We start from the raw sequence: 1,084,795 nt of genomic DNA, 5'->3' as shown, positions 1-1,084,795 counted from the left end.
AATGCCACCCGTTGACTCGGAATTCTGCTCCCCCAGGCGCGTGCACTGTCACCAAAAAATTGAGCGAGAAATTCGGCGAACAGTGTTCACCAGAAGGTGCAATGACCTTAAGCTTCACATATTTCCCGAGTTACACAGCATGTCTATATAAGATGCTTGCTTCATCCCTAGATAGACACAGGACTTGCCTCCATTATATATTTGCAGTTATATCTCAGAATCTCCCTTGCCTGAATTTTTCATTCCATTATTGAGTGACTTCGGATGCTTTGTTGTCATCATGGCAGAAAGGGCCGTCCATGTCGAAGAAACCAAGATGTCGTCCACACAGGACGCCGATACCTTGGGTATTGACGATGAGATGCTTCTGATGATGTCGGAGCGTATCCCGGACTTCGCCGCAACAATGACCAGCGCAAGACGGGCATCCAAGTTCGAACACGGCCTTACCAACCGGGAAGCCTTCAATCTCTACCCCAAGGCTATCTTGTTCTCCTTCATTCTTTCGCTCGCCATCATCATGGAAGGTTATGATACTTCCCTCTTGGGCTCATTCTATGCTTATCCGGTGTTTGCCCAGCGGTTTGGTGTGCTTGCTAAAAACGGCACCTACCAAGTGACTTCCCAATGGCAGTCTGGCCTGCAAAATGGCACACAGGTCGGCCAAATCTTGGGCTTGATGTTCGCCGGTGTGATTGCGGACCGCTTCGGATACAAGAAAACGATGCTCGGTGCTCTCGTCGCAATGATTGGATTGATCTTTGTACTTTTTTTTGCTCGGAACATTGGTATGCTATTTGCTGGCGAGGTCCTCTGCGGTTTGCCATGGGGCGCTTTCCAGACCTTGACCACTACATATGCAGCCGAGGTGAGCCCTCTGATTTTGAGACCCTATCTTACCACCTACGTAAACCTCTGCTGGGTGACGGGCCAATTCATTTCCACTGGTGTTCTCCGTGGTCTTCTCGGCCGCTCAGACCAATGGGCCTGGCGCATTCCCTATGCAATCCAGTGGATTTGGCCTGTCCCCATCATTGTTGGTGTTCTTTTCGCCCCTGAATCTCCCTGGTGGCTCATCCGCCACGGTCGACGGGAAGACGCCATTCGCTCTCTCCGCGCATTAACCTCTTCTCACCGCGAGGCCATGGGCTATGACATGGATGATGCCATCACGATGATGGTAGTGACCAACACCCACGAAGAACTCACTCGTAAGGGTGTCTCTTACTGGGACTGCTTCCGTGGCGTGAACCTGCGACGCACCGAAATTGTGTGCTGCGTCTGGATGATTCAGGTGTTCTGCGGTATCTGGTATGGTGGCAACGTCGTGTATTTCCTTCAGCAAGTTGGCTTTAGCTCTAACCAGTCGTTCGATTTTGGGCTCGGTACCAACGCCATTGGCTGGCTTGGGACTGTCGGTTCGTGGTTCATCATGCAGCGCGTTGGCCGTCGCACACTTTACATAGCTGGTCTAGCCATCATGTTCACTATGCTCTGCATTGTCGGCTTCATGGGCATCCCACACTCATCAGCAGGAATCAGCTATGCTTCTGCAGCCATGATGCTTGTCTTTGTGTTTACATACGATCTCACTGTTGGGCCTGTCGGCTACTGTCTGGTTTCAGAAATCCCTTCTACCCGTCTGCGAATCAAGAGCGCCGTTCTGGCTCGCACCTCGTACAACATCGCCAGTATCATCGCCAACTTTCTCAACCCACCTATCCTCAATCCCACTGCGTGGAATCTCAGGGGTAAAGGCGGTTTCATTTGGGCTGCTTTCTGTCTCTTGTCTTTTCTCTGGTCCTTTTTCCGTCTGCCTGAACCCAAGGGACGTACTCCCGCCGAGCTCGATATTCTCTTTGAGCAGAAAGTCGGCGCCCGTAGGTTCTCCGGAACGCATGTTGAGCCTTTCCGCTCTAATAACTTTGCCATCACCACCGAGGACGCCGAGGAGAAGATGTGAGGGCATTATTACCTATCTATGTATAGACTTGGAAATTGGCGTGTGTACTCACCGCAAACCCTTAATCATTAGTTTCGCCGATGGCTGCAGCCGTAGAGAGGGACAGTTGTTTGCATGATGGTATCAGAGATTGGCAGACGAGACGATTTGCCCATGCATATGAAGATGTGAGTAGAATAGCTCCTGCATCGGCTTTGCCGCTAGTCAGACGTGAAAATACTGTAATAATATTCTATAATAGTATCTTAACTCAGAAGACTAGCATATGAGACGGTCTCTAGGGCTCACAGCATACAGCGGCGTTACACTCCACGAACAGTTGCCGAATCGGGTAATTTTGTGTCCTGGTCCGCGGATAGCCCTAACTTTGCAACAAAATTTCCATCGTAGATCGGTATGATATGATTTTGGCATGCAAGAGGTGCTGGGTTAGTTTCCTTTGTTAGTAGATTAATTACGTAGTCGGCGACACGTCCAAGGACACTCCTAGGGTTTCTTGTATATTGTATTTCTTTTGGTGATCTATATCCTTGTTAAATCTCTTATCCCAGTCAAAAATAATTCAAACACGTTAAAAAAACAAGTGACGAACTCTTTTGGCCCTAGTCATCCAAAATGGCTGAACACACGGATAAAAAGCAAATGGATCCTAAACGACAATGAGCACGGCCCGGCCGCTTAGGACGTAGTCTATTTCCCATTACGCCCTGCTACTACACCTAAATAGCATCTATATTGGTTGATTATAAGCAGATCATCCCCAGTACCGATACAAATGGGGAGGGTGAGTAAATCCGTCGACGAAAATCCCCTCCTTCCTTGGTCACTGAAAACCAGGGCGTGACTCCAAACGGGATAGAACTCATTCACCGGAATTCCCGTCATAGTAGATGAAACGGATGGGGGTAAAGCCCCCGCTCGCGCAAAATATGAGGATTATCTGCAGTCTGTCGGTCTAGAAGGAACAGCGACGTTATTCGGTGGGAAGGACCGGGGACGGATTTATCTCATCTCAGTGACGAGGAGGGGTTTAGGTTTACGGGTCGCTGCGTGATTCAGAGCTTTCTGAATGGTTAGTGTGCCTGGTACACAGGGACAGACTTAAATGGAGTAAGAAACGCACTGCGTAAGAAATTACCCTGGAGTACCTGATATTTTGGAGAGATAGGTTGGTGAAATAGGTATTGATGGGTTTAATCTTCTTATGCTATTGCGGGGGCGAATTTGAGGATACAGTATTGTGAAGTGGGTGTTGCCAGAACTCAGAAGGGGAGTCTTGTTTTGGGAGGAGTATGAGTAGGCTGAAGTGATAAAATAGATATATGTATGTGCATTTGGTCCTTATATATGCATAGCAAGGGATATAGAATACAAATCTGGTCTAGGATCAGCAGATAATAGTAGTCCGCTAATCAAAACAATAAACTGCGAATAGTATTCCACCATGAATTTTTTTGTGGCTGGCTGGATGACAGTTCCTGGCAATCGTTTTGAAAACTGACTTTCGTTCTTGACTCTGGCCGTACCGCATGTCCATCAACCCCGTTCATGAGCGCATGGCGTCCTCCTGTGGGTGTTCCAGCGGGTTGTTTGGGAGTACACATTCCACTGCATTCGCCGGATGCTGATATCAACGAATATGCGGCATATACACATCCGCCATAGGCGAATCGAATCAGAGAATCGCCAGTCAAACTGCCAATGACGAATACGTCCGGTGCAACTTCGAGGTCTTCCATGACTTTGTTCCGTAGAGTTTTTGCAGACAACATACCGTTGTCTGAAACATTTGCATCTTTCAGGACATCTGCGCGCAGGGAAGAGTCTAGATAGTCGAGAGTGCCTAGTCGGCCGACGCCATAAACCAATCCGCACACGAGACGGGAGAGTTTCGTGCCATCTTCAAGGGCAAGTGTCACAATCGCATGGTTCTCTTTGACTTGTACATCCTCAATCGTACAATTTGGCACTCCCTCGTATATATCATCCCAATTCCGGCTTTCCAAAAACGACGTCGACGCTAATCGACGAGCTTTCTGCTTCTTTCCAGCGTGTGATGACGACAGGGCAGCTCGTTTCATAAGCCGATAAATTCCCGCGTATTCCGGGTATGCCTGTTGATGGCAGCTTTTTAGCGGCGATGGCCTGCCATTCGGATTCCAGAGGAATGTATGCAGAATCGGCTGACCAGGTGGAGCTGATATAATCGCATCTGCGGCTGTGAATCCCGATCCTACCACCAACAGCGGGTATCGATGGGATGGATCGCTCTTGGGAAATTTAAGCAACGGCGCTAGGACAGGTGGCGGTTGAATGAGATGCGAAAAAATCCCACTAGCCAAAACGAGATGTTTACACCGAATGCGATGGGAGGGGATATAGAATCCCCCGGGTATGCGATGTATCCCGTCGACCATAGTATTATCGCGAAAAGAATCTGCGATTCCTGCTTCCGCAGGATACACGCGCAGATACCCTGCCAATTCTCGACGACTCGGTCGCGTAAAAGCCGCCAATTCTTTGCCGGTAGTCTTGCGATAATGGTCGGCGAATGTGTACCCCGGCAAAGATAGCATGCCGGCATAACTCAATGTCCCAATGTCCCAGCTAATGTGAATCGGATCCTCCATGGCCCAGAGACCACCTGGTTGGGGCGCGTTGCCGACGACTACGTGCGGGACTGCGCGGTGCGGTTTGAGGTGCCATTGCACGTTTGTGACCTCGCCGAGGTCGTCGACTTCGCCCTGAGGGCGGAGGAGCGTGTCGAGCAGGACGTTGATGGGTAATGCTTGCGTGGAATACGACAACGAAGATGCACCGAAATGGCATGTCAGAGAATCAAGGTCCGGGCGAAGGAGGCATGGCGAGTCTTTTAGTTTGGCGTGCAGTAAAGAGTCGGGATGCGGGGTGTCCGCGTCATAGTACGGGATGTGGCCATGCAGGATGTAGGACAGGATCATGGACGAGGGACCATTGCCTAATATAAAGTAATTAGCAAGATTAATGGATCATTGGGAGCAACGATTGCGACATACCGACTATCACGCTGTCAGTGTCGATGTCGATGTCGAGGTCAGAGCCGACTGACGGCGGAGACATGGTGTGGACGGCCGGATTTAATGCACGACATGCGCGGGGTTATGGCTCTACCTACGCAGTCGAGTTGAGGACAAGGGAATGGCGATATTCATACTGTATGAGTGACAAAGGAATGAAACCGAAGTAGGCGATAAGAAATTGAAGTAAAAGGAAAAGAATAACGTATTCCTGGTTCACACGGATGGAGACTTTCCAAGCATGGAAACCCGGGAGAACAAACCAAACCCTAAGCAGGAACTAAGTGGGCATCTCGTTGCCATTAACTTTGCCACGGACTGGGTTTGATGGATTTTACGGTCCATGATTAACCAGACGATGAAAAGGGAATAGAAGGATTCAAGCGGATTGGATTGGATCAGATGTACCCCGTACCTGTGCCTATTTAAGGCATGCCTTTTTTTTTTTTTTTTTTTTAATTTTATGCGGCAAGCCAGTGCAGCGCTAGGCTGAGAGCGGACAGCAATATTACCAATCTCAGAGAGTGCCACAGGCCCTGTCTTGAGGGATACGGTTGTTTGTTGTGAAATAAGTACCATTTACTACGACTATTCATTGGATAAGTAAAATAAGATAAAGAAGAAATAAGAAACACTACGTACTAACAAAAAGAAAGACAAGCTTAGACTTGAAGCAATTGTGCTGACTAAGTCGAGAGATATGAAAGGCTTGGCATGGATTTAGTTAGCCGCGGCCGTTGTTGTACGTACGTACGTCTGCAGTATGACCTCTTAACTAACAACTAGTTAACTAGTTAACTAGCTAGTTACCTCGCAACGTCTGACTTGACTCTGGTCCATGCTGTATACAGCCTTTACAAAGTAAATAAACCGCACAGTCACGAATGTCCCCCACCATGCTCTCGGTGGGCGGCCCATAATCTCGTATCAAACAAACAGTCATGTACCATCTGGCCAAGTCGCTGTATCTATACGCAACCAGCAAAGAGGGTATGTCCCATCCCCCATTTCCCCCTCCACGCAACGCAGGTGTCTAGGATCTGAACAAACAAGCTTACTCACGGAATGGAACAGAATACTCAGTCCTCCTCCTCGGCCTCGACAACGCCGGCAAAACAACACTCCTCTCGCAAATCAAAGCCCTCTACCTGCCGCAGCCCGCCGACGGAACCTCGCAAAACATCGGTCGCACAGTCCCTACAGTCGGCCAAAATGTCGCTACCATCCCGCTGCAGGATATGTACCTGAAAATATGGGACGTGGGCGGCCAAACCACCATGCGCGGGTTGTGGCAGAGTTACTACTCGAGTTGTCACGCGATAATCTTCGTGGTTGATAGTACGGATGTCGGCGAAGGGTTGGAGGATTTTACTTCTGGCGCGGCAGCAGTAAGAGAGGAAGGAGAGTCGCATGGACGGTTGGGCGAGTGTAGACAGGTTCTCGAGTCGGTGTTGCAGAATGCTGATGTTGCCGGGGTGCCGATTTTGGTGTTGGCCAACAAGCAAGATCGGGAGGATTGCGTGGAGGTTGTGCGCATAAAGGAAGGGTTTGTGAGGCAGGTCTTTGAAGGGGAGAAGGGCGCTGGGGTGAGGGACAGTAGGGTCTTGCCTGTGAGCGCCCTGTTGGGGACTGGGGTGCGCGAGGCCGTGGAGTGGGTGCAGAGCAGGGTTAAGTGGAATAAGGAGGGACGACCGCCGGTGATGCGGTGATTTACGATTGCTTGTTATATTGACTATGTTGTTTGATTGGTTTTGTTTTGGATGTACTTGAGATACCACATGTATTTAGATCGATTGTCTAGACCTGGGACCATTATTGCATGAAGCAGGGGAATGTATATGATTGACGTGATACGAACAAGCCGAAGCTACTGACTACCTAAACTATGCAGGACGAATGCGTTCAATAATGCTTGCTAGTGTGGTAGATAGGAGTAGAGTATGAGATGATAAACAAGGAAAGAGTGATCCTTCAGCCAACTCGTCTCGTGATATCACCAACCCCGTGGAGGAGATATGCACAGCGACGGAGTAACAAGAAACCTGTCATTATCGTTTAGCTGAGTAGGAGAGATTTAGCGAATATCGAAGTGACAATTTATTCTCTGAGAAAGAAAAATGAAATCAATATACCTCAGTTTGACGTCACGTAGCGATATGACATATTAGGGCTATTCGCCATCTAAAAACATTGCCATATCGCCATACCGGCTTTGCCTTAAGATCACGACCTTCTACTTAGAACCATCCTCTCTGCATCTTTTCATTCAGTTTCACAAGATATAATACAAAATGTCTACCCGAAACAACCAGGCCCTCGACGCCGTAGGCACCCAACCCTTCCATCCCAATCGTCTTGCTGAAGACGTCCCGCGTGAGAAATGGGTATGTCATGAACCTTCCTCCCTCTTTTATGAGCCTTACTGCAAAAGGGAATCTTTAGCTAACTGAAGCCCGCAGCATCAACTCGGCAGCAAAGCCTCCGAAGCCGATACAGCCTCTGAATTCCACGCCCAAACTTTGAAACCTGGCACCGCACCAGCAGGAAGCTCCTACCAACCCAACCCCATCAATGAAGTGCCCGGCCAGGCCAACAACGACGACAGTCTCCGCGGCCATGGCAAGCAGCGCACATACACAAAACCGCTCGACACCTATCCTGGGGCTACATCCAAGGATGTCCACACGAACAACACCTTCTCTCGGCCCATGGGCGGACAGACAAGTAATGAGAAGCATCACTCTGGGACAGAGCATCACCGCAAGCATCATGGTTCCTCGTTGGAAGGGGTAGGCGCAAATGCGGGGCCCAAACATTTTGAGGGCTCGTATGGGGATCCGCAAAAGGTTGATCCGAGGTATAACCCTGGACAGAGGGCGTTGGATCGTGAGGAGGCACAGCCGGGCACGCGTGGTGATAAGGGTGCTGCTGGTGCGGAGAATTTGCAGCCTCAGCAGGCGGAGAGTGTTGCCCGGGAGGGCTTTTAAGCAGTCGATTGGAGGAGTGTATGATAGTTGTTGAAAATTGATTCATTGTACGATTTGCGTACGTACTGTCTCTGTTGTAGAATTAAGGGATATATCAAACAAGAGGGTATCATTTGTAGTAAAAAAAAAAATCAAGAACTAGCTCGCAGTCGATCCCGCGTGCTTCTCGTCATATTCCCCTTCGTAGCTGCAGCAGCGTCTGGATGTGGCACTTGCTTCTTAGGCCAACTACGCGCAATATCGATATTGGCTCGTGGCCAGAGCATTTCCAAAAACACAAACAACAAGTAATCAATCACAACGCACATGCAGAACAGTTTACCGGCCCAGATACCGCATCCATAGTATCGTTTCAACCGGTCAATAAGTGCAAAGCTTCGAGTGCGGCCGCGAACGGCATCCCAGCCGGCATCTGGATAGTGTCCGTAGAATTCGAGTTCGCTGATAGCGCCTGATATTCCATTGTATACTCGTTCAGTCCGACGAGCCACGTCAGTCCACGAATACATCATTTTCACCTGGTCGTGAAATCGTTCCGTGCGCACTTTGTTGGATCGAAGTGCTGCAATGGCTTTACCAGTCGCCTGGACAAGATCGTCCTCCTCTGGTTTGGCAAACGTGGTCATATGCTGTGGCAGAACTTCCGGAATACCTCCAACACGCGTGCACACGACATATAAGCCACAGCTGGCAGCTTCGACCAGCACAGTACCGAACGCTTCTGTCAGACTGGGATGCAAGTATATATGTCCCTGGACCATTACATCTCGCACTTCCTCATGCCGTACAGGGCCCAGCATTGCAACCTTGTCTTGCAACATGTTGCGTTCGAGCATTTGTTCCAGATCAATAGCCTTGGGGCCCGACCCGCCAATTATAAACCGCACATTTGGATGTGACTTGAGTATTCGCGGTATTGCTGCAATCAACAAGTCTATACCTTTGTTGTAGAAAAGTCGTGAAATCACGACAATAGTAATTGTATCATCCGGACCGATAATTCGAGGAGCCGGTCGAGACACTTGACCCGCAACGCCGTCTGTGGTCGGATAAGATAAAGGACGAAAGTTTTCTGCGACAACCGCGTTGGGTATGACGGATACCATCAGCGGATCTAGAGATGCTCGAAGGACCGTATTTTCCTTGCTATTCCTTATCAACATTTGTCTTTTGTTCCCGGACATTTTGCGACGTACCAAGTATGACTGACACAAATAATATGATCCACATCACTAAGAATAAATTTCAATAACTTATTCGTAAGAATCGAACCTGCATCCGCAAACCCAAATAGCGAGTGATCCGTGAATACAGTCCGTAATCCCATCGTGCGCGCATGTAGGATTGCTTCACAGCAAAAACTACTCAAACTGGCATGACCATGGACAATCTGAATCTGTTCGCGAACGATGATATTGCGGAATATGGGGAAGAACGAGAAGAGCGTCGGCATCGTGGCCTCGCGGTAGATGACGAGGAAAGGGACATGGTAGACTTTGAGACCGTTGGTGAGGTAGCGTACGCCAGTGCGGCCTTTGTAGGCGTGCGTTATGATGATGACTTTATGGCCGCGGTCGATGAGTTTCTGTTTCCATCAGTTGTATTCAAGCGAAATTGAGGAGATCGAATTACCGTTGATAATTGATAAATGTGACTTTCAACTCCGCCTGTCGCATCCTTTAGAATTCATCATCAATTCGTTCGGGTTTTTTCTAACAAACCTGGCTGTGGGAAGAAAAAGTCGCTGACCATGCTGTGGTGGAAGGTTAACACAGCTCCTGAAGCTATACAGTGGACGCAACTCACGCAATGTTGTAAGGCATATTGGACAAATCTCGCAACCTGGCTGGCTCTATGAGCGCGCCAGGATTGACAGTCAACTATATCATCTCAGCAATTATTCGAATATGAATGGCCTTTGATGGACCAAGAATGTCAACTGTCAAGTTGAAGGTCTGTTTGGAACCAATCAGGGAGGATGCACGCCGTCAATCTAAGGCGGAGTGTTGAGCGGTGAATATTGTTCCGGCAATATATCTTTTTCCTACGATTACCGCAAATAATTTTGTTTTCTCCCCGCTGGAAAACAGAGAGTGGAAAGTATCAAGAGACCCTTAGGTGAGCTCATATTTTCCGTTACTTCTCATTGGCTATGCTAATCATCCAATAATTGCAGTCACAGCTTCAACGAATTAGTCATCCCCGATTCCAAGTCCAAAAATCTCTACATGCAACATTTCCGCTTGCGTACATCTCGGCCATCTTCGTCCAGTATCGTGCCGGAGCTAGTTTCTGGAGCCTAAAATGGCCAGAGACAATGGTGCAAAAGAATACGGTGTGGATAAAATGAAAACTCCGCGAAAAAACGATCGCCATGAGGAGTCAATCGTCACATCGCCCGTCGTCGATTCGCCAAAGCCCAAGAAGAGAAAAAGAGAAAGCAAGCCTGAACAGTCGGATACCAGATACAGCGTCGTTGAAGAACAAAATGCAGTGGTCACACCGGTCAAAGAATCCAAAAAGCTTCAATCGGAAGATCAGACTCCGACGAAGGGTTCTGTTTCGAGGGATCGGAAAGAAAAAACGAACCGAAACAACGCCTCAGAATTGTCTCCTCGGCCCGATGAGACGGCTTCGGATATGAGAATTGATGACAATACGCCGAAGAAGATCAAGAAACGCAAAAATGAACTTGTGGATAAAGATCAATCCGAAGCCAACGATGTGCCTGACAAAATCCACAAACGCAAGCATGAGCAATCCTCTACAACGCCTCAAGATGAGGACGAGAAACATAACTCAAAGCACGCAAAGTTATTGAAGAAGTTTGAGAAATCAATCAAGGCTAAAAACCTCATCAGCGAGGATGCGGGAGAAGAAGCTCCGGCCGAGACGGGCACGGCTGTTATTGCCCAAGGCCTGGAGCCTCTTCCACAACCGGAACCTGTTGGAGAAACGGGCGAAAAGCCTACATACTCGACAATGCCCGACTGGATTACGAATCCAGTCACGAAATCTCCATATGACAGAGAGGACGGACAACCCGTCAAGTTCGATAGTATTAGTCTCGATAGAGGGGTGGTTTCCAAACTTGAGAAACATGGATACAGTGAGGCTACGCCGGTGCAAGCTACACTCATTCCACTTTTGCTTGACGAAAAATATCGCCATCAAGGCGATTTATGTGTTTCGGCCTCTACCGGATCTGGAAAGACGTTGTCATACGTACTCCCAATCAACCAATCACTTCAGAGGGAGCCTCTTCCGAGATTCCGTGCTCTCATTGTTGTACCTACTCGAGAATTGGTAAAGCAGGCTAGAGAATCATTCGAAGCTTGTGGAAGCAATTTACGAATTGGTACTGCCATCGGAAATGTCGCTTTAAAGGACGAACAACAGAAGATAATCAGATGGGAGTCTGTCTACAGCCCTGAAAAATACGACCAGGATCAGCATAAGACTTTGTCGGAAGACGATTGGTCGGAATTCGATCTTTTCAAATATAGAAGTGAGGTAGAGCGCACAAAAGACCAGTTACCTCAATGCGTCCAAGTGGCTCGACCCAATATAGACGTTCTTATTTCTACGCCTGGTCGATTGGTGGATCATATTCGCCAAACGGAAGGGTTCAGTCTTCGTCAGCTTCAGTGGCTCATAGTAGATGAAGCGGATCGGCTGCTCAACGAGAGTTTCCAGGAATGGGTCTCCGTTCTCATGAGTGCGTTGGACAAAGAAAAGACTGCTAATGCAGGGGACTCTGTCCTGGCCGAGATAGGACGGCCTATCCGGTCACCTTATCCGAGAAAAGTGATTCTAAGTGCAACGCTTACCAACGACATCACAAAACTCAACTCGCTGCGCTTGGACAATCCAAAATTAGTCGCAATCGGCTCAAGGAATGTGAACCCCGATGAAGAAGGCGCAAATCATGAAACCGAGCAATTCGTCTTGCCGTCCACCCTGACAGAACATTACATTCCCGTCGGTAATGGTTCTGAGAAACCGATTCACCTGATGAAGTTGATACTCAGAATTAACAAATCAAAGTGGAGAAGTATCGCAACCCCTGCCTATGCTTCGCTTGTTGGTAGCAAGAAAACCAGAAATACTGCTTGGGAGGATGATACCAGTTCGGATGATGCTACAAGTTCCTCAAGCAGCGATTCGAGCAGTTCTGACGAGTCTTCAGACTCTGGTTCTGAGGCGGATTCGGATTCTGAATCCGACTCTGGCTCCGATTCTTCTTCTGGTTCTTCTTCTGGTTCATCTTCCGGATCTAGCTCTGATAACGATTCTGATTTATCTTCTGACTTATCTTCTGACTTATCTTCTGACTTATCTTCTGACTTATCTTCTGATTCATCTTCCGATTCGTCTTCTGATTCGTCTTCTGACTCCAGCCCTGATGACGATTCTGACAATACCTCCGACTCAGAATCCGAGACTTCTTCCATCGACAGCGAATCTTCAGAAGTCGTCCCAGTAAAACCCGACACTGGCACTACTACCTCAATGCTCATCTTCACCAAATCCACTGAATCCGCAGCCCGCTTATCCCACCTTCTCGGCCTCATGAATCCAGCATTAAAAGACAAAATCGGCACAATAATCAGATCAAACGACTCCTTTTCCTCTCGTAAAACCCTCAAAGACTACCGTGACGGAAAAATAAGCATCATAGTGGCCACTGACCGTGCCTCGCGCGGTATTGACCTTGTCGGCCTGGGCGCAGTGATCAACTACGACATGCCCGCCAGTTTGACCACATACGTCCACCGTGTGGGACGAACTGCGCGAGCCGGGAAATCAGGTCAGGCATGGACTCTCGTTGTGCATCGCGAGGGACTGTGGTTCCATAAAGTGATTGTCAAGAGCGAACATGTTGTTCGATCAGGCAATGGAGTCAAGCCTACGAGGAAGGAGAAGAATACCAAGGCTATGGTTAAGGAATATACGGCTGCTCTTGAGGGGTTGGAGAAGGCCGTTAAGGGGTGATTGATTGCCACCACTGTTGACAGACGTCGTTGACTTGTCGTGTAATGTACATAGGAGTTTTTTTCTTAGCATGAACGGGGAGTTTGGAAGGTCATTCTGTACATCATTATTTTTGTCTGATTTTGGCAACAGGTATCATTCTGCCTTTCAGGGCTTCGATCCAAAATGGTCATACATATTCACCGATAGAGAAAAAGAAATAGACTTGAAATCCAGGATTCAACCTAACCTGAAACAAAAAGAAATCAAAAACGTCTCATACGTATGACTAGCAAATCCGCAACCAAATGAATTTTATCGTTCGTTTCCGAGCGAAGCTTTCATGACTTTTGTCTTCCCATATGGTCGTCGAGAGCCATCCGACTATCAACCCCGCCAGAGCATGATTCGCCTGTAGCGCTATTAGTAGACGCATCCGCCTATGCATCCAGGGTTCCTGCAGGAAAACATGGCAATTCACTGCTCCATAGCTGCATACAAGCTATCAACATCCTTTCTATACAATTCAAGTGTCTGATTCCGAGCTACTGAACCCTTGGCTACTCGCACGAAAGGCCGAGATGGTTCTGTCACAAGAACTAGGGATCTGTTCAAACGGACCGAACTATGTGTATAGTGGAGGTTTATCTCATTCACACGTGGCCACACATCATCTATAGTAGTTGTATAATCGGCTAGCTCAAGTAACAGGAAAGGCCATTTTCGTTGATGCCCACCAACAAGTGCGGTGCGTATCAGGGGATGTGCCGATGCGATCTTGTCCTCTAGATGAGCGGCGTACATCTTGATTTCTCCACTGAGCACGATGAGGTCGTCGCTACGTCCTTGGTAAAGCCAGTGATTCTTTTTGGCGGGATCTGGGTGAGGCTTCCAGAGGTCTTTGGTGGGCCATACGGTAGCTTGCGGTCGAGAGCGAAAGATGTTAGTCAGTGCGTCTGTTTCCACAGTGCGATGAACGACCAGTTCGTATAGCTCCTCCTCTTGTACTACGCCATCATCTATCTTTGATTCAACGTGATTGGCGCTTGCCAGCCCAACAGGTTTGAACTCTATACCATTGACGGGATAGAAATGTATATAATTCCAGTCATTCTTCACATCGAACACCTGAGCTATGGGCCATCCAAAGCTCTCCGTACTCCCGAGCATGTTTCGCACTGTGCCAAACTCAGAAGCAAGCCATTGACCGGTCTTTGTTTCAAGAGGCGAACCGGCATAACATATGAGCTTCAACTTGCTCAACTGTTGTCGTTTGTCTTCGTCTCGAACGAGATCCTGTAGCAAGGACGGATGGTACATCCCAGCATCAAAGCGTGCATATTGATGTATTTCATCCGCCAACGCGGCGTCGAACGGTCTATCGGGGGGTCCCATCACTCCCACTGCATTGATATAGATGGGGCAGACGAGAAAGCCAGCGTAGCCCAGTAACTGCAAGACGATTAGATTTGACTTTGAGTATGCATCTACCACTATTGTGTGGTTGGCTAAATACGGTTGAACAAAAGAAATCACTTACATGAAATGGAGGCACGGTGGTTAGAAGTCGGCAACCTTGCCATTCTCGTAGCAAGGGTAGTCGACCTTCGACTGACGGTAAGAGACTTTGAGTAGCTGGGTTTGCAAGCATGCGTTGTGTGTAATATATAACTTTGGGCATGCCAGTCGAGCCGCTCGTGTGGACGATAAGGCAAGGGTCGTTACATGCTTCGTCCCATGTTTTGTTATAAGGATAATGGCTGCTCGAATCGTCATCAGCTGCTTCCTTTCCTAAAGGGAGCAAGTCAGCCACTTCGGGAGCGATTGTGGTTGAGATGCTGTAAGTTGATGACTCTGATTGATGAAGGTTTGTGGTGATTCCCTCAGCCAGTGAACGCGTGGTGGGAATGCAGATGATGTTATGGCAGTCAGTTTCCTTGATGAGATGAACATGCGCGTCCATTGAGGCGAAAAGTGACGGCGACAGCATCTGTATATCATGATATATGAGCAGGAGCTTCAGTAAAAGAAATTGGGTTTCATATAGGCCAAAGCCGGAATTGAAGCCCCTTGAGTTCCAAGGTTATCACATACTTTTTTACCAACTTTTATTGCTGCCACAGCAAATATAGAATACCTCAAATCGCGTGTGCCATAAAAGGCAAATGTTGGAAAGCTTGATTTTAAAGCCTCTTCCTGCTGTTGGTCTTCCAAGTTAGACTTGATTTCATCGTATGTTCTTAACGTTTCTTCAAGCCAATACGCAGCTTTGTCGACGGCTTTGCGAAGTTCAAAGTAGGTTATATCTCGAAATCCTTGACTAAGGTCGTTGTTGTCCACTGGAATTGATGCAAAGGCCTTTTGAGGATTATGGCTGGCATTGTAGTCGATTATGGTTGGGATGAGTTGATGTTTCTCTCCTTGGTTGATAAAGTTCAAGATGTCATTTTCTGAGAGTGGCGATGGTCTGATTGTGAGGTCATCATCAGCCAGCGATGTCGACTGGGGAGCCCCATATCCATTGCGCTCTCCCGTTATTTGGTCTGTTCCTTTGACGTTTTTCTTAAAGGGCGAGAGTTTATATACAAACTTTGGAATTAATGACGGCATACTGGACGATTTGGGTAGTTGGAGTGAAATGTATCTGGTAGGAGGTTTCCGGGTCTAGGATGCTCTTAATGAATCCCATGGGAATTTCAGGGGCTTTTCTGCGTCTTTTCTCGCGACAAAACTCAGACTAAAAATTGGACGTCTATGTAATATGTATCGAGGTAGATTTTTAAATCCTGTCTGGAAGGAAATCGACAAGCTACATGGGTGGGAAAATCTCCGCATGGCGATGAAACATGACATGGCTGCTATATTGCCCTAATGTTAGAAATATCCAATCGGTCAACCCTGGCGCGATATGGGCGGGTAACACCAAATATTAAACAGGTAGCCCCATTGATCACATGTCTCTTACTACGTAAACTAACACCTCAGCTCTTTAGACGATCGATAAAGACGGCAATCTGAGCATAGCGAGTGTTGGTTGTAATTATTGGCTTGAATGCTCCGATGCCTGTCATTGGGAATTAGATACGGTATACCTACGGTAGGTACCGGTATAACTAACTATACACTCCCTGTCGTTCGGCTGAATCGGCTCAAGCTGATAACCATGTCTGAGACCATAACATAACTTAGTTAACTTAATTGCTGTGTAATCACTTTCAATTGGAATTCTTGCTCTATATTCCCCACTGTCAGGGACTATCGGCTTAGGGCTCGTCCGGGAATAAGAAAAAAAAAGTTGCCGCTGAATTAAGCAGCCAGCCTTTATTTCCGGGATGTCGCTCTCAGGCTCCTCCACAATCAATTCATGAATCGCTTTACCTACCAACATCAAACTTTATATGCGACCGACCCTATTCCTCCGGTCAAGCCGGGATTAACATTGTTTGTGGCGGAACGAGACCCAGTTTTGACCCATGTGCTTTGACAATCTCTCACTTATATAGTTAGCATCTCGTTATGCCAACAACTGTCATTCGCTCCTAATGCGATTGCCAACGGTGTACATATGCAATCAAGCAAATAGGGCTTATATTTATTTTCATAGCTGCAGACTTTGACTAAAAACTGAGGCTACGCAAAACCACTTTCGAGGAAGCGAGGCGAGCATCATCCTTCCTAGTCACCTGGTCAGGAATTGAAAATCTAACTTATAACTGCTGCTTCTTATTAATTTGATATGGGAGTGATTATTAATGCACCTATTTATCGTTCTAGTTAACCAAGTTAGTTAGTTAGTTACAACTCCGTGGTGTTTACGTATGCACCATAGTGCTTTTTAGTAAGTTAGCGAGGATCTGTGAGAAATGAGAGAACGCGTGATCGGAACTATTAACTACCGGAAATAACTCAAACTAGTTGAACCCTGTTTCTCTGTAACACAGATACCCAAGGACTTCAGAGCCATATCAACCCCTTCGATAATCGTTGTTCCCAACCCCCGAGTCCACCAATGACTCTCTACCGTCTTCAGCATAAGCCCGTATTCTCTAAGTATTCGAAGAGCAAGAACGTCTCTTTTTTTAATGAGCTCCATAAATGGACGCTTTGTTCCGATAAGCCACATAAACACAAATGATGGATGTTGTGTATGCAGCCGTAGGGCTACAGCAGTCATCTCAAGCACCTCGATTGCAAGTCGATAGAGTAGCTTATTATCCACAGTAGCAGTTTCGGGGAGTGAGTCAATTGACCTGATTAGGTCTTGTGCAGAAGCAGATATATTCTGCCTTCGAACGCTTGGTGGAACATCTTCATGTTTCCACGGTAGAAGGTGGTCGAAGAATGGGCGTAGAGGACCAGACATGACTCTTGCTTTTGCCTCGCGAGTATGATCGTCGTCGTAGTCGTCGCATATTGGTTGTTCGGTAATTGAAGGAGACAGGCGCGGAATTCCAGCACTAGCACCTAAAATGATTGCCACTACGCCTTTGGACAGTTCACTGAGTTCAACAATCTCATCTAAAATCCAATCAGGCGTCGTGTTCTGTCCGCGAGGAAAAGTAAGATTGAACAAGAATATCAACCAAGATGCACTGAATAGGGCTGGGACTTCCTCTAGACCTTTAGTCTGCATTGCCGTCGTAGAGCCCAATACCGGGCGAAGCAATGATAAAGCCGCATTCTGATGGTGGATACTGTCCTCCAAGCATGTTCTTCTCTCTGTCAATGTGAGTGTAGAATCACCGCTAGTTAAACAGAATTGCAGTTCGGAAATAGCGATTTGGAGATGTGTGAGATAATAGGGCTGTTTTGACAATTCACTTGAGTCTGTCCAGGCTCGGGCCCAATTTCGCTGAGTCTCCGGTCTTGAAGAGAGTGTTGGACAGATATGAGAAAAATATCTTTCTAGAAAGTAGAGGTCTGTGTTGGTTGGTCTAAGAGGAGAAAAGGAATCATTTCCTGTGAGATGGCCCTGGTCATTGATGGCGTCTTGTTGCAATCTGAATATCTCGCTCGGACCAATCCTGCATCCAATAGTAAGACAAATACTTAGTCCAATAGTCAAATTTGTGTCCGAAAGTGACGGATCTGAATATAATGTGCACACTTCATTCCTCCTGGCACAATTACCACACGTGGGTCTGATGAGATTACACTTGATCGACCGGTTAGTCCTCGCCTTGTACTGCATCATGGAAGCGTGACACTACCAGGAACCTACCTTTACTCTTCTCCTTTTGCAGTGGATACATCCATGTCTATTTTTGCTATGGAACCTTTTTGATGGCATTGTTCGCGAGGGAAATCCGTGCATACACGAACTGTCCGAACGGGGATAGTCGCAAAGCGATCGATATCATACCCAGGGGGGTAAGGACCCTACATGACCAGCTTGAATATGAAAGATATTGATGGCCATACCCAGAGACAGAAGAATATCCCGACGAAAACTAGGCGCCGATGTTTCTCTCGTTGTGGCCCTCGTACTAAGACCGAGAGGGGAAGGTGTGCGAGGTAAGTCATTTCCACCAATCAAGTCAATCCTCGCATTCGATGAATCTACGTCTACTGATGTTGAATTGTTGCCGATGTAAGGTCCTTAATATCGGTTTCGAACTGTGCCTAAGTTTTCAAAACTGCTACATACGAACTATTTCAGATTTTGTCCAAAATATGCAGCAGGATGTGCTTGGATTAGGGTTCTGGGGCACCATTCCCACAATTACAACGTCCCTTTTCGGGGGACTACGAACGTAGCCTTCTCATGGGCATTTGAGGAATCCAACATATTTAATTTATGAGGCTTGCTAACATATCGCAGTGAAATTGTTAATACTTTTTTTTTATTGATACATCCACCGGGTATTTTTATCACAAATCAAAGTCGAGCACCGCCAGTCTGGCTTAACTTCGTCCTATTCATTGCATTTGCCAACTTTCGACTTGTCCAGTCCGTGATAGCCATGTTCGTGACCATTGGGTTCACGCCACTTGCACTAGGGAACACAGATGCATCTGCGACGTAGAGTCCCTCGGTATCCCAGACTTGACCATCGGGGTCAACGACTCCCTTTCTGGGAGAATCGGACATTCGGCATGTGCCCATTTGGTGAGCGCTAGCTGCTGTGCCGGATTCCGCTACCAAAGGTGCCTTTTTGCGGAATTCACGAATCCAGGCCTGGAATTCTGGGTCGTTGATGCCGCCGTCGGTAGTGTTGATATCGTCTGCCTCTGCTGTTTCGGTCTTTTTCGATCGTATGAAAGGTCGCATGTCACGATACGAGGTATGAAACTCTTTAGCTCCGCTAACATATGCTATCTTTGCAGCGGCGATGAGTCCTTCGAGGATATGTTTGCGGTCGAATGCTGATGTAGTATAATCAACCCGCGGTCCGCCGCTTATGGGGTCTGGATACACGCGGCCTGTGTCTTTGTCTCTAGTCAAAGCGATAAACCCGGCCATGCGGCCCAGGTTGGCCGCAAACTTCTTGTACTGTAGGCCGCTGAACCACGGAAATGCGGCCAAGAACATGCCAGGTACCATTGCTACGTTCTCAATCTTAACACCATGGCCATGACCATCCAGGTTCTCAAAGTCGGTGACCAATGTTGTCAAACAGTCACCTTCCCATGGTTGAGTCTGTTCTTCAAACACCGCGGCACCCAGCATGACTGTCGAAGTTAGTATCAAAGTCAAAATGGTCGAACAATATTGAAATAAACATACCAGGATGTAGGTGAAGGTTCCGTCCCAAGTGGCTGTTCTTGATACCGCTGCGCATCAACAACAGTGGGCTATTCAAGGTGCCACATGATACAATGACCTTTTTGGCTTTGATTTGAACCTTCCTACGTGTAACGTCCTTGCTTGACGTTCCCAAATGGGTATCTCGAGATGTCCATTCACCCTCGACTCCAGCGGCTACTTTTTTACCCTCGACATTGTCGAATAGAACTTTGTCGGCTGTGAATCCTTCAATGAATAATGCACCAGCCTTTGCAGCATCGACGAGCCATGATGCAACGGGGCCTTGCTTGCCTACAGTGTGACAACCGAGGGTACAGTGTCCACAATAATGAGGCGCATTACCCGAATTTGTAGGAATGATCTGTGCGTTGTATCCTAATTTCCGTGATCCTTCAAGGGTGACTTTATTCTGGAAACTCTGTTCATATTCGGTGTGTACGCCCATTCGATGGCATACCCGGTCTAGCGAGTTCTGGAATTCGGGCGATGTGAAAAATGGGAGGCCAGTGTCCGCCCATTCCTGGCGCACGTAGTTTTGTGTTTGAAGCGAAGCTCCCCAGTTGACAGTGCCGCCGCCACCCCAGGTTGCTCCGGCTAGTACGCCCATGCAACCGTCGTTGGTGATGAGGTTACATCCTTGCTCAAACATATGAGCGAACGCACTGCCCTGGGTCATGGGAAAGTAGGAAGATGGATAATGATAGGCTTTTTCGACAACAACCACACGATGGCCGGCCGCGGCCAGGTTCTTTGCTGCGACAGCACCACCGCAGCCACTACCGACAATCACAACATCGGTTTCAATAGTTTCGACTCCATCGCCAGGAGGGAATTGAAGAAATTGGAAATCAAAGGTGTCTGCTGGCTTGCCGTAGACTGGCACGCGAGGGAAACCGATAATTTCATTAGAGGTTGGACTATTGATAAGCCATTGACGTTTTGCCAAGAGCATCACAGATCTGCCGACCTGACGTAGTTGTGGTAGTCTAGAGGACAGCCAGTTGTTCAGGACCTTTTCTCGCGCATCAAAGGACTGGTTCTGAATGGGTGTCGATGACCCGGTCAAGAGCAGGGATCCAGCGCGGGTGCTATCAAATAATTAATTTTTAGTGCGACCATTTGATAGAAAAACCCTTGGAAGACTCACTTTAGTGCAGTCAGAATCAAAGACAGGCCTTTTTTTGAGTCCTGGGGCACATATAACGAAAAAAGTCGGCGGACAGCTTCTTTGAACAGCGGATTGGAAGATACATTCTCTTCTAGAAATTGGCGGGCTTTTTGAGCCGCATCTGAAGTCTTGAGTGTTTCGGTGATAGATTTAAATGCAGAGTCGTATTCTTCAGAAGTTATTTCCTTTTGGTATGGTTTTTCAGGTCTTTTCTCCGTGGTTAGAGCAGGAATAACCACATCGCACAGCGAAAGCAAAGAGTCCCATTGGAGATCGGTAAAGACGGGGTCTTCATGAGTAGGGAAGAGGGGAGCATCGAGCGGCGTGTAGCCCGCAGTAGCCATGTTGTATTAATAGTCTTGTCGTATAGAGGTTACCTAATTTGGTAGATGAGACAGGATGCAAGACGTGAGAGCAATTGATGGCTAGAGAATAAATTGACAGAACTTGGGGCTGGGGTGTCCTTGTTTATGTATGAGGCCTTCCTCGGGACGTCGTGTTGGAATTCACACTTCTTATTCTTAGGGTGCGATCAGGTGATTCAATCGCCATTCGCGGGGATGGGTCGATCAACTGAAATGCTTCAAAAGATCTCTGGTTCCCCTGTGTCTTGCACATGTGAGAGTTCACGGTGGTGGAGATAGCCGACCCCGGATGAGGGGGAAGACCCAACCAGAGCTTGCGGTCTTATTATTATTCAGGGATTCTCCAGCGCTAGCTCGGACCAGTTACCGGTAGCCCCTAACTAGCCGGCCAATAGTATGGAGTACTACTAGTTAGGTAGTAGTTATATGATGTTTGTTTGGCAGTGAATTCATAATTATTCCTGTCGACAAGAGTTGAGATGCGCAAAACTACAACCACTCCGATTTCCTGGGTTGATACAAATTATCGCCATGGTACCAAACTTATACCGGTACCGACTGGTAGGTACTACAAAATCATCCCAAAATATCGGTTCGTTCAAACAAAGATGGTTAACTATTTAAAGCTTTCATCACTCCAGCATATCCGCCGCATTTGTGGATATCTCGAGTCAGAACAAACACACAAAGGATGGCAAACCAGCACAGGATGATAAACGTAGCAACAACCACGCAATTGATTGTGCGCCGTTTCGACCATGAACAACGGTCCTGGAACACACTTAAAGTGGCAGAGTCGCCATCATGTCCTTGCAGCTGGGACAGATTCGATACGTATCAACAATAAACCCAACTAGAGACGCCAACATGTTGTTCAAGTCCGTTCTTTCCTGGCTGGCAGCTAGCTTTATGCTGAATGTATACGTGAGCCATCGTCATCATCTTCCCCGCCTAGCAGGTTAGAGTCACTCATGCGTTAGACTAGGCCGCCGTCGTCAAAGACCCTCATTCTTCACCAAGCCAAATCGCCGACTACATGGACCTGGCCGCCCTCACCAAAATACCCACCGACATCCACCCTCTATATAATACAACCGTGGTTACTGCCCTAAACAGCACCCTGACAAAACGCTACAACTTCCACGACGCCCCTTTCATATGCCACAGCACGGACTTTGGCTACGCCGAGGTCAAACACGTCGTCAAGGGCATCGAACACCTCACCACCAACATCCAAGGCCAACCATCCAATTTACCCCTGAGTTGTGGACGGGTTAGTTGTTCGAATAACGCCGCTATTTGGTGGTGTAACCTCGTACGTCTTCCCTTCCTTCCTCTTTCTGCGTCAACAAAGAAGAGATTTTGGTAGGCTGACAAGTATAGACAGAGTAATCAACCATTGACGCTAGACTCGTTCGTCGACATTGCCTCCGGAGCGTCGTATATTCAATGGAAATGCTCGATATGGGATGATGGACGTAGTAAGGAGATGGTTGCTGGGGAGGCGAATTCGGGGTCGGATTGGAGTGTGGTTGTGAGGAAGAATAGTTGCTAGCTAGATAAATAGCCATCTTATGCACTTCAAGTGTCGAAGGGCGTGCGGTAGGGTACCTGACTAGGTATCCGAAACTATGGACCTCAAAAAAAAAAAACTTCACTTCTTACAATCATTGATCCTCATCTTCCGCCTCATCATAACCAAATAAAAATAAATAAGTAAACAAAAGAAGAAGAAAAAAACGAAAATGGCGGCCCAAGACACGACCAAAAAACAATACACATTCAGCACATCCCTGTACCCCCCTCCAATCCTCTCCAACCCCAAACCAACACTTCTATACCCAACACCCCTCAACCCGCATCCATCAACAAACAACCCCGTCTTCACAGCCTCAATGCACATCCGACACTCAGTCTTTGTCGAAGAACAACTCTGCCGCGCGGAGGAGGAGATTGATGCCGACGATGAGAGGAGTTGGGGGTGGGTTGTTTACGCCTCTGAGCAGCAGCAGCAGCAGCAGCAGCACCGCAAACATCAAACCCAAGACGAAGACGGGGCAGGAGATGAAGGGCCAAAGCAGGCAGTGGCTACGATTAGACTCGTTCCCGCGCCCCATATCGCTCACACGCATCTCTGCAATGCATCAGAGTCAACGGCGGCTGGGGATGCGAACGGAAAGCAGTTTGATTATGATTATGATTATGATCATGAGCCATACGTGAAAATCACGCGTGTCGCGGTTCTGGCTCCTTTCCGTGGATACGGACTATCGCGGTTACTCATGAGGACGGTCGAGGAGTGGGCGGCGCGAAACAAGCGGGTTATTGATGAGATGTATGCCAGATTCGCTTCGCAACAAGGAGCAGAGATTGTAGGAAAGGGGCCGGGAAAAGAATGGAATGGGTTAATAGGGCTGCATGCGCAGACCCAGGTTGAGCGGATGTATGCTGCGTTGGGATATGAGACGGATGAGTCGATGGGCAGGTGGGATGAGGAAGGGATTGACCATGTAGGCATGTTTAAGAGAGTGGATATTACATCATAATAGAACGTAAAAGTATTATTGTCTATTAATCATGAACATCCTGATGTAGCTAGCTCTACGCTAACAGCAAGCAAATAACAGTAACAATGTACCAGCTCTCTTCGACCACATCAGAGTCTAGAAGGCGAGCAAATATGTACAGCAAACACCATCCGTGTGTAAATAACGCCAGAAACAAGAAAAAAACTCCGAAAAATGACTCTGACGAATTCTAAATGTAACAGCCAACGCCAGCAAATTGCAAAAAATGAGTAGCGCTCATCGCGACGGAATGCGCTCAATAGATTTAAACAAATGGGGAATCATGGATATCAATAATCGATCAAGTTGCCTCCCCAGAAATAAGAAAGGTCGAAAGAAAGGTCAAAGTCGTTAGAAAGTGCTCCAATTCCAGTCGCGGGGAACACTGCTGGCAACTGTGAATTCTGTCTGGCGATGAGGAACCTCCGCAGAGTCGTCGACTTGTTCCTCATGCTGGGTTTGGGCATGAATATGGCGGGCATCTAGCTTCTGCTGGATGCGAGTCATGTCGGCAGCCCGACAATCCTCCCATCGCTGATAAGCCTTGTAGCATTGATCACAAGCCCGCGAAGCGGATCCTTCTGGATGGAAGCGCGCATTCTGGTCGAGAGGAACCACGTAGGGAGTATGGCTGGAGCAAAAGACGTGGCCGCAGTGACGGCAGTGGTGGCGACGAGTGAAGATGCCGAATGAAGAGCGACACGTGGGTGAATCGCAGGTTTGAGAAGCAGAGTCGGCCTGTCAGAACCATTAGTCTCAACGCGACAAATTATGAGGTATATGATTTGCGATGATTGAGCTCAATGATCTTGAAGTAAGGGATGATTATGAGGGATTTCTCATGCAGCGGTTTCAATGGTCAACATGTCATCAAGCACGTAATAGGCGAGTAAAATGGCTCACACTGTGACCCCACTAGACATATATAAACGTGCTTGTGGAAGAGTTTCTGTCTTACATCCTTTTTCAAAGAGAACAAAAAAAAGCAATGGTGCAAGCAAAAATAGCAAAGACAAAACTAACCTTCCAGTGGTCGCGTGTCGGTACTCCAGTCACCTCACCCAGTCGCTCGCCCTTCTTCCACGCATCCTCGGCTACCTTGCTCACGGTATTATTCCTCGAGTGAAATTTCGTTTTGTACTCGACCGGAGCTAGGTCTTCATTCAACGAGTCGAGAGAACCGTGAACACTGCGAGGAGGGGTGATAGGTGAAGGGTCTCTCGCGGTAGGCGTTGTGGAAGTTTGATGTCTGCTCGGTCGCTCGGTCGGACGGAGCACAGCGGGAACATACAACGGCGCCTTGGGAGGGCGGATCTGACGAGACTGGGGAGGTAGAAGGACAGTCGCTGAAGCTAGGTGTGGTGAGGTGGGCGAGTTGTTAGCCGGAGTGTTGGTGTTGGAGTTTGTCGGGGAGGGGTGGCCGTAAATGGAGATTTGACCAGGGTTGGCGAGTGTTTGCGCGGGGAAGGGAGCGTGGGTGGCCATACTGTAACTCGATTGTATTCAGTATTCCAGTATGTGTGTGGGTAGTTGCTGTACAGAAACTCGATATTAATGAAAGAGAGGGGAGAGTTAGTCGAGGGGGGTGTGAGTCGAGAGAGTGAGTGAGTGAGTGTGAGTAGAGAGAGTGAGAGTAGAGGGAAGAGGGCGTCGGGGTACTATTAGTTTTGTCCCTAAGGAAGAAGGAAGGCAGGAAGGAAGGAAGGAAGGAAGCGGTGATGAATTATGGCGGCGGGGGAACGAACGAATGGAAAGGGGCGAATAAGCCGCCGTTTCGGGAAGCCTCGCCGTTGCCAACCAGATTCTCCGTCTACTTTAGCATTACTCTACTACGATAGTGGCAACTTGCCAGTGCTTTACTTTGGTTTCTTATTTGTCAAACTCGCATCCTTTGGACGTACTGTAGTAGTCTATTGAGTCAAAACTCAACTGATCATCGGCGTTGGCGGGGAGAGTCTCGAACCAGATCCTCTGGATCCGAGGCATCTGTGATCATGATTAGTGGCGAGGAATAGGATGGTGTCTGCGTATCTACTACATACATACATACATACTCTGTAGTAGTACATACTGTATGTAGTATACACTGAACACTACACAGTAAACGCATTGGAACGAGCAAGCAAGGCGAGATTGCTTGTCGTCGTAGGATGCATGCATACTGGGTACGTAGTAGATATGTATGCACTATGCCGCGATCCACATTGGATTTACATTCTACAACAAGTAGTCTACGATAGTGCAAAGAATCTAGCCAAGCCATAGCCAAGTCATTCAAATTCGGGGACGAGCCACCCAAGTCTATTTCAGTCTCAGACTCAGTTATCTGGGCGCAGAGCAGCGAGTGTAACACATCATTACTTTCACTTTTGGTAGGGCAACCGGACATCAATGACCAGAGAGCGAGGCGATCAAAGCGTGTTGGCGCTACATTTGAATATCTGTGGCGGAGATATGCTAGAGTATAGATTAGTTAATAACGACCAGGATTCATGGGTAGGGCTCCGGCTGGGTAGGGATGCCAAGGTCTTGTCTGGTCTGGTGCGACCGTGATTGCCCGGAAAGGAAGTACCTCGGCGTGTGATCGATGGACAAGACAAAAGGCATTTCAGGACAAAACATTGCATAAAATATCCATCGGTAGCTAGCAGCTACCTATCGAGAACTGAGTATTGACAATAGCCTACTGAATAACTAGTCCATATCATATATGAGTAGTCACTACGAGCCAAAGAGATCAATACTATGGAGTAACTATCTCAGATAATCCAGATGCCATCGACAAACATCATAGGCGTGAAGATCCTCATTGACCACGAGCACCGAGCGAACCAATCAGTCGGCCGACAAGCAGACGACGGCACGTTAACCGTTAACGTAAATGGATCTATGCCCGACCGTCGATCCGGGCCAGTCAGAGCACGCAGATTACAGAGTAGGCTCCGTCGAGGACGTCAAGACTTTTCTGTTGGCAAGATAGTAAGTACTAAACTCTGTACTATGAGTAGAGTTCTGAGTTTGATATGATATGATATGATAGGAAATTAAGAATCATGCAATACGGAGTCGTTAACTAGTTAATTACGATATAATATGATTGTTATGATACATCCAGACCCAGAGTGAGCGGTCACAACGTACTCGAGCGATCCCGGCAGAACAATCCATTCACCTCCATCTGCTTATCTTGAACTGCACACCGCTTGTATGTGACTGTGTAGTACGTACTACGTATGTGGCTAACTAGCGGTTATGCTGAGATACATTCCGATCCTGCACAACTCAACGCCGGAGCATGCAATCTTCAATCTTCATGAAATTGCCTTTTTTTTTGTCTATTTCCGAGGAGATCAATTTGCCGTCTGGAAAGTCGAAACTGGTCCTTCCAGTCCGATCCGTCTCCATCTGTCTCCATCTGTCTCTCTGGAGACAGGGGCCTCACGGGAGAAATTTCTCAATCCAGGCAACAGAAGAAGGGCGTTGAGAGTGGCCCTTTCGCACGAGATGAACAAACACACGACAACCTTCCCTTCTTGAAAACCCTGTCCAAAGTATATGGGACGGCCAACCCAATAATGACAGTTCCTGTTATGCGATGAAATTCAATTTGAGTGAGACTACTGAGGAGGAAAAGTGGATGGATTCGGAAGACGACCGGAATATTCTTTTACCATTCCATGGGGAGCCTCCACTCGAGGAGAACGGGCCAACCTTATTGCCGTGCCGGCTAGTCATGTCGTTACAGTTCTGCCGGCACATTTATCCTACTAGTTAGTTAGTTACATACGTAGTCTTCCGTAACTAACCAGTATATGGAGGAGATGGATGTCCTGACACATGTTGATATCCACTCGATAGCTGTCTTGGGATAAATGATAACAAAAAAGAAAGGAAGATAGAAGATACCGATAAGTCTATTATCCGGCCTGGCCGCGCGGGCAACCAAGAAGAAAGCCATTGGCTGAGTGCGTTGAGGCCTAGCGCGAACCTTGCTGAATATCCTCTCCCGAAGAGGCTTAGTGACGCTCATTCCGCTGGAAGGTGGTTGGCCGCCTCCTGCTTTCTTATCGTCGGACTCTCATTGGCTGTTTCATATTGAGAGGCGCTGATTGGCTAGTCGATTGCAGCTGCCCTTTTGGGTTTAGCGCCCAGAGCTATGCCACGCCATATTTCTGATTGGGCAATTTGTACTTAGGGCTAATGATTAGGGCTACTATCAGTAGAATATATTCCTAGCATCATCAAAACTTTAAAGTAGAAGTATGAGTGAGAGCCATAAATACTTGACACTGGATAACAGAATGCCCTCATCGTCCTATCCCCTACCAACACCTGCACACTACTGCTACTGCTACTGCCGCTCGAGCTGTCCGGCAATCCTCCCCCCATTTCAACTCATCTCCTTGTCGTAAATCCTCACCCGATGGGTGTTACCCAGGAAACCCTTGGGCTTCCCTTCTGAGCAATGTCCCTTTTTTCCATTTCCAAAACTCAGACTCTCTGTCATGTCTGGGTAAATGGCACATCATGCTATCCAGACCAGTAAACTGTAGGTGAGCTAGCCCAGTTGTAAGATCAAATTCACAATATGGCTTTCCATCAACAAGCATGCGAATGGTTCCAATGTGTTCATATAGGGGCTGTCCGTATTTGGAGTAATAACAACTCATGAGAAGAAGATCCTCTATCCAATCCTTCAGATATTGACAGAGCCACTCCGGGCGCGTTGTATATGATGACAATATCCCTGTGATTTGGCTTGGGTTGAACCGATCCCTACCCAAATGCCGGTCCGACCAATGCTTGTATGTTACTTTCTCTGGCGGAAAGGCCAGCTCGAGTTCAGCGGACTGGAAATCGAGAACAAGTGTGTCGATCAACATCCCGCGGTCCTCGAATCCCTGCGCGTTTCGGTGGTTCTCAGATAGGCTATCTTCGTTTTTGCGTCTCTTTTCCCCGACAGGACCATAGTGGAGAAACCTCTCTAATGCCGCATAGAATGACCAGTGGAAGCCAAACCGGCCGCCATCGCCCACTTGGCCGCGGACAACGAACTGCTCAATGATGTGACCAAAAAGACGGATATTTGCGTAGAGGGTCGATATGTGGGTTGTGAGACACGGCACCGACAGCCATGTCAGAAAAAGAGTTAGGTCATCCTTGACTGAAATATCAAGGATATAGTCGACTTTCATGCCTCCAAGGATCGCCCGAGTCTCGGTTGAAATTTGGTGATTGGTGAGAAGAAGAGACAGGCAATTTGAAGAGCCAGCCATGTTCTGCTGCTTATAGTAAACCTTGGTACCTCCTCCAGCCCATGCCTTGTACCTAAGATCATTATATTCGATTCCATCGGATTGCACCGGAGTCACAGGCGGGCTGAGTGGCGTATAGAGCACATGTTCGATGATTAACTCTCGGAGCTCAAACGGGATTTCAAGAAACAGACACATGATAAGTTCTAGGTCGGTCTTTGTAGTTAGTATATACTCTTTGCCGAAATGGGTCCAATTTTTTTGCAAAGAAATTGAAGCTGTAGTTGATACCGACCGTTTTCGGGTGTCCCAAAACTTTTGTTATTGATGCCTTGAAGCAAGATTCGAGTAGAAAGAAGATATGTGCCGTACCATACGTCCTCTCATTCCTATTTATTACCTTTTGAGTCATACAACGCGTGTAGGACGACAGGCAGAATAATAATCGAGGGGATGTGGGGCTAATGTTCCTAACACTTGTGCTGTATCGTTGTTCCCAGGCTGACTATTTAATATGCACAAGGAACTATTTGTTACAAATCGGGCGCTTAGGCTGCGAATATGATTGAGGTGCCAACATTGGTTGCTAACTAATGTGCAAGTTTAGGGTTCTGTATGTGCTAGCGGCTTCGAATCTTGGGGTTGTCGTTTAGGGTCAGGGCGGAATACAACCATATAATTCTGAAGGATTTATACAAAGTATTGTAAAGAAACCTATAAGCTAGCCATTTTATCGATGACCTGCTAAGTAACAGAACGAAGTCCATTGTTTCCAAGACAGCGCCGTGGAGGGCGCCGAAACTAGGGGAGTCTCACAATGCGAATACGTCCATATTGCTATTTTCGGTTACAGATTAGGGCTTGCTCTCGGCCAAGCAAAGTCTTTTCCATGAAATCGAGGGAAAATCGAATCCCGATCATGATACATAGAATATAATCAAGAACTTTGCTTCCATCAAGTCTGTGTATTTCATCCAGGCTGTACGGCACAAATCCGCATACAAGATTGTGCTATATTGATACATATCTTGATTCTATAGCTTATCTTGTCCCTTTCCCAATCTGTAGAAACTGCACCGACAAGAAATTACAGCATCTTGTTTTCCTTGCTTCAGGGTCAGTTCATCTTCACTGCCTATCTCATGGTCTCCAGCTATAATGGCCTAGATACTAAACTACGAGAAAATCAAGGACATTCGCTCAGCATCATATCTCCATCCCGATCCGACAAGTGCAACTCCAATCTGCGCACCTTCCGAAAAAGTCGTCCAGGATGAATCACAACGAAAAGAAAAACAGATAAGGACAAAAGCGATGCATCAAAAATGCACAAGAAGACTTCACGTTTGGCAAGAGCACTATCGCTACCGCTTGTAAATTCAATCAAACGGTAAAGACTCCGCATGAAAATAAGAACACTAAGACAATGTAATGTCCAAAGCGTTGGTCTCCACGAAACCGAGGGATCTTTCAGGGTGATCACCGTTGGGCTGCCGTTGAGTCGCATATGCAAAATCGTGGTCTCGAAAATAAACCAACCTAACGCTACGAGCTGGACTATCAATCCGCCGATGACTATACGTTGACCGAGCTTGATTCCGCTGGGGTCACTGCTGGCCTGCATAGCAGAGCCTGCCATTTGACAAAGAAAGCTTGCAATATCGATCAGGACATAGATCTTTGTTACCCATCGCACACTGATGATTGTATACTGTTACGCATGGAGTGAGCGTGCAAACCGGCCGAGTGTCATGTAGACGGTGGCTGCGAGAAGAGGCGCAGATCCAAGGATAAGCATGAGTTGAAGAAGATAGGGACTGCCGTCACGTATATTGTTGTGAGACCATGCTCGACCGTAGTAGCCAAATGCTTCGCCTGATCAACTCGTCAGTCTTGTGCATGATACAAATCAACCTGCGAATTGACAACTCTTATCAATGCAGCCCAGTATGAGTGGAACGAAGAACCACGCTCGTAGAGGCAACATCAGAACAAAATGCGCAGCTGCTCCAATGCCAAAGATGACGACAAATACCCAGCCAGCTATTTTAGATGGTTTGTATGGGTAAAGATCGAAAAACGCCAGACCTCGTTCCGCCAATGTAGAGTGGTCCATAATGTATCAAGCAGAGAAGCCAAGCAAAGGAAAATAGGTGTAGATTGGAGGATGTCATTAAAATTGCAGATTGGTGTCTCGAAAATTTTTCTCAAGTATCTCCAACTATATATACCTCCCTAGTAATCATCTACGCCAAAGAAGATATCATCGATGCTCAAGTGGATATATCCCTGACAGGTTTCATTGTATGTCGAAAACTTTGGGATAAATATAGTAATAGATCTCCAGGACCATGAAATAATACTTCTGCCTGAGATATGCGATAGAAGCTCCAACCAATTGATACCCACAGAAAAGTTCATGAAGCAAGTAAAGGAACCACTTCAACGAAGAGTCATACTCATTTGCAGGTCCATGCTTCGGGTTTGTAGCATCTAGCAACTAGCTAGAGACAAGTTACTGACTGTTCACATTGATCCAGAGCGACGAGAAGAAACCCATCTGCTCCAATTGTACGGACCGTGCTCTCGAATGTACATTTTCTCTCAATAATTCCAAAAAACTTCACAACACGCCTTCCCGAAACAAAGTCTCAATTTCGACCATATACATTTCACCTCACACCTTCAGAGAGAATAGCGAGCAAGGGCCATCGAGTGTCGAGAAGGAACATCAAGCAGTCCCGACGAACTCCCTCGGCGTGCAATGCAACTTCAATGTCCCATCCACGCATTACATCTCCCTAGATGACCTGCATCTCTTCCACCACTTCACCATTTCAACATATAACACCATAAGTGACGACGCAGGTAGCCGTGAACTGTGGCAGATCCACGTCCCTCGATGGGGCATGAACTTTCCCTCCATTCAACATCTCATCCTTGCGATATCTGCACTACATTGAGCCATGAACTTCCCAATCGACGGGATGAATATGTGCAGAAAGCGGATGAACATTTTACTTTTGGTCTTTGGTTGGTTACAGTAGTATTAGGCTATCTCAACAGTCGGACCTGTCAACAAGTGTATATATCAACTGTGTTGATCTGTTTTGTTTATTTTGGAAGGGGACCAAGGGTTTGGGAGTACCTGGTCTTTGGTGATCACGGTCCGTCTGAGTGGAGGGTACTTATGAACGGAGTCAGGTTGGTAGTAGAGTCGCATCATAGTGAAGTTTTTACCGGAGTATTGGCTCCAATATCGCAGCCTACGGCACTCTGTGTCGGTTTATCGTCAGATCGGGCTAAGATGGACAGTCATATTGAACCCTTGCGAAAAGTGCGGACACTGGTTCAGCAACATATGCAACGTGACACTGATATGGTCATGTACGATACAGTGATCGATGACCTCCTCGCGGTCATGGCCGAGGTTAACGAGAAGCGATCTATTCAGTGGCCGCAGGTAGGCTTGATGCAGGTACTCATGGCGTGGGTATATCGACTACCGGACAAATTTGTGAACCAACTCGAACAAAAAAACTCAGTCGCTCTGGTTATTTTGGCATATTGGGCTATGTTGTTGAAATACATGCAATCGGTGTGGTTTATGAAGGGATGGGACGTACATGTTATGGGCGGCATTAGGGCTTCTTTACAGAGCCAATTTCATGCATGGATTGAGTGGCCGATGCAACAACTGGGGATGATGATTTAGTTAATTTAATGTACTCTACGATAGTTTCATACTATGGCAATATAAATTTCCATGTGCAAGTTCCCTATTATTACCTGGTACTGATGATATCCCCAAAGACTGTGAACCCAAGAGCGTTGGACTGGGTCTCAACCATTCCCATGAGTTCTCTGGGCAACATCACCAAAGTTCATCTACTGCTTCTACAGCTAGGAAATAGTTAGTTAGTCAACTCCACAGCTGACTAATGGAAATCAGGGGTTCTGAACGACAAGAGAATCAGACATGGTCAGTGCTGGACATTCTCGAAGGAATATCGGTACTTGTCACTGGTATAAGCATAATAGAAGCTCTAACTTAAGTTAATGCATAAGGCTGAGTTATTGATAATGACCTAACTACTATGCTCTGTAGTACAACTCCGAAGAGTAGATTAGAACAGCTTCGTTAATAGAACATATCCAGGTCATTAACAAGAAGCCCGGTAAGCTGCCATGGCGTCTGGAGAAACTTCTGAATTAATCAAACAGAATTCGATATTAATCTAGAATAATAATACCCATACGATGAAAAAAGACGGGTCTGCTTAACACGGCCGATATTGCGGTCCCGACCTGTTGTTCTGGTTCACCTGTTCAGTGTTCACCGAGCAGGGAGTCGGCTCCAAGGTCACCACTTGCACGTGGTATTTTAGATTATGGGGTCGAAAACTCGATGCCCGAAGAGCGAAAAACACAGACAACAGACCCGGGTAAGCCAAGCGAGCCGTTGCGACGGTACGAGTCATTAGACAAAGGATTCATCACAAGGTTGAATGCTTGAAAAGTTCGAGTCTCAAAGCTGACGGAGAACATATTAACAGACACGCGCAGAACGCGAAGAAATCAATTATCCAAGACTTTCGTCACGATTCAGGAACCACGGCATTAGCGCACGTGTTGCTAGGATGAATTCTTAATTGCTCACTATCGAGAAGCTTGGACGCGTTCTAGGAATGTTCTAGGTTGGAGGCGTTTATAGCTTGGTCTCAACACGGCAGTAAGTAAGATAGGATAGATGCTTTACGGGCACTGACTTTGATCGTCAAGGCTCGGAGACCGGAACCTAGGTTCTAAGAGTAATCGGTCAAAGCGTGCCTTTTTTTTTTTTTTTTTTTTCTTCTTCTTTCTTTTTTCTTTTCATTTTATGCATATCGTTTTCTCGCTCGTATTGACCTTCTTTGGAACTGGAGAGAAGCTAGCTTGCAACTACGTTTTAAGTATACCGTGTTCCTTCTTAAGAATAGTCTAGAGGTTCGTGCACTGGCGATTTTGTTATTAGGCTGGGATGGATGATAATAATCATAATATCGAGCTGTTTGGGTGGTTACGGAGTAGCAATTAGTTAGTTAGCCTCGATTGATTCTTCATTGATAAGCCTCAAGCTGGGTTTCCATTATTCTTGTTACTCGGTATTTGTCTTTCCGAATCGAATTCGTGGGCGATCTGGGCTCCGGGGCTGGCGCTCACACCTCATTCTTTAAAGTGTGGAAGATGAAAGCCTGACGCAGACGACTCAACTCAAGCTTTGTAGGCAGTCTGCTGATGCCTATTTCCGAATCAACGCCGTAGATGACACACGTGAGCATAGACGACCCGATGGAGATCTAATCTCTGATTGCTCTCATGGACAAAAGACATCAGTTTGCAAGCGAGCATGCAGGGTGACATACTCGTTTGCGCCTTGGCCTACAGCAAGTAAGTCCTGAGGCTTTTGTGCGAAATAGCGTAACATCGTCCCATCGGCATAGCCCTAAGGACCACGTGTTTCAAGCAAAGGCTTCTGGAAGGGTCAGGTTGGGAATCCTTCGCGTCCCGTCCGTTCCCACTCTTTGATAGTCTGTTGGGCTTACTCGTAGTACATATTTTGCCTGTCCTCGTGTTTGCTTCTTTATAGGAGTAGGTACTATGTAGTACATAAAAATAAATTCGCTGCGTTTACGCCAGAGGCTAAAGGACTGATCGTCGAGTGTCAGGTGCGGTCGCCATCCATGAAGAACCCATTTTCCACGTGTTGGTACCCTTCCCCCCAGTTTATCGGTTTGGATTTGCGAGGCCACAGTGAAATGGAGCACATACTAGTCACGCTTATACGTAACGGGGTACGGAGTACGGAGACGTCGAGTTGTCCGTGATACAATCAATCCATTCGAGAATCGAGATCCATGTCCTTTCATCGACTCGTTGAAAACGTTATCTACCATGGTCGAGCCCAGCCATGCATACGGAGTATCCTACAGTAGCCGGAGCAAAGGGAGCTCGGAGTGTATCTATCACAAATGATTGTCATGAGCTCCGGAACAACATACTACATAATCTTGCAATCAAAGAATAGCATGTGTCCTCACCACAATCATGTGCCAAGCACTATTACGAGACGAGCTAGGACTGACGCGGACATGAGCGCCGGTGACATTGTTACAGAGTGCTCTGTAGTAGTTAGTATATAGCCGGTTATGTACCTGCCTGTACCTGTTACTTCCTCCGAACAAGTCTGGAATTTAGTCTGCAATTTGTTGCAGGAGGGTGGCTTTTCCCATAGTGGGTCCCGTACTAAGCTTTTATCGACAGCCAATCGATCCAGCACGTTGCGGCAAAGCAGCCCATTGAACCCAACAGCGTGGAAATAACTAGGCCCGTGCTTCTTGCAGGTGGGTCTCAATTCCAGTTGAATCACACACTCTATGCTGTTTCGGGGTTAGTCCATGTTTATAGCCGCTCTAGGCGATCTGTCAGTCCCGCGCCTTGTGGGGATCCCAAGAGCCAATCGAAGCCCCGCAATCGTGTCTTGGGGGGTTACTCCTCGTGATTCGCTTGTGCCCTTTGCAGCCATCCTTGTACAATGTACTACGGTTGACCCCGGTGATTTCCCTAGTACGGTGGGCCTTACAAGGGTTGGGATCCTTTAGGCGGTCAGGATAATATGGCTTACCGCCTGCCTAATTTATTTATTACTAAACCTTTAGTATCCTATCCGTACGCGCTCCGGGACGCGATTTACAGAGTAAATAATCAATCAATAATATGCCTACCACCCCAGAGCCTACTACAGCCCCAGAAGCTGCCCCAGAAGGTGCCCGAGAAGCTGCTTCTGGAGGAGAATCGAAGCCCTATTCTACACGTCTTAATAGGGATGACCGTATTCGCATATTAACACTACGAGAAGCTGGTTTTACCTATCTACAAATCGCTTCACAGCTTCATATTACTCATGACCAAGTTCAATATACGTGTCAAAGCCAACAAGCTACACCTAAAAAGGCTCGAGGCAGGACTCCAAAGCTCTCGGAAGAAGATGTTGACCGGGTTATTGATTGGATAAGCTCTTCAAAACGTACGCGCCGTATGCCTTATTATAAGGTAATACGTGAGCTTGATCTTCCTATTGGAGCTACCGCATTGGCTCGAGCACTTAAAAAGAGAGGATATACGCGTTGCAAAGCCCTACGAAAGCCTCCTCTATCAGATGAGCATAAACGTGTACGTTTAGCATGAGCTCTTGAGCATGTTAATTGGACAATTGAGCAATGGAATCGAATCCTTTGGACTGATGAGACGTGGGTTACCTCAGGCTTCCATAAAAGAATCTGGGTCACTAGAAAAGCTGGTGAAGAGCTAGATGATACGTGCTTACGTACATCCGTAGCCCGGAAACGTGGATGGATGTTTTGGGCTTCATTTCATGGAGATATCAAGGGCCCATGTCTATTTTGGGAAAAGGAATGGGGCTCAATTGGCTCTGAGAGCTATTGCGAAAGGACCGTACCCATTATTGATGGATATATTCGTTTAAATCGACAACAATCAATATATCTCCAACTTATGCAGGATGGAGCTCCGGGGCATGCGAGTAAAGAGACCAAAAAGGAGCTTCAAGAGCGGAATATCTATCCAATTTACTGGCCGGCTTTCTCCCCTGATCTTAATCCAATTGAAGCGGTATGGAATTGGATGAAGGATTGGATCCAGGAACAATATCCTAATGATGAGCAGCTTTCTTATGATCGATTACGTGAGGTTGTACGCGCTTCTTGGGATGCCTTACCGGAGCAATTTCTCAAGGATTTGATTGATTCTATGCAGGCTAGATGTCAAGCTGTAATATTGGCCGAAGGTGGCCATACAAAATATTAGCTTAGTAAGCAAAAATTACATGGCAGAATCTATTGGCACCTAACCCCTGCAAGAAAAATCGTACTAGGGAAATCACCGGGGTCAACCAGAGTACGTACCGAGTAAGTTATGGCTTTTTTGTCCCTTCTAGTTATTCCAAAGACAGCACTCATACGACGTACGCAATTACGATGTGGCGGCGGATATTTTCTTATTCCCAATTCTGTACTAGTGAGGCCATGGGCAGAGTACAAGACCGTTGCCCTCCATCTCGGATCTCGAACGCTTGCTCCCCTCTTGATGATTCAATCTCACCTCTCTCACGGAAATTCAGAGCAGATTGATTTTCAGGTACCTGAAACAAAAAACAAAAAGCAAGAAACGGTGTTCCGACTAAAAGGAACCACAGCCAGTCGAGTCAAAACGCCAGAACCAAGCGGATAATGCCATAATATCGCGCTACCTGATTCGACTCTTTTTTACAGTTTCCACTTTCCAAATCGCTGTTTTTTATGTGGTGCGAGCCACATTTATTATAGAATTACATCACCTAAACTTATATATAAAGTTATATGGTTGCACATCTCGACGCCTAGTCGAGAGATTATTTTTTGGATCATGAATACAGTCGCCTCTCAGGACTTCGAAGATTGGCCGGACTGGCCTCTTCGTGATACGAGATACATGAGTTACGGATCGACCGCCACCGAAGACTCGGAGGCCAGCCTCTTGTCTATCAGCAGATTTCAACCACCACCAAGCCCGACGACTTCGATCTCACCTACCGTGAGTGATAAAGGGAAGATAGCTCCGCCGGTGGACGTTGTACGAGTGAACCTAAGTCCTTGCGTCACAATGTATGTGTCTGTCCTATATTCGAGTTTGGGGAAAACAAAGAGGGAAGATCCATACTAACATAAGTGTCCGGGGCGCCGTTGCAGATCCTTCGTCCGAAAGACTCGTTTGTTTCGCATGCAATATTCCTATATCGATATCGTTAAAGAACTCAACGGAACACTGAAACATCTGGTCCTCGGCGGCTCGAATGGATCACATAGCACCTTTTTACATGATTGTGAGTGTGGCCGACTCAACGTTACAGAAAATTACTGCATACTGACAAATGAACAGTCTCGGGCACTCGCCTCCCAATCCCGCATTTAGAATACCCTCGTCTATCAGACGACACCCCGCATCGAGTTTCTTTTCTCGATGAGCAAACTGTACAAACCGCAAACACATCATTCAGCACACAACTATCATATACCTTCGATCACTGGGATGGTGAGTCACGTCACCGCTAACCCATTAACTACGACCTCTGCTAACGCGCGTCAAGACTGCGTCCGATTCCAGGAACTCCTCCTGGCCTCAAAACTCGTCTTCATCGCCGGCATCGCCGAGGCTAAATCCAAAGGCCGTGGGGAGGAATGCATCAGTCAAAATCTACGCCTACTGCGCGGCCGGCACGAGAGACTAACACTCCTCTTCTTCGCCAATTCGCAACGAAAAGAGCGAAAACGATACGTTTCCGTACCATTGAACTGCATCGACAAGATTGATGTACCAAAAAAGACCAGCAAACCGGTCCTACTGTATCTGCGGCCGAACTTTGAGATTCTGGCTGAGATGAAGGTGTTGTATTTTTACTTTTTGGATGACGACGGTAAGTTTCAGTTCTCTCGAATTAAAGTTTTTTCGGCCGGAATTCAAATGGCTAATCTTTTTTTTTTATCGTCTACAGAGCGAAAAAGATTTGGCGAAATTATCGCACACCACATCGAGCGGTAGACACTGGAAAGTCTATAGTTACCGTCCGTCTTCTTTTCTTAGGGATTTGCATGGCGTTTTAGGGTTGATGTTGGTCTTGCATCGTGGCGTTCTCGTATTCCTTTCATTTCATAGATAACCCAATACCCATCGCGCAACGAATCTTATTATCATTGTTATTATTATTATTATCATCATCATCATTACCAGGCTTCGGTCGAGTGGTCGTCTCAGGCGTCTCCGGTTCAACGAGTTCGTTCATCCACACTGCGTACGTAGGCATGGTATATATCATCACATGTTCCACCCAGCAATTGCTTCCGTATGGTCAGACCACCTAAGCTTCGAGCTTGGACGTGATATGGAAGATGTGCTCCGTAGTTACGAGGGTCTGAAGTGGACAGTGGGCAAGTGGGCGCTTTTAGCGGGGGGCACTGTTCTAGTCTTAGGACTTTCTCCGTGGGCGCTGTGCTATGCCTAACATGGGTAGAGAGTCGACGACGTAGTAGACAGAGTGACATGCAATCTTACATCCATAGGCCGGGGGTGTCGAGAACAGAACCACCGCCGAGCGAGTCGTCAGCTAAGCGAATTCAACTGAACGGAAGTGGAAGAACTCCGCAATCAGGCACGAATACCAAGACATGATGAACAAGTTAATAACTTAATACTCTGTAGTAAGCTAGCAGGTCGCGGTAAAATCGGCTTATCCATTACTCTGCGTGCTGTGTAGTTAGGTCACGGAGCTAAGCTGATAGGGCGGTGCGTTCCGGCTGTTGGCGGGCGGAGGGCAACGCAGTCCGCACGTGTAGCGAGGGCAAAGTCTCCGTGGTGCAAAAGGCCTCCAGCGTCTGGGGCCAGCCACTTTTTTGCCTTCGCCTTTTCTTTTTGCCCTTCTCGTCGCATCTCGTAATGGTAATGGCCTTTGCACAGTATTGTCTCCATCGACGGAGTATAAGCGGGTTCTGGTGTTCGTGTCGACAAAGTACCTAACTTAGTCTCCAGCCATGTACCGAGGTGATCGATCGATAGTAGGATGAGCCACGCTTTCAGGGCGCTGGGTCGACGGAGCAATATGATAGATAGTATTGAGTAACATCGCGTCTGCAGGGGTGGATCTGGGAAGGATTCGGCCAGTCTTACATGCAGTCTTGCACGGGGACGAATCGATCGAACAAATATAATTATTACCCAGGACTAACTATAGTCTATTACGGAGCACTATTGATACGAATTAATGTATGCCATATGGAGCCCATACCAGGAACACGGATCATGCACTTTTCTTTTTAATCTAGCATATTCACGCAAAATTTTACCCACTTCCGGAACGAACGAATGAGCATCAACGAAAAATCGCAAAATGCTTTTCCAGGGCCAATAAAATCCGTCTGCAATGAGGTCTGGCACCGGTTGGAGCATTTGGCATGGCCCGACTGCGGGCTACTCGATGGCGAGAACCCTAATACACTATAGCATAGACTATCTCGTCGCATGGGCTAATGGCAAGACTTATGTGGCACGGTACATATAACATCGACTAGGTGCCTGTCTAGCTGCATGTTTAATTATTCTTGTCGTACTGCGTACTCCGTACTTATTACTACTTTGCCAACCAGAGTGATGGTGGCGATCTGAGTCGAGATTTCACGTCCTCATTCCTCTCCTCTTCCCCTCTCGCTTCGCTCTTTACTTGGAATATCTCCAGTACATTCACTGTTGTGTCGATTCGAAAACTCGCTATTTATTCGTGAGCTGTCATTATATATATCCTCTGTCATAAATTCAAAGTAGTCAAAGCGAAAAACGAGCGAGGTTGCCCATCATGGGCCGAATGATGCATCGGTTATACAAAACCGACAGAGCCCGTGATTTTGACCATGAAACTGTATGCTTATTTTCGTCCGCCCACCGGAAATGAATACTAACACAATTCGAACAAAAAAAGGATCGCTATGTGCGCATGCAACAAATCTATGAAACAATCGACCGTCAAAATTATCAATGGGTGGTTGTTTTAGTTGCTGGTGTCGGTTTCTTCCTGGACGGATACACCGTGAGTTTCTTGTATCAGTAGCCTATATTTAAAATAAACAATCGCTAATGCTGCTTTTTGATGATAGTTATTCGCGAGTAATATCGCCCTCCCTATGATCTCATATGTATACTGGCACAATGAACCGGGTTCGTCAAAAACAACGTTCATCAACATCGCAACACTCGCCGGCACGGTCGTCGGTCAAGTCGCTTTCGGATTTTTGGCCGATAAACGGGGCAGGAAGAAAATGTACGGTGTTGAATTGGTGCTATTGATTGTGTCTACGCTCGGCGTGACGATGGCTTCCACCGGCGCGAACAATAGTATGAGTATTTATGCGTGGTTGATTTGGTGGCGTATTGCAACTGGTGTTGCTGTCGGCGCTGATTATCCGTTGAGTGCTGTCATTACATCGGAGTGAGCCTACCTTCATCTGGTTGAACCAAGAGACGTGATATACTGACGAAAATTCAGATTCGCACCGACTAAACATCGTGCCCGCATGTTGGCTTCGGTCTTCTTCATGCAGCCGCTTGGTCAATTGGCTGGTAACCTAGTCGCCCTCATCGTGGTCGCCGCAACCAGGAGCCGAATCAACACAGACACCGTCCGCGCAGTCGACATTATGTGGCGATGGGTCATTGGCATCGGCGTCATCCCCGGTGTGGTTGCATCTCTGTTCCGATTCGCGATTCCCGAAACCCCGCGTTACTTGCTCGATATCGACAATGATCCCATCAAAGCCGAGTTCGACGCCACCACCTTATTTGGATCAGACCAACAACATGTCGAAATGGGTAGTGAATTCGATGCACCCTGGGATGGTACGACATTACCCAAAGCTGCGTCTTTCTCCTCTTATGCAAGCGCCAGTGGTAGCCCATCATTCGACGAGGCGGGCAGCATCACACCCAACACGGAGTACACCCTACACCCACCAACTTTCCAATCCCACTGGCGCGTTGTGTGGGACGATGTGGTCTACTATTTCTGGAAAGAAGGCAACTGGCGAACATTACTCGGTACATCTCTTGCATGGATGCTACTCGATTTCGGGTTCTATGGTATCCAACTATCAAACCCACAGTTTTTGGCAAAGACATGGGGTAATTTGGATATTCACGGGCCTTCTCCATCATGGAAAACTACAAGTGATCCCAACGAAAATATCTATTCATCATTCCTGCAGACATCTGTCGAGGCAATGGTGATCCTGAACGCGGGCAGTGTCTGTGGAGGAGCGCTGTTAATTGCATTTGCGCCAAAACTCAATCGCGTGCATTTGCAAAAGTTTGGCTTTTTGGCATTGGCGTGTATGTTTATTGCCATGGGTGTTATGTTCATTACAGTCCACAAGGAAGGACCAGTCGCCATTGTGTTGTACATTATCGGCCAGATGCTATTCAACTTTGGTCCCAACGCGACGACATACATGCTCCCCGCCGAACTCTTCCCAACCCGCTACCGCGCAACCTGCCACGGTATAAGCGCCGCATCGGGGAAAATAGGTTCGATTCTGGTCGAGCTTTTCACAGTCTACTACAACATCGGTAGTACATCAACGGCAGTCAGTAGCACTGTGCGCTACGGCTGGATTCTGGTGGTTTTCAGTGCCGCCATGATCGTCGGATCGATTGTGACTCATTTCTTGATTCCATCTGTACAACAAAAGGGACGGCCTACGGGACGTGTGTGCAGTGACTTTTTCAATGAGAAGGAGAGGACTCTTGAGAGTCTTGCTTTGGGTCGGTTGGGTGAGAGTAGTCGGTATGCGGTGCGGAGGACGAGATCCGTACATCGGTTACCGACAAGAAGGTTTTAAGACTTATTCATTCTTTGATGCGTCTTTTCATTTTTAAACTTTTATTATAGGACTTTCTTTCAAAGACTTTTTTTTTCCTTCTCAATGTGTCATTGGTTTATGTGAATTGACTCTGGGACCGGATTGGGAATTGGTAAAGGCGTTTGGGTGGCAGATATCCCTATATACTTTACATATAATATTTTCTAAATATTTTTAAGATTTGATTCACTTTCATATTTCCTTTCTCTCTTTTCATTGCCAATCTCCCAGATTGAGAAGTTCGTCTATTTGACGATGAACGAGCAATCCGTATCAGGACACGAGTTAGGGCTAGGGCTGGGTCGACCAAGCCCTAACCTTCCATCAACATGGATTTGCTGTGCGACAATGAGCACCACACGAGTACCAACGAGAAAATATATTCTGGCATTACATTGAAAAGATTTCCTGTTCCTTGGTGATGTTTATTTCCCAACTTACCTCATTGTACTTGAATACATGCAGTGACTAGTTTGGTCAAGCGTCCCCTTTGTGTCCCTAGTCTGTTTAGATGCAATATTAAAGTCGGAGATAGGTAGTAGTTGATGCTCGAAGCGATCGAACGGATATATATTCATGATGCCTACGGTGTCCAAGAGTAAAGAAGCCAATTATACCCTCTAAGTATAGCACATGAGTTAACTACGTTGCGATCCCTAAATAACCATTCTCACTTTCAACTTGTCCCCCTCCACAATCTCATCCTTTCGTGCAAACAATTCCGGCATATCCCAAGTCACGCTAAGGTACCGACCATTCAACCACTGCGGCCTCTCCTGCGTCAACCATGCCAGAACATCACCCGCCAACTCAGGTGTGTCAACGAGCACTTGATGCATGAAGTCCGGCATGTTCGACGACAGGTCGGTGGGGACAGCACCAGGATGCACAGCGATAGCCACGACACCCTGTTCACCGTATTCCTCGACAATAAATTCGGTAAATCTGATTACAGCCAATTTCGAGATTTGATATGAGGATGCGCCGCGAGCAACTATGTGAGCGGCGATAGAGCTTAGGTTAACGATGGTCTTCGCCTCGCTTTTCAGAACCAAGGGGAGCATGGCGCGAGTCACGAGGTACAACCCCTTGAGGTTGACTTCGCATGTCTTCCACCACTCAATGGGGTCACTTTCGCTAATTGGGTGCCACTTTTCGAGATACCCCGCGTTGTTGATGAGAATATCCACTTTTCCGACGGTCTTTTCGATCTCGGCTGCAGCTTCCGCAACGCTCTTTTCATCCACGACATCAATAACTAATTTGATGACACGAGGTGTTGCGCCAACTTCCTTTGCGGCGGCGAGTATCTCGGTCTCGACGCTGGATAGGTTGCTTCGCGCGGCAATGATGATTGTTTCTGCGCCGGCTTTGGCGAATGAGATGGCTGTTGCTCGACCAATGCCCTTGGATGCGCCTGTTATGAAGACCGTTCGGCCTTGTTGTGAGGCCTTTGCAACGGCGGGGTAGGTGTCATGATGGACGGTAGAAGTGAAAGCAATAACTTCTGGGGCCGGGGGGGCCATATTCGCGAATATTTTGTGTATAGAATGTGGTAGAGATGTAACTATAGAATCTAGATCGGGTTGAGGTGAATCTCGGGTACCAAGATCGTGAGTGCTATATTTTGAGAAGTGAGAGTATTCCTCAATGAAATTATACAAAAAAAGTATTTCTAAAATCTTATCCATCTCCCGAGGAATCATTCATGTATTTATAATGGCTCGGACATTGTACGGAGAGGAACCCGGAACCTAAGAACGAGGTGGGGGATATCCGAGCAACTGTTGGTCCACTCACATGTTCATTCCAATCAGCTTGGAATGTGAAAATGAATTTCATTAATGTTGCCTAGGTAAAGAGCACTTACTTCCATATACAAAGTCCGGGGTCTAGATGACCATAATATGGTCCGCATCGGCCGATTTCAAACGTGATGCCCTGAATACAGAAGAGCCTCTTGATACAAAAGAACTTGACAGTCTCACCGGTTCGGATATCCATTCAATAAATGGCATCACGTTGCATTTTCTTTTGCATAAACGAGCAACTTAATAGATAACGCCGTTATTTCCATTTGAAGATGTATCAGGACATGTCTGTTCTAGACTCCAGAATGGTCTCGATTTCCATGCCGATGCGGATGTTTCTTCCGATGTCAAGGAGTACGGCGCGTGACGAAAAATGAATAGTTCGTGGACCAAGATCGCAAAGAATAAACATCAGCCACGTGACGGTCGCTGCTATTAACACCTTGCAGAATGGTAATTCGATCGATTGACGACAGTCGCAGTGTTCACCCCCTTCGTCAACACAAGAAGTTATCCCTCTATTGTATGAAATGAAATAGGGCGTAAATCCAAGTACGAAGATATATAACCCTTTCGTGAGATGTAAACACCCTTGCTCAGAGCTGTACCTTCAGGGAGCCTACAGATGGCCAGGATGGCCAGAAGCCTTTATCCTTGAATTCAGCCAAAGTCACTGTCCGTTTCATGGTTGTTTCTGACTAGGGTCAAGTACACAAACTCGGGTGCATTGGTGAAATGCGAACAGCGAGGTAGCTGCTATGATAAAACTTCTGTCAGTATATCCATAGCCCGAGGTCATTAGCAAGGAAACTGCCAATTGTCGATGTCTTTACTAGCGTAGTTCGACTTACCCCGATATGTGACCTGCGACACAGACAGGGTTCGGAGGCACGTGTGACGTATTCATGGCCTGAATAGCAGGTCTATGGGTTGATTGAGGTGCAATACGATCTTATTATCTCTTGAGCGATCAGTTCGTTGGCACTAAACGTCTCCTGTGAATCTGAGAAGTCCAAGGTCGTCTGATATACCTAGGAAGGATATGGATGTTGGAATCCCATTTTGTGGGGGGAAATTTTGTCTCCGAGTACTTTAGATACTCAGAGCAAAGAAAGAGAAACGAGACACTGCCGGATACTCAAACCTGGGAGAGGTCAACTGTTCAGAGCAGCGGAACCTTGGAACGATCCACCTCTGAATGACAACCTAGACTAGGCGTCCGAGCATGTCAATAAATCTACTTGGCACTAGGTACTCTACGACATCATATGGACGCAACAGCACTATTCCCTTTTCGAGGGTACATACTTCACACCGAGTGCTAGGTATGCAACTCAGACAGCTTAGACAGAATTGAGCTAATAGAAATTCAGTCCAGGAGTCACCCCAGGAGTCCTATCCATGCACGGCACTCACCTTAACCTACCATTCAGTTCTATCTAGCTCACGCGTTCACCTCGATTGATTCCTAATGCAACAAAAGGATCAAGGATGAATATACCCGCGCCAAGGCAGTCCGCTTGAACAACTTCCCATTTCGAAACAGATTAAGTGGCCCAAAATCAAATACACAATAGGACGCGTATCATACATGTCTCCTGAAAACATGCCAACCCAATTGAACTTATCAGTTCGTGCAAGAAGAAAGAAGAGGCTGTTTGGTTATTTTTAAACCATACGGATTCTTAATCCATGTGGAGCTAGACCTAATACGGCTTAGTGCATGGTAAATAAATTTAATCATCATACAAGGCTCGGATCCGCTGCTGATTGGCTGATTTGGAGCTGCTTGTCGACGTTCTTATTGGTCCGCTCGCTTTATGACATCACTTCCTCGTAAGCCATACCCGTTTTGGCAGTCTATGTCCCAATTAGGTTAGAGCCAAGCGTGCCTGTTGATACCCTAATTTCTTGACTTTCTCTCATTTTTCTGACTCTCTGCAGCAAAACTGTCGGACAGAACACTTCAATCCCACTTTTACTGTGTTAAGCCGTGGGTATTCTACCCCTTCCCCTACTTTAGTGCCCCTCTCGTTTTCAGCTCATGTGTCTAGAATGTGGCTCGTTCGGCCGTTGCTCGTTGGCTGATTGGTGAGCAGTGTGTAGTAATTTGCATGTTATGGGTGAAACACAAGGGTCGAAGGTAGAGGTCCAGAATGTGTGGCTTGAAATCGTTGGTTTGATATACTAATCAAGTCCAGGGCTTGTATTAAGCATTTGTAATAAGTAGTCATGTTGTCCTCCTCTTCAGTTCTGGCGCTGAAATTTTCTCTTCTTCATCGCCCTGCTTCCTCAATTCCATCAATAAAAAAATCTTTATTAATACAATATCCAGAAATACACAACATACATTCGTTGATTTACATTTCTATATACGGCAGTACTTATAATATAAGCGCCAGTCCTTCGCTTGCACCCAAAAGCCTCTGAGCAACACGTTTGTCCTCGTTCGATCCTTTTTCTGCGAAATCACCATCAATATTCTCCAAAGGAGACGTCTAGCAATTCAACTCATAGGGCTTGACAGTATATTTAAAGAGCACTACTCATCATTCATTGCCTTGCTCTCTGCCACTCGCTTGTCATCCCAAGGGCTTCCTATTTCTTCTTTCACAACAAGCGCAAAGAAGAGAGCACGCCACCAGCCAGTACAACAAACATCATTATTCCTCCAAGGAATCAGACTACGAGTTACCATCAAAACCTATCCCTAAACATCAACCGCAACCGCAAAAATGTCGGATCAAATCGGTGGCCTCAGCGTTGGCATGGTCAACCTGGTCGTCTTCCTCGTCATCATCGGCACCGCCTTTCTCGCCTCCATGGGATGGGGCTTCTATCGAATGTTCAAGGGCGGGTCTATGAGTTTTCCCGGAGCCCAAGAACCTGGTCAGGATCAAGTGAATTATATGCGGCAGGTTCGATACCGCACTCGATTAGGCATGTTTGTTGCCAGTCAGGAGGCAAAAAAGGCAAGTAGGAACTCGAAGATGACTGATGAGGAGAGTTCTTATCACTATGCATGAATCTTTCCTACGATATGGGGTAGTGGCTTTGAATATCTTCAACATATTTACGAGCAACAATTTCGATTTAGGGCATTGGGTGCTGGCACATCAGGGTGTTTAAGGAGTTATAATATGTTATCAGATAAGGGTAACCAAGCTTGGTTAACTACCAATGTTTCTTTTATGTATTCAACTTTGCTACGGATTTGCTTCCCTTTTTTCCCTTCTCTTCTTCTGACTCATGTACTTAGGTTAGACATGCCCAGTACACACATGCTACATTATAATGACAACATTGTTTCATTAAGCAAGGCTTATTTATCCATCTAACAAGGCTGGGGCTTCAAAATTATTTGCAGTATTATATTGCAGAATCCCGATAGGGGCAATATTATAATCTTGGAACCCTAACCCTATTCCAGAAAACAGGGCTACTATGGCTCTCAAACTTGATCAGCTGAGAAGCGTTTCGAATTAATTTCGAAATTCATCTTCTGACTTGGTCATATTGAAGTATGCTGGAGAAAAAAACGATGGGATTATCCTGTCAAACAATCACCTAAGCCTAAGAGCTCATTGGTCAGGTGTTGCTGCTCATCAACGAAGGAGGGGGCACAAAGCACAATAAATAGCCCGCCCTCCCCTCAGCTCCTGCAATGTTTGCAGCAAGTCAATCTTCTCATCACTTTTCAAGCCTTTCAAATAACTTCTCAAGCATCTCGCTTTCTTAATACACTCAGACATCGCCATGAGTTCAAGCGTGGATCTTTCAATTCCCATCGTGGATCTCTCGCCTTTCACTTCCAGCGATGCAACCAATCGCGAATCACGACAGAAAGCGGCCAAGGATCTTGCAGATAAGCTTCAGGGAAACGGATATGTAGGCATCATTGGTCATGGCGTGCCCCCAGAACTGCTTGGGAAGGCCTTTCAGACATCTAAGACATTCTTTGACCTTCCCTACGAAGACAAGATGAAAGCTCCACATCCAGATGGCACTGTACCTCATCGTGGCTACTCTGCTATTGGTAGAGAGAAAGGATATGCAAAGACGGCCCATGAATCAGGAAACGACACTGAAGAGAATGCGGAGCTGAGCTTGACAGACTACAAAGTTGGCGTTTCTCCTCTATTTCTTAGCAATTTTCTATTACTTAATCTAATGCTACTATTAGGAGAGCTACGAAATTGGCAGTGAAGATAATCTCATTCAATACAACATTTGGCTTCCTGATGATGTTTTGCCTGAGTTTCGAGTTTTCACAACCCACCTATACTGGGAGTTGAACAAGACGACAAACGCAATTCTTAACGCGTTGATCATGAGTTTGAATCTTGAGGAGCAGGAAGCCGAGGCTGTCCGAGCTCTGCATACCGGCCATGATAACCAGCTGCGATTGCTTCACTATCCATCTATTTCTAGTGAGATGCTTTCCAAGGAGAAGGACATTGGTCGTCTTGGGGTCCATACCGATTGGAGGTCAGTCACCCTATGTCTTTTGTGAAAAGCGAACTCCCTGGGCTAAAGCTTTAGCAGCGCTTTCACCCTCCTCTACCAAGATGCTCATGGAGGATTAGAGTTTCAGAATCGCCAGACTGGTGACTTTGTTCCAGCGACACCCAAAGAAGGCGTAGTGTACATGAACATCGGTGACATGTTTCAACGCATTTCCAATGGTAAAAAGTCTTATCCTCTCCGTATATTCGACACTATGCTAACTTCCTAGCAGGATTTTATCCTTCAGCTCTGCATCGAGTGGTCATCTCAGGCAAAGATCACGGCGAAGAAACTCCAGCTCGGTACTCGATCCCCTACTTCCTGGTGCCAACATTAGATGGAATTATCGAGCCGCAGGCTTCCCTAGTTGCAGCACATGGTAAACAGGTGTACAAACCAGTGACTTTTACATCCTATTCTGAGGAAATGTTTCGGGTCACGCAGATTCGTGATTGAGTATCTGACTTGAAATGGGAGAGCTCGATATTTTGACTGGTTTTCTCGGGTGCATTTTCTGATGATTGAACTTTGCTTCGCAGCCTTTGGCTGGAAGTCTAGATAACCCTGGTTAAAATCCTAGACCATGGATAGATATTGGAAGCAACAAATCGGTTCAAGCTCAGCCGCTTTCTATACTGCTCGTAATCATAACATTTTGTCTGTCATTTTTCCGTGAAGGTTGCATTTCCAAATCGACATTTTCTATTGGGGTCGCTTCACCCTTGGACGGCATGAGCTCTAGAGGAATCGGTGTACCGGGCTTGTTGCTCGAATTGTTGCTACCTCCTCCTTCGTTTCTGTGATTGGAGTTTAACGACAAATTAGAGAATATCGATCGAAAATTGTCGATGAGGCGCTGCATTGCCTATCTGTTGCGCAGCCCGGATAAGGACGGCAGACAGACGGCGATTAGGGCTAGGCACGCTTCATTAAACATGAAGTACAGGCCAGCGGTGGACACAACTAAAAATCCGTCAAAATCAAAAATTTTGTCGTGAGTGATTTGGTCAGCTTACAGTCTTCATCTGCCGTTGCCTCAAACTCGACTGGTTTATGAGTTAGGACATATTGAAACGATGAGAAATGACAGAAGAAGTCATACTATTTAACTCTTCTACTATAATCACCAGGCGTGTTATCGAAGCCGCGACGGCGCTGATATACTCAGTTAGCGGATTCTTTTGTAATCTGGGGACCAAATATTGTCCATACAGACCACCCAAAGTGAAAATACTCAAAACTAGCATTTTCTTGCCCAGCGACATCTGCATTCTCAAGATCTGTCATCTTATCAGCATATTTTTGACAACGTCGGCATCTATTAAGAACTCTCCCTACCCATGGAATAGGAAATATTAATATGAGAAAATCCATCATGACATCCGAAACAGAAAGTGACAAGTTGATTTTGTTGAAGTCAGCCGGGCATTTGAGCTGATTCTCCAGATTTGTCCAAAAGAAATCGAAATGCATGTTACATGCGAAGAGGAAACTGAAAAAGAATCCGACTCCCCAGATCGAAATCAATCCGATTATCGCATATATTAGGAAATTGGCCACGGAGGATGCGGTGCGGAAGATGCGGTGGTAGAACAGCATACAGCTAATTTTGATGAAAGTCAAGGCCGCGGTTTGCAGAAGCGTGATGGCCATATACGCCTATGAACAGTTTCGTCAGCTTTGCGTTTATAATCCTGCGGATTAGATCTTTTCTAACCTTTCTCGTCACTGTTTGTTGTGGGCTTGTAGCGGTCAATTCGCTGCCTGGCGTTGGCTTCGGCGTTAGATGCCCTAAAGCGTTCTGTGCCACTCCTGCTAGTATCGTCGCCGCCATGCCGAAGACAAGGACCTGTCGCTGTTACTACTTTTTTCCACAACAGCAAAGCATTGGTGAAGTTCATACTAGTGCTGGGATCATAACCCAGTCATCTGATCCGTATCTAGCCCGTTGCGACCTCCTCATCGCGAAACGACCGAGTACAATCCCGAGACATACGGGCGGCCATATTGTCCCTGCTGTCCATAGTAGAGGTGGCAGAACTTGAACAGACGCCATGTCTTAGCTTAATAATTATAACATTGACAAGCAAGTCATGAGCAATAGGAGAATTGAGGTAGATTAGAAAATTGACATGGGTTATCAACTGAGAAGCAATCACCACACATCAACCTTGGAATGTGTCACTTCGATCGATCTGGTAAAAACGACGAATTTGAGACATGTGACCTGGAAATGGCATTCATGTTCAAGGCGGTCGTCAACTTCCAACTGATTTTCTCGTGGTAGTGGTTGCTCAAGGATTTTTGCTTGCGTTACACCGGGGCCAGTTTGTCGGCCTATGTGAACAAGCACCCTACCACCCATCATCCACTGCCACAGCGTTGATGTCTCTTTCCAGTTATCCTTCCGGTCGATTTACCTAGTACAATACTCACTCTTTACAGGTTGGCAGGCTGCAGGGATATTGCATTCCGAACGACTACCCTGCAGGAGGCCTGATCCTCAACGGCCAATAGTTACCGAGCTAAGCCCTACCTTACTCCTTAGTCCATATACGTTGCTACCAATCATCTTTTTTGTACGCAAAACTACGATGATGATTAGCAAGACGGCTGGACAAAGCCACTCACCTGTTGTAGATCTGTAGATCTCATGGTACATAGCCCATTAGAATAACATCTTTCGTATTTACCGCAATGATCGAGGTCCACTACACTCCCATGAACTGATGACTCAGCTTCGCATATTTTCAGCACTCTCATTAAAACATTGATAATTGGGGTTGAAAAAGTACTATACATCCACTAAATCTAATCTTAAATGGTCGTCTCCCTCATATTCTATTGCATTACGTTGGTGGGCCGGTATTATGCATCAGCTCCTTAGGGTCAATATTGCGTGTCTCCAGTAACGGCACCAGGCCCTCCCAGTCCACACATTGGCGCGTCACTTTTGCACTAACTGTGACTGGATGGTACTTATTATCAGACCAAAAATATGGATGCGGATTCAGGTCGGGATAGCAGAGCATTGACGATCTGATTGATTCAAGACAGTGGACTAGATTGCGTCAACTATCATTCGAGCTGAAGTTGGAAATCCAAGAGAAATTCAGGATCTTACAGCCATGGACCCGATTGTATTCCAGCTCCTCTGCAGGGGAGTCTGGGTAGTAATAATCGGGGTATAGCATCTGGCGTATACGTCTCTATATCTGACTGTAAGTTGACTGACAAGAGTACAAGTTTGACAAGCAAGGGCCAATATTGAAATACGCACCAGACAATGCAGGTTATGTATGATGCCCAGCTCAGTTGCAAAGTCTTCCCCCGGCTGTGCCAAAATACTATCTGTAAGGTTCAAACGTATAGCTTCATCGTGGTGGAGACGAAATGATCTTGCTGTTGAGACCGTTAGCTCAGTAAGACAGAAATTTTCATCTGTGTTGCGAGAAGGCTCACGTCGTATGAGTTTATTCCAGGCAATATCCGATTCATAGCTGGGTTCACCAAAGAGTAGATGAGCATTCCAATCATCGGGAGTGTGAGATTCGATTTTGTAGGAAGCATGATTGTTCATGGGAGCTACAGTTGTCAGCTGATGGATCTTATTCTTAACTATAGCTAGAAGGTACAATAAGGAACTCACAAGCAAAAGTGCCAATGAGATGTTTATCGTGGTCGATAGGTGAAGGTTGAACCGGCTGCTTGAGCGGATTCTTCAAATTAACAAAAATATTGAAGAATAATAGCGTGAGGAGGAAGAACCCCGTGTGAGCCAATGCTGTGACTGTCCAGTAAGCTCTAGTTCGATGAGGAGGTTTGTTGACCGGTTGTTTTTCACAATTCGGGCAGCTTGAAAGCAGCCCTATCTCGTCCTCTGGGCAGTTCGTCATTGTGACTTTCACAAAAGCTATTTCGCTATTTCAATTCAAGTTTTCGCGTTTTTCAAAATACTGCCGTACAGTGTAGTATTCAATGGCTATATACGCAGAGTACGTCACAGTAGCTTGAACGGGGACATGTCGGATGCCAGAATCCCTTGGTAGGACAATGAGTAAGTATTTCAGAATATTCATTAAGGCGTCCCAAAAGCTATATCCATATTCCTTAACGATGTAATGTTGCCGCCGTCACTCAGCTGAAATCGCCAGTAAAAAGCAAAAAGGGTGCCTTACATCGATCTACACACGAATAGCATCGTATAATCAACCGCTGAAGGCTGACATTGTTGGGGCTGCTGGAAAGGCGGCTTGCCCGGTATGTCTCGTATTATTTTCGGCAAAGTCTCTTCAGCAGCTTGTAGCTTGTGGCTTGTGGATGCAGGACCGTTGTAAGGACTCGTGTTCGTAAGAGACATGTACGCGCTTCTGGAAGGTTATGGAATACGGTCTATGAGGCTGTTGGGTTCTTAAGGAGTTGTTCTGCCATCCTTCAAATTGTTCTAAACCACGAAACCCGAAACATATCCTAGAGAGTATCCTTCATATTGATTTTAAGATATTTCAGTAAGCCCTGCAAATCCGTCCATTGACTCAGCGGTAAACTTACCATCTCTGGAGATCACTAAGGCCAATTTATATACTCCAGAACACAGCCTTCAACCTTAGAACCTTCGATTCACCATGCGCCTTATTATTTTATTTCTTGCTATCGGCCAGATTGCCTTGGTTGCGGCAGTTCCAATCGCCAAAGGTGATCAAGACCCAGAATAATCATGTTTTGAATCGTTACTGACAGTCTATCAAATGTGCAGTGGCGTCCCCTTATGCTGCTGGTAGCGAAGATGCAAACGCACCGCCTCCAGAATCGGTCCTGCCTGGATCTAATGCTTACTTCTGAGATATTCCACCTGGAAAAGATCAGTTTCTTTCTGTTTCTTGTTCTTGTCATACACGGAATGCCCTGAGCGAATTGATGGCATATGTCTAACAATGCTTTATATTTGTTTTACGCAAATGTATCTCTATCGTGCATGTTATAGGATAATTTGTACTTGTAGAAAATCTCTCGCTATATTTTTCCATCTACCCTTCCATAAAACATCAAAATATTCAAGTCGGTGTCATTGTTAGCAAATATTCCAGGTTTAACTGATATGATTAGTCGCTGGTGAAGTCAATGACTCAAATGTGCCAGGGAGCTCTCTAAACTTTCAAAGTATTCTACACTGGTATATACAGATCGAATAACCACATTTCTATCTTTTCTTCAGGTAGGACATTATTGGTGAATCGCACGATAATAGCCCTAGCCCTAACCCTCATTATATAATTTGAACCAATCATACGACTGCTTGAGCGGACTCACCGCCTCAGGTATTCTGCCACCGATTCATGTTTTCTGCCAGAAAAAGTTTCCTCCTCATCCATTCAACATTGCTTTCAGATTGAGCGATAATAGCTGAAAAATGTCACTTTACTACGATGCGTCCACAATATTGACCTCGTCATCCAACGACCAAGGAGGTTCTTTCAAATCGCGTATCTACAACTCCAAGTCCCTCAAAGCTTCCCCAGCGCAAATCTATGCTCTCGTGACGGAGGCTTCGAAATGGGACATTTTGCTGAAAGAGGTCATTGAAAATTCCGGCATACTTTCCTCGGAACCAAAGGTATGACCCTCACGGAATTGTGGCTTATAGTCTTGAAAGGATGCTAACTAACATCGAAGGGAGTATTCTCCTGAATAGTTAACGCCAATACTATGTCTACTCTTAGCCCACGATTTCCTGTTTAGCAAAAATGGGATTGCTGCACCTGCATCTCACCCGCTTCGTCAGGCGATTGATAGACACAAGGTTCGACTGAAAGCCGAACTTACGAAAGCGCGAGTGCGTCGAAACTGTGCCTCAATTTCGGATCTACAATCTGCAATCTTGGCAGAGAAGAGGGCGCTCCTTGGGCCGGATGAACTCATGGAGAGCATGTATCCGCGATGGGTGCGCATCAACAATATCAAGAGTACGCTCAATACGCAGATGGAGGCGGCGTTCAAAGACCATAAAAGAGTGGGCCGACTGAACGAGCTAAAAAGCGCGAACCAGATTTATGTTGATGCTCACATACCTGATCTCGTTGCTCTTGCGCCAGGAACCGTAGATTTCTCGTCATCGAATGCATATAAGAATGGAGAGATCATTTTGCAGGACAAAGCTTCATGTTTTCCTGCTTATCTACTTTTAGGAGATAAGGAAGATGCATGGGATGGAGATTTGATCGATGGCTGTGCCGCACCTGGAAATAAAACCACCCATTTAGCCTCACTTCTTGCTGCGCGACAGAAATTACACGGCAAGAAGCAAACTAGAAAATCAAAGATCATTTCAATGGATGCATCGGCTCCACGGTCGAAGATCCTTCAGAAAATGGTCTCTGTCGCTGGTGCGGATAAACTTGTTACTGTACTTGCGGGTCAGGACTTTTTAGCGTTGGATCCAGAGGATGAGAGATTTGAGTTGGTGACCGGTCTGCTACTTGATCCGAGTTGTTCGGGAAGTGGTATTATTGGGCGTGACGATGTGCCCAAGCTAGTTCTTCCTGAACAAGGCAAGGCCTCTAAATCTTCGAATAGAGGGACGAAGCGGAAACGGCCTACAGAAGACGAAGCCGTGAAGCCAGACGATACTCAGAAAACGGATAATGTGGATACGGAGCGTTTACTCAAACTCTCCAATCTTCAAACGCATATCGTTGAGCACGCGCTCAAATTCCCAGCTGCTACCAGAGTAACATATAGCACGTGCTCTATTCATATACTCGAGAATGAGTGTGTTGTCGAGAGAGTTCTCGCATCAGATACTGCAAGAAGAAGAGGGTGGAGGATCATGCGACTCGATGAGCAGCCACAGGGTTTACAGAAATGGCGACATCGAGGGATTAGAAGGCATACTAACGGCAAGGCTAGCAGTGATATAGCTGTTAAGCTGACAGACGAGCAGATAGATGCATGTTTGCGGTGTTGGCCGGGTGATGACGAGTGTACTGGTGGATTTTTCGTGGCTGGATTTGTTAGAGACGACTCTTTAGCTGAGGATATTCCTGCTTCGGGCAATGAGAATGGTAAAAACGTGGATAAGAGTAAGGATGGGGAAATCGACTCGGAATGGGAGGGCTTCTCAGACTGAGTATTCATTTTCATTTGACCGTGTACTCAAACATAGCAACTCGTTAACGAAATGGCGCCTCAGGCCAGAAAACAATATACTTATGTTACATGCGCAGTATTCCCGATCTGTATCTCCATGTTCCTTGAGCCATCGCGAGACATGAGTCGGGATGGACAAGGAATACACCGCAATGCGATGCATTCAAGCGGCTGAACCTACCAAACAACATTATCACGGTTTCATTTAATATTGAACTAGTTCCTAAAAGGCGAGAATCACCGGACGAGCATTGCTCATCCTCATCCCGCGATGACGTTGAAACAAGAGTCATTATCTGACGTGCTACAACGGATCAAAGACCGGGTAACCCTAACACCTTGAACAAGTATTACTCATGCTCACAATTTTTTTCGGACAATGCTAAGTTGGTCAAGAATAAAGGAATGTTCCAGTTTGATGAGTCTCATATCAACATCTCAGGGTCATATAAATATGGCTCATACCAGCGATGGATTCTAAATGGTCCCCGGAGACTCTTTTTATGGAAGACGTCATGACAGATATTCCATACAATTTAGAAAATGATTAAAGATTATTATTTATGGTAGATATATTTGTTCTATTCTAGATTATCATTATTTGACGCTTTGCAGTTGATAACCATCCCTATCAGCCCCGAAGACGCATAATTCAACAAAACAACAACGATAACCATGTCCGTCTTATTCACATCGCAAGACATCACGAAGCTAGCAGCCTGCTTCTCGGTCAATATCAACTCCCCCAGCGGTAATCTCCAAGACCTAAAGCACGTCCTAAAACACAGAATCAATGATCTTCCTCGCCATCTCCGACGGTATTCAATGACCGATCAGTTACTCAACAAGGCCAAGATTAGGAAGGACGACCGGGAATTCAATGTCAACAAGCTTCTGTGCTCTGCTCATAATGAGATCTACTCTATTTCTACATCAATGATTTTTGATTCTCTGAGAACAGAGCTTACGAGGGCTGTCGAGTATCTAAATGTGGAAAATTATATAAATTATGTCCTTGGGCCGGATGAGTATATGACTCTGCATCGGGTGGCGGCTATTCAAGAAATGTGGACGAAGCCAGGCCCGAATACATTTCCTAACGAACGATGGAAATATCAAGCTGATCAGTGCGAGGCATGCATGCTTTCACGCATTGCGACGTATCCTTCAACGCTGAGGGAACTGCGAACATTATTCCTGGTGATGCATTCTCCATTGAAATTCGTTCGGCCTATAATTCTTGCATTTGTGGATGAGTGGATAAAATCCACAGATCAGTCGAAGAGTCTGTTTAAGAGGTCTGAAGAACGGGCTAAGGAGATCCAAAAGTGTATCAGGCACTGGAGGATACATAAGGGAGAGGAAATGGAGGAGGAAAAGGCTGATCATCAGCGACCCCAAAATGCTGACAGCCTCGAAACGCTCCCTGCCCGATCCTACAAACCCACGGCTTCGCCCGCTCAGTCTATACCGAGCCCCCTATTCTCATCAACCATAACTCGACCCCTTAGCAGGAACGAATACGAACTCTCCGAAGCTGAATTTCTTCAAGAATTCTCACTTAACAAACCCTTTTATCGAACATCTTCTACCGAAGATGACGATACTTCATCTGATATAACAGATATATACTCCCAGGACAACGACACGAGAACAAGCCTTGGCCTGGGCAAGATGATAACCGTGCTGCAGAAACAGCAAATAATAGATCAATATCGAGACAGAGGAGGAACACCAGATACAGGTTTATCGCCAAGGTTGTATCGTCCGTGGTCGAGTACGGATGAGATTCGAGGATCGTATTCGAGATTATCACAGACTACGGTTTCGTCGCCGTCACACTCGGCTCTTCGTGAGCAGACGACGCCCCCTCTATCGCCGCTTAACAATGCGAACCCCAAGACGCCTGATAGATATAGAACGCCGGTATCACCCCTCGCAAACCCAAGGACGCCGGATAGGTATATACCACCTCCCAAAACGCCAAAGACTCCTAGTAGAAATAGGACGCTCCTCACGATCCCCGAAGTTTCTCCTTTCCATGTTTCGCCTTTCATGCCCTCTTCCTCTCAGAATCTTCGTTAGTCTTCATCACGGGCGTATACCAGTGCAGTGTCTCCCTCATACAGCTCTGAGTCTGGTCTCCGCTCTAGTGAAGAGGAGGCTCAGACTGCATTGATGATGAGGCCTCGTGTGGTGAATATTAGGGCTGCGAGGGAGAGGGAGGGGTATACACCCAAGTAGATTGTTTACTGTCATCTGGTACAGGGTTTATATGTAATTAGGTCGTGGCCTGTAGAGGTTTGGTTGATCAATATTATCCAAAAGTCACCAAATTCAAAATGCAATAGTCTACCTAAGATCTGTCAAAAGGTTATCGATAATCCTTCGGAATAATATTCCTCATCAACTCTCGACTCCTACTATAATCAATCCTCACATCCACAACCGCCACCCCCTCAAATGCCAACGCCTCCCTCATAACATCCTTCAACTCTCTCATCGTATTAACCCTGAAACCTTTTGCACCCTCAAACGCCTCCGCAAACTTGACAAAATCAATACCACCCAATTTAATACCCGAGCTACGACCATACTTGGCCTCTTCCTGAAATTCAACCATATTGTACCCCGAATCGTTCCAGATGAAATGCGTAATGTTGCATTTCTGCAGCACTGCGGTTGCGAGTTCTTGAGAACTGAACATGAAGCCACCGTCGCCGCTTACGCTGACTACCTTGCGGGAACAGGGGGGCTCTTGGATTAGACTTGCTGCTATTGCCCATGGTAAGCCGACTCCCAGAGTTTGTTGCCCGTTGGAGCAGAGAAGGTGGCGTGGTGAGTAGATCTGAAAGTACAGCATCATGTAGATATAAACAGTACCAACATCGACCGAAACGACGGTTTCTTTGGGGAGCATGTGGCGGAGTTGGTAGACGAAATGGGTTGGTTGTACGGGTTCATCTAGTAGACCTTGTGATAAGGTGTTTTCTGTTGCGGCTGATTGCCATTTGTCGATTTCTTGTCGGATGTTTTCTAGGGTATCTTCTACACCAGACCAGAAGGTTGGCTTGAAGGCTTGTAGGCTGGAGGTCAGTTCATCGAGTATATCTGCTGGGTTTCCCAGGAGTTCGATTTGTGGCATATAATGCTGCGATACTTGGGCGTCTGTGTAATCAATGTGGATGATGTTACGAACGGTAGTGGGATTATTCACATTCCAAGTCTCTGCGTCGTATTCGTACGGATCATAGCCCACCGCAATGATCAGATCGGCTCTAGCTAGCACCTTATCTCCAGGCTGATTTCTGAACAATCCCACACGACCATAATACCTATGCAAAAGATCCTCACTAATTGCACCTGCAGCTTGGAAGGTCTCCACAACAGGCAATGTGTGATCTCTGATCATCCGACGAACTGAAGCCACAATGCTCGGATCTGCAGACCTCATACCCAGCAATATAACAGGATATTTCGCAGCCATAAGCTTGTCGACAGCAATCTTGCCCAATTTCGGATTACTTGCTCCATAAGCTGGGGACTCGAAGCTGAGACTCGGAAACGGCGGCACACCGATTGAGGTACTTTTGATAATATCCATTGGCAGAGCCACGGCTGTTGCGCCCTGTGGGAATCTGCGCGCATCACGAAAGGCGTTGGCGATGACTTCGCTAACCTGATCTTCGACTCCGACCTGGATAACGGATTTGCATACCCCTTCGAGAACCTTGTTCACGTCAAGGGATTGGTGCGTATGTCGCGCCGCTTGTAGCCTCGAGACTGTACCAGCGATTGTGAGTACGGGATCCCCCTCAGTCGTCGCTGTCGCAAGGCCAGTGACGAGGTTGCTTGTCCCCGGACCAGATGTCACCAGGCATACACCTGGCAACCCAGTTAATCGGCCGACTGCGGCAGCCATGAAAGCGGCGTTTTGCTCATGGCGGCAGACTATGAGCTTGATGCTGGGGTGGTCGCTCAATACGTCGAATATCCCGTCTACTTTGGCGCCGGGGATGCCGAAGACGATCCTGACGCCGGCGTTGGAGAGGGAGTCGACTATTACGTTGGCGAGGTTTCGATTTGACATTGCGACCGTAATTGAATTTTAAAAAAAAACGAATTGTCAATCGAACATAATGGGAAGACAATGTGATGTTGGAAAGTTGAAGATGATCCTTAAATCCACGTGGGGTGGGATCAGATGTTGGCTGACGTAGTGATTGATAGTGCCACCATTTCCGGTGGCCCCAGTGACCAGTCCCCTCATCCATTTTCATGCCGCGCATTTGTACGAACTTTTTTGATCACGTCAAATTAATATTACGAGAGTACTTCAAGTACAATGGCAGACAGACTGTACCAATACTCAACCGCGTCCGCGCTCATGGCCGGCGTCGCATCCACAGGAATTCCACTATCCGATCTTCTGAAGCATGGCACCCACGGCCTAGGAACCATGTCCTCCATCAACGGCGAAGTCGTCATTCTCGATTCTGCAGCCTACCATCTACAACCCTCGGGTGCAGTACGCGTCGTCGAAGCTCACGAACAGCTCCCATTCGCGATGGTAACCTCTTTCAGCGACTGCACGACGCGCACTCAATCTACATTTTCGGCCCTGCCAAACAAACAATCCATCCTTCAATGTTTACAGAGCTTATTCCACGGCGTCAATAATCGATTCGTATTCTTCCTTATTCCGCGTATCCATCTCGACACAATTACCGCCCGCGTCGTCCGCGGACAACAGTACCCCCGCCAACCGCTCTCGGAACTAGGCGAGGCACAGAAAGTGAATACCTACGAGTCTGTGGCAGGTAGTATCGTCGGATTCTGGTCGCCGGCGTACATGGACGGAGTGTCGGTCAGTGGATTACATATGCACTTCTTGTCGGAGGATCGATCGTATGGCGGGCATGTGCTGGAGATGCTGTCGGGGAGTGAGCTTGAGTTGCAAGCGGCGCTGTTGAATGAGTTTGATCTGGAGCTTGCTGATAATGAGGAATTTGGCGATGCCGAGTTGGTGGTAGGGGGAGAGGCGCTGAAGAAGGTCGAGGGATGATAACCTCAATGTCTCTTATCTACGTCTTGTCTCAAGGAAACGTAAGGGGACGAGATCACGCGGTTACCCGCGGCAAAACGGCAATCCGTTATCGCGGGCACGCTATACCCGATGTGGCGGCGGCTTATCAGGGTCTCACCGACTGATCGCCGATAATCGCTTCATGTTTTTTGACTCATTTGAACCATCCCATTTCTTCCGTACCTCACAACACGTTGAGCAGTGGACACCAATTGATATAAATCTCTCAATTAAAACAATATTACTACAACCTGCTATTAACGAATGTCCTCCTCTCTCCCCGGCAATCGGGAACTCCCCCGATCTCAATATGACCTGAACACATATTGGGGTCGTGTGCGTGAGTCTGCTGGCATTTCTGATCCTCGGTATTTCTCCTTGTCCTTTTTGCTCAATGGCTCAACAACAAGCTGATGAAAAAAATATAGAATGCTCTTCATCTCATCCGCCTGCCTAGAAAATTCAAAGAAATTAATCATCTCGTACAAAAATGGCCATACGAAGGAAATGTCTCCTGAGCTATGGCGCGCAAAGCAGATTGTCGATTCGACGCTGCATCCTGGTATTCTCAATCCGTCTCACAAAGATTATAATGTGCAGTGGCTAATAGTGATATGATAGACACCGGCAAACCGGTCTTTCTTCCCTTCCGAATGTCTTCATTCGTCCTTTCGAATCTCGTCGTTACAGCCGGCATGCTCACGCCCGGCCTTCAGGTACGAAGATTATCTTTTCCCCAAACAAACTATAATCCGTTTGCATGACCCTAATGGCATGGGAACAGACAACAGGCACTCTCCTCTGGCAAATAGCCAACCAATCGCTCAACGTAGCCATCAACTCTTCTAACGCCAACAAATCCACGCCCCTCACAACCTCCATGCTCGTAAAATCCTACCTCCTCGCCGTCTCCGCCTCCTGCTCTGTCGCCCTGGGTCTAAACGCCGTTGTGCCCAGGCTAAAAAACATCTCACCAAACACAAAACTCATCCTCAGCCGTTTGGTCCCCTTTGCAGCCGTCTCAAGCGCTACGGCGCTTAACGTGCTGCTCATGCGCAGCGAGGAGATTCGTCGCGGTATAGACGTCTACCCAGTCCTGAGCGAGGAAGAGAAACTCGCCGGCGCACCCGTCGAGAGTCTTGGAAAGAGCAAAATCGCCGCTAAAATCGCCGTCGGCGAAACGGCCATCAGCCGCGTTCTCAACGCAACACCCATCATGGTCCTGCCCCCTCTGATCTTGGTACGCCTCGAGAAAATGGATTGGCTAAAACAGCGCCCTCGGTTGGTGCTCCCCATTAACTTGGGGCTGATTTTGACAACATCCATATTTGCGTTGCCGTTGGCGCTGGGCGCGTTTCCGTCTAGACAGGCTATTAGTGTGAAGAGTTTGGAAGAAGAGTTTTGGGATAAGGGGGGCCGGGAAGGTAAGGTTGAGTTTAATCGGGGGATGTAATTTCCTCTTCTTAGCAGGCGGGTGGTTTTTGTTGCATTCTTTTGCCCTATCATATTATATTTCTATTTGTCTCTATTTGTCGCTATACATTTCTTGACGGGGTTGGTTGGCTGATTGGAAGCTGGGGAGTATATATTTATTGTCACGTTATAGCCACCTAGATCTAGACTTGATATTTATTACATTCAGTACTTGATGGACCATCTCACAGCATAGATGATAAATTACTGTGCAATACCAGCAATAGGAGTGGTAGATAAATGATTGAACTAAATACATGACTTATGATCCGTAAAATGTGATATACCAGTAGAGAGTCAGTCAATTGGTAACCCAAACACCAACAACATGAGAATCAGAATGACAGGCAGTAGAAAGAGACAGGACACCCAGGCAGATAAAGCATACATCGAAACCCTCCAATTATATAACAAACGCGCATGGATCATGTACATCAGGCAGGCTGCCAGCTCACCTACCTCGTCAACAATAATAGGTGAGGGCCCTTTTTGTTAGTCAGGTAGCCTGATATTGAAAGGCTGCATCAAGCGCAATGTTATGCTTGAGGGACATTTTCCTGCATGATTCAGTACTTGGTCAAGCACTTACGCAGAAGCCCAGCCCTGGTATACGAATACCTCCTGCCATGAACAGACGCCACCCATTCCATTCCAATCCAAACACCATCATCATGAACGATATATCCCATTTATCCCATCCATACTCCGGCGCTAATTTACCTTTTGGCGGCCCGTGTATTTCAACTATACATTAGAATCAAGAGGGTTTTAGTTTCCCATGTCATAATGAAACTAAACGAGAGTGGAGTTTGGCAAGCCGTACAGCTTCAGTCCCATCATCAACTATCGTCTCCTTGAACCACGGATGTTTGAGGGCTTGCTTGGCCGTCAACCGCTGTTTGGGGTCGTAGACAAAGATCTTTTGCAGTAGATCTAGGAATTGTTTGTTGAATGCATGATTCTGGGGGATGAATTCCTGAAATTATTAGACAAAGTTTCACGAGGATGAAAAGCCCAAACTTACATGCAACTGCTTCATTGCTTTGACGTATTTTCGTGACGCTCGCGTTGTCTCTTCATTCGGGTAGTCAAGCTTGTTCCGGTTAAAGTATCTATCGTAGGTTAGCATGTTGTCTGAAATAGTAGGGAACTTTGTCACATACTTTGCAGCTTGGTTTTGACTGCTTCCCCGACCTTGTACCACCTGCTTCACCATCTTTGCATCAATCCGGCTTCCAATGACACTCTCCATCATTGCAAGATGTTCCAGATTATCATGTGTCTGAAATAAGGCATCACCTGTGAAGAATTCAACAAGAATGCAGCCGATACTCCATATATCGCATGGAAAGCTCCATCCGAGATTCAGAATAATTTCTGGCGCTCGGTAATGACGTGTCGACACGACAGACGAGTGATATTCGTCGTCAAATGTGGCCGAGCCAAAGTCGATCAATCGAATCTCACTGTCCAGCAGGACACGACGATGGCGAGCATTGCGTGATGTTGTATGGGATGATGAGGGAATGGTGCGGTTGTATGTGAATGTCTGATAGTTGTTGCTCACGAGAAGAATATTCTCTGGTTTAAGATCGGTGTGGATCAGGTTAAGATCGTGTAGGACTGCATCAATTAGCAAATATGTCAATCCTTCCTCCGGGGAGGGGAACTCACAAGCTACACTGGTAAAAAGTTGACGAGCAAAACTTTGAATCTGACTGCTTGGAAACGGAACGAAAGAATTGCTTTTGAGAAAATCAAACACACTCTGACCCAAAAGATCAGTGACGATGCAAATGTGATTTCGGAAATCAAAGCAGTCTCGCAAATGGATGCATTTGTTTCGATTGGTCTTGTCGTTGGACGCTAATGTAGACAGCACTCGCAATTCGATTTTTGATGCGTCACGGTACTTTTGCACCGAACGAATGATTTTGACTGCACATCGGACTTTTCGTTGTTTGTCGTATGCTTCGACAACTTTGCCAAAGGTACCTTGACCGAGTAACCGAATAATCGAGTCTATCTCCTGTAAGCAATGATTCAATCTATTTATGGGGTGAATATAATCTTACATCGTTCAGTAAGAGGCGTATCTGCTTGGACTATGTAATGTCCATCGTCATCATCGACTTTTTCGTGCTTCCCATAAGAGTACTAAAAACATCAGCTTCATTCGACTGAAATCAACTTTGCAATGAAAGAACTCACATCACGAATAACAGGCACGGGAACCTCTTTCGCCTTGATCGGAGGCTGAGGTGGTGGGATATAACTGAGAAAAGCATCGCTCACGGCCTCGAGTTCTCGACGTTTAGCCTCTTGTCGAGTCGATGTCCGCGTATTCCGCTTGCGCTTCTGACCAACATTGGCATCCTCGTAGACGACCCCGTTATTTGTTCCCACACTACCAGCCGACCCCAGAGACGTCGGAGCAGTTGTGTGTAGGGATGTGGTACGGTCAGTTGAGAGTGAGTTGTGAGATGAGTTATCCCAGTACGGCTGGGGGTTAGTCGAGAAAGACGGTCGATCGTGGTACGTCAAATCGTAGGCAGACTCTAGTCCGGTGCGTCTTTTCTTTCCTGCAGGCTGGCCATTGACGGCTGCGGTCGCTGGCGGATGAGAACCCATGGGTTGGTCTGGAGGAGGCGTGTCATCGATCACGATGATTTCCTTGGGCAACCCATTCTTATAGAACTCCTTCCAATCGGGCTTCCGCCGGCGACTCGATGTGCCGGACGACATTGAATTGGTATTCGCAGCGTTGTTGTATGTTGCTGGCGAAGGGTTTGATGGAGTTGTGGCTTGAGGTACAGGAGGAAGAGGATGAGATTGCGTGGTGGTCGTTGCAGTTGGTGTATTGGCAGGGTAGGCGTAACTATTTGCTAGACGAGAAGATCCGGTTGTAGTACTCGCAGCGGGATAAGCACCGTTTGACTGATATCCGATTTGATGGTGGGAATAGCCATAATGAGGGTGGTGCGAGGCATGTGTTGCGGTGGCAGTCGAGGGAGTCGACATGATGGAAGAAACACACGGCAGTTTCGTTGGTGGTTAAAACGTAGTAGTGTCTTGAGGGGCGGCGCACGGGAAACACAATCTGGCGCTGTTACTGCTGAGCCGACTCGTCTGAAGCGTCCGTCGTCGAGTATAGGCAGGCTGGTGCCAGACTCGCAAGATAGCGATTCTTTCGCTTTCAACACATCTGGCTATGTTGAAGGGAGTATGTAGTAAGTGCTGGTGTCAGGCGAGGAATGGTGTTGTGGTCAGTGTAGAAGGGAAGGGCCGGGAAGTGACATTCGTCGATCGGGGCAACAGACAGCTGAATTTGACTTTGTAGAATTGTAGGGGGGGATAAGCGCGGTATGTAATGCTAGGATACACAAGGTATATAGACAGCCATTGCAAGGTCAAAAACAGATTGGATGAGAGGGCAGTCGTGAAAGTGAAGTGGTAGAATGATGACAGAGAGAGCGTGTGTGGGTGCAGTGGCCGGCCGGAACAACGATAATCAAGATGATTAAAATGACGGGCAGAAGTGTTCAGACATTCCGATGCGGAGATAATTTGCTCATGCCTTTAACTGCGTTATTACACTGCTTTATACTAAGACTCGCGACATTTAATAATGACTGGTATTATTTTGAATGCACAGAAATTCCAGGTTCTATTTGGACTTTTTTTTTCTGTATCCAGGCACTGCTATATGATGTGCATATGTAAATAATCGAGATAAAAATCTGAAGAGAGTGGTGAGAGGCGCCGAGGCCATTTGCCACTGCACAGGCTGGCCTTATCCAAATATTTTATTGTTGTGTAGAGACTGATTCAGAACCGGGGGCTGACACTTGAGACTCGGGCTACTACAACCACTCATAACTAGTAATTGGCGGTGCTTGATAATGTCTTTCTTGTTGGTAGATCCGATGTGTACACACCCACAAAATGAAATGTCTTCTACACATTGTATTGTGATTGAAGACCACCCTTTAATTTTGCCTTTATCAAGCTATCTTTGCGGCTTAGTAACATCAATCCTCAGTGGTCTACCGGTCATGATTGGCGCTTGTCACTGCAATGGCAGCAACCCGCGCTAGAACAGGGTTCGACTCCCTGCTGGGGAGGATTTTCTTTTTTACATTTTATTAAATAATATCCAATTGACTATTAAATTGTGTGTATTTTATTTTTTCCAACTGGACGTGTTAGTTTTTCACAGTTAGCCTGTGATGAGACCAAGGATTGCACCACTGTACAAGTAAACCCCTGGTTGTGGCCGTTCTCGCATTCCGTCATACACTGTAGTACTAGTAGACCACCTCAGGTGACCGGGTTCAAGTACAAGATCTCCAGATACCTACAACAAAACAAGAAAAATGGTAACATTTTCACATCCCCGGGTTCAGGGACACTTGGCGTTTCTTTGGGTACCCCCATCATTCAAATTTCTACCTCGCTGTGGTCTTCTGTTGAGCTCCGAGGCTTTTGGTGAAAAGTCGTACCGTTGCCTGTAGAAATGTAGAAATATACATAGTATATCTACAGTTGCAGGCTACACAGCAACAACATTCAATTGGGGCAATGCCTTTGAAGATTGCCCTAGCTTACTCCACTGGACCAACATTGAACTAACCAGGCGAATATTTCATGTCTGTATTGATGCATCTCAGACAGAAATAATCTGCTCTGACTATTTCAAATAGAGGACAAGAGGAATGCTTAACAGAGGACCATGGAATGGATGTATAACTAATGAACGGTTCAGCTCCAGGCTTCATTCTATAGCGAGTACAAAACATTTCATGTTGAATACCCTACATTATTAATGGTTCACTGCAATGATCAAACTAGATAATGCACAAAAAATAATTGAAAATGCCTTTTTGGCCATATCATTTTGACCTTCTCAGTCTCCTAAACGACTAACAGACAAACTCGAAAAGAAATAAACCGGCGCTAGAAATGATCAATTGTAGGAAGCCCCTGTAAATGAATATGTTGATACAACTTTAAAAGAAAACCCATGTAGTGTTTATCTGATATGAAATATTAAAAAAGTGATAACCATGATAACCATGCTCAAGAAAGTCGTTCGTCCGGAGGATCTTTGCTGTAAGCTTTTTGAACGTGTCTCGAACCTCTCCCGTCGTGTTCGAGCAAGAATAAAATGTCTCGCACTTGTATTCCGCTGGCTGTATCTTCATGCCAGTCACCTAATCGAGCTATTTCTGCTGTTGCAGTGCTGTCGGGGCGCTTCTTTTCGCCTGTGTCGGCTCCGCCGACCGTACCGATACTGGGACTGCCAAGAGCAGGAGAATGAGGTCGTGGCGATGACATGCTATTCACGGCGGAACCCTTGTTTAACCAGGAATAGTTTCGCTTCTTTGACCCTCCGAAGAGCGTACTAGATAGAGCTTTGCGGGCAGTCTCGACGGATTGTTGATGCTGCTGAGCTTCAGTGGCTCGGGCATCCAATTGTTTCTTCGCTTCCTTTTTGGCGACTCCCTTTTTATCGAGACCCATTGCGACTTGAGATAGTGGTGTGGTAGCGCCCGAGCCCACGTCTATCGACGGTGTTCTGCTGCCGCCGTTCGTCTCGCTGATTATAGCATCCGCATTTCGTTTTGCCCGTTTAGCGGCACGAGCTTGCTCGGCAGACAGGTCTTTTGTTGATAAGATAAGATATTTGCCAGCCAATGACTGAGAAACGGTGTCGACTGCAGCATGTGGCCCTGTAAGATGTTAGTATTAAGAGAGTCCAAACGCCACTAATAAGTAGGCAATCTTACGCTTCAAGGGAGTACATGTAACAGACTCCGAAACCTTTGGAGTCGTTACAGCCAGCTCTTGCCACTCAGTAGGAACGGCACCGTCGGAATGCAATCGTCGACTCTTCGATAAACTAGCAGAGTATTCAATGACGCCCCTCAGCCGCTCCTCACAGCAAAGTGACATGAGCGACAGAATGTCAACAAGAGGTGCTCCTTCTTGATTGATGATAGTGTGCCCTCTGCGGACGATGGAGGAACCGTCCGGACCTGTCACCTCGATTGGTTGACGAGAGCCCGGCATGGGATGATAGAGACCGTCCGTTGGAAGCCGCACACCAAGTTCGTACGCCCGTTTTTGCATTTTTTGCTCGAGTACTTTTGTGAGAAGAAATGGATCCTGCAAGTGATATTGAGATCTCCTCGCTGCCTGTGTCTCTTCGTAGGTCGGTTGATTGTATGGCGCATCCTCCGAGTATGCTGGCACAATCTGTTGCTCCTGTGTTGCCGGCGGTCTTCCTTGGGGCAAATCGAAGCTGACATTTGCTGATGCAGTACCTGGAGTTGATGGAGCCGACGCAAAAGATGTATTTAGCCCGGGTGGCTGTGGCCGCGGCGCTACTACGGGAGCCGCGTAGCTCTGTGTCAAGTAAGCCTCTTCTTCCTTGACATCAATACCAGATTGCGCCAAAACATCGCTCAAGTCTGAAGCATCCGTCGGCTTATCGGCTGGTCGAGATGGTGGACCCATAGAGCCAGGAGGTGCAGACGCAACGGGCGCGAGCGGGACAAGAGTAGCGCTCGGAAGATGGCCGGGAGTCGACGTGCCGTTCATCTGAACTCCGTTCATTCCTGCAGGGTGCGCTTGAGGTAGCTGCGATGCGCTGAACCCAGGCGATCCATAAGGCGACTGTGTTTGTGGAAGAGGAGAGAGCCGTTGCCGTTTGGGAGGAGGGGGATTAATGCCAATCGCTGGAGGAGTCGGAGTTGAGACGGGAGGCGAAAACGGCTGGCTTGGAGGATATTGAGGAGAATGTTGAGAAGGAGGCTGCTGTGACTGTGCCTGCGCCATGGTGGATGGCTGCGATGGGTGTGTGGATGAGCAGTTAGGCTGTTGGACGGATCTCAGCGACCGATATTGGGTATGCGAGCAGAGCGCTCAAGCGTGACGTGTAGATGAGTCGTAACCATCTCAAAAGGAGCTTAGTTTCTGCTCATTTGAAATATCGTATCGGAGACTCTGTAGTCGTTGAGGCGAATGCGGATGGTGTGATGGCGGTGGTAGACGATGGATGACTTGGAAAAGGATGAGAGTCAGGGTAAGAAAGCTTGCGAAATAGTTTGACCCGCAGGATCGACTACGGAAGGCGCGTTTGCGGACTTATCACGTGACCACGGCGCGGCTATTGTTATCTTATTTCTTATTTATTCTTCTTATTCTCATGTCGCTATGACCTCAACTTCTATTGTCTCCAGCTTCCGTCTATTAAGCATTCAGCAATCACTGTTTGCACTATTCGCTGATAACATTGTCTTTGTTGCTCTGCCATGTGATGTGTTGCTATTTTTAATCAACTCTCCCCTTATCCAACATCCGGTGTGAAGCTCTTTGCTCAGCAATGGCCGCTCCATTGTGATCTGTTCTTCAGCATTTATCCTCGATTCATCTCTCTTGAAATTCGAACGTCTTCCCTCACGTCTAATTATCTAGAATTCCATCGACCAAATATATAATCATGGCTGCGAAGCGCAAGGCGTCTGCCATGGCCGCGACCCTGGACGACGAACCTGTGGATCCATCCGATGAGCTTGCCTTTTACTGTCTAGGAGGTGGCAATGAAGTCGGTCGTTCGTGTCACATCATACAATACAAGGGCAAGACTGTTATGGTAAGTCTGTTTTCCATGCAGTGTATTGGGAGCTCTGTTAATGAAGCTGTAATAGCTCGACGCCGGTATGCACCCTGCCAAAGAAGGATTTGCAGCTTTGCCGTTCTTTGACGAGTTCGATCTTAGCACCGTGGATATCCTTCTACTTAGCCAGTACGTCACTCCCCCGTTCGTTTGGTTTGGCACAGTCCTATCCTCATATGAGGAGTTTTCGCATGATGTTTGTACGAGGAAAGCGGCCATTTGCATTCTAGATTCCTACGGATAGAGATTGTGCATGTACGCAGACCTCGCTATGTGTATATCAGAGATGAATGCAAATTATTCTCATTGTTTCTTCTATTGCCCTCCCGTACTTCTGCGTATCCGCCCAGACAAGGGAGCCTCATATCGATATGGGTTGCTTCTTCAACATCATAGAAAGGACAACGGCTGACCCTAAGCTTTTCTGTATAGTTTCCACGTCGATCATTCATCTGCACTTCCTTATGTCCTAAGCAAGACTAATTTCAAAGGCCGAGTCTTGACAACACATGCGACAAAGGCCATCTATAAGTGGTTGATCCAGGACAATGTGCGAGTTAGCAATACATCCTCCTCATCGGACCAAAGAACTTCCTTATACACAGAACATGACCATCTTTCTACGCTCCCACTGATTGAAACGATCGACTTTTATACCACCCATACTATCAACAGCATCCGCGTCACGCCATACCCCGCTGGACATGTTCTCGGCGCTGCAATGTTTCTTGTCTCGATTGCCGGCCTCAATATTCTTTTCACTGGTGATTATTCCCGAGAAGAAGATCGACATTTGATACCTGCAGAGGTTCCCAGAGGAATCAAAATTGATGTCCTAATTACGGAATCGACCTTCGGTATCTCATCAAATCCACCGCGCTTGGAGCGAGAGGCTGCTCTCATGAAATCCATTACTGGTATTCTCAATCGAGGTGGTAGAGTGTTGATGCCAGTGTTTGCCCTGGGTCGGGCGCAAGAACTTCTTCTAATTCTGGAAGAATACTGGGAGCGACACCCCGAGTTCCAAAAGATCCCCATTTACTACATCGGAAATATGGCACGTCGATGTATGGTCGTCTACCAGACTTATATCGGGGCCATGAACGACAATATAAAACGCCTCTTCAGACAAAGAATGGCAGAGGCCGAGGCTAGTGGCAATAAAAATGTTGCTGCAGGACCTTGGGACTTCCGATACGTGCGAAGCCTGAGAAGTCTTGAACGCTTTGATGATATCGGCAGTTGTGTTATGCTTGCTTCGCCGGGTATGCTGCAAACCGGCACCAGCAGAGAACTTCTCGAACGGTGGGCACCTAGTGAACGCAACGGAGTAGTCATGACCGGTTATAGCGTCGAGGGAACCATGGCCAAGCAGCTACTCAACGAACCAGAACAGATTCCTGCGACTATGTCAAAGTCTGCAGCTGGTCCTGGAAGTCGCGTCAATCCAATGGCGGATGAAGACCAGAAAGTCATGATTCCGAGACGCTGCACAATTGATGAAATTAGCTTCGCTGCACATGTTGATGGTGTTGAGAACAGAGATTTCATTGAACAAGTGGCAGCCCCAGTTGTGGTACGTATCATACTTGTTTCTTGGTATAGCAGAAAGGGTCTAACTCAATACAGATTCTCGTACATGGCGAAAAACATCAAATGATGCGTCTCAAATCCAAACTACTGAGCTTGAACGTCGACAAGACAGTCAAAGTAAAGGTTTACACACCTGCCAACTGTGACGAGATACGAATCCCATTCAGGAAAGACAAGATTGCAAAAGTGGTAGGCAAACTTGCAGAAGATGCACAGCTAACGGAAAATGACGAAAGCAAACTCATGGCGGGTGTTCTTGTCCAAAATGGGTTCGATTTGTCATTAATGGCTCCAGAAGATTTACGCGAATACGCTGGTCTGACTACGACGACGATTACATGCAAACAGCTTCTGACATTGAGTTCTGCAAGTATGGACCTTATAAAGTGGGCATTAGAAAGTGCTTTCGGTGTCATTGAGAGAATTGGTTCCAGTGGAGACAAAACACTAAAAAATGAGAACGGGACTTACGAAGCAGCAGATGAAGAGATTGAGTACGCCCAAGATGAAACATATTTGGTTATGGGAAGCGTTGTTGTGAAATACCTGGCTCGTACGAGAGAAATTGAGCTTGAATGGGAGGGTAATATGATGAATGACGGGGTTGCCGATGCAGTCATGGCGGTCCTGATGACCGTCGAGAGCAGCCCGGCATCTGTGAAGCGTATGTCTGCCCTTTGAATACCATGACGAGTTTTACTAACGAAGACATACAGAATCCTGCAAGAATAAACACCATCACCACGACCACAAGGAAGAATTAGACGAAAAGCACATTCCATCTCAGGGCCGAATGAGCTCCCACGAACGCTTTGCTCAACTTCTCATGATTCTCGAAGCTCAGTTCGGCGACACCATGACCCCAATTGAAAAACCACGCCTAGTCTCAAAATCATCAACCAAAAATGGAGCCACCACAGAAGGCGATAAGGACGCAGAAGAAGAAGAGGAGGAAGAGGAGGAAGAAAGCCTCTCAGAAGAAGAGCTCGCACAAGCCGAAGCCGACGAACTTTCTAGACTACATGCACTTGGAATCCCATTCCCTGGCGTGGAAATCAAAATTGATAAACACGTCGCTCGTGTATGGCTAGAAGATCTGGAAATTGACTGCTCATATGCTGTACTCAGAGACCGTGTTAGGGTTGTCCTTGAACGCGCTGTTGAGACGGTTGCGAGCATGTGGACTGAGGAACTTAGCATGCAAAGTAAACTTGTCACGAATGGAAATGGACATGGAAATGGCTTCGCAGGGGATAAGTTTCTTGAGAAGAAGTTGGCTATGATTGAGGCGTGATTTATACCACTCGGCGAAGGAATGCGGATGCAAGGAATTTTATGGATGTATTCTATTCACTCATTGTTCTTTCTCGGTAGAGAGAAGATACTTAATATGTAAATCAAGCTATAATGCTTTGAGGTCACCCGCGTAGTCATAGGTCAGGCTTAGTTTCCGGTACACTGTATACTTTTCAAAAGAAGAGTAAAAAATAACAAGTAAAAGAGAGTCTTCTACATGGCCCCCTGTGCACCTATTTCTTTCCATTTAAGAGATTGACAGACCCATCATCTAACATGATCATCAAACTGTCGTACAAAGTGCCATTGTCAATGCTGTCATGGATGATCGATATCCAACCACCAATCGATTTTTTCTGCCTACCATCTAGCTGATTATTTTTGTATGTCGGGTGCTCTACAAACCCTTGATGAAAGGGTACTGCAAGTTTGTCTCGGACAAAGTCATATAGAGCACTTGATCCTCTACCTAGGAGTGTGGGTGTATCGGGGTTCTTGATGAATGCATTGAAATGTTCGCGCCAAAGATTCCAGACTAGCTCATTGGCTTCTTTCTTCCAATTTACAACATTCTCAATGCCGCCTTGGATGTGGTCAAGCAAGATTGGGGTGATAGCATTAATCAGGGACTTGCAGCGAGCCTCAAGGTCCATTTTCCCAGTTGAAGACCAAGAGGGACCGATATGAGCTCCCAAGGTGTCTTGAAGAGTTTGCAAATCTTGAGACGCCAATTCAGAGAACAACTTTTGGGTAAGATCGCCTATCATCTCGGTGACTTTCTTGATAAATCCAAGGTGCAAGGCGCGCAGGTCTAATGCCTGACATACAACATAGATATGACAAGCACACATTTTCATCAAGACGTCAACAGCATCAGCTGACATGCGCGCAGAAGCAAGTGCCATAGAGTTCACCGACTGGTTATGCATTTCTGCAGCTTGCACATGAGAGCTCATAGGGTTAGCCAGATATGCAAGTTCAGCCATATACGCCGCCATATTGACATCAACTCCCTTCATCATAAACGAAAGACTTGGGTCATCGGCAGCAAGATTGGCGGGTAATCCGCCGCTGAGATTGGGATCAATCATCTCGAAGCTCTGGGAGAAGAGGATTTTGCCAAACATTTGGAGAACCAAGCGAATCTTTTCCATTGCTGAGGTTACGGATGCAGCCTGGAAATTGGCGCCGTAGTAAATGTCGTTTGATGCGCTATCAATGAGAGGGTTATCGCACGAGGAGTTGATTTCAATGTTTAATTGTTGATCGGCGAGCATAAGGTCCTCTAATTGAGGGCCAATCCATTGAGGAGCGCTCCGTAGAGAGTAACGGTCCTGGACTAGGTCTTCTCGCCTACGGTTCTTTGGTGCAAGAACATCGCGCGCCAAATGAGATCCGCGAAGGAAGCTGTATACATTCCTGGCACATTCAATTTGCCCTGGATGTGGTCGTGTCTCTGCGATAAAAGGGTGGAAACTCTCAGAGCTGCCACACAATGCCTAATATTTCCAGTCAACATGACACTCATACATATCAGTTTGTTAGGGACGGGTACGCACCTCAACTGCAGATCCTGTTAAAAGCTGGGTCAAGAACGCCAACATGTGTGCATTAGCCAAGACGAGAGCACCAACTCCAGCCGAGGAAGACGTTCCATTAATCAAACCCAATCCTTCTTTAGGCCCCAATATGACCGGCTCCAAGCCTGCTTCCTTTAGAGCTTCCGGTGCGGATAGTACAGTTCCTTCCTTGTTCTGTATCAGGATATCCGGGTTCCCTTCCAATCCTCCCGCAACATAAGAAAGAGGCATCAAATCACCAGAAGCAGAGACTGAACCACGGAGTGGGACTATAGGAGTAAGGTCATGACCTAGAAATTCTGCCATGGCCTTGACAACAGGGAAAGAAACAGCAGAATGGCCTCGCATTGTGGAGTTACATCTTATGACCATGGCAGCCCTAACCCATGCCCGTGGCATGACATGGTCAGGAGTCCCTCCGTTGCCTGCTTTTGAGATAATTCCACTTTGGGTATGTTGCATCAATGATGCTTGAAGCATAGTGACTTGCTCTGTTCTGGAATCGGCACTTCCTCCAAACCCGGTATTAACGCCTGTCAAATTAGGGTTAGCTTTTCACTGATCAATATTTTTTTGATGGATCCGTTTGTACATACCGTAGACATACCATCCTTGGGCAAGGTGGTCAAAGAGGACATTGATACTATCTTGGATGTCCTTGTTGATCTTAGGATCCTGAGATAAGAGTGGCTTGCAGCCATATCTAAAGTGTTGAACCGTGGTTCAAATTAGAAGTGTATCTTTCCGGGATCGAAATCGATCAAAATTTACATACAATGAAGTGGCTACAACATCTGCAATGGTCAAGCTGTTCCCGTCAAGTGTGTAGGTACCTGACTTTTTCCGGATCTGTAGGAGCTTCCACAGCTCTACTGCTTTGGCTAGTTGAGGGGACTGGTTGACCATTTTGAAGCGAGTTGATAGGGTGACCGTTAGCTTGCCAAAAGCTGATTGAATAGATCACGGTACTTGAGAAGGATTGGGAAGACTTAAAGCAGAAATCAGTACAAGATAGAACCATTTACTTTTCTCCAAATGATGCCTTCGCTTTTGAATTTCGTGACGGATCGTTGGCTCTTTTCGGAATATCTCAATGGGGGCTATCCTGTTCTGATAACATTCCAATATTCATCTTACATCTAATGCAGCTAAATTAAACTTCAGTGTCCGCAGTGAAGTGGATGCTGAAGTTTAATTTAGCTTCACTGGTATCCACCACGGACTAGGGCGCTCAGCTCATGCTGACGAAGATAATTCGTGTTTTATGATCGGGACCACCTTCTACCAGCAACCTTGTAAAGATGCGTTGTATTACCATACATATCATATCGTTCAGTACACAGACCCACATCGGTGTATTTTACATACATACATAAATACATACATACGTAGGTACCATATATGCTTACACTGTAGATATACAGTACGCATATGTACCCGTGATAAAAATCCTGCTATAGAGACTAGAGTGCTCTAGATAATATTCGTATATCAGATCACGTTACGGTTACTCGGAGGGGCTGTGCATTCGGAGGATGACTGATAAGCCTAAACGGGTAATAGCTACTAGTTACTTGAGTGCTCCGAGACTTTAGCTGATTGCTGAGTAAGAATGACAGGTCATGTGCTTGAAAGAAGGATGGAGTTAGTAAGGTGGATAGTTAAAGCTGAAGCTGAAACTCTAGATAAGTTCAAGGTTTTGGACAGATACTCTGGCGTATGCTCGAGATAAGGCGCCTTTTCCAGATAATCCAAGTATGTAGCTTTGCAGGTGTTGTCGTTAGATTGAATTCAAGAGTAATATTCAATAAAAATGTCTACTGAATGCGTCCCAGTCTCCTTTTAAAATTTAGAATTGTTACGCGAAAAAAAAAAAAAATCAACGGCGTTCGGCTCACCAGGGTACAACTCATTATTCTCATTATGGGTGACGCTGGTCTATCCGAGATACAAGTTGCAAGGAGATTCTGCAACAGTAAACAAGATGTCTGGTTTGTTTACTCTTTACATTCCTTCTAAGACCTTATAATAATAGGATACTAACATCCTTGATTTTAAACACGATGTAGGTCCCTCATCAACGAACTTGCCGCAGCGTCTCCTGTGCCTGTTGTGAACATGAGCCAGGGATTCTTGTAAGCTTGCCCCCAATCTCCTAATGTGTGAGATTTATTTGCGTGGTCTGATTTTGTATAATTCTTTCTTAGTGGTTACAACCCACCTCAATTCATCAGAGATGCCGTAAAGGTAGCCATAGATCAATTCGAATGCAACCAGTATGCTCCCACTAAGGGACGCCTGCGACTTCGACAAGCATTGTCAAACACTTATACTCCATTCTGGGGTAGAGAGCTAGATGCTGCTTCAGAAATATGCATCACCACTGGAGCTAATGAGGGTACATTTCATCCATTGACCACTTTCTTTGTCAAGTATAAGGCTCACCAAGAAGCCATGTAGGGATGCTGAGTGTCTTCATGGCTTTTTTGAACCCTGGTGACGAAGTCATTCTGTTTGAGCCATACTTTGACCAGTCAGTCAACACTTGCCTTGATTTGAATTGTGTTCCATCGATTTTCTATTTTTTTCAAGAATAAATTGACATTCTCTAACGACTTAATTAGGTACTTGGATGACATTAAGATGACTGGTGCTTCATTCAAATGTGTTCCATTGCATCCACCAATCAAGGGTGAAACAGATATCTGCTCTTCATCTGAATGGACAATCGATTTTCAGCAGTTAGAAGAAGCAATCCATCCACGGACAAAGATGCTTATTGTTAATAGCCCGCACAATCCAACGGGCAAAGTGTTTTCGGAAGTAGAACTTCAACGTATTGGAGATCTATGCGTCCAACACAATATCATCATAGTGAGTGATGAGGTTTACGACCGCCTGGACTACGTTCCTTTCACGCATATCGCAACCATGAGTCCCGAGATTGAACGTTTAACCTTTACTGTCGGATCGGTAGGAAAGGATTTCTACTGTACCGGTTGGCGTATTGGATGGGTGATTGGGCCTGCCCATTTGATAGACTATGTTTCCGTCGCTCATCTTCGCATTTGCTACTGCACGCCAAATCCTCTACAGGAAGCAGCTGCGGTTGCCTATGAGCAGGCATTAATCAACGAGTTCTGGCTAAAAACTCGAAACGATATGAGATCCAAGATTGACCGCTTCTGTGAAGTGTTCAAAGAACTTGGTATCCCGTATTCTGATCCCCAGGGGGGGTATTTCGTGCTTGCAAACATGGCCAAAGTGCCGATCCCAGAAAATTATCCTTTCCCTGCTAAGTTACTCGGTCGCCGACGGGATTTTTACTTGGCATATTTCTTGATCATGGAATTTGGGGTTGCATCCATTCCACCGTCAGCGTTCTATTCACCCGAGAACGAGCATTTGGGGCAAGACTACCTGAGGTTCTCCGTCTGCAAGGATGATGATGTATTAGAAGCGGCCAAGGCAAGACTGAGAAATCTGAGAGCTTACATTCGGGATTGAATTTTTCCCTCGGCCTACATCAATGTTGAGGCCAGAGTGTCAGTAATGTAAAACTTCAGATTTCAGTGTCATTTGTATCTTAGGGTAATCCTTTATGGTCTGGCACAATCCTGTACAGGGTCTAGCTTAACGTCTTGAAAATGGCATAGAATTTCAATATCTGATCTGACTGGCTTTATCCATACCAGATAGGAACCATCCTCCTTTTGACACGTAAATCTTGCGAAATAGATTGCTAACGGTAGCTGCGTACTGTATATAGCCGCCCTGAAGCCCTTTGTTTTAAAGGCCTGTGTGTAACTGATTTGATACTTATCTAGATAATTTAGAATGATAGACACAAAACCTGACAAAATCAAAATTCTTCTCCCAATATTGCAAGCACCCTGTACTCATTTTCCGAAGCACTTGTTTATAGTCGAGATTTAATAGAGTTTCAGACACACATGATGTTTGTTGTTAATTTACGAAGACTCGGGGCCTTGACTAGCCCAGTATAGTTATCATATCCTGTGAGCAGTTCATTCTTACGCAATATCTTAGAGGAAATCAACGAGACACAGTGGTAGCAGGTTAGATATCCTGAGTGAAATCCTGAGAAAGACGTCTCGTTTCTTCCATGAGTATTTGCTGACACTCATACTCGTCTTGAACCGAGGTCGTTCGGCCCAATTTTGTCGCGTAGTATGTAGCAGCTAGCGAGAACAAGCCACCAAGGCGTAAAAATAATGCAACATCGAGAAATTGTTCGTCACTCGCCCTAGACCCAGAGTTTCCATTCTCCTCGGTGATTTTGAAGAAGACACCCATGAGCAGCATTATTATAATCTGTGGGAGACAAATTGCAACATTATGTAGACCATGTATCAGGCCTTGTCTCCTCGTCAAAAATTGCTCACCGTCTTCTATCGGGTGTCGTGAACATAGCTCATTGCTTAAAATCGAATATGGAACGCGCGAAGAAATTGCCCAACTGAAACCAACGACGGAGAAGAGAATGACTGCTTCAAGCGGTGATTTCGCAAATGTCGCGCCTAACATAGAGATCGCAAAGACACCTTGAGAGGCAATCCACAGATTATAGGGATTGGAAATGGATTCGTGCCAACTCAATTTCTCTGATCTAGCCATTTTTATTGATTCTTTCTTGCCATATGCGCCGCTAGGTAGTACAATGGCAACCAATAAAGCAACAAGACTGTATGAGAGAGGAGCCAGTGAACCGAGATCTCGGTATCTCTCTCCGGATTTTGCTGTTTCTATATGGAAATAATAATTATTAGGAGAAGCATAAAGAGAACCAAGGAGACAACTCACGGAGACTATCAATGTAACTGCAACGCGTTGTTCAGCGAATATACTGGAGAAGCGAATTGACATGAAGACTAACTTACGTGACAATGTAGAATAAAAAGGGAAACCATCCGAACCAAGCGAGGAACTGGACTAGAAAAACAAGTTTGATCTCTCTGGTCAGGTTGGAGAAAACATTTCGCAGTGTTTTCAAGTTCAGTCCTTGTCGCATATCCAAGTCTTCCTGGACACCGTAAGGTGTTTCGGACACGCAAAAGCATGTTGTCATCACCGAGAGCAACAAATATATCGCTGTCAAGATGCCCATGGACGCGAATTTTGACTTTCCTTGTATACCAAAATGTTGAGGGAAGTCCAAGTAAGCCGCAGAAAAGGCAAGAACCGCGGCAAAATTGACATGCCTGCCGGCCCAGGTGTTGGCTTCGGCCTGCTGTGTCAATGTGCCATAGTCTGTAATAAGAGCACGTAGTCCGACTTGAAGGGCCTGAGTAGCGGCGTTGATAATGAACATGCAGAGAAGAGCAACAACCATGACCACACTCTGCAAGAGCTTTGCATCTAGTTGTTCCACGTCCAACGACGAGGGAGACCACGACCTTAGTAGAATAATGTGTACAATCGAGTCAACCCATGCCAAGCAAAGCATGGAGGTGATGAGAAAGGTCGTTCCAATAACAATAAACGGTCTTCGCCTGCCCCACACGGAGTGGCATCTATCACTCCGAATGCCAAAGTATGGCTGGAAGGTCGCACCACATATTGGACCGGATAGCACGATGATTGCGATTTCAGTCGGACTCAGGCCATGGAGTTTTAGATGTTGCTGGAAAAGTCAGTCATTGCTAATCTAGATAGTGAGCTATCCATACTTACAACGGATTGGCCAGATAATAGGGAGAAAGTGACTTGAAGGCTAACATATTTCTTAATTATTCTCTGATCGCACCTCATAAAAAGCAGAAGAGTAATAGAGGAAATTACCCTTGAAAACCAAGTGTTGCTAAAGCGGGATGAGGGCTCCAAATTCTGATCCCATTGCCCATGATGGAACTGTGACTTCGGTATGTCAAGGTAGTAGATGCTTGTTCTTTGAGCCAGAATCTACTTAGTTGCTACGAATAGTATCATATACCCAATACTGGAATCTTAGCTAACTTGCAGAAGGATCCTGACAACACTCTCAGATTCTGGATATGGCACCATTTTGGAGGGGACTTTAGGTCATTTCGTAGTCTGGCGAAGGTCGTATTAACGTACTCCCTAAAGTATCAATACGTGATACTCCGCAGGGATACATGTCGTAACATTCCACATCTCACCATCACCGTAAGTTTTAGTATATTACTAGTTTATTTCAGTCTAGTCCCCTCGGTTAGTGACGGCTGTAATGGACACCACGCAGGCTTGATTCATCACTTCCCATGTAGTTGACCGCCACATTTACAAATCCCGTGAATTTGGATCAAGACGCATGCAAACATGGGGAATACGACGTTTCAGCACACGTCGATGAATAATTGGAGTTTGTAAGGCATTGTTCGAGCAGGCCCCCAATGGTTGGTGCCCACCGAATTTATTGATTTTTGGGTATAATATCGGGCTTCGAGTCTTAACCCACTCTTTTGATTGTACCTGGCGAGGGCTGAGAAAACGATTCGAGGTCTACTTACGGCCGTGTTACTCTAACAACTTCCTACTCTGTAGTTAGTTTAATCAGTTGCTTCAATAGTCTAACTAATCAGGCAAACGGGAATGCTCTGATTTGTGGATATAGATAAGCTTAATTACTTGTGCATTGCTAGTCTGTCACATGTGTGTGGTGTCACCACGCTAAAAATTTCCTAATAGTTTAGGCGTAAAGATACATGGCTGAAAATAGGTATTGAAACATTATTGGCCCCAGTTAAATTAAAGTAGAGCGTATCAAAGGTGGTTAACCAATACGAGTACTGTGTAGTTAATATGACATGCAGCTTATTAAATGGGGCAATCATTAGCTACAGAAAAAGTCCAACCAACTATAACTACCGTATTCAATATGATTGGCTGCATATGACTAGGCCAACCCTAACAAGGAAGGAGCATATACCTAGGTACTCGTAGGAGTTTGCGCAGCAAAGTTCTTGGCGCCAACGCGCTGTTAGTACAAATATAGCCATACTACTCTGTATATGTGGAGTATGTAGTTATATCCTTATCTGAGGCTGACAGAGATCCGCGCAGTCAGGGTTACACTGATGGTGGTTTGGTGTGTCATGTCCCATCACTAAGAGACACACTAATGCTCTGTGGCGGGCTGAACGGTCGGTACCGGTAACTATGCGCCAACTTGCGGCTGTAAATCCAATAGTTAAATACTCGCTGAACGCACGGTAAGCACTACTGCAAGATTGTGGCATTTCTTGTTGACGACTTGATTATTACTTTATTCAGCGATAACAGTCCTGTAACACGAGATGGTGTAAGCACTAGTGCATCATCTGGACTTTAAGGCTGAAACACCTTCCTTTCCTGGATAATATATCACCTTAAAATGGTATACCTGTAATACCCCACACTGAATATCTTAAACAAGGAGGGCTCTATAAGGGGGTCCGTCCGGTGGCGTTTTCTTACTACTAAGTACAGAATATGGGGAATGTCTCGAGGTGAATGTTGCATGGTTCTGTATGCAATACTAGATGTTACTATAGCGGTATCGATTTCGGTACAAGGTAAACTCAATACCAGTAACATTACATGACAGTACCTTTGGTAAATACAGAATACACCGGACCCAGTGTGGTTACAGTGTATCAAAACGAGGATTGTTGTATCTTTGCGCACGTCGGTAACATTCTGCAGAACGGGAGAGTCACCTATCAGAACGAAACGCAATATTTCATGTTGCTGTCCACGGAGTATCCGAGGAGACTACTTGGGGGTAAAGTTTCTGGGCAAGTCCGCTGGCTAGAGATCGGCTGTCTGGAAGTCCTTCATTTTGTCCTAGATAACGCAGAAGACACTTCTTTTTTCCTCCTGGTCAAAGCATTTGCCTATGGTATAGTATTCGATATTCTTCATTTTGGTCTACTGCTTCCTTTCTATTCTTCCTCAAACGCTGAAAGAGCGCCAAATCCTCATCATGGATAAAGTTGAAAGGCCTTATAGCGACAAGTCTCGTGACAGTCTTGCCTCTCAGTCAAGTCATTCGCTAAGTGAAGAACACGAGGGACTCGTCTCTGGAGTTCCGTCCCTTCCAAAAAGATCAAATCGAACCCTTACCAGATTGGTCCCGGTTTTATTGATTGTGTCTTTCATCTTGAACTGCCTTCAAACTGTTTACATTGGTGTTCGCAAACCACAATGCCGGTCTCTATATGGTATTGATGAGAGCTTCCTAACTTCATACTATTGACAAATGGACTAATAATGGAGACTTGAAACATAGCAAAACTTCCAAATAACGAGCTTGAGATACCGTTTCATTATGCCACTGAATACAGTGACGATGATCACTCATATGAAGAGAAGGATGCTCTTTGGAATGCTATCGATATAAGCGAGGGATTTGTTGCAATCACTCACGAGGAGGCTGATAAACTTGGCCTACCAAGGTCAAAGGTCTTTCCTTGGGATGCTAATAAAGGCATGTATGTCAGCCATGGCCACCATGCACTACACTGTACGGTAAGTATTGTTCCACAGTTGATGAGGATTTTCATTCCCTTCTACAAAGCCAGCGTTCTTTCTCTAATAGCAACTTTAGGTTCTACTACATGCGTATACCTACGACGCACATATGGGAAAGAAACCACTGGTGTCATACCATCATATTGAGCATTGTCTGGATCTTTTGCGTCAGGATATCATCTGTGACGCAAATGATTTGATGGACTTTACTCAAGACCACGGTGAAATGTTCCTGACAGGAGAAAATCAACCCCGGAAGTGCCGTGACTGGGGAAAACTTCGCAAATGGGTCCAGGAACGTACCGCTTGTTACAAGACTGTTAACATTACACGAGCTGGAGAAGACCATGGGGTTGCCCACCAATTGGACCGCTATACTTATTGTCCACCAGGTAGCCCTTACGAGCCCCTCATTAAAGCCTTCAAGGATCTTGGTCGCGTGAATACTGGTAACCTTGCAGAAGATGGTTGGAAAGAATTGACTCCAGAACAGCTTGCAGCCGATGCCAAAGCCGTGGAAGAACACAACAACGCTATTTTGAACGATACACAGTGATGGTAGCCCGTATTTTATCTTTCAAGGATGAATTTTCATGGGACTTTCAAGACAGCAGACCTTTCTGTTGTTGGTAATGTACAGAGTTCCTGATCATGATTGACAGGTTGGATTAGCTGTTGTTAAGATGGAATAGATTTTACACATGTACTGTCATCTAATTGCACATGAGAAGACATTGGAGGAAAATTTGACACATTTCTTTGGTTCTGTATTGACCTGTCCTTTCACTTTTATAGTCGACTTTACTATGCTATCTAGATCCTTAATCTGAGCAAGGAGAAAATTGAGTATTCTCAATCATCGTTGTTTTAGTACGGGTTTACAAGTTATGTGGAGTGCGATATATATATAAATTTCTTCTATTGAAAAACTACCTAGTGTTGATTTCTTAAAGAGAGCCAGATTCAAGAGGTGTAGATAATCAATAAGTACAATCTACTGCGCACCCGGCATGACGAGCACATCTTTCTTTCCAAAAATTTCCAACGTTTCTTTGCGACTGTAATGATAACCAATTGGTGAGAGTACACCTTCTGGGTCTTGCTCAATAATAGGAGTGTCGGGATACTCTGTCCCAGCTCTTTTCGGTACAATCTGATACGTCTCTTTGAATTCTAGAATGTCTTGGAAATTCCGACACTTTCTATCCTTTTGAAAGTTTACGTTGACTCCGGGCCACCCCTTGAATTTTTGGAAGACAGAGATTTCCAGATCCGCATGACAGGTGAGAGCTTTGAGTATAGCGTACTGACAATGAAGTAGATGGTCTTCATATGGAAGGGGAACGAATTTATGCTTCCCCCTCCGATCCCCATAGTATGCCGGAAATGCTGTCATCCGCAGCTCATTCAAGCAGTGAATCTGGTGAAAAACATCGATGAGTCCCCAATATCGCACTTCGTCTCCCTCAAGTTCCTCTGGTGGAACAGGCCATAAGGTTTCAGGGTCCCAGCCTGAACGAATGACCTCATCTGCGGTAAACGGTATCCCTGGGCCCGCTGATATTCTGTCCCAAGCTCTGTCAACTTCCGGGGATGGTCTTAGTTGGTATATTGACGGCGGGTCATCCGGCCAGAATGAATTATTGTAACGTGAGAGTGTTCTCGTTATTTTCAATCGGTCGAAGACAGGCGCTGTATGGAGTTTGTTTTAGTATGCGTGCAGGTAAAATTATACAATTCCTCAAACTCCGGTCTGAAGGCTGCTCGGTATACTTACAGTAAGCACTTATTTCCTTTTCACACTCAACAGCACTGCAATTTCTTTCCGAGAACCACATAACTGTGCTTGCTAGGAACAAAAGAATGTTCGCAGTGACTATGACAGAAAATAAAGCCAAAGATAGCGCAATTTTTGGTGCGGCATTCGAGTAATGTCTATGAGAATATGTATGTTCCTCCAGTTTGGTGCCATGTAGATGCTTGTATTCTTGTGTATTTTGTGAAAACCTCTGTTTGATCATCTCATACGGTACATGAACCAACTTCAAGTACGCTGGAACCATTTTTTGATCATGTACCCCAGTGCTTGTGAAACGTGACAAAAGAACGAAAACGGAGAGATCGAGTAGAAGATTCGTTTAACTAGAATTGCATTTGTGAGAATGACGGGATACCTGCTATCTCCTAGGTAAAGTTGCAGCAGGCCGGAAGAGAAAGTAACGTGTGCGAGAGGTAAAGCCTCGGCAGTTTGTCGATGCGTATTAGGAACTCACCAAATGGAAATAGCACCTTCCACTTGCGGTAGTGGACACAGAAGGATATGACAAGGTCTTGCCAAGTTCATAGCCATAATCCGCTCGAATCCTACTTGTCTCAGAAGGATTGTTGCTATATGGATTAAGAGATTCTCTATTATGTCTTTTAGTACATAATTTCTCTTCAGTCCCACCTTCTTAACATGAAGATTACAGAGGTTGTAATCCTGTGACATTTGCATAGTCTTGGTATTAGTTACAAAGCAGCTGAATATTACAGCGTTTACGACTCATTTCATCTTAAGAGTATCAATATCGATGCTACCACGTTGGGGCTAGGTGATTGCGTGCGTGTGTCCTTGGAGCTAAAATAGTTCGTTTTGTTCGATAATTGGCATTTCCTCCTTCTTATTTCATCCTAGCTTGTGTGAAGTACAACATATTTTGATAACCATATGCTTACGCGAGTCAATCTATTGTCAGGAGGGGCTTCGATTGAGCATATGTCCCTCCGCCAAAATGCGATTGCGTATGAAGAGCCGACAGAGGGAGCTAGTAATCCTGTTCCGTTACATGTATCAGTATGTAAAACAGTACCGAAACCAACGATTACGGTTTGTAAAACATTTCATACCTATGTATCACTATATACACTATATGTCGTGGTTTGGGTGATGAATGGGCAGTATTTATCTAGCAATAACTGAACGAAGACTGATCTGATACTCCAAGAATGAGTATTCATCAGCCATCTTCTTGAAAAATTTCAGGGAATAAAATAAGTCTTAGCATATACCCAGGCTTCCTTCTTAACTTCTTCATACTCGTTTATCCATAAGACCATTAAGTCTTTTGTCCTACACATTCCGATCACATCCACAGCCAGTGAGCCAATTTCAGGACCTCTCGCTCGTACTTAGAGTCATTGATATACAAAATGCATTTCCCAACGGCAATTGTCTCTTTCTTGGCCGCATTCCCTCTTTTGGGAGCAGCAGCTCCTTTGGTTACCCGTGCTGAGTTGTCCTCCGACACTACCGGTGCCATCATCGTCGGAGCTGACAAGCGTGGTGAACTATCTGCGGATACCACCAACTCTGTCATCATTAACAAGCGCGGCGAATTGTCTGGCGATCTCGGCAAGAGCCTCAGAGAGGGCAAGCGTGGTGAACTATCTGCGGATACCACCAACTCTGTCATCATTAACAAGCGCGGCGAATTGTCTGGCGATCTCGGCAAGAGCCTCAGAGAGGGCAAGCGTGGTGAACTATCTGCGGATACCACCAACTCTGTCATCATTAACAAGCGCGGTGAATTGTCTGGCGATCTCGGCAAGAGCCTCAGAGAGGGCAAGCGTGGTGAACTATCTGCGGATACCACCAACTCTGTCATCATTAACAAGCGCGGTGAATTGTCTGGCGATCTCGGCAAGAGCCTCAGAGAGGGCAAGCGTGGTGAACTATCTGCGGATACCACCAACTCTGTCATCGTTAACAAGCGTGGTGAACTATCTGCCGACACCACCAGCTCTGTCATCATTAACAAGCGCGGCGAATTGTCTGGCGATCTCGGCAAGAGCCTCAGAGAGGGCAAGCGTGGTGAACTATCTGCGGATACCACCAACTCTGTCATCGTTAACAAGCGTGGTGAACTATCTGCCGACACCACCAGCTCTGTCATCATTAACAAGCGCGGCGAATTGTCTGGCGATCTCGGCAAGAGCCTCAGAGAGGGCAAGCGTGGTGAACTATCTGCGGATACCACCAACTCTGTCATCATTAACAAGCGTGGTGAACTATCTGACGATCTTGGTAAAAGCCTCAGAGAGGCTTAAGGATGTCGTTACAATTGTAGTGACTGCTAGAAGCTGTCATAGGATGACAGGTTGGTCCAATCTCAGCCCTGTTCAGAGTACATACACACTGACAACAGTGGCTATATGCATTACAGCTTTATCGCGAATTTAAATCAGCAGTCTGCTCGATATCTTCAGGTTCACAGCTCTCGAACTCCAGAACTTGCCAGGCATTCTGAGACTGGAAAAGGGGTCTTTGACCGTATATGCCTGGCAAACTTTCTGGTCGTTTTGTTACTCGGCGGACTCAATACTGTCATTACTGCTTTCTGTGAATTATATAAAGATGGTATCCCTAAGTCGGATACCATTGCCATTCTTTCTGTTAGTTACTAGGTACTTAGGTATCTCCATGAGTTTCTTGAAACCACAATCTCACACTCGTTTGACCTATAATTTGTATTCTTTACAAATATCCAAAAAGTCTTGAACGGTTCGTATAGCAAACTCCGAACTGATCCGTCTTCTAGATCGAAGCCAGAGGGTATAGAAAATTGGAAACCAGCCAAACGTCATATATTATGAATGAAAAATGCCTTTTTTTGGAAGCAGGTTAACTAGCTAGTATAAACCCGATTCGTACATATAGCCATATCCTGATGATTGATTTATATTGTACCTAGGTCGCCTCGAGCAGCCACTGAGCAACATTGGCAAAAATAGCCAAGAGCTGGTAGCAAAAACTACCGCAGACCACTAAAGTTGCCTGTACTACAAAAAATTTTCCAATGTTATAAATTTTAACATATAAACACCACCGAGTTATTAATGTACAATTCTGATTAACAGACGAAAAATGTTTAAGTTAAAACAGAAAATAGGATTGGAAGTGTCTGTTTGGAATTCTTTCAAAGTTGATAGTCGTGGTAGGTATTGCATCAAAGCTCTCATTGTTTATATCGCCTCCTCCTTTCACGAATTGTCCTGTCTAGCTCCGATCACCGTGGTTGTGGAAGTCACTGTCAGTTGCCCAGTGCTCAATACCATGATCTTTTGTCCACTCCAGCAACTTTGAGAAATTGCGGCATTTGGAATGGCCATTGAGATCTCCCCTATATCCAGATTTTATATCTCGATCTTTCGTGATCATCATAGGGGTGGTATCACCGAGACACATCAGGCTCATGCGGAGCGTATCTATGCATTGATCCACATGCATTCGATTCTCTTCTGGAGATTTCTTTAATTCTTCAGGAATAAGCTCCGTTGGGAAGTTGTCGGTTATTAACCATGTGTATTGCCGAATCAGGTCCTAACCAAAGAGATTATTGTGTTAGCCGGGTACAAAATGAATAAGAAATTAAGTAGATATCTATTGACACACCAAGCATGCTAGCTGATGATAAAGTTTCAGCCACGCAGCATAGCCGAAAGATTCGAAGGTTTGAATGTATTCATAGGATTTGAGATCTGTCTTGGTACGGTTCAGTATCGGCATTGCCCAGTCTTCAACTAGGACGGCCTCATCTAATGGTTTATAACAGTGTCAGTTCATTATAGCTTTGTCATACGTTTAAGTCCGGTTAAGGAGAAAACCGCGTACGTTGCCAGAGCTCTCTCCAGGCCTTCTCCGTCTGCTCAGTCGGCCGACCGATGTATTCATCCCCCCCAAAAGCGTCGTAGAGTTCGGTTTCCACGTATTCAATGGCATCATATGCAGGAGCTGTTAATATAGAGAAATGTTGAACACGTGAGCTTGACCGCAATTGATTTATTTGACTGTGATTCAGGCGACAAATTGAGATTGAGAAACAGAGAAACGTACTATATGCAGAGAGGCGCCGAGCACAATCATTGTCTGTTGTAAAATAAGTCGTCTCGACGGGGTTGACTAAATAAATTAGATCTAATGGCGGAATATAGTGTCACTCAGAAAACATACGATGTGACTTGCTATATCTGTTACCCGAGTCGCGGGTCTTTAGATATAGGGATGTAGCCAGAATGATGTTCAAAGATAGAAGAAAGACAAAAGCTAAAATAATAGCATATATAAGAGATTTTCTTCTATCGTAGGGCCAGATAGGACGCTGGCCGTTTTGGTGGCTGTGACCACTTTCTAAAAGATTTCCGCTTTCTGTTTGATCATCTTTGTGACTCGATGTATCATCATCGGAAGATGGAATATGTGTATAATCTGACATGTTTCCAACGACAATTCTCGACTAGTAGAGGTCGAAGCAAAACACAGGTGTATCAATAGGCCAGAGGATGGGCAAGGTGCAGGGTTTGGATAGATGAATTTAGACTGGGGTGAACTTCGATCTCGCTGAGCATACAGACTTGGAACGGTGGAATTTCTCTTTCATCCGTAAGAAAATTCGACAGTTGTCCAGACTGCTTATGCTTTGTTATGTGATGCTGATAACGTGTCAAGATAAGACTTGTTAAGGTTACTAAGCTCCACTCCACGTATGTTTAGTAGTTATGTGAGTTCATACTGGTAACGGTAAGTTACTACACATTCGGATACTCTTACAGTACTGTACCTGTCTTGTATTACGTATAATCTAGTATCGTAATGTAAGACTTGTACGAGTTTGTAAGCAAACGCTCTAGAGTAAATTTTACTAGCAACCAACAAGCAATATCTCCCTCCGTTCATGCACGTACTAGTATTAAAATATACATATACTGAATTGAGTAACAGTCCAGTAAGAGTTGTATGTGGAACGATTCCGTCACATTCGCAAATATTTCCTATTATGGCTCTTATGGTATTTTCTCGCCGGCCAGAGGTTGTGAATCCATAGTCTCCATAGAAGTTTTACATGTAACCTAAATTCTCACTTACTGAGACATGTTACGCAGCTTATACTGGCTAGCTCATAAACGAACTCCAAAACTGGTTTTAAAACCTTGTACTACGGAGTACATACTTAGCAAGGAGTACTAGCTTATTACCCGACCGTCATATGTATTACCTCGCTCTGAATGAGGTCACATTAAAAACACCCCAAGAGGGCTCCACAATAACAGAAAGGTTATTGTGGTCCTCTTTCCGGATAACATCTCGAAGCTCAGACGCAGTTTGCAGTATTTGCATTACAAAGACTTTATGGTTGCTGGAAAGAAGAGTACGATGGATACATACTCAAAAATATTGATTAACTTAACGTAGCACCTGTACAATTTCATTCAATCCTAGATGTGCTATTAGCATCCTGCAATTGCGTTTCCTACGAAAACCCCACGAGGACCCCTTACATTATTATGTTCCTTGCCCAACTACATACTTGACGGACTGCCATGAAGAGGATGTACATTTCTAATTTTCGAGCCGAGAGCTCGATCAATGTCGAGGATGTATCCGCAGCTTGGGCAATATTGCTTAAAGACTATATTGGATCTTTTGACGTGTCTTTTTCTTTGGCGGGACCGAGTTTTGGGCCATCTCATAGAATTGATTTATGTATGGCCGAGGAGACAACGGTCAATGAAATATATCAAGAAATAGAAAAACAACTAGCATCTCGCGACGAGCACGACACAAAAGAAGAAGATCTATCTTATCGCACTCGATTACACATCTATGATGCTAGATCAGAAAATTCACCTGGGAGATTACCAGAAGATGAAATTTTCAGCAACGACTTGCTGGTCACAGATGGCTCCCCAAAAGTGGAGATGGACCTGTGGCTTGATGTCGTTATATCGAATAACGAAGGGCATGTTTATCTTTCTGCCCGTTCGATGTCAACAACGTGGAGCGAGACATATCTTCGGAGACTCTTGAAACAGCTAGAGCACGTGATTTGCCAAATCCAACCACAGGAAAACAGAACCACATTGATATACAACATAGAAACCGCGACAGAAATGGATAGAGAGCAGATTTTGCTATGGAATGCCCATATACCAGGCGCAGTGGAAAGTACCGCCTTGAAGATCTTTTCCAACCACGTTACAAAATCTCCTACTGCTCCTGCGGTAAATGCCTGGGATGGTGATCTAACTTACCAAGAGCTTGACAACTTATCGACAACCTTCGCATACCATCTAATATCCCTGGGTGTGGGCAAAGGAAATATTGTACCTTTATGCTTTGAGAAATCCAAATGGACTGTCGTTGCCATATGGGCAGTCATAAAAACGGGAGCTGCATTTCTGTTGGTCGATGAGGTTTTACCAGAAGAAAGACTACGACTACTTGCAAATACTATTTCAGAGGAAAAAATCCTTGTCTTATGCTCGGTCTCTCAATATGACAAAGCAAAATGTTTGGACTCTAGGATTGTTGTTGTTGAAGAAGAATATCTTGACAAGAATTTGCTACGTTCTTCTACTCCAACACCGGAGTGCGCTAGCCCGTCTGATCTCCTCTATATTGTCTTCACATCTGGAACTACCGGTGTTCCCAAGGCAACAATGATCCAAAATTCGAATATTTGTTCTTATGTTGACGCAATGGAAGGTCTCCAGAACCTTGATCATAAATCTCGAATACTTGCATGGGCATCATATTCATTCGACGTTTCCTTGGCAAATATCTTTCTTAGCTTTCTGACAGGGTCATGTCTTTGTATTCCCTCATCCTGGGAATGCAAGAATGACGTGGCTGGAATCATCCAGCGTTATCAAATTACTTATGCTATGATGACTCCGTCTGTAAGTAAGATGTTGCGTCCTTCAGATTCGTCTACTCTAGAAATACTCGAACTTTGCGGCGAGCCATGTAGTGAGGATGCTCTGTCAAGATGGAGAAAAACGTGCACACGTGTTATGAACACATATGGACCAGCAGAATGCACGGTGACAGGCGTCGCAAATGGGAATGTTCTGCTATCTCCCAAATCTACGATAATTGGAAAGGGGTTGGGTGCGTGCTGGGTAGTGGACCCGATTAATCGTGACCGCCTCGCACCGGTTGGAGGAATTGGTGAATTGATGTTGGAAGGCCCACTGGTTGGTATGGGCTATCTACACAATTTAGAAGCTACGCAATCAAGCTTTGTTGAGGCACCTAAGTGGATGCAGCAACACTTCGAAAGTCTGGCGATGGGAACCCGAGGTCGTCTATACCGAACTGGAGATCTGGTTCGTTATACAGAAGACGGCATGATTGATATTGTTGGACGACGGGATATGCAAGTAAAGATTCGCGGGCAGAGAGTGGAACTAGGCGAACTATCAGCTCACTTGCAACGTATCATGTCACCAACTATCCAGTGGATTCCAGAGGTAGTGAAGCTCAACAAACGTGTCGAATCTCTTATTGTTTTTATCGTTCTACCAGAAGATCAAGGCAACAGAGCAGAACTATCGCAATCTGTGGTCAATCTATGGGACTCACTATTGAAGAGCAAGCTACACCCGGCCATGGTTCCGACGGCCTATGTTCAAATTGCTCAGATACCACTTGGATTGACTGGTAAGACGAACCATCATGAATTGAAGAAGATAGGGCAATCCTTATCCCCGAGCTCATTCATATATCCACAAACTGGGATGTTCACTCAGCCCCAGGAAGAGTCTCTTGAACCTATCCATTTAGAAGGATCTATTGATAAAACAAAAGATATCAATGGACGCGATTTCATCAACGAAGAACCCAATATTACTGCAGAGCAAAATAACCATATTAGAGTGCCCGAGAAAAGCCACCGTATGGAAATACTGAAGCACGTTTGGGCCGAGCTTTTTGATACAGATTTAGCTTCCATGCATCCAAATTCCTCGTTTTTTGAATATGGAGGAGATTCTCTAACAGCAATAGAGCTTGTTGGTTTGGCCTCACGAAGAGGAATTCAGCTTGACGTAGCTATGATTTTCAGACATCCAGAACTTTCAGACTTGGCATCATGGAGCAGGTTCAGTGCCAATTTGATGCCTCAAGTGCCAGAACCATTTTCTCTATTGTCAAGGAGAATAAATCTAAATGAAATTGCACTGGCTTGCCATACATACCCGGAGAATGTTGAGGATGCATATCCTTGCACGCCGTTACAAGAGGGTCTAATCACGTCAAGTGACTCGAAATCAGCAAGCTATATCGGTAGGGCCAGTTTGCGACTACCACAAAAGATCAGCCTCCCAAGGCTTAAGAGAGCTTGGGAAAGGGTCTTGCAAGTTCATCCGATCTTACGTACACGTATCGTTGATTTGCCGGCTGAAGGCCTTGTCCAGGTGATCTTGAAAGATAATGGAGTCCCTTCTGAAAGCCAAATCAGCAATCCACACAGTTACGACCCGGAAAATGATGATCTGAAAATGGGACTGGGTACCAGTTTGTTTCATTATGCTTTTCTGCGCGACGATAACGCAAAGTCGACTTATCTCGTTGTGACAATGCACCATGCAATCCATGATGGTTGGACTCTGCCTCGACTAGGCGAGGAGTTATTCAAGGCATACCAAGGCGTTCGGCTTGAAGAAAGTTTAAGTTTTAATGTATTTATCAAATATATTAGGAGCCTTCCAGAAAAACTCGCGATGAACTTTTGGGCCGAGCAATTTGCGGGAGGAAAGGAAACCACAATCTTTCCCGTCGTGTCTCAGGAGCTGGGGGATCCCTCGGCAAAGAGCTCACTGAAGTCGACAATACGGTTACAGCGCAGTGCCATTCAGACAATATCTACGCCATCGATTTTGAGAGCGGCCTGGGCGTTAGTCGTTTCTAAGAATCTGGCCAGTGAGGACATCACCTTTGGGGCTACGGTGTCAGGTCGTAATGTTCCGATAAATAATATTCAAGACCTGCTTAGCCCAACCATTTGCACAATCCCTGTTCGCGTGAGATTGTATGGAGACATGAGAGTCGACAATTTCCTTCAAGCAATTCAAAATCAAAGTATCGATGCGATGCCTTATGAGAACTACGGCCTCCAAAATATCCGAAAGATCAACTCCGAGACGCAGCATGGAACGAGATTCCAGACACTCTTCATCGTCCATCCGCCAAACAATAGGAGCCTTCCCCATAGGCAGTCACTCTCCACACTCAGTGCATCCGAACAAAAGCTTAAGACTCAGTTGGAAAACATTAATCTGAGTTCCTCCCTATCCAGCTTCAATGAATATGCTTTGATGATCACTATTCAACAAGAGAGCTCAAATCTTGAAGTAGAGGCCAATTATGACTCAAACATACTCGAGGCGTGCCAAATTGAATTACTTTTAGATCAACTTGCACACTTGACCCAGGAGATTTCCCGATCAGAAAACATGACAAAAAAGCTGAAAGAGATCCGATATGCCAGTGATAGCGAATTGGAAACAATCTGGGAGTGGAATGCTGCTGAACACAGGCCAAAGCGGAAGCTTGTTCACGAACTAATCAATCAAACCATTGGCGCTTCCCCTGAAGCAACGGCCATCAGAGCTTGGGACGGCAGCCTGGTTTATAAAGAGCTTGACAGGTTAGCAGCACGAATTGAGGGAAAACTCCGACGACAAGGGGTTGGCAGAAATGATATTGTACCCATATGCATGGAAAAATCCATGTGGACAACCGTTGCTATGCTCAGCATCCTGAGAGTTGGAGCAGCCTTCGTGGTGATGGATGTTCGGCATCAACCAAAGAAGCGTCTACAGATCATTGCTCAGGAAGTCAAGGCCAAGTGTATTGTTACAACTGGTCCTGCGACGGCATTGGCAGGAGAGCTCGTAAAAGATATTATAATCTGTGACAACCTGTCGGACGATAATGATGATGATACCATTTCTTCTATATCTGAGGGAAGCTATAGTTCCACTTCAGACATTGCTTTTATAGTGTTCACTTCTGGAAGCACAGGGATCCCCAAGGGTATCAAAATCACTCACGAGAACTTCACTTCGACCATTGAAATCCATGCACATAAGTTAAAGTTGTCAAGCGACTCAAATATCTATGACTATGCGTCTTATAGTTTTGATATTGCAGTACATAACTCGCTGATGGCACTGACCTTGGGCGGTTGTCTCTGTATACCTAGCGAGGATGACCGTGAAAATGATATTGAGGGTTCCTTTGAGCGGCTAGGAGCAAACTGGGTTGATATTACACCATCCGTTGCAAAACTAATCGAGCCATCTGCAATTCCTAGCCTAAATACTCTCGTGCTTAGTGGTGAAGCAATGACTAGAGAGGTGGTGGAAAAATGGAGCACAAGAGTGGCATTGATAAATGCCTATGGCCCTGCCGAATGCCAGATCTGCACAATCCAAGAAGATGTTACGAACCCTACGCGGGCATCCGATATTGGACGCGCTGTTGCTTGCTCAGCTTGGGTGGTCGATCTTGAGAGTGGCGATCTCTCCCCAATTGGAGCTATTGGCGAGCTTGTTATTGAAGGGCCCATCATAAGTCCTGGTTATCTCAATGCAAGAGGTGACGCTTTCGTAAGCAATCCTCCATGGTTGCTAAGGGGATCATCGAAGATTCCTGGAAGGCATGGAACGGTTTACAGAACAGGGGATCTTGTTCGATATCGACCCGATGGTACACTCGTGTACGCTGGTAGGGCAACAGATCAAATCAAGTTACACGGCCAACGAGTAGAACTTGGAGAGGTGGAATTTCAAGTTCGACAAGTAAAACGAGATTCGGACGAGGTTATTGTTGACTTGGTTGACTTCCATGGAACGAGTTCGCTTACTGCTTTCTTTGCTTCACCTGCCAAGGATCAGGCAGACAATAAGATTGGGAATGTTGTCCAAGATACATTGCTGAACCTGCAACTTGAAATTGTCCCTTCGGATTTATTGGTCAAACTGAGAAGTATTCTTCCAGGATACATGGTTCCAGCAATGTTCTTGAGGGCATCTCATCTACCTCTGACGCCTTCGCGGAAGGTAGATCGACGGAAGATGAAGAAACTCGCTTCGCAGATACCCAGGGATCTTCTCATAGGGTTTGAGCAAGGAACCAAAAATAATGATGATGGAACAGACTTAAATGAACGGGAAGTGGAAATGCTTGACGTTTGGTCCCAGGTTTTGAAGCTTGATAAGTCCCGAATACAGCGACAAAGTGACTTTTTCCAACTAGGAGGAGATTCTATCTCAGCAATGCGGTTGGTAAAGTACTGTCGTCTGAAAAGTTTGCTGTTCACACTGTCGGATGTCTTTCGTCACTCTCAATTCCAGGAGTTATGCAAGCTTGCCAGCGACGCGGTGCATGACAACAGTTGGCCCGAGACGACCTCCAAACTTGTTTCCCCATTCTCGCTTTTGTCTATCCACCATAAAAACTCTCTTGTTTCATTGGCAGCGAGTGCCTGCAGAGTTCCCGAAGAAGTAATTGACGATATGTATCCCTGTACACCGTTCCAGGAAGGAGTCTTTGCAATGACTGCTGGAGATTCTTCAGCTTATGTGCAACATACGGGAATAAGATTCAGCGATCAGCTAGATCTAGACAGAGTTCTCATGTCGTGGGCTACAGTCATTGATAAAAGCCCCATATTGCGGACACGTCTCGTTCACGGGGAGGAAAGTGCAGTTCTATTTCAGGTTATCATTAGACCACGGCCACAAGAATGGAAGTGGTATGACACCGTGGCTGACTATTTGTCAGAGTCAATGAAAGTACCAATGGGCCCTGGAGATCCTCTTTTCCGTCTCGGGTTGATTCGTGCAGGCTCAACCTCTTTGAATAGATCAACACCCACTTTGATATGGACAATGCATCACGCAGTGTATGACTCCTGGAGTATGGATTTAATCCTTCGACAAGTGTCGGCACACTACCGTGCTGAGGATCGTATCTATATCAATCCGAATTACAATTCTTTTGTAAAATTTATCCTTGACCAAGAACAAAAAAGTGCTCAATGGTGGGGTTCCTATCTCAGAGGGGCTTCAGATGCATCAATATTTCCCAAGGCACCCATGGTTGAGAGCTTACAAATGACTGATAAAGTTATTCGCAAAGAATTTGTCTTCCCTGATGCCCTTCCACCAGGGTACTCTCCAGCTGTACTCCTACGTGCTGCTTGGGCAATAGTCATGGCTCGACATACTGGTGGTGAGAGGGTTTTGTTCGGCGAGACGCGCTTGGGCAGAAATGTCAGCCTGGAGGGCATTGATGCACTGGTCGGACCAGCGATTGCGTCAGTGCCTATACTTGCGAGTGTGAACCGAGACCAGACAATATCTGCTTTCTTGACACAAATCCGTGATATAGGCCTTGAGGTACAGAATTTTGAGCACCTTGGTATACAGAATATCCGACGCATCAGTGAAGACGCAAGAGCCGCTTGCAACTTCCAGACCCTCCTGGTTTTCTTAGAAAATAAGGATAGGGTGGATGGTGATTCCTTATTTCATGTCGATGAAACAATGGATGACATTCGGAATTTTAACAGCTACTACTTACTGCTCTACCTCAGTTTGAGCAAGAGCCGCTTCGTCATTGAAGCGGTTTTCAAAGACTTCACCGTCGACCAGGGCATGGTGGAACTGCTTCTGGACCAAATAAATGTGATTCTATCGAACTTCAGTACATTACCATCACAAGCCTTAATCCAAGAGCTTGATACGGCAAGTGATTATGACTTGGCTAAGATCTGGAACTGGAACGCAATGCCATCAGATTCCGTGGATAAATTCGTCCATGATCTTATTTCACACAAAGCAAGAGAAAATCCAGATAAGCTTGCTGTACATGGGCATGATGGGGAATTTACCTATCAACAACTAGATGATTACTCAACGTGTCTAGCCAGTCTGCTCAGTTCAAGGGGTATCGGCCTAGGCTCAATTGTGCCAATATGCTTCGAGAAATCCGCCATCGTCCCAATCGCTATGTTAGCTGTCATCAAAACCGGCGCGGCATTCACTGTGATGGATGTAACTTATCCGGAGAACAGGCTCAAGAGTATTACATCGGCCGTTAAGGCTCAACTTATTCTCTCAAGTCCATCACAAGTACAGCTAGCAGAACGGCTTGCTGATAAAGTTTTCCTGGTAGACAAATCAACCTTTTCAACAAATGTGCCTGAAGCCCTTCAGGAAGTCTCACAAGACACAAACAGACTGATGTATATTTGTTTTACCTCTGGGAGTACCGGAGAACCAAAAGGCGTGATGGTCACTCATCGAAACCTTGCATCAGCAGCTGTCGCACAAACCCAGGCCCTCGATTTTGTCCCAGAAGATCGAATATATGATTTCTCTTCCCATGCTTTCGATGCTAATATCTGGCACTTCTATCTGGGATGGGTGGCCGGTGCGTGTGTTTGTATACCTTCCAATGAAGAGCGAAAAGAAAACCTGGCAGGAAGTATTACGTCGTTTAGGAGTACAGCATTGTTTTTGACACCATCTGTGGCCCGCTCTCTTAACCCGCAGGAGGTTTCCACTGTCAAGAGGCTGTATCTAGGTGGCGAGGCAGTAACACCTTTGGATGTATCTATGTGGAAGGATCACCTTGACTTATGGGGTGCCTACGGACCAACAGAGACGACACCTCTGTGTATATTCACACGTCTTCGGTCCCCCGACAATGCCTCCAATATTGGGCGTGGAGTAGGCGTAAGGTCATGGATATGCAATCCAAATGGTGGTGAGCTTGTGGCGATCGGTGCTGTTGGTGAAATGGTCAATGAGGGTCCTCTCGTTACGAATGGATACTACAACAGACCTGAAAGGACCGCTGCAGTGTTCATTGAGAATCCCAAGTTTTTGCAACGTGGACATGGCCATATATCTGGGCGCCCTGGGAGACTTTATCGGACCGGTGATTTGGTAAGGTACTGCTATGATGGCACGATACAGTATCTTGGGCGTGCAGACACCCAGGTCAAGCTGCGTGGTCAGAGAGTTGAGTTTGGTGAAATCGAATATCAAATGAAACACGCACTTCCTGAAATGACATCTGTATGTGATGTTGTGGTGCACCCCAGTTCTAAAAGGCCCATGCTTGTTGCATTTTGCGCAAGTCCTTATTGGAAAATTCCAATAGACAAGAAGGCTTTGCAAATGCATCTTGGTAAGTGTCTTCCATCATACATGGTACCTGAATTCTTTTTTACCCTCAGTGATATTCCTAAAAACCCTTCCGGAAAAGTCGATCGCCTCAAATTACGAGCGATGGGAGTTTCAATGATGCAGGAATCAAGCTCTCATCAAGAAAAGGTCAGCATAGAATGTGTTTATGGCCCTTTGACAGAGATGGAAAGTCGCTTGGCAGGGCTTTGGATCACGGCCCTGGGAGATTCACCCACAATCATAGGCCCAGAAAGCGAGTTTGCCGATGCCGGGGGTGATTCTATTGCTGCCATGAAGTTGTCCAACCTTGCTCGCAAGCACGAGCTCAGCTTAACAGTCAGGGATATACTGGGGAACTCGAGGTTGTCAGCAATGGCTCTTGCTATGACCGCAATTGATAACACTGGTTCCACTTACAAAGCCTTTTCTCTATTGGATGCATCACAAAGAGACGTGCTTAGGTCTCGCGCAGCGAGAATTTGCAATATTCCCGTCGGGTCGATTATGGACATCTATCCTGCGACGCCGCTCCAAACCGAAGTATTCGCCCTGACGATGAAGCAGCCACAGGCATATATGAAAACTTCCGCTTTTGAGGTTCCGTCCCATCTCGAATTTCAAAAGATTATCCAGGCCTGGAATGTTGTTGTAGAAAGAAATCCAATTCTACGAACTCGATTCGTGCAATTGCCATCTGGGGATTTACTCCAGGTTGTTGTGAAAGGGCACGAATGGAAACAATATGATCGTGTCGACTCTTATACCAAAGCGTCCATGCTTGATAGCCTAGACCTCGGAAAACAACTATCACATTTAGCCATAATTCGTCAGGACTCGGTGATCAAGATTGTTTGGACTGTCCATCACGCTCTATACGATGAATGGTCCATATTAATCCTGGAGGATCAGCTGAGAAGAGCATACAAAGGTCACCACATAAGAGAGCCACCAGCGTATGCCAATTTTATTGGATATTTGTCTTCACAAAACAAAGCAAAAGCTGTGGAATATTGGAAAAATCGTCTAGCCGGTGTTACTCCAGCATCTATATACCCGAAATTACCATCAAGACATCATCTCGTACGGCCGTCCGCTGTGTACAACCGTACTTTGAAATATACTGGCGCACATCGCGGCAACCTACAAGCCAAGGTGTACGCATCTTGGACTCTGATTGTGGCTAAACTAATGGGATCAGATGATGTCCTATTTGCTTCCACATTGACCGGCCGAAATATTCCAGTGAAAGGCGTTGAGCAGATGGTGGGCCCTATGATCACGCCAGTTCCGATCCGAGTTCGTCTGGGTACGATCAAGCAGCGAGTCGATGATTTCCTGACTATGATTCAAAATGAGATAACGGAAATGGCCCCATTTCAGCACGTTGGAACACGAGATATTCAAAGCATCGATCAGGATACGCAGGCCGCCTCGAAATTCCAGACCCTCATTGTCATGACACCTGCGAAAGAAAATGAGGATCAGACTGCGGAGCACCTCACAACATCTAATTCTGAGTTAGAGAACTTTAAGGGTGATAGCTTTCACACCTTTGCTCTAGTTCTGTTTTTGTTCCCCAAAAAATCGTGTATTGATCTCCAAGTCGTGTTTGACCCTGACGTGCTCCACAAACGCGAAATCGAACGCCTTAGTGGTAGACTGGAAAAAGTTATGATTGATATGGATGAAATGAAATATATTTCGTCTATCGATTGTGTTAGTAAGGAAGACGTGGATGATATATGGAAATGGAACTCCACCGTGCCGATCGCTTCATCTCAGTCTCTTCATGAAGCCATCGTTGCAGGAGGGAAGGGTCGCTCAGATAAAGTTGCTATTGACGCCTGGAACATTCGAATAACTTATGCACAACTTGAAGAGCTCTCAGATAATCTTTCCGTGACATTACTGGGACAGGGTGTCAGGAAGGGGTCAGTTGTTCCACTGCTTTCGCACAAGTCAGGTTACGTGCCCGTTGCGGCATTGGCCATCCTCAAGTCTGGAGCAGCTTTTATGCCACTGGATGCCAGTCTGCCGCTCAATCGAATCAAAGAGATAGTCGATCAAGTAAATCCAGAGTTCATCCTGGCTGCTGACTCAACTCACAACATTGCTACTAAGCTGCAGCTGCGTGTAATCAGTATCGAAGGCTCTCTCAAAAGCACAACGAGAGCAACGAATTCTTTGCAGCGAGTTATTCAGATTGAGCCGGATGATATTGCATGCGTTCTTTTCACATCTGGGAGCACTGGAAAACCCAAAGGTGTAATGCAAACCCATCAATCTTTGTCCTCTGCAATCATACATCAATCGACAGACACTGGCTTCAATGAGAATGCCAGGGCGTTTGAATTTGCATCTTACGGGTTTGATGTAAGTTGGAATATGATTTTCAAAGTACTGGCAAGGGGGGGTACCCTCTGTGTTCCAAGTGATGATGAGAGAAACAATGATTTAACCGGTGCTCTCAATCGCTTCCAAGCCACACTAACTGAGCTAACTGCCTCTGTTGCTCGTCTGATCAACCCCGCGGATCTTACCACACTTGAGAATATCATACTTTCTGGTGAACCAGTGGACCTACGTGAATTCGATCATTGGAAACCAAAGGTTCGCTCAGTCGTTTGCTATGGACCTTCTGAGTGCACGTCAGTCTCAACTATAAACAGAGGAGACAGCGGCCAAGCAAACAATAGGGGAATCGGCAAGGGGTCTGCCTGCGTCACATGGCTAGTCAATCCAAATAATCACCGGCAATTGATGCCAGTAGGAGCTGTTGGGGAAATTCTCATCCAAGGCCCGATCGTTGGCAAGGGATACTACAACAATGATCCACTGACGAGGGCTTCATACACTTATGATCTGCCTTGGCTGCACGCTGGTAATAGCGTCGTGTCTAGTCGCTCATTCATATCTGGCGATCTCGCAACCTATGACGCTGATGGAAACCTTCATTTTGTGTCTCGCAAAGATCTCCAAGTAAAACTACACGGACAAAGGATAGAGCTTGAAGAAGTCCAATACCATGTTCGTTCGATATTGGGAGACCTCCCCGTTATCGCATGTGTTTTCAACGATCCGGCTAAAGGTAATGCGCAAAAGCTTGCAATATTCATATGTGAGAAACGTGCGATCAAAGATCAGCAGAAATGCGAATTCACGTCTCCAGACCCCGCTACAGTTGGGATTGTCGTAACTCTCGACGAGAAGCTCGGATTAATTGCCCCCAAGTACATGATTCCATCGGTTTACTACTTTATTACAACCACTCCACGCACACCGAATGGCAAAATCAACCGCCAGAAACTAGTTGAAATGGCTCTTGTAGCCCAACCAGACCAGATATACCACGGGAGGACTTCCCAACAGACAACTGGCAGGATGCCAAATTCTGAAAATGAAATCACAATGCAGCAATTATGGGCCATAGCGCTACGAACAAGTGAAAATATATCGGCCGACGATGACTTTTTCCATCTCAATGGAGACTCCATAAGTGCTATGAGACTTGTTGCGGCGGCGCGAGATCGAGGTTTCGTTCTCAACGTTGCGACTATTTTTGACAACCCGAAGCTTTCCGATCTTGCCCTAAAACTAGTTTCAACTAGGACATCACACTTAACCATGAAGCCATTTGACTTACTTGATGATGGTGTGGATACAACCGACATACGCGGAGAAGTTGCAGTTAAATGCGGAATACGGGATCCAGATGATGTCGAAGACGTTTACCCTTGTACGCCTTTACAGGAGAATATGCTAGCCGGCACGATTAGAGACTCCCATGCATTTATTAGCTTGAGACTATATCACGTTCCCAAGCATGTTGATCTCCAAAGGCTACGCGATGCCTGGATGTCGGTTGTAAAGAAACATCCGATTTTGCGGACTCGACTGGTTGACATAGAAAAACATGGCCTGAACCAGGCTGTGATTCGAGTGCGAGATGATAGCGATCTCTGGGGCTACTCCGATATGGAAACTTTTCTTAAAGAAAATCTGGAGGAAAACATGGGCCTAACAACGCCGTTGACTCGCTGGGCTCTGATTAAAGAGCAGGATGAGCATAGATTAGTTTGGAAAATTCACCATGCTGTATACGATGGCTGGATGTTGCCGCTGATTGAAGATGAGGTGAACAAGAACTATCATGGCATGGAGTCCGATACGTACCTTGATATACGGCCAATCGTGAAATACATTATTAAGGAGCCAAAGGACGCGTCTATCTCATTCTGGAGTCGAGAACTGGCAAGTGCCGAGCAGAGTATTGTTTTCCCGTCTTTTCCTCACCAAAGCAAAAACGCGCATCCCTCGGCATACCTAGAGAAAGATCTGATAATGAGTACTGCTCCACAGAGCCGCCAGATCAATATATCAGCTCTATTGTACGGAAGTTGGTCTGTGGTAGTGTCGCGACTCACAGGGAACTCCAAAATCAGGTTCGGCTCTATTCTTACAGGGCGCAATGCACCAGTCGATGGCATCGAACGGGTTATGGGACCAACAATCACAACTATTCCAATTTTGATCGATGTGAACGGCAGTTCCACAGTACAGGACTACATGCGGCAGATACAAGACATGAATATCCGCAGAATACCTCATGAGCATTTTGGTATCAACGCTATCCGGCGTATCAATAATTCATGTAAGACGGCTTGTGATTTCCAAACAGTCCTAGTTATTCAACCTAGCACTGAGAGCGCCCAAAATCAAGCCTCCGCAAACGATCAAGCAATTCTTGAGGAACTGGACGAGACAACGGTGGAGGGATTTCCAGATCAATATTCAGTCTTGAACCAGTATGGCTTGATGCTAGAACTTTTGCCAAATGGCAATAAGATGAAAGTACGAGCCAGCTTTGATTCTAAGGTTATCTCTCATTTGCAACTAGAAAGGATTCTTGCAATGTGGGAGATTACTATCCAGCATATGATGAAAACTTCAAATCATCAGTCCATTTCGGTGGGGTCACTGAATTCCCTCTGTGACGAAGATCTTCGAGGTATTTGGAAGCGGAACGAAATTCCGGTGAATCCAGCCACTACAAAATTTGTCCTTGAGACAATATCTGAGATCGCACTGAAGCAGCCCAATGCTCTTGCTATTGACTCATGGGATGGCCAGTTGACGTATGAAAAGTTGGATATGGCTTCCTCGCTGCTGTCTGACCGGCTTCTCTCCATGGGTGTCGGTCCTGGTTACTTCGTTCCCCTCATCTTCCGAAAGTCAATGTGGACGAACGTTTCAATGCTTGCAGTTATGAAATCTGGAGCCGCATTTGTTCCTCTTGATGCAGATCACCCTGAAGGCCATCTCAGAGCTATCATGCAACCTCTTAATGCGGAGATAATCTTATGTGAAGCGTCAACTCGGGACCGGGCTTCTCGACTTGCCCGTTGTACAATAATAGTGGACGATGAGGTAATCCCGTACGTCAAAGAAACGAACTTATCGGGTTCAGTTCTTCCTCTCTCAAATGGAATTAGCCATATTCGGGACCGTATCAAACCAGAATCTTTAGCATATGCTGTATTCACTTCCGGCAGTACTGGAGCCGCCAAAGGAGTCATGATCAGTCACGAGAACCTTGCAACGGCTATTCATTACCAAGCTGGAGCTGGAGCCTATGGGATTAACAAGGACAGCAGGACGCTGGATAGTTCGTCCTATTCGTTTGATGCCTGTGTTTGCAACTTTTTCTACACTGTCACACAAGGAGGTTGTCTGTGCATACCCAGGGATGATTCCTTACGAGGAGATCTTGGGTCATTCATGCAGCAATATAAAGTAAATTGGGCACAGCTAGTGCCTTCAGTTGCTCGCACTGTCGATCCCGCAATGTTGACGGACTTGGAAACCCTCGTTCTTACGGGTGAGCCATTGACAAAGGGTGACATTGAGACCTGGTGTCACAGAGTCCGACTGATTAATGCGTATGGCCCAACCGAATGTACTATCCTGTGCTCTGTTTCGCCCAGAATAACCGGCGGTTCTCAGCTTGGACATATTGGCTGTGGAAGTGGAGCAAATTTATGGCTGACAGAAATTGGTAACCCCAGAAAATTGGCACCAATTGGTGCTGTTGGAGAGATTTTGATTGAGGGTCCAATTATTGGTGCTGGATATCTCGGGCCGTATGAATTCCCTATCGTGGAGGATCCCCCATGGCTCATTGCAGGAATGGAAGGATCTCATGGCCGTTCAGGTAGACTTTTCCGCACAGGCGACCAGGCAAGATATACGGATGATCTACAATTGGTATTCATGGGCCGAATTGGGGCAGAGATAAAACTACGAGGTCAAAGAGTTGATCTCTTTGCAATTGAGGATACCATTCGACGCCGAATTTCAAACCATTGGGAAATTGCTGTTGACATTGTGCATCTAACCTTGGGTCAAAGTGGTGGCGAATACGAGAGGCAAACGTTGGTCATTTATGTATGTGACAAGAAATTGGAGCTATGTTCCCCTTCAGACCGCTTGGAGGGCTTTGGAAGCGCGCTCCAGCCCATTATTTCGGATCTCAAAGCGTACTTCGACACCTCAATGCCATCATATCTACAGCCAGAAGCCTTTGTGCCAATATCATTCATGCCGAAAACTAGTTCTAGCAAAACAGATCGCCGCCGTCTGAAAGCTATGGGGACCCAGTTGCAATTGCGGGATCTCATTTGGATTACAGGAGACATGATGGCGAAAACTTCAACCCCGCTCAACACACAGAAAGAAAAGACCCTTGCTGATCTATGGTCTGAACTTCTTGGTGTTAAGTACGAATCGATATGCAAGGAAGATGACTTTTTCAAGTTAGGCGCCGATTCACTGGCAGTCATGAGATTGACGACAAAGGCTCATGAGAAGGGATTTGAGCTGAAGCCTGGTGACGTGTTTTCATGTTCTAACCTTGAACGACTAGCAGATAAGATGGTTGAGGTTTCGACAATTTTGATCAAGTCTCGTGCATACGAGCGCTACAGCCTTGTTCCGGGGATCCAGGATATTTGGGCATTTACCAGTGAACTTATTGCGCCCACATTGGGTATTGCACCCGACGAGGTGGAAGATATTCTTCCCGCAAATGGCTTCCAAGTCGACTACATCGTAAACAGTGAAGAGCCGTTAGGACTTCAGTATGCTTATATTGATATAGAGCCCGAAGTTTTGTGGCCAGACCTTGTCAACGCGTTTCGCACGGTCATACAGGCATTTGAGTGCCTTCGCGCCCGATTCTACTGCCAAGAAGGACGCTACTATCAAATTATACTAAAAGAGGCACCCTTGATTGTGGAAGAGATCGAGTCAAGAGGCCAAATAACAACATTTTTTAATCAGTTTTGTGCTGATGATTGTCGCAAAGCAAAACTTACGGACATTTTCAGCAAGATTACTCTGGTATCTGACGGCCACCGCCGACGTGTGATTCTACGACTTTCCCATATGCAAAACGATGGATGGTGTACTATTCGAATCTTCACGAACATAGCAAATGTCTTCAATGGCTTGGAAGTTGAGAATACGTTGAAGTGGACGAATCTACTAAGTTACCGTCAAGCGATAGGGTTCGAATCTCGTGAATATTGGAATGAGGTTTTGCGTGACACTACCCGGTTGACCCCAGGACTTGTCTACAAACCGAAGGAAGGAAAAGTCCGGACGCTTCGATCCTACGCTCTGCCAAACTTTCATATCTCTACTGAAAACCGGCGCACACGACCGACTGTGGTGGTTAATGTGGCTTGGGCGCTCGTCCTTCAGAAGCTGGCAGGACATGATGATGTGATTTTTGGAAATGTTACTACAGGGCGCAATGGCTCTCTACCAGGACTCGATACCGTGATTGGCCCATGCGTAAACATGCTGCCCATGAGACTTAGATTGCAAAATCGACCTAGTCTCAGTCGTCGTGCATATCTACGAAGCCTTATCGAGGCTTCGGCTCAACAAGTAGACCAGCGTACGGCGTACGAAGGACTTGACTGGGAAGAGACTGTCAATGAATGTACCAAGTGGCCCTCTGGCTCACGGTACTCTTCCGCTGTCCATTTCCGCAATATGGCATTTGAACCACAGCTCACACTCGGAAAAAGCAAGGTCAATTTTGCTTGGTATGAGTTGGTTGCTGAACCACATTGGACTACAGTTTTGGTTTATCCCGAAGAGAATGTTTTAAGGTTGTGGTTATTGGCCAACCCGGCAGAGATTGGTGACGATGGTGCAGACGAGATACTACACATGCTCGCCGAATACTGTGATGAGATTGTTGATTCATTATGCGAGCAATGATTTGTATTCCTTGGTTATTGCTTTTCTTTTTTTCTAGATTTTGTTGAAGTTGCCACGTTTATTTCGAGAACAGTTTGTATTTACAGCGTGACCATATGTATCCCTGGGCAATTAAACCATTTGTCGAGCCGAAATAATTAATATACCTCGCATATTAGCTCTTACAGTCTCGTTACATTAAATGGCATATGTGAAAAGGCGCCCAGAAGATGGCTAGCCCATGGGCCCTTGAGTACATATGCGGAGGGGTGGCAGATAATGTAGCAAAATATATGCTAGTGGCATATTTAGCACTTGGATCTAGGTCATGCCAAATCAAGCCATTTACAAAGAGGAGCTTTAGATAATTCTGCGTGACATCCATTCAATAGATGTGATGAGTTCAAACATTAAGGGTTATCAGAGGTAGTAGGGGAAGTCCTCCACAAACAGTTAACTAGTTACGTCGCGGTTATTACTAGGAGGGAAATACCCCTTTGAGCCAGCAGAAAGTTGTCAATGAGTAAAAGGATCAATTTATTTTGACGTGTTTTTTTGACAGTTGAGTCGAAAGTGCTATGTCATGATCAGGGGAGTTGACTAGGAGGTTTCCTAATTAGGACCGGAGAGGGTTGTATGGGATGGGTCAGGTGATACCATGCTTTAGAGGATTTTCGTCCGTCTGCTTTGAATTTCTTGCCACCATGATAATAAATCAATTAATTGACGATTATTTCGAACTTGACACTAGATTGACCTGGGGTTTGAAGATAAGGACGCTGGTTAGAGCTGATGTCAGCTTCCAGACTATTTCAGTATAAAGTCATGCGATATCTGCATGAGCTAAGCTCGTCATTGCGTATTTAGTGTGACGTTGTTATCTCCTAGCTTAGAATTTTGTGTATTTTAAGAATGCAGTAGTGTGATTCTTAATTTTGAAGTAACCAATTGGTCACTTTATAGGTACATCTCCACCTTCAGCTTTTCAGGTGGTATTTACTATTTACTATTTACGCCAATGCAGCCAATCGGAGAACTAGGCTGCATAGATGACTAATTTGCATATCTAGTTAGTTAACTCTCTAGTCATAACTATAACTACGCAGTAATTACTGTGTAGTATATTAGGTTAATATGTAGTTGTATTAAAGTATGGAGCACATAAACTCTATTATCCAAGTGTGGGGGCCATTCAATATTACCATCATACGTACAGAGTATCGTACAGTAATATATGTATTGTGGTTTTTCTGTAATACCTTACGTCGGTATGAATATGTTACTCATAACTATATACCAAATTACCACAACAGGTATTAAACAAACACTACGACAAGAATATCTCACATGGTCTTATGTGAGTGCACCGTTGCGTATATGGACATTATGATATATGGGTTCACTATAATAACAATTATTAGGATTTCTATACCCATCAAAGTTGGTCAGACAGGCGTTAATGGTCACCAAGTACTTGCCTTGGTCCTTGTGGTAACCGTATAGGACGGAGGCACGGTATGACATACTACGTAGACAAGCCCACTTTTAATATGGCCACCACTTGTGATGAGACACTAATTCTAGTATGTAGCCAATGAGATGAACATAAACTATAAGTCGCATTGATAACAAAAAGTATTTGCATCAAATGCTTTCTTCCCAAGGTTGTATCCAGCTCGCATGTGATTACTATGCTCTCTAACCGTATATTATCGTTGGCAAGAAGAAGACGTATAATTTCCTCTCCCTTACTGTGCTTATTACCTACGTTGCATCACTGGTCCTTTCACATGGTAAGATTCAGAGAGCATTGTAAGGTAGAGCTAACGTCAAACCCATGTTTTAGACAGGGTGTTCTACTTGACGTTCTCACATCTTGGTACATTCTATATGTTTCCAAAATGACCAAGGGAGAATTATACACACCCCTGAGCCAAATAGACCACGAGAGTCCTCAATATACAAACTATGATGGAAACTCGAAGGACGGCCCGACATATAGCATCCAGGGGAAACGACTTTCTATCTGTTTTTACATTGTCACAACTGTTTTAATACTTTCAAATGTCATCTGGAGTGGCATATTCCTTTCTAGAGATGGAGTCTCGTCAGCCTGTACGCTTCATGAAGAGAAAACCCAGTCAAAAGATCAAGAACCACCTCTAGACTACGCCGCTGCCCCTGTTATTCCAGTCCAATACAAGCCATTCTTTTGGAATACAATGTACAGCTCGGAAGATCAGACTGTTCAAGATGAAATGTGGGAATCTATAGTGTGGACTCACGGTTTGATCGCTGTTGACCAGGAATGGGCCAAATCTCAGAATTGGCCTGAGACCATGGCTCGACCCAACAATGGTAGCCAAGCAGTATACTTGCTAGAAGCCTACCATGAGGTACATTGTCTACGGGTAATGAGGCAAATGTTGAAAGAGAGTCTAGAGTCTCCAACAACACTGTCAGAGCACCAAGCACGACACATAGACCATTGCTTCGACTCTTTACTACAAGTATGTCAACTCACGCTTTTAACGCCCGTACACTGCATGATTCATAACTAACTTTCTATTAGGTAGTCATGTGCAATGCAGATTCGACACCTCTATATACATGGGGAACCACAAAAGTAGGGGATGGCCAAATACGTAAATGCAAAAATTGGGATTCTCTAAGAAGCTTCGCAAGTCAGAACTCAGCTTGCTTCTTGGAGGCCACCGGAGAGTCATTGAATGATTCGTTCAGTCATTGTGGCCTGGGAGACGGACTGAGGACTTTTACGGAATAACAATTTTCATGCACTTAATTTCTTCATATCCTACTGGTACTGTTGATTTATGAAATCTTGCCAGTTTCGAAGTCTACATACCACCAGCCAAGAAGCAAGTGCATGCTGGTGCGGAATTGACTGTACAGGCTAATTCCGGACTTCACTGATCAATTCGAGTTCCCTCGTATATAGCTTCTTCTGACTTCCTACTTATGGTATCATTGTTAAAATTATGACGAGCGCCCGTCAATGCCAAATCAGTGCAAAGCCTTTACGGCACAGAATTTAAAATTGTTAGATGTGTCAGCAGATGGTTACTTGGTAAATTTCGATGTGTACCAAATTTGAAGCATCTTATCCAAGTAGGGACAAGGGAAATGCCTCGATATAGTTCAATTATGCATGATCGAGTAAGCTTGTATGAAAGAAGTGTGGTGTCTGCATGTATTTAGCCAATGTCAGTACTAAATACCGTTTGAATGGTCTAGTATATTTCAATTTAAATTTGGGGGCTGTAAGTTTGGTCCGGTTCAGAAACAAGTAGCTTTGAAAAGTTACGATGTAAGGTAACAAAAATAACGGCTAGTATTACAATACATAGAGCCGTATGTACAGAAAAACCAAAATAACACCCGTTGTCGATGCCTGAGCAGTACTAGAATGATCAAGAAACCCACATGCACCTCTTTATACCACATTTAATTACGTTCCTTGGTAGAAGGATGACAATCACGAGAGGGAAGACAACTTCTCTAATCCAATCGCATCATCCAAATATATTCGGGTCGAAGGTATCTGCAAGACGGTGATCCCTCCTTTCCATAAATAGGCAATACTCACGGTAAAGTTTGTTTCTTGTGAACGATTGCGTGATATTTACAGACTGGCTCAACAATTTGGGGGCGAGCAAAGACAGATCACAATCCGGTGGTGAACTCTAATATCCTTCACCTGTGTTTGCTGGCGGGATTGACTCCCCAAGTCCAGTACCTGTCCAATCAGCAACAAAGGTCCCCAGAGTAAATTTACATTCAATATGAATCTGCACTGAAGAAATACAGATTGTTGGTAACTCGCAAAAGCGATACGTGGAATCAGACAAACGAACCCTTTCTTCCCAAGTTCTGCGGATTAGGGCAAAGTTGATCACGTGCTTCTGTTGTCGGTCAGAACGTGACCAACGACCAACTTTTTTGACTTTCTTTTGAGCTGATCGGCCTCATCATAGACAATTGAGAACACAAGATGAGTTTTATATGCCCATATCCAATTTGGATCGATGGTCACGTCTCAGACTGTGTGGTCAACAACTATATCGGCAAGATTGTCCCCCTCGTGACATGTATCGTCTCGATCGCCATATACAGCTTTAAGCAGGTATATCCTTTTATGTCACAGACAACTCTGCGTAACCAAATCGCACTTGATCAACAAACCTCTCATACGGATTACTTTACGACGATTTCGCCTACGATTAGTCAATTGGAAATCGCCGCAATCATCGCTGATATAACCATCAATGTCTTCCTCCTGGTTGGCAGTCAAGATACCGCAGACCATCTAGCAATTTTTATTTCCGCACTATCTTCCGCATACATTTTGTTCCTTGCTCTAGTGCGAAAAACACTCCATGGCAGCAGTACCAGCCATGACTTACACCGACATTCAATAGTGCTTTGCGCAATTCAGTTGGCTTCCCTGGTTATACTTAACCATGCAATTATTATTCAGAGGACAGTACTATTTGTCACGATTGCAAACCTCTTGCGTCTTCTGGTATTTGCCGTGCTTTGTTTGTGTCACTGGAGTGCTCCAAGGTCACCAGTATCAAGACAGGTCAAGGGTGCTGATACGTTTCCTTCGGATGTAAGCAAAGAAGACACAGCAAGCATAATCTCTCGTCTTACTTTTTCGTGGCTCAACGGCCTAGTGTGGAAGTCATTTCGCGCCACACTGGAGGTCTCAGACCTGTATCAACTTTCTCAAAACCAAAAATCTAATATGGTCATCTCCACTTTTCAAGCTACAACTCCAGCCACTTCGCCTCTTTTACGGAGGATTTACCGAATCGTCAAATATGATATGCTACGACAAGGCGCTTGGGCAGCTTTGAATAGTCTCTTTGTTCTCCTACCACCTGTCTTAATTAGAGCCATTCTGCAACATCTTGAATATCCCGAAACCATCCTTAAGAGCACAGGTTGGCTCTGTGCTGTTGGTATTCTCATTGCGGGTGCTGTTTCTAGCATTGCCGGTAGTCGATGTGATTGGATGGGCAATCGAATGACCGCTAAGCTACGAGCTATATTGATAAACGAAATTTACGAAAAGTCGCTACGCAAAAGGATGACGCCGCACGCTTTATCTGAAAATGGGGAGTCCACAGCCGAATCCCACGCTACGGACGGTAATATCCTCAACCTCATGTCAGTAGACGTCGAACACGTGAGTGGGATGAGCGGAAGTTTGTATCTGATTTGGGTGGTATTTCCTGTTCAGACAAGTCTGGGAACATGGCTACTCTACAAGATCCTTGGTATAAGCGGCGTTCTAGGAGTTTTGTGTATGGTATGCCTACTGCCACTCAACTTCATCATATCTCAGCGCGTGATGAAAGTGCAGGCAAAGCTACTAAAGGCAAGCGACTCACGAATCCAGAGCGGCAATGAAATTCTGAATAATATTCACACAGTAAAGTACTCAGCCTGGGAATCTCATTTTAGAGAACGCTTGATGCAAAAGCGCAAACTAGAAGTTGACGAGCTGCGCTCCCGATTCATATGGTGGTCGATTAATGCAACTACGTTTCATTCTCTGCCGCTTATCGTCACGATTATAACGTGTTTCTTTTATGCTGTTGTATGGGATAGTCCGCTTAAAACTTCTATTGCATTTCCTGCTCTGGCTATTTTCAGTATCATTCGGATCCCGCTAGACAGAATGGCCGCGTCAATTACATTTTTGCTTCAAGCGCATGTCTCCTTGGGTCGAATTGACAAATTTTTGCAAGAACAAGAAAGGAGGAAAGACCTTCAAATCTCAAAGTCTGATCAGTTCGGTTATTTTGGTTTCGACAATGCTACACTTTCTTGGCCAACGAAAGTATCAGTATCCGCAGCGGAAGCAAATGGTGAAGCCAGAAGAGACCTTGATATTCCATTAGACGACGTCTCATCTAGCAGCAGCAGACCGTTTCGGTTGGAAAGAATGAGCGTTCAGTTTAAGGCAGAGTCACTGAATATAGTTTGTGGCCCCAGTGGATCTGGGAAGTCCTCCCTACTGCTTGCACTCCTCGGAGAAATGGACCTCTTAAACGGACAGATCTTTCTACCACAAACCTCATACGACAGTGTGGACAATCCATCGATTGGCTTTACGGAGGCCATAGCGTATTGTCCACAGGAGCCATGGATCATGAACGAAAGCATACGCTCAAACATCATTTTCAACATGCCATTCGACAGTCAGCGTTATGCAGCAGTACTTGATGCAGTTGCGCTTTTCCCCGATATTGCTGCGTTAGATAAAGGCGATCAGACTCTTTGCGGGGAGAATGGAGTGCGGTTGTCCGGTGGTCAGAAGCAACGTGTTGCCTTAGGACGTGCACTTTACAGCAGATGTAGATACACCCTTCTTGACGATTGCCTCAGTGCGGTAGATTCTCATACGGCAAGCCATATATTCTCCCGTGCTGTAAAGGGCCCTTTGATGAAAGGTCGCACTTGTGTAATGGCTACACACAATACACATCTGACCATACCATGCAGTGACTACGTTGTAATGCTAGACAGCGGTCATGTAGTGGGTCAAGGCTCTCCAGAAGAACTCGTCCAATCCGGACTTTTGGAAGCTGATATATTTGAAAGAAAACCGGAAAGCCCGATATCAACTCTTATTATCACGGATAGCAGCAATTCGGCAGTCATTAATTACGCTTCAAGGAATTCACTAGATACAGATTCGCTGGATGGAATATCATTGTCAACAATAACATCAAATGAGAAAGGTACTTACAAAGAGACGAAGGCGGAGGGCGCAGTTTCACCATATGTTCTTCGAAGGTATTTGACTGTCATGGGCAACAGATCTTTCTTGGTCATTGTATTAGGCCTGTTTGCATTACAGCAGATTGCCTCACTGGGGACAACTCTGTGGATCAAGGAATGGGCCTTACAATCTGATCTGGCACAGGATCTAAGGGGAGAAACACCGGCAGAAACAAACGGGGAAGGAGAAAACTCTAATGAGATCGTAAAGGTCAATCCTTGGTTTTACATAACCGTATATACCGGTCTCTGCGGTTTATACGCATTGATTACGATCATACGAGATCTCATAACTTTCCACGGCTCGCTCAAAGCATCATCCTCCATATTCGAAAATCTACTAGACTCGGTACTCCATGCAAAGCTCCAATTCTTCGACAGTGTACCCTCGGGACAAATCACTAATCGCTTTTCGAAAGATGTCGAGGCGATGGACCAAGTTATACCGGGATTCGCGATCAGCGCTTTACAGCTGGTCGCAACAATAGCAATGGTAGTGGTGTTTATATCGATCGTGCTCCCAGCTTTCCTTGTTGTCGCAGCATTTATTTGCGTGGCGTACTACTTCGTCTTGGCCGTTTATATCAACGGAGCACGAGACCTCAAGCGAATTGAGGCTGTTCAAAGGTCTCCGTTATTCCAACAATTTGGCGAAACATTGTCCGGCTACATTAGTATTAGAGCATATCATCAAACACCAATATTCACCGCACAACATCGGAAGTTCATTGACAGGCTCAATCAGCCATATTTACTTCAATGTGCCGGTAAAGAGTGGCTCACTTTCAGAGTAACGGTTCTGGGTTCTTTGATTTCGTTTTCAACAGCGGCTTTTATTCTCTGGAGTCCTAGATCAATCGATTTCGGCAGTGCAGGCTTAGTGCTTACCTATTCTACGACATTTACGGAGAACATCATGTGGCTTGTTCAGGTATACGCCTTCATACAACAAAACTTGAACTCAGTGGACCGAATACTGGAGTATAGCAAAGTTGAGCAAGAGCACTACAAGCCAAGGTCAACAGCCATCTACGACATGCCAACAGATTGGCCAGCACAAGGCGGAATACGGTTCATAGATTATACGACCAGATATGCATCGGACCTGAACCCTGCATTGAGCCAGATCAGTTTTGAGGCGCGGCCAGGACAACGCATCGGCATTGTAGGCCGGACAGGTGCCGGGAAAAGCACTTTGACGTTGGCATTATTACGATGTCTCGAAGCGGAAAGTGGTCGTGTAGAGATTGATGGCGTTGATATTAGTACTTTACCGCTTGAAAAGCTCCGCCAGGCTATTGCTATTGTACCCCAGAACCCGGAGCTTTTTGATGGCACGATTCGTGACAATCTTGATCCCTTACAGCGCTACACAGACAATGAGGTGATATCGGTGCTTCACCAAGTACATCTTTTCGAACAGATCAATACAATGAATACGGGGCCGACGGTGAGCTGTTTGGACCATGCAGCAGATGTTCTATCGCTCGGTCAACGTCAGCTCTTATGCATCGCGCGTGCCCTACTGCGTCGCGCGCGAATCCTCGTCCTTGACGAAGCAACGGCTTCTATCGACCATGCTACTGACGCTGCAATACAGGCAAGCCTCGAAGCAAGCGTGTTGAACAAAACTACTGTCTTGACCGTTGCCCATAGACTACGAACTATCGCTGCCTATGATCATATTGTGGTCTTGGACTCTGGACGAATTGTTGAGCAGGGTTCTGTACAGACGCTGCTCGCTGGGGATTCTGGAAGTTCCATCTTTCGTCAGATGTGTGAAGAGTCTGGTGATTTAGAAGTAGTAAAACATTCTGCATTTAGATAAGCTAGAGATAAGTTAATCTTCGTCTTATATTAAGACCAGATCTCCATATTTTGAATTTTGAAGTTGAGTCTGAGTGGATGAGTTGAGGGGAACCTTTAAAGCGGAAGGAGGAGGAAGCGAGATTAAACCTGGGAACCTAGGTAATTGCCCTCAACACAGCTATCAGGAAGCCGCATCTTGGGCGGTGGGTGAGTGATGTACATGGTTCGCAGAAACACATACCTTTGATGAATCTGCAGATTGATTTGGATGTTTTGACAAATTGGGATCACCATCCATATCTCTATACATATATAGGTGCCTAGATAACTGTTTCCTCATCCAACTCACCAAAGACCTCCTCAAGCACACCCTGCACAAGCTCTGCAATACGTACAATCTCCTCTTTCGTAGTATTATAAGGCGGCGCGAGCAATATATGATCTCCCGCAATCCCATCAGCCGTGCCTTGACCACCATACAGTGAAATACCATGGTTGGCTTCGAGTCCCTTGCCCTGGATCTTGAATGCCAGTTGTAGTTTTGGATCGAATGGCTTTTTGGTTGCTTTGTCACGTACAAATTCGATCTATATTTCACATTAGGATGGAATCAGAAGGCCGAGGAGCTTCCCTGATATGGAAAAGAGTAACTTACACCCCAGAACAACCCCTTTCCTCGAATGTCGCCTACGTGAGGGTGATCCGAAAGCCGGCTTCGTAACTCCTCTTCTAATAATGCACCCATCATCCTCACATTCTCAACCAAATTCTCTTTCTCAATGACCTTTTGAACAGCCACGGCCGCAGCACAGGATACCGGATGTCCCTGATACGTATGACCATGTCGAAAGCTACCCATGCTCTCTTCTAAGGTTTTGATCACTTTGTCGCCAATAAGTAGACCTGCGACTGGCGCATAGCCACCACCTAGACCTTTGCCGATGGTTTGCATGTCCGGAACTACATCTTCTTGCTGCCAGGCGTGTAGTGTCCCGCAACGGCCCATCCCGGACATTACTTCATCCATTATAAAAAGGGCTCCGTACTTTTCGCATATAGCTTTCATGGCTTTGAAGTAGCCTGGCACAGAAGGGACACAGCCCATTGCCTAGAGTATTCCTCTGTAAGCATAATTCGATCAACCCAAAGGTTATGGAGGGGCACTTACTGCACCAACAACCGGCTCGGCAACAAAAGCACACACCGTTTCTGGCCCTAGACGTTGAAACTCCGCATCCAATTCATTTGCTAGTCTAGCAACGTACTCCTCATCTGATTCACCATCCTTACGATTTCGATAAGGATTGCAAGGCGAAACATGCGAGACATTGGGGAGTAAGATAGGTTCAAACAGTTCACGTCTGAAGTTGTGGCCGCCCATGGATAACGAACCAAGAGTTATTCCATGATAGGACTGTTTACGGGCAATGAATTTCGTTCTCTGGGGTTCGGGTGTGCTTTTTTCGAGGTAGAATTGTCTTGATAGTTTCATTGCTGCTTCCATTGCTTCGGATCCTATGATTCTATTAGTGATTTACCATAGACGGTGATATTTGGTATCATACCAGATCCAACGATATACACTCTACTCATCTTCCCGCTGGTAGACTCTATCAGCATCGAAGCTAACTCCTCAACTGGCTTGGTGGAGAAATAAGCAGTGTGGCAGTACGAGAGCTGATTTATTTGATCAATCATGGCCTGTTTTACTTCCGCGTTGCTGTGGCCGAGACATGATACGGCGGCACCTCCGGTGGCATCTAGAATTCGTCTTCCATCTTCGACGGTGATGTAGCTGCCTTCGCCCGAGAGGGCGGTGGCAGGCGCTTGATGGAGTTGGCGATGGAGGACTACTGACGGAGACATTGTCGTTGGGTGTAAAGCATGCAAAGGAGTTTCAGTATCAGTAGTATCCAAGAGGGGATGATGAATGAAAGAGTCGAGATGGCCCAGAATGAGGGGATTTTATTGATAGCATCACGCTTTGGCCTGTCTAGAGATAGGCCAAGGTACCGGTAATGCGCTGTCGGCATGCCGAGTTGGAGATGCCGAGCATGGGATTGGTTGTGGTCGCCGTACCGCTGATACATCGTTATCGGCATTCATAGTACGATGGATTGTCGTCGAAGCCATGAATATACGAGATAGACGCCTTGCGCAGAGTGGTTTGTGACTCATAGCGGTCCATATCATAGATGGTATCGTGTGCTGTGCTGGTAAAGTCAAGAAGAATCCGTAATTATCTCCGCATTTCACACTTGGAGTTGCGTATTGATCATGTAATATTACGGTATTCATTACATACCCCACCAAAGTGATTTCGCGCGCACTAAGCAAACGTCCACAGTCAGAGTAATAAGGCCATCTACAACACTTGCCCTCCTCCAATCCCAATTACTCTGAATTCATCCACACACAATGTCGCGCCACGCTCAAGTCGAAGAGCTCTCCGACTCCGACCCAGAGGAGGTCGCTCCCTCCGATGACCTCCTGCCTGCAGACCACATCATCTCTCCCTCCATAATGCACCCTCCTCCAACGGCAGGAATGAGAATACCTCCTCCAGGCATGGCCGCAAACCCTCAACCACGACCACCACAAGAAATCCCCAAACACTTCCATTGCTTGTACGCCGTTTATTTTGACAAGACTCGCACGCGCACAGAAGGAAGACAAGTGTCCAGCAAATTGGCGGTGGAGAATCCGCTTGCGAGGGATATTCTGGATGCGTGTCAACGGTTGGGTTTGAGGGTGGGCTTTGAGCCCGAGAAGTTGCATCCGAAGGATTGGGCGAATCCAGGTCGTGTGCGGGTTTTGCTCAAGGATGAGGATGGAAATCTTCTAAATCCGCGGGTGAAGAATAGTACGTTCCACTCAACTTGCATCGCTGTTTTATTTTACGTCTGGACCATACTGATCGATATTATCTATAGAGCACCACCTTCAAACACTGGTCGCACAATTCCTACAAGCACATCCTACCGACGAGAAATCTCCCTTCCGACTACGCATTCATGGCTTACCAATGCCAGACAAGCTTCCTGATGCCCCTTCAGCTCCTCGAGGATGGAAGATTGGAAAGATATTGCCTATCCACTCTCCGGCATACTCGGGCGGTGGTGTGAGCGACAACCCCTTCAAGGACGCCATGGCTGAAATGGAAAAGCTTGGAGGAATGCCTGGTATGCCCGGGATGCCAGGTCTTCCGGGCATGCCTCCTGGTCTGCTGGGTATGGGCGAACCGTCTGGTGGCGCAGAACCGAAAAAGAAGAAAGAGAAGAAGAAAGGAAAGGCCTAATCATAGTATGTGCTACTTTTTTATGTTGTATATACTCTATTTCTGGCCTCTTCTTCACGACTTGCATGGTTGTCGGCGTTAGGCGCTGCTTTTGTTGCTGATATCATAGACTTATGCAGGTATATCTGTGGTAGCTGCTAATGTATGGACAATGAACTACAAAATAATTTTTATCCTCTAACCGACTCCGAATAAGCAAAAAGAGAGCTATAACCCAGGTCAGTAGTTGGGAAGTACGAAATGTTGAAGAATTGGCCAATGAGATGCCGTCCATATGGCCGGTCAGACTCCGCATTTCAGAGTGACCTACCCCCGCGGATTTCCGATTGATGTATCTCCACCTCTTTAGATTTCAGACGAGCTCCTAACGGATGACTGGATGATGGCGATGAGATTTCTGATCATGAAGTTATGATAACGAATTGAAATCAACACTTGTATATACGGCGTTGTGGCTTCGACTTTCGATTTCCTGCAGCGCACACATACCATATGACTCAACGTTGACCTGCCCATTCAACACAATGCGCCGTGCTTGACGCTTCCAGAGAAAACCTTAATATGTCATGTCTGAATCCACCCTCGAATCTCGGTCGTCCTCCAGTCGACATTTGGTCGGCGGGGGACGTCAAATAACTCGGAATCGCGCAAGTTATAGTTGCCACACATGCCGCAGGAGGAAGGTCAAATGCGACAAGGTAGTTCTTCATTGTCCAGATTGAATCGAACGGTTCAAGGCTAATTGCTGTAACTTAACATGATAGATTCACCCGATTTGCGGAAATTGTTCGAAAAACGGAGCAGAATGCGTCTACGACACCGGAACGCTAAAGAAGCACGACGAGATCGATGCCGACGACGAGCACAATCACCATGGCGTCAAAAGACGAAGGCAGATGCTACGATCTGTCGATGAAGCAGACGAAGACTCCAAAAATACAATAGGCGAGCGGGGTCAAGCAGACTTCAAAGGCGGCTCGCAAGCCATCGCAGCTCAACTCAACAAGCTCACTAGCATGATTGAGAATCTGAGCAAGGCCAAAGGACCTTTGCCGGTGGAGGAGATGAGTCGCCAACTGCAGGCAATCAGTCAGGATGTTGATCAACAGACTTCTATTGGGTCGCGGATAGCTTTGTCCCAGACATCTGCGTCGAATAAAATGTCTAGTTCTCGAGATACGAGTCCTCGTCGCACGGGAGATTCGAGCGGGGATGAGTTTCCTGTGCCGGCAGGCAATGCTACTGATCCCGTGGATCCTGTTGGGTTAAATTTGGGTCATTTAAGTCTCGAGGACGGCAGATCAAGGTGAGCATAGTACATACGTTTAATTAACCTACTCTGACCTGATCTAGATATGTCGGTACAACATATTGGGCTTATATTTCAGACGAGGTACGATATTCCATCCCATTTTGAATTATTTGACTAATCAAATAGATCAACGAACTTAATCAACTATTACGTGAACAACACGAATCACGTGAAGTACCTCCATCCAACGATGGTGCTACGGATGCTATCATGGTCTCTGTGGACCAGCCTATGGCGACAAACCCCTCCTATCCACCTGGTCGTCATCAGTATCGATCGTTAACTGGTGGCCATCAGTTAAATAGGGCACTTTTGTTCTCGGGGGAATCTCCAACCGCCCTTGATAAAAACGTCGAACCATACATGCTAGAAGATATGCCGACTCGGAGGCAAAGCGATATTCTATACAAAGGCTTCATGTCTGGTGTCCATGCTATAAGCCCGGTATTACATCCTCCTACGATATTACAATCCTATTATGCGTTCTGGGATTGGTACGATCATGGCAGCTATTCGGGCGAACGTTGTCCTGATACTACTTTTATTCCACTGCTTTATGCTATGTGGCATGGCGGATCGGTCACAATTTCGATTCATACGATTAAAGCTGAGTTTCCGAATGTTTCAGGTCGCTCTGAACTATGCGACCCACTTCACGATCATGTTGTGACATGGCTTGATAAGATATCCTTTCCACGCAACCCATCTTTGCATGGACTAGTTGCTTTCCTCATCACCAAGACCATCCTGTCTCGAGAAGAGGAACCTCTAGCGAGCAGTCTTTTTATCAGCACTGTGCTAAGAGTGGCTCAAGCTATGGGTCTCCACCGGGATCCTGCTCAGTTCGGCATCAAATCTAGCGAAGCCGAGACACGAAGAAGAATATGGTGGCATATCATTCACATGGACGGTGTCGTTGCTATGTCTTCCGGACTACCCCCTCTAGTCTGCGACGAGAGCTATTGGGATGTGCGTGAGACCAGTGAAGTTAAAGACACGTTGTTAGGGACACCGCAAGCCGAGCAATATTCTAGACTGGTGGAAAGTAATTTGAGGCCGCCTGACAATCCTGATGATCCGACTGTTTGTGATGGTAACTCGATGGTCAACGTATTTTACCTTTGCGCGAGGGGGAAATACGTAATGGCTCGTAAGTCATCAAGTCAGATCTCATACAGTCAAACGCTAACAGAGGTCTAGGAGCTGTCCGAAGAATTATGAAAATCCAGCTAGGAACGAAACCAGTCACAGGTCGGGATATGGAAGAATTGAGATCGATTCTTGTAGATCTTCAATTCCAATTAAATTCACTCATCAATCGCATTCCACTTGCACAGCACCCGAACTCCTTTGGAAGTACAAGTACATCTCCTGGAAAGGCCGTCCTCACTCCCCCTCAAGGTCGAATTGAGCAAGGTTTATTGCCCGATGACGGTCCCGGCGGTTGCTCAGAACAATATCACACGCCGGTTCTCGTGGCATTCCATAAATGGGCACGAATTCTCCTTTCGTTATTTCTGGATAAAGCGTTCTGTGTTGCTTACCAACCATTTCTCAAGAATGCAAGAAGTCGGATATGGCCTACAGCACGACAAGGTGCTCTGCGACATTGCCACGGCTTTATGGAAAAGTTTATTGCATTAGCAACAGATCCCGACTTTCAGCCCTTTCAGTGGAGTTGGCCTGGAAATCACCAGCCAATGCATGCCACCATGATAATGCTGATCGATCTGTACGAGCGGCCCAGTAGTCCTGAAGCTCTACGGTCAAGGGCATTTATCGATAAGATATTTTCAATCAGTGGACCGGATGGCGGCGTCGTCGGCGGGGAAGACGGCGTCACTACAGCGCGGCCATTAAAGGATGGTGGCCGAGAGGCATGGGACATGATGCGACGATTACGCGAAAAGGCATGGCAGAAAGCTGGCCTCAATCCACAACAACTATGGACAGAGCAGGCTCAAATCCAGGCTGGAGTTGGTCATAATTCGACGCGTACAACGCAACGATCATCTCATGCGAGAAGACCGATAGATACTGCAACGTCACTTGTTGTGAAGCCTGCTGGTGATTCACAAGTTGCAGACTTTAATAGAAGGTTCTTTGAGATGACCAGGAATCATGTACTGCCTAATCCTGTTGTCTCGTCTCTGAGACAGAAATCCCAGGCGCAAGCTGGGCCGTCGCCTGTGTTGTCGCGTTCGAATGTGCCCATGTTTGCGACACAACTACAACCGCAACCACAACTCACCAATGTATCCCCGCCTACCGCTGGTTTCATGCCAAATCCGTCTCTTGATGGTCAAAGTCTCGACGCAACTCTAGCCCTCGCCAATCTCGCATCAGGGACAATGGTGAGCAGCTCAAACCCGCAGACTTTTATTCAACAACGACCGCAACAACAACCATACCGCCAACCTACCCAACCATCCCAAACCTACCCTATAATGCAAACAGCATCGCCATCCTCTTCCTCTCCCTCCGCTACAAACACCACCACCTTCTCCCCCCTCAACTCCCCCCAAACCACCCCTGCCGCCGTTGCCGCCGTAACAACCAGCCCTTCAGCAGGCGCACTCTCAGCGCCAACACCACCCTCCATGATCGACCCCAATCTAACCTTTGACTGGGACCAATGGGACGCCGTATTCGGGCAGCAATTACCCATGGCCGACGAACTTGTTGAATTGGATCCTGTGGCTGGCGGCCTGGGACTAGGGATGTTGAACAGTAACGATTTGGGGATTGAGTCGTTTGCTCATTCCACACAGAATATAGGTTTTGGTAATAACGTTGGAGGAGGTGGTGGTGAGATGGCGACGACGCCTGCGAGTGATGTATGGCGGGATTTTGAGACGTGGCAGTACTAATTCCTCTCCCTTGTACATAATAAATATACAACCAATATCTACTCTTACTCTTACTTGCAATCATGCACGAATGGAGCCTACTTTTGCTTGGTGTCTTCTATTCATATTTCTTCGTAGCGACATAACATTTTGAAGCGTCAATGGATAGACCAGACGAGACTTGACTTGACTAAACAGAGAAAACTCGGTGGGAATCGTATTTGTCAATGAGATATATATTGGAAAAAAAAATAATTCTCATTTACACCTTCATCTCCTCAAGACCATGCTTCCAAACAGTAGCATAAGGAGTAACACCATCCTCACGGAAATCAATGAGCACGTGCATACCATTGGGGTCCATAGACTGGTTCATGAGGATATCGTAGTTGTCGTAGTTGCCAAGGATCTTCTTGACGGCGGCGGCGGCACCGGACTGGAATTCCTTGATGGTTTCTTCGGAAGCGCCCTTTTCCTTGAGTTTGTTGTTGACGGCTTTGACATAGGCTATACCACTACATTAGTACCTTTTTTTTTTTTTTTTTTTTTTTTTTTTTGAGACTTGCGATCGAAGGGGGAGGTATGTACATTTCAAGTGCGACTTGAACGCATCCTTGGAAGGCTTCATTCCTTCCTCGGTCTTGAGCCAGACAAGACGGAACTGGTCCTCGATGTCGTGGACCATGACCTGGGAACCCTCACCACCTTCCTCGTCATCACCACCTTCGGCGGAAGGGTTGGCACCCTCGAGCTCGAAGTTCTCGGAGCCTTTCAGGTATTTGCGGCAGTCAGCGGTCCAGAGGACGGGGCCATCTTCGATGATCTTGAAGGTGTCGGAGATGATTTCATCACCGGTGATGATATCCTATTTATTACAGTCGAGGTTAGTTGGCTGTTCCTAAGAATGAAAGGGGGTGACGTTGGTAGTAGATGGCGGGGATAAGGGAAAGCCCAATTCGACGCAAAGAGAAAAAAAAATAAAAACCTCGTTTTAAGACATAGCATTGATAGACAGTAGTACATACCTTGTAGATAATCATTTTGAAGAAGTGGAAACGCGATTATTCGTTTTAAAAAAGAAGAAAACTGAAGAGGGCTGGAGTATGGACAAGGGAACAGAGATACTCTGATGGGGGAGGAGAGAAAAAGAAAGTGTCCGTTGTAGAGGGGCAACCGTGTGAAGTTTTTGTCGCCTCTCTTTGGCCGAGGGGGTAGGTGGGGGAGTGGCGCTATCCTTTATTTGGCCTAGGGTATTTTGCTCTGTTCTTCTGTTTTTTGCTTCCTGTGCTAGGTTACTGGGTATCGATTAATCAACACTCCTTGTATAATCTCTATGTTGCTGTTCTGTCTCGCCATGATGGGTTAATTGTATAAATATATACTCTTGGTGTTATGTGAACGCTGTTCTCCCCTATGTCAATCAACTGTCCACACACTCGATAGGTATTTACTATCCCGATCTGTCATAGTGCCTCTCATACACATCAGCTCTCATGGAAACTATGAGGAATAATCATCTAGCTTTATATTCACTAGCACTCCTATTTCTCAGTCATGTAAGACGACCGGTCAATGTTGCCATAACCAATTCGACACCAACCCCAAATAACAAACCGCTGGATATAAAACCATGATTGAAGCAGGCCGAAACCTCCGCTTGCCTACAGCATGTGATCCATGCTCGACAGCCAAAGTGCGCTGCGACAAGAAGCATCCAGCCTATGACCAATGTACCCAGATCAATCTAACATGCTCCTACAGCGAGTCACGCAAACACGGCGACAGTCCTGGCGAAGGAGACTGGCCCATGTGCGGACCAACTTGCAAGGTGTTCCAGTGCATTGTGTCCGCATTTGCTTTTGTTGTCTCCGTCGATACTCTCCAAGATTCTCTTTTGGTACCACATCGCGGCGAAAGAGAAGCTGGAAGACAATACCGTTTTAGATAGTAGCAGTTCAAGATACTCACCTGATGAAGCACCAACTGTGGACAGGTTCAGCGTCCGTCCGACAGTAATTCAAGTTGAGATGCTCAGCTTAGACGCCGAGGATCAGACTAGTCTGCGCCGGGTCCTTTTACGTCGTTAGTTGCGCATGATGGAAAAGGCGATTGACGATCTTTTGAATATGGATCGAAAAAGTCTAGAGAGCGCACGCAGATGAGTTGTACGGTGTGGTGTGCAGTATGCGCTTACGGGCATTTCATGGCATAAAGAGGAGTTGCGAGGCATAATTCAGATGGTTAAGCAGTCGTAGCTCATCCATACCATGCATTGTACATCTGAAATCACATTGATATGGTTCTCATAATGGTTCAATTGTCTCATGATTTCTTCTGTGATGCAGTCCCATCCCATCATGTTGTTCCGGGATACTCGGCCCGGGTGTCGCCACTCCGTCTGTACTTTGATTGGCTGGGCATTGTCACTGGAGCCGAGCTTTACCTCTTCAGGGGCTGATTAGATAAGCCGGATGGAGAGAACATCCAACCCGGAAACAATTTTGATCACGAAACCAACTCTTCGTTGTGACATCTCTTTCATTTGTATAGCTCTCTGTTTTCTAGCACGGTGGATTGTACCGTGATCGCATAATAATTCTACCTTTTCAGACATTCCTTTATAATCCTTACAACGAGTTTTATCGTCTTGAGAGAATCGGCGCCCCGGCCTTACGCGAGCGACGACAACACTCTACCGTTTGCAGTTCGGATTCAGAGGCAAATTATTAATCTTCTTGCCTACTTTACCTCTCACGCTCCTGAATTATTATCACTACGCCGCTGGCAAGTGACCGTCGCTCCTTCCATTTCTACGCAGCAACCGAATTGATCCTCATCACTTCCGGGCTGCCTTTTCCCACTCTTCCGTTGCGACGACCCGACTCCTCGACCCTGACTACAACAGTAACTCGAGACAGTCCTCGATCGATTCATTCTATTAATTATAATCAACCTCTACATATTCTTAATAATCCTGGAAAATGGCGTCCAACTCCTCGCTTGTCTACGACTTACCTCCCCTCCCGTCATACACCTTAACCCCGAGGGGACCGCTTATCTCACCAATCCCCGATAACATCCTCGCGTTGATTCTCCCCATAGTCGCTTACTGGGGCGTCTCTATGATCTTTCACATCATCGATATTTACGACCTTTTCCCGCAATACAGACTCCACACTCCCGCCGAACTACTCAAGCGAAACCATGTCTCACGCGCTGATGTCGTGAGAGATGTCATTTTGCAGCAAGTCATTCAGACAATCGCTGGGTTTAGTGTTTCGTATTTTGATCCGCCGGAATGCACGGGAAAGGAAGCTTATGATGTAGCGGTTTGGGCGAGACGGATTCGGATGGTGCAGAGACTGGTGCCCGGGTTGTTGGGCTTGGTGGGTATTGATTCTGTTGGGCTGTCGAAGAGTTTGTCTGGCTTTCCTATTTTGTCTGCTGCGCTGGCCGGTGGTATATATCCAAACCTCTGGCAGACCATGGCTCTGGACAATGGACTTGAAGCCGTGGCTCCGGCATTTGCAGGCTGGGAGCTCACTTTGGCAAGCTTCATATACAATTATTTCATTCCGGGACTGCAATTCTTTATTGCCATTCTGATCGTGGATACTTGGCAATACTTTTGGCACCGAGCGATGCACCTCAATCGCTGGCTTTATGGTGGGTACACCACCTCAATTCTAAGTCAATGTACTAACGTTATTAGTAAAATTCCACTCCCGCCACCATCGCCTTTACGTCCCTTATGCCTTTGGTGCATTATACAATCATCCCGTGGAGGGATTCTTGCTAGACACTGCCGGAGCCGGCGTGGCCTTCCTCCTTACCGGCTTGACATCCCGTCAAGCAATGTGGTTCTTTACAATGTCCACCATCAAGACGGTCGATGACCACTGCGGCTATCACTTCCCCTGGGACCCACTTCAACTCATCACATCCAACAACTCGGCATACCACGACATTCACCATCAAAGCTGGGGAATCAAGACCAACTTCTCGCAACCATTCTTCATCTTTTGGGATCGGTTCATGGGAACTCGCTGGGAGGGAGAAGTGCAGATGAAGTATGAGCGTGCCCGCATCGCTGCTGAGAAGCAGGTTGAGCGCGAACGGCTCGAGAATAATGGCGAGGATATCGATCGTGTCCTCGAATCCGAACCTGGTCCATTAGACGTCGCCTCCGAGGATTTTGCGCAAGAAAAGACGCCCTTCAAGATTATTCCTCGGGCAACTCGGTCAGCTTCACGACGGGCTCATGGTGTAAATGGCAGCATTCGCCAGAAGTAATCCAACTTCTGTCGGCTGCAGGTCTGTGTGTATGATGACTATGTACGACAGTAATACGGAGGTAGCTGGCTACCCTGATGTTTCGAGTTCTTCCCAGCTTTGTTTTCTTTGTCTTCTTCTGGGGGTTCATTTCGTTGTATTAATATGGTATTGTAATATTTTTAACCATCGCGGTCGTCGTTCGTTGGTAATGTACATGTTTTTGTCAATTTGACGCATGCAATAGTCAATCTTCGAGAGTATTGCTAGAAGAACTTAGCTTAGGTCTCTGGCTATATCTGAGAGTAAGGAAACGTACCATATCATCCGATGTGTTCTTCGTAAATGATCGTAATGACAGCCCCATGTGCGGCCCCAGTCGTTCATATCCAGTGTCATAACCGTATCCAAACTCCGTTGAACGTTCATTATTCAAGTCAAATCAATAACCTCCACTTCCTTCACTTTCACTGTCCTTCCCTCATTGTTTTGAGTCTTCTCAACCCTTCCAGCCCACTGATCCCCAATCCTCTTCACGTTCTCCCACACTTTCCCCCTGGCTCCCTCCCTCTCCATGCCTTCTGCCTCCATTAAACGCTCATACTCCGTATGCTCATGCCGAATATGCGCTTCCACCGCCAGCGTCGCTTTCTCTGTTTCCGTCCTGGTCGATATTCTGCCTACTCTTCCGGAGCCTTTTAAAAAAGCGTGTTGAAGGATCTTTTCAAGACACTGGGGTGGTATAGCTGGAAAGGTGGCGAGGAGTAATGCGCGGGATTTGACATTATCCCGGCGATCGCGGAGGAGGGTTGCTGATGCACGGTGGGCTGCTGTTTCGTTCGCGCTTTCGAGGACTTCGGTATGTATTTGGCTGGGGACGCGGATGCCGAGTTGTCTGCGAAGTTTCGCGTCCTGCTTGCCCGAAAATCGTTAGGCATATGCATTGGTTATAAGAATATTGGAAGGTGGGGATGACGTACGTAAACGATATACACTACCATGTCCTCGTCTTTCGTACGCGACTTGCAGTGCCGGGTTATGTATGGATCACCCTTGGGTACGAAGGTGTACCCTTCTGTCATGGGAGAGGATTTTGTACATGTCTAACCCAATAAGTCAGTGGAAAGGTTTGAATAGAATAGATAGGTAGGAGGGGGATAACTCGCCTTTTCATGGTCATTATCTGAGAGATTGGGAGTTCGGACGTACAGAGCTTTCCTTCTTGGTTTGTTGTTTCTGGGAGCTTTTCGCCGTTTTCTTTTGTTGGTTCTGGATGTGGTGGTTGGATGAGGGATCATCTCTAATTAGAAGTGGCTGTTGCACTACATCGTATCTCAATTCGGTGTTGTTGTTGCTGTTGTTGTTACAGTCGAAATGGAAAATCAATAAAGAATCCCAACAAGGCACATGCGGGTAATGTGGCTTGTGGCTTTACTGTGGCGCAGTTACTCTCATCCATCGTTCACATGCAACAAATCACTACTCCGTCGAGCGGGATATCCATTCATCTTGACTGTGGTGACTTGTGTCTGGCCAGATCTGATCTTTCTGTCATCTAGTGTACCTGCTAGCCCGGCCAAATCTTGATTCTCATCTCCAGCCCCATTGGTATTAATTTAGTGACGTCAGAGACTCACTCATCCTGTTTATCTACTTCCTTTCACGTAAGTAGTAAGTAACTAACTACTCGTTGGTAACTACTTCCAGGATAGAGGACAGCGTTACGTTACAGTAGCAAACTGCTAAGCATAACTAAGCAATCATGCAAGGGGCTACTCGTACTCCCCGGCCAATTCGACAATTCATATCGGTACATCTAATTCAGCCAACGGCGGTCAGACATTTGGCTAGCGGGAAAATGATAGTTAATCAATCGGATTAATTTACCCATAAGGCGGAGGGAACAGGAATGAGGACCACGAGACCGCCCGCCTGTACGTACAGTGTACCTGCATGTAGGCGATGAGTCAGTAGCAGCTATTACCTATACTGTACTACGTAAGTTGTTATTCGTATAGTTAACTAGTTAATTCATTTTTAAGGTAACCTTGAATAATGCGATGCGGGATGGATGAGTAGCTGCTTCTATTCCGTTCAGCTCTAAGAGGCTAGCTAAGGACCCGTAACTTAAGCCGGGTCTGGGCAGGGCTAGAGATAATCTACTACTACTGTAGTCAGTTAGGTGCAAAGTACACCACCTAATTTACCATAATGCAACAGAAAGGAGATTGATTCACAAAGAGAAAGACAAGCACGGTGAATATTCTAAGACTATCCTTGTCTTGAATCTGACCCTGGCTCTTGCCTAGATCTCTTTCGGTGCCAATATTAAACAACGACAGAGTAGATACGGAGACCCCGTGATTCGACGGCGATAGGTTGGAGATACCCCGAAAAAGAACCTAAAGCACCCAAGCAGCCCCTCAGCTGGCGGTGGCTGACTGTACAGCACGATCTTGAACGACTAGCTAGCACGCACTTGGTGCTAGCCCAATTTCCGATGGGATCGTCTCGATGCAACTGGACCATGATTTATCACATTGTGCCGTCCGAGGCTCGATGCCTGGCTCTGAGGTGCGTACTCTCGTACGGAGTACGTAGTACATTTCATGTCGGGACTACAGCTCAGACTGATTCGGGAAGAATGCGGAAGGGACTTGAGCAGAAGTACCTGTAGAGAACAACGAGATCTATTATGTCTGTAGCACATAGCACAGAGCCAGTCGAGAAAAGATAGCTACTGCCGAGTAATTGAAAGCCAGGAGCGGATCCTTGTACATAATAACTGGAGCAGTAGTGGAGCTCTCAAAACGGTATTGACCAAAGAGAAAAATTCCTGGAAATATCCGCAAGAAATAAAATCCAAGATCCATATTAATTCATAATCTTCCCAAGACAGAAAAACGAAAACAGTCGCTTCTGCAAGTCATTTTTCGTTTCTTTCCGTTCTTTCCTCTTTCTCCTCGCCTACCGCTACCTCTACCTCTACCACACCAACTCATCTTCAACTTGAATTTGTCTACTTTTTACCTTTCTAATAGTTGCTGCAATAATCAATAATCAGTGCCTGCAGTGTTTATCAAGTGGTACACAGAAGCTAGCGCTGTTCGTCGGCAAGGAGGAACATTCTTGCTCTCCCTTCCTTCATTCATCCGTCGTCCCCTCTTTTGGTCAGTCAAGGAACAACCGCCAACGTACCTTCCTCGACAGATTTGCCCTGCTGGTTGTGTTAAACAAAAACCGTCGATTATCTCGAAAATCAGAAACAACCGACATGCTCTAACTACGGCCTCGGTATCTCGCCCTGCTGCCTATTCTGATTGCTTGGCTGTGTGAGCCTCGGCCGGCAGCATCCTTTCTCCACCTATCAACCACCTTAGGTACACAGAGAGGAAGATCAGACAGGCCTAGATACTTAAGCCTTTCCTCAACATTCCACAGCGACCATCAGGCCATCCTCCTCCCCCCCCGACGATTATCGGACAGACTAGAGTGACGAGTCTATGGTTGCTGGGTTATCTCTGTGGATATGAGTTGGGATCGTCCGGTTCATAGGTATGTGCATCGATAACTCGATTTTCGGACAAAGAACGACGACAAAACAAATCTCCTACTTCAGGACATGAACTTTATCCAATTTCAATTACCTCCATTCTGCTAGCTGTATCTGCAGCAATCGCATACATTTCTCATGCTCTGACTATCATCACGAGACCTTTGAATATGAAGAAGCTAATGAATTCCATCACTTCCTTTAGCTTCAGCTATTCCAATGGCGAGCCCCAAACCCCGACGAGAACCCCGACCTCCGCTGCTTTCGCCGAGTCCTCTTTTCAAACACCAAAATTCGAGTCGAGCTTTTACGATCCTCGGGTGACATGGGACACGGCGGATCCGTATGCGTCTAGTCCGGAGCTGCTCAAGACCCCTCAGAGATTTGTTTTCGGAGGAACACCAAATGGGCTACAACAGCAGCATCCACAACAGGCTTTTGATACTTCGTTCGGACAACGTCTTTCGCCGAATGTGACGGTAAAGGGACCTGGGAATACGGATACGATCAAGCGACGACACTCGACGAAACCTACTGCTGCTGCTGTGTTTGGGGAAGAAGGTCCAGGAACAATCAACTCGGTCCGCTCAGCTGCTACCATACAGACACCGCCGCCGACGAGTACATCACGTAGAAAAACATTGGATCCTGGAGATGGGTATTTTGGCACTTCTAGAAAACTGTCTGCTGTCACGGAAACACAACTGGAAACACCGAGTCGGATAATTGCATCGTCACCACATCTGTTTGCCAATTTCCAAAATTCGCCCGACTTTTTCCAGTTCTCCAGCATCGATGCTACTTCGTCTCCGTTTTTCCCACAACAAAAACTATTTCTCGACCAGGATGTGGGAAATCTTTCGTCACAAGTATCCGGGGATCCCTTTGCCAATGACGGTCCTTTCATGGCAACATCTGCTGCCGTCTCACAACTGCAGGCGCTTGAAGTTCCTCCGCTTCCTACTATACAAGGATCTTTAGACTTGCCTGACTTTAGCACGGATATGAACTTTGGTATTGGGCCGACAGCTCCAGTAGATGCTGCTCTATTCCCTACTCCATTTTCAGCGTCCCCTCGGGTGCCAGTGACTAAAACTGAAGATCCTAGCTTGTTTCTGAGCTCGCCAGCGCGACGATTCGGTCCTCCACAAACCGTGCCACAGCCGATGAGTGCTTCTAAACCAAAAAGACAGCCATATCACCATCAAACTGAAGAAGCTAAAAGAGAGAAACAGCGTCGTGCAAGCAGAACAGTCCGTGAGCCCCTGGCAGGCGCTTTTTCAGATGAAGAGGACGAAGAAGACGACGACTTTACTCCGCGAGCTGCACCAAGCACTCGACCTGGCTTAGCTAGAAGCAAAACAACAACTGCTATCTCAACTATCCACAACCGACAACAGAGCCAGCAATCGTTTGCTAGCCTAGCATCGACGAATGGCGTCAAAAAGACGCCATCTAAAGGTCGTTCATCTCCGGTCAAATCCATGAGACAGTCATTGCCACGAGCAAACTCATCCTGTGTTCCGACACGGTCTCAGTCGTTGATACTGAAAATTGACAAGGACGGCAGGGCAAAGACCGAAGTCCAGGACGCTCTAGAGGCAGCATCTGGAGGTTTCACTGGTCTGACAGACCCTATATCTGAAATGGACATAGACGGGTCGATTACTGAAAGTGAGACTGATTCTGCAGAATTTTCAGACAGTCCTGCATTCCATAGCGCGCGTAACTCGTTTGCATACCCGTCCGCTCTTACAAGACCCAAGGTTAGCCGGACTGGGTCTATATCGCGGCCTAATTCGAAAAGCTCCTTTGCATCTACTGTGAGCAGTTCCTCTGGACGTCGATCACCGTGGGCAGGGTCTCGGCCAGCACGACCTCAATCAGCCATAATGTCATCGGAGTGGGCAAACACGCCTCAACGGTTTGCAACGATCACCAATGCCAATTTCACCCGTCAGTCGTCTTCTACAGATAGCACGCTCCCGGATCCAGAGGAAGATGCCGGCGATGCACAACATGCTTTGAGACAGGTTCTCAAAGGACGAGGACGGAATACGATTGGACGAGCTGTGGGTAATAATATTATGAAAGCACGACTGTCTGGTTCGCAAACGATGCATCATTTACAGTCGTCGCCTCCTGGTTTAGGTGCAGTGTTTGACCTGACATCTGGTGACTCGACGTCTCCTACGACGCTTACCGATCTTGACTTGGCAACGCCGAGTTCAGATAGGCACAGCAACCCCAGCAGCGGGACGAGATGTGTCTGCAAGTCATTAGACAATGGCGGCCACCTCATGATCCAGTGGTATGTTTTTCGACATGAAGCAAATAAGCCTGATACTAACTTTTTCTTAGTGAATCATGCAGTCACTGGCTACACACCAAATGTGTCGGTCTTGACCGATCCAACCTTCCCCCAGTGTACATATGTGTATACTGTTCCTCGACGCCCATGCGTGGCGGCCGTCTACGCGACCCATTAGCAGCAGCAATATCGCAACCAGCATCGTCGCCGCTAGCGCGCAAATCTTTTCGATACCGATGAACTTGTCGCCGTAAACCAATACAGTCGACTTGTTCTATTTCATGAACCCAACATTCATCATACTATATTTCTTAAAACTGTTTTGATAAGCGGAGGCACTCATACATACAACCATGCAAACATTTCTGTTTGATTACAGGATACCCTTTTTCTTTCTCTTTATTATGCCCCTGTTATTACAATATGTACAGAAATGATGTACAACCATCAATGAGCGAGTTTATTTTTTATTGTCGTTTTCATTTGTTGAAATTGCATATTCATTGTCTCTGGTAGAGAGACATGAGTTTGATTCCCCAACTACACATATACAAATGCTAAAAATTTGTATCTTCAACGGTTCCTGTGTTTTGTTAAATGCTTCCTTCTGGACATGTTGACCAGATGTGCTGTACGAGTGAGACTTAATATGTGATGGGTGTACAGTAAATGAGGAAATTTAATTGTTGCCCAATCCAACTATCTATTCGCTATTCATATCATATGTAAAACTGGAGATGAAGGCAAACTGGCTTAACTGCTCCTGTCTATTGCCAATTTTGAAGTGTCCATGCGCCTAATTCCAAATCTTTCGTATTCTGAAGGTCGATCTGAGATAACTACATATGGACTTAGTTGAGTCATCTAGATAACTAGTGTAGTCTTCGGTAATGTTAACTCACATCGTTGGTTGTCTTTTGTATTTTTCTCCTCTGTCTTTCGTCGTTCTTCAGTTGGTAAAGTGATGAGGGTATGACAACACAACACCATCGACCATCGACTATACGGCATCCTATTTCGAGAATGATTTCATCAAGAAAGTCACCGATACCGCTAGGTATGGCATAACTATGTATGATGAACAAGTCTAAATCGAGTTGAGAATCCCCTCTCAATCCCTGCCGACAGACCGATCCACAAGCGGAAACCCAGCAAGCGGCGTTGTTGTCTTGCGCGATTCACGATTCTTCCATTGCGCTGGTGGGAATTTCACTTGGTTCGGAACTAACGGTTTCGTCGTCGCCGTTGTCGACGATACAGTTGTAGAGGAGGAGGAAGAAGAAGCTGACTTCTGCTCAAGGAATGAATAGGGCGCATCCCACGGATGAATCCCATTGCCCACCAGAAATGCGTAGTCTGTAAGCTGCTCGTTTACTTCGGACAGCACACGATATCCTTCATCATCTTCACCTTCCTCTTTCTCCCCTTCTGTGTGGCCAAGTCGTTTGGCTTTGGTATGTGCGAGACGATGGCGGTAGAGGGTTTGGTCGATTATGAATAACGTCTCATGGAAGTCTCGGCACAAAGAGCGTATTTGTTGTAGGATTTTGGTGGGATCTTCGGCGCTGGTGTGCTCCAAAAAGGCGAGGGAGTGGAAGAAGTGCTCACACCGTAACAGGAGGTTGGTGGCTATGGAAAGGGAGGAATGGGTTTTGAGGTCGGGGGTGGGAGGGAGCAGGGGTTTGGGGCGTGTCATTTTCCTTTGAGCCTGTCTCTATCCTCGTTGTCTTTTTGAGGGTTTGTCTGGATTCTGGCGATGTCTAGGAGACTTTGGACAGTGTTGAGGAGGATTGATCAGGTCATGATTCCTGATGTCGAAGAGATGAGAGGGGTGACGACGAGAAAGGCTCATTCTAGGATGTGAGATCAAAGGCAAACAGCTCATCATCTGAGTTATTCCACCAGACGAGTCTTGTTCGAAGCTTTGTCTAAATTGTTTGATACGTGTTATGTTTGTAGAGTGCCCGGGTGTCCAAGTGGTGTATATCTGAGGGCGAATTAGGGCTAAATTCAAAATATATACCGTGCAAAACAAAAGGTCTCATTCCCATGGCGTCGCGACACAATTTGTAGCAGAATCGCAAAGCAGGATTTCGAGATTCCGTTCATTTAGGACCAGTCCACATATTTTAAATAAAAACGTATCAGGTATTCAATTGCGCACGAAGAGGTTGACGTCTCTCGCATTCATACAGCTAAACAACGCTAACCCATTTCCAGAATGCAGCGGGACACCCTCAAACCAATCACGATCTCCCCGCGGAATTTTCTGCAAAGCTCAAACAATCTCAGTCTTACTTTCAACCTCTCCAATCCCCCCGCTCTGTAGGTGATTGCTGTCAAAATGGAAAGAGAGGAAATAGTCGAATCTCCGCGCAAGCGGCTGAAAGTCGACAATGTCCAAAGCGAGGACAATGACACCGTCGTCGCCGAAGTTCCCGTCGATAGCTCAAGCACGCCAAACACCCAAGCTACGAAGGAAGTCGATGTTGGGATTACAGAGTTTGTCAGTGCAGATATTCCTGGATTCGAGGGTGTGCTTAAGAAACGGTGCGTCTATTCCCGCTGGGTTTGTGTTGTTGGTTAGTGTACTGACTATGGTTGATTCTGTAACAGATACACGGACTTTTTGGTGAACGAGATTCTCCCGTCTGGCGAGGTGCTTCATTTGCAGAACCTGAAGGTGCCCGCGTCACTTCAATCGCGACCCGAGAAAGATGCGCCTGAAAAGAAACCCGAGGAAATAGCCACGCCTATAACCAAGGACACCACTGTAACAAAGCCTGAATTTACACTGTCGGACGAAGATCGCACACAACTCGACGAATTGTTCGGTGCGGCCGCCGCTGCAAAAATCATCGATTTACATGCGCGCGTCCTTGCTTCACCGAAGGAGCCACCCAAAAAATTCGGCCAGGTTGAAGCTGGTGTAGTTGAAGAAAAAGATGTGCGAACTAAGATGCACATGACGCTACGACGTATTTTCAATTCTATGTTGGAATCGAGGACAGATGCAGCGAATATGATGATTGTCAGTGCAGCGCCGAACAGACACCAGAAATCTGCTAGAGGTTTTCGAGGCGAACCGACCCAAAGACCCGCAAAATCGGGTTGGGAAGAGCGAGGTGGGCAGTTTTTGCATTTTACAATTTACAAAGAGAACAAAGATACCATGGAAGTTATTTCCTTTCTCGCGCGGTCGTTGAAGATGAATGGCAAGGGCTTTCAATTCGCCGGGACGAAAGATCGTCGTGGTGTGACTGTGCAGAGAGCTTGCGTTTTTAAAGTTGTGGCCGAACGTCTTGCTGGAATCAATAAAACGCTTCGAAACGCGGCCGTGGGTGATTTTGAATACAAGACACATGGGATGGATCTTGGAGATTTGGAGGGTAACGAATTCGTCATTACTCTCCGAGATTGCCAATTCCTGGATAGCGCGGGTCAGGCGAAACCCGTGTCCGTGAGTGAAGCAAAAGAGCTTGTTGGCCAAGCCATGTACAACCTGCGAGAACGCGGCTACTTGAATTATTATGGTATGCAGAGATTCGGCACCTTCGCAATCGGGACGCACGAGATAGGCATCAAGATGCTTCAGGGTGATTTCAAGGGAGCTGTGGATCTCCTATTGCACTTCTCGCCGCAAACTCTGGCAGCAGCACAAAACACAGACGGCGACAACGAAGGACCATTGATTTCATCAGACGACAAAGCTCGAGCGGAAGCAATCCATATCTTCCGCACAACCAACAATGTCAACAATGCACTTGACAAAATGCCGAGGAAATTCTCGGCGGAGTCGAGTATTATTCGTTTTCTTGGGCGCGGTAATAACGATTATTTTGGGGCTTTGCAATCTATTCCACGTAATTTGAGGTTGATGTACGTACATGCGTATCAGTCACTCATCTGGAACCTTGCTGCCGGCGAACGCTGGCGTCTGTACGGCGACAAGGTTGTCGAGGGCGATCTGATCATCACCAACCAGGAAAAATCGCAGGCTACTGCAGCGGATGACGTTGCGGTCGACGCCGACGGAGAAGTTGTCGTCGTAGCCCAAGCGCAGGATCGATCTCACGCCGTCGACGACGTCTTCATCCGTGCCCGCCCACTTACAGCCGAAGAAGCCGCAAGCGGGAAATACACAATCTTCGACATCGTGCTCCCTCTTCCAGGCTATGATGTCGTGTACCCCGCAAACCAGATGACGGAATTCTACAAGACGCTAATGGCTAGTGAGCGTGGCGGCGGACTGGATCCGTTCGATATGCGTCGTAAATGGAAGGATGTTAGTCTGAGTGGTAGCTATCGCAAGTTACTTAGCAGACCTGGCCCTGAGTACTCGTTTGACGTCAGGGCTTATACGGATGATGATGAGCAGTTTGTGGGTACGGATTTGGATAGATTGAGGGGGATGGATAAGACGAAAAAGGACGAAGTGGCGGATGACTCGACGCAGACTGCCGATGCAAAGATTGCGGTTGTGTTGAAGTTCCAATTGGGATCAAGCCAATATGCGACGATGGCGTTGAGGGAATTGATGAAGTTGGGCGGGGTGAAGGAATACAAGCCAGATTTTGGCAGTGGGAGGTAAGATGACGATCAAAAGTTAGACTCGATAGACATTGAAAAAGTGTACATATAGAACTATGTTGAAGATGAACCGTCATGTAATGAAAACATTTTTGAACGTTGGGGTATTTTCTTTTTATAGATGGATACGGAATCCGGCAATTTCATACCAGCAACCAGTTTAGGTAACTATGGATCCTTTACGGTCTCCAGGGCTAACGATGATGGTAGAAAAGCACCTTCCAGATTGCTTCCGAGTATTGGCTTTGGCAACGTTGTAACTGTAAAAAGTATTCTCAACTCAAAGTGATAAATGGAGGGGGGTGGTGCGGGTTGGCACGGGTATAGAGGATCCGATGTCAAATTAGTTACTTAACTAGTTAGTTAGTTAACGGGGCACTCCTTTCAATTAACTAATCAACATGTTGAGTTGAATTCCCCTGAGCCAACTCGTGCCGACCCCAACACTATAGTGCTTACGCCGCCAACCCGTATTCAATGTTTCAGATCGGTGGATTAACTAGTTACAATCAATACAATGTCAGCATGCGTTCCCGTTTGGCGTCGGCAACACTCCCATTTGGTGTACCGATACCGGTATCAGACTCTTGTCGGCACCGAACGGTATCATTACTGATGCTAAACGGGATCGTTGCCGAGATCAAACGGGATCGTAGGCATCCCCCCTCATCCGGAACCTGTCGAGGAGAGTAAAGGACGAATGTGATAATCTCGTCCCGGGATGTGATGTGCAGGAGAGAGTGCGGCATTCTCGGCATACAAGAAGCTGTGGTTGTGCTTGGGGCAGCATGAAGTAGAAGTAAAATCACAAGAATCTAAGTTGGTTAACGACCTCTGTAGCTAAGTAACTAGTACGTAGTTAATGTCTCTCACCACCAGAAGATGTCTTTCCACAAGGGACGCCAGTGAAGTAAGTTATGGGGCTGGGACTCGTGCAATCTGAGCCTCAAAAGTTCGGCCATTTTCAGACATTCTAACTATTAAACTAGTCGAGCAACATAAATAAGCCTTATTAAGAAGCTGGTGAGTGAAGCGGTGTGCAAAAACAAATCAAGTTACATAATAATCATCTATTTCACTGGCAGTGAGAGGCATCGACGAATCGCTGCTCTCCGTTCTCAATGTGTTGCAATGCCAAATTTGTAAGATACAAAATTTGTCATTAATTCGAGTGTAGGCTGTCTGTCATAGGCAGCAGGATAGTTAGATAGATAGATAGATGTTTATTACGCCCGGAGGCACTAAGCCTATAGGGCACTAGCGTATTAATTACATAATCCATTTCCCACAGATCCGACGTAAACTCGTGATAGCCCATAATTTGTTCTCGTACCGTGTCAGCTTGGTGTTCGGGTTCTCCGGTTGGTGTTTTTTAGGGTGGGGAATTTCCCTTGTTAAAGGTGTTGGCTAGTAGATGGTCTTAAAGGTTATCTTCTCCAAGTGTGCGGTGTCCTATCTTCGGCGGCCGCAGCAGTATCTACCTGGGAAGGGATAGATTACTTCCTTTCCCCTATGTTGATGGAGGTCCGGCTTCGGGTTCCTGTTCTAATCTTCCTGTTGCAATTGCGTACTTGATTACTGCCTGGACGGCCTTCATGTCTGGTTGCCATCGATCCGGGTCGGAGCGTGATTTTCCGCCTAGGAAGAAGGACAGGTTACCTCGTCTCGACTCTGTGCATTGGTTCATGCCTTCTCTCATCGCTGTCCATTTTGTGCAGCGGAATAGGAAATGTTCCACTGTCTCACTTGCTTGTCCACATGCGCAGAGATCGGAGTCTGCTGCGCCTATCCTATTCAAGTAGCTGTTGAGCCCTGTCATTCCTGTCCGAAGCTGGGCCAGGATTTTTGCCTCTTTCCGGTTCAATCTGTCGTACAAGCTCCTTGTATGTTTTCCTGGAAGAGCTGCATCTACAGCCTTTGAGTATTTACCAACATTCTCTGGGAGAGTCCATTCTAGCTGCCGTTCCGCAAGGGCGAGCCTGATAGCAGTTGATCTAGCTTGGGATGGTTGTTTCTCCGGCAGATGCTCTGTTCCTGTCGCTTTCTGTGCTTCAGCTTTTGCTCGTTGTTTCAAGTTGATATCTGCATGTGCTGGTATCCAGATTGCATTTACTGCGTTTCCTCGCCGGTATAAGGTCTCAATCTGCTTATATATCCGCTGGATGGTTTCTTGACCAGATTGCTGGCGGGGTTGGCTGATTGCTGCCACTGCGGATCTATTACTGCTAAGGATAGATATCCATCTACAGCATGCCCCAGGAGGGACTCGTTCTAGGGCGACCGCCATCGCTTCTAGTTCTGCTGTATAAGGATTCTGCTCTGTCCTTTTGCCCAGGGTGATCGAGAAGCTGGATATGTCGGTTCCATTATTGTCTGCCTGGGTGTCTCTTATATGGCCTCCTATACCCACTATTCCGGATCTAGCAGATGCACTTGTGGCAATTAGGATACCAATTGCCTTCTTAGCAATTTGAATGGTCTGTTCCCCGTCTTTTTCGTGTATCGTTTGTATACGCGCTGTCCATGGTGATATTGTGAATGCTTGGATAGTTTCTATCCGCTCGGTTGTTGTTGTTGTCTCTAGGGCTCGAGCTATCCTCTGTAGCGGAGACCTGAACCTCTGGGTTGTGATAGTCCTTAGTTTGACTAGGGGTTTGATTCAGGTAGTGTTTGGATGTCGATGTGTAGTTTTATAGCTTTCTCCATATGTCGATTGTGGAACGGCTGGATGCCTGCTTCTGCCTCAGCCACAGCAGTTGCTACTGTCCGAAAGGCCCCCGTTACTGCAATAGCTCCATGTTTCTGTATTCTGTTTAAATATTGTGTTCCCCTTGCTCCACAGGCATGCATCCAGACACTAGAAGCGTAGTCTGTCACTGGAGCTACTGTAGCTCTAAATAGTTGTCTTGCTGACCGTGGGGAAGTCATCTTTAGCCTTCTCAGCGCCATGGCTGCCGTGAGTCCTTTGGTAGCAGCATTGGCAATGTGTTCCTTGAACCGTAGCTGGGAATCCATCACTATTCCTAAAATCTTTGCACTTTCCTTTGGTTCGACTATTTCGCCTTTAATCAAGAATGGTATGCTGCTTGAACGGCTTGCCGTCCGGGTGAAGTGAACTATGGCCGTTTTATCACATTCAAATGTTGCCCCGCTTCGTCTTTCCCAATCCAAGGCTCTGTCGATTATGGCTTGTATGCTAGCCCGGTTTACTTCTGCTGATGGGCCTGATACCCATGCCGTATAGTCATCCACAAATGCAATTGCTCCTCCGGAGGCACTTATCCTGTGTTGTACTAAATCCGCATTGAAGAACAGGAATAGTATTGGGGACAGTGGTGATCCTTGTGGTAAGCCTGCCTGTGGTAGCTCCCGTTGTTCGCTTGTAGATCCATTAACCAGGATGTTTGCTGTGCGTCTTGAGCAGAAAGCATCAATCCATCGAACTATTTGGTCAGGTATTCCTCTTGCCTTGAGTCTCTGCAGCAGTCTCTCTTTGAAGACTCCATTATATGCCCCTTGGACATCAAAACTGACCAGGCTTAGTACCTTCCTATTTCTCCAGGCCTTATAGATCTCTTCTTGCAATAATAGAAGTGCCTGTTCTGCCGAGCGCCTCTTCCTTGCTCCAAAGTGGTTTATAGGCAGCAGGCCGAACTCTTCGACAGCGTATGATATCCTTTCCGCGACGACCGCTTCCAGTATTTTACCCAACGTGGAGAGCAATGATATTGGTCTCCATGCTTTAGCCAGCGCGTAATTTTTCTTGGCCGGCTTCTTTAGCGGTATAATCTTAGCATTTCTCCATTGGGAAGGGAGATCGCTATCTTGAAGTGATATCTGAAAGATACGGAATACTCTTTCTTTGACCACTGGCCAGAGCTGCCTCCATACCATTGCTGGGAGGCCATCCTCTCCGGGTGCTTTCCATGGCTTAGCTTCAAAGACTTTTTCGTTCAATCTCCTCCATAGTGAGATCAGGCATGTGTATCGGCTCTCTTTGTGGCCGAGTTCCCTCATCTTCTATTCTCGTCGGTAATGGTGGGAAAAATGTAGCAAGCAACTCTTTCATCTGCTCTCCTTTATCTTTGGTAGTAGATCCATCTGCCTTTACCAATGGTGGTATTTTGTCGCTGAATGAGCTGCTATTAGGTTTTAGATATTTAGTTGCCTGCCATATATTTGCATCATTAGCAAGGAAATCTTCCCAGTGTATCTTCTTCTGTTTCCGGATTGCATCATGATATTCTTTTGCCGCTTTATGTGCTTGTTGTTCGAGCTCATGGATTATACATCCTGCTCTACGCCGCGATCTAGCCTGATTTCTCCAGTATGTGTATATACGGCGAAGCTGCGTTAGATCTGTCGTCCACCATCGTTTCGCGTATGGTGAGGGTTTTGCCTTTGGTGTAAGTTTTGAGACTGCTTCTGTGACCGCTATCATCAGGCGATCCGTCTGCAGCTGGACTGAGCCGTCCAGGGGAACCCCTTGTAAGCTGGTAGTGACTCTAGCTCTAATTTCTGTCCAAGGCGCGTTCTTCCAGAGCAATCTCTCAGTGGTAGGTCGATCCGGGACTGATATATCAAACTCTGTTTCAATAGCTTGGTGGTCTGATCCATGGTTTGTATAGTGTATGCCACATTTAACCATCTCTTCTGCTAGCTCCGTCGATGCTAAGACTAAGTCGATTGTTGTTTCTGTATCCCCTGAATGCCATGTCTTTGTGCCTCTTGGTAGAAGGCTGTGGAGTGAGTGTTCGGTCATATAGTCAACTAAAGCATCAGCCTCCCCCTGTCTTACTGGAGATATTTGGTCTCCGCCCCAGAGTTGGTCATGCCGATTGAAGTCTCCCATAATTAGAACATCCATCCGTTTTCCATCTCTTCCCCGTATGTCTACCACTAGGCTATGTAGTAGCCTAGTTGTAGATATTAGTGCTTCCTCATTGTTCCCCTCCACATAGACTGAGGCCACCAGTACTGCCCTATCTGGAAATTGTAGTATCGCAGCTGTCAGATCTGAGGATTTTACTGGGATCTGTTCTGCCTCAATGTCGCTCCGAACCCATAGCATGCTCCGGATTGGCCATCTTCCTTCATGTCTCTCCGTGGGTGTCATCTTAGTCCAGTAGCTGTGTCCCATTGGGCTTGTTATCATTGTCTTCTCAATCATCCGCGCGTATGGCTCGGATATTGCTATCGCTCCATAATCTCTAATTTCGTTATCGTTCATTAAGCTTTGTTGTATCATATCTCTTTTGCCCACATTGAGTTGTAGTACGCGAAATGATCTATGCATGAGACTGTATAAGGCGTATTCGACAGTTTTTGCTGAATGACTCATGAGGCCCTCCACAGGGAACACACTTTAGAATTGTATCCTGGCAGGTGCTGTGATGATGTCCCTTATTTGCACATCTAGCGCAGGTTTGAGCCTTCTTGCAGGAAAAGGCCTTATGCCCCATCTCTTGGCAGTTATAACATTGAGCAGGTCCTGTTTGTGGTTCAAAGACCCGAGTATATGCGGATTCTCCTGCTATATCAAAATAGTTGCCTTCTATCAGACGTCTGGCTTCCGTCGCTTTGGTAACGTATATTACCATAGATCCATATGCTTTGTTGGAGTCTTTTTTGCTAAGCCAAGAGATCTTAGCAATGCTGACGTTATTTTCTTTCCCCAGGATTTCGGCTGTCCCTGATAAGATATTTCCATCTGCATCTAATACTGCTGTCCGGTTAGCATTGTCGATTTTGACCGGATATAGCTGGTTTCGTAGGATTCTTATTCCTGGTATCTCAATCTTTTGGGCGGCTTCTTTGATCTGCTGCATCTCGTCTTCATGTCTGCAAACCACCTTGATCCGGTCTGCAGTTTTTGGGTCCTTGATCATTGCTGCACACCGCCAGTTTTCTGTTTCCTCATTCCCACGCATCTCTTTTTCGATCTGTTGTCTTATATTGGCTATCTGGGTCTTCGCTTTGTCTTGTTCTCCGACCCGGGACGTGTCGATTGTGCAGAATAGCGTATTAACTAATGTAGGACGGGCTAGGGGTACTAGCTGTGTATCCTGTTGATGACTGGGCTGTCTATCAACTACAGCCGCGTATGTTGTCATAGCCGGAGTACTTGCGACAGTGTCTAGCTGTTCCTGGAGTTGCTTGTAATCTTCTGTAGCTTGGCTTCGGATTGCTTCTACTTGGGTCTGCAGCGCTTGAATTGTATTGCTCTGTTCCCGGATCATTTCAGACTGTTCCTTGATCATCATCTCTTGTTTGATAAGGGCTTCTTTCAGTCCTTTAACCTCTTGGTAGGTGCTTTCTAGGTACTGGCCTATCTTTTTAAGCATGTCCCTGTTTCCATCTTTTCCGCTCTGTTTCTCCTCAATAAGGCCAGCGGCTTTCTTTACCGCTGTTAATTCCACTTGGGTCATTGATTTCTTGGACGTTCTAACGGCGCTGATATTGTCGCTACCCGAGGCCTCTCGGGCCCTTGTTGAGGGCATTACGACGCGTCCCGAGCGCGTTGTTGCCGGCTCCTCCACCATCGCGTCCGCCATCCCCAGCTGGTCGTCGAACCGGCTGTTGTAATGACAGTCGAATTTTCGAAATGACAGTCGAAACAGGTCACTTTGCCTCTCTCTCACCTTCAGTATAGTTTCGTCAAATGCCGGTAGGGTACTGCCGTTGAAGATGGATACCAGCAGGATAGTTATTTGCTCCAGACCTATATAGTTATTTGCTCCAGACCTATATAGTTATAGCCGTAACATCGCCTGAGCTAACCCATAGTCAGTTAGTTACCTAGCTAGTCAAGTTAACTAACTTACTACGTACATAGTTGGATTATAAGCTAACGTTAGCTAAAGCTAAAAACTTTCTACCTACTACTACACAGTACATACATTACTATGTAATACGGAGTAGATAACTAGTTAGTAGAAAAATCTTATTGACTAAAATAACTGGATAGAAGGACTTTAACAAGAATATATGTGCACGAATGTACGGAGTAATGCGAGTGAAATACAAATTTTGTTAAGCCGCATAGATAAGAGCTAACTTAGCAAGAGCTATAAATAAACAAAGAGAATTCAAAGAAGAAGAAAAAAGAAGCCTGAACCCTTCAAGGAACCTCTTCTTATACTCATCCTTGGTGATCGGTGCTCCGGTGCTCGGTGAAGCTATTCGGACTGGATATCAACTTATGTTGTGCATACCTACCTACCTCATGAGAGAAATGAAATGGACTGTCAAGCGACGTCTTCCGACGGCGATTATTGATTGGTCCCGCTCCGTCCTATGAATGGATCATTTTGACTTCCCACTAACTTAGTGAGTCCCCACTAAATTTCGTGTTCCGTAGTACGAGTGAGGCTTTCTAGAGTATTTCCGGCCCTTAGGATAGGTTAATGTTAATACGTAGTGATACGTAGTCATATCAATACGGGACATGTTTTCTAGCCTACGAGGGCTTCCTACAGAGTAGTAGGAGATCGCCAGGCCTCCATTGAGAAGTAGAAGGACAGAGGAAAGTTCACGTGATGTTACTCTACCATTCGCCTACGGTTCGCCATGGGTGATTGACAGACTTTACTTTAGTTTCTATATGTAGTATGGTGATTACAGCGCATAAATCCACTCGCCTGCACATGTGCTCTTATTACTATAGTAGATCTACTAACTATCAACCGCTGCTCGCTATAGTACTCTGCAGGAATTGGCCAAGAATCCCCCTGACCACACTAGCGCACACCCTCTGACATGATACACATAATTACATATAACAAAGTTATATGGCAGCCTATGCCAGGGATTTCCTTCCTAACTTTACTCTGTAGTAGATAGACACACAGAATACATTACATTGCGCGTCCGTCCTACTCACGTTCTCAATTATCTCTGTAAAGAAAATCGAAGAATTGGCACAATCGACACCATGTATCAGCCGCTGCCCAAGTCGGTCATCGTGGGCACTGCAGTCGTCTCGGTGCTACTTTTCCTCTTCTTTTTCCGTTCGACGGTAGAAATTCACTTTAATAACTCAGAAAGCCTGACCGAGTCCTACGACTTCCACGAAACCAGTGAAGAAGCGCAATGTTTCAAAAATACCCACGCGTTGTCGAAAAGCCCCATTCCGAAAGTCGTGCACTTCCTCTGGGGATTCGGGAATCATCCAGAAATAACATTTATGAATTACCTGGCAATCCGATCCGCGCTAATCTCTCTCAAGCCAGACACGCTGAAGCTTCATTACGAAGAGCTCAACAGAGACAATATCTGGTTTCGGAGACTGCAAGATAGTATCACGCTAGTCCACCATAATATGACCGCTGAGTATCCTAAACAAACTAAAGAGCACTGGCAGGTCAGCCACCTGGCCGATGCTCTCCGCCTCGACATCCTTCACCGCGAAGGCGGCATCTACCTAGACGCCGATGTTATCGCTCTTAAATCCTTTGATACCCTACTGCATAACCAACGAGACGTCATTTTGGGTTCTGAGGGTGGTGACCGTCACGGCCTCTGCAACGCCATCATCCTCGCACGCCCAAATGCGGCATTCCTAGGCCAGTGGATTGACAGCTACAGTGATTTTGTTCCATCGGAATGGAACTATCATTCTGTCCTGCTACCAAAAGAGATGTCTTTGGACCACCCTAGTGAAATTTGCACGCTTGCTCCAACCGTCTTCTTCTGGCCGACGTGGACACATAAACATATCCGCTATATGCATGAGGAACTTAGTGAGGAAAAGGTTTTGGAGGTGGAGGATCTGTTGGATGCCTATGGTGGTGCGCTGTATTCCAATCAACTGGCGTATCATGCATGGAGCCAAGTGGCGAGGAAAGAGTATCTGGACAGTCTAACCCCGGAGCTTGTGAGGGAGAAGGATACTCGATTCAATCTGATGGTTCGACGATTTCTTTAGACACCACTTGTGATAGATGGCATTTCCAAGTTAGCCATGGGAAAGAAAAAAAAAATAATAAAATAATCAACACCACCTCCACGGACATCATCAGATATTCAATCGGCTCCATTAACTAGCCCAAATTCCAATTGGGATCAACTAGCCGACCGCACGCTATCACAATCTGCTAGAGGTATCTTTCGTCAGATGTCTCAGGCCGACAGAAGGGTTCCCATGGAAATTCAAGTCCATGACGAGATTCCCGGGATGTTACATTTCATCTGAATGACTTTTCTCACAACTGACATCTAGGATGTCGAGACGGTGTGGATGGCATTCGTGGACCGCCGAGCCAGGATGGACGTGACGGAAAAGATGGTGCCAACGGTTTACCATTGTGATGGACCGGGTCTGGGCTGCTAATTTAGCATCGGATACCTAGACTCCGGATGATTTCCCCCTATGTTCTATTTCCTGATCCGATTTCAGCCAATTAAGAGTTGGGAACCCTTGGTTCCTGACGAGGTTCACGGGCTGATCTGGCGCAATCCGAGAACTCGAGAGGCTAAATTTCTGCAAAAGCTCTCATTCATCTCCCAAAAGTCGCGTATTCAATATCATCTCATGACCTCAAACTTAGCGAGGCCTACCGTATGTAGCATTGCCGTCGGAGATATCAGAACCTACCTTGGCTATCCTGTAATAATCCTCTTTTTTGCTGTGACCATGGCATGTTTCTCCTCTGTCAATACGTCGATTCCCAGCAACCGGGGATATGTCTACAAGCCAAACTACTTCCCCCTATTCTGTAGAGAAGCTAGTTGGTGGGTTAGTTAACTAAGTTAGGGCTATTAGCATGACTAAGCAATTCCCAGCCACCGGATTTTTGGAAACAAACAAGACAAACATCACAAAAACATTGCCAAGCCAACGGTACAGCCGCGGCGAACAAGCAGCTCCAGCCACATGTTTTGGCCCTCCTTCCGAAGTCACTCACATCCGCCTCCAATTGTTGTGCTCCGTATTATTGTTATTGTCTCTTTCCTTCTGTACATGACAAGCTCACATTTCGCGCCTGTTGTTTTTTTTAAATTTTGAGATGAGACACATGCGTCGCGTTCTCACTCTTGGATATCATAAATCTCGTGTTCAACCATTCGAATCCGTCTAGAGGGCCGGGGCCCCATCCGTTGTCACAATGTCCTACCCTCAAGACCGCCGGCGTCGTGCGCCAGCTGGAATGGGCTTCAGTTCAACAGGCCGGCGCACCTTTATGGGATACTGGATCCCATTAGCTGTCACAGTTGGCATCGCGACAATTAGTGTCGCCGCTTGGATTTGGAGCGAAAGACAAGAAAACGAGGACGACGATGAAGCACGCGATTACCCCGACGATTTCAACCAACCCCCTCCTCCGCCTGGCTACGAAGGTGGCCCACCGCGCGCAGACTTTGCGAGATCAACCGGTGCAGATGCGCGACAGGAGGATGGTAGTGTCATTGCGCGTATGCAGGGCGCATTACGTCGAACACCTAGTCCACAACAGCTCTTTGATGGCGCTAGCAGAAGGGTCGCGGCTGGAGTGGCTGCTGCAGGCGCTATGGTGGGAGGCGCATTGAGCTCTATTACTGAAGAACGGGGTGATTTTGAGGATCATTCGCGTTGGTCTGAAGAGGCGGATTTGCGTGCTAGAGGTGGGGCGGATGTTACTCCTCGAAGCGGTCCTTCTACTTCGACAAAGGGGAGGAAGACTGTGGCACTTGTTGTCTCTTCCGTTGCTCCCTCTGATGATCCAGAAGATATCACTTTGTCTGAACACGCGGTAAGTTATGATTGAGTTCGCGATAATCAAACGTATACTGATGTTATGCGATAGTCGATTCTTTCTCATCTCCCCTCTCACGTCGATACGAATGTCGCTCGCGTGATAGTCCTCATCTATGCACCTAACCTGAAACATACTATTGGCCTGCAGACGTCGACCCGACCTACACCTTCTGTTGATTCTTCATTTTCCAATATCGCGCCCGAGGAAGCAGCCAACGCTCCTGGTACTTCTGGCAATGACTTGACAAGTCTCGAACCGCGGAACACGACCGACGAACTCGAATCCGCTGGCCGCCTTTTCAAGACTCTATACACACAGGCGCAAGCGCTCGTGGACAAGAACACCATGATCATGCCATACAGCACGCCCAATGGACACCTACACATCCTGCGCCATCTCTCGCCAGACATTGTATATATGCAGGAATCATTGGCTGGCCCAGAGGGTGAGAGTGTCAAGAAACTTGCCGACTGGGTTAGACACGTGGTGGTTGTTGTCGGCGATGAAGGCGGTCGCGGTGGCTTGATCGACAGTGAAGACGAGCACTCGGCACTTGGAGGAGAGCGCCGCGAAAAGTGGTGGCAGAAAGAAGGTGTTACCGGGATTGGAAAGCACATTGATATCGTTGACAGTCTCAAGGCTGGCGACGATTGGAGACGACGAGTCTCGGGTCATGACTAATGGGTGACGATTATGGAGGTGGAATGGTCTAGGCAGTGATGAAATGCTGCAACTGGTCCATTATATACTTTGATTCTGTTACTTTTTGATATCCTATATCTTATGCTTTTGGCTCTTTTCGTATGGCATCTTCTTTGTACGTAGTATATCTTTACCTGTAGGAATTTATGGATATGATCGACTATCAAGAGTTAAATCGTATTGTATTGATGTTTCTACCCAGTGCATCAATGTTTTATATCCTTTTTCTAGATTGTAGTCGAAATATGCTTCTCTTCAGCTGTAAACGGAAAGAATCCGGGGGAGTCCCGATGGTTGCCCCAGGCACTAACCAGAAGCGTGCTGGTTCTTCAGTCCACGTGACCGGCGTGGCACCCGCATCACGAAGTCGGAGAACATCACCTGCCGAGACGAGACAACACCAGTTGAACCCTTGTCCACCGTGTGTCCAGTCCATCACGACACCCTTTCCCAACGCATTGCGGCTGCTTCAACTCAGCTCATACGCTCGCTGTGCTCACCCTGCCGCTGTCATTGGGTGATGCAGATTTCTCGCAAAACGGGTTGAACCTCGCCTCAGGCTCCGTCGCCCACCCCATCATCACCCCCGTTCCCCACATGTCTCGCGCGTCGGTGGAAGCGTCAATTTTTGGAGCTTGGGGTCTTTATTCGATAACAGAAGTTGTGACTCTGTGAGCGAGAGAGGGAAGTGCATACAACTGTTCGGTTGCTCGCTGTGCGCGCGCGCGTCTTTTTGTTCCTTTTTAGGCCCGGCCAGTACCTCCGCCGCCCATAATGGCTACCGCTATCTCCAAACCTGCAGCATCTCAGACTCCAAAAATGAAACGCCCTCCGCCCTCATTTACGCAGACCGGAATGGTCAACGGAATCAAGCAGTCGCCTTCCGCCTCGTCGTCACCGGCCCTTGCTTCGAAACGGCTACCCGGTGCTAACCAACCCTCCGCCGCAAATGGCATTGCTACACCTACGACCAATGGCGCATTGAACCGTCCTGTGAACCGGCCGCGAAAAGATATTCAGAAGCCTGCTGATATCTCGGCGTCGCGGCCTCAACGGGCTATGACTAGGAATTCTGTTGCGGAGGCAGATCGTCGAGTTACCAAAATACCTCCAGAGCCTTTTGGTTTGTTCCGCATACCCAGCTATATACGTACTATATCTTCCTTATGCTAATTATTCTTGGTTAAATAGTGAAAACGACGTCGTATATCCTCAAGAAATACTCCAAGTCTCCGCCTTCCCTAATTCTCCATCTCCATCCTACTCACTTTCGGTTTGATCAGCAGGATGGCAGTTTCCCATACAACTCGGAAATGAAGGTTATCATCGAGCATATTCGGTCCCAGACTGTACCTCATGACATGCTCGAGGAACTTCTCCGCGCTGGTGTCAAGTTTTACGAAGGTAATTAGCACGTCAATCACTATACAATGCTCAAATGATACTAATACGCGCGCTTTAATCAGGTTGTCTTATTGTCAAAGTTGTTGATCACAAGTCGGTCTCAGCTCAGACAAATAAGACGACTGTCACGTCTACCGATGAGAAAAATACTCCTTTCTCTATTCACAACTATAACCAGCACGTTACGCCGTCACCCTATGTGCCGTATCCGAAGCAGAATCAGATCAAGTCAGAGGCCAATGACTTGTCCAAGCCGGACTCGCCTGAAAAGAAACCCGACGCGGAGTCAACTGATTCTACGAAACCTGCGGAGGCGAGCACCGTTGGTAAGGCGAATGAGTCTGAAAAGCAACCCGAACACAAACCCAAGGTTTTCACTACCGTGCTGCACCCAACGCCGCTTTCCCTTCTAGCAGAGCTCACCTACTTGTCCACCACACCGCATCCTCATGCCAACGTAATCTCAGCTGCGAATAAGAAGCTACCTCCATCGGCTCAACCACAGACCAAGACTACTTCAGGACAGCCTCCAGCCAAACGGCAAAAGATGCTTGTTGACCCTGAGGATCTACCCAAATTCGAAGCAACACTGATTAGTGCCGTGGCACCTCCAGTATATCTAGATCCAGTAGATAGCTTTGAATCGGCACAGGAGCTTCTCAAACTCATGGAAAGTCCTCTACATTGCGCCAGGCCACCGTCACCCAAAAGGAGGAAGCGAACAGTCGCAGAGTTGGCTGCGGATGAAGCTCTTGCTGCTGAGGAAGAACGATTCATGCTTATCATGGATGAACGATTGGAGCCCGCTACATCAGGAGCAGCTGCTGGAGCTAAGATTGCTGTCGACGATACGGCAGGTGCCGTGCCGTTTGAACCGCGCTTCTCTAGGTTCAAAACGATTGAGAATATCCGTATGCAGCATGAAGAGAAAGCCAAACGAGAACATGAGAAGAAGCTTCAACAGGAACAGGCCAAGCGTCAGCAACAACAAGAGGCGGAAAGAGAAAGACGTCGACTTTTGGAGAAACGACAGGCAGAAGAACATGCGAAAGAGGAGCGTCGCCAGCAACTGGCTGCCCAACAAGCACAAGCTCAGTTGGCTGCCCAGCAACAACAGAGATTGGCAAATGGCCTGGGTCAAGTTTCACAAGGCCAGATGTCTTCTCCAGTGGTACGCAATCAAACTCCGCATGCCACTTCTTCACCGGTTGTTGGCAGTGGTATTGGTACTCAAGGCGGTGTCTCAATGAGCATGACAGCGTCTGCTCAAGGGGCTGGCAGTCCACCACGGCCCCCTTCAACGATGCAACATGCTCACCCAGGCGTGATGGGCCATCCGATGGCGCCTTCCAGAAGTCAACAAAGTCAAAGTCGAAATGGTACTCCTCAAATGACTCAAGGCACTCCGGCCATGTCACACGCTACTCCAGTCATGCGCAACGTTACACCGACACAACGCATGGCTCATGCCAGTCCGCCAAATACTAGTATTACCCAGACTCCGGTCATGGGCAATACCATGATTAATACTCCGCAGATGGGAGGAATTGGAATTCAGTTTACGCAGCAGCAGCAACAGCAACATATGATTCTTCAGCAGCAACGACAACAAGCCATGATCGCTGCTCAACAGCAAGGAATCACGCCCCAACAGTTTGCTCAATTACAAGCCCAGCAAAATATTCAAAACCATCAGCATCAGCAACAGCTGCTCAATCAACAAGTCCAGCAGAACCAGATACCTCAGCAACATCAGCAGATGCAGATGCAGTCTCATCAGGCCTACCAAGCTCAGTTAATACGGAACCAGATGGCACAGATGCAAATGGCCCAGCACAAACAGAACCAGCAACAGCAAGGTGCCATGCAAATGACTCCTCAGCAACAGCAACAGCAACAGCAGCATCAGCAACAACAACAGCAACAACAACAACAACAACAAATGCTCATCGCTGCTGCCCAGGCGAACGCGAATCAGGGTCAAGTACCCCAAAACCCTCAGCAAGCTCGGTATCAACAAATGTTCAAACAACGACTACAACTTATGCGTGCAGACATGCAGAAGCGATTACAGTCACAATATGGCACGCCTCAACAATATCCGCCGCCGGTTGCTCAGCAGTATTACGCTGGTTTGGAAAACAATGCACGAGCTTGGGTTCAGGATCTCATGAGGCGAGAAAACATGCAGCAACAACAGCGACAGGCTGCTCTTCTTCAACAGCAACACCAGCAGCAGATGATGGCTAATGGGATGGGCAAATGAATGAACTCGAACTAACATAAGGAAGGAAGGTGGGAATAGGATCATCGGCGAAGCAAGTGGATTCGGAGTAAATCATTATCATGGTCATGCAAAATCTTTAGGGCACGGCGTTGTGAATTTACCCTTTTTATACCTATTTTTACTCTTTTTTTTGCACCTTCTTTTCTCCTGGCTTACATCACGAGACACAACTCCGATGAGCAACATGGTACTCTTTATGATAATCCGGAGCTGGCAACCTTACTCTTTGTTTTACCTCTTTTGATACTCGGACATTTGGAGTTTTTGCCTTGGAGTGACTTTTTTTTATCAATATCATTTCGTCATGGGGTTGGGCGGATTGGTGCGAGTGTTTCTTTACGTTTGTATTATTCTATGTTGTCCCCTTTTTCTTTTCTTTTCTTTACTTTATATGTGAGGGGGAAGGGTCTGAAAGTTTCTCTGCTTGATTGATTGATGGAGAGAGAGGGGAGATGTTTATTATACTGTTGAATATACAATTGATACCACATTTTATCATTTACTTCCATTTCTTTACCTAGCAGTCTAACACTCCATAGTCTAAATTTCCAGCCATCTTCAAAGCGTACTCAACATTGACCCTTTCTCCTTCCTTCGATCCCAATCTCCGTTCCTTTGTGCGGAACAATTGGCACATTCGTACCCCGGAAAACAGCTCTTCAACATCCATATATACATTGATAGCTAAGTTCACTTAGTGACCCGTCGAGAAGAGCTATCAGTCTTAACCCTAGCCCCGATAACCCTAGCGAGGGTTGTCGTAGACAGGGGTTTCCCAGCGTTGCAAAACGAGAATATATAATACGGATTTGAGTGGCCGCGTCTGGAGATTACCACATACCTGATAACACCTCGGGTAGCAAGGCACGGATGAGACCAAGCAGACAGGCATATCTTTAGATTGAAACAAGACCCATACAAAATTTCGATTGATTGCAAAATGCGACGGCTCCTTGAGATAATCGCACAAGGGCGCGCTCGCGATCGAAAAAGTCATCCTAGTCCCCGGCGTATTCGCAATGAGGCAGAGACCGGATTGAAGATAATTTACAAAGGCACGGACTGTTCTGTTGAGTATACGATCACCTGCCTTAAGATATACTGAATATTTCTAATACATCTCTAGTATCGTGGCCATCCACGGCGATGGTGGTCATTACATAGACTCATGGACACATCCCGACGGTCAAATATTTTGGCTGCGAGATTTGCTTCCGGGTATCATTCCTCAGTCGAGGGTTCTTTCCTTTGGATACTCGGCGTCAAAATCGGAATTCGTACCGGCTGAAGAGATTTGTCGGGGGTTGTTGAAAGGGATCTCGGAAGTAAGGCAAGATCCGTCAATTGTCCGTACTCAGCTTCAAGCCTTGAAACTCTCTGTGTGAGGTATATATTGAATTGTGTTGTAGGCTAGGCAGAGGCCTATCATCTTTCTGGCGCATAGCTTTGGGGTTCTCTTACTGAAAGCGGTGCGTCGTTCGTTGCAGACACTTTTAAAGCATGTTCCAGCTAACACAGATGCTCAGACTCTTGCAATGTCATCTTCGGAATTTAACAGCATAATACCCTCAACTCGCGGTATAATATTCTTTGGATCGCCTCCAAATATTGGCCATAGTCTTCAAACTCTTATGTCCTCGTTTCCCTTAACTACAGACGTGATGTCAGAGCCTGCTGCTGGCTTGACTGCCATGAAGGAGGACTTGACATGGCTGCAAGATGCAGAGTCTCGCTATAATGAGTTGGAGAAGAAAGGAGAGTTTGAAGTGACTTATTTTCTTGAAAGTTCTGGCGAGCGACACGAAGCCCCCGAGGCTGAGCAAAAGAAGTATACACGGATGCGAAAGAGTCATGGAATGATGATTAGATTTTCTGGTGCTGATGATGAGGATTTTTATCTGGTGAAGGAGCGCATTCAACAGATGGTGACAAATGAAAATCTGGCTTAGGAACAAGATAAAATACAACTACGGGGATATTCTTCCATGGTTTAAAATGATACTATAGCCCTAGACATCAAATACACAAAATACTGCGCGAATACAAATTCCTTGAAAAACGAGATCAAGTGAAGTATTACATTCCGAAATAGACACCAGCTCGAATGACAGAAACCAGCGTGAATCCCAACTTGAACAATGGAAGCTTTGCTTGTGATATGGATATGTGTTATAGATCGACCTATTTGATCCAAGTGCTCATGGATGTTCATACTACTACTTGATTATTGTGGAATATCAGTTAGGGCTCGTAGTTTTCCATCGTTCACAGACACTGATATCGATCTTCCCAAGTCAAGCCTGTTCTCTACAAGACCAATGTGATTCGTAACACCAAACTGAGCAGGTTTTTTTTTTGAGAGAAATCATACAGTAGAGTGGCCATATCGAATCCGTGTAAGGATATTCCGTGATACGTACTACCATGGAGATCACCATCAACCTTGAATCTAGATGCCATTAGCCGGATTAGAAGCCTGGTCGGAATGACGCTTACATGTTAACATCTACATGGACAGTTCAGAGATTGTTTGTTGAGCTGGGTCAAAATGTTGAGGATTGCATCCACTCCAAAGTCGATTTGTGGCCTAAGATTGGAAAGCTTATTTTAGATGGCTTTTGGTGGTGACAACTAAAATGATCTATCTCAGTCTCACAGTGTAAAAAAAATGACATGTATCACATTTTGGACCAACCCTGATTCTGGCCAGGGACCACACAGGAGTTACACGTACGGGGTACAATACTGCGGCTTTTGCTCCAGTTATTGCTATAAATACATGACAAATTATGGTTTTCGAGATCTTGTTTCTTGCGCATGTTTATTTGACGCTATCAAAATAACTCCACCACCTGTAAGTGATATATACGAAATGCGATGATCTTCTATCTTCAACCTTAAATTTTGCAGCCAAACTTATTGCTATTGAGTACTAGAGGTACAATCCATCAAAAATTATCCCGCGTCTAGAATCGGGTTGGAAAAAAATCAGGCCCTGAGCGAAAATGGAAGTGGCCCGAAAGATGTCACTGGAACTTTGAAGGGTATCGCAATCTGAGAAGAATCAAGGGATAACGTTCGGCGATATCAGTCTCACTATCGTACGATCTCCTTGAGGTGAAGCATTGTCAATGAGATCTGCGGCCCTGATATTTACTCATCTCTAGATGGTTATACCGAGAGCTTGTTGTGTTCAACATGGCATGCCCTGAACAACGCAATATCAACGAAACGGCTATCTTGACTTATGTACAAAGGCATAACTAACCCTGAAACTAGTTTTCCAATCGACGAGCAAAATTGCCAGCGCTGGAATAGCCTACCTATGTCACGGCTTTGAAAACTCACCAATATTCATGGGTTCCCGGGGCCAAAGAATTCGCGAAAAAATCCGGAACGCGATGTTTTGTATTTGAGCTTCGAACTTTAGACACCTGAGTTACAATCTTTCAATATTAAATAGTTGCAAAATCATCATGAATTCCAGGTTGGAGGTTGAGACTAGCAATCAATTATCTTAGATTAACCATGGAACCTCTCGAGGAGAATTAATCACCCAATACCTAAGTCCAGAGATATATATATACTTAGGTATAAAGCTCACTATCTACGTAACCGGATATTATTGTCAAGGGATGTCAACACCACACACTGTATCTAAGTTAAACCTACCATAGATATTTATTTTGAATAGACTGTCTATCTAGGTGCATTCTTTACAATAAGGATAACCAATGGAGAGACTTATGGTGTTTGAAGGTCGAGATCATGTCCCAGTCATGTTTCCGACTTCGATATTGATTCATACGGTACAGAGGAGCTGGAGCAGTCAGTACACGCCGCCCATCAATATCGAAAAGTTCATTTCCAAGTATTAGCAGACTAGCTGAACCCTATGTTTTTTTCTAACTGATCTAATACCGCATCAATCAATGCCATCACCTACCCTAGGTAAGTAATAGCATATGCCTTTCAACTTGCCTTAACACCTATAGTAGCTTCTCAATAGTTGATTCCTAACAACTTAAAAGTATAAACTATACTGTCTATTATTAATTGTCTTTGCACTACGTAGTACGCTCTCTATAACCGATCAAAAAGCAAGGGGGGCTCTTAACAAAGGCCCAGGTTCACGACATGATGCAATAGATGAGTAAATGAGACTGGCAACTTGAACCGAAAATTAAGTCTTGTACACTTTTTTTTCCTATCTGCTGTGGCCATGTAGTTTGATTTTCATGAAATGCACTAAATGCATGAAGTTGGATCGGGGAGGAACTACTACGGTAGTAGTGGCACATATGTCACGATGGATTATCCTCATTTCAGACGTATGCCTTCAAGAGGTGGGTCGAGTTCGATCATCTCAGATCTCGGTGGCGATGTTACGCTTCAATCTAAGCATATATAGCAACAAATGATTATCGATATATAGTATGCAGATAAAGCCGATCAAATCAAAACGTCAAGCTTTGAGCTTCCTGATTAAGTCTAGGTACGTAGCCTGAAATGTGGAACCTCGAGATATTTTATTGTTTCAATTACTATTGCATGCATACATATATTTAAGATCAGTATGCGAGTCATAGCTATTCACTACATGAACAAGTGGATCAGCATCGAGGGTGCCGTGCCTGGTCTCGATGGAAATATCTACCAGAGACCTGTGATTGAGTGGAAACTTTCTCTGGCGCAAATTTCATTCGTATGGGTTTGATATGCGTACGTATATGTGTTTCGAATTACCCAAGAATCAGAAACCTACTACGTACTACGTAGTATCAGGTATGCAAACGAGTCATGCATCTGAAATTGAGCACCTACCTCCACATATTTCCCAATGAGACCTTAACAGTGATCGACATATATGCAAGCGAGAATTGGATCTTCGGTTTTTTTTTTTTTTTTTTTTTGGATTTTTAGGATATGGGTTATTGCTTCGGTTCGACTTCGGTTTGTTCTCGGGCATGGCCGTTCAGGTACGTAGACTGCTCAATACATAGTCTTGGGATAAAGTTTGTTTAGGCTCCGGAGATCCTGGAAGGAAAGGTGATAGAGTTCCAATAGTTACATCATGACTTGGCTCTTGCTTGTGGAGAGTATTCTTATAAGTCGTGACTCGTGAGAGGATAGGAATGTACTATTGATGGATAGAGTTGGTGAATTTCGTGCTCAGCCCTAGCGGGGAGGCGAGTGGAACCATGATAAAGGCTCAAGCGCTGGTAGGTATGGACAAGCCACTATCTGAAAGGCAAAATATGGTGTGGCTGATCGTATACAATCATCTGTGCGCAGTCAGAGCTAAGTTATGCTCGGATACATGGAAGGAAACTTGACGTGTTCAAGATTAGCCAAATAGCTTTGGGGTATTCTCACGACTTCGTGACTTAACAATCCAGGGCAAACCCTGACACGAACCAGCTACACGTTCTCAATAGCTCCATGAAAGTACACGGGTGATGAGCACCCTCACAGTGATCTGGTGGCGATACCGCAAGGCTATCAAGAACAACAGAGACGAGGCCAGGATCGTCTCAATACCAAGACAGTCTAGATCCTCGTGCAGCCTTGGTGCTATTGCTTTGTACCTTGCGATGATATCATCGAGATCTCTCCTTGGCCATTGAGCACAGGCATATTTCACTGGAACGACCAGAAAGCCCTCTTGGCGCAGCTGGGGGCCCATATAGGAGGATCGAGACCCTGAGACGCGAACACCTATTAATCGCCTTGCGAACTATTGAAAAGGTCAAAGGCTTGATAAAAGAATTGTCTTGGCGGAATGCAGGGTCTATCATAAACTCAGGAGGCAAACCTTTTGTAGAGAAGATAATCCATCCCTTGCTGCGGATTATTTGCTATGATCATCAATGAACATGAACCAGAGAGGATCACAAAGGTTGTAAAATGGATTCGATCGCGATCTTTATGCGGGGTATAAAGTCAAAGTAATTGTTTTTTTTATGGGGTACTAGCACTTGAAATTCAATATTGGTGTCTTTTGAGAAGATCAAATTGAGTATAAGAACAAAAAGCACTTGGCGAGCCGGAAAGATTTTGGAGGATTTCCGACAATGGTACCAAACGAATCATTGTAGGACTGTCCTCAACTGAATGCAGCTAGCAATACCATCCATAGCATGGAATTCCAGTTTCTTCAGAAGGCGATTCATCAGCTTTTCGCTCACGAGCGATCGGCTGAGAATACTTTCCGTTGAGTCCTCATTGGTCCTCAAGTTATAGTTTAGATATGTCCCCATGTCCTGCTATTTTGTTCTTAGTGTTCCAAGAGGGCGGATAAGGATGCATGTTCGCGCCTCTAGATGGATGGAGTCTGGCCCTGGAGATAACGATGACACCAATCAAGAGGGGCTAAACACAATCCTACTGGGCGATGACACCATAGACTAGTATCGAGCCAGTCTTAGATGGAATGCCAACTGTTTGAGCGCCGCGTATTTCATGATCGATTGTATTCCATCCAGGCGGACCTGAGTTTGTTGGGATGTGCTTCGACAATCCGGAGTCGTAGAAGAGACTTCCACACTGTTAGCTTTGCGGCTAGTATACACTTCAAAGTTCAAACTTGTGCTCTCATTAGCTGGGAAATAGGATCTGCCTCGATCAGGTTCTAGACATCGTTAGTCTTTGCAACTACTAGATTAGTACGTACTTCCTATGGATGACAATGGAGACAGCAACACTAGCACGGTTATAGCCTAGGCTTGCATATGCATATGATATGCATTACCCAAATAAAAGTGGACTGGCCAAGCAGACCAAGCAGTAGCGACTGCCCAACTGGGAAATAGCACAGCGTCGAGTCTCAGACAACCTCCGTCTGCCCGGGACATCCATGGCATTCGTCCCGCCTTTTGCTCGAAAGTTTGGGTCGGATAGGTCGGCCCGTCTGTGAAATCTGACAGTGATGTTTATTGGAATGTGGGGTGGAAATCGAGGCATTGATAATCTCTGTTCGACCATTGTGGTAAGTACTGTTCGTAAATGGTTCGGCTCTACCAGCAGTTAGTCTTGCCACTGGCTGAACGCATTCTATTTGAAAAAGAAACTAACAAGTTCAAGATATCAAGGCCACGAGATGAAAATGAACGAGGAAAGACCGTTCCTGGCCATCCTTATCATGCATATCAAAGAAGACAATGGCGGCTATGAATAACGGCAGTGGTGCTTCCGATCGGGCTGTAGTCGGCAATCCTCATTATACTGCTATCAGACGGCATAGAACATGTTTCATGACATATAGTGGTACAGTAATGAGACGTGTTATGCTAAGTAGCACGCACATACTCCACTCGAATAGGAATCCCGGAAGCCAGTCTCCTTTCCGCGAACTGCCCAGTCTCAATTTAGAACTGACATAGCATTGGCAGTGCTAACCAGATCCGTGTTAGACACTATTGCATAGATCTCACTTGCAAACAATGCCAGTGCTGCGTACTGTAGAGAGATGCCAGCCTACGTCAACGCTTGGACACCAGACTGATGGGCTGTGGGCAGCATATTTGATGGATAAAATTACTGTCCAATGATCGACGACGGCCGAGAATTCGTGGCTTTGCATTCCTGCGTGTATGGCGTTGTTGGCGTTAGGTAATTCCCTAAATATCAGACATGCAGTCGATAGATCACAAAAGGATGGTGACACAGAAAATAAACCGGGGAGAAGCCGTTGGCCTGGATTGCCGGTTAGGGTTCCACCTCGAGCGAGCGGGAAAATGGCCGCGCCCAATGAACACGGCGTGATCAGAATGTCAATATTTCCAACCAATACAATACCGTAAGCGAGTCAGGATGAAAACCCTACGTATCACGGATAAAAATGTCACTAGCACATAGTAGTCAAAAATAGCCGGGCTCGTCGACGAGCACTCACTTAGCTACTGAGTCGAGTCAAGACAGCAACCCCAAAGCTGTGGAGACAACAAGACAACAAGTAACTGATCCGTATGATGCATACTCATCAAGCGATAGGTATCAGTCGTATAGCCTTAAGCGAGCTGCGGCTGAGTACAACGGAACACATGTAACATCCATGCAGGCCGTTCGAGTCCAGGTTCAAGTTCGAGACTGCCATGGCTGGTGCAACGGGTACGACGGTTTTACAGAAATGTCTCGAGGCTGCAGTGGGAAGTTGCTTTTTCTTTGCGCCACATTCCACGACATGTATATGTATGTACGTATATGGGGTGTACGGACGAATAAAGGACGTCTGCGATATGTACGACATCGAGATGGCGCATGCAGTGGGCGTTCACGACGGAGTCAAAAATGATACAAGCATCCGCTTGCAAAGATGGACATTGGACAATATTCCTGGGCCGTGCGTTGGCCAGAAGCTGGAGGTTGCTTGGAGCCAGCAAGCTCCATTGACGACGATGCAGCCAAAAGGGGAGAATGTGAGAAGATCAAGAACAGCGAATACGTCTGAGACCATAGCGGACTCTTGTAGTTACATTACGGAGTAAACCTGAGTAAAGTTACCGTCACTGCCATTACGCCGTTATTTAACGGTGCCCACTTTATTAGTAAGTAAACCCCGAGAGCGCGCTACTGCCGCATGAAATTACGATACATCACCCGGTATGGGTCCTTACGGAGACCGCCAAGTCAGCCCAGGCTGCTCCTTCCCGTTGTTTCCCCCACAGAAGCTCAGACTCTCAACATTCCACATCTTCCATATTCCCTGTCCATGATCAATCCAAGATGCTCTTTTCGTTACCTATCCCAATCCTCCCGTGTCCCTCTGCGTCCGCGCCCTCTGTCCTGTTACACCCGGAAAGAAAGCCATTGTTGAGACAGGGCACATCCCCGTCGTACTTATCGACCAACCGCCTAGACTCCGGCTTGCACGGACGGCGTGCTTTATTGAGATTCCCTGGAAGCATACAAGCATTAGATGTAGATGAAAATGCGGGGGTGTATTTGGAATTGCAGTCTCCATCTCGTCGATGGCTGCAAACTCAAAACCTTCACTAATCTATCTCCGTAGCGCTGTCGGGCTATCGTGAGATCTCTGCCAAAATGGAATGGTCAAGGATCAGTAAGTCATCCTGGCTCTTTAAGATGCTTACTACCTACCTACTTTTCACGCACGGCCGATGACCGTGCGTAGATCCGATTGCCGTGAATGCTAGTTAACTAATCTAGTTTGTACATGATAACTGCGCATTCATCTGATCCACACTTTCAAACTTGTACGCTATCAATTCGACTCTTAACCTGAAGTGGGAAAATGCACGGTTCAGATCAGTCCCCGCTCATTCCATAGCCAGACGGCCCACTTGTTCAAACATGACTCGTCGGTACAGAGACGACGCTGTATCTGATCGTTGATACGCATGTGCATACATTGGAAAGTGATCCATGTACTGACTATACCTCTGAGTCTCGAGGCTAATCATGGACACTGGGTGCCTACAATGACACTACGAAGTCCCGGCTGCACAACAAAGAATGTCGTCCCAGAGCAGGCTCTCTCTAGCGTAGGTATTAGACTCAGTAAGTCAACAGTAGCTGGAAAGCGTCAAAGCTCATGGATCATACATCATATTCTGGGCGGCACTTTAGTTCCTGCGTAGGGCTTAGAAGGCAACTTGTGGCGGGTCATTAGAACTTTGAGATCGGTTTCCACAACCTCAAGCGTCGATAGCGATGGACCGATCAACTTCACCCCTGCCTCATTGATCCAAACGCAGGTCCCAGATGTCGATCCGGGACACCAGGATATGATTACTACTGTCTGATGCCATTGCAGTAGCACAGACGACAAACTTAGACAAGCTCCAACCGAGCAATTGTCCGAGAATTGTCCTGGGTGGACTTTGGAGTAATGAACCCGCCTAGCTGAACCAGTGCTTGAACAGAGGTTCCAAGATACTGGGTTATTAATGGATGGTGATCAGTGAGCCGCAGGCTATTGTTCACCTTGACTTGCAGCATTCCATTTTCTCCTCATTCTTGAGGCGAAAATCATCTCCTGCCAATAGAACCTGCTCTATTTGAGACGGACGTCCTACTTGGGTCACTCGCAGCGTACCTATGGAGTCACCAATGGTCTAGTGATGCCCGGCATTGACATCGCTCCACTTCCCAAGTTATCTCTTGAACTTATCTAAAAGAGTATGAGACGCTGGTACCAATTCCTAAATTCGAGTAGTGCTTGGCTGTGAACCGCACTGGCTGCAAGGTAAAACCGCCAAAATTATCGAAAGGCCCCAAAAAGCTATAAACCAAATCCACCCTCCTGTGAAAAAGAGAGGATTTCTCTTTTCGAGGTTCAGAGATCTATATTTGACCATCCCCTTGCTGAGACTCCTGGTTAATATAGCAACCAACTCCTCGTCCCAATTTAGTGTGCGCGTTGCAGGGAGACTCTTACACACAGCAAACTACACTTGCACACGAGCGTTTTCGGGCTGCTGCTCGCTCGCCTTTAACCAACTCGACTCCCTCGTGAGCGAAACCCAGCCCTTTTTGAGGGGGAATCGGCTGTTGGTGTTCATCCAAGAAATCTGAGGGCGGTCGTGTTCGCGGTGCTGGTTACCAAGGAACCCATAACCCACATTCCAGGCCTTGCATTTGCATCACAGGCACGCGTCGCGCTCTCTCTATAGCTCTCACCTATTCAATCCCACGAAGTCATGGCGTTGCAGGGTAAGTGTGATCGTCCGCTCTTAGCTTGGTAGCACATTATTGCGAAGAATCTGATATTTGACCTCGCTGCCACCCTCGTTCCTGAGCACCTCTTTTCTCACCACACTCGACATTCTTTAATCTTCCTTCCTTAATCTTTCCTTTTCTTTTACACTCCTACCCACGTTCATTCATTCTTTAAGCACGAGTAATAGTCATCTCATTCAGCAACCGTCTCTCTTTTACTTCTTCCCTCTCGTCCGTCCTTCATTCGACTTTCACGAGGGATACATACAACAGCTTGATACTCATATCCTTTTATCAACAGATATTGAAATCGACCCCGCCCTTGAAAACTTTGACTACCCAACACCAGACAGTGAAGATATGCGGTCAGAATACAACATGGCTGATCGACTCACCATTGATGTCGAATGCCCGCCGTTGGGTACCAGTACATGTTCGAGCTTCTCACCTATGGACTCACCCACACCGACTCCTACCTCTCTTTATAGTCAAGGCTCTTTGGCCTCACCCGGTTGGCATGAAGGCCATGGGTATCCTCATGGACTTGAGGCTCCTAGAAATTCGACGCCGTTGAGAAGCAGTTTTCGGCTGGCTGATATAACAGCTGGAGATGGAATCATGTCACAGTTCGACAATGTCGACGCACACGAGCGAATCCCACTCTTTGATTATATTCCGGGATACACTGATAATGTTGAACCATTCTGGGTTCCGCAGGACCTGTCGAAGTCCTTTGATCAGACTACTAACTTTCCTTATCCGCCTCAAATGGTGCAACCATATCCCCAAATGGCTCGAAACTATTATCGAAACAACCAAGCTAGCTACCTTCCCGAGTCAGCATCGAACCCGTGCTTATCTCGCCCAATCTTTCAGCAAAATGATCGGCTACCAAACTCCATGTCGATGACGAACATTGGTCAATGGATGCCATCGGCGGATATGATGCAGCCACAGACTATAACCCCAGCTCAGGCATTCCCACAACCGATGACTCCTCCATCTTCATATGCCGGCTTTCCGGGATCTGCCAACACACTTCGGACACATACGCCTGTAACGCCAGTGCGATCATGCTCCATGGGCTCTGGAACAGAGACGCCCATGACTCGCCTTTCCGGCGGTCCGAGTGACCACACAGACGAAGAGTGGATCTCGCCAGGTATGAGGGAGAGTCTACGACACCGCCAACCGCAACGACAACTCTCTCGCAAAACACTCAAGAAGTCACTATCGAAGCAAAGTCTAAAATTAGAGAATCTGCCATCCATCATCAAACAAGTGCAGTTCCGATGCAAGGAGCCTGGCTGCAAAGGTCGCTTCAAGAGACAGGAGCACCTCAAGCGGCATATGAAGAGCCACTCGAAGGAGAAGCCTCATGTCTGCTGGGTTCCGGGCTGCAACCGAGCCTTTTCGCGCAGCGATAACCTCAACGCTCATTACACCAAGACTCACAGCAAGCGCGGCGGGCGGAATCGCTATGTCGCCACGCTTGATGAGACGAGCCCCGACTACGATCCAGAGTTCCGTGGTCAGTTGACTCCGGATGGACGTCCCATCTATGGTTCGAAGTTGGATGATCCCATCCCAATGGATAACGACATGGATGCCGAGTGGGACGAGTAAATGTGTGTGTCTGTGTGGATTGAATGATTGGCATGGAGTGCAGGTTATATACCCTTGAGGAGGAACGATACAAATTTCCTAATTTTATTCTTATACAGCACACGGGGCTATCACCATACAAGCCCCGTTCACGCTTCGCAGCGCCCTCTTGTACAATTATTGTGTGAAAGACAAAAGTCAGACGGTCTGACCTATTTCTATTTTTTTCCTACCTGTTGGGTCTCTTTCCATCAATGTTTCCTGTTGATGCGGTTTTCCTTTGTATTGTTTGCATCGTGAAAATGGGAGATACAGGTTGGGCTGGCAATTTGATTTTTTCTCTCTGTTATTATTTTGCTTATCTGCTGGATGTTGTTTTTTTCTTTCTGCTTCGTCTTCTTGCCACCTTGTACCACCACTTGCTGCATTACATCGTTCTTACTCTTATTACTATCTTTCCACCTAGTACTTACAATAAGCACTTGCAAGTGCGACTAATTCGAAAACAGTTGTGAAGATTCTATCCATTGCTTTCCTTTCTAGTAGTATTTCCCCTAAAGGATGTAAATTTTCAGCTACATCAGTCGAAGCCAGGGAGGGTATTGATCGCCTGCTCAGTATTTGTCTCTCCCTTGCTTGTTTCCTCCAGGAGGCGATGAAAAGAAGGCTGGGTTAGGGTTTCACAGCAGCCAATGAGGAGGAAAGCCCTGGCGTGTTGCTTTTCAGTTAATAACTTAATAGTTTAATAGAAATAATTGATCGACATTAACAAAATATTGGGATGAGTGTGTTTTCGCGTACTCATACGAAGATGACTTTCTCGTTGAAACTGATGCGGATGTGGTTAAGTTAGGGCTTTAGGGTTAACCTTCCGCTGGAGTCCAGGATGGAGTACATGTTAGGGTTAGCTTATCCGCCAATTCTAGATTTTACAGATTTATCATTATTGCTAATTCTAGTCAGATTCAACTGATAGTTATCAAACTAGATATCCATGCAGTCAGCCATAGTCTACTTAGTTAAAAGTACTCTATGATACTTAAACAATTCCACATTCCCTTGTGACTGTGTACGTACCTACGTAGGGCCCTATCGGTACTCGGAGTTGGCCTCCTTCAAACCTGAACTCCGTTATCAACGCCGCAAACTAACTATTGAGGCTCGGAATTAACAACTAACTAATGGTCTAATGCACGAAACGTTGGAGCCTGGCCAACATTTGTACAACAAAGATAGAGGGATTGGATTCCATCAACTCTTATAGGCTGAGATAGATTCGACTAATTCTAGAAAGCTTATCTAGTGGTTCAATTTGTTGACAACAAAATACTTAGTGAAGTGACGTGCTTCCAGGGTTGGTTTTGTTATCAGCCCGGGGCTGAACATTCCATCAACATACATTTTCCAAGGCACTCCGGGTCTAGCAGAGCAGCATTTGAAATTTTTTCTTAATCGTGTTGCCTAAACGTGCGGCTGCTATCGATGAGTTGAAATAAATATCAAACGAGCTACTTGCGAGTACAATTCCCAAAAGTCAATGGCGATTACCAATACCCGCTAGTTATTGACCGTGACTTTGGCTGGGCACCGCTGTCCGAACCGACTACCGGTAAGATGGAGCACCAGGACGAGACGACACCACTCCTCACAACCCCTCATGAACAACCCATCGAAGATGAATTCGCAACATCCTCAGAGCCATCACCATTGCGCCTCCTCCCGCAATGGTCACCGACCCAGCGGCGCGTCGTGATCGCAAGCACTCTGCTCTTGTTATGCGTCAATTTCGGGGGTTTCATGGCGCAACCGCCCCAACTTCAGATATTTGAGGATATTATTTGCAGGAATTATGTGCAATTGATCAATTCGACTCCTGGGGCTGCGGTTGCTGTTGATGATATTTGCAAGTCGCCGGCGGTGCAGAAGGAGCTTGCGCTCGTGACGGGGTGGAAGAATACGTTTGATATTTTGCCTTGTAAGTGCATCCAGGAAATTGGAACTGAATATCGGGCTAATTGGATTTTTGATAGCTGTCGCTCTTGCTTTGCCATTCGGTATATTAGCAGATAAAATTGGACGAAGACCAGTTACGATCATGGCGCTGACCTCGTTGATGTGCAGCGAGGTATGGTGTAGGATTGTCTGTATGTAACTATATCAATGTCTTCCCTTAATTGTTGATGTGATTGCTGATAAATTATGGACCAGGCTGGTTCAATCTACCTATTCGCTTGCTCTGGCTTGCAGGGTTGTTTCAACTCCCCGGTGGCGGTAACCTTATGTCTGTCACTATGCTCATGACGATAATGGCAGATGTGTTTTCTGCGGAGGAACGGTTAGAATCTCCTCTTAATCCTTGAAGTTGTCATAACTGACAAGATGCTTTATCAACAGAGGCACAGCAATGTTCCGCCTAAGCTCAATGGCAGTCGTCGCCGAAATCGTCGCAACACCCTTGGGTGCGATGATGGTAACATCTAATCCATGGATTCCATACATGCTTGGACTAGTTATCATGATTGTTAGCTCGTGCTTTGTCCTCATCATGCCAGAGACACTCAACCAGATGGGCGACAAAGATGGTATACAGCAGGAGGATTCAGAAGAGTCCGACGAGAGCTCCACGCTATTACCGGCGAAGAATGAGACAGTCACACAAATTATCGTTGTAAAAGCGCAAGAATTCATTTCGTCTTCGAAGTTCTTGTGGACATCACCGCGGATACTGATTACTGTTGTGGCAGCGTTTGCTGGTAGTCTGGATAACAGTTCGGCCTATTTACTCATTCAGTACGTATCGGCGAAGTTCCATTGCACGATCGCTGAGGTATGTATTTTTTTTTCGACCTATCTGTTTGAACTTGGGTTAATTGACATATCACGTGCAGGCAAGCTACCTCATCTCAGTACGAGGTTGCATGACACTCGCAACACTACTCATCGTCCTCCCCATCCTATCCTCTTTCCTAACTCGCTTCCTCCACTACGACGCAATCACAAAAGACCTATCCATTGCTCGCCTCTCCGCCATGGCAGGTATCCTCGGCTACTTCATGATCTTCATCGCATCCACAACCTTCTCATTACTCGCCGGAACACTGTTCATCTCATTCTCTAGCCCCTTTGTATGGTCCGTCGTGTGCGTGGCTACATCCTTTGTGCCCTCACAAAACCAAATCGCGACGTTGTATGCTGCAATGTCAGTATCCAGATCTGTGGGGGGTGTTGTTGCTGGGCCGATATTTGCGAGTTTGTACGGTGTGGGGATGCAGTTAGGGCTGGAGTGGTCGGGGTTGCCGTTTGCTGTGGGCTCGATTATATTTTTGTTGACTCTGATTCCGGTTGTCTGCATTAGAGCGCACGCACGTGTTGGAGAGGGCTCTTAATTAATTGTTTGAGATCTTGTTATGACTTATGAGCTTGGGGGATACCGGCGGGCCAGTTTCTGCTACATTGGGCATAAAACACGGAGTTATTGGGCTTGTTTGGTCGTATAGACACTATCCATGTCTTCAGAAGATCCTCTTTCAGGCACGACATATGAGAAATGAAATTGATACACATGTCTTTTCTCTCCCCCCTCAAATCAATTTTAAGATGTAACGAGGAATCAAAGAGCTCGAACAGGCCACGCACCTTCAACAACCTCCCTCAAGAGCCCAAAGCAAGCCATTGTGATCGGAACATCCCTAGATGTCTCGAGCCTCCTTCGGCAACCCCCGATGAGTTGATATACGCGCCCCGAATCAACAGGATCAACAAAACCAACAAGATGCAACATTAATCCTGCACCAAAATTAGCAGAGTCGCATCCACTCGCTAAGCAATCGGGGTTGATGACGCTTATTGGGTGCTTGGAGGGGCTTAGCGTTCACGCCAGATCGCCGCCAGCCCCAAGCTCCCGGTGTTTGGTTTCAGCCTCGTTTAGGTAATGGGCTGATGAGTCTCTTGACATGATGATCTGATTTACTCGAGAGAATCATGTCATCCTATACGTAGTATATATCATTTCCTGATGTCCTTCTAATCTCCTACATCCTAAACAAGCTTGGTGAAATAATGGGCTACTGTTGGTTAGTAACGGCGCTTTTAATTGTCCCAGGCCGAAGGAGGCTCGTGTTAGGGCTAATAATCTCCGGGATCTGAACATCTTCAACTGGTCAAAAGTCAAGACACGCCACCCCGGACTTGGTATCAATATCAGGAAGGTGTCATTGCATATATTAAATGCTTGTCTACGCCTGCATGAGTTTAAACTTTACGCCGATAATTAGACAAACTGTGTTTCGTCAAATATCATTTGAAGAATCTCCAGAGCTGCCTCTCTTCGTTGTCATGATTGGCCCAACGCTTCTCCTCGTGGCTGGCAAACATGATTATCATACTCGTCTATAACCTCGTAAGATCCTTATACGTATCCATTTTTCCAAGGCCTTTGTTTGCGTAAACTAGTCGAAATACATACGGGAATTTTTAGTCCCCCCACACAGAACGTCGATCGTGCAACAACAGCCACAAATCAGCTCCAGCGAATGAGCATACACGATGCAACATTGTGATTGTATGGTTACGAGCAGCTGCAAAGGGCGAGCGATTTCATTCGATGAGATACAACTGAGATCTTTGTTTCAATGATTTGCAGAAGTTAGGGTATTGGGATGTGTCGGTTGTGTCTATTGTAGTATGTACTACACTATCAATGTTTACAGCCCACTTTTGTTTCCTATAAAGGAGCGGGGGAGCTGCTTCCACAAGAGTAGAAACTCACAAGCCAAGCACAAAAAAAAAACAAAGAAACGAAAATGTCTCGCACACTCGGTGTCCTCGCCCTCGGCGCTGCTGTCAAGGTCGCCCTTGCCGGCACGCTCGATACTTGCTCTACCAGCTCACCCTTGAGTTGCAGCAGCAGCAGCAGTGGCACTTGCTGCTACGAGGCTCCAGGTGGACTCTTGCTCCAGACCCAGTTCTGGGACTATAATCCTTCTATCGGACCCTCTGACTCTTGGGGAATCCACGGTCTTTGGTGCGTGTCATGCCCTTTTTTATACATGTAACTATTTATCCATTTACTGATACTGACTATATCCACAGGCCCGATAACTGTGATGGCACCTACAAATCAAACTGCGACTCCTCTCGCGCATACAACGACATCACCACTCTGCTCCAGAACGCCGGAAAGACCGACTTGCTCAACTACATGGACACCTACTGGCAGAGCAACGACGAGTCCACTGAGGCCTTCTGGGAGCACGAGTGGGCTACCCACGGCACTTGCATCAACACCATCAAACCGTCCTGCTACACCAACTACTCAACTGGTGATGAGGCAGTGGACTTTTTCCAGCAGGTTGTTGATTTGTTCCAGACTTTGGATACTTACACCGTTCGTTTAACCCTTCCCTTCCCCCTAAATGCATACTCCCGAGGTGAGGTGAGAGTGTTAATATGTATTTGATAGGCTCTTGCCAATGCTGGTATCTACCCAGATGACAGCGCTACTTATTATCTGAGCGACATTCAGGCTGCTGCCGCTGCTATCCACGGTGGCAAGACCCCTTACTTTGGCTGCTCCAGCGGCGCTCTTTCGTCTGCTTACTATTACTTCCACATTTCTGGAAATGCTATCAACGGAACTTACGTTCCTGTTAGCTCTCGTATGTTTACCACCTCCAAGTACCGCCTTTAGGTGCTATGACTGACCTTATATTTCTTGCTATAGCCAACAGATCCAACTGCCCTTCCAGCGGTATCAGATACCCTACCAAGGTTTAAGTGTGGCCGTAAGTTGGTTGATCCTGTCTATTTGATTCGTGTTAGTTACTAACGTTTGCAACTAGGTAGAGAAGAATGGAAGATGAAGGTTCAGTGGCCGGGATCAAGTTTGTCGGGATGAATTAGGGCTTATAGCCGAATGAAGCACGAATCAATGACCAGCACTGATTGCACGTCGTTTAATGAATTAAATATATGTACATATCGTAGTATAGTATACAAATACTTATATAAAAATAAGCATATCTTTATATCCCCTTGAGTCGAATATTCCTCCTCTCTTCCTCCCTGATTGCATCCACTCTGTTCAAGAAATCCATACGACCCAAATAACCCTCTTTCGCCTTGCTGTGCACGTTAAGCTCGTCCTTGATACCAGCCTTATCAACGTATTGAGCCCAATCAAGCTTCGATTTCTCGACTGTATTAAGTTTGGGTCCCTTGAGCTCGTCTGCATCGCCCGACATAGCTTGCACAGCCTGTTTCTCCCAGCTCTTTTTGATAACCCCTGTAGGATTGGGATCGAAGCGGGAGATCTTCCGAAGTGGTCGTCGTAGCTTTATAGTGACTGTTTCGCCTTGTGATACATCTGCTGAATCGGTAGGCGTTACGTCCGTGGTTTCTGCCAAGTAGAGTTTTGCTTCGGCCGAATCTCGAGGGACCAGTTTCTCTTCTGTGTGGATTTCTCCGGCGAATTTGTATGTTCGTTTTATTTTTATCATGTCTTCAGAAGGTAGTTTGTCCTGTGTTGCAACATCTGTAGGTTTTTCGGTTTCCTGGATTGCAGCGGGCTCGTTGTCAGGAACTTCTGTTATCATGGGTTTCTGGCTTTGTAGTAGACCCGAGTCTGTGTTCGGGGCGTTCATCTTAGCCCATAAGGCATCAACATCGATCGTTGCGCCGTCTATCTTTGCAAGTGGTCTTCGATCTTCTTGCCTGTAGTCAAACGTCAGCACTGTTCATCACATTATCCAAAAACTGCCAACTTACATCTTCATCCTCATAGCCCTCGTCTTGACAAACCCTCCCCCTTCACCCTCCGAAAGCTCAATATCAATATCTTCCTCATCACCATCTTCACCCGCCTTCTTTTTCTTCTTGCGCTTCGCTTTCAATATCGTAGCTTCATCCCCGGAGTCCAGTTCCATTTCATCCGCAACGTCAGCTTTCCGTTTCTTCAGGTTTGCCTTGTGGGAGGCGTCAAGCCTCCGCTTCTTAGTCGGTCTGCTATTATCCACTTCATCTTCATCTTCGTCTTCCGAGGAAAGGCCTGAATCGTCGCCTGCGACGTCGGCTTCGTCGAGTTCGAAGTCGGAATCTTCTTCGGAGTCGTAGTTTTCATTGTCGACATCGAGGGCGGCGACGGTGGGATCGGTCTCGATTTCTTTGGCCATGTTTCGGGGTTTATAACTCAGTATTATTAAAGAATTCTAGACAGTTCGAGGGAAATTTTGAATCTGTCAAGCAAAGGAGGCGGTCAAGAACAATTAAATCGATCGCGTCGCGACGGCGAGTGAAAATACTGCCAAAGGCGGTCAAGGCCGGAGATTATGTATGTACATTGCGGAGTCATACTTGACTTTTTCTATTCAACGCTTCAAGTGGCATACCTCTTCACAAGATTGAACTTTTTAGGTGTTGCGCTTTCTCCAAGTCTGTTTGCATACTGCTCTACAATCATCCATAGGCAGTAAAATCAAACAGCCATCATTCGAGCATCGCAAACAAAAAAAATCACCAAAGCGGGGCACAACTTTGAATATTAACACTTCACTACGCCAATTCCTGAACGTTAGAATAGATTCTTGGGTGATATTTTGAAGCGAGTCTATGCATAGAGGCAACCATGCCTCACTCCGTTCCTGTGCCCTTTTCTGGGTTCCAGGCCATCATTTTGTGTGGTCCTGGAGTCTCGCTCAATACTTTCACATCGAACCCTGAAGAATTCCCCAAAGCTCTTATACCAATCGCCAACAGGCCGATGGTATGGTATCCTCTCGACTGGTGTTATCGAATGGGTATAACCAGTATGTTTTATCTTTACAATTCAGAATCGTCGGTGGACTATTGCTAATTCTAGCGTTTTTTACTAGATATCACATTAGTGACTCCCCCCGCTAGTCAAGCTCCTCTCGAAGCAGCACTTTCCCAAAACCCACACCTTACGTCGCTTCCCGCACCTTCACCATCCGTCCTAGCACCGAGTGGATTGACTTTGACAACCGGTACCGCAGAGTTGCTTCGATTCCCCGAGGTACAGTCAGCCATAAAATCCGACTTCGTCCTCTTACCATGCGATCTGATTTGCGACATACCCGGAGAGGCACTTCTTGAATCATGGATGGTATCACAAGCTTCTCTTAGCGGATCTGGAGAAGAGCATGGCTCTAAACATGGGGGTAGCGTCAAGTTTGCGGACGTTCGCGGGGAAAATGCTGGACGCAGAGGTGGACTTGGAGTATGGTATCAGACGCGGGACAAAGAAGAAAGTGTCAAAGGAGAGGTTGCAGACTTTGTTGCGACGGCTCCGTTGGACCAGAATGAGGCTCCCGCTGTATACCCTCCTGTTGACGGGCCTGGGTCGATACGGTACAACCTTTCGAAGCTGGTATATGCTATGCCGATGGATTCTCTGAAAGAAAAAATGGAAGAGGAGAAAGGACTCTTGATTAGACATTCACTCATCAACAAGCATGCACGAGTCAAACTATTGACTACGTATCGTGATGCGCACATCTACGTATTCCCTTATTGGGTCAAGGAGTTGGCAAGAAGAAACGAAAAATTCCAGAGCATAAGTGAGGATTTGGTCGGTTGGTGGGCGAAAGCAGAGTGGCAGAAGGGGCTAGGCGAGAAGTTGGGATTGAGGGAGATTTTCGAAGAGGCTACGAATGCAGCAGACAACGCGAGTCATGACGGCAATGAGGTCGAAGATGAAGTTGACTTGCGGGCGATGAGTACGACCAAAGCCTGTACTGGAGAGATTGAAAACATAGATATTACAGGCGGTCTGACTAGACCACGTCTAGCTTCACGAGTCAACACCATGACCTCCGAAGCCGATTTTGACATTGCTGTAACGGCTCAAAGCAAGAATTCGAAGCTAGCTATTCCGCCAGTCTTTGCCTACATCCACTCTTCGCTGCCCTCTGCGCCATTAGTACGCCGCGTCGATAGCTCGGCTCTTTTGCTCTCTGTTTCGCTCAAGCTAGCGAAACTAGAATCAATCGAAGAAGTCGGTCGTCCCAACTCATCACCGTTCGCGCACGCCGCCAAAGTCGCATACCCCGCCGGCATCGCTCAACGCTGCACAGTGACCCGACAAGATTGCTTACTCGCCGAGAACGTGACCGTAGAAGAAAAGTGTGTTATCAAGGAGAGCGTCATTGGCGCAAACTGCCACATTGCAACCGGCGCGCGCCTAACGCGCTGCGTCGTGATGGCAGGCGCAGTGATCGGTCCGAGGTCTGTTCTGACGGGCTGCGTGATTGGCAATCGATCCAAGATCGGACGTGAATGCAACCTCAAGGATTGCGAAGTTCAAGATGGGAATGCAGTGCCCGATGAGACGGATGCAAAGAATGAGAAGTTCATGGTCTTTGAGGGTCTTGATACTGAGGATGGCGAGGAGGGCGGGATGAGTATGGATGAAGATGGTGAGATGGGCGGTGATGATGGAAAGGGGTTTGATGAAGGGGGCACAGATTTGGGGTTTTAGACATGCATATGGTTAGCTCCTACAAAAACAATAATGAATATACCTATTTACGCATATTGATGATATGTCAGTCGTCCTTTTTTTCATATCCTGTTTAACACACGGTCGGTGTTGTAGTAATTCAACCTTACCTACTCTATAGGCACCGAACCCTAACCACCCAACATTGGAACCATTGGAAGCAGAGGGAAGGGCTTTGCGTACCGGAATACCGGTTTCGTCTACTCCGCCTTTTGACTCAGATAAAGTTCACGACCCAGTCCATCATTGGCCAGTCTTTATATAGAAATATCGGGATGTTGGTTCAGGGATGTTTGTAGAGGGGTAATCTAGTACAGTAGATACGACCGGGTGCAGACCGCTTGTTCGATTTGAATTGATACGAAGTCCTCCATACATACTACTATGTCTGTAGAGCTGCTGGCCCGGGATATATGGATTGATCCGCGATCAAGGATCACACGATAGTAAGTCAGTTACTTGAACACATTCGTGGGGGTTAAGCAGCAATTGTGTGTACGTTCATAATACAGAGTAACGTTAGCTGAAAAAAAAAAAAATGTAGTGCCATCGCCATTGGCGAATTGCATGATGCAAGAAATACAATAGTGTATGCTAGACATAACAATTGTCGACAGCACGTGCAGTTCTGGCAACTGATCAGCCGAGTGGCTTGTCATGTCTCAACTCTCTCATGCCGCTTTACTACTACATACATCGTGTGTTTTTCTTTGTTCTCCGGAGTACTCCGTACAGACCTTTGTTTGGCCTCAAGTCAATATACTCCGTACTATGTCATTATGTACGGAGTAGGAACATATATTCTCAGGATTATAACAGAGCACGGACAGGGTAGGTTACACCACCCCTATTTTATTTTACTTCTTTCAGACTCCGGAGCAGCTTGAGTCGGGATGTTACTAGCTTATATTACTAGCGTCGGTACCGGATACATACTCTATAGTAGTCTAGTAACTAGATGCAAGGAGGCCCCTTCGGGTCTTCTTTCTCATTATAATAAATTCTACTTTCCCCGATATTTATTTATTTATTTCGAATGTCGCAGGAATTTGTAAAAGTCCAAACTCCAGTTACGGCGCATTCCTGATCATCCACGTGTGCCCCCCCCCCACATACGGGAGGTCCTGTCAAATTCGCATAAGGAAACGACCTTCCTTCTAGACCGTGTACGTCAGAATGCGTACTAGCCGTTTTCTACAGCAGAGAATGTTGCAGAGGAGTGCACCGTGCTCATTAGCGGCGCAGTGGTGGGACTGCTAGTGAGTATGTACTACGTAGTTTACTAGCGATTGATAGTCACTATTAATCTATTATGGAGAGAAAGGGTCACTCGCGGAGAGGATGTCTATCTACGTAGCCACAGTAGTCACAGAGTATTAGTAATTAGTAATGATTAATCTTGAAAAGTATGGATACTGGAACAGTGCCAAAAAGCCACAAAATTATATGTAATCTCGCGGGTGGACGTCATTCCATGGTTATTCTTGAGAGGTACCAGGGTTGTTGAGTTTATTTCGACTTTACCACGATGGTGGTGATCATGTGGGAAGAGAACGACTCGTGGATACCATGCAATTATTTTATTATTTCAGTGGTAACATAGCACAAGTACATACAACAGGCACAGTCTGGTATCTGCCTACAAAGTAAGTACACACAGTGCCATGCAGGGACGGGACCAATAAGCAGACTAGCCACGCTTGACTCGATGCGCATGAAGATTGGGATGGTGCGACTCGGCGGTTATTACTTGGGTACTTGATGCTTTGCACTTTACACTCCTTTATAATGAATGCATCGTCAAAGTATGCATCTTATGTGGTACGCTATTTGGTTAATTGATATAACCACCGGAGTACGTATGATACAATGGATCCAATGAATTTGATTGGCTCACAAGTCTTTTCCGTCAAGCAATATGCCGCCCCTCGAGCCAATCACGCAACAACTTGCCGATCAATGTCTAAGACCGAGGAAAGGGAACCATACGGAGATTTTGAATACATACCGACAACTCATCGCTGCCATTCGTTGCCATCGCGACTGGATTGACAGAGCCTCGCGGTTCTGTCAACGCCAAGTGAATAACATTAATGGTAACCTACTCCGCAGTACGTAGTAGTTAACTAACTGAGATTGTTTTGTACGTACTACCGGGTAGTCGACGACAAATTGGTAGACGTATCCCTTGGTCCAGGACACTCCAGAATCGACAATGTATCATAGTACAGGCTCGGTAATTAAACTAGCCTAGTTGGGATAGTCATACGTCAGACTAGTCCGAGTATGGTATAGGTCGTATATTGTGGGGCTAGCGACTCTAGCCCGGGACCATCAAACCAATGATTAATCAGCTTCATTTCAATTGCCATGGATTGTAAGATGAAGGAACCCCAAGTATAAAAGGACAGATTAATCAAGCACAGTGTCTAATCATCATCGCCGGCTTTTGCCTACATCTTCTGTAGTCTATACTACGACATAGTAGTATGATGGAAGCCAGTTCAATCGCCGCTCGTACAATTCGTAACTCCGTAGCCTAACTGATAGCCTAGGACTCCGTCCAATCAGCAGCCCTCTCAGCCTGGCATACCCCACTCCCGGCGGCCCTGACCATTCCTGGCGCTCCCCTGGCATGGTCGCTGGCTCTTTCCCTCTGTTTCGCTGTATTCCTTCCTCCGCGAACCTTCTTTCCCTGAGAACGAAGCTGTCAGTCTGTCTTCTCTCCTCCTCCACATCTCGTCGTCTCCCTATCCTCCGCCATCTTCTCTCTCTTGTCTTGTCTTGTCTTGTCTTGTCTTGTCTTGTTGTTTTTCATCGTTCATCTTTTTCTTTCTTTTGCCTTTCTCTTGTCCCCCATCTACACTCCCTCCTCTTCTTCCCCCCTCCCCCTTCCCATCTTCTCTCGCTGTCCTTTTCCCGGATCCTTCCCCCCCCCCCATTCAATCGAGGCGTCGAGGGAGAACGTGTGAGGAATCCGGCCCACTTACAACAGTTTCAGTCAGTTTCGTCGTTCGGTGACAGACAATTCTTGTCGTTTTGCCTGTACTCTTTGATCAGACAAACGTTATCTCGATTTGCTCCCGGATCTGGTTATCTTATATTCTATTCGTTTACTTTTTGATTTACTCCAAGTGCAGTACAGTCTGGTCGACCTGTTGGACTCCTTGTTTCGCGTACATGGCTTGAGAATAGTCCCCTTTTCATCGCTTGCTTCTGGAAACCTTACGTGTTGCCGTGGCCCTTGTCGAAACCACCCCCCCCTCCGAAGAAGGCCCATCCATTACAGTGAGTCAGGTAGTTGGTCGACGATAATTTCAACTTCGATACCCAATCTTTCTTTCATTTCATCGGGACACTTTATACTACATCAAATTTCATCTCCGGGCGTTTTCCTTGTGTTTCAATTCTTGCAGATACTTTCTTTCTGTTGGTACCGACCGGTTCTGCCGTCGTACAGACTTGTTGTTCCTAGAAAGTAGGTAGTCTGCCTTGTGTCCTCCTTGTCAATACGAATCCACTCCCTCCGATTATGAATCCTGCAAATTCTCCGCATCGTTCCACTTCTCGACAGGTTTATAGCATCGTCGTCGTTATCCCATCGCTTTCGTGCTAAGGTGCTAAGGTGCTAACCCCCTGTTCATCAGGCAACGTATATGTTCCATTCTTTCTATCCACCATCGCCGATACGTTCGTTACTACTTGCCTGAAGACCGTACGAACCGAAGGAAGCGAGCTCGTTGAAGAACGAAGACATAGACGAGGGGGTATTGATTAGCTGTGTTGTCAAAGGAACAAAGCAAGAGATTTTGCAGATCAGGCTCAAGCCACCATGGCTGCGTTGGTCCAGACGATTCCTCAACAGAACGGTACTGTGACGCTCCTCCAAACTCGTCCAGCATCATCAACGGCCCAAAACTCTTTTATTTCCACTCCGCAAATCGCACAACCTCACGTGGGCCGTGGACACAGCATGTCGTTGAGTTCATATACTGGCGTGAACAATTCCGCCAACAGGAACTCGGTGGCTCCTTATGCCTTTACCAGCACTCCGGGTTTGCTGGCTGGGAATACTAACCAGCAACGTTCCATGGCCTGGTCTCCTCAGGTCCGACCAGATAGTCTTTCATCCACGTCGCTCTCACAGAATAACATCCCCAATCCCTCGTCACATTTTGCAGCTGGTTCTGTACCGTCGTCTTCTGGATCTTCAAACTCCTCTTCTCGACCTTCGTATATTTCACAAGATGATAGCATTCTTTCCTCTCGTCGACGGACAACGGATGTGACTCCTCGACCTTTGTCGACCATCAACTTATCGGCCCAGTATAGCCATTTAGCCTTGTCTACATCTACATCCACTCCCTCTTCTGCTTCTACCTCTCCACCCTCGACCTCGACTCCCTCTAAACCATTGCCCGACCGCTATCGACGGGTCAAACGCACCAATACAGATGATAATACTGCGTCGCAGCCCGCTGTTGCGATACCTGTTCGATCCTCTTCCTACGACCTCTCCGCAACCGCAGTGGTTCTGCCGCAGCCAGTACGACCTGCCATCGTAACGCATACCCGTACACCGAGTGCAGATGACGGCCGTGTTGGAAAGCAGTTAAATCCGGATGTTGCCAAGCGATATCGACGTCGTAGCTGGGCCAATATGGACGCATTTTCCCAGGAGCCTCCGTTGGATAGCTCTGATTTATTCGCCCCGTTACCGGATCTCAAGTTCACGACTCCAGCATTGTCACGACCCGCATCTTCAAACTCGGAAAAGAGCAACTCAGTCGATGGTCAGGTTGAGAATAAGACTTCTGTTCCTAATCTCGACTCCAAATTCCCAACGAATGCCTCCCATAACCCTTCGCCCCTCTCCAACCAAGTGGCAAGCAGCCCTGCTCCTGCTCCTACTCCTACTCCTTCGAATCCTACTCCGTCCGCGTTGAGCAGTCCTGCCGCACAGCGCCTGGCTGACATCAGCAAGGCCAGTGCGAAGAAGCCTGGCAAGTCACGCTTACGGAGGGCATTTTCCTTTGGCAGTGCTGCTGAACTTCGCAAGGTATCAGTTCAAAACTCTATGGGTAGACGGGAGGGCGAGCTGTCGGCAAACACTGGCGATGAATTGGATCCCGAGCAAGCTGCTATCGCTGCACAGCAAGAAGCCAATGGACTAGGTAATAATATCTATTCTCACCAGCTAGGCTCGACAGACAATATTTCAATATCCTCGACCGCATCTTCTGCGTCTATTATGCTCCGGAAGATGGGCCGGGGAATGAAGAAATCCACCCGTTCTCTTGTGGGTCTTTTCCGTCCAAAGTCAGTCCTCAATGAGAACACAGAGCCAATGGTTACTGAACCCACGGCTCCTCAGCTGTCAGTGGTCAACATTGAAGCGGAACGCAAGATTGTCACAGCCAACCCTGATCCTCATGATCAGAGCGGTGGTGGTACTGTTTTCCCGAAGATCCAGCCCACAAACGAAAAGTCCAAGGCTGCAGTGGTTGTGAATAACAACGTGCCAGATGTCAATTCTCGCAAAAGTATTGTCGGAGGAGAACGAGAGCGTGCTGAAGTGTTGGCCGCGGTTAAAAAGGGGATCTTGAAACGTGGGTGACAGTAAATTTTCATTTATATTTTCAAGCTAACGTGTTTGTAGGCTCTGGAAGCGCTTCTCCAGTTGCAAAACCTATGGAGCTTACACCACCACCACATATTCCCGACTCACCAAACTCGAGCGCCCCAAGCACACCTGAAGAACACTCACACCGGGTTGGCCATCGACGAACGGATACGGTCAAGATCGAAGGAGAAGACTACTTTATGACGCAGAACAAATACGGCTCCGAGTCGAAGAGCGCTCCAATCACTCCCCATCCAGCAGCAGCCAAGAGCATTGTTTTCAGCCCACGCATCCAATTCCACGAGACTTGGCCTAGCGGTGAATACGACCGACGAGGCGATACCGCGACGTGCAACAAGTTGACTCCTCTATTGGCTCAGCAGATCAAGGAGGAGTTGAATACTTTTAAAATGGTGCGTTTACTTGTATCCTATCCGTGTCCTAATAACTGACAAATTTGCAGGAGATGGAAGTTCATGAGACATCAAAAATTTACACACATTTCCTCTAATGCCCTGGCATTGAGATACAACACGGCTTTCGGAACATCTTGCATCATCTCATAATTCCTTTTATGTTACGAGCTGGCGAGCAATTCGGCCAGACATTATTCGGATCATTAGACCCACTTGTAAATTTCATTTCGATAAATTGCGGTTGATTATTTGGACATGAGCGATCGATCCGTTTCACTCTAGCGACTCGATATTATCGTCGAATTGTGCGACTCTGCTTTATCAGTTTCTGTCAGTCATTGATTGGTGTTAGGCGGTTGTGGTATTCATGATTTCGCGTTCAATTGCCCAGTCAGTTATTCATTCACTCGCTCCACTCGCCCAATTTCTGAATCGCAAAAGGAAGTGTTTTTTTGTTCTATTCTGTGCCGCAGATTCCTGCGGTCTTCATATCTATGTAACTTTCATTTTGGAGCGTTGTCATTTGTATTTTGGTTTTATTTTCTACCTCGATCGGAGAGACTGCTGTTCATTTTCATTTCTCATGTATCATTTTTTCTGTCTCTCTTTCTATAATTTTCGTCTCCTCCGTGGTCTGGATTTTGGTGTGCAAGTTGGGATTCGTATAGTTTCTTTTCGATTGGTCATTGAACATGTGATTCATATGAGTTTATATATTGCAATCGCGCGAGCATTATGATATTTGATTCGTACATGAGACGTATTACGTAGCCATTCTCGCGATCATTACTATATATCACACTCTAGATGTTTAACTAGGAAGTAGTCAACGGTCCAGATGTCGATCACATGAGCATAGACCTAGATAGATTCAACTACTCTGTGCATTCGATTGTACAGATCGCATCACATGCAATCTGGGCGGCATTGCATGTACATAGTACTCTCTCATAATAGCCCCCCTGCTCATTGATATATACGTATCCATGGATGTATATATATCGATGATCTCATTCAACTAGTTACCCCCTTCAAAAAGATGACACGGGTACTTCAAATGTTGCAGTGTATGTGCTCAGATGTATAAGTGCACAGTAGCAATGTTGAAGCTAACTATTCTGTCCATTTATTTACACACGTACAAAAAACAAACAAAAACAAAAACAAAAAAATGGACCGATGATTTGTTGACGATGTACGGAGTATTGTGATTCGTCCATCGCGTCGTCTCTATATAACTACGTACGTATTAAGTTATGTAGTGTACTATGTAGGCCACTAGTGTACGTAGTCGGATTAAGGACTAGAGTACATTGGGTTAGAGTTCCGGGGTCTTCCGGTGGGGTAGCCAATCGCGTTGTTTCAATCTTTTGCTTGAATGTTCTGTTCCTACGCGCTGGAACGTACTACGTGGTAGTAAATCAATCCTTGGACTGCCTTTTGTGATGCTGGGGTCTGATTGGGGCCCCGTTTGGATGGATGGGGATGTATAGTTTAATATTACTTTGGTAAGTTTAAGTTACACAAGTTAACTTAACTCTAGCAGTTCGTAACTATGGTATGCTATGCTGCTTTTTAACTAGCTTGGCTGGGAAGCCGCCGTCTATTACTCCGTACAATTGATGAAGTGTGCGGGCAGGGAAGATAGAAAAAAAAAAAAAAAAAGGCATAATTCGAAGTTCTTATCTTATGTACAAAAGTGATAATTGATAACACAAATAGTTGAGAATTCTTTTTAAAATGCATTGCATATATGCATGCACAACCGGACCGTAAGCGCCTGGGAAATTGAATCGAGTTAAAGAGACAAGAATAAAAGGGGGAAGCATTAGCCGTAATCGCGAGATCGTTTATCTAGTTAGGTACTTTGTCTTGCGTGTCCCATTTTGGAAAATCCGGAAAAAGTTGGGAAGAGAAGAATGCAATACATCAAATGTATTACTGGACTTGCACTGACGAGGTAGCATGTAGCACTCTTCTAGCTAGGCCTAAGCCTCGCCGCGTTTCGAGCGACGTTTGGGTGGCACAGCTTCAGAGCCATTTTTCTTCGTCTCGCTGGCAAGTGTGGTTGAAGCAAGCTTCTGGATTCTTTCGTTGGAGAAATCCTCGTCGGTGGCGGAGGTATCGCCGTCGCCGTTTTGCTCCAAAGCTGCACGACGGATTTCACGGCTGACGCCCTTCAAAGCGTCAAGACCGGCCTTTTCGACTTGTTGGATCTGAGTACCGGCTTTCTGCTGAGCGGGTTCCTTACGGCGGAGATACGACTTGACGAAGAAGCGCGCGAAGAGGTAGGTCAAGGGGAGCAAGTACATGACATTCAACCAGATGGCGAACGCTTGGCCGCTGTTGTCGACGCAGTCGATTGTCTCGTAGAGAATGGCGTTTTCCGACTGTTGCTTGGCTTGAGAGAAGCGAGCGGCGTTCAATGCGTCGGCGCCAAAGTGTTGGCCCTGAGCGTTGAGCACGTTCTCTGCAATGCCCTCAGCGCCGGCGGCACGGAATGCAAATTTCTTCAACCACGGCATAACACCGGCGGTTGCAGTTGCGGCGGCGATTCCAGACTCAGCGGCAGAGGCAGCGGCTGGAATGGCCTTGGAAAGACGCTCCAAGGACACGGCGCGGGAGACAGTTACAGGGATCGAGTAGCGCACAAACATGTACGAGCTGGCGGCAAAGGTACCAAAGACAAACTGCGTAATCTGCATGGTGGTGAGAGAGCGCTTGATGGCATTGGGGACACGAATGTGCAGCGCTGTGAGGGTGTAGTAGCTGTACATCAGGGAGTGGATGAAGGAGTTGACCAGGACAAAGATCCAGATCGGCTGTCCCATGTAGCGGATACCAGCCCACATGCACATCATGGCACCGGTGTGGTGGTAAGTTTGCAAAGTTGAGCTCTTCTTGCCCTTGGCCAGGATGATTGCAGTATCAATCACTTCGTAAAACTTGGAGAGGTAGAAAATCCAGCCATAATAAGCCAGACCCGAGTTCCACAGACGGCCAGCATCGGTAGGATCAGGAAGTCCATTGGCCGCCAATGAGTACTCAGGGTTGGGCATTAGCCATGTATCGTCTGAAGCGTTGTAAATGGCGCCATTTCCCAGACCACGAGGGCCAGCGACTCGACAGAAACCATCAATCACACCCACAGCACCGAATTCGTTGTTGAAGCGGGGAATTGACTGGCGCAGTGCCCGCCACATGCCCACGCAGGTCCATGCAGAGTAAACAGCGAGGAAGACATTGTGCAGAATCACCAACAGCTTGAACCAACTCGTCTTGCTAATAGCCCAAGGTTTGTATCCGCGCGATTTATTGACGCGGTTCAACAGGATAACACTGGTCGCGTAGATGCTTCCAATGGTGAGAGGTACTCGGTAATCGAGGAGTTGTGCGTAGAGACCCGCTGGGATTTGGAATGGCTGCGCGAGAGATGGCTCGTTGGCAGGAGGAATGAGACTGATCGGTTGAGAGCCGGGCAGTTTGAAGAAAGCAGAGGGGGGGAGTCTGAAGCCAAGCGAGGGGCCTGCTGCGCTGAATTGGTAGGAGTCGAACATTTTGACAGTCTTTTTTGGAAGGCTCAAAAGCCTGCGCAATTGGTTACCGACTTCTCACTTGGTGGGCAGTATACTGTACAGTACGAGTGAGAAACAGTGATGCCGGGGAGTGTGGACTGAACGTTGACGTCAAGATCTCACGAGTAAGGGAGATGTCGAGAATGTATGAAGTAAAACAGGAAAAAGATAGAGAAGTTTGAAGAAAGGGAAGTGAGAGCGGGCGAGTTCCCCGGTTGACCGATATTTAGATATTTATTTCTGTCAATAGGCCTGGCCACCACACGGTCAAGAAATTCTCGCTCTGGGCATCACTTATCATTACATCGTAATATTCAATCGATTCGGTCTTCGGTCGCAACGCTCGCAAGCTCAGGGCAGACAAGGGTGCTGATAGGCCGAGGGCAGGACGAGTGGAGCCGGGCCAGCATTTGTTGGGATTCTTGCGAACCTGAGAAAAGGGGGACCGAGGCGTTCGTTTCGTGCTCATGGGATTGTTTTCTTTTGCCAATTGTAGAGAAGAAGATGCTCCTGCGTGGCTTGAAGCCATCCGGCTGATCTAGAAAGAACAATGAGGAGGACATGTTGGGTGCCCTGAGAGAGACGTCGTGAACCAACAGGGAAAAAAAATTGAGATGGTCCGCTCAACGTCATCATGTTGGACCCTCACGCGACATTGCGCGCCGATCAGGTGACTGTATTGTGGACGTACCGTATGTACCGTATACGTACCGTATCCGTGTTGTATATCTTATTATGCACCCGCCGGCGGGAAGTCTAATGCTGACTAGTATCAAGGGCTGTATTGTATTGTATCCAGTTTCCCCATCAACAATACGGAGTACTATGTAGTACTTCATACTTTCATAGCATACGACGTAGTAGACCATACTCTGTACTCTGCACTTTTCATTAAATCCTGCATATAATTGCATAACCCATACGGAGCCCCCGCCACCAAGCGCCCTTACTCCGTCGGAGCCCTGATCTGATCCTTCGTGTTGGACACTTTGACCGTTTGCTAACTGCTCATAGTAACATGTGTTCCCCAACAAAACGCAAGATTTTCGCCTGCCAGACTTGTCCCCGTTGAGCCAATCAGAGCCTGCCGAAATGCCAATCGATAAGCCGATAAGCGCACAGATATCCACCACGGTCCTCTCTGACGGAGTACCTTGGATAAACTACCGAGGTAGGTACTATGCAGTAAATGTAAATGTATTAAATCCCCCCGACACGACTTAGGGCAAACAGACCACATGATCATACTTGCCCTTGTTCGTCGTCCTGCATCTTTGGACTGCTTTCCCAAAACGCCCAGCACAGAGTAATTCCTCCCTTTAATGCAAACGCCAACCACAAACTGGCACTTACATTCGTCAGGCTGTACAACCCGCCCGCCGTCATCGCGCCTAGTATGAGCGTGACGAAGCACGCCACCCTGCGGTTTCTCTTAGGGTTGTCCGCCGCGAATAATCGCTGGTCAATTAACAAATCACACAACAACGTTGTCAGTACCACCGTTGGAATTTCATCGTACCCCAGCGTGCGACTAGCAACAATCTGTCCCGCGGCCTGGAATGCAAGCAGACTGATCGGCAAAACCTGCATCCATGCTATGGGTGCGCGCGGGTTTTCTGCTCGTGGCGATACAACGTGCACGTGGACCAGCAGAGCAGCTACAAGCAGAGCAAGAGATTGAAGCAGGAAGCAAATGATGTTTGTCACCCGACGCCTGGGGCCGAGAAAGCGCATGAAGCGGCTAAAGAAGATGTTGCTGATGACGAATGTGGCCACCGAGATGAGTGATTTGGCCCAGAGGTAGTCTGGGTATTGCGGTTGGCCGGAGGCGCCGAGGGCGATGAAGACCGAGTTTCCTATCACGGTCTGTTAAGTGATAAGAAAAAAATAAATTAGGGCTTGAAACTGCGGGTTGAAACGCACCCGTTTGCATGCTTGCGAAACTGCCCCAGGCAGTGAACGAGACGCCATCGACCAGACCACTAACAAACGCGCAGATGATGAGAATGATATCAGCTCGTTTGGTGTTGATGTCGGAAGCGAGGTACTGCACGAGATTCTGGTCTCTGATCTTGATCAGCGTGCCCTGTTTCTGGCTCAGGGTCTCGGCTGTGCTGATTTGATCGGTAGGTAAGAAGGATACAGAGCGTTTCAACATACTGAACAAGCTCTTGTTCCTGCTCATGCAGTTTTTTACAATTTTTTTATGTTCTGAATTCGGGAGCAGGCCTTCTATCAGACTGACCGGCTTAGAATGGTTTGATCAGAATTAACCGAGACACAGCCCACCAGATCTACCATCAGGCAACTATATATATAAATATATATATAGATATATACATTCCATCCACTTTACCAAGACCATGAAGTCATCCATCACCAATCCGATCCCCCCAACATTTGAAACCCTCACACCCTTATCTTCCCGATTACTCGGATCCAGAACCTCGGTCCCTCTCGCAATTCTTGGTAAACCTGCAGATCGTATAAGTGCCCAGGCGAGGTTACACATATGCTCGCTTCCGCAACCTGCCCTATCCGCCCTATCATGGCTTATCCGACCAACGCATGGGCATATAAAATGCACATCCTAAGCTGCGAGTGGATCAGTTGGGATCCATAAGCCACCCAACCCAAGAAATTCCAAGACCTCTGGGCGCGATCTTGGCCGTGGCCGTGTCGTAGTATGCAAGCAGTAAGGGAACTTTGATCTATGGCCCAGGGTGTGTTTGTTGAAGGGTTGCGGTGTGGGATTGTTGGCCCTATGTACGAAAGCCAAGAGAAGCCGCCACATCGACGCATGGCTGTATACATCCAATTCCACTGGTTCCAGCGAAACATGGGAGTACAGAGTAAGCGAGATTTATTCCTAGTCCCAAGATCTAGTCGAGCTGGACGTCATGTCATGTCTTCAGGCGGCAAACTTTAAGTTATAAACACCGATTGGCGATGGGGTTTCATTGTCCGTTTTCGGAAAGACATATATCAGAGTACGCGTCTCCCGTTGCGTTGCATTTGGATTGGCGGCGGTTACGTAGGGCAAATCAAACCCTAACCCTAGTCTCCGATTTTCGCGTTGTAAGCCATCACCGAGTTGGTTAGCTGCTCGCTGAGTCCTGATATGAGCCCTAGCTGCCCTACAATTTAAATCTCGGCAATTGTATTCGCAAATCAAAATCTACTACGTACACACGAACGAAGACTTTGTCAGTTTGTCTCCGCATGGCGTTGGGACTAGCTCCATAACGAGGCTAAAGATGCGTGCGTGATCAGCCAAATGGCCAGCTGGCTTGCTTGTTGGCTTGCTTAGAGATGAGCTTATCTGTTGGTTAGCATTGATTAATATCGTTTTGCTTGCCAATTGGCTTGCTTATCCGCCACGTTTTACTTTTGGCATGTCTCTGCCGTTACATACACTAACCTACTACAGTACAATCCACCATGCACTATAATACTCCGTAGTATACCTAGGTAATCCAAGATAAGAAGGAAAATAGATAAGCTCTGGATAAAGACCAGCGTAGCGTTCAAGAAACTTTGCAATTCTTCCTTCTGGCAGGAAGAACCAAAGAGGAAGATGCCCGACAACCGCCACGACACATGTAATGAAACTGCAGACTCATCACCGCTGCTCTACGAGAATAATACTACACAGCACCCGACTCCTGACGCCGATGCTGCGAAATGGAGCAACGACTCTATCCGCACAGCCGGCCTGGCAGCCACAGTTCTCATCTTGTACGCCTTTGCCGATGTACTGAAATACACTGCCACCGTGCAATTGATTGAAGTCGGCGTGTGTCGCGAACACTACCCCAATCCCCAGAATGACCTGCCAGCAGGTATCTGCAAATCGCCACCCGTGCAGCAAGAACTGGCGCACCTCCGTGGCTACTTGTCCGCTCTAGAAGCAATTGTCGGACTGGTCTTGACCTTACCATATGGCTTACTCGTGGGCCGCCTGGGGGAGCCATTACTTGCCGGCGTGAATGTTGTCGGATACCTTTTGTCGTGCGCTTGGCTTATCGTCGTGTGTTTCTATTATAATGTATTTCCGGTCTGCATGGTCGTCCTCTCGCCGCTTTGGAGGGTAATTGGAGGCGGATCGTCGTTTTTCATGTCGGTGATTTACTCGATTACGGCGAAGCATGTTCCTGCTGCGAACAGGTAAGCACGGTTACCGAATTGGCTTAACATATTTATTTTTCGATAAGTTTTCTGAATTTATTACTGTCTGCTAGGTCGCTTTGTTTTTTCCTTTTCATGGCTGCTCAACTATGCACCGAGATTGTCGCTATCATGCTTGCGGCTACGCTTCTCGAGCGAGAGCACCCATTTATCTCGATGATACTCAATTTTCCGTTGGGTTTGCTGTGTATTGTTGCGATCTTTATGTTGCGCTCTGATAGCGACCATCAAGGCGCCTCGGTTGGAAATGACTTGGCTAAGAACGAAGCAACCGATTTCAGTAGCTCTGTTCGACGCAGTCTGCGCATACTGCCAGAGCTGTTCCACAACCGTTATCTTCTTGTCTTATTATCCACCGTTCCAGTCGCCAAGATGCTGAATCCGGTTATGGAGCTCATGTTTCAATATATACCAAGGAAATTTGATGTGTCGCTCGCATGGGTTCGCCTTTCCCTCCCCTTTCAACCCAAACTTTGTGGAACGTCTCTAACGTTACAACCAGACCAGTCGCATATTCTCCATCCAGGCATTCGAGAGCCTGGTATTCTTGCTTTTAGTATTACCCCCGGCTAAGCGCATTGCACAAACACGATTCCATATAAGTTCCAAGAAGGCCGATTTATCGATTGCTCAGTACGGGTTTACGGTTATGGTTATTGGATGTCTTGTCATGGCGTGCGCGCAATCCATTTTGATTTTCATTTTTGGTGAGACCGTCAAAAGACTGCTTGAGCATTAAAATCTAATGGGTCATCCACCAGGATTCCTGCTCTTCACAACAGGATGCAGCACGCGCCCCGCCCTTCAATCCGTTCTAGCAGATTTCGTCAGTCCGGAGCATGTAGCCGTTCTCTACACCGTGATTGCAGTCGGGGACGGTATTGGATCCGCAGCTGGCGCGTTGATACTCAATCGCAGTCTTGCCGTTGCTATTGGATGGGATGATAATGGGGTCTATCTTGGGTTCCCGTTCTTGCTGGCTGCTGCTTGCTTTATATTCGGGCTTGTGGGAGCTCTATTTGCGAATCGAGCGTTAAGGGCTGGGTCGAGTGTGTGAAAATCATATACATAGGTAAACTCATACCTAGGTATTTGTTGAATTTCTCAATTGCTTTTGGATTCTTCCTAGATTTATATTCAAGGTCCATCAGTACGTCTGCGAAATTCGCATACGCTGAAATTCTCCAGCAGTCATATACACCTCTTCCGAATGTCCAAATCCCCCTCGTGGTGTTAGTAGTGGGCGCAGACTCGCCGCACGATCCGGTTTTGCGAAGTACGCAATTGAAAAGCGTTCCTCAACGAGAAAACCATCATTTCCCTCTCGGTTGCCATTCTGACCTCCCGCTCGCTGCAAACGTTCAGGTAAATGCACTCTATGTCGCGCACTAGGTAAACCCGTCCACTTCTCGAGGCAGTCTCCAACATTCAGGATACATTCATGTGGACCACCACTTTCTACATCGACGAACTTTCCACTTCCACGCGGAAATTCCATTTCTAAACCGATTCCAGACAGATGTTAGTTCAACCTAGTCTCGCTCAAAGAGTTTCAAAGGGTGAAGAGAGAAAAGGGGGGAGCAGCGGGCATACGCAATCCTCCCACACAATCCTGAAACAAAAACGTAATCGTGCCAAAATCCGTATGCGCCGCTATTCGCGTTGAATGCGAGAACTCTGCACGAGATACGGCAGGGTAATGCGTGAGTCGCAGTTCATTCGCCTTTTCCACGTGTAGCTGGGACAATGTCTCCAGCGCAAGGCCCAGACCTATAGAAAGAGCTTGGAGAATCGCTATTTCGGCGTTGTACGCCGACGCGAAGAAGGATGTAAAGGTTGGTTGGAATGCGTCGTGGACGCCTGCTGGGGGCCAGATGTTGGTGTAGAGTGCGTCGTTTTTGTGGCCTATGTCGTAGGATTCCTGCAAAATATCACTTAGATTTAGATATAGAGGAGAAAGGATACCGAGGAAAGGGAAAGGGACCTTCATATCGTTGAGAACAGGCAACTTTGAAGAACTCCCATAGTTGGACGCTGCAGATACATTCTCGATTCCAAAGGCAGTATAGCCCCGGTGCGGATTTGCAGTTGGAGGATGTGGAGACTTGAGCTTTTGCTCTAGAGGCAATTCAAAAAAGTGGCGGCTCTTTCAAGATTCTGTTAGTTGATATGAAATCAAAATCTGTGGGTTGTGTTTGTTGCGAAAGGGGGCAAACCGTTTCAAATGCCCGGTCTATCTCTTCCGATGAGATGCCATGATTGACTAATCGCACGAATCCATTCCGTCGGAGACTGGAAGCTAGATTTTGACAGAAGCTGTCGCGTTGAGCTGTGTTAGCACTGTAGAACTTGGAGAAGTCAAGTTGCTCGAACATGGTGGACAGACCAAGACTGAATATTCACCTTAGGTATTCTCCAGTGCAGCGCAACATGAAGTTATGTTATACGGTAGGTATATTAGTAGTTGTTTGATTCATTCTCTAACCTACCTAGGCAGGTAATTCCCAAGGATACAATTCGTAACCCAAGCAGTCCGCTACCGGCATATAGGTACCGGTAGTTTAATATAATAAGGTTGCATAAGCATTGTGTTATCTGTCGTGTGAATCCACCCAACAGCACTAGTGCTATCTATCATGTTGTTCTTCAGCGCCACCAACGACTTGAGCTCGTGGAATGTAACGTGGAGAAGTCGAGAGTGGGTTGGGATATTATGCGATTGTACTAAATGGGTCTGTTTGCTATACGAGCTATAGCATAGAAGTTATGGCGGTGAAAGCAATTATTTACAGACGACTCATGCCACAGGAGTTGAGATTCATGAATTACCTAACGTATTCGTGAGCGAGCAAAATGGCGATCAACCATGATCACCAAGCTGGCTCAGGGAAGAGTGCCGTGTCTTCAACAATTACAGAAGCCAATTGGCACTTACGGCCTTCTGCTGACGATGTACTCGATCAAATATGGAGCTGGAATTCGTTAGTCCGGGACCAAATTCAAGGCTGTGTTCACGACCTCATCAGCGAAATCGCACAGCGCCCGTCATCCACAGGTTCACTGGCTGTCTGTGCCTGGGACGGAGATTTTACGTACCCTCAGTTAGATTCCATAGCTGATGAGGTCGCCCATCACCTAATATGGGAGTTGAATATCGCTCCTAGATTGTGTATACCAATCCTATTCCACAAGTCAAAATGGACGTGTGTTGCTATGCTGGCCGTCATAAAAGCCGGATGCAGTGTTGTTGCGCTGGATCCTGCCCAGCCTGACTCTAGATTGCTTTCTATTTTGGAGCAGGTCGAACCATGTGTGATGATCTCATCAGAAACGAATTATGGCAGAGCTTGTACATTGAGGCGGGATCTGACGGTTCTTCAAATTGATGAGTCCTGGTTGTTAAAACCCTTGAACAAACCTGTCGCCCAATTGCCAACTGTTACCCCCTCTGATATTGTATATATATCGTTTACATCGTGAGTATCCTAGAAGAACCTTGGAAGCCGTGCTGGATTGAATATTGCTAACAGTGACCACAGAGGAACAACTGGCCAACCAAAAGGAGCCTGCATCAGCCACGCCAATGTCCGCAGCACCGTCCAGTACCAAGGTGCCAAACTTGGATTTAACGCAGAGTCACGCGTATTTGATTTTGCTCCTTACTCATTCGATGTAGCATGGAGTAACTTCTTGCACACACTCTGCGCGGGCGGTTGTCTCTGTATCGCGCGTGAAGAGGATATGCTGAACGACACTTCTGTTGCCATAGCGGCCTTCAAAGCTACACTGATTAACGTTACACCTACTGTACTACGGACTATCAATTCCGAGGAAACGATTACGCTGGAAACAGTGCTGCTTAGCGGTGAGATGCCGTACAGAGAGAATATTACTAAATGGTCTGGACATGTCAGACTGCTGAATACGTATGGTCCGACGGAATGTACGTTCAAAGCGGCCTTTTCGGTGCTTAGCGATCCATCTTCGAAATCGACTACTGCACTAGGAGATGAGGATTATGATGAGCGTCCAGATATTGGCCGTGGAGTTGGGTTTTGCACATGGATCGTGGACCCGAACGATGGTAATAAATTGGTAGATTCAATTGGCTCCATTGGAGAGTTATATCTTGAAGGACCTCAAGTCGGTCAGGGGTATATCTCGGATCCTGAAAAGACAGAGGCCGTTTTCATTGAAGATCCTTCCTGGTTGCTGGCTGGAAGTCAGTCCTTTCCTGGGAGGAAGGGAAGAGTCTATAAAACGGGGGACTTGGTCAGGTATAAACCTGACGGAAGGTTAGTCTTTCTCGGCCGCAACGACCCTTCACAGGTCAAGATTAGGGGACAAAGAGTAGAGGTTGGAGATGTCGAGCATCATGTTCGTTCGTGCTTGGATGACTCGCTGCCGATCATTGTTGAGTCCATTCGTCCTCGTGGTAGTGAAAGCTCTAGCCTGACAGTGTTTGTGGTCGTTAGGACTGGTGATGACCACCAAGGAGTAAAGACTTTACTAGATGGTCTCACAGAAAAATTACTTCAAGTTCTGCCGGGGTTTATGCTGCCGAGTCTCTATTTCCCAATTGACAAGATCCCCGTTGCTACAACCGGGAAAGTGGATAGACGACAACTGCGAGAAATGGGTAGCGCTCTGACATGGGAAGAACTTGTGAGGTTGCAATCCACGATTCTATCAGTTAAAGAATATGCCGAACCGGTGGATGATATTGAAAGACAGTTGTGCGAGATATGGGCAGATATTCTAGATCTAGACCCGGCTCGAATTAGCACAACTGACAATTTTCTTCGTTTGGGAGGAGATTCGATAGCGGCAATGCATGTAGTTGCATCTGCGAGGAAGAAGAATTTATCTCTGACGGTAGCAGACATCTTTATGAACCCCGTGCTCAGAGATCTGGCGCAATGCGTTCTCCTTCCGATGGCGTTGCATGATATGAACTCGACCGATGGGGAAACAAAGGTTTTGCCATTCTCTTTACTTGGAGGTAGTCAAAGTCGCAAAAGTATCTGCGAAGAAGCTGCAAGACTATGCCAGCTGGAGGCTGAGGATATCGAGGATATTTATCCCTGCACGCCTCTTCAAGAAGGAATGCTATCTATGTCGGTTAAAAATGGGATGGGTTTACGAGAAAATTATATTTCCAGAACAGCCTTTGAAATGCACCCGAATATCGATATTGGAAAATTGCAGAAAGCATTATTGAAGGCCGTCAGATGCATTCCAATCTTACGGACACGAGTGATCAACTTGCCCCAACATGGTCTTGTGCAGGTTGTAGTGAGATCAACGGACAGCCAGTCACCACCTGAATACTCGCATATTGCCCAATTCTTTGATGAAGCAAAAGAGATTGGCCTTGGGAAATCTCTATATCGGACAGGGATCGTGCTCGGAGATGGTACGGAGCCAAATCTTCTAGTGCTAGAAATGCATCACGCTATCTTTGATGGCTGGTGTACGATGCTAATCCTGGACAGTATACAGGAATCTTACCATAACACGGAAGATGATTCATTATCGTCGGCTCTTGCACCTTTTCCGCCATTTATAAAACACATTTTGGAAACAGATAACGAGGAAACAAAGACTTTCTGGAAAGACCAGCTTGCAGATTCAGAAGCAATCGCGTTTCCAGTTTCAAACTACAGCCCAGAAAAGAAACTGGACCTGCATCATCCCATTTCTGGCCTGGTATGGCCACGAAATGCAGTCACTCCGCCATCCATAATTCGCTCGGCACTCGCTATTTTATTGGCTTCATACACCAATTCGGACGATATAAAATATGGCGAGACGGTGAGCGGAAGACAGGCACCCGTGTCTTGCATTGAGCGAATGGCAGGTCCTACAATCGCATCTGTTCCAGTTCGTGTCAAGTTTGACTGGGATCAGACAGTGCAATGGCTCCAGCAGAAAATCCAAAACCAAGCTGCTGAAATCGCGAAGTATGAACAATTTGGTCTACAGCGCATTCGGCGAATAGACGAGGAAGCCAGCAAGTTCCAACTTGAGCTCGTGATTCAGCCCTCACAGAAGGGGAAAAGTCAGAGTCGAGGGGGTCTTTTCCATCAGGCAAAGACTATCGTAGTTGATGATTCTTCAACCCTGAATCTTGTCGCCAAAGATGGCATCGACGACAGCATGAGCATCTATAATTCATATGCAATGATGATCATCTGTCAATTGACAGACTCTGGTCTTACGCTGAAGATCAACTTTGACACTGGTGCAATTAAGCAGAAACAGGTCCACAGATTTGCTCACCTGTTTGAGCATATAGTTAGACAGTTGTCCTCGCCGAAAAATGCAGATACCAAGTTACGTGACCTCTCGATTGTCAGCAATACGGATTTAAACGAGATCCAGCAATGGAACGGAAGCCCACCCCAGGTACCAATAGATCTAGTGGCTGATCGTATTGATAGGATGGCTACAACTAACCCAGAAGCCACATCGATTTCTTCCTGGGATTGGCAACTCACGTATCATCAGCTTCAGCATTTGACAACAAGTCTAGCGTGCAAACTGCAGGGAAAGGGTATTTGCGCAGGTGACATAGTCATATTGAGCTTTCAAAAGTCTTCGTGGATGATTCTCAGCATGTTATCTGTGCTGAAGCTCGGCGCAATTGTATTGCCCATGTCAGATTCCGTGTCTAGGGAACGGGCTCATGAGATTGTCAAAACATTACACCCACAGATGATGATCACGTCTCAAACGGCCACATCATCCTCATTCACCGAACTGGTGCCGACTTTCCAAATACACGACCTAATCCAATCGAATGACGACGACGAAACGATGCATGATTTTAAGCCTCACAATGTTCAGCTCTCAGACCCAGCTCTCATCATATTCACTTCAGGTTCGACAGGAACCCCAAAGTCCATTCTGTGGAGTCATGAAACACTTTCTAGCAATATATGTGCAGCTACGCAAACTTTTGGGATCACTGCACATAGCAAAGTGTTCCAATTCGCTGGTTATGAGTTTGATGTTAGCACCGTTGAAAGCTTATCCGTTTTATCTGTCGGTGGCATTTTGTACGTCCCATCAGAATCCGACAGAACCAACCGACTTTCCGAAGCCATGCATGACTCACAGGCAAATTGGATATGCCTCACGCCGCGCGTTTCAGAGACGCTGAATCCGCGCGATATCCATTCACTGAAAACTATAGTCTTTGCAGGCGAAGAACTAAAGAAGGAGACAGCCTTTCGGTGGCTTCCAACCTTGGACTCGGTCTACAACTGGTATGGACCAGCTGAGGGATCTGTTGCGACGTCATATGTTGTGCAGAAAGAGACATGGTCGTCCGGAATTATAGGAACGAGCACTCCATACGCCACTACTTGGCTCGTCGATCCGAAAGATCACAAATCACTGGCATCCATAGGAGCTGTGGCAGAGCTGTGTATTGAAGGCCCCGTTCTATCCTGGTATACGGGTCTTAATGGTGCAGAACTCAATAAGAAGCATTTCTTTTCACCTGCGGGCTTCGGAGATGCTGCGCTACCTAGAAGGCAAGGACCAAGGATTTTGTACAAGACGGGTGACCTCGTGAAATATGGCCCCGATGGAGAAATAATATTCTTAGGACGCATTCAAGATTCACAGCGCAAGCTACACGGACAGCGAGTCGATTTGAGCGAGATAGAGCGCCACGTCCATGATTTCCTTTCCGGGAAGTTAGATGTTATGGTGGTTGCAGAAATATTCTCCCCGCTCAATAGCAACAATGATGTTTTGGCCTTATTCTTAAGCCCAACAGACATTGTGGCTACAAATAGGACGGGGAATGACACTTTTGAGGAATATATCAAGACAAGTCTCTCTGTGGACGATCTTGAAACAATTTTATTGAGGACTCTGCCATTATATATGATCCCAAAGCTTTATATTCCTATCTCAAACATTCCAATAAGCAACACCGGAAAGACGGACAGACGTCGCCTACGCGCAATTGGAAGCTCGTTTTGTCTTGAGCAGCTGGCGGAGATGCAACCATCGCGGCAAGACATTCGGAAGCCTTCCACGGATACGGAAAAGCTTCTCCAGCAGCTGTGGGCCGATATTATTGGGATTGACATGAATTCAATATCCGCTAATGACAACTTCCTACGCTTAGGAGGCGATTCAATTGCCGTGATGAGGCTTGTGGCATCGGCGCGGACTAAAGGATTGATATTGACTGTTACCGACATCTTTGAATCTCCTGAACTAGAAAATCAGGCGCAGAGAGGGAGACGCGAGAAAGATATAATTGCCGAGGAAGAAATAGCACCTTTCTCGCTCTTAAACCCTAGTCTCAGCGAAGCTGAATATCGAGCTCATGCAGCCAGCGCCTGTTCTATTGCAGAGTCCAGAATCGTCAACATGTATCCTTGCACTCCTCTTCAGGAGGGTTTACTGGTATTAGGAGAAAAAATACATGGTCAATATGTATCTCGAAGTGTCTTAGAGCTACAGACTGGCATTGACTGCAACAAACTTGAAAGAGCGTGGCTAAACATAGTCAATAGATTGCCGATCCTGAGAACACGTATCATCGATACGCCACTAGGTCACCAAGGCCTGCTGCAAGTAGTCCTCGACAGCTTACCACTACGCCTTGGTAGCGATGTTTCGACGTACTTGGATGCCGATGAGAAAGAACATATGGGTTTGGGCACTGATCTTTGTCGAGCTGTCATAATCGACCGCAGCTTTGTGCTCACTATCCACCATTGTATATATGATGGGAATGTACTGAAGATGATACTGAATGAATTCGAGTCTCAGTATCTGGCAAAAAACGAGGCAGAAGTGGTCCCATTTGAAAATTTCATTCAGCGGTTGACCAAGATAAACCTGGAAGAAGCAGCTGCATTTTGGAAACAGCAGCTCTCGCTATCAGAAGAATTGCGGAGCTTTCCAGAGCTTCCATATCCAGGCTACAAGCCACAGGCAAATACTGAGTTGGAGCATACTGTTCGTTTAGTTTGGCCAAAAAGTGAAATCACACCATCAACGATTGTAAGATCATGTTGGGCACTTCTGACTAGTCAATATGTTTCCTCAAGCAACGTTGTCTTTGGAGTTACTGTTAGCGGAAGACAGATTGATGTGAAAGGAATCGAGAACTGCATTGGCCCTACTATATCAACCATTCCATTACCCGTTTCCATAGACTGGGATAATACAGTGGGAAGTTTCCTTGCTCAAATGCAGCGCCAGGGAATAGAAATGATGCCCTATGAGCAGTACGGAGTGCAAAGCATCCAGCACATTGTGGAAGGTCCTGATAGTGCTGGCAGCCTTTTCCAATCATTGCTCGTTGTCCAGCCAGTGGCTCAGGGCAAGAGTCTGAATGAAGATAATTTACTGTTTAAAGCTCGCAACTACTCATCTAGCCTCGAAACTCTAGGCATTGATCCTTTTAATACATACCCTTTGATGTTAATATGTGAACTGAGTACCTTTGGGCTACAACTACGGTTCAGCTTCGACAACAATGTTATTGACAAGCAGCAGATCGAACGCATAGCATACCAACTTGATAATATTATCCACCAGGTATGCATGGATAACGTCAAGAATATCAAGCTCGACGACATAGAAACTGCCAGCAAAATTGATCTGGACCTGTTTTGTACTCAGAATAGAGATTTGCCCGTCGATGTAGACAGATGCCTACATGACCTGATCACAATGACTGCAAAGAAAACACCAGATACGTTAGCAATCGATGCTTGGGATGGAGTATTTTCCTACCAGGAAGTTGATGAGCTCTCTTCGCTCCTGTGCCAAAGAATGATCAGCCTGGGAGTAAGTAAGGATTCGGTTATTGCGCTGTGCTTTGAAAAATCGAAATGGACGCCCATAGCCCAAGTTGCAGTGCTGAAGGCAGGCGCAGTTGCTTTACTGCAGTCAGTACACGTTCCAGATCATAGAATTGGTACGGTTTTCAAGAAAGCCAGTGTGCATCTCGCAGTGGCGTCGGCATCGAGGGTGGAAACTGTATCGCAATATGTACCTTGTTTCACAATCGATCAGCTCCTAGAGTACCCGACGACATCTTCACCACAGAACAATCAAAAGTTACCAACAATCCAAATGAATGACCCGGCTGCGATACTCGTGTCATCTGGAAGTACAGGAGAGCCAAAACAGATCCTGTGGAGCCATAGAACACTGTCAGCAAATATTAGGGGCCATCAAGAACATATCCCAATGAATGCATCAGCCAGGATCTTTCAATTCGCGTCCTATGACTTTGATCTAGCAACCCTGGAGACTATGTCCGCTCTCTCTATGGGAGCTTGTTTGTGTATCCCCTCCGAGACCGAGAAGATGGATAATCTGACGGCTGCCATCAACCGTCTTAAACCTACTCACCTACATATGACACCCTCAACGGCCGATCTTCTCCAACCAGAATCTATACCGAGTGTATCTACTGTTATTTTAGCAGGTGAGAAATTGGTATCATCAAGTGTTGATCGTTGGAAAGCGTATAGTCGTGTCTTCGGATGGTACGGACCAGCAGAATGCGCTTCTGCAGCTTTCATTGCAGCAGATACTGAAACATGGTATAGCGGTGTCATCTCATGTATTGAGTCCAAGCAACATTCTCTTTGCTGGCTTGTAGATCCCAGGAACCCTGAGAGACTTGCACCTTATGGTGCGATAGGTGAAATCGCACTCGAGGGTCCAACTTCTTCTGATGGTTACATCGGCAACCCGACATTGACACAGAACAGGTTCCGCCGAAATCCCAAGTTCCTGGGAGGGTCTTCAATCGTGAGAGAGCATACTCTCGTATATTACACTGGTGATTTGGCCAGATACGGTAGCGATGGTAATCTGGTTATACTGGGAAGAAAGGATGCACAGCTGAAAATCCGCGGTCAATTGGTTGTACCGGAGGAAGTCGAACATCATATTAAAAGCTGTCTTCCCAATGGCAATGACATGCAAGTTATAGTTGATATTATAAAAGTCAATAAGGATAAAAGGCCCATCCTGGTGGCTTTTATTCAGCACAGCATTGAACACGAGGTACGGCAAATGACTGACGGATTACAGAAACAACTTGCCAAAGTATTACCACGTTATGCAATTCCCTCTTACTATTTACCAATCCCACGATTTCCAAAAACTGCTACAGACAAAGTAGATCGGGCCAGACTGAGAGAGAATGGAGAATCCTTCGATCTGGTGCAACAGTTAGAAAGCATGGGTCTCAAGCGACGAGAGCCTGCGACTACTGCCGAAAAAACACTCCAGAAACTATGGGCTACAGCTATTGGAATATCACCTGACGATATTTCTGTTACTGACAGTTTTCTCCAAGTTGGGGATTCAATTCGGGCTATGCGGTTGGTGGGATTGATACGGCAACAGGGTATGCTACTAACAGTGGCCGATGTATTCGAATATCCGATACTTGAAGACATGGCAATGATTCTTAGAGACTGCAATGAAGAAGACGCAACCTCCCAGAAAGAAATTGCTTCATATTCTCTACTTGGAGAGCAAGATATCGACGGCGCTCGCAAACAAGCGGCGTCGATTTGTAGCGTCAATATAGATGATATTGAGGATGTATTTCCTTGTACCCGGATGCAAGAAGGCCTTTTATCTCTCACTGTTGCAAAGAAAGGGAATTATACTGGCCGAAATATATTCCAACTTGCCTCATCCGTTGATATTGAGCGCTTCAAAAGGGCCTGGGAGAAGGTTGTCGTTACAATTCCCATTCTGCGGACGAGAATCATTGATCTTCCTGGCCGAGGACTGCTTCAAGTGGTTATTAAACCCGGAGACTGCTGGACAGAGATGAAAGACATTGAAGACTTTGTAGAGCAGGAAACGAGGAATGAGATGGGCTTAGGATGCCCTTTGATGCGGTGTGGATTATTTTCGACATCTTCCACCCAGGACACATATACCGGACTTCTACCAATATATTTTGCGTTAACAATGCATCATTCCATATATGACGGAATCACCACTAACTTAATCTTCGGCACGTTCGAGAACTTTTACCATGATATCGAGCAGCCTATACTACCTTTACCCTTTCAGCCGTTCCTCCGGTATGTTGGAAATCGAGACACGGATGCAGAGTCCCATTTCTGGAAGACACAATTTGCGGCATTAGAAGCACCCCAGTTTCCACCGTTGCCTTCTTCAGCCTACCAGCCTGAAACAGATTCTGTTGTTATACATTGTATACCGGATATCTCCTGGAGACAGGACAATTTCACACCGACGACAGTGATTTACGCTGCATTTGCATTTTTGTGTTCATATCACTCAAATTCTTCTGATGTAGTGTTTGGAACAGTTGTTTCGGGACGAAAATTGCCTGTTGCAGGCATAGAGAGACTTGCTGGCCCAACGATTGCTACAGTACCTGTCAGGGTTAGGATCGATGGAGATGACAGTGCCTGGGGGCTTCTGAATACAGTGCAAAAACAAACTACGGAAATGATTCCATATGAGCAAACAGGGTTGTCAGTCATTCGACAGATAAGCGACGAAGCGGAACAAGCGTGTCAGTTCCAGACTTTCGTTGTGATTCAGCCAGAAGAAACCGATTTGCAAGGACGAACTGGATTGTTTTCTTCACAGGTTCCTCATGTTTGGTCCAAAGGGAAAAGTTATGGTAAATACGGCGATCATGGCTTTAACCCCTGTGCTTTGACCATTGCATGCACTATGCGAGGCGCAAGTCTCGACATTGAATTTTCCTTCGATTCCAATGTGTTAGATGAACGCACTGTTCAGCGCATGTCGTTTCATTTCGAACATATATTAAGAAACCTATGCGATCAAATTAACGATAAAGTGCAACTGCGAGGTATCAACATGACTATGAACCAAGACCTGGATCAGATTTGGGAGTGGAATTCTGAAGTACCTGAAGTAGTTGAAACGCCTCTACATGAACTGGTTTCTATAGTTTCAGCGAAACAGCCAGATGCCACGGCGATTTCTGCTTGGAATGGCGAGCTTACGTATCAAAATTTTGAACGGCTTACGACAAACATTGCTCATCACTTGAAATCCATGGGAGTCAAGCGGAACATGATCATTCCACTCCTCTTTGAAAAGTCTATATTCGCACCGGTGGCTTTCTTTGCCATAATAAAGGCTGGAGGGGCTGGATTGTTACTTGACCCGACCTTACCAGAGTCTCGACTTTTATCGACCATACAACAAGTTGAACCAGTATTGATCATATCTTCAGTATCAAATGGGGCACTGGCTGCGAAATTATGCGGATCCAGTGCCTCAGCCTTCAGCCTGAACTGGGAAGTTGCACACACATTCATGGAAAACGATTTTGATATTACGTTTGCGAAAGAGCCACTTCCAAAAGTTGATCCATCAGATCTTTTATATGCCATCTTTACTAGTGGAAGTACCGGAACCCCTAAAGGCTGTCTAATGCAGCATCGGAACTTCAGTAGTGCAGTGGTATTGCAGCAACAGGTCTTAGGGCTAAAGGTCACGTCGCGCATGTATGACTTCTCGTCGTATTCGTTCGACGCAGCTCACTGGGGCATGTTCCATGTGCTTGCTGCTGGAGGCACGCTGTGCATACCCAGTGAAGACGAAAGGAAAAACAAACTATCGGAGAGTATGCGACAGTTTAAGACCACGGATGTGTTTCTCACTCCCTCTGTGGCGCGTTTTATTGATCCTACTAGAGTTCCAACACTACGAAACATTCATTTAGGTGGTGAAGAGGCCACCAGAGATGATTTTGCTCGCTGGGTGCCGCATGCCAATACATTCAACTCGTACGGGCCAGCCGAGTGCTCTGCTGGTACCCTCTACGGCAAGATACCCAGTGTGGATCTCTCAAAGATTTCTATCGGAACGGGGTCAGGTGTCTGTACATGGATAGTAGATCCCAAATCCAAAGAAAGACTATCGCCAATAGGCACAGTGGGAGAACTGTACTTGGAAGGACCGCTTGTTGGACAAGGATATCTTGGCGATGAGGTCAAGAACGCAGACTCCTTCATTGAAGATCCGCCTTGGCTTCTTGCCGGATCCCCAGATGGTTGTATACCAGGGAGACAGGGCCGACTATATAAAACCGGAGATCTTGTCAAATATGATCTGGTTACTGGACAGCTATTTTTCATTGGCAGAAAGGATACTCAAGTCAAACTTCGAGGGCAAAGAATTGAATTGTCCGAAATTGAATACCACGTTCGACAGTGTGTGAAGGCATTAGAGATGATACCACTTACCGTTGAGATAATTAAACCGAACGCGACCAACAAACAAACACTTGTATTGTTCTTGCAATTCTCAGAAAGTGAGTCATGCGGTATCACCAAACTATTACACAGTATGGAGCCTGAACTACGCCAGCGAATACCGTCGTATATGATCCCAGATGCCTACATAGTCCTGGACTTGATTCCTCTTACAGGTACTGGGAAAACAGACCGAAGACGTTTGCGTGAGATAGGTGCTGATGCAAAACTGCATCATTTTGGTCAACAAAATACAGAAAACAGCGAACCACCAAGTTCTGCAGCGGAAATTCGTCTTCAACAACTCTGGACCAACATCTTGAATGTTCTGCCAGAGAATATCCATAAGAACAGCAATTTTTTCCATCTAGGAGGAGACTCAATTTCCGCTATGAGGCTGGCTGCGTTGGCTCGTAACCAGGGCTTGCTGTCCTTGACCGTGCAAAACATTCTCAGCGCACCGCGTCTGTCTGATTTGGCAAATTTCATGACTACCAGCGCAGGAGTTGACAAGACCGAGAATATAAGTCCTTTTTCTCTTTTGGCAGAGTCCAGTGACAAGGATCAGATTCTTGACAGTGTTGCCCGACAATGCGATGTTGATGCCTCACAGATTGAGGACATTTTCCCTTGCACCAGTGTTCAGAAATCGCTGCTTTCAATGACTGCAAAAGATTCCAATTCTTATATAGCCCAATTGATAATTCGGCTTAAAGAGGATGTAGACCTTGCTCGACTGCAACAGGCCTGGAAGCACGTCAGTCAGACGAGTGCACCAATACTTCGTGTGAAAATAGTTGACGTTCCTGGGACAGGGCTTGTGCAAGTCCAAATCAACGAGTCCGTGCAATGGGAATCATCCTACGAAGATGTAATGTCATACATTAACCATGAACAAACAAGATCCATGGGCCTATCAACCTCTCTCACTCGAATAGCCGTCGTGCGTGACTCGAGAGATTCAGGGCGACATTGTCTTCTTCTCACCCAACATCACGCCATATATGACGGTTACTCCATGGATTTATTACTTCAAGAAGTGTCCAAAGCATACATTGGAGTCTCAAGTCCTTCTTATAGGGCACCTTTCCAATCTTTCCTAAAATATGTGATGAGCACTGAAACTGAGGAAGCAACAAAATTCTGGGAGCAGCAGTTTTTTGGGTCTGAGGCAATTCCGTTTCCAGCATTGCCGCACCAAGATTACCAACCCAAGGCTGATAATACTGTGCGTCGAGAACTTGAAAATATCGTATGGCCAGGAAATGGTGCTACTGTGTCTACAGGTGAGATTTATCTTCCCGACTTCCCCTTCTTGAATTCTAATTCCAGGACTTCTTTTGTTTTCCTGTAATCCTTCATCATGATATAGTACTAACATAGCTTCTTAAAGTTCTGAGAGCAGCGTGGTCAATCATTGTATCCCAACACACTGATTCGAAAGACGTTGTCTTCGGTGCAATTGTGTCCGGTCGACAGGCCCCAGTATCTGGTATTGACCGCATGATTGCACCCCTGATCAACGCAGTTCCAGTACGTGTCAAAGCTGAGTCAACACGAACCGTTGATGAGCTTTTAGGGAGTATTCAGGAGCAGGCCGTTTCCATGATTCCATTTGAGCATACCGAGTTACTAACGATCAGGCGTATCAACGTGGATACCGATCGTGGCACTCGATTTAATACCCTGCTGGTTGTGCAGCCTCTGAATCAAGGCAAAGTGTTGCTTGATGACGATGGCCCCTTTCCATCTAATTCTGTTGTGGTATCTGCCCGCAGCGAGCTTGATGACTTCAATCCAAATGCAGTCATGATTATGTGCCAGCAAAACAATAGAAACGGACTTTATTTGGAAATAAGCTTTGACTCTAATGTCATTAAGATGGTGCAGATGGAACGTATATCGGCGCAATTCGAGCATGTTCTACGCCGGATTTGCGCATCTTGTGGCAACGGTGTGAAAATTGACGAAATCGACGCTATCAGTACACAGGATGTTAGTGAGATTTGGAAGTGGAACGAGTCCGTTCCTGAGACTATTGAAATGTGCGTTCATGACCTTATCTACGAGACAATTGAGACGCACCCAGAAGCGCCCGCCATATGTTCATGGGATGGCCGGTTTTCTTACAGAGAATTGGATCATCTTTCAGGCCTACTCGCTCTGCAGCTCATAGCCCTTGGTGCAAAGCGAGGTAGCATCGTGCCTCTCTGTTTCGAGAAATCATCATGGCATCCAGTTGCAGCTTTGGCTATCATGAAGGCTGGAGCCGTCTGTTTATCCATGGACATGACCCAGCCAGAATCCCGTCTGAGGTCCATTGTCGGGCAGGTCAAACCGACAATTATAATTTCATCCAAGGCAAATAGAGCTTTGGCAGCTCAAATTTCCGATTCCCAGGTTGTGATTGGCGATCGAGAGCATATTTTCAATTGCTCAGTGGATCTGAAGCAAACTTTACCCAAAGTCTATCCGTCCGACAATTTATACAGTTAGTACTACTTCCTCTCCGCGTGGCGGCATTTGCATATTATTTTGAACAAATGCAATATACTAACTTCGACATTTTAATAGTCGTCTTTACCAGTGGATCAACTGGCACCCCCAAAGGCGTGGTGACAACACATCAAAACTTCTCTTCCGCAGCAACACACCAGAAAGACATTCTGAATATCAGAAATGGAACCCGCGTATACGATTTTGTTTCTTATAACTTTGACGTCTCATGGTCAAATACTTTACAAACTTTGATATGCGGCGGCTGTTTGTGTATTCCCTCTGAATGGGAGCGCAAAAATGATATTACTGGGTCACTAAATCGAATGAACTGTGACTACGTCTATTTTACACCATCTGTGGCTCGGTCACTGCAACCATCTTCAATGCCTGGGATCAGGACTCTTACAATGGGTGGTGAGCCCATTCGCACCACAGATGCCGAACGTTGGACACAGGCTGAAACTATCATCGGCATTTACGGTCCAGCAGAGTGTGCTCAAGCTCTATCATTCGTCCATCTCGGAAAATCCACTCCCAATAACCGCGTTGGACACTCATTCGGCGCAAATACTTGGCTTGTGCAGCCTGGCCGACCCGATTGTCTAGCTGCTATTGGAACTGTTGGAGAACTCCTCATTGAGGGGCCAACTGTCAGTAAAGGATATTTTGGCAATGAAGACAGGACAAATGCAGCATATATTAAAGACCCCGAGTGGCTTGTACGTGGTATACCGGGTGTACTACAGGGCCGACGAGGCACGCTTTACAAGACAGGTGATCTTTTATCGTACAGTTCAGATGGATCGCTGAATTTCATAGGCCGTAAGGACACCATGATCAAGTTGAGGGGACAACGTATCGAGCTTGAAGAAGTTGAACATCATGTTCGTGCCAGTTTAAACGATGCAAGTCTTTTTGGTGGAATCGCCGCGGAAATAATTACACCACAAAACGCCACTAATGCTCTGCTGGCGCTCTTTTTCAGTCTGCGAAGAAAAGAGTCTGTGCATTCAAGCGAGGAGGATATCGATACACTCCTCACTCGTGGACTGGAAGGACTTGAAAACGCTCTTTCGCTATGCCTACCACAGTAGTAAGTAGACGATTCCTTCCCATTTATTGAAGAATGTAGCTAAAATGCACATTTTCCGCAGTATGATTCCTGGTGCATATATTCACATTGACAAAATACCGATGACTACGACGAACAAGATTGACAGACGAGCTTTGCGTCAGCATGGAAATGCGCAAACACTGGAAGATCTTGCCAAATTACAGTCTCATGGTAAATCAAAGAAAATGCCAAAGACTGACATGGAACTGCGACTCCAAAGTCTTTGGGCTACTGTGCTTGGAATCGATCCCGGAAGCATTGGTGCGGATAGTAGCTTTTTGAGAATTGGTGGCGAATCCATAGCTGCTATGAGGCTCGTAGCAGCAGCCCGCGATGCAAATTTATCCTTAACGGTTGCCGAAATATTTAAAGCTCCTCGTCTTTCTCAATTGGCTCTCATTGTCAAAGAAAATGCCTCTACTAGTGAGGGTCTGGGCACACACCCGCCATTCTCCCTACTTGAGACAGACGAACCTCAGCATTTCATCCAGCAGTATGTACTGCACCAGCTTGACAGCAATATGGGGGGCATCCGTGATATCCTTCCTACCACAGACTTTCAACAGCTTGCGATTTCGGATGCTCTGCAAAGTCCACCCAGCAGACTGCCACACTTGATCTTGGAACTCCCCGAAGACGTCGACTTTGCAAGACTTCAGGATGCTTGTGAGAGTCTAATTATGAACTACGAAATCCTTCATACAAGTTTTATACAAGTCAATGGGAAGGTTTGGCAGGCCCTTTTACCCAACTTTAGGCCTGCATTCGACATATTCGATGCCGACAATAAAGATATAACAGATTTCGTCAACGATATATGTGCAAAGGATATTAATAGACCTCGGAAGTTTGGTCAGTCTTTTATTCGCTTCATGGCAGTGAAACACAGGTCAGGGACTCACAAGCTTGTGTTTCGCATCTCGCACGCTCAGTTTGATGGATTCAGCTTGGGTAGTATTCTCCAAACATTATCCTCCATCTACAACAAGGACCACTTAGCTCAGCCGATATCTTTCAGCAACTTCATTGCTTTCATAACTCTGAAAAAACCAGACAGTTTAAGATACTGGGCTTCACGGCTAGAAGGATCCTGTTTTCCAGGGTGGCCATCAAACAGACTCCAAGGCTCGTCTTACGACACTACAGATCGACTTACAATGAAACGAACAATTCTAATGCCAGATATCAATCGCCAAGAAGGTGTTTCTGCGGCTACAATTTTCCACGCCGCCTGTGCAATAACCTTCTCCCAGCAGTACAGGCAAGAGGAAGTGCTATTCGGCCGTCTCGTCACTGGTCGTTCCATGCTACCCAGTACTCTACAGAATGTCGTGGGGCCGTGCATGACTGAGGTTCCGATTCGTATTACTATAGTTCCAGAAGACACAATTATCACGGTAGCCTTGCGACTACAAAATCAATTTATAGAAGACTCGTTTCATGAGGCTGTCGGAATGGCTGAGATTGTTGCAACCTGCACCGACTGGTCCGAAGAGGCAAAGGACTTTGGCTGGAGGACTGCATTCCAGCAGGAAGAGGATACAGACTTCGAATTCCTGAGAATGCCGAGCAGTATTTCGTACTACGAGGGCGATCTGCCTGCACGAACGCGCCCTGAAATTTACGCGACACCCCGAGACGGGCGGCTTGAGCTAGAATTTGAGGGCAACAGGAACTTGACTAGCGAGCAGGCAGTCCAGGAGTTCTTTGCAGGCCTTGAAATGGTTCTGGGGGAGTACTAGAGTCAGCGATCTGTAAACAGTTAAATTGACTTGATTGAGAGTTTCCCACTAGGGGCTGAGAATAGTCTCAATTTCCAGACGATAGTCCAAAGTCCTCAACGTAGTACGTTTTCTTTGTTCTCCAATGATACTCCCTGCCATATCTGTTATTGTACATTCCTCCACAGTCTTGTATGATTGAGTTGACAGATAAAAGGACGTGAATTTAAAGTTGGTAGCGATACCAATTCGTATCATCTCACAGTGATCTTACAGAATTACAGGTAATAAGGTCACGTGCTGTTACAGCGAGGGCTGGCCCGTGCGGTATGTTGATAAGGCAGCATACCGTAGTCGCCGAACTGTTTCATCCACGATTCTTCTCAGCATTAGCATCTGCTGGTGCTCTCTAGCTCTAGTTGAGCTATCATACTATATCAACATGTCTTTTCACTCTCGACGAGCATTAATCGGGACGTTCACTCTGAAAGAAGCCACCTGGTTGATGATCGCCTTGTTTACGGGACTAGCCGTCGCCACAGTATCTCAGGCCCACCAGGTCCCCATTCTACAACCCCATATCCCTCAAAGAGAGAACCACAACTTGGGGCATGGGGAATATGAGTTTGTAAATATACTCAGTTCTTGATTTTGGATGAATATTTTCCTTACAATTTGTCTAGTCTCTCCGTCATATATATCACCGTGGTACATCTAAAGATCCAGATCTCCATCTGAGACTCGATGTCACGCCAGAGACTCGTTTACAGGTCCTTTCTGAGGACACAGGCTTGCCAGAGCCTGTAGAAGCAGGCAATGAGCCTCTCATCTCGAGGTCTAGGTTTTTAACTATACATAGGCTGGCGGACCGTCGTCCGTCAGCGATCGAAAGCTACCGTGTCAGATCGTCTGAAGCCACTTTTACTTTGCCATGGGTTATGGATGAAATTGCTGGACCAGATGTCACTAACAAAGAAACCATTATTACCTTCGCGAAAATGACCGCGAATGACTATATTCAGGAGCCAGGTACCGGTGACTGGAACCAGATCAGTGGACGCTTCAACTGGTCTGCAAGTTTCGGATGGCTGGGAGACGGATTACGAGGTCATATCTATGCAGATAAAACTAACAGCACTATTGTCGTCTCATTGAAAGGCACATCTCCTGCCTTGTTTGATGGAGCGGAAACTACGACAAACGATAAATTAAATGATAACCTATACTTTAGTTGCTGTTGTGGTCAGGGCGGCTCCTACCTTTGGCGGCAAGTATGCGACTGCTCTACATCCGTCTATACAGCCAACGAGACTTGCATAACCAAGGAACTTCACAACAAAGATAGGTATTATGAATCTGCTATTGATTTATATACCAACGTCACCCAGGTCTATCCCAACGCAAATGTGTGGCTAACGGGGCATTCTCTTGGTGGAGCAATGAGTGCACTTTTGGGACTTACATTTGGCCTTCCGACGGTAGCATTTCAAGCTATACCCGACGCATTACCTGCAGCAAGACTCGATTTGCCCACTCCTCCTGGATATAACGGTATGTTGCCTCAGTCGCGAAAGAACACTGGTATCTTTCATATTGGTCACACTGCAGACCCCATATATATGGGAGCATGCAATGGTGTTGGCTCTACCTGCACTTGGGCCGGATATGCGTTTGAGTCTGCGTGCCATGTTGGCGAAATGTGCGTTTATGACACAGTCGGGGATAAAGGTTGGAGAATGAGTATTAGCAGCCATCGAATCAACACTGTCATCCCTGATGTTTTGGAGGCGTATGACGAGGTCCCCTCATGCGCACCGGAAGAGGAGTGTTATGACTGTCAACTGTGGAAATTCTTCAAGAGCAACGGCTCGGAAATAAGTACTAGTAGCCCGGCCATCACGTCCACATCAACGTCAGCTACTACCAGAACTTCAACATGCGAAACACCAGGCTGGTGGGGATGCTTGGATACAACGACCACGATGGCTAGTACCTCCTTTACGAGTGTAACGACAACTGCTACATCTACCTGCAAAACTCCAGGATGGTTTGGATGCAAAGATCCTATTACAACAACGACTACTCGAACCTCAATATCGTGGAGTACGCAAACGTCGACGCCAAATAACTCGACAGATACTTGCCTGGACCCCTGTTGGTTTGGTTGTCGTGATCCGACTGGATCAAGGCCGGCGGTTTCTGGTCCTACCACTACTTCTGCTAGGCATGCAATTACTCCCGCTCCGAATTTGTAACTTTATTTGACCGTGCGTTTGTATCTTTTGGATTTTTGGATACCACCCATCCGTTGTCTCTCTATATAATGCATGTTGGATTTTGGTCCTGGATTCAGCAATAATGGCCATCACCACAGTCATTACACCGCATATGAGTTCATGTAGTTATAATCTGACCAGTAGATGAGTATGAAAAGACTACTGCCAAGCAAAAACATTCGTGTTACTCAGGTAAGATCGCATCTGAGCCACTCTCGGCAACTTTTGTCTCAGGCTTCCAGCAGACAAGCACACGCAATACGAAGTCAGTGCTAACGCAATGGATTTATTTACTTATTTGAGTAAAGGTATGCTGACCATCTGGGAGATCCTGGACTCGGTTCGCGTCGTTTTCGCTCCGAGACTGTGTTTGTCTGATTCAGCATACTTAGGTGATGAGTTAATAGGGCGTTTTGACGGTTAACCCTAACAGTACAACCCTGCCATCCAGGGATACCGAAGCTTCTGGAGCTATGTGTGTGGTAATCATGCAATCAATGTATGTTGAGGATATGAATATATTGGACTGTATTTATATATGATCTCCTCTTATCAGAAAACCATGATTGACCATTTCCTGTCCTGTGCCAATTGCCGGCCTAAAAACAACCGGATATCCCGAAAAGACCGGATAAACGCTAATAACGTGCATATAAAGTGATATAAAAATGCGATTGAATTGCCATGAGAAAAGTGCCAATTGGCAAACGAATAATAGCTCACCGAGGCTTCGTCCCCAATGGTAATGGAGGTGGAGACAGTGATTCACTACCACCATCACCACCATTCAGAGGTGTCGACTTCAAACTAGGCTTCTTAGCAGGAGGAGGTGGCGGCGGCGGCTTCCTCTTATTCAAAACTTCTATGTCAATATTCGAGCTTTGTCTGTTCAGATTTGGATGCGGTGGTGGTGGTGGAGGCGGAGGTTGCGGTGCTCCCTGCGACGCTCGGAGCGTAGGTTGTGGTTCGAAATATGAGCCAATCCGCTCTGTAATTCGGTGCTTCTTGTTGAATTCTGTTAATTTCTGTTTGCCTACTTCAATGTGCTCATTACTGCGTTGTCGGAAGTTATTTGTTGATGGTGGGGGTAGCGGTGCGGCGCTGCGAGTGGTGTATGTGGAAGTAGGGGTGTTGTCGAAGCCTCGTTGGGAGACAGGTCGCTCAACTGGACTATAGGGACTTTGTGGAGTTTGTGAGCCTGGTGTCGACATCTTTGCGAAACGGGTTTGGAGTTCATTGACTTGAGTGTTCATGACCCCTCGAGTTGTGACGGACTGATCGCTGTCTCTTCGGCCGATTCCAAGAGCAGGAACAGAGATACCGGCTTGTTCTAAACATGCCATTGATCCCTGGTTCATCTGTATCGAGTGGTCTGCTTCGGAGTACGGCGGCGGTGGAGGTGATGGGGATGTAGTATTGCGAGCAGGTAGGCGAGGGGGAAGGGTCGGTTGCGGTCGAGGTTGTGAAGCCGAAGTAGGAGGTCGGTTTATGGGAAACTCTGTACGGCGAACAGGAGGCGGAGGGAGATTTGTTGTGTCAATTCCAGTCCGATTTGCGCGGTATGGAAGAGGCGGAGGCGCTGGTCCGGTGCCATCCTCTTCTAGCTGTTCGGGTTCGTATACAATTGCATCTGGTGATAATGTCCACCCAAGACCACTTGGAGCAGTTCTAGTCGTAGAGGCGGCTACTGCTGACGAACGAGAATCTCCGCGTCTTGGTGGTGGTCCGAAAGATGCTGGATCTTTGAGCGAGGCTAGAGGTTGTGAGACATGTTCGGTTCCGTCGTCTTTGCTGTTATCTTTGCCCTTTCCCATCCAACCTGCCTGTGATATCGTCAGAAAACCCATAAATGCTGTATAAAAGTTGTTATCAACATACCACTTGATTAATGCCTTTAAAATCACCTCTCCAACTTTCCTTGCTACCATCTTTGCCCTTGGGATGCCACCCATTGTTCATCACCCCGCGGAGGCCGCTCATGATGTACAATTAATGGCCGACGACTTCGAGGACTGGTCGCTTTCGTATATCTGATTTATTCACAAAAGACTGTATATGACCGCGTTGTAGTTCGAGAAATTTACCGCAACGAACAATGTTCATTCCACCTCTTGAGGTGTCGCTGATATCAGATCACTTACAAGCAGCGCTGACCTTGGGCCCGACCGCAGCCGGGGTCACGTGGGGATATTTCGTCATTAGGGTTAGGGTTGAAATATCCTTCTGCAAAGGAAGGCCACTAGCCCTAGAATAGATTAGCGCAATTAGGGCTTGGATGAGATAACGATAAGGGGAAGTCATCTTCTAACCCTAACTGCCCCTCGAAGCTTCCTCTCTCACGGTCCATCTACCTCAGTCTGCATTTTCCGAGAACGAATCAAAGCACATGCCCTCAAAATTAAATAAATAGAGATCTAGTCCCTGTCGAAGATCATCACAAGTCTACACATAACATAATACAAGCCTTTTAATCCTACTCTACTCTTTCAATCTTCCCTCCTCTTCACTTTTAACTTCTAATCAAATTACCTCCTCACAATCTGGACCAGCTTCTATCATTTCCTTGGCCATAGTTCCGAGCTGCTCAACGGGTCAATGCAATCCGCGATAGGCTGCTAGTTATGGTGATCGATCATCCGGCGACGGAGGCTATGAACCGGCTTTTCTCGCGCAGCCGATGACCAAATTTGAAGAGAAGCCAAGGGATAGGTAGAAGTGCCAGAGACAGAAAGGCAAACACGCTTCCAGCCCAGTGCACGCCCAGTTTCTCATACATCTGAATGGTGAACAACGGGAACACTGCTCCGAGAAGGTATCGAAAGGATCCATTGGCAGCGAGAGCTGGTTCAGAGTAAGTACTAAAATTTGTATACTTCAGGTCAAAGACTTTAGAAAGAAGAGAACTCACCAGATGCAGCAGCAGCTGTTCCGTATGACTCAACAAGGTAGGTAATTGAGGACAACTTTAACAGGACAAGGTCCGGTCAGCAATGTTTGATTTTCATAATGGCATGAGCCAGAAGAAAGGATACCTACAAAAAGGACAAAAGCACCAAGACCAAATGGAATTCCGCTAGCTACAGCTGCTGCCCAATGGCCTCCTGGGTGGGCGGCCCATGCGTACCTGAATGGCAAGTGGAATAAAGATTAGTTTTGCAACAAAGTCCTAGTTTGACAGTAGATTTTCGTTTTTCGTGGAAGTGGGATATGAAACGAACCAAAATAGCCCAATGGGCACGAAAATACTTCCAGCCATACCAGCATACAGTCGGTGTTCTGGGGCTGGGTGGCCATTAGGTGCGTTCCGCACAGCACGATCGTAAAGCGTCCTCTCAATCACCATGTACATAACAACGGCTAGGAAATATCCAATGACCACGCTGATAAAAGCAAGACCAACCTCTCTGTTGGTGAAACGGTAGTCTAGTTCATAGACATAAGTGGCACTTGCAAAGTAGCTGAAGATCACTGCATACGCGTATCCCGTGTACAGAGTAATGGACAATGCAATCGCCTCGGTGGTGAGTATTCTCATTGAACGGGAGACTGCAGCGTTGAGTGTTGAGAAGGCCAGCTTCACTGTGCCAAAGTGACCGGAATATTTTCTGTCATGTTCGATTCGAGTGTCGGAGGTCTCTTTCATGAATAGGATAACGATACAGGTGGGTGCTCCAATCAGGGCTATCACCCACTGCGTCCATCTCCAATCGCCGTGGTATTTGTGCATAACATATGCCCCTACCAATGGGCCCAGCGAAGGCCCTAAAAAAGGACCGCAAATGAAGAGAAGCCTTGCCAGGTTTCCAGCTTTTCCCACTCCCCAAACATCAAGAATTGTTCCTGCACCAATAGCAATTCCAGCCGATCCTAGGAATCCACAGAAAAACCGGCAGATCAAATGTGCGGCGAAATTTTGTGCCGCTCCAGCACCCCCTGCAAAAGCAATTATACTTGACGAGGTTACCAGGTACAGCCAGCGACGACCGATAAACTCTGACAACGGCGCCAGGATCATTGGGCCGAAGGCTAGCCCCAGCATATATAGGGTTCCTGAGAGGATCGCTGCGGTTTGACTGATGTTGAACTCGGCCATGAGCGCAGAGGTGGCAGGGACCGTAACGGAGGAGGAAAATGTGCTGTAGTAGACAATGAATTGGTTAGTAGATGTGGCTATAATGGTATGCCCTTTTTTTTTTTTTTTTTTGCCTTATTTATAACCTACATCAAAAAGGCTAGGAAGCAGGGGATCGCGGTATGATAGATTTTCAGGCCAAAACTCCAGTTGATAGCATTTATGGCCTTACGGGGCTCGTTGCGGCCACTCACCGTACCCACAATCGATCCCGAATAGCTCTTTATTTCATTGAAATCTCCATTCATTTCGATGTCAGACATGATGAAAGGTATTGATGTTCACTTGAATCGAAGAGGGTGTAACACAGCACGTAAGTTAGTATGATTTGAGGTGCAAATCAATGATTGCTACAAGTTGAATCAGCGGGGAGGATTGAGAATTATATACATTATATAGGTATATATACATTTTTACCTTCTCCTGTTGTTATTTGTATAGATGGTTGCTGGATTGTGCCTGGCCATCTTGTTGTATAGTACACTATACCGGACCCATCGGCGCCGATATAGCCGGTAGGGCCAGTGTCAGTCTGATTCAAATGTTCAAAACCATTGCGGACTACTCGGTCCCGAGACACCCGGGGGACTTCTACAACTAACTACCGTTTACTATTACCTAGCACTACCATGAGCCCTCGAGTCCTTTTCAAAGTTTGCACACTATTTACCTAGGTCGATAGTGTCGTGACTAAGCATGATGCTCAGAGGGCAGAAGATGACAACTACCTCTTCCGAGAAGGAGGTGCCGCATCCCTCCGTGCAAAGTCGCAAGTTTGCGACACGATCTTGTCGAGGCTGCCATCAGCGCAAGATCCGTTGTGACCGTGCAGTGCCTTGCACTAACTGTTCAAGATGTGGTATTATCTGCGTGTATCCGACAAAGGAGTCGGATATGGCACGGAAAGCCCCTACTCTCCAAAGCATAGCTAACCGGCTGGAACGACTGGAGGATTTGCTATCACGTCTTGTCGAGGATGGTCAAATCACTACAGTTGCAGCCGGTGGCCGTAGGCGCGAGTCCCAGACACAAGTTCCATTCCATTCTGGTGCAAATGTCAATAGAACTGAAGCTGCAAATCAACATCCATCCAACCAAGACCCGGGCGCTTCAACATGGGAGTTGCTATTGAATGAGGAAGAGGTCGTCCAGTATGCAAATAAGTCACTACCGGGGAATGTTAGTGTTTTTTTGCCCCCTTCCTTCATTCCGGTTCTTCTTCACACTATTATGGTACGGTCAAGCTAAGATGATGCATCAACCAGGAGGAACGAGTCCGAAATCCACCATCAACTGCCTCGGGAACAACCTTTTCGCATATTCAGAAGAGTACAAAGGCTCACCATACACCCCATGCACAGTCAAATGCTTCTTCTTTGTCTTCAAATTTTTTCGACGCGCTGGATTTCTACCCTGACACCCAGCTAGCTCTTCGGTTATGGAATGTATATGTCAAGTCGGTCGACCCGGTCCTCAAAATTTTGCATATACCAACTGTTCAATCTATATTTGTTGAAACTATTTTGGATCCCAAATCTGCACAGTCTTCCATAGTGGCGTTGACATACGCCATCTATTTTGCCGCCGTCACGGCCCTCTGTCATGATGATAGTGAACCCATGGCCCTGCCCTCCGAGAAACACGAGCTCTTGAAACGTTACAAGAAATCCTTAGACCAGCTTCTCATGGCCACAGAACTTATGAATCGACCTGAGTTGGTGTCATTACAGGCCCTCGCAATATACGCTGTGAGTACCAATACTGGCTCTAGAAATTACTTATCCCACTCGGTAGGCCTATCTAACTGACCACGTGTTTTAGACTTGTCTACGCGTCCATGAAGTTGGCCGAAGTGTTTGGGTTCTTAATGGGCTAGCGATCCGACTTGCTCAATCAATTGGCCTGCATCGAGACGGTGCCTCCCTGCAACTGAGTCCATTTGATACGGAAATACGTCTTCGTCTCTGGTGGCATTTATGCGTGCTCGATTCCCGTGCCCCAGAGGATCAAGGATTCCAACCTACCGTTGATGTTATAAACCGCGGGTTACGACTTCCCCTAAATGTGAACGACAATCAAATCTATCCAGGCATGACGCGTCTTCCAGTGGAATCGCACGGTTGGACAGAAATGTCTTTCTTTTTGATCCAAACAGAATCCTGCCGGCTACTACATCCGATTCTTAACATACAATATCAATATTCGACCAATGCTTTTCTAGGCATTAGAGAAAAAAGAAACCTTATAGACGAGCATGGCCGATCTTTAATGGCTAAATATGGTATGCTACCTGGCGATGCAGCAGCAGCATCCACAGATCTATTACACATCGCAATTCAACATACCGCTACTGCCCATAAAAAAATGCAATTTGTTCTACAATTACGAGAGGAAGTCAGTATGCAAAAGCAAAAAGGCGCCCAAGGTGATTCAATCTCCGACGTGGAAAAACGGTCTTTTAAGTTGGCCTGTGAAGCGTTAGAATGCAGTCGCGTGCTATTGAGAGAGGGCATTGCTTCTAGATCTGGATTGCAATGGTTTTTCAAAATGTACACGCAATGGTACGCTCTCGCCTACGTTCTGCGCTGTCTCTGTGGCAGTCCTCAGGGACCCGAGACCGAACGTGCCTGGACATTGGTTGAGGAGCTTTTCCCCCTCGGAATGAGTCTTGATGATGAATATTGGCACGGTAGCATTTGGTCATATCTCAATCTACTCCGTTCTCAAGCTTCGTCGTTAAGACAGTATGACCAACGGCCGTCAACCGGAGGAAATGAACATTCTATTTCCTCCCACACTCTTCCTCCAGATGTCAAAATTCCTCCTTCCACCGACACTCCAGAAACAACACCAACAGGAGCAGCGCATGGCACATCCGGCTTTTCAGAGCTAGACCAAGAGTTAATTACTGATTCCAATCAGACGTTTTTCTCATCTCTAGATTTGTCAATGCCAGAGTTCCCATTTTTGCCCGATTGGAATGCCATCATTAATGGGTGTCTAATCAATGATATTCCTGAAATCGATACATATTCATGTGGCGATTACCCTGCTGACATCGCATAGCTTTGAAGTATTGTCACTAGTGTATAGATGAGCTGTATAGGTTAATCTTGTCACTCCTATCAAAAACATTGAATTGACATATCACCCCTTGGATTTATACGTGTCACTTGTGTATGGGTATGTGTATGTGTAAAGAGATGATTTAGCCCTATGGCTACAGCACTGGTTAAGTATCGGTGAACAAATGGTGTCTCTTAAGGGTTTCTCTTCCTATCGATTTAGATGCCGAATTTCATATCAGACTAACTCTGAACGATGGCACCTGCCCAGGTAAAGGGTAAAACATCTGCCGTGGAAATTGGACTAGGTACTAATTTCCCACGTGACCATTCAAATATCAATGGGCATATCAGGCCTCAGCCTATAACTCGGATCTCAATCATCAATGGAGAGCTTCTGAGCCAATCAGAAGCCACAGAATGTGCTTCTTCTAACACTTCCATGTTACTGTAAGGAACGACATTGCATAACCTTTGGGCCGTTCTGTTCTATCCCCTCCCTTGCACAGATCGACTCAACATGTCGCAATGGCGAGTCACAGAGGAGCACCCACTCCGGGAAGTCGGTGGGCTTGATCATGAACGGTGCGCCGCCCTACACAACCTCATCGTTGAGCGGGGGTGGACAACAAGCGGCCGCAGCCTGGGAGATCTAGACACACGGACATGGTGGGAGTGCTACGGCGGAGATGCGGCGCTGTTAGACTCGCCGCACGCCGCGAAATTGAGTCCTTCGGTGGTTGCGTTCCTCAAAACGGCCTGGCATGGCTACGCATCTACGGCCCAACCACCCCATTCATTCTTCAGATACCTCGCTGGCCTTTGCTCGCCCGATGATCTTTGGGATAACGTCATGTACGATGAAGAGGAGGACGATTCGAACAAGAAGCGCTACGTGACACTCTACATGGCCAACTGGGCACTAGGCGCCAGTCATCCACTGGGCCTTGTCTTTGATCAGCAGACATTCACCGCCATGCAGCATATCTCTATCCACGACACGGACATCACAATGAATGGCCGGCAAACCTGGTTACCCCTTGAGATCATCCTTGAATGCTTCCTTGACATGATAGACCAGGGTAAAGCACTCGCGGTGGACTCGCTCTACGATGGCAACCAAGAGAGAACAGATCCTTGGATTATGCCCTCCTATACTGTCTCCGACGTGGACCAGACTCTCGAAGCTTTCAATCGGCTAGCACATGCGGTTGAAATTCGTATGCCTAGAGCTCCTGGTAATGAAAACCACCATGTTAGTGATGAGATCGAGCCAAGTGCACTCTCCCCAAATACCTTCGCGAGCCAGTTCCTGCTGCGGGCTCGGGAAATACGTTTTAGCCAGATCGCGCCTGGCCTTTGCATGGCCCGCCAGCAGCCATTCTCTTCAGTCGATACAGAAGAAGGAAAACTGAAGCCTATACTGCTATTCGAAAGCAGCTTGAATGCCTGTCAAGATACAGAACGAACCCCATGGGGAGAAGAAGTCCCTATATCACCATTCCCACGACATTTCCAAGCTGTGTCCAATTATCCGGCCGGTTTGTATCTAACGGAGACGGATCCAGATGGTATACACCCGTTTGAAGACGGGTGCAAGCTTATTCTGCCATACGCTATTGGAGGCAATGGCTGGGCCCGGACAAGCGATGCCGCAGTATTCGGCGAAAGGGTTCGCTCTAGAGGGCCAACCGCGAGTCCAGGAGCACGCAGCACGCAGCTATACCAACAGGGTTTCAACCATTTCATTGGAAATCACGATGTTCAGTTGAAGCATGTGCTGTCGCGCTGGGCAGAAATGGTAGAGAAAGGAAAATGGGCAGTTGACCTTGACGGTGTAGCCGGGGGGATACAGAAATGGAGGGAGGCTGATACAGAAGATCATTGGCAAGAATATTGTTTACCGATATCTTGGTAAATTCATTTCCTTTTGGAGAGAATAAACAAGCTTGACAAACACAAATATGTCGAAAATGGTAATCATTGCCCTAACTGTTCCTATCACTCCGTACATAGTGGATCAGGCCAATAGCCCTGATTAGGCAATAATTTAGCCCTTAAAGTTTATCCCTGATGTCAGATGGGAAATATTCTTAAAAAAAAACTAATATGTCTGTCTTATGATTTCAGAAGTTCACCCTTCATTGCTAAGCAGTGTATATTTCTTTCAACGCCACTAATCAAGTAAAACTTTGAAGACCGCCTGTCATCAACCCAATACATCATATCATGTACAAAAAAAAAACATTATCTTAAGTCAGGACTTGACACGAAAAATATAGACGAGAATCTCAAGATGTGCGTATAGACAGCACCAGCTATGCGCTGAATGGGCCACTTTACGAGAACGAATAGCATTCACACAACCGAGCAACTATCCATGATAGCTACTGACAGTAGACCCCCCAACCCTTCAACCCGGAAGCCAACCAGACAGTGATTTACACCGGCATTTGACCTGTTATCTAGGACAGCAGCAGAAGTTTTACTGCTTTGTCTCCATAACAAAGTCACCCGACTCCGCATTGCCATTGGATGCCTTCCGCTGCTTGGACACGGTCATCTCGAGCACGTACCCAGCCGCCGCGGCAGCACACATGACAACCTCGAGTCCAATCAACAGTCCCAACAATACAAACCCGGCGCGCGACTCGGAACAGATACGCGAGAAGTTGGCCGGTGCAGTTATTGAGTCGTTGCTGCTGAGGCTGCCGGCGGATTTCCATTTGCAGGTCCAGCTGTGGATTGTTTCACTGACGGTGAAGCCGTCGGGGTAGGAGGCTGAGGGGAGGTAGATGGAGAATGCTACGCCGACGATGGCGGTGAGGAGGCCTGTGGCACCGACGGCGGAGGAAAGGTGGTTGAGGAGGCGGAGGCGAGGACGGGGCTGTATTCGTACAGTCAGCTACGAAGTTCTATCTTGGAGGAGAGGAGAGGGGGGAGGGGGAGGGGGCACGAACCGAAGGAAACACAGCAACACCAATATACACAATCGCCTGAAACAAAATGACCGCACCACAGGCCAACAGAGCGTTCGTCTGACGAACGTCCAGATTCAGAGGCCAAAGCGGTAGGAACATACTCGAGTAACCCTTGGTCTCGTTGTAGTAGTGCAGAGGCGCGCCTTCGGCACCCACGACACCGGCTGATGCGCCCAGAAGCATGAGGGCTATGCCGATGCGAGTTTGGTGCAGCAGGCGTGCGCGAGAGAGGTACGTTGCTTCCTGGTCATCGGCGGCACTGGTGATTGTCACCGTGAAGGAGGATACGGAAGACATTTTTGTTTCGTTTTTGTCGTGGAAGTTTTAGTATAGAGAGAGGCGAGACCCGAAAAGCAGAGAACGTAAATATCAATTATAATGTAAAAGAATGAAACGATATAGAGTCAAAGAATATACCAGTTTGCTAACCAGAGCAAACCCTCTCTTGACTTGCAAGGGACCACGAACGAACGAAACGGAGAATGTAAGAGAAGAGACACGAAGAAAAGAAAAACGAAACTTGTAGAAACAGAACAGCAATAACAAAAAAGCAATCTGATACTCCCAAGGAGAAATGATCATCTAATTATAAGAAAAAGAGGTCGACGCTTCCAGACCTATGACTGTACCTAAGCGCCCAGCGGGGGGATCCTTGCAGACAAAATATATGGTGAATCTTCCAATAAGGTTGATGATTCGGGTTAATTGATGCTAATCCAGGAGCTGGGGTTCAAATGATATCGAATCAGAATTGAGATGGTGTCTAAATATGGAAATGGGAGCAAATTCTCTACGAGGATTAGAGCGTAGTTGCTCGGACCAATAGTTTATTCGGTGTGAGGGAGAGAATAAGCCTATAAGGCCATTGTTTGTGATTTAGTGCGAAGTATGGGATAGTTTGAGAGAGAGAGCCTCTGGAGAGGGGGTGGACGATAGGCAAAACATGGAGTATGGAGACTTGATTGGCGAAAATCCTGCATGCACGCGCCCAAGTGTCTGCAGGAGAAGGTGAACTTGAAGAGAGAAAGAGATCGGATTGGTTGAAGAGCTGTTTTCCAGTCGGCGCTTAGCTGTGTACATAGTATTGAAGATTGGCTGATTTGCTGTCTCATTGGTTGATCTATATCCTTGGCCGACGGCTTATTTTCAAGGCTAACTATTTTTATACTCGAATTTTAAGGAGTCGCAATCAGAAACAGCCTCAATATTTTTTATGTTTGGGCTAATGCAAGATAGAGCCCTATTGTACTCTTCCTGATACGTCAGTATGGCTTACTCTGTACAGTACATAGGATATGCAACTAGGAAGACTGATAGGTAGAGCTGTAATGCACATTGTGACCCGACAGACATGAGACAGCTAAAGACAAAAACAATATATCTCCATCCAAACGCCTCGCTCTTTACCCAGCCAAATCCATACCCTGACTCCTATTCATTACTCCTAATAAAGCAGCTGAAAGATATAAACCGTTTCATCCTCGACTCGTTCAGTCTTATTTCCCATCATTAAGTATATTTCCCGCAGCCTCCAGCGCCTGAGCTTCAGCACCGGATATTTTCCGTCCAGCAATCGCCGCCTGCCCATCGCCAAAAGCAGGTTCACCGGAGCGCTCAAGATGTAGCCTGATTCTACTATCGATATATTCCCGTCTCTCGTCGCGCTTTGTGGCGTTGCTAGAAACAGCGGTGGTAGTAGACAGGGTCAATAACTTTGCGCGTAGTTTTTGTGTCGCGGCATGCAGCGCGGGGAGTTGTGAGAGGACAAAGTCCGTGTTTGTAGTTAGGGAGTTGTTTTGGCCGACGCGGAGCGTGGTTGCGGCGGGTCCGGAGGTGAGGAAGGACAGATTTGGAAGTGTTGTTGCAGGCGCATTCGAGTCAGTCTTGACAACTGGTTGTTTCTGCGCTGAATCCTGCACCATTGAAAGTACTGATTTTAATTGCGCTATGACTGCTTCGTTTTGTATGGATTCTTGCTGTAGTGCTTGCTGGAGTTTGCGTGTTTCTCGGAGCTTTTTCCGCTGCATGTTTATTGACTCCGGCGTTGGAGCATTGTTGTCTTGGTTCGAAAACGACAGATTCTGAGGACATTTTGGTTAGTACCTCCGAAATACCATCAAGGTCATGCGCATCTTGCCAACGATGATTAAACCATACCTCATAATGCCCCAGTCGCATATAATTCACAAGATCGTCCGGAACCGTAAAGATATTTCGCAAAACGTAAATCTCGAATTTATCAAACGATTTATCCACTGAGGACTCAAACAGCGTTTCTAATTGATGTAATCCATTCTCAATCTCTAGCGTCGCTTCTGGGTATTCAATGTTTCCATCGGCGTCGGTGTCCGGGATCGTTGTAGACGCGTTGTTGGCATGGCCGAAACCGAGTCGTTCGGGAGGGGTGTTTAGGAGACCGGTCTCGAGACTCGAGATAGCTTGGTAGATGAGGTTGTTGATAGAGTTGATGATGTCGTCGATGAGGGACTAGACACCCATTTCGTCAATTGATGTTTACTTTTTCTACTCTTCAGACGGAGGATGGACTCACCAACGGCGTATAACTGAAATGCTCAGTCAGCAATGAGTTGACTGCATCGTTCATGTTGATTGGTATATCGATAGGTTCAGACCATCATATATTGTTGTATGCCTGACTTTGTATCTAGCTTCTAATCGAGCTTAAGTGAATGCGACAATGATGAAGCTTGAAATTTGGCGGGCGGTATCCACGCGACCTAAATTCGAATAATCGCGGTTCATACCCCACCAAACAGCATCATCACCCAAGAAACCCCTTGGAAAATAGTGATATTGTGGATGGCAAAGAATTGAATCGATAGATCAGTATCTGACTTTATTCCACACGAAGACATTTAATACGTATATCGCCATCGATGCAGTTCAGAGGACATCAGCGATTGCGCTAAGCTCAAAAGAGCTTAATGAAGCTAGCCCGATTCAGCGTGACGCGGGTTACGCGTCTTGATTCTCTAACTACGAGTACCTTCATGAACAACGATTCAAAAGAACTTCATTTGACATATCAGAATCAGGTTCAGCGAATTGATAGCTACATCATCTACCAGCAAAATGGATGCCGCTCAAGCAAAACGCAACCGCTTACCTTTCAAAGCTCCACGACGCCAGTCAGAGGCAAACAAAACAACATCCAAGACAACAACTCGCAAATTGTCCTCGACATCTACAGCTTCGGCATCGAAATCAACCTCAAAAACAAAACCCTCGTCCAAGACAGCATCGACCTCGAATCCGCAAAAACGCAAAGCACAATCCACAGTATCTGATGCTGAAAACCCAAGAAAGCGAAAAGCTCAGCCAATATCAATACCCTCCGACTCCGAAGACTCAGCTGCATCTGCTCGCTCTAAAGATAGCGACAATGGAGACGATCGAAATTCAAGCAGAAGCTCCTCCCCCGAACCAGATTACATACTCGCCGAGATCATCACAAACAACAAACCACGAAACATCGAATCCGACGAGCCGGGGATACCACCCAAACTCCTCACGACGATTCTACACCATCATTTCCAGAATAAGAAAACCAAAATTACGAAAGATGCGAATGAGGTTGTGGCGAAGTATATGGACATATTTGTTAGGGAGGCGTTGGCGCGGGCTGCGTTTGAGAGGGCAGATGCGGCGAGTAAGGATGGAGGGGGGAAGTATGCGGGGGATGGGTTTTTAGAGGTATGCTTTTCTCTTTTTCGTTGTTTGGTTTTTATGGATTATACTGACGATACATCGTGCAGGTTGAGGATTTGGAGAAGTTGGCGCCCCAGATGTTGCTCGATTTCTGAGGTTATCATAACCGCGTGGGTAATTTAATTGGCAATGACTTATGAGACTGGCGTTTGGGAAATACGGACTGTACATGTACATTATATTACTTATACGATTTTATACGATTATAGCAAATGATATCTTGCTGTATACGGTGACTTCCTCTGGCATAACTTAGTGTGGTGGTCAAATAATTGCTTTGTCTCTATGCGGTGTTGAATTTTCTCCCATCTCGCATTGGATCCCACATTAGGAGAACTACAATAATCTTCAGAAGTCGGACAGTGTGCAGAATTTCGACTCTTCGCCTTCTTCTTAGGGCACAGTCGTTCCGTAGTAGAAAGCTTCGTCGAGCTTAATTTTGATTCAATCGAAATCCCGGGCCTGCCAGACCGATTGCGCGTTGGACGCAGATGTTCTCTCTCGCGCATCTGATTGATCAATCGGCTCATTTATCGCTGGGATATGCTCCGGGACGTTTCAATAGCGATCGGCGAGACTTGCCAGCCGGTTCGTTACCCTACATGACGCTAAAAGCCATCGCGTGCTTTTTTGTGAATCGACATCTCAAACCACTGTACCATTATGGTTAGCAATCAGCAGATACCCCTCATCAGGTTACCATCCACACGAGGTTGTCCGCAGTACCTTAGGAGCAAAACCGAAATATGGAATACTACATAGCACTACCGGTATGTGCCAACTTCCCTCGTGCTACCTTCATTGGCATGTAAACAAACTCTCAACACTACATTCCTACCTAGGTACGTATGTATGTAACCCAGCTAGAGCAAGCCTGCTGCAAGATGCATATGCAGCGTGACAGAGGGATGCTTCTTCATTGGAGGCAAGTAGCACATGGCTCGCGGAGAAAAACCAGTTCGTAAGGTTACCCCAACTGCGATGTAATTGATGCTTCCAAGTTCCAAGTTTTGGCAAACAATCTCGAAATATAAATCAAACGTCGTTGCCTCCCCAGTACAGAGATTCTAGGTCGGAAAAGCCGTGCAAAGAGCTACCTAGGTACGAAAGAAACACAGTCAGGATGCATCCAAGCGCTCTTCTAGGTCTGTTGACCTTCGCCGCCGTGGCTTCGGCCTTGCCCAGCCAAGGAAGTGCATCCACAACTCCATCGTCTATCCAGAATCTCAAGGATAAGATCAAAAACGTGGTCGTGCTAGTAATGGAGAACCGTTCCTTTGATAACTTACTGGGTGGCCAGACCCTTCCGGGCCTCAACAACCCCATCCAGAGCTCGTCTCCCATATGCAATCCGTATAACGTATCCAATCCCCTTCAAGGGAATGCGTGCAGTCAAGCAAACGACTATGATTCGATAACCGATGACCCAGATCATGCCGTGTATGGTAACAACTTTGAGTTCTACGGCACTTTCACCCCGAACAACGCCGCGATTGCAGCCGGCACGCTTACTCCTTCTATGCAAGGCTTTGTTCAAGAGCAAATTCGTGGATACGGCTCCAAGGCTAGCAAGACAGATTTGGGCAAGCAAGTGATGAACTATTACACCGAAGCTCAGGTCCCTACCTTGACTGCCCTAGTTCAAAACTTTGTTACATTCAACTACTGGCATTCCGGTGTCCCTGGTGTAAGTTCTTCAATTGATTCTTCCGGATGTTTCGAATCTGACAGAACAAAAATAGCCTACAGACCCTAACCGTATCTTCTTGACTTCTGGAACCTCTCATGGCCACGGCAGCAATTTGGGCACTGACACTAACTACCTGTTGCCTCAGACTTCGGTCTGGCAAGCATTGACCGAAAACAACCGCACTTGGATCAACTACTGGGATCCGGCTGGAGGCACCGGTCCTGATGCTAATTATTACAGCTGGACTCAATCCTCTGGAAACACCAATAAAGTCGTGGACTTGAACAACTTCTACACTGATGCCGCAGCCGGCGCTCTCCCTGATTTCAGCTATCTGAACCCATCATGCTGCGGCGTAGGCACTACATCAATGCACCCTAGCGGTCTTGTTTCCGACGGCGAGCAGCTGATCCGAAGTGTTTACGATGCTCTTCGCGCAAGCCCCCAGTGGGGAGAGACCTTATTTATCATCACATTTGATGAAAGTGGCGGCTTTCATGACCACGTGCCCCCTCCCCTTGCACCTATCCCGGATAGTCTTACATTCACTCAGACCACGCCGAACGGTCAGAAGTATACGCTTCCCTTCAACCGTCTAGGCGGCCGTATCCCAACCTTGCTTGTTTCTCCCTGGGTTGGCAATGGCACCGTCGAACAGATGGGCACAAACTCTGCCGGCCAAACTGTTTCCTATTCGGCTACCTCTATCCTGCGTACCCTGGGATACCTTTGGGATTTCCAGCCTTTCAATCCCAGGGTTGAGTGGTCTCCTTCGTTTGATCATTTGATTCTGTCCACTATGCGCACCGACACACCTACTACCCTTCCCAACGGCGCGGCTTTTTAGCTTCACAACCCTCCGGTGGAGTCGATGAAGGAGAAGTGAGGATACCTAGTTAGTATAGAGATAATAGTATATATCGAAGACTATATTGAAGACTGCATCGAAGAAACAAAATTAACCACACCTACGTATCATATTCAGAACGCCGAATTATTCTGGCTTTATTAGACTCCAAGTGTAGAAATAGGTAACTACATACCTAGGTATGTAGTTAATTACATGTGTAATCGGATTTTATATAACATGGAACCTAATGTCAAAAGCACTTGGAACATTGAATTGTAGGTATAATAAATCTGTAATGGCCATCATCATGCCTTGGGTATTATTTTTTGTGCGTTGACGTTAACTAAGACCATACACGACTGTTTCTATTGTTACCATTGTATCATCTTTGTATATACGTACAGTACACTAGGTATTAAGATGCTTACTTCGTAAATATCTACAAATAGAAATTACTTGAAATGCGGTCGGCAAGTCTCCCCGTACTAATTCCTTAGTCTACGAGTCCTATTGTTTGAGGCGGGAAGCATCAAACTTTTCCGAGACAGCTCCGTGTCTCAGCGTCCAGCCTCCCCTGGGACAGTTCATGAGTGGCTTTTTTCCTCGTCAATTTTCGATCCGTCTCGTCGAATAAATGTATTTGAGATTCTTGCGTAGTATTACTATTTTTACTGTTCATGTCTACTCTGTAGTATTTCGCTGTGTGGGATGGTGGTTAGATGCGACTCATCTGTGACCAGGTACATAGGCTATCATGCAGAAGCCCTAATGTTGCGGTGTTGGGGCGATAAGACCAGGCACAAGTCAATCAGAACGTATCAATTCCACACAAATTCAATAATTCAATAAGAAACTAACTGTAGTTACTCCGTACAGTACTACTATTTAGTACTGTAGTATCCATCCATATACATTAGTAAACCATTTTGTGCCGCGGTATACACGCTGAGACAAACTCCAAACCCTCAAACATTAACCGCCGTCCTTTTCGTGTCTCATAGTTCCCAAAATGGAAACTTTTGACTATACTCAGCCTCCTTCCCTACGCCATACTACGTAGTAGATTACGTTCAATTAGTATCATAATACTCCTGATGAAGCTTGTGTTCCAGAGATATTGCGCGGCACAGAACATGGGATCGAGATCTTGGGGGTAGCTAATGCTATACAAATAGCGAGATGTTCCTGCATTCTTGATTTAATCTTTTTTGTTCCATCAGCAACATACTCTCTTTCCACCTTTTCTCCAATCTTCAATTCTTTTCTTGAACAAAGCGCCGGTCGCTCGACTTTTTCAAACAATTCTTTTACGATACATCTATTTTTTTGTTTGTTTTAACGACATCCATTATACCAATCAAAATGCAGTTCTTCAACACCATTCTCTCAGCATTCTTGCTCGTTGGAGCAGCCATGGCACAGGGCGACGTGACCGTCCACGTCGTCAAAGTCGGCCTCAACGGCTCCCTTACTTTCTCGCCTGATAGCATCCAGGCCAACCCCGGAGAAATGGTTCAGTTCCAGTTTATGGCAAAGGTTAGCTCACATCCCATCCCAAATCTCAACAACATATGTATCTACGGGGCAGCATTGCTAACGTTCATTTCGATGGGTTAGAACCACTCCGTCGTCCAATCCGCCTTCTCTTCCCCCTGCGCACCCATCAACACCGTCATGTCAAACGTCACTGGGTTCCGATCCGGCTTCATGCCCGTCACAAATAGCGTTCCCGTCTTCTCGATTATGGTCAACGACTCAAAGCCTATTTGGGCTTATTGCAGCCAGACCGGTCATTGTGGAAAGGGCATGGTTTTTGCTGTTAACGCGTATGTTCTCCCTTCTCTGCAGGTGGTGATGATTATGGTGGTGGCGGTGCTAATGATGAGGATAGTCCTGCAACTGGAGCCAAGACCTTCCAGGCATTCCAGGCCTTGGCCATGAATGGTACTAGCACCTCGACCACATCAACCGGTTCAACTGGTACTTCAAGTGGTTCTTCCAGCGGTTCTTCTAGTGGTTCTGCCAGCGGTGCTGCTGTTCCATCGTCATCTGGTGTTCCCAAGGCCGGTGACGGCGCCAAGCCGCTTGTCAACATGGCACTTCTCGTGCTTGTTGGTGTCTTTGGGTTGTTTTTCGTTGGCCTATAGATGATGGTCTGATTGATTGATGGATGGGATGACGATTTTGGCATGTGGCTAGTTCAGGGGAGGAGGGGGAAGAGGTGTGTGCTGAGCATGACTTGGGTTTTCATGCTGTCTACTTCTTGGTCTCTCTTTTGATTTCCGTTTTTTTTTTTTTAAACTTCTCTCGGAAATGTATGATTGTTATGTGTGGGTTGGTTCATGGCAAACGCAATCCTAAATGAGACGCTGCCATAGTTTATAGTGATTTGGCAGGACCTCACTAATTTGAATCGAAAAATTTCACAATACCTCTTGCCTGTAACCTTAGACATTAAATGGAAATAAACTTTCGAACAGTGGGGTTTAATCTTGCATCTTTGATTCGACGTGTCTTCTCACCTCTTCTCTTATATTTTCCATCCCATTCTTACATCCCACATAGCTAGCTATCCAGCTAGTCGGCTTCAACTTCACTTTTAACCTCAACTCAGCTTCAAATACCCCCAATTTGAACAAAATGAACGGATATGTAGCTCAAAGCACAATAGATATTTATCTTAGAGGAAACCAGATGGACGCAGAATCATACCTAGGCAGTCATGCTATGTACATCGAACATTCTCAATGTAATGTAATTGCAATCAATCGTTCAAGTGTAACATGGTATCAATATCCCAGTGATTATGCCATGTTAGGACAAGGCCTGAGGCATCAAACAAACAGCTCTTTTTTTTGGAAAGATCCATCTTCCCAGGGCGTTTGCATGGGGTGTCTTTCCCCATTCCAACTTTTTATATCTCTCATCTCTCATTTCTATCTCTTCCCTCATCTACCACCTCTCTCATCCCTCTCTCATTTCACAAAATGACATCTCCTATCTAGCTATTTAGCTACCCAACCTCGTCCTCGATCTTTTCGGTTGCACAAGAAGTATGGGTACGGACAGCGATGATAGCAGATCAATCTCAAGCATATTGCCTACTCTTCCTGGTGAGATGGAACCTATTGGGGAATTATCCACTACCTTGAAATGGTTTGGCTCTCTGTGAAGTGCGGTTTGTTTCGGGAATCTAATCAAGAGTAGGATTTACGAAACGGGCGAGTTCGCGGACTTCACTGTTATTCTTGGAGCCAAAAAATTCAAACTACATAAATCGGTTGTTTGTGGGCAATCTCCATGCTTCAGAAGCGCCGTGCTGCTTGGAAGCGTAAGCTATTAGGATAATTTCGGTGGGCTGTGACTGAAAATGATATAGAACGAGATAAAACCATATTTGAAGCACGACACGAAAAACCTATGGGCGTGAGAGGCGGTATTCCGTTTCATGTACGGACTCAAGTATGATGACAATCCAGATGTCAGCAGCTGTATGAGCTTCCATGCTGAAGTTATTAGACTGGCGCACAGGTTTGAAGTCTTGGAGCTACAAAAGCTCGCATTCGAGAACATCAAGAAAATGTTAAAGGCAGCTTGGGACGCGGATGAATTTGTACCGGTGTTGGATACGGTGGTGCCATTATCCTGGAAGGGCTGCATACTAATATCTTGTGAGCATATCGATGAATTGTTGACTGAACCCAGATTTCTTTCCATTTTGAGAAGAAATCCCTACCTGGCAAAGGAATTGATTAAGGCTACCAGGAACTTGCTAAGAAGCTATTCCTGCCCCCAGTGCCGTAAGACATGGTCACTGGACTGCTCCTTGTTGTCTTCGCCATCATTCTGTCCTGGCTGTGGTCATCATGAACAAGATTGGGGTAAGTTCATGAAATGAGTCGCCCCTCATCGTGGCAGGAAACTTTTTTGGTCAGTTTATGTATTTAGATTGGAAACCAGTCTGTACTAGACCTTGTAATCAGAATGTTTGCATGATATATTACTTGGGAATAAAGTGATCATAATTAGTAGCTCGAAGTCAGTATCGAAATTACTTCCTAGTCAAGTTCTTTGATTCTTTGTCCTGGCAGGGCAACAATTGTCGCCGCAGGCATCAACTTGATGTGTTATTTTGGAAAGAATTTATTTAAACGACTCTCTCCCCCTCCTTCACACCTTCACGCGTCTCATCCCACTTCCCATCTCATCATTTTCATTACCTAGTGGGAGAACACGACTCATCCTATTCTTCATTCCATCCCTTTCCTCATGCCACAAGAAACCATGCACGACCCAATGAGCAGGGCTGAAAAGGGAAAAAAGGAAATGAAAAAGATAAAAGCATCTCTTCTTCCAAACAAGACACCAGAGGTCACTGCAAAACCCCAAAATGATGTCCTGCCCTTTGACTTTTTCTCTGGTGCCATGAAATCGTCAGTCTTCTCTCCTCTTGCCCCGATAAAAATAGCCAATGAGAAGAACATCTAACTCTTTGCAATAGCTACTGGGCGAGCGGCCACTTTTCTGATCTCATCATCAGCGCCAAAGGCTACAGAATCAGAGTCCACAAGATGGTTGTCTGCAGCCAGTCTGTCTTTCTGAGTTTTCTGGTCCATATTCAGGACAAGAACGCGGTAGGCTATTCACCCTCAGCCAGGAAAAGGGTAACATGTAATGATAATGATACTGACGGATATGGCGCAGAAAACTATCAAAGTGCCAGACAATGTCGTTCCCAATTTCAACCTCTTCAAGGCCATGATCGCTTGGATGTACGGCGTCGAGTACATGTATCCCGGCATCGAGTCCAAGACCTACATCCACGCCGGCATGTACGACTTGGCGATCTGCTTCAACGTCGCACGCCTACGCAAGCACGCTCTCAAGAAAATCAAAGAATCCACCGAAGTGCCCGAAGCAGAATGGGACACGAAAGCGTTCTTGAGGCTAGTCAACCAGGAGATGGGCAAGGGGTATCACCAGTGCATGCATATCCTGCTCCTCGATATTCGTCGGAAGAAGATTGAGGTGTTGCTGAAGGAGCCGGAGCTGGAGCACGTGCTGAAGAATCATCGTGTCTTTACGAGGGAGCTACTGCGCAGTTTGGGGCAGGCTGGGCCGCAGGTTCGGTGTCTTGAGTGCGGGGGTTTCTGTCGTGAGGGTCGTTGTGCGAATGAGAAGTGCACTTGTGATGAGGACTGGAGCGTGTATTTTCGTTGAGTCGGTGATTTCCAGTCGGTCAGCATGATTCTGATTCGAGGAGATGCCCAGTTCAGATACCCCAATTGGGATGCCCTATTATTTCATATGACGAAGGCTGTGGGTCATGTCGAAGACCCTCTGAAACAAGAAATTTTGCGTTTTGATGTCTGGAGCGAGCCTCGTAATGCGACAGTGTCACAGTAGTGAGGTCATCGACACCTTAGCCATCCATGGCCATAGCCCTCTTCTCCGCCTATCACGTATCATCTGATTTTCCGAGCCCTAAAAGGGCCAAGACTTACTCCGGAGGTAAAGTTCAAACTATCTACTCGTAGGAACAAAGGTGGAAATTGGACAACCCGTGTTTGGGAGAGTATGTTTCCAGAAACGGGCATACGGAGCAGGGCTTAGACTCGGGCTTTGACCTGAGGCTGAATTCGTGAGCATTAGCATGTACGAGTTAAAGACAAATTCATTGTGATGCGTAACTATCCGTATACAAGAGTCAAGGTTTGAAGACTAACTAACGCATGTCATGGATGGATGTCATGGCCATCGGAATGTACTCGGCGCCACGTGAGTCTGACTTTGTTTGTCCGACTGGAATGGAATGCCTCTTGTCAACCACATGGTAGCATTCTTGATCGGACATTGTAGTACCTAGCACGCCGATCGATCTGGTTGTCGATTGACGGTGTCCATCGATTAGTTAGTTAACGTAAGTCTGTTAACTAGTCATTCTTAGACTTGTTCAACTGTCAAGACTCAACAGCTCTAGCCTCTGAAAATCTTCACTAGGAGTGGCAAGCGGGTTGATGGAACAGAGGCTTAGAAAACTTACAGTTAGACCGGTGGAGAATACGGATGCTATGAAGTCACCCCGGCCAATCGTGTTTCGACACGCCGTTCTCGGACTAGTCTGGACTCTGACTCTCTTGCTCATATCATAGCATAGTTAGGCAAGACCGAAAGGGTTGCATGGACCAATGGCTGCACGATCTACGCCACTAGTGCTCCGAGCCCCTGGCGCTTTGCTGCTTCCTCAGTAGTCGACCACGCTAGTACCTGCCAAGCCTGTCTCCATCATGCACGCCGAGCCAATCAGTGCTGGATATGAAATTAAACAAGCAAGGCACCCCTCGCACCTCAGCCAATCAGCCCGCAGCCCAGCCGGGGTTTCTGCTGTTTGGGCGGTTAATAAGATTACCGCTGCTGTCGTTGGCTGACTCTCGCTTCGATGCTTTGTGGCTAACTCGTCCGGGCTATATGGCCAGGCCCGGGGAAGCAGCCAGACCACCGTTCCAGTTACACGCCTGCTTGCTTCCTTGTGTGGATGTTGGACTGGCCCCCGTCGTGCACAGTCATCACACTTTCCCCCCCTAGTGTTACTCCGTAGCCTTCTTTCTTCTCTTCCTCTCTCACTCGCTCCGTTGCTTTTCCCTCTCATGACTTGACCTCGTTCGGTTGTCGACTTGTCGCTCCTTTTACTTCGTTCTTTTCTCTGACCTTAGTCTTTCTTTCATCATCGCGCTTTGGACCGCTTGGTCTTTTGTTGGTGATTGCGAGCTTTACATTCTCTCCTTGAAGGTGATATCTATACCGTTCTTTCTCTTCTTGTTATTCCCGTTTCCGAGCGATCTCGCGAACAAAAACGATCCGATCGCGACGGTAATCAGTCAACTATCGTCTTCTATCTGCCGACAAGTCCCCTCAATTCTTGCCAAACTATCGAGTCTAGCAGTCGAACAAACATGTTGACGTCCGTTGCGGCTCTGATCGGCCTCTTGGCCTTCGCTGATGCCGCTCACACGCACGGCCACGCCCACCTGCACCGAAGCCACAACCTTTCAGATGATCTGTTGGAAAAGCGCGGCGGACAGTGTCAATTTCCTACCGGTGCCGGCTTGGTCGCGGTCACCCCGGGTTCGGAAAACGCAGGATGGGCCATGAGTCCTGATCAACCGTGCAAGCCAGGCAACTGGTGCCCTTATGCATGCCCTCCAGGACAAGTCTCGATGCAGTGGAATCCCGATGCCACTTCCTACACCTATCCTCAGTCCATGGTATGTATTGAACATGAAAATTGGTGGATCGCGTTGCTGACATAAAGCCAGGATGGTGGATTGTATTGCGACGAGAACGGCAAAATTCAAAAGCCATTCCCCAACAAGCCCTACTGCGTCGACGGAACTGGCGCCGTTAATGCCGTCAACAAGGCAGGCAAGCCTCTTTCTTTCTGCCAGACCGTTCTCCCCGGTAACGAAGCGATGCTTATCCCGACTTTGGTCGAGGGTACTGCTGCTCTCGCTGTTCCTGACCCTTCGTACTGGTGCTCAACCGCTGCTCAGTAAGTCATCCTCACGGCGTCGACATGACAGCCACTTACAAATTCTAGCTACTACATCAACCCTCCCGGAACTGGTAATGAAGGCTGCATTTGGGGAACAAGCGCCAACCCCGTCGGAAACTGGGCCTACTTCGTCGCCGGCGCCAATACCGATTCCAGTGGAAACACCTTCGTCAAGATCGGCTACAACCCAGTTGTTCAAGAAGCCGCCACCCCATTCCGTAATACTCCTGCTACTTTCGGTGTCGAGATTACATGCGACGAGGGCGCTGGCTGCAACGGTCTGCCCTGCAAAATCGATCCTTCCGTCAACGGTTTGAACCAAGTCACCTCGGCCGACAGCGCCGACGGCGCCGGTGGTGCTGCCTTCTGCGTTGTTACCGTTCCCAAAGGCAAGACTGCAAACATTGTTGTTTTTGAAGCCGGAAGCAGCGGCAGTGGTAGCTCCTCCAGCAGCAAGTCCAGCAGCAGCAGCTCAAGCTCTTCTACGTCTACCACCCCAACGACAACCGCTGCTTCTACAACCACGTCTCATAGCTCGACTGCCTCAACGTCCACCTCAAGCCCGACGTCTTCTACACCAAGCAGCACCACTTCATCCACATCGTCGTCCTCTGACTCTTCAACTGACGGCTCGTCTACTCCATCGTCAACCCCGAAATCAACCTCGGCTAGCTACAGTTATGCACCACATGTCTTCGCTGAAACAGCCGCCAGTGGAGACAGCAGTGCTGCGGCTACTCATGCTAGCGGTTCGACGGCTTCGCCTTCCGCCAGCCCATCCTCCGCCGCATCGCCAATGTCGACTGGCTCGATGACCGGTCTCGCCTTGTGCCTGATGGCCGGCATCATGATGCAATATTAAATAGGCATAAAACGACTTCAACCTCACCTGTCAGGATCTCCTCCACGAGATCACGTGCGCTTCTTTACGATTGACTTCGATTCTACCCGACTTTTTTTTATTTTTATTTTTGATTACTTCTTTTGATCTAACGATCTGATTGATACCCCTCAATTTTCGGTCTTTTCTTTTGACCAGAATCTGGCGACAGCATCTGGATTTTCTCTTCATACGACTAACTTTATTAATGTTTTATATTTAATTCGATGTACACATGCCTGATCCTGACTGGTGGAGTTGATGTCGAACTGAAACTGCCGAAACCGCAGAAACAACAAAATCGCAATGCGCATCTGCCAAACAAAACAAAACGAAAAATCCTGTTCAGGGAGCGGGCGACTTGGCTCAAAATGTTTTATATTCTACCATCTGCTGTTGTCACAGCTTTTTTCATATATTTATCATTGCATCTGTCATAGCTAGTTAGACGCTACACTTTGCTTCTATTTTACCTGGATGGTGCTAGCATTATGTATGGCTTGGTCTGTACTGAATGTGTTTATCTTGTTGAGAGTTATGTCGAATGTAAAATATTGAATATGATCGAGTGCAGAAGTAGATGACTAGGTATTTCCGTCTCCTTGACGTAGAAATATTCGAGAAGCCCTCACTGGTTAGTTATATCTTTCCGTGTTTAAGCAGACTGCTCTCCCAGCAATGGATATCTTGGTATGAACCACTGACTTTAACGTCACAAATGTATACACGATTTTACTTGGTTTTATGCATCCATATATATATTCCAGGATGTCAACATTTGAAAGCCATTTCTATTCGCAAAATGTGGAGAGAGAGAGAGAAAACATGGAGAAATTTCCTAATTAGGAAATTTCTCATTTCCCTGGACTACCTACCTACCTACCTACCTAATGAAAGGTTATGTTTCCTGCATGTGCAGAACTATCTAACTATGTATGGAGGTTACGTACATAGGTTCAGGTTCAGGGTTGAGAATATGAATATGAATGTGCCAGGCGTATTTTCGTTTTTGTTATTTCGATCAGCTTAACAGTTCCTTAAACGCAAGCCCTTTTTTTTTGGTTTTTTGGGTTTTTTTGGGTTGGGGGGGGTTAATTGAGGAGGCTGTTCTTCCCAATGTTGATTAATCAAAAACCAAATTCATTTCATACCGGGTGTATGAATCTCCGCATGCTGACGACGAATAGATGGTCCAGGATGGATGGAAGCGGGGGTGGTTTTTCATGGGCTATCAAAAGGACTGATAGTACCATCAACCCGCGAACCCGAACCAGTGAAATGCTTCAACTTCTTCTCAGCCCAAATACCCAACTCCCCGAAAAAGATCTCTGGATAAGTGCCGAGCCAGTTGCGAAGAGCGAACCAGAGGTAGCGTGCGTCGTGGGCTTGTTGGATGATGGTCTCGTAGTCCGGGGCCTTATCGTATAGGGTCTGAAATTGGTTTATAGAAAAGGAAAGATTTTGTCAGCGATGATTGTTCTAAAAGTTAGGTGGATGGGGTAACAGGGACAGAGGGTAGGATGGGATAGAGATGTACCGTGATGTACTCATGAGACCACACATTGTACTCAGCACGCTTCGAGGCAGGTGCGTTACGAGGCACGCGAGAGATCACGGGGTTGCCGTCGTCGTCGGCGATAAGATCACATTCCAGACCAAGTTTCAAATCCGAAAAGATGGCGGGCACAACTGCGCTCATGTCCCAGCCAAACATGGACGTGATAACCGGTTTGTCGTCATCCTCATCCTCATCATCAACCGTGGACGTAAAGTTCCAGATCCCGAAATCGCCATGATCAATCACGAAGCGGTAAAAGATGCCGTCGTTAGTCTCGGGGGGTAATAGGTAAGGCACAAGCCGAAGGAGAGATTGCTTTGCGGCGGTGGCGAAGGGCCCAACGACGTTGTTGTCGGAGGGCCAGCCGATGATGTCTCCCAGGTTCATGATTGTGGCTTCGATTTTGGCCTTGAGTAGAGCAATGCAGAACTCGCGAGTCGGGGTTACGGGGGCAGATAGATGGATGGGTCTGAAAGAGCTGGGTATGCGCTCCGCTAGGAATCTGGAGACGAAGCCGTGAGGGGGGCTGAAGTTGAAGAGTGCAGCACGCAGGTGAGCGGCTTGCTTTACGAAGAGGATCTACGTTCGAAATGAGCCAAAAAGTCACAAAAACGAAATCTTTTTGTGGGATGGATAGCATACCTTGTCGTCGGCGTCAAGTTCATGCCATGCATTTGGAAACCCCTCCGGCGCTTCAAACACACAGAAACGACGACCCAGGATATCAGTGGGATCCTGGGTTGGGGGACCAGAGACAACCTGAGGGACACGGTTGTATAGCAGAGGTGCGATTTTGATCTCAGCGGACTCAGGAAGCAGGATCTCATACAACGCCGCTTCATAATTGGCGTCTGACAGCTCAATATGTCTGGGGTAACTGTCGCGATCAGGTTTGTTAATATCGCTGTGTCCGAGACGAGCGAGGATCCGTTCGCCATTCGACAAGTCACACCAAATGACCTGGTTGCGCAGCACTTCAGTTTTGGAACAAACACAAAGGATAAATCTGAAGGAGGATGATAGGATTTACCTGATTACTGACTCCATACTGAAAGATGGGGATATCGTGAACATCTACTCCAAAGTTCTCTTCGATTTCTTCAATAACTGCCTTCAGATCCCAGAGAGGAGGGAGGGGGCTGTCGTCTCGGATGAGTTCGAACAACTCTGGGCCGCTGATGCGAGTACCATCAGGCAACCGTGGCCAGCGTTCTCTGACCCTTGAGAGGATCATATTGCTTGATGCAGTGGTATGGATGAGGTTGTGTGATGAGATGTGACAAGTTAGATGTGATGGATGAGGTAGAGATAGTAAGAGAAAGAATGAGCAGAAGGTGAGAAGAAATATTTTAATAGGAAAAAGTAGGGGAATTCACATAAGTTAGTGCAGACACCGGAAGATTCTATCTATGTGAGTGACTGAAACGCCGAGCATTTCTGTTTGTTGCTGTTGGTCAAAAGAGGAAGGTATGATGTCGTCCAGATTAGTGATTTGATATTAGGGGTGGCAGGGACTAATACGTTGAAGTCATTTACAAAGCTAATATTCACATTGGCTGGCTCTGTTAAGTATTCAGCCTATATATGAGCAAGTGAAGGAGAACAATCAATCAACTATTATCTCTTTGAGACCAAGAATATGTGCACACTCATGAATGCTTTCCTGCTGCAGCCGACGGTAGATATCAAATGAATCCAATGTCTTGCATCCCAAAGCATCCTCCAAGGCTGATTGGGCACTGGCATTTGGTCTCTTAGCCAATGGCCTCTCAGGCTTATCGGAGAGGTTAGACTTGAAAATACCAGCAGCCGAGAAAGGGAGGAAATCTTCGTATATAATCGGCTCGTAATCAACGACTCCAAGAGCAAGTAGTCGGTCAATAGGAATTTGAAAAGGGAGACCTTTGGCTTTGTCACGGGCAGAGTCATAGTCCATATTGACTTTGTAACGGAAGTAAACTAGGCCTTGTGTCCTTAGTTCGGACCAATTGTCGGGGTATTTCGAGAATGTGCTGGACAACGCCGAGTCAAAAGTAAGAGAAGAGCTGGAAGCGGCTGCTACCCTCTCGTGAGCATCGTGAAGACACTTGTCGTACAACGCGCGGCCTTGAGGAGTAACGGCAGCACCTCGTTGCTCAATCTCCCCAAAACGTGCTGCATGAGTACTGTGAACCAGGCTATAGCCCTCATTGAAGAAATTGACAGGCTCCTCCAGAGCTCTGAAGCTCGTTTGACGAAGAAGAATAGGACAGCTCCGGTTTGGAGGTCCTTCTATTCCATCCTTTGCCGGCAGGCCTTGGCTGATCATTTCCTTTTGTACGAGTTCAATATCCAGAGTTCGGGGTGTGAGGTGATTGATGTGCGCGCTGGGGAAGCACACAATGTCAGCAATGACCGGGTGCTCGTGTTTCAGCTTTGTATAATCTTCGAATGAGACCGTTGACTGTGAATGCCATTTGAAGATCTTCAGGGCTTCGGGGATTAAGTCATCGATGTCTTGATTGCTTATGCTGCCCTTCTCTGCATGGCCGATAATCTCCAGCAGCCGTGGTGTAAAGAGCTTTCTTGCGGCCAGAATCTCGTCAACTTTCTCACGTATATCCGCAGAAATCAAGTCCCTTCGCAGCTTAGTAGTGAATACTCTAAACGGATTCTTTGACAACGACTCCGCAGTAATCGGACGAAAAGCAGTAGAATGCAACGGAAATCCGACAACCGTCAAATCGTAATATCCAACGGGATACATTCCCATTACAGCAAATAGACGTTTGATCACCCGTAGCTCTTCAGGAGTTCCTACTCTGATTGCCCCATGCCGTTCAATTTGATGCCTAACGGGCAGATGCTGTAGATTCTGTCCCTGGGATGCTAGAACCGAGCCGTCGACTTGGCTGACGATGTCCATCAGAGTTCCGTACAGCGGGACCTCTTTTTTGTACATCTCGGACAGAGAGATGGAGAATCTTGTCCGCAGTTCATCGGCATCGTAGCTATGGTTTCGTTGGTTATCAGCTTGTAGTTCAATTGGGAGATAAGTAAAAGCCGTGTAAGCATCTGACTCGACTCAATAATGTACATACCTTGAAGCACCCATCTTTGGAATTTCTTGTATGCTTCGCAGCTCTATCATGAAAAAGAAAAATGGAAACTATATGTCGAGAGAAAGAATAGATAAGAGCCAGTTTCATGTTTGGTTTCTCGTAGAGCTGACTCAAGCCATAGTTACATAGATACCCATACAGAGAGATACGGTACGGCTTATCGGATCGTTATCTCTCACCGAAAAGCTACTCCACATGATGATTTACTGGAAACTTCATGGCCCAAAGAAGTATATGCTAATCGGTGTAAAGATATATCATCACGTGGGACAACATGAGAATTTACACATCATTTGGATTCATTATCACTCGTGATTGCATGTGGCATCTATGATTGAAAGCGATTGGTGAGCTGAGCATCATTGTAACGCGATCCATGTATATAAATCGGGTTAGCTTGACACGCCAACAACATGTCCAAAAGTCCAAGATAGGACAACATCATCTGTCTTGAGCGAATAAATCCATGGAAGACGTTTTATCTTTACAGTTCCGGACTCCCCGTGTCGAGGAAGCTATTGGTGAGCAAAATCCATGAAATCCATCAACTGACAAGGCGATTGAATGGTTCAAGATGAGGGTGTTGAAAGAATATTGATTGGCTAGACTGAGATCATCATCTTGGAGTTACTGCAATCGCGGTTCTCCAAGTCTGCATATGTTCATTTGAGTAAGCAATTGAGGCCAAAATATCCAGGATAGATTGTATTTAAGGAGTTGGATAATTTCCGAGGTTCACTGAAGATGGGAACTGTGGAAGGATGTGGAGATAAATCCACGCTGGGGTCACATGACGTAAAATGATTTAAGACAACACTATTTCCTCTCCATCTTCAACACTCTGCTGTAATATCACTGGGATCACTGCTTTATCTACATAAACGCTCGTTCGACTATATTATACCTCAGCAGACGGCACGCGCGGACAATGGGTCATTTCGTAACGGTTGCGACGTGCAACCTCAACCAGTGAGTCAACTTCCCCTCATGTGGATATCTGAGACACTGAACATTTCGCAGATGGGCCCTCGACTTTGAAGGCAATACACAACGTATCATCGAGAGTATCCAGAAGGCAAAAGCGGCAGGAGCAAAGCTGCGAGTTGGCCCTGAACTGGAAATCTGTGGATATGGCTGTCTTGATCATTTGCTGTATGTTTCCGTCTAATTATCCCCGAAGACTACCATGGCTAAGTTGCATCACCCGAATAGGGAGCAAGATCTGTTCCTAGCTTGCTGGGAGATGCTAGAGAGAATTTTGACCGATGAGTCCTGTAATGACATTTTGTTGGACATTGGAAGTAAGAATGCATAATATGCGATTTAATTACACCAGCACTGACATCTCGAAGTGCCCATCCAACACCGAAATATTCGATACAACTGCCGAGTCATCTGCTTGAACGGCAAAATCCTTCTGATCAGGCCTAAAATGTTTCTTGCAAATGATGGCAATTACAGAGAGATGCGCCACTTTACTCCATGGTGTCAGCCCCAGAAAACTGAACAGTATCACCTTCCGCGACGCATTCAACGTCTACAGGGAGCAACTCACGTTACTTTTGGAGATGCTGTTGTATCTACCCCGGATACATGTATCGGTGCGGAGACTTGTGTAAGCTTTTTAATTTAGGTTCTTGATGTCTATGGCATGCTAATGCGAAATAGGAAGAGCTTTTCACACCTGATAGTCCACATACTCAAATGAGTCTTGATGGAGTGGAGGTTATAACAAACAGCAGCGGTTCTCATTTCACTCTGCGTAAGCTAGAAACTCGTCTATCGCTCATTATGGAAGCAACCAGGAAGAATGGTGGTATCTATCTGTATGCCAATCAGCAAGGGTGTGACGGTGATCGGTTGTACTATGATGGTTGCGCTATGGTATTGCCCTATGCCCAGGTTTCTTAACATTTATACTGATGCTTACTGGCAGATCATTGTCAACGGTACAATGGTAGCACAAGGCACACAATTCAGCTTGAACGACGTCGAAGTCGTGACGGCAACTATAGACCTCGAGGAGGTTCGCGCCTATCGCTGTTCCATGTCGAGGGCTTTCCAAGCAGCCCAGTCCAAAGCCAAATACGAGCGTATCCAAACGAGTTTCGAATTGAGCAGTGAGGAGGATGATCTGGATTTGACACGTGGTCCAAGTATTCCTATCACTCCTCGCTACCATTCCCCCGAGGAAGAGATTGCTCTCTGCGCCGGCTGCTATCTGTGGGATTACCTGAGACGAAGCGGGGTTGCAGGTTATCTTGTGCCACTTTCCGGAGGTATCGATTCATGCGCTACGGCGACTATCGTCTTTTCAATGTGTCGACTTGCTATCGAGGCTGTTAAGGCTGGCAATGCTCAGGTAATTGAAGATGTCAAACGACTTGCAAAGTACTCGGAAAAGTTGCCAGAGACTCCCCAAGAACTTTGCAACCAGATCTTCCACACTATATACATGGGAATGTCTCAACAGTCCTCGAAAGAGACGCGTCAACGAGCAAGGGACTTGGCAGAAGCTATTGGAAGTTATCATGTGAATCTGGACATTGATGAGGTCTACCATGCACAGAAAAACCTCATCAAAACGACGCTTGGATTTGATCCGAAGTTCAAGGTGGAGGGAGGATCACAAGCGGAGAATCTTATGCTTCAGAATATTCAAGCACGATCTAGGATGGTGACGGGTGAGCTTACAAAATTCGGTGTCTATCATATTCGAATCTAACAGCCATTAGCGTACGAGTTTGCCCAGATATTGCCCACGACACGAGGACGTCCCGGTGGTGGAGGTTTATTGGTGCTTGGATCTGCTAACGTCGGCGTAAGTCATATGCACCTCAATCACATTCATATCACTAACGTTTCTAGGAATCTTTGCGAGGGTATGTTCAACAAAATTCGGCAGTGTAGAATCACCTCCATATACTGATCACTAACCATGTCATTTAGCTACCTCACAAAATACGACTGTTCCAGCGCTGATATTGTACGTTTCTCGTCCGCCTTATATATTGTTTTTGATCTAACTTGAATAGAATCCCATTGGAAGTATCGATAAAGCCGATCTCAAACGATTCATTGCTTGGGCAGAAAAGGTGTACGACATTCCTTGTCTACAAGAGTTCTTGACGGCTATTCCGACTGCAGAACTCGAGCCCATTACCGAGGTTTGCAAATCTCTCGTGCGTATTCAGAACTTGATTGATACTGATCTATTATAGAAATATGTCCAGTCAGACGAGGCAGATATGGGAATGACTTATGACGAATTGACAGTAAGTTTGTATCAATAATAGGAAACATTCCGAACTAACGACCCGCTTTAGACATTTGGTCGTCTACGAAAGGTGTACAAACTAGGTCCGTATGGTATGTTCCAGAGGCTCGTTCACGAATGGGGCAAGGACAGAGTACGAGAAGAGGGAGATGAGAGTCCGGTTTTGGAACCCCGTCAGATTGCGTATGTCCTATACAGAACGACTTTAGTCCGATTTATACTGACAAATCAACAGGGAAAAAATCAAGCACTTTTTCCATTATTGTGAGTTCGAATTGTCCGAGAAAAATCGGAATCATACGGCTAATATTGTAACTAGATGCCATCAATCGCCATAAGATGACTACCCTAACGCCATCTCTACACTGCAACGACTACTCACCAGATGATAACAGATTTGTAGGCGCCCCCAATACTTACACTCAATACTATGAAAGTACTAATGGTACGATAGGATCTCCGTCCGTTCTTGTACCCCTCGTTCTGGAGGAGCTGGGGCTTCAAGAAGATTGACAAGGAGTTGGAGAAGATGGAAAAGCTGAAAGAGAGGAGAGAGCAAGCTAAAGCTTGATGATATGGAATTGAGTCACCGAATAAGATGGGTGCCAATCATGATAGCTTTTCATACTTAACTGACTGGAGATAGAAAGGTAGATCTCAATATAGGTACCTGCATTGATTGTGATGACACATTCCAAGTAGTTTTAGATTTGAGGCAATATGTTGATGCCTCAGTAGTGGGGCATCCATTTCAGGCTCCACTCATCTTGATCTTGGAGGAGCAACTCCCAAGTGTCCAACCATCAACAATACCTCCAATCCAGATTACCACTCTAATAAATGCATACCAGTTGAACAGAACAATCTGTAAAGATGCCTCCATCAGCTCAAACAGTAAGATCCTCCCTTCCCCCAGCGTCCATCTCCAACCATCAATGAGATGTTGTCTATCACCCCGCATGCGCTTCCTATCAGCAATTGCGTCACCTCTATCCGACGACAGAACAAATCACAAACTAACCCTCACAAATCATCGTTCTAGACAAAGCTCCAATCGACTCTGCGCCTCCTCATCCCCCGTCTCCGCCTCCAACAGAAGAAAGACACCGCGTCCTCCGTCGCCCAGCGCAGGGAACTAGCCCAACTCCTCGAAATTGGCCGCGAGGCGTCTGCCCGCTACCGAGTCGAGAATGTCATCGCAACAGATATCGGGGTCGAGGTAATGGAGATGATAGAACTATATTGCGAATTGCTGCTTGCGCGCGCAGCTGTGCTCGATCAACTCGCGTTCTCCGATAAAGGTGTCGAGGCACGGAATAAAGCAAAGGAAGAGCTTCATAGATTTAATCTAGAGAAGAAGAATGCTGCATCTGCGACGTCGACGCCGGAGCCGAAGAAAAGTGGAGGGTTTGGATGGTTTTCGAGCAACAAGGTGTCTACGACAGTTCCTGCGCAACAACATCAACACCAGCAGCAGCCACAACCACAGGAACTGCAAACTTCGACCACGACAGCCGCAGATGAGAGCGATGACTTCAACGACGAAGCGAATAGCTACATAAACGCGGGTCTCGACGAAGCCGCCGTGGCCATATTCTATTCCTGCCCTCGTTTCCCGCGCGAAGTCAAGGAATTAACCACCCTACGTCTGCTACTGATGGAGCGCTGGGGCAAAGAATTCGCGACTCTTGCACAGGATAATAATGTCGCAATCAAGATCCCAGAACGCCTTGTTAAGAAACTGCGCGTGAAACCGCCTTCGACGGAATTGGTAGAGAGTTATTTACGCGAGATTGCGAAGGCGTATAATGTTCGCTGGCCTGCGGGGGAAGAACTGGCGGAGGGCGATGTACCGGAGTTGATGTCGACGGACGAAACGTCTTCTCCGCCGGGTTATGATGATGGCGACAACACGGGTGACGTTGCGGCGCCGCATACGCCGCGAAAGAGCCTTGCTGATAATATTCGTCGTGCGTCTGAGACGGATGAATTGTCGCGCGCCACGCCACCGAGGGATATTGGGACACACGATGCAACGGGGAAGAGTCCCGTCAGTGTTGCGAAGCCAGGACCTTCTACAGATAATCCGGAGCCTAGGGTTAAGATCCCAGGCGATACTGATACAAATAAAAAGGAGGGCGGTGCTCGTCCAGGTGGGCTACAGAGGAAGGATAGTAAGGGGATACCGAATGTGGATGAGTTGTCCAAGAGGTTTGCTGCGTTGAAGAGGTAGTTTCCTGATTCGTGAGAGGCCGGGTTTTATCGATCTGGCTGGTTTCTTCGTTGTAAACATATACCTTATAGCGAATGGCATTTATGACTCGGGACCCCCCAAGTTTAGTGTTTGAAAAGTGTGACAGCAAACATATGTATTCATCACTTCATCTACCGTAATCACATTCGTAAGGTATTCTCAGTATCCGTAAATTTTCAACCAGAAGACTGTCCCAATTATTTACGCCGCCAAAACGACCTCTTCTTCTTCAATCCAGGTGCCGGCGAAGTATCAGCCTACTAAGATCAGCAACTAACTACCCAAACCAATAATAGGAAGAATAACAAACCGGAATCTCAGGCACCGAAACAGACATCGACCCAGACACAGACGACGGTCCAGTCTCCTGACTGTGGAAGCTAATTCCATCGTTTCCACCAGCACCATCTTCAGTATCCTCGATGAGCTCGTCATCATCCTCCATACCAGGATAATACCTCTCCGGATCCCCGTTATACACAATCCACCACCCAATCTTCGCTCCGGGGGCGATCGCATCCCTTATTTCGGCAAGTGTATCACGCGCCTCGGGCGGAATGGCATCATCCAAGAATTTCTGGTCAATCTCCATACTTAAACCGCGGACCGGTCGAGCGGTGTCTGGTAATATAGTCACACTATCCGCGACAAAGGCGTGCGGCTGACTGACAGCCGCGTCCGTCATGTCGAGGGGGTCATATTGCTCTATGAGCTGCAGGTTTGGTAGATGTTTTTCCGCGGCTGGGTGGTTTTTCTTTATGGCGTTTAGGATGAGGTTGGAGGTACGTTTGTTTTGGATGTATTCCGCTGAGGCGTCGTCGATGTTTTCGAGGACGATGAAGACGCGGATGCTGGGGATGCCGCCACGGGGCCAGGGGAAGCCGTGGATTTTGTAGACGGGCATTTTTGTTTGTATCGTATCTGCGCTATAGTCACCTGTCTTTAGCTAGCGCAATTGAGCACTGTATTGTGAAGAGTTTGGGGTGGAATTGGTGTTCGTGCGGGGGGATGCTGTATCGACAACTGTCAATTCAGTGAGTTTACGGGCTAGAGGTATACTGGGTTGTTTTTATTCATCGAATGAGCAAATTTGCAAGTTATTCCAACTCAGGAATGTTAGTCATCTCCCCATAGTCTTGCAGAAAAAGTAAGCATTGCCTTTGTGGCCAGTCCAAAAAGCGTCCAAAGTAAGCCACTCCCAAAGCGGTGATTGGAGGCAGTATAATATGCCCGCCGCATTTAACGGTGTTTGCTTACTTGCTTCGAAGCAACTTAATTACTCCGCTAGAAATAATCATCTTTTGAATTTTCAAGGTTGTGATCGGTAGTTGAGCAGCGCTGACGCTGTTCCTACCGCGAAGTATACGGGGATGGTGCTTTCGTTCATACTTATTCAGAATCGGCAGTGAGTCCAACCCCGAATTCCAGGGGGCATGCGCATGGTCTGACGTGATGATAGAGGGAAGACGAGATTGGCGAAGTGGTACGCTCCATATAGTGTATGTACCTTGAATTGAAGCTATGAAGCTACAGGGCTGACTGAGGACAGGACGATGAAAAAGTGAAACTCAAAGGCGAGGTGTGTACAATTACTCGTCTCCGTTCCGCCCACCGCCATCCATCAAGCAACCTACTCGCATAACTCACAAACCCTCAAACTGACATACTCCAGGTCCATCGCCTCGTCGCCCCCCGGGACCAAAAATACCAATCAAACTTCGTCGAATTCAAACGTAGTACCAAAATTGTCTACCGCCGTTACGCCGGATTGTTCTTCTGCGTCTGCGTCGATGCAAACGATAACGAATTGGCATACCTAGAAGCGATTCACTTCTTCGTCGAAGTGCTGGATCAGTTCTTTGGGAACGTGTGTGAGTTGGATTTGGTGTTTAATTTTTATAAGGTACTTCCAAACCCGTGGTGAATTGATGGGAAGGGGACAGGGCTAAGATGGGGATAGGTTTATGCGATTCTGGACGAGGTGTTTCTGGCAGGAGAGATTGAGGAGACGAGTAAACAGGTTGTGTTGACAAGATTGGAACATCTTGATAAATTGGAGTGAACCACTCACTACATTACAGATCAATCGGGTTGTTTTCTTGTGAGGTTATTTCATGCCTCGTACATATTTGCGTTATGAAAAGCATGGGTCAAGGCATGATGGGAGTCTGGCGTTGGGTATATATTGCAAGTCTAGTGACTTGAGTTATTATTAGGACGAATGCTATAGAAATTCACATCCATACGATCCTGATTACCTAGTAGAAGCAAAAGACATTATTGTCAAATTATATACACGAAATGGTTCGAAGATATTCCATACTAAATAACATGGCAGTGTAGGTGCTCTAAGCCTGACCATACCCTTTCTTCCAAGCAGCATTGAATGTCTCCTTATCGACCGCAAACTGCTCAATATAATCCTTCTCCAGATCATGCGCCCTCTTACCTAGCAGCACCAAACTATGAAGAGGCTTTCCCATATCGACACCCGTCAACTCCTTCAACGTACCAGCGACAAGTTTCTGGTCTGGAGCACCCACACGCGCAGCGCCAATAGCAAGACTATCCGGTCCATAGACACCTTCCTGTCTCTCTTCTTCCGTCTCCAGCATCTGACTCGCGCATTGCGCAACAGTCATGTATCGTGGTGGTTCATAGATCTTCCGTCCACGCGCCATATTTTCGAGCGATTGTTCCTTGACTTTGATGTCCAGCAGCACAAGAGTGTGAAGTCCCAGCTGCGCGTTTTCTTTAACTCGGTCGTAGTACGAAGAAGGCTTCCAGGTTTCTGTGAAGAATACCATGCTGACGGTTTGACCGAAGTTGTAGAGTTGCAGGCCTGTGCATCCGATGGCAGACATGATTGAGGCGTTGGGGATGGATTTGGTTGGGATGCCGAGTTCGCGGGCTCGGAGGACGAGGTCTGTGTGTGTCGTTGCTCTGGAATATCATTTAGTATTTCAGAATTTCCTCAGATGGAAATGGAAGGTAACATACCCAAATGGATCCCCAACGACTAAAAACGCAACATCAACCTCTTTGGCATTTTCGAGGATATCGTCGCTTCCAGTCTCGACAAGTTCACGGTCCGCGACAATCACAGGGCGGCCATAGTAAGCTTCCTACTAATTGACCAAACCTAGTCAGCCATTACTCTGCTCACTTAGCTCAAAGCGAAGTTTTAAAAAAAACGAAAACCCACTAGTTTTTCCTTCTCGACCAGCAAGATACTCGTATAAGCTTCTAGATATACCCTTGAAGCAGATTTGACAACCTCCAGTCCTCGGACTGTGATGTCCTTTTCGTCTGCGAGACCGAGGCCCACAAGGTACAACATATTGAAGTAGACGACAAGATTCTGTAGTTGTAAGTCTGTATAGAGAAGATCCCCGCTCCCCGCCAAAAAATAATTAAGCTCATTTCTATGTCGGAGTAATGATTTCCCGGCGCATTGTTGGGTCCACTCCTTCCGATGTTAACGTCGTGATAAAGACTACGATCGATCATCTACTTCCCATACTCATATCGAACGGACTACTTTGGCTTCAATTTATTGATCATTTTTATATACTATCTTATTGGTTAGATTGTTTGAGATATTTCATAGTGGCAGACGGGTTATCAATATGGCCGGAGAACGTGCTCCCAAGTACCGGCAGGAGATCCAGCAGGTAAGCCATAACAGCAATCATACATTCACGTCTTGAGGCATCGCTAACTGAGCTTCGTCAAGATGATGTTTGTCTCCGGAGAAACTGCCGAACCATCACAAGAAACCACCACTCTTATTGAAGAAATCGTTCGTCAACAAGTTGTCGAAATGCTCACTCGCAGCACGGCTCTCGCAACCCGCCGCGGAAACCGTTCCATTTCTACAGACGATTTGATCTTTTTGATCCGCCACGACAAAGCCAAAGTCAGCCGTCTGAGGACTTTCTTGTCGTGGAAAGACGTTCGCAAAAACGTCAAGGATTCAGACGACAAGGCCGGAGCCGACGCAGCCGATTTCGCGGCCGGCGATGATCCGCTTGCAGGTGCTGGTGTGGCCGGGCCACAAGATATGGCCGCCAAACCCAAGAACAAACGCGCCAAAGTCGGGTTACCATGGGACATCAACAGTTTTTACTCCGTCCAAGCTCCCGAGCGGGAAGACGAGGAAGATGAAGAGGAAGAAGAGCAGAACTACGCGACATTACAACGTCTCGCGACCGCCGACGAACGAACCAAAAACATGACGAAAGAGGAATACGTATTTTGGTCCGATTGTCGACAAGCATCTTTCACTTTCCGTAAAGGAAAACGATTCCGAGAATGGGCCGGGTTCGGGATCGTGACTGAATCCAAACCCAATGATGATATCGTTGATATTTTGGGATTCTTGACGTTTGAGATTGTGCAGACCCTAACCGAGGAAGCGCTCAAAGTTAAAGAGCGTGAGGATCGGGAAAAGAAAGGTCGTGGAGGTGCAGATTCGGATTCGGGAGATAATCCAAAGAAACGAAAACGTGAGACGGGGTTGTTTGATCCCCCGGAAGAAGGGAGGACCCCGATCGAGCCGAGACATATTCGAGAGGCGTTTCGGAAGTTGCAGGCTACGCCGCAAAAGTCGGTTGCTATGTTGCTTCATGATGGGCGTGTGCCTGCGCGTTTTCCGATTCGGTTGGTTTGATCCGTTCAATTGTTCTATTCTTATCACGGATTTTACTTTTGGGATGGCGTTGGTTATTAGATCTATTGGCATGATACCCTTGGCGACAATTGACATACGCAACATATGAAAATATCATCAACATTCATATTCTTATCGTAACTATCATATCCTTGGACGAATTACTCGGGGTGAGTACGACGCCCTAGAACAGTTAGGAATGTTCAAAGCTAATTCAGTTCCAGGCTTACATTCGGCAAGTTCCTTCGTGCTAATCTCACGATGCTTATTAATCGGAGGCACATCCCCTGTGGTAACCGCCTTTCCAACTTCCACAGCCCTACCAATCATCCCCTTGCGAGGCGTAACATGCACCGCAGACTTGGACTCCACTCTGATCACACCAATACGTGGATCACCGGGACCACCATCATGCACCCCATCGCCCAAATCACCTAGCCAAGTCTTGAGCGCCGGAGAATAGAATTTCTCCACGACATCCTTGCCAGAAAGGACAGATGCGGTGCCGGAGATGGACGCCCAGCCGCCAGATACGACGTCGAGGAAGGACATGTTTGTCTCTGTGGGGTGGACGGTGAGATCCATGGTTTTGCCGGAGAAGAGGTTTGTGTGGAAGATTAGGTCGACGCCACCGTTTTCCTGCTCTCAGTCAGCCAAACCACCTCAAGGTACAATATTTTGTGAAGGGGGAAGGGGAATACGAACTGTCCCGGCTAGCGCCATAGCACGCGAGGACAACAGCTCGCTGTCCGAGGCCTTGGTAGTGAGCATGCCGTATTTAATATCCTTGATGAACTTGACAAGATCTTCAATCTTTTCTTGTACGGGGGCGTTGGGGTCGTAGCTTTTGGCCTTGTAAGGGTCGATAGGCTTGCTGCCAGCGCTGGTGGAGATTTGTGGTGAAGACATTTTCGCTTATTTCTTGATTGCGGTTAGTCGGTAGTTGCAAAGTAGAGAGATGAATGAGAGCGAAGATATTCTTATATCTCTTCCCAGCGAGGCGTACCAAGATCGTAGCGTATGACGTACCGATCGCTCTTGTAGCAAGGATGCTCTTCGGATCGAGAGGGTATCCTACAAGACGAAGTGTTTTGTGATGATCAACACAGAAAGATTGACGGATGATATGGGCATGAAGTCGCCATGACGTACAGGCTTGGCTTCTGGACATCTTCTCCGTGAATTGGATATTTGGGCAGTGTCTAAGACATTCATTTTTTGCATGAATTTTATAAAATCTTGTATAAATTGGCAGAGATGTTTGTGTTATTTGCATAAACGACTTTGTATGTGTTTTTGTAAGGGTTTGGTGGAGAGGTACATTTATTGGGGCTATATAGTTAGCCCTAATTCCTGTTTGTTTAGTGCGCCCACTTCATGCTTACCCCTCCGCGAATACCTTCAGGGATATTATCTGCAACATGGTTTTTACAAATTTCGTTGAAAGAAAAAAAAATCAATGTTTAGTAGGTACCAGTAGTACATGGCTTAGTCTCCAAGCACAGCCTTTCGGCTCTTTCCCTCTCTCTCAAAGTTTTCTGTATCGCTTCAACGACAGTCCCATCTGAACATACATTTTCAAGATGGCAATCATCCACCCGCGCGTCTCCGGAGTAGATCTATGCCTTCTAGTTTAAACGAGATCGTGATAAGCTCAGATATGACGATGCTTTCCCCACAAACGCGTATACCTCTTGCGAGCGGGATATGGTGGAGAGGCACGTTGGGGTTGTTTATTGCCATAAACTCCCTAGCCCTAAGCAAATTCCAATATAATGCACTTTGATCAAGGGGCTCCAAGAGTCGCCCCAGCAAAAGAGAATACAATCCAAATAATAGTAAGCAACCCAAGCTCAGGAGGACAATAACTAAAGTCCAGTCAGCCAATATTCTACCCAGTAACTTCAAGTACTTACTCTTCCAAGCTGAGACCAATAAACCCACCCCAAAAGAGCCACTGCGCAAACCAAAGAGCAAGCATGCCAAGGGTCAATGCCGCATATAATCCCATAAACAATCTATGAGAAGCCCAGTGCCCATCTTGGCCTGTGACGGGAAAAGTGCCATATACGGGGCCATTGTTCACCTTGTTTCTTCTTATCGGCCGGATTATCTCTAGGTCACTACACTCGACGATCCAAAAATGTAGCACCTTTTCCCTAAATTGTGAATAACGTTCGTTGGCCAGGGCCATCAGTCCCTCTGCAATCCTCGATATTGCCTTTCTATCTTTCTTCGTCTTTGATGGTGGAGGTTCGAGGCTACCAGCTTCAGTCATCCGATTTATTCTATGTCCAGTCCAAATTAACAGACCGAATGCCAGGACAATAATTGCTAGCCACATGATTGCTCCACGATACATCATTATGGCCATCCAGCCCCTTTCAGCTTTTTCCATACGCCCGCTGAAGTAAAAGTTGTGTTCAACGCCATATTTGACAGTTATGAGCATGTAATATGCCGAAGGGATCTGGAGAATCGCTTCCGCAAATAGACAAGACGCAGCAGCAGATACATCCATTTCGTCAAATCGTTGTATACCAACAAGCACTATCGTGAGCCAGGCAAACACTCGAGGCATTGTGCACCAGAGGAGGAGTAGTTGAGTAACGGGGACGTCTTCATAACCGGGAGTTCTTTGGACCAGAAGTGCATTGACGTAGTTTGCAAGGATTTGGGAAGCGGCTAGTAAACACCCTTTGGAATACCAAGAGCGTGGCTGCTGATGGTGCCATAGAAACCTGTGCGAAAGCCCACGTATGCCAATTCTCTGGAAGAGCAGTAACACGAGGAATGTTGTTATATTGACTTGTGCAAAGCTGCTGATCTTCCGGCCGGTTGAAGGACAACTGCCGGTTTCCTTGGATGACTTGATGGTCCATCTCCATGGAATCATGTCGAGAGGGCTAGGAGCAGCTAATTGACGCCAATTATCTGGCAGACCATGCCAGTCCTCCATCTCACTACACATATCGTGGAGCCAGTTGAGATATTCAATTCGAGTCTCAAAGATCCTACAAGAACCTTCGCAGGAACCGTAGCTGATACCGTGGCAGAAGCAAGCCCTGTCAACTGCTGCCTTAACATTGCTACAATAGCCATTCGAGTCTAGATCGCAGGCTTCGGCTGCGCACTGGTCAGGAAGCTCAGTCACTTGCCTCGGCATATCTGCGAAGCAGCTGGGCCAGCGCCAGTCTTCAATGGGGATATATCCGAATTCTGTGATTTGGAGTGTGTCCTTCCAGTCGGCAGGCAAAGACGTGGATCCGCAGGTGGCATTGATCCATAGTCGCTCTTGGGTAAGGTCAAGTCCCCCTGACCCCGATATTGATCCTGAACAGGGTTCGTTTTTTGGATCTATAGCGTAGAAGCTGCAAAAACATGTTTTATCAAAGTAGCTGCCCTCCTTGATATTACCGCCGGTGAGGTCGTATCCGACAGTTTCAAAGTCCAGAGCAATTATAGACTGCAGGGAGTCACTGTATTCCCAAGGATGATCAGCACTCCCTGTGTTCTGAACCGAGTCTGTGAACATACACAATGCCATCACATGTTGAAATGATTCCCTCGATTGAGCGGAAACCGAATCAGTCAGACATGTCGGCGCGTGATGAATCACATCAAAATCCGCATACCCTTCAACTAGCGAGGCCGGGGAGAGATTCTGCAACTCATTTGCATCGCCCACATCAACAAGCCATGTTCGACTAGTGACGTTTGAAACCCATAGGTATAGCTGCGCCTTGCTGAGGACCGATCTACTGCAGTATGGGAGATAAGGCTCGAGTAGATCCGGGGAAACCTCGGTGCTGAGACAGCTAAGTTGGGTCAGCCATTGGTGCTGAAAGCAAATGAATGCAAAATGAGAGGTGCATTGTTTGGCGGTGCATTCTGTCATGGCTGCCAGCCAGGTGGAATGGTCCTGCTGAGCTATACATTGTGGCATGGGAGTCAGATCTTCGGGGTTGACCCAGCCGTTGTAATTGTTCAGGGTGTGACCCTCCTCATCGTTTTCGACGACGGTAGCAATATAGGGCGATCCTGTAACACTAGAGTTGATATCAATAAAACAGAGAGTTATTTTCTTGGGGATTATATACCTCTTACGATTGCCCCGTAAAGACCAGCATCAACAGTAGAAACCATGGACTAAGTCCTCCCATCTTGTCGTGGTAAAGGCGCTCTGTGCTTCAAGGCAGTTGCGGGGCTTCAGTTGGCCCTTTCTATGTATTGATCTGGTTCGTTCGTCTTGTTATCGTTTTGCCCTTTCTTGTAGAATGAGAAATATTGGGCATGTCACTGGAATAGTTGTAGTTTTTGGGTAAAGAGGGGTACAGAAAGGCTGAGAGCAGATGCGGCGCTGCGGCGACTATGTATTAATGTGTAACAGCGAGAGATCACCAATTAGGTTCCAAGATGAGAGAGTACATCTGGTGTATTTTTTGAATATTTTTTAACCAGTCATTTCCTATGTCTATTTCGCTGGGCCAGTTATTTTGATATCAACCTATCCAAAAGTCTTGTACAAAAAATGCATCGCCGCCTGCCTATCCTGGCCCTGTCCTCTCACTCTTATCCTCTCTCTACTCTCCAATAACCTGCTCCTCGCCTCTCCCCGTTTCGTTTCTACACGCATTTCAGTACTACTCACTCCATCCAAAACCCTAACACCCACCAGCCTCCCCCCTTGCTTCCTGACCACCCCATCCACAATCACGATCTCAACATAGCCCACCCCAGCATACATTAGCACCGCCGCAACAGGATCCTCCTCAGCCGCACACACCATCCCCGGCGATGAGGCATCAAAAACCACAAGATCAACCCGTTTACCAACCTCAATACTCCCAATCTGATCTTCCATATTGATGGCTTTCGCACCCTGGATCGTGCCGAGGTTAAACACTTCAACTTTGATCGCCACACTTGGATACTCGCCCCGTGCCATAGCTTGACTATCCTCAGCGGCGCGGGCCTGTTGCATCCCTAGCCTGAGCTGCGTGAGCAGATCACTCGAGTTGTTAGCATGGCAATCCACTCCAATCGACGCGTGGTGTTTTGTGTCGTTTCTAAAAGCGACGCTTTCGCCGAGACCCATTTGCATTTCTGTCGCTGGGGTAGTGGATATATGTGCCCCTTTTGAAACCAGAAGGGCAGCGTCAGATTCAGAGATGCCGTTAGCATGCGAGAAGAGGATTGATTTGTCCAGTAGACCGTACTCGGAAAGGAGGTTCACGGAGTCCTTTCTGCTGGCTAAAATCAGCTAACCAAAAAGAAACAAAATAGGGGATGGGTAAGAAGCCATATTTTTCATTGGATGAGCAACATAGTGACTTGTCATCAACTTTACGCCCAACTCGCGCGATTTTTCCCAGAGGTTTATGACTTCTTTGGGGAGCTGGAATTGATCAAACCCCACCCCCAGAGTGACTCGACCACCGCCGTAAGGCGCGGATTTTGCGAGTGAGGCCAGCGTGGCATCAGTCCGGGAGTAAGGTGTTGTCGTAATCGACCTCTGAAGACCAGCTTTTGATGCGCGAGATGGAGCTGTAGCAGAAGATGGAGCGTAGGCCGGAAGAGGCCGTTGCACGAAGGGTTTCAGTTGCTACATATATTATACATTGTAAGTATAGGAGGGGGGAGGATTACCGTGGTCCGGGGAATACGTCATATGTGCATGATCAATGACTGTGGTTACACCTGTGTTGATGCTTTGGAGACAGCCGGCTAGTTGGCCCCAGAATATGTCTTCAGGTTTGTAATTGTAGGATTGGATATTTCCTTTCATTTATTTAATGTATGGGACGCGGATGGTGGTTTCTAGCAGGATGACGAAGGGAGATACCTGAGACCATGTAATCCATAAAACCCTCATCGCCGTGTCTTCCTTTCAACTGTGCTTGTTGTCAGCTCATCCTAGCTCTCCTAAGTTTACTTGGGGAAAGGGCGATACCTGAGTCTGCCACAAATGGTGGTGCGTATGATGAATCCAGGAGAGATGATCTTGTCAGTGCAATCAATGATCTCCCCATTATCAGGAAGCGTCAGACCCTGCCCGATTTGATCGATTGTATTTCCGACGATGAGATTGTCATGGTCTTTGAGAACAACGACCTTATCGCCATCATGGGATAGCACGGTGCCGTTTCGGAGGAGGATGGTGTTAGCCATACTACGCCTGGTTATGATAGAGTTTTATAAAGATTTGATGTATATGATTTGAAAGGAACTGCTCCGGAGATAACAAAACCCTCACCTACACACGCAATCACTCCGGAAATACTACACCCCCTCCAAACTCCGTCCACAAATCTCTAGTCGCTAACTATCAAAAGAAGGGATCTGATATCCGGACTTTGACGTTTAGGGCTGAGCTTAGGGTGCGCTAGTTAGACCATGGATATAGCCGTCTGTGCGCTCTATAAACTCCGTCCATTTATTTGCCGGTTTTGTAGACGATGTAGCCAATGAGGATGTAGCGTGAGGCCATATACATGGGATATGCTATATATAATGTCATGGTATCATTGAATGTTCTGAAAGAGTTGGAAAGGCCTGGTAGGAAGATTGAGAATTGCTTCGCGTGTGATATGTGGACGGAGGTAATCATGACTCGGCCGTCCGAGTTGGAGCTTTGGTCAATCGCTGTAGCATCTTGAGATGACAAGGATGGTTGTTTCTCTATCATGATTGAAGTTTGAAGGGTGCAGGAAATGGCTCAGAATGTCAACTAAGCATCGATCTGCTATCAAGTCAGCCACCGTCCAATACCAGTCAGGTCACATCTCACATACATCCTAACCACATTCCAAACCGCCATCCAAAACACAAACAACAACCCATATATCAACACTAAACCGCCCATTAGTCAAAGTTCACTTACACAACACGACTCCGTGAGGAAAAGAAGCATACCTTCATCCCCCCAGCCCCTAAACCCCCTCCGCACCCACCCCGGTACAACCTCCTTCCTCCTACAACTCCCTCCCAAAACCACAAAACAGCCCCCCTCGCCCGACCTACACTCTAGGTGCCTCCTCCTCCTCTCCATAATCTTCCTGACTGTTTTGCTTCTACAAAACGATGCATCCGTCCTCAAGGAACAGTCCTCGTTTCGAGGACACTCGAGTTTGTGCTCAAACCTCCATAGCAGCCAGTTTATTTTGAGGTGGATGCTCGTATACACGAGGGAATAGAAATGGCGGTTGGTGTGTTTGAGGGCGAGGGCGTCGGGGTAGGAGAGGTAGGAGGATATTTGGATGTGGAGTTCGGTGGGGAGGGACATTATGTTTTTGTTTGTTGGAGCCATTTTTCTTTTTGATGTTTTGGACTATACAGATAAATTATCACGGAAATATCGTTGATGATTCCTTGAGGTAGGTTGTCGTCTCCTTCAACGGGGGTATTTTGTTTCAACTTGCGAGTATCGCTGTTGCCTGTACATGTAGTCTGGCTCCTCTGGAAATGTCCAAATTAAATAACATGTTTAGTGGAAAATGTGCCACCTGTCTGGATTTATATCTCGTCCATGTAGGCAATAGCATTCAAGCTAAGTTAGTTAATTGAGTTAGGCTGTAACATATTCGGTTGTTGAGGCTATTGACTTTGAGGCTGTGAGTTGTGCACAGATCTAGATTGATGGCGCCAGCCTCAATACAGCAAGGCTGATTTTCGAGGGGGTAAGCTGTGGCTGGTTATCAAAGGTTCCTGGGATGAGAATGCCGTTAGTTGAATATATATATATAAATGTATAAAATGTAATATTCTGCGCGTTGAATCATCATACACGGAGATATATATGCGTAGATGTATGTTCTCGGAATGATGCCTGAAGATGCCTGAGAATCGCCGATAAAAGATAAAGCTACCGACTCCACTCCACCCGCCACAACTTTCTCTTTCTCCAACATGGCACATCATCCATCATCTCAACTTCAACCATATACACCATAACAACAGCCTGACTCAAAAGGCTCTTCTAGCAAAAGTTGAAAGATAAGACTATCGAGACTGCGTCTCGACCCTCTTTTTTTTAATAATGGCGGACAAAAAATCCGCCTACGGGACCGCCTCCTCCGACACCGACTTCCGCAAAACCTGGAACCGCGAAGAATACGCCCAGCGCGCCGCCGAACGTGAAGCCCAAGACAAAGCCGAGTCCAAAGCGCGCTACGAAGCAAAACTCGCCGGCAAAAAATGGCACGCTCCCGTCGACTACAGCACGCTCGAAGCGACATCCTCCCGTGTCTCGAGGCTGGATGTCGCGAGTATGGTGGGCAAGACCACCATGGTGCCCGCAGGAGCTGCAGTGGGGAAAAGAGGGAGAGGAGCGGGTTTTTATTGTTCGGATTGCGATCTTACGTTCAAGGATAATATACAGCTTGTGGAGCATTTGAATAGCAAGCAGCATTTGATTGCCATTGGAGAAAGTGGAGAGGTCAAGAGGGCTTCGGTGGAGGATGTCAGGAATCGGTTGAGGTGGTTGGCGCATAAGAAACGTGAAAAAGAGGAGGAGGATAGGAGAGCGTTTAATTTGGATCTTGGGGCAAGGCTGAAGGATAGGGAGGAGCAGGATGCAAAGGAGAGGGAAGAGAGGAGAGCAAAGAGGAGGGAGAAGAGGAGGGCTGTTAAGCAGGAAGAGGATGATTGGGAGGGGAGGTTGGGGATTATTGCTTAGACTACTACAATCACGGCTGGGCTTTACAAGGTTGGGAGACGTTTGGTTGTTACAGGATACCCGTGGCGTTAGGTTTGTTTTACGTTTAGGAAGGTTGTTTGTGTACATTTCAATTGCAATATAACAAAGTCGAGTGCATCAATACATATATCCAAGTGACACTCTGACTAAAATCCCGCCAAACGCCTACAATGCTAAACCCAATGATCAATCAATGCATTCAATACCTTCCAATGTCCTCATAGCTCGGCCGCCTTCCCGCTCGAAAATACTAATCAGTTTCTCGCATTCTCGCCGCAGTCGCTCCTCACCATTCTTGGCATTGAAGTATACCCATTCCTCGACTGTCATCTTCTTCTCAGGACTCGTCAGGATGTCTTTGAGATTGCCTTGATTGAGCGTAAAGTCACGGTTCTCCTTGTCACTGAAACTTCCAAGAAGCTCTTCAATGTCCATCGGCTCCCACGACCGGGTGGACGACAAGCATCCCTCACCTTGTCGCTTGGATGGAGATGGCGTGCTGGCTGCGAAAGGTATACGAGAAGCAGCCGGTTTTGATGGGGAAATAATAGGAGGCCGGGCTGAACGTGGTCGTGTAGATGGTGGCTGATTTTCAGCGTCGGATGCTTGTGGTGATGGAGATGGCGTCCTTTCTTGTGTTGTTGAATGCGTATTATTTGGTGACGGTCGCTGAGGTGAGGAATTTGCGACAGACTCGATAAAGCTTTGTGCACGATGTCTGTCTTTCGGCAAGTCACTATAGCGCTGAGTATTCTTAGGAGGAGGCGCCTGAGGCTTCTTTGATTGTTGCTCGCGCTTGGGTGCTTCGGGTAGTTCCTCGGCTTGAATAGATCGCTGTTTTGAAGGTCGACCTCGTCTCGGTTTGGCTTCAGCCACTGGCTTCTCCTCAGAAACCTCTTGCGCCTCTTTGGTAGGTCGCCCATGCTTTGTTTTGACAGGCCGTTCCTCTGTCTCCTCCTGTGCTGAAACTGGTACGAGATCTTCTTGCTCGTCCATGATCATAGAGCCCTCTTTGGTCTCTTTAGACTTGCGCTTTGATTCGCGATTTGACTCACGTTTTCTAGGCTTTGGAGCTTCAGGAGGTGTTTCATGAGATTCAACTGTCTCGGTTTGCTCTTCCATGGCGATGTCACTTTCGTTTCTCTTGGATGCGGCCGGCTTTTTCCCTTTGGTGACAGCTTTCTTGCCCTGCTTCTTGGCTGGCTGCTTGTCGTTAGCCTCGTCTATTTCTGGCTGACGATCCTGCATTTCAATCTCCACGGCAACGACCGAACCCTGGCGTACAGCGGGCTCGACTTCCATCACAACCTGTGAAACTTCCTCGGCGGATGGTTCCTGGATCTTAGAGCGTTTCTGTTGTGAAGTGCGCTTTGGCTTTGATTCGACGGGTTCAGCTATTTGCTCAGGCTTGGGTTCCGGTTCAGGTTCCAATTCAGCTACTGACGCTGGCTCTAGCTCTTGTTCAACTTCTGGTTCGCGCTCGGGCTCAGGTTCGGGAGCCTTTTCTTTTTTCGATTTCTTTGCAGGAGCTTTCCGCTTTGATTGTTTCTTCTGCTTCGGCTCTGGGACAATCTCGATGACTGAGTCTTCCTCGGGAGCTGGCTTCTCTGCCTCTACGGCCTCTTGAGTTGCTTCACGGTCATATTGCGATTCTGATGGAGCCTTTATAGATGTAGATATTGACTGCTTTCGGAATCGGGCACTCTCTCGCTCTTCGTCTTTGTAGTGGAATTCAAAAGGCTCCGTATCTTCCATGTTGCGAGCCAAATCGGCTTCAATGGCTGCCTCTAGAACTGAATCATCCGGGATTCTGCTCTGTGTAGTTGTTCCAAATGAGGAAGCTGTTGAAGCCTTTCGCGTCCTGGTCGATGTACCTTTCTTAGTTCCCTTGCGGCCTTTCTTGGGCATTACGGGAGAAGTGGCCACATCCAACGGAGCCTCGTCGGGGATATCAGACTGTATCTCTTCAGGCTGTTGAGACACGCTGTGACGAGTTTCTGTAGCTCGCCTCTTGGGTGATGGTTCTGAGTCGACAACTGGATCTGTCAAGGTCATGGCGGACATTTCCTGAACAACAGCTTCGCTGCCTCGTTTTTTCCCTCTAGTAGCGCGTTTAGGCTTTTCTGGCTCAGGTGCCTGAATTTCAACCTGCTCAGGCTCCACTTCTTCAACGACTTCCGTAGGTTCGTCTTTCTTGGTCTTTTTGGCTCGTGATTTGGTAGCCTTTTTCGTGGCCTTTGCTTTCTTAGTCGTCGTCTGAGACCTGACTGTTGACTGAGACATGATGCTGACATCCATCATGTCGTCATCAATTGTTGGGGCCTCCGAAGCTGTGGTCATTACCGACTGTGTCGAAAGTCGTGAAGCCTTTGAAGTGCGAGGTTTTTTGGCGCGAGTGTTCTTCTTGGTTGTTTTTGCAGGGAGAGCGAAGACGAAGAAGGAGCAATCTGATGATCGGCGGTAGTGTTCCTCACTGTATAATTTGGTAAGTACATGTTAATTAGGAAGGCGCAATGACTTACAATGGATCATCCGCTTCCTCCCAGCCGTCCAAGGACAATTTGCAGTAAGGGCAACTGGCCAAGTCCGGACTTTCTTCATTAGGGCAGAAATACCATCCGGCTTCGACCATCTAGACTCGATTAGTAAATGACCTGAAATCAATTGCTGTGCATTGTCGAACCTTTTCTGACTGACACACCCAGCCACGTTTACCTTCGTGTGGCCATCCAACTGCGAACGTTGCTCTGCGAGCTTCAACAATAGAGGAACTGGTGGGGTCGACAATCTCCGCGGGATTGGATGTTTTTGACTGAATATCCATGATGATCGCCCAACCACAATCGGGTGAATGCTTCAAATGTTCTGTTACAGGGTCATCTCCCTCTTCCCAGCCGTCTAGTGCCCGCCCGCAGAGGAAACACATCGTGTTATCGGGGTTAGTGTCGTATGGTTGGAAATAGAAACCAGCATGAGCCAGCTGTATGTCTGTTAGCAAGCGTTCGCACTGAAATTTCTGCTCTCGCATACCTGCTCTGGTGATGGCGACTCCCAAACCCATCTTTGCGGTTGAATGTTCCTTGAACTGGAGGTTCTCGAGTTGATGGATGGCACGACAGAGTCGAAGGTTGCTAGACGAGCGGCGAAGGTCTCCATTTTGCGCGAGTTTGGTGGATCGTGTTTTCTGTATCCTAACACATTTCGCAAATAATAGAGGCTTATATCTGTGCGAGGGACATCGAGGACATCGAATGAAGGCGTTGGGTGGTTCAAATTGGTGTAAACGTTGTGAAGTGTTTATTTACATTGGATGCGCGGTTTCTCGGACGCTAAACGCGCCGACGGATACGTCTGCACGTGACCTTGCTGGAACTGGACGATTTTCCGGGGCCAAACGGAATTGTTGGGCCTACGTCAACACTTCCACATCTCTCATTAGTTAATTAATTTGCTTACCATGACCTGACCAACTACAACACACTGTACAATATCAGGATATACAACACGTTTTCATTCTCTTTGTCGCTCAATCCAAACACCATGATCTAGTATCCGTCTGCTCTATATTAGTTCCTCTACGCTCGTTTCTGCCGACTTCAACATGCGACAACTTTCGGTAAAGCTCATGAGTATTGTTAACCGAGGATTCTTTCGCTAACAATTCACAATTGCAGACTAATACCGTCCGATTGCGACGCACCTCTCCTATACAATCGTCTATATACTCGAGATCAGTAACAGTTTCAATATACAATGCACATAATTCAATTCACCATCCCTTCCGGGTACTTGGGACCCGAAGTTTACACACGTCCTACGAAAAACCGCACACGAACCTACATGTGACGAATGACTTCGGAACAAGGCCGTCACTTCAGACTCCTCTAGATAGCACATCTGCAGCCTATGCATCTAATTTCTCGAGCTCAGCCTTCCTCCAGAAAGAACCCGCGGACTGGGAAGATAATGCGGACCTGTCTATTTCGAACTTCTCGGAACTGCCTTCCAAAAATTTCGGCGTCAATCAACACATGATCATCAATGAAGAATTCAAAGAGGCTCTTCGACAAATATTATGGAAATTCCGCGCTCCCATCAGATATGCCTTCGCCTACGGCTCAGGAGTCTTTGCGCAGACGGCAACGGCAGGCGCGAAGTCAGACCCTGGCCACCCTGCACCACCACAAGCCATTCGAAATGTCCAGCAAGGAAAAGGAAAGATGATTGACTTCATATTTGGCGTATCGCATACACAACATTGGCACTCCCTTAACCTACAAGAGCATCGCGATCACTACTCTGCCCTCGGCGCCCTTGGGTCTGGTGCGGTTTCGGCAGTTCAAGACAAATGGGGAGCCGGTGTCTACTTCAACCCGTTCGTGACGGTCAACGGTACGCTCATAAAGTACGGAGTGGTCAACATCGACACATTATGCAGAGATCTCAGTCAATGGGATACCATGTACCTTGCCGGGCGTCTACAGAAACCGGTCAAAATTCTTCGCGATCACCCCCGAGTGCGAGTAGCGAACCAAGTCAATTTGCTCTCAGCGTTGCGTGTCGCCCTGCTCATGCTGCCAAGTGAATTCACTGAACAAGAGCTTTATACCACGATTGCTGGACTCAGTTACATGGGTGATCCTCGCATGACTGTTTCTGCGGAGGATCCTAATAAAGTCAGGAATATTGTCACGGGCCAGATGGATTACTTCCGACGTCTATATGCGCCTCTCATTGAGAATCTGCCGAACTGCGACTTTAATGATGCTCGTTGCTCCCAGTCAGATTGGATTGACGATCCATCAGCGAATGTCAAGTTGACTCAAGACATGGATCCTGTCAAACGAGGAAACATGGTCCGACGACTGCCCAAATCATTCCGAGAGAAGCTCTACTTCCAGTACCAAAGTCGGTACCAGATCCCGCGATCAGAATTCGTTGAGATGATGCAAAATACAAGCGATGAAGACCCAGAGCGCATCCACCGGCGCCAAGGAGGAGCCTTTGAGCAGCGCATCGCTGCTGATGATAATCTCAAGGAGGAGCTACAGCAGACCATTACAAAGACAATCCGATGGCCGGCGACCATGCAAACCATCAAGAGCGCACTTACGGCAGGCGTCGGCAGGGCGTGGACATATGTTGCCGAAAAGCGAAAGAAGCACCTTAATTCAAAGAAGAATGACCAGAAGGAGGAATCTGAGCCTTCAACAAAAACCAAAACCCCTGAAAACCTACAGCAAGAGCCGGAAAAGGTCACAGAAAAGACCAAAAGTGACTGAGATAGATTCTTTTCGCGGAAAAAAGATTTTCCTTTGTTTATGAGAAAAAAAAAATAGAGCATCGATGGCGTTGATTGCATTTGTAGGCTCGGGCCTATGATTATGTATATATACATATAGAGCATTGTCTTGTCCAACCATCACATGAAATAGGGTTGCATATGATAGGAAAACAGAGATCGAAAACCCTCAATACTGTCCATTTTACGTAGCTACAGGGAAAGTAAAATGCCATTGACTTGAGAGTTGCATTGTGACTCAGTAGATACTTCTACGTAGGGAGGTACTCTCGGAGAGTATGAGTCAGTGTATGTCATGGAATGTTCCCCACCGCGCCGACTCCGACCAAATTTATTATTTCATTTCATCTTCTGCCATTCTCTTTCTCTCTCTTTTCATACATACACACTCCAACGCCTCAAAACAATCAAAATGGCCTCACAAAACAGACCATTCGATCTTTCAAAATGCGCGCGGCCGAATATCCTGAAATTGCACCCTTACCGTTGTGCCAGAGAGTATGTCGCATCTCCTCCGATCCTGCTCCGATGGCGGGGAAACCTCCAAGCTTACAAGTTAAATCTCTCTGCAGTGACTACAAAGACGATGGGACGAATATCCTACTCGACGCCAATGAGAATGCCTACGGACCGGGTCTGTTATTGAATAAAGATGGGAGTATTGAGGGTACCTCAACGACTGCCAATGTCAATGGCAGTTTATCGCCGCAGATTGACTTTTTGGGATTGAATCGGTATCCCGATCCGTGAGTCACCCTTTCCCAATTCCTCCTCCAAGATAACTTGCTAAGTGTGGTATTTTTTTTTTTTTCTTTCTTTCTTGTGCAGCCACCAGATCGACCTGAAGCAATTGATATGCAACCTCCGAAACACCAAAGTTCACACCCAAAAAGATCTCAAACCCGAGAACTTGTTCGTCGGCGTCGGCTCCGATGAGGCAATCGATGCCCTGCTACGGTGTTTCTGTGTCCCCGGACAGGACAAAATCCTCACCTGCCCACCGACATACGGCATGTACGCTGTCAGCGCCGACGTGAACGACGTCGGAATCGTCAAGGTGCCACTCGACGTGGACAATGGGTTTTCATTACAACCCGACAAAATCAATGAGGCGCTTTCAGCCGACGACAGGATAAAAATTGTGTACATCTGTTCACCGGGTAACCCGACAGCGAACCTGATAGCGAAAGCAGATATCCAAAAGGTTCTCGAACACCCGACGTGGAACGGCGTCGTGGTCGTGGATGAAGCATACATTGATTTTGCGCCTGAAGGTTCGAGTTTGGCGGAATGGGTTAACGAGTGGCCCAACCTGGTGGTTATGCAGACACTCAGCAAGGCATTTGGTCTTGCCGGTATTCGTCTGGGAACGGCATTTGCGAGTGCCGAGATTGCGACGTTGTTTAATAGTATGAAGTCGCCGTACAACATCCCCAGTCCGACGAGTGTGATTGCTCAAGCGGCGTTTGCGCCGGCCAATTTGGCGATAATGCATGAGAATCGCGCCAAGATCATTGAGCAGCGTGATCGGATGCTAAAGGAATTGCCACAAATCCCTGGAGTTGGACGCTTCCTTGGTGGTCAGGCGTCGAATTTCCTGCTTGTGGAGATGCTGAACAAGGATGGAAAACCGGATAATGCGGTTGCGCTGGCTACGTATGAAGCCATGGCTGAGAAGAAGGGTGTCGTTGTAAGGTTTCGGGGCAAGGAGCATGGATGTGAGGGTTGTTTGAGGATTACGGTGGGCACGGAAGAGGAGGTGACGAGGTTCTTGAAGGAGTTGAGGGCTGTATTAGGCAATTTGCATTCGAATACGCCGATAGCGCCGTCGAGGGAAGCATAGAAGAAAAATAAGCAGATCGACGCTAGTCAAGTTGTTACATGAGCTTAGTTTGGATGGATATAAAAGTCAAATAGATATACCATTACACCGGACTCTAGTAGAAGGATCAAAAGCCATTTAGGGGTTACTGGGGCTACTTTTAGCGTTAGTTACATAGTTACGATTATACGCTTACGTAGATCAAAGCTATTCGAGCGACCTCCTCCAGAGTCCAACATTCCCAGCCATACCTAGGTATATTTCAAAACGTTGGGTTTAAGAACCATCAACCTACCCATTATGCATAGGTAGCTTGAGATAACAACCAAATCTAATCCTCAAAAACCCGGACCGCAAAAATAACACCGAATCTACTCTCTAGCCATTTAACAAGCATCTTATACGTACTCTGTAGTAAACCCGAAAAGAACTAGTAGTAGGTAACTAGATCAAGCGGTGAAATCGCTCAAGTCATCATAAACCCCTCCCTCAAGTCAACGTGATTGGATCCAACTACCCACCCCTTGTCGCGCGTAACCAATCCTGTGTGTGGCTAGAGATGCAAGCGAAGAGTCTAGAAGGGAGAAGCGGTGTCCTTCATTTTTTATCCTTTTTGGCTTTTTGGGCGGGGTGTGGTTCAAGGGTGATTGTGATGCATACATAGATTGTGCATTGCATTTGATGGGTATCTACTAACTATATAGTATTCATGGACAAGGGCTATGATAGGTTCAGGTCATAGGAAGGTTCTCCCGGGGGTCTGAATAGAAATGTTAGACTCTGGCTCATGTGGTTTATACGTGCTACCACCCCAGCTCTACTTACATATGACACGCCTCCATAGCATGCCTAGCGTCTCAAGACTTTGCCATTTTTGAGTCGAGTGAATGCGCCATGCATGTTCACAAGAAATAGCATGCAGTTTTGTACAGCTCTATATTATAGGATTGAATAGAACAAATAGGTATGATTTGCTGTTCCCTGCAGATACTCCATATATATATATATATATATATATACACAGTATATAGTATTGCAAATCTATCCAAGTCTTCATGCGGGAGGATTACAAGCCCTAATTCCTATTCCGGAAGTTCCATGCAATTAGCCTATGCGTTAGCCTGCGCTAAGCACACAAAGCCTAGGTAGGTAGGTTGGGCTGGCAAGATTGTCCCGCTGCTTTTATTAAGGATAGAAATGGTCTGAGTCTGGGCCAACCATTTACAACTACAGGAAGTTAGTTCTACTTCGCAAGACTGAAAAGTGGCCGTTGGCGGGGGGTGAGCTTGTTTCCTTCATCCCGAAGTCGGCGGAGTAACATGCAAGTTGCTTGCGATACTGCTAGCGTGAACATCAAGGTCAGCAGGTTCGTACATGTCGAGATGCGACGTCAAGATTATCTGTCTAATAATAACGACGGTGGATTATTTCTCCCCTTCGATGCATTTCAAGCAAGCGGGGTGGCTTATTTGCCCGTCTTACGTACATCAGCCCAAACACAAAAAACAGGTCGATCCATTGTGGATTCATTCATCGTCTCGTCTCTCTAACCTACTACAGTAGTAGGCATAGATAGAATTATTAGCAAATAAACTTGCCCATAACAGGTAATTCGTAAGTACTAGTCGGGAAAGTGGGTGGTACATTCGGCCAGGTGGAATGATGTAGGGCTGAGCATGTGCTTTTTCTTTTCTTTTCTTCTGTCTTGGTAGAGGGTACTACATACGTAGTACGTGCCTAGGTAGACGGCGTAACTAGGTGCCACGCCAAATAAGTTAAGCATGTGCCGAAGCACAGACATCAGCAATGAAACGAGCTGAACGTTCGGTAAGCCAGAAGAGCGTATCAGATAATCAGAGCGCAGACGGTGGCGTGGGCTAGTTTGTTAGTGTCACTTGGTTAGGAAGGGTTTGGTCCTGAAATGGTATCGCTTCTGGTTGGGTAACTATACGAGAGTTAATTTTGGTGATCAGCTAAGAATCTACCAGCTTATAAAGATGCAATTATGTTAAGATGAATAATCGGTAAATTATTGCCGTGCAGGCTAAACCAAATATTTGAAAAGCTGCTACTTATCATACATCACATTCGTGCCGATATGTACTCGTGTATCATACTTAGAGTACTCTGTACGGTAAAGCAAGCGCCGACTAGAGAAAAATCCAATGTATCCGCCAAATTTCAATGTTGCAATCCATGTCTCGTACACTCCCATAGATCATTAATGCAAAGAAACAAGAGAAAAGACAAGAAGAAAAGAAAAAAAAAAAAAAAAAAAAAAAAAAAAAAAAACTATGTAAACTGTCCATGCTGTATATTCATTCCCGACATAATCGGAGCATTCGGATGAAGATGTCTTCTTCCATGCGCCTCACCCGGCGCTATTGTCGGAGTTGCACTCATCGTTTCTGTTGTTGTTGTTGTCGTCGTCGTTTGGGAGGTAGATGGCTGCGCAAGACATCGCCAATAATCTAACTCCCCCTGCGTCTCCAGCAATTGTGTATAGAGCGCATTTACTTGATCTGTAGACTGTCGATAGGATGCTTGGAGATCTTTGTGGCTTGCGTCGAGGAGTTTGATGTGCGACTCGAGGTTTTGGATGTATCTGTCTTTTCGTTCGCGGAATGTGCGTTGTGCGATACGGTTTTGCTCTCTCCTTCTCTATACGATGTCAGCCTCTTGGTTATTTCTTTTTGTATGAGGAATGGTAGAGACAAACCCTTGATTTATTTTCTGGGGTATCCTCTTCAGAAGCGGGACTTTTGTTGGACCTCGATTTTCGAGACTTTTCTTTCTTGGATGAATATGAACTGTTATGACCGTCTCGTTGAGAAACCGAGAAGTCCGGACTTGTTATCGATGACGGGGAATCCATTTGATCTGTTGTTGGTGGAATGAAATGCTCAAAGGAAAGTTCATCGTGTTGCGGCGGAGATGAGGGAGGCATGCCCTTAAAATCTTTATAAGTATACATACTAACAAATCAATGTAAAAGATGGGGATGCTCACAGATATAACAGCGTGGTGAAACTCTTTCATATTCTGATTATTATCGAACCAGGGCCTACTGTCGAACATGTCACTATTGCCCGGCATCAGGAGGACGTCTGATTTCATAGTGCGGTAGTTCATTTGATATATTGATCCTTCTCAATAATTTCGGAAATATACTCTGTATGTAAGTTAAAGAGCACAAAGAAATCAGGTGAGGAATGGGATAATTTTATCTGATGGTAACGTAGTATACCAGAGTTGTCTCGGGCGAACCATCAGCTTAATATAAACGACAAACACAGCTTGGGACGCCGAATATCGTGTCAACAAAGCTGATTGGATAATTTGACCGTACTTAAAATCTGTGAATATTATGGTATAACAATGGTCATTATTCCTGGCTTCTAGGATGCGTACTACTAGTAGTATCTCCGCCGTACTTTTCGGTCGACTAGGGGGATCATCCATGGTGACGAGTTGAACGCCATTCACCATACATCTTGATTTCGTATATTTCTATCTAAGCCACTTCTCCATATCGGAGAAAAATAATATGAAATGCATCTGGCCCGACCTGGAGTCTCCCCACTAACGTAATGTAGAACTAGACCACCTACGTAGTAAATCCCTCGGGTCGAATACGCCCGTACGGATATACGCCATGCTACGTACGCAGCACCACCGTGTCTTACAGGCAACCATCTAATCTGATCCCTGTCGGACACTATAGCAAACTAGTCCGGTCACTATAGGCCTTGCAGGAACATTCGAACGTTGACTACTTTTTTCCAGACCGCTTCTGGGACCCTGGCTCGCAGCGTGGGATAGGGCGGATGTCAGCCGCACCCCAGCTGTTTATATGTAACACAGATCTTTTCGATACGGTGTGGCTTTTGGCGTATGATTGCCTTTCCTTTCTTTGCTTTTTTGTTGGAGATGTCAACTAACTGTTCGGATGAACATCTGGAGGTAAGCGATTAAATCCATTGCAAGAAGTATTTACATACCTGGTATATAACTAGATGAGGGGATCCGTTAACTCCGCGTATTTCCATAAAGACAGTACATAGGTAAATATTTATCAATTCTTGTAAATGTAGGAAGAGGGGAAGAATATAAATAAATATCTGTGGAATGAATATTCGTTTAACGAAATAGGTTGTAGCTCTGGGGAAATCCAGCCATTTATCTCCGAGATCCTTCCTTTACTTTTAAAGACATTACCGTAGTTAACTAAGATGGTACGTAACCCTAAGGCATGAATGACAAACTAACGCCAGCCTCTCCATGATGCATCATCCACCAGCTTCTTAGGACCATTTCTCTTGGCTACATACTTTCTTTGTACTTCCTCGCCACAAGAAGGCCGATATTCGCAAAAGAGACGTCCCCTAGAATTTCAAAGACAGCAACGTCAATTCCCATGGCACTTACATCGTAGACTAGGAGTAAATTCACGATGATCAATGATGTCCACCAAAGTGCCAATTGGCGACAGGCACTCGGAACATTCACTGACCTCTTCGTCACTGCTACTTCAATGGTTAAAATATTTCGGGCACAGTTCTGTAACAGCCCATATCGTTGAAGCCCTTCAGCTACACGCTGTCAGAGTATGGAGTATCTCTCCATAACGAGTTTGCACCTCAACCGTGAAGACGATTCAGCTGAACCGTTATGCTGCCTACTCTTAGACCGTCTTTGAGATAATGAAGCTCATTTCATGGCAGAGATTGCCCTGATAGTCCCGAAGAACCAGTTGAGCACTGGTGAAGCCAGTCTTTATCATGAGAGAGTTCCATGTCTCCTCGTCCACGAATGGTGAAGTTTGGCGATTTTCTTGGGTGCCTTGGACGGAGTCAACAAGGTGTAGTTCATGGGACCAAGTCGAATAGACTCAGCTAACCACCACCTTGATTAACCTGCTATTATACTACTGGCTGGCTCTATCTACATGCTAGACTATTTATCCTTAAGGAACCTTGTATAAGAATGACATCGAGGTTCTATTCGTGTCATACTCGTATATTACCATGAATATTATTAGTTGGGGGTGCGAATAACAAACTGGCTCCCAACAACCTGCACGTTCATCCCTTTCCCCGAGGCTTACTCCTTACTTTCTCCTGCATAAATAGAAGTCGTTGTTGAATGACTGACTAGATCAAACCCGTTAGTTTTCGCCCCATCCTTGCGGGATTGATATATTAGTTCCGCGGGTTGACATTTCAAGCCTCTGGTTATATTAGAAGCCCCGCCAATATGAAGATCTTAAGCCAATATCTAGGATCGGCTAGACATACCAGTACCACCTAAGTACATCATTACAGGACTATATAACCGGAGTTTCTTGTTGGACCCTCTTCGAACCCCAGGTGCCGTTCACTCAGCCCTAGTTAGAACCCCGGTAGGACTATCTTCACGTCCAGGCTCCAGAACTATGTTAGCATGCTAGTTTGCGCATTAGGTAAGTGCTTAAATGAAAATGCATATACAGATCATCTCAAACAGGACCTTATCCCATGTAGGCTGCAGATTTCGAAATCGTGCAGAACTACAATTCTCATAGTGGTGCTGCTTGAAACTGGTGATTAATATGGCGGTGAATGTAGCAGGGGTCTTCACAGCCGAGTGTTTAATTTCCACATAATATCAACTATGACTTAAACGGCTGTCGTTAACTAATGCCTTTGGCCTTGTGGGTCAAAAATTCTGTAGGTCTTTTGAGTTGTTGAGAAACCCGTTACCTATGTTGCCTATGGTACCTCAAAAAGAACGAACGAACGCCTTTGTTATCCGCCGAAGTTCGCAGAGCATAATTTTGTGCTAATCTGCTTTACTACAAATCAATGAGACTATAGCTAGGTTAAAGTACATAGTAAGGGATAATTTAGTCTTCTTTGAATGATGCATGGGTTCTAACTAGTTAACTAACCTAGTATGTATATTACGTGAGATCAATGAGCTTAGAGCTGACTCAGCTGAGTAGATATGGATCGTCACGTACACTAACTCGTCTAGGGCTTACTTCCCCAAATTTACGACGTACTTTATTTAAACTAAATGTTGGAACTAGCAGAGCTATACTCTGCTAGTCATAATTGCAATCCATAGCCAAGTTTCCCCCTCGTGTAAAGAAAAATAAGTCATCGCGTGTACGTAACACCGGAGATTATTCGACGATGTCTGCTTCAGAGCTTCCAAGGATACCAACCGAGGACCTCGCATCGTGGGTCTTTAATGGACCGCAATATGATCGAGACAAGCCGGTACGTGTCATGTCCCATGTTTTTCTAATAACTTATAGTCGGGCTATTGCAGACAGACACCTTGCTAATAATGACACCGCCCAGATTCTAATAGATCCCGCCAATCCTTCGAGATCCATCTCATACAATCACGCCAGGGAGACTGTCGGAAAGATTGCGACCGGATTGAGAAGAGCTGGGTTGAAGATTGGCGATTGCGTACTCGTCAACTCAGGAAATGACGTAGGCACAAACCTCAAGTCCGCATTGGCTGAATAACAACGAGCTAAATGGGATATATTATGTCAGATCTACTACCCAGTTCTCTTACTCGGCGTCATTGCAGCAGGAGGCATATTCGCCGGTACAAACCCAGGTTACAAGCACATAGAACTCACGCATCACATCAAAATATCCAAAGCGAAGTTCCTCATTTCAGGCCCCGAGCCGCTGAGCGAATCGCTGGCTGCGGCAGACGCAATAGGGCTTCCTAGAGAGAGAACATGGGTGTTCGACACGTTTGAAGAGGATTTCTCGGCTCCCAAAGATGTTCGATCGTGGAAGACGCTTTTGCAGCCGGGCGAGTCGAGTGGGGATTGGTATAGGTTCGACGATCTGGAGACTTCCAGAGAAACTACTGCGGCGATACAGTTCAGCAGTGGCACCACGGGGCTCCCTAAGGCTGCTATGCTGAGCCATTACAATCTTGTTGCGCAGCATACGCTTGTGTATGAAACGAATCCGCGCCCTTATGCGGTAAGACGAATGATTGTACGACTCGAAATCAAAGTGCATATGATCTGATGAGAAGTAGATTTCACGACTTATCCCTCTCCCACTTTTTCATATCGGCTGCGGACCGGTATCAAATACCAGGTATGCAGATGGCCTGACCTCTTCAAGACGATATTCAGAGCGCTGACTTCCAATAGCGCCCTCCGAGCAGGCGTTCCCACATACATCATGCGCCGATTCGAAGTAACCAAATACTTCCACTACGTTCAAAAGTACCAAATAACGGACTTGATGGTAGTGCCACCCATCGTCGTTGCGCTCATCAAGAGCCCCCTCCTGGACGATCCTCAATACATGAAGAGCGTCAAATTCGGGCTTTCTGGTGCCGCGCCCCTCAATGTAGTCACGCAGTTGGAACTTCGCAAAAAGCTTCCAGGTGTAGCTTTTACGCAGATCTTTGGCATGACGGAGACGACTTGCCTTGCAATGATTACACCGTATGGAGAGGATGATGATACCGGTTCAGTGGGGAGACCTATTCCGGGTCTTGAAGTGAAGTAGGTCCAGAAATTCTGTTCGGATGCGCTGCAACACGTGGTTAATAATCATCTAGACTCGTCGATGACGATGGCACTCATATTACCAAACCCAATACACGCGGAGAAATCTGGCTTCGCGGCCCAACCATCTTCAACGGCTATTTCGAGAACGACCAAGCCAACGCAGAGTCCTTCGATGACGAAGGATGGTTCAAAACCGGCGACGTGGCATATTTTACCGAGGACAACAAATACTACGTCGTGGACAGGAAAAAGGAATTGATCAAGGTACGCGGGTTCCAGGTAGCGCCTCCGGAACTAGAAGCTGTGCTCCTCTCACATCCCGAGGTCATCGATGCAGCGGTTATTGGAGTGCGGTATCCCGGGGTCGAGGATGAGCATCCGATGGCGTATGTCGTTGCGAGAAATAAGGCCAATCCACCAGAGCCAGAGGTGCTCAAGGCTTTCCTCGCTGAGAGGTTAATCAAGTACAAGTGGCTTACGGGAGGGGTGAAGATTGTTGATGCAATTCCCAAGACTCCTTCGGGGAAGATTTTGAAGAAGGTCTTGAGACAGAAAGCATCGGCACTTGTGGGAAATGCGAATAAATCCAAGCTTTAACGATGTCAGCTGGTGAATATTTGGGGAGTCCACGAAATAGAAGTTGCGTTGGCGGTCCAGATTCTTCGTTATTAGGGTTTAAATTATATACAGCTACGTATGTTTGTATATTGATGAGCCAATCGATGTTGTTTTCCCTGTCAAACCAAAGAAACGAGAGTGTAGCGGGTTGAACAGAGTTAATATCTCAATAGTAGTAAGAACGACATCGATTTCACTGCGGACGCTGCGCAGCGGACCAATCAAACCCTAAAACTCGTTCTAGAGACAACCAAGAACAAACCAGTTGAACGCTATTCCCAATCAACAAATACATTAAATCCCAAAGTATATACATAAAGCAATCCAGACAAAATAATCTTAGTTCATCCTCTTCTTCTCATCGTGCGCGTACGCCGGCCGAAAATCATTGTGTCCATTGGCATGTTCCCACGAAGGCGGGGGTGATTGTCCTCGAGACTGACCGTGGCCATACTCCTGGACTGGGTATGAGCATTCGCGAGTCCTGTTGTAGTTGGAACCTAGGCCTGGGCCTTGTTGTTGTTGTTGTTGGTATTGTTGGCCCTGACCTGGCTGGCCACCGCCATACAAGTACATGTCTTGGTTGTTGTTATTGTTGCTGTTGTTCTTTTGCATTTCGTATTTCTTTTCTTGGCTTCTAAAGGCAGTTGGTTAGTATATATGTCACTCCCTTCATGAGTAGAGTTGGTCGTGGAGATGTTAGGAGAAACTTACTTGGTGACTTTCTTTACGGCATAAATGCCACCACCAAGCAGAAGTGCGGTTTTGATGAGACCCATGTTGTGTAGAGGTTGGTTATGCTGTGTGAAGACTGATTGTTGGTAGAAGGGGTAGGCAGGTGAAGTATGGACGTTGATTGGTCAAGATCCAATAAGTATACAAGCAGGTCGAGAATCGATAGATTGAGATGTATATAATAGTTAAAAGGCTTTGCAACGTTTGAATTGAATAATCAAGAAGAAAAGAACGCAACTGATGGTCAATTACCTCCCTATTTATAACCTTCGATTTCCCTCACAAAAATACTATCCACAACCCATCAACCTACATGAACAAAATGAACAAGCTGAGCCATTACCTCTTTCCACTGATCACCCAAGTTTCCAAGAGCCTAATCCATCATTTTTACGGCCGTTGATTAGGGCTAGCCTCTAAGACGACATGAATCGAACAAATTGTGGAGTAACAAACCTCGCACACTATGCTTCTTCCGGAATGGGTTTCACAGCCCCAATTGAAAACTCCCCAGTGCTTGGAGGTTCTCGGACGTATGAGATGGGGGTGCTTGGATCTTGAAAGTGTATAACTATACCAATGACTTGTTATTGAAGCGTTGGTTGGATGAACCAGTGGATAGGAGCTTTTACGTACGAAAAGTGGTGACAGGCAACAAGTTTCAAGTTTACGATCGGGTTTGATTTTTGGTTGAGATTTATGGCTGGAGAAGATGAGCCACACAGACGAAAGGGGCCATGTTTTTATTTTTATACCAGGCATCTTTATTTCATGCTTGGCTTTGACTGCATGCTCACCATTTCGATTCTTGGAACCCATCTATGGATAATCGAGTAATAAGGTCGACTTGAAATTAACTTTTGTTACATATACATCATCATATAACCCAATCCACTTCTAGAATAGTAGTATATCTTCGACGATCTAAACCGTCGTATTGAATCGATCCTCTTCATCGCCATCGCGTTGATATGTCTCCCGTACTGTGATCAGGTCTTCCTGTTCCTCTCCACGAATGAGGTTCTCATTTTTGATGATTTCCTCTTCCGTCTTGCCAGCCGGGATAGCGTTCAAGATCTCGTCGGCTACCATATCTGGGTCTGCTGTGGCTGTTACAGCGTCTCCGACGACGACGTCGTCGCTCATCTCGCTCGTCTCAACTTCTTCGTCAGCTACAGCTCGGCTTTTGGCTGGTAGCATGTGAACGACAGGCTCGGTGTCGTTGAAGAGGCGAAGAAGCATTGCGCGACGGTCTTCCTTGGGAAGCATGAGGTTGACAGAGTATAATGATCGCCAGAGGGGGACAACCATTCGCTCACTAGAATGCGGTTAGTAACTGCCTATATCGATATGCTCAGAAGTGAAATCTTACCGGAATCCATCTTCAGCTTCACTTGGCTCCACTCGTAGTATGCAACACCCAAGATCCATGTCTTTGATTCTTTCTCCCACTTCTCCCAAACGCAGGTAATTATCCTTGTCGAGTCGTGGAAACAACTCTTTCAACAAGATTCGTAGTGTCTCCTTCTTGGTCAAGGTCACTGCACGATCAGGTCCAGCCCAGGTCTCGACCAATTGCAGCCCGTCAGTTTGGATACGCCATTGGCACTGGTTCGGTCGCTGAGCGTCCTGCTTCACGAACATCTTGACTCCGGCATGCACGAACTTGATTCCTCGTCCTTGGTTTTCGGCCAAGATGTCTCGTGCCAGGGCGCTGGTGTAATAAATGGTCTTGCTGAGAGTACCCGCGGCATTTCGCACCATGAATCGGTCCCGTGGGAACCGATCAGAAATATTGAAAAACTTGAAAATATTCACAATATCATCTTGCTGACCATCGATGAATGTGAATGGTTCCTCAAATGGTTGTCCCGGCTTTCTTTTCGATACCCTGGCGTTGGGGTTCGGCTTAGGCTCTTCTACTCGTGAGAAATCGGTAGTATCTTCCTGGCCTTCCACAGCGGATGGAGGAGGGAAGTGAACTGGTCGATCGCCTAAGTAAACCTCAGTACCGTCTTCAAGCTTTGTACGCTTGACGGGCATCTCAGTCTCGATTTCGGGAGCCAATCGTTTATTCGGGGCTGGTTCGTCCAAAGTTGTTTTGTATGGAGGCTGGTGGGAAGATTCGGCTACTGTAGCCTCTTTCCCACTTATGTCCTCACCATGAGGTACTATAGCATCAAGCGCTTCAATCTTGTCCATAAAACCACCATTACCGTTGCGGTTCTTCTGATCCAACTCATCCAGCAAGGCAGCAACAGAAGCTTTGGGGATTATTTTCGTCGTATCCTCCGGCTTGGCCCGAATCTCCTTTTTCTTCTCTAGAACAGTAATAAAGAAGCCGCCGGTATCTTGCAAATGAGGATAAACACGCATGCAGCGCTCGAGATGTATATCCTCTTTCGGAGGGAACATAGTTGCTGCTAAACGGCCAAGCCCAGTAATCCCTTCGTTCTTTCGGTGCTCTTCAACTTCTTCCCAGCTATTCCAGGTACGTCCATCACGATCCAAGACTTTCCACGTATGCAATCCGTCAACTCTTTTTAGCTCTGGCAATTCTTTGCTACAGTCGATAAGCTCAACATGGTCCGGTCCACCACAGCGCTCAATAGCTGCAGCAATAACGGCTTCGTTTTCAATCGGATTCATACTGCATGTTGAATAGACAACGCGTCCACCAACTTTGAGCATCTGAAGAGCTCGAACAAGAATACGCATTTGAGTTGCGTGTAGACCGAGAGCACTGCTAGGGCTCCAGTCCGCCCAAATGTTGGGATTTTTTCTTGTTGTGCCGTCTCCAGAACATGGGACATCCGCCAAGATGCGATCAAATTTGAGATAGACATTGGGTTGTTTTCCCCCAGTAGACGAGGGAAGTTTAAGTGAAGGATAGAAAGTCGCATCATGGTTCGTAACGATCAAGTTCGGGGAGTTTAATCGCTTCATCTGGTGAATCAACATATGTGCTCGTTTGTAATCACTATCGTTGGCGATGAGAAGACCGGTGGAGCGGCCATCATCTCTCAACCCCTCTGGGTAGTTTGATGCGTCGTAGGTGCCTTGTTCAATCTCCGCAGCGGCTCTGCGAACGCTCTCCTCTTCTCCAGCATGTAGCAATTCCATCAACTGTGTAGATTTGCTTCCAGGCGCGGCGCACATATCGAGTACGGTCATACCGGGCCTGACATCGAGGAATAGAGGCGGAATCATGCTCACGACTTCCTGGCGCGTGATGTTACCCACCTCTGTTTCGGAGACCAGAAACTTCTGAAAGGACGAAAAGGGAGGGAATCGTCGGATAACATTTTTCGGGGTCGTCATGTACCATGCCAATTGGTCTGGGTACCACGGAACGGGCTTTGGAGGCTCGACAACGTTTCCTTCATAAGTGATGGAGGTGATTTGCGGGATGTGGTAGTCGACGAGTGTTTTCTTGACGGCAAGTGCATGTCTATTATGGAAGTTGCCATTTTAGTACATCTTCATGTCGTATACGGAATGCGCCAGCCACACTGGATTTATGACGTACCCTCGAGAGCCAGTGAAGCGAAAGCTGGCAGGGAGCTCTCTTCTCAAAGCAGCCCAGAAGGCTTCTTGCTCTTCTTTCGGAATGAGCCCATGGTCGTTGTAGTAGCTTTCGTACTTCTCATTGCTCTTGACTGTGTCCGCCCAATTTTGACGTCCTCGATTGGCTGGGGCAGCGCCTTTCTTTGCGAACTGCGACCGGAGGTTAGCGATGGATCGGGAAGCAGTTTCATGGTATTGAAATAAGTAAGTTGTATCTGGAATAGCAGTATCTTACCCTCTTGCCCTTACCCATCGCGAATTGGTACGTGGGTTGCACAGACTATAATTTTCCTGTGGTAGCTGTACCGTTGACTTTGAGATTTTATTCTCGAAAGCTTTAACGGCGGAGATATGCTGCCCCACATGTTGCTTATGTCAGATTTGTTGCCTTGATGCCTTAATTTCCGAATTTGGCTTAGTGTCTGGCCGAATATGTTTGTTGTGATTGCATCTTGAATCTTTAACGACTTGAGTCTTGAATTCGCCTTGAATCTGCGGAGAAATACGCAAAATCCAGATCTTCCCATATGAAGGGACGCAGATCATATGGGTCTACTTGAGCCGGGCTCACTCCTGATTCTGCTTTACTCAAAGAGCAGTGAAGACAGCCTAGTGTCTGAAGTTGTACTGAGCTGAGATCGTATGGGACAACACGTGGCTACCAACGATTGCCCTAACCACGTCATATCCTCATTAAGTCAACTACAAGTTCGCTTGTTCTTCAAGCCTCGAAAGTGAAATATGAAAATCATCATGAGATACCTTTCAATGAGCACTACTCCGTATTCCATACTTGAATTCATTCTTGTTGACTCGGAGTCTTGGCTGAAATTTTAGTGAGCACTATGTACGTATGCAGTGCATTGCCCTCTAACCAAACCAAAGCTTAACCAGACTAAGCATAGAATCGCAATCACTAATAGAATCTAATCCTAGGCCTAACGAGTAACGACAAAGCCTAAAACCTAAAACCAGGCTACTTACTGTAGGGGCCAGGGCTTTGATAAGCTGGAATTGAACTACAGAGTACGGAGTGCGCTCATGGCAAGTTCTATCTACTGCGCCCCGTCAAAAGTACTGTTCGATCAATCTGGGTTACGTACTACGTTTGCTGGCGACCATCTGATATCTGTCCAGCACGTGTAGATCCTTCGATATACAATATAAAAGCGCACATGTGATACTCCAGCAGTCTCGATAACTGCTCGTAGTAAATTAGTTAACTACTTCAGTTAACTAGTTATTGCCCCTTTAGTCAAGACTATAGCATCGGAAGAATCCGTGCAGCAATACGTGGGTATGTATGTAACTAAGCGAGCCGATGCCGTCAATTAGAGTTTTGGCATCGCCTGCAGCGGCATGGCGGGTTTGCACGTGGTTGCGGCATTTGATTGGCCCTCAAACACGCTGATACGCTCGTACTCCACGGCCAATGCGCGGTTTTCGGTTGTATTTTATTCTCCGACCCGACGATACGGGCATATTACCCGTATCAACATGTCTATTAGCCAATGATCGAGGTAGATTACTCTATCTTTCAACGCTCGTGACTCAGTACGCGATCGAGGATAATTACACGAGCCAAACATTGTTAGTCTTGATATGGCAGCTCTGGTGGATCGATCGGATAACGAATGATCGCTTATCCAAGAAAATTTAATGCTAACTAGTTAGCATCAACCCAAGATCTACGGAGGGGGACGTGAGAGTCAAAACTTCACCGACCAAAGTCTCTTTATCTTTCTTAATTTACAGTCCAATTATCTAGTTACTGGCAATACGCTATATGCCATGGGACCTGATCTCTTCGCTGGCATTGGGCCACTGACTCGTACCTTTCGACTAAATCGGTTGGTTTAACGCTTCGCCTCAAGAAGGCTCATTTCCACTTCCACATTGCTCCATTCAACGATTGCTTAGCGCCAGTTACTTATCTGATAAGTACTTATTGTCTCGTGGGCCCTTTTGCCCGGCGAGCCACCGCATAACTCGAGTCAAATCAGCAGCATGTGCGCCAGTCTTTTCGCGTGATATCATTGAGGTTATCTACAGACGGTCTGGATTCTGGAATACAAAAATACTGGCTAGAGACCTTTGCTCTCCTTGTTCTTCTTGTATTCCAGCGTTTCGTTCCGTTGATATACATGCAAAGCATATTAACCGGATATCTCTATTTCGCTGGTCTTTGTTGCTGTATATTGTTGAACCGTCTACTATATATAGACAACTTACGGGGAAACATAAGGGCTCTAGGCACTGGTTTTGCAGCATCCAAACCTACATTTCGTCAATATAAACACATCTTATGCCAACTGGAACATTCCCCAATACACTGATGGACTTCCAGCCGCGCGGACGTTGGAGGCGACCTGCGCAATACATTCAAGCAGGGCCCTAATACCTAAGGGAAGGTACTTACCCGGGATAGCCCTCTCCCAGCAGGGAGGAAAGGGTCGTGACCATGTCAGCATCACTCATCGCCAGAGGCATCTACAACGATGATCCGCCAGATCCGCGCACTGCGTTGGAAAATTATCCCACATTGTTGGTATGCTGGTGGTGTACTGCCGTGTCCTTGGTTATCATCGGCATCCGGGTGTTCGGCCGCTATCGTCGAACAAAACGATTTTTCACCGAGGACAAGGTCATGATGCTAGCAGTCTTTCCGTTGATTGCGAGGATGACACTGGTGCATCTAATATTGATCTGGGGAACAAACAATGCTAAAACTATTGGACTGCCAGAAACGGATATCCGACGCCGGGGAATTGGTAGTCGGCTTGTGTTGGTGGCGAGGATATTTTATGCAGTCTAGTGAGCACGACATCTTCCATTAACAAATGAAAACATCCGGCTAATATCGATTGCATAGCATCTGGATGGCCAAATATACCGTCTGTGAATTCCTAAGGCGACTGACCGGCATGGTCTGGACAAGAACTTTCCAAGTGGCGCTCCGATTAATCGAGTATTTCCTCGCCAGTACACTTGCAACTGTTATCATTGCAACTCTGGTTGAATGCCACCCCATCACGCACTACTGGCAGGTCACACCAGACCCCGGCCCGTATTGCAGACTAGGATATACCAACTTGCTCACAATGGGCGTGTGCGACATTCTAACCGACATCTTTCTTGTCGTGCTTCCTGTATCTCTGTTCTTGGCTTCGGCCATGTCATTCAAGCGCAAGTTCCAGCTCACCATCTTATTCGCCTCATCCCTCCTCCTGGTCGCCATCACGGGATACCGAGTACCATCAGTCATACAAAAAAACGGAGTACAAAATTTCCGGTCTCTAGTCGCCTCTTTTGAAATCCTAGCAGCTACGTTCGTCTCTAACTTTGTGGTTATTGGCTCATTCCTCCGTGACCGAGGTCTTAAGAGGCCCAAATACAGACGAGTAGAGGGCTCGCTTTCCGTAATTGACAGTGTCGACCATGCATCTATCAGACGAGCTACGATCACCAAACACCATTGGGGTAGTGATGCGGATCTTGTCAATGGGCTAGGTATCAGACTCCATCCGGAGCTGTATGCTACACAACAGAACACCATGCGTCCCGCCCCTGTTTTCAAGAGATCCAGTCATCATCAGAATCATCGCGACGACAAGTCGCAAAGCGATTCGAGGAGTATAGAGGACTATACTATGACGGGTAGTTCGACGACAAGCAAAACGTTGACAGTACTACCTCCGCCGTCAGTTGCAGATATCACTGATCCAATGGTCAGCCCCAGAGCTCCTCGACGAAGCGTCTCGTTTTATGACGTGGGCGGTCTTTTAGATGGTTCGCCATCACCACGGCAGCAGCACCAGTCACAACCACAGCCACATGCCACAGAGCTTGTTCGGCATCAAACGGAACCTGTTGGCCCGACAGCAGCATATTCTCATCCATCTCAGATCCATTTTCGCGTGCCGCAATACGCTTCTCCAACTCCCGAGATTCGTCAAGACCATTACTCAGGCGCAGGGATATTCCTACAAGATGTAGGTGGCCTCATAACACGCCCACGAACCATATCAGACATTACTACTACAACATGCCATTCAGACGAACACGAACAATAACCTAACCAATTTTTCTTCCCTTATGCACAACAAAAGCTACGGCTATATGTCTCCACGAAATAGAGATTTTTTTTGTTTTGTTTTTTGGGGGTTGCTTCGGGTGGACATGATTTCTAAGATTCAAGATTTTGCATTTATTTAGCGTTGGCGTTGGTGGTGGATATACCCATTCTTTTTTGTGGCGTATCCTGCATCCTCATATAATTAGACATATCTATACCATAATGATATCATTACTTTTCTACAGACTTTCACCCGCTACATACTAAAGATACACTTACGATTAAGATGTTGAGGGGGTACCGCCTAGATCTGGTAAGGCGAACGACCCTGTAACAGGTATAAATAGCAATATTGATATCTCGTGGTCTAAATAGATCGGCTGATGCTACAAAATCAATCGAGGGGCTGGACAAGGTTGCATAATTATTAATTAATCCATTTGAAGACTTAGAAATTCTCGATTCTATTAAAGAAAACGACCAAAAACCCATCCACTCAACCTAAATTACATGTGTACATTCCAGTGGTAGGATCAACCAGTCCAGGTCAAATCCTCCAATTTGTTTGCAATGCCTTGCTTTTGACTTGATGAGAAAGAATATTTCCATATTGCGCCGATACGCCACGCTGTTGTATGTTTTTCTTTTTTCTTCTTCTTCGTTTTAGCCATTTGAGTCATTGTGTGTACTTCTGCTCTGGTTTCTTCTGTAAAGGAGTACGCATTTGAGAACTCCCTTTGCAATGCAGACAAGACGACGCTCAAATAACCCAGCGATAACTTGCATACCGACCAGCTGTCTCACTCTTTCGGATAATCTTCACAACCTGACCCCTCCTCAATCCCAGATAGCGCGCAACGGGATCCGAAACCTGAATTCTCGGAAGCTGCGATTCCTTAAGACGATAGCGCTCCAATAACCGCGCTTTCTCCTCTGCACTCAAAAGCACATGTTTGGGCACAAGTTCATGGTGCGTAATATTAACCAACAGATCCGATTCTTGAAAATGTTCGCAGATATGGCCTATAGCGCTGTTCAGGAGACGAACGGCGGAGGGGGAAATGGCTGTTCGAGTGATGAATATGCCGGAGTGGTAGTTTCCTTCGTCGACGAGGTGGTTGAATTGGCGCACTTGTTTGGCGCCTACACCGGTTGTGTCTTCGCAGAACTGGACGAATATTTGGCCGCAGTCGGGGACTGGGTCGGGGTCGGTCGGGCGTTTCTTGAGAGGGGTGTATTTGGCTTTCATAGCTTCGGAGGGAATGGCGGCGATTGTCATTCTCTCGCGACTGGACGAGTCAGCTTAAGTAATTTTCAGATCTTCATGTAGGGTTAAATCATACCTAGGGAACCCATTTGAGTCACTGAATTTATTTGTAAAGTCTTGAAGATCGATTTTCAGTTCTTCTTCAGATATTTCATATCCCTAAGAATAAGCAGTAATCGCATGTTAGCATGCCACTGAATAGAAGAGAAAAGCAACATGCTGGTTTTCGCCTACCCGATCTCGAAGCATCTCATGGACTGTGCGCCATGTGCGCCATAGTCTGGCCATCTCATTTCTAGCTTCCTGGCTGCTTGGTGAAGTATCGTCCTCCATATTGACTGGTTAAGCACCGGCGCGGCGCACTCGACGAGTAAAAGTTGACAAGGAAGAAGGGCAAGGTTTTTTTCCCTCCGTTGTTCTGATGCTGAGTCAAATGGTTGTTTCGACCACGCCTTTCGCGGTACGACAGATCGTTCTTGTAAATGTAAGTGTCGTCGTAAAGCAGAACAGAATTATTTTCTGGAGTCGATGGATCGGCGAAAGAGAAAGAACTTCCAATCAGCGAAGCGGGCGCTAAAACCAAATAAGCGCAGGCGGTGTCGGAAGAGGCTAGAATCCAAGCGAACGGGAAAAATAATTACGGTCACTCTGTCGGTTACTTTAAAGTTAGGTACTTTGTTGTCCTTTACGAGATCGGTCGTTGGCAATTGTCCTCTTGAGACTCCCTTTTCTCATTTCTGGTCGTTTGATCTTTATTGGTCGGTAAGTTCCTGCTTTCATTGACATCAGCTCAATGGATGAAATTCTGCGGATTTTGATTTGTCCATAGCGACACACTCAGTGGCACACGACCTCTCATCATCCCTTTACCCTGATGCGATCTGTCATAAAGGCCTCGTTTACAATTGAACTAATATTCGTCCGTTTTACCGACAGGTTGACAGTACGGTAAAATGGCTTCCACTGCCACAGACGCTGCTGTCGAGCAGAAGACTCGGCCCACAAAACCCGATGAGGCTACATACAAAGCCAATTTGGCTAAAGCCGAAAAGGAACATACTGCTGCTCAAGAGAAATTGGTGCGCTCATTACGAATTTCTACTACAACTAAGATTATGGCTAATGGTCGTATTTTCACAGAACCAAATCAAGGCCAAGATTGAAAGCGCAAAGCCTAGCAACCAGGACTCGCCTGCTGCTAAGAGACAAAAGGAACTCCGTGCTGAGCTCTCTGCAATCCGCCAAAAGCAACAAGGTTTCAAATCTGCCCGTTCTAGCACCCAGGAGAAGCTCAATGCTCTTGATTCCACCCTTAAGGCCCGCGTTGCCGAGCAGAACAATTCCCGCGGCAAGATCGCTTTCAAGAGTGTCGAGGAAATTGACAAGGAGATTGCTCGCTTGGAGAAACAGGTCGATTCCGGTAGCATGCGCTTGGTCGATGAGAAGAAGGCCCTTTCCGATATTTCCAGCTTGCGCAAGCAGCGCAAGAACTTTGCCGGTTTGGATGACGGTCAAAAGAACATCGACGCTTTGAAGAAGCAGATTGCCGAATTGAAGAAGACTCTTGACAACCCCGAGGCCCGTGCTTTGAGCGACAAGTACAACGAGATTCAGCAGGAACTCGACTCTATCAAGGCTGAACAGGACTCTGCTTTCAAGAACCTGAACTCTCTCCGGGACGAGCGTACCAAGTTGCAGCAGGAACAGCAAGCCAAGTTCACCGCCATTCGTGAGCTCAAGGACACATACTACAAGGAGCGCAAGGCCTACAAAGAATACGAGGATGAGGTCTGGCGTGCTCGCCGTGAGCGCCAAAAGGCTGAGCGTGACGCTTTCGAACGGGAGAAGAAGAAGAAGATTGCCGACAAGAAGTTGGAGGAAGCTTCCCAGCTTGCTTACACCGATGAGATCTTGACTGCTCAGGGACTTATCCGCCACTTCAACCCCAACTACGACTTTGCTTCTCTTGGTCTTGACGACAACAAGAGGACTGCAGGCGGTGCTTTCCGTGCCGAGGTTGGACGTACTGTCGACGAGTCCGGCATCAAGGGCATGAAGGTTGTCAAGAAGGACGAGGAAGACTACTTTGTTGGTACTGGCGGCAAGAAAGGAAAGAAGGGCAAGAAGGGTGGCAATGCCTCTCCTGCCCCTGCTGCCGAGGGCAAGTTCAACCTCAGCTTTGGTGTTATTGAGGATTTCGCCAAGGTCAAGGTCGATCAGCCCATGAGCCAGGCTGATGTTCCCGCTGTTGTGGAGAAGTTGGCCGCTAAGATTACCGAATGGAAGAAGAACCAGGCCGCCAAGACTGAGGAGGTATGTTTGACTATTGCATGATTTTTTTGGGCAATCACTAACACCAAACAGAACATCAAGAAGGCCAAGGAGGAAATTGAACGTCTCGAGGAAGAATCTCAGCGTGCTACCGACCACGCTAAGAAGGTGGCTCAGACCAACGCCGGTGTTAACGGTCATGTTTCCGCCGAAGCTGAGGCCAAGCAGGAGCAGGATGGTGCTGACGATGCCGCCGACGAGCTCAAGAAAGCCACCCTCGAGGACGCCGAGTAAAGAGACGAACTATTTCGTTTCCACCAGCCTAATCAGTTGAATAAATCGAAACCCACATATTGACCCTCTGGTAAACTTACTCTTCTACGACGACGTATTTGCATACTTGTTGCCTTTTAAAAGAAAGCGTGTTTTTTCTTGCATATTGCGCTTTCAGAAGAGTTATTCATTTTACCCGAGCACACTGAGCGAACTTTGATTGAAGATATATCTTCTTGTATCTTCATCTCATTTGACCCTATTTTTTTTCCGTTTGCATATTATTCCATCTCAACTCCGCTAACTATCTCCTGTCTTACCCTTCTCGTTTGTACTCCGACCCTATTCGCTTTGTTGTGATCGATTTGAGTTTGATGTGAGAGGGTTATCATCTCTCTCTACATCTGAAAAGTATTCCGACTTGTTTTATGGTTGGGCTTTCTTTTCTTCTTGTCTATGTGTTTTTTTCCCCCTGTTTCCTTTTCATGACTTTTTGTTCAAGCTGTTTTGGTGCTGGTAGTCGGCATGAAATGGGAAACAGTGATCTTAAGTGCCTCTTCTGTTTTCTTACTTTCTTCTACATATATGTAATTTTGGGTTCTTCTACTACCGTATGACTAGCTAACGAAATATGAATATCGAAAAAGGATATCGAACGCATAGTGCTCTAGAGGAGACCGCAGTACAATTTGTAGTAGAATGATCGGTATTACTCGACTCAACGCCGCAGACAACAGAACGGTGTCCTGATGGAAAGCTGAGCGCCTGTGGCTTGGGCATCTATCTACCTTCCTCTTAGGGCTATGCAGTCACGAGACCAGGAAAGAAGCAGATGCAAAAAATCCGAGAAAAATAGATATATTAAATTGATGCCATGGGATCAGCCAATCAATTTGTTGATCAATGTCTTCGATCTAGACTCCACTATTTACGGAGTGCATATACTCAGTCATACTCCGAACGAGATTCGCTGAAAGAAGTAAAAGGTGACTGGTCCAGGGCAGCTCAAAATCAAAATGAGGCTTGCTTCATTCAAAGTGCTGTTATTCAACTTTTCCTTCGATTTTACTTCCTGCAATAAGTAATTGAAGTATATATCACATTTTCTAAAATAGTCTGCTTACCTAGGTAGGCTACGACAAGTATCAACTTGGACGCCCTGAGTTTGACGCATGGCGGCAGCCCCAGTCCCATTCCGCTGCGTTTCTTCTCTCTGCTCATTCCCAACTTCGCTTCCAGGTTTTATATACTGGGTGGCTTTTTTGGTGCAACAGAGGCAACAGAGAGTAGGGTCATGCGGTTCGTGTTTAGACTCATCTCTTCTTTTCAAATCTCATTTATTTTTTTTCCTTCGTTTTTGTCTGCTGATTTGGACAGGGATCCATCTCGTGTCGTTGTGTTACCTTTCCGAAGGATAGGTCCTATGGTATGTATGTATCACTATCACTCATGGTGAGCACTCCTAGGCAGAAGTGGTCCTAATTGACATTGAACAAAGATCCATATGATATATATACTACGGAGCATTAATCCAGAGGTACGATCGCGGGCATTTCCGCTGTCGAACCAATCGTGACATCTGCTCCGGACAACCTCGCATTTTCGACTCCATTGATAAACATAAAATGATACTTGATCAGAGTATGCCAAGAAACACCGTACAACCAACTTGTGCATACTTACTACGTATGTATGTAGTACGAGTAGACCCTCAAATTTCAGTGTTAGCGCCGCATCTGTCGCCGCCTCCGGGCATCCACTAATTCTCCCCACCGAACACCCGGATCTTAACTACCCTAGGCTTAGTTTCCCCTCTATACACTCCTGCGCAAGCCGTGCGGATAGTCTAGTTCGTTGCTGGGCTGTCTGCGGGCTGGCTGAAATGGCCAGGATTCGAATGCTCTTCATCAAAGAGATCGTCAGACTCGGTTGCAGTGTGTTTGTTTACTACTACGGTACCTATGTGATCAGTGTGAGTTCAGCTGGAAAAAAGACCGTCTAATTTCTGTCTGTGGAGCAGAATACTCCAAAAGAAAGAGCTAAAAAAAGGCTAACTCATCTGACAGGTTCTGCAGCCCATTAGCATCTGGTTTCCAAGTGGTTCATCACTACATAGCTTCTAGTGCTGTTTCTGCTCACTTTCAGATACGGGGCTTTGACCTATACGCCCATGCCAGTGGAGTCTAGTTTGTGGTCTCGGATAGACTGATCGTCGAGCAGCTCTCATAGTTCACTGCTACCATGCTATACGGGGTATGTTGATTGGAGGAGAGATGATGTAGCTCGATGAACTCCTGCAGAACCGAGTGACTAGTTCACAACTAAAATGACGGGCTGAGCAAACCTTTTAGTAGTTCGGCCGGAGCATCAAGAGTCAATTCAAGCTCTACTACTGCCCACAGAAGAAAGGCATAGGATAACACACGCTAGAGAAAAGATGGTGTCCTCAGTTGCATCAGGCAGCACGGGAGGCGCTGGCTGATTAGCCAGTCTGGATATTGACAGCTTCGTTTCTTTTTCTCTCTTTTTTTCTTTTCTGTTCACTCGCGTGTTTCTTACACGTTCCCCTTCTCGCATCTTCTCTTCTCTCCCCAAGCTGCGCGTTGCTCTGCATTTTCTCGCTGTAAACTTGCATCTTTTCTTGCCAACCTGTTTATCAATCTTCCTGTAAGTCGATGGTGGTCCAGTTGCGTGCATGGAGCCTGACAGACAGCCTTCTTCCCCTGTACCTTTGTACAGACGGCTGTCCTCCCTCACAGCAGTTCGCGCAATGAGTCGATTATTCTCCTTTGACCGAGAAGAAAAGGGCCTCCCTTCAGAGAGAATAAATGATCCTGGGCACCCACAACCGCCTACACAGCCTTACCCCAATGTTAGCGGCACAGCTCAATTTGAACCACCGAATCAACCACCGCCATCGCTACCACTAGACGAGCGAGAACGGATCAGTCAAATATACAATCTTCACCACCAAACCCATAACTTGATTCCCGCAGATAACAAACTTCTGATTTTCAGATCATTGACTGGCATTGACTCGGTCCCTGTGCTTTCGCACCATGGATTTTTCTCTCCCAGACATGCGCCCAACGTCGGTATCTACACACGAATTGTCACTGCAGAAAAAACGGCAGCGTCTCGCTATCGCATTTTCAACATTTTGATCAACACATGTCTGGGAATCCAAATTGTGGTTGCCGCTGCACTAACGGCTATCGGTGCCGCAAACGGGCCACATGGTGCCGTGACGGCCTTTGGAGCCATCAACACGATCATGGCAGGTATCCTGACCTACCTGCGCGGTTCCGGACTTCCCGATAAAGAGCGGAATATCGAAAAATCATGGAGTCAGATACGTGAGTACATTGAACAGCGAGAGCGAGAATTCTGTCTGGAGGGTTGTATGTTGAACGTTGAGGATGAGATTCACAACATTGAGAGAATGTATGAGGAAGTTAGAACTCAGATGGAAGTTGGGGCTTCAGATAGTGGAGGCAAAAGAGGCGGTATAGAGAATCTTTCGAGTCTTCGACCAAGAGGGAGCTTGCTAGCCGAAGCCAAGAGTGCGGTGCAAGGCGCGATTGCCGGCCACCATGATCAGACGGAGCAGAATCATCATCATCTTGGCGATGAACTGCGGAACCTGGGACAGCGATTTCAAGGGACACGCAACGGAATGCAGCATCACCTTCGAGACGAGCTTCACAACTTAGGGCAACGATTGTCAGGTACGCGCGACCAGGCCAGAGATACTAGCGCACATGTCAGAGGCACAGCGGACGATATTCGGCATACTGGCGAAGATTTGCGACATACTAGTGAACAGGTTCGACAAGCGGGAGAGAACCTTCGAGACACGGATGTGCACCTGTCTGTTCATACGCCATCTTTGTCGGTGTCGAGGCATGGACAGACTGAAACCCAGGAAGGCGCACAAGAGAAGGACTTGGAGTGATTGTCACATTGACTCTTGATGACCCATTAATTCGTCGATACATGTATGGGATATATACCTACATCCCTCTCAACACACTTTCGAATCGATACCCTCCCTACCTTGCCGGCAGATGGCTGGCGCACCGCTCATCTCATGCCTTCCCACGTATCTCACATCACTGAACCTCATCCCTGCCCACAGTGAATACTTTCAGCATCCAGAATTCCAAGTCCGCAGATCTCTGTATAATTGAGGGGGAACCAGATATCCAATTGCATACTACGGCTAATAGCATTTTGACGTCTATTTCTTAACAGCTAGTTCTATCTTGGTGCAGCCGGAGTTCAGAATCCTTATTTTACCTAATAACAGCCATCCATACCTTTGTCGATTTTATTGCTTTTCTATTTCCTCTGACTAAGCAGTCAACATCCTTGGAACGGCGACAGCATGATCCTTGTCAGGATTGTCCGAAATAGGAAGTATGCATACAATTACCCGATTGGGCTGGGGCGGGGAAACCCAGCGCGGTATTAGAGAGGATCATGCCATGTCTAACAATGTTTCATTGTACTCCATAGCACTTTGTACTATGAGTAAGGAAGCATATGTAGTATCAGTTACTGGGTAACGGAAAAAATTGTCTCAGTGATGATCAATTGATTTTCCTCTTTCGGCTATTCATCCCACAAGCCTCACTTCGACGCCGGAGAGCCGCCCCCGCAACCAGCAATAATGCCTTTTGCTTCTTCTTTTTCTTCTTCTTCTTCTTCTTCTTCCTCTTTAAGTATTGTTGTTGATCGCATTTGATGCCATCAACAACCGTCGGTTCAGCAAATAACCGACGGAACAATCGGCACACCTAACCAGAGCATGCATCCCTAAACTGACCTAAGGTACCCCCAGTAGGTACTAGCAAAGCACATGATTGTCCCCCCCGCACAGGATCGACAGCCTCACCCGACCACTGTAACTCTCTAAGCACACGTGATGCCATTCCCACGTTGAATTTGTCTCTTGGTTGATTCAATCCCCGGTTCCTGTGTTATGATCCGGCAGTTATACCATGTCTTTTGCTCGGGTAAATTCTTGATGTAACCGTGGAAGAGAAGCTGATGGGATATCGACGGCGCAGTTTCGATAAATAATAATGATGCACCCTTGTCTGGAGGGGGTCTCCCAGCTTCTGAGTCAAGTAACTGGCAATGCATCAAGTCTGCTGTTCGTCATGAAGGTTCTTGAGACTACAGCCGTGGCTTTGGCTTGCCTTTCGGGGCAGGTCTTGGGCAGAGCTTCTTCTTATCGCGGTGGTGCTATGCGTTTGTTTGAGAACACTGGTGTGGAGCAGGGAGCTTTGCAGAATATCGTAAGTTGAGACTCCGGGATTTTCTTTTACCTAGGGTAAATCCAAAAAAAAAGCTGTACTGACTTGTCAGGTAACATGGGATTCTCAATCATTTTTCATCAATGGAGAAGGACTGATGGTATTCTCTGGTGAATTCCATCCATTCCGGTATATATTCCCTAATTTCTCTTTTCTGTCACTACCTAGTTGCCTAGGTATCAAAAACCACTTTTCATTCAGTCTAATAACCTCTATTTCTGTTCAAATAAAAGCCTCCCAGTAGCATCCCTCTACATCGATGTCTTCCACAAAATCAAAGCCCTAGGCTTCAACACCGTCTCATTCTACGTCGACTGGGCCCTATTGGAAGGTAAACCGGGCACTTATCGTGCAGAGGGCATTTTTGACTTGCAGGCTTTCTTTGATGCCGCAAAAGCATCTGGAATCTATTTACTCGCTCGTCCCGGTCCGTATATCAATGCTGAAGTGTCTGGTGGAGGGTTCCCAGGTTGGTTGCAAAGAGTAACTGGGACGTTGCGGACTCGGGATTGGGAGTATTGGGATGCCACTAGGAAGTAAGTAGTATATTCGTTCACTCAGACTGACAATGGTAGTACTGACTATGTGGCTTGCCATAGTTATGCAAGCCACGTCGGCGCAATAATCGCCGCGAACCAAATCACCAACGGCGGTCCCATTATTCTCTATCAGCCGGAGAATGAGTACTCAAAATTCACTGGTCGTTACTCTAATGACCCGCGTTATATGCAGGATATTATGGACACTGCTCGTGATGCTGGTATTACTGTACCATTTATTAATAATGATGCAGACGCGTATGGATATAATGTGCCTGGGTCTGGTGTTGGGGCTGTTGATATCTATGGTTTCGATTCGTATCCGTGAGTTGATGTTCTTCCACATTGTCAGTTGAGGGTTCATCGTACTGATGGTGCTAAAGACTAGGATTTCATTGCGTATGTTCTATGACACTTGACTGAGTACAGCACCTGCTTATCGCTAACACGATGCAACAGGGCGACCCGCATAGCTGGCCATTCCGTGGTCTACCGACGGATTTCAACCGTCATCATCAGCAGCAGAGTCCTTCTACTCCATTCTCGCTTGTTGAGGTACAATGATACGTATATACTATCAAGTGAAAGAAAAATTACTGACAATGGAATAGTTTCAAGCTGGTTCTTTCGATCCATGGCATGGTAGCGGATTCGAGAATTGCGCCGCTCTGACCGGAGTGGAATTTCAAAGAGTCTTCTATAAGAACAACATTGCTGCCGGTGTTAGGCTTATGAACTTGTATATGGTGAGCCTTCCAAGGCAACATAACTACCTGTCGGCCCAGTATCTAACATTGTCAAGATATTCGGTGGCACCAACTGGGGCAACTTGGGTTACCCAGAAGGCTATACATCCTACGACTACGGTGCCGTGATCTCGGAGTCTCGAAGCGTCGATCGCGAGAAATACAGTGACCTTAAACTGCTCGGAAACTTTTTTAAAGTCTCACCTTCTTACCTTGATGCTGTGCCCTGGAGCGGTTCCAACAACGCGTACATTACGTCTCAAGCGGAACTGGTTCTTAGACCCTTGCTTGGCCGAAGCACTAATTCTTCATTCTGGGTGATGCGTCACGCGGATTATACCTATTTAGGCTCCAGCATCTATACGCTCAATGTGCCGACTAGTGCCGGTTCTCTGGTTTTGCCTCAACTGGGCTGCTGCTTGACACTAAATGGTCGTGATTCTAAGATTCATGTTACGGATTATGATGTTGCAGGAACCAATATTTTGTATTCGACTGCGGAAGTGTTCACATGGAAGAACTTTTCCGATTACAAGGTTCTTATTGTATATGGTGGACCAGGAGAACATCATGAGTTGGCAGTTTCTGTGTCTTCGAATGCACATATTTCGATTGTTGATGGTCCCAAGTCTGATGTCAAAACCAAGATACAGAATGGCCAAGCGATTATTGCCTGGGACGTATCTTCCTCCCGCAAAATTGTGAAGGTGGAAAATCTATTCATCTTTTTGCTCAGTAAGCTTTTGAACCTCAGGTGTACTCCGAACCGAGAACTGACATAATTCAGATCGCAAGTCGGCCTATAAGTACTGGGTGCCCCAGGTCGGTACATCGGGTAGTGTTATCGGATTCACCACCAAAGAGACAGTTGCAAACTCCATCATCGTAAATGGTGGTTATCTCGTGCGATCGGCATGGCTTCAAGGAAACCAATTTCACCTATCCGCCGACTTCGATGCTACCACTACCCTTGAAGTCATTGGCGTTCCTGCGAATGCGACTAGCTTGTATATCAACGGTGTGCAATACAACCATACCAAAACTTCCAACGGATTCTGGATTGCGAAAGTTGAATATAAGACTCCCAAAATCGTTCTACCAGATTTCACAAAATTGACGTGGAGATACGTCGACTCACTGCCCGAAATTCGGTCAACGTACGATGACAGTGCATGGGTTAAGGCTAACTATCCCCAGACTAACAATACTTCCACGCCGCTTAAGACTCCTGTATCGCTATTCGCCTCGGATTATGGTTTTCATACGGGTACTCTGATCTACCGCGGCCACTTTGTTGCCGTTCTCCATGAGGTATATTTCGCTGTTACCACTATCGGTGGCAACGGCTTTGGAAGCAGTGTATGGCTAAATGATACATTCCTGGGGTCATGGAAAGGCAGTGCAAACAATGCTTCTGCAAGTTCCATCTACGCATTTCCGGTTATGGAACTCGGATCCAGCTATACTCTCACGGTACTTATTGCCAATACCGGCCTAGACGAGAACTGGGTAGTTGGCACGGATTCAATGAAGACTCCAAGGGGTATTCTTGATTATGAATTGTATAATCACAATCAGAGTGATATTTCCTGGAAGATTACTGGCAATCTAGGTGGTGAGGACTATGCAGACCTGACTCGTGGACCTCTGAACGAAGGTGGACTCTATGCCGAACGTCAGGGCTGGCATCAACCGTCCCCACCAAGCAGCGACTGGGAAATATCAAGTCCCTTGGACGGTCTCAAACAGGCTGGAGTAGGTTTCTACTCGACTTCTTTCACTCTTAATCTTCCGGAAGGATATGACATTCCCCTCTTCTTCACGTTTAGTGCCAAGGGTTCGTGCAGAGTCCAGCTTTATGTCAACGGATATCAGTATGGAGTATATGTTCCGCAACTTGGTCCTCAGACAAAGTTCCCCGTTCCACAAGGTATCTTGAACTATCAAGGCGAGAACTGGATTGCGATCACTCTTTGGGCGCAGGATAGAAGTGGTGCGAAACTGGAGAGCTTTGAACTTACCTACACCACACCGGTGCTGACTGCATTGACAGGACTTACGTCCTCGCCTCAGCCTGTATATAGTAAGAGACCGGGTGCATATTAGAGAGGCAGATAAATAGTATGTAGTAGATAATTGCCGCTGTCAATCAAACATACAGATGTATCTATTATGACAAGACCTCTAGCGTAGTGGTAGAAGAAGCATTCTCTAGATAGATAGATAGATAGATAGACCAAGAAATTAGAAAAGAGTACTCTGTCAGGGCAGGCACTCACGTGAACTGAGCAACCAAACGAGGAAAGAGCAATGAGGCAGGGCAGGGTCGGGTCTTTCCTATTTGGCCTCGAATACAGCGATCTAATTGGCGGATGTCGCGGTCATGTCATTCTGCGTGGCGGTGCTGCCGAGAGAGCCGATATTGTAGTCTGATTGGCCGGCGATGCCCACTTCTCTTCAACCTCGGACTGAAGTGGCGTATGTGATCGACTTAACTCCACAAACGCCTTTAACCTTCTTAAACCTTCCTTCCCATCATTTCAATCTTTCATCAATCAACCTTTCAATTTTGTATCTCAAATTCGCCATATCGAGCAGGTTGACAGCCTTTCTATCGTTTCCATATTATCGCCCTTTTGTATACTCACGCACAAGGAAGACCCGGCAGTCGAATTATTCAGTGTGGGCTGGAAACCGAAGCGCGGAACTTGTTACGTAGTCATTGCCATCCCCCGGAATTGGCTTTATTGCGGTGGCCTGGTTATAGCTATAATATGTAAGTGCGAACAATCCAGCACTGCCATGCTTTTCCATTGTTTATTGCTTTTGAAGTAGTACATAGTACTACCTTAGTACTAACTCTTGGATATCAGTGGTTGTACACACAAGATAAGACTTGCAAGCCCATTGGCTCTACTGTACGCGTCATCACCGTCGACTCCCGGAGGCGTACCTGCTTAAATTCATATCGAGCGGCCGCGCACTCACTTCTCTCCCCTTTGAACACCTTCAAATAATACACATCCCAAATTCATCATGTCAAACAAACAGGTATGTTCTCTATGTAATAAATTACCCGATCCAGCTTGGATTTGTACTAATCAACTCTCCCAGGAGCAACCACCAGCCTACCCGGCCCCAGTCCACCAAGACGCTGGTCCTTACAATGCCTCCCCAAACAACACTCCCTCTCCAGGACCATATTACCAGAGCCCGCCACCTCAAAACGGCTACTCCAACCCCAATTCGAACGGATACTTCTCACCCAGCCAGCCACAATACGGACCTCAGGGCGGCTACTATCAACCAGGATATCAGCAGGGATATCCTCCGCAAGGTTATCAACAAGGCTATCCGCCACAGGGATATCAACAGGGCTACCCACCACAGGGTTACTATGCACCGAACTCGAATAATAGGGGAGTCAGTGCGTCGAGTGGAATATGTGCGGGAATAGCAGCTGCATTTGCTTTCTGCTGCTGCGCTGATCTTTGTCTTGGACTGATCTAAGTTGAAGCATACAGCATATATAATAATTATATTTGTGGATATTAACGTTTTGGTATGGATTATATGACGGTATGTAAAGGTTTTGCTGGGGGTTAAATGCCCTGTGGGAACAGTTCAGGTGAATTGGCGCTTTTTCCGGTTGCAGTTATTATTCTTGGGTCAGTCTCTGGACTTTCCCGCTGTTTACATTGTTGTATAGTTGCTGATTCGGTCATTGACATATAGGTACTAATTGCATCACATAAATTGATCCATCAAAGTTGGCTTCGTGTAATTCTCTATGAACTATATACAATATAAATGGGCCAAGCAAGGATGTCTCGAGTCAATAAGTGGGCAGTTTGAATAGAAATGCAAAAGGTATAAACAATCAGGAATGGAAGCAAAAACAATAGGGATATAAAAACATGTCAAAACATTAGTTCCGGTTGGTCCATAATATATCGTCTGTCAGTAAGCCGTTGCCTTTCAAAAATCTTGGGAGATCAAATGTCGTATCCTGCAGTTATCCGAATTGCATGAATCCGTGGGCCAAAGGAACGTCAAAACAGTATCAAAAGCCTATGTCACATCACATCATCTTCGAGGCCGCCTATAATGGTGGTCGTCATCATCTTCTTCATCATCATCATCATCCCCGTACGCCAACGGATCATTCCTCCTATAACTCCCACCAGTTCCCCTCCGGCGCGGCGGACGAGGACTCGTCGCAACACTACTCTCCTCTTCCTCCACCTCCACCACATCATCTGAGTAATGTGTGCCCGTAGTTGCTTCTTCCTCAATAACTACAACCTCGTCGTCCTCGTCATCGGTAATGTCCGGTCTCCTCCTCGAATGCGGCCGTTCCCGAACTTCGACGGTTTCTTCTTCTACAATTCGACGTCCCGGAGGCCGGTTCGACCGCGATCTGGATACTGCACTGCGCCGTGAACCAGGGCGCCCACTGATTTCTTCTTCGACGACGATGCTTTCGCCCGTGTCGCCCCACCCGAGGGTTTGGTAGAGCACGATGACGAATATGACTACGCCGGCGACCACGCCGAGGACGGCTCCGACCACGCTACCGGGTGCGGGTGAGGAGTCGAGGAAGGCATATGTTGCGGGTATGGAGAGGATCCGGTCTGCTCTTTTTTGTAGTTTGTGTTCGAGAGAGGAGGAAGAGGGTGATGATGTTGAGGGTTCTAGTAGTGCGTCGGGCCGGGTGACGAGCTGTGATGAGGAGAGAGAGATGAATGCGGAGGAGAGGTCGCGGACGAAGCGGAGTAAAGGCTCCGTAAGTGATGCTATGGGCGCCATGGGGAGCGGTTATATTGTGTGATATGGATATGCGATCTGCTATGCGATCAAGGCTGATCGTGAGGTTGCGCGGTTGTCCGTTATCGACAGCGCATATTGCGACCAATTCGAGTAGTCGTATATTCAGTGAGTTAAGCGATTTAATATCTGTGTATGTGTGTGTGTCAAATCAATTAATCATTCGTGGCGCATTAATCTGACATTTGCTCGTAGGTTGTTGTCACCAAGTTGTGGTTGTCAGGGCGGTTCGAGTAAACAAAGGTCGGACTGAGGCAGCACTAAGCCCTGATCAATCTAGCGGATCCATCCTAAAAATATTATTACCCGATCAACCCCTCCAGACACCCACCTCTACTCCGTACACACAGTTCTAATCTACTTCTTTGCGGGTTGATATGGCATGCTTAAGTTAATATCCACGGGTTTGATCTCAAGATGCAGCGTGCTCTACGCTCAAACTAGGACTCAAAAGGACTAGGTAACCAACCTATCACCATCCTCCCGCTATGATGAGATTGCACCCCACGCCAAACGCTCGACTAGTAGCACAATACAGACACTCCCCAGCTACCTGAATATACGTGCCTATAACATGCGAATTTGCCCAGAACAGAATCATGGGCAAATCTCCTGCGGTCCAGTGAAAAAATGACTCCTCATACCCAACCTGCAGCTTCTCACCGTCCCGCAGTCTGTACACGCTCAACAACGGATATCCATTGAACCTGGATCCCGTCAGGAGTTTTGTAGGATCTGCCTGATTGCATCCACATCTCACGCCGAATACCCCTCGTCCACTGAATGCAGCTTGGCGCCAGTCGCCAAATTGCGAGATTTTGCCGACTAAGCGGCCGCTTGGTATCCTCCTGATCCTGACGTCGATCGTTTCCAGCTCGGAGGAATAATAGAGGTCGTTCCCATGTACATCCTTTTTCAAGACATTTTGCCCCAAACCCGCCATTTTCCTGAGTATTGGTGTAGGGACAAAGCTCTTGCCCACATCCTTCGCCAATCCGACAGTAAGATCTTTGGCCATCGAGCGCACATGCGGATGATTCGCTGGCCGATGACGGAGAACTTCAGCCCACCCGGAGATCATATAAATGGCTTCACCTTGTTTGGCGCCTGCTCCACCCTGAATTTTGAATTTGACGTTGGGCATCTCCTCTGCCTGGCTGATTCGAGGCTTGCCATTTTCCACCACCCCGATTTGTACTAACGACCCAGTGAAGTTTTCCGCTAGCTGGGCGAAGTTCTTTTGGGGGTTCTCTAGACTTCCTAGGACGTGCCCGTTCAAGCTATCTACTAGCGCATACCCCGTGAAGACAGTGTAATGTATTCCGAGGAGGGCTGCAAGGTATCTTCTCGCGGTACTTTCGTAGTGACAAGCATGTACCATCAACTCAATCATATCTGCAAGGCTGACTTCGCCCAGACCACAGAACTGCGCCAGCCCCAGAGTGCGCGCAAGAAGGAGGTCAACATGTACCGGTGACCGCAGCGCTTTGCGGACCATGGCCCGCGCAAACCGACCCATGTCTTTCTTGGGGATAGTCGGCATAGACTGAAACGGATTGATCTGCTGCAACATCCGTTCCCGATACTGAGCCGGCCACGTTGATCCTAGACGCTCGCGGATTTGAGTCCCTTTAGAACGAGAATTGAGATTGACGACGACCGGCTCCATTACGCCGAATGTCTTGAGTCGGTCCGCTGAAAGTTCAGTTTGATAGGGCGCATTCTTAATGTCGGCGTATACATGGAAAAACAATTGATTCACTCCGGCTGGAGTCATGATCCATCCCATAGGAGCCGTTTTGGCATCTTGCTGTGAGGTAGGTATCAAAGGTTCAAGATACCCGAGCTTGGTGAGTCGCACGAAAAGAGTTTGGATTTCTTCGAGGAATTGTTGACATGCTCGCCGGTCGAGGTAGAAAATGGCGACTTTTACGCCTCCTTTGACGAGGAGTTTGACCGCTGCCGAGAGTGGATCTCTATTATAATCATTATTATCATTATTATTATTATTATATTAATGACTCTATCGTCGCAGGACTATGATGATTTTGAGTTACTTACCCCGAAGAAAGGACCTCCCCAACTAATTCAGATGCGAGATCACCAACGTCCGTCATTTGAAACTAATGTTAATGTTTCATAAGTTTCTAGAAGGAGTTAATGTTTTGCAGGTGGAGTTAAAAAATGCTTGAATTCTATCAAGCCAGAATAAAGGGGGGGGAGAAACCTTCCATTCTCTTATATACCCCTCGTCCCCAACTACCGGGTATCTGTATCCCTTATTTTCAGCCTCAGCCCCTTGGTAATGTAGTACTTGGACAAAGAGAGTTTAGCCAAAGGCTCAGGCCGCGTGAAATTTGAATAAATACGAGGTTTCCCCCCAACTTTAATACCAACAAGGTTTTAATGGAATTCAGGGAGGTCAAAGCACGCAGAGACCACTTCTCGATACCAAGGATTATAGCTAGCAAGCATAGTCTTTTCCAGTTTTGACGGTTGGACATGGTATACCACCGGGTCTAATCGCGTGTTCTAAAGGGAGGTCGAAGTGGCAGCCCTCAATTCGACAATTCTGTCACAATCAATCCCCAAATACAACGAAGCGTTCGCTCAATCTCGAGGACTTATCTCTGGCCGTCGACACGACCTGTAGCGAACCGTGCATGGCGAGTTTCTAGGCATTCCTCCGCTCGCTCGAATATCAGGATATCCATGCCCAGTGGTCACTCGTGTCCGCAGTATATCTAATAATCTCTCAGATACCATATATGGCGCGGATGAAATCTGCCGCCACAAAAAACATGAGCTCGACCCAAGCTCAACAGGGCCATTTTCGGCGTCTCGTTAACACTGACCAACGGAGCCCCATAGAAATTTTGAAATCGAAAACCGGCGTCATGGGACTCAAACAGGCCGTATCTCCATATCTATTTCATCGACCCTTCCTCCAGCCGGCGAATCTTGTTTCTTCAAAAAAGGAAACAAGGCGCCATTACTCGCCATCGTCAAATCCTTCTCATTAATCCCGGGCCCGGAGCTCGCCTGCGTAACAAGGCGTCTAAACTCATTCAAAATGACGAATTCCAGTTTTAGTTTGATCGCATACACAAACGAATGAATGAAGGACTTGAGGATATAGTATCCCGCAAAATCCAAGACGATCAGCAGCGCGCTGCAGCATACAGCGGCAATTTGTACGGTGATGAGCAACACGATCGTCCTGCGGATCCGACTGTTGAACGAGTCTTGCGCCATCTTGAAAGTGCCGTATATATACAAACCGCTGAGAATGAGCTCCTGGACGGAAAACATGACGATCTGAACACGCTCGAGTGCGTTCATGGCGGAGATATACTTCACAAACAAACCGGGACTGGAAACCCCAATCATGAAAACCACAAAGGTCGGAATATGGAACAACACCGCATTCGTGATGATCATCGCCAGCGCGATCCGCGAAATGTGGCGATTGCGCATGATGAAGCTCATCAAATTCAGTCGCGAGTAGAGCACGAGCGAGAAGCCGGTTACCATGCCGACCCAGCCGAGTTCGGTCATTATGGAGCTTGCGATCCAGTTACAGGACGGGACGCAGTAGGACAGCAAGAAACCGATTGCGTGCAGGGAGATGCTCCATGCTGTGATTAGGACGGCGTAGAAGTAGAGCCCCGACCAGCGCTGGAAGACGTAGAGCACTGAGACGGTGAGTTCCAGGGTCATCCAGAGTGGGAGTGCGGTTAAGGCTGCGACTAGGGACCTTTGTTTCTTTTACGTTAGACAGACAGATTGTGGAGATGTGTTGAGGGTAAGACTTGTGAGTGGCATACCAAATTGTCGGATTCCAGGGCAGAGAGGCTGAAGCCTCCAGATTCAGGCCCCAGTCAAAATCACTGACGGAGACATAGGGAACTGTGATGTTTTTCGCCATCACTTCACTTCGTCGTGTACTGGACAATTGCCAAGAAGGACGATCGTAATGCGACAAGTCCAGAGAGGCTCAAAATCTTACTACAGCTGACGTAGTCAGACAGTACGAGACTTCAATGACCAGCGTCGAGCCCTTCATCAAGCGCGATGTTCCGAAAGGATTTGCTCTACTATGTAAAGGCTGCAACACAACACCTCGTTGAATGGCGGAGTCGCCGCATTGTAATATGGGTATCCCAGAGCTGAGAAGCACCACGGGATTTGGATGCAACACCTGCAGACAAGCATTGGCTTAGGGCCGTCCGACGGCCTTAGTACTATGTAATATACCCAAACTACGCGTATCGACCAGGCCTACAGAATGGGGGGTTCAGCTTTTCCATAGTGGAGAAGAAGCTGCAATTTGCTTGATTGCCATTGCCAAGCGTCGTTTTTGCGAAGCACCAGCGGTTCAATGTTGTGTTCTCTGAAATGATAAATCCTCAGAAGGGACATAAGATATAATTACATAGTATAGGGAGTCTTCAGTCATGTCACAAGTCTGACGGCGAACAGGGTCTACCCGTGCGCGCTAGCGGCACGGGTAGATGCTATATTCATATATTCGTTATACCAGTTACGTAGTAGAAAACGCCATACTACTAACTAGGTAGCAAACCCGCAGAATATCCATCCGAAGGTTACAAGCTCGTATTCATTTGTGGATGAAGCCCGACAACTCAGCGCGATATCTCCACCGACACAGCCAATTAAGGGAGTCTTTCCGTTGAGTTAAGGTTAGCCGCTCCACTATTACACTACGAGGTGCTGGTGGCCCCCATTTTTCCAGGACAGAGGGCATCGAGCCAATTATGTGGAGTTTGACTGTTTGGGGTGATGGCTGGTAACTACGTTAAGTTGTATACTGCTTACATTGCTTAGTAGGTGGGAGAGCCAAGAGCTTTCTGCTGATTAAGACCAATTCTTCACAATTCTGGTTCATCGTATGCAAGCTCATAAGAGACAAGAATGTAACCAATTCTAGAAATCTATCTGCAAGTCTATGACCAACACCTATTTCTCTATCCGCCCCTTATGCAAACCGTATCCCTGCTGCAGCGTTCTGTTTTCGTAGCTCACCGAACAGCCTTGATGGTCTGACCACCATCCCAAGTAACCCGCTTTCGAATAACCATCTTAAACACCCTATGCTTGACATCCATCACCTCCTGGTGACCGTCCAGAAGATGTGCTGAGGGCGCAAACACCAGTGCTTCACCGGTACGAAGACTTGAAATCTCATACATTGCATCCATAGTAGTGCTTTCTCTATTGCTGTCCTGGTTTGAACCGTCCTTATGGTCTATTGGAAGATGTTTCTTGATTGTTTGATACCATTCTGGGCTGGAGAAGCGGTGGACAATAGTGATAGAGCATAGATCGATGAGACGAGGGGATATGGTTGGTTCTTGGGTTGAGATGATGACTCGAGTTCCGAGATGGCGTTGTTGGCGGATGATGTTCAGGAATGTCTCCGTTAGTGCGTTTGCGGCCTCGGTGTTGGTCATGTACTGTGACGGCCTTGTTAGTAGACAAAATAGAAAAAATTGTGGGATGACGAAAACGTACCTTGTGTGCCTCATCAGCCACAATCATCTTTCCACGAGATGGGTGAGAATGAAGGAATAAATCAATGGCAATTCTGAACAGAATACAGGCAGTGTCCTGGTCCATGAATGGACACGACAGGTCCAGAATTGTGACTCCACCATCTACAAAGTAATCGCCGCCAGTCTTGTCCGCTCCTTTCAGGTCAAGGAATGAGTCCAACAAATCTAGACGCTGCTCCAAGAAGGGAGTCTGGGTCCGGTCCAGACGCAAGTCCTTCAACCGCTGGCGGAATTCGAAGTAGTTGAACCGTCCTTTGTTGGTGAGAGCCATTTCACGCAAGATTCTGGTCAATTGAGCCATGTACAAAGGCTTGGAATCCTTTTTGCCCATTGACATAAGCGACAGCATCGTAGCGATGTTCAAATGGCGAGGTTGCAGGCGGAATGGGTGGACGCTAACGCTGGGAATTTGCGAGTACATCTGCTCGAGGTTGTGAAAATTGGAAGGCGATGTGAGCACCCTCACTGGAATAGACTTGTGAAATTTCTTGCTGTATTCGGGCATTGTAGAAGCAAGGAACGCTGCTTCGCTAGGCTGGTTGCTCACATTGGAGCTGTACTCGTTGTAGTGAAGAACAAGAGTCGACAGCGGCTTCTTCAGTACTCCAAGAGCGGGGAATGGCAAAGAACAGTTTTCTAGGCTCCTGTTAGCTGACTTCATCCAAGAATCCAACCTAACCGAGTATTACCAATTATACAAGAAGTGGTGTGTGACTTTCCACTACCCTGTAGACCACAGATAAAAGCAGAAAATGGCGTGTTCGTATTGAGCATTACTCTTGGGTCAACAAGATCCTCAGATCGTTGTGAAGCCAAGTGCCCAAGGAGACCGAATTGAGATGGCATTTTGTTCCCCATGTCCTCTAGTATCGGTGAAACAAGCACCGAATGCTCAATGCTGCGAGGATTTTCGTCCGAAGAACTCGAATTCTCATCGGCGATACTCAGGAACTGAAGCTGACGCTCCAAATCCGGTGTCCTTGATATACGCGGAATATTATTTTCATCCGAAGTCAGGCGCTGGGTAGCCAAATGTTCCTTGAAATCTGCACAGGATGAGACAGGATCTGAAAGGATCGGATTAATGCAGCGCACATACCATTTAGAATTGCATTGGTAGATTGCACGAGGTCAGCGTGTTCATCTACCGCTTCCGCTTTTTGTTCTTTTTCCAGAGTTGGTTCCGATGCTATATTTTTGTTTTCTTTTGATTTCTTGGGTTTCTTCGCCTTCGGGTGCTTTAGTAATGGCTCTTCCTGCGGCTTAGTATCGGACACTGGATGTTCGAATTTTGGCTGCTTCGGCTGCTTCGACTGCTTCGATTCTGGAATCTGCTTTGGCTGGGCCTTCTCACTTCCAGAATTATTAAAGCTCTGGGCTGACTCCTTCTCTTTCTTCTTTTCCTTGAGCTTGTCCTTTTTCTTTTCTTTCTTCTTTTGGTTGACTCCTGGTGTAGGATCAGTTGCGGGAGCAGAGCCACCAGACGTCTGTTTGATCAGTATCATTATTTTGTTGTGTTGACTATGTTGTGTAGCTTACAGGCTCTGCCTCTGGCTTTGGTGGTTCTATCTGCTCAGGCTCAGGCTTCGATGAGTCGGCAGCCTTTTTTGCAGCCTTGTCTTCAAGCACCACCGCATATCTGAAATCAAATCTCAGCATCACAATGAAAACTTCAGCAAAAATACGTTGACATACCCAACCACAATATCTCGGATCCAATCTGCTTTCTCAGGATATTCCTCGACATATCTCGAAATTATTTCCTCCCTGTCAATGTTACCCCTCATCACCATATTCATTCGCACGTCCTTTCGAATGTCATTTTTCAAATTGTCGGCCTGGCCTGTCGCTTGTGCCTCGTTTTGGTGGCTTGGCTCAGGCTGGCTCGCCTGCTGTTCAGCTGGAGCCGCTCTGTTGGCTTTCGATCTGGCCATGCCGACAGAATTCTTAAATGATCCGATCTCAAATCAAACTAGCACTGAGGCCTCCAAGCCTTGAGATCTCGCACAGATGGAGTGAACCCGGACTCAGCATGAAATTTCGAAGATGAAAGCCAGCCAGGCCCACTGTGGATCGCTGCTACCCCTTCAATTGTCAATTGCCGTGGCGGGAAAAGCGGGCTGCCGTACTACCACCCTAAATGCATTGCGGGTTAACCCTCACAACACTAACATCTCGATAACCCTAGGGCAAACAGCGGACCATGCTACTGGCAAGTTGTGATTGGTGCTATATCTCGCTATATCTCATGATCTATGATATTATCTGCTTATTATTTTGTGATGAGTCTGTTCCCTCTTCATTTGAGACGTGTCATTGCCACCATACAGGCAGTCCAACGCTGCTCAAACATCCTACCTCTTTTCGTGCATCGGTCGTATCACTGGTATTCAAGGGAGAGACGATAATATGGATCTTGGATGTATATGTAGCCTAGCTCAAGGAAATCTTGACGAGTGGAATTGGGAGGCTATAAAATTCTACCTGGAACCTTGGAAGCGCTCGATATTAGGGGTTGAGTAATAATAAAGGGGCAAGATTTGAGAGACCTATCGCATATCCAGTAGCAAACGCAGCAGTCTATGAAGGGCATGCTGAATGCGAAATAAGGCCGCCACTCAACAGTCGTATTTCTTCGATGAATACTGTAGTAGATGGGAATTTATTTCAAACAATGAAACATGCCCAGTTAAATGCCGTAAAAATGACTCGCTTCCCGGTACAAGAATAGGGTCGGCGACATAATTTTTCTTTTTTGTATTTGACATTCACCCAGGCAAAAATTCAAAACTGGATCGGCTTCTACGTATTCGGTAATGACTCGACCAGCATTGTTATTGTGCATGGAGGCAATGCGTCCGATTGGCTCAGGTATTTTCTCTTGACTTGGGCTCACTGCTGAGACTGCTCAGCCTTGTGCAGCCTCACCGCGCCATGCCTAGGTATTTCCTTTGACAATCAACATTTGACAATATTATCTTGCCTTCGCAGAACATACATACGGTGTGGTGCCTATTCGATGCTCATAACGATCGATAAATAAGGTATGCACAATCGGTCTATTTCTATTGTCTAAACAAATCCTGAGATCCCGTCAATAGGAATACATATCGCAGCCTTGGAAGCTAAGATAGGTGAGTTCCGACCACTTACGTAGGCTGGCGATACACCAAAGGGGGGTCACATGGGTAACACCTGGGTAATCGCGCATCCAGAGAGATTGACAGCCCTGTTAAAAATCTTCTCTGGGATAAAATGCCCAGTTGTCCTTGAAGCATTGCCGGTCTCTAGCATACACCTTTCAGTCTGTCTAACGATCGATCTTGTATAATTAGGACAATGTCAAACAGCGTCTATCCTCCTCGGCATGTATACTTTCCTGAAGGTGACCATGAAACCACCGTGATATTTCTGCACGACAGGAATAGCACTGGACCCGAACTTGCAGACTATTTCGCAAGATCAGCGGACACCTCAGGAAAGTCTTTATACAATCATTTTCCAAGCACTCGCTGGGTCTTTCCATCTGCTCGGGCAGGGCATTTTTACTGGACGCAGGCGGATCGTCGGCAGCTGTCCCAAAGCAAGAAGGACAGTATCACCGAATGGTTTGAGCTGGGTTCTCTTGAAAACGTACAGCTGGAATCGCCTGGGCAGCTCACGACCCTACAGGAAAGCGCTACGTACATATTACGGATTATTGACGATGAAATTGCACGTATCAAACGTGTCGGTGGTAGCTCTCAGAAGATCTTTTTAGCGGGAATTGGGCAGGGTGCGGCCTTGGGGCTTGTAGTTCTGTTATGTACTCATCATGAGCTCGGTGGCTTTGTGGGGATGGATGGGTGGATGCCTTTTGCCGAAACTCTGTCGAATTTGCTAGAGCAGAATCAGATTGACGAGGCTGGAGGATTTATCAAGTCAAGATTCATTGGCGTTGCACAGCAAGCATACATCCAGCAGCAGAAACAACAGCAAGCATGGGCGGCCTACAATGCTTCCGCGGCTCATCTCTCACCTCCTAGTGCACAGCCCGCAAACCAGCCTACAGAAACAGAAGTTGTGGCTTCCAAGGTTGTTGTGCCTGCACATGTCAAGACTATGGGTATCATTTTGGGTCATTCACAAGGAAGCAGTCAACTGGGCAAGCCTGAGCTGGGGGCTCGGGCTGTTAGCGTCTTGAAGCAGATAGGGTTTTCTCGGATTTCATGGAAGCCAGAGCTGGAACATCTCGATGAAGGAGGTGAGGCGAGCGGCCATGATAGCACCGCTGTGTTTCCTTTCGGGAACCCAGGGCAAGTGGAGCAGATCGTCCGCTTTTTCAAGGACCTGGGCCTTGCAGGCTAGGTAATATTCAGCTTTTTCCTATTGAGATAGGCTGGTGGTATAAAGCAACCAAAGTTGGTGTAAACAACGAACGATGTCATGATCTCAGCGATGGTCAATACGTATAGATATGAACGAAAGAAGATGAAGATGAAGTTAAGCTAAGTTAAGTTAGTTACTGTGTACTCGTAGAATATGGATGGCTGTGGGCCCATTAGATACTACCGTAGCCAATCAGACATTGTGGATCGCGGATCGCTCTTTCCCGTGGATTTGGCCACGGCACTAGTACATATCGGGCTAGCGCATAACAGCAATTGGCCTCCGAATATTTTTTTTTTTCTTCTGCTTCTCTGCACTGTCCCTATCTCTACAGTTGTTGCTTGTCCTTCTTCTTCATCCTTCACCCATCGCAACTCCTTTCTCCCTTCCTTCATTATCCCAATATTCTCGGAGTGCGTTTTTGTTTAATTTCTTCCAGGCTTTTGATAGTCTCTTTCTTCTCCCCTTTTCACAGAATGTACAACGCCGTTCGTCGCGGGCCGGCCCTGGCGAGAGCGTTTAGAACATGCGCTCCCCGGGTCTCGCAGACTGCTAGAGTCACATCTACCGTGACTGCACACCTTCAGAAGCCATTACCTTTGACAATTTCCTCCCTTCGTCAGATCCGATCGATTCAATCCTCAGCTCTTTTGAAGCAGTCCAGTGCTACCGCCGCTGCTACTAAACCCCAGGAGTCCTTCAGTTCCATTTCCGAATTCTCAGAATTGGCCCAGCATGGCTATGTGCATCCGCGCATCATCCACTCTATCACCGAGAAAATGAAGATCAATTCTATGACCGACGTACAGAAACAGACCATCTCTCATTCCGTCACAGGCGCCGATATGTAAGCTTTTCATTTCCGCCAGGATCGCTGATAGATTTCTACCAAAAAAGAAAGAAAAGAAAAAATATGAGCTAACTTTTTGTTCTTCTAGTTTGGCTCAAGCTAAGACCGGTACTGGAAAAACCCTTGCTTTCCTTGTCCCTGTCCTCCAGAGGATTATCGCCAATGACCCCAACCTGCTTCAAAGATCACGTGGATTTAGTCGAGCCGACTCTCACGATATCCGTGCCATCATCATCTCGCCCACTCGTGAGCTCGCCGAGCAAATCTCTGTCGAAGCCAGGAAAGTTGCTGCTGGCACCGGTGTTGTGGTTCAGACTGCTGTCGGTGGTACCAGGAAACAAGAAGGTTTAAATCGGATCAGGAGGGAGGGTTGCCATGTTCTCGTTGCTACTCCTGGACGCTTGAAGGACATCCTCTCAGACTACACCAGCCGGGTCGCTGCACCAAATCTGGATATCCTCGTTCTCGACGAAGCCGATCGACTGTTGGATGATGGATTTGGCCCAGAAATTGAGAGCATCAAAGATCTACTTCCTGACCCTTCCGTAAGGGATCGACAAACCCTGATGTTCTCTGCAACTGTGCCCCGTGAAGTCATGGGTATGGTGCGGAAGTCAATGAAACCGGGTTTCCATTTCATCAAAACGGTCGATGAAAATGATGTCCCCACACATTTGAGAGTACCCCAAAAAATGGTTTTCCTTCGAGGCTTCGAAAATGGATATCCCGCAATTGTCGAGATTTTGAAAAAGTACATGGATCAAGCAGCTGCAGACTCGACCATGCGTCCGATGAAGGCTATTGTCTATTTCAACACCACAGTTGAAGTTCAGCTAGCCAATGAAGCTTTTGGTGCTCTGCTTACTGATCCTATGCAACGTCGCAGCGGCAACCCTCTGGGTCGCAAGATTTACCATATCCATTCCAAGCTTTCTCAATCTCAGCGCACGCATTACTCTGATTCATTCCGACGCGCCGATTCTGGTATTCTCATTTCGTCTGACGTGACTGCGCGAGGTCTAGATTTCCCGGATGTCACTCATGTCATCCAAATAGGTATCCCTAGGAACAGAGAATCCTACATTCACCGTCTAGGCCGCACAGGTCGTGCCGGTAAGGAAGGGCAGGGCTGGGTCCTCATTCACGACGAAGAAGAAAAATACTTTGTCGAACAATTGGGAGACCTGCCTATTAAACAAGACAATTCTATTGATACCGCAAATGCCGATATGTCCAACTTGGAATCATTGTCTGGTCCAGTTGCTGAGACCATCAATCAAGTTGCAGCCGCGTTGAAACTTGTTCCTTACGAAGTCAAGGAAGATGCTTACCGTATCCAACTGTCTGCCAATGTCCACACCTTTCCCCGCAAGAGAGCACTTGTATCCGCGCTCAACGACCTAGCCAAAAATGGATGGGGTCTGCCTGAGCCACCGGCAATCAGTCCATCGTTTGCCTCAAAGCTTGGTTTTGAGAGAGTTCCTGGATTGAGGCTCGAAGAGCGACGACTCTCCAGGGGCGGATTTGATGCCGCTCCTCCCGCTAAATCTGCAGGCGCTCAATGGCGCTTCGAACGTCCCCGACGAGATGGCTTTGCTAGCCGTCGCGAAGAAGATCGTAGCGGTTCCATTGGTGGTGCACGTCGTCGTGCAGATGGGTTCCAACGCCCTCAGCGGGATGATTGGTTCAATATGGACCGGGCCAGAGGTCGTCGTGATTAGATAAAATCATGAAGTGCCAACTCCCTCCATGAATCAGCAATGATGGAGAGAGCTATGAAAAGTACTTCTGAGATACTTCGCATACCGGCGTTTTCGATTCCATCATACTCAGCATACCACTTCCTTTTCTGCTCATATGACCGGAGAAATCTGCACTCTGGCTTGGGCTTGTTTTACTCCACCTGTTTCAAAATCTTCTTTTCTACTCTGTCGTTCTTATACGCACTTCTTGGATTTTCATTACGTCGTTTTAATTCAATTTCCGTCTTCACGACAGTCGAAGGTCGGCCAGGAGAAGAAGAAAACAGGAAGACGAGAAGATGATTATGGCCTATCTCGTTTACATTTCTATGTACGGTATATTGTGGGATCTTGACATTTTACTAGGTGATCATTGGGCATGGCGTCTTTTATTTGAGGACATTGTGTTTTTTTATGGTTTCTTTTTGAATCTCTTTTTTTTTTCGTCTTCTCATCTCTTATTCTACCCTTTTCTCCTGTATATCATCTTCTTTCTTGGGTGTTTGAATATCTGTTCTACCTATTTCTATTATTGCCTGGAGGTGGTTCTTGCATGAACATGGAATCGTGCATACGACTGTGTTCAGTCTCTTGCTCGCATCGATCGATGCGCCGGACATGTTTAGATATGAAATCAGTATATAGAATATAACTCTAATCTCCTCTTTATCTTATCATGATTTTGTAAATAGACATCGCTCTCAGTTTGTGGTTTTTGAACGCAGTAAACATTTGAATCGATTAAGTTACGGCTATCTATTTTTATGAAAAAAAAAAATAAAAATAAAAATAAAAATAAAAAAATAAAAAAAAAACATGGTGATTTCTCGACAGAATCGCCACTACGGCGTAGCAGATTCTATTTTTGCAGTAATCCTCTCTCCGTCTTCCGAGAAAGCGATGGAACTGTTCAACCGAGCAGTCCACTGTCGCACCAGATGGCCCTTCAGAATAATGCCAACCATAAGAACGTCCGCGAGCAAGATGAGAAATGCGCCCAGTCCCCACATCCAGCCAACGCCCATTGCAGTCTGCCAGTCCGTTGATATAAAGACAGACATGAGTCCAAACGAGATACGATAGGCATTCAGGGACACAGATGTCTCGACGGGGTTGTGCAGGAAGCATTCCACAATATAATTATAACAGACCGGCATCACAAGCAGAGCCGCGAACCAGATCAGAAATGTAGCCAGGGCGAGGACCATGAAATGCAAGTGATATTGGAGACCGGCGCCGTAGATACCTATGGCAATCGGCAAGAGGATTGAGGGCAGAATCGTGTTTGCGAGCCGGTATTCCGTCTTCCAGGTTCCGCCTCGGGTGCGAGCTACCCATAAGGGGATCTTGTCGTTGAAGAGATATCCGTAGATTTGGGCGGCTATCATGCCAACCCAAGCCGTCATGGTGAAGAAGGCGGTTTGGAGTGAAGAGAAGCCATATCCTCCGACTTCAGTTGGCGGTTGCAGGTACGTTGCCAATGTCGATGCTTGCATAATGGGGAGACCCAGTGCAATGAAGATGTATGTGCCCATGAGGAGGGTGATTGGGGCAAAAGTAATCTGTAGGGGTATAATGGCTCGTTTGATCTATTGTCCATGTTAAAAAAAAAAAAAAAAAAAATCCCAAACCGAATGACAATACAAAGTTCCCAAAGTTCCACTTTTTGGGGGGTGACAAGTCAACGAAACTTACCAATTCTGGACCTTTACCTGCAGGCTGCGTCCTTGTGCCAGGCAGGAAAGTGGCAATTCGATTGGCAATCCATGACTTTGGCAAGGGCGAGCGAACGACCGCTCCTGGCTGACGGCTAAAAGTTGTATCCTCGACGAAGAGAAAGACTCCTAAGATAGCGGCACCTACAGGTCCCAGTGTCCACCAAAAGTCATAAGTCCAGGGCAGATTCTGCGCAATAAAGCCTCCCAGAGTGCCGCCACCAACAACGGCGAAAATGATCAAGACCTCAAAGACCGCGAACGCTTTCCCTCGCTGATGCAAGTAAAACATATCAACTATATACCCTGCGCCAAGGCTTGAAGGGATGCCCCCAAATAATCCGCAAATTACGCGGGAAATTGTGAAGGAGATATAGTCGTTGGCTCCATCCATTTTCGCGGCCCAGATCTGACAGAAGAATACAACTACAAGACTCCAAAGGACTACAGAACTGCGTCCAATCACGGCTCCTAAGGGGATGAATAGGAACGGGCCTACAACCCAGCCTGCGAGAGACGCCGCAACTGTGTTGAGCATGTCATTTGTGGTGTTGTGGTAGGTGCTCGTTTGGAGGATAAAGGTAAGTTGATTGGAATTAGGGGCCATCTGTCCTGCGAAGCCAGCAAAACCGATGCAGGCGAAAATGAGGATCTTCTTGTGCATGGGCCAGTTCTATTCACAAACACACCCCTCCGCCATTAGGCTTTTGATAGATTTCGGCAGGAAACAGAAAATGTGAACGTTCACTCACCAACGGATCCTCCGCATCGTCGGTCGGCTGGGGAACGAGAATGACTACATCCCCGTCCTTTCCCTTTATCACTTTGGGGGAGTCCGAGACTGTCGTTACAGCCTCTTTACACTCGGGTTCGGGCATGGTCACGGAGATTTTTTTTTTTTTTTTTTTTTTTTTAATTCAACGGAAAAAGTGATCAAAAGGGGGGGAGGAGATAAGAAGAGCAGAGCGGAAGAATGCAGGCTATATTATAGTTATGTAGTCCAGCATCAACACCACACAAACCAGGGCAACTGATAATGGTAGATAGCTAGCTATATTAATGCGTTCAATATACGGAGTGCTCCGTAGTACACATCTAGGCCTGCTAAACCATGCCCGCGACCCATATTGCTGCAGACGGCATAACCAGCCTATATACCGCTAAATTAGTTCGTACTACGTCTCTTGATAAACTATTAAACTTACTACGAGGAAAATCATAAAATGACTACTACGTACGACGCACACAGTACTCCGTACTCGAGTTGGAGATGTTCGTGATCGTCAGACCCTTTCCACCGCGGACACACTGAAACTTGGAAACGAGTAAGCGTCATGGAAAACTGGATTGGTTTGAACCAATTAGAGAGTATTTTTGTTTCAAGTTTGGGACTCTGCATATAGCCATGTACGTGCTAGTAGTCGGAGTACAGGCTGAAATTTGAAGGCGTGGCTCGTCTGCGGGCAGATTGCCCAAAAAACGGACTCCCTGTACCCTGTACCTTGCATCTGGTACCCTGTACCCTGGGCAGATATGAGTGCTCTGTATGGAATCATGATAGATTGTCTTACCAGGGTACGGGGTATTGTGGAATATGGCTTACTTTTATATGTAAGACTAACGTAGTAGTTACACATCCCATGGGAATACGATGAGTAAGTTTCGATTCGGTCCGGATCGTAGAGAGCGGCCCCCAATCCGATCCTGCGTGGCTGTCCGGAACAGGGATTCAAGGCATGCATCACGTAATTGATCACCTCACAAGATGCCTAATCCATAATAGGAAGAACATACCTAGCGGATGCTCGTTCTGAGCCCTACAGAATATGCAGTAACTAGTGGTTAGTTGTAAGCCAGAGAGCAGTCTGTAGCCGCCGTGCTTTTCGTCCATATGTACGGGCGTGTGGTCGTCTCTTTTCCCGACTTCTGGGGATTATTTCTGTCGTTGTGTGTTGTTGACAGTGAAGCCAAATCGCTCCTTGTACGTATCCGAAGTATTCCTGCCCAAAGGCTCTTTCGCAAACATGGCGGCGCTCAGTGAGCGGGGAGAGAAGATGATCACCATCATCTCGGTGCTGATCAGTCTCTCTCTCATATGCGTCATTCTACGAATCTTTGCGCGGATAAAAAGAAGGATCGGTTTTGGCATGGACGATTATCTGTGTTTTGTGGCCACTATCGCGCTGATTTCTATGCTGATAGAATTGGTCCTGTGTACGTTGTCCTGCTCAGGAATGAGAAATGGTGAATCTGTCGGAATTAACGGATTCTTGAATATTACATAGGGTGCACTATTGGAGGCAATGGTGAACATATAGGCGATCTAAGCAATCACACTCTGGTCTTGTTTTCGCAGGTATGCTCTCTATCGGCGCGAATATGCCCTCTCCTCTGTCGAGTGGCCTAAAGTTGTGCCCGGATTATGCGAGTTCTAACTTGTCTCTCAGATCTTTATCGCAAACCAATTCTCCTACTTCCTGCTCTGTCCAACGCTAAAGATATCCATCATCTGCTTCTATCGACGCGTATTCTCCGTTCCGATGTTCCAAAAAATTACAATGGGGTTGAACTGCCTTATCGCCGCATGGGGTACCGGCATATTTCTCGCTTGCGCGCTGCAATGCAGACCGCTGAATGCGTTTTGGGACCGGTCCATCGACGGCCATTGCTTCAACTTGAACACATTCATTATCGTGAACCAGGCCTTCAATGTCGTTATGGACTTTGTTATTCTATTTCTGCCCATCCCGATGATTTGGCGCCTGCATATGAGCACACGAGACAAAATTGCGTTGAATGGGGTATTCGCGCTTGGCGGCTTGTAAGTTTACCTATCCACCCTACTCCTGCGATGCTTAACAAGAGCCCTGAAAATATATATCATTGGGAAAGAACCTGTGTTGACGGTGTGAGGTGTCAGTGTTTGTTTCGCGAGTATATACCGCATCGTAACTCTATTCTATATCAGTAGCTCAGACGAGTCTTGTAAGTATATCGATGCCCACTGTGTTCAATGTTCTACATACCTATGTAGGTACAATAACATGTTCCTACGCTAACATTCCTTTATAGATACTGTCTACCAGGCAACTCTCTGGACTCACATCGAGCCATCAGTCGGTCTTATATGCGCCTGTCTCCCTACTATTCGAGGCCTCTTTCCAGCAGGGAAACTGTCCCGGAATACTAACGGCCCTTCGGATTACATTAATTCAAATGGATGGAGTGGTTCCAAGTCAGGGAACTTCGTCGACACTCCCAAGAAGGCTGCCTTTGAGCGTCGTGACCACGAGCTAGATCCGATCATTAGAGACGACATTGACAGTGAGAGGAGTTTGGTGGCCAATGGTGTCGGCCGTGGCACCAGGTTCAACGCGATGAATATCAACGTTCAGACGGAGATTCGCATTCAGTCTGAGGCGGCGCAGGAGGAACAGAAAAGGGAAGAGTACGGTGGCACACTCAACGGCGAACAAATACATGGACAAGGGTTAGGGTTATACGAACGCCCTTGACTGAACGTTGAACGCTTTTTTTGTTTTCTGCAATTCTGCAATTGCGACAAGCGCATGTCGGGTTTCGGGCTACTTCTGGAGGATTGCAAAAGAAAAGAAAAGAAAAGAAAAGCCAGATACGAAATGAGAACAAATAATAGAAACAGTTAATAAACACATCCATGTAGTGGCTCCGCGCTGGCCGGGCCGTGTCATAGGACAGATCCTGGACCATAACTAAGTGATAAGAGACCCTACATACGGAGTAGGCATGTTTTTTGTAAACGGTCTAGTTTACGGGTTAATACTGTAGTAGTTTTTTAATATTCCGTCGAATTCACATCACCATTTACGTAGGACGAAGCGACAGAATTGGCTTTGCCTCTGAAGCAGAAACCAGGTAGGATCTCACCAACTACCGTACTCGGTAACACACTACCGGTACGAGTAAACAGCAGCCTCGCCTGGATAACTTACAGGGTATGGATTATGTATTATTTCAGGACGGCTCTTCTTCCACGGTGGATGTCACGTTGACTGGGATCGGTCTTATTACTACTAGCTGTAAGATTGGTCACAACATTGTACTATAGTAATGCAGAGAACAACCTGGTCCCTATACTACTGTAGTACAGTTAGTATGCTACAGAGTATACCTACTATGTAGTAATATGCGGCGCTATGTATTATATAGAGTATGGCTAATATATCCTCATCCTCTGATTTGAGGTTACGTAGCAGGGGTAGATGCACGTGAAATCCTCCCGCGCTAATCACACCATTACCTAGGTAAAGCCAACAACGCTGAAGATAGAAAACAAACCATCGAGACCTACGTGCTTCTGTATGCAAAACTGGAGTCAAAACAAACAAATCAAACGGCAATCCTTTTCCCACCATGACAGCAACGCAAACTCAATCGTCCCCGGTGGTGGTTCCCTTGCTCATCAATGGGAAAGAGGAAACCCCTGCGTCCACCTTCGACATCATCAGCCCATACACCAACTCGCCATGCTGGGCTGCTGCCTCCGCCAGTCCTGCAGACGCAATCCGCGCCGTTGAGGCTGCGGACGCTGCATTCGCGACTTGGTCCCAGACAAAGCCCACTGTAAGGCGAGATATTCTGCTTAAAGCAGCCGATATACTAGAAAGCCGCCTCGAGGAGAATGCTGCTTTTATGCGCACAGAAATGGGCGCTGATGTAGGCGCCTCGCAAGGATTTGTGGTCCCGCTGAGCATTCGCATGCTGCGTGATATTGCTGGTCGCATCACGTCAATTTGTGGAAGTTCTCCCGTAGTTGAAGAGGATGGCCAGAGTGCGATTGTTTACAAAGAGCCTATGGGGGTCATTTTAGGCATAGTTCCTTGGTTAGCGCTTATGATACCACACCATATACCTGTGGCTTCCGGCTTCACTTCTTACATGAATTAACTGAACTGACTGACTGACTGTCCGCAACAGGAACGCTCCGTATGTCTTCGGCATTCGGGCTGCCGCTTGTGCGCTTGCCGCTGGCAACACAACCATTCTCAAATCCTCTGAATTGTCTCCACGATGTTATTGGGCCATTGGACGGGCCTTTCAAGATGCAGGATTGCCCGCCGGGTGCTTAAATGTGCTGTCTTGTCCGCCACAGGATGCCCCGGCCGTGGTCAACGCGATGATTGAACACCCCGCGGTTCGAAAGATCAATTTCACAGGCAGCAGCCGCGTTGGTAGACTTATTGCAAGCACCTGCGGTAAGAACCTCAAGCCATGTCTCATGGAGCTTGGGGGCAAAAACAGTGCTATTGTCTGTGAAGATGCAGATCTGAAGACTGCTCTTGGGGCAGTATTAGCTGGATCCTTTATCAATGTGAGCGCCGCACCGTCCTAGAACCCCTGGTAGGATCCACGCTAATCTCAGGGCTATTTTATTTTTCTTCATAGTCTGGGCAAATTTGTATGGCTACGGATCGAATTATTCTTCACTCGCGTATTGCTCCAGCCTTTATCGAGGCGATGAAAGAAGCATTAAAGCCTAGTGACGACGGCAGCGGTGGTCTCCCTCCAACACTAGTAAACGCCGCATCTAAAGCACGCATTGAAGCGGTTGTACGGGATGCCCTTGCATCTGGTGCCCATATCGTTCATGGAACCTTCGATGAGACTGAAAAAACATCACAGGCTACTAGCATTCGAATGCCTCCTCTTGTATTGGGAGGTGTGAAGCAAGACATGAAAGTCTGGCAAGAGGAGAACTTTGCATCCGTGGCTTCCTATATGATCGTTGACAGCGATGAAGAAGCCATTCGGATTGCGAACAGTGGTGGATACGGATTGTCTGCTGCCGTGTTCACGGAAGACCTGCGCAAAGGATTAGCAATTGCAAGGAAGATACAATCGGGGTAAGTATCAAAGAAAAACAAAAAAGAAAGAAAGAAAGAAAGGATTGTCCAAGTATCCGTTGTGTTATGTTTGCTAATCCTTGAAACAGGGCGGTGCATATCAACAGCATGACCATCCACGATGAACCAGTGCTCCCTCATGGTGGTGTAAAAAATAGTGGCTGGGGAAGATTCAATGCAGCAGAGGGGCTGAATGAGTTCCTTACGACTAAGAGCGTGACATGGATGGATTGATCAACGAAAACAGGTGCATTGCATATCCAATTTTTTTTTATTTCCAAGGCTGCCTTGATTGTTGTGCTTATCCCAGTCCCTCTGTAAATGTATTGTCGTGCAAACAATCTCCCGATGAGTCCAAAGACGCCATATTCAATCTCTGTATGCAGCCAGACCACAACAGATCTGAGCAAAACGAAAGACATCAAACTTTCAAGATTGGCAAAAAAAAAGAAAAAATAAAAAATTTCAAAAAAGAAATGCTGAGGACCAATGCTGGGCTATCCGGCGACCTTAAGCATATCGATATTGTATTGTTAAGCAGTCGAGATAACCAACTAGTTACCGCATGCAGCCATTGAAATAAACCGAACAATCTTTTGACGAGGTCTAAAAAGCTTGCCCAGATACTATAGAATAGGAGGGTTTGAAAAGTAATGTTACATTACAGGGCTAAGTATGTGTAAACGTGATACAATAAGGCTACAGCTACACAAAAACTTTATAAACTAGAAATACATCCATATATGCACAAACAAAAATATCTGCTAATAAACCTATATAGGTGATCAGGCCTTCTTGGAAGAATCCGCACTGTGCCTAAGTATACATGTTGCTGATGCCTTGCTCCCATATTACCTATTACACTTAGATCCTGTTTTAATGGTGTCAATCTTGTCCAATACAGGCTTAACCTGTTTACCCAGCTTGCCAACTTCGTCAGCAGACATGCCTCTCCTGATAGCGGCTGCCTTGGCCACCTTGGCAATATCCAGCAGGGCAAACGGCTCAAAGATGGCCGACATGATGGCGAGAGGAGCGTTGTTGGGATCGCTAGCAACCGAATAAATGTCAAAGGCGACGTTGCCGACCTCCCCAACGGCCGAAACGATGGCTCCAATCTCTGCCAATTCTGCTATAGAACCGAGGACCTCTCCGGCGATGGGAATCAGGAACAGGATAGCGCCAAAGAAGGCCATGATGATTTCCATTCGCCTCTCTTTGGTGATCTCGTCCGCGACGGATTCAATAGTTGCCATTTCTGTGACGGACGAGTTGATCATCATGATGGGGATAGAGATGGTATCGACAACGTCCATGTAGTCACCTTCATATAGTCCACTCTGCATAAACGAGAGGACATCGCCGATCTGGCCCAGCAGGTCGGTTGCGTTCGCTGTAGCCTGCGTAACCACATCCTTAGGGTTGACAACATCGGATATTGTATAGTTGTCGACGTACGGCATGGTGTAGTCTACACCAAGATTCCAGCAGTCATCACCCTGGTGCGATGACGGCGCGCAAGCATTGTTATTGCGAACATGGGTCTGGATGGACGTCTTGTTCTTCGGAATTGCCGTCTCCGAGTAAAGGTCAGCGTAGAACTGAGCCGTGGTCTGGTCGTTTCGGAAATTCCACCAGATAGAGTTGGAAGGCACCCCGTTCACCTGCGCTCCACCATAGCCGTGCTTTGAATAGTCAGGAGGACACGGCTCGGGTTCCTTGGAGAATCCAGGGATAGGTAGTACATCACGGGCGAATATGCCTGTTGGGCCAAGATCCTGTGCACTAGCATCGAGACCGCGCTTGCCGATGGGAGAACATACGCCGTAGCGAGGGTTGCAGAATTGTTTGCAGCCTGAAGTTTCATTACGGCAATAGTCACAGCCGTGATCATTAGAATTGCAGACAGAACAACAAAAGTTCACCTCGGCCACGACGCAATCAAAATACTTGGTTCCATTCCCGTATATCATTTGAGTCATGGAGGCTCCGGCATGATCGACAACAACCCCTGCATAGGTTTTGAACTTATCGTCATACCCCTGTGTCATTAGTGAATTGTATTGGGCCATAGCATCGTTGTACATCTTTTGCAGAATCTGAACCATGTATATGGCAGCACACATTGATGGGATCTTGCCCGCGTCAGCTGCAATGGCATCGAGAGTTGCGTAGCTGGCAGAGCAAGACAGATCTGGTAAGGGGTAGCTGCCATTGCCGCTGGTGTCTTGGCTAGGGTCTGTCTCATCTCCATCATCGCCGGTGAATTCGAGCAGGTCAACGGCCCAGTCAATGGTGCCACCGAAGTTGAGAACCTTGTAAAATCTGCTGCGAGAGCCGCGAGTGAAAACGCTCTGATACGCAACCCACGTTGAACCCCAAACGGCCATATCCGAGTCGGAGTCGGAGTCATACCATCCTTTGGCGACACCGTTTGCAACCAGCTCGTCAATCTCGGCATTCGAAATATAGCCACGAGTAGCAGTGCAACGTCCAAAATCTGCCGTCGACCCGCCCCCGGTGCCATTTACGACTTGACCTTGAAAGGTACAATCAGGACCAGTGCAGCTTGGATCCGTCATTCCGAAGGAGCGGCCATAGGATGAGATGCCGACAATAATCTTGTTGGAGCTCACTCCTGCCTTGGTGAGCATGGCGAGGGTATACCCCGTCTCGGTGAAGTTTACATGACTTCGGAGGCAGTTACCATTAGGACAACCTTCCTGTGAGAACTTGTTGCCATAATCCCACTGCCCGTGCAGATCGTACGTCATGTAGACAATGTAGTCAACCACTTGACTCATCTGCCTAATAGGAAACTGCTTCAAGTACCAGTAGGAAGCCGGTGCAGCAATTGAAACTGACATCTTATCACCAAGCGCAACCTTTAATGCTAGCAAAAACTGGAGATAGTTTGGTCCATCGGTTGGTTGACCTTTGGGAATACCTGGAATATCCGGCTAGAATGGAACGATATTAACACAAAACTGTATATGACAAGGGAAATAAACTTGCAGGGAGTTAGTTACTTACTTCGCCAGGGTATTCCCAGTCAATATCAATTCCATCAAGATTATTCTGAATTGCAAAGTTCTTAATATTATTGACAAACGTATCCCGGTTCGCTTCCGTCATGGCACTGCGGAGAATGTCATATGTCGACGGATCAGTCGAGTAACCCCAGCCTCCAAAGGAGATGATTCGCTTAACCCCTGTAAGCTGTAGAAAGTGTGTAAATTGGCTGTCGCCGTCATCTGTAATGTTGACAGTAAAGTCAGGGTTGATACCAGCGAACGCCCAGTGAATGTGAGTATAAGAACTGCCTTGCAAGTCCGCGGATCGCATGTTCAGACACTCGCGGTTCCAATTGAATTGTTCGTAGTAGCCAACCGAGATGAATTGGGACGGTGGCGATCTATTGTTGGTAATACCTGTACCGCAATTTGATATGCAACCATATTCATTCACAGGTGCTGTCCCTGGGTTTCCGGTAGGGCCCCTGTTGTCCTCACAGTAGGGTTCTGTGATGCCACACTGACCCCAGATATCGCAGCAAGCGTTAAGGGGGCACGGGTTTAGATCAGCAATGGCAGTGCCGTCGGTAGGTTGCGTTGTCCCCGGAACGATTGGACCACACAGAGCATTGCTAACACTCGCAGGTAAAGGGGGAGTTCCCTTGCTTACGCACATTGCAAGTCCTGTCTGGAGTGCACAGCCGGACCATCCCCAGGTAGTTCCGTCATTGAAAGTACTCAGGTCGCTGATCTGCCACCCATAGTTGGCCGCAATTGCAGCACAGTTGTCGCCCGGCTGGACGTTGTATACCACACACGTACCATCTGGGTTTGCTGAGGGCTGCCAGTTGGGCAATCCGCCTGATGAGCAACATACTTTTTCTCCAACAGCGAGTGTCGAACAGAGGTTCGTGCGTTGCGAATTGTATGTGGTAAAATCCTGGCCGGATATGCCGCACTCTGAGGCCAGGCTTCCACACGAATCGCCACTATACACAGTGACAGTTCGACAAGTCCCGTCTCTGCGAGCCTTGACAGACGATGAATTCGTCTTGCCTAAGTTTTGGTCTACAATGTCAACGTTGAAGGTTTGACTAGCGGTAGCAGAAGAGCTCTCTACACACTTGGCATTCCACCAGGAGAGAACATCCTTTTGAATTGCACTAATATCACCATTCGTGTTGACAGACATGCCATAGACGTGCCTTGCAGTGCGGTTGTCACCACAAAGCTGGGCAACTATTTCGCTTCCCGGTTGCTGGGCAAGCAAGTATTTGAACACTTGAGGAGTTGCAGCAGGATCCATGCCAGCCCCGATAAACATGCCAACAGTAACGCCGTTGGAGTAACCAAAGAGAGCTGTTGAAGCGGTGTTATTCGCGACTTGGCTTTTGAGACGGTTTTGCAAAGCAGAGAGGATGGTTGTATAGTCTTTGGCTGCGGTGGATGCTGAAGACCCTCCGGATAGCAATTGAAACGACACATTGGTAGTCGATCCAGAGCTTCTGGAAGATGAATTGCTGGGTGTTGCACGAGCCCCAACGGAGCGGGAAGTTATGTTGGACTGACCCTCGTTCACGTGGGCCACAGAAGAAGGCATGGCATTGCCAGCATTGCAAGCACGCAATTTGAAGATAGTGTTGGCGTCGACAGGATTGTGAATGTTGAAATCGAACAGAATCGGCTGGTTACACTGGCTCAGAGGCGCCAATGACGAGTAGACAGTCCAATCTGATGGATCTTTGTCTCCGCAATAGTCAGGACAAGGTTCGATCTGGGACAAGAAGGTACCAGATACGGCGTGGCAAAAGAAGAGAAGCCATACGGCGGCTGATACAACAGAGTAACTCATGTTGTACGTGTTGGAGGCCAGAGGCCAAGTCCTGTATGTAAAAGCACAGTCTTGGAGATCTGAAGCCAGATGATTGAGACAAACAGGGTATTGATATCTGAATGATTCATTGTGGAAGGCATGCGGAGGTACAAGTTCAAGTACTTAGGGCTTGTTTGCTGCGGGGGTAAAGATCTTGAAGAAAACGAACGTAGTACTCATCGTCTGTCATGCATAAGCAGCTCCTGCAAGGAACAAGTGCTGCTACGTTGGATATCACCCATAAGCATTAGAAATGTTGGAATAGTGATAACCTCATGAAGTCCGGCCAACATCATTGATGCCGAACGCCAAAGAGTCAGCATTTTTTACTTCGACCCAATAAGATCTGATATCAGCCAAACATCTATTTAAGCATACTTTGCAGCATCAGGCTAAGTCGATGCGGCGCTAATGAACGGCCCCAGGTGCCACTGTGAGCAATGAGGTTCTAGACAAGTCCCGAAATGTTGGGACTAGGCAAGGAAGGATAGACCGTGCCTTAATATGTACGTGTAACCCCAATGTACTCTAAGTAATCACCTTGGCAGGGCTCAGACGAACATTTGAAGCCTTATCTTCAAGTAGCACATGCAGCGTTACTTGTTTGGAGCTAGCGCTTAGGTATACTCATCATCTTCAAGATTGTGAGGTAGCATGTATCCACCAACATCCAATATATTCCTACATGCAATCAAGTTTCTGCTAAGACTTAACTGGAAGGTGAATATATTTAGAGTATCTACTCAGGTGTATACTCATCAATTTAAGATTACTAGAGCGAGAGTATTCAATAGCATCCCCACGCCGAGCTATTTATAGCAATATCAGCCGTAGCCCGAATTGAAGCTTAAGGCTTACCAGTATCCTCAGGGATTATAGACTCACAGTACCTGCATAGATACTACTCTATACTTATCAAATTTAGGATTGCGATGTAACATGCATTATCTACATTCAATATTATCCAATTTGAATGTCATGCTGAATTGATAATCGAATTGGTTCTAGAGAGTACTCGATAAACGGAAACTCGTAAAAAAAGCCCAATATTTTTCAAATTACATACTAGCAACTTAAATGCTCTTTTAAGCTTCATCCTGAGCGCCCCCCCTTTTGGGCCACTCCTCATAATCTAGTTCAACTTTCCATTTGCCTGGCCTCCACGATTCAGGTGCTGATGCAAACAATTCCGCCCCCGAAGCATCTACTATGTACCCATCGTAAAATCCCCAGTCCTCCATAGCGCTGTGAACGCTATCCGGCGTCAGGTCCTCCGCTAACCAGTTACCACTTCGGTTCGGTTCCGCTGAGTACATTTTCCAGCTTACCACAGGAGCGGCATCAAGATCTATCCCTAGTTCCTGACTGCGAGCCTCCAGACGAGTCACGAAGTAGGATGGGGCATCTCCAGCCTTTCCTCTGTTCTGAACGCGGGCTTCCTGAAGCGCAGGACGGGTTGGGGCCACGCCAAGGTCGTCTAGCAGCCAGTCAAATAGGGTTTTATCGCCTGTATAAACTGCTGCGTGTAAGACTGACGGCCTCATCTTGGTCACTGCGCTCGCAAGAGTCTTGTACGTATTGGGCTTAGCTTTGTTAGGGAACCAGATCATGTATGGCATGTGCTCAAATCCCTCATGGGGTTGCATCTTGTCCAAATTGACGATTCGACTCAGGTCGTTGTTCATAATCATCCGAGCATGTATTGCGCTCATTATATGCCCGCTGCGCCACCGACTCGGTATAGTCTGGGTTGCGCACCATACAGCAAACATAGAATTGTGATATATTCCACGTACGAGGCACCCTAACTCTCCGTCAATTACGCGAGGACGACGTAGTCTAGAATATCTTTCGATGTTGCCATAGTAGGCCGCCATCAGGATCAAAACATCCTTGTTGCCCGGCGGCAAATCAACGGGGAGGGGTTGAACAAGCAGTTCGGGTAGGTAATTTAGCTTTGGCTTTTCTGAGTTCACCTCGCCCACATTCATGTCCTCTGTAATGTTGAACATATTTTCATCAAACCCGGCGTCAAAGTACATTTCGTCCATATCATCAAACTCAGCGCCGAGAGCTGTGGCCTCTTCCCAGGTTTCAGGTGCTTCAAAGATAGGATCTTCCTCGAAGCCACAGGGCTTTCTGATGCGTTGCTTGATATCCAGAGTAGACACAACGGCAGTATCATCGTTCAAGCATGCAAGCTCCGGGTTCTGCAGCGTAACTTTTCTGGTATAGTCATTCATGATGCGATATCTCATGGGCTTTCGCATGATGGCTTCAAAGACTTCCGTAGACCCACTGGCGCGAGCTTCTTCGGCAATAGAGCTATCAGGTAATAGATCCATCTCAAGATACAGTTCCACATAATTAGCTACGGCGCACGCGCGACCAACTTGGTACGCCATGTCGGGATACTGCTGCCGCAGCTTTCGGTAAGTATCTTCCGATGCCACCTCAGGGTGCCAGATGCAGTAAGGTCTATCTCGAGCCTCAGGCATGGAGGGGATCTTGTTACTCATGATAGCGCGAGCGTTCAAGGCACGAGAGATTTCTGGCACATATTGCCTCATCTGTTCTAGGTCTGGATGCTCAGCGAATTGCTCGTGGTATCGAATGCCACGGATTACGCAAAGACGCGTGACTCTGCGTCCAAGAGATTTGGGAACAGTTTTGCCGCGAAGAGCGTCCCTGGCCTCGCCCATGTTGAAAGCCAGCGACCGCAAGCGGTCTCTCATGTCGTTGTCGTCCTTGTCTACCATGTCGAAATGTTAGGCGGTAGATTGGCTCAGAAAAGGGGCAGAGCGAGTCAAGCAAGACAGGGGTAATGCCACTGATCAGTTTCAAGAGCGAAAGCAATACTCTGTACTTGAAAGAAGTAAATTCGACTGCGAGGTGTACTCTGTAGGTAGCTACCGGTCGTGGGTTATGGATAGGTGGTGTATCTCACTGAGGGGCGTCACGCGACTACCGGTAGGTACCATGGGCTAATTTTAGAACCAACGAGGAAACCCCTGCACCAACAACAGAGGCTCTTTGAAAAGGATTGGGGGTATAATGTATATATGATAAGGCATTTTTGAAGTCAATTTCCAAAAGTTTTGTGTTGGTCAGCGTTGCGGATTGGCGTTACATCGTTCCTGCAGTTAATTTTGAGGACTACGCCAAGTGAACGATATCTACGGTAGTTAGTTGACAGGAGAGGTATTGGTGTTGCTTCGTGAAATTCAATGGTAACTAACCCACGCGCAATGGCAGCACAAGCCATACAGGAACGATATAATTGACATGATTCCTGGAGCCATGCTTCTATTACATAGCAGCGACCAACGCCATGGGACAGCGAGACAAGACTCCCTCTCCGATTTGAGGCAGGATCTACTCGCATTGTCTGATAATCGCCTTCTTTCCTTTGGATAGCTAGAAAGGCAATACCAATCCCTACGTGCTGTCTCATCTCTCACAATGCGTCTCTTTACTTTTCTCGTCCTCCTTGTCGGAATTGCGCAGACAAGCGCATACTCTATCCCCGGAGGCTACGAACGCACTCTCATTTACTACCTGTACTCCATCGATGCCCAGAGAAACGGGGGTAGGCCGCAGAAGATTGCGCCTGCTTGCAGCAGAAGTGCCACGCCCTGTACCTTGGATCAACTCCTCCGGTATCTAGCCGATGGTGCCCTTCCTAACAGACCTGCCCCTGCGACCTCATACCCGGACTTGCCCCCTATGGACAGGACAGCCGACGCTATCTCGGCCAAAGACGCGGCTGGTAAAGATTTCGCAGGACAAGTAAATCCGGGGCGTACATTGCCTGGTGCCAGCTCAGACTGGAGCAAATGCCTAGCCCAGCTTGGGGACATTGCCATGGGTTTTGCCGAATCCTCCCCTGAGCACGCCAGCCTACTCAAGGCCAACCTTCAGGCTGTTCGCAATGCCCGCCGCAACGCCCAGCTGACAACGTTCATGGCAGCAAATCGCGACATTAATGTCAAGTTCGACACCATCCCACTGTATGATGGTGCGGATAATTCGCGCACGGTGGAGGTCATTAATCCAAGGGAGACTGTGACGCAAAATTCGGGATTGACTGCAAAAGCTTTGGGCGAGAGGTGGATGGGAAACACGGAGGGTGGACATACAAGCAATGTGGAGGCGTTGGCGTCTGTGTTGAAGAACTGGGATTTGGTTTGTGGGTAGTTCGCTGGCTGTATAGGACTATCAGACCAAATGAGCCATAGTACATACTTTTCACTTGCCATATTTTGTTGGGGAAATAGCAAACTAGACCAAAAACCTGCGTGCCTACTAGATGATCCAGTATGGTAGTGTAAAGATCGGAAGCAGATTCATGAAGCGTGTACTCAGCACACAGGCCGAGAGGGGCGATATCCCGAGAGATTTTGATGTGAATAAATAACATCCATTATACTCGAAACGATTAGGACTGTGCTTTCAATCTGAGATAATCAAAGGCGAAGATGGTTGTGAAGATGATAAACGTCAGCTGTGTCGACAAGTTGGATTATGGTTGTTTCAAACAATACTCGGAAAGCAGTGACTACCCACGTTACTTTCCTTTCCACTGCCATGCGTCGTAGTCCGTACAGAAAAAAAAAATAAAAGGAAAAGAATAGATATTTCTGACACTATGGAAGCAGACAAGGACAAAACAAAAAAAGAATAGGCTTGACTAAACTGGGGGTCGAACCCAGGACCTCATCGGTTCGATCAATCTTTGCGATTGGATGAATTGTTACTCAGTCCAGCAACTATTGTGAACGATGCGTGATACCGCTACACCATTCAGCCATTGTTGTAGGATGCGACATAATGATGGTACAAAATCCAGTTTATAGGACAGAGTATGAAAATTGACAGTTAATGTTGCTGTTCGAATATGTGTACAATGGTGGGATATATCGATTCTAAATGAGACTGGCATTGAGATGTAGATTTTACACTGTACGTATATCACAAGAACACGGAAAGAACAGGGGGGAAGAAAATAAAACTCCATGCAAGAAAATAATTGCTACCACCTGCCAAGTCCCACATTAAATATATATATATATATATCCATGGATACATATAAAACAACAACATTGAAATATTAAGATCAAGAAAACACATTTCATATATGTCTATTTATCGGATGTTTGTTCGTGCTGACTTTTTCATCACGAGAATTTCTACTGCTCCTCCTGGTTGAATTTACCGAATGATCAAGTGCTCTCGTGCAGGTCCTGTACCAATCCACTTGATAGGAACACCGTCCAGACCCTTCTCAATGTACTCGACATACTTGCGTGCGTTCTCGGGCAGATCCTCGTATTTCGTGAGACCCATGGTATTACTCTTCCAGCCTGGCAAGGTGACGTATTCGACCTCCAGCTTCTCAATCACACCAGCATCGGCGGGGTACGAAGACTCTAGCCTCGTTCCATCGGGTAATTTGTACGCAACAGCGACCTTGATCTCATCAAAATCGTCTAGAATGTCGAGTTTTGTCAGGTTGAGGGCTGTGTAGTGGTTCACAGCGAGCGAGTAACGGCACAGCACAAGATCGAACCATCCGCAACGACGCTTGCGACCTGTGGTCACACCGAACTCGCGACCAGTGACTTGCAGCTTCTCGCCGAATTCGTTGAGTTGTTCTGTTGGGAAGGGACCGGATCCCACACGGGTTGTGTAGGCTTTGACAACGCCGATGATGTTCTTGATTTTGGTGGGGTTGATGGAGAGACCTTGAATGGCGCCGCCGAGGCCTGTGGATGATGATGTGACGTATGGGTATGTGCCGTGGTCGAGATCGAGCAGGAGGGCGTTGGCGCCTTCGACGAGTATCCGGTCGTCGTTTTTGTATTTTTGCAGGAAGGGGAGCTGATCGATGATGTATGGCTTGAGTTTTTGGCGGTATTCCTTTTCACTTATGTCAGATCGGCCGTCAAACAAAAAATCCAAAAAAAATACAATGATAGACAGAAAACGTACCTTGAAGCGATTAATCTCCTCCTCAACATCATACGCCAACTCTCCAAACCGGTTCCTGTACCCGCTATGCAAATTGCGCAACTTGCGCTCAAACACCTCCTCATCCAAAATCTCACCAACACGCACACCCCGTCGTGCAGCCTTGTCGCTGTAACAAGGGCCAATACCCTTTCCAGTAGTTCCGACTTTGCGGCCGCCGAGTTTGGCTTCTTCCAATCCATCGACGACGGAGTGTAGATCAAAGCAAACGTGAGCACGGTCGGAGATGAAGATGCGCTTGTCGGCATCGACGAGGCCCTTCTCTGCGAGGGCGCCCAGTTCCTTGAAGAAGCTAGGGATGTGGACTACGGTGCCGGCGCCGATGAGGTTGATGCATTTCGGCGAGACGAGGCCGGAGGGGAGGATGTGGAAGTCGTAGGTCACCGAATCGTGGACGATGGTGTGGCCGGCATCTATCAATTCGTTCAGTAGAGCAACTATGACGAGTTATTGAACAAGACGTACTATGTCCACCAGCCGCACGGCAACAGAGTGTCGCATCTTGAGATAGGTAGTCGGTAATCTTTCCTTTGCCTGTTACACAAAAGCAATTAGACTCGAGTATCCAAAAAAAAGAGAGAAAAACAGAATCGATCAATTCTCTCGGCGCATTGAATGTTAAAAGAATGTGATTGTCATACCCTCATCTCCCCATTGAGAGCCTAGCACGATAGTCACCATTGTGGCGGGGTACGTTGAAAAGAATTTCTGCAGACAAACAATCTGAACAGACCAGAGGATAGAATCAATTGAATGGACACAATTTCAACAAAACCAACAGAAGACCTGACAGTTTAAAAAAAAAAAGAAGAATTGAGACGCCTAATGCGGATCTGGGAAGAATGAGTCAATTCAAAAGTCTGATGATCTCTACAGAGCGGGCGCTTCCGATTCTGGCAGACGTTCTTTTTTTTTTTTTTTTCTTTTTATTACGGCGTACCAGTGTAATTTTGGCGGGGGGAGATCCGTGACCCGTCTGCGTCTGAGCGGAAGGTAAATTATGTATGTCCAATGAGCAAATGCCATGACTGTTACCATGACGTGACCATACAGAAACACCACGTCGATCACGTGTGGGACATGCCGATTGCGGAGTGTTCTGTACAACTACATAACTACATAACTAAACGCTGCCATTAGGGCTTTTTATTTAGCAAAATATGAAAATGGAACAAACTTCTTTATATAACCCCAAAGCCGTCACAATACTAAAAACGCCTAACTATGCAACATACATAAAAATAAAAAGATGACCGCTAACAAGTATCCTAGAAGACATGGTTTGAGAAGAGAAAAGGTCAATGCGCCGCTTGAAGTTTGATGACAATCATGCCAATTTCCGATGGCCCCTGATCCACTGACGAAGCTCACCAAGTTGCGATATACATTCCCGGTGCCGTTCCAACGCAACTGACCAGTGCTCAACGATGCGCATATAGTCATCGATAGAGTTGAAATATGCCTTGAACCCACCGTGAGGATTGTGTGGGAGAAGTATATCGGACTCATTGTCAGTATCATGTTCGCCCGCCTCCGCATCCGCGTCATCCTCGTTAGACTTGGTATTCAATCGAAGAGAGTCACCGGTAGCATCGATCCATCTAGGAGCCATGCCAGTCTCAAATCCTAGTTGCCTCATGGCCAATAGCTGCAGCATCTGTCGTTGAAATTTGTTCCATTCGGTAATATACGCGCTCATCTGTCTCTCATAATTCTCCCAGCTTTGCTTAGGAAGAACCATGTTTCTCGGGTCGTTGCCATTCGGTATGACTCCCGGCCGGGATGGACGCTTTGGTGGCTGCGGGAGACTAGCTTTGGTCCGTTGAGGGGCCATTCGACGGCCAGTATTGGGATCGTTTGGTCGAGACTCGAATGGCAGTGTTGTGTAGATATCATTCAAATCGTTTATGCCTCCGCTATTGGTGAAAGGGGCCACATTATGGAGCGCATTCATGTTGAACAGACTACTCATCCATTCTGATGTCTTTCCATCATCGCCACCACCTTTAGTACCCGAATCAGCTTTCGTAGGTCCTAATGGCGACGGTACGTATCCATTAGTACGTGCTTTGGTTGAGTGAGAAGTAGGCTCATCATCAATTTCCATTGCATCCGGCACTGGGGTTGTGGCACCCTTAGACGAAGGCACCGGGATTGTGATTTCTTCTTCCTCCGCTTCAGTCGCCACACCTGGTTGACGACTTTGCGCCGGTCGTCTTGCTGTTTGGGAGACGCTCCTTCCTGCCGTGGCACCGGCCGAGCTTCCTTGTTGTGTCTGATTCGGTTGAAACATCCCATTTTTACTCTGTAGATGTTGAGTCCATGCATCGGCAGAGAACTGAGATTGGGCCCATGAGTTGGAGCTCTGTTGTTTTGCAGCTTCATCGCTTGAAGATACACCGTTGGCTGGTGACTTGGAGTCAAACCTCATTTCTTGTCTACCACGCGTAGGCGAAGTTTTCGATCTGCTGCGACGGTGACCATTGGCTTGATTCGGCGCGAAAAGGTCTGGTTTGAAGGCATCGCCCCAGTCACTGGCGGAGAATCGTTTGTTCAGATTATCATGGCTTCTGCTTTTAGCGCCATTCGGGGAAAAATTCAGGCTAGAACATGTCAATTTCTGCCTCCTCGATTGAGTGGAAGAATACTTACTTGGCAAGGCCTTCAGCGGCCTGGTCAGGATTCAATGTGCTTCCTTGGGGAACATACTCCGCTCGAGCAGCCTGTTGAGCTCTGGCTGCAAACGATGGATTATCGGAGTCGTTTCCTTGATGATAATCACTGTCAGTACTCTGATCCTGGAACTCATGGTAACTGTGGGGTCGGTTTCCGTCAAAAAGATTACGACGATGCCGATGACTCCGCAGTGAATGGTAGTCCATATGGTGGTGGCTGCTGGAAGTATCCTCACCTGATCCTGGGCCTTGGTAATGGGACGTCTGACCTGGTCGCAACCGACTTTTTGGAACGGCCTTCCGCCTCGGAACGAATGTCGGTTGATCAACATCGCTATCCAATTCACCCTCGCTGCTGGTACTTGATGAAGAGGATGCGTAAGCCTTGTGCGGACGTCTGATTCCTGGACTAGCGCTACGGTGCCTGTCATGAGCCGGAGAACGAGGACTAGGTGGATTGGTCCGCGATCGTGCCTTGGAGCTTGTTGAAGAGTCCCTCATACTGTAAGCTCGGGCCAATCCTGCGCTGGAAAAGTAGGTCTTCTCGCCACCGGCTGTTGCATATTTATGGCTGGGACGCTCAAGGTCCGGAGGAACCTCATCCACGGGCGTTTCAGGACGAGAAGAAGCAGGAGTCCTCCTCGATTTGGCGGTAGGTGCAGGTACACTGTCAAAGAAAGCAGAAGATCGATCCTGTCGCGGCGTGTTTTGATAAGATGAAATATTCCGGGCCATAGGTTCGTCGCCGTCGGGGTTGTTTGGAGCAAAGCCATGTTTCTTCTTCGCGGCTGAAGCCCGTCCAAATGCTTCGGGATGCGGCCGAGAGTTCAGATGATCGTATGCCGACTTTCCACGAGATGATGCCGTTTGTGCACCAGCGCCTGCAGTTGTGTTTCGAGTCGGTGGTGGAGCCGGTCTTCCAGACGTGGGATCGAACTTCGTCCAGCCGTTGGCTTTCATTCCTTGAAATGCACGAAATGCATCTGCTCGGGTTTCCCGCTCGTACATCTTATCATAGGGCTGCTGGGGAGCAGCCTTGGCGTAGTTTGCATATCGCTGGGCACCGCTGGATGGCGGAGCTTGGTATGAAGCCGGTCGAGTGGGTTGAGGTTTGGAAGTTGGTGCTTTGGTTGTAGTGCCGGCGGGGTATGCTGTGGTATTTGCACGGCGTGGAGCGCTCGTAGATGAAGGTCCATATAGCTTTCCATATCCAGCCCTCAGTCTTTCGGTGTCATATTTCAAGCGTTGTTGGGTGTCGCTCAGAATTTCGTGGGCGGCTTGGATTGCCTGGAACTTTGTGATGAATTCAGTTTCGCGTCCTGGATTTCGATCGGGATGGTATTTTAAAGCTGAATAGAAATTGAAATATTAGTCTCGCGGTCAAAGTTCAGTTGGAAATATGCTAGAAATGAGAAATACACACCCAACTTCCGAAACTGCTTCTTAATCTCATCCGTATCGGCACCTGGCCCGACGCCCAGATCAGCATAATAATCTCTGCGCACATCTACTTTAACCATCCTCAAGATGAAGGCGCGCTACTCGTCCAGCGCCTTCGATAGAGAATGGAAGGGTTGTTCAAGAGACCAAATCCTCCATTCATGACACTCGCTGTTTGTCGTGACGTCGATATACGTTCCGTTTTCGAGGTGTTTGCGGAGGTCGCGTTTCGTTGTAGACCGACAGACTGTCAAAGTCGCAGGATGGAATGAATTTTCAGGACGCTCAAGCAAAATGACCGATTCAAGTGACAATCTAGTCAGCACCAAAGTTAGCCTATCCTAGCAATATTAGGCTGCTACTAGACCATCGTAGACTGCAAGTGTCTCGGACAGCGGTGAAATGTCACATGAATCGATCGAAGTGGAGGGGCATCCTTTCTTACCTTGCGAAGCTTTTGCACTAGGCAGAATAGCTGAACGAGTCAAGATTCTGTCATGAGAAATCAATCTCAGAACTAGGGGCATGCATGATAAACAAAGTGAGGCGTACAGCGAACTAGTCTGTAGTCGTTCTGGAAGGTCGTGAGGTTGATTAAAAAAAAGAAAGCTAACCAGACAGGAAGGAGAGAGCAACAGGGCCCCACCAGGCAGACTATCGCCGTCAACAAACAAGCCCAATCACCGAGCAACAGCTTCACAAAGAATACAGAACTACAATCTATCCTTCTACCTACAGAGTACATTTTCTTTCTACCTTTCAATTGATCCTCTTCCCTAAAAACGCACATATCATTATTCAGAGATTCAGTATTGTCTCCCAACAACGATAGCAACAAAAACACTGTAAGGCAAGCAATTTAAGGCATCTATCTTAGCCTCTGCCCTAGGTACACCTTTCAGCCTTAGACCGGGGTAAACGACCATACAGATCGAGGCTCTCTCGGTACATACTCTGTATTATGTACATGCATGGTGAGTTGTTCGCAGCACAATGATTTGCCCATGGGACTATTGAATATGTGGGAATAAGCTGATTATGGTAAACCTTTTCTTTTTCGTTTTTCCCATTTCGGTGATTCCAGGCCCCTGGCCTTTGCATGTACATGCATGCATTATCTCAGGATTAAAGAAAAGAAAAAAAGGAAAATTTAAGTGCCTGACACTGCATTATTGGTCGATACCCTTGGAGATAGTAGAGTTTTGGAACGGATCTGCGATTTCGAGTCTGCCCAGAACTACATATTCAAAGAGTGTGCCTTTCTGGGACCAGTCGACTCCTGTTGCGTGCCTGATGAATGCCTGGGAGTACCCTCAGCTGCAACATTTTATCCCACAAACGATATGTCTAATCAAGGGTATCATATTATGTACGCATATACATCAAACTCTATATTCCAGAATTCCCACCTCCAGACATTCCAAACCAATACCCATCCATCAGATCATACCCAGAACCATCAGTGGTCAAATCACGTAGATAGTCAGCCTCCATTCCAAATCCTCCGAGATTGATGCCTGTGCCTTGCAGATCATTCAAATTGAAGGCTCCTGTAAACTGGCTCAATGATGGTGCATTGCTGCCGTCTGGATTATTCATGTCGGCGTCTTGGTTCATGTTGGTGGGATTGGTGGCGAAGTCGAGAAAGTCCAGGCTCAGGTCTGTTAAACTATGTTGTTGCTGCTCCGTGTGTGTGGGCGGTGTGAAAGCAGGTGGTGCTGCTGATCCGGCACTTTGGGGTGATTGCTCCATATAGAATTGCTGCTGCTGTTGAGCACTCTGGTCATATCCAGGATATGCCTGAGGATATCCAGGGTGCGATTGATATTGTTCGGATTGTGTAGGCTGGTAGGACCGTTGCCTAGGAGGAGGATTGAGCTGAACCTGTTGGCCGGGGGGGCTTTGATACAGATCGCTAAGATCCATGTCGAAGGTAGGCCGTCGGGTGGGCCGTTGAGCTCGCTGTACGGGTGCTAACTGTACACTCTGTGGTGCAGCCCGATTGGGGTTGGTCGTCGAGGAAAGCGACTTGGCAGATGCCGTAAGAGAACCGCCACCCACAGTTTGTGATGCAAAGCCCTTTGAACCCATGCGGACTGTAGCTCTGCTCATTCGTTCAAATGCATCTCGGCATGTCTCTGCGGGCGGGCAGACTTCCATCAGATCGCTGAATATGGATGTTGCAGCAAGAACAGTGAAGTCAACGTCATCCAAAGTCTACATTCAAAGAATCAGTAGCCATTCCCAGTAGTCATTGTAACAGAGCTCTTACCAGACGACTGCGCACAACAGGTGAGTGCCAAATTGCGAAAAGGAATGATATACCTTGAAAATCATTAGCTTTTTTTTTTTTTTCAACCCGTAATGGCTATATTTAGAATAAAGTGACTTACCGGCCATGAAGAGATGATGCGTCGTCATATATGTGTAATTCACCAATCTGACCCGATGTAATTGGCGATAAATCTTGATCACTTTCTGACCAGCTTCAGCAATCTGAAGATAAATATCGTCCTCATCTTCTCGATCATCAAGATCAAAAGAAGGTGGACTGGAAACATCCTCGGTAGGATGAAGATCCCCTGCCAACGCCGCAGGTACGGTGAGCGTCTGTCTGTATAGCATGATCAAAGCTTGGTAGTAATTCAATTCGAACAGTTCAATGGAAAATTGGACTCCAGTCTCTTGCTTCGTTGGTGACGAATCCTTCCAGTCCAATAAGCGGCGATGGACATCCCGGCGCCATGAACGGAATGAGTCAAATCGTTCAAGGAAAGGGGACTGGAGTTTCGTATGCATGGAATGATTCGAACTATTTTTGCCAGACCGTCGCACAAAGCGTGCTTGTTGATATTGTAGGACTTGTTGAATCTCTGATTGCAAAAGTCGTAGCTTCAAATAGTGATATGAGACTCGTTTGTAGCTCGGTGCATCACCTTTTGGGGGTCGGAACCCAGATTTTGTAATATAGCGGTCATCGAGAAGAGAATGAAATTCGGTGGTTATGACTTGATCGGTTATTCCAAAAGGACGACCGACGCAAGTGCTGACAAGTCGATCGAAGCTATAAACACACCACCAAAGTCGCCTACGATGATCTCGAATGTATTGAAGCCGGCCCCGTTCTGGATGAGCTGGTTGATTTGCGGGTAAGGATTCTTCCTCTCCAATCGAGTCTATGCCAGTACCATCTTCATGATGGAGACCAAGATCAATTGCAAGACGAACAGCAACACCCACAATATACCAAAGCCCTGGAGCAACCGGTCTCAACAGCGCAAAACTGGCCAGTAAAAGATATGCTTGCAGCTCATCAAGACCTCCTCCAGAAGACTCAGACATGGGTGAAGCGCTCAAGAAAGCCTCCCAATGTACCACTGCAGCCGCATGGTATTCTTCCGGTTGAAATTGAACACCGGAAAGTTTCTGTTTCTTAGCTGTGTGTGACGGGGACGATTCTTCGTCTTCATCATCCGATGACTTTCTTCTTCCTTCGAAAATGATGCCAGCACCGATGGCAAAGACGATATTCAACAAGTACAAATCACGTGGTGATCTTGCAGATTCCTCCGTTTCGTACACTCTACTTACTAGCTCCAAAAAGTCGCCGCGATGTAGGATGGGCATCTGAGGGTTCGCATGCTCAAAATACAAACTAACAAGTCTGTCGGCGAGTTCGCGATCAGGGAAAGCAGCTTGTTTCATCAAAGGACGTGATTGAAGACCGAAGAAAGTTTCTCGTATCGTACTGCCGGTGCTATTTGACAACTTGCGCTCGGTCAGCCGAGCAGAGCCAGGCTCAGAACCGCTCGTATTCACCGAGCTTTTGACGGCGGCAAAAACAAGTCTTGCAAAGGAAATACCAGACGTAGAGCCGAGATAACGCGAATCCGACATGGCCTGAACGGAGACCATTCCGATATTTGACACTAGCTGATCCAAGTGCTCTTTAGAATCCGGATCATGGCTCTTGTTGGCTGGATCGCGCTGTTTACTATCCTTCTTTTCTTCCAGCGGTCTCTCATTCTTTTTAAGTTCCTTTTTGCGGTCCTTTAAGGCAGTAGTCTCTGTATCTTCGGAAACCTGGGTTGTGCCGCGCACTTCCATCTCTCCGTCAAATGCAGAAGACGGCTTGAATTCGATGCCATTCTTAAGCAGCAATCTCTCAAGATACGTCACACGCGCTTCCAGAAAGAAAACATAACTGCGAGGTATTTCACGTTTCGTAATCGGGTCGAACCCCACGCATTTCGCATCCGCTTTTTCGCATGTCTGACACCGAGGCAGACGTTGATCGCATCTGTTTTTGCGCAAGCGACAGCGATTACAGGCGGAAACGTTGCGAAAGGACGAGGCAGGCACGCTGGTAGTGCTCATTGCGGGAGCGGGTTTATTCTCGCGATGACTGGCAGGAGGATGCAAAGGGATAGATGCGGACTCATCGGGTGATCGTGATCGTTTGATACCTGTAGATCCAGGGGACGTGCCGAGTCGTGAAGGTGGACTCAGCATAGCTATACATTAGCGGATGGATTTTAGGCGGAATCGTTCAAAGCGAGGGGAGCTTTCTGCTCCTCCACGTGTTCTGCACAAACAATCACAATCTCAATGATTATCTGCAGCATCCATCCATGACGCTCCAAACTCCAGATGTAGTTTACTCCAGGACGAAGGTGTTGCGCATCTGCTCGATGATGGTTCAGCAATGGAGGGTGTAGCAAGACACGGTCACCGAGCCTCGTTTCCGCGTCTTGGGGCTAAAGGGTGGACAAAAAGACTGCGATATATAGTGTTTTGCAGTTCTAGTGAGAACAATGTCGCAAACGCGCGATTTGTCAATAGGGCGAGTTGTATAGATAAAGCGAAAGAGGAGTGAGCCTATTGAACTGGGTAGATTTTACGGTGTGGGGTCCTGGTTTAAATCCACCGTCCAATACTGGCACGGAGAATTCGGAGAGCGATAAGCCGGCTGAACTATAACTTGCACACTGACTCGAGCGAAATCAGTGGAGTAGATGGATGATTGAAGTAATTGTACGGAGTGCGGAGTGAACAGAATGAGGAGAACGAGAGAAAAAACTGAAAGAGCGACATAGAAGAGGATTGATAATGTGAGTGAGATCTCTCTCAGCCTTGCCGAGGATCTATCTCAGCAAAGGGAAGGAGCAGATCGAATCTGGGACCAGAACGCGCTCTGATTGGCGATAGATAACAAATCGCCGTACAGATCAGTCCTATTCTGGACTAGCGCAAACTGTCTCTCCAGAAAAGCAAAAGGCACCGTATTTGTTTTTGCTGATTCCGTACAAGAATCATCCTTTGACGGACTCGAGCTAGGCAAATAACGGGGTTTGTGGTGCTTGGAAAGGTACCCAAAGCAGATGGCACGCCTGCAAAACTCTTGACCGTGAGATCTCGTTTCGTCAATCGGAGAGAAGCATACGTCTTTGAGCAGCCGCTCTAAGCGCGGGTCAAAAATATAAGTATCTATCATCTTCGTTCTGTCTACTATATGGCTACAATATGGCTATAGATTGGTGGGATAATTGGGGTATCAGGGGATGTTCAGCAAGACGGTGAAGCTGATTTCGAACTGATATGGGTGAAAAAACGTTCAAGGACTCCAGACCATAGACCGTCACCATACATCATCAACCATCTAGCACGTGCGAAGATCCCAGGCAACTATAGTTCTATGCTGCCTAAGCACAGCGTTGGATGTAACTACATAGGAAATAACTAACTAACTAGTTAGCTAGATGAGCAATAACAATTACTAACAACAGGCATTAGTCCCAACGCTAGATAATTAAAGCTCCCACTTCGCACTTGCACTAATGCTAGCAGCTAGATATACAAGACAAGAATTACTCGAAAACAATTACAAACACTACATAACCGCCTATCGGAGACTACGGAAGGTACTCTCCTAGATTTCACTTACCCAGGCCAGGGGTATGTGTATGTGTATGCGTATACGGAGTAGACAATCGGAAACGTTCCGTTACTAACGGTCGGTCGCCGCGTATACTAAACTTGTCAACTCTTAATGTCTGCCCATGAATGAAGACAAAAATGGTCACTGATCACTTGAGAAGACTAAATTCAGCTAAATTCAACTAAATTCCTCAGATTCGGAAACATTCCGATTGGCCTGGCTGTATACCTAGGCATGCTTATATACAATAGCGACATCATGACATGGAGTTGTGTGCCTTAAGCAGCACTGATACACGTACCTCGGTATACTCTTTCAGAACGAGGTATTACACACGTCTTATTTGGATAAATAAGCAGGTAATATGGAGTAGATAGCGCCCGATGACATTGTGAGAATCACGTAGTTACCATTGCTCAGATTATACATATCAAGACGCCCCAATGCAAACCCCAGAAAGAGAGTTAGGGCTTCTGATTAGGGCACCTACCTAATCGAGCAGCGTGGCAATTAGTATTGTCAACCCGACCAATTCTCACCGCTGAAGTCACCTCATGTATGAAATCAACCTACATATACATCTTTATGTATGTACATAAAGTATTCTTTTTTCAAGCATCGACTTGACCGTTTTTTTGACAGGAGAGTTCGAGGATGGGTAACTACATATCATGCCAGCAACACAACACGCCCAGGCAGTCCTGAATGAAATCTCATGGAATGCACATACATAGTAACTTGAATGTTTCTGACCTCAAAACGTCTTTAACCAAAATAATATTGAAACCCAACATTGAACCACATTTCAGTATCTCACTTGTGTTGAAGTTACACATTACCTGCCAATCTAGGAAAGTAGCTTTCAGCCCTACCTACCCCAGGAAGTGACGAAAGAGGAAGGATTAGACGTGGCTCCAATAGAGTACGGACGGACGGACGGACGTACGTACTTTGGGCAAGCTACGTATTACAGTCACATGCTTCTCATAAATTAATTGCACTTTTCTTCCATGATAGACCCGAAGATCGCCGTGATACAGCGCTCAATCCCCAAAAGAACTTGCAACTATAGCCGGGGGCATAAAATCAACAAAAAGGCGGGGAAATTCGGGATGAGTTGCTATTTGGGGACGAGAAGAAGAAGGAAAAAAAAAGGTAGAATGCATGCATGCATACATACATACATCCATGCATGACTGTTGGGTACATATGATACTATGCACAAACTTGTAACGACCTGGCGGTGTAGACATCCAGGAAATCCCCCATGGTAGAAAAACAAAACAAAACACAGATCGTTCATGTGTTACCTCACTTTGACTTTAACTATACCTGGGCATCCTGGTCAGCAGCGTGTCATGGTCGAGTTCAAAATCGACCCGTTACAAATCTTACAATACATCCCCCCCCTCTCTCGAGCTCTTAAATACAACAATGAGTTTGTGTAAGTTATCTCTGAAGATTCGAAAAGAAGAAGTACTGTCGTACCATAACGTTGCAATTGCTGCGAAGATGTACACGTAGTTCCAACTGCTCATAAAAATTGGTGTACTAACGAAAAAGGTATCTATTCGGTCCGAATGAAAACTTTCTATCAAACATGGATATATCAAAATGACTCGCTAAACCTTTTCAAAAAATGCCCCCCAGGTAGTTTAAGTGTAATGCAATAAAAAAAAAAAGGGACCATCCATTCTTTCATGAGCGCGTGTTTGTGCTGCCATAATTCAATCCCGATTTTTTTTTTGTTCTGTGTAATTTTTTTGCTGTCTTGGGTCCCTGTCCTGTCGCTGAGTTGTATGCTATGCCCGTAATTCCAAAAATCCAACTGTCAAAATGTCCAAATTGCAAAAAAAAAAAAAAAAAGTATTAATATGCTGTAATCCGAAAGCGGGTTGTCCGTGAAATAAACACCATCGAATACCGTTACCAGAACAGTACTGAAGCGAATAAAAGTAATGAAATCGCAAAGGAAAGTTGCCCGAAGAGGAAATCAATGTTCAAAAATAGCCCGGCTAGCATGCATGAATGTATGATCAAAGCAAGATTTGATGCAAGAAAATGGATCGCGTCATCTCTTCAATTTCAGTCTTTTTCCGGTCTATCGTCGAGAGCGATCTCAAGTGGATCGGAAATCTCGGAACTTGTCAACGAAAGTAGCCCGGCCTCCTCTGATACCACTAGGGTTTCTGGGCACAGTGACTGCTGACGTTGGCAAGCGCTTGTTGTCTGCTCGTTCGTGCCAGTGACAGTTTCAGTGTCGTGTTGGCATTTCGGTTCGGCTTCCTCCATAAGAAGACTTTCGGTGGCGCCAATCACACAGACAACTCCCAAAGCCCACCAGGCGATGATTGAATATCCACTGTGCAGTCCTTGCGAATGCAAAAGGCCTGTGATTGAAGGACCGAGAGCCCGGCTCAGACTAGCTACCGATGAAGCTAGCCCATTGATCGATCCCATGACGTTTTTGGAAGGGATTGTATTGGCGAGCAGCAACGCAATTGCGGGGAAGCAAATAACATGAAGCGTAATTTTGCTGAGCAAAGCCACGTAGGCAACTGGTATCTGCAAGGCCGACGGTAATAAAATAAGGTAAGGGACCGCGAAGTAAATAGGTGGCCAGGTGAATAGAGCCAATCGAAGAGTCCGGAGCGCGCCGAGTCGCTGAACCAATAGGGGGAAAAGAAAGAGTTGTGCAAATAGAGAGTAAAAGCCTTGGACAGCAAGCATATAGCCGATCGTTTTTGTCGAAAGGGCCAAGCCACCAGTGAATTTGAACGGCAAGTCAATCTCGGCCTTTGAGGGTGGTGTGCTCAGGAAAATAGGCATCAACTGGTCGAAGGAGACGCTATGACTGTACCAGACCGTTAGTTACACAATATTCGAGAGACAGCTGTGTCACATTTGGGGTTTGACTTACTAAGCCAAGATGCCGTATCCTACAATAACACAGACAACCGGCTTTGTCAATGCGTTCTTGAAACCAACGCGGCGACTTCTCCTTGGCCCTTCAAGGTCGACATCAATTTCCCGGGGCCGGACATTGCCGATCGAGGACGGGCGAGGAGATGATTCCCTACTTCGGTATTCTGGCGGTTGGTCTTCATAGAGTTCTTCATTTTCCATTTCGCTGATCAGTCCGGCCTTTACTTCCATTGGTTCAGCAACTTCTTCATGACGGCTTGAAAATCTGCCCAACAACCAGCGGCCCAATTCAACTCCATGGTCCCTGCGATGCTTCTTTTCGGCGTGCGTTTCTTCCAGGAAAAGAGTGCCAATCGTAATTCCAACAATGAGGATGCCGATACAAACCAAGTTGGGGAGTAGAAAGGGGAACCGATCAAATATGGTCCCTGCCTTGAAAATACCAGGATAGCTCAGGACGGGTCTGGCTAGAGCACCGCCCAGGTACGGGCCAATAATTGAGCCAAGACACCAGATAAAAGGCATGATCGAGTACGCACGGGGTTGCTGTTCTTTGGACGTTACTAGCTCCGCAACTGTCGTCTGTAGAACGCCAATATTCCCATTGAGTAATCCGCCTAGGGCTCGAGCCACCATGGCTGTCGGGAAATTTGGTGCGAAGCCGAAAACCAACATGCTGATGGCGGTTCCAATCAAACCCATAATGAGAACTGGCTTTCGACCGATTTTGTCACTTAGACGGCCCCAGAAAACTCCACTGCTGAATTCGGCAAAGGTAAAGGCAGATGTAATCATGCCAACGAAGAGAGCAATTTTTTCCTCGCTTTCAGCCACATGGAATGATTCAACCATGTAATAGGCGTAGGGAAATACTGACATGAACGCAATTGGTTCACATATCCGTACAAGCGCTGAAGGAAGTCAGTGAAAATTCCAATTTTCGTGAAAAGGTCAAAAACGACAGCTGAAAAGAAAAGTGACAGATGGATGGATGGACATACCTAAAACGGTAAATTGCTGCCATGGAAAAGGAACATCGTTGCTGTTGTCCTTGGATTGAATCAATTTCTGCCACCAGCGCTTCCCTAACGCAATGAAGGGTAGCCTATGTCGTAGAGCCAACATGTTGAGAATATGCTTAGAAGACACAGAATACTAGAAGCAAGCGACAGTGGTTGGCATCAATTCATTGAAGGGTCGTAACTGTGAGCCACCACCGACAGGCTCTAGCAAGCAAGTGAGGTACAGAATCCCGAGAGAAAGTAGTGCTTGTTGGTAGAAGCGAAGCTCAAGAAGTAATGGCTGGCTGTAGGGAAGCTGTCGAGTGTAGGAACAGAGGGTTTCAAATAGGAGAGTCGAGAGAAAGTGGGAAATGGTAGGTAGTTAAACTTCAATTCAACGTCTCTTATATAGTAAGTAGCCACTATGGAGAATAAGAAGAATAAGCATCATTCCAGAAAAACCAGGCATTTGGGCGAGGAAGGGGCACAAATTTAAACTTTCCACCCCAAGCAGTCATTCTCAGATCCATCTAATAATGTTATATTACGCATCTTGTTTACAACTGGCACTAGTTAGTTAAGGGTGAGGGACTGATTGATTTTTTGATTGATGTTATTGTATGTATCGGTAAGGTGGTACGGTACATACAATCGGTGACATGACAGGTAACAAGCTAACCATGTACCGTATACGTAGAGTACACACTAAGCGTCCCACGGAATACGGAGCACAGCTTCGAAAAAAAAAAAAATAAAAAAATTAGTACATGGTATATTACTACGTAGTATAGTATCCATAGTACGTACAAGTAACTAAGGAAATACACGATCCACATTGGGATGATTGAGTTCGCCAGCTGTGGGGAGAACTAGGAATACAAGGCAAGAAAAGTGGCCCTGTTGTTGCCTTCTTTTGTCAATGTTAGACGATCTTGTTTGTTCGATTTATTGTTGATCAAGGGCGAGGCGAATGATTTGAGCAAGAAAGGGGGGGCTTGGTTGGGCTGGGGTTGGGGGTTAGGTTTGCCGCAAACGGGTTTGCTAGCATATTTGATTACTTATTATTTGTTGTTTAACGTTAGTTAACTAATATTTACTGCTTACTCTGTAGTACAAATCGTCAATTAACTAGCATTCGTGCTGGATCATGACGCGGCAATGGCGGTGCATCAGGGAAGGGTTTTGAGCTTCAGATAAAAGTCTAACCATTTTGTCCCTGACCAGCTAGCCCTGCCCAGTTTCATCTACGTCAAGTGACATCGGCAGGGGAAAATAGGAAGGTAATCTTGAACAACTCGATGTTGAGCAGACTACTTGAGTATAATGATGCAAGGCTAAGTTATATGAGTGTATGTATTCAAGCAGTGGTCCGAACGCACTCCGTAATACATCAATACATACATATTAGTACTGCACATACGTACATACATACGCAACACTGCATACGTCAATTGTACAGAAACCCTGCATGGGTTGCTGGCATACAAGATGAAAATCCTGACCGATCCGGAAGCCGAGAGTCAACAGAACAGACTTTACAAAAGGGGGGGTTCGAAGAGGGGCCAGTTTGGACGGAAAGAAAAGAAAAGACAAAGGGAAAAAAAAGAAAGCAGTACACGCACTAGACCAGCTACCTACTGTGCAAGGTAGCCAGGTGACCCATGTACCTGAACCTCGGGCAGCCGGGAACATGACAAATTTGAAACTTCAAGGGTGAAAAGAAGGAAAAACATTAAAAGTGGCGCCTCAATGTGATACGCTGTCTAGACTGGTGGATGTTCTGAATTGGAGCTAGGATGTTAACCCAGGAGACCGGTTGCGGGCAGAAGCTAAGCTGAACTAGTTGCTTTTTGGTTTCTTTTCTTTTCTTACTTCTTAAGGAGTGAACTGAGTTGGCGCTAGATTGGAAAGGGAATTGGTGAAAAATCTCCGTGGAGCGCAGACTCCACTCGGGTGTGTGGGCTATGAGTATGAGTTGAATGATTTGGGGTCCTCGGTCAGAGCATGTATGTTTTGCGATCAACCCTCAGCTTGCTACCTAGTTGTTACAGACGAAGTGTGAGGTCCAGCGATGATTGAAGGAAATATGCAGATCAGCGCTGTAGCGCTCCTACCAAGAAGACATGGCACTCCTGTCTGTAGGGACGGAATACGTACAACCAAAACGCCAATCATAAATTGCCCGAACATGGAATGCTATCAAATGGTGGGCAATACATGCATACAGAGCACATACGCAACAGAGATCGTTGACAAACCAAATAATCTGCTTTAACAGCAGCGGAGAATATGCGGTGAGGGTCAACCTATTGAAGTCGACGAGGCAGGACATTGTCCTGCAATAAAGAGTGCCATTGCCATAAGACATGTCACAAGCACAAGGGACGTGGGTTCGGTCGATTTTGAAAGCATTTCCGGATTGATACGTAGCGCGGGTTGGGTTAGTGCGATCAACATCTCGTTTGATTGCTTTGTTCGGACAGGCAATGCCGGATATTAGACGATTAGCTTGCTTACTCTGTAGTTAACTGCAGTGAAGTTAACTGGCTATGCAGTAGCAGTTAGAGCCGAAGAGTAAGGATAAATCGTGAAATGGAAAGAGAGACTCTTATGACCTCAGGTACCTTTCCTTGGCTGCGCGCGGAATTCCGGGTACTGGAGGCTCACGTGACCCCGCGCCAATGGGATGGGGTTCCGAGCTTCCTAGCCAATTGTGTCGCGGCAATTCTTACTTTCTTACAGATCGATCCAAGATTCTGCTGGATAAATATAAAATTAAAAGATACACAAAGCATCTTGCCGAGGCATCGAGTCGTGTGCGTTCCGTGATACAGTCGTGATCTCAATATCTCGCTGATGTTGTAATATCTCCGTTGTCTGATTACTCCTCCATACTATCGTAGTATGTACTGTACACGCACACTAGTGGACCCAACACCCATCGTTCCTTTTTCTTCCAAGGCAGAAAAGAAAGCGCTAAGGAAAAAGCAATCAGCTCGCGCTCCATCCCGTATTCATCTACTCCATAATTACTATGCATCGCCTCACTAATATCAGGGTTTGCCATAGGGTATTAGGGTCAGGTCAAAGAAAAAAGCAATTCAGAACGCCCGGGTTAGGTAGAGGTTAGGGCTCGGAACACCGGCAGTTATTCAAGTTTCTTTCTTTAATTGGCTTGCAGAGTATTACTGTTTTGACATTCTATTGTCGACTTGGTCGTGTGAGCCGAGTAACCATTGTTTCAAAGACGGTACTTTGAATCAGATGCCGTGCCAGTTTGCTATTGAATGAATTGAGATGAAAGAGAGCTTTAGGGTTACGTGGTACGGCTGCGTATCTACGTGCTTGTGGCGGGCTGATGTACCCACTAATTAAGATCAGAAAATCCTGTGACATCAGATGATGTGAAATTGTGAAACAGATCGAATATTGGTCTTAGCTACTCCGTACCCACTATCGACTTCAGGAGTCGGGGTTTGTTGGTTTTTTTTTTCTTTCTTGGGGGATTTTCAATACATAACTGGCAGTACAAATGGGGTGCAACAGCGGTGTGGACAGCTCCACTAAGTACATCATAACCAGGTAAGCCTGGTAAGGCACGACGTATTTTAGGTATTGAAACCATCCAATTTCAATTACAGTACGGGGTACTGCCTTTTTCCTGTTTGGGCTATCGATGTTCCGACAGTCCGGACCAATGCTTTATCATGCAGTACGACGGCCAATTATGCTTGTCGAATCTCACTGATTCATTACAACAAGGTAACTAGTTAGTTACATATAACTATACACCGCACTACATATATATTAGGAACAGATAATCCTTCTGGATATCTGCATCGAAATGCAATGCTATGGCTCTGTGCAGCCGTGTTTGCATTAGTCTAGAGAAAGAGCCTTGATTACCTGCATAATCTAATGGATGATAGAACTAATATCTTTGCATTCAATACATTTTATTGGGCAGTGGTGTTATTTGCAGGCTGTGATGATTCTTGATACCCAATATTCATCATGAGGATCGATGCGTGTGCTCTGCAGTCAACATTGAAATTGATTTGCATACTTTCAGTATTTTGCCAAAGTTTGCCCACGGTTTTTGCATTGCCTCATCACACAATCATTCATTGACGGTGATTTTCGAGACACCCAAATACTGCGTTGGCGGCTCAGCTGTTAAAAATGTCGCATTTCAAATTAGACCAGAAATCCCGTTTAAATACGGCAAATCTTTGTCTTTCAGGCTTCCAGTGTCATTTATCGCCATGGTAGCTGGTGCTGCCGGTGTGACAACACATTATTGATTACTTCGAGGTTGACACCGGGGAGAATAGAATTCCTTCATCACATTATATCATTGTTTTGCGTGTAACTTGGGGGACCCCCCGAGTTGCCCGAACACAAACCACACCGCCTCAAACAGCTAGTTCCGTATTCAGTCACAAACAGGATACGTACAAATAAAGCCCAAGGGAAAGCAAATCAGAAACGAGGAATCACCCGATCTGTGGCTGTGTATCTGTACGTTCAACGTGTCGGCAGGAAACACATGGCAAAGCATCCCTGCTTGCTTTTTGAAAGGAAAAGCCGAATACCGGAAGAACCCCGTGATCTTCTTTTGATCCGATTCAGATCACGAGTCATTGTCAGATGACATATTTAGTAACTAAGTTATGCAGGATTCGTTACTGGTGTTGAAAGCTGTGCTACTGTGTTCCTATCAATCCGAATGGGCGGCCTCCGGAGCTTGATGACCTGTTTGACAAGGTCGCCGATGGTAAAGAAATAATCTCATCTTTCTTTCAAGAACCACAGCCATTAGGCACTCATTGCAGCAGAGGATGTAGAAACAGAAGCTAATCAAGTACCAGTTTCAATTGATATGCACAATGGGAAAAAACACATGATCGAACACATTATCCATGCATTACACGCAGGCTGCAGCATGAATCTCGGTTTAATAGATACCATTATATTACCGATGGCCGTTGCGTCAGCCCTTATCTAACTACGTATCCGACTGCTCCGTGCAAGCTCTCCATCTGCCGATCTGTTTTTAACCATCGGCGATATATTCCGGTACTTGTACGGGGTACGAGTACACCGACACTTTGGTTACATGTCAACGGTTTCTTGGCGTTTCATATTGACGAGTCATTAGCATCATAGCATGTAGGGATAAATGAGAACGTGCTTCGAAAGGAAGGTTTTGAATGGTGATCCTTCTGAACTTAATGATATCCACGAATAGCACAACTATTCCCATCTTAAGAGCGTGTTCAAGATATTACTGAATTGAGTAATTGATACTCGAAGCATCCCAATTGGCCGATTTGGTAGGGCATACTACGTAGATGGGATACGAAGCTAGTCTCAACGAGGAATCTGATACTGGGCGTGTGTATATGTGTGTGTGTGTGTGTTTGTGTGTGGGTTAGTGTACTACGTAGTACATACAAACGATACGTACGATAACCCAGGGCTGAAAGCCTATTTGCCCGGGGAATCGTCACCCTATAACCCGGGCACACTTTGCCCGTAGCCTCAATCAACTTGGCATTAGATTCTTGCCAGTTGTTGAGTATGGCTTTGCCGATTGCGTGATTAAAAAGCTATCGACATTGGATGGGTGAAGCAATGGCTATATTGGGCATGCATGTTTTTGCAATCATCCATCTGATCTACTTTGGCATCTGCATCTGCATGGCGATTGAATATGCGCTTGTTACGACAGGTCATACCATACTCTGAGTAGTACTACGTAGTACGTAGCGCGTATTCCTGTTACCTAGTCCCCTCTGTCCCTGCGTATGTTTGAACATTAAGAATAGATGGGCTGTATTTATCTGTAACGTACTAAGATAAGTGGCAGAGCCGTAACCATGGAACACAACACGCCGGTACGGCAGGGCCGGAATGCTTCCGGAAGTGGGGCTGTTTCCAGTTTCGAGCTCAACCAAGCCTGACTACACACGATTAACCCGGAATTTTATCTTCTGGTGATTACAATTTTTGTTGATGATGATGTCCTTGTCCTTGTCTACGTCGCTACCAAGGCAAAACAATCACTCAGAATATCTATTTGCCACTTCAGGAAATCATTCAAACCGTGTCGAACGGTCTGCTAAACGGCACTAGCGCTGCTTAAACTTTTAGAGCCCGCCAGTGTAGAGTCTGTACCTGACAGGGGTTGGATTTCAGACGAAGCCTGAAAGCAAGAAAATAGAACTTTCTTTGATGCAATCGTACAGCGTACGTATCGATATCGCCACTCGGCTTGCAAGGATTCTTCGGTAGTTGATTAAACTTTTCATTTAGCGCTAAGCGTTGTCGTGGTGTAGAGTACAGTACGGATTCGTCAAGTACTGTAGACTTATCTTATACCTATCTATCCATGTCGGTGGTTTCCCTGTTTGTTTGCCAGCTGAGAGCTATATTGCTGGTTATAATGAACGTGAGCTGATGAATCAATGTCCTTCACATGTGACTTGCAATTCTGAATACGAACACGTATATACGTATATACCTACCTAGGCAAGTACCGGCGTCTGTAGCCAAACCCAATTCAAAGAATCAAAAGACAAGAAAAAAACCGAGCCGCGTCGCGCCCCTGCCGAGCCCAGATCCGATCAAGTTATATTAAACTAAAATAATTCACCTTCCAAAAAATTGGATTTCTGGCGTCCCACTGGAGCCCACCAAGTCCACTCAAGTCCACTAAGCCCACTGCTTTAGCCCATTCCATCATTCTGGTTTGGCGTTTCGTTAGTTTCGCTTCCAATTGGCCAATACCAATAGAAATTTCGCCGATGGTAAAGAGCTCGTTTATGATCCATCGAATTATCACAATTCCAGTTACTCTTGTCTCTCAAGAGTCATGTGGGCACCCACTTGTTGGTAGTATCTCCGTAGAGCGTTATTGAATGGTGGAGCTTGCAGACTTGATTCTAGAAAGTAGAGATGGTGTACGGAGGAGAAGCGGACTTTTTTACGCAGAGGCTAGAAATCGGTTTGCCCCTTTCCACCTCGACGACAACATTTCTAGAGGACTTGACTTTCTTCTGAGCGGGTCTATGACATCAACGGTGCATTCCAGACTTCGATCGTGTGTTTCGTTTTTGGCCTTCGCGGCGGTGTGTCAGGTCTGTCGGATTGTCTCAGACAGTTTTCTTGGATGTCTGAAACGAGCAATTACTTTAAAATCTAGGCTACTAACTTACCAAGTGTGGGATTTATATCATGATTGGTCGGATCCTTTAATTGCTTTTTCCCTGAAATATTGAGAATGAGAAACCCTCTTCAGTTTAAGTTAGTTGAGATAGAAGCATCAGCACAAATTTCACTAATGTGTGTTCGACACAATCAATCACCCGAAGTACCCCCAGCGCCAAAGTGTGCAGTTTTAATCTAGTACAACCAAACTCTTCTTTGCAAATAACCTCGACCATTAAGTATTCGTCTAAAGAGGTCGTCGAGATCGAGATGGAATTGTGACCTGTATGAATGCAAGGTTGCGAGCGAGTGGGGGGCGCTAAACTATGGAAATATTTTTCCTTGTCTTAGTAAAATGAACTCTGAATTTGGTTGAAATCAGAGATGTACTTAAATCCGGCAAAACAAAAAATATATGATGCGCAAATGAAAAGGTCTCAGAAGAATAATACGTATGTACAAAGTAGAAGCTCAGATGCCGCTGGGATTGCCTGGTTGAGATGGAAATTAATCACGTGATGATAAGGCCTCGGTCACGTGGATATAAAGCTGCCAAGATTAATATTTGCGACGATTTGGTTTGTCATAAAGATATTGCAGCATCAAGTATGCAACACAATCAATCTTGACTAGCTACAATGACCTAGTCACATATATTCTCATTTAAAACAGCTGCACGATGTCGAAAACTACCAACACCATGCTGCCCTTCCTCTATCCTTTTCTGAACGCAACCGCCTGCACGAAGCATACAACATTCAAGGCAACAGCGAACATCCTGCGAACCCGCCGTCGATGGCACTCAACATCAAACAACCGCATAGTAACTACGCAAACATCCGAAGACGAAACGGGTCCAGATCTCTCCCATCTTAATCCTCCGCCATCCGACTACTCACGATTCATCTTCCAGGACAAATGCACTGCGAAAGTGGTTACTGGTTCCGGAGGCAATGGTTGTGTGGCTTTCCTTCGAGAAAAGTACATTGAAGAAGGTCCCCCCAACGGTGGCGATGGAGGCAGCGGTGGAAGTATATATATACAAGCTGTTGACGGCTTGACAAGTCTGCACAAGCTCGCGCGACAAGGCACCATCCGAGCTGGAAACGGAAAAAATGGACAAGGAAAGAGTAGAGGCGGCAAACGAGGCCACGATGTGCTGATACAGGTCCCGGTCGGAACTGTCGTTCGCGAAGTGTCCAGATATGATCCCATTGAAGAGGCAGAACACGAATACAGAACTTTGAAGGGTACTTTGTCTAGGGAAGAGCAAGCGATGGGAATGTATGTCGCGCAACGCGACCGTTTCGTTCTCTATCCCGGCTCGCTTCCTTCTGATTTTTTGACCACGACTTTCCCAACACTCGGTCCCCCACGAAGGTCTAACCTTGCTGCACTGGAGCCCCCGGCCCCTATTCATCTGGACTTGTCGCAGCCTATGGAACAACCGAAGCTTCTGGCTGCAGGCGCGGTTGGCGGGTTCGGCAATCCTCATTTTATAGCGCGCAGTATGGGACGACCTAAATTCGCAACGAAAGGAGAAGGAGGCATGACTCTACATCTGGAATTTGAGCTCAAATTGCTGGCCGACGTCGGTTTAGTGGGGTTCCCTAATGCAGGGAAAAGCACTTTGCTTCGTTCGTTGACGAATAGTCGTACGAGAATCGGGAACTGGGAGTTTACCACTTTATCCCCAAACATCGGCACGGTAGTCTTGGACGATTTTAAAGGAAGACCAAAGGTTGAATCGTTGAACAAGAAGAGTCCTCGCACAAACTTCACAATAGCTGATATCCCCGGTTTGGTTGAGGACGCGCATCTGGATAGAGGTCTTGGATTGGGTTTCCTACGACATATCGAGCGCGCTGGTATTCTTGGCTTCGTTGTTGATCTCAGTTCTGCCGATCCGGTCAAAACGCTACAGAAGCTCTGGCACGAATTGGGCGAGTACGACAAGTTGCGTAATGCTGAAATAGAGTCGGAATCTGCCAAGAAGAGATGGATGCCCATGAATCCTCAGGACCCTCTTCCAGCATTGGTCTTGCCACCTATTTACAGGAAGCCATGGTTCGTTGTCGCTACCAAAGCTGATTTACCAGACACCAAGGAAAACTTTGCTGCTCTTCAAGACTACCTATCACAGATTCAGCAAGGGCTTGCTGAGCATCCTAGCGGACACAAAGACGCGTTTCGAGAACGTCTCGTGGCTGTTCCAGTGAGTGCCATCAAGGCTGAGGGTGTCAGTGGGATTCCAAATCTTGTGATGACTTTTCTTGAAGGTCAGTGAGCAGTTTAATTTCTGCATGTATATTAGTCCTGTAACAACAATATATAAATATGAATAGACTTTTGCATTCTCCTGCTATTCATAATCCACAATCAATCAACCCCTTTTCAATAAAATTGTAATAAATACAATTTGCAGTGGACTAATACATCTTATTGTCCGTTGAATGTTCATATTGTTGAATGACGTTCACGCTAGACGGGTACCTAAATCCCGTATAGGTACTTGAGGCAGAAGCTCATACTAATTTCTCTTTCTCCCTACACCACTCGACACATTGTTCACATCCATGTTTTTTAATTTAATAAATCGCTTTACTCAAACAATTTTCTGAGTTAGAAATATTTGGGTTGGATCAGATGTAGAACTCTCTTCTATTTCATTTCTATCTACCTCTCACATTATTACAGGTGAACTGTAAGGGGGATTTTCGACACCTTTCACCAACAACCAAATTGACACCCATGGAGAATCTCACGACCGACATACTGTCTACTATTGACAATCCTCAGCCTGATGATCCTATCTTAGAATGTTTTGAGCTCGACAGGGAGAAGCTTCAATCTTCTCTTCGAGATGACCCAGAAAGTGCTCTGGCCCTGGCAGACACGAAATTACATGTTTTCCCATTCAAGGATGTCAAATTGTCCTGGCGTCGTCTTTACACAGATGCAAGTATCGTTCTGGCAGTGCATTTGATTAAGAAGAATATCCTTTCTGAACATCAGAATGGCCGTCATGATGATAGCTCATCTTGGCTTGCATCTGTGATCCGCTACCTAGACATGGCACTCATCATGGCTGGTGCACCCTGGCGAGAGGAGATGATTGACTCGTTATTCTCAGCCTTAAAGGACTGGCGACAAACAAATCAGAAAGCATCAAAACAGTCGCCAACATCTATTGAAGAAGACGAGGACGAACCCGCTACAAAGAGACGAAAATTGACTGTTCCCTTATTCCCACCAGGGTCAGCTCCATTACCTGAACTGACAAAACCGATTCCTCGCATCTCAGCACCTTCTTTCTACGCGATGGAAAACCACATACAAGAGGTGCGTACACCACTTGTCATTACTGATGCGGTCAGTCATTGGCCGGCGCTAAGTGAAAGGCCCTGGTCATCCAAGGACTACTGGTATGAGCAGATGCTGGAAGGAAAGCGACTTGTTCCAGTTGAGGTGGGACGTTCTTATACTGATGAGGGGTGGGGACAGCGAATTATGCCTTTCTCTGAGTTTGTCAATACTTTTCTTTGGAGACTCAACGATGGGACGAAGACAGCAACGAGCGATGCAAATGCAACTCAAGAGGATGAAGATCAGACTGGGTACATGGCACAACATGATCTACTGACACAAATCCCAGCTTTGCGAAAGGATATCAGTGTGCCAGACTTTTGCTATATTGATCCTCCAGCGGCCGAACCTGGGACGCCTGTATACCTGAAGAAGATGCATGAAAGGGAGGCAGAGATTGCCAAAAATAAGGCCGATACTGAAATGGATGATTGCTCTGAAGAGAAGACAGTTCCAGAGGGGAAGGCATCACAGGGTTTCTTGTCGAAACAAAACCATGCAGGTAATTCGTCGAATGACGAAGCAGAGATAGGCGTTGCCTCCGACCCAATCATCAATACCTGGATTGGCCCATCATGGACGATATCTCCGTTACATCACGATCCCTACCATAACATTCTCGTGCAAGTTGTTGGTGCCAAATACATCCGATTATACTCGCCACATACTCCAGCGTCACAGATATACCCACGGGGAATGGAGATGGTCAATTCTAAAGATGATACACCCAAACCACCAGGCCAGCAAGACAAGATTGATACAGATCCAAATCCAACTACAGAAAAGAGCCAGCTCATCGACATGTCGAATACATCTCAGATTGATCTGGCGGCTATTGAACTGTCGCCCGCTGAATCCGAGCTTTGGGAGTCTACATGGCCTGGCTTTGCAGAGGCAGATTATGTCGAGACGGTTTTGAAGGAAGGTGAATGTTTGTACATTCCTGTTGGCTGGTGGCACTATGTCCGTGGGCTTAGAGCAGGTATCAGCGTCAGTTTTTGGTGGGGTTAGCTTTGGAAAAATGCTTGAATGGGTTTCTTGAAAGGTAAACGAATTCGTATCTAGGGGCTTCTTGCGAATGAAGAGCGATTCCAAAATAATCGCAGAGTAGAGTGGTAACTACGTAGTTAACCTAAGTTGAGTTATTTGTACATATGAGTCAGATAGTTAACTAGATATTATCTATCCATCGATGACCTGATTCGGTGGCGGAAAGCTTATCGTGCTCACCCAGCGATAAGTTCAAAAATATACTTCCGCAACCCAACCCATACAAACATTCATCCTCGTCTATAACTAACCTACTATCCATTCTTTATCTACTATACAAGTATATTTATCCAACATGGCCAAGAAACCAGCTGGTGAAAACTCCAAAAAGGCTGCTGGCAACGCCAGGGTAAGTAGTATTCGAGCATCTTCCCCTCCCCACGAATATTTTTAGTTCCCCGCAATCGACCATGACAAACCCCTCGACCTCAAGAAGAACACAGCTATTCCATACCATGGATTTATTTATTTATTTTTTTTTTGAAAGGCTCATAACTAATCGATTTACCAAATAGAAAGCAGAAGCCGCTGCCCAAAAGCAGGCTGTCGTAGACGCCAAACGCTCCGCTGATGAAGATGCCGAATGGTCCAAGGGATCCAAGGGTGGAAACGCGAAGAAGTAAGTCTATCCTCTACTCTCAGAGATCTGGAACGGGTTGATCTCTAACGTATTTGGTTCTTCATATAGAGAATCAGCCGAAGCCAAAAAAGCCGAAGCAGCCCGTAAAAAAGCCGAGCGCGATGCCATGCTAGCCGCCGAAGAAGCCTCGCAACCCTCCAAAGCCAAAGGCGCAGGCGCCAAAACCGCACAGAAGAAGTCCCGAGGTCTCGATCTTTCTCAGCTTGACGACTTGACACCTTCGAGCCGAAAAGCAGCTACTTTGAATGCGTCCGGTATCGAGAACGCGCTCGATGCGCTCGAACTCACCGAATCAGGTAACAACACCAAGATCGACCGACACCCCGAGAGAAGGTTCAAGGCTGCCTATGCCGCGTTTGAGGCTAGACGGTTACCGGAGATTGAGGCTGAGCATCCGGGACTGCGGAAACAGCAGCGGGTGGAGCTTTGCAGGAAGGAGTTTGAGAAGAGTGAAGAGAATCCGTTTAATAAGGTCAATGTTGCTCATGATGCTACTCGCGAGGAGGTTGCGGCGGTTAGGGATGCGGAGAGGAAGAAGATTGAGGCTAGATTGGGGAAGTGAGTGATTACTCAAAGCCTGGTACTTCATGAGAGTTTGTCCCCTTACAAGCAGGGAGACATACATGCTCATGAGATTTTGAAATGTGAATGTGTTCGCCTTCGTATAGAGAGCTTCACTGATAAGACTGATGGAAAATTTGATGTTGGATGCTGAATAATGACATGCAAACCCGCAAATAAATGATATACAGAAGAATGAAATAAAAACCTCCTTATCAACGGAACCAACGCCTTCTGTATGTTCAAGTAACGAAAACTGTCTATTGCTTCATAAAAGCCCTGACATCCCAAACGTATAGACTCTCATCCCAACCAACTGTGGCACACCAGCCCTCAGCACCAAACAAGCACCAATCAACACCAGTCACAAACTCGGTATGTTGGGTCATACAACCCAACTCCTCCCCTAGAATAGGAGTAGTAGGCCCCATACGCATCGGGTCCGCATCTGCCTGCGCATCACCACGATCATTCCATACTCTGCAAGTCATATCGTAGCTGGCTGTGAGAAGAAGACTGGAAAGATGTGGAGACCATGCCAATTTGCGCACTGCATAACCGTGACCCGGCATAACGGCCATCGGACCATGATGTGGTGCTCGAATATCGAATGTGCGAACTACACGATCGACACCGGCGGCAGCAAGAACAGAAGAGCGATATTTATTCCAGTCGTGTGTCAGACATTCTGATGGAGGAGTAGCGCCGGCGGCCTGCGGCGGCATACCAACCTGGCCTGGTGCTGAAGCAGCGCCGCCATGTATCGGAATTTGCATGGTCAAATGATTCGACGCGGAGGCCGGGGTACGAAGATCAAAAATACGAATATGTGAATCTGATGTCACGCACGACAAAATATCCGGGGAATGAGGCGAAAACGCGGCCGAATACGTGCAACTATGCGTCGGCAGGGTAAGAAGCGATTGCGGTCGTTGAGGCGACCATACTTTGACTGTGCCATCCCAACTACTCGAGCAAAAGTTTTCTTTGGCGACGAGGTTCCAATGGACGGAGAACACCTCTCGGTTGTGTTCCTTCCATGCTTGTACGGGGAAGTCGTTTACGGAGCTGTCGAACAATTTGATGCTACCGTCTCCGGAGGCTATGAGGCATTGATTCTCGTGGACTTCGGACCAGGCGACGTCGTAGAGAGCGTCTTGTGTGGTATAACTGGAAAAGCATCAATATTTGGTCTATTGCGGAGCCGCGGGGTAGGCCCGCGCGGGGGAAGGGAGAGTTGAACTCACATTTTTGCAGGTACAATGCCATTTGGAGTTAATTCAAGGATATAGAGACGACCATTTCCAACCAGGCCAAAATTCGCTGATGCACTGACGGCTAGTCGATTGTCGTAGAAGGGGGAGTACTTGACGGCAGACCCATTGAAGCGCTCGGTGCGGTAATGAAGCATGATGTTGGCCAAGCTGAACTTTTAGAGATTGTCAAGTTGGATTGGGACATTTGACAACGTTCGGGGAGAACTGGCAAGCTGAGACTATCACGTCATAATGGGATGAGCTCGAGTCTGGAGACACAGTAGCAATGAGCTTGAAGACTGCGAATCTTGTAGGCGACTGTCCTTGATACGTAGGGCAGTTGAATGTGATGCCGACCCGCAGCCATTGCTTACACCGAGGTAAGCCGGGCGGTGAGATCCTCGTTGATTCTGCCTTCCAAGCTGTGGTTACGTAATCATTATTACTAAGCAGGGCTCTACTAGGCACCAATTGTCCATCAACTTGCAATGATTTCAAGATTTCAATACAACAAATATATTCAGCTAATTCTACATAATGACTGAAAAGCTACCACGCAAACGCCGAAAACTCTTCTTCGAGTCTTATGCTGACTATGATGCTAAAAAGAAGGGCCTTGAGCGCGGGGTGGTCAAGCCTGAATATCAGGCAGTGGTCCAGCTTAAACAGGATGATGAAGCGCGATATGATGATGAGCCAACGGATGTAAAGCTTGCCCGGCTGATTTCTCTATTCCCTGATATAGACGAAGTCGTCCTACTAGATGTCCTGGTCTCGTACGAAGGCTGCGTCGAAGCGGCATCGGCTTGTCTAGAGGCCAGACGTGATTCAAAGCGAGACGAGGCATCTTCTCTACGCTCAAATAACTCTCTGAACCCTACACCTGGCATACAGACATCTATCCTATCTACATTCCAATCAACGACCTCAAGCCCCGCCACAGCATCATCAGGCTGGTCAAAACCACTAACAAAACGAGGCAAAATACTTCATCTATACTCCCCCGATGACATCTCCAAACACACCCCATGCTCCATAATCCATAACTTCCTACCCGCAGAAGAAGCAAACGGCCTCTTAACTGAATTGCTGGAAGAAGCCAAAATATTCCAACCCGACATATTCCAGCTCTTCGACAAAACAGTCCAGAGTCCACACTCAAGCAAACTCTACGTCTCTACGGATTACGACCTAAGACAACAAACAGAACAGTACGTCTATAACGGGGTATATCAAAAAGACGTCCGCAAAATCTCGCCGAGAATGCAAGCTGTATCTGAGAAAGTGCAAAAGGCTGTTAATGAACATGTTCAGCAACGGATTCAGACACATTATCCAGATGGCAAAAAATTAAGATATCAGTCGCCAAAGGAATGGATACCGAATGCGGCGTTTGTGAATTGTTATGATGGGCCGCAGGAGAGTGTGGGATACCATTCTGACCAGCTGACGTATTTGGGGCCCAGGGCTATTATAGGCAGTTTGAGTTTAGGGGTTGCCAGGGAGTTTCGTGTTAGAAAAGTTGTTGCGCGAGACAATAACCCTAGCGAAGATGACAATACCCAAAGACAACATCAAGACGCAGAAACTTCCAAGAAACCCCGTTTGCCAGATATAATATCTGACGCCCAAGGCCAAATCTCAATCCATCTCCCCCACAACTCCCTCCTCGTAATGCACGCCGAAATGCAAGAAGAATGGAAACATTCCATCCCATCGGTATCCACCATCTCTCCACATCCAATAGCCGGCAATAAACGAATCAATATAACATATCGATGGTATCGTGAATCCCTCCATCCTCGCAATACTCCAAGGTGTCGATGTAATGTGCCTACGATATTACGGTGTGTGCAACGCAAGCAGGAGTCGAGAGGGAGGTATATGTGGATGTGTTATGCGGGTTATTCGCCGGGGAGTAAAGGGTGTTCTTTTTTTCAGTGGGCAGAATTTGATGATGATGGAGAGCCTCTGTGGGAAAAGATGGGAATGAAGAGACCTCATCCAACAACCCATGACTAGTTATAATACAGTTATGAGGATGGTATTTGGGTAAAAAAGGTCTTTATTGCATGCCAACCATTATATATACAACATCTTTATTGACTGATTGAGTCTGACCGAATGAGTACAATCATCGACCTGCCAGTCTAGGAAACAAGCATATCCAAACGTCTACTATGTCTACTTTCAAAGAATAGACAGTGTTTCAACACATGAGCACACCTCTTGGCAGAAGCGATGTACACCAAACCCCAAATCAATCCACCAACGCCATAGTCCGTTTTCATTCAGGCACAATGGAGCAGGACTTGACCATCTTCAATGAGCACCCTGGTTGTAGCGAGTGATTGAATCGTAGTGTTGCCACAAGAATACTCTCTCCACGATCAAAATCTAGACCAGCGATGTCACGACAACGCAGCATGGACTTGATCTCACGTTCAAGTCTATTTGAGTCCTGCTCCCCCGACATGTTGACGCGAACTAGAAGCTTCCATACCTCTCCGGGACGTAACGAAGCAATGGAAGTTCTACCACACACCTGGATTTCGTATCCAGAAGCAAGTGCAAATCTGACGTTGAGATCCGTGATATTTCCCGAAGAAAAGCCGGATCGAATATGGCAGAGAGCTTTCTCAACCTTGTGCTGGAAATCAAAGGAGGAACTTTGACCGAGATCCAGCCCAGAATAGATATGCCAGCCCGGACGTGGAGTAGGGCCGAACTCGTAATGATCCTCTAGAGTGACCGTTGTCAGTCCCACGGCGGCATTGAATGTAGTGTTTAGCGCAATATCACAATTTGCGGATACAAGAAAAACATGAGGTTGCGAAGGACTGTTTGAACCAAACAGTTGAAATGAATTGTCAACAGCAACCCCTAAAAGCTCATCATCCCGAAAAGCGCCATAGTAGTTACTCTGACCATCTCTCTATCCGATCTGAAAATATGTCAGTACGGGTTGGAAAAGAAAATTGAAAAGGCCGACTTACGTCATGTTCAGCAGAATCACAGTAGTAATGGCCAAACTATATGGGATGTATTGTACACTTTCCAGACTCACGTCGACAGTGATGGTGATATGGGCATAAACTTCAGCTTTCCTGAAGTCACTTAGAGAATCATCCACATGCATATCCATATTCACAATAGATAATGGAGGAGCAAAGTCATACTTCAGCGATGAATGAAGAGTATCTTCGATTTGGATAGAGCGTACATTGTTCGGTAATCGTTTCGATATTTCGCGGGCAGAAGGTTTTATAAGTTTCTTGTCCAAGGCATGAAGGAATTGAGACATCCTGCCCTGTGTCTGTGATTCGTTCCTGATTGCTTTCTGACCTTGGCGTTGGTCTTCATCTTTGAGAGTTGAACTTGTCGAATGCAATATTCCGGTGGGTTTCTTTGGGTGAGCTGCATCGGGACCTCCTTTTTTGCTCGGCCGTCCATGAGACTTGGAAGTATTACTGCGACGGATCTTTGGCACATCGAGATTCGGCCACTCGGTAAGTTGTGGAGGACTGTTGGATGCCAACACAGTTGATTCACCGGATGATATTCGAGTTGATACCCGTGCTGATGTACTCCTGCCGAATATAATTAGAGGTTTCTGTGGCCGCTCGTTTCCTAGCTTCACTGCAGGCAGACTTTTCCGCTTCTTGACCGATAGGGGTGCCGGGCGAAGATCCATCGTAGCCCAAGAATTGATAATGTATATAATGTCAAAGCAAGAGATACAAGCTGATAGTGTCGACTACACGTGCTCTCGACCCTGAACTGGCTTCTGGAACTCGAGTTCAAACTCGGTGGTATCGGTAGCCTTTGTCGACACCGAGACCCTCGGGGTGTCGGTATTGTTAGATTTATTGCTCGGATCAGTCCTGATACGGTTCCAGATTGTACAGCAACGCCGGCGATGATTGCGGTTTCGATTGGTTCTCCTGTGACTCTCCCAGAGCAACACGCAAGCGACGGCGGTTGCAACCACAAACAAAAGGAGCAAAATAGGTACTAGGATCAAGGCCAGAGTAAAGAAAGTTTTTTTCACCTTGCCCGATTTCATGGACATTTCGTTCGAGAGCGAAGTCGATGCGGTAGTTAAAGGATAGCCTTGATATTATACGAAGGAGAAACTGTGACAGTTGAGAGATTGGGCCAGAAGAAGATTTGGACAGTTATAAATGTGCAGAGGCGCCAACAAGGAAGGCACCGACGGCGTAGCGGGCAGAAGCAAGAACACAACAAAATGGGGTATAAGCTTTAGACAACGACAAGAACAAGAAAACATGATCAATTACTCGCTACCTTTCTCTTTCAATCCCGTGAGCATCTTTTCTTTGACGTTATCCAACACCGAAGAATCTAGATTCAAAAATCGTATCTGATACCATCATTAGTCGTCATGATCTCACCAAGAATTGCTTAGATTAACTTACAGACTCCATTTCCATTCGAGGAGTACTGGCAAACAACGCAGCGTCAGATTGACTTGCTTGTATCCCACTCTGAACTCTCTTTGCCCACACGCCTTCCCAGTTCCATTCGCCGGGTAGACGGGCTTGAGACATTCCTCTTTTATTAGGTGTTCCGGGGCCAGTGGTGCCATAGGTTCGGCGATGTGCTTTCCAAGCATGCCACGCGCCCGGATTCCCGGCAGCATCAAGCGGGAGGGAATCGAGCACAGTCTCGTCGTCGAACGTTGAGCGGATATAGTCCAGCAGTGTCACCACATGAACCGTGTTGTCTCTATTCTCATAGGGACTAGTTGTAGGCACTTTCGAGATGCGCGGATTGTTTTCTTGTTTCGAGGTCGTTTCTTCGCCGGTGGGATCAGCTTCTCCCACTTTGATCGAGTTTCCCGGTGCAGGAGAGCTGCTCCCGGCGTCGAGATCATTTTGCTCAGCTACCTCTTGATCCGTGACGGTAGGTGGTATGCTCCCTCCGCTTACATTTCGAGATCCGGTCCTTGAATTGGCTGCAGTTCGCTGAGCTCGGCCAAACCAATGAGGAAAGCCATGTCGTAAGCTGAACGCCCCGGGAGACAGTCGCTCCTCATCGGTCGCGCTGACGGGCGCTTCATTTGACGAGCCTGTCGTGAATGTATATGTTGTCAAAGGGACGATTAGTGGATGGAATATGTCAGTCGTGAATGTGATGAGTGGTGGTAACTCGGGATAGGTGGGAGGAAATTTGATATTGAAACGGAGAATCGCCGAGGCATAGGGACCTAAAGTTGACTGTCAGACAACAAAGAAAAGCTGGGGGATTGAACGGAAGCCGTACCTTTCCGAATAAATATAACTCCAGACCAGTAAGTGGGATCTGTCGGATTGGCGATGCTCACGTAGACTCCATCAGGCGGTGCATGGTTTAAACTCCGACTGTATAGATTGTTAGCTTCCTTGTCGATAAACAATACTCAATCGAAAACATACAATTCCAACAACAATTGTTGTTTCCGCAGGGAAGGTATATTCGGTAATCTTAAAGACGACATATTGAGAATCTCTTGAGTGTGTAGCTCGAGTTCGATCTCACTCTGACTGTTGACAGGGGAATATTGAACACAAGGGCCAATCAAACACGCTCTGGGCATTTGTCTAAGCAGGGCCCACTTAATAAACACATTCTCCGGGGCTCTCCATTGTTTACAAGTTCCTTTCTATCCCAATTTCGCAATACAATCTCATTCAAAGCAACTCTAGCGTGTCATTAATATCATCATCTATCGTTATTCATAAAATTTCTTCTACGAAGGCTTCGGCTGTACTACGTTGGCCGCCCGATGACTCGCTCCCAAGACAACGAGCCCCTCATTGACTCCATCGTACACACCACCAGCAACAGACTCAATCGTCCAGGCTGTTAGCGTACATAACCCACTGAAGACCCTTCCTTCGCCCAATGTTGTCAGCGTCGAGCCGATATTACTAGCGCCTTTACCTACGCCATCGGCTGTTTCTAGAGCGGCCACGAGAACTCTCTCAGTGACACGGTACTTCCGTTCATATGTATATAAGGAATTCAACAACACCTTTGCGTACGGGAGTAGGAGTTGCACGAAAATAAATCCGTACACAATCAACGTGGCGATTACGCGATGCAAATACGACGGTGAATTCGAGGCGACGGGACGATTTTGCGAAGACGAGCCGGAAGCATAACCTGTATTGGCCTTCAAAGGACCCGGAAGTCGATCGTGAATTAAACGAGTTTCATCATCGGTCAAATCCGAGGGAAGCGCTTCTAACAGGTAACCCACACCATCGATGAAGAGACTTCGGATGAGATGAGTGTCCGAATTTGGTTGTTGGGCCTCGAAACCGGCATTTCGAAGCAAGGAGAATGCTATAAACAATCACAATCGTCAACGGTGGGCGCAATATGCGTTTATCGGGGCAAGGTGACTATACCAGGTACCACTCTATTCCATCTAAGACCCGAGCTACTTTCGTAAGCGGTCAAATTAGATGGCCTGTCTGGGTCAGGGGTTGAAGTGCCGGAGGTATTGGGCCAGACGGATACTGTCGAGCCTTTACTGCCTGTAGAAGTCGGGGGCGATGAAGCCAAGTCAAGCTCTGGAGTATAGGTAAGTCCCTGGCTGGGGTATTGGGTCGAATCGACTCCGTCCAGCGGAGCTAGAAAAGCCGACTGAAAGTTGTTCAAGCGATCCAGGCGCTGTCGAAGGGCCGCAGGCAGCATGGTAGACGGCGCAACCTTTGCTATAAAGCGTAGAGTAGTAGTACTAGCGTATAAGTTTTCGATACAGACAAATATTTCAGCGTTGAAGAATTGAAACAAAATTGAAGTTTTTCCGGACAATTTAGGAATGAAGGAATTATCACATGTCAATTCCGGTAACCCCACCAATCCAATCAGCGCTTCAGGATGTGATCTTGGGTATTCTAACAATAGCAAGCATGTACGTCACTTCAAGATGAGACGAGATAATCTAGAACTTAGACACTATGAATGCATCGACAGTGTCCGAAATAATCGATGCCCTTATCTTCCGAATCCGTTCAGCCAGACACCGTACCGGTACAGGATAAGCCTGCGGCTACTACAATGGCATTCTCCAACACCAGGGATTAACTAATCATCATCCATCTGTCTGTTAACCACATCAACATGACATGATAAGAGGATGGATCAGATCGATTTGGCCATTTCTGATACTTCTTCTGGAAAGCAGGCTAGGCCCGAGAAGGCAATAAAAGCCCCTCGACCCGTTGGAGATCGTATCGCCAATACCTTCCCGATGCGGCCCTATCAGCTCCCTCCCCGCTGCCAGACTGCCTCACCTTCCAATGAAATCACCCTCCACCGCGCCTTATCACTAGAATTTTTCTGGTGTGGATTGGGGGGTTTGAGCTACGTTCTTCTAAATGTTTCTCACTGCTCGTGAACCTGTGACAGCAATCGCATAATCGCATAATCGCATAGCGACGTACTGATTCTTCATATGCGGGGTTGTCTTCGTTCCGATTGGAGCTCTGTTCGAGCAGTCTTTGCTATAAGAGGAGCTGCATACTGCCATCTTCCACATACACCATTGTTTACTCCTCCTCCTCTTATTTCACTCAAATACTCTCGTGCTTTCTCCTTTTCTGCACGCCGACCATTCTCCAGTCCAACTACTACAAGCTCTCATCCCTTCACAATGTCGGATCTCTCAGTGGAGATCACTGCTCCCAATGGCTTTAAGTACACCCAGCCTACAGGTCTCTTCATCAACAATGAGTTTGTCAAGGGTAGCGGTGGAACAATCACCTCTATTGACCCAGCGTGAGTACTTCCCTATCTTGCTTTCAAAGAACAGCTCGCTCATTTGACGACATCCAGAACCGAATCGGAGATCGCCACAGTCCAAGCAGCCAGCCCCGAAGATGTCGATCGCGCAGTCCGAGCTGCTCACGCCGCCCTCAAGGCCCCCTCCTGGAAGAAACTCGCAGCCACAGACCGGGGTCGCCTGATGGCCCGTCTAGCTGATCTAGTTGAGGAGAAGAGGGAGACTCTAGCCACAATTGAGGCATGGGATAACGGTAAACCATACGCAGTTGCCCTAAACGAGGACTTGGGCGAGGTCGCCCTCACTTTGCGTTACTACAGCGGCTGGGCCGATAAGACATATGGACAAACCATCAACACTACCCCCGAGAAATTCGCATACACTCTGCGCCAACCCATTGGTGTCGTCGGTCAGATTATCCCATGGAACTACCCACTTGCAATGGCAGCCTGGAAGCTGGGGCCTGCTCTTGCTTGCGGTAACACCATCGTTCTGAAGCCCGCTGAACAGACTCCATTGAGTATTCTGGTTCTGGCAGAATGTATCAAGGAAGCTGGCTTCCCACCCGGTGTTGTCAACGTCGTCAACGGATTCGGTCGCGAAGCCGGTGCCGCTTTGGTCGAGCATCCCCTCGTTGACAAGGTCGCCTTTACCGGCTCAACCGTCACTGGCCGACAGATCATGAAGATGGCGTCCGCGTCGTTGAAGAATATCACTCTCGAAACTGGCGGTAAATCACCACTCCTCGTATTCAGTGACTGCGACCTCGAACAAGCAGTCAAATGGTCACATGCAGGCATCATGTCGAACCAGGGCCAGATCTGCACAGCGACATCTCGTATCTTCGTCCAAAAGGAGATTTACGACACATTCATTGAGAAATACAAGGAAGCCGTCAAGAGTACGTCCAAGGTCGGCAATCAATGGGACGAGTCTACCTTCCAAGGCCCTCAGGTTACTCGTGCCCAATACGAGCGTATCCTAAGCTACATCGACATTGGTAAATCCGAAGGCGCCACAGTCCTCACTGGCGGAGGCCCCTACCGCGAAGAAGGTTCAAGCACCGACTTCAGCAAAGGATTCTTCATTGCACCCACCGTATTCACTAATGTCAACGACTCCATGCGCATCTGCAAGGAAGAAATTTTCGGACCGGTGGTCGTAATCGCCTCCTTTGAGACCGAAGAGGAAGTCATCGCTCGCGCAAACGATACGACCTATGGTCTCGGCGCATCGGTCTTCACACGCGATATCCAGCGCGGCCACCGTGTCGCGGCTGAGATTGAGTCTGGTATGGTTTGGATTAATAGTTCCCAGGACAGTGACCCTCGTGTGCCCTTCGGTGGTGTTAAGCAATCCGGCCTTGGTCGCGAGTTGGGTGAAGCTGGTCTTGAGGCTTATTCACAAATCAAGGCTGTGCATGTTAACATGGGGACTGTTCTATAATTGAATTTGCAGAGGTCGAGCCTTGGTTTCTTATTGATTATTAATGGTTCTCATCTAACTTAATTGTCTCATCTAATTGACTAGTTAACTATATATCCTACCAATTCAAGTGATCAAGTTGAACTCCCCTTTTTTTTAACCAGTTATACTAGCCTAATGAAGATCCATTTCATAATAACTAATTTCACCAGTTGATAGTCATTTGCCAATGAACATGTTAGGTTGATGGTCAAAGCACATGAAAATAAATAAATAAATAGGTTACCCAAATGCGGAAACATTGATCTGTTGTTGTCACCACGCCCTATGGCTGACAGGCGACCATCTAGACCACCCAGACACCCGTTTTTTTTTACCTAGAAACGATTATGAAGCGGGTTGGTGTCATCCGTAGGGCGCAGTTACTGACTTTCTGACTCTGTGGTTTTCTGGCGCACTGGTATTTGGGTATATTAGACGAATTTCGTCCTTCTTGAATAATTTCGTAGTTAGTTGGTTAGGTATACTCGATATGAAGGATTTAATTGATCAATTTTGGTCAAGTATATACATCTCTCCTTTTTATTTGGGTCCTCTTCCATTCAATCTTGCCATTGATCTTTTATCGTTACCGAAATATGTGCAAATAACTAACAAATCACAACGCGGGAATTGAGATGAACCATAACCAGGAACCAAAAACAGGCGCATCAAAATCAACTATATCCCGGCTGCGATGAAAACGATGGCTCAAAATATGAGTGCATATCCGCAGCAGCGGTGGTAGTGGGAATGGATATTGGCTGAGTCTCGGCCGTTGTCATCGTCGAGGGATCAAAGGACTGTGGAGTCTTAGCTGCAACAGTACGCATAATTTCAGACTGGGAAGTGAGTCCTTCCATGCCGAACATGGATGTATCGATGTCCATGTTATGAGATTCTGAACCATTTAATTGCTGCAATAGCTCTAGATCAAAATTCGACTGCGCCATGGGATCTGCAAAGGCAGCAGATCCGGCCCAGTCGGATGCTGATCGTTCACCCACGGAAAAATTGCTGCTCCATCCACTTGACAGACCAGGAATAACAGACGAAGAAGGGCCGGCAGAAGAAACTCCAATGCTGCCAGAAAAGCTTCCTGCAAGACTTCCAGGCATGCTGGCAGCAGCTGAGGGGAAACCGCTGCTCGAAATGAAAGCTGGGCTTTGCAGCCCGGATGCCGAAACTGCTGCGCTTCCGAGGCTGGCACCGCTGAACCATGAGTGACGTACATTTCCGGCAGCAAAGGTGTTTGTTTCTAGAGGAGGGTGTTGCATGCGACCTGCGAAAGGAGGCTGCATTTCGAGATCTTCTAGGTTGGTGTTTTCTAAGCCAGGAAGATCTTCCATACCGCAGTCTCGTTTAAGCACGCTCAGCCAGACAATATTGTCGGCGCATGTTTGGTTCCATAGGTCATTACTGCCGTATACGATCATACGAGCTTGATCTTGGATTTCTTTATCAGTTGGCGTGCTGCCATCCAGCAGTTGGCCCCCGATGTATGCTTTCAGCTCACTCTCGAGCCGCGTAAAGGATGTCTCATCCGTGGGTACTAGTAGGACCACCGACGAAGAGCCCGTAAAAGAATCGATGACCTTTTTCTGGCTCCCTGATCCAGGCACTCTGTCCTGATTGAGATTTGCTCGCTCGCTTGCAATGAGGTATGGAGGTATACCATTCTCAACGAGTCGCTGAACGTATGGCTCGAACCCCCAGTCACCTTTCCACTTTGACATGTCTGCCCCGTTCTTAAAATGCTGTGCTATATGATCCACACGCTCTTTCCAAGTTGTGAAGTTGGTATCGCATAAGCCACATCGTGACTTGATGTCGTTTGTTGTGCTTCGCCATTGATCCATCGACGAGTCATATTTGACATCATGCATCAATCGTAAATGCTGATTCAGATGATCCTTGCGATAAAATGTTCGTTCTTGAACTGTCTTTTCTTGGCATGTCAAGTAATTGTGAGATTCTAAATGGTCGTCGGTCGGGTTAGGGGCTCTACAAAAGGCACATGCTTTCTTCCCGTCGGAGATCGTTATAATTCCTCCGTGTGGTGCACAAGTCCATTTCTCGAGAGCCAAGTGCACTGACTTCTCATGACGTTGCCAGTCATATTTCGCGGGGAAAGAATCAATACAGAATGTACATTGAAAGATACGAGCTCCACGAACAGGCTGTCGGTCAAATGCCGGAACTGGTGGCATCTGCTTACGGCGCCGACGTCGTTCTTTTCGGTCTGCTGAATTTAACGAATGTTGAGAAGAGCGATGCGAGAATGCAGAGGCGAAAGAGTAGTCCGAAATCGATGATTTATTCTCCGTTTCGTAACTACTCACAGACGGTGCTTGAAACGACAAAGTAGAGTCATTGCTGGAGCCCGTCTTACGGGAAAAAGATCGACCATTTCCAGACATTGCAGGAGGATAGTAGGCCTGGTGCTGTTGCTGCTGCTGGGCATGAGACGGTGATGGGGGAGGAAGAGAGGCACTGGCCATGGCTCGGATAATGGCGCTGGTTGAGGCAGCTTCGTGTTCAGGTGGAGAGTGCTTCCATCGCTCCAAAGGTGTCATCAGCGCATATTCAAGAGTGGACGATGACGACGTTGATGTTGTCGATGATGCCGATGATGTACGCGTGGATCCTGGGATATCAAGGGCACCTGGAGTAGGCGAACTATCGCGTGTAGATGGCAAGACTTTGCCGCGACGACGAGCATTGGCAAGCCAATTGGCAATTTGACTTCTTTTGAGACCAGTACGTTCTTTCAGAGCATCTTTCTCTGCCTCGTTGGGGTAAGGATGTTGGTAGTGCTCTGAGAGCCAGTTCTTCAATATTCTAACGGCTTCACGAGAGAAACGGGCACCACTTTTGCGGCCACGAGATTCAAGATGATCGAATTTAGTTGATCCCACAGATTTCAAGGCTCGTCTTCCAGTAAGCCCGCCGGTAGATGTGACGTCGTCTTCGCCCACTGGATGCAGAGTGTGTAGAAACTTGCCCGGGGTTTTTGCGTGTGTAAAACTGCACTCTCGGTAGAGCGAGACACAACAGGTACAGCCGGCAGCTAATATGCCTCGTTGAATGAGGAAGCAATCGAATCCCATTTGCCGACAGAAATCACAGGGCAGCGGAGATCGAAACATAGGATATTGTGAGCCAGGGGTCGGCTCGGGAACATCTGGATAGTTAGCCCGGAGCTGGGGGTCCAGTCCCTGATCATGCAGGTTACCGACCTCACCATCAGCTGTCAGCCCCGAGACGGGATGCAGCTGAAAGTTCTTATCGAAAAACAACGACTCATAATTCTCAACGGCTTCTACTTCGTCGACTTCTTGGCAATCAGATGCAACATCATCCTGCACATTGTTCGAGGCGTAGGATGCCTCTTCAAAGTTGAAGTATTCCATTTGTATTTTATTGGCTTTCAGCAATCGAAGACTGCAAAAGGTGCTACCGGTCTTAGACCTGCACCGGTTAGACCGATTGGGCCGTTGGGATATTCAGCTGATGAGTAAGTAGTGTAGGGGCGACTCGTGGAAGCCGAATTGTACTCAACACGCTTTGGGCCAATAGCCAGCCAATATATACGCTAAGACAGGTAATCAGAAAGAAGGCCAGAGTGATGGGTTTTGACAATGATAGGAGATATATTGGAGGTGGGAAGAAAAAAGAAAGAGTAGTAGTTAAGTTTGATGGCAGATCGGATGAGTCAGTGAGCGGGCTTACGGTAGTTAGTTAGATTGTCCCGCCTGAGAGTTGGGTATTCTCAAACAATCAAGAACCAATTGCCGCGCCAGTCATTTAATTATATGACAGTAAACAAGAAGAGGAAGGACCAAGGATAAAGATGAGATATCAATTGACTTGATATTTCTTCCGGGAGAGAACCTGGGGAGAGAAGAAAAGAGTCATCCATCACGACTGCTCCTTCTCTTTTGGGATCAATCTTCTGACCCGCTAGCCCTAATTGGCCAATCAAACTTCACGCCCTTCAAATGACCGACTTTTCCCTATTTAGGGCTAGTCCGCCGGTTTTTTACATTCTTTTTACTTCTTCTGGCTTAGTGCAGTCATTATCTGCGTCGAGCTTAACCGCTTCAGTCTTAGTCCTGTTAGGGTTTGTAATCAGATTCGACAACTTTCCGACCTTCTCCCTTCTTACAATTTCAACACAGAACTGAGAATTGTGAGATATGTAGTCGAGTCGATTATAACCTTCTAGCTGAGGACACCTTACAAGGGCAGCGAATCAATTAACCCTCTGCGCTTTCAATTTCTCTGTAGGTCCACGATAACCCCCTCTCTCCAATACCACAGTGCAGCCCATGTTGCACCAGGTCCGACAAGAAGTTGTCCGGCTACAACGTTTAATGCACCAATTATACAATCCCGAGTTTTGATGTAGCCAAAGCAACGGAGATCCCAGATCGAGTAGATATTACTTATCAACCAGGTGGCGAATGCAATTTCCGGATCACTCCAAAAGAGATCTATTGCCTGATGTATCGTTTTGTGGTTGCTGTTCCAATAAGATTGGAATGCAACGGTTCTCAGCTCGTTATATGCAAACGCCAGAAGTGTGATGTGAACCATAGCCTGCAAGAAAAAAGCAAAAAGATATGCGGATTTCAAAGTCGGCACATCTTGAGCCTTATAGCATTCAAATTCAGACTGCTCTTGGTCCTTCGGCGTCTGGTATCTTGAGTTCCAAATCTGACCAAGATATGCAAAGAAAAATGCCAGACCGCCCACAAAAACTGGTGCAAATTTGTAGACGCGAGGTGCCCATGTGGCCCATTTCGCTATATCGAGAGTGCCTGAAAGAATAAGAGCTGTTGGCAATACATAACCCAGAATGAGTGCTGGTATTAAGGCGTGGGCGACACCTAGTTTGACAAATCGTCTTGTGGGCAGGGGAGTGGACCAAAAGACACTTAGGGCTGCGTATATTGGCGATATAAGTGCTATCCCTTTGAATCCGATTGCTAAAAGGAATAGACTGGGCAAAGCGAGGATGGTATTTCGAGTTCCGAGGCGGTATCCTTCGATAATGTAGATCAATATTGGTGAAATTAGGTTTGATAAGAAGTAGTAGTTTTGTAGGACCCGATTTTCCGGATTTGATTGCATGGATAGCGACAAAAAGCGGTTGTTTTGGGTGGCTAGACCGTCCGTCCTAGGCTTCTGAGACTGCGACAATTCATAGGCCATGAATGCAGAATACACCATCCACAACGTGAATACTATCTGTATCAGGCGCACCCTCTTCAGTGGTGAAGAAGGCAGCTCATCGGCGTATGGCAAAACTCGTGCCCGTTTCTTAACGGAAAGGTACTTCAATCTCGCACTATCGATAAACTGGTCACTAAACATATCTATGAGGCCATATGGCCCTTTAGAAGGCATGAGATACTCCCAGGTCAACTTCGATATGAGCGGCTTTTCATATGCTGTCAAGGACTGTTGTAGATGGGCATAAGCAACTATCTGCTCCGCACGCTCATACCGGGAAGCTTGTGCTTCTGTGAAGATGGCTGCGATATCCTTACTCGTCATTCCACTTAGACCTTCGGTCCGGCTATACTTCTTTTTTAGAAGTATATTGACAAAATCTGCGGCTGATTCAATTGCAGCATTACCACCTTGGCCCGATATGGGATTCAGCTAATGAGTTTTGATGTTAACTTAGTCTCGTACACTCCTAGCCCGACTGGACTTAAACGAACCTTATGAGCTGAGTCTCCCATCATGAATATCCTATCGAAGAACCATTTTTCATGCACATATTCATGCAGAGGTGTGAGTGTAGTGAACAACCTCTTAGCATATATCTGGCCGAATGTAACTGTCTTGGTGATCGGAGCATGCTTGTGTTTTTTGATAAACTCTGCTTCCATCTCTCGGATACATCGTGGTACATCCTTGCCATACTTGGTCTCCGGTAACCTCTCAAAAAAGAACCAGTATATCCGATTCCCCGGCCCAGATACAACCAATTGAGAGTATCCTTTTCCCACGGTGGTATATGTATGACCATGGATCCAACCAGCCACATTCTGAGCAATGCCAAAATTACAGATATAGTGGCATGATACAGGTTCTTGCTCGTCTGCTGCAAAGTACTCAGGAGCCTGCTCACTAGCAATCCGGTACATCTCTCGCCTCACAGCACTGTGCACTCCGTCTGCCCCGATAATTAGAGAGCCCCTAACGATCTGCCCATCTGTTGTAATGACCTCGACTCCGCTTTCAAGTAGCTCAACACGATCTACCTTTTTGTTCAGCAGAACGCAGTTCTTGTATCGCAACCGGTCATAGAGTACACGAAGGAACAACTGGCGATCGATGAATATAATCGGGTATCCGTGTCTAAATTTCAACAATCAGCATGAAGAAACACCCTAAACAGTACAAATAAATAGGATAGATACCGATACTCAAGATGGTGATTAAAACGCGATACATTCAGTAGACAATCACCATTCTCCTTATGGATGTGGTTTCCCCGTTTGTCCTTATAGTCTAACTCTGCGATTGGTTCATACAGATCAAGCTGGTCCAGGATTCGAGATCCGTGAGGCCCTATTCCGATACTAGCGCCTAGGGTTGGGTCAATCTCGCTGTGCGATTCTAATAGAAGGTAATCGATGTGGAACTTTTCCAGCATGTGGGCTAGGGCAAGACCAGCGATACCACCACCGGCAATTAGTACTTTGAAAGGTTTTTCTGTAGGCATATTTCAATATTCTAGGTTGCCGAAGCTATCTCGGTAGATTGATCTGTCCGTGACGTGGTGTAAAATTCTTGTGGCACAGGCACGAAAGAGATTTTCGAGAAAGTAGGGTTTCAAACACTTTATATTTGGCAACACACACCACCAAACCCCCTGTCGACTTTTGCATCTAAAACTTTATCATTGCGGTTTCATAACTGCATCCGGGCCAGGGCCAGGGTATGGGTGTGTATGTATCCAAAGTCTTAGTAATCTCGCTTCTTAAATCAGATTCATCCAGGTGGTACGCGTCGTGCATATAGGTCACATTCCATATCATATCTGTACGATCCCTGACAAATCAGCCTAACACAATTGGCGGATCTACCTTCTGCAGTTAAAACCGAAACACATGCAAACAGAGCTGAGAAAGCGATTAGCGGTGATATGTAGCATGCTTCCTGTCTCAAATGTTGCAGACTCATGCAGGGAATGAGGATAAGTACTTATTATGAGCAACGCTAACTCGACATATCCCAATAGCGAATCTTACTAAAGGTATTTTTTACTGAGTTACAGCATTGATAATGGGACAAATCGTACTTTCAAATACTCGTTAGAGGCTGAGGGTTTCAAACTCGGTGTGGTTCAATGAATGTTACACAGGCCGCATACCGCAATTATATCTCATTCTCTTACTCTAAAATACAAAATTGAAAAAAAAACTATAAGTTGAGCTAGAAGATTGAGGAATAAAATATGAGTCCAGCGAGCATCGAAAAGAGTTTTATATCACCGTGGGATGAGATGATGAACGGCCAGCGACTGATTATAACCAACAAATCCCGCTCAACATGACCAGACTTCCTATGTCGAAATTTATGTCGGACGCTGAAAAGTAATCAAAAATCTGCCCTATAACTTAGACAGACTTATTAATATTAAGCGTACCAGCCAATAACTTATAGCATTAAGATGTGCATCGCATAACTAACTAGCAGTTAGGGCTAGGGAAGCCGTCTGAATAGGAAATGTTCACATCAAATCTCAGGCCCGATCATCAACTGAAGTTCTTGTTTGTCTCTCGCCATAATGTCGTAAATTAATAGACAAATCATACCATAGATGCGTAAATCTAGCTGATACTAATATAGTAATAAAAAATATCCTGTTGGAGGTGTAAATGAACAAATGGAGATTAGTCCATAACGACGACTTGTAAAGCAGAAGTATTGAAAGCGGCCATTAATACTCTTAAATAGTACTTCTGTGGGTCCATAAACTTTGTATTTTACTGAACATGAATTTGAGATTTCTGCCACATCAGCAGCGTAGTCAAAATCCCAGTAGCCGCAAAGCCGATTACTATTCGCATCTGCAGACTGAAGCTTTCGGCAAACTCATGCCGCACCATGGCCTGCAGGCTGACTGGCAGTGTGTCGATGACGTCGGTTGATCGGAATATAGAGAATATCTGCTCGGGGCTCAGTGAACCAGACAGCTCATTCCTGACCCAACTGTTCCCTACAGCTGTGACGAGAGAGACTACCAAAGCGCCTCCAAGGAATCGGAACTGGACGGTAGCTGCGGTTCCAACAGCTACACGAACAACTATTAGCTCGTCTTATTCTCATTTTTTGGCTCTAATAGATGGAGGGAGGGGCGTATGCGTCCTCTTACCAAGGTCTTCTTTCTCGAAAATGAATGGGATCAGGAGGGTGGCGCCTCCTAAACAAAATCCAAACCCTATACCTATAAGTACTTCAAGACCGTACAAGCCATTCCAGTTCAGATCGGTAGTAGACATTCGTGATGTGAATATAATACCTAAAACCTGCAATATACTCCCGACAATCATAATATATATCGGAGGAATTCGCAAGCTTTTGCACAGACCGGCGGACAGAATGGATCCGATAGGCCCACTCAATGAGAATGGAAGCAATCTGAGACCTGCTTGTAAAGAGTTCAAGCCTTGAACATTTTGATAACGGATAGGAAGTTCGAAGATGAATGTGATGCTAATGGCGCCAAACATGAATGAAGATCTAGAAGCTTTTGTATCAGATATGTTCACTCCGACGTTCAACTTTTAGAATTTAGACGCACATGATGATACCCATAATCACCCGGCTTTGGCAGAACCTCCATGGGAATACAGACTCTATGGGGCTCTGGTGGCGTTTTGCGTGCCAGTATTGACTCAAAAAGAAAGCTATACAGGCAACTGCCGAGGCACACAAGGGCCCCAGAGCCTCTGCGGTCGTCCAGGAGAGGCGAGAAGCAGCCTGATCAAAACCGCTGACGATAAGTGCTACGGCTGAAAGCATCAGGAATGTCCCGACGAAGTCAATGTTTTGAAGGCGGGGTCGTTCTCTTCTTGCTATTTTACCTTGGTTTGGAAAATCGCCTGGAACCGAGAAAAGCAACAGAGCTCCAGAAATGACACCGAGAGGAACGCTGTTGATCGTTACCGTGGGGTCACAGCAAGAAATATTTCTGATAGAGAGTTATTCATATTCAAACGTTACTTACTTGAGTAAAAATACCCACCTCCACGTCGACTTTTCGGTTATGAGTCCACCAAATATCGGTCCCATAGTATTTCCAAGAGCAGCGAGAGCTATGGCTGAAGCCGTGTACAAAGGATATTTCACCGGTGGAACCAGTTCGTATAGCATGACCGAAGAGATTGAGTATAGGCCCGAGCCGCCAATTCCCTGGAATGCCCGACATACGATTCTGAATTTGCAAAAATCAGGATGCATCTCATAAAAGTGCCATGTAATAAAACACACAACTGGCTCATTGTTTGAGCTGCTCCACAGCCTCCCGAGAAAGCCGTGAAAATTGTTATCGCGATTATGCATGTTGGTTTACGGCCAAATAAGTCGCTCATTTTTGCCCAAATCACTAGACCGGCTAATCGGTATGATAAGGTCAGTAATATTCTATTATTGGCTGGACGGAGTCTATTACCGATGTAGGTGATCAGGTATGCTGTAAGTATCCAGCTGCTCTCGGCGAATTCTTCAAGGTCATTTGTGATGGACACTACAGCAGTACTGACGATGGTAATTTCGAAATTAATGAGTAAGATGCCCAAGAAAAGACTGTAGATTCCATTATTGTCAGTCAAAGACCAGTAAGTTTTTTTTTTTTTTTTTTTTTTTTGATTATAACTTCCCCTGTTGTAATGATATGAAGCTTCCATCCTGAGATGTAGTTGAAGTCATTTTGGGATTGTTCGTCTGCCATGGTAAGCGTCCCTTCATGCCCTGGTATCTCAGGAGATGTCTCTTTTTGGAATGTATCCATTGTCACTATGTGTCTCTCTAGACAAATCAGTGTACAATTAATTGAGACCGCCGCCTTCTTTTGTCTCATGAGAAAACAGTCCACGGGTCCATATATACGTGCCCGAAGGCTATATCACGTAAAGTACACCCCTCATGTGGAATATTCTTTAGAAATAGGTCAATATCTGTGTGACTCTGTCCTTCGTTTCATTTTAGCCATACGTTCATAAACTCGGCACAAGATCGACCAAAATAGCCCCCCGCCAACCTAACAAAGATCGCCTTCCAGATGTGCTCAAGGGTAATAGCCTATGATTGCGTTGATTTGGCTTCTAGTTTAGTTGCATGATGTTATATGTCACCAGCTGCGCCATAAATTATGGTATGTATGTGATTGGAGTAAGACTGCATGAGTAGTAGATCGGAAGATCCTCTAAAAGGAAATGACCTTCAAATTTCAACTCGCAACCCCACAAGGTTGTGAAGCCTACGAAGTTGCGAAACCAGAGTGAAAGCAGGCTAATTCGCAAACAAAGAAATATGTCTCCTCCCAAGCTCCTGCTAGAAAACCTGACTTAAGGTCTGTGCATAATATCATTGTCTGCATTACTAATTAGTACACTCTAGACAATGGCCAATTGTAATGATCCTATTCTTTTGGAGAGATATTGATGTTACCCACCAGGGATGACCGAGATGCTCCGGGCGTTCACAACAAGCAGGGGTATAGGCTGTAAAGTGCCACGTCTGGATGGCTCTTCCACTTCAGGTCCACCTACATCATCTTGGATTTCGGTCAATTGTATAGAATGACAGGGGTTTAAAACCAATCGACTTTCGAGTGGTGACCAAATGATCACGGTGCTCGTTTAGGCAATTAGGGCTTGGAAGACTGTCCGAAATAGGAAACATTCAACTTATTAAGCTCCGCCCCACCGCCGTACCACCGATCCTCCGAGGTCTCCATCCGTTCACTAATCAACTTCATCCCTTCGACTTCAACATCAACATCAAGCCGACATTAAGGGGTTACATTCATTACAACTACACCACGCTCGCTACATATATATCACACTCTAATACACAATGCGGCTCCCCTTCGCCGCAGCGAGCCTCGCCTCGCTACTCTTATCATGCACCATACCCGCCACGGTGTCTGGCGAACACACCTCGAACTGGGCCGTTCTCGTGTCCACGTCACGCTTCTGGTTCAACTACCGCCACCTCGCGAACGTCCTATCACTCTACCGAACAGTAAAGCGACTCGGAATCCCCGACTCGCAAATCATCCTCATGCTTCCGGACGATATGGCGTGCAACCCGCGCAACGCATTCCCGGGAACGGTGTATAGTAACGCCGATCGAGCGGTTGACCTGTATGGAGAGAATATCGAGGTTGATTATCGCGGATATGAGGTTACAGTGGAGAATTTTATAAGACTGCTTACTGATCGGCTGGATGAGGATGTGCCGCGGAGTAAGCGTCTAGGATCCGATGCGGGGAGTAATGTGTTGGTATACATGACTGGACACGGCGGGGATCGATTTTTAAAATTTCAAGATTCCGAGGAAATTGGTGCATGGGATCTAGCGGATGCATTTGGACAAATGTGGGAGAAGAAGCGATATCACGAACTTCTCTTCATGATCGATACGTGCCAAGCAAATACCATGTACACCCATTTCTACTCCCCCAACATCATCGCCACGGGCTCTAGCGCGCTTGACGAATCATCCTATTCGCACCATGCAGATAACGACGTCGGTGTCGCCGTCATCGATCGATGGACATACTACGTCCTCGAATTCCTAGAAACACAGGTCACATCACCAAACTCAAAACTTACCCTGGGCGACCTTTTTGACTCGTACGACGAGAGCAAGATTCATTCCCAGCCCGGTCTGAGATGGGATCTGTTCCCCGGCGGCGAGCAAGAGGGTCGTTTAAGGACTGTGGTTGATTTTTTCGGAAATACACAGAATGTGCAGGTGGAAAGTAACGCGACGACGGGGCCGGGATCGCTAAAGGAGGATTTGGATGAGATTGCGAAGTTGGTTGAGAAGTGGCAGAGGCGGGAGGAGGAGTATCCATTTTTGACTCAGAATACCACTACATTCTCTGATCGGAAGGACAAACGCTCGGAGCCGTCACCTGCTGCTAGTACGGACCAAAGGCGACAGGTTGTTGCGGGCGCTAGCAAGATGACTGACGAGGATAGTTGGACGAAACGATTAGTAGGATTGGTGGTTGTTGGTGCAGGCACTGGACTCTGGCTGGCTGGATCAGTCTTTGGTAGGAAGGCCTAATTATGTAGCGTTTTCATTTCGTCTGTAATATTATACCCACTTGTATTTCATTGCTATCATAAATTCACTTTCGTTCGATATACCAAAAAACCGGGAGAATAGTTATCTATAACAATGCAATCATAAATAATACTACCTACTAACTATTTAGTACCTACAAAGGTATCGCGCAAACAAATAGCAATTCCCAAGTCCTTCGTATCATCCATCCATCCATCCATCCAGCAAAAAGCAGAGAAAAGCAAATCCATTTTCCATCCGTACCATATTTGCTCGCCAATTGTTCGAAGAAAGCAGAGAAATAAACCGCCATGAAACGCAATCATTCAGAGTGAAAAACAAGATAACATAATGAGTAAGCCAAACGTAAAACAATTAACAATTGCGGCCGGGTGTTTGTGTTGGATGCTCATGCATAGTAGTAAGCTATATAATGTCGAGTAACAAGGGGAATAGAATGACAATGCGAATAGGGGTAAATGATGCAATATGATAATGTGATAAGACAACAACAACAATCCAAAAAGCCATTGCCAAAATAGATGATACCGAATACTTCAGACTCCATTAGCAGAGAATCGCTTTGATGATGCACCGCAGTATGAACAGAAAGGATCGTCTTGCATACATGACCAATGCAAAATCCAAGTAACAGCCAGCAGTAACGATATGAATAGAACCCAAAAGCAAGTTGCATGCATATCAACGCCGAATTGATGATGCCAGACGCCATGACCGAGAAATCGTGCAGAAGAGAAAATGATGGACGTCCTAAGACTATCCGACAACACTCCTAAAACTCAGCGCTTCAAGGAACCCGCTCAGATCTTCCTTCTGAACCTCCACCACGCAATGCTCAAAGCTGTCGATTCGGACTCGAGCACTGGTCTCTTGAACCACTTCCTGAAATGCAATACCGAAGCGATTACGGACAAGTCTTTTGTTTCCGTAGCGGCTCTTCTCGTCTTCTGATTCATCGTCAGAAGAAGAATCTGAGGACTCGTCTTCTTCTGTTTCATCGTCTGATGCGTCGTCCTCGTCTTCGCCCCGCCGAGCACGTTCGGCCGCACGCTTCTTTCGTCGTTCCTCACGCTCTTTCTTTTTCTTATCTGCCGCTTCCTCCTTCGCTCGTCGTGCCTCGTTCTTCTTTGCTAGAGCCGCAAAGTCAATAACACCGCCGCCACCACCAGTGCCGACTACCACATATACGCCGCGGTCTTCGTCTAGACCAGCTAGAACAAGAGGTGTACCCAGAATCTTCTTCTTACCCATCTTGGTTTCGCTCTTGTCTCGCTCTTGCACTTGAATTGCCTCTGCGACCCAGAGTGCTAGCTTTGTCAAGGCACCTGGGTTGGTGAAGAGCTTTACGTCTGGCCCATCCTTGACAACGCCAATGCGGAAAGCTCGTAGATGACGAATCTGATTCTTCGACATCAACGACGTTCCGGTACGAAGTATAGAGCGGTGAAGGTGCTGTGCTAGAGGTAAAAACTCAACGAGTAGTGTGGGTGAATCAGATCCGGTCGGGGAAAGCGCATCATAAGCACTCCAAAATCGAGGATGAATATTAGCCGGGTCAGTATCCGATGGGCCGCGCTTGTCCGGGGCCAACTGTCTGGTTGCATACGATCCGGATTCCCATGCGGTTGCTGCACTTGGTCCAACCTCCAGTATTGATCCAAGAATTACGGCGACGTCGGTTGCTGACAAACACGCTTTCCACCCCCAACTTCGTACAAAGCCCCATCCTTCTCGATTGCTGCTGTGTCCTGACGCGACAGGCGGAACGAGTCCCTCCAAACCGTACATTGGAGCATATTTCAGGAGTCGTGAACGTAATACGCGCTTCAGTTCCATGTCCATATGGTTATAGTTCTGGTGACATTGTGTCAGACTAATGCCCATTTTGGCCAGTAGCTTATGTAGCCTTTTACGGCCGTTCTCCGTCCATACATGTAGCCTTGACGCGAGGTATGGACTATGCAGCATGCTTTCATACAGCGACCAGTGGCGTACCAGTAGGAAACGAGGTTCGGGCGATAACCGTATCGAGGTATCCGTCGGAGATTTCCCAGTCGTAGGAATGACATCTGTGTTTGACCCAGGGATATCACGAAAGCTCTCTACGCTTTCAGGTGGGTTGAGTCGATGTACTTCGTCTCGCATAATCTGTCGAATTTGTTCGCCTCGTGATCCACCCCATCCTGCTGAACCGCCATGCTCAGATGAGCTCGAGATACCCACACCGGCCATTGTTCGTCCAGAAAGTTCCATACTAGATGTTCCCACAATTGCCAACCACAGCAGATCGTTATCTTCGCGACCTAGTTCAGAAGCTAATGAATACATCATTGATGATATTGGCTCTGAATAAGCTGTGCCTGCGCTGTAGTATGCCTGTAATATGCTCTCGTGCTTTCGTTTCATTCGTAAAAGTCGTCGTCTAAGGGTCCGCGCTGAAGGCTGGCGTGATATAGGTGATACAAAGCTTGGTTCGGGCGTAGGCGTGCGCGACGAGTTTGAAGAATCGTGTCCGATCGCACGGCGGCGATTACTCGGTGACGAGGTAATAGGAGAGCTCTGAATCAAAGTGAGCAAACAGTACAAAAACATGACATAGATATACATACCAAGTTGCTCCTCCTACGTTGTCGGGGACGTTCGCCCTCCTCCTCATCACTATCTTCTAGTTCGCGTCCAGACCAGGATTTTCTTTTCTTGGAGCCTCCTTCAAGGCTATCGTCGTCATTCTCACTTTCCGACTCGTCCAGGTTGTCACCATCATCATCGACCTCTGGCATTTCTTCAAGGGCATAGTAGGCATCGCGTTCGTTGGTCAATTCTTCCTCAATATCCCCATCATCAAAGACGATAATCCCACCACTGCCGCTTTTATAACTTCGATTCAGGCAACCCTTGTCGACACCGCGCCCTTTCCGTAGAGTGTTGAGATCCACATCTGCCAATGCTTCGCGCTCACGGAATTGATCTGAGTGTCCACCAAAGACATTGACCAAATTCCATGGTCGTCGCGCGTCAATGACCCATACTTCTACCCCTCCCATCTCCTCGGATTCATCTTCCTCGTTGGTCAAGCGAAGAATCTCGCTCAGATCGACTAGTCCACCGACGCCTAGGCAAACTACTACTCCTCCACTACCTCCCTCAGTTGTCCGCATGGGACGCACAAGCTCCTCGCCGGCGCGCGCGAGGTCGCCATATCCGGCAATGGGTTGGATCTTATGGGCTATATAATCGCGTTTCAGTAGCGTTGTAAGGATGCGGCACGCGCAGAGGGCGTCGGGCTCGAGTGCAACAAGTATGAGGACCGGCGGCGAGAGCGGGTGATGTGATCGAAGGAGTTGAAGGTATAAATGTCCTATCAAGGAGCGTGGAAGATACATGGTTGTTTCTGGGGCATGAACCGACTGAGGTGTTCGATTTCCTTCAGTCAATCTCTAACACGTCTATCTGGTTGGCTAATCAGTCATATCCTCGAGTATGGCGTGACTTCGTGAAGATGTTGTAAAAGGTAGGATGCTGTAATTGATTGAAAAGCTGGCGAAACGCGACGAGGAACAACGCGAGAAAACAATGCAAATGAGTAAATGAGTAAATGCAATCAATAAAAAAAGTGCAGTAATGTTCAGCAGAGAGATGGTAAGCGTGAACACATAGTATCTATGAATTGGAGTAAATAGAGTGGTTGTTGTCGTGGTGGTAGTAGTTCAGCGCGGTGTAGTTCACGCGTCTTTTTCGTAGAGTTTACCTACTAAGAGACGTGCACCGCGGCGGGTCCTTCCTTGCCTTTTCAGGCTGGACATCATTCCTCGTCTTCCTTGCACTTCAATAATTTACTCCATCGAACAATTATTTGGCATGCATTATTCAATCCTCACTATACCTGGACTGGCTATAGCTTTGCACGCGAATCATCTTCTACATCAAACTCAGTAGTACACAGCAAGAAAGTGTCGCGAAGAGCCTAAGAAAATTAGCCTCGGACAGATTACACAACAATGCAGTGCAACACACCTTCAATCTATACTTCTCGTTGATGGCCTGATAATCCTCCCCAGCCAGCATGTCGCAAAAATGCCGGATCGAAGGATAATGCACAATAGATATCTCATTCCACCAGTCCTGCTGCGGCCTATCTGGACTACCACGCGAGTCATTCAAGAAAGCTGAATCGCCAGGAGGCTTAACGACATTGCCGACAATTTTAGCATTACCTCCACGTTTCTCAGCGATAGGGATGAATGCCTGCTCATTTTAACAGAGCAGAAAGCAAATCAGCAATTGTTTCCTTTCAGACAGCCAGTAGCAGGATATTGAGGTTTGGTTCCTCTCTCTCTTTATGAATGCTTACTTGTCCGTACTGGAAATAGTTCTTCTTCCCATCCGGATGATGAAAATGAAGCAGGTTAAGCATCGTCACCGGCTTGTCATGCTCTAAAGTCAACCTATCCATAAACGCCAATAACTCCGGCGACACTTCAAGTGACTGGGAACTCTCTTTACTCTGACTTCGAATCTTGCTCAACGATCCCGTCAACGGCGGCGGTGCCTGTTTCTTCAACTGTGCATCTCGTTCGGGGAAGTTGGCTAATAGCTTTGATGGAATTCCCGCAAGAATGCGATATTCAGTGAGGATCACATCTTGTAATTCGGGTGGGAGTAGAGAAGACTCTCCCTGAGACTGTCCGCCTGTAGGCTGTAGCAGAAGCATAAGATCCCATTTCTGAGTCAGTAATTGATTCGCGTCGAGAAGTGTAGGTTGAACGACGACATGACGTGGTCGCGATGCCACCACAACTTTGACCGATGGGTAGCTGTGGAGTTTGGCGACGAATGCTCTTGCATCGTAGCTTTGATCTTTGAAGGCTAGTAGGTGTAGGGTCAATGCAGGCATGGTTAAATATCGGTTTCTGTATAGATATTATAGATTTATATTTCTCTTACGTGAGAATCGAGGAGATAATCAAGATGCAATCTTGGCTGTGCCGAGGCTACTCTGTGGCTCAATAAATGCGGAGATTGCGGGGAGATTATTACGCCCTAACAAAGCATCTTGACACGTCTGTATGGTTAGGTCAATATATTTCTGCAGATTAAGTTACTGGATTCCGTTTTGTCAAATACAAAAATGTGAACCAATTCCCACGCTTTTCAGCAGATGAAATATCCGGTAATGGGATGAAATTCCTACGAAAATGCCCCCCAAACGTGCATATAACAATACAGGCTTGTCTCTATAGTAAGATTTCAAGATCATCTTGATGAGGAAAGCCTCCAAGGCGCGAGCAAAGACTAGATAAGTAGTACTTTGAACAGAAAAGGAATCTCATCTTATAGCAATGGCCCTGTGAGCCAATCTAGATTCGAGAATGAAAATTCGGGTTCAATATCTCCCGGAATAAGAAGGTCGTCTCCTAATGGGACTTCATTCGGAGGTCCTGTAGTAGGCTTTGGTGATATCTTCATATTGGGTTCTGCAGACACAGCTGTTTGGTCCTCGCCTAGCTTCTTCCTACGCGCAAGAAATGCGCGTTCCATCAACCGGGCCAAGGGCTTCTGAAGCATTGTATGCGTTTGTGTCTGTGAATCCTCAGATAGCCATTGATTGCAGAGCTGCGAAACCACCTCCCATGCATGCTCTGTCTCAGGCGTGAGGGGCCGTACACAGATTTCAGAAAGAACAAACGCTGCGACGTTCCTGTGCTTGTATGTCTTGCACAGCCAATCCCACGGAGCTGTTGTCGCGTTATTCTGTAGCAGCGTGGCAAATTTCAGGGTTTCAAGTGCCATGTCAAAGATTTCATCATTCGTCGTCGAGTTTGAGGCTTGATCTGCTCTGGCGGCATCGAGGCGATTGACTAGCCATGCTGTGGACAACATAAGACGGGCAATTACAGCTGTTATCCACTGTATCGGGATGTCAAGGTTTAATTTGCGCAGATATTGTGTTTCGAGACGGTCTGCCAGATTGGATATGATGCTTCCTCTCTCGGGCGTAGAAAGCTGCCTGGAATTCTTATTCAAGAACTTGACGGACCAGTATAAATTGCTTATGATCTCACAGTTTATGATACACAGCGTAATATCTGTATGCCCCTGATGCACGGCTGGAAGGACTGTCATATGCGGCGTGAGGTCATTGCCATCAATGTTTGAAGGAATCTTCGTATCAAACATATCAGGCCATATCTGCGGGTCAGTTCCCTGGTCTTCCGAGCAGAGCATGTCAAGAATACAGATATGCCACCACAGTCGACGGCGGAGTTCAACTTCGAACGAGGATAAGCCCAGATGTTCACCATCACGGTGTACACCCAGCCGCTGCGCAACCCGAACCACAACCGCTGCTTCAGCCCACACAAGCCGTGAGTCGCCATACCGGCGGAGACACAATAAGAATAGGACGGAGGCCTGCAAAAGTTGGACATCCTTGGTTTGTATGAGATTCGCCTTTCCGAGAGCCTGTCTCACAGCGATGCTGTACTCATTGATGCAGGCATCGTGGCCCTCGCCAAGGACAGAAAGACACTTTTGCGGTGTCATGCTCACCACAGCTGCGAAGCAAATAGCCCTTATTAGGGCGTCCTGTGCAGGGTCTAGCTGTAGCTTAGGGTTTGCATTGAGCTCTCGCACTAAAGTATCTATTGAGGGTTTGTGTATGAATGCTATCATAGGAGCCACATTCACCTGGTAAACATCCCACAGTGCTTGCACACGTAGTGGTTGGGGATATTCATTGTAGCTTGCGTCAATACTCGTTGAATGATCAAACCCGAAAATCCCAATGGATGGGACAGAAAACGTGCCGTTATTCGTCTTGATTGAATACGCGATACTCTCCTCATCTGAAGATCCATCACAGATCTCCCGTAATTCACTAATCTGGATAATATGAGATAAATAATATTCCCTTCAAATCAAAGTAGGCATACCTTCTCTCCAAGAACCACCGACGCCTCATCCCCAACATACCGACTTCGGCCATCGCGCACAACCAATCTTCCACGAGAGGTTTCCACCTCATTGACAACCTCTGCCTGAGCAGGGCTTACAGCTTCTTCATGTCCCTTTGGCGAAGTCTCAGACCGAGACCGTAACCACTCAACCTCTTCTTCCAACTCCTTCAGACGGGCCAAAATCTCGGATATCGGCGGCCTCTTCAGTTTCCGTGGAGCTCGCTTCTGACCCGGGTATGTGCATTCAACACCGGCTTTTAGGCATCGACTACAGCAGGGATATATTTTGTCACAGCCGACTTTTCGCTGGTTGCATTGTTTGCAACTGCGCCTGTTGTTGGGGTTGCTTTCTGCTTCATTGCGAGAGCGGGTAAGAGGAGGCTTTCTTTTGGAGATGTCCATGGTTGAAAGTTCATATCATGCATACAATTCCCATTGCCGAAATGCATTCATCATGATTTTAGGAATCAATAAGGCTCCTCCAATGGTGTCAAGATAAAGTTTCTGGATCGTGTCCAAGGAAGTTGGATGCTGTTTATGTAATAGTTTCCTTGACATTCCATTGGCTACGGTGATGAGTAGTCAATATATGAGCCTCACTTGACTAGATATATGACCGTGATAGAAGTTTTGGAACCAGATCATGAGCAATTCTATATGGTATTGGAGATTACTAGTATCAAAAATTCTATCTAGAAGTACAGTAAGTTTATCTCTCCCCGTCTAATGTTTCCTGAACTCACTCTCCTTCTCCAACCACGTCCCAAAATCCTTCAACTCCGGATGCATCTGCTTCAACTCAGCAATATTTGCTTTGTACCCTTCATCATGGAACCACTGGAACATATACCCTAAATCCTTCATCAAGGTCATCAAGAGCGAACAAAACGGCCGGAAAGTCAATGGAATTGATTGTCCAGTCTTTTGCTCAAAAATCTTCGCAAATTGATCAAAAGTCAACTCGTCACCTGCCAACGACAGCCCTTGCCCGGCATACGTCTCCGGATGCAGAAAGCCCTCGGCAGCAAAATGACCAATATCACTGGTCGCTACCAACTGCAACGGTTTCCCCTTGAGCGCCATCTTGAAACAAGTCGCAAACACTTTACCGAAGAAATTCGGAGTGAGATTTTCGAAGAATGCCGTCGGACGGAGGATAAACCACTCCATGTCAGTACCTTTGCTCTTCTCGATAAGGTATTGCTCAATGTTGTGCTTGCTGATGAAGTGCGGGATGCGAGTTGGGTTGTTGGGTGAAACGGATGAGCCACCGCGGTCCACGGAGCTGTATACGAAGAATTTAACGTTTTGTTTCAGTGCTTCGTCAATCAATACTTTGCCTTGGATATTTTCCTGGGCTTCATTGCCGATTGCGACCTGGTTTTTCGGACTGGTCAACCATTGTCCTTGTTCATGCGAACGAGATAGTAAACGTACCTGCACACTAAAGACACCCCAGATGGGAGTTTTTGTGACTTTCTGGGCATTTTGAAAGATGTTCGCTGGGTCATTGAGATCACCCTTCACTAACTTGATGTTTTGTGATAACTTTGCCAGTCGCTGGGCCGACGGGGACTGCGGGTTGCGCGTGACAGCGAGTATCTCAAAGGGGGCGTTCTTTGCGACGAGATTCTTTATAACGGCGCCTCCTTGCTTTCCGGTTGCACCGTTGATAAGTACTGCTTTCATCATTGCAGGCTTTGGTATCAGATATGTGCAATAGAAGCTGCTGGTGAAGCTGAGTTTCCTTCAAGTCTGGATGGGCATTTGACAGAATTTATATAGCCAAAGGCGACGACGCCGTTCCTAGGGTAAAAAAAAAATGTAATTAATAATAGGACGAAATTTGCCCGAGAAATATCATTATCTGCTATTTTCAAAAGCAAAATCTTTCGAGTTGAAGTGTAAGTTGCGTCATCACTACAACCCTCGGGGTTGATATCAATCCCGAGCTGAGTAATTAGGGTTATGGCCAGTTACGCAGAACCTAGCAGGTTGGTTGACAAACCAGATACTAGTCAGTGACCGCACAATAATAATAATAATTTTGGTATCAAATAATAATCATCTCAGGTGGAGAACTCACTAAAAAGCCAATCATATATTTTCTGATTGATACAGGGCACTGTAATGCCATGGAAACACCATCCAGCATGGGAACAACTCTGGTACATCAATTCCGAACTTACGTTCCCCAGGTTTATTATAGTCATGACTAAAAAAGCCACCCTCTTGATTATTTCTAAGTACAGTCGGATGCTATATCTACATCGGCAGTCCACTCTCTATCCAACAATCTTGAAAGGGTGCGCCTCGGTGTTGAAGACGAACTTGTTCGAGCCATCAGCCTTCACCTGCCAGTCGGCATCTGAAACTTCGTCAGTACTCGTTCTGTGACAATCATGGAATTCATATAGCTCACCCTCTGCGTGAATCATGTAGGAATATTTCAAGACTTCAGCAAAGAAGAAACTCTCTTGCTCGTTGTCATATCCAGCTCCTCCAGCAACATTGACGTCCTTAATACCGGAGTAACCGGACCCTATGTGGCATGTAGAATTGATAGCAAGGAAGGCGTCCCAGGCCCAATCTTGGTACTGCACGACGTTAACATATTGAGTTTCATACATTAAAAAGAGAAGACTAACCTTAGTTTCACCAGTGATGCGGTAAGCATAGTAGTAACTTTCAAGGACTTCTGGTCTCAAGACATAGTCGGCTGCCGTGATGTAGAAGCCAGCCTCCTTGTAAAAGGTTGCTTGTTGAGCTGGAACGCCGGTCTCATCCCAAGCAAACACCTCAGGGCCAATCATGGTTGCGGTGCTGTTGTAAGTTGCATGCCATGAGTCTGTGAATGCCAGACCGGCTTCGATGAGATCGTTACGACCCAAAACGGAACCTGCCAACAAGAAGTTGCCACCGATGAATCCAGTCAAGTGCTGGCTGGTAGGGATCATTGTTCCATTGTCCCAGATATTGACGAATGTCAGTTCCGGCTTAGGAGAAGGATGCGACAGCAGGTTTTCGAGAGTAGACTTGGCAGCAGCCAGCCAAACATCACGATATTCTGAGAAACGGCTAGGATCATAGATAAAGAACTTGATGAGATATTCGTAAAAGGAGTCGTCTCCACCGTTCCAACTGACATAGTTGTCCATGAATTCACCGGTTGCGATATCAATCGTACTACCAACCAAACCCGGGAAAGGTTCAGCCCAAGGCGGCTGAGGGCGGATCAGGTAGGATTCGGCCTTCTGGGCGATTTTTGCATAGGTAGCGTTGCCTGTCAAATCCGCCAAGTGCGTCCACTCCATCACCAAGGAACCTGTAGTAGCCAGGCCATTAGTCGTTGAGCCATCGTTGCTGCGCTTGTTGATGAGCAGGTTGTTGTATGGCACACCAGAAGGCGTTTCGAAAGCGTAACTCAATGTATTAGCAAGAACCTGAGCCTGCGACAATAGCGCATCAACCTTGTTCTTGTCGGACACGAGGCTTGCAGCTGGGCCGGAGAGCAGGTCGTAGCCAGCCAAGAGACCACCTAGGTAACGAATCGTGGTTTCGAACAGACTGATAGTTGTCTCATTCGAGTATGCGAAGTTGATGTTGGGAATGTGGTCGAGAATTTGGTCGACGATGTCCTTATGACCCATGATAGCTGCCGTAGAGAGCGCATCGACTACGGAGGCACCCCAGCCGCCGCTATGGAGATTGATGGTCAGCATTGTTCGAGCTATACATCCACGGTACATACTAGAAATCATCGTAGCCATTGTTCACTGGGTGCAATTGATCATGGGGGAAAGCATGGGCATAATAGCCCTCCCATGCAATCTGGAAAGCCTGTTTGACGGCATTTGCGCGATCAGGGGATTCAACAGCCTGACTGGCGACAGTCAAGGCTGCTAGGGACAAAATTGAGAAACGCATTGTTATGTATGGAACAAACAGAAAATAGGACCACAAGGCGCGCGCTCAAGCAAGTGAGGAAAAGGAACGACTCAGAAGGAACGACTTAGAAAGAACGACGTGGGTGAGGGGGGATATATAGCTAGCTATACGACGATGGTCGTATGAATAAGACGGTGGTTAATCAAGAGAGTGACATCGGTCCATTCGAAGAAACAACGAGTGAAGAGGGGTGGTGAAAGAGCGCGAGACTAAGTGTGGAGGAAGTGGTGACAGCGTGAGATGGATGGGGAATGAGCTAAAATGAAATAAATTCCAGATCGCAGGCCGGAGCATCTGCCATCACATCACATTGACCAACAGGGAAGTCGCGCGACAGGTCCACGTTCCTTCCGTCCTTCGTGCCATTCGTGCCTGCCCCTGCTTTTGGCAACTTCCCTTGGGGGTTGCTTCTCTGTTTGCTTCACTCACACAATATTATTATTGTTGTTGTTGTTGTTGTTGTTGTTGTTGTTGTTGTTACTACGTAGGACGTAGTGACTTAGTATCTTTATCTTCTTCTTCTCGCCCATTCTAGCTCACCTTCTTTCCCCGTGTCCGTCACCACCCAACCAGTCCTCCTTTCTACTTCCCGTCGTGGAGATCATCCCCTATGCCGAAGTGATCCGCCCACGCGCACTGTTTCGGGGAAGACAAAAGTTGGGCCTGCAACAATAAGCCCTGCTATTTGCTGGTGAGTGACCATGACTAGTGACTACCCGACTATCCGACATGACCTGCTCTTCTCCGCACACTATTGCTCAGGGCGCGTTGTTATCCCAGGGAAGAGGTCGATTGCCAAGCCGACGGGCCGACCACTAACTCCACGCTAGACAAGCTGTTCTACACCTCTGTCGATCGGTGGGGCTCGTGGGTTTATCCTCTTCCAGCCTTGAATTCTACTACAGAGTACTCCGTACAGAGCACAGAGTATAATTATCAATGCGATGTCTCCAGGACCACGATTTACCGTTTGCTGAGGATTCAACGCGTAGCGCAGTTTATTATGCAGATTCTCCCCGACTGGCATGCGTTGTGTTTGTTGATGTGGAGATTGCATTCCTCAGATTGCCAGGCACTCTTTTTCATCCCTGGACGACACCTCATTTTCTCCAATACAATTTTGAATCTATTGAGGATGTACGGAATAGGCGAGTATGCCTCCTGTCATGGCTCACTCCACACGCAAGAAATCCACTATCTCCTCTATCACATAGCGTCGCGCTAAGCTGCCTTGGTTGCATTATCTATCTACAAGTGGATACCAAATAGCATGGGGGTATTAGCGCCATTACTGTATGGCATATGCCACGATGGTTCCGTCTTGCATCCTATCTAACTGATTCCCTCGTGAAAGCCGAACTAGCCTTGAGCATGCCATTCTCAATCGTCAAAAACTCAACGTTGGGTAAACAAAATCCTCTGCTTCCTTCGTTCGCATCGATTGTAACAAGTATACTGGCCAATTCACAAGACTGGGTCGAACATCAATAAGCCGACTAGGCCATGGCGGTGGGGAAAAATCAAGCTTAATTGATGCAATACTAGTGCGTACAAAGGTCCACAAGATCCAGCGCTATTTTATCAAGCCTGACTTTCCCCCGCAAACAATTGGCGGCCTACCTATTAGCCACACCGCGACAGCGGGATCAGAAAGGAAGCATAATTTTATCAAACATTCAAGCCAATAACGCCTAGGGCGCATGTTTGCCTACCGATGACGGCATTCTCGCCTTGTAAGTACGTCAAACGATTCGAGTCACGAAATGTACACGAAATCATATTCGCACTAGAACCTTCAAGTGGGTGATATTATTAGCAGGATCACGTACCAGGAAAGCTATCGGAACCCATTTCCTAAACAAGTGAAGCTGATGGAAGATGGTGATGTCACTCTTCTCCCTCACGGATGGCACACTACCAGAGCAGTATTGAATGGTCCCAACGCACACCAACAACCAATTTTTCACGTGCGGGGTAGGGTTCGAGCAGTAGGAATTGAGCACTCATCAAAAGACCATATACGCTCAATCGAGATTGAAGGTTGATTGTACTGTAACCGTAGCTTCCCTGAAGAGGTATTTTCGACTGAGGGCGGCCGATTGACTAGGATATGATTATGTAGCGGGGTTCAGAATCTCAAGACGCCTTGCTTTCGCGAAGTCGGGCCATGGCTGACCGAGCTGGAACGTGACAGACCGAAAACATGTATCACAGCCTGTCCCTGCCTAGAATATTGTGTGGTGTAGGATATATTCTCCGGAGCCAACTAATCTCAAGATATCTTGGCATGAATCTAACTACATCTTACACAACAGTCGTCCAGACGAAATAATAGACGAGAAGCGCTCTTGAGAGGCCTGACTTGCTTGAGGCCCGTTCTCAATCTTGGTCGTTCCGTCTCAAAACGGTGACATGCTTCAGCATTCATATTGCATTCAAAGACAGCGTTGAAAATCAGTAACGAACTTAAGCATGGATGGGCTGCTTAGTAATCAGCCTGACTCTCCGATGTTCGGGGCAACAATGGCTTCGACATAAGCGCTGAAGTGCAGAAAATGAGGGCAATCCCGATTTGCTGGATGACTTGAAGGCCTGTCTAGAAGTCTTATGAAATTGTCCAAGGGGAAATAACTAGTAACTAGTTAATAGAACCCCAATCCAAAACAAAGTCCATAGAAGGCGGTGAAAATAAAGCCATTGTCATTGGCCACTTTTGATGCGGGGGCATTCTTCAACTTTTCTGCCGCTAAAAGGATCCATCTTTTGTCGATGACTCAATTCTCAATTGATTGATCTGAAGTTCTGAACAGCCCCAGGAGCTCTTTCTGGTGGGAAACAAGCATCCCACTTCAGCCTTTTTTGCCAAGTATCTAGCCGTCGAAGGCATTGATCGATTGATAACCTCTCGGAGGTACTATTACCATGGCGTCACCACTGGTGATTGCTGTGCAGCCCCGCGCTAAATCGGAATATAATATCCAGGATATCGCTCGAGTGGGCAATGTATTGATCAAGGCATCCAATGCTTCGGAAGCGATAGATTTCATCAATACGAATTCCGTCCTCCTCGATGTCTACGTTGATGCCACCGATATCGGCGCCGCCGATGCAGTGGAAGTTCTCAATGCCGGCGCTTCGAAGATATTCCTGACCACAAAACAATTGATTTCACTTACCGAAGAGAATGAGATTCCGTCATCAAGATTAGTCGCATATGTAACTTCGGACGAAGACTCGACAGAGCTGCGCAGTTGGCTGGCAAACGCCCCCGAGTCCCAGAATGTGGGCGTCTGTTCAACGGCAAGCGCCACTGAACTCTTCGAGAAATTCGGCTTTCCCAAGGATGGCGGTCAAGTTTACAGACTCTTTGGAGAGAATGTGAATGAAGCGGCCGTTATTGAAGATGTCACTCACGGTGTCGTCGCAATTGTGCCGTCTACCCAGTTTTCGATCATGCCTACAGCGGACGGAAAGGTCTCTGCGTCAAACGTCCTAGCTAGCCGTGCTGTGCCTGATGCAAACACTGGACTTATTGCCACGTTGGTGGTTGATGAGAGGGGAATATCATTAGGATTCGTGTGGAGTAGCAAGGAGAGCTTGCGGGAAGCCTTGAAGACAGGCACTGGAGTCTATCAGTCCCGAAAGCGTGGTCTTTGGTATAAGGGTCAGACTAGTGGAGATACACAAGAGCTTTTGAGTATCGGATTTGACTGCGATGCGGACTGCATGGTCTTCAAAGTCAAACAACTTGGCCGAGGGTTCTGTCACCTTGGAACAAACACCTGTTTTGGAAAATACCAAGGTCTTGCTAGCTTACAGAAGACTTTGCAATCCCGCAAAGAAAGCGCCCCCCCTGGATCATATACAGCACGCTTGTTCAACGACCCCAAACTCGTTGAAGCCAAGATCATGGAAGAGGCAGAGGAATTGTGCCAGGCGACAACTAAGAGTGAAGTTGCGTCTGAAGCTGCTGACTTGATTTACTTTGCTCTTACCCGATGTGTTGCCGCCGGCGTAAGCCTAGAGGATATTGAGAGGAACCTAGACATGAAGAACTTCAAGGTTAAGCGTCGCAAAGGTGATGCTAAACCTCGTTGGGCTGAGAAGGTTGGCTTGAACAAGACAGAGAAGGCTCCAGAGCCCACCCCTGCACCTGTGGTAGCTCCCAAATCCGACCGAATTGAAATGAAACGTATTCACACATCAAACACACCGATCAGCGTTATTAAAGACGCTCTACAACGTCCTTCTCAAAAGTCCAATGAAGCTATAGTTGAACTTGTGAAACCTATCATCGCCGACGTTCGCGCGAACGGAGATGCTGGTGTTCTGAAATACACCCACAAATTTGAGAAGGCTACATCACTGACGTCGCCAGTCATCAAGGCTCCATTCCCCGAGCATTTGATGCAATTGTCGTCTGATACAATCAAGGCAATCGACGTGAGCTTTGAAAATATCAAGAAGTTCCACTCAGCACAGAAAGATGACAAGCCACTTGTTGTTGAGACTATGCCCGGTGTAGTTTGCTCTCGTTTCTCGCGCCCTATTGAACGTGTAGGTCTCTATATTCCCGGTGGTACCGCTGTCCTTCCCTCGACTGCCCTCATGCTTGGTGTCCCCGCCATGGTAGCCGGCTGCAAGAGGATTGTTCTCGCTTCCCCTCCTCGCTCAGATGGTAGCATCTCTCCAGAAATTGTGTACGCTGCTCACAAGTGTGGTGCCGAGAGCATTGTTCTTGCCGGTGGTGCCCAGGCTGTTGCAGCCATGGCTTACGGCACCGAGAGCATCACCAAGGTCGACAAGATCCTTGGCCCTGGTAACCAGTTCGTGACTGCCGCGAAGATGATGGTGTCGAACGACACCTCTGCCGGTGTCAGCATTGATATGCCTGCTGGGCCCAGTGAAGTGCTCGTTATCGCCGATAAGAAAGCGAACCCAGCATTCGTCGCATCTGATCTTTTGAGTCAAGCGGAGCATGGTGTTGACTCGCAGGTCATTCTTATTGCTGTCGATCTTGACGACAAAGAATTGGCTGCCATCGACGAGGAAGTACACCAGCAAGCAAACGCTCTCCCGCGAGTAGATATTGTGCGTGGGTCGATTGAACATTCCGTCACTTTTGTTGTCAAGACACTCGAGGAGGCCATGAACCTCAGCAACGAGTATGCTCCAGAGCATTTGATCTTGCAGCTTGAGAACGCCGAGGAGGTTGTTCCCCTCGTCGAAAACGCAGGAAGCGTTTTCATCGGCCAGTGGACTCCTGAGAGTGTAGGAGATTATTCTGCAGGTGTCAATCACTCTCTTCGTAAGTTTCCCCACCACAAAATCAATTACTAGCCCCATAGAAACTAACATGTCTTTTCAGCCACATACGGATACGCAAAGCAGTACTCTGGCGTAAACCTAGGTTCTTTCGTGAAACACATTACCTCATCGAACTTGTCGCCCGAAGGTCTTCGCAATGTGTCAAGCGCTGTTATGCAACTCGCCGCTGTAGAGGGATTGGATGCCCACAAGCGAGCTGTTAGCATCCGTATGGATGTTATCAACAAGTCCTAGATACGGCAACGAAGACTTGTATAGACGTATATCAGCTGTTCGACAACATTATAAAGATATGAATCTCGGAAAGCACACAACGAAAAGGGGTGGAGTCGTTCAATCTTGGGGGGTTTATTGTTTGTGTTTTCCACGACACCTTTTGTTTAATGTATTGACCTACTACGATTCGAAGATAGAAAGCTCTTAGCATGAGTATACCTGAAGCTCCTGGTTATGTTTTCTCGGCCGTTTGGATAACTGTAGCATTGTTGAACGACTTTTTGCTTCCCATTGCGCCTATAGTAAATATGCTAAACGAATCTTAAAGGTCTTCTGACTCGACCATGCATATCATCAAAAAATATATGTATAAAAAAAATCACCTCTTTCGTTCACGAATCTTCCACTTAACCCCCTTCTTATTCACACCTCCCACGGAATTCGACATCTTCGCTCTCTGCAAGTCGAGTTCTCTCTCCGCAGTCGTGATTTCAGCATACTGCTTCCTGAGTGCAGCCAATTTGTTGCGACGCGCTTCCGCGGCTCGACGTTTGAGTTTTCTGGCGGCACGGGCTTGTGTGAGAGCTTTTCGTTGGGCCTCTAGTTCCTTTTTTGTTGGTTGTTTCTGCTGTTGTTTCTGTAGTTGGGTGCCGAATGCTTCATCGTCATCTTCGTCCACCTCCTCGTCATCCTCCTCCTCGTCGACTTCATCAAGCCCACGGCCCAATTCTTTCTGATCCTCCCGACTCTCCGTAAAAACAACCTTGCGTCTCTTAGTCTCAGTGCTAAACATGTCCTCATCCTCGTCCTCGTCCTCGCTAGAGAGATGCTTATTATTCCCACCACCCAAAACCTTCTCCATTCCATCCTGCAATTGCACTTCCTTCTCCAGTCTCTCCATCTCCCTCCGTATCCTCTCCCCCACAGTCCTCAAATAACCCGCGTCCTGCGTCTTGAGTAACTTGACCGTATCCTGACTCAACGACGTCCCCTCGCGCGAACCATGTTTACCTTGTTGCGCAGTTTTGGATGATAGCATACCATATGCGAATTCATCGGGGTTGCGATCGCGAGCCTTTTCGCGCAGGCGTTGGAGTTTTTGTTGTTTGAGGTTGTAGTCTTTGGCGCGGAGGGAGTAGTCCTTTTTCCCTCAAACATCAGTATGATTTGCAACTTTTGATTCAAATAGGGTGTGTGTGTCTTACCTTGTGCTTTTCGAGAATACCCCATTTTTCACGGCCTTCGAGTTGGCCTCGTTCTCGGTGCTGCCGTCTATGGACGGCATTTCGCATTGAAGACATCGTGAGCTGGGTAAATGTGCTAGTGGGGAAGATGAAGGGAAGATAAGGTGCTTTGGTGCACTGAGTAGGTTATATCGAGCTGAGTCCCAAGTGTACGAAAAAAAATGAGAGTTATTGTAGTGATTGTAAAATTGTTTTCTTCTATCAGAAAATTATTTTGATAAAAGATAAAGAAGCATGGATAATTTTACTGCCGGCGGGTGGGAAAGGCGGCGAGCAAACCAAAGGCCGTCTGACGGTCAGCTTGAGAAGCTCTCTAACATAACCTCACTTGGTCCTCTTGTCTGATTATGTACCTGAATTGAAGCAATAACTTAGCTACTAAGGGAACACTTGCATTACGATAAACTCGTCAATTTGAGACTGCTCATATACTGAGAGGATAATACAAGGGAACGGAAGTCCAACAAAAGAGTCGAGTCACGCAATATGTATGTGCTTACGATATAGCCTCAAAAACCTCAACCCCGATCCTCCACGACAGCAAACAAATCCAATTGGCTCCCGATTTTTCGCCCTGGCCTAACCTACGATCCAACTCTCAGATATAGAAATATTTCCGTCAAAATGTCAAACCCATCCTCAACGCAATCAGCTCCGTCAGAGCCACACTTCAACATCCGCAACCCACTCCCACTATCCGCAACACAAGAACAACAAGTCAAAGAATTATACTACAAACGAGTGCGCGGCTACTGCGCTCCCGAAATCAAAGGTTAGCCTTCCTTTCACTCCCTTCGTACACTGCCCCATCCTCCTAAAGAGAGAAGCAGATTACTAATTCTTATCTTTTGGTGATGATAGCATTCGCAGAATGTGCCCGCGGCCGAACATTCACCACAACCTGGGTATGTCGCGAACAACGCCTCGCCATGAATTCGTGCATGTTAGAGCATGCGAAACCTGAAGAATTAGATCGGGCCCGCGAAGAATGGTTTGCGGGGAGAGAGGCGCGAAGACGGGAAAGGGAAGAGGCAGACGCAGCTGTTGAGAAGAGAAGGGCGGAAGTTATTAAGATGATGAAGGGAGATCAGGAGAAGAATAGGTAGATTCTCGTCCCTCTGAAGACGAGAAATATGGCTGTTGTGGTAATGGCCTATGCATCTTGAATGGCGTCTTGGTTTTGGATTTTGCGGCATGTCCCTGTTCTTGTTACTTGGAAATCTCAATTCTGATGTGTTGGAACAAAAATGTACATTATTTTGTAGATATATATACCATTGATACATTTTCTGATTGAATTCAATGTACCTACCGCGCTCTAGGAGGTACCTCATATCCAGTTCATATTGTATCTAGATAATCATGGCTAGATACGAAGTCTTACAAGCTTGATAAAAAAAGATATCCAACGCCTCCCCAATAATGATACCAGCAACGCCAAATTTCACGAGCCCGAACTCCAAATACAGTGAAGACAGAAGACTAAGCATCCTCCATATTCTCATCTTCATCGCCCTCTTTCATATTAACATCCTCCCCAAAAATATCCTCCATCTTCCCATCTTCGTCATCATCTTCCATACCATCTTCATCCGCCTCAGCATCCTTCTCATTCTGCATGGCTCCCGGTACCACCGCCGTTAGCTCCAATTCCTCCACATCTTCTTCCCCTTCACTCTCCCATTCCTCCTTCAAATTCCACCCTGTGCCCGTTTGGCAAAACCGCTCAGGCGGAAGCCTCATTCCACCCATGGACACATTCGAAAATGAACTTTTTGCAGCCGTCTCTCCGCCGCGCGCAACACCGGGGAGCGCGATTCTGTTCCGTTCAGTGGCAACATCTATCAAAAACTCCTTTGGGAGACCAGGCTGAAACTGGTAATGTAATCGAGACGCAATGCTCAGTCGTAACGCTTGGAGTGTGATCGTATTCAACTCAACGACCCCTCGTCCACTGCCGGTTGATACGCTCGTTTCGCCGGGGCCCGTGGGGACGCCTGCGTACCCTTCCATGGCGAGATGGACGGCGTCTTGGAGCGTAGATGATGTGTAGCGGTATGCGAAGTCGAGGAGTTGTAAGGGGACTCGTTCTTGGTATGCGGTTACGCCGAGAGAGGCGAGAAGCATGTGTATGAGGCGCGCATCGCGTGGTCGTCGATATTTCCCATTGTCATTCAGAGAAGTTGAGGGGACAGATGGGATGCTGGACTCGGGTGCGGCGTTTTGTGATGAAGTGGTTGGGTTGGTGGTTGAGGATGGGTCGTCGGGGGGGGTTAGAGGTTGAGTTGATCCAGCTGCTTGAGCTGGTCTAGGGGATGACATTTTGAATTGCTTCCCTTTCTTTGTATTTGTTGAAGCGAAGGTTACTCGGGTCAAACCGAGATTGAACTCAAGTGCAGGATATAAGTTGGTCTTCAATCAGACAGCATGATGGTGCTTATTCCAGCTCGGCACAGTGAGAGTTTGTTGAGAGACAAGGACGTATCTGTGAGGTTGTAAAGCTTCCTTCAGATAGAAATATAAGCACCACAGCTGAGATGCCAGGAGCGGAATCTACTCTATTGTTGCGAGGTTGATTTAAGCAATTATTATTGAAACTTGAGTTTCTTAAGAGTCGCAAGTTGCAATTATCAGAATCCGGATCTTGCCCGCATCCCGCTAGTCCTCTTTGGGCTGACTATTTCCGCAACTTAGTGCCTGAGGTATCGTATATCCAAAACAGCTAGTTACTTGAATCAGGAAGAAACTCATATAACTTAGAGATAACAAACTCATTATATATATTTATTATGCAATTCATATACTAACAATACCTATAAACCCAACGATACGCGACGGCTTACCAGCACAGTCAATCCATCACTTGAAACTCCGGCCGCTAATGCGTTTACTGTACAAACGATTCGAAACAAGAAACAAAGGCTCCTTTTGTACAAACGCCGAAAAGAAATGATAGAGAAAATAAAAGTCACTGGGTATGGAGCAATATCGGTCGTATAGACCGCATGTATCAACTTCTTCTTCTTCTTCTTCTTCTTTGTTGTGGAAATCATTCAATGACGCGGCCCATGCAAGGACACTCCGCCTATGTCGGGGAGACCATCATCGGCTTCTGATAACTCCTCATCGGAGGTCTCTTCATCCTCAAGGACAGAATCGACCATAGAACCGGCCAGTTCGTTTTCCTCGAGAGAGTCGCGAGAGATGAAACTATCACCCATTTCCTCGATTTGTTCATCCTCGTCAAGGTCGCTGGTATCGTCATCACTATAATCGTGTTCGCTTTCGAGATCACGTTCCTCCTCTTCTTCCTCGCTGTCAGTGACTGAGAAATCATCCAAGTCGGCAGGCTCTCGCCAATAGGTGAAGTCCGTGAATTCCTCGCCACCTCCTTGGACAAGTAGACTGATTGGAGGGAAGAAGTGGTCGACGAGCTCTCTCATTGTCACATAGCTGCTCTTGTACTTGTTCAGACTCAGCAGGTCCAAAGAGACCTCAGCATTAGAATTGATCGTAAAGATGCGTGACGAGGGAATGTTAACAGATCGATAGCTCAAGGCATCCGTCAAACGATTACCGAAACCAGCATAAAAGGGATTATGATTTGGCGGGAAGAGATTCAGGATATCACGCAGACAAGCCATCTTGAAAACCTCGGGCTTTCGCAAATAAACCTCGCGTCGCAATGCCGCAATGGTCCTATCCGGGCTCATGATGACTGGGCCTGGTGGTAGTCTGTATCCTTCTTGCAAGACTCCCTTGAGATATGTTCGGGTCAAGTCTGCTTGTCCGGTAGAGCGACTTGTCAGATACATGATGTTATATCCGTTGCTCACAATATCCGTGAAGAGCTTTGCGACACCTTGATGTGTCCAATCACGTCCAATCATGTTCAAGACGTGGCCTAAGACATCCGACTTTGTGATTGTGCCATCAATATCAGATATCACGATAGGAACCTTGTAAGACCAAAGGTACATGGTAGCTGGGCATGTAGCCTTATTGACTGTGAACGAAACGGGGTTGGCTCCAGCTTTGAGATTGAGAGCTTTTAGTTGATCACTGGTCAATCTCAACGTTTTCGCATAGTTCCGATTAGGATCTCCAACGCTCGCATCTTGCGGCGGAGTTTGAGGTGGAGTGGGGAAGCCAGGCTGAACATCAGATTGAGCACGTTGATGACGAGTCTGTATCTGAGTCTGTAGAGTGTTTGGTTCTCCATCACTGTGATAGCCTGGGTCTGAGATAGCATCATCACTGTACGGCACAGGATGTGATTTAAGCGAGCTCAACGTAGCGCGACGGTCAGCGGCAGCTTTTGCCTCCTCACTACTGTAGATCCAGAGGTTGCCATGGTCGTCTGCGCCAATCAAAGCCCCAATGTCATAGTTACCCTCCAATTCTTCGGAAAGAATCTTACGTGCAACAACTTCCGCACGAAGCGCATCTTCCTCACTACTCTTGTATCCGGTCATGTCCAACATGAGATCGCCGGTTTCGGTTACTTGTGAAGGAATATTGGAGCCTGACAGTTTCTTCGACAGGGCTTTCGCGCGCGAAATAGCCTCGCTGGGTGAGAGAGGCGGAGGGCTTGTCGAAAGGCGATCCTGATTAGTAGCTCGAGTCACCGCGTGAAGCAAACTGGCAGGACTGGACGGTTCGCTCCCTAGGGCTTCGCTCTCTGGTGGTAGGATGCCATCAGAAGCCGAACGATCCAGCTTCGGCACGAGGGTGTGCTCATCGAATGAGTCGAGACGATTTCGCGATATCGCGGAGTCACTGGGTGATTGTGATAACGGCGTCAAATTTCCTTCTATGTGTTAGTATGCCATTTCGTAACAGCAACGCTCTTTACATACCGAGATTGTGACTTCCAAAGCGGTGATTTGGAATTGGAATGCCAACTGGATCTGTCGACTCAACCTTCGAGGTATTGGCACCGTCCAAATCCAGGTCAGGGGGGTCTTGAAGAGAAGGCAGTTCATTGACAGAGGTCGCTGGACTGCTGGCGGGCGAAACTATTGGAGAGGTCTGGAGTGCCGCAGGCACATTGTCGGTCGTTTCGAAGACAAAGAAGGCCTCTCCTCCATCACCCAATTTCATAGAATAATCTTGCTTGACTCCATTGACTCTAAACTCGACTTTCTTTTCGGAGGGGCGAAGCAACGAGAATTTGCCGAATCTGACGTGGAAGGGCGAACAAGCAAGGCTTCCTGCGTAAGAGTTAGAATCGGCGGGTTTCCTTGTATGTTTGTGACGCAAAGGGGATCACACCATCCTCATGTTCGATGACTATAACATCAATAGCCCCGCTCAGAGTGGCAGGATTGATTGAATTCCAGGTTTTGGAAACCGGGCCGCTCAAGCTTCGCACGTACTGCATTCCGGCAGTATGATCCCAGCGACTTGGTAGGCAGTGCGATATCGACTCGAGATGTAATATATAACGATATAAAAACGCTGGTCTAACGAAATCTCTTCAATGTCGGACTAAGATATGCAGCTGGGAAGACTCGGGCAAGGCATGTGAACCAGGGTCGAATTGGTCGATGGATATATTAAATTGTCATGTGAAAAGCGTGGGTCGGGTTGATCTTATCTCATGGTAGGCACAGCCAAGACCGAAACGAAGGACAAGGGCCTGAGAACGACAAACGAGAGAAACAATACGAACGAGTCACAGTCAACAAAGAGTGAGTGAGTTGGGTGACGGCAATTGCAAAGATGGAGTACTATGAGTAGATGAGTAGAGATGAAAGAGGAGGAGAGAGTGTTGGATTCTCAACGCTTCTTCAACTAAACAGCCTTGGCACCCACCAGCATCACCGGCCCGCATCGGGTGTCTCCCCAACCATCGACAATTCTTGTTGCTCGACAAACATGAACTACGTATAGTCGTATGCAGCGGCAGTTTACTAAATTATCAGCCAAATAATATGCGCTAATGACGAATACGACACGCTATGATGGAAATGCTGCGCCCAGCTGACCACGGTCACCTAGTTTTCCCTCTTTTCTCCTATCACCTGACTCGCATTGTAACCAGGCACCACGTGCAGCATGAATGCGTTGATCTTTATTATTGGGATATTTTACCCAGGTTTCGATCGCCGATATCGTTTCATAATTTAAAGACCCGGCACCGAGTAACGGACTTGACTTCTTTGTTTGGTGAAGTTTATGTGTATTGATCAATCGATCTATCCGCTATACCCGGAACTGGCGATGTTGGGGAAGGGGAGATGAAAATATGAGAACTGCTCCAAAGGCTTAATGGAGATCATCTACTCCATATAAAACACTTCCTCGGTCTGCCCCCACCATCCCGGCCCACTGGCGCTTCCAACTGCTCCCTCGACAGGCGATTCCTGCATTCTATCTGTCATTTGCCACCATTCCTGGACTGTAGGGTTGGCTGCCATACGCTCCATGTCCTTGTCAAATGCACTGCCGACGTATTTGAAGCTCGCGAAAAGCGTGGGACGGGGTGAAAGGGTCAAGTAGATTGAGTCTGAGCTGTCAGAAAGATTATGCAACGTGACAAGAAAACCAGAGAGGTAAAGTACAGTCTTTGATGTCGGAGTCTTTGATTTGTTCTAGCACTGCTGGCCAGACTTCTGCATGGCACTTTTTGTACTCTTCGATGCATTCTGGTCGAAGGTAAATCCATTGACCAACCCGACGGGGGCCTTGATTTGTGGACGGCATAGTTGTCTAGATTTGAACGGCGGACAAACGAATTGAAGTAAGGTGAATGAGTACTGGGTAGAAAACGATACGTAGAAATTATACAACCTAGTTCTCGCCAACTGCACCGGGCGTGACTCTAAATATGTGTTCAGATGAAACAAGGGCCCTCGGTTCATTGATGGACCGAACCAGGTCCATCTCTTTTGCCTCGACCCAGCAGACGGGACATTGGCGCAAAAATAGTATCCTTAAGCATGCATAGTTGGTTATCCAGATAGATCAATTATCAGAGCACCCAGATCAAACACTCTCAACAAGTACGTAGTTAACTAGTTAACTACGTTAATGGAAGAGATGAACAAGAAACAAAATAAGCTAAACGCAGATCATCACGTGATGCATTCATCGGAGACGCCAAGGCGCTAACCCGCTCAAACAGATTGTAGCTGCCATTCCTAAAACAGCCACGGCCGAACCTTCCTTCCAATTTTCCTCTTCCTCTGTTCTCTCTCTATCCTGCGTGGTCATCTGTTCTTTTCCATCCCCATTGACCGCCCGCTTTGCTGACTGCCGTCCTCTTTATCGGCGGATGGAATACAACGTGGGGATGTACGAGCCGTTGTACTGGTCCTTTGATGCATATCCGAGTGTGGTTCCTCGAGTGAGGGTTCGAGGCGTAATGGCTCTCTTCCTCGCGGGCGCCATCCTGTGGGCCCTGGTTTGGTGAGTGCAATTGTATTTCATACTGATATCCGCTAACAAGACCTATTTCAGGCTCTTATACCGCGCATGGCAAGTTTGTCAAACTCCAAACGAAATCCTTGTCAACAAACTCGGTTTGGATATTCCTCCCTCGCCCGAGGTTACCCTAGAGGAAATCTCGGCGCGGGAAATATACATCGCCTGGAAACATCCCGACTTTCACCATTCAGTCAGTAAACATATCATTCAGGTCAATAATGCAAAAGGTGCAGAACTTCCGGTCAAGTCAGTGCAAAATCAGATCTAACAATGTTTAGTGGGCGAGACCAAGCGAGCGGAGACTGCAGTCATAATTGGAAATCTGATTCCCGGTCATATATATCACATATGCGTTTTCGCCGTGAGCGCCGCCAATTTTCAAACCGCTGGCGCCGTCCTTCATGTTCGTACGAAGCCTTTACCTTTATCGCAGACTCAGCAGGATGGAAACGTTGAAGGTCCCACGATTCATGCATCGGTACCACGCTCGACACTTGCGCTTTCCGCCCCATCAGCCCCGATTATGGCGAGAGAACATAGTTCCAGTTATTCTCAGAGCAAGCGTACTGGAGGGAAGAAATCATCAACAACAACCTTGCTTGATGAGGACTCTCATCGAGCCTCCGCCAGCGATGATCACAGCGGAACCCTAGAACGTCTTGCCGAGCGTCTGAAAAGTCTTCAGCAGGAACATGAAAATATGGATAAACAGCTTGCCGAGGAAGATGACGAACACAATGCGATTCTAAAGGAGCTGGAGAAACAACGCGACGAACTCAAACAACGCGTGAAAGAGAAAGATGAGGCCAGCGGTGACCTAAAAAAACACGTCAACAAGTTAGAAAGCGTCAATCGTACCGTTCAAAGTGAAAAGTCTAAACGAGAAAGGTTACTCCAGCAAAAGGAGGCGGAGCGAAAAAAGCGAAAGGACGATATGGTTCGTTGGCAGGAGCAAATTGCGCAGATCAACAAGGACTTAGCACGGGCGCAAGAGGAGAAAGAAAAAATTGAGCAGGATGCTACGAAACAGGCCAACGAAATGCGAGAGAAGATTGCCGCTGAACAAACCATTATGAAGGACATTGACGATGAAATTCAAGAGAAGGGCGGCCGCATCAAGAAGCTGGAAGATGAGAGGCAGAGACTCGAGGGAGGCGACAATGAAGATGGCAAGGAACTCGACCGTATTGATATTGAAAAGGCTCGCCAGTGGGAGAACCGTCTCAACCATCTCCACACCAGATACGCTACACTTGTCAATCTCCACGTACAAGCCCAGCAGCAATATCAAGAGGCTCAGGAACGTCTGAAGTGGTTGACTGACCAAAGGGTCAATGGTACAGGTCCTTTTGCGGCATTGCAGACGCTCGACCTTGACATGTCCCAGTCTTCTATGCACAGGTCTCGACACCGTGGTTCGTTGACGAGCAACGTTTCTTCGCCCATACCATTTCCGCAAGTGGAAACTGCATTCTCGCGAAGCACAACCTACAACCCAGCGAGCAACTCTCCCACTTTTCCTCCCACTACTACTTTTTTCAATATCAACAATGGGATGACATTAGCCGGCCTTGCGGATAGAGGCGAGGCTCTTCCCACAGAATCCGACACATCGTTGCCTCCCATGAGTCCTCGTGCTGATGCGCTATTGCCATCTGATCTACTCGGCGATGAGGAATCTCCTGAGCTACCCGAACGCATTGTTGAACCAACTATTCCCGATGATGATGGAGTAGCGGGTCCTTCTCTCGATCAGCAACCTCGGTCACCTTCTCCAGTTCCGTCAGATTCTATGTCTTCTAGATTCTTTGCAAGTCCTCATGATAGCTTGAGAGATCTCGACCTAACTATCCCGACGAGCGAGAGAATGTCACCGGGCGATGCGTCTAACGTACAATCTGCGTCTCGCCGACTTTCTGGATTGTTCAACTTTCATAGGCAACGCGGGAAGACCATGGTTGACGGCCCAATGCTCGGAAGTCTAAAGCCTGGACAAAGTCGTTCGTTTCCACGGAACTATGATGAAATTGACCCGATCGGGGCACGTCGTCGTCGTCTCACCCATGCTACTAACTGGGCAAACCCAATGTCTTACTTCCCTCGAAGCAGTGCCACTCATGTTACGGCTGATAGCTCCTCGGACCATACTCCATCCAAGAGAGGCGCATTCGCCAATATCTTTTCTGCAGGAAAGAACAGCTCCACCGATGTGATCAAGGTGGATCAAGGATATAACCAATTCAGCCCAAGGCACGACCCTATCGATCCTTCGTCTATCCTAGGTCCTATTCGACGAAGCTCTTTGTCACCTCGGCCGTCATCTACATTCTCCTTTGACAAACAACTTCCACATCCTTCAACTGAGCCGTTCGGTTGGCCATCTAGTGATCACAACAGAGGCTCTCTGGCGACTTTTGATTGGGCGTCTCCCTCGACGTGGTCGCGTGCTCCGTCTCGACGGCCATCGATCCAGTATGGTTCCTCTAGCCATCTACCTCTTGGAATGTCTCCTGGAGAACCGGACTTTTTGCAAACGCCACACGACAAGCATCGACCGCTTCAGGCTCCAATTGGTACCAGGCCTTCCTCGTCTCATCGGCCCGGAACTCCGAAGCTGAACCCTGCTGCGCCGACTTTCAAGACTTTGTTCAAGAAATCCGAAAAAGACAAGGGGGGCTTTGTGTACAGGGAATTTGCGTCGAGGTCAGAGGAATTCGACTTTCGTCCAGAAGATGAATCGCCTCCTACATCTAGCCGTTCCAAGGACTCACACACTCTTTCTGGCGCTGCTGAATCTTTAGAGTCACTGGACCTGGTCCCGTCTAGCAGTCCTTCTGATACCTTTGGAACGAAGGAGTCTTTCATTCAGAAGATAACTCGCAAAGGTAGCTCCAGCAAGTTCAATCTATCATGGAAGGACCGTGGGGGCATATTCTCCAAGAAATATGAATCTTCTCAGGGCGATGCTGAGGAGGAGGATGAAGCGCAACTAGGCAAGAGTGTGGAGAGTGTCATCTCCAATACCCCGTCTGCAGATAAGTCAAGTATTCGAAGCAGTCGAGGCTTTTTCAGCAGGAAACCCAAGAAGGACAAGCAGTCCGTAGAGGCCAGCGAGAAAGCGAGCGAGACGGGGGATGAAGAGATAGTCGAGGAGTAAATATTCTTATATATAAGACAATAATAACTATATTCGATTGTTAATCTAAGTGATCTAAACTCAGTCCGTACATAATAGCAGAGTATTACTTGCCCTACGTTCAGGTGTTGTGCATCAGTAGGTATCGAGTTGAATCTGACCCGCAATGAACCAAGAAAAATCGTGACTCAAGTATTTGGCCGACAAACAGAGCATTGAATTTCAGCACATTCAAGGATATTCCTGTATCTCAGCAGTCCCAGATCCCTGTGTTCTAGCCACAATACACAATCTACACAGATTCATTAATTGATCGGAAACTACAATACACCTTTGGGTGGTCAAGCAAAAAAAACATTTGTGCGGGGAAGCTGTGATACATATAAAAGCAATTACCACAACACAATGGCCAACTCAAAGTACGTCAAAACGCAAGAAACACCTGCATACAAACAATCTCACATCCAAAAAACAGATTTGAATACGTCAGACTATTCGAACAACCCGATAATCTCATCCGCGAGACATGGATTGTCGTCCGCATAGATGGTCGAGGATTCCATAAGTGCGTCTGCACAACAACCAAGAAATTCCTGACTCAAGGTACTGATTTTGCGGACAGACTGTCAGATAAATACAAATTCGAGAAACCGAATGATCGTCGCGCATTGGATCTTATGAATGCTGCTGCTGTGGCTGTTATGAAGGATTTGCCTGATTTGATTATTGCATATGGTGTTAGTGATGAGTATAGGTGTGTCGCACCCCTCTTTAGAATTATTATATATGCTGACAAGGTATTATAGCTTTGTCTTCCATCCTAATTGCGATTTATTTGAGAGGAGGAGCGCGTAAGTACCGCACTCAAGCATCCCCGCGCAGGATCAAAGATGCGTGGATACTGACAGGACGAAAAGAAAACTCGTAACGACAATAGTATCAACGTTTACAGCCTCATATGTCCATCAATGGCCATCCTTCTTCCCCGATAAGCCTCTTGAGTTATCGAATCTGCCGACCTTCGATGGGCGGGCTGTTCAGTATCCGAATGCGAGAATATTACGCGATTATATGAGTTGGAGACAGGTTGATTGTATGAGTCCCATTCCATCCAAGAGATTCCTCGATGAAGACTACTAATGTGATGGGCAGGTCATATCAATAACTTGTACAATACAACATTTTGGGCGTTGGTCTTGAAAGGTGGATTGAGTAACGTCGAGGCTGAGAAGGAGTTGTCTGTATGTTTCCCACGATACACTCTGTGTTTGAATGTCTCTAACTCTATGAAAAGGGCACTGTCTCATCTGACAAAAACGAGATTCTATTCAGCCGTTTCGGAATAAACTACAACAACGAGGATGAGATTTACAAAAAGGGCAGTGTCGTGTATCGACAGTATCAACTTGAGGATCAGCCCCCAACGACAGCACCATCGACACAAGTGCCAGAATCGCAAGCAACTACCGAAGTCTCCAAAACACAACAAGAGAAAATGCGTAAACTACGACGCAAAGCGCAGGTCGTCGTTGAGCATGTGGATATTATCAAGGATGATTTTTGGCAGAGGAGGCCGTGGTTGTTGTCTGGTAAACCCGGAAAATTGCCTGTAGAAAATATCCAGGCATAACTCATATTAAAAAAAAGAATAGTCTATGGCTAGGATATCTCTATATATGCAGTCAAATGTTCGATGGCGATCTATATTGGTTGGGTCCCTCTTAGCTGGCATTATCTTTTCGTTTCTTCTTCTCTTTATCTTTCTTGTCCTTCCTGTCCTTCTTATCTCTCTTGTCCTTTGATTTCGATTTTTTCTTCTTGGTCTCTATCTCGATTGGTATTGCGACAGTCGAGTCCTCCACAGATGAGTCAGGCGTAGATTGTTCATCGTCTTCTGATCGTCTAGCTTTTTTCTTCTTCTGCTTCTCTGCTTTCTTATCCACATCAGAATCTTGATCATCTTCTTCAGCGCGCTTTTTCTTTCGTTTTCGTTCTTTCGAATCTGTTGACTGAGCACTGCCAACTTCGTCTGTAGTCGGCACCTCACTGTCGACAGCTTTATCCTTTTTCGATTTCTTTTCCTTCTTCTTGACTTTGTGCGAGTCCGAGTCTTGGTCTGTGGGGGTCGAGCTTTCGGAGCGATCCGTTTTCTGCTTCTTGCTCTTTTTCTTCTCCTTTCTCAACTTTTTGCTCACATCACCCTCTTCCCGGTCTCGTTTCCTCTTCTTGTCTTTCTTCCCTTCATTGTTCGGCGACATGTTCTCCTTAACTTCCACAACAACCTCCTTCTTCTTATCCAGCAAAGTACCAGGAATAACCTCCCCCCTCACAAAAAACTTATACAACTGGCTCCCATTCCTCGTCAATGTATTCTCCTCCCTCGCCAACCCCCCTTCATCCCCAGCAGTCTTCCCCACCCCCCTAAGCGCCTCCTCAAACCCGCGTAGCCACCATTGATTCGTAGGATCCTTTGTGGAGGTTTTCCCAATACCGATTTTATTTTCGCGCCGCGAGACGAGGAGAGGGCGCGTTAGACCTAGGCCGCCGTGTTGGCCGGGTCGACGGTTGGGGTTTAGAGGGTTGCCGGGACCAGACCAGCCATGGCGCATTAGGTAGGCTTGGGCGTCCATTGTGATTGTGATTATAAGTTTTGAGGTTGGGGATTTGATGCCCGGAGGTTGGGTTCAGGTTGTCGAGGTGGTAAGAGATTGAATGAGAAATCAAATAATTGCTCCAAAAAAAAAGATTCAAGCCATTGTTATATATTTCGATATGTCATATGATAAGTTTTTGAAAAGAATCAATGTATATATCAAGGCTTCCAAGCCTGATTGCAGTCGACGTTGTTGAGGATCTGAGATAGAGAAAAAAAAAATAATTATGGTTGTTTAGCGTTGCCACGAAAGCGATAAGCCTACCGTATCTCATCGTTCGTTTTGCGACTTCGTGGTTGTATCACGTGCCGACTCTGCTTATCGGACGATAAGACTGTTTACTTTTTTTACACTATCAGATGGATTTTTGAAAGGAATTTTTATCTTCATTTGCCCTTTAGTAAGGTCTAAACCGTTTCTCATCTTTAAACTTCTTCTTATCCCTCGCCCGAGCAGCCGCCGCTCTGTCTGATAACGACTCTTCTTGTCCCTCCATCTCATCATCTTCTGTATGATGACTATTCTCAGACTCGTTTGGTCTCCACGCTCGGATTATGCCATCCTCGCCGCCAGTGAACACTGTTCTCGACTATTGTAGAAGCATAGAGTTAGATAGGGTCCAGTTGCCAGCCAGAATGAGACAGGGAGTGAGATGAGGGGATATACCTGCTCATCGAGATAAACAGCTCGAACAATCTCTTCACCATGAGCTTCTGGTAATCGCCAGACATTGGTGTAGTCAAAATCCCATTTCGGGGAGGCCGTGAGAGGGAATAAATCGAGGCGTTTCCCACTGTTCACACAACAAGATTAGAGCTGGTCTCTTTCATGGGAAGATAGTGTATAAACTTACGCCGTGTTCCCAGCAGCCAAATAAGTCCCCTGATTCGTCCCCACAGCCTGCACAACATACTCACATTGTAACTTCGGCCTCAAATCTCCAAACTGAATTGGACTAGGATCATTACCCTCCTCAGAGTCAGGGTTCGTAATAGGATGGATTGAGAACGTCTCGTCGTGGCTAAGAGCATAGACTGCATCCTCGGATAAAAATCCAGCATGGTGGATGGAGCCGTGATTGATAACTTGAAGAAGCGTTTCGTCTTCGTCTTGAATGTTGATGTCGTAGAGGTTGACGAGGCCGTCTGTGCTGCCAGACAGCAAGACGTTTTTGCGTGCGGGGTGGAATTGTAGCTATACGAGTTAGATAATTTTTGGTAGGATGTCAAAGGGACTGTTCACCTCTGTCACATCATCGTTGTGGCTTTCGACATACTGTTGTCGTATATTTCCCGGAGCTCGGATATCCCTGAATCAAGAAATTAGTACATGCCCTCTCAAGACTTCTAGATGGCAAGATGTAGCCACCAACCATAAAGCAACACTGGCCTGATAAGCTTCCAGCTCCGTACCAGCAACGACAGTATGTGATCCGGGTTCACATGCCAGCGACAATATCGGAATATTCTTCTCTGTACATGTCTTAGGACTACGTTACATAACCAATAAAGACAATCGATAGAAAAGTACATACCAACTCTCATGTCCACACTCGCCCTTTGAGACGGCCCGGCGCGCGCATCCCACAACCTAACAGCACCATCTCTCCCAGCAGTAGCCAATAAAGCCCCTGCGGCACCATTGTCGCCATAGTACTCCTTCAATACAGTGACACCATCATGAGCCTTTGCAGCTACTATGGCAGTAGGCTGCAGGGAGTGACCATCAAACAGCCGTAATGAATCATCGGATGATATGGCAGCAAACTGCTGCTGCTGTGTGCCGGAAGAAAAAGGGGCTGTTGCTGCAATTGCGTATATGTACGTACCCGGAGGTAGTGACAAGGACGACGATGCAGCAGTGGCTTTGAGGGTGTGCATGTGAGAAGATTTGTTGGACGCGTAACGGGTCTAGATAATGATGTATGTATGTATCCTTGGCTCGATAATACGACAATAGAGATAGAGGGGTTCGGACAATAGGTGTGTGTCCCTATTGATGCACGATGTATGTATGTACGTATATAGATCAATAGGATGGTGGGTTAGTTTTCTTCCCCGCGATCGAAGACGTCTGCTTGGCGAGTGACTGGCAAAGAATGACGCTGGTAGTCCAGGCTATTGTTAAATATTGCCTAAAAGGATAAAATTCTCTGGTATATTGAGGTTCAATCAACACCAAAAAAAGAAAAGAAAAAAAATTGATGGCGGAGAAAAAAGTTAGGATAGGGCGATAGGTGATACCGTAGCTTGTGTGGGGCCGGATGACCATGAGGCCGTATGACCAATTGTTGGTTCAGATCGCTGGCAGTACATATCGAGGACATTTTCAATGATTGCCATTCCGATGACATTGTCTTGTTTTTTGTGCTTACGTTTTTAGGAAGGATAAAAATGCCTTAGTTATTGAGCTTGTGGAATAACTAGTGACATTCCAAGAGATCTCCAGCTTGTATCAATCTTTGGATTGTAGTTCTCACTGCGATCTCCAACTAGTCCACGGAGTCATAGATCAGAAAGAAATCTTCTCTATTGACACATGCATGCTCCGATTCAACTCTAGTGGCCGCTTCGTCTAGAAATTATTAGTAAAAGTGATGGCGTCGCATGGACATATCCACGCTTGATAGTTGAATCACAAGTCAATGGCAACAAATGAGACCAGATGGCCACGGAAAATTCGGATGTACCTAACAAAGGCACTGTTCTGGCGTCTGACTTTTCTTTTTCTTTCCCTATCCCTAAGGCAGTCTAGTATTTGATGCGCTGGACAACAACGACCAGGCCTTACTCTAGCACGGAGTAAAATGTCTGTGCGGATTTGCGGCGCAGCTGCAGATAATTCTGACTCGACCTACAAAGTTAGTGCCTAGAGTTTTAGCCCTAAAAGAAGCCCGACATGGTCAGCAGTCGTCAAGTGATGCTGATCGTACATATGAAGTATCAGGTACTAGTAATAACGCCACCAACAGATCAACCTTTTTTCCAGCCAGCAAAATGAAACGCTGGACCTAGTTTGAATGAGGCGACTAGGCGGCCTTGCAAATCTTGCAATTGCAGAAGCAGGGCTTTGGTCAGTTCTCCGCTTCGCAGGGATCTCGGGTTTAACCATTAGACTGAGCTTCCAGCGATGTCGCGCAAGACATACTTTGACTTGGACGTAAGAAAATGCCAAAGCGTGCTGGAGTATTCGGTCTCGATGTGTCCATGATTATGATAAAATAATGACAAAGCACACCTTGTATAACTTTCGGAGTGTCAAAGCGAAGTAGGACAAGACTACCTGAGAATGTCAAACCGCTTCCTGTCCGGGTTTCTGCATTGCAGTCTCTCGGTGTTCCGAATATTGCCCATCTTAATGAGACGAATATAAGTTGGTGAAATCACAATGCCCTCCGCATGCACTGTGCCAACGCTATCGAGCTACAGGCAAGGTATCCAATAATGGTGAGTGAACGTTATCAGAGGGAAACAACAGGTAGGTCGAAACGACTGTGAAGGCGGTGGAAACGACCGTTTTGAGGCCGCCGGACATGGGTCATCACCGATAGGCGGGCTGTTTTTGTTTTAAGCTTTGATGTCATGTATAGTTATGTGGTGTATAGCTCGAGAACGGTCACTCCGGCTCGTGTTCAACGTCGTTTTTTAATCCGTGCAGGATCTCCCCCTCCCCCACGCGATACTTCGACTGAAGGTCGTCGAACAGATCAGTGATTGGCAGTGTGTACGCCTTACAGCAAAAGGTAGTCCGTTGGAACACAGTGTGTTCGCATAGATTGAGTTAGTTGATTGGCCAAGGGATGCTGACTACCATGGGATCCGGAAAGATTGCGACTTGCGCCGTAGGATGCGGCCTATTTTATGCGGCACAGCAGTGTTTATTAAAATTGTCGCCGGATCGTGGACAACCTTTCAGCTCTCAGGCTTTGGACAGCCATCAGGGGCGCGTCGAAACGTGTGTGGTTGACTGGGCTAGTCTCCGCTTTTCCTGCTGCATAACATGCATTGCGAGTTGATGCAACGGGGAACGAACGGGTGGATCATCGATAGCGTTGGGTAATCCGTTTGTCGCTAACTCTCAGCCTGGAAACGTCAGCATGCGTGTTGTACATAGATAGTAGATTCTCGGTTGTTGTTCCCTAGACCAGGGGTCTCGCGTGGGAGGTCGGTTTGCGGTTGGATCAGAAACAATGAATCATTGAGCCTGCGCTGTGCGGTGGACAAAAATATGCGCATGTGTGATGGAATCAATTATTGGTTCGGTATCTGCGATGGATCAAGAACACTGGCACAGTGGACATTTGACTGTGCCACAAAATCATGGTCGAGTTAGCGTTGCGGCTAGAGTTGGAAGAGGTATAGTATGGGGGACTCGTTGGAGCGTCAGATGATTGATTCCGTCAATTCGTACCGTCTCACCCTCAAGCCGTGTACACTATTGTGTTTAACGTTCAGCCAACGGAATTATGGTCGCAGTCGCTGAGTGGCCAGAGTAAATCGCGGTGAGGAAAGCTACCCAGACTATCGGGTTGCGTGCCTTGGATAGCGATAATGTATGACACTCACTGCAGGACACGGTTGTCGTCGCACACCACACATGATTACAAGAGACACGAAAATCGATCCATGGATCTGAGAGCCGACCCACATATAGGAATGTTTCAGTAGCTAGAGGAAGTGAATCATGTCCAGTCATCTGTGAGACAACATACGGTTTGGGGTTGATGAGTGCTGTTGAGCGAGCAGCAGTGAGTGGTGAGAGAGAGACTTAGAAGACAAAGCGGTCCCAAGGGTTTGGGAGGAGGCGGGCGGGTTGATGGGCCCTTCTTTCCCGGCGCGGGAGCATAGCGGCATCAGCCGCTCCTGCCCCCGCCGCCGACTAAATTCCTTCTTGGTCGTTCCTTCCTTCCTGTCAGTAACGCAAAGTCTTCCGACAACTGCGATCGTTGATATTACTGCGTAGTTACTGTGTCGTATGAAAAAAAGTCACCGCATCGTAGTCGTCCTTGTCGGTATGCAATGCACAGCGCCGCCAGTATGTCTACGCGATGAGGTGCTCCAAATATTAAGTTACGCACCAATGCACTCGTTGCAGCAAGGCCAATCGATGCAGCCACGTCGACTCTGAGGCACAGCAAGGCGATCGTGGTGTCGTCATATCCATAATCTCGACTACGAGAATATCGCAGACTACGACGTAAGTAGAACGCAAATACGATGCTAGTTCACCGTCTACATGCGACATAACTACACAGTAAGCACGTACGTTGACGGAAGCACTTCCCAGTCCGGCTAATGCTCTCTGTGGTTGGTGGTTGGTCCCAGGCGCTCAGGCGTCCCCCCATAGTGCGTCCGGTCGGCGCGTCCTGATAGGCAAGGCATCTCTAGGATGCTTAGTCCTTACATAGTACAGCGGGCCTGGGCCTGGCATAGCCTAATTTTAACACTGACTAACTAGCAGGACATGCTAAACCAAGTAGGATTATGGCTTGCCACAGTTTTTGGATATTTATTCAGTTCTTACTACGCATTTAATATGGATCTCTCTTCTGCTGCCGCCTACCACCTGCCCTCTTGCCACTACAGCAGCAGGTAGTACCTTCCCTGTCTGCCTCGTACCTAGCTAGCACCTGCCGACCCTGCCCAGTGCATTAATGCATTAATACCTCGTCTTAATTGTTTTCTTTTTTTCTTCTCTTCCCTTCTCTCCCCTTTCAGCGCTTACCCCCATCCTCTCTACGTACTGACTACTCGTCCCTCGTCCTCCGTCGGAGCTTCCGCTCACTTTCTCATGCCTGCGTCGGGCCAATTCCTTCGACGCACGTATATATAACTCCCCAAGCCCCTCGTTCTGTGGCCCGGTGCCGCCTGTTGGTGCGCTCGCCTGGTGTGTTCCATGAGCCGTTGATACGCGCCGGCGCTCGCTTGTTTCTCCACGGCCATGCGGATGCATGAAACAGTATTGTTTACACCAAGTCACCTGAATCTTAGTCCGGCAACATTTCCTTCGGCTTCTCTAAGGTTGGCCAATCGCTTCGTATATTCTTGAATGGGGACAGGACGGGGAATAATCAACAGTCACCAAAACAGAGACAACCGGGACGGCCAGGCCGTCAAGATATTGCTAAGCAAGCACCCAAGGTGAGAGTTGTTGGCGGCATACGGGAAACCCACACACAAACATGTTTTCAAATCATCGACATCCTGCACAACCACTGCAGGGAACCGCCACCACTACAATCACAACCACTACAAATGGCAGCCCCCAAACATCTCAGCTTGTCTATTCCTCGCCGGATGCCTCAAGAATCGGGCAGAATGTCGACGCCCACAACCCCCACGCCGGAGAATCCGCGCGCTCAAATAATGCTCGAGATCTGATGCCTTCTCAATACAAGTATGTGTTTCCCACTACCAAAGTCTTGTCTGATTGCTGCTAACATTTGGGCTGAGAAAGGCTTCCAGAACAGTACCCTCGTCACCTGGAGAATGGGCGAACCTATCATGGATACCGAAAAGGCGTTTATATGCTGCCGTGCGACGACGAGGAGCAAGACCGCCTTGATTTGTTCCACAAGGTCATCACAGAAGCTCGAGTGGGCGATGGCTTAATATATGCACCGCACCCTCCAAACGCGCGCGTGTTGGACCTGGGCTGTGGCACCGGAATTTGGGCCATCGATGTGGCCCACAAATATCCCGAAAGCTTCGTGGCCGGAATGGACCTCGCCGATATCCAGCCCGAGAACTGCCCTAAAAATTGCGACTTCTATGCCCCGCGAGACTTTGAGCATCCGTGGGCATTGGGCGAGGACTATTGGGATTTGATTCACATGCAGATGGGAAGTGGAAGTGTCACTAGTTGGCCCTCGCTTTACCGTCGAGTATTCACTCACCTGCGTCCCGGGGGATGGTTCGAGCAGGTGGAGATAGATTTTGAGCCGCGATGTGAAGAACGATCCCTCGAGAATACCTCCATGCATAAATGGTACCAATACCTGAAACAGGCTACCGAGATGTCTGCGCGACCTATAGCTCACAGCGTTAGCGAGACAATGGCGGCGCTGGAGAAGCAAGGATTTGTGAACATTGATCATCAGATTGTTGGCCTTCCACTGAATCCCTGGCATCATGACGAGCACGAAAAGAAAGTTGGGCGGTGGTATAATCTCGCCATTTCTGAGAGCGTTGAAACGATGATTCTTGCGCCTCTACATCGCGTATGGGGGTTCTCAAAAGAACAAATCCAGCAATTAGCCCTGGAAGTGAAGAGGGAAGCTTACAACAAGGAGATTCGGGCTTATAACATACTTCACATATATCAAGCGATGAAGCCAGAGAACTCGCCGGGGAATTGAAGAGTAGCCAGAATTCTTTGCTACGGTAGAGTTAGGCTATCATGCTACTCCCTCTCTGGATGATTTACGCAGGGCTAGCCAGTGCTGCGATTCTATTTCAGCAATCCGACAATGGCCTGTGATATTGCTACACCATCTACCTAGCAATCGGGCGATTCTACTATCTGACACGCACACATAATCTTACACCGCGATCACGCTTATACAGCGTGGCATTGCTTGATATTGTATTAACTAACCGGAGCATGAATTGAACATATCGATCGATGCATATTTCAGGAGCTTAGAGAGAATCAGTTCATAATGTGGAAAAAAGAATGACTGACGATTCTGCATTTTATTTTTTTCATTGGCATTGGGAAAAGGAAGGGGTGCAAGGAAGGATGGAACAAAAATTTTTGGGTATCTAATGAACTTTTCTTTTCTGGGTTGCATTTTGCCAGCGACGTGGGACAAGGTCCGGTGCTTTGGTTCTGGAGTTTGGAGAGGAAGTGGAGGAGTGGACAGAGGAGAGAGCAAGACGTGGAGAGGGACAGAGACTATTGGCTTGTTTTAGTGATTGATTGTTGTGAAATGCATGGGACTTTCGGTCCCGGAATATGTCGGCGGATACAAATATTGTCATGACTGCCACCTGAACATTTTGTATATATAGGTATTGTCGGAATATCTTCTCAACTTCCATCAGGTATCATTTAAAAAGACCTACCTACCTACCTGGGCATGATGTCCTCGCAACGCCGCCAATGTGCGCCCATCCAATCCCAAATGCTGGATATATAAAAAATAATAAGACAAACGTAGAAAAAGGTAATCAGATGCTGTATATCACTTCTTCCTCCCCCTTCCAAGCGTCCCTCTCGTAGAAGATGCCCCATCATTAGAAGTATTCATCCACTCCCTCCCCGCGCCCGGACTTCGTCTCCTCATAGTTCCCGGCCCAACAGCAATAATCTCTTCTTCACTCTCACTATCCGACAGATCCAATAACACCGGCATACGGAACGTATCAATATCCATTTCGCCCAGCGCAGCACCATTACTCATATGGTCTAGAGAAAGGACATCGGGACTCTCATCTTCCTGATCGAGACGTCGTTGATGCACTTCTTCTGCTGGGTGGATGTCGTATTCATCTTCACGTTCGACGTAGACGACGTTTTCTTCTACTTCTGCGAAATCCGGGGCGAGGGCGGACCATTTCTGGGGGGTGATTATGGACCACATGTATATCGATCCGGATTCGAGGCCGCAGGACATAATCATTGGTCGCGAAGGGTGCCATTCCACGACACCCATTTCTTCGCGCGGCCCTTCGAGGATTTTGACGAGTGAGCCGTGGCTTCGTTCCCAGATATAGATGTCGGAGTTCATGTATGTAGATGCCATGATAAATTCGCCAGTCGACGAGAATGAGACGTGGTTCCAGCTAAGCCGGTTTACGACATCTTGGAATTTGTGCTCGACGTCGAGCTTGATGTTTGCTGGGTCAAGGCCCATGCCTAGTTGCGACAGGTCGGACATGAGGACTGTGCGGATTACGCGATCGGAACTGTTGATCAGCAGGTCGCGGCCATTGCTTGCGAGGCGGATGAGGATGATGACGCCGTTGCAGAGGCGGGTCGAGTGTATGGTTCGGCAGGTTTGGGTTTCGATGATATTGATCCATCCCTTGGAGGTACCGGAGATTATATGGTTGCCTAATGCAGTAAAGATTGTGACGCATGTTGATTGTTTCGCGTCTTGCGCGGCTTGTTTGGCTGCTGCAGCGGGATCGACTCCGTCCTGGGGTCGTAGGGGGACGGAGGGGAGAATGTGTTTGATAGGTTTGGGGTTTGAGATGTCGACTAAAACAGGTTGTTCTTCGAAGAGAGAGGCGACGAACAATAGACTTCAAAGGTCAGCATTCACTGAAAGAACATAGCTGTGTTACTCTTCGAGCAGACTCACTGATTAAAAGGGTGCAATTCGGCAATGTATACTGGAGCTGCAAAACGGACCATCCGCACTCGCGAACCATCCTTCAAATCCCATAATATACATTTCCAGTCTTGCGATGCGCTTAGCATATATCGACCGTCTCTGGACCAACTGTGAAAATCTTAGCGACCCTTGAAATGGCCATGAAGGGCAGAGTGAATCCTGTACCTGAGCGACTGTATCTGCCTCGTGTGCCCTCGTAGTTTGCGGGCAACCCCGTTTGTCTCAAGATCAAAAATGATAACCGTACCGTCAACCTGAAACATTCACATCCAATTAGTCGTTTATTTCACCGGAATTAATCTTCTAGATAACCTCACCCGACCTGCGGCGAGATAATCGCCCTTGCGACTGAACCGTAGACATGCAGCATGGCCGCTCCCTATCCCACAATCAGTTTTCATATCCAAATCGCAAGCGCAGTAGATGGGAAAGAGCCAACATACGTAATGTTCCGGTCAGAGTATCGGGATAGTCTTGGGCGAGCGCGAATGGATCGACGAGTGAGAGATTCATTGTAGTCGGTTTAAGTGGCGGGTGTTGGCGTTGATTAAAGTCCTACCTGGCAGCGATCCAGGAGGTGACAACAAACGCTCACTCATATATCATAATTAGAGCGTATATAGTCGTGGTCACCAGTAAGAATCGAGCGCAAACAGAGAATGAGGTCAAAGTAAATTGAATTCTTTCTTTTCCTTGATAATAATGGAGTCGAAACTTCTGAGTACATATCTAAACGGGGCTGCCGCCAAGACATCGTCAAACCTGTAGAACGAACGCTATTGGCCAGGTAGCAGTGGCTAGCGGCTCCTAAGAAAACTCGAGCTAACGTCCCTGCCCGGGCTCAGCAAGGCAACTCAGACACCATCACTCCTTCATCCACGCGCCAACCTACGTGCTCATCACTTGCCATCCCAGAATATCGCGTTTCTATCTGGGAACCCGTCAAGTCACGTCAGGGCAATCGACTCGTGCGACTTTTTCGGCTTTCCCACCGTTCCAAACTGTCGACTTTCGCGGCGTCTCCGTTGTCCTTAAGGTGAAGGCGCCCTTGTGGCAAGGGCTGCCAGAGTCCTCACCGGCAGGCGGCCGTTTGTTATTTCAGTCTATCAGCAATTGCTCACTGTTGATCCGGACTCTACTTCATCAAAATAGCAGTGCTCGCAAAAGAGCGCAGCGCAGTCTAGAGTCAACACCGCCTTTCTCTTTCGAACTCCGTCTCTGTGATCAACGTCAAGGACCGCAACCATGTCGAACGTCCACTTCCCCTACTCCAAGGCGCCTTTGCGCACGATTAAGGAGATTCAGTTTGGTCTCCTATCGCCCGAAGAGATTAAACGTCTGAGTGTGGTCCATGTCGAATATCCTGAGACAATGGTAAGGCGGCATTTTTTGTGCAAAATTGCCTGTTGAATCTACGTTGTTAAACTTTACTTTTCTTTCAAATAGGATGAACAGAGAATGCGCCCACGAACCAAAGGTCCAAACGATCCAAGGCTTGGCACTCTCGATCGCCAATATTATTGTGAGACTTGTGAGGAAGGTCAGAAAGAGTGTCCAGGACATTATGGCCATATCGAGCTTGCAACCCCGGTTTATCACATCGGTATGATTGCTTTCATCATTTCTATCAATTAGCGCATCAACTAATCTGAACAGGTTTCCTCACAAAGACAAAAAAACTACTTGAAACCGTCTGCCACAACTGTGGCAAGATCAAAGCAGATATGGTAAGTCTGGAATTGAAAAATAGACTACATGGATCTCTGCTAATACCTGATTCTTGTATTCTAGAGCGACCCAAAGTTCCAAGATGCGCTACGTATTCGTGACCCTAAGCGACGATTCGATATCATTTGGCGGTTATCCAAAGATGTCAACATCTGTGAAGCAGATCCAATCCCAGAGGACGAGGATCCTTTCTCCAAGGAAGCATCAAAGCCTCATAAGGGACACGGTGGCTGTGGTAATGCCCAACCAACCATCCGTAAAGAGGGATTGAGTCTCGTCGGAACATGGAAACCGAACAAAGCAAACATGATGGACGACGATGTTGATATGCCTCAACCCGAGAAGCGAACCATTACTCCTTCCATGGCTTACAATATCTTCCGCAGCATCTCACATGAAGATGTGAGGATCATGGGTCTCAGCAACGACTACGCTCGTCCGGAATGGATGATTCTTACTGTCCTTATTGTTCCTCCCCCCGTCGTTCGTCCCAGTGTTGTCAGCGGCAAGAGCTCCAGCGGCCAACGCGCTGAAGATGACTTGACCTTTAAGCTTGCGGAAATCATTCGTGCGAATCAGAACCTGCAACGCTGCGAGCAAGAAGGCGCACCGGAACACGTCGTTCGGGAATTCGAGGCTTTGCTTCAATATCACGTGGCCACATATATGGACAATGATATCGCTGGTCAACCAAAGGCTATGACAAAGTCGAATAGGCCTGTCAAAGCAATCCGCGGTCGTCTGAAAGGAAAAGAGGGTCGTCTTCGTCAAAACTTGATGGGGAAGCGTGTCGACTTTTCGGCTCGTACTGTGGTATGTAACTCTAACCCTCATAACCCCTAAAATCCTATCTCCTGCCCATTTTCATCTACCACTCCAAGCAATTGATACAGTTAAGTATTCTAACATGGTCAGATCTGCGGTGACCCAAATTTAAGTCTGGAGGAAGTTGGAACGCCTAGATCGGTTCGTTTTTACCTTCAAAGTGGAAGAGTTTCGAGATTGAATACTAAACTTCCATAGACAGCGATGATCCTCACATATCCGGAGGTGGTAACGCCATATAACATTGAATTCCTGCAGAAACTGGTCAATAATGGTCCTACAATCTACCCTGGTGCGAGATACATTGTCCGTGATAACGGTGAGCGAATTGATTTGCGTATGGCGCGCAAGACAAATGCAAATCTTCTTTACGGCTGGAAAGTCGAGCGTCATCTCCTTGACGGAGATGTGATTCTCTTCAACCGTCAGCCGTCACTGCACAAGGAATCTATGATGGGTCATCGTGTCCGTGTCATGCCCTATTCTACCTTCCGACTCAATTTGTCTGTCACTACGCCTTATAACGCCGATTTCGACGGTGACGAAATGAACATGCATGTGCCTCAGAGCGAAGAAGCTCGTGCTGAATTACTACAGCTTGCCTTGGTTCCAAACAACATTGTGTCGCCACAGAGAAACGGTCCCTTGATGGGTATCGTACAGGACTCTCTGTGTGGTATCTACAAGATTTGCCGTCGTGATGTCTTCCTTACTAAAGATCAAGTCATGAATCTTATGCTTTGGGTTCCTGACTGGGATGGCGTCATCCCACAGCCAGCCATTATCAAACCCAGACCCCGTTGGACTGGAAAGCAGATTATCAGCATGGTTTTACCTTCTGGACTCAACTTGTTGCGTGTTGACAAAGACAAAGCCCCGCTTTCGGAGAAGTTTTCACCCTTAACAGACGGTGGAATCCTTGTACATGGCGGCCAGTTGATGTATGGCATGTTTTCGAAAAAGACCGTTGGAGCTTCCGGCGGCGGTGTTGTTCATACCATTTTCAATGAGTACGGACCAGAAGCCGCGGTGTCTTTCTTCAATGGTGCGCAACGTGTTGTTAATTACTGGCTTTTACACAATGGCTTCTCTATTGGTATTGGTGATACAATCCCCGATAAGAAAACTATTGAACGGATCGAAGATGCAGTTCGCGCTGGTAAAGCAGAGGTCGAAGAGATCGTCCAAAGTGCAACCGAAAACACATTGGAGGCATTGCCTGGTATGAACATTCGAGAGACGTTCGAAAGCAAGGTTTCTCGTGCGTTGAACAATGCTCGTGAGGCTGCTGGTAGTGAGACCGAGAAGAGTTTGAAGGATCTAAATAATGCCATTCAAATGGCTAGATCTGGATCCAAAGGTTCCGCCATTAACATTTCCCAAATGACGGCCATTGTGGGACAACAGTCCGTCGAAGGAAAGCGAATTCCGTTTGGCTTCAAATACCGCACACTTCCTCACTTTACGAAGGATGACTATTCTCCGGAGTCGAGAGGATTTGTTGAAAATTCTTACCTTCGTGGTTTAACACCAACTGAGTTCTTTTTCCACGCCATGGCTGGTCGTGAAGGTCTTATCGATACTGCAGTCAAGACTGCTGAAACAGGTTACATTCAGCGTAAGCTTGTCAAGGCTCTCGAAGAACTTATGGTTAAATATGATGGAACCGTTCGAAACTCACTTGGCGATATCATTCAATTTTTGTACGGAGAGGACGGCTTGGATGGTGCTCACATCGAGAATCAGAGAGTAGACATCATCAAATGCTCCGATGAGCAATTCCGTGATCGTTTCCGCGTTGACCTCATGGACCCAGAACGCACACTCGGGCCGGAAGTCCTTGAACAAGCAGCTGAAATCAGCGGCGATGTTGAAGTTCAGAGATATTTCGACGAAGAGTGGGATGCTCTTGTTAAGGACAGAGAATTCCTTCGTTCTATCGCTAAGGGAGACGAAGAAATGATGCAATTGCCACTGAACGTTCAACGTATCCTTGAGTCGGCAAAAACCACATTTCATATCAAGGAAGGTACTATCAGTGATCTTCATCCGGCTGAGGTCATTCCTCAGGTTCAGGCTTTGTTGGATCGTTTGGTGGTTGTTCGTGGTGATGATGTGATCTCGAAGGAAGCGCAAACTAGTGCCACTCTCCTATTCAAGGCTCAACTGCGTTCCCGCTTAGCCTTCAAGCGACTAGTGACGCAGTATTCCATGAACAAACTTGCATTCAAACACGTTCTAGGAGCAATTGAGATGCGTTTCGCTCAAGCCCAGGCTAATCCAGGAGAAATGGTCGGTGTTTTGGCCGCCCAATCTATTGGAGAACCTGCTACGCAGATGACTTTGAACACCTTCCACTTTGCTGGTGTTAGTTCCAAGAATGTTACTCTTGGTGTTCCTCGTTTGAAAGAACTTTTGAACGTTGCCACAAACATCAAGACGCCTTCCATGACGGTTTATCAAGAGTCACATAGGAAGCACGACAAGGAGGCTGCTAAGCAGTTGCGTAGTGTTGTGGAACATACAAGTCTTCGCTCAGTCACGGAAGCTACTGAAATCTACTATGACCCAGATATTCAGTCCACCGTCATTGACAACGATAGAGATATGGTTGAGTCCTACTTTATCATTCCAGAAGATGTTACAGATGACTCTAGCCGTCAATCCAAGTGGCTTTTGCGTATCGTTCTGAATCGAGCTAAGCTTCTGGATAAGGGACTCACTGTTCAAGATGTGGCTACTAGGATCAAGCAGCAGTACCCACGAGATATTGCGGTCATTTTCAGTGATAACAACGCTGATGAGCAAGTGATTCGTATTCGCCAACTTCATGATGCGAAAGAAGACGAAGATGAAGAGGACATGGAGTATGATGTTACTCTCAAGAAGCTTGAACAACACTTGTTGGATACTTTGACTCTACGTGGTGTATCCGGCGTCGAGCGTGCTTTCATCAATGAGAAGGACAATGCTCGCCTCATGGACGACGGTTCTCTGTTCCTGAGTAAGGCAGATCCTTTGTGCAAGGAGTGGGTATTAGAGACAAGCGGCACAGCGCTCGCTGATGTTCTCACGATCCCAGGTGTTGATACTACTCGAACTTATTCCAACCAGTTTATTGAAGTGTTTGAGGTGTTCGGTATTGAAGCTGCTCGTTCGGCTCTGTTACGTGAATTAACCCAGGTGTTGGCTTTTGACGGTTCGTATGTCAATCATCGTCATTTGGCACTCTTGGTCGACATCATGACGGTGCGTGGTTATCTTACCCCCGTTACGCGTCACGGTATCAACCGTGCCGACAATGGTGCCTTGATGAGATGTTCGTTTGAAGAAACTGTCGAAATTCTTCTCGAAGCGGCTGCTTTTGGTGAACTTGATGATTGTCGTGGTGTATCTGAAAATCTGATCCTCGGTCAATTGGCCCCCGCTGGAACGGGAGAGTTTGATGTTTACCTTGATCAGAGTTTGCTTAATACGGTGGTCTCAAGCAATACTGGAATTGGCTTAATGGGTGGCCTTGGAGCCAAGGACGCAATGATCAACGATGGAGCAGCGACTCAATACGACAACAACTCTCCTATGATGGAAAACGGGTACATTGGTACGCCCGATCCGGACGCGAAGTTTTCTCCTATTCGACAGGCTGGGGCAGAGACACCTGGCGGTTTCACGGCTTATCAACCATCTGGCGGATTGGGAGGGTTCAGCCCAGCACCTCAGAGCCCTGGTGGTTATTCGCCTACCAGTCCGTTCAATACAAGCCCCGTGTCTCCCGGCTATTCTCCCTCATCCAGCTACTCGCCCTCCTCTCCTAATATGTCCGTTACGTCTCCACGTTTCATGTCGACGTCTCCAGGCTTCTCACCCCAGAGCCCAGCATTCGCGATTACCTCTCCTGCGTACAGTCCAACGTCCCCATCTTTCCAGGCCACCTCGCCCTCATACTCACCTACATCGCCTCGATTCTCGCCTTCCTCGCCCAATTACAGCCCGTCGTCTCCAAATTTCAGCCCGGCCTCACCTGCGTTCTCACCCTCCAGCCCAACGTACTCTCCGACCTCGCCAGCAATTGGTGGTAGACAATTCTCTCCATCGAGTCCAAGTTCGCCAAAATACAGCCCTGCCAGCCCGGGTTGGAGCCCGACAAGCCCCGAGATTTACTCTCCCACATCTCCCAATATTCATGGCTCTCCGACGTCACCTGCTCGCGGCGCAACTTCGCCTAGCTACAGCCCGACGTCACCGCAGTACAATCCAACGTAAGTTAATATCAAATGGAAGAAATCTGCCATGTTCTTGAACTAACAGAAATGAATCAGGTCTCCACGCCAGTAGATTGGAAGAGTTGGTCTAGGCGAATTTGCAAGTCCTCTTGCTGTATTTCTACTTTGAAAATTTTTACATAAACACCGAGAAATTGACATATCGACCGTCATGGCCTGAAGTTACTTGGTTATTTCTTTTCTTTTCCTTTTGACACATGTTTTATTGTTACAGAAAAGTAGAGACTACTGTTTCTTTTGCACCAATTACCCCCCAAAGACCAAAGATGATTGCGCATAACAGCACGGAGTTCAGAGAATGTTTTTTGAGATTGTGTTTCTTACTTTTTTGCACTCAACAATCATGAATGGTCACCATTACAGATGTGACGATCATGGACATGTAATTTTTGTTTAACTTTTCCAGATTTTGTGTACACAGCTGCTAACAGAGCCATAAAAGAATAAAATATGTCAGGCCAATAGTTTTCCCTTAAATTAAAAATAACGGCCCTGTTGTATTCAAATCGCTAATATTGATAGATGTGTATCTGAAAGTTGCGTAGTCGCGGTCGAAATAAACTCCGGCGGAGATTTCGGACAAGCTCCCGTTCGTCATAGGTGGCCCGTTTACGGACAGCTCCAGCACTCTTCCATACGTTCACCATCCGCAAGATATGAGTGGTTTCTGTATCATTGCGCAATGTACTTCTTGATGCGGAGTGGATTTTAAACGAGAGAAAGATGAAGCTGTGGGCGCGCTTGATTTTGTCGTTCGTGTTCCGTAAGTTGTCTCCATTGATAAGCTCGATTGATTGATCATTATGGAAGGAAAGCACGTGTGACTAACCACCATCACATTGCACAGTGTGGTCGCTGGCGATTCAAGGATCATGCGAGAGTCAAACAAAGTCTGTTTCGAATGCTCGACATCGATCTGAGAAACCGAATCCCGATGGCTTTACGACCGGCGAAAAGAATGGCTGGGAAGATGCGGAAGCTGGAAAAGGTATGGACAAGAGCTGTCTCTTATTGAATTTCGTGATATGATACTGAGACTTTCAACGAATAACTAGAGCTTGTTGACTCCGCGTTACGAAAACTTCGAGCGATAAAGATTTCTACAGTGACACAGGATAGACCTTCGGGAGTGATCGGATATGCTTTGCACTATGCCAAACGCGCATTCTATCTCTTGTTCATGAATGGGCCATCGCTGGACGACGAATCACGATCTACAAGTCGATCAAATAAACCCCTCCCGGAGCTAGTGGAAGTCATTCATGAATTGGAGGTTGCAGCAGAAACATCCGGAAATGCAGACGCAATGCTTCTTCTCGCCGACATGAACTTTTACGGCAATTTCTCACACCCGCGCAACTTCAAAGAAGCATTTAAGTGGTACCAAGAGCTTGCTTCATCGACCGGAAATAGTACGGCACAATACATGGTCGGATTCATGTATGCAACCGGCATTGGCGATGCAGTTGAGTGGGATCAAGGAATGGCATTGTTGTATCACACTTTTGCTGCTGAGCAAGGAAACACCAGATCTCAGATGACTCTTGCTTTTCGTCATCACGTTGGTATTGGCGGCTCGAGAGACTGTGATCAGGCCGTGCACTACTACAAGCAGGTTGCCGATAAAGCTATTGACTATTTACGATCTGGCCCCCCTGGTGGCCGGGTTATGGTTCGGGAATCGTATCGATGGGCAGATGATGTCGGCGGTATATATGGAGAAGGTGCAAGTTTTTCCAGCTCGGGGCCCAACGCTCATAGAGATGCCGGACATTCAAGCGCAGATGCCAACTTGGAAGACATTCTCGAGTATCTAGACTTGTTATCTAAAAAGGGTGAGCTCAAGGCAACTTTGAGTCTAGGTAAGATGCATTACGACGGTGCCAGGACGTTGCCACGCAATTACCGCAAGGCTATGAAGTATTTCAGAGCCGTCACGAAGAAATATTGGACGAAAGACGGTGATATTCTTGCCAACCACCCCATAGGAACTGAAAAGATAGCAGCTAAAGCTGCAGGCTACATTGGAATGATGTATCTGCGAGGAGAAGACGTTGAACAAAACTTTACAACAGCCATGCTATGGTTCAAGCGTGGTCTTGCAAACGGCGATGCCTTGTGTCAGTACGAAATCGGACTTATGTACTTGCATGGCTATGGAGTACCGAAGGATGCGTTCAGAGCCGCGGAGTATTTCAAGGCTGCTGCTGAACAGGACTTCCCCGCTGCACAGACAAGATTTGGTGCGTTGTTCCTTGATCAAGGCGACGTACAAACAGCGACCAAGTACTTTGAGCTCGCTGCCCGCTGGGGTTGGATGGAAGCGTTCTACTATCTCGCAGAGATTGTCAATTTCGGTGTTGGCCGAGAACGACACTGTGGAATGGCCTCGGCATACTATAAAATGGTTGCGGAGAAGGCTGAAGAAGTTCATTCTTCGTTCATCGAGGCCAATAACGCGTATGAGAATGGCGACCGTGAGACGGCGTTGATTGCTGTCATGATGGCCGCCGAACAGGGCTATGAGAATGCACAAGCCAACGTTGCCTACCTTCTAGATGAACAGCGATCAGTCTTTTCTCTTGATAGAGTTCTGCCGTGGACAACGAAGAAACCCCGCCCATCACTACTTCGGAACGCGGCACTAGCGCTTATATACTGGACCCGATCAGCGCGACAATCGAATGTTGACTCTTTACTGAAAATGGGAGATTACTACCTGGGGGGGCTTGGAATTCCGTCTGATCCTGAAAAAGCCTCTACGTGCTATCATACCGCGGCTGAAGGGCATCACAGCGCACAAGCGTTCTGGAATTTGGGCTGGATGCATGAGAATGGTGTTGCAGTAGAACAGGACTTTCACATGGCCAAACGCTACTATGATCTTGCGCTTGCCACAAACCAAGAAGCTTATTTTCCCGTGAAGCTCAGTCTGATCAAGCTCCGTATTCGTCATTTGTGGAATCGCATCACCAATGGCAAAATTAAACCTATCCAGGATGAAAAGGGTACTTTCCTCCCTTCTTGTATTTGACTTTTTGACTAATTATCTATTTCAGAATCAAAAGCACCGAGAACCTTCAAAGAATGGGTCATCGCATTCCTCGAAAACGACGAAGAAGAAGCCCAGCAATACGCTCAACTCCTTCGGGAGCGCGAAGAGGAGGCAGAACTCATCGGAACACATCACCGCCATGCAGAGAATGACGATACAGGCTATTACGACGAGCTCGAACTCGATATAGACGAGAGTGTCTTGGAAGCACTCGTCATAGTTGCCCTTGCAGCCACGCTATTGATTTTAGTCTATATCAGGCAGCAGCGTAACCGACAAAGAGATAATGGAAATAGACAACAACAGCAGCAGCAACAACAAGCAGCTGGCGCTAATGCGAACAACAATGGCAACAATAATAATGATAGAGGGTTCTTTCCTCAACCAGATCAGCCAGAGTTTGCCCAGTGGGTTGCAGGAGGAGTTGGGCATTGATACGGCGATGTGCCTTGATGAATAGTGACATAGCACATTATTTTCTGTTCTATAACTTCGTGTTGAAATTATCATTCTTCTTTTTCAGCCTTCCAATTCTTGATAAATGAGTACGTATGTGGTCGTAGGATTAGGACATGTCGTCGGGCGTAGTCATGTGCGGAAACGTCATCTCCCTTCAGGCTTGCCTCACTCTTCATCATCCCATCCCAAGAACGACTGTTTCATGTTCATAAAGATCGTACCAGAATTTAGAGGATCAAGCGCAGGATGTCTCAACCTCCCAGCCAACAAGCAAAGCGACGCCGTCTCAACAACGCGGCATCTGCACTGTCGCGTCCATTCAAGTCACCATTGCCCAGATCAGCGCAACAAAAGGAGTCTGCAAATTCAGATGCGGCGGCAGCTATCCAAACTGGTTTGATCTCGCAGCAGGAATCCCCAGCTCATCGACACGAACCAGCTATCCCCAACACCTCGAGCAGTCCCTCTCCAAACATCAAAACTAGCAGCCAACCACGACACCCAACCCATTCACTAGAATCACCAGAAATACCAGCCCTCCGCAGAAAACGCCTCGCCCTCCAATCAAAACTAACATCCCTCCGCTCTGAACTCGACACGGCCCAACAAGCTCTTCGAATCGAATCTAGTGCACGAGACGACGAGCTCAGAGCACTCAAACTCAAGTGGCGTGGCATAAGCCAAAAGGCTGCTGATGAATTGTTTGAGACTGCCAAAGACAAGGTCGAGAGGCTGGGAGGTGTGGCGGTGTGGATGGAGAGGGAGAGGTTGAGAGTCAAGAGGATGCAGATGTGGGAGGAGGATGATTTTTATCACGGTAGCGGTGATGGTGGTGATAATAATGGTGAAAGGGAGGAAAGATATGATGACGATGTTGATGAAAATGATGATGGCAGTGGACTGAAGGAAGATGGTGAAGAAGAGGCTAGTATTTCGATGCTTGAATTAGTTCTTAACCGTGATCACGCTAATTGGTTGTATAGACATTTACTATGGACATGATGCTAAAGAGTCTGAACATCGAGCCAGAAATTATTGGCTTTGATATGGTTGAAAGGCGATGGAAAAGTGATTAGCTACTCGGACTCGACGCTGGTTATGCTGGTCAAGGCGAATGCGATATGATTGCAATTTGTAACGATCTACACAGAAAAGGGGCTAGCGTAGAGAAACCCAACAAATACAGAATAATGAATCACTATATACATAGTGTATATGATATAAAACATATATTCGAGCAAATTGTCTACACTTTCGAGATGTATTTGTTGAACAATTCTCCAATGACAAGGGCACTCTTCTTTGGGATTCGTTTCTGGTTGTCCTTGTAATCGACGTATGTGACGCCGAATCTGGATTGATAACCTTCGGACCATTCGAAGTTACTATAAATGCGTTAGCAGAAGTTCCTCAGACAAGTTGTTGTGTTTGACTTACTCCATCAGACTCCAGGCCATGTACTTCTTAACATTGACTCCGTCAATAGCAACGGCATCAGCCATGGCACCCACATAATCCCGATAATACTGAGCCCTAAACTCATCATTGAGGAGCTCCTTCAATGGCAAGTCGTTCTCGCCCTTGATACTCGTGCCGTTCTCCGTAACATAGATCTTGGGATAATCATAACGATCAGAGAGCCATTTCAACAACTTCCTGAATCCCATAGGGTGAGGACGAAGCCAATCACAATTCGTCTCGGGTCCAATTGAGTTTCCGAATTTGTCTTCAAACAGGTGATCGAGGTTTCCAGCTGTGTCGTCTGGATCCGCTTCGCCCTCCCGGTGACGAATGTAGTTTGCACAGTAGTGGTTCATACCGTAAAAGTCATTGCTACCCTTTATCAGAGCGACTTCCTCTGGGGTAAAAGGTGGGAGACGGTCGCCAATTTGCTTGACTACGCTGTCTGGGTATTTGCCAAGGTAGATGGGGTCTGCGAACCAGGAGATGGCAAATTCGAGTTTGCGGGTGCAGGCTTCGATGTCTGCTGGGTCTTCCGGGTCCCAGGGTTCGGCCCAGTCACCTTTTGCCTCATGTAAGCGCGTGATTCAATATCAATTTATAATTCCAAGGAAGGTCTAACCATTGAGTGTAATGCCAATTTCTCCTCCCTGTGTAGGCTTAAACTCCTTCCGGTACATATCAACCACAGTACCGTGGGCAACCAAAAGCGAATGACCAGCAATCCACGGCTCATGAACGCCATCTCCAACCGGATTCTTCTTGCGATCACTCGTCCGTCCCGGCGCATGCTTACCAATATTGAAACCGAGCACGGAGCTACACCAGGGTTCGTTAAAGGTAACCCAATGCTTGACTTTGTGACCAAAACTCTCAAATGCGATGCGGGCGTAGTTCGCATAGTCGGCCACGAATTCATCCTTGTTGAGGGGACCGCCATATCTCTTGAACAGCTCGTCGGGGAGATCCCAGTGGTACAAGGTGACAAACGGCTCGATTCCAGCGGCGTGTAGATCGTCGATGAATTTTGAGTAAAAGTCTATTCCCTTTTGGTTGACGGGGTCGTTTCGGCCACCTAAAGGAATGATTCGGGGCCTTTATGTTGCTATTGTTAGTTACATATGTCTGGTGCATAGAATCGAAGGGGGTTGTTGTACCAGGATAGCGAGAAGCGGTAGAGCTTAGCACCATACTGCTTCAGAATCGCAATATCCTCATGTGTACGATGATAGGAGTCGCAGGCTACATCGCCATTGGTTCCATCTTCTACTTTCCCCGGGGTCTTGCTGAATGTATCCCAGATGGAAGGTCCTCGGCCGTCTTCGTCATGAGCTCCTTCGATTTGGTAGCTAGAGTGCAATGCAAGACGAGTAAGTAGGTGTCTAGAAACATTGAAGAGCAAGTAAATCTCACCTGGCCGTTGCATATCCCCAGACAAAGTCTGCCGGCAGCTTGGACTGGGCTGTCCCGCGGTTGGTGCTGGTTACGCTGCCCATACTCGGAACAATATTGGATGTGGGTAGGCGGATGGAAATGAGGTGAATAAGTAGAACAATCAGAGCGAGGAGACGAAAGTGAGTTTCTTGTTCCAAGAAGATATCCAGACGAGAAAGGAAACGTTTAAATACCAATCAATGTCTTATGAGCTCTCAATCCTGACTAGCTAGTCAATAGGCTCACAGCCCACTTGGAGCAGTGGGCACTGAGCCCCTCTCCAATCCCATTCGGAGAAATAGTCGTAGTGACAGTCGCGCAACATTGGATAGGACGATAGTCGCTGTAGTACGTAGTCCTTCCAACAGTTGGAGGGCCATAGCCTAGGCACAGGAATAAAAAAGCCGTACAGCGGCCCTTGACAAGGCGATATTCCGCGCAAAGAGGAGACAAGCGGAGTTAGCGCCCCAGGGGTCACCCCACCTCTCCACTGTTGACCTTACTTATCTCGATGCTAGTCAGTGGTCACGACAAGGATCAAACCCGTTTAGGACATCTCAGGCTAATCTTCTATCGAAACCGATCTTTCGCGCCTGGCATGGTTGATTTGACTTACCTGAGACAGCACAAGATGCTCAGATGCGCTAGATTTTGCGCCATTCAGCCGCGCCAAGTGCGATTACGAAGTGTACTACGATTGTGCAACTTGTATGTATAGCCAATAGACAGGCCGGTATTGAATAGTACTCCATGTCAGCTGATATATATTCTCAATCGAGATACTCTATTTTAAACGTGGGCTGTTATATCGATGTTGCCGTGCAATCCGGCGATCTTTGCTAAGGTATCAGGGTCAGAGCCGTAGGAACAGAAACAACGTGGGAAACAATAATAAACACCCGTCAACGCCGTCCGACTATAATATGCTCGCTAATACAATCAAGTGATCTCATGAACAATGTGACTTCCCTCTGACGAGAGTCCGCAAGGGAACCATGACAATCTAAATCATAGCTCCATACCGTCTTCCTCTTCCGCCTCAAGCTCATCCATATCTTCCACCAACGAAGATCCAGTAAGCCGAGGTCGTTTGGATGCTAATGACCCGGAGCCAAGAGCTCCGACAATTTCTAATTCCGGTCCAGCGACAATCCTGCCTTCTGTGTCGACTACCTCGCAAAGTTCGATAAGGCTCTGCCGGTTAAGTGATTTGAAGCCAGCTGTCCGAACGATTCGACCCCAATGCGCAAGACAAAATTGCGCTGCACGGCGCCGGAGCCAATCTTCGTTTGTCCTGCCTGCTCTTTCCCAAATAATAGCCGCATTCTCAACATCGAGTTCTCGACTAAGTCGATGAACGCAAAGCAGACGTAGTTTGGGCATGTCATATAAATTGGCCATAACAAGCATGCCGGCAACATCGAATATGCTTGCACAATATTGCGGATGATCTAATATACTGTCGCTATACAGGTAATATAGAAAAGCCCGGACTACAGAGTACGGTTCGGGTATATGCATGCGCTTGGTATGATACTCGGCCATTTGCGCAGAGTATAGGCGTTTGAAATGAGGCCACCTGGCCTGTAAGATTATGCGATGGACGTGTATAGGCGGCGAAGTCTTTGCTGTAGGCGACAGAAATGCAGCATCAAATTGAGTGGTCACAGGGGTTGGTGAGGTGGCTTGGCTCTCCTCTTCCATAGTCTGATCGTCACAATCGGCCGTGATGATAAAGTCTGTTCCACTACCCGTTTCTGGAGGTTGATCAAAAACAGCCAACAGATCAGCGCCGAGACCTGCGTGCTGGGGTGACCCTTGACGCTCAGAAGCAAGAATGCGGTTCTGCTCGGACGATTCAGGAAAAAAGTTATTACCCAGAAGCCCATATTTCTCCAAATCGAGACATAGCACTTCGTTTAGTTGATTGTCATCCCCAGCAGTTGTAGCGTTTTCGACGTTGCACCCAAGTAGCCAAGCCTTGGTACCATCTTCATTGATGGTACAGTAGTGCCACCGATATCCCGGTCGGAACACCTCCTGCCCATCAGCAAGTCTCTGCCATCTGAGGGAGTCCAACTCAAGCGTTGATAGGTTACAATCATAGGGGCGGACTGTTTCAGATGGTGTGATCAAATCTAAAAGGACACCAGAGGAATACACGTGAAAATGGGTTCCAGAAAGCAACGATGGGACATGTGGTCCTGACTCGAAGTGAAGAGACGATATCGCACCCGGTGCAGTTGGTTTCCTTCGGGCGAAAGACCGAATTTGAACGCTTGCTGAGTTGGCTGCATATCCACCTGACCGACCAGATAATTGCTGCGGCGAGCTAAGGACACCTCCAGGGCTAGGGGTCACACGATTCAATGATCCTGGTGTCTCATCAATGCCTTGAGACATGGGCATGTCCAATGACGGGCTCCCCTTCAGATCAAGCCACCAGAGATCAGTGGTCCGGTCCATCTCTGAGCCAAGCCCACCGAAAATCCATAGCCTACCCCCCCAGACCCATGCAGCATGATCGAAACGAGGAGTGAAACTCCATGTCCGAGACCATGTCCAAGTCTTGAGATCGAGATAACATAGATCATCCAGAATGGAATTTTGCTCTCCAGTTACGCCTCCAATGACAAACAACTTGTCTTCATATATGACGGATGCATGGCGGGCTCGCCCTCGAGGAACTGGGCCCCGAACGTCGGGTTGGGTCCATGTCGATGATGGTATATCAAGAATGACTATGTCAGATAGGTATTCGCGATGTTCATTTTCTCCGCCGAAGACGAGTAACTTCGTTCCTTGATAGAGGGAAGCGGTGTGTCCTGATTATGGATCAATTATTAGCATCCTGTTCCTTGACTATACAATTGATTTCACGAACCCATGCGGACACCCGGTATGTCTCCATAATTGTCAACCAGATCCCATGAGAGTGTATTGAGATTTAGTCGGAGCACATGGTTATACACTAAGAGTCTAAGGTTAGCGCTACACTAAATTGATTCATGCAATGCATGGCTGTTGCAGATAAAGCATAATAATTGGACGAGACTGGCCTGACCTTCGTCGGTGAATTGGTCGAACCCTCCAAACGCATAGATCTGATCATTGCCACAATAAGTGACGGATGCGTTTACAAGGCACGCGGGGACATTCCCGAGAGCTTTTTTAATGCTGGGACGGTAGTCAGCGCTACCCCGACGGCCTTTTGCTGGACTGGCCGGCATCAGGTATGTGTTATGGGGGTCCCTAGAGGGCATTGAAGGGGGAGTCGACTGAAGAGAACGTCGGTGGGATGTCGTAGCGGCAATGGGGTCCCAATTGAAAGTCGACCCACCCTCGTGGACGTACGAGAAACCGGATGTTGAGGTGACAGAAGCGTTGCTGGGTGTGGAAGGCGGTTGCCGCGCCATCGGGGGCGGGTCCAATGTGGATATTGGATGTGGATAAATAGCCTGAGGCTTGAACGTGTCTAAGGATTGAAAAAAGGATGAATTGATGCTTTAGCGACACAGTCTGACGATGGTCTTCAGTTCCCAGAGATGGTTGAGATGATTCAGAGACCCCAGTGGGAAGGCGGAAAAAAGATTCAGGCCATGGGAGGCTCAACAAAGGGAAAGAGCAGACTGGTCATAGAAAGAGTACGCTAGTCCTAAAACGGACAGTCTGCCACGCCGGCCGCGGAGAGGACGCTAACCATTGTGGGACTAGCGACATCGCTCCAGCGGTTGCCATGGGTACTTTCTATTTACATCTTCCTTCTTATATAAGTCCTGGGCATATTGTACATTACTCAACTTCTTCTTTACTCTCTACCTTCTCACTACTTCTCAATCTCTTATAGCTGCATTGGATACTCCTCTGTATACCTCTGTACCTCATTGTTCAAAACCGTACTCAGTCCTTTGAGTCCAAGTCATCATTATCTCGTTCACCCTACCGTGGGTTGAAAACCTTGGAACGAGACATCTCGCTGTGATCAGACGACATGGCGACTGTTGACGTCTCGACACCCTTAAAGACCCATCGAGGGATCTTCTCGACAAAGACCGCTGGCGGCCGTTTGCCTCTTACACCCTCTCCCCGGACCAGAACGACAAGCAATGCGTCTATAAATTCGTCACCATTCACCCCAGTCCGGGAATCTCATGATGGCGATTCAGGGGCCCAGAAATCTGTCTATGGAGGAAACCTCTCTTCACACTTCGCCAAGTCAATGTCCAAAGCTAGGGCCTACAGAGAGTCGCCAAAGTCGAACATTGCTCGCTCACGCAAATCACCGAAACATCTAGAACTGGGAGTTTCTGACTGGTCATTGACTGGAACTGGTCCAACACATAGCCCAGCCAAGGAGCGTGTCCGTAAAGAGCAGTCTCGAGGTCGCACCACCAAGCTAGCCACGACCAAGTCCAGCGCCACATCCAAAACGACCATTCGCATTTCTCACAAAGCTGGTGATCGATTTATTCCTAATAGAATGGCAAGTGAAGGCTTGACAACAGCTGGTGCTGCAAAGCCTGAAGAAAATCAGAGACCCAAGACAAGCGATGGTTCAGCAGTCCTAGCCAATGCTGCTAGCGCCTTTGATATTAGTAGCCGAGGCTCTGATGACGACCTCACTGCCGCTCTTGAGAATCTCGGACTTGATGACAACGAATCGTCAAGCACATATACGCGACCTGCACCAGATGCTGTGGCTTATGAATCATCGCTGGCCAATGCCTGTGACGTGAAACTTAATACACGTATCCTAGCCTTCAAGCCTCCTCCACCAGAGTCCTCAAAGCCCATCGATCTACGTGCTCAGTACAACCGTCCACTCAAACCCAGCAGTGCCCAATCTGCTCAATTCCGTCGCCGCGTTCAGACTGCTCCAGAACGTGTTTTGGATGCGCCCGGATTGTTGGATGACTACTATCTCAACCTGCTCGACTGGAGCTCTGGCAACCAAGTGGCCATTGGCTTGGAGCGAAATGTTTATGTGTGGTCAGCCGAGAGCGGCACTGTGAACTGCCTTCTCGAATCAGCCCCTGATACCTATATCAGCAGTGTCAAGTGGAGTGGTGATGGAGCCTATGTCGGAGTTGGCCTGGGAACAGGTGAAGTACAGATCTGGGACGTTGAAGAAGGCACCAAGCTGCGTAGTATGTACGGACACGATACCCGTGTCGGTGTGATGGGCTGGTCCAAACACACATTGTCTACCGGTGCCAGGAGCGGACTTGTTTTCAACCACGACGTGCGCATCGCTCAACACAAGGTTGCAGAGCTTGTCTCTCACACTTCTGAGGTCTGCGGTCTGGAATGGCGACCGGATGGAGCACAGCTGGCCACTGGAGGCAACGATAACCTCGTTAACATCTGGGATGCACGATCTCTGAGTGCACCCAAGTTCACCAAGACCAACCACCGTGCCGCCGTCAAGGCATTGAGCTGGTGCCCATGGCAACTCAATTTACTTGCAACCGGTGGTGGTTCCTACGACCGACACATCCACTTCTGGAACACTACTACAGGTGCCCGCACTAACAGCATCGACACCGGGTCGCAAGTCACAAGTCTCCGCTGGAGCAACCACTATCGCGAGATTGTCAGCTCTAGTGGGTTCCCTGATAACTCATTGAGCATCTGGAGCTACCCAACTTTGGTGCGCAATGTCGAGATTCCCGCTCATGAGACTCGTGTTCTGCACAGTTGTTTGAGTCCTGATGGTCAAATGCTTGCAACAGCTGCTGCAGACGAGAGCCTGAAATTCTGGAAGATCTTTGAGCGCAAGCCTGGCACAAGTGCTGTCGCTGCTCGTGAAGGAGGCGTAGGCAGCAAAGCTACCATGACCAAGTCGATGACTATCCGATAGGTGTGCATTGAAACGGGGGTTCATTTTTTGCTTTTGTCCGGCGCTTTCTTTGGATTATTCTGGTACATACACTTTCGGTTTGGTTCAGGCGTTTTGTTAAACTTGATATTGTTTGAATTTCTCTGGCTTCATTGTTTGCTATTGTCATTATTGGCGTTTAATACATCAATTCATGGAGTATCTACCCTGGTAATATGTGGGAGTAAACGAAGAGTAGCTGCCAACCAGAAGAGTAGCTTCATTCGCCGCCAATCTCATTCAACGATTTCCTTGGACTGTGAGAGATGGTGGAGGTTACTTACGGAGAACACAGAGATACCGAGGCTATTAATAGTGAGTCTGCCTTATCCTATCGTATCGTCGAGACAACGAGTAAGGAGGCTATAGGATACTTTCAAAACGACAGATTCAGATTAATTCTTGAGTTTCGGATCGATTATCTTTGTCCGATGAACAATTCTGCTTGAGTAAGTTTCTAGTTCAGACAATGGCCATGACGGTTGTCGCCAAGACGGGTCGGATGACTAATCCGGCGGTTATCACGGAAATCTCCCATGCATACTGAACCTGCCTCACTCAACAATCGGCATCAACTGCAGAGCCTCACTTGATTACTAGCTCTACACCTCTCATAGTCTTCTTAATTGCTTCACTTCCACGAAAAATTTATTTCATACCATCTGATACATTAGTTTAGACGGGGTTACGAGAGTGTACTGAGGCTGGCGCTGTGACGACAGGCCTGCTTGATATCAGTGCTCACATACGCCTGACCGAGGAGGCTCATTTCGGTCATTTCGAAACTCTCAACCCAGACCAAGAACAACGCAATCCCTCCGTCTTACAAGAAACTCGCCTACCTATAGACAAACGTCCGATAACTTCGACTCTGAGCAGCCATGGCAAATCAGCAAGTGGTAAGTGTACTCGGACGATCACGGTCAGGCTGTCGCTCAGACTGTCCACAACCGTGATCCGTCATTAACTATCGCCCACTGCTCCTTTCCTCCACGGTATGTGGTTGTCGGTGATAACATGAGCTCACTCTTATATCGAACAGGGCACGGTATACGACCGTGTCATCCAAGAGGTATGCGAGGCATCGCGAGTCGACTTTGAAGAAGGCGGAGTCGACCAACAGACTCTGGAAGAGATGCGACGGGTGAGTCAATATTCTTCTTATTGTATTTGTCTTTTTTGCATCGAGCGCACACCTCACACCAACACGTCCATCGTCTTCTTCCTGTGTATTTGTCGTGATATCGGCCAGCTAGGTGGCAAAAGCGGGGTTTCGGATGGTTGGGGGATGTGAGCAGCTTAAGGGGAGAATGCCGCTTCTTGAGTCATTTTATACCCGCCCGAAAAGCCCTGCGCCGCTAACCCACTGCAACACGACCCTGAGCCAATCACGCTCCCCCACCTCATCACCACCACGATGATACTCTTGTCATACATGAGTTGGCTAACAAGTTACAATGACAGAGCTGGCAGCAAAAACTTTCTTCCCTAGGTGTCGCTCATTTCCCCTGGGATCCTCCTCTGAGGCAGACCCCCCCACCTGCGCAGCCTCCCAGTCAACAAATACTCCCTCCAGCTGCCACAGTACCATCAAATGCACCACGGCCGACGCCTCCACCTGCACAACCAGCGGTGACACTCCCGCCTCCAGTCTCTACAGAAGATAACACCCCGATCATCAAAACTGAGCCGGGTCTCAACGGACAGCATGTCGGAATTTCAGCGAACGGAGGACCCTCGGGCCCACTTGATGCTCAGGCACTCGCTCGGGAACGTGCAATGAGTAACTTGCACTCAAAGTATGGTGCCGCCGCAGCAAATTCAGTGAGTCAGTTGCAAGCCCAGAGTCAAGCCGCTCTCTCCTTGCCTGGACAACAACGTCCTCAGAACGGTATACCTCAAGATGTGAAACCCATTGTTCAGCAACCATACCCAGGTATAGCACCACCCCAAGGTGTCTCCTATCCCCCGCAAACTGATGGTGCCCATGACGATGCGCTCGCTCAATGGAAAGCGGAAGTCGCTCACCGACGCGAACTTGCTAAACGCAACAACGGCGAAGGTGATCGGATGTTGATGGCACAACTGAAAATGGACGCTCTACGTCTTGAAGGTGGTGGCCTTATGGTCCCACTTGATGAGCGTTCTTCGTCTGGTCTACCAGCAAGAATAAGTTCAGATCCAACGGCAGCTTCTGCCCAGACGGATGGTCCAGCCGATGACGAGGATGACGAGGATGCTATCAACTCCGACCTTGATGATCCTGATGACCTGGTGAATGAAGATCCTGAAGGCGACGAAGCAGTCGGAGAGGTCATGCTTTGCACTTATGATAAGGTCCAGCGTGTGAAGAATAAGTGGAAGTGTACCTTGAAAGACGGCATCCTCTCCACGGGCGGTAAAGAGTACGTCCCTCTATCCAACAACATATTCATAACTTGCTAACACTTCATATAGATACGTCTTTCACAAAGGACAAGGTGAATTCGAGTGGTAGTATGCACGCCTCCTTCGTCTCAACTTTTGGATTTTCTTTTTCTTCCCTTAAAGATGTACACATATGGCTCAGGGCATCAGGCGTTTCTCGATATACATTTCTCAAAGTTTCAACCCTCTACGAAAATGACTCTTACTTGTTTACTGCTGCGGATATCCCTCCAGAATGACTCCTCCTTTTTCCATCGCAATTCCTTTTAGATTATGCCTAAAAAATCATTCTAGTGATATACAATGCTAGCGAAAATGAAATGAAATTACAAGGCTAGTAGATAGCCTTGGAATATAAATACATATTACATGAGATTATAGCATGTTAGACATACGCTCAAAGAAGACCTCCTTCCGTGAATGGCGTAGTCTGCATCGTCGCCAGAGGAGGCTCAAAGAATGAATCCCAGTTCCATAGAGGGTCCATGAAGTCCAATAGGCCGCTCATCTCTTGTGATGGCATAGAGCCTTCCACTCCCTGGGTTGTTACGGCATCTGCCACATTCGTTTCGGTTGCCGCTGATGCATTGCCATTAACATCCAAGATATTATTATGATTATTCGATGAAGTCGGTTGTCGTTCATCTCCCTCTGTATTCGTTGGAGTAGCCGAAGGAGCAACGTATGTCTCCGGATTCGTCGTCTTCTCCAGTGTCGCTGCGTCCCTCCTTTTCTTCTCCGTCATCGATCTCACCAGCACCCTCGCCGTCCCCAACGCCTCATCCGCCAAATGCGTCTTGAGATGCTTCGCAATCGTCGCAAGTGTCTCCATCACCTCCGGTATCGTCCCCAAACTCTCACTGGAATCAATTGCCAACAGGACACAGATAAATTGAAACACCGTTCCCACAGTGTTCCACCATGGATGATTCCTCAAAATCAGTATGCGGGAGGCTGGAAGGGCTTTCTTGCCGGCTTGTATTATTTGGGTGAGTTGGTCTTGTTTTATGCCTAAATCCAAAAGGCGGAGACGCCGGTATATGCAGAAACAGAGATCGGTTTTGATGAGGCTGAAGAATTCGTGGGTTGTTGGGGTTGATATTAGGGATGTGAGGGCGGTGGTGAGTTCTTGCCTGCGCGTGGGATGGTCTTGATTACTGATAATCGTGGTATCGTCTGATGGGAGAGTTTTGACGAGTGTATGTAGTTGAAGGGTTAGGTCATGTTCACCGCGCCTGATAATGTTGTGCTCGAGAACGGGGCCAACGTCAACTGTTGACCGTCCATGCTCATACGAGATAATGAAATGAAGACAGCGCGCAACCATCATAACCCGCGCACAAATATCCCTGAATTGAGCTAGAGAATAATTTCCTTCAATCCCTTCATGAGCTTCCCGTTCTTTGTATATACCAATTGTTTCACACAAATGCATCATGATACAGCTATACAACCAAGCTGTACCAGGCCGACTCGTCGACCGAATATAGATAACCCGCAAAATCCAAGCCTGGATTGTAGCGAGACGCGGGTATCTGGCCGTGAACGGATCATCGAGGATATCCTTTGCATGTTGGATTACCCTTAATTCTCGGCTTTCACAAAGAGCTTCTGAGAATAGAGATGTGAGGCCTATGACACCGCTGATCAGAGCCTCGAAATTGGATCCTTGATCCTTCCCGTTCCAGTGATCGTGGCTTTTCAGACGTAAGTCTTCTATATCAACAAACCCGAAAACAGGGTCAATTACAGTCGTGTAGATGTCAAGTGAATCATGAACCTCGGCCCAGGTGATGTAGTCTTGTATATGGAAAGTGACGGAATATGGAAGCTCTTTTCTGATACCTGTGTTATATGCAAATGAATGTACTCTAGGCGGACTCCTAGACTGGAGATTCTTGCCCAACCATTGGGGGAATGCGACTGCTGAGTGTCGACCGATATACCTGCATTTGGAGGGTATCATCAGTCCATTTGCTGCAGATGTCGCGACGCGGTCTTTGTTGATAGTTGCAACCTCGTCTCCGAAGCCGCGCGAGCCTGATGCTGGTTTCGGTTTATGGCGCACAGTAGTTCTCGGAGATGCGCTGTCTCCATCTAATCCAGCATCTGACAATTTCCTTTTGGCGGAACCAGGACCTACTTGCTTTGATATCTGGGCCGTGGGTCCACTGACACCTGTAGTGTTACTTTCGGCACCACCACTACTGTAATGGCACTCATACCCATATCCAGTGCATGTCGAGCAGGGAAATTTCCCATCACATTTCCTCTTACGCTGCCGACATGGCGCACATGCGTATCGTGACCGTTGGCGCATGTGGCCAGCAATGGGAGACGTCGATGAGTCACCTCTTATCATTCTTCATGTAGATGTTTCGGAGGATCAATGCTGTCTCCTTTATGGAACGATAATAACCCTAGCTGGATACAGCGCCTCTTATTTTAATATTTGGCGATGGCGACGAGCGAGTCATTACTGATGTTTCTGTTGGTCCATTGGAAGTTGAAGGGTGGAAGAAAAGAGACGCCGCTTTAAGGAAGGAAAGATGTCGAAAATCACCTGATTTTTATTCAACTACCTAATCCTATCATCATCATCGACTGCCTTCACATATCAGACTCGGCAAATCAGAGAAGAAGAATAATAAAGGGCAAAGACGATAAAGCATGCGATGCGGCGCATCTTCAACGTATTTCCAGGAGTACATAGATATCATCGATTCTTCAAGAGCCTCAAAAAAGATTTCCACCAATGCGGGCAAATACGAGAATCGATCGACACTATGTCGAAGTTGAGATCTCTCGGACAAGCAGGCTGATGTTGATTCTGGAATAATAACAGTTAGCACAAAGATCCGAACGTGACAAGTTAAGGACTCTAGCAGAGGGATACTTACTGTTGTCCCAATTTCTGTCCGACATGTGGCAGATCTCCCCTCTCAGAGAATTTGTGTTCCTTCATGAGCCACTGCTTGATCATCTGGCATCTGGACTTTTCTTCATTGGTGTAACTCATCATTGCCACTATATTAGACAATGGGCGACAACTCCAGGATGCGCCGTTGATCATGGTGTCGTTGGGTGTATTGCTGTCGAACAGATATCCTCCTTTGGGAGAATAGCCCGGGTCAGCGATTGTCAGCATCGCGTCCATTAGGCAACGGCCGACCTTTTGACCCTTGCTATCTTGGGCAACCATGATCTCAATTTGAGCGGCACTGGCGACTGCAGGCTGGCCTTGCATGAAATTGGTAAGACGCACGAAGCCCAGAACCTCGCCCCATGGCACGCGACTGTCATAGTCCTTTTCTGTCGATTGCTTTATAGCAACAATGAATGGGAGTTCCTGATTTCGCGAATCGTCAATGCGTTGGTAGATATCGTGCACTGAAACTGGCTTCGATTCGAGGGTATGTGCGGAGCAACTAACGTACGAGTTGACAACTCCAGCCAGTTCTGCTGCATCAATGTGCATAGCATGGCGCAACAAGAAGAATGTTCCGGGTCGAATCTTGTTCCTGCATTTTAGGATAGTGATCCTCTCCTTTGCAGCGGCGACTCTCTGAGTGCGCTCCATGATGTATGGGTTGGAGCTTGCGGTATCTGTATACTGTTCCTGCACGACATCTTCTAAAGAGAGCTTGACCCCTCCTTTAATATTTCCATCCCCGCTGCGAAAACCCTCAGATTCGGTGTCTTCTTTGCAACCTTCAGGATCTGCTTGCTTAAGCCACTTCTTGATCCTCTTGGTGAGTATAACTCCTTTCATTTCGAGAGCGTCGAGACTGTATAAATTCTCCGTGCGAGCTAGTAAACGCTTCTCTTCTTCTTCTGTGTTTCTCACAAGATTTGCTGCGGATAGTGGAAGCATCTCTCCATTCTCTTGAGTATATAGAGAGACATCAGGCGAAAATGTACGAGAGTCGTCATTGACTGCCGCTCCTGAATTCTTGTCCTCCTCTTTCATGAGAGGCTCTTGGACATTGTCTTTGGCATCAGTCATCGATCCTTCTGGTTTTGCTGGTGTATTGAGTGTGGGAGTGGGTGATTGTTCAGGCTCCGTTGGTGTCTTCGCCTTGGGAATCGTCCATATTGCGAAGGCAGCTCGCATCTGTTCCATCCTTTCTTTGTCTTTGGCGGATTGGACTACATCTTTTTCTACCATCGAGGAAAGGTCAGTTAGCGTAATAGCTCATCATGAAGAGACGGTGGATAGATATACCGGGAGCCATGGCTCAAGATCCGTGCCTTGTATCAAGTGCACTCGGCGAGCTCAGACGCAGGATTTGGGAAGGAAAACAAGTCGACTGAAAATCCTACTTGATTTGTAGGTACCTCTTTGTAGCATATGAAATGTTTGTAGGATGGAATGGGGTCTTTCTCTCATTCAACAACATAGAGCTGTGTTGAATGAAGTGCAGATGAGAATGAAATATGGAAGACTTGCCTTGCCGTTGCTTAATAAGAGATAAAAAGCAAGAAAAGAGAAGATTTACAGTAAGTTGACAGTCAAATCAAATCAATGCCTGTTTGCAGCGTGCAAGGTGTGCCTGATAGTTCACGATATCACATTCTGATCGATTTTGTCTGATTTGGGCTGGAAGGGAACCTGGGACCCTTATAGTAGTAGCATTCACCAAATTAATGAGATGAAATTGGATGGATTACCAATAAAGAAACTCCCTTTCCAAACACAAATCTAAAAAATTCGTACATTTTCAAGTGATGTTGAGGTTGTCTGTATAAGTGCCGGTTGATAGATCTCTAATGTGGTGCCGAGTCTATGAAATAATCATCTCTGACTACCTTAGGTACCGTATTCTTTCCCCTCCAACTCTTTTTATCTGCAAACTCGACAGCTGAAACAGCCGTCACCCTACATCTAAAATGCTCTCAATATTACGCAAAGCAAGACTGAAAGATAAAGAAATGAGAATTCTTATGCTGTAAGTTTTTGGAAACCTAGCGAGTCATGGTGGCCGAAGATGGGCTGACATTGCTCGCCGCCGCCCAGTGGGTTAGACAATGCCGGCAAAACAACCATTGTCAAGCAGATTATGAAAGAAGATGTTACCACTGTCAGTCCGACGTTGGGATTTATTATCAAGACTATTGATTTTCAGGGGTGAGCTTGTCTTTACATTTTGCTGAAGACATCGACTAATTTGGATTGGTAGATACAAGTTGAATATTTGTAAGTCGAACTTCGCACTTTTCCGCCACTCAGAAAATCTAATCTGGGATATTATCAGGGGACGTCGGCGGTCAAAAGACACTTCGCTCATATTGGAGGAATTATTTTGAGAAGACGGATGCTCTGATTTGGGTGGTGGATGCGACTGATCGTCTTCGAATTGATGATTGTCGCGAGGAATTGGCTGGTTTGTTGTTAGAGGAGGTAGGTTTTTATTCTCTGCGTCTCATCTCATCTTCGAACTGCTCATACTGATCCCTATGCTTTTTGGATACATCATTGGACTATTGACTAATCTGCTTACAGCGTTTGATGGGTGCGAGTTTGCTCATATTTTTGAATAAGACGGATGTTGGCGGGTGCATGACGGAGAGCGATATACACGAGGTTTGTATTTCTCCTTTTCACTCGGAATAAAGCACATGGTATTCTGATCAATTATGTTCTACAGGGCCTCCAATTGGATGCAATCAAAACGCACAAGTGGGCTATATTCCCATGCAGCGCCATGACCGGGAAGAATTTGCATGAAGGCCTGGACTGGGTGGTCCAAGATGCAAAAGACAGACTTTTCTTGTACTGATATATATACATACAAGGTACATATATGCAAAGGTAGGTACGGATATGGAACGAAGGGACATTCAATTGAACTTACTCGCAATCTTGCTGTTTCAGACTATTCTACGACGACCATGCTCATGCTACGTGTACTGTGTATATTCGATACCCACAAAACAACCTACGGCAAACTTGATTTCAGACTAAATCCAATCCCACAAGCGACCCAGGGATGAGCATCAAGGGACCCAACCCAGTACCTAGGTTCGCACACCCGCAAAGAGCAACCCCCAAACAAATAAACTGCCCGCTACTACGACATCAACGAATTCAATAAACCATTGGAAAGGTAATCAACTGTCATTGAACAGTGTACAATGGTAAATGAGAGCTGATGATCAGCAGCATACTATGATAAGCGGATGATAATGTGGAGACCGGAAGAACCAGCGGAACGCGTGCACAGAACCAGACTCAGAACAAAACAACATCAATCAACTTTCTCTTGTGTGTCACACACACACTCCTTGCAAAATCCACACTCTTTTGTTGTGTTTTGTTCTTTTCATTAGTATTCTCTATAATTTTATATTGCATCACATATGAGTCACACTGGGTATATATATAATACATACAAGTCCTGGATGACGTACTCCGTCTACCTAATATAGGTAGCGTCCTCCAATCCGATCTGTCTGCCGATTCAGCCCCCTCCCCAACCGTCGTCGCTTCCTCTACGATACCACCATGGACGACAGTTCCGAAGACGTCAATGAGTTTCTTCTTCGTATTCGCGAATTGGGCGATAAGCAAGTAAAGGAGGACGAAGACAGGGCCCGGAAGTTGGAAGAGGAGATATTGCAGGGTCGGAAAGAGAGGCAGGCACGGCGAGCTGGTAAGCATTGCCCAGCAGAGCACGAAACGGGTTGGGCGTTTGTACTCTGTACAAAGGACAACAATTATCTGGACTGTCCAGCGTCTGGCTCATTACTCTCCACCTATCCTTGACCTCGACTTGGAAGTGGAATTGATTCTCTTTGATGTCATTTCTGCATTGCATCTAGCTGATTGGCTGTGGCTAACTTGCCGACCTTTTTTGTGTCGCTCTTTCCCTGCCAGAACGAGCTCGCTCAATTTCTCCCACCAAAGACTTTCCTTCTCCCTCGTCAACCTCGAGTCTACCAAAAGACCACAAGTCCATTTCACAAATCCCGCCACAAGTCCTTCGACCGTCGAGTCTTACATTGGAGCGAGATAACGGACTATCAATTACTGGCAAGGCACATTACGACGAACCCCGCGAGTCTGATAATAATAATCCCCCTTCCACTCCCCCCGCATTAGGTGCAAGACACGTTACGCAATCTGCCAGCGACGAGACAGAAGACACCCCTGATCGATCTCCTGTCTCGGAGAGGATTGCGTCTCTTTCAATAGAACCAACAGATACGGTGGAACAAGGCAATGACACAATGCCCTTAGCAGAGGACACCCCGCCTTCGCGCTCTCAAATCTCCCAAGCCCTCTCTTCAAAAGATCCAGCGTGGTTTCGCCAAACAGCGGATCCTGAGAGAGGTACTCTGGCGTTTCGACGAAATGCAGACAACCATGTGACTGAAACATCTTCAACTGAGGCAAGTTTTAAATTGCCTGGTCTGAGTCGAGACTCGTCATCAGAAACTGAAAAGTTTCGCGATTGGATTTCTGACGATCGGTCACGCTCTCCTTCCAGAGCAAGCTCGACATTTGCTGCTAATAGTAGCATTGGCAATCGTTACTCGAGCATATCATCCGTGTCCACGACTGGTCTTGGGTCTCCCATTCCTTTGTCTACTCCACGGCTTGATGCTCGTAAACCCGAGTCTCAACCACTTACCGAAGACCGTACCCCTCTATCTCCAGGTTGTGCGTCTCCAGAACGGTCCAGTTCTCCTACAAAGGGCCTGGGAGGTTTCGTGCAAAGTGCCATGTTAAAACGCAGTGATAGTATCTCGAAGCGATGGACCGTGCAATCCCCCGCCAACCTTAGTCGAAGCAATTCGATTATCAGCAACCGCAGCGGTGTTGGCCGTTCTGCTTTCGGTGGCGATTTGCTTGCTGGTCCTCCTGAGCCAAGACCAATTCGCGAGAGCTCCCCTTTATCACTCTCAAGACCAAGCTCAAGCCACAGTGAAGCTACTATTGTTCATCACTCCAGAAACCAGGAGAACAAAGACAGCAGTCAGGAGAAGCCTCAGCTGGATACAGGCTTTGTTAGACCCACGTTGCCCATCCACGCTCGTTCTAGTTTCTCAAGCACGACTGGAGCAGATGAACCAAAAATCGGCGATGAGCCCCAGACACCGAGGAGCCCTTCGAAGTCTTTTGATCAGAAGCGTTGGAGTCCCACTAAATCGAGTTGGCTAGAAAGTGCGTTGAACCGCCCTGAATCGCCCAGAACGAAAGCAACGCCCGCTACACAGCAACCTGCATGGATGAAAGATCTGTCCAAAGCACGACAGGCTAGAGCCAGTGTCGATCTCGGAAGACCGGCCGCCACTCAGGAAACGACTCCTACTGGCTTGATGAGCTCACCGGTATTCGGTGGCCATTCCAAAAGCCCCAGTGTCTCTAGTATCAGCACACCTGCCACCAAAGATACTAGAAGCCTCTCACCAGAGAAGCCACAATCCCCTACGAAAGAACAGAGCACTGAACCAGCTCTACCAGATATCAAGGCCAGCGTTGAGCCATTGCCAAAAGAGTCAGATGCATCTTCGCCTGATGTCGAAGATAAACCTAGTCCATCTTTGTCAAAGGCCTCCCCTCCGGTGCCAAACAAACTCAAGACAACATCCACCACCGATATTGGCTTAGCGAACCCCAAGCCACAGCCGGCCACTGTAGACTTCAGGGCGAACCTGCGACGGCGCGAGACCACCAACGACAAGACTACACAAGACGAACCGGAATTTAAAAATGTCTTTGGAAAACTTAGAAAGACAGAGAAATCCACTTACAAAGCGCCTGATGTATTCAAGGATAACATCACGAAGGGGAAAGCAGCACTGAATATTACTGGAGGTCCGAAGAAAACCGAACGAGTGGATGAGTTCAAGGAGAGCATCTTGAAGCAGAAAGATGCAATGAAAGCAGGCGGAGGTTCTATCCGACGGACCGGCGAAGAAGATCGAATCATACCAAAGCCACGAGCCGCGGTACCAGAAGCACTCGCGAAACGCAATAATCTTGTTCGAACGGACAGTACCAAAAGCAACCTTTCAGGCTTCTCTTCCCCGACTCCGACTAAGTCTATTCGAATGGAGAGTCCGCAGCGGCCTCTTAGCGGATCGAACAGCAAGCCCGAATTGAATTTATCTCCTGTCGAGCGAACACCACAACTGCAATCGATGACCCCTACAATTCAGCCCAGCGATAGCCCGACTCGAGACGCAAAGACTAACGTTGAAAAGGAAGAGCAAGTGCCTAAAACTACCTTTTTACCGGCTAAGTCATTTCAGGAGGATAAGAGCAATGTGATTGTCTCAACGGTTCGTCCCTTGTCATCAAGAGTCGCGGTTGATACTCCTACGAAAATGAGCACTGATCCTAAGGGACTCGCTGCTAAGGGAACTATAGCAGGCAGATTAAACCCTGCGTTAGCGGGAATTTTGGCTCGTGGCCCGCCGCGCGCTGGAGGTGAATCGGAAAAGCCTACTACTACCACCTCTACCTCAATACCAGCGCAGGAATCGCAGTCAGCCTCGGCAGCCCCACTGACACATATGACCAAAGCCCGAGCAAGAGGCCCCAAGAGGAGACTTCCAGCCACGAAGTCCGAACCGAAAGCGTCCATGAAGGAGGATAATCAGTTGACTGAACAGGCTACATCTGAAACTGAGGTGGCGGAGCGAAAGGCTTCAATTGAAAATGTACGTTCGCCGTCTGTGTCTGCAAAGAAAATAGACATTCGTTCTGAACCAGTCATTGAACGCCAAACACCGCTGATACCTTCAAAATCGCCAGATGTACCAAGATCGTCTCTGATCTCTACCCCCAAGATGAACGGTGTTGTCGAAGAACTGAGTGTGGACAAGGAGAACCTTGAAGTGAACCTTATGAGTGCTAAATCGCCAAAGCCTGTTGAGAAGGCCCCAAAACCATCCGTCCCTTCCAAATCGCCAGACGTATCAAGATCGTCTCCGATCTCCACTCGTAAGATGAGCGCTGTCGCGGAAGAACAAAGCACGGACAAAGAGGATCCGAAAGTCAATCTCAATAGTTCTACATCACCTGAGAAGCCAATTGAGCAGACCTCTAAACTACCAGTCCCTTCCAAATCAGCAGATGTGCGAAGAACATCCATGACCTCCCCTATTCTCAGAAAGACTTCTTCAAACCTCGGTAAAGAGAAGTCTGACGAGATATCCTCCAAAAGCGGCGCCTCTCCTCCGGTGCCTCCCAAAACAGGCATAATCCGTGAAGTTTCCACGCCCAGTGGCAGGAAGCCTTCACTCAACGAACGGCCAACACCACCTCCGAAGCCATTGAGTCCTTCTCCAGGAAACGCATCACCATCTCCGTCATTCGCTTCTAGGCTGAAGGAAACCTTTGCCAACTCAGCCAACGTATCTCCAATCCAGGCAAAGTTTGGACTGGGTCTAGGAGGCTCATTTTTCCAATCCCGGCCAGGGTCGCCACTTGAAACCAACAGGAAACCATCACAGCAAAATAGACCACCTTCAAGTCCGCCTGTCCCTCCAAAGAAGAACTTGAGTATTTCTTCTCAGATTCCTACTGATGTGCGACGGCCGTCTCTCACGTCGCCTATTCCTAGAACCTCAGAGTCTGTCGGGGTGATTAACGAGTTCTTTGACACTCCTCCCAAGTCCAGCGATAGAGTGAATATCGACCCACAGCTGATCCTCACTGCGGAAGCAGACGAGTTCAAGACAAGGACCCTTCGCAAACAGATTTGGGAGATTACAGGAGATGGCAAAAAGCAAGATCTTCCTAAGAATCAAGATTACATTCTCTTTGAAGGTAGCATGTATGTTTGCGTGCACAATTTCGAATGTGAAACGGGAAATGAGACCGAATGTTACTTGTGGCTGGGTGACGAAGTGTCTGAAGCGTCCATGCAGGATGCTCAGCTATTCGCACGGAGAGTTGCCAGAGAGAATGGAGCCAAGCTTGAAATAGTTAGACAAGGGAAGGAACCCGCAAAACTCGTCGAGGCTCTTGGTGGCATCATCATTACTCGACGTGGTTCTAGTTCTCGGTCGAACTCGTCGGCGCTTTACATGCTCTGTGGTAGACGGCACTTGGGACAGATCGCATTCGATGAAGTCGACTTTTCCCGTCAGAACCTTTGCTCGGGCTTCACGTTCGTTATCTCAGCGAGATTTGGCAAGCTTTACCTATGGAAAGGGAAAGGAAGCGGAGCGGATGAGCTCGGTAGCGCGCGACTGGTCGGCATGGATCTTGGACTGACTGGCGAAATGGAGGAAATTTCTGAAGGCGAAGAGCCAGAGAGCTTTTTTGATGTGTTTCCTAAATCCGAAGTGGTCGAACTACCTGGAACCTCGGATTATTGGCATCTGAAACCCAAACATGAAAAACATCGTTACCGACTCCTTCGAATTGATCATGTCCTAGGTCAGAAAGCAGGATTCTGGAACCGACACGGATCCTCATCACCAGTCACTCGGCCCAACGACACCATACGGGAAATCGAGCCTTTTGCCCAGAAGGACTTGCTTCCTCACGGAATCTACATCCTTGACGCTTTCTTCGAGATCTATGTGTAAGTTTTCGCGATACAATGTCTCCGTGGAAAAAATACTGATAAGATGGTGTTTGTAGTATTGTAGGAAGTGATGCCAAATCCCGGGCCGCTGAATTTGCGTCAGCTCTAGTCTTTGCACATGAATACGGAATCCTGGCAGCTTCTCTCCAGGACCGCCCATTCATTCCAGTTGGCTATGTTTCGATCGGTGGTGTTCCCGACTCTTGCACAGTGGCATTTCGAAAGTGGGAGCCCAAGATATGGCCAACAACCTCTTATGTCTTGCCGTTGAACGCTGCCATTGAAGCCATCCGTTCCTAAATGTGGTGATATGATGCATATTCCGGTGTTTTCTCTTCGAATCTCTTTGTGGCTCAATTGGTGGCTCCATACTGATCCTGGTGTCAGACTTTGCATTGGGTGTATTGGTGGAAAGGTCTATTGTATCATATGAAATCTTTGAGGCCATTGCAGAGGAGTTGTTCATACTTTTATCTAGTTTGATCCGTTGTTCGTGTAATTATTTTTCTGTGGTATCATATGGGAATGACGTTGATATATTTGCTATCTTCTCTGCATGTATGTATAGCGTCTTTTCATAATACTTCCAGGTATGCCAATATCCTTATTCTATGCCATAGTAACTGCTATTAGAAAAGCGTCAAGTATGGTGTTATAGCGACGTGTATGGTGAAGAGTTCTCGAACTATAAAGTGACTTGTCTGAAAAGCATGGGTGCCCTGTGTGGGTCCACCCTGAAGCTTCAAGTTACTTCCCTTCCAACTATTCCTTCTTTCTACACTACACACCAGCACACAAATACTTCTAAAAACCAGTATCACAATCCCCCTCTGGAGCTCTTGAACTTCAGTCATAGCTATATATTGGCACTACCTTGAAAAGAATGATCCATCCATGCGTCAATGATTCCTCGTGCCACACCTCAAGTTTCAGATTCTTGCCCATGCACGCCTGACCGAATGCAAAAAAAAAAAAAAAAAAAAAAAAAGGCTAAACAGAATAAAAACCAAATGACATCTACACCAGAGCACGGCTGGACATAACTGAGTGCTAGAAATAATCGTATTGCCCTCCAGAGTTCAAAAGACCATAATCTATCGAATGCCGAAGTTGACGCTGGTGCTGTTGCTTCAGCAGATGTTGACGCTGAACTAGACCAGTCGCAAAGGTTTGCGCTTGTGCATCGAAATATCCATCAGGAAACCCGGATTGTCCAGTCATATACCCCAATGACTCGGACATACTTCCTCGCGAGGTCATTGGCATAAAAGTCGCAGATGGATGGTGTGCTATTTCCGACCACGTCGACGACGATGCTGCTGCTGATGGTGGTATATCAAGAACTTCGGTCCGCGAGTACGAGGTTGTATCTATACCTACTGGTACGTACCGCCCTTGAGATTGGCAGTAGTTCCAAGGTACTTCTGCGTACCCGTCGGTCCTAATAGCCCATGCATCGTCTGTAGCCCCTGATAGGGCCATGTCAATATCTCGCGGATTCATTGGCTTATACTCGCGATATGTGTGGCACAAATACGTTTCATCCGACACTGCAGTCATCCAAGTGCCAGCAGTAGACGCAACAGCTAAATCAGGGGACTCCCTGGGCGTATTTGGTTCTGGCGACAGTTCCTCCGACACAGTAGTGTCACTTATACTATCTGTTGTTGATTCAGCCGAGTCCAGACCGCAATCGGAAGCTGAATCTAGACATTTTATGAAATTGACTAGATCTTCCAGAACTCTTTGCGGGTTTTCGACGGCCTCTTCTGCGTGTTTGATGAGGCCTAGACGGTCCAGGATTGCGTGTGTGCCTGGACACCCCTGAATCGATTCTTGGAGGGGCAAGCCTGGGAATCCTTCGCGACGCACACAACGCTTGTATAAGTCTCGCAGCGCTTGAACATGGACCGCGTGTTGGGAAATGAGCATTTCCACGAATCTGCCTCAGTTTGTTAGTACCACTGATATCGATCTCTTTTCTTGCCTCGCAAGCGTCTTACCCTCGGGAGTAGACTTTTTCTTGGGTTGCCTTTCGGTCGCGGAAAATACAAGCCTGATTGTAGGTTACGCACCTACTACATGGCTGGAGACCATCGCACTGTGATGAACATCAGAAATTTGGTGGATCCTCACACCCATTAATGGAAATGCTACCTTGGCCTTTTTGACTCGACATCTCTCACAAGCCCTCTGTACATGCTTTCTTTTCGTACGAAATACTCGATGAGCTGGCTTCTCGTCACATCTCCGATCAGAAAGATTGCTGGAACCTGGATACTGATAACCGGAAACACCAGTGTCGAGTTTAGGAAAAAGAATCTTTTGTTGAGACATCTGTAAGTATTTCAGATCTCGACTAACGCTTCTGGAACAGTCAAAGGGGAAAACACGACCAGGGAACATGCAAGCAGCGACAAAGTTTGATGGACTGAGCGCAAACCGACTACTAAGAAAACAATCACCCTGGTCTTAATGAGAAGAAAAATGCAAGGAATCAGGGAATGGGAAAGGGTTGAATTGTCGGCCTTAAATCAATGTACCTTCGAGATGGGAACCGTTACTTGTCTTATCAAGGCATCAAGCTTACAACTATCAGTATCTGTTTGGTAATGATAGTAGGCCAATTGCAAAATGCCGCATTACGGTTTCGGTGACGTGGAGTAGTTGTCCTGTCGACGACACACACAATTTTTCTCTGCAGCGTTGTTGGGTTAATTGTGGTTTGTCACGTCAAAACAATCCCTGCAAACTACTTTGACAGGGACTCGTGCATCCAGATTTAACTGGCTCATATCCAAAGGTGGCGCTGCATCAATGCAGAACTATCAGTCCTTGGTTCATGACTTGCATTTATCACCGAAATAGTGTGCTTTTTGCGGATTTAGTTTGTGTTTTAGTGGATGTGGAGAATACGGAGGCAGAAATGGCTACTACTACATACATCTTACGCCTGTTTGCCTGGCTAATTTGCGCCCGTTTCGACCAGTTACATGATCCAAGACTTTTCCTTTCTAGATTGGTCAATGAAGACATTTCAGAATCCAAAGAGTGCAGTTTCCCATGTACACACGACCATGAATACGAAATTTACTATTAGCCATCTCACCTACTAAACCAGCCTGCCAACTGAACCCATTACACTGAAACGAACCACGAAGCATGTCTTGATTGACTTTCTCACATGTCATTCGCCTGGTATATTGACTTCATGTACGTGTTTGTTGGCTCCTTCATATCATGATACGCACTGCCTAGCCCTAGAGAAAGAGACTGAACTAATACATTAGTTGGAAGTGTGTATACCCAAGGCGCCTCGCATCTTTCCAAGTTACCTAGCTTATTTTGTTTACCTACTCGATTTGACTTGATATTGACTTGATTCTCGGGTCGAAAGGGTTGCCGTTTGCCGTTTACCGCGCATCTCTCATGCCCTAGACTCTTTTGACTATTTTTAGCAAATCAAGTCTTACATTCAAAATTATTGAGATATCCGGGGATACCCAATTTCCCGCAAAATGGGGGAATACGCTGACAGTAGTCGAGAACAAGAAAGAAATGCCAACAATTCACTTCTAACTCAAATAAGGAAACCACTATATTTGACAGTTTGAGACTATCAATAATCAACCAGAGAAGCCAATCAGGCGCACCTGTCAACATCGGGATATATCATCCGAATATGTACGTACACACGAGGTATGGCTTGCAGAATGCAGACGGAAAATGGGAACTCGGCGACGCATCTATTTGGCCAAGTCTGAAGTTCAAACGCAAAATAGAATTTTACGCCTGGAAGATCATTTTTGACTGTTTGAGTAAGCGGGTCATAATTGATTATGTCGAGGGGTAGGTAGTTAGTAGTACTTATCTGGTATTGAAGTCATCAAGGGCTGTTTCTCCCTTAATATTTCTCGTGCCATTTCCGGGATTTTGATTATATTTTTGCCATTTGTCTCTCAGTACATATGTAATATCAATGTCATCGTTTAACCAATCTACTTAGAGCGTCGGGAGTAACACTTCAGGGCCGGATTTATTCTTTCTTCAATAGTACCAATATTTAGATAGTAGTAACTATAAACGTTCTCGGTATGAAAAGCTAGTTCGTTTGCCTTAGGCAGGTAGGCATGTACATGGAGTAGACTTGCCGGATGATATATTGAACTCTTGCTTTCTCTTCATTTGTACCGAGACGTTCAGCCTCGTTGCTTTGATGTGTGCTCATTCAGAGTACCTTCGAGCACAACTTTGTACTAGTATTCTACAACTATGGAGACCTACATGTGCCGAAGACATTACTATCATCCCTGCCCATTTCTAGCTGTCAACTCTATCACGATCACGGTGTCCAATCAGATCTATATTTGAGACGTGAGTATCAATTTTCCAGCGAATCAGCAAATCTAGTCGATGTCTAGAAGGAATTCCTAGATATTGAGTCTCATACTACTGGTTTGGCCGATAGCATTGAGTTACATGTGTTTGAGTGGCTTGCTCTGCTCAGCATCAACCCTTTTCGGTAGTACAAATAGTCCAAATGTTTAGTTCTGAAAACAGTAGCTTGTTGGCATATGTAAGTAGTAAGAAACCGAAAGCTACCTAGGTAGGAAGTCAATCTGTCACCTGCATGTATTGATATATGCCATGTAATCGACAAGGTTGTAGTTGTCGATTCTCGACGAACTCAAAAGTTCAATATGACAGGAGGACAGACTGTATGAGTGCTTCGTTAAGTCATAGAGACCTCACCATCTGGATATTTCTGATCATTATGCCGAATATATGAGTGAATATCTTGAACGATTCTACTGTAACTTACAGATTAGCTGAGGTACTTAGATACGTCAATGAGTTATCAGACGGCCTGTGCTTGAAAACACTGAAGTTATAACTTGGCCCATGTTTACTCTTCATGCAATTCGTGCTAAAAGCCGGGAATAAACGCCCCCTGTTTGTTCTCTTTCGGATGCTCGATAAGTTTCTTGCCTAATAGAAATGGGTAAAATTTCGTTTGTTGACGAGAAGTACACACACGCCCCCGTGGATAAGAATGTCGGTGACCATCGGCGACCACTCAACAAGAAACCTACAACGTACGTATATAAAGCACGGGAAAAAAAGAAAGAAACGATACAAGACCCCGAAGGACATATGACCCGTTGAAGGTTGGCATTTCTGCCCCGACATACCTATGAGGGGAAGCAAGCTAGATAATTAGGGGGGGAAACACCATCACTACAACAATATCCAAATAGAGAGAGGTTCGGAAGATATAGCCACCTTCAAACAGTTCGTCCAGCCTCGAAAATACCGACTATGTACGCGACTACATGTTTTGAGGCTTAGAATGGCCCAAGGTCTAGCCGTTTTAGTGTGTTGTGTCACGTACGTATGTGCTTAGGTACATGTATGTATGTGAGAGGAGACAAGACATTGTCAATACGTCCAATAGGGGAAGATTGTTTGGATGTTAAATTCGGAGCTCGGTATGACCTCAGAACGAAGAGTACCTATTTAGTCAAAGAGTTTGGTAGTTCTTTGAGTGCCGGTGATCAGGCTGAAATAATGAAACAGGATATCTTGTCCCTGCTTTGGATCTCAAAATATCAGGGGCACACGAGTATCAACCTTAAGACATTCACTCTAAAGTCGTCAACTTCTAAGGAAAAGGTGACCTACTAGGTAGACCCACGATAGCATGGATCAGATCTCTCGGCCCGTACCGCCCTTCTGTGCATCCGTGAAGAATATAGAAAATAGCCCTAATTTGTCGTTCAATTACCCTTTCCAGTAATTTTCAGCGATTAAGTTCGATTCTTAGCATGCATGAGAATCGTCAATGATTGTCAAAATGGCTATTTGTCAAATACATAATCACAATCACGCAGATTTTGTATCTACGTAGGACCAGACTCGGAATATAAATTTCCACCAAAGACATTCAAACGTTATTGAGCCACATGAACCAATCCAGAGTCCTAGAAAGATTGACTTGGACTTGCTCGCTTTCCTAAAAGGGTATTTACTGTATTGTTACAGAGAGAGGAAAAAGAAAAGAAATCTTTAAATACATACTCGATGCCCATGTCTATAATTGTGGAGGGTGTAAAGGTAAGGCTAGGGCTTGTTATATTAGGTACTACTAAGTGTCATCGAGATGATAGTCAATTATAGAGTTTTTTTTCTTCTTCTTTGCTTTGTTCCTTGTATTGAGTATTGAGTGCCGTGCATACAATGGTGATCATGCATATGCAGCTGCCAAACAAAATAAGAAAAAGAAAAAAAACATAATCGGCTTCTGCTGAAAATATCTGCTGGAATTTAGATGGACTCAAGTCAACTCATTCACTTTTGAAGAATAGAAGCAAAGAGGCTGAAAGAAAAATAGATTAAACCACAAGCATCATTGTCCATGTACACCGCTACGAAACCATTGTGATGCAAATTCATCACACCGACTCCAAAGTCAAAAGGGTCATGTTTGATCACATGCATCACGTACATAACACATGAATTAGTGCTCTGTCAAACAAAAAATTATAATAATAATACAAAAGACCCAAAAATTCAATATAAGAAGGAAAGAGAAAAATCTTCAAATGGGCGGTGGGCGAAGGGCGCTCTCATATCGGTTCAGTTGGATATCAAGGTCGAGATCTCTGCATGAGATCAAAAGGGGTTCAGCCTGATTTTAGGTTTCAAGAGGGGAAAAGCAAAGAGCGGGTGCTTTCTCGACCAGGCTCAAATTTTGAGGTGTACCCTCGAGGAGCAATGGCATACGGTAGCTAGAAGTCTTACATTTTGGGGCGAAGTAAGTAATCATTGGATGGAAGGAAAATTTTTAATCACTTGTGTACTTTTCTAGGTTAATAAGTGCTAGTAGGTATGAGCAAGAACACGAGGAGAACAGAAAGAAACGAAATCCCACGTAGAACGCCAAACCATCTATGTACTGAAAGAAGCCTAGTCGCTTGAGAAGCGAGCGTAAGTTGTTATTGTTTGTCAGAAATGAGAATGCTAGCCTCGCCATGAGCCAGAAGATCAAAACTCTCTTCGCTCGTGATAGTCATTGGCGGACTGGGAGAGTCAGTGATGATAGCCTCCTTGTGTGAAGAAGCGGGGGCTTCTCGTTCCCAGCCACGATCCCCAATCCACTCTAGACCATCTCCAGCTCCACGGCGGCCGAATTTGCGCACAGTTTCCTGTCTTTCTCCCAGAGAGAGAAGGTCGTCGTCCGATTCCGTCGTTTTTGACTCATAGCTAGACGTCAACAACAAGTTTCGTCTGTGCCATTCTCCAACAAACAACCCGTCAGGATCGACTTCTCGTCGCACTTTGAGCCATTGATCCATGTCGTCTCCGTACATGTCTCGCAAGTCTTGAGCTGAGGCTAGTGTAGTAAAATTCTTTGCCCAGTGGGGACGACCACCCAAGTCGCGCATGAGCCATTGAAATGCTTCGTAGTAGCGTTCTCGGCAGGGAGGATCCCGCAAATAGGGGCGATACAAAGTAGCATTCAAGTACAACGTAGGTCCATCGCGAGAGGTCGGGTCGAGGTAAGGGCGTGGTGTGGAAGATAGCGTAGTATCGGATACCCGTACTTCGATAGGACAGTGTACCCAGACGCCTTTGGGACTAAACGGAATGCGAGCAGTTTCCTGATCACCACGAATCCAAGCCGAAAGACGAGTAATCGCCTCAGGGCCTTTCTCCAATGGCAATGCCCACTCGTTCACGAATTGCGAGTAAAGACAATCCATAAGCAGACCTTCTCGTCCTGGCTCTATGGCCTTAGTGACTACAGCGCCAGGCTTGAACCCATATTGCATTCCAAACACAAACCATTCAACCCAAGGGAGAATGCGCGGGACGCAGTTCGACAATGCGAGCAAGTTATGATACACATGGTAGCCTAACCATCCACCATACCAAGATTTTGGCGGCGGTTGTACAGGTGAATCAGTCTTGTCTGCGCGCCAGATGATAGCACGCTCCATGTAAGGCAGCCACCACGCGCGAACGAACTCGTGCGACGTCCAAAGGTCACCCTCCCACCGATCGAGCAGCTCCGACAGAGGGTGAAGCGACTGCTCCCATTCAATGCGAAAAGCAGGGACAGCTTGCAAGGTCACTTCAGTGACAATGCCAAGCGCGCCCAGTGACACCAAGGCTGCACGGAACAGCTCTGGATTGTTGGTCGCACTGCATCGCACCGTCTGTCCATTGGCCAAAGTCACCGATAGGCCTCGAATACAGTCAGATATTAGACCATGTCGAGAAGAACTGCCGTGGGTACCGGTTGCGATCACTCCGGCTATTGACTGGCTATCGATACTGCCGAGATTGGGCAAAGACAGTCCATTTTTGTGTAGCTCCCGACCAAGATCGCGCAGTCTAATGCCTGCTTCCACCGTAATAAGACCGGTATCTTGCGACACGCTCAGGACACGATTGAAATTGTCGAGATTGATCAGCCACGCCGAGGTACAAGTCAAGTCAGAAGGCGAATGGCCACTACCGACGGTCACCAATCTCCGCCGACATCGGCGCGCAACAATCACAGCCTTTTGGATTTCCTCGATGCTCTGCGGCTGGATATAGAGCTCTGGTCGCGAGTAAAAGGTCTTTGCCCAAGTGAAGTGCAGATGCTTCGTGGTGGCCCGAAAGGGGATGGCCGGGTCGAGTCGGGAAAGCTCTCGCGCGACGGTGGGATCGGTCGACATTGCGATCACGGGACTGCGGGCGAGTTATTTGTTAAGAGAGGGGGGTAAAAAGAACAGAAAGGAGGCCAGTGCTGTCAGACATGCATGATGGACGAGAGAGCAAATCAATGTTCTTGTTCTGACACGATCTAGATTGATACAGAATAGTTAGTGTAGAAATAAGATGAGAGGGAGAGAAAAAATGTAACGGCCGATAAATGAGAATATATCGATACCGGTAAAGTTTAGGAGCTCTTATCTAGAAACTGGCCACAACGCCAGACACCGAGAGCGGATTACTACTACGTATTTAGGATTTAGTATTTAATACTCTGAGCCTCCGTTCGGAGACAAAAGAGGAGCACCGGCTATCGTGTAGACCCCAGGCTGCTCTCCTATCACTTGACCAAGAATTGCCAGGCATCATTTGGATCCAGTGGCGATTTGGTACCAGCCCGACGGGAGGAAATGCAAGTTTCTTCGGAATGCTGCATTCTAGTGATTTGACAGGCCAGTCATAGCACGCGCTGTTATTACTATGTATACAACCGAGTATGTGCCGATCAAGACGGCGAACAAAGCCCGATTTCCGCAGCCTTGTTCCAGATGCGACGCTGCTTTCTTTAGCACGTACGGAGTACCTATCGTGGTCTGGTCGAGGAATAAAGACGGAGACTACTACCACAACCAATCCAATCACATGCTCACCACCCCATTTAGGGTTATGCAAGAGGGTCAGGATTAGGGTTACGGATAACTAACGTCATATTGATCGTCAGCATAGACTTGGACTGTCCGGTCCTTTGAGTTACTGATGTGTAGAGAGTCCTGGACAGTGGACATAGTCCGATGAATGCTGTAAAACTGCCTAAAATACATGTATTTTCGCCCAGCCCAATGAAACACCGTTCAAATAAAGAGTAAATAAGCGTAAAAAAAAACGCATGCAATTCTTTACTACGACAGAAAAGAAGAGAAGAGAAGAAGGGGGAAAAACAGTCAAGGTATCTATTCGCCATCGGTATCGGTCTCGGTATCGGTCTCACTTGTGTCATCGACTTCTCCCTCTGTATCACTCTCCTCATCCGATTCTTCATCTGATGGTCGTTTTGTCTTTTTCTTAGGTGGAGGAACGCCAGTCTTCAAAGCTTGCATTTGGCCGGCAATAGAATCTGTTTCCAAGTTAGTTATATGCACCTTGTGAAGCTGTAGGAATTGGGTTATTGTACCTTCATCTGGTTCGCTGATATCATCCTCTTCCTCGACTGCAGCAGCCTTGGCTGGGTCGTCAATGTGAAGAGTAATCTCCTTCTTGATATCAAAACCCATATAGCTGTCTGAAATTAGATGCAAGGCGAATGTGAAATCTCCAACTTGTGGAGGAGCCTGAAACTGCATTTTGAGTGTTTGCACGTTGAAAGTGGGTTTTCCCTCCTCGTCAAAAATAGGCTTATCGAATGTTGTGAAAGTAAACGGAGGAACGGCAATCTTTCCCTGCTTGGGGTCGGCAAGGAGGGCATGCCACCTGGGAGAGTGGTCGCGAGGCAGATATGGGGCATAAGTCAATTGAGGCTGAACGATTTCTTGCTTCTCTTCAACAATAGAGCCGTCTGCTCTCTTCACCTTCCTGGTCTTTCCTATGTTGCGGTTATGGAGAGCGTCAAGATCGCCTTCCTCGGGGTCGATATCTTCCAAGTCTAATTCATTGACCTCTGGGGCAGATGCCGTGTATCCGGGTGGAATTATGCGACCCTTGATCACAAGCTGCACAAGACTGCTTGGTGTGATGAATCGCTCGCCCATAACCTTGAAGAAAGCTTTCGAAATGACAAAGTATGGTAGTTGCTTGGCGACATTTGTAGCTGCCTTGTACTGTTCCGCTGAAAGAAGACCAGGACCCACAGTCAAAGCGCGCCTCTTCTCTTCGGGAATTTCCATGTACTTTTGCACGCTCAGGTGAGTTTTCGCATCGACGCCTTCTACCGACTTGACAACCTCAGGAGTGAAGTGTGGCAGTTGAAGAAGTGGCGATGAGCCGGGAGCTATAGCTTGGATGAGGTTTTGAGACGAACGGTATGCACCGATGACTGGTAGAAGATTGCCAAAAGCAAGTGTAATGGCAGTAAAAGACTCGTTTAAGGCAAGGCCGATAGCTCCTGCCTCGTATTTTTCTACAAAAGCCATTAGCAAAAAGATGTAAGACTCTATGGAAAAGAACGGAACTAACCTTGTTCCAGCGTAGTATCTTCCAGGTCAGTCCGATTGAGATATGCCCATAGTAACGATAGTGCCTTTCTTCTCGTCGAGTCGTCCAATTTCCGAATAACTTCGCGGTCTTTTGCGGTGAGTATTTTCTCATCAATGCCCATCACTTTCTTTTCAACCTTAGCCAAGCCGTCTTCTGACCTTGAACCCTTCAGCAGTTCCTTGTACTCCTCTCCAGTCGAAAGAGTGCTGATGACGCGGCCACCAATCATATCTTCTTTGTATTCTCTGAACATGTTGCCAGCGCTTGCAATGAGAACCTTTTCCCGGGTGTAGCGTTGAGATCCGTACCACCATTTTCCTACAATATAAGGCAAAAGGACACCAAGAAGACCTCCATAGACAAGCAAGACGTATTTTCCCATGCCCTCGGTGATGATCAATTTCGGTAATGCAATTCCAATGCTGTAGCTCTGCTTTCCATCGGGATGTCCATATTGCAGGTAATTATTACGGACTTCCTCGTCGGTCAACGCTTTATATGCCTTGGTCAACTCCACGAATCGTTCATTGAGGTCATCGATCGTCTCATTCTTTGCTGGGTCTGGTCGAATCTTATCGGGGTGATAGATGAGGGACATTCTCTTATAGTGACGGGAGATGGCTTTTTCATCGGCGCTCTATCACAAAACACAATCTCAATCAACAGGAGACACCAATTTTAAGGCCGCGCGAAAACTTACTCTAGACACGCCAAGAATCTCATAGGGATCGTATATCTTCGGCAACGTACGAGCTGTGACTATAATGAGGTAGATCATCCAGCCGATGATAGCCCAGCCGACTACCACAGCGATGAAGCGTTTGACTCGTCGCTCCTTGCGCAACTGCTTCCGTTTCTGAGCCTGGATGAGGTCTTCATTCTTGGGTTTGAAGTTCGAGCTTATTCGGGGAGCGGTGTTTTCAAGTTCTGCAGTGAGTTGCAAGTCAGTACATCAATAAGCACATCGAGTATATGGAGCGGTATTACTTTTTGGAGGACTGAGAAGACTGTATGTGAGAGGTAGAGTAACGAGGCCGGTTAAGGTGAGAATAAAGTAAGGGAAGAATTGGCCCTATAATCCAGATTAGCAGAGATCTCGATCATTCCATACAAAGTGTCATCGCACCTGCTCATCATAATTGTAATCCGTGGAAGACATCTTGTTGACGCGAAAAAGACCGCTGCGGTCAGCACATGGGTTTACAAGTTGAAGACTGCCAGCACTGCGGGACTGCTGTGCAATTCCATCAAACAGCGAAGAAGATGGAAATCAAAAAAGAAGGTTAGAAAGAGTGTAAGGGTCGAGATTATTTTGTGTATCTCGAGAGTGAGGGCCCTCTTTCCCTCCGTCGCAGTTTGTTGCTAAAAGGACACGATTGATTGTTCAACATCCCGCAGACCGCCTGCGCTTTTGAGTTTAGTGTGCTTTGGACGGCCCTTGTAACTTGTTTACAGTATGCGCTATGCCCAAGATGGTCTAGTCGGTCCATCTGAACAACTACTTCTTATGAACTTTTAATCTTCTACCTACTTCTGGATGGTTCTTGGGTTTGTTCTTATGTCTATTGATCTGTAGCGACAGCCTGATACGGATAGTATGTACATGCATGATAAGCCATTTTCAGGCTTTCACAATTCTTGATTTCGAAGACGGAACATGAGTCTTGATCTGATAAGCCGACGAAATGATGCCGACATTCCAGCAGTCAACCGGCCACGCGAGGAGCTCAAGCATCGGAGTACGAGCACCACTCACGAAGACGGGACACAGTCTGGAGCGTTCTTGGTATAATTCCGCTTTTTTGCCTTTTGAATGGACACTAGGTGCCACCATCTCAATATTGCGGGTCGCAGATGAGCTTAAAATGGACCAATCGACGTATCAAATACCTGCCTTTCAGTGAAGATAACGATACGCTTCATTGCTACAAGTCGAAGGGGCTCTGATAGGTGCGAACGGAGGCAGTCGAGATGTTGAAGCTGGCGTTCGTCCATTATAGGATCACGCCTCGCAGTGTCAATTCGTGCCGGTAGACTCGTTGACCAGTCGGACCGAGAGACATCCCAAGTGCAAGAGGCATATGAAGAGAGGCATATGAAGCGGCGGGAACACTTGAGGGTTCTCGTCCGACCTGGATTTTCTTGTCCTCCTCTTCTTTTCTTTTTGTTGATTATTTTTTCTGATCCAATATCAAATGATATCAAGTATCGATATAATCGAGTCGATCAAAATAGTCGAGCATATTATAGCACAGATTTTCATCATCTCCGGGCTCACCGCCGAAGTATCGATATTGCTGCTGTATTGCGAGCTGATCGGCGTCAAACCATTCGTTCATTTCGTAACTCTGCCATTCTTCTAACCAGTTGTGCCGGGTGTGTGCGAGTGGTGCGAGAACGGCAAGTTCCGAATGTTGGCTGACGGGAGAGCGAGCAGCAAAATCGAATGTAAATGACGAACTCAGCACGGAGTCGAGGCTTGCGGCTCTGTTGCGAGACCGTGGTCGAGTACGGCGTCTGTTGTGTCTTTGGCCCATGTTGAGAGATGTTGTTTTTCAATTTGTTCAGAACGTAAAACGTTAAAACGTAAAAACACTTTTGGTTTCCCCAACTCCCGTCGCAAGATATGAGATTTAGGGATGAGAGGAGAAGAGCATGACTTTGAAAGAGAGCGCCGATGGTCAACCCCCAATCATGGTAAATGAAAGGAGGAGGACCGGGAGCATTGAAAGCGCTCTTATTTATACCGAGTGGGAAGCTATGGAGTCTTATATACGCGGTATGTATTCCTACAGATGGTGTGACTCCGTAGGGCAGAAAGGTGACTCATTGCGAGCCGGAATCACGACACGGGTCCGCCCCACTCTGACTCTTTCCGCAGCCTGACTGACTCACTTTGAAAAGTTTGAAGAACTTTACTTAGTATGAGTACGTACTACGTAGCAGGTAGAACACGCCATATTGGGTGATTGACTGACGCCTATGAGCGATTTGGTGAGACATGATCTCACACTAACAGGACATGACTCCATCCTCGTGCAGCTTGATCAGCTGTCACTGTGCTACACAAGTGTACCTAATCTACGACAAAACAAGCATAACAGCTACCCAACCAATCAACAACCAGGACAGACATCATCTCACATGAAAAATTTCTTTGCATGACTCTTCTATCCAAGAAAAAATTGATCGATCCAGGGATGAATCATTCGATTTGCAAGTTTTTTTTTCCCCTCCCTCTTTTTCTTTTCTTTTTTTCTTTTTCAGAGTTACTCAATTTTCTAGTAAAGTGATGTGACTCATGTCACTGGTGACAGTCGGTCAAGGTTTCGGCAACCCCAAGCCGGATCCGCCTCTTGGGTTATTCAGGTTTTTTGTATGCGCGCACACCATCTGACGCCGACATACCGGATGTTTACTCTGTAAGCCGACTGTCATATCACACCACTTGGTCATGCGATCGTTGTAAGACCATATGCAGGTACATCTATTCTGACAATACGCTGGATGTATGTACATTTATCAACAAAGCGGATAAGAATAGTGGTATGTGTCTCATCATGAAGATTCATGATCTCGAGTTCTTCACAGAACTCTTCCGAATAATGGCCAGGGCCGCATCGCCCTTGGGAGCTGTAGTAAGGTTCTCGTAGCCGTCGGTTGTAACAAGTATATCATCTTCGATACGCACGCCGCCAATAGCATAATATCTCTCGACGACATCAAAGTCGATAAACCGGGCAATAGGCAGTGTTCGCGCATTCTTCAACGCCAAACGGTTGAAGTAAATGCCAGGTTCAACCGTCACAATCATGTTCGCCTCTAAAAGTGCTGCTGACATCATGCTAGCAGGCTGCATTAGGAAACCCCGAGCCCGCATCCTCGGCGACATATCATCTGTGGCTGCCATGACGGATTGTTCGGAAACATCATGCACCTCTAGCCCGACATGGTGACCTAGACCATGTGGGAAAAAGACAGAGACAGCTCCCGAGGCCATGATTTCGTCGACAGAATTGCCCTCTTTGAAAACACCGAGCTTCAATAACTCTTCTACAGCGACAACACTGGCATGAATGTGCACATCACGGAAACGAACTCCAGGCTTGATCATGCGTATACATTCTTCCTGCATCCTTTCAACGGCAAGATAAATATCCCGCGCTTCTGTCGTGGGCCATTCACCCGTACTACTGATAGGAAATGTGCGCGTGACATCTGATGCATAACATTCATACTCGGCACCAGCATCCAGACATACCGAGAGCCGACTCCCAAAATCCTCATTGTTCTTCATGTAATGTAGCGTCGCTCCATTTTCGCCCGAAGCAGCGATAATGCCGTATGCTTGCTCCGGCGCCCCATGAGTCATACACGTCTCTAGAAAGAGACCGGCGATATCAGATTCATTCGTCATCTGTCCGATTTTTTCCAAAACCGCTGTATGCGCCAGTCCAGAAACGATGTTTGCTTTTCGAATCAGTTCGATTTCGTACGAGTCTTTTACTCCGCGAGCCGCATTCATGGCGGGGACTAGGCTCTCCGTCTCGAATATATCCTGCTCATATTTAACGGGTGGTCGATGATCTGGATGAAGAATAATGATTTGAGAGTCATCGTTGCGCAAACGGAGCCAAGCACTGATATCGGTTTGGAGAGAGCCTGCGTATCGGGCATTATCTATATCATATCTATTTAAAAACCGGTAAGTAATAAATACATCTTGAGGCAGCTTTGTCGAGACTTACCGATCCAAAGCCTCCCCAATTGAAATGGTAGGGCCCATCCATACTGTCTGTCGCAGGTCAAAATCCGGTACGTATAAGGTAAGGTGATCTTTCGCAATGTCGTAGGTGAGATAACAATCCGGCTCGTTCGAACCGCTCAGGTAATAAAAGTAACGTCGCTGGCGAAATGGTATGGTTTGATCTGAGTCATCGAGGAATACTGTTGGCTTTCCGATCAAGTAGATAAGGCCGCGGCTGACACCGAGCTTGGAAGCCACTTTGCGGGCATGTTGTTTTGCTGTTCGATCACAAACGATTAGCAATAGAATGCGACTCAAGAGCTGAGTGTAGCTTGCTTACCAGGGTATTTGTTGACGTTGGAGCCAACGGTGATGTTGATGTGGAAACGTTGAATGTCGAGCGTCTCGGTGCCCTTCAAGGCTGCACGCAAGGCTTGAGAGGGGCTCATTTCAAAGTGTTCTGTGTTGGAGTACCTGAAGATAGCTTGTACGTATGATCTCCGAGCTGTCGAAGTGTCATAGGCGGTGGTGGTTGTGGTGTCAACTGTCACGCGGAAGGAGTGCGGAGGTGGTCGCAGCCCGGCTCCACTCCTTGTCGGTACCTACATACTACGGTAGTACCACTGTAGATAAGGGGCGTCTTATCAACAACTTTGTTTGAATGCCGCTTTGCAGTCACCGTTAGTTAACTACTACATAGTAGTTACCTCCATTCACTTCCCCGACTAGGGGCCTGACAGGACCGTGTAAAGTCAGAATATAGACTAGGATAACCTGCCAGCATCGCTGAACAGTAAGAAGATGATAGTCCCACCTAGTATTTTTGTCATCGCGATTCTAACAGCTATGAGAGTCTTAGAGAGAAGGTTGTGTGGAACATATCCACTACCAAGCCAACCGAAATGTCCCCGCAGGCTTAATAATGAGTGCATTGGCCAAACTGAGCAGTTATAAATGGGCCTTGAAGCATACTACGAGTACGTACATAGTATGGTATTAACCGCGGAGTTAAAGTCTAAACAAGTGTACACTGTATGCCTCTGCTACGTTGGTATCCTGGATACCAATCATTCATATGACAGTTGAAACAAGCCATCTACTCGCAGTAAGTGATCTAACTCATACGCAGTAGGTACGCCTCAACGAGAGACCCTTGGAATTCAGCGCACGTTATGATCAAAACGTCTTGATTCCCAAAAACATCCCGTTGACCCACTGATGAGCGAGCTGTTAGTTATCTGGGCTGAGCCTCTCATTTTCACAACTCAGCCAATGACAGCCTGTCAACTTGCTCGTTGTTGGTGTGTTTTTACATTGGCACTGTATGCCAATGATGCCATGGCTGATACTGTTGTCTCGTATGGTAATTACGGGGTCTGTTGGTAAGAAGCCCTGTCTGTATGTATGTAGTTCGTATGGAGTAGTTAAGTTTGTCCAACTTCGTCCAGCATCTACTCTGTAAGATTATTATGGAACCACAGCCCCATCATAAGCGCCCTAAACTCTTAGTATGGAAACACGGGGTATTAGCTCAGGTACGTCCTTGCACGAATTTGCGACTTTCTTGTCCATTTATTTTCCATATTTTCTGCTTGCAATAGTGACGGCAAATTCGCCTCATTTACTGGAGTCAATGCCTTATTGGGGCCGCCTACGCTCATCATGGGTGAGTTTTAAAGAATCTTCTTCAATCTGCGATACAGCAAGACTGATAAAAACCCTCGCATAGCAACATCCATTGCCGGCTGCCAGAACAATGGCAACTACACGGCTCCGGATGGACTCAACTTCACCATGTACTGCAACGAAAACATCGCCGCCGCAGCATACAGTACCAGTGCACCAACAACCGAAACTAATCTGACTCAATGCATGAACACCTGTTCCCAAGAAAATTATTACTGTTATGGCGTCGTCTACCAACAGTCCAACAGCTCATGCTGGGAATTAACGAACCGGACCGCATCAAACGAGGCCAATCTTGAAACCAACTCGAAAATGGCAGTTTGCGCTCGCAAATCAAAACCAGTTGAGTCTCGCCAATATCTCATGTCCTTATGCAAACAATTCGGTACAAACGTCGTCGGCTGGTGTTGATTTCACGATCAAATGCTCAATGGAGGTCTCAATGGGCTATTACTGTCCCTGTTCCTCGAAATTGTGTCCCACACACGTCGATAGTCTCGAAGAATGCATGGATATCTGTGCAGCAGCACACCCATTGTGCAAATCGGCGTCGTGGAACCCTGGTATGATTCATGGCTATCAGAATTGTTACTTGAAGACTGCGAGCCAGCCCCTACAGCAATTCGGTCAGCCTGCCCAACCCTACTTTCTTCACACGGCCGTCATAAATCTTCCAACTCTTGCGCAGGGATGTCCTACCAATAAGAATTATACTAGTACTGCAAACGGCAAAGATACCGCCTTCACGATTTCTTGTGGTCAACATGCTACTGGCGCTACCAATCTTACATTTTCGCACCAGCCAAATATCACAGCATGTATGGATAGTTGCGCTTCATACAGTGACTGGTCAGCCTGCGAGGCAGTAATTTTCGATCCCAGTATGGCGATCGGATACGACAACTGCCAATTGCTGAACTCTGTTACTCTGGTCCAAGACACGTCGAACGTAAACTACGCGTCAATGGTCAGTTCCAACTCTTCAGATGCGTCTGGCGTTCCCTCTTCTTCGTCCGGTCACAATAGCAGCAAGGCCTGGGTTGCCGGTCCCGTCATTGGCGGTCTTGTTGTAATTGCTCTCATCGGTCTAATTCCCTGGTGGTGGAGCCGATGAAAGAAGAATACTCAGACAGCCGCAGCTTCGACGACCGAACTTATTCCCGAACGGTCTGTATACGCACCATCGACCCAACAACGAGGAGCTGCTGAAGTGCCGTCAAAGTCGCCCACTGACCGCCCGGTTCATGAAATGTCAGCTGCGGACGGGAGCGTGGTGCATGAAATGCCTGAGTGATTTTTTTACCTTAACGATTCCCTTGAATTCTTAGCCACATGCATTGTATATACCAGCATTGTATATTTGTTAATTTATGTCCTGTATGTAGGTTTAATCGTAGAAACAACATTCAACAGTTCTAGTCTTTAGCTTAAAACAGGTTCCGCTCTTCCAGCGAGTAGACCTTATTCAGATTTTGGTCAAGTCAAGAATGTGCTCTCAAGGACGGAAAGGCAAGGCAGATAGGAAGGGGAGCTAGGGACACCGAGCACAGTGAAGGGAGAAGGAGGGATGAGGGAGCCGGAAGGGACTGGGTTATAACATCCCAGTCATATAGGATATTCAAGCACAAAGTCCTTGATCGAATCGAGGCAAGGTAAGCGCTAGGATGAAGCTGTAGTCAAACAGGAACAGAAACAGATCTAATGAGATCACGTGTCACCAGACGAAAGCGGCGAGTCTTGGCACCGATAGGGACGGTGAGTGGGCCAACTCTGAGACCACTACTAATCCACCAGCCCGCCTCCGCCTCAGTCATTCCCTCAGTCAGCCATCAGTCCATTTGCCTTCTGCCTATTATCTCCTCCATCTTCTCCTCTACTTTCCCATACTCAATCATCCACGACTGCAGCGTTTCTATTCATCTTTTCCCCTCGTTCTCGTGTCCATACCGAACAACCCCAGCACACTCTCGCGCTGTCCCACCCGACCGCTCTTCATGCAACAGTAATGCCCCCGCCCGATCCGGCCCTGTTGACGCCGGCCATGGCGTCACCGACTGGCTTCACAACATCGCTTCGTGTACACCCTCAAATAGATACCAACATAGACATGACCCAATTTGCCCAGCAAGCAGTGTCGACGGGCTTATCGCCGTCGAATCCAGATGTAATGGCCGAAGTCGCCGCCTTCTCTGGCTCGACCGGGAGAGGCATTCTGATCGGCATCCTTTCGGCTTTGGGCTCTGCCGGAGTCGCGATCGTTGTGCTTACAATTATTGTATTTTTTAAATATACTCGGCACGGCCGTATCTTGCTTGATCGGATAGGAAGACCAGGAGAGTTTGATGATGAAGAGGCATTTGCTCGCGAGGAGGCCGAAGCCTTGGAGACGATGGATGATCTTCCTCGGGCGGAGTATCTTCGAGCCAAGGGTATGTGATTCTTATCAAAGTGATATCTTCTACGGTCTAAGCAGAAGCCTGTCTAACTATTGTTCTCAGCTTTCATCCAAGCGAATCCGCCCGAAACCATGCACACTGATATATCGTTATCGCAATTCCTCGCAATACAGGAAAAAGGAGTATCGGCTTGGGAATTTGAGCCAGAGTTGGAAATAGCCAACTGCTTTGTCGAAGGGCGAACCGAGATCGAATTCTTTGACTCCGAATGTAGCGTTCAGACCAACCTACCAGTGCCCAAACAGAACGAAGTTTATTACTGGGAGGCGAAGATTTACGATAAACCAGAGTCAACCTTGATTAGTATTGGGATGACTACGAAGCCATATCCTTTGTTTAGACTACCAGGTATGTTGTTTTCCCCCAAAATATCTTGAGATGTTTGGCTAATCTTGCGTAGGCTTCCACAAAACTTCAGTCGCATATCTATCTACTGGCCAGCGAAGGTACAACCAACCATTTAAAGCACCAAATTATGGCCCAGAATATACTCAAGGCGACGTCATCGGAGTGGGCTATCGCCCGCGATCCGGTACACTATTCTTCACTCGCAACGGCAAAAAACTAGAGGATGTAATACACGGCCTCAAATCGCCCAATTTCTTTCCAACAGTGGGTGCGAACGGACCGTGCACAGTCCATGTGAATTTCGGCCAGATGGGATTCGTTTTCATTGAGGCTAACGTTAAAAAATGGGGCTTGGCACCCATGACCGGCAGCCTTGCACCACCACCGCCTTATGGAAGTGAACAAGGGAGCATCCTTCTTGAGTCTGGTCGCGAGACCACAGCCCCTGTCCGCGGTTATCTTGATGCTGGGTATCGAGGTTCGCGATTAATCGCACCGACTAGTCCCGGTCCGATCCGGTCACCCACCGACATTTCTCTAGCCCAGCTAGCACATATACCTTCACATGAGGATTTTGGAGAAGGCTCTAGCCGGATCAATGTGGGCGGTGCAGAGGATGGCTTATATATTACAGTGGCTAGTCCGCCTCCAGAATATTCAAGCCCAGAGTCCAGTCGAAATAGCTTCAGCTCGGATCACGAGGACGGAGATGCGGGTCATCCACCGGGATATACTGCCGTGGCGGCCGACGAAGAAGAATATCACAGTCATCAGGACGAACAACGATGATCCGCTGATATGTCACTTCCCTTTCGCTTATTCTGTCTATTTCTCATTGCATTCACGACTGGTTCAGTCGTCTCTCAGTCGTTTCTTCCCTCTGTCTCTCGTATCCTGCGGTCATTGTTGCGATTCCTAAAATTAGCGGTCATGGATGGCGTCTTGTCTTGTTTTTCTTTGGAGCTCTGATTTTTTGTACTGATTATATGTTTCTTGACTTGGCTTGGGCTGGCAAGGATGACTTATGGATACCTTGGGTCTGGTTTATTGGGTTCCCCCCTGTTTTTCTTTTCTGTCCATCTAGAAGATTCCCCATCTCTTTTTTTTTTCATTTTTTCATTTTTTAATCAACTTGGCGGGTTCGTCAAGATATGATCGCATTCGTTCAAGCACATGGTGTGTGACTGTGCTAGTTATCACGCGTCTGCTTATAAGCACTGCAGTTATATCCATGGATGTGGTATATACACATATATATATATATATATATATGAACTGATTCATGATCTATCGCATCGAAACGTAGTCCACGAGATCTTCTGATCTTATCACATGGCATGCACTAAGCCGTATTCAGCTACAACAGATCCTCGCACCTGATTGGCCACTAGGGTCAGCTCCTACGTAAGTGATGATTGATCCATTCCTTCTCCAGTCCGGGGAATCCTCATCCGTTCGAACGATCCGTTTTATCCACACCTCGAGTGAGTATTCGATTTTGACTCTTGCAGGATTTCGTTTGTTTGCTTGCTACACACCCCGTGCGCGAACACAGAGTCAGCCTTGTCTTGGTGCTTCCGCCTTCTTTCATTGTTCCAGAATATTGCCTAGAGCTGGTCCGCCTCTTCGGACTTTTGCCACTTTCTTTCTTCTCTTTCACTTCCTCTTTCTTAATTCCGTTGCCTTGGGGTTTTCTCGACTATTGCCAATTGACCCATTACCTAGAGATCGGAGTGGGATCTTGGAAATTTTTGTGTGAAATTGTGCTTTTTTCTCCTTCGGACGTTATTTTGTTTTTTGCTGTGTTCGCTGGACTTGGCTTAGCGTCAAGCCTCGTTCGTACTTAAGTATATCCGTACATTGATCATTGATTGTAGTGGACGATGTCACTACAGGACACAGCAAGCGATTGAGGGCAGTCACTACATATTTGATCTGTGCCTTTTGCTCCAAGAGGCTCTTTTCAATATTTAAGTTTCGTCCTGGCGACTACTCGCGACACTCCGAATTTCGAGAGAGAGAGAGAGAAAGAGAGAGCAATTGTTCTGTGCGACCAGCCGGCCTCTGATCTCCGGCCACTACGGTACCTATTACCGTACAACCAACCGGCTCCTTTTGACATCCTACTCCCATGTCAAAGCCCCCGGTTCAACATCACTGATCCTGTTACTGCCGACGTCTCACCTAGCATATGCATGCATGCAAATCAGTAACGCATATGTATTTGAATATCTGCAGTCTACCTAGGCACGGTGATTGTTGGCTTTTTTGGCCCCGCGGATTTCCCATCCTTTTGCAACACTGCGTCCCGTTCTAGCAAACGACGAACCCCAATCAGAACTCAAGCCCCAGGTCAGCTAAAGTGTTTGGTGGTCATCCCGAACTGGTAGATTTTAGCGACCACTTTATCTCTTTTCCTACTTAATTAAATTGCGTCTTTGAAACGAAACAAGCGGAGGGACGGTTTTCTGATATAGAATTGATGGAGATGGATGATCCGGCTTTTCAGGTTATTGTTCTGGTATGTCTTATACGATACGTTGCCCTGTGAATATGTGACAAGGATAAGGAACTAATTCACATAGGGTCCAACTGGAGGTCCAAAAGAGGACGCTGTCACAGGACTTTTGGTCCGGTCAACTTCGACAAGTTGGTCCAAAAGCTCAGTCGTTGCAGTAGATGCAGGAACTCTTCTGGCTGGCATTGTTCGGATTCTAGACCAAACCCTCACCACCGATGAAGAGGGTAGAGCAGCCGTGAACGATGGGCCGTTCGTAGGATTGCAACCTCCTCATAAGTCGTCACACGCAAATGCTGCTTACATCTTTCGCGAGGTGATTGCCTCGGTGCTGATCACGCATCCGCATCTAGATCATCTCTCTGGATTGGCTATAAACACCCCAATTGTTGAGGCAAGTAACGGTCCAAAGACAGTCGCAGGTCTTCCATCTGCAATTTCTGCAATGAAACATCACATGTTTAATGATATAATTTGGCCGAATTTGTCTGATGAAGATGGTGGTGCTGGCTTGATCACTTACCAGAGACTTGTTGAAGGTGGGAACCCACGTTTTGGACGGGGAGAGAGCCGGGGTTATGTGCGCGCATGCGAGGGTCTTGTTACTAAATGTCTCAGTGTGAGCCATGGTCGGTGTAAGCAGCGGTATGATGCAGAGTCTGGAAGACATCACCGGATAGGCAGTGCTGTATTCGCTCCCGATCAGATGGTAATGTCTACTGCTCGAAAGTTGTCAATTGATCAATCTGATGGAGCGTAAGTGCTATTTCCTCTAACTAACCATTGAGAAATATTACTAATACTTGCGTTCAGCATGTATTCGCCAGCGCGTTCCCCACACTTCGCTCCAGGTCTGGGAGCTACCCCCTCCAAAGACACCACCAACTGGGGCGTCGTAGAAAGCTCGGCATTCTTTATCCGAGACGACAAAACCGGCAAGGAAATCATCATCTTTGGCGACATTGAGCCAGACTCGGTATCTTTGGAACCTCGCAACAAGCGAGTATGGGAAATTGCCGCTCCGAAAATAGTAACTGGTTCACTACGGGCAATCTTCATCGAGTGCTCATACAACGATGCTATCGACGACGAGACTCTTTACGGCCATTTATGCCCTCGACACTTAATTGCAGAGTTGAAAGTCCTCGCAAGTAAAGTCGAAGAAGCGAGACCCGATCAATCCCAACAAGAGGGTCAAAGACGAAGAGGTAGATCGAGTAAACGCAAAAGGAAAGATTCCGACACTGCAGATTATGCGCGCGAACAGCCAGTGAGTCCCCACTCAACACACCAAGTTACGACCCATCTCGCAAAACCGAGAGATACTGGTGACGTGAATGATAAATCGCCCATGTCAGGCGGTCGAACAAGTGTATCAACACAAACACCCGATGGAGGTAAAAATGATTATTTTGGCAATGATATCGACGATGCCCCAATAACAGACCGATCACAATCGCGACGGTCAAATGCTCAGAAACATCCCACCATTGGCATTGACGGAGAACCAGAAGATGAACTCGAGCGCGACGGGGGCTTCTCAAGGCCTAGCGTGCAATGGACAGACTCAGAAACTGGACCACCGCCTTTAGTAGGTTTCAAAGTTTTCATTATTCACATCAAAGATACCCTAACCGATGGCCCGCATCCGAGTGAGCGAATACTAGAGGAGTTGCGCACACAAAGTGATGAGGCTGGGTTAGGTTGTGAGTTTCATGTACCATTTCAAGGGGAGGGTATTTTCATTTAAACTTTCTTGTTTTGATACTTCCTTTTTTTTATAGACGGGTTTGGTTATCTGGGTGTATCTTTAGTTTCATTTGGAGTTGTGAGATATCAGGCTGCAACGTCTTGTTTTCTAAGGTTTAGAGGAAGGTGTTGGATTTGTTTGCGGTTGGGGTGTCTGTTATGATTATGATGATGTGTACGACTTTACGGGCGTTGTCTACCCTCGGCGAAAATTTTAACCATTTGGTTTGTGTCTTTACAAACCTCACTTGTGAATATCAAAGAACTACGAGATGTAGGCAGCTACAACTTGCTATTATTTGAACCACTCATCTTCCTCTCCGCCTCTCCCACAACATCCACCCACGCCATATCATCTCTCCCCTTTTGCTCAACAACAGGCGTCCTCAGTCTTCCTCCAACCTCTAACGCACCAGGTACATCCGTAGTATCCCTCACAAAACTTAACAAACTCTCTTCACTACCCCATTCCCCCATCGCCATCACACCAACCGGTATCCCCGAACCATCAACATATCCCGCTGGAAAACTGATGGCAGGACAACCCGTGAAATTCGCTAGCCAGACGTACTCCATACTCCTTGTCGATGTCAACGCATCCATGACACCATGCGATAAATCTTTTGCGCCGCCTTTGATTTCGTATCCTGGTATTGCCACGGTTGGGGTTAGGATCAACAGACCCGGGTGAGTTGTAAATAGATGTGCAAGATGAGACATGAGTAGACTCCGCAGTTTTTGAGCAGCGACATAATCTGTCCCCGTGGATTTACTGCCACTGACGGTTATGAGCACTTTGGTATGAGGAAGCAAAGAATTCACGTCTGATGCTGGGATCCCAGCAGCGAGTTCGGCGAGGATCGTGAGAGCATGCGCTTGTTGACCTTCGGGGAGGTAGGGGATTTCAATGTCGACTATGTTGTAGCCCTTTTGGTTTTCGAGGTGGTGGATGGTTTGGTCGAATATTTTTCGGACAGAGGGCTCGGAGCGATCGACCCATGCTGGGCATATGCCGATTGTCTTGGTGCTGGGGGCAGAGCGTATTTCTGTAAGAGGGTTTGGAAATCCGGATGCAATGCTATCGGCTTCGACGGAGGGCGGTGCAGCCATGAGCCGGTATGCAAGTGCGAGATCGTCAATGCTAGAAGCCATGGGTCCATAGACGCCTACACTGGGCGCTAGTGATGGTGTAGGTGCAGCAGAGATGCGGCCGTGGGTTGTCTTGAGGCCGTAAACGCCGCAATATGAAGCTGGGATTCGAATAGAGCCTCCACCGTCGGCACCGAGGGCAATTGGAACGAGACCCGTAGCAAGGGCATAACCCGATCCTCCAGATGAACCGCCGCAGTAGTAATTGCGATTATAGGGATTTCGAGGAGTCCCCGTATTAGGATTGTTGTTTGTCGTATCTATTACATCAGTTCTCGCCCGCGAATCAGACAATACGAATACTCACCAATTCCAATCTCATGCATAGTCGTCTTCCCAATAACAATAGCTCCCGCCTCCTCCCACTTCTCCACACACCAGGACGTCACATCAAATCCGTGCGAGAAATCAAGCTTACTGCCAAGCGTCCTCTTATAACCTTTCAAATGCACCTCATCCTTAACCGCAACAGGGACACCATCCAACGGACCCAAGGGTTTACCATCTCTGTACCTCTTCGTTGACGCTGCCGCCGCAGCTCTGACTATATCAATTTTAGATTCCAAAAATCCAATAGCATATTTACCCGGGGGGGTTGTGTCTCTCTGTATCATGGGAAGTAGCGTCTCAACCACAATGGTCGGCGTCAATTGACCGGATAAATATCGCTGGTGATAATCTGCCGACGTCCAGAAACCCGCGGAACTAGATCCACGCTGTTCTTGAGGGGACGGAAGCGTACCCAGCGATTGTTCGGACTCATTGCTCACTATAGGTAATACTGTGGGGTCAAGTCGCGGTGGATAGGAGTTGAGTATGTTCTCTGCTTTGCGGAAATTGGTCAATCCGCTGTTGTGCCATAGATGGTTTTGGAGGAATGCTAGATGGTGTATGCTGGAGTATTTGTTTATATTAACACATGCGCGTTTATTAAGGTGCTATATTGTGAGAGTCAACATACACAGTTGCGCCAATGCTCAAGGACGACCCTCGAAGGACCGGCAATGCGAGGTCCTCCTTTTTGTATGGCTCTTCGGGCCCTTTGCGGGCTGTCGGATAATTCAGAAAACGAGAAGCAGTCATTATGAATATCTTATCAGCCTAGGTTGTGTTATCATATACTAAAGGTTTGTGAGACGTGATGTTGCGAAAGCAAAGTTCAGGCGACGTTGGAATTGAATTATCGAACAGAGGCAATCACATGCAAATCTGACATTGTCCAAGCTCTCGCAATCAGCCAATCGGCTTCGCTATCGATACTTTGCTTATTTTGCGGGGAAATCTAGAGGGGAAATCTAGACCATTGATCTTTTTGAATGTATTTATACAATTTTAATAAACTATATATCCAGCAAACAAGCTACTATATCTTCAATTTCAACCCTGAAACCTGCAATCCAAGAGCAAAAGCAGTGACCAAGGCCATATAAGCGATCAAAATACCCATTGACTGCCATGCGTTCGCATCCAGGGTATTGAATGACAAATTCACTGCCCCGGTAAGCAAGTTTGCAATCAAGAAGACCGCCAGACCATTCTTGTTGAATGCTGCCATGATGGGGCTTGTTGCGAAGATGCTTTTCTCTGCCTCCGTCTCCCTGTCAGTAGCTTTGTACACGGATGGGAACAGTAATGTTTCTATGAGACAGAATAGGAAGATCTGCGCATTGTTGAATGCAGATACCCAAAGGACATAAGGCATATTTGCCAAACGACGCGATACAGGAATACGGGCACCATATCCCATAGCTGGCGTGGAATTGAATATGAATAGTACTGTCCAGCCAATAGCAGCAATAGCTAAAGAAATCAGCGCGCGCCTTCTAGCGTGTTGTGCTGAAGAGGTTTTGTTGTCGGCTGTGCCTCGAGGGATAATCCGTAGACCACTAGCACGACCAGCGAGAAAGATAGCGAGGTATCCGATAAAGGAAAATACACCTTCACGGTTTTTGGAAAGCAAGTCGGGGCCGCGTGGCGAGACCAGAATATAAGCTTTCAGGTCCGTAGATTCCAGCGCGACTTGATAAACCGTGATTGTAAGCAGAGCCAGGATCTCGTATGACCGGATGATGGAATACAGCGAATGAAAGATCTCCACGAAGGGAGGCAGGAATGCAAGCGTGAAAAAGAAATTCCAGTGTACGCCATATTCTGTTACATGCTCCGCATAATCAAGACCCTTCACGCTGTACAAGCGTATCAAGCCGAGTACTAGTAAAGGTATGGAATGTCGAGATGCAGCTGCTAGTCTCCGGAATAAATTCGACTGTTGCGATGCTCCCGCAGCTTGGGCCTTGAGGATTGACCGGGCAGACACGACGCCAGCTGAAAAGACAAATGAACCTACTCCCAGATCCATAAGCGATGTACCCCAGTTCTCGACTTTGGCGAATCGGCGAGGAAAGATTGGAAAGTCCACGGCGAGGATGGCACTGCATGTTACCACCATCATTGCGGCTCGATATGTAGTTAGAAATGGGTGCACCGGAGAGGATTCTGGGCCTTGCTTCCCATTGTCCGATTTATTAGGCCCGGTCGCATTCTGTTGTTGATTTGGCCGCGCGGGCTTCGCTTGTTTTTGCCGTGGACGAGCCGATCTGGAACTCAGGAGGATAAAAACGACGGGAGTAAGCAGAAGTATATTCAGGAGAAGAGGGGAGGCCGAGTATAACGTCGTTGAAAAGAGAATGGCGCCAACATTGAGCAGAAAATCGACAAAAAACGCGGTGGGGGTATATGGAGAAAAGAAAGAGAGACGTGACTGCAATGATGACCACAATAGCGCCGACACCTAGAATGAAGGTCTTGTTAGCTTTTCAGGGAAATTCTTCTTTTAACAATAAAAATGTTGAGTGTCAACGCACTGACGCCACGAGAGCAACTGTATTGATCTCGTTGATATCCCCACCGGAAAGATTTGACACAAAGGCCTCTTTACGAGCTTTGTAGTCTTGCTCCATGATATAGTTTAGACCCGTTGGTCTAAGTTAAATGAGTGTAGGAATTCAATGAGGCATGAAGCTGTGCGTTGGGAGAAGGACGTATGATATGACGTGGGAGATGCCAGGTGTTGGATTTGGTGCCAAAAAAAGAAAGCTTGGTCAGGCGCGTGCCGATTGGCTCTTGCTCCCTGCCCAACAACTAACCTCACCAAAGTCACCTCCGGCATTTTATTCCTCTTCTTACACAATCTCAGGAATAATGATGATATTAATAATGGGTATATCGCTTATTTGGAAGTGAAGGAAAGATGCCGACTCGAAGGTCTCGCCTGACATTTTCTTCAACCACGCTGTGCACATTGTTCGAAGCGCGTTTAAATCCGGTTCCCCAATGAGAAGACTTGATCGTGGGCTTGATCTGACGAAGTGCAACTGCTGCACCAAAACGTGAGGACAGAATACTTCGCCAGCTTTGTGATGTCTGCTACGTGCTACTTGGCTCCAGAGGAAGCGCCTGTCTGCCCCGTCGCGCCGCTTGCAAACGCCAAACCATAAGACAATGCGCTTGTCGAATGATGGATCATAATACGGCGGCTTATTCATAATAAGAAGGCAATAAAGTGCCCCTTGGAAGGATGCACTACTACGCTCAGGGAGGAAGGTGATAAGCTCTGAACACACTGGCCGCACTTATCCGACCACACTACCATTACACTCGCGCTCCGATCCAAGGCTACTCTGGCGTCGTTCGCAACGCCAACGGTAACACTTTGCTTTTATGTCGCTTGACAATGACTGCATAAGCATTGGTAGCTGTTGATATGTAGCGTTGTAATGAAGTCCTCATATCCTGCAGCTGCGTATCTCATGTCTGCAGTAACTGGGAGATTCTACAAAGAGCATCTACATAAACATTCTATGGGGACTTCCACTTGCGTTGAGAGTTGCTAGTCGGCGTTTGTCACACTTTGATAAACAAATTTGGCGCAAGTAGCCGATTTGGAGCTGCGTATCAGACCTCCTACTGGGCAAAACCAGGGAGGACTTAGGGTTCCACAGCCACGTGACTATCCACCATGTTTGATACCAGGCCCAGATTGATATCAACTACGTGTCTATTTCTCTATATACAGGAAGTGAGGGTATTTGGGCGATTTGAGATTCCATTGGACAGAAAACAAGTCATTAAAATCCCATGGGATTGTTGTATATGTCTGTCTCCTAACAAAAGGCTAGATGCCAGGGTGACATCTGGGAGATTACGACCCTCGCTTGGCATTCATCTGGCAGATCCCTTTCCGACATGTCTTAGCATTTTCCAGGGCTGTGGGCAAATAGCAATGGATGCAAAACAAGAACGGCCGCCCTTCGAACCCAAGCGTAATCGAATTTTCCTCATTACCAATGCCAGATCTTCCAGACACATCATCCAACGGCACTCAAATCATTAGGTTGTCCAAGATAGGGTTAGGATGAAGAACTTATAATAAAGACGCAAAACTCATTCCAGTCAGCCAGAGTTGGGTGGCAACGGTTGACGAGATCTATCAGCGGATGATGTCTATCGGTGTTGACTTTGCTATCTCACCATCTTCCACCTCCCGAATCCCCCATCCATGTCGCAGTTAATTTCGACCTTCTTGGCATATTCAGCAAGGAGGCGTCCATGGAACGATATATCACAAAATGTGACAGCAAGTATAGAAGACCACGGCGAGTTCATACAAGGATTTAAAGGGTATTCGATGAAATGATTGAGTCTTGAATGTGAAGGGATGCACTTGCTCAGGTTGTAATCTATGTAAGAGGCCCAGACTTCCGTTTTCGGTGCTCGACTCGGGTTTATTTTCTTGTCTTTGCGTGGAATTCATTTCAGATACATTACAGCAGACTCGGACAATGGTAAGCCGTGTTACAAAACGCAATTGCAAATCAGTGATTCTGGGGTAGGAGCAGCAAGGTAGCCATAAGATGTCTTCGAGTGATGAAATAAGGGGATTTAGATCCCACACGACCACTTGAGAGTCTCAGAAACATCTCAGTTCAACAGAACGGTTGATGAACTTGAGCGGAGGTCTGGAGTGCCGCCGGGTGTTTCCAATGTCATCACTTCCTTGGCTAGTACACCAGAAATTGGAATAGTCCTGATGACTTCGCCAATTGGGATGAAGGTTCCTTCCCGGACAGCGCTAAAATCGGAAAACTTCCCATACAGCAATCCTCTTCCACTATCAAGACGCTCTCATTGGAACTTGGAGGAAATGCGCCTTTTATTGTTTTCGGCGATTGTGCTGATATAAATGCCGCGGTGGCTGGCTGTGTTGCCACTAAATTCCGAAGCAGTGGTCAGACGTGCATTTGTACCAACAGAATAATGTGTGCAATGCGGCATTTACCAAAAAAGCTTTACGAATCTGTGTCCCAGTTCGAACTCAGATTTGTGTTCGATAGTGGTACTACAGATGAGCCATTGGTCAGCGTCGCTGGAGGCCTAACAAAGCTGAGAGCCATGTGTGCGACGCTGTGTCCAAGGGCGCCGTGGTGACCATGGGCGGCGCAAAGGCGCCTGAACTAGAACGGACCTTCTTCCAACCAACAGTCCTAACTGGGCTGAACCATAACATAACGTGGACATTGCGCACTGCGAGACCTTTGGACAGGTTGTGGCGCTGTCCGAGTTTGATACAGAGAAAAATGTTATCAATTTGGCGAATGATTTAGAGATTGGCTTTGCCGGATACCCAGGTGTACACGCAGGATGTTGACAAGGCATGGCGTGATTCTAATCTCCTTGATGTTGGTATGGTAGGCGCTAAAATTGGATTGATCAGTGATCCTGCCACTCCATTTGGCGACGTCAAGGAGTCATGGTTTAGTAAGGAGGGCTCCAAGTATGGAATTGAGGACTACATGGTTCTGAAAACGGTCACCTTTTCTCAACATAAGCTTCGAATTGATCGGCCTATGTATTCTTGGCATCTTATCATGCTTCAACATTATTCTCTAAATCAATATTCGTTCCGGAGAACTATTCATTTTCCTCAAGGCGTTTGCTGTTCCCTCGTAAAAAGGGGGAAATGTAGGATCAGATCTTGTTGATTCCCGAGAGCTAAGGCAGCAAGACTCATATTCGTATTATCTTCTATTGTAAAGCACTCTATCAACCAGGTAGATGTAACTGTAACATTTTCTTTCTATATATAATTTTCCTTTTGTTCCAGGTTCTATTATTTTTCTTTGTTTTGACACATGAAAGCTTCGCTTACTGATTACCGTTCCGATCTATCAAGTGCAACTCTCTATTGAAGCAATCGAACAATAGCAACTGTCAAAGACTTGATAGACTGAATAGCATCACCAGGCTCAGCTTTTATGACGATGACGACGATGGGGTAAGTACTAGGTGGGGATGAGGGAGACAGAGAAAGACATTAAAAAATGCGTTGCGCATCAATCACATCTAGGTAAGTGACTCCGGCTCGCGTATGTACTCTCGTAGTACGTACTCCATAATGTTGCCGAAGGGGAAAAGAAAAAAGCTGCATAGAAGACCGTCTTGACAAAGAAAGTGGCTTTCAAGATCATATCATCAACGGAGGTTTGGGCGGAATTAGACACGGCCGAGCTATCCAGTGTAGACGTAGTGCGAAAATCACATTGTTTTGATACTTAGTTAAGTTACCGTTTGACGGCGTGTTGAATTAGATAATTTGGCCCACACCGTCGATCTTGATAACGTGTAAAAATAAGTAGACGTGTAAGATTCTCAAGTTCCATGTCTACAAAATGACTCGTCCAAACATCCAAGGGTGTGTTGTGACCTGCGCCGCAAAAGGTGGTTTAGGTGCAGCGAACAATGACCAATCGACCACGTACCACCATAAGAGAATGAGTTCTATGGTACTTCGAGATGTCCAAGCCATACAAGGATGTATGCCTACGTGGCGTCGAGAATGGCATATCGAATTAAAATAGCGACATGCAGGTAAGGCGCGTGTAGTACAGGGTAAAATGCACACTAAAAAAATACCTACATGAAGACGGCTCATCTGACTGAATCCCTGTCAAATGTTAGACTGCATATTATAGTAAAATAGCAGATGTCAGAACCATTAGTCCATGGTCACATAACCCTAACCTTCCAATTTTGGAACGCTGATAGGCGTCAGACTCGTTTAGTCTCCTGCAACTTACGCTGTAGTACATCTAGAGGCGTTAGCGGGTTGAACATGGATGATATTACTGGAGTAAAAAATTCCGAGCATTGAGAAAACCCCAACACGAGGCTGTACTAGTGGCCGTGTAGATAATATGGAGAATCCTGAGACGGGGGATAGTTCTTTGTTGTGTGCCGTTTCGCATCTTTTAGCCCTAAACCTAAGAACTATTCACGGAGAATATACAAACTACAACCCACAAAAATGTCTAATACCAATAAGTTTGAAAAATATAGTCATCCCAGCCTACTATGTATTATGTGGAGCACGTCCCTCATTATCAGAGTGCTAGTATTCCAACACTAGTCATTCATACCCAGGGTATTGGGGGCAAGCGCTTATCGAGCCGTCATTCATCAATCGGAACTATTTACAGTTTCCAGCATGTTGGTTACCAGCTCGTTGTTGTTGAAGGTTGGACGATCTACTCTGTACCATCAGATAAACTGTTTCTGATCGGGACATGAGTCGTGTTTCGTTGTTGGATCGCTGGATGGCTCCGTTTAAGCGCTGGTAGCATACGCCAGCCAGATAGCGAGTGTAAATAAAGAGTCGGTGCATATCTTAACTACGCTAATGTCCAGTCATATTCATCAATGGGTCTGTAGTTTAATGGGATGCGAAAAACTTAAGTCTACTAAGGCTGGCTGGCTGGGTCCAGGTTCGTGCCACTGTTCATCAACATCAACTCATCAAGCATTCAGAATCCAGGGAAAAAGAAACAAAGGACAACTTTTAGCGTTTTAGACTTTTGACTGGTCTACTTGCGGGCGGTTAAGTGAGCCTTTGGATCCAGCGCATCGTGATCGCATTGCTCGTTTGACCTCGTTAAAATTCGTTTAGGGCAATTCGGATTCGGCTTACTTTACCGTTAAGATTCAATTCCGGTCGAGCCGCTTTTCTTTTTTCCGTTCTGCCGGGACTCTATTGACCCTCTTCCTGTAACTGGTCTACCGAGGCAGCACGTATTGCAATGATTCTTTATTCGGTTATTGCGAGTGCATGTATTTGATTCTTATGATACCGTTCTTTATTCCCCTATACGGAACATTGCGCCTCAAAGGACGTATCAAAGAACGGCAGATGCTTGCTCCAATTGTCGGTGAACAGAGAACCATCCGGACTTTAAACTTTTAAAAAACACCTGAACATGATCATACAATCGCTTATCGATAGTAAACCATGACACAATCAGGACTAGCACAGGACACTGTCTCCAAAAACTTGCCCTCTGCGTCAGACAAGCGAACCTTAAGTCTGCGTCCGTAAGACAATCGGGGGTGGCCAAGATGTTGTTAGTTGTGGAGTCCTTCTCGGCTCCTACAGGCTTTGTCTGTTGACCTCCACCGTGGACTAGCGGGCCTAACGTAGCCTAGCTCAGTAGTATGTCGCGCCAAAAGGGCAATTTCCACTGGTAAACACGGAAGTAGCCTAAGCACTAACTACACTAACATAAAGGGCGTAACCACATACGGAGTGCTAACCAGTGTACGAGGCTTGGCAGAGTAAGCTCGCTCGGACGGTTGGTTTTTGGCGAGAAATGACCTACTACTCTGTACGTACACAGCACGGAGTACATAGCAGATGGATTTCGAGACTATTGCCACAATTAGTTTAGCGAGGTGGCCTAACGTGGGCGCCGCCTTATGGACATTGGATAACTAGCGAGCGTTTTAGTACCGAGTATTTACTACGTACAGAGTACCGTACGAAAGGAATCTCGGGGGGTGCATTGTTTCAGTAAGACGCCATACGCGTACAACCTACTCCAAACTAAAATCAATCACTTAACGGTCGTATTATAATGCTTGTTGGGATTATCCGTAGTCAGAATAACTTCCTCGGCTCAAACCACCCACACAGCCAACGCAACGCGACGCTCATGCCTCTCTTCCTGTCTCTACTCGTAGTAAGTGTCAACCTCGCGTGGCTGGCCTAAAGCGGAAATAGCTGGTATTTTGCGAATTGACGGGCGCCAAAAAAACCGGGCCGTCTTTCCGTTCAGCGAGATCTGAGAGCCTTGGCGCTGTTTGTGCCCCGGCAGAAGTAATGCTATTGGTCGGCTCGCGTACTGCCATGCGTCTTTCTAGAAACAGTCCATTAATTACTTAATTCCCTCGGCTTACCACAATAATAGTTAACCAACTTACTACGGAGTTAACTACGTATCTGCCTGTGCGAGATATACGTTCTCCATTGTATGGCTGGGCAGCGCACGAGCTCTTCTTGATTAACTCTATATTAGCTCCACGATTACTCCGTAGCTGATCAGTCAATGCTACGTACTACATAGTCAATAGTAAGCACTAAATACTACTGAGTACTCCGTACGAGGGTTCGTTCTGTGCAGCACCGAAGTTTCGTTTCTGGTGCAGTGGACCCACACGCACACATGGCAGAGATTAACTACCCTCTGTGCCTAGGACCTAGGTATCTCCGGCCCGGCCCACTCCCACACCAGAACAGAACGCAACGCCTGCAACACGACGTACACGTGCAGGACAGCTCGAGTACACCTTCCCAACGGCTAGGAACGGGCGGAATGGGATCGATCTTCACTTAACTCTGTACTCCGTAGTTAGTATTTAGTATTTACAGATTGGCTTCGGTAATACGTCCGCCGTAAAGTACTCCATACTTTGTATATACGCCTGTAACTTTCAATAAACAAACTAGACAATGAAGGGGACCCATACCCAGACACCCCGACAAATCATGTCCGTCGTCGAGATAGTAGCCTAATAATAATCCGAAAAAAGAACCAACCAACTTGGCCTTGAACCAACGCTCTGGGTACTCTAGGCCGCCCAGTCCTGTCACTAATTTGATTCAGCGCCAGTGCGGCTGTTTCTCTAGTTCCATGACTCTCTTTTTTCTTTTCTGGGTCAGCATGCCTTTCTTTCTTAATTGAGGCGGCGGTGGCGCGCTCTGTCTCTTTTTTCGTCGGATTCTTGTCTTGTCCTTACGCTCACCGCGCAATGCCATTTGAGCTACGTGCCAACTGCATGTACATTTGCGCCCAGAAAGAATTTAGTCCAGCACCACCGGTTTCCCCAGTTGGAATGTGGATTCATTCTAATTCATTCCGGAGTCATAGTTTCGTTTCCCATGGTCTCATTGTTTCTTACCCACTTACCACTAGGAAGCTAAGTGAAATCCTGATAGACAGATAAATTTGACTATGGCTAGTTACACTGTAGGCTTAGTATGCCATCGCAGTCGCTAGTAGCCTAGCCAGCTTATCCCCATCTACGTATTAAATGAAGTCGTCATCGCCTCCTCTTTCCTCGAAGGAATCAAAACCATCTATCTTGTACATGTGTACTTCAACTCGGCAAACCCCTTCCTTCTACTTCATACTCTCATAGCACGAGCTTTTAACACTTTATAACCTTTCGAATTTCAATCCTAGAAATTTTGGCTTGTACCTAAGGCTTTACTAAAATCTACCTTCTGAGCTCTTTGAACCGTCGGACCGATCTGCCCCTCTCACAGCCGCCAAAACCAAGACTTGTGATAGACGCGATTTGATTTCCTTAGAAACCGGAGTCAGCCGGATAAAGCAATTTTCTCGTTTTTTTTTACGATTGAAAGGATAATAAGAGGGAATCCATTTGTCTTAAATCTCTGGTGCTCTATGATGGCAGAAAAGACAATGGCTCCAACAACAGCACCTCGGCGCACCGTTGCTGGAAGCGCCTCGAGCACTACCGCCACAGGAAGAGAATCATCCCAACCAGCAGGGAAGAAAAGAGACTCCAGAGCGGGAATGCGCAAAGTCACTTCCCTGACAGCTGAACAATTAGAACGCAAACGCGCAAATGATCGAGAAGCGCAACGAACTATTCGTGCCCGCACTAAGGAGCACATCGAGAACTTGGAGCATCAGGTTGCTGAGTTGAGTGCCAAGGGACAGCAGGTTGATCGTGTGTTGGAGCGGAATGCGATGCTGGAGTCGGAGATTGCGCATTTGAGGCAGCAGTTGGCTATGATGACGAACAGTAGGCAGTTGTATCAAAGTGAGTACTGCCCTAAACCCAACTATGAGGGTGACTGCTAACAATGGAATAGGCGAAGATGAGCGAAGGTCTTCCACAAGCTCAAACCCAGCAAGCGTGATTTCTTCGCCGTTCAACAGTCCCCCGTTGACAGACTCGATTCCCTCGGGACCACCAATTCCGCCCCTTGCACATCGAATGCCCCTGGCACAGGGATCATGGCATTCGTACGTATCCCCACCACAAACAGGGACATTATCATCAGCATCAATCTCCGGCACTGGGCCAGAACAATCGCATGAGTCACCCTACTCTATGACCGCCGATTCACTGGCAGGTTCATCCATGGGTCAAACACACCACGACATGACATACGGTCTACCTCACTCCACCGCAACACAATACGCCAACAACAATGCGGACTCTTATAACCGCAACCTGACTTACCCGTCTCGAGCGGCGTTGAGCCAACCGCAGCATCAACAGCATCGATCACAGCATATCCCTGTCGCTACCATAGGATATGAGCAGAATATCCCTTCGTTACAGGCAGCTCATCTGCCTATGCCCGCTCATCATACTTATCCCTCTCAGATTGTGCACTCGCCTCCTGCTCATTCCCAAATCGGGTATCAGTGGGATTCGAGGGCTTAATTGTTCTTTTCTTCTAGGAGATGTCGCAGGAGGTTCTTTGTCTTTTCTTTCTTATGTACGGGATAAAGGGGGGGCTACACTATGGAAGGTTGTTATTAGCGACTTATTGCATGAGAGGTTCTTTGTTTCTTGTTTGTTATCAGGTATTTTGCATGTGGTGTAACACATTTTGCTCAGGGATGGAAGCAATCAACCATTTCTTAATGTAGGGCGGCCAGTTTATTTGACGAATAAAAGCACGATTGACGACGTATGTCTATTACTTCCAGTCATCCCTCTAGTGTCTATATTGGATCTAGACTAAGATGCATCCACATTCTTCTCAGCTCTTTCTAACCTTCACCATGTCTTCAAAGGAACATACAAGACCCTTGTCTATAAGTTACCCCCCTTCTCAACCACAGTCACCATATCTTTCTCATAATATCCAAAGTCTGTACCAGCAGCAACCTCCAACACCTTTTGACGCGTCTCCTGCGCAAAGAAATACGTGAAAATCTCGTTGACTCATATATCTCTTTTTATAAACTGGTACAACTCTACCTGGCATCCACCATCAAGAGCTTCATGTCGGCTCAAAAGTGGAAGACATATGTTTTTGCTGGGATTGACCATGATGGAAAGGAGAAGATGGATGTCGAAGAGAAGACGAAGGCGCATCATGTTGAAGTTGGTGATGCGGCCTAGATTGCTGGCTTTGGGTGGAGGTGGATTTGAAAGTGCCAGGTAGTATGAATGACAAATTCTTATTGTAACACGCTACTCTAACACCTATTTATATATTCATGTAATAGCCATAAACAAAGACGGCGAAATACAAGAACTATCCATTCCGTATTTCGTACACTGTAGCAAATTACTTGGTGTATTTAGCTTGTAACTGCTTAGCAATCGTCGTCAACTGAATATTGCTGGTTCCTTCGTAAATAGCACCAATCTTGCTATCCCGGAACATCTTCTCTGCAATACCCTCACGTACAAAGCCCATACCACCCATCCATTCGACAGCAGAGCCTGCAACCCTTCCAGCAACTTGGGATGCATAGAGTTTAGCCATAGCGGCGTCCATGACAAAATCTTGTCCGGCTTCCTTCTTGCGCGCGGCATTATAAACTAAAGCACGTGCTGCGGCGATTTCGGTATATGCCTGTGCGATTTGGTGCTGCATACCTTGGAAGTCGCCAATCAATTGGCCGAATTGTTTGCGGTCATTCCAGGCGTATCTATACTTGTTAGTTTGATATTTACGTGACAAAAAGCCGAGGTTACATACCCAGCAGCATTCTCCCATGCACCAAGAGCCAAACCAGTCATTTGAGCAGCAATACCAATACGGCCTTCATTCAAAATGCCAATAGCAATCTTGTATCCTTTGCCCTCTTCGCCTAGAAGGTTGGCCTTGGGGATCTCAACATCGTCAAAGTTGAGAACACAAGTGCTGCTTGCGCGAATACCGAGCTTCTTCTCCTTCTTGGCAATGCTAAATCCAGGCGTGCCCTTCTCTACAATGAACGCAGTGATACCCTTGTAGCCTTTGCTAGGGTCAATGTTGGCAAACACAATAAAGAACCCCGCCTCCATGGAGTTTGTGATCCACATTTTGGAGCCATTGATCTTGTATCCATCAGCAGTCTTTTCGGCCTTGGTCTGGAGCGCAAACGCATCGGAGCCCGAAGCCGGCTCAGAAAGACAGAACGAGCCTACTGTGCCTGAGGCTAATTGCGGTAGCCATGTACGCTGTACCTCCGCGCTGCCGTATTTCATCACCGCGGTGTTTACCAAGGTATTGTGCACATCCACCATAACACTAACACTAGGATCGACGCGGGCAAGTTCTTCAATGGCGATGATTGCAGATGTAAAATTCATTCCCGATCCACCGTACTCTTCCGGGATCTCGATGCTCATCAGTCCCTGTTCGAAGAGCTGTTCGACAACTGTGGGGTCCATAGCCTCTGCCTCGTCCATGTCTCGTACTTTGGGTCCGATTTGTTCTTGCGCGAATTTGGATACGGTCTCTGCCATCAGGGACTCGGTTTCTGTGAGATGGGAAATCGGCGTTGGTGTGAGATCGGTTAGATCTACATCTCGTCGGCGGGGGGTTGTAGAGAATGCTCGAGGGATGCTAGTTTTATTCATCAGTAACTTAAAGCTTCGATGAGTCAGGAATGGGAACACACTGTTGAAGAGACCGGGCGGGAGTGGTTCTCGTCGAGGTCGAGAGCCCAGAAGCAACTGTGCGCGTCAAAGGGCGCAGGGTGCGCGAGAGGGAGGCCATGCTGGTGTTTTTTGAAAGGATGCGACAGTGTCCCTGTTTAATATGAAGCTCAAGTCTGGTAAGTTGAATTGCAGGATATCTAAGAATTAATGCGTGACACGGACAAGTGGAAGTTGATGCTCAAGTTGAAGGATTTCACCGTCGTTATCGAGCAGGTCAGCAATGCCGAGACTAACCGCGGCAGGGCGGGTAAACAGTGACTGCTGATTTATGAATAGCTCGAGGCTATTGCTTATCGACAGGTTCTAAAGGGGATATTTTGAATAGAAAACCAAATATTCCAGACCGATTCAGCGATGGCATACTTCTATACATTGGCGCAGCTGCTGGGTTTGACGAAAACCCAATGATGTCCTGCAAGCTCACTCCGTGATTCGTGACATGTGAATACTCGGGGAATACAGAGTGAACGCCACAATGGCACTGCGGCTGGTGCAAAATCACGTGTCGCCAAGTCTAACCCCGCGTGACTGTGGCGGTGCAGTCGAAGATAAAGGCAGACTCGACTCTCTGATTGGTTGACTGATCAGACGCAGAGGAGCCGCCGGTGGCGTGCATAGGCTGCATGGCACACCAACTCAGCGCTTAAGTAGCAACAAAGTACCCAAGAATAGAGACTTCCATTCTTAGAAATTTGCCAATAGATTATTTATCTGCCACTTAATTTGATCGCAATTGTGACCACTTTGTGCTGGCACATACAATTCTTGGTGACAAAAGCTCACTGCCGACATACTGAGTCCATCACAGGAGTTGTCCTCGACGTCATTTGATACAGGACCCACTCGCGATATCAATTCTATTCTTTCAAACCTGTTCGAGAATTGAGCAGGATACCCATTTTCTTCCAGAAGCAAACACTTGTTCAAGCCATGGCAACTCACGGCGATCCTCGAGTTTTATACAGCATCAACAATATTCGCGCCTACCACATTCAAGATGGAGAAGAAACCGATCTTACACCATCAGGGCCGCAGACCCTCTCCTTGTTGATGGTGCCTACAGTGTCGCCTGAACAGCAACAAGACACTGGAAGCGCGCCAGAGGAAGACTTTTATCTACATTTACATCTTCCTCCTGAACTGGACATGGCATTGCCAGCCACGACCCAAATATATCATCAGCCCCCTAACAGCTATCTCATTCCGCGCTGGGATTTGGGTCCTGATGCCGGCGCTTTTATTCGTCTGCAGTTCCCTGGTATTGGATCTGGCTCTACAAAGGTCTCTCAGGAAGATGTGGACACGTTTGAGACTATCTTAGCACAATGTACTGCGTTCCTTGAGCGAGCTGCTCCTCCTTCGAGTCATGCGGCATACAATCCTGCTGATTATGCACCGGGTGAAGGTTATATATCTTCGCCAAACCAGAAGGATCCTGACAGCAAAGGATTCGGTCAGATTGTTCTAGTAGATGAGGAAGATGGGAGTGTTGTCGGTGAACTTTCGGAGGGGTACAAGGTTGTTGAGAAGCCAGATGTGAAACCGGGTTCGAAGAGTAAGTTTGTCGTCTCACCGATATTTAGTCTCAAGTTGCTAACATATCTACAGATCCCGTCGAGATCCAACTCCCAGCCCCAGGCGAAGAACATCAAATCAGCGTCAGCAACGTCTCCGAAGAATATCTCCGCATGGCCCGTCACCCGGCCTACAAAGACTCCACTATTGTACAAACCTCAGCACGCGCATCTCGTCTCATCGTCACTGGATCCGCGTTTCTAGCCAACAAACTGACCAGTGGCGCCGACAGCTTTGCGCAGCGGACAAAGCCCAACCCAGAACCCCTCAACTTCTCCCCAGCAACACAAGAACGAATCCGCAAAGTGCATAATCTATCTCAATCTGCCGTCGGTCTATCTGCCCGCACGGTCGGTAGCATTAGCCGCGTAGCGCAGAACCTTGGGGCAACTCTGGGGCGCCGCAAGGATACGCCCAAGGGCTCTTCACGTCAAGGATACGACAGTAACGGCAATCCCGTCGAAGTCAAGACGGGCGTTCTGAATAAGTCGCTGATCGCATTTACCACATTGATGGACGGCATCGAAGAAGGTGCACGCACAGTGCTGAATTCAGGCTCTACAGCCGCGACCACCATGATACAGCACCGCTATGGCGCTGAAGCCGGCAGCGTCGCATCTGATATCACGCGCGGATTCCGGAACGTCGGGTTGGTATACATTGATGCTGCGGGCGTGAGTCGCAGGGCTGTCCTAAAATCCGTGGCTAGAGGCATGATAGTCGGACGCATGCATAATGGTCAACAGGTTGTTGTTGGCAGTGGTGATGGTGGACAAGTTCCGCTTGATGGGAAGGCGGAGTACACGTACTATGGAGGCAGCACCAATGGCATTGGTAGCAGCAATAGCCAGCGCAGCAGTAGTAGAAATCGTCTTCCGGGTCCTCCTCGGCGACATGCCCGTACGCCATCGCCACCACCGGCGTATGGTGCTGCGGGGACTTATTCGTTGGATGGTACTTCTACATCTGCATCAGGGAAGCATTAATCTTTAGTATTGTCTATTAACTCCTATTTACTTTGTCAGTTCTCTTGGGGACTATCCCAAGTTGGATTCGTGTTTGGGTTTCACAGTTTTTGCTATTTGGCTTTTTATCACTTGTGTTTCTGAGTTTTGCTAATGACACGGTTGAAATGAAGTATGAACATTTGGTATGTACTATTTGTGATACATTCAATGATGATATTGGCATGTAGATACAAACTGGCTATGAATTTAATGGCCTTGAAAATTTTTGAAGTCCTCATTATTTGAATCAATTCTTTTACAAGCCAATGTGACACATCACTTATAATCCATTCTACTCCCCTATTTGACTAGGTAGATTTGCCCTTGAGGGATTGGTTTTCTCTGTTTATTGTCTAGTGTCTACTATTCCTTGACAAGCCTCAGAGAAGCGGTCAATACATGCACGTGCCTACTTCGACCTACAAGAATAGAAGAGTTTCTCCTTGGAAAAGAGCTAGGACGGGAAGGGCTGTTGGACGACAACAACATATACAAAAGTCTCTCGACAGGCCCAAGTACTAAGCTCCTAGCTTTATACGCAATAATTGGTTGCATGCAGCTTATCTGGCTGCATACTCAATTCGATCATCCTCAGCCTATAATATAATTAGGGTTCAACGCGCAAAACAGAGGTTTGATGCGTTGGCACAAGATTAGTGGTCATTTCTTCGGTCGTGTTACCCACGCCTCCATGAAGGGTTAGCTAATTGATTAGTCCCAGAATTTTCCGGGGTCTATGTGGTACGTAATTATAGCCTGGAATAAAGTTGATCACCTTCATTCCTAGTGAATCATCTGAGAAATCACGCCTAAGCTGAATAGACTTGCCATTGGCATTTTCTGCAATCAAGTTTCGTCAGTCATGAATCGCCTAATAGAAGATAAATAGAAAGTTATGTATACCTGACTGCCATAGAACCCAGTAATAGTAGTCCCTGGTTCAATCGCCATCGGTGTCAATGGGCTAAGAGTACCGTCATTCGACCTTCTAGGAGGCCGAAAATGGACAGATCTTCCGCGATTCGTGGTAATCTATTTGCCAGACATAGAGAAGTTATTATCATCAAAGGTTGCTTCTAAGCAAAACAAGTATCAGAGGGGGAGGATGACCAACCTTGAAGGATTTCAGTTTCCCATGTCTCTCAAAACTATATGCATCATTCCGCTCTGTACGTATTACAATTACCTCAACATGCTGTATAATTTCTCCACCAGGGCCGTCTATAGAGAAGGTTTGCACAGAAGCTGAACTGGAGAAGGCTTGTGCAGCACCTGGACTGAAGAAGATTTGGGCAGAAGCTGGACTGAAATTTCTCTCGGTACGACCTAGCTTTTGTGGTTGTATCGGTTGTGCGGCGTTAGTTTCATATAGAAAGTCGATTTCCAAGATGTCTATGTTCGCAAAAACACGGATTTCGGTCAACGATCGAAGATAGACACCATTGGGGCCGCCAAAGTCGATGTAGCATAATGGTTGATAGCTAGTGGTAAGTGGATGTTCGCCTATAAATGACGCTTCATTCACAAACAGATTCGGAGCGGGTACGCCAGGATACCACAAGGCTGATTCCCTCCAAGGTGCAACCTGGTGGTCATAATCTGATTGATCTACGCCACCTAATTTCAGATAAACTATTTTATAACCCTAATAAAGAGTCAGTGAACATTCAACAATGTTTCAAGGTCGTTAGATGTTACATCTAGACCAATTTCCAACTTAGTAATAGACTGGACGCTCATCAGTCGTTCCGATATTGGCGAGTCCTTGGGAGATCCAAACCACTCTGAGATACTCCCATCTGTGCCGAGAATTCGAAGACCGTGCAATCCTCGCGATCCCATCGCCACAATAAACCCTTGAAATGACGTGACTTTGTAGTATAGCTCCTTATGTCTGTTCAGATAGCCCAATTGTATGGAACTGCCATCCTTCGATATGAAACGCATACCAACGAGGTATTCGGTGTATCCATCCGCCACGACTGAAAAAGCGATAGAAACGAGATCTTCGGGTAAAGTTACAGTTTGATCGAAGAGTAGCCGACAACCCGCCTCGAATTCGTCATTGATTACCGTAGGCGATTTGATATCCGCCGCAACCTTCCATCGACGCGCACCAGGATCTTCTTCATCTTCTTCAGCTTCAGCCATATCTTCAATCTCGTCAGACCGTACATGGTCATCCCCGAAGAAGTCATCATTCTCGTGAGGCGGATGCAGCTCAAGCAGTTTGACAATCCTCTTGGCTAAAGGCCAGATTCTCTTTCTATTCTCCATGCCAAATATATCCTTGGTATACATCGTTTTTTTGTAGATAGCAATCCAATCAATCTCTGGCGAGCGCTTTAAGTGTGATCTCTCGAAGAGAAAGCCGCACTCGGCACCGGGATCAAAAACGGAAGCCCAATAGGTCTGGTCACTCAAAAGTGGGAGAAAGGCCTTGGAGGACTTGACAAGGCTCAAAACATCCTTGATAGGTAGGCACAACGCTATCATCACGCGAATCTCCCACGGAAGGAGCGAGAAGCAATTTCTGCTACTCGAGCCAGCCCATTCGAGGTACTTATGTTGATATTCAGGATCTATATGCACCGATATGCACTCATCCAACTCCTGGATCAAAAGTGGATTATATCTCGCATTTTCAAGGACTTTCGACTCTTTGTATGTCCGCATGACTCGATCTTCCCATGGGTAATGGTGTTGATTTTCGAAGTCCATTTCACAGAGGCCCCCATAATCATGGCCCCAGCAAACACCAATACCTCGATAAGAGAAAGGTAACGACTTGCATATCCTGTAAAGTCGACAGGGATCAACCCAAACCCCAGGTGCGGTCTCCCTGAGAAGCTCAAAGCAAGCATCATGAAAGACGTATCCATGCGAGTTTAACTCTATGCCTCTTCTCGGGCGGCTTCTCATGACAGTGATGTGGGCTTTGTCATTGAATGGTATGTCGGGATTAAGCACACGCATATCTGGATCAATAGGTACAGTCCATGTGCAAACTGATATGTCAAAGGTACCAATCCCAGAGGTATAGATTCCAAGTGGTGGATATGTCCAGACTGATATGTCGGCTTAGCAACGAGCCATGAATTGACTGCTATTTAGATCGTACCTGCACGGAATTCGCTCAGCCAGGGAGGTACTTTCCAGGTAGGTGTTGAAAACCCGGAAATTGCATATCCGCAAAGAACACAACCATAGTGACGACGACTCATAGCGCGCAATTTGCCTGATAGACCTCGAGAGCGCAGTATGCAAGATGCCCACGAATCTTCGAGGTTGGCTGAGGTGAATCGGGTTTAAATGTTGCTTCAATCGTGCCTACCAAGATGCTGTCGAAATGGCCCCTCATGGCCAATCACGTGAGATATACGAGCAGTCCCCTCACTCTTGGTTGGTCGAATTTCGAACATACATAAAAGTGCCTACCTACCGAATCTACCGATGCTACACAGATGACCATCCGATCGAAACGAGTTGGTCTGAAAACAAACGATTGTTGAGATGTGGTACAAACCCTGGCTTCGGCTGGGGCAAGAACCTTGAAGCTGATTTCATGTCAACTCGCATGGTGTTTACTGAATGAATGAATGTACATATGTGGCCTTTGGACGGCTGGACCTGTCATTGTCAATTTGTCAAAGAAAGAGAGTCTGGTTGTGATCTGTCTTGGCACTAACAACATCTTTGGATGACTCCACCGTGTCCGAGCTGGAGAAGGAGCGATCAATTCGGGTACCTACTCCGGCGGCCGTCCGTACGCACACTCGAGAGCTCGAGAAGGCGCCGAAGGTCATCCTTCACATGCAAAACCGCGAATTCTGGTTTCATTTTCTATAGAAGTAGACAGCAAGATAAACATCCTCACCGTCAACACGAAGCGCGAAACAGAATCAGCAAAGGCCGAAAACGGAAAGGGCCCCTCGACTACCCGGTACGGTTAGTGGAGTGGTGTACATAGTAACTTAGCGCGGCCCTGAGATTAATAAATCAAGTTTCAGAGTTGCAGACAGGGGAAGTCTCCACTTCACCAACATGTTGCGATCGCGTTGTTTCCAGTGTTATGAACGTGACCTTCTTCCGGCAAGCAGCAATCAATCCTTGCAGAGAAGAGATAGAGAAGACATGGGCAGTCGCCTTGTTTGAGACAGATGTTAATAACCATGGACAACGACCCTCTGGCACGCATCCAATTAGTCTTTGGTACCTTTCTTCATACGTAGGACAGCTTTTAGCTCGAGCCAATCAACAACGAGAATTGTGGCAGTCGACCATTCAATGGCTGAAGCTACTGCTACAAGTACTATGTTTATTTCATGATTCACGGTAGGACTCTATTGTTTCATGTGATCGCTGGAACTTAATTGGTCTCGAAAGGATTCCATGGACGATCAGGTACCTGTTCCTAGCACTACTCTACGTAGTAGTACTCCGTAGTAAGGATTGGTCCACTAAGTTGCTTCTACAGAGCAGGTAGCGTCAAGCCGGTGGTCACCCGATTCGTCCGTCCAGTGATCGATCGCAGCAGTCAACGTTTCTCTCTCTGCACAAACCAAAGACAAAGAAATACATAGCACCAAATCAAGAAACTATCATCACTCAATGTTCTTGCGACAAAGAGAATCTACTCCGTGCTGCAAGCAATGTTGAGTCGAAGATAGACCCACCGCGGCCACTAAAAACCCCAAGACTTAGTTTGGCTCCTCAGCTGGGCTAGGCGTAGTGACCTCCTTCCCGTCTTTCCTTCCCTCCCTCACTCCCTCCTCTCTTTTCCCTTTCTGTTTACTCTCCCCTTCCTCCTTCCTCCTCCTTCCTCCTCCTCCCTCCCTCCCTCCTCTTATCCCCCTCCTTTCTTCATCTCTTGTTCTTCTCCGCGTCGATTCGCGATTCAGACCAGGCCGGTTCGCCGGCTTCTCTAGGTCATTGTCAAGATACAATCGCTTTACTGGTCGTCTTAATCCTCCCCCTCCCAGTCCCAACCCCCAGCCGCGCATCGCATCGCTCCCGCTCCCTGCTGGCAACATCCATCCCTATTAGCTTTCTGGTCCGCTTGCTCTTGACGACGATGCACAACAATTGTTCAGCTCCGTGAATTTCGATCAATTCTTTTTTTTTGACTGCTTCGTTCAATCCTCTAGCAGCCCTTCTTGTTCATTTATTTTTTTTTCTCGGTTTCTTTTCGAAGCTCGTTGTCGCGTTCTACCGAGGCTGTCTCACGTCACTTTCAGTCTGTTCGCGCCCGTCACTCAGACCACCCCGACTCCCTTTAATCAAACAGCCCCTTTCAACTACCGCCATCTCTGTCGCGCTAACGAACGATAAACAACAATCGAGGTCAGGTCTGGGGCTTTGGAAACTCTTGTACATTATTCATATGTACAGAATCTGTCCGTCGGTGCTGTCCAATTAGTTGTACTCGCCGTTGCTCTTACCGCCGAAAACGCGTTTCCTCTGGTGTGGGTCGTTGCGCTGTCAATCTAGTCAACTGGCTCAGCGGGTCTCAACAGCTCGCCAGCTTGCTGTGCAACTGATCGTCTTGATCCTTTGATTCAATCTTGCCCATTAGATTTGTTAGTCATGATTTCTTATCTTTGAATTTTCCTCTTACTCCTCTCTCCCCGCATCCACATTCCTCCAGAACCACGTGCAAATCCACCGCTGACATTCCTACCATTTACCGATTTCAGTCCTTCGCAACATTCCTCTCTCGATCGGTCACTGTATCGCTTCGACTGTTACGTTCTTGTCCAATAATCCTCTGGGAGGCTTTTGCGTCTTGTTGCATAATTCCACGGCACTTTTCTTTTTTTGCTTTAGTTGAGCGGGCTTTGGGATCATCTCATTGTATTTCTCACAGCGCGTGGTTCAGGAAATGTCGTCTGCTGCCATGCAGACAGCTCCTACGCATACATCAGCGACGATAACTTCGACCTTGTATCCCACAACCACTTCTTCCTCATCTCCACAAGCTCAGAATGCCTATCATCCCAGAACCGTTACCGCATCTCACTCACCTCAATCTGTCGACATAACATCTCGAAACTCGCCGTCGTCATCCAAGCGACCCAGTCGACAGCCTAGCACTAATGGTGCCAACTCCAATTCTGCGCTTGGTCCTCAACACTCTCAGTACGGGTCAGGGTCGCCAACAATGAGTTCCTCCGCCCAACAATCCTCCCAGAGTCCGATGTCCTCGAACTCGACCAATCACACACATTCTCACTCTAATGCTCCTGAAGGGTTAGGGCTAACGCCACAAATCCCCCCTCGTACATCATCGAATCAACGATCCAGCAGACGCCAGGACTCGAGTCAATCAAGAAGTCGGGGTGAGGATCCAAATGGCGGTCGTTCTCGTCGCAAAGGTCAACAATCGCCTGAACGATCCAGCTCAAACGAAATTCCAGCCCAACATTCCTCCGCATATCAAAGTCGTTCAGATCATGCATTGGGCTCGTCATCCGAGCCTACTGCCCTCGCAAGTGAATCGAGCACCGTTCTTAATCAAGTTATGATCACCGATCCAGCTGAGGATATTGAGCGCGAACATGAGCGATTAATGGAGGCACAGACCTCAACTGATGGAGCATCGAATTCTGTCACTGGTCTTGGGCTGGTTGGCGATGAAGGCGTAGACGATGCTACCCGCAATGGCCCACGAACTCGGCAAGATTACTCCAACACATCGGGGAAACGTAAGGAAACCACCTTCGGAAGGTACATATTAGGCCAGACATTGGGTGAAGGAGAGTTTGCCAAAGTCAAGCTCGGCTGGAAAAGAGATGGCAGCGTTCAAGTTGCTATCAAACTCATTCGACGGGAGAGCTTAGGCTCAAATCCCAGCAGACTTCCAAAGATCTACAGAGAGATCGCAATTCTCCGAGAACTATCTCATCCAAACATTGTACGCCTGCACGAGATGGTAGAAACTGATCGCTACATTGGAATCATCATGGAATACGCCTCTGGTGGAGAGCTCTTTGATTACATTCTCAAGAACCGCTATTTGAAGGATAATGCAGCCAGGCGCCTGTTTGCGCAGCTCGTTTCCGGTGTTGGTTATTTGCACAAGAAGGGAATCGTGCATCGTGACTTGAAATTGGAAAATCTGTTGCTCGACAGGAATCGTAATCTCATCATCACTGATTTTGGGTTCGCCAACACCTTCAACCCTGCTGACGAACTTGGCGAGGAGATTGAGTACAACCTTACCAACCGCGAATTCGTCAAGAGAATGGGACTAGACAAGACTGATGCTGCTGGATTGCGACGCGGCGATTTGATGCAAACTAGCTGCGGTAGTCCATGCTATGCCGCACCCGAGCTTGTTGTGAGCGACTCTCTTTATACCGGTCGCAAGGTTGATGTTTGGAGTTGCGGTGTGATTCTGGTAGGTCCTTCCACAATGCGAGTCCATAAAATCAAATCTAACGTTTATCTCTTAGTATGCTATGCTCGCCGGCTACCTTCCGTTCGATGATGATCCTGCGAATCCTGAAGGAGACAACATCAACCTCTTGTACAAATACATTGTTAGCACGCATCTCACATTCCCCGAATACGTAACACCGCATGCTCGCGATCTATTGCGCCGTATCCTCGTTCCCGACCCTCGCAAACGTGCCGATCTTTTCGAAGTTGCTCGTCACAGTTGGCTCAGCGAATACTCACATGTTGTGTCTCATATCACAAGTAGCACCACTAATATTTCAGACATTGCTACTACAACCGTCCCTGCTGGTAAGTTGATCGTTTTGAAGTCATGTGCAGCATCATATGCTAACTACGTGCGCTGATAGAAGGAACACAAGAAGGCCCTACACTGGCTCGCAGCGCATCTGTACGCGAACCACCAAAGAGTTTCCAGGGCAATGCATCGACACTAGGCGGCTTGACTCACCAACAAGGAAAGGTTGCAACTCAAGAAGAGTCTTCTAACAGCAAGACCAAGACTTCAAGGGAAGCAAAAAGACGAACTGTTCAGGTGGAGTATGTCGCACCTCAGTCGCAGACTGTCCGCGGCGACCATACATCGAGTACATCTCCTCAATCAGCAACGGCAACCCGAACAGGATCTCGAGGCGTTGTTGATCAGAACAAACCATTACCAAGTGAGCCACAAGGTGAGCAACCGCAACGGACGACAAATACCCAATCAGCTCAAGAATTACGTCCTAACGCTGGAATTCCTCGCTCGATGTCAGAAGCAACAGGACAAGTCTTCGAAACCTCGCAAACCACGCGCCCAAACACCGGACACTCTGCCATGTCCCTCAATGCTGGAAGACTTCCTTCTCGTGGCTCCTATGGTCAACCAGTAGCACCTACAGTGGCAGCAACCAACGCTCAGGGTCGACTGGCACAGCCAAAGAATGCTAAACAATATAATATCTCGTCACCAATTCCTCAAGACCCGAACATGTCTATTGGACGGCTTAGCACCCACCAGCTCCCTACCACATTCAACCAGACTCCTGCACAAGAACCAGTCAGGTCCCACAAGCGTTCAAGCACAGTCAGCAGTATCGGAGAGAGGCTTTTCGGTCGCTCAGGGTCCTTTTTCGGTGGTCGACCAAACCAGCCTACTTCACGCCCCAAAACCGGAAAACGGTATCCTCCAACAAGCATGAAAGAGCCTTACTCCACCGAGGACTCAAGAACCTCGATCGACTCTCGGCGATCGAACTCGTATGCGACCCATACAGAGCCACGGCCGCGTCGATTTTCTCTCATGAACTCTATCAGGGGATTTTCATCGGGGCGCAGTGATCAGAATTCGGAAAGCGGTTCTCATGATGCCGAATACTCTCGGCCAGCTACAGGTCCTGGAATGTTTACAGGACGCGATGTCAGTGGTGGATTCAGTGGATACTCTGGCTCTCAGCAAGGCGAAGTAGCACCTCAGGAAACCAGCTATGAAGCTCATATCGATAGACAGTTCGCTCAACTACACGAAAGCAACCAAATGTACCAGGATCAAGAGCAGCCCAGTGACTACAATGCATTGGAGACAAATGAGTACTACGGTTATCCTCAGCGAGGGCAGCAATACAATGGGAGCTATGACAGATCGAGGCCATCCGCGCAACTTTCTCGACCCAAACAGGGTGTTTTGCAAAAGAATAATCGAAAGTTTGCAGATGCGTACGAATACGAAAGGGACCATTCACACCACTCTGGAAGCTCTGGGGCGGCAAGAAAAGTCATGGACTTTTTCCGTCGGCGAGGCAAAGCCAGAGCTGGAGAGGATCGGTGAGGGCTATTAGAACGGGTTTGACATATGAAAGTGCTGGTTCTATTGACTGAAACTTAATGTCTATTATCTATTGCTCATCTGTCCAAGCACATGATTTGTGTGGTCGATTGTCATACGTCTTTACGTCCGCGAATTCACCTCTGCAGACAGGCTAGCTCGGCCGTCTTCTGCTGGGGAAGGAAGCATCATTCGGACGTTGCGCTTCCTTGGTGAATATTTTGCAATCAAGTACAAAAATGTGTCGGCAACATTATTCACAGTAGATTGTTTTCAAGGGGATATCTTCGGATATCAATAACCGCGCGATACCCCCGATTGCTCAAGCTCTGTACCGTTCCACGCAATTGATGTCACAGTTTCTAGTGACTTTTGTCAACCTTGTCATACAACTTTATACCCTTCACATACCTGCATAATTAATATTGAGCTTTTTTTTTCCTTTATCCTGTATTTCCTTTGTGTGAAAATAAATATCGGCATTTTTTTTCCTTTTATTTCCTTTGTCCGTGTCAATTTGTATTTTTCATTTACTTGTCCTCTTCTTTAGCCTGTGCAATTCCTCCGGGCGAAGTTTATCAAAACCAACTTCATAACCCTGCATTGTGCTTTATTCTTTCTTACATCTCGGGAGGATATACTTCTAGGTGGCCCTTTTTTTCTCTCTACTTCTCTTGTCAATAGTTCGACAATGGAAGGTATAGTCTTTTCCCTTTCACATGATTTAGACAGCAGCAAGAAAGTCTGGTGTGTATGTGTATCTTGTTTTATTCTTCGATTCTTGGATGTCAAATATTTCGTTGACACTTGTTTTAATGTAAGTAGTTTTTAGTAGGTACCTGGTTTATTTCAATCATCGATACTTATCAAGTCTTGATCCTTTTTTGGGCTTTGAAATATATATACATCGATACATAATTCTACAGTTCCCAACACTGTCTCGTTGATATTGAGTTTTTTCGATTTCCAGTTACAGCACTATTGGCATGAATATATCGTAACGGGTGCATTTGTACATGCGACGTCAGCATGAAAAGAACTGAGCAGCCCGCCCGTTCAGCTCTGATATGATTCCCTGCTATGTGGTTAGATCGTCCCAACTCAATGTATAGTTGTATACGACTTGGAGAACTCACGTCATTTGTGTGACAGAACCATGGGTTAAGCTTTTTCCTTCGGCCCGCTCCGATCGACCGAATGTATTTATATATATTTGGTACATAGTATTCTATCCGACCCCCCTCAGGATGGATGGATATATTGCAAAAACCGATAGCAATGTCCGAGCTCCGTATACTGCATATAATACGAGTCCCTGCCATGCCCGTGTATATAAAATCCACCCATATATACACACAGGTTGTGTAGGTTGGTCACAGGCATCCGAGCCTCCGTTGCCGACGAGATGATGACATAGATTGACGCCGACGACAACCGAGGGTTGACAACCCCTCAACTTCCAACCACGGACATAACAGAACTTACAAATCAGCCCTTGGTGTAGAGAACCGAATGAGGAATACACTAATCATGGTTCTAACATACGATATGCAACCCAGTAAATACCATTGTATGTACCGGTAAAGCCGGAATATGAGGTGATTTGCTCGCTAAACGTAGTAGCGAGTCTACGTATCATCAATTTAGCCTATATCTCTCGCCAATAGGACATGTTAGATATGATGAAATTCCGGCGGACCATTTGGTTATCTTCTCGATAATCGTACATATGTAATTAGTAGGAGGGTAGATGATGGGAGTGGCATTGAATTTCTCATGGTTGGTTGAGATTGTATACCTTGACGCAACTAAACCTGATTGATATGTCGATTATGATGGGGGTTATGGATTCAAAAAGCGGATCACCATACATCGAAGCATTATTGGTCTAGTGGTAGAATTCATCGTTGCCATCGATGAGGCCCGTGTTCGATTCACGGATGATGCACAACAATTTCTTTTTTTATGTTTTGATTTTCTTGCTATTTGTTCCTGGTTGGGGTGCTGCCTAGGTAGCTTACGTAGAGACACCTCAAGAGGGTTGTGCGAGAGATTTACGATGGAAGTTATCAGCATGAAACCTTTCCTTTTTTTGGGGTAACGTCTGAGAAGCTAAGTATTGTTATGGAAACCCGCTAGTTATCCCTCCAAGAAAAAGCAAAAATGTAAAAAGATAAAAGTGATGCTGGTCTAAGCAGAATCGGTATACTAATGCATATGAAAAAGAAAAAATCTCCGCGGCCAGCCGAAGGGGGGGGCGGGGGCTGAGTTTGATGGGTGCAGCCGTACCCCGTACATCATTCGACGTGTTGGCATGTGATGACGATGTTGGCTAATAGTGAACCCCGGGACAGCTGTTTGCTTGATCGACGTGCATAATCGGTCGTATCAAGCCCCTCTCTCTAGCTTGACAGTCTGTTCAGAATCGTGGAAATAAAGAAATTAGAAGTAAGATGGAGAAATTGAGTTTGAACATCTCGCTGATTTGGCCAGTCGCTGAAGCACCTGAGGAAATCAAGGTTCGTGGTCATCAGTAATGGGAAGCGTTAATTCATAGATTCTAGTCGCGATGAATTCGTAATTTGAGTGTAATATCGCGACCGGATGATGCTATGTTGTTTCGGGTCCAATGTTCCTGTCGATTGATCCATGAAGCATGCCCAGAAGATTGCATCTACAAAGAGATGACAAAGGACGTTCAAGAACGGTCGTAGCCGAGCTTGAGGAAACCGCCAGCAAAGCTGCTGTTGGATCCAGTGCTGGAGGTTGAAGATAGACGCTCAATTGGGACTCCAGGTTTCTCAGAGTCCTCAGGAGATGAGATCAAGTTGTTGGAGGTCTTGGGTCCAGTGGTAGGCGAGAGGACCAAGAACTGGTTGAGCTTGGGAAGCTTGGGAAACATCTTGTAGGATAACGTAGATAAAGAAGTTTAATGGGATTTCTTGCTGATTGGTAAGAATGATGTTTGATTCCGTCGAGGGTAGTCAAGAGTGTAGATTGGAAGATGAAAGGAAAAGAGAAGAGGAACTTAACAGCACTTGAGGGGATATGGGACCCTTTATATGGTTCGATGCTGTTCCATGAGCTATCGATACATCGAGCAACATATGTACGTAGTATGTTTCACAAATCGACTTATGAAAGGAGATCTTATGCCAGCTAACTGGGCGTTCGCCGTTTGTTCTGCCCTTCGTCCTAGCTTGGGCAAATCTCCTCATGTGACCTATTCTCTGTTTGTCACCGAGACGGCGAGAGCCTCTGATTTGCTCGGCATGAATGCTTCTTCTCTCGCTTGTATCTGGAATCTACTATGAGTAACGTGTGAGTGGAGAATACGCCAGCCACACCAGATTGCTCATACGGAAACGTGGGGTGCCCCTAAAGTCATTTCCGGATACACCGACGACAAACTCGGGTAGCTTGTCGTTACTAAAAAGCCGCCTATATTTAGGGCTGCTCCTGGCGCTAACCTTCCCCAAACTATGACTGTTCATTTTGCAGTACAGGAGTCTCCGTCTTTGTTTTTCCATCTCAGATTTCTCTGCTTTCTCAAAAGATTCTTTAACACGATCATTCATCTTGTCTTTTGCCAAGATATAAATCAATTATCTCGAGATTCGGCATCTCAAAATTAGGGCGTCGTTGTGCTTGGCACGCGAAGATCGCCGACTAGCTGACAAGTATGCCAATGCTGATAGCAACCGCCAAGCTTAGGTGATTGTCACCATCCGGACTTTGTGTAAATCTCGAGCAGTGTGCATTCCTAAACAGACACCGTTTGAAAATCTGGTCGCCTTTATCTTCTTCGCTTTCATGCAAGGATAGGACGGTCTCCTTGATTGTATCTTGGCATCCCGATAACCGCAATGCAATGGAACATGAACCGGGCACACGGTAGCCTGGAGGCGAATCGACGACTAATGTGGACGATGGCATTGATAGTATCATAGCAGATAGTAGTTGGTAGGTACCATTAGACTTGGCAAGAATGCTGTGAACTCCTTGTTCTTGACCGATACCACATTTCAGTTTTTCGTGGTGTAGACCTGACTCGGTAGACAGGAAGAGCTGAAGACGTACGTCGTAGTCTTTCTTTCTATTTTGTCAGGATTGTCGTCTCATCCTACTGTTACATTATGCTGTAGTGCCAGTGGAAATTGTCGATCCAGGCACGTACGTTGTAAGGAAGAAACGATACGTAAAAGAGAATAACACGAGGATACGATAGCAAACGTTGCGCTGAGTTTTCACACTTGGGAAATCGCCAGCCTTGATCTTGGTCAGAGGGTGAAAACGGCAGGAGCAGGTCGTGTTCCACGTGATTTACACAGTAGTATCCCGACATCGATCATCTACTTTTCTTCTTTGTATCTTCTACCGCCAGCCAACTCATCAAGTGACTTGCTCCGTATGCGTTGTGTCTCTATTTGCACGTCGCCTACGACGCGAACTAGGTAATCGACTGGTCAATGCGTATTATCATTTTGAAGACGCTTCTCCGTCCTAATCAACTAGAGCAGCACAAACGATGGGCACCGAATGTGCCTTGTCGCGGCACTCTCGTCGGTGACTCCTCTCTTTTCTCTTGGCCTGGGTATCCCGCCGTCATTGATATATAACGATTGGGTCTCACGCTTCGAAAATCTTCTTTGACGGTTTCTCGGCGGCACAAGCTATGTTCACGCTATGTACCTTGCCGCCCAGCCGCAGCGGCAAGGGGCCTCTTCTACGGCCACTATGGCCTCCGATTTGTGGCGCAGGCCTACAAGATGCCCTAGTCCACTCGGATGTGCCGCCGAATCGCCCGTGCTTCGGATTAACTTCATAGTAGTAGCCCTAACGGTTACCATGCCTTTATACTTTTGGCCACCCGCCAAAATTCATAGGCACAGAGCGTCCCTTTCTGTGACTTGATCTCTAGACTCTGCGCTTCGAGACATTCTTTCTTGTTCGGGTTGTTGAACAAGATGTGCACCCACTCACTTTTACGCTGTCCGCGCCAACAAAAAGGCTAATCTCCGCACTACATGGGCTGTTTTCTCTCGAATGTTCCTCGAAAAATGTGCCTTGACTTGCACTTCGCCTGTTATCTCAGCAATTGGGACTTGAGATTGGCCGAAACAGTCATAGTTGACACATGGCTTGCCCTCTAGGTGTACTTGATTTGCATATGTCACCAACGCTACACCAAGAGAGGACCCATCCCATTCGTTTGCGCCAATTCTAGAAAGGTCGTTCAGTGAACTAGCCACGCAGAAGAATGGAATGTGATTGTGATGACCCATTTGGAATTTCTGTCGAGGCAGATCCCTGGATGAACCGCATCGACTGTGCTAGCTGCCCGACGAACGAATTCTACGTCTTCGTAATGGACATGTCATCCGTCAAGACCCGCATCTTGAAGTTGACTCCTACGATGTCATCACAAAGAGACGGCCTCTAGTGCATGCTACTAGAGGTCCCCGGTATATCATCGTTCTGTCATTGGCAGACGTCCGCAATCACCGCCATTTGATCTGTGCTACAGAGTGTCATTGAACCTTAAATGGCGTCTTCCTAATCTAGAAGCCTTGCTATGATCTTGTGCACAATTATTTGATATCTTTGAGTGATGCCACGCTAGCAGAGAATGATTATTATCACCTTCTATTGGAGAGGTATGTCATACACACCTTTTTGCCGCTGCAGCGACATATGACCCCCCTTTAGAATTACTATTCACGAATCAACATACAGACTTCCTCTCATTTATCCCTCTTCGCCCTCTCTATCCATGTTTTCATGACCTTGGATAATCTTGCTTCCTGCCTGGCGTTTCTGCCTCGAGATGACTACCGTGCCACGCTACTATGTTCATGTGCCATAGTGCCAGTGTCAACATATCACCTGTTCTAAGACGCATGTGTCTATCCTGCGTTCGCCGTGACAGTTACTGCATATAGTCGCTAATTAGCGCGCGCATGGTCCTTTTGTTGGTCAATCAGATCTTGCTTGATTGCCCTGCATTGCCGCGTAGATCGTCCTGGACACCGACACTACGCCGCCAACAGTGTCTAAACAATTAACGTTTGCCCTGATCCCTAAGTAGATGTGGCCCAGGAAGAGGCCTTCTCCGCACGGAGTCACATTTACCGGTCTATTGACGGCGAACTGAATAGGAGTCTGCTATCAGAAAAATATATAAAGAATGAAGAAGCGCATCATTTGAGTTCAGTCTATCATCGCATTCCAACAACATCCATTCATCGAAGAACATCATTCGCAGAAAAGCAGAATTCGAGCCATCTGTACCTCTTCAACCATTACTCAGTCATTTTCTGATAACTCTTATCTCAAACCTTATTTTTTATCCTCCTTCGCAGAGACCCAACCCACTCCACTTCTCTCAACCAGACAACATGTGTTCCGTGTGGTACGTCGAGTTCGACTGCGGCTGTCAAATCAAGGAGATCGATCTGGTCACCTGCTCCAAAGCCAACCAGCCTGGCCACTACATTGAGAAGAAGGTCTCGCGCAGACAGGGCTTCAATTGCCCTGCGCATGGTGGTTAGGATGGAGAAATGAATTGCATCGTACCTGTTAGTCATAACATATTGGTCGACACTGGAGCTGAGGCTGATTCAAATACTTTACAGACTTGGCTCCAAAATGTGACACTAGCTTGCCATCTTTATACGACCGTTTCGATATTTTCAGCAAAGTTATGCCATTTCAACATAGCGCCCCAGGCTTCCTCTTCTCCGGCCAGAACCGCTCAGAATGGGTATACAAAGTTACATCTCGGAGACTGTGCACTATTCCGCGTGTTCATAATTTCGTTATCTTTTTCATTTGTGTTTTTACCCCTCTATTTCATATTTCTTTGACTCTTTTTTTGAATTTCCATACTTTCAATTCGTTGGGGGTTTGCCAGCGCACTGTCAAGATTTTTTAGAACACTCGATTTAACTTTCTGGCACCATTTTTTCTTACCAATCTTTACTTCCCTCTGAATCTGTCATGTTTGATTGACGAGCCACTTAGAGGTTACCTTCATTTCTTGATATTCTGTTCTAACTCATGGTTTGCACTCCTTTATCTAGTCCAACGCTTTCTATCCATTCAATCCCATTGATTATACCTCCATTATCTTCTCGAGAATAGCTTGCTTATCTTCATTCTAACTAACAGTGTCAAACGCCTATTTCCTCCCTAGATAGCACATCTAATTATGCCAAGGGTTCAGCAGAGCCTATAGAAGCTTCTAGGTTGCCACATTCGGAGAATTCAAGCCGTGGAAAAGAAAGATGCGAGGCAACAATGGGAGGGGCTAGGATCTAATTAGACGCCACTCCTATACCACCAACTATAGTAAGAAGTAGCGCACCAGTAGACCTTCTCCAAGGCCACCGGGCAAAGAACCCATCAGAGACCGTTTCGTAGCCCACAAAACTTCCGCCGATATAAGTCCAGCGAATAGGAGCCTACTTTCTAAATGGGATGTTGGTCTCTGATATGCGTTCTGCACCGTCCAATCTCCACAATTGCCCATACGGCACAGGAGACTAGGCCTCGCAGTCACCCTGCATCATTCGCCTTGATTTTTTTTCTTTGTGTGTGCGGCAGTTCTGGAAAGATGGTGTGGCGCCTCTCAAAACCCTAGGTGGAATATTCTTCCCAAGTAGCCTATCAATGACATCAATACGTCCTAGCTTCACGAATTAACACACGCCGGTCATGCAAGAGCATGATATGGCCCGCCTGATCCCTCCTCTCGCCCTCTTCTCGTCACCCGATGGAGTAAGGTTCAGAGGAAATCTTTTCGAACAACAACGTGTAAGGGACTAGGTAGCCGTCGCTTAATTTCGTCCTATGCCCCCGTACATCTTCGATGGAAAGGGGGATTAGTACGCGCGCACTATGGGCACAATATTGATGTGACTGGACATGCAGCCCAAACCACAGACCCTCTTCTTGGTTTATATGACCTATGAGCGTAGCGTGGAGTGGCAATCCGTCCCATGCCTAATGCCCGTGGCCCAAGGCCCTTGACGTTCTCCTTCACGCTCTTTCTCATATGAGCATATGACAAGTGTCAGGCTAAAGTTTGCTAGGCTGTAGCTAACTTGTCGAATGTCTGGGTGTGATGCATAAAGTTCCACCGTTTCTCGAAGATCTTGGAATGACAGAAAAGCACATTTCCCTGATTAGGAATGAGATCAGAAAAAGAAAAGAGATGATGCGAATCATGTAGAGGAATGAATGGACATCATCGTCTTTCATTTTATTTGCAGAATTGCATATCCCTCAGGACGGAGGGAGATGGTTGATGAGAACGGCCATCAGGGTATCCATGTGACAACAACGCATCAAAATTTGGAATACTCGCAGCTTATTCCAGAGTGATATAGAACCAATCTCACAGAATCAATCTTGATGCACCAAAATTCCAAGATCCCGAATACTGACGGATAACAGCCTAACAAGTCCACTGGCTCTAACCGATTTAGGGGCATTTTCATTGTTCAAGATTAAGACGCTAGCGTCGCGCAAGCCCTGCTCCAAATGCGTACTAACAGGCTCAGTCTATTTTCAGGACCAGTGGCTGATTAGTAGCATGAAAGTCAAGGACTAGACTGCGTACGTGTGAATCGACATGCATGCTGTGAAGGTCATCTGAGCGTTTAATTTCAACTGTAAGCGGCGTATGGATTATTTGATGCCAGAGACTCCATAAGCGAGGAAGCCGCTTAACCCTAAACGATAGGTATTGACTCGATGTCATTATTTTCTCAAATGAGGTCTGATGTTGGCCTCTCATCTTTGCTTCTAGAGTTTACCTTTCTCCTGCATGGATGGCCTGTGTACACGAGTACGAGCTGCTTCGGCGATGCCGTGACTAGTTGAAGGCGAACTTGCATTAAGTTCAAAACATTCCTTGCTAGGATATATTCCCGATGTACGTTCGCTCTCTCGTTTTGCTGTTCTTTCCATCGAGCAATCCGTTTTCTCCCAACAATCGATCTGGGCGAGAAACATGAGTGTTGACACCGTTAGCATTTGTCTGAATCGAAGAGCCGTCTTGGCTGTTTCCCTGTGCTGCGTCCTGTGTACTATGAGTCAACGCTATAATTCAACGTTAGTTTAAGCATTATAAGGGAGGGCGATATAACGATCTTCTTTTCTTCTTGTCAGGGAACAATGGCATTGTTGTTCATGTTTGGTTTGTTGACTGAGTGTGGCTAGTGTGGTGGTTTCCCGGTCCCGCCCATTTCGATGGCAATGCAAGCAAACAGTGCAAACTCACGTGTTCATTGTGGGACCGGGTAATGACGTAGGAAAGGTCTTGACGTCTTTGGCTGTTTCCTCTGTTTTTGTGTAGCCTGAAACCAGAACAAGAAGCCACACTTCGCTTGCTTCTCTCGACGCAACCTCGCTTCTCAACAACAACTCTTCCAAATAGATAGATACTCGATATCGACCGAGTAACTCGAACTACTTAAGTGAATAATTCTATTATTTTCAGTCAAATTGCGAAGACGCGTTCGTCTCACCGGCTGGAAGCTTTTGTTTACATTCATCCAGAACTAGCTCCCAGAAGACCTATCAACCGCCAACATGACGCTCTACTACACTCTGGTAAGTTCCGTTATCGCTACTTGCTTATGCTATGGTTGCTTACGATATCCTCATGAATAGGTGTTCATGCTTCTCGTTTTCGAGATGCTCGTCTTCCTCGCTCTGATCGTGCCTCTCCCGTACACCTTCAAGAGAAAGCTTTTTGCTTTCATATCAGAAAGCCCAGTAGTAGCGAAGTTGCAGTATGGATTGAGGGTTAGCTATATATCTTGACCTCTACTTGTTAGTTTACTCGCTGACATTTGTTATCAGATTACCTTCATTTTCATCCTCATCCTCTTCATCGACAGCGTCAACCGGGTCTACCGTGTGCAGCTGGAGATGAGCGCTTTCAGCAAGGATTCTACCGGTATAGGGTCAGTTTATTCATATAATGAATTACAATATTTACGAAATCCCAGCTAACAATCAATAGCAGAGCCGCTGCCCTCGGTACTGAGCGCATGGAAGTCCAGGCTCGCAAGTTCTACTCTCAGCGCAACATGTACCTTTGCGGATTCACACTCTTCCTTTCCTTGATTCTCAACCGTACCTACATCATGATTGTCGAAGTCCTCCGTCTCGAAGATCGCATCAAGCTTCTCGAAGGTGACAAGAAGGCCGGTGGCAAAGACGCCGCACGTATCGCCGAAGCTGGTAGCGTTGGTGAAATCGGACGTCTTAAGAAGGAACTCGAAGCCAAGGACCGCGACATTGAGACTCTCAAGAAGCAGGCCGAGGGCCTGCAGCGCGAGTACCACAACTTGGGCGACAAGCTCACAGAGTCTGACAAGGCTCCTAAGAAGGACCGATAAATCGTCCATCTTACGACATTCGATCCATGGACTACTCTTACGATGTTGTAGGTGGTTAGGATACATGTTCACGGCCATCCAGTACAAGATTCATGGCTGATTCGATCAAAACTCGGCGATCAATGATTGCCCAATGTTGCTGAATTATGGGCACCGGCGCAGCATTACGGAATTCGCATACGGTTACCACCAAAGTGATAGATTAGGGTCTACTGTATTTATACTGATGCCTTATAGGAATTCAGGGTTACGCAAATATACCAACTATCTTGTTTTTCGATGTTTGGGATGGAGTAACAAGACAAAGCGTGAAGAAATTGAATGCTAGATTTCCAATTTTGTAGGGATTATACATAATCGACAGCTTCGTCTTGATTTCTACTTACATTGAAACCGGAAGTGAAAATAATGACCATATAACCTCATGACTTCATCAATTCATAGATATGGGTATCATTCAAGTTATTACTCCGAGAGAGAAGCGAAGGACCCCAAAGACTATCATACATATCCACTTCTCTCCCTTTTGAAATTTATCTGTGAATAGTGGTAGGTAGGTATTATACAAGAAACGTCCAAAAGCTAGGAAACACAAACTCATCCTCGAATATGCGCCGAACCTGATCAAGCACAAAGCGCTCCACTTTACCCACATTCTTCAAGGCTTGTTTCCCATTCTCCTTACGGCCAATCTCGCTATCGACGCGGATTTGTTGTAGGAGACTGCCGAAACGGCGCCTTGGTTGTGGTGGGTGAGTTTCGGGGTTGTTATTATTAATGCTCTCAGAAGTGTTTGTCGTGGGATATGGATGATGTTGTTGTTGTCGTTGTTGGTGGTTTATATCTTCCTCCTCATCGCCCAACAAGGCATCGGCATCTTCAGGTGACAAAAAACATAAATGAGCCCTTCGACGAATATACGCCACAACTGCGACGCCGTCAAAAGTGATGCCCGTAATATTCAATTTCAATGGAAGCCCCACGAAGCTGGGCATTGGATAGTCGAGCAATATCTCTGCGGTCAAGGAGAGTTTCACGTCCCCGGCATACTTCATGCGGCAGATTACTTGAAAGTCTTCTGGGCGACGTTCTCGCATATGCGGTGTCGGGGAAGGAGGGGATTCTTGGTCTATTATGGATGTTGGTGCTTGTTTTTCGCGACCTTCATGGAGTCCGTGTGCCGTTGCAGTTGTGGAGGAGGCGTGGTCATTGTAGATGACTGTAGGGTCATTGCTGGTATTGTTCGACGAGCTTCCGGCGGCACTTTGTCCGTGAGATAGCTGAGTCGGATTGGTGTTTGCAGTAGACGGCCGAGACGGCGAGCCGGTGTCAAGGTTATTATTATTATTTTCTGCTCGCCCTCTACCTCTACCATGCGGCTGCCCCGCCAGCTGACTACCACCATGCATCACAGCATCGGGCCAACCCGTCCCAAATGGCGTGCCACCACCCGCAACAGCAACGAGCGGAGTCTGTGTCCCCGACAGATTTCCCATCATCAAATGATAGCCCAGATTTGATGTGACACCAGGAAGAATATTCGGCGTTGTAGACCTGAACTGCGCATTCAGGTGATCGCCCAATCCAATTGGTGACCGCAGCGGTGACTGCGCGGACTGATGATGACCATCGATTTCACCCGTCACCCACTGTGACGTTCGTAAATGGTCGTGATGATTCGTACCATGCTCGTCGTGTCCATTATTATCATGTCTATATCTCATCCCACGCTTATCTGCCGCCGCTCGATCGGAAGAGGCATCTGACTGTATATCCTCGTGTCCTTCGTCTTCATCTTCACTATCACTCTCTTCGTAAAAATCCACAAACGGGTCACATATATCCTTGATCTCTAGTTCTGGCGCAATACTGCCGAATTCGAACGAGTGCACGTTTACGGATCGTATGAATCGTGGGAGGGGCACTTGTTGGAACTTGTCGTGGATGAAGCAGCGTATTCGTTCGGCGAGTTGTTCGCCATCGGGGCCCGAGGTGGCGGCCTCCCAGTTGAGGTCTATGGACATAGCATTCGAACTATACTAAACCCAGGTCTGTAAAATGTTTGACAGTGTCTCTGGGAGTTGTAAATTGTGTGTGAAGGAAAATGGTTTGCTGTGAAGCTTCTTTGGGGTTATTTGACGTTGTTAGCTGCGATATCACGTGCAACCATCCCAGAGCTACATCGGCCAATCAGAGGCCATGCTTGAACTGTTTATAGAAAGTCAAGACATTCGCAACTACATAGTGCCAGAACAATGATGGTGATGATGATATATTTTTTGTATGCATATAAAAATCTAATGATCTATTGATTTTGAGGTCTATCCCTGAGTCTCCGCATCATATGCGTTACTCTTATGTTTGGGCTCAAACTTGAAGTCTGGATGAGCTGGTCCGAGGAACATATCCCTGAATGAGAAGTCAGTATAGGCAAGTAAAAGCTAACGACTAAAAGGATATGACTTACGTGATCTTAATCCAATCTTTGTAATTGTCGCTAGCAAGCAACGTCTCCAGCTCGTTCCGGCCTCTGAATGCTGGAGGTCGATCCTGGATTCGTGGAGGAAGATATTCCAGCATTCCAACGGGGACATAACGATAAGCAAAGCTGAGCCATTCCAAAAGGAATCGTCGAGTCATTCCCAGGCCATGCTCGTCAGAGCCCCAAGCATCCATTCCGTATCGGGCGAATTTCTCAACCAAGGCTAATCGTTCTGATGCTGATTTATCGAGGTACTGTCCTGTTTGGATTTCTTCGAATAACCATGGCTTGATCAACGCGCCACGTCCGATCATGACCGTATCGACGTTGGCATTCTGAACGTGATCGTTGTAGTCTTCGTGCGAGTAACAATCGCCGTTTCCGAGGAAGTAGATTTTGCCTCCATTAGGCTGCAGTCTCTCATCTGGCTCTCGCACGGTATCTGCCAATACGTCCGATTCTGAACGCAGTCTCTTAACGAGTGCTGCACATTCAGAGATATACCCCCAATCTGCATTTTTGGTGTAGCGTTGTTGTCTGCTGCGACCATGAAGAGTGATTGCAGCAATGCCTGGAGGTCCAATGCCCATTGTTTGAGAATCAATACCACCCAAGACAAGTCGTTCGGCAAGTTTGAGTGCAGTGGGTTGGTTATCCTTAGTACCCATACGGATCTTGACCGTGATGGGTATCTCTCCGGATACGGCATTCATACCACGAAGAATCTTCTCCAGTTTAGAAGGAGAGTCGAGAAGAGCAGATCCAGATCCCTCTTTGAAAACCAAGTCAATGGGACATCCACAATTGAGATCAATCACTCGGAGATGTGGGGTGAGAGCCGCCAAAATCTCCACTGTTTTCAGGGCTACATGCGGCTTGTTGGCTGCGATTTGAGCGCCGAACTTGAAATCACGAGAGTTGTCGTAGCCCTGCACAATATTCGCTTTACTTGAGATGGTTGGTGGCGCAAGTTCTGACTCATGAGCTTTTAAAAGAGCCCATTCCGGTTTATGTCCCTGAACCAACGGCATACCCATCGCCATCTCGGAGTATGTAAACTGTGCGCCCAGGTCCATACAAAGTCTACGAAACGGAGTATTTCCTTGAGTAGTCAAAGGTGCCAAGACAGGTGTCTCTGCACCAAAATAAACTCTTCTCTTTTCCGAAGGCAGGAATGGAGGCTCAGTGTATTGGGCCCTGTTATCCTCTTTCTCCTGCCGAGCTTCTGACTCTGCGCCTTCCGTCTCGTTGGCCCTCTTTCCATGGACGAACTTGTCCAACTCTTTTGTAGTCTGATCAAACCAAGCGATGTAAGCTTCGGCCTTGGGCATGGGGTACTTTCTTCTTCTCAGAGTATCCTTGTGCACAATGGGAACAACATTTGCCATTCCATCGTCGTTCGAAAAGGGTTTCGCAGTCCACTGCTTTTTGCGCTCTTCATCTTCCACGAGGACTAGCTCACGTTTGCCATCCGGTGTATCCCTTTCGGTCATATGGGAATGCACAAAGCGACATTTCCAGCCTGAAGAGCACGTTCCGCGGACTTCCCAGACAGGACAAACATCATTAAAGGTGTGTAGGTTTTCACGTTTGTGCTCGCTCAAATAGACACGCAAGTCGTGTTCGAACTTGCACTTGTCGCCGTATTGGCATTGGTCTGGAGAGAATTCCGGTTGTGTAGAACGTGACGCGCAGAGTCCCCTTTCGTCTTTCGATCTTCCAAATTTGCGTCCTACATTCTGACCTCTATTCTTTGGTTTGCGCTTTTTGTTATCCTGATCTTGCTCCTTTCCCACATGAGCGGCTCCTTCGGCCATGTCATCATCTTCGTTCGAGGCCTTGGTCTCCGTTTGATTGCCATTGAAGGTAACTAGAAACCTGCACAATAAATTTGATCAGTATTCGATTCGATAGGAATCTGCAATCACAGTCAAGCGCAAGACGATTGACATACTCTGGTTTGACTGGCGCGATGCCCCGCTTTCGTAGATCATCTCGCCGGTCTTCTTTGGGGGCTTCTTCGATAGAAGTCGTATCCTCAAGTCTCTGTTTCTTCGCAGGAGGTTCATCCACAGGTTCCTGTGAGGTTCGATGAACGGCGGGGATCTATCCAAGCAATTGTTAGCATGTGATCTTCTCGCGGCTCGTACGAAAAAGCAGTCAAGGCGCTTACTGAATCCGCCATCTTCATTTTCCCTATTCCTAGCGGCAATTATAGACTTTATGCGAATAATGAAGCGGTGAAAAATAGCGCAAGATAGCACCAGGCTCGAAGCTCTTCGTGTTGCCCGCTTCTCGCCTCGCTGCAGAGATTGATAGAGTTAAAAAAAAACAGAAAATAGCAAAGCAACCAATCAGATTGCGACGGAGCTTGTACTGCTTCGGCGGTGTTTGCACTGTTTGCGTGCATAATCAAAGTGGGACAACTCTTGGCACCCGGGAAATGATCGGCACAAGCGAACCTAGAAGCACATGACAATCTTCTCGAAGCTTTCTTTTTTGCGCTTTTCTGTCTGTTGTGCCGTAATTTTCATTTCTTGGTGTCCTGTCCCCATACAGAGGCTGGTACGTACGTAAATACTTTCCGTTTTGTCCTGGAGTGCTTACGTAGTACTACATAAGCGCTCCGGAATGACCTCCCTGAATCCTTGCGGAGTACATGGTACACAGCCTGTAGTATGTCGGTGGTCAGCAGCTGGGTTTCTTAGATCTCACAGATCTAAACTTACTTAGTCTGGCGGTAGGATGGCCAATCAATGCATGGACGGCGAATAATTGGTCTTGTTGCTACTCTACTAGCTAGCGGTGTATGTACGTACAGAGTAACTTACATAGCAAGTATCGTCGTATTTCGAGATAAAGTTACATGTCGTTTCAAGTAGGATCGTTACGACGCTGGACTACGTACGCACGCATGAACCATTATTGATGTGGCAAGTCATCAGCTTGAATAAGAACGACAACGGCTTCGATGAAAATCTTATACCGAAGCAGAGAATGGTCAGTTATCCAGTCATCTAGTCATCTACAAAGGTAGCTTTCCTGAAGTTCGGAGACGGTGTAACTCCGTGTGTCGGCTGACTGATTGATAGTTAGGTCCTTAAGTCAATCTACACTATGCGGCAGCATTGGCCAATTTCTCGATCTGCATGCAGAATTGAAACCGTACATCAGGGGCTGACCCCATATTTGGGTACGTGCCTGACGATTCAAGGTCACATGGACATACTCCGTAGTAGACGTTGAGTTAATGCATCCAATGAGTACCCGGCAACTTAGCCTCGGGAGGGCTCGAGAAGGAAGTGATCACGGGAATGCTGGATCTCAAATTTGAACTCGGCTCCTGTTGGAAAAGGTAGGAGCTTTTGGCTAAAATATCAATCTGATTATGGCACGTGGCTGATCAAACAAGGAGGATGTCTACTACAGACTAACTAGTAGTTAGTCAAGGCACTAGTGCATGACTACAAGCACAAAGTAATGAAAGTATTGGAATTGCCAGTGACCATGACTGATCATTGGTCAATTATGAACACTCATTGCCTTCTTTGTTTTAGGACTAAATTTACATAGTCCGTACCTAAGTACACAAGTGTAAATACGATACGCAATACGCTGTATGGTGAAGAAACAATAGTTCTTTCGCTTCCATAAGATGTCGCGACCTGGCCTCACCTGTGTAGTGTACGTAAGTTGTGACTATGGAGGTCTGGCTTGACGTCTGGCGGCGAAATTAGCCTTGGTGAAAACCGCCACATATGGAGAAGGTTGGAGGATCGAGTGACTAATGTTAACATACAACCACCACTAACTACCTACTCCGTACCTCCCGGAGGTATGTACAAGCTACCGTACCCCGTACCGAGACTCCGGATGCCTCAAATTCAATTCTACAACGTAAGACGACGTTCGCTTTGACAGGCCCATTGTTGTCTGTTGTTATGTCTACTTGTCTAGCAATGAGGAGTAAATGGCAGGAGTATTACCACTTGACTGGCCCTCCAAAACTCAATTAACTTAATTAAGGGCATGTCCATGATCCATCGACGACGGAGTCAGCGAAGTAAGTGGCCTCCGGGACAGTTTAGTGTCCGCATGCGACAACGACGGCCGGCCAAGACGGCGTACCATTATACCAAAAATACCATCATATAAGGTACGTATTCGACATTTACACTGCGAGGCGTCGACTCAAGCATCTTGGATGGATAAAATAGCATCCTTGTAGTCGATCTGTGCGCCTTCATCTCGCTCCGTAAGTGCTGTCGGGCTTTGATCTACTACAGTGTAGTCGATGTATTGAGACGACTGGCGAAGGTGGCCAATCACACGAGAGAGTAACGACTGATGACGCTGATGCGCAGATGCCCGCGGGGATCTATCTGTTCTTGTTGTCTCAGCGCAAGCTGTTCCATGATATCGTCGCTCTCAGATCATTACTCAATGATTATACAACTTGCACTGTCAACAGGAAGACTGTAAGCTAGAAGTAAATGAGAAGGGCGGCCGGCTAGCGGGTCTTCTTCAGAAGGAAGTACCGACAGTGCGACTCCATTGTGCCGAGTCCCCAACGGCGACTCCCTGTGCCCTTACAATGGCCTTTCTAATCGTCTTCTTCGCGCATGCAAGAAACCTCTCAAGCTCAACATGCTGAAAACTATATTTGCATTCTTATATGCGCGTATGCAAGGATACGCTGGTTGGGCGACAGTCAATGACTCAATCACTGGTCGTTTTGACTTTCACCGCAAGCCATCGCTTTAATACGTCGTCATTACCGCCGTCGAGGTATTTCCGTGTAAGTTACATAGTTAGTTACATGGCTAAACCATGTCTTATGTAAGGATAGCGGGACCCTCCAAGTCACAATCAGCACCAGCCTGCTTTGCTTAGCCTGAAATCTGGCTGTTGATTTGTATTGCCATCCCGTCGTAATTTTCCACCACACCACGGCGCTAGCCCCGAATCAGGCATAGTGGTATATTTAGCGTATTGGCCCAGAACCAAATCCCCGTATTACTGAACTCATTAAGCCGTGTGTCCCCTCTTCGTCCACACCAAACAGTAATTTATCGTTACTTCCGCGCTCGCTCTCACAACTTTTTTTTTGGGATGAACCATCGTCAGTCAAAATCAAAGTGACTTGAACTCTTGTGTGGTTGTGTGTGTATGTGTGAGAGAGCGAAGTGAATGGGAACATAGATTTCATTTTCTTTTGTTTGTCTTTTCAACACTCTTATTAATCACGAGCTGCTTGGCCTCGCCACAGTTTCGGCTTCGATTCCGAATTCTGGTAACATCAGAAACTCGCCTCAGGATCCGCTCCTTCTTCAGCCTTCTTCACAACTTGTCTTCGGAGGAACAATAATATCATTTTTCATCCAGTCTTGATTCCCATGAACGACGCGACAGACACAGATACTCCTCCATCTCTTTACTACTCGCCTTCCATCAGCGATCACGATCACCTGTCCACCAGCGAATCGACTCCCATTAACACTCCCGTGGGCTTTGACGCAACTTCCTCCTACGCACGCAAACCCTCCAATCGCAGAAAGGACCCCTTCACTTGGGACTCGAAAGCTTCCAGGGATTCTACTAATCGGCCTCTGTACCTGACAGACGGCGAAGATCCCGCCGACGTCTCGAATATACCGTTGTTCCCGTCATCACTAGGAAAGACCGACACAATGAACGGCCAACAATCCCCCTTCGATCTCTCCGCTCGACAAACATCGGTTTCACCACCAGGCCAACAAGCATCTAATTTAACCTCGGCGCTGCAAAAAGCTGCCAACAATGATCGCGCTGGCAATTCTTCAGTGCCTGCTGCTAGCAACGCAAGCGCCGTCTACAAGGCAGCAGCTGCTCGAAAAGACTCTCTGAGCGCAAGTATGTCCCAATGGGGAAACGGGACGAAGCCCATCTCAGTGATGGGATCAAACAGAGAGAAACCTCGTCGCGAATCTTTAGCCGGTAGTTTGGTCGGCGGCATGAGCTGGGGCGGAGTTTCTGTTGGCAGTTGGATACGAGACGAGTCAGTTTGCCTCCCAATTCACTCTTTTCGCACAATGCCCTTCTTGTTGATTTGATGCTTTTTTTTTCGATATCTCATTAAGAAAATTGGTTAGACTCGCTACTGACACTGTATTTCATAGTATTATTATGACCGGCACTTCTCCATTCACATTCCAATCTCCATCTTTCCATTCATCATCATACTTGCCAAAATTAGAAGCGAATTTCATGCGTGATTTTTTCTGCTGTGGTCTCACACTTCCGTCACTGCATGATCTGTTGCAACACTACGAAGAAGCGCATGCACAGAAAGCCACGCAAGGTGGACAACGTCCCAGCCAAGGCGATAATCGAGCCGCTATCATGGCTGCCGCAGCCGCTGTGGCCCAATCTCAAGGTCAGTCAAACATGGGTCAAGACCGTGGAATGCAGCAAGATCGTTCGCAGAACGGACAGTCAAAATTCAATCCAAACCAGTCTATCGACACGAATGCCTTCACATCAACACAACCTAATTTAGACCTGGACACAATCGACGATATGGAAATGGACGACGCAATGGGTCTATCCGACTCGACTTCTCAAATATTTTCTTCGCAAATGCCAGTCACACAGGGAGGATTCAATTCGAACCAGAGGGTGCCTCAATTGAATCTCAGTATGCTTCAAGGTCAAGGTCTTCGCGGCTCACAACCCGGCACACCTATCGCTCCCGGTCATACGCTCCTGCAAAACAACCCAACCGTATCCTCAGTCAACACACCAACATTGTCATCGAATCCACTACAAAATTCGCAGTTTCGTAATACGCCCGATTCCTCCGGACCTGGCACTCCGGCCGAGCTCGACGAGACCGTCATCGGAGGCTTTGGCGATTTGACTATGCAGGGCGGTGTTTTACCACAGAACGGACAGTTCCCAGGATTTGGTGGAGGGAATGATATGGTCGATCTATGCATTGATGAGCCGGCAAAACGTCTCTTCAGTCCCAACGGAGGGTTTGGAGGACAAAGTTCGCAAATCCATCTCAAACTAGGCAATAGTCAATACGGTCCTAACAGCGAAGTAGCCCGACGAATCCGAGAACAACAAATGCTTGCCGGTGTGCCCGATACTTCGTTAGCCAGCATGTTCCCGAATGAAGAGCCGAAGCCTTTCAGATGCCCCGTCATCGGTTGCGAGAAAGCATATAAGAACCAAAATGGGTTGAAGTATCACAAAGCGGTATGTTTATTCTTTTGCAGTATGTTTAGTTTCTAGTTTCTTGTACTGACAGTTGAACAGCACGGTCATAACAATCAACAACTTCACGAAAATGGCGATGGTACTTTCTCGATAGTCAATCCTGAAACATCAGCACCGTACCCTGGCACAATGGGAATGGAGAAAGAGAAGCCATATCGCTGTGAGGTGTGTGGCAAGCGGTACAAGAATCTCAATGGGCTCAAATATCACAAATCTCACTCTCCCCCATGCAATCCCGATCTTCAACTCGCCGGTCGCGGTTTGACCGTTGGTGGCGTCATGCAAGGTCAAAACATTAATGTCGCTGGTGCCGGACTTCCAGGTATCGGTGAAGAGGGGTTGATGTAAGGGCGGGTGAAGGTCGAATCATTCCTGGCTACGTACTTCATTTTACTTGCTAAGCAGCCGACTCGCTATCTGTCGGTCATTTGGCTTGATCATCTCTTGGTATCACGAGGACACTTGATGGGAAAGTGACGTTTCGAAGGCTCGTCTGCATCATACTATTGATCGCACAAGATTTCGTCTCACGCGATTCAGTGTCATCCTGATGTTGTCGTCTCTTAACACCGCATGTCTTGTGAACGACTGAGCCATTCGACAAGCTCCGTGAGTGCTCATCATTCACCAGGAACCATCTTTGAAAGCATCTTGATGTTCATTTCTAATAAAATCCATCATCAGATGTCTCAATTGATGCAGTTGCTTTGGGGACCTATTTGTATAGATCACGACTATCTTCTTAGTGGTGCAATCGACAAAGCTTGTTGAGATACGTGAAGAGATGGCTTCTTGTCGATTACCTATACAGATGACCTCTTCGTTTCCAAGCTGGTCTCGGAACGTTCGATCACTGTGCTTGTTCCCATCTGGACCGAGTTATTTTCCTTCGAATATGGGAATTTTCAAAGCAAGATTTATTAGCATAACCGGCGTGATTATGTGACGTGATTGCTTTACTTTCTTCCACTTTGTTCTGATCCCGAATAGAGTCTACCCTTTGCTTGGCTGTTTTTTATTTCTTATTTATTCATTTCCTGGGGATTCTGATTTTGTTATCATTTTTATTGGCCTGGGGTTTTTCTATATGTGGTATTGTTCTTGAGTCTTTCTTGTTCATGTTGTTAGATGTAGAATATCCCACCGTTTCACGTCTGCGGTTCTTGTTTGTTTTTGTCAAGTCGGTTATTATCTGGTTGCGATCAAAGAAATAAAAGTGTTTCAAGTTCATCGACGTTCTTCTTGATCAATCGCCTTAGTATACTCCACAGCTGAAGAATATCATAAATCTATGGGGCGGGACCGTAAATGCTCAGTCGGAAAGATGCACTAACCAATCAACGGCCAGTTTCGAAGCCCACCCCATTCAGTTCTGCCGGTTTTATAATCACCGCTCTGACTTTTTCGTAGAAACTTTTTTTCTTAGTCTTTCTTTGCGGCCGAGGAATCAACATTTGAAGAACTTCGTTTTGAGGTTTTTCGAGACGTATTGTTGTTTCGCCTGCCATTGGGCTCATTCTGGTAGCATTTATTTTTTAATAGCTTATTTGAAAACCCTATCTTTTTTTTGATCTCTCCCATCAAAATGGGTCAAAAATCGAAAACCGCAGACGACAATGATTTCGTATTTACATTGTCCGACGACGAGGGCTTCGCCATTGACGAGACCGAAGATGTAAGCGAAGAAACGACAGAAATCGAGAATACATCCAAAAGCTCGAAAAAGCGAAAGCGTGAACAAAGTTCGACATCACAACCCTCCAAACAATCGAAGAAGCAAAAGAAACAACAACAATCAAAGAAGGGCAAGAAAATAGAAGTCGAAGACGATGAAGAAGGTGTTGATGAGGATGAGGCGGCAGATGACGGTGAGGATGATGGCGTGCTCGACCCAGAATTCGAGTTTGATATTGGCGGTAACGCGACTCGTGATGTTATCGAGGACTTTGATGGTTGGGGTGCGGATGAAGGGAAGCAGAAGGCTGCTGGTGGGAATAAGAAGGCGGTGGATATTGATGATATAATTGCTCGTCGCAAGCAGAGGAAGGTGGATGAGATTGAGAGGAAGAAGAGGAAAGCTGAGAAAAAGGGAGAGGAATTCGAAGGATTTGGTAGTGAGGAGGAGGCTGATGAAGAAGAAGATGATGATGACGAAAAAGAAGAAGGCGCTGAAATTCCTGACTTCGAAGATGACGAATTATTGGCAGAGGATGGGTTTGGTATGGGTGTTGACGGCGCAGAGCCGGAAGATGAGGACGAAAAAAGCGGTGATGACGAGGAAGAGGAGGACGATTCAGAGGCAGAAGAAGATGATGATGCTCGTTCTGATGACGACTCCTCGGTAGCATCCCCAGTTGCGCACCCAGACGATATAGCGTCCGACGAAGAGTCTGAGTCCGAGAGCGAGAACGCCGAAGAAATTGCCAAACGAAAAGCCTTCTTTGCACCTGAAGAGCCTGCCTCAGCAGAAAAGGATGCTGATGACGCCGCCAATGGCTCGTTCCAGAACTACAACCTCTCCCGTCCCATTCTTCGAGGCCTGGCAGCTGTGGGATTCACAAAGCCAACCCCGATTCAGCGCAAGGCCATCCCCGTTGCCCTTTTGGGCAAAGATGTTGTTGGTGGTGCTGTTACGGGTTCCGGTAAAACGGGTGCCTTTATCATCCCCATTCTTGAGCGACTGCTGTACCGACAACGCAAAGTGCCTACTAGCCGTGTGGCTATTCTGATGCCGACTCGTGAACTTGCAGTCCAGTGTTTCAATGTGGCTACGAAACTTGCGACGTACACTGATATAACCTTCTGTCAACTGATCGGTGGTTTCAGTTTGCGTGAGCAAGAGAATATTTTGAAGAAGCGACCCGATATTATTATTGCTACTCCCGGTCGTTTCATTGACCATATGAGAAATTCCTCTAGCTTTACAGTTGATACTCTTGAAATTCTTGTTCTCGATGAAGCCGATCGGATGTTGGAAGATGGTTTCGCTGACGAATTGAACGAGATCTTGACAACTATTCCCAAGTCGCGTCAGACTATGCTTTTCTCCGCTACCATGACGGATTCTGTTGATAAGCTTATTCGTGTGGGTTTGAACCGTCCGGTCCGCTTGATGGTGGATGCGAAGAAGCAGACTGCCGGCACGCTGGTGCAGGAGTTTGTGAGACTGCGACCAGGTCGTGAGGACAAGAGACTTGCTTCACTCATACATTTGTGTCAACAAGTTTACACGTCTCGTGTGATTATCTTCTTCCGTCAGAAGAAGGAGGCGCATCGTGTGAGGGTTATTTTTGGCTTGTTCGGATTGAAGGCTGCCGAATTGCATGGTAGCATGAGCCAGGAACAGGTATGTCAAGGTCAACCTTTTATGCTTGGATTCTTACTAATTCCTATAATAGCGTATTAAAAGTGTTGAAGACTTCCGAGACGGAAAAGTGGCTTTCCTACTAGCAACAGACGTCGCTTCTCGTGGTCTCGATATCAAAGGCGTGGAGACTGTCATCAACTACGAAGCACCCCAAACACACGAAATTTACCTCCATCGTGTCGGTCGTACTGCTCGTGCCGGCCGCTCCGGTAGAGCATGCACATTGGCCGCCGACCCCGACCGCAAAGTCGTCCGAGCAGCAGTCAAAGCAGGCAAAACCCAAGGAGCCAAAATCATCAGTCGAGTCATTGGCTCTGAAATACAGGACGAACTTGCCACGGAAATCGAAGACCTTCAAGACGAAATCGACGCAATTCTGCGCGAAGAGAAAGAAGAAAAAGAACTAGCACAAGTCGAAATGCAGACCTCCAAGGGCGAGAATTTACTCAAGCACCAAACCGAAATCATGTCACGACCTAAACGTACCTGGTTTGAGACGGAGAAGGAGAAACAAGAAGCACAGAAACGTGGGTTGATAGAGCTTAATGGCCTCGATGCGTCGTTGAGTAAGAAGGAGAAACGGAAATTGAGTGGAAAGGAGAAGAAGAAGTTGGATGATACCAGGGATCGAAAAGAGGGAAGAATGTGGAAGAAGGGAAGAAAGGAGCGAGAGAGTAAGGTAGCGCCACCGAAAAAGGGCACTGCGAAGAAAGGTGGGAATAAGGTCAAGGGTAAGAAAAGTAGGAAGTGATTGTTCGGATTCAAGTACATAGGTTTTTAAAATTAAGAATATCGTGCCATGTTGTATATACCTACGTACTTTCATTCAGGAGCTCTAACAGAACAAGGTTTGTTGCCGCGACTCCTTTTCTCTCTCGGTTTTGTAATTGGTATTCCTCGAGTGCTTAGGGTGAGGCACTTCCATGAATTAGGACAATGTCTCAAATAGGGAACATTGCCATTTCAGGAAAAATTTCATTAACGCAACCATGGGCAGAAATCAATGGCTGCAAAATAACATCTTCCTGGTACTTGATCCTAGGTATCGAAGACGGTTTTCTTTGAATCCAGATTGCTGCTTGGCGTTAATATCAATATGTTATGCGGAACAGATCCCTAGATTTCCCCAGCATCCCATACCTTTCCATAATATTTGAAGCTCTCGCGGACAGAATCACACTGAGAACTGGGAACCAGCAACGACACGAAGGGCTTCGAAACATCGAAGAAGCATTCGTGCGTCAAAAAAAGTATGAAGCGGCACAGGATATACAACATTGAAAGATTCCTAAAAAATGTTGACACCTATACTGGTTACTAGATGTCAAGTCGATAACTAGTATCCCATGTCTATGCTTTCAGGAGCCAAATTCACGGATGAGATACCGGGAGAAAAAGCAAGAGGGGTTTTTTATTAGAATTGCTGGTCTTGGAATCTGGATACTTTTTGTCTTGGTCTTGATTCATGTATATTTTCGAGACTGGTGGTGTACATACACTGCCTTTCGGTCCTAGCTACGGCCACAATGTACCCCATACCACTGGGGATGTTGTGGAAGTGGGTGGGGAGATAGGATGACACGGCCGATTAGAGTTTGGGATACAGCTCAGGTTCAATGAGTGATTTCTTGGAAAATGCGATTGTAAAAAAATCTCGTAACTTGACTTGATCGCCGAAAAGTTTGAATGAGGTCTTTTTGCATGCCCTTTATGCAGTTACAGGGATGATTTCCCGTTGACCGGCGATCATTTCGGAGTGTGCCAATAATGATGCCACATTATCTGCGTCGCCATCAGCTCTGTCGGCCCATATCAATACAGCATTGACGCCCGTACTCGTGAGCCTGTCTCATATACGTGAAGCCATGGTCTACTTTTGAATAGAAAATTGACTATCCGTCGATATCAGTGCTGATCTGGCCTGATCGAAGTTTTTATTCAAACCGGATATGAGTTTTGACACTTGCTCCCACAATATGACGACTGAAACTAACGATCCAACAGCATATGAAGTTAAATTACTAGCCAATTCATGCCACATTTATCCTAAGTATCCTTGCATGTGTAGAGGAACCCATTAATGGTGGTTATCCCATGTACTCGTGGAATGGTCATAGATTAGGGCTTCCTTAGCACGTGCACTAGTTAAGTGCCGGGGTTTACCCACGTCTCCACAGGAAACAAACTGCTTTTATACCGGTACCCTGACTCATTTTTTGGAGCTTTGAGAAAGGAAAAGAAAAGAGAATTCACCTGGCTAACAAGTAAGGTCCGGTTTGTTTCCCCATAACCTTGAAATAGTTCGAGTTTCGGACACAGGTGATCTCTGTTTCATGGACCGGAGTGCAATGTCGCTCAAGTGAACTGATTTCGACAGTCTAGATCCCGAGTCAACGTGAGACAGGAGTTAATTCGAGTTGTATTCCAGTCAATTGATTGGCAGAGGGCAATTCGTAGCTGTACTGTCATGCTTGCAGAACTCTGTGCATATGATCAATTACATCCTGTTGGTTATTCGCAGCTAACGGTTACACTCGGCCTGTACTCCTCTCATACTATAATAGTTAGAGTCTTCAAGACGATAGGCTGTGGTCGAGCTCTAACGCAACTTAACTTTAGGCAAAGGCGTGGTTGGATTAGCTAAGCAGCGCCTGCCTGTGATACGTCAACTCCGGGTGCTGTCCCACTCCAGCATAGAAAGATCAATATCGCCTCTGACTCACAGAACAGATCCCTATTTATTCTCCCTTCTCTGCCAATTCCCATTGTCTCTGATTCAATCATCTTCATCTCATTGACTTGCGTACTCAAGTACATTGCCTCCCATTGATTGAACCCCTCGCTGTACAACGATAACGCTATCGACGACGAGAGGGCCCCCGCCATTTTTTATCATCATCATTTTCACCCCGCTCGAGAAGAGTAAAAATCGACCACCTGAAGTTCACAATGCCGATGTACGATCCTCCATTCTCCGATTAGAATAATATATTGCATGAAAGGGATTTGTGCTAATCATCTACTTTCAATGCAGGCTCAAGGATCCTTCCAAAAAATACAAACGGTTCAAGCCGCTCAACCTCCCGGACCGAACATGGCCGAACAAGACCATCGACAAGCCGCCTCGCTGGCTAGCTACCGATCTACGAGATGGTAACCAAAGTTTGGTGGACCCTATGGTATGATTTGGTCTTAATTATATAGCGCTGACTTGAAGGTGGTGTTGCTAATACCTCCGTAGGATGGTGAGCAAAAGTGGAAATATTTCAAAATGCTCGTAGAGCTCGGCTACAAAGAGATTGAGGTCTCCTTCCCTTCCGCATCCCAGACCGATTTCGACTTCACTCGCAGAATTATTGAAACCCCCGGTACCGTTCCCGACGACGTTTGGATTCAAGTGCTTTCGCCATGCCGAGAGGATCTCATCCGCCGCACAGTCGATTCCTTGAAGGGCGCAAAGAAGGCCATTCTCCACATGTACCTGGCTACAAGTGACTGTTTCCGTCGAATTGTTTTCAACATGACAAAAGAACAGAGTCTTGCATTGGCCGTCAAGTGCACCAAATTCGCCCGATCCATCACAAAGGATGACCCATCCACTGCCGGAACAGAATGGCAATACGAGTTCTCTCCCGAAACCTTTTCTGACACTGATCCAGAATACGTTATTCAAGTTTGTGAAGCCGTGAAAGAGGCCTGGGGCCCAACCGAGGAACACCCTATGATTTTCAATTTGCCTGCTACCGTTGAAATGTCTACGCCAAATGTTTATGCCGATCAGATTGAATACTTTTGCCGCAATATGACCGAGCGCAACAAGTTTGCCGTATCTCTCCACCCTCATAACGACCGTGGCTGTGCTGTTGCAGCTGCCGAGCTTGCCCAGATGGCTGGTGCAGACCGAGTTGAGGGAACTCTTTTCGGCAATGGAGAGAGGACGGGAAATGTCGACTTGGTCACTCTTGCATTGAATCTTTACACCCAGGGTATCTACCCCAATATTGACTTTTCAGATCTCAATTCCGTCATTAAAGTCGTCGAAGAGAGCAATAAGATCCCAGTTAACGAACGTTGGCCTTATGGCGGTCAGCTAGTGGTGTGTGCTTTCAGTGGTAGTCACCAAGATGCAATCAAGAAGGGCTTCGTGGCCCGGGAGGCTGCTAATAGTAAAGTCGACGACCGCTGGGAGATTCCTTACCTGCCTTTAGATCCACAAGATATTGGCCGAACATACGAAGCCGTTATTCGAGTCAACTCTCAAAGTGGCAAAGGTGGTGCTGCATGGATTATTCTCAAGAGTTTGGAACTCGATCTTCCTCGTGGATTACAAATTGAATTCAGTCAAATTGTACAGAAAGAAACCGAGAGACTCAGCCGTGAACTCCGCCCAAGCGAGATTGTGGCTTTGTTTGAAAACGCCTATCATCTCAAGACAAACCCTCGCTTTACATTGATCGATTACAACATCACTACCGATCGATCACATTCGCCGGCACCATTGGAAGCTGGAAAGGCGCTCAACACACGAAACCTCAGCCGTCGATTTACGGGTATCATCGAGATTGACGGCATCCAACATCCCATTACTGGTGTTGGTCCAGGTGCTATTTCGTCCTTGGCCAACGCGCTTTCTACTTTGGGCATTGATCTCGACGTGCAAGATTATAAGGAACACTCCATTGGTGTAGGAAGCCACGTCCGTGCTGCTACTTATATTCAATGCACGGCTTCCCAATCGAAAGACGTCGTTTGGGGTGTCGGCCTCCATCAAGATGTTGTCCAAGCCAGTTTGATTGCTCTTTTGAGTGCTGCTAGCTCTGTAAGCCTCCCATCTTCTCTAGTAAAAAGTCATTTCTAATATAGAGTCCAGTTTCTCACATCTCGCGCCGGCTCACCAGCACCCTTCCGCCCCGTGCGCTCCAACACTCTAACTGACGAAGACCTCCAAGCCATTGAGCAGCTCTCAGCCAGCATTCGTGACTTTGACGAGGAGCAAGAGAAAAAGAACGCTGCCGAGGGTGTGCAGAAACAAAAAGCCGATATTGAGAAGCTTGAAACAGAAGTTCAACAGTTGTAAAAAAGTGTTAATTGTTGTGTGTATACCTTTATTTTATGTTCTACTTCGTATGTCTTTCGCTCCATGAGAGCACAAAAGAATGATTCAATGAACGTGATCTCGGATATTGCAACTTTCTCGCCTGACTTGTTCAAAAATAAATCGGTGTTGGGGAAAATATGCCATGCCTTGCTTTCACAGAATAGAGAACAGTTTGAGATCAATTCAAATATCAAACACTCAAACCCTTAAAAAATGTGAACGAGAGTAAAAAAATTACTAAAAATATTGAGGCTGAGAAATTAAGCATAACTATCACTTAGCACTACGACAAGAACTGCATTTGGCGTAAATGCAACCAATGAAGTGTGCGATCCTTTACAGCGTGGGCCTCCAACACATCCAATGATATACATGCACTGTAATTTGTTGTAGATGAAACGCGCTAGCATGGCAGTTAAGCTTGGCTTGAGAGCGTCTTCTGTCTGGACATGTTTTAAATATTGAAGACAGCTGCCTCAAGTGAGGCATGTGCGGATATTTGTCTTGTAGATGAAACGCGCTAGCATGGCATTTAAGCTTGGCTTGACAGCGCCTTCTGTCTGGACATGTTTAAATATCGAGGACAGCTGCTTCAAGTGAGGCATGTGCGGATATTTGTCTAACTCGCGACAATATGGGCAGCCATGGGGATTATGATGCCCTCATACCTTTACGAGACTTCCTCCCCGCGATGAAGTCAGGGAATACCAGCTATAAGTATGTTCCAAGACGATTGTTTATTCGACAGACTGACTTTAGTGCTCTCAGAGAATCAACACCATCAGATGCTCCAATAGCACCTCACCGAGTCAGCATCGACTCAAGCGGCAGCATACGAATCAACGAAGATGGAAAATCCAGCTCTCAATCCGTACGCCGCGAACCCGTAATAGGGCGCGACAGATCAACTGCTATTCGCTACTTCCTTCAATTCCATATAATCCCACTCGCAGTCGCAGCAACCCTAATCGTGATAAACATTCAATCCCGATTCCTGGGGATAGATACCCAGTGGACTAATCTGCTCCAATTCATCGCCAAACTTCACGAAATATTGATGCAGATCTCGATCACCACGGCGATGATTGGGTATCAGCAATACCTACTCACTCAGTCGAATTCTGCGGTGCCGTTTGGCGCCATTTTCTCTGCATATCATGCGACGCAGGTAGGATATTTGTGGTCTTCTGAGTTCCGGGCCAGTGTGACGACGCCGCGGTTCCCCATGCTATTGAAAACGGGGTTTGTGTTGTTTGTTGCGGGGAGTATTTTGCTTGCTTCTGGGGTTGGACCGGCGAGCGCTATTGCGATGTTACCGAGACTCGTTAGTTATCGCATAGCAAATTATCGATTAGGGCTGGATCATGCCTATGGTGATGTCTTTCCGATGGCCCTTACACAGCCCGGTGCGCTTTTGGAAGATAGTATCTTCAAATGTAAGTCAGATCAACGAATCTTAGCCGCATGTCGAACACGAAAGCGCATGGCTAATCTTGTCATTGAAGCAAACGAACAATCTCCCGCTATCGGCTGGGAATACCTCCGAGGCCTTCCAAGCGTTGGCCCGGATCGATCCACGTTAGTCGGCATACAGTCCGTGAATCAAGACCTAGGAAATGGATATGCAAAATCTGTTTACGAGATGCCACCGCTATACTCAGTCGACCTTCCGACTATCACTCCGCATGCTGAAACCAGGTCGGAGACGTTCACGAGGACTTTATATGTGCAGTATGCGCCCAATAGTACGGTGGCGACTGTGCAGCAAGCACCAGTTGCAGCGGGTCTGTCCATGGCAGCTGTTAGATCTCTCGGGGAAGTAGATTATCGAGCTACAACAGGGGAAGCCAGGATTCAGATTGCGCATCCGTTTGTGAGCTCGATTTGTGTGTTGAATGCGATTATGAATGAGAATGATACCCGCGCTCTTAAATTTCCGGCAGCCTTTCTTGCTTCAAATGATGCCACGGAAGTTGATACCGTAACTTACATTAATATCACTCGACAACAGCTCTGGGCCCAAATGCTGGATCAAGGCCAAGGACAAATCATCTGGGTCGACGATGTCTCCTTTTCCGCGGATCGGACGCTGGGCGCCATCGTCGTACAGTCAGGTCTCTGCGACAATGGTCAGAAATATCTCAGCGCCTCAACATGCGCAGTAAGCGGGTTATGGGCAAACATGACCTCTCGTATGACCGTCACAAGTCTAATCAACGCATCAACAACCATGTTCGACAACCGAGCCGAAACCCTCGTCTCCAGCGACTTCCTCAACACGCTCCCTACGACATTATGGCAGGCAGACGCAGTCGCTCTATCAAAAGAGTGGGCGAACAGCATAACCTCGCAGATCTCTAACCAGAACCGAACTGTAGCAGACAATCTGCTCCGATCATTGTTACTAACCGAGAACGTGTGCCCCGTAAATGGCAGCTACACCCTAAACTCAGCGAACTTACTATCCTCCCGGCCTATGATGCACGAAGCCCTCGTCTCAGCCCTCGTGGCAAATGGGATGTCCCACGCGACAGGACCATTTGAAATGTCGGATTCGAGCCTACAAAGCGGTGATTTTCAATGGACCAACGCCAATGGCGACAAAATCAAACCCGCCGGGTTGATTCTCACATTCCAGTCCAGCGTGGTGGGTTATGCCTGGACCATGGATGGGACGGCTATCAAAATCGCCGTTCCGATTCTGATTATTTATTGTCTCTACGTAATTAGCTATGTTACATACACGTTGGTTACGGGGCATAGTTCGCGTGCCTGGGACACGATAGCGAGCTTAACGGCATTGGCATTTAATTCAAGGCCTAGCAAGGTGTTGGAGAATACGAGTGTGCGCATATCGCGGACAGAAACGTTTCGGAGTTTGGTTAGTGTTCAGGAGGTGGAGTCGGAGCGAAGGTTGGAGATGGTTTTTCAGCCGGATGAGCAGAATCGTGGAGGATCACTGCGTCGGGTTAGGGCTGGGAAGGCATATTCATAATCTTTATAGAAGTTATAATTAAAGGTAATATCTGACGATATTCAAACTCTTTTCAATATGTGAAGCTTCAAGAATGAGATCTATAAGTGAAGCGACATGAAAAAGCTGTATACGTAGATAGGAAAACTTCATGGTATCGAACCATAAACATACATGTAGTACGTACTTCGAATCAAGAAACTCATTCAAAATGCTTTTACGCAGGATAGTTACAGAATAGTGAAATAGGAGGGAAGAGGGCTGTACGTTACTATCAACAAAATGGCTCTTGCGCACGTGAAGTCGGGATATAGGATTGATAAAGTGATGGGAAGTGTGATGGGAGAGGCATTATAGGAGATTGCTCGTGGCATATTCATAAATGCTCTTAGTCGAGTGCAATGAGAGGATGGAGAGATATGAGAAGGGGTATGGTATTCTCTAGAAAGCATTAAAGTTGCTTGAATCCCTTCCAGGATGTCCATTCGGGCCTTGTGCATCATAATGAGACTGATAGAGAAGCGCCTCTTGTGGCCAATCCTCGGCAGAGATTGGTCGACGGGAGGATTGATTCTCGATCGGACTTGTGACTTGTGGAGATCTGCCATATTGTTGTTGTCGGCTGGGTAAAATATCTCTATCGTTTGTCGGACCACGCGAAGGGCTGGCATGCGAAACTCTCGAGTCTTGAGATCCAGATGTTGACGGAGGCGCTATTGCGACGGATGGTACATTTCTTGGTGGAGAGGCTTCATGAACCTGATAGCCTTCATTATACCCTGTCTGACCGAAACTGTCTCCAAAATCGAAACCAGCATCAGGACTCAAGACTGGCGTCGGGTTCTTCTCCCCTCCATAGCCGTGGTGCGTGTCAAGAGCTAAAGGTTGAGGGGCTGATTGTTCTTGGATTCCGCGGGATCCATCGTTACTTGCTCTATAAGTAGGATCGTTTAGTAGATCTTGGTAGTGCTTTTCCTCCTCATCTTCCTGCATTGTGTACGGTTCATCCACAAGTTCACGTCTTTCTTGTCCCGGCGCTGGAGCAGCACGTGTGCTAGAATCGCTGTCAGGAACAAGCGTCGATCGTCGAAGACTGCTGCTTCCTGTCTTGGATCCTCTGCTCATGCGGCTCTGGAGCATTTGAGGTTCAGCTCCGTCAGCATCGCGAATGCTGAACTGAGCGATCGTGCGCATCTTTCGTGTCACCCATGAGCCAAGAATCTTTCCACGTTGCTTCTCTCCAAGCCGAGATCGTGGAAAGTCGCCATAGGAGACGAAAGCTACGATGTCTACAACGATTTGGTGATCATTAAGCACGGCGTTGACGATAACAGGGACCAAAGAGGCGAGATAAGACTTTCTAGTCACTTCGACGAGTACAACGACTAGACCACCAGCTTGGAAGACCGCACTAGAAACCATGTTAATAGAGAAACTTCGACATCCGACCAACAGGGGCTCCTTACCAACCGCCCGGAACAATATTGCGATGGCATTTCTCCACAGACGACTCGATATCAACCGGGAAGTGATTCAGCCCATTAATCTCAAACGTTTCTCCAATACCGCCAAGAACAAACAAAACTTGCATCTCGACCGGCTGGCCGCCTGGACCAATTGGCCGGGTCACTGTGTGAAGGAAACCGAGGTCACCGGTACGCACATACTGTACAGAAGTGTCGCCATCGAAAACCCGGCCATTAAAACGCTCAAGGTCAAATTCCTGTTTGCTGCCGTAAAAGGCTTTTGCGCATGCGTCGGATTGGATCCAAATCTCGCCGTACTCACCCACACGACACAAAGTGCAAGTTTCTGGGTTCACGATTGCAAGTTGCGTGTTAACTGGAACCATCCCAGAATCTTGCAGACGGAGGGCAGTTGGGTCAACATCTGGATCTACAGGGTATACCAAACCCCGACGAAGTGCACGCAAGTCGAGCCATAACTCGATAGGCTCAATGCACATGTAGGATCTGGAAGCAACCATTGGATTGAGGACGTGAGAGTATATCGTATTGATTGCCGTTCGGTCCAAGGCGGCAGCCGCAAAGTGTAGTCGAACTTTTTGGTCTGTTGAATAATAAGTAACTGCCGAGCAGCCGTTGAAAGAGCACACTTACACATATCAACCTTTGGCCTGCCATCTGTGGCAATCATCAAATTCTTCAACTCTTGAAGCTGGAATCCCTTTCCAGCCATAGCGCTCATAGCATATTCCAACATCTGACCCGTAGCATACGTATCCTTGATCTTATATCGCGCTAATGCGACAAATAACGATGCGGGGTTTTGTGCAAAATCCACCGGCGATACTAGATACGTCGGAGCACCTTTCAAAACGTTAAACTCAATCTACCAAAAATGTTAACTATTAATAGACTTACCAACATAAACTCCGAGCAGACAAGTATGCAAGAAGCCCAAACCAACAGTACTTCGCACACTTCCCAGAACTGGCCTTGCGCTAGTCATTTGGCATGTCTCTTTCTGTACTTTACACATTGCCATCAATGTGTCATGATTCAGCTGTACTGAGATGCGTCTCTGATCCGCCGTCCAGTGAGTCCAAATAACAGCAGGATGGTTCGCCTGTAGCCATGCTTTATTCATAGTAAATCCAAGATCGCGGCAGCCGTGTGACTGCTTCGGTGGTTTAGTAGTATTGTAGATAGCGGGAACTCCGATACGGAGAACTTGCGCAGACTGCTTGATGTGTTGAGAAACAAGCTTCTGCTTCATGACGTGGTCGACGTCAGTGTTCACAAGGATTGCCTTGACTTTAAAGTCTGAAATGACGTGGAGGAAAGCCGGCGCATCTTCTGGTAGTCGATTCTGATCAATCGGGGCCATAGGAATTGCGATTGCGCCGAGACAGAGACAAGCATGGATTGCAAAAACATACTCCTCTGAATGAGTATACATCAGCACCAAGTGATCGCCAGGCTTGACTTTGACTTTGTTCTTGAGGTATGAAGCCACAGCAGCTATTTTGGTGTCAAACTTTTTCCATGTAACTCCTTTGCTTTCTTTGCCTCGACCGTCAATGGAGCAGTAACACAGTTCCTCTGCTTGCCGCGTGACTCGCCATTGGACCAAATCGACAATATTTGTAAAATTATTCAGTGGAGTGGACGTCCTATCGTCCATAACAATGTCGCGATAGTCCACTCCTGAGTATTGTTTCTCTTCCATGGCTAGAATCTCTTGCCTGGAGTTTGATGACAATGGTGACCACATACCTCCAACAGGGTCCACACCGAGTGGAAGATTCATCACTGCGCGTTCAGCTCCAAACTTGACATGCACACAGGGAAGAGTGCCGTTATCAAAATCTTTCCGACAAAGCATGTTTCCAATCTCTCGTCTGCCATTCTTAGTTACGCGAGGGAGAGTGTTTGGGGCAGTAATCATAACACAGTAGACACGAAGATGGTGTTCCTGGTAGAGAACTTCGATGCAACGCTCCGCCAGTGATTCAAGGAGGGCCACATCTAACTGTCGCGGCGGGCCCCCAGAAGTTGTCGGTGCAGTGGAAGCGGTATATGATTCCAAAACAACAATAGGCAAATGTTCGTCGTTGACAAAGACATCAAACGCAGAGCAATCATTGACCTTTGGCACATTTCTCATGATACTGATGATCAAATGCTGCACGAAGAAGTAACGATGCTCAACAATTTCTTGACCATGCTCCACCCATTCAACCTTCTGCCTGAGCCTGTCTTCATATAGACCAAGGACAAATATCTTGCCTTCAATAACGCAACCTAGAAGACCAGTTCGAAGGAACTCCGGTTCTACTAGGACAGGAGTAGGGTTTCCGACCTCGAACTTATAAGGGCGAGCGTGGAAGATAGTCTCTGTATGTTTCGGCAACGCCCAGAAGCCACCAGACAAAGACGGCGAGTCCACCCAAATCTCTCCAACCACATTTGGAGTGCATAGTAAATTAGTTTCAGGATCAACGATTGCGAGAGTCGCGTCAGGTAATGGATATCCAAATGCACCCACAAGGACACTGTTCGGACGTGTTTCGGCAAGCTTCCTAGCCTGTTCTCCCATGGCTAATACAACAACTTCGTTAGATTTCAGCGCTTCCTTATCAAGCAGAACCTCTGCCAGATCGTTTGTGGCTTTCTTCTTAGGGGCAGTCACTGGAGTGCCACCAATTAAACTGCTACCGAACCCGTCATTATTTTCTGTCTTTTTTGTCTCGGCTTCTGTCTGCTCTGGCTCTTGCGGATCCAGAGGATGAGTCAAAGGACATCCCATTCTCTCCTCGCCCCCTAACCAGTCTCGGACGCTGATTACCATGCCTCCGTGCTCAGGCAGACATAGCATTGGAGCGACTATCTCTCGCGCACGCGGATTTCGCATAGGTCGCAGCCATCTATCTGCTAGAATCTCATGAAACTCGGAATCGACTGTGAGTGTGTCAATTAGACAAAGCTTCACACTTGAGAAGTTAGGCTCCACGTTTTTCTTGAAGTGCCGGGTGATTAGCGGCTCTTGCTGATAATTGTATGCCACGCGCTTCAAGCCAGGATAGTCGGCGGCCATCACAGTAGCCCTATACTTTGTGATAAGATGAGCATAAAGACCGGGTGTCTCTACTGCTTGAGCCTCTAAGCACACTGTCGTGTGCCCACCGTAAACAGTCAATAAGACACCCAAGATCATACCAATGCTTTGTCTTGGGTCGAGATAACTAAACAAAATCTCGCTGTGACTACCGCTCAAAACTCTGGCTTGCTGTTGTGCACCAGATTTAGAGCCAGGCACGGTAGCCAAGATGGCACTGAGGCAGGCCATCTGGTGCATAATTGTCCGATGGCTCATGACAACGCCGCGCAAGTCTCCAGTGGGCGCTCGTGAGAACTCAATATAAGCAAGGTCAGGGACAATCAAAGGCGGGACCTCATCCTTTTTCTTGGGGTGGTAGCTTCCGAATTCGTTTGTCTTCCACCATTCAACACCTCTTGGCCATTGCAGCTTCTGAGTTGTGATATCCCGTTGGAAGTTCTTCAAATTGTTCTCTGTAGTCAATGCAAGATGGGCTTGCGTTGACGTGAGGATGACATTAAGGCTTGCATAATCATCTACATTATTGATGGGGACAGCCACCACTCCCGCGATGAAACAACCCATCAAAGCCACAGCAAATTCGATTACTTCAGTATCACGGTAGATTAATGCCACACGATCGCCGCGGTATAAACTGCTTTTATCACGTATGATTTGGGCAACCTTTTCCGCTCGACTGGCTAATTTATCCCATGTGATGGACGCAATCTCTTTTCCTTTCTGATCTAAGACCCAGTAGGCCGGTTGTTTTGATTGTGTCTTGGCGCGATATCTGAGAACCGCAGGTAAATTATCGAACTTGGACATCATTGTACTGGGATCATGCGGGTCGTACACCGAAAAAGGAATATCTCGCGGCTCTAGAGGTAGAAGATGACCGAGCATGTTTCCCGGTGCTATTTCCGACGCCGGCATCAACGGAGGCGCCATATTCGCTGTCGGGGAGAATGCATCGGACTGCGAATAACGATGATACCCGCCTCCATAGCTATTCCTGTAATCTTCGTTCTGATGGCCGGCGAAATCCTGAAAGTAGGCTTGCGAATCAAGCAATGTCGACTGACGGGCTGGACCTCCGTCGGGATCATAGACACCGGGATCATAGGGAGCTGCTGTTTGACTTGTATGGTCATACTGATCTTTGGGATTGAAGGCATAGCTTTGGCTCATCAACGTTGCTGTTCTCGAGTCTTCATGGTTGACGTCTAGGGTATTGCTCTGGCCCGCTTTTGGGAGGAAAAGAGAATCTACCGACGCCCTGGACGCTGCGCGATTGGGAAGTTGAAGTGACGGCGTTCTCTGCAAGACGTGGAGGAATGATTAGATGCTAGCTATGCCTAAGCGATAAAGCACTTACCTGTCTAGCAATACCTGAGGAGCTATCACTCCCGACATCTGGGTACCTTCCTGAGTAGTCTTCGGTCTGACCTCCGGGACCTTGAATAGTAACGCTCGGCGCCTGGACTCCATTGGTACCCGGTCCGAGAAACTGTGAGAATAGTAGGGTGCGACGCTTCTGATATCTAAGTATATGTCAGCTAAAACCTGGATCCAATTGCTTCGTCATGCCCCGCGCGGCAAATCGAGAGCGACCGATAGCGGGCGAGCGGTGAGGATTTCTTTACCCCTTCTCAGTAATGTCTCCTTCCTATAGTTCACAATTTGAGTCAGTATAAGTCTCTAAAAAGGTCCAGATTGGGCAGCGCACCTCGAGTTCTCTGTCAAGCTCCCGCAACGCATGCTGCAGTTCTGGATTGTCTTCGGCCATTATCCGCCGCGGCAGTAATTCATACACGAATGGAAAGTGTCATCTGCAAGCGCATAGAAGCACACTCTGCTTCGTAGAAGTTATACACCATCAAAGAGCCCTTGATGGTGACCAAATGATGCAGAAATGTCGGAGGTGTGAGATGGTCTCAGTTTCGGTTCGTGGTGATTTGCGGGCGGGTTATGGGGGGAGAGCGGCAACTGCATACCGGGCTACACCAATGACAGCACCATAGTCATCAGCTGCCAGGGGCCATTTGGCATTTGACACCTGTGGCTTGTTTTGGTTCTACTATGGGTTTTGAAGACAACTATCCCGATCTGCGCGGTTTTCAGCACGGGAGGCAGCATATACATAGCCTGTTACTTATAAGGCTGGGTTGGCTGGCATAGTAAGCTGCTTTTCTTCTTCTAATGTAGTGCAATACAGATAGATGCCTCGAGACATGTGATGGGAACTATGGACTATATGTATGGAGTGGACGGCGAACGCCAGGACAGTAAACTAAAAGCTACAATTTGCGGGGTAGCTCCATGACCACTCAGGCATCTATGAGTTGGAAATGATGACAGTGATAGAAGAATGAGAAGACAACCAACTCAGTTACAAAACTGTACATAGGTAGTCTACGCGGTTCAACTTTGGCTATCTGTTTGAAGATTCAGACCTGATCACGTGCCAAGGCATCAAGGCATGTAATAGACTAGCTTATTCTGGCAGGCGTGTCTTGGCACAATCCCGCCAAGTGAAAACTGTGAAATTCCTCCAAGTCACTTGACACTTGCTTTGTCATTGGCTCATCTAGACCCACCCCACGGGGCTTTCGCTAAGCGAGACACACCTCCAATTTCCTTCTGCTAACCAGCGAACATTTTCATCGACCCGACAGCAACGCTCGACGCTCAACAACACATTTAACGACAACAGCGTCCATCATGTCCGACAACGGTGAAGTCGAGGTCGAGAACCCCTCCGGTTACTACCCAGCCCTCCCCAAGGATGTCCAAACCGATTCCGTCAAGTTGTTCGGAAAATGGAGCTACGTGAGTTTCCCAGGGAAAATTGTGTTGGTAGGGTTTGTGTCGAGGCAGGAGGACTGACAAGCAACAGGACGATGTTGAAATCAGGGATATCTCTTTGACGTACGTGAAACCGCGATAGCGTTCCCATTCAGCACAGCACGAAAGAAAAAAAAAGCACCAACAAAATTTTGATTGATATGGAAGAGGGGAACTTGGCTAACCAGACGATTTTCGATACAGCGACTACATCCAGATCCGTTCTCCTGTCTATCTCCCTCACTCCGCTGGCCGATATGCTGCTAAGCGTTTCCGCAAGGCACAATGCCCCATCATTGAGAGGTAATGAGAATCGCCTGCGCCCTGCGCTTGATCGCACAAAAGAAGGACAAATGTGGTTAACACAAGATATGCAGATTGACCAACTCCATCATGATGAACGGTCGCAACAACGGAAAGAAGATCATGGCTGTCCGCATTGTTGCTCACACTTTCGAGATCGTACGTCCACAACTCCCTCCATATATACGGGAATCACGAATTCCCAATTCGTGATCAAAATGATTCTAACATCATCAGATTCACATCATGACCGACCAGAACCCTCTCCAGGTTGCTGTCGACGCCATCGTCAACTGCGGTCCCCGTGAAGACTCCACCCGTATCGGTTCCCAGGGTACCGTCCGCCGACAAGCCGTCGATGTTTCCCCCCTCCGCCGTGTCAACCAGGCCATCGCTCTCCTTACCATTGGTGCTCGTGAGGCCGCTTTCCGCAACGTCAAGTCTATTGCCGAAGTTTTGGCTGAAGAGCTCATCAACGCCGCCAAGGGTAGCTCCAACTCCTACGCCATCAAGAAGAAGGACGAACTCGAGCGTGTTGCCAAGAGCAATCGGTAAACGATATCTTTATGTCTGTTTGGTTTACGCGTTCAGGGTATGGACGGAGTGTCATCTTCTATTAGGGTTTGGTCGACTTGCATGCATCTACTGAGGCTGTATCTACGGAACAGCCCGTGAAAGAGGAAGTAGGACCCATAAAAGTAACATGGATAGCTTTCTTTGATGTAGTCGAGATGTTCTTATGAAAAACTTGATCCTTTGTTCAAATAATTAAATTTAAGTGTGCATCTCTCAATATTGGTTCCCTTCCTACGCTCCCAACCACCTGTGTATGTCTCCACATGAGTCTGGTGGGGATAGAGTCTTAAATATGCGTAGTACCATAGAGAATGCTTATCAGAAGTATTCAATTTCACATAGCTCTATCTTAGTAGATTTTGTCGAGAATACCTGATTCGCATGTACTGGGCTGATGGATCTGTGGGTGCCTCACCGCCTCCAATCTCTGCGCGGGTACCACTATTGATACGGCAAAAAAAATATCTATCTCTCCGCTTAAACAAAAATATTTCGAAGCCATCGTCTTTTCTCTGTTCCTGACAGGGAATTGCACACCAATACAATTTACTTAGAATAGGCAAAATGGTTAAGCGAAAGCTGGCTGCATTGGAGAAGGTTGAGGCAGATTTGTGAGTTTTATCTACTAAAAGTTGTTCGCTATTTGACAAGAGTCCGATCTAACCATTCATTTTTTACAGGCCCAACCTTCAGCAAAAAATTCGACGAGATTCAAAGTACGAAGATTCGAAATGAAATACCTCCAATAATAAATTTTGCGAATGCTAATACCTTGTTATTTTAGGTCCTACATTGAAGATTTCCGTTCCCAATACTATCAATATGAGAACCACCGTGAAATTTTCATGGCAAATCCAACTTCCACGGAAGCCGGAGGCATTATATCTCTGCGCGATTTGATAGATTTTATTTCGCACGTCGCAGACTGCTATCCCGATATAACAAAGGACTTCCCGCAGCAACTAACTGATATGCTTATGCAACATCATGTGGTTCTGGGCCCGGAACTGCGAGAGAAGATCGTTGGAAGTTTGGTGCTTCTGAGAAAGAAGGAGATTATTGACTCGGTCACGTTGCTTCATACTTTATTTCCGATACTTGTTTCAACGCCTAGCAAGACCCTGCGTCAGTTGTTGTTTCAGAAGATTCTCTCTGATCTGCGGACATCGAATTCGAAATCTACGAATCACAAGCTCAACCGTGCTATGCAAACGGTTTTGTTCAATTTGGTTACATCGGATCGCACATCCCCCAAAGCTTTATGGGCTGTTAAAATTACTAGAGAGCTGTGGAGAAGGCAGATTTGGACCGATGCAAAGACAGTGGAAGTCATGAAAGAAGCATGCCTGGCTCAGAACGAAAAGGTTGCCACTGGCGGTGTTCGATTTTTCCTTGGTGGAGACAAGGAGAGAGAAGAAATGGAAGATGAGAGCAGTGATGACAACGGTGTTGATGTCGCCAAGTTGAAACACCAAGTCGGTATCAACAAGAAAACGAAAAAGAAAGCTCGCCAGATTGAAAAGGCCGTTGCGACGGTGAAGAAGAAGGAGCGCAAGAAGAGACAGCCCCATGCTCTAAACTTTTCTGCATTACATCTCTTGCACGATTCCCAAGGATTCGCAGAGGAACTCTTTTCAAAGCATCTGCAGAGCAGCAAGTCGAAACTGAATCTGGAGCAAAAGCTCTTGGTCTTGCAATTGGTGTCACGTTTAATTGGTCTACACAAACTCACACTCGTTCACTTTTACTCTTACTTTTTGAAGTACCTCACTCCTCGGCAGCCCTCAGTTACATCATTCCTTGCGTCGCTTGCTCAGGCGACACACAACCTTGTGCCACCTGACGAGCTCGAGCCTTTGATCCAGAAGATTGCGAATGAGTTTGTCAATGAGGCTTCAGCCGGGGAGGTCGCTGCAGCAGGTCTGAACGCTATCCGCGAGATCTGTGTCAGACAGCCTCTGGCTATGAACGAAACGTTACTCCAAGATCTAGTACTGTACAAAAAGAGCAAAAACAAAGGTGTCATGATGGCTGCAAAGGGTCTGCTGGGTCTGTACCGAGACGTTGGTGCGGATATGTTGAAGAGACGTGACAGAGGCAAGGTAGCATCTATGGCGCTGAGTGCCGGAGAGAAGAAGGAAATTCGATTCGGTGAAGAAGCTGTTGGCGGGATTGAAGGCCTTGAGTTGCTGGCGAAATGGAAAGAGGAGGAAAGAAGGAAGAGGAGAATTGAGCAGGGTCTTCCATCTGACGGCGAGGATGACGAAGACCTCGCAGAGGAAGAAGCAGCAGGGTGGGCTAATTGGGAAGTTGAAGATGATGACAGTGACGACTCGGAGGGATGGATCAATGTCGAGAGTGACGCTGAGATTGAATTAAGTGACTCGGACGACGACGCGCCTCCCTCCAAGAAGGCAAAACAGGCAACCGATGAGACGGAGAAGAAAGAAGAGGAAACAGACCCAGACAAGCAATGGAACAAGCTTGCCACCAGTCGAATCTTGACACCTGCTGATTTGGCCAAGCTGGCCGAACTCCGTTCCCAAGCCGCCGTGGACTCATTACTCAATTCACGATCCAAACGTACACAAAAGGTACAGGAAGCCATCAATCGACATATCGACGAGCCTCTTACCGCCGCAGAAATTGAAGGTCTCGCTTCGCTTTCCAAGGGTAAACTTACGCGCGAGGAAAAGATTGCTCACGCCAAGGAATCAAAGACCGACCGAGACGAGTTCAAGAGCAAGACTGCTCGCAAGAAAGAAAGAAAAGAAGCAGATGGAAAGAGTACGACAAACAAGGAGAAGGCTCGCAAGAAGAACTTTTTGATGACTCTGGGCAAGGCGCGGAGCAAGAACAAGCGCAGTCTGGTGGAAACGCGGGCAGTGCTGAAAGCTCATCATGACCGGAAGAAACGAGGTGGACGACGAGGAAACACTGGTTAGTCGTTTTTCTCATTTTTATAGGGGTAGGATATAGATATGTATATATTTGCTTCGAGCTCCTTTTGTCTACTGTTTCTGTTCAGGTTGTAGTGGCTGGTAAATTGAAGTAAGTCTGCACGTGATGTGCCTGCACGGGCTTAACCACTAGGTAGTTAGCGCATCTTTTGACTAGAACCTAGATAAATTAATTCCATGAATACATAGGAAGGCCATGGACAACAACAGAGAAATGATGACGAATCTCGTTTCTATATACGTCTAAACTAGCCAAAGAGGATCTGCACTTGCATGTTAGGTGACGCTGTGGTCATTTTACGACTATCTATGGACACTTGAGTTCAATGCTACGATAGATTTAGTCAGGCGATGGAATTCTGTTTCATCAACAATAATGCACCGCTCGATCGGCGCTTGCAAAAGCTGGTTCGTCACCATGCGATGAAGGGGAAGAATACAGGCAAAATCATTCGGCCAAGGGGGCTCAAGAGACAGCAACACAAGAACGACGTGGAGCTCGACCGCTTGACGACTGAGCCAAAGTTCTGTCCAGATGGCACGAAGGGACGCCGACTGTTACCAAACGTTGCACGAATCAGCAGTTTTTTGCCCAACAGCCCTTTCCCCGGGACAGAGCTGACTTACTTCTCGCCGTCACTGGGACCCCTGACACCCTCAGTGCGATACTTATTCTATGAGTGTATGCTACATTTGTGTTCTTGTTCCTATTCGAAATGAAAAGCAGGAATATTGACCATGGGAATTGTCTCTAGTCCACTATGAGGTCTCGAAAAAGCTCTATCCCCGGGTCTTTTGCCGCCAGTCAAAGGAGATTGAGTCGAGTTGGTTCGAGCTTGTAATTGGGAGCCCGAGCGGTAAGAGAACAAAGTCTTAGACTGTCTTGTTACTAATATGCTCACAGTTTTCCACTGCGCCATGGCTGTGACAAGAGCCCGTATATCTCAATACCAGGGCTACAATGCTCAATCCCTTGAGTCTAACGCTCATTTCTTGCAAGCTTTGCGTTTGCTGCGTAATGATCTAGAATCCAATTCCAAGCCTCAGGATTCTAGTATCGCCGTGGCCATCTCACTTGCCATCTATGCCAACCTCAGCGGCTCTTATAGTGAAAGCCGAATACATCTCCAGGGCTTGAAGCGCATGCTTGAACTACGCCCCGGTGGACTTGCAATGTTATGCCAGAAGGCTCCAGAGGTGGGCAATAAGATACGGCGCACTGACTTGGAGCTTGCGCTCATGACAGGAACACCAATTCTTTTCGGTTCTCAGAAATTGACGACTCCGGTGCCTCCCTATATTGCTCCATTGTACGAACAAAAGCCATGCGTTACCCTGCCGGACTCATTGAGTGAGGCCAGTTCGGAGGTCCGTTCCGCGATGATGGATGTCCTGGCCCTTTGCTCTTTTGCTGGCAGTGCACAGCTCAGCGCCTTTCAGTATCAAGACCTGGTTATATCCATCTGCCAACGTCTGAGTGACTATGCCCCGCTCAATGATGAGAGGCCGGTACAACCGCTAGATGACGTCTGCCAACTGGGTCTTCTTGCCTTCATGAGTACATTCCTGAGTCGTCCTCGTGAAGTAAATCCTACCTACTTTACTTTGCTCTCTGACTTATTCCGACGACGTCTTGAAATTTTCGATAATATCTTGACATATGGTCAACCAGACAATGACCCTTCATTATCTCTCTGGCTTTTATTCATCTACGCTGTGTCGTCACCACGCTATGAGGAATGCTGCCAGGCAGACTCATTTGTTGGGAGGCATATTCTTGAGCTGGCAACTACACTCACCCTCGAGATGTGGGAAGATGTTGCAGCACACTTGACTATGTACCCATGGGTGGCAGCATTCCACGATGGACCAAGCAAAAAGCTCTGGAATGCAGTTTATAAATGAAGATGTGGGATTAAACACTATTAATTTATACTAAAGATACAATCAAAGCTAGCAGCCCTCAAACGATCTTATCCCTCGTCTAGGATTTTGTCGTGAGAGTCTCGATATCAACTCTATGACCCAAGGATTCCAATCGTTTAAGCAAATCATTCCAAACACGCTTCTGTGTGCGCTTGCCGGTCTCGTTCGTTACCCACGCTGGAACAGCATGCCTATCAATCGAGTATTAGCCATGATCTATGCAACGATGGCAAAAATGGGTAGAATGGAAGGAAGGGAAATTATACTCTTTAATTTGGCATTCTGAACAGTACGCGCCATGGCCCTCGGCACCGGTGAAGGCAGCCTGGAGAAAATTTCGGCTTCCCTGCTCAGCTGTTCTTGCTAGTGCCTTTCTCATCGTAGCCATAGCCATCCTCTGAATGGCGGTGCCGTTTCGATCTAGTTCCGAATAGCATAAGCCGGGACTCGCAGTGTTGATGATAACGCCGGCATTAGATACAGGACAAAGCGAAGCGAGCTGGCGAACTGCATATATTTCCAAAAGTTTGGTGGTAGGGTATCTGGAAGAAGGAACATGTCAGCTGGCGGGTCAACTGCAGTAATAAATTAGGTGAAAGTTTCTCACTGAACAAAGGGTTTGAAGCTCTTTTTCACGCTCAGTGCATCAAGGATGTCACCCTGGAGTTTTCCTAGATGATTTTCCATATCAGGTTGGAAAGCGGTATTGCTCGACACAATCACTATATGTGTCTGAATGCCCAATCCGTCTGCAGACTCCTGAAGTTTGGGCAGAACGCGGAAGGCGAGCAACATGGTTGAAACAACATTGACCAAAACAGACGACTCGATGCCGTCGACCAACTCAAACTTTGTCATCACAACTCCCGCATTGGCTATAAGCGCATCTACTCTATCGAGGGTGTTGACACGCTGGGCGAAGGCTTCGACTGAATCGAGGGATGTGAGGTCTAGCTCCCATACTTCGCCGACATCCTTGCGGCCGGTCTCGCTCCGGATAGTTGCCAAGGCAGCTTCGCCTTTACTGGGGGTGCGCACTGCCAGGATGATGCGCTTGGCGCCCATGCGAAAGAGATGCTTGGTACACTCCAAGCCTAGACCGGAGTTGGCGCCTGTCACGATATAGGTTGCATCTTTGATATTGGCTGGAGGTTCGGGAAGGGGGAGTTTGGTGTACTGATTTCGTGCAAATTCGATAAAGCCAGGCATGATGTCGACTTATTTGCGTTTGCGAGCGTGGTGTGGGTAGTTTAGACACTATAAGAGATGGCGAGGTGGTGAATGTCGAGCAGAACTGGAACTACCCTAGCTTCTCGAGAGGACTTGCGCTCCCCGTTTTATAGATGGCTACGTATTGCAGAGCAAGTGAGAATGATTGTCGTATCTCCGTGGTCTAATATTTTTGATTCTTGATATTGAAATCATTGACCAATCACAAGCGTAGACCAATCAGAGATGTTTTTCCGAAAAGGGTAATGATGATACCCAAGAGGGCTAGCCCTAGATCGAAGCCTCCAATGATTCCCCATAAGCCGAATTCCGATTGACATGAAGTCACCAACGGCCTTTGCGGCGTTTGGGAGAGAGAGCCATATATTTACTTCGTATTATGAACCTATGTAGACTTTGTCGATGAATATTCCACATGGTCGGAAAGTGGCATTCGAGCACAATAAATGCATCACCTTGTTTGATGGCCATCCAACACGGCCTGGATAATGAATTTATTAAGTAACCTTGCCTGTTCACGATAAGCATGCCAACTCATACCTCTCAGCTTGCGTACTATAATAAATGTAAACAAACCACTTAGAAATCATTCTTAAGATTCTTTGTTATAACGTCGGAAGGATGCCAACTCTGTGCCTGGTCCCCGTTCGACTGCTGGTAATACCACGTGACATCCCGAAAAGGTTTAATTGAACGACGCGTCCATCGTAAAGTCATCGCGCGTCCAGCCGCGTCCTTTTGAGCACGGCCCAGCCTCTTCTTCCTCTGCTCAATTTCACCTCAAGCCGCGGGGGCATCTCCTCACCTCACATTCAACAACAACAACAACACCCACCACACCGACTCTGAGTACATACAATCAAGTTCACCATGGCAACAACACCAACCTTGCAAAACGCTTCATCCAAAAAGCGTCGCTTCCAATCCCCCATAACCAGCTACTTTACGACCTCCACAACCCAAGAAAATAGTGACCTGTCATACCAAAACTATTCAGCGCCCACAAACACACCAACCCCGACCATTCCATCCAACATTCTCTCATCGCTCCTCGGCGTAGGCGCTCGAGTCCGGAAATCCGTTCCAGAGGGTTACAAGACCGAACAGAAGAAATTGACAGCTTACACGATACCCGTGAAGACGAACTCGGCGTCGCGATCAACGACAACGACGACAACAGTATACAGCGAATTACAGCCGTTTTGTGGAATTAACAAAGTGGGAAATTTTGCTGTGCAGACTTTCCCGCGACCAGATGAAGATTATAGAAGTGAGGAAATGATGCGTGTTGATGAGTTGGAGAATGTCTCTATGCCGTCTAGCAGTCAAGAGTCGAATGCGTCGTTTTCTTCGGCAAATAACAAGAGGACACTTGAGCCTGATATTGAAGAAGATGATGAACATGATAACGGCTACATTCAAGGAGGCATTTGGCAGGATACTTTTCCCACTATTTCTACATACAACACATCATCTTCAAATGCCATGTCGCGGCGGACGATTCTTTCTCCAAGACTAGGCCAACACAGACGACGTATAATTGCATATAACCACACAAACTCACCGAAAACGCATACCGAACAAGAAAATGCAAACCCGCTTGCTACTTCTGTGCCATATGATGGCATGGATATTGATGACTTTGGCGAGGCAGAATTCCTGCGTCGCAGGGAGGAGGTGGATTTTTGAATATATATGAATTGAGTCGACTGATTGAGTATTTTGATGCCTTCTTTACGATCTGATGTTTGAGGGCTCTGGCAGTTCTATGTTTTTCTTTACTTCTTTGTGAATATTTCTCTGTATCTTTTAATGTCTTGTCTAAGCCAAGATGGGCGGTGCCTGATTTGTATTATACTTTTTTTCTGTGATTTCATAGCTACAGACATTGATTTGTATTGTGCCTATGTCAAATATGGACACAACTTTGTGTGTATTAAATGAGATTTCGGCAGATTTTGTCACGTCTCTCTGCTTGCCATAGATGAATTTATTTATTTTATGACCAAAACAGGTAGCTAAACTAACTTCTGGACAGATCTGACACTCCGTCAGTGCTACAAGACGTAAACCTAACAATCTCTTCTCAGAGAAAATTGCTATCCGTAGCACCACTGGAAGCGGCAAAACAGGGTGACTGAGGTCCGGGATGGAAGCCACGCCGGAAGGTGTAAGTTAACGATATTTTGAAGGATACCTTTGGCCTAATCAGAAAACAGCACCCTTGCCTCTTGGGATAATGAAGAGTACGGGCTTGTGGGTTCAACTACATGAGCTACCCAAAACGAGTCTTGTCTAAAGGAGAATTATGTCGCTTGTGAGGAGAACTCCCCATTATCGTTTTATACTTGCATACTTAAGTTTCTAGACTTGAACGTAGATGAAGCAACAAATGGTGGACCGACTTTACTTCCAGTATTGAGCCCCCTTACTTACTCAAGCATTATTTGACGCTGCTCAAGAGGTTCCTCTCCGTTAAAGGGTGGTATGCAAATTGATCAAGACTGGGTGTGTGTTCTCGACAGCCTAAACGACAAGGGCCACAATACTGTCTATTCCGACTGGCTGCAACAGACCAAGATCGAGAGTCCGTTAGCTTCAACTCCTCTCATAGACACCATTGGTACTGGTTCAGACTTCACAATCTTCCAACATCATTTAGGAATACCTTCTACAGATTTGGTATTCAGCGAGGGACAGAAGAACGCCGTTTTTCAGTATCAATCCAAATATGATTCACATCTTTGGATGGAGAAATTCGGCGACCCCGAATTCCGAAATCACAAGGCCATGGCTGAGTTATGGGGTCTGTTGGCTTTTCGATTTGCGTTACAGGCTGTCCTGGCATTCTCAGCGAGGCGTTATGCTAAGAGCTTACGCGAAGGGTGCTCTAGTCTTCAATTCTCATCTAATATCAGTGGCAAGGAATTGAGTCGAGCTATTGACACAACGATTAAGACTATCATGAATGTTACAAAGCGCATGAAAATAGGAATATGATGTTAAAATGTCATTTCATACACACTTATCCACAGATATCCACAATCAATCTAATAAACATCTTGATACAGTCCAGGTAATCTACAATATCTACCTTCTCATCCGGCCGCGTATTATATCTGCCTCCTGGTCTACAGACAATGCCCTCCATTCCAAGCATCTTAACTAGAAAGGGGCAAGAGTCGAGGACTATGGCTTGGGGTGCTATGCAGGGTACTTTTAGTATCATGGGAGGGTTACTGAGCTATGGTCGTAAGTATCTTGACTGCGATCATCGAACAGTCATCAGCTAACCTGAAGATGCAAAGTTGGTCATATCACTAATACGTCAATTCCTTCGTGGAAATATATTTACCAAGTCATGAGTGGTTTATCATTACTGTAAGTCGAATACCTTTCTTACCCCGTGGCTAGCAAATGTTGACACCAACCACAGCATCGGCATCATCTGGATTATCCTCATGTCTGAAGGACCACACAACGCAAAATTTCTCACCGAAGAAGAGCGCGTAGTCTCAGTAATTCGCGTAGCCTGCAACATGCAAGGCATCAAAGGCCACGAATGGAAGAATTACCAAGCCTGGCACGTCATCAAAGAACCCAAAACCTGGTTCCTCGTTGCATTTGTGTTCTTCTCCATGTTGCTGAATGGAGGATGGACGAATTTCGGATCCTTGGTGATTTCTGGCCTAGGGTTTGGTGCGTTTGAGACTCTGCTTGTCGGTTTGCCTTCCTTGGTGATTTCGGCTGGATCAATGGTTGTATGGGCTTATTTCAGTACCCGGCACGAAGGGCTTCGAACCAGACAAAGAAAAGTGAATCCAGGATGGATATATTATCATCTATATAATATGCCAGCGTGGCATACCATATTTTCCCTTCCTTGACGCAGTCTATAGGTTATGGGTGAATGGGCTTGTATGCTGATTTCTACGATCCCCGAACCGAGATTCCTAATCGAATGACTGTGGTTGGACATGTTGATCCAGACAACATCATTATCCTCTCGGTCGCAGAAATGAGACTGTTTCTGTGCTTCTGTCAATAAGAGGATTTTACGAGAGGCTGGTAAACTGATAAAATAAGATTTCATTCATCACATAAATCTAACATAAACAATATGCGCCTTTCGAGATCTATCATTTACAAATGACGATACACGTACATGTCAACAAGACCAGAAGAAATAAAAAACAGAAAAGGAGACTAGCATTACAACTCATCCTTGGCGGATGGTTTCGCTTTTGTAGATGTCTTCTCGGTTTTTGACTTCGGCTTTGTCTTGCTACTGTCCTTCTTCTTTCCTTCGCTCTTCTTGGAGGAGGAGTCGCCGCCACCAGTCTTGGCTCCCATTTTCGTGTATATACGTTGCAACACGCGCTCGAGTTCTTTGCGTCGAGAGTCGATTTCCGCCACAGTGATGGCTGGATCGTCAGATTCGGTGAGAGTTTTCTGGATCTCAAGTTGAGCGTCTAGCCAGGCACTCACTGAGTCGAGAGTAGATTTCAAGGATGAGGCATCTTGTGGGGTGTAGATGGAGTAAGTAGGTGCGGTGGGTATGGCGGTTGCTGATGTCTTCGTAGATGAGCTACTTGAGGACGAGTAAGGATCTTCGTCGAGATCATCAGACGCAGAAGCAGTAGTGGTAGGGCTAGACGTAGTCGAAGACTGAGATGTTGAGGACTCGCTTTCAGCCACCTGAGAAGAAGAGAACATCTGCTCGTCGTTCTGAATTTGCATATCTACAATGCTCTGAATGGACTTTGCTCCGTGGAGCATCTCCTGTAGAAGCTGTACCTTGACACCACGCTCAGAGTTTTCCTTCTTTCGTTTCAATGCTGGGTTGACAATTTCAGTCAATGATGCCAATTTCTCCCTGAAATTCTTTGTGCTTGCATCTGCGCCATCACCGTAGAGCCATTCACTTGCTGCCTCAAGACGTTCGTTAAGAACAGCAAGCTGGTCTTCTTTGATAGCTTTGAGGAATTCCGAATCATCAGACAAATCACGGCCCTTGTAGATGAATGCCTCGAGCTCATTGAGTGCCTCTTCTCTTAGAACGCGTTCTCGGTCAGATGCATCGAACGCAGCAAGACGGTCCTTGATTCGATTGAGTTCCGTTGTTGACAGAGGCGGACGCCCAAGAGACGAAGATTTCAAACCGACAGCGATACTTTCGATTCTAGGTCCTGCTTCTGTCTTTGGTGTCTCTTTAGCCGAGGCTGTAGCGGTGATGGTGGTCGACGATTCAGGTGCCGAGGAAGTTGGAGCCTCGTCTTCAAGAGTAACAGACTCGGTTGGCTCATCGTCAGTCTCTGTATTCAAGGGCTTTTGGTCGTCTTTCTTCCCTAGACCAAAGAAGCCTTTGACCTCATCAACTACGCTTCCCTTCTTGGTGTCGACTTCGCAACTGACAAATGCGCCGGTAACCTCTGGAAGGCCGTCAATAGGACTGAGACGGACATTGAGTTTTGTAGTGATGTTGACAGGCGCACAAGCGAACTTCTCAGTAAGCTTGCTAACAGATGCCGTCAAGTTTTGTGTGGCGACGTTGAGCACCGGAGTTTCAATCACGTCCTCGCCAGCCGGGATCTGTTGGTAGAAGCTGAGCTCAAAATCATCTTGGTTCTTCACGGTGACCTGTTTCTCAACACCAACCTGGGAAGTTGGGGTAAAAAGCTTTTGTTGTCGTTCTTTCTCATCTGACGTCCATTTGATACTAACAGCGTAGCTAGCAGAGTCCACTGCACGAATATCTTTGACTCTGAAGCTAGGACTCAATGCTGCTCCTTTGAAAGCTGCACCAAAAACTGCGGCCTCATCGGCATTCACATTTGTTCTGAGCTTACCGCTTCCACATTGCTTTTCTAGCTGTTTTTGAACGAATGGAGTCCTGATAGCACCTCCGTGGAGAATGACAGACTCCAAATCACTAAGTTTCAGACCTGCTGCTTTCAGAGCATCTTCAATTGGTTTTCCAACTCTAAGAGCCTGATCCTTGACCAGTTTCTCAAACTCTGATCGGGTAATTTTGTATTTGAAAATTACGTCTTCTTCGTAGAGGCCTTCAAATGTGGAGCTAGTTTCAGTGTTTGCGCTCAAAATTTGCCGCATACGCTCAGAGTCCTTCCAGAGTTTGGCCATAGTCTTCCCATGAACTTTCACATCCGCGACTGTTGTTCCAGCTTTGAGCTTCTTGCTCGCAACCAATTTGTTGACCATGTCATCCACGATCAGCTCGTTCAGGGCGTCTCCTCCCAATGTCCGGTCCCATCCAGCTCCCAAGACATGAACTTCCTGAACAGTCTTGTTGAAACGACCGACATCCTTCACGGTTCGGCTCTGGAATCGTAGAACGGTAGCTGTGGTAGATCCTGCGCCCATGTCATACACCAAATGGTATTCTGGTTGTTCGCCATCGGAGACACTAGGGAAGGTTCGACTGGTGGCATAATTTAATCCAACAGCAAGACCGTCGCTAATCAAAGCTTCCACGTGCAGACCTGCTAACTCAGCAGCCAGTTCAACGCTTCTTCTCTCTTCGGCGGTATAGTAAGCCGGGAATGTGATGACAGCATCCTGGATAGTAGTGCCCTTTCCAGCTAGAGTTTCGGCATTTGTCTTGATCTGCTTGAGCTGCATGGAAAGAATTTCTTCTACCAAGAATGCGTCCTTGCCTTCAGCAGTGCCCAATCTCTGGCTACGCAGCGCAACAGTATCCCTATCTCCCTCAGCGGCCTCAATTTTCAAGGCAGGATATCTTCCGCTATATAACTTGACAGCATCACTATCTTCCGAGAATGGTAAACCAAGCAGTGTCTTCAGGTTCGAGTAGACGTCATCGGGATATCGAGCAGCCAGGGCGAGGGCGTCACTGCCGTAAAACCGTTCGGGGAAAGCCGCATTTCCGTCTCGGGAGGGCTTAAAGGTGACCGCCGCATATTCTTTGCGTTTCGAGTCCTTGGTTAAGACAATCTCAAGAGGTATACCGGGTTTCACGAGAGCGGCCTTTAGATACTCTGTTCCAAGATCGATTCCAAGGACAGCTGAGCCGGCAGCCGAGGCAGGCGCAGGTAGGCAGAGTAGGAATAAAAGAGAGGGCAAGAGAATTAAAGTGAGGAAAGGGGAATATGCCGAGATGGGCATATTCCTTCGAAATGTGTTACTCATGGCGTGTAGGTCGTAGCAATGCTCAACTAGAAAGAATACCGATATGAAAAGAAGACTAGCCCTCCAAGGGCTGCCTGAGCTGAAACTACTACCGCAGAAGGTTCGGTTCGTTTCTCGTGGCGCAATTGCAGAATCGTGAGGAAGTAGATTCAGGTTCGGATCTCCAGCTCGAAAGTGCTGAAATAGGTCCAAACATACAAAAAGAGAAACAAATGTATCAGGAACAGTAATTGATAAACAATAAATTTGCAATTCAGATAAAGGAAGGAAAAAAGTTGTCTCGGGGCCAGGTGTCCAGTTCAGGCCTGGTGGAGAGGTGATGACTCGAAAGCTGGCCTTTTTCGATCTGGACAGTTTGTCGTTCGAGACAGTCTGAGGCCACTTTGCATCAGCTCCAGCCGAGCTTCCCCACTGCGGTCCAGATTGGGGATAGCGGCATCAGCAGCGACAATCGCGATGAGCTTAAATCGTCTCCATTGTCCAGCATTAGCAACCACCTCATTGGGGTGTCCAAACCAATAGCTACCGATTATTTATCGGGAGTCCTATTGCAAGTTGGCGGCAAGGTGGCCGTTCAGAGGCCCCCTTGAATGCCGATGTTATGGTGTTATGGAGTACTATCGATCCCAGGCCTGTTAATTGATTGAATACATGCTCCAGATTGCGTCCTGTGGCACTTGTGTGTTCACCAAATAATGCTATGAGTATCATGAGAACTCTGCATGAAGAGACCCAACAGTTCTATACTATATAGAAATCTACAGCAAGGTGTTGTCAAAGCGCGGACTGCTGCCACCACCTGCCACACATTGCTCCAGTCGTACATCAGTTAAATTATCTTTTTGAGAAAATTTCAATTATATACTTCATTCATAGCCTGATTCTATCAATCATCGCCTGAGTCCGACTCGCTTATCCAGTCCTTTTCATACAGTTCCCGAAGTTCTCCCAGTCCATTCGTCAAATTCTCTCGTTCGTCCACTCCCACTCCTCTACTTGCAATGGTCTGCAAGTCCTTCAATTTATCGGCAATCCTTGATGTAGTTGACAAGCCAGATGTAATATCTACTCCTACTTTCTCGTCGGAACCCACGAACATGTTCCGGGGATAGCTATCAGGGAGAGGGAATCGTAGAGTCGATGAGAACCTGGTTATCGGTCAGCAATGTGTGATAGTATCAGACCATAGGAAATTCTTACCTTTCAACAGCAGGTTTTGACGCATAGAGGCGGAGTTTTCGTTTCAGAACAACATCATCGCCGCCCGGTGGTTCAATTTCAACCGCCTGCTGTTCTTCTCCTCGGAAAACTTGAACCTGAGTGAAAACAGCGGTATTATCAGCCATTGGCTGGGGGATAGTGAAGTTGATATCAAAGTCTAGCTTCGCTTCGTCGTCTGACTTTTGTGTTATGTATTTCTTGGTCGCCCAGGGAGGTCTTTTCTCACCAACATCGGGAGAAATGATTGACGATTGCAACTCGAAAATAGTCTGCGATCCTCCGCGGTGTCCCAATAACGACGTCTCGAAATCTCGATGAGTTCGAAGCCGAGAAGGAAGAGTCGCGGTTTCAATGGCCGAGACAACGAGGGCAGATTTATACCAATCAGACTGTAGGTCGATATTGAGGTATTTGGGCAGATGTTGGGGAACGTCGACAATGGGGCAGTATAACGTTGCCAAGGGGGCAATGGAGTTAATTGTCCTAGAGGTGTTGATCATTTTTGACATCTTTTTATGCTGTACAGAACATAAGCCTTGAATATTCATCTCATGATCACACAAAAGATGATCTTACCCTTGGCAACCTTGTGCCATCTTCTACTCCCCACACCCAGATCCCGGTCTTGCCGTACTCATCTCTTAGGGCGTCGACATATCTAGATCCAAACCCTCCCCAAGCGTCATCAGACCCCGTGAAATGTTGAAAAGCGCGAAGGTGGTCACATTCTTCTGCAAATGGACGAATATCACGATCCAGCAGGTCGTGCTCCTTATCTATATCCCGGAACAGGTCTTCTCCAACAGTCCAGTCTTCAAATGGCATCAACGATGAGTTGAGCTCATATTCATTGAGTTGGACTATAGAGCGAGGGTGGTAATAAACTCTATTAAAGTCAGACCAATATCGCACGGACGAAGAGGTCAATGATGGCGTCGGAAGTCCGGCTTCCAAGCTTTTCTGGTATTCGTTTAATGGGATCGGAGGTTGTTTCTGCACTACCTCGTTACCTTGCCTATTGAATACACTCAGCTACCGAGAATTGCTGGTCTTCTCATACAGCAAACATACCATTGCCCTTCAGGATGACCAGACGGATCCTCCGCTTCATATAACGCGTTGTATTTACGAAGAGTTCCGAACCCCCCCTTTAGGTCATATATTATTGTTCGTGGCGTAAAAGTTTCTGTCCCATCTGCTCCCAGTCCAGGGCGAAAATGTACATCATGGTCTACTAATGGCTCTTCATTTTCTCCATAGGTGAAATATGACTCCTACAACAAGTCAGATAACACGATTCAGGGCAAAGAGAGATATATTTTAATGACCTGCACGTTCCAGAAATGGGTTGCAATGTAGTTGCTCCGTTGACCTAGCTGTAAGGTGATTATCTCATGCATTTTGATGACCACTCAGCTCAACAAAATAGTCCACACTGTAAGGAGAGAAATCTCAAGTGTCGAATGTATTTCGTCTGGATGGTGGGAGTGAAGATGTCATAATTTTATCGAGATAGGACACTATACCCTTTTCGGGCGATGGCGGGGGTGGTTGCTCAGAGCAACATGTAGCTTTGAGCTAGTCCGAATTGGGTGGTATTCAACAAACATCATCGAAGCGCCGGGCTCCACCCAAGAGCGACAGGGTTTAGTTACTTCACCTCTAACTGTTTCAGTCTCACTGGCACAACGTCGCATTCGCCAACATCAACGACACCGAGGCTTATCGACTACATCATCTGGATGACTGTCATTAGTATCAATTGCTCTATCATGCGTCTACCTTGAACATCACCTGCAACTCGATCGTCCACGCACGCGAACCAACTACAATGGAGTCACCATCCAAACATCAACTCTCTCCGACAAGAACACCTCTTTCTCCCTCAAAAAATCCTCTCTTTCCCGTATCTCCTGAACGAACCAATCAACAAAAACTAGCAGCCTCCTTCTCTGTCCCGTCCGACCTCGGTCAGAAATCGTCAGACGTGCGAGAAAAAATCGCTTTTTTGAACAACCTGTCGCGAGCCGGTAGCCCGGCAGCCACTCCACAACATGTCTCCTCCACTATGTCATCAAGTTCAGCTGCTCTCCAAAGGGCGATCTTGGGACGGGAGGAGGCAGAATCGGCTCTTGCCAACGCCAATGCTATGCTTTCCGAAGCACAAGCCCGAGAAAGACGAATCAGCGAGAGGCTCGAATCGTTACTAGAAGAGCTACAAACAACCAGAGAACGCCAAGCACATGAACGAACCGTTTTTGAGAAAGAAGTCCGAAAAGCACGCAAGGAAGCATTCCGCGCTGGATCAATGCTTGTTAAAGCACAGGAGGAATTGAAATTGTCAAAAGGGGAAATCAAAAATATAAGGGACGAACTACGAGCGGAGCGGGAGTCCAAGGAAAGGGCCAAACAAGAGGCATTCGAGCGCGCATATGCATTGGCTGGAATGTCAGAGGAGGTTCAATCTTTGAAGGACCAACTGCGCGCTACGGAGTCAAACAATCAACAAAGCATTCTGGAATCTCAAGTCAATGAACTGGAACAGAGCGTGAATAAACCAGCTTATACCGATCAGGCAACATGCACGACACCTACATCGAGAAGGCCAAAACGAAGCGTAGATGCATTGGAACTTCTCCAAACCGCGCAAGGACCAGAACAAGACGCACACAGTGAAGAAACGCCTACGAAGAAAATGAGATTATCACGACGGGCCTCGAACAAAGAAAACCTACAACCGGAAACCTTGGAAGCTCAAGGAGATCTCATCGCCGATTTGCATACAGAAATCAAATCTGAGCAACGAAGAAGAAGAAAGGCCGAGGATATGGTTCTCTTCATGAAGTTGGAGTGTCAATTCAAACGTTGCTCATGCCGGATCGCCGAAAGTCTGGGACAGAAGTACGTCCATGACAAAGAATGGGACGAGGCCATGCGAGAGGAGGATCTACATATTGAAGAACATATTGAGGAACACATTGAAGACGACGTTGAAGAACACATTGAAGATCACGTTGAAGAGCACGTTGAAGAGCTTGTTGAAGAGGAAGAAGAGCCAGAACAAAATGCCCGCGAGTCAACACCTGCCACATCAGCACACTCGCCACTTGTGAGCCCAGTGTCTGCCATGACACCACCTACACCACATTATCAAGAGGCGACGGAACCAAAAAAGGCTGCTCGTCCAGCAAGGCAGTCATCGGTTTCATTCGATGAAGAAACAGGCACGTTTGTCCAGGTCTCGTCACCACACGCTTACATGTATGACCGACCTAGTGAGGGGCCCCTCGTTCTCCCGAACGCTGATGATGATGACGATGACGACGACGATGTTGAGGATGACGTCGAAGTTCCGCATGGAAGCCCTGCTGTAAGATTGATGGAGATGCAGATGCAGATGCAGACAGAAGAGGTCGTGTCACACCAGCCTTACGAAATCGCTGTTGAAGAGCAGGAGGAACCGATTGCCTACGACCAACCCTTAGAAACCCTTCGCTATACTGAACCTCCCGCGGAAATCGTCACTTCGGTCACCCGCAATCCTATCTTACCACCACACCGATCATCCGAAAGACAACTCACCACACCAATCGACCAAATCACCGTTATCAAAGAAGAAACCATCGCAAAAACAGTCCCAATTCAATTTGAATCGCGACACGCCCGCAATCCAATGGACATCATACCAGGAACACCCCTAACTCGAGAAGAAGCATTAGCCCAGATCCGAGCACGTAGAGGCCGAACCCAAAATGGCACACAACGATCAGTCAGCGCCAATGAGGCTACAACTCGTGGTGGCAGTTCCAGTGGAATGAAAGGAGGATCCGCACAACGTATTCCCGGTGTCAAGCACTCAGATACAAGGAGCGAGGCGGACCTCAAAGAACGGAGATCAGCGCCTGTGTCGCGACGATACTAGTATTCTATGCCTATATACTGCTCTGTGACGATGCACGGCCACACTCATTTGACTCTTTCATATACGTGTCACGATTCGGCGTTTTGGGCTTAGCGATTCTCCTCTTTCGGCATTGTGTCCAACTCATTCCCTCTGCTACTCAGTGATATCTGCTCGTTCCGGTCATTCTCTGTATTCTCTGCCCTTCTTATATGGACTAAGCTCTCGGTCGCGCTACGCTTACTGTACATACATCTACACAATACCTTTTTCGTTTGGATTGAAGCCCTCATCACTTGGCATCACGGCGTTGATTGAATCATGGAGTTATATCGTTTGAATGTATGCATGTACATTGAGTCCCTCTTTAGTCTCTACAGAGATATATCAAGACATATATATATATATATTCGTGCTTCAAAACTATTTAGTTTCATATACAAGTACACAAAAATGTGTCATCATAGACGATAAGTTTACAATATCGGTATACCACAACACCTAATCCTCGTCCCATTTATATCCGCTCTGCGTCCCCACCATATCTGCAATAATTCTTCAATGAATACACGATCTGTGGCACTCCACATGTCGAGGCCCATTTCGGAAATGTCGGATGATGTGATTGAGACGTGTGGTAGATCTTCTTCTTTGCCGTGGATGTCGGTGGTAGCGGGGAGGAGGGGATTGGTGTCACGGTCGGCGGAGAATGATTCAGCGTCGCCATCGGGGTCGTCGTGGTATTCGCCTGTTGCGGTAAATTCGTCTGTTGCATCGATTGCGTCTTGACGAGCAACAGCGTCGGCGAGGGTTGTGAATATAAGCGTCGTCAAGCGGCGGAAGTAAGCTATAAGCGCTATCTCTCTCGGCTGATCGATTTCATACGACTGAAGTCCCGGATGGGCAAGGCCGCCTTGATGTGTATTTGGTAATAAACTTGTATCCTGTTCGTCTTGCTCTTCTTCATCTTCGGATAACCCGGCGCGCTTTTCGCCTGCGGAAGCCCACCATAAGAAGGATGTGTATGCTAATCGTGGCCAGGATAAGGGTTCAATGATTGAGGAGGATGAAAAGGTTGATGCGGCGTCGTCTATGTTATCGTTCGGTTTCTGGTCTTGTTCTGTCTCGGCGCTGGATAAGCGACGGAGTCCATCGCGAAGTAAGACGAAGCGACGACCGTCGCGTTGTGTTGCCTTTAGGGTGACGAGTTTGGTGGCTTTTGGCTGTGCGTCGACGCGGTGAACAATTTCGATTTTGGGGAAGGTCTTTTGTGGATTATGTGGTGAGTAGATCGTTGGCATAGTAACTAATATGTCGAAAAGGTCGGTCTTTGTTGCTAAGACGTTGTCTGTTGTGCAGGCAATCCAGCTTGAAGATGTATCGGAGTTCGTCGAGAGAAAGGGAATGTCGTGGATGCCCACGTTGAAGATTGGTCGCGGGCGGAGAGGTGGTGTGCCATCCTGATCAAAGAAGGCAGAGAGTGATTGGGGAAGAGATGATAGCAGTGCAAGCGCATAGACTGGGATCAATTAGTGAGAGCTTTAGATATCGGTTCATAGACATACCATAGTCACAGGATATTTGAACCGGAGCTTCGGTCACAATCAGTATTCTTTTTCGTAGGAGAGAAGCTCGATATAGAGGGAATATCAGAGGGCCAAAATTTTCGAGAAAGTCCGGAAGTGATAAGGCAGGGTGATAAGGTGCTAGGAATGGTTTGGTTGTTTCTAAACCCGCTGCATCGCTGAGGGAACTCCTCGACCGTAGAGGATGATCTGCTTTCAACGATGTGCGAAGCACGGCAGGAGAGTCCGGTGGTGTGTCTTCTAGTCTCAGCTCGTTATCGCGAACGTGGTACTTGTCCCAATATTCTTCTAGGGCTTGGGTATCGGATATATTGTTCGCGCATTGCCTGATGAAACTCATTAGAAAGAAATTATGGAAGTCGATCGCATGCCTTACTTTGCAAGCTTCTTCAGTCCCGCCGCATGTCTCCAGCTCTTCCCGAGTCTTCCAAAGCTCAGAGGAACCAAGACACCTACAGCTAGCATCAGAGCATTGCGCTCGGCTTCGGCAGCAGGCTGATTTACGAAGGCGCATATTCCAGCGTATTCATCGTGGACGAAATATCTTCAGACAATTAGAAATATGATCCGTGAATAAATTCCCAATTGTATTGCGCTCACATGAGATCCTCCGAAACGTTGTGTAGCCCCGATGGGAGTGACTTGTATTCGACGGCGCCTTCGAGGTCGACTGGACGATCGCATGATTAACACTCCAAACCAAGGATTGGCGACAGAAGCCAACTTACTACCCGGTATCGACTCTTGCCATGAAATAACATATCTAAGGCTCAAGCACTAGGAATTAGTATTGGGGATTCATAAAGTGAAGCATGTATGGCAGCGCACGCACCCTTTCTTGATATCGAAGCGGATCAAAAACAACGCAGCAATGCCTGGTGGCGACTCTAGAGGAGCGCCATGAGACAAATCAAGCCTCAGAGAGGTCCTACGACCTGGTTTCGAAGCCATGGCTTATGCAGCTGGACAGGTACAGGCTCCATGGAATGGATGGATGAGTAGGTGTGGAGTGATGGGTCGTCGTCATGTCGGATGATGCGATTGAGGAGAGATGGAGCTGCCGAGCCACCAAGCCTTTTCTGGTCGATGTGGGGACTGGTCTGTACCAATTTCAACATCGACATCAACTTCTTCATCAACACTTGTCTACTGTACTACAGACTACATACGTCTGTTAAGGAACACAGTCGGCATCTTTTAAGGTTATGCGATGTGATGCTGATGGGACTGCCTAGGTAGGGAAGCAACGTTATACAGTTCAACTGGAGAATGACATGGTTCTTGCTCACGCTAATAATGCCCCAAAGCTTACAGACAGACTGTACACGACAAGATTTGTATCTGGTGACCTCTCATGCATGTAAGGAAGGAATACATAGAAAGATGTCACCTTCAGTTATCAATCGAGATACCCTAACCCTAACACAGGACAACCCTAAATAAACCTTGGCCACGATCAACCCCTAGTCAGTTAAATTCGAAAACCCTTACCGTAGTAATCTCTGGGGATACACGACCTACGGTATATCACAACAATGCATTCACACCCTTATTATCCCCTCGGTCTGGAAATTCCAGACTACCAAGAAAATGAGAACGGTCTCTTGAATATAGTGGGAACGTTTTCCATTGGACTGGCCTTCTCATTATGTGTGATTCTGGGATTGGCGATATACCGATGCCCTTCAATGAGCTATGGGGATAGGTTGACCATACTATGGTTCGCACTGTGTAAGAGCAGATCTGACTGTCATAAATATGAGCTGTAGTTAATTTAACCACAGCCGGGATTCTTCACTGTTTCTTCGAAGGGTACTTTGTCACTCATCATGATCGCATGGGCCCCGCGCAGGACATTTTCGGTCAACTCTGGAAAGAGTATGCCAAATCCGACTCTCGGTATTTGGTCTCGGACTCTTTTGTTGTTAGTATCGAGACGATCACAGTGGTGAGTTGAGTCATACTTGCGAGAACAAATCAATTACTCATGCTGCTGTTGCGTATAGTTCCTCTGGGGCCCTCTATGTCTCTATGTGGCATATTTGACCACCATCAACCACTCACTCAAACACCCTCTACGAGTCATTATTTGTATGGCTCATCTGTATGGAGACACCTTGTACTATGCCACGAGCCTCTATGACTATTATGTGAATGGGATATCGCACAGTCGGCCCGAGGTGCTGTATTTCTGGGTGTACTATTTTCTGATGAATTTTGTCTGGATCGTCGTGCCTGCTTGTGAGAACCATCATCTCCAGCTGGTTAAGATAAAGATGCTAATGCTGTCCGTAGATCTCCTTTACAATAGCATCTGCCTGATTTCTCAGGCCATGAAGAGACTGGACAGTGAGACTGGAGCGAAGAAGCGACAATAATACTAACACACCTAGCGATAGATGTCTAGCTGTCTAGACCAATATATCTTTCCAAAGCTAGTATAGTGATTGATTGGGCCGCTGATGGCGAGGTGCCTGAGGGCTTGCGATGCTCACTCACCGCAATGTTTCTCAAGGATATGCATGGGTCTTGTTTGAATATATCCACATATTTTGAGACTCATAAGCCAGCCACGACACAATCTCCACTTAACACGATTTCAGAATGGCGTATGATATTGCCTTGGGTAGGGTGAAGCAAGGTTGGGATGGGGCTGATCTTGTCGCCCTGGTTATAAGTTATAAATAGTGGTCTGGCCGTTAAGACGAGTCACAATTTGATCAAGTGCCTGAAGCTTCGTTTTAGCTAGTGCGATCGCAGCTGCAAGTGTGATACGTTGTAACTGCTCTGTAGATGGAGGAGGGTGTAGGACAGACGAGTGGAAGTGGCGATTGGGCGATCGGTTACCGGGGCAGCGCAGGGTCCCTCAAGGGAGTGGTCCAGGTGCGCCTTCCCGATCCGCACCATCAAGGAACAGGGCAGCTGACAACATCGACAATTCGAGTAGTTAACTAAGTTATCAGTTGACTCCTTCATCTTTACTCCGTGAATCTGTTCAGACGCAGAGTATACGCTATATGGAAGTTTTGACAGTATTCCTAAGCAGCATGCGCGACACTGTCCGCCAGTGCTGATTGTTGTTGTAAGTTGTGATGCTCCAGCATTTCGTCATTCTGTTTGGCTCCCGTCCAAGGAAATAAACACCCAGCATTCCTCTGATACCTGCACCACCAAGCTTAAACTAAACCTTCGGACATGAAGGAATGTTTCTGACAATCTCAAATCCAGATACAAATGCCCCCTCCTGTTACCCCGCGCCAAAATGCTGGTCCTGGGCGCGATGGCGCCAGGTCCAGTCCGACAAAACAGAATTCCCTCGATATCGGCAAGGCTCTAGGGCCCCATGACTCCAACTCTGTGCGCGAAAAGGTGCGGATGTGGCAGCAGAAAGGAGGTGGTGTTGCCACAGTCGAGGATCCCTTGGCCGACGTTGCAGACGATGAAAGCAGCACCCCAACTCCACGAAACAAGCCTGCAAAAACGCCAGAGCCTCGCAAGGTTACAACGCGCGTCAAGACGGTGGATAATACTGCACCGACTGTCAATAATAGTGGGATCAGAAAACGAAGCCAGAGTACGCCGAGGAAACGAGTGGTGAGCGATCAACACTGGCGGGCTCAGCGCAGTCCGTCTAGGAATTCCAAGACAACCAAAGCGCCGGCGCCGAATCGAATTACAAACTACCAGACAAACGAAAGTTTTAACTCGTCTTCAACTTCCTTACCGAGCAAAAGGGCTCATCGGAAAGACAATGGGTCGGATCTGGGAAGTGGTGCGAAAACAGACACGGAAGACTTGAGATCGTCCACAAGCGCCTCAGCCTTTCAGAAAAAACAACGCGCGATCAAGACTACCAAGTACATTTACATAGAGGATGGGTTGCGTTCCGATAAGGAGACGTTACACGATCGCGAATCCTCAGAAATCTCAATACACGTTGAAGAACCCGCCGAAAGTGTGCTCGAAGGCATGAGACGGACTACACCACCACCCAAAGATGACGATGATTGGGCTGGCAGCGAGGCCAATTTCTCCGAGCTGTCTCGAAGAAGACGGCGCGGTGCACCTGCACCTCGGGAGACATTACGCGATGCACGGAAGCCCAAGGGCGGAATCCTGACTCAGGTGCTTGATGAGTCTAGAAAGATGTTTGCAAAGCCAGCGCCTCCACGTCCCTCCCCTGTTGTGAACAGAGGTAACAAAATAGCAGCATGGTTATCCGCTCAGCCGGATCCGTTTGTAGATAACAATGACGATGCACCGGTGGAAATACCCGCGCCGCTTAAAATGAGGTCGAGGGCGGCGACAACCCGACGTTTATCGCGAGGCTCAGAGTCTAGGATTACCGAGGAGATGGGCGAAGTGTCTACCGCAACCGATGATCAACCGCTAAATGACAAAGCAAGTGGAATATCAGATACTCCGCGTCGCTCAAGTGTCGATAAAGGCCGGGAATCTCTGACACCGAAGCAAAAAGAACGGGCAGCATCGACTCGGAGAAGGGGCAAATCGGAAACCTCAGTAGCAAATTTGACTAAATCATTTGAGAACACTGCATCCACGCCAACCAAAGCTTCGCAGGCCCGAGACAAGATCAACAATAAGGAATATGATGTGTCTGACAATGGCTCAGAGGTATCTGATAGAGATATTATTCTCCCTTTGCGGTTGAGACGACCTTTCCCAAGCACTGGCATGCACCAGCTTTCTACTATCGCATCAGAGGAAACATTGAGTAGCACCGTGATTGATAGATCAGTCCTTGGAAGTGAAACAAATCTGTCAAGATCAGAGACAGGCTCAATCCATGAAATAGACGATGAGAAACGGGATCACTTTGATCCAAACTCGCTTCCGAAATTCGAGACTGGACTTCAGCGACGGTTGACAAAACATTCCGATCTGATATCCATTCTGTCCAATCCCAAATCTACGAGACGCAGTGTACGGTCTTCCCGGAGTATCAGAAGCAGCCGAACACGATTGGAAACAGCTACGATCACGGATTTGATGGTGGAGCTTTCCGCCGATGAAACAAAGTATATGCGGGAACTTCGGACGCTGGTCGGAGGTGTCATCCCCGTTCTGTTGAGTTGCGTTCTTTCGCGATCCGACTCCGCCATTGCTGCCGGACTCTTCAGACCTTCAGCAGACCCCAAAGATGACATCAACTTTACCAGACCAATTGTCGATATGGGTGTTGCTCTAGAACGCCTCAAGACGCTACACAAACGTATTCCTCTGGATGAATCTGAGGCTCTACTGGCATGGGCTCAAGGCGCTCAGAGGGTGTATCGCGATTATCTCAAAGCTTGGCGTATGGGATTCCAAGATGTCGTTGTGAATCTTGCTCCTCCAGACGAAGAGGAGTCAGACAAACTGGAAACGCATAGTCTAGACCAAGGCATGGAACGAGACGAAAACGGGGATGTTATCGATGCGGATGGCGAGAAAGTGGATGTTGCATACCTGTTGAAAAGACCCCTCGTGCGGTTGAAATACTTATCAAAGACTTTCAAAGGCATGGATTATGTGGCGCATTCACCAAAAGCCCAACAAGTGGCTGAAACATATCGGGAACTCGTCGAACAAGCGCGATGCCGGTCAAACGAAGAACGTGCTCGACTAGAAGATGAATCTGCTGCATATATTGATAGTACCAGCGCACGAAGTCTGGATACTTTGGCAGTTCTCTCTGATGTGATCGTTGATAAGACACGGCGGGTGCTTGCTCGTGACTTTTTCAATCTATCACTAATACACTCAAGTGGCCAAATGATTGATTGCCACGCAGAGTTGTTGCTCAGAGACAACGCCGCTGATGCCGGCACTGGAGGCGACTTACTAATATGCGAAATTGACGATACCGACCGCTGGCTTTTATTCCCTCCAATTGAAAGAAGCTGTGTCTCTGCTCGAAATGGTGATCTCAAAGGTGAAGTTGTCATCTTGATCCGCGGTAAAGCTACAACCGACGAGGGTGAATGGCAGGAGTTACTATCCTTGACTATTGAAGACGAGGATGTTGGCTTTGAATGGGTCAACATGCTAGGCTTGGATCCAGTACCTCCAGCCCTACCCAGAAGTAAGAAGTTCGTCGAGCGTTCAAAGAGTCGAAGGCCTAATGCCGGCGATGAAAACAAGGCTGGTTTTCCACCTCCAACTAAGTTGAAGTTGCGTTTGCCAAGCCAAAGCGAAGTCGACGTGCCAATTGGTGAAGCCAGCGTCGTTAGTCATGCTGGAAAGAGCTCGACCACCAATAGTTCCGGACCCAGCATGCTGAGTTCACTTTCCGATGCAACCTCCGGTAACTCATCGGCTTCAGATATTACTAGAGCATCAGACTATGCATTAATTGACGCCCCTCAAACACCTGCGTCTCCTGATGCTCGGACAACATTGCCTTCTGCCAAAGAGCTCAGTGATAAGAAGAGAACCATCGATGGAAACGCATCGCCTGGCCTGAAACGAACCAAAGCAAAGAGACGCTCTCGTCATGCTGAACAGCTCACTCCAACAGATACGACACCAAGACCTTCTCTTGCCCCGGAAACAGAACAGGATGTCGAATCCCCAAAGCCAACTCCAAAAGCTGCCGCACGCTTCTATGCCGGTAACCCTGTGGAAGCAAGTCCTTCGTCCGCAAAATCCAAGTCCAGACGAGAGAAATCAGCAGAAGATAACATCCAGGATGACGTCCGTGTGTCGTCCGTGCCAACTATGAAAATGCCAACAATCCCCAAGCTGCGTAAGGGCGGAAGTAGCACCCATAGTGCATTATCTGCTGATATGAGCGAAGATGAGGAAGAGTCATGGCCAGATATTCAGTCATCATTGTCATCACAGAGATCTGCTTCCGACAAAGAGGACGACGCACCTGCACCGCCTCCCCATAGAACCCCTAGTCAAGCGCTCAAAAATTCTCCGGTATTAAGTCCATCAGCCAATAAGCAGAAGCGAAGATCATCATCCCCGTTGAAGCACGAATATGAGCCTTCGAGTGCTTCTGATTCATCTGCTGAATCCGATACATCTACAGTTCGACATTATGACATGGGCTACTCCGACTCCGACATTTCTGACACTTCCGATGAGGAGCTAGAAGATGAGGATGACCTACTTCCAGGACATCGTCAGCGTAAACCGGAACCACCTGCATCCCTTTCCGCCCTAGAAAATGACACCTTGTCGCCATCCAACTCGGCATCCCAAGGGCCCTATCGATCCGTTCCTTCTCAACCTTCAAAAGCTTCGAAAGCTATTGCGACATTGTTCTTCTGGTCAGACCAAGGAAAGTGGGAGAGCTTGTACCCTGATGAATGTGAACTGATCATAACTCCAGGGCTTATTGAAGCCTTTAAGATAACTTCAAATGGCGCCGCCGATCATGGAGACGATCAACCGCGGAAGGATCGCCCTCTAGTTGCCCTAGAGCTAACACCGCTAGTCCCAATCAGACGTGGTACCGCGATTGATATTAGCATTCGATCGCCGCCAACGGAAAGATCTAGAATCAAGACCAGCAACAACATCATGTTCCGCTCACAGAACGTCGATGAATGTGACACTCTTTATGGCTTCATCAATTACTCTCGCATCCACAACCCTACATACATTGCTTTGCAAAACGCTCGTGGGTCTTATCAGCCTGCATCCCTCTCTCGATACAATTCGACTGGATCAAACCAAGGAACCAGCTGGTTTGGTTTCCCTCGAAGAAAGAATAGTTACCGAGCTACAAAGCGTGCACCTTCTGTGGGGATGATGTCCGAAAGCAGTGTTGGCTCCATGAGCAGTGTATTCTCAGCTTTGAAGAGATTTGGGACCGGAAGCAAGTTTTTCAGTATTGCACGGTCGACTGTTACATCGCGCACAGGAAGTCGTGATGGAAGCACTGTTTATTCTGGTGCTGGGGGTGGCTCTGGTCTCGCAGCACTTGCGACGGCTATTAAGGGTGCAGATGGAATTGGCCTGTCGAATGCAAAGATCAGACTCTATGTGCGGGAAAGCACAACGCGATGGCGCGACATGGGCGCAGCCCGATTGACAATTATGCCTGTGACACCCAGATCATCCCGACCCGGAACCGCTGGTAGCACGAAAGCACCCGCGGAGGATATTGATAGTAATGAGCCATCAAATCCCGAAAGAGACCCTGACGAGTTTGTTGATGAGCATAGAGCAGAGGGCCTTAGGATCCCAACCCCTGCTGCGTCGCTTAGGAGAGTAACAATGTCACAAGAAAAGCGTATCCTCATTCAGGGTAAGACCGCAGGCGAAGTCTTACTGAACGTATGCCTTGGTGAAAGCTCGTTTGAGAGAGTCGCTCGAACCGGTATTGCCATTTCCGTATGGGAGAACCATTCCGGAGGAACCATACAACACAAGGGCGGAGTGACTGGGGGCGCCTTTAGAATCTTTATGATACAGATGAAAACCGAGGCGGAAGCTGCGTATACATTTGGACTGGTCGGGAAACTGCGATACTAGTCGTGCAATTCTCATTTACCTTACCCGCGACAATTTTCTCTTATACTACCTTTCCTTGAAATGCCTGCCATTTGAACATGATTTCCCAATCTTTGACTTTCCTTTCCTATTTTCTTTTTGTTGACTTGCATTTTCTCTCGAGATTACTGACTGATCTCGCCTACCGACCTCTTTTGCCTGCATTCATTGACAATCTTGCATATAATGTTTCCCCATCATCTATTAGACTTGTGTCCCTTTTCTCCTGTATACCCACCAACCTGCGATTCATATGTATCCAATTGTCACTTGCATGTCACCTTTCTGGACGCCCTCCATTTCTCTTTTTGTTCTCTTTGGCATTTGTGGATTGGTTTCTCTGATTTATGCATCCATGTCCTTTGTGTGTGTACGCTTCCTTTCCATAATTGCTAGTATTCGTACAATGCAATTCTCTTGAATCATTAATGTCTCCTCAAGTCGTCTACAATCAACCACTGTCAAATTATGTATATAGTCCCAGCGCGTTTATTCACCGATTTTAATGAACCCATCCATCTACATAAAAACATTCTATATCTACATTAATACATCGATCATAGCGACATGTCGTAAATCCTATAACGAATGACTTCAATCCATCAAGACGAAGTCTCCTTCACACCACCGCCGGGCGGTGCAGGACTAGACGAAGCTGGAAAAGCCGTCTTCTGAAACAAGAATCCTATCCCATGATCTTCATCGTCTAGTAGAGCTTGTAAAATCGGGTCGTGAATGTGGTTTTTTAAATCACCGACTTCCTCCTTATCATTATCACCACTAGACTGGAAAGCAGCAGGATCAATGTGCGCGTACTCAGCGAGGAAGCGCTGGATTTTGCTTTGTTCGCTTGATCCCGCTTCATCTTCGTCCACATCATCCTCATCTTTTCTATGTTTTCTCTTGCGGCTAGAGAGTATTCTTGACGCTGGCGATGTTGGTTTTGCAATTGCCTTGGTATTCAATTTCTCCTGTTTGGATTTTCGCTGGAGAGCATGTTTTCCACGTCGGATTTGATCTTCTTGTTCCTCGATGTTTACCTTTGACGCTTTCATGAGTGTGTGCAGGTCGGGGAGGTCGATGTCTTCGCTGTCTGATAATTCCTCATCTTTCCAGAAGGGGGATATACTTCGCGAGCTTTCTGGTGTTGTTTCGGGAGATTCGAGCAGTTCGCTCTTATCATCTTCCTCGTCTTCATCTAATAGCGATATGTGGATCGGAGCAGGAACAGCTGGCGGTGGAGGGATGCCCTTCCCACCGCATTTGCAATTCAGCAGTTCATGGGTTTGGCAGCTCTTGCCTTCATATAGACGGAACAGATCCTTGAGTTCTTCCCGCGAGAACTGGGCCATGTTGCTGGACTTCGATTCCATGACACTATCCGCTAAGCCGATTTTGGTGACTTGACGTTGCCATATTTTCTCTTCTAGAGCCCCTTTGAGCATGATTCGATAGATGTAACAGTGCCGTTTTTGTCCGTCTCGGTGGATTCGGGCCATGGCCTGGAGATCGGTGGCCGGATTCCAATCTACGTCAAAGAGAACGAGGCGACTGGCACCGGTAAGATTTAGTCCTGTGCCTCCGGCTTTGGCGGAGAGAAGGAATGCGAAACATTTACTTGCGGGAGCTGTGTTGAAGTCATCCACTAGTGATTGACGTTTGGCCGAGGGTGTGGAGCCATCCAGTCGCAGAAACGGCAGAGAAAGAGAAGTGAGTAATATGCCAAGCAAGTTGAGTGTCGAGGTGTAGTTAGAGACAAGTACAATTTTCTCCGATGTGGTTGTTTGTAGGTTGTGAAGCAACTGATCCAATACCCTGATCTTTCCACTCGACGAAGGTGAGAACTGGCGACGTAGGCTTGGTGTCAAAGTAGATAGTAGTGCTTCCATAGTGGCATTTGGCGGCTCATCGCCAGCCTTTGCAGTAAGCAAGGACGGGCTATTGCAGAGTTTTTTCAGAACAGTAAGGAGGCTGAACGCTCCTTCCGTGTTTCCTAATGCACTCTGGAAAATCGGAGACCCAAGAACGTGACGGTAGATACTTGCTTGAACTGAGGTAGGGTTGCAAAGTATCACGTATTCCGTTTTGGGAGGAAGGTACTTGGATAGGACATCCGCCGTCCTTCGCAGGATGAACATTGATGTGAGTTCTCGGAGCTCCTCGCCTCTTGCCTCGCCCTTTTCGATATCTCTCATCGTTGCCTCAGGTTGCTGGCTGCGAACAATAGGCCCTTCAAATTCCTTCATGAAGTTTCTATAGGTACCGAGTATTCCAGGGTTCACAAGATCTACTGCTGCAAAAAACTCGCTCAGGTCGTTTTGTATTGGCGTGCCTGAAAGAATGATTCGTTTTGCTGTGTTCAAGGCTTGAATCGCCTGACCGCTTTTGTTCTGCACGGTTTTCAATCGATGTCCTTCATCTGCTATCACGATATCGACCCCATGTCCCTTGAGGAGTCCGTCTTGTACGGTACGAAGCTTCTCATAACCGACGATCATGATGTTATAAGCCTTTCCCATTGTGAAATCAGTCAGTTTCTTGCGTTTATCATCAAAGACGAAAACACCAATCCGCTCATTGCCAAGCCATTTGCGAAACTCTTTCCTCCAGTTATTGATCAGCGTGACCGGACAAACAATCAATGCTTTCTTTATCACAGGTGATGCTTCATATATGGGGTTTTGTTTTAGTAGAGTCCATAACAATGTTATTGTCTGAAGAGTTTTGCCAAGTCCCATTTCGTCAGCCAATATAGCACCTTCGCCATTATAATCCCTGAGCCCCATGACGCATTCATATAAGAATTTGACACCCTCTCGCTGATGCTCACGGAGATGCTTGCTTAAGAAGGGATCGACGACAACGTCAACGATAGTCTGACCTTTTGGTGCAGTCTTCGGACGCTTCATAACTAAAGCTCCGGGGGCGTTGGGATCATGACGAGGAATGGCTTTAATACTTGGTTGAGGTGTTGAGCTTGAAGTTTCTTTCAATGGATTCTTGAAAGCCGTACTGACAGCATTGCCTCTTAGGGCCGCGGCGTTGAGGTGTTTTACTGACAACTTTGGCGGTCCGACCTGGGGGTTCACAGTATTCGTTTTCAGCAAAGCGTGTAATGGTCCTTCATTGCTCGTAGACGCATTCGAATGTGCAGTTTTTCTAGAAGCGAAGGACGTTGATTTGACCCGAGATGGAGGTGAAGAGGAAGGCTTCCTCGCGCTATTCAAAAACTCCTTCCCCGACAAATAGTCTTTCTTCGAGATGGCAGACTCGATTTCAACATCCTTTCCTCCTATTGTCAAGCTTGTGCCACATTCAAGAAGTTTGTTGATCACAATTCTGCCCATTTCGCGACCGGACACATCTCGAAGATACCCATACCCTCCCCGGATTACCAGAATTCCGTCGCCATCCCAGGTCTTGTGCTTTTTTGCTGTGAACTTGCGCCTGATTTTGTCAGAGATATGGTGTGAGTACAAATGCAGTGCTGAAACCAACCAGAGAACATTGTAGTAAGCCTCAACATCGTTGCTAATACTGCCATTATCCACCGTAGACGTCTCTATCTCGCCCGGCGTATTCTTGACGTTGACCAACGGAGGTCTTCCTACAGAGACCTTCCTTACTATACCAGCATCTGGTGAAGTCAAATCGACGACCACCGGTTTCGCCTTGGTGCTCGCAATCTCATCTTCGTCGACGCTGAGACGCGGTCGTTTGGACGGCGGTGGAACGCTGGAGTTATCAGTAGCGTTTTGTGAGGCGTCATTCGATGCATACTTTTGTATAAGAGGAGGCTTGAACGGTTTGAAAGGCATGGTCGGGATGAGCAGTCATGCGCCTTACGATTGATGTTCTCAGAAGTCCCAGAATTATTGACGCCATTAGACGCGTGGCTCTAACGCGTCTTTGTCACGAAATCACGTGCTAATATGTAAGGGTTAGGGTTATAGGAACAGAGGGCTAGGGCACATGTATCAGACTTTGATACGAAGAGCACATTTTCTGCGTATCGAGAGATTGCTGTTGTCCGTAGGAGAAAAATGTAATAAGCCATTAATAACAGAATTTTTAATGATCACAACTCAGTATAATATATATGCATGGGATACTTACTAATACTTGGTTTAGGTAGTTACCGAGATGTGCATGGAAGATGTCCGGCTTCAATCTGACTTGACTTTAGAACCTTTACCATGACTTAAGATACGTTTTGTTCTATACTAGAGACCTTGAAGGTTTTGAATATGAGGATGATATTTTGCTTACGCTATATGTCCTCGGGTGAACAATCGACTGCATATGTCCACCGCTGAGTGAGAATATCGTATTCTCCTATTTGTATCTTTCGATCTTCCATGCCTTGCTTTTGTTTGCATAGTAAGAGAACTCTGTTTACAGGACATCCTGATAATACGGTTTCCACCCCCCGTAACCTATATGACTCTGGTAAAGTGGGCAACGACAAATCCCACGGGGTTGGCGAGCTCGTAAGCGAAAAGATATCATCAAGAGGATTGATATCTTGGTAGTAATCTCTTTCTTCAATTTCCATCACTTTCGCGCCACAGTTGCCATTATCGATGAATCCCAGAAGCCCTCACGGTGACGACTAGTCTCAAGAAATCGGACCGCTTGAAGTCTGATTCTGTGTACGCGACATTTTACGGCCGTATAGTATAGAGCTAAAATCCATCCCTTATCTGTGATTGAATTGGACATGTTCAAGAACTTTCCTGGTAATATTTCAAGCCAAGGAGGATTCGTGCTGAGAGTGTAGTTCCATAGATCTACGGCGTGGTTTATCAGCCGTAAGAAGCCGTTAGTGTGAACGTCAAATATCGCTTCATTTCTAGGCGACAGGCATACACCGATCATGATTGTGAGCATTTGATGATGTAAAAGAAGTAACCTGGAACCCTTATTCTCCCAGTCTGCTTTATAATGTTGCATAGGTGGTGATGATCTTAAAAATTCATAAGTTTTTGACCATGAAGCGAGTGCGGTTTGAATCCGTTGCTGGTCTGTTCTTAGCGAAGGAGGAGGGGAGCGTAGAGCTTGACACTCGATCTCGCATTCAAGTACTCGATTGTTCAGATGAAGTATGTGCTCCAATATTTTGTCTAGATGATTCCACGCTTCTTTGAATGAGCGGATATTCTGTATCGAGGATATTGGACTAGGGTCGGGGAAAAGTGGTTCACAAATAAGTCGGTTCATGAGATGGTGAGCTTCTACCTGTCCATGAAACCTTATGAAGGTTTCCACGATCCAACTGTCTGTTGGCTCAGACACTCGTGTTGAACATATCCTATCATCCCTATTTGAGAAAGATCTCAACCTTCTCACGAGATACACACCATTTTTAACATGTATCTGTGCTGTTTCAAAGTGACCTCGAAGGAGGTCTAATGTGGTAAATATGATACACGTAATCAAGACGATGCGCAAAGATGCCTGGGTATTGGAGGACAAATGGTGTTGAAGATTGTTGATTGATCTAGCAAAATATCGAAGAGAAACTTGCTCTACTTGACCAATGGTTTCTTCTTCTATACGCGCATCCAAGATGTTTAGGCTGCCTTTCCGGTGAATAAAGCTTACAGCCAGGACTGCATGGCGGACTGCTAACTCGTTGATACTAGCCTGCAATATGAGTTTGGACCAGAATTCCGAATCAAATGAGCCCCTCAGCTTAGGCGAAGCGCGACGTTCAAACCAATCAAAGCATTCCTTATCTTCTCGACTAGCCACAAAGAAGGAAACGTATCCAGGTCGAGGTAGAATCGTATTGCAGGTGTCATTGGGAGATGACGAAGTCGAAGGTACAATATCTCCATCGCAGCTACTCCGGTTTGATTTATTGCCGCCGCCCCAAACTCCGTAGCCATCACACGTGCGCCCCGTGGACGAGCACCGGCGACAAACAGGGTAGCTTTCGTCGCATTTCACTTTGCGGGTCCTGCCATTGCATGAGGCTCGGGTTGCGGAGAGATTTTAGGCATCTGAAATACATGATGCGACTTACTTGCAAGTGCGACAGCCTGTCCTGACCTTACTTTTTGCCATAACAGAGCTCCTCATTAGTCTGTACTGTCCAACACATAGGTAAAAACTGAAAAGCAAGAAACTATGAACTGACAGAAACTCAGCTCAGTCCATTAATGGCGAGTCTGCTCAGATTGGCTGACTCGGACCGGCCACATCTTGATTGGTTGATAGACTGAGTCAGCATCTCGGATTTTACGCATGCCGATTGGCTGTAATGAGTGCGACGTTACTATTTCCAAATTCGGTAATTCTAACTATCCTGTCTCTTCACAGACAGCCGTGCCAGAAATGGCTATATAAAGGGTAATCTTGACTATCCAAAGTCGACTAATGGAAATAGTAATCTCGAAAGTTAACCTAAAAGATATTTTCTACCATCTCAATAGCAAACATGCCTAGCAAGCTTCGCCCGCTCGGAAAGAATGGTCCTCTCGTACCTGCCCTAGGCTTTGGCTTAATGGGAATGTCCCAGCATCACTATGGAGCGATTCCAAGTGACGAGGAGCGGTTTGTCCTGCTTGATCAAGCGGTTGAGATAGGGGCAACCTTCTGGGATACTGCCGAGTGAGTTTGTCGTCCTTAGTCTTTATGATACACCAGCTCTAATGTGTACTTGTTCCAGCCAATATGGCGACAACGAGGAGCTTCTTGGTAAATGGTTCAAGAGAACTGGCAAAAGAGATCAGATATTCCTTGCAACGAAGTTTGGTTATGTGGAACATAGCGAAACATTCGAGACTGATAGTTCGGCCGCGTATTGCAAGAAGGCCTGCTCCAAGAGTCTGGAGAGACTCGGTGTGGACACCATCGACTTGTGTAAGTTCTCGCTATCTATGATACAAATTAGCATATCAATACATAGATATTCTGCTTTTGCTGTTGCTGGATAATACTCACCATTTCTAGACTACTTACACAGTGCCAATTACGAGACACCAATTGAAGAAACCATGCGTGCCTTGGTTGAACTTCAAGTGTAAGTTCTTTTCGAGCATTTGAGTGGGAAATCACTGATAAATATCATCATATAGCGAAGGCAAAATCAAACACATCGGCTTGTCCATGATAACCTCCGCCACCCTCCGCCGAGCATGCAAGATCGCGACCATCGCTGCCGTACAAACAGAGTACTCAGTCTTCTCACGCGAAATTGAGGGAACAGCCGGAACCGACCTCCTAGCCACCTGCCGTGAACTCGGCGTCGCGGTAGTCGTCGCAACACCGTTAGGACGAGGCCTGATCACGGACGCCTTCAGCAAAGGAGAAGCAATCACCGATGGTCCAGACATCAGACCAGCCATAATTCCACGATTCATGGCGGAAAATGCACCCACAAATACAGACACCGTCAACAAGTTCAAGATATTTGCTGACAAGAAGGGTTGTACTATCGCACAGCTTGCTCTTGCGTGGCTGTTGAGGCGAGGAGATGATATTTTCCCTATCCCGGGTACGAAGAAGATCAAGTATCTTGTAGAGAACTGGGCTGCTCAAGATGTTTCTCTTTCCGATGAGGAAGAGGCTGAGATTGATACATTCCTTGACTCTGCTACTATCTTGGGTGGTACTGTTCCGCCTCAGTTTGCATCTTATATTTTCAAGGATACTAGAGAAGAGTTTGCCTGAAGGTGACTATACAAAGCTTTGCTTTGTGCCTGTTGAACAAACCGACATGAAAGCTCTAGAACTTGCCCGCGATCTTTTTTATGAAAATTTGAAAATTACACAAGTTATTACACGGTGTCTATATATATGTGATTATACAGAAGCTTTCAGAAGCTGCTCAGAAAAATTGACAGCCCAATACCGTGTCAATGATAATACATCGCGGATAGTCAAATCATCCAAGATCAAATGATACCTAGCTTCACACCCTCATTTCGCATCATCTGCAACCGTTCGATCAGTGAGCGGAATAGCCTGTGGTCCAACATAGTCTCGCTGACGAACAAACCACCAGATAGCAATAAAGATGGTGAGACCACCTGTAATTAGACTTGCGTAGTTCATAGACTGAGCATCGGTAGGAAGAGCGTAGGGGAAACAGAAAATGATGATAAAGGCGACGATATAGATGCAGCTGAGAATGTTGACGACGTAGCCGACGGAGTTCTTCATGTGGAAGTATCCGGGAGTAATCAATGATCGGCGGGTCAAAACGTGAGGGAAAATGGCTGTGAAATATGAGAGCGTAGAAAGCTGGATGTAGGATCCGATAAAGGCGTTGAATGCAGTGGTTGAGCCGACGTAGATACATGCAAGGACGGTGATCATGCAGCCACATACCAACGTGGCATTGAAGGGATTTTGAAAGCGAGTATTAATGTGTCCAATCCAACCAGAGAAAGGTGTTGCGTTGTCTCGAGCTAGAGTCCAGAGGGTACGACCGGCGGTGATGTAACATCCAATGCAAGTGATTAAGGTGGGCAAGAATGCTACAATCAGAAGCCCTAAAGCGCCGCCCCTGCTTCCTGTAGCTTGGCGGTAAATTTCAGCGAGAGGGAAGCCGAAAACACTGTTCAAGACGTCGTCGAGGGACTGGATAGAATAGAACATGGCGATCATGTAGAGAAATCCGGTGATAAATCCAACTGACATCTGGGCCAACACAGCTTTGGGGATGTTTCTACTCGGACTGTGAAGGGACAAAAGATTAGCACCAGACAAAATATGCAAGTGGAAAGTTGGTCCCTTACTGAGGAATCTCTTCGGCCAAATGTGAAGTAACATCAGGCGTGCCAACACTGTATGCGCCGTTGAGCATACCGGCAACAAAAACGAAACCTTGGTTGGAGTATCCCGTATTGCTCGTCCAGCTACGCCACACAAACTCGTTCGACGCATATTCCACTCCATTGACATGTGGCATCACAGCACAGACAACTATGGTAATAAAAACACCGCCAATAATGAGAACCATGCCTAGGTTACCGATTTTAGGAAGAACCTTGTTGGCGAACAGAACAGTCAAGCAACAAACCCAAGTGCAGATGAGCATGCTGACGAAGACGTGCCATGCTTCGGGCTCAAAGTCTGGGTGAAAAAGGGCGTACATCGAGACTGTTTGGTTTCCGAGAATGGAGGACATGGATGCTGCTCCAAAGACCCAGGCGAGCATATTCCACCAGCCAGCGAACCATCCGCAGGGTCGACCATATTTGCCTGCAGTCACCGATGCCCAGTGGTAAACTGTATATTTGTACTTAGTCGAAGTTCTCGCAATCTGATGGAAGTCATCAACATACCTCCACTTGCTGAAGGCATAGCAGATGCCAACTCGGCAATCGATGCGGCTACTAGCCAATAACAGATCGACACTGCGATACTAAATCAGAGGTTAGACTGAGAGCTTCATATTATCCAGATGATACGATAACAAACATACAACTCGTAAATTATGCCGGCAGGTCCTCCATTGGCGATATTGATGGTCTATCTGGACGTTAGAAACAAATCACAGATACGAATCGAATTTTCGAAGATCAGTAGACGATCAAATACTCACAACACTGCCACCTTGAGCGATCCAAGTGTTTCCCGTGGTCACTGCAATTGCACAAATACTCAAGAGACCAAAGTTCCGTTGGAGCTCCTGCTTGTGGCCGGAGGCATTGACAACGTCTCCAACAGCTTTGTCGTCAACCGGAGACTCCTCGGCATCAAACTTCTTGTGCGTTATATCAGTCGACATGTTGCAGACCTGTGGATGATAAATATGAGGCTTTGTATGTCGACGCGAATTGTGAAAACCAGGCCCGTAGCAAAGGACTAGGGTCCTCGAAGATGACTCAAATTAACGAGAGTTTTTGAATCGCGAGATGATAGATGTGCTAGATTATAAACATCGATCTGGAGTTCCTGTATCTACACTGGGTCTCCTGTCGTTATGGGGAAGAAAGGTTAAACTAGTCGGGTTTCAACCAATGGTATCACTTCCGCAGATTGAAAAGACGAGCAAGCACAAGAACCACAACTCTATTGGCGCTGTACAGGCTCCATGGAGCCATCTGGGATGAGAAAGGACGCGACACAAGAATAGAAAGGCGTGAAACGGATGATAAAAAAATGGAGCAAGATGCACAGAGGGTCGATTTTTATGGTCTTTGATTGGCGGGATACAGTGGAGACACTGGAGTTTACTAGTGTAAAAAGGGAATTTCCAACAGATGCATCTTTTTCGGTATCTCTGTCCATGGTAATAGCAGATAGAGGACAAGATAACGAGAGAGAGAGAGAGGCATGAAATCTGTCATATTTGGTGGTCATCGACCGATGAAGTGTATTTATCTCTCATGTTGTTCTTAAAGGAAGTTGTCTTGCTCCTCGTTGCTCGCTATCGAACCTCGTTTTGCCACATGTTAATGACCCCTGTTCGTTCCATAGTAATACTAATTTGGGAACATCGCCGTCGACCCGGTGTAATTTATTAGGGAACCACCCTAAATGGCGATAAACAAACCACCCGTCCAGCCAGGTACATACATAATATGTACTAGCTGCATGCTACTGCACAACACATGGCTTGGCCTTGGGTCGCCATGCTACAGACTAGACGATCAAGGGCTTTGTCGTTGGTTATAAATCCTGGATTGTGTACGGAGTAAGAGGGGGAGGAGCCGATCACTAACTATAAGACGTTCTAATAAGTAGTACTACGATTCATGCAATTTGCAATCTCGAATAGAAACTTCACTCAAACAATAGTTGGTGGGTCCTGCGAGTTCGTCCCTCGGAATGACTTCCCGAATTGCATGTGGAAACCAAGTACTCCGTACGTACTGACGGAAAGTAGAATGAATTGTCTTATTCAAATTCGTCACAAATCATTCGTCTGAACATGTAAACGAGTTTCCTACAAAAATGAATTAACTATTTCCACTTCAGCATCAGATAACACCCTCCGGTCTCGGCCGTTTGCCGAGCCGAGGTGGAGATTGCACCCAGACTTTATGTCCGTCACGCCATACAGTCAATGGGCAATGCATTGGCAATTAAGTAACAATTCCAGAGTACGTACGTTGTCCTGCATAGTATGGGAATAACCAAGAGGATACGAAGCATATTGGGGTCAGAATTGACAAATCATATAGCCTAAGTTTATCTTGAATGGCCCGGAGTACGGATATACGTAGATGCCTTTTATCGTGAATAGTGGCAATAGCCAGCCTCAACTCGTATTAAAGAACCAGTATTACGTACGTATAACGCGTCATCCGGCTCAAACAGTGAATAGTTTAAATATCTTTCCATGCAGCCAAGAGTCAATACGAAGAGAAAATCCCTGCCTTGATAAGAAGCTCATCGGATGTACAGATCCCACTGCTGCGCCGTGCTAGTACATAAATGGGAATACCCAAAATTAAGGTTCAGCCAAGCGGCGATCCCCTCGATCGAGTCCCATTCTAACCTCGAGTATTGATACGTAATGTTACAATACGTACTATACGTACATGTTTACGGATTTCGAAGTAAATCAAAATATGTTCTAGAAAGTCAAAATTCGAAAAAGAAAGTAGCTTCTTGGCGAGTTCACACTTGCAGGGTTCCTGATGCAAGGGATGAACTTCAACGAAGCGGACTCGCTTGCTGAAACTAGAACTACGTACTACGAGGAAGAAGCCGACACTACGAAATTTGCTCAGTAGATATTTCCTGGTTGGAGGCTAGTGGAGATGCTGCCAAGATCATCGTTTCGCTAGCAAGAATCAAGGTAGTATTGATGGTCTTGATTGGGAGGAGTAGTCTATTTGTGAATCTTTGGATTGTGATTGATCCGAGAGAGATGGAGCATGAGAAAATGGCTAGCGAGGTCTACCGTGGAATCTGAAGCCTGAATGTCTTGTGGGTACTAATATGTACTGAGATATGTCGAAGGACGATTTCCAAAGTTGCCCAGGTGGCTTATTGATTTATCGAACTTTTGAGGCTTCCTTCGTAGAAGCATTCAACCGAGATCTTTGATACATAGATTATTCACCTTTTCTAAGATTGTTACGGTATAGACAAGTGTCCGGTTATATTTGACATTTCAGCCTGTTGTTGTTATTTCCGATGGACTCTAGGGTATAATTTGATTAGACTTGCATTCGATTCCGTGTGAGACCTCCAAATCCACGTCAACCCCGACAAAAGGAAACAGGAAGAAACCAAGTCGACAGCGCTCGTCTTGCCGAGTCATCTAAAATGTCTTCAAGAGCATTTTCAGAAGGATTCCAAAACGAAACATGGGCCTTATATGCTGTCGGTGTTTTTGGGACTGCCCTACGATTGTGAGTTGTATTCAACCTCTGAAACATCCCGACTAACCTTCGGCGTTATAGCGTCGCCCGTATTCGACGTCTCGGACTCCGCAATATTCAAGTTGATGACTATCTCATGGTCTTGGGAGTGATCTGGTACACCATATTATGCGTTGCTCTTAACCAAGTCGCATCCGGAGGAGGCTCCAATTTGATGACAGACGAGGATATAGCAAACTTAACGCCGAGTATCTATGCAGAAAGGGTTCGAGGGAGTAAATGGGTGTTTGTATCCGAACATGCTTTCATTCTGACGGTGTGGAGCTGCAAGTCGTGCATGCTGGTTATATATGCTCGTCTTACGTATGTCCCAACTGCATTTGGGGCTCTGGTATTAATACTAATTCTTCTTTTCTTCACTATAGAGATGGATTAGCTCAGAAACGACTCATATACTATTGCTCTGCGTACGTCGCCGTTGGTTTCGTTGCCGTGGAATTGTGCCTCTTTTTGAGTTGTATTCCGCTACAAAATTATTGGGCAGTTCCTACACCAAACCGTACGTTATGTTGATCTCGCTTTTAGATTTACTTACACTAACAATTGACATAGCACAATGCTCAACTTATCAGCACTACGAAATAGTCCAAGCCTGCTTCTCAATCACAGCCGACATCTTCATGCTACTAGTAGCAATTCCTCTCCTGGTCAAGATTCAGTTACCTCTCAGACAAAAACTGATTTTGGTTCTTCTGTTCGGCATGGGTGTTTTCGTTATTGTGGCCGCTATTCTGACCAAAGTCTACTGCCTGGTACCAAGTCTGATATCCTACGTCTACATGAATTGGTACTTCCGCGAAGCGACAGTCGCAATGTTAGTCACTAACTTACCGCTTATCTGGTCCCTATTGCGCGACATCTTCCCAAATCTACTCAATAGTTGGACCGGCGGGTCAAAAAAGGGAGCGGATCGATACTATCCATCTATGCCCTTCAGTTCCACAACCCGATCAAAAGGAACCCGTACCTATGGCATGAACAGCCAGGTGCAATCGACTCCGCACTTCAATATGAATGAGTTTGCAATAAAGTCACAGAAGAATGCCAGTGGCTTGGATATTACGCGAGCAGACTCGAACAGCACAGATTTGAACAGTGATGACGGTTCGGATCGCGCCCTGCGAATTCGGCAGGATATCACAGTGACTATAGAGGCTGAAGAACGGCAAGAACCGGCTAGGGAAGCTATGTCACAACCTCATGGATGGGAAGTGAAGGGTTCCGATGCACAGACATCTTAAGGCCGATTCGCATATACATGAAACTTTATCGAGCCTGTTCTAAGACTATGTACAAAGAGATCAAACTTGAATAGACCAATTCTAGATTAGACATGATTTCTGAAGTTTTCTATTTTGTTCTAGGGCTAATGTTTAGGCACCTCGACACGGTCCACACATGCAATATTCATCTCCAAAGTTGAATACAGCTTATAGCCCGACAGGACTTTTGTGCACCAAAGCGCAAATTTGTTAAACTTTAACAATCATTAACTTTATCTGTCTTTTTTAAATCTCCCATCTTTAGCATTGATTAATATTATACTTCCCCATAACCTAACTGTTGATCCCTGCCTAAGAGTTCAACGGAAACGGGTGCCTCTTATCCGGCTGAGATCTGATCGTGGGTGGTCGATCGTGGTCCCAGGGCACATGCCATCGGGATGGAGGAGTTGGGCGCAGCTCTCTCTTTAGGGCATCTACCCCATACGAAAACTTGGGGTCAAGCTCTGCAAGAAAGGCGAGACAATGGCGCCATTAAGTTCTGGCAAAGATTTCCTCCATTCCCGTAGCTCAAGCCCATTTGGCACCTGGCTGATTGTTGATATGATCTGCCAGGTCTGATCGCCTGGGCATGAACACCATTCAAGTTCTTCGGATACGAGACTAAATATTGAATGGGAGAATTGGTCCTTCTACTAGGCCTCTAGCAACTAAGTATTTCAAGCTCGAACTACGTATTGATTCAAGGTCACAATTAGCTCCACGACACATACAAGATATCGTGCTTCACCTTTGTGACTGCGTAGACTTCATATAGTTAGTTATAGAGTTGGAGCTTACATAAGTCCTATTTTTGGTATATTGCTTTTAGTGTATCACGAGGTTTCAATTCTTACTTAAGTTATGCTGAAAAATCCAGGCCCAGAGGCGCTTGCTTATTGTTTTCTTACTTTGAAATGTTGGTCATGCTGCAAGGGATAAGATCCCAAACAAGATTGATTTTATCCCTCTCTATAATTGTTCTTGATTTCAGTCTGAGTGAAGCGTGAATCCGGCCATCCTCCCCTCAAATCCGTCAACCAGTACCTAGCAGCCCACGATACAAGCACAGTTTCCACCGCATAATCGAAAGTGGTTCGGCCTAACCAATGGCTTAGCTCGATTTAACAGCCTCGACAATCGAAGCAATGCGTCCATCTTCCGCAAGCTCTCCAAATTGGAAAGTCTCCGCCTTGCGAACAGTTCCATCAGGCATCTTCATCGTAGAAGTGTGTCTCTCAGCCAACTGGTTCCCATCACGCAGAAATTGGGTAACAGTCAACTCAACGCTTCCAGGGCTCAGAACTTGACGAATGTGGCTAATATGTGCAACGAAGCCGGCGAAGTCGCGGGTTGTGGTGTCGTCGCGGTGAGTGAAAGATGGATGGAGGAGCTTTGACAAATCTGCTTCTGTATCTTCGGGTTTTCCGGAGAAGAGGCTCATGAGAGCTGCTTGGTAGGTTTCGACCTTGTCACAAACAGTGATAGACATTTTTTTTTTTTCGTTTATTATGAACTGGATTTTCAAATTTGAAGTTTTAGATTGGTCTTTTAAGGCTCTTTGGACTCAGATAAGTGTTGTGGTTGTCTGTTGATTGATGTCTATCAACCTGGAGCATATGAATGTCTATATATAGGTTCTCAAAACAATGACGAAGCGTGTCTATATCGTTGTATGATATAAATTAAGCAGAATCAGGCAACCTCATTAATCTTTAGTACCCGCCTTAGGTGACCTATCTATTGAGCAACGCAAGGACCGGAACTGCCAGGCACTTAGATCATGTTATTGTCGAAGAAGTTGAAGACTAATTGAAGGTAGTGGTAAATCATAATATAGATCAACGCGGCAAGTATCCCCATTTATACGGGGTTGTGCCCTAACATGCAGCCACCCCATGGTAAATCCAACCCTATTTTGTAATCCCTTGTATTCCATGTCAATATATTGATTGTTATGAACAGCCCCTGCGTGAATGACATGATAATAGGCATGATGGGAGCAAGAGAAAGGAAGGAATGGTTCGCTATTTGCTAGTTATTTAATTTTATAATTCTACACCATGTACGTAGGAATCGCAAGGAATTTTGCTACAATATCCTATGCATGTGAATCCTATGAACTACGGATCCAGTATAAAAGTATCTAATGGCATAGACATAAGTTCCCAGGAGATGAGAGAATTATTTAATCAAACACTATAATAGCATATCCCCGAGGCATCATTTGCAGCATGGTATGGGAGTCGGAATTGGATTCTTATAAATTAGGGATCTTAATTTCTAACTTGGGATTTGTGTATTTACTTCTACCATCCTTTCTTACTCGTGCCTACAGCCAGCCCTTGGACGTAGGTCACCACAGCAGGTACATATATCAATACTAACTAACTACGTAGGAACTAACTAACTAACATTAGAGACTCCAAAAACCAAATCAAATCATGTTGCTAACGCCTATCTACAGTGGGATGAAATAAGTGTCCGCACCCCAAATACACGGGCCGTAGTGGATACATATTTCGTGGTACGTCCTTGTAAGGTACAGCCGTAACAGCGTAAGTCGCGGCCAATCGGAGTAAAACACGCTGACCCTTGATGACTTCCATAGTACTATGTAAAACACTCGGTTCCGTTTGAGCCTATCTGCCGTACAAAAAATGCGCAGGTCCGTGTACGCTATCTACTAACTTAATATTGACAGAGTTACATTTGAATAACAAACATGAACGATAAGCTTCAAGCAATGGCGGTTACAGCCGTCGGAGGAGTACTACGCTCCGCACTTTGTCTACTTAGTTGCTACGGGTATCTCTTATCCTTCTCGGAGTAAACTGGGTCATTTCGCCGAAACAACAAGACGGCAATAGGTGGGGAAAGCATTGTACGACCATCAAATAGACTCCGAACACCATGGTGATCTTGAACCGTTGAACGCAGTTGTCCTATGGAGATATATATTGGGGTATGATCCAAAGAATCTATAGAAGTATACCCCAGACTTGAGTTCTGAAACTAGAGGAGGCAGTCACTCGCACGTTTCAATATGAGAACTACTATGTCTTTGATCAAGATTGCATTGGCAATAGCCTCACTTGGCTTTGCCTCTGCCAGTCCAACCAAACACAACGATGGGAAACTGGTATACGGCCCACCAGAATCCGTCGGCATGTTGTCAGCCCCTTTGCACCAGATGGTCCAAAACATCAGTGCATACACCCATGCTGCCAACTATAGCAGGTTCTCGCACTACCAGATCCGTCCAATAGAGCCCGGATCCGTTACCCTGGTGGCTCGCAACAGCGTCATCGTTAGCGAGGTTGCTGTGGGAAAGAGAAATCTGTACGCCGATGTCAACGGCACCGAGTTACCTCGCCATCTGCAAGAAGCTACCACTGTTGATACAGTGTACGACATGGCAAGTCTCACGAAGTTGTTTACCACCGTAGCTGCTTTGCGGGAGCTTGACGCCGGACGTATTGCTCTCAATACCACCGTTGCAACCTATATCCCGGAGTTTGCGACAAACGGGAAGGAGAACATTACCATTCTGGAATTGTTTACGCATACAAGCGGCTTCGATGCTGATCCGTCACCATCGCTTTTCTCTGCTTCTTATACGACCTATGAGGAGCGCATCAATGCAATCTTGACGCAGAAGATTATCAATGCTCCCGGCAGCACGTATCTCTACTCCGATCTGAACTTTATGTCTCTTGCCCTTGTTATCCAGACCGTCACGGGACGGGCCTTGGATGCCCTCGTTTACGATTTCACCAAGCCACTCGGAATGACATCTACCTTCTTCAACCGAGGTAATATTGAAGGGTTTACCCCCCAGACGCCCAACTACTACCGTACAGCCACACAAGAGTTCCAAATCGCAGTCCTCGGACCCGAAGAGCCACAGCGTCCACAACCAGTACGCGGCACAGTCCACGACGAAAACGCATGGTCCCTAGACGGCGTGTCAGGTCATGCAGGCCTATTCTCCACTGCCCGCGACACAGCAGCATTCTGCCAAATGATCCTCAACAACGGCACATATGGCGGTCAACGCATCCTTTCGCAAACTGCTGTCGATCTAATTTTCACGAACTTCAATGCCCGGTTTCCGGGTAATGCTCATGGCTTGGGATTTGAATTGGATCAGTATTATACTGCGGGGCCGATGGCGAGCTTACAGACGGCGAGTCATACCGGGTTTACGGGGACGACGTTGGTGATTGACAGGACCTATAATGCTCTTTGGTTGCATTTTAGCAATCGGGTGCATCCGTCTAGGACATGGTCTAGTAATAATATTGTGAGAGAGGCTGTTGGATATTGGGTTGGGAAGAGTTTGGGGTTGAATGTTACATTCCCTTCGTTGTAATGGTTGAGTTGACCATTATCGAATGGGATCTTATGTACATTTCTTCACACAGTGTAGATATACGAGAAGTGTAAATGAATACAAATATTTCGTATAGTACGGGATTCGTAGCATGATTCCTCAAAACATCGTTAAAGCAAACTTCTTCGAAAGCCTAATTGCCATAAACATTGAAATCAATCACTCAATACGGCATATTATCATCCATTCTCATAAAAGACCCACGATCCGGAAGACCGATCCTATCAAGACATTAGTAAACATCTGTAAAGTACGCCGGTATGAAAGAGAACCCACCAAGAATCAACCCCAAGCCCTAAGTAATCCGAGAAAATCCAGTCTGGCGATAATGCAGCTGAGGATAACATCTCCAGGGAATTTTCAGGCTGACCAGGATCTGGCGGACTGAGGATAGTGTCCATTGCAGATTGAAGAGCACTTTTTGCATGACAGAAAAGCTGATAATTGCCGTCACCAGGATCATGCAGAACTCCCATATGAGCAATGAGCACTGAGAGGTTCTCTATGCTGCGTCGTCTTGATGATGAGTCGAGATTGAAGCCCACGCGGGATGATGGCTGTAGGAGATACCAGGCAATAGCACCGGCGGCAGGTAGAGCACATGAAGCAACCTGGAACATATCAATGCTCAGTATCTGGAATCAAAGACTGGGACTTCGTTGCAACTTACCCTCCATGCTAGAGAAATCAATCCTATCTCGGACAACTGTTCTCGTCTGACTAGAGCTTCGATAACCCATGAAAGCAGTTCGCTAGCATTGACAAACAATGCTCCGGTATCTTGAAGACCATGCCGCGAACCTGCCCATTCGATCAAAAACGTGGTATTGAGGTAAAGTAAACGGATTTGATGCAACGTGTCTACCTCATGGCAAGAGCGTCCTTTTAGCCAAAGATCTCGGGTTGGAATGGTCAGAAATGGGGGAAGGTCTTTCCATGCATGATCAATCTTCGCCTGAAGTTCACTTGTAAAATATTAATACGAAGTATAGTGTAAAGAGTTGAAAACATACCCAATTCGCTGTAGGACATTAGTGAGATTGCGTCCAAGCAATGTTTCTAAAGCATCTTCACGGATCATAGAGGTAATCATGGTCCATCGTATGACAGCGCTTTTCCTGATCTGGCCGAGTGCGTTCCAACCATTTCGGTCTAGGTGCGCTAATTCCTGGTCCAAAGCCTCTCCTACTAGACTATATGTATCCTCTTCAATGTCGAGAGGCATACTCGTATAACAGAACCGTTTGCTCACCCGCGGAGGCCGACCGAGAAAAACAGCAAAACTGATATCGGATCCATATATTCGAGCAAAGATTTGCTGGCGTAGTTGAGTTAGGAAGAAAGGGAGGTACTCCTTTTCTTTGGCGGTTTCATGAAGCCCATCTGCAAAGAGTGCGCTAGAGGCATGATTAAGTCTTCTCCAAGCCTTGAAACCTAAGATACTTGTCAACCGAGCTGAGCTGTTGTGTAGGATCGTTTGTTCTTGTACTTTGATCACCGTAGAATATTGACGCAAGTAGAAAGCTTTCATATATGAATATCATGGTGATATCATTCAAGGTGTCCAGAGAATCGCAGAAGCCGACACACTTGTTGGTCAAATGAACGAGGTTTGTCCTCAGCAGTTGACGTTCCTCTTCTGTTTTGCAGGCGGGATGTGGAACTCGTATCTCAGTCGAGGCAATGCTTGTCTCGTAAGCATTTTTTTGAAACAAAAAAAAAAAAAAAAATTGAAAAAACGTCAAGGCACCTACCCTGCCAAAGTAATGATCAAACCGACTGTCTCCCATCGCAGATTCAGTCCTGTATACTGGGCTGCGAATTCTTCAAGAGTCATGGCGCTATGGATCTCAACGGGTTGATTTGCTTTTTCAAAGAGACGTTGGGAGAGTGCAAACAAGCTTGACTGCCGATCTTCAGATTGTCGTATAATATCAATCTCGTTCGCCAGGCTTTCGAAGAAGGGAAAGAGCAAAAAGGTCCCCAAATGGGTTTGTAGCCCATTCCCTTTCGCTTCAGAGAAAAGTTGTCGAAAAGCATCGTCAGCAAGGTAATCAAGAAATGTCTCTAGTAACTGCACCCCCTCCTCAACCATCTTGGAGCTGTCTGCCCGCAGTACAGCGTCTCGTGACGACTGTTGGTCGTTAACATGAGGTCGGGAGGTGTCGATCCTTACGGCTAGATGGTCGCCGAGATTATCCAACACCGTCTTGAGAGATGATGATCCTTGGTAACCTGGGTTTGGATACGGTTTCATTTGAAAAGTGGCCACTGGTCTTTCAGGGGACGTGCCATTCGGCGCGCTTGTTGGAAGTCTACTCGCGATTAGCCTTTCATTTCTTCGCCTTCAAATTGCTAGTTTTGGTTGCTGGTAAGGCGGGATTTACGCATGATGCTGCTCAGAGACCACAATCGGCCGATGTCTTTTGAATGGGTTCTTTCTGTAGACGCACTGCTGAGTGATCTCACGATTGATGCAACGGGAGCATGCTGGACGCTTGTGATCACAGGCGAGTTTGGATAAGCGACAGGGCTCACACGAGGGGATCCGAATGCGATTCTTCTCCACTGCTCGCCGAGTAGAGTTTGATGGTGTAGACATTTGTCCGCTCTCGCAAAGCACAGATGATGACAGTCAATTGAGGTCTGGCAAGGTTGTACGATCTTGTCAAGGTGAATACTTACTCCGACTACGCCGCGATAACTACCGGTAAGATGCCGCGGTTAATATTTCATTGGCTCCAGAAATAAGACCCGCCTAAAGGCAGAAGCAGCCAATGGGTTATCTCCGCACTCCGAAGGTGTGCCTCCTTCCTATTTGGTTTGACAAATTTCTATGGGAAACGTCAATTCCAACTTGAGCTTCATTGTTAATATCGCGACTAGTCTTGTACTAAATTGGAGGCTTCCTAGACTGCACGGCCCAAGTTTGATCAATCCCATGCTCAGCACCTCTGTTCCCGGTCATCAATACAGAAGATAAGATGCTCGCTTCGTCTTGAAAGCCTGCAAGTCCGTCTCCCACTGTGAGCGAATTTCGTCCGGAGAAAGCCCAGATTCAATGCCTTCCCGAACCAAAGAGCCACCGGTCAACACATCCACATCGTATTTAGGGCCATTGAAAAGCCAGTGGAAGCTTTGCGTTGTGTTACCGAAGCCCGTGTCGTTACCGCCGATAGTGTATAGATGCTTCGCACTCCAGAGCAACGATAATCCTAGGAAGACCGGATCGAATTCCTCATGGTCGGAGATGGAATTGAGAAAGATATAACTCTGAAGTCCGCATACTGTTTTCGACTGGAACTTGGATGTTGTTGGGCTGAAACAAGCAGAACGGAAGTTTGTGTGAGGGATGTTGAGAGCTCGCATTTGGTCAGCCCAGGACTGATTTGTGAACGAGCCCCCGAGTAACTGCAGTCAGTTAGCTACTGATATTTCTGCGTTTTCAATTTCAGAAACAAGTCATGGTACCTCGAAAGGTCGAGTGGTTCCACGCCCCTCGGAGATGCTGGTCCCTTCAAACATGCAGGCACCGGGGTATATCAGAGCCGTGTCTGGAGTCGGCATGTCTATGGTATTCCAAGTTAACGCGTATACTCCATAATAGAGCACATTTTTTGATAGAGAGTGTGTTTGACTCACTTGGACTTGGCATGACCCAGGGAAGACCAGTATCCTTCCAGGCCATCGACCTCTTCCAGCCTTTCATCGAAATGACCTCTAGTGTTAACTCTGAACCATTTGCAGCTTCTTGAATCCATTTCTCTCCAACAAACATTGATGCCAACTCTCCAGTTGTCATGCCGTGAGCTTGTGCAATAGGACGCCGTCCCACATAAGATGCATAACTCTCATTGAGTACTGGACCAAACGCGTTTAACCCCGTGATAGGATTTGGGCGGTCTAGGACAACAAAGCTAGCATTTGCAATTGCCGCGGCCACCATTGTGTCATACATGGCCCAAGTATCTGCTCGTCGTTAGTTATTGTGAAACTCTTGAACTTCTGTGAGAGGGACTGACATGTATAGAACCGAGCCCCAACATCCTGTATGTCAAATAGCACGGTGTCCGCTCCGGATTCCTTGATATAGCTAACAATTGTGCTTGTATTAATATTGTACGCATCCTGCAGCAGAAGAAATCGTCAAAATTGCACCCTGAAATAATTTGAGGGGGAATTCAACGTACATAAACCGTCAAACCAGTTTCCGGATCAATAAAAGTCCCTTCTGAGCCCCCAGCTTGGGCCGTACCCCTGAAACCATGCTCAGGACCCATGACGCCAACGAGGTCAACTGCGCCAGAACTGAACATAACATCAACCCCAAGATCCAAGTCCGGAGTCACGCCTGTCGGATTGGTAAGTACAATGACTTTTCGGCCGGCTAGCTGTTTATAATTGCTTTCGATCAAAACGTCCAGACCGGTTTTGACAGTATGTTTAGCCCATGCCACACTCGTAAGGAGTGTGAAGACAGTAAAAGCCTTCATCTTGGAGCTGCGCAGCCTATCAAGTACTTATTACTAACAAAAGAAAAAAAAAACCCCTAATTTGTCTTTTGAGTATGCGTGAACGACATCGATCTGACCATGGATGTTTTCTGAGTGGACTCCCAACTAGAGGGTTTAGTCGGCATTATATAATGTACGTTAGCTAAATTAGTTCTACCCAGTAGTACTTAACCGCAACGATTTCATCAATATAAACAATGAGAAACAGCTTGACTACTCTAGACCTAAAATGAAGAGGGCCGGTTGCTGATGGAGGCTTTGGAGGAAATGATACTCAATGTTGGGTGGGTCTTCCTTTTACCCCGAGAACACCCCGCGATAACAGTAACTTCATAGATAACTATGTACCTCAATGCTTTCTTGCATGTGCCGGTATCCGATGCTTAGTTACCGATTATCTGATAACCTCTCAGAGCCCTACTTCTGGCTTATGTCCACCATCCAGTTTAATGGTGATAACCCTATAGCACCATCTCGCGTGGGATAGAAGTGACAACGGTGCCAACGCTTGGAGAGATGGGCTCCTTGATGAGAAGTTATCCAGACCAAGTATATGGTGTTCTTTATGCTACAAAGTATATGGTTCCAGGTTCCCTATGCCAGCCGGCTCGTGCCGCAAAGTTCTCTATATCTATATTACCTAGGTAAGTTTGTGAAACTCGCTTGCTATAACACAAGATTCAATATCAAGACACCCCATTCTGTGGAGGTACAAGAGTATCCGATGTTAGCAAATATTCAACACCCACAAGCGCCGCGTTGGGAACAGCTTCCGTATAGCTAAACCGGATGTTGCGTTTGGCTAGGGCAAGTTGAAAGATTGTTTGATAAACACTGTGAAGCATCACCCCTCCGGAGAGAATGAGGCCACATCGTGAAGGTTCCACATATCCATGAGATGGAGGATCAAGTAGATGGCTGAGAGTATTCTCGACAAAGCCCGATACTTGTTGAGCGATGATTTCCACTGCCTCGGCATCTCCAGATCCAGCTGCATCCAGAATTGTTTGTGTGATGCCTGCAATGCGAGATTTGGCCGATTTGTCGTCATTGGCCATCAGGACCTTGCTCAGTAGGTCAATGTTCTGAGCGTCATCTTTCCCTCCAAGCGAGGAATTTGAGAAGAAGTTTACTATTTTCAGTTCTAGTGGAGTGAGGCCGGATTTTCGCTGCGCAAGCTTGATATTGTCCAGTGAGAACAAAGTCTTCCGGATAGCTTGTCTTCCTATTGCATATCCAGCACCTTCATCGCCGAGAAGATGACCCCATCCTCCAGCGCGTGCGACGCGCCTCGGCGTTATATCATTGTTGTTGTTGTAAGCATACCGAATGGCAATGCTGCCAGTACCAGCGACAACGACCAAGCTGGAAGAGATTTCTGGATGTCGTGCCATAGCTGCAGCTAGCAGGTCAACGTCGTTGGTTATCCGCATTTGAGTCGAATTATTCAAATTCAGACTCTGTGTCACCGCTGCTTGCACACGTTCTCTCATTCCTGGACGGTCCATTCCGGCACTAGCAATCCAGATTGAATCAAATGGCTCGCCGTGATCTGTACGAGCCGACAGGTGTGACTCTGTTGGCCCATTGATGCCATTGGCAGGATTCATCTTTCTTCCAATATCGTTCATTGCTTCGCTTACGGCTGTCACTATTGCATCCACCGAGGCCCCAAAATCTCCATCCGTCCTGTTTTTATCAGCACATGTCTCAAGCCCAGAAAATAGAGCGTGATATCTCACAAATTGCAAGGCCCAGAGACGCCTCTCCCTATATTACCACTTGAATCTCCTACTACGGCGGCGCATTTTGAACCTCCCCCATCAATACACAAAACTGTTCGATGATGCTTAAATCCATTTACCAAGGGTTTCTTGACCTGGACCGCCTTTTCGATTGCAATGACCTTGGCGAGAACACCTTGAGCCGCTTCAAGTTGCTCCCTGCTTTCTTCTACCGAGATTCCTTTCTCCGCGACCACAAGTGCAACTTTTACTCTACTGTCACAACGAGCGAGCAGATCGTCCAATTCTTGATCGGTCATAGATGAGCATCGTTTGCTAACTTTCCGGAGAATGTTTCGCGACCTTTGCTTAAGTTTCTGATTTGATGCGATAAGGTCAACCATCTGTGGTGCGAATAGATGTTAGCATTTATCTCCACGCCAATGCACCTCCTGCTAAGTCATCTCTAACCATATTCCCATATGTTTTGCCCGCCTTAATCATAGTACCGGTACTCAGCATATTCAGTACTAGTTTTGTGGCAGTTCCCGCCTTAAGTCTTGTACTCCCAGTGACGACTTCTGGGCCGGGTAAAGGCGCCATCATTATATCAACGTTGCCAGATTGACCCATCTCTGACGGTGAGACGCATGCAACTCCAAGTGTGAGGCAACCTAAGCTTTTCGCATACTCGAGTGCGCCGAGGACGTAAGGTGTGCGACCGGAAGCTGCGATTCCAATTATGCTGTCTTGTTCGCCATTCAGATCCATCGCGACTAGATCATTTCTGCCTGATATTGTACTGTCTTCTGCGCCTTCCTGTGCCCTGCGGATTGCTGCATCTCCTCCGGCAATCAAGCCGACGAATTGTGTTGGGGGCGCTGCAAAGGTAGGTAGAATCTCGGAACTGTCCAGTACTCCTAACCTATAGAAATTATGTTTCGGTCAGACTCCAGGCTCAATTCCAACATGCGCATCGGGGACACCAACCTGCCGCTAGTTCCTGCCCCGACGTATATCACTCGCCCACCAGCACGTACACGAGGAACTAACAAGTCGATCGCGCGCGCAATATCTTCCACGCATGCCGTAACACTGTCCGCCACTGTTTTGTCCTCGCCATTGATCATAGTACACATCTGCAGGGTCGAGACCCTGTCGATACTGTTGGTGCGCTCATTGATTGCCTCGGTCTGTAAGCCCGAGAGATCCAGGACATCCTGTGCCATCTTTGTGAGGCCTGTCTTTCGACTATTGACAGCTATGAGTTTTTCTTATCTCGGGGTCTCAATACATTAGTGTCGAACCACTGTTATATCAGAAGGTCTGCATCATGAATCTGCGACATTTTTATCAGGTGTATCACTTCGGCGAGACGTTGCCTCCAGTCCATGGAAGTGGGCCAAACGATGGAACAATTACACCGGACATCCCAAGTCAGCTGCTCCTTTGAAGACAGTTGAATTGCAAAACAGAAAACAAAAACTTCAACATGCCGAATCCGTGATAGCCGACCCCTTATCCGACTTTTTTTTGCGGGGTTGTCGCCGAGCCGGCGAGAAGATACCAAGCGGCCACTGAGCGAGTTTATTTACACCGAGCATCATTTAGCCGGCCCACTCTACGCCGATGCCCCCGTTTCTGCGCTTCCAATTCTTCTCTCTTTTTACGACACTGAAACTTTCTTATCTCGTGATTCGATTATACTTTCCCCAATTTCTTCGCGTGGAGATAGCTTCAATTGGCCTATCTCTAATTCTCTTTACTCCGAGTGGTCGCTGCACTGTGAAGAACCTGGGGTTGGCGATATGATGGAGCAGCTATAATATGCCCTGCATCGACCAGTTCAGGCTGGATGAAACATCATATTTTGTCACACATCAAACACCCAGAGTTCAATTCTATCTGTTTCCCTGATTGACTACAGCACGGCGGTCTTCATCATGTCGTCGATAGTCACTGGCGAAAAATCTCCGTCGATGATTCGACGCGTGTATACAAATTCTTGGTTTCAGATAATCCTGATCAGCTTTATTTGTTTCTGCTGCCCTGGGGTAAGATGCTTTCTTCCTTTTGCTTTCATTAAATTGACTCGTTTACTAATCTAGACGATTGCTGTAGATGTACAATGCCCTCGGCGGCCTAGGAGGATCTGGTCAGGTCGACCCAACAGTCGCAGCCAATGCTACAGTCGCTCTATTGGCTGCCACTGCCGGAACTGCTCTTTTTATCGTGGGACCGATCTTCGAGCGAGTCGGACCTCGTGTTTCCCTTATACTTGGCGGATGGACATATGCCCTGTATTCGGGTAGCTTGTTGAATTTCAACCGTAAGTTCTTTTCTCAACGACGCAAAGCAATGAAACAGGACTGATCATATGCAATTTCAAGACACCAAGAATGGAGCATTTGTCATTGCGTCCGGCGCCCTCCTGGGTGTAGGCGCCGCATTTCTCTGGGTGGCTCAGGGTGCAATCATGACGACCTATGTTCCAGAGTCTCAAAAGGGCCGAGCCATCGCTGTGTTTTGGATTATCTTCAACCTTGGTGGCGGTGTTGGCTCTCTCGCTAGTTTTGGCCTCAACTTTCATTCGAAGACCGGCACCGTATCTGACGCAACCTACATCGCCCTGCTTGTGATTATGCTAGTCGGTTGGGTGTTGGGCCTTTTGATTTGCAGTCCATCTTCTGTGCGAGTGAGAGGGTTACGGACAATTGCAAGCGAGAAGCTTAACTGGCGACAAACAGCCCGGCTTGCACTGCACACAATCTCTGACTGGAGGGTTATCTGCATGTTGCCCCTGTTCTTCTCCGCCAACGTGTTCTATTCATATCAGCAAAACGATGTTAATGGCATGACATTCAATATTCGTACTCGATCCTTGAATGGCTCACTTTACTGGATAGCCCAGATGCTAGGTGGTCTTATCATGGGCTGCTTGCTCGACATGCCATGGTTTACTCGTCGAGGTCGTGCTGTGGCCGGCTGGGTGACGCTCTTCGTGACTGGTATGGCTATCTGGGGAGGTGGTTACAAGTTTCAGGTTTGGTCTACCCATCGTCTAGCGCAAGGATTGAAGCAAGACATCGACTATACGAACGGAAGTCTCTCAGCCGGTCCCATTATGCTATATATTTTCTACGGAGCATACGATGCCCTTTGGCAGTCCTTTTGCTACTGGTTGATTGGTGCTCAGTCCAACTCTTCCGCTAGAACTGCTATATTGGTTGGTGCTTATAAAACCTTCCAGTCTACTGGAGGAGCCATGGCATGGAGGATTAATGCCTTGAAGAAACCGGCCATGACGCAGTTTGCTATGGACTGGGGTCTTTGTATCGGTTCGTTATTGATTGTCATCCCCACCGTTTGGGCCATCACTTCAACGAATGTGGGCGAGGATGACGTTGTTGCCGAAGACGAGGTGAAGGAGGATCTGAAGCAACCTGTACCATAAAGGTAATAGCTGGCTAAGGGGGCAGGTTGTTCAAAATCATTATGTGTAAATAGGCAGAAGATTACGTTAAAATCCAGAGATAGCAGCCGAGGCGAAGCCTGATGGAAAATCTTAGGCTGTATAATACAATAATGCAACAGAGATACAAATATATTGACTTGAAACAAGAATGGCAAAGATAAATAAATGTACTTTACTTATCAGGAAAGTCATTCCTCCACAGTGCTTGTTTGTCAAGGGCTTCGAGTGTCTGCACGCCAATGACCAGGTCGCCAATCAATGCTTCAGCGGAATCATTGGCTACTGATTGAGGTGTTACTGTGATAGAGCTCAAGAAACCTGAAAGTTTCAGATCCACACAAGATTCAGACCCAAACAGGACTCGGAAGATATGGTGGATTCAGCAGTATAGAGGCATGATTAGCATTGGGCTTCTATTGTGTATCGGTCCGTGAGCACGAGGAAACAAAAAAGACAATGTCCACATTGCACAATACTCATAGAAAATAATTTGCCGTGACGATGACACCTGAAAAGGAAATCCAGAAGCATCTAAGGTGAGCGTACATTGAACAGACCTGGGGTTATATAGAAAGTCTATTAGGTATAGATGGTTGTGCTCGGGTGCCGACGCCCTTTACGCCCTTTAATAGATTGGATAGCGGCTGTATACTATGACCGGAACCGGTATTCGGTGTCGCCGCTCTTATCCTTCCTCAATCCACTCAGTGAGAGTGCTATACTGGTATTTGTCATCTTCATAGACTAAAAGTAAACGCGTGTGGAGAAATTTATACGTAGAAATGGAAATCACTTGTTTTAATCGTGGAAGTTGGCAGTCACGCTTCTTCTTGAGCTAGGCCTGAAGGACTCCTTATCCCAAGATCTTAGATGAGCGACGGCTCTGCGTGTTTGGCAAGGACAACAAAGATGGGCAATATGGACGTATCACCGCCTGCTTCACTATCTGATCAAGACACGCGGAGCACTCTGCATGAGCAGTCGCCACATTCCGCTCAGATATCTCCATCCGCTTCCACCAACAAAGTCAACGATGACGTCGAGAAACAAGAACCTCAACCAGAAGAATCTAGCTCACAAGTAGATCCTGACCTTATCACTTGGTCTGGCCCTGACGACCTAAGCAATCCCCAGAACTGGTCTTTCAAATATAAACTATGGGTCACAGTGGCTTGGGTCTCTTCGTGTTTTGTAACGACAGTCGCGAGTAGCCTCTTTAGCAGCGGTGCTGAAGTTATCGGTGTTGAGTACCATGTTGGCACTACAGTAGTGACACTTGGTGTCAGTCTGTTCCTGATTGTAAGTCATCTACAACTACTTACAGCATGGCCAACGCGAAACTCATAGTGTGTATGACAGGGATACACAGTCGGTCCGCCTCTCTATGGGCCACTATCCGAGCACTATGGACGTAAAATACCTTTACTCCTTGGCATAGCACTCTTCACAGTTTTTAGCATCCCAGTAGCCGTAGCCAAGAATATAGCTACCATACTCGTTGGTCGATTCTTTCAGGGAGCCTTCGGCGCAGTCCCACTCGCCTTAATTGGGGGAGGTTTGGTGGATATCTGGAATCCTCATCAACGAGCAATCGCAGTGACCGGTGCCATCGGCACGTTGTTTTGGTCACCTAGTCTGGCGCCTGTCATGGGTAATTTCATGACAGAGACTATCGAGTGGAGATGGAACCAATGGCTGAGTTGTATCATGGGTGGTGTATGCACGTTCGCAATACTCTTCTTTTTCCCAGAGACATACACCCCGTTGCTTCTACGTCAGAAGGCTGCAAAGGCACGCAAGGAAGGAAACCCGAAGGCGAGATCTCAGTACGACGGCCAGGTCTCGTCGTTCAAAGATGTCATGAGAATGTACCTTGTCAGAGGATTTGGTGAGTATACCCATGCTGGAAGTTTTCTTCCATTCCCATCACAAACTTTTATAAATAACATTATGCCTCATTCAGTTCTCCTCGGTACCCAACCAATACTACAAGCCATCACGCTTTACCAGGGTTTCGTCTACGGATTGACGTATCTGTTCTTCGTATCGTACCCCATCGCATTCGAAGAGGTCAGACATTGGGAGTTGGGAGTCAGCTCTCTACCGTTCTTGGGCATTGTAATTGGTGTTCTTCTGGGTTGTGCTATTGTCGTCTTCTCTATTCAGCGTTCAGCCAAACACCGTCGATTTGATGCAGATAGAAAACCAATCATAGTCCCGGAAGATAGACTTCCTATCGCCATTTTTGGTGCCTGTTTGATTCCGATTGGGTTGTTCATCTTTGCCGTACGTATATCATACTGTCCCTTCATTTTCGAGGTATAAGCAGACCTTTACTGATTCCTTTTCTTTGCAGTGGACATCAAACCCCAACATTCATTGGTCCGGAATGGTGATTGGCAGCATCCCCGTCGGTGCTGGCTTGTACATTATTTTCTTGCAATGCTTCAACTACATCATCGATTGCTACATGACAATGGCGAATAGTGCCTTGGGGGCAAATACGTTTGTAAGAAGTTTGTTTGGTGCAGGATTCCCCTTGTTCGGACCGGTCATGTACCACCGATTAGGCGTTGCTTGGGCGACAAGCGTTCTGGGGTTCATTAGTATTGCGATGATTCCGATTCCCGTCCTGTTTTGGAAATATGGAGCCCAGATTAGGGCATGGTCGGAAAAGTGAGCTCTGAGGAGCAGAACATAAACAGGGTATATTGTGGATATAAAGAGTTGTCTTTTTATAGACACATAGTTACATAGAGCTGGTATCATGGCCTCGACAAGTTTTAATACAGCATGCCACCCATAGACTGGCTACCTGGCATTAAACCATAATCAATTCATTCCCCGAAAACAGTCGTGAAATCATCAACTGTGCTAAAGAGACGTAGACAAATCCCATGATTCTTGCTGGAATAATCCCTGGTAAAAATCAAAGTCAAAGAAAGGCATTTCAAGCGAGCCAGTTGTAGGAACTACTGACACGTCGTTTGGCAAACCAGTAAGGACACTATTTGCAGGAGGTACCTGATGATTGGGGACAACATTTCCTTGAGAAGCCACATTCATCTGAAAAGAGTTCTTGGAGTTATCAAGCTTTTGTATATGGGTGATCGGTTGGTATGAAGAAACACTCGTATGTGTCCTGTTGCTTCCACGTTCTGCGCTCTCTACCAAATCCAGCAAGCCGATGCACCAGTTAAAGCCTATGTAGGGCTTCTCCACGTTACCGAAGTACATATTGGGCTCGTGAATGAGTTGATAAGCGCTACGAGCAGTTCGGAGCAATTGTAAATCTTCTTCTCTGCCCACTACGCCGTTAGTCAGGCAAACAGCAAGAAGATCAGTAAATGCAACGGCTGGATAGTTGCGGAAAATGCGCTCCAACGCTACGAGGTGGCTCACAGTCAATGGCTGTGCGCTTGCGAGCAGATGGATAATTTTCAGGGCGCTACGCGCATGAAACAAGATTTGCTGTTGGCTTTCCTCACTTGAGTCGCATCGATTAATCAGAATCTGCGTTGCGTGATAGGTATATTTCAGTTCAATTTGTAGTGGATCACTTCCCGGTGGTACTTCAAGTGAAGATAGTTGATTGATGACGGTGTGGTGCTGCAAGCCCCATTCATTGACCAGGTTTCGGAGCATTTCAGCCTGACGACTACGATGGGCGTTGCTCGATCGGGAACCACGACAGGAATATAAAGCGATGAATATTTCTTCCCAGATAGCCGTCAGGTGTACCGTCGCCGCGTTCAATCGCTCCGAGTATGTCGCGTCGTCACGGCAGCTTGCAAGCTGTAAATCGGAATCAAATAGGTAAAGATCGCACGGGTGTCCATTAAAGAAAACTCGTTGTTTATCCAACATATACATTGCCCAAAAAAGCTTTTCTGGCTGATTCATCTTTTCCCAGGATGCTGGCGGGGGTCTTCTCGCCAAATTAAGGCCTGTAGAACGGACGAGCTGGCTTGCTACCTGACAGACTTTTTCAAAGGCCATAGATCCGTAGGATTCGCGTGCAACTAATGCCTAGAACATGATTAGATGGCTTTTTATTTAATTCTGTAGATATGAATTACTTGCCAGCGTCATGAGTGCTTGAACATTTCCTTGAGCAGGGCGGGTGAACTCAAAAAGGTTGGCAAGTGCCCTATCGCAATTTCTTCGAAAAGTCGGGATGAGGTCTTCGCCCATTGTGCCCATGTGAGCATCGGTTATTCCATTCCTTCTCGCCGAGTTATTCAAACTGAGAAGGATGATACAATTTAGTATCAGAGGTCTCGCAGCGCTCTGGTCCTTATTAATATCTGCATAGTGTTCGTCGACCATCTCGCGAAGATAGGCTTCTTCAAAGATAGGGATGTACGAATTGACATGCTCGAAAAAATACTCGAGGGCTGGCACCAATAAGGTGCGTGGTGGCGTGCTGAGGGCCCGGCCATCAGACTTGATAGATGGATCATTACAGATCCCATTGAACGGGAAGACTTGCGAATGTTTCTGAAATTCCGGTTGTAGGAAGGGCTTGGTGCGCATCAGTCTTGACAAGTAGTGGTTGCTGTTTGTATCTTGAGAAGGGTCACGGGTAGTTGATGTCAGTGCCCTCAGCAGGTGTCTTTTGACTGAAACGAAGAGGGTGAGTGCTGCTGGATAACCCACAATTCGCTCACCACCTTGGGCGATCTGAATCCGTTCAAAATGCGGCTGCCATTTCTCGGAAGCTTCTTCATATTTATTTTCTGCATTTCTTGGATTCAGGATCATGGCTTGAGCTTTTTTCAACAGACTTCGTGGGCCTGCGGGTCCAGTCAATGAGGAAGCATTTGATGTTGGGGAAGACGATGACAAGCTCTGAGCAATTTGCTCTGGAAGCTTGGCCATAGTCGCTTCAAGCTTATCCATACGAGCTGAAACACTCGAGAACTCGTCATGACTGTAGGAACACACACTTAGCCGGTCCGCCTTGATTATGCATGGGTGGCGTCTTCACTCACAGTCGCTTAGCATAGTTAACACGCCTAAGCATATCAGAGAAGTCGCACGTCACTCCGGCCCTGCGGCAGTTGGAGCATTCAGGCTGCTGACGATCACACTTAACCTTGCGGCTTCTGCACTGATCGCAGGCTCTTGACGATTGCTCTTCCGCGCTATTGTTGGGGCGCTTCCTGCTGTTATGTGGAAGCGACATGCTGGGAGTGGTCACTGGCAAATCAATATGTTTGGCTTCAGGAGTCGAAGACATTTACATTACCATACTATGATCGTGTTGCGCCCTGGCATACCGGTCTGGCAAAACAGTCGTATCTTTGGGTGACATCGATGTCTCCGCAATAATCGCATTCACTGCCCGTGTACGTATGGCGTAGGCATTCGTGGTATGGCAGAACGATTGAATGAGGTTGTTGGTGTTTCGGACTCGGCCTTTCCCAGCCGACACACCTCCTCCTTCCGGATTGGTCATGAGGGGATTCGGCGGCCGAGCGCCGTTTCGCCTTTGGCACCGTTACCGTTTTAGGTTAAAATCGCTAGTTTAGGGCTCGCTACGAATTAAAAGCACTCCCCATTTCTCAAATGCACACTTTTTTTTTTATCATATTTTCTATTTAGCTGAACAAATATTTCGAATTCGACTTGTCTCTCCAAGATCCACCTCCTACTGACGGACTGCCTCCTTCAACCATTAGACACCATGAAAATGCGCGCAGGTTACAACGAAGCTACCAGCGTATCACCCAACTCTTTGATACTAGCCGCGAACTCCGCGTACGACGACGCCTTCCAGTTTGCCGAAGAGCCAGGAACAGCGTGGTCCCCAGCGAAAGCGATGTACAATACATCAGTGGCGTCATGGCCGTTGTTTCCATTCATACTCTGCCCGAAACAGGCCGTACCCACAGCGAGCGAACTTTCTCCAATCAATGGTGGACCATCATCACCATTGGTATCTCCCCAGATGCCATAAATCAGTTTGTTGTTGCAAACAACTGCCACTACACTAAGCGGTTTGATATTGTGGTCTTCGGGATGGAATGTCGGACTGTAACTGCCGTAGTTACCCAAAACGACATATGGGTGGATATCCGCCCTAAGATCTGAAATGCCGTACTTCGGGAGTTGGTCCTTGAAGGCAGTATTTGGCTGTGTATCGCCAGATAAATGACAACGGGAGTCGACGCCGTGTTGATTGCCATCACAGTCAATATCCATGTCGGCAAGTTGGGTGCTGGGACCCTTTAGGTACAAGCCTTTGTTGGTGAAGTACTTTTGGCAGTACCCAAAGTTCTTGGATCCGCCTTCCACGGCATAGAAACCACCTTTGAGTAGGTCGCTGCCTGTGCATGAACCTCCGTTTTTGACTTTGTTGTAGAAAACTTGTACATTCTCGGGGATGCTGTAGGCTAAGGCTGGCGCCGCGAGAGCCGCAACAGCAAGACCGGTGTATATTGAGGTCTTCATTGTGACAAACTTCTTGATTGATGAGTATGTCTGAGTGAAGATGAAGAACAGTATCCGAAATGTGGAAGTGGCAGCGCCTTATATACACCACCTTCCTACGGCAACAGGACGGCAATTGGTAAACAAGAGCGTTCAAATGTTTCACGGTGATCTCCGGGATGTCACCCAAATTTCGTTTTGGATAATTTTGAATAAACTGCATAATCTAGAAGCTCTCGTATTCTAATGAAGCCCGAAGTCTGAGACATGATCTGCGGCTCAGTTGATCAGGGTCTTGAAATGACACCGGAAGACCATATAAGCTATAAAATAAAGTTCTCAACGCATTATTGGATGATCTTGGATCTACAACGTTGCATCAAGATAATCTATTAAGCATTCCACATGCCATTTTAGGCAAGATGACTACCCGCAATTGGCCCCCATTGTACCCATGGTTCGCCAAAAAGATATGGATACTGACACTTTTGATGAATTAAAGATGAACCCCTGGTCATCCGTTCGTGTTCGGGAAGCTATTAATTGGCCCCTACAGTTGGCAAGGATCGGTCAGTTCCTGTTGATCCGATAGCGATCATCGTTATAAAAACAGATTCAGTGCGGCTCCGTCCTTCTCAGAATTAATTCCTATCATCACTGGGATCTCTTGTCTTTGCAGAAAGAATGCAAGTGTCATATTTTCAAATAAAACTAGATATGTACGTGATTGGCACAATTTCACTTTCTTCCGATGTTGGTACAATAACAACTCCTCGTGCTCTCGAGGATATGTCGGTGACCAAATTTGACTTATATCGGGGCAAAAAAAGGGCCCACTTCCTTTCTTTAGCTTCACCTCGGGGTTTGAATAATATTAAAACGTCACATATGTATGTCGGTGTTTATGTCTCTCGTGGTTGGCAAACAAGGATGAAGTTCCCGCGAGTCATCGGCCATATTGAGGCCTCTTAAGAGATTCAGAGATTGGACGAACTCCAAGATTTATATTAATAAAAAGAAGTTATTATCTAGATATCGGAGTCACCGACATCTGACTGTAGTCCTCTCCCAATGTTCCCTTTGATAATAGTCTCTCATGGTTAACAACTGGGGATGGGGTTTCTGCGAGCTATCTTCTATACTGGGACCTCTTAAGAGATTCAGATATTGATGAATCCCAAGGTTTATATGAATAAAAAGAATTTGTCATCTAGATATCGGAGTCGCTGATATTCAACTGCAGTTCTCTCCTAATGTTCCCCTTCGTAATGGCTACTTATGGTTAATAAACAGGAATGAAGTTTCCACGAGTATCTTCCATATTGGGACACCTTAATAGATTCAGAGATTGGATGAGCCCCAAGGTTTATATTAATAAAAAGGATTTATTATTCAGATATCGGAGTCGCCGAGATTCGACTGCAGTTCCCTCCTAATGTTCCATTTCATAATGGTCTCTCATCGTTGACAAACAGGAATGAAATTTCTGCGAGCTATCTTCTATATTGGGACCTCTTAAGAGATTCAGAGATTGGATGAACCCCAAAGGTTACATGAACAAAAAGAATTTGTCATCCAGATCTCGGAGTCGCCGACATCTGGCTGCAGTTCTCTCCCAATGTTCCCTTTCATAACGGCCTACTCGAAGGAATCTGTCATCCCTGAGCTGGCCGGGCCACAACACTATAAGTTCGACGCACATGGATGCAATTTGTATCTGTCAAGCATATTGCATATCAGAGCTACAATGTTTAAAGGCTGAGAGTTGTTTAAACATTAGCTTGGAATAACAATAATGTTAGGTAACTACCTAATGATGCAATCGGATACTTGGTATATCCATGGAGAGATATATATCGTCAAAATACGACCTCATTCACCATCTAGAATATGTAGCATATTGATGCTCTAATATTGTGACTTGAGTCAAGAATTGATATGTAAATAATTCTAAGAAGTAAGATACTTATCCTTTTACCTTATGTACCTTTAAGACCAAGTCAGAAGCGCCTATGATACTACATATATGATCTTGTCACGTCCTACATTGGCAAAGTTCTAGCCCTAATCCTTACTATGAATTCGTTATTAGTAGACAAGGGAGATTTGTGTATATATTCTTATTTTCGAATGATATAAATGGGTATATTTTAAATCATTTAGTGGAATGAGTCGAGTGAGTTTATTTGACTTGGATAAGAATCGCTCATATTGGGATCTTGGACGTACCTATACATGCACGTATGGAAGGTTTCTGTAAAGTTACACAATACGGTATGCATTGCATCCGTAAAACAGTTACGTGCATTGATACCTGATGCCCAGCTGGTCGAGTGGATCACGCACAAGATGGAACCACATCAAGCTGGAACTACAATTTTCTGCAAAACCAGACGCTGTCATCCAATAAACAGTTTCTCCAAAGTAATCCTCACCGTTTCAATAGTGAATATTGAGGCAGATAATCCGGACGAGTGTGCTGAAAATGGCTGCTTCGTCTTCAGATCTGGAAGGCCTTCACGCCTTCATTACCGGTGCTGCGGGGGTTGTTGGAAGCCACACAATTCAAGAATTCTTAGGTGCGTTTCTACTCTGTATTCATATTTGCGCCTCGCATATGCTTTTGTCAAGAGATTAAAAAGATTTATCTATGGAACAATTCGAAAGTTTCTTCCAAGTTTGCTTTACCGAGTGGACTAACAGAAATGAATTCGTATAGATTTGGGCTGCTATGTCACGTCGCATGATTCCAAACCCTATGAGCTGCCACCTCACAAATATACAGACCGCCTCAACTCTTTTTATGGAGAAACAACGGAGCGTGGTTTGAATCGTTCAATGCAGGAGGCTATGAACAAATTTGGCCCAATAAACATTCTAATCCTCAATGCTGGCTCTACCGAGGAATCTCACAAGCACCCACTTTGGAATCTACCATTAGATATGTGGGAAGAAACATGCCAAAAAGACTCTCGTAGGATCTTTGTGACCGTCAAGCAGTTTCTTCGATCAGCGAAGGCTTCTCAGGATGCTCAGAGCGGTAGAGAAATCAAGAACCTCGCTATTGTGGTTGTTGGTAGTAGCGAGCCCGAGGGACATGCCATCCATGACGGGGTACCATATGACCTGATTCAAAGGCTGAGAAAAGAGATAACTCAATTGAACCGCAAGGCTCGGATTAATGCTGTGGTTCCTGGCGGATTCATAGAGACCAGAACGCAGTCTGAGTATGCCTCAAAGATTCTACCAATGTATGTGTCCACATCTAATCTGCGATATAGGAAACATCCCAAGCCTTCACAGGATACCAGCCTTCAGCTGAAGGCCTTGGTACGAGCAACGACTTTCTTAGCTTCGCATAGTGAAGCTGGTCACTTGTCAGGCGAATGCCTCGGTGTTGACAATGTAAACGAAGGCAGACTTGTATGGCGAGGAAATGAGGCAATCAGTTTCAGCAAGAGCCTGACAAGTCAAGCGTTAACCATTCGGTCGGTTCCTCGACCATTATTACCGGCATCTAAAAATAAAATCCGCGTGGCTGTGACAATAGACCTTGATGCTGTGTCTGGATGGTTGGGAACAGGTATGTAGCCTGGAGCATACATAACAGAACTTGAATTGATTGAAACAGGATACTCTACTGAGAATGTTCTGGCCGATTACTCGGCTGGTTTCTTTGCGGCACAAGTCGGGGTACCGCGATTAGTTGAGATGCTTAAACGAACGGGTATAGCCAACAAGGTGACTTGGTTCATTCCTGGTCATTCAGCAGAAAGCTTTCCAGAGGAAGTTCAGCAAGTTGTTGATACTGGTTGCGAGATTGGTCTGCATGGATACGCTCATGAAGGCGCCTACTCGCTTACTGTACAACAGGAGCGCGACATTCTCGAAAGATGTATCGATATCATGACAAAGCTCACTGGGAAACGGCCGGTAGGCTACCGGGCCCCGTTGTACCAAGTCCGAGAGACTACGCTGGATCTTCTGGAGGAGTACGGTTTCGAATATGGTATGTCCTAGTCACTAATTGTATTGAATAGAGGGACAATCAACTCACCTGGGGCAAATAGACTCTTCTTTGACCGATCACGACTGTCAGCCCTTTTTCGCTCCCCATCGTCCACCCCTTCAGCCGATTGACTACCGGAAACCCGCTTCAAGCTGGATGCATCCAATCCCCGATTCGTCCTCAGATACTGATTCAACATCTGGACGTCGCGAACTGGTTGAAATACCATGCAACTATTACATGGAAGACATGACACCTATGCAATTCCTACCACACGTCCACAACTCTCACGGATATGTCGATGTGCGCTCAATTGAGCAGATGTGGAAAGATCGATTCCTATGGATACGAGAGCACGAAACTAACCCGATCTTTACAATCATCATGCACCCAGATACCTCTGGTATGGCTCATGTTATTGGCATGGTCGAAAGAATGGTCCGGTGGCTACAGAGCTGGGGGGATGAGGTGGAGTTTATGCAAGCTGGAGAGATGGCGAGGTGGTGGCTTGCAGAGAATGAAGAGGATTGGTAAAGCGTTAATTGAGAGCGGGAGAGATGAAGAGCGAAATTATGTCTGTATGTATATCAAAGAGAACGTGGGCTATGACTGAAGCCAGGGGAAATTGGAATCACCCTTGATGCCTTTATGCCTTGATGCCTTGGCGCCTTATTGCCTTGCTGCCTTAAAGCTTCTAGACTTATCCTGTATTAGGCCTAGCGCGGCCCCGGGCAGCATAATGAAGTCATTACGGCTCGTTGCGGCGAAGTCCACGTGATGTGACGTAGACGACTCGAGAAGGCGGTGGAAGATGCGCGAACGAACGGGCAGCAACGCTATTTATTGCAGTCCATCATGGCATGATGGCCTAACAACGTCTATAATAACTTCCTTCTTGACGCCTGGTTGCTGCGAATTTTCTTTCTTCAATATTCTCAGACACATATAATAATAATAAGTGCAGAGGTACACAATCAACCTCATATCTTCGCCTTGACTGGTTTAGGCGCAACATACACATACACACAACATATACACCATGAGCAACACACAATTTACAGATCGGGCTAACAAGGCCCTGCTCGATGCAAATGCTCTCGCCGAACAATATGCACACAGTCAAATCCTCCCGCTACATCTTGCTGTGTCGCTTTTGAATCCTCCAGCTGGTGGTCTGGACGATGAGGGGCAACCTGCTGGGGTTGCCGGGGATTCAAGCACAGTACCACTTTTCAAACAGGTTGTTGAGCGAGCGCATGGAGACCCTCAGCTATTAGAACGGTCCTTGATGAAACTGCTTGTTCGTCAACCAAGCCAAGACCCTCCACCAGAACGAGTTGCCGTTTCTCCCGCCCTCGCAAAAGTCATCCGAACAGCGACGGAGCTGTCCAAGACTCAAAAGGATAGTTTCGTCGCTATTGACCATCTGATCGTTTCCGTCGTCCAAGATAGTCAGGTTCAGAAAGCTCTTGCCGACGCCAACATACCGAATGTGAAGCTTATCGACAACGCTGTATCGCAGATTCGTGGTACTAAACGGGTAGACTCCAAGACTGCTGATGCTGAGGAAGAACATGAGAATCTGAAGAAATTTACAATCGACATGACAGCTCTCGCTCGGGAAGGAAAGATCGACCCTGTGATTGGACGAGAGGAAGAAATCAGACGAGTGATTCGCATTCTCTCTCGACGAACCAAGAATAACCCTGTCCTCATCGGTGAGCCTGGTGTTGGTAAGACCACCGTTGTTGAAGGACTTGCTCGCCGAATTGTTAACGCCGATGTGCCTGCAAATCTCTCCCACTGCAAGCTCTTATCTCTTGATGTCGGTTCTTTGGTTGCTGGTAGCAAGTACCGCGGTGAATTCGAAGAGCGTATGAAAGGTGTGCTCAAAGAGATCGAAGACTCTCGCGAAACTATTGTCCTCTTCGTGGACGAGATTCATCTGTTGATGGGTGCTGGATCAAGCGGCGAAGGCGGTATGGATGCGGCCAATTTGCTCAAACCCATGTTGGCTCGTGGTCAACTTCACTGTATCGGTGCCACCACCCTTGGAGAATATCGCAAATACATCGAAAAGGACCAAGCTTTTGAACGACGATTCCAACAAGTTTTGGTCAAGGAGCCATCAGTCCCGGAGACCATCTCAATTCTCCGTGGTCTCAAGGAGCGATATGAGGTCCACCACGGTGTCAACATTCTCGATGGAGCTATTGTATCAGCCGCAACACTCGCAGCTCGGTACCTCACAGCTCGTCGACTCCCAGATTCTGCTGTTGACTTGATCGACGAAGCCGCCGCCGCAGTTCGTGTCACACGTGAATCCGAACCCGAAGCCCTCGACAACTTGGAGCGGCGACTACGTCAGCTACAGATTGAAATTCATGCCTTGGAGCGTGAAAAGGATGCTGCTTCGAAGTCTCGTCTTGAACTCGCCAAACAGGAAGCCGCGAATGTCTCCGAGGAATTACGACCTCTTCGTGAGAAGTACGAACAGGAAAAAAAGCGAAGCAAAGATATTCAAGACGCAAAGATGAAGCTTGACTCTTTGAAAGTCAAGCGAGACGAGTCCATCCGTTCCGGAGACACTGCCACAGCCGCCGATATTGAATATTACGCTATCCCAGAAACTCAGGCTCTGATTCAGCGACTTGAAGCTGAACGAGCCAAGGCTGATGCCGAGGACCGTGCTCGCTCTGGAAATGAAGGAGAAACCGCCCTCATGCCCGATGCTGTTGGTCCAGATCAAATCAACGAGATTGTTGCTCGCTGGACCGGTATTCCTGTTACTCGACTCAAGACCACCGAGAAGGACAAACTGTTGCACATGGAAAAGCATTTGGCCAAGATCGTTGTTGGTCAGAAGGAAGCTGTCCAATCAGTCTCCAATGCAATTCGTCTGCAGCGTTCTGGTCTCGCCAACCCCAACCAGCCTCCAAGCTTCCTCTTCTGTGGTCCTTCTGGTACCGGTAAGACACTTTTGACCAAGGCGCTTGCGGAATTCCTCTTCGACGACCCCAAGGCTATGATCCGGTTCGATATGTCCGAATACCAGGAGCGTCACTCTCTCAGCCGAATGATTGGTGCTCCTCCTGGCTACGTTGGTCACGATGCTGGCGGTCAACTTACTGAGAATCTTCGCCGTCGACCATTTTCGATTCTCTTGTTCGACGAAGTCGAGAAAGCCGCCAAGGAAGTCTTGACAGTCTTACTCCAGCTTATGGATGACGGACGTATCACAGACGGACAAGGTCGCATTGTTGATGCTAAGAACTGTATCGTTGTCATGACTTCCAACCTTGGCGCAGAGTACCTATCTCGCCCAACAACCAAAGATGGCCGCATCGAGCCATCTACTCGCGAATTGGTCATGGGTGCGCTACGCGACTACTTCCTACCCGAGTTCCTCAACCGTATCTCCAGCATCGTTATCTTCAACCGCCTCACTAAACGTGAGATTCGCTCTATTGTCGACATCCGTCTTAACGAAATCCAACGCCGTCTGGAACAAAACGGCAAAGACATTAAGATCGATTGCAGCGAAGAAGTCAAAGACTATCTCGGCGATGCCGGATACTCACCTGCCTACGGTGCTCGCCCATTGTCTCGCCTCATTGAGCGCGAGGTTCTCAACCGTCTCGCTGTCTTGATCTTGCGCGGCAGCATCAAAGATGGCGAAACCGCCCAGGTGGTCATGAAGGATGGTCGTATAGATGTCCTTCCGAACCATGCCGGTAGCGACATTGACGATGCGGATATGATGGACTCGGATGATGCATTGGCTGAAATTGAAGAGAATAGTGGTGACATGGATCTTTACGAATAGACGATTTCTTTCGAGCTTTCACGATGATTGCGACGAAAACAAAATAAAATATTTTACACGAGTTGCATGACCAGGCGTTTGATATTATGGATTTACAATTGCAGGGCTTTTTGTTTTCTTTTTCAATCATGTACGTACATATAGTGCTAATATAAAGATTTCAATAAGAAAGATATTTGCAGATAATCATCGACTCAAATCATATTTTCCACCTTGTAGCATACAGCGCTTTTGGAGAACGTTGTAGTTACGTTACGTAAGAAGATGATCAAGGGTGCAGATGGTCATGTGCTCACCAGAACCCTAGGAACATCTTGTACTTATGGCATTCTTTTGCTTGCAGGGCATCCTAGATTTAGACCTTATAACTTGCTGAATAGTTCTCTCTACCTAGTAATACCAATATGAATGAAGTGTCCAACAACTTACCTTGACAAGTCATTCGAATCCGGATTGATGTGGCACATCACTGCCACAAACACACGACGCTTTGAGTATCTCATATTCTGGCCTTTCAGACTCCGTCGACTGCAGTGTCTTCTTTGTTTAATGATTAGTAGCTGTCGTGGAAAGTAAACTGGTGTCTTGCATAGGTGGCTGACGATTTGATTTGAGTTCAAGCCGTGTGGGTACCGTACAGCCCGGGGGGTCTATTCAGGCTGCGATAGATTGATGATCGCTTTCTTGACTCGCTGGCAATTGCCTTGAATAGTTGATCGTGTCGCTTTGATTTTTTCGCTGGGAGGTTATCGGGATTCCGATACCTAAAGATAGCGCCTACTGGGGAGCGCAAGACGTTCCGGGTTCGTGATAATGACATTTCCAAAGGTGATTATGATAAATTCTATATTTTTGGTCAGCAAGGTCTATGTACTTTTCTTTCCGATCTCCAGAATGTTAGGATCAGTCAGTGTAGCAGATGCTGAACCCTCGAAGAGTAATATGATACTCTCAATACCATCACTTGCAAGATGTGCGAGATAAGCTACTGCTACCGAAGCAACAGGTCTTGCAATGATGTGGAATCGATCTGACGTTATCGTTTGTACAATGAACTTCTTTGTACAATAGTAAGACTGAGCGGGAGCGACCTGGAGCCAGGAGGGTTCTTCTAGCCACGTCGATTGGGGTGTGTAACAACAGAGTGTATCGCTTCTGCAGATACTAGAGACATTAGACATTAATTAGCCTTGTAAACTGGGAGATTGAGGTGATGTTGTAATCGGATGAAGACGACGAGATAGGAGCTGCTTCTGTCCTCACCCAGCGATAACGGGCGCTGCTCAGCGCTAACTCTTGAAGATGTTTCTCTTGGGATGTTTTTTTCTTCTCGTGACATGTCAACTCTAGCGAGAGGGATATACGTATAGAAGAACAGTATTCTCATTAGCGTCCCGACATCGTCGGCATCGCCAACATGGTGAAGACCAGAAATGCAAGCAAATAGAGATGAAGGCCGTCACGATTTATGACCGGAGGACGAAGGCTTATGTCGAAATTGACAGTCACGATGGCGCAATCGCAGCCTCAGCCACCATCTCACCTAGCTCCTTCCCTCGATAGTCCCTAGGTAGGCAGGCGCCTTCCTTTCTTTTCAGCCCATGGAAGTCATGTGAACTCAGAGAGTCATAGGGTAATGGGGCCTTCTACTCGACATCAACGTCGAAATATGAAATCATCTCTGCTTACACCTATATCGCGAATCTGTTTCTCACTTGATCGTGTGTACAGTTTCCTTTTGTGTACAGAGCTGCCTAGGTACCAGGGGTCTATCAAAGAGTCACTCTCTATCAACCCAACGATTGCTATGCATAAGGCTTGACGAGCACGATCCATGTTATAGAGTACGGACCTGCCGTCCGTAGAAAATCAGCCGCGCCATCTCAATGAATCATGAATCGAGCATGCCACTATGATCGGGTTACTCAAACACTGCATGCACGATGCTTCTATTCGCCCATCCATTACCTAATACCTAGGGACCTCGCAATTATCCACGGTAACAGCGGAAGCAGCAAAAACGCTGAATGGTAGCCGAGTTCTGGACAATTTGATATACTGCCGAACATGGAACCAGATCCTGCTTACCAATACTGCTCGTAGTATACCCAATATCAGATGCACCACTGATGCGAGCAGATCTAACGCCGAGCGACAATTCTATTACTCAAAACGATGACGCCTAGTGGGATGGAGGAGCTACTCGTAGTATGTTATGGAGCAGTTGGCAAACTTGGTCATCCCGTCCGAACCCACCCCCATCCCCATGGTTGGTGGCCATCTTCTTCCCTAGGTACTCGTGCCCTGTGGTTGGTCCTTGGAAACACGCCTCGACTCCATCGACGTGCTCCAAAGCCCAGACCATATTCGTATTTTGGCTGGAGTCAGGGTTTCGCAGCGCCCCCGCCCTTGCATCACCATAAAAGCATGCTTGGGCGAGGTGACTGAGTGGACCGATGAGTTAGCCCTGGGCAATGGCCATGGCACCTTGCGACCTACTATTAATACCACAGCGGACTACATAACTTAGAGCTGAGACTTCGTATTTTCTCTCTGTTCTCTTCCACTTCATCTTTCATCTTGTATGGCATGCCTTTCACCGAATCCCAATAAGCGGACGTAAATCGGTCGTGAAAGTCATCGCAACTTAGTCATCGGCGCTGGCTGATTTTACTCGCAGACACAACGCACGTGTTTGGCGGTTCACAGAGCAGATTCGCAGGCTGACAGGTTGAATCTTGCGTGATTGCTGCACCACTGGCGTGCTCTCTCAAGCTCCCGCAAGGACGTCCTCTTCGCGCCCTCTCATTCGACCAGCTCAAATTGAGCAGTGCGATCAGTGGAGACAATCTACCACCCCCGGATACATACTTTGTAGTAGAATTAATATCCATTATCGATCATGTCCGCGAAGCCCATCTTTGTTGCTACCCATCCCAGGGCATGCTCAACGGCTTTTGAACGGGTACCGGCCCCCTTGCTGCTCCAGGCAGGATGAATCATGAAACTGACTAGCGCTTAATATAGGTCTTCATGACCCGCAGGGACTCTCTGCAATGCATCCACGAGCCATTCGGAGATGCTTTCTATTTCGGCCCAGAGAGGCTGAGCCGGAGATATGAGGACGACGAGGAAGCTCGCCTGGCAAGCGGCTTCAGTACTTCCACCTTTAAGACCATCTTTGATCGCATCGAGAGCGAAGCCACTGAGGTATGCCAATCTTGCGTTATTTGCCCTTTCCATGCATGTCGAGCAGTTCTTGGCCCGGATTTGCACATTTTGCATAATCGCATTTCGCCTAGAGGACGTTTCTCGGCTGATTTTCGTCGCTCGGAATCAATCATATATTCACTGACCTTAACCAGGGAAAACGGGTCTTTATCAAAGACATCATTCACTATTTGGTCCCTCCAGACAGAAAACCAGCCAGTATCGCTCCCTCCCTATTCAAGGTGAAGCGTGGTATCGGCACCAATGGCGAGAGCAACGGTCTCACGAACGGTCACGCCAACACTGAAATAGTCAATGGTGTGGCCACCAACGGAGGGGCTTCAGCTTTGACTGAAGCTCCTCCATATCCTTATGCGACCGAAGCTGAGCCAGAAAATCCAACGGTGGTCCCTCTGGAGCTTCTGTCCAAGTTCCACTTCACTTTTCTCATCCGTGATCCGCACTACAGCATCCCGTCCTACTTTCGATGCACAATCCCTCCGTTGAACGATGTGACCGGCTTCCGTGATTTCTCTCCGTCCGAGGCTGGATATGACGAAGTACGTCGAGTCTTTGACTACCTGTGCAAAGTTGGTCTAGTCGGACCTCGTGTCGCGACTACGCATGCAGAAGACACAGCCAATAAGGAGACGAACGGAACCACTTACCAGCGCAAAGGCGCCTCTCACAAAGGGGGCGTCGAAATCTGTGTCCTCGACGCAGATGATCTCTTGGACAACCCATCTCTTATGATTGAAACATATTGCAAGAGCGTTGGCATTCCATTTGAGCCTGAGATGCTTATTTGGGACACAGAGGAAGACCATGCCGTTGCCCGTACCGCATTTGAAAAGTGGAAGGGCTTTCACGAGGATGCCATTGCATCCAAGGAACTAAAGGCTCGTACTCACGTAAGTTGAACTCTCCCTGGAAATTGATACAAGACTGACTTGAAATAGGCCAAGCTATTCAAATCCGAGGAAGAGTTTGATGCCGAATGGCGCGAGAAATTCGGCGAAAAGGGAGCGAAGATCATCCGGGAAACGGTCAATCGCAACATGGAGGACTACCATTACATGAAGCAGTTTGCGCTAAAGGTTTGATTATCAGCAACGACAATTGATTGCTTTCAACCTGACTGAGAAGTGGATATGGTTCGGATTGTTCACACGGGGAAATTATTTCAATTTCAACACTAACGATTCATGACGGCCTCTGGTTGATTTCAATTTTAGGGAATTGATGTCTATCGGATTGATTTTCTATATCCCCATTACGTTTGTTGTCGTTTGACATTGCATGTGCTGTTTAATGAAGCTAGACTAGTTCCTGTCAAGTTTTAATCTGCCTCAACGATGTAAACGACATCACAATTACAAGATATGTGAGAGCTAGGAACGTAGGACCATGAGACTCATCCAAGTAGTAGCAGTCTGCATACCTCGTTAAATAGGCATATGTGTATGCATCTCATACATACATCAAGGCAATCCATAGCCTAGGTGATGAAATGAATCAAGCAACCAAATATTCCAGCCTTAACTATCTAGCCAAACGCAACCCGACAAAAAAAAAACACAAGTCGAAATTTAAAAAGAAGTCAAGCTAATCATACATATACACAACAGAAAGCCTTATCGAGCTGAGTAAATATCAAAATCTATATGTTTATACAGCGGCATAACCCCCCCTCGAACCCCCAGAACCTTGTAATGTATTAATGACTCGGCGCATCCAATCATTGAAAATATAAGGGATGTCACGAATCGTGTCGGAGTGCGGGAGTAGGTCCCAGCCTCGTGCGCCGTAGCGGTTGTAGTTGAGCCAGGAGCCGAAGATGAGGTACGCTGCGACGCAGAGGAAGAGACTATAAAATCCAGTTAGCTTTAGCAACATATCGGACGAAATAAATAAGAAAAAAAACTGAAGGTTGCGTACATGATAATCAACCAAGTAAAGAAGCCCCAGTGACCACCACGACCACTACCACCACCAGAGCCGGGATTTTCCCGTTTGTAATCTTCGCAGGCATATTTCGTTTTCCAGTCGAGGCGCAAGACGAAGCCTTCCTTATCGTCGACGAGGCCGAAACTCTGGAATATGAGACTTGAGTTCTTGGTGTCGGGTTTGTCCTCTTGTCCTCCTCCTTGATTATTATCACCGTCACCCTTTTTGTCGTCGTCACGGCGAAGCTTGGAATCAGTTGCCTGATCTAAATCATCGTCGTTCTTGAGCCCTTCCAGACCCGTTCGGGTAGGGTCACATTGGAAGTCGATTATTGCCGAGGCGGGATACTTCTTTTTAAACTCTGGCTCGAGTATTGTGCCTCCGGAGATCTTGACGCGGACTCCTTCCGTTTCTGGATCGAGGGATTTGAGCAGATTGATTTCGACATCCTTTGATCCGCCGCCGAGGGAATTCTCGTATCCGGCGATTGGTAATGATTTCAGAGCATCTGATCTGCCGTCCGAGTACAGTGTTTTCTCAAATCCACAGACTATTCACCATAACATTAGCCGCTAAATATATACATTCCAGCATTCAGAGGAGGGCGGGGGAAGGCATACTGTTCCTCGACGTCCCGCACTTCACGCCCTCCCTCGTCGCAGCTCCACGGAGCGTATTGCAAATGTTCAAGACATAGGTGGTGTTTACAGAGTAGTCTTCGAATTCTTGGAAATCGGTGATTTCGTGCACGCCACTCAGCGGGCTCAAGTCGAATTTTACTTTATCGACGACGATGTTTGCGCAGTCGAGGCTAATGGCGTGCGTGAGGGATGGGAGGAGGAGGAGTGAGGATGCCAGGGCGGCGAGTTGTGTGGATGTCCGCATGATGGCGGGGGGTGAGTTTCGCTATGTGGAGAAACGAGGGAATTCGGGATATTAGAAAAGAGAGACTGTTAACTCCAAGCCCATCGGTATGTTAAAAAATGAGAGGACCGATAGAGATGGTTTGGAGGAAAGGGTGTGGTTTGGCGGAATCTGAAAATGTTGTCAACTTAACTTGTATGTAGTAGGATGATGACGGCTTGGAGCCAAGGCTGCTAAGCATTAAGGCCTCGAACACGCTTGCTGATTGGCCGGTGGACCTAAAAGGATGTTTTTTCTTCAAGATCGGCAACACGCAAGGAGGCTGCCAAAAATACTGTGGGAATTCTCAATTTTGATTGAAAATACTCTGGGGATGGTTGTTATATCATTCAGAATGCAGTATTTGTAGATTGGGAAAGCGTAAATGCCTGAATCTTGGAGAGATCTGTGGATGATGTCACGCGACTGGCTGTATGGACTCGACAGCTGACAACAACAACACTCACGCAGGGGCTATAATAGATAATACCGCCGTCGAGTATATATATTTGAGGAGATACAAAGCAAACTGTCATTGAATATAAAAAGCTCCATTCTAGCTGTGTAGTAGAGCGTGGAATATAAATGTGGCATCAATACCGTATCATCCATACACGTAATTAGTATGGCATTTCCAATCTTTCACATACAAACTTCTCGATAATGTAAGCTGCGGTACCGCGAAAATTACACATACATCTGCCCCGTGCACGGACCACGTGCGGGATGAATCAAAGCGATCAACTTTATATCGATTCCTCCACAACACACCCACATAAAAAGAGCAATCTAGAAATCAGGGAGGAAATAACGCTTTACGGACGGAATAATCTCCATTCTCCAGTCTGCTCACATATAACCCGCCAAAATGTTACAACATCGAATGGTACGTCGAGCCCTTACCAATATCTGAACATAGTGAACAAATATCAACATCCCACCCCCTCCCTATTCCAAAAAATTATCATCCTATGATATACATGAAATCATGAAGCCCAGCTCACTAAAGTTGGGGGAAAAGCTATCAAAAGATGAAGAAGCCGCAGCAGGCACCGAAGACACCGAAGTCCGCCGCGAAGACCAGGACAAAATCAATCGATTCAGTAGACTCCATCAGCGAGAGACGGTGCTCGAGGAGAGACTGAAAGCGAAGCAAGTGCGTCTCCTAATCTTTCCAAAGAATATGCAATTATCTCCATACTGATATGTGGAAAATAGAAAGATAAAGAAGATCTCGAAGAAGTTTCCATGGAATTAGAGCTGGCGGATGAAGATGAACTCGTTCCGTGCGTTTTTTTTTTTTTTAACTGTCCTGCTCCTCAACTTTCGGAATGCTGATAGATATGACTAGGTACAAAATAGGAGATTCATTCATCCATCTCCCCCTTGAACAAGCGCAGTCACTCCTTTCCACGTCTACAGACGAGATTGATAAGGAAGTCTCGCGCCTAGAGGATACATTGGGCGAGATACGCGAGGAACTGAGTGGATTGAAAGCCGCGCTTTATGCGCGGTTTGGGAAGGCGATTAATTTGGATGTTTGATTTCTCTGTCCATCATTTATTTAGAAGTGGGCGAGGATTCCTCGTCGAGGAAGGGAGCAGAAGGGATTGCATTATGGTCAGATGGGTCTGAAACGTGCACTACCAAGATATTGCACAGAATGAATCAAAACAAAGCGTTCAAAAAACTCGGTGCGCTAAGAACGTGGAATATTACAAATGCTATGCCAGGGCCAAGTCCGGGAAGAAACGGTATTTTGCATTCAAACCCCCGTCTTTCAGAAGTGTGATTGTATCGTACAGGTTCTACTACATCGAAAAAGAAAAGGAAATCGTTGCTCATTTAAAGACATGACGAGATGAATACTTCTGCGCATCATCTTCACAAATCTAACAGGGCTCATAGCTCAAACGCCCCCCGTAAATTGATCAAACCAGACAGACACCTTCCCCGCTAATGCGACCAGATAATATTGAATGCGCCGAAAGAAAAGTATCAAACTAAATAATGTTGGCGATGGTCATACGCGAGTTAGGTGCACTTGATCTCGAAGTGCTGCCTGTCGACTCCTCGATCTTGTGAGGAGCAGGGGCCGCAATCCGAACTGGCGGGACATCTCGTCGATCATAGCTGCGTTGGCGTAATTCGCCAGCCAGGTATTGCAATGTTCCGTCGATCCAGTCCCAACCCTCCCATTCCGTCTCATTAGATGCTCTGCCCGCACCGCTAGCGGCCGATGAAGCGTATGGCGATGATTGCGACGGCACATTTTCCAATTGTGTTCCCGTCTCGCTTCCTTGCCAGATCCAGCTACCGGTCGTGGTACTTTGCATATCCCCCGACACATATGCGAGCATTTCTTCATCTCGATCAATTGGCGTTGAATCATTACGCCGTAGACGATCCAGGAGAATCCTTAGGAAGAAAGCAACATAGCGGCCGCAAGACGCCATGGCAATGCGGTGATCGCTAATGACCTTGCAAGCTTGCACACATACCGAAGCCGCCGCAAAATCTTCCTTGAAAATCAAAATCAACAAGCAGCGCCAGATATGTGTACACAACAGAGTCGACGCTGAAGACGCCAGAGAGGTCTGCCAATCACTGCGCGCGCCACCATATGCCGAAGTTGGAGCAACTGGTGGTGGTGAATGCATGCATCGCGATAGCACACGGGCAGTATCTTGAGCAATCATTAGACAGTGATCTAGAGCGGGGAACCGGACATCAGCAGGACAGTACGGCGAGATGTTATGGCGATGTAGAACGAAACGAGCATTCTGGAGATAAATGATTGGCGCTAAAGAGCTCGGATCGAGTAGACTATCTGACTTTGGATGGAAGTGGACAGGGAATGTTGCCAAACAAGCATTGAAGTGGCGATCAAAGATCTCGAGTGTCGCAGGGCTGACAACTGGGGATCTCAACGTCTTAGTAAGTTGCCCAATTGAGCGCACGACATGAATGGTAGCTAGTAAAGAGTTCGTATTTGAGCCTTCCGGTAATCTAGCCCCTTCTGCAATGAACTGCTCATCAACAGGGCACGGAAGGTCGACATCACAATCCTGGTCATGAATTGAAATAGGTTTACCTAGTTCGAGAGACAATAGCCTGTAGAACAGTAACAATCATCAGTGACTGGCTCTCACTTGCAAATAAGTTGATCATACCTGTCCCAAGCGTAGATCCCCCACCAAAGCCGTCTCCTCATTTCTCGCTCAACTGTTGACCATGGACCGGATTCGATATGAAGACCGATATCTTGTGCTACTCGAACAGCCGAACCGAGCCAGACCCAACTTGAAGACCTGGAGTTCATCTCGTATAAGACAATACTTATGAGAAGCGAGACACGTGCCTGATCCAGGGTGAAATCATCCAACCACATATCAAGTATCGTTTGCGATACCAATAAATATGCTTGCGCATCTTGTTTCTTGTTTGGTTCTAGGGAGTGCATCACACCGCAAGCCAAAACACCAAACAGCACAGCCGCCCACTCTCGAAGGCTTCCGCGCAGTGTTCCCCGCTGATACACTTTTTCATACTCTGCAGTGAAGCTCGGCCAGTGAATAATGGGCAAAACCGAGTGCACATAGGCATGATACTGAGCTAACAATCTGTCTGCGAGGGGTTTTGAAGGCAGCGCCGGCCCGTTGTCTGTGATGAAGGAAGATGGCAACACTTGTCGATATGGGGGTGGCACTTTGACAATACCAGCTCCATAGGTACGCACGTTGGCGCGCACTCTCGAGAAATCCTGAGATACTGGAGGTCGGTTCTGTCGTACGGGTCGGCCGCCGACATCTGGAAGTTTTAGCACTGGTTGGCCGCTGATATCGAATTCAATATCCATCACATTATCCGCCTTCATAACACCTGATCGAAGTTGTTGCAGTTGCTGTTTGGTGCTGCTAAGCTGCTTCTCCAAGTCTTGCACTTGTCTGCGGACAGTCAGCAAAAAGAAAAAATGTCACAGATCAAGTGAACATAACTAACTTTATTGAAGACATGCGCCTGTTTGTTTCCTTGGTAAACTGACAACGAACCTTGCGGTTCGAACATTCTGTACAGCTCGAAGATTCGGAAGCGTCGCACTGTAAAATCGTCATTTAATGGGGTCGCAATTTGGGGGGCTAAGGAACAAATCCTACCTTGACCTTGCGTTCTCGACAAGCGTCGCAACTAGGATCCTTTCGTCTTTGCCGATAAGCCCTCTTCTGCTGAGGCTGTCCTGCAGCGCTTCCCAAATGAGGCGCAAGGCTTGGAGCATCGGGAAGAGAGCCATTCCCATCCGTCAAAACGGATGAGCGGTCAGCTGGAGATCCAGTGCCTGAGTCGTAGGAATGAGTATAAGGAGAAGAAGTGGGAATGGGCAGCGTAGGGCCTTGTTGAGCGGGTGGATGCAACAAGTATGCCATCTGCAATCCACTGCTAGGTCTGCTCGGGGGAGCGGATGCAAGAGCAGATGGCGGCGGTAGCGAAGTCTGAGGAGATAGAGAAGACGCCATTGATGATCCAGAATCATACATGTGAGTTTGATTAGATGCTGAAATGGTGGGTGCATACGGATTCATCGTTTGTCGCAGACTCGCAATCATCAATACTGGCATGCGATGCGATACAACGCGGCTCAGTGGCGGAAAAAGGCTATCCGCACGCTTAGAGGTCTGTCCTCACCATGTAGATATTTCCTTTCAGTTTATTGCAATGATTCTATCTCCTGTCCTAGGAACCTCTGGTTAAAGTGTCTTGTCTCGCAACCACTAGCCTATGTCTTGAGATAAACAACTTTCTCGTCGTTCTTTTCTCGCGGTTGAAGCGGGTGGTGAACAAAGAGCTAAAAGGGTGTGCGGACAGGGGTAAAGGATGGAAAGCTCCAACGAAGGCTACAGCAGAACAACGAGGACCGACAACGAGCGTGTTCCAGATGTGAAAAGCAAGGAGCGAATCTCTCTGTCGAGAGCGAGAGTAGTGAAGTGCAGCAAGTGGAGTGTAGTCAGTGTTGAAGAAGAAAGAGGAAGGGAGGGCCCATCGCGGGACGCTGCCTTATTCCGCCTAGCCGGGGGCTGCCTAGGTTGCGACTCCAACCCTTAGACTTTGGTGCTAACGATGTAAGTCAGGGAACACATACATAACACTTGGTAGTTAGTACAAGACTTAAGACTAGTAGAGTCTGGTAGAGCACGCCGTCCCAAAGCTCTGTCTGCACAAGACTTTTGGTTCGGAAATTCAATCGAGCACACTGTCCAATCACGGCTGGCTGCTGCTTCTTAAATCTACACTTTCCGTCGTCTAGTGTGCCTGCTAAACGGGTGGATTGGCCCTGGGTCTGACGTCTCGTCCTCTCGTTGGCAGTTTCAGAGCTTGCGACTTTCCAGCCTCTCGGAAAGACTGGTGGCAAACTTTTTAGTGGATTCCCGTCATTCTCTTAGCGTTTTCCGCCTTAGGAGTCTTTTGGGTCTTGTCTAAGTTTGGCCCGACTTCGCTGATCTGTCAGTCAGCTAGCTGTCTGTGTAGGCATAATACTAGATGTGCAGAATGGCTTGACATTGAGGTGTATTTTTCAACGTGCCTTTAAAATATCACGGACTCCAGATCATCTCACATGTATGATCACGATCGATTGTTTGTTCTCGGGAGTCGGCGCCGTAATTAACGACTCGTATGTTCCGGTATCGCCAGAGGGTACCGAAGGTGCGGCTTGTCACGGTTAGACCTAGCACTAGGCCAACGGAGTATGCAAATCACACTTCGGTCAGTCTCAAAGGGGAAAGCCAGTCACAAACATTGATGAACTCCAGCCAAAGATGACGGATCCAACAAGCTACTCTAAGAACGCGCCCAAGGCTCGGAATGGCAGAACTTTGGGCGCCGTTTGAATTTCATACGGAGTATGTACGGTACGTAATATGCATGACCGGGCTGTAAATTACATGTGGAACTTACTTACATTACAGTCAGTGTATGCTCGTCGAGATCGTACGGAGTTTTGTTCATTATAGAACCCAAGATTTATATCGGTACTTCTGATACCGAGGCGTGATCAGAGAGGGACGAATCTACGGAGAGATTTTATTTTCAAGATGGGACAATCACCACCAGGAAAGAATAGAAAAAGCAAATCCCCAACCACGTTGGACCCGTCTAGCTTTGTTTCAGGCTTTTTCAGCCTAGACTCAAGCATGAAAGCGGAGACTTGAATGGATGATCGCGGGGCGTTCCTTTTAGAATGCTTTCTGACCTTCGTCCCTCCCACTGGTTGCGTCTACTCTTCGATATTGCCTCCCTGGCGTCACTCTAGTGCATGTACGGACGGACTCTACCAAGGAACATTCTCTCCGTCTTTCACGAGAAAATCAAACACCACATACAGTCAGGGATGCCCAGACCTGGTTATGGATAAATTAAATTAAGATCCTGCCAAGCAACAACTTATCACCAAGTTCGTCTATGGACTAAAGCAGTACTACCTCGCATGTAGTCAATTCAGATCTCCCGAGCCGTCTGAACAATTCAACAATTCACACGCTAATTTGCATATGGAGTCGTTAACGAGGTTGTTGGGCCAATGGCATCACGTCAACACAGCCACAGCAGTGGATCAAAGCGTACGTAAATCCTCGTCTGTAGTTACTGCATAGTAGCCCGATAACCCGAACATAATCTAATCTTCTGCAACGACGGAAATTTTGCCGAATTAGTGGTACGTTATCTCTTCTGCTTTTTTGTTGTTGCTACGATCCCTGCCTCGGTTGGCGTTCCCGCTGAGATTTCTTTCTGCAGCTGCAGGGAGACTGTAATTTGAGATTTTATTAACCTTCTATCCATCTACGGACCTTGGTCGGGAAAATGCGAGGTCGCAGAGAATTAAAGGTTTAATGGATAACTAACTACGGAGAAGTTAACCGTCTTCGATCCGAACCGGGAGATTGTAGATCGTGTCCAACACTCCAACTGTCTAACCGTTCTCCTGGGTCCGACGGAGTACGGAGTAAGTAATCAATCAACATGGGCATCTATCTTAGAGATACGATACGCCGTACGGAGTAGGCCTACTTGCTACGACGTACGCTTTGATAGATCAACAGATTGAAGATTTACAATTCTCCCTCGAAACAATAAAATACACTTCTACTACGTACATAGTATGTACTCCATTCTGCATCTGCAGAGGAATAGATTTTATCCTTGCCGAGGACTCCGCGCGTGGACTGTGGGTCCTCTCTTTTCTGCTGCTAAAACCGTCCGATACCGACTCGACGAGATTTGTCTGGAGTATCCCGTGTTTACCACTACTACATGTGTATTCTAGCCTCATGCAGATACAGCCCGACCAAGTAGTAGGTAGTAGGTACCTGAACTCCGTGCGGCGTCGTGCTACATATCCTAGCGCGCGCCGTGGTTGCTGTGAAGGATTTCATCGATTTGTTGGCGGTACATTAGGGCACGGCATCCTCCGTGGTCGTACATATACGATATCTACAATCATTGGCTGGTCGCGACGCAAGCCAGTCTGGTTTCCATCAGCTGGTCGTATGCAGGCTGAAGGGCTGAGCGCCATGGTCGATAATGTTGTTAGATGTTCAAAGTATACTGACTAGCTAGGTTTCGTTTCATCAACCGACCCGATTAACCAACACAAGATGGCCAATGGGGTTTTAGCCTGGCTCTGAACAGTCAGCAGGCTGCCAGACTCAATAACTAACTTAGTTAACTGACTAGTTATGTTTTAGAGTTAAGTAACTTACGGTAATCTTAAGAGACGGAAGAGGAAGCATTCGATGCTGAACCGTGTTTGTTGATGGACCAGGTACAACCTAATTGATGTAGATGAAGCAGTCGAACAACTTCCAACTTCCTCGAAAAGTAGATGGCTTAATAATTGCCCTTAGTATGTCGATGACGATTCATGTCATGTCATGTGGCTCCGTACCTAGCCATTCACCACCCGCTTTAGTTGGTAAGGCCCAAATCTTGGATATTAAGTGGTTCTCATGATCGGGATTTGCCTTTTTAGGGTGTATCAAATGGTACATTTCTTGATTACTGTACTAGGCAGTGGGTAGTTACATAAGTTACTATAACTATGTAAGATCGAAATCGAATATGCGGGTTACGGACGTTGTGTAACTTCGATCGCATGCTTGAGCGGAAATGAACTTCTTGATCTATCTGTATGCACGCCATCAGATCATTCCAAATCATCAAGATAAATGAGCGCCAGTCGTCAAGCCGAATTAGAAGCACCCAGGCCATAACAAGCGTAAGCAGTTGAGAGTAAGCAACATTCTGCGACTACTTCGTACTGACTCCTGGCCCAGACAGACGAAAAGACAGGTCAGATGGGAAATTCTAGTTTAATGTAGATCACAACTTACAGCACGTTAGCATCCACATTCGATCCTTTAAATTTGTTGAATTATTCACAGATAATTCTTCTCTGTAGCTCCCATTGGACCTCTGCCGATCGTTATGAGCAGGTAGATTAGTCTTGTACCATCCGTGTATATTGGACAACATTTATTATGGAATAAGGAGTGGGCTACATTTAGGCTCATCTTCAAGTACAACATACATACAGGTGTATGCGTATTACATACATATCTAGGAATCGGGACGTATAACTAGTTAGTTAATTACTCGGTAGTCGGTAGTCGTTTACGAATAAAATATACAATCACGTGACCAAATTATTACTAAATACGGTTAGAGTTCATGTCTGTATAATACGCGGGTGTGCCGGAGATGTTCGCCATTACACATACGTATCGCTCGAATTTACCGGCAACCTCCGCAAACCGTGAATCATCATAACATACAAAGAACATAATGGATGCTGTTATTGCCGAGAGGAGAACTTGCCGCATGTCATGATACACAACGATAATATCATATAAATACCGTCGTATACCTACGGCCGTGACTCGTGGCAGATTAGCAGCCACTCATCACCAATCTAGACATGGAGCGACCAGCCGGGTGGCGCCTGAACTTGCCCTAAACAGAGCATTCCGTAGATTCATCACGATGGTGTCGAGTCTTAAGAACGTGATTATAGGTCCCCCCCCCCCCCCCTCCCCAGTCTGGAGTAAATGAAGGCATTCGGGACTCTAGACTGCTAATGGAGAGTGCAATTCATCTATTAGAGTTTGTGCCTCTCATGCTCTCCCTCCGATGGTTCGACCTAATCTGCATCTAGTCTAACATGGGCTCACTCCAGAGAGTCATACTCCAGCTGCAAGCAGTCAGCCGCTCCCTCGCACCCGATGGGGACAATGGAAGAGATAGCTCGACGTGTCCAGTTACCCGTCACGGCGCTTCCCCCCACCCTGTGGTTGTGCTCAGCGCTCGCCCGAGCATAGTGGCCAAGGTCAAAATTGTATGAGATCTTTAACAAAATTAACATTTAACTATACATTCTACCTTAACACCCCCGAAGATGGTGCAGAATGACCTAAAAACTAATTCATTTATCCCATAGTTACTATAAGTTACATATCTTACCACATAATAAAATCAAAACTATAGAGATATTCTAGTTTAAATATCCTACCGAAGTTCCCGCTAGGAAATTTTCGTATGGGTTTAAATTACTACGAGGAATATTCAAACATGTAATAATACTTATTTTTAGAACTTGAAATTATTTGATCATTACGAGTACAGAGTACATCTTATTTTGGGGGTGCTGATCAATATTGTATACTCTGGTAAATGTCAATTTTGTCAGCGATTCCATACAATTTTGACCTTGGCAAGTGTGGTGTGTCAGTCCCCCTTGAGCCTGGACTAACTCCCAACCGCAGGGTGGGGGGTGATGGGTATGATCTTCACTCTTGAAAAATGACTTGATGGAGTTGACCATCGTATCAAACCGTAAATCACCGACTCGTCGGTCCACCTGAGGGCATTTCTGCACGGCTTGCAGCCTTGATTGAGGGTGCCTGTGTCAAGGAGCCGCTCTCTTTGCTTTTTTGGTCATCTTGCATTTCATCCTGTCATTTTCACATGTAACCCCCGGGGCCTGTTATACCAATTATATTCGAGGCGTTGAACCCTTCTTTCACCACGGCATTATGCACCTTTTGTTTATTTATCCTCGGAAGTGTGATACTCTCTCTATTCTTCAGTGCTGACTAGAGCTAAGCCTCGTCTTGAAATGGTTGTCCGTATTTCCACAGAATTACCAATACCGCATTGCTAGTCTGTATTATTGCCCTGTATTTGCAGTCCCCGCCTGTACACGTGCAATTGGCTGTCCGCCCGCCTTATGAGATCCAATCCTGCCGCTAACTTGGTTACGGGCATGGTCGCCGCTTGCTGCCGAGAATCTCAACCTGGGAGCTGTGATAGTCTTGTCTGTCACTTGTCCCTCGGTCCGTCCTGCCCGTATCATTCTTTCTGTGGGCTCAAACAAAGTCAGATTCTGGACCTCTCGAGAAACAGAAACAGTTCATGTAACATCAGGGCTCAGACAGCAGCTCTACTACACCGTTACACTGTTACAGGAACGTATTTCGGTAGATTCATGCCTATATGAGTTACTTGAGATGCGCCTCGTGGTTCGGGCGCAGTGCCGATGGCCAATGGGAATGCGTCGTTTGTTTTCGCTATGAGATCCGAATGCTTTAAAGTTTGGCCCAGATTAGTATTTTTAATTTCTTACCAACCCACGGTCCTTGTCGGTCACGGAGTAAAAGGATGCGTACAGCATATTCTCCGTTCTTGTCCAGTCTTGACTCTCGACAGCTACGGAGAGATTTTTTCCTTGGTCTCTGAGCGAATCAGCATCAACTACTCAAGACTCATCTCATCAAGCCCATTTCGTTGCACGGAGTAAGCCGCTGACAAAGTGTAAAACTAAACTTCCACGGATCTGTCACCGTTACAGACTCCACTTGGCCCCAAATTCTCGGAGTCATATCTACCGAAACGAAGGCGGTTACATACCTTAGTCTGTACCTAGGTAAGCATGTGCTGAGCTCATTCTCTATCATTCATTCATTTACTCGATTGGATTCGCGGCCAACGAAAAATGCACGATGAACTACAATCTACGGAACAATACAGCTTTCCGATGGGATGTACATATGCAGTATGTATACTATACTATACTATGTATATTTATTGTTGGCTTGGTATTACCTCTTGTCAGTGGCTGTGTGCCGATCTTTCCTGGTTTCATCACCTTCCCCATCCGTATCTTCGCCATGTTTTGCCGTTGGCTAAATGTGTGTACTTCCACCACCATAAGTCTAGTATGGGTAAGAAGAATGAACTTTTAAGGGTGTGCTCTCCAGCTTGGGCGCTCCTCTCGATCTCACTGCCCTCCGTTTCTCCGGTGATTATGCTTCCTCGGCTACGTGTAAATACTCTAAACAAGCCAGGTACCACTTCCAAGATTGCTTAGTTGTTCCGCGATCTGAGCACCACGGGTCCGTTCCTAGCACGAGCATGTTTCGGTCCACAATAGCTAGTTATCCGGTATTTGGCCCCCCATTGTATGTTACCTACTCCGGCAAGTATCCAATTTCTCACTCTCGATATATCAATTGTGATGTATCACAATATTCGTTGATCTTTGAATTCCCCCTTGATTCATGGTGCTGGATGTAAGCCGTCTAATCTGACTGGATAGCTATGCTATGCCTCCCAGAGTAGATAGAGTTTAGGGCTTGCTCGGGCCTCTACCGTACATGTAGCCCCTTCCAAGGTTGGTTCTGATGGAAATGTTATATCCACCATGAAATCATGGAAGCTTACTTCCTTAATTTCTAAATAATCTTCGAATCTAAATTCTCAACGACGGTATTTTCCATGTTCACAAACGAACTCTACCAATGATATGCACTGCATTGTATTTAAGTATCTAGGCAACTTTGATATTGTCGAGGCGCTCGCTCCATACCTAGCAATGAGGTAAGAGGCTTTTCTTGGTTATGGGATGGATGACTCGACCAATAAATGATGGTTCAGATGCAAAGCCACAGGAGAGCTGAGTACTACTTAGTAGCTATACACAACTAAGAAATGTAGATTGTGCCATTTGCCCAGGACGCTTAAATAGGGAAGTACTCGTTGACTTGCCTAGATATTCATATCGGTGCTGCCTATGTAACGCGTCTAGGAGCATATAGTCCTGCCAATTGCCGTGCAGGCGGCGACCTTGAACGGAAGCAAGCCTATTTTTTTGGTATCAAGGTACTTGTCCAACGGAAATATCATACTGGCCATTACCTAGGTACCATTGGCTAGAATTAATGATTCGTTGGTGGAGTGATTTGACAATATGATTGTTTGTTGCTAGACAGAAATCTGATACCCTTTTATATTTCAACCTAGACATTATTCTACTACATGATCCGATTGAAGTCGTTGTCATTTCCCTACGTCATTTCCCTACGTCATAGCAGAAGATTCTGTGGTTGGAAGGATTCAGAATGACAAACATGACGAGAATCGAATCTGGAAGGGTCATGGTAAGTACTATTTGACCAATTGTAAACTAAATCCATGACCTCACATTGTTGGTATTCATAGGAACATCACATTAGAGCGTCATCCACGTGAAGTTCAGGCCCGTATCCTTTACCAACTGCATGAGTAAGTTGACGTTGATGATGAAAATCGGGGAAATGAGGCTGTGAGGTTTAATGTAGGAACCCTACCTCCGGCGTTGTATGACTACATAAACATAGCTATTTTGAGGGTTCCTCTTACACATATGGTTACCCCACTGTAGATCTTGATCAAATCTGCCAGTTGGTTGGGGCCGTTGTCTGTTCCCCAGAAATATCGTGGCTTTGGGTTACATTCGAAGACCTCCAGATGTTCAATTGGGTTTGCTTGCTTGATGCGTTGGGGGCTATTACGTAGTTAACATATCCCTGGAGTCAAATATGTCAAACACGCGTTCGGGCTATGTTTCAATCTGATATAAAGCTATTTCTACGGTTTCTGGTCTTGGACCCTTGAAAACTAAACAATAGTAGATAATTGGAAATCACTTAAAGCGGCTCTGTACACCTTTCCCCGTGACATGAGCTGATTTCCTACAGTGAGCTATATTCTGATCATCCTAACTAGGTATGGATCGTCTAGTTTGATATCGGTGCGTACCAACCACCAAATCACAAATGATATTTGCCTTGGACCTTGCTAGAAGTAGCGTTGTTTGTGACCCGGGATCCTCGGAGAAACGGGCCGTATCCTAAACAACATATGTTTCATGGTATGAGTTATTTTCTGAAACATGGCTGAGCATATATAATTTCAGCTTAAACAAAGAAGCTTGGGAACCAATGAACGATTTATAGTCTTCGCTAAGGTCCTCTCACTTGATAGTTGTTTAATTGACATGTTCCTGACGACTTAGGGCTAGGGCTAGGGCTAGGGATAGGACTAAAGGTGACGTCGACGGGAAGATACAAGGAGACTCCTGTTTAAAATATATCGCCTCATACAATTTGTGTCTTGAGCTAGACATACTCCCTTAGTTTTTCGAAAAGGAAGTACAAATACAAGACCCGTTTAATGAGAGCCCGATGTCCGATAATGGCTATGAATATTGGTAGATACATCAACTAATGGCTCTTAATTTGGTATTTCATATATCCTGAGGCACTTATGCTCATATAAAGCAGTGGTTTTGTAAAAACAGAAGATGGGAATAAGCGACAAACTCATGGTTGCTCTACTTGAACAACCTGACTTGTCTTCTCGTCCTCCATGTCGGCTGATTGAACTGCTCCAGGGATAACATATGCTGCGCATTTCCTTTGTTAGCGCTCCCATTGAATAGAAAAATAACAAAATTTTGATGGGTTAATCTCACATTTGAATTTACGTGCGGGCACATGGCCAGCAAAAAGTGCTTGAATCTCCTCCAGAGAGCGCCCAGATGTCTCAGGCAGGAAGACAAAGATCCACACCGCCGCAGCAGCCATCAAGCCAGCATAAATGAAACCAACTCGAGCACCAAGATTTGCCCCGTCACTATTGAATAAGTACGGGAATGTGAAAGTAACAAGCCAGCTGCAGAACCAATTTGCAGCGGTGGAGGAAGCCATAAGTTTATTGCGGTTATGGCCGGTAGAAATCTCCGACGTAACTACCCAGACTGCTGGGCCGAGTGAAAGATTGAAAACAATTATGAAAACAAACACCATGGCGACGATTGTGCGGTCCAGGGCAAGCGATTTAGTTGGTGCCATACCGCATCCGCCAACAATGAGAAGAACTGCTACCAGGACACAGACAGTTAGAAGAAGCATAGGCCGGCGGCCGAATCGCTCGATTGTATACTGATTTGCCCATAGTGCTGGGAAACCAACAAGGTATAGGCCAATTTGGATCAGGAAGGAGTTTGTGATTCCAATTGTGCTAAAAAACACAATACCGTAGCCTGTGATAAAATTGATACCGGATGCTTGTTGCCATGCTATTAAGAGAGCTTAGTGTCATGCGATCAATACAAAGGCGTAGGGAAAGAAGCTATTACCTTGAAGGGCCATGCCGATGTAAGCCTTGCGGCCTTCGGGTCCCCATGTCAGAAGTTCACGCCAGGAACTATCATGGCGCTGCTCTTCCTCAATAGTCCTAACAATATACTCAATGTCCTCCTCAATTAGTTCCGGTCTGTTTCCATGCAACCGTTGTAAAGAAACCCGGGCCTCTTCAACTCGTCCTTTTGTCAACAGCCACCGGGGCGACTCTGGCGTTAAGAAGACCAAACCGGGAACGAGCACGATTGGGAAAATCAGCTGCACTGCCATGGGAATTCGGTATGAGCCGCTGTCATTGCGGTCCTTGGTAGCATTATCTACGATGACACCCAATAAGAGCCCAATGCCAACATTAAATTGGTACATAGACACTAGTGCTCCACGAAACCGAGCAGGTGCACAGTCCGCCACATACAGGGGAACCAAGCAAGAGATTAAGCCGACAGCGTATCCTGGATGTATCCGTAAGCAAATATATAATTTTGGGATTGTACTGAGTTTGTACCAACCCAGAAGTAATCGGCCGACGATGAGCATCCCGAGGTAGTGACTTGCTGTCTGGAAAATAACTCCCAGCACAACCATGAAGCTGGAGACAAACAGCCCTCCGCGACGGCCAAGATGGTCACCTACTATGTAGGATGAGACAGCCCCGATAAGTTCGCCAACATTAATGATGCTAGTGGTCAAGGATTGGATGCTTGAAGACATAATATAAGTCCCTATTGAAGAGTCGTAGTGTCCATATGCTTCGATGAATGGCTCCATCGCGAGGATTCCTTTTCTCTATTAGCTCCCATTACTTCAATAAAAGAAAATTTGCGTACCTGAATAGTAGGAGGAGTCAAAGCCAAACTGAATGGCCCCGATGGTGATAAAGAGACAGATACCGATGGCACGCCATTCTGCGCGCACAGCAGACCAAACCGAGGTGTTGGAGCTCATCTCTGCGATTACAATAAAGGAATGAGCAATAGAAGAGAAAAAAAAATCAAGGACGATGATAATGAAACATCATGAAGACGGGGTAAGAAGCTAGATTTATAGACATGCGGAGTGCTACTCCCTACACAGGACAATTCCGGGGTTGAAAAGTTGCTTGGACGTTTTGATTTTCGCCGAACGCCATGCGCTTAATTTTCCGATTAGAGTTTTGATAGACCAGTCTGGAATTTAGATACTGCGATTGAGTATCCCTCTAGAAGAGTTTTCAAAATGTGGAGTGCTAGCCGAGTCACCTGAATAACCTGGGGTGAACTGGGGTTTTTCGCCGAATGCTATCCGTGTAATTCCCCGATCAAAGTTTTGATATCCAAATTCCAGGCCCGCTTAGCAGTCCAAATCAATAATAACTTGTATGAGATCGGGTAGTTTAATTTTTTAAATAAAGAACAGCTCCGGTACCCTTGATCCGGCCCCTATCTGTTCATCTTTTCTGCCACCTCCTGTTACTTTTGTATAGTTTTCCCAGATACAATGCAGGACAGAGTTTCAGTATCGTTTCCCTCATGGACGGAACCGCCCATCACTCAAACAGTTATTGGCAAGCGTGGATATATCGACGAGATTGAAGAATTTCGAGGTATTCCATATGGCAAGGTTCCCGGAAGATGGCAACACGCTGTGCTTCTTGATCGGTTGCCCCAGGACACTTTCGACGCAACGAAAAATGGGTAGGTTTGCTGGATCGACATATTGTTGATAGCGTTTAACTGATCTTGCATATTGTCAAAGTCCTCGCTGTCCGCAACCACAAGAGCCGAATAATAGCGATTTCTACCAGTCGTGTCTTGAGTTCCCGGGCGATGTTGCGGAATCCGAATTCGACTGCTTGAATCTGTTTATCACTAGACCAAGTAGGGTGCCCATACCACCATCCGGATCAGAGACCAAACTGCCTGTCTATGTCTATATCCATGGTGGAGCCTACACTTTTGGCGCTGGGACAGATCCAATGTGGGGTGAGGGGACTCTTCGATGAGATTGCTGTGGAACAGCGTGATCAAGATTGCTAATGTCGATGCTATGATTATAGACCCTGCCCGCCTAGTTGCCAAATCGATAGAACTAGGAACACCGATTATTGTCGTTACGATAAATTACCGTCTCAATGTCTTTGGGTTCGCGGCGTCATCTGAGATTATTGAGTCCCAATCACTTGGGCAGACAAAAGGATGCAATTTCGGACTTGGGGACCAGAATATCGCACTGTGTTGGGTACAACGCAACATTGGGGCCTTCGGCGGTGACTCAAGTAAAATGACAGTGGGCGGGCAGTCGGCCGGAGGGAGTTCAGCACATGCGCATCTTCTAGACGCACTTCTAGGGTCAAACGCCCCTTTGGTCCAGCGGGCAATAATCCAGTCCGGCGCAGTTGGTGTTCTTGGCCCCCTCACCATGAAAGGTGCAGATACACGATGGGCTACATTGTGTAAAAAGTTAGGGGCTCCTGTTGAGGACATCGCTGAACGCATGGAGTTCATGAAAAGGATACCAGCAGACACAATTCTTCAGGCATACAGAGAGTTGGGATGGAATGTTTGTCCCTTGGTCCAGGACGACTTGACTATTTCACGAAGAGCAGGGAATCACTGGAGTGTACAGTTTTCTAGCACAAAATCCCCTGTACCAGCTATCGGGCCATATGAAAAACCGGAATTTGCTGTTTTGATCGGAGATACAGAGTTCGAGGTTTGTGAAAGTCTAAAACTCGAAATTAAGACCATACAAGTTAATGGATCAACTTTTTGGAACAGGGAACGATGCATCGCTTCCAGGTGATGCAAATCAAAAGCTTTGACGACCTCAAAGCTCGCTTGACTGTAGGGAGTCTGCTGGATGAAGCCTTCTGGGAGGAATTTTGCAGCATATATAAGCTTGAAGCAAGCATGCCGGTTGCATCCTTGCACGAGCAAGTTTTCCGTTTCCTGTCCGATATTCAGTTTGGTTATCCCGTTCAACAAGCACGCGATGACCTGACGACATGGGAACCTTTCGCGAAAGAGTTTCCGGAGCAGAATAGTGCTTCACATGTACACCCCATTCAAGTTCACTCGTATCGCGTGGAATTCGGAAATCCGTTCCCAGGACCTAATCATGGAGTCGCTCATCACTGTGTTGACCTCATCTATATCTGTGATGCTTTCCATGATGCCCTGCGCGCAATGGACCAGGCCTCGCGAACCGATGTTATAAGCAATGCTGAACTGGTGAATCGCATTCAGACCGATTGGATCACGTTTATCGCTGCTCCCAGTATAAGCGAGGCCAAAAGCCTTGCATCTGTATATAGTTTTGACCGCAAGACAAAGGTGGTGAATATGTCCTCGGACAAAGACTGGTTGCATCGGAAGCGCAGATTCAACCTCATCAGCGAGTACATAGTTGCCGCACGACAAGCAGCAAGAATAGTCACCGGGGGTGACGACATTTCGTAGACAATTCCTTGAAAATAAAAATCAAGATCTGCTTTTTGTGTCATGGGAACAGAGGAGGAGTGTAGGATAACTGTCATACGTTTGGCTATTGTGTAAAAATGCAATTATATTATCATTCAACCAGGTCTGGGTTGGGTACCAGTCCTTTAAAGCCAGGTATCCAGCGGTAACGAAGCATTTCGGGGTCCAACGAAGACTGGGCAGCCTCTTCCAACTCGGGCTCTTTTGACGTCGGATGTTGAATGAGATCGGAAAGAACCTTGCGTAGGAGTTTCGCGAAATCATGCTGGTAGTCCATATTGGTTGTGAGGATGAACTTGTCCAGGACTTCGAGATTGATGGCGCAGTTGCTTATGATCAGGTCATCTGACTGTCGGCCTAGTTTTTGAGCAAGTATAAGGAATATAAAGCAAGACTGAAGGAAATAAGTCCCGTAATATCTATACATGAGCGATAGATGGGGATCGACCCTCAAAACATGCTGTGCCATCTAATGTCTTTATCAGTAAATCCATCACATGATTAGAATAGGCCTGGACATGCCAGTTGATGTAAAATTGTCCCTGGCTTACCTTGGCGCAAGCATTTGCATGCTCGCATGCTGCAACAAATTCAGATGATGCTTGCCATTTCAAATCCTCATACATGACCACGATGTCCATTGGGCCATACAACAATATATGCATGCAATGATATAGATGCAGTGCGTAATAAGCAATCTGAGGCTCATCGCGCAAGGCCGGAGCCTCGCCTTGAACTTCTGCAAGTTTAGCAAAGTCAGGTTCGACTAGAGACTGGAAAGAGATGAACCACAGGCCAAGATTGCCCTCGATATTTCGTCTCACAGACAGCAGATAATCAGCAGACTGATTAAAGGTCGCGCTGCCGCAAAGGAAATGATATTCAAGTATTTCGCCTAATATCCTACTAGTTGTCAGTATGTTTCTTATATATGAGCAGGGGGTCACCAGAATCTTTACCTTGACAGGGGAATAAAAACACCAAACATGTCTAGGCTGCACACAGCATACTTAAGGATATCAGTTCCGTAGTTCATGTCATCTTTGGCTGCGGTTAATGAACCCGTCTGGTCCCAAATACTGTCAGAGCGTGGTGTAGGAAGTTGGTGGCATTCGTGGTCAGTGATAAGGGGCCGGCTATTGAAGGACAAGGAAGAGTGACGATCAATAATATAAGTTGCCCACCATAGCCTATGAGTTCTTGTCAGTGGAGTAGATTTCTAGGAATTGATTAATTCATACCTCCGTCTCTCTTCTTTGTCATCCTCACATAAATGTGGTACGTCCATATGCAGGTCCAGTTTCTGTACGATAAATTTCAGGAATGTGAGCCAGTATTGAAGACTGGATTCCACAGACTTCTCGCTAGGACCAATACTCGTAATCACAAACGCAGTCAGAGCGTCATCGAAGGTATGATGAAAATCCGGCAGAGTCCTAGGGTGAAACTGACGTATCAACTCTGCAAAGAGGTTTCGCCGCAAAGCTGTGTGTTCATTCAAGCTTCTTCCTGGCAGAACGGGGCTACGGTCAACACGTGGCATGAACATAGCAGAGCCTAAGAGTCCGGTAAGACTAAATTCCACTGTGCTCAAATTTTACCACTCACAGAGGATAGAAAGAACCACTGGGGGTGATGTTGGCCGTGGGGCATGCTGGTCAAACAATCTATGCCTTCGTATTAATCGTGTATGGAGTTCTTGATTCGGTGATTCATAAAAATGTTCGAGCAGACAACAAGCTTCAGCACGTGTGAGTTGAGTTTCCGCACAGGGTGTCGTCATGGCGAAAAGCCCTTGAATGCAATCCAAGATTGGATAATCTGGAGCATCCTGGATGAACATCAGCTCCTCTTCCAATACCACTTAATAGACTGAGAAGGTCAATATACTGGGTAAAAATTCAAGATTGGCAATGCTCGCTCGAGCTTGGGCTTTCTTCCTCTCCTTTTTATCATGCGATTTGATGTGCATCGAATTTCCAGTCCTGACAATGAGTATGAGTGAAGTACACCACTTTCTTAGGGATCGACTTCAACCTACTATTGCAACGGACGCATCCCTGAGAGAGAGGCGTGCATCTGAGTTTGTGACCATGACATTGGTCGCATGCCAGTATTGTTTTACGTTCCATTGGCCCAGATCATGGATCCTGAAGGTGTAGGAGTTGTTCTCATGCTCGCTCGCTCCTGCTGTGAATGGACGTATCGATCGGAACGGAATAACAATAGTCAGTACGGTCATTACATGACAGTAATTAATTATTACATAATATAGACTAGTCCAGAAACAGTCTAGTCTGACCGTAATCGGTCAGCTGCTTCCTTATCGACTTCCTTCCCCATTCCCCACATGCCTTTATCTTTCGCCTGTCGAATTTGTTGCACTCTCTCACATGTCAATGTCAATGCCATCCTTGACTCGATCGAGACCCTGTCGCTAATCGACCTTGCGCAAGCCTCTTTAGTGTGGCTGCGAGCAACCAGGTTTCTGATCCTTACATCTGCGACTGGTTTTCAGGCCAATCATTGGAGTTTCTGGTCAGCACGAACCTGGCAAATCAATAGATGGCCATAACACGACCCGTGGACTATACCACTAGATGGCCAAAGTAATCGGCATATTGGTTGTATTGAAGATATGGAACTGCCTCCGCATCCATACCCCTCTCTGAATAAGGCTAAGAGGCCACGGGTTGCAGAAGAGAATCGCAAAAGAGCTGTACGAGCGTAAGGCTGCATTTAACCTTGCCGCGAGAATAGGGCTTCATTCATACTAACCAAAATTATTTAGATGCGATGGATGTCGGAGAGTGAAGGAAAAATGTGAAGGGGGAGTACCCTGTCGCAGGTGCACACGCTATCACCGTCAATGCATATTTAATGCACCATCGGAACCAATAGAAAAGTCAATTAGGTGAGTATTGAATACGAAGAGCAACAATCAAAATCAGAAGCATATCTAATATTATCGAATAGACACCGCCACCGAACTGAAAGTTTCACGCGCGATGATGAAGCAGAAGCCGAGCGGGTGCGCTACATGGAACGCATACTGGCGCATTATGTACCCAATATGTCCTTCGACATCCTGTCACTACGCAAAGTGGCCGAGGGCCTTCAAAGAGATCATCGTGAACAGTCAATATCCGAAGGACCTGCAACTCAGGCTGAGACGGATGACTTGGATGACCTGGCTATAGATGAAGAAAACTTCAGTATCCGAGCTTTCCCAGATAATACAACTCGTCAGTGCCTTGATTTTGTGTTTCAGCCACCGGTATGAGCTATCGATCTATCTACTAACCATTATTTGTACTGCAGAGTATTCAGGAGAGTTTTCGTATCTCAACTTTTCTATGAAAATCCGAAGAAAGATTGATGAATGGATGCAGTCTAGTGCACCAGAGGTATGTTCTGGAACTACGTTTTTCTCATCTCCCATGGTAAACCGTTTTTGACTGACTATAATTGTAGGAAAGGGAAGAAACACTTCCGTTTGAAGAAAGATGGAGGTCTACACATCTGGAGTCAGCATCGTCCTCGGTTTCTGCTGCCATAGCATGTTTACCTCCCCGTTACGTCGCAGAGTTCCTCATCAATGTCGCCAATAAATATGCACAGACGAACAATTTCTATGTGGAAGAAGACTGGCTCCGCGATAAGCTGGCTATATGCTATAACAACCCAGATAGTCTTACCTCGGTTGATGCAGCATCTGTTTGTGCTATCTTGATGCTTTTGGCGATAGGAACGCAGTTCGCACACATGGCTTCACCAACGCCGGTCAACAAAATCAGTCGCGAGGAGTCGTCAACAGATGACCACCGATTTTCGGAAGATGAAGTCGGGCTGACATTCTACCATTTTGCGTCTAAACTGCTTCCAGATATCATTGCTACTGCGTCTGTCAGGAGTGTACAGGCGTGCTTGCTGATTGGGACTTATTTATTGCCACTTGATACCTCTGGATTATCGTACACTTACTTTGGACTGGCAATAAAGTTGGCAATCCAAAATGGCATGCACCGAAGGTACACTGGTGAAGGTTTGGACCCGCACATGCAGGAGGTGCGAAACCGTGTGTTCTGGACAGCCTTCACTATTGAGAAGTATGCAATTCCAAATCGGCAATCTATAAAAACTGTTGCTAATTTGCTTGAACAGACGAATCAGTATTTTGCATGGCAGACCTGCTTCGATTACCGACACAGATGTTGATGCCAATTTGCCGGTGGATTTACCTAGCCTACATTCGAGCACTACAACCAACAACCTTACAAACATGGTAGCTTTGATTAAGTTGACGTTGAAATTAGGCAAAGTCGCCGAGGAAATGTGAGTGCACTATTTCATTCAACTCTTATAAGACCGATAGGCTTATCATGGGTCAAGATCATCATTGCGCAAAGCCCACAAATGGCAGCAACCGAACCCTCTGGAGAACCTTCTTACCCAGCGTCGAGAATTGATAGAATGGTGGTCGAGTCTTCCAGAAGAGACATCATGCCGCGACCTCAACCCCACTAGCCCACTATTCCGCTGCAACGTGCATCTCAAACTCGACTATTGCCTGACCAGAATATTTATGGGCCGTCCGTTCCTTTTCAGTAATTTGCGAAACGGTAACCAATCTTCATTACAAAAGACATCCGCGAGTCGATCTAAGTTGAGAACCATCCTGGTAAGCGATTGTGTTGAAGCAGCACTGGAAATAGTCGACTTGTGTCGTCTCTTGCGTGACGAAACAGGTCTTGCACGAGCCTCGTACACAGAGTTCAGCTCATGTCGTGCGGCGCTGCTTGTGATATTGGCACAAAGCTTGACAAAGCGCACGGAGAGGCTACGTAATGCACTGACTCAGGGCATGGGGCTAATAAAGATCATGTCGATGGGTATTGGTTCGGCTAGATCAGCCGTAAGTGTCATTGAAACCCTGGAGCGGGCTATTCGTCGCCTAGAAGATTGGAGCGAGATCCAAGGTCCCGCCAAAGAGCCTCAAGATTCAGCAGACTCTGGCTATGAGCGTTTCAAAAGCTGGGAGATGTTGTGGAAAACAGGGCCCATTTCGCCAGCGACTGGCAATTCATCATCAAACAGTGACAAGTCTCAATCTACTCTGAAAAGGAAACGCGACGCCAGTGAGATGCAATTTTCATCCTCGGCTAATGCTACATCACTATCCAACCCGACAATACCCTTTACAACTGAGCTTGCTGTTCCCGGCGACATTGACACCGGGTTATTACCTGACACCCTTACTGGATCGATAAGCGATAACACAGATAGTAAAAAGTTTGTCAACCTAGAAAATGGCAATACTCAAACACCAGACGATACATCAATCTTCCACCAACTGGACATGGCACACTCTTCAAGCACTGCCGGATTACCCCAAGTCCCACAGTTCGGCTTTGAGGGGTTTGTCACCAATTTTCCGCAGGAGTTGGATGAGTTTACAGCAATATCATGTTTTGACAGTGATTTTTTGGCACAAAATGCAGCTTCATCGGGAGGCAGTGTGGATAATATTGATGGTAGTGTGTCCAACGGAGACGGATGGTTGGCGTGAGCACCTCGACGTCTCCAATGGACATCATTTTTTGTTGGGGAAGACATACTGATTCCTCAAGTTCGTGTAGCATGACATGGCTTTGATGAATCACACGGCTGTAAATGACTTATACACCGAGGATTGCTTTCATTTGTACTTAGCGTGATATCAAATAAAGGTTTGCGTTGTTCTTTTGCCAATCTTACAATATTCATAAAAAGAAGATGACCGAGGCGTTTTATACCTAAAGGTATTCTGTAACCCTTCCGAGACCATGGAACGCCTGATTATACTCAGCATAACCAAGAATAATTACGGAACGCTCAGTTTTGGTAGAAAGCACTATTTTTGAAAAGATATATGCTTGAAAGAACCTGATGTGGAAGTTTTAGGGTTTAAACATCGGCGCCCTAACTTATCCATGTATTTATTGTTCTCGACCAAACTTCAATTTCCAGGGAGTCATCTCTTCACATGTTCTATTCCTCTAGTTTCGGATAGTTAGAATAGCCAACTTTGACGCTATGCAATGCATGTGTGTTACACATTATTCTTGATCTCAACAAAGCCCGATCATAGGACCCCCTGTCAGTTAGCCGCCCAACCCCTCGAAGATCCCCCAGTAAGAGCTTAGAATAGAGGGAACTACGTGTACACTAGCAATAACGTTAGAGATCGTCTCAACTAAGACAATATGATTGGGCCTAGAGCTATCGCCGTTTTTCTCACGGCAGCCAATATTATTCAATGTCTTGATATTTCGATCAATAAGAACGGCGGCTATAATAGAGTCATCGATCATCGTCATCCATCAGTGACTTGATGATTAGCTTCAGTATGCAATTTAATTCATATATTGTGGCAAAAATAGCTTTTGTATGAAAGTTTTGATAAATACCTAATTACTGCCCTCGTTGCCTGTAGTGGATTTTATTGTTTCGAATTAGATACCCAACTGACCGAAATAACCTTTGATGGTGTTTAAGTATCTGCTTGACAAAACCCTTTCGATCAACAGAGTCGCAAGATGAAGAAATCTAGACCGACAAAACTTTCAAGTCTTCTGGCGATTCTGACTTCTCTCGTCCACGAAGTCACCGCCATCCATCACCTGCGACTATCACCCGTAATCCTCGTCACAAGGGACACATCCACTCGCGCCTTTAGAATAACAAACCACTGCCCCGTCGACATATACCCAGCAATCCAAACACAAGCCGGCACCGGCCCAGCATTCGGCGGCTATCATGCCCTGCCCGGAAACACAACCAGCTTCGACGTCAGCGCAGGTTGGCAGGGGCGGATATGGGCGCGCACCAACTGCACTTTCAATGAAAATGGAATGAGTACGAATGGGATGGGGGCAGATGCTTGTTTGACGGGGGATTGTGGTGGGTTGTTGGATTGTCAGGGGACTGTAAGAACATTCTAATATTTTCTTTGGGATGATGAAACTGAATGTGATAATAATATAGGGGAAACCAGCTACACTTGCAGAATTCACAATGTCGGGAAGCATGAATCTATCTTATTATGACATTTCGCTAGTTGATGGATATAATCTCCCATTGGGGATAATTTCATTGCATATCGAATCAAGCGACCCCGACCTGAAAAACATTCCATCAAATACAACAAATCCTGTCTGCATCGGAAGTCCCAATTTCTTACAAGCCACAAATCAGCTTGAAAATGGTACGACAGTACCTTCCAACTCCACCATTGGCAGTATCACCTATTCAACGCCACTAGAGATGACACTGAGCACACACGCAGTTTCACAATGGTGTCCCTGGCCTCTTCAGATACAACCCCCCCCGAAACCTGGGGCGGGCGTATATCCATATCCCGATGATGGAATTGCGCGTCCAGATTTTGATCCTTGTTTGTCTCTGTGCTCGAGATATGGAAAGTCGAATTATTGTTGCACCGGTAAACACGGTACGGCGGACAAATGTAGCCCGAATATGTATAGTAAAGCTGCAAAGAAGGTGTGTCCGGATGCGTATAGTTATGGTATGCTCCCCATTCTATGGAGATAGTTCTCGTATATGCTAACTGTTTACGAACAGCGTATGATGATACGACATCAACTTTCACTGTCAAACAGGGCGCTGGGTTCGAAGTTGTCTTTTGTCCGTCTGGTCGGTCGACGAATATTCAAAAGTCGTTGACGACTTAGTAACAGGGCTGACCATGAATGGTAATGAAAGAGGCCGCGGGGCCTATTTGCTCTATGTAATAATATAGGTGATATACAAAATGATACACGATGGTCACACAAAACACATCCCTGTCTTCTTTAGTTAAGACGACATTTATCTATTCTCCCAAATATAACGCTTCAAAGAAGGCCACCCGTGATATAACAATCTCACAATTTCGCCTCTGGCGCTGGTTCTTCATCTTGCGTCAGTCGGACAACGCCCTATAGAAATAGAATATTAGTCAACCAAGTCATTTTGATGCAAAGCCATTCAGTATATATGAACAAAGAAATGACTAACCTCCTGGACACAAGTCGCCACATGCACACCATCCCTATTCCAAACTCTCTGGGTAACCAACCCTCGACCCTCGCCAGCCCAGGGGCTATCAATACTAGCCAACAGCCAGTCATCCGCCTTGAGCGCCTGCGGATTATGAAAATAAATCGTATGATCCAGACTGACCATCATGCCTATCTCCTTATTATCTTTCCTCTTGATAATAGACGATAATTTATCGGTAGTTAAGGTCCCATTCAAAGAACTCGCGCGGATTTCTGCTGCCTCTTCTTCGGCCAATTCCTCGAAATAGCGCGATAATGCTTCGCTGTCGAGATCGGACGGGTTCTTGAGCGCCTTGAGAGCGCGCTGGAGGGCCGTAGGTGACGAAAACCGAGGAATATTGTGCAGACGAGCAACGGTTCCAATGAAATAACTATCAGACATGTATGCAAATGCTGAAAGGTGGGCTTGGTGGCCGCCTTCTTCGGAGATTTTGCCGCGGATACGTATCCATTGGCGAAATTTCTTATCTTCTATATTCACCTCGTCCGCTGCAGCACAGTCAGTCAGCCGATCTTTCCAATCCAAGTTGTCGCGACAACGTACAGGTCGAATAAAGACGATCATCCAATCTCTGGGACTCAAAAGGACTCTTCGCCTCAAGCGGGGTTAATGTATTCTTCGGAGGTGGTGTATTCGGCATCTTCGAGTCATGTTCTAATCTCTTTTTCCCTCCACTGTGCGCAGCATTAAAACTCAGCGTCGTTGTGAAAATGGGTCGTCCACGCTGTCGTGCTTGAACGGTTCTAGTAGCGAAGCTGCGGCCGGTGCGCACGCGCTCGACATGGTATACGATTGGGATCTCGGAGTCACCGGCGAGAACAAAATAGCAGTGCATGCTGTGCACGAAGAAATTATTAGGTACAGTTCGCTGCGCCGCGGCGAGGCATTGCGCGATCACGGCGCCGCCGTAGATGCCGCGCGCACCGGGGGGATGCCATAACGGTCGGGTATTTGTGAAGACATCCTATGAGTATAAAGCACTTGGTTAGCAATGTTCCTTACTTCATATTCGCTCAATTCCAGAAGAGAAGGATCGTACAGGCCCAATGTCGCTGATCGGGGTTAGATCAAGGACATTCTCAATGGCAGCTTTGCTGTTATCGAGGGGTGGGGGCTCGAAGATGGTGACTCTTTTCGACATTCTGCCCTGGTAGTGTCTGTTATAATAAATGTATGATCTAGAGAATATAACTTAGATCAATGCCATAATAGAATGCTCCGACAGCAGGGTTTATTTAGGACTGGGTTTGAGGTCGTTAGGAGGTGGATAGTCTTGGTCGGACAACGGCTCCATCGAGTAGTTCAGGCCCGTTGAGCCGAGGTTCATTCTGCTCCGAACTAAATCTTAGGGTTATTAGGGTTGTCAGTGATTGTATGAAGAGATTAGGGGGTTCGGTATAACTATGCTAATGCCAAACTATATTGTAATCGATGTGTATTTGGCATTTTCAAATATATTGCCAGTATGGGTCAACTATTCATGCTTAGCGCTTCTATACTTGAATATTACTCTCGATTATCATCAGATCCTTGAACGCTGGGCTTCAAACTGCCCAACACCCCCCCCCCCCCAATAGGAGTAACCCAAGAAGAACGATCCTTTCTTTACAAAAATTTCCCTCTGCGGCCGAAGCTTAGTCTCATGCAAATTGAAATCATCCACCGTGCCAATGCGCAGAATACTCTTTCCCGGAAACGCCTCGCCAACACGATACATGAGCGTACCGCAAGTAGAGCAGAAATGATCGGTCATCCTCTTGCCTGAGGCAATAGTGTGCGATTGGCTGTAAGACGTCAAATTGTCACAGTCACGAATGTGGGTTAGATATTCGTCGTCGATGGTGAAGTTGGAGGCGAACATGGATGCGGTTATCTTGCGGCAGTCGGCGCAGTGGCAGACGAATGTTCCTACAAGGCCAGGTCCTTGAGTGGGAAAGGAGAGCTGCACGGCGCCACAGAAGCAGGTTGCTGTTGCTGAGTCTTCTTTTGATCAGCCATCGTTGGCACTGCCAGCAAGAGGTATGTAGGGCTTAGATTTGTCGGCTGTGGCGGCCATTTCTATTGTTTGTATTTGGTGTTTATGTCGCAGGCAGAAGGTCTATCTTGAACTTTCTTCTCAACTCATATGAGCTATCCAATTTGGTTATAAGTACTTCCTCGCGTCTTACTACGTATAAAAAGTTAAAATTTACGGCGGACACCAACAAGTTGCTGACAAATCCATTCAATCAAGGATAGTTGGTTACCTAATGGACGATCAGAATATCTATTTCTTGATCAGTAATCATCTTGAAAGGATGTTGACGACCCTCTGCTCTGACAACTCATATCCGGCGCATGTAATGATATGACTCATGAGTATCGAGTATGGAAGGAAGCGAAGCTATTTCCTGGTTACTCATTTCATCTGAAATTGGTACTCTGGGCTGCTTTGATTCATTCCATGGATTCATTAGTCTATAGGTCTTTTTTACACCAAACCATTTATCTACACAAAGAGACAATGTCCCTGGGAACATAAGGACTCATGATGCCGATGAGGTCAGCAAGAGGAACCCAGTCAAGGGTGCCGTGAATCGTCTTGAGCGCCCAGCCGCTGTACAAGACTCGGGCATAGTAACGGTTTGATTTATCATTCGTGTCCCTATGCTTCAGTCAATATGTGTGCAAACTTTCACATCATAAAAGAAGTCAAGCAACCTACCAAACTTCAAAAGCAATATTAGACGCTATAGCAGGCCATCGCAGCGCATCAATACCAAGCGCACCCAAAACAGGACCGATATCACCGTCATGAACGAAGATATGGGTATAATCAAGAGACGATTTACCATCGAGAACAGCTTGAAGGTGAGCAACAATCTCTCCAATGAACAAGCCCTGAACAACCTGGATGTATTTGACGACATCCGGGTTGGTGCGCCAGTAGTAGTTCCATTCCCAGTCGCCGGCACGGAAGACTTGCTGGGCCATTTCCATGGTGACGCAGTTGGAAGAGTTGGTCAGACTACAGGGCAGCTTGTAGCCGTTGCAGAGACGGGCCTGAAAGTTGTCTGCGAAGTGGTCAAAAGTGCTTTGCCAGGAGCCGCTAGTAGCACCCAGCATTGAGCCCAGAGTTGAGCGCAGTTCCTGGGTGACAGCAAGGTGGTCGTTCCACTCAGCTGTTGACTTCAGCGCGTTGAGAGTGCCGCCGATAGCTGAACAGGAATAACCGTCATTCACGGTATCAACGCTAGAAACCATCTGATGCAAAGGCAGTGCACCTTGGTAGGAAGGCCAGACGCCACGCAAAACCGCGCCGGCACTTCCCTGTGTAAGTGGAGATTCACTAGATCTGAACCAGGTGCGGTCAGTCGGCTGCGTGGGAATCAGGCCGAGTTTCTTGCCGTAGACGGCCCAGAGGTCCTTGCCGTGCTGGAAGCCATCTTGAACACCACCAACGGTGATTTGGGGATATTGACAGGAACCGTTCACACCAGGTGTGAATGGGTTTGTGGGGTCTTGGTATGTCTGCGCATACATGGGGATTGGCTGGATGCTGGAAGAAGAGGCTGCGCCAGCGTAGAGATAGGGTCTGACATTGTCGCAATCATATGCTTCATTCTATAGAGAATTAGTGATCAGGTTTTCTCTATAGTAGTCTAATATGGAGCTTACCTCTCCACCAGGCAAGATATTGTACGGAGAGCGCCTTTGATGACGCTGCAAGTACTCAAGGTACACAAGCTTTCCTTGAACGTGGCCTTTGCTTAGGGCTTCGGGAAGCTCATACTCTTGCCCACGAGGATGAGGCATGGAACAATAATCATAAGTTCCGTAAGGCGACCCCACAGCCGGTCCAGTGGTATCCGCTTGGTAGATACCCCCATATGTGCCAATTGAGCTATTGCTAATGTATGCAGTGTCGTTCAATGTGGGAGGGTAGAATGTCTCTTCGGAAGTCAAGCCAAGCACCAGGCTACCGGTAAGGCTGACGAGGCCGAGAACGATTCCAAATCCAAGACGAGACATCGTACGCGTTCTACCAGAAATTGTCTTTTGAATTGCCGAAGTCCGAACGTCAATCTCAACTTCAAAAGGTGAATACCCCGCCCTTTTATATTTGAAATTACAAGATTTTACCAGTCAAGGTCAAGAGGGAAACATTGTTTATTCAAGCCTTCAGGCTAATAATTTAAGCTTACCGTATACGGGCCACTATAAGCGTAAACAGTACAGAGTAAGCTGACATCAGTTAGGATACTAAGTTAGCTAGTAACTAGTTAACTATATTAATTAACTAGTTTACCTTACCATATTAAGTAATGTTACACCAGCTACAACACCGCCGACAAGGCCAATTGGATCACCACAGTTAATGCACGTGAACACCTTTCATTTGCCGGTGTCCAGCTCTAGATAAAATTTATATGATAGTTGCAAGTACAAAAGCTTTATTTGTAGTATCTCACGTGCAGAAAAGATGCTCGGATCAGAGGGCTTGGACTCTGAAGCATTGCACGCTTCGGCTTCATTCACGTAGGGTTTGTATATAGCTAATAGGTATTCCCAGGTGCATCTCGTGACGGGATCGACTTGGTGTAGGTACTTGAGCACGGCTCTTGAACATTTGTATTTTGTCGATTGACTATTTTTCTCTCTCTCAATCTTGACGCTTAATCATTGACTGCGTAATAACTGGCCCAATGTGGAAGCAACTCCTCACCATCATGGTGCTGGCCGCTTCTGTCCAGTCATCATCCCTCTCTAAATTCGCCTTGGGCAAAGTCCTCAAGGATGCATCGTCCATATTCGGCGAATACTTCAAAAGTACCAACCACTTCTCCGATTGGATGAAGAACTACCCAGACGACACTCTGCTCGTACACATGAACATTCCAGGTACCCACGACAGCTCAACATGGAACTATACCCAGGCCACCCAAAACTCTCTCCGGGGCATCACAAACCTGAACCAAGTACTTCTCTGGACACCTTTAGCTTACCGATGCCAGGAGTTGCCGTTCATCCATATGCTGAATATGGGTGTTCGGGCTTTCGATCTGCGAATTGCGTTTGATCCTACAAATACCACGCTCATATTCTACCATGCGCAAGCCCTACTTTCGCAAAAAGCTGGGCTCGACATTGTTCTTTTTGGATTCTATCAGTGGCTCGACGACCATCCTTCCGAGACTATTTTCTTGTCAATAAAGTATGAAGGCTCCACTGCTCGACACGCACAAAACAATGCCGCTGTACAACTCTCGCTCTATGAAGTCCTTACCACACCCGCTGCTCATGCCTACTTTGTGCAAAAAAAGGACGAACTGGGAACTTTAGGTGAAGCACGCGGTAAAATCATACTCATGCGCCGCTTCGACTTGGATCAACTCCCACGTTGGTACACGGAGAATCTCCCAGGATTACACTTCTCCCCAAATTTATGGATAGATAACGGCGCCGATTTCACATTAGTGTACAACACTGAAAAGAATCTGAGAGCTTATATTGAGGATTACTTCATGATACAGACACCGTTTGGTTCAACTGTAGCTGAAAATATCCAGTGGAAGTACAACGCCACTGTCGCGCATCTCAAGAAAGCTGCTTCTTCCACTTATAAGGGCAGTCTGTTTTGGACCTTTGCTTCGAGTGTGAATCTTCTGACCCTGCCTCCTATATGGCCCCAGATTCAGGCTCTTGGTAATGGTACGGAGTATACGCCAAACGGGGGGGTGAATCATATGCTTGTGCAGTTTTTGAAGCAACAGAGGGGAAACAGGATGGGGATTGTGATGTTTGACTTTTATGATCAGCCTAGTGATCTGATTGAGACCTTCTTGAGCTTGTAGGCTCGAGGTAGAAGAAGATCATGTATTGGGCCTGGAACAGCATATCGTGTCAATTAATCAACTGTAAAATAGCAATAAACATACAGCTTGTATATAACAACCTTGAAACATGGGCTTGTATTTTCTTTTTGGGTATTCGAGAAGACGATTACCAACTGCGGGATAAATAAAAGCCATACAGTTGTGACCACAAGTCTTATACATGTAACCTTGCAAATTTGAACATTTGAATAATATATTGAAATGTCTAGAAAAAGACCACCAGCTATGCTACGCTATGCCTCGCTAGAACACATATAAATATGCAGAAACAGAAACTACAGATACGGTTAACCCATCATGCTCGCTCGCTAATTCTGTCGCGTTATCCTCCTCCACAATTCAGCATACATAGCTGACCTCGAATCCTTCGTCCGAGTCACTGCCTCCGTATTCTCAAGTGCTCTTCTGTACAAGAAGCCCATACATTCCTGAACCGAGCCCCAGGTAAGCAGCTTGTAAACATTGGGCTTCTCTATAGCAGAACTCTTGCCACTGGTACCGTCAGAGAAACCCTGGATCAGTTCACAGCTAATCTCATCCGCCATGCCCTGAAGTTGAGCATATGCCAGTTCGATACGAGGTTGATTATTGGCTGCTTGTTGAAGGCGGATTTGATGCGCTTTCTGTACGGAGTCGCGGTTGTGGGTGGCGATGATTGCGTTGACGGACGGTACTTGCTCTTTGTTTTGGCTCTCTGATGCAGGACGGAGCATGGAGTTGTATCGTCGAGTCAAAAGAGCTTCCACAACGCCGTCGTAGCATGCATCGGTGTCCTCTTTGATATCCCAGATGGTGTGTCGTGGCTCTATTTTCATGTATGCACCACGAACAAGCTTTACACCGAGAGTATATCCATCTTTCTCAGCCATGGCAAGGTGTTTTGCGATATTTGCGGGTGTGGATTTCAGGTATGCTTGATAAGTGAGGTACATGGTTGCATGGCCGGGCGATTGGGAGTTGCAGTATTTCTGATACTTCATAACCCAGTCGTCGATGCCCGGCTGCACGGCTTGTTCCTCTGCGTCGACCAAGAGGCGTGCCGACTTGGAAAGGGCAGCGTCACAGGCTTTGGTAATAGCGGCGTCCATATATTCGGAGGGTGGGAGACGGTTCTTCAACAGGTGTACGGCCTGAGTGCCCATGCCGGTAAGTCTAATAGAAGAACGATTAATTAGCGAACTTGAATAGGTGAAATCAACGTAAAAGAAAGACATACTTCAAGGCAACAAAGTCACCCGCAGTCGCCATGTCAACACCTTGCAACGTCCCCTTCAACCACGCATCCACCTCTTGTTTCGCTAAAATCTCATCGTGAGGACTGGCCTTGCTATCCGCCACCAAAACCTCACGCGCATATCCCAACAACACACCACGACATCCTAGACCTTTCGTCTCGACGATGGACCGCTGTACCTCAACCTTATTTTCTCCAGCATTGAATTGTTTGTAGATGGTGTTCTTTACTAGCCAGTTGAGTAGGGGGTTGCGGTCGACGTCGGTCAGAGCAGTTTTGGGACTTGCGAGTGCTGACAGAGCCCATATACACGGTCGGAGGAGTAATGGTGATGATGATATGGACAGAATAAACGCGGATCGTAAGATGGCGGATACGGGAAGTTTTCCAAGCGGCGATTTCGATGTGGATCTGGGTGTAGATATAGATGTTGTTATGGACTGTGGCGTCTTCTCGTTGATGGTTTGAGATTGTGTGTGTGAAGAAGGAAAGGTAGATTCAGGTGCAGACGGCAATCCTATGGCAGATGCCTTTGCATTCTTGGTTGTGCTAACATGTCTGGTATGATGGACCAGGGGTGAGACAACAAAGCGTGACGATGAGCGAGTTTTAGTTGGATTAAAGGCGCGTAGAGCGCGAGTCTGGTTCATTGTAAGCAATGTGTGAGGCATAAGCGATGGTCTTAGTGTGTAAAGATGGTATGAGAAAGAATGGCGGTAGGAAGAGTCAAGAAGATGCTATATAGAGAGCGACCGCTTACCTGGGACAGCAACCGGTGCGGTCATAAGGAAGAGGAACTGTCCCAACTGGGAAGGTGGGCTTGCCCGGCTTATCGTCGTTGCCACAGACTATATCGATAAGGGCTTGAGCCTTGCTATCATTTTTTTCACTGTCGGGTCCACATACTTTACTAACTACTACAAGTACAGATTACTTTCTTCCATTTTATCCCAGCACACTCAAAATGTATCATACGTGCTTCATCTCAAGTACTCTAGATTTACTGGAGGACCCAGTCAACACTTACAACTGTGATTATGACCATGTGAAATAATTTGAAGCCCGGCTAGAAGCGGCGAATATGCGACCGGATCACAGTACATCGGCCCGGCTAGCCCGGGGAAGCGATTGGCTACCGGCAAGCAGATGCCGGTCGATCGATCGATCCGCTGCTTCCCGATTAGGCAGTATGTACGGAGTACTTATAAAGTTCGTATTCGTATTGTGGCGGCCATAGCGGTATCAATCAGGCGATGACTTATATATCCAGCATGCTAGCTATCAGCTACTTCATCTACTTCTCAGGCACAGCAGCTCCAATCGACTTCCAAAAATCGCATCTTCGTCCTCGGCCCCCTTCCCAGCTATATCCATCAACCATACTGAATTCAGGAACCAAGCCTGGATCGACGTATGTGTTGATCACATATTTATATGGATCGTATGAATCAGTGCCCGTTGTATGAGTGCCACCTGTCTGGTTCAGGTTGGCTTGCACTCGGTTGTTTGGGGTCCACGATGGCCAATATGCGAGGACTTGGGCGATATCGGCAGGAACGTCGATAGTATATGACGTAGTGTTACTGGGAGTACCGTGAGTGATAAAGCTGTCGAAGAAGGCTGTATATTTGTTAGTCTTACCCGTTTCCTCTGCTTCTGGGCTTCTAGGCAACTTACAAAGGAAAGAATGCTGGAATGGTTGGCTCATAGTGTTAGGTGCGTTACCAAAGTATCCTGGCATGTCCTCTCCGTGGCACGAGTTGATGAGTGAGAATTCATATTTGTAGCTTTTTCTACTTTTCAACCCATATGCATCGGCGATCCAGTAAGCGGAGCAGACGAATGTTAATTCCGAATAGAGGTTCTTTATGAAAAGTCAGCAAACACTACCCACGAATTGACAGGAGAAATTGGGGGGGGATACATTGGCTCGCTGTTGTTGTCCAACAGCAAATGGGCTGACAAACACAGCGGTTGCATTTGCATTTAGACCATCCGTAGCAAATCCAACGGTGGGAAGGCTAGCCGGCAGAGCGTATTCAGCCAACACTTGCTGGATTTGATGATCGTTGAGGCCCGGCATTAGGTACTGTACGAATTCAACGAATTCCTCCTCGGTGGTCACGTTTTGAGGAGTAAATGCCAACCCTTCGTTGGCATTGTTCTATTATATAGTTAGCGAGTCAATCTATACTAGAAATTCGGCAATTCACATACTCCGATCAATCCCCTATTCCCGTTCACCTTTCCAGCGGAAAGTTGTGCACTCGGCCGTTGTTGAACAAATTTCCCATCTGTCACAGGTGCGAATGCCCATTGTCCGTACTTGGCGTTTACTGTGACAGTATAAGATGCATTTTGAAGCGCATTGGTGTCAGCCGCTACCAGGCAGTCGAATACACTCTCAGTCATACTGCCAGAACAGCCTGCCTCGGCAGCGAAGTATTCGTAGTATGTAGTTGGAAGGGGGTCATCATAATTAAACTGTTGAGGAAGATAAGGACTGGCCAAGAAAGTCTATTCTCTGTTAGTTATTTGTTCAGCAGTTGCAAAGAGGGTGCAAGGCGTACCCCGTCATAAAGCTCATCACCGACAGTCCCTCCATAAGCCATGGCTTGCAACATTACCGAGCCACCTCCTATTATCAAATCAGCATTGCATACGGCCAAATGAGGTTCGTCGATTCTTACCAGCAGATTCACCTCCAATTGTAACACGATCCGGATCACCACCAAACAGCGAAATGTACTTCTGTACCCATTGCAGTGCTAGGTATTGGTCATAGAGGCCAGCATTGGCAATTCCATGTTTCTGAACATCTTTGCCCGCTAGAAAGCCGAATGCACCAAGCTAGAAGGAAGTTAGGACTTAAGTCAGTTCTGGTGCTCCGCGTATTCGGGTTAGACGTAATCAACATACACGGTACTGTATAGACACAGCAACGAATTTCGTTACAGGAGTCTCAACCATCCACGACATGTCTGCATCAGCATTTCCGGAGCCGTAACCGCCGCCATCTACATGCTACCTGTTAACTATCAGATTCTAAATCGCACACAGACTCGAACTTACGAATCCAAACAAAAACAGGCAAGTCGGCGGCATCTTCTGGGGCCCATACGTTGAGAAAAAGACAGTCCTCGCTCACTGACGTGCTTGCTGTCCATGCAGGTTCCGGGGTACTATAATAATTATAATAATGATCAGTTGACGTGCTCCCCTCGTAATCGAGCAAGATATATGGATCCAGCCTTACGTAAGATGATCAGGCGCCTGTGGACATGTCGGTCCGTGAGTACTCGCATCCAAGAAAGTGCCATTAAACTTCGTCTGTGGAGGAACAGAGACTTGCCATCGTCGATGTCCAAGTGGTGCTTGCGCATAACGTATTCTTCCGGCAAATTAGCCTTATCAACAATCAACAATATAGTCAACTCAGAAAGATTTCTCATACCCATGCCAGCTGTTCAGACCAGAGGCGGCATTGTGTACTCCGACGTAACCAGCATAACCCAGATCAACCTCCAAGGGGTTTGAGGGGTTAGTTATACCGACTGTTGGATAAGGATTTTTGGGCGGATAATGGGCGGATACAGTATCCAGGGCTAAAAATAATAGGCATATGGTCGATAATGATCTGAAGTATGCTCGATGCCGCATTGTTAAGATATTTCTCGATATCAATTTTTCGAGAATAGTTGTCAATTGATGTGATTTCAAACCGCGTGTGAGAAAAGGTCAACAAAGTAACGGAGATTGTCGAGACTGCCTCCAAAACCCAAGCAAGGGATGGAAATCTCAACGTGACAAACGCTGCGGTTGTACAAATGAAGAAACAGAAAGAAAAATGGAAGATAGTTCTAGAAGGAAAATATTTGGTTTTGAGTACGGGGTATACAAACAATTTTGAACCCTTTATACATCTAGAAGGATTCCCCCACGTTGGTCCATGCCACAACAATGCTACAACAACTACTGATCATATAGGACGACGATTGACGCATGTACTAGCTAGTATGGTCAGGCAATAGAGAGGGCAGAATCGGGTAATTTCTAACTTAAGAGATTAACTTATACATACTGTATTCAAGATTCCACCAGTCGGAGGAGTCCATCTTTATTCCATGGTTATACCGTATAACTAGTGGAATGCTTGAACACTAAGTCATCAAACCTAGCCCTAAAACACCAAGAGATCGACATTCCCGGCATAACTATCATCCCACGTTCACCTAGCAGTTCAGTCCTGACGATATTGTACCCCGCGTTAATACATACTCATGTTGGGTACGTAGTATTGCTCTGCATTGGAACATAACTCCTTTTATCCGGCATGGAGGAGCCTTGATGGGGCACGGAATGCAGAGAAGTGGGGATAAGCTTGACTTATAGGTATCAACGACTGACACTACCATACTTATTTCTACTCTGGAATTTGTTTCTTCACCGGTTTTTTATGTCTTGCATCGAGTGGTGCGCCGAACTTTGACAATGGGCGCTAATGTGTGACGGCGGCTTTACCGTACGGTGTATACTGAGGTCTTACTCCCGAGGTCGTTGTTGAATGACTTGGATGAGTAAGGTGGTCGGTTGGTGTGAGGATTCATGGCAGAATGGCTCGGAAAGCATGGGATAGTATGGGGAAGGACTTGAAAGGCCTTAAGCAATAAGCAATAAGCAATAAGCAGCTTGAAATTGTGACGGCTCAAGTCCGGATTAGGGCTGTGTGGCATGATATCACTTCTTATGTACTACAAATGCCTATTCCCCCAAAACCACACGAAAACTTCGTCCTTGCATTCAGAGTTATGACTCCCTGTGCAACCCTAATGATAACAATAAGTCCAGAGTGAGAGTCTTATGTGGAGACCAGATCGGTAATCCTCACTCGGCTAATGATTTTGCAGGGCCCGGGTAATATTACCGTAGGGGGTACAGAACCGTTCCCTTATCCAAGCAAGCAAGTTTGGATTTCTGTCCGAACTCAGCTTTTTGCCCTAACTAGGTACTGTAGGTAGAAGCAAGTAAGATCCGCTTAGTTGTAATAGCTACATAGGATAGAACTCTTTTTCCTTTCTACTACAGAAGTAATTCTTCATCATCCATTTTTCTGTGCCGCGGTTTTTCGTATTTGCGGGTCGTTTTGTGGTGAAATGGAGATAATTCGGACGCCTGTATACCTAGGTATATCACGATATAGGTACCGAGACCACATGACCAACCGGTTACTGTTAAAATATGCTGGGATAGTATTAAGGGACTCCAGATTTCATGATTCTGCGCGTAATTCTGCAAACACTTATCTTCAAGTAAGTGCATAATTAAGACCGCCGGCCGCAATGCAATCCTTACTACAATATCGCCGTTTTGGGAAAGCTCTCGAGGCACAATTGGGTCGTAGCAAAAATAAGGTTTCTCAATCGCGTCAGCAGCGACGTGACGAGATCGAAGGAGAAGATATACCAACCACAGAAGAGAAAGATTTGGAACAGGGTCTACATAATAATGAGGATGCTGTCGCTCATGTCCACGATCCCGAATTGCGAGCCCACGATGGGCCAGATATCATTACACCGGACTCTATAGATGCATCTCCCTCTCAGTCGGGGCATGAAAGTACAGGTGATGGACGTATCACGCGAGATGAAACTGAGCGAACAGTGATACCAGAAGATGAGGACCTCAATGATCTTCGCGTCGTTCCTACTCACAGAACAACCGGCACAACACTCGGACGAGCAATCACTGGTATTGAAATCCGCCCACGAACAACGAGAGAAGGTGGTCCAGAACTTGGCAACGTGTTTGTAGTTTCTTGGGAGTCAGAAAAAGATCCTATAAATCCTTACAACTGGGCACTCTCTAGACGAATTATATGCACGTTCACTATATCGTTGATCTCCAGTGTTGTGGGTTTTGCATCCGCCATTGATTCAACAATTATCCCACAGGCGGCTGCTGAATTTGGTGTTGGCGAGATTATAGAAGCACTAGCATCGGGTCTTTTCTTGATCGGATTTGGTGCTGGAGCCTTGGTGGCTGGTCCATTCTCAGAAACCCTTGGTCGAAACCCTGTATATATCACCACGATAGCTCTGTACATGCTATTCCTAGTTGGAGCTGGCGCATCTCCCAATATTGGGTCTCAGCTTGTTTGTCGATTCTTTGCCGGCATGTTCGGTGCCACACCGCTGGTATGTGCTGGTGGATCTTTATCAGATATCTGGACCCCGCAAGAACGAGTTTTTGCATTCCCGCTCTTTGCTTGTTCCTCGTTTCTAGGGCCGCTGCTCGCTCCCATTGTTGGAGATTGGATCGGCCAAAGTTCGACACTCAGTTGGCGTTGGACCGAGTGGGTGACCTTGATTGCTTCCGGGGTCATTTTGACCATCGTTGTTCTCACTCAGCCTGAAACTTATGCTCCAGTACTTCTTGGGTGGAAAGCCAAACAGCTTCGTCAGATTACAGGCGACAAACGTTATCGCGGTGCTATTGAGTTACGAAAGACGCCGCTGATTGTCCGTCTTAGAAGAGCATTGTACCGCCCATTTCTCATGTTCATCCAGGAACCAATTCTTATTCTCTTTGGTCTATACCTGACAATGGTATATATTGTGCTCTTCACTTTCCTGACCGGTTACACATACATCTTCACCGGCATCTACGGGCTCTCAACAGGGATGACGAGAGTATGTTTCGTAGGCCAAATGGTTGGCATTCTTTCATGCTCTCTCCTAATCCCACTTAATATGCATCTTCGCAAGAGAGACATCGCGCGTGCAAAGGCTATCGGTCCAAACGTCAAGGTAGCCCCTGAATCACGGCTGTATTGGGCGATGATTGGTGGTCCGGCTGTGCCGATCAGCTTGTTCTGGATGGGCTGGACTGCTCATCCAAATATATCTATCTGGTCTCCTTTGCTGGCATCGGTGCTGTTTGGTTTCGGAATTATCTGTGTCTTCATAACCACATACCAGTACCTCATGGATACTTACGAAATATATGCAGCCAGTGCATTGGCAAGTGTCACCTTCCTTCGGTACACTATTTCTGGGGCTTTTATTGAGATTTCGATTCCATTCTATGAGAACATGGGTGTTGCTTGCACCTTGACGATCCTGGGCAGTCTCAGTGGGGTTTTGGTCGCTATTCCGTATATGTTCTGTCAGTATGGTCCAGCGATCAGGAAAAGGAGTAGATTTGTGCCCGAGGTGTTTTAACAACCCTAGAGATTTCGTAATTGCAGTGCAGATGGTGTAAATAGAGTAGATGCTCTAATCAACACAACATAACCGAGATAAATAATTTGTTACTGACACATGATGGATGTGACAGACTTATATAACCACATGAATCACCACATGGAAGAGATAATCAGTTATACCTATGAGAGACCCGACCAGCTGAGCTGGGTTAAATGCTTCCCAAAGGGAAAGACCCGCCCCCGCCTGCTCAACCAGTCGGCGCCCTAGCTCTTTCCTCTCACACACTTTTATCTCTTCGCTCTCTAATCTTACAACTACATCAATAAAAAATGGCCACTTGAATCCTTACGAGGACCCAGACTGGGGTAATATATCATGCCAGACAATCGCTCTCGAGTTACGAAAAGAGCGCAATACTCCTGCGAGAATTGCCGGTAGGTACAACCAACCAAAAATGAAGTCGAGAAGAGTGCACCTAACACTGATCCATGGATGTTGAACATAGAAGAAAGAAAACTCGCTGTCCAGGAGAGAGACCTGCATGCTCTACTTGTACGAGACTTGACCAAACTTGTCGCTATAATGATGCAGCCGGTGTATCAGCACGTCCGTCAGGACAACGTTCCAGCAAAGCTCTGGTACCATGCTCCATCTACCATTCTCAGGACAGAACATAATTCTGACATTATATCAAATAGGAGGATCGCCTGGCACGGCTGGAGGAAAAGATGGAATTAATGCTTGATCGAGTGGTGTAAGTATAAAGTACCATTGTAAAGAGTCGACATGGAAGAGTAGGGTACTCAGCTGAAATAAACTTGCTTAAGGCAGCCGACTTCGGATCATACAGATGCAGAAACTCGGTCTGGCACCCGATTAGTTACAGATAGTGAGCGTGCTTCTCTCCGAAACCAAGGTGCTGTAACTGGGGTTCGAGCATGTCAATCAATCGAATTACCCTCATCCACCGGTTCAGAGTATGTTCGAAAAGAATGATAAAGGGAAATAAATTAACTGCTCTGTAGGCCTTTGCCCCCCAAGCATGTGATTCTGGAGATAATTGACCTTTATTTCCAATTCTGTCACCGTCAGCCACTCTGGTTGTTCGAACGCGAAGAGCTCTCGTCCCCAGATGAGATGGCGGAAGAACTAGTTTTCTCGTTATTAGCACTTACAGCTCGATTTTCTACGACATACTTTGAAGCTCATTCACACAAAGAAACTGCCCAAAGGTATGGCGAGGTTTCTCGAGAACATATTATGTTTCGAATCGCGCGAGGCGCTGTACAAATGTCTACAATACAGAGTTTGTGCTTGCTGGCATTTGCAAACTTTACAGGCAAGTGGATCATATACGGCATGATGAAATTGTTCTCTTGAATCTTCTCTCATTAAGGTCACCAATTCATAGCTGATGCTTTACAGAGAAGGAAACCTATCTGGCATGGTTTCATCTCAACCTCGCCACGTCGCTAGCAAACATGGCCGACATGAACATTGAGGCACAAAAGGAGTCTTTCGGCCCGATACAAGAATCACGGAGAAAGGTCTTCTACAGCATCTATATTCTCAATCAGACTTATGCACCACGTTCTATGCTGCTCAACATGCTCGAGGATATCGAGAGTCCCAAGTATGTTGAACCCAAACGGGATCTCAACCAAGAATCTGGAGAGCTACCTCCCTTAAATCCGCGAGACTCCATCACCATAACACAAGTCGATGGAGCTGAATATGCAGGCATATGGACGTATGTGGTCCAACAGTCATCCTTGTGGCGCGAAGTCCGAGGCTACATCGCGCAATGTGCGGATGGCAATCCGAAACCGCCATGGTCACCAGAATCGGGATACGCTGTAATTGGGGCGCATCTTATGGACCTTGAAACTCGATTTCCGACGCATCATCGATATGATGCAGTGAGATTTCTTGATCGATCGACGGCAGAGCTGCAACAAAATCGCGACTACTGGAGCCCATGGTTGCGGATTCAGTTTGTTTATCATGCTATTCACAGCATGCTCAACCACCCATTTCTGTATTCGTCACGTCCTCATCCGTCGGTACAGATGTCTGTGCCAAACACATTCTGGAAGACGTCGTCTGAGCTAGCACTTCTGCATTCGACGTGGACTGTCCGGCTTATAGATATTGTCTGGGAGAAAGATTATCGAGTTTCAGACCCATTTCTTGGGTATTGTGCTGCTATTGCTGCGACAATACATGTATACTACTGTCGAGCTTCGGACATTCGTGTGAGAACTTCGGCACAGTCGAAACTCGGCAAATGCATGCGATTTGTCGACGAGCTGGGGACTGTATGGCCTAACTGCCAATTGATTGTAAGTCTCTTTTCATTCCAGGTGTCGAACTCTATGCTAAGTTTTCATAGTATGACAGACTTGACTCTCTTGTGCAGTCGGCACTCAAATCAGAATCACAAAAAGAAAGCGAAATTTCTGTGCGTCGGACAGTGTCTATCAATACTGGGCTGATGTGGGATATCCTCGACCACACATGTGCAAAGAATACATCTCCTGGATCGAGTGGACGAGGACTCTTTGACCCTAATTTTGTTCGAGACAAGTCTCCGTCGAGAACGAGGCCTGGAAAGAGAGCTAAGAGGGATACAAATGAGCACTCTGAGAGCAGTGATGACGAAGATGTTGTTGAGACCCAGATCTTTCATCTTCCGAATCCTGCAGCTAACGTCGACACTTCCAACGGCGGTCAGGAGTTTCCTCCATATTCTAGCACCGCTACACGCCGCACTCGTAGCCAAAATAATGTTAATCAACATACTGCCACAAATGCAGAAAGAAGCACCCACTCCGCACCAGCTGCTGAGCGGCCGTTAGTTAGTCAACTGCAGGGTCAACAACAGGCCCAGCAGAACCCAGCATCAGTCACTTGGCCAGTTGATGATATATGGATGAGCGCATCCATGATGGATGTAAGCCACGACCCGTTTTTCCAATTCCAGGATCATGACATACCGTGGACTGGCTCATGGGATGTTGGGAATCTATGATATTTTTGATATTTCATGGTTTATATATCCTAATGATAAGCATGGCTCGGTCATTGAATCGCATCTCATGAACAGCTTGTCAATTGTGGAGCTGAGTTGCACGTTTGGGGGCTTCAGGAAAACCTCGCTATCTAGACTTCTTGGTCATTTGTATGTGGTTTGGCTGCCATGCATTGGACAAGCAAAGTTTCGTGCCCTTGTCAATCTATATTACTGAAGTAGCCTCCTCTTCGAGCAGCCTCAGGCAGCTCAGTTGGCATGTGATTGCCTTCGTCACTCGACTTCCACAAAAGCTGTGCCTGCTCACACCATTCAAAATGCTCTAAAAAGTCATCTAGTGCATAGACTTTATCTCTAGCCTCAAATTGCCAGTGTTTGCGCGACGACAGAAACGCGATGCTATTGACAGATACCAATAAGAGGCAAAGCAATTGTGTTAATAATTGGCCTACAGTACTGCATACGCCAGGTGTATATCCGTGTCGGATATATGTGATGATGACTAATCAGATAGGAGCAATATTTAGTTAGTTACTGGACGACACTAACCGAATACGCGATAGCGCTAAATTGCTGATTACATCATGCTTATTGATGCTTGAGCGAGCTTTTTGGCCAATCAAATGCCTGGAATTCCGTGATATGTAAGAGTTTATTCAGCAGGTCTTTTTATAACTATCGCGATTCTTCACGAATGCACGATTCTCTTCCTCAAAAATACTATAAATCGAGGTCGTCTCCACCAACAATCGCTCAATGCTTTCTCGAAAAAACATCATCATCTTAGCGATTGCAATCATCATTCCAGCGCTGCTCACGCCTTCTCAACTGTCAAACTCAATATCGAACATCATCAACCAGCTACAAACCAATATACCCTACACTTCTTTCCTAGAGAAATCATCCATGCCAATTCCATCAACCTCAAGTGCAACTACCGCAGTTAAGTCCGCAATGTCCAAACTCTCACATGCGACCATCACCCCGCGCCGCTCCGCGGCTCGCGGCCACTCAGATCACGGTTGGCTCAATACCTACCACACCTTCAGCTTTGCGGACTACTATGATCCATCATTTATGAATTTCGGATGTCTGCGTGTCCTCAATGAAGATCGCGTAGCGCCTCAAACAGGGTTCCCTACGCACCCCCATCGGGATGCGGAGATCTTTAGTTATATTCTCAGCGGCGAGTTGACGCATAGAGACAGCATGATCAAGAAAGGCTCGGAGGGGAAGCAGGGCAAGGAGTTTTATAGGATGAAGAGGGGTGACGTTCAATTCACCACTGGAGGAACTGGTAAGTCTATCCTAAACGTTCAAGTATATGAACCAGTACTAACGGTATATGAAAGGTATCGCACACTCTGAGCAAAATGAGCATTCATCAGATACAGTTCATTTCCTTCAGATCTGGGCTATGCCCTGGCGCCGCGGTCTCACACCGCAGTACCACACAGTCTCATTCGACGAACAGCTCAAACGCAAGGCTTTCCTCCCCATTCTCTCGCCATTGGCAGCAGGCATCAACGCCACCGCCGCCGAAGAGAAAGAAGCCAAACCCAAGATTGCAGGCACAATCCCCATTCACGCGGATCTCGTCATGGGCGCGGGTATCATCCCTGTTGATCGACGATTTAAATGGAAAGTTGGCGGAGAAGGAGAAAATGGGGAAGCGGTTGTGGAAAATAAATCTGATCGCAAAGTGTACGTGCATTTACCAATGACCAAGAATGGACATGCGAAGATCAGATTGGATGGTAGAGAACAGGCGGTTTTGCAGGAAGGTGATGGAGCGTATGTGAAGGGGGTTAAGGTTGGGGATGAGATCAGTGTGGAGAGTATTGGAGAGGCGGAGGCCGAGGTGGTGATATTGGATAGTTATTGAGTTCTACTTGTATAAAATATTTTGGTATCAATGACGACTTTGTAGATTTATTCAGATAGAGACCTGGTCTTTTTTACAAGTTTACCTACGTTCGATACCATATCTCGACAAAATTACCACTAGACCAAAAAGGAGACCACAGTGGGGTAATTTGTACACTAAACTAATAACTAGGTATGGGAATGGTTCCGTAAGCAATGACTTCAACATACTCCGAACAGTACCTACAAGTGTCTACTCATAACAACATTTTCCTCTTGCACTAAGATCGAGCATCATACTACATAAACTTATCGCTCGCTCGATTTTTCGATACCGCAAAAATGTTTCGGCGCCCGCGCAGTACCGAACCTGACCCAGTGGCCTTACATGTCGGACATGTACTGAAACCTATGCCTGTTATGCTCTGGGGAGGCCAAGCAATGTATTTTCTCGGAGCACCGATAGTACTTGGTGTATGTAGAACTTTCAGGTATCTATTTGAATGATATCCAGTACTAACAGTGAAATTCCCCAAAAACTTCGTTAGCTCTATATGATTGTCGTCCAGGATGAGGATTATCAACTTGCAATAAAGAAACTGCTCGACTCCGGATTTCAGCTTTCGAAACCGAGACGCGAGTCCGCCCCAGAGGTCCTAGAAAGTCTCCCGGACCCCCAAACTGTGATAGACGAGATCAACGCAGGCTACCGGCGCGTAGATGAAGACAGTACAACCTTTGATTTCCCGGAAAGTTCGCAAACGGAGGAGCAATTGACCTTGCTTCCGAACTCATTCGTTCACCTTCCCCCGGTAAACGACCTACGCTATTTGAAGGAATACGTTCCCTACGATAATTTATGGTATCCCTGCGAACGGGCTCTGGCGTCAAGTTTTGTTCAAGCTACCATGGATGACGAAGATATTAATAAATACTCACTTTGGGTGGACGTTTTACGATCCTGGATTGGCTTTATGCCGAACTATCTTGAGGTAAACAACGATATTTTTGATTATTGGGAATTCCTTGATAGCCGGGCCAAGGAATGGTACAGTACGCATTATGGAAGAGCGCGTGAAGCAAAGTATGGACCGTGGGATCGGCGCATATCGAAGCGTATAGGCTCTAGTAAAGAAATGCCGGTTGGTGCAAGGGGAAACCCTCTGGAGCGTTGATTTAGCCTATGTGAGGATTCTGCGAGCCAATCTTGCTTATCATTTGATACCACCGCCTACACCTCTGCTTCTCCAAATGCTCTTAACCTTGGATACTTTTTTCAGACTTACCTATACTCCGCAGTCTTTAATCAAGACCCGAGTACTGCCGCCGGGTCTACTTTTCCTGTCAAGAGGATTGCAGATAAGTGGCTGGGTGGGCTTTATGGAGCATTACAGCTAATTTACATTATACATTCATACTATTCTTAGATATACATAGGGGCGACTTTTAAGCAAAGTCATCGTTATACTCAAATTTATCATTTCAGAAAGGAACGCTGGCCAACAATGAACCACATCTTGAACTGGACCGTTTCCCAAACAAGATAGCCGCCGCAGCGCCGCATTTTGGGTTTCATAAAAAACGCCCTGCATGCGCCAGCAAGATAGTATGGTCTGGCAGCCTATGGCAGCGTCCTCTGATTGCTTATTAGGCAGCACCCTGTGTGTGCTGATAAAGAACCTGTAAAAAATTCCTCAGTTCTTTATACATTGAGAAAAGGAGGTGAGGACGGGCATTATGTTCATGTTTGGTATTCTTCGGTCATTTCTATCATCACCTCAAAAATACAAGAATGGATATCCACTTACGCAAGTCCATTCATTGTTCAAAATCCTCCTTTCTGGAATCTAAACCCATCACTACATATATAGGATGCCTCCACTTCCCAACAGTCAACTCAGATATATCGTGGTTGCCATAGCCCGGAGACTGTCTAAGACGAAATGCAAATCGACTATGCGATGATGGGAGGCGCTGCAATATGCCTGCTAGCACCTAATCCCTCGCGAATGACTGAAGACATTGATCTTGTCATTCATGTGGACGAACGCGGAATCACAGCAGATGATCTTACTACACACCTACTCAAGATTATACCCAGGAGAGTTCGGCCCCGTATCTCAGTTTGGCCACATAATCCCAGCGTATAAGCTGGATGGAGCTTTCATTGAGCTCGAAATATTCGACCAACAGAACTGGCCTCAGAGACCCCAATATAACATACAAAATGCAAGCCGACGGTCACTTAATATTAATGGCTATATAGTCAAGACGTTCAGCCCAGAATGGATTCTACGCGAGAAGATCCTATCTCAGCATCAACGCCAGGGAAATAAAGCAGATGTCGATATTCGCGATGCTATTCAGATACTATTTATTACTACCCCTGGTAAACCAGAGTTGGATTTCGATAGCGACCTCTCGTTGGCCGAGGCCCTGCTTACTCTCATACGAAAGAGACCAGATCAAGAACGATCTTTTGAGGCAGAAAATACGATGCAGTGCCGTTTTTGGGAATTAGATGATTCGACATGTACAGTGGTGGGACCATATATCTTGCGTGTTGTGATTTGATGTGGTTGCGATTTAAGTTGTTGGATTACTAGTTTAGACCCCTCCTCGAATACGAAGACATGCTTGGCAATCCATGTACTAGAACTAGTTTAAAACCACTTCACATCAATATCTTGATTGAGCAAAACGTCATGCCTTCTCTATACCTTGAATAGTCACTCATAGCCATCCGTAGGTCCTGTATGACTATTGACAATGTTCTTCTTCAGAGCCCTTCGTATCATCAAAGACGCCATCTTCGCTCGCAATCTCCCCTTACACACCCGCTTCCACCTTCTCCTCCTCCAACCCACCATCCTACTCACATACACTATCGAATGGACCATCTCACGCAAATTCCCTCACTCTGAAGAAATCCTTATCCCATTGAAAAGAGCTCCCGGTCAGTCCGTCCGAGCAATCATCTACATCCCCAAATCCGCTGCTTTGGCCCTACCTGGGAAGAAAGTCCCGCTACATCTAAATATCCACGGCGGCGCATTCCTGGGTGGGCTACCAGAAGGAAGCGCGCGCTTCTGTGCTGAGCTTGCGGAGAAGTCAGGTGCAGTTGTTGTGTCGACGGCGTACCGTTATGCGCCGGTGCACACCTTTCCAGATGCGCATGAGGATGTGCAGGATGTCGTGGAGTATTTGACGCAAAACGCCGAACGGCTTTGGAATGCGGATGCTCGCATTTTCACTGTTAGTGGGTTTTCTGTCGGTGGCAATCTGGCACTTGCGGTTGCGCAGGGATTGGCCGGGACGGAGTTTGAGGTTAAGGGGTTCGACGACGTTTTATGCCGTGGTACACTCACTTCTCTTATTTCTAGCACGCTCAACACCAAGTTGTGAAAAATAGCTGATTGAATAGGTTGACTTCCGCCTCCCACCCTGGCTCAAACCAAAACCGCCTGGCTACCCAGAAAAGGACCCGTTGGCATTCTTACAGCCGCTTTTCGATGCATATGCTGGACCCAACCGGGTACGAGACATAGACAACCCACTCTTGCATCCAACACTGGCAGATATCAAATCTCTGCCACAGAATATGCTCTTCATTATTGGAGGTGTGGATATCCTGCGGAACGAGACGACGACTATGACGGAAAGATTACAGGCAGAAGCTGAGGCAATCAATCAGTCAAGACAAGTATCCAAGACGACCGAGAGGCCTGACGGAACGGCCGTTGTCGTGCGGACAGATGTTTATGAGGGGCAGATTCATGGGTGGTTGGAGAGTATGATCGATCACGTTCTATCCTTCCTTAGGATGAGACTTGGCTGACTGTCATTGTAGTGCCGTCTTTCGCTATTGATGTTAATACCCGAACGAAGGCATTTGACGATGCAATTAAGTTTCTACGGCATGTTCATCAGGCGTACGGGTTCGAGAATGAATGATGCACAGAATTGTACTCTAGCACCCCCTTCCTTGTACTATTAATAATATACTACTCAATAGAAATACTCCACAAGTCATCAATATGGCCCAAGCCCTCGTTAAGTTAGATTATAGTATAGGCAGCATAAACAAGTTCTTAGGATTAGACCCCAAATAACACTAAGACATCAACAGCCTGGTACCTGCGATAAGTAGTTGTGATATAGACTAGCCCCGCAAGTCATCGAGAGAGCCCCTCTCCAGTCTCCTAGAGACTTCTGGCTAACTAGGGAAAGTATTTTACAAATCAGTACTCCGTAGGCAATGAAAGGGGAAACATTGCTTCAATTATGGGACGCTTCAGGCCTAATGACTCGCCCTTAGGGCTTAGTGCTGGATCAACTATTAACTACTAATTAGTGCTTACGGTACCCCCTGACGCTCATATAATTGGGCGGCTTTAAGTCTGACACGCCCCGCACCAACACATTCAAGTGTCCGAGGCACCGTTGATTGTACTCTGATTGCGAATGATATACTGACGATAAGAGACACATGGAGAAGTACATAAGCCTGCTACAAATGTTACGTTGCGGTTACGATGAACACAATTGCTGCCGGTCGCCGCTCGCATCGAAAGTCGCGGATGGGGTGCGCGCAATGCAAAAGGCGAAAAGTCAAGGTAAGGTCTCCCTCCCGAGGTAAGGTACATGAAGGATTATTAATAATTGCTGACTCGAATCCAGTGCGATGAGAACAGACCCAGCTGCCACAACTGCACAAGGCACATGGTGTCCTGCTCCTTCGATGGCTCCCCAGCACCTCAACCCAGTCATGATGATAAAGACCGGCCTGCTGGACCTGCGCTGGCGCCAATGAGGCTGAATCAAGCACCGGAAAGTGCTACCACAGCTACAGCTACAGCTAGCCCAGCAACCTCATGGCCGATATCTTCATCACAACCATCGCAAAGCCCGCAAAACCATAACTTGGAACCACAGATTCCGTTAACGCCTAGTTGGCAGGTCTTTGATATGGAACTTATACATCATTATATGGTATCAACATGCTATACATTATCCCGGAATCCGTCTGTACAAGCTGTCTGGCGCGACGAAGCACCCCGCGTCGGATTTGCCATGCCCGCGGTGCTGCATGTGATTCTGGCTGTATCAGCTCTACATCTTGCACGCTCAGATCCCTCGCGACGCGCAAGGTGTATAGCCCACGCGCACATGCATCATAACGCAGCCGTTCGCGCAGTAACTCCAAACCTACAATCCTTAGCCTCCAACAATGGTGTCGGACTGTTCCTCTTCTCCTCACTAATCTGCATGTTTGCCTGCGCAAACGCCAAGTTCGAAGATAAGAACTTTCTCGTCTTGTTTGAAAGGGGCCATCTTGCTGAATGGGCTTTACTATTTCGCGGCACAAGAACAATTATTAATTACAGCAGTCACGACTTTGAGACCGGCATACTCGGCTCGATATTTATGAATGGGGCCCGATCGAGGGCGGCTCGTCTTGCGCAATCTCTCGACCAGGCACAGGTGTATACCTGGGAATTGAAAAGGATGATCTCCGCGGAGTACGCGCACGATCCGCGAACCCGCCGAATCTATGATGAAGCCGTGGATTCACTGGGCCGAACACTGGCTGTCGTGATGAAGCCGGGTGAAGGCACCAGGCTTCAGACCGCGGATGTATTTGCTTGGATACTAGAGGTATCCAATGAATATTTGGAAATGTTAGGGCAGGAAGACCCGGTGGCATTGATTATATTTGCGTATTATTGTGTGGGGTTGCAGCAGATTGAGTGGATGTGGTGGATGGAAGGACTGAGTAGTCGGCTTCTAATGCAGTTGTACTCAGTGTTGGATGAAAAGTATCGCGGCTGGTTGCGATGGCCGCAGGAGCAGATAGGGTGGCATCCCCCGGAGTCGATAATCGTCGTATAGTTTCCTCCGCATTAAATATAATGGTTATTTTGGAAAGCAGGAGATCGAACTCTCGGCTTCGCCCTTGAAACACTTCTGAGAATGTCGTGAAGAGGCTGTATAAGAGACCCGTATAAGACAGCGAGATAGATAGACATTGACGTCACGATTGGAGAGAATAGAGGAATTCGGCTTGGTCGAGCTATGCTTTGAAGGAAACGTTGCTTGGGTGTGACACCATCATCTAGACGGGACTTGTACGCATTGTTTCCAGTCTTCTTCCGGAGGAGACTCGGTATGTGTAGAACAATCGATGGAGCGTTGTGTCTACCATTGATGAAAACGCTCCTCGAGAGACCCATTCTTATAGAAATGGCTTTTCAGACAACCAGAATACTTGATACATGGTTGATAAGGTTTTCTCCTTGGATCTCACATTTGCGACTGAGAATTTTACAATTCGAGCCCATCTGGGTCCCTTTGTCCATTAAAGAATGGAGTGGATATTGACTTAGGGCTTGACCTCGTACTCGGGTTCGGGTTCGTATTCGATTTTTCTTTGCATACTACGAATTCTGTACAGCATATTTGGATTAAATCATCTCTGACACGCAGTCTGACCCCGATGAGGGCTACGCTACGTAGATTAGATGATTGCATCGATGGCATCGTGGTCTAGACGATAGCTAACGTGCGAAAATAGTTCCTAACTATAATAGATAAGAAGAGATGAGACTAATATCTGAATGAATAGTCTGGTATAATAAGATGCGTCTGATCCTGGCTCCGATCATATTCAACTTTGATTTGGAGCTTGCGGATGAGAGTTGTGAGTGGATTACGCAGAAGAATTATCTGGCATGGCATAAACCACCGTTGAAGGTGTATTTGACGCCGGGGAATGACGATATTTGGTAATATTCATGTCCTTGATCCGACACGAAAAAAAAAAAGGGTCAGATTGCGAATGTAGGAGTAATTCTTACTGTAGGATATGCTAATACAAAAGTCGAGGCTAGAAAGATGGAGAACATGAGAAATACGTAGTGCCAACCAGAGACCTCAAGAATTGGCCGATCCTACCAATTTATTTGCTGCTTTTGAGCCGGATTTACCTCTACAGACTTCTGCTATGGAGAACCCTTGGTTTTGGCTAGACTCTAGTTACCCCCTAATGTGTTGTCAAAATGCCATATTCATAAAATCTGTGTTTTGACCGGAAATTACGTTTTGACCGGTGAGCAGTGAGCACTAACACCGGTGTTGGAGGCTTGGAGGCTTGGAGAGTGGCTTGGCACGATTATTTAATTCTATTGAAATCTTGGGCATCCTGGTCCTTTTTTCTATGTGAACGTCTGACAAGTTGGATCAACAATTTTGGTGAAGTGTGAATTCGAATCACCTTCCCATGTGGCGTTTTCCATATTCCCATATTGCCATTTTACCAGTAAGTACTATAGTGCTCAATTAACCAATTAACCGGAATCCAAAAATCCGAGTCAAATACATTCGCCGTTGGCCCATTTTGGATTAGCGCCCAATATGTCCAGGAAAACTTAATATCTATAAATGTTTATTTTATTCATGGAAACAGTCACTTTGAGATTAGGTGCTTCTACGGAATAGGCATTAGGCTAGTTAGCTGAGAAAATTAGATGGCGGTTTGTGCGTGTGGCTTCAATCGAAATCTTAATTTAAATATGAGAGACATTATGCATACGGCTGGCTAATTAGACTTTCTTCAGCCTCGAATCGAAATTTAGGGCTTACATGATGGCGAGTTTCAAGTGGTGCAGTTGATTATGGCTTTCTGGCCCACGGACGAATTGGAGTGAGGCCAGAGGTGCATGACACGTTTCAGCAGTCATTATGCTTAATTTTAAGAATGAATTTCAACTTGCCCGAAGAGCTAGGTTATTGTTACTTTTCTTTTGGTTCGTAGAGCTAGTATATATATATATATATATACATGTAACCAAACTACATCACAACACTTACAGAAGCAGCGAGCAGAGCAATCCCATTCAATGTTGACGGAAAGAAGGAAGTAAGCACTAAATAAGCTATTCTTGGGATCTAATTCCCTGAAACGCGTAGGCACCCCCTAAACCACCTCGCTAAAACACCTGAACAGAACAGAAGTAAGCACTAAGCGCCGGGAAATGCCCAACGACTGGACGACGTTGGCTGGTGACCAGCTGCTGGATCCTCTTTCTAACCTGCTCCTAACCTCTTTCTAAAATAGGAATCATGCCCTGACTGACAAAACTCGTGTTTTAACCAATAACAAATTGGAGCGAAAATTTATGCTGCTTGTCCAGACTCCAGACACTCCAGCCCACATGTTATTACCCAAGGACCAAGTCGACTGGTGATTCTACTTGTTCAACATGGTTCGTGCCTAAGTTAGTTAGACACTGCCTTGTTGCTTACTTTTACATAACTAACTTACCAACTAAAGAACTAACTAACTTAGTTAACTAACTTACCACGTACGGGATTATCGGGATATCAAGCTAAATCAGATTTCATGTTGGTCGCTAGTCAGGGGGACCCTGTTCAAGTTATAATGAGGTAGGGTTCGTGAATTTATAAAATGTGGAATATATCCCACCGACCTTCTAACTCTGGCACGAGTTGGATAGTGTATCAAGTTCGGTACATCAAATAGCTTGGCCAGGATGAAGCAAACCACTTCCCTCCTCCTCTCAGCCATCGCGGCAACCAGCAGCTTCAGCGGACTAACAGCCGCTCAAAAACTCGCCTTTGCGCACGTCGTCGTCGGCAACACTGCAGCACACACCCAATCCACCTGGGAAAGCGACATTACTCTCGCCCATAACTCCGGTCTAGATGCCTTTGCCTTGAACGGTGGATTCCCCGATGGCAACATCCCCGCACAAATCGCCAACGCTTTTGCGGCTTGTGAAGCCCTTTCAAATGGCTTCAAGCTATTCATTTCGTTTGACTACCTCGGTGGTGGTCAGCCCTGGCCTGCCTCAGAGGTTGTGTCTATGCTGAAGCAGTATGCCAGTTCCGATTGTTATTTGGCCTATGATGGCAAGCCCTTTGTCTCAACTTTTGAGGGCACCGGAAATATTGCGGATTGGGCGCACGGAGGTCCCATTCGGTCGGCGGTGGATGTTTACTTTGTGCCGGATTGGACGAGTTTGGGGCCTGCTGGGATTAAGTCGTATCTCGACAATATCGATGGATTTTGTACGCCCTCGCATCCTCTTGATCCTTTTTTTTTTTTTTTTTTTTTTCTTGATTGACATCGAACTAATGAGAAGTATAGTCAGCTGGAACATGTGGCCTGTAGGTGCGGCCGATATGACCGACGAGCCTGATTTCGAATGGCTCGATGCAATTGGGTCCGACAAGACGTACATGATGGGCGTTTCGCCATGGTTCTTCCACAGTGCAAGCGGAGGCACCGACTGGGTCTGGCGTGGTGATGACCTCTGGGATGACCGATGGATTCAAGTCACCTGCGTCGACCCTCAATTTGTCCAGTACGTCTTGTTCCAGCTTCTTCTCACAGAGACTGCTACTTTGTTGCTAATCAAATATGAATAGGGTCGTCACATGGAACGACTGGGGTGAATCCTCCTACATCGGCCCCTTCGTGACCGCTAGCGAAGTCCCCGCCGGCTCATTAGCCTACGTCGACAACATGTCACACCAAAGCTTCCTTGACTTCTTGCCTTTCTACATCGCCACCTTCAAAGGCGACACATTCAACATCTCCCGCGACCAGATGCAATACTGGTACCGCCTCGCACCCGCCGCAGCAGGCAGCGCGTGCGGCGTATACGGCAATGATCCCGATCAAGGCCAGACTACCGTTGACGTCAACTCCATCGTTCAGGACAAGGTGTTTTTCAGTGCTTTGTTGACGGCTGATGCTACTGTAACGGTGCAGATTGGTAGTAATGCTGCGGTTTCATATGATGGTGTTGCTGGTATGAACCACTGGAGTCAGGACTTTAATGGCCAGACCGGCGCGGTTACGTTTAGTGTTGTCAGGGGTGGCGCTACAGTTAAGAGTGGTATTGGAGCCGAGATTACGGCTTCGACTTCGTTGTCGAATGGGTGCACTAATTACAACCCTTGGGTTGGTAGTTTCTAAGCTTGTTGTTCCTGATGCCTAGGTGTCTATTCCCAGGTGATTGTGCTTGTACATAATTAATTGAATACATATCTATATTATAGTTATATGTGTGATAGTATGAGTTGAGTCTGTATTATTAATGAATAATCACCTAAGTTATTGGTCTCCACAAAAAATGTATGGGGCTAGACATACTTCCCCGAAATCTTCCATCTGCAAGCAGGATATACTTGTGCACTTGAGCGTCGTACTCTCCTAGGAACCATACTTCTCGATCTCAAAGTCATACTCCGTAATCAAACATCAATGTAAAGTCCAGGTCCAGATTCTTTACCTCCGTGTTTTGACCAAGATCCCAGAGTATATCTTATACAATGGGCAAGCACGATCTAGACTTGCCGAGGTCACCGGCAATTGATGCTATGGACATGGGTGACGGAATATTATCGGTAAGTGGGTGACAGAAATACATACTACGTAGTAGTACGGTCCGTATCAGATCAAAGTCATGGTCCAAGTGAATCAAGCTCAGTATGCGTCCATGTGCCGAGGGTGTAGCAGTAGTAGGGCATGGGCGACACATGACGCTGCAGAAATATATCTATGTAGCCGCCGTCACAGTTACAGTCGCAGACCGCAATTCCACACGTCCTCGATACGACTATGTAATAACTCTATACAGGATGTGCTCTTGATAAGATAGATATACGTGCTCAAAATGTATTATCTCCATCGCCAACTCAGCAGGTGTATATCAATTCCAGCCAAACTAAGTCATTTGATAGCTGCACAACATTTGCGGGGTAAACTAAGCGCTTATAATGTACCCCGACTTTTCGCTCACCCATATTAGTGCTTACCGGTACTTACAATTTGTGTGCGAAGATAAAAACATCATCAACTCGATCATATTCTCTCCAGTTCTACTTCTCCTTGCGATGATAAGTAACTTATAGCAATACGTAATAAGAATCTGAATTGCGGGGTTTGATGTTCCGAGCGAGGCCAGTCTCCCGTAAATTGTAAAAATGTAATCTGTGAATACAGTTTTACAGTACTCGTACGTACGGTAGCAGGTAAGGTAAAAAATGGGGCCGGCGACAGGCATTCCCCATTTGCACGTTTTTTTTTGTGTGTGTACCGACCGTCGCCGATAAGCCGACGGACCGACCGCCAAAAGAAAAACTCCACGGAGAGATAGATACAATTCGTCGCAGAGTTTGGAGGGGGGTTGATGCGGTTCGTTATTCACAAGCCGCCATCCTTTACTTCGCAATGGTCAAGAGTGCTAGAAGTTAGTTAACTATGCATTAGTTAAGTTATTCTGGTTAATCCTATTAATAATTGCTGATAGTTCACAGGCTGGAGAGAGAGTCAAGCAGCAGTCATCGGGATCGGTTAAGGTACACACATTCCAATCGGGTAAAACAAGGTTTGGCTGGAGACAGGACGGGACTCTATTGGCTGGCTAATAACTACATCCTCCATGGGCAAATGACATTAACCGGTTTGTATTAATTACTCCGTACGCAGTATGGTACTTACGTGGAGTCTCCGTGCCTGGTCATTTACGGTAATTTACCGTGGTTGCTGATTGGCTGGAGAATTTGTGGGGTTGACCCGTCTCTCTCTCTTCCGTTTTGATCGCGGAGGCATGAGGTAGCAGTGTACTCCTCACCTTCTTTATTATCAATCAAGCTGCGCATCATATAAGTTAGTCTGTATCTAGTACTATCTAACTAGTGCATATGTATGGTGGAACGTCGGGGGATTATCGGCTTCGAGCTTCATAGTGGTTGCTTTGCTTCTTTTCATCAGAGGCACATACATGCACGCTTACGGTATTGCTTTTTCTCCCTGGCTTCGCACACGGCTCACATGTTCCACAACACAGTCTCAAGTACCCGAATACGTGTTCCCCTCTCTACCCGAGAACTTCTGATTTAAAGGTCGCACAGTGATTTGTTTGCCAGTTGTATCACTCTGCGCTGGTCACAGACCACAACCCGAACTAGAATCCAGACAATACTCGCACGTACAAAATAGTACTCCGTAAAGAGCAGCAAGAGAGAGAGAGAGCACAGATCCCGGAGATGAGGCCGACGATGGGGCTAGCGACGTTAGCCTGTCTTCCCCGGGCCTCGGACTTGCCTCTCGGATTCTGGGGCACATGTATGTACGGGCCAGCCTCACACTCGCAGGCCGCCACTTAACTAGGCCTGCTATTTCTTTACTAGCCACTGGGTATCCTGGTAGTTATGGGGCCTGTACTAACTAGTATGTTGTAAGCTGTAACTGCGTAGTCGACAAAGCAACCAACCATCTGCCAACTAAATGTGTGGTTACGTCGAATCCACAGAATGACTCGTGTATTTGTGATGTGTGCCTTTCGGTTTCTCTTCGGGAACGTTGCCGGTCCGTCAGGCAATCAGATTTATTCCGATTTACTCGTAGTATTCCTCATAAAATCATAAAGCTCTTGGGAAAAGGGGGAAAAAACCAAAAAAAAAATTATGCCGGATAAAGGGAGATCTATATGCTACGTATAAATACTCTGACCTCGCATGGGGTTGAAAGTGAAAGATTAATTCGTTCTTTAAGTTTCCAAGCCACCACTGTCCGTGCCGGGATGTCCTTCAATCAATGGTACCCGTCGGCTAACTGCCTAGGTAGGAGGAGGTATGTCACTTGCCAGCGATCCAGCGTCCTTACAGATTCTTCTCGGTTATTGGGTTGGACTACTCATACTATGGTATTTCTCCCTGCCTGCGCTCGTCCGATCGCAAATTAACCATCGATTTTTTGATTTTTTGATTTTTCTTTTTTGCAGAGGCAGGCTGTGTAGTACGTAGCATCACCTGCCTATGTGAGAGAATTTATATTAAAGCCAAGAGTGCCCACTAGCTAGAGCCCTACTTCGTACGAGACGGGTGAAGGACTTTACGGCATTTCTTTTTTATCTCCCAGGCCAACTCATCAGTGACTTTGACGCCGACCGGGCTGGTGTTTGCGCAGCAGATACGAGTGAAGCAGAAAAAGAAAAAAGAAGAGAGAGAAAAAAAAAGAATACGAGTTACGTAGTACGTACACGTTCCTAGGACCGTCGATCATACAACTCCCTTGCATGCGCAATAAGCCTGCTCATTTGTGCTTTGTACCTGTACATGTATGTACTGTATGTAGTACACAGTCGGGCTGTCTGTCTGGTGATATTCCGCCGAATCCCGGGTGCAGCCCGAGAAAAGTATCGAGTAAATTACTTACGGCGTATGATACCGTAATCGGTACGGGTCAAGTATTGCCGAGGGGGGCACGACTGCAAAACCCGTTGTACAAAACAGAAAAATACGCACTAAAATACAGTCGGGCATATCTCCGCGAAATTGGGATTCAAGAAAAAACCGGGGAACCCACTTCTTGCCCCGTGGACCTAAACTAAACAAAAACCCAAGCATTCCTCCCCAGAAATCCCCTCTAGGCGCCTTTAGTTCCTTTTCGCGCTCTTTCTGCACTCTCTCAAGGCACTTTGAAGCGTCCTACTGTGCTTGAAATTACTAAATTTATTGATTTGACGTGTGTGGTGGTCTAGTGTGTGTCCTTACTGTCAGTGTGTACCAACCTTCCCCGGATCCACCTGTCTCAGAGCGACCGACCGATCGACCTACCTCGTAATTGACAGCTTTCATACGTTTCGCTTCCGATCAATTGTACCTGTCAGCTACTACCGTGAATGTCTTTCAATACTAGAAAGCGAAGGCACCAACACCCCAGAACTTCTTGAAATGCGCTCCAGCATCGCCTGCTCTCGGTGCCGCCGAAGTAAGATCAAGTGCGTCAATGCCGGAATAGACACCACATGTCGTGCCTGCGAGGCCTCGCACAGGGAATGCGTCTATCCCACCCCCGCCATCGGTGGAGGGGGTGCGAAACGCGATATTGCCGCCACACTTGATGGCGATGAGCGAAATGGCGCCGAATGGGATAATCCGAAGCGTCAACGATCGCGAAAAGTCACAGGAGGTTCAGGTTCTGCTGGTAAGGACGCCGGCAAGAATATGGTAGATGTCCTTGACTCGTCAATATTGTCTCCAAAAGTATGGGAGGCTTTGTCCAAATCGTTTCAGACACAGTTCGCGACTATCCTGCCGTTCATTGATTCGACCTCCTTGAAGAATCAGGCTGGTCAGCTGTCTTCACCTCAATCCGATGCCCAATCGAATAATTCCGAACACCATCCGCATAGTCCGCCTCCGAGAACGCAACTTCCACCTTTAATCCTGCTAGGGGTCCTGACGCTTACCGCACGCTTCCATCCCCAGTTGGTAGCCTACCATTCCCCGGCATCGTCCGGCAACCCGTCCAATCCATCTGCCGCCTCCGAGTTCTACGCCTCAGCGCTACGATCCCGTCTCGCCGGCCCCGATGGCATGGGACTAATGACGGCGGATCTAGTCCATGTACAGGCGTTATTGATGCTGGCTTTGCACGAATGGGGCATGTGTCGAGGCAAAAGCGCCTGGCTCTATGTCGGCATCGCAATCCGACTGGCCCAAGCAATGGGTTTGTCCTACGAACTAGAAAACGATACATTTTCTTCCACTACCCCTCGCAGCGAATCAAACCGCTATACAGCTCTCAAGGTCGAGGCCGATCACTTCGGAATTGTACAACGCCAAAAGGAACAACCAGAACAAAGCTCCGACGATGTGATTGTACAGGAAACAAAACGAAGGACTTTTTGGGCTTGTTTTATTATGGATCGATGTCTCAGCACCGGCAAGCATCGACCTCGAATGGTAAAAGTTCGGGATCTAGATATCCAGCTACCTAGTGATGACGCTTTCGCATTTGGCGAACGAGTACGTACATCCAAATTGTCGGATAGTCCGGCACGACGTGCGTCAAGCTTTGATGGCCCGGGTGGACAAATTCCAAGTTTGCGACAGAGCGTGCCATACGGCGAAGATAACCTACGCAATGGGTCGATAGACTCAAAATCTTGGTCGCCAGTCTCCAAGCGTATCGATTCTGCTGATCATGACGTCGATCGCTGGGAGGTCGGCGCTCAAGAGTCTCTTTTAAGTCGCGTTATTCGGGTCATTCGAATTTGGGGTAGTATTACTAAATGGTCATGTGCTGGAGGTAGACAAAACGAAACATACGGCCCATGGCAACCCGAATCAAGTTTTTCGAAGTTGAGGGCCAAACTCGCCGAATTTCAGGAGAGTCTGCCGAGAAAACTGCAGTACTCGCAGCGAAGCACCGATGGACACAGTCAGACCGAACATTCACTGTCAGCTTATATGGTCATGCATGTCGTCTATTTTCTGTCGTTGATCGTCTTGCACCGAGCTTATCTACCATTCCTGCCCCTCCGCTGCAACGAGCCTGTCGGCCCATTAGATGAACCATCATTCCCTCGTGAACAGTATGCTGTGCCGGACGGGTTCTGGCGTGAAAGCACCAGGGAACTCTTCCGAGCCGCAAGGAATATGATGGATCTAGTCATCGCTTGTCAGGAGAGAGGTGTTCTTGTCGAAACTCCACTTGTTGGGTTTGCTATTTACAATGCAGCTTTCATGGGACTTTACGCAGCTCATTTCAGCTACATGGATGTTGACGGATATCTGTCACCTAGACAAGCCTTGTCACCGACGTCAACGGGCATGTCTATTCAACCGCAGCTACCAACACGCAAAGCGCTTGATATTCTACGTGACATGCGACCTCGTCTCGGTCTTGCGACTGGCTGGTTCCGTACGCTGAACAGATTGCATAGCTACTTTGTCAAAGTCAAGAGGGATTTTGTCAAGTCTCGCTCCCGCAGTGGCGACAGTCTTCATAGCCATAGCCCCATGGGCTTGAGGCCAGTACGAGAGGGCGGACCAGGAGGCGGATTGGAGGAGTTCAAGCTGCTAGAAAAGATCTTCCTCGAGTTTGGAAATATAGATGACCAGATCCCAGAGGCAGGCTCTCTGGATGAAGACGGCACGAGCACAGTCGCTGCAGCAGAACGAGGTGGGCTTTCGTTGAGTGAAACAGCCAGCAATGCAGTGAAAAGCGAATCCGGTGATTCCACCATGGATGGCATGCAGCAAAAGCGCGACTCTTGGGTTACAGTCAACAGTGCAAAGAACCTGCCTCCTCTACCTCTCACTCCTTCAGCTTCTGAAGGGGACATATCTCGACCTGAGATGGATCGTCGCCCGAGTCTACCTCTACCATCTCGACCAATGCCATCTCAATCCTCTTCTTCGTATCCTTTCCCGTCAATCCAACAACGCCAAAATTCAATCTCTTCAACTGCGTCGCCCAGTCTGCCTTCTCTCACATCGCCAAGTGCATTCAACTCCCCCGGAGCAGGACAAGCCAACCAACAACCTCCAACGTCCTCATCCCATCGCCTTCAACCGCTCAACTCATGGCTCCCTCCGCATCAACAAGGACCTCCACCGCCCCCTTACTCTCAAAACCTACCACCTATCAACGCCGCAACCTCAAACAGCCACTCACCCTACCCACCCATGCTCCCACCACCAGGCTCTTCAGCCGCGCCACCACCGCCTACCCTAGCAGCACCTCAACAACCACCCTCCACATCCACTACATCAATGGGCTACGCGCCAACTCCAGTTTCAACAACAGGAGGAATGATGGACTCGATCCTCGATTACTATTACCCGAGCATCTGGTCCACCAGTCTCGGCGGCGATGATGTAGTCGCTTTCCTCGCCGATTGGAGCTTTGAGCAGGGACACACCATTCCGCCTTCTGAAGTGGGTTCACCGACTGGATGGTTGAGTGCGGTTTGGAATGATTTTCCTTGATCCTTCTCCGTCCTCTTATTTGTACTATTAGATGCCTTCCTGGTTGTTTTTTTTTTTTTTCTTTGGCGATTTTGTTCCTGCGCTGTACGCTACATGGATTCACAGATATCCATTTTTCCCGTCTTCTGACATACTTCCTGATCCCAAATTCTGTCATCTTTTTGTCTCTTTCTAGCGGATCGTATCGGATTGGATGGGATTGTATCAAAAATTTATCTTACTTGGTTGCTTACTTGCTCACTTATGTACATGCTTACTATCTTTCTGTCCTTGACCCCCACCACACAAATCTGGGTACGCTTTTCCTTGTCACGATGATTTATGATTTTTTTTTTTTTTTTTTTTGCTTCCTTTTCTCTCTCTATCAATGCGTTTCTTAAGTTCAGGGCCCGGCGTGCGTCTTGTTTATGTGCCTTTTCATGATCGGATTTGGATCGGATCAGGTGGGTCGATATATGCTTTTCACTTCCTCCAAATATCTGCTTTTTTTTTGGTTTGTTTGTAACGGGGGTTTTACGGTTCGGGAAAGATGGAAAAGTATTATTTTTCTCTGGTTCTGACTTCTTTTCAATGAGTGAGCTTTTGGGAATAAAGTAAATATACCTACGGTTTTTTTTTTTTATTATTATTATTATTTTCATACGAGTCGAGTCACTTTATCCATAACTATGTATGTATGTACTTAAAAGGTTTGAAGGGAAAAAAAGGGGCATCGGAATCGTGATTGTTTTGTCATCTGTCCACCATCTGCCAGCCCATCCTTCCAACTAGTTGATAAACGTATCTGCGCACGTAGATGAATACGGGCGTATCGATACATAGGTGTGGAAATGCACGAGTCAATCAAAACGTTTTCTTCCCTCAAATCAAGTCAACGTACTCCAGGCTACAATATTTGAAAATCAAAAAAAAAGGGGGGGGGGGGGGCGACAAAAGCAATTCGTAAGAATCCGAAAAGGGGTGCGTAGATATCCAAAGTAATCAGAATATATAAATAGTAACATCAGAGTCGAAGAAAGAAAGGCTACAAAAGTCATAGCCAGCTATTTTTTGGTCGTTTCTGCAATATATAATCATAGGGCAAAGACGCTGCGGAGAAATGGCAAACGAAGAAAGAAGACTTGATTATAATGGTCAACGTTAAGACTGATTGATTGATTGATACATGCAACAGATGCTAGTTCATATTGCCAGCTGCGTAAGAAGGAGGGAGGGAGAACAAGCGCCAAAACACGTTCGTTTCGTGGATAATAGATGCCTTGTTTTTCTGGGTATTCAATACATAGATAGGTAAACACCAAGCGAACAGGAATTAGCGATATTGTCCTGGTCCTCCTCCGAGCATTGCGCCGCGACCATCACCACCAGCGCCGCCGTTGGCATGTGCAAGCATCTCCAAAAGGTGTCTTGAGGATGGTGGTGGGCCGCCTGATGATCCGCCGAAGCCTCCGCCATTCTGTCCACCCATGTTGAGCATTGCTTCGTGACCGTGTGGACCAGGCATGAATCCGCCAGATGGAGGTGGAGGAGGGCCGTTCATATTCATGTATCCCGGTGGAGGCATCATGCCTGGCGGAAGCCCGAAATTGGCTCCGGCATTACCGCGCATAAAAGGTGGGCTGTTGTCGTTTGGCGGCGGTGGTGGCATGTTGCCGCCATGCATTGACATGGGACCGGCCATGAAATTTGGATTCATGCCCTTACCCGGGTTAGGGATACCCGGTGGTGGTCCTAATCCTCCTTGTTGAGGTGGCATCTGGCCTGCCCATCCAGGAGGAGGCCCGGGAGGCATTTGTCCAAATCCTGGAGGTCCCCGAATGCCCATGTGAGAAGGAGGCAATTGAGGATCGCGTCCGGTGCCAGGAGTAGTAGGTCCCTGCGGACCCTGAGCACCAGGGAATGGCATATCGAAGTACCGCATTTGTGGGGGACCGTCTACAGGAGGTTTTCTCACTTGCTGTCCTTTCATCCCAGGATCTGGTCGTTGCATGTTGGCAATCGCAGGATCGTCCAAGAATGTCTGGTTTCTGGGACCTTTCTGCATACCTTGCGGTCGCGATAAAAGATCCGGGACATTCAGTATTCCTGGGGTGTGATGACCACCTTGACCCATCTGCGATGGTGGTGGAGGTGGCGGTGCGTTCCCATGTTGTGTCAATGTTGGCGAAGACACGTTGACTTGCTGCATGAGACGAAGAAGATTCTCGCGATCGTTGAAATGAGCCTGTGGGTCCCGAGGCAGCATGCCTTCCATTCCAGGAGGATGCATGGCTCGAGGAGCGGCAGTCTCTTCACCCAGCAGCTCATCTGGTCGATTCATAGAGTTCTTCGTAGGAGATGCTAAGCCGGGAGGGGGTGTTGGCCGCCCCTGCTCGCGCATTACATACGATGGTGGACGAGGCTGCTGAGAGCTGTCCACTTGAGGAGTTGTGTTGCGCGATTTGCTACCTCCGAGCATCGCAAGAATACGTTGAAATCCTTCCTGATCAGCATCAGTAGACGCCGGACGCTCAGGATGAGCAATAGCCTGCACTGCTTCCGGTCCTTTGACGGATGGGTCTGGCGGCGGGCTGAACAATCCCGCAAATCGAGACGACTTTGATGACTTGGCTGCAGCCATTTCTTTCTTAGCAGATTCTAGAGGACTAACAGCGGTAGCGGCTTCGGGTGCGGGTTGTTTGCTCTCGCCAAGTATTCCAAAGAACTTTCCAAAACCAGCATCAACTGGTAGACCTTTACTGGCTGCAAATAATTCTCCATCCAAATGATTCGCCTCCACTTTGTGGACATCCGGGCTGGCCTGCTCGGGAGTGGCATCTCTTTTCTCTTCGGGCTGTGCTGGTGTTGATGAGCCTGCCTTCATTCTCTGTTTCCACCGCTGAAAGTCTTCTTGAGTGTGAATCCGCTTGGACTCATCCCGGTCTGTGGAATCCATCCACTCAGGATCTTGTTCAACTCTAGTACCCCGATTCCAATCACGATCAGGCACAGGTCTGTCACGTCTCCATTCCCGTTCTCGCATAAAAGGTTTTTCTTCTTCAAGCGCGACACCATCACCACCTGTTGTCTCATCTCGGAACCAGCTCTTCTCCTGCCTTGATCGGAGGGGCGTGTCTCCTTTGATGAATCGTCCATCCTTATCAAAACGGCCTTCCTTTTCATAACGACCATCCTTGTCTTTCAAATTTCTGCCAAGGCCAACCTCGTCTTGTTTCTCCCTTGCTTCCCATTTCGAATCGCCATTACGCCTCGGCCGTTGATCGCCTTCATCTTGACCAAATATACGACGAGGTCGACCGGAGTTCCAGTCCTCACGATCATTTCGGCGGCCGTTAGGACCTCCAAATCTACCGTCTCGATCCGCTCCTTCTCTGTCCTTGACAGTTTTGTCTCGGAAGTTGAAGCGGTCGCCTTTGCCTTCTTCTGTATCGTTGTATCTTGCAGGCCGTTCAGAGTTGTCATATGTACCTTTGCCATGGATCCGCGAAGCAGAAGCAAATGCTGTCTTGGGGGGTCCTAGCACAATATCTTCTGCACAATCGTCAATACAGGTCTCATAGCAGTTAAAGCCGCCACGTGTGACATACCTGAATTCGAGTTCCTAGAAATATGCCGGCTCTCACCAAATAGACTCGGTCTTCGTTGGGCAGATGGGCTATCGGCTTGATTCTGGTCTCGATGGTTTGGCTTGCGTGCTGTCGGGTCTGGGATTGGTCTGCACTCATAATTAGTATGTCACTCGAGCCATCACATTTATTGCAAATCTTACCCCATCCATTCTTCAACTGGGGGTAACTTATCAGGCTTTGTGACTAGCGGAGAATCGCGAAGCCACAACAGCTCCTCGATTTCATAGCGGCGCGCCATAAGGAAAGCGCCAGCGATATGAAATCAGTGTAAAAAATTGGTCGGTAGGATATTTCAGGATACGATCATCGTAATAGTGGTGTGAAAGGCGATGTGAGTCAGATAAAGCAAAAAGGAGTTCTGGATATCATCAACTGTGGTCGATGGTATCTTTTTCGTTCGGGGTCGTGCGTTCATTCATTCAAGGTGTGATTGAATCATGCGGCCGATTCGTCTGGATTTCGGGGCAATTCTGCTCCAAGCAGGAGAGAGACTTGAAGGTAACGCAAGATTCGTGGCAACGATGTCAGTTGGTTTAGGATGGCGTTGGTTTAAGCGATCGTTCAAATGTGAACTGTCGAGAAGTTCAGTAGGCGGTCAGGTCGATGCAGGGTCTTCGAGCCGGCAAAATGAGGCGGCAACGGATCGTTGATGTGGAGGGGATGGGAGTTGGTGCGATGGTGCATGTAGTGTACTTCGAGGGAGGTATAGAGTGCGATAGTCGGAATTGTATTTTCTGGTGAAGTGTGGTTGGAGTGTTGTATGAAAAAGGGATTGAGGTAGTTAACGAGCCAGCGCAAAGGCAAGAGGGACGATGCGGGCAGGCCAAGACTGAGACTGTTGGGCTTGGCTGCCTGCGCTTGCCCAAAGGGGAAACCCACCTAGCTGTGTCCCAACATCGAACATCGCTGTGTTGTTCTGGATTTATAGTCAGATTTGAAATAAGAACAACATGTTGGTAACAGTCTTGCGATTCAATCTTACGACGTATTTTTTCCTCCCCATGAACTGAGAGAAAAATCTTTTTTTGCCTGGGTAGTCGATCGGATATATGTGTACGCACTCACGTATCGACTACTGCGCCGCTGTCTATGTACATATTCAAGGCTCCAACAATCATATGATTCCTACAACCTATCTGTCTCTATATGAATGGAAGAAGATATCGTACCAGTCGACATTTGATACCGTCTCGCAGACCTCGTTCGCTTTCGAACCATCCACTACTAATTGTTGAACTGGTCAATGGTCGCAGATATCGAATGGCCACTCCAATCACCCACTCTCTCACCATCACTCGACTCATAAATCGCTTGAGCCAACTCCTTCAACAAAGTCGCATAGATATCTGAACTGGCTACGCAACTTTGAATCCAGCTGAGAGCCGCAGCGCGGGTTATCAGCGTCGTACCACCGCCGACCTGTGTAACTCTGAAAAGGAGATGGAGTATTTTTTTCTTCATTGCCGCGTTGGAAGATGGCGCATTGTAGATAGAGAGGATGTGCTCGAATACGTTTGCGCGGCGGTAGATGTTAAGGTCCTGTGCATAGGATTAGACATATATCTAAACGACCTTCGAGTGAGGGATAGGAAGGACTCACCTCCGGTGTCTGAAGGCCGTTCACCAACATATCCAACAGCCAGTTCATCTCATCGTAGTGTCCTTCGTCATCCTCAGGCTGGTGTAGCAGAATCTGGTCTATCCAATAGGATGGAATTTTCTCTACCTCCCACCACGGCCGTCTCTGAAGATACCGGTTGACCTTTCCATACATTTTGTTCAATGGTTCGTGAAGCACCATCAAACAAGCAACGGCACATCGTCCAGCAATTGAAGGTAAAGCGGCCTCGAAGCCTAACTGGTTGACCGTCTCTCGTATTTCTCCCAGAAGGAGATAGACCGCTCTCCACTCGGTATATTTCGAGTCCTAGTATAGTTTATGAGCATCGTAGATCAGGGATTTAGTCTTTACTGACGGCTCACCTTAAGTTTAATCATGAGGCGAGATACAGCCGCAAAAGCTTGACGGCGAATCTCCTCGTGTTCCGAGCACAGACACAGCAAGAGATCGCTGACCCGGCCTTGCCCAATTGCAACATCTATTTCTTCCTTCTCCCACTTATACAGTCCAGCATGGTCTTTGCTTTCAGGTGGAATGGAACCGAACATGTCTAGCAGACCAACTGTAGAATCGCTCGAAGCAGTTGGTTTGGATCGCTCGCTGGATTCAAAGTCCTCCATTTCATGATCTTCATCGGCTTCTTCCTTTTCATCGCTCCCCTTGAGCGCCTTTTTGAAAATAGACTTGGTCTTCTTCGCTTCCGACAGCTCAGAAAGACTGTCTCGCATATTCTTGAGAGCCTTCTTGTCTTCTCCCGCTGCCTTCAACTGCTTGATCAGAGAAGCGATCCATCGTGCTATCGATTGTTCTTTCTCCGTGTCATTTGATTTGAGGACAAAAGGCCATTGCTCCAAAACAGCAACAACCAAAAGACTCAATGGGGCGCTGTCATCATCAAGCAATTTGGTAGCGAGGTCCTGGTAGTGAACGGCTTTCTTCGCGATGCGGCATAGACAGTTGTCTAAAAACTGTAGCTGGACGGTCAATTCTGCCGGCTCAGATCCCTTCAAACTAAATATCAAAGCATCAAAGGGTTTGGTCGAGCTTGATAGAATTGCTTGCTCGACCAGGACATTACTCAGCAAATCAAGTAGTACCTTGGTGGAAGACTCGTCATCTGCCTTGAGCGCTACTTTCAATATACATGTGAAAGCAGAATATGGGAAGGATGCTTGAAAGTGTCAGTAAAACAAAGCTATGACGAGTGGCACAGAACTTACCAGGTTGCTGCCACCAACGCATCGATGCAGAACGATGAGCGATCTGTAGTGTATTCTGCAGTAACCCTAAAGCTGCTTCCGAATCGTCCTCCGACAGACCTGGATCATCCAATTGTTCTAGAACCTTAACCATGACAAGGGTCACATCAAAATTCTCCTCACTGGCAACTGTCGGAATCACATCATGGTAAGCTGCAATTAAGTCCATGACAGCGGCTTGTTGTTGAATGTCCTCGGATGACGTCCGTCTGAAGGTGAGGATAGTATCTCTCATGGAGGGACAACGCTCGACAAATTCCGTAGTCAGTTTTGAGGCAGCTTGTTCCCAGAGCGACTGGTAGCGGCCATGGCTGTGCTCAAACCCCTTCAAAACAACTTGAAGCTTACGAAGGGCAGCCGTAAGAATTCGAACAGCGAATAATGTCACGATCGGATCGCTGGTTTGAGTGAAGCATCTCGTCAAAACCTTGGCGTTCAGTGGACGAGGCATGATATTTTCGATGGCGATCGAGACGGGAGGAGGTAATTCGATTTTCTGTTCTTTCCCACCAAAGTCCTTGGGAACAGGAATCTGGACAGTAGAGAATAGAAATGCTGATTCACCGAGCCAGGTGGGATTTGACTTTGGTTCAGCAGTGAACATTGATCGTTTGGTAAAGAAGTCTGCAACGAGCTCGGGAGCAGCTTTGAATATCTCCAGTAGAAGCTCTGTTTGAAGCGTATCTGATTCTGGACGGAGGACCTGGACAAGAGACGATAATGTACCGTTTCGTATGGGAACGGTTTCTTTGTATTTATCTTGATAGAAAGGTGCATCTAGCCCAAGGTCGATATACTTTTCATCTTGAGTCAGTTCATGAGAATCACCTGACGGCGGATACCATCCATTCTGCGGCAAGAGGACGCCCATTTCGGGAACAGTGCAGATTTGCAAGAGTATTCTGTGTATCTCAGCTGGAATTGAGACATCTGACCGTTCCTCCTCCTCATTATCTTTGTCATATCCGTACAGAGTGACAAGTCGCTCCAAATTCCATTTGTTGAAGAACCTCGATTTCGTAACCCGAGGAATAGAGCTATCATGCGCAATATCCCGGTCGATTGTTTTCAAAATATCAACAACTAGATCACGAGGGTCACGTCGAATAAACTCCAAAAGGGCTCTAATAACTTTATGCTGCTCAATAAAGTCTACCTTTGCCGGACCCTGAAGAAAGAGTATATTGGCCAGCACATAACGCTGCGCATTCCTGCGAAGCGTCGATTTCTTGCTAGTACTTGATATCGTCTCAAATTGGCCCTTCAAAGGGACAAGGAAATGCTCCAATCTTTTATAGGTTGTATCTCGATTCAGATAGACCGATCGAGCAAGTGCGCCACCATCAAAGCTCACGATTTCGGTGAGGAGACGGATGCAAGGGCTTATTAGATGCTCCTTCACCTTAGGTGCCGACAGACTGCGATTTATCAGACGTAGCTGCTCCTTCTGCATCAAAGTCTTACACAGACTGATGCCAAAATCCCTAAACTCGAGCCTCGTAGAAATGACTTTTAGAAGCTGAGCGAGCACCGAGGGGGCAATCACAAGGATATTCTCATGATTTGAGCTTTCAGCAAAGTTCCAAGTTTGGAGGAGGTCTGAGAGACACGTCCCATCTTCGGCTTTGGGTATCTGCGAGTCGCAGTATGTCTTTAAGATTTGGTACTTTTTCTCCTTGTCGGCTTCTACCTCTGCCTGAGGGATGGAAGATAGAAAGTCCTTGAATGCGTTGAGGCCTTGATTATAATCAGTAGCTGGTGAGGCCTCGAGTCTAAAGGATGAAACTTACCACGAAGAGCGTCTAATTTCGCATCCTGTCGGAAAAACAGCAAATCATGGAGCTGCTTATGAGATGTTATCTCAAGTCCACCATTGCTAGGAGGCTGGTTTTCTCCGTTATTTATTTTCCGCCTCTTATTTCTATGCTCTGGAGAAAAGGCCGGCGCCATGATGAATATTTCACGACGAGTGTGCAGGTTTGGGAGTTGGAACAGAGATGTTTAAAGATCGAGAAGCACCAAAATTATTTTAGGCTTAATTCCGCTATCAAACTTTTGCGCAGTCTTATTGGATCGATAACATCTGTGTCCCACCTACGCGCCCCATACTGACTTTCCCTCTTTGGGCGATATATCTTGGCATTTCTACCACCTGAATCTATTAAACAAAGTTACTGTATGAGTAAAACTGTTGGCCGTACTTTGTAAGACTAAGACAGATAGTAACTACGTTATGGAGCCTCGTTTTTCAAAGAGATTTCTCTTTCATCCCAGCTTTCAAAAACAATGTCTTGGTATATATCCGTAGTATATCTAAAATACAGTTACAATCAACCCCATGTTCCTCCACCACCTCCGCGGCCCTGTCTTCGTTGTGCTGATAAACGCCAATCGTCTTGGCCCGCAAATCGGTTGTGTAAAGGTTGAATTCGCTCGGCTTTCTTTCGTTTCGAGAGGCGATCCGTCGGCGCCACCTTGAAGAACGTTGGTGCTGCTTCCACCAGCCACTGTAGATATGTCAGTAAGATCATCAAAAATAGTGTATTTAAGGAGGGAAAACATACTCGTGGGTCTATGGTGGTAACACAATGCATGTATTCTTTTGTCGTAAGAACCAGAGTGTGGTAGATAACATGCTCTGCTGCCTTTCCGAAAAGAGCTGAATTAGGGTGAAGATACACAGGAGTACCTTCGATAAGCGTCTTGTAACCTTCCTGAGGGTCTTTGCGGGCAGCGTTGCGGAAAAATCCCGTGCAAAGAGCGAGTCGTACTCTGTTTGTATCACGTCCGCAGGAGATGATCTTATGCCGATACCGATCCATAATACCAACAAGCTGCTTTCGAACATCTTGAGCACGACGCATCGATCGAGCTTGTATAAAATTCTCAAAGCACCAAGCATTATTATAGTTAGATTGCTTCCAAGCATTGTACACATTCAGCAATGTGAGATGGTCACCATGAGGATCATGGAACTTGGCTTTCTTCTGGTCGGCCTGTTGTTGTTTTTCCTTCGGCCTGTAAAAAACTGTTTGGACAGAAAGCATTGCAACAATGGTCAATATCTCATCCGAACATCCCATATCAGCAGAAGCAAGGAGTACTTTTGCCAGACTAGGCTCCATGGGGAAGTCCGCCATTTTCCGGCCCAAACGTGTTAAAAGACCCTCATCGTCAAGAGCCGACAATGCGTACAACTCTTCCATAGCACTGAGCATAGTAGCGACTGGTGGTGGCGACATGAAATCGAACGTTAACAAATCATTGATGCCCATTGCTTTGAGCATGAGAATCGTGTGTGCCAGATTGGTACGTTGAATTTCAGGAATAGATGTCGGAAGCATTTCTGACTCGTACGCTGCCTCAGTATACAGTCTGAAGCATTTACCAGGACCCGTTCTTCCCGCTCGTCCAGCTCGTTGCTTTGCTTGAGCTTGAGAGATAGGCGTAACAACCAAAGAATCCATACCTAATTTCGGGTCATAGGCAACTTGTTTCGAGAATCCCGGGTCAACAACGTAATAGATCCCATCAATTGTGATAGACGTCTCGGCAATATTGGTAGCAATAACCACTTTTCGCCCACCCGGAGGTGCCGGCTCGAAAATTCTGCTTTGCATCTCTGTAGGTAGGGCACTATATACTGGCAAAATGATAAGTTCAGGAACGCTAGGACCCAGAGCTTTCATTCTTTCATATAGGACCTCGCAACTAGTGTCGATTTCCTCCTGTCCTGTCAAGAAAACTAGGATATCACCAGGGGGTTCCGTAAGATGAATTTGCATGACTGTATCGAGGGCCGCAGCCATATAATCGCTTTCTGGTTCTCTACTATAGAGAACTTCGACAGGAAATGTGCGACCAGGGATTGAGAAGATAGGGCACCCGTTGAAGTATTCTGAAAATTTGTCCGCATCAAGTGTGGCTGAAGTCACGATGAGTTTCAAGTCTGGACGACGTTTTAAAGTCTTTTTCAACAGCCCAAACAAAATATCCGTGGATATAGTGCGCTCATGAGCCTCGTCCAAAATGATGACAGAGTATCGTTTGACATCCGGGTCAAGCAGAATCTCCCTTTGTAACATTCCGTCCGTCATGTATTTGATTCGGGTCTTCGGGCTTGTGCAGTCTTCGAAACGGATGGTGTAACCGACCTCTTCACCCAGTTTGCAATTCACTTCTTCTGCAACACGTTTTGCAACCGACATAGCAGCCACTCGTCGCGGTTGAGTGCATCCTACCATGCCGTTATTGCCATATCCACTCTCGACCAAATACTGAGTCAGTTGGGTTGTTTTGCCAGAACCGGTTTCTCCAACGACGATTAACAATTGATTATCTCGCACAGCATCAAGTAGTTGTTGTCGAAATTGGAAGACTGGTAGGCTCTCCCGTTGCTCCTTGATGCTGAGGTTTGTCCGCTTCCCCATTGAGACATTTCTGCCCTGGGTTGCCACCTTCCATTCTGGCATAGCAGCATCTGGTTTATCACCACCTTTGCGAATATCTGAGGCGAACTGTCTCTGATCAGGGTCAGCCATTGGATCCAGCCATTGAGCTGACAGATCGATATCATTTGCCTGCTCTGCCGCCTTCTCTGCCGCTTCTTGCTGCTTCAATTCTCGACGTTCTTTTATCAGGCTGGTACCGGCCATAGCAGCACGATTCAATGATCCATCGGGTGCCTTAACAACGCGGATTGGTGAGAGTTCAAGGGATTTTTTAGTAGTACCGGCAAGGAAAGGCGGTTCCTCGTCACGAACTTCGATATCAATATCTTCTTCTTGTTCAAATTCGCCTTCGCCGGCTAAAGTTGCATGATACTCTTCATCAATATCAGGATAGTCAGCTGCCGACGCAGCTCCGGAGGCAATAAGCTGCTTAATCTCCCATCGTTCCGGCGATGTAAGCCTCTTTTTATTTTTGAACTTCTTGCCGAAGTCTCCTTCGACAACAGGAACATCGGAATCAAGATTGCCATAGCGGTCCTTGGCATCAGTCCCAGCCAGTCTCTCCATATTAGCACCGGAAGCAAGCCGCTTTTCAGGAATCAAGTCTCGGCCTGTGACCTGATCAACCTCTTTCATCGAAAGTCCGATCCTAGTACCCTGTATGCTGACAACCTTGACCTTCACTAATTGACCGCGCGAGACGAGGTCAGAAGGATGATTGACTCGGGCTCCTTCTTGCATGGCCGAAACATGCACGAGTCCATCAACCTTCCCTCGAACACCCTGTAAATTCACAAAGGCGCCGAAGTCTTTGACACCAGTCACGCGACCATCGTAGGTTTTGTAAAGGACGGGTTGATCGTCGATTTCCGGAGTTGGTGGTCGACGGAAATAGTCATCATCATCCTGATCCCGTCTTGACCGGCGTTCATGTTTATCTCGGTGACCGTTTCGTCTTTCCTTTCTATCGTATCGGTCTCTATCCACGCCATTCTTATGTTTTTCTCGATATTCGGGGCTAGGAGACCGAGAGGTGGACCTGCGCCTATCTCTATTTCGTCGATAGCTCGTAGAGTCGTAGTCTCCATAATCTGGACTTCGGCTGCGTTTCCTGCTTGGTTTTGCAGCTTGTGACGGCTCGTGACGGTCCTCTCTCGACTTGCCAGCAAGACCTTCCAGCATCGCAAATGTATCATCCATAGCACCCGTTCGCGCATCGTCCTCCGTAACATTTTTGGTAGTTGCCGGTTCATCATCATCCCAAGTCTGAACTTTATCAGGTATCGCAAGTCCCTTGAATATCCTCGCTTTTTTCCCAACAGCATTCAAAGCTTCCATATCATCGTCGGCGCCATTGGTACCAGAATCAATTCCTCTCTTTGACTTATATTTAGGATGCATCGTGACCACCATTCGATCAATTGATTCAATCAAACTAGGCGGAAACTCCGCCCCGAGCGCATCGAGATCATTCTTGAAGTCCGCGAACGACTTGGATTTGAGGTGCTGATCGATCACAAACTCCGCGAGTGTTTTGTCGTTGATGCCGAGATGGTTCTGGAGTTCGGTGGTCACTCGCGAGACCAGCGAGAAGAGCTCGAGGGATTCGAGATCATCCATTTTGTGCGACTGAAGTGAGCACGCATCCACCTTAGTGGTAGGATGAGCTCGAAATGTAAAGACCGTCGAAAGATGTTGTTTAATTGTCAGTCCGCGGAAGGAGTGGCGGAAAAATCATTGAGGCGGCGACCTGAGCTTCATGCGCCACAGCCGATAAGATAAGCCGAATCGCAACATAGAACCTGCAACTTCTTCAACTACATTCCTCTCATTCAAATCGCCTATGGCAGGATAATAGCCATGGCGCAGCTAAATTATGATGAGGAAGATTACTTTGTACCTCTCGAGGATCAGCGCGTGTTCGGCGCTGGCATAAAAAGAAAGCGCGTTCCCTTCGTACGAGCATCTGACGATCTTCACACAACAGTGCCATCCACTACTATAAGCAATACGCCAGCACGGAGTGTTGCGGACATATATTCTTCTATCGTGTTGTCCAAGAAGCACAAGAGAGATACAAATGATGTAAAAAAACAAGATCAAGAAGCAGTGGCGGACCTAAAGGACGAAGTTCCCCCAGCGCCGATTATGACAAAACCGTCGTCGCATAAAACGATTGATAACCAGCCTACGATAGAACCACAGAAAGACACCGTCGCAGTGGCTGGAACAGATGTTTGTGAAATTTGCTATCTTCCTGTAATCATGCAGGCGACAAAAGATGGCGACCTCGACGACATAAAGACAACATCTAAAAGCACGAACTACATGCCACACGAAGCCTCAATGGTCCACCAAATCTGCCTACAACATTCTCACCCCCCCTCGCATCTAGACCGTACCCGTCATGGCCTACGCTATCTTGCATCCTACGGCTGGGACCCTGATAGCCGCGTAGGACTAGGTGCAGAAGGTCGAACCGGTATGCTACAACCTATCAAACCCAAAGCGAAAACGACAACTTCAGGTTTGGGCTTGACGAAAGAAGATGAAGAAGCTCTTGCTGCGAGGAAGGGTTTACGAAAACAACAACAGGAACAGAGGCAGAAACTTAATGCGAAGCAAGTACGTCTTGCGCATTTGGCAGATAAGAAGAAAGGGGAGAAATTAAGAGAATTGTTTTATGCTAGTGATGATATTCAAAGGTACTTGGGCGGTGGCTGAATGCGTAACGCTAGGTCAAACATATAGATAACCAGTTGACAATATTAAACATTACCTACATGTTAATTCCGTATTACTTTACAAATGGCATCTAAAGTTATTTATTACTATTGATGACACAATTATCGCTTTCGGGGGGAAAATGTAACCACCGTTGTATACGCCGGCTATATGCTCATTCATAAGACAGAATTATTACAAGGTCTTAACTGCATCAAAAAAAAAAAAAATAAATAAATAAATAAAATAAAATAAAATAATAAAAAAATGGTATCAGGAAAGCAGACCAAAGTGAGAGGAAACCACCACCGATGAGAAAATTGAAATACCAGGGCACCTTTGCGATGGACGCGCAATGTTCAAGCAGAGCTAAACATAATGTATGAAACAGGCTTAGAACTCAATATGCATATCATCAAAAAAAACGATGTTTTTTTTCTTTCTTGACTTTTCCAGGAGGCGGTTTAGGCGTAGCACCGCCATTTGACGACGGTGCCTGTCCGTTGAGGTTCATATTTGCAAACGCAGTAGTGGCGGCAGCCTGGGCGGCAGCTGACGGCTGTTTAGCAGGTGGTGGCGGCTGTTTGGGTACTGGAGGCGGCTCCTTTTCGAAAAGATGTTCAGGAGCTGTTGGCTTCGGCCGTTCTGCTGGAATATCAAGTCGTCTTTTGTCCACGCTCAAATCTCCGATTTGACGAATGAACAATCCTGGATTTAGCATGTGGGAAGTTGCTAAGAAAATGTCCTTATTTGAGGTCTGGGACACTTCATAACATGCTCGGGCTTCGGAAAAGGTCGCTCCACCGGCCATGAAGACTACAATGCGTTGACGTGGCTGGTCGCCTGATCCGCGAGTCCGAGCCCAAGTAGGTTTTGCGCTTCTCAGTGATGATTGCGATATTTGATCGCGCATCACACTATCAGTATCTGTATGGGGGCGAGTATAAGGGAATATGGTTGAATCTAAGGTGCCCTTGATTTGTTCTTCAAGCATTCGCTTCACGTTTGGTTCAAACCTGGAAAGGCTGATATCTTGTTCTTCAGTGGCTGCCGGTTGTTTGGGTGGGAACAGTGGCTGGGTCGGAGGCTTTGTATCCTTTAGCGGTTTTTCGACTCTGGCGCCTAAAAGGTCGAGATTATAAACGATTTCAGCGTCTTGCGGTGGAAGCTTTGCATGAGCAAGCAACTTGCGAATATCGCCTTTGAGCAGGCCATCTCGGTAAAGCAAATACAACAGAATCAGCCGTAGACGGTCAGGTGTGACAACCGATTGTTCATCGATAAGGCGAACCAGTTGAATGGCGAGATTCTTCGGCTTTTTATAATCTTCATCCAAACCGGTAGCCAGGCTCTAAATTTTTGTCAGCAAATAGTCGTCACTCATTTTTCGGAGAAACGAACCTGCTCGACTGAGCTAAGCTCTAGTAAGTTACGCTCCTGGAAAAAGTTCATACATTCTTGCGCCATGTTCAAGTGAAGTGTATAAGCATTTTTCCCTTCCTGAAAGTCAGACAAACCCGCTAGCATGTCCTTGATAGTATTGACTGTGACTTTATCATTCCTAGATGGATATACTGTCAGTAAAAGGTCATCACACGTAATGCTTATAAGACTCACTCTTCTGCAAATTGCGGATTCGCTGCTCGAAATCTAGCAAAGTCGTCGGCTAACTTCTCCAATACGTCTTTCATATGGAGATGCCTGTAATCAACCCATACTCGATCGTGCTCGCCAATTTCCATGTCCGTGACTTGCTCTTTCGTGCTGCCCTCGTTTATTACCGTTTTATATGTAACTTTGTCGCCTTCTTTGATTGGAAGCAGATCATGTGCCATGGCTTGATACGTGAATTCGTGGACCAGAGGAGAGTAAAGATCCAAAGACCTGTCGACTATTAAAAGTACACCTCGCGGTCTCGGGCTTTGTGGTGGAAAATTGCGATTGGTGCTTGCATAGCTATCAATCTCGTCCTGGACGAAACGTGCCAGATGGGAGCACAGAACACCGGCCTCGTGCGTAGGCGCTTGAGGTCGATAGTAACGGATAACAGGATATTCACCCAAAACCACGCAGAGGGACACAATCTGTTAGTCGTAAGCAGATGACGACTTGAATGTCCACATGACAGCAGTTACCTACTTTTCGAGCTAGTTCCCCTAGGTGCTCCCGTACTAGGTTGTTGCAGGCTGGGTGAAAGAGAATAGGAAAGCTGTACGGATCTCGGAAGGTAGCTACTCTCGATTCGCGGGGGTAAAAGTCGACGTTCAGAGTATGCATTGAAACAATCATATCGCGAGCCATCTGAGATCGGTCCAGTCTAGCACGTTGTTGGGGTTCCAAAACTGCAGATGTGAATCAGCATCAAAATCCGTGTCGTCTGATCGGCTTTGGGGGAACCAACTCGCTGTCCAAACCACAAAGAATTTTCGATAGCGCACACGTTCGAGGTCGGCCATGAGACAATCTATTATATGCGGTTGGGGAGATAGGAAATATAGCGCATCCATATCGTGATTCGGCCGCCGAGGGTGCTCAATCTGCTCAACATCTTCACGACAATGACTCAGCTGATATCCGAAACAATCAACCCAAGACTACTCACTTGTAACATTGTTGTTTAGGACATCGTCTTCCTTCACGGTATTATAAAGAAGCTTTTTCGACTTTTCGTCCACGACGAGGACTTTCCACTGCGCGAGGGGTCAGCTAGGAGCTAGGCAACGAAGGCAACAAGACGTACCTCGTTTCCTGCGGCATGGCGGATGGCACCTAGAATGACTATTGAAGCGCATATAGTTAGCCGGAGTATCAGTAAAGGAGGGTTGAACAGCATACTGTCACGTTGAATGCTGATCAAGGACGCCATGTTGGCAGTGTATAGAACCGAACTGGCCAATAGCTGGCTCGCTCAACAGGCTTCTCTGCAGTCAGCCTCCGTATCCGTAAGTGAGGAACCGAGTTGAGTGTAGAAGCAGAGATCGTACAACCTTTCATGGACAGAGGTCCAGCAGGGACAAGGAAGAAAGAGCACGGAGTAGTTAATGTGACACTCGAAGTGTGAGAGGAGTTCCCCACTATGAGTTAGCATGCGATGGAGATTATTCGTTCATGAGGAAGGCGGGACTGGCCCGCAGTGGCGGCTGCGGCTGCGGCAAGCGTCAGGATAAACTCATCCTCCGGCTCTACCTAACCTTTTGGGTATTTTCTCGTCCCTGAAAGCAAGAAATACTCGAGCTCAACCATTGCGCTCGCATTTTCGTCAACCAGGTCGGAGCGGGAATTTGTCGAACGGCATCTCTTTCATATGGAATGCTAACTGGATTTGCGCTGCATACCACATGCTATGGGCTGGTTGCGGTTTGAACAACCTGATCGACCATGAAGCAGCCATGGACACTCAGAGCAGGCGAATCCCTCTTCTGTTCATTTCGCCCTAATTTTACTCCAGCGACCACGTTTACGAGACCATTCACCTCGACTCCATTGCTGGAAAGAGCTAACCCCAAGTCAAAGGTGAATATCAACTTCGTTGTTTATTCTTAATGGAGACTAATAACATCTCCCAGCCCACAACTCGGAAACATAGCGGTCGCTTCGCAGATGGCTTTCGGGCAGCAATAAATGTCCAATTCGACGAAGCGGTTGAAACCGCGTTGAAAGAGTACAAAAATGGCCTCCCCCCTTCCGATCCGTTGCTTGAAAAATGGGACTCGTTCTATCGTCGAATCACTCAGGCCGCGCAGCTCAAACGAATAGGTCTCCCACAGATGTCTAACATCGGCACTTTGGTGGACTTAAGGGCGCAACTTTTCGACGGGTTCAGAAGAGCCAAAAGCCGAGGCATAAGGGAGGAGCTAGAGCGGGTACACAGCGATCTTCTCAACCATGAAACGTATGGCAATCCCCACGCTGCAGAGCAGCAAAAGGTGACGGATCTCCGATATCCAGCCGAGTGGTATCCATTTGCTCGCTCGAGACAACGGACTATTCATCTGCATGTCGGTCCCACAAACTCCGGAAAGACATACAGAGCATTAAAGAGGCTCGAAGAAGCGAAGCTCGGGTTTTATGCGGGTCCGCTGAGACTACTCGCTCAGGAAGTCTACTCTCGATTCAATACTCAGGGAATATCATGTAGTTTAGTCACAGGCGATGAAGTCCGCACGCCAGACACTCCACCACGCATCATCAGTAACACCGTGGAAATGGTGAGTATTTACAGGGACTACGACGTTGGGGTCATTGATGAAATTCAAATGATTGCTGATCCGGATCGCGGCTGGGCTTGGACAAGAGCCTTTCTGGGATCACGGGCAAAGGAGCTCCACCTTTGTGGTGAAGAGCGAGCCGTGCCATTGATCAAAGAATTGGCCACGTTGATGGGCGATAATCTGGAAATTCACCACTATCAGAGACTCAATCCGTTACGTGCCGAGACTAAGAGTTTGAATGGTGATCTTCGCAAACTTCGAAAGGGGGATGCTATAGTCACGTTTTCGAGGATAAATATCCATGCTCTGAAGAATGCGATCGAGAAGACGACTGGAAAGCGGGCTGCTATCGTCTACGGTGGTCTGCCAGCAGAGATTCGAACACAGCAAGCCAATCTGTTCAACGACCCCGATAATGATTATGATTACCTTGTGGCCAGCGACGCCATTGGTATGGGGCTCAACCTGTAAGTCTGAACGATTCAATCTGTGTCAAATAGGGGCTAATCTCAATTTGGTAGAAAATGCAAACGAGTCATCTTCCAAACTTTGGTCAAAGGCGGGAAAGGCGGTCTTTCGAGAATCAGCATTCCAGAAATAAAGCAAATCGGAGGGCGTGCGGGTCGTTACCGTGCCGCCAACGAAACAGGGAAACGAGGCGACTCGGAAGAGGAAAACGTGGGTTTAGTAACATCGCTTGAGGATGTTGATTTGCCCTTCATCCAGCAGGCGCTGGAGTTTGATCCTCCTCCTTTGAAAGCGGCAGGTATTATATCCACGGATGCAATGTTATATCGCGTTGCAAGCTACTTTCCACCCGACGTTTCGCTCAAGTTTCTGATCAATCGAGTTTGTTCGATCAGCAAAGTTCACCCGCTCTTCTTCATGTGCAATGCCCGCAATCAGTTGGAAGCCGCGAGCTTCCTCGACCGTTGCGATCGCATTAGTATTGAGGATCAGCTCGTATTTATAGCGTCACCTCTGAGCGTCCGTGACCAGGCATTAATGACATGCGCTAGAGGCTACATTCGATGCGTCGCCAATAATTCTAGTGGTCGTTTACTCGACATTCCAGAACTGAATCTGGAAATCCTCGAAGTGCCTGTCTCTGGTCAAAAGGATTATCTCAACGAACTCGAGAGCTTACACAAGGCACTAATTCTATATCTATGGCTCAGCTATCGTATGGGGGGAATATTCACAGACCGGACCCTCGCCTCTCATGTCAAGGAGATGGTGGAAGAGCGCATGATGCGAGCCCTGACTGAGTTTTCGGCCAATGCTCGTCTTCGCAAAGATGCTTCACGGCGTCGACAAATTCTGATGGAGAAACAGAGTCGGAGTAATGAGCAGTTGTTAGCCAATACCGAGCTCAGCAATGAGGCCAACTTGTCGGTTGGTGGTGAAGCAGACTCTTTCGACGTGCCTATGGAAGAAGATGCTTCTGCAGCACCTGTTGGAGACACGCTGGGAGAAGCGCAGTCACAAAACAAGACTGCCACAGCTTATAATTGATTGTAACATATGTACCTTTTAGACGACGCTGTATAATATGTACTATATACTATTCATAGACTTTATGATTTAAGAAACATTTCTCTCCATCATATATATGTGGAATCTGCATCCATATATTCGAAAGCATTCTTCTATTCTGATACTTAACTACTGTAGGTAGGCACGGATGATCGCCGATAAGCTCTGGTCTTTAGGGTTAATTGGCGGGCCCCAGCGGCATCACCAAAACAATAAATTCCAGGCAGGCACTCTTTCATCAAACAACCATGCACACGTCAGCGCTCAACTGGCATCCACCACCATGCCTATCCCATTAATATCACACGGAATAACTGAGGGCCTCTCAGCTATCCCTCATGCATACACAGCCATCAAATGGGCTGCCGTTGTGGCAGTTGTGGCCTTGCTCAAGTACTACTTTGGTGGAGCCCGCAACACCTCCGAGCGCTTGATGCATTCGAAAGTTGTGATGATAACTGTAAGCTATCCCCCCCAAATTCTACCATCTTTGACGTTACTAATTTGACGGATAAAGGGCGGCACATCAGGCATCGGCGCCTCAATCGTGCATGATCTCGCCTCGCGCGGCGCTCAAATCATCCTTCTCACCCAACACGCCCCCTCCGACCTGTTTCTGGTAGACTACATCGAAGACCTCCGCCAATCCACCAACAACGAACTCATCTACGCCGAGCAAGTCGATTTGACGTCATTACACTCAGTCCGCAAATTCGCAACAAAATGGGTCGACAACGCACCTCCGCGACGTCTCGATATGATAATCCTCTGCGCGAATACCCTCAAACCAAGCCGATTCGGAAAACCACGATTGACGCCGGATGGATTGGATGAGGAGTGGCAGGTTAATTACCTGGCAAACTTTCATTTGTTGAGTATATTGAGTCCGGCGATTAGGGCGCAGCCGCCGGATAGGGATGTCAGGATTGTGTTTGCCAGTTGTTCGAGTTATATTGGGGCAGAGATGGATTTGAAGAGGACTGAGGGTGTTATCGCTTCAACCACCGCTAAGAAGACAACAACCACAACCACAGGCGCGACAAAGAAGTCCAAGACCGGGGTGAATACAGCGGCGAAAAAGAATAAACGCAACACAAGCGCAACAAGCATGTACGGCATGACCAAACTCTCGCTCATGATATTCGCAAAAGCATTCCAAAAACATCTTTCCTCTTACAAACGGCCCGACGAACGACCCATGAACGCCCGCGTCCTCATCGTGGATCCAGGCTGGACGCGCACACCCGGCACCCGCCGCTGGATTTCGGGGGGTAGTCTATGGGGCTTATTACTGTATCTGATTACCTGGCCTGTATGGTGGTTAATCCTCAAGGCACCCGAACAAGGCGCCCAAAGCTTTCTGTATGCTGCTATGGAGGCAAAGTATGGGCGTGGAGAGGAAGGGGGATGGTTTATCAAGGAATGTCGCGAGTTTGAGACGTTGCGCAAGGAAGTTGGTGATGATGAGGTTTCAAAGCAGCTTTGGGAGTTTAGTGAAGAGCAAATCCAAGTAAAAGAGAAGGAGTCGGCGAAGAGGAGGGCGGTGGAGAAGGCGATAGAAGAGGAAGAAAAAAAGGAGGCTCAGAAAAAACCCGCTTCATCCGCGACAGGAGCGTCGACTGCGACCAACAGTGCCAGCAATAATAAAGCTCGGACAGCTGGAGGGAAGAAGAACCGGAAGTGAGCGTTCTGTGTATTTATATTGGTTATATTGGACGCATGGCTTAGCATTAGATGGTGTTATTCATATTGTTTTATAGGAGTTTGGAAGGATGCTGCATGGATTTAATCTATAACTAATCCGTAAACTAGTAACATTTCCAATATCTCCAAGAATCAATTGATAAACAAAAGAAAAACATTGAGATAACAAGTCGCTAATCTCATTTATATGTAAAGAGTATCACCCATAACCTTTTTCTCCATATTCGAAAAAATCTACTTCTTCAAAGCCGCAAGCAACTCAGCGGGGGGCTGCTGACGGTATCCCTGAGGATTATTCTTGGTCCAGAGCCAAAGATCCTCACAGGCCTGCTCAAGCGTGCGCTCAGTCTTCCAGTTAAGCTCCTTACCAGCGCGGGTAGGGTTAGAGGTCAAATTCAAGACGTCACCGGCACGGCGGGGGGCAACTTCGTAGGGCAAGTCGCGGCCAACAGCAGTAGAGAAGGCTTTGATCATTTCGTAGACAGTACTGCCACGTCCGGTACCCAAGTTCCAGGCACGAACGCCGGGGTGGTTGGAGCGGAGGTAGTTGAGGGCGAGCAAGTGGCCGTTGGAGAGATCGAGGATGTGGATGTAGTCACGGATAGCGGTTCCGTCGCGGGAGTCGTAGTCTGCTCAAGTTAATACAAACGAAGATTTCAATTTAATGATAGGGGGACAGACCATCACCGAACACGAGAAGCTTCTCGCGCTTGCCAACAGCAACCTGCGCCAACAGAGGGAGCAAGTTATAAGGAACACCCTGAGGGTCCTCACCCATAATACCACTGGGGTGAGCACCAGCGGGGTTGAAGTAACGCAACAGAGCAGCGTTCCACTTGGAGGCTTCCTCGGTCTTACCCTCCTTGGTGAGGTTGTTGCGCTGAGCGTTGATAAAGTCGGTGATGGCAGTCTCAACGGTGAACTTGGTGTTTCCGTAAGGGTTGGTGGGGCCCAGGGGGCAGTCTTCGGGGATGGGGATCATATTGGGGAAACGAGTCGCATCGCCGTAGACGGTGGCGGAGCTGGAGAAGACAATGTTGTAGACATTGTGTTTTTGCATGGAGCGGAGGAGGTTGATGGTGCCGTAGACATTGACGAGGTAGTAATCGAGAGGTTTTTCGCCAGACTCGCCGACGGCCTTCCAATTGATTAGCACAAAAATACAATAATTGTGGGAAGAGGACTACCTTAAGAGCAGCAAAGTGAATGACGCTGTCAATGTCGGGGTAGGCAGCAAACACCTTGTCGAAAGCAGTCGGGTCGGTGATGTCGGCCTGGACGAACTCGGGCTTCTTGCCGCAGATCAATTCAATGCGGTTGATGACTTCAGCGGACGAGTTGTACAGGTTGTCAGTAATAACAACCTTGTAGCCAGCCTCGAGGAGGGCGAGAGCCGTGAAGGAGCCGATATAGCCCGTTCCACTGCAGGGTTGGAGTCAGGTCAGGAGAGTCAGGAGCTTTGTTTGTTGTGAGAGAGCTTACCCGGTAACGAGAACAGAACCGAGAGACATTGCGCTGGTATGAGAATAATTAAATTGAAGGTATAAAAGCTGCAATTAGTCAACTAATATGATATTACTGAAAAGAAAATTGCAGGTTGAGTTCAAAATCGAGCAAAGATACAACCATACACTGAGTACAGAAGGCAAGCTGGGAGATGGCGGGGCAGCGAGACAGGATGGAGCAGCGGGGCGGACTGCTGGAAATTATTTCGTATTTACTGGTCCAGGGGTTCAAAATATCGGTGAACCGTCCACGCTAATTCGCCAGCTGCCACCATTTATTGGACCACAGCGATTGTCAGTTACGAGAAGTGTCTGAGTGTCGGCGGGTCAGACTGATGATCGGAATATCTTGGACTTTTTTCGCGACCTCGGGCGGGAAGTCTAGATTTGCCCCTTATCCCTTGAAAGCGCTCTAACTACGTGCACTGTATACACCCAAGAATAAGGGCGAGCCCTAACATTTGAACCTGATGGCATGATAATCATCCTACGACTTCATGTTCTGTCAAGGGGCGATTTTGAGAATATGTATCCGTCAACTATCTAGTGTTGGCCTGATATGCAATATATATGCAATATATGTATATATATCCGTGAAGTACTCATTGACGACAACGAAGAAAGTCTGAAAGAAAAATCTGTCATCAATTGAGATGTCCCAGTATCAAATCTACCTCAACTCCCAATCTAGATAGCCACCCCTGGACCTCATGATGCATCTCGTAGCTGCTATATACTAGTACCTAGTCATTTCAAGTTGCGTATCACAGCCGTGCTGAATTGAGAAGAAAGCCAGATCGATTTACTGTCACTATACGCACAAGAGAGTACCGTGGTTGATTTTTGTTAAGAAGCAGCATAATAAGCTTGCAATGTATTTAAACTAGTAGTCCTAGATGTCATCACAAAGCTGGACATCCTCAGCATATCTTTCGGCCATTAATGGCCATTCGCCCTTCAAAAAATAACGGGCCTAGGTAATTGCAATAGTATACAATCAACGACCATGACGCTATGCATGGCCCAATTCCTCCCCAAAGCTAGAAACCTCAACTAGCCAGAAGCGCTGAAAAAATAAAAAATAACATAGCGTAATAAGGCTCATCAGTATGACAGTAGTTCGCACGAAATCGTATCCGCAATCCTCCAATATATTTTATATCAACGAAGTCTAACCGAGAAGTTCAACATCGAGGCCGATGGCGCGCATGAATAGGTTGACGTTGTTTAGACGTTGGCTTGCCATGTCAGGCGGAAGAGTCTTGCTTTGAGCAACAGTCTCCATAACGCGATCCCTAGATGAGGTATTAGACATTATTTGAAAACAAAAATGAGAGAGTAGACTTACTTGACAGCAATGACTAGCCGCTGTTGTTGCTCTTGGCTAGCTCCAATACCAATAGCTGCTAGGAATTGCCAAACGTACATGTCATCCCCAGTGTTGATGGTTCCAGGGAATATATCAGCCAATCCAGGCTCCAAGGCATCGAAAAGCTGATTGAACTTTTCGACCCATTGCTGCCATTCGTGTTCGTCGGTCTGGCCAGCTTCTTTGATGATGGCTGCGCGGCTGAGCAGCATAGTCATGATTCCTAGTCCAACCCGTGTTCGGGCAACAAACTGGACATGTGTTTGGGCGAGCACGAGGCCGAGAAGGCCAATGATGACGTTGAAGGGTGCCTCGTTGACATAACCAAGTAGACTGGGCATGACAGCTTGAGAAAATAGTTCGATATCTTCACGAGATGCCGCTGGGAGTTGGGTTTCACCGGGGTTCAGTAAACCCTTACGAACGACATCTAGAGTGTCGAGATTGACGACAATCATGGTCAATACAGTGACGCGCTGTTCTTGGTCGATTTGGCGGAAAAGACGAGGAATGGCTTTCTTGCCTTTGGGATACGACAAGAAAGCGATGAAGGGATGTGCCACAGTTGAACCAGGCACAATAGGTTCAAGGACCTTCATACTTTGCCAGAGCTTAGAGTTCAATGTCTGCATCTTCTGTCTCCAGTCCATATGTAGTTCGACCGATTCGGGGTCGTTTTCATCTGGCGGTGGAGGCATTGTCCGCTCAAGATCTTCCATCTTCATTAATATACTGTAGACGCTCTCGATGTTGTTCAATATCGACTTTCGGTCACTAGTACTGAAATCTGCTGTCGCTCGTTTGGGCTTCAACCCGTCGGCTCCTTCAGACCTCTTGATATTTAATGATGTTTTCGGGGCTTTGGCATTACCGAAAGAAATCTTTCCCAAACTACCTTCGATGATGAGTTGCTGGTTTTTTGGCTTCGCCTTGGCTGCTTCAACGGCACGCTGCACCTGTTGTTGCATACGCTGCATGTGATTATCCGCATTTTGATACTGTCGTCGGCCATGACCACCAGAACGGTTGCCCGTTTGAAAGAGGTATGTCTGAGCAAAATGGCCCAACGGTTGGCGAGGATGTTGACGCGGGGCACCACGAATCTGGCTAAACACCTGATAGTAGAAGTCCTCGGATAGGAGAGATTCGGTATCTGCATCTGCCACACTGCCCGTAGCAGCAACAAGCTGTTGTAGCTGGATTCGGGTAATGAAGTTCTTGTCTTGTGGTGTCATCAACCCGTTACCGCGAGAAAGAATGAAAATCTTGTGGTTACGCTTGGCGCGCTTCGCATCTTCCACCAAATAAGCAACGCGCTGGTCTTCTGTGAGATTCATCAACTGTTGTGGGTCAGTGATGACTGGGAGACCAGGTTGTCCGGTTGGTGGCTGTTGAGGAGGCGGTCGCTGGGCAGGTGGTGCAGCAGGCTGGCGATGCTGCTGAGGCTGAGGCTGAGGCTGCACTAGGGGTTGTCTTGATAATGGAGCAGGCGGAGGTCCATGCGGAGGGGGCATGAATCCAGGAGGTGGCATCTGCTGTAATCTCTGTAGAAGCTGTGCTGGTGGGATGCCCATTGCCAAAGCCTGTTGCTCGATCGCAATCAACTCAGCCTCTGGCAAGAAAGGCATTTGCGCGGGACGGCCCATCGCCTGAGCCATATCAGGGTAAGGCAGTTGTTGGGGCTGCGCAAAGTGCTGAGGCTGATGTCGCAGCTGAGCTTCAACCTCCTCCAGACTCATCATCTTTCGAGAAGGTGCTGCGAAAGCTGGCTGCTGTACATGCTCAACCGCTGGCTTTGTGGTCTGAGGAGTCGTTCCCCAAACACTCGACTTGGCCGTAATTTCTGGGATGAAGCCAGGGTCCTGGTATCTTTCATATCCAGTTTTCTTCGGAAGACGAGGAATTAAAGGCGCTTGTACAGCGGGCGCAGGTGCAGGAGCAGCCTCCTTGGTCGCCAACGGGGCCGACTTTTTATTGTGCTGCAGGTTGTAGCGAACTTGTTCCTCATTGATCACATCAGAGATCTGGGCGGTGCTGCCAAAGAAATCAAAGTCTTTTCCGACACCGTCTCCGCTGCCACCACCACCAAAGGTATCGTCGTTGAACGCATCCTGGTCGTCGTCGAGCTGGTCGCCGAGGCCATCGTAGGTATCTTCGAAATCGATTCTGGATATCAGGTTTTAGCGATATTATATAGATTAGTCTTGGCGGCATACTCACGCATCATCGTCGAGGGACAAGCCTTGAGCTTGTGCTCGAGCAACTTCAGCGAACGGATCTGTACTTTCGAAGATGCCTCTAGTCTGCTGACCAGCCTGGCGATCTCTCGGCAGGCTGGTGTCGAATCCGAAGAAAGACATAACGAATGTCTTTCAATGGATAGCTATCTTGAGAAAGGAAAGGTGCGAGGAGAGCACCGCGGCTGTGGAGGGGTATCGCAGAGGTTTGATGATGGCATCCATTTGGGTTTCGGAATTTGCTGTGCTTACTACTTACTGCTTAGCGCCTGGTCCGTGCTGCCGGTTGCTGCTGCCTGGACTGTAAGGCATCAATCGTCACTTCCCAGGAGCGCTCGCTGTCCGACATCTACAACACTTTACTCAATTACAACAGTACAACCAGCATTCTATGATATGTTTTGAAGTTGGTTCTACTGAGGAATAGACAGGGGCCATGATGCAACAAAGCACTGCAAGAATTTCTGTTGATTGCTAGCCGCGTCAATTCTTCAGACATTCTAGCCGACCAGCTTAGCCTCAGCCTCAGGACTCATTATACTTTCGCATCGAATGGACACGATTACCTTCCAGCAACATCTTGTAAGAGGTCGCAGCTTGGCGATAGGCTTTTTCTCCATGAAGCGACGAAAACAGAAGAATGTGTGTGCAGCCGGAAGTGATTCATCCATCCAGATTCATATAAAGACTTTAGCCATAGTATGATTCTTTATTCTTGACGGGTTGTTGGCGACTTACGCAACCGGCCCACGGATTAATTGACACCCTGTTAATTAGCATCCCTGTATAAGCTTGGATTGGACGAGGCATTTTGTACTAGCTCAAGCCTGTAGTACGTATGTAGTAACTAGATGTTTTGTTTCACGTTGAGGCTTGGTGTAATCCACCATATTACGATAGAATATTCAGGGAAGCTATTAGCGACTTAACTACTTCAGTCCGACCAGTACATAACAAGTCTAGCCCCCAACTGAATAATTCAAGACAACTGCGCACTCCTTTTGTCTTTAACAACACAACTCTGCGTGAGCCTCGTTTTACTTTAAATTACTTTCCCCAACGGTGTCAGCGACGAGCCAGCGTATGCTCGGTCGCTGAATAAGTCTTACCACTCCTGTGGAAGTCGCTCATTCCACAAGACTCCAGATCCAGATTCTTATTCTTTACCTGGTCGAACATAAAGACATCTCACTTCCACCAACTCTTACATTCATTTATTCAGTATTTAATATTCAATTACCCTTCATTTATTCTGCTCACTCATACCCCTGACCACTGGCTGTGTCAGCGAGAAGAGGAATCTGCGCCGCCATCTACGATTCATAAAACATTCATGATCGGCGCGCCTCACGGAAATCGAGAACCGAGAGACGTATCAGGCTTCTTGCTTTGCTGCCATTGCGATTCTTTTTCATCTGAACGCTTCGATTCACCCTCATAATGTCTTCAATAATGTCTTCAACCACAGGCAAATATATTCGATATGTGCTGTTTGCAGTGTTTGTAAGTCGCCACGCTCATCCGCGACGAGCGAGGTTATACTAATTCTCGTGCAGGGACTACTACTACTGGGATTCATCTCGAGATCATCCCTGCCATTCGCTTCCGACTACGTATCCAGTGTCCTCCCCCAGACAGAAAAGAGCAACCCCCAACATAACGAAGCCACCGCGATCGATCCCAATACTCAAACCCCCGCACACACCGGTCCTCCGCCATTGACACCGTCTGGCGATCGAGTCAATGCGACATTCGTGACATTGGCGCGAAACAGCGATCTATGGGAAATCGCAAAATCAATTCGAGAAGTCGAAGATCGCTTCAACCGCAACTACCACTACGACTGGGTATTCCTGAACGACAAACCCTTCGACGACGAATTCAAACGCCTCACGAGCGCCTTGGTGTCTGGGAAAACTCACTATGGCCTCATCCCCAAGGAACACTGGTCCTACCCGGAATGGATCGACCAAGACAAAGCCGCCAAGGTACGCGAAGACATGAGAGAGCGCAAAATCATCTACGGTGACTCAGAGAGCTACCGACACATGTGCCGATACGAATCCGGCTTCTTTTTCCGCCACCCGCTCATGCTTAACTACGAATACTACTGGCGCGTAGAGCCCAGCATTCAGCTGTTTTGCGACATCTCCTTTGATCCGTTCCGGTATATGGTGGATAATAAGAAGAAGTATAGCTTTGTTTTGAGTTTGTACGAGTACTACGAGACTATTCCAACGCTATGGGATAGCACCAAGAAATTCATGAAGGCGTATCCGCAGCATATTGCGGAGGGGAATTCAATGGGATTTTTGAGTGATGATGGTGGAGCGACTTATAACAAGTGTCATTTCGTAAGTTTTTTTTAATTTTTATTTTATCTCGGCCGGTCGATATACCTACTAATCGTTAAAAGTGGTCCAATTTCGAAGTTGGTAGCTTGGAATGGCTACGATCCGACGCATACCTTGATTTCTTCAGCTCCCTCGATCATGACGGTGGCTTCTTTTATGAGCGATGGGGAGATGCGCCAGTCCACTCTATTGCAGCTGGTCTATTGTTGAAAAAGGAGGAGATCCACTTCTTCAACGAAATCGCATACTACCACGTCCCATTTACTCACTGTCCAACTGGCGAACAAACCCGACTGCAGTTGAAATGCCACTGTAACCCTGCCGACAACTTTGACTGGAAAGGCTATTCCTGTAAATCCCTCTCTTCCTTTCTCGGAGGTAACCAGATTGCTAATTTCGACAGGCACATCCCGATACTTCCACATAAACAACCTCCCCAAACCCGAAGGTTACGAAAAGGAGGCCAACTGACTCACCGTCCTTTTAAAAGCAATGGGCTATTCCACCATGATCTTCATCGTGATAATAGCAGCACTATACGGAATTCGCATGCGACGACAACGCGCGCTTCATCATCACCAACACACTTCTAGTGGAATCTTCTCATTGGCTGATTTGCGGATTCGTAAGCCATTGAGTCCATTTAATAAGGACAGTGGCCGACGGATATGATGTAGATGCGCGTCAGCTCTGGATATGTTTGACATTTTGATAATATTTCCCCGTTTTTGTCATATTCCCCTGGAGTTTGGTTGAGTATATACGTATGATACGGCGCTAGTCAATTCATTTTCTGGCTGATAATTCGATTGATTTACTAACAGTGTACTCCCCGAAGGATTATCATCTTCATAAGTTATTACATTTATTACAGTCCGTCGAGATCATTCTAAAACTGACGGAGAAAAGAATGATAATTGAAAACAACTGCATTGCAATATAATACATATACATAAGAACCCTATCAGATAACCAGCCTTCTACTCAGCCTTGGGCTTCTTCGTACCATACTTTGACCGACTGGTCAATCGATTGGCAACACCTCCCTATTCAACCTGTTAGTGAACCCTAGAGCAACCAAATTTAATGAAAAGCGAGAGAAGAAAAAGGACATACCAAATCCAACGTCCCCCGAACAAGATGATATTTCACACCGGGACAATCCTGTGCTCGACCTCCTCGAACCATAACAACACTATGTTGCTGCACATTATGTCCTTCACCGGGGATATAAGCCGTCACCACTCTCCCACTACTCAATCGTATCCTAGCAGTCTTGCGTTCTCCGGAGTTGGGCTTTTTGGGTTTTGTAATTCCGGTCTTGAGGCAGACGCCCTTCATTTCGGGTCTGTTAGCGAGTGCTGGGGAACGGCCACGGCGGGCGCGTTGTTCTTTGCGGCAGCCGCGGCGGACTTGGTTGTAGGTTGCGTTGACTCGCGGGGTGGAGGAGAATTTGCGGGTGGAGGCGATGTTGTTGGTGGTGAATGTGTTTGGGCGGATTTTGGAGAGGATGGAGGATGAAGCATAGAGCGAGGTGTTGGTAGGTTTGGTGTTTCGGTTTGTTGATGAAGATGAGAATTGGCGTGGCCGGAGAGGTTGTTGGACTCTGATTGTGGATTTGGGGATGATAACCATTCGACTGCGGAGCAGAGTCCGCGAGCACAGAGCTGTCGCCATGTTGGTGGTTTGAATTGCGTCGTTCCTTATCAACAGGATGTTGATGTTGAACAAGCGGCCGAGATGAAATTATTCCGGGCAGGAGAAGTCACATGACCTTGAGCCGATTAACGCGCGGAAGTCTGTCTGCCTGCGCTAACTTGCCGCTGCGTTGATGCTTCAAGCTCCACATAAGCTTACCAGACCTTACTTACACGCAACAAGCATACCATCAATCAACTCATCAAACATCAAATCTGTCTCTGATCAAATCATCATCACGCCAATATTATAAGATCTTGAGCTTTCCAATATTGTATTGAACAGAATACATAATCAGTCAAGATGGTACGATCAACCACAACTGCTCCCCGGCTCTCGACAAGAACCTCACTTGAGGAATACTAACATCACCCAGTCTCTCCGCTTCACCCCCGCGACATCCCACGCCTCCTACACCGACAATAACACTGGCCGCAAATATGGTTCTAATATCACAGCGCCCCATCCCAGCAAAGGCGCCCCTTCAGCTCCCGGTCTCCCCGACACCCTCCGCAACAACATTACCCTGCAAGCGCCCCGCGGCTCTCCCAGCTCCAACGCCAACAACGTCCCTACATCCGCCCATCCGCTCGAAGCTCGTTTACTGGCATGGCGCGAAACCCAGGATGCAATGAAAATGGAAGGTCTCCGTCGGGTATACGGCATGGCAGAACCCATTCGTCGAGGAATGGAGCTCAAGATTGTGCGGGATAGTAGCTTTACGCCTATGATGCTTGGTGGACCGCGTCGGAATGGTGGGAATTTGCATGAGGATATTTTGGTTTTGGGGGGCAGGGATGCAGAGATTGGGTGGGAGGATGTTTTTAACGGTAAGTTTCTTCTTGTTATTCGAAGTTATATGTGGAACGGGAGCTGACTTTTGGATTAGGAGATGAGTTCCGTGAACCACCCAGTATTCATGATGAGATGGAGAAGAGACTTAAGATGGATTGGTAGATGGGTGTTTTTAGCATGAGGTCCTGGATGATAGCGCATCAATGCTAGACGATGAGACAATACATTTTGTTGTACCATTACTTCCTAATCTTCCTTAAATTGAGCGTATTTGTTAAGACTAGTAGAGTGAAATAGCAAGATCTATTCGTCGACTTCCTCATATCTTGCACCTTCATCAGAAGACAGCAGGACGGATCAGAACAATTAATTTAAAAGAGAACATTGCTCAAACATGACAACAAAGAATAGATACATCGATGGGATACATACATACAGTGGAAAGAAAAGAAAGAGATACTACAGCACAACGAAAAGACATGCTAAATGGACGGAACATAAGGAAGGGTGTAGAATAAGACTTGTGAAATTTCCTCAACGCCGGACTGCAACCAATACACCAGATGACAGAAATATGACAGAAGAAAGAAAGGAGACAAAGCAAGAAGTGAATAAGGATCTCCTCTATGGAGAGGACACCTTTAAAATGAGTGAGCGCGAGTATGACGAAAAAAGAGATCCAGGTGAACAAAACATCCCAGAATAGGAAGGGAGACATGGAGAAAGAAAGGGTATCGCGGATATGGAACATAAGCTGCGTATTCGTCGAGTCAACCACAAATAAAATTTAAGGACCTAATCCTTAAATGATAACGCATCGGCAACCAGGACTGCGATCGGTCGTCTCCCGGTCTCTTGTGGAATATGATTTGCCTCCTTTAGCGTCTTCTTCGTCCACAACTTCTTGCGGTTTAACGGTCATGTGAATCACGTTTGGTGCATCGTGAGTGAGGCTCGACTCTGTAACATTATTAGCTCGAGGCCACCAGGATAAAGGTACATGTATGGGCTAACCTGAAAGCGGAGACTTATCATCTAACAATTTCCCGAAGGAAATAAGTCGAATGGAACTAGGTGACGATGGTTGCGGTTCCCATTCTATCAGTATCCTCGTTAGTCAACGCTGCTCAACAGGCAACTATTGTACTGATCTTACCAGACCGCCACTCCCTCCATATCAACTCCTTCAATGTGTACACACTCATATTAAACGGATCATCATTCTCAACCTTGACACTCCGTCTCTTCAAATATTTCTTATCGATTTTGAACGGATGTCTTGCCCCGGTTGTCAGCAATAATGTAATCACGAGCTCTGGACCTGCTTCTTCGGCTGTCTCCTTTACGAGCTGTGTTTGATCGGAAGATTCGCGTTCTGTTATGTTGACTGCCTCGGGACCTTCGCTTTTGGGGCCGTCGGTTGAGATGCTGGTTGGTTGTATGGCTGCAGGGATGTCTTCTGCGGTCGATGCGACGGCAGGAGGAGCAGTAGTAGTGGCACTGGTAGCGGTAGCAGCTTGGAAGTTTGATAATTCCTCTCCATTCTCCTTTTCCTTGGGCGCTTCTATTTCGGCGGCGGGTTCTGCGGACGCTGATGGAGTAGGAATGTTCTCGGTAGCAGTGGTGGTTTCAGGCACTGCTACGGTGGTGGTGGTCGTCGTCGTTGGCGGCGTCGATGTGGTCACGGTCTCGACGTTATCAGCATCTTCATTCACCTCCAAAGCAGCCACGTTCCCTTCATTAGAAGCCATTCTTCCAAATCCTGAATATCAAACAATTGACTATCAAAAACACACAACAACACACTCGTAACTGATTGGGACAATTTGAATCAAAAGGATAGTTTGGACGAAGAGGATGGAGGATCGACGGTCACGAATGGAGATGGAAGGAGATGTTAGATTGCCAAGATGATGGTTAATATGGCGGGTCGGTTATGGAGGGAATCGATCTGGGGGAACACTAAGGAGGCGGCTGTGTATGCGCTAGTACGGGCTGTGCCAAGTCATATGGTGGATCTGTGTAATTTATTGTTGTTGTTAGTCTGGGGTCCGTATTGGTATGGTAATCGCTCTTTGTTACCTCTGATGTCTTTCATGTCATTGTTTCACCCAAATGCTTAACTTATTCTATTTGAGGTAACTAACTAACTAACTACAGACAAGGTCTAGTTAGATTGCGTTGCAATCTAAAACAATGCAAATAAAAACAATCAGCAGCACGGATTGGACGTTTATGCTCTGGAAGCAACTATCTTTCAACGTTGCTTATTATAAATATATATGCTCAATAAGCTGTCAAGACACTTTTCAAAGTTTGATAGCCGATACTTGGGATAGATTCGTAGGAGGTTTTCCTTCATCGGCAAGCATTGTCTTTGTCATCTGTGCATTCAACTTGTAAGAGGGAAGGCTAAGGATATTTCATTATATCTATCGTAAGAGACTTTGATAGCGATAAGTGCTTATAGCCAAGCCAGGTAATTGCCCAGGTTGTTATGCTCGTTTTTTATACCGTCTGATCCGTGTCGAACGCCTAACATCCGTACCCTGTCTATCTTTCCTCCAAAGTCGTCTTCGACTTGGCTTGAATAAGATTCAAACAATCGGTTGAGTCGTTGAATAACTTCTATATCGTCTCGAATCAAAAGAACAACCGCATCGTAACCTCCGGCACCAGGTACAACGCCTCCTATTACTCCGTCTACCGCTGAAACAGCATCGAGAAGCTCTGTCTGTACACGTGGTTCGATAGGGACGCCAGATTTTTCTGTCATGGCTTTTAGAAGGTTTCGTGATCGTTGAATCAGTATACGTGCATTCTTAGAGACCTCGGCAGCGACAGCTGCCTCAGTTTCTGGGTCTGCTCGATTTCCAGCGTTGCGTCGAAGTTCCTGGCGCAGCTTTTCGTTGTTTGCCTGTAGACTGTCCCACAGCTGATCGGCTTCTTCTTTATTCTGTTTACGCCATTCGAGTACCTTTCTGACCATTGACGGGGTCTGTGATCCACAGTCGACATCGCAAAGCACCATTTGCATACCAGGCGGCAGTTTCATACCAACATCCATGAATTCAGTGTCCCATGGGTGTGCAGAATCCAGGTCTTCCACGGTCGAAAACAATCTCTCCTCAAAGCCAGGTGACCCGGCATCACCTAACCCTTCAAGAATGGAAGGAGAAAAGCGTCGGTAGGAACACGATCCAAAGACAGCTGCTCCCACATCAAATCCAGAGCCCACCTTCCCTTGAGCAGCACAGTGCGCAGCTTGAGCCAGGTTGTGTAACTTATCCCTAACTGCAAGTAGATCATCCGGATGCATAGTACGATGCATCACCAGAGCCGAAACCAAGGCCGTGACTAAAGCCGCTGACGAACCCAGTCCTGTTTTATGAGCATCCTGTAGTTTGACACCGAAATCACGGAATGCGCCGCGGTTTCGTTGGTTGATGTTCGCCGGTTGATTGGCGTCTGAATAGTAGTCGTTGTCTGCCAGTATCGTAACGGATAGCGAACCAAGATCTTTCGAGTCGGCTACATAGCTGATATATGTCAAAGCGTAGTTTAAGGATGTCTCGACAAAGGGGTTCCTCGGGCTAAGTCATATGTTAGCTGCTGAATATCAATGAGTAGAGCCGTGCAACCCACCCTTTGTTTCGCTGTGTGACTTTAACTCCCCCGCCCTGCTCACATCTTTGTACGCCATACTCCCAGACGGCATCTATAAATTGTGGTGAGCGAACAATAACGCTCTCGGGCTGGCTCTCTACCGCTTCGTCTGTGGTTGGCGGAGCTTCGATGCTGTCAGCAGGCTGATTGGAGCCCTTTCGGTCGCGCTGGAGCTGCTGGACCACGGCATGGATGCGAGCATCAAGAGCGAATACAGTGCCGGTGTAGTGTCGGTCGAGCACCAAGTAACCTCCAGTGAGGAGGACCTTGCCGGGCGCTGAGACAGCGGTGGTTGCGTTGGGATGGACGGGCATGGGTTCGGATGACAGCCTGGTTAAAAGTTCATGAGCGTTTGGGTTTCAAGTTGGTTTCCTGGATATAGCTGAGTGGTGTTAAAAAGAAGTTGTTGAAATGTACAAGTCAGACCCTGAGCTCGTCTTTGTTGTTGTCCATCTCAAATATTGAAAGTGGCCTGAATTATTGTTTTGTTATGAGGGGCATCGCGGGAGGAGCGACCTCTGATTGGCGGGCCTGGGTAGCACCTCCCTGGAGATCCAATTTAACTCGTTTGGGAAATCAGGCCTCTTCTCCACGATCTTCTTGCTCAATTGGTGTCTTCCGAGCACTAATCAACTTGCATGTGCTCGTCGTCCTCTGTAGAAACATTTTGTATTCTGATTTGAAAGAAGATACGGGCTGTTTGCTGCCCGTCCGACGTGTCCATTCACGACTGAGCAATCAGTTACTTTGGCCGCAGAACACAATCTCTATCCTAGACACTACATTCGGAGCCAAGCCTTGCCGTGGGCAAGACTAGTTGTACATACGTAGTAGACTGTAGATGCTAGACACTTGCAATGCAGACGACGTCATGCATGAAACTATGTCTTCAGAAACAGAGTAGCTACGTTGACGATGCATCACTGATGAGTAAGCGTATATCCCATCGAGCAGTAAGTTACCCATCAAAGTTACGTGTTCCCTTCACAAGCTCTATGTTACTAAATACTACGTAGAGTAAGTACAGAGTTACCTTTGAGAGTACGTATCAAGAGTACATCCATGGTACGGAGATTCCGGAGAGGATAGATCAAGCAGGATAAAAGTGGATGCGCAATGTGTCAGAAGAAAAAGAGCCGGGACGTGGGCTGAGTCACTCACCATCAGCTCGGTTCGGCGCGGCGTTTAACTCAAGGCCAAACCAAGTCGGCCACTCGGAGAAAAGGGCACAGTCCGGCTAGCCTTCACCCAATATTAGGGATCCTTACCCCTATGTTGTTTAACCTGATTCCTCCCTATTTCTCCCTTAGTCGCTCGGGATCGACTCGCTGCCATTGGTGTCCGATACACGCTGCCCTTCCGATCCCCCGCCAATTCGGGTCAGCTGATGGATCAGATTCTTCATATTTTACTTATCGTCAATAATCTCTCAATCCTGAATCAAATTGTGTTTTCGGATTGTGTCATTACTCCATACTTTACAACGGAGAAGTGATCTGGAGTGTAGTTGTTTAGTGGTACGTAGCTGGGAATCGAAGGCTTCGAAGCACATCGAAGCAAAACTTAGTGCGCCACTAGAATTTTCGCAGAGTCGAGCTAAGCCTTAACTCCGTCGCATCGGCCAATCACAGCCTCCACACCCTGGCGGCCCCTCTTTCCAGGCATCCATGTACATCCGCTGGGATTTTTGTGTCCAGCCAGACTAACTATCCTTTTTCGTCGTGATATATCACCAATCTTTATCCTTCCCCCCCCCTTCTTTCCTGGAGGCACTTGCCTATACCCTCGTTCCTCCCTTCTCTTCTCTTCAGCATCCATTCATCAGTCAGACCTCTCCACTCTTCACCACGGAGCAGGTAAACACGCGAATATCCACGATTCCGTTGATTCTCATACATAATTATTTTAATTGTGCAGACGCATCCCTCGCGTGATCAACACACGCGTTCGTTTCGCACCTTAATTTCCCATCGTTGGCCTCGAAATATTTTTGCGCGTTCCTTTGACGGCATTGAGTCGTCAAATGAACCTGCACGGGATATTTTAGTTGGGTCCGAAGGTATGTCAGACGAATCCCCTTTGTTCGACGTCTTATTCAAATACTGATCATTGTAGAGTCTCCTCTTCTCCTGGAAGAGGACCCCAGCTAGATAAATGGTTTTTAAGCCGTTTACCCACCTCGCGCGACAGAACTTTGCCAAAGCCTTTACCCATGGCTACGCTCAGTCGGTAGTTGCTGCATCGCAGACGTTACCCTCGTCGTCGACCACACTTAACCCGCTAGCCACCAACTCGCTTAAATTCCACCGCACATCCCAACTCCAGAGTACCTTCCAGAACGCTTCGAGTTCATCCGGTTCCGGTGCCAAAGCCGGCCATGCCAGTTCAAATGGCGGAGATTCGGGTTTAGCCGCATACTATGCTGCCTGGCAGCATGCTCAGCAAACAGGCGACGATAGCGATTGGAGACAGTTTCAGTTCAAAAGACGGATAGGCTGGAAGCCAAAGGATGATGTCGCAGATCAGATTCAGGACCTCCCGGAGGACAAGCCGCCTCGAGACTTGAAAAAGGCCGCCGTCAACGTCGATGTGAGCGCCAAAGTCGAAGAAGCTGTTGCTCGTGAAATTCAGATTCAGGAGGAAAATGCCGAAGCCGAGGATGACGCGGCAACGGTCGTTGGCGCCGATGAGAATGCTGTTGACTCAACCGCTCATGAACTGACGATTGATGTCAACGCGGAGAAATCTATTGTGGCGTCTGGTCGAGTCGTTCAATTAGCAGTTGAGGAGAAATATGCAGAAATCCCAGCTGCTTTTGAAGCAATCCTGCGAGACGGTGTTACCCCCAGCGTTGAAGCATACAACTCGTTGCTTCAAGCTGCCATCAAGTTGCACACCGATTCTTATCATGCTGTTCCGAAGGCACTTGACGTTTACTCGGACATGCTGCGCCGTCGTGTCATTCCCAACCAAGAAACGTACAAGACTCTTATTGCAGTGCTAGTCTCACGCGCCGTTGAGGTTTCTGTATCAGGAGCCGCTCTTGAGAAACAGCGCATTCGTTTTGGCGGATTGGAGGAGCCCGGCAAATTCCTGTTCCGTTCCAGTGAAATCGAAAAGGAACTTGTCTCGGAAGATCACTCGCTTACTATCGCTCTCAAGCTCTTCGATGCTGCAACCAGCCGACACAACGAAATGGTCTTTCCTTTGGAAGTCTACAAGTCTTTGATCATCACTTGTGCCGAAGAAGGCCGCGTCGAAGACATGATCAGGATCTACGCTCACATGGAGACCCAGAAGCTGGTTCCTCATGCAGCCATCTTCCCCTCCATGATCCGCGCATTCGCCAAGATTGGCGATCTGAAGAGTGCAGTCGAATGTTATAACGAATACCGCGAACTTGCAATGGCAGATGACAACGGTGTATTCAGCATCGTGGAGCGTCGCGATGGTCAGGTTTATGCTGCTCTAGTCGGTGCTTACTTTTCCTGTGGAAAGAGCGACGGCGGCATGCGCTTCTTTGAACGTATTCGCTCGTCCTACGACAACGTTCAGGAAGACAAGGCGTCTCGGTTGGCAGCTGTCGAATCGATCATCATTCGCGATGCTTTCGTTCAGTCTTCAATTGATGCCGGCAACTTTGAGGAGGCTGTGAAACACGCAACAAGCAAACTTCAAAACGCTGCTTTGCAGCAAGCTATGGCCAAGATCTGCGTGGCTGCTGCTGATGCAGGAAGCACCGCAGTGGCTGTTGAGTCGTATGACCGACTTACTGCAGAATCCGCGGATGCTATTGGCTCGGCGGTGCCCATGCTTGCGTTGCATGTTCGAGAAGGTAACGTGCTAGCTGCACGTACTTTCTGGGGCATCTTGAGCAACCTCGATCAGACAACTTCAGATTTCATTCAACCTACTACTATGTACGCCGTCGCTCTTGTCAAGAGCGGTCACATCGAGGAGGGATTGATGGAAGCTCGCAAGATGTTTGCCCGTATTCGTAAGGACACTGCTACTCAGCAATTGGTTCAACTGCCTATTCGGGAAGAGATCGACGAAGCCATTGAGCTTCTTGGTCGTATCCTCATGGTGGAGTCGGGCATGGTCATTTCATCTCCTGCTGCCATGACCCTCATCCGATCCATGGTTGAGAATGGAGGCTTGGTCTCTCCTATTGCCGAGCATGCCATCTCCAGCTTAGGTCCCATGGGTATTTCACAACTCAGTGTTGATGACTTGACTCTTGCTATTCAAGTTCAAGCTGGTATGATCATCAACAACGAGTTGTCGTTCAACGCTCCTCACCTTGTTCGCTTCACTCACATGGTCGATGTTGCTCTCTCTACCGGTGTTGCTCTGGATGTTTTCACCTCACGTTTGGTCGACCAGGCTATTCTCAAGTTGTCTGATAGCCGGCCTGATCTGGTGAGAAGATGGCAAGATCAGTTTGTTCCAGTTGCCAGACAGCAGTCCTCCGTTGGATCTAGTCGGTACACTCCTGTCTCAGAAACCTCCTCGCAGGTCAACCCCTCAACCCCCGGCTCTGAAGACAGCTATGATCCTTACGCCTACTCGACAGACTACCGTGGCTCTACAATCATCTCAGATGAATTGGAAGCAACCTCTAAGCGCATCGAATCTCACCTCAACGAAGCCATGACCAAGTTGCGTAACATCCGTCGTCTCGGCCGCCATCCTCGCTACATTACCTACGCTAAGCTCATCAATGCTGCTGCCAAATGTGGTCGTATGAATCTTGCTAACGACATTCTTGCAATGGCCCGACACGATGTTCCTCTCCTTCCTCAGTACAGCGCTGTCCGATACGGCTGGAGCTCGATTCTTGATGCCATGGTTTCTGCTTGTCTGACAGTAGGCGAGCGCGATTTGGCTGCTCAGTTTCATCAGGAGTTGTTGCAAATCGGATCCGCTCCATCTGCAAACACTTTCGGTCTATACATCACCACGTTGAAGGAGTCGACCAAGACATTTGATGAGGCCACCGAAGCTGTCAAGATCTTTCACCGGGCTATTGCAGAGGGTGTCGAGCCGACTTCGTTCTTGTACAATGCGCTTATTGGCAAGCTTGGCAAGGCTCGTCGTATTGATGACTGTCTTCTTTATTTTGCAGAGATGCGCTCCAACGGCGTCCGACCCACCAGCGTCACCTATGGTACCATTGTCAATGCTCTTTGTCGAGTCAGTGACGAGCGGTTTGCCGAGGAAATGTTTGACGAAATGGAGTCGATGCCAAACTACAAGCCTCGTCCAGCTCCCTACAACTCCATGATTCAGTACTTCCTCAACACAAAACGTGACCGCAGCAAGATTCTCGCTTACTATGAACGGATGCGCTCCCGCAACATTGCTCCTACTATGCATACTTACAAACTCCTCATCGATGCTCACGCCTCATTGGAGCCTGTCAACATGGAAGCCGCTGAAAAGGTGCTTGAGTCTATCAAGGCATCTGGTCAACGACCAGAAGCGGTGCACTATGCTTCTCTGATCCATGCCAAGGGCTGCGTCCTCCACGACATGACTGGTGCCCGTGCTCTTTTTGACAGCGTCGTTTCCAGCAGGGATATTCGTATGCAGCCATGCTTGTACCAAGCTCTCTTCGAAGCTATGGTCGCCAACGGCCAGGTCTCATCCACCAGTGATCTAGTTAGCAGCATGGGACGTCACGGTATCGAGATGACACCCTATATCGCCAACACTTTGATTCAAGGATGGGCTGCTGAGGGCAACATCTCCAAAGCGTATGAAATCTACAACAGCGTCGGCATCGAGAAACGCGAACCTAGTACCTACGAAGCAATGACACGTGCTTTCATTGCAGCTGAGCAGCGCCCCAGTGCCGCGGGCGTTGTCCAAGAGATGCTTTCTCGAGGATATCCCGCCGCTGTCGCCGGCAAGATTGTCGACATGGTTGGAAGTAGCAGTATTGCTACCCCAATCGCCACCTTTTAATCTTTTTATCCGATATACATCCTTTTGACACTCTTATACCATTCTAATGACTTTACCTACGTGGCTGGTAGACGAGGGCTGGTACCTCCCACATTTACACATTTCATCTCTAGACGGCCTTTACTATGTAGGCGTCTTGAAGCAGTCTTATTTTTGCAATATTCGACATATGAGTTTGCTTTGATGCAATATGTATCATATTGAGGATGCTTTTTATTCTTGTCAGGGTGTTTGGATTGCATATTGAAGCAAGGCGTATCACGGCGTTTTCCACATTAGCATTTATTGCATCATATGGCACACATCTCTTCGATTTCGATCGAAAAAGACATTGCCCAAAAGATTCCCCCCCAGGTTCAGCCTGGTTTTATGGGTCGGTATGGGTATGGATATGGATAAGGGAACGGCGAAAACTAGGCTGTGGGAATCTTTCTTTCTTTTGTTCTTTTGTCGTTGTTATAGACACATCTCAACTCCATTATGGTCTTGGTTGGATTGATGAAGCTTTAACTAGCTTTGCTGTCAACCGAGATAGGAATAGGTTATTGTCGGTCCCTGTTGTCGAACGAAGCATGAGAGCTTCGGACAGAGGTGGACTGGTCGATAGAAGATAAAAAAAATTGAATATGTTAATATGTCAACATTGTGTTTCTCTTCGAGAATCTAAGGTAACCGTACAGTAATTTTTTATCCATTATGTAACTACATAGTGATGGATCGATCTACCGATAACCACTCTCCAAGAGGCCGATATTCTGAATATTGAAGTGCCTAGAAAAGTGTATATGTAAGTTTTGCAGTGCTAGTTAGTTACATATCTGGAGTCAGGAGACTCCCCTCAAAAGAATGACTCCCTGCGTCAACAATTACGTACTCCACGACCTCTACAGCAACTCGCATATTTAAAGTATGGGAAAAGATAAGAAACATGAATATATATGTATATCAAAAAATAGTACATTTAGCGCTTTCCTCTCCTCTCTATAGCTTCAACCAAAAAGTAAGTGAGGCGCTAGGATCTCTTGTATGACAAAGGAAATAGATTGAGTTTCAACAACATCTTGGGAACCGGTAGTAAAACAACAGAGACATTGTATGATTGAAGTTTGTTTTATTGAAACATGGATGATCAAGGTTGGAGGATAGGAGGGGTTGTGGTTCTATAAGTTTTCGCTTTTTTGTTTTCCTGGAAGAAAAAGATGACCGTCTAACCGATGACGAGGGTTTCTTCGTCAGGGAATTGGTATGCGGGGACCTCGAGGTTCAATGGGGCAGGACCCTTGCGAATACGACCGGAAATGTCGTAGTGAGAACCGTGGCAGGGGCAGAACCAACCGCCAAAGTCACCAGCCTCACCAATAGGGACGCAACCAAGGTGAGTGCAGACACCTATATCAAACTATTAGATCACGAATCCAGCAACCAGTAATGGGGGTGGTGAGAGAGGGACTTACCAAGCATAACAAGCCACTCAGGCTTCTGGACACGGTCCTCATCGGGCTGAGGATCCCGGAGTGTCTTCCAGTCAACTTCGGCGGCTTCCTTGATCTCCTCACCGGTACGGTGACGGACGAAGACGGGCTTGCCACGCCATTTGATGATGACCTGTTTGATATGATTAGTGTTTGTAAGCTTTTCCGGGGGAGTGGTGAGACGCACGTTCTTGCCCTCGGGAATGGAGCCGAGAGCGATTTCGACCTTGGCCTGGGCCAGGACATCGGCGGAGGCGGACATATTGACGAGGAAGTCTGTATATAACCATGTCAGCTCGTGTCGTCCTGATATAGGCCAGATCCAGGTGGCCAGCCATTGCTCGCAATGGCAACACAATGACCACCAATTCCAAAACCCCAGCATTGATAAATAACGTACCCTGCACAGTAGCCTTTGCACCAACAGCAGATCCAAGACCCATCGTTCCAGCCACAAAGTACGAAAACACCTTGTTTGTCGTGGGCGAGTTCTTGGACATGTACTTCTTGAAGTTGGGGATCTTCAGGGTGGATGTGGGATCCTCAGCGCTGGCGAAGGGAGACTCGAATTTGGCACCAGCATTGGCGACACCTCGTTGTTGACCGGCGGCGATGGCAGCAGAACGAGTGACGGTGGTGGGCAATTGCTGACGGGCGCAGGTGCGCAGGAGCGCGGAGGAGAGCTGCTGAGACATGGTGGCTGCCGGAAAAATCGTCGTGGAGACAGACAGGCGTGTATAGATGTAGTACGCGCAATTGAGGGATGGCAATTGCGTTGCGTTGCGTTGTGCACGAAAGGGAAGAGGAGAGAGTTGTCTGGTGTTTTCGGAAGCACGAGGATTTTGGAGGTGAGGTGAGGTTCCTTCCTTCCCGAAAAGCACCCGGGATCAATCATCTTGCTTCTGATTGGCTGGCGGCACCACCTTATTCTACTACAGTAACCACTTCACTGACACTCTTTCTTTTCTTTCTCTCACTACTCAACATTCACGATTATCTCGCTTTTGAATATTCTGTAAGACTCAATTCATGTAACTAATAACAGTGCAGTACAACTCCGAGCTAATGCCAACGATCTACCTCTAACAGAGCAACCGAACTCCTCATCCAATCGATCGTACTTCTTATTACTCTTATTCATATAGCAACATTATCCAGTCATCTCAACATCGCCATTCGCGCCGGACTCAGTATCCGTAGTTGGATCAATCATCATCGACACTGTGGGCATAGGACTATCGGTCGCAATATTAGATCTGCTCCCATTAGACGCTGCAAGCAGCGTGGTCTGTCCTCTCGGCAGACGAGCGACGCCATTCTGTCCTACCGCTGCATCAGGTGTACCGGATTGTCCCTTTTCTATCTCGGGCGCGTCTTGTGCTACTTCGCGGGCTCGCTTTTCTTTGAATTGGCGGTACGTTGTAGTCTTGGGGATTACGTCGGCGAGGAATTCGAGGTTGTCGATTCGCGAGACTGCGGTCGCTGCACCAGAAGTAAGTGAGTATTCAGATCTTGATTCTGGATAGATCAAATGTGCGTACCGAGATCCTTGTATTGTATGGTCTTTCGAGGCTTGCGCTCTGACTTGACGACGTTATATCCTTGCTCGGCAAGGTATTGGATGAATAGTTCCTGGGCGGACGTAACAGGGTTAATTCCAGTTTCCAAGGTAATAAAAAGGTAGTAGAGGACAGTAGTGAACTTACTGTAGCCATTGCAATAAGAAACGTCGCATTGTGCGAGCACTGTGCTATATCTTCGTCGAGCTGAATGATCTTCTTTATCCTGGCGACTGTGCAGAAAATTGAATTAGCTCTTTTGTAGTATGATAATGAAAGCTCAAGGAATATCGTGGGCCATACGTGGTAGAACACTCTGGCCCGTGGCATCCGCCTCGTCTGTCTGATTATTGGAAGGCATCGCGAAATTCTATATGGAGGGAGGCCCAACGCGTTACGATCGTAGATTTGTATTCAAAGCACGTGTGTATCGCGTTTGTAGACAATGCCGTGCCAGATACCGTACTGGACTTTCAGATCGAAGATCGGCCGAGTCACTCCGGTTATATTGGATCTGCTGTGAAATCAAAGAGGGTGATTGTTGAGACGCGCCTCTCGGAGGATTAAATGAATGGTAGATTCAGTGCCAAATTCTGAAGGCTTCTTTGGTATAGTCACACCAAGCGAACCATTAAAGTAATCATGTAAGAGCAATTTGCGAATATTATTTGACTTCGCGACTGAAAGTATTTGTCTGATTGTGGAAATAAATGTCTGATCTCGATTCTCAGAGTCAAGTGAATGATGATGCTTATCTTATCGGGCTTCCACGTTACGGGTTAGTTACGGTACCGTCGTTGAACACGGCCGCTGCTTCCTTCATGTGACCAACCATCAACATCCTCAATTGACAACAATCCTAACCCATTTGTGGCTTATGTACAAGCACAAGCGCAGCGAAATACATTGGGCATTCTCGGAGAATTATCGACTACTACATCTCTAGAGCTACAAGTCGTTCAAAACGCTTACTACGATAGTCCCCTGTAGCTCCAGGCTTACGCCTCTCGACATGCGATTGCAACCATCCTCTTCGTCAGCGTTATACATATGACCCTCCCTCACGCATCATCCAGCTCCGCACAGCCTCATGGTTTCCTCTCTCCTATCGATCCACCAGGTCGACTATCGCGCCGGCTTTCTGGTTTCTCGGTATCAGATCAGAGCGACAATGGGGCTGGAGACGGAGCAGCTACAACGAACCATCCAACTCCAGCGGTGACGGAAGAGATCAATGAGATCAAACGATACGAAGATTTTACAACGATTGACTGGGTGCAAGATGAGGTGCAAGAGCAGATTCGTCGTCGGGCTCGAAGGAGAGAAGGTCATGGCTTTTGGGATCAAGAGGGAACTTTTGGTTGGCGCCGGAAGCTATGGGAGTCCTACGATGCAGGTCAAGCCTGGCTCGTTGTGACGCTCGTTGGTGCGGCGATTGGACTGAATGCTGCTTTTCTCAATATCGTCACGGAGTGGTTATCGGATATCAAGCTTGGATATTGCAGTACAGGGTTCTACTTGAATGAGCAATTTTGTTGTTGGGGTGCGGATGGCGGTAGGTATACTCTGAAGAGCTATATTCGAGATGTACTGACTTGTGTGTCTAGGCTGTCCGGAGTGGCACCGATGGGGTGGAAATGCCTTGTTCAACTATATAGTATACTTTCTTTTTGCGGTATGTTCCCTATGATGCATATGATGATCGCGGTAACTAACTCTATCAAGGTAACATTTGCTTTTATGTCTGCTTTCCTGGTCAAGTCATTTGCGCCGTACGCAGCGGGCTCTGGAATTTCAGAAATCAAATGTATCATAGCTGGGTTTGTGATGAAGGGGTTCCTGAGTGCAACTACTCTCTCCATAAAATCAATTGGCCTACCGCTTTCGATCGCGTCCGGACTGTCAGTTGGGAAAGAAGGACCTAGTGTACACTACGCTGTGTGTACTGGAAATGTGATTTCACGATTTTTCAACAAATACAGAAGAAACGCTGCCAAAACGAGGGAAATTTTGACCGCTTCGGCTGGTACTGGCGTTGCAGTGGCTTTTGGCAGTCCAATTGGTGGAGTGTTGTTTTCTCTCGAGGTTAGTTTGTCTCAAAGGTCAGCATAGCGCGATGCTTATATTCGATAGGAAATGTCGACTTCTTTCCCGCTTAAAACTCTTTGGAGAAGCTACTTTTGTGCCTTAATAGCAACTGGCGTGTTAGCGGTAAGCTGGCCAACATACTTTGAAAATGATAGCCTCTGATCATCACAGGCAATGAACCCCTTTAGGACCGGTCAGCTAGTCATGTTCCAGGTCAAATATGACCGTACCTGGCATTTCTTCGAGTTAATATTCTTCGTGATTCTCGGTGTCTTTGGTGGCTTATATGGAGCTCTTGTCATAAAATGGAACCTACGAGTAGCAGCTTTCCGCAAAAAGCACCTTGGACCTTATCCTGTGACAGAAGCAGTGGTCCTTGCTGGCGTGACCGCATTACTCTGCTATCCAAACATTTTCCTCAGGATCAACATGACACAAGCTATGGAGGTGCTATTTCGAGAATGCGAAGGTGACAATAACTATGAAGGTATTTGCGAGTAAGTAGAACCTCCGAACTCACATTCTGTTATCTATACTGATGGATTTTTAAAGGAAACAAAACCGCTGGTCGATAGTGTTCTCGCTCCTCATTGCTACCATTCTTCGTGTTTGCCTAGTCATCGTTTCCTACGGATGCAAAGTTCCTGCCGGTATATTTGTCCCCTCAATGGCGATAGGCGCATCATTTGGAAGGATGGTTGGGATTCTTGTTCAAGCTTTGCATGAATCGTTTCCGGATTCTAGTTTCTTTGCTGCCTGTGAGCCGGACGTTCCTTGCATCACACCTGGGACATATGCTTTTCTAGGTGCCGCTGCAGCACTTAGTGGCATTATGCATCTTACCGTGTCTGTTGTGGTCATCATGTTTGAACTTACCGGCGCTTTAGTTTACATTCTCCCGACTATGGTAAGCTTTATTATCCAGTGGATTTGCTCAATACTGACTAACATTCCTATAGATTGTTGTTGGAGTTACCAAGGCTGTTAGTGAACGTTTCGGACATGGTGGCATTGCAGATCGGATGATCTGGTTCAATGGATTCCCATTCCTCGACAATAAAGAAGAACATGTCTTCAATGTCCCCGTCTCACGCGTCATGACTGGAAGTCCTCTCTCTCTGCCAGCTTCTGACTTGCCTGTCCGTGAAGCAGAACACTTGTTGAACGACAACAAATTCCAAGGCTTCCCGATTGTCGAGGACCGAACAAGTAAAACCCTGGTCGGATACATTGGCCGTACAGAGCTTCGCTACGCCATCAACAAGGCGAGACGCGTGCAGCCACTATCGCCGAATGCTACATGCATATTCACGCACGAGACCACATCAACTACGAGCAGGATGCACAGTCCGGCCCCCAGAACACCAGGCCCATACCTGGATGCCCCGCAGACATTCGAGGAATTGGAAAACGCGACCGGATCAAAAACCGTAGATTTTACGCCGTATGTTGACCATACTCCGCTCTCCGTACACCCTCGACTCCCTCTCGAGACCGTTATGGAACTATTCAAGAAGATGGGGCCGCGTGTTATCCTAGTTGAGCAACGTGGTAAATTGATGGGTCTAGTCACAGTCAAGGACTGTCTCAAGTATCAATTCAAGGTCGAAGCGCAGGAGAATGCAACCACAGCAAACGGGTCAACTGCAGCTGGAAGTCACGACGAAAATGAAGCGGCGGTCGCCACACTTGAAGAGAAAGTGTGGGCCTTTTTGCAAAAAGTAGGCCAAACACTCCGACTCATCCGGACTCGGAGCATCAGGCTTAATGGATCTTCGAGGTTGAGACATGGACGGAATGAGCGCCCTGAGAATACAGATGAGCATGAATATGGTATTCTTGAAGGTACCGAGGAAGACAATCCTTTGGAACTAGAAGATCGGGTTAGATGAGTTTGGGGTCTGTAATATATCAATAGATTCATGATCAATGACAGTACGACATAGATATATATATATATATATATATTTACAATCACTCATCCCTATACGGCTCAGCATGAGCCCCCGAAACACCCGCATCATCAAACCCTTCCTCTCTCAACGTAATCGTCTCCTCCGCCTCATCATTGTCACCATTTCCCTGCCCTTGTCCCTGCCCTCTACCATCAGTATCTTTATTCTCATCCCTCATCCCCACAAGAATACATCCTGCACCCATCATAACAGCGCCCAACCACCACAACCCGCCTACCCTTTCACTAAAGACAATCATACCCAGAACCGCAGTTACTAGAAAGTTTGCAGAGGTGTTTGTGATCGATACTTTTGTTGTGGAGGGTGCGGCGGTCAGGGCGCGGGTGAAGAGTGCCCACATTATGAAGTTGCTGAGGAGATTGAGGCCGAAGCATATCTATTCATTTTTGCGCGTTAGTTTTGGGTGAGTTGAAATGGAAGGGAAGCGGGGGACGAACAGCGCGAACAATGATTTCGACCATTCCCTCGGGCAGGTTTAAGGCGTGCGCGATGCTGGTTGCGGCGGATCCGGTGGCTTCAGTCGTTGTCCTAAATACCATTCAACGTATTAGTTTGGTGCTTATGAAGAAAGATATGTGGTTTGGACAAACGAACAGTTTCGCGAATAATCCATTGAGAGCTGCGAATGCGCCGCTGGCGATTGCGAGTGTAACCCATCGTGTAAGCGTAAGTGAGCTCCTGAGGGAAGGTCCTCTGGTAGATGACATGGTTTGAGGATATCCGATTAATTCGGACGGACCTGTGAGCGGCGATTGGGTGTGGTCAGTTTCAGTTTCCGAATTTTCTATACTTTGATAGGCTGCGGTTTCGTTGTTTCCATGGGATGAATGTACGTAGGTTCGGATGATGTTGTCGATAAGCTCGTGATAAAGGACCACAGATCCTGATGCCTCAGGCTTCCATCTCAATAACTATGAACCACCACAATACGCAAGATCCCGAAAAACGTAGGAAATCAATACATGCTTCTACTTGTTCATAATTCTACTGTACAGAAATGAATGCTATGCAACAGGGAACTCAAGGAGACAGTCGCTCTATCCGCCACTTAAAGTTCTCCGCAGCATGATCCGTCTGTCCAACACGCACATATCTAAACCGATCATGAAGTCTACTCGCGCGCCCTTGCCAAAACTCCACTGACTCAGGAACAACTCGAATGCCTCCCCAAAACGGCGGTAACGGAATCTTTTCGACACCCGCAAACCGAGCCTCCATCTCCTTGACGCGTGCCTCAAGCGCCTTTCTTCCATCATCGTAGTCGGCTTGTTGCAGTTCCTCTGGTGGTGGGAGAGTGCCGGGGTCGGCTGACCACATTACTTTACTCTGCCAACTGGCCCAGGCGCCGATTTGACTGCCTCTTTCCCTGGTGCGCCAGTATAATTCGCTCTCTTCTCGGGGTAGGGGCTCTATCAAGCCTTCGATTCTGACCTGACGCTCAACTAGCGACCAGAAGAATGTCAAGGCTGCCCATCGATTCCCCTCATTTAGAGCAGCGGCTTCGTGGATACCGCCGGGTGTACTCCCATCTGCAGATACAGCGAACCCGCTTCCGAAAATCTGCTGGCCTTTGCCTTCTTTACTTCCCCAGTTACTGTATATAACCCAACCCCGCTCATCAAGCTCCTTAAAGTAAAGCACACGATCACTCACGCGACCCGATGGTAAAGACGCCGTAGCCAACGTACACGTCTCGGGTGCCGATGAACGAGGTAATCGTGGATCCTTAAACCAGCGATGAAACTGATGGAGAGGGTTCGTGGGATGCAATTGAGCGATCGTCAATGGCGGGTTGATAACGAATTGGTGCGCGCGGGCTGGATGCGAAACGAGCTCTTGTTGCATCACCGAGGTCGGCGTCGATGTGTCGGATCGTGAAACGCCCTCAGTCAGGTGAGTGGCTGCGGACTTGATGTTGTGGATGTCTTGTCCGGCATCGTTTGGCCCTGAGATATCACCTGGCGCAACTTCATGAATTTGGTCAGTATAGCTGCTCGCTTCCCCGCGCGTCGACGTCATCGGAACTTACACACGAGTCGTTTTGGATGCTGTGATCCAGTTGAGCTCTAATAAAGTCAGTGGTTGAAATGTGATGTGTGATGTATCATGGTGGTTTACTTACTCTTTCAGTCGTCATTGCGAAATAACGAATTGCTGTCCTGTATATAGGACGAGATTGAATCGTTCTAAATGGGATGGCACAACGATAAGGTAAAGGACGCAGACGCATCTACTGAATGAGCTGAATGAAAAATCTGTTCACGAAGTCGACTGAGTGTATTGTAGCTCTGGTCTATAAGTAGTAAGATCTCATCATGAGACTCTTGTAAATTTGCAAGTCATTGTCTGAGATGAATGAATGATTCATTCTTCATATCGGATTGAGTAAGTATTTGACAGACGTTATTTTACGGCTATCCCGGATACGGTTATTGCAGCGCATAAATCCACTCAGCTGCTCTCATTGGATATCAACCGGTCCTCATTACAAGGATTTGCCAAGAGACCTCCTTACTAAAATAGCGCGCACAGTTCTACTGTTACGAAACCAATCACCTGCATATGCTACGCGATATAAGAAACAGACCGGAAGGAACGATTGGACAACAGAAACGGAAAACCCAAGAAAGATAATTGGACTACATAAATCACGTGACCAAAGATATACTCGAAACCACAAAGACACCGATAAGATACGAAGTATATCTTATGAAGGAACGTGATTGGATAGTATATTATATACTTGCTATGGGATACTCAGGAATGAGTATAAAGTATATAATATAAAATATACGGAACAGGGAGGACTGGATATATAAGGACACTCATTCACCATCATGTATTTAGTTCTTCATAGTTCTTTGACATAAGTCACTCGAATACAACAGTGAGAGTCAGCAAGGCATTCATACTCGTACGGGCACCAGGCTGTACGGGGGATCTCTTCTATCTTAGTTACGTTCAAGACTTCCAGACACAAGTTCGACTATTGTTATTTCGTTCATTTAAGCCACTCTATCGACGATTATCAAGGAACCTTTGTGTGGGTTCAACCAAGCCTAGCGTACCTCGACACAACGCTGTTTAACTAAGGCAGATCCAGGTCCGTGACATCTACACACAATTATGTAAGGCCACCTGTGCCAGATAAGTTAACTAACTATAGTTAGTTAACTAACTAATTTTCCCTCTTAGGTAGACACACAATACAATACATTACAGCGTCCCACTCAAATTCTCAGTAGTGGGGTCACTCCACAACAGCTAACGTCGATGTAATTTATACCGATTGATACAGTCAAATACGGCGTGTAATATAAACCCGTACGTTCGTAATGTAAAAAAAGTAACCCTAATTTTCAACCCCTACAGAGAGCGCTACCACTCTCCGAGCACTTTTGAATAATAGAAACATATTTTATGTAACTTACTACAAACTACTCCTGATCAATTTGTCGTCTCTCTCTGCCTTTCCCTCCCAGTACTCGTAATACTTGACGTATTCCTGCAAAGCAGCTGTCTCCTCAGCCGCGAATTTCCTCTTCACAAAGGCTTGCCTCCCCTCTGACACGACAGCCTTTAGTGGAATCTCCATCTTCTTCCCGTTGACATTGTATGGTATATTAGATACTCGAAATATGGCAGATGGAACATGGCGAAGTGAAAGGCCACTGGCTATACACTCCTGTATTTTCCTTTTCAGTTCCAGCCATTTGTCATCAGAGATTGGTGATGAACCTGCCGATAGAACCTTCACAAATAAGATGACCTTCTCCGTCACATCCGCTGCTCGCTGCTGGCCAACACAAATCGAGTCTACGATATCACTAGCCAAGTGTTTTTCGAGAATGGAATAAATTTCTCCGCTTCCGAAACGTACGCCGGCGGGATTGAGCACACTGTCACTGCGGCCGAGGATGTATATGCCTCCGGTGTGAGGGGAGATGGACATACGATCACCATGAGTCCATACCGAAGGGATTTTGGAAAAATATGCGTTTAGGTATCTTTGTCTTCCAGGGTCATTCAAGAAATGCAACGGCATGTTAGGAAACGGCTGTGTACAAACCAACTCCCCACTTTCTCCTGCTGGTAAGCGGCCAGATGACGACGAATACACATCGACGGCTATTCCTAATGCTTTAACCGTGATCTCCCCGGGGATTGTCGGTAGGCTGACAGTGCCATGGACAAATGAGCCACACAGCTCCGTTCCACCTGAGAAGCTGACTTGGCACAGAGGACCGAAGGACTCGGCCATCCATGAGGACAGCGACGGGGTGAGGATGGCACCAGTACTAAGAAGCATCTTCAAGCGGTTATCCGACATGGATCTGGCATTTATATTCATGCGCCGTAGCTCAGAGAAATACTTCGGGCCAGCGCCGAATGCTGTCACCCCGGCAGAGAGAATGCATTGGAGAAACCCTTCGGCACTGGGATAGAAAGGAGACCCATCGTAGAGAACGACCGTGCTTCCGCAGAACAGCGCCCCCAGCATAATATTCCAAAGCGCCCAACCAATGCCCGTATAGTGGAAATAGACATCAGTATCATCAAAATTGCAATGAAGTCTATATTCTTTTTTGAGGTTGATCAGGACACCCCCGTGAGAATGAACAATAGCCTTAGGAACCCCGGTTGTCCCCGACGAAAACATGACAATGAGCGGAGTGTTGAAAGGGACCTGTAAAAATATGAGAGGGTTGCCTATTCCTCTTTTGAGGAAATCCTCGAGTTGGGTTGATGAGTCTTCACTATTATCACCATTCGGCGTTGTGATAACAAGTTCTGAGTTGGCGGCTTTGGTAATTTTGTTCCATACAGATTTCACTCTGTGTATAACGCTGTGGGTCTTGCCGTTATATTTGTATTGAACATTTGTGAATAGAAATTGTGGTTTCAGCTGAGATAGTCGGTCTCGTAATGCTTCTTCGCCCAAGTCCGTTGCAAGTGACGAGAACACTCCCCCCAGACTCGCAGTAGCCAGCATCAAGGCAAGCGACATCTTGTTATTCCCTCCTATAACAACCAACACACCGCCTTTTGATAGCCCAGAAACAGACAGTGCATCCGCCAATTTCCCCACAAGATCTCTCAATTGATCCCAGGAGACAATTTCTGGTCCATGAAGCAGATTATCTTCAGCCAGCACTTTTATCGCTGTTTTTTCACCATCCCATCGCCACAAAAGATTCTCGGCGAAATTGAGTCTCGCGTCCTCATAAAACTCTGGAAAAGTGGCAATTCCTCTGGTTTCATCAATGGCAACGGTGGGTTGCACGGATGCTTTGATATCCAAATCCCGCCACAAATCCATCCAGAACAGATTTCTAGTTGGGCCATGGGCGCCTATAGAAAATGAATGCAAATCATCATATGTTTTCATCTGAAGGTTACGTCGTCTGTTGATGTATTCGCGAAAATCGTCCATGTAAGCCCGAAGACCTAGTGGCGGCGTATAGACAGGCGCGGGGCGTTCAGGGAGAGCCATGGCTACCTATTTGGCGAGAGAAAGGTTAAACTTGAGGTTAGGGAAACCTAAGGATAAATGGTTGGTGTTACCCAAACCAGGCCGGGCCGAACTGGCCCGATGCAAGAAGTAACACTGGACATTTGAGAGTGATTTTTCTTTTCTTTTTTTCCCTCCCACTCCCCCCTTTCCCTTTGATTCAATGGTGAATTCATTGAATGTCTGGAATGTTATAGGGTTTTCATGATCATGTGTTATTGCATACAGCGCCTTATATTGATAGTTCAATGTTCACTAAATGCGCTGGGAAGATGTATTTATATTATGAGGATTAACATAGGCAATGAAGTAGATGTATAACTCCTACTCAACTTCAAGTGAAACCTTCAAACCACACGCTGGCTCCCTCTCCAGCTGCACCAACCCACGCAAAGGCCCAAACTCAGCCCTCTTCCGATCGGGGGTAGTAAACTACACGGCCATGGAGGAGTCCAAAGCGACGTCCATGGCAACTATCTGATTTATGCGGGGAAATAAACTTGTGGAGAAGGCGCCAGGTACTCCGATTGGCGCATCGGCTTATTCAATAATTCTATAGTCAAATTTGGAAGCAGTAGGCACAAACCAAATATCAAGAGAGCTCGGTATCCTTTTGTTATTTCCAATTTAAAGACGCGTTCGCATACTGTCCATGTTGGAGGTATTCCGAAAGCGACAATATATAGTACCAGTCCGAGGAGGGACTTAGGGTTTCGTCGCCGCCCAGCCCTATCCGCTTCCCGTTTGGGTAATTTAACTTAGCTTCACTCTAGGTAGTGCAAAGGGCCAGGATAACGCAGCCGTGGAAGAGTGCAGCTGTGCTAGTCCCACTGATTTTACGGTTTCTGGATTTCACATTGGCCTTCGTCTGGGAATTTGGGGGCTATGCCAAACGCCCAAATTTTCATTAGCATATCACATCATATGTGGTTTTGGTAATCCTGATCTTTGGTTGGGCTCGTGTATATCTCCATGACTGGCTTGGTTCCCGCAAATAGCCCGGACATACCCATGGATATACCGGCGATGCAACCAAGGCAGGGGTCTACAACGTCCCGACCGAACTTGGGGTTCCATTGGGATTCCATTGGAGGTGCAGTTCTTGGTATATTTGCTCATCGCATTCGGTATATCCATATTCAATTAGCGGCGGCAATTGACATGGCTGGAGCAATGCATGTCAGATTATGTGGCTGTCTACTATCCCGTTTGGCGTCATTGCGCTTGGTGGCGCCCTCTTCGTCCGCGACCTTCTCCATATCATTCCGACGAACCATGTGTCTGTCACTCTGGAGAAGCCGCACTTGGATCTGGAGAAAACACAGAATGTAGCTACAGAAACGCAACATGTAGAGAGCATTGAGAAGTAGGGTCTATGTATAATAAGAATCTGATACTGAGAGAGTGTGTACTAATGAATGACAGGCCGCGTGCAATAAGTTACATTGCCAAGTATACATTCAGTGCATATGAGATACAGCAAGGCCTCCATCGCAATATATAAAAATCTCTGTTTAACCTTAAACTAATCGAAGTGTCACATACTAGCCTAATGTATAGACTTCGGTTAATCAATTAACTCTTCGGGCTCATAGTTATCTGATTCGTTAAAAAAATAAACTTATTGAAATCCTTCGGGACTACACGGCACAACCAACAACCAACAACCAACAAGTCCAGGGTTGATAGTTTAATGCCGGATCAGGAACCCGTATTAGTAGTGTTGTCAGCAATACAACCTCAGGTAGTTAAAATTGGTTGTTGTCCATTGATTTGATGAGAGCACAAATGGATTGGAACTAGTCCAACCAAAAATAGTCGCCAGCATGCCGTGCCTAGATGGGTCTATCTTCGGAAACATTAAAAAAGCATTAATAATGTAGGTAGTGCACATGTAACTAGGTAATGTTGAAAGCCGGAATGGACAAGAAATGCCGCTAAAGAATGAGGCCACTGTTATAGACGTGCTGTTTAACTATCTAACTAGTTAAGTTAGTTAAGTTACTCCTGAATACGGCTGACAAATGTATTCTTCTCTGTTAGTTCAATGTTAGAGTCCAATTTGAATTCTGACGGACGGTCTGATGTACCGAAACCCGCTTGCCAAGATCTAGGTAACTGCCTCCTGGTATAGCCTATCCTGACAGCATCCGAACAGAGGCATATACAATTAATTATACGCCCTTCAATGCCATGTGAACGGTAATATGCACCAGACCATTTCAAACCTGACATCCACTCAATATGGTGTATATATATTTATATATATCATCCAACATTTACGCACACGTGTGCAGGATGTTAATGTACTTGTTTTACCTTGTGTTGGTCACCTAAGACACTGAGCCCCCAAACAGCCCCCAACGCGTGAACATCCATGGATGTCCTGCCAAGCTCGTTTCGAGTATCCAGCAAGACGCCACCAGGTTATGAAGTAACCCTCAGCTAGCTACCCTCAAGACTATTCGGATTGGACTGTTTTAAGTTTTGGAGAGGGCTATGTACAATGTAACAGTCGACAGGCTACATATGTAGAGTATAATGTTAACTGACTGTTACTCCAGAGTAGTATGAAGAGGTGCTGCCGGTATATAACAATGTCTAAAAGCCCACGACGTGATCCTTTGCTTGAAATATCCTTCTCAAAATTGTTCTTTGAAGAGTATATTTGACTCCAGGTGTCAACAATATGCATTCGCGATCTAGCTTTAGCGCCTTTGCACTTGGCCTTGCTCTTGCATGCACGCCTGTCAGAGCCGACAAGCCCTGTGACATTTATGCGGCTGGTGGCACGCCATGTTATGCAGCACATAGCACTGTTCGTGCTCTGTACGACAACTATATGGGTGCACTGTATCAGATAATCCGTGGCTCCGACGGTGCCACTTACGATATCGATACTCTACCCAATGGCGTCGCTCATATCAGTGCCCAAGACTCGTTCTGCAACGGCTCAACTTGCCTAATAAGCATAATCTACGACCAGTCTGGGAGAGGAAACCACCTCACGCAGGCACCCCCTGGAGGCGCTGCTCAAGGCCCGGAAAGTGGTGGTAAAGATTATTTAGCAAGCGCAATCGGTGCACCGGTCTACGTTGATGGCTCAAAGGCATATGGAGTGTTCATTTCCCCGTACACTGGCTATCGTAATAACAACGTCAACGACTCAATTACAGGCGATGCTGCCGAGGGCATGTATGCAGTCTTTGACGGCACACACTATAATGGCAACTGCTGTTTCGATTACGGAAACGCCGAAACAAACAACCAGGACCCTGGCAATGGTCATATGGAAGCCATCTACTTTGGCAATGGCGGATACAAGGGTTCTGGCGATGGGCCCTGGGTTCAAGCTGATCTCGAGAATGGCTTGTTTTCTGGCGCTAGCCGTGGCGTGAATGAGGACAACAAGAGCATCCAGGCCCGCTTTGTGACTGCGATTCTCAAGGGTAAGACAAATCAATGGGCTCTCCGTGGTGGGGATGCTACTTCGGGCTCACTATCGACAATGTACAGCGGCGTACGCCCAAGCGGAGGCTATAATCCCATGAGCAAGGAGGGAGCTATTATTCTTGGGATTGGCGGTGACAACAGCGATAGGGCGCAGGGAACATTCTACGAAGGCGCTATGACGACTGGATATCCATCTGATGATACTGAGAACAAAGTTCAGGCTAATATTGTTGCAGCTACATATGGCGTTGCCGGTCCTGTATCTCCAAATTTTAAATTTGCGAAGGGTTCGGCCATTTCCTTGCGCGCAACAACGTCCTGCTGCACAAACCGGTACATCGCCCATACCGGCTCGACTGTCAATACGCAGGTTATTTCATCTTCTAGCAGCGCAAGTCTGAGAGCGCAGGCTAGCTGGATCGTTCATACAGGCCTGGGTAATAGCCTCTGCTACTCATTTGAATCAAAAGACACTCCGGGCAGCTATATCCGTCATTCAAATTACGAACTCTATCTCGACGCGAATGACAATAGCAAGCAGTTTGGCGAAGACGCTACATTTTGCCCACAAACTGGAATAAACGGTGCTGACCATTTCTCAATGCGATCTTGGAGCTACCCTGCACGCTATTGGCGCCACTACAACGCTATACTTTACATTGCTGGCAATGGTGGTCCTAATAACTTTGATGCTACCTATGCGTTTAACGACGACGTGAGCTTTGCGATCACTTCGGGGCTTGCCTAGACCTAGGGCGAGTTTCTTATACATAGGTCACTATACGAACCATATTTTCCCTGCCAGGTGGGGTTTTCCTTTTTCAGCTGCCGCCGCTTTTGTGAGGGCGCTCATGGTCCCGCTCACTGAGTACGTACCGTAGATTTCAGTCCGGACTCTCGCTCCCTGAGCAGGTCAGCGTTATCACGTGACGAATATTGGGTCCCTGTTTTTGCTCACTGAGCATGATCGGCTACTTACCGTTTACTTAATACTAGCTATATGCTTGGTAACTAGTTATTTCATCTGAGCCTTCTTTACACCCATTACCTAGCAGGTAACTAATAATAATCGTTCTTTTTATCCACGGGTGCCCAACTTTAGCCCTAAATGAAACCCCAAATACACACCGGGTCCAAACGTGCAAAGTAATGTGTGAAGCAACCCCTTTGGTATATTATAGATAGGAAGCCTTTCTAATATCGTAGGACTCTAGGAGAAAGATTGGCTGTATTGATGCGAGGTACATACGGCAAAAATACATGCAAGGCGGCTGAGGGGCATCAAGAAGAGCAAACTAGTGCTTAGTCTCCGTAGCATTTCTCGACTAAATACATAGATCAAAATCATCCTTAACTTATCAATCACTGTCTACTTACAGATTAAAACAAGTCAACTCTAACAAACTATACTTGAGATCAAGAACAACATACGAAATGGGCTCAAAGAAAGTACTCATTCCCATGGCTGACTACGGTCATGATCCAACAGGTCGGTGGAGCAGGCGGACGAACTGAATTCTTGGATGACACTGATATAAAAACAACCCAGAAACCGCGGTGGCATATACAATTTTCAAAGAAGCGGGCTTTGAGGTTCAATTTGCAACTGAAACAGGAAATACGCCCAAATGTGACGAACGCATGATTTCGGGCATTTCGGGGAAATTACTCGTAAGCTTTCAACTATTCTCTCCACAGGAGATTATTTGATACAGAATCAATCTCACGCAGCATCAGGGTGCAAGCAAAGATGCCATCAAAAAATACGAGCAAATGATTCAAGATCCAGCAGCGAGAAGCCCTTTCAGCTGGTCAGATCCAAACTTTTCTATCGCCGAGTATGATCTAATATACTTCCCCGGTGGCCACGATAAAGCCGTGAGACAAGCCATAGACTCGGAGTCCCTGCAGAAACATATTGTCTCGTACTTTCCTCAAACCCGCAAGCCGAGTCGGAAAGTGGTGTCAGCAGTCTGCCACGGCGTGCAGACTCTCTCTACAGCCACTTTACCAGATGGTAAAAGCGTTCTTCATGATGCTACCACGACGGCTCTGCCGGGGGCAATGGAGTCTGGTATTTTTTGGGTGACTAGGCCATTTTTAGGTGACTATTATAAGACATATGGAAAGGGGACTGATAATGTTGAGACTATTGTGAGCAGAGGATTAACTACCAGAGACATAAATCGTGTTTGAGATCTTTACTGACTATTGCCTGACAGGTCCGGAAAACATTAGACAACCCTGATAAACAGTATAAGAACAGCCTAAGTCCTGCGCCGTAAGTCATGTCATGCGAAGGTCTTGATTCTTATATGTTAGCTAATCTGATTGTTGTTGTTTGTGTTTAGTTTTATCGTCGAGGATGAAGTATATAATTACATAAGTGGTCGATTTCCTCCTGATACGGAGATTCTGGCGAAACGGGCTGTCGAACTGGTGAAGGAGGTCTCTGCATAGATCAAGAGACTTTAACTTCTTGAAGAAGATCGCTTTATAATGTTCCTCGATTATTATTGTCATCACTTATTCCTTAGACTTAGTTGTGCCTGACATATGTTTCGGTAATTTTCATTTGTGGCATTGCGTAATTTTGGTAATTTTGAAACCTGGCCGCTTTGGGATCCAAGTTTAAACTTCGTTCTTGGAAAACCAAACTTCCTCTGCTATCTATATCACGGCTCCTTTCTTACTACCAGAGCTAATGACCCACTGTTGATGCACTTTTATCTTCTATTCAAATTCGTTGATGAAAGATATTAGAGGGCGTTCTCATGTAATTTGAGTCACAAAGATACATGCCTAAGAGATGGTCATGCGAGAAGACTGACTCACATCTAAAAATTATCCGACCTGATAACCCAGTTAACTATTCAACATGACAGCAGACCCAAATACAGAAGACTCAGCATTAAACCGTGGTATTGTCGTATTTTCCGGTGGAAGTGCAGCCAACAGCCTGGTAGACGCTTTCAATACAGTGAGGGCCAATAAACAGTGTCTTCTCAACTATGTTATCCCCATATCCGACAACGGCGGCTCAACATCAGAATTGATACGAATTTTTGGCGGTCCCGGAATTGGAGATGTTAGAAGTGAGTGATCATGGAAAAAAGAGATTCGAAGTTATGTCACTGACAGGACTCCAGGTAGATTGGTACGGCTGATACCGGATTCAGCACCGGACTCAGAACGAGCTGCAGTAAAAGCTCTTTTCAACCATAGGCTGGATGCCGATGCCACTGCAGCTAGAGAAAATTGGCAGTCCATTGTGGATGGTACTTCACCCTTATGGTCAGCCATTACACCGGCTAAGAAGGAGCTGATTCGATCGTTTTTCAATTACCTCAATCTTGAGATTCTGAAAAGAGCACGTCCACCTACTTCTACTTTCGACTTTAGTTCTGCAAGTGTCGGAAACCTCTTCCTGACAGGTGCGCGCCTTTTCACTGGTAGCTTCGAGAGCGCCATTCATCTTTTGGGTAGTATAGGCGGAGTTTCATCGGACCTGGTCCGCGTTATTCCCGCCATCAACTCCAACTTTTCACACCACATCTCCGCATCTCTTGAAGATGGATCTGTAATTGTCGGGCAAAACAGCATTTCACACCCAAGCAATGCCCCCGGATCACCTAAACTAAGTAGGAGAAGGGCTAGCCTGCTCTTAGCGGACGGAGACGCCAACGATTCTGATTACCTTGACATGGACGATGCGACTTCATATCAAGACGATCATATACCTGGCTCATTACCTAGCCTGCGACATAAGAATATCACATTCAATAAAGCCGATACGGAGGAACTCCCTTCTCGTATTTCGCGTATCTGGTACATCAACCCGTATGGCCAGGAGATTCGACCACCGGCTAATCCGCGAGTACTGGAGGCCATAAATGACAGCCAAGCGATCATATACAGCATTGGTTCGTTATATACATCTATTATACCATCACTTATTTTGAGAGGGGTCGGAAAAGCAATTGCCATGAGTCCAGCGCGCCACAAGATTCTAATTCTGAATGGTTCGCTGGATCGAGAAACGGGACCAGCGACAAAGCCGTTTACGGCGGTGGATTTTGTGGAAGCTATTGTCAAAGCTGGAGAGGAAAGTCGCGGGAGAGGAGGAGCTGTTGCGAATATAGGACGAGACGGCGGTAGGCCTCGGAGTATGGATGCAGTCATGAGCAGTCTGCCTAGTTCATCTATCGCTACGAATCTACTCATTACACCGGAATCAACTCTGCCAAGCATTATTGAGCCATCATCCTCATCACTAGAAGGCAAGAAACCGCTTCCATACACATCATACGTCACGCACATTCTGCACCTGGAGGGTCCAGGAACACCAACAGTAGATCGCGAACGGCTTTCTGCTATGGGTATCGAGACGCTGCGATTATATGGGCGGAAGGTATTTTCGAATGATGGGGCCGTCTTGGGAATGCGATATGATTCTACTGCTCTTGTTCAGGCGTTGGAGGTAGTGTTGGGGAAGAAGGGGGATGCAATGGTTCGGGGGAAGTTGGGTGGTGGTGTTAGTAGACGGAATACTTTGGAAGGAGGTTTTAAGGAACGATAGTCTCGTGAAAACGATAATTACAATAAATTTCGTGTATTGTAAGAGTAGCTGGTAGTTTTATGCAGGTATGATCATTATGCATTATTTCATTATCCAAGTCCTGCAAATACAGGGTACAATGCAACGCCAGCTGGGTATCAAAATGCGATGAAAACAGTGATTGAGAAGCGCTGAGAAGAGGACAATGCCGGGCTGTCTATGCAGAACAAAGTCGTGAGGTACGGGCAGTATGCTGGTCTACTATCGGCGTGATTACAAGTTCGGAGTCTGGGCTTGTCCTCAATTTCCAGGTCCTTGCGCATGGCTGATGCGTCATGACATCTCCTTCACGAAGGCGTTTTCAACTTGAACTGTAGCGGGACGAGGTCCCGTCTTTGACCCGGTGTATCTTTTCTTGTAAGGAGCTTGCGGCATGCAGGACATTTCCCTCGATTGGACTTGCCCGTTGTAGCTTCTGATCGTTCTTCCTCGTAACGTAGAGAATCTATAATGCATTTGTGACAAAACATGTGGCCTGCAGCATCATCGTCATTAGTATATTCATCCAACAAAACTAGATAGAATCAAACATACCGCACACTGTAGTGGTGGCGTCCGTAGGCGTATCCATGCAGATTGCACATTTGAATGCCAGCAACGTTGTACGTCCATCTTTATTTTCTGTGGCAGCCTGAGCTTTGATGGCGTCTTCTCGCTGTTTGGCGAGAGTCTTGGCCAGCGCAGAATCATCATTGACTTCCGTGAGGTCAACCGATTCGATATGATCCTCCTCGCTATGTGAGCTTGGTTGTAGCGGGTCGTTAGATGAGGGTGCCTCTGTTGGATGTGGTGTATATATGGAACCTGGTGTGTCGTTGCCATCTAATCTCCTTCGTTTTGTGCCTCGTGGTTCGTTGGTGGTGTTGGCGTTGCTGTTGGGAGGATATGCTGGCCCTTGTTGGGAATTCGGATCGTGACGGTTTGATCTTGAACTTGATGTCAGATCAATTACAGCCGACGCTGACCTTCGCGACATTTTTGTTGAAAAATTTTTTTGTGACCAGATCCTTGACCCTGTACCCAGTTGTGACCACCCAGGCTGGTTTGAAGGTGGTAATTAAATTGCTAGTTGAAGTGGCGGCAGCCAACAAGGCCAAAAAGCGGGGAGATATGGGGTACTCGATTTGAGGATGAGGATTTCCAGGAGAGCAAGAGAGTTAAAGGAATAAACAACACCAAAAATGAAGCAACAGAAGAAGAAAGAGCCAAACCACGACAATAACGAAGAGGAGTACGATGGAGAGAGGATCTTATCGGACCATTATCGATTGTCTTCCTCAGGCGAACATGCACCTAGTAGGCTAGCTGTGTCCAATCTAGCCTCTTTCGGTCTAGTCTACGGCTAAATCAGACCCACCGGCCTAATCGGGACTAATGAAATCATCCATTATTCATCTTAATTTCATTCATCCCAGGGAGTCACCCTTCCCCCTTCGAATATCGTTCAGACTGTCTCCCACCTTGTCAACAAGAATCGAACTTTCATCGCAAAACCGCGCACGGTGCGCATTATACCACTATATGACAATGGGCTAGCTCCGATCTCTGTGTGCTCATCATTCAATGCTGCGACGGTCTGCGCATGCCCCCCCAAGGGGAGTGGCGCGATCTTCAGTCGTGATAACACCCCGAAACGGATCCCAACTATTTTATATCAGAAACCCGGCCTTTACTTCTTGCCTCCACACAGCTGCGCATAATGAGCGAAAGGGTATCAAATCGCTTTCTGGTATGTTTCCAGCCTCGCTCGTTCAATCGATCGCTCCTAGCTAATATCGATAGTACCCTCCACGGCGAGATTCAACGAGATCGGCGTTCAACAGCTCAGCGACTATGTACACTCTCAAATATTCTTGAATAAACCGACTCCGCCCGACGAAAAGCTCGTCGCTTTATCGAAAGACCACTTGTCTCGTCATGAACTTCTCGGTAAATCTCAGGAGGCCGCGGAGCCTATCGCATTTGACTTCCCTCCGCTGGTCGGACACACTTTAGACGAACATTTCCATAAGCTGGCCATGGATGCATCTGAGCCATACCTTAGCATCGCCAAATCTTACGCAACGATAAACGCGCCACAGATGCCGCGAAAATGGGCACGACGAAGCGGATGGACAAAATATAATAGTGATGGCTCCTGGGAACCTGTCGATGCGCCGGACGAATCTGCCTTGACTTTTGATACGGAAGTTTTGTATAAACAAAGCCCTTTTGCTGTCATGGCTTGTGCAGTGAGCCCTACCCATTGGTACGCGTGGCTATCGCCGTGGCTACTGGGTGAATCAGAGAATGATCGCCATCTAGTGCCTCTAGGTGATATGTCTAAGCCGAGAATCATCGTTGGACACAATATTGGATACGATCGAGCTCGAGTACAGGAGGAATACAATATCAAACAGTCGCGCAATTTCTTTGTGGATACCATGTCTCTTCACGTGGCGGTCAACGGAATGTGTTCTCAGCAGCGCCCAACCTGGATGCGACACAAGAAAAACAGAGATTTGAGAGATAAGGTTGCGAATGATAGTAACGCCGTTGAACTGTCGGCAATGCTCGAGAGCAAAATGCTTAGCGAAGAAGAAGAGGAGTTATGGGTCGGAAGAAGTTCGGTCAACTCGCTACGAGATGTAGCAAAATTCCATTGTGATGTGACAATCGACAAATCGAAGAGAGACTACTTTGGAGAATTGGACAAGGACGGGATATTGAATCGATTGGACGAGCTTTTGGATTACTGTGCTGCTGATGTTGCGATCACCCACCGTGTCTATAAGAAAGTGTTTCCCAATTTTCTCGAGGTCTGCCCTCATCCGGTCAGTTTCGGTGCCTTGCGCCATCTCTCATCAGTCATCTTACCCGTCAACGAGACCTGGGAGCAATATCTTCAAAATGCCGAAAACACATACCACAAACGTCTTGATGATGTGCAAAAACGTTTACTCGAGCTTTGTGAAGAAGCCTTGAAAATCAAGGCTGACCCTGCACAGTACGAGAGTGACGCCTGGCTACGGCAGTTGGATTGGTCTGGTCAAGAAATCAAAATGGTCAAGGGCAAAAAGAAAGGGGACCCACCCCGTCCAGCAGCAAGACAGAAGAAACCAGGCATGCCAAAGTGGTATAAAGATCTTTTCCCTACCAGCAACGCCGACATCAACCTTACCGTTAGAACTCGAATTGCACCAATTCTGTTGAAGCTGTCCTGGGATGGTCACCCACTAATATGGTCCGATAAATTTGGTTGGACATTCAAAGTCCCTGAGAAAGAGGCCATTAACTATCAAAACCAGCCAGTTACTCGATGCGATATGAATGAAGAAACTAATCTAGAACTTCGAGACGACACGAAACACGTTTATTATAAGCTGCCGCATAAGGATGGACCGCAGGCTCGGTGCATCAATCCCCTTGCCAAAGGCTATCTTACGTATTTCGAGCGAGGTACGCTGTCTTCTAAATTTGCCCTTGCCAAGGAGGCATTGGAAATGAATGCGTCGTGCTCTTATTGGATCAGCGCTCGCGATCGGATTATGAGCCAGTTGGTTGTTTATGAAGATGATTTGAATGGCCAAAAGGAAGCCAAGAAACAACTTGGATTCATTCTCCCTCAGATCATCCCGATGGGTACCATCACTCGTCGTGCTGTGGAAAACACATGGCTCACTGCCAGTAACGCCAAGGGTAACCGCGTTGGTTCTGAATTGAAGGCAATGATTAAGGCTCCGCCAGGTTATGTATTTGTTGGCGCCGATGTTGACTCTCAGGAGCTGTGGATCGCCAGTCTGGTCGGTGATGCACAATTTCAGCTCCATGGAGGCAATGCTATTGGTTTCATGACCCTGGAAGGTTCCAAAGCAGCTGGAACCGATCTGCACTCACGAACTGCGTCTATCCTTGGAATTTCTAGGAATGATGCGAAAGTCTTCAACTACGGGCGCATATACGGTGCTGGGTTGAAGTTCGCTTCTACCTTACTCCGTCAATTTAATCCTACACTCACGGAAAAGGAGACTAGTCAGATTGCTTCCAAGCTGTACAAGGAGACTAAGGGCACTCGTACAACACGCAAGATCTTGAATGATGGGCCTTTCTGGCGAGGAGGCACCGAATCGTTTGTTTTCAACAAGTTGGAAGAGTTTGCTGAGCAGGAACGGCCGCGCACTCCAGCATTGGGGGCCGGCATTACTGAGGCTCTCATGCGTCGGTTTATCAACAAGGGTAGTTTTATGACGTCGCGCATCAACTGGGCTATTCAGTCTTCGGGTGTTGATTATTTGCATCTTTTAATTACCGCCATGGACTTTCTCATTCGACGCTTCAACATCGATGCTCGATTGGCGATTACCGTTCATGATGAAATCCGGTATCTAGTCAAGGAAGAGGACAAATACCGTTCTGCGATGGCTCTACAAATTGCCAACGTCTGGACCCGTGCCATGTTCTCACAGCAAGTTGGCATTGACGATCTTCCGCAATCATGTGCGTTTTTCTCGGCAGTCGATATCGATCATGTTCTTCGAAAAGAAGTCAACATGGACTGCGTGACTCCATCCCATCCGACCAAGATTCCGCACGGAGAGAGTCTTGATATCCATCAACTCATAGAAAAGGGAGAAAGTGCATACCTTGATCCTTCAATCACACCGATTCTACCCCCTTCACCCGATCAATATTCTTATACGCCTAGAAAATCAGTCATGTCAGCTCTTACGAGTTCCAATGATATTGCCTTTATTCAAGCCCAAATCGCCAAAGATGACAAGGAACTGCGCGACATCATCAAGGAGAAATCGGCGACCCTGGCAAAATCCAAAGGTTCGACCCGCCAACGAACGGCTGCGCCGAAACCTGCAGGTGAGCCACAGCGAGCGTTGCTCATGGAAGACTGGAATGATTACGGCCGCCAGCATTATCCGAACGCTTCGAAGCAGAACGCATTCCCATTCTCGAAATACCCGTTTAAGCACCGTCCGACTGCGCGTGCGTGATTTTGAGGGTTCTTACCTCCGTTATATTATCTTCCATTCACTTTGTATATAGTACCTGTATATTTCCGCCTCTTCCCTTTTTTTCTTATATAATAATGTCTGCCATGTCTCGTCATGTATGTACAGTCCACGTCTTCCTCTTCTTTCCTTGCGTCATTATCTTTATCTTTGTTCAGGATGCATTGGTCGGTGTTGAGATGAGTGTACGGTTAGGCCAGGTGTTTCATTTGTCAACTGGAGGTTGAGAGGCGGCGTGAATTATATCAATATTTCAGAAATGTGATACTATACAGATCCATGGACGTTGATACTGTCTGTACTCGTAGACAGAAGTAAAGTTAAGCCTTGGGTGTTTCGTGGTGGAGTGTGGGGGCGGGAGTGTTCCATGACGTAGGGGCGCATCCAAGCAGGACCTATCTAGTCGATAGAAGCCTTATCAATGATCACCACAGCTGAATCAAGCCCCTGACCCATTGACCACCACCACATCGTCACAACGTACTACCTTTGCGTCAAATATTAATAATGCTTGGCCATCCAGCAGAAACACAAATGCAACTCCCGTCTGGCTGAATTGCTGGCATCTTCGTTGCTATGAATCGAGGTTGACGCTACAACTCTAATCATCCCCACGAATGACAGACACACACCATCATGGCGGTCGACTCTCACGACTATGGATCTGAACATGGCCTGGCAGGACTCTCAAGCGACTTAACATCCGACCGCATCGACGTTGAAGCCCAATCCCCGCTCGGCCAACCCTCACCCTCACCCATCCCCATCGAAGACCCTGTCTCCCTGAGCGCATTCTCAGCACCCACCCACGTCGACTCTGCCTCCACGATTCGGCAACGCTCAAAGCGTACTAATACCTTACGTTCATACTACCGCGAAGGCTCCAGTCCCGAGCCACACTCGGAGGCCGGGAAGGAGCCGGGGATCGATCCTAATAGGGCTTCACCGCTACCTGAATCAGAATGGACGTCGTTAACTGTTGAGCTTCATCGCATTTGCGAGATCACTGTTGTCGACTTTTCACAAGAGGATATGCGGCATTATGTGCTAGACAATACTTCGCTTGAACAGTTTCTGGCTCGCGAGCGGGAACCCTGGGTTCAATGTCGATGGATCAACGTCAATGGGTTGAGTTGGGATGTCATTCGCATCTTGGGCAGATACAAGAATCTGCATAGATTGGCAATTGAGGATCTTATGCATCCAAACAACAGAACGAAAGTGGATTGGTACTCGAATCATGCGTATATTGTCATGTCATTGCAGCGACTTGAGAAACTGCGTCATCGTGAGAATAATAACGACTCTGACGATGGTATTCACAAGCCTTCTGATAATGACAGTGATTCGGAATCGGAGGATAGTAATCTACCGGGGGCTGTACGGGGGCGGAAATGGAATGTCATCAAGGCTGCTATGAAGGATTTACTCTTTCCGGATAGCGGTCGAAAGAAACGAGACAGGAAGAAGGCCAAGTTCGCAGGACAGGAGCAGAAGTTTAATGGTGGAAGTTTGCGAGCAGGTTTGGGCAACGGAGAAATCATAAGCAAATCACCCATGCCTCGCTCATTGCAGCGGTATAGGGGTGGGCCTAACGAGGAGAGAATAAAATTCATGGAACGCCATGCAGTGCTTGCCAGTCAGGGTTTGCGTGTGACCTTGGAACAAGTCTCAATCTTTTTGAATTCTGACAATACTGCTTTGTCTTTCTTTGATGCGAGCGCGAGCGATATTGAAGCCCCGATTGTTAAACGACTGAACTCCCCAGAGACTATACTACGTCAGTCATGCGATGCGAGCATGCTTGTACAGGCTATTCTAGACGCCATCATTGATCTTGCGATACCCGTTACGCTCGCCTATCAGGATGCAATCGGAGATCTCGAAGTTGCCGTATTGACCGACCCCAACATCGACCAGTCAAAACTATTGTACATCCTCACCTCTGAAATATCCGTGCTGCGCAACGCCATGCAGCCAATGGTGGCAGTCATAAACGCACTCCGAGATCACTGCTCGCAACCCGTTCAAGCCCAGGGTGTTGGGAGTATCAACACCGGGCAATTGAGCAAGCCCAACACGAATATAACAATAGACGGAAGTTCCGTAAGCGTCCCTTTTATAGGAACAGGGACCCCGAATCTGAGGAGCACATATGCCTCGACTGTCACTATCAGCGCCATGTGTCATACGTACCTGGGTGATGTGCTGGATCACTGCATAACCATTACAGAGGGATACGATCAAATGCGACGGTCTGCAGATAACATGATTGATCTTATTTTCAACACTATCGGTACGTCGATTGATCCTGACAGTTTACAATCGATAGTTGCTGATTCTGTTATCCTAGGTGCCTATCAAAATGAGAGCATGAAACAGCTTAGTTTAATAACGACGTTGTTCCTGCCATTGACCTTTTTGACAGTATGTCGAACTACCCGAAACCAAAAAAAAGGGGGGGGGGGGAAGCCTCACAATGCTGACGAGATATAGGGATACTTTGGAATGAACTTTGCATTCTTCGCAGGTGTCAGGGACCACAGTGATGCGTAAGTCAAGCCTTTTGCTACGTATTACTTTCAACAGCTAACTCGACTTGCAGTTATTTCTGGATAATCGCCGTTCCATTCGTTTTTGTCGTCACGCTATTGCTCATGTGAGTTATGAAACTATTTTAAACCTTTCTGTAACCCTCATGCTAATGGTAAAAGGCGCGATATGATCGGCCGATACTTCCTGAAACTCGCCCAGAGAAGACTATTTTCCAGCTCAAGGAGACATCGACAGGAACGAAAACGTGAGAGACGGAATAGATAGGATCCCACTGTGCATATGAGGTTTAAAGTGTTTCTTTGTTTATATTCTATCTGCTATTGTACATATCATGATCCACCACATCGCTCACATCCAATGCAATTTTTATACCCAATCAGAACGTCTTCTTACTATGCGCATAATAGGCCCTCCACGGCATCGTCCAATCACTCCGCAGCAACTTCGGATTAAAAATATCAAAATCGTACGACTGCAACTTGTCGAGCCACATCTGTGTCGATACTGCAGGCATAAACACACCGAATCCCCTCTCGACTTCGGCTAATTGTTTCTCATACGGCGATACGCCCTGCTCTTTCTCCGTCGTAGTAGTGGTATACTCGTGACCCTCATCACCCTCATGCTCAAACTCATGACCCACATCCTCACCCGCCCTCAAATTCTTAAGCATCTGCCGTGCTGTAATCAAATGGTCAGACGCTCTCGTCGCAACCGCAAAGACCGCATCTTTGAGCCCCGCTGCTTCTGCCCCCTTGCGGAAGACTTCTTCTTCTATGACGCCTGATTGGGACATTATATCTAGCGGGAGGGTTATTGCACCGTGTTTTGATTCTGCTGCACCACCGGAGCTTAAAAGAGCGGATTGGTTGGTGTGATGCTTTGCTGGGCCGGGGAATGCGACCAGTGGCAAACCGCGGAGGACGGCGGATATACCGGCTGCTTTGCCGATGTGGGATGCTACATGGTCGACTGTCACGGAGGTCAGGGGCAGGGACGATAGAGTCAGATAGAGGAGTGTCGAATATGTGTTTTCAGCATAGGATTCTAGAGCGGCGAGGTCTGGGAAGGGTGTGTTTGTGAGGGTTTGTTCGCGCGCGTTGATCATGCGCAGAAACCAGCCTTTGCTGAGCCGGGCGCGGCCATCTGTTCGGGTGCTGAGGTCCTCGATTGCGTTTGCTAGGAGAATGGCCACGGGTTCTTTGGGTGGTGAGCCGGATAATGTCTTCGTGATAGTATCACGCCAGAATTGTAGGCGCATTAACCCTATCGTGTGGCTGGAGGTGGTGTCGGGGATCATGGAGAGTGATACGTTCAGCGCGCGGAGAGCAAGGTAGAATGTTTGGGCTTGGCGGGGGATGAATGCGCTGAGGATGTGGGAAGGACGGTCGTAGGTTCTGCATCAATTGATTAATATTTCATCTTAAAATGCAATGGGTGGAGAGAGAGAGAGCATACGATACAAGATTCGTGCAATATGCTCGAGCTGATTGTGACTCGGCATCTGCTGCGCCGGTCACGGGGGCTTGCCATTGGGATGATCTGGAGATGTTGCGTCTTTGGGAGCGGATTTGTCTCGAAGCTTTGAAAGCTCGAGTGCGTAGAGTTGATTTTGTAGCTGACATGGTTGCAGCTTATCTGAGCCAAGGTAGGTTTGGGGATGAAGTAGCTGTAGGTCTGTCGCTAGTTCGTTGTCATTTCGAGGCTTGATAGGTTACGTCAAGCTCAATCTTTCTCAATTGTATTGTTGGTATCCTGTTGCTGGCATTATCTGATGTTATCCATTGTTGGTAAATATTAAATAATATAATTATAAGACGTTGAAACTTTTTCGGCAACGAACGAATGACGTTGACGGGATCGGCGCTTACGGTACTCGCGTTCTTTCCGTCTTTAATTTGTCGCGCCGGGGCGCGTCTTCCCAACCAGGTCAAATTGATTTTCGTTTTGTACATACCCCCTTCTAGCTGAAACGTATGCGAGAGGCATCGATGCCATCATGAGTGATATGGCAATCTCTCATAATGACCACGACCATCCAAACGAGCGTCCCGCGAAGAAACGCCGTTTTTTTGTCGAAGATGAGAATGGAGCTTCACATGCACTAGATATGTCCCAGCAGGACACTTCGTCGCAGGCCGACTATGTAAATGACGGAGAAAACGATATTATTGACAAACAACCCACTGAAGCAACTGCCGTGCACCAAGATGACAATGAATTCGACGCTCAACTCATGAGTATCGTGGGTCAAGATGTCCCAGAGACTACCATAGCAAAGATCCGACAAGCTGCTGGGGGGAATTTGGAAAGAGCTATCAATATATTCTTAGATGGATCTTATGAAGCTATGACCGTCAGACCTACTGCACTGCTCCCCGAACGACCGCAGAGAACCTTGCCCGTCCCTGTCGAGACGCAACCCGAGACAACCAGTCAGATCGAAAAGACCCCAGCTCAAAATTATCTATCCGAATGGACACCACCTGAAGGCGCAGAGGTCCTCCAATACATGCCCTCACACCGATACATCGGAGCCTTTGGCGTAGCAGCATGGGCTACAAAAAGTGGGTTGAATGTGATTCGACACGAAGACAAAGTCAAGATTGAAAGAACGAAAATACGTACGACCAAGATAGGTAAAAAAGGGAGGCTCATACCAAATCAGAAGGCGGATGTTATTACTCGCTTTACGAATATGAGAGGAGAAGAGATAGGACGGCTACCCCAAGAGACGGCGGAATGGGTTTCGACACTCATTGATCAGGGGATTTGCGACTTTGAAGGATCTTGTGTGTTTGCGCCTGATTACATGAGAGTGAATGACACGATATATCTACAATTGCGCTGTTATTTAAAACGTAATGCCTTTTTCAAAAGCATTCAGAACATAGACGACAACAGGACAGTTCATCTGTTTGAACAAAAGGAGAGTACAGAAGAGCGAGATTTACGAATTCGTCAGATTGCACTTGTCCGTCTGTTTGATGAAATTGGTCTCTTACCCATCTCAACCAACGAAACCACCGCCAAGCATAAAAAAGAGGGCTTGCTTCGTGCTGCTGAAATGGCCGAGCAGTACGATAAGAATAAAGATAAACCCAGGGAGGCGACGGACCTAGAAGATTCTCCTGATGAGGAGACGGCCGAGCTAGAGGAAGACCATCTCGACACTTTGTACCAGAAAGCTCAATCCTTTGATTTTAATACACCCGAAGCCCAACCGGCGGAGACGTTTGCTTTAAATCTCCGCAAATATCAGAAACAAGCCCTGCAATGGATGCTCGCCAAAGAAAGAGATACCAAATCCACCAACAAGTCTTCAATGCATCCTCTTTGGGAGGAGTACAAGTGGCCTGTGAAGGATGCGGATGATAAAGTTTTGCCATGTGTTGAGCGGCAAGATGCTTTCTATGTGAATCCATACTCTGGCGAACTGAGTCTAGATTTTCCTGTTCAGGAACAGCACTGTTTGGGTGGGATTTTGGCGGACGAAATGGGTCTGGGCAAGACGATTGAAATGATGAGCTTGGTCCATACAAATAGAGAAACGCCAACTGCTCCCACTTCTACAAATGAACTGCCTAGACAATCTTCTGCTAGCGGTATTGTACCAGCACCGTATACCACTCTGGTTGTGGCACCGACGTCACTACTCGCGCAATGGGAGAGCGAAGCCCAAAAAGCATCAGCCCCCGGGACGATGAAGACTCTTATATACTACGGATCAGATAGAACGACGAACTTGAAAACTCTCTGCGCCAGAGCAAATGGTGTAAATGCACCAAATGTGATTGTTACGAGCTATGGTGTGGTTTTATCAGAATACCGTAGCTTTGTGACACAAGCTCAACACAATCCAGCTGCCCACATCGGCCTTTTCTCCGTCGAGTTCTTTCGGATCATTCTTGATGAAGCACATCTCATCAAAAATCGACTGTCTAAATCTGCGCGAGCATGTTATGAGCTTAATGCTATTCATCGATGGGTTCTGACCGGCACACCAATCGTGAATCGACTGGAAGATCTCTTCAGTCTCGTACGCTTCTTGAAAGTCGAACCATGGAGTAATTTCTCGTTCTGGAAGACCTTCATTACCGTTCCATTTGAGTCTAAAGACTATGTTCGCGCATTGAATGTTGTCCAGACTGTTCTCGAACCTCTTGTCCTACGGAGAACGAAGACGATGCAAACTCCGGAGGGTGAAGCATTAGTTCCTCTTCCTCCACGAACAGTCACAATTGAGGAGGTTGAACTCTCCGAGGAAGAACGGGCAATTTATGATCTTGTTTATTGGCGCGCGAAAAGAGCCTTCAATGATAATGTGGAAGCCGGAACGCTACTAAAGTCTTACTCGACTATCTTTGCTCAGATCTTACGGCTTCGTCAAACATGCTGTCATCCAATCTTGACCCGCAACAAAGCTATTGTTGCCGATGAAGAGGATGCAGCATTAGCTGCTGATGCGGTGAACGAATTTCAGGACGACATGGACCTGCAAGAGCTCATTAATCGATTCCAGAAGTCTACAGAATCATCGAACACAGCTCAGCCGCAAGATACCATGGTGCGCTTCACAACACATGCTCTCCGGCAGATCCAAAGCGATGTCAGTGCCGAATGTCCTATTTGTTCTGAAGAGCCTTTGGTCGAGCCCGCAGTCACAGGATGCTGGCATAGTGCCTGCAAGAAGTGCCTTGAGCTTTACATCCGACATCAGACTGATAAAGGTGAACTTCCGCGGTGCTTTTCATGTCGCGCTCCAGTGACACGACATGATATATTTGAAGTCATCCGCTACCAACCAGCTAGTGGTACATTAGATGATATCGAAACTTCAACACTACCAACGTCATCACAGCCAATGCCGAGAATATCCCTGAGACGTGTGTACCCATTATCTCCTTCAGCTCATACGTCCGCAAAGATTCACGCCCTCATCACGCATCTCATGAGACTACCTCCAAACTCCAAATCCGTCGTCTTCTCCCAATTCACATCATTCCTGGACCTGATTGGCCCCCAACTCACAAAAGCTGGCATAACCTTTTTGCGGTTAGACGGCTCAATGCCCCAAAAGGCACGCGCAGAAGTACTCCGTCAATTCAATCGCACCGAAATATACGAAGAAGAACTCGAATTAGACGAAGACGCACCTGTTAGGGGCGAGGCAGCAGCAACCCACAGCCAAACCCCCCAACCATCCCCCAACGTCCTCCTCATCAGTCTCCGAGCCGGCGGCGTGGGACTCAACCTCACAGCCGCCAACAACGTATTCATGATGGATCCGTGGTGGAGTTTTGCTGTCGAAGCTCAAGCTATCGACCGCGTGCATCGTATGGGCCAATTACGCGAAGTCTCCGTGACGAGGTTCGTAGTCAAGGACTCTATCGAAGTGCGTATGCTGCGTGTGCAAGAAAAGAAAATGAATATTGCGGGTTCGTTGGGACTCAGGGTCAGTGGGGATGGGACGGAGGATGATAGGAAGAAGAGTCGGATTGAGGAGTTGCGGCTACTTTTTGAGTAGCTCTTGAAATGCATGAGGCGGAGGTATATACGAGTGTTGATGGTGTTGATCTTGTTTGTATATAGCTTGTTAGATCGAGGATCTGCAAAATAGATACTTATCGACCCTCATGTGAATTTCTCCCTGAGGAAGCTTTCCGGGTTGTAGTCACATCTACAAATCGTACACTTACTTGTCTTCAGCGGGGATTGGCAAATTTCCAAGGTCAAGTACATAATGACACGGTTTAACACGCGACTACTGAGGTACACTAATGTCAGTAATCTACTTGAAAGTCAAGATGATATACTTTTCAATGCTGATACTTTTTTTATCCAAGTCTACAATATGAACTCAGCACTAATTACAATTGCGTGAAGTCGAAGAAAGACACGAACCACCAAGTATAGAAATAAATACAAGACATAATAAACCCACAACGCCGCCCGAGCCATGTAATTCATCCTGGTATAACGTGAAGAAGGAAGAGAAGAGGGGGAAAAGAGCAAAGAGGTGTGTCAAGAGTGAAGTGAACGCCCAGAAAAACAAGTCGACCGATATTCATATAGCACTTTACATGTGATGCAAGGAAAGAAAGAGAAACAAGGGAAAATGCGACTAGAAGTCTTCGTCGAAGCTGAGACCGCCGGCATTTTCATCTTTCTTCTCGGTGGTGGCTTCCTTGTCCTTCTTGGTGCTGTTCATGACACCAGCCTTCTGGTAGTCGCCAACACGCTTCTCGAAGAAGTTGGTCTTGCCGGCAAGAGAGATGTTCTCCATGAAGTCGAAGGGGTTGGTAGCATTGTAGTACTTCTTGTTGCCAAGAGCGACCAAAAGACGATCGGCAACGAACTCAATATACTGACACATCAACTTAGAGTTCATTCCGAGCAGGGCGCAGGGAAGAGCATCTGTCAAGAACTCTTGTTCAATGGCAACAGCGTCGACAATAATGTCTTCAATAACCTTGGGGTTGGGACGGGTGTTGAGGTGGGAGAAGAGCATGCAGGCAAAGTCGGTATGAAGACCCTCGTCACGAGAGATGAGTTCGTTGGAGAAGGTCAAACCAGGCATCAAACCGCGCTTCTTCAACCAGAAGATAGAGGCAAAGGAGCCAGAGAAGAAGATACCTTCAACGGCAGCGAATGCGACAAGGCGTTGAGCAAAGGTAGACTCCTTGTCCGAGATCCAGCGCAAAGCCCAGTCAGCCTTCTTGCGAATGCAGGGAACTATTTCAATTAGACAAGTGTTTCATTTTGTGATTGCGAGAACAAACTTACTGTTGTCAATAGCATCGAATAGATAGGTACGTTGCTTGGGTTCGTTGATGTAGGTGTCAATGAGGAGAGAGTATGTCTCGGAGTGAATGTTTTCCATCATGATCTGGAAACCATAGAAGCATCGAGCTTCAGGAATCTGGACTTCACCACTGAAACGTTCAACCAAGTTCTCGTTGACAATGCCATCGGAGGCAGCAAAGAAGGCGAGGACATGCGAGATAAAGTAACGTTCATCGTCGTTGAGGCGGTTGTTCCAGTCATGCAAATCTTTCGAGAGATCGATCTCCTCGGCGGTCCAGAAGGATGCTTCGGCCTTCTTGTACATTTGCCAGATCTGTTACAGAGAATATGAGGTTAGTTGACGTGATCCCACTTAACGCGACAAACCACTTTACGCGAGACGCGTCGACGCGGACACTCACCTCATGATATTTGATTGGGAAAAGAACAAATCGGTGAGGGTTCTCCTGAAGAAGAGGCTCATTTGCTTCCATCTCCTTGATACTAGGAGCAACCTTGGGGGTTGCTTGCACTGTAGGCTTCTCTGCGGGCTTGACCAATGTGGTGGCGGACGCGTCAACGACGGCGGGGGAGTTCTCTTTTCCAGACTCGAAGCTCAGCTTCTTAACTGGTGATTCCATCTTGAATTGCTCTAGAGAGGCAGCAGCCTAGAAGAAGGATGAAAGTTAGCAATTGGTTCGCAACGAGCAGCTGACGCGTGAAGCTGCAGAACAGTGACGTGACGGAGATGTCGTACCTGTTTGGAGGGAGTAAGTTGGGTGGCCATTAGGAATTAATAGAAGATGCAATAAAGTAAAACAGAGATAATTGAGCGCGAGAACATAAACTGGAGTCCTGTATAAAGCTGAGAGAGATGGATGGGTGTTGAGAGAGAAAGAATGAGCAAGATGGAATGTAGCTCGAAGAAATACTTGCATTCCGCGAGAAGAGCGTCACGTTAGCGCGCCGCACTAAGTCACGTCTCACGTGACTTGGCGTACCTTCCTCACGTCACTTTTTCCAATAAGGCAGGAGCCACCCTGCCAGTTTCAGCCAATAATGGCGCGAATTCCCGCGTCGCGTCCAGTTATTTTCAGTTTCTACGTATTCCTGACATGTAACTCCAGCCAGACCAACCACAGGCGAAGATTGCTCACAACAAACCCCGATTTACGGATGTAGAGCGCCAACTTCAGCTGATATAATATGTAAGCCTTAACTATGAGACCTCTATTCCAGGTCTGGATGCTCCAATGGTCCACTACAGAGCGGTTGCTGTTTCTCTCTCGTTATCAGATTGCTTGCTGGCGTCTGGTTGGCCGACGCGTCCATTCATGCTTAATGCATTCGTCCGATCGTTGAAGCTTACCGCGTATGAAGCTGTACGAGACTATGAGTAGATCTCGGACAGATTGCTCCCGGACACATGCCACTAAACGGCGACAAAATCTCAAGGATGACTAGATAGTTCCATATCCGAGCAACAATCACCATGGAGAAAATGTATCATATTGCCGACCAGGGAGGACGCTCCCTGACACATGCTTGATATGGATGAAAAGTTTTAAGAATATCGGCCGTGGAATGCAAGGGTTGCCTTGTCGAACCTTAGATCGACTCTAACAGAGGGACGCACACATTCATCTTCGTATCCCAGCCCTAAGATAGGCATGCTTTTCGAGGACATGGCGTTCAAATACCATGGCTCGATTCCCTTGCTCGCGACGTCGTAGGGTGGACAGCTACTATCACTAGCAGTGACTTAACAATCTTATCGAGTTAGAACGTGGGCTAGTCATCTTATCGATATGATTAATCCATCCAAGAAAATAAACATGCTTTCTATGATACGACTGTCTTCATATATACAAATATCCTGCGACAAATCTAGAGCAGGAGTATGGGAAAATAACAAATTTTAATAGAGAACCCCATTCTAGCTCAAGTGAGCTTCCATCTCAATTCACAATTTCGACCGAAGGTCGTCCGACAAAATGCGGTCTTCAATCCCGCGAATGAATTTGTTCGTCTGCTCAGCAAGACTGAGAGTAAGAATCTGGAAAATAGTTGTCAGTATTGAAAATTGACGCTGAAAAGAGAGAGCCGAAGCTTACAGTGTGCGGTAGAATACGGGCAAGATGGGCGAAATATCCCTTATAGATGGCGAGCAAACCTTCGGTAGAAACGGTCTTGTAAAGACAGTCGAAGACGCCTTTGTACAGGTTGCCGGTCTGGTTGTACATGCGAGACATGATAGTATCTACCACTGGTCAACTAATTGAGCTCCAGCAGAGTTTGTAGGTTGAAAGACTCACCTGGTGGATGCATGACACAACACACTACGAATCCAGATGCAGTACTACTAGCGAGATGAAGAGCCGGTCCCTCTTCCATTCCAAAGTGTCGCTTCAGTCGCCTCTTCGCAAAGAAATAAGTGGGAAGTTGAACGGAGCTGCCGAAACCAGTTCGGACCATGGCCGCGCCAACACCACGGTAAAGACCCTTGACACCTTCATTTCCGTAGATTTGTCGCATCCCATCATACGCATTCTTATATTTGTGCTGTGTACCGACCGGCAAGAACGGAGAGTAAGACTGCAATCGTGTCTTGACGAGGAAAAAGGGAGAGCCAGCTGCGGCGCCTAGAATACCGGAACTTGCTCCACTGAAGACGTTGACGCCGAGCGACTGTACTGAAGGATCACCGTAGATGGCCTTCGTGAGCCCTGTTCGGATTGGTTCGTAGAAGCCGAGACGACATCCGTTCAGTAACACTTGGTAGACATACTATTGAGACCCCAAATTAGTTGATCGGTATCCTTAGTCAATTGGATGTAACCTAACGTACAGCCGAGCCGATACCCCTAAACAGGCCCTTGGGACCTTCATTTTGTAATATAACTTTGACACCGTGAAGGACACCCCGGTACTTTTTGACGGCATCTGATTGTAATTCTCCTTGCAATTGAAGCCTAGCGCGGCATGTAAGCGTCTGCTATTCTGTGTGACAAAGGGCGTTGAACGAACCGAATCTTAACGGTCTCGAAACTATGAGTGACGGTAACAGCCCCGCAAGCTGCAATACCCCCGGCAATGAACGCTCTAAATATAAAATCATATGCGGTCAGACAAAGGCCCTCTTATTGATTTATTCAAGCGCAGGGAATTCGCATCGCACTCACCCTGTGGTTGTAGACATTGTAACTGAATGTCGGGCTGGGCCCGGTTCCGGAACCGGACGGTTCGAGTTGTGATTCACGGAGATTTTCAAGTCATACAGAGGACAGCACTACTCCAATGACAAGACAGTATATGATATCTGTCGAATAAATTTCTTTATAACCAAGTGTAAGAGCAGGCGCAATACTGTCCGAGTCAAAATTGAAGAAAGAGAGAAGAGTTGTGAACGATTTATTTTTTGGTAGCTCAGCGCCGTTCGCCAGACCGATGCCGGGCCGGGCGGTGACGGCTGAACAGCGCACGCATTAATAATGGGGTCTAGCCTATGGCGGGCGGGTGAAACGTTGGCAGGTGCCGGTGTGGGTGCCCTTGCAAATGGTTCCTGCCCTAACCAATTTTAGACAACCACACCCGCCATACAACCAAAGTTATTCTGCCTCCATCTGCCGCCTGCAAACAGATAGCCCGAAGCTTCAAACGCTCTGACTTCGTTTGTCAGGCCAACCTCTGTATGGTACCATGCATTAGACTGAGAACGCAGTGTATTGTCCGAGTGACCTCTGACACGACTTCATCTCTCTAATTGGCTATGTGAAAGCTGTCATTGTGCTGTTCAGGACAAATAACCATCACCATCCATCTCGAAGAAAGCAGTGAAGGGCAACGAGACCAAGCAGAGCAAGGCTGGTCCGGAATCTGAAGTCAAAATGGCAGATACCCCCCAGACAGACCACCAAGACCAGAAAGCCCTCACATCATCGTCAAACACACCTCATACTGGGACTCCTCTAGGTCCACCCACCACAAACCCTCGTCCATCTCAAAAAGTGACAGAAGCTGTTCGCACATATCGCCCATCCAAGGTAAGGAGACTCTTCGGTCTATTTTCTGATGCAAACACTCACTAATTTACTCAACAGAGATTCAAGCTTTCAAAACACGAAAATTCTCACATTACGTCCCTCGATTTCGACGACAAGGGCGAGTTTGTTGTGGCAGCCTGCGAAGATGAAACGATTCAAGTCTACGATGTAATTGAGGGCAAGAATACGAAGATCGTTCCCAGCAAGAAATACGGTGCTCATCTGGCCCGTTTTACCCACCACCAACGCCAGGTGCTTCATGCCAGCACCAAAGTCGATGGTATGTGGTGACCCCTCTTTTGAAAAGAAACGAGATTCAATACTAAGAGTCCCAGATTCCCTTCGTCTACTAGACTTGCACCAGGAAAGCTATCTTCGATATTTCACCGGTCATACAGATAAAGTCACGTGCCTGGAACTCTCGCCTGCGAACGACGCATTTATTTCATGCTCCAAAGACAATACTATCGCTCTCTGGGATCTCAAATCTCGGAACATGCAAGGCAAATTAGAGCTTGCAACTCCATACCTCGTCGCCTTTGATCCTTCAGCGTCCGTCATTGCCCTTGCATCTCAGTCAACATCTTCGGTGCTACTTTACGATTTCCGTAACTACGATAAAGCACCGTTTGCTACATTTGACCTCGCGCCTCTGGAAGAACGGTACACCCCGACTACTCGCGGAAGACTGTGGTCACGACTGGAATTCTCTAATGATGGTAAAAACCTTCTCGTCGGCACAGATTACCATGGCCACTTTGTGCTGGATGCATTTGAAGGTCACCTGAATGCCTTCTTGGTTGGCAAGAATGGATCGAGCGGCAGAGCGGCCCCTGTCTCCAGTTCCGGACGACCTCTAGGCCAGGGAGATGCCTGTTTCACTCAAGATGGGCGCTTTGTTGTTGGTGGAGCAGGCGACAAGAATGAAGTTCTCGTTTGGGATACCCAGCAGAAACCAGACTCTGGACAATACTTGCAGCCGTTGACCAGCCTGACTTCCAGAGGACGTACCGCTGTCATCGAGATTAATCCAAGATACAACATGATGGCAACCGCGGATAAAGACATTCTGTTCTGGCTGCCAGACGACGGAGTCAAAACTTCGTAGACGAGGCGTACTCAATTCCTGTCTCGCCTACATGTCTTATGACGATTACGATTATTAGCTTTTGGTGCGTACTAAACCTCACGCCGATATGCTGAACAGGGGACTACGTCCATGATATGATACCCTATGGTTTTCGATTCTTTTCCTTTCCAATCAAACTTCTAGCCGTGTCACAAATCCATATTTTCGGGCCTTCCAGTGTATCATCATCCCCTCGGTTATCCTCTATGGTGCTTTCGATCTGCTTCACAACGGTCTTGTTACTTGAAACCGTGAAAATATCCCTGGCCCAGCCATAGAGAAAGACGCTGTGGTTGATGTCCGTGAGAATTTCGGTGATTTTGTCAATGACTGGAGGAAATTTCTTTTGTTGCAATGCCGCATTAATCTCTGCATGCGCATCCACAACGCTGATTGGTAGATTCAATCGATCTGGAATAGAATGGTCCGAAATGGCTTGGAGTTCGCGAAGCAGTGTGTCTTTGTCTAGTCCTTCCATCTCACCTTCACCTAGTAAGATGGCAGCCCTCTTCCTCTCTGTCTCTGTACCAATTGTACTGACAATCTCTTTCATTCTTTTGATAGCCTCTTGTGTGCATACCAGCTGTCGACCAACCATAGCCGGCCAAAGTTCTGTGGTAAGCAGAGGCAGCTCGTCTTCAACTTCGATCTGCCTGATAATCGCACGATGGAAACTAGGAGAAGGGGTGATATTCTGAGTGTGAGATAGGTCTGATGCCAATGCCAGCAGCAGCGTGCAGTCAACATTGATGACGTCGGTGAATTTTTCAAACGGATTAGGAAGCATAAATGAAAGCGGTAGATCATCCGCAGTAATACTATTCGGATCACGTTTATCGTATGCCTCGTCATCAGCAAAGATGTCACGTATCTGCATTCCGCATTCAATAGTCACCCCGTAACTTCGAATGATATTCAGAACTTTGTCTATTTCAGGCACCTTGCCCTCTTCGAGTTTGGGCGCTATTATGTGCACGCGAGGATTTTTGTATCTGACTCTTGTCGCTCGTGATGCCTTGATCATATCGAAAGCCATGGTAATTAGCTCAAGCTGATCACCGTCCTCCTCCCCTTCACCATGGTCAATTGGTATCTCCCTTCTCGGCCCTGCTGGATCAAATTGTGCGTTCTGTAAAGAAGAACTTTCACCCTCCTCATCACTATCCAACTCCCACCCCTTTTCAGCCATCTCAAACAACAATCGACTCTCATTAACACTCGAAACCTTCATCCAATCTTCTCCATTACCATATACAATATCCACAAATGCACTCTTCTTCTTGTCCTTGTTCGGGGGTTTGGCCTGCTTGTCCTCTTTCCCTTCGACGGGCTTGTTGGCATCTTTATCCCAATAGAACCGTTTGGAGAATGAGATTACACCGGGACAACGCTCCTTCGCGATTGTCCATACAGCCGTAAGAAACGACAAGTTCGAGGAGCGAAGAGTATGTATAATCCTTCCTTCTCTCATCTCGAGTTCCGTATCATCGTCGTCATATCCGTTCTGCTGTTGTCGTCCATCACGAAGCTTTTCCTTCTCAGCGCGCTCCGCAACAAGAGCCCTCGTATCAGACGCCAGCCGTTCCAGAGTCTTGAGCTCAGAAGTAACATTCGATCTCAAAAGGCGCATTTCGACTAGATGCTGCTGTTGTTGATGGCGCCGGAAGCGCGAGGCAATCGCTTTTTGGAAGATGTCGAGTTCTGCGAGGAGGAGACGACAGTGGTGGATTAGGCGGGTGCAAAGGATTGTCGCTGATATTGTTGTTAGTGTTGTGGAAGCTTTTGCTTCCTCGTCAGAGTCTTTTTCCATGGTGAGTTGTAGTGAGTCGGGTCAAGTTGATGTCATTGCATGACACGTGAGGATGGAATTTGTATGTGTGAGGCGTCCAATTCCAGCGGAATGGGGCCTGAATGGAAGTCTGGCTTCTATATTGTGTAATATTTAGTGCCCTTCGTACGGAGACTCAAATGCATCTAGGGGTATATACAGTGAATAGCTACAGAGCTATGAGACTCGGAAATGATGAACAAACAAAATACCCCACCAGCTTGTCCCTGCCCTCACTAACCGAATCTGGAATGACATCCCATTACATAAGCGGTGAGTATTGATAGTTAGTTAACTAGTTAACATACGTAGTTAAGTAGTTAGTTTGGAATTGAAGAAGTTGCTTTGGAACAAAATTTGTCCTCTTCACCATAACCAAGACTGTGGTATCTGAAGAGGAAGGATGGATTTGAGGTGAATATACCAGAACGATTGAAACTAACTACCTACGCTAAAGTGAGGACAGTCTCGAGCCCCGGAAAGTATAATACCAAGCATATTGACTAATTTATCTTCGCCTCATTATGCCGACATAATGCTGATGCACTGGATACGACTTCTTCTACAACGTGATCTTTTTGCATCGAAGAAATCCATGTACGTACCCTGAAATTTGATGTTCCTGTGTTGATCTAAGCTCGATATGGCATAGTCGCACGAGAGTTATAAAAGTCCAGAGATTGAGAAGTCTCCGCAAATCATTGGATAAGCCAATCGGGGAACATTCCGTCAGATGCTTCCCGTTCGATCAGATTCAAATCGGAGAATCTCCGGGACCACTGAAACAAGCTACGGGTCTAAAAAATATGGGGGATTGGATTAAATGACATTTTGAATAGACCATCGCACGCTTCAAGCCCTCAGGAGGTACCACAAACCCGTCTCTATTGTACCTCGCCGCCCAGCATACGCTGATGTCGTAGAATTGCCATATTCATAAATATTACTTTCAACAGGTCATCACAATTAGCAATTCAGCAAGCAACCTGACATTATATGTATGTAGCTCATTTCTGTCCTAGAGCTTGGTGTTGGCAAACCTGAGGTTGGCCTTCACTTTCACCACTACGAAGCATCAATTCGATCTACGTAAAGTCAATTGCCATTCATGGACGTTTTAAATAGGTATCCAGGCCAACTCACCAGCTCCAAATCCGCCAGAGCCTCTTCAGGGGTCTGCTCCGGATTCTGTCGTCCAGCAGCCAGAGCTTCTCCCCAAGCCCGAATCTCTGGTGGCACACCAGTACGTTCATCGGCGATAGTCTGAACAAGCTCCTCCCCATCCACAGGACGAACAGTCACGTCCGACCCAACGACAGTAACGGTACCTTTTTCACAGGCAATTGTCCATTCTGGACCAGTCAAAGTAGTTGCTACTGACGACTGGAAAGTACCCTGAATACCGGTATTTGTTTTGAGAATAGCGTCCATCGTATCAACGGGCGGAAGATGCTCTTTAAGTAGAGTTGTGAATGCTGCTAGTCTTGTAAAATGCACATCTGGGCCAAGCAAGCCGCGCAATGCAGCGGTATAATGGACTCCGCCGTCAAGCAGGAAGCCTCCTTGATGTGTAGGGTTTTTTCTCCACGAAGTTTCTGGTTCGTCAGCATCCTCAAACATCGATTGGTAATGAGGGAAGATTGGGAGATTTACGGAAGAACTTCCAGTCCTGCTTGATATTAGCGTAAATACGCACTCGAAATCCGATTATTTCCCCCAATTTCTCGATTTCCTGCCGCGCGTATTGGAAACTTTTCAGGTATCGAAAGTTCTCAGCTACACCCCAAGTCACGTTTTTGTTGGCTGCTTTGTTCTCATGATACCATTTGATCAGATTGACCGCATCAGCCACATTTTCTGCAACAGGCTTTTCGGATAGGACATGTTTTCCAGCAGAGAGTGCAGATCGGATGAAAGGGACCTGATTGGCGATTGGGAGGCTTTTGAGCTGTTAGCTGCCTTGTTTGTTTCTCATGCAGCTTTAAAAGAACAAGCTTACCTGATGATCACTGCCTGAACATCCTCACGCTTCAGAATGTCCTCATAACCCTGCGAGGTGTCTTCCGAGTACAATTCTACTTTCTCATTGACATCCTCAGCGACATCCTTCGCAGATTTGAATGATCGAGAGTATATAGCTTTCAATTCCAAGTCTTTTGAAGCTAGTATTGCAGGCCATACAAACCAGTTGTGTTAGTAGTCGTAGTTTTGCATGGTACAAAGGTCATACTCACCAAATGTTCCTCCTTTGCCCAGATTCCACCTCCGATGAGAGCCACGCCGATTGCCATTGTGCTCTTTTGATAAGATATTATGTTGTTTGTGCTGCTAGAATGATGCGTATACAGCTCTTGTTATTGAATAAATCATTTGGCCTAGGCCAATACCTAGCTTGTTGAGGGGTACAGAGTGCGGGGATTATGGGGCTGTCATCAGCCTCCGGGGATGCTCCGGAGGATGGATCTCACCAGCCTATTAGGAAGCGCTACCTATATTGGACTATGGAATCAATCTACAGAGTCATGACTGTATTTAAAGCATGACTGTTTCCTACAAGAAGCGAAGTAGTATGCTTTGACAGCAGAAGCTAGAAAACCAAACTACAATGTCTACACAGAAGAAGCTTCGCGTGGGTGTTAGCGGAGCTGGCGATGTCGCTCCAGGTAATCCATCTACCAACACTCCACCCCCTTTCGTACCTATTCGAAACCAAAGCATTTTGTGATGTTTCCAAAAAAGACAGCTGATCACTGTGCTGCAATCTATAACACTCCTTTATCTACCACCGACCCGAACGAACTTTTCTAGAACCGGATATAGACGCCACCACCATTCTTATCTAAGACGAATACCATCACGCCATAAACGATTACGGCCCTTCAAGCCGGCAACAGGTATCAAACTGGTGAAATATGTCGACGACATTCCTCCTAGCGCAAGCAAAGACCGCCAACAAAGACAAGACAAGCTTTTCGCTGAAGCATGGGACAAAACAGATGTAAGCGCTTTTCAGATAAAGAGAAGGATTACTGCTCTCTACTATGTACTCTCAAACCTAGGTACTCATGGCCTCAGTCTGATGCCCGAATCATTGAGTGGATTACAGAAAGCCGTGCTTGCGAGCAGGGACAATGCTCGTTGGTACACAACCATGTTCGATACCCAGCAACTGTACCCGTCACGTCTACCGGTAGTTGCCTGCATCTTGACAAGCCGTTAGAGAGTGTGTCTAATTGGTCACATACCATGTTAAGTCACATCAGAGAAGTGACTACTGCTATTGGAACACTCCAATCACTCCATTCGGTTCTCATTCGTGCACATAGTCACAATGTCATCGTTCAATGGATGAGTATGGGTTGGAAAGGTGACAGCTGAGAATAATAAGCGCTGAGGCATCTAGTAGTGCAAGTTTATCCCATTTTGATCCCTATTGATAGAACCCGAGAGAGAGAGAGAGAGAGAGAAAACGTTGATCACAAGTAAGCTCCAAGAGCCTATATCAATTCAGATTATCCAGCCGATAGACCTGACAGCTTTAAAAAGATAATAGATATTAGCCGTTAGACTAATTTTTATTAGTAATGCTAGTTCCCATGATCCATTTTTGAGTGTTAGCTTTTTTACTCTGCTGATCCACTTCGTCATTAGACTCATCATCGGTTTCTTCTCCCTCTGAGCTCCCAATATCGAACCACGAATGTTGACGGATAAAAGACTCGGAAGCTGGGTATCCATTTGACCTTAACCACTCAAAAATGCCACGAGTTGCTATTTCAGAAAGTGACTCGGACTTATTGAAAATAGAAGCTTCTTGGGGGTTGTTTAGTCCGATTTTTGTATTGCATGTCTCTATTGGGAATCGATTGAGCCCCGTATCTTCAAGTGTTTTACCATCCGAGGACTCCCATTGCCAAGACAGATATTCTAGGCAGTGACAGTTACAGTTGGCATGGTTTTGAATTTCAAGTTCGGTTTCTTCGAGAGACGTTTTGCCAAATGGCTTCCAAGGAGAACGCGGCGGCCGTGTATGACCCTCACTCCCTAGAATGAATAGAAGCCGAGATTCGTCTTCTCGTGATATGGATTTCTCCTCTGCTTTCCCTGGACTTATGGTAATAAAAGACTCCGTTGTGAACGTCCAAGCCGCTGCATGCAAGTCAAGGGCAATCAACCCGATACGAATATCCCGTATCACAGACTTTGAAATTCCAACGATAATGGCACCAAGCCAAAGCGCCGCAACGTTAGGTTGCCTGTTTCCTAAAAGTGCAACCAGTTTTGTTGATTCTTTCCTTTCGATCAAAGGATCAATTATCGCAAAGCAAGGCTCCAACCATGCGACTAGGTTACATTCAACATTAACATTAAAGAAGGTGCTGCATAGAAGCGACCGGATTCCGAATGTATTGCAACTCAATGTCATGTAGTATGGAAGAAACTCCGAGTGCTCAGAAAATGAATTCGAACATGAGTCTGCTGGAATTGCTAGCATCGATCTTCGCTCTTTTGTTGGGTCTTTTAATATTGGAAGCAGTACGGTTCTGCCACCTAGTAAAGGAATATAGAGGGCTGCAGCTAGAGCAGCGGAGAACTGGTCATAAAAACCATAGTAGTTGCAGAAGCGAGTGACATACTCTAAGGCGGTATGGAATGAAGGCGTGTTTGAATCAACACGGTGGGATTTCTCCCCCCGGAATGGCGTATCAGAAGCGGTGACAGACCATGGAGAGAGATATGTCCTGCCCTCATAACCCGTGGTCGTCTCCCAGCCGAATGATAATATTGCTTTCCACCAACGATACTCATCTTCATCGGTTTCATACCCTATATCAAAGCTTAAGTGGTCTTGGATTGGTGTCCCCTCTAGATACTTTTGTTTGCAAGCATGCCTTGGAGAACGACTGAGCAACTCAACCCACTTGGCAGATAAGATGTACGCCCACGCTAGGAACAAAGGGGTGATGTAGTTAACTCTGCCACTTTCAGATATTCCCTGAACTCCTGGCCAAGTTGCTAGTGGAGCATTGTCTGAGAATCGTATTTTTAGTGGTTCTGGAACCGCTAGCAGGAGCTGTAATGGTACAATCTTGGGCTCTGTGTCACAGTGGCCATTAGACGTCCTCCAAATCGAGTGTCCACTGGTCAGAAGACCATATTGCCCTTGATATTCTCTTTCATGGGATGTGAATTGGAACTATTCATGATCGGATAATCGTCTAGACGCAAGAAATGCAGGTATTCGCCCCAGAAGTGATGTCAAGTTAACACAATGATGAGGAAGCAAGGCCGAGGCATCGACAGCTTTCCTATATGCAGACCAATATTTGAGGCTTTCGCAAAGAACCTGGTTGTACTTTAGCTGACTTGGACGAACGCCGTCATCCATGATGTCTAGTAAGACTTGAAGAATAGCATATTTCAAGGAAAGGGTGAACAAGAGAGCGGGAGTCTTTTATGATAGTCTAAATGGCGCTATAATTGGGCAAATTCATGCTCTGTTAAAGGAGTTATGAATTTTCCGAAATTGAAGACAGGTTGGGCCCTCTTGATTTGCCAGCCTCCTTTGTTCTATACCAAGCCCTAGCTACATAGCCCTAAAAATTTGGGTTGGGGACTCGTAGATGCTTCTTCCAAAATCAATTGATTGAGGCTCCGACCTGTCTAGACTATGTCACAAATACAAAATGGCATGGTACCTACCTAGAAATGGAGTCTGAATTAAATGTGTTATATTTCAAATGGCAATCCCACACAAAACGCCAGGGCAACATATATAAAGCCATCACATTTCTGAAAAGCCGCTCAGAAAGCAATAAACAATGCAATAGAAAGCGGACTGTATAAAGACCCAAAGGGTGAAAGGTAAATTGAAGCAAAAGACGGCATTTACTTGGTATTCAGAGAGGTTGAGAGAGACGTGCGACGTAGGTGTGAAAGCCCTCTTGCGATAAAAATACAGCGACTAGTTAACAAGGTAAGAAATCAAAACAGCCGGCGTCTCTTAAACTACAGAACTTGATGGCACAGAGCAACCAGGTTCCTTGTAAAATAGCCTGCTTTAGTTTATGAATGTGAAGTCCCGGTCAATTTTCTCGCCTCCTCGGAAGATTTCCGAAAGTCATCATCATCGTCACTGAACTTGTCGCCGTCTTCCTCACCAACGGCAAATATGGTCTCACCATCGAGAGACTCGCGATGTTGAGGAGCAGGCTGAACGGGTTTTGGTGGTACGGGTGATAGTTCGGTCTCTGGAGAGTAGCGATCATATTCATCTGTAAGTGGGATCGCGCCTTCTTCATCAAGTGAGTTGGCGAGAGAACGGATTTCGAAGCCATCATCATCTTGGGCGAGCTGAAAGATAATCAGTTAGGATAATACATAGAAAATAGGAACAAAGGTATCCGACTTACCTCGTCACTCATTGCGAACCTCCTGTTATTGACAGTCGGACGCCATAGGTAGGAGATGAATGCAATATCAAAAAGATAAACGATATTCAGCCATCCATCCAAGATGAACCATCGCGTCTTCCAGTGATCCGGGACGAAGTTGGCCGCGTTCCGGCCAGCAAAGGCAAATGAGTTGATAAAGAAGAAGGCAAAAATCACGATAATGCTACCGAGGATTGACCACCACAGCTTCTTATACATCATCGCTTTGGTCTTTTGTTTCCGATCGACCAGATCCTTCATAGTCATGTTCAACGAGTTGAGGGTCCAAACGTAGAAGGTTGTCAGGGTTGCTGCAAGCGGAAGAATGACCAGTAGCACCAGAGGACCGGCGCTGTCGGGGGTAATTGTGAGACTTGCAATGCCATATATCATACTAAACACAAAGTGTGTTATCGCAAGGACTCGGACCCAGATCATTGTTCTTCCCAAGGACGGCTTAACGACTCCGTAGCCCATGCAGACAATAAGCAGCAAGAAGAATGAGAAAGCATTTCGACCGGCATTGAGGATAGCTACGATGATCATCAGGACCTTGGCAAGTGCGTTCGAGCCATGACTGTTTTGATAATCTGAATCGTATGTGAGTTGACGTCCAGGAAAGTATCGCGGACGGAAACGTACCATAAAATCCCCAAGTCATTGCTTCCTCAATGACAAGAAAGATGAGAATAGCTGTGATGTAGTTCTGCACAGGGACTATGAAACAGTTAGGCTAATTCAGATGATTAGTAGAAAGTGACGTACGGATATCGTGTCGGTTCTGGACATAAAGGAAACCCCAGAAGCTATAACAAAAGGTCAGTTAATCATTGTGCAACCCTGAGAGGAAGAGTACTAACACTCCGAAGACCGCATATACAATGGTAAGTCCTCCATAAAATGGTAACTTAGCAATTTGAGCAGCCGGGAGTTCACCATATGCATTTCGGAACTCCACAACGCCCTGATAGTCGTGCCCAGAGAAAGCATAAGTACTAACACAGTAGAAGCCGGTCTTCTTCACTGGATAGTTTATAGCGGCAGGATCTTTCAAATTGATAGCTTTGGATAAGATGGGCGATTTCGAAGTTTCCGTAGCGTTTACAGCGAGTATAAAGGACCCTATCTCTTCTGAGGTACAAAGATCGACGTCGACTTTGGCCTGGTCACAAATTGTAGCTAGCTCCTGTCCTTCTGTTAGCTCGGGCCTGGAGCAAATGTAGAGTATTGTCCCATACATCGGTTCCCGGAACTTCGCGTCCTATCAGTGCCTCGTCACCCCATTCGAATATAACCAAGCTGACAAGGGCATCTTCTGCGTTGTCTTCGACTTTCATGAATTTCGTGAGGATGAAGGGATCGATATCGCCGCCCCAGGCTTTCCGGCTGTACATGCCTGAACACCGTTGTCGATGAGCATCATCTTGTTGCTACATGGGAGGACGTATGATTAGTTCGTGTTATGTGGGGAGCACAAGTGTTGTGAAAGTCGAATACTGACTATATTAAATTCATTTGCGACAACTCCGCCTGCTAATGACGCAGCGAGCACCAGGGGCTGGAGCCAGCCCTTCATGGTGATAGGTGGTTTTCCCTTAAGAGGGAGCCAATGTGTGTAAAAACTAAAGGATTTGACTCAATATATCTGGGCACCACACTCGTAAATAGCGTTAACTGCGCGTAGGGTCGGGATCGAAGACCTGAACTGATGTTTTGGTGATGGTTAAGTCGAGCTATGCTTTTAAGGATCGTGGCAGCTGCTCCAACTCCGACAGGCCGCGCGGTTTCTCAGGAAAGATCGACCAATCAACGGAGCGCCCGCAGTCAGCCTTCCGCGGTCACAATAATTTTCTTCTCTTTCCATCTTCCACTTTACACCTCCATAGCCCCTGTTTGCAAGGTATTATATCACGAGGAACGTCTACATAATGCCCGCCAAGGAGATTTCGCAGATTTGCGTTTCCTGCAAAGAAGTCGAGGCTCTTGCGACGATACGTAATCGCCCACTATGCCGGTACGTGGACAAGAACTCCCAGTCATTAAGCAGATCCGTGGAAACTGACGATTATTTTTCTATAGTGATTGCTTCATTGACTACGCTGGCCGCAAGGTAGCAGCAGTCATGTCTGCTTATCGTCCTCAAAAGAATGTTACGCCGCCAAAAGTGCTTCTGCCCCTCTCCCTCGGAATATCGTCGTCGAGCCTTTTGCATATCGTGGATAGATTACAAAAATTTCAACTTAATCGATCGCTGGCTACTGCAGGATTTGATCTGCATGTGCTTGTAGTCGACCCGACAACTGTTCATCCTGGGTATACCGACGTGAAGGCCAACTCCGACAGCGCGAAGGAAACTTTTCCGAACCATACATATACCATGATCCCTCTGCATAGAATCTTTGAGTACGACGCAACAATAAATGATACACTCCGCGACTTTGGATTCGTGGGCGAAAATTTTGGATCTGACAAGGAGCGGCTCGATGCGTTCCGGGCATCCATGTCTACAACTACAGCACGGGACGATATTGATAACCTCCTACTTGTCCGCCTCATTGTTGCATTCGCGAAGAATAATGACTGTCGTGGAATTCTATGGGGGGACTCAGATAGTCGTTTGGCTGCGAAAACCCTCGCAAACGTTGCCAAGGGCCGTGGTGCCTCTCTGACCTGGCAAGTCTGTGACGGCGTGTCGCCATGGGGTTTACACTTCAGCTTCCCATTGCGAGAACTCTACAAGTTTGAGTTGGAGATCTACGTCAAACAAATCCCCGAACTTGCCAGCATTATAATACCCGATTTGCAGGTACAAGAAAACGAAGCGAATCGGAACCTATCTATCGACAATCTGATGAACCTCTACGTCAAAACACAAGGAGAGAAGTACCCCGGCGTGATGGCCAATGTCGTCCGTACTGCCAACAAGCTTCGGCCTACATCGAACACCGAAGCTGTGAAGTGTTCTCTCTGCGCTGCTCCGGTTGACCAGACGGCTACATTGTGTTATGCGTGTTTGCGATCAAGAGCCGATGTCTTACAGCACGCTTGAAGAAATTGAAATCACAAAGCAGATTATATTCATTAAGGTATATGCTACATATCGTACCAATATCGAGCCACAAAACAGACCGTGTCATATGCGGATTATTAATTGCGTCCACCGCCGCTTTCAAGATCACTCCGTTTCTGTTTCCGCCCGCTAAACCAACTGGCATCACGACGAGAGGATCTAGCATTATGTGCGGGCCGTGGTTCAGTCGGATGACGCATTTCAACGCCATGCTCCGTCGGAGTGGGTTCTGACAAGGGAGCTTCGGTATAGCTCGGTGGTTCTGGCAACGACCCCTCCTCATATCTATCGAACTCTTCCGGCAGGCTGAGATCAACGGGACGTTGAGCTTGTCTCGTGGGCTGCCCTTTCTTTGCACGTGCTTTGTCAATCTTGTTGTTCTTTTCTCGCAAATGTTTCTCCAGGAGGATAGCATTTCGAGTATTGCACTTGTAAATGGCGTCCGCAAGATCACCGATGAAGGGAACGAGACCGATGACGAAATCGATCACGACATTTAACAACATGCGGGTACGTAGGGAATTAGGGAGTCCACCATCGACCTTGTCGCAGTCTCTGACAACCATCATCGCCAACGCAGCGTCGAGACCATCTCCGGCGCTTCAATTCATTAGCCACAGTCTCAAGAATATCGAATCGGTCATACTCACAATGGAATCAACCCGATAACTGCACCCCAACCGAAGCGGATTCCACATAGATTGAAAAGGCTATAGTCGAGGCGGTATGCACGACGTTTCACGCGGTTCAGGATTTTGGCGTCATTCGCAGATAACCCGGGGGGAATAGCCTTTCGTTGTTTTCGCTTCTTCTTTCCAAAAGTTCGACCCAGTCGAGAAGCAGGGACTTGTTCAAAGTAGGGATCCTGTATGACGTGGTTAGTTTGTACCGCCGAGGGACTAAATCTGATCAATCAAAGTACTACATACCTCCTGTCCAAAAGCATTATTCACGTTCTCCTTGAGAATTCGCCTGCCCACGAATGAAGCCAATTGAGCAGCCATATCTTTTGAGGGGGACTGGCCTGAGTCACAGTAGAAGTTCGTTCTTTTTCGTAGGTACTGCGTGTGTTCAGTTTCTGTCGATAAATATTTGAGGAATCAAAATAGAAGAATTATTTCAAGAAAAATAAACTGCTCTACCGTTTATATAGCAAGTAAGGTGAAACTGTCAGGCAAAAAAATAGAAATCCCAGTTTCAACTGCCGCTTCACGGAGGCTGTTGATTCGCACTGGTTGATTTGATGGTCATCCAAGCGCCGGCAGTACGTCATGTCGTCCTGAGCGGCACCAGCCACAATTCGACGGATGTATTGTGGCGCATTACATGGAGTCTTAGTGCCTAACTTGGCTGGGCAGGATGTCATGTATGTGGCGGTGCAAGTACCTACCAACCGTAGCCTTTGTTTGCGTCTTCCCTCAACATCCATCTGCCCATCCGCCAACCACCTGTTATTCTTCCGCATGTTTACGCTCCTTTCTTCTCCCTTCTTTTCAATTCTCTAATATTTAACTGACTAGATCCATTGTCACATTCTACCTTCGTACTCTTGAGCCACCAGTCTGTGATCCCTGAATTCTGTCTTGCCACTGCTAGTGGCGGAAGCAGTCTGGCCAGCTTATGATCTTTCATCTTCACTAAGAGCTCATTGTGCTTCTTATCTGTGCGCTGAAATGCACAAATATCACAGACACTATGACAGAAACAAAATTACATCTTGCAGATTGTACGTTCTACTGCTTGCCCACCAAGCTGACGTGAATATGTGAATGTGACATTGAGCTAACCAGAGATATTTGTTCAATGCTATAGGGCTAGATGACCTGTGTGTCCGCTTTATCATAAACTTACCTCGCGAGGAGCTCGAATCAGTGGAGCGTATATGCTTCCAGGTTGAAGAAGCACAATGGTTTTACGAAGATTTCATCCGGCCCCTCGATCCGGCCTTGCCTTCCCTATCACTCAAGGCGTTTGCGATGCGCATATTCCAGCACTGCCCGCTCATGTCGGAATGGTCTGAGTATCATCATGCAACTGCGTTTTCAGAGTTTCTCGCTTACAAGACGCGTGTTCCCGTCCGTGGAGCTATCTTATTGAACGAAGCTATGGATAAAGTTGTGCTGGTCAAAGGCTGGAAGAAGAATGCCAACTGGAGCTTTCCCCGCGGCAAAATCAACAAAGAGGAAAAGGATCTTGATTGTGCTGTGCGAGAAGTTCTTGAAGAGACAGGCTATGACTTGAAAGCCGCAGGTCTCGTCAAGGACGAGAAGCATATGAAACACATTGAAATCACCATGCGTGAACAGCATATGAAACTGTATGTCTTTCGAGGTGTTCCTATGGATACTGTATTTGCTCCACAGACCAGAAAGGAGATTAGTAAGATTGAATGGGTCAATTTGACCGATCTGCCTACTGTCAAGAAAAACAAGCAGGCGCAGAACGATGCTGTCAATGCGAACAAATTTTACATGGTCGCACCATTCCTGAATCCACTGAAGAAGTGGATTTCTCAGCAGCGAAAAATCGATGCTAAGAATAATGCCCTGCTCTTGTCTACGGCGTATACCGAGGGCGAAACATCGATGGATGAGGGATTCGTCTCTGCTAACAATGGGTTCACGCCGATTCAAGCTCATATCCAACCTGCCGTTCCTAGTGAACTTCCTGAGGTCACTTCTACGCCAGATGTCTCATCGCACTTGAAGCGTCTTCTCAATATTGGTGCCCCAGTTACACCGCCGTCCATTCCTACACAAGCTACCAATTCATCCAAGTCTAATGCTTTACTTTCATTGCTACGGAGTGGATCAACTGGAACACCTATACCCGGCCCTCATCCTCCCCAGCAAGCCACTCAACAACCAGCGGCCACCCATCAAATGCCGCCCCTTTTGGATCAGGTACTGAACCCTGCTGGGCATCGTGCCGTGGCTGAATTCAAGAACCAGATATGCTCTCCATCTCATGCTCAAGATCAGCAGCATTTCAACAGACTTCTCTCTTCGCTCTCCAATCCTTCTCCGCCGACTGCCGTTCATCCTCCGGCACATGCTCAACAGCCTCCTATGGAGAATTTAACTCACCCGCAGCGCGATCAGACATTCAGGGCGCCACCTCAACCTACCTTGGCACCATACCAAAGAACTGGCGATCCACTCTTCGCTCAACAAGCAGGCGCAGCTCAAGCTCAAGGACAGGTTGTACCTCCTGCAAGCAAGCTGCCTCCTCCAAAATTGACGAGTCATTCTTTGGCTTTGTTGAACGTGTTCAAAGGCAACCCCTCCGCCCCCTCCCAGACAGGAGGAGTATCCGCGGTCGGGACACAATCATCAACAACAAACAAACCTCTTGCTCCTCAAGATCAACTTCTGGCCTTGTTGAAGAGTCCCGCAGCCAGTACTCGTGCAGTGCCAGCTGTAGAGCTTGCTGCGCAACCCGTACAGCAAGCTCCAAAACAAATTCTTCAGCGCCCAGCATCGCTCAATAAGACGACCGAGTTACCAGGCAGGATCACCGTAGAGAGCAATCAGGCAGATGCTCTCACGTCTGCAACCGTTTCTGGGCCACTACGAACGCCAGACTTTGACAAGACCCCTACGTCGAAACGTACCCCGCGTGGTCACGGAAATCAACAACCCCTAACCTCGCCATCTCCCATTACTATTCTATCACGACCTTCATCTGTGAGGAGAGACGTATCGACGTCATCGGTACAGACTTCGACTTCAGTGCCAGCTTCTCTTGATGGTAAAACCAAGAGCGCTGGAACACCCAATAACTTTCAACCGCAAATCTTGCGCCGGTCCGAGAAATTAGATCTTAACTCGATCTTACCTACTCGGAAGCTGTCTGCCAAAGACCTGCCTCAGGAATTGAGCAATATTTCAGTCAGACCTAAACCCGTGGTCCCTGCTGAGAATAAGATCATGCAGCCGAACTATGACCGACGTCCCAGCCAAAGTGTGGCACAGAAGGAAACGTTGCTCTCTCTATTCGGAAAGTCTCCGTCTACAAAGGCATCTCTATTAGCTGCCACCATGGAGCATCCTGTTACAAGCAACCCTTTCAACGATGCCACACCATCTCCTTCACTTTCGGGTGTTGAAGCGGCTTTCCCGGCTGGCGCCATATCCAGCATTGATAGCGCATCAGATCACGGTTCTCGAACCTCTAGTGCAGCCCAGCGCTTGAAATCACCAGATAACAAAGCTTTCTTGCTAGGATTCCTTCAAAATGTAGCTGAAGGGAAAAGATAGCTATATCGATTTCAAGTTATTTTAGGCGTCTTAGATACTATTAGTTTTATATCCGTTCAAATATTGCATAACACATTGGTACCTGCATCATTCCTTTTATTATTTAACTTAAACTGTAGACTGTCCGACTAGGTAGCTTTGGAATGTCCCTCTTGATGCCTTCTCAAGAATTAGGTGCATAATTATATACTGGTGGTATATTCTGCCGCACAATCCCGCCCGGAAATTACATTGACGTCGTCAAATAAAGCCGAGAAATTCAATCAACAACAACAAATTTATAGAGAATTGTTCCTCGCCTACACAATGGCCTCCCGTGCGTCCAAATGTTTTATCTGTACCAGATGCGCACACCGCAATAACAGCAGAGCGCCCTTCTCAACAAGCTCTAGGTTGCGTCAACAACATGACAAATCCGAACGACCCCAACTCCCACCAACGTCAGGATATGCGCGGCTCACAAACCGCTCTCTAATAGCCATCAGTGGTGCTGATAGCACTTCTTTCCTACAAGGAATGATTACTCAGAACATGCTCATGGGCAAAGAACCCGTTCGTGCCCCTCGACGAATAGGAACTTACAGCGCTTTCTTAAACTCGCAAGGCCGAGTGCTCCATGACGTCTTCATCTACCCCATTACCAAAGGCAGTCTGGGCCATACCAACGACTCCACAGACGAGGCAGCCTGGCTAATCGAAGTTGACAAATCCGAAGTCACCAACCTTATGAAACACCTCAAAAAACACAAATTGCGCGCAAAACTTACACTGCGCGCTTTGGAAGAAGGGGAGCAATCGGTCTGGGCAGCGTGGAATGAGAGTGCAGAACGTCCTCGATGGGCAGCGTATAATCTTGAATCTGATTTTCCATCGCAATTGTCGGACAATGAGTCGTTTGTTGTGGGGTGTATTGATACGAGGGCACCCGGGTTTGGGACGAGATATGTCACCCCTGGGGCGGAGGATTTGCAGGTTCATTTGTCCGAAGAAACGAAAATACTAGGGTCAGAAGTTGGGTTAGAGACATACAAATTGCGACGGATTCTGCATGGTGTTGCCGAGGGACAGCAAGAAATTATCCGCGAGTCCTCGTTACCCATGGAATGTAATATGGATGTTTCACAGGCCATTGATTTTCGAAAGGGGTGCTATGTGGGACAGGAACTCACCATTCGAACTCATCATACGGGTGTTGTGCGGAAGCGTATATTGCCTATGCAGTTGTATGGAATTGATGAGAATACTTTGACCTCCTCAGCGTCAGCACTCATCTACGACCCCAGCACGGATATACCCCAACCGCCCACAGGTGCAAACATCTCTCAAAAAGCGAGTACCAGAAAAGGTCGTAGCGCCGGCAAATTGATCAGTGGTGTAGGAAACGTCGGTCTTGGGTTATGTCGTCTTGAAATGATGACCGACATCTCGCTGACGGGCGAAGGCAGCAAGTTCAACCCCTTGCAAGAGTTTCAAGTCACCTGGGATGCCGATCCGGTTGTTGAAACCACCAGCTCAGGTGCAGTTAAGGTTAAAGCTATTGTGCCGTCGTGGTTGCGGGAGCATATTGTTGCGAGTACGATGCGGAATGTATCTTCTGCTAGGGCGAGGGAGAATGATGAAGGGCTTAGAGCGAGGGATTTGGTCGAGAGGCTTGGGGAGGAGGAGGCCGAAGAAAAATAGTCTGCTGTAACTATAAAGTTCATGCGAGGGCTGTGTCTAGGTACGGGTTGTGGACATCTGCTGTATATTGTGTACTCTACTCATAAGTAATATCATTTACTTAAATATATATGCCTACTAAGAATTGAAAAGAGAAATATACATATTTTAGGATTTCATAGCATATATACAAACATAAAATAAAAAACTCCGTGAAGATTATTCCAAACCAATCAACCGTCGAAATCGTAACGAGTCATTTACGAGACAACACATTCTCTGGTCAAACCTGGCCTTCCCCATCTCTCACAAACACACAATTCATCTCCGTGCCAGGTGACAAAGTAACCTCAAACCGCAACACGGGATCCTCAACCTTATCATGGCCCGAAACAGGGACAGCAACAATCTTCTCATAAACCTGCAAGATACGCGTAATCGTATACAACATCTCCAACATGGCGAATTGTTGTCCAAGACAGATACGTGGACCACCATTGAACGGGATGAATTGCCATGGTTTCGGTTGCCAGCCCGAGGTCCATCGTTCGGGGATCCATTGGCCTGGGTCGTAGTATTTATCAGCTTTGCTTTGGTCGTAGAATGTTTCTTCGCGCTGCATTAGAAGTGTCGAGTAGACAATGCGGGTATCTGCGCGGACACCAATGGGGGATTTGCCATCAGGACCGCCGCCGTGGGGGAGAGTTGTATCAGTGAGACTGTATCGGACGTTAAAGGGGACAACGGGGTAAAAACGGAGGCTTTCATTTATGACTGCGTTGAGGTATTTCATCTCCTTCAAATCTGCGTATGTCGGGATCTTGGCAGCTGCGCCGACGCCGACGCGTTCTGCGATTTCCTGACGCAGTTTTGCGACGACTTCAGGGTGGCGGGAGAGTTCGAATGTGCAGAAGGACAAGGTACCGGCGGTTGTGTCGCGGCCTGCGAGGAGGACGGCCACGAGTTGGTCACGGAGGACACGGGGGTCACGGGTGAATCTTGCCAGGGCGTCGAGGAAGGTCTCTCGTTTGGAGAGGATCTTTTCTGATTCTTCGACACTGAGAGAGAGCACCGTTTGGATGTAAGGCTGTATGAAGTTTTCCATGACTTGAAGTTCTTCACGGAATTTCTTTCGTGACAGGAATGGGCTCAGGGGTCTGCATTTGATCAGTATATGATATTCATAAGTCATGCTATAGAGGGATGGCTGACCCCATTCTGAAAAAGATTGACTGCTGTGATTGCACATAACGGAAAGCCTCCGCAAATCTCGTCTTAGGGTTCTCTAGACTGTCTGTTCCTTGGCCCAGAAGATAACCTGTAGCGGCGTCCAGAGTGAACCGGAAGTATAAATCTCCAACATCCACAATTTTACTGCCATTTGCATTTTTACTGCCGCCAAAGAGTTGGATGAGCTTCTGAACATGAGTCTCGAAGATCTGAGTATCGACAATGCGATCCTTGTTAAACATGGGCCTGAGGAGCTGGCGAGACGTAAACCACAACTCTCCATCGGTAGCAAAGATACTATCTCCCAAAAACTCTCGCCACTCCTGATGAAACGACTCGCCTTTACCAAAGTCGTGGAACTGACCAGTCAAGATAGCCTTGATGTTTTCTGGATCAATAGTGATGATGACGCGGTTGGAAATCATTTGATTGATCTCTACCGTGAACGGCACGAAATCCAGCTTATTATGCTGCTGAGCACGAACCATGCTCTGTTTCAAGAATACAAGGTCCTGGTTCCTTTTGGCTGCTCGAGCGGAACCAAAGATAAAGTCGACGGCTATGTTATCCGATAGTATTAGTGGGTGTTTGGTTTTAACAGGATAGAACTGAGTACTCACCACAAGGAAGATATGTTGGGATTATCGGCGACTTCCCTCCCAACAGGTGGATCTGACGTGCAACACGGAGCTTCAAGAACCAAAAGAGAATGAAGAGACTTAGGACCAGCCATAAGGCTGTCCTTGAGGGTGAGATGTTGGACAAAAGTTCTCCGATCATGATTTGTGCAAACCCTGATTTTGAATCGAGTCTGGAAACGGATATCGAACGAACAAAAGGGAAAGGCCGGGGCTTCGCCTTAAAAAAGACAGAGAGATATTATTGATCTGCCTAATATGCCACTTCTGAAACCCCCTCAAACAGCAGAAATCATGAGATGCCCAGAACTTGGAAGGTCTTCCCCGCAAATGATCTACTATGAGTAAATTAGCCCAGCTGGGTATATGTTACCAAGCACTAATATCGTCGACTGCCGAAAGCCGAACAATGGGTGACGTTGACGGTTGGACCTCCCTCGAGATCTCTGAACAGAGAAACAAGGCCAGGGGGGAAAATATTATGCGATCAAGACGGCTCGCATATCAAGTGTTTATTTCTGATGCAGCAGTTTTCCTCGACATGGCTCGAAATCTGGAGTGGTGCAAACATGATGCATGGAGAAAACACAAATGTGCCACTGATGCCAGCCTGGACATTTTGATCGCCAATATATTGGACATAATGACGGGGTTGACGAACCGGTGAACCGGATTGTAAACAATGGAGACAAATGAGGGCCCAAGAATTACGAGTGCGAGCAGCGTGCGAGGTCTCAGCCTCTCAGGCGAGTCAGGTCCATGATGGCGCGAGTGGCCAGTCAGAGGCCCTCATTCGGTGTTTGGAATTCTGGATGTCCTTCCAAAATTGTCCAGTGGATTGCATGTGAAGAGAATCCCCGCAACCCGCAACCCACAACCTCGGATCGCTGATAAGCCTTTGCTGTTGTCTAAGATGATGGTCTGGGTTGAATATACTCTGTATGCTTAGATGGATTCAATTTCTGCGTAGTTATAGACTTGTTGCACAATGCTTTCAAACAGTTGAGGATAAAGTCACGTGACCATGCGACACTGGTTGTGGCTGACCAGAATGAACCAATCAAAGTGTATTAGAAGTGGAGCCTAGTGGCGTCCATTGGTGGCGTCTGCGGCAGGCTGGCAGCCCTTTTTGATATCGCATCATATCTTTCTGACTAGAAACCTTACCAGAACAGCATCCCACAGCACCTCTGGTACCAAACCCAAAATAGTCACTTTGGATACCTCCTCTGCGCTGAAATTACACGCGTCAAAATAGCCATCGTGAGAATTGCTATAGTCGCACTGTTTTAGTCGTTATCGTCGATATCTACGCCTCGCGCAGACCTGCGACAGAACCGCAAAATGCCGGCAACAGTGGCACAGGGAACTCCGCTGGCGGAGGCCTTGGCGAATGTCGTGCAGCCGAAACTGGTAGAGATGGGATGGAGTGCAGATAGCGGGGAGGACTCTGCGTTGACGGAATACGTGATTCTGATGTTGGTCAACGGCAAGACTCAAGAGCAAATCGCGGAGGAGCTTTCGAACGATCTACTCAACCTGGGAGAGGGCGATACACAGGCTGTTGACTTTTCGCAGTGGTTATTTGAGCAGGTAGAGGTGCTTAACAACAATATCAACGGTGTGGCGTCCGTCCCCAACGCGGCGCCCGCTGCTGTACAGGCGTTATCGACAAGCACCAACCAGAATGTCTTTGGGGTTCAAGATCAGCAAGATGCTACTATGGGTGAAGCGTCAGGCCCAGGTGATAATATGTATGTGTTCGACGACTTGCTATTTTGACATAAGTAAATATACTGACGGTTGTTGATAGACCCACTGGTCCTCGGGCGATGCGAGACAACAATAACCGTGGCAGAGGCCGATTGTTGAATCAAATAAATAAGACCTTGGAACGCGGACCTGATGCTATGCTTCATCGTGTGCGCGGTCAGAATAATACCGGTCGAATCAATACACATGGACGAGATTTCCAAAAGAACCAACGAGGACAGTTTGGAGCTGGCCGGGGTGGTAGAGGCAGAATGGGATTCGGGAACATGCAGGGGCAAGGAGCAGGAAATATGATGCAAATGACGCCCGAGAACCAGATGCAGCTTATGGCTCTTCTCGAAGAACAAGCGAGGATGATGTCGCAGTTCATGCCTGGGTTTATGTCGCCGGCGGTCAACCCGAACTTTCAGAATCAACAACACCAACAAAAACAACACGGTCGGTCATTATTCGATCGAGTTGAGCGTCCAAACCAGCGACAAGGCGGCGACTTTCAGTCACGGGCCTCTCAGAATGGCATTGCTGTCAAGCAAGGTGAAGATGGTGATATGGACATGACAGAAGACCAGACGACGGCCGACGGTCAAGCAAATACCGACAGTGTTTGTCGGTTCAACCTCCGCTGTACTAGAACGGATTGCCCCTTTGCCCATCAATCGCCAGCTGCTCCCGAGGGTGCTCCCGTCGATGTCACCGACCACTGCCCATTCGGAGCAGCATGCAAAAACAAGAAATGTACCGGACGACACCCATCACCAGCTGTTAAAGCATCTCATCAAGCAGAAGAAATTTGCCGCTTCTTCCCTCACTGCACCAATCCTCACTGTAATTTCAAACATCCTAGCATGCCTCTCTGCCGGAATGGAGCCGACTGCACTACTGAAGGGTGCAAATTCACTCATCTCACCACCGCATGCAAATTCAACCCCTGTATGAACCGGAGTTGTCCATACAAGCATACCGAGGGTCAGAAGGCTAGCTTCCCGGACAAAGTGTGGGTTGCAGGCCAGGAGAAACCTCATGTTAGCGAGCGGAAATTCGTTGAAGATACCAATGGCGAGGAGGAGCTTATCAAGCCCGATGTAGCTCAAGCAGAGCAGGTCATCACCTGAAATATTCCTATGTGGCTGATTGTTGGAAGAAAAGTTGGATATGTATTCTACTCTTTATAAACCATGCATGGGCGGATTCAATGGGAAAGTGGCGTTGACGAGTTCTTTTGTTGTACATTCATTAGTAGTGGATAATTTGAAAGTTAGATGGCATTCCCTGAGTTTGGTCGGGCGACGTTTCCTACACTACGCTACGTAAGATCACGGAGCCTCCACAAGGTTCGAGTACCTTGGTGATACATAAGCACTTTTTAATAGTTTTTCAGAATAAACTCCAGGGTCTGAATTACTACTAATTCCGTATATTCAAAGTATTATAGTCTGTTCATTTAGGAATTCAAAGGGTGTTAACAGATCGTGGTCAGAACAAAGCAAAGACTCGGCCATAACATGGAATACCTAATAAGCTCTGGGTCCACAACAACCTAAACTCCACCATTGATCAACTGATCCAACAAATATGAATCTGAACCTCAATTGCTTCTTACGAACTGCCACCACGGCCTTTATACTGCCATACGTTTAACAAATGTATGCATAGATTCCAGCGGCAGCAATGCAAAACTCCCGTCTCACTCATGGGATTCGACCGAGTCCGAAACTTTCACCGATCCTGACGGCCCGCTCACAACGTCGATTCTTACACCACATTCGCCATGAGACAAAACCATACAACGTCGCGGTAATTGGAGGCGGTCTCACAGGACTCACAGCTGCATGGAGGTTACTTCAAGACCCGAAATGTCAGAAAATCACACTCTACGAAAAGTCCTCCCAGCTTGGAGGTTGGCTTCAGTCTGAGAGAATTGAGGTTGGTGATGGGAAACATGTGGTGTTTGAGCACGGGCCGAGGACGATTCGCGCGAGTCAGCCTGCTGTTATGCCTATGTTAGATTTGGTGAGATGAGAATGCGCTTCTTGAAATATTCAAATTGCAAGTGCTAACTGGTGTGGTTGTGAATGCGCAGCTATTCAGCTTGGACCTGAGCGAGCAAATAGTCCTCATTGGCAAGACTTCACCGGCTGCACGCAATCGCTATGTCTACTATCCCGACCATTTAGTTCGAATGCCCGGCCCTAAACCCGGTGGAGGCACGTTGAGCACAATATTGGAAACGCTCACGACTATCTTCACGGAACCTATATTTAAAGGCACCGTTATGGGCATCTTGAAAGAACCTGCCGTGGAAACTCGCTCAATTTCAGATCTCAGGAAGGATGAGTCGGTGGGAGACTTCATTTCACGCCGATTTGGTTCCAAAGTAGCGGATAACCTTGCGTCGGCCGTATATCATGGAATTTACGCAGGTGACATCTACAAGCTCAGTGCCGATACCATACTTGGACCACAACGACTTCATGAAGCTCAACACGAGTCGGTCATAATAGGCGCGATGGAAATGATGCAACAAAAGAAAAAGATTATTCCAGCTGATCATCTATTGGCAATGTTCTCGGTAGTGGGTCAACGGCCAATGAACCACTTTGACCGTCTTGGTGTATTGGTGGGCCCCGCGAGCGTTTTTACAATTAAGGATGGTCTTGCAGAGATAGCGCGCGCATTTGAAAGGGGGTTCAAGAAGCACTCGGAAAAGATCGAAGTGGTGACCGACGCTCGCATCAATGATATCAAACGGGAAGATAACCATGATATTACGGTATTAAGGCCTCATTCAGTGCATTATTAAGGCAAGGGCTAACATGTTACGCAGATATCGTTGAAAGATGGCAATAACACTAGATCCCAGACCTTCAACAGGGTCATCTCCACAGCACCGCCGACTGAAATGGCCAGACTGATCGAAGCGGGCTCAGAACACGACAGCGAAAAGCCTATTGAATCTATATCAAGACTTAAAGCACAAAACTACGCAGTGAATGTAATGGTCGTCAATCTATTCTACGACGACCCCAATCTGGTGCCTTACCGAGGCTTTGGGTACCTTATCCCACGAAACGTCCCCTTTGAGCAAAACCCAGAGCGAGGATTGGGCGTGATTTTCAGCTCAGAAACGAGTGAACATCAGGATACCGCAGTCGGAACAAAGCTGACCGTCATGATGGGTGGTCACTGGTGGGACGGCTGGACAGAGTCTGATCTGCCTGGCCCAGAAAAGGCGACAGAAATGGCTCGGTCGTTGCTTAAGCGACATCTTGGTATTGATGCGACTCCCGTCGTGACTCGAGCCAGACTTCAACGTGACGCTATCCCACAATACACCGTGAACCATTTAGTGAAAATGGGCGGACTCTCAGACGCGATCCGAAAGGACTTTGATAGACGTCTCACACTTGCGGGAAACTGGTATGGTACGCATGGTGTGGGTGTCAATGATTGTGTTGTCCAGGGTTATTTGGCAGCTGCTTGGGGCGTGGATTCAATAGAGGGCATCAAGGATTTCCCGGTGGGTATGCCCACGGATCTGATGGATGAGCAAGCAGGTGGTATTCCGACTTCGACGAAGCGTTATTTGGGGCAACAAGCGCACAGAGTTCAGGACAAATAAATCAAAAAAAAAAAGAAAGAAAGAAAGAAAGAAAAGAAAATGTACTATAGATTATTTGAAATGTCAATGCGACCATTTCCTGCATATGTCCCAAAAACACTTCTGTACGTCATTCCATTACAGATTATAGTCTATTAAGATAAAAATAGAGAGGACGAAAATAAGAAAGAAGACAGAACAAAGGACATCAGCTCGATATCAAATAATGTGCATGTTGATTTATTGACTACCTAAGTAGAATATGTCTCCCTGCCATACGTGTACTTCCTCAAGACCTCACTTGCCGTCCAATGAGGTAGTCATCCTTGAAGCCATAGCAACCTCGACGATTTCAAGGTGGTTGTTGATTCATCCTTCTCAGAGAATGTTAAGTCGACATCCAGTAAGGATACCTTGCCATTTGCCAAAGGTCAACAATGTATGTTATGGCAGCAATGATTGCAATTTCGGCATTGGGAGGTGAGATAGTTGGTAATAACCATATCAATCCTCATGCTGAATGGGGTCTGTCTCCGGAAGAGAGCCCATGGATATGTTCCTGCATCTTATTTTTCGAGTTCGGAAACTCAAAAACATAGAAGTTTCCATACGATGCAATCACACGTCCGACTTTTTCTTCTCGCCATCCGCGTCGAATCCCAGCGCATCAAGCTCGCGAATCAACTCATTGATCTTGATCACCTTCGCAAATTGCTCTGGCAGTAAGGATTCGCCCTTGTCCTTCTTTTCTGAGAGTTCACGAGCCTGTCTCAATTTCTTCTTGAGGTTGCGCGCTTTCTTCTCCTTTTCTGCCTCTGGGTCGATGGCATTTTCTGGCTCAGCCTTAGGCGCATCGTTTTCCTTCACGGTTCCATCTGCAGTTGCAGCCTCCTCTTCAGCCTTAGCTTTCTTCTTTGCCTCCCGACGCTTAGCGTTCTTGTTACTGGCCGCACTTTCAGATTGTTGCGTATTGCTTGGTACTACTGCTTCGGCGCCAGGGACTCCACCACTTCCGCGATTTTTCCAGGCTTCTGCAGAGCGGTTCTTGTACTTTTGCACGTCTTCGGGCGGCTGGTAGCCTGGGCGAATGCGGATTTCTTTGCGTTTTGTGCCGTCAGCGCGGGTAGAAGATGGGACGTGGCGTTGGCCGGTTGCTGCGTCGACGACGATGCCGGAGGAGGTGACTGGTTCTGTTGCTGGCATGTTGAAGTCGTTGGAATATTTGTAGATTTCGAGATGCGGGGATGTCCTATGAGTAGGCTGGATAATGAGGGATTGGCGTGTGACGTAGTATGTTGTAATTTTCGTATGATGATATTTGAGAAGTCTAGAAGAAATCAAGTTCCAACCTTGTCTTTTCTCAGCGCTGAACCGTGTCGAATATTCAAAAAGCGACAAAATAGTAACTACTTGTCTGGTGGTGACTGACGATGAGCTGCAACCATCGGCCAATAAGCGAGCCGGAAGTTCTCGGGTTTTCGGGCGGCCATTGACTAACGGAACCTCATCTTCAAACCTCGCAAGGTTATCTTGACGGCACCCATCAACCACCTCTCATTCTCCACGGTCGCCTTTGGCAATTATTCTCACGTCTGAAATCATGGCCGGAGTAAGAACACCATCTGTATCATTCAACTGACTGGATCAATGGCTAACACGTCGCTCAACTCGTCGCAGTTCGCACAAACTATCTACCAGCAAGTTACCCCCAAGGAACTCGCCGAGGAACACCACATACCACGTCTACGGCCGTACTAATTGCAGTCTTTTCGGATAAACAGGACCCTCTTTCAGCGAAATGCTGTCTACTTGACCAGCATCTTCGCCGGCGCCTTTGCCTTTGAGGTGTACGTTGCATCGCGTTGTCCACGTTTCCGTGCTTCCGTCGGAGAGGATGTGTCTGGATGCTGACAATATTTCCAAACTACAGTGCCTTCGATACCGCCTCCAACAAGATCTGGGACACCATGAACCGAGGCGTAAGTCTCCCTATCCTCCGATTCCATGTCCAATTCTACGTCTCCGAGCTAACTTCTACGATCTATAGCGTCAATGGAAGGATATCCGCCACCAGTACATCCAGAAGGCCGAGGAGGACGAGGATGAGGAATAGAGGACACGCTCTCTCAAAAATGATTTCAGAGTTTCTGTAAATGATGGGGCAGATGGGAGGAGTCCCCTTGTACTTGTTGTATGATGCTTGGACGGTGAGGCGGAAATAAATAGAGAGTTTACATCTTTCATTATTGTCAACAATACCATTTCTTTCTTACTACATCTCAGGAAAACAGTAACACTCACAGCTGTCTGAAGATAGTATTTAGGAATCGTAGGTATGCCGTGGTGGTTGAATATCAAAGTGATAGCGTGAGGTATGACGGGAGCGGACCAGCGCAGAGTCCAAGACAAATTTGCCGGAAGATGTCATAGCAGAAAAGACATCCTTCGGTCTGATCATCAACAAACCAAACTCCACATCTCAAGCTAATCTTTTTGATTTTCAAAACTCAGTAAAGCAAAGTGTTCCAGAGCAGTCTACTTCAACTTTTCAAGTGTCATATTTTCTTACTCATATTTCTGAGGAGCGCTTTGTTGCGTGTACCCTCAGCCATAGGTCACCCCACAACTTGCTTCCATAATACAGAGAGTACGAGCATTCAACAAAACTGGGGGCTCGACTGTGACTCCTTTAACTAATTTTCTCATAGACTTTCTCCTCCCCGCAAAGTGCGACACGTCAAGACCTCTTCTGCACGTGTGATTCATACACCAACCCAGTCTACACATTGGAGTGTCGATTACTTATCGCCTTCCCCTCACCTCGCCACATCCCGACGGCTCATCAACACAATTCTCACGATTTAAACAGCCACATGGGTCACCCCGCCGAAACCGCTGCTTAGAAACGAAATACGATGCTCACAGAATGTGAGAAATTGCTGGGCCATGGCCTCTTGCGTCTGCCAGCCAAGTACAGTTATCACTACAACCTAAAAGCGGAGGAGGACTTGATAGAGCTTCTCTTTCGATCACTATGCGGCAACGATCCTCAAAGATTACAAATCCTATTTCCCGAAGGCCCCCCGAGTGATCGAGCATGGAAACTAGCGGAAGCGCAAGGCGCTCAGGAAGGCGCGGAGTACAGTGCCGCTGCAAAAGGGAAACGGTGTGGTCATATCTTCAAAGCTGGTGAAGGAACATATCGATGCCTGACGTGCGGTGCGGATGACACGTGCGTTCTGTGTAGCCGATGCTTTGACGCTTCCGACCACACAGGTCATCAGTATCAGATTTCTTTGTCGGCAGGGAACTGTGGATGTTGCGATTGTGGCGACGAGGAAGCATGGCGAGTACCCTTATGCTGCGCGATTCATACCGATACCGGCGAAGCGAAGGGTAAAGAAAAAATCAAAAAAGATCTACCGTCGGCATGGGTCGAGGATATTAGGACTACCATCTCACGAACGCTGGATTACTTCTGTGATGTTATCTCGTGTTCACCTGAACAGCTTCGTCTACCGAAAACAGAAGAGGGAATTCGTCATGACGAGGTGGCCTCCCGATTACATCCTGGATGGTATGGCGACGGTGATGAGGAAGAGGAAGAACCTGAGTTCGCTCTTGCTTTGTGGAATGATGAAAAGCACACCATTCGAGAGGTATCCCACCAAGTCACACGCGCATGTCGAGAACGCTCTAGCTTCGGAGATCTAAAGGCACATGAAACGAATGAAATTGGACGCAGCGTTATCAAGTACTCAAAAGATTTGAACAGGCTTTTGCAGGTGTCGAAAATAATTGAGCATATCAAGGTCACCGTGACTATCCGTTCAGCTCGAGATACATTTCGAGAAGGAATGTGCGGGACCATTGTTGAGTGGCTCTCTGACATTGCTGGCTGTAGCTTTGGTGAAGACAATGAAATTTTGCGAAATATTATTTGCGAGGAACTCCTGCGTCCATGGCGGCCAGGAAGCGGCGCGTACAATGCCGATATTGGCATGAAAGGGATTGACGACCACGAACGAAACGAAAGCGCTTCTTTCTACCGCACAGCAATTACCCTAACAGTCTCCCCCCAAGGCGGTGTCATTGTTGGAACGGAAGATGATGACGAAGACGACGAGGATGAAGTCGACGAGACCGAGGCAGATCAAGGCCAGGACGATGAAGAAATGGAAGGAGAAGAGGAATTTGTCGTGAATGAAGACGACGACGATGATTATTCAGAAGTGATGGATATTGAGAACCCACGTCTTCGTCATCTTCTAGGCATCGGTTCCGACGAGGATGTCGACATGGGCAATGCGGATGGTGAAGGACCAGAGACTGATACCAGTACGACGACAGCTGCGCCAACTGGAGATCAGACACAGTCGTTGCAAGCACCGCCAACAACTCAGAACCAGGGCGAGATGAACGAAACCTCTCATGTGAAGATCCCTAGGACTCCGACTGGCTCCGTTAAGCTGTCTGCGGCAAAGACTCCAAGCCATTGGCAATCCCGACCTGTTCGTCCTGCCGGAAACGTACCGATCTATGAGAACCTCAATCAACGGACTAGACTTGATTGGATGATCCTGTTTGACCTCCGCCTATGGAAAAAGACTAGGATCGATCTGCGAGACCTGTATATCAGCACCGTCGTCAATGTCCCTCAATTCAAACGAGTCATGGGACTGCGACTCGCTTCATTGTACACAGTATTAGCTCAGTTGTATCTGATTGCTGACCGTGAGCCAGACCATTCCATTGTCAATGTATCCTTGCAGCTTCTCACAACTCCGTCCATTACGGAAGAGATTGTGCATCGAGGTGATTTCCTCACAAAGGTGATGGCTATTCTCTACACGTTCCTCACCACCCGGCAAGTAGGAGAGCCGTGGGAGGTCAACCCGAACGCAACTTTAGCCTTTGACGCTGGCTCCGTCACAAATCGCCGACTGTACCACTTCTTCCTCGATCTTCGTCATTTGCTCCTATCCGAATATGTGCAAAGCCGTATCCGTACCGAGGAACAATATCTCCTACAGTTTTTGGATTTGGTCAAGCTACCGCAAGGTATCTGCCCGAACGTGCGGGCTGTTGGCGAGCATGTGGAATACGAATCAGATGCTTGGATTGGTGCTTCCATCTTGATGAGAGAGATTAATCGTTTGTGCCGTCAATTCTGCGAATCTTTCCGTCATCCAACCGCTGAAAATGGCCAAAATCTCGTGCGGGCAATAAAGGCAGCTGCTATCTATGCTATTGTTCACTCAACCTGTGTGGAGAGAAAGCGTTTTGATCAGGCCGAGATCAAGGAGTATATCAAGTTCAAGCAGCTTCCTCTCTTCGACTTTGAGGTTACTTCGGAAGGAAATATTCATCGTCACCGAGTGGTTGACTTTGTTGTTGATAAGGGTTCTATTAGTTTCCACCATGCTCTACACTACACCCTTTCATGGTTGCTCGAATGTGGTCGCGATATGAGTCGTGAATTGATGCGAGACATTCTGCTGGAGGCTGCTCAGACAGCCAACGAAAAGCATGTTCACGACAAGCACTTGAGCAATGAAGACCTTTTACTGGCCATGTTCGACTATCCACTACGTGTTTGTGCATGGCTTGCCCAGATGAAGGCCGGTATGTGGGTACGCAATGGGTTGAGTCTTCGCCACCAAATGTCACAGTACCGTGGGGTCTCTTCGCGAGACTTTGCATACTATCGAGACATCTTTCTATTGCAAACCGCCCTCGTCACTTGTGACCCAAGCCGTGTTCTTGCCTCTATGGCCGAGCGCTTCGGGGTAGTAGCGTGGTTTACTGGAGACTATCAGCCTCGTCAAGGCTATGAAGATTCTCAGATCATTGATGTCGCCGAAGAGTTCATCCACTTGCTTATCATTTTGATTACAGACCGTACCTCCCTTACAGTTGACGAGGACGATGCGATGGTCACTCGTGAGAACATCAGTCGTGACATTGCTCATGTACTATGTTTCAAACCACTCTCATTCTCCGATCTTTCTACTCGATTGAGCGATAAGCTACTGGAAACAGACATATTCCAAGATGTGCTAGATGATGTGGCTACGTTCCGACCACCGGAAGGTTTAAACGACACTGGCACATTTGAACTCAAACCGGAATACCTTGAACTGATAGACCCATACAGCGCTCATTACAACAAGAATCAACGGGACGAAGCGGAGAGTATATTCAGAAATTGGATGGCGAAAAAGACAGGCAAGAAGCCTGCTGATATTGTCTTTGAACCAAAACTCCGCTCTGTCACAAGCGGGGCGTATTCTGATCTTTCGGCATTTACACGCACCCCGTTGTTCGCCCAGATCATACACCATTGCCTTGACTATATCTTGTGCTATAAGGAGAAGACTCCTAAAATTCCTGCCACAAGGATTGAAGCTTTCCTACATATTGTCCTTCATCTTATTCTCCTCGCCACCATGGAAGACAACTCTTCAGAGGATGAAATGGACGACAAGTTTGCTGCTTCTTTTGTATCGAATGCACTTTCAAAGTCAAAACCAACGCAAACAGATACTCATATCACCATTGTTGGGCTGTTAGAGAAAGTATCTGTTGCCAGCGAATATGAAAGCTGTGGTGCAAAGATCAAACATATCATCAAGACTATGTGGCATAAACGACCGAGATCGTACGCAACTGCCACTGAGAAGCTGAGGTTTCCTTATGAACGACTTGATACCAACTCGCCAGCCAGCACTGCCGAATCTGAACAGGAACTCAAAAAGAAGCAAGCTTTGGACCGTCAAGCACGCGTTATGGCACAATTCCAGCAACAACAGCAAAACTTCCTTAGTTCTCAAGGTGCTTTTGACTGGGGCGATGATGAGGATTTGAGTGACCTGGAGTCTGAGACTGCGGGCGATGCAGAGACCAAGACTTGGAAGTATCCTAGTGGCACTTGTATTCTCTGTCAGGAAGAGACGAATGATTCGAGGCTCTTTGGAACATTTGCGTTGATACAGGATAGTGGTATACTGCGTTTGACGGATGTACAAGAGAAGGACTGGATACGCGAGTCGCTGAGGACTCCTGCAAGCCTCGATAGATCCATCGACCACGTCCGTCCATTTGGCGTTGCTGGAGAGAATCGTGCCATGGTCAAGAAACTCGACTCGTCAGGCGGCGAAGTTATCACCGAGAAAATTGGGCTCAGCAAGGGTTTTCAATCAAAGAATACACTACGTGGTCCCGTCACTACCGGATGTGGTCATATCATGCACTACGCGTGTTTTGAAGTCTATTGCTCAGCTATCCAGAGACGCCACTCACAACAAGTTGCTCGAAATCACCCCGAGCATCTGAACCTTAAAGAGTTTGTTTGCCCGCTCTGCAAGGCGCTTGGAAATGCATTTTTGCCTATCATTTGGAAGGGCAAAGAAGAGTCTTATCCTGGCGTCCTGGCCACGGAGAAATCTTTTGAAGATTATATCTCTGTAGGGTTAAAAGCGAACCTTACTCAGTCACCTAATGCCCCAGTATTTGCTATGGAGAGCGACAAGATACCGCACGACCCTTATTTCCACATAGCGACTAAATATCTCACCAAATCGCTAGTCGCGCCACTTTCAACCGCCGTCGATCAGCGGAACCACTGGCCATCGACTGCGCCTGTATCCCGACCTCCTTCCTGGTCTTTCCAGGGTCCTAGGATTCTCATACCGGGTGAATTTCCCAACGCCGAAGAAGGCGGCGCAACCAGCCCCATCCGTCCAGCTCCACCAACCCCTGGAGAGGTCACAACACCAGAGCCCGCATCCGATCCGATGTCTGAACTCATGAAGATCTACCAGAGACTAAAGAAGACTCTTCAGGCCAACCAAATTCCATCACAGTTCTCACACAGCCAGAATCCCAGCGCATATGAAGATCTGATTTTTACCGATTCTCTTTTCAGGAGCTTTGGATTCAGCATCTCAGCTTTGGAAATCTCTCAGCGTGGTGTGGAAGCTGACCCCGGTACCACCCTGCTTGATAAGATTCCTCAACTGACTCTGACCCACCTCCGCGTTTTTGCAGAGACTGCTTATTCTTACGCTGCTCTTGGTGCAGCCACAAACTACTATTATGGCGATAAAAATGGCACGACAGAAGAGTTCCACCAGATTCATCGCCAGAAACTCTGCCAGCTTTTCATTGGTCACCCTATCTGCGGCCAAGGTCCATTAGTCAACGAAGTGCGAAACATTCCTCCGTTGCTAGGAACGGATATTTTCGTCTTTCTTGCGGAAGCCTCAGTGGCCTTGAGTCCATTGTTGAACATTGAAATCAGGCATTTGATCCAATTATGTTATATGGCAGAAGTCCTCAAGGTTGCCGTCACATTTATCCTTTGCAATCATCACCTGAAAGAAGAGCTTGCCAGGCATGAGAATGACGATTATCTGCAGACAGAGTCGGCAGAGATCAAGTATGCAATCACGCGCAAATTCTTTGATGCGGTGGTCTCTGAGATGAAATCAAACACGATTGGACGAGCGGCTGGCTCTTCTATAATAACTGGCTACCTGGGCCAAGGCGAAGACTCAAGTATCCCGATTCTTGTCATGGCTCTGCGACGTCTGATATCTAGCTATGCATTGCCATTCTTGAGAAAGACTGCCATACTCTTGCATGTCCAACATGGGGTCAATTTCCCCAACACACTCTTCCAGGAAGAAAACGCGTCGGAGCTAGATCGCTTGACCAAACTTCTACACCTGCCGACCCTCGATGAGATTTTTGATTTGCTCTCAACTCCAGATACTGTCTGTTATCGTATATTCTCAGGATGGATCTTCCACTGGAATGCCTCGCGGTCGGCTAGTCGATTTGAAGATCACCGACTCTGGCCTAGTCTATCTCACCCAGCCCCATTTGAACTCATTGGTCTTCCAAAATACTACGATCTGCTGATTGAAGAAGCGAATCGTCGACGATGCCCTAACTCAGGACGAGAGTTGAGTGATCCAAGTATTTGCCTATTCTGTGGTGACATCATGTGCTCGCAAGCAGTCTGTTGCATGGATAACAAGAAATATGGAGGCTGCAACCAGCACGTCGAAAAGTGAGTTCCAACCTCGACGTTTCTACTTTTTATAAATATAACTAATAGTAAAAACTAGATGTGGCAAAAACATTGGTCTATTTATCAACATCCGCAAATGCACCGTCCTCTACCTGCACAACCACAACGGCTCATGGCACTATGCACCTTATCTCGACAAACACGGCGAAGTCGACCCCGGTCTGCGTCGTAACCGCCAACTCATCCTCAACCAAAAGCGCTACGACAAACTACTCCGGGACGTTTGGCTCTCTCACGGAATACCTACAACGATTAGTAGGAAATTGGAAGCTGAAATCAACAATGGCGGTTGGGAGACTATCTAATATCATTGCACATCACATATGCCTCGATTCCGGCTTTTATATATATATATATATTCTTCTCATATTTTGTTTCATCTGTTTCGAATGCATTTGATGACTTGATGGGGACATGTTTTCATACGATAGCGATGCCTTGACTCTTTTTTCTCTTTAATTCTACTCATTTTCTTGGCCCCGCATTTCTCTCTTGTTTTTCATGCGAAGCTTTTGTTGGTGCTAGGGTATTTGTGTATCGCAAGTGAGATAAATAGAATGATCAGTGAATTGAAAGAGTAGTTATTGTGAGAAGTAAATTGTAGGTGTATTCAATAGTACATGACTGGATGAGTTAGGGTTCAGAAAAAGCACGGACCAAGCAAGCCCAGGCCCAAAGACTCCGAGCGACCGCTTTCCGCTTTGATCTTTACTGGTATCTTATCGACAACTTTTTTTGACATCATCAACCTTTCAAAATTAACGACGATAGTTTGTAACAAACTCCTTTCCGGATCGATGCGTGCGTTTCTCTACAATGATATAAACGAATACCAACCTTTTCCCTTGGGCTTCAAAAATGAATAACGAGCAATTCCGCCGCCTGGTCCTGGACCAACCCGGCAAAAGGGCCAGCAACAACAATAATAATAACAACGTCGACAAAAATGCGCAAACACCAAATACCTCGCAGACTCGGTCATCTCTCGGCTCTCGCATGCGATCCAGCATTCCCATGACACCGCGACATGTCAGAGGTGGTGTCAGCAACACAAACGAATTTGCGCGCCAACTCGCCGAACACCGTCGTGAAGGAGGAGAACAACAGCCGCCGGCGAAAAGATTCAAGGCCTCTGCAGCACCGAAAGGCACAAAGTTTGCAAGCGGGTATCAGGATCGAACGGCTTTGCGGAGACAGCAGGATGATGATGGTGCAGCGGGGAAACAAGAGGGCGTTGAGCAACGACTCAAAGCATTAGAGGAAATGCTCAAACTAGGACAAATCGATCAGCAGACGTTGGATAAACTGAGGAAAGAGATTGGTGTAGGCGGCGATTTGAAGAGTACGCATCTGGTCAAGGGGCTGGATTGGGGTTTATTGCGGAGAGCAAAGGCCGGGGAGGATCTTTCGCAGAAGATAGAGGAGGAAGAAGAAGAAGAAGAAGAAGACGCAGAAAAGAAAGAAGAGGAGGCTATTGACCCGGGCGATGTGGATGATGAGTTGGATCGTGTTCTTGCAGAGAAAGAAGATGGGATCGCTCCCGCGCCAAAGGAGAAGAAAGTCAAGAAAGGGAATCTTGCGATGCCACCACCTCCTCCTTTGGGGAAATTATCGCGCGATGAGATTCTAAAACAGTTAAAAGCAAGCCGCGCAGCAGCAGCGACTCAACCGCCACCACCAGAGTCGACATTAAGCACCAAATTCAAAAAGATCGATAAATCAGACAAGAAACGCTGGGTCGAGACTGATCCTACCACCGGTCGTCGCAAAGAGATTCTCGTCATCACAGATGCAGAAGGGAACACAAAACGAAAAACTCGTTGGCTCGACAAGGAGCCGCAGAAACCCACCATTCCGAAAGTCGATGATAATGGATTATTGTTGCCAGGCCAAGACGCGAAGCCATTGGGTATGGAAGTCCCCGCTGTGGTTGCGGCGAGGATAGCGGCTGAAAAGGCGGCGGCGGAAGAGGCAGAGGACGATGATATTTTTGCCGGGGTTGGGACGGATTATAATCCTCTTGGGGATTTGGAAGAAGATGACGATGATTCTGATTCTGATGTCGAGGGGAAGAAGACGGAAGAGGAGAAAGAGGATACAGCGGATATCAAGGCAGAAAAGACCATGGCATCAGCAACTACTACGGAGCCTTCTACGCAGCAGCAACCGAGAAGGAATTACTTCAAAGACGTCAGCAAGACAGACGAAGACCTTGCGGGAGACGAACCTCGCACAAACCCGCTGACCAGTGATCCCACTCTCATGGCCGCATTCAAGCGCGCCGCCGCACTCCGACAAGCTTCCTCCACACACAGAGAAGGAGATGGAGACCATGATCCTGCCGCGGACATTGAAGAAGGTGAATTCGCCGACGAAGATGACCCCGAGCGAGTCGCCCACCGCAAGAAATTCCTCGAAGAAGCGCGTCGTCGCGATGCGCTCGATGCTCTCGATCTCGATTATGGGTTTGGAAGTAGTCGAATCGAGGATGAGGAGGATGAAGAAGGACCGACATTCGATGGTGACCAGCAGCGTGGTGGTAACAAACGGAAACGTGGGCCGAAGAAGAGGAAGGGTGATAAAGATTCTGCGACGGATGTGTTACGGGTTATGGAGGGACGCAAGAAGTCCTAGGAGATTATGTACTACTACTTTCAACATAGATATCGAAGTGTATATACGACTGATGATTGTATGCATAGCTTCTAAAATAATCGTAACGCTACATCTGCCTAGGTATGCTCGCAGACCTCAAGCCTGGTGGTTCATCTCTATATGGCTACACTTTAGGAGTGGATTCGTCACTAAGTACATGCACAATCCTGCTAACCACCCCGAACCACGTTTCAAGAGAATTATCCTAGACAATTCAAACGTTAGCGGTGGAATACCTGAATCAGTGAGCGGAATCCAAAAGATAGGGCATTCTTACAAAAAAAAGGTGTGGCGGGATGTCGACATCCCGCACAGTTTGTGTCGTTCGTCTCGTCCGTTCGATCGATCCGCCTCGTTCGTTCGGTTCGTTGTTCGTATAAGAGAAACCTAACACTCCCGGTTGTGTATCCTAAATGATTCTGGGAGCGGCGGGATGTCCGCATCAGGCACCCCCCGGGTTAGATATCTGCTTGATATAGGGGTTGCTGGATGTTGACATCCCACTCCGATCGTCCGTTCATCGCCGTTTGGGGTTTTAATGGATCGATTCGTCTCGGTTGCCTCGTGGCTGTTCGTTTCGTTTCGTCCGTTCGCTCGCTCGGCCTGTCGGCCTCCAGTCTGTCGTTCTCGAATGCCTCGTAGCCGTTTGTTCGTCGCCAGTGTCATCCGGTGCCGCTCAGAGTAAAGATAGGATATGAGAGAAGGATAGGTATAAGGATAGGTCTAAGGATAGGTGTAAGGATAGTAATAGAAAGGATAAGAGGAAGAATATGAAAGTAGGAATAGATAAGGATATGGAGAGAAAGGAAAGAGATATGAATAAGAGGAAGAATAAGAGGAAGAATACGAAGAAGGATCGACAAGGATTATGGCTGGGTACCTGGTAAGGATGGAACGACGAGGGTCAGAGGGGCTTACTGCAGAGCAAACCCGTTTGAAATTCGAATAGAATAGGTAAGGTCAGAGATGTGTCCATGTAGGGTGATGAGTGTTGAAGATTTTGGACTTGACGAAGTGATTGAATCTGAACCGCTCTTAGCACGATGTAATGCAACAGTGCCAGCGAGACCGGGACGTCCGTAGACGTGCGCTTGGCCAAGCGACTTTCGAAAAAGAGGGGGGTCTCACCTGAATGGCTAGAAATGGCGATGCCATTTGATGGAGGAATCGAGGTGTGTTGGAAGATGTCGAGAGATAGACAAGTCCTAGAACCCCTCTTAGCACGTTGCTTAACACGTCTGCTGAGCAACCGAACCAGTGAGACCTGCAACGTCCGCAGACGTACGCTTGGCCAAGCGACTTTCGAAAAAGAGGGGGGTCTCACCTGAATGGCTAGAAATGGCGATGCCATTTGATGGAGGAATCGAGGTGTGTTGGAAGATGTCGAGAGATAGACAAGTCCTAGAACCCCTCTTAGCACGATGCAATGCAACAGTGCCAGCGAGACCGGGGCGTCCGCAGACTGCGCTTGGTCAAGCGACTTGAAAAAGGGGGAGGGTCTCACCTGAGAGTAGTCACCTATAGTAGGAGAGGAATGGGTTAGTCGAAGAAAGAAAGAAAGAATGAGCAATGGAAAGAGAAGAAGTCAGGCCAGTGGGCTGAGATGGAAGGAGGTGGGAGGAGAAGCAAGCAGAGAGAATGGAGGCGCTGGAGCGGCTTTGGGGAGAATAGGAAGGGAAGTTGAGATGGGAGAGGAAGGGAGAGAAGGCGGGCATTTATAGACCGGGCCTCCAGGCAGAACTGGCGTGCCTGAGGAAGGAAGAGCAAACGGCGAGGGAAAGACGTGGCCGGGAACACGCCAATTGAGTTTGTCTGCCTTGCGACTGCCTACGGATTGGCCAATTGATCGCAAGGGAAGGAGACTCTCTAGGCAAGAGGAATTGGCTTTTGGCGGCAGATGATCTACGCCACCGTTGAGAACCATGCTTACCAGCCAGGCAGAAGGGTGTAGTCTCTCTCGCCACGATCTCTTGCGGTCTGGCCCCTGTTGGAGAGAGAATTGGGTTTGCTTGGTCTCGTTCATATGGCCTCTGACAGGCTGCAGCGAGGGCAATGTCCAATCATACTAGCCTCGCTCGAGTTACTGCCTAGTCCTTCGATCAATTGAGTTTGATGGGCGCTGCCGATCGAGTCTTTGGTAGCCTGGGGAAGAAAGTCAATTCCCTCGAAGGCTTTGTACTCTATTTTCGACTGTGGGCGTTTGCCTACGGTTGCCTGAACTTTATTGACAATACTTTCTTTGTCCTTCTGTCAAGCGGCCTTTGTTTCTCAAGCTGCGGCAATCGTCGTGCTGTCTTGGAGGATGCCTATCAGTCTTACCATTGTAGTCTAAGAAATGCAACGTAGCCGATAATAATCAATCAATGCTATAGCGTTAATTGCATCTACTTGTTTACTATAGAGCAGGGGATGCGAACGCTGTTTGCGACTGACTTGCGTCGGATTAGTAGGAGTTGGAGAGTAGGCAGTAGGCCGTCGCGTTAGTCAATGGCTACCGAAAATGACATTGCCAACTGCAACTGCTGCATATACGCTTGAAATATTTCGATCGTTATTTGTATCAAGATAAACTTCCTTATCGATAAGGGCTGCGATGAATCGTGAACTATCGTCGTTAGCGTCGATCGTCCGTGGAACAGAGACAGCGCCGCGGCTTGGCGAGTCCGAGCGTATCCCGACGGGCTGGTCTAGTCAAGTCCAGGCACAGATCAGACCTTTTGCTTCGAGACGTACGCATCACTTTTAGTCGGTGAAAAGTCGTCGTCATCTCAAGCCAGCTGGACCCTCGCTGACCAGTGTTTCAGGCCGGTTGTGATATGTCTTTTGAAACACGTCGGACTTGCACACATCAATTGATGACGGGAGTATGTATATCTGAACATTGAATTTGAATCATTTCGTACATGTAATACAAAGAATGGTGACTCTTCTTCAAGTTTCCTTGTCACACAAAATCAGGTTTGGGTGTGTCACGAGAATGTATATACGTCCTATGAGTATAATACTTCGCGGGCACCCGGCGTGGCGCCAATAAATGGTCGGAGTGCCACACAGAATCCGGGAATCGTCTGCTACATACACGTTGCGATACATATGAAACTGGCGGTTATGCATACCGTCTTCGCTACAAAACAACGTAGGACAGGCGTACTGCAGACGATGACAAGCAGGTACGGAGATGAAACACAAGACTAACCACAAATGGGGCCAAGTGGAGGCGCGAAATTAGCCCGATATTCAGGACACGACGGATAATTGGCTGAGAGAAGTATACCCTCGGTCTTCTAGACTTCTCGTCCAATCGTTGCACAGACTCCGCCTTTTCGGCCAATAAGAGAAAATTAGGGCACAGCATGGCTTTTGTATCCAGCTTCTCCAGCGTCCACGGCGCTCCCACAGCCGACAGGAAAGTATCATGAATCAAACTAGTCACCGTGATACCCACGGGTCAACTCTACGGATGGATGCAGACGAAGAGGCAGACACCGACAGACAGCATTGAGTGCCAATGAAAAAGTGGGCACGGTCCGGGCCTGGACTCCGGGTCGCTCTTGCCTTGTCACAGCGCTGGACTTACCACAGTCACCACGCCATTTAAAAAGAGGCAACCGCCCTCTTCTTGTCCTGCGTCCTCCCGACTTTTATTTTCTCCCTGTCGTTCTTGTCTATCTTTATTTATCGTCTTGTGCCGAGCACAGATTGTCATTCCCTTCTTTTCAAATACACCAAATCTTCGGTCATTCACTTACGAAGTTTGAATTCTTGCAATCACAACTACTATCAATTGATATACGTATTTGCTCTTTCGTCTCAGGTTGATCCTGACACATAACAATCCTTTCCAACAAATTCTACCAACCTTCGATATACTTGACGTATTCAATCCTTGCCGCCATGTATGTCATCAACGCCTTCCTTGCCACGATGATGGCAACCGCTGCCGTGGCCAAACCTCACAACCTCCACGCCGAGTTCCACAAACGTGCAACCTCTGCCGCCACCCCCAGCAAACTCGGCTCGGCCTACAATGACGTCTCCCTCGTCTCGCTCGTGAGCAGTGCCTCATGGGCCTACAACTGGAACCTTGAATCTGGCGGTCCTGTGCCTAGCGGTGTCGACTACTGCCCTATGCTCTGGGGACCCAAGATGTACAATGGCTGGAACTCCGCGGTCACAACAGCTCTTTCTTCTGGAAGTAGCTGCATCTTGGGATTCAACGAGCCCGACATGGCCAGTCAAGCCAACATGAACCCCGAACAAGCCGCTGCCGATTACCAGACCTACATCACCCCGCTGTCCGGCCAAGCGACTCTCGTCACCCCAGCAGTCACCAATGGCGGCGGCGACAACCTCGGTCTCGGCTGGATGAAGAAGTGGCTCGCAGCCTGCAACGGTGCCTGCAAGCCCAACGTCATGGCAGTGCATTACTACGCCAACGCCGACGTCTCGTACTTTTACGACTTTATCAACAATGCCACCGCTCTTGCGGCCGATAACGGTATGGACAGTGTCTGGATCACTGAGTTCCAGGACACCGGCAGCGACGCCAACCAAGTTGCGTTCTTGAGAGAGGTTATCCCTTGGCTCGATTCCAATACCGCCGTCGGCCGATATGCTTATTTCTATACCGCTGAGGGATATTTGTTGACGGATAAGATGTTGAGTACCGTTGGCCAGACTTATGTTTCTACTTCCTAGTCTGGTTGCCACTACCGAGTGTCAATTGTCAAAAGCGGCTGGAACCCGCTCCATCGATTTTTGATGAACTATATACCCAGCATTTTACATCCTGTGGATGTCGATTATGATATACGACAATGATCGGTTATGCCCACTTGTATGCTTTTCTTTTCCTGATTGCAATTTTTTTGTCGTTTTGTGTACGTATTTCGAGTTTACCGCTACGGTAAACCAAGTGATTTTATTTTATCTCCACTACAGAAAAATCTTCATATTCTAGAACAAACTATCAGGTCAGACCCATTCCTCCATCCAAGTGGATATAAGGATAACTATACGTAGTCCAAACTCTTAACTTAAACCCTGCGAAGGTCTAGACTATCCTATGAGTACAGTAAGTGGCATGAGTAGAAGAAATGCTACGCGGCGCGCGAGCGGATGGAATTACCGGTAGGGCTTCGGCCTTCCGGGTGTAAGCAGTAATTTCCCATTCCCATGGAATCATGTCCCGGCCAAGGAAAGAAGAACCCGAAAAGTACGGAGTAGGTTTGTTCCCCTCAAAATTATCTGGCCGAGTAGTTCCGTGGATCGGGTCTTGTACCTGTATATGTACATAGATAGAATGGAGGGCCTTTTTTCCGATATATTTTCACATCACAGTTGAAAAGGCCACGCGAGGTACGGGTACTGGTAAGTAAGGGAATGGCATGCGCTTAGGGAGTGCGAGGATTGTTTCGGGGCAAGGGATTAGGGTTTTCTTATCGATACATACATAGTAGGTATGTACCGGTAGTCGACAAGAACACGGGTTCTACCAATTGACTACATCTATATCGGAGAAAGCTCGAGCTGCGAATGAATGGCTGTTTAGGTATAGGTTTCGTTATCAGGTCATCACGCAATACGGTTATTATTATAACTGCTACCACGTGGCTACATGGACTGTTGAATCCATCTCGATCACGTCTGGGTGGGGTCCTGCTCCCTTTAGATAGTAGGTGGATGGATGGCAACGATTTCCCCGCCGCAAGATGATATCGCCAGTCTCGGTTCCATCAGCGGGTTTTGCGGTGCTCGGGCATATGAGACGCCTCTGAAATTCATGGAAATTGTTAGTCGAGGTGCACACACACAAGCCAAAACAACGATCATAAAAAAAAGGCTTACCGTAGTCAACGTGTACAAAAGCTCGATCGAAGCCTTCAACCGTCTCGAGCTTGTCTTGTAGCCCTTGCGAGACATCATGGGCCTCGCGAAGGCTGCGCTCAGGCGCCATAACAATATCCACCTCGACGAACAAGTCTTCACCCCAGTGATACGCATGGACTGAGTCGACTTTCAATATCAAATCAGAATGACGAAGAGTAAGGAACACGATCTCCTGCACCACGCTGGGGGAGGCTCCTATTCCGCAGAGCTCCAGAAATTCCGAACGTACAGTACCGATCCAGGTGACGATGATAACACAGGCGATGAGCATGGCACCGGCCGGATCAACCCACCATTTCAGCTTGGCACCAGCTGCGGAGGTGAAGATGGCAAATCCATATTCGAAGCAGTCGTTGCGGTTGTCCTCCCAGAGCATCTCCAATTGGCTACTGTGTTTCCGAAAGATGAAGCAATAGACGGCCAAAAAAAGCTTAATGCCGAATCCGCACGCAGCAGCGACAATGGCTGCCACTTCAAATTTTCCGAGCTCGTGTCCGTTGCTGGCCAACGCACGCATCGACTCAACGACCAGGACCAATGAGACGGCCATCAGGGCAAAGGCAAAGCAGATGTTGCCGGCGTTGCAGAGTCTCCCTGCGCCCACGGGCCATCGGGTCGAATGGCTGAGCTTCTTGGATTTCCTGTGAAGGTAATCGAGGCCAATGTTACTCACAGCCTCGCAGCAACTCTCCGCCATGGTGACAAACAATGACAATGAACGTGTCGTTACAGCAGCATAGATCTGCAGCGCTGCGACGATGATGGTGCCATAGATGGAAAGGTAAATGGCGGCCTTGATGTGAAAGGCCGATGTGTCCGGTCGATCGTCCAACAGCCGCGTTGCAGTTGGGTCATTTGCCACCTGGAGGAGACGGTTGATGTGCGAATTTTGGGTCTTGTGATAGGTATGTGCCCGGCGAATTCTCCGATGAATATGTTTACTCAACAGCGATGTGTTTGGCGGGTCAACAATGGATCTCCGCAGTCGCTCAAGCTCGATATCGCTTGCTATAGGGAGTGTGTCCATGTTGGCCGTCAGATGAGTCGCCGAGAAAGGACTTGAAATTCCAAGGCTTGACACAGGATACATCTTATTTGGAATTCGGTTGAGCAATAAGCATTGAGTGGAAAATTGGATGGGCCCCTGCCAAGCCGGCAGGAATTTCTATTACCCCTCAGGGGTTCGAACGGTGCGAATCAAATGTGTTTAAAATGTACAGGAATAGCTTCATGTCTTTGAGCTACGGGTTCCTGCGTTGTCTCTTGAAACCCGTCCTTACCCGCCTTTATCTACAAGAGGTCTCATGTTGTTCGAACGAACCCGGATAGGACTTCTACGTCTATATGTATGGGAGAACTTCCCCGACAGATAGTTGAAGAATTAGCTCACACCAGATAGGCTCATCCGACTAGCCTAACACCAATCCTACCTAGGTAGCCTTGGAAGCTTCGTGATACGGGATCGTGTTGAACCGACACTACTCAACTCCTCTGACTAAGTACCTATTGACTGGCTCTTATTGTAGGGATTTACCAAGAAACCTTCTTACTAAAGTAGTGCGCACAGTTCTATATAATTTCTCCTTCGATAGCTACACAGAATATAATGTATAATATATGACGCGTCCCACTCACGTTCTTAGGTATGAAACAAGACTTATATAAACTTCCAAAGTGGGGGTGATGTTAAGCACTCGGGGAGGCATCAGTCGGAAAGCTAGCTGAAGACTAGACTGGCCCTCTTCTATCAAAGTCCGTCATCACATCGGCCAGAATATCTACCGTACAACGTGTCTGAAATTCCGAGACAAAATGAACCTCGAGCAATTCCTGACATACATACAAGGCGGCGCGTATGAGGTGGCCAAACAGTTGCTTCAATTCGAGTTGCAAAACGAAGATCGCAAGCAGTTGAGACTAGTGTCTCGAGCCATCAACCTCGTCGTCTTGGAGCATCCTATCCTCACCACGCTGTACGTCTCCACACTTCCACCAGACTTGAGCTATCTAGAAGTAATCTCCCACAACGAAAAGTTATTGAGACATGTATCAACGCTCGTGTGGGATCATTCAGCTTTCAACCTTTGTTTTTTTCTTCCGGGAGAGGCATACCAAAACTATGTGTGGAAAAACAGCCTTGTGCATTGCGTGGGAGAAGTTAGAGGAAAGTTTATCATGGGTGTATGGAAGTCTCAAGCCATATCTCAGAGAAAAAATATCGAAAGTAGTCGGGACGCTGCTTTGCTCACAAAGATCATACCAGCCCTTAAGAGTGTTCGATCCATCATATTCGCTGCGCATTTCTACCATTCAACCAGGGAATCACCCAGCTCTAGGACATACAAAAACTCGGTTCCTCCTGAAGCATGTCTGCCGATCGCAGCATACTGGCTAAAGATTGGCGAAGCCTACCTCCCCGACCCAGAACCGGATATGGACGAAGAAATACAGGCGGAAATTTCAAGCGGTTTCTGGGACTCTCTTTGTGTGCGGGGGCCGGAAGTTCTCCATAACATATTATCACACGGAGAATGGAACGGAGATTTGACTCATAGGACATGCTTGCAACACTTGTTTCCTAAATTGGAGAGAATAGATCTGGATCACATGCCGCCCGAATTCCTCTCTTTGTCGAGAGGAGGACCAGTCTGTAAAGTTCTACAGGAATCCACAAGCGGGATCCGAGAACTAAGCTTAAGGGTATCACTTCCGGATGCATTGGACGCACAGGTGCAGTTCCTGACAGAGATCAAGTCCGTGGTCAAGATGTATTCAACGTCGCTGCAGTATCTGGTGGTGGAACTCGATTCGTTCTGCAGCAATGGCGAACGTCTTCCTTTGATACCCGCAATGACCGAACTGCTACCACAACTTGGTGTGTTATCAAACCTGACGATTTGGATGTCTTCCCTATACACAACATCCACACAACTTGCGGACTTCAGCAAGGCCGTTGAAGCTTGCAAGCCATTGCAATCCCTGGAATTGTTTGAGCTGTGTCTAGAAGATGAGCGCTGGGAGGATGTTTTGAGCTTGTGGAAGCAGTCCGGGGACTTGAATGGCCTGGATAGAATCTGGCTCGCAGGTGTCCTCTGCACTTACCAGACAAATGGCAGCCTGAAATCGAAACGATCTTACCAACCCAGGTCGGGCTCTGCTATTGCGGATTGGTTGAATGGGAAAGCAAGCGAGTTTCCTCTTGAGTCATTTGGTTCGGAGGACGATGACTGACACTTCTTATTTCCGAATGCCCCTTTCCTGTTTGTTTGCTTTGTTCCTCCCTTCGAGCTAGCCTGTCCGTAGAAAAGCTTTCAAGTATGTAAATAATGAAGAGAACATGTGTTTAGACTCAATGGTAGATTTACTTGAGATTGAACCCCTATTACATACACCAAGGAAGCCCCTTGAACAAGCTCTTACCAAACAGAGGTTGAGATGAATAGAATGATTTGGCGGGAACCAAGGCATCTGCCGTACTGACAAAGTATCATTATACATAGATTATGGGTATCTCCTAAATATGCGGAACTATCAACTCAGCTAGTCTCCTGAGTCTCCTCTTGAGCGTCCATGGCAACATCCTCCGACGCCGGTGCGATGGTCTCATCCGTCGCTAAATCCATCTTATCATCTCCATTATGCGGTATCATCTGCGATGACTCAGACTTCTCATCTTCTGCAGCTGCATCTTCAACGACAACCTCTTCCCACACACGAACGGTCCTGTCTAGCCCACAGCTAGCTAGCAGCCTTTTGCCATTGATTTCAGCCGTGTCAACTCCCAGAACAACATCCGTATGACCTTCGATTCGTTGTAGAATATTCTTCTCAACGACGTCCCAACATACTAAGGCCCCGTCTTCGCTGCCACTAACCGCAAAGGCATGCACCGGTCCATCGGGGGCTTGATATGTGCCAAAGTTTCCGCATAAACTGTACTTGCGATTGATGTGTCCTTGATATGTCTTTATGCATCGACCTTGTACGTAATCCCATAATCGGATACAGTCGTCCAACGTCCAAGCGAGGACGTATTTACTATTAGGCGAAAAGCGTACGGCCATGACGGGTGGATTATCTTCGTGCACGAGAGTGCGTAGACATTGTCCCGTCATCGTATCCCAGATTCGAATCAGGCCGTCGGACGAACAAGACACAACGAGCGTGCCGTCGTGGCATACATCGATGCCAGCGACGGGGTCTGAGTGAGCGGGCAAGGAACGCATAACTTTCGCCGTTCGGACGTCCCATAGGAAAACAGCCTCGTCGTAGGATCCACTTGCAAGTATATTTCCCTTGGGCGAGAATGCGATTGAATAAACGTAATTATGGTGGCCGCTAAACGCTCGCGGATGAGCTTTCCCGGTTAATGCATTCCACAGCCGGATCGTTTTGTCGTCTGAACCAGTGGCGATGGTTTCGTTATCTGGAGCCCATGCGACTGTTGATATTCCGGCTAGATGACCTTCAAATGAGTGTATGAGGTTACCCGTTAATGTATCCCAGACTTTTAATGTGCCATCGGCTCCTATGAAACTCGTTAGCAAGGGATATACGGCACGAATGTCAAGACAGGTTTGTAGAAAAGCGTACCTCCACTAGCGATCATGGTTCGATCTGGAGAAAACCTCACGGCGGAAACGCCACGAAGATGGCCTTTTAATAAATGCTTTTGAACATAATTGATACGATTTGGTTTCGGTGGGGGAGGCGGCGGCGCAGGCTCAGTCGTCGGTTGCTCGAATTGTTCAGGGGAGTGTGCATCATTAGATTCTGTATTATTTGTATCGTCATTTGCTGGCGTAAAGTCGCCGGATTCTTCTTCCTTCATATCCGTCTCTTCCTGATTTTCGGCATGGCGATCTGACTCCGCCGACTCGTCCTTGGTAGGCGACTGTGCCCGCGTCTTGCGTTTCCAGGGCCCATCTGTATCCATGGCGAGTTCGTCTGGACTATCTGAGCCATTCGGACTATGCGATTGATTCTTGTATTGTCGTCTATTAGCTATTGCCTTTTTTGCAGACCAACTTGCTCTGCGTCTCTCCAGTTCGTAATCGGAGGTTGCGGCGAGCTCGTCGGAGGATGAGGATTCATTATGGGCTTGATCGTCTCGTTCCGATTGATCTTCGGTAGTGCTGTTGTTGAGTTTGCGGCGTTTTGGTCGCGGGTTCGCGGTATCTGCTCTTGGGCAAGCCATCGCGCCTTTTTCTCACGATATTAACAAATAGAATGCTCTCCAGACGATAAATGCGATCTTTTCAAGGGTCGAATATCTTTTGATGCGGCACAAATTGTGCCGGACGCGGTGATAAGATGTGCGTTCAGCCAATCAGAGCTAAGGCGGTGAACGCATCTGAATACTGAATGAATCCATGGAACTATTGTGGTTGCTACGTATGCACTTTTCTTCTTTGACACTCTTCTTCTGACATTCTTCGCATCGATCGGCCCATTCTAGATACGGCAACACCCACAGCTTTGAGCTCGACATGGCTGTAGACGACGGCTCTCCCACCCGCATCCGCATCCTCACCCTGAACTGCTGGGGCCTCAAGTACCTCTCCAAGTTCCGGCGTGAGCGCATGTCGGAAATCGGCCGCCAAATCGCCATCGCCGACGACCCTCCCCAAATCGTCGGTCTACAAGAATGCTGGACTCAGGAAGACTACAAGAGCATCCGCAAACAAACCAAGCATATCCTTCCGTATGGCAAATTCTACTACAGCGGAGTGTTTGGTGGTGGACTAGCGATCTTGTCCAAATGGCCGATTGAGGAGAGCAGCATGTTCGCATATCCGCTCAATGGGCGTCCGACGGCCTTCTTTCGTGGGGATTGGTATGTCGGAAAGGGAGTTGCGTGTGCGCGGATACGTGTGGGACCCAGGGCGGGTGATATTGCGGAAGTGTTTTGTACACATTTACATGCGCCGTACGAGCAGGAGCCGCATGATTCATATCTCTGCCATCGGACCGCGCAGGCATGGGAAATCTCCAAGTTGATGCGCAGAGCCGCCGAGAGGGGCCATTTAGTCATTGGATTGGGAGATTTCAATATGGTACCTATGTCTTTTGCGCATCGGTTGATTACGGCGCATGCTCCAGTCAAGGATGTATGGAGGCATCTACATCCAGACTCATCCATTGGAGCAGCAAATTCGGCTGCGGAGATGAAGCGAGGCAAGCCAATTCCATCAGCCGACTTTAACATCACCGAGAACGGCGCTGCAAGTGATGGTCCGTTTAATACATGGCGCTGGTCCAAGGAGCAGCAAAAACGACTCTTCAAAGGCGAGGATACTTTTATAGATGGCAATCAGCCAGACCCGGACGGTCGACGATTGGATTATATCTTTGTTGGAGATGGTGGCTATCCACCATCATTTCCCGCGGCACAATGGAATATCCAAGCGGCCTGGGTCAGCATGATGCAGCGCCATCCTACGCTTAAGGTATCACTAAGTGACCATTTCGGCATTGAGACGGTTATTACACGGAATCTCGACCATGCCATCGCAACTTTGCCAGAGTCGGAAAAGCGTCAACCAGAACCCGAGAATGCCGATGATCACGGCTTTGCCGTTCACCCCTCGTCTCAGCTTCACCCGACATCCGCGCCCAGTTCCGCACTTACAGTCGAAACATACGATGAAATCCTCGAAATGGTCGACGCCTACGAGCTCCGCGAACGTTCCCAACGCCGTTGGCGTTTGGCGCATTTCATGCTCTCGATTCTTGTGTCCATTGGCTGCTTCGTGGGCGTCTGGTGGACATCAGACGTGATGTACGTCGCTTTTATTCTCATGGTCGTGAGTACCCTGAGCTTTGCAGCTGGGCTCTTAGATGGGTTGATTGGTGGATTGTTCATGTCGGCTGAGTTACGGGCTTTGAAAGAGTTTAAGTGGGAGGTCAGGACGGCGAGGAGGCTGGCTAGTATTGCTGCTGGGAATAGTCCGGATGCGTTGGGAGATGATGATGAGGATTTATAGATATTTGAAGACTCGGGTCATAATCACAATTTGTACATATATAAACTGAACCTTACTCGACAGATGCTAGTTCAACTACAATTCCTTAATATCTAATTGAATAATATCATCATAATATAATCAGTCTGTTTGCAGTATGATTCAATTATAGTTTCAAACTGTGATTATTTGACATGCTTTGCAATAAAGGAGTGTGGCCCATTTTAACATGGGTCGCACATATCGAGTAACATGTCGAACATGGCCCAAATTTACTCGGCGCATTCACGCTTGCGCTGCTCAATCACCTTGAGCGCCTCCTCAGCAGCTTTGACACCACTAAGCACCATAGCCCCAAAAGTAGGACCCATACGGTTGAAACCATCAATCTCCGACAACTCCATACCACCGATAATCAAACCCTTGGTAACCTCACGGGTATTCTTCACAATCGCATCTTCAGCGGCGTTCATATCCAATCCGCGCATACCGCCGAGCTTCTCAATAGCGGTCATAGAGACAAGTCTCTTGGCGCAGAAAGCGCCGAATGGGCCGTCGTGGCCCGTTGTGCTGATCACAAGGGGCGCGTTGATGGTGTTGGGGTCCATGCAGGATTGATCGTCGTGGTGCATTGTGACCAAAGTCCAGTTTGTGACTACACCGGCAATGCGGACATCTTCAATGCCGTTTTGACCGGGACGGGTGATTAAGTCCTCGACGCTGGTGGCGTTGAAGAGTTTGATGTTGGGGAATGAGAGCACTTTGGAGAGTAAAGTGGATGTGAACAAGGCGGCGTGTTTGACAACAACGTAGTTGGGGTTGCTCGCGTCTTCTTCATAAGGGACGCCGAGATCGTTGAGGAAGACTTCCGCGGGTTTGCGCATGATCATGGCGGAGAAGAGTTGGCCACCGAGCCAGGCACCACCGCCTGATCCCAGTCAGTCATGACCATGATACTCAAAGGAGAGGGGGGACATACCAGGAGAGACATTAGCCTCAATAATGGCAATCTTCAAGTCTGGGCGAGCCTTGCCGAGAACATAGGCAGTACTCAAACCGCAAGAACCAGCGCCCACAATGACAATGTCGCTCTCCGCATACTTGTCAAGGTCATTGAAGTAGCGACGAGTCATAGCACGGGAAACCTGGCTCTCGCGGATAGGCGCAAACTTGAAGTTGTCCCATTTGCCAGCGAACTCATTCAAAAGCTTGGTCTGCTGCTGGCCCTGGGTGGTCAAGGAGAGCACCTCGGGGGTCAACTTGTCCTTCAAACCACTGGAAGTGGTCTGAACAGGGGCGGGCTCAAAGATGGCTGCTGGAGGAGACATTTTGTATCAAGTAGATGAGAGGGTTACTATTTACAGTCAGCATTCCCCAACTAATTGTAAGAAAAGGGGAGGACAGAAAGCATGATCCTTTCGCTGGTATTATCCAGATCAAGTTGTGACCGTCTGATTTCAGCCAGATCCTCAGAGCCATTGACCATATACCGAGGCATATAGTCAAGGATAAGGAGTCTAGCACCGGTTCATGCCACTACCTGTACCATAGATACCTTGACTAACACACTGGACTGTCATTTTTCCAGTGCTCTAAAGAGCGAAAGAGTTTCAAGCTTTCTGCCTCCCAATGAAGGGCAGACAGGATGGTGGTGGATTACATCGTTTGTTTGAACAACTGGGAAAATACTGTAGGTTAGTAATGTTCTAGTTATCAAGGGGTAAGAGGGAAATACAAATCTGATAAGTTGCTTGAGAGCTGTGATTCAATTGTGTTGTTGGGATGGAGGAAGAAGAGAAAAGAAATTTCAGTGCAGTGAGGGGTTGCGGGGTTTTTTATAGGTACCCCTCCCAAGATTTCTCGCAATCCTTAATAGCTTATTATGAGTCAATTACATTTTTACTTTCGGTATTTTACTCTAATTACCCGAGGACTCCGAGCAAATCATCGCTGGCTAATCACCTTCTTCGTCTCCATTCGTCTTCAGGTGAGCAGAATAGAGCTTATTGGGAGAGGAGTAGTTCCCGGCTTTTCCCTTGGTTCCACTCTGTGACGCTTGAATATATTCATAGGCTCTACTCTCGTAGTATTATCTGATTTACACATGCGAACACTACGAATGAAGCTCAGCTTGTATGCTCACCCCATAGTCTCCTGCACGTCGTTCTTCTCCACGTATCCGATCTTCTACCTTGACCCAGTTCTTCAGTTTCCCGCACTTCTCAATCATATTGGCGGTATTGAGCAGAGCCTCCTTTGTAATGGGCTGTTTGGTCTCCTCATGGAACCTCACGTGCAGACACAAGCAATCCGTGGTACCCTGTTTCTTCTTGAATATCTGTTCCCACTTTGAACTGAAACCGATCCGTGACTTGGCAGCTACACGACCAGCAGGATACACGTCTCCAATCAATGAAGCAACGCGACCCAGATACTGAGACCACCACGCCTCCTCCGCCGAGACGAATTGACGCAAACGTCTCTGGAAGTGTTCTTCGGCCGGTGCGAGATCTCCAGGCCATCGCTCGGAAAGTACCAAAGCAATGATTGCCCTATCTCGATGTGCGAGGCTGTTTGCAGATGCAAGAATACCGGTTGTAGTGCTATATAGTCCAGCGGCCGGTCGAGTCTCCCTCGGCACAGATGCGTGGACAAAAAGCAGGTTGCTGATGGCATGTAGCAGGCTAGGTGTAAAGGATTGCGGGACATGTCGTGAAAGTATAGGTGACGGAGTTTCTGGTAGCGAGGACTGTAGAAGTTCGTAAATCGCGTCTGCTGAAGAAGTGGCATAGGGCATCGTAGCAACAAGGAGAGGATCTTGTTTCCGGATCTCAGGTTCAAGCATATCAAAAAGAAATCCTTCACGCACACCTCCCTGACAAAATCTGACGGACCTAATGGCTGGAAGAGACTCTGTGAGGACACTGACGAGCAAGGCTACAGCCGGAACTTGCGATGCCCGCCGTTTCGATACACGGAATATATTTTTATCCTCAGACGTGGACGCCGTTTGCATGATACTGAATGTATCCTGAAAATCGGCCGGCTTTGTCTCGAACCCGTTGATGATTGGAATGGGATAAGGATTCAACAGAGACTGACTCATGAGAAGATAGCCCCATCCCCGGAAACCTCCACCGGACAAGTACAGGTCAAAGCCACCTTGTCTCGTAGCAGCATCCTCAAGGCTATCGGGAACTTCCAGGTCCTTGTATGCATTTCGAAAATTCTCCTTCATTTCTGCAATCAATTCCTTTTCAGCCCTGCTCCCTTTATATTTGACTTCTTGTAGTCTTCTGGTAAGTGCAGCAGCGCCATATGGAAAGCTGATTGACCCCCGTGGACTTGTAGTAACATTTCCATCCTTTGCAACCATCCATGTAAGTTGTGTGCTACCACCCCCAAGATCCATCACCAACCCTTGCACGCCGGCAAAGCTGCTCGCAACACCCAAGGCACCGATACGACCTTCATCTGCTTTTGAGAGCATTCGAACATCCCATCCAGTACGCTCCTTGATTGTACCAATAAACTCTTTCGAGTTAGGCGCCGTTCTGGTAGCTTCCGTGGCCAAAACGTAGATATTCTCCACCGGAACCTCAAAATCTTCACATGTTGTCTTGAAGCGTAATAATTGTAGAATAACGTCTTCAATTACTTCTGCCGCAATTGGACCTCGTTGGCCATCAGCCGTTGTGAATTGAGCATCATACAGTGAAATGCCCGCGCGGTCTTGGAAAACCGTCGGCATGATTCGCGTTGTCGGCGCTTCGAGGTTGGAGATAGAGAAGCGGATGCCATTGCTGGTGTTTGTTAGCTTGATATACTTATCTCTTTCGCGAATATAGCTTTCTCTGACCTGCCCATATCCACCACGCCATACAGGTTCTCTGGTTTCAATTCTCGCACTGAAGCCATTTTGCGTGGTATGTGTACGTGATTGCGAGTACGAAAGTTCACTCTGCTGGGATACGTATAATAGTATCGTGAAGATCAGTGATGGCTATACTCTCTTGAGATTGACGCTACCAAGCAGGCATATTTCAATGTTTCGAGTGAAAACAAGAGTGAAAAAGAAAGCCAAAAAGGAATGCGGGGGGCCCTCACACTCTTTATCTTATCTTTATCAGCAGATGACGTCTCCCGTTTTTACAGCTTTGTATAGTTTCATTGGCCATTGGGATATAATATTCTTATAATCAATCTGGTACTCTATTATATCGAATGTCGCATACCGAAAGCTGAATCAATGATCAGGCTGCGCGACATGTTGCAACCCGACAGGTGTGCTCATGAAGTCCAGATTCAGCTCCTCAACAAACACAAAATGTCAATACCAGTATTTACCTCGGGGTCGGTGCAAAATGTACAAGGATCATTAAAATGTAGATTCTTGAGACATTCCATCTTACCCCTTATTTTGATCTTCTCAGGTTCATAGGGTGACTGACAAGGTCTTGCTCAAGCCAACAACTCCGCGACCAACTCCACTCCAACATCAACATCTCTCCAATATTCCCTTGATCTCATCCTTTTCCTCTTCACTGCCTTCCTCCAGTCGTTCCTTGTGCTGTTCAAGATAACCAAACAGATAGGTAGAGTCAAGGAGACCATCTCCACAAATGACGCATTTCACCGTTCTCTTGTCCTCAATTGGAAGGACGGTTCTCACAAGCCGTGCCATATCAAGCACAAAACATGCCAACTCATGTAGAGCCGAATGGGAAAGCTTTGGACGCTTTATACCAGAGAAAATAATACGTATATTGTTTTCTGGACACATTTCTAAGATCCGAGAGATCAAGACTTGCAAGACTTCCATGGTCTTTTGGTAATCAGGCATTCTTGAATTTTCGCGTCTAGTTGGTTGGTGGTTGACCTGGAAGAAGTCCCAGTGTTGATTCCTTGTGGATGGTTTGGTGGAAAGCTGAACCAAGATGGATCCCAATAGTATAGTACTCAAGGTGAGGGGTGTTAACCGACTTGGGGAAAGATCATAGCAGAATATGTGTATAACCCACACTTTACCCTCTGGACGAAGGCTTCCGTGGAGTGTATGCTTGACAATGGGTGTCAAACGACGTTCTAATAGTGCAGCCATGATTTGATGATTAGTTTCTGCAGCTGTGTGTAAGTCTAGAATAGACATGTTGAACCTCCCCGTTGTTCTGAACTCCTTTTCAAAGAGGTCTTGCCCCAATAAATCCTTTGGTTGCAATGTCTTCTCGTCGAGTTCAGAGAGTACAGAACCTGCACGGAGGACAGATTGAACGAGACCATGCTCTATTTTATGTTTGCGCCGAAGATCATGACTGAATTTCTCCAGATCTTCGAGGCTATAGTTTATAGTGCTTGTCATTGCTTTGGCCGTGTATCGTATTTGTGAGCGATAAGGTATTCCTGTGCTATATTAATTAGCCACGAACGATACTCCAACATTGAAACAATGTTTTGATTTGTTTGCAATCATAAGAAGGAGAGACCAACTGGACCTTCACTGTGATAATGCTCACTATATCTGTATGTACTCTATCGATTTGCTGACTTCTGGTATGACTTGAAGAATGTTGGCCGAAATGACCAAAAGAATATCTTTGGACTGGATATGTTACTTGAACATAATCACACAAGAAGGAAAGTACGCGGCGTAGCCTTTTTAAGTGGATCGTGCTCATCTCGAGATAATTACTCATAGTGAATAGAGTCATTGAAGTAGAGTCAATTGTGTCTCCTCGGTTCAGAAAATTGCAATGATATATGAGTCAACTGACTTGACCGTACTTATGAAAGCCATTTCTGGTCGTCTGTTCCAAATCTCGCGGTCTAGCCTTATACAAATCCATGCCTAGCTAACATAAAAGCAGTTGGCGAGCGAGCGAGGTGGCAATCAAGCTCATTTAGGGTCTCCATGTATAAACGTGATTCATAGAAAAGTATAGATAGCTATCTATTTACTTGATTATCGTAGAGATTTTTGGTGTTTGAACACATTTTATTTGAAGCAGCTGCCGTTGCTGCCGTTTGATACTTGTAAATTGTCATACCTAGGTAGTCAAATACATGGTGTTGAAGCAGTTGTCCTCTATCGACTAATTCCCGCCACCAATTCGACCATATCTGCGTCCCATATAATGAAGTCTGGAGACCCAACCCTTAACAAACCGTTAAAGCATTCGAAACTAGTACAATGGCTTTAGATGATACCTCTCCCTTCAGCTTTAGTCTCTCCCACTTTAGATCGTTCGCTGACCACCGTAGGACCAACATGCGACCCATTATCGATGTGAGGGTTTGATTCTGACCTTCAATACTATTCCCTTGCTTGAGCGCCATGCGCGAAAAATTGCCCAGAAGGCTATTTATATCGACCGTTTCGTCGCTTCTTTTATCAGTAAATCCCTCTGTCTTCATGAAGTCATTTCCGCAAAATATACATTTGATCCGGCTTTGAGGTTTGGTCATCCTCACGCTTTCCATGAGCCGCCCCAGCAGGAGCACGAGGGTTGCCAATCTCCCCTTACTTGGGTCATTGGTGGTTATACCACTAATCATGAAGTTCAAACTGGCCTCGGGAAATCGTTCAAATACCCGTTCCACGAGTGGCCGCAAGATTTCGACTGCCTGTTGAAAACCGCTCTCTACATTCCCTTTGGGTTGATGCGCAACTTTAAAGGGTTTCAGAAACTCTTCGTTGGTGTCAAGGTTGCTGCAAAAGTGGTCTTTTATACGTTCCAAAAGTATAACGGCCAGAGCAAAGGGAGTTGGACGCTCAAGCTCGTCATAGCAGAATATGTCAATAATCCATGCGTTATGGTTCTTGTAAAGTCCCCCTCGATCGGCCTTCACTCTGAAAATATCCGTTATACTTTTAGCCATGGTTTGATGATCGCCTTTTTGTATTGTTTGCAAGTCTAAAAGACACATATCGAATGCCATTCCTTTCAAGAAGTCCATGCCGAACTCGAGCGATTGTATCAAGGCTTCAAATTGAGTGTTGATGAGCTGATTCTTTCCAGTGACCTTCCTGATAGTTTTTCCGCTTATTTTTGCTTCCACTTGGACTTGACTGATAAAATTATTCAATTCGTTGACTCCGTAATTCTTCTGTACGACTGTATTTGTGCCATGGTCTTGGCCTTCTCTTCGAGATCTGCCAGACATACCTGTGTAATGGAAGTTAGATATGCATCGCTATTGATTCGATCACTTTTGGGAATTATCTTTTAAGAAAAATGGACAGTACTGACTGAAACTCTGTCGTAGGATTGTCAATATGATCGTATTTTGTTTACCAAAACAATGGAATCAAAGTCAAAATCCAAGGATGAACAGTCAAGTATGAAATGGCTGGGCTGGGGGAAAGGAAAGACTCAAAGGAAGAAACAGATATCACAGTATATAAAAGCAGATTGTGCTGATCTCGAAATAATTACTCACATCAAGTAGAGTCACTCGACCCCTTTGACTGAATCATAGCTGAGTCAAATGAGTCTGAATATTCCTAATGTTCTTCGTCTGATATACCCTATGGACCACTTGTCGAATTTGCATGTAGTGGAGAGTGTAGTTCTACTTAGATAGAATCTATTCTTACGAGACGTTCAAAGAAATTCGATATGTATAATGCCAACAACAGCGACCATCATAAAATTTAGGGTACGCGGTCTATCATTAACATCATACTCCAAACGTCGTCGAAACCATGGTTACCTAGGTAAATATGCCACAAATGTCCCAATCGTGTATCAATTTAAGGTTTCAATTTTTATGATCTCGCTGGTTTCTGAAACCTTATCCTTTGGTAATACCTCTTTCTCCAGTCTCCGTGTTCGTCAAATTGTAGCATCAACATCTGCCTGAATATATCCTCTTCTGGCTTGCCTCTCCTGTGTTCCTTCTCGGATTCAAGATGATGGTACATGCATCCGAAGAGATAATTTCCAGAAAAGATGCATTTCACCATTTTGTTATCTTTCTCTGGAAAAGTAGTTCTCACAGTTCTCATAAGCTGTCCCATATCAATCATAAAACGTGCCAAACCGATTCGTTGTTCATCATCCAGGGGGAGCGGACGCATACCACTGAATACAAAATGCATCGTATCTTCACTACTCACTTTCAAAATCTGAGAAATCAAGCCTGTCAGGAGTTTCATGTTGATTTCATATTCACGCCTCCCCTGGCTCCTTCCTTTATAATCAATTTTGATTGAACGCCGATCTATGTACGGGTCATTGAAGACCTCGTCCAATATAGCATCGAGGAGCATGGTACTTAAGAAGAGAGGTGTCAAAGTTTCCAATTGATCATAGCAGAGAATATGTATAACCATTGGTCCATGCTTCCCACCAGAGCTCCGAAACAATGAATCTGTTAAATATCGGGTCATACTGGTGTGTTCTTCAACTGATACCGTATTCAAATCTATGATTGACATGTTGTATTTTCCTGTTTTCAAGAACTCTATCTTATATTAGTCATCCTTCGATAGTGCCTTTTCTTGTACGGTCATTTGGTTGGGTTTCGGAGGTTGTAACTCTGGGAGGAAGGATTCCCGGATTTGATCAGATATTTGATACTTTGTGCGAATGTCCTCAACATAAGCCACCACACCATGTATATTCCATTCTGTGGAGAATGTTTCTATGCCATAGCTTCGATCTTATCTGTGTGAACTACTTGGCTTTCCTATATCAAATCAATCAGCCACAACGAGATTCCAAGCCATAATCTTAGTACCCAGGTATGATTTAAAGTATGGAGACGGAACTAACCTGAAGTTGGCCGTGATCGGGATTCATTTGGATTCACCATCAACAACAGTGTACGTTTTTCACTGAGTGATTTTCCGCCATCGTTTCGGTCTTGTCTTTGCGACCTGATTGGCTTTCCTGTGCCATGTCAATTAGCCTAGAGGGATTCCCCAAACCATACTATCAAGATGGTGGTAGTAACAAGAGTAATGGACTAACTGGAAGTGGAATATGTAAAGAGGCTCGGCATTGATTCACCGACTTCCCCGGTATTAATTCTAAAAATTGAGTCCAAAAGAAATGGTTGCCGAGGATAGAGAGATTTTGAATATGCTCACTTAAGAAACAACTTTATGACCTTTTATAGGAGGATTGTGCTTGTCTCGAAACGGCACTCGTCGAAACTAGTCACTCGGTTCTCTTCGACTCACAACATTGCAATCATATACGAGTCAATGAGCTGAGTTTAATTATTCCTCGTGTCATTCATCTGATATTATATTTACGAATAGACAACTTCTTCGTTGACAGAACTGGCTATTGTTCAGGCCAGATTCGGTGGTTAGGCCTAATCTGAACTTGACTATTATTTCCTTTTTGGGAAATTTTTAGATCACGACGATAAGCCACCAATCAGGAGTCGATAAGCTGTGAGAGTCATCTTCATGTCTTTGGTACGTGGTTATATACATCAGAATAGATTTATGTGTCATTTATATCGAAAATTGATGACCAGGTTTTGATTACACGTTATTGATTTATGACTACAGAACATCAAATATTGACAGCTTACAACACAGCATCAAGCAAACGACTCACCCATAAATCACTGCCATACATAGTATCCACAAGATATCCATCCCAACAAACCTCATCATTTAATCAGCCAACCTAGCCTCCAACACAGCCTGACTCGACGCCTCACTCTGCCAAACTTTTACCAACTTCAGGCCCGAAGCCGTAAAAAGCTTCTCAAAATCCGACTTTGTGCGTTCCCGTCCACCAAACGCAAACATATTATGGTCCATCCAGTAAGGGGCCATATCCTCGACACCACCTGGACGAACGCTGTTGAATTCTGGAACGACCATCTCACCAATGAGAACGCGCGAGTCGGAAGCCATGGATGGGACGATTGCTTTTAGGATTTGGATGCAGTGTTTGTCTGTCCAATTGTGTATACAGCGGCGGATGTAGTATGCATATGCGTCTATATGCAGTCAGATTATGTTGTTTGATAACAAGGCTAATAAGCAAACTTACATCTCACAGGCTGTTCAGTGAAAAAATCATGAGGCATCTTCTCAATTCCCGGCAACTCAGGAAACGAATTGAGCACTACCGGCCGATCCTGAAGAATCATTCTCCCTCGCAGCTCAGGCCATTTGTCCTTGATCTGTAACAATGACTGGCCTCTGCCACCACCAATATCAACAATCAAAGCCCTGTTTCCCAGATCTGGGAGATCAACCAGCTCTTCGCCAAATGGGTACATGCCCAAAACGGGCAGAGTATAGTCTTGAGTCGACATGGCAACGTCAAATTGCTTAATTCGGCGAGGATCTTGAGAAATGATCTCGAAGAAGCTGGATCCTAGTTTATTGTTTCCCCAGGTAAATGGGTTTTCAGTCATGCTGGTGGTGTCGCGGCCACCGACTGCGCGGAAGTATTCAGGAAGACGGGATGTATTTGTGAGGATTTCATCGCAGCTGAGCATTTTATTAGCCCGTAGTGTGTAAGAGTATATCACTGATTTTAATACATACCATAATTTAAGAAAGTCCACTTCATGTCCCTCGATATAAGCCATCGAGAAGGGCGTATGAGCATACTCATCAGGACCAACCATGGCAAAGATACCGGTCACAGTCAGGATTCGCATCAGGCGAGCTATTAATTTGTTAGAACATGCTTCTTCCCTTGTTCAAAAATAAAAATCAAAACAAAAAAAAAATCAATTATAGTAGACCATACCGATTAACGACGCATCAGCCTGTACTTTATCAGCCAGTTCCGTCGCCGAGATACTCCCTGTCTTGGGAATATTCTGTGGCACTTCCAACTCCAACAAGGCGCGCAAGTTGACGAGAGAAAAGACCTATACAGTCGGATGGAAAAAGGGTTAACATGGCTTGCACATTTATTTTAAAGAGAAGGCAATTCTCACATTGGTCAAATGATCAAAAATCGCATCCTTTGGATCTTTCAATTGCAACGTCAAATTTGCCAAGGACTGGACCAATCGAAGACGATCGGCTCGACTGATGCTATTTTGTGATGTCTCGAAATCCTTTATTTTGGAGAAAAGGGCTTCGGCTTGTATGGATAGAGGGCCGGACATAGTGAAGTATATGTATTTGAGGTCTCACTTAAGAAAAAAAAGGAGATGATTTGGTACCTACCCAGGTACCTGGGTATGTCGAAAGAAGGATTTAGAAATAGTCGAAAGAGGGTTGCTGCGCGTAGCCTTTGAGGCTGATTGAGTTGATAGACTCGAGTCACACAATGCCCAAGGGGTTCTCGATGATTGTGTTATACTAGACAATTTCAATTGCTCCGTGAACTATACTATTGACTGCCCTAACCAATTTTCCGAAGGTTATACCGTAGCCAAGGAAGACGAATAGGTAGGAAATTGGATAGTGGCTAGTGTTAGAGGAAAGCAACAATATTTATAACTACTGGAATTAAGTACTATTACAGTATTACTAACTAGCAGATACTATAGTGCCCGAAAAGGATAGATTAAAAGACACTTAATCCTTCTAGTCCGCAACAGACCCACGCGCATATTACGTATCTGGGTTCGTTTTGCAATATAAATTAGACGTCTCAGAACTAACGGTGTGGGAATATGTGGAGAGTGTTCGTTGCCTAGATATTGCGCTAGGTGGAATCGACCTGTGAAGAAACTCGAAAGATCGGCAAAGTCGGTTCAAGACCTTATGCAAGCGTGTAGATAGCTATGTAGCGGTATGAAATAGTCATTCTATTATAGGTAGGTGCCAGGTGGAATCCATGTGGAAATGACTCGTGTTTACGGCGGTCAGTCTCATAGGGCTCATAAATCGGATTCCAGTCTGACCAACAGCAAGTTAAATCGGAGTCAATCATATTATTGTCCAAAAGGGCTATGCTTGACAGCAGTATTTCATGTTTTCGACTCTACAGTCCACGGCAATTGTGTGGTGGACACTTGGATCCGGCATTTACCTAGGTACGGACATCCAGGATGTATAGAACGCCGTGATATACGAACAATTCATTTGCCCAGTCTGTGTGGCTTTTGTGGGCACCGTAGCACTATGTTTGCCCCACCATCTCCTGTTCTTCTCGAATATGATAAGCTCTGAGTGCTATCTCCCGTAGACCCTACGTGTTTCGGGGATATCATATCATACCCAGTGAGTGTCCCGAGAATCATCCAAGCGCATGATGTTTTGTGCTACCGAGCTCAAATCAGAATCAATTCCTGGGTCAACGAGCACACGTGTCACTGTCATGAGACGAGAAAATGTCAAAGCGATTGATCCTGTAATACTCGAAGGGAAATGAATATTTTCCTAGACTGAGTTAAGGCTGTTGGATCATTCAATTTTGAGTCCTTCTTCTTCTTCTTCTTACCGAGGGAGACTTACCTAGGGCAGAGAGGCACGCCGCAGATCATCCCGGATCAATATGATTCGATAGCCTAACAACGCAACTTGCAAATCCATAAAAGATCTCTCATGATCGTCTTCGTATAATAGATCAGATTCCCAACCCACCGGAGAAGAAAAAAAAGGAAGGGAAAAAGAAAGGAAAGGAAATCTGGAGTAAAAAGAAAAGAAACCGACGAAAAAACAGACAGTTGGTAAAGCATACCATTGGCGAACCCCAATGGTTGATAAATCCCTGCCCCAATTAACCAATAATGTCTGATACCAAAACAGTTTGTCAGACCTAAGAGCCGGGACACTACAGACAGTTTGCTGGCAGTTGCATAGTACATACAGAACACCTAAATTTTCGGTAAAAGTGCATGCATGATCCGTAGAGGTCCGAATGGTTTGTTAGGCCTTGGTTCTCTGCACCATGTTGTACTATGCACGATATTAGTTCGTAACCAGAAAAGACTCACCAAAGAATTCGTTTGCCGATACTCGTACCCCTACATATACAAGGCTGGCTCCGAACATGCAGGCTACCCATTTTTCGAGTAGGCCGGCCTGCAAGAAGATATGTAACAGCGAGTCACCGAGTCAATGTGAGGCGAAGTGTGTACTTTCCAATGCCTCTGAGTGTAATCTGATGATGGATCAATCGCAATTTTGCAACCATAGCCCAGAGAAGAATGCGATAAATCGTTTCTGATTCACTGCTTAGATTATGTTTATTTCTGTCTCCGGACTGTGGGTGTCTATTGAATGTAAGATGATACACGTCTGCTGAGCTATGAAAAGGCACGATTCTGTAAGAAAGCACATACCTAAAAAATATTTGCATCTAGAAATACCCCCCCGATTTTGCTCTCAATAAGAGCGCCTGCGATATAATTGCCAATGGATGCAGCAAAGTTGACACAGAGGAAATTGGTTCTATTGTGGACAGCAATCCATTGAATGTCTGATATCTGACCTACGACTGCAGTGACTATGGCCACGAATGCGCCCGACCAGCAGCACTGATTAGAAATGTCAGCTATGTTCTCAATATACTATGGTATAGGAAGTTTACCTGGTGGCATTAAGTACGGCAAGGGTGTGAAAGGCCAAGATGCCAGACGTTCCATGATGCACTAAATCGAGAACGATGAAGTTTCATGGCAGAAAGCCCCAAGGAATATCATGAATCAGGAAATAGAGACTATTATAAAACGAAGTTCCTTGTGGGAACTCACAAAATCCATGGTGTGGAACGGGTTAGGCTTGCGTTTGAGAGCAGATCAGAGAAAGCAGTTTGCAATAGCAAGCAAGGCAAAAAGATAAATGCCGCAATACGAACGGTCCAGCCAAAGTTGACTTTGAGATACATTTGGGAGGCTAGGATGCTATACCGAATGAGTATACTTGAAACCTTTGTTGTGACAGAAGAAAAATGTCAACTTGCGAGACGATCACCCCAGAACATGCTGAGTCTGACGATGTAATAACCACAGCCATGGCTTTGTTCTTGGGCCATGTCGCAATCGAGTTGGCTGATGTGTACAAGATAGCACTGGCGCCTAGGCCACTACATATTGACTGTGCGAGAAGGAGCTGATAGTATTCGGAGGCGAGTCATAAGACCGAAAACGTAAGAGAACGTGCCGCCAAGTAGGATGAAACGAGGTCCATAACTGTCAAAGATCTTCTCAAAGGAGCGGCGCGCCGCCAAACATGATACGGCAAAGGTTTGCTGTGATACGATCCATCCTGTTGTATCAGATGAATAATCCTTCGGCTGATCCTTTCTATAGATGGTTTGAAAGACACTGATTGAGTTGATCCAACCCAAACTAGCGAACATATAGCACCATCCTGCATCCATAGTGCTCCAGGCAGCCCATTCTCCATCTGCAAACGGTGGCGATACTGGAACTGGTGATGCTTTTGAAGGGTCTTCTACGGCTATCATATCATTTCCTTGACTGCCTTGAAGCGTCTCCTTTTTGCTCTCTTTCGAAGACCGTGCTTCCGTTATGGACGCGGTCGTGGTAGTTTCCTTGATTTCCACCGGCATGGTGAGGATATACAGAAGAAAGCGATTGTACGAAGAAAATAAACTGCAACACAAAACGCCTAGGTAGAAAATCAAATGCATCTTACTTAAATATAAACGAAATCATTGCCCTTCTTAGTACGTATAGTGAGTCTTCTTGCATTGAGTGCTTCCATAATAGACATAGAAATATGATCTAAATCCGATTATATCCGCTCAAAATTGCAGCTTTATATCCGAAGGCATACATATGAGATCGAAGTTGTGACCGACGGAAATATGGCTCTACATAGTACATTTGCTAAACGATGTAAGGGTTCACTTCAGACCAGAGACCTTAAGACTATCTTACTACAGAATAGAGTAACTACCCCCAATCGCAGCCCATTGCACAAGAAATTCTAAACCTCCCTCCATTTTAGTACTCATCTTCCGTGTCAATTAATACTAAAGGGAATGGTTGCAACGCTAGTCATGCAAAATTACCAATTCGGTCATTAGGTGCAGGGGCTTCTTTGTCTTTCGAGCTACTACGGTACATGGTTATCTATGTAGTAATGGCCAACACACACCGTTCCATATACGTAGTACTCATTCTTTGTTGTCGGGCCCTTCTCAAGCGCTTGGGTTCTTTCGTTAGAATCGCAGAACGAGAACGTAACCTTAGAAGTAAGCCCTGATGTGTTGGCTTGCCTTGTGCTACCTAGATACTCCTCCAAGGGGGGGCGGGGGCTTAGGGACAAGGCTCAAAGAAAAGAAAAGTTTGGCTATAAACGCATAGACAAGATCTTTTAAAAGTCATCTGCTAGATATAACCATAGGGATACTCGAGATCGTAAAACATGGCATCTTGATACCAATGTAGCCCTTTCTTCCAACAATATATAACTACCTTCCATCGTTTGATGTCATGGTATGTACTAGAGCCACTGCTTTGGACCGCCTTCGCACTGCATGCATTGATGTACGTCGACAAGTTTCTTCGAAAGATGTGGGGAATAATTAAAAGTATAGATGAGATGGAAATAGTTCGCAGGTTCTTGGTCGTTTTGTGCTATCGGTGTAATAATCCAACTGCCTGAGCAGCCCTGGGATCCATTCAATATGGATGCAAAGTCCCCATATCCTGTGTACAGTAGGGGTACATGTTGGCAGCGGGAACAACATTCCCAGGACAACGGGTTCATGCATGCTGTAGGTAACCTACATGATACTCGCATATCTTATTTCATTTCTTTTTTTTCTTTCTCGGGACTCGATACATCAAATACTTCGTCAATCCCTTTTCGTTTCCCAAAGATTTTCTTTTGTTTTTTTTTTTAAACGGTAATTTGCAATTGGATGAACCATCAAAAGGGATGAATCCCCGGGGCTATGGGCGGTCGGAACGGATAGCGGCACGACCCGCACCCACCACTACCGCACCCCCTCTACTCGATGTTTTGTAACTTAACTTACAGTCTGACCACTCATGTACCACGTACTCTGGAATGGGCTCATGTTCGTCGATCATTTTTATGTACGGGTCAAGACGTATGATATATCCAATTTATAGTAGTCACACAATGCTTATGCTGGAGGGGAAAATAAACGAAAAGAATAAGAATCGTGAAAAGCAAATTGTTAAATTGGAAGGGTATCGAGCACGCCAATGTACACGTCATAAAAAGAAAAGCAAGATAAGAACGCCCATTATGGCCGCCGTGTGGTAGTTAACTACCCACTAACTTACGTAGTAGGTAAGTTAAGTTAGTATAGATAAATTAGGTAAAGCGCAATTTAATATCAGATTATGCCCAGTGCTTCCGGTTTTTGGCCATATACGACATGCCTGTTTTCCATCAAAGTTAGTAAAAGGAGTGGATAAATGGCCGCGCGGCTACATCAAAATTACTTACACAGCAATGTACATCTGATTCTGCATATCGTTAAATTCGGAGCGCACCTTGGCCAGCAAGATTCGTACCTCGGTCGGACTCCAGCCTAGAAATCGTGTATATAAAGCTAGACTGTATCCTTCGACGCCTTCGTTCATAGCCACGCCGCGAATTCGGCCAATTTCTTTCATGCGTGGGTCATTATGCCATGGGCTCAGGGGCAGCTGCATCATTATTTAGCACATGACAAAGTCCAAAGAAAGAAAAGAAGATAGATACTACAAACCCTGAAAATCTCATCATGCACGTTCACAAATCCAGCATCGATCATATACTGTTTCTGGTCACGCGCAACATTGAGCCGTCTGCCACTCAAAATACTCGCTTCGTCCAATTTCTCCAAAAACAATTGTGTCCACTCAGGACACGAGCCATCATCGCGCTGGAACCATGCGTCATTTTCCTGCATCTCAAACCAACCACCGGGCTTCACATGATCAAAGGCCTGTCTGTGGAATCGTGGCCAATCCCTGATGGCGCCGCATATCGTTCGGGTATGAATCAAGTCGAATTCTTGGCTGTAGAGCCATTCGTCTTCGGCATCGTCGATTTCGAAGCTGCAATTTGGAGGGACCCTGTTTTGTGGCGGTTTATCAGTCTTAGCACCCCCGTCTCGGAACTAGATCATATGAAAAGTCGTGATTAATGGTCTCCCTACCATAGAGGTTGAATTGGACTGAGGTCCGTACCAATCACATGCCCAGATGGATACGCCCTAAAAAGGAACAAAGATGAGCTATGGCGGGGGTCATCCTTTGCAAGGCAATGAGACATAACATACTCGGCAAAATCAATAGCCCAGTCTCCTCTCCCCGTACCAATATCCAAAACATTTTGTGGGTGATTCGTTATCGGCGATAAATGCAGCCTGCCGTCAAAAACCAGCTCATAACACAGATGCATCTGAGATTAGACTTTAGCCATCATGATCATCTCCGTGCACGGCGCGAACTTTAACATTACCAGCATCAACTTATTTTGTTCCTGGTCATCGTTTGGCTGGAAAGCGTTCCATCAGTGTCCAGTACTATGACCAGCGACATCATCATCGACTTTGAAAAGATTTCCCCGGGCTATCCGTACCATAATGTATTTTCCTTCGTGGTAGGCGTGATACCGTCGGCCATTCTGCGGACAGAGATTAGAATAGATCGGGCATTGAGAGTTGATAAGAGTCGTACTTCAAAATGATAATTTAAAACGCTGGATGATAATGAATATGTTGAGTCACCACCGTATCTGTACATCATGACGAGTAACAAAGTCTCAGCCATTCGCTTATCAAGAAGTCAGAAGTGTAGCGTGTAAGACGTACAAACTACTCAACACAGACATAACATCGCTTCCATCGCGAGATTCAGCACCATCTTCCGAAGTCCATTCCGTCGGAGCTGTGGTGCTTGTCTTGACCGTGAAAATCGAGCCACTATCTGAGTCGCTATGATCTGGATTCATGATTGATACTTTTTTTCTCTTAACTCAACGCATATAGTTAATATTCTCATTACTCCGAAAGCTGGAACTCAAAGCAGGAAGTAAGTCATCTGACCTGATCAGATCAGATCAGATAAACATATAGAGAATGAGATGGAGATGGATATGAGACGAAGTGAAACAGGAAAAGATAAAGAAATGAAGCTACGCAGATGATTCTTGATTCAAGTAAATTAACGTTGACTAGCAAAGAGACTAGGGAAGTTAATCAACGCCCATGAACGTGCCGAGGAGACGATCATCTATACATACATTACGCCGGTATTGACACGTAATGCGCTAGGCTGATTCTGGAAGTAGTCCGTCTCCACCGGATTACAATGCATATCATTTCGAATGATCTTATTGGCTTATTCAGCCTGAAGAAACGCAAAAGTATAAAGTCGTGATCTACGCTTGTTTGGGTTAGTTCATAATGGAAGAACTATATGCTTTAAGCCAATTGGCATCGATATAACTTACCTATTTCCAACTCTTACCGATTCTGATACGCCTCGTATACAGTTGCAGTTGGTGATGATATCGTGTGACATTGTGTACAACTTCGCCATCCTTATTCTCCTTCTCTCTTATATAAATGCCGAGGCCCTAATCTTCGACGAACTCAAGCCTAGCTAGCCCAAGGCTGGACTTCCAGCGCTGCCTTCATTCGCTCCGTAAACGAGCCCAATTGCCCAACACCAACACTTAATCTAAGCAGAACCAGAAAGAAGAAAAAAAAGACAACTATGAAAACCGTACGTATCTATTGAACTTTTGTCATCGACTGGTCTTGTCGAGGTAGCAGTTGGACAACTCCGACGCTGCATGCATAACCCACAAAAACAACAATACGGAGATCCGTCCAACCCTGTACGACACTCGTTACTAATCAACCTATGACCCATCGCTCGCTGATCAAATCCATGACCTATCATTCGTGGATTGCGATTACTACCGACGGCGTAAAGTGTTTTTTTTTTTTCGGAGGAAAACCGTCAGACAACGGAACAAAAAAAAAAAAAAAGAGTTTGATATCCAGGTCGTATTCAAGAGACGGGGAAGTTTCCAGAATAGGTTCGTGAACAAGTAAGTACTGCCAGTGCTCGGACACGTTTGTACTGAAGTTGACACTTGACACTTGACAGCCCATATCATGCATGTCATAACCATCAGGCAACCGGACCGTTGCTACTTTGAGTAGCTAGTCGGTGTGGCGTGGTGCGTAGTCTAGGCCCTACGTAGTAGTGGATTTACAGCCTTGCATTCTACGACTTTTAGTTAATGCACGGAGAAAAAGAAAAGAGACGATCCGGTTCGGCCTCCCGTACGCTGTGGGATCCATTTAGTTTACCCATGTAAATCCTGTGTTGGGTGCGCTGCAAGTAAGATGGCTGATGTGACCAGAGCCGTGGAGCCCAGTAACCGCGCCAGTCGCTTGCCTTGACGCTTTAATATGGCAAGTTACTCTCTATGTAAGCTGGCGGTCGGCTTAGGGCTTGGATCACCGTTGTCCACCCGTTCCAGTAAAACCAAGTGCAAATGGTAATAAGAAATACAAATATTGTATATTACAAACTGGAAGATGATGAACTTCACCATGTAACAACTAGATTATGGTCTTGGAACAAGATCATAGCCGGCTTGGTCTACTGAGCATAGTACACATCTTTCAACGACGACCCTGGAATGATTCAACTCCAACCCAGAACGAAAAAAAAAAAAAAAGACAAAGACAACCTCAGTCCGCGCGCCCCATGAATACAGTCCCTAGGTAACGACTTTCGCAGTAAGCCAGAAAGAAAGAAAGAAATTTTACAGGTCTATGACATCTCATCGTCTTCAGGATGGTGTCCCATTTCATGATCTGATGCGTGGAAAGCATCTCCGAACGCTGAATTCTCGAGATCCGGAAGGTCCAAGCCATCATGCTGATCATCATACGCGGCCAGCGCATCGCCTGCTGAGTCCATGTTGGTAAAGTTGGCGGCATCGTCGAAATTGCTCGTTTCCACCGTTTCTCCACCGACGGGCACATTATTTGTGGTAGGCTTGTCGGTAAGAACAGCAGTATTCTCGTTCTCGACGACCACCCATTCCCCAGTCTCACCCGCGGCAGTACCCGACTGTACAGGTGCATTTGTTGCGCCTCCCATCTCAACGTCGCCATCTCCTGGTGCATGGGTAGCAGGTTGTGCGGGGACTCCTGCAGAAACCGGTGCTTGCTGAGTTGCTTGTCCGGGTGTGGAAGTAGACGATGCAACGAATTGATCTAGAATGCTATTTTCCATCAACATGTCTGTATCCGCACCAGCGTTCTCTTCAGGTTGTGGCGTAGGCTCAATGCGCTCCAGTAATCCACCCTTTTCAACACAAGTAATGCTCGTAGCTGGAAGCACAGCTCGATCATAGGCCTTTTCTAGATCTTTGACGACGTCGTCAACTCGGTATCGTGGCATACGAAGTGAAATATCCTCGACAGTCTCCTCAATAGGCGCCTCTTCTTCATTAGAAGTATCGATACGACCTTCCAATCTCCAGATCTCTGGTCCAGTCTCGGAAGGATTGGCTCCTGCCTCACGCAGACGTAGTTCAGCGTCCCTTAGTACTGACATCCGACCGATCTTTGCCATTCTCCGTGCATGGCGCCTCTTCAATTTCTCAATTTCTGCGGTCATATCAGAGACCTTTTTGGCGACTCGGTCGGCAAACTCTTCTGCTTTCTCCGGCTCCAATTTGCCGCCTTGCAGAGCTACGGAGCTTTCCTTGTCATCTTTGGGGTGAGTTGATGAAACAGGGGCCTCAAAAAAGCCCGCAGTCAGCGATTCAAGCTCTCCTTTACGCCCAATACCAAGATCGACGGGTATAATTTGTCTGATGGTATAAGGTGACGCGAAAATTTCCTCCATCCATTCATGATGTTGCTGGTAACGCATCTTACTGATTTCACGAGGCGTGAGCATGTCGAGTAAATCGCCTGTGGAAACATCTTCATCTTCTAATGAGAAGTCCGCTGCGGCTACTGCGGCTGCGCCTGCAGACGTACGGTGACCACGAGGCGCTTTTACCGGTGCCGGTCCGGCGGGCACACCAGGTTGCTGAGGAGGATAGTATGCACCCGGTGGGGGTTGGCGGGCAGGACCTGCGTTTGCATAATATGCTTGTGGCTGCGCGAATCCTTGTGCGCCCATCTGAGCCGGGAAAGTGATTGTAGGCCAGTTGTTGCGATCGTGCAACATGAACTCCTTACGAACTAGCTGACCTTGAGTCTGTAGGAATCGTCGTTGAGCGAGCGTTGTCTGTACTTGAGGTGTAACCGGAATGCGTTGAGCTGGGATGATATCGTTCTGAGCGGCGCGCGCGTAATGGATGATCCAGAGCGAAGGATCGGGCTGAGGCGCATTCGGGGGAACTTTTGATGGGATGAGGCGATAACGGCGGCGCGAGTGGCTTGCGATGCTTTCCTGCGGAGGGTGGTAACCGCTTCGTTGAACCCACATCTCTATTGTCTATTGAACCGCTTATTAGTATTAAAGTCGTATATAGATCGATGGTTATACATACGTAGCCTCGTGTCTCAAAAGTGAAGGCTTGTTCTGCATCAGCCCAGACGTATCCATCGCTCGCAAAGGTAGTTCCCAGATGACCAAGAGGCTGCCATGTAAGTAATGTAGTGCCATCCTGAGGACCATCTAGAAACGTCCACGACATGGGATACATTTCGCGGACGACCTTGGGGGCGGCCAACAGGTAGTCAAGGACGGTTTCGGTCGGCAAGGCGGTCATCGCTGGGTATCTATTTCTCGATACCAAGTGCATATGCGGCACCTATAATTAATTTGACTGTCAGCAATATATTTATATTTCGATTGTACTGAAAAAGCTTACCAACTGGGCGGGAAGTCCACCCGCCGGGTCCTGCATGTTGGGCAACTGTGATCAATTTCGGGATACAACAGATAAGAGGAATAGCAGTAACTTTCGGGCGTGTCGCTGGAGAGAATGTAGATAAAAGATTGGGTGTTGATGATAGTTGGATGAGGTAGACAAGCTACTTGTGCTAGCTACTTCTTTTGTTCTTGACGCGACGCGGAATTGGAAGTCACTCAAAAAGTCGATATGCGGAAGCCGGGCAGACTACAAATACCATCTGTGCACTTATGCCTCAGGCCGCAATTACATGTGATGCCTCAGGCACCCTACAATGATGTTGAAACTCCTAAGTTAATTTGACCTCGGATGACTCAATCTTATTTCTACTGCTTTCATGAACTGCTTCCAGTCACTTCAACTGGCAGCCGTCTTTGGCATGCGTAGCATATAATAGTACTTGTATACTCCCCAGCCCATGTCGTGGCCCTGCGCCCTGCCTGCCCATTGTGACATGTCGATCTCCAACGACGTATCGACGTCTTTCCAGCCCACATGTTGGTATAGTGGATGTCCAACCGGAGAAGCAATCAGAAACGCCGGGATTCCAGCTTCATCGGCATGTTCATGGCCCCATTCTAACATGGCTGTCCCGATACCTCTTCGCTGAAACCGAGGATCGGTCATGAGGAGTGCGAGGTACAGATGTTTTGAATCTCGACTCCATGAAGCCAGGAATTGCTCGAATTGGGTTGCAATATACCGTTCCAGCGACTGTGTTACAGAATTTGGAGTGAAACCGTCACGGCTACTCTCTAGCGTTCCATTCAACATGAGCCCAGCAGCTGCGAACAATCCATCCGACCGAGCACAATCTTTGTATCCCATCTTCTGCCAAACGGCCATAGCTGCGATCTGCTTCGTCTCAGGATCCACAGCTTTCAAGATGAGAAGATGCGGCTGATCAAAGTTATCTTCGAATTGTTTGATTACTTCCCTGGCATATTCGGATCTGCTTTCTTCGGTGGGAAAGTGATAGAACATGAGAAGATTGGTTCTTTCGGCAGCGAGCCAGACGCGGACCAATTCTGGGATATCATCTCGCTCGGCGAATTTGATGATGGGTGGAGGAAAGCGAGGGCGGACCGGTGTTCGCATTGTGATAGTTTTGTTGATGTTATGGTTTAAAAGCAGATAACTGTACGAGACTACCAATGCGACTAGATCCTTGTCAAGTCAGTCTACCGCAGCCCACCTATCAGAAATCTGCGAGCTTCAATATGTCTCCAGTTTTTGTTCAATGTGTACAACAAGAAAACGCAACTTGAAATACGAGTAGATGAGTAAGATGAAGTCATAAATTCGCTTCTCGGGGTGTTATCGGGCTGAATACCTGGACAGTCCGACGATAAACAACTTTACAAGAGGGCTCTTCTAGTCCGATCCGTTAACGAGTGCCAGGTTTAGACTTATTGAGTGATTAATCAGCCAATGAATCGATTACTGATCCGGGATTAGATTACACAAGCTTTCGACAAGGATGCAACGTCGATCTAACTTCTATAGAGTTGTGCAACAAAGCGAGCATTGGACTCGGGAGTCAAGACCCGATAGCGAGATCCTTTGTTCCCAAATCCCTTCATGAGGAGTCTGACAATTCTTTGGAGTTTAAAGGACTCTTCATATTTTGAAATTTCAAAGTGGAAATTCCAATGGGGAAAACATTTGCCCTCTCCTCAACACGGAAAATGATCGACGCAGCTGAAAAAGGGTTCAGCTCGCCGAGTCCAATAAAATCTCCCCATTTTGCATTTCCTCTGCATATCGAACGAAACTTATGGAGAAGCTTTTTACTAGACGCGTGACCAATCTCCATGATTCGGCGCACTCGCCGACGAAGGACTTCGAAAAAAGCCATCTCGATTTTGTGCATATTACGTCAAGCGAGTGGTTCGGAGTATAGTTGACTAGGCGACCTGACACATTAAAGGGTGCTTTCGCTCCCACGCGCTTGGAGACAAAGTGTTTTCTTTCCTGAGTGCACTTATGGTTTGATTACAAGCTAGGTTTCTAGGTTGATGCTTGTTCTTGGCTGCGCTCTATACATTTCTTGGCTATAGTTAAACAGAACCGTGGGTTTGATACCCCGGATTTCGCACCCTGGATATTATTATCATCCCCCGCGCTCATCGAATTTAACTTGATACAGCGGCACAATGGCCACCGCCGAGGAAGACAACAATATAGAAGAAGCGCCAGCTTCATTGCCCGAAGCTGAGAAACCCAAAGATGCACATCTTGAGCAAGATACGGAGTTGGCCCCTATCACGCCCGGGATTGACCCGGTTATCGAGAAGCGCGTTCTGCGAAAACTTGATCGTCGGCTTCCGGTAATTACTGGATTTATGTGTATGTATATGACATCTTCCTTGATGTGTTTACTTTGCGCTAATGGAAAGGGGTGTATAGTTCTGCTATCATATCTGGACCGCAGCAACATCGGGTATGTGATTTTGTCCTACCTTAGCCCTAGAATGGAAAGACTAATCGAGAATATTGAAAGAAACGCTGCAATCGCCGGAATGAGGACAGACTTGGGTCTAGACAGCGGGAAATATGCATGGCTCTTGACCATTTTCTACATTTCATACACCCTCTTTGAGTTTCAAGCTCTGATGTGGAAAGTTCTTAAACCGCATCGATGGGCTGCGTTCGTCATGTTTGCATGGTATGTCAATCTGCACTACATGTCTTCACGCACGCACCCCTAGAATTCAAGAACTGACATAAAAAGGGGCGTCATCGCAACCTGTCAAGCCGCAGCCCGAAGCTGGAGCGGAATGATGGCCCTCCGCTTCCTTCTGGGCGCTGCAGAAGCCGGCTTTGGTCCCGGAGTACCCTATCTACTATCTTTCTTCTACAGTCGTCGCGAACTTGGTTTGCGATGTGGTATTTTCCTCTCTTCAGCCCCCCTCGCGGCGACGTTTGCCGGCGCATTGGCGTATGGAATCACATCCGGTCATCCGCATATCGAGAACTGGAGACTTTTGTTTCTTGTGGAAGGCTTACCTAGTTTGGCGTTTGTCCCGTTTGCGTATTTCTTACTACCCGATTCACCGGGAGAAGCAAAGTTCTTGACGGAGGAAGAGAAGGAGGTTGCGAAGGCGAGGAGTCTGAGGAGGAGTGGAGAGGAGATTGCCTCGCATAAGATTGATTTGAAGGATATTGTGCAGACGTTGCTTGATCCTAAGCCTTGGTTTACCGCTGTGCGCCCACTTGCATCCTTACTCAAGGGAATGAAAGTAAACTGACTGTCGTCTAGTTCATGTACTTTAGTTGCAACGTCAGCTACTCCTCGCTACCAGTATTTCTACCCACCATCCTTGAAGACATGGGCTTCACAGCCGTGAACGCTCAGGGCCTCGAAGCCCCGCCATTCTTTCTGTCTTTTCTCGTTACCATCTTCTCAACCTGGGTTGCAGATAAACTAGAACAGAGAGGTCTCGTGATTGCGATCTTATCTACAATTGGAGCAGTGGGATATGTCATTATCGCTGCTGCTGAGACTGTGGGTGTTCGGTACTTTGGCGTCTTTCTTGCTGCCAGTGGCGTTTTCCCTGCTATTGGTAACATTCTGTCATGGGTTCTGAGTACACGCCCCCTCCCCCTTCCTTTGTACCCAGTGATCTAACGGATGGTAGATAATCAAGGTTCCGACACCCGCCGCGGCATGGCAATAGTCATGCTCAACCTAATCGGGCAATGCGGTCCCTTTCTCGGCACAAACTCCTTTCCTTCTAGCGATTCTCCCCGATATGCGCGCGGATTATGGATCTGTGCCGCATTCATGTTCTTCAACTTGTTCTTGTGTCTAGGCTTGAGGACACTGTTGGTGTGGGAGAATAAAAAGTTGGATAGAATGTACGGCACGAAAAAGGAGAGACAGGCAAGGCAGAAGAGTGGCTTTGTGACGGCGGAGGAGAATTATGGAGAGGATTTTAGGTATATGCTCTAGGTTCTATTCATCAAGGGGTGGGTGTAGTACAGCACGGCAAGGCACAGCGAGGCATAACCCGTGGTACATGTCCAGCATGGTATAGCTAGGTAGTACAATCAAGGCTGATCCCATACATACGATTCTAAACCTTTCCGTGATCAGGTGGATTATTGAGTAACCTCATGAGGATGGCCGTATCTACTACTCATATCAACACCCCTCAAAACACTGTGCCATACAAAATACCTCTTAGGCGCATCTGATTCATCAAACCCGGGCCTCTCGTGATAGTCAAATCCCAGATTCGCCATTCTCTCAGCCTGCCAAAACGCAAATCCATATCTCCGATAAGGCTCAAAAGGCACACTTGAATAATGATGTCTACGGTCCGAGACCATTTCGTCGTGGAGTCTCCATCCTGCAGGAGGTTTTTCGATCATTTCATCGATACTAACCGTTGCTGGAAGTATGTCATCTGTAGTCATCAGCCCCCTCCTGGTTTCCGAAATGGGTTTCGGTGGAAGACATGTTGCGTGATAACAACCATCGTATATTTTAGGTGGCAGATTTTTCAAGAAGTTTTCTAGTTCCCACAAGCCCGGCTTCAATTTGGTATCCCCCGCCGTAACATGAATGACAAATTCCATCAAGCTACTGAACTGATCCTTCTCGCAATAAGGGTTCCATGTATCGTTATATGTGCGAAACATTTCTTGTGTGTTTGATATTGGAGTGAAAGCGTGGAACAGGTAGTCCATAAACCAGATTTGTATGCTGCGACGATTGTCTTCTGACCAATGCTCCAGGTTTTTCTGCCTATTAGCAGTTCGTAGTTCGATGAAGACTTGTAGGCGCCAGAGGAGCCTGATGAGTATTTGCTCTTCCAAGTATGTTGGAGGGCCAGAGGGCTTGGGTTGAATAGGGCGACCTTCTGGCTGATTGCCTAGTTTCGAGTGGTCGAATGACGGTAGACCATCGTGCCAGCATTCTGGTTTTATGGTCATTGACTTTTCCACATAATAGTCCAAGCAGGCATGTGCCACAGCGTGGATCTTATGTGCCGTTTCCACCATGTCGCGTACCACTAATGCTACCTTTAAAGCTAACTCCGGCTCTTTCGTTCTTTCCGACAACGCATCGAAATAATGATCAAAGGTTTTATATCTAGACATGTATTTTGTCACATCTCGACGGTCAGCAAACCAACTTGGGGAGATTCGTGCAACCAGTGCGACTCGCATTAGGGCTTGGATACAGGGCGGCGTCTCCTTTCGTAGAAAATGCTCGAATATTTCGAAAGGCACCGATAGAAAGATCGAGTTAAAGCGTGGGAAGGCATTGATGAGGCTCCACAGAGAGGAGAAGCTTGGTAGGAGTTTGATTATTTCGATGAGAATTTCAGTGGGGAGATGGCATAGACGAGAATCATTCGGAGAAGCCATGTCGAATACCAGTGTTTCTCCTCGTCTTAACGTCTGGTTCACCGAGCCTCGATTTTCAACTTTCTAGATACGATCGTATTCTACGATGGAACCAAAAAGAAGGGAGAGAATAAAAGAGAACAAAACAGAAGAGAGAAGGTCCTGTAAATAATTAATTGTACGAGGCAGTATGTCTAACCACCAAGGCGGGCACCAGCCACACTTCTGCGCGCCAAGACAAACACTCAGAGGATCGTATCGTGATAGGCTTCAATCTCATGAAATCTAATAGACTTTCCAGCTATCATGTATGGTTGGACGGAGTTGCTATAAATACAGTAGAAGCCTAGAGGGTAGTGGTGATAGGTATCGTGGCGCAGTCCAGTTGTGACTCTTTGACCTCTCACGATAGGCGATTTAGCCTCGAACTCGGACTGTGCCATTTTTATCTTGGATCTTGGATATAGTCATGTATGATGGTCATTTATTTCTGATAGGGAAAAAGTGTGGCTGTTCACTCTGTCGTACTGTCTGTCAGATACAATGCATGTCATGCGAGGATCTGTAATCGCTAACTTTTCCGATTTGGTCAAGTATCATGTGCTATATATAAGGCAGTCTTGGTGAGAGAGTCATTTTGTATATGAAGGATCATTGTTCTATTGTTTGTCATTGGACATTCACGTCAGTTTGTTTCTTGTCAGTCTTGTTTAGTGGGAAACCCCTGCAAATTCTATAGTCCTTATCAGCCTTCAGACAGATATAAGAAGCTACTGAGCTTTTCTTCCTTACTATATCCTCACAACCACAACCACCACATTAATCATTACCACTACATTCTCATACAAGAAAACACTCTACAAGCCCACCATGTGCTGGTACGAAGAATACAACGAGCCATCAACCTCCATCCGTGTCATTCAGCGCCGTCGCGTCTACCGCGAACTCCCATCTTCCACATATTCATACTTATACTCTTCACCATCCTACCGTATTTTGACCCGCTCGCCATCGCCATCGCCTCGCTATTCGGGCTCATCATACACAACGATCACTCGTACACAGCGCCATACTCGTTCGTACGATGCGATCCCAGAGCGTCATGAGGCTCAACCAACTTCTTACATTGAATATCGGCGGCGTGGGGCAGATGGCCGATATATGAATGTGCGGGTCATTGAGCGGTCGCCATGATTTGGTTTCTTTTTCTTGCAATCACATCTTTGTGAATCAAGTCTTTGTTGGAATCTGTCATTGTTAGTTCGTGTACCATAGGTGCTAGAGGTTAAGGCGTCTGCGGGGTTTACTTTGTCTGCGTTGGTTTGGCATTTGAGCATCGGGTTGGCTGGTATACGGATATAGTCGGTGGATACCCTGGGAATTATTAGTTTGGTTTACCTTCTGGTGTTATTGGTCAATCTGGATTGAGCTGTCATCTGTTCTCGGTTGTTTTCAGTGTAGTAGTTGATGTAGTAGTTGATGTAAGAGTACTCCATAGTGGTAACGTGGAGGACGAAGACGAACGAGTGGGAAGCTGTAGATGACGTCAACTCCACTTTTCCGGGGATGTGATCGCCCCTCACGCCTCCAACGTCACGCACGACACTTTTCTTATATTTCCCCATATTCCACTTTCACCATTATTTATGATGCTTCATACCCAAGTCAACTATACAGCTCAAATATCTGAAACGAAATATTCAAACCGATCACAATGTAAGTCATTCTCCTCCCCGATATTCGAAGTGAAATAGCTAAACCCCGCAGGAACCGCTCTATCTCCATCCGATCCGTCAAAAAAGATGGCAAGCAAGACAAATCCAGCAACCGCCATCGTTTCTCCATGACTACCCTGCGCGGCTACCAACAACCCGAGCTCAGCAAGAAACTCTTCAGGATCATCAAAAACGAAAACATCATCATCAGCGCTTATGAGTCTGCCGGCCGTGAACGAGGCTTGATCGCTTCCCAGCTGTCGGAGTGGGGCGAAGCCACCGGCGATGACAGCGTGTCTGATATTTCTGATAAGCTAGGTGTGCTTTTGTCAGAGATTGGAGAACAAGAAGATATCTTTGCTCAGAGTCTGGAGGAGTATCGCGGTGTGCTGAAGCAGATTCGGAACATGGAGGGTTCGGTGCAGCCGTCGCGGGATTCGAGGAATAAGATTTCGGATGAGATTCAGAAGCTGAAGTACAAAGATCAGTCACATCCGAAGATTGTTACTTTGGAACAGGAGCTTGTCAGAGCCGAGGCGCAGAATTTGGTAGCTGAAGCACAGCTGTCGAATGTGGTACGTATCTCTCATCTTCTATATGATCTGGGGGTATTGACAACGATTAGACACGACAAAAATTTAAAGAAGCATTCGACGTTCATACAGCCGCCATTATTGAACGTGCCGAGAAGCAAATCATTCTCGCTCAGCATGCGCGCCGATTAATTAATATCCTCGACGACACGCCCATCGTCCCCGGAGACGCCAGCAAACACTATGACCAAGGCACCGCAGCTCGAGACGTCCTGAACGATGCTGAGAATGATTTGCGTGCATGGGAGCCTTCAATGTGCCCCATCACAATACACGCCAATGAGGCGGGTAAACAAGAAGCAGCCCCGACTGCAAACGGAGTTGAGGCGACAGAGCACGAAACTCATCACCGTGTTGGGCATGAGGCTGTCGCTACGGATGCTAATCAGTCGGCTACGATTGCGGCGGCATAGGAAACTTCTGTGTATCCGTGTGTATTCCTGTATAACTTTCATTCATTGGTTGTCTTATTCCTGTAATGATTGATATTTGATGATGTGTTCACGGGGGTTTAGTTCTAATAATATGATTACGATATGATATGATATGACACTTTTTCTTAGGTTGCTCCAACTAATCGATCGACCTGTGGTTTACTGTACCTATTATAATAGATATTAGCCCCTGTAAAGGTTGCTCGTATGTGGTTCTCAGGATTCAGGAGGGAAATCCCTAATAGGAAGGCACCGTCCGTACAGTTTTACCTAGGTGTTGTGTTTGTTAACTGTCCCTTCCCCGTATTGAAGATCCCAGCCCATAGCTAGGGTTACGAATTTTACAATAGTCCAATTTCTCTAATCATATATCATAAGTTCTGAACGGTTCAGTCATTTGGTAACGCAAGATTATCTTTTTTTCTCTTCTTAGATTCTCAAAACAATCAGCATGACGAGGGCTTGGTTCCCTTAGTCTACAAGACCCATGTTGATTCCTATGAGAAATCCAAACATTAGAATAGGCGAATTATGTTCGAGATGAAAAGATTGGGAATTCTCAAGTGCATTTTAAAGCGTCTTTATGTTTCGTCCTTGAGCGCAATTTCTGCAGCAGGAACGTGGACTCTGTGCTCATCTTGGAAGAATTTTTTTGACTGTAGGGTTGACTTTAGGGCTAAGGTCAATTAACTTGTTGGCCATATTTTACCGCTACGCTAAGAAAGGATATAGCGCGTGAATCTATTTGACATAAAATACGCTATATTCACAACACCATATGACCCATTATGACACATTATGAGGCATACCATTTGACACACAGATTGAAAGAATCACAGTCGATTATTTGTATGGGATTCGCATATATAAAAGGGACAGGAATCTCAGCTAGAAATGATAGAGGAAGGGGATCAAGAGGACAAGGATTTTCCACCCATAGATTCGAACTTCACCTGTTTTGTGCTAGTGGTAAAAAACTCCAATATAACTCGGGCTTTAGGGTTAGTAAGGCGTTAGGGTTAATTTAACTAGTTAGTTAACTAACTGACAGACGATATTTTACAGCTATCCCGGATGCGGTTGTTGCAGCGCATAAATCCAATCGGCTGCTCTCATTGGATATCAACCGGTCCTCATCACAAGGATTTGCCAAGAGAACTCCTTACTAAATTAGCGTCCACAGTCTTACACATAATTATGTATGGCAACCTATGTCCAATAGTTTCCCTTCAGATAGACACACAAGACACACAGAATACGATACGTTACACGTTCCCACTTTATTTCTCACTAACTTAACGTATTCGGTAAGCGGTTCGGCCATGTAAGCAAGTCGGCCACCTTCAATACACATACAAAGTGGCATATGTTCGTACCCTCATTATTCTACACTAATGACTTGTCTCTACTTCATCTGATGTATACGTCTTTAATGTATCCTAATTGACCTATTAACAAAGTATGTAGGAGTTTAAGTAATTATATCTAACAATAACGAATGTTTTGTTTAATTACACTAATTTCCAGTCGTATTATATATAATATATATAATTACTGCTTTATACTATTTCAAATTAAATATTCTTATTATAATAAGTGACTCAATACCAATATATGCATCGTGCATCGAGATTCCCACTGGATGTTGAGTAAGGATGGTACGAACATATGCCATTTTGTATGTGTATTGAAGGTGGCCGGATCGCTTACCGATTACGTTAGTTAGTTAAGTGTTAACTAGTTAACTAGTTAGTTAACTAGTTAGTCGAGGAAGTCAAATTACCTAATCTATCACGTGATTAACCAGGCAGCTGTGACGCGAAGCTTCGGAGCTTCCCTCTGAGCAGGAGCTATCATCTCAGCATCAATCATCACCTTACTGCAACTCTTGTGTATAATATTTATTTCCTTCTACATCGCGATTATCTCGGATCTGCCACCAAACTCTGGATCTTCATACAGATAAACCCATACTCATACAGACAACTTCAAGATGGATACTTTAGTCGCCAAGTACTCCAGCTCTCCGTTTCAAGATGCCATGTACTCCGAAGAAGAGCAGCGTGACCTCACACAATGTCTTCCGCCGTTGTCGCTGAAATTTGATCTTCCTCCTATTTCAAAGGTTTGTTTTCTCCGAGCGGAATGATTATTATTCGAGGTTCCTGTCTGGTCTCTAGATGCGAAGCAGCCGATGACCAGAGAGAACAGCATGCAATCTATATGCAGTTGCTTAGCATACTTGCATTTTGAGAAGAACAGACGGCTAATCATCACTCATTCTATAGCCATCTTCCTTCCTCCGTGCGATGACAGATGACCACTCGAACCCAAGTGCACCTATCAAACTCGCCCACGGAACGACAACTTTAGCTTTCAGATTTCAGCACGGAATCGTACGTTAATATTCGAGTTTATCCACCGACATCAAGGCGAGGATAATACAGCTAATACAAATGGGTAGATTGTCGCCACAGATTCCAGAGCTACGGCCGGTAATTGGATTGCCAGTCAGACAGTCAAGAAGGTCATTCCCGTCTCACGATTGAATATGGCTTTGGACAAGAACCACAATGCTCCCGTCCCTGGATTGTTGGGAACCATGGCCGGTACTGCAGCTGTACGTATGATTTTGGCGTATTCGCGAATATAAGGCTAAGATGAGATTTTAGGACTGTCAATACTGGTTGAGATATTTGGCTGAGCAATGTACTCTTCATGGTATGGTTGCCTCGGTGCTTGGTCTGATGATAAGTGACTAATTTCTGCAGAACTCCGACATAAGCGAAGAATCACTGTTGCAGCAGCATCTAAGATTTTGGCCAACTTGACATACTCTTACAAGTCCATGGGATTGGGTATGGGCACTATGCTTGCAGGAGTACGTTCATCTTGATTATTTGAAAATGAAACAAAAACGAGCTAACAAATCGGCCAGATGACACCCCAAGAAGGCCCAGCACTCTACTATATCGATTCAGATGGCACCCGTCTCCCCGGAAACCTGTTCTGTGTTGGATCCGGTCAAACATTCGCCTACGGTGTCCTAGACGCCGAATACAGATACGATCTCTCCACCGACGAAGCCCTCGAACTCGGCCGACGAAGTATCCTCGCCGCCACTCATCGTGACGCATACTCCGGTGGTTACATCAATTTGTATCATGTCAAGGAAGAAGGATGGGTCCACCATGGATTCTGCGATACCGACCCGATTTTCTGGAAGACCAAGTTGGAGAAGGGTGAATTTACGAATGTCACTGCTGATGTGTAAATTTCGATATTTTCGGCTAGAGCATGTCTGCTCGAATTTTCTTCCATCAATGTCTTTTTAGATTTATCGATAGTCCTAATTGAGACTTGATACTATTAGACCAACTCCGTAGATTGCACCATTCTATTGACTCAAAACAGTAAAATTCGCTATGACTAAGGACACAGGCGTAAACGCCTAACTATATGCAACAGAAAAAAAAAGAAAAGAAATACAACCCATTGCTCACAAATAACAAATGACAGGCTATACAAGCATCCTCTAGACAAAAAACTTTTCCTTCGTATTCTATCTAACACAGTATACTATTGGCCGACTAATGGTCAACCTTGAACTTCAGACGAATACCCATGGCCGCCAACTCAACATCCAAATACCTCAACACACCAGGCACAACGACAACGGTGACATTATCACCACCGACGAACCGATTGCCATCGCCATCCTCCCAAATCATAGCGCGGGAATCGTCAAAGACGGCTTCCCGTGCGCAGCGGCGGCATCGCACGATACCGTTTGTGCCGCCGAGGGCGTTCACGGAGCTTATACGTGAGAGGTTTGAGGTGATGACTTGGTTGTTAGGTGTTGCCTTTGCGGCTGCTGCGAGGGCAGCTTTGCTTGCTGCATCAGCCAATCCTCCAGATGGGCCGTTCGAGGAAACGGCAACCTGGGTAGAAAGGAAGGAGCCACAGTCACGACAGATCCAAGCACGTGTAGAATCAGAACAGTTCATCAATCGATCCTGTAACAAGAACGCGCAACCGTGCGCCAGCAATGAATCACGCTCCATCTCTCCGACACGGATACCACCACCCTTGGAACGACCCTTGACGGGTTGACCGGTCACACTGTTCACGGGACCCGTGGTACGGACTTGGAATTTATCATTGACCATGTGTCGGAGACGTTGGTAGTGAACAACACCTAGGTAAATGTCGGCGGCGAACTCTTTTCCAGTGATACCACTGTACATGGGTTCATTGCCATGGTAGTTATAACCTGCTTTGCGGAGTTGGTGGCCAAAGTAGTCGGCTGCGGTGTTTTCTTCGTTGAATTGGAAGGGTGTGCAGTCTACGGGGTGGCCGTGGAGGGCCCCGGCTTTGCCGGCCATGGATTCGATGATTTGGGCGATTGTCATACCTAATTCATTAGCTTGAGTAGTAGAAAACTGGCAGGAAGGGGGACATACGGGATGGGAAAGCGTGAGGGTTGATGATCAAGTCGGGCATAATACCACTTTCAGAGAACGGCATATCAATCGCAGGCCACAATTGCGAACACACACCCTTCTGACCGTGTCGAGAAGAGAACTTGTCACCAATGATAGGTTTACGCGGGACACGGTATTTGACACTGATGGCTTGCAGCGGCTCGTTTCCGTTCTCATTTCCAACCAACCGGACAGTGTCAATGTAGCCTTCTTCCGCATCCTTGTACTTGAGGAAGTGCGTTTGTCCGTCAACATTGACGTATGAATCACTACCGGCGTCGTAGCGCACGTTATACCAAGCTGCTACATAGCTTCCTTCCTTGACCTTGACACCAGGATGGGGTAGACCATCCTCGTCGAGGGTCGTGCGCCATTCAGCCTTGATTTCAGCGCCTGGAGCAAATCCAAAAAGCTTGCTGATTTCACGTTTAGACTTGTTTCGTCGTGAATCCTTATCATCTAGGTTGTAGAACTTCGTCTTGTAAACGGTACCATGGCCGAACCCACGCTCGTGCGAGGATTTGTTGATAATCATCGCATCATCCATGTCGTATGCACTATAGGACAGGATAGCCACGATCGCATTACAACCGTTAGGGAAGTTATCCAATCCATATTCGTTGTATAATGGTGATCGAACGATTGGTGTCTGACCAGTCTGGAGTCGGTACATCTTGTTGTCGGTGCGGAAGGCGATTGAAGTTCCCGGAGTACCCATGGTCTGCTTACTCATCTGACACTGGTACATATTACGGGGAGACTGATTATTATCAGAAAATGGTGTCATGTTGGCAATAATTGAGAACATGTTGGTTGGCGTGAACTCGATGTGTGTTGAGAGGCCTGAGCGGATGTCCTCTTCCAAGCAAGCAATTTCCATAAACGGTTGTTCAAAAGGTCCCACATAGTCCAGCTTGTCAAGTGCCAAATATTTGACAGGGCGATACATTCGTGCTGGTTGTGAGGACATGTAAATACCAGGGTATTGACCACCCTGCATGTTCGGGATGTAGCCAATCTCGAGCTCTTTGGGAATACCATGTGTGCCCTCAACCTTCCAGAACCGTAAAGTGTCATGAATCATCTTAGCTTGCTTTGGTGAACAATAACCGATAACTCGTCCGTTCAGTTGTACACAGACAGACTCAGTGACCTCAGCGGAGGATTCGGTCTTGATGCCCAGTTGCGCCAAGACACGAGGAATATGTGCAACATCCAAGTCACTCGTAGAAACAAGACATTTGTGAGCCAAATGGTTAAGCAATCCACATGGAGAACCATCAGGAGTGTGCACAGGACACATGAAACCCCAACTTTCAGGCAACAGCTTACGCACGGTTGTGGTCTTGAGCTGAGCGAAGAAAGTACCTCTGTGAACCATGCGGAAATGGGAAATAAATCGATAGAAGTTAATCTTTTCAGCAACCACAGTAAAACCAGAAGCTTGTTGCATATCCAATCCAGTGGGACTGACCAAGTTGCCGGTTGACAAGAAATACTCCAAAGCTCCACCCAAGTTCTCGTTTGTGCGCTTGATAACCTTGGATATGAAATCCTTCTCGAACATTGGGTCTGTGAATTTGAGGTTGCCACCTTTGTATGACCAGTCCCTGAGGAGTCTGCCAAAACTCAACAGCCATTCTTCAAGCCTTTCTTTCAACAACATGCCGTAAACGTAACCACCAAGCATGATCTCCTGGTTAGAAACGGCATCAGGATTGTCAGAGGCACAGTCGCCAGCGACGAAGGAATAAAGTTTTCGGATCATGAATAGGATCAATTTGAATTTGTCATAGTCTTGTGTGGTCGTAACATTTTGGTTGCCGAGATGTGGTAGGACAATTTTTCGCAAAAACTCAGTTCCGCATTCTTCGTGTGTCCAGGTGGCAGGCGCAAATAAAACAGGACGGAACTTCTTTCCCAGGTAAGCTCTGGCGTCTGATCGAGACCAAATCTTGTAACCGTGGAATGTTCTCAGAAGCAGCTCGACACGGTCGGTGACGAAAGTGTTGGCAGATCCCTTTGACGAGGCATTGCCGACGATGCCTTCAAAGATTTCGCGATCATTGGTCTCAACAAGTGCCTTCAAAATCATCATAACAGGGACAAGATATTCTTGCTTCCGCCATGAAAATCGGAAGGTGACATTTCCATCAGACAAATAATGAAGGACATTGGTTTGTGTGGTTTGATCCGGTCGGGCGGATCGAATCTGAACACCAAACGTGGTAAACCCGACACCACGTTTTTGGAAAGAAGGTCGATTGATCGCCATGGGGAAGTTGCGTTTGGGCATGATCAACATTCGGATCAACTTTTCGTTTCCATTAACAATGAAATAACCACCCAATTCCTCGGATTCTTCCTTATGATCCACCAATTCCTGGGGACTGAACGATTCCAAATGACATCTGTTAGACCTCAACATCAGCGGCACCTGACCCAACTCTCGTACGGACTCGCGCCATTCTCCATTGTTGACCTGGTATTGAAGTCTTGCGCGCAATCGTCCTCGATATGTGGCATGTCGTTCTCTGCATTCGGCAGGGTATATATTACGGTAGTCAGCGCTGGCAGAAGCCTGACGAGGGACGAATTTGTTGGTTGGCGGCAGCACGGCTTTGTCGAGGAAAATCTCCGTGATGCGCAAATTTAGGCTATTACGTTGTGGAGGTGGTTGACCTCTGGCTTTTCGTAGTTTTCGCTGTTCCGGAGTCTCAATATCACCATCCAAGAAGGTCTTAGCTCCCATGTCCTTCAGGGCTTCCTCCATAATCTTGCTTTCTCCGAAAAGCGCATTGAATGAATCGATGTGAGGTCGGATGGCCGCCTGTAGCATGGGATAGGCGGATTTGTCTTTTGGCGGATTTTTGAAAAGGTTTTCTCGCCGGAGGGTGTCGAACCCTACGGTCCATTTTGTGTCGGTAGGAGCAAGTGCCATTTTGGCGATATTATCGAATCGTAAAAATCTTCGTCTATGGTTGTTAATGCAAAAAAAACTCAATGAGGCAAAAAGAACGTCGGTTTAAATCATCAGACGAGGGACCATCTCTTTCCCAAAAGTGTACAAGAGAAATGGCCTAAGAGCAACCGAACAATGGGTTGAACGTCTCTCGTCGATGTTGATGGACGAAGCCATCTCGACTTCTTCCTCCCAGAAATTTTTAGAGTGGATCCATCCGTTATCGTCACGTGTTGATAGAGCTGCCGCCGTCCAATCATATAATATATATCACGTGGTGCCGGTACCTATTTGTCAGCCATTCCGTCCCATTTGATTCGTTTACTCAGTTGTACTCTGAACAACTCCTTCATCTTGTGAATATTGATGCTGCTTTTTTAGATGAGGGCATAGATCGATGATTGTATATATTATATCGAAACTGTGGCTTGTTTTTGTCGTGGAATATGCTTAATTTACCCTCGCCAGCCAGCAGCGCCACCGCTATCAATGGCTCAGACGAACTCTGTGTACCCACCCACGGTCACATACGCATGACTTCTGCAAACACATTCAGATGATTGCACCAAGCGTTACATCCAGCACATCTTTTGTGTCGATCATTTTATTATCTCCTGGGAATCCATGCATCTAGACTGAAACTACCGCTGATGGCGCCATTTTAGAGGTTCGGCAGTGCTGGCAGTGCTGGCAGTGCTTAAGCTTGTTTGCTCGGTCGATCACTTGCCTTGTAGGTACAGACTAGAGATATCAGAAGAAATAATGGTGGCTGATACAAAGTATCATGACCCTCCAATAGAATGCTCGGGTTGACGAGATATTTGATAGTATTTACATGGGGTCTGATGGCGCCTGATATTGGATCTATGTTGTCGGCACATCCACGACCCATCATAAGGACTTTTTGTCAAATTAACAGGTACAGGAGTGCCAGTAGACGCGGGTATGCCAGGTCAGCGTCTACCTAGGTACCAAATGCGACATCTGACCATATATTCGACACACCTGAACGATATGACATCCATGACTGTTTCTGCATGAGCACACGAGCAAAAGTGATCGAACAATTGGTAACTATTGAATGGCGTTTTTCGAACGCGACGAGGAGAAGTCAAGATGACAGCCAATTCGAATCCTCATCGTGATTTGGTCGCCTGTAATTCAAACATTCGGTGACTAGAAGACGTGCTGGGATACATATGTCGATGTAACCATTCGCACTTCTAGTGCTGAATTGCAAATCGCATCGCGGATCAATTGATTGATGTCGGTGTTTATAAAGACGCAGAGAAGTATATAAAGGTGGATTGCAGCCACGCGTTCAGACATTTTCATCAACAAAATTAGAACACTATTTTATACAAGATCAGATTTTCTGTTAGTAGCCTTCGCAACAATGAAGTTCACTGTTACTACCGTTGCTCTCTTCGCAGTAGGTGCATTCGCTGAGTCCTCAGGACACGGCCTTGCTGCTCGTGTCGCTGGACGTAACCGTCTGTCGCACCCCAAGCAGACCAACAACACCAACACTGACTATTCCTCCAACTGGTCCGGCGCCGTGTTGACATCGCCTCCATCAGGCACCACTTTTACTTCTGTGTCTGCTCAGTTCACCGTCCCGACACCTCAAGCCGTGAATGGTAAAGCAGGCTCATCCTCTGCCTGGGTCGGTATTGACGGCGACACCTATACCGCTGCCATTCTCCAGACCGGCATTGACTTTAGCGTCGATTCCAGCGGTGCTGCTTCCTTTGACGCCTGGTACGAATGGTTCCCCGATTATGCCTATGACTTTTCGGGCATCGACATTAACGCCGGAGACACCATTGCTGTTTCCGTTGTGGCCAACTCCAACACTTCTGGAACCGCCACCATCGAGAACTTGAGTACTGCCCAAACCGTTTATCAAGATTTGACCGCACCTGACTCCTCCTCTGCTCTTGGAGGTCAGAATGCCGAGTGGATTGTTGAGGATTACGAATCCGGTGGTAGCTTGGTTACCCTTGACAATTTTGGAACTGTCACCTTCACTTCAGCCTCGGCTGGTCTTTCCAACGGCGAATCTGTTGGTACTGATGGAGCCGATTTGATTGATCTGGAGCAAAATAGGCGGGTTTTGACCTCTGTTTCAGTCCCAAGCTCGTCCGAAGTCGTTGTTACGTATGTTTAAGCTGTTAAGTCGGCTGAGAAACTGAATCGACCAAGTCAGCAAGACTAGCAAGGCTGCTAGATTGACAATGGTGATAAGGTCTGATGTGGTGCGGTGGAATGAGTCGAGATAGCAAGATGGCTGATGCAAATACGGCGATATGAATGGACGATATTACACAAGTAGTCGTTCCTTACCCTAATTGGTGCAACCCTCAATCAAGGCATTTTGTTTAATCCCGGTGTAGAGAACAGTAAGTTATATAATTCTAGGCTACAAGGCAGACTCGGTTATTTAATTGCCTATACAGTACACCGTAACTAGACTAATACTTAGCTATTAGTCTGTGCGAGCCTACTAAACACCAACGTGATGTCGTGCATACCCTATTAGTCTGTAGTCTCTGGATAAACAGACAGTCAGAATTTATGAGGGCGCAATATTTGAACCAATCGGCGTACAATAAAGTATCGATGTGACCCGATTTTATAATCCAAATATTAATCACATCTTTCCATATCTAACTAACTAATGGATGAACGATTAACTTGACTTGTAGTAGTAGCTAGTTAGAGTAGGCACTAATCAAGGCATCCCAGGCTGGCCTCCGATCGGTCATGTGCACATTGAGAATTCTCCACAAGTTGGTTTGAGATAGCCACAGTTTGATAATCTCAAACTAGCCTAGTAATATGAGGGAATAGTTGTTGAAGCAACAGATGAATAGTTCTAACTGTTGATGAATGAATGTAGAAAGAAAACGGCGCCGACTGCCTAAAAAGCAAACCCCACTTGGCTGATTTCAGTCAACCAAAGACTTCCACTTCCAACTCCTCTACCACTTACCTTACTCAGCGAGCGACCTCTAGTTACCTAGTTATGCTAATACTACAACAAACTAATCAATAATCAATAATCGATAATTACATTCGGTTCATTCATTCATTCATTCATTCACTATCGACCGCGCTCAACTCGGACCTGCTGGTCAGCCGATGGAGGGGGGAAGAAAAGCAAGTCTTGGTTGCATCAAAGATTGCGATTTTGCCGAATCTCGAACGAACAGTTACAGCGATATCGACAATACTATTACTACGTAACTTCCTGGACTTGGCCGAATTGCATCTTTGAGATATTCTTACCAGTCGTTCATTCTCTCTGTCCGCATCTTACCTTTCTTTCCTTTCCTTGACCGCTCCCAGCTCGCTCGATCATCATCGTCATCATGGCCGGCATTTTTCGAACCATCTACGACTGGCTGTTGCGCATGTTTTGGTAAGTTTGTGTCCATCACATCATCAGCTCTTTGTCATGTCCAGAAATAAAATGGATCCTCTCGAGGAGATGGCGCGGAGATGGCTTCAACTCGATATGGGTCGACCCATATCTTCTCCGCACGAACCAGATCAAAGTCAACTCGCTATACAACAACGTTATTGATCACCCAGCTAATGATCGTTCGACTCTTGTCTTTGTAGGGCGACTGAAATGGATGTCACCATGATTGGTCTCCAGAACGCTGGCAAGTCTTCGTTGCTTCGTGTTTTAGCTGTATGTTTCCTCCTCTTTCTTTCTTTCTTTCCGTCCTATTGATTTAATCTCAACTCACGTCAACCAACAGGGAGGAGAGTTCACAATCGAGTAAGTGCTCATCCCAGTTAATCTGAGTGACATTAAATCGGTCACAAGGGAACTTCAACCGGGACCCCTCACAACTAATGCGTTGATCCCCCTGCAGTTCCATACCCACTATTGGCTTTAACACCAAAAAGGTCCAGAAGGGCCATGTGACGTTGAAATGGTTTGTCCCTTCGTATTTTCTAGCGCGTTGTCCGTCCGATAGTAGTATGCTGATTAAAAGTTGGTTGCAGTTGGGATTTGGGAGGTCAACCGCGATTCCGACCGATGTGGGAACGATATTGTCGTGGGGTAAACGCTATAGTGTAAGCCCATCTTGGTCTCGCCACTTGATGATATATCCCTCAATTAACATTTCAAAGATATATCGTCGATGCTGCCGACCACGCAGCATTACCCGTTGCAACTGAAGAATTACATGATCTCCTAGACAAACCGAGTCTAGACGGTATCCCCCTGTTGGTGCTGGGCAACAAGTCCGATCTCCCCAACAAGTTGTCTGTTGATGAGCTGATTGAAGAGATGGATCTCAAATCCATTGTTCGGCGCGAAGTAAGCTGTTATGGAATCAGCGCAAAGGAGGAGACGAATCTGGATGCAGTGTTGCGTTGGTTGATTGCGAGGGCGAGTCGGTAGTCAGCAGACTTATAGTCAATTAACTGCGAGGAGGGTAGTATCTGTTTCAACGACCTAATGAGTAATGATCTGTGTATCTCTTTACTTTTCACGTCAAGACGCATGCAGCGATACCTGCGCGCCAGCAATGGCGGTTTTGTTTTCCCGTTTTGGGTTCGGGCTATCTGTTCTGCTCAGCTTGCGCTTTACTTTTTGTTGTTTCGTTTTCTTCGGTATATCTCAATCTTCTTTGGTGTTAATATAGGATGTTCTCATATAGCGATTGCACAATTTAAACAATATCCCGATTGCGCTGAAAAAGAGTAATAGAATAACCAAAAAGTAAAACTCGGTTGCTGTTCTTCGGGGACATGGGTCAAATACCCTCAATTCTCATACAGAGTATTAAGAATCGCCACTTTCACAATAGAAATCGAACTCTTCGTGAAGAGGGCAGAGGAAACGGGAGAAAACAATTTCCAACTTATTCAGTTCCACTACCTGGGGCTGTTTCCAGATATAAATGCAATGTGATACTATCATCCGATTGCCAACTCATCATACATGAACCAGACGACAACTGCTTATTCATAATCAGATCCACCACCACTCCAAATCTTCACATTTTTCATACACATCATGCATATATAACCACTACGGAGCAGGCATTAGCCAGTCAATTTTCTAATTTGCTAAGTTCAAAAAAGACGATGTGTTGGCATTGGAAAGGTAAAAGATGTATAGACACACGGACCAAGTGATGTGTTGGCAGTGTTAGGAGCCTATCGATTGTACCCTGCTAACACCCCTAACTGCAGCGTGCTAGTCAAGGGTTAAGTAGGTATGTTTTGCATGCATGTATGTCATGCCTTGATAGCATGCATAAGACTACCGGTTTTGTATGGATTATTAGATTTGGGCTTATTTTATGTTTGTGGTCAACCAGCAGTTCGAATATCTATGTCGTAACTACAGCTAGGTGACTACTAACTATCTACATGCCGTTGACTTGACGAATGTCTATGGAACACAATCAGACCCAAATTTGATCGTAAACATGGATCAGGAAGACGATGATGGATGACCCATCTTTGGATGCTGTACCACAGTTACACCATACTGCGTACTATTGGAAAGATGTCTGCTCATCCGTCGGATTGACTCGGATGCGTGAACCCGAAAGGGTGTGTGCTACCTACCTATGTAGGTACAGCCAGTAGTTGAAGGGATCGTTTTTGTCCCTTGAAATATTATCCGATATACTAGGGAGATTTATTACTGGCTGAGCAAATAGGGGTCATCGACGCACCGAGTTTTTGAGAATGAAGACCGAATCATTGGCCGTATCATCGCGTGACTCGGCTAACCCTACATGAACGTCGGACCGAAGTCAGAAATTATCTTCGGGCTTGATCTTGTTACTGGATTCCATGGTCTTTTTTTTTCGTCGTCAAGACAGATAGAGCATCCTTCGGACGTGTCTGGGTTCAAGACCGACGAATCGATGAGTTTTGACGTGGAGACTTGAAGTGTTCACAGATCGTGGTTACCTTTGGACTTGCGGTCTGATGCCTTGTCTGGTCCATTGAAAGTTTCGAGAGTGAGTTAATGTTTACAACAATAAAGATGTGACGATGGTGTAAATTTGAACTGTAGGCCCTTTGTTCTTGAACCTATGTATCTGATCCTAGAACTCCTTTGTTGCTATCAGTATCCTTCGGAGGATGTCTTCGACTTGACTTAGTTGACATTTGATGGCGATAACACCGTTGTCTTAAACAATAGTTCTTGCTACAAGCAGCAATATAGTGACCGCTTTCATCGTGCTGTACGGCGATGGCCAGGGGGAGAGTTCCAAGGTTGGATGAACGAAGGACTTTCAATCTACAAAATGTGAAAACGACGATAAGACTGCCATGCCAATAGGTACCTATCCTATATCAATATTCCGTTCCGATCAAAGTGATTGTCAAGGTCAATTTGCTCTATAAAAACAAATTAGCAAAAACACAGATACTTGAGGCCTAAGCCATTTATCGTTGCGAACCCCTAAATTCCCAATTTAGGAAATCTTTCAGCCTCGCTTTTTTGTAGGGCCCCTGTTTGCTTAGCCCTATTGGTTAAACGTTAAAAACATGTTCGTGAATGCGCAGACTGGTAGATTATGGGACCAAAAGTTATCAGATATTGGTAAGACTGGTCCTTCCCCTCCATCAGAGCAACGTGAAGCCTCTTGAGCCAGCTTTCTGGTTGACGATGCTACCTAGGTAGAGTCCGATATCTATGCCATATCCTAATCTTTTTATTATCTGTCATGTGAATTTATAAGCGTCGCGGAGCCCGCATATATCAATCCAATGGTAGTATTGATGTTAATGCTTAACCTCCGTTTTGAGGGCTACCAGTAGTTGGACGTCAGTGACCAGGCGTATAATGACAAGAGTCAAACGCATAACGACGAGGTTATTATACCCATGGATACATATATGTGTGTGCGTGGGACCGCGGATCCGTAACAGGATAGACTATCTACCTTAATGCCTATTGAGGAAGTCGATACGTTGGCACTAGTCCGTGGGTATGGTATAAGCTTCTACTATCAACCAAACTAAGCACTACCAACGCCACCTACACAGCACAGGGACTCGGAGACCAAAACTCTTCCAATTATCAATTGGCCCCGTCTGCCTCGTGTAGCGCCCTTCTTTCTGCCGTTTAGTGTCAGCTTGGGGGCTGGATTACGTTCTACCGGTAGTTGCCACTAAAAGCCCGAAAGGGTGGTTGGGTATGTTGCTCTGCGAGAACAAGGCAGAAGGGAAGAGGGGATATTAGGCTTGCTGAGTTGAGAGACGGCTCATAGTCATAAAAGTGATGGTGATGGGCGCATTGTTCGAGAACGTTTGCTGTATGTTTGTGGGTCATTGGTGTTTGGGACACGGAGCATGGCAGGCTACGGTACCAGTAACGTCATAGAATGGGACTTCGGATATCGAGCTGACTGGACATGAGCCTTGATTTAAATGTTAACATACCCTCTATGATGATGAATTAATGAGCAAACATGAACGATTATTTTTCTAACAGAGCTATGTGCCTCGGCATATGCAAATAGGTGAATGGTCGGTGTGGTTGCCACACAGTTCACTCCGTGAAACCTCAACTTGTCTCAACTTCCCGCCGGAGTCAGGCATGGATACATACGTAGTACAGAATACATGAGCATTGGATGCGCAGAGAATGAAGCGGTAATATGACCAATAGATTGCTCACCCGTTGACTGTCTGCGATATAATTGTTGAAGGAACTATGCTTCCTTTCATCGGTATGGTATGGCAGTTTCCCTATTGAATTAGGGCTAGAATCTCAAAAAGGAATAAGCAAAGGCTCAAAGTGGAATGGTCGTTCCCAGCAGTCCAATCAGGCCAGTCAGATAGTCAGGGCAAAGGGCTATGATTGGCTCTGCTGAGTACGGAATACGCTGTGAGACCCACTACGACTATCGTACGCCATTCCAAATTCGATATAGTACACAGCAGGTACGTCCTCTCATTGGCCAACTCTGACACAATCAGTCTCGATTGGGCAAGACGTGAAGCTTTGCCAGCCAAGGAGCTCAGCCACTCTATTTTGCTCAGCCAACCTTTTTCTTGGGGCCTTAAGAAGGCGAGCATGGCATGGTATGATCTCACCTCTCCCTTTTTTTTATCCAACAAACATCTCCTCCTCTCCAGCCTTGACCGCTCTGTTTTATTATTTCTTCGCTATCTAATTCATAGACTGCTCAAATATCCAAACTACTCGCTCAAACGGAAGAAGAGGCTTGCTTGCCTGCATACATCTCTCACATTCGGTGGATAAGGATCTCGTCACAGCCGGACGGTCCTTCAACATGGGTGTCATAAATCAACGCGATTACTGGTAAGTCTGCCCATCTTTGGAAAGACTCGAAGAGACTCAAATTAACCTCTTATCTAGTTATGATGCGTTTGGAAATTATGTCAACTGCTACTCGACATGGAATAATTGGGGTCGATGGGTGGCTTTTGCAGTCATCGTAGGATCTGCTTTCGTTTTCTTCTTTTTATTTGCGTAAGTCCGGTCTGCCCAAAAAGTGAACAACTTCGTTCTGCTCATAATGCTAATTTTTCATTTCATACAGCTGCCTCAATGCTCGACGTCGTCGTGCCCGCGGTCAAACCCCCATGTATGGCACACATTGGATGGCACCACCACCATATAGACAAGGCGATTATCAACCCGCACCTCCTCCTCAATATCAACGTCAAGATCCGGGCCAAGGGTTCTATGCTCCACCACAACAACCATATTCACCGCCTCAAGGCGCTCCTGGCCCCTACAGCGGACAACAAGAGAATGGAATCGAGCTACAACAGCCCCCGACTGCTTATCATGGCGGAGAGCAAGTATATGCGCCGCCTCCTGGACCACCACCAGCCAAGAAATAAACTTTTTACGACCAATACTTAAGCATGGACATGGTATCGGGCGGAGGATTTCGTGATGGGAAATAAACAAGCGCAAAGATTCCTGAACATTGATTTGCACTCTCGGGACTTCCGTTTGGTGTCATGGTGTTGATATCTTGATATACTTGTGGTTTTTCTGATTTTATTAATACACCTTATGACTACTTTCTTCGAAAGCAATATCCGTCCCGAGGCTGCGATTGCACAATCCATATGAAATATATTCGACGCATTGTTAATGTGCCTTTGTATTATAGCTCGGCTATGTAAATCTTTGACTTTTTTGATATTTAACTACCTAGATACCTTAGGTAACTACGTTTTTTTGTTTTGCGTAGAAAAAGGTGACGCACGAGTAGTGGAGATCTTTTAGTGGACGATCTCAATCAAAGTCTTTTTTATTTTTTTTATTTTTCGAAGAAGCCGCCCTCCGTGGATAGACTACAGTTTACTGACCGGAAGCATGATGATATTACAATATGCGACGTGGTTAGCTGTTGACTTGTGTAGACGGTAGATATATATACTATGTAGAGAATAAAGACTGGTAGAGAGAGACGCACAAAAATGTCGTTATCAGACGTACGGCATGACAGGCGATAATAGGTGGAGCGGGAGCCTACCAAGCGCTAACGTACGCTAATGCTAATGCCCTTTTTTTATGGAGCAATCATGAACTCTCCTCCGTCTCTCCTCTTTATTCCCTAGCCGATCCCAGGGAAGGGACACAATCCTTCTTTCAACCCTCGACCACATATCACGAGGGGGTTGTCCCTTCATTTTTTTGTCGTTCCTTTTCGTCAGTTGTTGTGAGACTTGGTCGTGACAACGTTGTTCAAGCTCAGTCACATCTCGCCCATTGCTAATTTTTATCTCGGCGACATTCGACCCCAGCCTTCGCTCATTATCTCAAACAATTAACAACCATTACTGGCTCGAACGCTGTCGCAAGTCATTCAATATTCCTGTCGCTCAACGATTCTCACGCTTACGATCTTTCCAAAATATACCCCGAACGCAAAACAAGGAGAATTTATCGCTGAGCCACTCATTTTCTCGGGTCGCAATTCTCGGTACACCACAGATACGACACACCCGCTGCTCCTTATCCGAAACATATGCGCAATCGTCCCAGCAACTTCGGACCAATCACGCTAGTTATATGATTTTGTTTTTCTTCATTACACGTTGAAGTTTCTTGTCATCGCTGAATTCTTCCGTCTGAAATTCTCCAGTACGTGCACGAACATCGGCGAGACTTTCACCAGTTTCGCACAGTTTTTGCAGCCATGGGTTCGACGATCAGCGACAGAATGATCAGGTCGCTCCTGGAGCGGAGTGTCGCTGGCGAGGCCAGTTCGGTCAAATCCACCTTTTCGAGTTGGGATAACTGTATGGCCAAGACTTATTGCAAGTGCGTATCCTCAACATATTCCATGAGGCTTAAACAGGAAACTAACGATTAATCAATAGATGGCCTGTCATTGCCGGTATCATTGTCGGCTCCATTATTGTACTGGGTATCGTAGGCTGCTTGGTTAGCTGCCTCTGCTGCGGTTACCAATGCTGCAAAGGCTGTTGCGGCTGCTGCTACAGTTGTTGCGGCTGCGGTGGCTCTCGACACGATCGAGGTCCCCAATACGCGGATCCCCCGCAACGCCAACCTTACTACCAACAACCTCCACCTCCAGAGCCTATGAACTTTGGGTACAGACAACCGATCGCCGCAGCATCATCGCTATCCGCTGGACCACCGCCCGCATATCGTGGTCCCACTACTGCTTCGTTCGAGCAGCCGAGCAAGGCGGCGCATGTGCATGTAAACGAAGATGAGCTCCCGCCAATGCCGACTTGGGCTGAGGCTCAGACCCGACGGGTAGAGGATCATCATGTCGAACATGAAGAGGTGGAGATGGATAACCTGCAGGGAATTAGGGATCATGCTAAGAGTCCTCCACATCAAAATCAACGAGCTTCGCCTGCACCGGTAGCGGGAGGCTTGTCGCGCGGTATGTCTCGAGGCGGATATGATCAAGTTCCAGGTACATACCCTAGTCCTCACCCGAGTCCTCAGCCAATGTACGATGAAGGATACTCTCCCAACGGACATGCCCCTAACGGACATGGAGGAGGCTATGGTGGACACCCCGGCGATGCCGTGGGAGGTAGCCTCGGTGGACATGATGCATATTTGAATCACAGCGACCAAGGACATTATGGAGGGAGCCAAGCGGATACGCATTACTTCAACCAGAGTCCTCATTCTCCCGGACCCCAGTCGCCTGGATACGACCAACCAGCGGTCGCAGGATATGGTCCTCGAGCCTCACCAGCACCATATCGAGGATTCGAAAATCAACCTCCTCCCAGGGTGCAAGTGCCTAACTTCAGCGGACCGCGCGGATACAATCAGACTTCATCGCCTAGATCGCCACCCCCCATGGCAGGCGGATTCTCACCATATGACCAGCAACAGCACCAATCACCAGGCTATCCCCAAACACGCAGCCCACCACCTGCCTCAAACGGATACTCTCCATACGATCATCAACAATCCGACTACTACCATCCAACAACTCAAAGCCCACCGCCACAACAACACGGCCATCAAGCTCCTCAAGGCCAGTATAGAGCATTCTCACCACGAATTGCGTCACCGCCTCCCCTCAATCAGCATCATGAGGCCAATTTATTCCTAGAAAATCCGGATCATCAATCGCCGAGTGGTGAGGATCGACCTCCTAGCTTGTTGATGGCTGGTCGACGACCGGCGCCGAATACTTACCGAGCTGTATAAAATACAACCAACCCCGAGCTGTTCTTGTCGCCTTGTTAGAATTCAATCGGCGTTATACTTTCAAGGCTTTTTACTGTTTGATTCAATGGCGTTTTTGGTGTCTTCTTGCAAACTTGGGCTCTTTTTTCTTGCTTCACTCACAATTCGGGGGTGCAGCGAATGACTTGTACACAATCTTGTCTAGATGATTTGATATTTGGGTTTTCGGTTGAGGAACGAACGAGGCTTGATTGGCTATGGACATGCGTAATGGACGAAATGCTGGATTGAGGGAAATGAAAATATCGAATGGAAACGAGGTCCACACACTGAACTTTGGGTGGATTGTTTTGTATATTCTATGCTTATATGTTATGTATATATATCTAGTCTATATATATATGCCCCCGTTAGGTGGGTAGCTACCTATGAATACATACATCGTTATACCTCCATGTTATTTATGATCTTCTCTAGCTTCTTGACATCAATTGATAATTCGTCTTCGTCTGTCTGTACCTGACCTAATGTCGTCCCCCCCCCCCCTTTCGGCTACATATCCTTACATGTACTATTGCAGGTGCCTCTTACCCTTGAGCCAGCGTGATGAATCTTGATATGTCCTGCAAATGCGCTTGGGTGGTAGCTCTCATGCAAAAAGGCATTTGCAACAACCTGTCCGTCAGTCTATCCACGTGGAAATAACCGTTCCAAGGTTCCGTCCGTCAACTAGTCGGTTTCCAGATCTTCCCTTTCAGTACTTTAGGCTAGGGTTGACGCTTAAGTTGTTTATAGTTATACAAGGGATGAACGGAAAAGGGGCGAGGAATGCTGCATATGTTACTATATGAACGTTACCTAGAGGTTTTGCCTTAGGCTCGAAACCATAATTGATACAGACATTGATAAATATACAGTCTCCTTTACCCTTTGCAAGGCATATAGGGTAAGTGGTTTTAGAAACATTGTAGTAGAACAAATGAAGAAACAAGAAGTTTGATAAGGGGAAGGTAGCTGAGTGGAGGGCGCTGTCATGGAACTGTTCGGTTGTAAACGGTGGCCTGTATGGTCAAAGCACCGTATCTTCAAGCGCTATAGGGTATATCGGTGATTTTCTTCTACTCAGGCCACCTACGGGCATATTCTGTTGACTGGCTCGCATCGACGTGGACAAGTTACTTCTCAACTCCATCCCCGAGGATTGTGATTGATGGCACTGACTTTCCATGAGTCAACGGATCCGTCCTGCCAATGAGCACCGTATGCTTATCCATTTCTTGCATGGCGTTATTGCTGTCATTTGTCGCAACAGATGAAGCGGATGATGAGGCAGACGAATTGATCCGAGTCAGAGCATTGACATTACTATCGGCGGATGTCGGGTTGTCGAGACATTCTGATTCAGGCTGGTGCTGCGGAAGAATTTTTGTTAGAATCCCGGGTTGATATGACACACAACATATGTGCCAGAACGCCAGCATGCTGGTCGCCTTGGGGAACCCGACGTACCTGAACGGACAGTTCCATGATTTTCTGAACCCGCAGCCAGGAGTATGCTGCTGTTTCAGAAATCGGAATTCGTCCAGATTTGGAGGATGAAGAACGAGTCACTTGTAGGTGACCCCAGGTCGTCAAGGAAAAATGGGAGGAAGAGGTGGCAGTTGTGGAATTTGTTTGGTTCGAGCTCGACATGTTGGATTGATGGGATTCAGGCCGTCACTTGTCCAGTTTAGTGCACAGAAAAGCATCTGAAATGAGGACTGAATCAGATTCTTGTCAGCTTTTATACTTCGTAGGGCCAAGAAAAGAGAACCGCACAGTTGTATCCAGCCGAACAGAGCCAGCTTTCTGATAGGATTAGACTCCTCCTTTCTTCTCGATAAAAGATGTCTTAAGCGGGTCCCGGGGATTGCTGACTCCTATTGATATCGTTGATAAATCACCACTGTTGATGCAATAAGCGAATAAGGCGACTTTATGTCGAGCTTTGTAATGAGTAACTGGACTCGACTAGTCTCGGTCAAGAGAGGTCCAAGCATATAACGATATGATATGATTAGCTAACAGGCGGATGATGGAGAAGAAAGAATGTGAGCAATGAATGGACTAAATAGCTTTGTTCGGTATGAGGTTCCAGGGATGTTTTATGGAAGGAGTCTAGAGATGGGTGATTGGGCCTGGCCTGGCGGATTGCTCCTTCCCTCCGGTCAACGCCCACTCGACTACCAGCATTAATTTTCTTCTATTCTTCATACTTTGGGCCGATATTTCTATTCTTCTTCCAGAGAGAAATCATACTTCTTGAAAGCGTCCTTGAAAGACTCGACATCTGCAACCTCATCCTCTATCGATTGCCCACACCCCCTCCAATCCATTCTATTCTCGAGTCGCAACAGTTTCGCCATCACCCGACGCCCATATTGCAAATCGAATCTGAAGTCCGGAGTCAGTGGCAGAAGCAGAGGCTTTTCTGAGCTGCTCTTCGCCGACTCCGCTTGTTCCTTCGAGTCTCCATCGTCGGCTGCGGGCTGTGATATCCAGACTCGAAAGTAATCACCAACTTCGTTTGCGCCATCATCATTTGTAGAGGACGTAAATTTCGGGTATTGCAAGTTCTCCGCTTCGACTTTGAATGCCGCTTCTACCAAGCCCTTCGCTATCAGGTCTGAAGCAACAGGGAGGTATTGCCAGTGTACGTGGATGCCATTCCCCCGACTGACCTCCCAAGTGACTGATCCCAGACTGCTTTTGCTTTTTTCACGTACCATATCGTTCAATGCAGTACGATACTGCTGCATCTCCGCGTACGTGCTTTTCCGAGCCTCAGGATCCGCTATTGCTGAGAAAGTAGGAGAGTGTATTAGAGGAATAATCAACATGTGTCCAGGGAAGCCTAAAAGAGGGTACGTATCCGACTTTGTAAGTGGACCTTTTGCTGTGGTCAAATAAGCGTCATTCCCAATTGAAGCAATAATGTGTGTAGCAATGTTGGGATTGGAAAGACAAAAGAAACACTCTCCAGGACCCGGCGGAGGTCGTCGCGCGCGTTTCTGGGGTCTCTCATTACCGCCCCTTGAAAAGCGTTGGAAGCCCTCATTTTGGCTTTCTAAAGCAGGTCTCTTTCTCGCAACAGTGGTAAGAGGAGATACTGTGGTTCCAGTGGGAACAGTGTCGGGTATTGGGGCTTTCGGATCATATGTAAATGCATACATCCATTTCTGCCCTCCGGTATTTCCATACGGAGCGATATTGATAAAACGAGTCAATGACTTCACATCCGGATTATCTTCTGTTGGCACGTGAAAGAATGGTTCTCGTTCATAGAAAAAGTCGGCTTTGGAGGAGAAATGATATCGCGGTTTTAACGTTGAGCAAACATCAGCCACACATTGAACACCTTCTGGCGCGACTTTGCCATCTGGTATAGGAACCTGAGACCGTCCTGTGATGCCTTTAGGCCACTCATATGTAATCAGGATGTCAGTATCATGGACGCCGTAAAGCGAACGGGCGTCAGATTCTGTGTAGAGGGAGTAGAATCTCTTGTTGATGTTTGGGTCTGACTGGCCGTCTGTAACGACCTCACCTCCAAGAGTAGCAATTCGAATGCTTTCCGACGTCTTTAAGGTGCCTCTCCTTCCGATGAAATACAGGTTAGGACACACTTCATCGTCTGCCTGTATTTTCTCAACAACCCTGGTCGGGATCGGATGTTTACCCACACTAAAATATGTGGGTAGAGGAATGGTAATGTTGCCCGCAAGTAGGGCTGAGATTTGGTTCAGCTCCTCCTCACTCGTGCCTTCACCAAATAGATCGCCAACCACAATGGCAAAAGCAAAGTTCTGCTTGATTTGAAGTTTGGCGACCTTGGTGAATACTTGTTGGAAGGCGCAATTGACACTGCCCAGGACCAAGCTAGTCAAAATGTCAGCTCGTATAATTCTTGGATAAATTGAAAGAGGAAGTCATACATTTTTGATGCCATTATTGTTCAAATAGTTGTTGTCCAAGGAATGAAAGCGTTACGAAAGATTCACTGTTTGAATGGCACAGATATACTGCTTCTGTTCCGGTCGCTATTCACCACCTAGTCATGATCAGAACATATCAATTGACGCGCATATAGCTCTCAGACTCGCCAATATCAGGATGTTTTAATGTTTTTTGAAGAAGAGACGAGCGGATGCCGTCATTGGAGAATCAGGACGGGTCACGTGCTTCTCCGCGGAGCTTTTTTACTAATAAGGACTAGCGGAATACGATAAGCGGCATAACGTTTATCCCGATCCGACAACTTTTTTTTTATTGATAGCGACTGCCTCATCTGCCATATCAACATGCCATAAACACCTGCCTGCTGCCACGCTCAGTCGTCTATCCATTCTCCGACAATGGTGGCACCTTCATTGAGTTCGCGGGGGAAACCTGCGAAGTTTTTGAAGAAAGGCACAGAAACAACAAAGTCTCATCGCTTCGAGACTTTCTCGCAACGAGTCTCGAAATTGAAGATCGATCCGATCCACCGTGTGCGACGAACCGATTTTGGAGAGGAGGATGGCGAGGATGATGAGACATTCTCCCACTTCCGGTCCTCTTTGGACCATTGGAGTGAAATGAATCTGTCTGAATTCTTCACCGAGTTTGTTCGCCGTGTCAACTCGCTTTCGGAAAATCTGCCGCAGGTGCTATATCACGAAGAAAAGATTATGGCGCTCCTGGTCGAGTTTATTGATAAGAGGGACAAATTATCGATCGAGCCGCTTTTGAGTCTGCTATCACAGTTTGCAAGAGATTTGGGCGTACGATTCGAAAAACACTTTGCGACCAGTGTCACTTTGGTCGCATCCGTCGCAGCAAGTCACCCAGATGTCGAAGTCATAGAATGGTCATTCACGTGTCTCGCCTGGATTTTTAAATTTCTTTCTCGCCTTCTAGTGCCGGATCTACGACAACTTTTGGGCATAATGACTCCATATCTTGGAAAAGAACGCCAGAAACCGTTCGTTGCTCGATTCGCCGCCGAGTCCATGTCGTTCCTGATTCGCAAAGCTGGACTTGTGTACCACAAAAATAAAGCCCCTTTAAATCGCGCAATATCATTCCTTTTCGAGGACCTGCGGAATTCTACAGAGTCTCGAAGTCTCGAGACCTACAAGGAAGGCTTAATGGTCATGTTTTCAGAATCCATCAAGGGAATCAAAGGAGGTCTATATTCCAATGCTTCGGATATCCTCAAGTGTCTGATAGAAAATGCTATCGTCAATGATGAGGTGCAATTCTCATTAGCTGAAGAAGTGGTCTGTGGTGTGCTCACAAGCATCATTCACGTTACAACGTCAGAAACCTTCTCCGAGCTTCTGAAAGTGGTTTGCGCATACGTCGAGGCAGGCAAATCTGAAAATAAAGCATCTCACTTAAAGCTATCCTCGCATTTGATATTTGTCTGCGTTACTACTCGAAAGGCAACACGAGTCAAAGACTGGAAGGAAGTTCACCAATGCTTGTTAACTTTGCTACAAAGAGCATTACAAGGGTTAGAAGTTCATCGTGATAGTATTCCTCGAATCCTCACTTCAGTTGCTTATGCTTTGCAACTCTCGCCAATGGATGAAATGATGCCTTTTATGCGACCTATCATGGAAGTCGTGTCCGACGAGCGTCTGGCACCTTACTTCTTGTCCTTTTGCTCAACCTTTTCCGAGTTCGGGCCTGAAAAATTTCAGATCGTCGTTCTACCATACTTCCAACGGTAAGAACTTCCAACCCCATATTACTTCCCTAGCTTTCGCTAATTTTCGTGGTCCAGATTCTTGATTTCTTCTTGGAAGGCCAAGGAGGAAGCCTTGTGTTTATCACTCATTCAGCTGGAGGAAGTCGGTTGTGTCACATCCATACCGTCACGACCAGGCTTCATTGCTTGTCCAGCTGAATGGAGAACGCATATTCTCGAGAAATTGAATAACCCTGGCCCGTTGGTGGATGAGGCCGCAATGCTCAACGCTTATACCAAACTCCGCGCGGCAATTTCACTTTCTAACGATGCTGCTTTTCTTCCACAGATAGTGCAATCACTGCATAGGTTGGTAACCGGATCATTGGATGAATCGGCTTGTGAAGATAAGCCACTCGATATGTTCTCGAGTGGTCAAGGTTTTCAGACCTATGTCTTTCTTGCGGACCAATGCGATGCACTGGATAGATCACTTTGGAAATCGATCCTGAAGGTTGGACCCGGGTTTATCCGTCGAATACCATTTCTAGAGGCCACATTAAACTATATTACACGACTACCCAACCTGATTACAGAGAGCAAAGAGGATCTAGATTCTCTTGCAGGCGGTCTTATTGACAATCTTACATCGCCGTCACAGCCGTTGAGATTGCTCTCTTTGAAAATACTACTCGAGCTAGCCAAAGCAACAACTGGTGATCTTCAAAACACCATAGGTATCGCGATCGAAATTGAAGAAAGTGAACTATCCCTGCAGACCTCCCGATTCCTATCTATGCAGGTTCGCAAGCTTGGTTTACTATACCCACAGGTTATCGACCATACTTGGCTTAGCAGATTAGTACCTAAATTCTGCTTTGGTTTATTCTCCAAGCAGTTGGCACAACTGTGGGCGGATTCCGCTGAAACTTTGAAAAATGTCAGCCAACATGCCGTTGGAGAAGCAGTCGTTACCGAATTGTGTATGCTCTGGCTGCAGCATAATGTCGATGCCACGAATGATGAATCTACAGACGAAGAGCCCGGGAAGAATTGGTCCGACTTCAAATGTGACAATGCTCTAAAGATTGAAAGCATACTCGAGGCCAAATTCGAAAAAGTCAATGATGCGAAGGATGCTCTCATAGAAAGCTTCAATACAAGCCATAAAGCGTCTGACCTGATTCCCATAACCGCGAGAGCTCGATCTTTACAGGTTCTGCATGTCATTCCTGAGGTGGCAGAGAAGCGTTCTCGACAAATTGTTCCTCTTTTCCTTAGGTGGGCCTCTACTGAAACGGACAGTTTGAAGGTCGTGGAAACCGACTGGAAATCCTCCGAGGCTGTCGGAGTTCAGGAGGCGACTCCCATTTGGGCTTACAAGGATCGCCTGGCGCTTCTTGGCTTGTTCGAAAAGTTCATCAATCCACGCTCTCTTTTCAAATCTTCTCAAGTATATGATGCACTTCTTAGTCTTACTGCTCACGGAGATTCTGCGGTGCAAAAGTCTGCACTTAAGGGTCTTTTTACATGGAAGTCGCCTGGTGTACGCCCCTATGAAGAGAATCTGCTCAATATCTTAGACGAATCACGCTTTCGTGAGGAGCTCTCCGTCTTCGTTCATATCGATGATGAAGACAGCAAGATTGAGAAAGGTCACAAGCCAGATATCCTGCCAATTCTTCTACGACTCCTCTATGGGCGAATGATATCCAGAGCTGCATCGAGTTCTGGCTCTGGTGGACAAACTGGAAGGCGGAAGGCCATTCTTCGTATTCTTGCTCAAATGTCTGAGCCAGACTTTGAACTATTCGTGCAGATTGCATTTGGGGTTCTTTATGATGTGAAACTGTTAAAGGACGGCCAGATTGATAATGAGTGTTTTGATTCGGAGCTAGCCAGCGAACGGAAGCAGGTTGGTTTCCTCAAAATGGTTGAAACGATGCTAGAGACTCTCCAGAGTCACATGCATACCTACGCCGTCAAGTCAATGGATGCAGTGTTCTACTGTCTTGTGCGAGCCTCCCGTTTACTTGCCTTGGACTCACCGGATCTAGAAAGCAAAGCCGCAGTGCTGCGAGAGGTTCGCAGTGTGGGTATTCGCTGCGCCAGTATGATCTTCTCCATTGCTCCGGACATCGACTGGACGCCATTCGTGGGTCTGCTATTCACCGAAGTCATCAACCCTCGACTGGAAAACTTCGCCATCGAGAACGCGCAAGGCATCTCTTCCTTCCATCGACTTTTCCACGAATGGGTTTCTGCTCCAAAGTCCGTTTTCTACTTGACACGATTCAGCAAAGACGTCATACCCGCCGTTGTCGACACATTGACTGTTCCATCTGCTCGAGATGATGTCAAGGTTTTTATTCTGGAACAGATAGTACAGCCTATTATCAATCAGTCTACTGGTCGCGCGGTTGAGGAATCCGGAGAAATGAGCGATATTTCCTTCCAGGCTATACGCGAAGAGATACTTGCGCCATATGTGGACCGCATTCTAGGCCATCTCAGCAAGCTATTGCAATCAAGTCCTGCACGTCCTGTTCTTGTGTCTGCTGTGGAAACCTTATCTCTGATAGCACCTTGTGTGGAGACATCGTCTGAGATTGCCAGTCTCGTTCGTATATCGACCTATCTTTTACGACAGCCACAAGACAAGATTTCACCCAAAACCAAGTCAGGCTTATTACACTCTCTACAGCATTTCATACCTTTATCATCAATCGATAAGGATCCTGCCTTCGCCGAGGAAGTATTTTGCACAGTGTCATCTCTCTTCGACTATTTCAAGGATGACCAGAACCGTAATGTCTTGTCTGCTGTTCTACATGAATTCGCCAAACACGATCCTGAGCTGGAGGAGGTTAGCGCGCTCTGTGCTGACCTCAATTCTATTGACACGTCAAAGCTGGATAGCATTGACTATGATCGACGACTTGCGGCTTTCAGGAAGATCAATGAAAATCTATGGACAAGTCTAAGCCCCAAACAATGGCGCCCTCTCTTGTTCAACATGCTGTACCACGTTAAGGATGAACATGAACTTTCCATCAGATCGAGTGCTTCGCACGGCATCAAACGGTTTATTGAAAGGGCTGTAGATGGTGAATCGAGCCCATCGAGCTTTGCTGCCCTCAGAGACAGCGTCTTGCTACCGGCTCTCCAGAACGGCGTGCGTCAACGATCTGAGCAAGTACGATCAGAATTTGTAGTAACTTTGGGTCATTTCGTCAAACTCAATCCTACTCTGCCAAGTGTTCAGGACTTGTATGTGTTATTAGTTGCTGGGGATGAGGAGGCTTCATTTTTCAACAACATTCTTCACATCCAGCAACATCGACGAATGCGTGCTCTACGCAGACTTGCAAGTGAGGCTTCAAGTGGAAAGATTAACTCCTCGAATATCAGCTCGGTATTTTTTCCTTTAGTTGAGCACTTTGTGTTTAACATCGCCGAGGATGAGACCGCTCACAACCTAGCTGCAGAGGCTGTTGCAACTCTGGGTGGACTAGCCGAGTGGTTAGAGTGGAATCAGTTTCGAGCGATTTTCCGCAGATATCGTGCAAATATGACAAGCAAACCCGAGGTTGAAAGAAACATGATCCGATTGCTGAGTCGTATGACCGATGCCTTGTCAACTGCTTTTACACAGCGTTATCCGAAAACAAATCCTGAGGATACGATGGAGGTAGACGGAGAATCTACTCCAGAGGAGTCTGTCAAATGCCGTTTAGCTTTGACTCTCCCTGCACCAGAAAAAATTGCGACGGAGCTGACAACTCACTTTTTGCCATTCTTGACGCAGTTTGTGCATCATAAAGATGAAGCCCAAATGAGTCTTCGTCTCCCTGTTGCTGTGACCAGTATTAAGCTACTCAAACTTTTACCTGAAGAAGATATGGCCATTCGTTTACCGGCAGTTCTGTTGGATGTTTGTTACGTTCTACGAAGTAAGGCACAAGACTCCCGAGACAATGCCAGGAAGACTCTCGCGGATATTGCAATCATTCTGGGTCCAACCTACTTTGGTTATATCTTGAAAGAGCTGAGGACCGCCCTGGCTCGTGGTTATCAGCTTCACGTTCTCTCATTCACCGTACATTCAATCCTCGTATCGACTACAGATGAGTTTGAGCAAGGCTCTTTGGATCACTGTCTCGAGCAAGCCGTTGCAATTGTGATGGATGATATCTTTGGAGTTGTCGGCCAGGAGAAAGATGCCGAGGATTATGTCAGTCAGATGAAAGAAGTCAAGAGCAGTAAGAGTTACGACTCAATGGAGTTACTGGCTAAGAATAGCTCTGTTACACGCCTGGGTGCGCTTATAGCGCCTTTACAGATGCTCCTTCGGGAGAAACTTACAGCTGTCTTAGTGAGGAAGATTGATGAGCTGTTTAGGAGAATAGGCCTTGGCCTATTACGAAATCCGGGTGCTGAGAGCCGGGATATTCTTGTCTTTTGCTACGAAGTGATCAAAGAATCGTACAAAGATACCAACGAGTCACAGGCGCCATCTTCTACAGAGTCAGCTAGGAACCGCCGGTTTCTAATCAACATGAAAGGTATGAAGAGGGGAGAGAAACGTGGAACGACCTCGTCGTATCTCTACAAGCTATCGAGGTTTTCGTTGGACGTCCTCCGATCTGTTCTGAATAAGTACAGCTCCCTTCTTACCGCAAACAATCTTGCTGGCTTCTTGCCCATCGTTGGAGATGCAGTGATTCAATCCTATGAAGAAGTTAAGATCTCTGCCATGCGTCTTCTCTCAACCATCATCAAGTTACCTTTACCTGAGCTCGACCGAAATGCGTCGACCTATCTTGCCGAGGCTGTCAAAGTCGTCAAAGAAGCTCCAAGCACCAACACGGAAGCCGCACAAGCAGCACTCAAGTTTATCGCTTCAGTGTTGCGAGAACGAAAGACAGTTGAATTGAGAGATAACCATCTCTCTTATCTATTGAAGCGTCTTTCGAATGATATCGAGGAACCTGATCGTCAGGGCCTAACCTTTAATTTCATCCGCGCTGTGATGGACAGGAAGTTCCTTGTTCCTGAAATTTACGAGTTGGTGGACAATATTGCAAGGATGATGGTTACCAACCAAACCAAAGCTGCTCGCGATCTGGCTCGAGGGGTGTACGTTCACTTTTTATTGGAATATCCCCAAGCCAAGTCTCGCTGGTCCAAACAGCTTGCTTTCCTTGCGAAGAACTTTGAATACCAACACCGCGAGGGACGAGAATCTGTCATGGAAGCAGTGCATCGATTGTTGAACAAAACTGGTGGAGACCTTGGTCAAGATATCATCAGCACTTTCTTCTTACCGGTTATGCTGGTCATGGCCAACGACGAGACTTCTGAATGCCGTCAAATGGCTGGTCTTCTTCTCAGTGAATTCTTTGGAAGAGCCGATAAAGAACGTTTACAGATCATGTTGAAGCCATTACACTCTTGGCTTGAGCAGACAGAGAACAAACAACTCGCAAACACTGGTCTGCAGGCTATGAGGGTCTTTTTTGAGGCGGAAGGTACCGAGAAAGAAAAGGAAAGCCGCTTTGTAGTTGAAACATTGCCCGAGCTCATCAATCCGATCATTGAAGACACGGAAAGTGAGGATTGGGAGACAGTCTATTTCTCGTGGCAATTGTTCCTCAAGGTATGCAAAGCAGTACCTTCAGTTGCGTTCAGTGAAAAGTGTTTGGGCTTGTGGTCTAGCGTCCAGGAGTCTCTCTTCTATCCACACGCCTGGGTAAAGACCTGTGCAGCAAACTTAGTTGGATTGTGGCTTGCAGATCTAGCAAAAACAAATGCGACTGAAGGTTATGCTAATGTTCCGTTGGCTGGCAAATATGGTCTCCAGCTTGACAAGGATGGAATGATCAAACTCGTCCGCGGCAGTATTCGTTCTATGCAAGTTCCAGGTGTCAGCGAAGAACTTGCTATGCAGAGCGTCCGCAATATTGTCTTTTTAAGTCGATGCTTTACAGTTAATAGTGTTGAGTTTTCTTCAAAGGAGGCCGAGGAAGCCAAAGAGGATGGACCAGATGATGAAAGCGATGCAGAAGAAGAAAAGGTTGATAACACGGAGGTCGCCTCGCCAAGGAGTCTCTTACGCTACATCTTCCAGCAGATCTCCAACATATTACGCCGAGAAACGATTTCCGGAAAAGCTAGTGCACTTGTACCAAAATCTTCAACCATGGCTCTTTTGGCGGCAGTTTGTCGTCATCTAGACGCCGACAAGCTTATAGGGTTCTTGCCAATCATCCTTCTGCCTCTACAGCACTTGATCGATCCAAACATTCCTGCTCCTCGATCCAACGATCCAGACTTCCAGACAGGCTGGAAGTCCCTCGTTACAAACGCACAGGAAATTCTCGACCTGCTGCAGAAGAAGCTCGGTACAACCGAGTATGTTGACCAAATGGCTCGTATCCAGGAGAATATCCGAGCACGCCGGGAACAACGACGGGCCAAACGTCGTATTGAAGCTGTTGCTGATCCAGAGAAGTTTGGCCGCGAGAAGAAACGTAAGAATGATAGGAAGCATGTTAAGAGGAAAGAGAGGGGACAGGAATTCAGGGAGCGGAGACGAGGCTTCTAGAATGTCCATTGTATAGCGTTATTTGTGGAAATATCTTTGTAAATAGTTTAATGATATCAAAAGTGAATTGAGAAGTATCATGAACTAGCACTAGTCCATTGTCTATAATACAGTTGAACCCAAACCCGTGCCTGCAACGCTGCGTAAACCAAACCAACAAACCACTTTCCCATATGTACAGAATATATTACAGGGGCCCCGTGTTACGGCGCCTATCAAATGAAAGCTCCTTGAATAGAATAATTCAAGGTGTCTCTTTAGGGCTGACATCCGAGCTGATATCAACGCCCTCCTTATTCGACCCAGCCTTGTACACAGACCCATCCTCCCAAATCTCCAAATCATCATTCAGAACACCTTTCGTAACTTTCATCCCCTTCGTACCCAGAATATCCTCCAGCGAACTCTTCTCATCCATAAAGATACCAAGATGGTCACTAATGATGTGACGGGCATGGCATGAGGGACACGTAATCAAAACCGTGCCCTTGTGGTATCCATGCTTGGACATCTGATGATCTGACCGCTCACCACAGGGTTTGCAAGTGAATACGATACGATAAGCTGGTTCCTCAGCTCGTCGTGCGGCGTTTTGCTCGGCGTTAGCTGCGTCGACGGATGCATTGGGGACACGGTCGGTCAGTGGTCGTGGATTTATATCCGCTGCGTCTGAGGAGCTGGAGTTGTATCTTCGGGAATTATATGCGTATAGTGAGCCGGCTCTTGATGACAGTGGTAATGGTCTGTATGCATTGAATGGAGATGGAGCTTTGGAGATATTTCGAGCTCGGGGGAGATGTCCGCTTGAGGTGCGGAAAAGACGGAGGAGAGTTGCTGATGAACGCATTTTGATAGACGGTCAGAGTGTACTGAAGTGTTCAAGAGATGTCCGATAATTTGGTAAAATATGAGGATGAAGCAAAGTCTGGAGTAAGGCTTTTTATAATATGTCATTGTCGTGGCGGAGGCAATATTTGAAGCTCTTCTCAAAAGTTGCGACGGATCAACACTTTTTCCGCTTTTACATTTCAGGAGAAGATCGCGGAGGAGCTCTGGATCAAGAAGACGGTCACGTACAACAAAAGCTAGACTCGGCGCTGGTTCAGTTCGCTATCATCCGGTCTCATTTAACTGACCCTTGGGTTTTATGTTTACTTCAAATGGAACCTCTTGTCTAACGTTGATCCGTGTCAATCTCGGGCTTTTATCACCCATAACCCCTCAACGGCTTCACGGCCCCGCCTGTTGAGCTCTACTTCACCATCGCCGAATACACTTTTACCTTCAACATTTACATATTTTGCGTGTCATAAAGATGGCGATGAGAGCAAGGCAAAAGGTCCGCGCTCCTAGAAGGGTAAGTCATACGTTCTCTCATTATTAATCTATCATATCCACCTCACAAGAAACTATACGATAGGCACTAGGCAGCAAAAACGATGACTTCGAAGCCATCTGGGCCGTACTCGGTTCTGCGTTACGCGAAATACACACCAAGAACGCTTCGTCCTTATCGTTCGAAGAGCTCTATCGCAGTTCATACAGAATCGTGTTGATGGGTAAAGGCGACGAACTATACGAGCGGGTCAAGCAACTAGAACAGCAATGGTTGAGCAGTCTCGTCAGTCATAATATTATGTCCTCGGTGTCGCCGGTACTACTTCTCAATATTGAGCCTACGGATACCACCGATCAAGCGAATGAGCGTAGGGCTGCTGGGGAGAGGTTTCTGACGGCGATGAGGGGGGCTTGGGAAGATCACCAGCTTTGTATGGGAATGATCACGGACGTGCTGATGTATATGGTAGGTTTGGTCGGGACATACGGTACTCATAATACTGATTTTTTTTTTTTGGGAAATAGGACAAGGTGATGAACAATGATCAGAAACCTTCGATATATACAGTGTCCATGTGTCTGTTTCGAGACCACGTCCTACGTTCCGCTGTACCGGATAGCAGCCTCACTATATACAAAATCCTCGAGTCTACCATCCTCTTCATGATTCAATTGGAACGAACGGGAGAGATGATCGATCGACCTCTCGTCCGGCATTGCATTTACATGTTAGAAGGACTCTACGAAACGCTAGAGGAAGAAGAGTCAGCCAAGCTATACCTTTCGGTCTTTGAACCTGCCTATCTTCAGATCAGCACAATCTTCTACCAGAACGAGGGACGACGATTACTTGAAACCGCTGATGCAGCTACATTCTGCCGTGTCAGCTCCGAACGAATATCAGAGGAGGAAGAGCGTTGCCGCGCTACTTTATCGTCATATTCGGAACAGAAGATCAAAGCGGTGATTGATGAACAATTAATCAGCAAGAATATCACTGACGTGATCAATCTTGAAGGTAGTGGAGTGAGGTATATGCTGGACCATGACAAGGTTCAAGACCTTGCCAATGTATACGAACTCAATGCTCGCATTGATCCGAAGAAGAGCGCATTAACAAAATCCATTCAAACGCGCATTGTTCAGCTGGGTAACGAGGTAAATGCCGCGGCCAAAGCGTTTGCGACAGCGCCTCCCCCAGCCAAATCGACAGAAGCCGATGGCGAGAAGAAATCAGAAAAAGAGAAACCGGCGGCGCCACCAGTGAACCAACAGACAGCCGCGGCAATTAAATGGGTGGATGATATTTTGAATCTTAAAAAGAAGTTTGACACGATATGGGAACGAGCTTTTGCGTCGGATCAGGGCATGCACACGTCATTTACCAACAGCTTCTCGGATTTCATCAATTCGAATAATCGAAGCTCGGAGTACCTGTCGTTGTTTTTCGACGAGAACTTAAAGAAGGGAATCAAGGGCAAGACAGATGCAGAGGTCGACAGTCTTTTGGATAATGGAATTACACTATTGCGATATATTCGCGACAAGGACTTGTTTGAGACATACTACAAGAAACATCTTTCACGACGGCTGTTGATGAAACGATCAGTCAGCATGGATGTTGAGCGACAAATGATCTCCAAGATGAAGATGGAGGTCGGTAACCAATTCACACAACGTCTGGAAGCCATGTTCAAGGACATGGCGGTGTCGGAGGACTTGACGAACAACTACAAGGCACACATGTCACGAACAGCAGCAGACTCGAAGAGATTCGAATTAGAAATCAGCGTTTTGACAAGTACCATGTGGCCTATGGAAATCATGTCAAGCTCCAAGGACGACGATGCGCAATTGCCTTGCATTTTCCCGAAGGATGTGGATACAGTGCGACAAAGCTTTGAGAAATTCTATCTCGATAAACACAGCGGCAGGAAACTGTCATGGCAGGCATCCATGGGAACGGCAGATATCCGAGCAACCTTTCCTCGCGCAGAGGGAAAGTATGCCCGTCATGATCTGAACGTATCGACCTATGCAATGATTATCCTATTGCTGTTCAACGACCTTCCTCTCGACGATTCATTAACATACGAAGAAATCCAAGCACGCACCCGCATCCCAGATCACGATCTCATCCGAAATCTACAATCTCTCGCCGTCGCCCCCAAAACCCGGGTCTTGAAAAAAGATCCCATGAGCAAAGACGTCAAACGCACCGATCGATTCTTTTATAATGCTTCATTCAAGAGCCAGTTCACAAAAGTGCGTATTGGCGTGGTGAGCAGCGGTGGAAACAAAGTCGAGAATCAGAATGAGCGTAGCGAGACGGAGAAGAAGATGAATGAGGAGCGAGGGGGGACTATCGAAGCTGCAGTTGTTAGGATAATGAAGTATGCCTCCCCCTCTCCCTTTTTTTTCCTTTTTCTATTACAAATTACTAATCTGGGAGGCAGACAACGCAAAAAACTCGCTCACTCACAACTCCTCACTGAAGTCCTTAGCCAACTCGCCGCGCGATTCGTGCCGGACGTGAACATGATCAAGAAACGAATCGAGAGTCTAATTGATCGTGAATATCTGGAACGAATTCCAGATTCTGATCCTCCGGCTTATAGCTACGTAGCATAACTTTTTTTTTTTTTTGTTTTTCTTCCCAGTTGTTTTAGCATCATACGGCAGGATGGGTTGCTTTTAGACGCATAATTCAGGCGCATATATGGGCTTGCTTGGGCGGCGTTAGTTTTTAATATTTTTTTTATCTAAATGGAGCGTTTTCGTCGTCGCATTCCGTGATACAGAATCCATGACTGTACATATCTGGAATCAACTGTGCTCTCTCGTAACTCATGTAATGCACCAAGTACATCCCCCCAAACCAAAAAAAAAAAACTATATGCAATGCAACCCACACTGTTCTATATATACTCCAAACTCCATGCTCGTCGAACAGGAAAAACTATAAGATTTCAACATCCCCCTTCTCCCACGCCTTCTTAACACCCTCCCACCTCCCCACCCACACCTCTCCCATTCTCATAACTACCTCCCCCTCCCTCTCCTGATCGAGCATCTCATCCGCCGGAACCACCATGGCAACCTCAGGCACCAAGCACCTCACCACAACGACTTCACGCATATCCGGGCCCTGGATCATACTCGTGCCGCCGGCATTGTCATCCAGACGCCTGAGCTGCGGCGGAAAGGACGCCAAAAAGCTGAGGCGGTAGTGTGAGGCGAGGAGATATTGGTGCGAGTATAGGAAGTGTGCTTCTGATTCCGACAGCGGACTTGTTGCGACGGATGAGGAAGGGTTGGGGAGCGTATCCTCCGTCCTGACACCACCACTTTCCGGATTGTCTGGCGATTGTGTTGCTGGAGACGGCGCGGGTGGCGATATAAGAACAAGGTAATGCATCGCAAACTTTGTGATTTTGCTTAACCTCTGGCGCAAGTACGACCGAATCAAGTACTGTGTCCGCGACAAATCGGTCTGCAATATCGACAGCTTCAAATTGAGCGTATTATTCTTATTATTATTACTATTATTGGCGCTATTATTATCCGTATTCGAGTTCTCGTACGAAGACGCCGTGAGATCTTCTATATTCTCAACCTGAGAGCACCACAAAAAACAAAAAATCAGCCATTTCCACCCTTTTTTTTTTTTTTCTTTTCTTTTTCTTTTTTCTTCTCTTTCAATTGATTGGGGGGAAAGGAGAGCTGCTGACCTGCTTCCGAACCCTCTCCATCATCCTATCCATCAATTGACCAGGCCAAGGCAACAATTCCGACACCGCGCGTTCGGCGACCCATAGCCGCGTGAGGTGTTGGTGGTCGATGGTCACGGATTCGGGGGAGGAGAAGTTTGTATCGCGGTCGACGGAGGCGAGGATGTCGTCTATTTCCATGTCCATCTCTTCTATTGTTTCTTAATTATTCAAAGGTTGATGATGGATTTGTCGAAGGGGGTTCGGGCGGGGGGAGGAGGTGTTTAGTTCATTGTGTTGATTTTGTGTTGTGTTGGTGAAAAATAATGCGGAGTAAATTCAAGGTCCTATAGGATAGGATAGGTACTTGGCTGGGTGGGGATGTACCTTTTTCAGGGTGGGGACCAAATCACCAGCCCTATCCGATCTCTAATCCTCTATCTCCATCTCATCAAGTAGTTACAACTAACTTACAAATGATTTAAAACACTGGCAGTTAAAATAAGGATATTTCATAGCTCAAGCTACATACACACCCACTGCTGTATCTTATGCTTCCCTTCCTTCGCTTGTTTTCCGAATATGTATATGTACAATTCTTCCTTTTGTGTGCGTACACGTCCAAGATGACAGTAATTAACGAGATTAGAATGCAAAACGTGGAATGCATAGTTGACAAAACAATCCTCCACAATCATGCAATATTAAACAAGACACAACAGACTCGGACGAATATTTTAGACAGTATTGTCGTTGTGTTGTGGTTGTATCGTTTGGAAAACGGGTACGGCGGAAAGTGTACAAAAGAATTCAAGTGATTTCGGTTGTCGATTAAAAGAGTAGATTGGAATACGATGCAGAGAAGAGGAAGTTAGTCAATCCAACAAATATATGCAGGGATTGTCCATGTCTCGCCGGTATGTCGTAATGTTGATGGTGGCAGGTTTGCTACCATCTGAGCAGTTCGTCACATAGGAAATGAGGTAGTTGTTTGTAGAATATGTAGGCGATCGAGTCGGTAGCTGTAGTCGACTGTCGCGTTTCCGTCATGGCAGGGTCAAATTCACATAAGGGATAAGAAGAAAAAAAAGGCTGGCTCGAAGACAATCAGTCATGTCGTAAAGAAAATAAAAAGGGTGCCCATAGCACGAAGAATCAAAAAAAAAAAAAAAAAAAAAAGGCAAAACCGAGTGCGCCTGGGTATCGAGAACATTGTATGAATAGTCATCTTATACAATGTATGAAATTTCTTCCTTCGGTGGGTGGGATGTATCGATACAGTTTGTGACGGAGGTGAGGCGAGGAGAAGAAGATGCGGTCTTGGAGAAGAAATCCGAAAGGTCAAAAGAAGAAAAGGAAATAAAAGACATAGGGATAGGCATGACAAGCATGATATACGTCATGTAGTGTTGGAGTAATCGGCAATAGGCATAAACCGTAAGGTAGTCACCCATCAAGGGCGAGATGTATGCCATCAGTAGGAAAGCATACGACGGCCGGGCATGCGTCCAGCTTCGGGCGCTTCAAAAGGCGAATCTAGTCCTCGAACACGGTCATTGTTGCTGCTGCGGCAGCGTCCTGTCGGGCTGTCTTCCATCTGAGGAGACTGCTGTCCAAAAGCAAATGTCTGCGCGCGGATAAACTTTGATCGTTGTTTGACTCTTCCAAGCCCTCGTTCGCAAGCAAATTCGTGTTCCTTGGATGTCATTTCCACATAATTCTGGGGATAGCAGAGAGATCGATGTTGTGCAAAGAATGCACTGTATCCTCCGTCCAGAATGTACATTTCCGGAAAAGTCAAGTTGGGGTATCGTTCAATGTTAAACGCGCGGTCCTTGTGGCGGATAAAGGATGCCATGATGGGAGCCCGGTGGGCAGAGTATTCGCAGTGGAAAATAATAGTTGTGCCTGGCTTGGGGTCTGCAAAGAGTTTGTTGGCCAAAACCTCCTTGTCGTTATAATTAACAGCCCCGTTGATGTGTCCGCCTTCGTATTCATATTCAAATCGACAATCGATAATCATCACGTTTTCGTATCGGTCCTTGAATTTTCCATCGAAAATATCAACCAATACACCTTTTTCAATACGGGGCAGGCTATCAGGTTGATCCGCAGGAACAAAATGCGGCAGTTGAAGAGTGTGTGTAGGCTCTTCGTCCATGATGGATGCTAGAGTCGGCTCAGGAACCACATCCGGCTGCTTCTGACGTACAATATCCTCTGGATGTTCAAACATACTGAGGGACCTTCTGCACTGCTTTCGTGGGCGCATAAAAGGATTTCCAGTAGCGTGCTTACGGACAGCATTAGGCACAGGAGATGCAGAACCACTGCTACGACCAGAAAATGGTTGTCTTAAACGAGGACCAAGCAAGTTAGAAGACGATGTTTTGACGCTCATCCGATCCTGTGGCGGCGACGACTCATTGAATATGTCGGCTAGAGACATTGAGTTGGACAAGCCACTGGTTCCATTGCCGAACTGAAAGGGGGGGCATTGGCTTTCGGGGGCGGTTCTGCTGGCTCCGGTCTGCGTGGAATAGGATTTGGTGCGAAGCAAAGACGGCCGTAGAAGTGGCGGGCGTCTACGGCTGGTTTCAAATATTAGTAAGGTTTACTCTACTCGACAAAGGAAATGCTTCTTACTCTTGAGGCATAATAGGCGAATCGTCTTCCATGGGCGAGGCCTGCAAGGAGGACCCTGTGCTAGTGCTAGCAGACGAGTCCAATTCTGGAGTTGGTGACTGGAGCACCACACTTGTCGTTGCAATAGTGTATGGAAGTTTGTGAGGAAGGGGGGAGGTTTCCATCATATCGGTCATGGGCGAAGAGGCCGGCAATGGGGGTGTGGTCATCATTTCGTCTGCAAACATTAGCATGAAGCTGGAAGCGGATTTGGTAACTGTCTTACCACGTCCAGTTCCTGCAAATATGTTTGCTGAAAACAATGATCGACGAGGCGTGGCCAATTGTGGGCTATCAAAGTCAGCAATAGCGTCCCATTGAAGCTGTTGTTTTAACTCACCTCTGGTCGATGTGGAAATTCTGAGACAAATCGGCAGCCAAACTTGCGGCGGGAGAAGGACCTGTGAATTGTTTGACATGGAAATAATCCGAAGTGGGAGGCTTCTTCATAGACAAGTCCTTGAAATTGAAGCTGCCGGGCCCAAATCCACCAATCCCGCCCAATGATCGAAATTTCGGAGCATCGTTTGCGAAACAACGGCCAAACATCATCGAAGGCGGCTGCATGGCAGCTAGTGGTGAAGAATGCTCCATGTTGAGTTGGATGAGACGACGATCAATTCAGCTCAACTGGTGGTTGTTGTCCCATAAACGATCATCCAAATGATGTGAGACGAATTTTTTGTTCTCTTCCAACAGACGACAGCCCCAAGAAAGTTGTATTCTTTTTTTTTTCTTCCAATTGTGTTGTCAATTGTTTTTCCAACTCTATCCTTCTGCAATCCTTCCAGTAATGTTGTCCAACGGAGGGTGAGAAGCGAAGTGACGGCACGGCGAACGCGAGCGACAGGTTCAGATCGACATTATTTCCAACAGAGAACTAGCAGTCCAATTCGTAAGCGATCGTGAGTATCATTCGACAGTTGGCCTGGACGATTGGTATTTATCGACGGCGAGGTATCTATCAGTCTGTCGTGAGAGTATTCGGAATGAAGAGTACGACAGAAGAAGAGGAAGAGAAGTAAAGGTAGAGAGAGAGAGAACAAGGTCGTGACGACCAATGGACACCGTTGTGGATGGAGAAGAAAGAGAGAGAGAGAAGAAAGGAAGAAAGAATGTTGAAGGAAAATATGAGTTAAAGAGAGAGGGTAGTGTGAAGCCGAAGAGGAAGAGGAAGAGACTTGTTGCAATGGGCAACCAGCAAAAAGGCAGGTCAAGTGGGGAGATCTCCAGCTGCGTCCTGGGTACGCACGGTACTTACCCTAATACCGATTCTTTACTGATGCGTACTGAATTACTTGCTATACTTGGTGTTCATTGTATTTACACAGGAGGAGCATTCTATTCTAGTATTCTCTTTGTACGCTTTGTGTTCTTTGTATCTGTCTACTCTTCCAGTATCTCGACACGATGCTGGCGATACTTGCTTGGACGGGGGGACAGGAGGACGGGACACACTACACTCTAGAGCCTACAGAATACAGTGCAGGCGCTCTCGGAAGATACTTACTCGCACGGGGTGGCCACAGGTCACAAACCCCCTACACAGTGCTCCGTAAGGTTAACTAGCAGGTCGTAGCTAAGAGTAACACGTTCCAGCTGTACCTTAGTGGCCCACGTCATTACATAGCTTGGCGGGACAAGGGGACAACGATGTGAGCTCAGGCAAGGAACAAGCATGTAAGGTATTCTCCTTGAATACATACTTTAAGTACTTGCTTCTTACTTAACTACTGCTTACTTTCAATTAAAGATCAATTAGAGATAATTATCTCGAATCTAACTTCCAGCATCTAGTATCCAGTGACTATAACGAACTATATAAAGTATATATTCTCCTTGCGGTCGTCCCTTCAGCCCTTGGTTTCAACCCTAACCCTCCGCCGTATTGGCTTGTACAAGAGCTGAGTGCAGCCCTGTACGGGGCTTTACTTTCAGTCCGTCCTTCCTTGACGACGGAGGCTCCTTAGCGATCACTGTAGTAACGATATTCTAGTCGTCGGATTAATTAATCTAAACGAATCAGGCCAGCCAACCAGCTACGCCCAAATTCCGAGCGATTAGCCGTCTCATAGGGCAGAGAACAAGGCTAGAACCAACTCAGTCAAGGCCGACACGCGCTGCTCAGCAACAACCGCCCACGTCTGACGGAGCTCCAAACTGACTTGCACGGCTAGCAATCTAGACGGGTTAGTGCGATGATTATTGGTTTTAGGCTTTGACTATGTACGTACTCCGCCGTAGGATGTAGTATGTAGTTACGGAGTACTGTACGACGACCGGGTAGGTATGGAGTTGTGCCTTGGATCTCCAGTGGAATCAAGGAGCGAATAGCTAATTAGCTGCTACATACTGGATGCAAGGAAATACCCGACATCCATTCAGCACCTAGTTACTTCCTATATATAGATTTGGATAAGAATGAGCTTTTGTTAATAAGAAAAGAAAAAGAATCGCTTTCTTGCTATTCTTGCAGTCTTTCAGGATTTCTACTAAAAAAAAAATACAGGTATACGGTGTACTCCGTACATTGTACTCCATACAAAATGAGGCGGCTTGGTCAACCCGGCAACAGAGCCAGCAAAACTTTGGCTCACTGTATCTAGGCTCGAAAATTTTTTTCTTTCTTTCTTTTTTTTTCTTTTGTTCTTTGTGTTACTTTTTACCGAGTCTAAGTTTATTCGGTCAAATATTAAGGGATATATAAATATCTTGACAATCTATTCTTTGTGCGATGTGTAGCAGCTGGTTCTGAACTGCGAGCATTGCATTTTCACGGCGGCTCTGACCTCCTACTACAGCTTTTACAGGAAGGACTGAGAGGTCTGCGCTGCGTGCTAGGAGAATTACCATGTAGATCAATGCTGTATTCAGCAATTCCTGTTACTTCGTAGTATAACTAAGTAGATTTCTAACAAAGTGGGTTTTGTGATCTTCATTCTGTCTATTTCTCCCTCTGCAGAGTACGTACTCTACGCAGCTACTCAATTGTACGTACCTGCTGATTAGGGTATCTACTTGGCATTCAAAAGTCTAACTGGGGAGCGTCGCTATCCATCTGATCTAGCAATACAGTAGTACTACATACAATCGGCAAGACATCTCGATCCCCTTCACAGGCATCCGTAGCGCGTACCCACTCGAATTTCTCTCAGATCCGCAATCGAGCTTAAAATTTTTCTTTCCTGCTTCTCGTCGTCTGCTGTTCTCCACATGCGTTCGAGTGCCTTGGAAGTTGGAGCCCCTCCATCGAGAAGAATGAGATGCATCATGTACGGTCAGGTCATACGCTTAAACAAAAAATGCGATCTTCATCTCGTATGGCTGGACGCTGCGTACGTACTACGTAGCACCCATCTCATCTCTGCTATGGTTGCTATGTTTGTATGACATCGAGTCATGTCATGTATGTTCAGCTAAATCAAAACATGTTTGGATGTTGTGATTGGATGAGTCAGAAGGCGTATCTACAGGGCCATCTGCAAGAACAGAACGATCGGACCCATCAGCCATCAGCATGGCATACGCCGCAAGTGCAGAGATGAGCAAGTCATGACATCGACGGCGAGAATGGCGAGCATCGCTGACTCCGCCGAGTGGCTTGTACCTGATCAACCCCGCACTAGTCAGGAATACTACGGTAGATGCTATCACTTTTTGAGGCAGTGTTGCGAGTAACTATTTTCTGCTTGGCTATGTGACAGGCTGCATCTGGAGAACCGGGGTGTGCGTCTGTATATGAGTTAACTATTGTAGAGCGGTAGAGATAGACACATCCAGTATGCCAGCATACTACTAACTTACGTAGTACGTTATGTACGCTGTCAAACAGACGGCAGAGACCATCGACTGCAAATCTATTCAGCTCAGCCTTCTTAAACTCTGACTGACCCATCACGCATCTCACTCACAGCGCTTAAGCCTTATGGGATTTGCGAAATTCCATCTAATTGGCCACAGACAGGGATCATGCGCCATGTGTTTGGAGTTTTGTTCATACTAGCGCAGCTCACCTCCATTAGAGCGACTGCTGGAAGCAGGCGGTCTGATGTGCTATTCTCGTCCGGGCCATCACACGCGAGCGACCACAACGAACCAATCAGCAGCCCAGGCACAAGAGGATCATCGTATCGGATTGCATTCGACGAATCTGATCATGAGATAAAGTCGTACTTCTTTGCTTTTTTCCCCACTAACTGGGCTGTTGGTCCCCATCGTCCGGTGTTTCGAGATTGGACTCTCTTTCCAACACAAGTTACTACAAGTATTTACGTAGTACTACTCCGTGGGTTTCGTACAGGCATGGCATGGACCATGGCCAGCTGAAACGATTGCCCTTGTGGACTTTGCTGAGCTACTGCCAGAAGTCGCTCAAGGTGAGTGCTCGCATGTTCGTTGACAGAAAGACTCGTAGTGTAGGGTGTAACTACCCTACAGAGAGGAAAAAGAACCCGCGTCGTGCCAAGAGGTAAACAAAGCCGAAAAACGCGACTAGGATGCCAAGTCCCGTGACTGTTGGCCTGCGATATGCGCCCTGATTGGCCAAGCGGGATGCTACGTCGTCTCGTTCTTATCTCTCCATATTCCCAGAATCTCTAACTTACCCAGCACACACGCTACGACACTGAGTTCAGAGTTCGCAGCGACGAGTTGGGGGCTATCCAATTGACTCAATCCATGCCCCCTCTTCGTGCGTCCATTCGGCGTCTCGACTCGCGAGATCACCGTCGGTTATGCACCTCCCATCACATCCTGATTCTGGCCCCGACGACATTTCAAAACAAACACGACAGGGCTGTCTGTCAGGTCAGACGGGACGTTTAAGACCAAGACAACATGAGACACTACCCCTCCTCGTCTTTCTTCGCTTTTCCGATCGGACAGTTACATAACTACTACATACTCAGAAGAAGCCGTGAAACGCGTTCCCTCAGCACAGACCGGTCACTGAACCCGTCCTACACACTAGCCTAGTACATAGTAAGTACTAGCATCGACCACCAGACCCGTTTTTCGATGGCTGGACCATCTGTGACGTATATAAGGATGGCTTCTCTGTCCAAATCTTGTTCTGTACAAAACATACTCTGAAGTTAAGTTACTTGCGCTGGTGATGACGATATACACTCTTCAAATCGACGCGTTTTAGTGACAGACTAACTTACGTAGTAAATAAACATCGTAAACACGGGACGGAGCAAACCCTAATCTGAGCAAGTCAATACGACAACAGAGGATGCAATGCACTTGGAATAGACTACGTAATTGACTTTCACGGGTCGTTTGATGTTTATTATTGGCACGGAAATACAATCACTCAATCACTCGAGAGTTGAGACTAATGCAAAACATGACATGGACTAGATACACCGACTGTCTTACATTATAAGTTACTGACAGACGATATTTTACAGCTATCCCGGATGCGGTTGTTGCAGCGCATAAATCCAATCGGCTGCTCTCATTGGATATCAACCGGTCCTCATCACAAGGATTTGCCAAGAGAACTGCTTACTAAATTAGCGTCCACAGTCTTGCACATAATTATGTATGGCAACCTATGTCCAATAGTTTCCCTTCAGATAGACACACAAGACACACAGAATACGATACGTTACACGTTCCCACTTTATTTCTCAGTTACTAAGGAACTACGTATGTAACTAAGTTATCTTTTGTAGACGGGTTTCATTCAGTCTGCATGGTATCATGTAAACAAACATTCGCTTTTGGCAAAAGTTTTGGATGCGAGTAGAATAAGAAATAAACGTTTGAATGCGTTGAAGCATTACGGAGTACTAACCTACGCGGCTGTAGAATTTATACCATGAGCCGCACTTTCATCCATCCATAGTATAGATGTTACGTTAACGTTGTGATACATTGAGAAGTTTATTGAGCCATGGATCGCGCATGTCTGTTCCGAGGTTAACAATAAAAATCATCATGCAGGCATGTAACTATATGCTTTACGGGTATTGCTTCGGGAATACCTCCAAGATGTAAATTTCAACCCTAACCCTTCACGAGAATTAGGGTTAGTTTTGTCACATCGCCTACTACGTACTTTGTGCATCGGACGAAGTACCTATATCTAGACATCAGATGGTCTGATTTACATGTGTTGTAGATAGATGGAAACTACTATCCAGTGCACGTGTGACTACAGTTGCTAATATGGTTCTGATCCTTGAATCTGCGCTGGAGTTGTCAACTGGCTCTGGAAAATATATATATATATATATATATATATACATCCACCAGGTATCTATTAAATCCAGACTGAACACTGCAAGCATCTGTAACATTGCTTAAGACTAGATGTATACATATATACATTCCAAGGTTCTACGAATACCCAAGCATGTCCAGTTTCAATGGTAAATAATCAAAAGACAACATTGAATATGGAAGCTTTGATTGTCTCTTCACTGGGTAAGCTATCCTGGTTGTCAGGCGTGTACAATGATGGCTAACGACGGTAGTAAATCTGTTTGTGCCAACTAGAGGCAGCTACACCCGACATTACTATCCTATGATCGCCTAATACCAAAAGTATACACGGTTGACTGCATGACCATGTGCCCAGAGCGAGGCATCAAATGACTTTTGGACCTTTGGACATGCCAGGGAGAAGAACCAAGCATCCCGTACGCCGCCAACGACCTCGAAAGTGAAGAAACCATACCCAGTGGATATTGAATTGAGATTGCCACGTCAATCATGTACATCTTTCGATTACAGTAGGCACATATTCACAGGAATTCAATAGCCTCCCACCCACAGCCCCGAGACTCTAGTTTTGGTAATGCTTCAAACTTCAATATCATCCAAACCTGTATTACTACCTAATCCTTGATAAAGATAAACTATCGACTCATGAAGATCGAACATCAATATTTCCCCATACCACAATCCATTAGACCACGAGCAAGGAGTATCCCCGCAAGCCCTGACGATTTTATGTAGAGCCACACACCATTGAACGGGATGAGATCCTTGGGGAACTTTTATTCCAAGTCTCTCCATACAATTACTATAATATGTTAGGATAATTACGACTTTTAAGAAGTTATAGCTTAGGTATATGTACGCTGTATATACTATCAAGGCCTTCGGCAAGGGGGGACGGTAACAAAAAGCTCTTTCTTAGCCTAAACTTCCCAATCAGGAAACAACCTATAAACCCTAACATACCCAAATCAAGGGATGAGCGGGCCCATCCACCACGAGCAAGGAGACAGAATCTTTTTTCTTTCTTGCATTGATTCATTCCACTCAATCTTAATCCAGTATAGATATGCATATCATACTCCGCGGCCCGCGAGGTGAGGTGAGTTAATAACTTAATAATGTATGAACCCAACTCTCTGCATTTTTGAATCGGCTTTTTGACTGATTGGATAGACATGTTCGGAGAATTTGGTGCTTGACAGGCGGCCTTTTCAAGGTTCCTTTCTGTCATTCTTGTGTTTATGCATGTCGTCTTTCTTGCATACCCGTTGTTCTTGTCCCTTTGATACGTAGTAGGTACGGTTCTTTCGGCAATGGATCTAAAAATACTGGAGCTATATTTTTAACTACAAGGAGAAACTTTTTTTAAACTTTTGAATGTACCGTGGATCTTTCTGCAGTCGTTAAGGTTCAAGATGCAAGATTCAAGGAATATACGTATGATACATTACCCACGAGCGAGGCACTCAATCCGGGGGGGAAATCTCCACACTATAACTTATAACTTGGAAATTGAAGATGCCAAGTCTATAGTCAATGGATCTATTACGGAGTACATTTATATATTTCCTACCCCTTCCAGCGATTTGGTTCGATTTACGGGGTACGTGCCTTGTGTAGTGTAGGGATGGATGTGAGATGTAGGTATCCATACAATGCATAGGCATGTTGCAAGGGGTTAAGCTGGGGATTGTCAACGTGGATGGAGTATGACTTGCATGAATTGATTGACTCAATTGGTCCTGATTGGATTTTGATGCGATATGGATGTATGCTTGTGCTATGCTTAAATGTGTATTTGGATTATCTCAGGTAGGTATTCCGATTCTCAAGTTACTTTGTATTGTAACCTTTCCTTCAATGTGAGTACGTAGTATCCTTTGTAGACAGCATGAGAAGAAGCAAGTCAGCAAATTTAAGGATAAAAAAAGTATTCGAGCTTGAGTTCTTGGAACTCTGGAAGCGTACAGTCTCAAAATATAATCCTTGGAAGAGCACGAGATGTACACATCAATATCCTCTTATGGCAACATCCAATGAACATAACCACATCCAATCTTAGAGGGCCTACTACGTAGAATCTATTCAATCGCTTGAAATGGTTGCTATATGACAAGAGGGTACTTCTTGAATCGATAGGCGCCGAGAACATGTATCTTCTTCTCCCAAACATGGGGTACAAATATCATTGTATGCGATAACGGGTGGATTACTGTTTCAACTCGTGAATGATGGATAAATATAATAGTAATTTCCAAGGTCCGTAAAGTGAACGTTCGTAAGACAGGCTTATAAGAAGTTTAATAGAAAATCACATCCGTTGGCTATATTACAGGATTTCAATAGTTAAACATCGATATTATGTATATTATGTAAATCACCACCAAACGGGAACCATTAGAATTCTGTCCAGAACGGGAAGATATATCAACCTCCATAGATGTAGACAATATCTATACCCCCGAGTCAATTTGATCAATGTAGTCATGGCCCGCAAAGAAAGCCCAGTTTATACAAGTCTCGGGGATAGCTCGAGGGATCTTGAGTTGTTTTTGAATGGAAGAAGGTTGTTCCTGATGGCAAAATTATGTCAGAATAAATATTCATCCGATACCTGGAAGCATGCATCATAAACTCACGAGAGTGTTGATAATCAAGCCACCGCTGGCATGCGTAGACATATGACAATGCATAGGCCACACCCCGGGGTTATTCAGCTCCCACTCCAGCACAATATAAGAAGGCGTATCCGTACTTCCCGGCATCATAAGGTGCGTATCCCGCCTCTGCGGATTGTTAGGATTCGTCACGGTCCCATCCCAAGTGCCCTTTCCTTCAGCCAAAACCCAAAAATTGTGTCCATGTAAGTGCATTGGATGTTGTTGACCCCATGTATTGTAAATCACCATCCGTACACTGCTATTTGATCCAAAGTCGTAGATGCTTAGTTCGGGGTCTAGGGAAGATGAAGGTATACCGGCTTTTGCGTCCAAGAGAACTGAGTTGTCATAGTTGACGCGTGTTGAGACGTTGTTTACGTACATCAGGAACGCACCGCTGGCGTTTGGCTTGAGTTCGATTAGAAGCTCCTGAGTAATTGCGGGATATGTTGGTGGTGTTTGGGGGTAGTAAGGCACTGTGCTTTCCAAAGGGTCATTTCTGCACTCGTTGCTGGTCCAGGGTGTAGCGGTTGTAGTTGGGATGGCGGATAGATTGGCGTGTTCGTAATAGATGATTGCTGTTGCGTTGGGGATGGTGGAGGTCATATTTAAACAATCCATGTCAATATCAGAACGCATCCAATATACACCACTGGAGTTTCCAGTTGCTTCGACAATGACGTCGGTTCTCTGACCCACGCCCAAGGTAACCACATTCGTCTTGTAGGGCTGAACAGGCACAAAATCATTTGCAATGACGGTCAATTCATGACCATCAATGCTAAACTTTTGATTAGCAGTCATGCCAGTATTGATCAGCCGTAACCTGTGCTTTTTACCGGATGTAAATTTGAACTTGGCCAAACTTGGACCTTCGTCGCAGTTTGATTGGCAATCAAAAGCTCCCTTTCCGTTGATGAGATTGTTATCAACGTTGGGGAACGCCGGGGGATACTCAAAAAGCATTTCCAAGGATTCATAGTAACTTGTGTGTGTATATTCTGAGATCATGATGGGTCCCAGGTCAAAGTCATAATTGTATCCGGACTGAACGGGTCCATGGATGACAATAGGACCGAAAAGACCATCGTTGTACTGTGCACTGTAGTGCGAGTGATACCAACTGCTCCCGAATTGATCTGCTTGAAAGGTATACGTAAAACTACCACCTGGAACGATAGGACACTGAGTTACTCCAGGCACACCGTCCATCCAGGGAGTATTCTTTTGAGTCAACCCATGCCAATGAAGAGTTACACCTTCTTCGGTCCCGACGTCTATATTGTTGGTTACAGTGACGGTAATTATATCCCCCCAGTCAGCTTCGATTAGGGGACCGGGGTATTGGTCGTTGATGAGGATCACGCTTTTGTTCACGCCATCGGGGGCTGCGTATTCTCTTCGGATGTCGAAGTTGTATTTTCGTATCTTGCCGGTTGAGGGGACGACGTTCTGGTGAGCGTTTGTGTTCCATTGATTGACACCCTAGAATCATGAGGTTCTTGTTTCATTGACAATGGGTGTTAGGGGTACTGACAATGAAATCAATCCAGCTAGGTAGGTTCGGAGAAGGCAGAGTGCCCCATGGAGAGAGACCTTGAGTAGAAATATGAGCGTGTTTCCTATATCGACTTTCAATCCGGTTCAGTCAGACACTCACCACTGATAGACTCAGAATCACATGAGCAGAGACCTGCCACCGAGAGAAGCGATATCAAAATGACGAGCTGCATAGTGCTGGATGAGTGACCAAAGGAGTAGATAGAGAAGAGAATAGGAACCAGTATTATTATCAGTAAAGGTATACGAATCTTGACCTAGTGGCTGTCTATATAGACGTATTACTGAGAGACCCATCACATCTACATCTATCTACTTCTACATCTATTGTTAGTGCTTGCGCGTTTTCAGCCCCTTCGAAGAATCATGAAATGCAGAAAAGAATGGCTGAATCTATTCTGTTGGATGCTTCCCTATTCAGAAAAATGTCTCTTAAGCTCTGCTTAAATCCGTGATACCTTATGAGTTGATATTAAAATGATGACTCCGCTAGTCAACATGGCTTGCTTCGAGATTGCTTCCAGAACCATGTGCACGTTTTCTGCATTCAATGCAGGGGGATCTCGCTTATGTTTTTGATGGTTAGTCTTGAAGAGTCTTTGTCCCAGACATATGTACTGCTTACTATTCTTTCTGTTGTATCTGGTCTATAAATGTCAGAAGTTACCTATGTCTCCGAGAAACCTAAACAGGGGGTTGTGCGTAGATGATGATGGACTCGTAGTATCGCTGGCAGCCAAGACTACATTTCCGTCTGACCGGGAATTTTTAGAAAACAGCCATGAGGCAGCTGGGGTTCCTTAACAAACCTTGTCCGCTGTACCTCCGAGAATGGTTTGTATGTATAACATGCGAGAATACGACCAAACTAGCCCCTGGATCGAGGATGCATACTGACATCCATCCCAGGGGTCAATCTGACGGCAGAAAGACTGCATTCTTACGTGAGATTCCTAGTACGTAATTTTGCTCAATAATGAGAGTTACTAGTGTTAATATGTATACCCCAACTAAATACCGTATTAAACAAAATAATATTCCATACGCGCCCTTATTCAAGACCTTCACGTCAAGACAAATTGATAGCGCCAAGCCGGTATCCCGGTCCCCCGGGTATCAAACGGGTATCGGGCCCACAGCTCGTATCGTTTCCACTAGGTAAACCTTATTGTGCCCTAACTTCGACCTTCTGCTCTGAAAATGTAATCAATGCAGTCATGTCCGATGATGTTGACTGGTGGCGGTCGTTCTTGGGGCCAAAATGCGTCTCTTGCAGAACATACCAGGTTACGAAACTATGCTGATAGGAAATATATCCACCGAATATTGAAAAACATGCAACGCGACACAACGTGAGCATGTGGCTGATATAGGATTAAAGTCGTGTAGGTGCCCAATGATGAAGGGAGTGTAAATATAGATTTGCTAATCAGTGTACCAGCAAGAGAATCTTACTTGTCTGGGGGGGTGTCAATTGGATCTAGGGATCTGCTTTTCGTAACAACCTCATGTAGAAAATAATGGAGCAATACCCCGAAGTCCGTTGATGGGGGAAACTATCGTAGCGGGGGTGCCTTCTATAGCAAAATCACGCATGCAGTAATTTCCGTTTCAAACCGCCGACTTATCAGTGGCTATCTCAAAGTTCCCAATAGAATTGAGGAGCCGAAGATAGACTTGCATTGGACAAACATCCTAGTAACATCAACTACGACATTCTCTAGCTCTACCTAGATGCTTCAGAAGCAATATTTGGCGGTACACTCTTCTAAGTTACGCTCTTGTCAATAATTGCTGGATATCAGAGAGAATTGGTGCATAGTGAGCGAAATGGCTTCCAAGATGGCATTATTAGGCCTTGGCCAAATGGGCCAGGTGAGGCAATTCCCAACCATTGTTCTGGGTTCAAGCATAATGATTCAATGTTAGAATAAAACTAACCAAGGCAAAAATATATTAGGCTATGAGCAGTAGACTATGCAACAGCCAATTTCTCCAAGGTCCTATGCTGCTATGGAATCGTACTTTGCAGGTTGCAAGGGATCAGTGCAAGGACACAGATCTTACAAAGGCTGTTGAAACAATCACAGAGGCTGTCGCACCATCTGATATTGTCTGGTCATGTCTTGCTGACGAGGAAGCCGTTCTATCTGTATATGGCGAGATATGTAAGGGTGAAATCTCGGGGAAACTCTTTGTTGAATGTTCCACAATCACGGCTTCAGGTTCGGAAAAAGTTGCTCAACAATTAAAAGATAAAGGTGCCGAATTTGTCACCATGCCAGGTAAGAGATATGTGGATGCTAGGGAAGACAAGTACTAAGTTTCCTTAATTGAAGTTTTTGGAGAGCCGGCCACAGCCCGGGCCGGTAATCTGATAGTTGTTCCTGCTGGACCAGCGTCAGCTGTTGATAGGATCCGGCCGTATCTTGAAGGTTGGTAAGTGGTAGACCTCCGACTCTAATGATGGGATATGAAAAATTACTGACTGAGCATAAAGCCTGGCGGGTGCGGTGATTGACTTCAGCGACGAAAAGCACGGCCAGGCATCGCTTTTAAAGATCGTTGGGAACGTTCTTATCATGACAACAATTGAGCAGGTCTCTGAGTTGATGGTGTTCTCTGAAAAGTCCGGACTCGGTGTTGACAATTTGCGCAAGCTATTTGCTGCCATGTACCCAGGCGGCCCTATCAAACAACATCTGTTGTATCAGGGGCATATGGCTAGTGGAGAATGGGCTAGAAAAGTGGTAAGTGTTGATAAAACTCGAGCGATCAGAAAGACTGGTGATATGTCCTCTGCTAATCAGATTTACAGCCAATTGTGACTCTGGATGCGGTCATCGGCCTGACAAACAAAGTAGCGGCATTGGCCGAAAGTCTCGATGTCAAACTGCCTGCCTATCAAGTTGCTCGGCAGCATCTACGAGTTGCAAAGAATGTATCCTCTGGAAATGCCGATATCCTGTCCCTGTATGGTGCTGTCCGAGTCGAATCTGGGCTAGATTTTGTGAATACAAACACTACGGAATAGATAGTAACTCTTCATTCTAGTTATGTTTTATAGCTAGTCTACTCGCTTAATTATCTAATCATCCCACTGAGAAAGAAAGAAAGCTAAGCATTGATAACTCTCAAAAATGAAATAAATCACATTGAAAATGAACTTCTTGGCTTGAAGTCAAGGTCGATATACAGTCACTCATACCCCCCTCTTCTTCAAAACCTTATTTAGATGTCGTTGGAAACTGCCGACGTTCTCAGGTAGCAGCATCGTGTAATGAGCTCCATCGACTTCATGATATTGCACATCCCCGACGAATTCTTCCCAGGCACGGAGATGTCCATCCAACCATTGTTGCTTCGTAATACCTAGGATTGTCAAAGGTCGGCAATAAAACACATCCATGGCGGTCACTTTGCCACTAGGATCATAGTCCACGGCGCGCGATTGTAGGGAAAAAGCAACATCAGCCCAATTTGTCAAGTTGGCTTTCGAGAGGGCCAACTCCTCTAGTCGTTCCGGGCTGGATATCTCTAACAAGTAATCCATTTGAGCAGACTTTGAAGGCAATATACGCATGTAGGGGGCCACCGTGGTAGTGCTCTCTTCACTAATGAGATCAGAGAAATATGCCAAATGAACGAGACATTCAACCCAGTCAAATTGACGCATTCGCCATTTGATGTGTGGCGGTAGATTAAATGCGCCTAGGAAGCCAACCTCTTCACCATCAGCTTCCATCTTTTTGGCCACCTCAAAGGCGAGCATGCTGCCCCAGGAATATCCTGCCATGGCGTAGGGTCCATGTGGTTGCTTTTTCCGGATAGCTGTGTAATATACTTCGATGACCTCCTCGATGGATGTGAAAAATGGTTCACCTTTATTGAAGCCTCGAGCTCGAAGAGCATGTACTGGCCGATCTTCGAGGAATTTAACAAGACCGAAGAAGACAAGGATCTCACCAACACCTGGATGAAAGAGGAAAAGGGGGGTTTTGTCGCCCGAATGTTTAAGGGTTACTACGGGATCGTACACGCGTACTTCACCAGATGCCATCGACTCCATCGTCTGGGCAAGCATACGAATTGTTGACTTCGTCATCATAGTGCTCATTGGAATCTCCTCGGTTATGTTGAAGGCTATTTCAATGCGGTGTCTTGCCTTGATGAGATCAATTGAGGTAAGTCCAGCTTCAAAGTAAGGGGCGTCAACGCCGAGTTCACCTTCCTCCAATCCAAGTACATCGTGGAAGATACGAGACATTATCTTCTCAGTCTCCGTTGTGGGAGGAGAGAAATGTTTTTCTCGATAAGTTTTGATGATGGCTTGGTTTTTTTCTTCATGAGCAGAATATTTGCCAGCGATGAGAGCCTGGCGAATTTTGTTCCGGGACAGTTTTCCAAGAGTGGATTTTTGTAACAGTGTTCCGCTCAGCGGGAGAACATAGGGCTTGGAGCCAGTTCGGAGTATAACAATTTTTGTAATCCTATCCAAGGCTCGTATACGAGATTCGATGTCATCTTCCTGGTATAAAGGCAGATATACGACGCAGGCTTGCTCTGTTGCTGCTCCAGGAAGACGGTACGCAAAGCAGATCGTAAAGCTCGGTACAACACCTGATATTCCAGCGTCTTCAATCGCGAACTCAATTTCTTGAGAAGTGTAGTTGACGCCGTTTATTTTCATCGTATCTTTTGTACGACCGACAATGTTCAGGTTCCCAGCACGGTCAATCATGGCTTGGTCACCAGTTTTGAACCAGCCATCGCTGGTGAAAGATTCCTCGGTGGCAGTCGGATTGTTGTAGTAGCGACTAAAAACCATGGGGCCGCGTACTTCAAGATCCCCTACTGTATTAATGCCGTTTGCAGTAGCACCACTGACATGACCGTTCGTCTTCAGGTCATCAGATGTTCGGATACGCATCTCTATCTCCGGGCAACATTTACCCACAGCTGCAAACTCATATTCTTGAGAAAGATCATAATCGGGACAAGAATCATGGAATATCGCTCCTGCACAAGTTTCAGTCATGCCAAATGCTGTGACGATGCAGTTGCGAGGAGCCCCAAACTTGCTTAGCACCCGAGACAGAGCGTCCGCAGTCGCGACAACGTTTGCTTCACCTCCAGAGGCAAGATGTGTCAAACAACTCAAATCGAAATTGCTATTCACGAGCCGAGCTTCAGCGCTTTCTATGGTCGAGAGTAACTTGGCCAAGAAGAAGTTCGGAGCAAGTGTTCGACTGATACGGTGTTTATTTGCCAAACGTAGGAACTCGAGGGGATCGGAGATCAAATCGGAAGATTGAACGTGTACCTGGCTTGCTCTTTCTTCAAGAGCGTGCAAGTGAATCTCAAGCAAGCCGGCCACATGATCCAAGCCAATAAAGTTGAAAAAGCATGTATTTGGAGGCGTCTGGAAAGCGCTTGCTTTCCCTCGAGCAGCAGCAAGGAGATTACTGTGTGTTAGACACACTGCCTTTGCATTCCCTGTGCTCCCAGACGTCAACATCAGAAGAGCAAGGTTGTCTGGTCTGACTGCGGGCAGATCATACTCCTCCACAACATCGCAGATTTCCTCAAGATCATCAATAGCCTGCACTCGTAGGAGGGGGATATCTTCAAAATCTCGAGGGATTGTGCTCTTGCGGGTAAGGCAAATTGGATCTTCTAGAATTTGATGCAAGTGTTCAATCTGGGCTTTGCGGGCGTCGGGACTATTGACAAACGGTGTCGACATAGCAGGTACAGAGCCCGCATAGGCAGTCGACCAAAACCAGATAATGTTATCCCGGTGATTATCAAAATGCAGCAACGTGATCTTGCCCTGTCTGAAACCATGGGTTCCTCTCAACTTAGCTGCATTCTGCTGTGCAATGCGCCGAAGCTCAGCATAACTAAGCCATTGTCCCTTGCGGGTGTCACCAGGGCCATAGATGTGTAGGCCAAGTTCTGGATTTGTGGCTACAGCATCTAAGAGTACTCTAAAATCCGGCACAATCATAGTGTATATCTCGCAATTGAATTATAATTGACTTGGTGGGAAAAAAATGCCGCTTGGAGATGCGATATACCTCGGCACATCAAAGGAGAACGGTTCGGTTTCTAGGATGTTTGTGATAAATTCGTACCTGCCCAGAATCTTGTACTTAAGATAGAGACTGTGCCAATTAACCCAAATCACTTGGAGCGGGGTATTATGATTTGGGCCATATTCACTTACTTACGTTACCCCGAGAACTGCTTGTATCGGATCGGGCCTACATCTACCAAAAACTCCTAAATTAGATGGACATCCAGAGGTCTATGTGCTTATCATACATACAAGCCGAGTAGTGTGGTGCAGGATACAAACACTAGGTACGAATATCCTTGCCTATAATGAGTTTTGCTGACAATCCATAGCTTGGGTGCATCCAGAACTGTCCGTATGGTGTATCTTCAAATGTCTATGCAGGACAAGGATATCCATGAGTCACAACCCTGAAAACACTTCTACTTATATTTAAACAAACCAATCGGGAATTAAATAATGCCAAGATACCACTTCACTCATTAGAAGCGGCACAGGAGAGCTGGCCTTATCAAATTCAATGCACTCACTACTGTAGCTGCGCTGTGGATTCCCCGTCTATAGTAGTGATTCATAAACATTGGCAACTTATGGCGGCAAAAGATTTTCTACGTATGGTGACTATTCTTGCTTATGAAAGATGGGAATCGATCGACACGACTTCCCGTCATTACTTCGCAATGTGTTTAGAAGTGTATGATACGTAGCATTTCATTTCTAACTAAATATGGGCGCGGAGAATAAGCTCAAACACCCCAAGTGGTTAACTAGGTGTTGCAGTTTCACAGAGTTAGTCTTATAAGCTTCCTTCGTCTCTAGCTCATGATCCATAAAATACATACTGAGCTGTGGATGTAATACCAGAACACGGTTATACAATTTCTGCTTCAATGACAGACTCGGCTCCAAGACCATGGTGATAAATTTGGACAATCTTGAAGCCCGACTCTTCCAGCAAGGCAGCCCACTGCGCTTCGGTTCCTGAATGAAATTTAGTTGGTGGTACAAAGTAACAGCGATTATAAAAAAAAAATGAATCCTGGGATAAAGGAATGTCATTTACATACTTTCCATACCAGAGACCATGGCCATCATCGCTATGTCAGAAGAGGTACCAGTCTCCTTGGGCTGATCCGCATCAAGGACCACTTCATGAAGCAGCAGCTTGCTATAGCCTTTCTTCATCCCTGATTTTTGATTACTGAGAATCTTCTTGCAATCTGCGTCAGGCCAATCATGAAGGATGAAATGTCTGTCGAGAGAGTCAGCATTATATTTATCGGACGGAATAGCGGATGGCTTTGTATATAAATTCTTGACCACTTACAAGTAATAAGCGGCGGCACCTTCGACAGGCTGAGGCGTGAAAAAGTCATACTCCATCTTCTTGATGGCTGGGATTAGCTCTCCTGCGTTTTCAAGCACAGGAGCTCGATCCTGGAGCACGAGGGATTGAGGCTTGAAATCGGAGATCTTCGAGAAAGCGAGCAAATCATGACCCAAACTACCACCGACATCAACAAGAACAACATCACTAGTGCCACTGAGCAACTTATCCGTAGGGTAAACTTGAGAAAGAGTCGGCCTGTTTCCGGCATAAGTCTGCATGACAGTGCCAATGACTTTTTCGGCATCAGGATGCTCCTTCAGCCACTCCCAGAGAGGAGCTTTAGCCCATTTGGCAAAAGAGCCATTGACTTGATCGGTCGGGTTCTTGAAGCCAAGATCCTCCACGTAGCTCGGAAGTGTATGTAAAGCAGGGCCTTGGACTTCAAAATACAAGGCGACGGTGCTTGCAATTTGCGGGCCGTCTCCTAGGGCTGCGGTGAACGGAGTGAGGCCAAAAACTCCAGGTTTGACAACCTTGAGTAGATTCGTGCCAGCTAGCTGCCAGATAACTCGGGCTAAAATTTTCGCACGAAACATTAGCAAAATGTATATTGAATTTTTGCAATCTGAAATGATCGCAAGCTACTTTCTATCTGAAAAACGTGACCCGATAAATAAATCGAAACTTACAGAGCAGCTGACTGTCACAAGTGACAAGCTTGGAAATTTCTTCCAAAGTCTTTGGTGCACTGCCATCAGCAACCCATTTAGTCCATAGACCAATTTTATTTCCAATTTCCAAACAAGCCATACGTGATGGCTCGATCCATGACTGGCGAAAAGCTGTCTCCCACGGCGACTCGAGGCGGGCAATTAGGGCTCGCGCTTCCGTAACGGCCTGTTGACGATCAGGCTCGGAGGCGAAGGATTCCTTCGAGATTGAGCGCAAGGTTGAAGCAATGTCTGCCATTTTGATGGGTTTACTAGATTTGAGACAAAGGCAAAGAATAAAAGTTTTTCTTGGCTCCTAGAAGAGTGCTGCTCTATGTATATAAGTCCACCACCTTCAAGCTTGGCTCCATACCCAGCAGTAATTGTTTTCAGCTCATTTTCAAGGGATTCATTTATTCGGACGATGTCAAACAAAGAAAATACAATGTTCAAACAAAGGCATTGTCAAGTTACCCCTCAGCGACTCTACATAGCCTCTTATCATTTGCTGCGTTATACAAGGGTAGGGACGGAGTCAAGGGCTAAGTGCAACTAAAAGTGGCGCAGACAAACAGGGACTCGCCAGGGTCCAACTTGGACGATTCAGAACAGACTCAGATGCAGTGTAGATTCTAATTATAATAATTTACAAGGATAAGTTGTCACGTTGAAGCTTGTTGCCTCTCGTAGTACCATTGTCATGTCCTGGAGTTGTGGCGCTTCGCCGCGCCGTTTTGATATTTTAGCGAATAGAATTATGCTGAGCGTTATATTACGGATGCGACGCTAAGGTGATTTTCAATCAGTGTTGCCTAGGCTGTAGGAATTCGGGTTGCTTCGGCGAGTATGTGGATGGTGGCCGTGTTTGTAAGTTACATATTTAGTTTACCGGTGTTGTTGTTATGTAACTGGGTTGATTGTACGAAGCCATGGGTTTCATGACGTCCCTTGTTATATAGTCTAGTTATATAACGGCCTCATTCCGAACAGGACATATGTACCGTCAGATAACGAGCTAGACATCGAAAATTGGCTTCATGATGTTTTTGCGACGGAAGCCGTATGCAGATTACATTCCCCGAACCTGCATCGGACCTTAAATTCCTGAGCATTCATAGACTTGGATGGACATGTTTGTGCTTCATCAATACAAAATTTCCATTTGCGCTAGGAAAACATCCCCGGAATACGCATTGTCACCCAGCAACATCCCGGTAAAACAATGGCCGTTACGAACCGTTTCCCCAGGGTACGAACCTGTACCGCATGTTCGTCTTATGATCATGGTGTGTGAGAGAAATTAAGCCTGGAATTATCCACGCCTTGACAACATATGCAACGCAACCACTGAACTTAAAAGGCCAAGTGCAAGGGGAGGTGTGCTTTTGCTGACCGAACCCTGCAGAATCGTCAGTGCATATGGGTGCATCCTTTCGATATGTATGGATTCTTTCTTCTTGGCCCCCTCAAAGGACCATCGAGGGCTTGCTTACCTCGAGGTTAATTGACCGTGAGATATGTATCGGATGTATATGTCTATCAACCTAACTCGGATTCGATGAGAATGAGGAAACTGCTTCGGTGTACACGGTACGCATTTTTAACTTTTTCTTATCTAGTTATAGTTGACAATAATGGGGCTTACTTTCTTCAAGGACTCATAACATAACATAGTCACTTTTTGTTAATAAATATACAAGGCCCATAGACTTAATTCCTCTAATTTCAGGCCCCCTTTAGCTCTATAGGAAAATACATTAGGGTTAAAGCAACTGACAAACTTTGGTATCTTTTCGTGCGAAAATGGACACCCAAACCGGCCCAACTGTTGCTAGCACAGCAGTAGCAACAAAATGCGCTCTATGGGTAGTCACTGCGGCAGCAACGACAACATTTATATTGAGAATATGGTCTCGATTGCTGTTGACACGTGACTTGGGATATGAAGATCTTGTAATGGCCATCGGATGGGTAAGTAAAGTACAACCAACCATGGATAATTTATCCCCCAATCTATCCCCAACTCCGGTTTTTCATACCTCTTTTTAACTTCAGTTTCTCGATAGGCCGTTAGTATCGCTGCCGGAATTGTATTGAATTTGTCGATCAACGCTAGTATATTAGCAACCAAGAATGCTGAAAATATGGTTGTTGATCTACCTTTCGCCCTAAAGCTGGCGCTCATTTCCGTCTCTCTGGGAATCAACGCCCTCTTTTTGCCCAAGATCTCTGTGGCACTTCTACTTACGCGACTTCTCAGACCCTCTCGCTGGGCTAAATTTACCCTCATCTCTACATCAATTCTTGCATTCATATTGGGTGTGGTTGGTGTGATACTCACTTTTGTCCAATGTAATCCCATACCAGGTCAATGGAATCCTGAACGTTATCATCCAACATGCTGGGATCCAAGCATTCAAGAGAACTATTCATATTTTGTTGGCGGTTAGTATCTAATTGCCCCTTGAAATCACTACTATATGAGAGAATGATATTGACTGTTAAAATTTACAGCTTTCTCGGCACTCCTCGATCTTGCCTATGCGATTTACCCAGCCAGTGTGTTCTGGAAACTGAAACTGGTTAATTCTCGCAAGATTGAACTTTCAATCCTGATGGGGCTGGGTACAATTTCTGGAGCCGTTGCTATCTACAAAACAAGCCTACTTCGCCTTCTCGCCAACCGTGAAGCGGGAATAGATACCGCGTTGTACGAATCTAGTCGCCTAACGCTATGGACCATTATTGAAGCCAATATTATCATTATCGCGGCCTGCGTTCCACTAACGACACCGATATTCCGCTGGTTCAGAAACAAGACAGTCGTCACATTCACCGGAGCGAGATCAACCGCTGTTGCCACCAATGGAGGCAGTTCCAAAAACAGCAAGTATGCAACTCATGAGAGCGAACACAATTTTTCCAGGATAACAAAGGACAAATATCCTGCGTACAACCCGGATGGAAGTCAAATTTACATTCGAGACGATTTTGAGGTTCAAAGCTATCGAGATCTCGAGCTTGACGGTATATCGCCGACACATACAGGTCCTTCTGGGCCGTAATGCAGCACTCTTTTTTTATGCATGCATATTTTCTTTTGCTCCCCTATGTATGAGTTATAAATTTTGGTGGTCAATTATTTGATGCATTCACTTTATCATGTTAACGTCAATGAATTACCTTCGATAAGGCTTGAGGGATAACGCAAGAAGGATCGCCACGTTCGACAGGGTCACACGACATACAATGAGTTCCTGTCTACCTTACTCGGGATTCACCAAACTGACGCTGCGAGGGTGACTCAGCCACAGAACGCCAAAGGCATGGAAAGTGGTTGTAACACTGCTTGATGTCGGCGCTAAACAGGAGAACTCCCAGTGGCTGAACACTTGCACCGCCTCCAATGGCACAGATCATGTTTAAACCTTCGCATGTATAGGCTGTAGATTACTTAGGTAGTCTATCATTTTAAAAGTATTTTCTCCAAAGAAATTGTATGAGTCAATGGTCTCTTTAGGGTTAAGCCTTGGGCAGATTTAGTTGCTGTGCCGCCCGAAATATGGATGAACGCATAAATACAATATCACTATTAGGTTGTAGCTTCCCGCATGATCCAATGTTTTTCAAGTATTCGTAGCCAATAACTCGGCTTATCAGTCTGCTTTCATGAATATCCAACCGTTTTTTACCCTCAGAAGTCCAGGTCAAAAATTTGCCTTCTCAGCTACTGAATGTGCCACGACAAAGTACACATAACAGCATCCACTCTAAGTATCTTGTATTATTGGCTATTTTATTTGTAAATGAGCCTCATTAAAAGAAGAAAACGCTCTGAACAAACCAACTGTCTTAGGAAAGCTATAATTCTTTGTGCCAGATTATTAGGGCTAGGCAGAGACATGGAAATTGCCGTTGTCTATGCCACAACAAACCATTAAGGAAATCAAATTGATAAGTTTTTCAACTGTAGACTCTCTGCTACTATAAATCGAGATCTCATCTACCTTCATATTGATCGGAAGCTTGACAAGCCAACAATAAGTCCCTCTCCTCTTCCTCTTTCCTCAACACCCTTTGCCCTGCGACAGTCATCAACTCAATATTTCCATAAATCAGAACGAAGCAATCATGGCTCATCAATCAAACTCCACCTCTTCTACTCACGTTATATCCTTCTTCGATGACTTCCCTGACTTCGTTCCCGATCCCTCCGCCGGTATCAGGAAGAACTTCGCCCGCCTAGCAGCTCACAGACAATGGAAAACTAGTTCCAAAAAGTACAAACGCAATTGGAACAAGTACGTCAGGATGGAGTTTGACAAAGCGTATGGAACAAACCATACTCGATTGGAATCCTGGCAGAATCTCTGCATCGAAGTAGGGATTGGGCATCTTTCGTCGATCACGCAGTGCAAAAAGGTGAGAAAATCTCGCCCAACAGCAGATGGAGAAGTGTGTCACTAACTCCAAAATAATTTTTCCTGCAGGCACTATCAAAGATCAATGTGAACATTGTCGACTTGATGGAATGCCGATGGTCTGGCAACAAACCTCGCTTATTTCCGTCTTTGAACTCTCTTCGAAATTACACTAAGGAACATGATCTGTATTTTCCTCGAGACGCAGCAAAGAAAGAAGGATTTGTGAAAATATTGCTCAAGCCCATTTTGTAGTCTAGTCAGCTACTACAATGGTGAGATATTGATTAATATTCGAGACAGAATACAAGAGAGATTGAGGGGCATTTTTTTGTTATGGATTATTTTGGGTCACTATAGCTTTGCTGTTTGCTGAAAACGAATGTATTTATCACCCATCAACAACGCTCATCATTGACTAGATCAATTCATGACCAGATCTACATATGTTGAGTGCCAGAATAGCATATTCCTTATGTGTAATCAGGTGAAAGGTAGCTAAATATTATAGTTAGGGCTTAACATGTCCTAATTACAAGGATGAAAGCACGTTGTGTAAAGATATCCAAACATGTTTCTTAACCCCCAAATAGTGAATGAAAGTATGTGAGACCTAAGCTCTTTCAAATGACGCAAAGAGCATTTGCCAGTGTTGCAACTCCACCTGACGTATTCAATAGCGGACTCATAAACAAGACCGAGTGTTTCCCAGGCTGTCTACACTTCTCTGACAAGTCTTCCAGGCATAATATCTCACCAATCATGATTACCCAGCATGCAAGTAAATACTAGTGCAATATCGGCGCCATGCGTCCCAGCCATGCCTCAAAGGCCGGCTGAACTCCACCCACCATTGTAAAATACTGATCACGGAGCCAGGTTTTCATTTCTTCGCTCCGATCCACCCCAATAGCATCTTGGTATGAGGAGGACGCCCGCTGTAGCTTGACTTCAATATTTTCTTCCAAACATGCATTACGCTTTTGCATCCAACAAGTGCATACAAGCATAATATCAACACTCTCCCTCCTAGCCGAATAGTACAACTTAATGGACACCTAGAAGGTGGCTCCGAAATTATAGTTAAGCATGGGGAAGAACAAGTGGTCCGTGCGACGTCGGGTAGATCCTTTTACCATCAGAACTTTGATCTCCACTCTTGATCGCTGTAGGTATATAACTCGTTCAACAACCATCTAGTATCTACTGGATGATCATCTATTTGAATCCAAAACCCACATAGACCGTCACATGGAATTCGAAAAAAATTAATGCAATGGAAACATACACAAGTACACCAGCAGCATTCGCATCCATATTCGGAAATGAGGCTTACACAATGCCGATTCCGAATTGGCGATAACTATTTGCTTATTTCGGGGTTTCTGAATATTTGGCTCTAGTCAGTCCTCTAGTTATTTTTTCACGTTATGTCTGTGTTTTATATGTATATACCTCCCCTTCTTATATCCAGTCATGTATGAGTTGAATGCCTTGCATTTTTGGAATGTCAAAGCGCCATATTAAGAAAATGTTTCTGTACATCAATCTAAAAGTCCGATGGCCTACTAGAACCACCCGCCTGAAGGCTTGAGTCTCAAGACGGTTCTATAACCTGACACCAGGAAGGATTCTTGATTGGATGGCATTCAGCTTCATACAATAGTATTTTGCGGGGTAGCAGTATGGCATGTTGGTTGATAGTACTGTGTTCAACGACATTGCCCAGTGGACGTCCTTAACAGAAACACGAGATATACACTGAGATTCGCAACTTCATCACCAGACCTCTGCCATATGCAATAATCACTTGATACGGCCTGATGGAATGAAGATTTCTAATTATTTCGCCTGCTCAATTGGTCCATCTACCTCAATAAGGTGCATGAGGTATTTTTTTTCAGCTAGCCATGGTGAGCAGATTCATGTGCATTTTCGACATCATTTGATAGAATGCTGTCAAAAACCAAGCAAAGTTTTGCCGATATATTATCTTTTGCCGACGCTGTGTCTGAATTTGGTTTGGTCAGGCGAAATGACAATGTTCCCTAGCAAAACAATGCTTCATCAAAAGCAAAACGGCAGATCTTTCAACGACAATATGAGAGACTCTATAGACTTGATTCACATCGAGTAGCCCGGGTGTATACGAATATTGAGAACATCTCAAGCATTGGCCTGCTGCATGTGATAAAGAAGTGGAAGTCAGGAATACATGTCGATATGTTGGAGATCTAATACGATACTCTCGAGTGTAGATCACTTCTTAGACATACAGAAAGACTAACAGAGTAATCCAGCTGATGCTGCAGAGGAAAGGTTCAATTGTTATATACTGTATGCTAGCTATATAAGGGCAAGCAATGCCCTCTTGATTTTCGAAGTTTTTGTCTCTATCTATATTGGCAGTCATCAAAACAGATCACTTTGAACATCTCAAATTACATACGCACCATCTCAATCCGTTCTTAGGAATTACCTTGTCCCTTGGTCAACCATGATCCTCGCAATTGTCATTCATCTCATGCTCTTGGTGGGAGGTGCTTTCTCAGAGAGCTTTACTACCTCGACTACACCAATTACTGCCCCTCCACCAACTACTACGGTAACTATATCAAATCTATTGCAAGTGACATATAGCTAATAATGAGTGTTCTATTAAAATAGCAAGATTCTTGTTATAGTTGCACGTCACCATGTCCAACGCAAACTCCCAGCGGTCGCTATGCAGTTCCTTCAGCTTTATGTGGTGATCAGCGACTAGGTCCAACCGCCCTACCAAGTGATGTACTGATCAACTCCATGTTGGAAAACTACCATCAGCTCGGGAGAGAGTGCCCACAAGGCTATTTCGACACCTTTGTCAATTATACCGGCGCAAATACATACCCTCCCCAACAGGGTTTCAGATTATATCCCAATGGTACTCAAATATTCTCAAGGACAACCATCTACAATAACACATTGATCGATCGTTTTGGAGGCTATAACAGTACATATGTGTCGCCTGTTGACACTCCCTACGAACAACGTTCCATTCCACCGTCTAATCTGGTTCGCCGTGGGGAAAATGCCAGTATATATTACAGATTCTTGACACTACGAGATATTGAAGTCGAAAGTGGAGCTATTGCTCCTTGGTATGGTCAGCCAGGTGGCGGAATTCAGTATATACTACCTGATACTACTGGAGTGCTTGTTGGCAACGGTTGGCTTCAAGACGTGGATAGCGCGTAGTGATATTCGTCAAAGAATGTTATATTCTGCCACAGTATGAGTATCATGTGTCTCAAGCTTTAGGTTTCAGATAATTTCTGTCATGCTTACTTCTGTAGGGGAAGTAACATCTCCAACTTGGTATTGGGGAATATGAGATATGTCGGAGAAGGACTGGAGGATAAATTGAAGCTGCAAACATATTGATGTTGGAATTACTATGAGCTTCTCTAATTTGATTTTTTTTCTCTGTCTTTTTGGTCCGTTTTTGCTTAATTTCAACCTCAGGAGATCTCTAATTTATCCTATAATGAAAGACTCTATGTGGTCTATATCATAGTAACATTATTAAAGTCCGGTTTCTGCGCAGCACTTAGCTAAGTATCTAGGTATTAAAAAGTCAGATTATTATTCTTAGGTAGTAGTGTTTGGAACAGAAAATAACCCTAATCAAACTCCGATAAGGATTATATGCGCTAAACCCGATTCGGGAGCTGTTGTCGGGAAGCTTAAAAAATTCGAAATTTCTTTGCTTCTCAAATATTTTCATTCAATATCAACCATATTCAACCGATTTTCAACATAGACACAAGAGATCAATTTTGATCCTTCGGTCTTAAGGGTCTGAATATGTCGTCAGAAACCAACTATAAAAAACGTCGCCGCGAACCCTTCAATGTCGACGTCAAACAAGTCGAGATTTACGAGGACCTCGCCAATGAAAAAGATGAGGTCCGACTAAAAGCTGCGCATGAACTGGTCTCGCGATTTACTCCAGAGAGCAAGCCGACTGAAGATCAGATTCGAAAAGCGCTTCAAAGGCTTTTTCGTGGTCTTTGCAGTGGTCGGAAAGCGGCTCGGGTTGGGTTTTCGATTGCCTTGACAGAGGTGCTTGCACAGGTGTTTGGGTCCAAGCAATCTGCTGAGTCGTCGGAAATCAGTGTTTCTGAGGCAGTTAAGATTTTCTCATCTGTGACAGATCCATCAGGCGGTGAACCTGGCCAAGTATGTCTTTCTCCTCCCCGACTAGTTGATCTTTTCTAATTATTCACTACAGGAACGAAAAGATTACTATCTTGGCAGACTCTTTGGAGCCGAAGCCATCATCAAATCTTCCATTTTGTTTCAATCTGGTGTTCCACTCGAAGAATGGAACACTGTCGTAGGTATAATCATTGACATTGGCAATGCCAAGCCCTGGCTACGTGAAGAGTCTGGCTGGGTTCTCTATCGAGCACTCCACGAACTAGCAACTCAGAAAGCCGATGTCAAATACTGCGAAAAAATGATTGAAATCATCAGCTCAAACGGCTTTGTGAAATCGCCCGAGGGAGTTGCAATGTGGCTTTTGATCCAGGACTCGTTTCCCAATGCAAAGCTTCCTCAGGATGTTTGGAAGTATAATAACGATCCGCTTGACCGCCATGATAGGCGCACCCTTGCGAAGATTATGAAGCAAGTATCTGAGGCCGAGGATCAGTCCGCCGCGTTGGGTGTTTGGAATTCACGGTTGAATTTTGCCTGGGACGCTGTTTTGAGTAGACTCGCAGACTCTAAGCCAGAGGGTAAGAAGGAGAAGAAGGACAAGAAGGGTGGAAAGGAATCATCCCGTATCACTTTTGAAGAATTCTGGACAGAGGTTGTTGACGGTATGTTAAACTCTGTACGACACTCCAAAACACATCCGGCTAACAATCTATATACAGACGGCCTTTTCGCTGCTGCTTCTTCCGATGAACGCAAATATTGGGGCTTTTTGCTCTTTATGAAGATCGTTGATGAAGGCACCCTTCACCGCGCAGAAGTCATCTTCACCAAGAACGTCGTCAGATGTCTCATGAATCAACTTGCCGTTGAAGACAGATACCTCCATCGCATGGCGGTAAAAGCAGCCAAGACGATCCAGAAGCGAGTATCAAAAGAACCATCCTTTGCTTCAGTTGCAGTTAAAGGCCTTCTCTCTGGGTCCTTGCAATTCGACCAAATTACGAAAACGAAAACCGTGGAGAAGATTGTCCTCGAAGCTGATGCGGAATCCTTACAAAAAGTTATCGAACGATTGGAGCGCTTGATTGCCACTCCGGGCTTGGATGAGGCCAAGGCAGCTGCTTCGAGCCGTCAATATCTTGCTGATCTGTTCGTATCGATTGTCAGAACTCGAAGCCCCGCTGGTGAAGAGTTCACACCTGTCTTGCAGTATATTCTCTCAATTTTGGTGCGCTATGCCTACTTTGGTGACGAACAAGGAGAACAGATCGCCAATCCAGCTATATCCTCGGCTACTCAAGAATTGTTCCGCAACAGGATCAATAGTTGCTTGAACAGTCTAATTAGCAACATCAAAGACCCAGCCGAAGTTGCATTTGCGATTGTGCGTCAAATTCGCGACTACCAGAAGTCGGAGGAATACGGCAAATTCATTATCGAGATTGATGGAACCATTGCTGAGTCTGTTGATGCGGCTTTCAAGTCGCTCAAGAAGCTTTCTAGCAAGGTATGTTTCTATATTTTCTTATATATTCCAAACGAGCCCCTATTAACGATGTATTAGGTAAAACAAGATGACAAAGGCACCAAAGACGCCAGTGTCCAAGCCTTCCGTCTCGTTTACTCCTTGACCATTTTACAAGTCTACAACGGCGATGCTGATGCCGTCTCTATGCTCGACGAACTTGCATTCTGCTACTCCAAGTTCTGGGGCGACAAGAAATCCAAGAAAGAGGATAGATCCGATGCATCTAATGCTTTGGTGGAGATCTTGCTGAGCTTTGCATCCAAGCCTTCGAAGCTGTTCCGTCGTATGAGCGAGCAAGTCTTTGGCGTGTTTGCGGATCAGATTACTGCTGATGGGTTGCAATCTCTGATATCGGTCATCGAGGTCAAAGAGAATTTGGCTGGCCAGCAGGAGATGTTCGACCAACAAGATGATGACGAAGATGAAGATGAAGATATGGAAGATGCTGATAGCCTCGACTCTGATGTTGAAGTAGTCGACGCCGACGAGGAAGGCAGTGACGATGACTCCGATGACGAGGACGATGAGGAAGAGGAGGAGGAGGAAGACGAAGAAGAACTAGCCGCCTTCGACGCCAAACTCGCCGAAGCCCTCGGCACCCACCATCCCAACGACGACAATTCCTCATCAGATGCAGACATGAACGACGACGAAATGGAAGCGGTCGATGAAATGCTCGTCAAGGTATTCAAAGCGCGCCAGCAAGCAACCACCAAAAAGAAGGACAAACAAGACGCAAAGGAGACAATGACCAACTTCAAAAACCGTGTCTTGGATTTCCTGGAGATTTATGTTAAGAAATGTCATACCAGTGTCCTGGCACTGGATTTGATTCTGCCCTTGCTGCGGTTGACGCGTAAATCGACTGTGAAGCAGATCTCACAGCGGGCGAATGATGTGTTGCGCGAATATACTCGTCTTTGTAAGGGAAACGCAATCCCCTCGCTATCTACCGACACCGCAGATGATGATGAGGAAGAAGACACCATCGAACCAGTCTGGGACCTCCTCCGCGCCGTCCACAAAGAAGCAATGATATCCGGACCAGCAGCACACTCTTCCTCGGCAAGTCAAGCAAGTATATTCCTCGTCAAGGTGCTAGTGGCGCAGGACAAACAAAACATTTCGCAAATCGTGGATATCTATGCGGAGACGAGAAAGGCGCAGATGTTGAGTAATAAATGTCATGTGCAGCCGGGATTCTTTACGGATTGGAATAATTGGTGTGTGAATGCTGGGAAGAATATGAAAAATTAGTTGTTCGTTTATTTGGATTTGTATTATTAAGTGGTAGATAAGTCGTTATAGATGTCAATACACGTGTTGGTACATGAAATCCTATCTTAGAAGTGACAACCGTCATATGATAAGAAATCCTTGAAGCATTCTGTCCTCTGAATTCATCCTTCAACAAATCCAACGAAGGAATATTAATTAGTAATCTTATGTTTATCCGTCTCTATTAACACCTCCAACTGCATCCCAACCTCAATCTCCCCTTCGTTTCGTGGAACACTATGCATGCCAAAACACGGTTTATACTTTGACCCCTCATCAACTCTACGATACGACATGAGCGTATTCCACGGCTCGCGCTTATGCTTTTCGGCGGTTGTAGGATCAACATTTGGTACTTGGCAGCGCGCACAGCGAGCGACGACGTCAATGATGATTGGCTTCTGCTCTTTTTCACCAGGAGCGGTGTTACTCGAAGAGGATGATGGGGGAGAAGCGATTTGCACCGTATGCCACGAATCCTCCGACCAAGGCTGATTGCCGCTAACAATAATGTTAGGCCGAAAGCGTTCAATAGTGATCGCCTTCTCGCCTTTCTCAGTCAATCTCGAATTGAGCTCCGTAATAGACGCATCCGAAGCAATCAGTAGCGGCATCTCATCCGGGAAATAAGTCGATTGAGTCCTCCCCAGAAGTTCCGGTTTCGCATTCGCGGCCAGGATACGATCCGTTGGACCTTTGTATACGAGCCGCACCTCCTGGCCCAGGAACCGGGAAAAGACATCGTTGACTTCGGGGCCGTACATGTACCCATCTGTATTGTCGGACCAGATCTTGACGGGCACAAGCTTCAAATTTTTTGTCAAGTATTCCTGGCTTGGATATGCGTCGATGCGAACTTGCTCATCGCCCACGCTGAGGATTAGGTACTTCCCATCTTCGCTAATGGTTGTCTTGATGAGCGTCATGCGTGGGTTTTCCCGGATGGTTAGGAATTGGTGAGTCTTGGCGTCGACGAACATCCACTGTCGATCTAGATCCAGGCCATGCATTTGCATGTTTGTTTTGCGGATGCTGATCCCACGGCATGATTTGACGGGGTAGACTCGCAACTCAATGATATCGTAGACTTTCCGTTCGCGGAAATGACCTTTGACAAGTCGTTGGAGCATGGATGTTGATAAGAGTCTGCGCAGTGGTGTCGGCGGAAAGGTTACTAGGATCCATGATAGGATGACCACGGCGATGGCGCAAAGAATTGTGAAGGGCGGTAGAGGTAAGCTCCTGATAGACATATTCTCGAGATCCATGATGGGTTTTTTTCACTTGTTGCTATTGCACGTGACCAACACTTCAAGGTGGCTGTAGTATATAGGGAGATGTTGACGGGCTGATTTGCCAGGGATGTCAACTAGGTATAGGGCTGAGTTGATAACCAATAATATATATTCAGTCGGAAATATTTATATCCGCCCCAGCCCGACAGAGGATTGTCAGCAATGTCTCATAATCCAAGTTCTAGAACTCCTCGTGCAGCACAAGGATCGTTATTTGGAAGTACGTATTAAGAAAGAGATTAGAAATCTGAAAGGATGGATGATTCATAGGATCTGGGCCAGACCCACAAAAATTATGGAATGCTCTCTACCCCCGCGGAGATTCCATTGGCCAATCAGGAGCCGTGTTTATTGGAATGTTATGTTTCACTTTGCTATTTCTATAGGGACTTATTAGAGATTATATGGTTGTTGAAGATGTCGTAGTTTCTTTGTATATGTATAGTTTTGTTGATGCTTCAAATAGGGACACATTGAAGACTGTTTGTGCGCATGCCAACCCTGCTCAATATGTGGAGCCGGAAGATATCCTAGGGAACGTTTCAATACACCAAAGGGAGCCCCCGGAGAGCTTTGTTATATGTGTTTGTTTGTACGGGAATAGCTTCATGTCCTGCCTCATGTCTTCATGTCTTTGAGCTACGGGTTCCTATGTTGTCTCCTGAAACCCGTCTTTATCCACTTTCATAAGGATGTCTGACGTTGTTCGAACGAACCCGGATAGAAGGACTTGTACGTCTATATGTATGGGAGGTCTTCCCCAACAGATAGTTTAGAGAATGAACTCATAATTAGTTATCAATCTGGAGTTATTGTACAGATTAGCTCACACCAGATAGGCTCATCGGACTAGCTAGCCTTACACCAATCCTAAGCTTCGTGATACGGGCCGTGTTGAACCGACAAAGACATATACAATACTTTGTTCAGAAGCAAGAACATTTGAAACCGAATATATATACAAAAATATTCATTTCAAGCATATTTAGATTATACATTATCATATGTCCACTTCTACTTCGCTGAGATGGCACCAGAGAGGATAAAGTATGCGTTAAAGAACAAAAGGACCAATTATCTGACCACTTTGAAATATTTAATGTATGTTCAAATCATTCACCATCCACCCAGCATTTAACCATCGACTTGATCAAAGCAACAGCCACCTTGGTCCCCAACTCTATACTCGCCGGATCTGTCGTAACAGGAACATGATAAAACACTATCGACCTGTCCCTGCCTTCCTCAAGAGCTTGCGCTAGACTTGTATAAAATATAAAGTCACACGCATAGTGGCCGGCGTCATTCGAAGTACGCAAATCTGTCTCCGCCGGCAAAAGAGATTTCCAAACCTGCAGAAAGTGTTCGTTGGCCGGGTACGGGACCATTTTCAATCCTGATGTCTGAACAGCAGATTTATCTTCAGATCCCTCTGCAGGACCAGGCATTAGGATCGGAGGAAACCCTTTCCCCCTCCATATCTTCTCACCATCTTGATACCCCGACCGTCCATCGACGTCCGGTATTCGATAGTTATCGCGATGCGCCTGCGTCTCTACAGAATAATACGGACGCGTAGACGCAATGCCCATATGAACGATCAGATCGGGCCGGTTGCCATTATGTGTTTTGGAGAAGTCATCGAGGATATCGGGTAGTTGCGCGCGGATGGTGGCATAGGAGACTTTGATCGGCTCGGGGTGGACGTGTATGCGTACTTCTCGTGGAGCAGGAATTTCGGTCCCGCCAATTGTGTCATTTTCTTTCGGTGGTAAGGTGAATGAAGATGGGAGGGATTGTGCTATCAGGAAGGATGCATTGACGTCGAAGCTTCTGAATGGCTGTACATTTATACGGATTAGTAAAAATCGTCGAATAGGGTGTCTAAGGCCAGCGAGAGACAGGAAAGAAGACGCAAGCATGTACTTAAGGCAAGGAGAATGGGTTTGTATACGTACCCCGAAGCCCGTCACGAGGACGTTTATTTCTTGGGATGTTGGCGGTGATGTTGGGTCGATTGCGGGGTCCACGACGATTCCGACGTCTCCCATAGTGATAAACGATACAATGAGGTGATGTAGCGGTAAAAGGGGGAAATTGGGATGATGCAATTGGTATTGTTGGTATGCTGCTTCTTTTTCTATATACAAGGTCGATGCGTTGCTAGAATGAATGAAATGGAGGACTTTACAACGTAACTTATCAGATAGTTAACTATCTAAATTAGTTAACTAGTGGACAGTCGAAGATGACTCCGATAAGACGCTCTGACCAGCCGCATTTAATGCATTTTATTGGTTGTTCGTTGCGGGTCTCAAGACTAAGCAATATGATTGGGTGATTCCCCGGATCACCGGATTTGGGCATTTGTTGAACACGTGACCCCGCGTCATCTGCAAAATGACTCGCTTTCTCACCGAATTCTCAACTCAAGTTTGAAACAGGAAGCATCCTTACTTGGTAGTTGGCACAAGATGCACAACCCTGCATCAGCACAGTGACACCGTCCAAAAACCTGTCTGACCATCAGCGCAACTCCGAAATCCCGACCGAGGCCGACTGCAGCCCGGCCCCAGAAAATGCCCAACCAGCCAACCCATTTTCCACAAATCAGAAAAATAGGAACACGCCTATAAATCCTATTGGCCCAACAGGGAGAAATGCCAAAAAAAGAGCTAGTCTAGTGCTGCAGCAGCATGCAAGTTGTTCATCCAACAGGAGCCCAAAATTTCTTGTTTTGTTTGCGTGATGATTTTCGTGGGTTCAGCCAATGCGGAGCGGCGGTTTTGAGTTTTTAACCAACTGGCAGCCTGATAGTACGCCAGGAATACGGGCGGAATGGTTATGGTCCGTGATACATACTTCCACACGAGCCCAGTGGATATGAGTGACAACTGCAGATGTGTGTATTTGGGTCAATGGACTCTTTGCGTATGCTGGCAATCATGTATTGTTCTAATTGCGTAAACAAGCCAAGCGATGATACCTGCTTTCAGGCAAAGGAACTGTGTTCCCAATTGAGATCATCAAGCGTTAGATACATAGTAGTTGGTCATCAGGTCAATTCCACATGATTCAGTCCGCATTCCTATCTACAAACTCAAACTCCGCATTCCCTAAATTTACGACCCCATTGAACAATATCAAGTCATCAAAGTGCGCTAAACATCGCCTCTTTCACTACAACTCCAGTGTAGGTCCAAAGTTTGATGCGCGGCGGAGTGGAGTGGAGTCGAATCAGCTGGTGCTTACATATTGCGGTGACTGCAAATTATTCACGAATCACGTACGTGTTGATGGCGCCTGTTTTGTGTCTACATACGGACTTGCTCTTGTTAGGTAAGGGTTGGGATATACGCCCGAGATATCAAACTGCATGTACATGTACAGCATGCGGTCCGCCGTGAAATATGTGGGGGTTTGGTACTCGAACACGAAGACTAACCTTGATTTGGCAAGTTGAGATGGGTGATTCAGAGGGTTGAGTTGATATCACATCATGCCGCTGCTGCTCTCCGATGACATTTTGCGATTTCACACAATAACATAACATAGAGTTCAAGCGATAGAGAACAAAAGCTTCGACATAATAAGCAACAACAAACCTTGTCCAAAGCCTTATCATGATACCGATAGGGACTCAAAAGTCTCGAGTACATCACAATAGAACCTTCGTCCCAATAAACCCAGAACTGATCCACAATCGAGAACCCATTCATTCCCTGATAGGCTCGAAACGCGACCACAAGCCCCAACTGTTTCATCTTTCACGCAAGGTATTATATTTTCGCTTCACTTTGAACCTGAGCTGGAACTCTACTTGGGAGCCTATGCATTAGCATGGAATTACTGCGGGCTATGTACTCCGTAGTTAGGGCTAGGTCAAAATAAAATACATGACGCGGTTATCGATACGGAAAGATTACATTGACGCGCGCGGACGCGTTTGCGGGGTCATGGGCGCGTATCCCTGCAAAACACGCGCTCTTTCCTTTTTTGGCGGTTTGCAATTTTCGCTCTCTTTTTTAAGTCTCTCTTCCTATCAGAAATTTCGCTCACGGCCCGTGCCGAAGACGTTAATAGGATTCATCATTCTACCCAGCACACCCGAGATAACGAGAATACTACGTAGATTGGCAACTGTCATATGCGTCGGTATCTTTGTTTATCTCCTGATATGAGCTGTCTCATTTGAGGTCGAGCGCCTCGACCGCGTGTCAATGGCACATTAATAAACCTAAGCGGCTAGCCCAACAATCAAGAGACACTCAGAACAAGACATTGTCATTCGAGAATCACAATTATGCTCATGGATCACTATGGCCACATCTACTCGATATCTGGTACCCAGATCCATTAGTGGTCAGTACCAGGGTAGAAGCTCATCATCCATGGTTCCATACCGCATCGAATTCAAAAATACTATTGAGTAAAATCGTGGTGCGCCGATTAGGTGAACCGTTCCATAAAACTCCACTTCTCGTGGTTATGACTTAACGTCGCCTGGTATTAATTTCAGGCAATCTCGCCTTCTTTTCTCGGGACACATTTCGTTGGTATGGCAAGTATTGATACAGGTGATGCATCCAAGGGCCAAGGGTACCTGATTTGTCGAACGTGTAATTTAACAGCCATGACTCCATGGTTCAAAGTCCAAGCGGATCACTCAAAATTCAGGGCTTCCCAGCCCCCTCAATTTTTCATGATTGTCGCAAACGCCATACATGATGCTCTCACCTGTTGGGAATCTCGACGCTCATGATTCGATGGTATATGCGGAATATAAAGCACGGAGTGCAGAGTGCAGCGCGACCCGGGCAAGCCCTAAAGCCCCGACTGCAGGTCCATACATTTCAAAGTTGTACTCGTAGTACTCCGCAGAGGAGAAGACGGTGTAGATTGTAGAGAAAATGAAGGTTAGACTGAAAGTTAGATCAGAGATCAAACTTCTGCTTTCAATTGCGCTAGTTCATTTTGTCACCAGAGTTTGCGAGCTTACGGTAGGTCTTAGGGCCTTAACTTAGGCATGACCGTTGTTCCGACACCAGGCACTCCCGTTTGCGAATTACGGCCGTCATGGGGCATGGTGCTACTGCGATTCTCATTCGATATTCATCGCTCTGTAATCTACACCGCGCAGCACGTACGGTGCCACTGTACGGACGTACAGTAGTACACTGTACATTAAATTCATTAATACTATACCGCTTTGGCGCCACCGGCGGATTGCCAGACGATCTCGATGTCTTTCCAGTCTTCACCTTACTAGCGCTGTACCTTGTCTTGTCTTTTCTTTCCTTTTTCCTTTGTTCTGGTATCCTTTCTGGCCGGTCCACGCCTGGCTGTCTATTCCCCACTCTGGCAGTAACCGTACGGAGTAGAGCACGGAATTCGACAAGGTGGCAAGCAGTCAACCAGACATCAGTGTAGACGTGGACGCTTTATACGGACGTATAATTTTTCCAATTCCAGAGCGCATTGGACAAGACCCTGGTGGGCTCCACCGCACAACGCTGAACAGCAGAGTGAACAGTCGTAAAACTAAGACAGTTGGCGGGCTCGCTAGACGAGGAGCGGTTTAGTTTTAGTTGGGTTAGTTCTTCCTCAGTACTAAAAACTAAAAAGTGTAGCACTCCAGCAGAGACTCGGGCGGTGAGTGGGCCCGGCGCTGGTGCCCTTCGGCTCGCCCGCCTGGACTGGACGGTGGAGGGAAAGTGCACAGTGGCTCCCTCGTCCGTTGGTTCCTTCCTCTTTCCCCTGTCCGTCTGTGCTTTCCCCTTGAGATTCCATTCCCTGTCCGTCGACTGACCTCAATTTTCTCTCTCTCTCCCTCTCTCTTTTCTCCCATCAACAACGTCGTCCCCCTTCCCCTACCCCCTTCCCCTCCCCTTCCCCCGACGGTCAGCATATTATTTCCTTTGTGTGTTTGTGTGTTGGCGGGTTGTCGGTTTTTGGAACTGTCTCGAGGTTATCGTGTTCGCGTGGATCATTTGGTAATCGATAAGCACATGCGATCCGGGGAGGCTGGGAGAAACTCAAGTCACCACTACAGAGTTCGGTATCGATACAGATAGTAGTGTCCCCACGACAACGACCGATATTCTATTCCACTACTGTCATATCTCCTTCGCGACAACATCGTTCTCTTTTATTTCTTTTTTTACGATTTCTTTTTTTCTTCGCGCTTAGAAACTCCTTGTGCCGGGAGTAACGGAACCTCGATTGCTGAACTGGACTAGCTGGCAATTGGACATTACAACACTGGAAACAACAAAACAGGGGCCGAAAGGAACAACCATACAGCATAATAATTTTGTGATCGCCGGGCGCCTACAATTGACAAGCTATGTTGCATTGACCAGCTTTGAACCATCAAGAGATCAGCGATTGGGGGTCACAACTTGGACCTTGACCCTACAACCCAACAACCGCTTTCGACAGACACAACATTGTCGCAGCCATGGCGCAAGAGCGTCAGGGCTTGTCTCGAACTCTTCCCAAGAGCTTCACCTTCTCTTCCATCGAATCAACCTTCCCGAGAACTCCAGAACACCCTCGCGTCGACCCCCAGATCCCCCCTCCTCCTCGTCATTCAAGTTATCGCGTCAGGCGGCCACGTTTCGACAGTCATGCCAGCATATTCTCCACAATGTCTGGCGAACCCAACATATTTGACCTAAGTCGTCCCGATGTTCCCGTCCCTTCTATCGAATTCCCAGTTTCGGATACAATGTCTGAGCCTGATATCACAACTTTTGAGTCCGTCTCGTCTGAATTTTTACAAGTACCAGCATTGCGACGTATGGAATTCAAGACACCTCCCGCGCAGATTCGGACGGAGCCTTTCAACTTCCCCCGTGCTACACCCGACCCTACGGAGGACGTCAAAGACGACCCCATTGAGAGACCAAGCTCGAGGGCATCTGATTCATCTGTCTCTTCCATCGAGACGTACACTACCCAGCCATCTCTCGGTGGTAGCTGCACAAGCCCTGAAAGCGAGATATACGACCCATTCAGCTTTCAGCTTGCGGATGCGAGCAAACATGTTCTCGAGACTCCTCCAAGTAGCAACCCGAATCGCGGAAAATCACTAGATCTGCCCCAAAGAAAGGCACGATGGACCGCAGATATGGACAACCATCTGTGGAACACTTACCAGATGTATTTGCAAGATCCTACGACAACTCCGTTCAAAACCCTTCCTGGAAGCCTTCCGCCTCTCGGTGTCTCGCATCGAGTTGCCCGTGAAGCAAAGAAGACATGGGCCCGTCTGAAGTCAAGGAAGTACCAGGAAACCGTTCAAGGTAATCCAATATCAGTATCTGCCGACAATGAACAGTCCATCGCCCCTGCTGAAGACCGAAGTGGAAGTTGTACACCCACTGCCAAGAAGCCGGCCTTGCCTCGTTGGCCAAGATCCGAAGCAGCTACACGACGACGACTGAAGTATCTCTGCAAACGCAAGTTATCCATTGCTCCTCATTATCAGCGCTTGCTACAGTCTCGTAGTCCGTCACCGTTCCTGGATGTCTTCGCAGCACCCCCCCGAAGACCAGTTGGCCCAGCAAATGACGATAACTCATCAACTGCTTTCATGACACGCGATCTCGGAGTATCTCTTGTCTCGAGCTCTTTGCCAACTGATTTTGCAAACTTTGGCGCTGTCGAACTACCCACTGCCCAGTCCGCTCCCAATCCTCTTGAGACCTTCCAGTCACCCCGACAACCTTCAAATCATGCGGCCTCAATTATTCCCAGCCATGTTCCTACTATCCAAGAGCCATTCCCCCGTCTTGGGTCTCCTTTCATGTATAACACGTGGGGCCCTGAAACCTCACGTCGCGAAGCTCAAGGTGCAGCTACTCGCGGGCTAAGAAGAGACACTATTCATGTGGCTGGATCAAGATTGAGGTCGCCTCCCCGTATGGACCTACCATCAAGCGTTCACAAACGTCGAGCACACCATCGATTGGATTCTAGTCCCAACCCAGGTGACATCCAGCGCGGTATTCGGGACCTGGCCCGAGATGGAAAATTGAAAGACGGCCAGCGGCGTGTACGACTTCGCAATCGCGGCAATACAACTAGCGGTGGCTTCAGCTCCAAAGAACGCATTGAACAGCTCTTCTCACCGACCTCCCCCTTTACTTTCCCTGGCAACCAAGCCAGCTCTTCACAAGCCCCCCAGGAGTTCCTTCGGCCTCGCGCTGAGACTATTCGCCGTCTTGGTTCGCCATTTCAACCTGAATCTGGCCCACGTTTTCACCCCAGATCTCCCAGACATGCACCGTCCTTATCTGATCCATTCATGAACTCCTCTATCAAGTCACAAGTTCACCTTCACCATCAAGGTGAATCTGCCGCATCTCGAGCGGCTCCAAGTGGACTCCCATACGATCCTACCGAGGAAGGACTTAGTGATGCAGAAAGGATTCGACGACAAATTCTGAATTTACCATACACCAAGAATTCAATGGTATGCTAAGCTAATTCCGGAAAATGTTGTCATTGCGATTCACTAACATTGAGACAGTAACCAACCGCTTACTTTTAAGACTGCACTGGCTGATTTGGCCAAACATTTTCGATTCTCGTCCATGTATAGCATTTTTATTTTTTTATTTTTTGAACTTTTTTCAGATGCATTATGACTTCGGACATGCAACAGCACGAAGTACGACTTCCTTTAACGATTGATGACGTGATCATGTGACACGAGTTCGTATGGAACCACGAAGATTTTTGCGATTTTTGGTTTTATCGTCGAAATGTTTGCCCTAATATTCGATAATTCGCAGTGCGCTCAACTTGGTGCGCTACTCGGATGAACAGCACAATCGACTAACAGCTCTATCGACTCAATGTTTTCAAGCGTTCGGTGATCTTTGTTAGAAGCTTTTATGATACTCACGTCGGCTATGACCTAGTTCGCCTTTTGATTTCCAAGCCATTTTTTTTCTCTCGCTACGCCCTGATCAACGTGACGCAATTTGCACTAAACATGTTGGCCGACCCTCTTCTCTGTGCTACGATCGAAGAGCGCATGACAATACCAGCGCCCATCACGGTTGCCCACCAACATTCAACTACTTTCGTTGAAACTTTCATTTCTTCTCTCAGTTGTTTCCTTCCATCAGATATTTCCTTGGATGGTCATACAGTCCTCTCTGCCAATACAACATGGACTTCCGACCTGCAGATTGGAAAACTCCATGCTTGAAACTCCCCACTCAGACATACTTCAGTCATTTCGACACCACACTATCTTTAACAATTTTCTTTTCTTTTCTTCCTCTTTCACCTTTTATTCTCGTCAGATATTCGACATTCCCTCAACTTTCTTGACATATGAACACATTCATTCATCCAACTAGTGTACAGTCCTGCGCCATGTTGATCATTTCTTCAACTCCCCTTTCCCCTCCAGGCTCGCAACACCAAGCAAGCCCTTGATTGATATGAATGAACTCATGATGAAACGAACCCCCCAAAAAGTTTGAGGACAACCAAATCATCATTCTTTTGAAACATCAAACCACGATGATACGACATTTGTTCTTTCTTCTATTTACCTTTTTCAATTTCTCTTTCCGCATCTAAAGATTATAGATGATGAATCATGATGATGAAGCGATGGATTATTTTTGTCAATTGTTTTGCTTTTATTTTTTTCACTGCAGACCCTTTTTCGATGTTTCAACTTTTCTACTGTATTCTTATCTTGTGTTTCATTTTAGATAACAAGATTATTACTTGATGGTCTCTTTGATACTTCTTTTCTGATGATGTGTAGTTTCGTAATAAGGTCTTTTTTTCCCCTTGTACGACTGGGAGAAGAGCGAGGAATGATCATTGCGCTACGATTGTCAAGCTCTTGAAATGTTGATCAAAGCTGCCGTTAGGAGGTAGGACATCGAGCGAGGTGAGAAATTGTAATAATTGTATATGGTATTAAACGTATAGACATGAGAAGCCGAAAACAAGGAAAAGGTCATAGACATGCGTGAGATGGGGTATATCGGGATATGGTATGTACTGCAGAAACACCAAAATGCGAAAAAAATAAAATAAAATACATAATCGAAAAGGGGTTGTGAAATGCGATAATAAAGGGTTATGATTTTGCTTCATGTTTTTCTCATGAGAGAAGAAGATGAGGGAAGGGTGTTTATCGCTCCTTTTCTAGTCTCTCCCTTCTTCGTGATAGATGAGCTTCTAGTTTTCGGATCTGCAGGGAGAGATTCTTCTTCTCTGCGTTGACAGCCAGCCAGGCTTCCATTTTCTCGCGGACGTATTTTAAAGAGTGCAGGACAGGTAGTGATACCGTAGATTCGGGCGATCCTTCTTGTTCCATGCGTGTCCATCGCTCTGTACACGGGTTCAGTAAAAGGTCGAATACGTCGGTCCATATCTCCCGGTCCCAGTATCGCTTGAAGGATTCACGAATGCGGTATCGCTTGACTCCTGAATCTCCTTCTGCGTTGGCAACTGCTTCATTCAACGAATCACGTCCACCGGAGGAATTACGTCCGTTGTTGACCGGAACAGATTCGAGGTATTTACCGAAGAGCATCGCATGAATCGTGCCTGCAACCCCATACAAGTCGATCTGGTATGTCCAGGGCCGCATTTCGCGTACTTCGTTGCAGTCATGCTGGCTCATTTCCCATTCCGCGATGAATTGAACGTCAGGTCGGAATGCTTTCATATCGATGCCTCGGCCGAAATCGATCAGGGTCAGACCTCTCTCTCGCCAGCCACAGAGTCCCCGTGCCGAGTAGTGAATTTCGCTTGGATCGGCGATGGCATCTTCATCCGCGAGGTCAAGCAGGGATTCAGTGGGAGGAGAAGGGAATGACGACCTGCTCTTCTTGTCTTCGAATCGAACTAGGCAGTTGTCGGGCTTGATGTCTCCATGCAGTATACCGCAAGCATGAAGTGCTTCAATTGTCCGGAACAACTCCACAGAGAAGAACATAGCGAGTGCTTCGTCCATGCCGGCTTCTGAATTACCGGTATTAGTAATAGCTTCTGTCCTGATGATATTGACGAGATCCAAGAGGGTGCCCTGTCCTTGGTAATCTTCTATCATGAACGACTCGTCCCTGAACAAATGGAGCTCATGCGCCTTCACGATACTTTCTGATGCGCGACGATGGGTAGAGGAGGCGCGGACACGGTCATGCGTCAACTTGATCATGTAGAATTCCCAAGCATTCGGAGGGTCCGTTTCGAGTTTGATGGCTTCCAGGCTATGTCGCTGAAATTTCTGTTCGTGCTTTTTACTGAGACAGAGATTGCTGTTTTCTTCCGTTTCACTATCAGAAAGGTAGGAATCGATATCTTCCACACTTTCAGCAAGATAAACTGGAGCATAAGCACCAGCGCCAAGTTCGCGCCTGATCGCGTAAGTCCTGCCACTACCTGGAAAGCTTAGTACTGGGGGAGTAGATGATAGTCGTTCACCACCCTTTGTCGGCTTTTTCATAGATTTAGAGTACTTCATGATATCCGAGGCATGTGCCCCGAAGCTTGACGAATGATCATAGTACCCAGAAAATGAGGTGAGAGGGGGTTCAATCATTTTTAGAATTTTGCTGCGAATTGCCTTATCACTTGGATCACATTGAGCATCCTTAATGATACAATCGACGTTGGTAATTGTAAACGGAGAAACTTGCTTCACAGGTGTTCGTCGTAACGTCTTCACACCAAGGCTTGGCGACTGAGAGTCTCCAACAGTGGCGGTCATTGCATCTGCATCTGGAGTAGCAAGCAACAAGTCTTCAACTAGCGAGCCGGATGGTGTAAAGTCAACCTCAGGCACGGTTTTGCAGGGTGTCTTGGTCTCATAGTATCGGTTTCTCCCAGCCGTAAAAGAAGGCAAAGAAGATTCTGTTTTCTCGATGATAGGTGTCATGAAAGGTAGTCGATTTTGTGCCATTATCGCAGCATCCCGATATGGACCAAGAGGTGGATTGTAATCGTCTGGTATCTCGGGGATGTACTTAGTCTTTAAATCGTCTTCCTCGACATACTCTTCAAAGCCATGTTCTGCAGAAGAGACATTGGGAATATGCTTGCTGGCTGTGAATTCCGTCCATTCGCAGTCATGTTCACTGCCTTCGTCAATTGGTCCTTCATCATCATCGACTCTTCTCGTTTCATCATCGTCGAATTCACTCTGTCCTGCCGATATCCTGCCAGTGCCGGTGCTTTCTCCGCCGCTTGTATAATCGTCGTCTTCGTAGTCACTATCCAAGAAGCTATCGCCATGATCTGCATTCTCGGTCTCAGTCTTCAGGGGCTGATTGAATATACTATAAATCTCATCTGTAGCTGCCCGAGTATGAAAGGTCATGGTTGGCTCAGAGTTATTCTTTTTCTTTATCCTTGGTCCGGTTGGAGAATCCATTTTGGTTTTGACTGTTCATGTTAGCTTACAACATTCGGTCACCCTCTGCTTAAAAACTTACTAGTTTGTGTTTCTCCAACCTCCTTAACTTTGATCTTTTTGACTTTGGATAGCCTCCTATCCCGGTGATCGTCGTGTGATGACTCTCCAAGGACAAGTTTTTGCTTCACATCTTGGGCAAGCGATTGATCTATTACGACTTCCAAATCAGATAGCAAACCGGAACCTCGTCCAGCAGCGTTAGTATGGATCTCTTTGAGTTGTTTCTTCGGCTTTGACCAGTCTTTCTGCAACCATCCACGACTAGCAGCTCGAAGCTCTTCAAAGCAAACTTCATAATTCGGATTTTTGTAGTCCGGGTAGACAGCTTCTAAATTGACAAAAACGCGTTCTCTCCTACCAGTCCGAGGGTTTATGGCCTCTCTTACGTGATGTTGGGGTGTTTCGTTTCGTGATGCTTGGATATTTGATTCAGTTTGCACACTTGATTGTGACTGGATACATACAAGACAAAAGTCAAAGTCATGCCAGCAATTAGTCCTGTGACCGTAAATATTTGGAATCCAGAGGAAAAGAGATTCTCTCGCGACTCACCTCATCCCTGAAAACAGCCATTTTCTGGACTGGTACTTGTTTCTTCTCCTGCTTCAATGTCTCGCCAGCCCAAGGTTTGGCTTCTATCTCGTTCTCCTTGCGTCTATCTCGAATTGACCCAATGCTATCCCATCCTTTCGCTAAACCGCTCACTGGAGGTTGATTGGACTCTGGATTATCGGAATCGGAAAACACGGCCAGCTTCTGTTTGCCAGACTTTGTAGTTGTACGGCCGCCGGCGGACCTAGGTTGTGGTGCTTGAGGGTCAGCAACCCGTGCGGTTGCAAATGGGTCAACCTTGGCTGCCAAGGCGGGCCGCACAGTCGGAAGGGCAGGGGAAGATGGCCCATCGCTGCCTTGCGGTTGCTGTGCTAATCGGGTCTGAAATTCAGAATATCTGCGAAGTAAGCGCTCCTGAGGACGGGCTTCGCGCTCTATGCCAAGCTTATAAACCTCCTCTGCTTGAGTCCATCGTCCGGCACTCTCAAGCCAATTGGCAAATTCTTCGTAAAAGAGCGCTAGGCCTTCGCCGACATGATGACGGGCCAGAAAGGAGAATGTTTCACGCGGGGCATCCGAAAACAGTCTAATATAGTGAAGCCATAATTTCAGATATCTAGGGTCGTTCCTGTAGTGTGTAGAGTTAAGGAAGGCCTTGGTTGCTCGTTCCAGCAAAGGCAAAAGGCCGGACTCTGCAGTGGCTTGTGCTGATGGGTATGCATTTATCGTCCATTTAACGTATCGGTCATATGCGTCGAGCGGATCATCGGAGTCGGCGCTTGCTTGCAATTCAGCCTCGTATTCTTGTCGAATCGCGTCGTTCAATGTCCTCGTGTCATTTGGTGAAGGTGTGTTGTATTTATCGCCGTTACTGCCAGATGAGAAGATCTGTGCCAACGCCTTTGCAGACCGTCCGCCAGGGAGAGATTGTACGTTTTCCTTTTGTGCCTCAATTACGTCGAAATTGATCAGGTCTTCAGAGACCGGCATGTTGGCGGTCCTTGATCACGGTTTTCCAAAACCGCCGAATACTCCGCTTCTAAAATAAAGGTATATGAAGTGCTGATATTTCCCCTTAGTCGATTCCGATGTCGAGCCTGCCGGTGTCGAGTCGATCGTCGTGGTTGAGGGGAAAGTCGAAGTCGCGTGTTGATAGCGGGACAAGAAATATTTCTTGGTTGGAAAAGGGAAGGTGCAGTGGTGCACACAAAACAGTCGGCCCTAGTGTTGCCGTGGTAACAAGTCACGTGCAGTTACTTCAATCATACGATTAAACGTGTTATAGTTAACTGTCGATTTAATTCTTTAAGCCCTACACTTTCAGTTCTCATGATTCATATCAATCATCTACTAGTCACTCATCTCATCGATCTGAATTAGTGGCAAGAGAAATTGTCGCATATCAAATCGATGCACAATTCATCCAATCAAACTACGAATTTCCGGTCTCCACCCATAAGCTCGGCATCGAGATCTAGAAGGCTGGATGGAGCTCTGAAGCTAACTCTGCGACATAAGCTTGACTTTATTCCAGTTCAGAGTATGCAGCAAGTGAACTAATTAACCATTCATCTTCACTGGCACCCTCCTATTTTGCTTGGTTTTCCACGGCCTCAGGATGCCTAAACGAAACCCGCGTCCAAATTCCGGTGCCGTCGCCTCGCCCGCTCAAGATAATAAAAAACGAGCCTTGGGTGAGACCCAGGAGAGTATACTGTCACCGAGACGATCCAAACGCACGAAATCCATCGTCGAGAGTCCTATATCGAAGCCGTCCACCGTGCCCGCAAGTCAGACACCTAGAAAACCCGGCAGGCAGGTTAGCACAAACAGCAAGTCAAAAGGAACGGCTGCAGAAATCAAAGAGGAGGACCAGACGGAAGCTGATGATCTAAAATCCTCGATCCAAATTAAAAAGCAGAAGGTTTCCATTGCAGAGCAAAAATTGAATAAAGGGATCAAGAAGGAGGTCAAGATTGAGGAGGAAGAAGAAGAAGAAAAAGAAAAAGAAAAAGAAATAATCTCCACAAAGCTTACCAAAAAGCGAAAGACGAAAGCTGAGAAAGAAACCGAGATGTTACCACTTGCCGCCAGGACCAAGGGGCTACAGATGTTTGTAGGAGCTCACGTTAGCGCCGCCACGGGTTGGTCTATTCCATTCAATTACCATTTCGATGCGCTGAATATAGAGCAGGAGTACAGAATTCCATCCTGAACAGTGTGCATATAGGGTATATCGATTCATTTCCATACCCCTACCTTTGACTTACTGATGCTCGTCTCTAGAGGAAATGCCTTCGCCTTATTCTTAAAATCCCAGAGAAAATGGGACAATCCACCGCTCCAAGATGAACATAAGGAGCAATTTCTGAAGTTCTGTCGTGACTACGAATATGACGCAGCAAAGTCGGTTTTCTCTCTTTCTACTAAGGATTTGAATTCGACTGACCCCAGATAGATATATCCTGCCACATGGCTCGTACCTCGTGAACTTGGCACAAGAAGACGAGACGAAAGCGAAACAAGCCTACGACTCCTTTCTTGATGATTTAAAAAGATGCGAGAAGCTTGGTATCAGGCTCTATAACTTCCAGTATGCTCAAATCCCTGCAAGCAGTATACACTCCTGTACTAACATCTCAAAGTCCAGGAGCGGCGGGCCAAAGTACGGTAGAGTCGGCTATTTCAAGACTTGCTAAATCATTAACGAAAGCTTTGGCTGCAACTGAAACGGTCATCCCTGTATTAGAGACCATGTGCGGTCATGGAACGACTCTAGGCGGTGATCTCTCCGAGCTAGGAGCCGTAATCTCACAGATTCCAGAACAGTACCACTCACGTATTGGAGTATGCGTCGATACGTGCCACAGCTTCTCGTATGGCTATGATTTGGTAGCTCCCGAAGGATTTAAGGCCTTTATGCAAGAATTCGACGAGAAGATTGGATTAAAATTCTTAAGAGCACTACATCTCAATGACTCAAAGGCGCCGAAAGGTAGCAAACGTGACCTTCACGCCAATATTGGCACTGGCTTTTTGGGCCTTCGTGCTTTCCACAATGTGATGAACGAGGAACGCTTTCAGGGACTTCCAATGATCCTTGAAACTCCTATTGATCGACCCGCCTCAACTCCCAACAACGAATCAAGCAAAGGCAAGGGCTCTCGCAAACCCAAGAAGGAAGAAGATGAAGACTCATGTGGTAGCAACCATGAGATAGACTCCCCCAAAGCCAAAAAGGCGCGCAAAGCCCCTGCATCTCATACCAAACTCGTCGAGGATAAGAATGTATGGGCCCGAGAAATCAAGTTACTCGAGTCCTTAATCGGCATGGATCCTGAAAGCGCGGAGTTCCATACCTTAGCGGCTCAATTATCCGAAGATGGAAAGGCAGAGAGACAAAAACATCAGCAGCAGTATGAGCGGAAGCTTGAGACGGAGGCTAAAAAGAAGCAGAAGGAACTTGAGAAGGGGCAGAAGAGTTTGGATAGTATGTTTAAGAAGAAAAAGGAGTAGCCTTAGAACTTTACGAGGGAGACAACCATACAGGATTAGGGTGGCCTACGAATCCACACTAGCAAAGTACGTTCTATGACGAAACAAGATATCATCTAATTCTAGGCACTATCTAAGCTAGTTAATCTTCTCGTACACCATACAGAATTGAAGCCATATCTAGAACCAAAAATACCTATACGAGGCGTTCATAAACACATCTATACCTTCCTAGAAAGAAAAGAATAACAAGACCAAGTACATCCTCCATAAATAGATATGAAAATACTCCGTAGAATAAAAAGAAAATTTGTCATATTGCAACGTAATGTGCATAGCCCATGTACAAGAATCACACACGGACAAGATAGATAGAGAAACAGAAAAGTATGTAATACATATATCGGGGGGTATCGGATTTGCATGATACACTAGTTAGTAGCAGTAAATCAAAACACCGGTATGGTGGACGGATGTATGGAAACAGGAAAACATTGGTATCTCGATAACGCTTGTTTGCTGTGAAACATGACGGCTAGCCTTGACCTGGAAAGTGGCCAGATTTATGCTGGGTCGGATATATTCATAGGTGAATGGGGGACAGATTGCGGTTGTTGTGCTGGTTGTCCTCCTCCAGGTGTTGTAGAGGTTCCGCTGACGTGTACAGGGAATGAGAAGCGGCCACGACGAACGTCATTTCTCGGTGTAATGTTCACATTCTCGTCGCCTTCTCCGCTGCTAGATGCGCTTTCGTCATTGACATCTGCTTCATAAGTATTCCAGCTGGTGGTGGTGTGGTGATTATTGAATGTTTCGTGGTTTGGTGCCTGGTTCATTGCGATATGTTCGTCGTTCGAGTCTCCTATGTCCGGAGAGGCGCTGTATTCCTCGACTTCCGTCCTCTTCTCCAATTCCTGTCGTGCATCACGTCTCATTTTGCTGATTTTCATGTAGTTGTACGCTGCGATACTTGTAATAGTGACAAAAAGACCGGAAACATTTACTGGTGTCAATTTATCATGGAAGATAACGCCCGCGGCACTGATAGTGACAACTTCCTTGAATATTCCACATATACTCAAAGTGACCACGGAGGAACGTTTCAATAGAGCGAATTCGGATGCTATCATGCAAAATGCCAGAATTCCTGGGAAGATCAGTAGTGCAATCCCGTTAAATTGCCCGCGGGCTTCCGCCAACGCTTTGATGCCTGCAATGATCTCGTTAGGTCCTTCAATTCCGAGCGCAATCGCAATCAATGCGATGAACATCACTGGCGTGAGAAAGAGCATTGTCGAGAACGGATTCGAAGTTGCCGGATGTCGAAGCAAGAGAATCTGAGTAAGACCCCATCTAAAACCCGAAAAGAAAGCGGAAGCAATAACCAAAGCAAAGCCACGAGCATCAAATGCCGTTTCTCCGGCGACCATCATAACAACTCCAAGGGTCATGGCAGCGATAACAAAAATAAGTTTAGCCGAAGGAGTCTCCAGTCGAAATATGAATGCGAAAAGGAGCACGAAAGCAAGTGCAGACGACTTGCACATGGTAAGAAATGTAAGAGATATATACTTCAGGGACATGTTGCCCAGTCCGATATCCAACGAGGTAGCGGTGCCACAAGGGACCAGGCGAGTAAGGTAAAATGATTTTGTCATAATTGGTTCGGATTTGGAGGAGGAACCAGGTTGTTGTTTAGGGCGAAGCGAAGGCACGAAGAAGAGTATGAGGGCGGCGAGCAGGAGTTGAACGAGCATATGTAAACTTGTCGTGAAGAGTGGAAAAGGAAAGACGATATCATCCTCTGAAAACATCCACTTATTATACTGTTGCTGGTTAGTCTAGCTGTGTTGTAAAATTCCGTCCCATTGTCGAACTTACTATAGAGATTGACAATGAAAATAAATACCATAAACCTATCAGACCTGCATTGACCGCAAGCGCTGCCGCTACGTTTTTGTCCGCAACCACATTGCTTGTTTTGCCTCTAACACCAGCAATCTTCGCATCTAGTCGCCGACGTTGTCGCTTGCGCCGTCGCCGCCGTTCATTTCTTTGTTTCGCGGTTAATCCAGTTTCTTCGTCATCGTGAATTCCATCATCGGAGTCATCTTCATCTGATTCTGCAATGGACGATAAATCCGATGAATCAGTATGATCATGAATCAGAGATTGCTGCTCCTCGCCTTTGGGGCCGTCTTCTTTGGGGCTCAGACGACCTTCCCTGTCTGAGTAGTTGTCCGTCGACACCGGATGAAGCTGAGACGAGCCCGCTACCGTCAGCACAGAACTCCGGCGTCTATGATGACCTGTGATATTCCTCGATGCCCCAACTGCCATGTTGCGTTATAGTTCGGCGGAGGTTTGTTCAGCGTTTCCGGTCACTCATCTGACGCCTGACGATAGGGGGAAGTTTAATCCAAGATTGCCGTGGTCGATGCGAGGATGTACCCTGCGGTATCTGCACCAATTGGCAAGTTGATTGGATGCAAGAAACTGAGTCGCGTGTCACACAAGAACAAAAAAAAGGACCGAAGTCTGGCCGTCAATAGAGAGGAACTAGATTAACGGAGACAAAAGAGGCGGTCGCGCACGAGGGTGTCTACTACAGTAGTAGGTAGACGAAGAGACAGAAAGAAATATAAAGAAACTTCTAAGGGAGTGACTGCTGCCCACCATGCAACCAAACAGGACTGTAATCGCCTACAATGGAAGCAGGTTGACTCGGGAATTAAGGCGGCGGTGGTGGATGTCCTGGATGAAAAGTAGGACAATAATAACACCTCCGTTACGTCTCTGGGGTATCCTGGCCTTGGACTTGGCGGGCGAGGGATGATTAAGGGTTTCGGCAAGCTTATTGGCCAATACTACGGCCTCGGACGTCTCAAAGAGGGTTAGCGTTTATTGGCGCCAGTGGACTCGTTTGCTGCCTTGGTGCCTCGAGGTCTCGAAGTCTTGGCGCCAAGTTATCAGGGTTGAGTGAGTCTGAGTCACCGCCTGCCGTTTGCGCTATATTTAGGGTTGGCAAAATAAACGATGAGGAACTCTCATCCGACCAGAAAGTCAACCACTGTCGTGGAACACTACTTGATAGGAACATGCAAACGATGGTTGTCCCGTAGAAATGCACGTTCGTTATGTTGACAGTGGTTTGTCGGCCCACTTGCTCAGAAATGACGGATATCACGCCAGCCATTGTTGGCTATCAACCTTCAAGAGTGATCAGGTGGAGAACCACATGCTGCATATCTCCCTGAGCTATGTTGCTATGATGATGCCATATTCTCGTCGTTGGCCGGAATTTCCGGTCAACTAGCACCTTATGCTATATTGTATATCTTGAGAAATGTCCAGATTTTCTCAGCAAGCTGCACAAAGCTGTCAACATACTCTCGCAAAACCAAGGCGGTTCACGGGCAACATTCTTCAGATCATTCATATCTCATAGTCATATATTCGGCATGCCTCCACCATCATACAAGGCAATCGAAGATTATGGCATCATTGGGGATATGCACACGGCTGCTCTCGTCAGCAAGGATGGAAGCATGGACTTTCTCTGTTGGCCTGTCTTTGACTCTCCGTCAGTCTTCTGTCGGCTTCTAGACAAGGACAAAGGCGGGCATTTCAGCATCCATGCAAGCGTCGCGCATGATGGGATGCCTCTGAGCAAGCAGAGATATCTTCCTTATACAAACATCATGGAAACCCGATGGATCCATGAGCAAGGTGTCCTCAGTGTGACGGACTTTTTCCCCGTTTCAAACCACAAATCCCCCCAGTCTGACAGACACTTGTCCGGATACTGTTCCTGTACTGAGCCAGGTGGTAACCGCTGGAAGACCGGTGCCAAGCACTCGGGCATCATTCGTCGAGTGGAATGTGGGCGAGGCAGTATGGGTGTCAAGATGGAATTGTTTCCCGCATTCAATTACGCCCAAGATGGTCACACTGTTCGCTGCAACTTCCAGTCAGAGGAAGGAGGCAACAATTTACAGACTGTATACTTTGAATCGCCCCAGGAACGGCTTCAGTTAGATATCTGGGCAGACAACAGAAGAGAAGAACAGGGTCTTCCCAAGGCTGTTTACCACCTAGAGAACAGACCTGGTCATCTGGGACAAGGTCTTGTCGCTGACCTGGAGATCCAGGAAGGGCAATCCATGATCTTTGTCCTCCATAGTCCTGAGAAAGCTCTACCAGGTCCGACTCAGCTTGCTTCTTACCTGTCACGACTCGAGTCAGAAACTTTCCAGTTTTGGACTGACTGGAGCCACAAGTGCACATTCCGCGGCCACTATCGCGAGACTGTAGAGAGAAGCCTACTGATTCTCAAACTGTTGACGTACAAACCCACGGGGGCCGTCATAGCAGCGCCAACTTTCTCTTTACCAGAAAACATCGGCGGCTCCCGCAACTGGGATTACAGATACTCCTGGGTCCGCGACACTTCCTTTACACTGTATGCGTTCCTCAAGAATGGCTACGACGAAGAAGCCGAAGCATACATTACTTTCATATTCGATCGTGTCTTTCCACCCTTGACCCAAAGGGAGTACACAAAGGAGCAACACCGACCCTTCTTGCCAATCATGTTCACGATCAGAGGCGACTCTGAAATCCCAGAGTTTGAGTTGAGCCATATGGACGGATATCGCGGGAGTAAGCCCGTACGTATCGGTAACGCGGCCGCCTTCCATACACAGTTGGACATCTACGGCGAACTCATGGACAGTATCTACATGTACAACAACCACGCCAAACCGATCCAGTACGACCAATGGCTCGGTATCCGTCGCATGATCAACTATGTGATTGAAGTCCGCGACGAACCCGATATGTCCATCTGGGAAGTTCGCGGTAAGCCGCAACACTTCCTCTACTCCAAGATGCTTCTCTGGGTTGCGCTAGACCGCGGCGTGCGTCTGGCCGAGAAGCACTCTACTTTACCATGTCCAGACAAACAGCAATGGATCCGCGTCCGCGACGAGTTGTACGATGAAATCATGGATAAAGGATTCAACAAGGACAAGGGATTTTTCTGTCAGAGCTATGAGAATACCGAGGTTGTCGATGCGGCGCTCATGATTGCGCCGTTGGTGCTTTTCGTGGAGCCGAATGATCGTCGGTTTTTGAGTACTCTGGATAAAGTGCTGGAGCCTCCTGAGAAGTCCGGATTGACGAGTGCTAGTATGGTGTTTAGATATGATCATGAAAAGGCTCAAGATGGTATTTCCCCGCTTCCAATTCTTTGCATCCCTTTACCGCAACTTGTGTTAATCGGTCTATCAGGGGTCGGCGGCCGTGAAGGCGCCTTTATCATGATCACATTCTGGGCTATAGAGTCCATGTTCCGGGTACTCCCCATTTTGCCTCCCACCCCCTAACTCCATCTTCTTCTAACAGAAAAACAAAGGCTTGTAAATACACCGACACCCTCCCCAACGGCGACGACATTCGCCGCAAAGCAATCGCCAGCTTTGACAACGTGCTCTCCTTCGCCAACCATCTCGGAATATTCTCCGAGGAAGTGGCCATCAGTGGCGAGGCGATGGGCAATGTGCCACAGGCGTTTAGTCATTTGTCGTGCATTAGTGCTGCGATGAATTTACCTGACATTCGTCGCTGATTTTCCTTCCTCATCTCGACGAAAGAAGAGGATTCAAAATGGATCGGGGGCATAAATTGGAAAAGGAAAGAGAGAGAGAAAAAAAAAACTGGATGGATATGTGATACTAGATTGATACAGAATTTGCTAGATACTATTGAAATAATAATTTATGGTTTTGTGATTATATTTTCCTGTGAAGTGAATAGAGTCTACACAGGTAAGTGAAAAGTTTGAATGTTTACTCTTCTTGTATTTTTCATTTTCTTCATATGGCATATCAATCGCTAGTTTTAAGCAAAAGACTTTCTTTTCTGTTTTCTCCCCTTCTCTTCTCTAGCGGCTCATGTATCTTCTGTAAAATAGATGATACCACATAGCCCATGAATTTGTATTTAGCGACCAAGAACCAACTCATATAACAGTACGATTCCTCATCGAAGATCACTGCATATTGCATCAGTTCGCGTTTATTCCTTGGATACACCCATACATCAAGTATAGGTAAAATATGATGGTGTTCAGCATTCCCCGATCATGGCTCGTGTCACTCGGCGGTAGAATATATCCTCAGCTATACTTCTAGAGCTTCGATAGGACTGACTTTCGAAGCGAGGTGACTATACAAACCAGCATGGTTGATTTGTAGAGCCTTATTCGGCGTATATCATCTAACCACCTTTCCTCGGTGCGGGGACAGGAGAGCTATCAAAGCGACTGGGTACTGCAACTCGGTCTCTATTCTGTCGAGCGAATTGATTGCTGTTTCCGATCGCGGCACTTGCGTTTCGAAGTTCGATCTTCTTGCGTTCCATTTCCAACTATAAAATAAAATTAGTACGTCATCAGAAACATAGCCATACAGATGTACGAACCACTTTGCGGACACGAGTCAATGCAGCAGAATCACCTGCGACCAGAGCCCGACAATCATCAACCCGATATGGTTTGGCGATAACGACAGCATCCGCAACAACAATGCTAGTGCCGTCCCATCGCGCAGGCATGGTGCGGCTAAAAGCATCGAAAATATCCTGTGCCTCTCGCGTCACACCTTTACCACGCCTGGCTTCAGCTTCTTGCAATTTGGCTATGGCGTTGGCCTCGCGCGCTTTGAGAGCACGAGTCTCTAGAGCTTGGAGCGAAGGAGCTCCATCGATGGCAGCTGGTGCGGGGGAAATGACTTGGAAGGCTTGAATGCGAGATCCAGGTATAATGTGGTAATCTCCCGGCTGGATTGAGCTTGTAGGGTTTGGTGAGGGTTGAGTGGAAGTGTTGATGGCAACAAGGTTTGTTATTGGGCAGGCGGTAAATAGAGTACCTTCGATGGTAGATATGTTTGGAGCTGCTGTCGTAATGCGGATGCTATAATCAAACAGTTAGAGCTATTCACCAAGTCCGACAAAGCTTATAGATAGAGTTGTGTACCGTGCACCGATAGCTTTGCTCAATGCTTCGTCCGACGGAGCGGTGGCTGCACCAGAGCCCGTCGCCTGCTGGGTTTTGGTGCTCATACTTTGGCGCTTAGTATCAGCCATTTATTATAACGTTCTCGAGTAGTCTGTCGGTGTGCTGAATAAATCTCTGACGTTCAATGCAAGTCAACTTGCTCCTCGGTTGAGGCACAAAAGCGTTAATGGATCGTTCCGACTACCAAGCAGCAAGACACTCGACTGTGATGCCCGTCGTAATTCCGTTAAAAAAGCGGTTCGCGTGAAAAGCTCGTCAAAGAAACAAAACGTTGTCAAGAAAAGAGCGACTAGAAACGAAAAATTACGTCGACGAAAGAAAAGGGGGGCTGAGGGGATTAGAAAACACTTGCTAAATCAGAAGCTGCGAAAATGAATCAAGAGAAAAGAAAAGCACAACTCGTCTCGAATATAGAAAAGGAAGAAATCAAACTCCTCTGGTGGTGATAGAGGAGGAGGAGGACATGCGACGTTGGCGCAGGAACCAAGAGAGTCATCCTAGTATGAAATTCTTGGTCCATGAATGGTTTTGTTACTTCGGGCAGGTGTGGGCCAGAAGGTCTCCATCCGCCAAATCGAGTTTAGTGCTGATCCAGCAAGGCTTACCATCTAAGTCGTTCTACCAGAAATCATATGTACGTACTACCAGAACCAGGAGTCCAGGACGGCCAATGCAATAACATCAATCATTAACTATACGGATCGTTTGTTCGTAAAGAACGTGCGCACTAGACGAGCACCTCTAAATACACGTTAAACACGTTCGTTTCTCAAAAATTTCTAGTATGGTTTCCACCTGGGAAATGACAGTCTTTTTTGTTCCTTCTCCCATTTCTGGAGCCTGTTATAATCATGTGCAATCAACTTCTTAAGCAACGTAGGTAGATGCAGAAACATCACCACCACGGCCAGTCCAGTTAACGTGGATATCCTTGCCCTCGGGGTAGGTTTCGTTGGCGTACTCGGGCTTGATACGGAAAGTGTGGGCACCGAAGTAGTCACGTTGGGCCTGGAGGAGGTTGGCAGGGAGCTCCTTGGTACGGTAGCCGTCGTAGAAGCTGAGGGCAGTGCTGAAAGCAGGAGTGGGGATACCCCAGAGGGCACCCTTGCTGACAACGTCTCTCCAGCCATCCTGGGCCTTGTGGATAGCCTTGTTGAAGAAGTCATCGAACAAGAGGTTCTCGAGGTCAGGGTTCTTGCGGTAAGCGTTGGTGATGTCCTTCAAGAAAACGGAGCGGATAATGCAACCACCACGCCACATGAGGGCAATGGAAGGCTTGTTGAGCTTCCAGCCGTATTCTTTGGCGGCCTAATTGACAGTCAGCTTGTTTCACAAAAGGAAATAAAAGATTGTAAGACTTACGTTCTGCATAAGCATGAAACCTTGTGCGTAGGAGATGATCTTGGAAGCATACAAAGCTTGCTCAAGGTTGTCAATGAAAGCCTGCTTGTCACCTTCAAACTTGGGGGTGGGGCCGGGGAGAAGGGCGCTGGCACGGACACGCTCGTCCTTGATGGCAGAGAGGCAACGAGAGAAGACAGCTTCACCGATAAGGGTGACAGGCATGCCGAGGTCGAGGGCGTTGATGGCGGTCCACTTTCCGGTACCCTTCTGACCGGCCTTGTCGAGGATCTTTTCAACGAGGGCTACGCCATCTACGTCGTTGTACTTGAGAATATCACGGGTGATTTCAATCAAGAAGGAGTCGAGGACACCCTTGTTCCACTGGTCGAAAACGTCACCAATCTCGTTGGGGGTAAGACCAACACCGCGCTTGAGGATATCGTAGGCCTGTCGACCATTAGTACTTGAAGGGCCTCTAATGGTAGAAATGATACAAGCTTACTTCGGTAATCAATTGCATGTCACCGTACTCAATACCGTTGTGGACCATCTTGACGTAGTGACCGGCACCCTCGTCACCAACCCAGTCACAGCAAGCCTCACCGTCGCTCTTGGCGGCGATGCTCTGGAAGATATCCTTGATGTAGGGCCAGGCCTCTTCGTTACCACCGGGCATGAGGGAGGGACCGTAACGGGCACCCTCCTCACCACCAGAGACACCGGAACCGACGAAACGGATACCCTTGGAGGCGAGGTACTCGGTGCGGCGGTTGGAGTCGGGGAAGTGAGAGTTACCACCGTCGATGATGATATCTCCCTGATCAAGGTGTGGAAGGATTAACTCAATGAAGTCATCGACGGGCTTACCGGCCATGACAAGGAGCATAATGCGACGAGGCTTCTTCAACTTGGCGCAGAGCTCCTCGATGGAGTGAGCACCGATGATGGACTTGCCTACATTTTGTTAGCTTCGAAGATACGTTCATTGTTAGGAATTCACATACCCTTGGCCTCGTTGGCAAGGAAGCGGTCGACCTTGGAAACAGTACGGTTGTAAGCAACAACGGTGAAACCGTGGTCAGCAGCGTTCAAGATCAGGTTCTGACCCATGACGGCCAGACCGATGAGGCCGAAATCACCACTAGGTTCAGGCCGCGCCGGAGCGCCGACATTAATGCCGGCCAGGCGCGCGCTGAGGTCAGTCAATTGATCCTGAAGGGAAGATTTATGAAGGCATATGAAGGTGTGAGGTTGATGGGGTAGGACGGAAGAAGCCAGAGGGGCATCGGTCTCATGATGAGCCGGCGGCCACGAATTGAAATATGCAAAACAGGAGAAACAGGAAATTGTTCATATTATTTTTTGTTTTCTTAGTAACCCGGCATGATAAGATGATGATAGTTTGGAGTCACTTTTTTGCGTTGAGTGAGGGTAGCGGGTTGAAGATTATGGCGGGGAAGCTCGCGGAGGATGGAGGGGCGACTTACACAGCTTGGTCGGCCATGACGACAGATATAACAGTGTTTGTTTATAGAAAAGAAGAGGATTGATCGAATGACACTGTAGAGTGAATCCACAGGGTAATCGAGATACTGAGGGGAGAGAATGGAATGGTTGGGGAGGATGTTGAGGGAGAGAGAAGAAAATAGAAAGGAGAAAAAAGAGTTTCAGAGAGTCGTCGGGAGAAAAGGGAAGGAAGTAGGTAAGGTAATATTAATCAGCTGGAGGTTGTTACAACGGGCAATACAAGGACAGGGAAGGAGTGCTATCTGAGGCTTGCTTGGTTGCTCCAGACCACCTCTTACACATCGAATCTGCTAAAGCTAGTTCTCCCTCCACAGTCCGTGAAGCCAGACTCGGGTCTGTTTAGTCAGATACTTGCAGCTTTACGTGACCGTGTCTAATTCAGATCCTCCACGGAGACCGGACTTGACGGAGTCACGGAGTAAGCGGAATCGCCAGTGTCAGCGTCTCGTCTTCATTGTCGCCATCTCTTTTGGTGGGACCGTTTTTTCGCTCACCCACGGCGGCGGGGCAGTTGATTTCCGCTGAAACATTCATTTTCCATCATACGTACTGTGTATACGCTAAATTACTACGTACTAATATGTACGTACAACAGCGTGGGATGGATGTCTTTGCTCTATTATGATACACATCAATAAGCAGCCTTAACCTCCATAGTGCATGCAATGGTTATTTTCCGAATAGTAATCGTATGTACTAACTATACAGAGAATACAGACTACGGTCTCCCGCATGACGTATGCTGGTATCACCACAGGAACATCCACATTCGCACACAAACACCTGGTCAACAACCTCAACACCCTGAACAATTGCATTATGGACAAAACAAAGCCATCTGGGAAAAGAATTCGAAAACAACTCTCCAATTGCCGAGAGTCGGACATCTCACCGGGACACAGTTGTCCGGAGAAAGAGCATGGCGGCCGCGGATATGGAGGGGTAACGAGAAGGATGACTACTGCGTAATGGTAATGGGGTATCACCACCACACTAAGTCGCTGCACGGGCTAAACCCAGGCTTTCTCGTCGTCCCGGTGAGTACCTTAGTACATCCTGCTCCATACCTCATTTAGCTCTTAGTTAGTTATTTATCCGACATTATCGGCTAATCAAGTCCTCACTGATCTATTGCCGACCGAGGATAATGATATCTGCTCTGGAGTCTGTAGTCATTTATCGTAATGAAGAATACGAGCTAAGAGCCCTCACGGAGGCAATGAAAGAATGAAAGCAGTGATTTCATGCTGAGATCAGGTTTGAATAAGACCAATCAGCGTAGAGCTGAGTCATCAATGTGGGTGACGCCAAGCTTTATGCCAAGACTTCGACGCTAACGCCTCATTGTAGCCGGCAAAATCTTTTTTCCGCGCATTTCTTTTTTTCCATCCCAACATGCTGGCACAACTCGATAACAAGTGTGGATAAGAGAACTTCTACGATAAGGATACCACTGTTCGAGATTTGCTTGTCAGATCGATCATTCTGATTTCTTTCATCTCTAACTTGATCAAGATAGTGTACCTCGTGGCAATCATATCGAGCTGTCGACGCCTGTGCACTTCACCTCTACTCGAACTGAACGGCGCTCCATTGAAAATAGTTACGTCTTCTGGTGTTGGGTCAACCACTGAAGGTACGTTACTATCTATCAGCTGCTCGCATCAAGCTTGCAAGCAATTTGGCACAAGCGTACCGCTTTGATCGAACAAGTCGTTCATCATGTCCTTGCCACCACCTCCAGGTCCTAAACAACCTTCATCTCTACCACCACGTCCGCCGTCGTCATTCAAACCAGCTTACTCGTCCGCGCCTTCCTACTCATCACCAGGCACTACTGCTGGAGCTAGTCATGGCGCGAGACCAGCTGCTTTCACAGCCTTCGCGCCTCGCGCGGTAGTTTCGAGTCTGTCGTATCGAACGAGTAGTCCTGATGTTTTGGCCGCTGCGCAGCCGACTACAGCATATCAACAGCCAGCAGCTCCCGGGTACCCGTCCACATACCAGAATCCACACCAGTCGTATCAAGCCGGCGCACAGTCTTACTACGGCCAGCAATCGGGATACGGTGATAGTCAATATGGCGCTTCTTCCGTTCCTCAAATCGCCAATCCGTTCCCAGTCCCCGGTGAGGAACGCAAGGGCTACGGACGTGACAGCGGTATGGACCCAGAAATGGAAGCTCAAATCGCGCAATGGCAGAGTGCATATATGACGAATCCAAGTGAAGATGGTTCAGCAGCTACAAGCCAGGCAAAACTTATCAGTCGTCCAGCACATTCGGTTGCCAGTGCATCAATCCCAGGCACACCTACATACAGCACGTCTACGTCCCATACGCCTATTCCTACTCAACCTGACTCCAAGACAGTGGTTCGTTCAGGAGGCGGCCAGACATGGACAGATTCTACGCTACTAGAATGGGATCCAGCTCACTTCCGACTGTTTGTCGGTAACCTTGCAGGCGAGGTTACTGACGATTCTCTGAAAAAGGCATTCTCCAAATACCCATCCATTCAAAAAGCGCGCGTGATTCGCGACAAACGGACTGAAAAGAGCAGAGGATACGGATTTATCAGTTTTAGCGATGGTGACGATTATTTCAAGGCTGGGCGAGAGATGCAGGGTAAATACATTGGATCGCACCCTATTCTTCTCAGACGCGCTATGACGGAGGTTCGTCCTGTGCAGGATAGGAGAGACATGAAAGGCAAGAAGAATGGACATGGAGGAGGAGGTAAAAGCCAGCCGCAAAGTGCAGTGGGTGGTTCGAAACCGAAGGGAGATGGAGTCAAGAAGCAGGGTTATACCAGAGGTGGATTGAAGATTCTGGGTTGAGTAAGTGTATTACTGTATATGCAACTAGTGGATAATCAAAGACTTAATTTTATTCTCTAGCATATCTTCATGTCTATATATGTAGGTTGACCATGGGACGGTCATAAGCAACAACACTAATTCGAAGCCAATATCCTAACGCCAACGCTGAAAAGGGTGTATCACAAAAGCCTTTGATTGAGCGAAGCTTCCCGCCTTTTCCTTTCGTTCCGCGCATGAATGCAATGAGACGGAAAATCGCAATCATCCCAACAATTCCACCCCTGCACTTTTTTCTTAGAAGCAGGTGGACTCGAAGAAGCAACAACATGTAACCGACCGGTCGCTGGAACCAGCTTGAACGTTTCCACCTCATCATCTTTCTCGTCTTCTTCACGATCCAGTGTACCTTCGTTCGTGTCGTCATCATCATTCGACTCGCCATTCTCGTATCCCCTCCTCAATTTATTGAACTCCTTAACATCCCTCCTCCACTCATTCCAATCCTGCCACCCATTATAATCAAACTGGCTGCGGCAATATTTTATCTTCCGTCTTTTATCATGTCGAATCCTTGATCTTCGAAATTGTCGTTTGAGTTGTTGATTGTATCGATGACGATATTGATCTGCGCCGTGTTTGAGGGGGAGCATTGGCCGACGGGTATTGGGGTTTTCGGCGGATAGTTCAGCGGATAGTTCAGCGGATAGTAAAGAAGATAAAGGTTGAAGTGGAGAAGAATCGATTAGGTTGGCTTTTCTGCCTTTTGATGATGGGGATTGTGGCTCTTCAGGCATGCACATGCGATGACTGCAGTTCAAGCAACGGCTGGTTGTGCCTACGCGCCAGCTGCGGTTGCAGATGTGGCAGGTCCATGTCCATAGCATGGGTGATTTGGGTTGTTCAAAGGGGTCAAAGTAAGAGATTGGTGAGCGGGGAGATGGCGGGGGTGACGTTGGTGTCTCTGATGATGACTGAGAGGACGGTGGTGATGAGGAGGAAGAGGATGACGATGGCAATATTCGCCAGAGAGTTCTGTCGGCCTTGCGAGGGCCTTGCTCGATGTGTGGGAGGATTGGCATCTTGAATGTCTTTGAGGTCTTTGGGAGTTGGGAGTAGTTGTAGGAAACGTCAACTTGGAGTGAGTATAACTGATGTGTCTGACTGATGTGTCTGACTGTTTGACAGCCTGATTAGTTACCTGACTGACTGATCCGTTTCCTTGACGTCAATGGAAAAGAATGAGCAGAGAAATACAATATCTTATACCAGACATGGGACCTCACAGAACCCTTTCTTGCTATTCTTCTTACCCCCACGACACACTGATTGTCAATCACCTCTGCTTTATCATCTATCCAAACCAGGACTCAAAGAGCCACCAAACACAAACCTAAGCAAGGCAACAATTTCCATTGCGAGGTCCACCCGCAATATACTAATAGTAAGTCTTATAACAGACAATAAGAAGGACTTAGACAGTGATTCATTCCAAAACAGAGAACAATCATTCTTAGACCTTCTGACGAACAAACACTGTCTGAGTCAAATCATCTCAAAAGAGAGATCGGTCTGTCATTGTTGGTGCTTCAAGTGGTCTTATATCTAGATAATAGTCTTTTGCCATCATCTTTGATGGTCGTCTGTTACCTGTTACGTTGTGGGATGACAAAGGGTTACTTTGTAGTTAGATCTTATGGACTCTTTCTTGGTAATAGGAAATGTCAAACAAAGAGATGACCTCGACAGATTGATGCTGACCATTTCTCGTCTCATCTCTCCATGATTATCTGATAACTCGAAATATAACTACATAAAACAAGTATCTCTAAAGCTTACCCAGACAGGAAATCACAAATCAGGAACATTTCCACAATTCAGCGATCTGATTGGCCAAATCGAGATGGCTGGCACCTTTGGTGGGTCTGCCAGCTAGCTCCCGCACGCTAAGCCCTTTTGGTATTATTCTTGACCTAACAGCCAATCACAATCGAGAATCGCGGTCAGGCAGCCCAGCCTCTCCTTCAGGAAAGAAATGGCTGGGTGGGTGGCTTCAGAATCAGAATATATACATCTCTTCTTCGTTGCTGAAGTTGACTAACTTTTCTGTTCTTTACATATCACGTCTATATACAATCTGGGCATATTGTTCAATATACACACATCCGTACATATATACAAATACCAAGGTCCTTTGACATTGAAAAGTCGGGCGCAATCTCCACATTCCTCGCGATAAGCTAAGATAACGCTCTTATCGATACCCACTAGGTATGTCAACAGTCCAAAAAAGTTACACATGTCCCACAAGAGACTAACATCTATCACAGTATACAAAAAAACGCACAGCAGAGAAAAGAGAGAAACGCAAAAATGCAACAAAACGACGTCATCGCCCTCATCGTCATCCTCCTCTTCGTCCTCCTGGCCGCTGTCGGATTCGTCATCTACGCAATGCAGAACCATGTCCTCTTCTTCTCGAGGAAGAGGGTTGGTGATGAAGAGGAGTGAGAGTAAATCATCTCCTACGTTTTCGATCTTGTGATGATTTCCTTTTTCCTTCCCATACATATGACTACGCCTATTGAGGTTACGATTTACTACATACTCATGCCCAACGACCTACATATTGATATACCCCTTCGACATTGGACAAAAATACACCGCTACTACCGACTGATTGATGATTGCCGCCGATTCTACCGGAACATAATGGCTGCACGTGGAGTTTGGAGTTTTCCGTTTTGAAAATACTTACCGCCCTTGGATATTCTGGAGGCTGATTGAATGTACGAGTTATCCTGATGAGATATGTTTATACTGTGGTTTTTTTTATTTTTTTTTGTTTATATTCCTGAATGTATGATTACACATGTATGTACTTGCCAACGTGATTAGGCAATATTATGATCTATGCCGAACTTTCAAAAGACTGCTTCCTATCTTCTATAGGTCGATTTTTGTAGATACGAGACGGACTCCACGGGATGTTGCTTTGAATTGCTTCATATTTCCTGCGTTTGTGGCAGCCAATGTCGATTCAATGTCTTTGACACATTGTTGGACTGCCTGTCTCTACAAATCAGGTTAGCACAAGTCATTGATTCTGCTGTGATGGGAAGTTCTGTTGGTCTTTGTTGTCAAAGTTTCACAGGGCCTGCAATGTTATTGTTATCTGACGAGGTGATGAGAGAGATAGCTTTGCCGTGGAAAACCAACGGCATCCATGATCTTTTCTTCCCTTCTTGCCAGACACATCAGTCTGGTGGATTCTGACCACCCTTGTTTGGGCTGATGGTTATCAAGATGTATCCCATAAAAAGCATCTCAAAGTTTGTGATGCCTTCAATAAGGACTGCATATGCACCAAAGAGATCTCAGAGGTAGGATACCTCATGGACTGAAGATGAGTGATAACTGATGTGCCCCAGGACTCAAAGTCTCCATAAATTCAACACAAAACAAGTTTCTTCCATCCAAAAGCTTGTGCAAGAAACTTCTTGCATCAATCAACCATCAGCCATCAAGGAGGCTCCCTTCGATGTTACCACCACAGTCAAAGCTAAACTGTGCACTCCCTGCCCTTACCCAACAACCTACATCCCGACCCCCCACCAATACACCACCGAGCAATACGCCGAACTATCCCTTTACTTCGAAAACCGCGTCAAAACCCTCTGGCGCAGAATCTGGTTTGGCCTATACCAGGCCGAAGACGAAGAGGAAGTCACGCACGCCACTAGGATCCGAAAACTGTATGCAGGCGCAGGTATGGCAGATTTACTCCGTAAGCCCAATTACCAAGACACGACCATTTACTTTCGCGGGTATTGGGAGTTTATTGGTTTGGGACGGCTGTCGGAGGTGCTCGTTGAATCTGGGCCCACCGACTGCTGGCCTGTAATCGGCCGGTTGAAGATGTACGACGGTATCGCGTTGGATAATCTGCAGTACATTTCCATTATTTTGAAAGAGTATGAGCAACAAGTCGACAAGCTATCGGAACTCTACCAGTTCTTGGAAAAACTGCAGATTCCGGACCCTTATTACTATGGACAGCCAACAGACGAACATGTGAAATTGGTGATGCGTGGGTTTCGTGAACGCGCGGGTAGGGTTGCGCTGAGTTTGGTGGATTTGGATGCTCAGATGGGCGCTATCCAGAGGAGTATCAATAAAGAGGCGTTGATGTTGCATGGTCGTCTCGAGGGGGTTGAGATGCTGCATTTTAAGAAGGAGGTTCTTAAGCCTTGATCTAGCTTTCTTGCACTTTCGAACTTGTCTCGGCAGGAAAATGGGATTGGAGTATGCAGTCGTTCTTGAAACTTGGAATAGACAATGCATCAACACTGGACTTGTTTCTGGCTGGATTGTGTACTTGATGTTTTGATCAACTGTGAGATGCGCATTCTGATTGGCCGGAACCGAGGTAGATATTAGGGTATCCTCACTAGACCTCACATAAATCCATGGAGCCCAGCCATCAATCAGGTTTCTCCTTTATACTCCATCTAATATTAAGATCTGGATCAGAACGTGGTAGATCTAGAACATTGCCTCGTGGTCAAACACAGTGTATCTGATCCGAGGCATCCGAATGCCTGGGTGTGTAGGACTCAAACAAATGATATCACCATGAACACAATATTAAACGACAATCCTTGAATGTGACCATAAGGCCCGCTCCAGCTCGTCTTTTTAATTTTTCCTAATTCTCATGTGACTCAGTTAGCCCATCAAGAAACAACCACGGTATTAGAGTATACACTGTACGAGAAAGCATGTATAGTGGAACGGTCCCCAAAGAAGACCGCGAATCGAGCGAATCACTGCATGTGGTCTGTCCAAACGCGTGATACTCCAGATTTTCCGTCCATGTTTCGCCCGTCCAGTCATTAGATGTTCCCTGGACCATGCTCATGGTAGTTTATTCTCTCCTGTATTATTGTTGTTATCTCCGTCCCTTCTGTGTAGATGGTAATTACGTCACTCCCATGTGGTCGGTTGTTCCTCCTTCAGTTCGTTTTGATCGTTTTGATACCCTTCTACTTATATCCCTAGAAGAATAAAAATTTACATTTTCTGCTCTTTCATGTTAATGGCTCTTGGATCATCTTTAGGCGAATATAACTATTCGCCAGCCGTCGACATGGCCACCTCCAACACAGAGCTGCATGACCACCGCTCGCGCTCTGTGAATACAAACAATGACGCCATTTCAGAAGAAACCGAATTAGCGCCCATCTGCTCCGGCACGTCTCATCCAAGAAACCAAGATGAACACGCTCAAGTACACGACGGCGAGGACGAAGATGAAACCGAAGACAACTCCCTAGCGAGACGACACACCACCAACTCATCGTCTGGCAGGGACCAGATAAACGAAGACTGGGTCGAAATCGAGCGTTTAATGTCGCGCATGTTTGGTCACGAAAGAAAAGAACACTCCGAAGAAGAGAAATCAAGACATTCGGGCGTTCTATGGAAAAGCTTGACTGTCAAAGGTGCTGGGTTGGGCGCCGTGTTGCAGCCTACTGTGGGCGATTTGTTTTTGGGATTACCTAGGCGGATTAAGAGTTTACTTACGAAGGGGAGGAGAGAGGTGGGGACGAATGTGCCTGTCAAAACTATTTTGCATGATTTTACGGTAAGTTGTCCTTCTGCATCTGGTAGGTTCTGTCTGACGTTTGGAAGGGCTGCGCACGACCTGGGGAGTTGCTTCTGGTCCTTGGAAGACCCGGGTCAGGCTGCTCGACTTTTTTGAAGGTGATTGGGAACCAGCGAGCTGGATACGAAGCTATCGAAGGGGAGCTTTCATATGGAGGGACAGATCCACGGACCATGGCGAAGAACTATCGTTCTGAAGGTTGATCTATTTTTTTTAATATTGGATCATCTATTTATTCTAATTCCCTACAGTCTCGTATAATCCCGAAGATGACCTACATTACGCTACCCTCACCGTCAAGCAAACTCTCAATTTTGCCCTCCAAACCAGAACTCCAGGCAAAGAATCCCGAAACCAAGGAGAAAGTCGAAGGGAGTATCAGAAGTCCTTTCTCAGCGCCATTACCAAACTCTTCTGGATAGAGCATACCATGGACACCAAAGTAGGCAACGAGTTTATTCACGGTATTTCCGGAGGCGAGAAGAAACGAGTTTCTATTGCCGAGGCAATGATCACAAAAGCAAGTACGCAATGCTGGGATAACTCCACCAAGGGACTTGATGCAAGCACGGCGCTGGAGTATGTCCAGAGTTTACGCAGTTTGACGAACATGGCCCAGGTCTCGACTTTGGTAGCCCTGTACCAGGCAGCCGAGAGTCTGTATAAACTCTTTGACAAAGTCGTGTTGATTGAAGAAGGTCGATGCGCATATTATGGTCCAATTGACAAAGCAAAGGCGTACTTTGAGAACCTCGGGTTTGAGTGTCCTCCACGCTGGACAACTCCAGACTTTTTGACTTCTGTCAGCGATCCCCATGCTAGACGTATCAAATCCAGCTGGGCGGATCGAATCCCACGAACTGCAGAGGAGTTTGAAAGTATCTACTTGAAGAGCGACTTACACCAGACTGCTCTGAAGGATGTTCGTGAGTTTGAGCAGGAGCTAGCAAAGCAAGAAGAGGAGCGTAAGGCTGCCCGGAGTACGATCAAACAAAGGAATTTTACATTGTCTTTTCACCAGCAGGTTCTGGCTCTCACCAGGAGACAGTTTCTTGTCATGTTAGGAGATCCACGGTCATTGTATGGCAAATGGGGTATGATTCTGTTTCAAGCATTGATTGTTGGAAGTCTTTTCTACAATCTTCAGCCTACAAGGTAAGATCATATCCACGGCGTTCCAGAATGAATTGATACGAATTCTACACAGCTCCGGCGTATTCCCCCGCGGTGGTGTCATGTTCTATATTCTCCTTTTGAACTCCCTTCTTGCTCTTGCCGAACTCACTGCAGCGTTTCAAAATCGACCAATTCTGTTAAAGCATAAGGCATTGTGAGTGACGCATGTGGTTTCTAAATGCTGTACTGACAACAGCAAGTTCGTTCTATCGACCATCGGCGTATGCCTTGGCTCAAGTGGTAGTTGACATGCCACTTATCGCTGTTCAAGTCATTATATTCGATCTCATTGCCTACTTGTGTGTACATTAGTTCTAACTATGCTGGTGTCAAATGGACTAACACGCGTAGCATGTCGGGTCTATCACGGACGCCGTCGCAATTCTTCATCAATCTTTTGATTATATTTGTGTTGACCATGACTATTTACTCCTTCTTTCGGGCTATTGGTGCTTTGTGCCCCTCTCTTGATGTTGGTATGCGACATGGGCCATGTCTCTTTATTGCGATGTAGACTAATTGATAACAGCCACTAGAATAACTGGAGTTTCCTTGCAAGCTTTGGTTGTCTACACAGGTACGGACTTGCGTAACCCATCACCGAATATACTAACAGTATATAGGCTACCTCATTCCTCCTTGGAAAATGCACCCCTGGCTCAAATGGCTGATATGGATCAATCCAGTTCAATATGCCTTTGAAGCTCTTATGGCTAACGAATTTTACAATCTCAAGATCGAATGTGTAGCACCTAGTCTGGTTCCTGAGGGTTCAGATGTATCTCCTCAACATCAAAGCTGTTTTCTTCAAGGAAGTCAGCCGGATCAGATAGTTGTGCAGGGAAGCAACTACATTGAGACAGCATACACATACTCGCGATCTCACTTATGGCGCAATTTTGGCATCATAATTTCATGGCTTATCTTCTTTGTCGTCTTGACCATGATTGGAATGGAGTTGCAAAAGCCGAACAAAGGAGGCAGTTCTGTGACTGTTTTCAAAAGAGGTCAAGCACCAAGGGATGTCGATGATGCTCTTAAGAACAAGACCAATCCTGGAGACGAGGAAGCTGGTGTACAAGCCCAAAAGAACTGTAACACAGAACAAGACTCTGCTGATGGGGAAAAAAGTGTTGAAGGCATTGCAAAGAACACGGCTATATTTACTTGGCAACATGTAAATTATGACATTCAGGTAAAGGAAGGTCAGAAGAGGCTTCTGGATGAGGTTCAGGGTTATATTAGGCCTGGTCGACTGACTGCGATGATGGGTGCTTCTGGTTCTGGGTAGGTGTCGTCAATGTCCATTCGGGATGACAAGATCTGACGATAATCTATAGAAAAACCACTCTTCTCAACGTCCTTGCACGGAGGGTTAACACCGGGGTCGTTACAGGAGACTTCTTGGTCAACGGCCGGTATGTTCGCATTGAATCATGAACTGACTGCATCTAACAATTATTCAGAGAACTACCCAAAAGTTTCCAGAGAGCAACAGGATTTGCAGAACAAATGGACGTTCATGAACCTACAGCTACCGTTCGCGAATCATTAAGGTTTTCTGCCATACTGCGACAACCGCGTGAGGTTCCTTTACAAGAAAAGTACGACTACTGCGAGAAAATCATCGATCTATTGGAGATGCGACCAATAGCAGGTGCAACTGTAGGTTCCGGAGGCTCAGGACTGAACCAGGAACAACGCAAGCGCCTCACAATTGCAGTCGAGCTGGCAAGTAAGCCCGAGCTGCTTTTGTTCCTCGATGAACCAACATCTGGCTTAGACTCACTTGCGGCGTACAACATTGTGCGCTTTCTTCGCCGCCTCGCAGATGCAGGCCAAGCTGTATTGTGTACTATCCATCAGCCATCTGCAGTGCTGTTTGAGCAGTTTGATGATTTGTTGTTGCTGAAGAGTGGGGGTCGTGTGGTATATCATGGAGAATTAGGTTCAGACTCACACACTTTGATAGATTACTTTGAGCGCAATGGTGGGAAGAAGTGTCAAATGGATGCGAATCCTGCAGAGGTACGTAAACTCGTCCATATGTATGATCAAGTATGCTTACTATAAATAGTACATGCTGGAAGTCATTGGAGCTGGTAATCCGGATTACAAAGGCAAAGACTGGGGAGATATTTGGGCCAACTCTGAAGAACACGGCACTCGCACGAGAGAAATTGAAGAATTTATCAACTCGAGGCGAAACGAAAAGACAAGTCAGGAAACCAAGGATGATAGAGAATATGCTATGTCTGTATGGATGCAGATGATGACGACTACAAAACGTTCGTTCGTGGCATACTGGCGGTCGCCGGAGTATATTCTGGTATGCCACTTATTTATTTTTGATAACTTTTGCTGACTTTTCAAGGGAAAATTCATGCTTCACATATTCACCGGTCTTTTCAATACATTCACATTCTGGAAACTTGGACATAGTTATATTGACATGCAGTCAAGACTCTTCTCCGTATTCATGACTCTGACAATTTCGCCTCCACTCATCCAGCAACTCCAACCACGATTCCTCCATTTCCGAAATCTGTACGAATCGCGCGAAGCCAAGGCAAAAATATACTCGTGGCCAGCCTTCGTTGTCAGCGCTATCTTACCTGAGATACCGTACTCAATCATAGCAGGCTCAATCTACTACAACTGCTGGTACTGGGGCATCGGATACCCTCGAGACTCATTCACTTCTGGATTTACATACATCATGATCCTCCTCTTCGAGCTCTACTACATCGGATTCGGTCAATTCATTGCCGCTCTGTCGCCCAACGAACTCTTCGCATCACTCATGATACCAGCCTTCTTCACCTTTGTGATCTCATTCTGTGGTGTCGTGGTTCCTTATCCGGGGCTGCCCAGTTTCTGGAAAGCATGGATGTACTGGCTTACGCCATTCCATTATTTACTCGAAGCACTCTTGGGTGTTTTAGTGCATGATCAGCCGGTGAAATGTGTTTCTCGTGAGGAGGCTAGGTTTACGCCTCCACCAGGCTCGACTTGTCAGAACTACACGAGTGCTTTTACTGCTGAGGCTGGTGGGTATGTAACCGATTCGGGGGATGGGATATGCTCGTTCTGTGCATATGGGACTGGTGATCGGTTTGTACGTCCAAGATTTCCTCATGGAAGATTTCATGAGCTGACGATATCATAACAGGCTGCCAGCCTCAACGTGTACTACTCAAATAAGTGGCGCAATTTTGTAAGCTTGCCTTATTCCTTCGCATCAATTATATCTTAACTAACTTGTTTGTCAGGGCATTTTCTGGGCATTCATCCTCTTCAATTTCTTCGTCGTATTCGCATTATCATGGTTCTATCTCCACGGTGCCCAAGACCTAAAGGTACTGAGTGTACGAAAGGCGAAGAGCAGCAGCAAATCGAAACATAACTCGACTAGTGGAATGACTGGGAAGAGTAGACTGGGCTCAGCTACTTCTAATGAGTAGGTAATAACTAGTTAACTGTGAGTTATATATGTAAGACGGGGATTTGTAAATTATCTAGGTAGATATGATTAGCGTCATGCATCTGCAATTTATATAGAGATACGCCATAGAATCACGACGGGCATCTACGCACTGTGACAAATAGTTCTAGCTTGATTTTGAAATGTAAGATTATGAGAATCATATTAATAGCAATTTATCATATATAGTACAGCATCTTTCTGTGAGGACATTATCTCATGTTGCGAGCCTACCAATCGATTTACTGTAGCACATATGTCGTTGTTCGCACAAGCATTAAGCACCGGCAAAAAAATCTTATTATATTTGCCAACCCTTTATGGGGTATATAGAGGGTATATTATTGGTTGGTAGTTATTCTGAAACACGCCAATGAAGATCCTGTGAGGCTGAAGATCTTGGCGAGAAACAAAAGGTCGGGTGTGGAGTTACCCGAGTAGGCAATTGGGGCTTGTAAGATTTGTGAAACCCCGGGGCTTATCGTATCAACAAGTGGATGCGCCGGTGATACAAAGTCTCATATCAAACGACCAAGGAAGAGAAGCCACCTGTCAATCACACACAAATTCGCTATTTTCAGCTCCTTAATATCTCAACGAATTTGTATACAAATGATATCTTTGATCTTAGATATATATTACTATGTCTCGTAGTTATTGATAATACCAATTGCGAGAATTCCTATCCAAGTATTCCTTGAGGTAGTATTAGAATTCACGCTAGTAATTTCTCTAATTTCAATTACGAGCGGGTTCCTATTATCTTAGAAGCTTTTAAATCTATATATACACTCACTACCTTATCTATAATATAAGCCATTCAAATTTTAGATATCGTTTGTATGTAAATCTGTTGAGATATTACGGTGCTGAAAGTGGCTAATTTGTGTAGGAAATAAGATAGCCGGGTCACTGAGGTACCCGTGTGGACTATTTACCCGTGATATAGTAGTTAGTATACTTACTCCTTCCTACATACATTATTGTGATCCTTCTGTCAGACAACATGACATACCACTGTCTCTCGTTTAAGTTAACTAGTTAACTAGTTATCGCATTCAACTGACGGCCTCCAATTCCACATTTCCAAAGATCTGATGTCCAATGTCGCCATGAATCCCCAAACACGGCTGTTGTTTTCATTTCTCCTGAAACCGCGTCGCATCTTACTGTGGCTCTCAATTGGGATCGTGGTGTTCATCGTCCAACCTATCTTTTCTCTTCACACCAACGCAACCCTCCGCAAAATAGACGATAACGACACCAGACCGCGATTCTGGTATCGTTCACACTTTCGCAATAATCCTGACTTTGAGTATGAACACAGAATATCGAATGCTTTGCAGGGTATTGAGAGAGACGTATTAGCTGGAAATGGCGGGAATACGCTGGCTGAAGAACGGATTTGGCAGATTGCAAGGGATGAAGAGCAGAGAGGGGATGATTCCAAGGCGTTGGAGCGGCAGAATAGAGTGTGGACGTACTCTGTAGGCCTGTTCAATATCCCCTCAAAAGTCTAGATCGAATATGGCTAACGTTCAAGGGGGAAGTTAATGACAGACGAAAAAGCACTTGACTTCATCGACAACGTTTTATCTACCGTACCAGAGATTGCGCAGATCTACCATTCATACCCTTACTACGTCCTTCGCACCGACCTTCTCCGCTATCTTCTGCTGTGGTACTACGGCGGCTTCTACGCGGACATCGACGTCTTCCCCGCTCGACCCATCAAGGGATGTCCTGATCTGCGACCTCTTTTCTTCTCGAATAATCAAGAGTTGGGTAACATTTCGCTGGTAGTTGGCATTGAGCTCGATGAACCCTACGTTTCTGAGCGTGGGATGCGCGAATGGCACTGGACGAGACGATATGGGTTCCTACAATATACGATGTACGCGCCACGACGATTTAGTCCCGTGCTTCGAGAGATTGTTACGCGGGTCATGGCGCATACGAAGCAGCACAATGAACGACTCGCGAGTTACTTCCTTGGGTACAGCGAGAGTACGATATTGGGCATCTCGGGACCTGATGTCGTCACAGACGCTGTTCTGGATGTCCTGTCCACAACACTGCCGCCCACGCACAGGTTGATGAATGTATCCATGGAAAAAGATGCGGGCATCGATCCTCTTCCCGTCTCCCATGTTACGGGTGAAACGGAGAGGAGAGTGACCTGGGCCCCGTTTCATAGAATCAACGAGCCTCTTTGTGTTGATGATGTTGAAGCGGTCCACGAAGGGTCGCTCGGCGGTATTTGTGTGCTGCCGGTTAATGCTTGGGGCAATGGGCAGAGACATAGTGGTTCGGAGGGGTTTGAGAGTTCGCGGGCGTGCGTGAATCATAGGTTTAGGGGGTCGTGGAAGAAGGGGTGGTGGCAGACTCATTTTGGTTGATTGTTTTTCATGGTGGGTGGCTATGGATGGCGTTTTTCTGCTTTATGCTTGTACGGATTTGATACCCATTCAATTTATTTACTTCTGGCGTGCAATTAATTTCGAAATTCCAAGGTTACTTCATGCCTATATCGTCTTACATTAGCAACGATCGCCGGCAATTCGAGTTGTTCTTATGCATACCTAAGAGTATAGGTAGGGTTAATAAAGCCGAGGATAATCAAGATTAAACGTGGGGAATTCGGCTTCTACAATAACAATCGGCTACATGACCATGTCTTAAACGACTACACTTGGAATACACGATTGATTAAGAACTACCCTTGCAAGAAGCAATAAGGGCTTTTCGTTGCCGTGTTGTCAATTTGTTTGTTGTTCCTGTTGTGCACGAGTACTACTAGTGTACGTACTACTGACCTCTTCTCGCAACGCTTCATACCATGATTTCGTCTTCTCACGCAACTATACTCTCTCAGCGCATTCTCTCATCATCAGCATCTCACACGTTACGGCACCATAAGCAGACCGGTTTTACGAGTCAATTATGGAAGACCAAAAATGCAATACGCGTCTTCGCAACATCAAACCCACTCCGCGAATTAATGGATCTATCCGGATTCACCGAGAAACAACTCACTGTCCGCGAAGCAGTGTCGCAAGTCTGCTCTCAGTTCCCGTCATCTTACTGGCGGGAATGTGATCAAGAGGAGCGAGATCCCAAGGAATTCCATGCTGCACTTGCCAAAGATGGATGGCTGGGTATAGCCTTGCCTGAAGAGCTCGGTGGGTCGGGATTAGGTATGAGTATCTACAACTACCACTCCACTCAAACATAATGTTGACTTTTGAAGGAATATCCGAGGCTACATTGATGATGCAGACCATCAGCCAGTCCGGGGCAGGTATGGCAGGCGCACAGTCCATACACGCCAATGTCTACGCAACCCAACCACTAGCAAAATTCGGTACAAAAGAGCAGGTCCAAAAATTAATCCCCAATATCATCAATGGTACCTGGCGCACATGTTTTGGGGTGACGGAGCCAAATACGGGTCTTGATACGTTGAAACTCAAGACAACGGCAACCAAAAATTCGGACAATACGTACCTTGTTTCTGGTCAGAAGGTCTGGATTACATGTTCGCAGGTTGCGTCTGTGATGATCTTGCTCGCGCGAACGATGTCGCTTGAAGAGACGCAAAGGCCAACGGAAGGTTTGTCGATGTTCGCTATCAACCTGGACCGCAAAAATCCTGGCCTAGAATTGAAAAGGATCAAGAAAATGGGGGGCAGAGCCGTCGATGCCAACGAGGTCTTCTTCGATAATTACGAAATTCCCGCTGACACACTAGTCGGCAAGGCAAACGATGGATTCAAAATCATTCTGCATGGAATGAATGCCGAGCGTTGTCTACTCGCTGGAGAAGCTCTTGGTCTCGGATATGCTGCCCTGGAAAAGGCCTCGCTGTACGCCAAAGAGCGACAGGTGTTCGGGCGGCCAATTGGCAAGAATCAAGCTATCGCTCATCCTCTAGCGGACGCGTACATGAGACTTGAAGCCGCGAAACTGGCCACATATCATGCAGCGCGCATGTACGATGCTTCCAAAACTGACAGCTCGATTTCATCCCAAGCTGTTGGAACGGCTTGTAATAGTGCCAAATACCTGGCTGCGGAAGCTGCATATACAGCGTGCGAACGCGCTGTTATGACGCATGGTGGTATGGGTTACGCGGTGGAATATGATGTTGAGCGATGGCTGAGGGAGTGTTTTGTGCCCCGTATTACACCTGTTAGTACCGAGATGATTCTGAACTATATTAGCGAGAAGGTTTTGCATCTCCCTAGGAGCTATTGATACTGTGGAATGTTGAATATAAATATCATTTCAATAGAGTTAACCTTGAAAAGATGTTGTCTATTTAAGGACGGGGCTGATCGGCAATCAGACGTGGCTTTGTCACGTGATGTAAAAACAAGAGGGACGCCGAGAAGATCGGCCGGCATTGGCTTGCGTAAGATCCCAGATTACTCGATTTGGCCTGGAATATCGCAAGAAACGTGGTTTTAAGCTCTATTTGAGCTACTTTTTCTGAATAAGAGTTTTACTGACTATGCATGACCAATAGAAGATACCCATTTGCGCCATTCTGTGTTCATTCGTTACGCTACCGTTTACGCTGCAACACCTGGCCGTGAAAGTCGCGCGAAATGGTCGACACCGAGGATCAAACAAAGAGTCCCGCAGATTCGGCTGCGGGCGATGATGGCGGACCTTTAGGTGCAGGCAAAGGTACCGCAGTGAAGGACAAAGAATGTCAATATTGCCATCAAGCCTTCACATCATCCTCGCTCGGACGACACCTCGATCAATACCTCTTCAAGAAAAAGCCCGATGGAATCCACGACGTCGAGGAAATCCGTCGAATCCGCAGTAGTATAACCCGGCGACAAGCGCGCACCTCCACCAAACATGATAGCCCAGACGTAGGCACGCGCAAAGGTCAGAACGAGTCTCCGAGCGGTAGCACCCATGAACCCCCAGCGCGTCCGCGAGAAGGGCCTCGATTTCTTTTCAATACACCTTCATGGCATGCTACGGGCGTAATAAACAATCTTTCCGAGAGTACTTCGCAAGACGTAGCCAATTCTTCGCGTGCTCCCGTGTCTCATTCGCCTGGGTCGTTGGATTATACGGGTCGAAACTCGAAGAATAAAGATGCGGATACTGCCAGAGCTCTGGAATTGGCCTTGCAGGAGGTTTTGGATAATATCAAAGCCGCAACGTAAGTATCTGCATGTTTTGCTATAGTATGTGACGATTAGAAGCTAACAATCGTAATTCAAGAAGCACAACCCGCCCTCGACTGTCGCCTTTTGAGTTCGATGTTCAGGCCGAGACGTTTCCCTCGCTCGTCCTCAAGCTACTTCCCCCTCCTCCGGCACTATTCGCAACTCAACCCTTTGCAACTAGCACATCGTTCCCGTTGGAACCTCCCAGTGCGGGCCAGGTCGATCTAGTCCGTCATGCTCTCAAAGCGCATATCGAAAAATGGCGCAATGAACAGCTAGGAATGTCAAACAAGAACCAGGCCGGCAGTCGAACAAAGAACAGTCATATTAATGATCCCCAGATGATTAATGCAACAGCCCAGCAATATGACGAGATCAGTTCGCGACATCTCGACTTGGCTTATCAAAACTGGATGATGTTGTCTATGGAAGTCAAGAAGCACACATGGCAATTAGAGCTCACAAGGGCCTTTGTGCGCGAGTCAGAGAAGCGAAAAGATCTAGAAGCCCAACTCAACAGGGTGCAACAAGAAGCGGAGAAGCTTCGAGCACAAAACGAGAGATTAAGCTCCTGCCAATGGCCGCGAGAGTTTGCGCTGTTTCCACCAGATACGCTACCATTGCCGCGAGATGCAGCCCGTGAGCTAGACGCGATGGATAACAGCTATACTAGCCCCGATTCCTCGCGGTGGGATTACGACCAGCTAGTCGCGAAATGGAAGCGCGTTGTCATGCACGACAAAAGCATGGGACGAGTCGGAGCTTCTTCGTATAGAGGCCTTGATGAGCCAATTCCAGAGTCTACTATACGCCCAAAACTGAATGCTCCAGGCGCCGAAAACCACAGCGAGTTCCCGTCATTCGGATATGTTGCGCCAACGACAACGACCTCGACAAATATACCCGCCCAACACACATCACCTTATGATGCTGCAGCGCATCAAAGTACATACAATACGCATCAGGCGGCCAAACGGCAACGACTGATGAACGGGACTGGGAAAGATGTTGGCGGTGAGAGTGATCATTACAGGACCAGTCCACAGCTTGCAAATGGGAATACCACGGGATGGAGTCCAGCGTCCGTACAGTCGCTCTTGACTTCGAGCAATCCGCCGTCTACCTCAGTTCCTGCAAATAACAATCGATATGGTCCTTCTTAAGGACATGGCGATGTCAATGAAGTTATTGAGCGTTTGCTTCTTATTTACTGTTGCTTGAATTGCTGTCTACATTTGATGCAGTGCAATACCTTACTGAGCGATATGACTTGCCTGCATTTACGAAACTACACTTGCATTAGGAGGGAATAATTATGGATGAAAGATGAAATGTACATTGTGAAACACATACCCAGTAATAAAACTTGATATAGCTCATAACAACGTCCAGACGGCGTATCGTCATTCTTATATCTGTTCTGCAGGGGCCCTCGACTCCATCATCTGCCTCACATTCAAATTCACTCTCTTCCTTCCCATCCACCCTTGCCAGTAAGGATAATTCGATCCTGGCCAATCGCGCAACCAATCGGGACACGTCTCCGGTATGATTTTGGGTACACCGTGCCACGCAAACCTCGACGGACCAGACATGTACACCGCATCCCCAGAACGAAGTCGAATTACTTCGCATCCATCCCCGGCGTCGTGGCTGATCATGAACAACGCATCGCAACCAAAACTGACACTGATAAGGCCAGTATCGCATTGTTCGCTTACATCACGATGCATGGACAATGTATCATTGGCAGAGTAGAAGTTGACGATGGCTGCTTGAGCGTCTGTTTCGGGAAATGCAGCTCGTAGTAAGTGTGCGATGTCTGTGGGGAAAGGGGGCGGTTGGCCCTCAGGATAGACTTTTGTTGTCCAGTTGTATTGGCCGCCGAGTGTGATCCAGCGGAGTTTTTTGTCTAGCATTGCTTGGATGGTAATGGGCTTGTGGACATGAGGGTCCTTCGGTGCAAAAGTAGATGTAGGATCAGCTTCAAAGAATGAGATTGGACTTTGATCAGGGGCTTGAGGATATTCAATGTCATAGTGTAGATGCAGATTCGTTTGATGTTCTGGGGCCGAGAGATCCCGGTGAATCATCAAGTCGAGCAACTTGCTTTGAACAGTTGGCGGGTATAGAGATGGGATCATATGAAGACCTGCGATACATCTTAGTCACACGTCACTCGAATACAGAGTAGAGTGCTAATTTACCAGATACTTTTCTATGCGTGAAGATAGGAATATCCTCTATAAGAACTCCACCATGACGGTCCCCCTCACTCAGAGAGTTGCCAGTCCTGCCCATGAACTCATTAAACGCCAGGCGAAGATCTTTACTATCTAGAAAACCGGATATCGCAAACGGACTTGGCAGATTATCCACGTCCAATTTCTCTAAATCGACTATGTCTTCGTCATTGTCAATCTCTGGTAGCTTGATTTTCAGATATTTCTTGTAGACCTCGCGGACTCTCTCCGGAGGGCGATCATGGGCGTTGAGACCTTTGATTGTTGCCATTCTGGGACCGCCACCAGTTCATGATGATGTCGCTCTGGAAATGGGTAATGGGTATGTCAAGTGTGGGTTGAGAGTAGATAGACTGGTCTATCACATCGCACTTTCACTGTTCTCGGACTATTCAGATCTCTGAATGCGATCTCGAGAAAAGAAAAGCAAAGTAGTTGAAATCTCTTGGAGAGAATTGTGCAATTTGACAGAAAAAGGCAAGCGCATATTTTGTTCTAGAAGCTTTTTTAGCGCCTTTAGCGCCCTATATCACGTGATGTACTGGTAACCCTCACTCGCTCACCGCCTTCGACGCGGGCCCTTTCTTTTTTTTTGTTTGTTTTGTGTACAAAACGCCAACTCCGGCTTGGGCTTAGCTGCTCTATGATAGTTTGACTGACTCTCAAGGCTTCAATCAGCCCACTACGTATCACATCCATTGGTTGACGGACAGTGCCTTGGTCGTCGTCTTTCATTGTGTACATACTGATACTGATCAACTATCTCGACTACCCTCTCATGATGAACTTTTGAGGTTGTTGAATTCTTTCTTCAGACATACTAACCAACAGGAACCAACCCCACAACCGCCACGCGATCGGGCAGTCTGTACCGTTCACTGGGAGAGAGAGAGTCTTTCTTTGCTACTTCTACGTCAAGAATACCCTTCGGATTAATTCCAGCTGTCACTTTGGTCAGCCAAAATGGAGAATTACGAAAAGATTGAAAAGATCGGAGAGGGTCTGCCTCCCTTGTCCCATTGTTGGGTCTTCACTGAAGGATGTTTACCTCTTAACATAATTGATATACTAATTATCCTTTGGATAGGTACCTACGGTGTCGTCTACAAGGCAAGAGACCTCAACCACAATCGTATCGTCGCCCTGAAAAAAATCCGTCTCGAAGCCGAAGATGAGGGCGTACCCAGCACCGCAATCCGAGAAATCTCCCTACTGAAAGAAATGAACGACCCCAACATCGTTCGTCTATTCGATATTGTGCACGCAGATGGTCACAAGCTCTACCTCGTTTTCGAGTTCCTCGATCTCGACCTCAAAAAGTACATGGAGGCTCTCCCCGTCAGCGAGGGTGGTCGTGGAAAGGCCTTGCCGAATGGATCACACATCAACATGAACCAGCTCGGTCTAGGAGAGGCTATGGTCAAGAAATTCATGGCACAACTCGTGGAAGGCGTTCGTTACTGCCATAGCCACAGAATTCTTCACCGTGATTTGAAGCCACAGAATTTGCTTATTGACCGGGAGGGTAACCTTAAATTGGCGGATTTCGGTCTTGCCAGAGCGTTCGGTGTTCCTTTGCGCACCTACACACACGAGGTGAGTTCTCATCTACCTACATTTCCAAACTTAGCCTAATTTCATAGGTTGTAACATTGTGGTACCGATCTCCCGAAATTCTTCTCGGTGGACGTCAGTACTCCACTGGCGTCGATATGTGGTCTGTTGGAGCTATTTTCGCCGAGATGTGTACTCGCAAACCGCTCTTCCCGGGTGACTCTGAGATTGATGAGATCTTCAAAATCTTCCGGTAAGCTTGGGCCCTTCCTTGTCTCTTTCTTGCAATTCTGACCTGGATAGATTGCTCGGAACTCCAGACGAAAACACCTGGCCCGGTGTTTCCTCATTCCCTGACTTCAAGTCTTCATTTCCCAAATGGCGACGCAACATGGGTACACCTCTGGTAACAGGACTAGAGCCTGCGGGTCTAGAGCTTCTTGAAATGCTTCTAGAATACGATCCAGCGCGTCGTATCTCAGCCAAGCAAGCCTGCGCTCACCCCTACTTCGCACAAGGCAGCGAATACTATTCTGGCCGAACTCGTGTCCGTTAGAACCGAAATGCCAGTTTAATGCCTTATCTTTGCGATCATCTGAGGATTGGTTCTCGCCTCGCATGTGTAAAACGCCTGTATATGACCATCGATCACGTGGTTTTTCAGACTCAGAGGTATCGAGAGTTACATTCCACGTTACGTTCTACGAATCCCTCCCCTATTTCTTTCTTCTGACCTACACGGTTTCTTTCATTTTCTTTTGTGTCTGGGCGTCTCTTCATTGTGTGGTTCCGTATGGGAGTATTTTATGTGGCATAAGCAACGGGTAGGAGATGGATGGAAATTGGTGAATGGGTAAACTGTTTTATATTGTTGATTGATGGAATTATCCACATAATACATACCCCTTGTTTGTTTCTCTTGTCTTGCAATAGACTATTTCTTCGGACTCCGTCTTCAGTACCACCTCGCTTGCAAGGAGCTCTGCTTGCTACTTAGGTAGGTTTGATTTACTCTCCTTCAGCTTGCAGCAACCCAATCTGGAATAGACATCATCTGGCAACAACTTCTTTCCACCAGATTGCGAAATCACCAACTTGTCGCCCTGTTCAATGTCATATTTGACAACACCACTTCCGCCATTCGCCTTCACAACACTGATGATCCTCTTAATCAACACGGTCAACTTTTTGAGATCGGCTTGACGATTTTCTTCCCATCTCTTGATTTCGAGTGTGACATCTTTAACTTGTGGTACGGCGAATACACCTTGTCTGTGATATGCGCGCACGAGATTGGGGGTTTGAGATACCCAAAGTTGTGGGAGGACTTCCTCAATGTCAATATGTTTGTAGGCGGTACGTGTCTTGATTTCGAGCGTTGATTCGATTAGCACTGGCTTGCCTTCTTTTCTGATCATTAATTTGGACTTGACAGCGGCGGGAGATGCAGTAGAAGATGTTGGGCCAAGAGACAAATTCTTGATCAGCGAGGTGAGGTCATCGCCCTCGATTTCTTTGCTCTTTGCTGGTTCATTGCCGACATAGCCGTCTGTCTCGTACCGAACGATAAGCTTCAAACCACCGAACTGATATGAAATAATCCTGTGATGCCCAGTACTGTCGGTACACTGGTCGATAGTGTACGCCTTCTCGAATTCGTGACCATACCCAACAAACTCATGTGGTCCAATGAACCTCGAAACCTCAGCCTCTGAACGACAGAAGACTGCAATGTCCTTGATAACTTCTACCTTGATTGTAAAAGGCTCCAGTCCATTTTTGCTCAGGCTCGGGTTGATGAATGACAGCAGCTTGCGAATGTTATTACGATCAGTCACGAGATCAACCGACTGAAAGTCGAATGAAGGGTTGGTGATGTGCAGGGATCGAAAGAGTGGTTCGAGTGGACTTTCAGGATGACGAGCTGCGTTCTGAGCTGAGTAGATGAGGCCAGAGTCCTTTGCTACCCGCTGTGGTGTCTTTGGAGGAGACCAGAGTGCAGGGCTGCCTGGGACGGCGATCGTGGCCTCGGGCGCTTCGATCCAGTTGTAGGAGGACAAATGTTTGACCTCGGTGATTGATGCTGCAGCTGTAGAACTAATCTCTGCCAGATCTGCGCGCAGGATATCTGCCATCTTGGTCGAAAGCATCGCGAGAGAAACGAAGCTCTTTACTTAGTATACGCTTTCAGGTGATGTGGACAAGGTGACAGCTCATGCGGTTTGTATGAACTCGAGCAATAAACAGGGAGATACATGAATACTCAGAGAGCTGGGCAAATAGCTGTAACTTGCAAACGATCAAAACACTTAGCTACTCATGATTGGCTGATTCGAAGCGCTGGAATTCTATCTCTGTCGGTAGCCAGTAAGATTCAAACGACGCCCGGCTCACTTATCCCTCAGTCAAAACAATTCAAGTCCTTTATTCTATATCTTTGGCCGTGGTGCAGTATTTGTGTCTGCTATTCGTTCTCCATCATCCAACTCCCCACGGTCTCCCTGACAGGTATGTGTGGACATGCAGCTTGAGTGATGATAATGGAAACGTTGTGGATGGGGTACCCTTCGCCAAACGGAGGCGCATCAGAATTCACGACGCACGCAAGCTAAAGGGACGTGATATCTAATCCGAATCCAATCATTGCCTACCCAATTGTATATTCCTACGCTCGACTTCTCTAATCAAGCCCAAAAGACCATGCATCACGACCTCACGGGAATTCCATCCAGCTGTTGTCTACAGCTACGGAGTCTCAGAAGCTGGGTATTCTTCTAAGAACCCCTAAAGCCTAATAGAACCTGTCGTGTTTCTCATGCCCTATATTTTCATAGGCAACGGTTCGAAAATAATATGTAGACCTTTTCCCTAGGAAGAAGACATTAAGTTGCAGTGATATACCAGAGAGGATAAGAGGGCGCGCTTAGGGCTTAGGGCTTGGTTATGGGTGAGTACCTTGGGGGCAACCCTCGACCAATGGATCGCTCGATTCGCTCCAGGGGGCTTTTAGTTCTGCTTCTCCTCTTTTATATATTTACTTGTTCAACCTTATTCCAACCTCGTCCTTCTTTCTCCGGCGCGAGACGACTTTGTATTCCATTATGTTGTACGAACGGGCGGTTCATGGTGTGTTGGGATCACCGTCGGCGCTGTCGGAAACAAGACACGCAAGTATAACGGGCTTTCGGGGTTAATCTGTCCACTTCGGCGCAGTTTTTATATGGTTAACGACTCTTGCGAATCTGTCACCAGTGCCTGTGCCTGTGCTGCGATCTGGAATTTACTGGAGGCAAACTACCACGGAACAAAACTTACTGGGCCAGCCAAGAAAAAACATCAGGGCTTGGCAACCATCAATGGATGGCTCTGGGACATAGCTACCTCAAGGGAGCCGGTGCTCAAACTCAACGTCGGTGCTGATGCAGGCATGATTTGCTGGGGAATATGTCAATGATGCTCTTCCTGCTGAGGAAGCTTTTACTGTTGGGGTGGATATGGGATGCCGGCGCTCCCACCAATAAGAGCGCTGCGGTCGCTCGGGTTAGCGAGTGCTTTGAGCTTTGCAATCTCTGGTGACTCAAGCCACGCTGGAAGAGTAGAATAACCGAATCGTGCCTTGGCTTTTTTTCTTCTCCTGGAACACGATCTCTTTCAACGAATAATCACTCCTCCAACTCGAAATCAGCCATGGCACCACACTTGAGTCAGGCCCAGCGCCTACAGCTGGTGATTTGTATATCACTATGTTTCTTCATTGCAGAAATATCTGGTACTTCTATACGAAATCCTTGTTCTTGCTCGTCGATCATGCTTCTGACTGCTAGCAATTAGTTGGATTCTATACGCGATCTCTCGCTCTTATTGCAGATGCCTTCCACTACGTTCGTAATCCCGTTTTTCCTGTACCTTAAAATTTTTCAAGAGGCTGATATGTCCCAGTTGAATGATCTAATTGGATTTATTGTCGCATATGCTGCATTGAAGGTAGTAGCAGTAACTTTTTTCCGTACGTCGTTCCCCTATTCTGACGAAAACCAGATATCCGCAAAGAAAGACTCTCCTCAAGATCTGTCCTTTGGCTGGCAGCGGTCTCGACTTCTCGGTGCCTTTTTCAACGGCGTTTTCCTTCTCGCTTTGGGAGTCAGCATATTCCTGCAATCCATAGAACGATTTGTTTCTCTCCAGCGTGAGTGAGATCTTGGTTGTCAATCTCACAGTCTGCTAATACAGCCGTAGTCGTGGATCACCCAAAACTCGTGTTAATCATCGGCTGCGTTGGTCTTGCTCTCAATATAATCAGCGCCTCGTTCCTTCACGGTCAGACTCCCTAGAATAATACGCGACGCCAATTACCTGCTGACTGCCTTTTTCTCTCTAGAACATGATCACTCCCACAACGAGACTCCAGGGGCTATCGATGCATCGGTGAATACAGAGGATGGCACAGGGCAGGTCAGCATATGCCCAAATTGCGAAGTGTATTTTGTCCACGTGCTCATCTCTTCCAGGTATTCACGCTGCACGATAACCATCGACACAACAACCTCCAGCCATCTAAGAGGGGGCACGATCTCGGTATGCTCGGTGTCCTGATACATGTGATTGGCGATGCTGCCAACAATGTTGGTGTCATCATCTCTGCATTGATCATTTGGCTCACTACGTACCCGGCTCGATATTATGCCGACCCTGCCATTAGCATGGCTATTGCGATTGTTATCCTTTCCACATCAATCCCCCTAGGTTTGAATTCCCATCCATCCCACAATGTCAAAAGCTAAATTGTATGCTGCTTAGTGAGAAACTCGGGTAGAATTCTTCTAGAAAGTGTCCCGAGTGGTATAAACCTTGACGATGTTCGACATGATCTTGAAACTGTGCGGTTCAATCTCTCTTCTCTTCTATATACTAACTAACGATGAAACAAAAGATCCCAGGCGTAGTCTCTGTACATGAACTCCACGTATGGCGCCTCAACCAAGAAAAGGCACTGGCATCGGTCCACGTCACCATTTCCAATGAGACCATTTCCGATTTCGTGCAAATTGCAAAGATTATGAACGATTGTTTCCATAGCTACGGGATTCATTCTGCTACGGTGCAACCGGAGCTGGGATCTGCTCTGACCTCGCCAAGCGCGACGAGCGTTGATGGCCAGGAAGACTTTTCGCAGCCGTGTCAAGTCAAATGTGGTGCTTCTTGTGAAGTGTTGACTTGCTGCGGCTAGAGCTACGTCCTTGGAAACCGCGTGAAAAACTGATGGACAACGCATAGAAAGAGTATATCGTGCAGTTGGACATTGATTTAGCGCAGTGGGTGTAGTATCAGATGAGAAGGATACCATCGTATCGAGGGACAATATTGAATGGCATTACTGGTGTGTCTGAGGTGATTAATCCAGATGGATTCGACGGCTTCTAACGTGCAAACAGAGCAGCTACAAGAGGTCTCTTTTTCATTGGACATATTTACATGTATTTAATAAGTCGACTGAGTTCTAGTTAGTTATAGAGATCAGAGTTATATCAAGCATCATTGTATCAAGTGGAGGCCAGCTCCAAATCCGACTTTTTAAATTCCATCTAGCTTTTCGCAGGAGTCACGACGGTACTCGTAAAAGTTGCACATCTCCTGCCCGTCGGATCAACTGTGATCTGAGCACGATTATCATGTCCACTCTGACAGGCACCACTCGCACTTTTCAATTCGCCGCCGGTGAAAGACACAAAGTCAATATTCGGAGAAGCGCAATCCTCGGCAAGGAAATCTGTTCCATTGAATCCAACGCAAGCCTGCACATTCACAAGATCCGGTCGAAAGCCAGCTGTGAAGGAACGTTGGACGAGAAGGACGTTCTTGTTTCCGACGGTAGAGGGGGTCATTTGTCGGTCTGATGCGGTATTAACACAGGCAGCGTCGACGATTTCACCTAGAGAAATTAGAAAAAAAATCGAGGGGAACAAAAACAAGACCATGCAGTAATCGTACCATTATTGCGGAAAGTCAAACACTCATTTCCAGGGACACCATTGACTTCGGACAAAACCAGAGTCTGCGCACCTCTTGTAACGGTCGTGCCAGCAACAGAAGAGCCTTGAGGTTTTCTAGGGGCAGCGGCTACGAGAGAAACTATGCACAAGACAACAGAAAGAGATTGAAGGGGTTTCATTGTGAATCTTGAAGGAAGCCGAATGAATAAATATTAATGATAATTATATCGATAGACGTAGGCCAGCCTTTGAGGTTAAGTAGAGAAAAGCAAAAACGAAGTCTGAATGATGCAAACTTGGTTATACAATCCATGAAGGGCCTGTTTATATTCTAGATCCTTATCATAGAATTCACCGTTGCTTGTACCAAGGATATAGTAATAATTGTCTTATACCTCAGAAACGGTATGAGACAGAAGGAATTCAAGACTCCTCCTGTCTCGAATTTCTATTTATTCTGATACGTTGGAGTTACATATTGGAAACCCTACCCCGTATTTTTGTCCCTTTCTAACTAAATGGTACCGTAGAACCTTATCTTAGGTATCGCTCTTATCGCCACTATTTCCACCAATTTCAAAAACTAAATTTAGTCCATGGTCACAGATGTGGCTCCATCCCAAAAGTACGCATCGAGTTATTTATTCATTTTATCCGCGACTGGGGAACTTTGAGACGTGCCATGCGCTTAACTTCTCAATTTCGAGATGCATTGAATACACGGGGACATTCGCTTAGGTCCCTAATAATCGCACGCGATGGGCTGGCAGCGCGTCGCGTCTTTCTCGCTCGTTATTCGAGTTCTTTTCATGGACGTCGGGCTTTCGCATCGATTGCACCACCTCCGTTAATTGAAGATGTAGTTGAGGTGCCTGTTGGTGGGACCGGTTCAATTACGCTTACGTGAGTAGTCCTATAAGACATTCTACAGACCTTTGGTTCTAATATGGACTACCGGTAGAGTACTACGGCCGTTGGCGGACAATGCCCGAGCAAATCCAAAGGTGATTTTGTATCTGCCTCGAGGGCCAATTTTTCAAAATGGATCAGTAGTGGGTGTCAAAGATCAAAGGACGCTAGATTACTTTTTCCATGATGATCACCAGGGAGCCATGATTTCAAGCAGTCTGTTGAGAGGTGGTCTCTCAACACCGCAAGAATTAATGACTGCAATTACAGAGGCAAACGTTGTCACAGTCAACTACCGGCTAGGATACACAGATGCAGAGACAAGAATATCGAATCCAGACAGCAGTCCCACTCGCCCATTCTACAGATACCCTACGCCAGTACACGACACGCTCGTCGGACTGGATTGGGTCTTGCAGACTCTTCGCCCCGAGCAGCTATTCGTCTTTGGATCGAATATTGGCGGGTCCTTGGCCACTATGCTGTCCCTGACAGAATCACAACATATACATGCCGTCGCAGCTCATGAACCCGTCTGCGACTGGACCGGTCTCGATGAGTACTGTACCATTGACTCGGAGATGCTCATTGGATCTGGAAGCATTATCGGCGGGAATCAATCAGAGGTGATTGTGTCCGATGGCGATGAATCACAACACTTACCTACGAAAGCCGTCCAGACGAAGCAACCATCAAGACATAGGAAAAAAGCGGTGCCATTTGATCTCGTACCTCTGCTCAACACGCGGAAATACCTATTCGATACACCGTCCAAATATTTCGACTCCTTTGCCTCGCCTATGCTTTTCTTACGCTCCGCCGGAAAAGATGTTCCAAAGATCATGCCCGAATACCATACGGGACCAGAGTACCCGGTCCCTGTTTTGAAGACCCCAATTACCGAAGAGGAATTGATCGACCTATGGGACGTCCAAATGCATACAGAAGACGAACAAAAGTCTACCGAAAATTCAACGCCGGTAGAAGGGCGGCCATCGCGGCGTCGCAAGGCTCTCTCGCGATGGCCACCGTACGGTATAGACGCAAGTAATGATGGCAGAAGTAGATTCACAAAGCCTACTCGACTTCAAATTACTTTACCATGGGTGAGATTCTTCGCACGGCTGGGTCCCAGTGAAGAGTCAAATGGTACAGTTTCCAATTCAAATGAACATGACGGTGCTCCATCAAAACCCAGAGCAAATTCGCGGAAGCCGGCAGCAGAGCATAATTCCGTTCTAGCAACTCAGGCTAAAGATATGGTATCCGTTATGCGTCGTGCATGTTTCTGGGGAGAAGAAGCTGGGAATGGTGAAGAGATAGTGACACTGCGCAATGCGACTCAAGCCACCCCCCCTGATCTCGACGAGCAGCGGCAACTCGCGGATCCAAACTATCTCGAAACTGTTCACGAAAGCGCACATTGGTTTAAGGATTTCATGTCGAACCCTCGATAGCCATGGTCTGCTGCTGCTGCCTTGATCACATGGCACCTAATACTAAGGGAACTAACTCCTTCCCGGCGTTTGTCTACAGCGCCGCTTTCTCATGTAGTTGGCGCGGTTAGGAGAAAGTAACTATATATCCTCTATCGCCAGCCTGGATATCCTTTCTCCCATCAACGAGAATACCCAGAATTCCTTGCTGGTTTATCGACTACCTACTATCATGAATCCATCCCATTTTTGGACTTGGTAAGGAGTCATGCTGGGGAAGGACTCTTGGAGCCATGTTGGTACTTACAGGCCGATTATGACGAGTAATAGTAAATCATGGGCCTGAGTCTCGAAGATGTTTATGAAGACGCGAGTTCATTCAAGGGTCTAGCAGAGTCCAACTGTTCCATGCCAATCAAACGGGTCTCCATATTCCTGAACCTTGTTTAAAAATGATTTTCATCTAGGAATGAAGAGCACTCTGAGATACTAGTCTACTTAGTCAAATCAAGTCTAGATAAGTGTTCGTTCGTTATAGCCAGGAGGATCTGTAGCTGTTTCGGTCTTATCGGTATCCCCACTTTCTCCGCATGTTGATCATTCTCCGCATCTATTAAGGTAACATCTTCAACCTCAACCCCCTGTGCTACTTCTTGCAATCATCGTACTATCACAATTGCAATCAATTCCCCATGGGCGGCGGCAATAACTGGCCGTCACCACGGCAAATCCAAAACTCTTCATCTTCTACATACTCCGGCAACCCCATCTTCCCAGGCTGGTACGCCGACCCCGATGCACACACATCTTCCTCAACCAATATTGGATCTTCCCTTCCCTCTCCCTCGACTATTCCCAACAAACATATTTCGACTGCTTCTCCTCCCCGGACCTAATACATTGGACCAAACACTCCCGCATCCTCGACTTTACCAACATCCCCTGGTCCACGAATCGAGCCGCCTGGGCGCCGACCGTCGCATTCAAGAATGGAGATTATTTCATGTACTTTTCTGCGGGTGACGGGGCGGGGATAGGAGTCGCAAAGTCCACAACGAAAAGACCGGAGGGTCCGTATGAGGATGTCCTCGGAAAGCCGTTGGTGGCTGATGTGCTCTTTGGTGGGCAGCCGATTGATCCTGTTGTCTTTGTGGACGATGACGCACGCGTATATCTGCTTTGGGGTGGGTGGTCGCATGGTCTGGGCGCGGAATTGGGTGATGATATGGTCTCGTTTAAGACGCACCCTATTGAATTAACACCGCCGAATTATGTGGAGGCGCCGTATATGATCAAAAGGAAGGGCGTTTATTATTATATGTACAGTGTGGGAGGGTAGATCTTTCCTCTTCTCCCCTTCGCTCAAGCTTGAAGACTTGCTAATGATATGTATGGCAGATGGGGCGACAACTCCTACGGCGTCGAATACGTAACATCCACAACCTCACCACTCGGCCCCTTCACAAAAACATCACAGCACATTCTGTCCCCAGATCCAGATGTTGCGCAGGGAACGGGGAGTAATGGTGTAATACACGTCCCGGGTACAAGTGAATGGTATATTGTGTACCATCGTAGACCACTGGGTGATTACGATGCTAATCATCGATATGTCTGTATTGATCGGATGGAGTTTGATGATGGTGATGGTGGTATAAAGCCGATTCGGATTACAAGGGAGGGCGTGAAGGCTAATCCTCTGTGAAGCATGCCCATATCATTCTGGCTGTTTATGATAATGCATCAATGTGAATCTGTTATTGGTAGAAGACCTCCCGGAGTACCTAGGTATGAATAATGATGTTGCAGAGGCTCAACATTGAAGCTAGTATCTATATATGTACCCGGAAAACTAATAATATACACCCCAAAACACAACGAAATAACGCAACATGGTCATTATCTTAATACATCATTGGATACATAATACCACATAGCGCAATGCTCTACCCCTTAAAAAAGAATGAGGATCTCGTCTCAAACGTCGCCGAAACTGCAGGGTCATCACGATCCAACGCCGCTTCCCCATCATAACATCCCGGTCGTACAACCTGCAATTTCAACTCGGGGTCCTTGGAGAACACTTTTAATCCAACAACGCAGACTGCGTTCCATGGGTTGACGCTTCCATCTCCTCCTGCTCCTCTGTTGGGAGGTGGAGGGCCTGGAAACGATGCAGTAGAGGAAGGAGAGGGATGTGCTGGTGAGTGTTCCGGTGGCATGTCGAGATCAGAGTCGAATTCAAAGTCTTGCAATAATTCCATCATTTCCTGGTAATGATTGGCGCTTGTCTTGGGGTAATCTGTTCTGAGCATTGGTCGGATCGGTCTGCTTGATACGCGTGCTCGTCGTGTTGTTGGCTGTAGTCCGTTGCCGTTGCGTGTACTGATCATCTGATCGAGTTTGTCCTGATCATGCCCAACTCTGGGAGTCAACTCTTCATCCTCTGCGTCGTCCTCGGATTCGGCGGGGAAGTGCTGTCCCGCTTCTACAGCCTCTCGAAGTCGTTCACGTTTCATCATTCTTTCTCTTCTTGCTTGTATCTTCTTCTCGCGGATATGCTGTTGCTGTAATTTCTTCATCGTCTGGTCACGGAGCTTCTGTCGTTCGAGGAATCGCTGTCGTTCCTCGCGTTCCTCGCGCTCTTTCTTTTCCGCCTCCGTTTCCAATGTAAGGCCCTTGGTATGAGCTAGGTCATATGAGAGGCCCATCTGAACTAGTTTCTCTCGTCGACTCGACGCGGTACGTCGCACAACATCCTCCGGGTTGTCCGCGTTCTTGCGTCGGTAGGCCGTCACTTTTACCAGAACACAGTATCTTCCAGCGTCTAGCGTGATATCTGTATTCACTGATCGAGACATCATATAGTTTGTGCTGCTACGAACGATGTAGTCCTCTTCGCCCTCCTTTTGTAGTCGAAATTGCAGTGTAAAGTCGTATTCCCCTTCGAGCCCTCTAAAGTACCGGGTGTCAAGCTGAGACAGCACAACGACTACTGGGCTGGTACGTGATATTTCAATCACGAACTTCTCATAAGCATAGTCTGCTGACCACGGCACGTTCAGGCTCATCCACTGCTGAGTAAGTGTCCATTCGGGTCCGAAAAGGCGCGTCCGGTCGAAGTGTTGGTACTTTTTGAGAAGGTCGTCATACGAGATCCAAAATACCTGAAACGTTAGTATCTAACATTTTCAATTGGATGATGATAACATACTCCATCATTGCCAAACTTGTGATTAAGAAGCTTCATCCACTCCGGAGTCCACTCCTCGGAACCGTCACTCCATGCACCGCTCCACTCTTTCTTTCCCCAGGGGTTTCTGCACAAGTCAGTATTCACGGTCTCAAGTCACGATTATCATAACAAACACCTACCTCAAGCGAAGCAACCTGACACCATTGATTTCCTTTGCCTCCATGATAGAGTATGAGTGTCCCTCAGAAATACCTTTGCGCTCTCTCGGTGGTCCTCGATATTTTGGATCCAGCCAATTCGAAAAGATACCAGTTGCGCAGCCGAAAAGGAATTGTTTATTGACATTCATCAGCTCTTCTTTCCAAAACTTGTCTTTGTCCAAAATATTGGTCGATAAAATCTCGGAGGTCACTCCACCTGTAAGATCTTCTATCGCCTCTCTGTCAAAGATTATCAGCAAATCATTATCATGCCCGAGTTGGGATTGTATCAACGTACCCAACGAAACCACCCTCAATCGCCGTATAATCTCCATGAGCCTTGGCATACGCCTTTTCCAGCAACGGAAGCCATGTCTCGTTATCGTCCGAGCACTGTGCAAAATACAATGCTCGCGATCCGGTCTGCCACACCTTGCGATATTCTTCCTCTGTGTCCTTTCTACTTATATCGTCCCATATTGGTCGTTCTTCGATCGATTCATCGTAATCGGCGGCGCGGAGATAGAGCTTATCATCGATTATAAATTGTTGCCATTCGCCGTCTGTTCAGAGGTCAGACTGGCCGGTATCACCCAAATAGTAAGAAAACTAACCTCGATAAAACACAAAGCCGTATACGCCAACTTTCTCGTTTCGAGCAACACATAATCGGTCAATCAAACCTTGCTTATTTCCCATGGTACACAATGCAGCCATAAGCCAACAGTCTCCGTCTCGTCCTTGGCGCACATCGCCTGCTGTCGGGCCGTTGATGTAGAATTGCGGGTGTTCAAAGATATCCTGAAATAGCAACAAAACTTTGATTAGCGCTTATCCTCTAGTACAATACCAGATACATACCGTCACTCTCTTGACACCCCTGGGTCGCATCTCCATGTTCTCCTCGGCCAAGCCATCTAGACAATTCCTCTTTCCAGTTTTCAAATCGAACTCGATGTCAAAATGCGGATCACTGTATCGCTGATTGATTCGTTCGCATTCTTTGACTATGCGCTCGACGGCTATTTCGCACTCCTTCCTGGCTTGCTCATACGATCTCGCGGCGTCCGAGCCCTGAATGACGCCCGTCGGTTGTTGTGCAACTTTACTGCGAGCGTAGGGATTGTTGGGTAATATGGTGAAAATCTTTCCGGGGTACCTGGTGTTGAACTGATTCCAGAATTGCTTGATGGTATCTTGAGGTGCTTGGTTCGGTGGAGGTTTGTTGCGGGGCGTTCGGCTGCTTGAACGAGGGGACTCCGAGTATTGTCGCATCATTTCGATCTCATCTTCTTCCATTTTGCGGAATTCGGTATTGTCCTTAGAACTTCAAATGTTTCCGCAATCACTCTGCGAATGGATGTTCATATGCAACTGACTGAACAGGGCATGCGCGGATCGGGTAGTCTTGGGGGAAAGGAGCGCTTGCCCAAGTAAAGAATCAAAAGTTGACCAAGATTTAGAGTGTTGAATTTCAGTAAAAAATTTTTACGGACTGCAGAATTCTCTTTTCGGCCAAGAGACAGTCTTTATGACAGCCCAGCCCGTCCTGCGCATCGTCATGACTTTCAACAGTCTAAAAAACGAACAGTCAAGAAATCCCCACATAGCTGAACGGAACAGGAACGGGGAGACCGATTTAGCTTGAAGGTAAATTGTCCAATGTGGGCGATTGGATCTAGAATGGTGAAGTGGAATCGACTAAGGATTAAACAAAAACACGCGATCAGCTGAACGACGGCTGAATCAAGCGACGCCATTGGTGGGTTTCGGGCCGTTTCTCAACTGGCCTATCACGCCCCTTTTCATCTGGTTGATTTCAATGGATAGAGACTTGCAGCACTCATTTCCATTTTCAGGTGGTGTGTTGAAATATCCAGGGCTGAATATGGATATTATCACTGATCAGCGTTGGACTGGAAGCAACACAGAAAATCGAAGAAGTTGGAAGGTGGAAGGTTGCCCTGTGCGGGCAAGCCGGGGCAAGTACTTACCGGCGCACGGTTGCTGCCTCGATAAGTTGTTGATAAAGAGACAATTGCTACTCTGAGTCCAGTAATTGCTTGCATACCCTTGGCGGTGTTCTGGGTACATGCTACTTGAATACATACTACTCCTGTAGTATGTATGATCAAATCGTATCTTTACTCATCGTTGTGCGTTCGCAGCTTACCTCTCGCACTTTCCGGACATATGCTGTGGATGAGACGTATCCCGGATGACGTATTGTTTTGGTTTAACCCAATTGGTAGGGCTGATTGGCCCCAATGTCGGATTTGGCGAGTCTCAGCTCGGCTACCAGTCTTGTGTGTAGGCATTTGGGCGTATGATTAGGCTTCTGGCCTTATAATGTGGGTGGTTTGTAGACTTGTTTGCTTATCATCTGTGAAGCATGTAGAATAAAGAAAGAGCACAGAGTACTTTTCGTTCAGGCAAGGAAAGAAGCATAGAGGAGGAACATGACTTCCAGCCAATCATCATACTTAGCCAGACCCACCGACTCCCGCTGGGTCTCGTGATACGCGCTTAAGTTCATATAATTCGGCACTATCACTGTTAGGGAATAGCGCGGCGATAGGCATCTACTGCCTCCACTGTAGATTTCGTGGAATATCTCCAGAAAATCGTTGTTCTACTGAATCTCTTCGTGATAATAATAATATAACAAGTACATATTCTAGGTTAATGCAACATTATATACGTTCGACAGGTGCTACTTGTAAATTTCGTAGCTGTCGACGTAATCCAGCTACAGTAGACTAAAGTGGTAAAGTGCGTACCCCCGTCATGCGCCCCGCCAACTTCCGATTACTTCTACTACTTCTTGTATGTGTCTCTACAGAGATATCAACCACTTTCTCTCCTGTTCCGTTCATATTATCTTGGGTAAACCAGTATCCAGATTCAAGGACACAACATAGCTCTTGCTCAATACTTTCCCTTGATCACCCTTGGCCGTCAACTACCGCCCATCGGCTCGAACTTACAAGGTAAAGTATCCCCACTCGCCCGGCTGATTGCTGAAGCCTGAAACTGATATATCCACTTGGTTAACGATTCACCTGGCTAACTCCATACGTTGTTGTATTCTAACCCATTAGAACCGACCACAACTAGGCTACGTTCACATTTATACCTCCACTGACTGGGATCCGCCCTCTGGTACAACTACTTCTCATTTAATCGAGCACTACTACAAGTACGTACCGTACATACGAATTGGGCACCGGTTAGTACCGACCCCTCTTCCGTTATCGATAATCACCGATAAGTAACTCGTCCAGGCAGAGATCCAACCTTGTTGGTGACCTGCGGACAGTTACTTGCATTCACGTTGTCTCTTCTACCAAGTCACTTCACAAGACAGTACTTTTATCCTCGTCTTCTGTTGAATTGCTCTCCTTCTGTGATCTTCAAAATCCTCTTATCCTCTTTGTTCTCCTTCATGTCTGATCTGGCTATCTCGGTCCCGCACAGCTATCAGACCCGCCTCTATAGTCGTCGTTCCCTGCTTCCATCCATATATTGATTGACTGCAACCACTCGCTTTCCATGACCTCGAGCAGCCCGCTGCTGCTCTCGTCATATTGTCAGCATTATGGCTAATAATCAGGAACCGAACAGTCACTTCGATCCCAGTGCAACTCCCCGGCTTCGATACCCGACCTTCCCTCCGCTAAGCCGCTCCGTCGAAGAGTGGTTGTCTCAATCACGACCGACCATGTCGGCCAACCATCTACAATACGAACGTCCGTCTAGTGCCCTTAGCGAGAGCTGGGCTACACTCAGTGTTTCGGATATCCACTCTGAAGATGGAACTCGATCTGAGCAGACAGACATGGCTTCTCTGATCGACCAGAATGGTCCAGATGATGTAGCTAGTCTCGACGATCGAGAGAGCAGCAGTTATGACGAAGATGACGTCCATCACCTCAATAGTGAAGAAGAAGATGATGACGTGGATAACGAAGACAACGAGGATGGAGAGAGTGCCATGTCAGATTCACAAGAACTTCCACTACCTCTATTTGCTCGTGAATTGCCATCTGTTGAAGGCAGCAACCTCACAACCAAGCCCTACATGTTCCACTCATCTGACTCGATTGAATTCTCAGAGCCGGAAAATTGGCCTGAGGAACAACGGGTTCAGCTCAAGCATACAATCAACATTCTAAATGACGGGGAAACCGCTGCATTGAAGAAACAGCTTCCGATGAACCTTGACGACTGCCAGCTAGCCATCACCGTGCAGCAGACTATGATGAAACAAGGATTAGATCTAGACAAGCCTTTCCGCGTGCTCTACATGGGTAATCCCGAGTTTCGCAACATCATTCTCGACAAGATCGGCGATGTGCTGGTGTCGAGCTCGACTCGTAGCTTGGGAAGCAGCTCAACCGAGTCTTCTCGCTATCATGTGGTGCCTACCTCCTTTGGCATTGGCGCTACACCAAACTACGCAGAGCTTCTTCCTATCCATGTCCAGCTAATCGTCGACGAGTGCATCGGTGCTGTCTCAGAGTCTCACCGAACGCCTAGTGGCACCGACATTACGCTCAACTTCAAGAACCGTCCATCTTGCTCATCTGTCTGGACTGGATCGGAGCATCAGATTCATTCAGAGACTGAATGGACCATTCCAGATCTTTCAATCTTTCTTGTTTCAGATCGGGATGATGAAGCCAGTATGCGTTCTAGGCACCTCGCTCAGAGCTTCATGAAGATGCATGGCATTCCCGTATTGATCATCTCAGAAGAGCCTCTCTGGAAGAAGCCTGGTCAGCATCTCTTTCCATTTGATCATCAGAGCTTACACCTCTGTCTGGAATCTCGTCGTCCTCTCACAGGAGAAACTGTGGTTGTTGAACGCTACCCGATTGATATCAAGACTTTTGAATCCATAACCCCGAGCCAATTGAACCGGCATCTCGCATCCCTCTCAGAACTGCATCCTAGGAAGCAGTCTACGAGCTCTGCAACGCTACCACCAAAATCTATCGAACCAAATCTCTTCTATGATACGGAGAAGTATCCATCATCGAGCTTCTTGTCTGTATGCAACGGACGTGCTCAGGAGTTTGCACCTTTGCTTCGCATGATGATGCTATCGATTGTCCTCGCTATTTCGGTGTCTCTAGGATATACTGCCTTCCGTACTGCGACTACCTTCGTGTTACAGCTCCTTGGAGGAGCAGCCATATCCTCGTCGGCTGCTAGTGTCGCTTCAAGCACAATCACCACAGCGACAACAATATTTCCTTCTGCCAACACCGGACTGGCTTCACTTTCACTAAAACCACATTCTACTGATTTGAGTGAGCGGTTCGAGGCGCTATCTGTTTCACCTGTAGGCGATATCTCCGATATTTCTAAACTGCTTGAGGATCGACCAAACAAAAACGACGGCTTTCAATTTCAGGTTGTTGGAGATTGTCATGTCATCATCAAGCAACCCACTGCAGCAAAGAAGGTTAGATTCGATGTCAAGGTGACACGAGGAAATGCCTCATTGCCTTACGAACTAGAAAAACTGTTTGATGGTGTTTACACGCTTCGACTGAGTCGTGAGGATGCATATGGACTCGTCAATGTTACTGTATCAACACGGTCTAAGCAACCACGGGAAGAGACCCTTGAAGTAGACTTTGGTACGCCATGGTTGAAGATTGAGAATTGGAAGCGGGCGGCGCACGCAGTATCGTCACAGATCAAGAGGGATTTGGATACTGCTCAGATCGGACTCTCAGATATCTATGCTCGTCTTTCCACAGACGTCCAAGAGTGGATGGGTGATGCAGTAAAGAAGTCGCACAACATACGCAAGGAAGCAGAGTCTCTTCGCTACGATAGAGGACAGCTCAAGGCCAACGTTCATAGGATTATGAGACAGTCCAAGGAAATTAGCGACCTGGTCACACGTAGTGCGTCACGGCAAATCGATGCAGCTTCCGCGGCCTTGGAGAAGGTACAGAAGCATAGCATCTCTATGAATAAAGCAGCCCAATGCATGCTCGAGGAGGCTTCTAGCTTTCTAGGAACTCGATTGAAGGATATCGACGGTCTGGTACACGATGCTATTCCTTCAGACATCTTGTCGCGAGCTCAAAAATCTGCAAAGAAACTAACAGCACACAACTTTTGGCCTCCACACCGACCATGAGACTGCACACTAGAACATGATCTGAGATCAATGAATGAACTATGACGGATAAGGCGAATTTGGTTGGTTTGTTCTGCTTTTCTTATCTTGCTTTTGTTTCAGAAGGATAATGGTTATGGGTTATGGGATTTGATAGGAGCGCATGGGAATGGGTGGGTTCTTTTTTCCAATATCAGAGTGCAAACAGACACAGACACGAGCACATTGTATCAGGTGTTTATGCTATACTCTTGCTTTACTCTCTTCTCTTAAACTATATAGTTATCGATTACTACTTGAATTATATCGTGATTTGAGTAGATCCTCATATTTTAGTTATAATAGGCATCACAATTACGCTTAGAAAGCCACTAGAAGCTCGTCCACCTAGGTAGGGTTCCTCACCCTTCGAGTCTCTAAATGAAGTAGACTATTTATGTATACGTCAACATCATTGAACAAAATGGATCATGTGATCGTATATTGGTCGAATATGGTTGAACTTGAGTAAAGTAGGACGCCATGTAGAAGAATCATATCATTAATTCTCACTCGATTAATGCTTTTGCAAGGACAACTATCTATAAACAAAACCCAAAAACATGCCAATCCAACAATAAGAACAGGCTAATCCAAACAATCATAGTACCATTATGCATATATTCAGAGAAGAGTCATACCGTCATCGAACTTTTCTCTTGAAGGGAGAGAGGCTTAAGACTTAAGCAGAAAGTCCCTTATTCAACTCCTTCATCGCCTCATCAACAAACCTGTCAACCTCCACATCTGAAATGATGGCATGTCTCCTGTTGATTTCCTGCTCAATCTTCTTGAAGTCGTTTCCGATACCAGGAGCGCGCCATTCGTAACAGTCACCGCTGAACCGACTGCCTTGAACAAGGAACTGACACCGTTCATGACGAACGGCATCAAAGACCTCGAAGATTTTCTGGACGTCGGCCACGGTAGAGACCTTGTCGGATGCGAGCATGGAAGCGAGGATGGCACTGCTTTCGATACAGGAACCTGCGCCGGAGCCGTGGTGAGGGCTTGTGGCGTGTGCGGCGTCACCGACGAGGCAGATGCGACCTTTGGAGAAGGTGAGGACTGTGTGGTCGCCTAGGTCAAAGATTACCCACTTCATATAACAAGGTAGTTAAGATGTCAACCATCATTAAGAGTGATTGGGGGTGGAAAGGACGTACAATGTCCAAGTCCGGCTTGGTAAGTTTCAGAAGTTTCTGGATGTAGGGTGCGAAGCCCTCAAAGTCTTTCAGGAGATCGTTTTGATGAGCGGGCTTGGTCAAGCGCACATGGTCCTCCCATTCGTCTGCGGTTGTGCTGAAAGCGACGAGGTTCATGTCTCGCCCTTGTCGACGGGGAATATCAAGACATGTCCATTGGGGCCCATCTGCATTATGTTAGCGTGGTTCAAGTAGCCATCTCCTTGCAAATAGCCGCAATGGCATCGGTTTCAGCGGATGTGCCATCATCGAAGTGAATGACAAGCTTGCCATCCTTGGTTTCGGGCTCATCAATGGTGGTTACTCGTTTACCGAAATGCGCAATCCCGTCCGGAATCAAGTGAACCATCTCCTCCATGCCGTCTCCCCATCCAGTCCGTTCACCGACGTAACGCATGGGGAAGAGAGAGAGGAGACGGGACAATATCCGCATCTCGAGAAATAAAATGAATCTGTAATTAACTACGTAATTGCACTGGATGGTTATTGCTTAGGTGGGGGTAGCACAGCGTCAGAGAAGGCACTGATATCCATGGATGATCAGCCCTACTCATAGTACAGCACCGGTATGCCTTAGGGTAACGGAGTATGCGGATGATCTATCATCTGCCTAGCATTTCTCCGACTCTTCCAACGGTCTTACGATCAATCATCAAAGTGGGCTAGGTATACATAGTATGTATCCGAAAGCTTAGCATGCCGCCCTGGTTGCTTGAATAACTATGCAACGACGGAGTCGGCAGTACAAACTATTCATCTGGATTAGGAAACTGGCTTGGCTTGTCTGACTTTCGACCGGCAGGTAGGACTCGATACCTTGAGGTGATCAGCTGGATATGCATCACACTGCTGAATGAAATTCATTGGTTGCAGTCTTGCTAGTTTTGACCTTCAGGTGGTTTGGGGCGTTTTCCTTTGACTGTTGCAAAAGGTATACCGGTATTGATGAACAAAATTCCAGTCGGTCGAAGATCAATAACCCTTCGAGCCATGAATAAACACAAAATGCCAGGATTCGAGAACCCAAAGACCATCGATGCCGCTATTTATGTTGTGGGCATACGATATCCAATTTTTCGCCGCGAAATAGCAACAGGACAATTTAAGCTTATGTCGATTAAGGAAGGATTCAGGGGGTACACAGGTCCAGCCGTCCAATGGCTTTTGACCACTAATTACAGCTATGTCACTTCAGAGCAGTCTACACGAAATAGTATACATAGTATACTATGAATAAGCCCCACGTCCACAATAGACATAGGTACGACTTGACTGAACATCTTAACCCTAACCCCGGTCGAACAGAATCCGCCACTTGTTTCGGTGTTACTCAAAAAGCACGAATTTGCGGGCGGTAACGTACTACGTAGTACTGAATGGAGCTTTTATTACGGAACGACTAGCCAATAAGGCCAACTCTTGTAATGTATGGTTGTATTTTATGTATGCAGCTGTAAAGCACCGGCGGCAGAATGCGGGCGGTGTCCCTGCGGCGGGGGAAAAGCAACCAAAACAACCAACTCCTTTTACACAAAAAAATTCCTTGTATTAGATCTACGCCAACCTCCATCCATCTATCCTCACCTTTTTATTCAGAAAAAAAGGATATATCACACTCTCTTTTCACCCTTCAATCTATAGAACAATTTCCGAATAATTTCACCAACCAACAAAATGGCTGACACTACCGAGACCAAGCCCGACCCCACCACCGCCCCTACAGAGGAGACCACCCCTGCTCCTGCTGTCGAAAAGACCGAAGGAGAGGAAAAGTCGGCTACTGAGAAGGTTACCGAATCTGCTTTCGGCGCGGCCACCAAGGCTACTGATAACGTTTTCTCCATGTTCGGTGGCGGTCCCAAGAAGGAGAAGAAGGAGGAGGCTGATGATGCTGATGAGCCATCTGGATCATCCAAGGCCAAGACCGGTGAGCAGGTAAGCTTCCAACCCTTATGAACGGAGTACAGCTTTTTCGTTGTTTCCTAGTCTCCGCCACTGCACGTGCCTAAAGGAGGCCGTGCGGGGTACGATGACTTTTTTTCAACATAGCTAACAGTCTGTTTGTAGGGAGAAGAGGAGGTCGAGTCTCCTGATGTCCACTTCGAGCCCGTCATTCACCTCACCGAGAAAGTCGAAACCAAGACCAACGAGGAGTTGGAGGAACAAACCTTTAAGATGCGTGCAAAGCTTTTCAAGTTCGACCGCGAGTCTCGCGAGTGGAAGGAGCGTGGTACTGGTGATGTCCGACTTTTGAAGCACAAGGAGAACCACAAGACCCGCTTGGTTATGCGAAGAGATAAGACCTTGAAGGTTTGCGCGAACCACTACAGTACGTTAACCCCAGTTCGATGGCTATTTATGATGCAGTACTGACGATTTATTCTAGTTGTCCCTGATATGAAGCTGTCTCCCAATGTTGGCAGTGACCGTAGCTGGGTGTGGAACGCCGCTGCAGATGTCAGTGAAGGTGAGCCCGAGGCTCAGACACTGGCTATCCGTTTCGCCAACAGCGAAAGTAAGTTAATCGTACAGTTCGTTCAAAGGTACAGAAACTGACTTGAGTTAGACGCCAACCTCTTTAAGGATGCATTTATCAAGGCTCAGGAAGAGAACGAGAAATTGTTCTCTGCAGAAGCTTAAATCACAATAAACAATATTGTCATGCGCAGTCTACACTTGAACATTCAAAAAGTGTTCTTCATCTGCGCCCCAACCCCCATATCCCCGATTCACTCCTCCAACACACTCGCGATTTAAATTTCTTCACTCCCCGGTTATCGATTCCCTTCCTTTCCCTCCCCTTTCCTTGTTACGTGATACACACCAATGCTCCGATGCAATGAGATGATACCGTGGACGACACTTATGACGGTGACGACGGAATAAATCAACGGCAAGACAAACCCTTGACCGTTGGTGGCATCGTGATGGCTGTGGTAGAATAGGTTAGAGCATCAGCTTCCAGGATATCATTGATACACACAACGCAGAAACACAATGCACAATGCACAATGCACATATTGTTTACTTAGATTACTTCGGTGGGACATCTTAGAGGACGTAGTCAACAATGTAGAATATTTTACATTTATTTTCGACTCCTAATTGTCAAGCATTGAATCTGTTGATTGATCACATAGACAAACCACCAGAGGGGTTAATCTGATTGGCGGAGGGCAACCCCACCAAACCTATCGTAAGCTAATCTCTTTTTGACTTGGGCCGGCCTCATCTCCAACTTGGACAACTGCGCGCGCAATTCGGACTGTCTTTGGACATCTTTCTCTTTTGACTCCTTGTCTTTGTCTCAATTTGCTCTGTACTGTTTTTGCATAAAGAGCAGCCAACTCAGGGCTCTTCAAGTTTCATTCTTTTGGAAGAATATTTGTGGGAAACCAGTGCGACAGCAGTGTTGAGCGCGTTTATTCTTCCCTGCAACAAGCTACAAAGAGCTAACCTCTTTCCCACAATCCACGCTTCACCGACTGTCCTGACAGTTTCTCAAGATGCCTGATGTAAGTTATGGCCTCTGGCAATCTTTTCCGGGTTGATTGTAAGCTTCAGCAAGCTGCATGTTGTACATGTGCGCCCCCTGTATGGCCCTTTGAGTGTTATACAGGGCTTGGAGAAGCTCTGTTTAACTCATTGGCAAACTCATGTGTAGCATGAGATTTGTCCTACCAGGAGATTGTCTCTTCCCTCATTTCTTTTCTTTTTTCAGACTATCTTCATATCTACCTCGGTTGTTATACTTGAAGCTAATCTCATTCAACACATGCAGGTCAAGCGTACAGTCAAGCTGGTGACGGAACAGAGTATCATGTATGTCCTCGAGACCCTTATGTGCACTACCAGTCGAACCGTCTCCTCGTCCTCCTCTATGGTGCAAAAAAAAAAAAAAAACTAATCGGATAATACAGCCAGGGCAAAGACTCAGGCGTGGAAGGATTCCCTCTTCGATCATGGTCGATTGAGATCTATCTCTTGAACGAGCATGGCGAGGAAGTACCTGCGACAGTGTTTGACAAAGTGATCTACCGTCTCCATCCTAGTTTTGGCGACCGCGCAAATCAGAGTACGTCTTCCCTCCCTGTGTTCTCCTACGCAGCAAGGAAGATGCCCGGTGCTAATACATTGGTCAAATAGCAATCAAAAGCCCCCCTTTCCGTATCCAGGAAGAAGGATGGGGTGAATTCGACATGCAGATTGGCCTATTCGCCGACAAGGAGCACACGATATCTCACGACCTGAACTTCCAGCAGTCTCGATACGAGTCGAAGCACACAATCGTACGTTGAATAAGACAAGGAGAGAGAATTTCATCTTTCTGACAGGACTAGACTTTCAAACATCCCAAGCCAACTCTTCTGGAGAAACTACGCGATTCAGGCCCAGTGCCCGGTGATGAGAATGGCGTAAAGGCGAAGCGCGGGGCCACTGGTGAAGAGAGCGTGAAGAAGAAGAAGAAGACTGAGAAGAATGTTCGTGTATTCTAATCAGATCTTGTTGGGAGTTATCAGCTAACTTTGTTGGGTTACAGGTCGACATGGACAAACTTGCAGACGGACTCCAGAAACTCGGCGAAGACGATCTCTTGCAGGTCGTCCAAATGGTCCACGACAACAAAGCGCCGGATTCATATACAGTAAATGATGTTGAGCGTACGTCTCTCCTTTTTCCCTAGCTTTCACGGAACTGACCCGGCTAATTTTGTATGTCTTGAACACCAACAGAAGGCGAATTCCACGTGGATCTGTACACCCTGCCAGACGCCCTCATCAAAATGCTCTGGGACTTTGTGCAGCAGCGCGGTGTTGTCTAATTCTCGAATATTAAAAAAAAAAAAGAATTCACATCGCTCTCCTATCATGACCTTTTTTTTTTTTCAGGCGAAGACGATACGGACGGCTTGCAGGACTTTTCCTTTTCTTTCGTCTTTTTGCATTTTCTCATGATTCCATGTTCCTCCTCAAAACTTCTCTTTCCAAATGATTATTCCCTCTTCAAATAATGGATGCAATGCACTGGTTTTTAGCGCAGTGAGATCAATCGATGAATTTTTTTTCTCTCTTTTTTTCTTACCTTTCTTTTTTTGATTCCTGGAGTGATTTCTTTTTTTAACAGAGTGTATATGTACAAAATTTGCGTAACGAGGCACTTGAATACAATGGCTTTTCTGTAAATCTATGCCTCTGAAAAGAAAAAGAAAAAAGGGCTGGCTCATACAAGTATAGAGAAGGACGGAGATGGCATGCAAGATATGACTAGAATTACATATACGAACTATTGTACACTAAGGAAGTAGTTTTTATAGACAAGAAAAGACATCAAAATGTGTGTGCATGTATAGCTCCAAACCCCAAATAGACATCAGAAAACTTGACCAAAAGAGGTAAAAGAAAAAAACAGGATGGGATATCTCAGCAAATCAGAAAGACATGTAGAAAGCAGCGAGGACGGGAGGAGTCGGACGGAATTAAAACGGTAGCGATGGATGCAATATAGTGCAAGAGAAAGTATGAGATGCAACGGTGAGATATGACAGGCCAGCTGTCTCTCTGTCCGAGGGTCGTAGTATCCAACAAGTCGTGCAGGTTTTTTTTTTAGTCTTCTATCCAAACATGAATAAATCCTCTAGAAAACGCGATTTCTGATAGATCTCATTAGCTTCGTGTCATGTCATGTAGGAATTGAAAGAAAGAACATACCGTTTCAATAAATCCTCAATAGTAAGCGAGCTAATCTCGCCTCCACGCGGAATCTGTCGCGGAATATCGATAAGTGTGCTAATAATATCACCCCCCTTGTAAGCCAGCAGGGCTGGCGCCTCGATATGGCTCATTTCCGCGATCTCATGGTGCAGTTTGATGAAGTGCGTCGTGATATATTTGCGCGCGACGACTTCAATGGCGTCTTCAACTTGAGCGCTGACGGATGACTATATTCTCGTCAGTTTTCTATCCTGATGCGAAGACGGTTGGGGAAGGTGAAGGGGGGGAGGGAGGCTACCTCAGGATCATAAATACAAACTACAACCACGGTATCAGATGCAACCCGCTCAATCGCATTCAAATACCCCTCCGCATCCACCGTATCAACCCGTCCATAAATTCTCTTTGATGGACTAGGTCTCCTCTGACCCCGTTCCTGCAATTCTTGCAATCGCGACTCTCGCCAGCGACGCATAAACTCATCTTCTTCATCACTGGGCGGACTGCTCGATGCCTGGCTATGTTGCGTTATGTTGTTGTTGCTGCTGTTTCCGCCGAAGAATTTGGAATGCGAATCAAGTCTCGCGGCACTGAGTAATGTCCTGCGAAAGGACTTCTTGCGTGCCCGCTCGAATGATTGCGCATCAGCGATGACACCCTTGGGCCCGGTGTTGGCTTCAAAGACCGTCGAGGGGACGGTGTAGGCGCCTGTACGAGAAACCATGTTGCCGTCTTCTCTTTTGATGTGATCGCCGTAGTCGGAATCGGCGTCTGAGAGTTCGTACTGATCGTCTGCTGAGGCGTCGTTATTGTTGGCGGGGGAGTCGCTGCCCGACTGATCACGGTCTTCGGGATGAGTGCGGGATGAATCTCTATTAGCCCGGATAAGGCGATCGAATTCGTCTTGTGCAGAGGACATATTGAAAGAAAGAAGGAAGAGAAGAAATTCCGGGTCAAAAGAAAAAGGGGGGGAGGTGTAAGAATCCTTTTGTATGAATGAGCAGCTAGGGTATGAGCTACGTAGTCTGGAAGATACGTAACTTGGCTGGAATGGAGGGGAAAAGAAAGAAGGAATTTACTCCGTGATTCGGAAAGAGAGTTTGGCGTCACGAGTTGCTGCGGGCCACCCAGCGAATGGATTGTGGGTTAGGCTGCGGTTGGGTGAACTTCTTTTTTACTCTCTTTTATGACCGGCGAACCAAAATGAGATCCCACGCGTCGCTTAGACTGTCCTTTTTTTCCTTTTTCCTGTTTTTCTTTTAATGATTTATTACAAGGGTACAGTCCAACAACAATCAGCCTCGCAGAACTTTCGGCAAGGATACGAAACGTGGTTGAATGGATCAGCTGTGTACGTAGTACGACGGATACAGGGGCCTTGTTTGGGATGGATGTTTCAGAATTCTTTTGGACAAGACATAAAGAGTTAAGACACTCGCGACGCTATACTGCATGTAAGCTTAGAGTATACACGAGAGTTTGATTACAATGATTAGTCTTGAGCGAGTGAGTCGATCAGCGGATCAACCAACAGTCTAAGCTCAAGCCGGGATACTTAGATGGGTCGATCATTATATTACAGGAATATGGTCATGGCCATGGACTGAGGCTGTAAATTAGGCATCTTCCTTGGATTAATCCCATAGAATAAGGCTAGGACGCAAATGTGAAATTCTCCGTCTCTACTCTACTCGTTGTATAACTAGTTATACTACGAGTCTCTACTACGAGTCTCTAGAGTATGGCAGCCGGTGGAGGTATAAAAACTGAGTGATATAGGGCATCCACGTGGCGGCATAACCACAACAAAAGTAACGTGCCGCATCCATGTTTCATGTTATGTATGCGTCTGACTCCGACTCTTGTCAGCGCAAGGCCGGACCGGGTCGGGGGAAGCTTCACAATACTACATAGTTACAGAGTTGGCGGCTGATCGCCCTTGGGCAGAAGACAAACCGACGGAAAAAGAAACGAGAGGCCGTCCCTGCCGACGGCCCTACGTACTCCGCACAAACTTCAAAGTTCAAAATACGAGTCCTACTCCCACATCGAGACTAGAAGTGGCTGTACGGAGACTTAGAGCAGAAGAAGAAATATGGTGGTTGTTTCAGCCATTCCGACTCCGGCTAGCCGCTCTGTCAGGCTATTTTAGTGCGTTTCAGACGTGCTGATCCTCGGATTCGATGCTCTGATTCGCTGGGAGACCCCACGCTAGAAGCCTCCAAGTGTTCTTCGCGTCTTCTAGCGTGAGTTCTTTTCTGGCGGTGACTCCTCCGTGCTTTACTCTGTAACTTACTCTGTAGTACGTATCTCATTCTGGAACTGTTCCGCGCGGAGATCGAAAAGGAGTCTGATTCTAGAAGTAGACATGTGACCATGGAGACTTTGGAATCACTCACTGGGAATGTCGCCCTTATGCTTTGTATCAATGTATGTTTATGCAAGATGCGTGCCGATAGTACGATACCCCAGATATATTTTCATCCCATGACATTATTTGTTTCAACAATCATCAATCAACAACACCCAACTGTCACCATAGACAGGAACACATCAACCACGTCGCACGCTCGATGAATGTTTAATTTCGGTAGCAGACCCTGAATGACGTACTACGCCAATTGCCCAACCATGTGCAAGTCGTACCAGATGAAACCTTGAAAGTAAACAATGTGGAAATTAGGCTCGAATGGCCAACAGTCAGCAACCAACAACTTTGGAACAAATCCTTCAGACTATATTTGGAAGCTATCTAGGGTTGTCGGCACATTGATGCAACCCTGGTATAATTCTGTGCACATCCATGGGCGTTTGTGAGGTTGTTCCATACTTCGAATGTTGCCTAGGTATCCCACAATGCATCATGCAAAATCGTATTTCCATAGAAACAAGATTCCCTTTTTGACTTAACCAGCATCAGTAATGACATACTATCTACAGCGGATATCGTCCAAGTAGTTTCAAGGTTGAAACGTGAAACAGATCAGGAAAACCGAAGCTTTTATTGAGATACAATATCAATCACACGACTGTACATTCGAAACAAATCTGGAAACGGTCGACAACATAAAACATCGAGTATTGAGCCGATGGAATGCATCAATCACCTCCTATAAACAGTAAATTCCAAAATCAAAAATGCCACATAAGCGCCCACAAGCCCAACACCAACAACACGTCCACCCCCAAACAGAACAGTCAACAAAAACAACGCTGCCGAAGCCCATGCAAAAACCAGCTCAAATATGATCACCTTATCGCTACTGGCCCCAGTCCCAGTGGCGGTGATAGCAAGAACACCAAGACACAGCGTAAGCAAAAAGATATTACTCCCCGCCGTACTTGCGACCAAAATCGATCCATGGCCGCGCGCACCGCTGAGTACAGCGACCAATTTCTCGGGCAAAGTAGTCGCAAAGGAGAGAATGGTTACTCCGAATACAGTGCCAGAGAGATTGAGTAAGTCGGCGATTGAGCTGGCGCTATGCGAGAGGATATAGCCGGACAGAGTAAGGGCGATGAGGCCGATTAGGAGGTGAGCGATATGATAGATTAGAGATCGTCGTTGTCTTTTGACTGGTGGGCTGGAAGGGTTTGCAGAGTGGAGGAGAGCTGATGTCTCCGTCGCTACGGCATTGTCGTCACCAATGCCGCTGTCGCTGTCACTATCGTCGTCACTTTCGCTATCACTATCAGACACCGGAATAGTAACGCCGCGATATATGGCATATGCAATCGACGCAAGGTAGACCGCAAACACGGCAATAAGCAACCCCCCCGTAACCGGATTCAAGACATCAAAATAGACAATCCCAACCGCAATGGTCGTAATCAGGAATGTCAGCGCCGTATATATCTTGGCAGTGGTATCGAACCTGGGCGCTGAAGCTGCTCCTACTATTATTGCAGGGCCAGATTGGAACAGTAGCCCCAGTGAGAATGCGCCGAGGATGTTGGAGATGCTGGATCCGATTATGTTGCCGAGTGCTAGCGGGGAGCGCTGTTGCAGGATTGCTGAGACGACTACCGCGAGCTGCCCCATGGCCACCAGGTCAGTAACTCATTCAAGACGTAAAAATAAACCAAAAAGAGCCGGGTGGTGGGGGGCGATGTACCTCCTCATATTCAGCGCCAACCGTTAATAGAGCGATCAGTGTTTGAGATATACCTAGTCGACGGCCTACGATGACGGTATGGTCGATGAATTTATCGGCTCCAAAGTCGAGGACGAAGACGCCACAGATGAAAGTGGCGATGTTGAAGAGCAGTGTGTCCCAGTTCATTCTGTCTCTGAATTCATACAATGATTAATGTTGTAGAACAGAGGTTATATACATTATTGGCAATGGATGAATGGATGAGGTTTTGTGGAAGTCTGGGATAAGGTTTGTGATCGGGTCGCTGATTCGCTACTTTACCGTTCTTGCTCCACCTGCATTCTTTACCATAGTACGTACTATGTATATAGAACTTATGCTTACGGACTGCACATGATGCGTTACGATTCTTATACGGAGAGGGCTCGATTAAACTGAATAAACATTGTATCCATCTAATGACGAACTGGACTAGAGAGAAACATAAAGCATGCGGATATGTAAATGACACAAACAGATTCGTGGTATGTATGACATGACATGATATCTAGAACTTGCAGGCAATGAATGGTGTCAAACACCAAAAAAACCAAATTGGTATCAGCATCAGTGATTTAATTGAATGATGGTGGCGGTTGTGGTGGTGGCAATGCGAGAAATAACTGAAACATGGCGCAATGAGATGGACAGAAGAAAAGAAACATATAAAACAGCTGAGGTATCTGTTGAAACAAACGCCGTGCGGATCCCATGAGCCCAGCAGGTTGAGGAGAGAAACACATAGCCATAACCAAAACCTGAAATGGTAATCCGATATGCCATGTAACAACCGCACGCATCCACCCTCCTGCGAGAAAGAAAACAAAGTTACAACCAAATGATTCGGGTCATGGGAATATGATGACGATGTCGCTATGCAAACCTGGGCTGAGCCAGGAGATCAGAATTTAGATGCAATTGAATTGAGACATGGAGAAGAATCATTAGGATCATGGTGAGGTGTGGCACCAGTGTCGATGCCAAATCCACGCAGCCTTTTGGCATTCTTTGCTGCAGTATTTGGTCCGTCGACAACGTCGGCATTTTGCAAATTGACGTTGGTAATCTTCCCATTTTCCACACTCGAAATGGGCGCATTGGCGAATGCCTCCGCGGGATTCATCCTTGCGACATAAGTTTCTCATGACAACACATGCCCAATATTGCATATCCTTGGAATGATGTCGCACAGTAAACTTCTCTACTAGCGGGAAGATGTTGAGATTGTCAGGAAGTAGGTACTCTTCCTCCTCCTCGTCATCATCATCGGCTTTGCCTTCGTCCTTCTCGTCGGACATCATCTCATCGTCTGCTCGCTCACCAGCCAAGAAGGTCTTGTTGTTCGGTTCATCCAACAGATCCAATTCCCGACCAATCTTGAGCTTGGGGACTAAATGAGTGTTTTGAAAGTAGCTTCGGAGATTGCAGTATTTTGAAACGTAAGCAAGTAGTTGCAAGGCCATAAGCACGTCTTCGTCTCGGGGCATGCCCTTCAAAACACCCAGTGGAGAGTTGTGATTGCGAAGGAAGGTAGAATAAGGACTGTGATTCAATACGTTCAGGACGGGAGAATTTGCGTTCGCTGGTCCAGCTGTCGGGGAGAAGCCTAGCGCGCCGGCAGTTTGTGGGTTTGTAGTATTGACGAGACTGCCATCCACAGCAGACCGATGAGTGATGTTGAATGTTTCGGCGTCTTGGTTCCGCGATGGATCTGCCATGGTGAGGCCACGAGATTCGGTATTCTCTAGCATTGATTCGTCACCATCAACATTGTCAATTTCCATCGAGTTTTGGACACCGACAATAGGCTCCGACACATCACCGGCTGGCCCTTCATCGGCCATGGGAGAGTCCTCTCCATTAGCATCATCAGAATCACCGGAGCCAGACTGGAGATGGCGCAGTGTCGGTCGCACAATTTGAACAGCAGGCTGGGGTACGCTATGGGCTTGCACAGGACCACTAGGCGTAGTGGGCGACTCTGGTTGAGAGACGAGTCCAGCAGTGCGAGGGCTGGTTAAATGCATGCTGGGAAGACGAAGGGTGTGCTGGACGGGTCGATGATGAACTCCATCGACAGTATCCATAGTAGGAACAGCGGTAGCTAGGGGCTGCATCTGTCGGATATCTTGTGTATTGTTTTGATATCGAAGATCGTGAGATCGAGGATTGAGGACGTCACGGCCAAAGGTTGTTCGCTCAGGCGGAGATGTTAACGCCGGCTGGTGGAGTGTTGTGAACTCGGTGTTGGAGGCTTGGGCTTCATTATTATTACTATTATTGTGATGATGGTGATGATGTCTGTGATGGTGGTGATGGTGAGGATTGGTATTGTCTTGGCTGAAAGGTTGGGGAATCTGGATAGAAGGTGGAGGTGCCTGTCGACGAGAAGGCCGTTGTTCGACGGCAGCTGAGCGTTCAAAGACGGTTGCAGAGGATGAAGACAGGCCTGCCTGTTCTCGAGCGGCTTGAGAGTTTGATGACGATCCAACTATTCTTGATGAAGACCGATCGGCATCAGCACGAGCGCGTACTTTGTCGACGACTCGAATATAATTGTCGAGAATAGTAGCGATAACAGGGACAACGTCGGCTTCAACAACACGCGTTCGCACAGCTTCAGATCCTCGCACACCGATATTTACGGCGCACTGAAAAGCAAGACTCCATTTCCACATCTCCATCAGATCCCCACTGCGGCCCTCCTTGAGTATGCATACTAAGCGCTCGATACCACCGTCGACGGTGAGAATATCTCGAATTCGGCCCGAGGATGTCGTCAAGTATGCAAGGTGGTTGAGCGAATTGATCAAAGGTAATGTTGATGTACAGTCCAAGGCTCGTCTGTCGTACAAGGTGGTTGTGATGTTGACAGATGCCTTGTTCACATTAGGGATGCTGAAGTTGACCTCCCTCATGGTGGCGAGGGTTGTCCAAGTCAATCCAGCGATACCAATTTGTCGAAATTTGATAGCAAGATATGAACAATTGAGATCGATGATGAATTAGCAGGTCCTTGTCGAAGGCGTCAGGATTAATCGGGTCGATAAAAGGAGTTATTGTTGTTGTCGTCGAAGTTGGGATGATGATTCACACCGCCCCTGAAGTATTTGCGATGGGAGGTACGAGACGGTATGAACAAGGGAACCCGAAAGTAAAACACCCGCTATTATAGAAAAGAACCAGATGAAACCAGATGAGTCATTAGAGATACGTTGGGAGTATCGTTGGTGATGATGATGGGGGTGGAAGGAGAATGAGTGAGGATGAAAATGGTGGATGAAGAGAGTGGAGGAGAAGAGAGACTGGAACTGGTGCCGGACTCGGCGAAGGCGATGAAAAGGGAAGAGTGGTTTGGTTTGGTTGGAGGGGGTCGGACGGGTAATCTTAGCAAGTCTCTGCTTTTCGGACTAGGACCGACTAGACGCACTCAACCTCAACGACTGATTAGGCAGGGGGGGCAAAATGATTAGGAATTAAACTGAAAAAAATAATGAGATTGTTCAAAGATGGCTTTTGCAGGAATTTGCAGAAAGTTTATGGAAGAGAAAAAAAAAGGAAAAAAGATGAGTCCAGAAATCAGGATGTCGGGCCGCCACGATGAAACCCGGAGACAAAAATAATGTAAAGTTACCTCTCTCTCCTTAGTAATCATCGCACCATAACAACGCTTGTTTGATATTGACTGACTTAACTTATTCTGCCTATTGCTAGTATCATCTACTATGCAAAGCTAGTGGAATAGCCGGTGAATAGTGCACTTCTTTTTTTATCCTATTCTGATTCCACCACACAAACACGTCCGTTGGCTGGCTGGACTCGTAGCCTGATGTCGCCACATTGTAATTATAGAATCTTCAGAAAGCCCACGATCTCGTATGATCGATCGTACCAGATGCAGTACTGGTACTAGAAAGGGCTGATCTAGGAATCACAACTCATCTTACGAATATTAATGTATGCCACTGTCATTCAAGGTACTTGGAGTAGAGTGACTAGAGTCAAAGAGTGTATAGATGGAGGACACAACCAAGGTCAGCAGATATCGTATTGGTATGGTAATCCGCCGGGTTTTGGCCAATGAAAAACATTGAAAACGTCTGGTGACCCGAGACAATACGACAGTACGACAATACGTGCTACAACATTGGATTGATTACTCCGCACACAACCCCTCAATTCAAGGTTCATAACACAACAACCACCCTCCTCTTTAGGCATATTCAGGGTCACCTGAATAAACCCTTCAGCATAAATTACTTGATTCTCTTGATGTCATTATTCCAATCTGGTTATAACTTGATGATCGCCTCAAGGAGGGTAGATTATGTGTTACATAGTACAGTTTGCTATCACCTGATAGCACCTTGCTCCGAGTCATCTCAAGGTACCCAGTGGTGACAAATTCCCAGTGATCTTAGATAATGTGTTGATCCGATTGAGTTCCAGGTGCACAAGGCCAGTACCTATACGAGACGATACAGTGTCTCTCTCTGCGTATTACATCACTATGTACATTGACTCATGGAAGTACTCCGTATGTTTCACAAGAATCCAGTTTGATCGATATGACTTTGACAGTACGTATGTATCGACAGATAGGCGCCATCGAACGTAAACGATGCACAGACAGATCAAGCTCATAGGTGGGACTTCATAAACAAAACAAACCAGACTCCAACCCACTTTTCGGCTTTGATCCCATCTTCAATCCGATCTGACCATGAGTTTATTAACGTCTGAAATGTGACTGGCTGCGTGGTGATTAGGGTTGGCATTAGTGCTGTCTAAGATTAGAAACCGGCGGCTATTCTGTGTCTCTGGCTGGTCTGTCACGGCTTGCCGATGTCGTTGACCTACATCATCTATAAACAGATCTGAAGACCCTTCAAGTTCGTTTGACGTGTTTTATTTTTGTTTTGTTTCAATTTCTAGACTGACATTGACTGCATAGGCGCCATCTGAGACTGGCGCCATTGACGGTCTTATTGGTTGACATCTCGTTTGAGGTTGTTACTAGGGTTATTAATAGGTCTTGCTGCATGTGAAGATTGCTAGCTGTCCTATTTATATGATAGAGCATCTGGACTGTGGACTCTGCATGTGCTTGTACCATACTGCTGGGTTGGTCTAATTTTAACATATTGCTGCAGAATTGGTGTGAAGAATACTCACTGCCCGGGTGTTTGTTACATATGTGAGCTGAGATATACTGCCAAATCTTCATACCACAGACCCATGGCATCAAATAATATGGCAATAAAATCTACCGACAATCTTTCATATTAATATCTCACCATACATAGACACTCGCCCTTCATCATAAAAGATCATTAACTTGAAATCGACAGCATTCATACACCTCCTTCCAATCCTGACTCGTCCCTAGTAGCAATGCGAACGAAGTAGCCAATCAAACATAAATTACAGCGTGCAACAAATTGATTGACCCTACTCTGTCTGATTACATATATTATATACTACTCCGTTCCTACTGAAAGAGGAAACTTTCCCGACGGCGTTGATCCGACAGGTCCTCTTCCTTTATTCGTGGAAGCCGGCCAACGTTTTATTACGGGACAAGGATAAAGAGACGGTTGTCGCAGATTATAATTCTGAAGATTGACGTATTTCCGTCATGACAGTTCTCGTCTGCCCCGAGTACTACGTATGTCTCTTGTCAATTCAGGCTTGTTCCAGACTACGGAGTTAGCTCCTGTGGCATTGGCATGAGGAACACCGAACATGCACGGAAAGAAGGAATATTTACCCCTGAGTCCCTGGAAATCAATCCTTGATCCTCCCACAAACACTAGTTAACTAACTCAGTCATGGCCGTTATGCCTACTATGTAATAATTGACAATAATCAATCAATTAACTTAATTAAGTTATTATAGGCACGCAAAGCCAACGGCTAGGTCACATCGAGCTCCCGAATCACTGGTATCGGTGAATTATCCAGAAGAGGATGGTGATCGATGATGGCTCCCTGCCTACGTCCGAGACAAGATGATTCATTTTACTTCACATGGAGATATGTCGGGACTAACAGAGATGTCCAATGTCCAAGCGTCTGACTATCACGATGGTCTCAAAGAACCAATAATGGAAGAAGAATCTCATCGGAGTCGGCGTGCTGCCGGCTTGGCAATGATTCATCCTCCTCTTGATTCATTCGAAGTGAGGCGATTTGATTTCATGCACGTACCCAAGAAGATGTTCGTATATGGAAATGTTCCAGATTCTAGAATCTAGAATCAGGTTTGTTTTTCGATGGTCTCAGACGATATGGAGTAAGCCACTTGGAGATTTCTGATCATCTACTACATAAGCTACGTAGTACACATTTATCTTACGATACAATAGTACGGAGCAGTCTGTATTGCTACGTACAGAGTTGAGTTTTGCGAGATTAACAGGGTGGTGCCAAGTAAGCTTGATGTCACAAGCGTGAGCAAAAGATAAGTTACTCAAGTAACAACACTTCTCTCATTTAACATGTACTTATGATAACTTCATACCCTTAAGGTAATCTAATCTATCCTGGATTGTTCGTAATATTCCAGAACACTCCAAAGAAGTTCTGTTCTTCTTCCGGCCGCACTTGTACCGGTTCGTCAGGTACTCCGGATTCGCCATCTAACCCAGGGTTTGCTAGGCTAGTGCCAATACTAATAGTCGACTCTTTCCCTTTCCAGCGTTGCAGCAAAACGAACTTGCATATGGATGGCCCATGCAAAAGCAACCCCAACTAGTCTTCTTTGGGGCTAATGTATCCCGAATCTCAACAATTCTATTGGTCGAGCCAGCATGGAGCCAATGACCCACCAGCCGAGTATCCTCAGCCTAGCCATTTTAGGGGATGTACTATGCCTCATCGGGCAATATTTAGCAGAGTCCTTTTGTTTATAATTTACAGAGTATATTGATATTAATATACGCTAACCCAGTGTAAGTACTGTATTGTATTGGCGCGTAATTTACATTACCCAGTCCTCTGTCAAAGCTCTGATGAATTGGTTTCTTATTTTTGCCGATGGCCAAGTTGCCGAACCTCATATATCGTCCTCATCCAAAGATTAACCAGACAGAGTATACAAGTATCTTCGAGACAATAATCGTCCGAGGACGGTCGATCTATTTAACGAGAAGAATGTTCTGGCTCTGCAAGATCAAGGTTGACCCCCTATTCTCTGGTGCCAGTAACGGAGGTCCAGCTCCGTATGGTGGATGGTTTGCGCCCCATCTTGGAATCGCTAGTCGAGCCACGTCCCCTCCCCCAAACCCAATGTTCCAATGTCTGGTTTGGTGGTCTCCTCTCGTTTCTGCCCCCCCCCCTTCTTTTAGCTGCTTAGCATTCTAGTTGATTGGTTGTATGCATCAAAGAATGAATGATAGCATCTTGTTCTCAACTTCAATTCAATTGATCGATCCATGGATTGATGGGTTAATTGATTGATTGATTTATTCGTTGTTGGCGTGTGTCAGCATTGTACGGGCGGGTAGTTATTGCACGGGGCAGCGATACATACCGTACTGTAGGATGGTATTATTTACTGTGTCTCCCACCCAGTCAGTACATTACTATGTAATCATAATGATATTGCTTGCCAAGTCAGGCAATGCAGCAGACTATAATTACGGTATGGTAATAACAATACGCGCCGAACAGACATTCCTCGGGGAATACTGAGCACTGGGTGTGGTCCCCCAGCGAGCCAGTCGCAATCGTTACCAGCAGCCGCCGTCCCGTAATTGGGCAGCCCCTGCTCACTAAGCGACTTTAGTGACCCAACTAGTGCTCCGTTGTTAGTCTAAGTTAGTCTACCTAGTCGTTCTGCTGGTCATTGCTTTCCTCCCATCCCGATTTCCCAGTTCCACCCTGCGCCGCCGCCCGCCCCCCAAATTCCTGTTCATTGCTCAGCTCAGTACGTGCTGCTCACCGTCAGTGTGTCCTGCTGACTGATTGATTGACTGACTGGACTGACTACGGAGTCCTGACTGGTCCTAACAGTCCCTGTTGTCTCTCAATCCAATCCCACACCTCCACTCATTCGTCCTTCAACGTGCGTTGCGTCCCAACTGTCCATACTCCATAGGGGATTAATCGATCTCGTCAACCTTGATCCGTCGCCGTCGTCGTCGTCGTCTGTTCATTCGTGCTGCCCTGTGGTGGTCAATTGCTTTCTTGTCTTTTCTTCTTTCCCCCTCCCCCCTCGCTTTTCTCAACACCCACGAACCCCCAAATCACCCTCGGGGTTTATTTGCTAGACACCATGGCGGCCGATATGAGCGGCGAACAGATGCAGGCCAAGATTACAGCAGCCAGACGCGAAGCAGAGGGTTTGAAGGATAAGATTAAACGCAGAAAGGATGAGCTCGCCGACACAACATGTAAGATTCCAATTCATCACAAAGGAAGGATGGTTTCGACTCCCTGTCGTCGTTCCCGATTTGTTTCGGGCTCAGTCATCATATACATCTGTCTCTCGTGTGTATCATATCATCGCTAACATCATCAACCTCTAGTGCAACAAGTTGCAATGAATAATACCGACCCTCTCCCGCGCATTGGAATGCGGCCTCGTCGCACACTCAAGGGCCATTTGGCCAAGATTTACGCCATGCACTGGTCCACGGATCGACGACATCTCGTGTCGGCCTCGCAAGACGGAAAACTTATCATCTGGGACGCATACACAACAAATAAGGTGCACGCCATCCCCCTACGGTCGTCATGGGTCATGACCTGCGCGTACGCTCCCAGCGGCAACTACGTCGCTTGCGGTGGTTTGGACAACATTTGCTCTATTTATAATCTTTCCGCCCGTGAAGGTCCAACCCGTGTCGCACGCGAATTGTCCGGCCACTCCGGCTATCTCTCATGCTGCCGCTTCATTAACGATCGCCGTATCATCACCTCGTCTGGAGATATGACCTGTATGTTGTGGGATATTGAGTCTGGGTCAAAGGTGACCGAGTTTGCCGATCACCTCGGCGACGTCATGTCTATCAGCATCAACCCTACCAACCAGAACGTCTTTGTGTCTGGTGCCTGCGACGCTTTCGCCAAGTTGTGGGATATTCGTACCGGCAAGGCTGTGCAGACGTTTGCTGGCCACGAATCCGATATCAACGCTATTCAATTCTTCCCGGATGGCAATGCCTTTGGTACCGGTTCCGACGACACATCTTGCCGTTTGTTCGATATCCGCGCGGATCGCGAACTCAACACCTACCAGGTAAGCAGCGTGCCAGATTGAAATGGCTTGGGTGCTAATTATCTATTTACAGAGCGACCAAGTCCTTTGCGGAATCACATCTGTTGCTTTCTCCGTATCCGGACGACTTTTGTTTGCTGGTTATGATGACTATGAGTGCAAGGTATGACATCCCCGTGATTTTACTTCGATCAACTCACTTACAAATCCAGGTTTGGGATGTTCTTCGTGGAGACAAGGTCGGATCTTTGAGTGGTCACGAAAACCGCGTTAGCTGCTTGGGTGTAAGCAACGACGGTATTAGTTTGTGCACTGGATCTTGGGACTCTTTGGTATGTTATATCACCTAGTCCTGCACTCTACTTGTGTTCTATTGCTAACATCCTCATAGCTCAAGGTCTGGGCCTGGTAATCGATGTCTGAGCCATCGATTTTTTTTTTAATCGAACGATTCGTCCGATAGTTATGACTTGAGCCAAAAGCAGTTTGCCTGTCTCCTTTTGTACGATACTATTCTCGTGACCTCGAACCGCAGTGGACCGCCAACCACAGTTGAATCGTTTACTACAACACCTGATTATGTCCAAATCGCCATCGCTTAAAGCAGCATTGGACAACTTCGAATTTGGATACAGAATGGTCGACTGAATTGGACTATCACTGACCGGCCGAGTGTTTTACCTCTTTTATACTACTCCTTTTTTATGCTACCTTTGACGTTAATGGTCCCCCACCTTCAGCGACATCTTTCATTGGCCGTTTACTATCTTCTCGTTTCTTGGTCATCTTGTGTTGAGTGTTTCCGCCTTTCTTGTCTATTTATATACTATGCCTTTTGAGAAGAGGGAGCTCCCAGTCCGGATTTGATGGCATTATTTGTGCGTCTTTTGTATGTTTGATTTGACAGCTTATCTCCCGGCAGCGAGACATGGATGCTTTTTTCTTTTTTTCTTGTTATGCTCAATTTTCGAATAACTTCTTTCACGTCGATTTCTTTCATTATTTTTCTTCCGCCCTCTTTCTTACACTATTACTTATTTTCTTGACATGTCAATTGCTCAAGTCAGAGCAATTGATGTACCTTTTATTGTATCTCTGGCAACGATCCAAGGATGTAAAAAAAGCACGATCTGACCTGCTCGATTTTCACTTCTTTTCTGGTTTCTTTGCAAATTTTTATTTTCATTTCCCCTGGACACTGATGGACTGTATTTTGTGTGTTGTACGTGATTGAGGAAGAAGGAATAAGATGTTGATTGAAAGAGGCTGTTTTCAATGTTTTGATAGGGAGGTGTATGAGAAGAGAAACTAATGAAGGGAAAAAGGGCCATCAGCGAGGCAGTCAACAGGAACAAACAATCACATGTAACTACTGGTTGATTGATCTCTGATCCTGTGAATATTCCTGGGGTTGATTTTTCTTCTGTTCTATATCCTTGATGCGTTATATTTAGATCAATGGTTATTCAATTTCTATTCTTATTACTTCCCGGGCAAATATCAAGGCACAAGATGGATTCTGAATTCTTTGCTTCCTGAACGTCTATTGGAACTAAAAGAGGATGATTACGCATCCTCACGCTCCTCATACGTCGCCGACAACCTCAAATCCAAATACTCCTTCGCCGTCATCGAGCTCCTCTCCTTCAAGGAACCGGCACCACCCCCAAACCCAACTCTACTCGCCTTTTCGCCCGCGGCGGCAACCAACTGACTCGGCACAGGAGGGACAAGATTACAATCATTAAGCGGATGACAAAAGAATGCAACACTGTACCTATCTTGCGGCTTCTCCCCCTTCAAAACAGAGGAACGCTCAGCAGCTGGGAATACGACTCGATGAACAGTAGATTTGAGTAACCCGTTTGTCCAGAAACTGAGCATGTCGCCTATATTGATCAGAATAGGGGGGAAATCGTCTTTGTCCTGCCCAACTGCGCCGTCAGGCCATATAGGGACAGGGGCCCAGGTTTCGTCCGCGGTGAGGATTTCGAGACCAGGTTGTCCGGGGCGTTGGAAGAGTAGAGTGATTGTGCCGTAGTCTGAGTGTGCACCGGCGCGTACGTCAACGTCGTGTTGGTAGCTGGAGGAGGCGGGCGAGTCGATGGAGGGGTAGTAGAGATAGCGCAGGATGCAGCCTGTTGGGCCGCGAGAGGAGTCGTGCCGGGTTACGAAGAATTCGGGGTCGATCTGTTTCATTTAACGTTCATATAAATACATTTTTTCTGGTTGAGGGTGCAAAGGGGAGTAAATACCTCTAAGCCAAGAGCGAGTAGGCGCATCACTCGAGCAGCGGTTTTGTTGCATAGATTCGTGAAGTGCTGGATATCGCCTTCGTGTGGCTCCATAGCAGGGGGGAGGGGTTGTTGAAGTTTTCCGTCTTTGAATTCGCCAAAGTTGAGGGCTCTATTTGATGGTCAATGAACTACTCGAATAGGACAGATTGGATGGTCATACTCTTTGAAATCGCCGGTCTGTTGCGTTGCTCGTCATTAGCACACATCTAACAAACCTACGGTGGGCGCATGGCGTACCCTTTGATGCTCTGGATCTAGAATCTCAGAATGCATTCCTGACCAGCCTCGATTCTATACTCCTCATCAGCAAACCTACACCCCAAGTCAATGCATGGCCTGACATACATCCGTCCGAATACGGCATTTTTCCTTTTCCGCATTGGGTAACGCAAAGAATTTCTTGGACTATAAACCACCCATCAGTATCCGTAGTTACTCAACGTGGCAGAAACTGCGACTTACCAAAGCGAAAGTAGAATCAACTTCAGCCGCTGAAAAGTCACTTCCTTTCCCGTGGACGTAGAAGAAGCCGTATTTGATAGCGGCATCAAGCATGTCCTTCCCAACGGCTGGGTTGAGGGGATCCGAGATGTCGATGATGGGGAGTTGGATTGGGGTTACCATTGTGCTTATCACTAGACCGCAGTCCCTTTAAACAATTGCCTATGGAATCATGAATGAAAAAAAAGAGGAAACTGAAGATTCTTATGTTCTTCGGTATGCGGGGAACCGGGAGATTAGAAAGTGGGACGGCTGGTGATAGAATTTATTCTCAATTATCTGAGATCTACTACGTACATCTTGGCTCGATACATACGGTCGTAGGTACCAGTTACTGGGACCCCTTCGGAGCTCTCCGCATTCGTCTTTTTTGCTTATCGTCTCAAGCAGCAAGTGCAAGCGAAGATGTCATTGAGATGACTCACTGATTGATTGGGTGGATAGTCGTGGGTCGAGTCAAAATATACAGTGTTGACACTATTGGTCTTTCGATCTCTGCAGTGGGCATGTACCAGTGAGTGTGGCAAGTGTCTCGCACAACTTCTCTCTCGTCTCGTGGGTAGGATGCAAATAGATCACGTGGAAAATAATTGAAGCCGATAAAGAATCCCACATTCGCACTAGTCCCTGATAGTCCAACCACATTGGCCCTAGCCGATCTGGCCAAAAGAGTGGGCCGGCGCCTTCCTAAACAGAAACAGTCAAACTTCTATGGAGTCAAGCCTCACCCTAAAGTCCTAGCTCCTCCATACTACAGAGTAGTGATTCCAGAAATTCTACTGTCAAGACTCTCACAACCTGGTTGGGATCTTTTCGCGTGATTCTATTCTCCATTCCTCAGCATTGAGTCCCGACAACTTCTCTGATCAGCGCACACTCCCTGAAATTTAGGGGCTGCTCGGCTCTCACTCTCTGCGGCGCCCGCATTCTGGAAAATTACGCACTACAAAGCTTCTAGCTCTCGTCATCATGCCCCGTATGTCCACGTCCAATTGCCTCTATACTGCCGTTTGGCTATCTAACAACACCAGCTATTCGTGCGCTAGATGACTGGGCTACCAGCCGTGCATACACCCTCGCTCTCTCTAGCCTGAAAGGGACCGTCATCGGCATCGATGCCACCTACTACCTCTACCAACACCTCCACCACCCGTCCACTCGCGAACCACTCCTAATTGCCCTCGGCGGCTTCCCCTTTGCCCTTCGAGCGAATATTGAGCGAGAGCTGAAAGAGCTCAAGGAGTTGGGCATTGGCTGCATTTTCGTCTTCGACGGTCTTCAATTCGGTGTTGAGGATTCGCAGAATCGTGTACGGACCGATTCTAGGCGGGCGGATTCGGCGCGTGCGTTTGAACAGGCGTGGGATTTGTATGATCAGCAACAGGCTGATCAGGTGGTTGATGCTTTTAGCAATGCTGGTGCGTTGATCTATCGGCACAGTGGGTATTTGGATTGATATGCTAATATCATTCATGAATTAGGCAACCCCGAGCCAGTCGAGTTCTATCGATTCCTGCAACGAATCCTCTACGAAAATAATATCGATTTCTTTGTAGCTCCCTATAGCGCTGCTGCCCAGGTATAACCCACTAGATTGGCAATTGACGGAGGAGATTTACGCTGACTGGTCATGACAATACAGCTCAAGTATTTTGAAAGCACACCCAAGCCTTTTGTTGACTTTGTCTGGGGATCCACCGATGTGTTTCTATTTGACGTTGAAAAGGTCATCCTCAAACTCGACCTCGACGCCAGCCAATTCCTCTGGATGTCCAAGGAACGCTGCAGGGAAGAACTGGGCCGACTCACCAACGAGCAATTCCTTGAATTTGGCTTGTTGCTAGGCTCTCGGTACCTTCGCACCTTTCCTCCGTTCGAAAATTCCACCTTCCCGGGCAAGCCGTGGAATATCCGCGATGCATTGAATATTTTCAACGGAGCCAATCGACATGCCACCACATTATGTTCACAGTTCGAGGAGGACCGCCGTGTGCAGGACCTCCAGTATCTCGACCGCTACAAACGAGCTTATATGTCCATCAAGCATCATGTAACTACAGATAACGAAGGTCGTGTTGGTCCATTGGATCCAGAAACAGCTCCATCAGACGTGCACGAACTGATCGGCCAGCGTCTACCGGAGGAACTGTATTACTACATATCTAGAGGTGTTCTGGGGTCCAATATCCCCAACTACCTAACTACTGGTCAGCTTACTGTACCATTGCCCTTTGGTGTTGAAGACTCTGAAGTTTACCGTCGTCTCGCTGGGGATTCACTTATGCCAATTCGTGAACAGGCGGTTGGATTGCTTTCTAATAGTCTCCACCGATTCTATCAGACCAAGGTCATCAATGTGCGTCTTTGGCATGAGGAGAACTCCACCCGGACGATTAACCTCAAAACATTACCCTCAGTCAGAGATTCTATTCGAAGCTGGAGGATTAGCCATAAACAGTTGCCTAGTGAGCTGGCCAACCTTGAGGTATGTTTCCCTCCTCGGTTCACTTTCCGTGTGATACTAACGTGTCTAATCCAGACCCCTCGTGGATCCCTGAAATTTGCTGCTGAGAGCTTGACAAATTCGGACTTTGTGTCAAAAACCTTTTCTTCTAAAGAATCTGTCGTAAGTGCTGCCGTACGTACTTATATTGCCATTACTGATCCCTTAACAGGCACTATCTTCGGAAGATGAGATCTTGCATCAAACTCTTTTGGCATTTCTGCAGCTTCGTGGCTACGTGAATAGCAAGCATGAGCTCACAGACTGGGGAAAATGCTTTGTTGAAGCAGTCAAGGCCCTCGACACAGCCAAAGCTCCAGTCGATTCTCAAACATATGAATCTGTCTTTACTGCCGTCGAGATGCTACGAATGGGAGTTTTAGGTCCTAGCAATTGGTTCCCACATCACTCAGGTGGACCAATGCGCGGTTCAGGTATGTCAAAAAACCTTTCCTGACTGAAATGAGGCTAACGATTTACAGACGAGGACAAATCATTCAACCTTCTCATCTCGCGTGTCGCATGTATTGGGAAATTGAAGCACAAACCTATTGGCTACTCAGGACCACTCAGTCGCCAGCTTCTATCTTTCCGCTCCCTGATCTTCGCTGTTCGACGAACTCTGAGGGAGTTGGTTGAAGTGGTTCTCACCTCGATGCTATTGAGTGGCGAAGTGGATAGAAACATTGGCAGCGAAGGACTGACTTCAATCAGTTATAAGTGAGTTTGGCTGTTTTATATCTTATTTCCTCATACTAAGATGAATTAGGTTACCATTTGTCAACGATAATGATTGTGGCCTCGGAATTGCAGTACGGACCTATCTTGATGACCTACTCTACCAACCTGAATCGTCGTCTCCTAAAACCCGAGAGGAGGTTAGGGCCAAGGGCAAAGAATGGTTCCAGCATAGTGAAAGCTTCGAAGACAATCTAGATGCTGCTTTTACTCTGTGGGATGCGGTATGTTACCTCACATGTGTGTATTGACGTCGGCGCTAACGATTGGAACAGGTTTATGCTGCCTCTCAAAACGCACCGAAAGACTTCAAGACGGCTAAAGTATGGGAGGATGCTAATAAATGGCTGGCTAGCCACCGATGAGGCAGCTAGAGACACCTCTTACTGCCGGGTTTATGGCATTAATCTCTTGTAGGGCATGGTACAATCCTCGCAACTATGCAAGTTATGTAACGTAGTATTACGCATCGTCACGACGGATGGAAAGCATGATACTAGGATAAACTTGCCCGAATATGTCAAGTGGCGATATTATTATATATGCAGCTGCGTATATCTATCGAGATATATCCATAGCCAATGCAATGATAGCCTTACCCCTGGTAATTAGATGTTGAGTGATCATGAAACCTGCTCATCTATGTTGTAGGTTAACTACCAGAAAGTGGCTGTATTACTAATTACCATACTAGGGCTGCGACAATACGGAGATAAGAACAGGCAACGTTGCGGAAACTCCCAGCTGTCCTTATTATTTATTATTCAACTTAACCTCAACCTTTTGAGCTTCTTTTGAATTCAATCAAAGGGCGCTTACCACAAAATCATCGTTTTTTTTAAAAAAAAAAAAATCGATATTATTGTCAACCCAGTACAGCTATATCGCTGAGCGAATAGCTACCAACATGGCTCGTCTGAGCTTCATCCTAAGCAGCCTCGCGCTGTTCATCAGCATCGTCAGCGCCGCGTCCGCCGTCCTCGACCTCCTTCCCTCCAACTTTGAAGAAGTCGCTATCAAATCCGGAAAACCCACACTAGTCGAATTCTTTGCCCCCTGGTGCGGCCATTGCAAGAACCTGGCCCCGGTTTATGAAGAATTGGCACAGACATTCTCCTTCTCCGATAAAGTGCAAATCGCAAAAGTTGACGCCGATGAGCACCGTTCCTTGGGTAAGAAATATGGCGTTCAGGGCTTCCCCACGTTGAAGTTCTTTGATGGAAAGAGTGATACTCCCATTGAGTATAGCGGTGGAAGGGATTTGGAGAGTTTGTCCGCTTTCATTACGGATAAGACTGGCATTCGACCCAAGGCTGCTTACCAGCCTCCCAGCAATGTGCAGATGTTGACCGAGTCGTCGTTCAAGGATGTTGTTGGTGCTGATAAGAATGTCTTGGTTGCTTTTACTGCTCCTTGGTGTGGACGTGAGTATTCCTTCCTCCGCTAGTAGAAGTACATGATGCTAATGTTTGTATGATTTAGATTGCAAGAAGCTTGCCCCTACCTGGGAAGATCTCGCCAACGACTTTGCCCGTGACGCAAACGTCGTGATCGCCAAGGTCGATTGCGAAGCCGAAAACTCCAAGTCTCTCGCCAAAGAATTCGGAATCCAGGGTTTCCCCACGATCAAATACTTCCCCGCCGGTTCCCCAGAGGCAGTTGCATACGAAGGTGGTCGCGCCGAGAATGACTTAGTGGATTACATCAACGAGAAAGTCGGTACTCACCGCGTCGTTGGCGGCGGTCTCGACGAGAAGGCCGGCACTATCCCCACCCTCGACGCGCTCGTGGCCAAATACGTGCCTACCAAGAGCTTCGCTAAGCTTTCGGATGAGATCAAGAAGTCCGCTAAGACTGTGCAGGAGCAGTATGCTCAGTATTATATCAGAGTTACTGAGAAGTTAAAGGAGAGCGAAGGTTACGTCGCCAAGGAGTTTAACCGGTTGACCAAGGTCTTGTCCAAGGGCGGACTTGCGCCGGAGAAGATTGATGATTTGATTTCTCGTAGCAATATTCTTCGTCAGTTCTTGGGCCAGACTGAGAAGGAGCCCAAGGATGAATTGTAAATATTCGTCCTTGGTGCTTTTTGATGCACGATATGGATCCGCTGTTGTTTTGAGTGATATTATATCATATTTCCTGCTGGAAGGGACAGGTCATGGCATTGTTTATCGTTGTATAAAATTTATGATCAAGAGATTGAAGACAGACACCAGATCGATACCTTGCATAGTATTGACTTTTTACGTTTTGTGTTGATCAAACATATTCCGATAGAACCTTGGAAAAGAATGAATGGCAGGACTATTTGCAATGTGGTAACTAGTTTATTTATTTCAATAAGTAAAAATCATGGACTCGTGTATGCAGAATTCCCTGTGTCAATACATATACATAGATCCCGGCTCATATACTCGATGCTCACGTCGACCATACTGGACTATGTATATCCAATTTCTTTCTAGACGAAACATAGAATGAATCACGGTTTCGACGCTCCCGCATTCTCCTGGACTTCGCCCAACGAAGCCTCGAGCTCATCCAGCCGTCGAGTCATATCATCGACTACAAACATTCAGTCAGTGGCCATGTCAAGGAAGGAGAACGGGAGAAGACATACGCTTGCCAAAGATCTCTGTAGATACACCATCGAATTTGTGCTGCAGCTGGTCGAGGAGTTCATCGACAGCGGCGGCGAGTTCGGGTGCACCTGTGGAGGGTTCTGTTGGTGTCTGAGATGGGATTTTAGTCAATATGGATTTTTAAAAGACTGGGTATGAGAGTGTGGCATTCTAGAGGAATGATATGGTGTATAGAAGGCAATTGATTCAAACATACCTGTATTTGAGCACCTGATGGCGAGTCTTTGATATCCGTCGACATGGGGAGCGATGTACTGGTACTTATGGTAATGGTATTTCCGACTGGACAATTTGATTTCACTACAACCCCTGAGCCAAGCCGGCTTTTGTAGTGGTGTCAGTTGGTCCTAAGTAAGGCTATGTATAGCCTCATGCGCGTATATTCCGTAGAAGTAAATACTTGGGTTTCATGGCTCTTCCACCTAATTATCCATGGATCTATCGCGGAACAGCACTAGTCTAGAACTAGTTAGTTAAATCCGTTATCGCTACCAGGCCTTATCGGGTATAGCGCGGTACTGCCAAATCTTAAAAAAATTATTTGCTCCAGTTCTGAGCTACCGCTTGTCAACTCAAGCTCAATTACACTCATACTTGCGCACAACTCTTATTCCTTTAGACACGGAACTGGGGAATTCGAGTTATCTTCAAGAATTTTCTGTATACGGGAGGAAACAAACAAAGACGAGACAAAATGGTGAAGAAGAGCAAGTTGTTCGCAGCGCTGGACGCCCATAAAGGCAAAGATTATGAGAAAGAGCGCCAGAAGAAGTTAGCAAAGGCTGCGGAGAAGAAGAAGAAGGCTCAGAAGGGAGAATCAAAGGAAGATGAGGAGGTATATTTTTTCTTCATTCCTCACACAATTCGAGCCGGCTTTAACTAATATATTGGTTCGCAGAAAAATGTGAACGGTACCGAGGAAGTCGAGGTCAATGACGAAGAAGAAGATAAGGAAATGGGCGGCGTGAAACTCGCAGAAGAGGATGAAGAAAAGGAAGAAAGTGAAGAGGAAGAAATCGAAGGCGAAGAAGAGGAAGAAGATATACCACTCTCAGATCTCTCCGAAGACGAACGAGCAGATGTCATCCCCCACCAACGTCTCACCATCAACAATTCCGCCGCTATCAACGCCTCTATCAAGCGCATATCATTCATTACCTCCCAGACCCCATTCTCAGAACACAATTCCCTGGTGTCTACAGAAGATGTGGACGTCCCCGACCCCAACGATGATCTCACTCGTGAACTAGCATTCTACAAAGTCTGCCAAGCTGCCGCTATCGAAGCCCGTCGTACCCTGAAAAAGGAAGGCGTGTCATTCACCAGACCGACGGATTATTTCGCGGAAATGGTCAAGACGGATGAGCACATGACCAAGATTAAGAAGAAGTTGTTTGATGAAGCTGCCTCTAAGAAGGCGGCGGCGGATGCGCGACGACAGCGTGACCTCAAGAAATTCGGAAAGCAGGTGCAGGTTGCCAAGTTGCAGCAACGTCAGAAGGAGAAGAAGGAGACATTGGAGAAGATTAATAGTTTGAAGCGGAGTACGCCCCCCTCTCTTTGTCTACTGTTCCTGTGGCCATCTTTCTAACATATCACAGAACGTAAGACCGAATCAACCGGTCCTACCGATAACGACAATGATCTCTTCGACGTCGCTATCGACGACGACAACAAGAAACCATCCTTCGGCGGAAGACGCGGCGGCAAAGACGCCGGAGCAGGCGGCGTAAACTCCAAACGACAAAAGAAGAACGAGAAATACGGCTTCGGCGGCAAGAAGAGATTCGCAAAGTCTGGCGATGCCATGTCTTCGGCTGATTTACGTGGATTTTCTGCCAAGAAGATGAAAACCGGTAGTGGTGGTGCGAAGAAGAGGCCTGGGAAGAGTAGGAGAAATGCTATGAAATGATAAAAAGTAATTTATTTGTTGGCTTATTTACAGGAGATGATCGTTTTTTCCCCTGCTATTCACTGTCATAACATAGTATCATAGTCTCTGGGACCTGGGAAAAAGGAACTTGGCGTCAGGGAGTTGAATCATTATTGAAATAATAAGACTGAAAATGTCTTGTTCCAAAAGCAAGTCAATTGTAGATTACATCGTACAAGTACATCTGCATGCGTATGACGAACCAAAGTCGTGATCATAGCTCATCGTCCATCATCGTCAGCGTAGACGCTTTTTGCACTCAACGATCATCCGTGATATTGCATCGCGGGTCAAAGCATTGATAGTGTGTAACATACCTGTAGCTCTACCTATCAGTTAGGTGGTTCATTTAGCCAAAAAACGTGACTCACCCTTTCTATTGCTTCCCTTGCTTTCGAGCTATGTCAAACACACAACGTGTAATTTCGTAGTCGATATTCAATGGCGTGAAGGGTCGAAATTCGCGACATCGTTGCGTTTCTTGTCAGATTGAAGGATTGAAGCTCCATTCGGATAAGAACAGAGTGCTTTCGTTCCCAAAGAATTGATCCAAGAGTATGAAATCGTTCATTATTCCTCGTCAAAATCCGTCACATATCATTGATCATCTTCTGACTCGTTTAGCAGCAACCTCGGCATCGTCACCAGTAATCTCATCAAGAGTCCCAAATTCACGGATACGACGCAACAAATTATCAACTCCTAGGCCAATATTGAGTCTCTGCTCGGCAAATACGAGATCGAGTTTTGTTTGCGTGTCTTCCGCATGTGTAAGTGTATGGTCGCTGATGAGTTCCTTGGATCGCCTTGAGCTGGCTTTGTATATCACTTTGCCGCATCCTTCGATCGAGCACGCCCACGTGTCTTCGGGTAAGTTGTCAGTGATGATACTACTATCTTCGTGATTGATGGATAATGTGTCAGGGCCGGACAGATTCGCGGACTGGAGTGTTTCCTGTAGAGGTGTCTTTCGTATAACCAATGAAGTAGAGTCTGCGTCTGATAGTATGGATCGTCCACGGCTGTTGAGAGTCGTCACAGACGGTGGAGGATCGCGGACGAGGTTATGGCCACGAGACTTGCTGGGTGTTTCTACATCCTCAGCAACATCACTATCGTCGGACAAATGCGCAGCATCTTTAATGGCTCCAGGAAATTTACCGCCGCGTGTCTTTTTGCCCGCTTTCGTTGTTGATGGTCGTAATACAGACATGCGGATACGGTGTCTGCGTGCGCGGGGACTATCGTCCTCTTCTTCTTCATTTTCATCCTCATGTTCGGAGGAGCCGGTATCTTCGTCAAAAGAAGTACGCGGTCGTAGTGGAGTGATGGCGACTTGGCGGATCTCGGCCTTTTCCGCGACCTGGTTCAATTCTCGATAAATAGCCTTCTTGGGCCAGTCAAACTGAGACTGGTCCATGCGTTCAACAACCTGCGCGGCTCTGGCAGCGACCAGATTCCTGGCGTAGTCTTCTGAGTCTATATCAAATCGACTCCGTAGAGTGTTGATGACGAGGTCGAGGTTCAATTGACGTTTGGCCAAGGCTCCTGCCTCCTTCAGATCCGTGATTATACTAAATATATTGTCTGCCTGGGAATTGGAGATAGTCTCAATGTTAAGCGCCTCCTTATTTGTCTGTCCATCGTGATCCTCCGTCGCCATTGTGTCATCCGGTTTTTGTTGCGCTGCCAGTACTCGCTCGTATTCATCCTGTCTGCTGTTAGAGAAAGGCAAATCGTATAGATAGTAATGGGAAACAAACTGGAAACTTCTTAATCAAATGATTGAATATATCCGTTTCATTCCATTGAACGTCTTCCCTCCCTTGAACCATTTGCGAAAGCAAAAACGAGGAGTGCTTATAGAAAACTTCCGCAGAATCGTCGCCATCCTCACAAATTCCGTGCGTATGAGTGACATACTGTTAAACATCCATCAGCAAGAGCCGCAGTGTAGACAAATCATTTGATCCTATACCTCATCACACAAGTATTCAAAAGTAACCTCTCCACTTCGGCGTTTCCGTCTCAGTCGCTGGTTTCGATGCCGGTCGACTAAGAAATAGAGCAAGTCGACTGCCTCCACTATATCACTGAATATTGACTTGTATCCTTTGGCAGGCACGATGGAGAACCAGCCAGCTTGGCCAGCGACCCAGATACCAATTTCGCCGTCGGCATGTTGACCGTAGGCGTAATGAGTCACGTTTTCGATGACAATGCGCTTTGAAAGGTAGTCTTCATCGAGTACTATGCATAGGACAATGAAGTGTTAGCTTGAGAGAAGATGATTGATGATAGTGACAGTATGCGGGGTGGAAGTAAGGTCATTGCAGTGCGACAATGACCCTCCGCGGGGAAGTATGATTTACATGAAGATCATCGGAGGAGGGTAAAAAGCATTCATCATACCTAAGTGTCCCTGTTCATCCTCGACCTCATTCAAACTCCCAACAACCCTCACCGGATTGTCCGGCGACGCATCAAGCAGATTGGCATAACGCGACTTGCCGGGGATCAGTACCTTGACGTCGGTCAAGCTGAATTCTTGCCATTCGTTTTCGTCTTCGACCGAGGGATCTCGGGGTTTAAGGACCTGGTCTTCGCGGGACGTCATGACTTGGATGGATTCGATATGGTGAGCATGGTGTGTTGCTTCAGTAATTTCTTAATTAGAGAAAAAGTAATCGAAGAACAAAGAATGATTGTTGATCTGAGATGGAATGGAATGACCAGGCAGGAAGACACGCGCGTTCGGAGTCTTTCCGCCGTTAGTTAACTAGTTAAGCATTGTAAGCAATCCAACTACGTAAGCAGCTCGACCCGCAAAAAATTAAGCTTCCTTCTGGAATTTTTTGGTCTACCATTAACTTACCAGCATTGGAAACCACAATTCATCAATTGACATACCACACATAAGTCAATTGCATGTCTCTTGATGAGTTTCATTAATCGCTCTATCAATCGCGGCGCGCAGCTGTTCCACACCACAATGTCAGCAGGAAAAGTCTACGAGGGTATTCTCCGTATGTATCTGCACCACCATCGCATCAATTCCTAGACGGACTTAAAGACACTGACAAAAGAGATAAAAGCTGTCCACAAACCAGAAGGCGTCACATCAGCCGATGTCCTCCGCAAACTCCAAAAACACTTCAACCCCTCTACTACATTCCGACCCTGGATAGAAGGCGAAATCACCCGCCGCAAGAACGACGTCAACTTCCGCAATCGACGCAAGAAGCGGCCCGAAGTGAAAATCGGCCATGGCGGGACACTCGATCCTATGGCGACGGGGGTGCTGATTACTGGTATTGGTCGGGGTACAAAGCATCTTATTAAGTTCTTGGAATGCCCCAAGACGTACGAGACGGTGGTATTGTTTGGTGCGGAGACGGATACATATGATCGAACTGGTAAACTCGTACGGAAAGCGCCCTATGAGCATATCACACGGGAGGTGGTTGAGGAGGCCATGAAGAAATTTCGTGGAAAGATTATGCAACGTCCGCCTATCTTCTCGGCAAAGAGTATACAGGGCGTGAGGTTATACGAGTATGCGAGAGCAGGAATGGAACCACCCGTCGAAATCAAGTCTCGAGAAGTCGAAGTTTATGATCTTCAAATATTGGAATGGTATGAGCCTGGAACACATGACTACAAGTGGCCGGAGGTGGAAATGTCCGGTGAAGAGAAGGAGGTTGCAGAGAAGATGTTGGATAAGGAGGCTGCGATACCAGTCGCATCGGAGGCAGAAGCAGCCGAGCAAGCAGCAGCGAACGCGCTCTTGGAGGACAAGAAAAAGAGGAAAGCTTCTCCGGGCCTTGATGAGAGTAGCGCAAATAAGGATTCAGAATCGAAACGTCTGAAATCTGATCCCGAGACATCGGAACCTGCTCAATCCTCCACCGAAGGCGCAAACGCCGGGACGGAAGATACGAGCAACACCAAAGAAGGGGCCACAGAAGAACTAAAAGAAGTGAAACCACCCAATCCACCAGCGGCCAGAATCACCATGACAGTCTCCTCCGGCTTCTACGTCCGATCCCTCGCACACGATCTCGGCAAAGCAGTAGGAAGCTGCGGATTAATGAGCTCGCTTGTCCGCTCCAAGCAAGGTGACTATACGCTTGATCCTGAGAAGATTCTGGAATATAAAGATTTGGAAGCTGGGGAGGAGGTTTGGGCTCCCAAAGTCATTCGGTTTTTGGAGGAGTGGGAGGAGAAGAATCCGCTTGCTGAGAGTACATAGTCTTTTCTATCAAAAAGAAAGGGTTTGGGGATAATATACGATTAGATTAGAATTTACGCAAATGCAATAAAAAGAGGCGTTTCGTGTCTAATCTGCCTGGAGAAGGAATCGCTCTATAGGGAATATTCTATGTAAGAAGCAGGGAACCGATCTCCCCACCAAGATGAGATAGAGATAGCACCAAGAGAGCAAGAATATGGAATCAAGAAGGATAAAAAAAAAAAGACAAAAGTACATGAAGTGAATGGAGACTCATAGCAGAATAAGACAGTGGTAAGGAAAAGAAGACGGCGTCAAGCAAGTGAGGAAAAGAGGATGCACGTGTGTAGGTAAGTAAGAAAAGAAAAAGGTAAAAGGATGTACAACGCTAAGCGGTAATGTGGCTATTTTCGTGAAATTCATGCCATGATGGGTTGACCTGCCGCCACGACATAGAGATCAAAAATAAAAGAGAATACACCAAAGAGGGAGACGGAAAAAAGAATTTTGATGATGCAGGGGTATAAACCACGGACTTCGAATGCATGCGTACCGTACTGAGACGACCAAAGGAGAAGAAAAATGAAGGAAATGAACGCTTCTTGGTAGAAGACTACTTTTTATTGTTGATAGGCCTTGTGCGCGTCGACGAGAGCTGCAACTTGTTAGTCAAGTATTACGCATCAGACTATAGATAAACTTACTCTGTAGTGCGGCAACCTGCCCTTTCCGGGATTCACAAGCACATTGTAATGTACTGCCGTCACGGAAATCAAGCAAGATACTGTTTGGGAGCTCTTGTCTTTCTTCATCGGGCAGGCACGGCATCTTGAACTCTGAGAGGTGATACCGTTTCACAATGTTGCGGGCGCCAGTATCCGTACTGCCTGGTGTCAAGATTAAATATCCTTGGTCGTCTATTCGCAGAAATCGTCGCTTCCAGAGTAATGTGTCTGGGAATTGGACATTGACTTCGCCAATGTCAATGGCGGGTACCGGTGCAGATCGAACTGCTTCCTCTGCATGCGGCGATGGTAACCGTTGTTTGTCTATTGTAGGTGGAGGACTAATCAGACTCTTGCGTGATGGAGATCTCAACGACGACATACGTCGTATGAATCGAGACCTACGGGAATCTTTCTTGTCTTCAGAGTTTGTCCCCAAATCTACTGCCGACCCATTTCTGTTACTCCAATCCTCAACCTGCGACCGTAAAGAAGCCCTACTCTCGGAACGAGAAACGGTGGTATCGGTTCCTGGCCGCGAGAAGTTGTTACTTCGAAGCTCGGTCGCACTATCCGATAGCACATGTTCCGACGCTTGTGTATCGAAAGAGTCATGTCGCACAATTAAAGGGCTGCGTTGAAGGCCAAGGATGTTTGTGTCTAGAGCACTGACACTCGGCTCGGTCGGAGGAGTACTGGGATCTCGAACAATACGTGCAGTGACGGAAACCGAATTCGTTTTGGGGAGTGGCCTTGAGTCACTTCGGCTCAGGGATGGGGGCTCGGCGACAGAAATGAAAGATGTCCTGACACTAGGAGTCGTTGAAGGGAGATTACCATTCAAGGACACAGATGCCCGCTTGCGGAATTTTTCAAAGGCCGACGATGCCGTCGGTGAAGCGACATTACCTGGAGGTGCAAGGCTTCCTGGAGGAGCTGAGTTGTTTGAGAACATCTCCAGCGCTTTTATACGCTTGGAGATACCAGAGGACACATTGACCTTTTTGGCTACCATCACCGGCACCGGTCTTGCCGACTGATTGTTATTGTCCACGAACGTCGCCGATATCGATCGAGTTTCTGCAGATAGGGGGTTGAAATCGCTGGGATGTCGACTTGGATTGGAAACGGCGCGTGTCTGCCAGGCTTCGAGCGGTGTCCGTGGTTCTCCATCGGGCGATAAGGGGCCCTTGCCCACGGAGACGGGCTGGGCCTCTTGCACAGTGGCGGATTTCAACTCCTCCATCAATGAATCGTCTGATAATAAATTCTCATCGTCTGAGAAGTCAGGCGTAGGGACATGAATTGGCTCCAACAGAGCGATTCGCTTCTGTTTCTCCGACTTTTCGATTTCTGCTTGCTCGGGTTGCGGGAGGGGTTGTTCCTGAAGGGTGGAGACCGTCTCTAGCGCGACCTTAGTGGGAACTTGGTCCTCTAAGTCGTCCCCAGAGTCTAGCGGTAAAGGGATATCTTCCGCCGTCACAACCGGTAAGTTCTCAGGTTCTTTAATTTCTTCAGTCGGCGCGGGAGATTGCATTTCTTGAGGTTCTGGTCTCAGGTCGCTCACTGAAGCGACTATAGTAATCAATTCGAATTGATCGTCCTCGTGGCCGGCAACTACTGGTGTTTCTGATCGTTTGCTGGTCTCTGGTGTCTCCACTGTAGTAGTCTCTGGTACCGTGGTATCGATCACTGGGTCCTCTGCTATAAGCCCCGTTTCATCTGTAATTTTGGCTCCCTCTTCCTCGGCATCCGGAGCACCAGGTACTTTGATAGTATTGTCGGAATCAGTTGTCCGCGGAGTCATTGTTTCTTCTTCGGAATTTTGTGCAGCTTCTTCAACATCTGTAGTTTCCGACGTATCCTCCTTGGCATCGCCTTGCAGTAAAGGTAGCTCAGGCTGTAGGTCTTGCTCATCCCCTTGCTTATCGCGAGTATCCTCTGCGTTGCTGTCGGCCTCATCTTCCACCTCAATACTGGAAACGGAAGGCTTCGTATCCTTCGATGCCAAGGTGACCATTTCCACCGCAGAGTCGGCCTTCGCAATATCCGCCGATAAAGGTTTCTTATCTTCACTTCCGCTCGTAATGACGGCAGGTGATTCCGTAGCTGTTGTTTGTTTAGCCTCAGGCGGTATCGGGTCGTGTATGGTGTTCTTTGTTGACGAGTGCTCGATATTCTCTTTATCTTCGACAGGTTCGCTGATCGCAGGTTCAGCTGCCGCAGCAATGTTCTGCGCTTGTTTCTTCTGCAATTCTTGCGTTTTCTTTTCCATGTGCTTTTTGCGTAGTTCAAGGGCTTTCATCAACCGTTGTTTCTCGGGAGACATCCCGGATGAAGGAAGCGCATTCATGGACTTTGCACCTGGTGAAAGCTTGGGTTTCCCAATTGATAGGGTAGGTGGAGGGATTAGTAGGGGTACTGGAGGCGCATTTCTGAGAGAAGCCAAAGTGGGCACAGGGGGTACGTCTGGTGTGGATTTCGGTCTATTGAGATTACCAGGAGGTTTTCGCAAGCGAACACCGGCAGGTAAAGCTGCGGTGGGACGATGCTCCTGGCCGCGCGACATCGATCCAGCGGTGCGTGGGCGACCGTTGATATCTGCCGACGGACGGTGTTCCGTCTTCATTTTTTGGCGATAGGGAGCCGCATAGTGTAGCTCTTGGAGCGAGGGCCGCATCGACTGAGTGGAACTCCTGCGTTCGAACGAATCTTGATGAAACTGGTCGAGAAATCTTCTACGCGAAACGGATCGAACGGACGCTGTCTCCGATCGAGCATCTACTTCACTTTCAGGGGCAGGAGGGATATTTGGCGATTCGTCATCCTTCGCCTTTGGCGGGACTGCTGTCGCATCCGACGCTTGACTGAGCCTTTTATCATTGGTATCATCTGGCGATTGAGGCGCCCCAGACCGCGCGCTTCTGGGCGGTGGAGGCCCTTCCTCGGCATCTTCGGCGATTTCCATCAACCGTCGGCGGCGCAGAGAACTCGAAGACGACGTTATTGACCCGGATACTGCATGTAATAGACAAGCTGACGACAGGGCACTTTCGGTGAGATCACCTGGCGCTTTGAATTCAAACGTAGTGTCTTGTGGTGAGAACTTGTCAAGGATCGACTGGAACTGGACCGTTGTTCGCGCTGCAAGGCAGGCGATGTATCAGCATTGACTACTACTGCGAAGGACAATAAGAGGCGCGACCTACCTTGGACTAGCCGAGACATTCCTTCAGGAACATATTTGAGCACTATTTTCCTCCTGCGATATTGTAAAAACCCGTACAATGGCTGTTTCTCTTCATAACCTTCCACTGTCGCTCGTACATCCGGCACGCCGCCGGTCCCTCGGCCTAGCAAGGTGACCTCATCTCTGGACGCATATTGGAGCAGGAGCCTAATCAAGCAATCGTTAGCATGTCATCAAACAGTTTCGCCCGTTCGCCAGTCGCTTCTCGTTCCGTTTCAAACCATCACATTCCACGCATGCGACAGAACCAATGCCAACATTGAGGGCGAATCGACATCCCAACGCATAGGTACACTCACCATCCTCCTGCCTCCGACAAGGCGGTTTGATAGGCATCGATGACAGCGGGACCATCTAACCCATTGAGCGACATGGCGGTTGCCGCATTGGAAAAGACTGGTAGCCCGTCCCTGTCCGAAAAGCGCGGTGTAGTTGTCGCACTGGGTCTGAATTGATGACCGCGACAATTACCAGGTCGTTGTATGTAATTCCCTTTCAGGGACGATAGTTATTTTATCGAGGTGAGATGAATAATTGACTAATTAATGTTTCTAGAGTTGCGGGAGGGGGGAGTTGGCAGTTGGGCAGGGAGGAGAGCTAGTCCGTTTTGGTTTGCTAGCAGTGACAGCTCGGGCGTACCATAGGTCGTACTGATCCGTATGCACTCTTAACTAGTTTCTTAAGTTAAAGAACACGACGATGAGTCGTATGAAAGATTCCATGGTCCGTCACATAAAACATGTCGAGGGCTATGGAGAACTAACATTATGTGCCCAATTTTTTCCAGAACTATTGATACGTATCTGAAGCTATCTGTGGAGTAGTATCGAATAGCGGTCCCAACCTCCACGAGAAACATGTTCCTGGCAACGAGTGAATCCAAATATGAAATATCTCTAAGCATCTCAAACGTAGCTAGCTGTAAGCATCCGCGAGTCAATGAAATATGAGGATAAAGAGTCCATTGGGCAACATTTGTACCACCGATGCACACTTTCAGGGGTACGATACTTTTGGAGGAACACCGAACGGTAAATACACAATTACACGCCTAGTAACGAACCGTATTCGTAATGTAAAGTTCGTGAAAGTTTGAGCCTTTATTACACTTGGCAGATCTTTCAACCGATACGCACCAGTTAGTTAGTTGACTTAAGTTCTTAACTAACCGTAGCCACTTGGCCTCTTGCCATAATAAGACTCGAACAAGGACTAACTAGTGGGGCTTCTTGATCGATAGTAGAACGGAGTAGGCTGTACTACGTAAGTTATTCAACCTTCTTCTCCATGAGATAGCTTCGACACGGGAAAAGACATTGTCTACCGAGCTATGGATAGGGATACCTGATTGCTCTAATTCAAGCTGGGCATAGACGGTCCTCTCATCTTTACCAGAACCAGTCACTATCGAGGCATTCAGCCTTCATGGGGAACCAGATTAAGCCAGGATATACTCAATCTTAGACGATGTGCTTGACCGATCGAAATCCGATTAGGTCTAGAGGCGTGCTCTTTTATTGGCCATAATATCTCGAGGATCTCGACTTAATGCACGCTAATAGGGACTGTGGATTCTACGCAACGGTTATGCATGTGGTTGGCCTCGTATACGCAGAAGAAACTCATTCGCATAAACAGGCTACTTCTGGAACTCTAAGTTCGACTTTCATGCAACGTCACCCTATCCTATAGTCCGGATGGAACTTCACGGGTCCCACGAGTAGCTATATAACCCCGCGCCTTGTGTTTTGGATCTCCTTCCTCCATGATGACTCTTTTTCATTTGCAACTGCCGATATTCCCTATCCTTGCAATCTGGCAGATTGCAGCAATGCCGGCTTTCCTAATCGCTCCTGGGGTTCATGTTGAGGAGCTTGACCCTGCGCAGCTCGCTATACCGACCATACCCAGGTCACAGTTCTTGCTGTAGGCTCCGATAGTGGCATTACCGATACTGTCTATATAACGTATTTTCTGGACTTTATGTCCAGATGCGGTCCACTCAAAGCCATAGAAACATTACCTGTCATTCTCCGAAGCTACTTCGAATCGGTGGTGTATCTTGCTACCTCATCCTCACGACTCATTCTGCTACCGAAGTGCCCAAGATACAGGATGCTAGTTTGCTAGTAGCCGCCGGTCAAGACATTCTCAAAGCTGTTTCCAAACAATGGCAGTGAAGAGACTCCGAGTTGGGGTGCTTACTCGATATGGCAAGAACTTACGATCCAGTCTCGAAGAGCATCTCCGCGCTCTTTTAAGTGCTACGCTGGAGGATGGATATACCATTCAAGTCGGGGTAGTCAAGTTTGGAATCGCAGATGTCCATCCGGCGGAATTTATTACATTGAATTTCTCTCAGGAACAGTTTAGTGGCTGATTTGTGTTAAATCGAGAATCAAAGCCGGCGAGGAGGTTCCAATTGAACCAATTAAGGGATATGAAAACGCGAAAAGAAAACCAGATCAGATTTTGGACAGATAGTTTCGATCTTAAAAGATGGAAGCAACCGCTATAGAATGGTTACTCTCATGAAACCAAAGTTGGTAAATACTCCAGTTTTGTTCGCAGGTGAAGCTCTGGCATTCTGTTTCCCTAAATTTTTGTAGAACCTCCAGGGATATGACTTGCATGTCGCCATTGTTCATAAAAATGGACTGACTAGCATATGCGCCGCTCCTACAAGCTCTACTCACTCTTTATTTAGCCTCGGAGTATATGAATCTTGTCTTAGCACTATGTATGTATATATGTATGTATGCAAGTATTACTACTCCGGTGATGTGCGGAATGTCGATGCATGTAATCCCTGCACGTAATCAATACAGTACATACTGATACAGACGGAGCTCTGACCTCTTTTTTTAAGTTATTGGTTCCAGTGGAGAAGTCTAGTCTGTTTGAGGACTAGCTTCGATGTCTACTCCGTACACAAACTACGTAACTAATACAGAATTACAATACATAATGTATGATGTATCTAGAGTAGTACGCAAGGAGTTCTTTTCTTGTACGACTAATACAATTGATTGGAGATTCTGACTATTGAAGCTTCAATTGACTGGGTCCGTAGGCCCGACATCATAGACAAATAACAAGGAATATTAAAACGCGAAGAATGATCAAGACGACAGTAGCCGACGAACAAACGACAGAGAAAAAAAAAACAAAATTAAGGAACGAACGAGTCGGCTCGCGACTGTCGATCGTTGTTTCATCTTCAACTGCAAAGCACAAAACCAACAGATCCAATCAATTTCAGTTGAGATGATGTTGATCGTCATCGGACTACGGAGTATTCGTAATCGGACTAAGTTCGAATAAATTTATGTCTTGGCGAGCCATGTGTCGCGGGTTTCCCTTTTCGGCCAGCTGCCGCCGCTTTTTGAGGCATATCGGAGCTTATGATTGACCGACTACAGGGTTAGGGTAGTTTGGTCAAGCCCTAAGAATTGCTATAAGTTAACTACTCGCTCGAACATAACGACCTGTATGCTGAATATTCCAAGAATCTGCTAGTCTTCCTACTTCTACTGTGGATGATGCAGTTTCCTCCGGCTATCCAAACCGCCAATTTCCTCCCACGCACGACAGTGATGCACAGTGCCATATCTACTCAAGCTTCCCCTACCTGAATCCGGACAGTGTAGTTGGGTGATGCGCGCTATATATATATATTAGGGGATTGGAGGAGATTTGCTCACCAAATTTAACACCAAAATACGCCCTCGTACGGATGATTGTAAGCCTAGATTGTATGCGTGTCAACTGGCAGATTTGGTCACCACCTGAGATGATTCAACACCAAAGGCGGCCTTCTATGTGGGCTAAGATTTGCATCGACATAAGCGTATATTAATAGAATTAGAATTCGTTCACCACCTTGAACACCAAAAAGTGCCAGGCCTCGTACGTAAGATTGGTGTGTAGAAATATACCGCCGTACACGTGGGTTGGCGAGTAAGCACGTAGGATACATGTATGTATATTTGAATGGCACCCGTAGATGTTGACGTGATCCATAACGATTGGGAGTACTCTCCAGATTCATATGGATAATACCCAACCTGATATCAAGTAATATAGCAGCGCCATTACAAAATCCATTTCCCAATCACTGGGGCATGACCGGGTAATGACCTGTTACCAAGCTCTTACACCAACCCATTGTTTGCTGCTATTGATAAATCTTCTCAGTCCCTGGCTCGAAATCCTACATGTGTTTGGTACATGTAACAAATAGTATCGTTCCGGGTCAGAGATATAGGTACCAGTTTGACAAACGCCATCGTCTCTGCGCAAAAAGTTGAAGTATACAATTTATATAAGATGATAAGAATGTTTTAGAGGATATGCGACGGGACTCCAAACCATATTCCATCCAGGTATCTTCCCTTCCATATTGCAACTGCTTGTCAGGTCAGTCCTAGAATAACTTCAAGTACTGTGTTGTGGGCAGTGTTCTAGTCAACTTCCCAGACGAAGAATACCTAGGTAGTTGAAAGGACAAATCGTTGACCCGAATAGAACCGATGACAAAACGGCAAACTCCACTTGCTCCTACACCTACTACGCGAGAAACTAACCAGAGAAGAGGCGGCTACTTCTTCACCAGAGTCTCGGAATTCACAGAACTGTAGAGTCAGCTATTGCAGGGCATTTATGTGATAGAAAATGAACTAGATCTGCCTGAAGCTGAGTAGACTGTTCGCACTCTTGTAAAAAGGAGACCAGATGAGTTAAATATAGTGTTGTTTCACATGCTTTCTGGGTACCTTGTTAAGCATGGGAAGTATGAGGAGGCCGAGAAAACTGAAGGCTGGTTCTGGCCCTTAACCCTCGTAAGATTATTGCAAGGGCCTTGTGATGTTAGGGACCTTCAAGACATATAGAGGCAAATGCGCTGGTGGCTAAAATTTATGAATTAGCTGAGGGCATGTGCGGAAATAAGTTTGAGGTTTATCAGGAGGAGTGACAATTCAATGAGGAGCTGATAGCTGAGCTCTCGACGGAAGGGATGAAGACATGAGAGATCATGGATTGTTAACAGTGGTCCAGGTCCAAATGTACTTTCAAGCAAGTTTTTCATAGTTAGTTATGAATGAAATGGATATCACAATTGACTGTTAATTTTGTTGATGCAAAAGTGGTTGGAGTGGGTTACGTACCGTGATCCAAGTCCAGGCGCCTTCCGCCTCTTATCGGCAGCTTCCGACATCGACTATCCACGTCCAAAGGCACACTGACAAACTCCATTTATATATCCTTGCTAGAACCTACGACAACATATCTAAAGACGAATACTCATCGACAAAGAAAGAAAAGAATAAGAAAATGGCAGTCCCTACCCTCCCCTCAATCACATCCCTACCCACTCTCCCTCTCTCCGACCAACTCAAAGCCATCGACACACTCTTTGAACCCTCTCCCGAACTCCACAATCTCCTCCAACCCATCCTCTCCAACGCCCAGACATTCTCATCATACGATAGTCTAATCGACGAAATTTACAATAAATTGTCAACACTATCCGCAACAAACGACCCTCAACAAAAACATACTCTATACGGCATTCTAGGCTCTCATCCGCGCCTTGGAGCAACATCGCCTACTGCGCAAGCTGGATTGAGTGAATTGAGCAGAAGAGAGCAGGCAAATATTAACAAGTCGACCGACGAACGAGCAGCTGCGGATCAGGCTGCGAGGTTAGCTGCGTTGAATAGAGAGTACGAGGAGAAGTATCCGGGTTTGAGATATGTGTATGATCCCCTCCCCCAATTATGAGTTTTTGGGCTTCGAGTACTAATGGGTTGATAGGACGTGGGTGAATGGGCGAGGTCGGGATGTTATCATGGTTGATATGAGGAGGCGTATTGACCGGGGAGAATTTGAGCTGGAAGTTAGGGATAATATTCAGGTATGCGAATACTTTGCTTACACGGGACGCAGTGCTACAGGGCTAATTAATTGTTAGGCTATGTGTGATATTGCAAAAGATCGCGCTAAGAAGTTGCAAGCCAACTTATGAGTTTGAAGATGTTGTGAAGTGAACAGCATTGACGGCTTGGACTGTACGCCCAAACTGTGTCGCTCTATCTTAGAAAGACGACGCCGCTTTTCAAGGCTATATATGCCTCGCGGATAGAAGTAGAGGATCTACGTCCCTGATTGAGACTATAACTCGAGTCAGCTCGTGAAAAGAAGCCACGTTCTGGCTGATAGCTTCAGCTAGACAATGTACCATGTTGCATATGTGCAAGGAGCGAACGACTATGAACTATGAATGTACTATACACTATACATAACCCCTTGTTTGTTCAAGTCAATGACGTATATCCATTCATTGTCTAATTACTATCGTATTCTTCGTCTTTCCATTTTAATCACATTTCTAAATCACATATATCAATCTCAATATACCTATACTATACTATTTATTACATTACATTATCGTCACCGCATACCAGCGACGTCAACCCCCCCTGGAATAGCCCAACACCTCCGTTCCAATTCTATGCATCTTAGCCAGCCTGATACAATGCAGGCCCAGCAATGACATGATCATTAATCAAACTCAAATTAAACGGTGTCAAAACCAAATTCGAGTCCGTAATCGCGATAAACAACGTGCCATTAAAAGTAGGATCACCAGAAAAAGTCTCAGCATCCGGTTGGATAGTTGATCCAGAGGTACTACTACTCAGATTCAAGGGCGAGTAGGTCACGTTCAACTGCGATACCCATACAACATAGGCTGCAGTTCCGGCTTGCGATGCGGTGACGTAGCTGTTATTAGGGCCCACAAGCTTTCCGGGTGCTTCCCAGGCGAGATCAACCACTCGACCGGGGTAGGAAAGTGGGATGCCACGGTTGTGGGTGATTGCAGGGTTGCAGTTGCTGTTTGGATTTGTACTGTTGAAGCAGGCTGCTGATCCGGATATTCCGGTGCTGTTCAATGTATTTGTTCCTGCGCCCAAAGTCTCATTGTAGCCTTGAGAAGTATTGACTCTGGCTGGATTGGGTTGACTCAAGATCCATAAGGCAGGGAAATTCTGCCAGGCGAGGCGTGTCTGGTCCTCAGGACACGAGCTGATGTACGGAGCAAGTAAGGTCCAAGCCCAGGACTGAGGGACCCCGACTTCAAACCAAACGGGCATCGGGAATAAGCCGTCGAATTGTCTAAAGGCCATCTGCTGTCGAGCTACTGTGCTAATACTCTGCAAGAGCAGCGATGCAGCCTCACGGCTATCAAGGTGAGGCTGAAAACCGTAGACTGCAGACTCGCCAAATCGCGTGAGCTTTTGGCAAAAGTCGACAAACTCGCGCACAGTCGTGAATGGATAGTTGTAGTTACATTGCTGCGGCGCCTGTGGACCTAGTATGTTACTAATGAGTGTAGAATGCCCAATTTCTTGACCTGCCATAAACTCAATCAAGGTACGATCTTCAGCTGTCAAGCCAGCCTCTTCGAACTCGGAATCAGAAAAGGTCCTAAGTCCGTATTGGAAGAGATCTAACTGTAGCCATGCTTGATAGAGAGCGAGAGCCTGTTAAATTGCGAAGTTAGTGAATAATCTATTGGATGGTAAAATGGAATCCGACATACCAATGATTGGTAATCATAATCGCTCTGGACGCTGTAAATAGGAGTTGTATTGGTGCCAATACCCCCTGCAGGAACATACGGGCCAGGTTGGGCATCATGTAGTCTCCCATCACTGGGATAGGTCGTCTGAGCTGGAGGCGCCTCTCCAACAACAACCCCAGTGCCAACGGAGCTAGCTGTCAATGCGCCAGTCACTGATGCCGAGCCGCGGTATGGGCCATGAGCAACTGATGACAGACCCGGTCGAGTAGCTGGTGCGCTTGATGATGCCGCATATCGAGAAGAACTGGGGGTGACACGTGAAGAAGAGCTACGAGACGAGGAACTCGACGATGAAGTGGCTGTAGCGCCTCTTTGGGGAACCGCAGCGACGAAAGATAGTGATACCAATAAGGCAACGATTGACTTTTTCGGCAGCATCATAACGATTGTGACTACTCTCAACCGTAAGTTTGATTAACCTGTCGACAAAAGAAAGGAATCGAAAACCTTTCTTGTCAAGGATCATGAGAAGGTTCAAATATAGGAGAAAGGTTATGAGCAGAATGGTTTTTGATCAAGATGACGCCACCACTCCATAATGCAACCCTACAGTTATTGAAACTTGTCCGTCAAAAGAGTCAAGTTTCTGCATTGAGGACGCAGCTCATACTAGACAGTATTAGGGTACGCAGAGGTCGTTGACTGGGCATGTTGTTGAGGGAAACACTCATGAGGTAAGCATAACGTGCGGATGTGAAGCGAAGCCTACGTATGACCGATCTCACGAAAGATATTTCCGAGAGTCTGAAAGCAGCAAGCTCAACGTCGCATTAAGCTACTTCGATAGCGTGCGGTGGCCAAAAGCTCCGGAGCGTGTGGTTCCCATAGGTTGCGTATGGGGTGGACGTAGTAGATATTGTGGGCAGATCTAAGAGAGAAATTCTGGGTGAACCAGATCAGCACATGTCACTATTATGAGCCTTCCACAAAGCTAATCTTGATTGCATCTTGTTCCGACTGCCCCGAGCTGCAGTGCAATCCAGCATACTGCATCCATCCATCCTCATTCAATTCCTGCTACCAACAAATCGAACTGGCAGCATTATGTTGAGGTCATGGACGTTAGTAGTAGTTGAAGTAGATCTGGTAGGGAAATAAGCTGTGTAGTCATGACGTCCAAAGTGGGCCTCGATCTGCCGAACAATCTAGCTCAGATAGACCACCTACTTACTCCGTACTTATAGCTCGTGTCTTGTGCTCTTGTATAAGCAAATTTTGGTCATAGTATTATACTAATAGATCAACTTTATACCATAAGTCGTGTAGGCTCAAAGCTATTACGTATTGCTTGTGGGAATTGCGAAAGCGATACACTATAAAAAAAAGGCTAGTCACCTATCTTATCTTATCGTAAACATACTGAAGGGATAACCAAAGCAAATATACTTCACACATTTCTACATTGTAGTGGAGGGTTTTAGAATGCCGGTAAGGGCAGAAATTCTATCTGAACGTTTTTCATTTCAGGAGAGTTGGGGAAATTTTATCTAAGGAAACAGACCTGGGTCGAAGTGCAGGTATCTTGCATAGACATCTGATCGATTTTCACTAAAGTTCTATACCTAGATACTACAGCGATTCTCATGTCTAGAGCTAAGCCATCAGATTACCATACAAGTACCCTAAAGTAACATTTCACAAAGGGCACAAACTTCCTCAAGGAAAGTCAGTCGGTATACTCTGTACAAAGAAAGGTTGTAGAAGACCATGAGTCATGGACAAAATGGTTATCTTATCTTATCTTATCAGCCAAGTACCAGTACGGTACATCTCAGATAAGGAATGAGCTTATCTCTTCGTTCCCCGCATATCCCCTCATCAACATCAACAAACAACCAAGTAACTGGAGTACGAATCTATCCTCAAGATTTCCTCTCTGCCTACTGAAGCCACAGCAAGATGTCAAGCCCAATAGTCGATATTCACACCCATGTCTACACACCAGCGTACCTGGATATGCTCCGAGCACGCAAAAAGGTGCCATACGTACACGATCCTGCGGACGGAGCTGACTCTCGCTTAATCATTCTCGCATCTGATGACGATGCTAGTACAGCACTTGACCAGCGAGGACGGCCTGTTGATGCATCGTACTCCGATATCGAGGTCAAGCTAGCGTTTATGAAACGGCATGGTATTACTACCAGCGTCATATCATTGGCGAACCCCTGGTTGGATTTTCTGGAAGTAGACGACGCGCAGGTGTGGTCGGAGAAAATAAACAATGATCTTGAAGAAACTTGCGCAACGGTCAACAAAAATAGCGAATCTACTAGCGACGTGAAACCGTTGTATGCATTCGGTGCCCTCCCACTCTCTGCCCCAAACCCATCTATCATCGTCAACGAAATTAAAAGACTCAAAACCCTCCCACACATGCGTGGCGTTATCATGGGCACATCAGGTCTTGGCAAGGGTCTTGACGATCCAGACCTAGACCCCGTATGGGCAGCCCTCGAAGAAACCCAGACCCTACTCTTCCTCCACCCTCACTACGGTCTCCCCGATGAGGCTTTTGGTGGTCCAGAAGTAACTCAAAGATACGGCCATGTTCTTCCCTTAGCGCTCGGATTCCCCCTTGAGACCACTATTGCGGTGACCAGGATGCTTTTATCGGGGGTGTTTGATCGGTTTGCCAATATCAAGATTCTGTTGGCTCATTCAGGTGGTGCTTTGCCGTTTTTGGCGGGTAGGATTGAGAGTTGTATTGCACATGAGAGGAAATTTATTGCCAATGGTGGAAGCACACAGGGGCCTGTTAGGGATGTTTGGACGGTTTTGAATACGAATATTTACCTTGATGCAGTTGTGTATGGTGAAGCGGGTTTGAAGGCGGCTATACACGCAGCTGGAGGGCACGAAAGGCTTCTATTCGGTGAGTCCATATTTTAAACATGAATCCTTTGTTTTAATTTTAGGTGCCAGCTTCTAATAATCATTATCATAGGTACCGACAACCCCTTCTTCCCTCCACTTTCCGAAGAAGATGTTGCCTGGCCCAGTGTTACAACCAACTACAAGGCAATTGAAGGAACGTTGAGTCCCGACAAAGAGGCAATCAAAGCAGTTCTTGGTGGAAACGCAATTCGCATTCTGAATCTCAATTAACAAATTCCATAGTCAAATACGATACACTTGTGAAGATCATTATCATCATTTCATATGATTTTCGTTTCCATTCTTCCAGATAGATTCAAGTATATCCCATCCTAATAACCTCCAGACTTCCCTCGAGAACCATTCCGAAGGCGGTTCTGACGTTTCATTGATCTGAGTTTTTGATTCATCCCCAGCATGACACTGTGGCTTTTTCAAAGACTCCAAGAACAATGGTTCGTCTTCATGAAACACTGCCTTAAGTAAGGTGTTCTGTAATCTCTTCTTAGATAGGCTAATAAGGATCCCTGCATTAGAGTCTTTCCCGCCACCAATTGCAGTCGCGCTCTGGAATGGTAACGACTTCATCGAAATGGAATGTACCAGCGCAACGGCCTTTTCCAGGAGCCATACCAAATGACAAGTTTCGGTCTCATAGGCTATGATAGTTGCTTCAAGAGTTTTGCCTTCCCCATTTATGCCTGGCCGACAGAGACCATGTGGCAAAGGCAAATTGTCTGAGCTGGTTTGTAAATCGGGGCTGGTAACAATGTCTTTGAATTCGAGCACTGAAAGAACAGTACCCACGCGAGTGAGAATTACATAGAGGTATCCCTCAAATAGACTGTTGGGTCCATCAGTAATCAAAGCAGTTGCCTTCAACATCATACTCGCAAGTACACGTCTTAGGCTCTGCAAAACTTCATCGACGGAAATTCCGCAAAGGAAAGCGTTAGACAATTCGGGCGAGGACTGCTGTTGTGCATTCTTTGCTGATGTACTTTTTGAAGACTGGTTTATTCTTCTGCTGCCAGCTTGAAATTCACATATCTTTGCCAATGCGTATAGAAGTTTTTCAAAGAGCGAGGCCAACTGATACGTGATTTGGCCTTCATATTTTTGGCTTTGGGATGAGTCCATAATCTTATTCAAAGCACGGCACAGAAGCGCATGAGCAGACTCAATTACCGCTAGAACAACTATCGGGTTGAGCATTTTGATGTTGCTGTCGGTGTTGTTCGATTGCCTTGGTTCGGAACCCAAGCTATCATAGAAACATGGGACAATAGAACCAGTGGCTGTGCATAGATTTAGGACACTTGAGTATAGGACTGGCCAATTGGGTCTCTTTTGCAGATTCTGTTGCAGTATTGACAAATGTCTCATAATCGAATTGATCCCTATACCAATTTGACATGGTATTAGCGAATGCCCAGTCCTTCGCTAACATGATACTTACTTGATTCATTCGAGTTCTCCTGAATCACCAACTCAGTTAACCGCTCCAGTTCAGCTTCGCTACTAAGCCCTATCCCTGCAGAGGCATTGTTTGTCTTTTTCCGTTTCCTCTGTGATTCCGGTACAGTCGGTTCTTGGCTCCCTTTTCGCTTGCCTCGTTCTGGTGTATCATAGAGATTGTCTTCTTGCTTTAATTTGAGCTTCAACGTCTCAACACGCTGCTCTAGCTCATATATGCGATCATTCAATTTGCTCTGCGTAGCTTCAGCCTTGGTATAAGCCTGTTTCCAGAAGGCGACACTGTCGAAGTATTTGTCACTTGAGCTGGTCGAACTAGGAGAATGATTGCGAGTGCTTTTGATGTGGAGACAAATATGCTGGAGGTGATCTGCAAACACTTCAGAACGTGTCTTCTATTCTAGAACATATAGACATCTTATGCCCAGGCCGTTGCTCACCTATCACGGAGATACTTGTAGGCTTTGAGTTGACTATGGCAATTGCAAGAGCCAATTGAGCCTGAGAAGGCACTGGACATTGCTTTTTCAATGCATCCTTTCCAGTTTGGTCCATTTCGTTATTGTTATTGATAGGATGTCGTTGGTTGCAAGAGGATATTTTGTCAATTCCCGATGGCAGGTTCCTCCTTCCTCTTATAGCAGGTGAGCACGTGCTTCCAACAGTTAACCTCTACAGAACTACGACATCCAAATATTTTTCCCCGAAGTAAAATCTCATTGAAGAACTTGCAATTATCAATTGTCACGTCAAATTGAACATCTTTTGTCCACATCTAATGCGCCAAATCAGTCTCGTCAAAGACACGAATCAATTCGTGGTAAATCAGTAAATCACCAGACCCTCCATGTGAGGGTGAAGAGCAATCTAATGTCAAGGTCAAAAAGTATTTATTTCATGCCAGGCAAAAAATAGAGTAACATCATTTCCATCTCCTGGCTCGTCAAAGACAGGTTTGATCACCCTAGCAAGATGGCTCCAGGCAGGAGAGTCTCGGTAGCTGGATACCGGAGAGGGGCTCGAGATTGGTAATCGGCTATCATATCCATTTGTTTTGACTGGAGGATATTTCCAGTTTAACGGTAGCTTTGTTATCAAGGGATCGCACCTGTACGGTTCTATCAGCGACCTACCAGCCGACGTTCTTCACCCAACTGCATAACTACCGGAGTAACTACTGGGTTTCTTGACCGCCGAGTATGTACTACTATGTATGATACTGGAGCTGGAAAATGACTCGAATCAGAACTCAAAAATACGAGCTTGATTGCCGAGCAAAGCTAACGGAATCTGCTAATCCAGACAGCCAGACTGGTCCATCCCGAATTCTAGGGCTAATTCTCCTCCATCCGAACCAGAAGAAACAAGGGCCTGCTCCAAACACCAACGGACTAAAACCCAAAAGGTAAACTCTCCCAGAAACCAGGTTGAGTGAAAACGACCGGGCCAGGGATGATTGCCTGATATATGGTGCCACGACAAAACCGTTTCAACAATGAAAATGGATCATGATGGATTCTATCCGGCTGTTGTTGACCGGCCATGATTTCAAGCAACTGGTCGATTGATCAGCCAACTGGAACATTCCTCCTCTCAACCAGCAGCTAGAAATCTTCATCGACAATCCAAAATAAACAGCAAGGAAAGATTTTCATAATTCGTTTACAGATCACGCAGATTTGATCGCAAAAGATATAGGATTAGGGCCTAGACTGCCAGGCGACCCCGCAATCAATTTCCTGATAAGGGAATTTTTTGGCTCGGAAGTTTCGCATGCTAGCGTTCGAAGAAGCGCAGATAACAGGCAATTGTAATCTTTTAAACTTATAATTAGTTGCATGTTCCATAGTTTGAAGATGCAATATACATCAGATCTTAGATCAGAAAAAAGAAACGAGAACGGAGAGTGAACACCACCTGTACGGATCCAACAAAGATGTCAACCACTACCACTATGCTATCAACAGGGTTACTAAACGCCGAAGATAAACTACCATCTACCATGACAATCTCACCCCTATCTCCAGTATCTGATGGCACAGATGATGGCCTTTTACCGATGCCCGAATTTGATCCGGCAATTCACCTCGCTTTCGAACCACCAACGAAACGACATACATTTTCTGAATACGGCTTGTCGAAACCAGACTCGTGTCCCGATGTCTGTTTCACTGAGCCATTCCCACTCTTCTCAGAGGAATGTGTGCGTATGCTAAGACGAGAATTGCTGCAGAAGAAAGTTTTAGATAAGCATTTGTGGTCGTGGGATAGAGCACCTTGCTATATTCGTGCTATTGAGCCGGTATGCCCTAGTTTTCGGTTTAAAGATCCCAAGCCGACCTGACAGTACGACTAGACAGCAAAATGGATAAATAATGTCTGGAATCATCCTGCCGTCACAGAATGCATGAGCAAAGCGTTCGGTGTACCACTCAAAGTGCTCGGTCGCAGAGGCGAAGTGGCGCATGTCAACATTCAATTAGGACCGGAAGGAGTCGAAGGTGTGTATAAACTAGGGGAGCAACCATCAGCACCGCTTTCTCCTCTTCTGGAAGACAATAGCAACAATATGCAGGGCGAAACACCTCAATTTATAGACAGCTGGCATCGAGACTCGACACAAGTCGTCTGCGTGCTCATGCTAAGCGACACCAGTACCATGGTGGGTGGCGAGACAGCAATAGATCTCGGCGATGGCCGCATTGTCAAGGCGCGTGGTGCTCGCATGGGCAGTGCTGTCATGATGCAAGGCTGTCATCTTCGCCATGCAGCGCTACCTGCCAAAAACTCCCCTGAGCGGATAAGCATGGTGACCAGTTATCATTTTGTCGATCCGGACCTAGACGACAGCGGCACTTCGCTGAGAAGTATCAGTCCGCAGAATATGGATGTCCCCGTCATCAACGATCACTTCCTACTTCAAAAATTACTCAAGCTGCGGGAAAGGATTGATGTGATGATTGATAAGGTGCAACAAACGCAGGGTTCGGGAACTATGGCTGCCAGGGAGACGGTGGAGCCGTGGGTTGTTGAGCAGATGAAGTTCTTGAAACTCACTTCGTGGGAGTTGTGTGAGCGATATCCGCAATGGCTTTACAAGGATGTGCCTGAGGAAGTGAAGCAGAAGTATTTGGCAAATGTTTGATTAATTACCGTCGAAATGCACAATACAACCGATACGTAAATTACGTGCTTGTATCAATATGTCAGTTCTCCAATCTATTCACCATTTGACACCAAACTTCTCCCATGAGTCTATGACTCGCGCGGTAATGCTTCGTAATTACCGGGTCGGGATCAACTCCGACGCAAGCTTCCCCTATCTAATGTCCGATCTTACCAGCCGTTAGGTGCGGAGTATAAGCCGTTATTTGCGGATATCGGCTTATCTGGCTCAGTATTATGGCTCTACGATAACATCACCGAATACACGGAGCGTCAAGTCTTTTTCTGGGGGAGAGTATGAGGGGAGTGATTGACGGTGTGAATCAGCCCAGATGAGCACTCATCCTACATCTCGACCGAATTCTTCCCGAAGAGGTTGCTGGTAGGCTTAAGCCACTCTCGCAAATCAAGTGGAGGAACTCTAATGACTTATTTCACAGGACATGTAAACGGCGCCATCGCACGGTCAGTTTGCCCGAATCTTATCATCTACTATATGCGCTGACTGCTAGTGTGTAGTGTGATGAAACGAAACCCTTCTGCTTACGATGTAGACAATATGCAGTTGAGTGCGAGGGCTACGGTGTCAAACGAGTGGCCTTCCGGTCGGCAAAGAAAAAGAATACAAACAAGGATGACGACTCTGAAAACTCACACCAGCCGCTGACGACTGTTACTGGGACATCACCATTTCCATCTACGTCTTCAGAAATCTCATCGCCTTCACTTTATTCACCTTTATCCAATCCGGTCATACTTTCATCCACACCAATTGACTACCACCAGCGCAGACTATTGAACCACTTCCTTAGCGATTTTGCGCCCCTACGATCTTTGTCTCCTCTCCAAAATATTTTCGAAGAGGATATTGCTCCTCTTGCTCTGGGTCACCATCACGTTCGTACAGCCATTGTCGCAGTGATATCGGCTTTACAGCAAGGCCGCCATTCTACCCCTCATCCTCAAATGCGACACAGCGTTAATGCATTTCAGCATTATGAAGAAGCTGTGCGATTACTCCGACAGTCAGTTGACCGCTTCGAGAAAGGACAAGAACTCATCAGCTCTTCTCAGGGGAATTCTACAGATGATATGCATGCCTGTTTGGCCGCTGCTTATCTACTTACATGGTTCGAGGTGTGTACATATGCCAGAGAACAAAACGGATGGAGTACTTATTTGTGCATAGGTATTAGTGTATGATCCTCAGAAATGGGTGATTCATCTTGAAGCACTATGCGGTCTAATCAACAGGAGCGGCCCATCACTGATCCAGACAACATTCGGTCGACGTCTAGTTCATGCTGTCGCAAGACTAGACTGTCAGAATGCACTATCCAACCGCGGGCGACCTCTGTTGGATAACTTCTGGTACGAAACTCTCGAATCAGACATCATATATATGCCGATCACGGTGACGGATAATATGGGATATATGGGATTTACAGAAACGGGACTAGAAGCAATGGCTGTGGAATACTGCAGAAATCTACATGGGTTGCTTGGAGCAGCTGCCTTTTTGAGTTATGAATGGACTAGCGATACGCCGCGGGTCACGGGTGATAGTCTGAGAGAACGGGTTCTCCATGTTCTTAATCGTTTGTTTTTATGGTATCGGTCGTTGCCAATCGCTCTACGCTGGCCTGAAGACATTGGCAGTAACCCAATCAACATCGAAACACTGTCTGGCCAAGAACACTTTGGAGATTTTTATGAGACGGAGACGACTTTCTCTCATGAAGATACACACGATATCAATGACCGCCAGTTAAGAAGGCGTACCCATCTGCAAAAGATGATACTTTTACATTACTATGCAATCCGTGTCCACTTGTATCACATCCTAGACCCGGTACGCACCCCAAGATTAATGCAATTGTCCATCAATCTGGCACAGAAATGTCTCTACATCATCCGTGCCCTCGACAACAATTTCTCCTTTCCCACCTCTCGGGCGGAAGATATGGCCACTCAAGGAAAAAAGAAGACATCAACAACAAACAAAACACCACACAATACAAAACCATCCCAATATCCAAGCGATATGCCAGTGTCCTTTGTCTTCGCTTGCATCGGTGTAGTCCTCAGAGATCCGTCTCAACGAGAATGGATCAGCAAATACCTCATGCAATTAGGCCGCGAAGGTATCTGGTGCGGTTATGAAAGAGCACTCTGCTTACATGCCTGGTGGAGAAGCGACAATGCCATAACCGGGTATGGCGAGGAAACACCAAACACCAAAAGACTTATAAAATCAATCCCACATCGACATGAAGTCCCGAATGGGTCACTGGCGACTTGGACTCCGGAAATGGGTATGGGTGTGGATATATTATATGAGAATCTGGCGACGGGTGAAACTGGGTTTGATCGATATCATTTCAGTGGATATATATACATTCACAGCCTGGAGCAACGGACCGGAGCAACGGACCCTTAGTGATCCAGACTAGTTATCGGTTCGTCTGAGATATGTATATATCAATTCATGATAATAATAATAATGAACCATCCTTATGACAGAGAAGCCTAACTTGGTCATCGCACAATTGACGGATGATGAATGAATATGGAGCATGCGTACCGTAGCGTATCGTTACGGTATTGGCAACGGGAACAATCTTCAAGACAACGGCTGCCTCAAGACACCGGTTGATTTAGTAAGCCTTCCGAACTCTCTCTTGTCTTCTCTTCTCCTCAGCGTGAACTTGACAAAAAATGGATTCCTCTCTCTTCGGCGACGAGAGATATTATGTAGTAAGAGAGAAACGCAAAAAATACAAAAAATGCAAAAAGAATGGACTCGCAGGGAATCGAACCCCGGACCTTCCGCATGCAAAGCGGACATTATACCCCTAAACCACAAGCCCATGTTGTTGTAATAGTACCGGAAAGAATGATTGTTAAGCCACTTGCATTTAGGGTGGTGATCCAAGACCGTCATTCCAATTGGTCCGAGATCTCTTCTGTTAATGAAGCTACCTACATACGTAGTCGAACAAAGCTCGAAGTTAGTTGCCCCTCCCCCTATTTCCACCCAGTTCTAGCCTTAAAGCCACGTTTCATTCGCATATTGGTGGAACTTTCTGCTCATGCGACCAGATTTATCGTATTCGACTTAGCTCAGGAGCTTGTTGGTAGCCACTAGCTCGTGTGTTGATCGATCTTTGCCGTGGAAGGAAGCTGGTCATGGGGGGAGGGATGCTTCCTGGTACCATCGATTGATCAGGACTCACCACCGCGTGTCCTTTCTCCGTCGGATCGTCGTTGCTCGTCGCTCGTCTCTCGCCGTCCATTGCGCCACGCCGACCAATTAAGAGTTGAATAAAGGATAAAAGAGTCGTTGGGAACGGACAATTCGGGAATAATCCGAGGTCGCGTGGCATGCGACTTTGCGGAACGTGAAGAATCCTGGAAACCAGCCTTCCGCAAGAGAGCTTGAGGAACACTGAAGGACACACGCTCTTGTCAATATGGCACTCAATTTCTCGTGGATTGCCACTGCTCTTCTAGCTCCACTCGTGGTGACTGTTTTCTGGACACTTTCTTCGACATCTTCTGGCTTCAGCTCCTTTCCCACCTTGTACAACAAACGCATATGTCTGCTTATTGCACATCCCGATGATGAGGCAATGTTCTTCGCTCCTACTGTGTTAGCACTTACAAAACCAGAATTGGGGAATCATGTGAAGATACTGTGTTTGAGTACTGGTATGGCAGTTCCCTCTGCACCGGCAAATACCTTCAAGACATGGGTCGTATGGCTAATTCCACCGGAAAACAACAGGTAATGCAGACGGTTTAGGCGACATCCGACGAAAAGAGCTCCAACAGAGCGCCGTCCATTTAGGCCTCCGAGATGAATCCGACGTTTTCGTAGTCGACGACTCGTCCCGTTTCCCCGATAGTATGACCACAACCTGGTCAGCCAAGGACGTCTCATCCCTCCTCGCGTCGGCTTTTGCCCCCGAGCTTGCTTCTGGTCGAGCAGCGCGTGAGGATGTTGCTCCTAAAGCTACCATCGACGTCATTCTAACCTTCGACGAGCACGGAGTTAGCAACCACCCCAATCATCGATCTTTATATCACGGCGCGGTCGCATTTTTGAAAGCGCTGATGGATGGCAAGAGCGGATACTCATGCCCCGTGACCTTATACACGTTAACAACCACCAACATCGTCCGGAAATATTCCGGTATCCTCGATTCGTTTTTGACGATGATTCTTGGAGCGTTTTCAAATCTCGGTGACTCAATAGCATTGGCAGGCAAGAAAGGAACAGCAAAAAATAATGGTTGCGCCAGTCGTCTTTTGTATATCAGCTCGTTTCAGGACTGGGTACAAGCTCGCACTGCGATGACAGACGGTCACAAGAGTCAAATGCTTTGGTTCCGATGGGGTTGGATTACTATCGGGCGATACATGTTTGTCAATGACCTGAAGAGGGAGAAGATTTGACTATTCTCGTTCAAGAAGGAGCGATCTTGTATAAATATAGGCAGGCAGACTCTACTCTCGCGGTACTGTATGATATGCATCCACACTATTGTGATAGTAATCGAATCAGGCCAAATGAACATATATTCTTTGTATCGTTTCCTTTGGGCGGAGTTTTATCCCATTCTCGGCTAGTTTTAGCCAAAACCCTTCATCTCAACGTTGTGAAGGCAATCTACAGATGAAGCATGGGTTAGGGTTCAGATGGCGCATTACGTGAGTCGAGTATTCTGTCATCTTGACATTACTCAGACTCAATGGCCACAACATAGTTAACTAGTCAGTTAGTTGGCTAGTGAACTACTACGTAGTAAGTTAGTTAAGTTAACTAACGTTGGTTAATTCTTGTCAATTTGAGTCAGACTGAGTGTATGAACCATGTGATTGGCGGGAGCACACGAGGCGTAAAGGGGCGGACCCTACTGCGGGACAGATTATCTGGTCAAAAGTCAAAAACAGTTCGAAAATCCGGGGAATCGCTCCACAACTCGTCCCGCGATCCACCACGCTGTCTCCGCATTCCATTCTCTCAGATCAAGTGCTTCAGGTACACCTTCCTCTGATATTGACGAGTGCAATTCCTGATAGTTTTTATCTGATGGTGCTCTAGCATTCCGATCGCCCAGATGCTTGCTTTCGGTGGGCGGGGGCGCCAGTTTCGCGTGCCGCTCGTCGCTGCCCAGCGCCTTTCGAACGCGGGTTGCGTGTCAACATGCTTTGACAGAAATCCCAACAAGTTTACTGTTCACAGTACAAAATTCGGGCAGGCCACATTACCAATCAATAATACTTTAGTGAAATCGTTTTCTACTACGTTTTCGAATTACCAGACGCTACAATCATCCGACGTTGCACAACCTACCAAACCGTCCCATGAGAAACGAACCGCAGAGGTCTATCGAGTCCTTCGCAATGGCGATCCGAGGCAAATATTCTTGACGCTAGGCAATCCTGTCAATTCCAATGTGGTCGAATTGTTGCCCGACAGTGTTTTCGTCTCGGCTCTTCTCCGTCTCACGCCGGAGAATCTCCTAGAGCCTTTCGTGGATATACTAGCGCCTATACATGGAGCTCTGCTGTCAACCAAAAAGATCAATCCGCCTGCATACATCCTGAACCAATTTTTTCACACCCTGAACCATATCCTAACTGTACGGACTCGCGGTGGTAAAGAATTGGGCCTCGTTGAATATAGGCATCTCCTTCGAATTCCAGCTTCGATTGGCGGTCTCAAAACCGCGATTGGACTTTGGAGAAAAATGAAAAAATCCGGGATTGAGCCAGATGTTCAATGCTATAACTTGTTTATGCAAGCCTGCGTATGGGAACGTGCGGTCTATGGACCAGCGAGAAATCGCGTACGCGTAACACCATACTATTACCGAAGACGACGCTTTGGTGTCGGAATCAAAGGATATGGTACGGCTAGCAGAAGTGTGCGGAAAGAGGTGAATTCCATTTGTACGGAAATGCGAAAGATAGGATTGGTTCTCAACGAAGACACATACATCAACCAGCTTCTGGCGAGCGCTAGGGTTGGAGGTCGCTTGGATATGGATCGTATTTTGAAAGACGTATGGATGATTGATGTGGAGGCCATCATGACGAAGCCCCCTGATCAACTTCCTGCCGCCAGGCCACTTGTGGAATCATCGCCAATATATCCGACTCAAAAGTTGCTCTTTGCAGTTGCGCACGCGTATGGGTGCAATAGTCGGCTGAAGGAGGCACTGCTTATAACTGATTATATTTCCCAACAATATGGAATCGAAATCACGGATGATATATGGGCCGAGCTGGTAGAACGGGGATATGTGCTTTCTCGAAGACGTGTCGGAAGATATGCTCAAGCTAATCTTTGGGGGAAAATGGATTCCGATCTCCTTTTTGAACTCAAAAAAATGTTGCGACTTGACGGCCAGCCTTACGACATGTTTATCTATAGCATGCTTGCAAATTCAACCTGCCGTCATAGACAATATCACCGGTTTCAGGACGTGGTAAGGGAAGCGTATCAATTGCTGCGGAAAACACGAAGAGAGCGCAATCACGCACTCAGAGTACTGGAAACCACACTGAATATACCCCTACAGGTCGATGCGGTCTCCCACCCAATCGAAGGATCTGGCTTGGGGGAGAATTGTAAAACACCACGTGTCTGGAGAGCTCTGCAAAAATATGAAAGACTTCGGTTGTTAGTCGAGCAACAACAGATCTTCATGGAGAAAGTTATTGGGTCTGCAGTCAAGCTAAAGCGATGGACAGATCCATGGGACTTTGAGTGGACTCATCGGCTCTTTCCAAGGTTTCTTGCAGAGTGGAAAGACTTCCTTCCGGAATCTTACAGTATCATCCTACCTACCGGTGCGGGTAAAATAGAGTTCTATGGAAGGACGAATTTCTCTGATGCGAATCTCCGAACGCACAACAATGAGCCCGTGCGTTGGTCGGACTGCGGAGAGTTCGTTGCGGAAGAAGATGAGCAGATTCAACCCAGGCATGAGGCTCTATGGGCACATGTCAAAGATCGCCTCGGGGAACTTGTTCATCTTCAACCTCTCCAGTGGTTCTTTAGTAATGGATGGAGTCAAGACCCAGTCTATTTTCAGCAATTACGGGAACCGAGGGTATCGGAGATTGAAGGGGATCCCAGCCTCGATGACGTAGCGGAGGAGAGCGTACAAAAGCACTTGGCTGAACAACCAGAAGAGGTCGAGCGTGAACATCCACAGCATTGTTTCTATGTCACTATGATACCTTTGTATGACATTGCCCTGTGATATTGTCAGTCTGATACCTATATTTGTTTTGTACTATACGTACCCTTTTAAGTATGTACAGGTACATATGTGATTATTAGCCATGGTTTTTGCGATGGTGTAGGATATCTTCACCAAAAATTCATAAAGCAGTCAATTAATGCAAAAATTCAAAAAAGGAACGGGTCAATTAGGTTGATTCAGATATAAAAAAGTTGCGAACATTGTACTTTGTATGGAGAGAAGTTTGGCTTACATAGTATATATTCGGGGCTAATCCCAAATTGTAATAGTGTATATGCCTGTAATATACTATCACAAATTAGGATAGACCCTGTATTCAATACAAAATTTCCTGTATTATTACCTATTTCTCACTCTCCGCTCGTCTTGGCATGGTAATCCCGCGTTCGGACAGGACTTCACGTTCGGAAGCTAAATAAAATCAAGAGCCCGCAATCCATCCCCTCATCCTTCCACCACTACCGATATCACAGCCGGTCGAGCAATATGTCGGACATCGAAGCTGGAGATACTTCCGTGGCGGAACCCCTGGACTTGGTCCGCCTGTCATTGGACGAGATTGTGTTTGTCAAGCTGCGAGGAGATCGGGAACTGAAAGGGCGGCTTCACGTGAGTTCTTTTGACGAAGCTCCAACTTAGAACGCTTATTGATGATCCCATTTCTGTGTGTTTAGGCTTACGATAGCCACTGCAACCTGGTCCTCGGCGACGTGGAGGAGACAATCTATGTGGTTGAAGAGGATGAGAACGAAGAAGAGACTGTCAAGGTGTGTACTACCTACAACAGCTATTTTCGGGCCACAAAGGAAGCGCCTAATGTATTGCTCTATAACAGACGATAAGAAAACAAGAAGAAATGCTATTTGTTCGCGGTAGGTTTGCGCATCAGTTGACTATACGATACGACCCTTGAACTAATGGCCTTTGACGCAGGTGACTCGGTTGTCCTTATATCCCCTCAGGCGTCGTAATAGCGTCGTTCAATCCTGCGAGGCGAAATATAAGAATCCAGCCGACATGGAATATAAGCTGGAGAACGAAGTGGATTCCGGCGACTACCTAATGTTGAGATGATGCTGATGATGGAACGTTCCCAACCTCAACCATTGCCATGACTCATACGAAACCATTGGCGATTATTAAACATTGCCTTCGAAATTATGGAACATGCGAAATGGAACACAATGTTGAAGCCATGCTTCTATGCTCATGACTACGACCCATAGCACAGCCTCTTGAATTGGGCGGCGTCCTACTTTGCACGCGTTTATGTAGATAATTGATTAGCTACAACCAACTATGGAAAGATGGCGCTTAAGTCGGGAGATGTGGATGAGTCACCTCTGACACAATTGGTTAAATTATTCGCGAAGAATATGTTGCCTGGAACTGTGACTCACTCTTGTTCTAATAGTCAAGCCATGTCTAGGCTCTACAGCCTACAGAGCTGGTTAAGTGAGTGCCGAGTCTGCCTGACAACTGGTGCCGTTTATCGATAAAAGCGGAGCAATGCCCCGCGATCCACACGCCTTCTGGTCTGCTACATAGTTAACTCTCAACACTGCCATTGCCCAATCTTTATTCAATCCATCTATCCTTCTTATAAGTTTCAATTCAAAGGGCTATCGATATGTCAAGATGAATTAAGAGCTTGACAGTTTGACCTGTGCGATTAACCATCACATCTCCAGAAGAATGATATTACGAATACATTATTGAATGCGCCTACGGCGATTGACTATTAACAGCACTGAGCACACCGACCGTAGTCTGACCACCTGACACTATCGCCTGCCACATGCCTCAGGTAGTATCCAAGCAGACCCCGGAGGAGCGGCGCAGGGGTGAGTTGGTGAGTAAATACGACAGAAGATATGCGCCTGGAAACTTTAAGGATCCTAACTCATTGATATTCAGGCGCTCAGCGAGTTCGCCGATTACGTGGAGAAGGAACAAAAGCGTCGCGCCGAACTCTCCTCCCTGACGACCGCGGGGCCTCCCAGCGATAGCGGATATGGAACCATCAGCCCATCAGTCGTGACTGAAGAACATGCGGAACTTGATATTCTCGACCAACTTGGTCTGAGCGATGTACCAAGTCCAGTAAAACTCAAGGATGTCCTTCTAGGCACGGCTCCGACGGATGATGAGAACAGCCTTCAGGTTCTTGCAGGGATTATTCAAAGGCGCATTGATGAAGGCCAAGGCGAGACATTATTTGACCTGGGTCTTGAGGATAACGGGGATTCAATGAACCTTGAGCGAGCTCAGTGGGACACGGCGCTTGGACGTCTCCAGGAGGCGGCAAATGCAATTCCTGCTCAATGTCGAGTGCTACTAACTTACAATATCGGTGGTGCAGAAGAGGCTCAAACGCGCATCGAGAGGATGAAGGGGTGCTGCGGGAAAGTGTTGATCCGCCAGATTCCAGATCGGGCTGAAGAGGTGATCGAGACGAGAATTGCTGTTGTAGGTAATGTCGACGCCGGCAAGAGTACGCTTCTTGGTGTCCTGGTTAAGGGACATCTCGATGATGGTCGTGGTAAAGCGCGAGTCAACCTGTTCCGACACAAGCACGAGATTGAGAGCGGCCGGACTAGTTCTGTTGGTATGGAGATTATGGGATTCGATGCCCGAGGAGAGATTATTGGAAGCGACAAGGGCCGCAAATTATCTTGGGAAGAAATCGGCAAGAAGTCGGCCAAAGTCATTTCCTTCTCTGATCTTGCGGGCCACGAGCGCTATCTACGGACCACTGTCTTTGGCATGTTGAGTAGCAGCCCAAATTACTGTCTCCTGATGGTGGCAGCCAACAACGGATTGGTAGGAATGAGCAAAGAGCATTTGGGAATTGCACTTGCGCTGAATGTGCCTGTGATGGTGGTCATTACCAAAATCGATATATGTCCGCCACAGATTCTGCAGCAGACCATAACCCAGCTCACACGGATCCTGAAATCTCCTGGTGCTAGGAAAATCCCTATCTTCATCAAGGATATGGATGAGACAGTCAACACAGCCACTCAATTTGTCAGTCAACGTATCTGTCCCATCTTTCAGGTGTCCAATGTTACCGGCGAGGGTCTTGATTTGGTTCGCACATTCCTCAACATACTTCCTCATCATGGACATTACAATGCCCAGGCGCCTTTTGAGTTTCTTGTTAATGACCATTTCTCTGTTCCTTTCGTCGGTACAGTGGTATCCGGTGTTGTCAAGTCGGGGGTTGTGCATGCAGGCGATACGGTACAGATCGGACCCGACTCTCTGGGTCAGTTTACTTCGACTGTCATCAAGTCAATTGAGCGTAAGCGGATACCTGTCAATGTATGTTCTGCGGGACAATCTGCTTCGTTTGCATTGAAGCGTGTTCGAAGAAGAGAGGTCCGAAAGGGTATGGTTGTGATGGCCAAGCAGGAGAATGAGCCTCCTAAAGTATATCGAGAATTTGTCGCTGAAGGTTGGTTTTACTCTTTTTTTTTTCAGGCATACGATTGCACCAGCTAACCTAATTATAGTACTCATTCTTTCTCATGCCACCACTATCCGCCCCAAGTACCAGGCCATGCTTCACGTCGGAGCGGTCAGTCAAACATGCGCAATTATTGACATTGACCGCGCCTTCATCCGTACCGGAGATCGAGCACTAGTCGCATTCCGTTTCATTCAGCGTCCAGAGTTTTTGTCCGTTGGCGACAGGGTACTGTTCCGTGAAGGCCGCACAAAGGGTCTCGGCATTGTCAAGAGCGTTGGCTACGATCCTAAACATCCATTGAATCCGGAAGCTTCTACTGCTACTACGGAAACTGCTCCTGCTACCGCTACTGTCAAAGACATCCAGGAGCAAGGCAAAACCGTGGCTGCTAAAAGTGCATGATTAGACTGTTACTCGCAGGATGGGAGTTTAAATTTGTCATTTCTACTGTTACCTATGATGCTGGGTTGCATGATTGGTTGCATTGCGCGATTGATTGATTGCATGCTGCGGTATTGGTCTGGTAGAAGGGTTTTGATGTGACTCTTGGAGTTGGCTGTTTTTATCGATGCGTATTCTGTTTATGCTAGCTAGCTTATGTTATTCTTAATTTACTTTTTGGCTTATTGTTTCCCCTACATAGGTGACACTATGTTGATAGCCGATAGAAGCCTTCCGCATCGGGAAAGATATAGGGATGACGTCACGAACATCCAGCGCTGCTTTCGCGACGGCCAATGAACGTGACCAGCCAAGCCCTGACGTATGCTTGGGGTCGATTCGGTCATCCTTTTACCTCTTTTCCTCGTTGCCTATACTCTGTATATTGTATATTCTCGTTCTCTTTCATAACAACAATCAATCGTCTTTTCATATAAGGACCTTCCAAGCACATATACACCATGGACGCCGTCAACAAAGTCATTGAGGCAGGCAAGAAGGCAATCTGGGGCAAACAGAGCACCAACACAGCCAACAGCCAAACGACAGCGGGTAGCAGTCAGCCCACGACGTCCACAGGAATGACCGGCATTCAATCCGTCGACAAGGTCGTCGAGGCAGGCAAGAAGGCAATATGGGGTGACAGCACAGAGCAACAGACGTCGCATGGGGAGGAACCCGTGGCTGGTAAGATGGGGTTGGGTACAGCGACAGATCCATATGATGCTGGAAACCGTGACGGTATGCTCCCTTCTCACCCTGTCTGTAACTAGCTTATATGTCATGACTAACCGTTATAGAACAATACAACGCTCCCCCCGTTGAAGCCAGCGGTCTACCTACCTCCATACCAGTCAGTGAACAACGAAATATCGAGACGACTGAAACCAGCTTGAACACCGCCAACAAGGGCACCGGCTCCGGCATTGCTGTTACTGGCACAGCAGCAGCCACTCAATACTTGAAGACGACCGTCACCGGGTTGAGGCCTGATCCTGGCCCGCCTGGAAATGCACCTGATTCCATTTCAAGGGCAATTCCCGATGGCGGGCCAGGTCAGACCTTGAAACATACATTTGAGCCGTTTGAGGAGGAGACTCAGAAACTTGTCAAAGACTTACAGGGTTTGTTACCCCTTTCCTCCTCGAAGAAGAGGATTAGTATTGACAAAGTCATGCAGACAAGGTGGATGAGGAAAAACCCAAAATCCACACACAAGCCGGCGGAGTAGCCGTCAGCAGACCAAATCAAGCCGTACACTCCAAAGAAGATAATCCCGTCTCTTCATCCCCCGGGTCTTCAGCTGGTGAGGTCGATAACCAGGGACAGGAACAGAAGAGCAAGACCAGTAAGTTGGAAAAGGTGAAGAACAAGCTACATATTGGCAATCATTCGCCAAAAGCGTCACGGTGAGTTACCACGATATAACTTGTCCACTCGATCCAGGCTGGGATTATGATACGAATGTCATGGTATGATTGTGTTTTCAAGTTTCGGGATCAGTTATGCTGTTTACGTGAAGTGATTTGTATGTATCAGGTTAGGAGCTTACAGGCGTTTCGTATATGATTTATTTCCTGTTTTTATCAGCCTCGGATATAATCAATGAATCATGATATCTCTTTTGATATTGACGAGTGGAGTTATTTGATACTAGTCCTGCAGGCGTTGATTGTTGATGCAGCTGAAGGTGATGTCTCGACGCTCTTACACCGGGGTAAATACTTATCTACGTAGAAATATGTCTTTCCTTGACTCGCTTTCATGTATGTAGGACTTCAAAACAGGGGTAATGATCGAACTCTTGTTTGGGAAGCTGCATGCTGCAGAGCTAGGTATAGCTAGTCGAAATGGATGGTCATCCATGGATGTCAATAATGTACGTAGAATTGTCGTAAATATCCTTGCTCAAATAAGCCCTTGGGAACTAATGCAGGCAGGGAGATTTTAGTCAAATTTTCATGATCTAGACAGGATCAATGGACAGCAAAGATGATTACAGAACGAACACAGCACTAGGACATACCTCATGACTTATATTCTGTTTCATCTTGAGCAAGGAGCAAGAAAGATGGAAGGGTACCTGCATGACCAAAGTCACAATTCACCGGAGTAGATTGTCGTATATCGGGTTACCTTACGTACGACATTGACAACTTGAAAGAAGTTGCCGTAAAATAAGTTCGTTCATACACGCGTAGATCTGTTATACCTACATGGCCTGCAATAGGTAGGCGGGTGTTCGGGGAATCTGTCATTTGGTCTGTGTTACAAAGGCGAGCATGTGGACATCTGGTGGCTGCGTCTATGCCAAGTGTTTGTGTTTGACGAAACCAAGGCTTTGGATTTGCTTCAAGCTTGTCTGTGATACAGACTGCAAGGGCGCTTCCGAGATGCAACTCGATATCAATGAGGCTTCTCGGGGAGTATTTGGTTTGCTGCAGAGATATTGGAAATAGGTACCACGAGGCCATATCAGGCTAACACTGATTGAGAAAATGATTGCTCATCCTGAAACGATCAGATGATCTGCCTTGTATATGCAGTAGTTGAAACAGCGACAAGAACGCCGGGCATGGGCTCTGTCTATTTCAGTACCTCGAACATTGTTGAAAATGATGAATTTCTTCCTCGGGGTAGAAGAACGACTAGAATGACACACCCCCAATATAACTTTGGGGGACGAAAGACCCCTGTAAAAAAAACCCCTACAGGACCCTGTAGTTTGTCCACATTGCATGACATGATCTTGCTCTTGAAACGTACCCTCGTTCTTCTAGAACGATCTGTACGCAATTTTGCTGTATGTCTGGTATTGTTGCAATCATCTGACTTGGTTCAGTGTGATGCAGCAGATTCTATTCTAAGGTCCAACGTAGGACAGGATATAGTAACGTCAGCTTAGCCCTAATTGAAATTTCAACGGCTTTGTGCGACTGGGTCAACCGACTATGATCGTCGTGCACTCGGCTGATAGGTGGAATCAACAACATGCCTTCGGCTAGACAGGTAAAGAGAAGAAAACAAGAACGCTCGGTATACACATATACATATGCGTGTGTATATAGAGTATCGAGTAACATCTGGAAAAAAAATTGGACTTGCGGGGAATCGAACCCCGGACCACTCCCATGCTAAGGGAGTATTATACCACTAAACCACAAGCCCGCGATGTAAGGACGGTAAAATTATTGATTCATAAGGTAATATTCATCTGTACATTGTATCGTCTCAACTTGCCTCAGCTTATCGGTCCCACGAGTCAGCGCCAATCTCTAGGGTCATCCCAACACCTTGAACTCGCGGACAACGAGGTTCACCGAAGCCGCCTATGCAAGGCATTTAACGTGGCTTATTTAGGGCACCTAGGCACCTAAGTCGCACCGCTAATCCACCCTGGTTTTCAGGTAAGATGGTGCTCCAATATGGTTGGTTCTAGCGCTAGGGCTCAGGGGATGTTGTTCTGTCTTCTCGTGCGCAGTTGAACCCGTCTGGATGCCGTGTTGGTGTTAAAAGGAAAGGTGACAAGATAGTCACACACAAGCGCGTGCCCAAGTAAATCTAGAGAGCATTACCGCAACATACGAACACCCAGGAAGAAGGGAAAAAAACAATATAACTGGAGTTCTGGATCGAAAGGGAAATCAGCAAAAAAATTGGACTTGCGGGGAATCGAACCCCGGACCACTCCCATGCTAAGGGAGTATTATACCACTAAACCACAAGCCCGTGATGTAAGGTGCGTAAACTTTTGACATCATAACTACAATCTCTTCATCATAGCCCTAACTCTCATATTCCTCTCAACCCACTTGGTCTACAAATAACTGGATAAGTAAATGTGGCTTCTTGCCAAATATTTTTCTCGTAAATATAGATTTAGAACTCGACGCAATTTACTAGGGTTTCAACGATCGACTTGTGGCAATCTGAATACGCCCAAGGATGCACGTTGACATTACATTCATGCGATGATCCCGTCCCGATATATATCGATACAACCCTGATGCCATAGCTTTGATATCCACAAATAGTGGCACGGGTAGGGTCCAAGGACAGGGGGGACGATGGGGCCATAGCTTTGGGTAGGTCGATAAAAAAGCGCAATATTGCCATAACGAGAAAGGTCAATGGCGCAAAAGCAAAGACGGAAACATGCATCAGAGACGAAATCGAAGCAGGGACTCGGGGATGGTATGACCGAGCCATTTCGTGTAACTTCTACGTGCCGCCGATGGAACACCGTCTGAATTATTGTCAACTGTTGCTATAAATATGCGCTATTGAGGCTCAGGGTTGACAACTGAACCGTTGAGTGCACAAGTACGTAGCAGCACTATCTGGTCAGAATAAGCACTATCACCCAGTTACCACAACTAAACACAAAGAACAAGTAACCAAAGATCAGATACTCAATAATACATCACGAGATATTTTATTGACCAACAAGGTGCTATATACGCAGTTACATTTCCGAATTCCTGTACGGAGCGTTCACAAGACCTAAAAATAATTTCATCCGATCTTGATGCCCCAGCCGTTTCAAGTGTTTAACTATCAACAAGCAACAACGTCTCGGTCCGTAAACAACGAAAAATATGCAAGTGTCGAACATGATGCCCAAAAGGCAAGCTCAAACACCCGTTCGATGCATTGGGCAACCCGAATTCTAAATTGCTTTGCTCGACATATGTGGATTCCGTGAACCCATGTTCTGCTGGCGGAAACTCACCTGCTCGCATAGTAAGCGATAATAGGACAGACACATGGGTTACAGGGATCCTTGATAACCCTCTTGACGAGGAAGCGATCCTTCTGAACTATCATGGTTTATCAGTCTTAAGGCGACTGTTAAAGCCACCCCCGTCCCAATACTCTCCGGTAATCCTTCCTGAGGATCGATAGCCCCAGATTTGCTTCTCTTTTCGTTTCTTTTTTGTCGCTTCCTAAAATTTGTGATTCGGCTTTGCTATCTGATCCCGCTGATTGAAAAAGAGAAAATATTAGAGATCCTCCATCTTAACCGGACAGGTGGCTTAATTAGCACTTGTTGGTTGAAGTTCTAATTTATGTGCTATTTTAGGCCTGCCCTAGTTAAACAGTAGATAGGATAGATACATGAACCAAAACAGCCAAGTTTCCACCCAGGAAATTGTTGATTTTACGTGGGTCTGTATTTGTTTCGGCATTGTAAATCTTTCCCGTAGTTTCGACTATTTCACATCATGCTATGAAAGTACGGAATTGTTCATAACACGACGACGAGCCTGGTGGTTCCACTTCTCCGGTCCACAATCAAAGGGACCGAAATCCTCGGAATCTGAGCGGAGGATTGATCCTTCTGCCGCTAATGAACCTAACGAGTAACTCTACGCCGTACACATCCTTCGGACACAATAGCTCAGGCCAGGACGTGGGTCGTCCTTTTCTCTGACTTGGTCCCTCGAAGCTTGGTAGTTCCATGATGTTTCGTTGATCCACATGGCACACGGCACGTGACTAGTGACTAGTTATTATAGAGTAAAATTGCTTGTTAAGTTGTCTTAATGTCAACTTAGTTAATTGAGTTTGGTTTATACGTAGTACCCCGATAAGCAGGAGTAATCACTACACAACGTCCGCGTATTCGGGTATGGTGGGAAAAAGCCTTAAGATGGCTGGAAGTTAACCATTCCAACACATTGATTAGTATACGCAAGTAGTAATTACTATATACGTACATGACTATAGAATAGCATAGATTCTAATTCGTGAATGGATCCGAATGGAGTAGACATTATCTATTACCTATCAGTTCCTTTTGTCATCCACTGAAAAGTGTCAGTGGCTGTTGTTTTCTAGGCCCAGTTTCTAGAACGCTTCCGTACGTTGATCAGCATGCTCATCATGGATGTCTATCACTGTAATCCACTGATTGGCAACACGCATATGCGAGCTTGTACATACCGTCTTTCCTATCATTGGTCGTTCTAGACCTGATCGACAGTGAATGAGTAGGTGCCGAACATGCTAGACCAAGATCGTGATCATTAATCAATCTGTCTTGTGGTGGATAACGGGTTCCAAGTTGCCAACAATGGATAAGCCGTGACTGCTGTCAATACATATTGCTCATGACCCATAAATCCGCAGTTAATATCTTCATTTTGTTTCAATACTACCTCGTACGTAGTCGTATAATCAAAGACTGGAATCTCAACCGGATGATTGGCCCAATGTCGACGCAGGTACGGAACGTAGTAACGCTGATTGCTTGGGTTGACATGCTATATCGTTACAACATAATTGGGGATACAACGCGAGGTGCTCAACCTTGGAAGACGTGATTGTTGACCAAGCCCCGGGTGCTCCGGTTATTCGAAAGTGCGGTGGATGTCGAATAACTGGTAGACTTACTGCAATCGTGGTGGCCAACCCCCCAGACTTATGCAGCTAGGTAGCACCTACCGGTACTTGACTCCATAGAGTGCTACATATCTGGGTAGTAGCAGGTAGTATCGTCGAAGTTAACTAGAAGCGGGAGTGATCGAGATATTGACTGCGGATGAACGTTTGTCCGTCCGCCCTCTCCGATCCCGGGCGACCTAAACGACGTTCACTAAGACTTCACCAACTCCCGGTCGACAACCATATCAATTGCTATTATCCGCCCGGATCTTCTGGTCAGCCAGATGAATACTTTTAAATAGTTTTTCTTATCAGTTTCAATCAAGCCTCGACAGAGTCGACACCCCCAAGCAGAATGGGAAAACAAAAACTCCCACCGATTTGGCGTTCGGGTGACCCAGCATGGGTTTGTCTTTTCAGCCCCCTCGCCGTTTCGGGGCCAATGAAGCATTTAGCACCGTTTAGCACCATATCCTTCGATGTTGGCCAATCCCTGACTGGTTGGAGTTGGTGAATAACTTCGTTTGGGCTAACCATGAATCGAAGTGCTAATATTGAGCCTAATAACCCAACTCTACAAGCCTAGTATGGGCTAGTACTGTACTATGCACATGGTAGCATCGGCGATTCAAGGTAGGAAGACGGGGGAAGTTACCACTATCCAACTAAGTTAGTGCGTATCTCTAGTACGTACTATCGTGCCTTTCGTCAGGCCCCCAAAAACCCGCTCCCTTGTCTGGTCAATTAACTTGTCACTAACAGCTCAAGATTGCTATATTCGTAAATCGGCTCAACCACCAGGCAATCAACTTCAATCTGTTCGAAGCTAAGCGTGTGCCCCAATGGTGCAGATCTTACAACAGGCCACAAATCCTTCGTTCAAGACACTTAAGAACAGAATACAAGAGACTTACTCCGTAACGGAGTCTTGTCCTGGCAAGATCCAGTAACTGTTGTATAACCCTGCATTTCTGGAGCGGTCTACCTGCAATTTTTTTTCCTGTTACGGTCTGTGCCCTAGGGATCATCAGTCACCCCGGCGCTTCCCTTATTGGATGCTCCTATCTAGGATCGTTTAGGTATTCTATGAGCATCTACGTTGAACAAGGTACCACGTACTACGCCTACCTGGGAACATCTACTTGATGACCATGCTCACCTATTTTTAAAGTCGAACATGAAACGCTCAGAAACGGCATGAGAGGTTTGGTGGCTGATGTAACTCGACACGACACCAACACCTCATTGAGTCTTGGAGTCTCCGAATCAGTCTACCCGTAATTGCTAGCCAGGTCCCTTTTTCCAAATCGGAATTGCCCTTCATTGGCCCTGTACCTTAGAGCGGGGAGTATGGGGGGCTGGAATTGTATTCGTCCAAGGCTGGCATATGTTCATAATACTACGGGTACCGTATAAATCCATCTAACTCCGTACAGCCTGTGAATATATGGTTTAGTTCATAAGTTCACTACATCCCACCGTACCACACATCTCGTCTCTCGCCATTCTGGACGAACACACCCATACATATCCCACCCAGATTATCCCTATATAGTATATACACAATGGTGAAAGCATCACCAGGCACCAAGACGGGCCCCCGGACCGACCCGGAAGCCATCGAGCGTAGACGGATGCAGAACCGCCTGGCACAACGCAAAAGAAGTGAGACTATTCACTGATATATCGAAGAAGATGCCATTATACTGACGGCCGATAGGACTGAAACGTGCGCAGATGGCAAGAGAAGAAAAGGAAAGACAACAACGTCTTCAAGCAGCCCAGGCAGCGTCTCAACTTACTTTGATCAACGACGGTTACCACCTGTCTCTGAACCAACGTCCAGTCTACCACGCCCAGCAAACGAAGCTTCTCCAACCGGTTGTGAATAGCCACTTTGATTATACGCCGCCTCAGTTTGAAGATATATTCTCGTCCTCTCCATACTTTCCGCAAACATATATACCGCCATTTGAGACGGATACCTCATTCTTTGTGAATGGATATCCCTCTCCATCACTATCACATGCGCCATCCACGCCACCACTAAGTCTATATACACCCAGTCTCATAGATGAGGACTTGTCGAACAGTATAAACGGCAACGCAAACACTGGCAGCATAGATCTTGACCCTCACCTATATCTGAGCTCACCTGCTGGTGTTTTCTCTCCCAACACCAAGCGCCAAAACCCCTGGGATGCATTTGGTCTCATGCCATTACAACCTGTACCATCACCAGTCCTGCAGGCGGATAGACATCGATCGACGTCGCTCCCTACCCCAAGATCAGTTCCATCTTTATCGTCACCGCCAGCACCCACCATGACGAGGAACCGCGCACCTACAACACCAAGCATCGTGCATGGAAAGGGCATCACCTCGCCCAATAACAACATGGATATGAATATGAGGATCAGCGGTCTCAACTTATTCAACACAAGTATCGACACCAACCCTCACGCCGCTTCCACTGCCGTCGGCACACCCAGCAAAACCGGCCTCCACATCTCTGCCGAACAAGGCAACTCCCACGCCATGCACCTCTTTCTAGAATACGGCGCAGACATAGACACCATTGACGAATACGGGCGCACACCACTACACTACGCCGTCACAAACAAGCACATCGATATCGTGAAACTATTAGTTGAGCGAGGCGCAACAACCACCATCGCAGACATCAGCGGCGTAAATCCCATGCAACTTGCGGCTGAATCGGGCTCGGAAGAGATGACCCAGATGATGCATATGATGATTATGATGACGCCGCCTGTGATGGTGCCTGGAGCGCAGGATATCAATATGCATTCTGGACTTGTCGTGTCCAAGTAGTTTGGACACACTTGGTGATGTTTTTTATTCTATCTTACTGTGTACAATCATATATGAGCAGAGATTGGTGTGGTTATGTGGATATGACGATCATGGGAAATATGCATGGTTAATGGTTGCATTTCGGACATTCGTTTATTTTCTTACAATTACATTCGCTTGTACATATGAATAAATTAACAATTCACTTTGACTTAGTTCCCATAGCCGTCAGCCCCTACCGTCCTAATATGTAGATATCATGATGCAAATCCATACTGATGACATGTCCTTTACGGTAAAAGGGGCTCATTCATGTCTAGACCACATGCAGGACCAAATCGAAGATGAACATGAAATTCTATTCTATGCTAACACACTGATGCCTTTGGCCGAATAATAAACACGAAAGGAGAAAAGTCAGAATCATTTCTTTCCCTTTCCCTTCTTCTTCTTCCCACCACCGCCTCCACCCGCCGAAGCAGCAGGAGTGGCAGCAGGAGTGGTAGCAACCTGGCTCTGAACCGGCGCCTCAACCATCTCTACATCCGCTGTCGTAGTCGCAGTAGTAGGCTCCTCCGTCGCAGAAGTAATCTTCACCCCAGCACCCAACTTCCCCAGCCCCGAAATCAATCTGCCCACTTCCGCGGCTTTATTCGTCTTATATTTCAGGCATATTCCCGTCACTGGATTATATGTTTTGAGTGTGAGTGTTGCGAATATCGTCGTTTGTGTTGTGGTCGTTGATGATTCTTCGTTATTTGTGGTTGAGGTAGGTTTCCGTTTTGAGATTTTGTGGGTGCTATCTTTATTCGAGGGGTTTGGGTAGGAGTATTTTGTTGTTATTCTTGTCTATTTCCCGATTTCATTGGGGTTAGTCATGGGTAAAATCTTGGGAGCAGGGGAATTGGAGGAAACGTACGTTGTCGGGGTATGCCTCTAATAAGAGCGAGGATTGCTCCAGGAATGCGTTGGGGGTTGGTAAATATGGCATCTTGTTGTCTCTAATTCACACAATCTGTATTGAGAAATTGTCACGGTGACCACTGGGGGAGGTGGTATCGTGCACACGATGAATATTTGTGCACTGCTCAATGATAGGTAGTTCGATGAAGCCGATAGAGATCCAAGTTCGATGGAGGCGTAGGCGGTCAATACTCGATTGTAATCTCCAAATTTCGCTTCAGCGATCAAGTAACGTGGCCAGCGAGTTCGTATTGCGACAAATTGACAAAGATGTTGACATGGAGCCTAAAGCACAACCGTAGGAAAATGGAATGTGCGGGGAGAAATACTGCAGCTACAGGGCGGACCAATCAGATTGTGCGCTTGGTTATATATTCAATATTTCAATCATCTGCGACCAACTATAAATGACTTGTAAGAACAATTCGTAATCTAGATTGCATTGCATATTTGCGTAATTACAAGTCCAGCAGCTTTCTAATTTGTCATTACATAACGTACATACAGCATCTTGTTACTATACAGCCCATGTCCTGTGGACCATGGATCGAGACAAGTATTCACACAAAATCAAAACCACAAAAGAATCTTATAAACAGAGGCATATGTCCAATATTTACCCCAAGGTAGTATTGCATTTAACACAAACCAGCTTTTGCCGACCATCTTTGGTCTTCGTCGCTCGGAAATTCCTTCCAAGACATCGCGGACACCGCAAAGTTTCACTTTCATCGAGTTCATTATTAGGCGTCACGTCGCAAGGACTGTTGTAAGGAGAGCTCATGTCGCTGCTCAAAGCACTCGGGGCGCTAGATTTTCGACGCATCGCTTCAGCTCCATCGGGCGGAGGTTCGTAGGTTGGAGTCAATAGTCGTTGTGATCTAACGGTACGCACAAGGTCGGCACTCCGTGTCCAAAACGCATTGCTTTGACTGTTTTCATTGAAGGTAGGGATTTCCGGCAATTCCGTTGTTGCGTCATAGCCTTCTTTGTCGGTCACTTCTGATTCTTCCGACGCATAGCTAGACCGACATCCAGAATCCGAAGCCGAATTGGGTTTAGTCTCCTGAGAATTGCTGATTTCGCCGTCCTTTTGTTTATCAGCCGCCTCAGATTCGTGGTCAACTACTGAAGGTGTCATGGGAGTTGCATAGCTCGACTCCGTTTTGGCTTCAGGGCTATTCACAGGACTGGAGTACCGCGAAAGTCTCCTCAACGCAGACTTGCGCGGAGATGGAGTACGGTTCCTACTACCGTTCGATAGAGAATCAATACTAGCGAGTTCAGTGCCGGTCACCGAACTCCTCCATGCCAGTATTCGCTCAGATGATGTCTTGGACTCGCGCCCAATAGACGACGCAACACTGTGACGGGCTGAATTTGATCGTCCGAGAAGCTTCTTTGAGAAGGTTGACATCGCATCCCAATCGTTAGGTCGCTTGTTGTAAGCACAGTCCTGCCGGTACACCTTGATCCGCCCCCAGCAATCTGCACCCAAGATGATATTGCCATCGGGATGAGTGGATCGAGCAAGGTATGCCGGCGACCCGTTCGGCTTTGTTGTTGTTGTTGTTGTCGGTGTGGAATCTGGATCTTTGACGCGGTTTTGTTCGACTTGATCATCGCTTTGTTTAGATGATCGAGCTGAGTCCACTTTACCGACAAGGGTGACTGGTGGTGGGTTGCACAGATCGTACAAAGGGTCACCGGAAAAACCTAGTAATTGTTTCGTAGAAATTGGCGCCATAATAGCACACGTAACGATATCCGTTCGCATTTCTAATTCCTCCAGCGCGCGCTTTTCCGAGTCCTTTTCGGCAGACGCAGTGGGCCAGATATAGATATGTCCATCTTCGCTGCCGCATATGATGTATTTGCCGTCCTCACTGAACGATGCTCGAATCTGGCTTGTAGAATTTTCGTTTCCTCGATATTTTGCTTCGAGATTACGGTCCTTGAAATTGTACAGCCGGATTCGAGAGTCGTTGCTGGTGATTAGCAACTTGATGTCTCCATTTGGATCATTGGAAGGGAACGCCATCGTGTCGATGCCAGTAATCTTACTACCCTTGGCATTGCGCCCCCGAGCTGAACGCACATGTACCTGCGCATTGGCTTTCAGTCCGTCAGTCTCATAAACAATACATAGCCCATTGAGGCAGCCAGCAATTGAGTATTTCCCGTCGGGGGTGAAAGCGACCGATGTAATCATATCGCGAACTGTCGCCCAAAATGCCACGCTTTTATCCGGAATACTCCAAAGTCGCAGTTTCGAATCTAATGAGCCAGCAAGGAAGAATCGGTCATCGCGCGGGTGGAACTGGATTGAAGTCACGAAATCGCTGTGTTGGAAACAACAAAGACATTCCGCTCGACTCACATGCCACAGTCGAACAGTGCGATCCATGGATGAAGAAAGGAGAAAGTTGTTCTATTTCACCTGTCAACATCATTTTACACCAGCACAAGAATTGAAAGAACGCTACCTTGCTCCAACTAAGATCCAGTACACTGCCCGTATGTCCGTGATACTCGCGGATTGGTTTTGTCTTGAAAACCGGCGCAGTCAAGCGCATACCCTCGCCACCTTTTATTTCATCTTCCTCCTGTTCATGGGCCTCGCGATCCTCTGCGTTTGTGATGACTGCCCACACACGAACAACCTTGTCTTGGCCGGCCGCAGCAAGGTATTTGCCATCCTTAGAAAATACCATTGCCCAGATAGCTTTGTTCTTGGTTGCATTGTTTGACTTGTCATCCCGATTAGGCTCACCAGCCTCACCATAGAGTTCCTGGGCTAGGAATACGTGGTCGAATGATTTCTGTCTCTTATAATGCGCCTTCACTTTGATGTACTTCGGAGGAGGTGGAAATCGTGGAATAAAGCCAACCGGGTGCTCGAATACATCGTTCCTGCCATTAGCACCTTCTGCTTGGGACGTCGAAGCATTGGAGTCGTCCGTCTCGGCGGCGGGCTGGGTTTTCTTTGTGCCTATAAAGCGACTGAGGAAAGATACGCCTTTTCTGCAGTGTGTCAAACGTCATTAGCTCCCACATTTCAAAATATCCCGGAGTGATAGCAAATATTCATAGATCTCACTTTTTCTCCTTGGTCTTAGGACCTATAGGAAACGTTTCGCTGCGATTGCCAATCGTGTCCGTTGGACTAGGCTTGTTTCCGTCTCCGCTCGAATCCTGTCCGTAAGAGGTCTGCGATTTCAGCTTGTAGGGAAGGGACTTTTCTGTTTGCGTCCGTTTTAGGATATGCTGGCGAGAGTGTCAGTACAGTGCGCGACCAGATTTCGCCATCTCCTATGGGTGGGTTTGTCATAGAGCCAGGTGTTTTGCTCGGATGCCGGCGTACCTGCGACAAGGGGTCAATTGCGATGGTTTCTGAGGGTTCAAGCTCTTCGGACGTGGTGTGAGTTCTGGTCGCCGATGAGGGCGCATCCGACTGCGCGTTATCGGCACGTTTCTCGTTGTCATTGTTGCCACCTCCGCGATCATCGTTGTGGGTTCTATCGGCGCTTACAGAGTTGTAAGCTCCTAGATGTTGAGTCGCGACAGTTAGTAAGAGCCAAACCTGGCCATAACCCAAGTATACGCATGTTCGCGACAAAGATAAGCCAGCCGGCTCATCCGGATCGCAACAACCCGATAACTTGACTACCAATGATCGCATGACGACATACCATTAGGCGCATTTCGCTGTCCTCCCCCAAAAGCTCCCTCCGACAATCGCGGTGAGTTGAGCGGACTTTTGATATTGCGGTTGCTATTGCTGTTGCTGTTGCCGTTCACAACAGCATTCCTCCTAGTATCGGTTTCGTCGGCGTCGGTCGAAACCGTGGTCATGATGAGCGACTCGGGATTGAGGACGGCCGGTGTACATAGCAGTTGATAGTTGATGGATAAGTAATAGGGTAATATGTACGATAAAAATACATAAAATGTGCAAAAAAAGATAGAAGAAGAAGAAGAAGAAGAAGAAGAGGAAAATGAAGAGAAAAGAAAAAGCACAGTCTATACCCAAGGAAAAGCCAGAAGGAGAAGAGGAAGGATGAATGGGCTGTGACATCAACGGACCCGCCTGGAACGAGCTTAGTCCGTCTGCTAAATCCGTGCTGGCGGACCATGGCTAGCCTCTTCTACACGCAACTGCTCGATTTCAAAGCACGGAATCTTGCGAGTACTACCCAGTACTAACTACTATGAGTGCCTAACGAAGCGATAAGAATTTGGTGGACCCAATTGGCAATTAGCACCAGAGATAAGGGCTGCCGGGGCACATGTTGATGAGCCCTATAAATTGAGTGTCCAATTGTTCAGTACCCATGCTGCTGATAGTGAACTTTGTATGCGCCCCCAGGAGTTAGCCCTAACCTAAATGGTAAACCCTAACGTTAAAACATCCAAGGTACATTATCTACTCGTAGTAATTATAAGATGAGATGAGTCTACTACCAGATCTGATATAGCAGAACAATCATGGGTCGTGCAGCTATTATGGGTGAGCAGTACCCCGACAAAAACATCGGCTAGAAACAGTAGTATCATCCTGTCAATTCCTAACCATTGTGGCGTTGAACTTGGAGCCGCTGATGCGTAGGTCTATCCCATCTAACTACGTATCTTCATGTTGGAGTTGATCAAGATGGATCAGGACTGTGCGTTGCAGAATGGATATCCAACGGTGCAGATCTCTTGTCTTTCAACGCCTAACTACCTCGAAGGAATGCCCCTTGAGACGAGGTCGTGGTCCGCAAAACTCATATACACGAACATTCCAGACGGCACAAATCTTGAGAGGTTGAGGGTGATGTTTGTTAAAGATGCGAAAGATGAGAATGACAAGATTTTTGAAGATTTTCGTCTGGCGGATATAGATAACATTGAATACGGAGGGCAAGGGCTTGGGGATTTTGTGGTGGTGCTCGATGACGACTCATGTGCATCTGGGATTTTTGTTCAAGCTCTGGGAATCAGGCCACACAGATTTATCTAGGAATCAATGAAATAGAGACTAGCTACCAGAGTGAAGAGCACACAGTTGGTCCCCCCTCCCTTCTTTCTAGCCTATAAACCAACAATTACCAAGATAGGCAAATGTCGACCCAGCGGGCGACCCGACACCCGATGGGGAAAGTATTAAGCTAAACTAAATGGTAAACACGCAGTGATAGCAAGAATTGATACCTAGTATGGACTACCACGGCGTAAAGGCCGAAGATAACGATGAAGACTGGGTCCTAGTCTCGGTTGCTATCATCTATAGTGGGGAGAGAGGACTAAATAGGGCAAGATGTGCCGTATACATAAAATCACTGCAATGACTCCCCGATTTTTCTGTCGCGGGTTTATTTGGTTTATTTTCATTCACAATTACAAATCTGCCTGATATTCAATAGTATTTTGGTTCAGGCATATATTCAAGAATGTCCGACACAGTCCGCCGCCAAATCGGGCATCTCAAGTCCAAAACTCAAGGCAAATCAAAACTGTCGGGCTGGGTCCTCCCCCGCGAAACAACCAGTTTTGCAGATGAAGGCACCTGGACAAACATCGATGCCGACGTTACTCCCCTGGAGCGAAGGACATGGTCTACTTTTACTGTGTTGGGGTTTTGGTTCAGTGATGCCCTGAATGCGCAGGGTTGGGAGGGGCCGAGCTCTATTATACAACTTGGGTTGACGTGGAGGGAGGCATTTTATCTGCGTAAGATAGCAGTATCGCGGATATAATTAATCTGGCTGATTATGATGTAGCTGTTCTAGGAGGGATTGTTGACACAATACCGTTGATACTCAATGGTGCAATTGGTGCTCATTACCACATCCCCTTTCCAGTCGTTACAAGGTCGTCTTTTGGGTATTACTTCTCTCGTTTCGCGGTCATTGTACGACTCATCACCGCAATTTTCTGGAACGGTCAGTATAATCTCCGTCAACATAAACATCATGAACTAAGTCTTGGTTAGCAATCCAAACCTGGACTGGGAGTCAGGCAATGTATCAAGTAAGACACCTCTCTCTCTTTAGTAGATGAACGACTAATAAAATCAGGTAATCCGTGCCATCTGGCCATCCTTCTTGAACATTCCCAACCACTTACCCGAAAAAGCCGGTATAACCACCTCGGAAATGATAGCGCACCTCGTATTCTGGTGCGTGCAGACGCCCATCATGCTCACACCACCACACAAACTCAAGTGGTTCTTCGTCGTCAAGGTATTCGTCGTCTTGATTGCGAGTACAGGGACAGTCATAGCCATGACGTACAAGGCGCATGGCGTAGGTGACATATGGAATCAGGAGTATTCCGTCTCGGGGTCGGCGAGGAGTTGGTTGATTATGAGTCAATTTTCAGCTCAGTGCGGTGGATGGTAAGCTCCCCTCACCTTTCAAAAGACTTCCAAGTACAGAACCCGACGGTTTATATAGGGCAACAATGGCAACCAACATTCCAGACTTTACCCGCTACATGCGCAACGGGCGAGGCGTCTACTGGCAAGCCTTGATGCTCCCAAGCATCAACCTCCTCATGTCCGTCTTCGGCACGATCAGCACCAGCTGCGCCAAAGTCGTTTATGGAACCTACATCTGGAGTCCTCTCGAACTCGCCTCCCACTGGGACGGCCCTTCAGGTCGCTGCGGCGCATTCTTCGTAGGACTGTGCTGGGTCATTGCCCAGATCGGTACTAACATGTCTGCCAGTGTCATTTCTGCTGCTAATGATCTTACGAACTTGTTCCCAAAATACATCAATATCCGCCGCGGCGTGATTCTTGTGTCATTGATTTCAGGCTGGATTATGGTTCCCTGGAAGATTGTGTATTCGGCTTCATCCCTGATTACGTTCATCGCCGCCTTGGCGGTGTTTCTTGCGCCGATTGCTTCGATCCTGGCCTCGGATTATTGGATTGTCAAGAATCGCAACTTTGATGTTCCAGGTCTGTACCGGCGGCATGGTCGATACCGTTACCAGTTTGGTGTCAATTGGCGATCAGTCCTTGCCTTTCTCGTGGCTGTTACCCCCGCACTTCCGGGACTGGCGAATTCAGTGAGCAGCAGTGTCAAGATAAGCACTGGACTCGCACGGTTCTATGACTGCAACTATCTCTATAGTTTTCTGAGTGGTGCTGTCGTGTATGTTGTTCTGAGCAAGGCCTTTCCGGCGACGGAGACGCTTCTTGATGCTCCGATATATGATGATGATCCTGCGATAAGCGATGCTGTGGAACATATGCGTGGTGATAATGTCGATAGTCTGTGGGACAAGGAGGCTGCAATGCTTGAATCGAAGGAAGGAGGGATTGATTCGCAGGGTCGATATACTCAGTAGCTGGCTAGATCATCAGATAGACAGTGTACTTAGGAAATCTTACTTGTGAGGACTTCTCTAAGTTCTCTTGGGAAGTTGAACGAAGAAAACACTGCGATTGGACAATGTAAAAAAATCCCGACTAATCCGCATCGGGCGATCGTCGTGCAGAGGTAGGACAAGACAAATACTTTATTTCCATGTCAACTCACTCAACACCAACACATTACACACGACAAACTACTCATATATAACATTGAATTCAGATATACATATAATAATGCCCCAAAACCGCAAACAACGGCGTGCCGCCGCGGTCGCAGCAGCAGAAAACGACACTATCACCGACGCATCCTCAATCCCCCTCTCACGACCACCCGAATTCTCCAAGACGAGCAACAAAAACAACTCACGACAAGCTAAAACCCTCCTCGAAATCGCAGCTGAGCGACAACAAGAACTAAACCAACATCTCAGAAATAACAACAATGGCAAAGGAAAGAAGAAGAAAACTCCACAAGTCCCAAACGGACAATTCATCGACCTAAACGCAACAGAGACACAGTTCCTCGAATTATCATCGTCAGGACAAATATCAAGCCTCGATCCGAACACCCTCCGCTCGAAAACCCCCAAGACGAAAGAAGCGGAAGAAAAAGAAGAAGAAGATGATGATGATGGAGAATTACCACCTTTAATCGACACCTTATTCACATCCATCCCTCTAACAACCGTCCATTTCACACTCGCCTTCCTCGCAGCGCACCAATACGTCCAAGAAATCATCTGGAAAGACATAATCAAAGAATCACTATTCATCGCCTTCCCCGTCCTAACATTCGTCATCCATCTCGCCCACGGCCACATCATCTCCTTCCCCTTCCGCCGAAAACGAAAACAGCCAAAACCATCCCCCACGCCGCCGAAAGAGCCGTCGGCATCATCACTAATATCCGACGCTCTGATAGGCGACTTCTTCACTTCTCGGACGCTACTATTTTTCCTTCCCCTCGCAATTGTGTTGGGCGGATCACTTGTTCAAACTACCAATCAGGCCGGGTACTACGCTGTTATGAAGAGGGCGCCGAGTATAGGCACAATGTGGGTTTGGTGTGTGTTGGAGATATCGTCTCCGTTGGCGGCGTTGGTGGCTTTATTGGTACCCCTGGGGTGGGGGGTAGGCGTTATGGGGTATAAGATTTATTGATATAGATACGTACTTAAAAAAATGGATAGAGAATTGAGTATTATTATTATATCGCAGTAATGGTGGGTATCTGTCTGCATATTCTGGCCGAAGCGTAGGGCCTTGCAGGATAACATGAAATGAAAAAAACAAAAAAGTACAAATTTGAGCCTCCCAAGTCACCCTTAATCATATCGAGTTATATCATATCGCTGGAAAACTTTCACAAAGACCGAGACAAAGGAGAGATAATAAAACAGAATGAAATATGTATGCAGTAACAAATCCCGGGTATCTTCAGGTACCGTGCTCCATAGTTTTTGGGTTTGAATTAAAGTCATAAAGTCGTAAAAGTTGAGGACGATCAAGCAGTTTCGCTTGCCTCGAGGTTTCCAGCTTCAACAACATCCGGTGTCTCCGCTTCGACATGGTTGCGAGGGGCTGCAACCTCAGGTTCGGCGATGAGGTCGTCGGCTGTCAATCGAGACATCTCGCGCGATAGTCCGGAGATGGACGAATCCTCAGATCGATCCAAGCGCTCAAGATCTTCGTAATCAGGGAGATCCGGAAGTGGCGAGCCAACATAGTCTTCCATCTCGCAGCCGCCATTGACGGCAAAGTATCCAGGAGGGCTGGCTGGAACATCGTCGTAAACGGGAGGCATTTCCTCGTCCCAGCTGATTCCCAAACCACTCCGGTCAGTAACGAGCAGATTGAACTGCATGCGGAGAACGCGAGCAGCACCGGTAGGAGTAATAAGCTTGGTGTTTCGGTTCGGGCAGAACTCTTCCGCAACAATGAGCTCAATGACGAGATTGTGCTTGACTTCCATATGACCCTTGACGTCGAGATCGCAGATAGGCTTGCTTCCAGGCTTGATATTGGCCAAGAATTCCATGTTGATCTCACCACCGGCAGTATCGAAATCCGTCTTCCATCCGGCCTTTTCCTCGTTGTGGCCGATGATTCGGGTTTCCTGATGTAGAACGCCCTTTCCTTCACCACCAATTTTGTGGGCGTGCTTTGCACAAGAGCTGGAAACCACCTTTTGGTGCTCCTCGATACGCCACATCATCTTTCGGAGCCTCCACCGAGTTTGAGTTTCGTCTCCCTTTTCCACGACACCACTGAGACTCATCTGGACTGGGAACGCACCAATTGGGTGTACCACAGACGGAAGGATAACTCGTCCGGTCAAGTTGGTTGGAGGAAAGATACGGACAGAGGCACGGTCGTTACCGGGCAGAATGGCACGATGAACAGTAAGAGGAACTTTCTTGACAATCTCGGCTCCGGTGGTTGTAACGGCACGAGCAGTGATCCAGTATTCAATAACACCGAGGTTTCCTTGAGCGCTGGCGGGTAAGTTTCCTGGGAACAAGTAGCTGAAGGGGAAGTCATGGTCTCCGTTTTTCAAAGTCACGGATTCCGTCAAAAAGTCCCATTTCTTGAGAATATCGAGCCGGGAAGCGCAGCCGGGGCAGTCCCTGGAAATTGGTTTCTTGGTTGTGAATGTCTTGGTGAGATCGACCTTGAATTCTTTCAAAGTGGCGGAACCCAATTGCTCAGAGACGGTAACACGCATACGTCCGGAAAACAAAGCTCCAGTCGAGTTGGCCGGGGTGCCATAAAAGACGAGTGGGGGAGATTCAATGACCACGTCGAGCTTTGGGCCGGATACAGTGCGTTGAATTTCTTTTGAGGATTTGCCGCGCTCCTTTGAGCGCGATGATCTTCCCAGACTTATGCGTTTTTCCTTGTGGGGGTGGATGATATGGTCCATGGCTGCTGTGATGCGATTTTCGATGGTGCTGTCATGACCCTCGGCGGTGGGGAACGACCAGGAGTTTCTCTTGGATGATGTGTTGGAAGAAGATGATGGCGCACTATCGTTCACTGAAGTAGTCGATGAAGCGCGGGAAGCTGATGTGATGGCATGTGGCGAGGACGAGCGTACTAGGCTCGACAGTAGGCGGCCGGGCATTCTAACGTAGTTTTGTGGTAGGCCCCCTCTATGATGTAGTTGTGTAGAAGAACGGGAATATCACGTATCCTCGGGACGTTTGATTGCAGCTAGTCTAGAAGTGCTGTGTAGTTCCTCTAATGCTAGTTGATGTGTGATGTGCGATGTGTGGTGTGTGGTGTGCTGGGAGAATTCTAAGAGGGGAGGCAGTTACAAAATTTGGATGGCAAGAGGAAGGAGGCAGCCCTTTGTAGTGTTGGCCAAAGAGGAAAACCTTGACATCAGCTTCTGATCCACATGATCCATACAAGCAACATTTCAATTCGAAATTTTCTTAGTTTTCCGGTTTCCCCTCCTTGATCACACATGCTACTTGACCCGGCCCGTGGAAAAGAGAGACTTGGTTCCAGTACCTTCCTGCTTCTCGATACTTTTTTATTAGCGTGCGAGCCACGCTAAAAGAGTCTCGACGGTGGAGAACAGCCAAAAAAAGATGATGTGGTGGGCCCAACTTGAGGCGGGTCGGTAATGACAATACAAACTACGACCACAGAGTATGTACTACTACTGTAGCACTAGTTACAGAGCATACACAACGGAGAACCAATCAGACAATTAAGCGCCCTCTGAATAGTGAATACATGTGAATCATGATTCATCTCTTGTTGGCCTGGATCTGGCCAGACACCAGATTTATAATCTTCCATAGTGTAATGTTGGAATGTTGTTTGGCGTCTGTGACTCTAGTGTTGAATGCCTCAGTACGGAGCAAGCTAGCTAGCTACTTGTATTGGCCATTGACCATTCAATACATGTACTATGGAGTAGAGCGCGCGAGAGCACGCGCTTATGATCTGACGAAGCGTGTATGATTTAAGAGACGACATTGACATAGAAAGCAACGGCCACCAGTATGGCCTACGTATGTAAAGGATGTGATGGGTCAAGTCAGTAGTTTGAGGACCTTGTCGTCGTCAGTTCATCGTTCGATGACACCATTGAATCGGCATTGAGCTGATGGCGACGCCAAGGTACATAAGCTACTAGTTAACTAACCTAAGTAACCAACTAACTAGTTAGTTAACTAATACATACGTAGTAAGTTACAGAGAGAACTACGTAGGTACGGTAACGTGTACTCTCTGTATGGAGCCAGACTCCAGACAAAATCTAAAGGGCAAAAAGTTAAAGCAAAAAAGAAAAATTTTCCCAGCAGGTGACGCGATTTGGATCGAGGGTCGATCTAGTAACGGATACTCATACTAGCGGTAATTTTGTGGCTTATTTTCTCTATTCTGCTACCTGATCCGGTTATAGCGCACATCATCTTGCCTGTTGTGGTTAGCGGGGAGCGTATTGCCCCGTACGGAGAAGGTATTCCGTTTTTTCTTTTCTTTTTTCCTTCTCCTGCCTTCGATCTCTGCTGTACCCCGCATCATGTGCCCTTCCGCCTTAACGCCATCTTGCGGTGAACAGACCTCTGATTGCATCTCGAATTCCATGACTTCATACCGACTACAATCCGAATATCCAGGAATTGCATTGAAATAATCCGACAATTCTGCAACTTTTGTATGCAAAAGTAAACAAAGCATCCCAAACCGGCCTGGAATTGACCCTAAAAAGACACCGTGCTACAAACATTGGACAACAGGACATTGTTATTACATAAGAGTATATGAGTCCACGCGAACTAAGCGAACCTAGTTAAGTTACGTAGATAGTTTAGATGTCAAAATAAGCACAGACGATGGACTTGCCGCCAAGGTTTCAGCTGGAAAGGGCAGGGCTATGCGGCAGCCATTGCGCTTACTATGTCTCCCGAGCAAACTTACTCCGGATGGCTAGCTTGCACTAAATCACGCGGGTATCGGCACCAAACTTTGCGCCTTCTGTGCTAGCTTTAGGGCTACCCATCAAGTTTCAACTCCTCGCCGGGCCGGATGGCAAATGGCAAACTACGTAGGGTACATGTGATGCGTGTTCCTCGGAAATGCTTCATAGTTACGTATATGAGCGCTGAGAAAGTGTTTTACTACATTGTACGTCCTCCGTGCTCTGTATTCAAATTGTAAACCATTACTATGCCACTAACTTTGTAGAAATTTTACTCCATAAGTAGTAGTATCGGCGACCGCCGTTGACAGTTGCTGGTGGATCTGAGAGGATTCTGTTAGTCATCAGGCACCAGTAACTAACTAGTTAACTAACTTAGTTACTCCGTACCTAAATAGAAGTCCACAGGAACCCGACTACGTACTATACAGTAAAGGTTTACAGAGTAGAACTTGTCACCAAGCCATCGGGCTAGACCTGACTATTCGAGAAGCCGGACGGAGTAGTCCAGGTTCTGCCCCTCCATCCGTCGAGTTGACCACCCCCTTTGAATTGCATAGATTTGAGTAACCGCTTGCGAGAATTGTTCTGTTGAAGTTGAACGTCTGATGCCAAATTTCCCCAGTGTCCTTGTCTTCTTGCCAGGAGTCTAAATCCGATGTTCATTTTGGAATACAAGCTGCTATCAGAATTGTTACTACAGAAACCAACCCGTCGAATGAGAAACAATTTCTGCGTTCTAGACTACCTAACTTAGGTACCTATTCGACCATGTCGTCTAGACGATGTATAAGCTTTGGATCTAGTCCAGAGTGCTCTGCTGGCGGTGAGGGCTTCGGCCCAAAATAGACAAAATGATGTCTTGTTTCTTTTGTCTTCGTGTTTTCTCTGACTTATTATTGATGTTTATCAAAGAAATAACTTTCTTCTTCAAAAACATAATTCTTTCATTTTGACTTGTCTTATAGATACAGACTATCCGTTTGCGATAAGACGAGATCCGACCGAGGACTTGTCGGACACCCAGACTCAAGGGTGGAATATAACCCGACGGAGTGTCCGGGGAGTACATACTTTCAGAGGAAACCTGACTTACATGTCTTGTGACATGGGCAAAGTGCCCTTAATCTGGTCTAGTAGACTCGAAAGAAGTCGGTGGTGGATAGGTGTGAACGCTTTCAAAACGATGGGTATCCTAATATCTATACTATGGGCATCAGCATTATTCTATATACAAGGTTTCATCTTTGATACTCCTAGACTTCTTGGGCAGCCGCATCAGCAGCCTCATCTTCCTTTCGCAACTGCTCTTCTAAAGCTTTGCGTTCTTTCTCTCTTTGCGCGGTTTTCAGTCTCATAAGCGTGATCTCTTGCAAACTCGGTGTAGTCAATGCTGGATTCTTGATGGTCGAGCTGTCAGGCGGCGTTGCGTGGGCAGGTCGCGCCGAGAAAGAAGCAAACGAAGGCTTCCCACCGCCTATCTTCGGTGCTGAGCCGTTTTTGAGGCTAGCAAAGTCGAATGCTGGCTTCTTGACATTGCCATTACTAGTTGGAGGCATAGAAGGGTTAGATGTAGAGGATGCGGTCGGTGTCTCGCTAACTGGTACTGGCGAATGACTATCCGATCTCGATTTCAGATCTGGGCCAGTTCCTGAAGCCCATACCACAGATTCGAGAATGGACCAGTCCCCTTGAGCTCCTGACTTAATCTTTTTCGCACTATCAAGAACAGCCGAGTGAGCACTGACTATTGATGTGTAAACAACCACTCCAGTAGCAACCGTCTTCTTTTCCTTCTTCTCGCCGACTCGCTGTCGTTTGTCCTTGAGCAAGAATGTATTCTCCACTTTCCCAAACGCTGAAAAGAGCTCTCTCAATCTGTCCTTATCGAACGCTTCACCAGGCCCCTCGCGAACCCAGTGTACTTTGACAGCCCTCTCGAGCTCCGGAACATTCGTACCACCTTCTTTAGACTTATCGACTCGCGCAAAACTTCTATCCCGCTCTTCACGTTCTTGCTCTGCCGCCAAACGCTCCTGCTTCTCTTCCTCTTCAGCCTCCTTCATCAATTTCTCTTCTGCCTCTCGACGTCTCCGCTGCGAGTTTTCCGCAATACGTTGAATCTCCCGCTCCAGTCTTTCTTCGGCCTCATTATCCGCAGCACTAGACATCATCCACGTCCTCTTCAACCCACGCTGTGCCACCGCGGCGCCCGCATCACCCGCCCGTTCCCTAGCCTCTAGATCTTCTTTCATCTTCCTCTTCGCCGCATCCATCATCTCCACCTCCCGCTTTTTCCGTTCCCTTGCCTCGCGCGCATTATCGTAGAGCTGGCGCACAGCCGCGTCAGAGAGTACATCGTATGCGATCTGAAGTAAATGGAACTTGTTGATGTCTTCGGGTGTCGGGTTCGCGATTTTATCTGGATGATATTTTAATGCTGCTCGGCGATATGAGCGGCGGATCTCGTTGTCTGCTGCTGCGGGCGATACTTCTAGGAGCGCATAAAAGTCTTGTGACGATGCCGCGTGGGCTTTGAGGTCGTCTGTGGGCGCCATGTTGTGATGCTGGCGCTGGTGAAAGTTGTACCCCAGGTAACTATTTTGTATGAACGCGTATACTTAGCCGAAGCCGAAGAGTGTTACCAAATCAAGTTTCAAGTCGTATTGTTTCTGTATCCTAAGCCCCAAGAAACTCGTCAAGAGTTGATATCGTGTGAGCGACAGCCACAGCAGCTTACATAGCTGCAGGATAATTTCGGTGTTAGATCACGTGATCTTACATCAGATTAGTCATCTATCTTCTCATCCAGGCGGCCAATACACGGGCACCCGGGTGCCCACACAATTTTGGACACCCGGGGTGCCCAATCTGGCTAAGCATATGAGAACCCCCGAAGTCTTGCAACTTTATCAGATTTACAATATTCTTTTACTGTCTCAAACATGAAAGAACTATGGATTGAATAGTTAAGATCTATGTCTACGGCTGCGCAAATTATATTTATCATATCGGTCTGCTTCACCCACAGGTAAATGACCGTGCTTGGACAAGTAGTCACTGTAATATGCCTGCATCTCGTCCTCCAATGCTTCATAATCTCTCTCTACAGGTTCTTGCTCTAAATTAGGTGCCTCCCGTAGCTGGTCTCCTTGTGAATCTTTTGGGAGACTGGATCCGGGGGAATTATCCGCATGATTCAATGACTGAAGAGAGTCAAGACTGCCCTCAGCATCAACCGTGGATTCTTGTGGCAATTGTGGAAGCCGGGCAACCAGATCCGAGTGTTTTAAGGGACAGCACAGCGATTTCCTGCTATGCCCAATTTGATGGCATCTGCTGCACGTCATAGGGGCCCTTTTTCTACCCTCAACGAGTTCAAATCCAGAGGGCTCACGTCTTGTGCTGGAAGCTACTTTGCCCGATGCCTTTTCAATACGTTCCGCCAATCGAAAGGGTTGTAATATAGCTGCTGGAGACGGTTGTTGGGATCTCTTTAGATGCCAATAAGGGTGAAAGTGATTGAGAACCAGAGTCTCTTGTGTTTCTAAGAGTCTCTTCAATATATGTGCACAGGGAATCCCAAGAGATGAGGTAAATAGCCCACGGCACGAAGCTAAAGATGGCTTAGAGAGCAATTCTAACTGCTCGTTAACTTTCCGTAGAGCTTGATATGATACTAAGCCATGTACTGCCTTATAGACCTTGCTTGATAGATTAAGTGGCATTCTGGAACACTAACAGGCTCGAATATGCTTTAACTCGCTGACTTGGTTCACGACTGCTTGTTTTATCAACCTCCACGCTTCAAAAAGATCGATTGTGGACTTCTTAATGTGAGATTTGATTAATGCATGGATCCCCTCAACCCTATAGACTATCATATTAGTGCCAGCACTAGTAGTATGAACTAAAAAGTTACCTAGAAGTAGCAACATTGCCAAAGTGAAGATGCTGATCCACCTAGGCCTTTATAATCTTTTCTTTATATATATCTAACCACTCATCTTTAATATACCGAAGTGGCTCAAGGCAGTTTTGATGCTGTGCATATTTAAGCTGAAAATTAGCAACACATTACTTATATACCAGTTCTGTGTTAGACGCAATAATTGCATACCATCCCGCGTAGAACTCTTTCCACAAAGTTTCCTCTGTCTGGATTACTTGTCCTCTTTTCACTCTAAAAGATAGCTGGCAGTGGCGTACCACCGCTTTATTAGTATGCCAGAGACAAAGCAAACTTCTTGACATTGTAAAAGACTTGTCAACAGCATTCATTGCTGCCACGTAGTAGTCGGTTAGGATAACAGACAGGAGTGCATCCTAATAGAGCGATTTGAGCTGAGTCAGTGCCTATATGTATTACTCTTCTACTTCACTAGAGAGAAAGGTAAAAGCAATACAGAAAGATCGCTGACAACAATCCACTCCGATCATGTCAAGAAATAGGAGTCCATATTTGTTTGTTTTGTAAGTGCAATCTAGTATCAAGATATCTAGATTTTGTTGTAGATATACCACTGAGTCTAGATGCGCAAAGAGGATCGCAGTCAGCTGGTTGGCAGCATCCAGTTGAATACAGCTCCAAAAACCCTCGTTATTGAGTTGATTCACCAGGGCTTAGATGCTGCTTTGTCCCTGGACGAGCTTGCATCGTGTCGATGCCGCAAGGTTATAGACGTCTTACTAGGTTGTAAGAGCGTTGGAAGTCTGACGGATATAAGTCCGGATTTCTCGTGGAGGAACGCCTGCTGTTGTCAGGTCTGCAATTATATTCACTTCCTCATCTGGGAGCCGACGGTGTGCTCGGTGTACTGAAGGTTCAGTGGATGGCGGATGGTTATATTCACAGAATTTAGCATCAGGTCGATGTCTTAATACCCAAGTGGTCCCATCCAAGGACTCCTTAGCCACCACTGAGAATAAACAGTTTGTGCGCTGGCTCGATGTTCTGCGCTTTCAGTTGGATGATGGACTAGGAGGAGGCTTGTTTCTGTCGCATGCAAAGAAAACCTTCACTCGGCCATTAGATGTCTTCGAGGACTTGCCGGTTGTAAAAGCATAGCCTCGAGGCTTTGCCCAGGAATTGACATAATCGAACACAGCCTTTCTAGAATTGAAGTCGCCTTCTGGTGGTAGGATGTCGCTAGAGAATCCTTCAAGTACATTAACAGTCGAGGTAAGGATTGAATCTGTGGTATCAAGCGGACTGATGAGTGTTGGCACTTGCTCTATCTTTTAACTTGCTTCATGATCTCAGGTCATTTGCATAATCCATTTCTGTTTTCTCATTTTCCATCCCTCTATTTATTTGATCTTATTCCCACCCATTCTCTTCCCAAAATAAAAGAATGTGACCATCTAAGCGCGGAGGAGGCCCGGACAACGGCCAATCAGACCTCTTAACGCTGAATCCAGCGCTTTTCAGCACTTTCATCCCCAACGAAGGCTCTTTGATATGTTTATTTTGACACAGGAGGGTAATATAAAGTTTGATTGATGTTTCACGTACTTGTGTTAGAAGTTGAACGTTTTGGCAGAACCGCCTGAACTTCCAAATGTTGGTGCTTAGCCAGATTGGGCACCCCGGGTGTCCAAAATTGTGTGGGCACCCGGGTGCCCGTGTATTGGCCGCCTCTCATCCATTTGTAGAACCTCTTGACGTCCCCGAACACAATTTGCAAAATCAATCAAATGCTCTAGCATGTCGGCTATCACCGAGGCTATTGCAATGGACGGACATCTAGGCGTCTCCGAGATGAAGCTTTGAGTCGGCCTATCTTTCGTCCGAGACTCGCTTTGATAGTTGAATCAAAGAAAAGAAAGACACAGCGAGTCTATTCGATTACAAAATAGATGAACAATGTGATGTATAACTAGTCCAGTGATGACAGTGAACCATCTACATGGGAAGTGTCTGATCATCAGTGTTCACATGCCTCACTTCAGAATCAAGTAGTTAGGCTATATACATGTTGCAGAGGTTTGTTTATGGTCACAAACCCCTCGCTGTTATTTGCCTGTTTAGGCAATTAAGCAGCATGTTGCTCAGTTCATCACACTCCTAGCCCTATAGGGGCCTGGATAGATGAATACCTGTCATATGGCCCTGCCTTGCATCTCCTCTTACATCACACAAGCCTCAAACAAAGAGAATTCCAGAATCCACAAATCGCATTTCCGAGTAGACCTTCTAGGCAAAGGAAATGCTTGACGAATAAAGAAAACCTGCCTAACTAGTTAGTCACCGTTGCTGAGCAAATCGGTGAGCCCGCTCTATAAGTATTTTAAATAACACATGATACATACATAAGGTTAGGGAAGCGAGTGAACATCCTCGGACACGTCGATTTTATTGTTTGTTCAAATGAACACGACAAATGAACCACCAATGCATATGTGGACACCAATCAATCATGTAGGCAGCCTCTTTTCTTCTTCCCTTTGTTGTCGGATTATTTCCATAGGTCCATCCAATATGGGAAAATATCAAATAATCCAGAAAATTTAACAAAGCGGAATGGGCGCTTAGAAATTACAAAGTTGCACATTCGTTCCACAGTTGATCATGGAGATACATCAATTATTAAGCGTTAAACCCAGTCATTAAGCGATATTAAGTACCTTTTCCTTTTTCGGTACTGTTTTCAAATTCTCTCCTTGGGCATATTGAGATTTAAGCGAGCCATGGGTACAACAAAGGTTGAACCTTACACGATAGAAAAAGGAACGGTTGAAAGGTCAAAGGGAAATTTTCTCCGGAAAAGTTTTCTCTGGTTGTTTGTACGTGTGCCCTATGGCATAGTTATTGGTGTAGGATAATGCCCTAATCTTAAGCGATTGAGGTTTTCTTTCTATTGATTGATCGATTGACGTGTGACAGCTGAACTGCCTTTGGAGTCGACTGACTCAAAGACACCTCGAACAATGGATGGGATAGGTAGCTGTCAGTGTAACCAGATTGTATAAAGATAAGCCAGAGATGCGCCTCAAACTTGAAAATCACTTACCTTATATACTCGTGTTCGGAGGTCCAGATGTCACGTTTATAACACCTCCCCGGGCAGTCTTTCGAGCTAGCAGAAATGGAGAATTCAGTCAAGATGAGAGATATTTTTTCACTTAGACCCATACAATTTATCGATGAGGGGTATTCGGAAATGTATGTGAACACACTTCTTGTTTTGATCACCCTCGCATATGCTGCCTGATGACTGATAGCTTTTGCATAGAGACAACGAGTCTACAATGTCGCTTGATCTGAACACTGTAGACTATCGGCTTCAAGACGGCCAAATATATGTTGACGAAGATGATGGTAAGAATTCTCAAATTCTTATATTCGACGTCACATTAGGGAAATGCTTAATTGCTTGTTTTAGCATATAGTTGGCCGGATGATGAATGGTGTGATTCTTTCGTGGAACTCGATAGCATCACTCCCTTATATGATCAGGAGGAAGTTGAACGGTTGGAATTAATGCACTTAATCTTCACAACGGCCGAAGACTACTATCTGCACCTAGCTCCTATCAACTGGCATCCGCAGCGTATACTAGACATAGGCTGTGGAACGGGGACATGGTGCATCGAAATGGCAGATGCATATCCAAGCGCCGAGGTCGTCGGAGTTGAACTTTGTCCTTCTCAGCCGATCCTGGTCCCTCCAAATCTATCTTTTCAAATTGATGAGTTTGACGATGAATGGACCTATTCCCACTCCTTTGATTATATTCATGCTCGGCTTCTGGCTGGCAGGATTCATGGCTGGCCTAGGCTGATGCGGCAATGTTTCGAGTATGTTTTCCTATTTGCCTTCATATCAATGTCTCTAACTGATTACTAGAAACTGCAATTCCGGTGGCTGGGTGGAGTTTCAGGATATAGATCCATTGTTTACTTCTCAATATGAGTCGTCATCTCAATTTATCGCCTCGAAAGGAGATGTGATTTATCCAGCTCCATTCCTTGCACAATGGATGCACGAAGCTGGGTTCATCAATATCCACGTCGTCAAAAGAAATCAGCCCATGACTCCAAGTCACGGAGGCTCGAAGCTGGTAAGATTATGTTGAGAGTTAAATGAAGACGGAGCAAATACTGACTATGAAGTAGCAAATGGACCTCTACGATGAGACACAAGAGCTTTCCACTAGTGTGAAATCATTTGCGAGGACAATCCGCTGGAATCGAGATGGAGGCGATGCTTTCCATGAAGACCTTATGAGTGATGATGTATATGCCTTGCCCGTCTCGATAGATCTGTAAGTGTCTGTTAACAAAATACCTATCACTTGAGATCTAATGATTTCACAGCTATACCGTTTATGGCCAGAGACCATGAGACTCATCTCCAACATTCAACGATTATCAAAAAACACATTGTTATGAGTAATGATTATGCTCACGAAGGAATATGTGAGATGTCTTTAGCGACGTTGGCTGACGCCTTCTTTCCTTTTTGCATGCAACATCTAGGTCACCTGACCCGCTCCTATGTACAGTTTTACCTACAAAAAGCCCTTTTGGTTCTTCCTCTGTTAGACAACATTTATTTTCAATCATTCATTCATTATGGGTATGGGACGCTGAACGTTCAATCCTTGCAGCCTCAAAATGAGACCAAATCTATATTACCAGGCAGTCATGGCTTCAGTCCCTTTCTCAAATGCTTTAAACGCTGTTGAATCTCAATTTTGCGTAGTTCCAGCAGTAAATCCTCCTCATCTGCCTCGTCCAAGTCACCGAAGACTGATTGTGTGATAAAGACTGACTCTTTCTGCTTGCTGTTAGCAACAACTGATGGTTTGCGAGTATTGTGTACTCCATTTAACTTTTCATTATCCTTTTTCACCCATCCTTTCGACATGTGAACGGCCTTTTCCCAGAGAGCAAACATTTCAGCACTTTTCTCGCGAGGTACGCTAGGCTCGAAGACCGCACCGCCAGCTCGATTGATGTCGCGCAATTCGGTGAAGTTGCGCCAAAGGCCTAGGGCTAAGCCTGCAGCAATAGCAGCTCCAAGGGCGGTGGTCTCCCGCATCTTGGGACGATAAACTGGGATTGATACGAGATCTGCTTGAATCTACCGCCAAAGAGATTAGTTAGAGAACATGGAATTGTGGTTAGTCTTTTCAGCACGTACTTGCATCGCGAGATCCGAATTACTCATACCCCCATCAACAGCCAGTTCTGAAAGCGCATGTCCACTATCTTTCTCCATGGCATCCAATATTGCTTTGGTCTGGTAGCAAGTTGCTTCTAATGTCGCTCTGGCTATATGACCTTTTTGAGTGTACTGTGTAATTCCAACTAGAATATCGTCAGATCACTTTCTCGTCGTCTTTTTTTTTTTTTTTTTTTTTTTTTGATTTGTGGAAAACTTACAAATCGTTCCTTTGGCATCGTCTATCCAATATGGAGCAAAAAGACCACTGAATGCCGTGACAAAGATACAACCACCGTTGTCTTCTACGGTTGCTGCTAGTTCATTGATTTCCTTCGACTCTTTGAATAGACCGAGGTTATTCTGCAGGAACCTGACACCTGAGCCCCCGACAGCAATGCTCCCTTCCAAAGCATAGACGGGCTTACCATCAAACTGAAATGCCACAGTTGCTAATAAACCGTGCTTGGATATGACCGGTTTCTCACCGACATTATATAGGAGAAAGCAGCCTGTTCCATATGTGTTTTTCGCCAGACCGGGATAGAATCCTTTTTGGCCTACCAGGGCCGAGGATTGATCACCCAGACATCCCATGATTGGCACTCCTTGAAGAGCACCGGAAGATATACTTCCATACGCTTTCCTGTGTGATGAAGGCACGATTCGAGGTAGATGAATCTTTCCTTTGACACCAAAAAAGTCCAGAAGACGATCGTCATATTCGAGAGTTGCTAGATTCATAAACATCGTCCTTGATGCATTTGTGGGATCAGAAACAAACACATTCGCTGTAGGGCCGCCATTTAATCGATATATCAGCCAAGAATCGACGGTACCGAATGCAAGATGCCCTCTTTCACAAGCGTCTTTGACCTTGGGCACGTTTTGAATCATCCATAGCAATTTCGTGGAAGACGGATACGTCGAAAGAGGCAAACCACAGATTTCTTGCAAATCTTCGGCGCCTTTTCTAGATTTCAACTCCCTTACAATAGCTTGTGACCGCGTATCCGTCCACACAACTGCATTGTGCAGAGGCTCCCCGGTCACAGAATCCCATAACACCGTTGTCTCCCGTTGATTCGTTATTCCAATTGCGTTGATCAACTGCCGACTGTATCCGAGTTCTTCGAATTTCTTAACCGCTTCTTCGATGCATGTTTCAACCGATGATACGAGTTCGAGGGGATTGTGTTCGTGCCACCTGCATTTCATTAGCATCTAGAGCTAACATGGAAATGGCCATGAGTTAAAGATACCCTGATTTTGGGTATATTTGTTCAAATTCCACTTGATGCGATGCAACAGGCTCACCCTCTCTGTTGAAGATCAGAAACCGGGTGCTTGTTGTTCCCTGATCTATAGAGCCAATGAAAGACTCAGCCAAACCTGGCATTATGTCAAGCTCGCGGGAGTTGATTGTTGTTGAAAGACAAAAAAGGGATGACAGTCAAGCAGAAGCGCAAGAATTATTTCCCAGAGAGAAAATGGTTTAGGTTGCGCATTCTGATATATTTCACATGGGAATCAAAACAGCACGAGCTTACCAGTATCGCCCCATCGGGGTACCAATAACGATTGGCCCCCCCACACGAATAGTGGCATCTGACTGGGGGAGAAATAAAATCCCTGGCCATTCACCGGCTATTGTGCCGTCGCCGGCTTTGCTGGACCGAGACGGATCATCGTCTGTGCGCTTTGGTTAGGTACCAGTAAACAACTTTGGGGTAGATTGCGCATGTGGGATGAGGGTGGACGGCCGATAACACACTCGAAGCTTCTCCACTAAGTCGAATACGAGTGCGGAGTCTCCCCGGGGAGTATTTAATTGGAGACACAAGGCCGTTCGATGGTGCTTTGGTCACACAGCGTCGGACAACTATATAGGTCAGTCTCGACTATCGTGGCAGAAGACTCTCACCCACCATTATATGCCGAGTCATCAGTGCAACCTTGACAAGGAGACTTGCCGCCTGTGCGAGGTTATCTACATACACATGCGACGGTGTGACAATAATTGTGTTTCTATCCAGACTTTACTGATTATGAGGTGAGATGCTTCCGATGAAATGACATTCCGTGCTGCGCCATCATGAAAACGCGGGGTGGGGTCAGAAATATTTATACGATCAACACGACGATAATAATAATGTACCAACCAATTCATATGCACGAGTGAATTCCTCTCCACTCTAGCAAGGACCGATGGACCCTAGACTCCATCGCCGTGACATTTCGATGCGACGGATGGGATGAATAAAACTGGGTCCGGAGAAGGACGATCGCAACGACGACATACTTATTGATAATCCGGGGTACATGATAGCGAAACAATCCTCGATAGTTGTCCGATAATTTTGCTGGATCTGAGGTCTATGTGGTGTGGAACGATTTCGATTACGACAGAAAAAGCCGACTGTATTATTTATGCCTGATCGACAAGGATTGCGCTGCACGATCATACGAGGATGATAAATGATAGCCTACCTGATCAGCGTACGTTTTTCAGGTCACTCAGGACATTGATTTCTAGGCTATGCGATCCAGGGATAGGATTAATGAAGGGGTTGATCGAATATAATGTTCGGCTTTTTCTGGAGGACCGTTGCCTGTATTCTGCTTTCCGTGATCTGTCTGGCTTGTCGATACGTTGCCATCATGCTCTCAAACATCTGAAGCACTACTAGATGTAACAACAGAGCAGGTGTTATCGAAGCCCTGGTCTCTGAATGAGGTACTCGGCGTATATTCGTGTCTTTGTACGACATCTACTGGTTCAATTGGGAAGTATTTCCGTGACTTTCCCTGGCTCCGTAGGTTGACTTTAACTTGAACTTGTGGAATAGTTCTAGCAGATTGCATCCAGATAGAACATCTTATTGTAACGGTGTTAATAAGCTGCATGTAACACAAAATGCGTGGACTTGAGTTCTGTCTGTTGTCTCATTGGCGAGACCGTCGTTGATGGTTATCATGCCAAAATAGTTCCAGGGACCTTCTGCATGCAACGAGCAGAGAAAGCAGATAAGAACTCCATATTTGAACGACGAATATAAGCAGCTTTGATATCATAGTCCGTTTGAGTATACATATTCATTTCCGAGTCAAGAAATTTTAGAGAACGAAGCATGGTCGCTGAAGAAAGCTTAACCGAAACGATGAGTAGCCCCAGCAGGAGAAAAGGAAATATTATCCCGTTCTCGGTCCCGGGATCAGATGGCTATGAGCAAAAGAAACCTCTTTGGAGTTGTATTCGATATGCTTTGAGGGAACCATTCTCAGAATTCTTTGGGACCATGATTCTGATCCTGTTCGGTGACGGCGCTGTTGCTCAAGTGACTCTCAGTCGGGATCAGAGAGGTGACTATCAATCTATATCATGGGGTTGGGGGTAAATCCTTCTTCGAATCAGTCCCCTCCAATCATTTCATCGCCGAACTAACTTATCCTTACAGAATCGCCGTCATGCTCGGTGTCTACACTAGCGGCATATCCGGCGGCCACATCAACCCAGCCGTAACATTCGCCAACTGCCTGTACCGGAAATTCCCCTGGCGCAAATTCCCAATCTACACGCTATCCCAAATCCTCGGCGCCATGACTGGAGCCGCAATCGTGTACGCAAATTATAGATCGGCCATTGATGCGTACGAAGGGGGCCTGAACATTCGTACCGTACCGGGCTTCTCACCGAATGCCACGGCGGGCATATTTTGCACGTATCCTGCACCATTCATGACGAAGACAGGGCAATTCTTTTCTGAATTTATTGCTAGTTCGATTTTGATGTTTAGTATATTTGCGATCAAGGATGATAATAACATCGGCGCGGGACCATTGACGCCGCTGGTCCTTTTCTTCGTGATATTTGGGATCGGTGCTTGCTTTGGATGGGAAACGGGGTATGCGATCAATCTTGCGCGCGATTTTGGTCCAAGACTTGTTAGTTATATGATCGGCTATGGCCATAATGTCTGGGCTGCTGGAAACTACTATTTTTGGGTAAGTTGTGCGCTTTGCCAGCTGAATGATGCGGCGTGTTCTGAATGAGATCTTCATGCAGGTACCCATGGTTGCCCCCTTTTGCGGCACTGCTTTTGGAGGTTGGCTATATGATGTCTTTCTATATGTAGGCGAAAGCCCGGTGAACACTCCCTGGATGGGCTTAAAACCACTCAAATCTCATCCCTATACAGGCACGCATGAGGGCCAGGTGTAACCAATAACCAATAACCATACTTTGAGATTGCTCATGAAAAGATCTATTTTCTTCGTTACTATACATATATCAGAATCATTGGAAATACATGTTCATGAATAAAAGCCCACTCCGGTAAAAAACAAAACGCCGAATCCATCTGTCGTCTTGACCAAGGTGGATGTATGTAATAATCTATGTGAGGAAGCAAGCGTCAAGGCATACTTGCCATCGATCATAATGCATGAAATAGCGTAAATCAGCCGTGAATAGGGAAGAAAACCCCGGAAAAATAACAAGGCCTATACATCGCCGATGATATGGTCATGAGAACGACGTGAAAAATGTACAAGATAGGTCTTCTACCTATCTGATGGGAATATTTGCACTGTCGAGAAGGGTTGAGAAGTGATTTGAGTTCCCGAATTGGAGGTTGAAGGAAGTGTTGGTGATGTAGTCGATGTCTTTGGTGATATCGTGGGAACTGCCGATGGAGATGTAATGATCAACGCTGATGAGACGGAATTGAATAATGAGAAACTTTTGCGATGTAAATAGTGATCAAGTGGAAGTGGTGCTATGGCATGACGTGCTACTGTCTAGAAGCGCCCTTAACGCCATAGTGGGAAGAGAAGCCCAAAGACGACGGATGCGGAGATGAAATAGACAGGGAAATATTCTGTAAACATTGTCAGTTACTGAGAGTTTAAAAAGTCATGCAGGACCCAGAGGAAGCCTTACTCTGAGAAACCGTCAATGGCGCTAACTTGCCACCTCCTGAAGTAGTATGCTCCGATGAAGGATTACTATTGGTAATCGATGCCGTGGCCGTCGATACCCAGGGCCAAATGTTCGGGGTACTCCACGACGAAGTCTCTCTATGAGTGCCAGACCACGGAATAGGAGCTTCGCCTCCAGATGAAGTGATTGTTGCTGCTGAAGCATCCGTCGCAACTGATGCGGTCGCAGCCTTGTTCCCATCAACACTTCCGCCAACAGCCGAGATTGAGTCGGCAGTACCACTTTTGCTGGTGTATACGTATTCGCTTCCAGTCGAATAATCAATCACCGACACCGATTTGCAGTACATGGTGAATGGGCCCTTGCTGTAATCCGTGGTTCCGCCGGCCCAGTTGATTGTGCCGGATGGATTGCTGGGGTCACCTCCAGCCCAGATACCGATCTTGATCATCATCGGGGTCTGGGGGTATTGGCCTGAATTAGCAGTGGCAGGAGACATGCTGCGAACGGTAGTCCCGTCAATCTGCCATACAATCATGTTGGCGGTCCAGTCGATTGTGTATGTGTGAAAACTGTGCTGATTGTTTGACATTGCAATTGTCTGCGCACGATTGTATTCGGAAGTGTCGCCGTGACCGAAGTAGTTTGTCTGAACGCTCGAGGCGTCGCCGCCAAGGAATTCGAGATCGATTTCGTCTAGTGTGTCTGATTGCATCACTATACTGCTAACAATGCCGGTACCGGGAGCGGATTGAAGCACGACTTCGAGATGTCCCCACATGATGTAGAAGTCGGAAGTGATTAACGGTGAATCACCCTTGTTGGCAACTGTGAAACCCGCTCCAGTGCTGCTGCTGTATGTGACTGTGCCGCTTGTCGTCCAATTGTGTTGGGCTCCTCGTGTGAAATCGAAGCTTGCGGAACCGCTGAGTGCTGGGTCAGCTGGACAGCCTAAAGGAAAGTTAGCAATTAAATTTTCTGAGCGTTGTCTAAAGGGAGACATACCAGTTTGTTCTCGAGGGTTGCAATCAGTATAGGTTTGCGCAGACACCTGTGTCGATAAAATCAATGCAGCGGTTGCTGCAGATAGCCTCGAAACCCTCATATTTTCTGGGGCAATGCGATCCAGAAAAAGAAAAAAAAAAGGAGAAGAAACAAGCTCTTTGGCTATCTAGCCTGAGCAACTCGTAAAATTGTCTGCAAAGAGATGTTCCCAAAACGATATGAAGACTCGAACAATGAAGCAAATGCAGTTGATTGCTTGGATAATCACACAATTCACAACTAACAGAGAAGACGAGGAGGAGGTGAGACAAGATAATTCGTTCTATCGGCTTTGGACAGAAATCATATTAATAGTTAAGCTAGCATTTAAACAACCAGAAAATCAACAGAAGGTGTTTGTTTACCAGCCTCTTCTGCTTCAGTGTCATCCACGTGGGGCTTTGCCTTTACATCTGAGCCTAATTCGACCATTGGCCAATAGGAAAGCTCTGCTGCCCAGCCCCATCTGGCGCTAAGCTATAAATGGATAACGAGGTTGACAGATCATTGGCCACTTTCTGGTGTGTCTCTTTGCACTGTTTACGCCGTACTACGTACAGTCAGTCGATGTGAGATCGAGAGATTGTTCAGTCGTATTCCGTTCCTATGTCATATATATATGTTTTGCTCAACAACCAGCTTACTGCGGTTCAATGCCTCCACAGGTCCCTTGTTCAATTTACCTGGTTCTGTTGATTTCGTTAGATGTGATTGGCCTGAAAAGAGAGAGGCGGGAAGGCGCTTGGACCACGTGGAGATAGCGCCCCGTCCACTGCGTCCAGCCTTTTTTCGGATGGAGTCATTCTCTGGGTCTGCCGTTTATGATATAAACATTACTCTTCCCATCAAGTATCAGCAAGGAGGAGGTGTTCCACGCGGCCATTATCCACAGCCACGCGTGTCTTGGCGATCAATGGGTGAAGATTACGCGGCGGGTTTCGATAGGTCAAACAAAACTTGTTGGTACCTACTGTGAAATGTTACATGTGCAGTTGGAATGAAAAATCAGTAGCATGGTTGCTGTCGACAAAAATAATAAGGCTTGACTTGTTCAGAGAAGCGGTCTTAGTTCATCCTCTGAGTTTTGTCAAGACTCTAAAAACCGGGGACAACCAAGAAATGCTTTGATGTGAATCTGTCGTCGATCTTCAAAACAGGACATTGCTATACGGGGAACTATATCTAACACTATTGGATATCTTTCGATAGTTGCCGTCTGATACTGCCCGAAATGTCTATCGGCGACTCTGTTCTCGATTTCAAACAAGACCAGCACAGATTTTCGAGTCACAATTTACTACGTAGCAAGTAGTTATATGTTCCGTAACTCAAGCTAAAACCGTGATGGTCACATCCTTTTCGAACCAAACGGTAACCACTGTACTGCATTCAGCCTCAACTTTGGCGGTGATTCATGCAGGGAAGGCTATCCTAGGTCTCGTAGTGTTTCATCTTCAGCCGCTGTTTGAACTCGGATTCACGCTATCCCGCGTGCCTTCCTAAAGGGGCTGAACCCACGATTGGTTGGTAACTAGGGAGGCTCTTCGGCTGTTCTGTAATGAAGTAACTGCTCTCTAGAGTCTCTACACACGGAGTCTATTGGTAAGGTGTCTTGAGTCACTAATGACACAGCTTCGGTACATATGGTTGGAGGACATGGTAGAGTTACAGGATATCATGTCATGATTCTTTGCGACATTCCTGTATGAAATAGATCATGCCAAAGAGACCTGAATAGTACGTGTATCTGTTGAGACAAAGCGGGTGGCCTCGAGACTAGTCAAATCATTCGAACATGTAAAGATGCCATGTTAGACGGCCACTTTGATGAGTAGAGAGGAGCATGAGCTACCCACAGGCACCAAAGCCTAACACGTAGTTCAGATATCTTGGATGAAGCTGAAATCATGTCCTGATTGGACTTCATCCTCTGTGCACTGGGCGCATTGACCAGGGGCTCTTCAAGCACTGATCAAGGATGTGCCACGTACCGTTCTACATATTCCAAAAGAGCAAGGCTTGAGCAATGCATCTTGTAATGTCGCAATCGTCTGTTCATGAGCGAGATGTACTTCGTACGGAGTAAACAGAAATGAAAAAAAAACGGCGACGGAATTCTTGCTCCTTACAGTCCGTAGACTCATTCAGCGCTAACCGGTTCGGGCATGCTTGTCGACCCTGGCCAGGCTCGAGCGCCAAGACCGCCAGCCCAGCTTGACCCAAAGAGACGAAGACTTCGCCCGTCCGCTCCCGCCAAAACCGAACTAACTAAGCCCATCGAACTTACCTCACCTTGACACTTTCAACCTCAACCCAGGGTTCCTCTTCATGACTCAGGTCTTCAAACGAGTCATTCTATCTTGTGTTTATTCCAGATTACCACTTTCTCACGACGACTTCGAGGCATGATCGCACGAAACACGTGCTCTTATTAGCATGGTCGCTAGCTGTAACTCGGTCCTTGTCAAAACAGCC

The 1,084,795-nt window shown here is 46.8% G+C and overlaps 385 protein-coding genes and 4 non-coding genes across 389 annotated transcripts; 201 read left to right on the top strand and 188 right to left on the bottom strand.

The window, feature by feature from the left end:
* Positions 1–280: 280 nt before the first annotated feature.
* On the top strand, positions 281–1,963 carry EYB26_006226 (uncharacterized protein; the record flags this gene model as incomplete). Its single annotated transcript, XM_054265502.1, has 1 exon — positions 281–1,963. The coding sequence occupies one exon, from the start codon at positions 281–283 to the stop codon at positions 1,961–1,963; it is 1,683 nt and encodes a 560-aa protein (XP_054121477.1).
* A 1,412-nt stretch (positions 1,964–3,375) lies between these two features.
* On the bottom strand, positions 3,376–5,062 carry EYB26_006225 (uncharacterized protein; the record flags this gene model as incomplete). Its single annotated transcript, XM_054265501.1, has 2 exons — positions 3,376–4,940; positions 4,999–5,062. The coding sequence occupies 2 exons, from the start codon at positions 5,060–5,062 to the stop codon at positions 3,376–3,378; spliced, it is 1,629 nt and encodes a 542-aa protein (XP_054121476.1).
* An 898-nt stretch (positions 5,063–5,960) lies between these two features.
* EYB26_006224 (uncharacterized protein) lies at positions 5,961–6,728 on the top strand (the record flags this gene model as incomplete). Its single annotated transcript, XM_054265500.1, has 2 exons — positions 5,961–6,009; positions 6,094–6,728. The coding sequence occupies 2 exons, from the start codon at positions 5,961–5,963 to the stop codon at positions 6,726–6,728; spliced, it is 684 nt and encodes a 227-aa protein (XP_054121475.1).
* Positions 6,729–7,310: 582 nt separating this feature from the next.
* Positions 7,311–8,006, top strand: EYB26_006223 (uncharacterized protein; the record flags this gene model as incomplete). Its single annotated transcript, XM_054265499.1, has 2 exons — positions 7,311–7,403; positions 7,479–8,006. The coding sequence occupies 2 exons, from the start codon at positions 7,311–7,313 to the stop codon at positions 8,004–8,006; spliced, it is 621 nt and encodes a 206-aa protein (XP_054121474.1).
* A 131-nt stretch (positions 8,007–8,137) lies between these two features.
* EYB26_006222 (uncharacterized protein) lies at positions 8,138–9,829 on the bottom strand (the record flags this gene model as incomplete). The annotated part of the gene is made up of 5 exons (XM_054265498.1): positions 8,138–9,152; positions 9,203–9,591; positions 9,639–9,673; positions 9,728–9,759; positions 9,813–9,829. The coding sequence occupies 5 exons, from the start codon at positions 9,827–9,829 to the stop codon at positions 8,138–8,140; spliced, it is 1,488 nt and encodes a 495-aa protein (XP_054121473.1).
* A 481-nt stretch (positions 9,830–10,310) lies between these two features.
* Positions 10,311–13,001, top strand: EYB26_006221 (uncharacterized protein; the record flags this gene model as incomplete). Its single annotated transcript, XM_054265497.1, has 1 exon — positions 10,311–13,001. One exon carries the CDS (start codon positions 10,311–10,313, stop codon positions 12,999–13,001), a length of 2,691 nt encoding a protein of 896 aa, XP_054121472.1.
* A 456-nt stretch (positions 13,002–13,457) lies between these two features.
* Positions 13,458–15,590, bottom strand: EYB26_006220 (uncharacterized protein; the record flags this gene model as incomplete). Its single annotated transcript, XM_054265496.1, has 3 exons — positions 13,458–14,432; positions 14,521–14,970; positions 15,075–15,590. 3 exons carry the CDS (start codon positions 15,588–15,590, stop codon positions 13,458–13,460), a joined length of 1,941 nt encoding a protein of 646 aa, XP_054121471.1.
* A 1,282-nt stretch (positions 15,591–16,872) lies between these two features.
* Positions 16,873–17,613, bottom strand: EYB26_006219 (uncharacterized protein; the record flags this gene model as incomplete). Its single annotated transcript, XM_054265495.1, has 1 exon — positions 16,873–17,613. The coding sequence occupies one exon, from the start codon at positions 17,611–17,613 to the stop codon at positions 16,873–16,875; it is 741 nt and encodes a 246-aa protein (XP_054121470.1).
* Positions 17,614–18,858: 1,245 nt separating this feature from the next.
* EYB26_006218 (uncharacterized protein) lies at positions 18,859–21,240 on the bottom strand (the record flags this gene model as incomplete). The annotated part of the gene is made up of 3 exons (XM_054265494.1): positions 18,859–19,652; positions 19,708–20,816; positions 20,876–21,240. The coding sequence occupies 3 exons, from the start codon at positions 21,238–21,240 to the stop codon at positions 18,859–18,861; spliced, it is 2,268 nt and encodes a 755-aa protein (XP_054121469.1).
* An 888-nt stretch (positions 21,241–22,128) lies between these two features.
* EYB26_006217 (uncharacterized protein) lies at positions 22,129–22,816 on the top strand (the record flags this gene model as incomplete). The annotated part of the gene is made up of 3 exons (XM_054265493.1): positions 22,129–22,185; positions 22,247–22,576; positions 22,649–22,816. 3 exons carry the CDS (start codon positions 22,129–22,131, stop codon positions 22,814–22,816), a joined length of 555 nt encoding a protein of 184 aa, XP_054121468.1.
* A 190-nt stretch (positions 22,817–23,006) lies between these two features.
* EYB26_006216 (uncharacterized protein) lies at positions 23,007–23,807 on the top strand (the record flags this gene model as incomplete). The annotated part of the gene is made up of 1 exon (XM_054265492.1): positions 23,007–23,807. The coding sequence occupies one exon, from the start codon at positions 23,007–23,009 to the stop codon at positions 23,805–23,807; it is 801 nt and encodes a 266-aa protein (XP_054121467.1).
* Positions 23,808–24,179: 372 nt separating this feature from the next.
* Positions 24,180–25,313, bottom strand: EYB26_006215 (uncharacterized protein; the record flags this gene model as incomplete). The annotated part of the gene is made up of 2 exons (XM_054265491.1): positions 24,180–24,566; positions 24,852–25,313. 2 exons carry the CDS (start codon positions 25,311–25,313, stop codon positions 24,180–24,182), a joined length of 849 nt encoding a protein of 282 aa, XP_054121466.1.
* Positions 25,314–26,600: 1,287 nt separating this feature from the next.
* Positions 26,601–26,901, top strand: EYB26_006214 (uncharacterized protein; the record flags this gene model as incomplete). The annotated part of the gene is made up of 2 exons (XM_054265490.1): positions 26,601–26,807; positions 26,869–26,901. 2 exons carry the CDS (start codon positions 26,601–26,603, stop codon positions 26,899–26,901), a joined length of 240 nt encoding a protein of 79 aa, XP_054121465.1.
* A 1,357-nt stretch (positions 26,902–28,258) lies between these two features.
* On the bottom strand, positions 28,259–29,281 carry EYB26_006213 (uncharacterized protein; the record flags this gene model as incomplete). The annotated part of the gene is made up of 1 exon (XM_054265489.1): positions 28,259–29,281. The coding sequence occupies one exon, from the start codon at positions 29,279–29,281 to the stop codon at positions 28,259–28,261; it is 1,023 nt and encodes a 340-aa protein (XP_054121464.1).
* A 6,558-nt stretch (positions 29,282–35,839) lies between these two features.
* EYB26_006212 (uncharacterized protein) lies at positions 35,840–36,434 on the top strand (the record flags this gene model as incomplete). The annotated part of the gene is made up of 2 exons (XM_054265488.1): positions 35,840–36,295; positions 36,387–36,434. 2 exons carry the CDS (start codon positions 35,840–35,842, stop codon positions 36,432–36,434), a joined length of 504 nt encoding a protein of 167 aa, XP_054121463.1.
* Positions 36,435–37,546: 1,112 nt separating this feature from the next.
* Positions 37,547–38,719, top strand: EYB26_006211 (uncharacterized protein; the record flags this gene model as incomplete). Its single annotated transcript, XM_054265487.1, has 5 exons — positions 37,547–37,785; positions 37,870–38,003; positions 38,060–38,212; positions 38,268–38,594; positions 38,673–38,719. The coding sequence occupies 5 exons, from the start codon at positions 37,547–37,549 to the stop codon at positions 38,717–38,719; spliced, it is 900 nt and encodes a 299-aa protein (XP_054121462.1).
* Positions 38,720–40,523: 1,804 nt separating this feature from the next.
* Positions 40,524–42,558, top strand: EYB26_006210 (uncharacterized protein; the record flags this gene model as incomplete). Its single annotated transcript, XM_054265486.1, has 4 exons — positions 40,524–40,586; positions 40,647–40,754; positions 40,822–41,153; positions 41,211–42,558. The coding sequence occupies 4 exons, from the start codon at positions 40,524–40,526 to the stop codon at positions 42,556–42,558; spliced, it is 1,851 nt and encodes a 616-aa protein (XP_054121461.1).
* Positions 42,559–43,235: 677 nt separating this feature from the next.
* EYB26_006209 (uncharacterized protein) lies at positions 43,236–44,105 on the bottom strand (the record flags this gene model as incomplete). Its single annotated transcript, XM_054265485.1, has 1 exon — positions 43,236–44,105. One exon carries the CDS (start codon positions 44,103–44,105, stop codon positions 43,236–43,238), a length of 870 nt encoding a protein of 289 aa, XP_054121460.1.
* Positions 44,106–47,125: 3,020 nt separating this feature from the next.
* Positions 47,126–47,416, top strand: EYB26_006208 (uncharacterized protein; the record flags this gene model as incomplete). The annotated part of the gene is made up of 1 exon (XM_054265484.1): positions 47,126–47,416. The coding sequence occupies one exon, from the start codon at positions 47,126–47,128 to the stop codon at positions 47,414–47,416; it is 291 nt and encodes a 96-aa protein (XP_054121459.1).
* A 730-nt stretch (positions 47,417–48,146) lies between these two features.
* Positions 48,147–49,352, top strand: EYB26_006207 (uncharacterized protein; the record flags this gene model as incomplete). Its single annotated transcript, XM_054265483.1, has 4 exons — positions 48,147–48,512; positions 48,574–48,878; positions 48,936–49,075; positions 49,129–49,352. 4 exons carry the CDS (start codon positions 48,147–48,149, stop codon positions 49,350–49,352), a joined length of 1,035 nt encoding a protein of 344 aa, XP_054121458.1.
* A 163-nt stretch (positions 49,353–49,515) lies between these two features.
* On the bottom strand, positions 49,516–50,859 carry EYB26_006206 (uncharacterized protein; the record flags this gene model as incomplete). The annotated part of the gene is made up of 8 exons (XM_054265482.1): positions 49,516–49,693; positions 49,841–49,859; positions 49,913–49,942; positions 49,999–50,051; positions 50,109–50,176; positions 50,235–50,555; positions 50,614–50,745; positions 50,800–50,859. The coding sequence occupies 8 exons, from the start codon at positions 50,857–50,859 to the stop codon at positions 49,516–49,518; spliced, it is 861 nt and encodes a 286-aa protein (XP_054121457.1).
* Positions 50,860–51,745: 886 nt separating this feature from the next.
* EYB26_006205 (uncharacterized protein) lies at positions 51,746–52,792 on the bottom strand (the record flags this gene model as incomplete). The annotated part of the gene is made up of 5 exons (XM_054265481.1): positions 51,746–51,957; positions 52,021–52,105; positions 52,177–52,298; positions 52,359–52,481; positions 52,546–52,792. 5 exons carry the CDS (start codon positions 52,790–52,792, stop codon positions 51,746–51,748), a joined length of 789 nt encoding a protein of 262 aa, XP_054121456.1.
* A 1,514-nt stretch (positions 52,793–54,306) lies between these two features.
* EYB26_006204 (uncharacterized protein) lies at positions 54,307–56,022 on the top strand (the record flags this gene model as incomplete). The annotated part of the gene is made up of 2 exons (XM_054265480.1): positions 54,307–54,510; positions 54,589–56,022. 2 exons carry the CDS (start codon positions 54,307–54,309, stop codon positions 56,020–56,022), a joined length of 1,638 nt encoding a protein of 545 aa, XP_054121455.1.
* A 695-nt stretch (positions 56,023–56,717) lies between these two features.
* Positions 56,718–58,127, top strand: EYB26_006203 (uncharacterized protein; the record flags this gene model as incomplete). The annotated part of the gene is made up of 1 exon (XM_054265479.1): positions 56,718–58,127. One exon carries the CDS (start codon positions 56,718–56,720, stop codon positions 58,125–58,127), a length of 1,410 nt encoding a protein of 469 aa, XP_054121454.1.
* Positions 58,128–58,416: 289 nt separating this feature from the next.
* On the bottom strand, positions 58,417–60,132 carry EYB26_006202 (uncharacterized protein; the record flags this gene model as incomplete). The annotated part of the gene is made up of 1 exon (XM_054265478.1): positions 58,417–60,132. One exon carries the CDS (start codon positions 60,130–60,132, stop codon positions 58,417–58,419), a length of 1,716 nt encoding a protein of 571 aa, XP_054121453.1.
* Positions 60,133–60,387: 255 nt separating this feature from the next.
* EYB26_006201 (uncharacterized protein) lies at positions 60,388–61,107 on the top strand (the record flags this gene model as incomplete). The annotated part of the gene is made up of 1 exon (XM_054265477.1): positions 60,388–61,107. The coding sequence occupies one exon, from the start codon at positions 60,388–60,390 to the stop codon at positions 61,105–61,107; it is 720 nt and encodes a 239-aa protein (XP_054121452.1).
* A 285-nt stretch (positions 61,108–61,392) lies between these two features.
* EYB26_006200 (uncharacterized protein) lies at positions 61,393–62,581 on the top strand (the record flags this gene model as incomplete). Its single annotated transcript, XM_054265476.1, has 4 exons — positions 61,393–61,496; positions 61,557–61,690; positions 61,750–61,844; positions 61,913–62,581. The coding sequence occupies 4 exons, from the start codon at positions 61,393–61,395 to the stop codon at positions 62,579–62,581; spliced, it is 1,002 nt and encodes a 333-aa protein (XP_054121451.1).
* Positions 62,582–63,312: 731 nt separating this feature from the next.
* EYB26_006199 (uncharacterized protein) lies at positions 63,313–65,622 on the bottom strand (the record flags this gene model as incomplete). The annotated part of the gene is made up of 7 exons (XM_054265475.1): positions 63,313–63,345; positions 63,425–63,577; positions 63,626–63,713; positions 63,765–64,224; positions 64,276–64,623; positions 64,677–64,758; positions 64,813–65,622. The coding sequence occupies 7 exons, from the start codon at positions 65,620–65,622 to the stop codon at positions 63,313–63,315; spliced, it is 1,974 nt and encodes a 657-aa protein (XP_054121450.1).
* Positions 65,623–67,680: 2,058 nt separating this feature from the next.
* Positions 67,681–69,441, bottom strand: EYB26_006198 (uncharacterized protein; the record flags this gene model as incomplete). Its single annotated transcript, XM_054265474.1, has 2 exons — positions 67,681–68,333; positions 68,391–69,441. 2 exons carry the CDS (start codon positions 69,439–69,441, stop codon positions 67,681–67,683), a joined length of 1,704 nt encoding a protein of 567 aa, XP_054121449.1.
* A 664-nt stretch (positions 69,442–70,105) lies between these two features.
* On the top strand, positions 70,106–73,169 carry EYB26_006197 (uncharacterized protein; the record flags this gene model as incomplete). The annotated part of the gene is made up of 5 exons (XM_054265473.1): positions 70,106–70,258; positions 70,314–70,411; positions 70,715–71,858; positions 71,912–72,539; positions 72,592–73,169. 5 exons carry the CDS (start codon positions 70,106–70,108, stop codon positions 73,167–73,169), a joined length of 2,601 nt encoding a protein of 866 aa, XP_054121448.1.
* Positions 73,170–73,404: 235 nt separating this feature from the next.
* Positions 73,405–75,657, bottom strand: EYB26_006196 (uncharacterized protein; the record flags this gene model as incomplete). Its single annotated transcript, XM_054265472.1, has 4 exons — positions 73,405–74,670; positions 74,731–75,284; positions 75,348–75,454; positions 75,527–75,657. 4 exons carry the CDS (start codon positions 75,655–75,657, stop codon positions 73,405–73,407), a joined length of 2,058 nt encoding a protein of 685 aa, XP_054121447.1.
* A 1,017-nt stretch (positions 75,658–76,674) lies between these two features.
* On the top strand, positions 76,675–78,258 carry EYB26_006195 (uncharacterized protein; the record flags this gene model as incomplete). Its single annotated transcript, XM_054265471.1, has 5 exons — positions 76,675–76,742; positions 76,821–76,886; positions 76,959–77,149; positions 77,212–77,284; positions 77,376–78,258. The coding sequence occupies 5 exons, from the start codon at positions 76,675–76,677 to the stop codon at positions 78,256–78,258; spliced, it is 1,281 nt and encodes a 426-aa protein (XP_054121446.1).
* Positions 78,259–78,831: 573 nt separating this feature from the next.
* Positions 78,832–80,615, bottom strand: EYB26_006194 (uncharacterized protein; the record flags this gene model as incomplete). The annotated part of the gene is made up of 5 exons (XM_054265470.1): positions 78,832–79,517; positions 79,576–79,592; positions 79,653–80,395; positions 80,446–80,485; positions 80,554–80,615. The coding sequence occupies 5 exons, from the start codon at positions 80,613–80,615 to the stop codon at positions 78,832–78,834; spliced, it is 1,548 nt and encodes a 515-aa protein (XP_054121445.1).
* Positions 80,616–82,696: 2,081 nt separating this feature from the next.
* On the top strand, positions 82,697–83,800 carry EYB26_006193 (uncharacterized protein; the record flags this gene model as incomplete). The annotated part of the gene is made up of 3 exons (XM_054265469.1): positions 82,697–82,934; positions 83,003–83,241; positions 83,321–83,800. 3 exons carry the CDS (start codon positions 82,697–82,699, stop codon positions 83,798–83,800), a joined length of 957 nt encoding a protein of 318 aa, XP_054121444.1.
* A 438-nt stretch (positions 83,801–84,238) lies between these two features.
* Positions 84,239–85,307, bottom strand: EYB26_006192 (uncharacterized protein; the record flags this gene model as incomplete). The annotated part of the gene is made up of 2 exons (XM_054265468.1): positions 84,239–84,936; positions 85,022–85,307. 2 exons carry the CDS (start codon positions 85,305–85,307, stop codon positions 84,239–84,241), a joined length of 984 nt encoding a protein of 327 aa, XP_054121443.1.
* Positions 85,308–86,436: 1,129 nt separating this feature from the next.
* EYB26_006191 (uncharacterized protein) lies at positions 86,437–87,333 on the top strand (the record flags this gene model as incomplete). The annotated part of the gene is made up of 1 exon (XM_054265467.1): positions 86,437–87,333. The coding sequence occupies one exon, from the start codon at positions 86,437–86,439 to the stop codon at positions 87,331–87,333; it is 897 nt and encodes a 298-aa protein (XP_054121442.1).
* Positions 87,334–88,282: 949 nt separating this feature from the next.
* Positions 88,283–89,498, bottom strand: EYB26_006190 (uncharacterized protein; the record flags this gene model as incomplete). The annotated part of the gene is made up of 5 exons (XM_054265466.1): positions 88,283–88,606; positions 88,679–88,821; positions 88,898–89,017; positions 89,120–89,185; positions 89,237–89,498. The coding sequence occupies 5 exons, from the start codon at positions 89,496–89,498 to the stop codon at positions 88,283–88,285; spliced, it is 915 nt and encodes a 304-aa protein (XP_054121441.1).
* A 1,105-nt stretch (positions 89,499–90,603) lies between these two features.
* EYB26_006189 (uncharacterized protein) lies at positions 90,604–107,556 on the top strand (the record flags this gene model as incomplete). Its single annotated transcript, XM_054265465.1, has 2 exons — positions 90,604–104,702; positions 104,760–107,556. 2 exons carry the CDS (start codon positions 90,604–90,606, stop codon positions 107,554–107,556), a joined length of 16,896 nt encoding a protein of 5,631 aa, XP_054121440.1.
* Positions 107,557–109,325: 1,769 nt separating this feature from the next.
* Positions 109,326–110,320, top strand: EYB26_006188 (uncharacterized protein; the record flags this gene model as incomplete). The annotated part of the gene is made up of 3 exons (XM_054265464.1): positions 109,326–109,328; positions 109,386–110,045; positions 110,108–110,320. 3 exons carry the CDS (start codon positions 109,326–109,328, stop codon positions 110,318–110,320), a joined length of 876 nt encoding a protein of 291 aa, XP_054121439.1.
* A 1,227-nt stretch (positions 110,321–111,547) lies between these two features.
* EYB26_006187 (uncharacterized protein) lies at positions 111,548–116,176 on the top strand (the record flags this gene model as incomplete). The annotated part of the gene is made up of 1 exon (XM_054265463.1): positions 111,548–116,176. The coding sequence occupies one exon, from the start codon at positions 111,548–111,550 to the stop codon at positions 116,174–116,176; it is 4,629 nt and encodes a 1,542-aa protein (XP_054121438.1).
* A 301-nt stretch (positions 116,177–116,477) lies between these two features.
* EYB26_006186 (uncharacterized protein) lies at positions 116,478–118,023 on the bottom strand (the record flags this gene model as incomplete). The annotated part of the gene is made up of 4 exons (XM_054265462.1): positions 116,478–116,744; positions 116,813–117,265; positions 117,326–117,672; positions 117,723–118,023. 4 exons carry the CDS (start codon positions 118,021–118,023, stop codon positions 116,478–116,480), a joined length of 1,368 nt encoding a protein of 455 aa, XP_054121437.1.
* A 552-nt stretch (positions 118,024–118,575) lies between these two features.
* On the top strand, positions 118,576–119,455 carry EYB26_006185 (uncharacterized protein; the record flags this gene model as incomplete). The annotated part of the gene is made up of 2 exons (XM_054265461.1): positions 118,576–119,020; positions 119,091–119,455. 2 exons carry the CDS (start codon positions 118,576–118,578, stop codon positions 119,453–119,455), a joined length of 810 nt encoding a protein of 269 aa, XP_054121436.1.
* A 566-nt stretch (positions 119,456–120,021) lies between these two features.
* Positions 120,022–123,637, top strand: EYB26_006184 (uncharacterized protein; the record flags this gene model as incomplete). The annotated part of the gene is made up of 5 exons (XM_054265460.1): positions 120,022–120,153; positions 120,220–120,761; positions 120,809–120,848; positions 120,894–121,917; positions 121,968–123,637. 5 exons carry the CDS (start codon positions 120,022–120,024, stop codon positions 123,635–123,637), a joined length of 3,408 nt encoding a protein of 1,135 aa, XP_054121435.1.
* Positions 123,638–123,878: 241 nt separating this feature from the next.
* On the bottom strand, positions 123,879–124,656 carry EYB26_006183 (uncharacterized protein; the record flags this gene model as incomplete). Its single annotated transcript, XM_054265459.1, has 3 exons — positions 123,879–124,123; positions 124,205–124,481; positions 124,642–124,656. The coding sequence occupies 3 exons, from the start codon at positions 124,654–124,656 to the stop codon at positions 123,879–123,881; spliced, it is 537 nt and encodes a 178-aa protein (XP_054121434.1).
* Positions 124,657–126,597: 1,941 nt separating this feature from the next.
* On the top strand, positions 126,598–127,909 carry EYB26_006182 (uncharacterized protein; the record flags this gene model as incomplete). Its single annotated transcript, XM_054265458.1, has 2 exons — positions 126,598–127,282; positions 127,329–127,909. The coding sequence occupies 2 exons, from the start codon at positions 126,598–126,600 to the stop codon at positions 127,907–127,909; spliced, it is 1,266 nt and encodes a 421-aa protein (XP_054121433.1).
* A 411-nt stretch (positions 127,910–128,320) lies between these two features.
* Positions 128,321–129,186, bottom strand: EYB26_006181 (uncharacterized protein; the record flags this gene model as incomplete). The annotated part of the gene is made up of 3 exons (XM_054265457.1): positions 128,321–128,800; positions 128,869–128,991; positions 129,055–129,186. The coding sequence occupies 3 exons, from the start codon at positions 129,184–129,186 to the stop codon at positions 128,321–128,323; spliced, it is 735 nt and encodes a 244-aa protein (XP_054121432.1).
* A 2,231-nt stretch (positions 129,187–131,417) lies between these two features.
* On the top strand, positions 131,418–133,992 carry EYB26_006180 (uncharacterized protein; the record flags this gene model as incomplete). Its single annotated transcript, XM_054265456.1, has 3 exons — positions 131,418–131,443; positions 131,647–133,752; positions 133,803–133,992. 3 exons carry the CDS (start codon positions 131,418–131,420, stop codon positions 133,990–133,992), a joined length of 2,322 nt encoding a protein of 773 aa, XP_054121431.1.
* A 527-nt stretch (positions 133,993–134,519) lies between these two features.
* EYB26_006179 (uncharacterized protein) lies at positions 134,520–135,448 on the bottom strand (the record flags this gene model as incomplete). Its single annotated transcript, XM_054265455.1, has 3 exons — positions 134,520–134,591; positions 134,655–134,820; positions 134,883–135,448. 3 exons carry the CDS (start codon positions 135,446–135,448, stop codon positions 134,520–134,522), a joined length of 804 nt encoding a protein of 267 aa, XP_054121430.1.
* Positions 135,449–136,096: 648 nt separating this feature from the next.
* On the top strand, positions 136,097–138,343 carry EYB26_006178 (uncharacterized protein; the record flags this gene model as incomplete). The annotated part of the gene is made up of 2 exons (XM_054265454.1): positions 136,097–136,302; positions 136,369–138,343. 2 exons carry the CDS (start codon positions 136,097–136,099, stop codon positions 138,341–138,343), a joined length of 2,181 nt encoding a protein of 726 aa, XP_054121429.1.
* A 1,509-nt stretch (positions 138,344–139,852) lies between these two features.
* EYB26_006177 (uncharacterized protein) lies at positions 139,853–140,629 on the bottom strand (the record flags this gene model as incomplete). Its single annotated transcript, XM_054265453.1, has 1 exon — positions 139,853–140,629. The coding sequence occupies one exon, from the start codon at positions 140,627–140,629 to the stop codon at positions 139,853–139,855; it is 777 nt and encodes a 258-aa protein (XP_054121428.1).
* A 359-nt stretch (positions 140,630–140,988) lies between these two features.
* Positions 140,989–142,236, bottom strand: EYB26_006176 (uncharacterized protein; the record flags this gene model as incomplete). Its single annotated transcript, XM_054265452.1, has 1 exon — positions 140,989–142,236. One exon carries the CDS (start codon positions 142,234–142,236, stop codon positions 140,989–140,991), a length of 1,248 nt encoding a protein of 415 aa, XP_054121427.1.
* Positions 142,237–142,279: 43 nt separating this feature from the next.
* Positions 142,280–144,842, bottom strand: EYB26_006175 (uncharacterized protein; the record flags this gene model as incomplete). The annotated part of the gene is made up of 2 exons (XM_054265451.1): positions 142,280–143,630; positions 143,707–144,842. The coding sequence occupies 2 exons, from the start codon at positions 144,840–144,842 to the stop codon at positions 142,280–142,282; spliced, it is 2,487 nt and encodes an 828-aa protein (XP_054121426.1).
* A 1,433-nt stretch (positions 144,843–146,275) lies between these two features.
* EYB26_006174 (uncharacterized protein) lies at positions 146,276–147,268 on the top strand (the record flags this gene model as incomplete). Its single annotated transcript, XM_054265450.1, has 1 exon — positions 146,276–147,268. One exon carries the CDS (start codon positions 146,276–146,278, stop codon positions 147,266–147,268), a length of 993 nt encoding a protein of 330 aa, XP_054121425.1.
* A 1,180-nt stretch (positions 147,269–148,448) lies between these two features.
* EYB26_006173 (uncharacterized protein) lies at positions 148,449–149,759 on the top strand (the record flags this gene model as incomplete). The annotated part of the gene is made up of 2 exons (XM_054265449.1): positions 148,449–149,072; positions 149,127–149,759. The coding sequence occupies 2 exons, from the start codon at positions 148,449–148,451 to the stop codon at positions 149,757–149,759; spliced, it is 1,257 nt and encodes a 418-aa protein (XP_054121424.1).
* Positions 149,760–150,554: 795 nt separating this feature from the next.
* EYB26_006172 (uncharacterized protein) lies at positions 150,555–153,450 on the top strand (the record flags this gene model as incomplete). The annotated part of the gene is made up of 3 exons (XM_054265448.1): positions 150,555–150,903; positions 150,972–151,184; positions 151,247–153,450. The coding sequence occupies 3 exons, from the start codon at positions 150,555–150,557 to the stop codon at positions 153,448–153,450; spliced, it is 2,766 nt and encodes a 921-aa protein (XP_054121423.1).
* A 961-nt stretch (positions 153,451–154,411) lies between these two features.
* Positions 154,412–155,420, top strand: EYB26_006171 (uncharacterized protein; the record flags this gene model as incomplete). Its single annotated transcript, XM_054265447.1, has 4 exons — positions 154,412–154,545; positions 154,598–154,817; positions 154,881–154,940; positions 154,998–155,420. The coding sequence occupies 4 exons, from the start codon at positions 154,412–154,414 to the stop codon at positions 155,418–155,420; spliced, it is 837 nt and encodes a 278-aa protein (XP_054121422.1).
* A 4,877-nt stretch (positions 155,421–160,297) lies between these two features.
* On the bottom strand, positions 160,298–161,053 carry EYB26_006170 (uncharacterized protein; the record flags this gene model as incomplete). Its single annotated transcript, XM_054265446.1, has 4 exons — positions 160,298–160,487; positions 160,546–160,597; positions 160,780–160,864; positions 160,931–161,053. 4 exons carry the CDS (start codon positions 161,051–161,053, stop codon positions 160,298–160,300), a joined length of 450 nt encoding a protein of 149 aa, XP_054121421.1.
* A 3,079-nt stretch (positions 161,054–164,132) lies between these two features.
* On the top strand, positions 164,133–165,777 carry EYB26_006169 (uncharacterized protein; the record flags this gene model as incomplete). The annotated part of the gene is made up of 2 exons (XM_054265445.1): positions 164,133–164,145; positions 164,453–165,777. 2 exons carry the CDS (start codon positions 164,133–164,135, stop codon positions 165,775–165,777), a joined length of 1,338 nt encoding a protein of 445 aa, XP_054121420.1.
* Positions 165,778–167,370: 1,593 nt separating this feature from the next.
* Positions 167,371–169,142, top strand: EYB26_006168 (uncharacterized protein; the record flags this gene model as incomplete). The annotated part of the gene is made up of 5 exons (XM_054265444.1): positions 167,371–167,731; positions 167,787–167,900; positions 167,965–168,091; positions 168,151–168,583; positions 168,645–169,142. The coding sequence occupies 5 exons, from the start codon at positions 167,371–167,373 to the stop codon at positions 169,140–169,142; spliced, it is 1,533 nt and encodes a 510-aa protein (XP_054121419.1).
* Positions 169,143–170,558: 1,416 nt separating this feature from the next.
* On the top strand, positions 170,559–171,531 carry EYB26_006167 (uncharacterized protein; the record flags this gene model as incomplete). Its single annotated transcript, XM_054265443.1, has 4 exons — positions 170,559–170,779; positions 170,848–171,142; positions 171,218–171,413; positions 171,479–171,531. The coding sequence occupies 4 exons, from the start codon at positions 170,559–170,561 to the stop codon at positions 171,529–171,531; spliced, it is 765 nt and encodes a 254-aa protein (XP_054121418.1).
* A 248-nt stretch (positions 171,532–171,779) lies between these two features.
* Positions 171,780–172,925, bottom strand: EYB26_006166 (uncharacterized protein; the record flags this gene model as incomplete). The annotated part of the gene is made up of 2 exons (XM_054265442.1): positions 171,780–172,467; positions 172,522–172,925. The coding sequence occupies 2 exons, from the start codon at positions 172,923–172,925 to the stop codon at positions 171,780–171,782; spliced, it is 1,092 nt and encodes a 363-aa protein (XP_054121417.1).
* A 452-nt stretch (positions 172,926–173,377) lies between these two features.
* EYB26_006165 (uncharacterized protein) lies at positions 173,378–175,249 on the top strand (the record flags this gene model as incomplete). The annotated part of the gene is made up of 2 exons (XM_054265441.1): positions 173,378–173,558; positions 173,625–175,249. 2 exons carry the CDS (start codon positions 173,378–173,380, stop codon positions 175,247–175,249), a joined length of 1,806 nt encoding a protein of 601 aa, XP_054121416.1.
* Positions 175,250–179,102: 3,853 nt separating this feature from the next.
* Positions 179,103–181,404, top strand: EYB26_006164 (uncharacterized protein; the record flags this gene model as incomplete). Its single annotated transcript, XM_054265440.1, has 3 exons — positions 179,103–180,879; positions 180,930–181,306; positions 181,357–181,404. The coding sequence occupies 3 exons, from the start codon at positions 179,103–179,105 to the stop codon at positions 181,402–181,404; spliced, it is 2,202 nt and encodes a 733-aa protein (XP_054121415.1).
* Positions 181,405–183,297: 1,893 nt separating this feature from the next.
* EYB26_006163 (uncharacterized protein) lies at positions 183,298–184,866 on the bottom strand (the record flags this gene model as incomplete). Its single annotated transcript, XM_054265439.1, has 1 exon — positions 183,298–184,866. The coding sequence occupies one exon, from the start codon at positions 184,864–184,866 to the stop codon at positions 183,298–183,300; it is 1,569 nt and encodes a 522-aa protein (XP_054121414.1).
* Positions 184,867–186,126: 1,260 nt separating this feature from the next.
* EYB26_006162 (uncharacterized protein) lies at positions 186,127–187,042 on the bottom strand (the record flags this gene model as incomplete). The annotated part of the gene is made up of 2 exons (XM_054265438.1): positions 186,127–186,740; positions 186,808–187,042. 2 exons carry the CDS (start codon positions 187,040–187,042, stop codon positions 186,127–186,129), a joined length of 849 nt encoding a protein of 282 aa, XP_054121413.1.
* A 1,419-nt stretch (positions 187,043–188,461) lies between these two features.
* Positions 188,462–190,129, top strand: EYB26_006161 (uncharacterized protein; the record flags this gene model as incomplete). The annotated part of the gene is made up of 4 exons (XM_054265437.1): positions 188,462–189,051; positions 189,126–189,513; positions 189,575–189,779; positions 189,834–190,129. 4 exons carry the CDS (start codon positions 188,462–188,464, stop codon positions 190,127–190,129), a joined length of 1,479 nt encoding a protein of 492 aa, XP_054121412.1.
* Positions 190,130–190,219: 90 nt separating this feature from the next.
* EYB26_006160 (uncharacterized protein) lies at positions 190,220–191,447 on the bottom strand (the record flags this gene model as incomplete). Its single annotated transcript, XM_054265436.1, has 3 exons — positions 190,220–190,572; positions 190,666–191,218; positions 191,289–191,447. The coding sequence occupies 3 exons, from the start codon at positions 191,445–191,447 to the stop codon at positions 190,220–190,222; spliced, it is 1,065 nt and encodes a 354-aa protein (XP_054121411.1).
* A 478-nt stretch (positions 191,448–191,925) lies between these two features.
* On the top strand, positions 191,926–208,706 carry EYB26_006159 (uncharacterized protein; the record flags this gene model as incomplete). Its single annotated transcript, XM_054265435.1, has 5 exons — positions 191,926–192,548; positions 192,612–204,637; positions 204,745–205,842; positions 205,926–206,943; positions 207,005–208,706. 5 exons carry the CDS (start codon positions 191,926–191,928, stop codon positions 208,704–208,706), a joined length of 16,467 nt encoding a protein of 5,488 aa, XP_054121410.1.
* A 421-nt stretch (positions 208,707–209,127) lies between these two features.
* EYB26_006158 (uncharacterized protein) lies at positions 209,128–210,940 on the top strand (the record flags this gene model as incomplete). The annotated part of the gene is made up of 2 exons (XM_054265434.1): positions 209,128–209,313; positions 209,369–210,940. 2 exons carry the CDS (start codon positions 209,128–209,130, stop codon positions 210,938–210,940), a joined length of 1,758 nt encoding a protein of 585 aa, XP_054121409.1.
* A 740-nt stretch (positions 210,941–211,680) lies between these two features.
* Positions 211,681–212,941, bottom strand: EYB26_006157 (uncharacterized protein; the record flags this gene model as incomplete). The annotated part of the gene is made up of 2 exons (XM_054265433.1): positions 211,681–212,784; positions 212,840–212,941. 2 exons carry the CDS (start codon positions 212,939–212,941, stop codon positions 211,681–211,683), a joined length of 1,206 nt encoding a protein of 401 aa, XP_054121408.1.
* Positions 212,942–213,593: 652 nt separating this feature from the next.
* EYB26_006156 (uncharacterized protein) lies at positions 213,594–215,356 on the bottom strand (the record flags this gene model as incomplete). Its single annotated transcript, XM_054265432.1, has 5 exons — positions 213,594–213,802; positions 213,870–213,924; positions 213,998–214,085; positions 214,180–215,097; positions 215,184–215,356. The coding sequence occupies 5 exons, from the start codon at positions 215,354–215,356 to the stop codon at positions 213,594–213,596; spliced, it is 1,443 nt and encodes a 480-aa protein (XP_054121407.1).
* A 436-nt stretch (positions 215,357–215,792) lies between these two features.
* On the top strand, positions 215,793–218,159 carry EYB26_006155 (uncharacterized protein; the record flags this gene model as incomplete). Its single annotated transcript, XM_054265431.1, has 3 exons — positions 215,793–216,272; positions 216,359–216,841; positions 216,915–218,159. The coding sequence occupies 3 exons, from the start codon at positions 215,793–215,795 to the stop codon at positions 218,157–218,159; spliced, it is 2,208 nt and encodes a 735-aa protein (XP_054121406.1).
* Positions 218,160–218,678: 519 nt separating this feature from the next.
* On the top strand, positions 218,679–220,076 carry EYB26_006154 (uncharacterized protein; the record flags this gene model as incomplete). Its single annotated transcript, XM_054265430.1, has 1 exon — positions 218,679–220,076. The coding sequence occupies one exon, from the start codon at positions 218,679–218,681 to the stop codon at positions 220,074–220,076; it is 1,398 nt and encodes a 465-aa protein (XP_054121405.1).
* A 567-nt stretch (positions 220,077–220,643) lies between these two features.
* Positions 220,644–221,436, bottom strand: EYB26_006153 (uncharacterized protein; the record flags this gene model as incomplete). The annotated part of the gene is made up of 2 exons (XM_054265429.1): positions 220,644–221,045; positions 221,119–221,436. The coding sequence occupies 2 exons, from the start codon at positions 221,434–221,436 to the stop codon at positions 220,644–220,646; spliced, it is 720 nt and encodes a 239-aa protein (XP_054121404.1).
* A 1,199-nt stretch (positions 221,437–222,635) lies between these two features.
* Positions 222,636–223,744, bottom strand: EYB26_006152 (uncharacterized protein; the record flags this gene model as incomplete). Its single annotated transcript, XM_054265428.1, has 3 exons — positions 222,636–223,220; positions 223,297–223,626; positions 223,691–223,744. The coding sequence occupies 3 exons, from the start codon at positions 223,742–223,744 to the stop codon at positions 222,636–222,638; spliced, it is 969 nt and encodes a 322-aa protein (XP_054121403.1).
* A 488-nt stretch (positions 223,745–224,232) lies between these two features.
* Positions 224,233–224,963, top strand: EYB26_006151 (uncharacterized protein; the record flags this gene model as incomplete). Its single annotated transcript, XM_054265427.1, has 2 exons — positions 224,233–224,853; positions 224,916–224,963. The coding sequence occupies 2 exons, from the start codon at positions 224,233–224,235 to the stop codon at positions 224,961–224,963; spliced, it is 669 nt and encodes a 222-aa protein (XP_054121402.1).
* Positions 224,964–225,991: 1,028 nt separating this feature from the next.
* EYB26_006150 (uncharacterized protein) lies at positions 225,992–227,405 on the top strand (the record flags this gene model as incomplete). The annotated part of the gene is made up of 2 exons (XM_054265426.1): positions 225,992–226,555; positions 226,611–227,405. The coding sequence occupies 2 exons, from the start codon at positions 225,992–225,994 to the stop codon at positions 227,403–227,405; spliced, it is 1,359 nt and encodes a 452-aa protein (XP_054121401.1).
* A 1,365-nt stretch (positions 227,406–228,770) lies between these two features.
* EYB26_006149 (uncharacterized protein) lies at positions 228,771–229,555 on the top strand (the record flags this gene model as incomplete). The annotated part of the gene is made up of 3 exons (XM_054265425.1): positions 228,771–228,944; positions 229,026–229,234; positions 229,300–229,555. The coding sequence occupies 3 exons, from the start codon at positions 228,771–228,773 to the stop codon at positions 229,553–229,555; spliced, it is 639 nt and encodes a 212-aa protein (XP_054121400.1).
* Positions 229,556–231,692: 2,137 nt separating this feature from the next.
* Positions 231,693–232,628, top strand: EYB26_006148 (uncharacterized protein; the record flags this gene model as incomplete). The annotated part of the gene is made up of 3 exons (XM_054265424.1): positions 231,693–231,841; positions 231,910–232,042; positions 232,113–232,628. The coding sequence occupies 3 exons, from the start codon at positions 231,693–231,695 to the stop codon at positions 232,626–232,628; spliced, it is 798 nt and encodes a 265-aa protein (XP_054121399.1).
* Positions 232,629–234,361: 1,733 nt separating this feature from the next.
* EYB26_006147 (uncharacterized protein) lies at positions 234,362–235,822 on the top strand (the record flags this gene model as incomplete). Its single annotated transcript, XM_054265423.1, has 3 exons — positions 234,362–234,673; positions 234,725–234,957; positions 235,006–235,822. The coding sequence occupies 3 exons, from the start codon at positions 234,362–234,364 to the stop codon at positions 235,820–235,822; spliced, it is 1,362 nt and encodes a 453-aa protein (XP_054121398.1).
* Positions 235,823–237,061: 1,239 nt separating this feature from the next.
* EYB26_006146 (uncharacterized protein) lies at positions 237,062–238,632 on the bottom strand (the record flags this gene model as incomplete). Its single annotated transcript, XM_054265422.1, has 4 exons — positions 237,062–237,256; positions 237,378–237,977; positions 238,041–238,358; positions 238,429–238,632. The coding sequence occupies 4 exons, from the start codon at positions 238,630–238,632 to the stop codon at positions 237,062–237,064; spliced, it is 1,317 nt and encodes a 438-aa protein (XP_054121397.1).
* Positions 238,633–239,004: 372 nt separating this feature from the next.
* EYB26_006145 (uncharacterized protein) lies at positions 239,005–240,492 on the bottom strand (the record flags this gene model as incomplete). The annotated part of the gene is made up of 2 exons (XM_054265421.1): positions 239,005–240,388; positions 240,479–240,492. 2 exons carry the CDS (start codon positions 240,490–240,492, stop codon positions 239,005–239,007), a joined length of 1,398 nt encoding a protein of 465 aa, XP_054121396.1.
* Positions 240,493–241,427: 935 nt separating this feature from the next.
* EYB26_006144 (uncharacterized protein) lies at positions 241,428–244,347 on the top strand (the record flags this gene model as incomplete). Its single annotated transcript, XM_054265420.1, has 15 exons — positions 241,428–241,468; positions 241,520–241,651; positions 241,712–241,800; positions 241,852–242,114; positions 242,168–242,383; positions 242,436–243,183; positions 243,235–243,320; positions 243,368–243,381; positions 243,449–243,485; positions 243,535–243,666; positions 243,721–243,774; positions 243,826–243,959; positions 244,012–244,040; positions 244,096–244,175; positions 244,231–244,347. The coding sequence occupies 15 exons, from the start codon at positions 241,428–241,430 to the stop codon at positions 244,345–244,347; spliced, it is 2,172 nt and encodes a 723-aa protein (XP_054121395.1).
* Positions 244,348–244,649: 302 nt separating this feature from the next.
* On the top strand, positions 244,650–246,009 carry EYB26_006143 (uncharacterized protein; the record flags this gene model as incomplete). Its single annotated transcript, XM_054265419.1, has 2 exons — positions 244,650–244,670; positions 244,819–246,009. The coding sequence occupies 2 exons, from the start codon at positions 244,650–244,652 to the stop codon at positions 246,007–246,009; spliced, it is 1,212 nt and encodes a 403-aa protein (XP_054121394.1).
* Positions 246,010–246,227: 218 nt separating this feature from the next.
* Positions 246,228–246,934, bottom strand: EYB26_006142 (uncharacterized protein; the record flags this gene model as incomplete). Its single annotated transcript, XM_054265418.1, has 2 exons — positions 246,228–246,287; positions 246,341–246,934. The coding sequence occupies 2 exons, from the start codon at positions 246,932–246,934 to the stop codon at positions 246,228–246,230; spliced, it is 654 nt and encodes a 217-aa protein (XP_054121393.1).
* Positions 246,935–247,400: 466 nt separating this feature from the next.
* EYB26_006141 (uncharacterized protein) lies at positions 247,401–248,092 on the top strand (the record flags this gene model as incomplete). The annotated part of the gene is made up of 5 exons (XM_054265417.1): positions 247,401–247,435; positions 247,490–247,529; positions 247,580–247,609; positions 247,703–247,933; positions 247,991–248,092. 5 exons carry the CDS (start codon positions 247,401–247,403, stop codon positions 248,090–248,092), a joined length of 438 nt encoding a protein of 145 aa, XP_054121392.1.
* Positions 248,093–248,378: 286 nt separating this feature from the next.
* On the bottom strand, positions 248,379–249,370 carry EYB26_006140 (uncharacterized protein; the record flags this gene model as incomplete). Its single annotated transcript, XM_054265416.1, has 3 exons — positions 248,379–248,973; positions 249,031–249,155; positions 249,236–249,370. 3 exons carry the CDS (start codon positions 249,368–249,370, stop codon positions 248,379–248,381), a joined length of 855 nt encoding a protein of 284 aa, XP_054121391.1.
* A 289-nt stretch (positions 249,371–249,659) lies between these two features.
* Positions 249,660–250,702, top strand: EYB26_006139 (uncharacterized protein; the record flags this gene model as incomplete). Its single annotated transcript, XM_054265415.1, has 2 exons — positions 249,660–249,704; positions 249,767–250,702. 2 exons carry the CDS (start codon positions 249,660–249,662, stop codon positions 250,700–250,702), a joined length of 981 nt encoding a protein of 326 aa, XP_054121390.1.
* A 161-nt stretch (positions 250,703–250,863) lies between these two features.
* EYB26_006138 (uncharacterized protein) lies at positions 250,864–251,611 on the bottom strand (the record flags this gene model as incomplete). The annotated part of the gene is made up of 3 exons (XM_054265414.1): positions 250,864–250,886; positions 250,933–251,341; positions 251,408–251,611. 3 exons carry the CDS (start codon positions 251,609–251,611, stop codon positions 250,864–250,866), a joined length of 636 nt encoding a protein of 211 aa, XP_054121389.1.
* Positions 251,612–252,488: 877 nt separating this feature from the next.
* Positions 252,489–254,848, bottom strand: EYB26_006137 (uncharacterized protein; the record flags this gene model as incomplete). Its single annotated transcript, XM_054265413.1, has 4 exons — positions 252,489–252,570; positions 252,619–254,181; positions 254,338–254,743; positions 254,803–254,848. The coding sequence occupies 4 exons, from the start codon at positions 254,846–254,848 to the stop codon at positions 252,489–252,491; spliced, it is 2,097 nt and encodes a 698-aa protein (XP_054121388.1).
* Positions 254,849–255,274: 426 nt separating this feature from the next.
* EYB26_006136 (uncharacterized protein) lies at positions 255,275–256,873 on the bottom strand (the record flags this gene model as incomplete). Its single annotated transcript, XM_054265412.1, has 7 exons — positions 255,275–255,328; positions 255,378–255,948; positions 256,048–256,307; positions 256,401–256,483; positions 256,548–256,596; positions 256,656–256,705; positions 256,753–256,873. 7 exons carry the CDS (start codon positions 256,871–256,873, stop codon positions 255,275–255,277), a joined length of 1,188 nt encoding a protein of 395 aa, XP_054121387.1.
* A 555-nt stretch (positions 256,874–257,428) lies between these two features.
* On the bottom strand, positions 257,429–257,987 carry EYB26_006135 (uncharacterized protein; the record flags this gene model as incomplete). Its single annotated transcript, XM_054265411.1, has 3 exons — positions 257,429–257,444; positions 257,497–257,554; positions 257,618–257,987. The coding sequence occupies 3 exons, from the start codon at positions 257,985–257,987 to the stop codon at positions 257,429–257,431; spliced, it is 444 nt and encodes a 147-aa protein (XP_054121386.1).
* A 753-nt stretch (positions 257,988–258,740) lies between these two features.
* EYB26_006134 (uncharacterized protein) lies at positions 258,741–259,379 on the top strand (the record flags this gene model as incomplete). Its single annotated transcript, XM_054265410.1, has 1 exon — positions 258,741–259,379. The coding sequence occupies one exon, from the start codon at positions 258,741–258,743 to the stop codon at positions 259,377–259,379; it is 639 nt and encodes a 212-aa protein (XP_054121385.1).
* Positions 259,380–259,586: 207 nt separating this feature from the next.
* On the bottom strand, positions 259,587–262,556 carry EYB26_006133 (uncharacterized protein; the record flags this gene model as incomplete). Its single annotated transcript, XM_054265409.1, has 4 exons — positions 259,587–261,873; positions 261,923–262,032; positions 262,084–262,380; positions 262,431–262,556. 4 exons carry the CDS (start codon positions 262,554–262,556, stop codon positions 259,587–259,589), a joined length of 2,820 nt encoding a protein of 939 aa, XP_054121384.1.
* A 445-nt stretch (positions 262,557–263,001) lies between these two features.
* Positions 263,002–264,682, top strand: EYB26_006132 (uncharacterized protein; the record flags this gene model as incomplete). Its single annotated transcript, XM_054265408.1, has 2 exons — positions 263,002–263,016; positions 263,075–264,682. 2 exons carry the CDS (start codon positions 263,002–263,004, stop codon positions 264,680–264,682), a joined length of 1,623 nt encoding a protein of 540 aa, XP_054121383.1.
* Positions 264,683–265,114: 432 nt separating this feature from the next.
* Positions 265,115–266,545, top strand: EYB26_006131 (uncharacterized protein; the record flags this gene model as incomplete). The annotated part of the gene is made up of 3 exons (XM_054265407.1): positions 265,115–265,200; positions 265,275–265,448; positions 265,531–266,545. 3 exons carry the CDS (start codon positions 265,115–265,117, stop codon positions 266,543–266,545), a joined length of 1,275 nt encoding a protein of 424 aa, XP_054121382.1.
* Positions 266,546–268,816: 2,271 nt separating this feature from the next.
* EYB26_006130 (uncharacterized protein) lies at positions 268,817–269,641 on the bottom strand (the record flags this gene model as incomplete). Its single annotated transcript, XM_054265406.1, has 3 exons — positions 268,817–269,185; positions 269,244–269,474; positions 269,534–269,641. 3 exons carry the CDS (start codon positions 269,639–269,641, stop codon positions 268,817–268,819), a joined length of 708 nt encoding a protein of 235 aa, XP_054121381.1.
* Positions 269,642–272,700: 3,059 nt separating this feature from the next.
* EYB26_006129 (uncharacterized protein) lies at positions 272,701–274,661 on the top strand (the record flags this gene model as incomplete). The annotated part of the gene is made up of 6 exons (XM_054265405.1): positions 272,701–272,787; positions 272,872–273,009; positions 273,076–273,522; positions 273,581–273,642; positions 273,699–274,058; positions 274,115–274,661. The coding sequence occupies 6 exons, from the start codon at positions 272,701–272,703 to the stop codon at positions 274,659–274,661; spliced, it is 1,641 nt and encodes a 546-aa protein (XP_054121380.1).
* Positions 274,662–275,021: 360 nt separating this feature from the next.
* EYB26_006128 (uncharacterized protein) lies at positions 275,022–275,461 on the bottom strand (the record flags this gene model as incomplete). Its single annotated transcript, XM_054265404.1, has 2 exons — positions 275,022–275,319; positions 275,397–275,461. The coding sequence occupies 2 exons, from the start codon at positions 275,459–275,461 to the stop codon at positions 275,022–275,024; spliced, it is 363 nt and encodes a 120-aa protein (XP_054121379.1).
* Positions 275,462–276,341: 880 nt separating this feature from the next.
* EYB26_006127 (uncharacterized protein) lies at positions 276,342–279,237 on the bottom strand (the record flags this gene model as incomplete). Its single annotated transcript, XM_054265403.1, has 4 exons — positions 276,342–276,735; positions 276,790–278,868; positions 278,947–279,134; positions 279,220–279,237. 4 exons carry the CDS (start codon positions 279,235–279,237, stop codon positions 276,342–276,344), a joined length of 2,679 nt encoding a protein of 892 aa, XP_054121378.1.
* A 2,208-nt stretch (positions 279,238–281,445) lies between these two features.
* Positions 281,446–283,057, top strand: EYB26_006126 (uncharacterized protein; the record flags this gene model as incomplete). Its single annotated transcript, XM_054265402.1, has 2 exons — positions 281,446–281,798; positions 281,857–283,057. 2 exons carry the CDS (start codon positions 281,446–281,448, stop codon positions 283,055–283,057), a joined length of 1,554 nt encoding a protein of 517 aa, XP_054121377.1.
* A 762-nt stretch (positions 283,058–283,819) lies between these two features.
* EYB26_006125 (uncharacterized protein) lies at positions 283,820–284,659 on the bottom strand (the record flags this gene model as incomplete). The annotated part of the gene is made up of 3 exons (XM_054265401.1): positions 283,820–284,348; positions 284,403–284,485; positions 284,561–284,659. The coding sequence occupies 3 exons, from the start codon at positions 284,657–284,659 to the stop codon at positions 283,820–283,822; spliced, it is 711 nt and encodes a 236-aa protein (XP_054121376.1).
* A 620-nt stretch (positions 284,660–285,279) lies between these two features.
* EYB26_006124 (uncharacterized protein) lies at positions 285,280–286,891 on the top strand (the record flags this gene model as incomplete). Its single annotated transcript, XM_054265400.1, has 3 exons — positions 285,280–285,405; positions 285,467–286,639; positions 286,691–286,891. 3 exons carry the CDS (start codon positions 285,280–285,282, stop codon positions 286,889–286,891), a joined length of 1,500 nt encoding a protein of 499 aa, XP_054121375.1.
* A 2,749-nt stretch (positions 286,892–289,640) lies between these two features.
* EYB26_006123 (uncharacterized protein) lies at positions 289,641–290,825 on the top strand (the record flags this gene model as incomplete). The annotated part of the gene is made up of 1 exon (XM_054265399.1): positions 289,641–290,825. One exon carries the CDS (start codon positions 289,641–289,643, stop codon positions 290,823–290,825), a length of 1,185 nt encoding a protein of 394 aa, XP_054121374.1.
* Positions 290,826–292,035: 1,210 nt separating this feature from the next.
* On the top strand, positions 292,036–295,582 carry EYB26_006122 (uncharacterized protein; the record flags this gene model as incomplete). Its single annotated transcript, XM_054265398.1, has 9 exons — positions 292,036–292,173; positions 292,244–292,320; positions 292,425–292,727; positions 292,791–293,054; positions 293,114–293,129; positions 293,190–293,285; positions 293,342–293,476; positions 293,533–294,211; positions 294,264–295,582. The coding sequence occupies 9 exons, from the start codon at positions 292,036–292,038 to the stop codon at positions 295,580–295,582; spliced, it is 3,027 nt and encodes a 1,008-aa protein (XP_054121373.1).
* A 930-nt stretch (positions 295,583–296,512) lies between these two features.
* Positions 296,513–297,218, top strand: EYB26_006121 (uncharacterized protein; the record flags this gene model as incomplete). Its single annotated transcript, XM_054265397.1, has 4 exons — positions 296,513–296,527; positions 296,591–296,903; positions 297,132–297,144; positions 297,212–297,218. 4 exons carry the CDS (start codon positions 296,513–296,515, stop codon positions 297,216–297,218), a joined length of 348 nt encoding a protein of 115 aa, XP_054121372.1.
* A 344-nt stretch (positions 297,219–297,562) lies between these two features.
* Positions 297,563–298,285, bottom strand: EYB26_006120 (uncharacterized protein; the record flags this gene model as incomplete). Its single annotated transcript, XM_054265396.1, has 1 exon — positions 297,563–298,285. The coding sequence occupies one exon, from the start codon at positions 298,283–298,285 to the stop codon at positions 297,563–297,565; it is 723 nt and encodes a 240-aa protein (XP_054121371.1).
* A 490-nt stretch (positions 298,286–298,775) lies between these two features.
* Positions 298,776–300,420, bottom strand: EYB26_006119 (uncharacterized protein; the record flags this gene model as incomplete). The annotated part of the gene is made up of 2 exons (XM_054265395.1): positions 298,776–300,279; positions 300,365–300,420. The coding sequence occupies 2 exons, from the start codon at positions 300,418–300,420 to the stop codon at positions 298,776–298,778; spliced, it is 1,560 nt and encodes a 519-aa protein (XP_054121370.1).
* Positions 300,421–301,207: 787 nt separating this feature from the next.
* EYB26_006118 (uncharacterized protein) lies at positions 301,208–302,231 on the bottom strand (the record flags this gene model as incomplete). The annotated part of the gene is made up of 2 exons (XM_054265394.1): positions 301,208–302,060; positions 302,131–302,231. The coding sequence occupies 2 exons, from the start codon at positions 302,229–302,231 to the stop codon at positions 301,208–301,210; spliced, it is 954 nt and encodes a 317-aa protein (XP_054121369.1).
* A 1,114-nt stretch (positions 302,232–303,345) lies between these two features.
* EYB26_006117 (uncharacterized protein) lies at positions 303,346–305,813 on the bottom strand (the record flags this gene model as incomplete). Its single annotated transcript, XM_054265393.1, has 6 exons — positions 303,346–303,780; positions 303,839–304,515; positions 304,569–304,925; positions 304,979–305,366; positions 305,419–305,518; positions 305,575–305,813. The coding sequence occupies 6 exons, from the start codon at positions 305,811–305,813 to the stop codon at positions 303,346–303,348; spliced, it is 2,196 nt and encodes a 731-aa protein (XP_054121368.1).
* Positions 305,814–307,218: 1,405 nt separating this feature from the next.
* Positions 307,219–308,226, top strand: EYB26_006116 (uncharacterized protein; the record flags this gene model as incomplete). Its single annotated transcript, XM_054265392.1, has 1 exon — positions 307,219–308,226. One exon carries the CDS (start codon positions 307,219–307,221, stop codon positions 308,224–308,226), a length of 1,008 nt encoding a protein of 335 aa, XP_054121367.1.
* A 497-nt stretch (positions 308,227–308,723) lies between these two features.
* On the top strand, positions 308,724–310,818 carry EYB26_006115 (uncharacterized protein; the record flags this gene model as incomplete). Its single annotated transcript, XM_054265391.1, has 2 exons — positions 308,724–309,094; positions 309,186–310,818. The coding sequence occupies 2 exons, from the start codon at positions 308,724–308,726 to the stop codon at positions 310,816–310,818; spliced, it is 2,004 nt and encodes a 667-aa protein (XP_054121366.1).
* An 863-nt stretch (positions 310,819–311,681) lies between these two features.
* On the bottom strand, positions 311,682–313,432 carry EYB26_006114 (uncharacterized protein; the record flags this gene model as incomplete). Its single annotated transcript, XM_054265390.1, has 3 exons — positions 311,682–312,428; positions 312,535–313,227; positions 313,307–313,432. The coding sequence occupies 3 exons, from the start codon at positions 313,430–313,432 to the stop codon at positions 311,682–311,684; spliced, it is 1,566 nt and encodes a 521-aa protein (XP_054121365.1).
* Positions 313,433–314,578: 1,146 nt separating this feature from the next.
* On the top strand, positions 314,579–316,069 carry EYB26_006113 (uncharacterized protein; the record flags this gene model as incomplete). Its single annotated transcript, XM_054265389.1, has 5 exons — positions 314,579–314,768; positions 314,840–314,910; positions 315,002–315,375; positions 315,475–315,539; positions 315,627–316,069. The coding sequence occupies 5 exons, from the start codon at positions 314,579–314,581 to the stop codon at positions 316,067–316,069; spliced, it is 1,143 nt and encodes a 380-aa protein (XP_054121364.1).
* An 877-nt stretch (positions 316,070–316,946) lies between these two features.
* Positions 316,947–318,670, top strand: EYB26_006112 (uncharacterized protein; the record flags this gene model as incomplete). Its single annotated transcript, XM_054265388.1, has 4 exons — positions 316,947–317,416; positions 317,511–317,904; positions 317,979–318,436; positions 318,526–318,670. 4 exons carry the CDS (start codon positions 316,947–316,949, stop codon positions 318,668–318,670), a joined length of 1,467 nt encoding a protein of 488 aa, XP_054121363.1.
* Positions 318,671–319,287: 617 nt separating this feature from the next.
* EYB26_006111 (uncharacterized protein) lies at positions 319,288–323,302 on the bottom strand (the record flags this gene model as incomplete). The annotated part of the gene is made up of 2 exons (XM_054265387.1): positions 319,288–321,396; positions 321,470–323,302. The coding sequence occupies 2 exons, from the start codon at positions 323,300–323,302 to the stop codon at positions 319,288–319,290; spliced, it is 3,942 nt and encodes a 1,313-aa protein (XP_054121362.1).
* A 1,106-nt stretch (positions 323,303–324,408) lies between these two features.
* Positions 324,409–326,082, bottom strand: EYB26_006110 (uncharacterized protein; the record flags this gene model as incomplete). The annotated part of the gene is made up of 1 exon (XM_054265386.1): positions 324,409–326,082. The coding sequence occupies one exon, from the start codon at positions 326,080–326,082 to the stop codon at positions 324,409–324,411; it is 1,674 nt and encodes a 557-aa protein (XP_054121361.1).
* A 703-nt stretch (positions 326,083–326,785) lies between these two features.
* On the top strand, positions 326,786–327,520 carry EYB26_006109 (uncharacterized protein; the record flags this gene model as incomplete). The annotated part of the gene is made up of 1 exon (XM_054265385.1): positions 326,786–327,520. The coding sequence occupies one exon, from the start codon at positions 326,786–326,788 to the stop codon at positions 327,518–327,520; it is 735 nt and encodes a 244-aa protein (XP_054121360.1).
* A 1,014-nt stretch (positions 327,521–328,534) lies between these two features.
* EYB26_006108 (uncharacterized protein) lies at positions 328,535–330,034 on the bottom strand (the record flags this gene model as incomplete). The annotated part of the gene is made up of 4 exons (XM_054265384.1): positions 328,535–329,242; positions 329,315–329,766; positions 329,819–329,887; positions 329,995–330,034. The coding sequence occupies 4 exons, from the start codon at positions 330,032–330,034 to the stop codon at positions 328,535–328,537; spliced, it is 1,269 nt and encodes a 422-aa protein (XP_054121359.1).
* A 646-nt stretch (positions 330,035–330,680) lies between these two features.
* Positions 330,681–333,548, bottom strand: EYB26_006107 (uncharacterized protein; the record flags this gene model as incomplete). Its single annotated transcript, XM_054265383.1, has 4 exons — positions 330,681–331,956; positions 332,006–332,120; positions 332,265–333,377; positions 333,452–333,548. The coding sequence occupies 4 exons, from the start codon at positions 333,546–333,548 to the stop codon at positions 330,681–330,683; spliced, it is 2,601 nt and encodes an 866-aa protein (XP_054121358.1).
* A 1,309-nt stretch (positions 333,549–334,857) lies between these two features.
* On the bottom strand, positions 334,858–337,980 carry EYB26_006106 (uncharacterized protein; the record flags this gene model as incomplete). Its single annotated transcript, XM_054265382.1, has 3 exons — positions 334,858–335,685; positions 335,741–335,793; positions 335,862–337,980. The coding sequence occupies 3 exons, from the start codon at positions 337,978–337,980 to the stop codon at positions 334,858–334,860; spliced, it is 3,000 nt and encodes a 999-aa protein (XP_054121357.1).
* Positions 337,981–341,491: 3,511 nt separating this feature from the next.
* On the bottom strand, positions 341,492–343,456 carry EYB26_006105 (uncharacterized protein; the record flags this gene model as incomplete). Its single annotated transcript, XM_054265381.1, has 3 exons — positions 341,492–342,260; positions 342,327–343,242; positions 343,333–343,456. The coding sequence occupies 3 exons, from the start codon at positions 343,454–343,456 to the stop codon at positions 341,492–341,494; spliced, it is 1,809 nt and encodes a 602-aa protein (XP_054121356.1).
* Positions 343,457–351,244: 7,788 nt separating this feature from the next.
* EYB26_006104 (uncharacterized protein) lies at positions 351,245–352,831 on the top strand (the record flags this gene model as incomplete). The annotated part of the gene is made up of 1 exon (XM_054265380.1): positions 351,245–352,831. One exon carries the CDS (start codon positions 351,245–351,247, stop codon positions 352,829–352,831), a length of 1,587 nt encoding a protein of 528 aa, XP_054121355.1.
* A 464-nt stretch (positions 352,832–353,295) lies between these two features.
* On the top strand, positions 353,296–354,921 carry EYB26_006103 (uncharacterized protein; the record flags this gene model as incomplete). Its single annotated transcript, XM_054265379.1, has 1 exon — positions 353,296–354,921. One exon carries the CDS (start codon positions 353,296–353,298, stop codon positions 354,919–354,921), a length of 1,626 nt encoding a protein of 541 aa, XP_054121354.1.
* Positions 354,922–355,255: 334 nt separating this feature from the next.
* Positions 355,256–356,162, top strand: EYB26_006102 (uncharacterized protein; the record flags this gene model as incomplete). The annotated part of the gene is made up of 3 exons (XM_054265378.1): positions 355,256–355,309; positions 355,476–355,579; positions 355,649–356,162. The coding sequence occupies 3 exons, from the start codon at positions 355,256–355,258 to the stop codon at positions 356,160–356,162; spliced, it is 672 nt and encodes a 223-aa protein (XP_054121353.1).
* Positions 356,163–356,421: 259 nt separating this feature from the next.
* Positions 356,422–357,572, bottom strand: EYB26_006101 (uncharacterized protein; the record flags this gene model as incomplete). The annotated part of the gene is made up of 2 exons (XM_054265377.1): positions 356,422–357,331; positions 357,409–357,572. 2 exons carry the CDS (start codon positions 357,570–357,572, stop codon positions 356,422–356,424), a joined length of 1,074 nt encoding a protein of 357 aa, XP_054121352.1.
* A 382-nt stretch (positions 357,573–357,954) lies between these two features.
* EYB26_006100 (uncharacterized protein) lies at positions 357,955–359,439 on the top strand (the record flags this gene model as incomplete). The annotated part of the gene is made up of 1 exon (XM_054265376.1): positions 357,955–359,439. One exon carries the CDS (start codon positions 357,955–357,957, stop codon positions 359,437–359,439), a length of 1,485 nt encoding a protein of 494 aa, XP_054121351.1.
* A 265-nt stretch (positions 359,440–359,704) lies between these two features.
* EYB26_006099 (uncharacterized protein) lies at positions 359,705–361,111 on the bottom strand (the record flags this gene model as incomplete). The annotated part of the gene is made up of 4 exons (XM_054265375.1): positions 359,705–360,157; positions 360,346–360,361; positions 360,414–360,524; positions 360,597–361,111. The coding sequence occupies 4 exons, from the start codon at positions 361,109–361,111 to the stop codon at positions 359,705–359,707; spliced, it is 1,095 nt and encodes a 364-aa protein (XP_054121350.1).
* A 603-nt stretch (positions 361,112–361,714) lies between these two features.
* On the bottom strand, positions 361,715–362,917 carry EYB26_006098 (uncharacterized protein; the record flags this gene model as incomplete). The annotated part of the gene is made up of 4 exons (XM_054265374.1): positions 361,715–361,801; positions 361,857–362,647; positions 362,704–362,801; positions 362,856–362,917. 4 exons carry the CDS (start codon positions 362,915–362,917, stop codon positions 361,715–361,717), a joined length of 1,038 nt encoding a protein of 345 aa, XP_054121349.1.
* A 252-nt stretch (positions 362,918–363,169) lies between these two features.
* On the bottom strand, positions 363,170–364,122 carry EYB26_006097 (uncharacterized protein; the record flags this gene model as incomplete). The annotated part of the gene is made up of 2 exons (XM_054265373.1): positions 363,170–363,768; positions 363,834–364,122. 2 exons carry the CDS (start codon positions 364,120–364,122, stop codon positions 363,170–363,172), a joined length of 888 nt encoding a protein of 295 aa, XP_054121348.1.
* Positions 364,123–365,083: 961 nt separating this feature from the next.
* On the top strand, positions 365,084–366,658 carry EYB26_006096 (uncharacterized protein; the record flags this gene model as incomplete). Its single annotated transcript, XM_054265372.1, has 2 exons — positions 365,084–365,208; positions 365,266–366,658. The coding sequence occupies 2 exons, from the start codon at positions 365,084–365,086 to the stop codon at positions 366,656–366,658; spliced, it is 1,518 nt and encodes a 505-aa protein (XP_054121347.1).
* Positions 366,659–367,353: 695 nt separating this feature from the next.
* EYB26_006095 (uncharacterized protein) lies at positions 367,354–370,089 on the bottom strand (the record flags this gene model as incomplete). The annotated part of the gene is made up of 1 exon (XM_054265371.1): positions 367,354–370,089. The coding sequence occupies one exon, from the start codon at positions 370,087–370,089 to the stop codon at positions 367,354–367,356; it is 2,736 nt and encodes a 911-aa protein (XP_054121346.1).
* An 862-nt stretch (positions 370,090–370,951) lies between these two features.
* On the bottom strand, positions 370,952–373,418 carry EYB26_006094 (uncharacterized protein; the record flags this gene model as incomplete). Its single annotated transcript, XM_054265370.1, has 3 exons — positions 370,952–372,346; positions 372,409–373,051; positions 373,114–373,418. The coding sequence occupies 3 exons, from the start codon at positions 373,416–373,418 to the stop codon at positions 370,952–370,954; spliced, it is 2,343 nt and encodes a 780-aa protein (XP_054121345.1).
* A 1,267-nt stretch (positions 373,419–374,685) lies between these two features.
* On the bottom strand, positions 374,686–376,630 carry EYB26_006093 (uncharacterized protein; the record flags this gene model as incomplete). The annotated part of the gene is made up of 7 exons (XM_054265369.1): positions 374,686–374,993; positions 375,075–375,442; positions 375,504–375,854; positions 375,930–376,136; positions 376,193–376,316; positions 376,374–376,507; positions 376,578–376,630. The coding sequence occupies 7 exons, from the start codon at positions 376,628–376,630 to the stop codon at positions 374,686–374,688; spliced, it is 1,545 nt and encodes a 514-aa protein (XP_054121344.1).
* Positions 376,631–377,779: 1,149 nt separating this feature from the next.
* EYB26_006092 (uncharacterized protein) lies at positions 377,780–379,000 on the top strand (the record flags this gene model as incomplete). Its single annotated transcript, XM_054265368.1, has 2 exons — positions 378,441–378,458; positions 378,515–379,000. 2 exons carry the CDS (start codon positions 378,441–378,443, stop codon positions 378,998–379,000), a joined length of 504 nt encoding a protein of 167 aa, XP_054121343.1.
* A 777-nt stretch (positions 379,001–379,777) lies between these two features.
* Positions 379,778–382,404, bottom strand: EYB26_006091 (uncharacterized protein; the record flags this gene model as incomplete). The annotated part of the gene is made up of 2 exons (XM_054265367.1): positions 379,778–381,580; positions 381,631–382,404. 2 exons carry the CDS (start codon positions 382,402–382,404, stop codon positions 379,778–379,780), a joined length of 2,577 nt encoding a protein of 858 aa, XP_054121342.1.
* Positions 382,405–382,913: 509 nt separating this feature from the next.
* Positions 382,914–383,915, bottom strand: EYB26_006090 (uncharacterized protein; the record flags this gene model as incomplete). The annotated part of the gene is made up of 3 exons (XM_054265366.1): positions 382,914–382,985; positions 383,036–383,266; positions 383,373–383,915. The coding sequence occupies 3 exons, from the start codon at positions 383,913–383,915 to the stop codon at positions 382,914–382,916; spliced, it is 846 nt and encodes a 281-aa protein (XP_054121341.1).
* Positions 383,916–384,352: 437 nt separating this feature from the next.
* Positions 384,353–386,379, bottom strand: EYB26_006089 (uncharacterized protein; the record flags this gene model as incomplete). Its single annotated transcript, XM_054265365.1, has 2 exons — positions 384,353–385,903; positions 385,954–386,379. 2 exons carry the CDS (start codon positions 386,377–386,379, stop codon positions 384,353–384,355), a joined length of 1,977 nt encoding a protein of 658 aa, XP_054121340.1.
* A 321-nt stretch (positions 386,380–386,700) lies between these two features.
* On the bottom strand, positions 386,701–387,669 carry EYB26_006088 (uncharacterized protein; the record flags this gene model as incomplete). The annotated part of the gene is made up of 2 exons (XM_054265364.1): positions 386,701–387,354; positions 387,415–387,669. 2 exons carry the CDS (start codon positions 387,667–387,669, stop codon positions 386,701–386,703), a joined length of 909 nt encoding a protein of 302 aa, XP_054121339.1.
* Positions 387,670–388,262: 593 nt separating this feature from the next.
* Positions 388,263–389,904, bottom strand: EYB26_006087 (uncharacterized protein; the record flags this gene model as incomplete). Its single annotated transcript, XM_054265363.1, has 4 exons — positions 388,263–388,345; positions 388,400–388,574; positions 388,626–389,676; positions 389,729–389,904. The coding sequence occupies 4 exons, from the start codon at positions 389,902–389,904 to the stop codon at positions 388,263–388,265; spliced, it is 1,485 nt and encodes a 494-aa protein (XP_054121338.1).
* A 2,943-nt stretch (positions 389,905–392,847) lies between these two features.
* Positions 392,848–395,487, top strand: EYB26_006086 (uncharacterized protein; the record flags this gene model as incomplete). The annotated part of the gene is made up of 2 exons (XM_054265362.1): positions 392,848–395,233; positions 395,294–395,487. The coding sequence occupies 2 exons, from the start codon at positions 392,848–392,850 to the stop codon at positions 395,485–395,487; spliced, it is 2,580 nt and encodes an 859-aa protein (XP_054121337.1).
* Positions 395,488–395,848: 361 nt separating this feature from the next.
* Positions 395,849–396,770, bottom strand: EYB26_006085 (uncharacterized protein; the record flags this gene model as incomplete). Its single annotated transcript, XM_054265361.1, has 2 exons — positions 395,849–396,610; positions 396,675–396,770. 2 exons carry the CDS (start codon positions 396,768–396,770, stop codon positions 395,849–395,851), a joined length of 858 nt encoding a protein of 285 aa, XP_054121336.1.
* Positions 396,771–397,337: 567 nt separating this feature from the next.
* On the top strand, positions 397,338–397,819 carry EYB26_006084 (uncharacterized protein; the record flags this gene model as incomplete). Its single annotated transcript, XM_054265360.1, has 2 exons — positions 397,338–397,485; positions 397,575–397,819. 2 exons carry the CDS (start codon positions 397,338–397,340, stop codon positions 397,817–397,819), a joined length of 393 nt encoding a protein of 130 aa, XP_054121335.1.
* A 376-nt stretch (positions 397,820–398,195) lies between these two features.
* Positions 398,196–399,035, bottom strand: EYB26_006083 (uncharacterized protein; the record flags this gene model as incomplete). Its single annotated transcript, XM_054265359.1, has 1 exon — positions 398,196–399,035. The coding sequence occupies one exon, from the start codon at positions 399,033–399,035 to the stop codon at positions 398,196–398,198; it is 840 nt and encodes a 279-aa protein (XP_054121334.1).
* Positions 399,036–399,766: 731 nt separating this feature from the next.
* On the bottom strand, positions 399,767–402,096 carry EYB26_006082 (uncharacterized protein; the record flags this gene model as incomplete). The annotated part of the gene is made up of 3 exons (XM_054265358.1): positions 399,767–401,523; positions 401,573–401,926; positions 401,988–402,096. 3 exons carry the CDS (start codon positions 402,094–402,096, stop codon positions 399,767–399,769), a joined length of 2,220 nt encoding a protein of 739 aa, XP_054121333.1.
* Positions 402,097–402,997: 901 nt separating this feature from the next.
* On the bottom strand, positions 402,998–403,421 carry EYB26_006081 (uncharacterized protein; the record flags this gene model as incomplete). The annotated part of the gene is made up of 2 exons (XM_054265357.1): positions 402,998–403,224; positions 403,280–403,421. 2 exons carry the CDS (start codon positions 403,419–403,421, stop codon positions 402,998–403,000), a joined length of 369 nt encoding a protein of 122 aa, XP_054121332.1.
* A 661-nt stretch (positions 403,422–404,082) lies between these two features.
* Positions 404,083–407,301, top strand: EYB26_006080 (uncharacterized protein; the record flags this gene model as incomplete). The annotated part of the gene is made up of 3 exons (XM_054265356.1): positions 404,083–404,126; positions 404,178–404,371; positions 404,423–407,301. The coding sequence occupies 3 exons, from the start codon at positions 404,083–404,085 to the stop codon at positions 407,299–407,301; spliced, it is 3,117 nt and encodes a 1,038-aa protein (XP_054121331.1).
* A 384-nt stretch (positions 407,302–407,685) lies between these two features.
* On the top strand, positions 407,686–408,910 carry EYB26_006079 (uncharacterized protein; the record flags this gene model as incomplete). The annotated part of the gene is made up of 7 exons (XM_054265355.1): positions 407,686–407,699; positions 407,756–407,845; positions 407,903–408,034; positions 408,087–408,131; positions 408,198–408,373; positions 408,433–408,521; positions 408,575–408,910. 7 exons carry the CDS (start codon positions 407,686–407,688, stop codon positions 408,908–408,910), a joined length of 882 nt encoding a protein of 293 aa, XP_054121330.1.
* A 91-nt stretch (positions 408,911–409,001) lies between these two features.
* EYB26_006078 (uncharacterized protein) lies at positions 409,002–409,910 on the bottom strand (the record flags this gene model as incomplete). The annotated part of the gene is made up of 1 exon (XM_054265354.1): positions 409,002–409,910. One exon carries the CDS (start codon positions 409,908–409,910, stop codon positions 409,002–409,004), a length of 909 nt encoding a protein of 302 aa, XP_054121329.1.
* A 421-nt stretch (positions 409,911–410,331) lies between these two features.
* On the bottom strand, positions 410,332–411,814 carry EYB26_006077 (uncharacterized protein; the record flags this gene model as incomplete). Its single annotated transcript, XM_054265353.1, has 6 exons — positions 410,332–410,523; positions 410,601–410,727; positions 410,788–411,128; positions 411,177–411,243; positions 411,307–411,406; positions 411,469–411,814. 6 exons carry the CDS (start codon positions 411,812–411,814, stop codon positions 410,332–410,334), a joined length of 1,173 nt encoding a protein of 390 aa, XP_054121328.1.
* A 4,301-nt stretch (positions 411,815–416,115) lies between these two features.
* On the top strand, positions 416,116–417,291 carry EYB26_006076 (uncharacterized protein; the record flags this gene model as incomplete). Its single annotated transcript, XM_054265352.1, has 2 exons — positions 416,116–416,330; positions 416,391–417,291. The coding sequence occupies 2 exons, from the start codon at positions 416,116–416,118 to the stop codon at positions 417,289–417,291; spliced, it is 1,116 nt and encodes a 371-aa protein (XP_054121327.1).
* An 828-nt stretch (positions 417,292–418,119) lies between these two features.
* EYB26_006075 (uncharacterized protein) lies at positions 418,120–419,787 on the bottom strand (the record flags this gene model as incomplete). The annotated part of the gene is made up of 5 exons (XM_054265351.1): positions 418,120–419,182; positions 419,242–419,382; positions 419,440–419,528; positions 419,592–419,653; positions 419,718–419,787. 5 exons carry the CDS (start codon positions 419,785–419,787, stop codon positions 418,120–418,122), a joined length of 1,425 nt encoding a protein of 474 aa, XP_054121326.1.
* Positions 419,788–420,519: 732 nt separating this feature from the next.
* EYB26_006074 (uncharacterized protein) lies at positions 420,520–426,162 on the top strand (the record flags this gene model as incomplete). The annotated part of the gene is made up of 7 exons (XM_054265350.1): positions 420,520–420,648; positions 420,721–420,877; positions 420,931–421,001; positions 421,066–421,815; positions 421,918–421,968; positions 422,026–426,086; positions 426,147–426,162. 7 exons carry the CDS (start codon positions 420,520–420,522, stop codon positions 426,160–426,162), a joined length of 5,235 nt encoding a protein of 1,744 aa, XP_054121325.1.
* A 671-nt stretch (positions 426,163–426,833) lies between these two features.
* On the top strand, positions 426,834–429,600 carry EYB26_006073 (uncharacterized protein; the record flags this gene model as incomplete). The annotated part of the gene is made up of 4 exons (XM_054265349.1): positions 426,834–426,873; positions 426,958–427,098; positions 427,166–429,118; positions 429,170–429,600. 4 exons carry the CDS (start codon positions 426,834–426,836, stop codon positions 429,598–429,600), a joined length of 2,565 nt encoding a protein of 854 aa, XP_054121324.1.
* Positions 429,601–429,870: 270 nt separating this feature from the next.
* EYB26_006072 (uncharacterized protein) lies at positions 429,871–430,700 on the top strand (the record flags this gene model as incomplete). The annotated part of the gene is made up of 2 exons (XM_054265348.1): positions 429,871–430,548; positions 430,608–430,700. The coding sequence occupies 2 exons, from the start codon at positions 429,871–429,873 to the stop codon at positions 430,698–430,700; spliced, it is 771 nt and encodes a 256-aa protein (XP_054121323.1).
* Positions 430,701–430,870: 170 nt separating this feature from the next.
* EYB26_006071 (uncharacterized protein) lies at positions 430,871–432,581 on the bottom strand (the record flags this gene model as incomplete). Its single annotated transcript, XM_054265347.1, has 5 exons — positions 430,871–431,009; positions 431,062–431,647; positions 431,708–432,180; positions 432,243–432,434; positions 432,499–432,581. The coding sequence occupies 5 exons, from the start codon at positions 432,579–432,581 to the stop codon at positions 430,871–430,873; spliced, it is 1,473 nt and encodes a 490-aa protein (XP_054121322.1).
* A 946-nt stretch (positions 432,582–433,527) lies between these two features.
* EYB26_006070 (uncharacterized protein) lies at positions 433,528–435,935 on the bottom strand (the record flags this gene model as incomplete). The annotated part of the gene is made up of 3 exons (XM_054265346.1): positions 433,528–435,344; positions 435,404–435,490; positions 435,584–435,935. The coding sequence occupies 3 exons, from the start codon at positions 435,933–435,935 to the stop codon at positions 433,528–433,530; spliced, it is 2,256 nt and encodes a 751-aa protein (XP_054121321.1).
* Positions 435,936–436,510: 575 nt separating this feature from the next.
* EYB26_006069 (uncharacterized protein) lies at positions 436,511–438,379 on the top strand (the record flags this gene model as incomplete). Its single annotated transcript, XM_054265345.1, has 1 exon — positions 436,511–438,379. The coding sequence occupies one exon, from the start codon at positions 436,511–436,513 to the stop codon at positions 438,377–438,379; it is 1,869 nt and encodes a 622-aa protein (XP_054121320.1).
* An 899-nt stretch (positions 438,380–439,278) lies between these two features.
* On the top strand, positions 439,279–440,894 carry EYB26_006068 (uncharacterized protein; the record flags this gene model as incomplete). Its single annotated transcript, XM_054265344.1, has 4 exons — positions 439,279–439,296; positions 439,440–439,541; positions 439,862–440,802; positions 440,855–440,894. 4 exons carry the CDS (start codon positions 439,279–439,281, stop codon positions 440,892–440,894), a joined length of 1,101 nt encoding a protein of 366 aa, XP_054121319.1.
* A 327-nt stretch (positions 440,895–441,221) lies between these two features.
* On the bottom strand, positions 441,222–443,186 carry EYB26_006067 (uncharacterized protein; the record flags this gene model as incomplete). Its single annotated transcript, XM_054265343.1, has 1 exon — positions 441,222–443,186. One exon carries the CDS (start codon positions 443,184–443,186, stop codon positions 441,222–441,224), a length of 1,965 nt encoding a protein of 654 aa, XP_054121318.1.
* A 422-nt stretch (positions 443,187–443,608) lies between these two features.
* On the bottom strand, positions 443,609–445,059 carry EYB26_006066 (uncharacterized protein; the record flags this gene model as incomplete). Its single annotated transcript, XM_054265342.1, has 3 exons — positions 443,609–443,654; positions 443,725–444,985; positions 445,050–445,059. 3 exons carry the CDS (start codon positions 445,057–445,059, stop codon positions 443,609–443,611), a joined length of 1,317 nt encoding a protein of 438 aa, XP_054121317.1.
* Positions 445,060–445,714: 655 nt separating this feature from the next.
* On the top strand, positions 445,715–446,604 carry EYB26_006065 (uncharacterized protein; the record flags this gene model as incomplete). Its single annotated transcript, XM_054265341.1, has 6 exons — positions 445,715–445,773; positions 445,842–445,952; positions 446,005–446,021; positions 446,080–446,225; positions 446,328–446,408; positions 446,473–446,604. 6 exons carry the CDS (start codon positions 445,715–445,717, stop codon positions 446,602–446,604), a joined length of 546 nt encoding a protein of 181 aa, XP_054121316.1.
* A 725-nt stretch (positions 446,605–447,329) lies between these two features.
* EYB26_006064 (uncharacterized protein) lies at positions 447,330–452,670 on the top strand (the record flags this gene model as incomplete). The annotated part of the gene is made up of 3 exons (XM_054265340.1): positions 447,330–447,477; positions 447,702–452,367; positions 452,427–452,670. The coding sequence occupies 3 exons, from the start codon at positions 447,330–447,332 to the stop codon at positions 452,668–452,670; spliced, it is 5,058 nt and encodes a 1,685-aa protein (XP_054121315.1).
* A 750-nt stretch (positions 452,671–453,420) lies between these two features.
* On the bottom strand, positions 453,421–454,302 carry EYB26_006063 (uncharacterized protein; the record flags this gene model as incomplete). The annotated part of the gene is made up of 1 exon (XM_054265339.1): positions 453,421–454,302. One exon carries the CDS (start codon positions 454,300–454,302, stop codon positions 453,421–453,423), a length of 882 nt encoding a protein of 293 aa, XP_054121314.1.
* Positions 454,303–459,365: 5,063 nt separating this feature from the next.
* On the bottom strand, positions 459,366–461,096 carry EYB26_006062 (uncharacterized protein; the record flags this gene model as incomplete). Its single annotated transcript, XM_054265338.1, has 1 exon — positions 459,366–461,096. The coding sequence occupies one exon, from the start codon at positions 461,094–461,096 to the stop codon at positions 459,366–459,368; it is 1,731 nt and encodes a 576-aa protein (XP_054121313.1).
* A 987-nt stretch (positions 461,097–462,083) lies between these two features.
* On the bottom strand, positions 462,084–464,482 carry EYB26_006061 (uncharacterized protein; the record flags this gene model as incomplete). The annotated part of the gene is made up of 6 exons (XM_054265337.1): positions 462,084–462,247; positions 462,305–463,246; positions 463,303–463,960; positions 464,024–464,250; positions 464,311–464,395; positions 464,450–464,482. The coding sequence occupies 6 exons, from the start codon at positions 464,480–464,482 to the stop codon at positions 462,084–462,086; spliced, it is 2,109 nt and encodes a 702-aa protein (XP_054121312.1).
* A 1,042-nt stretch (positions 464,483–465,524) lies between these two features.
* On the bottom strand, positions 465,525–465,860 carry EYB26_006060 (uncharacterized protein; the record flags this gene model as incomplete). The annotated part of the gene is made up of 1 exon (XM_054265336.1): positions 465,525–465,860. The coding sequence occupies one exon, from the start codon at positions 465,858–465,860 to the stop codon at positions 465,525–465,527; it is 336 nt and encodes a 111-aa protein (XP_054121311.1).
* Positions 465,861–466,891: 1,031 nt separating this feature from the next.
* On the bottom strand, positions 466,892–468,519 carry EYB26_006059 (uncharacterized protein; the record flags this gene model as incomplete). The annotated part of the gene is made up of 3 exons (XM_054265335.1): positions 466,892–468,014; positions 468,072–468,348; positions 468,411–468,519. The coding sequence occupies 3 exons, from the start codon at positions 468,517–468,519 to the stop codon at positions 466,892–466,894; spliced, it is 1,509 nt and encodes a 502-aa protein (XP_054121310.1).
* Positions 468,520–469,732: 1,213 nt separating this feature from the next.
* On the top strand, positions 469,733–470,870 carry EYB26_006058 (uncharacterized protein; the record flags this gene model as incomplete). Its single annotated transcript, XM_054265334.1, has 3 exons — positions 469,733–469,736; positions 469,800–470,141; positions 470,281–470,870. The coding sequence occupies 3 exons, from the start codon at positions 469,733–469,735 to the stop codon at positions 470,868–470,870; spliced, it is 936 nt and encodes a 311-aa protein (XP_054121309.1).
* Positions 470,871–471,761: 891 nt separating this feature from the next.
* On the top strand, positions 471,762–473,349 carry EYB26_006057 (uncharacterized protein; the record flags this gene model as incomplete). The annotated part of the gene is made up of 3 exons (XM_054265333.1): positions 471,762–472,185; positions 472,255–472,560; positions 472,613–473,349. The coding sequence occupies 3 exons, from the start codon at positions 471,762–471,764 to the stop codon at positions 473,347–473,349; spliced, it is 1,467 nt and encodes a 488-aa protein (XP_054121308.1).
* Positions 473,350–475,048: 1,699 nt separating this feature from the next.
* Positions 475,049–476,828, top strand: EYB26_006056 (uncharacterized protein; the record flags this gene model as incomplete). Its single annotated transcript, XM_054265332.1, has 3 exons — positions 475,049–475,081; positions 475,146–475,834; positions 475,892–476,828. 3 exons carry the CDS (start codon positions 475,049–475,051, stop codon positions 476,826–476,828), a joined length of 1,659 nt encoding a protein of 552 aa, XP_054121307.1.
* Positions 476,829–477,109: 281 nt separating this feature from the next.
* Positions 477,110–479,059, bottom strand: EYB26_006055 (uncharacterized protein; the record flags this gene model as incomplete). The annotated part of the gene is made up of 3 exons (XM_054265331.1): positions 477,110–478,236; positions 478,284–478,870; positions 478,938–479,059. The coding sequence occupies 3 exons, from the start codon at positions 479,057–479,059 to the stop codon at positions 477,110–477,112; spliced, it is 1,836 nt and encodes a 611-aa protein (XP_054121306.1).
* A 280-nt stretch (positions 479,060–479,339) lies between these two features.
* Positions 479,340–480,936, bottom strand: EYB26_006054 (uncharacterized protein; the record flags this gene model as incomplete). Its single annotated transcript, XM_054265330.1, has 2 exons — positions 479,340–480,767; positions 480,841–480,936. The coding sequence occupies 2 exons, from the start codon at positions 480,934–480,936 to the stop codon at positions 479,340–479,342; spliced, it is 1,524 nt and encodes a 507-aa protein (XP_054121305.1).
* Positions 480,937–488,790: 7,854 nt separating this feature from the next.
* EYB26_006053 (uncharacterized protein) lies at positions 488,791–489,787 on the top strand (the record flags this gene model as incomplete). Its single annotated transcript, XM_054265329.1, has 2 exons — positions 488,791–489,154; positions 489,207–489,787. 2 exons carry the CDS (start codon positions 488,791–488,793, stop codon positions 489,785–489,787), a joined length of 945 nt encoding a protein of 314 aa, XP_054121304.1.
* Positions 489,788–490,643: 856 nt separating this feature from the next.
* EYB26_006052 (uncharacterized protein) lies at positions 490,644–492,065 on the bottom strand (the record flags this gene model as incomplete). The annotated part of the gene is made up of 3 exons (XM_054265328.1): positions 490,644–491,010; positions 491,061–491,912; positions 491,968–492,065. 3 exons carry the CDS (start codon positions 492,063–492,065, stop codon positions 490,644–490,646), a joined length of 1,317 nt encoding a protein of 438 aa, XP_054121303.1.
* An 872-nt stretch (positions 492,066–492,937) lies between these two features.
* Positions 492,938–494,568, top strand: EYB26_006051 (uncharacterized protein; the record flags this gene model as incomplete). Its single annotated transcript, XM_054265327.1, has 2 exons — positions 492,938–493,562; positions 493,616–494,568. The coding sequence occupies 2 exons, from the start codon at positions 492,938–492,940 to the stop codon at positions 494,566–494,568; spliced, it is 1,578 nt and encodes a 525-aa protein (XP_054121302.1).
* An 804-nt stretch (positions 494,569–495,372) lies between these two features.
* EYB26_006050 (uncharacterized protein) lies at positions 495,373–497,813 on the bottom strand (the record flags this gene model as incomplete). Its single annotated transcript, XM_054265326.1, has 5 exons — positions 495,373–495,429; positions 495,493–495,621; positions 495,704–496,234; positions 496,288–497,657; positions 497,711–497,813. 5 exons carry the CDS (start codon positions 497,811–497,813, stop codon positions 495,373–495,375), a joined length of 2,190 nt encoding a protein of 729 aa, XP_054121301.1.
* Positions 497,814–500,485: 2,672 nt separating this feature from the next.
* EYB26_006049 (uncharacterized protein) lies at positions 500,486–503,854 on the top strand (the record flags this gene model as incomplete). Its single annotated transcript, XM_054265325.1, has 4 exons — positions 500,486–501,988; positions 502,044–502,338; positions 502,398–502,721; positions 502,803–503,854. 4 exons carry the CDS (start codon positions 500,486–500,488, stop codon positions 503,852–503,854), a joined length of 3,174 nt encoding a protein of 1,057 aa, XP_054121300.1.
* Positions 503,855–505,728: 1,874 nt separating this feature from the next.
* On the top strand, positions 505,729–505,802 carry EYB26_006048. Its single transcript has one exon. It is a non-coding gene; the product is annotated as a tRNA-Gly (tRNA).
* Positions 505,803–506,397: 595 nt separating this feature from the next.
* On the bottom strand, positions 506,398–506,753 carry EYB26_006047 (uncharacterized protein; the record flags this gene model as incomplete). The annotated part of the gene is made up of 2 exons (XM_054265324.1): positions 506,398–506,486; positions 506,558–506,753. The coding sequence occupies 2 exons, from the start codon at positions 506,751–506,753 to the stop codon at positions 506,398–506,400; spliced, it is 285 nt and encodes a 94-aa protein (XP_054121299.1).
* Positions 506,754–513,448: 6,695 nt separating this feature from the next.
* On the top strand, positions 513,449–514,263 carry EYB26_006046 (uncharacterized protein; the record flags this gene model as incomplete). Its single annotated transcript, XM_054265323.1, has 4 exons — positions 513,449–513,469; positions 513,530–513,664; positions 513,722–513,825; positions 513,885–514,263. 4 exons carry the CDS (start codon positions 513,449–513,451, stop codon positions 514,261–514,263), a joined length of 639 nt encoding a protein of 212 aa, XP_054121298.1.
* A 560-nt stretch (positions 514,264–514,823) lies between these two features.
* EYB26_006045 (uncharacterized protein) lies at positions 514,824–516,287 on the bottom strand (the record flags this gene model as incomplete). Its single annotated transcript, XM_054265322.1, has 1 exon — positions 514,824–516,287. The coding sequence occupies one exon, from the start codon at positions 516,285–516,287 to the stop codon at positions 514,824–514,826; it is 1,464 nt and encodes a 487-aa protein (XP_054121297.1).
* A 297-nt stretch (positions 516,288–516,584) lies between these two features.
* Positions 516,585–518,936, bottom strand: EYB26_006044 (uncharacterized protein; the record flags this gene model as incomplete). Its single annotated transcript, XM_054265321.1, has 4 exons — positions 516,585–516,672; positions 516,731–518,623; positions 518,700–518,851; positions 518,919–518,936. The coding sequence occupies 4 exons, from the start codon at positions 518,934–518,936 to the stop codon at positions 516,585–516,587; spliced, it is 2,151 nt and encodes a 716-aa protein (XP_054121296.1).
* A 3,205-nt stretch (positions 518,937–522,141) lies between these two features.
* Positions 522,142–524,356, top strand: EYB26_006043 (uncharacterized protein; the record flags this gene model as incomplete). Its single annotated transcript, XM_054265320.1, has 4 exons — positions 522,142–522,782; positions 522,904–523,775; positions 523,833–523,987; positions 524,048–524,356. The coding sequence occupies 4 exons, from the start codon at positions 522,142–522,144 to the stop codon at positions 524,354–524,356; spliced, it is 1,977 nt and encodes a 658-aa protein (XP_054121295.1).
* A 1,237-nt stretch (positions 524,357–525,593) lies between these two features.
* On the top strand, positions 525,594–528,126 carry EYB26_006042 (uncharacterized protein; the record flags this gene model as incomplete). Its single annotated transcript, XM_054265319.1, has 2 exons — positions 525,594–527,354; positions 527,407–528,126. The coding sequence occupies 2 exons, from the start codon at positions 525,594–525,596 to the stop codon at positions 528,124–528,126; spliced, it is 2,481 nt and encodes an 826-aa protein (XP_054121294.1).
* Positions 528,127–530,324: 2,198 nt separating this feature from the next.
* Positions 530,325–532,452, top strand: EYB26_006041 (uncharacterized protein; the record flags this gene model as incomplete). The annotated part of the gene is made up of 4 exons (XM_054265318.1): positions 530,325–530,332; positions 530,410–530,554; positions 530,617–532,194; positions 532,246–532,452. 4 exons carry the CDS (start codon positions 530,325–530,327, stop codon positions 532,450–532,452), a joined length of 1,938 nt encoding a protein of 645 aa, XP_054121293.1.
* Positions 532,453–533,107: 655 nt separating this feature from the next.
* On the top strand, positions 533,108–535,468 carry EYB26_006040 (uncharacterized protein; the record flags this gene model as incomplete). Its single annotated transcript, XM_054265317.1, has 3 exons — positions 533,108–533,190; positions 533,242–533,909; positions 533,979–535,468. 3 exons carry the CDS (start codon positions 533,108–533,110, stop codon positions 535,466–535,468), a joined length of 2,241 nt encoding a protein of 746 aa, XP_054121292.1.
* Positions 535,469–535,888: 420 nt separating this feature from the next.
* EYB26_006039 (uncharacterized protein) lies at positions 535,889–541,799 on the bottom strand (the record flags this gene model as incomplete). Its single annotated transcript, XM_054265316.1, has 7 exons — positions 535,889–536,858; positions 536,914–537,517; positions 537,568–537,777; positions 537,832–541,330; positions 541,389–541,554; positions 541,657–541,679; positions 541,740–541,799. 7 exons carry the CDS (start codon positions 541,797–541,799, stop codon positions 535,889–535,891), a joined length of 5,532 nt encoding a protein of 1,843 aa, XP_054121291.1.
* A 935-nt stretch (positions 541,800–542,734) lies between these two features.
* On the top strand, positions 542,735–543,715 carry EYB26_006038 (uncharacterized protein; the record flags this gene model as incomplete). Its single annotated transcript, XM_054265315.1, has 5 exons — positions 542,735–542,842; positions 542,910–542,941; positions 543,062–543,160; positions 543,235–543,319; positions 543,398–543,715. 5 exons carry the CDS (start codon positions 542,735–542,737, stop codon positions 543,713–543,715), a joined length of 642 nt encoding a protein of 213 aa, XP_054121290.1.
* A 585-nt stretch (positions 543,716–544,300) lies between these two features.
* EYB26_006037 (uncharacterized protein) lies at positions 544,301–546,681 on the top strand (the record flags this gene model as incomplete). Its single annotated transcript, XM_054265314.1, has 3 exons — positions 544,301–544,347; positions 544,417–544,452; positions 544,521–546,681. 3 exons carry the CDS (start codon positions 544,301–544,303, stop codon positions 546,679–546,681), a joined length of 2,244 nt encoding a protein of 747 aa, XP_054121289.1.
* Positions 546,682–547,119: 438 nt separating this feature from the next.
* EYB26_006036 (uncharacterized protein) lies at positions 547,120–548,601 on the top strand (the record flags this gene model as incomplete). Its single annotated transcript, XM_054265313.1, has 3 exons — positions 547,120–547,378; positions 547,452–547,553; positions 547,601–548,601. The coding sequence occupies 3 exons, from the start codon at positions 547,120–547,122 to the stop codon at positions 548,599–548,601; spliced, it is 1,362 nt and encodes a 453-aa protein (XP_054121288.1).
* A 79-nt stretch (positions 548,602–548,680) lies between these two features.
* EYB26_006035 (uncharacterized protein) lies at positions 548,681–549,831 on the bottom strand (the record flags this gene model as incomplete). The annotated part of the gene is made up of 3 exons (XM_054265312.1): positions 548,681–548,813; positions 548,889–549,164; positions 549,230–549,831. 3 exons carry the CDS (start codon positions 549,829–549,831, stop codon positions 548,681–548,683), a joined length of 1,011 nt encoding a protein of 336 aa, XP_054121287.1.
* Positions 549,832–550,722: 891 nt separating this feature from the next.
* EYB26_006034 (uncharacterized protein) lies at positions 550,723–551,541 on the top strand (the record flags this gene model as incomplete). The annotated part of the gene is made up of 1 exon (XM_054265311.1): positions 550,723–551,541. The coding sequence occupies one exon, from the start codon at positions 550,723–550,725 to the stop codon at positions 551,539–551,541; it is 819 nt and encodes a 272-aa protein (XP_054121286.1).
* Positions 551,542–552,339: 798 nt separating this feature from the next.
* Positions 552,340–552,852, top strand: EYB26_006033 (uncharacterized protein; the record flags this gene model as incomplete). Its single annotated transcript, XM_054265310.1, has 1 exon — positions 552,340–552,852. One exon carries the CDS (start codon positions 552,340–552,342, stop codon positions 552,850–552,852), a length of 513 nt encoding a protein of 170 aa, XP_054121285.1.
* A 140-nt stretch (positions 552,853–552,992) lies between these two features.
* Positions 552,993–553,671, top strand: EYB26_006032 (uncharacterized protein; the record flags this gene model as incomplete). The annotated part of the gene is made up of 4 exons (XM_054265309.1): positions 552,993–553,104; positions 553,161–553,233; positions 553,289–553,575; positions 553,631–553,671. The coding sequence occupies 4 exons, from the start codon at positions 552,993–552,995 to the stop codon at positions 553,669–553,671; spliced, it is 513 nt and encodes a 170-aa protein (XP_054121284.1).
* A 393-nt stretch (positions 553,672–554,064) lies between these two features.
* EYB26_006031 (uncharacterized protein) lies at positions 554,065–557,022 on the bottom strand (the record flags this gene model as incomplete). Its single annotated transcript, XM_054265308.1, has 1 exon — positions 554,065–557,022. One exon carries the CDS (start codon positions 557,020–557,022, stop codon positions 554,065–554,067), a length of 2,958 nt encoding a protein of 985 aa, XP_054121283.1.
* Positions 557,023–557,908: 886 nt separating this feature from the next.
* Positions 557,909–559,643, bottom strand: EYB26_006030 (uncharacterized protein; the record flags this gene model as incomplete). Its single annotated transcript, XM_054265307.1, has 5 exons — positions 557,909–558,170; positions 558,223–558,761; positions 558,820–559,258; positions 559,315–559,517; positions 559,572–559,643. 5 exons carry the CDS (start codon positions 559,641–559,643, stop codon positions 557,909–557,911), a joined length of 1,515 nt encoding a protein of 504 aa, XP_054121282.1.
* A 431-nt stretch (positions 559,644–560,074) lies between these two features.
* Positions 560,075–562,165, top strand: EYB26_006029 (uncharacterized protein; the record flags this gene model as incomplete). Its single annotated transcript, XM_054265306.1, has 1 exon — positions 560,075–562,165. One exon carries the CDS (start codon positions 560,075–560,077, stop codon positions 562,163–562,165), a length of 2,091 nt encoding a protein of 696 aa, XP_054121281.1.
* Positions 562,166–562,620: 455 nt separating this feature from the next.
* Positions 562,621–564,681, bottom strand: EYB26_006028 (uncharacterized protein; the record flags this gene model as incomplete). The annotated part of the gene is made up of 6 exons (XM_054265305.1): positions 562,621–563,663; positions 563,710–564,056; positions 564,107–564,274; positions 564,331–564,400; positions 564,459–564,493; positions 564,563–564,681. 6 exons carry the CDS (start codon positions 564,679–564,681, stop codon positions 562,621–562,623), a joined length of 1,782 nt encoding a protein of 593 aa, XP_054121280.1.
* A 584-nt stretch (positions 564,682–565,265) lies between these two features.
* EYB26_006027 (uncharacterized protein) lies at positions 565,266–572,220 on the top strand (the record flags this gene model as incomplete). The annotated part of the gene is made up of 6 exons (XM_054265304.1): positions 565,266–565,461; positions 565,515–565,678; positions 565,737–565,971; positions 566,026–566,079; positions 566,730–566,812; positions 566,959–572,220. 6 exons carry the CDS (start codon positions 565,266–565,268, stop codon positions 572,218–572,220), a joined length of 5,994 nt encoding a protein of 1,997 aa, XP_054121279.1.
* A 620-nt stretch (positions 572,221–572,840) lies between these two features.
* On the bottom strand, positions 572,841–576,056 carry EYB26_006026 (uncharacterized protein; the record flags this gene model as incomplete). Its single annotated transcript, XM_054265303.1, has 2 exons — positions 572,841–575,685; positions 575,737–576,056. 2 exons carry the CDS (start codon positions 576,054–576,056, stop codon positions 572,841–572,843), a joined length of 3,165 nt encoding a protein of 1,054 aa, XP_054121278.1.
* Positions 576,057–577,490: 1,434 nt separating this feature from the next.
* Positions 577,491–578,307, bottom strand: EYB26_006025 (uncharacterized protein; the record flags this gene model as incomplete). Its single annotated transcript, XM_054265302.1, has 3 exons — positions 577,491–577,549; positions 577,599–578,200; positions 578,267–578,307. The coding sequence occupies 3 exons, from the start codon at positions 578,305–578,307 to the stop codon at positions 577,491–577,493; spliced, it is 702 nt and encodes a 233-aa protein (XP_054121277.1).
* A 373-nt stretch (positions 578,308–578,680) lies between these two features.
* Positions 578,681–579,915, top strand: EYB26_006024 (uncharacterized protein; the record flags this gene model as incomplete). Its single annotated transcript, XM_054265301.1, has 4 exons — positions 578,681–578,853; positions 578,912–579,105; positions 579,196–579,265; positions 579,321–579,915. 4 exons carry the CDS (start codon positions 578,681–578,683, stop codon positions 579,913–579,915), a joined length of 1,032 nt encoding a protein of 343 aa, XP_054121276.1.
* A 249-nt stretch (positions 579,916–580,164) lies between these two features.
* EYB26_006023 (uncharacterized protein) lies at positions 580,165–581,980 on the bottom strand (the record flags this gene model as incomplete). The annotated part of the gene is made up of 5 exons (XM_054265300.1): positions 580,165–580,924; positions 580,986–581,478; positions 581,535–581,614; positions 581,675–581,721; positions 581,795–581,980. 5 exons carry the CDS (start codon positions 581,978–581,980, stop codon positions 580,165–580,167), a joined length of 1,566 nt encoding a protein of 521 aa, XP_054121275.1.
* A 2,492-nt stretch (positions 581,981–584,472) lies between these two features.
* EYB26_006022 (uncharacterized protein) lies at positions 584,473–585,829 on the top strand (the record flags this gene model as incomplete). The annotated part of the gene is made up of 4 exons (XM_054265299.1): positions 584,473–584,558; positions 584,610–584,891; positions 584,954–585,087; positions 585,141–585,829. The coding sequence occupies 4 exons, from the start codon at positions 584,473–584,475 to the stop codon at positions 585,827–585,829; spliced, it is 1,191 nt and encodes a 396-aa protein (XP_054121274.1).
* Positions 585,830–586,964: 1,135 nt separating this feature from the next.
* EYB26_006021 (uncharacterized protein) lies at positions 586,965–587,342 on the bottom strand (the record flags this gene model as incomplete). The annotated part of the gene is made up of 1 exon (XM_054265298.1): positions 586,965–587,342. One exon carries the CDS (start codon positions 587,340–587,342, stop codon positions 586,965–586,967), a length of 378 nt encoding a protein of 125 aa, XP_054121273.1.
* Positions 587,343–588,896: 1,554 nt separating this feature from the next.
* EYB26_006020 (uncharacterized protein) lies at positions 588,897–590,225 on the top strand (the record flags this gene model as incomplete). Its single annotated transcript, XM_054265297.1, has 1 exon — positions 589,560–590,225. The coding sequence occupies one exon, from the start codon at positions 589,560–589,562 to the stop codon at positions 590,223–590,225; it is 666 nt and encodes a 221-aa protein (XP_054121272.1).
* Positions 590,226–590,409: 184 nt separating this feature from the next.
* EYB26_006019 (uncharacterized protein) lies at positions 590,410–592,848 on the bottom strand (the record flags this gene model as incomplete). Its single annotated transcript, XM_054265296.1, has 7 exons — positions 590,410–590,467; positions 590,523–590,857; positions 590,917–591,211; positions 591,260–591,680; positions 591,736–591,932; positions 592,001–592,561; positions 592,634–592,848. The coding sequence occupies 7 exons, from the start codon at positions 592,846–592,848 to the stop codon at positions 590,410–590,412; spliced, it is 2,082 nt and encodes a 693-aa protein (XP_054121271.1).
* Positions 592,849–593,213: 365 nt separating this feature from the next.
* EYB26_006018 (uncharacterized protein) lies at positions 593,214–594,739 on the bottom strand (the record flags this gene model as incomplete). The annotated part of the gene is made up of 5 exons (XM_054265295.1): positions 593,214–593,657; positions 593,718–593,815; positions 593,889–594,215; positions 594,269–594,374; positions 594,437–594,739. 5 exons carry the CDS (start codon positions 594,737–594,739, stop codon positions 593,214–593,216), a joined length of 1,278 nt encoding a protein of 425 aa, XP_054121270.1.
* Positions 594,740–595,446: 707 nt separating this feature from the next.
* EYB26_006017 (uncharacterized protein) lies at positions 595,447–597,713 on the bottom strand (the record flags this gene model as incomplete). Its single annotated transcript, XM_054265294.1, has 4 exons — positions 595,447–596,449; positions 596,503–596,888; positions 596,956–597,409; positions 597,475–597,713. 4 exons carry the CDS (start codon positions 597,711–597,713, stop codon positions 595,447–595,449), a joined length of 2,082 nt encoding a protein of 693 aa, XP_054121269.1.
* Positions 597,714–598,427: 714 nt separating this feature from the next.
* EYB26_006016 (uncharacterized protein) lies at positions 598,428–599,938 on the top strand (the record flags this gene model as incomplete). The annotated part of the gene is made up of 3 exons (XM_054265293.1): positions 598,428–598,538; positions 598,606–598,813; positions 598,875–599,938. The coding sequence occupies 3 exons, from the start codon at positions 598,428–598,430 to the stop codon at positions 599,936–599,938; spliced, it is 1,383 nt and encodes a 460-aa protein (XP_054121268.1).
* A 930-nt stretch (positions 599,939–600,868) lies between these two features.
* On the top strand, positions 600,869–602,639 carry EYB26_006015 (uncharacterized protein; the record flags this gene model as incomplete). Its single annotated transcript, XM_054265292.1, has 4 exons — positions 600,869–601,258; positions 601,319–601,847; positions 601,923–602,245; positions 602,316–602,639. The coding sequence occupies 4 exons, from the start codon at positions 600,869–600,871 to the stop codon at positions 602,637–602,639; spliced, it is 1,566 nt and encodes a 521-aa protein (XP_054121267.1).
* Positions 602,640–602,833: 194 nt separating this feature from the next.
* Positions 602,834–605,201, bottom strand: EYB26_006014 (uncharacterized protein; the record flags this gene model as incomplete). The annotated part of the gene is made up of 3 exons (XM_054265291.1): positions 602,834–603,988; positions 604,043–604,892; positions 604,954–605,201. The coding sequence occupies 3 exons, from the start codon at positions 605,199–605,201 to the stop codon at positions 602,834–602,836; spliced, it is 2,253 nt and encodes a 750-aa protein (XP_054121266.1).
* Positions 605,202–605,665: 464 nt separating this feature from the next.
* EYB26_006013 (uncharacterized protein) lies at positions 605,666–606,415 on the bottom strand (the record flags this gene model as incomplete). The annotated part of the gene is made up of 1 exon (XM_054265290.1): positions 605,666–606,415. The coding sequence occupies one exon, from the start codon at positions 606,413–606,415 to the stop codon at positions 605,666–605,668; it is 750 nt and encodes a 249-aa protein (XP_054121265.1).
* A 2,464-nt stretch (positions 606,416–608,879) lies between these two features.
* Positions 608,880–610,937, top strand: EYB26_006012 (uncharacterized protein; the record flags this gene model as incomplete). Its single annotated transcript, XM_054265289.1, has 5 exons — positions 608,880–608,973; positions 609,114–609,621; positions 609,676–609,977; positions 610,026–610,403; positions 610,465–610,937. 5 exons carry the CDS (start codon positions 608,880–608,882, stop codon positions 610,935–610,937), a joined length of 1,755 nt encoding a protein of 584 aa, XP_054121264.1.
* Positions 610,938–611,442: 505 nt separating this feature from the next.
* Positions 611,443–614,229, top strand: EYB26_006011 (uncharacterized protein; the record flags this gene model as incomplete). The annotated part of the gene is made up of 1 exon (XM_054265288.1): positions 611,443–614,229. The coding sequence occupies one exon, from the start codon at positions 611,443–611,445 to the stop codon at positions 614,227–614,229; it is 2,787 nt and encodes a 928-aa protein (XP_054121263.1).
* A 2,902-nt stretch (positions 614,230–617,131) lies between these two features.
* Positions 617,132–618,542, top strand: EYB26_006010 (uncharacterized protein; the record flags this gene model as incomplete). Its single annotated transcript, XM_054265287.1, has 4 exons — positions 617,132–617,194; positions 617,257–617,439; positions 617,595–618,350; positions 618,399–618,542. The coding sequence occupies 4 exons, from the start codon at positions 617,132–617,134 to the stop codon at positions 618,540–618,542; spliced, it is 1,146 nt and encodes a 381-aa protein (XP_054121262.1).
* Positions 618,543–619,107: 565 nt separating this feature from the next.
* Positions 619,108–620,271, bottom strand: EYB26_006009 (uncharacterized protein; the record flags this gene model as incomplete). The annotated part of the gene is made up of 3 exons (XM_054265286.1): positions 619,108–619,306; positions 619,378–619,936; positions 620,007–620,271. 3 exons carry the CDS (start codon positions 620,269–620,271, stop codon positions 619,108–619,110), a joined length of 1,023 nt encoding a protein of 340 aa, XP_054121261.1.
* Positions 620,272–621,157: 886 nt separating this feature from the next.
* EYB26_006008 (uncharacterized protein) lies at positions 621,158–621,833 on the top strand (the record flags this gene model as incomplete). Its single annotated transcript, XM_054265285.1, has 4 exons — positions 621,158–621,175; positions 621,311–621,445; positions 621,508–621,575; positions 621,641–621,833. The coding sequence occupies 4 exons, from the start codon at positions 621,158–621,160 to the stop codon at positions 621,831–621,833; spliced, it is 414 nt and encodes a 137-aa protein (XP_054121260.1).
* A 459-nt stretch (positions 621,834–622,292) lies between these two features.
* EYB26_006007 (uncharacterized protein) lies at positions 622,293–624,803 on the bottom strand (the record flags this gene model as incomplete). Its single annotated transcript, XM_054265284.1, has 4 exons — positions 622,293–623,403; positions 623,463–624,236; positions 624,292–624,389; positions 624,447–624,803. The coding sequence occupies 4 exons, from the start codon at positions 624,801–624,803 to the stop codon at positions 622,293–622,295; spliced, it is 2,340 nt and encodes a 779-aa protein (XP_054121259.1).
* A 9,174-nt stretch (positions 624,804–633,977) lies between these two features.
* EYB26_006006 (uncharacterized protein) lies at positions 633,978–635,744 on the bottom strand (the record flags this gene model as incomplete). Its single annotated transcript, XM_054265283.1, has 5 exons — positions 633,978–634,060; positions 634,130–634,735; positions 634,796–635,251; positions 635,309–635,578; positions 635,627–635,744. 5 exons carry the CDS (start codon positions 635,742–635,744, stop codon positions 633,978–633,980), a joined length of 1,533 nt encoding a protein of 510 aa, XP_054121258.1.
* Positions 635,745–636,275: 531 nt separating this feature from the next.
* Positions 636,276–638,236, top strand: EYB26_006005 (uncharacterized protein; the record flags this gene model as incomplete). Its single annotated transcript, XM_054265282.1, has 4 exons — positions 636,276–636,472; positions 636,534–636,760; positions 636,835–637,490; positions 637,556–638,236. 4 exons carry the CDS (start codon positions 636,276–636,278, stop codon positions 638,234–638,236), a joined length of 1,761 nt encoding a protein of 586 aa, XP_054121257.1.
* Positions 638,237–638,348: 112 nt separating this feature from the next.
* Positions 638,349–640,389, bottom strand: EYB26_006004 (uncharacterized protein; the record flags this gene model as incomplete). The annotated part of the gene is made up of 7 exons (XM_054265281.1): positions 638,349–638,726; positions 638,809–639,160; positions 639,217–639,447; positions 639,499–639,814; positions 639,866–640,088; positions 640,148–640,242; positions 640,299–640,389. 7 exons carry the CDS (start codon positions 640,387–640,389, stop codon positions 638,349–638,351), a joined length of 1,686 nt encoding a protein of 561 aa, XP_054121256.1.
* Positions 640,390–640,895: 506 nt separating this feature from the next.
* On the top strand, positions 640,896–643,826 carry EYB26_006003 (uncharacterized protein; the record flags this gene model as incomplete). Its single annotated transcript, XM_054265280.1, has 7 exons — positions 640,896–640,984; positions 641,049–641,171; positions 641,234–641,502; positions 641,579–641,664; positions 641,732–642,366; positions 642,422–642,592; positions 642,650–643,826. 7 exons carry the CDS (start codon positions 640,896–640,898, stop codon positions 643,824–643,826), a joined length of 2,550 nt encoding a protein of 849 aa, XP_054121255.1.
* Positions 643,827–644,835: 1,009 nt separating this feature from the next.
* EYB26_006002 (uncharacterized protein) lies at positions 644,836–645,990 on the top strand (the record flags this gene model as incomplete). Its single annotated transcript, XM_054265279.1, has 3 exons — positions 644,836–645,225; positions 645,284–645,824; positions 645,881–645,990. The coding sequence occupies 3 exons, from the start codon at positions 644,836–644,838 to the stop codon at positions 645,988–645,990; spliced, it is 1,041 nt and encodes a 346-aa protein (XP_054121254.1).
* A 192-nt stretch (positions 645,991–646,182) lies between these two features.
* On the bottom strand, positions 646,183–647,501 carry EYB26_006001 (uncharacterized protein; the record flags this gene model as incomplete). The annotated part of the gene is made up of 4 exons (XM_054265278.1): positions 646,183–646,236; positions 646,316–646,848; positions 646,904–647,324; positions 647,400–647,501. 4 exons carry the CDS (start codon positions 647,499–647,501, stop codon positions 646,183–646,185), a joined length of 1,110 nt encoding a protein of 369 aa, XP_054121253.1.
* Positions 647,502–648,844: 1,343 nt separating this feature from the next.
* Positions 648,845–650,371, bottom strand: EYB26_006000 (uncharacterized protein; the record flags this gene model as incomplete). Its single annotated transcript, XM_054265277.1, has 3 exons — positions 648,845–649,004; positions 649,065–649,963; positions 650,018–650,371. 3 exons carry the CDS (start codon positions 650,369–650,371, stop codon positions 648,845–648,847), a joined length of 1,413 nt encoding a protein of 470 aa, XP_054121252.1.
* A 698-nt stretch (positions 650,372–651,069) lies between these two features.
* On the top strand, positions 651,070–652,194 carry EYB26_005999 (uncharacterized protein; the record flags this gene model as incomplete). Its single annotated transcript, XM_054265276.1, has 1 exon — positions 651,070–652,194. One exon carries the CDS (start codon positions 651,070–651,072, stop codon positions 652,192–652,194), a length of 1,125 nt encoding a protein of 374 aa, XP_054121251.1.
* Positions 652,195–652,544: 350 nt separating this feature from the next.
* Positions 652,545–654,120, bottom strand: EYB26_005998 (uncharacterized protein; the record flags this gene model as incomplete). The annotated part of the gene is made up of 2 exons (XM_054265275.1): positions 652,545–653,388; positions 653,453–654,120. The coding sequence occupies 2 exons, from the start codon at positions 654,118–654,120 to the stop codon at positions 652,545–652,547; spliced, it is 1,512 nt and encodes a 503-aa protein (XP_054121250.1).
* Positions 654,121–654,764: 644 nt separating this feature from the next.
* On the bottom strand, positions 654,765–657,130 carry EYB26_005997 (uncharacterized protein; the record flags this gene model as incomplete). Its single annotated transcript, XM_054265274.1, has 10 exons — positions 654,765–655,090; positions 655,148–655,334; positions 655,395–655,634; positions 655,688–655,987; positions 656,041–656,108; positions 656,161–656,320; positions 656,390–656,487; positions 656,543–656,652; positions 656,727–656,861; positions 656,925–657,130. The coding sequence occupies 10 exons, from the start codon at positions 657,128–657,130 to the stop codon at positions 654,765–654,767; spliced, it is 1,830 nt and encodes a 609-aa protein (XP_054121249.1).
* A 1,679-nt stretch (positions 657,131–658,809) lies between these two features.
* EYB26_005996 (uncharacterized protein) lies at positions 658,810–660,690 on the top strand (the record flags this gene model as incomplete). The annotated part of the gene is made up of 1 exon (XM_054265273.1): positions 658,810–660,690. The coding sequence occupies one exon, from the start codon at positions 658,810–658,812 to the stop codon at positions 660,688–660,690; it is 1,881 nt and encodes a 626-aa protein (XP_054121248.1).
* Positions 660,691–661,050: 360 nt separating this feature from the next.
* Positions 661,051–663,706, top strand: EYB26_005995 (uncharacterized protein; the record flags this gene model as incomplete). Its single annotated transcript, XM_054265272.1, has 7 exons — positions 661,051–661,109; positions 661,181–661,313; positions 661,374–661,429; positions 661,503–661,652; positions 661,701–662,014; positions 662,101–663,017; positions 663,068–663,706. The coding sequence occupies 7 exons, from the start codon at positions 661,051–661,053 to the stop codon at positions 663,704–663,706; spliced, it is 2,268 nt and encodes a 755-aa protein (XP_054121247.1).
* Positions 663,707–664,660: 954 nt separating this feature from the next.
* Positions 664,661–665,591, top strand: EYB26_005994 (uncharacterized protein; the record flags this gene model as incomplete). Its single annotated transcript, XM_054265271.1, has 2 exons — positions 664,661–665,003; positions 665,059–665,591. 2 exons carry the CDS (start codon positions 664,661–664,663, stop codon positions 665,589–665,591), a joined length of 876 nt encoding a protein of 291 aa, XP_054121246.1.
* A 323-nt stretch (positions 665,592–665,914) lies between these two features.
* On the top strand, positions 665,915–666,747 carry EYB26_005993 (uncharacterized protein; the record flags this gene model as incomplete). Its single annotated transcript, XM_054265270.1, has 2 exons — positions 665,915–666,046; positions 666,121–666,747. The coding sequence occupies 2 exons, from the start codon at positions 665,915–665,917 to the stop codon at positions 666,745–666,747; spliced, it is 759 nt and encodes a 252-aa protein (XP_054121245.1).
* An 862-nt stretch (positions 666,748–667,609) lies between these two features.
* Positions 667,610–668,146, top strand: EYB26_005992 (uncharacterized protein; the record flags this gene model as incomplete). Its single annotated transcript, XM_054265269.1, has 1 exon — positions 667,610–668,146. One exon carries the CDS (start codon positions 667,610–667,612, stop codon positions 668,144–668,146), a length of 537 nt encoding a protein of 178 aa, XP_054121244.1.
* A 195-nt stretch (positions 668,147–668,341) lies between these two features.
* Positions 668,342–669,526, top strand: EYB26_005991 (uncharacterized protein; the record flags this gene model as incomplete). Its single annotated transcript, XM_054265268.1, has 4 exons — positions 668,342–668,917; positions 668,997–669,107; positions 669,171–669,363; positions 669,423–669,526. The coding sequence occupies 4 exons, from the start codon at positions 668,342–668,344 to the stop codon at positions 669,524–669,526; spliced, it is 984 nt and encodes a 327-aa protein (XP_054121243.1).
* Positions 669,527–670,107: 581 nt separating this feature from the next.
* EYB26_005990 (uncharacterized protein) lies at positions 670,108–671,464 on the top strand (the record flags this gene model as incomplete). Its single annotated transcript, XM_054265267.1, has 2 exons — positions 670,108–670,188; positions 670,253–671,464. The coding sequence occupies 2 exons, from the start codon at positions 670,108–670,110 to the stop codon at positions 671,462–671,464; spliced, it is 1,293 nt and encodes a 430-aa protein (XP_054121242.1).
* Positions 671,465–674,124: 2,660 nt separating this feature from the next.
* Positions 674,125–675,575, top strand: EYB26_005989 (uncharacterized protein; the record flags this gene model as incomplete). Its single annotated transcript, XM_054265266.1, has 3 exons — positions 674,125–674,662; positions 674,742–674,958; positions 675,023–675,575. 3 exons carry the CDS (start codon positions 674,125–674,127, stop codon positions 675,573–675,575), a joined length of 1,308 nt encoding a protein of 435 aa, XP_054121241.1.
* Positions 675,576–679,339: 3,764 nt separating this feature from the next.
* EYB26_005988 (uncharacterized protein) lies at positions 679,340–682,384 on the top strand (the record flags this gene model as incomplete). The annotated part of the gene is made up of 1 exon (XM_054265265.1): positions 679,340–682,384. The coding sequence occupies one exon, from the start codon at positions 679,340–679,342 to the stop codon at positions 682,382–682,384; it is 3,045 nt and encodes a 1,014-aa protein (XP_054121240.1).
* Positions 682,385–683,696: 1,312 nt separating this feature from the next.
* EYB26_005987 (uncharacterized protein) lies at positions 683,697–686,251 on the bottom strand (the record flags this gene model as incomplete). The annotated part of the gene is made up of 3 exons (XM_054265264.1): positions 683,697–685,915; positions 685,972–686,099; positions 686,154–686,251. The coding sequence occupies 3 exons, from the start codon at positions 686,249–686,251 to the stop codon at positions 683,697–683,699; spliced, it is 2,445 nt and encodes an 814-aa protein (XP_054121239.1).
* Positions 686,252–687,237: 986 nt separating this feature from the next.
* EYB26_005986 (uncharacterized protein) lies at positions 687,238–690,843 on the bottom strand (the record flags this gene model as incomplete). Its single annotated transcript, XM_054265263.1, has 5 exons — positions 687,238–687,552; positions 687,614–687,940; positions 687,997–688,805; positions 688,855–690,630; positions 690,684–690,843. 5 exons carry the CDS (start codon positions 690,841–690,843, stop codon positions 687,238–687,240), a joined length of 3,387 nt encoding a protein of 1,128 aa, XP_054121238.1.
* A 380-nt stretch (positions 690,844–691,223) lies between these two features.
* Positions 691,224–694,964, bottom strand: EYB26_005985 (uncharacterized protein; the record flags this gene model as incomplete). The annotated part of the gene is made up of 2 exons (XM_054265262.1): positions 691,224–691,400; positions 691,458–694,964. The coding sequence occupies 2 exons, from the start codon at positions 694,962–694,964 to the stop codon at positions 691,224–691,226; spliced, it is 3,684 nt and encodes a 1,227-aa protein (XP_054121237.1).
* A 240-nt stretch (positions 694,965–695,204) lies between these two features.
* On the top strand, positions 695,205–696,068 carry EYB26_005984 (uncharacterized protein; the record flags this gene model as incomplete). Its single annotated transcript, XM_054265261.1, has 1 exon — positions 695,205–696,068. One exon carries the CDS (start codon positions 695,205–695,207, stop codon positions 696,066–696,068), a length of 864 nt encoding a protein of 287 aa, XP_054121236.1.
* A 415-nt stretch (positions 696,069–696,483) lies between these two features.
* EYB26_005983 (uncharacterized protein) lies at positions 696,484–698,934 on the bottom strand (the record flags this gene model as incomplete). Its single annotated transcript, XM_054265260.1, has 8 exons — positions 696,484–697,419; positions 697,470–697,629; positions 697,686–698,152; positions 698,208–698,410; positions 698,470–698,616; positions 698,671–698,758; positions 698,809–698,846; positions 698,904–698,934. 8 exons carry the CDS (start codon positions 698,932–698,934, stop codon positions 696,484–696,486), a joined length of 2,070 nt encoding a protein of 689 aa, XP_054121235.1.
* Positions 698,935–699,446: 512 nt separating this feature from the next.
* EYB26_005982 (uncharacterized protein) lies at positions 699,447–701,794 on the top strand (the record flags this gene model as incomplete). Its single annotated transcript, XM_054265259.1, has 3 exons — positions 699,447–699,581; positions 699,635–700,746; positions 700,801–701,794. The coding sequence occupies 3 exons, from the start codon at positions 699,447–699,449 to the stop codon at positions 701,792–701,794; spliced, it is 2,241 nt and encodes a 746-aa protein (XP_054121234.1).
* A 304-nt stretch (positions 701,795–702,098) lies between these two features.
* Positions 702,099–703,499, top strand: EYB26_005981 (uncharacterized protein; the record flags this gene model as incomplete). Its single annotated transcript, XM_054265258.1, has 2 exons — positions 702,099–702,275; positions 702,333–703,499. 2 exons carry the CDS (start codon positions 702,099–702,101, stop codon positions 703,497–703,499), a joined length of 1,344 nt encoding a protein of 447 aa, XP_054121233.1.
* Positions 703,500–703,753: 254 nt separating this feature from the next.
* EYB26_005980 (uncharacterized protein) lies at positions 703,754–705,030 on the bottom strand (the record flags this gene model as incomplete). The annotated part of the gene is made up of 4 exons (XM_054265257.1): positions 703,754–704,148; positions 704,201–704,657; positions 704,707–704,941; positions 705,002–705,030. 4 exons carry the CDS (start codon positions 705,028–705,030, stop codon positions 703,754–703,756), a joined length of 1,116 nt encoding a protein of 371 aa, XP_054121232.1.
* A 1,165-nt stretch (positions 705,031–706,195) lies between these two features.
* On the bottom strand, positions 706,196–708,753 carry EYB26_005979 (uncharacterized protein; the record flags this gene model as incomplete). Its single annotated transcript, XM_054265256.1, has 3 exons — positions 706,196–706,319; positions 706,373–708,559; positions 708,614–708,753. 3 exons carry the CDS (start codon positions 708,751–708,753, stop codon positions 706,196–706,198), a joined length of 2,451 nt encoding a protein of 816 aa, XP_054121231.1.
* A 1,317-nt stretch (positions 708,754–710,070) lies between these two features.
* Positions 710,071–711,455, top strand: EYB26_005978 (uncharacterized protein; the record flags this gene model as incomplete). The annotated part of the gene is made up of 4 exons (XM_054265255.1): positions 710,071–710,133; positions 710,187–710,984; positions 711,047–711,335; positions 711,388–711,455. The coding sequence occupies 4 exons, from the start codon at positions 710,071–710,073 to the stop codon at positions 711,453–711,455; spliced, it is 1,218 nt and encodes a 405-aa protein (XP_054121230.1).
* A 509-nt stretch (positions 711,456–711,964) lies between these two features.
* On the bottom strand, positions 711,965–712,661 carry EYB26_005977 (uncharacterized protein; the record flags this gene model as incomplete). The annotated part of the gene is made up of 2 exons (XM_054265254.1): positions 711,965–712,030; positions 712,101–712,661. The coding sequence occupies 2 exons, from the start codon at positions 712,659–712,661 to the stop codon at positions 711,965–711,967; spliced, it is 627 nt and encodes a 208-aa protein (XP_054121229.1).
* A 324-nt stretch (positions 712,662–712,985) lies between these two features.
* Positions 712,986–713,639, top strand: EYB26_005976 (uncharacterized protein; the record flags this gene model as incomplete). Its single annotated transcript, XM_054265253.1, has 3 exons — positions 712,986–712,988; positions 713,059–713,512; positions 713,572–713,639. The coding sequence occupies 3 exons, from the start codon at positions 712,986–712,988 to the stop codon at positions 713,637–713,639; spliced, it is 525 nt and encodes a 174-aa protein (XP_054121228.1).
* A 640-nt stretch (positions 713,640–714,279) lies between these two features.
* Positions 714,280–715,228, bottom strand: EYB26_005975 (uncharacterized protein; the record flags this gene model as incomplete). The annotated part of the gene is made up of 3 exons (XM_054265252.1): positions 714,280–714,437; positions 714,492–714,575; positions 714,634–715,228. 3 exons carry the CDS (start codon positions 715,226–715,228, stop codon positions 714,280–714,282), a joined length of 837 nt encoding a protein of 278 aa, XP_054121227.1.
* A 713-nt stretch (positions 715,229–715,941) lies between these two features.
* On the bottom strand, positions 715,942–717,457 carry EYB26_005974 (uncharacterized protein; the record flags this gene model as incomplete). Its single annotated transcript, XM_054265251.1, has 2 exons — positions 715,942–717,070; positions 717,123–717,457. The coding sequence occupies 2 exons, from the start codon at positions 717,455–717,457 to the stop codon at positions 715,942–715,944; spliced, it is 1,464 nt and encodes a 487-aa protein (XP_054121226.1).
* Positions 717,458–719,297: 1,840 nt separating this feature from the next.
* EYB26_005973 (uncharacterized protein) lies at positions 719,298–723,113 on the top strand (the record flags this gene model as incomplete). The annotated part of the gene is made up of 1 exon (XM_054265250.1): positions 719,298–723,113. The coding sequence occupies one exon, from the start codon at positions 719,298–719,300 to the stop codon at positions 723,111–723,113; it is 3,816 nt and encodes a 1,271-aa protein (XP_054121225.1).
* A 1,207-nt stretch (positions 723,114–724,320) lies between these two features.
* EYB26_005972 (uncharacterized protein) lies at positions 724,321–725,280 on the bottom strand (the record flags this gene model as incomplete). Its single annotated transcript, XM_054265249.1, has 4 exons — positions 724,321–724,502; positions 724,568–724,718; positions 724,773–724,861; positions 724,986–725,280. 4 exons carry the CDS (start codon positions 725,278–725,280, stop codon positions 724,321–724,323), a joined length of 717 nt encoding a protein of 238 aa, XP_054121224.1.
* A 455-nt stretch (positions 725,281–725,735) lies between these two features.
* EYB26_005971 (uncharacterized protein) lies at positions 725,736–726,505 on the bottom strand (the record flags this gene model as incomplete). The annotated part of the gene is made up of 4 exons (XM_054265248.1): positions 725,736–726,067; positions 726,127–726,217; positions 726,292–726,377; positions 726,448–726,505. The coding sequence occupies 4 exons, from the start codon at positions 726,503–726,505 to the stop codon at positions 725,736–725,738; spliced, it is 567 nt and encodes a 188-aa protein (XP_054121223.1).
* A 689-nt stretch (positions 726,506–727,194) lies between these two features.
* Positions 727,195–730,124, top strand: EYB26_005970 (uncharacterized protein; the record flags this gene model as incomplete). Its single annotated transcript, XM_054265247.1, has 7 exons — positions 727,195–727,699; positions 727,752–727,819; positions 727,870–728,229; positions 728,278–728,355; positions 728,404–728,729; positions 728,785–729,139; positions 729,192–730,124. 7 exons carry the CDS (start codon positions 727,195–727,197, stop codon positions 730,122–730,124), a joined length of 2,625 nt encoding a protein of 874 aa, XP_054121222.1.
* Positions 730,125–730,206: 82 nt separating this feature from the next.
* Positions 730,207–732,345, bottom strand: EYB26_005969 (uncharacterized protein; the record flags this gene model as incomplete). Its single annotated transcript, XM_054265246.1, has 6 exons — positions 730,207–730,584; positions 730,646–730,736; positions 730,803–731,119; positions 731,298–732,175; positions 732,238–732,274; positions 732,331–732,345. 6 exons carry the CDS (start codon positions 732,343–732,345, stop codon positions 730,207–730,209), a joined length of 1,716 nt encoding a protein of 571 aa, XP_054121221.1.
* Positions 732,346–733,638: 1,293 nt separating this feature from the next.
* Positions 733,639–735,702, bottom strand: EYB26_005968 (uncharacterized protein; the record flags this gene model as incomplete). The annotated part of the gene is made up of 1 exon (XM_054265245.1): positions 733,639–735,702. The coding sequence occupies one exon, from the start codon at positions 735,700–735,702 to the stop codon at positions 733,639–733,641; it is 2,064 nt and encodes a 687-aa protein (XP_054121220.1).
* Positions 735,703–738,409: 2,707 nt separating this feature from the next.
* On the top strand, positions 738,410–739,921 carry EYB26_005967 (uncharacterized protein; the record flags this gene model as incomplete). Its single annotated transcript, XM_054265244.1, has 1 exon — positions 738,410–739,921. The coding sequence occupies one exon, from the start codon at positions 738,410–738,412 to the stop codon at positions 739,919–739,921; it is 1,512 nt and encodes a 503-aa protein (XP_054121219.1).
* Positions 739,922–740,607: 686 nt separating this feature from the next.
* Positions 740,608–741,633, top strand: EYB26_005966 (uncharacterized protein; the record flags this gene model as incomplete). The annotated part of the gene is made up of 5 exons (XM_054265243.1): positions 740,608–740,662; positions 740,723–740,844; positions 740,911–741,327; positions 741,396–741,454; positions 741,525–741,633. The coding sequence occupies 5 exons, from the start codon at positions 740,608–740,610 to the stop codon at positions 741,631–741,633; spliced, it is 762 nt and encodes a 253-aa protein (XP_054121218.1).
* Positions 741,634–742,051: 418 nt separating this feature from the next.
* Positions 742,052–743,752, top strand: EYB26_005965 (uncharacterized protein; the record flags this gene model as incomplete). Its single annotated transcript, XM_054265242.1, has 2 exons — positions 742,052–742,268; positions 742,323–743,752. The coding sequence occupies 2 exons, from the start codon at positions 742,052–742,054 to the stop codon at positions 743,750–743,752; spliced, it is 1,647 nt and encodes a 548-aa protein (XP_054121217.1).
* Positions 743,753–744,078: 326 nt separating this feature from the next.
* Positions 744,079–744,767, bottom strand: EYB26_005964 (uncharacterized protein; the record flags this gene model as incomplete). Its single annotated transcript, XM_054265241.1, has 2 exons — positions 744,079–744,266; positions 744,326–744,767. 2 exons carry the CDS (start codon positions 744,765–744,767, stop codon positions 744,079–744,081), a joined length of 630 nt encoding a protein of 209 aa, XP_054121216.1.
* A 587-nt stretch (positions 744,768–745,354) lies between these two features.
* On the top strand, positions 745,355–748,776 carry EYB26_005963 (uncharacterized protein; the record flags this gene model as incomplete). Its single annotated transcript, XM_054265240.1, has 2 exons — positions 745,355–745,520; positions 745,574–748,776. The coding sequence occupies 2 exons, from the start codon at positions 745,355–745,357 to the stop codon at positions 748,774–748,776; spliced, it is 3,369 nt and encodes a 1,122-aa protein (XP_054121215.1).
* A 654-nt stretch (positions 748,777–749,430) lies between these two features.
* On the top strand, positions 749,431–751,614 carry EYB26_005962 (uncharacterized protein; the record flags this gene model as incomplete). Its single annotated transcript, XM_054265239.1, has 5 exons — positions 749,431–751,090; positions 751,148–751,221; positions 751,291–751,346; positions 751,400–751,453; positions 751,509–751,614. The coding sequence occupies 5 exons, from the start codon at positions 749,431–749,433 to the stop codon at positions 751,612–751,614; spliced, it is 1,950 nt and encodes a 649-aa protein (XP_054121214.1).
* Positions 751,615–751,726: 112 nt separating this feature from the next.
* Positions 751,727–752,975, bottom strand: EYB26_005961 (uncharacterized protein; the record flags this gene model as incomplete). The annotated part of the gene is made up of 2 exons (XM_054265238.1): positions 751,727–752,747; positions 752,809–752,975. The coding sequence occupies 2 exons, from the start codon at positions 752,973–752,975 to the stop codon at positions 751,727–751,729; spliced, it is 1,188 nt and encodes a 395-aa protein (XP_054121213.1).
* Positions 752,976–753,349: 374 nt separating this feature from the next.
* EYB26_005960 (uncharacterized protein) lies at positions 753,350–756,877 on the top strand (the record flags this gene model as incomplete). Its single annotated transcript, XM_054265237.1, has 1 exon — positions 753,587–756,877. One exon carries the CDS (start codon positions 753,587–753,589, stop codon positions 756,875–756,877), a length of 3,291 nt encoding a protein of 1,096 aa, XP_054121212.1.
* A 597-nt stretch (positions 756,878–757,474) lies between these two features.
* On the bottom strand, positions 757,475–758,923 carry EYB26_005959 (uncharacterized protein; the record flags this gene model as incomplete). The annotated part of the gene is made up of 4 exons (XM_054265236.1): positions 757,475–758,085; positions 758,137–758,470; positions 758,559–758,804; positions 758,894–758,923. The coding sequence occupies 4 exons, from the start codon at positions 758,921–758,923 to the stop codon at positions 757,475–757,477; spliced, it is 1,221 nt and encodes a 406-aa protein (XP_054121211.1).
* A 1,176-nt stretch (positions 758,924–760,099) lies between these two features.
* On the bottom strand, positions 760,100–761,335 carry EYB26_005958 (uncharacterized protein; the record flags this gene model as incomplete). The annotated part of the gene is made up of 6 exons (XM_054265235.1): positions 760,100–760,192; positions 760,251–760,396; positions 760,452–760,923; positions 760,985–761,108; positions 761,164–761,238; positions 761,319–761,335. The coding sequence occupies 6 exons, from the start codon at positions 761,333–761,335 to the stop codon at positions 760,100–760,102; spliced, it is 927 nt and encodes a 308-aa protein (XP_054121210.1).
* Positions 761,336–762,023: 688 nt separating this feature from the next.
* EYB26_005957 (uncharacterized protein) lies at positions 762,024–763,287 on the top strand (the record flags this gene model as incomplete). The annotated part of the gene is made up of 3 exons (XM_054265234.1): positions 762,024–762,179; positions 762,237–762,459; positions 762,515–763,287. 3 exons carry the CDS (start codon positions 762,024–762,026, stop codon positions 763,285–763,287), a joined length of 1,152 nt encoding a protein of 383 aa, XP_054121209.1.
* Positions 763,288–763,411: 124 nt separating this feature from the next.
* On the bottom strand, positions 763,412–765,118 carry EYB26_005956 (uncharacterized protein; the record flags this gene model as incomplete). Its single annotated transcript, XM_054265233.1, has 1 exon — positions 763,412–765,118. One exon carries the CDS (start codon positions 765,116–765,118, stop codon positions 763,412–763,414), a length of 1,707 nt encoding a protein of 568 aa, XP_054121208.1.
* A 1,025-nt stretch (positions 765,119–766,143) lies between these two features.
* On the bottom strand, positions 766,144–767,427 carry EYB26_005955 (uncharacterized protein; the record flags this gene model as incomplete). Its single annotated transcript, XM_054265232.1, has 5 exons — positions 766,144–766,221; positions 766,280–766,731; positions 766,790–767,076; positions 767,136–767,298; positions 767,367–767,427. 5 exons carry the CDS (start codon positions 767,425–767,427, stop codon positions 766,144–766,146), a joined length of 1,041 nt encoding a protein of 346 aa, XP_054121207.1.
* Positions 767,428–771,202: 3,775 nt separating this feature from the next.
* Positions 771,203–773,146, bottom strand: EYB26_005954 (uncharacterized protein; the record flags this gene model as incomplete). The annotated part of the gene is made up of 7 exons (XM_054265231.1): positions 771,203–771,490; positions 771,550–772,160; positions 772,213–772,287; positions 772,336–772,376; positions 772,431–772,756; positions 772,809–773,000; positions 773,072–773,146. 7 exons carry the CDS (start codon positions 773,144–773,146, stop codon positions 771,203–771,205), a joined length of 1,608 nt encoding a protein of 535 aa, XP_054121206.1.
* A 352-nt stretch (positions 773,147–773,498) lies between these two features.
* EYB26_005953 (uncharacterized protein) lies at positions 773,499–774,619 on the top strand (the record flags this gene model as incomplete). The annotated part of the gene is made up of 2 exons (XM_054265230.1): positions 773,499–773,584; positions 773,650–774,619. 2 exons carry the CDS (start codon positions 773,499–773,501, stop codon positions 774,617–774,619), a joined length of 1,056 nt encoding a protein of 351 aa, XP_054121205.1.
* A 98-nt stretch (positions 774,620–774,717) lies between these two features.
* On the bottom strand, positions 774,718–775,644 carry EYB26_005952 (uncharacterized protein; the record flags this gene model as incomplete). The annotated part of the gene is made up of 3 exons (XM_054265229.1): positions 774,718–775,240; positions 775,291–775,505; positions 775,570–775,644. The coding sequence occupies 3 exons, from the start codon at positions 775,642–775,644 to the stop codon at positions 774,718–774,720; spliced, it is 813 nt and encodes a 270-aa protein (XP_054121204.1).
* Positions 775,645–776,335: 691 nt separating this feature from the next.
* On the top strand, positions 776,336–778,899 carry EYB26_005951 (uncharacterized protein; the record flags this gene model as incomplete). The annotated part of the gene is made up of 3 exons (XM_054265228.1): positions 776,336–776,366; positions 776,453–777,543; positions 777,592–778,899. The coding sequence occupies 3 exons, from the start codon at positions 776,336–776,338 to the stop codon at positions 778,897–778,899; spliced, it is 2,430 nt and encodes an 809-aa protein (XP_054121203.1).
* A 306-nt stretch (positions 778,900–779,205) lies between these two features.
* Positions 779,206–780,579, top strand: EYB26_005950 (uncharacterized protein; the record flags this gene model as incomplete). The annotated part of the gene is made up of 1 exon (XM_054265227.1): positions 780,010–780,579. The coding sequence occupies one exon, from the start codon at positions 780,010–780,012 to the stop codon at positions 780,577–780,579; it is 570 nt and encodes a 189-aa protein (XP_054121202.1).
* A 262-nt stretch (positions 780,580–780,841) lies between these two features.
* Positions 780,842–782,568, bottom strand: EYB26_005949 (uncharacterized protein; the record flags this gene model as incomplete). Its single annotated transcript, XM_054265226.1, has 3 exons — positions 780,842–781,715; positions 781,771–782,347; positions 782,409–782,568. The coding sequence occupies 3 exons, from the start codon at positions 782,566–782,568 to the stop codon at positions 780,842–780,844; spliced, it is 1,611 nt and encodes a 536-aa protein (XP_054121201.1).
* Positions 782,569–783,770: 1,202 nt separating this feature from the next.
* On the top strand, positions 783,771–785,311 carry EYB26_005948 (uncharacterized protein; the record flags this gene model as incomplete). The annotated part of the gene is made up of 2 exons (XM_054265225.1): positions 783,771–784,180; positions 784,240–785,311. 2 exons carry the CDS (start codon positions 783,771–783,773, stop codon positions 785,309–785,311), a joined length of 1,482 nt encoding a protein of 493 aa, XP_054121200.1.
* Positions 785,312–785,867: 556 nt separating this feature from the next.
* On the top strand, positions 785,868–787,818 carry EYB26_005947 (uncharacterized protein; the record flags this gene model as incomplete). Its single annotated transcript, XM_054265224.1, has 3 exons — positions 785,868–786,209; positions 786,280–786,969; positions 787,024–787,818. 3 exons carry the CDS (start codon positions 785,868–785,870, stop codon positions 787,816–787,818), a joined length of 1,827 nt encoding a protein of 608 aa, XP_054121199.1.
* Positions 787,819–788,415: 597 nt separating this feature from the next.
* EYB26_005946 (uncharacterized protein) lies at positions 788,416–789,000 on the bottom strand (the record flags this gene model as incomplete). The annotated part of the gene is made up of 1 exon (XM_054265223.1): positions 788,416–789,000. One exon carries the CDS (start codon positions 788,998–789,000, stop codon positions 788,416–788,418), a length of 585 nt encoding a protein of 194 aa, XP_054121198.1.
* A 397-nt stretch (positions 789,001–789,397) lies between these two features.
* On the top strand, positions 789,398–789,910 carry EYB26_005945 (uncharacterized protein; the record flags this gene model as incomplete). Its single annotated transcript, XM_054265222.1, has 5 exons — positions 789,398–789,406; positions 789,475–789,494; positions 789,579–789,644; positions 789,728–789,776; positions 789,845–789,910. 5 exons carry the CDS (start codon positions 789,398–789,400, stop codon positions 789,908–789,910), a joined length of 210 nt encoding a protein of 69 aa, XP_054121197.1.
* Positions 789,911–790,712: 802 nt separating this feature from the next.
* EYB26_005944 (uncharacterized protein) lies at positions 790,713–797,199 on the top strand (the record flags this gene model as incomplete). The annotated part of the gene is made up of 2 exons (XM_054265221.1): positions 790,713–796,873; positions 796,932–797,199. 2 exons carry the CDS (start codon positions 790,713–790,715, stop codon positions 797,197–797,199), a joined length of 6,429 nt encoding a protein of 2,142 aa, XP_054121196.1.
* A 553-nt stretch (positions 797,200–797,752) lies between these two features.
* Positions 797,753–799,528, top strand: EYB26_005943 (uncharacterized protein; the record flags this gene model as incomplete). Its single annotated transcript, XM_054265220.1, has 1 exon — positions 797,753–799,528. The coding sequence occupies one exon, from the start codon at positions 797,753–797,755 to the stop codon at positions 799,526–799,528; it is 1,776 nt and encodes a 591-aa protein (XP_054121195.1).
* A 3,915-nt stretch (positions 799,529–803,443) lies between these two features.
* On the top strand, positions 803,444–804,247 carry EYB26_005942 (uncharacterized protein; the record flags this gene model as incomplete). Its single annotated transcript, XM_054265219.1, has 1 exon — positions 803,444–804,247. One exon carries the CDS (start codon positions 803,444–803,446, stop codon positions 804,245–804,247), a length of 804 nt encoding a protein of 267 aa, XP_054121194.1.
* Positions 804,248–805,284: 1,037 nt separating this feature from the next.
* EYB26_005941 (uncharacterized protein) lies at positions 805,285–806,465 on the bottom strand (the record flags this gene model as incomplete). Its single annotated transcript, XM_054265218.1, has 2 exons — positions 805,285–805,322; positions 805,397–806,465. 2 exons carry the CDS (start codon positions 806,463–806,465, stop codon positions 805,285–805,287), a joined length of 1,107 nt encoding a protein of 368 aa, XP_054121193.1.
* Positions 806,466–807,250: 785 nt separating this feature from the next.
* Positions 807,251–808,669, top strand: EYB26_005940 (uncharacterized protein; the record flags this gene model as incomplete). Its single annotated transcript, XM_054265217.1, has 1 exon — positions 807,251–808,669. One exon carries the CDS (start codon positions 807,251–807,253, stop codon positions 808,667–808,669), a length of 1,419 nt encoding a protein of 472 aa, XP_054121192.1.
* Positions 808,670–808,974: 305 nt separating this feature from the next.
* On the bottom strand, positions 808,975–810,635 carry EYB26_005939 (uncharacterized protein; the record flags this gene model as incomplete). Its single annotated transcript, XM_054265216.1, has 2 exons — positions 808,975–809,966; positions 810,032–810,635. 2 exons carry the CDS (start codon positions 810,633–810,635, stop codon positions 808,975–808,977), a joined length of 1,596 nt encoding a protein of 531 aa, XP_054121191.1.
* A 292-nt stretch (positions 810,636–810,927) lies between these two features.
* Positions 810,928–812,424, top strand: EYB26_005938 (uncharacterized protein; the record flags this gene model as incomplete). The annotated part of the gene is made up of 1 exon (XM_054265215.1): positions 810,928–812,424. One exon carries the CDS (start codon positions 810,928–810,930, stop codon positions 812,422–812,424), a length of 1,497 nt encoding a protein of 498 aa, XP_054121190.1.
* A 251-nt stretch (positions 812,425–812,675) lies between these two features.
* Positions 812,676–813,731, bottom strand: EYB26_005937 (uncharacterized protein; the record flags this gene model as incomplete). Its single annotated transcript, XM_054265214.1, has 2 exons — positions 812,676–813,331; positions 813,383–813,731. The coding sequence occupies 2 exons, from the start codon at positions 813,729–813,731 to the stop codon at positions 812,676–812,678; spliced, it is 1,005 nt and encodes a 334-aa protein (XP_054121189.1).
* A 23-nt stretch (positions 813,732–813,754) lies between these two features.
* On the bottom strand, positions 813,755–816,321 carry EYB26_005936 (uncharacterized protein; the record flags this gene model as incomplete). The annotated part of the gene is made up of 5 exons (XM_054265213.1): positions 813,755–813,757; positions 814,064–814,080; positions 814,139–814,142; positions 814,547–816,206; positions 816,263–816,321. 5 exons carry the CDS (start codon positions 816,319–816,321, stop codon positions 813,755–813,757), a joined length of 1,743 nt encoding a protein of 580 aa, XP_054121188.1.
* A 580-nt stretch (positions 816,322–816,901) lies between these two features.
* On the bottom strand, positions 816,902–817,762 carry EYB26_005935 (uncharacterized protein; the record flags this gene model as incomplete). The annotated part of the gene is made up of 1 exon (XM_054265212.1): positions 816,902–817,762. One exon carries the CDS (start codon positions 817,760–817,762, stop codon positions 816,902–816,904), a length of 861 nt encoding a protein of 286 aa, XP_054121187.1.
* A 794-nt stretch (positions 817,763–818,556) lies between these two features.
* Positions 818,557–819,564, bottom strand: EYB26_005934 (uncharacterized protein; the record flags this gene model as incomplete). Its single annotated transcript, XM_054265211.1, has 1 exon — positions 818,557–819,564. One exon carries the CDS (start codon positions 819,562–819,564, stop codon positions 818,557–818,559), a length of 1,008 nt encoding a protein of 335 aa, XP_054121186.1.
* A 2,470-nt stretch (positions 819,565–822,034) lies between these two features.
* EYB26_005933 (uncharacterized protein) lies at positions 822,035–823,497 on the bottom strand (the record flags this gene model as incomplete). The annotated part of the gene is made up of 5 exons (XM_054265210.1): positions 822,035–822,366; positions 822,420–822,865; positions 822,923–823,046; positions 823,131–823,254; positions 823,324–823,497. 5 exons carry the CDS (start codon positions 823,495–823,497, stop codon positions 822,035–822,037), a joined length of 1,200 nt encoding a protein of 399 aa, XP_054121185.1.
* Positions 823,498–826,367: 2,870 nt separating this feature from the next.
* EYB26_005932 (uncharacterized protein) lies at positions 826,368–826,856 on the bottom strand (the record flags this gene model as incomplete). The annotated part of the gene is made up of 1 exon (XM_054265209.1): positions 826,368–826,856. The coding sequence occupies one exon, from the start codon at positions 826,854–826,856 to the stop codon at positions 826,368–826,370; it is 489 nt and encodes a 162-aa protein (XP_054121184.1).
* Positions 826,857–828,620: 1,764 nt separating this feature from the next.
* EYB26_005931 (uncharacterized protein) lies at positions 828,621–830,227 on the bottom strand (the record flags this gene model as incomplete). Its single annotated transcript, XM_054265208.1, has 10 exons — positions 828,621–828,666; positions 828,734–828,753; positions 828,802–828,936; positions 828,999–829,347; positions 829,431–829,487; positions 829,554–829,675; positions 829,736–829,771; positions 829,856–829,900; positions 829,954–830,011; positions 830,088–830,227. 10 exons carry the CDS (start codon positions 830,225–830,227, stop codon positions 828,621–828,623), a joined length of 1,008 nt encoding a protein of 335 aa, XP_054121183.1.
* A 1,841-nt stretch (positions 830,228–832,068) lies between these two features.
* EYB26_005930 (uncharacterized protein) lies at positions 832,069–834,169 on the bottom strand (the record flags this gene model as incomplete). Its single annotated transcript, XM_054265207.1, has 3 exons — positions 832,069–833,754; positions 833,810–834,073; positions 834,134–834,169. 3 exons carry the CDS (start codon positions 834,167–834,169, stop codon positions 832,069–832,071), a joined length of 1,986 nt encoding a protein of 661 aa, XP_054121182.1.
* Positions 834,170–834,532: 363 nt separating this feature from the next.
* EYB26_005929 (uncharacterized protein) lies at positions 834,533–835,273 on the bottom strand (the record flags this gene model as incomplete). Its single annotated transcript, XM_054265206.1, has 1 exon — positions 834,533–835,273. One exon carries the CDS (start codon positions 835,271–835,273, stop codon positions 834,533–834,535), a length of 741 nt encoding a protein of 246 aa, XP_054121181.1.
* Positions 835,274–836,331: 1,058 nt separating this feature from the next.
* Positions 836,332–838,130, top strand: EYB26_005928 (uncharacterized protein; the record flags this gene model as incomplete). The annotated part of the gene is made up of 6 exons (XM_054265205.1): positions 836,332–836,524; positions 836,585–836,618; positions 836,679–836,843; positions 836,910–837,381; positions 837,438–837,765; positions 837,817–838,130. 6 exons carry the CDS (start codon positions 836,332–836,334, stop codon positions 838,128–838,130), a joined length of 1,506 nt encoding a protein of 501 aa, XP_054121180.1.
* Positions 838,131–838,279: 149 nt separating this feature from the next.
* Positions 838,280–839,554, bottom strand: EYB26_005927 (uncharacterized protein; the record flags this gene model as incomplete). Its single annotated transcript, XM_054265204.1, has 1 exon — positions 838,280–839,554. One exon carries the CDS (start codon positions 839,552–839,554, stop codon positions 838,280–838,282), a length of 1,275 nt encoding a protein of 424 aa, XP_054121179.1.
* An 849-nt stretch (positions 839,555–840,403) lies between these two features.
* Positions 840,404–840,727, top strand: EYB26_005926 (uncharacterized protein; the record flags this gene model as incomplete). The annotated part of the gene is made up of 1 exon (XM_054265203.1): positions 840,404–840,727. The coding sequence occupies one exon, from the start codon at positions 840,404–840,406 to the stop codon at positions 840,725–840,727; it is 324 nt and encodes a 107-aa protein (XP_054121178.1).
* A 649-nt stretch (positions 840,728–841,376) lies between these two features.
* EYB26_005925 (uncharacterized protein) lies at positions 841,377–842,254 on the top strand (the record flags this gene model as incomplete). Its single annotated transcript, XM_054265202.1, has 2 exons — positions 841,377–841,823; positions 841,874–842,254. The coding sequence occupies 2 exons, from the start codon at positions 841,377–841,379 to the stop codon at positions 842,252–842,254; spliced, it is 828 nt and encodes a 275-aa protein (XP_054121177.1).
* A 2,014-nt stretch (positions 842,255–844,268) lies between these two features.
* On the top strand, positions 844,269–845,549 carry EYB26_005924 (uncharacterized protein; the record flags this gene model as incomplete). The annotated part of the gene is made up of 6 exons (XM_054265201.1): positions 844,269–844,400; positions 844,564–844,671; positions 844,740–844,895; positions 844,948–844,996; positions 845,047–845,156; positions 845,214–845,549. The coding sequence occupies 6 exons, from the start codon at positions 844,269–844,271 to the stop codon at positions 845,547–845,549; spliced, it is 891 nt and encodes a 296-aa protein (XP_054121176.1).
* A 316-nt stretch (positions 845,550–845,865) lies between these two features.
* Positions 845,866–849,700, bottom strand: EYB26_005923 (uncharacterized protein; the record flags this gene model as incomplete). Its single annotated transcript, XM_054265200.1, has 2 exons — positions 845,866–846,689; positions 846,739–849,700. The coding sequence occupies 2 exons, from the start codon at positions 849,698–849,700 to the stop codon at positions 845,866–845,868; spliced, it is 3,786 nt and encodes a 1,261-aa protein (XP_054121175.1).
* Positions 849,701–851,117: 1,417 nt separating this feature from the next.
* On the top strand, positions 851,118–851,891 carry EYB26_005922 (uncharacterized protein; the record flags this gene model as incomplete). Its single annotated transcript, XM_054265199.1, has 1 exon — positions 851,118–851,891. One exon carries the CDS (start codon positions 851,118–851,120, stop codon positions 851,889–851,891), a length of 774 nt encoding a protein of 257 aa, XP_054121174.1.
* A 1,204-nt stretch (positions 851,892–853,095) lies between these two features.
* Positions 853,096–854,144, top strand: EYB26_005921 (uncharacterized protein; the record flags this gene model as incomplete). Its single annotated transcript, XM_054265198.1, has 6 exons — positions 853,096–853,145; positions 853,349–853,421; positions 853,492–853,511; positions 853,609–853,671; positions 853,742–853,813; positions 853,871–854,144. 6 exons carry the CDS (start codon positions 853,096–853,098, stop codon positions 854,142–854,144), a joined length of 552 nt encoding a protein of 183 aa, XP_054121173.1.
* A 3,868-nt stretch (positions 854,145–858,012) lies between these two features.
* EYB26_005920 (uncharacterized protein) lies at positions 858,013–858,589 on the top strand (the record flags this gene model as incomplete). Its single annotated transcript, XM_054265197.1, has 3 exons — positions 858,013–858,041; positions 858,099–858,212; positions 858,283–858,589. 3 exons carry the CDS (start codon positions 858,013–858,015, stop codon positions 858,587–858,589), a joined length of 450 nt encoding a protein of 149 aa, XP_054121172.1.
* Positions 858,590–859,899: 1,310 nt separating this feature from the next.
* On the top strand, positions 859,900–861,407 carry EYB26_005919 (uncharacterized protein; the record flags this gene model as incomplete). The annotated part of the gene is made up of 2 exons (XM_054265196.1): positions 859,900–860,024; positions 860,084–861,407. 2 exons carry the CDS (start codon positions 859,900–859,902, stop codon positions 861,405–861,407), a joined length of 1,449 nt encoding a protein of 482 aa, XP_054121171.1.
* A 1,154-nt stretch (positions 861,408–862,561) lies between these two features.
* Positions 862,562–863,078, bottom strand: EYB26_005918 (uncharacterized protein; the record flags this gene model as incomplete). The annotated part of the gene is made up of 2 exons (XM_054265195.1): positions 862,562–862,798; positions 862,896–863,078. The coding sequence occupies 2 exons, from the start codon at positions 863,076–863,078 to the stop codon at positions 862,562–862,564; spliced, it is 420 nt and encodes a 139-aa protein (XP_054121170.1).
* Positions 863,079–863,656: 578 nt separating this feature from the next.
* On the bottom strand, positions 863,657–865,374 carry EYB26_005917 (uncharacterized protein; the record flags this gene model as incomplete). Its single annotated transcript, XM_054265194.1, has 2 exons — positions 863,657–865,304; positions 865,361–865,374. The coding sequence occupies 2 exons, from the start codon at positions 865,372–865,374 to the stop codon at positions 863,657–863,659; spliced, it is 1,662 nt and encodes a 553-aa protein (XP_054121169.1).
* Positions 865,375–865,780: 406 nt separating this feature from the next.
* EYB26_005916 (uncharacterized protein) lies at positions 865,781–873,706 on the top strand (the record flags this gene model as incomplete). Its single annotated transcript, XM_054265193.1, has 2 exons — positions 865,781–867,138; positions 867,196–873,706. The coding sequence occupies 2 exons, from the start codon at positions 865,781–865,783 to the stop codon at positions 873,704–873,706; spliced, it is 7,869 nt and encodes a 2,622-aa protein (XP_054121168.1).
* A 244-nt stretch (positions 873,707–873,950) lies between these two features.
* Positions 873,951–874,553, bottom strand: EYB26_005915 (uncharacterized protein; the record flags this gene model as incomplete). The annotated part of the gene is made up of 1 exon (XM_054265192.1): positions 873,951–874,553. One exon carries the CDS (start codon positions 874,551–874,553, stop codon positions 873,951–873,953), a length of 603 nt encoding a protein of 200 aa, XP_054121167.1.
* A 468-nt stretch (positions 874,554–875,021) lies between these two features.
* Positions 875,022–877,675, top strand: EYB26_005914 (uncharacterized protein; the record flags this gene model as incomplete). The annotated part of the gene is made up of 4 exons (XM_054265191.1): positions 875,022–875,063; positions 875,127–875,510; positions 875,570–877,437; positions 877,501–877,675. 4 exons carry the CDS (start codon positions 875,022–875,024, stop codon positions 877,673–877,675), a joined length of 2,469 nt encoding a protein of 822 aa, XP_054121166.1.
* Positions 877,676–878,003: 328 nt separating this feature from the next.
* On the bottom strand, positions 878,004–878,961 carry EYB26_005913 (uncharacterized protein; the record flags this gene model as incomplete). Its single annotated transcript, XM_054265190.1, has 2 exons — positions 878,004–878,660; positions 878,776–878,961. The coding sequence occupies 2 exons, from the start codon at positions 878,959–878,961 to the stop codon at positions 878,004–878,006; spliced, it is 843 nt and encodes a 280-aa protein (XP_054121165.1).
* Positions 878,962–880,228: 1,267 nt separating this feature from the next.
* Positions 880,229–882,033, bottom strand: EYB26_005912 (uncharacterized protein; the record flags this gene model as incomplete). The annotated part of the gene is made up of 4 exons (XM_054265189.1): positions 880,229–881,345; positions 881,401–881,617; positions 881,666–881,730; positions 881,780–882,033. 4 exons carry the CDS (start codon positions 882,031–882,033, stop codon positions 880,229–880,231), a joined length of 1,653 nt encoding a protein of 550 aa, XP_054121164.1.
* Positions 882,034–890,126: 8,093 nt separating this feature from the next.
* EYB26_005911 (uncharacterized protein) lies at positions 890,127–892,066 on the bottom strand (the record flags this gene model as incomplete). Its single annotated transcript, XM_054265188.1, has 4 exons — positions 890,127–890,246; positions 890,313–891,818; positions 891,871–891,929; positions 891,994–892,066. The coding sequence occupies 4 exons, from the start codon at positions 892,064–892,066 to the stop codon at positions 890,127–890,129; spliced, it is 1,758 nt and encodes a 585-aa protein (XP_054121163.1).
* A 1,669-nt stretch (positions 892,067–893,735) lies between these two features.
* EYB26_005910 (uncharacterized protein) lies at positions 893,736–894,927 on the top strand (the record flags this gene model as incomplete). Its single annotated transcript, XM_054265187.1, has 5 exons — positions 893,736–893,768; positions 893,854–894,178; positions 894,233–894,332; positions 894,394–894,643; positions 894,712–894,927. 5 exons carry the CDS (start codon positions 893,736–893,738, stop codon positions 894,925–894,927), a joined length of 924 nt encoding a protein of 307 aa, XP_054121162.1.
* A 168-nt stretch (positions 894,928–895,095) lies between these two features.
* Positions 895,096–897,903, bottom strand: EYB26_005909 (uncharacterized protein; the record flags this gene model as incomplete). Its single annotated transcript, XM_054265186.1, has 1 exon — positions 895,096–897,903. One exon carries the CDS (start codon positions 897,901–897,903, stop codon positions 895,096–895,098), a length of 2,808 nt encoding a protein of 935 aa, XP_054121161.1.
* An 815-nt stretch (positions 897,904–898,718) lies between these two features.
* On the bottom strand, positions 898,719–900,271 carry EYB26_005908 (uncharacterized protein; the record flags this gene model as incomplete). The annotated part of the gene is made up of 6 exons (XM_054265185.1): positions 898,719–898,739; positions 898,815–898,818; positions 898,872–898,953; positions 899,040–899,224; positions 899,300–899,876; positions 899,992–900,271. 6 exons carry the CDS (start codon positions 900,269–900,271, stop codon positions 898,719–898,721), a joined length of 1,149 nt encoding a protein of 382 aa, XP_054121160.1.
* A 1,544-nt stretch (positions 900,272–901,815) lies between these two features.
* EYB26_005907 (uncharacterized protein) lies at positions 901,816–903,077 on the top strand (the record flags this gene model as incomplete). Its single annotated transcript, XM_054265184.1, has 3 exons — positions 901,816–901,983; positions 902,079–902,457; positions 902,527–903,077. The coding sequence occupies 3 exons, from the start codon at positions 901,816–901,818 to the stop codon at positions 903,075–903,077; spliced, it is 1,098 nt and encodes a 365-aa protein (XP_054121159.1).
* Positions 903,078–904,143: 1,066 nt separating this feature from the next.
* EYB26_005906 (uncharacterized protein) lies at positions 904,144–904,688 on the top strand (the record flags this gene model as incomplete). Its single annotated transcript, XM_054265183.1, has 2 exons — positions 904,144–904,434; positions 904,503–904,688. 2 exons carry the CDS (start codon positions 904,144–904,146, stop codon positions 904,686–904,688), a joined length of 477 nt encoding a protein of 158 aa, XP_054121158.1.
* Positions 904,689–908,279: 3,591 nt separating this feature from the next.
* On the top strand, positions 908,280–911,421 carry EYB26_005905 (uncharacterized protein; the record flags this gene model as incomplete). The annotated part of the gene is made up of 4 exons (XM_054265182.1): positions 908,280–908,654; positions 908,707–909,298; positions 909,356–910,143; positions 910,201–911,421. The coding sequence occupies 4 exons, from the start codon at positions 908,280–908,282 to the stop codon at positions 911,419–911,421; spliced, it is 2,976 nt and encodes a 991-aa protein (XP_054121157.1).
* Positions 911,422–911,594: 173 nt separating this feature from the next.
* On the bottom strand, positions 911,595–912,710 carry EYB26_005904 (uncharacterized protein; the record flags this gene model as incomplete). The annotated part of the gene is made up of 1 exon (XM_054265181.1): positions 911,595–912,710. The coding sequence occupies one exon, from the start codon at positions 912,708–912,710 to the stop codon at positions 911,595–911,597; it is 1,116 nt and encodes a 371-aa protein (XP_054121156.1).
* A 1,139-nt stretch (positions 912,711–913,849) lies between these two features.
* Positions 913,850–914,788, bottom strand: EYB26_005903 (uncharacterized protein; the record flags this gene model as incomplete). Its single annotated transcript, XM_054265180.1, has 2 exons — positions 913,850–914,578; positions 914,696–914,788. 2 exons carry the CDS (start codon positions 914,786–914,788, stop codon positions 913,850–913,852), a joined length of 822 nt encoding a protein of 273 aa, XP_054121155.1.
* Positions 914,789–919,197: 4,409 nt separating this feature from the next.
* EYB26_005902 (uncharacterized protein) lies at positions 919,198–921,276 on the top strand (the record flags this gene model as incomplete). Its single annotated transcript, XM_054265179.1, has 2 exons — positions 919,198–921,216; positions 921,274–921,276. The coding sequence occupies 2 exons, from the start codon at positions 919,198–919,200 to the stop codon at positions 921,274–921,276; spliced, it is 2,022 nt and encodes a 673-aa protein (XP_054121154.1).
* A 1,632-nt stretch (positions 921,277–922,908) lies between these two features.
* On the bottom strand, positions 922,909–926,739 carry EYB26_005901 (uncharacterized protein; the record flags this gene model as incomplete). Its single annotated transcript, XM_054265178.1, has 3 exons — positions 922,909–925,166; positions 925,217–925,649; positions 925,750–926,739. The coding sequence occupies 3 exons, from the start codon at positions 926,737–926,739 to the stop codon at positions 922,909–922,911; spliced, it is 3,681 nt and encodes a 1,226-aa protein (XP_054121153.1).
* A 628-nt stretch (positions 926,740–927,367) lies between these two features.
* EYB26_005900 (uncharacterized protein) lies at positions 927,368–929,265 on the top strand (the record flags this gene model as incomplete). The annotated part of the gene is made up of 5 exons (XM_054265177.1): positions 927,368–927,893; positions 927,944–927,980; positions 928,036–928,155; positions 928,208–928,342; positions 928,395–929,265. The coding sequence occupies 5 exons, from the start codon at positions 927,368–927,370 to the stop codon at positions 929,263–929,265; spliced, it is 1,689 nt and encodes a 562-aa protein (XP_054121152.1).
* A 542-nt stretch (positions 929,266–929,807) lies between these two features.
* EYB26_005899 (uncharacterized protein) lies at positions 929,808–931,584 on the bottom strand (the record flags this gene model as incomplete). The annotated part of the gene is made up of 2 exons (XM_054265176.1): positions 929,808–931,070; positions 931,126–931,584. 2 exons carry the CDS (start codon positions 931,582–931,584, stop codon positions 929,808–929,810), a joined length of 1,722 nt encoding a protein of 573 aa, XP_054121151.1.
* A 1,121-nt stretch (positions 931,585–932,705) lies between these two features.
* On the top strand, positions 932,706–934,873 carry EYB26_005898 (uncharacterized protein; the record flags this gene model as incomplete). Its single annotated transcript, XM_054265175.1, has 3 exons — positions 932,706–934,473; positions 934,537–934,601; positions 934,661–934,873. 3 exons carry the CDS (start codon positions 932,706–932,708, stop codon positions 934,871–934,873), a joined length of 2,046 nt encoding a protein of 681 aa, XP_054121150.1.
* A 650-nt stretch (positions 934,874–935,523) lies between these two features.
* EYB26_005897 (uncharacterized protein) lies at positions 935,524–936,366 on the bottom strand (the record flags this gene model as incomplete). The annotated part of the gene is made up of 3 exons (XM_054265174.1): positions 935,524–935,673; positions 935,728–936,217; positions 936,281–936,366. 3 exons carry the CDS (start codon positions 936,364–936,366, stop codon positions 935,524–935,526), a joined length of 726 nt encoding a protein of 241 aa, XP_054121149.1.
* Positions 936,367–937,189: 823 nt separating this feature from the next.
* On the bottom strand, positions 937,190–939,170 carry EYB26_005896 (uncharacterized protein; the record flags this gene model as incomplete). Its single annotated transcript, XM_054265173.1, has 5 exons — positions 937,190–937,630; positions 937,685–938,113; positions 938,169–938,620; positions 938,671–938,807; positions 939,154–939,170. 5 exons carry the CDS (start codon positions 939,168–939,170, stop codon positions 937,190–937,192), a joined length of 1,476 nt encoding a protein of 491 aa, XP_054121148.1.
* Positions 939,171–940,915: 1,745 nt separating this feature from the next.
* On the top strand, positions 940,916–942,031 carry EYB26_005895 (uncharacterized protein; the record flags this gene model as incomplete). The annotated part of the gene is made up of 1 exon (XM_054265172.1): positions 940,916–942,031. One exon carries the CDS (start codon positions 940,916–940,918, stop codon positions 942,029–942,031), a length of 1,116 nt encoding a protein of 371 aa, XP_054121147.1.
* A 161-nt stretch (positions 942,032–942,192) lies between these two features.
* EYB26_005894 (uncharacterized protein) lies at positions 942,193–943,092 on the bottom strand (the record flags this gene model as incomplete). The annotated part of the gene is made up of 1 exon (XM_054265171.1): positions 942,193–943,092. The coding sequence occupies one exon, from the start codon at positions 943,090–943,092 to the stop codon at positions 942,193–942,195; it is 900 nt and encodes a 299-aa protein (XP_054121146.1).
* An 821-nt stretch (positions 943,093–943,913) lies between these two features.
* Positions 943,914–944,521, top strand: EYB26_005893 (uncharacterized protein; the record flags this gene model as incomplete). The annotated part of the gene is made up of 3 exons (XM_054265170.1): positions 943,914–943,929; positions 944,251–944,281; positions 944,341–944,521. The coding sequence occupies 3 exons, from the start codon at positions 943,914–943,916 to the stop codon at positions 944,519–944,521; spliced, it is 228 nt and encodes a 75-aa protein (XP_054121145.1).
* A 795-nt stretch (positions 944,522–945,316) lies between these two features.
* On the top strand, positions 945,317–946,264 carry EYB26_005892 (uncharacterized protein; the record flags this gene model as incomplete). Its single annotated transcript, XM_054265169.1, has 2 exons — positions 945,317–945,393; positions 945,442–946,264. 2 exons carry the CDS (start codon positions 945,317–945,319, stop codon positions 946,262–946,264), a joined length of 900 nt encoding a protein of 299 aa, XP_054121144.1.
* An 895-nt stretch (positions 946,265–947,159) lies between these two features.
* Positions 947,160–952,318, top strand: EYB26_005891 (uncharacterized protein; the record flags this gene model as incomplete). The annotated part of the gene is made up of 14 exons (XM_054265168.1): positions 947,160–947,657; positions 947,705–947,876; positions 947,930–948,833; positions 948,886–949,008; positions 949,055–949,153; positions 949,206–949,330; positions 949,384–949,431; positions 949,478–950,141; positions 950,195–950,272; positions 950,321–950,882; positions 950,932–951,183; positions 951,229–951,972; positions 952,027–952,071; positions 952,127–952,318. The coding sequence occupies 14 exons, from the start codon at positions 947,160–947,162 to the stop codon at positions 952,316–952,318; spliced, it is 4,506 nt and encodes a 1,501-aa protein (XP_054121143.1).
* A 1,132-nt stretch (positions 952,319–953,450) lies between these two features.
* EYB26_005890 (uncharacterized protein) lies at positions 953,451–954,737 on the top strand (the record flags this gene model as incomplete). The annotated part of the gene is made up of 2 exons (XM_054265167.1): positions 953,451–953,825; positions 953,889–954,737. The coding sequence occupies 2 exons, from the start codon at positions 953,451–953,453 to the stop codon at positions 954,735–954,737; spliced, it is 1,224 nt and encodes a 407-aa protein (XP_054121142.1).
* Positions 954,738–955,177: 440 nt separating this feature from the next.
* On the top strand, positions 955,178–956,595 carry EYB26_005889 (uncharacterized protein; the record flags this gene model as incomplete). Its single annotated transcript, XM_054265166.1, has 2 exons — positions 955,178–955,535; positions 955,589–956,595. The coding sequence occupies 2 exons, from the start codon at positions 955,178–955,180 to the stop codon at positions 956,593–956,595; spliced, it is 1,365 nt and encodes a 454-aa protein (XP_054121141.1).
* A 353-nt stretch (positions 956,596–956,948) lies between these two features.
* On the top strand, positions 956,949–958,693 carry EYB26_005888 (uncharacterized protein; the record flags this gene model as incomplete). Its single annotated transcript, XM_054265165.1, has 2 exons — positions 956,949–957,523; positions 957,586–958,693. The coding sequence occupies 2 exons, from the start codon at positions 956,949–956,951 to the stop codon at positions 958,691–958,693; spliced, it is 1,683 nt and encodes a 560-aa protein (XP_054121140.1).
* Positions 958,694–958,939: 246 nt separating this feature from the next.
* On the bottom strand, positions 958,940–960,044 carry EYB26_005887 (uncharacterized protein; the record flags this gene model as incomplete). Its single annotated transcript, XM_054265164.1, has 2 exons — positions 958,940–959,682; positions 959,738–960,044. The coding sequence occupies 2 exons, from the start codon at positions 960,042–960,044 to the stop codon at positions 958,940–958,942; spliced, it is 1,050 nt and encodes a 349-aa protein (XP_054121139.1).
* Positions 960,045–960,736: 692 nt separating this feature from the next.
* Positions 960,737–961,883, top strand: EYB26_005886 (uncharacterized protein; the record flags this gene model as incomplete). The annotated part of the gene is made up of 4 exons (XM_054265163.1): positions 960,737–960,773; positions 960,861–961,369; positions 961,417–961,580; positions 961,631–961,883. 4 exons carry the CDS (start codon positions 960,737–960,739, stop codon positions 961,881–961,883), a joined length of 963 nt encoding a protein of 320 aa, XP_054121138.1.
* A 433-nt stretch (positions 961,884–962,316) lies between these two features.
* Positions 962,317–963,462, bottom strand: EYB26_005885 (uncharacterized protein; the record flags this gene model as incomplete). The annotated part of the gene is made up of 1 exon (XM_054265162.1): positions 962,317–963,462. One exon carries the CDS (start codon positions 963,460–963,462, stop codon positions 962,317–962,319), a length of 1,146 nt encoding a protein of 381 aa, XP_054121137.1.
* A 1,552-nt stretch (positions 963,463–965,014) lies between these two features.
* EYB26_005884 (uncharacterized protein) lies at positions 965,015–966,554 on the top strand (the record flags this gene model as incomplete). Its single annotated transcript, XM_054265161.1, has 9 exons — positions 965,015–965,096; positions 965,159–965,208; positions 965,267–965,311; positions 965,366–965,513; positions 965,564–965,644; positions 965,706–965,779; positions 965,836–966,070; positions 966,125–966,204; positions 966,258–966,554. 9 exons carry the CDS (start codon positions 965,015–965,017, stop codon positions 966,552–966,554), a joined length of 1,092 nt encoding a protein of 363 aa, XP_054121136.1.
* A 355-nt stretch (positions 966,555–966,909) lies between these two features.
* EYB26_005883 (uncharacterized protein) lies at positions 966,910–967,496 on the bottom strand (the record flags this gene model as incomplete). The annotated part of the gene is made up of 2 exons (XM_054265160.1): positions 966,910–967,256; positions 967,316–967,496. The coding sequence occupies 2 exons, from the start codon at positions 967,494–967,496 to the stop codon at positions 966,910–966,912; spliced, it is 528 nt and encodes a 175-aa protein (XP_054121135.1).
* Positions 967,497–967,999: 503 nt separating this feature from the next.
* On the top strand, positions 968,000–969,683 carry EYB26_005882 (uncharacterized protein; the record flags this gene model as incomplete). Its single annotated transcript, XM_054265159.1, has 2 exons — positions 968,000–968,220; positions 968,279–969,683. 2 exons carry the CDS (start codon positions 968,000–968,002, stop codon positions 969,681–969,683), a joined length of 1,626 nt encoding a protein of 541 aa, XP_054121134.1.
* Positions 969,684–970,665: 982 nt separating this feature from the next.
* EYB26_005881 (uncharacterized protein) lies at positions 970,666–971,367 on the top strand (the record flags this gene model as incomplete). The annotated part of the gene is made up of 2 exons (XM_054265158.1): positions 970,666–970,997; positions 971,061–971,367. The coding sequence occupies 2 exons, from the start codon at positions 970,666–970,668 to the stop codon at positions 971,365–971,367; spliced, it is 639 nt and encodes a 212-aa protein (XP_054121133.1).
* Positions 971,368–971,608: 241 nt separating this feature from the next.
* EYB26_005880 (uncharacterized protein) lies at positions 971,609–974,357 on the bottom strand (the record flags this gene model as incomplete). Its single annotated transcript, XM_054265157.1, has 6 exons — positions 971,609–972,829; positions 972,877–972,982; positions 973,038–973,298; positions 973,357–973,621; positions 973,673–973,859; positions 973,920–974,357. The coding sequence occupies 6 exons, from the start codon at positions 974,355–974,357 to the stop codon at positions 971,609–971,611; spliced, it is 2,478 nt and encodes an 825-aa protein (XP_054121132.1).
* A 2,299-nt stretch (positions 974,358–976,656) lies between these two features.
* On the top strand, positions 976,657–979,218 carry EYB26_005879 (uncharacterized protein; the record flags this gene model as incomplete). The annotated part of the gene is made up of 1 exon (XM_054265156.1): positions 976,657–979,218. The coding sequence occupies one exon, from the start codon at positions 976,657–976,659 to the stop codon at positions 979,216–979,218; it is 2,562 nt and encodes an 853-aa protein (XP_054121131.1).
* A 700-nt stretch (positions 979,219–979,918) lies between these two features.
* EYB26_005878 (uncharacterized protein) lies at positions 979,919–980,874 on the bottom strand (the record flags this gene model as incomplete). Its single annotated transcript, XM_054265155.1, has 3 exons — positions 979,919–980,335; positions 980,403–980,608; positions 980,754–980,874. The coding sequence occupies 3 exons, from the start codon at positions 980,872–980,874 to the stop codon at positions 979,919–979,921; spliced, it is 744 nt and encodes a 247-aa protein (XP_054121130.1).
* A 1,241-nt stretch (positions 980,875–982,115) lies between these two features.
* Positions 982,116–983,081, top strand: EYB26_005877 (uncharacterized protein; the record flags this gene model as incomplete). The annotated part of the gene is made up of 4 exons (XM_054265154.1): positions 982,116–982,376; positions 982,509–982,770; positions 982,828–982,956; positions 983,008–983,081. The coding sequence occupies 4 exons, from the start codon at positions 982,116–982,118 to the stop codon at positions 983,079–983,081; spliced, it is 726 nt and encodes a 241-aa protein (XP_054121129.1).
* Positions 983,082–983,947: 866 nt separating this feature from the next.
* Positions 983,948–985,263, top strand: EYB26_005876 (uncharacterized protein; the record flags this gene model as incomplete). Its single annotated transcript, XM_054265153.1, has 7 exons — positions 983,948–983,956; positions 984,223–984,263; positions 984,362–984,516; positions 984,588–984,730; positions 984,782–984,922; positions 984,982–985,102; positions 985,175–985,263. The coding sequence occupies 7 exons, from the start codon at positions 983,948–983,950 to the stop codon at positions 985,261–985,263; spliced, it is 699 nt and encodes a 232-aa protein (XP_054121128.1).
* Positions 985,264–986,075: 812 nt separating this feature from the next.
* On the bottom strand, positions 986,076–987,071 carry EYB26_005875 (uncharacterized protein; the record flags this gene model as incomplete). Its single annotated transcript, XM_054265152.1, has 3 exons — positions 986,076–986,091; positions 986,150–986,379; positions 986,451–987,071. The coding sequence occupies 3 exons, from the start codon at positions 987,069–987,071 to the stop codon at positions 986,076–986,078; spliced, it is 867 nt and encodes a 288-aa protein (XP_054121127.1).
* A 2,184-nt stretch (positions 987,072–989,255) lies between these two features.
* Positions 989,256–990,435, bottom strand: EYB26_005874 (uncharacterized protein; the record flags this gene model as incomplete). Its single annotated transcript, XM_054265151.1, has 2 exons — positions 989,256–990,185; positions 990,268–990,435. 2 exons carry the CDS (start codon positions 990,433–990,435, stop codon positions 989,256–989,258), a joined length of 1,098 nt encoding a protein of 365 aa, XP_054121126.1.
* Positions 990,436–991,238: 803 nt separating this feature from the next.
* On the bottom strand, positions 991,239–993,206 carry EYB26_005873 (uncharacterized protein; the record flags this gene model as incomplete). The annotated part of the gene is made up of 1 exon (XM_054265150.1): positions 991,239–993,206. One exon carries the CDS (start codon positions 993,204–993,206, stop codon positions 991,239–991,241), a length of 1,968 nt encoding a protein of 655 aa, XP_054121125.1.
* A 1,098-nt stretch (positions 993,207–994,304) lies between these two features.
* Positions 994,305–994,934, top strand: EYB26_005872 (uncharacterized protein; the record flags this gene model as incomplete). Its single annotated transcript, XM_054265149.1, has 4 exons — positions 994,305–994,346; positions 994,629–994,675; positions 994,738–994,825; positions 994,887–994,934. 4 exons carry the CDS (start codon positions 994,305–994,307, stop codon positions 994,932–994,934), a joined length of 225 nt encoding a protein of 74 aa, XP_054121124.1.
* A 3,632-nt stretch (positions 994,935–998,566) lies between these two features.
* Positions 998,567–1,000,113, top strand: EYB26_005871 (uncharacterized protein; the record flags this gene model as incomplete). Its single annotated transcript, XM_054265148.1, has 6 exons — positions 998,567–998,684; positions 998,820–999,532; positions 999,585–999,674; positions 999,724–999,843; positions 999,903–999,919; positions 999,975–1,000,113. The coding sequence occupies 6 exons, from the start codon at positions 998,567–998,569 to the stop codon at positions 1,000,111–1,000,113; spliced, it is 1,197 nt and encodes a 398-aa protein (XP_054121123.1).
* Positions 1,000,114–1,001,077: 964 nt separating this feature from the next.
* Positions 1,001,078–1,002,432, bottom strand: EYB26_005870 (uncharacterized protein; the record flags this gene model as incomplete). Its single annotated transcript, XM_054265147.1, has 6 exons — positions 1,001,078–1,001,701; positions 1,001,767–1,001,917; positions 1,001,969–1,001,985; positions 1,002,046–1,002,099; positions 1,002,154–1,002,213; positions 1,002,271–1,002,432. 6 exons carry the CDS (start codon positions 1,002,430–1,002,432, stop codon positions 1,001,078–1,001,080), a joined length of 1,068 nt encoding a protein of 355 aa, XP_054121122.1.
* An 846-nt stretch (positions 1,002,433–1,003,278) lies between these two features.
* EYB26_005869 (uncharacterized protein) lies at positions 1,003,279–1,005,915 on the top strand (the record flags this gene model as incomplete). The annotated part of the gene is made up of 9 exons (XM_054265146.1): positions 1,003,279–1,003,285; positions 1,003,341–1,003,727; positions 1,003,791–1,003,888; positions 1,003,952–1,004,794; positions 1,004,849–1,004,935; positions 1,004,985–1,005,246; positions 1,005,295–1,005,532; positions 1,005,582–1,005,774; positions 1,005,826–1,005,915. 9 exons carry the CDS (start codon positions 1,003,279–1,003,281, stop codon positions 1,005,913–1,005,915), a joined length of 2,205 nt encoding a protein of 734 aa, XP_054121121.1.
* A 542-nt stretch (positions 1,005,916–1,006,457) lies between these two features.
* EYB26_005868 (uncharacterized protein) lies at positions 1,006,458–1,007,616 on the top strand (the record flags this gene model as incomplete). Its single annotated transcript, XM_054265145.1, has 2 exons — positions 1,006,458–1,006,974; positions 1,007,033–1,007,616. The coding sequence occupies 2 exons, from the start codon at positions 1,006,458–1,006,460 to the stop codon at positions 1,007,614–1,007,616; spliced, it is 1,101 nt and encodes a 366-aa protein (XP_054121120.1).
* A 416-nt stretch (positions 1,007,617–1,008,032) lies between these two features.
* On the bottom strand, positions 1,008,033–1,008,433 carry EYB26_005867 (uncharacterized protein; the record flags this gene model as incomplete). The annotated part of the gene is made up of 3 exons (XM_054265144.1): positions 1,008,033–1,008,115; positions 1,008,171–1,008,282; positions 1,008,389–1,008,433. 3 exons carry the CDS (start codon positions 1,008,431–1,008,433, stop codon positions 1,008,033–1,008,035), a joined length of 240 nt encoding a protein of 79 aa, XP_054121119.1.
* Positions 1,008,434–1,008,886: 453 nt separating this feature from the next.
* On the top strand, positions 1,008,887–1,010,104 carry EYB26_005866 (uncharacterized protein; the record flags this gene model as incomplete). The annotated part of the gene is made up of 3 exons (XM_054265143.1): positions 1,008,887–1,009,027; positions 1,009,091–1,009,736; positions 1,009,794–1,010,104. The coding sequence occupies 3 exons, from the start codon at positions 1,008,887–1,008,889 to the stop codon at positions 1,010,102–1,010,104; spliced, it is 1,098 nt and encodes a 365-aa protein (XP_054121118.1).
* A 258-nt stretch (positions 1,010,105–1,010,362) lies between these two features.
* On the bottom strand, positions 1,010,363–1,012,742 carry EYB26_005865 (uncharacterized protein; the record flags this gene model as incomplete). Its single annotated transcript, XM_054265142.1, has 6 exons — positions 1,010,363–1,010,442; positions 1,010,497–1,010,524; positions 1,010,742–1,011,836; positions 1,011,889–1,012,047; positions 1,012,104–1,012,375; positions 1,012,538–1,012,742. 6 exons carry the CDS (start codon positions 1,012,740–1,012,742, stop codon positions 1,010,363–1,010,365), a joined length of 1,839 nt encoding a protein of 612 aa, XP_054121117.1.
* Positions 1,012,743–1,013,117: 375 nt separating this feature from the next.
* On the top strand, positions 1,013,118–1,014,377 carry EYB26_005864 (uncharacterized protein; the record flags this gene model as incomplete). Its single annotated transcript, XM_054265141.1, has 2 exons — positions 1,013,118–1,013,151; positions 1,013,221–1,014,377. The coding sequence occupies 2 exons, from the start codon at positions 1,013,118–1,013,120 to the stop codon at positions 1,014,375–1,014,377; spliced, it is 1,191 nt and encodes a 396-aa protein (XP_054121116.1).
* Positions 1,014,378–1,014,976: 599 nt separating this feature from the next.
* EYB26_005863 (uncharacterized protein) lies at positions 1,014,977–1,018,704 on the bottom strand (the record flags this gene model as incomplete). The annotated part of the gene is made up of 5 exons (XM_054265140.1): positions 1,014,977–1,015,011; positions 1,015,061–1,015,405; positions 1,015,487–1,018,225; positions 1,018,291–1,018,478; positions 1,018,631–1,018,704. The coding sequence occupies 5 exons, from the start codon at positions 1,018,702–1,018,704 to the stop codon at positions 1,014,977–1,014,979; spliced, it is 3,381 nt and encodes a 1,126-aa protein (XP_054121115.1).
* A 4,961-nt stretch (positions 1,018,705–1,023,665) lies between these two features.
* EYB26_005862 (uncharacterized protein) lies at positions 1,023,666–1,024,359 on the top strand (the record flags this gene model as incomplete). The annotated part of the gene is made up of 3 exons (XM_054265139.1): positions 1,023,666–1,024,090; positions 1,024,149–1,024,248; positions 1,024,306–1,024,359. The coding sequence occupies 3 exons, from the start codon at positions 1,023,666–1,023,668 to the stop codon at positions 1,024,357–1,024,359; spliced, it is 579 nt and encodes a 192-aa protein (XP_054121114.1).
* A 493-nt stretch (positions 1,024,360–1,024,852) lies between these two features.
* EYB26_005861 (uncharacterized protein) lies at positions 1,024,853–1,026,445 on the bottom strand (the record flags this gene model as incomplete). Its single annotated transcript, XM_054265138.1, has 3 exons — positions 1,024,853–1,025,878; positions 1,025,938–1,026,371; positions 1,026,427–1,026,445. 3 exons carry the CDS (start codon positions 1,026,443–1,026,445, stop codon positions 1,024,853–1,024,855), a joined length of 1,479 nt encoding a protein of 492 aa, XP_054121113.1.
* A 1,433-nt stretch (positions 1,026,446–1,027,878) lies between these two features.
* EYB26_005860 (uncharacterized protein) lies at positions 1,027,879–1,029,087 on the top strand (the record flags this gene model as incomplete). Its single annotated transcript, XM_054265137.1, has 2 exons — positions 1,027,879–1,028,854; positions 1,028,927–1,029,087. 2 exons carry the CDS (start codon positions 1,027,879–1,027,881, stop codon positions 1,029,085–1,029,087), a joined length of 1,137 nt encoding a protein of 378 aa, XP_054121112.1.
* Positions 1,029,088–1,029,132: 45 nt separating this feature from the next.
* On the bottom strand, positions 1,029,133–1,030,887 carry EYB26_005859 (uncharacterized protein; the record flags this gene model as incomplete). Its single annotated transcript, XM_054265136.1, has 3 exons — positions 1,029,133–1,030,256; positions 1,030,316–1,030,702; positions 1,030,773–1,030,887. 3 exons carry the CDS (start codon positions 1,030,885–1,030,887, stop codon positions 1,029,133–1,029,135), a joined length of 1,626 nt encoding a protein of 541 aa, XP_054121111.1.
* Positions 1,030,888–1,032,268: 1,381 nt separating this feature from the next.
* EYB26_005858 (uncharacterized protein) lies at positions 1,032,269–1,033,477 on the top strand (the record flags this gene model as incomplete). The annotated part of the gene is made up of 2 exons (XM_054265135.1): positions 1,032,269–1,032,634; positions 1,032,689–1,033,477. 2 exons carry the CDS (start codon positions 1,032,269–1,032,271, stop codon positions 1,033,475–1,033,477), a joined length of 1,155 nt encoding a protein of 384 aa, XP_054121110.1.
* Positions 1,033,478–1,033,829: 352 nt separating this feature from the next.
* Positions 1,033,830–1,035,937, top strand: EYB26_005857 (uncharacterized protein; the record flags this gene model as incomplete). Its single annotated transcript, XM_054265134.1, has 4 exons — positions 1,033,830–1,033,879; positions 1,033,938–1,033,962; positions 1,034,017–1,034,634; positions 1,034,687–1,035,937. The coding sequence occupies 4 exons, from the start codon at positions 1,033,830–1,033,832 to the stop codon at positions 1,035,935–1,035,937; spliced, it is 1,944 nt and encodes a 647-aa protein (XP_054121109.1).
* Positions 1,035,938–1,036,295: 358 nt separating this feature from the next.
* Positions 1,036,296–1,036,367, bottom strand: EYB26_005856. The gene has a single exon. It is a non-coding gene; the product is annotated as a tRNA-Ala (tRNA).
* A 603-nt stretch (positions 1,036,368–1,036,970) lies between these two features.
* EYB26_005855 (uncharacterized protein) lies at positions 1,036,971–1,037,955 on the top strand (the record flags this gene model as incomplete). Its single annotated transcript, XM_054265133.1, has 2 exons — positions 1,036,971–1,037,208; positions 1,037,285–1,037,955. The coding sequence occupies 2 exons, from the start codon at positions 1,036,971–1,036,973 to the stop codon at positions 1,037,953–1,037,955; spliced, it is 909 nt and encodes a 302-aa protein (XP_054121108.1).
* A 410-nt stretch (positions 1,037,956–1,038,365) lies between these two features.
* Positions 1,038,366–1,040,774, top strand: EYB26_005854 (uncharacterized protein; the record flags this gene model as incomplete). The annotated part of the gene is made up of 2 exons (XM_054265132.1): positions 1,038,366–1,038,541; positions 1,038,605–1,040,774. The coding sequence occupies 2 exons, from the start codon at positions 1,038,366–1,038,368 to the stop codon at positions 1,040,772–1,040,774; spliced, it is 2,346 nt and encodes a 781-aa protein (XP_054121107.1).
* A 489-nt stretch (positions 1,040,775–1,041,263) lies between these two features.
* Positions 1,041,264–1,041,748, top strand: EYB26_005853 (uncharacterized protein; the record flags this gene model as incomplete). Its single annotated transcript, XM_054265131.1, has 4 exons — positions 1,041,264–1,041,386; positions 1,041,452–1,041,544; positions 1,041,613–1,041,649; positions 1,041,711–1,041,748. 4 exons carry the CDS (start codon positions 1,041,264–1,041,266, stop codon positions 1,041,746–1,041,748), a joined length of 291 nt encoding a protein of 96 aa, XP_054121106.1.
* An 827-nt stretch (positions 1,041,749–1,042,575) lies between these two features.
* Positions 1,042,576–1,044,654, top strand: EYB26_005852 (uncharacterized protein; the record flags this gene model as incomplete). Its single annotated transcript, XM_054265130.1, has 3 exons — positions 1,042,576–1,042,629; positions 1,042,695–1,044,237; positions 1,044,296–1,044,654. The coding sequence occupies 3 exons, from the start codon at positions 1,042,576–1,042,578 to the stop codon at positions 1,044,652–1,044,654; spliced, it is 1,956 nt and encodes a 651-aa protein (XP_054121105.1).
* Positions 1,044,655–1,045,154: 500 nt separating this feature from the next.
* EYB26_005851 (uncharacterized protein) lies at positions 1,045,155–1,046,106 on the top strand (the record flags this gene model as incomplete). The annotated part of the gene is made up of 3 exons (XM_054265129.1): positions 1,045,155–1,045,434; positions 1,045,494–1,045,817; positions 1,045,874–1,046,106. 3 exons carry the CDS (start codon positions 1,045,155–1,045,157, stop codon positions 1,046,104–1,046,106), a joined length of 837 nt encoding a protein of 278 aa, XP_054121104.1.
* A 1,683-nt stretch (positions 1,046,107–1,047,789) lies between these two features.
* EYB26_005850 lies at positions 1,047,790–1,047,861 on the bottom strand. The gene has a single exon. It is a non-coding gene; the product is annotated as a tRNA-Ala (tRNA).
* Positions 1,047,862–1,048,350: 489 nt separating this feature from the next.
* EYB26_005849 lies at positions 1,048,351–1,048,422 on the bottom strand. The gene has a single exon. It is a non-coding gene; the product is annotated as a tRNA-Ala (tRNA).
* A 4,223-nt stretch (positions 1,048,423–1,052,645) lies between these two features.
* EYB26_005848 (uncharacterized protein) lies at positions 1,052,646–1,053,915 on the top strand (the record flags this gene model as incomplete). Its single annotated transcript, XM_054265128.1, has 2 exons — positions 1,052,646–1,052,745; positions 1,052,801–1,053,915. 2 exons carry the CDS (start codon positions 1,052,646–1,052,648, stop codon positions 1,053,913–1,053,915), a joined length of 1,215 nt encoding a protein of 404 aa, XP_054121103.1.
* Positions 1,053,916–1,054,320: 405 nt separating this feature from the next.
* Positions 1,054,321–1,054,888, bottom strand: EYB26_005847 (uncharacterized protein; the record flags this gene model as incomplete). Its single annotated transcript, XM_054265127.1, has 2 exons — positions 1,054,321–1,054,746; positions 1,054,817–1,054,888. The coding sequence occupies 2 exons, from the start codon at positions 1,054,886–1,054,888 to the stop codon at positions 1,054,321–1,054,323; spliced, it is 498 nt and encodes a 165-aa protein (XP_054121102.1).
* Positions 1,054,889–1,055,476: 588 nt separating this feature from the next.
* EYB26_005846 (uncharacterized protein) lies at positions 1,055,477–1,058,715 on the bottom strand (the record flags this gene model as incomplete). Its single annotated transcript, XM_054265126.1, has 5 exons — positions 1,055,477–1,057,291; positions 1,057,347–1,057,884; positions 1,057,961–1,058,127; positions 1,058,225–1,058,406; positions 1,058,553–1,058,715. The coding sequence occupies 5 exons, from the start codon at positions 1,058,713–1,058,715 to the stop codon at positions 1,055,477–1,055,479; spliced, it is 2,865 nt and encodes a 954-aa protein (XP_054121101.1).
* Positions 1,058,716–1,060,295: 1,580 nt separating this feature from the next.
* Positions 1,060,296–1,062,201, top strand: EYB26_005845 (uncharacterized protein; the record flags this gene model as incomplete). The annotated part of the gene is made up of 5 exons (XM_054265125.1): positions 1,060,296–1,060,575; positions 1,060,626–1,060,787; positions 1,060,838–1,060,875; positions 1,060,923–1,061,242; positions 1,061,301–1,062,201. The coding sequence occupies 5 exons, from the start codon at positions 1,060,296–1,060,298 to the stop codon at positions 1,062,199–1,062,201; spliced, it is 1,701 nt and encodes a 566-aa protein (XP_054121100.1).
* A 259-nt stretch (positions 1,062,202–1,062,460) lies between these two features.
* On the top strand, positions 1,062,461–1,063,387 carry EYB26_005844 (uncharacterized protein; the record flags this gene model as incomplete). Its single annotated transcript, XM_054265124.1, has 1 exon — positions 1,062,461–1,063,387. The coding sequence occupies one exon, from the start codon at positions 1,062,461–1,062,463 to the stop codon at positions 1,063,385–1,063,387; it is 927 nt and encodes a 308-aa protein (XP_054121099.1).
* A 343-nt stretch (positions 1,063,388–1,063,730) lies between these two features.
* On the bottom strand, positions 1,063,731–1,065,350 carry EYB26_005843 (uncharacterized protein; the record flags this gene model as incomplete). Its single annotated transcript, XM_054265123.1, has 1 exon — positions 1,063,731–1,065,350. The coding sequence occupies one exon, from the start codon at positions 1,065,348–1,065,350 to the stop codon at positions 1,063,731–1,063,733; it is 1,620 nt and encodes a 539-aa protein (XP_054121098.1).
* Positions 1,065,351–1,068,421: 3,071 nt separating this feature from the next.
* On the bottom strand, positions 1,068,422–1,069,723 carry EYB26_005842 (uncharacterized protein; the record flags this gene model as incomplete). Its single annotated transcript, XM_054265122.1, has 1 exon — positions 1,068,422–1,069,723. The coding sequence occupies one exon, from the start codon at positions 1,069,721–1,069,723 to the stop codon at positions 1,068,422–1,068,424; it is 1,302 nt and encodes a 433-aa protein (XP_054121097.1).
* Positions 1,069,724–1,074,271: 4,548 nt separating this feature from the next.
* On the top strand, positions 1,074,272–1,075,512 carry EYB26_005841 (uncharacterized protein; the record flags this gene model as incomplete). Its single annotated transcript, XM_054265121.1, has 6 exons — positions 1,074,272–1,074,330; positions 1,074,401–1,074,486; positions 1,074,551–1,074,965; positions 1,075,015–1,075,228; positions 1,075,284–1,075,432; positions 1,075,485–1,075,512. The coding sequence occupies 6 exons, from the start codon at positions 1,074,272–1,074,274 to the stop codon at positions 1,075,510–1,075,512; spliced, it is 951 nt and encodes a 316-aa protein (XP_054121096.1).
* A 300-nt stretch (positions 1,075,513–1,075,812) lies between these two features.
* On the bottom strand, positions 1,075,813–1,077,733 carry EYB26_005840 (uncharacterized protein; the record flags this gene model as incomplete). Its single annotated transcript, XM_054265120.1, has 4 exons — positions 1,075,813–1,076,253; positions 1,076,314–1,076,480; positions 1,076,556–1,077,541; positions 1,077,597–1,077,733. The coding sequence occupies 4 exons, from the start codon at positions 1,077,731–1,077,733 to the stop codon at positions 1,075,813–1,075,815; spliced, it is 1,731 nt and encodes a 576-aa protein (XP_054121095.1).
* Positions 1,077,734–1,079,465: 1,732 nt separating this feature from the next.
* On the top strand, positions 1,079,466–1,080,556 carry EYB26_005839 (uncharacterized protein; the record flags this gene model as incomplete). Its single annotated transcript, XM_054265119.1, has 3 exons — positions 1,079,466–1,079,728; positions 1,079,793–1,080,339; positions 1,080,401–1,080,556. 3 exons carry the CDS (start codon positions 1,079,466–1,079,468, stop codon positions 1,080,554–1,080,556), a joined length of 966 nt encoding a protein of 321 aa, XP_054121094.1.
* A 590-nt stretch (positions 1,080,557–1,081,146) lies between these two features.
* Positions 1,081,147–1,082,381, bottom strand: EYB26_005838 (uncharacterized protein; the record flags this gene model as incomplete). The annotated part of the gene is made up of 3 exons (XM_054265118.1): positions 1,081,147–1,081,214; positions 1,081,277–1,082,227; positions 1,082,282–1,082,381. 3 exons carry the CDS (start codon positions 1,082,379–1,082,381, stop codon positions 1,081,147–1,081,149), a joined length of 1,119 nt encoding a protein of 372 aa, XP_054121093.1.
* Positions 1,082,382–1,084,795: the final 2,414 nt, after the last annotated feature.

Source organism: Talaromyces marneffei, chromosome 4 (genome assembly GCF_009556855.1).
Source record: "Talaromyces marneffei chromosome 4, complete sequence".
Classification (NCBI taxonomy): domain Eukaryota; kingdom Fungi; phylum Ascomycota; class Eurotiomycetes; order Eurotiales; family Trichocomaceae; genus Talaromyces; species Talaromyces marneffei.
The sequence above is the reverse complement of the archived record's forward strand: the minus strand, read 5'-3'. Positions and strand labels throughout refer to the sequence as shown.